The sequence below is a fragment of the Diceros bicornis genome, chromosome 36 (genome assembly GCF_020826845.1).
Source record: "Diceros bicornis minor isolate mBicDic1 chromosome 36, mDicBic1.mat.cur, whole genome shotgun sequence".
Classification (NCBI taxonomy): domain Eukaryota; kingdom Metazoa; phylum Chordata; class Mammalia; order Perissodactyla; family Rhinocerotidae; genus Diceros; species Diceros bicornis.
This window is the reverse complement of record NC_080775.1, coordinates 18,778,092-19,796,945: the sequence shown is the minus strand read 5'-3', so window position 1 is coordinate 19,796,945 and position 1,018,854 is coordinate 18,778,092. Positions and strand designations below refer to the sequence as shown.

The following is a 1,018,854-nucleotide window of genomic DNA, read 5'->3' as shown; positions in this document are numbered from 1 at the left end:
GTCTTTTCATTTTCTTGATAGTGTCCTTGGATGCACAATTTTTTTTATTTTGATGAAGTCCATTTTAAGTATGTTTCATTGGTTGTTTCTGCTTTCAGTGTCATATATCAGAAACCCATGTCTAATCCAAGGTCACAAAGATTTACACCTCTGTTTTCTTCCAAGTTTTATAATTTTAGCTCTTACATTAAGGTCTCTTATCCATTTTGTTTAAATATTTATATACAGTGTGAGGAAGGGGACCAAAATTATTCTTTTGAATGTGGATAAATAATTGTCTTAGCCATTTGTTGACAAGATTATTGTTTTCTCAGTGAATGAACTTGGCATCATTGTTGAAAGTTAATTGGCCATAGATCTATGGGGTTTGTATCTGAACTCTCAATTCTATCCCATTGATCTATATTTCTATCCTAGTGCCAGTACCAGACAGTTTTGGTTACTGTGCAAAAATAATAGCTGGAATTTTGATAGGCATTACATTTAATCTGTAGATTAATTTGGAGACTATTGCCATCTTGACAATATTAAATCTTGCAATCCACTCACATGGGATGTCTTTCCATTTATTTAGATCTTTAATTTCTTTCAAAATTGTTTTGTAGTTTCAATGTACTAGCCTTGCACTTCTCTTGCTATATTTATTCCTAAGTCTTTTATTCTTTTGGATGCTATTGTGGGAGATCAAAATTAGCCACTCTGAAATATATCTCTTTACCTTGATTATTTTCTCTGACGGACATTTGACTTCCCCCAAACTGCCTAGACAATTTAACATAGAAGACCTGTTCCAGGAAGGAGCCACTACTATATGATGGCGATAATATCATGTAAAATAGATGTTACAATAAGAAAGGCATCACCAAGCCCATCTTACCAAAATTCTGTCTCTCCCCAGCAACATTCTCTGGTGGCCCTGTAAAAGGTTGTCAGACAAACATTTACATTTATAAGGGAAATGTATCCCCTCTCTGTACTGGGAAGAGGGGGGATGACCTCATCTCTAGAAACTTATCAGTGTGGAAGGTGAGGCCTTAAATCTGCATAATAACCTTACTCTTGTTTAACCTTACTCTGGTAATCTTCCATAACTGACTCTCCGCACCCCCAACATCCTCCTTTGTCTTTAGCTGAAGATAGAATTTAAGATGAGAACCTCTGCCATTTTGTTGAGAAACTCAGTTTCCCTGGTTTCTCTCATGTATACATGTTATTAAACTTGGTATTATTTTCTCCTGCTAACCTGTATTTTAATTATTTGGCCAGCCATACGAACCTTAAGGGAAAGAGTGGCAGGGAATGCTCTCTCTTCCCCAACACTTTTATAAATGGAATTGTTTTCTTAATTTCATTTCTGGATTGTTCATGGCTCGTCTATTCGCTTGCTAGGGCTGCCAAAAAAAAAAAAAAATTGCCACAGGCTGGGTGGCTTAAACAACATAAATTTATTTTCTCACAGTTCTAGAGGCTAGAAGTCCAAGATCAAGGTTTCAGCAGGTTTGGTTTTTTCAGAGGCCTCTCTCCTTGGCTCGCAGCTAGCTACCTTCTCTTTGTGTCCTCACATTGTCTTTGCTCCATGCAAAAGTATCCTTCGTGTCTCTCTTTGTGCCCAAATTTCCTCTTCTTATAGGACACCGGTCAGATTGGATTAGGGCCCATCCTTAAGGTTCATTTTAACATATGAGATAGGTCCTTAGAAGAGGACACATTCTGAGATACTTCATTTGTTACCTAATTTTTTGACATACAATTGTTCATAATATTCTCTCTCTCTTTTTTAAATTTTTTGTTTATTGCAGTAACATTGGTTTATAACATTGTATAAATTTCAGGTGTACATCATTATACTTCTATTTCTGCATAGATTACATCATGTTCACCACCAAAATACTAATTACAACCCATCACCACACACATGTGCTGAATTATCCCTTTCACCCTACTCCCTCCCCTCTTCCCCTCTGGTAACCACCAATCTAATCTCTGACTCTATGGGTTTGTTTGTTGTTGTTATTATCTATTACTTAATGTGGGAGATCATACGGTATTTGACCTTCTCCCTCTGACTTATTTCACTTTGCATAATACCCTCAATGTCCATCCATGTTGTCACAAATGGCTGGATTTCATCGTTTCTTATGGCTGAGTAGTGTTCCATTTTGTATATATACCACATCTTCTTTATCCATTCGTCCCTTGATGGGCACTTAGGTTGCTTCCAAGTCTTGGCTATTGTGAATAACACTGCAATGAACACAGGGATGCATGTATCTTTACGCATTGGTGTTTTCAAGTTCTTTGGATAAATACCCAGCAGTGGAATAGCTGGATCATATGGTAGTTCTATCCTTGATTTTTTGAGGAATCTCCATACTGTTTTCCATAGTGGCTGCACCAGTTTGCACTCCCACCAGCAGTGTATGAGACTTTCCTTCTCTCCACATCCTCTCCAACACATGTTGTTTCCTGTCTTGTTAATTATAGCCATTCTGATGGGCATGAGGTGATATCTCATGTAGTTTTGATTTGCATTTCCCTGATAGTTAATGATGTTGAACATCTTTTCATGTGCCTGTTGGCCATCTGTATATCTTCTTTGGAGAAATGTCTGTTCAGGTCTTTTGCCCATTTTTTAATTGGGTTGTTAGTTTTCTTGTTGTTGAGATGCATGAGTCTGACCGGGCAAGAGAAACAATAGAAAAAATAAACAAATGGGACTACATCAAACTAAAAAGCTTCTGCACAGCAAAGGAAACCATCAACAAAACGAAAAGACAACCTAACAATTGGGAGAAGATATTTGCAAACCATACATCTGATAAGGGCTTAATCTCCAAAATACATAATATTCCCTTATAATCATTTTTATTTCTTTAAGTTTGGTTGTAATGTCCAGTTTTTCATTCCTGGTATTAGTAACTTGAGTCTTCTCTCTTTTATTATTGATCAGTTGAGCTAAAGGTTTGTCTATTTTGATCATTCAAAAAACCAACTTTTGGTTTTGCTGATGTTCACTATTTTTTTTTATTTTCTATTTTATTTATTTCCCTCTAATATTTATTATTTCCTTCATCCTGCTTCCTTTGGCTTTAGATTGCTTTCTTCTCCTAATTTGTAATGATAGAAAGTTACATTATTGATTTTAGTATTTCTTTTTTCCAGCTTTATTGAGACATAATTGACATATAACATTGTGAAAGTTTAAGGTATACAGTGTGGTGATTTGATACAACTATATATTGAGAAATGTTTACCACAATAAGATTAATTAACACATCCTTCACCTCACATAACTACCATTATGTTGTTTTTGCTATGGTGAGAATATTTAACATCTACTTAATTAGCAATTTTCAGTATACAGTATTGTTAGCTATAGTCAGCATGCTGTATATTCATGATCCTCAGAACTTATTCCTCTTATAATTAGAAGTTTGCACCCATTGACCAATAAATTCCTCGTTTCCCCTAACCCTCATGGCCAGGCAACAACCAATCTACTCTCTGTTTCCCTAAGTCTGGCTTTTTAAAATTCCATATATAAGTAGGATCATACAGTATTTGTCTTTGTCTGACTTATTTCACTTAGCATAATGCCTTCAAGCTTCATCCATAGTGTTGCAAATGGCCAGATTTCCTTCTTTTTAAGACTGAATAATATTCCATTGTGTATATATACCACATTTTCTTTAGTCATCTGTCCATCGATGGACATTTAGGTTGTTTGCGTTGTTTTGGCTATTGTGAACAATGCTGCAATGAACATGGGGGTTCACTTCCTTGGTTAAATGTATTCCTAAGTATTTTATTATTTTTGATGCTATTATAAATGGATTGTTTTCTTTATCTCTTTTTCAGACAGTTCATTGTTAGTGTACAGAAATGCAACAGATTTTGTATATTGATTTTGTACCCTGAAACTTTACTGAATTCGTTTATTAGTTCTAACAGTTTTGGGTGGAGTATTTAGGATTTTCTACATGTAAGATCATGTCATCTGCAAACTATTTTGCTTCTTCCTTCACGATTTGGATGCCTTTTATTTCTTTTTCTTGCCTAATTTCTCTCAGGCCTTCCAGTACTATGTTGAATAGAGGTTATGAAGGTGGACACGATTGTCTTGTTCCTGATCTTAAAGGGAAAGCTTTTGATCTTTCATTGTTGACTCTAATGTTAGCTATGGGCTTGTTGCATATGACCTTTATTATGTTGAGGTATGTTCCTTCTATATCCACCTTTTTTTTTTTTTTGTGAGGAAGATTATCCCTGAGCTAACATCTGTTGCCAATCCTGCTCCTTTTGCTGAGGAAGATTGGCCCTGGGCTAACATCCGTGCCCATCTTCCTCTACTTTATATGGGATGCGACCACAGCATGGCTTGATAAGCGGTGCTTGGGTCCGCACCCAGGATCCGAACCCGCAAACCCAGGGCTGCAGAAGGGAGCAAGTGAACTTAACCAGTATGCCACAGGGTTGGCCACCTTCTATATCCATTTTGTTGAGAGTTTTTATCATGAAAGGATGTTGAATTTTGTCAAGTGCTTTTTCTGTATCTATTGAGATGATCATATAATTTTTATCTCTCATTCTATTAATGTGGTGTATCACATTTATTAATGTGCATATAGTAACCATCCTTGTATCCTAGGGATAAATCCTGCTTGATCATGGCTTATGATCTTTTTAATGTTCTGTTGAATTCTGTTTATTAATTCCATAAAATCTGTACTCTTTGTCATATGTGGCCACTTAAGTTTCTACTGGTTAGCCTAGTGGTTGCTAATAATCGGACAGAGATTTCTTTAAATGATTGCAACCAAAAATTCTCTGTCTTTGCTGAGGAGCTCTGTGTGCATGTTGTATGCCTTCAAAACTTAGCCAGGCAGTTTATAACTCCTCCTTAAGTCTTCACTTCCTGCTTGTGCATGGCCTTATGGTCAGCCAAAGGTGGGCCATTATAGCCTTCTAAGGTCTTTTCTCAGCAGGCACACAGCTCTACACGTGCATGTGGCCTTCTAGATTCTCGGGAATATGTTGGAGTTTTTCAAAGCTATATTAACATATCATTCTCCAGTTTTTCCTTTTAAGATTTTTGGTTAGTCTATTGTTTGCCCCAACAGTTATCAATCTCCCCAGACAGCTGCAATGATAAAACATTTGCTTGTAATTGTTTTCGACAAATGCCCCCTCACCCACCTTCCATCTCACCATAAGGGAGAAGGCTTTTAGTACTGGGAGTGTTCCAAGTCAGTCCTGTAAGTGGGTCTTCCAGGGACCCTCAGAGAGGTAAGATAATGAGAGTTCTTTGGAAATGAGGCTTTGAAAGATATCCACCTCTGTTTGCTCATTCCAGTGGTTGCCATGCTGCACCAGAAATGCAGGCTGTTGTTTTTCACGGCTACCACTGAGCAGGATAGCAGTGGATAAAACTTGAGTATGATAAAATGCCAAAAAAACTCAATGTTCTTGTTGAGATTCAACCATTTTTCTTGAATAAACACTCCCTGGGTTGCTGCAAGCCTTTGGTTAATTTCCAGAATTCTGAAAAGGTCCTTCTGATAATTTTATCAGTTGCTATAATGGAGAAACAAATTTTTGGAGATCCTTACTCCACTATTTTTGCTGACATCTACCCCTGCACTTTTTTAAACAGTCTGAAAACTTTTGGGATTAAGGAGGGTCATAAATAAATAAATCTGAAAGAATTAGTTTCAAGTATCACAGGCAGAATAATATTATGTAAAGTTTAAAATACCTGATTTAACTTTAAAGTAAGTTAATTCTTTCAAAATGTGGGAGAAAAGAATAGCATTGCATTTGTATATTCCTTTTATTTAAGGAAGTTTGTTAGGAGATTTACAAAATACACTGGCTCTCTCTTACCTTTCATACACTTTGCTTTTAAAAATTTAATATATGTCATAGCACAAAATGTTCATATCTTTAACTTATTAACCTCACGGAGCCTGCTCCCACACAATGCAGCTTTGCCACCTACTGCTCAACACTCTCTTGCATAATTTTCAGTTAGTTATTCATTTTTAATCTTTAAAACAGAAATATGCTACATACATGAATATTGAATTCTGTGTTATTAGAAATGTCAGCATATAATTCAACTAAATTTATGAATTTTCTTTTCTCACTTGGCTTCTTCTGAAGGTACCTTTGTAAACAAATAAAAATCTGTTATCAGTCCAATTTCAACAAGTAATCAGATAAAGAACACAATATATTATTCTGACTATTTCTTAATAGAGATAAAGATTTCCTTATATGCCAATGTTTATTAAAATGATTCATTGACATGATCAATTTTATTAGATAATAGCCATTTTAACGCTAATTGACATTGACCTAAGCCCATTCTTTTGTGCTTCTCCACACCCTTTTCTAGTTGGATTTAATCATGTCCCTGAAGTGGCTCTAAGATCCCAAATGGACTCAAGATGTTTCAAGTTCTCTAACCTCTTTTTTTTTAATTGTGGTAAAATATAATTTTCCATTTTAACCATTTTTAAGTGTACAAAGCAGTGGCATTAAGTGGATTCACATTGTCGTGCAGCCAACACTACAATCCATTTCCAGAACATTTTCGTCATCCCAAAGTGGAACTCTGTATCCATTAAACAATAATCTCCCCAATCCTCCTTCCTCACAGCCCCTAGAGATCACTATTATACTTTCTGTCTTTATGAATTTGACTATTCTATATACCTCACATAAGTGGAATCATACAATATTTGTCCCTTTGCATCCAGCTCATTTCATTTAGCATTATGTCTTCAAGATTCATCCATTTTGTAGCATTCATCAGAATTTCACTCCTTTTTAAAGCTGCATAATAATATTATTACTAATATTATAATATTCTATTATATGTATATACTACATTTTCTTTATCCATTCATCACTGACAGATATTTGAGACTCTTTCAACACGAACAATGACATATAAGTCCATATGCATAATCAAGAACTCAGTTGGAAAAAGAAAATCATGTCAGCAAGTGAAAAAAAATCACACTAACTATAAATCCCTTAGGATACATGTGTGCATTATGATGTCAAATCTACATGGCTAGTATGTAGGTAAAACTGAATTTTTCAACTATTTACCTGGATACAGACATAATACTGATTGCTAGCTGAAATTTCAATTTTACCTAATTTTTTGTTTCATGTTAATGTACTCTGTGTAAAAATCTCTAATTACTCTCAACATTAAGATTCATAAAACGTAACACACACCACAAGTCTTAAGAACCACTCGATAATATATCCTGTACGGCACTGATTTTGCAATAAGCGTGTTTTGTTTTGTATCTTGTTAGTCTGATTTTATCCTTTATTCTAACCTAGCCTTCCACTGTCACTTGTTTCAGAATTTCACTGGCAATCTAGTTTCCCCCTGAAGCTCTGCTTTGCTTCCTTAAATGCTACTACTACATTTTTCTTACTGGAGATTGTATTTCCATTTCTAGTTTCTCTTTTCTTTTATTCTCCAATAAGAAAATACCATGGAGTTGATTTACTATAAACATGATATTACTGCTCAGAGGAAAAATTAATATCAACACAATTACAAGGCGTTATTTAAATTTGAGAAATGGTAATAGGTTATCACAACTACAGCAGCCCTTATTAAGGAATGAAGGCCAAACCTCACATGGGACATGGATGATTAAAATCAACATATGCAAGAGGCAGGATTGCTCATGCAATGTGATGCAAAAGCTTGAGAAGTCAAAGGGCGTGGTGAAAACTCTCAGCTGTACAGTCAACTGAAACTTGATGGCTCCAGCAAGTTTCTACACACCCACATAAACAGGCTAATGTCAACCACAGTCACTTGGGGATTCTTAACTATGCCCCTTTTTTGGTCGGAAAGAAAAGATAAAGCCAAAATTTTGTAAGAGATCATATTCACTTCACATGTAATCCTCAGCAGATCTGAACCAATATTTCTAAAGTTAAAGACAATATTTTTGTTACTTCTTGTTCTGCTAAATAAATATTAGATAAATTCTATTTACTAGAAGAGGAATAGTAGACAAATATATAGGAAATTAGTTCAGAATAATCTAATGGGCAATCTCATTTAATGGAAAAGAAGTTTAAAACAGCTTTCAAATAAAGTTGATGGAGATGGTGTGGTCAAGTTGGATATAAGACTTCTTTCACAATGTTTTAAAACCAGGTAGATGTAGCCAGGCTGTTTCAAGAGAGGAACATGCAAAATGATAGTCAGAAGGCATTCTGTTCTAAAGGTCCACATCTGTTGTTTTTAATTTTTAACCTAGAAAAAATATTCCTAGAGCATATATATTGTGATATATGTTATGACGTACGTTAATACTATAGTAAGTTGCCAGGACAGTCTAAAATACCTTTTTAATTCATACTATTACCGAAATTGTATTCATTTCGAAAGAAAAGATTGTCAAAAGAAAAACATACAATCATTAGTATTATATATTGAATGCACACCTAAAAAATATCCTATTAATTAACCAGAAACAGGAAAGGATGAAGGATATTTCGGAGAGCTACCTGGGATAATAGTACAGTGATCTAATAAATAATATTATACTATAAACCATGAGAGCAACAAAAGTAACCTTCAAGTAATATATTATCATCCATTTTGAGCTTTCCTACAGATTCCTGTTGATTTGTCAGGGAAAGGCATTTTCAATGTATAGAATTTTGTTGCCATTGTGTTTTTGTGGTAGAACATCAGTAGTATTTAATTGTGGCTGATTCATTGAAATATGCAGTTATTTATTGAAATTCCGCAAAAAATGAGAGAACATTTAAACTCAGGTATTCTATGACCTACTTAAAATGACAGAGAAATCGTAGTATAATTTGTGTTTTAATAGGGAAATGAAAGCTTTAGAATTTCTTACAGCATCAAAAATTTTTTTAATGAATGCTAATGTGCTATTGTTAATGAATGTCTTTTGCGCATAACCGGAAAAGTCTATTAATTTTTTTTTAATATTTAAAGGATTCCATTTATTATTAAAGAATCCAATAACCTAGTTTTTTTCCAGCTCTACAGAATTTGATCTGACATATTTCACTACCTGTGTGTGTTCTCTCTCTCTGATTTAATTCTAGTTGTTCTGATTAAATCATCCATCATTTTTAGGAAGATTTTTCTCCTTATTGGTTTTTTGGTACTGCCTCACCAGTTTTAGCTATTTGCTACTTTCTCTTCCTGATATGTCACTTTGAAAATACTTCAGTGACTTTCTTACATTAGATTTTCTGATAGCATTTTAGTTTCAGTTCATTTTTCTATTTCTTATCCTTCATGCTTTTTAAATCTTTTCCTCAGGTGTTGAAATTTCTATATCTATTTGGGACCTTCAATAAAATAAGCAGCTCCCCCAAATAAGAAAGTTTACCCCTATATTATCATTATGTAGTTTGTAAATATTCCATAACCCCTAAATCCTCTGACACCTAGGGTAAGAACTGTCTGATGTACTGGATTTAGATAATTATATTAGCTACTTAAGTTTTCTTGTTTTATGGACTAAGAAATGTTTTATATTAACCCCAAAAAGACCATTTAACCTTTTTGTTTTGTGCAGCATGAAAAGTAAAGAGATATACTTTACAGGGATTGAGGATTAATTTTTGAATTTACCTGACGAAGGTCAACAAAGATCAAAGTCCTTGCAAGAAATGTTTGCATTATAGCACAGAGGACACACATGATAGTTACCTGGGCAGTATCTGAATATGGAAGTAGAGAATTTGTGGAGGAAGAAGGAGCAAAGGAACTCCATGTTTGAGTGGAGGGAAAATAAAAATCAAGAGGTTGCATTTAAAGACTCAGAAAATCTTTGAGAAGCTGTGATGATGGAGCACTGTCTAGATAGAGATGTATATTAGCAAATGATGACCATGGGTAACTGCCATGCGAAACAGTATAGAGTTCCTGGAGACAGCATCAAAGAATGATTCCAGATAGAGGACAGAGACATATACAGAGAAAACATCATCAAAGGACAGTCATGGAGTTACGATCACCTGATGATCTCTTTCTCCCCTACAAGTGATACTCCAGAGTCCTAGCATCATCAACTAACTTATGACTTCTGGAGTCAATCTTGTAAACTGTAAAACCGGGTCCAAGAATAATAATGGCAACTCGAATCAATATCTGAATTTTCATTCTAAACATGATAGTATTTATATAAATGTGATTCCCAACAGGATGAGATTATTATTATTTCTTGCAGGGCTGGGGAATATTTGAGGAAAGGAAGCTGTGTAGACAGAAAAAAAATTAATGTTATAATTTTATATTTGGGAAGCAAAGAAAATCTACATTATAAAATACAAACTACAAAAAATAACATCTTCTCAGCTAATGGGAATACGAAAAAACTATAATCCTTAATGGGGGCTGAGGTGCAGCTGGCAGACACTGGCAGGGGTCATATCAGAATCTTCATGAAAACGGAGTAAGGTTTTTATGTTTATCAAAGGAGGACACGAAATAAAGCAGAAAATAATGCCAGTGTTGTATAATGACCAACCCAGCGTTGTCACTCAAGTGTGTGCACCAGTCAACATTTGAGTAGCTTTGAATGGCCTATGATGAAAGCAGGAATTGGGCTAATTTAGTAATATTTAAAAATCCATAATTATTGCCATCATTATGGGCAGTTCCACAAATTATCAATCATCAGTTTAAAAATAAGCCTCACAAAATATACCATAGATACACATCTAGCATTATATTGAAGTGTACTTTAAAGAAGATAGATAGAACAAACCTTAAAAAAATGTGACATTAGCCCCTACGGCAGGGTTGTGTTAAGATCACTCCTCGAACTATCTCCATCAGTATCGCCAAGTATGCTTCTTTTGTATGCACATTTCTGATCCACACCCCTGCTCGGTCATTGGATTCAATGAGTATGAGCTGGGGTGGAACGTGGGAAACTAATTTTTGTAACAAGCTCTTCAGGTGATTAAATGATGCAAGTCATCCTAACACCACACTTGGAGAACACCGTCCTAGAGTAAAGCCATGACAATAAAGATCCTTTTCATCATACATGTGTGTATACATGCATTTTTTTACTATCTTTCAATTGTTCATGGTAATTGACAGTGAGCTTACAAGAAAAGAAAATGTATCTTTATAACATAATAATACATGATATTTAAAAAAAAAGAAACCTCTAGCATCTAAATTTCGGAAGCCAGTTTTATTAGTCAGATTAGAAAGTGAGAAGCATAAATTAAAAATTAAACATAAAGCACATTCCTCTAAGATTAAATCTATTTACATAATGAGGTGGTGTAATTAAGAATTTAGAAAGTAATAGCCAAGTTGAGGACAAGCCCATCTCATTAAACAGCTCCTCCTTGGTTATGAGTTTATATTATCAGTCAGATGTTAAATCCTTTTGATTCTAAAATAATAGTTGCACTTTCAGGGATTTTTAGAGATATTTGTAGAAACTTCTCTCCCTCCTTGTTTCATTGATCAGAATAAGTAAAAAATATCTATATGAGGCATCCCATTATTCATATGTTCATATTTAAAGAGGAATATAATTTCTATCTAGGAAAAAGACTAGCCATTTAATTACAGATACAATGTCTCATTGTGTGTGTGCATAATATATAGACAGATATCTATTATTTAATTATTAGTAATTTTTACTCTTCAAAAAATTCTTATCAGTGACATACATAAACCACATTATTCATAGCTTTATCTGAGAAGAAAATACATACTAGTTTTCTTGTGAAATGTAAGTAATAAGATAAATATTTTGTGTTTTGCACAAATAGTAGTTTTTAGCCTTATTTTAGGCTTTTGCTTATTTAAGGTTTTTTTAGCAATTAATTCAAAATATGTACCATTTCAATGGTAGTAAGTCATAGCTTGTGGTTCTTACATAAATTATATTATCTAAAAAGTTAACTGTTAGACTATTTAGATTGACTAGGGTAAAAGAATTGTCTTCCAAATGAATCAAAATGATTGTTTCAATAAAGACTGATAATGTCATATATACAGTTGGCAGTGTAAAAGCTGTTATAAAATTACAGACCTTGAGAAAAATCTTATATTTGAGACATTTTTATTTGGTGAGTCCATTAAGTCAAACTTCTAGTTTTGAGACATCCTACAATAGGAATGAATCTTCATCTTCATAATTAAGTTGTGTTCTGCTTAAGTAGAGGGTTAGCCCAAATTATGACCAAGCTTGACAAAGGGACCTATTCTCAAACTAGATTGTAAAGTAGCCACTGTGACACCCTAATAAAACAGTAGAGTTACAGTACAAGAAACAATATCCTTTTCTTCCCACTTCAGCACACAGGCCAATCTGACTAATTTGGGAACTGTGACAAAATTAGTAACGGCTTGTAAGTGCATAATTTGAAGATTTCACGTGTTTAACTTATATTTTAATTCTTTGGATGTGAGATAAAATAACAGAGAAAATCAAATGCACCTCTAGAAAGAAAATAGCTACAATTCGTTCATTCATTTCAGACTTTTTATTTCTTCTTCTTCTTTCTCTTAATGCTTATATTTGTCTTTCTCTTTCTATGAAGATTCATATTTTTGAGTCTAAAAGTGTTATTGTCATAAGCAAGCTAGAATTTATAACCTTGGTTATATTTCTTCAAGTTCTTTCTTTTAAGATCAAAAGAAAACCCCGGTGCTTGCTTTGTCAACATGCATACTAAAACTGGAAAAGCACAGAGAAGATTAACACAGCCCATGCGCAAGGACGGTTCACACGTTTTGTGAATCATTGCCTATTTGTCCGTCTTTGTCTTGGAAGAGTTGGGGGTGAGGAAGCAGGATGCAAAGGACATTAAAGGATACTTAATGTCTACCACCTATATTTATATTTTTATATAAAACACTAGTCTTAATAAAAGTTAATCTTGGTGTGTAAATACAGTTTGTTCTATGATTCCCTCTACTTTCTTTGTATTTTAAAATATAAAAACCAGTCATTCCATTTCCAAAACTTTAAATAATCAGAACTACATGCCAGGATTTATTTATAAGGATATTCGTTTCAGCATTATTCATAATAGGGAAAAACTGGAAACAATCTAATATTTGAACAATACAGGAATGGTTAAGTAAATTATATTTTCATATTTCTAATCATAAAGTCATATGATTATTATGCATTTATGTGGAAATCTCATCTTCTGTATTAGTTTTCTATTGCTGCTGTAAGTAAGAAATTACCACAAACTTAGTGGCTTAAAACAACACAAATTTATTACCTTACAATTCTGGAGGTCAGAAATCTAAAATGGGTCTTGCTGGGAAAAATCAAGATGTCGGTAGGGTTGTGTTCCTTCTGGGGAGAGTCCTTTTCCTTGCTGTCTTTAGCTTTTGGAGGCTACTGCGTTTATTGGCTCTTGGTCATTTCCTCGCATCACTCCAACCTTTCACTTCCATCCTCACATCTCCTACCACTGACTCTGACTCTCCAGCTTCCCTCTCATAAAGACCCTTGTGATTACCCGGTGCCCACCAGAATAATGCAGGACAATCTCTCTAGCTCCAGATGCTTAAAATAATCACATCTGCAAAGTCCCTTTTATCATGTAAAGTAACATGTTCACGGGGGTTCTGAGGATGAGGATGTGGACATCTTCGGGGAGCCATTATTCAGCCTACCACATTTTATAAGCAAATAAGGGCACGCGAATATTTCAAGTGCTTAGAACCATGCCTGACACAAAACACCCTGAGTTGTGATTTGTAAAATGAACCAGTGGGTAAGTGAACTTTTTACTGCTCTCACAGCCTGATCTAAGCCACTATCACCTCTTGCCCAGATAATTCCAATAGTCTTGTCCCCATCTATTCTCAGCACAAAAGCCAGAGTGATCTGTTTAAAACATAAACCAGACTGTGTTTCTCCTCTGTTTAAAATCCTACACCGTCTTTTCTCCCATTTTTCACTCAGAGTAAGGCTTAAACTCTTTGAATGGCCCTCATAGCCCTACACTATGTGCTCCCCCTAATATGACCTGTTTAAACAAACCTCCTACACTTCTCCTCTGCCCCAGCTACACTGGCCCTTTACTGTTCCTCCAAAACACTAATCTTGTTCCCACCTCAGGACCTTTTCACTTGTGGTTTCCTCTGCCTGGAATACTCTTGTCCCAGATATTCATATGGCTCATGCCCCCATTTCTGCAAGTCTTTGCTCACTTATCACTTCATTGAGGCCAACCTGGCTACTCTATTTAAAATCTCCATTTAAAACCCCATAATTTCTACACTCGCAATCCTTCTTACCCAGCTTTGGTATTTTTCCATAGCACGTCACCTTTTAGTATTCAAAATGCTTTACTTATTGTGCTTATATTTTCTCATCCCCTACTGAAATATAAATTCCAAAGGACTTGTTTTGTTCAATGATATATTTTCATTTTCTTGAATAGTTCCTGACACATAGGAAGCACTCAATAAATAACTGTTGAATGAGTGAATAATAAGATCCTGTTTTGTATCAGGTTCTGTCATAGATAGAGGTCACATTCTGCAAATTTGACAGTTTCTCCTTTATTGGAGCTTGCTTTCAAGTTCTCCAGTCTACCAAAATCCACTCCCCTCAAGTCCCCAGGTTGACTGAGATAGAAGAAAGCACTCGATGAGAAGCAGTAAGACTAGAAATCATTAATTAGCCTTGCTTTCCTTACACACCATCCCCACCCTGACCACTCCTATACTTTTGTTCCAATTACAGGGTATTGTTTCACTGTGGTTTAGGAGATTAATTCAAATGGATGTAGTTATTAGTTGAGGGTGCTGTGAAAAACAAATAAAAAGCAACATGGCAATGTGTCTAAGGGTCATAGAATAAACCAGTGGGAAATTAGGATGTCACCTTAAACACTATGCCATTTTACACACACATATATATAAGATATATGCATATATTTGGATAGAATTGACTACAAAGCAAATGAGCCTTTTTCAAAAATTATTTTCTTATTGACTATCATTTTAAAACTGCGTAAGTATAAAGCTCTGTCTGAAATGCATACTTCAGTATGTTACATGAAGTTCTCACACAGTTATCAGGTGACTTCAGCCAGGGATTTTACCATTTGTTTTGCTGGACACCACACAGACAGCTGTCTTTAGAAATTAAGCAAAGGAGAGAAATCAGTTATTCATTAAGTCAAGGTTTTAATCAGGCTGATTTATACTTTGCCATTTCCTTTTTATATATCAAGCACTCTTAAATTTTAGAAGAAATACGCTGAAGCTGCATCATTCCGAACTTTGTTTTAATCAGAGAGTGCAAGGCCAGAACACACCAAATGGTGGACATGTAGTTTTCAACTTTCTGATCTCGGCCACCAGGCTTCCCACAGATGAGATTCACAAGAGGGGAGAAGTTAATGTACTATTCCACTTGAGTTTAGCTTTTTTCTATTACAAAGAGTATTTTATTGAAATTGCCAGCTGTAAGTATTAAAGAACACTATATTTTAAAGATTCATTAAAAAGCAAAACTTAAAGAAATTCACCTACACAGGTCTCATAACCAGCCGCGTCCTCTTGGTGGTTTAAACACTAGCAGAGACTTGCCCTTCCATTTTGTGAGAAAATACACGCAAGTCCCAATTCCTCCTTAAATACGAATCAAACATTTGAAAATAATGCAATCTTCCAACAGTCATCCATCATTTTTTGCTCTGTGACAATCTATCAATCATTTTTCTTCATTATTTGGAGGACTTTTTAAAAATAAGATTTAGGAAACCTTCTATATTTTTGAAGTGTTGCTAAATTCTGTCTCATTCTATCATCAACTACAATTTCAGTATTTTCACATGTAGATAATTTCTGGTGATATTCCCAAGCCAATAACATGAATGTTATTAAAGCACAGTTAAATACTCATCAGATAAATTAAAATTTACTTTTTTACTTAGCAACATTTTATAGTTTCATGGAAATTGTGTCTTGCTTGAAGCCAGAAATGTTAAACTCCACATATTTTTTTTATCCCAAATCATTGATACTGCTAAATAACTGGTAGTGATTATTTATTTGTTTGTTTGTTTGTTTCTTATGTTTCTAGTTTCAATCAAAAGACCTGAGACCTAAGTGTAACTTATTAGCTATGTGTTCTGGAGCAAGCCACCTAGTACTTCTGAGCATCGCTTTTCTCATCTGTGTAATGCGGATAATAATTCCTGCCCTACATCACAGGGAGGTTGTGAAAATAAAATAATACGGAGGCGCGTTGTAAACTGTGAAGCAACTAGAGATACGATATTATTTTCTTTAATGGAGATATTAAGTAGTTAGATAAGCATTCTCAGCTTAAGTGTAATTAAAATGTTCTCCCCCTCTTTCTTTTTCATACTACCTTTCCTTGGAAAATAGGGGGCTATGAGACACAGAAAGACAAATATTGCATGATTCCACTTATATTAAGTATCTAAAATAGTCAAATTCACAAAATCAAAGACTGGAATGGTGGTTACCAGGGGCTAGGGGAAGGGGGAAATGGGGAGTTATGAACCAGCAGGCACAAAGTTTCAGTTAAGTAAGATGAAGAAGCTCTAGAGATCTGCTGTACAACATTGTACCTACAGTCAACGATAACATATTGTACACTTAAAATTTGTTAAGAAGATAGATCTCATGTTGTGTTCTTATCACAATAAAAATTTTTAAAAACCCTTTTATGTGATTGTATGAATCCATTGATATAGGATAGGCAAACCTGTAGACACAAAAAGTAGATTAGAGTTACCAGAGGTTGGGGAGAGGGGAGAATGGGAAGTTAATTAATGTAGAGTTTCTGTCTGGGGTGATGAAAATGTTCTGGAAATAGTGGTGATGGTTGCACAACATTGTGAATGTAATTAATGCCAATGAATCGTACATTTAAAAATGGTTAAAATGGTAAATTTTATGTCACATATATTTTACCTCAATTTAAAAAAAAGAAAATAGGGGTCCATGAAATTCCTTTTTCTCTCTGTAGATCAATAATTAGATCTTATAAAAATTCATGAAGCATGCATGCATTCAATCAACAAATGTTTATTTAGAGTCAGTTTTGAGCTGGCCTTATCTTAAAAATCCCTTAAATGGCTATTGTTTTCTTGTGTGGGGAATACAGCTGCTATAAGTTAGAATATATTCACAAATCCTTCTAACCCTTGTGTAAAATCCAGAACTTCTTAGTTTGATGTTGCCTCTATACTCAATGATTTTTGGGAATGGAGATCTGCGCCCCCACCTATTTCTTGCCTCACTCTTGACTTTACTGTGATCTTCACAATGGAGAAAACCCAACTAACTCTACTACAAAGCTCATGTTCACTACATAGGAAACAGAATATGTTTATATCCTCTTTTTGCAATAACTCTCCCAAGATCTATGTTCCACCTGGTTATCTGGTTGACATCTCAACACTGACACAACTCACACTTAACTCGTCATTTCCCTTTCCCACCCCTAAGGTCCTCCTTCTGACTTTACTATTTCTATCAATGCCAATACCATTCCCCAAGGTCCCCTAATTTGAGAAGTTTTTATATCTGTGACCTCATATTTTTTATTTCCTCTTCTTTCTATTCTATCACTAACATTGTTCCCCACTTCACAAATTTCATATTTCAGGCACTTAAAATCTTGGGCCTGGATTGTTTATAATTATTAGTAAATTACTCTTCTGCCTATGATTCTTCTTCTCCACTCTGTTGGCAGAATAATTTCTTGGAGATCTTATGCTTTCCCTTCTCAGAAACCTTCACTAGAGTTCAGACTCCTTAGACTATCATTCAAAGCTATCCTCAGTATTGTCCATCATTCTAGCCTCTTCTTTCAGTAGACCTGAAACTCGATGACTTGTTCTTCATGCCAAAACCAGTCTTTTTTCTGTCTTCATTTGTTTCTTCATGCCATTAACTTTACCCAAAATGTACAGTCAACCTCTTACTGCAGCTTCACTTCTTATCCTATCCATTATTGAAGACCTAACCTCTCACCTTTATGAGAGAAACCCTAGTGCAGAATGTGATCTTTCCTCTATATGCCCATTGCTTTTTAAAAAGCAATGGCCATGTGTGCATGGCCATGATTTGCTTTTCAGAGCCCATATTTTTTCTGTTTAATAATGTTGGTACTAAGCTCAGGGCGTTCTCAAATTATCTTTATATCTTACAGTGTAGAATCAAGACTACAAATGAAAAGCATCACGTGGGAGAAGGAAAAGAAAGAGTGGAGAGAAGAGTTTTGGGATCTTGGAAAAAGAAGTCACTATCCAGGACAGAGGAAGAAATAATAATTTTGGGAGGAGAAAAGGAAATACATTAAAGAAAGCAATAAGTGTATTAAAGAAACGAAATGATTCACATTCTCCCTTTGGCTGCTCATCTTTGTTAGTTTTAATGGCTGCTTTGTATCCTCCCTGCATTTAAAGGCCTTTACAGGGCTAAACAAGTGAAAGGAGGAGACATTCAGTACTGATTGTTGCTTCATTTTCAGATATAAATTCTTTGAATTACACTCTTTCTAGGGAGTTTTCTTGTTTCACTAAGTAAGGATATGAGAGTGGTCATGATTCAGTACCATTTTGGTATCTCTGTGTTACAGGAAAATCTATAAATATCTCGTTAATTGTCTTATTTTTAAGAAAGATATCTGCTTTAACAATTAACTTATTCATTGTCTTAATTATTTTAGTATTTGTCACTGATTGCCAAGACTCCATTGTTGAACATTTAGGAATTAACACTTCCTTAAGGATCAGATAAAAACATGGAAAGGTAGTCAATTTTGCTTCTGATTTTTAAGGTATTTTGAAGGAAGAACCTTTAATTTCATTAAATTATATTTATGTTTTAAACATAACAGTAATTTACTCCAAGGTAACAGAAAAAATAAGCAGTATAATTAGCATGATGACAATAATAACATTGAATGTCTACTATAAACCAGATGCTTCATATACACATATATCTAATCTTCACAATAATATCGAGTGATCAGTTTTTTTTTTTTTTGATGAGGAAGATTGGCCCTGAGCTAACATCAATTGCCAATCTTCCTCTTTTTGCTGAGGAAGATTAGCACTGAGCTAACATCTGTGCCCATCTTCCCCTATTTTGTATGTGGGACACCGCCACAGCATGGCTTGATGAGTGGAGCATAGGCCTGTGCCTGGGATCTGAACCTGTGAATTCCGGGCCACCGAAGCGGAGTGCGTGAACTTAACACTACGCCATCGCGCCAGCCCCTCAAGTGATCAGTATTTTAATACACATTTTATAAATGAGGAAACTGACTTTCTAAGTGGAGTAACTAGCTCAGGGTTATGTAGCTGATCAATGAGAGAGCCAAGTTTTTAATTCGGTAGAAGCACACATATTCATTTTCCACTATGTCATGCTATGCTAGTCCAGCATTTCCAAGGTTAATGAATCTCTTCAAACTCTCTGGAGCATTCTAAAAAAATGAGAGAAGCAGCATATAGGTTCCAAAACCTCTGAATATTTAAAATACATAGTACAGGTCAACCCCCTTTGGCTCCTCTAGCTCTATCCTGAGGTGTGCAATGCCTGTGGGTACCTTTAGGTGTCACTAGCAGGCCTAATGTGTAAGCAGAGAAAATGCACAGGGGAACAATAAAGGTGACAGAAGAAGAAAAACAGAAGAAAGGGAGAAATAAAGGGGAGGGATGCTTTTGGTGAGGAGTGAGAATACCACCACCACTGGCTACCAGATGCCACCATCTGTGGGTCTGTACTTTCATACTTAATGCATTTCTGAAAACATATGTGAAAGTCTCACATACAGTCATCAAATATAGGAAGACTTTCTCTTCCCAGAGCGCTTAAAAAAGAAAAAAGCTATCTCTTTTTTGTTAGATCTAATCTTCAATGGTAAAATTCCAACATTCCATATGTGTCCTTAAATTTGGTTTCTTGTTTTGACAATCAAAGGCATAGTAGACTTGCTTAAATCTAATGAGAATCTGGTTATGATATGATTTTTTAAAACTTTAAAAACTTTCTACTGTTATCTAAAATGTATTAGGTTTATGAGAGTAATACTTCTTGTCAGCTAAGTCAGCATGTTTTGTTTTCCAGTTTTCATATTTTTCATAAAGTGATAAGGACAAAATGCAGTAAGATATTAAAATAATTACAGAAACTGGTACACATATATGGCGATGCTACTGAAATCAAACTATAGCCTGGGAGAGGTCCTTTTTGCAACAGCTTGAAATGTTTGTCAGCTGATTATGAAGGTCTGAATTAAGAGTCCTGAAGGTTGTTTAGGGATACCGATGCATAATTTGTGAAAATAAAACTTCTAAGGAAGATGAACACATTAAAAAAACCAGAAACCATCTATAATCACCTACCTTTTGTCTCCTTGGCTAAATCTCTCTGAGGCCATCTAGTGTTCCTTTAATTATAATTCATCAAGGAAAGGGCTGCTTTTTCAAACCTGAAGGCATCAAAAGTTCATTCATTCATTCATTTTTTCTGTTCTACATTCATTAATGTTTTTTCCTAAAGTAACAACAGAGTAAATGCCCTCTTTTAGGCACAGTGGAAGAACATATGAATGAATCAGGCAGTCTTCCCTCAAGGGACTGCAAACTCTCAACTCCATGAGAATGCTAAGACTTGGTTGTTCACTGCTTGTTCTTACCTTGTTCACTGCTGAATCCCAGTAAACAGAACAATGGCTGGTACTTTATCAGTACACATTCAAGAAATACTTGTTTAATAGATGAATATATCTAAAAATGGGAAAGCATGCTCAAAGATACAGGAAGGAAGGAAAGAAGGAAGGAAGGAAAGGGAGGGAGAGAGGGAGGAGGAAGCAAAGGAAAGAGTGAAGGAAGAAAGGAACGTAAGAAGGAAGGAAACAAACTAAAGAATTTATAGCCGGGGGAACCTTAGCAGTTACGTAGTCTATGAAAAACTAGCCAGGGTATCCCATTTAATAAGTGATATATTTGAGAATAGTATTTTCATTTATAATTCCTATACAGTATTTTTTCAACATTATAGCAAAACAAACAAATATGTATTAAATACTTAGGATGCACCCAGCCAGGACTAGGCTTTATAAAGGATATACGGAAAATAAGACATTAAATATCTTTTAATCTTTGCACAATGCTCTATTTGCACAATAAATGGTATCTATTATTATACTATTATTAAGTAGTTTATATCTAGAATCTTGAGGATGCCTTATATTAATAAAACTGTAGCTACAAACACCTCTCAAGAAGTAACTAGGAAAATAAAAGATACAAGAATCATCAAAGTGAATTTAAAATAGCACGGTAACATTCCTAAATTTTGCAACGCTTAATATGATATTAGTCTTGGTTCTTATCAATAAACAGCTTACTGAATGTCTTTCAATGTTATGAGGCATTTATTCTTTAAGAGAAACTAAGGCTAGTAAATGTTTCCCTTTCTAATTCACTTATACCTTATCTCCAAATATCTTTGGTGGCCTTAAAGTTTTTCTGCTTTAATTTCTTAATGGTGCCTTTCCCTGAGGCTGTTATCCTGTAAAAAGGCAGATTAATCAGCATATATCAAGCATGCTGCTCATTTTCTCTAAAGTAAGCTAAGTAGCAACTCTAAGGTAGGCCAAGCGCTGGAAAAGAACTTCCCTAATACCTGGACAGCAATGGTAGGTGCACTCAGAAACTAGCTTCAGAGTAGTGGTATTCTTTGTTAATTATTCCTTTTGTTTGTTTTGTTAGTTCTTTTGTTATTTTTGGTTTTGATTTGCTTTTGGAGTAAATAATGGCAAAAATCTGAATCAAGATGTAAGAAATCTTTTGCTGTAAGAACAGGCGATTACTTCAATTTGCCCATATAACAGGTGCATGGGAGGCCATGTTTATATAGTATAGTATACTAGCCACACGAGGTGGGGGGAATTATAGTAGTAATGCACATCTAATTTATGTATCTTTGTTAGTACTTACCAAAGTCTAGGTTAGAATATGGATAGCTATGCTTATTTCTCAGTTCTCATTTCTGAATTATAAGCTCCTTGAGGTCATATTGAGTGCTTGAGTTGTTTGTTATCTGATGGTCCTAATTCATATCTTACATATTATAAGTGCTGCTGCAAAATATTAGTAGGCTCTAATTAGTTAACTTCAGACTTAATAATTATACACTACAAATTATTTAATGTTGTCACTAAAATAAGCATTGTTAACATTCAAAAGCAATCAATGTTTGTTATAGAACATTCAGCATATTTAGAATATAGTGTAAGCCATAATAAGAAATAAAAAATTTTCAGAGCCTCACAAATAAGAGATGTATTTGTTCATTCAACAATAGTGAGCACTACCAGGGGTTAGGCAGGTCCTGTTCCAGGTGTGGGTGAAATGGATGAAGAATTCTGATGAGCCCCTGCATTCACAGAGCCTGTGTTTCATTGGTGGGAGATAGATAACAAAGAAAACAAACACATAAACAGAACTCAAAACAGCTGGAATGAGCATGTTCTGGCATAAATGTTCTAAAGTGGAAAGAACTTGATGTGTATGAAGCTTTTGTGGCTGGAAAAGGTGAGCAGAGGTTGAGAATAGTATAAGTAGATGCTCATGCAGGCCATTGTTAAGAAGTTGAGTTTTTACTTTATGTACAATAGGAAGCCACTGAAAGCTTTTGGGTAAGGAGCTTATATGGCTTTACTGAAAAGGTAAAAAAAACACCCAGGAAGGAAAAACCACATCAAATCACACTGGCAAACTGGATGCTATAAGAAGGATAGGTCAAAACTGGAAGAAAAGAGACCCAATAAGGAGGCCATTGCAATAATACATCTACCCAAGAGATGACAATGGCTTATATTAAGGGGACAGCAGAGGAAAAATAGAGAAGATGATAGATTCAAGATGTGTTCTGGAACTAAAACTAAGAGGACTTGCTGATAGAATGGACGTGGGGAAGAATCAAGAATGACCCTAGGATTTTTATTTGAATCACTAGGTAGACAACAGGTCTGTTTACTGAGATGGCAAGGACCGAAGGACAAACAGTGTAGAAGGGACCTCTACTTGCCACACAGTGCCAATTCTCTCCTTCATCCTTGGTAACAGAATTCAGATTTTATTAAAGATGGAAAGGGCCCAGCTAAAATCCATTTTTGCCTTTCCTTCCCTGCAGCTAGGTATATACACATCGGCTGGGTTCTGGTCAATGAGATTTAACTGGAAATATTGTGTGAGATTTCTGGAAGGTTGTTTCAAGCTCAGTGATGTTCTCTTTTCACCCTTTTATCTTTCCCCGTCTTCCTTCTTGAAACCTGGGCATTGTGTGTGGCAGGCCAAGACTACCATGGATACTGGAGTGATTTGAGGGTGGAAGCACCTGCCAAGATGGTGAATCAGAAACGTAAAAAGAAACCTGATGACCAGGGAGTCTTCATAGCAGCTCTGAATGTAGACCTTCAGACCTCTTTCATATGAGAGAGAGAAAATTTATATTTTTAAACCACTATCATTGATAGTTTTCTTTATTTGCTGCTGAATTTAATCTCCACTGATACCAACTGTCTTTAGGAGAGTGGTGGAAAATCAAGAAGTATGTTTTGAAATGCTAATTTGAGATGCTTATTAGATATCCAAATGGGAGTGTCAAGTAAACAAGTGGATATAGAAATCTAGTCCTAAAATGAGAGACCTGGACTGAAGACACACATTTGGGAGATAACGAGTGAGTTAAAGCCATGGGACTGGTAAGATCATGTAAGAAGAACGTGCAGGTAGAAAAGAGAAAAGGGCCCAGCACTGAGCCCTGGGGCCCCCAACATTTAGGTATCAGCACAAGAGAGGGAGCCGGAGAATGAGGCTGAGAAAAGGAGTCCAGTAAGGTAGTAAGAGAATTCAAAGACTGTAGTTTCATAGCAGCAAAGAAAGAAAAATATACCAAGATTAGGGAGTTGTCAACTCTACTGAATGAACTGAGGAGAGAATTGAACTGAATAAGAAAAGAAATTGTCTGTAGGATTGGCTAACATGGAAAACATTTTATCTTTGACAAGAACAGTTTCAGTGGGATGGGGGAGGGGGACTGGAGCCTGGATTGGAGAGAGGCAGAAGGAGTGCATGCGAGGGCTTTAGTTTCCTACAATGTAGAAAAATACATATCTTGGAAAGCCTCCCAACAGAAAACTTAGAAATGCTAGACAAAGTATAACAAACACCTTCTTAAACGTATACCTAAGCTGCAAGAAACTAAGGAGAATCCCAAGGTGTAGACAATGAAGGTGGCTGAAGGAGGACTTAGAAACCAGAAGGATGAGCTGAAACTAAAACTGTGTAGTTACCCTTGAGTAATTTGCCAATCACCTTTTAAATTTTTTTCTTAAACCTTGAATACATACAAAAATATTTATTAAGTATTTGTAATGTATGAAAATAATCATAATAAAATGAACACTTACAAGCACCTTTAAAGGCTCCTTTGTGTCCCTTATAATTCTCCCATTTCCTGAATATTTTATTACTACCTTCATGTTCTTTATAGTTTTATCAAATTGTGACCCCAAACAAGTAACTGTTTATAACTTGTTCATAGCAAGTTTCATTCTATATTTAAATGAATTCACAGTCTTTATGTTCTTCTGCAACTTGGTGTTTTTTCGGCTTAATAGTATTTTTCTGACGTTTATCAACATTGTTACATGAAGCCATAATTCAGTAACTGATGATGAAAGTAACACTGCAGAGCTGTGGGGAAAAGATGGTTTTGTCAAAAAATGTGTAGGCCAATTGGAAAATAAAAATGAAACTTAGCCCCTACCTCACCTAACTCACAACAAACAGGATGGTGGGTTCAAAGGCTAAACGTAAACGGTAAAACAATCAAGGATCTAAAAGATAACACAGGAGAAAATCTTCATAACATCAGGGTACAGATACATTAAATTAGATGCAAAAATCACTAGCCATAAAGGAAAATATTAATAAAGAGGACCACATTAAAATTAGAAATTTTGTTCATCAAAAGATTACTAAGAGAGTAAAAGAGTAGAGAAAGTATTGCAACACATATATCCAACAATGAGTTTGCAATGAAGAACATTCAAAGAATTTTTACAAATCAATAAGAAAAGAGTCTGACAACCCGATAGAAAAATTAGCAAGAAATCTGATTAAGAGCTTCATAGGAGAGTTTAACTAAATGGCCAAAAATTATAAGAAAAGGTCTTGACTTCATTAGTCATTAGGAAAATGCAAATTAAAAGCATGTGTGGTACACAACAGAATGACTGCAATTTAAAATGACAATTCCAAATGTTGGAAAGGATGTGGAGCAACAGAAACTGTCACGCTGGTGTGATAATACATTGATACAGAAACTTCAGAAAGTTCATTGGCAGTTTGTATTAGAGCTAAGCATACATTTATCCTCATATATTATGTTTCCATTCTTAGGTACATACCTAGCAAAAATGCATATATATCAAGAAGATGTCCAAGAATGTTCATAGCAGCATTATTCATATAACCCCAAACCATCCAAACTAGAAAGAGATCAAAATGTCTACAAACAGTAGAACGGATAAATAATTTTTAGTACATCCACATAGCCAATACTTTACCACAATGAAAACTGCTGCAAAATGCAGCACAATGAATGAAATTCACAAATACAATGTTGAACAAAAAGCAAGACACAAAAGAATGCAAATTTATAATTCCATTTATTTAAAAAAGTACAATAACACACATATGGTGTGAGAAGTCAAAAGAGTAGTTACCTTTGGGACAAAGGCAGGGGTAATGAGTGGGAGAAACCATGAGGGAGGTTTCCGAGGGGCTGGTGATGTTCCATATTTTGATCTGAGTGCTCTTTATATGGGTTGTCTCATTCATTTCTGCAATCCTAGCAACTTAGCATAGGTTCAAATATTATAGGTGTTCCTCAAATACGTTTGATGGATAAGTTTTGTTGAATTTAAGGTGAGAAGCCTCATCAATGAGATCACAGCTGTTATATTATTTCAGCACTCCATAACATATACCCTCTATCGAAACCAAGAAACCAAATTAGATTAGATTAGGTTAGACTGTGCTTTACATACCCTTTTTAAAGCAAGGAAATGTGGGTCAACCATATATATTCTCAAATTTTAAATATTTAAATTAGTAAATTCATAATTTCTGGAAAATTTCTTATTCAGATTATTTTTTCTCTGACCACTTCAGATAAACTAGGTGGTGGGAGTAAAAACATATACATTGGTCACTAAATTGGTTTCTAGTGGGGGATAAGCAAGAACTAAACGATTTTTATGGAATTTCATGAATGCAATGTTCAAGTTAACCCTGAAAGTTGTAAAAGGTGTCAGGAGAGAAAAATAGGAAAGCTTAAAAATGTCCCTAAAATAATAAGGCTTCTAACTTCGCACTAACAGTTTCTAAAGAATAAATTGGAATTCTGAGGAACTGTTACAACATAACAAATAAGAGTTAAAGTATTTCCTTCTTCTATATGCTCTCAGAAAAAGAAACAAACAGAAAAGATAAACACTTCCTCAAGAACTACTAACCTATAAAAATTCAGAACATTTCAAATTTATGAAATATTAAAGCCAGGAAGTACTGCACATGAAAAAAAATTATAATAATCTTTCATCTCCATAGTAAAAGAAGAAGATGGATTTCAAAAGGAAGGGGAAAAAACAAGTTTGCACTTTTATGCTCTCTTTCCCTATAACTAAATTTTAGGTTTTCTACTTGTAGGCAAAGAGTGGATTCTCTTCTGTATGATAAGGGTAAGGAAGAAGGACATCATCTGACCCTTCAATCATACTTCGAAGTAGACTCAGATTGTAGTAGTACTCTATAAACATTCAAACATATAAAGAGGTTGTTAATAAATAACTCCCTGAGATTTGACAAAACTAATGCTCTGTAGCTACAGACCACTCTTCCAGCTCCACGCAGCCACCTCCATGAGGGTGCTCCTATTCAGAGGAACCAGGGGAGAGAGTGTAAATGATTTAGTTCACTGCGATCATTAAACTCATTGAAAAATAATTCAAAGCACATGTCTTATCAATGGGTATCTATATTGTAATTTATTATTGTTAGTATTACTATGGAATGCACACTGTGAGAGGCAGCTAAGCCTCATACAATTTCTAGAGCCGGATTGAGTGTGAATCCTGCCTCCACCACTTATAATCTGTGACTTTGGGCAAGTTGTTCAACAACGTTAACTGTGAAAAGGTATTAAGAATGTATCTACCTCATAGGTCTATGGGGATTGTGATGGTTGATTTTATGTGTCAACTTGACTTGCCACAGTGTACCAAGATTAAATATTATTTCTGGGTGTGTCTGTGAGGATATTTCTGGATGAGATTAGCATTTGAATTGGTAAACTCAGTAAAGCAGACTGTCCTCCCCACTGTGGGTAGGCATCATCCAACCCACTAAGGACCTGATTAGAACAAGAGGCAGAGGAAGGGGGAATTTCTCTCTTTTTGTCCGGCCTTACAGCTGTAGCTGGAACATCTCATCTCATCTTCTCTTGCCCTTCGACTAGGTTTACATCATCGGCTTCCCTATTTCTCAGGCCTTTGGAATTGAATTGAATTATACCACCACTTTTCCTCAGTTTCTAGCTTGCAGACAGCAAATCATGGGAATTCTCATCCTCCATACTGAATGATCCAATTCCTCATGATATACATATTATGAAACAGAACCAAATAGGAAATATGTACCTGGAGAACCCTGACTAACACAGGGGTTAATGAGCTAATACATGTGAAAAAAAATGCTTAGCATTGAGGCACCTAGAAAGTCCTCGGTAAATGTTAATCACCATCATTGTTATTTTTATTACTATTACTTTGTAACTTAGAGAGTAGGAACAGCTCAAAGACTTATAAACTTTGCCCTAAGAAAGGACAGACAAATTATAACTAACTGGATTCAAGAAATCAAAACATATCCTGGAAACTAGGGCTGTCACGGGGGTTGAGTGTGGAAGAAAGAATCAGTATTCAGGAAGGCTTTCTCCATCACTTCCTGGTCTTTATGGGAGATATTCTACTAGCATGGAGGCATTCCCAACTCTTTCTTGTGCATAGTGAGAAAATAAATGGGAAACCTCAGTGAGAAGTCTCTACTTGTGAGACTGAGAGGTAACGCCTTGAGAGATGCATGATGATGATGAGAGAGCAATGGGGCAGAGGACCCAGGTGAGGCCACTGGGGGGAAACCGGGCCACACGTTCTGAGTCTGGCAACCCTCTAACAACTTTAGGGACTTTTAACAACATTTTGTCAAACTTACACAATCTCCTCTGCACCCCGTCCCCCGTCCCCCAGTCCCAGGTGATGGCAGATGCCTCAAGCCCTTCACTGGTAGGGTAGCAATGGGATTTAAGGCCAATCTCAGTATCTGCTTGAGTTCCTGACTCTACTATGCAACTTTTGCCAAAGACTTCAGGTTAAGGACTTGTGGTAGGAAAAAATACCTCATCAGGAGGAAAACTGCAAAGTGTGTAGACTTAACGAAGTTTGCCTTTCAGTAAAAGTAGTGGCAAACGGGGAATTTGGGCAATTTGTTTCTGAGCACTTGGGGCACAATACTCTCCTCGGTTATATATTACTGAAACGACTTATAACCAGCGGACGGTGAAGGGTAGAGGTCCTGGCTCTAGCCCAGTATCTGTTAAAGGTCTCCCTTTTTGGTTCAAAATGTCAGAACATCTTGTGAATATTTAAAAGGAAACACCCCTCTTGGATATAGATTCAAATAAATGACCTTATTGTAGAACAGTGAATTCTTCTTTGCCAGTATCCTATCCCCCTTCTCCCTGCTTCCCATACACTTCCAGGTTCTCTTGTATACACTAATCTGTGCCACAGTTTTAAGTAGAGTATGTATATAAATATACATTTTTTTTGGCTGGGTGGGTCGAGAAGGGAAACATGGGGTAAAAACAATTTATCTTTTTTAAAAAATTGTAAATTAACTCAATTTTCTAAGCTTCCTTTCTCCTTTTCTGTTTGTATTGATATAGAACTTGTTGTAGAGTCAGTTGTGGTGAGACTATTAAACTATATGAATAGACTGTTGCCAAATAGTCTTGAAAAAACAAATATTTGTTCAACATATGAAAGCACATTTGCACAAACATCTCTCTATCAAATAACCGAGCAAATTCCTAAAATCTATAGTGAGATGTATGTTTTACATCAAGTTTACAACACAACAACAGCAAAAAACCTAAAATGTATTGTACATCAGACACCATGCTTAGCGTGGATGTAGACACAAAGACAGGCAAAGATCTGTACTCTAGGTATGTCGTAATAAAGTGAAGAAGCTGAGGGACAAGAGGTGTTTTCATTCCTGCTATTTAAAGCTGTGAACTTGGGCCATCTGCTTAATCCCTCTGGGTCGGCTTCCCTTTCACACAACAGGGTTGAACTGACTCACCTCTGTGGTTGTTTCTACCCTTAAAATCAATCTAACCAGAATGGTCAAATGTATGCACAGGAAATTTAGCCAATAATGTCAAAATACAAAGAATGTCAAGTGTGTGATGAGTATTACTGCTTCTATGAGAGTTCAGAGAAAAGAGTTCACTGCAGGCTGCGTGTTGAAGGGAAGGATTCCTGGAGGAGGGAGGGCTTCAGCTGGATATTGAAGATGGACAACCAGTAAAGACAGGATAGAGAGTTTTAATGGGTAAACATGGCGGTGTGATTGTGGGTGATAAAGACTGGAGACAATAACATGGAAAGAAAGTTTTGTTGATAGTTAGCACAAGATAAGTTGGGGGAAATGCATTGCAGTTTGGCTATAATTCATCCATTCCCCACCTTTCTGTGAAAAATCTCAAACAAACAAACTAAGAAACATGCAGTGTTCTGTGGAATGGACTCATTCTGGTAATGGTATTAATTGCTTATTTTTGTAATTTTCTAATTGTATTATGTATTTAACAGAACATGAAACTGAAAAATCAGATTTTATAATATTTTCTATTTTCTATTTCTTCATACAGTAAATAAAATGCTAATTTTGTATTAATAAACTCCCTTAAAGTACTGGATAATATTAAATATCAAATGAAAACAACTAATAATAATTTTGTAATATATTATTGGTCTGTCATTCAACAAATATTCATTTGGCACCTACTATGCGCCAGGCTCTGTGGTAGGTGCTGCGACAGATACAAATAATAAATGCTCTCTGAATAGAATAAGAAACACTGGTTTTGGAATCAAGAATAACTCAGTCAATAATAAAAACATAAATAGGTCTGTCTGATAACTGAAGAATATTGCAGTTTATATGGACTTCACCCCAAAGAAACCTGAAAGATATTTTTTACCTTGAATTATTAACCTTGAGTCTGTCTTGATACATAACTGTCAATTGCATTCAACAAATACATTTTCATAATTGTCAATGCAGACTACTTAAATTATATTGATTATTCCTAGCTTATAGAGGTGACCAAGCTTATCATAAACTATTTCAAAATATCCATTTATTAGAAGGAAAGGAATAAAAACTTTGGAAGTCTCATAAATGTCTATGAGTTCCCTTTTCCTTAACTACAAAATAAAAAGTTGGTGATAGAATTCTAACATCACTTCCTGTGAGAAAATTTTGTATCATGAATTTCACAGGGCATAAACCCAATCCCACCAATTTTCATAGTGTTTTTGGATTTTCCTCGTAAAAACAAAAATGACAGCAGCAGGCACGCACAAGGCTAGCTGCCCCCCTTCTCAGGGAAGAATCTGTTAAAGGTGATAGACTCTAATGAAGACATGATCCTTCCACTTGGCCCCTACAACCCTTTCCTGCCCCACTTCTCATGGACTTTGATTCTGTAATTAATTTCTCTCAATCAACAAAAATGTCCATCAGTTTTCTCCTACAAGTGACTAAATGTTCAAATTCTAATTATTTAACCAACGTGTTTAATGTCAGCATTAATAATGGTGGTTACTTGTGTGGGTGGGAGAGGATGGGGTCAGGAAGATGAGAGAAAGGGATGCAGACTTGGCAGGGAGGGAACAGAGATGGGAGAGAGACTTCTCACCATATGTCTTTTAATGCTTTTTGGTGTTTCAAGCACATAATTGTAGCCCATTAACAAAAAACTAAACAAATATCTAACAACAGCAACAGTAACAATAACATAACTGGAAAGAAAAAAATTGCTTCTTCAATCTCTATAGGATTATTAGAGTGGAGCTATGTAAGAGTTGTAAGATGGAGCAAAAGTTGCTGGTTATGTATACGTAAATTAAACAAGATACTTCAATTGTGGACTTTTTCCATAAAATATTTAGCTTACACATTTTTTAAATTTCTGCTTATCATGTTTTTAAATATTTACTTACTTGCCACATTAACATGAGCCATCTTTCCCCATGCCAAATGCCTCAGACCATGTTGCTGTCATTCTTTATATTTACAGGAAGAACACCAACAGCATTTCTCCCAGCTTGAATTAAGGTTATATATTGCACTGCATACTTAACTGCTGTCTGGATGCTGATGCCAGCTGGCGCGGAGCTAGTGGCACTCATGGGCCGGGCTGGGCTGGGCCCGGCAGGGGCTGGCGGGGGCAGGTGGATGGGCCTGCTTGGCCACCCGGCCGGGCAATGGATCAGGCTCCTGGGCCCATGGGCCTCGGGCCCTGAGGACACGAGGTTCTCTCATGTGACTGCTGCCACCTCCCTGGCCGTGCACAAGAGCTGCCTGGAGAGGTGGCTTTCCGCGTCCAGCACCAGCTACAGCGAACTGTCCCTCATACAGCAGGCAGTACAGAAGCGACCCCGCCCCTCACAGACTGGCTGAAGGACCCAGGGCCTCGCACAGAGAAGCGGAAGTTGTGCTGCGTGCCACCTGGTGTACTTCCGGTTCATCACGCAGCTGGCCGCCATCTTGGAAGGCTGTCCCTGTCTGGGCCCCACGACCAGCTCCTGCTCCAGGGCTCACCGCCGTCAACCTTGTCCTCTTCAGCTTCTACGACCTCTGGATGCTGGTCTCCTCCCGCTGCCATTGGCGGCTGTACTCCAAGTGGAGAGGGACCAACCAGAAAGTGCGCTCGAAAAGTCGGAACGCTGTGGCTCAGAGGGCACCCAGCGCTTCCTGCTGGCGGCTGGACTCCTGAAGGAAGTGGCAGAGGAGATGCCAGGAGGCCAAGCTGGCAGGGCCAGAGGCAGCTGGTGATGCCCCGGAGTTTGGAAGGACAGAACTGCCTGGCCTTTTCTGCACGCCCCGAACGCCTCTTAGGCCAAAAGACGACAAGCAGAGCCTATTCTGTGATCCCCTGTGAAGATATATTCACCTCTTTTTTTTGTGTGTGTGCACTGTTGTACGTGAGGAGGACAGATGGACGTGGTCCTGAGCTTTGGACGGAGCAGGCACCCTGATCTCGTTCTGAGGTCCACTTGGCCCCCTCCAGGCCAGCAGCCGGGGCCATAGGTGAATCGAGGGCGCTCACTGGGCTGCGAGGTTCCGCAAGTTTCCTGTGCTTCTCTGCGCTTGGCAGGTTTGCTTTCCTGGCACCCTTGACTTTCTCAAGTTACACCTCAAAACCCACTCCGAATAAATAAAAGGACCCCTTTCTGGCCAAAAAAATGTGTTCAGAGTCAAGAGCGACCGTACATCACTCAATATGATTTTAGGTGTGATAATTCGCGAAGAAAGTCAACATTTTTCAAGGGTTTTCTATTTAAAAACAAGTTCTCTTTCAATGTTTTCTTAAAGAAGGGAGGAGTCCTTCTCATCTTCTTGTTACGTATTGCTTTTCTAGTAAAGAAAACATTTTAAGAACTTTTGCCATTCCTGGGTTCAAAGAAAAGAGCTAGATAAAAATCACTGGGTTTCCGTGGCTGCTCTACTATCTTACTTCTCTAGAAAGTCTTCCATATGAAACTTCAAATACATTACATTTGTAGTACTATCCTTATTTTATGGATAGGGCAACAAAGGCTGAAGAGGCTAAGGGGCTCATTCGTAATCAGTAGGGAAATAAGTTCTCAGAATGGGCCCTCCCTCAGGCACTTTCCTGATGACATCTAACCGCAGGATAGAGAGAATGGTTTATGCAAATGTGGAAATGAATTCATCTACAAAGAGTTAATCAGTGCTCTTATTATTTGAGAGGTTTTACTACTCAAATATAGCGTTGCCCCACAGCCTCTGTTCAAGCTGAATCCTGTGGCTGCTATGTCTTCTCTCTAGTCAGAATTTTCCATTAGGCACCACAGAACAGTGTTTGGACACTATGAGTTTTCCAAGAGTCTAAGAAAATGTCAGAAAATGGGAAAAATATACTGTGCTAATTATGTGGAAAAAGTCACAAATTGAATTAAACATTTAATTCATTGTCTACAAAATGTAGCATTGCAGCATCTTGTCAAATGCAATCCAACTTATATGATTATGTATAAATTATAAAGTACACTTTAATGTCTGATATGGGCACATTTTAAACATGTTTGATGTGACATTAAGTGCTTCAGAAAGCATCTAGAGCTTCCGAAGGACCTCTTCCCCAGGCCTACCTGGAGACCACTATTCATCTGTCAAATGCCAGCTCAAGTGCCACTTCCTCTGAGAGGCTCTTTATTATTCTGCATTTTTGCTTCCTCTAGGCTAAAGAGGTAAGCACTTGTTTCTCTGTGTCCTGATGATGATTTGTTCATGTTACTATTGCAATAGTTTGTTATAGTTTTTGATTGTTTGTTTGTTGGCTGGTTGGTATGCTTTAACATACTACCTGGATTCTTAATTTATCAAGGGCAGGGACCACGTATTACTCATCTCTGTGTTGTAAGTATTGAGAAGAGTACAGGTAATATGGTAGGTGCCCTGCCATTGTTCACTGATTTAAATTCCTTTTCTGTGCAGATGCCAGAGCATCTCAAATCCTACAAGTACAATTTTACATTTTTGAGGGTCCACATATGCTTATTATAAAATGCACATAATCTGGGGATTTATATTGGAGTGTTTTCCTGGGGTCTTTTTGCATACCTAATAGTTTTTCCTAGGACTAGGCAGACACAGAATGTTAGAATCATATTTGATCATTTAACTTTTCCTCAAAGGATGATGGCTAGCCTGAAACTTCCCAAAAGTGTCTCTCTCCTTCATTCTCTTTTTCTGTTTCTTCTCTCCATCGTAATATTTTTTTTTTCTTTTTACTCCTTCCATTTTGGACCTGTCAATAAAAGGTTTTACCTGGAATCAATTTTATTGAGGGTTATTTGTATAAAACTTCAAAGACTCAATATTTTCTTTCATATAAATACCTTTTCATAATTTACTCATACTTCCAGGATGTTTGTTTTTTTTTTTTAGTGGAAGGGAAAAAAGCGAGAGACAGAGCATGCTTATCCTCATTCTTAGTATTTTTATGCTTATCCATTCTTGATTAATTACAATGATATGCTGCAGATGTCCAGCGTAAACTAAATCATTTAATGTGTAATTATACCTTTTAGATGAATCCCAGATCTATTGCTGTTATTTTCCATGGACTGAAGCAGTTGTGTGCCTGAACAGAATTAAGTTTGCATCATCCTGTGCTGTGGGATATTATCTCATGGAAGACAAAAGTGAAACAGAAACTAGCTTGAGGAGAAATTGTTCTTATAATGGCAAAAGTAGCACTTTGGGAATGCTTTGAGGTTCCTGAAAAACAGGAAACTGCCAAATGCCACTATTAACCTATGTAAAAAATAAACTCCATTTTACAGATGATAAAACTGACTGTTCACATGATAGTGAGTAATATTGCCACTAGAGGAGTAGGTTTTCAAGAAATATTGTATCATGGACTTGGTAACAAAATACTGTTCATACGCTTTGACTTTCTTCATATAACAAGAATACTTATCTTTTAAACCCAAGAAAAAAATTTTAGTGTTGAAGGGATAGAAGGATAAAAAGAAAAGAAAAGTGAATAGTATATTTTTTTGCTTCACTTTAAACTTCATATTGGCATAGAGCTAATAAGATGTGTGTTTTTCTATAAGGGTAACTATTATTCAAGACAGCACTGAATATATGTGGCTGAATTTTTAGAGGTAACTGTAACCTTTTAAAAATTTGGTTTAATGTTGTAGCAGCATCAGAATTTCAACACTAGCTGAAAAAAATCAATATCATCTATAATATATTCGAATTATTTAATTGAATTGTGCACTTAACACCTTAATTTGGTTGTAGGTTTTGAACCTTTGTCTCCCACTTGGAGATTTTTTTTAATGAGATGATAAACTACTGAAGTACTTTCAAGGTCAAAAAGATTGTGCATCAGAGCTGCTTTCCAAATGCAGTGTTTCATGGAGCTGTTTTATTGAGGTCCATGGTAAGTTCCAGAACAGAAGGATGAATGCTGAAGCCACTGAGTGGCAGATTCAATATAGCAGAGCTGTAGGTTAAGAGTCAGAGCCAGACTTGCAAGATCAGTTTCATAACTATACTTTGTGACTGACCTTAGGCAGGCAAGTCATAAGCCTTATAAAATGGGGACAATAATACCTGCTTCAAAGAATGACTTTATGAATTTGATAAAATGATATGTGGGAAGGCACTTTGAAAAGTGCAAAATTACACAGATCTCAAATTCTTTTTAGGTTTTCTCCTGCTCTACTACCTAAAGTATCAAACTTGACCTAAATTTGAAGTATTTTGTTAACCTACAAAAATGTTCCTTGAAGCACTTCTTTGGACTTAACTTCAAATACATTATATACTCTCTCTGGATGATTTAATTCATTTGTAGTAATCCAAGTAACTTCAAAAATAAATAGCAACATAGCTATCATTTATTGAGGCACTGTGTATATCTCATTTAATCGTCCACTAAAAACTTATGAAGTAGCTAGTATTATCTGCATTTTAAAAATGAAATTAAAATAACTTGTTCAAGAAAACCAGTATGTAAATTTTGTTTTCACCTTTATGTTGGTCTGGAGCTGCAGACTCTTATTACTTACTGTTTATTAGAATTTTTACTGGGATATCTAGGTTACTCATGTTTAATATATTTAAATCTAAACTCATTATTTTCCTTCTCAGATCAATTCTCTCTCTTGCATCCCTTAATTTAATTAGTCATATCAGTATCTACTTAGTTTCCCAAGCCAGAAACCTAGGGTCATTTTACATTCTTCCTTTTCCCTAAACCACTGTAGCCTAATAGTCGGGAAATTGCCAATTATACCATAAAAGTGTGTCTCAAAATCTTTCTATCCGTGCAGTCATGTTTTTAGTCCAAATCCAAATAATTGTCCATATGACAGCCTTTACATTGGTCTCACTGCCACCAGTTATTCCCTGTCCAAAACCATCTATCACATTGAAACCAGAGTTATTTTCCTAAAATAATAATAATAAAGAAAAGTGTGGTCATGCCATTTCCTTGCTGAAATAACCACCATGGGTTTTCTGGCCAATATAGGCTAGAATCCAAACACCTTATCAAAACATAATGTCCTTTATTAATTTGCCTTGACTTCTGTTTCTGGTCTTATTTCCTGCTTCCATATCATGTATCTCATGCCTCACCCTCATTAAACTCTTCTAGAAATTATCCAGTGTTTCTCTATTTCTGTGCTTTTGTTCTGGCTTTTACGTCACTGGACTTTCCTAATATTTCTTGCCTTAAAAACTCTCATTCATTCTTCAGACTTAGCTTACACTATCTCTTTTATTAAATCTTTCTTTAGTTCTCTGTCTACATGTATGTTTCTCCTGGTAGACTAACATCTTCTAGAAGATAAGACTCAAGATTTATTCCCCTACTCCCAGACAGCTACAGTACAGAGCATCATATACAGAAATATTTAATAAGTTTTGCTAAATAAGTGATTGAATTAATAGTCTATTTCTGAATACACTGGAAATTCAAAGGGCGATCAAAAGCATAGTTTATGTTAATAAAGTCTGGGCATATTTGTACTCAATAATATTCTTTATATATAGAAAGCTTAGGATGATTTTGTTATTTCCTTTTCTCACATTCCACCTTCTAAGCTGCACATGTTGTAGATTTACAATCTACAAAGTAGGAGAGTTAGATGATTGCTACTTAGCAGAAAAAATAAAAACAAATTATAGTTTAGGATATAGAAAGTCTCAAGAAAATGTCACTCCCTACCTAACAATGAAAAAAGCAACACAACCTACAAAGTTGTAATTTTTTTCAGCCTATTAGACAGCTGAAGCTTCAAGGTAAACCAAGTCAACTGAAGTCCTTAGTTGTCTCTCGAAGGACAATGAGGACAAAAACTATTCCATCTTGACAGAATACAGGAGAAAGAAGTGGCCACCATACAAGCAGGTAAGAAGAAATCAGGTGATAGACTTCCAAACGACAGCATGAGGAGCTGTGCTGCCAAGAGTCCTAGTGAAACTGGCAAAAATTATTAACAAAACAAAACAAAAACGATAACAACCACTTAAAAACCTCTGGAAATGGTCCCAAGGGCAAACAGCAAATGAAGAGACATCTATTCAAGAACATCTATGAAATTTCAGTGATAAACGTGAGAGTCTGTAGTATTTGAACCAAGACCACTGCCTTCCTTCCCCTCCCCGCTCAGTGAAGCAGAGACTATTGTACATTCTGCCTCCAAGAACACAGGGTTCCCCTTCCTCTCAGCTCCCAGAGGGAGGGCTTTCTTCCCAGGAGGAGCATGGGATCAGTGTTTCCCATTTCTGCCCTCAGCTACCTGTTACCGAGGCTAAGTCCTGCGTAAGTGCAATTGAGAGGTGGGGGCTCCCTTCTCCTGCTCAGCCCCCATTCATGGAACAGAGACTCTACCTTGGGTGCAGCACACTGAAATACTGGGGCCCTGATCCCTCTTGCCCCAACTGGGGAGGTGGTGGTTTCTCACTAGGAGAGTCAAGCCACGAAGACTCCTGCTCCCAACCCACCAGATGAGTTCCTAGAGCAGGGTGTCACTCAGAGAGAAAGTTGCCATTTTCTTCACCCATAATTTCAGAACATTTGCTCAGAGAATTTTCCTGGGAGGAGAAACAAGTCAAAAAACAGATTGGTATTAATTTCCTTCCCAGGAACTGACTTTATTTGCAACAGAGTGAAGAAATTCCATCCTAAAGGAACTCTCAAAAATAGCAGAGGTTTTGGTGAAGGCAATTGGGAGGAGATTCAAGCAACAGGCTAAACTGCAGGTCAGCTAGTTTGAAGAAGTGAACTGAGGAATAATACAGCTGGGAGGAGTCCTCCTGGCATCAGAACAAAAATCAAAGGCTTATCTCAGAAACTTCCTTCAAAGGAGTCACATTTCATTGGATTAATTTGTGGAACAATATATGCCCAGGGCATTATTTTAAAAAATAGAGCGATGAGCTGGTAATTGGTATAGTTTAACAGTTAGGGGTAATCAGGGAAAAGAGGTGAAAAGAGTCCTACTAGTACCACCATCATCCTAGTGTGACTGTGGGCATACCCAAAGTTATACCACCCAGAAGAACAGCATCAGAAGCTGACAGTGAGAGTGAGGGAAAATGGACTTCACTAAAATAATCCAGTCAGTCACTAGACAAACAAGTACTCAGAGTTGCTACAATATAAAATGGGTGTTATGTAAAATGTCCAGTTTCCAACAAAAAAATTATGAGACATAAAAAAACAGGAAAGTGTGACCCAGTCACTGGAAAAAAAGTCAGGCAACAGCCTATGAGAGAGACTAGATGTCATATATATCTGAAAAAGACTTTAAAGTAGCTATTATAAACATATTCACAGAACTAAATGAAACCATGATTGAAGAAGTTAAACAAGGTATGAGGACAATGTCACATCAAACAGATGATAACAATAAAGAGGTAGAAATTCTTATTTTTTTAAATGGAAATTATGGAGTTGAAAAGTACAACTAAAATAAAACATTCACTAGAGGGGCTCAGTGTTAGATTCGAACTGATGGAAGAAAGAATAAGGAAACTAGAAGATAGAGCAGTAGAAATTATGCAAGCTGAAGAACAGAAAGAAAAAAGAATGGAGGAAAATCATGAGAGCTTCAGAGAAATGTGGGAGAACATTAAGGATACCAACATACATGTAATGGGAGTACCAGAAGAAGAGGAGGGAGAGAAAGGAGCAGAAAAAATATGCAAATAAATAAATAATGATGAAAACTTCCCAAATGTATTGAAAAACAATATTATACACACTCAAGATACTAAATGAACTCCAAGAAGGATAAACTCAAAGAGAGCCACAAACAGACATGTCATAGTACAAATGCTGAAAGTTGCAGACAAGGAGAAAATCTTGAAAATAGCAAGAGAAAAACTACTCATCACTTAAAAAGGAACTTCAATGAGATTGAAAACAGACTTCTTGGCAGAAAGAGTGGAGGCCAGAATGCAATGAAATACCATATTCAAAATGCTTAAAGAAAAACCTCTCAACCAAGAATCCTATATCCAGAAACACTGTCTTTCAAAAATGAAGTTCAAATAAAGACTTTTCCAAATAAACAAAAACTGAGAGAAATTTGTTTTTGGCAAATCTACCTTATATGAAACACTAAAGGTAGTTCTTTAAGCTAAAATCCAGTGACCCAAGATGGTAATTTGAATGCATGCAAAAAATGGAGTACCAGTGACGGTAACTATGTAACTATAATAGATATAAAGAGTAACTGAAAAAATGTAGTGAAAAAAATCATTAAAGAAATTAAAATACTACGTTAGAAAATATTCACTTAATGCAAAAGAAAACAGTAGAAGAGGAATAGAATAAGAAAAAAGACATGAAACAGAAAAATAGAAAAAATAGAAAAATGGCAGATGTAAATCTATCTTGATAATCAGTAATTACATTAAATGTAAATGAATTAAACTTTCCAGTGAAAAGGTAGAGATTCTCAGATTGGATTTAAAAAACTGATTCAACTATATACCATCTATAGGAGACACACTTTAGATTCAAAGATACAAACAGATTGAATTAAAAGGATGGAAAGAGAGCTATCAAACAAATAGCAACCACAAGAAAGGTGGAGTGGCTATATAAATATCAAATATAATAAATTTCAAAATAAAAAGTGTTACTAGGGATAAAGAGGGACATTTTTACTGATAAAAGGGTCGATCTGTCAGCAGGATATAATGATTTTAAACATACATGCACTCAATAACAAAGTACTAAAATACATAAAGAAAAAACTGACAAATTCAGAGAGAAATAGACAATTCAACAATAATAATCAAAGACTTGAATATTGCATTTTCAGTAATGGATAGAAAAACTAGACAGAAGGTCAGCAAATAAATAAAGACTTGAACCACACTACAAACTATCTAGACCTAACAGACATATATAGTACACCCTGTAAAACAAAGATAGAATATACATTCTTCTCAAGTGTACACAGAACATTCTCCAGGGTAGACCACCTGCTAGGCCATAAAACAAACCTCAATATCCTTAAAAGGATAGAAATAATGTGAAGTATGTTTTTTGACCACAATGGAATGAAATTAGAAACCAATAGCAGGAAAAATTTAGGAGCTCATATATATGTGGAAATTAAGCAACACACTCCTAAATAACCAATGGATCAAAGAAGAAATCAAAAGAGAAATAAGAAAATACTCTGAGATAAATAAGAATAAAGACAACATACTAAAACTTATTGGATGAGACTAAAACATTGCTTAGAGATAAATTTATAGTAATAAATGCCTATACTAAGAAGAAAGAAGGATTGCAAATCAATAACCTAAACTTTCACCTTTAGACACTGAAAAAGAAAAGCAAACTAAACCTAAAGCAAGCAGAAATAATAAAGTAGTAAGGATTAGAGCAGAAATTAACTAGAGAACAGACAAACAATAGAGAAAAATCAATGAAACCAAAAAGCTGGTTCTTTGAAAAGACTGATAAAATTGACAAATCTTTAGCTAGATTCACCCAGAAACAAAGAGACAAGACTCAAATTACTAGAATCAGAAATGAAAGAGAGGACATTACTACTGATCCTACAGAAATAGAAAAGATTTTGGAAGAATACTATATATACTTGTATACTAACAAATTAATTTAGATGAAACGGACAAATTCCTAGAAATGCACAGACTACTGAAACTGACTCCAGAAAAAATAAGCAGTACGACTGGACCTATAACACATGAAGAGATTGAAGAAGTAATTTTTTTAAAAAATCCACAGAAAAAGCCCAGATGGCTTTGCCACTGAATTTTACCAAACATTTAAAGCAGAATTAAATCCAACTATTCACAAACTCTTCTAAAAGTTAGAAGAGGGGACACTCCCCAACTCTTTCTATGAGGCCAATATTACTCTAATATCAAAATCAGACAAGGATATCACAAGAAAAGAAAAATACAGACCAATATCTCTTATGAATATAGTCACAAAACCCCTCAACAAAATACTAGCAAACCAAATCCAGCAATATAAAAAATAATTATACACCATGACCAAATGTTATTTATCCCAAGAACACAAGGCAGTTTCAACATTGGTGGTTACCAGAGGGGAAGGGGGGAGGGAGGAGGGTGAAAGGGATAATTCGGTACATGTGTGTGGTGATGGGTTGTAATTAGTATTTTGGTGGTGAACATGATGTAATCTATGCAGAAATAGAAGTACAATGATGTGCACTTGAAACTTTTACAATGTTATAAACCAATGTTACTGCAATAAACAAAAAATTAAAAAAAAAAACAAAAAAAACAATCTGGGGCAAATTGTCTCACAGGCTATAGAAAGCTGATAAAGTCAATATTTATATAGTGCATATTATAGGACTAATGATAATTATTCTGATTCCCCTGTGTACCAAAGACACAAAGATTTAGTTTTTTCAAAAAGTTATATAATTTTTCATTAATAAGTTTCACTATTTTGAAATAACATTTTTTAAATAAATGTTCCAAAGTAAACAGACTGATCTGATTAAAAACCATATGCCTAGGTTTGTTCTCAATGCTGTACCATTAGTACTTTTAAGTGCATATTGTGTCTATGCAACAGAAAATATATTTATGCATGTTTTTAAATGGGCTAGGTACATTCCATGGTGCATAATAATGATGTCTTGTATTGTAAATTCTGTGTATTAAGTAGATATTTTTAAAGAATGCTTTTCTCTTTTAGAGTACTAAAACTTGGTCCCTAGTCTCTTCATTTATTGCCTTCTTTAACTATTCATTAAAAATATGTATATACGAAAAAAAAAAAGAAAATCAATCAATATAATATATTACATCAATGTGATAAAAAACAAAAATCACATGATCATCTCAATAGATGCAGAAAAGGCATTTGACAGAAGCCAATCCTTTGGATGATAAAGGCACTCAACAAACCAGGAATAGAAAGGATCATCCTCAAGTTGACTAATGGCATCTATTGAATAAACACCCCTAATATCACATTTAATGATGAAAACCTGGATGCTTTTCCCCTAAGATCAGAAAAACATAAGGACGTCCTCTCTCATCATTTCTATTCAACGTTGTACTGGAGGTTTCAGTCAGGGCCATCAGGCAAGCAAAAGAAATAAAAGGCATCCAGATTGGAAAGGAAGAATTAAACTATCTCTATTTGCAGATGACGTCATCTTGTATATAGAAAATCCTAAAGAATTTACTAAAAAGAATTAATAAATAACAAGACAAACAATTGAACTAAAAGAAACAATTAGAACTAATAAACAAGTGTAGTTAAGTTTGCAGGATACATGATCAATATACAAACATCAATTGTATTTCAGTCAACTTGCAATGAACCATCTGAAAATGAAATTTTAAAAAACCTCATTTATGTTAGTATCAGAAAGAATAAAATACTTAGGAACGAATTTAACAAAGGAAGTGCTAAACTTATACTCTGAAAACTACAAGGCAAAGGTAAAAGAAATTAAAGAAGATGTAATAATTGGAAAATTTCATGCTTATGGATCAAATACTTAAAAATTTTATGATGGCAATACTCCCCAAACTGATCTGCAGATGCAACACAATCCCCATCAAAATTCCAGTTGACTTTTTTATAGAAATTAATGAGCTGATTCCAAAATTCATATGGAATTTCAAGGCATCAAGAATAGCCAAAATAATTTTGAAATTAACAAAGTTGGAGGATTCCCACTTCTCTATTTCAAAAGTAACTACAAAGCTTGAGTAACCAAGACAGTGTGGTATGGGCACAAGGATAGATATATAGATCAATGGAATATAATTCAGAGTCCAGATATAAACCTTCACATCTATGGTCAGCTGCTTTTCAACAATGGTGCCAAGACCATTCAATGAAAAAGCAATCATCTCTTCAGCAAACATGGCTGAGACAACCAGATATCCACATGCAAAAGAATGAATTTGGTTCCCTTCCTCACACCATATACAATAATTTACACAAAATTTATTAAAGCCCAATTTTAAGAGCTTAAGCTATAAAACTCTGAGAGGGAAACGTAGAGGTAAATCTTCATGACTTTGGATTTGGCAGTGGATTCTTAGATACAACAGTAGGAGTAACAAAACAAGAAATAAATAAATTGAATTTCATCAAAATTAAAAACTTTTGTGTTTCTAAGGACACCATCTAGAAAGTGAAAAGACAACCCTAGAATGGCTAAAAATATTTGCAAATCATGCAGATGTTGCAGAACATGAGGGTGAATTGGGAATACTGAGAAAAAACCTCTAGTACCTCAGGCCCCATTCTAAACACAAGGTACCAATAGCCAATTGCTCTAGGTATTTGAAGTCTGTGGCTAACAGAAGATTATGAGTAGCAACAAAACCCAAACAAGCCAAACTCCTGATTAGAATAACAACCTCACACGCTAGAAGCATGACTAAAGAAAAGGTATACTCATTTTCAGGCATAAATACTATTCACTTCAGTCTCTACTATTTGACGTAATGATATTCAGCATTCAATAAAAACTATCAGACAAGAAAAGCAAGAAAAACCAATTCATAACTAAGAGATAAAGTAGTAATCAAAAGATCCAGTTTCAAAATGACCCAGATGTTGACATGATCTGATACAGAATTTAAAATAATTATAATTAATAAAGATCTTGTAGAAAAAGTGGACAACATGTATGAGCAGATGGGGGATTTCATCACACTGGAAGAAACTATTTTTTAAATGTCAAATGAGAATACTAAAAAGCAAAACATACATCATCAAGATGAAGGATTCCTCCAATGGCCTCATCAGCAGACCAAGCACAGCTGAGGAAAAAATAAATAAATTTGCAGGTAAATCAATGGAATGTATCCAAAATGAAACTCAAGATAAAAACCATAGGGAAGAAAATAACCCAGAACAGAACAGAGCACCCAAGAGCTTCAGGACAATATCAAATGGTCTAACACACATGAAATTGGAGTCTCAAAAGAAGGAGAGAGAAAGAATGAGACAGAATCAGAATATGAAGAGATAATGGCCCCAGATTTTTCCAAAATTTATGGGAAAAAAAAAGTCACAGATCCATGAATCTTGAAGAACCTTAGCAGGATTAATTTCCCAAAATACACCTATACACATCATAGTCAAATAGCTAAAACTCAGTGATAAAAAGAAAAATTTGGAAAGTAAACAGAAAAAAAAATTACATAGGAACAAAGATAATAATTTCACTAGACTTCTCATTCAAAATTATACAACCCAGAAAACAGAGTAACATCTTTAAAGTAATGAAAGAAAAATCTTTCAACACAGACTTTGAGACTCAGCACAAATATCTTTAAAAATGAATGCAAAATAAAGACTTTTTTCAGGCAAACAAAAACTAAGAGAATTTATTGCCTCAGGCTTATGCTAAAAGAAATGTTAAAGGAAGTTCTTTAGAGGAATATGATATCAGATGGAAATTGAGACCTACCCAGAGAAATAGTGTAGTGGAAAGGGTAAAAATAATGTCAAATATAATAGACATTTTTCATAATTTTAATTGCTTTAAAAGTTAATGCAGAAGTAGTAACAAAGCATTGTGGAGTTTTGACATATACAAATGTAAAAAGTATGACAAAAACAGCATATAGGATTAAGAGGGAGGAAATGGAAGAATATTATTGGAGAGTTCTTACACTATACGTGAAATGATATTTGAAGGTTGATTGTGATAAGTTAATGATGTATATTGTAAACTCTACAGCAATCTCTTAAAAAATAATAACTTACCTATATGATACAGGAAATCTTTACAATAAAATGTGCTATAATTTAAAAATACATTTCTGGGCCAGCCCGGTGGCACAAGTGGTTAAGTGCGTGCGCTCCTCTGTGGCGGTCCGGGTGCAGATCCTGGGTGCACACCCACGCACCGCTTGTGAGGCCATGCTGTGTCCCACATAAAGTGGAGGAAGATGGGCACGGATGTTAGCTCAGGGCCAGTCTTCCTCAGCGAAAAGAGGAGGATTGGCAGATGTTAGCTCAGGGCTGATCTTCCTCACACACACACGCGCAAAAGAAATCATAAAAAAATATAAAATAAAATAAAAAATACACATTGTTAATTAATGAAGACCTGATGCTCTCTTCTTATGAAACATTTGTTATAAATTGAAAATACAAATGTTTTAATGTAAATCTTTAATCCTAAAATCAGTAAACTTTATCTTTTTTCATGCTGTATTCTTTCTACAAATTAAATATAAAATAACTATTATTAATATAGTAAAAAATCTATGGAAAAGGTGGACAATATTTTGTTCTACTATTTATACCCACAGCACTATCAAACATGGTAGTAGAAGTTTAAAAGTATTTCGTTCTAAACAGCAAGCAATCAGATGAGGTCTTCTACTTTCCATTTCTTAGTATGGTAGGAAAAATAATAAACTTACACTATAAAATCAGCGTCTAGGCATCATGTTTCCAAATATACCACCGAAAATCTACAGACAATGTGAAGAGCCCCAGGCAATAAGAGGAATTTTAAATGTAGAACCTTTAATGGGAGAAAGAACACTGTTCTTAATACTTTGTACTTCACTTTTACTTACACTGATATTTTGGATCCCAAAGACAGGGAAAATAGAATATTTGTCTTTTCAGTTGCCATAAAACACATTTAGTTTTAATAAATCATAAAAAGGAAGTTGAGTTTTTAATCCTAATATAAGCTTTCCTATTTTTTTCGACTTTCAAATTATAGTTATTGCTGTAATAATTGATAGAAACACATTAAACACTGGCCATTTTCTTGCATTAATTGAACTACATTCATTCAAATCTTTGGCTGGGTGATGATTTTATGCTCTGCATGGGAATGAGGAGCCACTAGGCTGGTTTTCTGAAATCCCTTTCCATCCCCCTTTCTTTCTTTTCAGTTCTGCCTCTAGATGCTGCAGTAGATCAAAGCTTTTCAAAAGCAGCAACTTGCTCCTTGTCTTTCGAGTCATGGTATGATAGAGAGTGACGAAGAGGAACAAGAATGTTTGGAACAGCTACAATAGTATCTATTATGCATCAATCATAGAAGGACGAGCTGAATTGTGTGGAATTGATATGTGCCTATTGTCGAAGGTTTTTCTGTAACATCAGATAGAAATAATCATTCTGAGGCAGGTTTTCCTGGGAAAGATATCCTCTCTCTTTTGGACGTGCATTTTCAGTGTGGTAGGTGGTTTTGCAGTTAATGTAAGGCACATCAAATGAGTAATTCAATTTCAAAGAATTGATTTTAATTACTGTGGCAATACTAAATGATCAAGCATTGAAATGTATAATACTAATCACTGAACTGGCACTTCTTTGAATTAGAAATTGTCTATTTTCATATTTATATCTGGCAAGCAGCTTAAGTGTGGAGAAATGCAAATACTTCAGGGACTGCAAATGGGTATCTGCCAAATAGGTATCCATTAAGAGCGAAATGTCTAGTGCTCTTGAGAATCTTGAAATTCGTTTTTAGAAATCTCTAGGTCACGAAAATCCTACGTGGCACACACATAATTTGTCTTGTCTCCATACATAGGACTCAGGCTACTTTGCACCATTTTCTTCTCCTAACATTTATAATTTTAAATGAAAATGTTAAATAATTTATTCTAAATTTTTAGTATAATATGCCTGATTATGATGTCCTTCATCGAATGTCCTTCAAAAAGTGAAATTCCAAGGTCTTTTACTAACAAAAAATTTCCAGGGCATTCATTTTTGTAGGAAAATGTAAACATTTATTAAAAACTAGAGGGATTTTTGTAGCTTTATAGGCACTACAAAAAACATACATTTTCTAATAGGCACACAATTAAGAATGTGTATCAACCAATTTTAGATTAAAAAGGAAAAAAATCTGTGAGAAGTTGCTCTTAAGCTTCTCTGTAAGTTCCTTAATATTTTTTACATGTGGGGGAAAGACCTGCCTTCTAGACTGTTGGAGTGGATCTTCTCAAATAGCAGAGCTCCATGAAGCCAAGAACTATACAGACATAGAGGAGGTGACCTAAGAATTTGACCACTGGGAGCACTCCCTGTCTTAGCACAGCTGGGCAGGTGTGGAGAGGTGACTTCTTTCCATGATGGCCATAGTAAAGCTGTCTTAATTAGACTTGGATAGACTAAAGAAAGGGTAGCAAAAGAAAGGATTTAGCCTCAATCTTATGACTTGACACAAACCAGAATGATATGATCTCTCTCTCTCTCTCTCTCTCTCTATATATATATATATACACACACATATCCATATATACCCATCTATATCTATACTATATTTATCTACATCTACATCTATATCTATATTGTTCTTGAGATCTCTAACTTGTATCTATAGTTTGTCCCATCACTACAAAGCTCTCTATTGAATTGCACATTGTCTAGACATAAGGACTTTTCCTTTCTCTCCATAAAAGGTAACACCTGTGTATAGACATGAGCTAGAATTATACATAGGCTTTAGTATGCTACTCACCTACCCGGACAGAATTAATGTCATTTAAATGAATACATTTCCTACTTACTACAGCTGGAAAATCATTACTAATTTGCAGGCACACTGACATAAATTATTATTATTCTTGATATTAATGTGATTATAATGTCGACTTCTATCATAAGTCTGCTTTAATTTGGTATTAAGTACTCTCGAGTTCTTGAAAATTGTTGCTATGTGCAGACTAACGATGAATAATATTGAGACCTTTATTTTATTTGTTTCCAAGTTTAAAACAGTTCAGTACTTTACACATTTGCATCTGAAACAAAAGTAAGGCCCTGTAACTTGATTTCTGAGGAATAACATATCTCCAAATCTTCCACAGAATGTTAGGAAAGTCAGAGTTTAGTGGAATTGTGTTCTTTGGGAACAAATACAATTTGGCAAAGTTAAGTGGAATCCTGTTCTACTAGATCAAATCTATGTAAAGTTTGGTAAATAAATATTTATTGTGATTCTTCATGCTTGATTTTAAAAGCGGTTTTAATAACTTCACTAAGTCATTGTTATTTAACCTTCTATGGGTGTTCATTTCTAAAATAGTTTCTAATGATATTTGCTTTTATCCTTCCTGCTCTTATAGTCTGTTCTTATATCACGGAATGCTTTCTAAGAATCTATAAAAATAATGATATTTTCATGTTACTTTAATGGTTTTTTTGAAAACTTAACTTTTAATTGATATGATTAATCCCTAATAATGGACAGCATGTGGAATGTATCTGTAAAGAAGAATGAAGGAATTATTAGAAACCTGAAGGGAGAAATTTCCTAATCCATTCTTGGTCTGCTATCACAGGTCACTGTCTAAATAAAGATCTGAACTTTATATTCTTATTCTATTATATTCTCAACCAATTCTTAATATGTTTCCCATACCTATTATCTATGAGCTAATAATGTCACAAAAAATCTTTGCGGGTCCCATGTAACAGCCCTGTCATGGACTGAATGTTTGTATCCTCCAGAATTCACATGCTGAAGCATTAACCATATGTGATGGTATTTGAAGATTGTGCTTTGAGAAATAAAGTTTGCATGAGGTTGTTAGGGTGGGGCCGTCATAGTGGGATGAGTGCTTTTAGAAGAAGAGACTCCAGAGAGCTCACTTCCACTGCTCTCTCCCCTCACACGAAGAGTTTATGTGAACACACAGGGAGAAGTCAGCTGCCTGTAAGCCAAGAGAAGAGGCCTCAGAATGGAAGATACCTTGCCAGCACCTTGATTTTGGACTTCTCAGCCTCTAGAACTGTAAGAAATAAATTTCCGTCTTTTAAGCCATCCAGTCTAAGATATTTTTGTTATGGCAGCTCGAACGGTCTAAGGCAAGCCCGTTTATGCTGCAGCTGGTTTTCTTTGGTTGTTAGCCACAGAAACTGACCCTGACCAGCTTAAGCAAGGTAAAGGGATATATTGGAAGGAGACCAGGGAGCTCTCAAAATTAAAGAAAAAGCACAACAACCAAAACATGTGAAAGATTTAAAGAGTGTCTTTGAATATTATAGTAGTAGGAGTAAGGTCACCATCTTTCCAAGTATTTCCATAAGATGCCTCAGTCCAACCATCTTCCATTCTCATGTGTATTTGCTTAAGGTGCTCCCATCATAGAGAACTTAATTGGCCTGCTAAAAGTTAGTAAAATTTCATCCAAGATGAAGTCAAAATTATATTTTTCTTTGCTATCTTCTGGTTTTGTTAACAGCATAATGCAGGTATTATAATTGAAAAGGGGAATGATGGTTTAGAATAGCTTAAATAGCATAGAAATCTGTTCCTAGAAGATTTGAAACAATTTCCTTTGAAGCCATCTTTGCTTTTTAATTTCTCAATTCCTCTATGGTTATTATGCCATGTTTTCTGTCATCTCTTGAATCAATTTTTGTAGTTGGAATTTCCCTAGAAATTCATTAATTTTATCCAGATTTTCAAATATCTTAGCATTCAAGAACACAAATTACTAATTTTTTATAGTGAAGGAATTTTATTTTTTCAGTTCTATTAAAATATAATTGATATATATCACTGTATTAGTTTAAAGTGTATAATATAATGAATTGATATATGTATATATTGTGAAATGATCACCACAATAAGTTAACATCTATCACATCACATAGTTACATTTTTTTTCTTGTGATGAGAACTTTAAAAATTTACTCTCTTAGCAACTGTCAAATACACAATATAGTATTACAAACTAGAGTCACCATGCTGTACATTACATCGCCAGAACTTATTTATTTTCTAACTGGAAGTTTGTAGCTTTTGACTACTTTTATCTATTTCTCCCACCCTCCACCAGCCACCTCTGGTAGCTACTAATCTGTTTTCTGTTTCTGTGAGATTGGTTTTTTTAGATTTCACATATAAGTGAGATCATTCAGTATTTATCTTTCTCTGTCTGATATTTCACTTAGCGTAATGCCCTCAGGGTCCATCCATGTTGTCGCAAACGGCAGGATTTTGTCTTTTTTTATGGCTGAGTAGTATTCTATTGTGTATGTGTATATATATATCTCACACCCTCTACCACCCGCAGATTGTATCTGAGGAAGCCCAGGTGTTGGACTTACTAGACAAAGACAAAGTGATTTTAAATATGTTGAAAGAGCTGAAAGAAACCATGTGTAAATAACTAAAGGAAAGTATGAGAATGATGTCTCATCAAATAGAAAATATCAATAAAGAGATAAAAATTATAAAATAGGACCAAATTGAAATTATGGAGATGATAAGTACAATAACTGCAATGAAAACCTCCCCAGCGGGGCTCAGCAGCAGATTCAAGCATGCAAAAGAAAGAAGTAGTGCAATTAAAGATAGGACAATTATCCACTATCAGAAACAAAGAAAAAAGAATGAGGAAAAATGAACAGCCCTCACAGACCTATGGGATACCATCAAGTACACCAACACAAACATATGGGAGGTCTAGAAGGAGAAGGAAAAGAGAAAAGGAGCAGAAAGAATATATGAAGAAACATGGGCGAAATTTCTCAAATTTGATAAAAAACAATATACACATCCACAAAGCTTAAGAAACTGTAAAACTCTTAGGAGAAAACATAGGTGTAAATCTTCTTGACCTTGCAATTGGCAAGAGATTCTTAGATGTTACATCAAAGCACAAACCACCAGAGGGAAAAAATAGAAACATTGGACTTCATCATAATAAAAATTTTGTGCATCAAAGGATACTATTAATAAAGTGAAAATACAATCCACAGAAAATATTTGCAAATCATATATCTGATAATAGTCTAATATCCAGAATATACAAAAGACTCGTTCAACAATAAAAAAAGTTCATTAAGAAATGGGCAAAATATTTGAATAGGTAATTCACCAAGGAAGATATACAAATGGCCAAGGAGCACATAAAAAGATGCCAAACATTATTAGTTGTTAAGCAAATCCAGTTTAAAACCACAAGATACCACTTCATAGCCACTAGGGTGGCTATAATAAAATACATGGACAATAACAAATCTTTGTGAAGATGTGGAGATATTGGGACCCTCATACATTGATGCAACCTCTGTGGAAAACAGTTTGGCAGTACCTGAAAAAGTTAAACATAGTTACTATATAATCCAGCAGTTATACTCTTGTATACACATAAGAGGATTGAAAGCATATGTTCACACAAAAACCTGTACATGAATGTTTCTAGCAGTTCTATTCATAGTAGCCAAAAGTTAAAACAATCCTGATATCTGTCAACAGATGAATGGATAAACAGATGTGGTATATCCATACAATGGACTATTATTCCACAATGAAAAGTAATAAAGCACTCATACATGCTACATGATGGATAATTTTGAAAACATTATCCTAAGTAAAAGAAGCCAGATGTAAAAAGTCACATATCATATGATCCCATTTATATTAAGTGTCCACAATAGGCAAATCTACAGAGACAGAAAGTAGATTGGCGATTGCCAGTGGATGTGGTAAGAGGGGAATTGGAAATGACTGCTAACAGTATGAGATTTCTTTTGGGGGTTATAGAAATATTCTGGAATTAGATAGTGGTAATGGGTGCATAACATTTGAATATACTAGAAATCTTTGAATTTTACAATTTAAAATAGTGAATTTTATGGTATATGAATTATATCTCAATTAAAAACATTTAAAAATGCATAGTTCATGAATTATCACAAATATCATACTCACGTAACCTAACTCAAAAAAAGTAGGGCATTGTCAATATTGCATATCTCCTTTCATAGTTTTACCATCTGGACTTGCATACCTAATAATAATTCCTAACATATATGATGTTTTTGCATCTACCCTCTTTTACCCACATTATGCTTGTGAGATTCATCAATGTTGTTGCAGGTAGCTGTAGTTTGTTCAGCTTCATTGTTATATATTTTTCTATTTTATTACTATGATACATGTTATTATGTATATATATATGTAAACACACACACGATTGAGAGAGATTTGGAATTTTTCCTATTACAAATAATGCAGCAATCATCATTCTTGTATATGTTTCTCGGTGCACATATGTATGCAGTTTTGTTGACTGCATGTTTTACTGGATACATATGTCTATTGGATGAATGTATGCGTGCAATTCCTAAAGGGGATTAATTGCCGGGTTATGGGGTATGCATATGCTCAACTTTAGTAGATAATGACAAACAAGTTTACACCATCATCAGCAAGTTTGGAGGGTCCAGTTGCTTCATTTCCTTGGTATTGTCAACACTTTGTATAGGCAGCATCCTTGCTATTCGCTCTTGTCTTAGCTCTGGCAGCCATAACAAAATATCATAGACTGGGTGGCTTAAACAACAGAAATTTATTTTTTACAGTTCTGGAGGCTGGGAAGTCCAAGATCTAGGTGCCTGCAAGGTAAGTTTCATTCTGAGGCCTCTTCTCTTGGCTTGTAGGCAGCTGGCATCTTGCTGGGTGCTCACATGATCTCTTCTTTGTGTGCTTATGAGAGGAAAGAGAGAGCAAGCTCTCTTGGTGTCTCTTCCTAGGAGGTCACTCATCCCACCATGTGGGCCCCATACTCGTGACCTCATACCTAATGGTCTCCCAAAGGCCTCATCTCCAGATAACATCAAATCGAGGGTTAGAGTTTCAACATATGAGTTGGGGGAGAGGGACACAAACATTCAGTCCATAACAGCAAAATTTGGTATTGTCTGTCTTTTTAAATTTTAGCCATTCTGTCTGGATAGTGGTAGTAAACATTAGTAGTATATATTAACCTAATATCTAGTGGTACATTTAATTTGGATTTGCCTGATGACTTATAAGGTTGAGGATTTATTCATATGTTTATTGACTCATTTTCTTTTGTGAAGTTCATGTTCAAGTGGCTTGCCAATTTTTCTGTTGCTTTTTGGTTATGGATTTGTAGAGTTTTAAAATACATTGGATATATGAGTACTTTGTTGGTTTTTTGTGTTGCAAATAACTTCTCCACTCTGGTTTTCTTCTTTACTGTCTCTTAATGGTATATTCTGTTGAACAGAAGTTTCTACATTTAATGTCCAATTTATCAATCTTTTTTTATGATTTTTTTTTATTGTTTAAGAAGTCTTTCCTTTCATAGAGATAATAATCAAATTTTTCTGTATATTCTAGGTCAGTCTAGGAGGTTTATTATTCTGTCTTTCACCTTTACATATACAATAAAATCCACCTAGAATTGATTTTAATGTAAAGTATATAGTGGGAGTCAGATTTCACTTATTTTTCTAAATGGAAACAAAAATTTCAGCCCTTCATTGAAAATGCCCTCCTTTTTACTCTGTTCCGCAGTGCCGCATGGGTAAATCAGGTACCCATATATATGTGTACCTATTTCTGGGATCTCTATTCTGTCTCATTGGTCTGTCTATCTTTATGCTAACACAACAATGCACTAATTATTCTAACTTTATATATGATATCCAGTAAAGAAGTTCTCATACCATATTCTTTCAGAGTTTCTTGGCTAAATTTGGCACATTGCATTTCCATATAAATCAGCTCTCAGGTCTTAAACATATGGCAGGAATTTGATAGGGATTAACTTTACAGATCAATTTGGGAAAAACTGAATACTGTATATCTCTCTTTATGCCTACTTTAATATCTCTCAATATTTTAGGTCATATATGTTTTTGTAAGATTTATTCCAACGTATTTATTTTTTAATTTATTATAAATAATTTCATTTAAAATAATTTATTTTCTCTTTGTTCCAGATATATAGGTATTCAATTGAACATTGTATATTAATCTTATATCTAACAAACTTGTTAAAATAATTTTAATAATTAACCTAGAGAATATTCTAAATTTTCTGTGTACACAATCATACTATCTGTAAGTAATGACAGTATTATTTTTTTCATTTCCAATACTTATATTTTTAATTTCTTTTTTCATGTCTTATTTTCTCATTAGGATCACCAGTAAACAGTTCAAATATTTTGAAAGAAGTGGTAATAGTAGCCATTCATAGCTCATTCCTAATATCAAATTGAAATCAGTATTCCACCATTAAGTATAGTTGTGAGCTTTTTGTAGCTGCATTTTATCACATTAGGAAAGTTCTCTTCTCTTCTAAGTTTTCTAAGATATTTTTATTATAAACAGATGTTGTATTTACCAAATAATTTTTATGCATCTATTAAAATGATCATGTGCTTTTTTTTCTCATTCTGTTAATGATTGATTTCTAAAATTAAACCAAACTTACATTCATGGAATAAATGTGAAAACAATAATATAGTATATTCATAGTATTTATATATTATGTATATTTAGTACTTCACATCTGTGTTTATGAGTAACATTGACCTAAAATTTTGCTTTATTGTGATGTCTTTGTCAGGCTTTGTGTCAAAATTATGCTATCCTTATAAAATGTTGGGAAGTATTACCTCTTTTCCTGTTCTCTTGAAGTGTTCGCATAAGTTTGGCATTATTTATTTTTTAAATGTATTATAATATTTGCTGGTGAATCTTATGAACCTAGAGTTTTGTTTGAAGGAAAATTATTAAGTATGGATGAGTTACTTTAATTGTTATGGGACTACTTAGGTCTTCTGTTTCTTCTTGTGCTTGTTTTAGAAAATTGTGTTTTCTGAGAATTTATTTATTTCCTCCAAAGTTTGATATTTTGGTATTTTTGATCATTAAGTTTTTTGTTTTTGGTTTTTATAATATCTTCATTATCCTCTTACTGTTTGTAGGCTCTGTGATGATTATACCGTTTCCATTTCTGACATTGGCTATTTGTGCATTCATTTTTTTCTTTGATTTGTTTCTTTAGGTGTTTATTTTAATTTTATGATTTATTTCACCACAGGTTTATATTTTTTGTTTCATCAGGGGTATATCACTCTTTTTAAAGAACCAACATTTAGTTTTATTGATTCACTTCATTTTATATATATTTTGTACTTTATTAATTTCTCACTTTATATACTTGAAGAAACTGGAGTGCTCACAAGGTAGAGAAAAGTTTTGAGGCCAGCACCTAGGGGAGGATAGAGGACACATTATCTGCAGTGTTTGTTATTCAGCTCTCTCACTGTCTCACTGCCTGGTCTCACTTCTTGCACTGTAAATATTTCTTTATAAATATTTGTTGAACAAATTAATGATAAGTATAATTATCTCACAGTGACTGATTTTTTTCTTTAGTCATTAGTTTCTGGTTAGTAATAGATTAAATGGTTACTTAATATCTGTTGTGAAAAAAAAAAACTGGATAAAGAAACTAGGTTTGTTATTCCTGATCTCTTATGTTGGTATTTCTTTATTGGCCCCAAGTTATCTTACACTGACTGCAAATAATTATGCTAATTTCCTGAGCTGATTTCTTAGTAACACAACTCTGGACAAATATTATAAAACTCCAAGGAAGTTGTCTCAATAGGGGCCAGAACCAGGCCTAAATAATAAAATGTTTTAAAAATTAGACAAATAGAAAGCTCTTTATTATTGCTTCCACATTCTGGAGAAGAAAATGTGCTCTTTGGAGCACTTCACTCTCTCAGAATGTTTAATGCCATGTATTAGTCTGAATTTTTAAGTGGATCCTTAAGTATTATAATCATTTATTTATTTATTTTCATGCATACTTTAACTGATTCATAGTTATAGCGTTCTTTAATTCAAGATATGGTATGTACCCAGTTTCACTGAAATTTTACAAAGTGGGTGCTTGTAGAAAGCAGTGCCTTTCCACTTGTAATTTTTTTTTTTCCTTTGGTGAGGAAGATGAGCTCTGAGCTAACATCTGTTGCCAATCCTCCTCTTTTTGCTGAGGCAGATTGGCCCTAGGCTAACATCTGTGCCCATCTTCCTCTACTTTGTATGGGATGCCGCCACAGCATGGCTTGACAAGCGGTGCGTTGGTCCACACCTGGGATCCGAACCTGAGAACCCCGGGCTGTTAAAGCGGAGTGTGCCGCCAGGCCAGCCCCTCTACTTGTAATTATTTAAAGAACAGGATCTTGAGTTTGATGATTACTGATTTTAGATATTAACCCTTGCATTGGTTTTTTAGAAACATTAGCAATGAAATGCAAAGCATTTTGCAAATTGATACAAAGAAAAGCATAGTAACGTTAAGACTCGCAAAACTGTCATTGGTTTGACAGTGAAAGATATACTTGAAATCTTATTTTTTAAAAGGCTTTTTGGAAAAGACCTCATATTCTTTTTATGGATTCTCATTTTTATTTTTAAGAATGAAGTTTTAGACTACTTATTGCAAAAGACATTGCCATGAATACAGTAGTTGGTTTATCTAAAGTACATGCCCTTAAGTGCTAAACACAGGCAGTTATTATTTAAAGGACTCATGAATCTTCAGTTCTTGGTGTGATAAATGTGAAAAATGATTGACAGTCAAGAAGATGAAAAGGGAAAAGCAAATTCTTACACAGATTTTTCAAGATGCCATCTAAATATAGAAAAAGTAATAGACAAAGATGATATGGGTATAATAGAATGGTATATGACATTTATATGTCAAGAAAACACTATTAAAATGTACTTCTTTATCACATATATTTGCTGGTTTGTCTTATTTGTAATTAATTATTATAATGCTAAAATTAGCTGATTCTAGTTAAAATACACATACTGGGAAATATTTTTAGTGGTTATTAGATTTAGAGAGATTACTGCTGTGCTATTTATAGCAAAACATTTCAACACTTTTCTAAGCCAGTGCTGTCTGAGAGAACTTTATGTGATAATGGAAACGTTCTCTGCGTTGTCCAATACGGTGGAGAGTAGCCACATGTGGCTGTTGAGGACTTGGAATGTGGCTAGTGCAACTGAGGAAATGCACTTTTTATTATTACATTTAATTTCAATTCAATTAAATTTCACATTAAATATCCACATGTGACCGACTGCCATAGTATACACTAGGCTATTTACATTTATATGAGTTAAAACATGGAAAATATTTAGAACAGTATTTGCATCTAATTAGTACTTATCAGCATTTGTTGTTGCTGCTGTTATTAATGTAGCTATTGTTATTAATATTATTATATGCTTAAAGTATATTTTGGGAAATAGGAGGTTGGTCACATGAATCCAGTTAACAAATATTGTCTTAAATATTTGCAATAGAAGCCCTAAGAATCTGTCAGCAATACTCATTGGGATCCATTCTCCTGCTTTAAAGAAAAACAACAAAATCAATGGATTCTCAGTCCAGTGAGAAATTTGGGATGTTTCCATGACTTAAAACTATGTTATACAATTTGTGAACTCAGTATACTTGTTGTCCCTTCTTCTTCTGCCTATTCTTAAAATCAAAATGGTGCAAGTTTGGACTTATATCAAAAAGTTTTCAGAGAAAGAAAGATGCAAATGAAAATAAATTTCTCATTTCTGAATCTCACATTAAATTATAAAAACAACATAACCACATACCTCTTCTACTTATTATATAACAAAAATCAGTTTCATTCTTTTAGTTTCATAGAATTGCCATATATATTTATAAAACCTCACAAAATGTTTGATTTAAACATTTTAGGGGGCATATAACTTGCACCTGAAAAAAAATTTAAATACTCTTAAGAGTACTGTAATTTCTAGTTCTTATTGATTTTCTGTCATTACTCACAATCTAGAGCTACCTGTATGTCATGAATTCCCTCAGTATTCCTATGAAACAAGCCAATTTCAGTTGTATAATCATTTCTATTATCTCTTTTGTAAGAAATTGTTCTTTTCCTACATTCTTCATGTAGTGGCTTCGAGATGTTTACTAAGACCGTATCTGAATTTTAATTCACTGCTTCTTTAAGAATCCTGTAAGCTTAGGCAAAGATCCTGAATGTATTTGGATGATAGTTTTAAGCTAAAATAAATGCAACTTTCAAAAAGGCGTATGTCCCACAATGCCAGCAGACAGACTTAAACAACAAAAACCACAGATCCTCTCTTATGTGAGTTTTTCTGGGATCAGAAATTTTGGTGTCAATAGGAAAGCAGCAATTAGAAAAAGATAGTCATAGAGAACAAAATTAGAATGCAATTAATGGGATTCAAAAAATTAACTCAGATAAAATTTGAGATTAATTTATTGCAAGATTAATGAAAAATAATATTTTTCTCCCGTCTGTACTCTCACAAAAGACAATAATATATTGCTAGTGAAACTTACATCGTCTACAACTGACCTTACGTTGAACTCAGAAATGTCCCAAATGATCATGTGATAGTGACTCCTAATCTTTTCTTCCTCTCTCCAAACTCTTTGAGAACAGAGGCTGGGATAGAATTGCTAATCACATTCTATCTGATCCACTAGATTGCAGGGAACATTATCACAAGAGAGAGGAACATTTCCCTTATTATTATTTAGAGCAGATGCTGACTGTTGCCTGCCTAATAGCTATGTCTCCTTCTTCGTCCTACCTGTACTCCAATTTTGTTCAAGTAGCTACCCTCATCTACTTGACATTAAGCCTCACAAGTCTGTTCTCAGCCCAGGGGTATAGTGAAGGGTGTCAGCCAGTCATGGTGGTCTCATCACATTTAAAGGGATTGGCTTGGCATGGCCTCCATATCTACTCTGGAAGATAAGAAGAATACTGTTGCAGGGAGTGCATCCTGGGAAGGGTTTTCTCATTGGTAAAAAGTGACACAATGAGAAATGGGCCCTTCTCTGCCTCTGAACTTTATTGTGAACAAGGTAATATTACAGCTAGTGTAGCCATCATCTAACCTGTAGGGGAGCCAGCCTGAGAACATAGCCTAGGAATTGAAACTTGTAAACAATCAGACTCCTTGCTGAAGGCACGGAGCTGTTACAGTAACCAAACAGATGGTGCCCTATTTCTCAATTTCCTGATTTGTGAGAGAATAACTGCCACATTATTTAAACCATTTGAGTAGGGAGTTTTCAGTTTCCTGCAGCCCAAAGCTTCTTAACTCATATATTTTAACATTATTTTATATCTATATAAAGATGGGTGTTCAATGATTATTTTAATGAAGGCAAGTTTAGGATGATAATTTATCATATTTTTTCCAAAATGCAGAAATAACTTTTACTTATGGTTATGTTGATTAGGATTACTATGATTTGTCCATTCCTGCTAGTGTGTATATTGTCAGTTCACCTTTGTTTCTAAGTTCTACGGCATGCAAATAAGCATTAAAACTTCTTTATATTTGGATCTGAAACAGTTTGATTAGTCTTCTAAAAAAAAACCATGATAAAATCAAAGGAAAACAAGAAACATAAGTAGAACATTTTATTAAAATATTCAGATATACAGTAAAGATAAGGTTCTGATTCAGATTCCATGAAAATATTCAGTATATCAGTAAGAAAATTTATTCATAAATGTAATAATAGCACTAGTATTCTGAATCCCTTCTAGTTTTACTATTACATGAGTTTCTATCAGATTTCATGGACTAGAATTTTCTATAAACTACACATACTAGATCATACTTGATCTTGATGGTACTGTTTGAGATGATTAGATATGGTCTCCAGGCTTCCTGATGTTGTGCCATATACCGGATTTGAGAAGGAATATACAGAACTCTAAAGAAAAACACATTGACAAGGTTAAAAATTTAGGCATTAAAATAAGAGACTTCTTTCCAGATCATGCAGAATGCAGCAAGTTTTTAATGGATTTCCACCAGAGTAATAGTTAAAGCATCCCCGACACTCTCTCTAACACCTATAGTACACACTACCTGAACCACTGACACAGGCCTAGTCTCAGTGTGTGCCCCAAGTCCTCTGGACACAGGAGCCACTGCCTCATCCTCACATTTGGTGGGATGGGCGAATACAGTGGCCAGTGTCTTGACTGTCTCTTTCTGTGATACTGGTTTCTCTAAGCCTACTGTATTTGATTATAGTTAGGTTAAACAAAACAAAACAAAAAATATAAAAAAAAAAAAAAATAAGTAGCCCTCGCTTGGAAGAATTATGTTTTGCAGAATATATTAGAAAATCTAAAATGTGGGAAGTTCTAAAAGACAAACAACCTGATTTCTTCAACAAATAAATTGCAAGGACAAAATAAGAGAGAGAAAATGGAACCTAGAGATTAAAAGAAACTTAAGAGACAATCTACCAATTTAGATGCATGTACCTTATGTGGATCCTGATTTTAAAAATACGTTGACAACAACCTCCTCAACAAAAAGTATAAAACCGCCTACTTATTTATGAGACAGTTGGGGTTGGTTGAACTCTGACTGAATATTTGATGGTATCAAGGAATTATTATTAAACGTTTACGTGTGATACTGTGGTTATATTTTTTAAAAGTTCTTTTCTCTTAATGATACAACTGGAGTCTTTACAGGTGAGATTAAATGATATCTGAGATTTGCTTAAAAACTCTGACACCAAGAGTGAACCCTACTGTAAACTATGGACTCTGGGTGATAATGATGAGTCAATGTAGGTTCATCACTTGTAACAAATATACCACTCTAGTGTAAGATGTTGATAATGGGGGAGGCTATGCATGTGTGGGGGCAGGGGATATATGGAAACTCTCTGTACCTTCCATTCAGTTTTGCTGTGAACCTAAAACTGCTCTAAAAAAAATAAAGTCTATTTAAAAAAACACCACCAGGAACTCTGGTAGGTGGAGGGAATGAGTGGCAGTAGAGGTGTTGTTCAAGTTGGCTGATGGGTACATGACGGTGCATTATACTGTTCTCAATTTCTGTATCAGAATATGAGAATTTTCTCTCAGAGTGTTTAGAAGAGTATTTTGGAGAAGTCTATTTGTCTGTTATAATGCCAGGGAAGGTACACTTTGTTTAATTAATACCAAGTTGTTTGTTTCTGAAACAGTAGAAATCAAAATAGCAACAGAGGTCAAGAGGTATAACAAGATTTCTTCTATAGCCATTCTTAATGGCAGGAAAAAAGAATGTGAAAGAGGAATAAATTTTTTTATTAGAATAGAAAATAAAAATAAATTGCTTCCAAGGTTCTCTAGAGTCATCACTTGCACTGCCATATGCATACATAGTAGAAAGTGTCTTGAAAGCACCTTCAAAGGTGGGGCTTTGATATGGACCTCCTCTTGTGCACCAGAGAAGCCATCTTCTCAGTAGAAAGTAAAGGATGCACAACACCTTCCTAGCAACTTTTTAATTACTACAAGTTTATGAATTATTAATATAAAAGATGCCAAATTTAAAACATTACATTTTAATTCCTCACATCATTTGTATCTTTCAGATACTAAAGGTTAAACTAAGCTAAAGATAAAAAGATTAAATTTTCTTTTCTTTAGTAAAAATGAAAATAGGTTTATATTACACCTTCCTACTTTGCCAAAAAGATACATTAAATTTGATTTCTTAAATATGCATTTGTTTATTTATTATCCATTAAGTAAGGCTACATTTTCATTTTTACTCTAGGTCTTGATTGACTTGACGAGTCATCTAAATTAATTCTCTCTGTACTCTGGGAAATATGTTACTTCTTGTATTCATTCCTACCAAAACAATACTAAAAGTGTGTATGACATCATCATCAAAGAAAACACAGAAATAAAAAAGTCAAAGATTGTGTTAGACTTCAACCACATCACCAAGGCTCCAAAACTACTAGAAACAATTTGATCTGACACCTTGTTACTCATTTTCAATAAGAGTAACAACTGTTTATGGCCTATTTTCATTAAAAAAATAATAGGGGAAAATTAAAACTTGAGTTTTCTATATGTTCACTTTGACAAGGGACTGAATCTGATATAATATTTCTAAAATCAGATGTAAGGAAGCTTTCATAGATAGGAAGCGATGTGTCATGGGTATCCTATTTTATACCCAAATGAATGCTCATATTACCTACTTAAGAAAGAGATGAGAGAAATTTTACTTGCCATTTTCTCTCTAGCCTACTTCTTTCACACTGATAACGAGTAGCCCTACGGCCAAGAAAAATGTAGTGCACTTTAATTTCTCTTTTCTTCTTCTAAGTTATTAGGTAATAGCCCTCACTGCCACACCTAAATTTAAAGAGAACACAGAATGCTATCCTCCTTTTTGTCTTTGAGAATAAAATATGAAGGACAGTCAATGAATAGTTACTGTGAGTAGCTGACTAACAGGTTAAACTGACATTTTCCAGATTTGTCAGCTCTCTTTGAGTATGAACAGTGATCACAAAGCCATTTAACAGTGAACTGATTTTACAAGCAGATTGAAACTGTCCTGGAATGGAAAATTCTCATCACACATTTAGAGCGACTGAAACTCCTTTCCACCCTCAAATGGAAGAACTCCAGCAAAACATTCCTCTTAGCCATGATGTGGAAACATGTCCAGACAACACTGAGATTGTGTGTGTGTGTATGTTTGTATTTCTGCTTCTGAAACAGTACAGTTCACTATTTCCACTTACCTCTGTTTTCTCTGGGTTGCTCCGATTTCCATAAACTGGATTAACAAATGCACACTGAACACTTCCTTTAGTTTTACTTAAATCACAAAGGGCCATAGGAAAAAAAAAAGTAAGTATTGAAATGTACCACAGTACATTTTCAGGTTATTTTCTGGTAGAAATCTTTGAGAGAGACATTGTCTAGCCAGCATATTTATTTTTATGACTGTATTACCATAAGTAAAGACTTTTTTGCAGGACACAAAAGCAACCAAATTCTTGAAAGCAAAGGTAATTTGACCTTTAAATATTTAGATCCAAATAAACACAGGCAAATAAAAAAGTGGCATAAATTAGTCTTAAAATTGATTTCTTAATATTAAATAATACAAAGGGTACAATGTCAGAAAGAAAAATGTAATAGAAGACTGAACTGGTTAAAAGGAAAGGCCACTTTGAAGTCCCTTAGACTTGAAACGTGCCAAACCACCACACCCTAAGGACTATTTTCCATGACAGTGTCTGTCATATAGATCTATAGCACATGAGTCATAGTCTTTAACATCTTCAACATCGAATTTAAATAAGAATGTTTTGAAGAGTTCTTTATGCTAGTGTTTCCTTTCATGAATCATAGACATGTCTTTGATAATCTCATGTATTAGTCTAGATCTGCATAATTTACTTTAACTGGGCCCCTAATTGATCATTTTCTTTTTATGCTTTAATTACTTGAGAGTCCATAGACTAATTAGAATACAACTAACCTTAGAATAGTTGGTCACAACTGATGAAGAAAAAAATGCCCATCGCAGGAACAAAAATAACATAACCAGATAACTAAATACACCCTATTAAAGACATAAGGAAGGATCCCATACATGCATACACACGCATACACACACACACACACACACACACACATACACACACACAATGGAGAAGGGAAGATTCTCCATCATGGAAGGATGATTGCCAGTATCTTGAGGGCAACGAGGAGGAAAAAAATATACAATGCAAGAATACTTTTGCCTAATCAGAGTATAATGACAATAAGCTAGCTTATCAATAATATTTCCTTGAATCCTAAAACAAAAGGTAGTAAAGAGGAAGCTCACTGATTTGCTTTTGAAAACAAATTGTCAGAGGTATGACCTCTTATTTCCACTGCCAAACCACATGTTCCTCTTCTAAAAAGTAACAGTATTAGTGATCCCAACAGCATAATCTGGGTAATTGTGGCTGGCAACACATTCTGCCTATGGATTCAGCGTCTTCTAAAATTTGTGACCTCCACTGTTTCTATGCAATTGGTTTACATACTCAACAGCTTAACTAGTTCACCCTCACTGACTCTACATTTTGGTTATCCATGAAGATGGCCATATGGCTATTTTTATGGTTTATTTTTTGGGAAAAAAAAAAACATAGATATACTCTTAAATGATGAGGCAACAAGTATCTGTTAATTCCTTGACCACTAATTAAATACTTATGAGTTGTTCCAATTAAATTTAATATGTGATGTTTGATTCTTTGCCTTTTCTTCCTCCGAGACTAGTCAATGTTAAGTTCTCAGAGTAGTAAGCTCAGTAAACGGTATAGTTAGGGCATGAGCCTAGGTAGGGCTGCTCTCAAAGTTGATACTGGGTAGGGAGTAAAGGGCAGTTTTGAAATGTGTCAACATGTCAAAGCAAAGGCTGGTACAGGAGAGACTGAACATAGAGGTAGGGAATATCAAAACAAAATGGAAATTAGGAACTAGGTAAAGATGGGACAACCACAGGCACCGATAGCTCTGAAAAATCAATCTTGGCTGAAATCAGACATGAAATCAAGAAGCTCCAAGTGGAGCATGCTGAACTTGAGCATTAGGATAAAAAATGCTACGTTTAACTTATTGTATTTGTCAACAGGCAGATGGCTCTTAAGGAGCTGAGGTTTCAGAGAGTCTAACCATCTCTAGGAATCAGCAAGGAATTGACTTAAAAGTTCAGAGTAGAGGAAAAAAAGCTACATGGATCACATGATTTTTCCACCCAAAACTTATCATGCATTCACTTACATTATTATTAAATTCCTGCTACATCCAATATGTGCAGGCACTGTATAAGGTGGCATTCTGAGTGGGCTAAAGAGAGATATGTCAGTGCCAAACTAGGATAATTCTGATGGGACTTTCCAATTTAACCTTGAGAGCATATGCATACCTCTCAAGGAATTCACTTCATGGCTTATTAACTAATGAAATTGTTTTGGTGTTGATTAAAAACACGGAAGTGTTTATAAAGATATCTGACATTATTGTAAATAGTCAATGAAGAAAAACAAAAAGAATAAAACAAAAACTCATCTATGTTGCATCCAGTAAACATGACTTTGAGGTAAATGTTTATCTTATATACTTTTAACAGCATTTTTGAATTATAATTCACACATCATGCAATTCACCCATTAAAAATATATAATTCGGTGCTTTTTCAGTAATATTAATTTTATTAATTTCATTATTAATTTTAAAAATTGTGATAAAATATGTATAACATAAAATTTGCCATTTTAACCATTTTTAACCATACAATTCAGTGGCATTCATTACGTTCATAGGATTGTGCAACTGTCATCACTATCTATTTCCAAGACATTTTCATCACCACCAGTAGAAACTCCGTAGCCATTAAAAAATACCTCCCTTTCTTCCCTTCCTCCAGCCCCTGGTAACCTCTAATTTACTTTCAGTCTCTATAAATTTACTTATTCTAGATAATTTGTATGAGTGGAATCATACAATATTTATCTTTCTGTGTCTCACTTATTTCACTTTGATTAATGTTTTCAAGATTCATCCATACTGTAGCACGTATAAGAACTTCACTCATTTTTATGGCTGAAAAATGTTCCATTGTATGCATATGCTACATTTGTTTATTCATTCATCTCATGACGGACACTTGAGTTGTTTCCACCTTTTGGCTATTGTGAATAATGCTGTTGTGAACACTGGCATATAAGTATTTATCTGAGTTCCCATTTCAATTCCTTTGGGTATATAACTAGGAGTGGAATTGCTGGGTCATATGGTAATTCTATTTCAGCTTTTAGAGAAAACACCAAACTATTTTCATAGCAGCTGTACCATTTTACATTCCCACCAATAACGTATGAGGGTTTCTATTTCTCCACATCCTCACCAACACTGGTTATTTTCTGTTTTATTACTATTACCATCCTAATAGGTATGAAGTGGTATCTAATTGTAGTTTTGATTCATATTTCCCTAATAACTAATGATGTTGGGCATCTTCTCATGTGCTTATTGGCCATTTATATATCTTTGAAGAAACATCTATTCAAGTCTGCTTATTTTTTTAATTGGGTTGTTTGTCATTCAGTTGTAAGAGTTTTTATATATTCTTGGTATTGTACTCTTATCAGATACATGATTTCAAATATTTTCTCTCATTCTGTAGGTTGTTTTTCACTTTCTTGATAATGTCCTTTGATGCATGAAAGTTTTTGATGAAGTCCAATTTATCTATTTTTTCTTTTGTTTTTTGTGCTTTTGGCATCATGTCTAAGAACGCATTGCCAAATTCCAGGTCATGAAGATTTACTCCTATGTTTTCTTCTAAAAGTTTTATGGTTTTAGCTCTTATATTTAGGTCTTTGATCCATCTTGAGTTAATTTTTGTGCCTGGTATGTAACTTCATTCTTTTGTATGTGGAATTCTAGTTGTTCCAGTACCATCTGTTGAAGAGACTGTTATTTTCCCATTGAGTGGACTTGGTACTCTTGTCAAAAGTCAATTGGTCATAGATGTATGGGTTTATGTTTGGATTCTCAATTCTAGTCCATTGATCTATATGTACATTCATATGTCAATACCATACTCTTTTGTTTGCTTTAGCTTTGTAGTAAGTTTTGAAATCAGGAAGTGTGAGTTCTCCAACTTTGTCCATTATCAAGATTGTTTTGGCTCTTTGGTGTCCTTGTAATTCCATATGAATTTGAGTATCAGTTTCCCATTTCTACAAAAAAGGCTGTTAGAGTTTTAACAGGAATTGCATTGAGAATCTGTAGATCTCTTTGAGTAGTATTGACATCTTGACAATATTAAGTCTTCCCATTCATGAACTCGAGATGTCTTCTCATTTATTTAGGTATTCTTTAATTTCTTTCAGTAATTTTAAGTGTTGAAATCTGTCACATCCCTTGTTAAGTTTATTCCCAGGCATTTTATTCTTTTAGATACTATTATCAATGTGGTTGCTTTCTTAATTTCTTTTTCTGATTGCTCATTGCTGGTATTTAGGAGCACAACTGATTTTTGTGTGTTGATCTTGTATCTTGCAACTTTGCTGAAATCATTTATTAGCTCTAGTAGTTTTCTTTATTCTTTGGGATTTTCTATATATACATGATCATGTCATTTATAAATAGAGATAGTTTTATTTCTTCCTTTACAATTTGGATTCTTTTTTTAAATTTCTTTTTCTTGTCTTATTGCTCTGGTTAAGGTTTCTTATTGATAAACACATTTATCTCTAGCTTGGTGGGGCCACAAAACCTTCACTAGTATAAAACTAAATTGTAATACTAGTGTATGGGAAAATTATTATGGCAATGTTTGGACAGTTTTAGGATAGAGTCTGATCACCACTTAATATGAACATCTTTAGACTAGATAAGTGAATAAACTTTTACCTAGGTTGAAAGAAAAACAAAGAGACAGTGAGCATAGGTATTACTTTGAATATTAAACAGTTGTCAGGAGGGTGACAAAGAAAGAATGACAGGACAATGCCTGAGTTATTTCTACTGACAGGTCTATACTTCAAAATAAATATCTATTTACACACATTGTATATTTATTAATTAATAATTTTAATCCACTTTTATAATTTGTTTTACTAAGTGTGTCCTATTAATTTATTTACTAAATTAATTGCTGTTTTTGGCGATCAATGGGTTATTTAATTTCTTTTTGTTTACAACAAGATATGTTTTTCTCTAATTTACTAGTATGTCATTTTGTGTGTCTGAGAAACTGGTCAGTCTTCTTAGTCAAATCCACCACACACCTAGTCCCCACTGCCATCTCACGGGAGTAAAGCTGTCACAATGTGTTCATATTTAAAGATAGGCTTAGAAAATGCTCAGAGAAAAAATGAGCTCAAAACTTTAGTACAAATTATAAAAGTAAGAGTGAATGTCATTTGAGAGAGCTGTGCATATGATTCCTCTTACATCTAGGTGGATTGTATTATAAAACTCTACTCTAAAATTGTCTACTAAAAAGTATGGAGAACTACACTTTCTGAAATTGGGGTAAAGGGATAAACATGATAATTTATTTACCAAAAGATATTTGCTGTGCATGTGTATGTGGAGGAATATGCTCTTATGCTTCCACTAATGAAATGATTTCTATATATTGTTTTTGAATGCTAAAGAATATTCTAAGATCCAAGAAATGACTGTCCTGAGTTAAGTGCCTGAAGGAAAATGATGCTCTACAATGTAGTGACTCAGTCCTTAAGGAAGTAGAATGATATAGAATGTTGATTATGTTATGTATCATCTTTCATATTTATTTATTTAAATTTAACCAACTTTTCTAGGGCACACACTATGTACTAAACACTGTGCTAGGTCCTGGGCTTACAAAGTTGATCAGTATATGGCTCCTGCCTCTAGAACTTCTTTTGGAGGGTAGCAGCTATTGGGTTTCTGTCTCTTAAATGAAATTACATGTTTATAAAGTGCCTACCACAAGCAGATGCCCACTAATAGTTGAGTGCTATTCTCTTTACCTTCTTTTCTTATTCTTTCCTCCTTTTGTCATTTGTAGCTTCTTTTAAATTTCCTACTTTTTTCTCCTGACCCCAAAGCCTGCGATCAATGAAGGGACATTGGAATAAAGAAAAAGAATAAGGAAGTGTCAAAATTAGTAATAATAACAATCACTGTAGTACTGTCTATTTTTTTTTTTTTTTTTTTTTTTTTTTTTTGTGAGGAGATCAGCCCTGAGCTAACATCCGCCAATCCTCCTCTTTTTTTTGCTGAGGAAGACAGCCCTGGGCTAACATCGGTGCCCATCTTCCTCCACTTTATATGGGACGCCGCCACAGCATGGCTTACCAAGCAGTGCGTCGGTGCGCGCCCGGGATCCAAACCAGCGAACCCCGGGCCGCCGCAGCGGAGCGCGCGCACTTAACCGCTTGCGCCACCGGGCCGGCCCCAGTACTGTCTATTTTTAAAAATAGGTTTATTAATTTAGAGCTAAAAGGATTTTTGCAATCCTCTTGTTCATACCTTTTTTACAGATAGGGCAACTGAGATTCTTCCCTCACTAGCGTAAAAGTCCTCTGGAGGATAAGGACATTGTCTGGTTTAGTCTTCTCTCTATCACAGCACCTAGTACAGTACCTAGTGCAGTGAGAATCAACTGAACGTTTATAGAAAGAATAACTTTATGAATATGTATAGTCCGAAGACTTAATGATGGAGCAGAATCCACTAACCCTCTCTGTTCTCTGTTCCCCCATGCCCAGTCCCAACAGTAAACTTCATCAATACCCAGAGAGAACAGACATTCATTTTTACTCTTGTTATCATGGAACCACATTTGTATTTAGCTTTCTGTTCCACTTAGCCCAAGACTTTAAGTAGGCCAGTAGCCTACTTTTGCCCTCTGTCTCTTTCCATTCTTTTTTCACTTGGTTAAGTGCCAACCCAGAGTAGAATACAATAGGTGTGGCCCTTCATCTCTTTCTATTTCACAAAAACTGAAAAAGTCATATGATTGGAGAAAAATTAATCTGGTATAAATAACCTATTTTACAATAGTTGAAAAATAAAGGTCTGTATTCTTCATATCTGATGTGTATCTCTGAAAAATGAAACATATGAAACATCCATGTATATAAATATCAGGGTCTTGAAATGAATTTTCAGGCTATGAAGTATTTGATTTGTTACTACTGAGGAAAAATATTTTCTCGCCATAAAAGTACATGTGATATATTTTTTTAAAAAAGGGTCCATCTAAATTATGAAATACAATAATTTCACTGGAAGTGGAATTCGTTTATTCTGGGAGTCATGCCTATTACATAAATTTTGCCTAGCCTGATTAATGGTGAATCTGGGGTGTCCTACAGAAGTAAATCTCGATTCTACTCTCCCCATTTCCAACTCTGTCATTTTAAACTCTATCAGTTAGCTTTCTCCAAATGTTTCCAGGCCTCAGACTTTGTATGAAGCCTTTCTGAGTGTGCTAATCTTTCAGATAAAAGGAAAATATATTACAAAATCCTAATAAAAATAAAATATTTTTCGGTTTTCACTTTTACTCATATCTCTTTTCATATTCATTAAACATATTTATCTCTGTGAAGAAGATATCTTTTTAGAAATGTCTGTTTTTTTGTTTTTTTGGTTTTTTTTTTTTTTTGAGGGAGATCAGCCCTGAGCTAACATCCGTGCTAATCCTCCTCTTTTTGCTGAGGAAGACTGGCTCTGAGCTAACATCTATTGCCAATCCTCCTCCTTTTTTTTTTTCCTTCCCCGAAGCCTCAGTAGATAGTTGTATGCCATAGTTGCACATCCCTCTAGTTGCTGTATGTGGGACACGGCCTCAGCATGGCTGGAGAAGTGGAGCGTCTGTGCGCGCCCGGGATCAGAACCTGGGCTGCCAGTAGCAGAGCGCGCACACCTAACCGCTGAGCCACCAGGCCGGCCCCTCTGTTTGTTTTTTAAACAGAGTAGTAATAATTTTTTTCTCAGTCTCATTATAAAAATTAATAAGTGATGCTCTCTCTTTTTTTTTTTTTTTTTGGCTTCCTGATTTTAGAACCTAGGGAAATGAGTTTTTCTGTTTGTTCATTTTTTTAACTTGCAGTAATAGGAAGAGATGGGTGCACCGTTTCCTATATAATTTTCAGTGCCACATGATTCACGTGTATCATCTTTCTTTTCTCAAAACCTTAGATAAGTTTTATTTTACACTTAGTCTCTGATCATTTCCAGTCCAAATTTTAGTCTGTTTGAATAGACTATTTTTAAGAAGAGTTACCACAAATTTTAAAATTTAGACACTATTTTGTTCTTTTTAACAGGACAGATTTATGGCAGTTTGCAAAGATAAGTACAATAGAAGAATATAAAACAAATAAGAAGTAGATGGGAAGTTGGAGAAAGGGATTCTGAGAGCTAGAAAATAGAGTTGAGGCAGAGGTCGGGAGATGGACAGTACATAGATGGGTATCACGAGAGTCTATATATTTATTAAATGTAGAATGCAACTTTTGACTTTAAGATTCTCAAATTCTTGAAGTTATATTTGTTGAAGCAGGACCATCAGTTACATTTGTTACACTTTCAAAAAGAAACAAACCAGGTGCTTAGAAGCACATCTCCAACTCAGAAGAGAAGACATAGATTGCACACCTCCTGTTACCCAAAGTAACAAGTCCCCAAAATGTTATTTTAGGAAAAGCCACAATGAGTTTCACTAGGTTGTTTCAACTAATATCTTTCAAAATGTTAGATTGAAACAATGCCAAAGTTTGCTTCAGTAAAAACTCTCTGGGAGAAGGTGGCAGCAAGGAGGGGGATGGATTTTATGGAACCCTTGAAGCACAACAGTGCCTTAGAGAATTTGATTTGGGAGGCAGTTTCGTATGTTTGTGTTTATCATAAAAAAGTCAACACCATGGTTACAATTTGTAGTGCATAGTTATGGTGTGGCACATTAAATCTGTTATAAGAATCTGTAGGTAGAATAAAATTCCATAACATCATGAGGCATTATAAGCAACAATAAATTGAGTCTATTCAATCAACCTTTTCTCATTGAATGTATACTCCCATAAAATGCTATATTATCTGACTACTGCTAAAGAAAATAGGGAAGAAATCCTAAGGAGTAGTAACTGGAAATTTCAGCTATATAATGGTCTCTACCTCTGGCAAGATGATGACTTTTTTTTTTTTTTTTTTTTTTTTGTCCAGAAGTAAAACAAACAATCTGGAAAAAAAAGGAAAGAAAGAAAAGAAGCAAGCCAATTTGAAAAAAAGCAGGGATAAATTAGGAGGGACTCTCCATGAGCTCAAGTTTTCATTTCCAAGTCTTTAAGGAACAAGCTGAACCAAATGTTTGGGTGAAAAAGTTCAGAGAGAATTGGGTTTGCAAACATAACAAGAAATGCCACAAAAGGGAGAGGAAAAGATTAATCATCCTGGGTCACACAACCAAACAACTGGGACACCAAATTTTGCTAAACTCATTCACATGATACAGCAGCTGCCATATTTTTCTCCTACTCTTTTCAGGCAGGAAATAAATATCACCGACCACAAAACCTGTCAGTGTTTAATGCGATCTTGCTGTGGCAGAGTGTTTAAATGGGAACATTCCCAGGAATATGGATGCAATTAGTATGAATAAAGCCGACCCAGGTTCCTGTAGCTTAACCTTAAGGAGACCTCATGCTGCCAATGGGAGTGCAGTCTCCTCTCAGCTTCTCCTCCTCTGAGTGCAGTGTTAGCACATTCACAACTGCCTAACGTGAACCAGATGCAGAGCAGGAGAGTCCCTTTGGAAATACATTTGATAGCGCACTTTGAAATTTTTCTTGAGCTAGTAAAATTACTAGGCATCCATCTTTTGGAAATAATTAGAGAGGAAGACAAAGATTTATATCGAAAGAGGCTCATCACAAATTATCATTAATAATGAAAAATTAGATACAACCTGTTGTCTAATAATGGAATGGTCAAATGATGATACATATACTTGAAAGAGCGTTGGCTAGCCCTTTCAAGTAATGCTTTAAAGAATATTTAGTGGTATAAGGGCAGCATTTCTCAAAGTGTGGTCTGTGGACTGCTGGAGGTCCTAAGACACTTCAGGGGCTGTCCAAATTCAAAACTATTTTCATCATAATAATAAGACCCATGGGTAAAAGATTCATTCAAAGTGCAAGCTAGATGAATTAATTTTTATTATAACAGACTTTTTCACTGTGTTGATATTTGCACCAATGGTGCAAATGCAATGGTGGATAAAAACTGCTGGTCCTTTAGCAGGAATCAGGACAATGCTATCAAATTGTACATTGTATTCTTCACCACTATGTGCTTGTGGGAAATTTTTTAACAAGTCAGCTTCTTTTAAAAATGACCTTGAGGAAGCAGCAAAATTTATTAATTATATTAAATCTCAACTCTTCAGTGCAAGTCTTTTTAATATTGTGGGAAGTATGCATAAAGCATAAAGCACTTTTGTGCCATATCAAAGTACATGTTGTCTTGCGGAAAAGCACTGTGAGATTGAGTTGCATGCTAAACTGACCACTTTTTCATTGAGTAACATTTTTATTTGAAAGAATGACAGACAAATTATGGTTATTCAGACTAGGGAAATTGGCAGACATTTTCTTAAAAATGAATGAAGCAAGGCTGTTACCATCAAAGAAAACACCTGACGGTATCTCTTGCCAATGATAAAATTCACACTTTAAAACAAAAATTAGAACTTTGAAAAACTTTTGCCCCCCAGAAGCACAACGTCTTCCCAATCCTTTAAAAACTTGTCTGATGAGATTTTTTTTGTTATATTGCATATTGAAATGTTTCAACATTTGACAAGCTGCATCACTCACCAGACCAATATTTTCTAAATGAAAAATGCATGATGTTAACAAAATCACATATGGGTAAATGATCCATTCAAAGTGCAAGATAGACCAATGAATTTTTAATGTAACAATAGAGAAATTTTATTGATACAGTTTCCAATTCCACATTACAGCTACACTTTAAAAAACTACCATAATGTCAAATTTTGGTGTAGTATCAAAATATCCATGATTACCTGAAAAGCTATGAAAATATACCTCTTTTCAAAATATATATCTGTGTGAGGTTAATTTTCTTTATTATACTTCAACAAAACAGTATAGCGGGGCCGGCCCGTGGCTTAGTGGTTGGGTGCGCACCCTCCACTACTGGTGGCCTGGGGTTCGCATCCCGGCGCACACCGATGCATCGCTTCTCCGGCCATGCTGAGGCCGTGTCCCACAAGCAGCAACTAGAAGGATGTGCAACTATGACATACAACTATCTACTGGGGCTTTGGGGAAAAAAAGGAGGAGGATTGGCAATAGATGTTAGCTCAGAGCCGGTCTTCCTCAGCAAAAAGAGGAGGACTAGCATGGATGTTAGCTCAGGGCTGATCTTCCTCACACACACGCACAAAAAAACAGTATAGCAAAGGTTTTAATGCAAAGTAGATATGATTATATGGTGCCAGCCCTCACTAAAATTTCATTTTAGTGTGAGTATCTTTGTACTACTCAGCACTGGGGCATCAAATATGAGTAACACTCATTTACCTGGCTAACATATACTTTTCTTTAATAAATTTTTGCTAGCAAACTCTTTTGAAAGTATTTCCTTTCTTTTCTTTTCTCCTATGAATGTGATACCTCAAAATCCTACAGTTGGTAAAGGTCATTTTTCATAAAATGTTATTTATATTTTATATATATTTATATTAATTTTTATATAAAATATATTTTCATAATCTGTTATGTTTGTTAACATATAGATTTATTATTATTTTTAGATGAATTAATAAATACAATTATAAATATTTCTTAGTTTTAGTTTTTAATATGATAAATTTTGATAGTCATAACATTAAAAAAATCTCTTTGGGGTTCTCAATAATTTTTAAAGGTATAAAAGTATCTTAAGAGCAAAAAATTTGAGAATGAACAGTATAGGGACATAAGGATAAAAAAATTTCATAGGCAGCAATTCAAATTTCAAGATGAAAAGCCTGTTGATGTGTGTGCATGTTGATAAAAGGTTGGAAGAAGATACATCAAAATGGTAACAGTATGTATGTCTGGGTGGTGACATTAAATATAATTTGAAATTCTTTTCTGGCGCTTTGTTGTATTTCCCAAATTCTATTCATTAGGTTGTTGTGTACCAGGATCCTAGAGTAGGGGTGATTGTTTTACAATTTGGAAAAGATCATGAGGTGTTTCCCCTGCTTGAGCTCCTCACCTCCACCCTGCCCGAGCTCCTTGCAAGTCATCTGCCGAAAAGATAAGATCCACATCTCTCATGATCTTCACTTTTCCCATCTTTCCTGACTCCCCTCTTTTAGCATTTCTTCTCAAAATCTATCTGCCAGCCCTGCTGCCCTACTTACAGTTTTTGGATAGGACCTGTTTTTCCATAACTCCTGCTTTGCTCTTAAATGCCCTCCTCATTGGCCGGAAACCTTTGCTAGCTCTGGAGCCAGATAAACCACTTCTCTTCTTTGTACTCCACTGTGCATTGTGCATTTTACTATCAGCACATGTAATGCTTTCATTAATTGGAATGAAATATTTTTCCATGTAAATTGCTCTATATGAAAACTCACTCTAATTTCCTTATTGAATTCTCTTAGACACATAATCTCTTTGGTTAAAAACTGATTGCAAGGGGCCGGCCCTGTGGCGAAGCGGTGAAGTACGTGTGCTCCGCTGCTGGTGGCCCTGGTTCGGATCCTGGGAGTGCACTGACGAACCGCTTGTCACGTCATGCTGTGGCGGCATCCCATATAAAGTGGAGGAAGATGGGCATGGATGTTAGCTCAGGGCCAGTCTTCCTCAGCAAAAATAGGAGGATTGGCATAGATGTTAGCTCAGGGCTGATCTTCCTCACAAAATAAATAAATAAAAACTGATTGCAATATTGAAGTTAATTATCAGTCTTCGTGATTTCCCGTAGCAATCACGTAGCAACTTCTTTGCTTCTAAGTCTTTTGACAGTTTGAAGTTGACCACCCTATGTAAGAGTCTGTCTAGTTGCATTTATTTATTTACATTCATGTCTCTCCCACTTGAATGTTAACTTCCTATTGCCAGAGCTAAAGTCTTTATTTTATAATTTATTCAGGAAACATTACTTGAGTCCCAAGTATGTGCCATGTACTCTATTACAGAGCTACTCAGAGTGTGATTTATGTATGGTTCTGGTCTTATTCTGTTTATCGTTCCATGGTGAGATAAATACAAAAGTTGAGAATAAGTGTTTAGAAACATTTGTAGCAATTTGACAGAGTAAATTTATGTCTGTTGATGCTAAGAATAAGAAATTTGGACTAGCATTTTATGTGTCTTTTAGTTACATTTTTCCAATAATTCTTACAAAAGCATTGGTATGTGATGGATTGAAAACGAAACAAAACAGAGCTGGTCCTTCACCACACATAATTTGAATGACTGTTCTACTAACACTGAGTGTTCAGATATGAGTAAATACTCATTTGCCTGGCTGACCTCTACTTTTCATTCAATAACTTTTTGTTAGCTACCTCTTCTGAAAATATTCTTTCTCTTCCCTTCTCCTTATGAATGTGATACCTCAAAGTCCCACAGTTGGATGGGGCCAAGTACTATATAACTTTCTCCTATCAGAATCAAATATTTTTTCATGTAAATTGCTGTATATGAAAACTCACTCTAATTTCCTTATTGAATTCTCTTAGACACATATCTGTTTGATTGAAACTGATTGCAACGTTGAAGTTAATTATCAATCTTTGTGATTTCCCTTAACAATCATCTAGCAACTTGCTTCTATCTAAATCTTTTTAGAAAATTTAAAGTTGACAACACTATATGAGACTGTGTCTAGAAAAATAAACAATTCATTATGACTCATGAATATTCACAAATTCCTTTAAATATACCACATTTTGGATTTACTAATACATTTAGTTAAAGTTTTCTTGAATCTATGAATAAGTTCAGCTTATAATGGTTAAAAATTAATAAAATCACATTTTCTTGTAGTGATTTTGAAACAACCTATTTTAAAAACATAATGAGAAATTGTAAGCACACGCAAGCACATAATTAGCATTCTACGCAGATTTCTTAAAAATAATCATTCCCTGCTGATCCTCAGTAAATTTCCCCCCATTTTTTCTTACCAGACCTATGTTTTATTGACACTAAGCATGCCATCTCTGTCACAGCTTGTGCCTTTATACAAGTTGCTCCATCTTCCTGGGGTGCTCTTCCTCCTTTCATCTGGTGGATTTCAATCCATGAATTCAGACGTGAGTGATGCAGTACATCCTCACTAAATCCTTCAGCCTCCCTACCGTTTTCTTCCCCCTCTGAAGCAAAGTCAGCCTCTCCTTTACCCCTGTTTCTCCAGTGCTTTGTAGGAAGCAACTGCATGTGCTTAATATATACGTATTGAGGAATTGCTTTTATTTGCTTTTCTATGTGCCTTCACCACCCAAGTGTAAATTATTATTTATTTTTATATTCCCAGCACCTAGCACAGTGCCTGGCAAATAATATATGCTTAATAAATGTTTGCCAACAAATACATGAATGAATCACTAAGAGTTTCCGATTTATGTGTTTCTTTTTTAAAAAGATGAAAATAAGCTTATGAAAATAAGGTCTTTTAGATTCTGCTGTCATTCTGTCCTTTGAGTCATTAACGAGCTAGAAATTCCAAAACAATAAACAGATTGTGGAACTTGTAGGAATGTCCTTAAGGACACTTTTAAGGAGAAGTTGTGTGAAAGATGATTTGAAAGCAGAAAAGAGTCTATCAGGAAGACGGCAAAGCAGTTATTGAAGAAAAATTATGAAGCTGCTCGCATCCTCACTACTTCCAAATTCCCTACCCTCTAGTAACGCTAATAAAGAACAACATTTAGAGTTCTGATTCTCCAGTCAAAGGTGCTGAATGTGTTTGCTGCATACCTTGGTAGAGCTATACGATTTACTAATAATACGCACCTCACTTACCTTTACTACCTTAATTCTTTCCTCATTTAAACAGGTTACCTCTTTCAAGCAGCCACTCTGATTTTCCTACAGCACTTTCATCTACTCTGATTGCTTGGATACGAGGAAACAAATGCTGCATAGAAATACATCTGGGACTGAAATGCTATCTTCTTGCTATGCAAGATTTATCGTGAACAGAGAGAACATGATGAAAAGTGCCTTGAGTCCTGCCCTGGGCACTATTTCTGCCTAACAGTCACCTGTAGTAATATGGTGAAATGGCTATCAAATAGTTAGATCAAATAATTAGACCATGAGGCTGTTATAAAGTAAAGTGCTCTTTATAATTTTTGCACAGATTTTATTTCCTAGACTATTTGGAGTGTGTGTCCAATGACAATAGATTTGAAACAACTTGGGATAGTTAGCAACAACAACACACACATGGACACATCAATGAAACTTGCATTATTCAAGACTTATATTCCCGATACACTGCCTGTAAACTGATTTGTTATTGTCAAATAATATCTTAAATGATCAGGGAATTGCTTATTTAAAGAACTACTAGATATTTAGTAAAAATAGAAAGTAATTTTGAAATTCATGTGAAATTTCTAATTCTGTTCTTTAGATAAATATAAATATTACTTCCTTGAAAAGAGTTCATCTATACATTCATTTGTAAATGACTTCTCTAAGAAAAATAAAATGAAGTAATATTATCCTTTTAGGTAAAATTGGTAATTAGATTACTAATTAGGTTGATTAGGTTGTCAGATGCCAGGCACCGTTTTTAGAAACTTCAGAGCAAAATCTGTCACACATACTGATACCCAAATTAAGTGGTCTAGTGTGAGGACAATATTGGGAGAGCGAACTTAGTCAGTCTTTTAATTTTTTTGATGCTCAATTTCTTCCGTGGATTAGGAATGCTTGTACTTGTAGGTGTTTAGTACTCTCTAATGTCCTTCATAATATTCTAGGATTTAAGCTTCTGATTATGGACTGATTTTGCAGACCATCATGGACCCAATAATGACTCTGCCAAGGGTCATACTTGTAGGCATCATTTGGGATTCCTTTATTTGCTTTCAGCTTCCACGGAATGAAATGAACGTCATTCAAGTTGGATGGAAATTCTTCAAGAATACCCAACAATGATATCCCAACTTTCAGTCACCTGCAAGGATTCTAGTATGAATAAATTCTGGAGCATTAAGGTCAAGTAATATATTGCTCAGGAATATAAAATGTTCATTTGGGCTCCGACATCCTATTATAGACAGGATGAGAAATTCAATTTAACAAATATTTACTGAGATGAATTCCTAACTGCTATTTGTTGAGCTTAGGGATATAAATATGAATAGGACAAGGATCCTGCCATCAAGAACTCACAGTTTGTTATGGGAGACATCAAACTGAAAGTTAATGTGATGAGTGGAAAACAAGGCTGAGAAAAAAGTGCTTTGGAAGCTCAGAGGTAGGAGTGGTTACTTCTGTCCCAGGTGACCTGGGAAGATTCACAGAGGACACCACTTTTGTGGTTAGCCTTTGGGAAAGTCTTCCCTTTTTTCTTTTTTGTAGTGAAGGAAGAAGTAAACCCAGCATTTCTGGAAATTTGTTTTATCTTCTTTGACCAATAAGTCTTGGCCATTATAGTCTGGAAAGATGGCAGTTGGCATAACTCATTCTACGTCTTGGGCATATTCAGCCCACAGAGCCTGAATTTCAAGACTTTGATATATTATTGTAAATCTACAGATCCCAGCCATCTGATTTTTCATCTGCCCAATGTGTTATTTATGATATGCACACCATGTGTTAGGCAAGGTGCAGCATAAACAAACCATGCTGTCCCTGCTTCCCAGAGATTTATCAGCAAATAGAATTACAACTGAGTCCCAGACATTGTTGTTTTTAACCATCAGTCAGTCTTGTGGTCAAGACCACCATACAGATAGATTTGCCAAGAAGCTGATCTAATATTGAATTCTAAGTTAAGCACTTGTTTATTTTTTAAAACAAGCATTAACTGTCTCAGGGAACTGTAATGCAAAGATAAAGGTAGGACAACATTCAGTCAGATAAAAGGCATCCTAATAGCTGAAAGGCTTAATGCAGTTATATTACAACTAGGGAATAACTCAAGGCCCAGAGAAGCAAGCTCGATATTCTGTTTGAATCATGCAATTTTAGAGCTGGGAGAGAATTTTAAAATAATTAATTTATCAAGTTCCCATTATGTAGTAACATTATGTATTATGTATTATGTAACATAGGTTATAAGAAAGATTCATTTAGGCAACATAAACATTTAAATTTTATAGTTATGTTTGATATTAAAGGTATAATGAAAATATATAAATGGCACATCAAATCCATGATTTCATGAATATTATTGCTTAGGAGAGGGCTGAGTAAAACCAAAGTCTATTTAAAAATAAATCAATCAATAAATAATAATAAACCTAATATATAGTTATGCCCTAAATTGTGGGGGGTGGCCTATAAATGATAGAAGTTTGGGAAAAACCAATTTAGTTCAACTTCCTCATTTTATATATAAGAAAATGTATAATATCAAAATAGTTTTTTTCCCTTATTGCCCAAAACTGTCTTTCTTCCTGGGTTTTTAGATCTCTGTTAGTGGCATGATCAACCACGCAGTCACCTAAGTATAATACCCTCGAGTCAACTTTGACACTTGCTTTCCTCTCACCTCCTCTATTAATGTCAGTCACCACTGCTCAGGTTCAAATTCTCATGGTCTCTCATCTAAACCTCTTGAACAGGCTATGTCCTATAGACTGCCAATCTCTTTCTTAATCTTTTCTAATCTATTCTCATGCTCTGCATTCTTTTTTTAAACACAGATATGATCTTATCATTCTTCTGCTTAAAAACACTTTCCTGGCTTGTATCAGTTAAGGCCCTAGCAGGAAATAGCTGACATAGTCAAAATGGGAAATTTGAGGAGTGTTTGACAAAGTGACAACTTGCAAAGGAATGGCTAGAAGGTAGAGAAACCATAAGGGTGGAGCAGTCAGCTGGGCCAATGACATCAGGCCTGTTACCAAGGTAGGCTGGAAGGAGGAAGAGGAAGGGGTGTGGGAGAAGGTAGCTGTAGTGAGTGTAGGGGCTCCCGACTTCTAGCAGCCAACTGGAACTTCACTGCAGGGAGGAGCCAGGGTCATAAACACCTGGCCCCCCTCTGTTCAAGATGACCCACTTTGGCCAAACAACATAAAATCAGATGTCAATGCAATCCTTAAAGGTCAAGTCTCCAGATCCACCTTCTACCCTTCTTCTTGTTTTGTGGAGAAGGATGGAAGGTGGATCTGGGGGAAAGACAGAAGATAGCCAGCACTCAGCCCTATGTATATATTTTTTGTAATGAATTGGAATCTCCTTAGTAGGCATTCAAAACCCTTAACCACCTCTCTACAACATACTTTTCCAAGAGTAATTTATTGCTTTTCCTCCTATATTCCATAGTGATGTGAGTCATTTTTGAAACCATGAGTTTCCACATTTTCTTTTATTTTCCTCAACTCCATTTCCTCATCTCTGCCTGGTTTCTTTATCCTTCAAGTCTCAATACAAATGCTACTTCCCTTTTGCAGCCCTCTTAATCCATCCATCCAAATTGCTGGCTCCCCAGAATATATCACCTTCATGTGATATATCAAGATTTGCCCTGTCCATCACTCACTCCACTCTGAATAAGAGCAGCTCTGACTTTATGAAATCCTTGGCCACAGGGTAGGGAGTGGTACTCTTATGAGATGAGCAGAAATGTGACTAGTTTGGGACAAATACTCTTTTTCCTTTGAGTCCTCTGTTATGGGTGTTTTCTACCATTTCAGGACAAGAACACATAAGTGAGGATTAAGGAAAAAGTATCAGGGAACAGGCTGCATAGCCTTCTCTTGAAAATGAAGAAAAGGAAAAAGGAGGAGGAGGAATCATCACAAGTGGTCTAATCCCATTTCTAAGGGGAAGATTTCAAAACCTTGTTCTCAATTTCCCTTTTCTAGCTCAAAGTAAACATTTAGCAGGATTGGCAGAGCATGGCCACCATATGCACAGGAGACTGAGAGTGCAGACTTAGGTTCACAGAACTTAACAGCTGTACTTTTTGTGGGCAGATGCACATGTGGAAAGAGCAAAGGTATGCAAGTACTATGAAGGTACCCTGGTCATTGCCACTAATGGAATTCCAGTTTTCTGAGGCTAAGTATTCATTTCTGGGACCAGGGCAGGCTCATCAGTGAGACTTTAGCTGCAAAAGCAGCTGAATGCCTTGAGGCATAGAGTAAGTGAGGTTTTGATTTTTGCTGAGGATAAATATTCATTGCTGGGCCCAGGTTAGGCCTATTCAGGGATCTCAAACTTAGAAGAACAGCTGAACTTCTGCCTCCAAAGCTCCACAATATTATACAAGAGTTTGGTAGAGAGAATGTAATATTATAGGGATAGATATTTTATTTGTGGGCAGGGCCACTCATTCAAGAATCTCAAACAACAAGAACATCTGTAACTCCCACGGGGCAATAGGTAGCTGGTCCAGCTTTTGGGATCTTAATAACCTTCTTTCTTAACACAAATATAGACAAAAATCATTCTCTCCTTTCATTTTATCCCCAAAGTATTTTGGTTCACATTTCTACCATTACACTCATCACAGTCAACCATGTATTGTAATTGAGTACGAGTCAGAGAGCAGGGGTATCATCTTATATATCTTTGAGCTCTTTCAAGACTACCACATAAGAAGTCTTAATAAATGTTTGTGGACTTGAATCACGAGGCATTGCCAAGATCATATTCAGGTCTTATAATTTCCTACTCAGCAATCTTTCTACTGTTGCACCCACTTACTTACAATCCTATGCAATTATTTAGAAAATTTTCGGATCTAAACTTTAAAAAAAATTCTTCACATAGACACATTATTTCTCAGCATAACTAAATGAAATATGTTTATTTTTAACTTTTGTTAGTGTATTTATTAAACTAACACAATCTTTCAAGAGTAAGTGCCATAATGCAGGGTAATAAAAAGCAATTTATTGCCAGTTTTCCCCAGGCAAAGACGATATAATCTAAAATAGGAAAGCAGTGGGTATTACGTGGCTTTAGGTAAGGTAAGAATAAATAGTTCACTATTTATTTATATCCTTTAATCTTGATTTCTCGGTATAGGTTTGATCATCACATCTACTTTCTAATACTACAAACAACTCTAGAAGGTTGCCATATTTGTTACTTCCCCCAAAGTGTCGAGTAAAAATATGGTGGATTTTGCACCATGGGTTTAGGTGTAGTGGATACCTTCCAGAGACCTTTCATGATGACCCCCACGCCCACCACTACAGTGCCTCATATGGGGTCCCTGCAGCCATGTTTGTACTATTGACCCTGCCCCATATCTCACCCATAGTTAATTTGACCAGAAATGGGATCTTGACCCAAGTGGGCTAATCAGAAGGTTTTCCTTTGGAATATGGAATGGGGACAAAAAGACAAAGATTTAGTCTCTCTACATGTCTGGAGACAAAATGAGTAACTAATATCCATCTCTAGGCAGCATCATTTTAAGTACACAGGGAGTAGAGGAAATATTTCTTCAGAGAGAATCACCAAGCAGAGAAGCAAAAAGAAGCAGAGACGAGAGGCAGAGGAAAAATACTGCTGGGTCCAGGCCTTCCTGAGGCCCAACCTCATTTATTCCTACCCTTGAGCTCTGAGAGACGTGTATTTTTATACTGAATTCTTTATTTTGATTAAGCCAGCTTGAGATGCTCTCTTCCTCTGCAATCAAAGTGTCCTCACTAATACATTAGGTGGCAAGTAGCTAACAGAAGGGTCACAGAATGTATAATAAAATCCAGGAACCTAATCTCTAAAAACAACTTTAAGAGGCTCGTTGCTGTGCTTAGTATTGTCTGCGCATGTAGTGCTCCATCCTATGTTTTTAAAAAATTAATAAAAAAAGTTTCAAGTCACTAAAGGGCCTCTTATGCTACAGATTCTTTTTATAAAATATAATGAGAAATCTTAAGGTTAAGGTTTATTTAGAAAGGGTGATGAATTTCCTGCTTACATTAATTCCTGTGTATTTCAAAGTTTTGGTATTATTTTCAAGGTGAGTCACTGTTATTTCATTTAATCATCTCTTGGCCAAACTTTCTAACTTGTTTTAGAGCTTAAATGATTTCATGCAAAAAGACTTTTTAAAAAATTTAACGTGCAACATTTTATTTAAATGTAATCAGTAGACATAAGAAATGTTTTTGGTGATATTAAGAAGTATTGATAATATTCAATAAAGTACAGATAGTCTTCAGTAGTCATGCATTGGGTACCAATTATGCATTCAATGCTAGATACTGGGGATGTCAAGAAAAGGACTAGTTAATATGGAAATAGTTAAGTAATAGCACTACGTAATAGTGCTATAACTGTCTTCTTGAGGACAACATTCTGGCAACTCAGTGACTAACCCTGAAGGGATGCCAGGAAATTTTTGTATCAAAAATATATGCCAGGCAGAGGGTGTGAAAAGCCATGTGTTTTGAGGGAATAGTGAGACTTTTCCCAAGGGTGAGTTGTGGAAGGGTGGGGATGGTGGAAAATTAAACTTGGTACAGTGGTCTTTAAACATTGCCACTTGAATTCTCCCTAAAATACTTCAGAGAAACTATGCATCTCCTTTTACATTTTTAAGTTAATATCTAAAATTTTTACTATAAGTTTAGTGGTTATGAAGGATAAAATTTTTGAAATATTTTAGATTTAGCTCCTTAAAATTATGGAATTTATCTAGCATCTAACCTAAATAAGAAAGCTAGTCCTGCTGTCTATGCAATCAGCAAAATCAAACTTAATTTTCAGAAAAAGACTGACTTCATTGTTCAACTCAAATAGATATGTTGAAATGTGTTCCAGGGCAATCATCTCAATTAATTGTGATTTCAAGTTCTAAGTGGGAAAGAAGAGCGAGAGGGAGAGAAGAGGGGAGGGAAAGAGGAGGAGGAGGGGGAGAAAGAGGGAGAAACTTGGCAAAGATTTATCTCCAGCTCTTTTTTCAATATTGCATATCTCAAATCTCTTCTTTTGCTACATGAGTCTCTTTTTGGGGGGCTGCGTTCTCAGATTATCCCTCTAGTTGGCCCCCAAGAGAGGATTCCCCTGCCTTCTCCCTTGTAATTTATTTTGGTAAAACGCAGGATAGGTGTGTGGTAAAGAGGACACCTGTGAAAGAAGAAATGAGAAAGGAGAAGCAGCAGGCCTAATGCACCTTCCTCAATCAGAAGAGAATATATGAGATTTCAGCATCTGCAAAAGGATCCCTTGAGACCCTTTGTGCCATATGCCCTTGAGAAGTCTCTGAGGCCTCGGGGTAAGCATCCTTCAGTCTAAAGACCCCTACTAGAGGGAAAGGTGGTAGCTCTGGGTTTGGTCTGCCCCACACTTGGGCCGAGGCCAGTCTGATTCCTTTGAGGGACTCCTCTCTTCAGGCCCACTAGTGAGAACTTCATCACTGTGGCCTCTGGAGCAGGGTGTGCAGTGAGTGATTCAGGGATCACTAACAGGACTGAGAGTACCATCTTGGGTGGTATTTGTTTGGGGCAGTAAGAGGGAATTAAGACCTTTTGTTTTGAGATTTTGGAAATCATAAGTGAAGGTACTAGGGAGAGGGAAGAGGACAGGAAGGGGAATCAGAGGGTCAGAGACAGAGATACTGTCTTGGAGCTCAAGCCTTGGATCTCACCCGCCTCTGCTGGGGAGTAGAGACTATAACTTGGGTGACTGATTGATTGAGGCATCTCAAGAAGGTGGTTTAAAAACATGAGAGTGCTTCTTTTTGTTTTTGCAATCATTTATTTATACTATGTTCTATCAACCTTCCTTCCTGGTCCAGTTCACATATCTTGGGCAAATTTCATAATTTTATGGTCACCTTTAATGATTAAAAGTTAGTTTTTAATGGTTAAAACTTAGTCCAATCCATTTTAAAGCTACCAGATAATATTAGATTCTAACCTCTATTTTTCTCCTGATTTTTCCCCATTTTAGACTTGAGGTTTGATCATGGCTGCTGCTTGGAGTAGAGAGGAGGGTGAGGGTCATGGTCTGGCTCTGAAACACCTCCACCCCCACCCTTTTTCAAGGCTTAGCTCTGTGGTGTGGACGCAGAGAAGAGGGGGAAATGGGAGGCTGGAAACTTCTTACATAACTAGTCACCTGTCATTGGTATGGAGGCACCCCCCATTGCACAAGGGGTTAGTGTAGTTCTGACTTTAGTGGACTTTTCTTTTGTTGTGGCCTCCATGGTGATTGTGTATGGATTTCTTGTATGTAAGTGTTTGTGTGTGTGTGTTTGTGTGTGTACATCAACTTAATTTGGGCCCCTTCTATTATTGAATACCTTTTAAAAGAAAGGCAGTGTCAACCTTCAGCCCTGCCCCCAATGCCCTTTCCAGGAGGGGCATCACCTCACCTGAACTGGCAGCTGCCTGAATAACTCTACAACTCCAGTTTATCTCTGTTTTCTGTGCTTCTTCAAACGGACTGGAGAAGGAAACTCTAGGTTCTCTTCCATACCTTCAAAGCGTCATGCATAATTGAGATAATTCCCACCCTACCTCCTGCCCTCCTTTTGTTTCCAGGTACATTGTGCCACAGTCCTTTTAAGCCCAGCTGATACAGGATGCTCCTATGGCCATCCACTTTCACAACGCTAATCAAAAATTGTCTTTGTGTCTGTCTGCAAAGGGCACACATGTCAAATACTTCTAAGAAATTTTCTCTACATTCTGCTCTGATGCCGCACCAGACAGCAGATTTTTCACCTTTTTTCTAGGCATCACCAATCTTAACTATTGATTCTGTTGGGGCCCTTCTATAATTTGACTTTGGGTAGTGCTGGTGGTGGTATATTCCTCTCTTTCCCTGGGAAAGAGTTCAAAACTGCTCACCACAAATACTGCATTCCTCTAAAGACAATGATTTCAAGAACCCTTTCTCCTCTTTTCTTTCCAGTTCTCTCCTTGTATAGACTGGAGAGATGAAAGATTGGGTGATGGCAAGAGAGATGGCTCTGCTTCCTTTGGCAAGCCTCAGGGGATTGTGTCTGACCCCAATTATTGGTGGTCTCTGGCAGTTCATTAAAATGTGTGGTACTTGGGGCTACTTATTTAAGGAGTGTAGCCAATTTCACTCAATTTCTTGTGAATCTTGTGCAAGAGGGGTTGTTATTGTCATATTAGAGTTCTGGTTGCTCTGGTAGGATGATAAAAGCAGCTATATCTAAGATTTCCATCTCAAATAATGAAGTTACCCTTTATTCCTGGGACTTCAAAGGTAGGTTCCAGGATATGGAAATGATGGGCACTAATAGCTCATATGTTGAAATCAATGTATCTAGAAAAAAATTCTGTGGAAAATTCTAGCAAATGGTTGAAAGCATGGAAGGATCTGGAACTTGGAAAAGAATTTCAGTAAGAGAGGGAGATGATCTGAAGCCATTAACATATAGATGACATTTGAGACCTTGGAAATGAAAAACATCTCCCATGGAGAATTTGTAGAGTGGGAAGGGAAGCAGGTATAGAGGCAAACGTGGGGAATATCAGTAAGGGATGAGAAGAAGGAGAGAAGAAGAGACTAAAAATTTTTTAAAAAAGGCAGAGAGACAGAAGGAAGCATCAGAGAAGATGGACAAAGAAATTGGGAAAGGGAAAATAGAAATAGAGTTTAGCAAAGAAGTTGAAGAGTGGAGAGGAAGGTAAAGTGTAAAATTGAAGAAGAATGACAGAAATGGAAGAAAGAAAGGATAGGTGGCTCTGTCAGGTTGTGACATAGTACCACCAACATTTGCCTGAGAGGTCTCCCACCAGCTCCAATGGTATAGGCTGTCCACCACGAATTTGGAGAAGGTGTGAAATTCAGAGTCTTTCTGAGTTCTCTTGCTGGTTGTGTTAATATGACAACTTGTTTGTATATTGTGATGGTTAATTTTATGTGTCAACTTGGCTAGGCTAAGGTGCCCAGTGGTTTGCTCAAACACTAATCTAAATATTGCTGTGAAAGTATTTTTAGATATGATTAGCATTTACAATCAGCCAACTTTAAGTAAAGAGGATTACCCTCCATAATGTGAATGGGCCTCATTCAGTTGTTTGAAGGCTTTACAAGTAAAGACAGGTTTCTGGAAGAAGAAAGAATTCTGCCTTAAGACTGCAACGTAGAAACCCTACCTGTGTTTCCAGCCTGACAGCTTGCCTGGCAGATTTTGGACTCAAGACTGCACCATCAATTCTTACTTGAATTTCCAGCCTGCCAGCCTGCCCCACAAGTTTCAAGCTTGCCAGCTCTCACAATTGCATGAGCCAATTCCTTAAAATAAATCTCTCTCTCTCAATATATTATATTAATATTATCAATTATATTATAAATGTAAAGTAATTATTTCATTAATATTAATAAATATAATTTGTATAATTAATATTATATAATATATATTAATATAGACTATTAATATATCTTATTCTTTATATAGAGAGATATATGTTAATCTTAAGATTTCTTAATATATTAATGTATGGTAACCTATTATTAATATATCAATATGTTTTCATATAATACAATATTTGAATATAATATTTATATTATATTAATAAGGCATTAATATGTTATGTAGTAATATTATGTTAATATATTATAAAACATGTTATATAAAATATTAAGATTTTAAAGATATATGTATTAAAAATATATATACAGAGAGAGAGAAACAGTAGGATATCTATCTGCTTGTCTGTCTGTCGTCTCTCTCTCTTTCTCTCTCTCTCACTGTTTCTGTTCTCTGGGAACCCTGACTAATACATGTGTATATTCTAGCACAGAACCAGAATTTCACTTAGTAGCTTTGTGCCTGTTTTCACCAGAAGATTATAAACTCTCTTAAATCCAGACTGCTTCTTATTCACATTCGTATCTATATTGTCTGGCATATTTTAGGCATGTAAGAAATAATTAAAGAATTAATAGATGAGTAAGATCTTAATAGTAATGGATTAAAATGTCATATCTTTTTTCTAATGAACACCATAGTTTTATAACAACTTTGCCTTAATTGATGATATCAAGATTGGTGTCTGCTCATTAACGTGATTGCAGGAGAATTCATCAAGTGGGAATCACACACAAGTTGGCACCAAGGAAAATGCCATTATCCAGTGCTCTGTGACACATTGGCATTGCCCCAGATCTAAATCTGTGACCACAATTTCATTAAATCTTGTTCTGAGCCCTTATCTTGTTCAGTTCTTGCAGAAGTCAATCCCTTTGATTGTTGGGGTGACCTGTATCCCATGCAGGTGATGGGAAGATGGGTATTGGGTAGGAAGATCCCCGGATCCTGAAGGGCACTGTGGACTGTGGGGTCCTCTTAGTTATACAGGAGCCCAGCCTGCAGTTCCTTCAGGTACAGTGTTCTGTGCATTGTCCTCTGTTCTGTTCTGTGCTTGTCCTCTGTTCTGTGCATTGCTTAGCACATGGAAGTCTTGGCCTGGAACGTCGGTGCTTAGAGCAAAACCTCCCTGGACAAGCCAGGAAAGTATGACCTTTGCAGTTCTGCTGCCTTTCCTGGACACCACCAGAAACTCGGACATCCATCCCCTCATTCTTTTTAATCTGTGGAGAATGCCATGTTCTCTTTTTTGATGTCATCAAAAATGCTCCTAACATAATCTAGAAAGTAAACTTAAGGCTTTTTACTAAAAAAGGAAGAGCGATTATCCTTAAGTAGCTCCTACTTTCTGCCCAGAAAAATAAATCCATAAAGTACGGAAACACTAAAGTTACCTGCACGTAATATGGAGTGAAAGGAAAATATAGCAAATGAACTGTTTCAGAAAATTGGTCTGCCACAGTATATTTTATTCAGCAATCAAAGGCATCACTTACCTTCCTGGCACTTTTCTGTTTGCAACAAAACACAAGACCGCAACTGTAATATGAATCATCAGGAAAGCTAATCCAATGCCCAGGAGAGTCCATATATCTGGAATTTCAAACCAATGAAAAAGATAAATATGCAGTGAAAAATATTAAAGACTCAAAAATCAAGTGATTTGTTTAGTTACCATGTCACCTACCATTCTGAGTATATGTGAAATCTGCAGTAGGAGGGTTAACATTGATGTGGCATCGATTTCCTTTCCATCCTTGTCCACATCTGGAAATGAGATAAAATGTGATCGTTGGAAAAAAAAAAGGAAGTGGAAACATATTTTAGCAGTATTGTCATGGAATAAAAAGATGAATGCCAATAAACAATGAGATACCAGGAATGTGGGTAGCTTTGATAAGAAACCAAAAATGTTAAACCAAACAAAAGCAAAATTAAATTTTATTAGTTTCACATTATTGTCTAAGATGATGCTTTTTCAATATTTATCCCCTTCTTGACTTTATCTATAAAGTGGGAACCTAGGCTCTTTTCTTGTTTTCAAAAATTGAGTCACTTTTCATCAGTGTCCAATGTTACTTCAGTTTATTCATCATTAGTCTCAAACTCAAAGCTAGCATATTTTTTCTTTTTTATTGAGTTAACAACAACAACAACAAACACATAGATACAGAGAACAGATTGGTGGTTACCAGAGGGGAAGGAGGGGGCTGGCACATTTTTTAATAGTGAATGGATTTAAGTTCTTTCAGATACTGATGGAGAATATTTAAATTATAGATTAACATAAATATAAATCAGAGAGCATATTTATTTCTTACTACAAAAGGATGATCCTTTAGGAGCATAGATTTGGAATCAGGTTAATAATCTCATTGGATGTACCAGCAATCCTACTAGGATTTCATTAGCTTTGCTTTATTTAGGAACATACTTAACGAAGCTTGTAATACTGGGAGAATTCCCTATGATATGGATGGCCTTCGGAGAGTTCAGAAATGGGGACTAGCTTGTGCCTCAAAGGGAGATGAGGCTTATTTCTAAGCAGTAATATGTTAGAATTTTTCTAGTATAGTATGTGTTTGCATATAGGTATGAAATCTTATGTACACATTCCTGTTTATCAGAAATAACAGGATACAAATTAAGAAGGATTTGGTTGAATTTCCTGCCAAGTTCATGGTACATGCTACAAAATAGGATTAGAAACTAGCTTTTGAATAGTGTGTTTAAAAGCTGTGTCTTAGAAGCAATGCTTCTTTAGCACATGGTTATTGTATTTTTTCTCAATCTCTTGAATTTGAAAATTTGAATGCTCAATAGCAATTCCTTCACCAAAGCAATAGCTTCTTTAAATATAAAAAGTTTTGAGGTTCCAGGAGGTCCATAAGGATGCCTTCTTTCCTAAGTAAATATTCTTTCAAAAGTAGAAATTTAAGACAATTTGATTGTTTTGATGTCTCTGAAATTAAAGTTAAAATAAATTGTTGAAGATTAGAGTATTTGGTTTTGATTCTCACAATTCTTAAGGTGTATTCTTTGTCCGTCCTCAGTTGACAGCGTGAATCTACATGTCAGTCTTTCACATGTGCATACACTGCTGTGGCCTAGAGAGAGAGGACACATTTTTTTCATTCTGGGCAATTTTCGCTCCTTTAGATTTTGACAGTGCCACTTCACTGGCATCAGGACTACAGTAATCTTCACCTTAGGCAAATTGTAGGTATTTGAATATGCCTATTAAGATAAATTCCAGTGGAAAGTATCTTGGAATACCAGTTAAAAAAGTAATGGGGCAAAACCCAAACCATATGGAGAAACAGTATGAATGCTATCTGTCTATCTGTCTGTCTATCTATCTATCTTTCTATCTATCATCTGTCTATCTTCCATTTATCTGTGTATACATATTTATATATATAAAACGTGGTGATGAACAAATAGAGCATTGAGTGACCTTTTCTTTTGATGGTTCTTTGGGGAATTCAACTATACTGAAAAAATTTTGATGTAAATTTTATAGAAAATAGGGATAGATGCTATGGGTAAAAAGAAAAATAAAGACAGGCAACTTGTTTAGTTGATAAAAGTTTACCTGTAAAAATAAAAATAATAGGAAATAACCTTCCTTCCAATAGGTGCATAAATACATATCACTGAATTTTTATTTATTTATTATTTTACCAAAGAACAATTATGTTAAAGAATAGATCAAGGTGATATAATCCTATCAGCTAACATGACAAAGTAATAGGAAGGAATGCATTTTAAGGATCAAAATCCGTTTCAAAATATGCTTAATTTTAATCACTTTTGGCCAGAAATTTTTGAATTTAAAAAGTATGAATGAAATCTTGAGTTAGATACTTACACTACAAAATCCTTCAAAGAGGTTGATTGTTTTAGAGGAAACTGAGTATACTACGCCAAAATAGTTCCACTTAAGTCTATTTTGTGCATCAATCTGCCACCTTGAAACAAAATATTTTCTATACATATTTTCAAGAGGGCTTATCTTTTGTGAATTTTAATAGGTTTCAATTAATTTTAAATATGAGTAGAAATTACTGAAAATTTAAAATTATACGGTAAAATCTGTGATTCAAAAAATTCTAGCCAATTAATCTGAATATTAAAGAATAAATTGTTCCTTGAAGTAGAAATTGCAATTTCTACACCAAACCAATTCCCAAAGCATCACTTCCTTCTCAATTATTTGATGTTTGTTAGATTAAAAATAATACATGCTGGGGCCGGCCCGGTGGTGCAAGTGGTTAAGTGCGCGCACTCCGCTGTGGCGGCCCGGAGTTCGCCGGTTCGGATCCCAGGTGCACACGGATGCACCGCTCAGCAAGCCATGCTGTGGTGGCATCCTATATAAAGTGGAGGAAGATGGGCATGGATGTTAGCCCAGGGCCAGTCTTCCTCAGCAAAAAGAGGAGGGTTGGCAGATGTTAGCACAGGGCTGATCTCCTCACACACACACAAAATAATAATAATCATACATGCTGGGTCCAGCCTGGTGGCATAGTGGTTAAGTTTGTGTGCTTTGCTTCAGTGGCCTGGGGTTCGCGGGTTTGGATCTTGGCCGTGGACCTACGCACCGCTTATCAAGCTATGCTATGGCAGGCGTCCCACAGAGGAAGATGGGCACGGATGTTAGCCCAGGGTCAATCTTCCTCAGCAAAAAAGAGGAAGATTGGCAACATGTTAGCTCTGGGCTAATCTTCCTCACCAAAAAAAATAATAATAATAATCATAATAATACATGCTTAAAGTAATAAGTGAAGTTATGCCAAAATGTATGTTAAAACACAACCTTTTGCAATTTTGCAAAAAAATCCCCACAGTCTCCATTTGCAATTCCATCCTCTTGGTGTAACTAATATAACAGCCAAGTATGTCTTCTTCCCCTCCTTTCACCTTCTCACACACACACACATGCACGCACATACATATGCATCTATGGGTTTTATGGGTGTGTTTGCTGTAAAAGAAGCATCTACATCTCTCTGTAACTGGATTTGACTTTCAACAATGCATCATGGACTTCCGTAAGGTAAGCTGTCTATAGAAACAACTCATACAGACATTCAATTTTCAGAAATTAACATATTATGTATACATTTTCTAGTTCAATCCTTTTCTTGTTGTTGATTTCTTCCCTCTTCTTGATCCCTTTCCACTCCAATATAACGGAGGGATGTGGAAGAGGGGAAATAAGAAACGTTTGTTGGGTTGCAGAAAGAAGCGTGTAAGAATATTTAAAATACATTTTCATCTTTCTTTGTCATATTAAAGCTCCTCTACGGATAATTCAGTGTTCAAAGTTATTGTAGCATTCTGATCCCTAGACTCTGTTAAAATCTCCCTGAATGAGGTGGGTCCACAACCCCTGTTAAACTTAACAAAAGGGAAGAAAATCACTTGTTTTTATTCAGAAAGCACCCATAAGCAAAAGGCATATCAGTAAAATCTGATTTATTTTAAGCTAATATGGGGCTGTGTGTTTTATCATATATGTAATGAGGATAAGCCTAATATTGGAGCATTTCAGCCTTATTTTTGGAACTATGGAAGTTTAAACTACTACCCAATGATAGTGCATATTGTGATTGCCTCCCCCAAATTCATTTAACCATCCATGCTCCTTCCCTTCCCTCCGCCAAATCATAAACATTCCTATGGTTTGGTTAGAATGAACCCCAATCTGACCTCTAGGGTTATCTCATTCCCCTGATGTAGCATTTTGCCTCAGGACCCTGTCCGTCACCATATGGCAGTCCTAATCAACAGGCATTGGTTCATAGATAGACACGGACATAAGTTTTTCCAGTAAGAATTTTGCCACCAAGGTGTACATTTTGATGGATGTTTGTGGTAACAGACATCCTCTCTCCAATGCTGATGTGAAAAAGGAAGCAAGTAGCCTTGTTAAATTCAGGAAGTTCTCTTGCTACCGTTTTGCTACAAAAGCTAGCCTGAGGATAAAACAAACTGACAGGAAGACAGAGCCTAGGAAATCATTGGGAAATGGAGGGACAAACTTAATGGCATTTGCAAACTTCTCAATCAGTTCATGTTGCAAGCCTGCTCTGCATTTAGACTTCTTAGTTACACAAGTCAATAAACTCCTTTATCATTTGAGCCAGTGTGAGTTGGGTCTTCTATTACTAGCATGCACACAAAACTAGTTTTTCTACTTTTCCATTTTGATCCCTGAAGTTCTCCTCATTAAATAAATAATGCCTTATTCATAAAATATTTATTGAATGTCTACTATGTACAAAGTACTCTACTAGATATATAAAGGATGGACAAGACATCTTTGAGAATTTTTAGGAGCATAAACTTAAAGAAGAAATAAAAAGCACACTTAAAAATAACTAAGATACAAAGTAGAAAATAAAATATATGAAATATAAGAAAGATTAAAAAAAGTGTCAAAAGAGAGGATGAAAGAATTGCTTTAAGAATCTTTATTTTTCCAAACCCAGAAAGAGAAAAATGTACAATCTCAACTAGACATGTATGGGACAGGTGATATATTAAATTATATTTATTCCAAAGAATGAAATGTTTATATATATATGTATTATATAACAATGTTTCATAAATCATCTCTACCTGATGGAATCTGAAAAGATATGCTCAAATTATGTTCAAACTGTTAATGGGAGCCTAAACTAACCTCTAGATTTCCCAATTGTTACTGCAGTATATTTTCTCAGCCATACTTACTCTAATCTCATAGTTTTTAAGGATGTAGAAGGAAAATCTCCTCAGAAGCAGCAAGCATTTTGAATATATTCCAGATTAGATTTATAATTTAGCATTATAGCAGTAGACTTATTTTTCTTTTTATTAGGCATTTTCACAGTGACATGTTATGATAATTAAAATCATGTATTATCGCTTTTGTTTATAGGAGTCAGTATCATTCTACATTTACATTCTATGCTTCAGAAAACTACAATATATTAAGCTCAATAGGAATTATGATTGAACACTTGCTATGTGCTAAACAGTATTCTAAATGCTGTAATATATCATTTATAATACAATACTGTTACAAGATAGGAATTATTTCCCCATCTCATAGTTGAGGAAACAAAGGCTCAGCAAGGTTGAACAGTAAGTCACCAGGGATACATTCTGAATGAGATTTTAAACTCTGTCTCTTTGGCTCTTCCAGCGATGCTCTGTTCACTAAATGGTTTTCCTTCTCATAGTGTTCCTAAAATTGGAATATAGTTGTTTATAATGGTAGTTAACTTTACTATTTTTGTTAGGAGAGAAACACTAGGAGAAATTTCTCATCTTAATGGCCTGAAAATGTCCGTTTATCACATTAAGCTTTACCCTGGAAACATCTTTAGATATAGAGGAGGCAGAGGTGGTGCTGGGAAAAGAGTAAGCAATAGAGTTAGGAAACCTGGATTTCAGGCTGGGTTTTGCCATTTTCTAGCTATGTGGATTTGGAAGAGTCAAATCACTTTCGTTTCCTATTTATAAACAGTAATGATTACAACTCACCCCACAGAATGTGTATGAGAATTAAATAAAACAATGCACATGAAGGTACATTGTTATAACTGTAGAATGTTACCTCCGCCAAGCTGTTTGATACCCAATCTTTTGCTTTCTAGTATAAATCGTGATCATGACTGTTCCCTGCTGCCGTAATGCCCACGTGCCCTAAGAGACTGGCCCTCCAGGGAGCTGGCATCCCATCCTTGCCTGAGCATGGGTTAAGACTTATGCAGCAGTGAAAAGGCATTGCCACAGCTTCTATTTTCATGGCTTATTAATTATTCCATTTAAAAACCATTTTTACATCTGAGCGTGCCGGGAAGTTCTTGATCCAGTTACACAGGTAGGGGAGGAAAGAGCTGGTGTTGAAGATGCTCACTGCCTGCCATGAACGTCGCTCTCCCCCACATCCCCTGCAGTTTCTACCCGCAGGAAGTACTCCAAGGGAGGAGACAGTAGTGCTGTCCCAACTCAGCATGAAAGCATCATCTCAGACCAAGCGTTTTCTGGGCCCTGTGCTGAGCCTGTGCCCGCAGAAGGGGAGTAGGATGATTGAGGTAAGCCCTTAACGAGCTATCCTTATTGTCATGGGTGAATTCATTTTAACAGAAAACGAGAAAGCAGGAGAAGCCACTAAATAATCTCTGAGCCACAAAGCTCTGAAATTCCACAGTGAGTACCAGTGAGTAATTTGCTTGGACTAATTTCCTCCTTGACTAATTAGCTGCAGCATATTTTATAACATTTAGAAGTATCAGGGCGAGCCCACCTGAAAGAGAAAGATAAACGTCCCACTCCCTCCGCGCCTAAGGGCCTATTTTCTTAACAAAACAGGAGAAAGAGAGAAATAAAATATAATTAGACTCTTTCAGCCAGAGCCAACACTCTAATCTTTCCTAAATTCTAACAGGTCTTCTGCTGTTAGTGGGTTACAACTGAGGAGTTATGAAATAACTTATTTCCGGGTGCGCTTGGTAACACCCCTTCATCACTCAGTGACGCCTAGGACAAAAGCTCCTCCCCTCCTTACTGTCATCTGTGTGCCGGCCCCAGCTCATTTGTCTCATTGCCAGGAAAAACAAATGAAGAGCCGCACATTGTCTAAGCATATGTTCATGGATTGCTTTGGTGAGAACCGGCAGATGGTTTACTCTGTTTTTAAGAACTACGTGAGTTGTTCAAATAAGTTTAAAGTAACAAAAGGGCAAATTAAGTGCTAATGCAGAGGCATGGTTATCTCATAAAAATGTTTATTTGCGTATTCAAATTTAGAAGAGAGATTATAAATGTAAATTAGCTGACCTGATCCAATACTTTTCGCTGGTTCAGGATAATGGAGAGAACACATTTGGTTGCATTTTTCCTACCAGCTGTGAAACTAAAGGGAATCGTAATCCTGTTTTGAAATACGACATTCCAAGCATCAGAAAGGGATAAGGATTTTACATTAATAAGAGATGTATAGGCTAAAAACAATTTCTGAATTCTCATATCAATTCCTCCACTTTGTCATCTCAATCACCAAAGTTCCATCAATTTTCCTCCTAAATATCTCTAACATACCACCTTCTGCCCCATCCTGTTTCGGCAAATGGCCCTCATCTCTCTAATAGTGTAACAGGCTCCTAAGTGGATTTCCTGCCTCCAAATTGATGTCACATTGTATAACTTCCCAGATTCAAACCCTTTACTACTTTCTCACAGTTTTCAGAATCCTGTCCAGATGAAGTGGGGTTACACAGAGGCTCTTTTCTGATATGGCCTCTTGATGGCACAGATGGTTTGGTCTCAATTCTCCTTTTGCTCACAAACCCTTTACTCATATTCGAAGCCCCTTTTCTTGAGAGATATACTCTTTCACACTCTAGAACTTTCCAAAACATCTATTCCCATTGGCTAGAAGATGGCTTCACTCCCTATCAAGCTGGCTAACACATATTTATTCTTACGAACACAGACCAAGTAACGTTGACCCCGGAAGGCTTCCTTTATGCCTCTGCCTGACTTAAATGTACCATGTTTGGTCCCATGGCACTCTGTAAACTCCTATGACAGCACTGAGCACACAGTACTGCAATTGTCAGTTGCCTTATAAACCTTTCTAGACTATCAATTATTGAAGGGAAGGGCTATACCTGTTATACTCTTGTATGTTCCAATTAGCACAATTTTGCTAATAGATATTTGCTGAAAATATTTGTTATTGTCACAATAATGGTAGTTAACATGTGGATAATGTGTTACAGTTACCAAAGCACTTTTATTTTGTACATATATTATCTCATTTCATCATTAAAACAGTTATTTACTATTTTAGCATGTATCAGAATCACCTGTAAGGTTTGTTAAAACACAGATTGCTAGGCCCATCCCCAGTTTCTGATTCAGTAGGTCTGGGGTGACCCACAAATTTCATTTGTAACGATTTCTCAGGTGATGCTGACTCTGCTGGTCTGGGGCCACACTTTGAGAACCCCTGCCTTAGGACATCCCAGTGAGGTGAGGTGTTATCATTACCAATTTACAGAAGGGAAATTGAAGCTCAGAGAGCAATGTCTTTGTAAGTGGTGAATTCAGGTCTCGAAACTGCTTAGCTTGTGTTCTTGTCATTGTACTGTCCGAATATTTGTGAAATACTATATTCCCTTTCCTCACAAAAAGCAGTGTATGTATTATCAGATTCTGTCTTTAGGGGATGATCATTTGAAAATGCAAATCCCATGCTCCTGCGTGGCTTTTATTGCAATTTTTGCTTGAATTGGTAGTCAAGTGGCACAGAATTGCAAATGTAGGAAGGAGGCACATTCATACATTATTTCAAACTGTTACAGCACCATAGAAACAACTTTAATTACTTCAGAGTGGAAACAAAGCAGATAAAAAGTGTTCTTCTGTTTCCCTTTTGTTCAGACAGGTTGCTGTGGTGTTTTAGCTGATGAGATACTAAAAAATTAAAAGAGAAAAGTCGTAAGTTGATGTTTTGAGCTTTCTACTTCTTTTTTTTCAGGTGTTATAAAGTGATATTTCCCTGGAGTTGAATGGAAAAATAAAAAAGGAAGAAGAAATAGCAAGGAAACCAAATAATTCACAAACTGGGCAATTGAAAATTGGCTGCAAGTCAATAGAAACTAGTCTTGTTCTAAGCTGAAGAAGGCAAAGGCATTAAATTTTTGCTGTGGAGTATAGTGCCAGCAAGAAATAGGTTTTTGAAATTTTTCTTCTGTCATCGTATGAAGTATGAAAGAATTTTCCTTTAAAACATGGATTCTGACCTCTTAGTTCCAGCAAGAACTTATTCATGTTTTCTCTCCTTCACATTTAAATATGCACAAAAAACACACATGTAAGCACAAAATGGTGAGGCTGAAAGAAAGAATAAGCAATGAATCGCTGGGTTCAGGAAAGGAAGGTCCACTAACCACAGTACCCACAAAGGCCAGGGTGAGAATCCATGGGTGTCTAAGACTCACTTTGACCTTTTGGTAAAGTAACAAGGCTCTTTACTTGCTCAGTAAAAAACAAGGAATCATCTAATGACTTTCCATCAAACTGAGAAACAAGTCTGAACTCTGCACTCTTTGTTCATGTGTATTTATTGAGGGCCTTCGGTTCGCTAGGTCTTGTTCTAGGTGCATCAAAGTCTATTAGACTATATGCTGTCTGACCTCTAAATTCACTCACTCGCAATATGGTAACGCTCTTCCCTAAACACACTAAGCTTGTTTGTGCGTCAGGGACTTCATGTTTTCTGCCTTTTTTGACTGTTAAGCAGTTTGCCCAAATCTTGGAATAGCTTGCACTTTCATGGAATTGTGATCTTGGCTCAAATTACACCCTCTCAGAGAGGCCTTAATCAATAAGTCTGTCTAAAATATATCACTGCCATCGTCTCTTCCCCATCCCTTTCTAGCAATCTGCCTACCCTAATTATTTTTCTTCATTGCATTTGTTTCTACCCCAATTTTATGCATACATGCACATGCATCTACATGTACAGATATAAAATAAATTTGTATATATATTGTAAAATATATATACATTACATATATATAAATATTTAAAATATATTTGTAAGTATAAATATTAATTTGTAAATATATATAGATTACATATAATGTATATAAAATAAATTTGTGATGGAGTGTACTAACAGAAACCTAGATGGTATAGCCTACTACACACGTAAGCTGTATGGTACTAATCTTATGGGAACACCATTGTATATGTGGCCTGTCATTGACCAAAACATCATATGGCATATAACTGTAAAATAAGCATGTATTGGTGCAAAACTATAAAATACATATTTTCATTTGATTCACATCTCATATTTATATTAATTCAAAGGTTTTTTAAAATATAGATTTAAAAAATTTATTCAAGTGATTGTTGCACTATAGGTTCCATATTGTGTACCATACATTATGTACTAAAATATCCTTTAAAAAAACATTGTCTTATCTTGAAATAAAGATTTTATACTTGATTCATGCATTCAAAAATATTTATTGAGGGCTACGTGCTAGGTCCTAAGTGTTGGAATAACAGCACAACAGACAAAGTCCTGCCCTCATGGAGTATACATTTTATTGGTGGAGAAAGACAATATGCAAATATATAAGTAACTATGTTTATGGTGGAATCAGAGAGGTTGCAGTGCCAATGAAGGACCAAGTTAGAGATAGCAAGTTTGGACAACTCTTTTGAGAAGTGTTACTATGAAATGGAGAAGATGAATTTGTTGGGAGCTGGAATAGAATGTAGGAACAAGTGAGGGTTGTCTTGCCTTCCTTTTTTAAAGGTATAGCTGTAAGAGCATAGCTGTTGATAATTCAATAGATAAGGAGAGGCTGGTATCTAATAAAGACAGAAGGACTGAGGTAGGAGAAATTCTTGGGATGAGGAGAACAAATGGGTTCCAGAGCCCATGGGGGACCACCGTCTTTTCTGAGAGAAGACATGGAACATGAGAATGTGTCATTTGCTGATGAAATGACTTGGGAGTTCTCTGATAATGAATCTTTTAAAGAAATTGGAGGGTAAGTAGTTCTCAGAGATGATACTGTGGGGTGGCAGGCTTGAGGAGGAAAGGAAGAAGCATAAAATTAGAGTAATTTCTGGCTCTCAGAAAGCACTCAATCTAGAAACATAAAGGCATTTTCACACAGTGCTGAGTGCCCATTTGATGTCATAAATGTGTGTATGTTTTGTGTGTGTGCATGTGTGTGTGAACAGGGGGATTTTTGCTATATTTATATTTTCATTAAAGTATTACATGCATATTGTTCGAAAACTCAAGTTGCACTAGAAGTCTTAAGCTCCTAGGACAAATACTTTCAGTTTCTTTAATTTCTTCTAATGTGAACCTCTACCACATGTGTGGTGTTTTTTGGTTTATCTGCTTGATTGTTATAGTTAAAAATTTCACTGCAACCTATAACCAACAGCTCCTTACTCACTGTCTCTTAGAGGCCTCCCTTCACCACTCAATATAATTAAATCCATATTCTGAGCTTATAATATTATCACTATGTAAATATTGCTGAGCCAATACTGTACAAAGATTAACCATCCATTTACGTTTTTTGCTTTTTTCTGGAGTTAATTATCCAATTTGTCTTAATTTGCTAAATTTTTTATGCTTTATGGCTAATTCTTAAACTCTCCAACCACTTCTCAATACAATTTTCCACCAGATTAACATAGGAGATAAACTATTAGTCTCTTTCTCTTTTTGAGACTTCCCAAGGCCCCCGTCCTTGCACCAGCCTGGACCGCTTGCTCCCCAGGCCTGCTCTTCGTGAACTTCAGCCTGTGTCCTGGAGACCATTTGTCCTCTCCCTCAGTTTCCTCCCTCATTTTGCCACAGTGTGTGTGAGATGTTCATTTTTTGAGATCTTTTGTTTGAAATACTACACACATATTCAATTTTTAGTTTTGTTGGCTTTTGGGCTCAGGTTTGAAAATCACATACTCTAATAAACCAGAAGATTTATTATCTTCTAGCTATCTCCATTATCTCCTAGCTTCCAGTATGTCTCTGATTATTCCTCATTCTTTGTGTGTGAACTGTCACATTCACGGTTAGTGTCGTCATCCCAGGTTTTATGAAATTTCCCCTTGGAGAGTATTTGTATGGTTCTTTTTTCATTCACTCTACCTGACACTTCATCAGTCTGGGGAAGTTTTTTGTATTATTCCTTTGACAGTTCTCTCCCTGCTCTATTTTCTCTGTTCTTTCTTTCTGGAACTCTTATTATTTGGATATTGAACCTCCTGAATTGATCGTTAAATTTACTTATTTGTATCGCATATTTTCCTTGTCTTTATATTCTATTTTTTGAGAGAATGCTCTGATTTTATCTTCCAACATTTTTATTAATGTTTAAAAATTGCGAAAGTTATATATTAAATTTCTTAAAGCTCTTTTTTCTCTAATTATTTCTTTTTCATAGATGCCAAGTATAACATATTTCCTAACTCTCTGGGCACATTAAATAGAATTAAACATTTTTTTTTGCAGATCTCTGCATTGTTTTTGTTTCATATGAGTTCTATTTTTCTATTTGAAATTGATGATTTATTAGTTTTATCTGTCTTTCATATTAGTGTCTTTCCTCCACATTTGGTTATTCTTAGCTTTTTAGGAGTATTTAAGAGTAAAGCCCCAAAAAGATGATCACTGGGTCTCTGACATGGGGCTAACTGGTTGACTGATGGGGGCCACATTTTTAAGGCAACAAGCCTCCTTTTCTTGGTGTTGCCCTATCATAGAATTTGTAGGTCTTTATTCTGTCATTCAGCCTCTCCATTGAGAAAGACTTCAGTCTTTCCCTTTGTGGTGGGAGTTTGGCATGGGGAAGATATAACATTAACTGCTGGTGTTCTGGGAGCTGTGAAGGCAAATGAAAAGGAAAATAGGGTTTTCTCCATTAAACATACAAACAGGGAATTCTTGGAGCAGAACCTCATGTCTACTGTCTACTAACCTGCTCTTCCTGTGTCCACAGTCTTTGGCACAATTTCACTGGAGAATAAAGCTCCAGAATGGGTAGGTGCAGTTGAAGTTTAGATATCTAAGAACTCCTTATAGAGTTTCAACAAATTATTTTCCAGCCTAGTGCTCCATTTTACCATTGAGGTACTCAGCACCTCTAACCATTGGGCCTTCTAGGGTGTCTGTAGAGTGAATGCTCTCATGCCTATTGGAAGCCCTTTCTGCAGGTGCTTAGGTTTCAGCTTGTGCCACTTAGATAAGTTACCCTCCACCTGTGTCTTAGCTTCTAAAATGTGATCAGCTTCTCTTGCCTTCTGTTGTCTATTCTTTGTTGCTTTGCCCTTATAGATTTATATTGCTTTTATTCTTTGTTGTTGTTATTTTAGTTAGTCTGTAAAGGAGACAGGGTAAATGCATATGTTCAACCTATCAGCTTTTATAATTTCCTTCATCTACATTTAGCTGCTCTGGTGTTTTCATAAAAAAGACAGGTAGTTGGGTTCATTCAGAAGTGGAGTATTTCCCAAAAATATGCTTCAGAAAGAAATGTGAAAGGGAGTTGACAATATTACCCAGATAATATTTTTAATAATGGACCACAGAATTTAAGTTTGGTAAGAATGGAACTAAAAACATGATGAAGATGATGAAGAATGTAAAAACTAGTTTGGAGTCAACGGTTTGGGAATCTGAAAAAGAACGGAGAACATCACATGAATATACTAGATAGATGACACGGTCTGGAAGTATAGGGCACTCTAGTCAGAAAGAGTGTTATCTGAAATCTAAATAATGTATCTGTAGGGGGTGACAATGTTCAGAATATGACCATGAGAATGAATAGATCTGCAAGTGTAGAAGAAAAGCTAATTGGGGAGAAGTCAGAGAATTGAAAGGGCCAAGAGTATTTTGATGATATACTCACTGACCCTTAGGTCGTTAAGAATGATTACAGGAATGCAAATGAATACAGCTGAAAGCCAATATCAATAAATACAGGAAGACAGATGCCAGGATCAATGAGGAGTGGCAAACAGTAGAGCCATAGAGCACAGTCCTCAAGGGGCAGCCTGTTTTCTGTTATGGCAAGGAGATAAAGGAAACCATTCAAGAAGATGTTGAGGCTTTGGGAAAGTTTGTTGACCACGCATTTGGAGATCAGGGGACAGAAAGAAAGAGTCTGGGAAAATGAAGAGAGATGGGGGCTTCACTTAGATTAGCAAATGTATTTTACAAAACGGGATTAAAAATCCTTGGTCATAATAGATGGTCTAGAAAGAAAAATGTAGAAAAGTTAAAGTTTAAGCTAAGGTGAGTGCCTAAGTTTTGGTAGGGTTCAGGGCAGCTGCTCCATTCAGTAGTATACAATGATGTGATGCGTTGGGGGAGGAAGGGAATTAATATAATCAATCCTAAATAGGTACCTGCTTATCTGCCAAGACTCTCAGTAACGGCCTTTGGATTAAATCTAAATGCTTGATGATATGTGAATAATTAATATTATTTAAAAATAATTTTTTGTAATGAAATGCAAAAATATGTTTATGATAAAATGAAAAGTACAAAAAGAAGCATTCCAATAGTACACAGACAGTATGATCTTAATTTTAAAAGTAAAGATACATCAACATATTAATTTTGAATATTTCTGAGGTTTTCTCTTTGATGCACTTCTGAATTTTAAAATTTTCAGTAAAAAATATGTTAAAATATTACTTTTTTATAAGAAAGGAACAACAAAAATCTTTAAAAATATATCACAATACCATCAATTGAATCTTTTACTTAGATGTGGGCTTACTTTTCTAGGAAAAAGTTACTGTTATGAAACCTTCAGATTAATAAACCAGTAGACTTTGAGATACACAAAGGCCAGGACACTTTCATCCTAAAACTGAATTAACACTTTAAGCCAATAATTTCCAAACTTATCATCAGCATCACTAAGAAAGCTATTTAAAAAAGCAAACACAAAAAGATATCTCCTGGCCCCACCTGAGAATTCCTGAAGTGGGGGATCTTTCTGATGATTAGGCAGCATTTTGGAACCGCTTTCATAAAACAATATGAAATGAAAATTATATTAGATCTAATTTATCATTAAATTAAGAATCTAATTAGCAGGTAAATTGAACTAATCGACATGTTTTTTCTTTTTTAAATTTAGAACTAGAGTCTCAGATGGAGTAAAGTCATTCCATTTTACTCCTCCAGCTAATAATAAGAAAAAACCCTGGACAAAATATGCATGTCACCTTCCAGAAGATTCTGCAAGGAAGAGAAAAGAAGGCTAACTGGCTAGGGACCTCAAGAATGGAGGAACCCCCTGGGGGTGAGGTCCCTGTTGCCTTTTCCTCGTTTCTGATATATCCCTGCCTGAGCAGTAGAAAAGGCTGCAACCCATAAACACCCATAGGTGTAGTCAACAAAGCTCGTGCAGAACCTGCCCTCTGCACCCACACAACTGGTCAAAGGTGGCCCAGCAGAACAGAGACATTTCAATCATACTGACCCGTTGTCCAGACCAATACCAGAGAAGAAATCTGCCATTTCCCCATCCTAAAGGGTGAATTTTTCCAAAAGAGTCTGAAAGCAGTTCATCTTTCTCTCAGATTAAGAGTTTGAGGACCATTGTCTTTCTGAGGGTTGGAGGAGCCCTATGGGGGCTGCATATAATCCTTACTGTGCAACCTGGGTTCTGCTCTCTCTTCTGAGATCCCATTAAAAGTCCTACTCGAGGGGCTGGCCCAGTGGTGCAGTGGTTAGTGCGTGCGCTCCGCTTTGGCGGCCCGGGGTACCCCGGTTCGGATCCCGGGCGCGCACCGAAACACCGCTTGTCAAGCCATGCTGTGGTGGCGTCCCATATAAAGTGGAGGAAGATGGGCATGGATGTTAGCCCAGGGCCAATCTTCCTCAGCAAAAAAGAGGAGGATTGGCATCGGATGTTAGCTCAGAGCTGATCTTCCTCACAAAAAAAAAAAAAAGTCCTGCTATGTGGTCACTGAGCCCAGCCACGATCATGCTCCTCCTCAGTGGGCTAACCTCTCACGGTAGATGAATAGTTTCTGAAAGTCTTCTCCTTGACTTTTTCTAGAGCAGCCTAGTCACCTCCTCAACCCACTGATCTGCAAATCAAGGGCTATCACCAAGAGCTCTCTGAATAATTTTGACCCATTTTCTTTGCCCTTCCTGCTTTTGTGATGGAGGTGACTTGAGTGACAGGCAAAGCCTCACCTGATGAACCATAATCAGGAATCACGTTTTACTAAGTTATACACATAACTGCCCCAAATAGTGCTAAAACACGAGCAGTTGGAAATTTTAAAACCTGACTTTTCTCTTTCTGTGGATAACTGGATGACCTTGAGTAAATCATTTAAACTCCTAACACCTTTGTCTGCAAATATTCACAGTATACTTTTAAGTCTCAGAAATACTATGACTACATAACTGCTTCAAGAGTGGGAAAATATTTTGAGTTCTTCAAAAAGAATGATACTATATAAATGCAACAATAATGTTTGATTTTGTTCAATGATGAGTGATGAATAAAAGGATTATTTCTCTCTTTGCTTTTTTGTTTCTTCAACCTGCTATTCTGAAATGGACTTGGTGTGCCTTGTCATTCCCCTTCAAAGAGCAGGTTAGGTAGAGACCAATGAATACTTCCATCTTAAAGGTCCTTTCATTTCCATTCAAGCCTCCATTTTGCCGTATGCGTTTTGCTTCAAATAGTAAGTTAATCAACATGTGTTCAATTATAAATGCAATATAATGCTGGTATTGAATAGTACCGAATCGATAGCAAAAATACATGATAAAGGCTTGTCCACTTAATTTTTTTCTCCCTAGGACTTAGAACAGTATGTACTAATTATACTCTTTCATATTAAAGTCATCTGTGATTGTATTAACAGATGCTACGTTTTTTGGATACATTAAAAAAAAGGAAAGAATGAAGGAATGAGTGTTACATTGAACCCATTTGTATGTTGGAAAGTCAAGTCAAAACCTCAAATTTTCTGTCTGAAGCACATATTTTGTCCATCTTGGTGCCAGCCATAGTGTTTATTAATATCTGCAGCATGGTTTCTCACAGTAGCAAGTGAGACTGTTTTCACTAGTTTGCTCTCTGTGATTATATCGTTGTTAACGTTAATTCGTTGTTTGTTTTCCTTTTCACCAAGGAAAAATTAAGTGTGTTAGGAATGATGACACTGGAGTGACAGAAGCATCTGCCACCTTCTCCCACATGGAAACAAAAGAACCTGGGGAAAGACAGTTTAATAAGAAAGTCCGATTGTAAAACAGTTCTTTAAAGAACTATGACCACTGTAGCTAGTTAGGTTTCTCTTTGTGAAAATGTAAGGAAGTAGAAAAACCTTCTAGAATTAATGCCACTATTTTGAGAGCATGCTGTTTTGTTTGATTGGATGCTTGTGGGAGAAAGTATTCAATGCTTTCAAGTGATTCCAATTCCTGTGGACTCTCAAAAACAAAACAAAAACAGAACTGTTTTTTTCACATGGAGAAAGGTGAAGGTAGCTTATAAAATAATTTGGGCATTTTGAAAGGATACCTGACTACTGTAAATACGCCTAGTATCTCGTTCTTCCATTTTCAAACACTCATCATGCATATATAATCACTTTTTAAGAGTGTGTTTTCCCTCCTAACCTCTGAGGCCCATGAAGGCAGCAGTAATGTCTGTCTTGTTCCGTGCTTTTTCTCTGCCTGAGACAAGAGGTGCTTTGTGGTCATTCAGTATACACGGTTTGAATTAAACTGTGCCGAATGCTTAAAACTTCTTGTATGGATATCTCTGATGACTCAGAAAAAGAAGAACACTCAGAAACCCAAAACTAAGATTGATGTTCCACTTGTTGCCAGAGACTGGGAGAAATTTCTTCAAATAACAAATCATGCAGATTAAGACAAACATACCCAACCTTCGACATCTTGTATAAGCAGACTTTTTTAAGTTCAGAATCTGTGCCTAGGAGAGAAAAGAGTCATTTTGCTACTGCTAAGATGTGCTTTCTCTTAATTATCGTTTCAGTGGGGGAAAGATTTGGAAAGCAACATGAGCTAAAGGTATTGATGGGGGCACATTATGTCCTGTGAGATAAAGTCCCCACAGCTCAAGTCACTGAAGGTGGGGATGGAGTCAGGGAGAAAATCCTCACACGAGCTCAAGCTATTCATTGTACCTTACACAATTCAGTGTCTGTTATTCATCAATTCAGTGGATCCAAGGGCTAATTAGCAGAGATAGGAGATTCTCCACCTTAGCACACAGAGTGGAGCTAAAAATGGGACTGTTTGTGCCCATCAACATACTCACTGTTTGATTTGAGATGGACTTCAAATCACCTGGGCATAAGTAGAGGGGAAACATGGGCACCTTATATACTTTGTTTATTGACCTCAATATATAAGGAAAAATAAATATGCCACCTTAAAAATTATGTTAGGAAAAGCTGAAAAGAACTTTATCCTAAAGATCCAGAGAATGATCTACTGTAAGAAGAAATAGTTTCTATGAAGAAGACAATGGCTGAAGAGAGAAGAAAATGAAATGAATATGAACAGGAATAAGATAAGGAAGATTATGTGGAAATTTAAAACAACAGAGTTAAAAAATTAATATATATTTTGGAGGTAATGCATATAGAAATAAGCATTTCAAAAAATAGTTTATTGATGAAGAGAATAAACTTGAGAATCTCATCCAATATGTAGAAGATAAAGGTAATTACTTAATTTATTTGCGCTTTGGTTTCGTCATCTGTAACATACATAAACATAAGAACATCTATCTCTTAGGGCTTAAATCACTTAATATATGTCAAAGTGCTCATAAATATACCTACTACATATTAAGCTTCCTATGAATATTAGCTATTATTAGCATACAGTGCTAATTATTAGAAACATAAAGGCTAAAGCAACTGACATATTGATAAAAAGTTAATCAATAGAGTAAATGCCAAATGAAATAGATAGGAAAGAGCTCCCGTCCTAAAATAACACTGATGGCTAAAGAGCAAAAAGTAGGAAAATACATAGACGAGTCATTTTTATCGTCAGTTCAGCAAATAGGCAGTTTTCTACTTTGCCAATTAAAATGCTTACAAGATATCAAACCATTTGCCTTCCAAAGTAAACATTTGGCTCAATTGATTTTTCATTTCTTCATTTAAAAAATCATGATTGTTTTTAGTGGCGTTCCTCTAACAAAATCAGTGCAGCCATATGATTACTTTCAGAGGTAAACCACCACGAGAGACTTAGAGTGTTTTTCAACTGTGGCCAACACTACAGGGAAAAATAGATGGTATGAAATTAGAGGCTGTGCCAAGTACCATGGTTGGTAAATAGGAAAGAGTGGTAAAAATTCACACTGAAAGGGCCCTTTTTGCTCTTCTGGTCCACGTCCCTGCCCTTACCACCATACAAGGAAATTGGAGATCAGAGAAGTTAATTCACCAGATAGAAATGACCCAGTGTGTGACTGAGGAGCCATCAGAGCCCTTAACTATTGACCGTCAGAATCAAGATCTCTCTAATATGCCAAACTGCTTTGTGTTTTAATTAGCCTCTGTTTGAAAATGGAATACAAAGAGAAGAAAATTTCCTTGACATACTCTAACACTCATTGCAGTTCATTACACTCCTACCTCTCAGAATTAATAGTATCTGTGATGTTTGTACTCAAGTTTTGTTGTGAACTGGCTAGAATATCGATAATGTATATAATAGATCCTTGAAAACTGACCATACGCATATAAGATAGCACTATTATTTTGATTACGCATATGATTCTCAAATCTATTTTGATCTTTTGTAAAAAATCTAATATTCTATACTTTACCTGAGTATCAAAATAGAGCACTCACACCCCATAGTGTGAACTTTGTTGTTATGCCATTGAGTGAATTCCAACTCCTAGTGACCCTGTGTAGAGCAGAGTTGAACCCTGCCTGGTTTTTTGCATCATCCTCTCACCTTCCAGTGGTCTATCAGAAAATGCTCCACTGCTATTCACAGGTTTTTCATGGCGAGTTTTTTTCGGAAGTGGGTGGCCAAGTCCTTCTCCCTAGTCTGTCTTACTCTGGAAGCTCCACTGAAACCTGTCCACCATGAGTGACCCTGCTGGTATTTGAAATACCAGTGTCATAGCTTTCAGCATCACAGCAACACACAGCCACAACAGTATGACACCCGACAGACAGGTGGTGTGGTTCGCTGACCGGGAAACGAACCCAGGCTGCAGCAGTGAGAGTGCCAAATCTTAACCACTAGACCACCAAGTGTGAGCTTAGTCAACAAATATTAGCTGAGCCCCATGAGAGGAGCAGAACAGATACCAAAAAGTATAAAAAATAGCCTCTTCTCTTTCAAAACCTACCATCTATTTGATGCCTTATATCTAATAATAGAGTTTTCAAAGAACTTCTATACACATTATTTTACTCAGTTCTCAGAATAGCCCCATGGAGCAGCCAAGGCAAACACTGTCATCCCATTTTAAAGATAGAGAAATCAATGCTTATAGAAGTCTCACAGCAATTATAGCAGGAGACAAGAGCGCTTAGTGAAGTTCTTAGTGAGGGGATCATGGAGGTTTTTAATGATTCATGACTTGTACATTTTGAAATTAGTGGTATATTTAGTCAATTATTGAATAAGTGTGTATATAATCAGTAATACTTGACTCCTCTTTCTTAATTTCTTTATTTCTAAAATAAAAAAAAAAATAACTATACTTTACTGTCCTTGCCATTGTTTCTTGGTTCCTAGGCAGGGTTCCTCCTTGGCTAGGTTTGCCAGACCACCAGGTACAGGGGCCCCTAACGTGGACACTGGACTACGCTTTCACTGGGTGCTTCTGGTAAGCCACTCTGAACTCTGCACTCTTAAGAAAGAGAAAGGCAAAGGCCTGAGGATTGTGTGAGAGAATGTACATTGTGAGGATGTGGAAGAAGGAAATTAATTCAATGAAGAACACAAATCCAATTAGTGTAAAGGCCAAATCAGTGCACAAAGCAGAAGCTGAAGGCAGGTCAAAGACAAAAAGGATTGGATTAGATGATCCAGGGTGGCTGAACTACTGTGCCAGTGCACCAAGATATAAAGGGTCGAGGAAGGGAAAGACTGTGAAAGAACAAGGATGGCGGGTTTAACCTACAAATGGAAATTTGACAGTGGAAGGTAGTCAGTGCTCAAAAACATCACCAACCATTTTGGCCAAGCTTTACTTCACCCATATCTATATTGGTATAATACATTGATTCAGCAGCAACTCTCCTCTTAGATCCTATAAATTAAAAAAAAGAAAATATTTGGAGAGAGAGTTCGCAATAGAAAAGAACAGCAAGTGTTTGTAAGTGAGGAAAGCCAATTGAGCGGAAAAGATTGAGGATGTCATAAAGAGAAGAGTCTCAAGGGAACATATTTCATGAAGACGAGGTCAAGAGCGGTATTGGGCAATTTGATGGACAACTCTAAAGAATAAATTGTTGTCTGCTGTAAAATCGTCACGCTACTCATAACGCAGGTATACAGTTTGGAAACATTTCCTAGAACGCCAATTTTCTATCTATTTGGGAAATTTTTATAAGATTACATAGAGGCTACGGATAAACAAATGCATAGGGCTGAAGGTTAGTTTGGGTCAGACAGAAAAAACAAAGTTCACCATGTGAAATATTGCTGGAGTTTTCTGCACCATAACAGAAAAGGAATACTGGAAAAAGGAAATCAATGATGACAATTTAGCAAGAAGTAATTTGCCCTTAATATTATTCTAAATTCTATTTAATAAAGGAAAACATTTATTTATAGAATTAGAAATTGGAAAGTTTAGGTGAATATATCTGATTATTTTTCTCAGAAAACATTAATTATAAGAACAATATATTGGAAATTGTGAACAATATTAAATAAAGCATTTTAAGATACTTATTCTTATATTTCTATTTCTGCATAGATTACATCATGTTCACCACCCAAATACTAATTACAACCCATCACCACACACATGTACCGAATTATCCCTTTCACCCTCCTCCCTCCCCCCTTCCCCTCTGGTAACCACCAATGCAATCTCTGTCCCTATGTGTTTGTTTATTGTTGTTATTATCTACTACTTAATGAAGGAAATAGAAGTATAATGATGTACACCTGAAATTTTTATAATGTTATAAACCAATGTTACTGCAATAAACAAAAAATTAAAAAAATAACAAAATAAAAAATAAATAAGATACTTATTCTTTTATAGATATTTTTCAAATATGAGGTTATAAATGGTTAGCATAATTAAACACAAAAATGAACTGGAACCCACAAACACCCCAAGATGTATCAGGTCTAATATATCTGGGTCAAGAGTTCGGATACTCTGGTGTTTGATAAGCTTCACCCCTACACTATGAGGTAGCTTCTATTACAGGCTAGAATTTACACATGAGAATATTGAAGAGCATGTAACTAACTTGCCCAAGCTCATGCATCTAGGTAGCATCAGAGCCAGGATATCAACTCAGAAACCCTGAATCCCAAATTCTATATACTTAGTCATGACACCCTACTGTCTGAAATCAAGATCGTACACAATTAAGGTAAGTGTATGGCCCTCTAGTAGAGCAGAGATGTGTGGAAACTGTGAGAAGGTAAATCAGAGATGTGGTAATAGGTCTTCCTATTAGAGTCACTACCTACCTTAAAAATTAAGTATTTATCCTACTGGTATTTTTTTTCGGCAAATGGATTTTTCATATGTCTAGATATATCTCACATAGCAATCATTCTATCTCAGTTAAGTGTAATGGGAATAATTTTGGATAACACTGTTGTTTTATCTCCACAAATATTCACAACTTCCTGGGATCTATAGGTTCTCTGATATCAACTGTAACTTCAAACCGTCAATAGTTACATTGAAGAAAGACTAGCTCAGAATGCTAAATAATACAGAGAAATTGGGCCAGATATGGTCTATGAAATCACTTCTTTCTTCCTGAGTACAAAAGGGCAAACTCCTAGAAACAGACCATTCTCCCAATCTTACTGTAGAAATTTAAAAACTGTTCAATTTGCATTTCACTTTTAAAATTAATTTAACCAGAGACTGTGGGAGAACAACAAACCCCCCTCCCCAAACTGATGCCTATTTTTTTTTTTTGATCTCAAATGCATTTTCTATAACTTTTGCACCTTTATTCTGTCTAAAAATTCTCACTATCTGTGATTTTTATCCCATAGAACAGGGCCAAGTATTAACCAATTGCATCATGTTTCCTGCTCTTTAAAATGAGTCTTTAGTTTCACATAAATTCTGTGATTAATTTAAAGTTATTATCAGAGGAAAAAGACTGATCCCTTTCTGTTAAATAAACAGGAAAAATTGGCAGATCTTTGCTCTTTACCGAATCCAAATACCTCAAATCTTCATAAGACTTTTATGTAGCAGGTGGGGAAGGAAGCTGCAACAGTCCATAAATATTCAAGGACTCAGCCCCAGCACACTGCTGTGTCTGTCTTTTACATTTCTTTCTTGCATCTAATTCTCTTGATAGTCACTTCCTGATTTCCTCTCTGTATGTGGATATTTTCAGCCTCAATTTTCAAGCTGTCTCATTTTCTATTTTACTATAATGCAGCAACAAAGGTAGTTTCTTTCAGAAACTTTGTTCCCTAACTTCTTTTTACTTAAAGAACATTGAATTTTAGATTCAACCAAAAGTTATTTGTTTGCAACTGGAAGTAAGTGAAAGCAAAGAAATGCAGCCATTTATTACAGCAAAGGTTTCCTTTCCAAAATATAGTGAGTACACGAAACTGCAGTATTTAATATGACTCTCCTTTTGGGTTCATCTATGTAGAGGTATGGATAATGGTCATTTGTCCCAGCCAAAGACAGCCTTTATATCTCTTTTCACTGGTGCTTACCTTATAAATCAGCAAAGCACTGAGAAAATTAAACGGGCCTTCACTTAAGGGCTTGAATGGTGACTATGTTTGGTGAAACGTCTTATGCTACACATCTTGTTAATAAGATGCATAAAAAAACAAATTTCTTTTTGATAAAATTTTTTCTTTTCCTTTTATTAATCTTGGTTTGGTCTTTTATCCATCAGAATTTTTTGTTTCCACTGGAGGGAGTCTGCCATGGGAAGCATTACTCCTGCCAGGTGGATGGCAGTGTATATAGGAGGTGATAAATCATTTTGTTATTTCAAGAAAATCACAAAGTCATCTGTTCCCACAGGAGACAATATTATGCTATACAGTCCATGGCTGCCTATTTTGTTTGTTTGTTTTTGTTTTTAGCGAGGAAGATTGGCACAGATGTTAGCTCAGGGAAAATCTTTCTCAAGCAAAAAGAGGAAGATTGGCAACAGATGTTAGCTCAGAGCCACATCTGTGCCAGTCTTCCTCTATTTTGTATGCGGGTTGCCACCACAGCATGGCTGGATGAGTGGTGTAGGTCCGTGCCCGGGATCTGAACCCATGAACCCGGGCCGCCAAAGCAGAGCATGCTGAACTTAACCTCTATGCCACCAGGCTGGCCCCTATGGCTGCCTATTCTTAATGCTGTACATGTCGTGAAGCCACTTAGTATATCAATGATAACCCTGCTCATTGTTAACAAAGAGCTTAATTAAACTTTTAATATGTGATTTAGTTCCACTTGGATTTACCCATCTGGGTGACTACGGGAATCTAGGATCCTTTCTTAGCAGCAAAGGGGTGCTCAAATCATTTCTCCATCAAAGGTTCAAAAAAATAGAGGAGGGAGGAAAGACCTAAACAATGTTTGTTTCCTTTCTATAATCCATAGAAGTCTTTCTTGTTCCACTCATTATAAAGTTAATTAGTTAATTAATTAATTAATTCAACCTTGGAATAAGTGTGAGAGCTGTAATGGTGAAAAAGAAGCAACGTTTATCCTCACAGTTACTTGGTACCTCGGTTAATCAAGACGTACATGGGTTTAAGGGAACAATGTTCATAATTTGTAGAACATCCAAAAGGAGTCACAGCAAAATAGAGGGAAGTCTTTAGACAACTGAAAACTTTATCGTGCATAAATTCACATATATATTCATAATGACAATTAGGAGCCACAAGCAATGGTGTAGAATTCAAACGTTTTTATTAATAATGAAAAAATTATATTAAAATGGACCACCTAAGAATAACTTAGATGTTATTCTGAAATTTAGATAGACTATTCAGAAGATGCCTTTGAATTATCTGCATAGAAGTAAAGGAGAACAAAGTCCCTGAAAAGCACTAAGAAAAAATTAGAAATGAACAAGAAAAACTTGAATAGAAGAGGGCAAATGAACTTTAATCTCTTTCTCAAGAATTCCTTTCTGCTACCTGTTTTTTTTTTTTTTTTTTGCTTTTAAAACTACAGAAAATGCAACTTTGATATGAGGAAAAAGTTATATTCAGTAATTGTTTAGGTTTATTCTTGCTAGGGATCCAGAGGATGCTTTGCATTTTTAAACTGAAAGTAATTTTCAGTACTCCCATTATTAAGAAAGAGCACTAGCTTCTAATATTTACCCCATAGTTATTATTTTTGAAACACTTACTATATGTATATCCCATGTTCCTTCCCAGTCCACTGAGACTGCTTTCTAATTAAGGTTGCTGATAGCATTCTAGTTGTTCACACATGGACATTTTCCATGCCTGACCTTCCTGGGCTCCTCACCTTCTGACAGTTCAGATGACCCTGGTTGAAGTTCTCTAGGATGCTCTGGTTGAATCCTCCCTAGGATTTCATGACACTAACTTTCCCAGTTATCTTCCTTACTCAGTTTCTTCTTTATATGCCTTTCTGCACTCTGCTCATTCTTTGCATTTATATACTGATGACTCCAAAATAAGACCTCTATTTCTAAATGTTAAGAGCTACCTGCTTAGGCAGTATACACTGTGATTGATAAACATTATCTAGTTCTTTATATATATGAACCCTAGAGGTAGAAGTTATTCCAATTTTATGGTTGAAAAACAGAGGCTCACAGAGTTTAAGTAACTTGCCTAGATCCTACAGCTTGTAAGTGGTAGAGTGGTGACTCAAATCAAAGACAGTCCGACCGAGAGCTTCAGCCCCGGCCACCACGCTACACTGCTTCCAATCAACAGTCTCATATAAATGCCAGACACTCACATTGAACTTTCCAAGTGATATCTCTGTGTGGATATTCTACAGGTGCTTTGGGGTCCATATATCCAAGGTTGAATTCAACATCGTCCTGCAAAACCTTCTAACATATCTGCCTCTCTTATGTCAGAGACTGTTATTCCTAGCAACCTAGTTGTACGAACCAGCAACCTGAGTGTAATCTTAAGCCATTCATTTTCACTCATCCCTATATCTGATCAGTTTTCAAGTCTTGCTGACTTTTCTTTCACATATTTTAATTTTTGTATCTTCTTCTTTGTTCCCACAGTCATAGCCTTCATCCCAGATCTCATCTTTCTTTGTCTTAATTTGATTCCAGTAGCTTCCTAACTGATCCTTCTTGCTTCGGTGTAGTATTGACCTACACCTCATTCCCAGAGCATCCTCCATTGTGCATAGTGATTTTTATAACATTCAGATCCAAGAATGTCCCTCCCCATCTGTCCCAGGATAAGACTTACTCTCTTTATTGTGACATACATGAACTTTCGTGATTTGGATGTTATCTACCTTCCTTGCCTCTCTCACATGTGTCACGTACTTGAGCAGCGCATTTGTGAAATATATCTTTGCACATTTGGTTCCTTCTTCATAGAATATTTAACTCTTTGCCCATTAAGTAAACATCTATTTATTTTTCAAGATTCACCTCGAAAGCATTTTATGTAAGAAGTGAGAGGCTGAGCCCACATCACATTATAGAACTTGAGCACTTTACATACTTGCTTTTCCGATTTCCATGGCAGCTAAAATGTCAGCATATGACTTAGGCTCTCCCAAGGAGAGGCTCTCACCATAGACTTTGAATTTGGAGCTGGTGATGATGCATCATGGGCCTCCTCACTGGTAGTGCTGGCAGTTTCATCAGTTGTGAGTTTCTGGGACAATATTGTGGGATAGTGCTACAAGCTTAGCACTAGTGTTCTGTGGCAGCCACGGTGATGCTCCTTCACCATCAGTTGTGGGACATAAATTTGGTCACTGTTCCTGGCTTCATAGCCGCTGAGCATTGTTTTCCAGCCCTCCAAGTGTTTCTGTGGATTATGCAATAGTTAAAAAATAAATTCCGTTCTACTTAAATCCACCAGTCATTTCTGTTGCTTGCAACTAAGAGCATTGATTGTCATGCCCAGGCAGGATTAAGCAAGCCCTACTTCGTGATCATAGCATTCTTTTTGCAGGGCTATTGTGCACATCTCTCATTATATTGTGGCTCTATTCCCCATCTGTCTTTCCCACTATATTAATCATTCTGAAGCTAGGATAATTGCCTTCTTTATGTTTCTATCCACATCCTATCACAGGTCTTGGTGCATAATAGTAAGTATAATAGCTCAGTAAGTGTTTGTTTGTTTGTTTTGAATGAGGAAACTATTTAATGAATAACTAAATAACTGTGATTCTGAGGTAGTCTGCTTTTCCACATTATGCTTTTTCTCCTTCAAGTAATGACCTTCTTTTAAAATCTAACAATGAAGCCTTAATAGGCTTAATCTACCTACACTGAATCTGATGATTTAAAGTATTTTCTAAAGACACATAGTTGAGAGATCAAATTATACTCCTGTGTTTATCTGGTAAAAAATGTTTCTGCAGTTTTGTAAGGTATAGGTCACCATAGGACATCCCAAAATATTCAAGGATGTCCCATTCCCAATCAGTTTTACTAACTAACCATCAGTTAACTAGAAACATCAATTTCCTAACCATGATCATTAACTAAAAAATTACTCTAAAACAATATATAAACTCTTTGGACTTGTGACCATTTAATTCACCCAAAATATTCCATTTGGGTCAAGAACAGAGACTATTCTGTGATATGGACAATGGGTTCTAGAGGTGATGGGGAGATTGGTTTTCTACTGACCACTCAGTACACTTAGAAACAGCACTCAGTGCATTCTGACGTTCCCAACACTCTCCCACTGTTGGATAGATAGTCAGGCTGAACTGACACCAATTCTCACTCTCAGTAGGAACTGCTGCTGCAGATTTAACCTAATGGGAGACACAGGAGGCAGCTTGTGGAGGCCCAGGGGAGGCTCAGCTGACTTAAAAGATGCACATGAATTGGTTGGAAATCTGGAATGTTAAGAAATACCAAGAGGCTATTATAGAGACATTAGTTGAGGCTGCAATATAATTTTATTGACTTTACAACCATGTGTTACAATGATAAATTTATGTGTCTATCTCTACCACAGTCTTCCTTGAGGATAAGAACTTTGTTGGACTTTACCATTCACCTTCATGTCTCTAAGGATAAGCACTGTGCTTGGCACATTTTTACAAGTAAATAAGTCTTGACAGGATAAAGCCCATGTGCCAATTCCGCTTTCAAGCAGTTTAAAAGCTGCTTTCTGCAAGTCAACTCAAATTTTTCTATTACCCTGTGTGATGGTTTAAAGAGACTATTCAATAATATCCACTTTATCGTTTCCAATGATTTCTATATTGCTTTAGTCAGTTTCTCTTCTTTGTTTCTTCCAAGAGATGCTAAACAATACTCTGCTATGGTTTTGTAACGTGTTTAAAATTTAACAGTACCATGATCCGAGTTGACAACAATAACTAATAAACACATGTAAACTTAAAATTTTAATTAATGCTAATAGATGTGATAATGTTATTTATTAAACATAATAAACATAATAAAAATATTTAATTGATTTTCAAAACTAATGTCTTTCTCAAATTCAAATACCAATATAGGGCTAACCAGATGAAAAGCAAAGAACCCAAAGAATGAAATGCTCAAAGCCATTTTTGTAAGAAATCTCTATCACAAGGTTTTTGAAGTAAAAACAGACAGTATTAATTGGCCCTTGTGAATCTTGAGCCTAAATTGGCTCACAATCCTGCCTTTGCTTACTGCTAGTATTGTGACTTGAGATAAATTACTTCACTTCTTTAAATTTCAATTTTCTCATCCATAAAATGAGGATATCTATAGTATTACTTCATAGATTCATAGAGTAGTTTTGAGGATTAATTAAGATAATGCATAAAAAGTGCCCAGCAAATTGCCTGGCACTGAAAAACTTTTAAAAAATTATACCACCTAAATCATATAGATAACCTCCATGGAAACAAAAATGGGTCTACTCTTTGAGTGGAAGATAAAAACATATATTATCAGAAGTGTATTTTATAAAAATTCATGTAGAAAGGATTTTTATCACTCTTACTACAACATTAATAATAACGATAAGAGTACCTACTCTAGATGGAAGGCTTACTATTTAGAAAGAGCTATGACCAAATTCCTGTTGGCAATAAAGTATCAAAATATAGCTAGGAATACACAAAGGTATTCACCATCTACTTATATTGTTCATTTCTTTAAATAGGAAAGCAAATCAAACTTTTACTTCAGTTAGCCTGACTAGGCTTATTGGTTTTATTGATCTTTACAAAGAACCAGGTTTTGGTTTCATTGATTTTCTCTATTGAGTTCCTGTTTTCAAACTCATTGATTTCTGCTCTAATTCTTATTATTTCTTTTCTTCTACTTACTTTGGATTTAATTTGCTCTTCTTTTCCTAGTTTCCTAAGTTGGGAAGTTATATTATTGGTTTTAGATCTCCTTTCTTTTCTAATATATTCATCCAATGCTATAATTTCCCTCTAAGCACTGCCTTCACAAATTTTGATGTTATATTTTCATTTAGTATAAAATATTTTTCAATTTCTCTTGAGATTCCTTCTTTGACCCACGTGTTATTTAGAAGCATGTTGTTTAATCTCCATGTATTTTGGGATTTTCCAGTTATCTTTCTGTTATTGATTTCTAGTTTAAATCCATTGTGGTCTGAGAGTAGACATTGTATGATTTCTATTCTTTTCAATTTGTTAAGTTGTGTTTTATGGCCCAGAGTGTGGTCTGTCTTGGTGAATGTTCCATGTGAGCCTGAGAAGAATGTGTATTCTACTGTTGTTGGATGAAGTAGTCCATAGATGTCAATTACATGCAGTTTATAATTAATCCAGATTAATGGTGTTGTTGAGTTCAACTATGTCCTTCTGATTTTCTGCCTGCTGGTTCTATCCATTTCTGATAGAGAGGTACTGAAGTCTCCAACTATAATAGTGGATTCACCTATTTCTCCTTGCAGCCCAATCAGTTTTTGCCTCATATATTTTGACACTCTGTTAGGTGCATAATACATTAAGGATTGTTATGTCTTCTTGGAGAATTGACCCATTTATCAATATATAATTCCTTTCTTTATCCCTGATAACTCTTCTTGCTCTGAATGAAGTCTGCTGTATCAAAAATTAATATAGCTACTCCTGCTTTCTTTTGAATAGTGTTAGCATGGTATGTTATTCTCCATCCATTTACTTTTAATCTATATGTGTCTTTATATTTAAAGTGGGTTTCTTGCAGACAACATATAGTTGGGTCTTGTTTTTTGATTCAGTCTGACAATCTCTATTTTTTAATTGTTGCATTTAGATCATTGACATTCAAAGTGATTATTGACATAGTTGGATTAATATCCACCATATTTGTTACTGTTTTCTATTTGTTGCCCTTATTTTTTGTCCCCTTATTTTTGTCTTCTACACTTTTCTTGCCTTTTTAGTTGAACAGTTAAATGATTCCCTTTTCTCTCATTTTTTACCATATCAGTTATACCTCTTTTTAAATTTCTGTTGGTGTTTGTCCCGAAGTTTGCAGTATCCATTTACAGCTAATCCAAGTTCACATTCAAATAACACTATACTACTTCATTGGTAGTGTACCTTATAATACCAAAATAATCCTAATTCTCCCCTCCTGTCCCTTGTATCATTACTGTCATTTATTTCACTTATATATGTTATATATATATAATATATATATATATACAGTCATATGTCGCTTAACAATGGGGATACATACTGAGAACTGCATCATTAGGTGATTTTGTCCTGTGTGAACATGATAGAGTGTACTTACACAAACCTACATGGTATAGCCTACTACATACCTAGGCTATATGGTACTAATTTTATGGGACCACCATCATATATGCAGTCTATCAGTGACCGAAACATCATTTTGGAGCACATGACTATATATATATATATATTTGAATACATTGTTGCTATTATTATTTTGAACAAACTGTTATCTGTTAGATCAAGTGAGAATAAGAAAAAAGTTTTTATTTTACCTTCACTTATACTTTCTTTGATGCTCTTCCTTACTTTGTGTAGATCCTAGCTTCTGGGCTATATTATTTTCCTTTTCTCTAAAGACCTTTTAACATTTCTTACAAGGTACATCTACTGGCAACAAATTCCCTCAAGTTTTGTTTGTTTGAGAAAGGCTTTATTTCTCCTTCACTTTTGAAGGATAATTTCACGGGGTACAGAATTCTAGTTGGTGGTTTTTTTCTCTCAACACTAAATAATTCACTCTACTGTTTTCTTGCTTGCATAGTTTCTGAGAAGAAGTCAGATGTAATTCTTATCTTTGTTCTTCTATAGATAAGGTATTTTTTTTCCTTCTAGTTTCTTTCAGGATTCTTTCTTGGTCTTTGATTTTCTGTAGTTTGAAAGTGATATGCCTAGGTGTACTTTTTTTGGCATTTATTCTGCTTAGAGTTCTCTAAGCTTACTGGATCTATGGTCTGGTGTTTGATATTAATTTGGGGAAATTCTCAGCCATTATATATCTTCTCCTTCAAGCTATGTGTATGTTACACCTTTTGTTGTCATCCCACAGTCCGTGGATATTCTGTTCTGTTTTTTTGAGTCTTTGTTTTCTTTGCTTTTCAGTTTTGAAAGTCTCCACTGATTATCCTCTAGCTCAGAGATTTTTTCCAGTTTACTAATGAGCCCATCAAAGGCATTTTTCATTTCTGTTGCATTATTATTTTTGTTTCTAGCACTTCTTTTTGATTCTTTCTTAAGATTTCCATCTCTCTACTTACATTGCCCATCTGTTCTTGCATATTGCCTACTTTATGCATTAGAGCCCTTAGCATATTAATCAGAGTTGTTTTAAATTCTTGGTCTGATAATTCCAACATCCCTGCCATGTCTGGTTCTGATGCATGCTATATCTCTTCAAATGGTATATTTTGCCTTTTGGTATGCCATGTAATTTTTTCTTAATAGCCAGACATGATCTACTGGGTTAAAGGAACTACTGTAAATAGGCCTTTAGTAACGTGGTAGTGAGGTGTGTGGGGTTGGGAAGCCCCTATGATTATGTCTTAGTCTTTTAGTGAGCCTATACCTCTGGACTGTGAACTTCACAAGCGTTTCTGCTTTCTTTTCTTCCCTCAAGTGGGATAGGATGGCTAGAAGGAGCTGGAGTTAGGTATTTCCATTCCCTCAGATCAGTTAGGTTCTGGTTAACCAGTTTCCCCTGAGGGTAGGCCTTCTTATGAAGAACAGAGTGCTCTAAAGTATTTCAAAATATTTCCTTTTCCCCTCCCCCTGCTGGAAGCATGAGGGGCGTTTTCCCAATATTTGTGGTGGGAACCTTGTTGAGCTCCTGGAGGTAAATCTCACAATATTGTGGGGGGGGGCCCCCCGTGATGCGATCCCCCTGGAGTTTTCAACTCTCAGACTTCTTCACACTGAGCCTCCAGCAACCTGTCAATTAAAGTTCAGGTTTTCCTAGGCCAGCACTGGTTCCTGCAGTGGTTTCTGTTCTGTTCAACAGAAAAGTTGTTCACTTTATAAAACAATGCCACGTTTTAAAAGGAAAAGAAAATTGGGGAGAAACTGGATCCGTATTTAACATAGCAAAACTGTGCTTTTCCTTATTTACATGAGCTACAAAACTTGCATTTAGTCAACAAAGAAAACGCAAATGAAGGAAAACCAGAATTTGTTTTTGTAGGAAAAAAGATATGCTGTTATTTAACATATGCTACTCTGAGTAACCCTCTACTGCCTGTATTTGCCTGTGTCTCCAATCTTGGGAGCAGCAGTTGGCCCTGTGTCCTCCCCTCTCCTTTGTCTCCAAGAAGAATTGCTGATTTTTCAGCAATTGTTTAGCATTTTACTTGTTGTTTTGACCTAGTCCATCTCAAATTTTTAACTTAGTATAGGTTCCAAATACGTGTTCTGCAGTTGTTGGGTGTAGTGTTCTATAATTATCATTTAGGTGAAGTTGGTTGATAGTGTTATTCAGATAATCATTAGACTTACTAAACTTTGTCTACTTGTTCTATCATTTACTGAGTGAATGGTGCTTAAAATCTTCAACTATGATTGTGAATTTGTCTATTTCTCCCTTTAGTTTAGCCACTTTTTGCTTCACGAATTCTGAAACTTTGGTATTAGTTGTACATGTATTTAGATCAATGAGTCTTCTTAGTTAATTGCCCCTTTTATCATCATGAATGTCCCTCTTTATTTCTTATAGCACTTTTTGTCTTAAAATCTGCTGTATCTGATATTAGTAGAGCCTTGCCAGATTTCTCATTCTTAGAGATTACCTAGTATATTCCTTCCTATTCAGTTATTTTCAACCTATTTGTGTCTTTACAATTAGTGAGTATCTCTTGTAGACAGGATGCAGTTAGTTTGTTATCCATTCTGAGAATATTCCTTCTTTTAGTATTAGTCCATTTACATTTAATATGATTTAATGTAATCATTGATATTGTTCTTTGTTTTCCATTCATTCCTTCTTTTTTTTTTTCCTTGGTTTTGTTTTCTTTTTGATTCTTCATGCTTCTCTCCTGCTTTTGGATTCTTTGGGTTAATTGAACATTTTTTGGTTGTCCATTTTATTTCGTCCATTGACTTCTCAACTACACTGTTTTTTTTTTTTTTTGGTGAGGAAGATTAGCCCTGAGCTAACGTCTGTTGCCAATCCTTCCATTTTTGCTGAGGAAGATTGGCCCTGGGCTAACATCCACACCCATCTTCCTCTACTTTATTTGTGGGACACCTGCCACAGCATGGCTTGATAAGCGGTGCATAGGTCCACACCTAGGATCCAAACCTCTGAGCCCCTGGGCCGCCAAAGCGGAGAGGGCAAACTTAACCATTATGCCACCAGGCTGGCCCCTTAGCTACATTGTTTTTATTGTTTTAGTAGTAGCTCTAGGGCTACAAATGTGCATCCTCAACTTAATAATTTCTAATTAGGAAGGCTTCACACTTCTCCTTCCCACTTAAACTTCCAATTTCCCACTTCACAAATGTAATATATTCACAACAGTGTAAGTCTGGTTACCCATCTTACCTGGTCCTTTTACTGTTGTTATTTCTCTCACTCTACAGATTTCTTATTTCCTACCTTACAGTCTTACTGTTTTGCTTTAAACAGTTGATTTTTAAGGAAAAAAACATTGTTTTTTTGCATTTACTACTTATTTGTCATTCCTCATGCTCTCGTTTTTTGCCTATAGATGCAAGTTTCCATGTCATATAATTTCTCTTCAGCCTAAATTATATTCTTTTGCATTTTTTATAGTACACGGCAGATGTTGACAAATTTTCTTAGTGCTTGTTTATCCGAAAATGTATTGTATTTGACCTCTACTTTGAATGACATTTTTACTGAACAGTTTCTTTTTCTTTATTCACTTTAGATTTTGGTCCATTGTCTTTTTGTTTCTATTGCTTCTGATAGGAAGTCAGCTTTCATTAGTAATACTGTTTCTCTGTATATTAATGTGTCATTTTTTTCTGTAGCGACTTTTAAGATTTTTTTCTTTTCTCTTTAAGTTTGTTTTTCAGCAGTTTTACTATGATGTGTCTAGATGTGATTTTCTTCATATTTATCTTACTTGGGATTTGCTGAGTTTCTTGAAACTATAAATTGATGGTTTTCACTAAATTTCATGATTTTTTGGTTTTATGTCCTTAAATAATTTTATGATCACTTATTCTCTTCTTCTGGGACTCTTATTATAAATATGTTAAAACATTTCATATGTCATACTATCTAACAAGTCACTAAGGCTCTTTTTATTTTATTTGTCAATCTGTTTTTTTCTCCAGGTTTTCAGATAGGATCATTTCTATCCTCAAGGTCACTGAATCTTTCTTCTGCAACCTCTAATCTTCTCTTAATCCCATCCAGGGAATTTTCATTTCAATTATTGGACTTTTCAGTTTTAGGATTTCCATTTTGTTCTTTTTTCATAGTTTGCATTTCTGTATTGAGATGCCATGTCTGTTTACAAATTAAGACCATATTTTCCTTTAATTCCTTCAACATATGTATGATAGCTACATTAAAGTCTTCATTAAATGCAACAACTGTAATATTTGGGTGTTGGTTTCTAGTGATTACTTTTTCCCTTGGCTAGGGGTTACCTGTTTCTTCATCTTTGTGTATCTGTATACTAGATGTTGTTGATTATATATTGTAGAGACTCTGGTCATCTCCCTCTGAAGAGTATTGATTTTTTTTATCTAGAAGATGACTCAATTATTGGTTGATTACCTTGAAACTTGTGAAGTCTTCATTTTAAGCTGTGTTAGGGCTGATCTATAGAAAGCCTAAGGAGTTCCCCATGTTCCTCTAACTTGACATGACTCAACCTTCAAACTTCCTTTCCTTGGCACATTTGCCAACGTTTGGTTTTAGGATTTGTTAGGATGGTCTAGATTAGGCCGTATTCTAGGATGTCGTCCTTAATCCTAAAATCAGGCTTTATCTCCTATCTGATTTTATGTGCCTCAAATGAATGCCAGTGGTGCTAACAAGGTGTCAATGAGGTCTTTCCACTGTGGCTGAGTTGGATTCCCAGCACCACATCCAGCATCACTTGACCTCTAGAATTTCTCTTCCATTTTTGGCCCCATAACCACTGTTCTCTGGTAACCCTTGAGTCGTTTCACACTGTGCATGTAGAGTCTAACTTTCACAGACTTCTGGACCTCTCCTCCTCATAGCCTCCTCCTATCTGGTGCCCTGCTTTGCAACTTCCAATAGCTTCAGCTGCCCTAATCATCATGTGCTGCTTAGACACCTGCTTTCTGTGCCACAGCTGTGAAATTATGTCCAGGCAGAGAGTTTATGAAATCATGGGGCTTACCTCATGGGTTTTCCTTCTCTCGGGGATTGCAGACTTGTGCTGCCTGTTACCCCAATGTTTGAAAATATTTCATCATATATTTTGCCCAGTTTTTTCATTGTTTACAATGAGATGTCTGGTATCGGTTACTCCATAAAAGAGAGAAGCAAAAGTCCTAATATTTTACATAATTGATTAAATATTCCATTTAGTCTACTTCCTGCTAGTCTTTTTGATACATAGATATCTATATCCCAAGCTAAATCCTTCTTGCTTTACCAGTTCCACAACTTACTTAGAATTTCCCTATGTAAATTAAATTACTATAAAAATTATATATTTGGTCTTTGTCCCCATTTCCTGACACAGAGTTTCTAAAACCCTTGGAATTTCCTGAGTAACAGGGTTGATAGGAGCGTCTTTTGGCATTCATAACAAGCCTCTTTCAACCATATCTGAGTTTATGCTAATGAGATGACTCTTGGTGGGTCCCTAGATAGCTTCAGCGTGGAGAATGGTTGCCAGAGGAACCAAAAGAACCAACCATGTGATTAGAGATTTGCAACTTTCAGCCCTGTCCCTGAACTTTAGGGGAGGGGAGAGGGACTGGACATTGAGTTCAAACACCAAAGACCAATCATTTCATTACTCATGCCTATGTAATAGAACCTTGATAAAAACTCCTAAATGATGGGGTTTGGAGAGCTTCTGAGTTGGTGAACACATGGAGGTGCTAGAAAGGTGGCATACTAAGAGAAAGCATGGAAGCTCCATGCCCCTCTCCCATACCTTGTCCAATGCATATCTTCCATTTGGCTGAGCTGTATCATTTATAATAAACTGGTTATAGTAAGAAAAGTGCTTTCCTTAGTTCTGTGAGCTGTTCTAGCAAATTATTGAACATGACGGGGTGGTTGTGGGAAGGCCCAATTTATAGCTGGTTGGTCAGAAGCATGGGAGGCTCAGCACTTGTGATTGGTATCTGAAGTGGAGGCAGTCTTGTGGGACTCAGCCCTTTAATTTGTGTGATCTGATGCTAATTCCAGCTAGATAGTGTTAGAATTGAATTGCATTGTTGGAAACCTAGTTGGTGTTCTGAGAGTTGGAGAATTGGTTGGTGTGATGAAAATACCCACATAGTTGTGTCAGAAGTGTTGTGAGTAAAAACAGTTCAGATCTGGTTTACTTGGGACAGTCTTGGCTAATTTGTCCTGCCTAAGTTGTTCCCGTTTTCACATTCAAACATGTTCCAGTTAGAATAAATTATATGGTCACTTTACTTACCTATTATCCCTGCTCAAGAGCAACACAATCCATAATAGTGACCTTCCTACGGAAAGCTTAATTGCCACGTACTCCCAAGGAGACTGTGCATGTGAAACTCCTTTAGGTTGGTTTTATTCAAACAGGTTAGTATAAAAGTGGTATGCTAAGGAGTATGCAAAACATGATGGAAATGTCATACCTAATTTTGGGACATCAATTAAACTCATAGAGTTTTTAGAAACATTATTATGTAGAGAGAAATACATACATAACATGGTATACATTGCAAAATTTGCTAACTTTTTAAAGATAAAGCTGAAAACTCTCAGGAAATGTCACACTTTCAGTCAATTGCCTCAAACTGCCCCCCTAAACTTCTCCAGGGATGTGCATTTGTTTCTTTCTGCTTCTAGAGCTCTTTTGGTGAAAAAAAAGTTTGAGGAACACTTACTTCTAGGTCAACTGAGGACATTTTTCAAATCTCACCCAGCTTTTAAAAATTTTCTCTGTGCCTTTCCTCTGTCTGCCCAATCACCTCTCATAGGTCTTTCATCAGTCAGTGCTCAGCAGAGCTGTTATAACTTTTCTGTTAAGGACTACATCTATATCCAGCACATTTTATGTCTTAAATAGCAAAGCAATGCAAATTTCTGTCACTTTTACTCCTGAATCAGGAATAGTGAAAAGCTGTACAATAGGTTAGCTCTTTCAACACACAAAACAACTTTATTAAAAAAATGTGTTATTATTATTTGCTTTATTATTTGTTAAAGCACACATGTGTCAAACAGTGTCCTGAGTGCCAGAGACACAGACATAAACAGCACTCAGCCCTGTTATCGAGAAACTAACAGAGGAAGCTTTAAAACCTCCTTTAAATCTAAAATATTTTATATTCTACAAATATTTTGGGTCACTGGTTAACCAAAAGTTGGAAACGATGTAGTAGATGAGACAGTGGAATGAGTTTTCCTATTAATAATCCCAGCCAGTAGCCACATGCCAGTACCCTCCCTAATGACCTGCTGAAAAAGGAAATAGTAACCTTTGGATGTGTCTCAGAGAAAATAAACAAAAGAAGCAACAATGCCATGTTTTAAAAAGAAAAGAAAATTGGGGGGAAACTGAATCCATATTTAACATGGCAAACCTGTGTTTTTCCTTATTCACATGAGCTACAAAACTTGGATTTAGTCAACGAAGAAAATGTAAATGAAGGAAAACCAGAATTTGCCTTTGTAGTAAAAAAGATATGCTGTTATTTAACATACTATTTAGGAGTTAAGAAAATAATTTGACTCCTACCTATTTCTTATATACTGAATTCAAAGATCATTGTCTAAGATTTTACAAGATATAATGACACTATTAAACAACAAAAAAGAAAATTATCTAACAATGTCTTTCAATTAGAATTGACACATAGCTTATTCCAAGTTCTAATCAGTACCAGGTAATTGTTTATATACCGCTATCAAAATATAACTAATTTTTACAGGATCTGTTACTTACCCAAAATGGACAATGAATAGCTTTATGAATTGTTGCTTTTTATATATGCACCAAGAGGCTAATTATGAGGGCTAATAGTTAAGAGAATGTTATTTATAGTCAGACAGACTGGGTTTACATTCCAACTTTGCTGCTTATTAGCTGCATGACTTTGGGAAAGATGTGTTTGATCCTCAGGTTCATCATCTGAAAACAACATCTTCATGGATTTTTTTTCTTAAAATTAAAGGAGACAGTAGTACCTGACCCATAGTGTTAAAAAATGATAGCCATTTATATTATTAGATGATATACTGTCTACTAACACAATTGTTTTGATCTCATCACGGGATCTTGTTATGAGATAAGATCTTCTTAGAAGATGGTAGTCTTTAAGATGATCCTCAATTAAGTACTCCATCTTATTGCTTAGAATCAGATGCTGTCTTGCTTGTAAGCATAAAGTCATATAGGCATATATTTACATGAACATAAATGACTCCCCATCACTGCACACGATCCGATTGAATGAACTGCTTCTTCTTGTCCGTCTCTGATGCCCATGAGCAAAGCATTTGGAAGCACGAGAGCCTACAACAAAGCAGACTGATAGGGCACTTGTAGTGAGCATCTGCTGGCCCTTCTTGATACAAACTTCAATGTCTCTTTCAAATGAATAATGATAAGTTTTCTTTACCTGATCAGGTACCTAAAATGAGTTCAGGAAGACCTCACAGTGTCCCTGGTTCCTGTACTTGGGGGATCTATAAGCCTGTAGAGCACTACCTTTAAGTTTTCTCCCTTCTTAAAATCAAGAGTTTGGAGGGGAAGTGTTCGGTCAGGCAGAAACTAGTCAATCTGTTTTATTGAGGAGGGTTCATTAAAGGGAATTTTTATAAATGATGGTAAGGCTTAGGCAAAGCCACAAGGGATGGAGCAGTATGTCAGTAAAGTGACAGTAGGAAGCTGAAGGGGAAGAGGAGAGAGCTCTTTCCTGAGCTCAGAATAGAGCTGTAGGGGAGGAGGAGGGCTCCTTGTCAGAAGCTATGTCTTGGAAGGATACAGACAACCTGCAATGGCCCAGGAGGGAGGGGACCACGGAAAATACTCTCATTCGCCTTCTACCCTCTGATCTCTACCAGTGCATCCCACTGACGGAATTCAATTAGAAGCCAAAGGGCAAGGGAGCCTGTTGATACAGTCCGGGAAGGTCAGCATCCCAGGCACAGAGCGTGGGAACAGAGGGTGGAGAATAGATATGGGGGCCAAACAGAATATATGCTGCGAGGCGTGGACAGAATTGGCAGTATTTCTGGTGTTCACATGGCATACTAATAAATAAGCCTCTTTTAAAAAAATCCTAAGGTCAAATATTTAATGTGATCTGCTGGTGGGGTCAGGAGCTAAAATTAGAAGAATCAGTACTGATTTTTCCCCTCTATTGTCAGAATTAATATGAGCTTCCATTGTAAAAATATATTAAAATTACTGGACAGTTTAGTCAAGTACAACTCTGGTTAACTGAATAAATAATAAGCATAGATTTATTCATGTATGCTTAAACAATTTTTATTTTATCCAGAATTTATTACACTGGTTGGTATGTGAAATTTTTCCTACAGTGGAGAAAATAAACAAAGGAAATGCAAAGGTAAGCTGGACTTGATCATTATCCACAAGACGGTGATAAGACTGCTATGTTCAAACTCACTACCAAATTACTACAGCTACAAAGTCATAATATGAATCAAGTTCAATGAGAGCCTGAAGAAGAGAGAGATTTCTGAAACCAATGGTAATACTTTTGTTTGCCTACATTTGTCTGAGACCATGCCCTGAAGCCTATCAGAAACATTTTCTCTCATGGTCTCCCTCTAACCTCACAACCTCATTCCCTCTCTTAGTAATACATGGATGCCAGTAATCTTTGATTCTTTCACTCTCAGCTCTAAAACTTGAGACATCTAACCTAGAACTTCAAATTTTAAAAATCCCATATCTTCTCATAGGAATGTTACCTAAATTGAACTTGACAATTTCTATGCAGGTTATGTTTTTGTTCTTAGATATTTCTAAACTATTCAGAGTATTGCTCCTTGTCTTAGGAATAGGTTTGCCCCGTTGGATGATATGAGTATTTACTGTACTGATGATTTTTTTTTTTTTTTGGTGAGGAAGATTGGTCTTGAGCGAACATCTGTTGCCAGTCTTCCTCTCTTTTGTATGTGGGTTGCCGCCATAGCATGGCTTGATGAGTGGTGTAAGTCCACACCTGGGATCTGAACCCGTGGACCCGGGGCCACCGAAGTGGAGCATGTGAACTTAAACACTACACCACCAGGCCGGCCTCGTGCTGTACTGATGATTTTGATCTTTTTCCCCCACCATTCTATTTCATAAATTTCTAGCTTGTTTTTATATTATTTTACTTTTTAAACAATCTTTTACTGAGGAATGGGAAGTAACAGTGTAAGAGAGTCAACTATGCAGGTAGGCTGAGTTTTAAGTAAAGAAACTCAATATTCTTGGTTGGTTAGGTTAGCATTTCATAAGCATTTTCTGTGCCTCTAAATGGATTTTAAAAGTAGGGGCACAGAGTCCCAGTCAAAAATTTGCCCCCTCATTTTGCTAACTCTGGAGATCACAGAGTCTAATATACCTTCACAGAAAAGATTAACCACTAAGACAATTCTATAGATTTGTCTGGAATAGTCTGTTGTCCTGTTTCCACATTGATTCTCTCCAATATAGGGAGATGTATAAACAAACAAACAAAAGATGGTTTTGCTGACATAACCCTTAAAAACAAAGTATGTTACGGGGCCGGCCGGCCCCGTGGCTTAGTGGTTAAGTGCGTGCGCTCCGATGCAGGCTGCCCGGGTTCGGATCCCGGGTGTGCACAGACGCACTGCTTCTCCGGCCATGCTGAGGCCGCGTCCCACATACAGCAACTAGAAGAATGTGCAACTATGACATACAACTATCGCCTGGGGCTTTAGGGGAAAAAAAAATAAATAAAAAAAAACAAAAAACAAAAAAAACAAAAAAAACAACAAAGTATGTTATGAAGTTTCGATAAATTTAGTTTAGAGGTGAGTTTGAAATACATCATTTGAAGACACCTTTTAAAAATACTCCCCAAACGACCAAGATTAGTTTTAATTTTGAGCAAAAGTATGTGTTAATCTTTACTTCACTCAAAAATAATCTCTAATTCCTACCATTATGAGCTATTTTTTATTACCAGTAATAAAAGAACAGGGTTTAGATGTATGGACTGTAACACAATTTGGTTCATCTAACCTATATGAGTGTTGAATTTACATTTTAACTCTGGGGAAGTCGTGTCTAGTGGTTGGGAAATATTTGTAAAGTGCCCGTGTAATTAAATTTAGACTGCTTGTACCAACATTAAAAATCAGCTAATGAGCTTACATAAACGACAGGCAAACTCACATTAGATTGTAAATAGAGGAACATAGCTACAATGCTAATTCTCTCCTAATAAAGGATTTTCACTCCAAGAATGTAGCAAATGGTTTCTATCATTCCTTGAAGGTCTTACTTTTTCTATAATTTGTTGGATCTTATAACCTGTAATGGAGAACCAGAACACCACAACCAAAATGTTCTAAACAAAGTGTAACATTGTACTGGGGAAAAAACATTTGTTCAACAAAATTATTAATCTGCCTCAAGAAGATGTCTTTTGCTTGTAAGAACCATACTCTCTTATAAAGTATTATCCATTACTATTTCCTTTTAGTATTTCAGATTGTACTTTTTCCTTTTGCACGTAAAGCCTTTGTCCGATGATCAAAAGGCAGTGAGTACACATATAATTATTGCTTGGTACTCTGATATGTACAGTTTACTTATAATATCTTTAGTGTTATTAATTATTCACTTTACCATTTTATCTAACAATAAGATTTTGAATGTTAAGTCTAGAATGCCATTATGTATTACTTGGTGTTTATCAGATTCATAACACTACATATGCTATCATATAAAAACATAACCTACCATCATAGAGCATATACTACATTAAATATACCTTTGGGATATTTAAGTCCGATAATTTTAGCCTTTTTCTCTCATTTAAGCCTATTTTTTTCTTCCATGGAATCATTAATAAAAATGAACGTCCAAGATAAATAAATACAGATGGCATTAAGATGATGATAATATGAATAGAAAGCAATTTCTGGATGATTTCTAGTTGGATATGAAAACCAAATGAAAACCATGTAGTACTAAATTTTTTTCAAAGACAAAACCCCATTATTCTGACAAATTTCTTCTCTGTTCTCTTTTTCTTTTCATTTGAAAAACAAAAAAATATTATATAATTTCCACATCTCAGCTATTTTGCTGTGTAATAGCATGAATACAGTTATTTCTGGATTGTGTAGAAAGGGGAAGGGAGGAAATTAGATAAGTTCAAGAAATGAAATAAAAGGAACTTTTTAACCACAGGGTAACAGTGACCCAGAGAGATACAAATTAGAATTAGATGCCATTGGACACCACATTTTCCAAAATAGTCTAGTGCTATGAGACTCCACAAAATATTTGATACAGAATGTAGTTAGAGTAGAAAGGAACATTAATAAAATGTTCAGTGTTCAATTTCAATTGCATTTTTTGAAAGATCCTGTAGACATTTATTTATTTAAAAAAATTAAAACATATTTTCTTTTCCTCCTCGTTCTGCTTTTTCAGGTTTGGAGACACTCTTGGATACTGACATAGGAATGCAGGGAATAGCAGCTGAGGAATGGAACCCAATGAGGGTTCCACCCCTGGTGGGCATCCTATTCAATGAGGAGTCACTGCAATACATATACGTTGGGGAGAAGGGAGGTGACAAACTAATTTCAATTTAATTTGCCCAGCTTTGTTGTGGAAATAACCTCCATCTCCACTCCCACTACTCCTGAAAAAATCCCATATATTATGATATATGTGATATACAGACACAAACCACACATTGACTCTTTAGGGCAATAGCAACTCTGAAGTTTAGTTAATGGCAACTCAAACTACATCTTGTCTTGTTAAAAACATTGAAATTGTATGCTGAAAATGATACAGTGGTTAGCTTCTGGCCAGAGGCACATGCATTGCAAATATGATCAGAGACAACACTAATGTTCAATCATTATATATTCATACTCTCTTATTTAATTCCCTCTGCCAATAAAATAATTTGTATCTGTCATTCCTTACGCTGATTTATGGTGGAAGACTAGAGATGTACGCTAAGGTTCCTGGTGCACTAAAGGAATGGAACACTGAGATTTAAGTGACTCCTTCAGGGATACTGTGGAGAGTCCAACTCTGATTTTGAAACTCTGATATATATAAATTTGCTTATTTCCCAAAACGTATGGTGTGAGCTGAGAAAAAGTTGCTTTAAAGGGTATGGGAACATCCATGTGTGGTGGGGATCAAAGAGATGGGCCTGTTGATTTTGAGCTCCTTCATTTCAGCCATTTTCCTAATCAAAGATAAGAAGATTGAGATAGATAGAGATTGACTATTTCCGGCCAGTGTTCTAGACGCAAATATGCACATGAGTTTTGTCCATCTGATGTATACAGTTGAACCCTACTTGGTGGTGCAATGGATCCTTCTTAGAAATACAAGCACAGTATCAAGACTAAATGTTTTTCTTTGCTTTATAATTTTTTTTTTGGAGGAGAAAAATGTTACACATTTATATCATCTCTATCTGTCTCCATATTTGAACTTCTAGACCATTCCTCACTTATATTTCCTAACTCTTACTTTCTGTTTAGTTGTATGTCTTATGGAGCTCTGAGCGCTTTCTTTTTTTTTTTTTTTTCCTCAGGTAAAGCAAAATTTAAGAATTTAGTTTTCATGAGGCTTCAATTAAAAAGAAAATAAAATCTATCCTGGTTACTCTGGTCACCCACATGACAAAAAGGAAGTTAAACTGTTTGCTGACATATCTCTTACGGTTTGAGTCTGGGCTTCCTTCACTAGGAGTCTTGCCAAACGCTTAGCTTCCACAGACAATCTTTTGTGGGAGGTGACCTCATTGGAATCTGAGAGCAAAGGCTAAAAAAAATGCCATAATAATTGCAAACAAACCCCAGCTCTGGTGAAGGATTGCTTGGTTCACATTCCTGAAGTAGCTGGAAATATACTTTCCGGATAGTTTAATGGAATAGTAGGTCTCTTCTCTTGAAAACAACTCTTCTTCCAGACATTCAAGTTCCCGCTTACCGTACCGCCATTTTCCAAGTTCTTAAAAAAGCTTAGAGTCATCTTTGATTCTTCCTTCTTCTTTATCATCCCTCATTCATATTGAATTAATCAAGTTCTAAAATCTCTTTTCCAAAATTAATTTTCTGCTACTCTCTTAATGCAATATCATTTTACTTCTAAACTAACAGTGTGCCCGTAGCTTTTATGATTAATTTCAGTCTCTAAGCCTTCTCTCCACTTTCATCCCCACCCCAATTTGTTTTGTCCTGTGCCTTTAACACACTTGACATGTTACGGAGAGAAACCAATAAGGAAAAAAAAGTGTCCTTCTGTATGTGATCTTATTCACTGCCTTTGTTTAAACACCTACTTTACATATCGTTGGCATTCCGTTTGTTGATCTGTTAGGTCTAAAGCTTTTGCCATCTCTTCTGAATTCTTTGATCTGTTATGTGATGCTCTCTAAGCACCAAGTGGTTCCTCTCTGGGAAAGTGATCTCCAACTTGTTTTGGAGACTGCGTCTACTTCCAGGCATACCAGTACTATGACTTAACCCCACGTGCCCCTCCATCATGTGGCTGGTATGTTTGCTGATTCATTTCTTATTTCTGTAAAGGGAAAAGGACCTTAACCTTCCAAAAACAGAGTTTTGACCATATGACTGATGTGGTTATACACCATTGACTCTGATTCTGGAATCAGGTAGACCCAATATCCAGTTTGTCACTCACTAACACAGGGGCAAGCTGCAGAACCTCTCTATGACTAAGTTACTTTATCTGATAACAATTGATAAATTCAGTTTGTGAATATTTCACTTTTGATGTTTGCCTTTGTATTTAGAAGCGAAATTGGCCTACACATCCTGTGTTCTGTTCTTATCCATTGTTGGTATCAACATTATCCTAAGTCTCATAAAATGAGTAGAAGTTCTCTTTTCTTAAATAGTTGGTACAAAACAGGAATTATTGTCCCATGAAGATGTGGTAAGTTCTTCTCTTCTTCTTCTTCTTCTTTTTTTTTTTTTGGTGAGGAAGATTGGCCCTGAGCTAATATCTGTTGCCGACCTTCCTCTTTTTGCTTGAGGAAGATTGTCCTTGAGTTAACACCTGTGCCAATCTTCCTCTATTTTTTGCATGTGGCACACTGCCACAGCATGGCTTGATGAGTGGTGTGTAGGTCTGCACCCAGGATCTGAACCCGTGAACCCTGGGCTGCCAAAGCAGAGCACAGGAACTTAACCACTATGCCACCAGGCGGCCCCAGTAAGTTCATTTTTAAAATCATCAGATATGGGAGTTTGCTCTTTAATTATTTGTTAAATTAACTTAATATGTTTTCTTCAGTTTTCTAAATGTATGATATATTTCACATTAAAAGAAAAAGAACTTATCTGATTTCAATGGCCATTTGATAGGCAATTTATCTAAGGTGATTATTTTTGTTTCTTCATAAGTTATTTTTTGTAATTTAATTTTACCAGATAATTATCAATTTTATGTAGTTTAAAAATTTATTAAAAACATAGTAATCTCATACTTTAAAAAATATTTACTCTGTCTGTACATATATCCATTTTTTTCAGTCATGGAAATAAATTTTCCTTATAATTTGGTCAATTTTTGCTATATATATTTTGATGCTGTGTTGTTATGTGCATTTAAGTTCATGAGGAATTGTTCTTTTATCCACCTTTATACCTATAATTGTTTTCCTTTTCATCTCTATTTTAAATGAATGTTTGCCTCATTTTTACTTTTTTTTTACTGTTACATTAGCTTTATTTTTACTAGTTTTTCTTGGATATGTTTTCCCACCAATTTCTCTTCAAACTTTCTTTATGTATCTCTTAAAGCAGCATATAAGTGGATATTTTTTAAACCATTAATATAATAGATGCCATTAAGTACATAATTTTCATCTGTTTAAATGTATTGTGATTACTGATGTTTTCATATTTCTATTATTTAATTTTGTGCTTCCTATTTTACTGTTGCTTTTATTTGTTCCCTTTTTTCTCCTCATGGTTTCATTTCATTGGTAGATTGCTATTTATTTTCTCCCCTCTTTTTATTCTGTTAATATTGGAAGTTATACATATTATTTTTATTCTTTGGTGATACTCTTTAAATTTTAAAATATTTTCAGAACTTTATAAGCAGAGACTAGAACAGATATTTGTACACGCATGTTCATAGCAGCATTATTCACAATAGTTAAAAGGTGTAAGTAACCCAAGTGTCCATTGATGGATGAATGAATAAACACAATGTGGAATATACATACAATGGAATATTAATCAGTCTTAAAAAGGAAGGAAATTTGGACATATGCTACGATATGGAAGAACCTTGAGGACATTATGCTAAATGAAATAAGCCAGCCACAAAAGAATGAATACTGCCTGATTCCACTTATATAGGGCACCTAGAGTAGTTAAATTCATAGAGACAGAAAGTAGAATGGTGGTTGCCAAGGGCTAGGGAGGGTTGGGGAGTTATTGTTTAATGGACACAGACTTTCACTTTTATAAGATCAAAAGTGTTCTAAAGATGGATGGTGGTGGTGGGCCAGCCTCGTGGCTTAGCGGTTAAGTGCGCGTGCTCCGCTTCTGGCGGCCCGGGGTTCGGATCCTTGGCGCGGACTGATGCACCGCCTCTCTGGCCATGTTGAGGCCGCGTCCCACATACAGCAACTAGAAGGATGTGCAACTATGACAGACAACTATCTACTGGGGCTTTGGGGAAAAAAAAGGAAGAGGATTGGCAATAGATGTTAGCTCAGAGCCAGTCTTCCTCAGCAAAAAGAGGAGGATTAGCACGGATGTTAGCTCAGGGCTGATCTTCCTCACACACACACACAAAAAAGATGGATGGTGGTGATGGTTGCCCAACAAAGTGAATGTACTTAATGCTACTTAACTCTACATGTAAAAATGGTAAATTTTATGCCATATATATTTTATCATAGTAAAATAATGAAAAAATATATTCATAACTAATATTTCTGAAACAAATCCTAAAGTAATTTAGAATGTCTATATTCTTCTGAAATGAAAAAGGAATTCAGCACATATTACTACCCTCTGAACTCTGTCTTTCCTTTTTTCAAGTTATTCCTTTCCAGATTTTAGTTCTGACTTTTTTAAGACAAATTTTAAAAATGAGTATTACTATTATTATTTTTTTGTGTGAGGAAGACTAGCCCTGAGCTAATACCTGTTGCCAATCCTCTTTTTGCTGAGGAAGATTGGCCCTGGGCTAACATCCATGCCCATCTTTCTCTACTTTATGTGGGACGCCTGCCACAGCATGGCTTGATAAGCGGCGCGCATGTCTGCACCCGGGATCTGAACCTGTGAACTCCAGGCCACCAGAAGTGGAGCAAGTGAACTTAACCACTACACCACTGGGCTGGCCTCAAAAAAATGAGTATTATTTTTAAAGCTAATAGTTAATAAATTTTTAGAGGAGTTTTCCAATTTCTTTAATCATCATTGTTTGGTGAATCCTCACTTTCCCTTTGTACAAACTTTTCTTTTTGCTTAAGTACTTACTAAGGAATTATTTCTTTTACAGGAAAGTCTATGGGTAATAAATATTGCTAATCTCTGTATGACTGACAATGTGTTCATTTCACCCTCACACTTTATTTGAAGTAGTTTACCAGGGCATGAAATTCCAGTTTGACAATTGTGTTTCCTCAGCATTTTCCCTGTTGTCATCTGGTATCTATAGTTCTGAGAGAATTCCATAGTCAATTTAATTGCTAAAACTTCATAAGTACTTTGTATATTTTCTTCTGAACGCTTTTAAAATATTCTCTTTCCTCTGATATCCTGAAGTTTTTCTACGACACATTAAGGTGTAGATTTTAGTCTTTTGTTTTGTTGTGCACACATCCATGCATGTGTATATAGCATTTTATGTGCTAAATTTGAAGTCATGATTTTATTTAAAACAGAAATATTCTCAGCCACTTTATTCTTTCATTATTGCTTTTCTAATATTCTATTTTTCTGCGTTTCTAGAAATCATAGTGGCATATATTGAAGCTCGTCAACCTTTCATATATCATAACTATTCTTTCATATTTTAAAATTGTTTTATTTCTGTCTTGTATTCTGAGTCAATTTCTCAATAATATCTTACAATTTATAAATTCTGTCTTCAACTGTGTTCAACTTAGAATTGAATTTTATTTTAAATTTCCATGACTAGTTTTCAGCTTAATTTTTCTTGAATCATACCTGCCTTTTTACTTCAAAAAAAAAAAAAAGAAACTTCCTTTGCTTTTTTATGGATTGTATTTCTTCTCTTAGGTTTTTGAGGATCTTTAATATACCTACCTAAAACTTATTTTAAATTGCTTTTTTCTTTTTATTTCTCTAGGAATATATTTCCCAATTGTTGATTTTGCTTACCGTCTCTCTTATTGTTAGATTTTCTTCTTGGCTTAAAGCTTTATTTTGTGAGCTCACTCTCATTTGGAGTTCTTTCTCATGATTGTCCCCTGTGCAGTGACTTTAGATTTCTTAGATTCTCCTCCATTCCTCAATCAAGTTTTTTATTGTTTCAAGGCTCCTATGCTGTCATGATACTAGAGATCTCAAATATGTAGTTCTTACTTCCATAGGTGGCTTGGTCCAAGTACTAGTTGCAAGGCAATCTGTGCTCCTTGCTATGACAGACATTCACCTTTAGAAAGGGTGCAGATCAAAGCTACAATTGCAGTTTTTTATCTTAATTTCATGGGGGTAGAATCTTGCTTGCAGACCTCATTTCGTGCATTCCTCCTCTAAGCTGGAAGTACTTCTCGTGCTGATTCTTCTATAGGAGTCGAACGTCCAGCCGATTTTGCCTTTTTTTTTATAGTCCTAGAACCAAATAGGTTTCTAGTATCAAACTCTTCTAAGTTTTTATAGGTTATTTATAGCATATTATTATTATTTTTTAATTATTTTTTTTTGAGGAAGATTGGCCCTGCACTAACATCTGTTGCCAATCTTCCTCTTTTTTTCTTTTTTCTCCCCAAAACCCCTGTACATAGTTGTATATCATAGTTGTAGAGTTGTAGCTCTTCTATATGGGATGCTGCCTCAGCATGGCTTGAGGAGGAGCCGAAGTAGAATGTGTGAACTTAACCACTACGCCACCAGGCCGGCCCATATAGCATAGTATTCTTTATAGCTACGCGGTCATATTTGAGGACCTCTGGTCTAGTTCATCCTGCTCACTGTGCAGATGAGTTCTGTGGAAGACACTTCTGGGTAACTAGCCCATATTCATTCTCTCCTTTTTCTTGACCAAAAGAACCCTGAAAAAAATGCTCAGCTGGGGGCCGGCCCGGTGGCACAGGCAGTTAAGTGCGCACGCTCCGCTGCGGTGGCCCAGGGTTCACAGGTTCGGATCCCGGGCGCGCACCGAGGCACCACTTGGCAAGCCATGCTGTGGTGACGTCCCATATAAAGTGGAGGAAGATGGGCACGGATGTTAGCCCAGCAAAAAAAGAGGAGGATTGGCATGGATATTAGCTCTGGGCCGATCTTCCTCACAAAAAAAAATGCTCAGCTGAAAAACTATTTAACCTGTACATTGCACAAGCGTAACTCTTGGAATATAATGAAAATAAAGTCCATTTTCTCTTCCATGGTCTTTAAATCTGCTACACCTAAATAAAATTCCAATAGACCTCATGACTTTCCTGCTCAGTTTAGGTAAATCAACAATGTGATGGTTACTCTAAGTGACAAAAATCAGTTTCATTTTGGTGAGTTGAACGCTCAATCTTATGTAATAATAAAAACGCCAAACTTTAAGTTGCATTTCTTGCCCTCCCCTAGCAGGGGCAAGCTTTAGGAGGACTGACCACAATCTGAGAATAGGTGACTTGGCATTTTCTTCTTCCCTCAACTCCTCCTCTCCCAAATGCTTTCAGTCCATCTGGACACGGAGTCTGGGGAAGGCAAGGGGAAAGTGGATAAAGAACATTCTTATTTGAGTTGTGCTTCCAGTTCTCTGAGCCTAGCAAGTGTTTAAAGGAGAATCTGTGGAATTTTCATAAGGGCTTTTTTGGAGTCTCTTTATTCTGGGTTCCCCTCAATTTCTGGCAAAACCATTTTGGGGAGAACTTTTAAAAAACCACCAGGCTGAGATTATTAGTATGAGCAGCACATTCTGTCTCCAGGTCTTGCATACTTTTGACCTACTTCTAAGGGGAGGCATGTGGTTGTTTTCCAATGCCCCAGCTACTGTTTCCCTCTGACTTGCCATTGTAAGCCAACAGCCACAGCCAACCACCTTTAGATATCTCACGTGAGTGACAAACACCAGTCCTATGAGCTCTTACAACATGTCAGTGCTCTCTTGAGGAATACAGTGGGACTCAGCATGGGCAAGAAATCTTCATAAGTCCACTCCGTCAAAATTCTTCTCTCAACACTTTTAATAGCCTCAATGTTGCATAAGGGGTCTAAAAATCACAATCTTTCATAAGCTAATAACCTGATTGATCATTACACCTTAAAAATCTCCACTGAATATCTTGTCACAGTATGTTTCTTAGGAAAATGAGATACATGTGGAAATTGTTAGGTGGGACTTCTGGTTAAGCCCCTTTTTCGCTTCTGCCCTAGCTTTTTTTGAGTTGTCTGGAAAAGAGAATATGATGTAGTACTGGGCCCAGAATATAATGCGAGGAGAATCACAGATTTGGTTTTGGCATCCTTGAACAAGTAAAACAATGCCAGTAATCATTTATCTCTAGAATTTTTATTATATGAAAAATAATTTTTCCTTAGGTTTTTAAGTCAGTGTAGCTGGATGGGCTTTTTTGTGTGTGTGTGTGTGAGGAAGATTAGCCCTGAGCTAACATCTGTTGCTAATCCTCCTCTTTTTGCTAAGGAAGATTGGCCCTGGGCTAATATCTGTGCCCATCTTCCTCTACTTTACATATGGGACGCCGCCACCGCATGGCTTGATAAGCACTGCGTAGGTCCATGCCCAGGATCTGAACCCGCGAACCCTGGGCCGCCAAAGCGGAGTGCGTGAACCTAACCATTATGCCACTGGGCCAGCCCTGGATGGGCTTTTTAAGTGGTACATATACTAAGATAGAGAGAGGTTAAGAGATTTACTAAGGTCACTCTGCAGGCCCAGACCCCCTTCTATTCTGTGGCCTGGGAGAAAAACTGCTATGGATTACATCTTATCTATGTTCCTCTGTTGGCTTTCTGTTAGATTTCGCCAATGGGAGAGAGAAGCTGGAGTTTGGAGGGTGTGGGGAGAGAGAATTTGGATACATTTTGTCTCTCTTCCAGCTTCTCTACCTCGGCAGTAGCTGCGTCCTTCCCCAACTACCACTCCTGCTATGAGGCCCTTCCCCACAGTTCCAGCTCTCACTGGGAACTGGTTATCCACCATCTACCCCTCATCCCTTCAATTTAGGCTTTCTACTCGTGCTAGTCTCTTGAAGTCTCAACATTCCTTCTTGTTCCATAACCTTGCTGATACCTTCATTAAAGTAAGTAGTCACTTCTTGGAAGTTTTGTTATTTGGGCCATCTGGGGTGAATTCTTTCTCTGCTCCATCCCTGACTGATACTGCTATGTAATTATTAAGTATAGTCAAGGCAGATCTTCTAATTCCAAGTCCAGCCTTCCCTCCCTTCCACCTCACAATATTTCATATACTTGATATTCAATGAGTGACTAATTGTTTTATATATTGTGATGTTTTACCATAAAAACAAAGAAACATAGGCAAAATACTTGTCAATATAGATGTACATTTGTTCACTAGGGTGATTTATCCTAGTGAACAATATACTATAAAAAGAATACATTATATACCATTCATCAACATATATCTTTTTACGTATATAATTTATTTTCTCTCAATATAATAAAAACTATAACCACAAGAAAAGGACAATGCATTATAATTTACATTGCTACAGAGAAAATTCTTTTTTTTTTTTTTTTGATTTTTATTGATATTTTAATGGTTTCTAACATTGTGAAATTTTGGGTTGTACATTTTTGTTTGTCCATCACCCCATATATGACTCCCTTCACCCCTTGTGCCCACCCCCCACCCCCACTTCCCGGGTAACCACAGTCCAGTTTTCTCTGTCCATGTGTTGGTTTATATTCCACATATGAGTGAGATCATACAGTGTTTGTCTTTCTCTTTCTGGCTTATTTCACTTAACATAATACGCTCCAGGCCCATCCATGTTGTTGCAAATGGGACGATTTTGTCTTTTTTTATGGCTGAGTAGTATTCCATTGTATATATATACCACATTTTCTTAATCCAATCGTCAGTCGAGGGACACTTAGGTTGCTTCCACTTCTTGGCTATGGTGAATAATGCTGCAATGAACATAGGGGTGCATAAGCCTCTTTGGATTGTTGATTTCAGGTGCGTTGGATAGATTCCCAGTAGTGGGATGGCTGGATCATAGGGCATCTCTATTTTTAATTCTTTGAGGAATCTCCATACCGTTTTCCATAGAGGCTGCACCAATTTGCATTCCCACCAGCTGTGTATGAGGGTTCCTGTTTCTCCACATCCTCTCCAACATTTGTTGTTTTTTGTCTTGGTGATTATAGCCATTCTAACGGGCGTGAGGTGGTATCTTAGTGTTGTTTTGATTTGCATTTCCCTGATGATTAGTGATGTTGAGCATCTTTTCATGTGCCTATTGGCCATCTGTATATCTTCCTTGGAGAAGTGTCTGTTCATTTCCTCTGCCCATTTTTTGATCGGGTTGTTTGTTTTTTTGTTGTTCAATTGTGTGAGTTCTTTATATATTATGGAGATCAACCCCTTGTCAGATGTATGTTTTGCAAATATTCTCTCCCAGCTGGTTGGTTGTTTGTTCATCTTGATCCTGATTTCATTTGTCTTATAAAAGCTCTTTAGTCTGATAAAGTCCCACTTGTTTATTTTTTCTTTAGTTTCCCTAGTCTGGGTAGGCATGTCATCCGAAAAGATTCCTTTAAACCCAATGTCAAATAGTGTTGCCTATATTTTCTTCTATGAGTTTTATAGTTTCAGGTCTCACCTTCAGGTCTTTGATCCATTTTGAGTTAATTTTTGTGAATGGCGATAGCACATGGTCCACTTTCATTCTTTTGCATGTGGATGTCCAGTTTTCCCAACACCATTTATTGAAGAGACTTTCTTTTCTCCATTGCATGTCCTTAGCACCTTTGTCGAAAATTAGTTGTCCGTATATGTGTGGTTTTATTTCTGGGCTTTCAATTCTGTTCCATTGATCTGTGTGTCTGTTTTTGTACCAGTACCATGCTGTTTTGATTACTATTGCTTTGTAGTATGTTTTGAAGTCAGGAATTGTGATGCCTCCTGCTTTGTTCTTTTTCTTTAGGATTTCTTTAGCTATTCGGGGTCTTTTGTTGCCCCATATAAATTTTAGTATTCTTTTTTCTATTTCTGTGAAGAATGTCATTGGGATTCTGATTGGGATTGCATTGAATCTGTAGATTGCTTTAGGTAATATAGACATTTTAACTATGTTTATTCTTCCAATCCACGTGCATGGGATATCTTTCCATTTCTTTATGTCATCGTAGATTTCCCTCAATAATCTCTTGTAGTTCTCATTGTATAGGTCCTTCACCTCCTTGGTAAGATTTATTCCTAGGTATTTTATTCTTTTTGATGCAATTGTAAATGGTATTATCTTTTTGAGCTCTCTTTCTGTTAGTTCATTATTAGCATATAGAAATGCAACTGATTTTTGTAGATTGATTTTGTACCCTGCAACTTTGCTGTAGTTGTTGATTGTTTCTAACAGTTTTCCAACAGATTCTTTAGGGTTTTCTATATATACAATCATGTCATCTGCAAATAGTGAGAGTTTCACTTCTTCATTACCTATTTGGATTCCTTTTATTCCTTTTTCTTGCCTAATTGCTCTGGCCAAAACCTCCAGTACTATGTTGAACAGGAGTGGTGAGAGTGGGCAGCCCTGCCTCGTTCCTGTTCTCAGAGGAATGGCTTTCAGTCTTTCCCCGTTGAGTATGATGTTAGCTGTGGGTTTGTCATATATGGCCTTTATTATGTTGAGGTACTTTCCTTCTATTCCCATTTTATTGAGAGTTTTTATCATAAATGGATGTTGTATCTTGTCAAATGCCTTCTCTGCGTCTATTGAGACGATCATGTGGTTTTTATTCTTTGTTTTGTTGATGTGATGTATCACGTTGATTGATTTGCGGATGTTGAACCATCCCTGCGTCTCTGGTATAAATCCCACTTGATCATGGTGTATGATCTTTTTAATATATTGTTGTATTCGGTTTGCCAATATTTTGTTGAGGATTTTTGCATCAATGTTCATCAGCGATATTGGCCTGTAATTTTCTTTCTTTGTATTGTCTTTGTCTGGTTTTGGTATCAGGGTGATGTTGGCCTCATAGAATGATTCAGGAAGTGTTCCATCTTCCTCTATTTTTTGGAATAGTTTGAGGAGGATGGGTATTAAATCTTCTTTGAATGTTTGGTAAAATTCACTGGAGAAGCCATCTGGTCCTGGACTTTTATTTTTTGGGAGGTTTTTGATTACTATTTCAATCTCTTTACTTGTGATTGGTCTACTCAGATTCTCCATTTCTTCTTGGTTCAATTTTGGGAGGTTGTATAAGTCTAAGAATTTATCCATTTCTTCTAGATTGTCCAATTTGTTGGCATATAATTTCTCATAGTATTCTCTTATAATCCTCTGTATTTCCATGGTATCCGTTGTAATTTCTCCTCTTTCATTTCTAATTTTATTTACTTGAGCCTTTTCTCTTTTTTTCTTAGTTAGCCTGGCTAAGGGTTTGTCTATTTTGTTTATCTTCTCGAAGAACCAACTCTTTGTTTCATTAATCCTTTCTACTGTTTTTTTGGTCTCAATATCATTTATTTCTGCTCTGATTTTTATTATTTCTCTCCTTCTGCTGGCTTTGGGCTTTGTTTGTTCTTCTTTTTCTAGTTCTGTTAGGTGTAATTTAAGGTTGCCTATTAGGGCTTTTTCTTATTTGTTAAGGTGGGCTTGTATCGCTATGAGTTTCCCTCTCAGGACTGCTTTTGCTGCGTCCCATATGGTTTGATATGGCATGTTATCATTTTCGTTTGTTTCCAGATAGTTTTTGATTTCTCCTTTAATTTCATCAATGATCCATTGGTTATTCAGTAGCATGTTGTTTAATCTCCACATTTTTGTCACTTTCCCAGTTTTTTTTTCCTGGTTCATTTCCAGTTTCATAGCCTTATGGTCTGAAAAGATGCTTGTTATGATTTCAATCTTCTTAAATTTATTGAGGCTTGCTTTGTTTCCCAACATATGGTCTATCCTAGAGAATGTTCCATGCGCGCTTGAGAAGAATGTGTAGTCAGCTGTTTTTGGGTGGAGTGCTCTGTATATGTCTACTAGGTCCATCTCGTCCAGTTTTTCATTTAAGTCTAATATTTCTTTATTAACTTTTTGTCTGGATGATCTATCCATTGCTGTAAGTGGGGTGTTAAGATCCCCTACTATTATTGTGTTGTTGTTGATTTCTCCTTTTAGGTTTGTTAATAGTTGTTTTATGTACATTGGTGCTCCTATGTTGGGTGCATATATATTTATAAGTGATATGTCTTCTTGATGGAGTGTCCCTTTTATCATTATATATTTCCCTTCTTTGTCTTTCTTAACCTGTTTTATCTTGAAGTCTACTTTGTCTGATATGAGTATGGCAACACCTGCTTTCTTTTGTTTGCCATTAGCTTGGAGTATTGTCTTCCATCCTTTCACTCTGAGCCTGTGCTTGTCTTTAGTGCTAAGATGTGTTTCCTGAAGGCAGCATATTGTTGGGTCTTGCTTTTTAATCCATCCTGCCACTCTGTATCTTTTGATTGGAGAGTTCAATCCATTTACATTTAGGGTAATTATTGAAATATGAGGGTTGAATGTTGCTGTTTTGTCACTTATTTTCTGGTTCTTTTGCATTTCCTTTGTTTCTTGTCCCATTTGTTTTGGACTGCCAATTCAGTTTGGTTGTTCTGTCTTATGATTCTTCTAGTTTTCTCTTTGTTTATCATATGTGGTTTTAATTTGATTATTTGTTTAGTGGTTACCTTGAGGTTTGGGCGAAAAATCTTCTGTATGAGATAGTCCATTATCTGATAGCCTCCTATTTCCTTATACTAAGTCAATTCAGTCACTTTCCTCTTCCCCTTCTAAGTTGCTCTTGTTATATCTTATTCTATCTTGTGTTGTGGCTGTGTGTTTACAGTGATGAGGTTAAATTTATTTTTGGTGAATTTCTTCCTTTGATCTTTGAGTTTAGTATTTAAGTGGTTGCTAACCTATTCCGGTAAAGATCTACTATTTCTCTGATTTTGTCTACCTACTTTTCTCCTTACTCCAAGCTTTGTGTTCCCTTTCTCTTCTTGTTTTCAGGCCTGAGGGCCTTCTTGAGTATTTCTTGTAGTGGCGGTCTCGTGGCCATGAACTCCCTTAGCTTTTGTTTATCTGGGAGAGTTACTATTTCTCCATCATATTTGAAGGATATTTTTGCTGGATAGAGTATTCTTGGCTGAAAGTTTTTGTCTTTTAGTATTTTGAATATATCATTCCAGTCTCTTCTAGCCTGAAAAGTTTCTGTTGAGAAATCCGCTGAGAGCCTGATGGGAGTTCCTTTGTACGTTATTTTTTGTTTTTGTCTAGCTGCCCTTAATATCGTTTCTTTGTCGTTGACCCTGGCTATCCTTACCACTAGGTGTCGTGGTGAAGGCCTTTGTCTGTTAATATATATAGGAGTCCTGTTGGCTTCGCTTACTGGTATTTCCTGCTCCTTCCCCAGATTTGGGAAATTTTCAGCTATTATTTCCTTGAATAGGCTCTCTATTCCTCTTTCCCTCTCCTCTCCCTCAGGAATACCTATAATTCTTATGTTACATTTTCTAATAGAGTCCGATATTTCTCGGAGTCTTTCTTCATTTCTTTTTAGTCTTAGTTCTCTCTCTTCTTCCATCTGGAGTATATCTGTATTCCTATCCTCTAAAGTACTAATTCTTTCCTCCATATTGTCAGCTCTGTTCTTTAAAGATTCCAGATTCTCCTTTATCTCCTCCATTGTGTTCTTCATCTCCATCAGCCCTGATAGGTTTTTCTTTATGATTTCAATCTCTTTTGTGAAGAAACTCCTAATCTCATTTAATTGTTTGTCTGTGTTGTCTCGTATTTCGTTACGTGTTTTTATGATAGCTATTTTGAAATCTCTGTCATTTAGTTTATGGATTTCTGTGTCTTCGGGGTTGATTTCTGGGTGCTTGTCATTTTGTTTCTGGTCTGGTGATTTCATATATTTTTGCATTGTGGTTCCTGTGTTGGTTTTGATTTTCCTCATCCTGGAAGTCTCTGGTTGCAATTTCCACCTGCCGCCACTGTGTGGTGGTAAAGGGCTGTGTAGTCTAAGCCCCCTGCCCTCTGCCCCAGTTTTTCTGCTGCGATCCGCAGTTTTGTTTTGTTTTGTTTTGTTTTTTTCCCCACTGCGATCCACGGGTCCAGTCCAGTTTATTCAGGTCTGCCTCGGACCGCTAGATCTGGTCGAGCTGCAGACTCCGGGTTGCGGGGAGGGGGGAGCTCTCTCTTTTGCCCTCTGGGTCCCTGACGCGGGAGGCTTCTCGTTTGCCCCTCTTTATCCGCTCTCTGGGTTGCTCAGATGTTGATGGTAGCCCTGTGGCTCCTCTGAGCCCTCTGTGCGGGAGTTTCCCACTGGCTGAGAGAGCCCGAAGAGCTACAGTTTCCCGCCGAGGGCCGCCCCTCCCCCCTCTCTGGGAGCCGCGCGGACCGGATCGCTGGTCTGATGGGAAGGGAGCGGAGTTCTCCTTACCTCTCCCCACTTCCTCCGGGGGCCCAGCACGTTCCGCTCTCAGATGTGCGGCAGTGTGGATCCCTCCGCTCCAGCTTTTGACTGTCTGGGATTCCGTTGTTGGTCTGTGGCTGTTACTTTTGTTGTATTTTGTGGGGGAAGAATTCACGGGAAAGCTCACTCCGCCATGATGCTGACGTCACTCGAGAAAATTCTTATAAATCATTTTTAATTCCAACAAAATAGAAAAGAATAATATATGTAAAGCCTCATTTCCTACATGAGTGGCTTTATTCAAGCTAAACACATTCTCATTCTGACACTCTAACAAGAAAACAGTGTTTTTCACTTTTTATCTACAAAATAAAAAATATAATTATTAAAAAATATTCTTATTCCAAAATTAGAATTCCCCTTGTATATTCAAAAAGCATGCCACATTAGTCCTCGACGTTGTTAGATGGTAGTGACACTAAAATGAAAAGATTTGCTGTGAAGTGATCTTACATACTTTCATTCTGGATCCCCAAGCAATAAATTCAAAAGGGATATATTTCTCTTTATTTAATACCAAAATGCATGTTCTTTCCTTTTATCTTTTTTCTTGCTGCTCCTGTGGTATTTGCTCCAATGCATTTGTGTGGTTGATCATTGCCCCACACATAAGGAGTGAAAATGCGCAAGCAGTTCTATCAACACTCTCACCATAATTCCTAGAAAATTATGTTTCCATACTGTGTGTTACATTTTCCAGTGTTCATGTATGTGACTTGCAGAATTCTTTATTTTTCAATACATAGTAAACAGAAGGATACTATGGACCTAGAAACTTAGAGATTATATACAATCTAGCCACTGATCATGAATAGTTATAATTTAATCTTAAACTTGGAGACAAACAATTTCCCTTACCTTCTCATTCCTCCTGGTAAAAATAAGGAAAATAAACTAAGTCTTTCTATGAAGGATACAAAGGGATGCCCTCCATCTCAGAGTTACAGATGGACAGCAGATTAAGGCAATGACAAACATAAACTGGGGCTTTCAGAGGATAAGAAAAGTCCCACGGGGGTTTCAAAATTAAAATGCATTGAACTACTTAGATCTGTCAACATTTCACTAGTAAGAGGGATAAGTTCAAAAAGTCCTACCTCATTTGCTAGATTTTGCTTCTGTGAGGCAGAGATCAGCCACCTAGCAACAGCACAAAAGATTCTACTCTGACATAGTTAAACTCATGCTGACTGAGCAGGAAGAAAAGCTATGTAGGATCAGGGCAGAGCTGGATGGCCTGCAGTTCCAGTGCTGCTAGGGAGCCTGGTTTGGGAAATTGTGAAATTCAGTCTGAGGAATGACTTTTGTCAGTGTTCTTCAAAACTCAGGTCTCTGAGCGCCTCCACTGGGCTGTCTCTCTCTCTCCCATTCAGTAGCGTGCACTGGACACATACACACACATCACGCACAGGAAAGGAAGAAAAGATGTCATTTCCAATCAACTGCTACCCCATTAAAGCTCGGTTGTGCACACGCTAGGAAAACTGATAAAGTAAAAACTGTGTAGATTAAGAAGAAACATTTTCCTATGCAGCTATTTTTGGATTGGTGAAGTAGCGAGCTTTTTCAAGTTCCTGCTCCTTATAACATAGACAGCTATCTCTTGCTCTCTCTTTTAAAGCAAGTCCTTTGGCATTAGATACTGCCCCAGAAATAACCCACCACTTTTCTTCCAGGAGGAGAGAAATATCTACTTAACAGTCAGGTCATACCAGAGACTTTGGAAAATATCTGGATCACAAATCCCTGTCAGCAATGACCAGTGAACGAAATCTGGGCCATGTCCTTCCTTGGAGAATGCCCTCCCTGGATGAGTCAACAGGTCATTCGAGAGGCACTTACATCAAATTGTCAAAGCAATGAAGTTTTCAGCTGTGAAAGCTTACGGCTGGCATGGAAAGTCTAAGAACAATTTAACAGCTAAGTGTACAAACACATCACAAGGCTTTCTTTCTGGGAAAGGGGCAGAGAATGAGAATTAGGTATTACTGTGCTTTTCATCTTCATGACTCTTTTGGCATACGTGATGGGAGAAGAATCCAGCTTTGGGAGGGAAAGGGGTGGGAGGCTTGGTGAGAGAGGTTATTTGCTTCATCTTCAATCGCATTCCTCATCTGTCTGGCTTGTTTGGCTCTGCACGAGGCAGAAAGTGTGTAATGCTTCCTGACAACAGGGAAGGACAACCGAGGGACAGGCACGTTCCTCTCGGAGACACTGTGAAAAGCAGCGCATTGGCTCTGCCTTTTACTGTAAGAGATGTTGCTATTTTTTAAATATTGCAAACGTTTTTAAGATCTTTTTTAAAAGCTTTTCTAAGTTACAAAAGCAGTACCTGTTAAAATAAAAATGCAGAAACTAAAATATGGAATTGCCCTTCCCCCAAAGCCAATCTCTTTGAGAGAGCACTTAGAATTCTTAATACTTTGATGTAGACTTGTTTTTCATTTTTACATACACACATTTACACACTTTCTCCCCGTGCATAGGATTTCAGTTTGCATATTATTTTGAAATTTGCACTTTTCACCTAACAATAGAGATACTTTTCTATGTCAGGACTTATAATCTTCCATTTTTAAAAATTGTTTCATAATATCCCATTACACTATTTTGCACCTTGTTGGTTTTCAAAATAGGATTACAGAATACCAAAATCAACAGGTTTATCCATTTATTTCTTGTTAATTTGTCAGTAGGCTAGATTCCTAGGATTGAGGTTGCTGAGTTAAAGAGTGTGAATATTAAAAACTTGAATAGAAATTGCCACTTTGTCTTTCCTAAAAGCTTTTTTCCCCCCAAATGTTGTATATTTAGTTTTCTTAACATGTAAGTTATATTCCTATAACCTGTGTATAAAAGGGCCAGTATTCTCACAAATAGTGGATATTACTAAACTTTTTTTTCACTTTGATAGGTAAAACCAGGATTTCAATGGTTCACTTTGCATTTAGTAACTTATGAGGTTGATATTTTTTCAGATATGTGTTGACCATTTATATTCCTTTTTCTATGAATAGTATTTGTCTAGTTATCTATTGCATAATTTTTATTGCTTTGAGGGAACACTATATATATTATAGCTAATCCCCGTCTGTAGTGTATACTGTATATCTTTCCTGTGACCTGCTTTTTTTAAAAAAATTTTCTTTAGGGTGTCTTTCACCATACTGCAATTTTAATTCTGTTTAAGAACCATCCGTGTGTTCAAATCTTCAAATCTGTTCATCTTTCCTTTTAAGTCTTCTAGTAAGCATATAAATGACTTCCATACTTCAAGATTTTAAAATATTCCCTTATTTTATATTTTCTCTGAGAATTTTTATAATTTTTCCCTTTTTATACCTTTAATAAATCTGGAATTAATTTCTTGTATATAATGCCAATAACAATTTACGTTTTAAATAAATGGCTAATTTTTGTCCTAATCTCAATTATTAAATAGCCCAACCCATCCATTCTCATCAACCTGCAATGCCACCTGTTTTATACTAATTTCACATAGCTACATTAACCTATTTGTAGACTTTTTATTCTGTTCCAATAGTCTGTCTATTTCTGTTCTAACTCCACAATATTTATTACCATGACTTTACAGTAAGCTTTAATATCAAGTACAGAAAATATCAATCTCTAATTTTAACTTTAAATTTATTTTTCCAGGTGAACATTAAAATCCATTTGTCTATTTCAAAAACAAACAAAAATCTAGAACACTAAAAATGTTCTTTGGGTAATTGTCATTTGTACAATATTGAATAGTGCTAATTCTAGAAAGTAAGTTCATCCATTTTTTTTTCCTATCCAGTTAATCAGATCTTTGAGTGTCCTTCATTTGAGCTTTTTAGTTTCCTTTATGTAGGTCTTAAACATTTACTAAGTGTAGCGCTATATATTTTATAATAATTGCTGCTATTTCAGAATGGAGCTCTTTTCCTATTATCTTGTTCAATTATTGTTCCTACTGGTGAAAAGGAAATTTATCTAGCCTTGCATATCTATCTTGTATCCATCTACCTTGCTGAACCCTTTTTATCATTCTAATAGTGTTACAGTTAATTTGCTTGAATTTCCTAGGCTGTGAGTATCTGCAATAATATTTGTGTTTCTCCTTTTTCAATATGTTTAACTCTTACCTCTTTTTTGCCTGTTTCTTTGGCTAAAAGCTCTTGAGCAAATAGATTAATCCCAGTGCTAGCAGACTTTTCTTTTTCTTATTCCTGGCTTTAAGGGAAAATGCTTTCAGTTTTTAAAATAGATATATACATTTAAATTTTTGGAAGGGAGGGACTATATCTTTGACTTTTAAAATTTCTACTATGTCATTCAATCTACTCAACTTTAATATTTCTTCTTGGGCCAATTTTGGTAATTTATATTTTCCTTAAAATTGTCTCCTCCATGTGTTAGATTTGGAAAAAATACACCTGCATGGCCTCTTAAGCTTAGTGAATAAAAGATATCTAAAAGCCCTCCTCTTTAAATTGGCTTTTTAAAACTTTAAAATGATTTTCAATTACAAAACATTCAAGTGTTATTATGAATATGTTTGTTAGTCCTTAGCACTTGAGTATTATGTTTGAAAAAATAACAACAGAGGCCATGATCTTAAATTTTTATGATTTGTTCTGTGTTCCACCTAGTAAAGAACTATTGTTGGTTGCTATGGAGATGATTTCGATGATGTTAAACAAGAAACTGGCAAACAGATTACTAGTGCTTCCCACTTAGATACAACATTTTAAAAATATTCTGAAGTATATAAAACAATTATGAATTATACATTTTAGCAATACAGAACATCTTTTGAATTCATAGCTCCATCATGGCAGAGAACGTTGGTTTCTTAGTGAATGTGCATTGTCCTCCTCTTCCTTAGAAAGAGGTTAGGTAATTTATTCATAGTCATGGAGTCAGTAAGTGGTGGAGGGAGCTCACATCCAAACCCAGGTTTACCTGTTTTTAGAGTCTTATCTCTGTTCTCTTTTTGTTTTTTTTTTTTTTGTGAGGAGATCAGCCCTGTGCTAACATCCGCCAATCCTCCTCTTTTTTTGCTGAGGAAGACGGCCCTGGTCTAACATCTGTGCCCATCTTCCTCCACTTTATATGGGACGCCGCCACAGCATGGCTTGCCAAGCAGTGCGTCGGTGCGCGCCCGGGATCCGAACCAGCGAACCCCGGGCCGCCGCAGCGGAGCGCGCGCACTTAACCGCTTGCGCCACCAGGCCGGCCCCTCTCTGTCCTCTTTTGTACACTGCAACAAGGTATGACTCACGCCTGTGGGTTCAGGGAAAGTTCTAGAGAGGACTTTACCTGAGTTGGGGCATAAAAGATGAATCTGGAGTTTTTCAGGTCGTCAAGGTGGAAAAGTGTAAAAGGGGAAAAAAGGAACAACATGAACATTCATCAGAGTAAAAGTGTGTGAAAGAGCAGCAAACAGCCAAATGCAAATAAGGCTTGTTCTAGATTTTCCACAGGCATTTGATTCAAATCTATATTCATAGACTCACGCAAGCCTAGAATCATGAGCCACCTAGTCAAATCTCCAAAGAGGCAATATACCACAGTGCTTGATAACCTAAGAGTATAGTCCCCGGTCAAAAGATTTAGGTTTGAATCTGGACTCCACTACTTTCTTGCTCTTTGTCTCTGGGAAATGACTTAATTTCACCGAGTATCATCTCCTTACCTGAGAAATGAGACACACTATCATTTGCCCTCTAGGTTTATATGAAAGCCAAAGGCATGTCAAACACTTAAGAGGTGCCTGACATGTAATATTAACAACACTCTTCAGATTTTTAACATTTGAGTCAGATGGAAGAAAAGCTACAGAATAGTTCCAGTGACTATAACTACATTTTTTTCATTTTCCTTTAGCCTGCACCAGGCAACACCTTTCCTACACCTGGCCAAGGGACACCCCTTAACTGCTGTATATTCCGGTTGTACTCCATTGTGTGCATGTGCCATAGTCCATCAACCATTCTCCCATATGCGGTTCCCAATATTTTGAAATTATAAAAATTCTACAGTGAGTAAACTTGTGGACATGTATCCTACATAGTGTTGGAGTCGTACCAACGGTATAAATTCTAGAAATGGAATTGTTAGGTCAAAAAGTAAATGAATATGTAGTTTTGTTAGATATTGCCAAATTCACCTCCATAAAAATTATACCAGTTTACATTTCCACTAGCAAAGTGCTTGTTTCTTCACATCCTTACCAACAGAATATGTTGCTCATTGGAGAGGTGGGAAATAGCACCTTAGTACAGTTTTAATTTGCCTTGCTCTTATGAATGAAGTTGAAATTTTTCCTATGTTTAAGCATAATTTCATATTTTTTTAAAATAATCATTGCCCATTTTTAAATATGATGTTTGGGCTTTCCCCATATTTGTGTGTGTGTGTATGTGTGAGGAAGATCAGCCCTGAGCTAACATCCGATGCCAATCCTCCTCTTTTTTGCTGAGCAAGATTGGCCCTGGGCTAACATCCATGCCCATCTTCCTCTACTTTGCATGGGATGCTGCCACAGCATGGCTTGACAAGCGGTGAATTGGTGCACGCCCAGGATCCGAACCTACGAACCCTGGGCTGCCGAAGTGGAGCGTGCACACTTAACTGCTACGCCACCGAACTGGCCCATTTCCCCATATTTTAAAATAGTTCTTTAAGTATTAGGGATATTTGTTCTTTTCTGAGATATATGATATAAGCATTTTCTCTCAAATTGCCATTTGTCTTTTGATATTGCTTATGGTGTTTTTTGTGCCATGCAAAACATTCCTTTTAAACAAAATTTTATGTAGTCAAATTTGTCATTATTGTCTTTGATTGCATTTGGATTTGAGTCATTGAAAAAAGCTTTTTCCAACCAGAACAGCAGTGCTGGCACAAAAACAGACACACAGATCAATGGAATAGAAACGAAAGCCCAGAAATAAACCCACACATCTACCGACAGCTAATCTTCGACAAAGGAGCGAAGAACATACAGTGGAGAAAGGAAAGTCTCTCAACAAATGGTGTTGGAAAAACTGGATAGCCACATGCAAAAACATGAAAGTAGACCCTTACCTTACACCATGCACAAAAATTAACTCCAAATGGATTAAAGACTTGAATGTAAGACATGAAACTATGAAACTTCTAGAAGAAAACATAGGCAGTACGCTCTTCGACATCGGTCTTAGCAACATATTTTTAAGCACCATGTCTGACCGGGCAAGAGAAACAATAGAAAAAATAAACAAATGGGACTACATCAAACTAAAAAGCTTCTGCACAGCAAAGGAAACCATCAACAAAACGAAAAGACAACCTAACAATTGAGAGAGGATATTTGAAAACCATACATCTGATAAGGGCTTAATCTCCAAAATATATAAAGAACTCATGCATCTCAACAACAAAAAACTAACAACCCAATTAAAAAATGGGCAAAAGACCTGAACAGACATTTCTCCAAAGAAGATATACAGATGGCCAACAGACACATGAAAAGATCTTCAAAATCATTAACTATCAGGGAAATGCAAATCAAAACTACCATGAGATATCACCTCATGCCCGTCAGAATGGCTATAATTAACAAGACAGAAAATAACAAGCGTTGGAGAGGATGTGGAGAGAAGGGAACTCTCATACACTGCTGGTGGGAGTGCATACTGGTGCAGCCACTATGGAAAACAGTATGGAGATTCCTCAAAAATTTAAGGATAGAACTACCATATGATCCAGCTATTCCACTGTTGGGTATTTATCCAAAGAACTTGAAAACACCAATGCATAAAGATACATGCACCCCTGTGTTCATTGCAGCATTATTCACAATAGCCAAGACTTGGAAGCAACCTAAGTGCCCATCAAGGGACGAATGGATAAAGAAGATGTGGTATATATAGACAATGGAATACTACTCAGCCATAAGAAATGATGAAATCCAGGCATTTGTCACAACATGGATGGACATTGAGAGTATTATGCAAAGTGAAATAAGTCAGAGAGAGAAGGTCAAATATCGTGTGATCTCACTCATTAAGTAGTAGATAATAACAACAACAAAGAAACACATAGAGACAGAGATTGGATTGGTGGTTACAGAGGTGAAGGGGGGAGGGAGAAGGGGGAAAGGGATAATTAGGCACGTGTGTGTGGTAATGGATTGTAATTAGTATTTGGGTGGTGAACATGAGAACATGATGTAATCCATGCAGAAATAGAAGTATAATGATTTACACCTCAAATTTATACAATGTTATAAACCAACGTTACCACAATAAACAAAAAATTAAAATAAATAAATAAATAAATCATGCCTGGAAAAAAAAAAAAAAGAAGAAAGTTTTTTCCTACATCCAGATTATAGAGAAATTCACCGTGTATTTCTCTAGTGTGTGTATGGTTTCACTTTGAGTTCTGATCCACCTGAGTTAATTTTTGTGTGTGTATCGTGTGAGATATGGTTCTAATTTTATCTTTTCCCAAATAGCTAAGTAGTTGCCCCAGCACTTCTTTTTAAAAAGTCCATCCTTGGGACCAGCCCCATGGCCTACTGGTTAAGCTTGGCATACTTTGCTTTGGCAGCCTGTGTTTGCGGGTTCAGATCCCAGGCACAGACCCACACCACCCATCATCCATGCCGTAGTGGCGACCCACATATAAAATAGAAGAAGGTTGGCACAGATGTTGGCTCAGGGCTAGTCTTCCTCAACCAAAAAGCAGAGGAAGATTGGCAACAGATGTTAGGGCTAATCTTCCTCACTCAGGGCTAATCTTCCTTAGCAAAAAAAAAAAAAAAAAAGTCCATCTTTGTCCATGATTTGAGATGCCACATTTATAATTTACTAAATTTTCATATGCATTTGGATATATTTCTAGACTTTCTACTCTATTTCACTAATCTGAAGTGTCGATACTGGATGTGAGGGTGATCTGGCTGCAACATCTGTCACCCCATTCAACGCCAAGGTTGAAATGTCAATACTGTCTATTCAAGTACCTGTAACACATTGTTTTAATAATAAGAGCTTTATTCTATTTATGCTAGTAGCTCCTTATAGCTTGTCTTTTTCCACGTTTAACTAGCTAGTTCCATGTTTACTTCCCCATATGAACTTTAATATGGAATTATTCACCCCCACAAAAATTTCTGGGTATTTTTGTTGAGATTGTGTTAAATTTATAATTAACCTAGGGAGAACTAAGATCTTTATGAAGTTGAGTCAGCTATCCAGGAAGGGAAATGTCTCTCTACTTGTTCAAGTCTGTTGGGATTGTTTTTATCATATGTTTGCTTTTATTTTATTAAATTTATTCCTAAATATTTTATCTTTTTGTTTTTATTGTGAATTGGGTTTCTTTTTCTCCTCTAATTTTGTTTGTGTATATAGACTATTGATTTCTGAATGCTAATTTTATATCCTCCAACCTTACTTACGGAATTTTTAATTTTTGAATTAATTTTCTGGTGTTTTTTAGGTAACTATCATGATAATTTAACTTCTTTTCAAATCTCATGCTTCTGGTTTTTTTTTGGTCAAATTGCGTTGCCTCCTCTCTCCCATATGATATTAAATATCAGTGAAGATAGTGGTCATGGTTGTCTTGTTCCTAATCTTAATGGAAATGCCTTTTGTGATTCTCTATTAAGTAAGATGCTGAATTTAGGAACAAGAAATTTATATTTTGTCATATTAAGGAAGTATCAATTGGATACCAATTCATATTTTCCTTAGTATTTTTTTTTTTTTATTTTGGAATGGATATTGAATTTTGTCAAAGACTTTTTTACAACTCTGAAGACAATCACAATAAGTTTCTTTGTTTCTTTGCTTTCAGAAGTCTAATGCTAGATTAATCCCTATTCCTTATGCTTTGGTCTTTTTCCATAGAGGCCATGAGGATATTTATTTCTCTTTATTTTAAAGTCTAATATTTTTACTAGGATATGTCTTGGAGTTGCTGGTTTTGTGTCAAACTTCCCCGGTAACTGTTGGTCCTTTCATTATGTAGTCTTCTTTCATTTCTGAAAGTTTTCTTGGATCATAGTTTTAAATATTAGTTCTGCTCCATTGTTTTGTTCTCCTCTTTAGGGACTCAAATTATATGCATGTCCTTTATCTTCCACTTCAACTACTTTCTCTTTGACTCTTTTTACTTTATCTCATTTTCATTCCTTTGGTTATTTTCCCACCTTTGTTCAAAATTCCTTAATAAATTTAATTTGAATCTATCCTCCCTGGGGAGAATTGTAACTTAGTCTTTCTTTTTTATTTCATTTCTTTCCTGGGTTCAATCAATTCATATTTGATTTCTTACTGTTTTCTTGTACCTTTGTACTTAGACTTTGAATTTCTCAATTAAGATTTTTTTCCATATCCCTAAAAATGCTTTTTCTGACAATATTTAATTTAGTTTGGAGTTGAGTTTTGAAAATACTTGGAGTATTTTCTTTTTTGCTCCATGGTTTTTTTTTTTTTGGTGGGGGGAAGGAGAGTGTTCAAAAGCTAAATTTTATTTTAAACAATGGCTTTGTATAGATGGAAATTGCATTTCTCTCTTCATTTCAAGCCTAGGGTTGGGGATTTGAGGTAGTTTACAAGATTCCTAGTTTAAGAGCACCCTCTTCTGTCTTTTTAGCAAAGTAGAGTTTCTTTAATGAATGATATTTTTTTTTTTGGTAGCCATTCTGTCCTACAAACTGGAGAGTAATTTCTTTTTAGTATAATGAGCATATCATATGGTCACTCAATATACTTCTTGTTGCCTACGTAGAAAGTACTCAATAGTTCCTTTGTGATTGGTAGTTTGGGTTATGGTGAGGTCATTTATTCATATCTCAATACATTTAAGAACATATTTAAAAGTACTGATACTTTTCCTTGAACTTTTAGGACTTTCCATTTGTATTCATTCACTCATTCTTCATTCATTATATTATTCAAATAGCTCTTACAATGCCAGGTATGTATTAGGTACTAGTCATGAAAAGGTATAGAAAACATGACCTTTATTTTCTAAGACAATGATCTCCAAAAGAGTTTTTGAAAAACTTTGTAGTACCTTTAAGTCAAATTAAAAAAATTTCACCTTAACATTAAGCAATTGCAAAGGATACACTCTCCAGGCTACTGTAAATGAAACTCTTACACCATTTTTTTAAATGTAGACATTGAAATGTAAATACTACAGTGATTGGCTACACATCATCTACCAACAAAAAATATAGGAAACAGTTCATCTTTAATACTTAGAAATGTTAATTGTTCCTTTTCCTCCTTAAACTAATATTTTGGTTTCTCTTTCCAACAGATTTTTATCCTAATTTAATATCTTTTATACCTTAAAGCCTATGATTATGTTTTCAAACTTTTCTGCCACAAAATATGAACGTATTTATTTTTAATTTTTCAATGACCTTAGTTATCCAAGAGTAATCCTTACAAATAAAACTGGGAAAAATGGGGCCAACCAAATTTTGATAGTCACAAAGAATAAAGTTTTACTGAAAATGTATTTCTTAATAGGATAAATAAGGCAGGTTTTCAATAGGTAGGTAGTAAAATAACTACTTATGAAATAACATGATGAGGGAAGCAATAGAGGAACCCAGAAGGAGGAATGAGCCATTCTCCCTGGTTGGTCTGGAAAAGGCTTCCTAGAGAAAACGCCATTTATATTGGATCCAAAGGATTAAAAGTCATCCTTTGGGCAAATAAGGTAGAAAAAGAAAACCGTAGGCAGGACAGTGAGTGTAAAGCTTGGAGAAAGAGAAGAATATGGCCTGTCCAGGCAACAGGTCCTTTTGGACATGTTAAATTTGTGATGCCTATTAGATGTCCAAATGAAATCTGGTATCTTGTTGGCAGTTGAATTTAAGAATGTGGAGTTTAGTGGGATAGGTTTGGGCCGCTGATAAGTTGTATTCAAAGTCTATAAATTAACCCAGGCTTAGATGAGATCATGTAATAAGTGAGGGTAGGCAGAAAAGAGAAGAATTTCAAGCCCTGGGGACTGGAGCTCTACGATATTCAGACATCAGGGGAAAGAGAAGGAACCAGTAAAGGAGAGTGAAAGGGATGCCCAGTGACACCCCACAAACCAGGTAAAGAGAAAGATTGATACGCTCTCAAATACTGCCACGTTGAGAAGGTGAGAAATGAGAAATTACCATTTTTAATGCCCTTTAAATTCCAGATTAAAGTGCCTTTCTAAGATAAGGCCTTCCTAGAAATGGTATTTAAAATTTCCAAAAGATATTTTTTTTCTTTTGTCATCACTCTAGTTTTAATTTCTCGTTTTAATAGATTAGATAAATTGGCTGAGCAAAAACTTCTAGGATTTTTATTAGGGTGTTCTTTTTAGTTAAATACCTGATTATTTTGTCAATGTGTTCCATGGATATAAGGAAATAACATATATTCTTTGTTTGTTTTAAACAAAAGATGTGAATGTATATATATATTTTTATATAAATAACATTATATATATAACATATAAAATACGGTAGCATGTAATATATATAAAATAACATCTACACTTTGCTGTTTTAAACAAAGTGATATGAATATATATACATATGTACATATTTTTATTTTTGTTTTGTTTTAAATTTTTTTTACATTAAATATTCAGAATATCTAGGAATTTTTGCCATCTCTATTTTGTCACTATATTGTTTGATGCATAGAGATTTTCCCCACTGTAACTTTTTAGAGTGTGTCATTTTATTTTATTTTATTTTTTTTAATTTTTTGTTTATTGCAGTAACATTGGTTTACAACATTGTATAAATTTTAGGTGTACATCATTATACTTCTATTTCTGCATAGATTACATCATGTTCACCACCAAAATACTAATTACAACCCATCACCACACACATGTGCCGAATTATCCCTTTCCCCCTCCCCCCTCCCCACTTCCCCTCTGGTAACCACCAATCCAATCTCTGTCTCTGTGTGTTTCTTTATTGTTGTTATTATCTACTACTTAATGAAGGAAATCATACGGTGTGTCATTTTAATTTAACAATATAGCCTTTTAAAAATGTGCTCATACTATAATTTTGTGTTTTTTTTGATAATGAGGTCACTACTCTTTATTTTTATTTTCATTTGCCAAATCTTTTGGTTCTTACCTTTTGTTTCAGTTCTGCTTCTAGATATAGTTCTTGTTTAAAATCAAATATATATGAAATATAAATATATATGAAATAAATATATATTAAAATTATTTATGTAATTATAAATGTATATAATTATATATGTATTTTAATTTGATACTGCTTCCTATTTCAATCTTTTAGCCGTGCTCACTTGATTTTCTTGTAACCTCTTTCTTGCCCTCCATATTAATTTGAGTGTATGTTACATAACTCAGTCTATTTTTCTAACAAACAAATTGATATATCAAAATAATATAATAATCAAGCCTCGTTACATGAGGGATAATTTTCCTCTTTTGACTCACGGTTTGGCCCTTAAACATGCCAAGCTATTGGTGTTTCTCAAGTAATGGAAAACCATGGCTCACCTAGTAGTTTCTACTCGTGTGGATAATTATAAAGTCCCAGCAACCCAAAATGACATTCTTATAGTCTCTCTTCTCTGAGATTATAGGTGAAACTTGAAGGTCCTTTCTCAAGCCACCTTAGATCCCAAAAGAAATCCAAAGGCTTTGATGATAGGCCTCCTCAGGAAACGATGAAATTTTTGTATTCACAATGGCCTGGATGAGAGGTAGGCTTTGGTCTTCTGTCCTTAATTCCTTGGGTGACAAAGACCAAGAATCCCCACTCCTGGGAATGAGAGAGTAGGGCTTGACATAAAGCCAACATCTCCCCACAGTGCCCTATATGTACTCCACACCTCTGTATTCTAAAGCATCTTCATTTAACCTTGAGTCCAAAAATGAATAACTGTATGTGACAAATGAACTGGACACTAAATTTAATTAGAAATGAATCTGACACTAAGTGCAATTGGAAATCATTTATATTATTATTTGGCATTTCAGTAAGACATGTTACGCTTCAAATAAGGAATTGTGCAAGGATAAGCCAAAGGATGGCTATTGCAAGATTGTTTGTGAAAGCAAATATTTAAGAACTAAACAACCATTAGTAGGATTAACGAGGTTAATTAAATGATGACACACTCATACCTTAAATATTGTACACAACATAGTATAAAAAAGAATGATATAATAATACTGATGGCTAGCATTCCTATAATATTTTTTATGTGTCAGGTACTATGCAGAGTGTCTTATATGTATTTACCCCTTTAAATCTCACAACTACCTTATGAAGTTGAAACACAGGCAAATTGAGGCACTCACCCAATAATATACATCCAGTAAGTGGTGGATCTAAAGTCATATGTACTGATGTGGAAGAACAACATGATATTTCACGAAGAGGAAAAAAAAAAAACCAAGGTACAAAGTGTATGTGTAAAGTATAATTCACATTTCTGTAAGAAACAAATGTGCGCTTGTGTGCGTACATGTGTTTGTGAAAGAAAAAACATCTTCAAATGGATATAAAGCAAACTACTAAAGAGTGGGATTTGGATGTTGGGATTTCTACTTTTGCCTGATACACTACTGTATGTTTTTTATAAAATTATTACAATACACATATATTACTTTTGCAGTTCACAACTTTAAAGAAATAAAAATTTGAATGAAGAGACTACCATATCATAATATGAAAAAAATTCAAATGTCATTTTTTTCACACTAATATTGTATAGCACTAATTCCAAACATTTGTTTATATTGATGGTAAGTACAGTTATTTAACTATTTGAAAAGTATTATTTACTATCAAAAATAATACATTAAAATATTTGATTGACTTTCCAGTTAGTGAATTCCTCCCTACATTTTGCTACATTGATTTCCTGTCTTGAGTCCATTGCCCTCTCAATCCTCCGGTCACATCTTCTCCCCCACATTAGAGTTTGCTCATTTGAGAGAAACAAGTTTTGGACGTCACCATCTGGATTTCAATTTTTAAAGTTTATTTAAGTACATGAGGATGTTTCCAAGAACACAAAACTCTTTGCTTGCTCAGCTGAGACCAGCCATAGTCCGAGAGCTTTCTTGTCTATCAGTGTTAGAGAAGACAAAAATTCAAACTTTACTGTAAACAGTTGACACTAAATAACATTATCCACTCAGCTGACATTCAATAAAGTTTATTTATGGCATCTTCTCAATTTCTTTCAGATTTTAGAAATTAATGTTATGCATCTCATCTTTCCATCGAGTTATAGTTTGTGATAAATCAATTTCCATGGAAACTGATATAAGGAAAAGTATAATTTTGTTGAGACGCTGTGAAATAAATTATGTAATGAATTTGAGAGACAAAACACTTTGAGAATTAATAATTCAGTTTCAACAATGTTAAAACGGGGTCATAAAAATTTTTGTTGTTTTAATTGGCAGAAGTTTTTGCTTTTTTTAGGGATAAATAACTTTTCCTAAAACATGAGTGTTGACTCAGAAGGATATAAGGATTTAAACAACTATTAATCAGTGTTTTCCAGATACTTCTCTGTGTTTTGTTATGACTTGAGTATCAACCTGCAATCAGTTTTGTAATAAGCAAAGTAATATATCCATTGGTATGCTAGATTCAAAAGTCATAAACATAAATATAACGGAATATGCATCATTTCCTTTGGAATTTATGAAACTGTTTGCACAATTCCCTAAAGGGTGAGAGAAAAAAATCAAGCAATCTTTGATATGCAATATAAATAATTCCCAAAAGAAATCACAAGGACTATTTTTGTTTATTTTTGCTTTAAGTATGCAAATATATTCCTTATCTGTACCTTAACTTTAACTACTCATAAACATCCATTGCATAAACCAGAAAAAGGTCTTATTCATGAATTAATTTTATCCTTTGTTGTTAGAACAGAGAAATATGGAATTTTAAATAAAAAAGGAGAAAGGAAATACAGACACTAAGTTCATCTGAAATAGAATGATACTCATATAAAAAATCTTTTTATAACCTGATATGAATATTAAAAACAAGAAATAATGAGCATTATTAAAACTATATATCCCATACAATATAAAATATTGAAAGACATAAAATCATGTTAAATAATTGATATTTTTCTAAAATACACTCACGTCTTCCTTTCTCTTATTCAGACGCATAAATGTAAATAGTGCCTTATCCACTATTTTTACCTTAATAACCACATGTTCATTGATGTTGTATTATATCAGCCTCAAGAAAAATCAGTACACCAACTGCAATAAATATTAAAACAATAGCCAATGCTCCTTACCGACACATAGGACCGTTTTTCTCCACTACACAAGTCCCACCATTTCTGCAGTAATCTATTGGACACTCTAAAAAGAAGCATCACAAAAATCACAGTTAATTATGAATATTATTGGAAGAAGGAGGACATATTACTGTTACTCATTGCATTAAATCTAATTCCTGAGAGTAAATTGTTTCCTAGTTGCTAAAAGCACGATAATTCTCCTAGGCTACTTTACTGTACCAACACATTTGTTCAGTGGCTCCTGCTGCCCCAGATGTGTTCATTCTCTTCACATGCCCAAGTGGTTGACCACAAGAGAAGACTTTCTTCTCCCCTGGATTAGGTACAATCTTCTTATTTAGAATATGTCTACATGACATATATGTAATAATACTGAAATTTTTTCTTTACTGAAACATTTCTTCAGTTCCACACAGTAGTCACTATGTTATGGCAGACAAATGCTTTGCATGAGTGGCCTTGTCTTTTTGATAAAATGTCACTCATGTGCATGTGCATGTTCTACCTCTGTGTTGCTGACAGATGTCAGCATGGCTCAAATTGATCCTCGTTGCCCTGGCCCTGCTTTTTTGCTGCTTGTCTCATTCTCTAGTTGTAGGTTAGCATGACATTTATTTTCAGAGGTGGTTTGTTTAGGGGTTAAAAAGAAGCCTAATATTTTCACGTAGTTATGACTGTGGAAGTGGTTAATGCTTTCAGCTCTTCGTAATGCTTTCCTTGTGTCCTCACTAAACAATCCTGATCCATTAAGGCCTGTCAATTTCCCTACTTGCTTAATCCCCAAGTTGGTCTTCTTGGTTTTTATAACACCTCCTGTCTTGCAGGATACCATTCTTGATGGAAATCTCCACTGCTGCTAATTTTTAATTCAAAACACCTATTCTGAGCACTTATTCAATGTCTGGCACTGGGCTAGGCACTGGATTTGTAATGGTAAATAATATAGGAAGTTTACATAGTTGTTAAGGCCACAGGCATCGGAGCTAGACCACTCTGGAATCTCAACTCAACTTATTGGCTGTGTAATATAGTGTAAGGCGGTTACTCTCTCTGTGCCTCAGGTTCCTCTCTGTCACGTAGGGTTAAAAACAGTACCTGTCTCATAGGACTGTTGAGAATGTTAGAACACCCAGCTCATAGTACGTGTTTAAGAAATGTTGAGCTGTGTGTACAGTGATGGATGGTAATTAGTCTTTCGGTGGTGAACATGATGTAGTCTATACAGAAATCAAAATTTAATGATGTAAACCTGAAATTTATATAATGTTATAAGTGGATGTTACCTCAATAAAAGAAAAGAAGAAATGTTGACCTAAAATGTTGATACAGGTGCAGTCTCTGCTTTCATTGACCTGCCAGCCTCATGGAGGATGCAAAAAAGTGACTGGGGCATTAAAATACGATATTAAAAGTCATCTAATTTGGGATGGATATAACAAGGGTGATGAGAGCACCAAGGAGACCACACAAGTCAAATTTGGGAAATAAGGAAAAGCTTTCCAGAAGAGAATCAGTAACCATTTATTTGAGCAGTAGTGTGTGTGTGCGTGTGTGTGTGTGTTTGTGTGTGAGTGTGTGTAAAGGTCAGCATAAAGACCAGGAGGCCCAAGAAGAGAGCGTGGTTTATTTGAGGAATTGAAGGAAGTTCAGCCTGCTTGGATTGTTAATAGTAAGAAGAAAGTATGAGAGGAGGTCAGAGACACGCAAGGGCCAGATCATATAGGCTCAAGCAAGAAGTTTAAACTTTAACCTAGGAGGCCAGGATTTTAAGAAGGTAAGTGGTGTGCTTCATGCTTTAGAAAGATAATCTTGGATCCAGTGTGTAAAGTCAACAGAAGAGCTAAGAGTAAAATTTGGGAGCACAGTTAAGAGTCTTTTGTAATAGTCCAGTAAGAAATGATGGTTGCCTGAACGAAAAGGGTGGGGTGGGAGGTTGAGAGTTGTGGGAATCTATGGCATATTTAAATGTTGGGATTGAAATATTTTAGGTGATTATTTGGAAGAGTCAAGGATGATGTTCAGATTTTTGGCTAGGCCACTGGCTAGTTGGCGGTTTCATTCACTGAGTTGGGGAATTTATGGGGAAGGAAGATGATACTGTGTTTTAGATATAAGGGACATCCAAGTGGAAGTGTTCGGTGGGCAGGATTTGCAAGTCTGAAGCCCAGATGAAATACAGGCTGGATATGTGGATTTGAGGAATCAGATTCCTTCCTTTGCCTTCCAGATATCATCACTTTTCAAGCTTGTTCCTCAAATCATTTTGAGATCATTGTGTTAGGTGCTACGGGGTCACAGAGATACAGTCCCTATCTTTACAGGAGCAGACTGACCTTAGCAGAGAGAGAGAAACGATTCACTTGGGCAGAGAAAGGATGATGATGATGAAGGATAGTAGAAAAGTAAAGAGAAGAAACAAATTTTATGCAGGCAATATCCATTGAAAGAAAACTTTGGAGGAAAGAGCAGCTAGAGAGAGATCGTCAAGCCAGTCATTGAATGTTCAGAAGTGGATGGAAAAAGGCATCAGGGAAGGAGGAGGGTTGCCATGTGGGAACAAACCTGAACTATACCATATGTCTGGTATCCTTTTCATTTTCAAAAGTTTTCAGCGATTTGCTTTCCTAGAAGTGTATTTCCCATCTTGCCTTCCCTTACTCCTCCCTATGTAACTAATCACAACAGGGCAGTTGGGTCCTGAAGATGAGAGTAGAGAGCGACACTCCTCAGGCATTGGGGGCATGCTCAGCTGAACAGAACAGATGGGAAATTTCCTTCACAAACAAGGAATTAGTGTGTTTGACTAAAAATAGCCCATCAATATAATAAAGCATAAATAGATACAAATCTTGTTAGATAAATATTTTTATGGTTATTTTTGGTCTTATGTACAATTTTAGTCTTCCTCAAATAAGAGTTTTGTTTTAGGAAAAAAACCAGCAGAGTCTGATACTGTAGAGAATCAAAATACACACAGCTGCACATTTTTTTTCTGGGGTCATTAATATTTACTTTGATTGTCGAGAGTAAAGCATAGGCTTGTTTTACATCAGAATGATTCTGTGGGAATCTAAATATGTATTTTCTTGCACTGGATAGTGGAGCACAGTGGAAAGTACACAGGAATTTGTGGGAACAAAGAGTGAATCCCGGTGTTTTGGAAGACAGATTTGTGGACTATATCTGTGAGAAATTTTTCTAAGTTTCTGCCTTAGACCCAGGTTCTTTATCCAGAAGATGGAAAGACACAGTACAAAGTATTTTCAGCTTTAATTTACTCAGAACAATTTAGAGCAGGGAGCAGATGAAATGGGAAAGGGGATGGATGCCACTAGTTAGTAATGAAGAGACTAAATATTTCCAGTAGATAAGTAGAAAGTTCCCTAGACAGGAACTAGGAATCCATGGGGGTGATGTTAGAATTAGTGCAAGTTCCCAGGCTCTTCAACCACATTAAAGTCTCACTGCCTTGTACCCTCTTGCCTTGGTTATTATGACCACATGTCTGCAGGCCAACACAGCTCACAACTGTCTGTGAAGAAATATCATTCTGGAAAGAATTCACAATCAATCTCACTCTGGTGTATCACTTTGGACAAGCAGGAACACACATATAAGCTGGACAAGTGATCAATATAAAAACAAAAGTAAATTTTAGGCTTAATTGTAAATAATTTGCAACTAGGCAACTATCTTCCCCCACCCCCCCCCCCATGTTTATAGAGACTTGAGAAGTGACAGCTATTACACGGTGGATTGTTGGGAAGAATGATAATCACATGAGTCCTTGTTTTCCCTCCACGACACCTGGCTTAGTTAATGAGTTGTGTGTCTTTGGGCTAGGTACTACAAGGACAGGGTTCTTCATGTGAGGTTTGTATCACCTTCCTTATAGAGCTGCTGGGAGGATAAAATTAAATTTATTTATAACATTTCTACACTAGGGAATGATATGCATAAAGTATTAAATAATTGTCCTCATCCATCTCTGTATACATGAGGGTTCTTTGAATTTTCCACAAAACCTAATTTCCATGACCATTGCTCTCTCCATTTTCTTCTCTTATTCTTTTTCCCTCTAGCATGAGGATCACCATCTACTGAAGATCTGTTCTATGTCAGAGACTGTCCTAAGAGTTTTACCAGTGTTACCTCATTTAATCCTCATAACATTATGTGGTATATCCCTTACTTATCTTCATTTTACAGAGTAGGAAAGTGGTTAATATAATTTGCTCTAGTTAATAGCAAGGAAGCAGCAGAGATTAACTAAATCCTGGTCTTCTTTCTCCAAAGCCTGTTAGTCTAAAAACATCAAATGATCTGCTTTTTGGTTCAGAATTTCTAAAATCCCTTGCAGTTCTTGATATTATGGGATCATGAACCCCTTTAAATCATATGGTGTTTATGCACCGTCATGGATTATATATACATATACACAGTAAACTGCATGTAGTTTCAGGAGCTTTACGGATTGTAAGAATCCACCAGAAAGCTTGTGAAACCACGCTCCCGGTGGGCAAAGATTCTTCTCTTTATCTTGAAATCCCAGGACAGGGACTGCAGGAGAGATTAACCATGGCTCAGAAACTTGAAATAGCTCCACAGTCCTTGCATGGGAAGTTTTTGTGGTTTGTTTTGGCTTAGTTTTTAAAACCTTCTGAAACTTTATTAAGCTATATATTATTATTATTATTATTATACTTATATTAAGTTATATTCATAATATCCCATCCTATAATTTTATATTTTTACTTCCTTTTTCTAATTCTCCTTCAAATGGATGATTATCCTAATTATAGTATCACTTCAACATAACTTTTATTAACCTCTACTACTGCAAGATGATGGGAAAAAAATTTCAATTTAAATTAAGCCAGACAAATTCTGTTCAATAATTTTCTGTTGCATAAGCGACCAAAACTTGAAAATAATATGCCTTTCTAATGTAACTTGGGAACGGACAGGCCTGGTTGAAAGATACTTAACCTACACTTCTGCTCTGCCTGGGCTTCATGTTCTTGTTGATGAGTTAAACTTCTAGGTGAGGGGAGACCAGATGCTCACCATCTGTTGTGTGACCACTGGGAGAATTCCTGGATGCTGTAAGGATTGAGCTCATAAAAGTCTGTGAAATGCTGACCTTAAAGGAATATGACGTTTGGAAAGAAAGAGGAAGGCATAATGTGCATTGACACATCTTAGCATGGATTAGGCTTAAAGGCATTCTTAAAAACAGAAGCATTGACTTTATCCTATTTGATTGGCAAACTAAAAAGCACATAAAATATAAATAGAGAACACATAGTATAACACGGATTTTATTTCTGAAAACGGTTTTGCTAGTTCTTTATTTTGCTTTAACCCAATAGCTGTGGTAGTATGACCTATACTTTGTAAATGAACTGTAAATGAATTGGTGAGTGACCAAAATAGACAGGACAACAAAAATGTGTTCTATGTTATTACCGACAGGTTGTCTATCACTCAGTATGAATGGCAGGTCTTCTGTTTTCCTGACCATATTTTTAAAGGTAGAATACGTCAAAGCAGACAATAAATCATAACATGTTATAATGTATTTGTTCTCAGATAGAACTATTCTGAAGAAAATCTCACCTTTATGTAAATAAATTTGGGTACTGGACATAAATGCTGTGTCTTAATAGTTTCAAAGACCAGAATTATTTCATTAATATCTTTCTTACTCTTGCTTTTGGGTATCTAATCTGATGTATAAGCATGCCTAGTAGAGAAATAATGCCAAAGAGCATTAATCTTTGCGTATTTTATGTGACCAGATTTGCTCACTTCTTGATTTCCTTTTGTATTCATGAAAATCAATGCTGTGTGAGTATTCATTTTCAGCAGCATAAAAAATAAGATATTTTAAATAACTACAATTTGATTATAATTATCATGGTTTTGTCACATCTCATAATGCTCTTCTCTCTTGAAAGATACAAAGGATATATTCTTACCTAGTTTTGATATGAAATATATCCAATTTATTTATAAAATTTAAGATTAAATATCTTTTATCACCAATTTATGTTATCTTTCAGTTGTGACAAATTTATATTGCCCTTAACTATTATTTTATACGTCTCCTGCATGAAATAAAAATTCATTTACTCAGGAGAGATGTTAACAATGGACTATAATAAATTAGGGAATTTTAAAGTAGTTTTGATAAAAGTATAATCACAAATAGACATTATCAGCTCTCATAAATGTTCCAGGGTAAGAAGAAAGAAAAATGTTTAAAAATCAATCAAAGTTTAATAAATTGACTTTTAAACATGACTAGATCATGCAGATAGGGAGCTCTTATCAAGAAGTGGGAAAAAATTAAAATTTTTAAAAAATTAATAACGTTAGATTGTGTAGGGTTTCCTTATTATAGAAACCAAGCAATTTGCATAGAAGAGACCAATAATCTTAAGTTATATTGCATTAAATTAAAATTAAGTGTTTGATTTCTCTTTACCTCATGAACATAGTTTATATAGAATAAGCAGGAGTTTCATTATATTATATATTTGTAAACTTTTTATAAATGTAGCAGATAATGTTAATATTTTTCCTGCCCCCAAATCAGTAATATAAATTCAATTATTCCATGTTTTCCATTATTTAGAATTTAAAGTTTTAATATTTTATTGCCTGCGGGTTAAGTCACTGGCTTATATTACAAAGAATATTTGAATGGAAATGGAGTACCTGAGCAGCTGGACTCATCAAGTTGGAAATCCATGCAATTGGCAAAACCATCACAACGCCAGTGAGCTGGGATACAGCTGTTGGAGGAGGGGCACATCAAAGCTCCATTAGAACAGCTCTCATTGGCTGAAAAAAAGAATAATGATCCTAGTTACAAGGATGTCCTTTTTCTTAGTGAATTTCTTCTAATAAAATAATAAGACAGTTTATTGTTAATTTCCCCTCATTTTTCTAGTCATATTTAAATTATATACTATAGTTGTTTTTGAAGGAAGTTTCAATTTATTACATTGAAACTTTCTTCAAAAAGAAGTTTGCTGATAGAATCATTTCCCAGGTGTGCAGTATGTAGTATTATATATGTAAGGAAATACGTTGTACTTACTAGAATTGATTTTAGATTAGGAGTCAACTTTTACTTCAAGGCACACCTCTGTGCTTCTGTTGTTCCTCTAAGTCCCCTGATACTATGTGCAATTGAACTGACAGGGATTATAACTTGTTTAAATGTTCATCAATTTCCAACTGGGTTTTAAGTCAGGGGTAAACATGGGATCACCTGTCAGATCTGGGTGATGATGTAGGTCACTACAGCTCAATGTACTATGGCTATGTGCCTTTATAGCATTGTGTTAATGCATGATGTAGGTATTTTACTAATTTTAGAGACTCTTGTTGGGCTGACTTCAAGGGACAAGCATAAGTCTTGCTCATAAGACTTTGGTTGTTTCAGAAAAATGCCTTTACTGATGACCATCAAGAGTACTGACAGTTGGATAGCAATCTAGTTCTGCAATGTACTCAACCTCCCTTGGATGTTTCTCTCAGTTCCAAAACTGTATTCTTGTGTTCCTCCCTCTCGTTCTCTAGTCTTTTTAGGATTACAACTTCCTGTAAAGCAGTAAGCTATGTCTCAGACCCCTTTTATGAGTTAGGGCTGAACCAGAATCCCTCATTCCTGGATGCCATCATGCGTCTCTAGTCTCCTGATTGCTTGAGAACCTGGAAACCTGCAGGCCTGGGTTTCAGGTCTGATCTCTATTCTCTGGTTCTACTCTGGTTTTTTTCTATGCTGATATTTATCATGTCTCTGAGCCTTTTTATGTGATAGCTCTTCTATCTAGCATTGCTATGTGTTTGGAGTAGAGGAAAAGTGTCAAAGCATGAACCCACTGCACATCTTGTCAGGAATTCTGGATATATTTCAGAAGCACTAAATAATAATGATATTGGTCTACCCTGTTTCTCTAACCCTGTTCCTTTGAGTCCTAGGGTTCTGCAGAGATATGTCGAAGGCAACGGTGAATAGCCAGGGCTTTCTGTTGTTTAACCCAAGTTCAACAAGAACAGCTCTGCTTTTTTCTGATTTACTTAATTGTGTCATATACAATATCTTATTTGAACATTTTAATCCAAACCTGTTGCTAAAAATTTACAAAGGATTGATCTGGGAAGTTACTTCTACTAGAATAAAGACAATTAAGTTCAAATTCCTCAAGATAAATGGATAATTTAGAAGACCCGGGAATAAAGATCCCTATGTATGGGTCTTATACAGATTTTGTCAGTTATGCCACAAATTTTTCTTTTCTTCAAGTATATTTACGGGCTGGAAGGAATTGTTTATTTGAGTTATCATAGGTTGTTGACATAATTTAGTTTGAGTACTGCCTATCAAACTTTATTTTCACGTTGGACATACAAATAATGCTTTTAAGAGTATGTATTTCCATTGACTAAACATGCTAGCTTGGACAAATTAAAGTGATGCTCTTCATTCAGCAATCCTTCCTAAGGTGCTAGAACATCAATTCACACCAACAAATATTATTGAGCTGCCGCTATATGTAAGACACTATGCTTGGCACTTCAACTGGAGAGCGCAGGGGAGAAATTTAAAAAAAGAATGACCAGAACATATACAACAACAAAATCAAGAGAGCAATACAGGAGGGGTTAACAGTTCAAAATAACAAGAAAAGAAATGCCATAAGGCCAGACTTAGTTGGAAAAGCATTGGTATAGATAAATACTGTACAAACAAGAGGTTCCTTTAGCGTACAAAGGTCTATAAAGGCTGAAAGTAAGAGTAGAGTCTTGAAATATGTTTTAAATGTTAATTTCTTCAGAGAAAAGCCATTTAGCTGAGTGGGAACAAATCTATAGATGAGGAATCAATAAGGTTGATATTGGAACAGTGAGTAAAACCGTGTGCCTTTGACTAGGGAATTTGTGTAAGGAGGTAGTGCAGATAAACCTATGAAACAAGACTGAAACCAGATTGTAGAAATGGCTTAGGAGAAGAGAGGATTTTTAAGCTTTTCCAAAGGGTTAAATAATTTTAGGATATACATTGACAAAATAAATCATATTGTAACTAAGTGAACAAGGAAACAGAATAATATTCCGATTTTCATAAGATGAAGAGATGTTTGTAAAAAATAAGTATGTATGTATATACATGCATCTATATATCCATGTATATATGTGTGTGTGTATGTGTTACTTATTTTTTGTCATCACTGTTTTTCATTGCAAGGGGCTGAGAGATCATATAAGATGATCATTTTAAGGTTTTAAATAATAATAACAATATGTTGAAATTTGTATACAAAGATGATAGATTCTACTCATTTGCTTGTAAAGCGTTATTGTGAACCCTTCTTCTCTTGGAAATACAAATCCATCCATATTCCTTCACACATTTTCCAGTGTGACTGATAGCTTATTTTCAAGTTGACTTTACCATGGAGAGTTCTAACTTGTAAAGGATATAAATCCTCAACTTTGGCCCAAATAGCATTGAAACACATAAAAGATATGTAAGAAAATAAATGGTTTAAATTTATTAAAAGTTTTACTTTTTCCTTTTTATAGAAAGTTAACAGTTTAGACAGTTAAAAATTGGCCTTTTACTTGATGAAATTTGAAACTAAAATCTTAGTCCCTGTGGCATTTTAAGTAGTATAACATTAAAGTTAATGGATATTTATCAATTTCCTTTTAAAATTAGGTGGCAAATAAATTATGAATGCAATTAATATTTACTGACACCCATAGAGCAAAGGACTTGTACTGAATGTAGGAAAACAAATTGAATCATTACTTTCTTTTTCTCCTCCATTACTAATACATATACAACAAAGGAAAATTCCAAAATTAGTCCACATAAACTATATATATATAAAATTTATAGGAAACTCAGATTTCAAAATGTTTTCCTAGACAATATCTACTTTTGCCATATTCTCTTTCAAGTGCTATGGTTTAATGTCTATAAAAACACTTATTTCAACTATCATCATCCTAGAGAAATATTCTTTCTTACCAAAATAAGCTATGTAACACAGAGCATTTTGTGGCTTTTAGCACATTCACTCAGGTAGATGATACATTAAAGATAAACAATTCATGAATTGTTCATTGGAGTTACTTCCCTAAAGCAAAATTCATTTTATAGATTATGGTTGCTGCATAAGAAATATACACAAAAGTAAAACATGTATGACTGGATATGTATCCATTTACTCTTAAAATGAAAACTCATGTATGCAGCAGATCAACATTTCTAACATCAGAGTAACTATGGTCTTGTGCCATGAGGATGAAGGCTACAAGCACTTCAAGGCATACGCACATCTGGCATTGAGCAGGATGGATACTTACTTTATCCTTGAACTTAATCCAGTTACTGTTCTTATTGCAGTATCTTAGCAGTTTAGATAATTTTTAAGAAAACTATAAAAATAATTTAATGGGGAAAGGATAACAATGTATTATGTATGTACTATACACTTTACCATATTCATTTAATCCTCCAATACCTCTGTAAAATAGACTTAATCAACACAATTTTAATAGTAAATAAACTGAGGAATGCTTTTGCAATAAGGCGAGCTGTCAAATGTAGAGGGATGATCTTTACACTATCATTGAGAAGCACAAAGGAAAGGGCCAGCCTTGATGGCCTAGTGGTTAAAGTTTGGCACACTCTGCTTTGGTGTCCGAGTTCAGTTCCCGGGCACAGAACCACACCACTTGTCTGTTGGTGGCCATACTGTGGCAGCAGCTCACATAACACACAAAAAAAGAGGAAGAATGGCGACAGATGTTAGCTCAGGGTGAATCTTCCTCAGCAAAACAAAAGAAAAGAAACGCACATAGGACACTGAGATCATAGCTAACATATTTAAAGGCCAATAGTAAAAATGTTGATGATAAAGGTTGATCTACAAATCTTAGCAGATGACCCATTCTAAATCTTCAGAAGTGGCACTGAACTTCATAGGACATACTGAATACTACTGGAACAAATTAAAGTTAGTAGGTAAACTATCCACTTCCTTATCTGTTTTTCACAGTTGTATCCATCATCGATGGAGAGCTTCCATGTGCCTCTGCTGATCCGTCTCTACCTTCTCTACCTGCTCTGGGCCCTGGGAGGCTGAACTGGAAGGAAACATCAATATGCTTCTTTGCCTTCTACCTTACGGTTGGGTTTGGCTGATGAGCAGCAGGAGATTAATGTGGGGGGAAGAGGCTATGAGATTACCATAGGTCAGCTGCTCCTCTTAACTAAATGCCGCACCTTTTATCAAGTGGCTGTCTTTGGTTTCAGGTTCAGGCAACTGTTGCCTCCTCTTACACCCTTTGGTCTATGGGTGATAAAAGCCCCCACTCTTACGTTCCCTGTGGTTTCCATATTCATACTATTTCCCTAATAGATAATCCTTTTATTAAAATATTCTCAAATTATATGATATCAATGCGTTATCTATTTCTTGCCAGGATATTAACTAATATAACATCTGATGAAATTGTGAAATCTCCTTGGTAAATAGATTTCTATCAGAGGAATGCCAATGAGAAGAATATTCCTAGTTTTCTGCTATTTTCCCATATAGTTAAACCATACTTATTTTTTCACTTTTTTTGGGAAAAGGAATATTTTTGGTAACAGAAATATCACTTCAGTTTATTTAAAAAAACATGATTCCAATGGAAGACAACATCAAACATGAATTATTTTTAAATGTTGAACTCATCCAAGGTTTGTCTAAACATTCTGGTCACTGGAACATTCATTTTTATTTGGAGGAATAAAAAGCCTTCAAATGTTAATTGCTATTGATTTCCCTGCCTAAAATTGTAAGCATCTCAGACCCCTTATTCCTACAACATTTAAACATGTGCCAGCCTCTCAAACCAAATCAACCAAACAAACCTCTTATTTTGTCCTACATCTCACTCTAAATGCCAACTTTTTGAAAGAGTCGTCTTCAACTGATTTCTCTCTTGGCCATTTCCCATTTTCTCTACCAAAGATTGACTTCAGAATTCTGCCCTCCCACTACACGGGAAGTTCTCTCTCCAAGATCACTCAATACCACTTTTTGCTTTTACCAAGCTATATATTTTAGGCCTAATCTTACATGATCTCTCAGAGACATTCCAACCTGTGAAGACCCTCTGATACTTAAGGCTCTCTACCTCTGATTTGAGACCATCACTCTCTCTTTGCTACCCACCTATGACCACATCTCAGTGTCTTTCAATGTTTGGTTTTTCTTAACTGTCCTTTAGTTGTTCCTTAGGATTCTGTCTACCACCCTACCTTTTTCCTCTCTCTATTATCTCATCTACACCTACAGCTTCAATCATCAAGTACTGATGGCCATGCATCTTTATACACTTTGCTTTACCTCTCTCCTGAGCTCCAGATCCATTTCTAAACACATTCTGAACCTTTCCCTGTGGATATGCCACAGATACCACAAACACAACACATCTAAAAATGAAGCCACGATCTTCCCCTAAGACGTCCTTCTCCCCCTATTTTCCCCAGCTCAGGAAATGGCACATTAGCTATCCTGTTGCCCCAAGTAGAAACTTGGAAAGTATTCTTGATTACTTTCTCTTCCTCTTCCCTTGAATGTTTCTTAAATCTATTCATAATCTTTACGTCACATCATCATCTAATCAATCCCTTTATATTTCAACTGCAACATCGCCTAACCAGCCCCTCTTCTTCACTCTAATCCATTCCATGTATTACTTAAACAGTTGTGTATCACTGGCCTGATGGGTTAGGACCTTCAAGACCTAGTCCCTGCTTATCTCTCCAGGTTTATTTCTCACCACAAACTCCACTCTAGTTATACAAAATATGCTTCAGGTCAAACAACTTTTTCTCTGTTCTTGGGACATTCTTCGCTGGAACCAAGCATCTCTACATTACTTGCCTAATAACTACTTGTCTTTCCAAATTTGGCTCTGCAATCACTTCTCTTGTTAAAGTTTCAGACTGCCTAGCACCATAGTTAGGGAGTACTCTAGGTATTTAATAATGCTGTGTTTATCTCTGTCACAGAACTTATCACATGGTATTCCCAACTATTACTTACTAATCTCCTTCAGTAATATATAATATATCTACAACTTGAGCTGATGCAATGTCATATTTATCTGTATCATCGACACCCAATACAATGTATGGCAAAGATTATGTTCTTAACGAAGGTTTGTGAATGAGTGAATGAATGTGAGTTTACAAAATACCATTCTAAATCAATAGGTGAGCCCAGAAAAAATTATGCCTTCAATTGTTTGGTAAATTGTCATCAGTGGATGCTTTTATCCTAATTTGGCTCTAGCATTTTGTCCATAGTTTTTTTTCACACAATTTTCTCTACAGAGTCATAACTCAATTAAATATTTTAGAGATGGATAGAAGCAATTCTCTCATGATACCAGTCTATTCCTAATGTGGACTTATTTCCCTTTAGGAGCAGAACTTCACATATTACTAACTCATCAAACACCAATTTTCCAACAAATGTCTAAAAGTATAAGGATACACTACTTTCCCAAGCTTCTCTTTAAATAGCATTGCTATTTGAAGTCAAACATCATATGACTACATTGAACTTAATATGATTTCTATCAGCCAAATTACATTAGAACCGTGATGGGAACAGAGATAGGTAATTTGGCAGGCTTTCTCTTCTTCATTCACATCCATTTGTTTACCTTGCCTCTAAGACAGTATTATAGGACCTGACAAGTTGGCTTTTTACAGAAAGAATATTCAAGTGGGAAATAATAGGGAGCAAGAAAGTGAATCTCTAAGCCTAAACCAGGAAGAGAAGTTCACGGATTTAAGGCTAAAACTTTTAAACATACAAAAGCCATCTTCCTTTTTCTTCATTCATCTTTACTCCTTTTCCAATAGTTATCATAATTCCGGATGCCCACACTAAACAGTGCGCTGAAATAGCCTTATATTCTTTTCAATGTTTCCTTCTTACAGTTACATTCCAAACTGCTCCAAAAAATGTGGTCATTAAGATATGGCTTACGGAGCCCCATCACTGCAGCCCTCACCCAAAAATATAATATACATAGTATACTATAACGTCAAACCAAGCAAACAAATAATTAAAAATATGTGAGTGGTGCTTTGACTCCACCGTGGTTATGTGCTCACCTTAAAGATCTGTGTAATTAACTTCTTAACTAACACTCTTCCTTCCCTATCTGACAGACTAATTATAATAAAAATTGAAAGTGCAGAATGCAGGGCTGGGAGGTTATATGTATTCTCTCAAACTCTCACAGCCCTGTAAGGTAGGTTTTACATAGATGATGAGACTGACTCAAATAGCTTTCCCAAGATTGCTCAAGTAATAAGTGACAAGGATGAGATTCAAACCCATGCCCCTCGGATTTACCATTCCATGAACTCTTAACGTAACATCTACCCAGGTAGCTGTCCAGATCCAACCCCTAATACATCTATTCATTAAAATGGATATTTGCCCATAACCCTTTGCTTGAGCCATCTTCACAAACATTTATGGGAGAAAAAAATTAAAATTACACATCTTCAATCCATTTCCACAAATATCTGTTAAGATGCTAACAATTACTTAAAATCATCCCCTATATGAGGGATCCAGATGTAAATAAAAAAGGAAATCAGATAAGTTTAATAAAGATTAGTGTGACTACAAACAGAATGTTTCCAGAAATGCTAAGCAAGGGCTACATGCTTTGTTTAGTAACATAACACGAACAACTATGTTATTGATGATACAATCATGGTAAGACTGTAGAGAACTTTGTTTTATCTGTCAAGTTCTCTCTATCATTTCCAAACAGCGTTTCTTCCCTGGCACACTGAGTTAGCGAAATAACTCACAGCAGCTGGATTCATCTTCATTAAAGTGACAGTCGGGCACTCCATCACATAGCAGGAGGGATGGGATACACTCGTTGGTAGAGCACTGGAACTCCATTTTACTGCAGAGCTGAGGAGGGGGGCTGAGAGAACAATCTATTTCATCAGATCCGTCTATGCAATCTTCCTGTCCATTACACTTCCCTGAGAGAGGGACACACTGGAGTGTGTAGACACAAGAAAATTGATCAGCTTCACAAGGTGACAGCTGTGCTGTGACAGGACCTAAAAAGAGAGCAAGTTAAGTCATTTTGGCATTTGGAGAGTTATCTCTCTGTCCAGTGTTGAAACCTTATATGATACATTTATTCTTGGATAAACATGAAATATTTTAGTAATTTAAGTTCATTAATTTCCAATTAGGAATAATATAAACTCTATAAAACATACAAACGTGATTGGAGAATATGCTTTATTGTATTAACCTCAGAAACAATATTCTTAAAAGGGCATCATTGTCATGAAAAATGACACTTTCAAATTAAAGAAGAAATTTTGATTCATGTGTCTTAAATTTGACCACTAAATCCAATTTTCCTTGAGAGTAAAGATACTAAAACACAGTAAGTTAGGTACTTCAGAAAGCTGCACTCACAATTTTAGAATTCAAGGGAATTGCTATTATATCACTATACAGTTTATTAACTGTCTCTTAGTGGCCTCCACTTGGAGAATTTGGCTCCTGAGACGCTGGTCAAGGTTGAGTCACGGAAGCGGAGGTCTGCTATGGTTTTGCTGCCCTCCCCTTTGCCCTCGGGTCTTGATTACAACTCAAAGGCCACGTGCTGCCATATCTAAAGTGCAGATGAAATCACAGTTTAAGCCAGGATATTGCACTCACAGGAATCTTGAAGATAATGTGGTTCAAACCCAACCAACTCATTTTACAGATGAAGACACTGAGGTCCATAAATTTTGAGTGTCCAAAGATATGACGCCAAACTTTTAACACCTGAAACTATTCCGCAGCAATGGTTTAAGTCAACTTTAAGTCAAAACTTAAAGCATGAGCAAAGAGGGCTGACTAACTGCTGTTTCTAGAGGTCAGAGAATATATGTAAATACACAAGACTGTACTAATTTGCTGGCACATGAGTGGAACTGTTCTTATTCTCCATATTGTCTCTGTGACAGTTGTTGATGGGCTTATCTGTATATTAAGGGGAAAAAAATAGTGGAGACCAGTTGAGGAATAGTTTATTTTGCGTTCTTTACATTTTTAAACTACTTTTATTTATGGATTGTATGAGACTGATACATCTAGAATATATTTAGACTCAAACTCTATGATCAAAGCCACGTATCTGAGATCTACATGGTGGTACTTAGGGAGTTTTTGTTCGTGGAAACCAGCATATTTAACTGTGAGAGGGGTAAACACTGAGACGTTAGGGCCATGTTTTTGTCTAAGTCCCTAAGATCACAGCAGCACATACAACTGCAGTGTAAACATTCTAACTTCAAACTTAGAAAGTAAATTGGATTTAAATTTATATATATATATATATTCTTTTTTTTTTTTGACTAACCCTGGTCAAATAAATAGTTTCTCTTCATTCTTTTCATCACATTAATCTCACATTTAAGGAAGGGCAGACAACCTTAATTTTATTTTTTTCTAAAATATTTTATGCACTAAACTTTTATCTTTATGAACTCACCAAAAGTTGCCAAGGTTGAATAAACTTTCTGCGTGTGATGAAAATCTAGACCCAACTTTAGTAATACACCTACTACTTAGCTAAGTTACTAACCTTTTCTGAGAAATCATGAAGGAAATAATTTTCTCTATTCCAAGACAAGCACAAATTCCTTATGTTTCTGACTTTATTCAAAATACGTTGTGTTTTCTTATATTAGATATGCAAAAATAAAATTCTCTGTTTTATTTGGAGGTGGCAATGCCATTAAATTCCAGAATCGTTTACATCAAAAGGTATTCAGAACTCACTTGTCCTAGGCCATTCTTTACAAGAAAGCTGGTGAGCTTGTACCACCTATAATGAATTCTGTCCGTACTGCCCCAATTTTTCTATCAAGATGAAGGCATTCGTGCCCCCAGTTGCCAGGAGCTACCAGATGACAGCTTCCCGCTGTCTAGCTCCAGGAATTTTCCTCTAAAGTTACACACTCTCCAGGAACAGCTCCATGCATTGACTGCTGAACTGGGGACAAGATGGCCCAGCCCCTGTGCCTCAATTTGGGACATCTGTGAAAGGGTCAGTGGGGCTCCAGAGCTCCCCATGGCATCAGCTGAGGCCCCCTATTGCACCTGCATCACAGCTCAACTCTCTGTCTGCCCAATCCTGCTTCCCTCACTTCACAGAGTGTGTTCTTGGGAGAATTTCCAGTAAACCTCCACATGGGAATCTATGCCTCAGAGTCCACTTCCCTGGGAACCCAACCTAAGATACTATCCAACCATCAGAATGTATCTTGTTTTGAATTAAGTCCCCCCTGAATCACTTCTCAAATTTTCCACTGAAATATTTCTAATGTAAGAGGAACATGAGCTTGTACCCCAAAGGAGAGTCTAAGTCAGCTCTTAGCCAGAAGCAGTTCTCCATAAGCTCAACATTTAAGTCTCTTGTTTTATCTAATGAAAATTCTGTATTCTAATACATCCAAGCTTTTTAATATAAAAGGCTTCCTCTAGGTATTCAAATAAAATGAATACTTCTGGAAAATGCACTATGTTTATATTCTGAATTGAATGCATTCTGCTGCGTACACTCTTTGAGAAGTTAAGAAGGTTTTCGTAAAAATTTAATATCAATGTATTGATCTAGTGTCATCCGTGGAGTTACTTATTACAGACAATGTTCTTGCCATATAATCCTGTAAAAAATGAACAATATTAATTGTTGTTTTTTATAACCTGAAAAATCTTAACACCACCTTAAATGCATATTACTAAGAGAAAAAAGTCAATCTGAAAAGGCTACATATTGTCTGATTCCAACTACATGATATTCTGGAAAAGGCAAAACTGTAGATACAGTAAAAAGATCAGTGGCTTCCAGGGACTGGGGGAAGAAAGAGATGGATAGGTGGAGCACAGGGGATGTTTAGAGCAGTGAAACTATCTGTCCGACGCTGTAATGGTGGATACATGCCACGCCATAGACTGAATGTTTGTGACCCCCAAATTTCGCATTTTGAAACCTAACCGATGTGATGGTATTTGGAGGTGGGGCTTTGGGAGGTGATTAGGTCATGAGGGTGGAGCCCTCATGAATGAGATTAGCGCCCTTATAAAAGTGGCTGGAGAAAGCTCCCTTGCTCCTTCCTCCTGTGAGGACACAGCGAGAAGGCATCATCTATGAGGAAGCAGCTTTTCCCCAGACACTGAATCTACTAGCAGCTTGATCCTGGTCTTCCTAGCCTCTAAAAATGTGAGAAATAAATGTTTGTTGTTTGTAAGCCACCCAGTCTATGATTTTCTGTTATAGCAGCCTGAACAGATTAAGACATGTGTTATACATTTGTCAAAACTCAAAAAACTTGTAATACCAAGAGTGAACCCTAATGTAAACCAGGGACTTTGGGTGATGGTGATGTGTCAATGTTGGTTCATTGATTGTATCCAATATACCATCCTGGTGCTGAAATGTTGATCATGGGGGAGGCTATGGGTGTGGAGGGAGATGGGTATACAGGAATGAGGGAGATGGATATACAGGAACTCTCTGTAATTTCCACTTAATTTTGCTGCGAACTTAATACTGCTCTAAAAATAAAGTATATATATATATGTACGTACATGTGTATATATATGTGTGTGTGTGTGTGTGTGTGTGTGTGCGCGTGTGCATTTGTAAATCTCAGTACCAATATCCCTGAGAACTTATATTCTAGCCTGTCACTCATATTTGATGCTTTTCTTTTGAAATTTCTATGTTCTAGTTTCTCCAAATCCCTTTTAAAATACAACATTTAAAATACACAATGCTTTAATAAATGGAGTATACATTGGTCAAGTCCATTTCTTACCGTGCCCAGTGAGCTGCTTAGTCAGGTTGTGTAAAACCAATGGCATTGAGGTGCAAGGGCAGTGAATGCACAAGGAAAATGGTGCCAGATCAGTCCTAACCCTAGTTAACTTCCTTGGAAATACGTATTGTTCATTTACATGAGGGAGTTACTCCGTGGCAGAGCATGATCGGGGCGAAATTAAAACCTACATCAGGGCAGCAAACTGAAATAGCACAGTCAGTGTTGATAGTCTCATTTTCATATACCCCAAAGAGTACAGCTAGAACAGAAAGGATGAAAGTAAGAAAGAGAGACAGAGGGACACTCAGAAATGTTGGTGACTGTAACAGAAGGAGAGAGAGAAGGAGGAAAGAAAGACACCAAGAAAATGCAGATTCATTTTGACAATAAGTTATATATATAAATATTTTTATTATATAACTTAAAGATGTTTTGTTGTTGTTGTTAAGTCGATATTTCTTAGGCTATATCTGATTAGGGGTATCGTGTAGACCTGATGCTAGGGGCAGAAAGAAGAAAGATATTTCTATGAAATCTTAGTACATTTACACACACACACACACACACGCACACACTAATATATTATATAGTAGCTTTAGGGGAATGTTTCTCAAATGGATCACAAGTCTCAAGTGCGTTAGAATCAACAATACAGTGTATCTCATGTTGTAGTTTGCAATTGACTTACTCTTTGTATGCTGGAGCTGATACAAGCCTGTATCAACAATAAAGTTAGGCTGACTCACTTGTATCTCACTAAATGTGCTTCTTCCAGTGGATAAAAAGGGTGAGGATTTATAGCTATCATCCGGAAATTGTACATCAGTCACTGCTCTCTTGTCTATATTGCACAAGTTGCGTGACAAGCAGGGGAGCATTAGTGCTCATGTGTTTCAACAGAATATTGGTTAATAAATGTTGCTTTAGAGTATAGGAGATTTGTATGCAAGTTAGTTTTGAGAAAAGTGATTCTGAAACCAACAGAAAATCCCACAATCAAAGCTATGATGGTGCCATCAAGAATTTACAGTTGCATCACGGCAACAGCATCTCACCAGGTCTTTACCCACTTTTTTGGCAGAGCTGTGATCTCACATTGAGTTTGAACATTCCAAGTCAGAGCTGGAGAAGTTCTAACTTCCCTTTGAGACTACAGTGACATCTGAATGTCCAGCAGAGTTAATGGCACAAGGTATGTGTTCAATAAATATTTCCTTAATTGATGAATAATTAATCAATGGTTTAAATAGTACTTTTACTTTCCCTGATAATTAGTATGATGTTAAATAACCAAAATGAATATAACCAAAATGAATAAAATAAAGAATGCATCAATTAATTGACTATTTCCATTGATTTGATAAACCACAAAAGTAATAGAGCAGACCAGAAAAATAGAAACTGAAAAGCTCTTTAAAAAATAACTCTCTGATGTAGTTGAATATAAATCTATAATTTAGTAACTAAAGTTATCATTCATTCATATGGATGCTGTAGGTTTTTACCAATTGTTTCAGAAGTTTGGTGGAATTTTATGTAAAGGATTTTTGCAAACAATGCTATATATAAAAGTGTAAGAATAAATCTGCCCTTTTGGTTTTATAATAAATCTTAAGGAAGGGAAAAGGAAAATGTTTCAGAAAAAACTCCACCTGGGATAAAGGGTTTAGGAATTGTTAACTAACTTTCACCTTTCCGGTAACCAAGACGTTCTTCTGATTACCACATTCTACTTCATTTTGTGCTATGTAGACAGTCACAATTCCTGACATTATGGGTGTTTCTTTGTCCTCCTACAGGATGTTGAGTTCCATTGTTCACTTAGCCTGGGAAGCAGCTGAAATATCTTTCTTATAGCAAGAAAAATTACTTCATACTGATAATTTACAGTGATATACAATAAAACGTTCTCATGAATTTCATATAAGTTCAATAAAAGCCTGAGGTGTCTAAGGATAATCTGATGGATTTTTATCTTTATGATTAATATGTTTAGTGAAAGCAAAATTGATTGCCTGTTTTGAAAGGAAAAAAATATGTACAAGGGACTTTAGTTTTGAAGAGCAGGAATTAAGCTCTTGCCAAATATTGTCATACTCAATGACATAAATGGTAAAGTGCTCATTGTAAAATATAATACATCAATTATAAATAAGCAATTGTTTGTCTCTGGCAGGTATTTCATCAACAACATTCAAAAATATCACAAAAAGCTATTGAGAGGAGAAGATGATCATTTTTTTAACTTTAATTCCTAAGAACTCCAGGTTTGAGGTTTGTTGAATTATTATTTTATGTTTGTATTTTCTTAAGTCCCTTCATAAAGTATAAAAACAGTTATTTCTTTTTTAATTTAAAAAATAGTCATTTCTGGGGCTGGCCTGTTGGCAAAGTGGTTAAGTTCGTGCCCTCTGCTTTGGCGGCCCAGGGTTCACAGGTTTGGATCCTCGGCATGGACCTATGCACCTCTTATCAAGCCATGCTGCGGCAGGGTCCCACATAAAACAGAGGCAGATGGGAGTAGATGTTAGCTCAGCGCCAATCTTCCTCAGCGAAAAGGGGAGGATTGGCGACAGATGTTAGTTCAGAGCTAATCTTCTTCACCAAAAAAATAAATAAATAAATAAAGTCATTTCTAATGTGGAGTCATAAGAGAATCATTTTGATCTTCTTATTAAATTTCAACATCTAGTAGCTTAAATATTCCTGGAAAGATGGAATATGACCTTGTTTGGACAAACGGCAATAGAAAAGTCTGGTACACATAGAGAAGTGTGGGGAGCATGTGGACTAGATGATGAGTCAGGAAGGCTTGTTTGACTTGTCAGAAGGGCTCTGCAAAGGAAAAAAGTCAAAATTCTGACAGAAGGGATAAAAGTAGAGGAAATCTAAAAGTTTCCAGAAGTTGGATCCAATGCGGAAGCTGATAAGTAGCAGAGAACAGATGCCAAATAGAAAGTGATAATTATTTTCAAAGTGAATACCTGCAGCTAGTCAAGGCTAAAGCTAAAATAAATACAGGAGAGAGCTGACGGAAAGTAAGAATTTATGCAGGCACTCATATATGCATATATGTGCATTTGTGCCAATATTGTGTGTATGCACGCACACACACACACACACACACACAGGCAGCTTATTTGGAACCATGAAGCTGTTCACTAGTAATAGAAAGATTGGAGGAGAGAGGCTGAGCAGTGGACATTGGGCGGTGTAAGTGGGAGAAAACACGAGATTGTGGTGGAGGGGCAAGCGCCCTAATATCAGAGTTCTGTCTCTCCCAGCATGTACAGAGACTGCAGACTTCAAAGAAAATCAAGAATATATTTACCGGATCAGGGAAAATTAGGAGCTGAAAAAACAGCACGTAGTAAGAGGCCCTCAAAGAGTTATCACTTTTACTCAGCATCAATATTTGCTACGATGATAGTGAACTCCTTCCTAAATAAAAATAGCGATACCACTGCAAATGGCTGAAATTACATAAATGAAGAATTTTCTGCCTTCGCATAACTCAAAATAATCTAAAACTTATGTGAATGTGGAAACATATATAAAAAATATGAAATGTTAGAGTGGTTGCTGGTCATTTCTTTCTTGTCATGAGGCCTGGAACCCAGAGAGACCCCAGTGGATTACAGATTCATTTCTATTTTATCATTTCCAGATGGTGCTATATGGTTCCTCGTCTGACATATCTGTGCTGGTGTGGCCTCTATTATATGCAATGTTGGACCAGGTTACGTACTTGGCCTAATTTAATGCTATTGTTCACTGATAGCTCTATCCCATATTAACTGCAACTTTATTTAATAGTTAAAGAATTCTCTAATTGCTGAACTCTGGATTTCTAACTTTAGGGACAATATTATTAAATACATTCCTCTTTTAATTTGTGCTTCACATTGCTTCCAGTATACATTTCCCAAAAGAAGAATCCTGCTCAAAAGTGGTTTTCCTGTAAGGCTACAGGATTAAGCCCACTGTCCTTACAGGATTAAGTGCTACTGTCCTATTGGTAATCCATGATGTGACACCTGATGTTCTCCCCTCCCCAAAAACCTAAAACTGCAGAGGAAATAATGAATATTTCAAATATGACAGTGTTATACTCTTTGCTGGTTGGGATGGGGCCAGGAAAAAAAATGTCATTGTCAATACTGTGGGTGGGAAGGCTTTTACTTACAGAAATTGTGAGTGGGTATTTTGGCACCAATCAATTATTAGATCTTTGTCTTAGTGTAGAAGGCTTGAGAATAAAGAGTGTGAAGCAATCTCTCCATCACACACCACAAATATATACATTTAAAGGAAATCAAAAGAGTTTTAGGCAATCTGTCTGTGAGGGAGTATTGTTCAACACATCTCAGGAAAGTCAAAGGAGAGATAGATGATTTACTGAGGCGGGCAGTAGGGAAGGCCACTTAGGAGTCAAATATAAGTCTATGGTTGTCTTTCAGAGACCTCCCAGCTGTAATGTCTCGACTACCTCTATTATCCAACAAAACAGAGAAAGCGGCTGCAATACCATAACTTCCAGTTAACAGAGTATTGGCGCTAAAGACACTGTTGCCACTGTCCCTGGCACAAAGGACAAATATAGCTATGCTTAATGGAATCAATATTACTTTTGAAGAATATGAATAAGTAGCTTTAACTAAAGGTTGGAGTGTTGCATATGAATGCATTATTATTATCATTTTTAAAACCACATAGTTTTTAAGACTAATTTCTGCCTTTCTAATAAAAGAATTAAAAGTGGTTATTTTAGTGTTTGGGTTGTCTTGACCCATATGGAATCCTACAGGAGGCATGCCTAACATTACATTCATTACATTATAATCAGACAGAGCAGAAAGCGCAAAGGGCAGGGTCTGGATGTTTTGGAACTTGGACTGACCTCCTAATTGATCAGTCATATGCTCCATCCAGCAGGGACCACCCAGCCAGGGATCATTCCTTTGGACTCCTTTATAGCAAAACCTGCTTATCTCTCTAACCTCATGTTTTCTATTTTGAGCAAGTTTATATTCGCAAAAATGATAACTCATACACATAAACCCATTTACTCTTTGTTAAGCCAAGAAACTTGTTTTCTATTTTCCCACTTCAACTATTTCCACAAAGAGTAACCAGTCTTTTCCGGGTAAAATGTTCTCACATGTCAATAAGATGCTATCAGAAACTCTGGTCATTCTGTTGAAGTCACTTGTTTTTCAATTAAAAAATTATTTTCTTAAAACAGATTTTTTTGTGAAGCAGCATCACTTTCTTACTCTATTTCTCAGGCAACAAACAAACAAGGTTGTTTCCATAAAGTCTGGATGTTTCCCAGATAAGAACATACGTTCCAAGGAATCAGGAAACCCATAATAAAAGTAGACTCTAATAACCCAAGAGAACAAAACAAGGCCAGATTGACCTTGGCTATGAAAAGCTCCCAGAATCTCTCAGACACGCCTGGCCTGGTAAAACATTTGGCCTGCTGAGTACTTCTGAGGAAAAAGAAAAGAATCAGCAAAGGTGATGATAATTTCCAAAACTGACTAGGAATTTAGGAATTGATTATTGTTTACATACGGTAGGGAAATTACTAAGTCACCATATCATGTTTTATTTTATATATACATTATATTCCATATATGTTAAAGTATATATGACGTATATTTTATATACTCTCTCTATATAAATATATATGTTTATATGATAAATATCATTGTTCGCGTAATAGCATTCACTTTTCAGACAGAGTGTTGGGACAATGATTTGTGGTTTATCTTCAGATCCAGTATGAGGCACTTGTCAAATCTAGCCTAACTTAGTATGATTCATACTGGGACTGATTTTTCCACGGTTGTCGTTTGGATTTATCCCCTCTAATTCAACAAAATTCCACCCAGTCTGATGACCAGCAGGAAATCAAGTAAGAACCACCTCACAGTGTAACAGTCAAGCTTCTCCACATGTAATCAAGAGGGAATCCAGGTCTTGCTATCATAAGCCTGCTTGGTATTAGCTTTTAATGCCATTTTCTGGTTCTTGTGTTTTTTCTTTCAAATCTAATATCCCTTCCAGGAGTAAAGAGGAATTATCCCATCCTTTGACAAACTGTGAGGACTTCATGACCCGCAATAATAGATTTAAAACCTAATAATCTTCCACAAGCCAATAAGTAAATCAGGATTGACTGGTAATCATTTTCTTTAGCCTTTTGGACATTCATCGCTATTCATTTTAATATGAGGCCCATGGATCGCTAACTGAAAATTATAAAAATGACTGATGCATTAAAACCATGTTTTAAATAATTTATCTACAATTGCTATAATGTCACTTCTGATATAAAGTGGATATCTACTCTGTATCATATACTGACTTGAAATTTATTTTATATTTTTTCTCAATCAATCTAAAAGTTAAAGATCACTCATTTTCACTAAAATTTTTTACAAAACACAGTAATGACAGTGGGGACTTTTCAACGTAGGGGAACTAAAAATGACAGAAATCAAGCTCTACATATCACAAAATACCATGGAAGATATGTTACAGGAGAACAGCAAACTTAAGGCTAAGAGAATCCGGCACAGAGGTTGGCTTCCTGTGGAGAGCATTAAGGATAAATTCTTGAAGAGGCAGGGCGTCTTTTTTTCTGCCCTTGAAAGTGGAGAAGGATTTACACAAGAGGAGATAAGAGGCAGGGCGTTCCCAGACAGAGAAGCCTTAGGACTAGAATGATGGAAATGAGAATGTGGGCATGACTTGAGAAAGGCAAGAGGTCCTATTTTAAGGGATCATTTCACAGGCAGATAAGACATGAGTTGTCCTAAAGGGTAAGAGACTTATGTAGTAGGCAATTAAGAGCCTATTAGTATTTTTCCTCTTCTTTATAACCTGTATGAGTTTGTGTATTTTGATTAGTTTCCCTTTTATTTGCTCTCTCACCATTAGAGTAGAGATAGGGAATTCATTGTTGCTACTCAGCTTTATAATTTGGTCCATATGTTGCAGAGTATTAAGTTTGATTATGATTTTTAAAAAAGAAGGGGACGGTCATCGCTCAGAGATGGATGATGTGGAAATTAGATATAAAAGAGTAACTAATCAGACTTTGAAGTACGAACATATGACTTGGGTTTGGTCAATGGTATGCTTCCAACTGGCCCTTTTAATTTTGAGAGAGTGACACAGGGACAATTAGAAATTACTCATAGTGAAGGCTGGGGAGTAGATAGCCCAGCTTCCGAAGTAAGTATTCAAAGCCAGTGGAATTAGCCAGTTTTAGGCTCCAATTTAGTCAATCTTACTTGCTTCCCACTAATTTTTTTTTTGTCTTAGATTCTCAGTTTTACACTTGATTTTTGGAGCTATCCAATATCATTTCAATAAACATATTTTCTGCTTAAGTTAGCCCAAGTCAGAATCCGTTGCTTGCAATAAAAACTTTTTTTTGTTATTATAGTGAATAAGAAAGACGCAAAGTCTACTTTTCTGGAACTCACCCTATAATAGGGACTAAAAGATTACTTTAGTATTTATATCAGAGATTCTGATGAGTAATAAGAAGGCCTTGAATTAGAGTTTGAGCAGTAAAATAGAACTGAGAAGGGAAAAAATAAGGCAGAATATATAGAATTTGCTGCCTGAGATGTGTTTAGAGTAAGAAAATGGAGAAGGAAAAAAACTGGTTTCAAAGTGGATATTTAGAAAAAGATACAAAGGCACTGAAAAATTAATGACAACTCCTTATTGTTATTCATAACCAAAAGGTTTCTGAAGCTTCTTTTTCATCATACAAAAGGTATAAATATCCTCATAAAGGAAACTCATTATAAAGTTTTCATTAGCAATATTCTTGATCCATAATGCTGAGTAATGTGCTCATTCTTTGTCTTGAAGCACAGCCTTAGTTTTCCTCCACTGCCCAGCTGGGAGAGAGGCGGTGCCGTTAACCCTGAGGCTCAGTCCTCTGTCTGTATGTGTGCTGCAGCCTGTTGTACCAGTTCACCAGAGCCGACTGTGTGCATCTCTTCCCAATTCCACCTTCAGTGATGTCACTCTGGAAACCTGAAGTCAACCATGCTGGGAGTACTTACACCAAGGAAATAGGCAAATGCTACAAATCAGGGCTTTTTTCTTTTTTTTTTGAGAGCTAGTTCACCAGCACACTACTGAATATTTCTCATGATTATTCATGAGTGGTTCAAGAAATTGCTTCTGTCTACTTGATGCTGTCTTCAAGTCAAATGAAATTGTCTTAGAACCACAGTTCTTAGAGCTGAGAGAATTTCAAATACAGTTTATACTACTTTAAACTTCCAGGTATGCATCGTTATCCCAATATTTCCCTAGATTGTAAACTCCTGGAGAGCTAGTGATATTATTGTATTCATGTCTGTCCTTCCAATCCAAATCCAGGGCAGCTCACAGTAGATTCTTAATAAACAGTGACTGAATGAAGGGCAGACTTACTCAAGCTCATAAAAAAACATCGGTAGTAAGAAGTCTTCTGTGTCTAATTGCAATGACATTTCTGCTTCTACCTGTCTGTCCCAACTCCTAGCTCCCTTTTAACTCCTTGCTCATTCTCTCTGGAGACTCTCCCTCTCTGTGCCATCCTGATCCTCTTCTACAAATACAGCCCTATATGATCATAAAATGGCAGAGTTGGAAAGGACTTAAGAGATCATCTATTTCATCTCTCTAATGACAAGACATGGTCTAAGGAATTAATATACACAATCTCAAAAATATACAAGTATTTAGTGGCACAGTCATGATTTAGAATCATGTCTCCAAAATTTTAGTCCAGTTGTCATCCTTCCACCACTCATTACAGCCACACAGAACTTGTTAGACAATTCACTAATATACTCTCTCTCTTTCCTCTCAAATGAGGGTTTGAGAACAAGAGTGGAAGCACAGTTCATTGGTGGTAGTAAAAGGAGATACCATATAAATTCAGTTGATGACAACTTTTATTTATTCATCTATTCATTTAACATATTTCTTTCTCTATTCATGGGACATATTTTTTTGAGTGTCTACTTTATAACAGAAACTCTTCTAGGCACAAGGAATACATCACTAAAGATGATATAAATGATGAAGTTGATGAAGACAGATAAACATCTCCACCTTTAGATAATTTGCATTCAAGATAATTCACCTGTCCTGAAAACGTTCCAGAGTAATACTTGCTGTTCCAGTCCAGAGATGTGAAACAAGAAGGAGAATCTCTATTCAAGGATGAGGTGAGAGCTATTGTGGTTTAGCAGTGATAATATAAACAAGGAGAACTTGTGGTTGCCTATTCCCCTTGAATTCCTTATGAATTTCATCCTTTATTTTGTTTAGCACCTTACTAGTTGCTGTCATTTTATGTTTATCAAGTCAAGATAAAAAGACGCCCTAGGATAATATTTCTTTTCTTTGGAATCTGCATCACTCCCTGAAGATCTATTTTCTTTCAATTCAACAAAAAGAATCCAGTTGGAATTAATCCCTAACCTGGAGTTTTCTCAGCTTTTGAACACATAGCAGCATCTCTTGTCATTTACTGTGTATTTATATAATAGACCATCAGACTCAGTATATTTCAATTAGGAATGTTAATCAGTAGAAGATAAGATGTTTTAGGTTACTTAAGAATTATTCTTAGGTTTTTCTAAATGATTTCTCATTTTCCTGTAATAGTTATGCAACTCTTTTAGGAAAGGCACATTTCCTAAATCTTGACAATAATCATTTCATGGATGAGAAAAATCAAGACAAATGGGTAGTAAGTGGTTTAAAGTAGATTTGAACCCAGTTCTTGATTATAAAGTAGAACTCATTGTTCCCTGCTGTATTAGTTTCCTAGGGCTGCCCTAACAAAGTACCACAAACTAGATAGCTTGAAATAACAGACATTTATTCTCTCATAGTTCTGCAGGCCAGAAATCTGAATTTAAGTTGTTGAAATGGCCATGTTCTCTCTGAAGGCTCTGGGGAGAACCTAGTGAATTCCTTTCTCTTAGCTTCTGGTTTTGCTGGCAATCCCTGTCATTCCTTGGCTCATAGATGCGTCACTTCAATCTCTGCCTCCTTCATCACATAGTGTTCTCCCTGTGTGTCTGTTTCTCTGTCTCTTCCCTTCTTATAAGGACACGGGTCATATTGTATTAAAGGCCAACCCTACTCCAACATGACTTCATCTTAACTGACATCTTAATTACGTCTGCAAAGACCTTATTTCCAAATAAGGTCACGTTCTGAGGTTCCGGAAAGGACGTGGATTTTGAGGGGACACTATTCACCCAGAACACCAGTAATCTCCTATGCCGAGACAGTTTGCTTCCTACCTATCACTCTGCATCCAGTTGTGTCTACTGGTATTTGTCCTCTTATTAGACTTCTGACAAAATTATGTAGATATGCACCATATCTTCAAGCATCTTATAATTTTTCACCCACTGTTGTTTCAAATACTTTACAACGCCCTATATAGTTTTAAGAGCAGCAGTGTCCTACTAGCCCTGTAAAATGTTTCTTCATCATGGAGAAAAATGTGATCTTTCTTCTTTCAAATTATAGAAGAAAAATAGAAAACACCTTCACTCTTCGAAACACATAGATAAAGAAAACAGACTCTATAAAAATAAATACATTTCTCTGTTGACTCAGAATTGCTGGAGATGCTTTATTGCATCGAGGATGTCTCCATTTAGAAAATGCGGCCCTGGGAAACCTCAAGTAATTAAAGGGAGGCTAGAGAAGTAATAATGAAGAAAGTAAAGATTGGTGGGGGTGGAGGAGGGGCTTCCATGATAGGGTGATCTTCTAAATGGAAAGGAAACTAGATAACCTGTAATGACAAATGCTCTGGTTCTATACTCCTTTGTATGATGAGAGAGTATGTTTTTTTCAGTGGAGGGTGGGGTGGGTGGTTAAAACAACAATAAACTTACCATCAGGTTGAAATGGAAGCAGAGAGTTAGCTGTTTCTAATCTTAGGATGTTAATCTGGACATGACAAAAAAAATCTAGTATGCTAAATGTAAAAATCCAGATGTCTTAGTATATAGAGAATATTATCCAATTAATCTAGCTGCCTTAGTTCATTTAATCTAGACTGAGTTAACTAAGGAAATATAGAAAAAGCTAGTAGTTTTGTTGGTATAGAATTTTTCACATTCTTTGAGGGCTGAGTGAAGAACAACACACATAAATGAATACTGGAAAAATCTATTTCAACTTCTTTCTCTTGCTCTGTTCAATAAACATTCATTGTAGCAAGTCCTGTACTACCAGAATTTTTGCATTTTTTTACTACTAGTTTTCGCTAGAAAACTGTGTCCCATTCTGGGCATTTTCATTCAATAAAAATAGAAAATTTGAAGAGAGATTTATTGAAATTTGATCAATTTTAAATCTTATGTGAAATTAATGCTTCGTTTATCCAGCACTACTGGAAAATTAAGTTTTCCTTGCTAAGTGCTAACACTTAAAAGATCATTTTTACTAAGTGTTTCTGAGGCAAAAATATATTATTGCTATTTTTTTCCTTCTTGAAAGCTTTAAAAATTCTATATGAGGAGTGACATTAGAAAGATAGCAGAATAGGAGGTTCCCACCTCACATCCCTCTCATGCCAGACAACAATCTGACAGCCATCCATGGACAAAACTGCCTTTGTGGGAGCTGTAGGATCCAGGTAGAAGGTTGTGAAACCCTGGTGAAGCCTAAGACCAAGGAGAGTCACTTTGAGAAGGCAGACCCATGCCCTGGCGGCAGGCTTACTGATTGTGGTTCCAGCTACAAACCAAAAGTAGCCCCGTTCCTCAATGGACTCATCTCCAGCCCTGCGTGGCTACAGTCCTGCAACCAGTCCCATCTTCCAAGAGACCTGGGAGGAGCCATGCCCACCTGTACCCCTAGTAACAGGCCCACTGACCTTGGACTCAGCTGCGGTCCCTGAAGCAGCCCTGTGACCCAGCTCCAGCCCTGCTTTACTGCAGTCGAGTCAGTCCTGCCCACACAGGAACCCAGCAACACCCATCTTTGCCTCTGGAAGCAGGCCCACCAACATCAGTCCCCTGTGGACCCTGAAGCTGTCCTGTGACTCAGTTCAGCGCTGCTCTGCTGCAGTCCGAGGTTCATCCTGCTTGCCTAGGAAGCAGCGGGAGTCATGCCTGTCTGTGCCCCTGGTCACAAGCCCATTGACCTCAGTCTGACCGTGGTCCCTGAGGCAGCCCTGTGACCTGGCTTGAGCCCTGCTCTTCCACAGTCTGGAGACAGATCTGACCCTTAGGGACCTGGCGAGTGCCACATGTATCAACATGCCCAGCAACAGACCTGCTGGCCTCAGAACTGACTGCAAATCCTGAAGCAGCCCTGTGGCCTGGATACAGCCTTGCTCTACCATGGTCCTGGAGGCAGTCCTGCACACCCAGGGGCCCACCCAGAGATCTGATGGGAGACACACCATTCACGCCCCCAGTAACAGGCCCACCAATCTCAGATCCAACTGCAGATCTTGAAGAAGCCCGGTGACCCAGCTACAGCCCTGCTCTACAGTGGTCATGGAGGCAGTCCTGCATACCCTGGGACCCACCAGGGATACAGCAGGAGGCTACTCAGGGACACAGTGGGAGCCACACATATCCGCATGCCCGGTAACAGGCCTGTAATCTGCAGATTCAATTGTGGATTCAGTAGTGGTCCCATGACTTGGCTCAAGTCCTACCAGATTGTGGTCCCAAAGGCAGTCTCATCTTTCTGGGAATACAGTGGAGCCACACCCACTGCACCACTGGTCTTAGGCCTGCTAATAGTTGACCCAACTGTGGACCTGGCAGCAGCCATGTGACTTAGCTCTAGCCCTGCTTGACTGTGATCCTGAAGGTAGTCCTATCAGTCCAGGGACCCAGCAGGAGAATGCTTTTACCTGCCAAACTGGTCTGTAAAGACAGGATGAGATGTTTCCTCCTTAAAATGCACGGACATCAACACAAAGCTACGTGGATCATGAAGAATCAGGCAAACATGACACCACCAAAGGAAACTAATAAATCTTCAGTAACTGACCAGAAAGAAATGCATATATACAAATTACCTGACAAAGAATTCAAAATATACTCATGTGCCACGTAATGATGTTTTGGTCAATGACAGACCACATATACAACAGTGGTCCCATGAGATTATAATGGAGCTGAAAAATTCCTATCACCTACTAACTTCATAACTTTGTACAAGAGAAAAGGCAGGAGAAAAGAAAATGGCAGGGGAAGAAAAACCCTCCAGAAAATTCACAGTAAACGGTGTAGCAGAAACTTTTATAGACCTCCACAAGCTCCTTAAAAAGTTTGAAAACATGGACCCCAACATTAAGAGGTTTTCATTAACAGAGAAGAATGTTCATGGTGCATTATCTGCTTACAAGCAAATCTATGATGAGAAAAAGAAACAAACCAAGCAAACCACCATGGACATATTTCTGAAAAGAGTGACACCTCCTTAAGAAAAGCCTCAGGTAGGTCCTTCAGGAGGCATTCCAGAGGAAGGCATGTTATCATAGGAGACGTCAACTCCATGCATGTTATTGCCCCTGAAGACAAGATGTGGAGGTGGAAGACAGTGATATTGTGTAGGCCTAGGCTAATGTGTGTGTTTGTGTCTTACATTTTAACAAAAAAGTTTTAAAAGTAAAAAAAAAATAAAAATTTTTAAAAATAGTAAAAAGCTTATAGAATAAGGATATAAAGAAATAAAATATTTTTTCAGCTATACAATGTGTATGATATTTCTTTAAAATTAAAAAGGTTTTCAAGTAAAAAAGTTATAATAAGCTAAGATTAATTTATTATTGAAGAAAGAAAAATATTTTTAAATGAAATTTAGTGTAGCCTAAGTGTATAGTGTTTATAAAGTCTACGACAGAGTGTAGTAATGTCCTCAGCCTTCACATTCACTCACCACTCATTCACCAACTTACCCAGAGCAACTTCCAGTCCTGCAAGCTCCATTCCTGGTAAGTGCCCTATATGGCTCTACTATTTATTATCTTTTATACTGTATTTTTACTGCACATTTTCTATGTTTAGATACATAAATATTTACTATTGTGTTACAGTTGTCTACGGTATTCAGTACAGTAACATGCTGTACAGGTTTATAGCCTAGGAGCAATAAGCTATACCATATAGCCTAGGTGTGTAGTAGGCTATACCATCTAGGTTTGTGTAAGTACACTCTATGATGTTTGCACAATGATGAAAATGCCTAAGACACATTTTGCAGAATGTATCCCCATCACTAAATGATGCATGAGTGTAATTGATTTAAGGAAGCTCTGTGAGCCACAACAGAACACATAGAGATAACTCAACAAAATCAGAAAAACAATGCATGAACAAAATGAGAGGTTCAACATAAATCATAAAAAAAAAACCAATAGAAAAAAAAGAACTAAACAGAAATTCTGAGGTTTAAGAATATAAAAAATGAAATGAAAAAAAAATGCAATAGAGAGCTTCAATTACAGAAATGATCAATCAGGAGAAAGAATCTGTGAAATTGAAGACAAGTCATTTCAATTATCCAGTACGTAGAGAGAAAAAAAGAGAATGAAAAAGAATGATGAAAGCCTATGGGATTTATGGTATATTACCAAATGAATCAATGTATACAATACATGATTCCCAGAAGGAGAAGAGAGTGAGAAAGGAGCAAAAATCTTATTTAAAGAAATAATGGCTGAAAATTTCCCAAATCTTGGGAAGGATATAGAAATCCAGGTTCATAAATTTCAAAAATCTCCAAATATGATCAACTCAAAGAAGACTACCCAGAGACACATTATAATTAAATCATCAAAAGTCAAAGACAAAGAATTTTGAAAACAGCAAGAGCAAAATCACTTGTCACATACAAGGGAACCTCCATAAGGCAACAAGCAGATTTCTCAGCCAAACCTTTGCAGGCTGGGAGAGAGTTGGATGATATATTCAGCAGAAGAATACACATTTTTCTCAAGTACACGGGGAACATTCTTCAGGACAGATCATATATTAGGCCACAAAACAAATTCAAAAGATTGAAATTCCAAGTATTTTTTCCAAACACAACAGAATGAAACTAGAAATCAATAACCATAAGAAAACAGGACAATTCACAAATACTTGGAAACCAAACAACACACTCTTGAATCATTGGGTCAAAGAGGAAATCAAAAGGGAATTTAAAAAACATCTTGAGACAAACAAAATGAAAACACAATGTACCAAAAATTATAGGATTGAGCAAAAGCAATACTAAGAGGGAAGTGTAGCAATAAATGCCCACATTAAGGAAGAAGAGCAATCTCAAATCAACAACCTAACTTTAATCCTCAAGAAACTAGAAAAAGAAAACAAACTAAGACAAAGTTAGCAGAAGAAAGGAAATAATAAAGATTAGAGCAGAAAAAAATCAAATAGAGAATAGAAAATCAATTTTAAATGATCAACAAAACTAACAGTTGGTGTTTATGAAAAAATAAACACGATTGACAAACTCTTAGCTGCACTTAATAGGAAAAAAAGGAGGAGATTCAAATAAAATCAGAAATGAAAGAGGAGACATTACAATGTATGACTCAGATATAAACGGGACTATTATAAACAATTATATGCCAACAAATTGTATAATCTAGAAAAAGTGGATGAATTTCTAGAAATATACAACCTATCAAAACTGAATCAAGAAGAAATAGAAAGCCTGAACAGACCAGTAACAAAGAAGGAGATTTAATCAGTCATCAAAAACCTCCCCTAAAAGAAAAGTTCAGGACCAGATGGCTTCATAGGTGAATTTTCCAAACATTCAAAGAAGAACTTATACCAACCCTTTTTACACACTTTCAAAAAATAGAAGAGGAAACACTTTCAAATTTATTTTATGAGGCCAGCATAACCCTGTTATCAGAGCCAGACAAAGACACCACAAGAAAAGAAAATTATAGGTCAATATCCCTAATGAACATAGATGCAGAAAATCCTCAATAAATTACTAGAAAACTGACTTCAACAGCACATTAAAAGGGTCATATACCACGACCAGGTTGGATTTATCCCTAGGATGCAAGGGTGGTTCAATATACACAAATTTATCAATGTGATAAACCACATTAACAAATTATAAGAAAAAATCCACATGATCATCTCAACAGATGCACAAAAATCATTTGACAAAGTTTCACATCGATTCAAGATTAATACTCTCAACAAAATAGATATAGAAGAAACTTATCTCAACACAATAAAGGCTATGTACGAAAAGCCCACACAGTTAACATCATAATCTATGAGCAAAAATGGAAAACTTTCCTGCTAAGATCTGGCACAAGGCAAAGATACCCACTCTCAACACTTCTATTCAACATAGTACTTACTGGAAGTCCTAGGCAGAGCAATTAGTCAAGAAAAAAAATAAAAGGCACCCAAATTGGAAAGGAAGAAGTAAAATTACATTATTTGCAGATGGCATAATTAGACATATAGAAAACCCTAAAGACCCCACAAAAAAAGTTTTAGGACTAATAAATGAATTCAGTCAAGTTGCAGTATGCAAAATCAACATACAAAAATCAGTTCCATTTCTGTACAAGAACAATGAACTATCTGAAAAGGAAATTAGGAAAACCATCTCATTCACAATAGCAACAAAAAGAATGAAATATTTAGGAATAAACTTAACCAAAGAGGCGAAAGACTTGTACACTGAAAATTGATGAAGAAAATTAAAGAAGACACAGATAATGGAAAGATATCCTGTGTTTACGGATTGGAATAATTAGTATTTTTAAAATGCCCATACTGCTCAAGATGATCTACAGATTCAATGTAATCTCTGTTAAAATCTCAAAGGCATTCTTTACAGAAATGGAAAAAGAAATCCTAAAATTCACAAGGATCCACAGAAGAATAACCAAAATAATCATGAGCAAGAAGAATAAAGATGGAGGCATCACATTCTCTGATTTCAAAATATCTTACAAAGCTACAGTAATTAAAAATAGTATGATAGTGGCATAAAAACAGACATATAGACCAATGGAACAGAATAGAGAGCTCAGAAATAAATCCATGAATCTCACCACACACACAAAAAACTGTAATTATGTGGATGATGCATATGTTCATCAGCTTGATTGTGGTAATCATTTCACAAAGTATATGTATATTAAACCATCACATTGTACACCTTAAATATATAAAATTTTTGTCAAGTATACTTCAATAAAGCTGGAAAAAAATTCTGCATGAGTTTGTTGGCTGTGTTCTGGCAACTGGAAGAAAAATGCTAATACATAACTAATTCTAATGACTCATTCTCACATGGTATAAAGTTTTTACCCTAGCACAGTTATAGAAAAATCAGATGACTGAACTACTGTAAGAACAGCTCACCCGTAAAGGTTAATCTGCCTGATGTTTCCTAACCTTGGCAAGTAAAAAGAGCTAATGTGTAATCTGTTTTCACATTTCTAGAAGAGTTTCCAAAACTGTTATTTATTTTAATAGCTATTTGAAAAAATGCATGATTGAAAATAACAAAACAGTCTATGCTATAGCTCCCATATTAATTCTTACAAATAATTTCAGTTATGGAAAGGTTAAAACAATTAGTCAAAAAATATCTAATTCCCGACTGTACGTATCATGATTTTATAACTTTTTTTAATAAAGTAACGTTATTATTTTTTCCCAATTACAAACAATACAGTTCTGAGCATTCATTTATAAAAACAGAAAAAATACCAAGAAACAAATAAAAATCATTCATATTTCTATTTCTCAGAGACAGATATTACTATATTTTTAATGTTTTTACAGCTTTATAGACAGATACTTTTTATATACATAACTTATTAAAATTGGTTTTATACCTTTCTGTATCATTTCTCTACATTTAGCAATACATGCTTGTATATTTTATGTCTTTTATTGGCGATACATTTTACAGTCACCAAAATATTATGAATATTGTCTATTCTATGGCACGTTTTTTCAATGGTTGAATCATCTACTCAAAGCACTCTTCCAGCTTTTCCATCATAGTAACACAAAGTACAGAGAAGAGGGTATTAGTACTAGCCCTAATGGATCAAAATTTCTTTAAAGCTTTATGCTTATCCTTGGCATTCCAGTCTACAAGTAGCTTTGTGTTTACTCCAAATGTCACATAATACTTATGCACCTTTTCTCTCCCAAACTTCAAGTAAATCCAATGAAGTTGTATCAGGTTGTCTGGTATTGCACCCTCCCTGGCATGTCACTATGGGGGTCTGCATATCCCAGTTTGAGAAACACTGGCTTAATTGATGGTTTTCTAAAAGCACCTTCCTGAATCAACAGTGAAGCATTGCTGTAAAAATGGGCGGTTGGTGGAGGCACTTGATATTACATAAAGTTACAAAAAGAAGACAGTTCACAGTTCAATGGCAAAGGTTTTACTGGTTTTTTAAATCATCCTTGGCAGTAGATTCTGTTCTATAACATAGTGGGCAAGAACCAGCTTATATTTAGGCAAATGTTAGTATTGCTGCTCACACAATCAGTTATAATTGTTATTATTTAAAATAATAGTAATTTTTCAGCCCAAATTTCAGAGTCCTTGTGTTAGGCTCTGGGGATGAAAGAGACAAGCTCTTCTTTCTCTTGAGGAGCTCAAAATTAGTGGGAAATTATGTATATATGTATATATACATGTACGTGTGTGTGTGTGACCAGAGCTAAGAACAAGTGGTGAAAGGAAAGAAACCGAAGATGTAGGACAGAGAATACTTGGATGGAACAATAACTGGGAGAAGTTGAGAAAGGAAGTGACCAAGAACAGACGTTTACTCTTAGAAACGTGTGGGGTTTTTTCCTGAGGCTAATGGTGACAAAAAGAGTTCTGTTGTAGATGCAGGCACATTTGGAGGTGGAAAAGAGAAAGTTAAGGGAGTTTATCACAAAACGGCTCTATTTTCTAGTCAAACGATATAAGAACAACGGCAGAGTGAAGATCATTCAAGGGAGTGGCTGGAGGATTTGAGGACTGTTGTAGAAAAGCAGTGCCAGGGAATGGGAAACATGTGTCTCGGACCCTTGAGTTCCTAGCTAAGGTAACAAACCAAAATTATTAGTGGTCCCAATAAGCATGACCAGCAGCAGTTTGGAAAATACAAATGCTTACAGTAACTCAATTTCAAAGATAGATAGAGCCATTATGACCAAACATGAGCTGGATACTTGTATCTATTCTCAGGGATAGTCTGACAAATAAACATGTTACTACATGCAAAGTACTTAGCAGAGTGCCTGGCACATAATTAGGACCAAAAATTTATGTAAAAATGAAAACATAGGACATAACAGAATTCAAAGTGCTGATTGAGAATGGAATTGAGGTGTTAGATCATTAAATCTGGGATTTTATGGAAAAAAGTATTAAGAGGCTGTTCTATGAGAAAAAGCAGGAAGCATTAAGTATCTAGAATTATATTTTTTCTTTTTAATTATGTTGGAAAACAAGTGTAAGAGGAGTAATCAAGAAGTAGAGAACATAACGATTAGATGAGATTTTCAACTCTAAATTTTCAGAGGAGATGATAAGGTCCAGAAGGTGACTATGAGAGTTGGTTAATGAGGAAAAATATTTATGAAGGTGACTAGCCTCAAAGAAGTCAATGTTTTATATAGGCTGAATCACTTGGAAGTTGAGATTGCCCACTATTTAGGATACAGAGGAAAACCATGAGAAGAATAAGAACACACATGTATGGCCTTGAAAGAGAAGAAACTTTTGAATAAGGCTGTAAGAACAAAATTTTGAAAGAGGCATCAAGTAGCTAGAAAGACAATGACCCTACTATCTAACATTGAAAATTTGAAGACTTTATAAGACAAAATATAGCCACTTAAGTAGAAGCATCTTACGCAGCAGAAATGCAGATTTCAGTTAAGAGCATGATTTCTTAGAAAAGGAGTTAATGACAAGGCTTTTGTTTTCCTTATGCAATAGAATGAGAATTCTAGATTGTAGAGTAGAAACAGTTAGCAAAAAGGAAATAAATGGCCATGGAGGGGCAAAGCTAACATGGATGGAAAAGACAGTCTGGAAAATGATAAGTGACCAGAGGGATCTTTATCTTGTGCAGTTATTGCAAACATTTGGAAATAAAAAACGTAGCCAATAAAGCTATATTAATGGAACTAAATTGCCTCGGGTTTCTTAAACAACTTCAAAGTAATTTTGTTGCCTGGAGGGCATGAAAATTTCATGGTAAAGTTTCACAGGCAGAAAAACTTTACCTCCTACAACATATAATGCTCTTTCTTCAACGTATGAGTAGGATTGGACCTGGAAAACAATGCAGTTCCTCATTCTCAATTCTTCTATATTTAGATATTAAAAACAGTACTTGTACATCCCATTTTCTGAAGGAATCACTTACCTCCAAATACACATTCTGGAGTAAAGGAGATGTCATCAAGGGCAATAAAGATGTCCTCATTTCCAGCCAAATCAGCTTCAAATGCCACCTTAAATGGACTGTTACTGGAGAGAGGTGCATGTGCGTACCTCCAACCAATTCTTTTATTGCCAATCACTGACAATACCAGGATGTTTAGTCCAGATTCCTCAATGATATACACCTAATAATGGGGAAAAAACAAAAGAGAGAAAAAGCAACTCTTTATGGTTTGCATGTTAAGAGGTATATGGGCATCTAAGTTGTTCATGAAAGAATGAAGTCTGGCAGTGTGACAGCTCAACACCTTGACTATAATATTTTCTATATGTACAAACTGTGGTGATAAAGTGAGACTATGGGTGTTATATTTTATTTGGTTAATTAGACTTTGTCATATCAATTTCTGTGTATGAAATTCGACAGGGTCAAAAATTTTCACCATCTCAAGCATCTAAAAAGATGGAGGAGGTGTACAACCAGAAATTTTCTTTGCTAAAGAACTTCATCTGGACGAGATCAGGCATGTTCAGGGTGGTACGGCCATGGACCATACTACCTAAAGCAATCTATAGATTCAGTGCAATTCCAATCAAAATTCCAAGACATTCTTCATGGAAATAGAACAAGGAATCCTAAAATTTATAGCTAAAGCAATCCTGAGAAGAAACAAAGCTAGCGGCATCACAATCCAGGACTTCAAAATATACTGCAAAGCTATAGTAATCAAAACAGCATGGTACTGGCACAAACACAGACACACAGATCAATGGAACAGAACTGAAAGCCCAGAAATAAAACCACACACCTATGGACAGTTAATCTTCAACAAAGGAGTCAAGAACTTACAATGGAGAAAGGAAATTCTCTTCAATAAACAGTGTTCAGAAAACTGGACAGCCACATGCAAAAGAATGAAAGTAGACCATTATCTTGCACCATACACAAAAATTAACTCAAAATGGATTAAAGACTTGAATGTAAGACCTGAAACCATAAAACTCCTAAAAGAAAATATAGGCAGTACACTCTTTGACATTGAATACCATGTCTACTCAGGCAAGGGAAACAAAAGAAAAAATTAACAAATGGGACTACATCAGACTAAAAAGCTTCTGCAAGGCAAAGGAAACCATGAACAAAATGAAAAGACAACCCACCAACTGGGAGAAAATATTTGCAAATCATATATCCAACAAGGGGTTAATTTCTAAACTACATAAAGAACTCATACAACTCAACAACAAAAAAACAAACAGCCCAATCAAAAAATGGGCAGAGGATGTGACCAAACATTTCTCCAAAGAAAATATACAGATGGCCAACAGACACGTGAAACGATGTTCAACATCACTTTTAGAGAAATGCAAATCAAAACTACACTGACATATCACCTTACACCTGTCAGAATGGCTATAATTACCAAGACAAAAACAACAAATATTGGAGAGAATGTGGAGAAAAGGGAACCCTCATGCACTGCTGGCCGGAATGCTGACTGGTGCAGCCACTATGGAAAACAGTATGGAGATTTTTCAAAATATTAAAAATAGAAATACCATATGATCCACCTATCCCACTACTGGGTATTTATCCAAAGAACTTGAACTCAATGATCCAAAGAGATTTATGCATCCTAAGTTCACTATAGCATTATTCACAATAGCTAAGATATGGAAGCAACCCAACTGCCCTTCTGTGGATGAATGGATAAAGAATATGTGGTATATATATACAAGGGAATACTACTCAGCCATAAAAAAGCAAAATCATCCTATTTGCAACAACATGGATGGTCCTTGAGGGTATGATGTTAAGTGAAATAAGCCAGACAGAGAAGACAAATACTACATGATTTCACTCATATGTGGAAGATAAACAAATACATGGATAAAGTGAACAGATTAGTGGTTACCAGAGGGGAAGGGGGTTGGAGGGTGGGTGAAAGGGGTAAAGGGGCACACATGTATGGTTAGGGATAAAAATTAGACTACTGGTGGTGGGCATGATGAAGTCTATTGAGAAATTGATAAATAATAATGTACACCCAAAATTATACAATGTTATAAACCATTATGATCTTAATAAAATTACTGAAAAAAAAAAAGAACTTCACCCATGTCTGACTAAGGTTGTGTTACTGGAGATAAAGACAATCCTCATAATAAATGAATATGAGAGTACACAAGTCATTTCAGAAAGCAAAGTAATGTGCAGAAAATATTTAACATTTTGACAGACAGAACATCTTCCTGAATTAACTAACATCAATATTCAGAACTTTTTAAAGTGCAAGGACTAATAGATTCAACATACAAGAAGTGAAATAGAAATAGAGTTAGCTTTGAAACCAACCACGATGCAAGTTCTAATTATTTTTTTAAACAGTAAAACCAATTCAAAACAAAATAAAAACTGCCATTTCCTAATGCTCTTCACAAAAATCTATATTTAAACAACAAAAAAGGTAAAATTGAAAAGATTTTTTTTTATATTCTCTTTTTGCACCAAACTTTTACAGTTATCATTTCCCTAGATGCTATAAATACGCATATATATGGCTTATAATGTACTTCAGCAATCACTTATACAACCCTTTCTTTTGCATAAGAAAAATAAGACCTAGAGAAAAGAAAACACATGGATAGTAATTTTATTCCATTGCAATAGTCTTTTTGTCCAATGACATTTCTCTCTACTGAAAAATCTTACTTTCTCACTTTTTTCTTAGCGTCAAAATTTATCTACAGATAATTTATCTAGTAAAAATTTATCCAAAATTTATTCTATGATATGGAGATGATAATACTACTCATCCTGTTACATACAATATTATATTGACATTCCAGAAATATTACTAAGAACCACCAAATAATCCAAACCCAGAAATTAAGCATATTGCCAATGTGTGCTACCACAAAAAGTCCAAGGTTGAGTCAGAAATTCAACTGCTCATGGAAGTTAAACAAAACACCAAAAATAAATCAAGATAATAGATAAAAGAAAAGTAGAAAAACTTTCTGAGTGTGGAAACCTGAAAAGTGAGACTTTAACACCAACATTTTGGATAAGCACACACTTCTTAAGCAAAAATCACTTTTTATATTGATTTTTCAATAAATGAAATAAACTAAGATTCAATACGCAAGGAATTTGTGTCAGCTAACTGTTTCCAGTCTCACACATAAGCAAGCACTTATCCCAAAGAGTCTTTAGCTCCAAGATTTGATGGATACTTAAGTTTTCAAATTCATGCAAATTTTCTCCATTTTTAAAAAAAATTAAAATAAAAAGCTATGAAGTCTCCAATTCAACTTGATAACAGAATAACTCTACAAAATCAAACTAAATTTAGCTCTCCTTTTTCTGGGTTACAACACAAAAATTTAAAAGGGAATAGCTTTATTGTATTTATTTTGTAATTCTTTTTCTGATAAAATCAGTTCAGAAAACCAAATTACGTGAAAATATAGCCCAATACTTTCTGGGTTTTTTTTTCCCCCAAACCTTAGCGTATATGTGTTTTATTTACATGAGCATTAATTCTCCAATGGATGTCTACCTATCTTATACCACTATTTCACCCTATTACGGTCCAAATTAAATCTCGTCAACTTCACTCACTCAGTACTTAATTTCAATGAAACTTTTGACAAGTTCATGAGTTGTTTCAATAGTCGCATGTATTTATAATACCACCAATGTGTTAAATTGAACAATTGCTTGTTATGTCAATGTTTCTGTAGCCACAATGGCCAAAGGAAAAACTAGGAGCATCATTTAAAGGCTCCATTTAATGCTGGGTTTTACTTATGGCCAATGGGAAACCCACTAAAGGCTAAAATTATAGTATGTATTTCTTGTCTTTCAATAGAAATAATATTCCTTGTCTCCTGAGAGTTTTTTGTGATAACTCTCAGCAAAAAATTTATTTTAAAAATGTTTAAAACATCTATTACTTTGAAAAAGTAAAATGGCTAATATCCTAAAAATATATGCATAATTAATTTTAAGCTGCTAAGAGAGTAGATCTTAAAAGTTCTCATCACAAGAAAAAAAATTTTATAACTATGTCTGGTGATGGTTAACTAGACTTACTGTGGTGATCATTTCACAATATATACAAATACCAAATCATGACACTGTACACCTGAAACTAATATGTTACATGTCAATTCTACCTCAACAAGAAAATTCTAATTTTATTTGTTTCTAATTTTGTATTCCATTACACACATTTTACTGAAAAGCAATTCATGTTGCAGTAATAACTTATTATTTGAAATAGCTTTCTAAAAAATCGACTGCTGGATGAATAATTGGGCTACTTCTATTTTGATATTCTAAATTTTGGGTGAATACATATCCTTAATATAATATTGTCAATAATTGTCATATATTATGAAACAATTATTTTTATCCTGATTTTTATCATAAAAATAAAATGGATTTCGGGGCCGGCCCGGTGGCGCAAGCGGTTGGGTGCGCGCGTTCCGCTGTGGCGGCCCAGAGTTCGCCGGTTCGGATCCCGGGTGTGCACCGACGCACCGCTTGTTGGGCCATGCTGTGGCGGTGTCCCGTATAGAGTGGAGGAAGATGGGCATGGATGTTAGCCCAGGGCCAGTCTTCCTCAGCAAAAAAAAAGAGGAGGATTGGCATTGGATGTTAGCTCAGGGCTGGTCCTCCTCACACACACAAAAAAATAATAATAATATGGATTTGAAGAATATATAAATAAACATAATATATTATAATGAAGTTTATATATTATAATCAAGGTTACATTATATTTAAAGCTGATAACATAATCAAAGGCTGGAAAAACTTGAAAAATTGCTAAATCAAAATACAGTCAGAATAAAATAATATTATATAAATACAAATATTATATTAGCCAGTAAAATTTATATTAAGTTTTTTGAGGAAACAACTCAGCATTTATTTAGAATGAATATTCTTTTGGAAGAAAACATTAAACAACAGATATGAAGAGGTAGTAGAAAATATGAGTGTTAATTATTAAATTCCAGGATAGTATGGATATTAGATATCAGCTACTTCAGTAATATCCATGTATCTAGGTTATCCAGGTGAAAAAGTGAAAGAAATCGATTAGTAGCTTTTCCTGAAGTTCCTCTCCTGCAGCTAGTCAGAAGCTCCACGTACCTACAACATTGAAGGCAATTCACTAGTCCTGATTTAGAGACTCTGAATGGACACTTCTGGATATCAGAAACACCTTATCCATTTCATTATGTATTTATCTCATTAAAGTTAGTGGGTGAAATGCATCAGTCAGAGGAAACCTTGGCTTTACTTTGTCCCCAGATATTCTCACCTGTTCTGCTAGGAGTCTGCTCTTTAATCACCACTGATAGGGCAAAGCAATGAACTGAGCTACACTTAATCCTTAGCAGTGCACAGGTTCTCATGGTTTCATGTGAAAACACTCACATTTTACATAAAAAGAAAGGAAAAGTAAAAAATAATGGAAAGGGAAATTTTCCTCAAAAAGAAGAGGTTATAGGTTTTAAGCTAATTTAACAAAAGATAGACATAACTACAATGTTGCCCATATGAATAAAAATTTAGCACATTCACATATATTATGTTATATGAACCCTAATACATGTGTGGGTGTAGAGTAAGACTACTGACTGCCCTCTACAGATCTGGAATTAGAGATATGGAGAGAGATTAAATGATTCATTACATGTATACAGAACAGAATTCCAGTCTCCAGTATGGCATGTAGGGAGCTTGGAAGTTCTCACTCTGTTCCTCACAACAAGAAAAAAGCTGAATGAACTGAAAACAAACAACTTTTCTTAGATCCATTGGAGAATTGAGGTCACAGGGCAATAATGATTACTACCCCCTAAACTGGAGAGAGACATAAGTGGACTCTGAGAATCAGAACTTACCAGAGCAGAAGCCCAGGGACAGAAACCCCTATAGAAACTGGTAGTGTGGTAGGAAAATCTAAACTGTAGTTGATGAATTGCTGGAAGCTCACTGTGGACAAATTTCAAAGTTAAACATTCTCAGAGGGATCCCATACTTTTGTGAGTTTGACCTTCAGGAGCACTATCAGGTTCTCATAGTGAAAATCAGAGAAAAATCCCCTCAAATTATTGGCAGGAGGAGGGAAAAAGTAGCTACTTTGAAATAGACGCAGAGTATTCTGTTCTTCTTAACAAGACCTGACTTCAAGACAAGCTATTTAAAGAGAGCCCAATTTACTGGGGTTTAGCAGAGCCTAACCCAATTGGAGGAAGGAAAATACCCAACTCTAGCCCTTGGTAGCTTTCCATGTAGGGGAAGAGAAATAACCAATCCCAGCCACCTCTAGCCCTCCTGTCTTACCTAAGGAGGGGAAAAAAAAAACAACTGAGAGGCAATTGTGAAAGATACAACCTAGGAGTACTAAAGGACTCACTAAAAGACTGAGATCTAATCATAGGCCTGTAGAAAGGTTTCCCTCACCACACAACTTAACAACACATAAGTAGGCTTCTGTGTAATAAGAGGGAAATACAACTGAAAGAACAGCATGTTTCAGACATTATTTAGGAAGAAATTTCTATGGAAAGCCAAAGACAACAGAGAAGATTAAAAAAAAAAAAATAAGACAACAGCGGAAATTATAGTTTCTAATATCTATAGTTATAGCAAAGAGTAAACACAGACTAACCTGTAGCCAGATGAACATAAAACTCCACATTACAGGCCTAATTCTTTCTATTCAGTACATCATGTCAGGCTGTCAAAAAAATTACAAGGCATACTAAAAGACAAAAAATGCAGTTTGAAAAGACAGGGCATGCATCAGAACCAGATTAAATATGGTAGAGATGTTAGAATTATCAGACAGTAAATTTAATACAGCTATGATTCATAAGGTAAGGGTTCTAATGGAAAAAGTGGACAATATGCAAGAACAGATGGATAACGTAAACAGAGAGATGGAAACTCTAAGAAAGAATCAAAAGGAAATGCTAGAAATAAAACAAAACGCTTTAACAGAAATGAAGCATGCCTTTGATGGACTCATCAATAGACTGGCCACAGCAGACAAAAGAATCAGTGAGCTTGAAGATATATCAATAGAAACTTTCAAATCTGAAATGCAAAGATAAAAAAGACTGAAAAAATGGAATAAATTATCCAAGAACTGTGGGATGGTTACATGCATAATGTGAATACTAGAAGGAAAAGAAAGAGAGAAAGAAAAGAAGAAATATTTAAAGTGACAATGAATGATAATTTTCTAAAATTAATGATAGATACCAAACCACAGATCCTGGAAGATCTGAGAACACCAAGCAGGAAAAATACCAGCACTGGTATTTATCTACACTCAGGCTTATGATATTCAAATTGTAGAGAATCAAAGACAAAGAGAAAATCTTGAAAAAAGCCAGAGGAAAAAAACACCTTACTTACAGAGGAGCAGGAATAAGAATACATCAGACTTTTCTTCAGAAACCATGCAAATAAGAAGACAGAGAAATGAAATATTTAAAGTGCCGAAAGAAAAAAACTCCAACCTGGAATTCTGTATTCAGCAAAATTATCCATCAAAATAAAGGAGAAATAAAGATTTTCTCAAACAAACAAAAGTTGAAGAAATTTTTTGCTAGTAGACCTGCCTTGCAAGTAAAGTTAAGGAAGTTCTTCAGAGAGAAGAAAAATATCGGTCGGAAAATCAAATATACATAAAGAAAAGAAGAGTGTTAGAGAAGGAATAAATAAAGGTAAATAAAATATTTTATTTTTTCTTATTATTAAGTGATCTAACACGTAACAGTTTGTTCAAAATAATAATAGCAAAAATGTATTCAGTGATTTTATTTTGGGGGTAAGTGAAGTGAATGGCAGCATGCTATAAGAGATTGGAAAGAGGAATTGAGAATACTCCTGGTATAAGTTACTTGCCCTACACAGAAGTGGTACAGTGTTACTTGAAAGTGAACTTGGATTATTTGTAAATGCGTATTGCAAACTCATGGGCCAACAATAAAAAAAGGTTTAAAAAGAAGTATAATTGATAGGAGAGGAGAAAAAAAGGAATCATAAAATGCTCAATTAAAACAAAAAAGGCAAAAAAGAGTGGAGAACAACAACAAAAAAGAACAAGATCAACAAATGTAAAACAGTAACAAATATGCTAGATATTAATTCAAGTACCAATAATCACTTTAAATGTCAGTTTTCTAAATACATCAATTAAAAAAGATTGTCAGTGTGGATTAAAAAACAACACTCAACTATATGTTGTCTAAAACAAACCCAAGTTAAATGTAAAGGCACAGATGGATTAAAAGTAAAGAGCTGGAGAAATGCATACAATGCTAACATTAATGGAAAGAAAGCTGGGAAAGATATACTAATTTTGGACAAAGTAGATTTCAGAGAAAGGAAAATTATCAGGGATAAAGAGGGTATTACACAATGAGAAAGTGGTCAATTCTCTAAGAAGGCACAGCAATCCTGAATGTGTAAGCACCTAACAACAGAACATCAAATACTTGAGGCAAAAACTGGTGGAACTGCAAGGAGAAATAGATGAATCCACTCTTATAGTTGGAGACTTGAAAATCCTTCTATCAGTAATTGACAGATCAAGAGGCAGCAAATCAGTAAGGTCATAGTTGAACTGAACAGCATAAATCAACTAGATCTAATTTACATTTATAGAAACCTCATCCAGCCACAGCAGAATACACATTCTTCTCAAAGTCACAGCGAACACTCACCAAGACTGACGACATTCTGGGCCATAAAATACACTGTAGTAAATTTAAAAGAATAGAAATCATATAACGTATGCTCTCAGATCACAATAGAATTTAACTGGAAGTCAATAACAAGAATATTGCTGGAAAACTCCAAAATACTTTGATATTATACAACATACTTCTTAATAAAACATGGGTTAAATAAGAAGTCACGAGAAAAATTAGAAGTATTTCAAACTAGATGAAAATAAAAATACAACTAATCAAAATCTGTGGGATGCAACGAAGTAGTGCTTAGAGGGAAATTTTATAGAATTAAATACATATAATAGAAAGTAAGAAAGATCTAAAAATCAATAATCTAAGCTGGTTCTTTGAAAAGAGCAACCAAATTGCTAAACTTCTAGCCAGGTTATCTAAGGAAAAAAAGAGAGACAACACAAATATAAACATCAGAAACGAAAGAGGGGCCATCACTAGTGATCCCCTGAAAGGATAATAAAGGATTATTATTAACAACTCTATGCCCATAAATTTGATAATCTAGATGAAATTGACCAATTCCTTGAAAGGTACATCTACCAAGATGCACTGAAGTAGAAATAGATAATCTGAATAGCCTATATGTATTAATGAAATTGTATCAATTATTAACGACTTTCCGAAACAGAAAGAACCCCCAGGCCCAGATGGGTTCACTGGTGAATTCTACCACACATTTAAGGAAGAAATTATACCAACTCCCTACAATTATATCCAGAAAACTGAAGCAAAGGGAACATTTCCAAATTCATTCTATAAGACCAGCTTTACCCCAATATCAAAACCACACAAAGATATTACTAGAAAGGATAACTACAGACCAATATCTCACGTGAACATAGATAAAAAAAACTCTCAACAAAATATTAGCAAATTGAATCCAACAATGTATAAAAGTTATACACAACCACCAGGTGGGATTTATTCCAGGTATGCTAGGTTGGCAAACATTGGAAAATCAGATTAATGTAATCAATCATATCAGCAAGATATAGAGGAAACATCATGTAATTATATCGATAGATGCAGAAAAAGTTTATAATGAAATCCAACATCCTTTCATGATAACAACTCTTAGGAAACTAGGAATAGGAAGCCAACTTCCTCAACTTGATAAAGAACAGCTACAAAGATGCTATAGCTATCCTCATTCTTAATGATGAGAAACTAGATACTTTCTTGACAAGATCAGGAACAAGCAAGGTGTCTGTTCTCACTGCTTCTACTCAATATTGTGCTGGCAGTCCCAGCTAGTGCAATAAGAGAAGAAAAGGAAATTAAAAGTATACTGATTGTGAAGAAATAAAAATGCCTTTGTTTGCAAGTGAAATGACTGTTTATGTAGAAAATCCCAAAGAATCAACAAAGAAAAAACCTCCTGAAGCTAATAAGTGATTTATAGAGAGGTTGCAGGAAAAAAAGTTAATACACAAAAGTCAACTATTTTCTTATATTCCAGCAATGAACAATTGGACTTCAAATTAAAAACACAAAACTATTTATATTAGCACCAAAAGAGAAATATATGTGTATAAATATAACCAAAAATTACATGATCTATATGAACAACACTACAAAACTGATGGAAAAAATCAAAGATCTAAATAAATGGATGATATTCCATGAGGAAGACTCAATGTGCTCAAGGTGTAAGTTCTTCCCAACTTGATGTATGGGTTCAGTTCAATCCCAGTCAAAATGTCAGCAAGTTATTTCAAGTCTATTGACAAAATCATTCTAAAGTGTATAAGGAAAGACAAAAGACCCAAAATAGACAACACAATATTGAAGGAGAAGAACAAAGTCAGAGGACTGACACTATGTGACTGCAAGACATTATATAAAACTACAGTAATCGAGACAGTGTGCTATTGGTGAAAGAATAGACAAATTGATCAACAGAACTGAATAGAGAGCCTGAAAATAGACCCACACAGACATAGTCAACTGATCTTTGATAAAGGAACATAGGCAATTCAATAAGGAAGGTTAGTCTTTTCAACAAATGGTACTGGAACAACTAGATCTACATGCAAAATAAGATTCTAGACACAGAGCTTCCATGTTTCACCAAAATTAACTCAAAATGGTTCATAGACCTAAATGTTAATTTCAAAACTATAAAACTTGTAGAAGACAACATAGGAGAGAATCTAGGTGACCTTGGATTTTGCGATGACTTTTTAGATACAAAACCACAATCATGAACCATGAATGCAAAAATTGGTAAGTTGGGCTTCACTGAAATTAAAAACTTCTGCTCTGTAAAAGACACTGTTATGGCAATAAAAAGAACTCAGAGACTGGAGAAAATATTTTAAAACACTTATCTGATAAAGGACTGGTATCCAAAATACACAAAGAACTTTTAAAACTCAAAAATAAGAGAGCAAATGACCCAATTAAATAAGGGGCAAAAGATCTGAAAATATGCCTCACCAAAGAAGCAATACAGATGGCAAATAAGCATAGGATATGATACTCAACATCATATGTTATCAGGAAAATGCAAATTAAAACACCTATTGGAATGGCTGAAATCTAAATCACTGAGAACACCAAATGCCCCCGAGGAGCAAGAGGACCTCTTTACTGTTGCTGGTGGGAATGCAAACCGGTACAGTCACTTTAGAAGACAATTTTGCAGTTTCTCACAAAACTAAACATACTCTTACCATATGATCCGGCAGTTGTGCTCCTTGGCATTTACCCAAAGGAGTCAAAAACTTATATCTACACAAAAACCTGCACATGAATGTTTATAGTAGCTTTATTTATAATTCTCAAAACTTGGAAGCAATCAAGAGGTTCTTCAATGGGTGAATGGATAAACAAATTTTGGTACATCCATATAATGGAATCTTATTCAATGATAAAAGAAAAATGAGCTATCAAGCCACAAAAAGACATGAGGGAATTTACGTGTATATTTCTAAGTGAAAGAAGCCAATCTATGGCCAAGCTATGAAACTTCTAGAAGATAACATAGGAGAAAATCAAGGTGACCTTAGGTTTCTCTTTTTATTTTAAATAAGAGATCAATTAATGGACAATAGTATGGGACAGACTGAGAAGACGCTATGGCTTATAGTGATGAGCTTCCCAGGAATAGAACAACAGAGACAGGAGTGGTCCAGACAGACAGTGGGACAAGGAAACAAAGCCAAATGGGTAAGAGGCCCAAGCTCAGCCTTAGCTCCTGTGTCTGGGCCTCAGATCCGGCTCTGCCCTGGGGACCTGGGGGATGAGCAAGGCTGACAGGGGCCTCAGTTCCCGTAGAGTCCCCTCTCCTCACTCTTTCCTGTCCCTCATCAGCAGGCTGGAATCTTTTGCAGGTGGTATTTCTGGGGCTAGGGAATGGTTGGTCTAGGGGTGAGGGGCAGGGGGTCAAGGCTCTTGGAGGCTGCCTGGGGAGATAGGGGCCTGGGTGGTGAGGGTTCAGTAGCAGCTCTGGGGGGAATCTGGTCAGGCACCTGGGTGGGGCACCGCTTGGCAGGACCCCTGTGTCCAGGGCAGGCCCCCCACCCTATCCACCACTCCAACATGGTGCAATAAATAACATTTCAAGTGTGATTCTAACCATATGAGTTTCTGGAAAAGGCTAAATTGTAAACACACTAAAAATGATCAGTGGTTGCCAGGCATGGGGGGAAGGTAGGGACAGACGAATAGGTTGAGCACAAGGGATTTTTAGGGCAGTGAAGCTATTCTATATGATACTGTGGATCCGTGTCATTATACATTTGAGAAAACTCATGGAATGTACAACACAGAGAGTGAACCCTAATGTAAACTATGGAATAGTTAATAATAAAACATTAATATTGGCTCACCAGTTGTAACAAACGTACCACAGTAATGCAAGATGTTAATAATACTGGAAACTTGGAGGGCGGATATGAGGGGATATATGGGAACTGTCTACTGTCTGTGCATTCTGCTCAATTTTTCTGTAAACCTAACTGTTCAAAAAAATAAAGTCTATTAATTTTAAAAAATTTATTTAAGAAAACCCCAAATACACACAGAACAGAATGATGGAGCTAGTATGGAATTTTCCTTATTTGCTTTGATTCACTCAATTGCCTATTTCACTGGAAAAACACAAATGTCTCATTCATTTCAATGCCAGTTAAAATAATTATTCAAATGGTCGCTTGGTCCTCTAAACACATTTACACTCTCCCTTTCCTCCCTTCCCTCTTTCCATCACACTTTCTATTTCTAATTTGGACATTTAAGAAAGTCAAGTGGCACACCATCTCTAACTTTGCCAATGTCAAGTATTTTCTCCAACCCCTCTTAAGAGACCAAGCATCTTTGCCTGATCAGAGGCAAGAATTACAAAAGTACCAGGTACATTAAGCTATCAAATTAGGCACTTAAGAAATAAGTTGGTAATAGCAATTTTCTAGAACTGGGCTCCACAGCACAGGTAATAAGAATGTCCTTACAGTGGTATAAAAGTTTCCTTAGGGGCTGGCTCTGTGGCTTAGCAGTTAAGTGTACGCGCTCTGCTACTGGCGGCCCCCGGTTCGGATCCCGGGCGGGCACAGACGCACTGCTTCTCTGGCCATGCTGAGGTGGTGTCCCACACACAGCAACTAGAAGGATGTGCAACTATGACGTACAGCTGTCTATTGGGGCTTTGGGGAAAAAAAAGGAGGAGGATTGGCAATAGATGTTAGCTCAGAGCTGGTCTTCCTCAGCAAAAAGAGGAGGATTAGCACGGATGTTAGCTCAGAGCTGATCTTCCTCACAAAAAAAAAAAAAAAGTTTCTTTAGGATCTCTCTCCTCTCCCCCTTTCTTTCATGTCTTACTATTCTTTCACTCCCTGTGCTCTAGCCACAAAGCTCCCTTTCCAATCCTCCTGAACACCAGGGACACTTCCAATTTGGGGATTTGCACTGTTATTTCTCTCTGCCTGAAATGTTCTCCCATCCTGGCCCCCATGGCTCACAACCTCACCTCCTTCAAGTGTTGGCTCAAAGCTGACATTCTTAAGGCGGGCCCCCCTGACCACACCCAGCTCTACCACTCCTCTTACTCTGCTCTATTTTGTTACATAGTCTTTAAAAAGACTACCCAACTTACTCATTCATCACATTTCCTGTTTACTGTCTGTTTCCCCATTGTAACATAAATTCTGTCAGGGCAGGGAGTTGGTCTGTTTTGTTTACTCGTGTATGCCTAGAACACTGCCAGGTACATAATTGGTGGTCATTTGCTAAAGAAGGGAAAAGTTAAAGATTAAGAACTTTAGGGTTTGAAAGGATCTTGGAAATTTTCTAGTCGAAAACTTCATAGGGGACTAGAGATCAAGTGACTCACCAGCCAATGATGGCAGCAGAGGTAGAATCTCATTCTTCTCACTGCGCAATTTCTACTTTGGCAAATTCATCACTTTATTTGAAAAAGAAATTTATCTACTTATCGGGATTATTCACGTCCTGCCATGAGAGCTAGTAATGCTCTAATCACTATGTTTACAAATAATTCACACGAAAACATCACCACACTGGGTTTGGATGTCACTGAGTTATAAATAAGCTATAGTGTCTTAAAATAAGGAATTCACCATAGGTAAGTAGAGGAATGGGTGATCATTTAAAAAAAATGCTTAGAACAATCAGAATTTGAATTGAAGAACAATCTACATTTCAGCTCTGTCTTTAAAGTTTGAAGAAACAGACCACTCTTTTTTCTCTGCCTTTCTCATTTGAGATGGGAGATAGAGAATCCCAGTTTACTCTCTGACACCTTGAAGCAAATTAAGTGAGTTCACATGAAACCACTGTACAAACTATACAGGACTGTCCAAAGTTGGCTGCTGATTATTTGCGGTATAGGGAGGCATTTCTGGTCATCTCTATCATATTTAACATAAAACTTTCCTTTGGTGTCTAATCTACCTAGCAATAAGAAGGCTGAACAGTGTTCTGGTCAGGGGCTAGGACCCGGATTCTAGTCCTAGCTCTGCCAATACTAAATGGATGTCTTAGGCTAAATTATTTAATTTCTTTAAACTTCAATTTCTCCTCTGTTAAATGGAAGACACATTAATTCCTACCTGATAGGTCTGTTATTAGATTTAAATGAAAATAATGCATATAAAGTAAGTATCAACACTAAGAACATTTCCTTTTTACCATTATTCACGTTTGCTATCTCATATCATATATCATCTATTCTGAGAAAAGAGTCAATAGGATGAGTCATGTTAATGAGAATAATTGGGCCGTTTCATCATGAGGATCTGACACTCTTGTGGGATTTAAATAACTATTTCAGGGTGTAATTTCAGGTTTTTCAGACTTTTTACAAAAGCATTGCTAGGGTCCTCGTAAATAAGGAGAATGAGAACCAGAGAGCTTTAAAAACTTTGTTAGTTTCCAGTCACTAGTCACTTCAAAAGCTGGGTCTGCCACACAGGTTTCCTGTTTTCTAGTCAAATTGCCTTTCCTGAACATCGCTGGTCTTTGATAAACATCATTGGCTGTACCAGAGGAGGAAGAACTGAGAAAAATCACAGCTACTATGCTTGTGGAAATTGAAATGGCTGATTTGTGTTTAGCTCTACAACATTAATAACCTCATATTCTTTGAAAGAGACAGACTATTTAGGAGTAATCAGAAATAAGGTACCAACCAAATGCGTCTTAATAGCAGAACGACCTGTGTAGCATTCAACGTTAGCCTGTTAGTTTTTTCTCCTAACAAATACACTGTACAGATCATCTTCAAAATGCCTTCAAAACACCTTCCCTCAAAGGGAAGGAAAATTTAGACTGTAAAACAGTAAATAGAAAAAAAAATGGAACCAGGAGTTGATTTACTTTTCTTTCAGTGTGTTCTGCAAAATTGTAAATATTTGGAAAAATGGTTTCTGGTTCTGATGGCTTACTGAAAACACATGTTTACCTATTCTCCTCAAGAATGTTCCACTGCAAAGACAGGAAAAATAGTGAAATAAATTCACAGAAAAACTGGAAAATCAGGAGCACAGCTACCAACATACAAAAATAGTAAGGACTTTCTGGAAGTTTATAACCAAATGGAAACTGTTTGATGAAAATACATAAACAAAACTGAGGAACTTGCAAACACCTACAGGTGAAAGAAAAGACCAACAAAAAAAGTGACTGTTACCAGCAGAATTCCGGAATAACTCAGAGATGGAGAACATAAAGAAGGAGCTATGCAAGTGTCACCAGCTAGTAGTTCATCAAAGAACTCCAAAAAGGCCAGGTTGGTCACTTGTGTTAGGAGTTGCTAATTCTAGCATTCATACCTAGAACACACAGAGTGAGTCAATATTGCTGAAGTGGGAGATCTGACACAGGAGTGTCCACGAGTGGGCACTGAGACCAGAGAGGTGAGATGGTGTCCCCTGTACCTCCTTCAACAAATAAACAAGCTACCAGTACATCAGAAATGTAAGCCCACTAGAAAACACAGCTCCTCCTTTACACTAGAGCACCATAAAACCAGAGACCTTGAATCAGAATCATATTCACTGTTAATGGAATGAAGTTTCTTACTTGGTCAGAGGCAATAATAAAATACATATAATAATATATTCAATCTAGACTCATCCACATATATGAATGGAAAACCAATCGTAAATAACCAGATGGTTGAGGAAAATTCTAAAAGAGGGACATTAAATTGAACAGAATACTGAACACCACGAGGAATATTGCTAATAGAATAAATGGGAAAATAAGGAAAGAAATATAATTAATTTCCTTGAGAGACTGGGGAGTCCATCATATCTATCAAATAGAACAGGCTAACATGAAAAAGAAGCATTCAGCGTTCTTGGAAATTAACATGATTGCTGAACTAAAACTCCCAGAGGTGAACTGAACAGCAGAATCGATACAGATTAAATTCCAAGAAGTGAACTGGAAAACTGAACCAAGCCATCCATAGTGCCAGAGGACCAAGAGATGAAAACTTGGAGAATATATGCTAGGGGATATCAAAGATAGATCCAGAAGTTTCCACATGTGTCTAATAGGTTTTTTAGAAGGAAATAATCAACAAATTACAGATGAAAATCTCCCTGAGGTGAAAAATGATGAGGGCCCATCAAATTTCCAGAGGAACTTATGAACTCCAGAGATAAAAAGAATATTTTACCCACTTCCGGAGAGAAAAGTAGGATACATAAAAATCCTGAAGGAGAAATGATCAGACAGACATCTGTCTTCTACAAGGCCGATAGATAATGGATGTTAGTATACAATGTAACAATGCCTTCAATTATTTACGGAAAAATAATTTTGAACCTAGAAGTTCATACCTAATCAAACTATCTTTCCAATATGGGTACGTGACGTTTTTTTCAGTCAATTGGGAACTCAAATAGCTTACCACTTATGCAGTATTTCTGAAATGTATATGAGCAAAACATGTTGTTACAGGCTGAATGTGTCCCCCGCCCTCAAAGTTCATATGTTGAACACTAAACCCCAGTACTTTAAAATGTGACTGTATTTGGGGATGGGGCCTTTAAAGAGGTGACTAAATTAAAATGAGGCCATTATGGTGGAGCCTAATCCAATCTTGCTGGTGTCCTCATAAGAAGAAGAAATTTGAACATAGGAAGACATACCAGGGATGTGCACACCCAGAGGGAAGACCACATAAGGACATGGTGAGAAGGAAGCCATCTGCAAGCGAAGGAGAGAGGACTCAGAAGAAATCAAACCTGCCAGCACCTTGATCTTGGACCACTAGCCTCCAGAACTGTGAAAAAATAAATTTCTGTTGTTTAAGCTACCCAGTCTCTGGTATTTTGTTATGGCAGCCTGAGCAAACTAATACACATATCAAACAAAAAGGATCTAATGTAGCAGACTGTATACGAATTAATAAAGAGTAGTGAGCAGAGATAACTGTAAAACATGTAATTTTACTTGATAATTATATACCAGTGAAATTTAAGGCATTTTTAGAATTTGACTGCCAAGAAAGTAGATGAATTATTTACACCCCAATTCTAATGTTCCAGCCAATTTTAATAAGTCATAGAGTTGTTTGAGAGGATGAGCCAAGTCAATAAAATCTTGCCAAAGGTCTTCTTTTATTTGAGGGGTGGGTAGGTTAGAAGTATGCAATTAATTTTCAACGATAATGGATAAACATTTTAAATGGATTTACTAAAAATTAAGTGTTCACTTTAGAAAAAGAGACACAGCAATTAAAATTTACAAATACTGGGAATAAGCAAGAACAAAGGATATCCAATCCACCCAACTAAAGACAGAGGTGAAGGGGAAAATAATGAAACAGGAAAAAAGACAAATAGAAAACACACAAAAATAGATCTATATTATGATGAAACAGTAACCACAACACATGTGAAAGGACTGAATCGATTTATAAAAAACAGAAGCTCAAATTACGGGAAAAAAAATAATCCAGCCATATGCTGTTTATAACTGACATAATTAACGCCAAGTATCATGGAATACTTAAAGGGACGGGTAAGACACTAATGAAAGTATTTCAAAAATGGTAAGAACGTCCATATTATTAACAGATAAGATTTCATGGAAAGTATAAAGAGGGATATTTAATATTGATAAAAGTTATAATTCCCCAAGCAGATATAACCGTCTTGAATCTTTATGCATTCAACAATGTGGCTTTGAAATATTAAGGATATTATATCCTTAATATTCAGGATAAGACTGAGACTGATAAAAACAAAAAGACAAACTGAGACTTTTATAATTATCTTGGAGGAATTGAAAACACCTTTTTCCTAAATTGACAAATTAAGTAGATAACAGTGAGTAAGGGTGTAGAGGATTATGATTTATCTCTGTGTTTCTATCATCTCTCTATGCATCTATCTATCTTTGTATCCAACTGAGAAGCAATCATTCTTTCACACATCTGTAGAAAATTTTCAAATGCATATATGAATTTAAGTGTGATAATGAAAGCATTCAAATCAACAGAGGGAGGGCACAGTGCTGAATCTATGGTGTTGGAAGAACTGGCTTGCTATTTGGAAAAAAATCATGAGTTTCTAACCTCTCACCATACATACGCAAAATGAATTATAAGTGGATTAATTAGTTAAATCTAGAAATTAAAATTATATAATAACTAAAGCAAATAAGAATATTTTGCTATTTTATGACAGGAAAGAGCTTCCTAACTAAGCATTAAAGCCGGAATCTATAAGGAAAATAGAGATTGACAGATTTCATGAAATAAAAATGTAAAAGAAAAGTTGCTTTAACTAATTTGTTAATTTTTTTTTTTTTTTGAGAAGTCATATTCAGCTTGGGACCCAGACTTCTAAGCAAAGCTGATTTTTGGTTCTTTCTCAAGGTGACTTTGCACCTAGTCCGCTTGTAGGCAGGTGTAAGAAATACCTTCTTCTGCAAATTCCCACATCTCTGTCTTAAAACTGTGACTTGATTTTAATTTTTAGCAGTATAACTCTTCACCTTGAGGTCACTTTTCTTTTTCTGCTTTTATTACATTCTAAAGGGAAAGTCTATTTTGAAGGTCAAATTAGATTAGCTCCTTCTCTTGAGTGTCAACCTTTGCATTTCATGTAGTGCCTTCCCATCCTGCCTAATTTGTAATTTAATAGCAACTTATAGCAGTATTTTTACCATTCTATGGTTTATTTTTCTATTGTCTGTAATAGAAGATACACAGCACATCTCAGCATAGTTTTTTCTACCTGCACTATCAAAATATCTCTTTGCTGTCAAGTTCTACACACCCACCTTTGCTAAGCTTTTAACATAAGCCTGTGATTCTTACTATGTGATAGATGATGTTTGTGTGTTTGACACACTCTCCAAGGTGTAGCCAGGCGCGGGGTCCTGGGTGTCATGCAAACCACCTAGCAAAATGCCTGGCACGCCAGACACAACCTTACCTTTCTCTTCTATTCAATAAGACCTATCAGATTAAAATGCGGGACACTGAGGTTACACAAGGAGGATCTTGAATCTATTCTCAAAAAGGGAGGAAATCACTAAAAAATATGTTGGTTCATTTTAACTATTGTTACCGCATATTACTTGTGTCACATCTTATAAATGATTACGATGCACCGGTGTGTGTGACATGCTGAGAACTGCAGCCACAGTACATTGCTTTCCATATTTCTGCTTAAAATAGTATGAAATGCTCAATTTTAGAGTATAAACTAGGTCTTTGCAAGTCTGTGTAGAGGGCAGAAATTTGCTAAGTATGCTCCACAGCTCCTACACATATCTCTCTACATTTTATGCAGCGGATATTTACATATATTATTATTTCCTCTGTTAAACACAATCTAGTGTTATTTTACAAAGCTGCCATTGATAAGCAGTGTGCCACCACTTGTGAAAACAATGACCATAAATTTCAGCATAAACAGGAATGAAAGAGACCCGGTTAGTCTGGAACATCAGTTAAAATGTGCGTCTAAAAAAGAATAAAATTATAGATGAAATACTGATAGTGCTTCTCAACAACTTTCATAATAACATAATATCATAAAAGGTCATTTTTAAATTAAGCATTAATAATAAAGAGAAATAATAAAATAAAATAATCTGATGTGTAAATTGCCTTGAGGATATGCTATACAAACTAGTAGGTATTTAATTTTTGAAAATATATTTTTGTAAATATAAGTATATATTAAACTTTTTTGAATATTTTTTCCCTTTTGAAAGTTAACATTTTTTCCTCATTTCTCTTTTTACTCAACATATGCCTGTAAGAATTTCTGCTGCACAAGTGATAACTACGGAATGGGCCAGGTCCTCGTCTAGGTGGTAACATCTCATGGTAATAACTAGAGCCTTTTGGGCAACTCATTAACAGAGGTTATCATTTTGTAAGTTATTACTTCACAGCACTACATGGTAACCTAGTGCCTTGATTAAGTGAATATAACTCTAAAATCTCTATTACTGGGAACTGTTTATGTACCATACTTCATTGTTTCATGATTCAATTATTCATCATTATCATATGATTATACGTGGGTGGTGAGGGTAGTTGCTGATTGGGGTATCAAATGTCCTTTCTAGGACCTCTCAAAGTACCCAACCATTGCTGATGCAGTGTGCCTCTGCCCCATGCCCCAGAGGGGTCCACGGTCATTCCGCATTTAAGAAACAAGACTGAATTGGGGTGAGGCTCTTTTCATTCTCTGCCAAACTTCTTATTCTGAAGCTCAGGGTGTGGGGGCATCACAGGGAATAAATAGAATTTCCTCTTGCATCAGCCCCGAAAGGTCCGACTCTTCTAACAGGACAGCTGTAAGTCTAATGACAAACTCGAGAGGATTCCAAAACTGATCAGAGGAGGCCTCAATCAGTGTGGTAAAGAGGATGCAGTCTCGGTGGCTCTTATCCTTGGACTGCTCGTTCAAAAGTTAATCATTAGAAGTCACAGAACAAAAGGATTAAATGCTATGTTACATAGGCAATTATAGGTAAAACAAATACCTATAGCATCCTCCGCACCATCTCACACACGCTATACATTTGAGAACACACCTGACCTACTTAAATAACCATTATGCCATTTTTGTTGTTTGTAAAATTTGCAATTCAAACCAAATTTATATGAAAACAACAACACACAGAACACTTGCAGAATATCTTTTAAAGAACTAGATTTCAAATAACTATTGGTAAAAAGTAAAAGAGAATTTTGAATAATAAAAATATAAAAATAAAATGTGCCATTAAAATAACCATCTAGTTCTGAGGGCAGGAAAGCACAGTAAGTTAAAACTATTGACTAGAGCCAGCAGATGTGGGGACACCCAGGCCTGCCACCTCCTAGCTCTATGACCTTGAACAAGTTCCTGAAGCTCTCTCTATCTCATTTTCCCCATCTCTTAGAACGTAGATAATGTCAGTGCTTGCTTCATTGGATGGTGTGAGGATTAGGTCTATCAATATACGAAAAAGACTCCAAACAGTGTGTGGCGTATACTAACCATCTGATCCAATTCTCAGGTTTTTTTCTCTGCTCTTACTATCTTCCTAAATATCACATTAAAACAAAACAAAACAAAACTCGCAAGCACTGTGTCACAACAACAATGACTTGCTGAATGGAACATTGACATGCTAAATTCCATAGGTTTTAGCAGAAATTATTTAGGTCTAAAAACTCCTAACTCTAAGATAGAGACTATTTCAACATGGTAGTCTAATTGTTCTGAAATACGAACAATAGGCTTCCAGAAGCCCATTTAGGTATATTAACTCGTCTGTTATCACTGAACGAATTTTTAGAAAGTTGCTCATTTTTTTCCAAGCAATTAGAAATTTCTATAAGTTACAAAAAAAAATGTTATGAAAAGCATTAATTATAAAAGTTACCTATTCACTTCCTTTTTATGTCTTTAAAAAATGAGTCTGGAGTAATAAAAGGTTATTAGTCACTTTTAGCCAGCCCTGGCGGTCTAGTGGTTAAGATTCGGTGCTCTCACGGATGAGGCCTGGGTTCCTTTCCAGCTTAGGGAACCCCACCGCCCATCTGTCAGTGTCATACCATGGTGGCTGCATGTTGCTGGGATGCTGAAAGCTCTGCCACCGGGATTTCAAATACCAGCAGGGTCACCCATGGACAGGTGACCCATGACACCCGTGGACAGGTTTCAGTGGAGCTTCCAGACTAAGACAGACTAGGAAGAAAGATCTGGCCACCCACTTCCGAAAAATTGGCCATGAAAACCCTGTGAATAGCAGTGGAGCATTGCCTGATACAGTGCCAGAAGTGAGAAGACGGCTCAAAAAGACCGGGCAGGGTTCTGCTCTGCTGGACACAGAGTCACCAGAAGTTGGAATCCACTCAACAGCACTAAAGACAAAGTCATTTCTAGAGAAATTATCTTGTTCTGTGCTAACCTTGACCTCTTTTCATGGACATTAAATAACTCACCTGAGTTAGCATTAAATAATGGAACAAGCCGGAAGCTAGGAATCTGAACCACCAGAACTAAACAATCTCATGGCAAATTAATCTGGTTCAATTAGAGGTCTTTTGGCAATGTGGATCAAAAAGTGACCAGGACCATTTTAAGGAGTGCTTTTAATTTTATATGTAGATAGGTAATTGAAAGACAGAAAGAAACTGATCTAGAAAATAATGTTACGTATTAGTACTGTTCTGTAATTTCCTGAGCCTTTGAATCAAAGGATACTGATGCCTGTATGAACATTTTATTATTCTGAATATTATCATTTACTATTATGAGTATTATTCATTTACTATTAGGCTTCCCAGCTCCTATAAAACATTTGCCTTCTTATGCAGGATACTTTGCCAACTTTGCAGGCTGGGATAAATCTGTTTGGCTTTTATCCTAAAAAATAATAGGAAATTCATAGTTGAATTTCACTTTGATCTCCCCAACTGTACAAGGCTTCTTTGACTGCTTTAGCTTTACATGATGCCCTTCATTAATATACTAATAATATTAAAGCGTGCTTTATTTGGAAAATAATCTTAATACACCAGTGAATATCTAAGTCTTGTTCATTATTTGTAGAAATTGTTTTCCAGTTTATCCTTATACTCCACTTTAAATCAAGCCACATCCTCTCTGTTCTGGACTCCTGGAAATCATCTGCCTGTTTCACCTCCACTTCTGGTTTCCTCCTACCCACAATCCCTTTTCCATATAGCAGCCAGACAGATCTTTTAAATTTTCCAATGAGGTTATATTATTCCACAATTTAATACTCTCTGTTATGGACTGAATTTGTTCCCCTCAAATTCACATGTTAAAGCCCTAATCTCCAGTGTTTTGGTTTTTGGAGTTGGGGCCTTTGGGAGGTAATTAGGTCACGAGGCTGGAGCACCCATCAAGGGGATTAGCGTCCTTATAAGAAGAGATACAAGAGAGATGATCTCTCTCTCTCTGCCAGGTGAGCACACAGCGAGAACACAGCCATCTACAAACCAGGAACAGGGTCCACACCAGAAACCAAATTGGCCAGTACTTTGATCTTGATCTCCTCAGCCTCCAGAACTGTGAGAAATTAATTTCTGTTGTTTAAGCCACCCAGTCCACGGTAATTTGTCGTAGCAGCCCAAGCTGACTAAGACCCTCATCAATGACTTCCCATGGTTCTTAGAATAAAATCTAATCTCCTTACTCTCTCTACAAGGCCCTACATGTCCTGGCTCCTGCCTATCTATCTGATTTCTCCCTCTCTCGCTTGTTTTGCTCCAGCTACACTGGCCTTCAAACACATTCCACCTTCGAGCTTTTTCATTAGCTTGTTCCCTCTGCCTAGAACATTCTTACTCCAGATATTCACAAGGTTGGCTCCTTCTTGTTTTTTAAATCTAAATACAAACATCATCTTTCTCAGAGAGAATTCTTTACCATTCAATATAAAATAATTCTCTCAGCAGACCATGAGTGAGTATTTATCACAGAAAACTGTTTTATTTGCTCCAGAGTATTGTATCATAAATTGAAGTTTTCATATTTGTGGTTTTTTTAAATTTGTTTTCTATCTTCTCCAACTAGAGGGTAAGTTTTTCATCGGTTAATGTAAGGGGGACAAATTTAAACTCACTGGTATTCACTTAAAATTTTTTATTGTTTTACAAGTTAATATCTTCAAAAGATTTGTGTTTTTTGGGGGGTGGGCACTTATATTAGACAGGGCCAAGTTAGAAAGTATAAACCACTCTAACATATTTCAGACAGAGGAACTTTAATATAGGGAATTGGTTACAAAGTTTATGGAAGAGATGAGAAATCACCAAGGAAACAGTGAGGCATCCCATAGATGAGTAAGCGCAGGAAGCTGTTTTCACCCCTCAACTAGAAGATGAAAGGGAGGTAGTCACGGAAGCTGAGTTGCTGGAAGATAGAGTTTGGCAGGCGAACTTGGTGGAGGTAGGGTTTATCTGGGGGAAACTGAGTCATAGATGAGATGCAGTTAGAAGCTCAGCCCAAAAAGACAGAGAGAGAGGAGGAGGAAGGTTTGCCTCCTCTTCCTGTCCTCAGGTCTTTGGCCGGTGCCTTCCATTGGCTAAACCTATCCAGGAAGGCAGAGAGCAAAGGCGCCTGGGAAGTGTAGTTCTCTGGGATACAGAACAGAGCACAGAGGGGCAGGGAATGCATAGCCCTTCATACAATTTCATAAAATTTGCGCTGACAAGGAAGCACACTACCACAGTCTATAATCTGAAATCTCTTCGGAATGCCTTGCTGTTTTTATTGCCTCCTAGACCCTCTACTATGAAACTTCACCTTAGGTATTTTCTTTGCCATATGCTTTCTAAAGGATTTATGTAATCAGTGTAAGAAATAGTTTCAGATTAGCATAATTATAATCTACCATGTGTTCCAGAACTATATTTGTTATTTATTAACTTGAGAAGTCATCTGTTTATGGCACATCTTAGAGCAGTGCCTCTCAGTCTGTTCAAATATGAAGACCCTTTAGAAATACATATTTTTCTTATTAGAAAGGTAATACATGTTGAATATAGAAAAATTATAAACTAAGTAAGAGTAAAAAGTAATGAAAAAAATCTTTTCATTTTACCGTCTAGAGATAATGAATCTAACCATGTTAATGTGTATTCTTCCATATATGTCTTTTCTCTCATAGATATATATATACACATACACGTATATGTATACACATGAACACACATACAGATATAGATACCTATATAAAGAAATAGATATAGATACACACATATTAATACATTCAAAATTAGATATATCTTTTAAATGGCATAAATATTTTAATACATATTTCTTAATATCTACTTCGGTTATTAATGAATCATAAACACTTCTCTATCACTAATTATTCGCTCACAGAATTAATTTTTCCATAGTGTTTCATTGTAAGAGTGAATGTACTATATTTCACCAATTCCTAATATTTGGCATTCAGCTAGTTTCAAATATTTACTATTATAAACAATAACGAGATGAAAAGCTTATAAATAAAACATTGTGCACATCTATCTTTATTTTCTTATAGTATATTTTTAGATGTAGAATGTTTTGGTAAATAATATAAACATTATAAAGCTTTTAATTGCCAAAATGTTCTTCATAATTGCATGTCAATAGTAATGAATATCTATTTCTTCACACCCATACCACCAGTGGATGTTATCATTTATTTTATTCTTTTTTTTATTTTATTTTATTTTTTATTGAGGTAACATTAGTTTATAACATTATATAAATTTCAGGTGTACATCATTATATTTTGATTTCTCTCTAGATTACATCATGTTCACCACTCAAATACTAATTACAATCCATTACCACACACATGTGCCTAATCATCCCTTTCACCCTCCTCTGGTAACCCTTCCACTTCCCCTCTGGTAACCACCAATCCAATCTCTGTTTCTATGCGTTTGTTGTTGTTTTTATCTTCTACTTATGAGTGAGATCATACAGTATGTGACCTTCTCTCTGTGACTTATTTCACTTTATTTTTGTGTGTGTGTGAGGAAGATCAGCCTTGAGCTAACATCTGCCAATCCTCCTCTTTTTGCTGAGGAAGACTGGCCCTGGGCTAACATCCGTGCCCATCTTCCTCCACTTTATATGGGACGCCACCACAGCGTGGCTTGACAAGTGGTGCGTCGGTGCGTGCCCGATCCAAACCCCGGGCCACCACAGGGAGTGCATGCACTTAACCACTATACTACCTGGCTGGCTCCTTTATTTTATTCTTTTAAAGTATATTTTTAATATAAAAAAATAACAGGTTCTTCCTCATCACAAATCCAGATAATATTAGTTGGACTTTTGGTGTCAGTTACTTTAGAAAATACTTGCACAAATGTGAGTTCTCAGACTCCTTCTAAAAAGTGGTCTGTCTACCAAACTTGCCCATGCCATAACTACCGACAATTCTTTAAAATGCAATACATCAGTTGAAAACTCCTGCCCTAAAGATGTAGTAAAATATGGCACTGTTATACCCAAATTAGAAATTATAAGAAAGAAAAAAGGTGCAAGAATGTGAAAGAATAGCATGTAACTGGAAAGCCTCCATTTAACAGGTAGGGAGAATGGGTTTCCACTTCATTAGTTCATTTACATATAAAAATATTGCACACTCAGGAAAGTTTTCAGTCTGGAAATAATTCAAGATTTTCCAGGGCAATAGTTGAGAAAGTGAGACTTGTCCCATTTACTGTGATCCATCAGTGACATAGGATACATGACGAAAACAGTTTCTTCTGGGTTTCTATAAAAATTAGGACTTTTTCAGTAGCAATTAACAAAAGGAGAATTTTACTGGCTCAGGCAAAGTAGGATCGAGAATTTAGACAGAGCAGGCCCCATTCTGTTTCTTCCTCTTTCTTTAGTTCTGAGTCCCTCGGTGTGTCAGCTTCTCTCTCAGACAATCTCTCTCCCCTTGTTAGGAAAGATGGCCTCCAAAAGCCCCAAATCTAGTTTATATTCTTAATGACTTGTAATACAGAGGAAAGAGAAATCCTCCCATAATCTGCATCAAATGCTGGCTGACTATGATTGGCCCTGCTTGGGTTACCTATGAAGGAAGTAAAAGAAAGCTACGGTGACAGTCGAACCTACCAAGACAATTTGGAGTAGGAGAGGGCAATTCCTCTATTAAAAAAACAGATATCAAGCTCACTACCAATTCCCCTCCACTAGCCTTTCCAGTAGACCTCTCTGAAGGCTGCCTAGAGTGTACAAGCATTGCTACACTCAACTGCTGCCCTCTAGTTAGAAAAACCAGTAATCACCAAAAGCAAGCTATCAGAAATCAAGACTTGAGGCCAACATTTCTATTTCAAAGACTGTTTACAGAAACATGGCTAAAAGCAGTGGGCCGTTTAACTGGGTAACTGAAGCAGGTGACTGTCTTAGTTAGGATCTAACATACAAATTTAGGGGGACAAAACATTCAGTCAATAGCCCTGACTGACCTGCTGGTGAACAGCTAAAGGATATAAGGATGCTATTTTTGAATTAGGAAAGCAACATTTTGTTAACAAGTGACTGAAATCTGCTTGCTTTCTGTTGAAAGGTCTGATGGCCTTTCCGTTGGTATTTGCTTCCATGAGTAACAAATAGCCATTGACTAGTGTTCTCCTCAATTGTAGCAATCTGTGTTTAAAAACGTCAGTAGAACTAATGTGTTGTGGAATCTCTTTAAGGCCAGTGGTTATAAATTACTCTGGATGAAAGTTAACGTAAGCAATAGGCTAATCTACTGAATATTCACATGTTGTATGTAAAAACAAGGAAAAAGAGTCCAAAATTTTCACGTGATCTTCATCTACTCAGATGTTTTCAACCTGTTAAAAATGAATCTCTTTCTCTGTTGTTTTTATGGGCCTTTCTTTAGGAAAACAGATGTTCATGTAGAATCAGTATAAATTCTCCATTTTCTTTACATGCTTATATTTTTACTTGATAAGAGCTCTCTTTTCTATCAATGCCCAGAATTGATAAGGCCTTTTTCCTTCTCTCCTTTCCCCACGTTTCTCCTTAGGCTTCTTTGGTGAACTGCAGAAAACCTGAGAAAGAATGCTGGGTAAGGGATATCAGATTTTTGAACTCAGATTTTTTTTTTTTAATAATTTTATTTATTTATTTGTTCCCCCAAAGCCCCAGTAGATAGTTGTATGCCATAGTTGCACATCCCTCTAGTTGCTGTATGTGGGACACGGCCTCAGCATAGCCGGAGAAGCGGTGCGTCGGTGCGCACCCGGGATCCGAATCCGGGCCGCCAGCAGCGGAGCACGCGCACTCAACCGCTAAGCCACGGGGCCGGCCCTGAACTCAGATTTTTTGCTAATTGTGTCATCATGGGAAAGTTACTAAGCCGCTTTGAGTCTCAGTTTCTTTATTGTAAAGTTGGGGATAATACACTATCTCATCAGGTGAATGTGAGAATTAAAACTGATAACACATACAAAGTTTATAATACATGACCTGAAAGATAAGAATCACTCAATAATAGCTGTTATTATTTACAAGGGACAATGTTTGACATAAAGTAAAAAATTCTAATTGTGTTTATTCAGACCACAAGTGATTGTATAACCTCAAGGTAATAACACTAGGAGCTGTGTTCTGATATACAATCGTTTAATTAGAAATCAGGAATTCAAAATTGGTTCATGAAGGCTGAACAGCTCATTGATCTTTCACACAATGAGAAGTGTAAATGCAGCAACATGTTTCTTTAAAGATATTTGTGTTTAATGCAGATTCTTGTCTTAAATTAGTTAAAAATGGAACAGGCATGTTGTTTTCAGAGTGAGCTGATATATACCTAAAATCTTTAATTTGCTTTGCCCTCACTTTAGGGAAGAAAATTCTCCTTATCATTATCCCTCCCATCACGTTTCTTTGTTGTCCCTGTCTAAGTTGTTGTTAGAAGATACATGTACAGCCAGCCCTGATGGCCTAGTGGTTAAAGTTTGGCGCTCTCACTGCTTCAGCAGCCCAGGTTCATTTCCCAGCCACGGAACCACACCCACCTGTCTGTCAGTTGCCATACTGTGGCAGCGGCTCACACATAAGAACTAGAAGGACTTACAACTAGGATATACAACCATGCACTGGGGCTTTGGGGAGGAAAAAGAAAAAAAGAGGAAGATTGGCAACAGATGTTAGCTCAAGGCAAAGCTTTCCTTGCAAAAAAAAAAAAGAAGAAAATACATGTAGAATCTGCCCCTACTCTTTTATCTCTAGATAATCTTTTAAATAACATGCAACATAATTGAATTCAGGTGGCAGGGTGAATGAGATAAATCTTGAAGAAGATTAAGATGAATGACAGCACTGCTTGCCCAAGTTCCATTGCCCCAGGAAGAAACAAGAAATTAATGGAATCAGCATTGGTTTTGTGTGACTAACAAAAAAAAAAAAAAAGTTTAAACCCATGCTGTGAACATTTCAGTGAAACACAAAGCTGTTTTCCTTCTGTACCTTTAATATCCCCATACTTCTTGGATCGACCATGTAAAACCAGAACCGGACAGTGCACATTCCAAGGCTTGCTGGGAAGTATTGGGAAGTAGTGACTCTTGCAGTGAATCCTTCTTCAGGGCCAGATGAGTTGACATACAGGAAATGCCTGCCACTACCTTGAAATAGATGAATGCAACTTTTTCAGTGCAATGAAATGTTTTATCGCATGAAGCAGAATGTATTTAAACCATGTAAAAATTTCACTTTTTTCCCCAAACACACACACACAATTAAACACAACTCATTTTCTTTTTGTGAGTCATATATCAATAAAATTTAATTCTTTTGAGCCAGGAAAAAAGAGTGTCACTATGATTACGTGATTCACACAACTCACCTGGGTATGTGACTGGTGCACAAAGTGATCAAATACTTGTGTTGACTCTGAAGGCGTATTCCTTTTCTCCTAATTTGCTTAAACCTGTCTATCAATTTCAAGTAAATAAAATACTTTGTATGCTGAGAGTAGAGCAGGTATGCAGGGTATTTGGGGCTGATTGATATTGTATCTCATTTTCAGCTGCTCTGATTCCCACATTGAACAAAGTAGTGAATGGCGATAACTGCAAAGTGATGTAATTCTGAAAGTCACCACATTATTTTTTCTGAGCAAGAGATAACTTCTATTCTCCTCAACCGCATTAGTATGTGAAAGATCTCTCCATTTAAACACAATTGCATTTTTTTTCTGCAGACATCATTAAAATTCACTATAGCTACTATTCCCTACATGGTTTTTATTGAGAGAGAATGAAAAAATATATATATATGTAAACACTTTCTTAGGTTAAATATTTGTTTGTAGTTCTAAATTGAAGCTATTAAAATATTTTCTAATTAAAAATATTATTTTTTCCTATGGCATTTGAGTATTGTTACTGAGATATATGTTTTTAAATCATTAATTGTGTGTCAAGAGTACCAGAAGCTTCTTTTATGAAGCTTTCCTTTTTTTTTCTTTTTTTTTTTGGTGAGGAAAATTGCCACCTGAGCTAACATCTGTTGCCAATCTTCCTCTTTTTGCTGAGAAAGATTAGCTTTGAGCTAACATCTGTGCCCATCTTCCTCTATTTTGTACATGGGTCACCCCCTCAGCATGGCTTGATGAGTGGTGCATTAGGTCCGTGCCCGGGATCCAAACCTGCAAATCCAGGGTCGCTGAAGCAAAGCACACGAACTTAACCACTACGCCACCGGGGCAGCCCTTAAGCCTTCCTTATTAAGAGCTCGTTGTCAGGTAAATTTAGTACCCTCCAACGAATTGGTATATGTGTTACCTTTATCTCCTCCAGCATTTAATTCTTCAATGCAAGGAATATTCATGAACTAGACAGAGTTGAAAACAGAAGTGGCCAGAGTAAATTGCAACAGAGAGTTAGGTGATCACATCACACAAAGTAATGGCCTGGCTTTTTGCCTTTTCATGTTTCTAAAGAACATTATTTCAACAAATGGATTATTGATAAATACAAACAGATGATAAATAAAGATAGAAATAAATAAAGCCTGGTTATAGTCCTCATAGATCCTAAATAGATGTGAGATTTTAAGGGATTATTTGATCTTATATCCGTTTTTAAAAAATTAATAGACTTCATTTTTTAGAGCAGTTTTAAGTTTAAAAGAAGTTGAGAGGGCAGTACAGAGAGTTTCACACACCCCCTCACACTCCACACCACACACAATTTGCCTATTATTAACCCCTTGCATTAGTGTTGTACATTTGTTACAATCAATAAGGCAATATTGATGCAACTAAAGTCCATAGTTTACATTAGAGTTTACTCTTTCCCTGGTACATTCCATGGGTTCTGACAAACGTATAATGACCTGTATCCACCATTATAGTATCATACAGAATAGCTTCACTGCTCTAAATCCCCTGTGGTCTATCTCTTCATCTTTTCCTCCCCCTCCTCCGCCCCGCCTCAAACCTCCGGCAACCACTGATCTTTTTACTGTCTCCATTGCTTTGCCTTTTCCAGAATGTCATACAGTGGGAATCATACAGTATGTAGCCTTTTTAGATTAGCTTCTTTCACTTAGCAATATACATTTCAGCTTCTTCCATATCTTTTCATGGCTCGACAGCTCATTTCTTGCTATCACTGAATAACGTTCCCTTGAATGGATCTACCAAGGTTTGTTAATCTAGTCACCCGTGAGGGACATTTTGGTTTCTTCTAAGCTTCAGCAATTATGAGTAAAGCTCTCATAAGCATCAGCGTGCAAGTTTTTGTGTGGACATAAGTTTTCAACTCCATTGTGTACATACCAAGTAGCACACCTGCTGGATCTTACGGTAAGAGCGTGTTTAGTTTCATAAGAAACTGCCAAACTGTCCTCCAAAGTTAGCTGTACCATTTTGCACTCCCACCAGCACCATATGAGAGTTCCTATTCCTCCTCATCCTCAGCAGCATTCAGTGTTGTCAGTGTTTTGGATTTTTGCCATTGTAATAGATACGTAGTGGTTTCTCATTTTCTTTTAATCTGCATTTCTATGATGACATATGATGTTGAGTCTTTTTTCATATACTTATTTGCCATCTGTGTAGTTGTTTGGTAAGTCATCTGTTCTGATCTTTCGTCCATTTTAATCGGGTTGTTTGTTTTCTTATTAAGTTGTAGGAGTTCTTTTTATATTTTGGGCACTATTCTTTTATCAGATATGTGTTTGCAAAGATTTTCTCCCAGCCTGTGGCTTGTCTTTTACTTTTCTTAACAGTTTTTTACGCAGGACAGAAGTTTTTAATTTTAATGAGGTCCAACTTACCAATTTTTTCCCATGCATGACTCAGAGTTTTGGTGTTGTATCTGAAAACTTTTCACCAAACCCAAAGTCACCTAAATGTTCTCCTATTTTTGTCTTCTAGGAGTTTTATAGTTTTACATTTTACATTTAGGTTTATGATATATTCTGAGTTAACTTTCCTGAAAAGTTTAAACTCTGTGTCTAGATTTTTTTTTTTTTTTTTTTTTGGCTTATAGCTGTCCAGTTGTTCCAGCACCATTTGTTGAAAAGACAATCCTTTCTCCATTGACTCGCTTTTGTTTCTTTGTCAAATATCAGGTAATCATATTTGTCTGGTTCTATTTCTGGGCTCTCTATTCTGTTCCATCGGTCTGTCTATTGCTTTGCCAATATCACACTGTCTTGATTACTATAGCCATAAAGTAAGTCTTAAAGTAGGTACTGTAAATCCCTTGACTTTGTTCTTTTACTTCAATATTGCATTGGCTATTCTGGGTCTTTTGCCTCTCCCTATAAACTTTAGAATCAGTTTGTTGATATCTATAAAATAACATGCTCGGATTTTGATTGGAATTGCAATGGACATCAAGCTGGGAAGAACTGAAATCTTCAAAATATTGAGACTTCCTGTCCATATACACAGAATATCTTGCCATTTATTTAGATCTTTGATTTCTCTCATCAGAGTTTTGTATTCTTGCTCATATAGACCTTGTACTTATTTATTTAGATTTATACCTATTTCTCTCTTTCTTTGGCGCTAATGTAAATGTTACTGTGTTTTTAATTTCAAATTCCAATTGTTCATTGCTGGTATATAATAAAGCAATTGGCTTTGTATATTACCCTTGTATCCTGCAACATCGCTCTCATTGCTTATTAGTTTCAAGAGGTTTTTGTTGCATCATTGAGGTTTTCTACATAATTACTCATATTGTCTGTGAACAAAGACAGTTATATGTCTTCCTTCCAAACATCAAGGAAAATAACTAAGGAACATGAATGTGAATTATTGCAGCAATATTTTCCTCAATATAAAAGAGTAGTAGTGGAAACAACTTGAAAAATTTCCCGCTGCATCAGTGAACTGTCTTCTATCCTCATTGTTCTATGAAATATATTGTATGCTAGCAAATATTGGATGAGGAAAATTGTACAAAATGTTTTAATTCAGCCATGGAAAAGTCTTCCAAGTTTTCTTTCACATTTCTTTCCAAGAATGTCACTTATTTATTTTCTTATTTAGAAAATAAAGACATATATGTGGCATGCACAACCAAGATACACTAGACTCCATCTGTGAAATCCGCTAAGAATTGTGGCTTATTCATTAATAATATGCATTTTTTAGATCCATGCTTTGATAAAATAAGAACATCTAGGTTTTCTCTCATCTTATTGCCTTTTACATCCTTGAGGATTTGCAATGCATTTAGACTACACTTTATCAAACAAGCTTTAAAACATTACAAGTAGCTATAATAACGTTTCTTATATAGTTAAGACTTAATTGAAAGTATGGAATCTATTCATCCTATATTGGATGTAAAGAAATAGCTTTGGCTCAGTTCCAAATAAGGTAAATTAATGTTAAGTATGTTTGTATAAAATTATTTTATATTTCATAGCTCAGCTCTTAAACAGTATGACATACATGATGAAAACTAATGTACTTCTATCTCAAAAGCAGGTCATATTTAACTCAGACTTTAAATATATCTCTTTCCATGCTGTAGTGCTAACCTAAGGTTGAAAGTCAAATATTTAGAGCAGTGGGAAAAGAAGTAATTGTGTTCATAGACACAAATTTAACTCGTTTCACAAAGTTAGGAATTTTGATTTAAAACCTTCTATTTTAGTAAATGTATTCTTCTAACTGCATAAACACATTAAAACTTCACTAATGTAAATGTTTATTTAGAAGACTTTTAATCATATGATATTTAGCTTTAAAAGGTAAGTTTTAAGTTTGCACAGCACCTGAATTCAGTCTAATCAAGTTCTCTATTCATAGTCATTGCCTATAAGCTAATGTGACTCAGGCCACGAGTCCTTAGTGTCCCAGTAACTTTTTCACAGCACCCCAGCTGGGAAGCAATATTTGAATTTTATTTATGAAGTACGTAAGTCCGAACAACTTAATACGTATTAATATTCTAACAACATTGCAGGCATTTGAAAAACTAATACACACAATTGGAAAAAAAAATTTATTTCATTCCTAAATAGCCACAATTAAACTTTCTATGAGATTAGCTGCCTGTTGGGCACTGCACAATTCTCAAGCCTTAAAATTGGTTGAACACCACCACCTCCATTTCCTAGTCCACATTTACTTTACCCAGGACCTACTTTTTTCACAGCAACTGCTGAAAACCAGCTTAGCAAAGATATGACATCACTGAAAAGAATGTAGGACAATCTAATGTCTACATTTTAGGGCTGTATCATGAAACTCAGTGTAAAAAAATTATAATTCACTGGGGATGATTATAATCTATCATTTTCTGCAGCATATTTATTTCAGTACAAGACAAACAATGTTATGTAAGGCTCCACATCAAAGCTAGCAATTTCAATGATTAGGAGACTCTGGGTGAGTTTTACAAGTCTATCCCACCTCGCCTCTTCTAATTTGCATATTCAATTTTGGTCTTAGGAAATCCTACAGTCAAACACAGAAATCAGAAGGTCAATTCCTGGCTGATATATTAATGCAGGTAAATGTGAAATTTTATCCATTTAAACATTTAAGAGTGCAAAACTATGATTGGCAATTTAGAAGCCACCATTGCAAATTTGGTCTTTGGAAATTTATAATTCTGGAACTCTAGCAAATCTACATTTGACTTTGTAAGGGGAATAGACTTGTTGCAATGTCATTTGTTTTCTTGAGAATCATAAAGGTGAAAAGTTGCTTAGCCTCTTGAAATTATTAATAGAAATAAATGAATTATCCAGGAACTATGTACTGTATCACAAGTTTATAAAAGCTTACATTGAATTACCTTTTCAGAGATAGACTCATTCTTTATCTAGCAAGCTCAGACTAGACCCACTTTCAAACATTTATAAACTTTCAGTTGCTTCGTTGAGAACTACCTATTTATATCTAGCAAAATCCTTGGGGAAGGTCAATCTAGCCTTCCACACAAAGTTCAGAATTTGTTAAAGCAGATAATAAAGCTTAAAATCTCAACTGCCACAACATATTTACAATTTAACGGTAAATCATTAAACCACTTCACTTCATTTACATGTGACTCTGTGGAATGATTAACAACATTCATGGGTCAGATTTTTATAGAAGCAGAATTTTTTGTTTGTTGGTTTGATTTTGGACTATTTTACAGTTTTCTATTGGCCATTTTAAAAGTTCCTTAACTCACACATGTTAGAGTAGAATGCATTCAAGTAAGTTTGTAAAATCTATCATACTTTAATTAAATACAACCAGATGTAGTACTCTGGAACATGGGCATTTATTAAATATGTCTGAATTTTATCTCTCCCCACACTGTTCGATATTTTCTGTACACTTTCAGCTTAATACTTTAATTTTGCTTGTACAGGTTTTATGATTACAAGTTCTTAAGGTTCTTAGGACACACATTTTATATTTCACATCTTAATTAGTTAAAATCAGGCACTGAATAGAAATTTCTCATTGACATCCATTTTTTGAAGAATTGCACACATTGCCGAAAATTGGGGTCACTTAGTGTCAAATAGTGCAAATTCAGCATCAAAGTGTACTTTGTTCAAATCACCATTGTTACTTGCCATTAGAGTCCAAAATATATCAGCTACATTCAGAACCTACCACTCTGATCACGGGCATTCTTTTTTACTTTTGTGTCGGCAGAAGGAAAGATTCTAATTTGTCTTTTAGATGTTATTAGTTACAATCTTCAGTTTTTGAAAATGTTTCGTTGAGTTATTATGCCATAAGGTAATAAATTTGACATTTCTTTTTTAAAATGACAGTTAATACTTTTAAAAGAAAGCAATATTTTTACAGCTCTTGTTCCCTCAGAAGAATCATATTCACTTGCACTAGGGTCAAATCATGAAAGACAATTTCCCACTTCAAGTAATCTGAATGCACTCCCTGCTTTAAATTGTAGGCAATTTTAGTCTCTTTTTCTTGTTCATAAAATAAAGCTGCTAATAGTTTTTTTAAATGGGATGCAATATGCCTTTCTTTCGAAATAGCAAAATGCTCCCTTCTTCAGTCAGACTTATTTAGCTGAGCTCTACATCCTCTATAATTTCTGCCTGTCCCTCCCTCTAAAATAGAAGGGCACAAAATGACTATCAGTTGAAATGCCCTCAATCTCTTTTTGTACTTTCATTTTTTCCCCCGGATTTTCAAGGTGCTGGCTATTTGCATCTGTAAGTTTTAAAGGCTGTGAAATGTAAACATGCTCAGACAGAGAACAAAAGTTTCCTCCAAGTTCTCAAGATGGCAACCACAGATACAGTGCCTCTGAAGTCAAATGAAATTTTCTCATGGTATTTGATAGACAAGTCTATCATTACATCATTTCTATTTGCTTTTTGAAGGGCTGTACAATGAATGGATTTGGCCTTTATTTCTATCTTTTTCAACAGTTTATTCTTTAGGCATTATTTGCTTTTGAGAATAATTATTACCTATTAAAAAAAAACACTTTTCAGCAGAATGCCTCATTTTAATACTATTTACTATGACCAAATACAGCGCTATAAAGTTTTCCCTTCAGTAGGCCTTGATCTGATATAAAAATGAAGCTTCTTGCTGTGACATGCCAACATAGAGTAGATTCATCTTATTTTGAAAGCTTCTAACTTGCTCAGCAGCAAGTATATCTCAATCACATGAAGATGATATATGAATGGAATTAGTTGGCATTTCCTATAAGTTGAGGTAAAGACAAGGATTCTGAAGCTCTTAATCCTTATGCTGGAAGAACCCCGAAGAACCTCTTTATGTGTCATTTTTTTGTCAAGATGCCTTTGGAAACATGCATTGGCTTCATAACATTTCTGTAACTTGATTTCATTTGCCAAATTGAGATTAAAAAGGGAACATGTTGCCTAGTCATGTAGGAAGAAAGAACTAAGAAAATAAATTGTAAACCATTTTCTTTAGGTAAGTGATAAGATCTTTGTTTACATTTCAGATCTATTTTACCCGAAAGAATGTGGAAAGCAAATAAGAACAGAAGAGTATTTATTTTTATCGAAACAGAAAATCATATTATCAGATTCTTTTAATGAATATGTAATGAGCAGGAACTGAGGGCAAGGTTGCCCACTGGTTAAGCCTGCAGGCACTGGAGCTATAGGCTCTGATTCAAATCCTGATTCGGCCACTGATTAGGTACGTGACTTTGGGCAGCCTATTTAAATTCTCTAGGACTAGAGGCAATAAGAGATAATTATAGTAGGTATTTTAGCCTCATGGGGTTGTGGTACAGATTAAATGATATACTACATGTAAAGTGCTTAGAACACAGTTGCAAATTAGTGCTACTCTCCTGGGAAATTGAGAGAATAGATATAGAGATGAGTCTAGCAGTAGAAATAAGGCAATCAATCACAAGCTATTGATTGGATAACTACTATATAGAAGGAGCCATGTCTTGCATTTGGATGTTAGGGACATGGGCAAGTTATGGCTGGGAAAATATGAAATAGACCCAAAAGAATCTGACGGCAAAAGCTAACAACATGTATTATTTAGAAGACAGGCTCTGGGTCAGACTATCTGGATTGTAATCCAAACTCTGATACTTGCAAGTTTTATGACTTTGGGCAAATCACGAAATCCCCACTGTGTCTGACATTCATCATCTACCAAATGAGAATGATGATGATGATGATGATAATAATATACACAGCTCGTTGGGTTATTGTAAGCATATAATACCAAATATTGATGTAGATCGTAAATACTATGTAGTTCCACAGGTAAAAGATGGCTTAAATTTGGTGGATGAGGAAAGACTATAAAAGATGTGTCACTATATAAGGATATTAAAGAATATAGTGCAGATGGTAGCAGACAAAGAAAGTCGTATAGGAGTGGCAAAAGACTATCCTAAAAAACACAAGGGGAGGAGACTTCTGGTTTCCAGTCCAACATGTAAAACGCTTGGAAGGCATCAGTCTTATCTTCACAACAACAAAAAAAGCTAACAAACTAAAATCAAAAAGTCTTCTTAGGGTCTGGCCCGGTGGCGCAGCTGTTAAGTGCACACGGTGCGCTTTGGTGGCCTCGGGTCAGGTTCGGATCCCAGGGGCGCACCGATGCACCACTTGTCAAGCCACGCTGTGGCAGCGTCCCATATAAAGTAGAGGAAGATGGGCACGGATGTTAGTCCAGGGCCAATCTTCCTCAGCAAAAGGAGGAGGATTGGCATCGGATGTTAGCTCAGGGCTGATCTTCCTCACACACACACACACACAAATGTCTTCTTAGATCCTTCAGAGAAGAGAGGCCACAAGGCAACTGCTGACCCCAAATGGAGAGACAGGCAGGCAGATACGGAGAATCACAACTTAGTGGAGCAGAACCCCCGGGGAAGGAATTACTGCTGGGGCCAGTCCTGGGCGAGGAAAATGTAAACTGTAATTAACAAATTGCTGGAGGCTCAGTGTGGAAAAGCTTGGGAGATAGAAACTCCAGGGAGATCAGTTTTAGGGGCACCCCAAAATTTTACCTCCAGGAGCCTTACCAAGTTCCCACAGTGAAGATTGGAGAAAAATTCCTCCTGTTTCTTTCCAGGGGAGAAGAAAAGTGCCATTTTGAAGTTTGCCTATTTTTCTTCACAAGTCTAGATTTCCTATCTCACCTAAGGGGTAGGGAGATGTGAGAAGCACCTGAGAAGGTGACAGTGAAGGGCACAGGCTGACTAAAAGACTGTGATCAAGTCACAAGATTGTAGACTGCTCCCATTCTTCTGACCTTACCTCTGAATACCTTTCCACCTTAGCACCATATCCATAGGGCTCACATGTATTAGCGAGGAACTGCAACAAAAAGAACTCCATCTCTCAGACCTTATTTAAGAAGTCTCTAGGGAAATCAAAATACAACAAGGGAAACAAAAACAAGGACCCAAGAGGAGATTTTACCTTCTGACACCTACGCCTACAGAAAACATTAAACACAACCTTATCCTGAGCCAGATAAACAAAAAACCTCACACTAAAGGCTTGTTTACCTTGGTTCCTTTTAACAAATACATCATGTTCACTACCAACAAAAAATTACAAGTCATACTAAAACACATTTGGGGAACAAGGACACCGAGTTTGTAGAAGAATAACGTAAGAATTGAAATCAGAAATGCAATTTGGGGAAGAACACAGGAAGCCCTTAATGCCAAACTAAAAGGCAATGAAGAGCCTCTGATGATTTGGAGGACCAGGAGTCACCACTTAGGGATATTAATCCGGCATCAATGTGAAGAGTGGCCTGGTTTAGGAGAATATTTGCATGGAGATGAGTTGCCTCGACATTGCAATCACCCAGGAGTAAATTAAGATGACAGAATTGCACATGCAAAGAAAGGAGAACATATAAATTGAGAAGGAAGAGCTGATAGAATTTGAAATTGAGAGAGAATTAACTGTGTTGATGATAATGTCAATAACAGAAACTGTAGGATCAGGAGGAGGAGATTCTTTCTGAAAGGAAGGTAAGTATGAGTCTGGATATGTTCTTGGAGATACTGGCAATTACCCAGCTGGCAACTGAAAATATCGGACTAGGATATGGAAATAAGGGCTGCATACATGCAACAGTTAACAAATGTTGAACACCGAGAGAATAAAAACTCTGAGCAAGCAAAACCTGTAGGAAGAGATGTAAAAGGGTCAAAGTCAGAATATTTGGTAAGACTCACATTTAGGTCTTAGAAGGAGGAAGAAAAACCATCAAAGACAAACATAACATTAGGACAAAAGAATCACAGATGAAAACCTTCCAGAAGGTGTGGATTGATCAGCAGTGTCAAATTCAACATAATAAGAAGAATCATGTCATTATGATTATGTAATCAATCAAGTCCTCCAGAGAGATAGAATATAACTTCCATGAGAGTAGGGACAGTATTTGATAAACAATTATCTCTACAGTGTCTGGATCAGTGACCAAGAGTGGGGACCAACAATTATTTGTTGAAGTAATAATATTTTTGCAGAAGACAGTGTAGGGAACCAAAAAAAGGTGTGTGTAGTGAGGGAAAGGATACAAACAAAGTGTGGGGAATGGTAATTTGAGATAAAAGAATAAAAACAACAATACTTAGAAGGGAAGCAAGATTAAGGTTAGGTTTTTTTTTTTTTTGTCAAAGTAAGAGAGAATTGTGATGATTGAAGGCAAAAAGTATGATATTGTGATAAAGAGGCAGTTTAAGGACACAAAAAAAGAGTAAATAGAAGGAGGCAAGGTTTTGGGAAGATAGAAATGGATAGGTTTAATGGTTCATGATTTTACTGAGAAATAAGGTCTGTAAATAACTATGCATTTAGTAAATTCCTTTTAGAGAAACTATGATGCTCGGATACTTGTAAAATGATGGAATAATTAACTTGAAAGATTTTCAGATTCTTTATTCAGGGTTTAATGTTGTCCTAAGAATTCTAAAAAAAAAAAATGGTTCACTAGCACTATTTTCACTGAGTCCCATGTCTCACAGATAATATCTTTTGGCATTTCAAAAAAAGAAAGCATCTTCCGGGTCCTACTTGAAACAATTATCAAGTATTCTTGGAAGTATTTTAAATGAATGTAGACAAATAAACCGAGATAATGGAAAGAAAAACAGAAATTAAGATTATGTTTCTCCCCAGAGAGAGAAGAATTTGATATAAATCGGTTGGGGTATTGATTCAAATCACACATGTGAATGACTGGAAGGGCTTCATGATTTGAGACTAGCATTGCTTTTTGGCACCAAAATGGAAATCATTGCCTGATCTTGCGAATTTTTGAAGAAATAGAAAGGCATTATAGATGAGCTGGGTTTGTTTTTGTCTAAACATCACCAAAGTAGAGCCAACCCTTTGTCTCAGAGAAAAAATAAAGAACACAGGAATGACCCTGGTCTAAACATTCACTATGATTTCACGAGAAGAAATGCTTTTATTCTAATTCTGGTTAACAAACAAATGATGTGTCATTTATTGTCTTTTTACAGTGAGAAAATGAAATCTACAAGACATATTCTGAGGTTGCCAGAAAACTCTCTTGGTTTTCTTTCTTGGTATTTTTGTGTATTTGGAGTGGAATATTTGTATTTCTAGAAAGTAACACAAGACCAGGAGAAAATAGAAATACTACTCAACTGTCAGAAGAAAATGGAAATTAAGGTAAACAAGAAATGTAGAAAAAACATACTTGTTTGTTTTGAGCCATGTGATATCGATATGATGCCACCTTTTTAATACAGCAAAAAAATGCTAGCAATTCTTACATTTTTGTGTTTTAGTAGAGAAACTATAAATTATTCATCATTAAATTATCATCAAATTTATACATTTCAGGAAGTTTTGAAAAAGTCATATTAACTTATAGAGAATGATGGTTACTAATACAGGCTTTTGCTTCAGACAGACATGGTCCCAATGCTTAGATTCTGTAAATGCTTCTGCGTGGCTGGAGGCAAGTTATTTACCCTCTTTGTACATCAACTTTCTCTTCTATAAAATCCTCAAGACAGTTGTGAGCGTTAAACAAGAAAGTTGCATAAAATCAGGCTCACGGGGATTGGCATTCAATGAATAGTAGCTACATAGAGTCGCATCAGTTTTTGACAATAAGACTTGTTCTATTTAGTTAGATATAACAATTCTCTATTTTTAGTAGCATATTATTCCTTAAAAAATAAACAATAACTAAAAAACCCTCTTCATTTGTACTGTGTGAAAGTAGACCATTTAACAGTCTTTCATTCCAAACTATTTAATTAATTGCTGAATTAATATATTTAGAAAATATCAGAGCGAAATTATTTTTAAAAGATGATATTAGTTTATCAGAAGATATAATAAAGTCATAAAAATATTAGTTATGCTATTTATTATTACTCATTTTATACTAACATTTTATGTCATTCTCCTGATAAAATCTCCTTTTATCTAGTGCACATATGTTTTGGTGGCATAATAGAAGAGAAGTCAAGGGGAAAGAAAAAGGAGGCACAAATTGGGGAAAATGAGAAAAAAATACCAACATTCATAATGTACTTACATGCTATCATGAATAACTTCACGTAATGAAGAAAAATATTGGCAATGAAAGAAAATTAGAATAATCACATAAATATTTTGTAGTTTTGCTAAACATCAAGGGGATCTATCTACGGCAAGTCAAAGAAATGAACAGCTCTAAAGATTAAGTAGAACAGAGAAAGCTTTTAAAATAATCTGCGATAAATTCGTACGTGGTTACAAAAGGAGATCCCACATCATACCAGATCAGATTATGAGGATATGCTGTCTAGATATGCTTTAACAATGAATTAGACAGATATTAGATATGCTGTCTAATTCATTGTTAAAGCAGAGTATTCAAAGCAAATCAATGGTCCAGATGGCAGTGCCCGCCATGCTGATGGTCCTAGTTGTGGTGATGGTGGTGGTAGTGCGTAAGAGTCATGATGTAGTGATTGCCACAAAATTCAACCCAATTATGTAGTAAGGCAAAGTTCTAATCAAGAAGCTTCAGAATAGGACTGTCTGCTAGTGAAACAACTAAACATTTTATTAAGGAAAGCATCATTCTGCTAAGAATTATTGCAATATATTACTTATGAAAAATATTTAAGGCCATTACCTGAAAATGTAAATCCTATAAGAATTAATACAAAATGTATACATATAGATCTGGAATGGTTTTGTATAATTACTTATGGAGATAAGCCCTGCCATCACAGATATATTATCACACGTTTGTAAATATTGTCCAAGAGGTCAGAGACTCTGCAATTTCATAATAACAATAAAATCTCAACTTTGAACTTTAACTATATATTAGAAAAAGAAAAACATATAAAAAATAAATTAAAGAAAATATAGAAATAAAGAATGACATTACTTCTTCTCTTCGAAAATTATGAAACAAGGTACTATCATATTTGAGCCATAATTCAGAAAGTGGTATTTTTGGACATAGAAATTGCTGATATCATAAGAAGACTACATGTTAATGTCGAATTGTTAGGATGTACTGTGTTAATATACATAATGTAATATTATGAAGATAATATATCAGATTAGGTTAAAGTATTATCATTATGCCACTTTGCTTTCCGTAAGTGTTTTTTTTTAAAGTACTTTCGCTTCAAGTGGATTGGAAGTTAAATCGATCACCTATGCAGTTCCTAGCAGCAAGTGTGTGAATTCATAAGCAAAAGACTGCCCATCTTCAAAAATATCCAGAGATGGGTACTTCTTGGTATTTCCTTAGTCATTTCCAGTGTTTCATCCACTTCATAGACAAGAGCGTCTTCCCTTTGCGTGCTGTGATATGGAATAGGGCTATCCAATAGAAACACTGAGAGCCACATCTGTAGTCTTGGAATTTTTGGTAGTCACATTTAAAAGAGTAAAAAGAAATAGGTTACTTTTTAGTAATATATTTTATTTAACCCAATATATCTAAAATGTTACCTTCTCAATATTTAATCAATCTACAATTTATTACTGAGATTTTTTTTATAAATCCAATGTGTAATTTCCCCTTATAGCATACCTTAATTTGGACCAGCCACAGTTCAAGAGCTCAATAGTTCCACGTGGCTAGTGGCTGTCGCATTGGACAGTGTAGGCTACAGAAGGAAGTCTTTTGAGTCAGAGAGTTCGAGATTCCAATCCCTCTGCTCTGTCACCCCTGTGACTTGGTCAAGTGTTTTAACCTTTTTAAGAATTTAGGAGCTTCTACATCACAATGTTTTAAAGGGATTAAATGAGATAACATACGCAAATCTTTTATAGTTTCTGTCTCAGGACACATTTAACAGATGTTAGTTCTCTTCCTCTAAATTGCTCTGAAATTCCTCCTTATTTTGTTTGGGAAAAAAAAAATCCTTTTGTTTGGGATTTAAGTGAATGGATAAGAAGGGCAACTATTTAACACCCATCCACAACCCTTTATAAAACTGGAAACAGTAATGCAGGCCCCCCACACTAGTGGCTACACATGAAAATTTCTTTAATTGACAGCCCCCCACCCCACCCCACCCCGCAACTCCTAAGCCACGCCCCCCTGGTTCCTGGCTCCTGACTGATCCTTCTTTTACTGCTCTACTTTTCCTTTTCTTCCCATAGCCTTATCAACTTCCAACAAAGTATGCACGTTTTATTTATAATGCTTGATATTGGTTTTCTATCCTTCTCTACTACACTATCAGCCACATGGCAGCAGAGATCCTTCTCTGATTTGTTCTACATGTATCCCAAGTACCTAGAATAGTGGTTAGCAAAAGACAGGCTCCACAAATATTTGCTGATTGAATGAATGAGTGAAAAAACATCTTTTCCCCATGCCAATGTATATCATTTCATTTACATGTCACTCACCTACAAAAACTCTTCCGTTTAGTGACATATTTTTAAAGTGGTGGCTGAAGCATCACACAGATCACAGATGCTTCCCTTTAACATTCTTTTCAGACTTTAATGTCATTATTGCTACCAGTAGTAGTAGTACATTAGTAATCAACTCCCCTTCAAGTATCCAAAAAACATACTGTTTCAAACAGTAATCTGTTCTGAACTGGTATCATAATAAATTCCAATGTATTATTTAAGGATCAGATAAAATAAAAGAAGGATTTACAAATCACATTCTTTGATATGTCTCAGTATCATTTGAAAATCTGGTGAAGAGATTATTTATTATGATTCTTACTATTGCTTTCATGTCTGCACTTCTCCTTTGTGGACAACTCCCTGGGTGTTTTCAAATATCCAGTTCTTATCCCATGCTACACGTCATACTGGCAGGATTTTTTCACTTGATTTAAACCACATTCATATTCTGTGGGAACCATTTTTTAAACCTCTTTATTTTGGAAAATTTCAAATTTATACCAAAGTAGAAAGAATAGTATAATGAACTCTCGGCTATCCAAAACCCAGCTTCAGAAATTTCAACCCATGGTCATGGTCAGTTTTGTTTCCTCTTGTTTCCTTATGTTCTTCCTTATTTCCCACCCACATTCTCAATAGCACTAGGTTATTTGAACATAATCCCGGATATCAAATGATATCACCTTTAATACTTCAGTATATATTTCTACAAGTGTAGTACTCCTTTTTTTATAACTAATGTATTACACTTAAAAATTAAGTATATTTCCTTATTATAATTAAATATTTAGTCAATAAAATCATATTTTATATTAAGATATATTAATATAGGTATATATATTGGCATATATACATAGGCATACAGTCATGAGTCACTTAACAACAGTGATATGTTCTGAGAAATGTGTCATTAGGAGACTCTATTGTTGGTTGAACATCATAGAGTGTACTTACACAAACCTAGATGGTACAGCCTACTACATAGCTAGGCTATATGCTACTAATCTTATGGGACCATTGTCGTATATGTGCTCCGTTGTTGACTGAGATATCGTTATGCAGTGCATGACTGTATATATATATATATATATATATTCCCAACTTTTTATATCATGTGGCACGTAAAAATGATTATGGTCATATGGCACGCTGGGGTAAATGGAGGGAGATGACTGCGGCTCGTTTCCAAATCAAAATCTTCCACCTGTGCATCTGATTGGCAGCTTTCATCCTAAGCACATGAGAAGTTGGGTGAGATGGGGCTCATAAGGCTCGACAGTCAACAAATACAGCAACAATTTTCTAAAAGCAGCGAGAAAATATGAGAAATGTCCACTACGCTGAGTTATCTATTTCCTCCAGGGATAACTGTTCTCTTTTCACATCCTCATCTTTCTCTTTCATGATATTGACTGTCTTTAATTGCTCGGTGATTCTTGGTTATCCATTGAAACTTTTGAACGAAGGCCCTTGTTGCTTAGTATAGGTAACAGGAAAGAATTTCCACTGCTGTTGTAATAGAACCGTTTTCCCGGCTGACTTCTCCTTTGGGGGGATGAAGAGCAGGTGCTGTATAGGTGGGCTGGGCACATAGACATGCAGACTTCCCTACAGGGCAGTAGTTCTCAACCTTGGCTACACATTAGAATCTTATGGGGAGTTCTTAAAAATCTTGATGCCCAGGCCAAAATAGGGGGCAATTATATCAGAATCTTTGCGAGTAGATTCCAGATTTTAATAATTTTTAAACTCCTCAGATGATTCTGATATGTAGCCAAGTTTGAGAACCACTGTTCTTGGTTGTTAGGCCAAGGGGTAGGCAGGCAGGCAAACTGCAATGCTGTAATTTTTTATTCTTGGACAGATTTATCTTTCTTTATTTCTCTCTGCAAACCTATGGGGTTAATCCTGTGTAATCCTGAGCATGACTCTGCCTCTTTTTCAGGCTGTGATTATCCCATGATAATCCCTTCCCAGGCAGATGTCCAATTTTCTTTAGACAGCAGTTCTCTTATTTTATCCTAAGAGGAAAAAGCCACCTCTGTGAGCAGTTGTGTTCGCAAGCAGTGGCCATGGGAGGGGAGCATGAGGAGTGGGGTTAAGTTCTCAACTATCCCAGGTGTTGAGTGCTGTTTTTCAGTGAGTTACTCTGAAGAATTCTTCATAACCTTTCTTGGTATTTGTATTAGTCAGCTTGGGATGCCATAATAAAATACCACAGACTGGGTGGCTTAAACAGCAGAAAATTATTTTCTCACAGTTTTGGAAGCTAGAAGTCCAAGAGTGAGGTGCTGGCAGGGTTGGTTTCTCCTGAGGCTTCTCTCCTTGGCTTGCAGACAGCCTTCTTCTTGCTGTCTAGGAATCTCTCATCTGTCAATCAGCAGAAAGCAGGGCTATCCACCCCTATCTTCGGAGGCTGTCTATCTTCCATCAATCCCATTTAGGCCAATCAGGCAGGCACCCTCCACAACCTTGTCAATTACCCCAGCCCATCAGCCTTTCTTGAGGAAAAAAAAAAAGGACTCACATGGCCTTTCCTCTGTGTGCGGATGTCCCTGGTGTCTCCTCCTCTTCTTATAAGGACACTAGTCCTACTGGATTAGGGCCCCACCATTATGACCTCATTTAACCTTAATTACCTCTTTAAAGGCCCTAATTCCACATGCAGTCACAGACTGCATTGGGGGCTAGGGGCTTCAACATCTAAATTTGGGGGGACTCGGTTCAGTCCATAACAGTATTTTTGACTTTGATCTTAGAATGTCGTGTAGCTTCCTTGGGAGGATCTATAGTGAACCATGTTTCCCTGGGCTGGGCTTTCTGCTGTTTTTACACCATTCATTCTGATCCCATTTGCTTTTCTCGTTTCCTTCTGGACTATCTCAAAAAGTTCTGGTCCAATGATTAGAATTTTTAAAAATGTATTATAGTACAGTTATTATCTCTTTTTGTGTGTGAGTGTGTGTGCACAAGTGTGTGTGTGTATGTGTGTGTGTGTGTGAATAAGATTACCAGAGTGGTCTGGTAAACACGTGAGCGAGGCCTGGATTTTGTATATCTAACTCCATATCTCTGCCCAACCCCCAACCCTTCCAAGCAAATGAATATGAGGGTCTCCGTCTATCAGAGACCAGGGTGAGAGGGTGATACAACCTAGAATGAAATAGAGGTTAAGTGGCCCCAAATATGCAGGTTAAGGAGATTCAGGCAGAAGCTGTATATACAGACGGGGCATGCTATAGCGATGACCTGGGAAAGGGCCTGGATTAGGGTCCGTGCACCGGGGGTTCAGTTCTGGCTTTGTTACTCATTATACAGGCTCAGAGAAGTCATTTAGCTTTTCTTGTTCCTCATCTCTAACATAGAAATAATAATACGTGTCCTGTCTGCCCAACAGGAAGTACAGTTATCATCTGCCTAGCCTGCAGGGCTCTGTCAACCAAATATCAAGCACGTTATATTTGTTGAACACTTAATGTTTTAAACTGTATTATATACATTAGAGCATTAGAATCACTCAGATCATTTGGGGGTATTTTTTGACCTTGGGCTGTGAATACAGAATTGCACAATCTTATATAAGCATGTGGGTTAGCTCAGGCAGCATATTCCATTCCAGTTACTTTACAAACATCTAGTTAATTCATACCCTCAGTTCCCAACACATTGTGTGTGGAATTTAAGGCACTCAGGAAATGCTTGTTGCATTAATTAATCCAAAAGACTTCGCTGTTAATAAATACAGATGGAGACAGATCCAAGAACATGAAACTGTACAAGTATTTATCAAGAGCTAGCAATCTTAAATGCTGGAGGGAATATAAGAATAGCAAAAGATGTGACTCCCGTCCTACCATAGTTTGTAGTCTAATTGTGGAGATAGTCAATTATACCATTAAAAAGCAAATAAAGTTATGAAGGAAGGGAAAAAAAGAGTAGCCTTTTGCATTGTACCTTTATTAATTCATGTCATGCAAATATCACTCTTGCCATTAAATCCCATATATACTAAGGCTGAACACTATTCATGTGCAGACTAGAGACCGGATTAATGTTTGTAATTTCTCTCTACAACTTCGCCAATGGCTCCAAAAAGACTCACAAATAGGCCTGTGATGGGCATTGAAAATGTCCTCTTTATGTATCTGATTCTTCATCTTGGTAACAATAAGTGAAAAGAACCATAAATACAGGTTTAATTAACAGTGAGGTTGTGATGCTTAGAAATAGACCAAAGGCTCTTTGAATCTGTTGGCCTTCTCATAAAGAATTTTGTTTTTCCCAGAGGGTCAAAATTAATTAATGTCCTTACATTTTACTTAGCAGCCTATTGTCTCAGAGATGCCTAAACAAAGTTCAATGAGCCGTTTTAGTGTATCAAGGATGATATAATCAGGCTGCTTTGAAGAGAGCACTCTGTAAAAATGTACTGTCTCAAGTAGTGATGAACAGGGAGGATAATAAAGTATTCTGTCAGAATGATTACTTTTCATTATCTGTGGATAACATTACTTGTATACAATATTGCATAAATAACCAGATTTGAAACTTTTTCATGTGGTCTTTAAAGAACTTGCACAAGCTATAAAAGTTCAAAAAAGAAAACAAATACTGTCATTAATAGTCTTTAATTGTTCCACTAAAAGGTGTCAATTGATCACTCGTGTTTGTCTTTTTGAACAATGGAACCTTTCTCATGTCCGTTGATAAATACTTTTTTACCTTTTCCTAAACTGAGCCTACAGTACTTTGTGTACCACTGGTAACATTATACCGGCAGACCTACTCTGTGAGTTTCAAATACTGTCTTAAGATAAGGAAAGATTGCTGCAGGTGTAATCTAAAGAACTCACAGGCATCTGTATCTAGATATTACTGTCTGCATCTTAGCAGCAAAAATGAAAATCTGCTTATTTCTCATAATTTCCCAAGGAAGAGAAACATATCTTTATCCTCAGGAATTATCATAAAAGTAATAAAGTTCCATCTAAATGTATATTCATTGTTGTGATGTTTATTATAGTGAAAGTGTTAGGAAATAATTTGAGTTTACCATTAGATAATCTTATAAATTATGATATATCCAAAAAGTAGAATACTATGCTATAACTAAAGCTATGTTGCTAAAAATATTTTGTAACATATAAACTTGTTCACACTATATTTTCTACATTACTAGATCAAGTAGAAACCTACTTTTAGTTGGAAATATATCTGTTAAGAAAGAATGGCAGCTACACAAATACAAAGCTTATAGGTGGTTATATCGCTTACACTACTGGGATTACTAGAGAAGTTTTTCTTTTTCTGTTTATTTGTATTTTAAACATTTTAGAAAAAGTGATAATCCTTAGTAATGTAAAACTGATGAAAAGAAATATTAAAGAAAAAGTAAATATTAAGAGAGTGAAAAGTGGTAAAACTTAAAAATATCCACCACATTTTCCACAAACACATAAATGTGCTACCATCATGTATATTAGATCTTCTTTTCAATGCAATTACTGGATTTAGTTACTTATTTTCGGATTTATTCTCCCTCTCCTCTACTCCAACCTTACCACCCATCCAACTAATCTATGTTAATAAACATATTTATCCAAACATAAATATCCATATTTATCCAAAGGATGTATGTATCCTTTACATCCTTTTCTCCACGCTCACATAGTTATTCATAGAAATATCTACGTACAGATTTATTCATATGCACGAATACAGGGGCATTAGTCATTCTTTGTTTTAGAAAAGTTGGATCATCCTATATAATCATTTTGCATATTGCTTTATTCCTTGAACAATACTATTTGGAAATCCCTACAAATCTAAACTCTCTCTTTTTTGTGGCTGCATAATGTTGCATGCTGTGGATTCAACAAGTTACAGTGGACTCCAGGCTGTTCCTCTAGGTTCTCAGCAGGGGGTGATTTTGGCCTCCAGGGCATAGTTGGCAATTTCTAAAGACATTTTGAGTTGTCAAGACTAGGAGAGTAGTGTTAGCGGCATCTAGTGTGTAGAGACCAGGGATACTGCCAAACATCCCACAGTGCACAGGACAGCCCCACAATTCATTCAATTATGCCCAGGTTGAGATACCCACCAGGCATACTCTGATCTCAGGGCATTTGACACTGGCCGTCCCTGTGGCTGGAACACTCTTTCCTTAGGTATCCACATGGCTCACCCCTTCACCTCCTTCAAGTCTTTTTCAAATGGCATTTTCTCAATGTAGCCTATTTTGATCAACCCATTTAAGTGGCAATCCTCCTCCAACTCCAATGCGCACACCCATCCATTGGCCTTCCAAATCCTAACTACTCTACTCTTTTCTTTCTTTCCCCTCAACTTCTAATAAGCCATATAATTTATTTCCTGATCGTGTTTATTCATGATCATTTCCCTCCTTGCAGAAGGTGAACTCCACTGTGGCAACAATTTTTGTCTGTTTTATTCACCCATGTATTCCCAGGACCTAGAACAGTGCCTGGCATTCAGTAAGCAAATAAATAAAGGAATCAAGGAACAAATAAATGATTTATGAATGATGGGCATTCATTTTATTTTCCATTTTTTCAACTACAAACAATGATGAAGTAAATGTCCTTATACACATGTGCTTATGTGTTGTTCTTTTTATTTCCTATGGCCAGAATGCTTTCCAAAATGGAAAATTTCCCATAACCATGTATGAGTATCCTTCTCCCGCCCCCCAATGCCATCTCTCAGCCACAGGTAGGTGGCTTTTGAAAATCTTTTCCTGTCTTTTTCCTTTTTATATATTAAATCCTCCCAATTATTGACCTCAGTGTCTTGATTTTTCTATCCTGTTCTATTAACCTATAATCTAGTATCACTAACTTCATGTTTTTTAAGGAAAAAAAACACTTGGTGAACAAAGGAGAAAATATAACTTGGCAGGTCAAAAGGACTAAAAATACTCAATTTCAAGATGAATTAGGGAAAACTTTAAAACAAGAATGGCACCCACACTGTAATTGAACATCATGACATTTTCAATCTGCCCGGAATATATACATAATAAAAGTGTTGTTCTCTTTCCACTAGTCGTAAAATGGCTGAGCCAATCTTGTATACTTTTCGTATGAAAAGTTATTTTAATTCCATATAATCTTGTTCTTTTTCATTGTGCCTATGCTTCCATTGTTTTGAGTAATATTGTATTAGTTAGGGTTCTCCAGAGAAACAGAACTAATAGGATATGCATAAATATAGAAAGACATTTATTATATGGAATTTGGCTCATGTAATTATGGAGGCTGTCAAGCCCAAAATCTGCAGTGTGGGCCAGCAAGCTAGAGACCTAGGAGAGCCAACGGTGCAGATGAAGTCTGAAGACAATCTGTTGGGGAATTACTTCTTGCTTGGGAAGGTCAGTCGGTTCTGTTCTATTCAGGCCATCAACTGATTGGACGAGCCGCCACACATTATGGAGGGCAGTCTGCTCAAAGTTAACCAATATAAATGTTATCCTCATGCAAAAACATCCTCCAAGCTGACACATAAAATTAACTATTGCAAATATCTTAGGTTATCCCTAAGAAAAGTTGGAAAAGTTTTATCCCTAAGAAAAGTTATCTCTAAAAAGAGTTATTTTTTATCCCTAGGAAAACTTAGATTCCTAAGAAAAGAAAAGTAGTGAGTAGGCAAGACTTCAGGGTAAAAATAAATAAGATTACAAGCTTACCAATACTCTGACTCTATTAACTGTAAAATCATGAAAGATTGTATTCATCTCATATCACAGGGCAGGAAGCAAAACTTGTCAAGACTTTGTTGATGCTCATTCCCATCACCACTTACCTTTTACATCTTTGTCGCTGCCCTTCAGAGGGACTGGAATGAAATTGGTGGCCAGATACTGGCCGTTGTGGCGTCATGAGAACTCTTATCGTTGATAATTGTATACCTTTGCCTATTGCATGCGTTAATCTGAATGACCCCTACCTACTCCTTCCCCAATTGTCCTTAAGGACCCCTTTGGGGTAGAGTAAACACAATCTGTGAGTCTCTTAAAATATGAGTCACGGATTTCCCTATAGCAAACGTCAGTTCTGGGTCTCTTCAATAATTCAGGCATCAAAATAGAAGGGATTAACTGTCTGTTTATAAAACCTTTTGTGCTCTCCCGCCACACAGATGTAAGGAATGCACTCTGATATTCACTCAAAAAGTTAAAGAAGATTCCTAGCCCAGTGGATTACTTGGTCTGGGTATCTCTACTAGATTTACCTGGTGTATGATCAGAGTCTGGACTCAATGCTTCAGTGGAAATTCTGCTGCTGGTGGCCCAGTCTAAGTCATCTTGCGAGTCTTGAGTGAGATTACAGGCGGTGGTCCAGTTTCCTGAAGTTGTTTCAAAATTGCAGCTTCCTGTTGTGCTTGTATACAGGCCTAAGGAAACAAAAATACTAACAGAGTGTTCTGGAAATGTATATTGCACTTATTATGCTACATTTTCAATTATATTTGCATATTCTAGTTATTTATTAATAAATTTAAAGAACCAGGACATTCGCACCCATTGGTAATATCAATTGTACATCATAGCTTTTTTAATCACGAGGTCTAGAAGCAGTGCATGAATATTGTCATTTATCCATTAAGGAGTTATATGGATTGACTAATAATATTTATAGATGATAGATAAAACTGTCTACACATGAACAATGAATATAACGTTATGAATACAAATAATTCAGGTCAAATAAGTCAACAGCTTCAGTTGTCTGGATGTTTAGTTCAGTCCCTCTGTTCACTCTGGTGTTTGAGTAGCATAGTCCATTAGGGAGGCAAAGTCATTAACTAAAGAAAAGGTACCTTTTGGGGAAGTAAACAGTATAGGACAAACCATCTCGGCGCACATACCAATCACCCATGTGCAACATTTCAGAGCTAGTGACTAAAGAATAAAAGAAGTCTTCTAAAAGTGTTGATTGATAACTCATTAAAAATTAAGTTATTCACAATGAGAAAAATTACTAGATAATAACTGAATGTCTACTACCAACTCATGTGTGAAAATTGCCATCATAACACCCTGATATCTGTTTTCATTTTTCTTTAATTTTTTTTGCACAGCAGTTATTATTTTTGAGCATTCACTGTAAAAATTGACTGTGTTGTGCAGACACAATGAATTATTGGGTGATTTAATCAGTATGAATCAACTGAGATTGTCATTTCTCTTTAGAAAGATGACGTTTGTGTTGTTTTTAGCATTTCTTCTCCAGATGATTTCTAGTTCATAACTTTTTCTTAACATAAAACTAATATTGGCACATAGAAACTTCATCAGAATAAAAACTTGCTGTTAAAATGGATGCCAGACATATAGCAAACAAAGCTTTAATATTTTTATAGAAAATTTTCTGGATCCCTGCGAGTATTTTCATAAAATATTAGCATTTCACTTCTCATGCATGATTGCATCTTATCCCTAAAAACTAGAATCATTTTTAATTATGTACATTTATTTCATTCATTCTACATGACTTATAATTCATTGATTATTATATGCTTACTTATGGGCTCTGAATATCCTTTTTTAATACTTATTATGCCAGCATTGTATGATACAGATAGGTTTACATTATTTGGATAAAAGTGAGAAATTCAGGGGGCCGGCCCGGTGGCGCAAGCGGTTAAGTGCGCGCGCTCCGCTGTGGCGGCCCGGGGTTCGCTGGTTCGGATCCCGGGCGCGCACCGACGCACTGCTTGGCAAGCCATGCTGTGGCGGTGTCCCATATAAAGTGGAGGAAGATGGGCACAGATGTTAGCCCAGGGCCGTCTTCCTCAGCAAAAAAAGGAGGAGGATTGGCGGATGTTAGCACAGGGCTGATCTCCTCACAAAAAAAAAAAAAAAAAAAGTGAGAAATTCAGTTCTCCAGATGTTTAGCTAACACAGCTACGAACATGCATAATCTTCCAGTATATATACAAGACAGCCATTGGTGCTCTTTAGAATGACGTCACCTACAGGTTCTGCACTATTGTATTTCTATGTAACTGACTCCTTTACACATAGGCCCTACAATTATCCTACAACCTTTTCCATTCTCTGTGACCAGCCTTGTCCTTCCTGTTCCACCTTATTTAACATACGACTTTAGCTTTGACTCGAAAGATATCTATACAATCAGGATAAATTCTCTCATATTTCATGCTCTCTACCTAAAATTACATCACTTTTCCTTTTCTCTTTTCTAGGGCTAATCTCAGCTTATGATCTCAACCCTTTATCAAACACTGCTATTAGCATTCCACAGCTTCATTTATTTCAAAGTTACACAACTTTTCCACACCCTTCAATCTCACATTTTCTACTAATTCCTTTCTTATAACCTGCAGAAACAGCCAAGGTGTCCCTCTTCATTTAAAATATATATATATATATTTGCTTAAATTTCTCACTCTATATAATTTCACTCATCCTTTCCATGGCCTTTCACACTTTCATGCAGATGGCCCACAAATCTACAGCCATCATGAAATGCAGGTGTTTATCTTCAAATGCTTGCTGAACTTGGAATATGCAACTGTTGCCTCAAACCAACAAGCCTAAAACAAACTCATCATTCACTTTTCCAAATGGGTTCTTCTCTCTGAGATTATTGATTAATTTCATAGCATGAATCTTCTCTCTCTTTTTAAAGATTCAACCTTTGGAGTTATCTTTGATTCTACATTCTTCATTTCCATATCCAATCTATCACCAATACCTGTAGATTCTCCCTTCGAGAACTTGTTTAATTCTTTGCAGTTCCATAGCCCCTGTCCCAGTTCCATTGGTTCAAGCCCCTGGTTTATTTTAAGAGTTTCTTTTTAAGTGTAGCCTTCCTCCTATCAACCTTACAAACCCAAAGCACATTAATCATCTGTAAGACTGTTCTTGCATTATTTCTTTTGCTCAAAATATTCAGATTTTTGCATTGTTTGAAAATACTCTCCAAAATCTCTGGACTTGCATACAATAACCTTTCCTTCTATGCAAAGTGTTTTTTAGGCTAAAATCTGTCTCATCCTCCAAATTCTCTCTACTCCAACCAAATTTTTCAGAAAATTACCTCTTGAACAAAACTGACTTTTTTTCCAACTTTTATATTTAGGACTACTTCTCTCTCTCTTTTTTGAATGTTTCTGTAGCAGTTGGCACTCATTTGTCAGTTCATTCCTTCCCGCTCTTGTTCAGGACAGAACTGCAATTTTATCTGAGTATTCACCTTCTTTCACTCTGACGTGTGTTTCAAGGGTGAAACAGCCTCCTCCTTAGCTCCAGATGTGGCTCATCGTTTACCTAAGCAATTGTGATGCAACGTTCTCTCTGTCCTTGTCTTGATTATAGGCATAGGTCGCGGGATGCAATTCTAGACAATGGGAAAAAGGCACCCAGAAAAAGTTTTCCTTGTCCTTAAAACTAAACCAAAAAGAAGAAAATCTATTTGTCCTTTTTCCAGGATATCATTGCAAAGATGTGTTGCCCGAGACCGAAGAGATTATATGGGGAGCTGACTTTGTAAGAAAGTCAGTTACCTGAAGATGACACAGCATAAAGAAGAAAGGAGTCCAAACAGTTCTGTACTTTGGATGACAAAAGTGACTAAATTAACCAACTCTAGAGTGCCCTTGCTTTCGGACTTCTAGCTATTTGAGATAATACACTTTCCTTATTGTCTGTATCAGTTAGAAAGGCATTTGGGTTCCAAGTAACTGAAAACCCAAATAATAGTAGTTTAAACAGACAGGAATTAATTTATCTCAATTAACAGTAAGTCAGGAAGTTGTCAGTTTAAGGTTGGCATTGTGGTTCAACCGTGCATTTGTGAAGCACATATTTTCCATCTTTCCTTTCTGTCATCTTGTCATCCTCATGCTCATTCATGGTTACAAGGTGACTTCATTCGTGGGTACAAGGTTACATGGTTACAAGGTGCTGTACTTCCCAGTATCACAAATATTCAAGGCATTGAAAGAAATGGGAAGAGGAAAGGAAGAGGAATTTGTCTATTCTGGTGCTTTTACTTTCTGAAAGAGATACCTTCTCAAAATTTCCATGTATATCTATTGGCCTCTGGTGGTCACAATGAAGTTTGGAGAAGACGGTATTTGCAACTGGTCACAATGCTGCCCCAAATAAAATCAGAGTTCTGTTTTTAAGGGACAAAAAAAAAAAAAAAAAAGGATAGGCAACTAGCAGAGACTATCATGCTGTCTAAACTGGTCGAGGTTGGAATTTCTGCTACAAGTATCTTAATATATCTTCTCTATTCTATCTAGCGAATCATACTCTTCCTTGAACATCCAACTTATGTCCTATCTCTCCCTTTCCAGACCATGTCAGTTCTCAGAGCCTGTGTGTGTGTGTGTGTGTGTGTGTGTGTGTGTGTTATGGCACTTAACAACAATTATGGTTATTACATTCATTCAGAAATCCATCACATCTTTATTTTATATTGTCCTCTTAATTATTGTTTGCCACTGAATTATTGTAAACATTTTCACGTGATCAGGTATTATTATTGAACTGCATTATATACACCATAAGTGGTTTCATACTTAATTATTGAACAATGGATGATATGAAGACTTTGAAATATTTCTTGATGATGAATATTAGTATTTTCAAAATGGCTATTGATTTAGAAATAATATTTTCCAAATTGTGATCTTTATCATGATCCCTTGAATGGATTTCAAGCATTACTAACACTCTCTTTAAACAACTGACATGTTCCCAGCAGTATAATATTAAGCCTTATAGTTGTATGGTCAGTATAAATATTGATCAACTACCTTATATTTTTTAAGAGATGGTTCCTCAATTATTTTTAATTCCTCACATCCACATATCTACCTTATTTTGCCATACCATAAGGCATAACACAGGAATATTAAATAGTTTCTCCTCACTGTGAAATGGCTTCTTGGAGTGCTGCATTGAGAAGGATTTTGAAGGATCTGGGTAAGTGGAAAAGAATGACATGACTGAATAATGGTGTTTGTCACTGTGAGGGGCAGGAGAGAAAGTGCCCACCCACGTGCCGTACATCCCTAGCCTAGAACACAAGGCACACAATACATGTTTTAGGTATAATTTCCTCCCATGAAAGAAAAGAGCACAGGGCCGGCCCCGTGGCTTAGCGGTTAAGTGCACGCGCTCTGCTGCTGGCGGCCCGGGTTCGGATCCCGGGCGCGCACCGACGCACCGCTTCTCCGGCCATGCTGAGGCCGCGTCCCACATACAGCAACTAGAAGGATGTGCACCTATGACATACAACTATCTCCTGGGGCTTTGGGGAAAAAAATAAATAAATAAAATTAAAAAAAATGAAGAAAAGAGGACATTCTCTACTTAACTGTTTCTAAAAGTAATTGGTCTCATTTAGTATAAGCCATGTATTTTTGCAACAGGAGGTAGAGATGCAAACGAAAATTTTATCTTTGCTCATCACCTACAGTAAAAATTTAGTCAAGAGGAATAGTTGCATTTATTTTCTGCTGAGTATAAAGGACACATAAATAAGACATTCGCTATGACTAAACACTTCAAGAGAATATAAAAATAATGAAATGGAAGAAGCTAACATTATTAATCTTAGAGGACCGAACAAATATACTTTTTATATTGTTTCATTTAATTCTCAAAGCACTCTATAGGATGAATGTTATTCAATCTACTACATAGATGAGGAAAGTGAGTCTCTAAAAATTTAAATAGCTGCTCAACAAGTGAGGGGCAAAGTCAAAGTGAAGACTTGGGTTTAATAATGCCAAAGGTCAATTCTTTTGTTATATATCTCCAAAGGTCATTTTGAAAATGTTGTAATTTATTCCATTGTCCACAATAGATTATCTGACTTAAGGCACGAATCCAGCCCTGATGCCTCCAATGTATCCAAATGACCATCAATATGAAATATTGATGAAGTCAGTTTGCAGAATCAATGAGCCACCTGTATATCTATGTGTGCTGTGTAGTGTTCCTTTCGGATATGAACAAAATGTATCAAGAGGTTTTAAGAAAAGTGACTATTTCATTTGTCAACATACTGCTTTTATTTTAATAAATTCAAATACTTCTGGCAGTTGTCCATCAAAGTTGTGGGTAACACTAACAGATGTGAGTATGTAATTGACTTCAGTTTCTGAAAATCAAAACTGCCTTTGTGTGTTTTCACATCAATACCTCAAATAGCTGTGGGAAAAATAAAAACCATATAAGGCAGCCTGAGAAGAAAAATGAGTGAAGCAAAAAGAACATGGGCAGCATTTGCATTTGAAAAACCGAAATATCCATACCTCTTTCTAATGTTTGTAAGCCTGTTTTTATAATGTGTATACAGATGTGCACACACACAGGTTATTCTTCATATGAGAGCACTTGTTATACTTTAAAATTAACCAGGAATCCTCTCATTTACTAATAAGTTGTTTAAAAAGCAAAGAATATTATAATTTCATACATTTTCCCCCTAGTTTTTTTTCCACAGTAGAAAGTGAATTTTTAAAGCCTAAGACAAAGTCTTGTTCATTTTCATATACCCAATGTTTAGAAAGTTGTTCCTAGCCCGCACTAGGAATAGGAACAAATGGCAGAGTATAATTTTTATGTAAATATTTTCAATATATGTACATCTTTACATGACAGGAAGATAATTTACTCTCTGTAATAACTTTTCTATCTGCCTGTGACAGCTGCCCTTTCCCCCCACTGGATTATGTACGTCAATGTCATCATAGTCAAAGTATTTTTCCTTTAGAACCTTTATAAATTTGGTCAAACTTTTAATGTTTTACTGGCGATTATTAAATGCTCTACTTGTTATGTCTTGTGGGGAAAATGGTGATTTCACAAATGTTTCAGAGCATTGTTTTAGAACTCCATTGAAATCAATTCCTTACAGTCAGTATCAAAAAATATATTTTTTGGTGCACTTAAAAGAAGCTAGAAATAACACCACGAAGTGTTATTCAATGTATATAAATTTCATTTGAGAATACATATATTATAAAGGAAATACATAATATTTTATAAAATTAAGATTATAATACTGTAGAGTTCATGCTATAGTTTAAAAAGTATCAATCATTTTTGCTTCCTTTTACACTTTGATATAAAATTAAAATATGGCATGAATGTTGAGAACATTATGCTAAGTAAAATAAGCCATCTACAAAAAGACAAATACTGTATGATTCTACTTATATGAGATGCCTAGAGTCACCAAATTCATAGAAACAGAAAGTAGAATGGTGGCTGTCAGGGGTTGAGAGGTGGAGAAAATGGAAGCTTATTGTTTAATGGGTACAGAGTTTCAATTTTGCAAGATAAAAAAAGTTCTGGGGATAAATGATGGTGATGGCTACACAACAAAGCGAATGTACTTAATGCCACTCAACTGTTCAGTTAAAAAAGTTAAAATGGTAATATTTTTTTGGTGAGGAAGATTAGTCCTGAGCTAACATCTGATGCCAATCCTCCTCTTTTTGCTGAGGAAGACTGGCCCTGGGCTAACATCCGTGCCCATCTTCCTCTACTTTATATGGGACGCCGCCACAGCATGGCTTGACAAGTGGTGCATCAGTGCGAGGCCGGAATCCGAACCCGTGAACCCCGGGCCGCCAGAGTGGAGTGAGCGCACTTAGCTGTTACGCCACCAGGCCAGCCCCTAAAATGGTAAATTTTATGGTATTTATATTTTACCACAATTTAAAAAAATGATAAATGCCAAAAAAATAAAATTAACACTTTAGAAGCATCATCACTATAAGATCCGGAGGAATAAAAATGATATTGAGCTAAAAATAAAACCTTCAACATGACTTGGATGGTATTCTTCCCCATGAATGTGTGGCATTTTCCCATTGAGAGGTGGAGTCTATTCCCTTTCTCTAAATCTAGGCTAGACTTTGTTATTTGCGTGACCATTAGGAAGAGCCAGGAGGGACATTCTGGAACCTCTGAGGCTAAGTCTTACTGTTTTTTCTTAGGCTTTTGGACTGCTTGCTCTTGGAGCATGCACTTGGTAAAAGCCAATCCCACGCAAGACATCTAACTATCCTGTGACAGCCATGTCACGGAAAGCCCAAGCCACATGGATTGCCCTGGAGGACGAGATTCCATGTTGAGCCAGATAGAGAAACCAAAGAGTACCGATGTGCCAAACATGGAGAGGCAAAGCCCTCTTGGAAGTGATCCTCTAGTTCCCGCCATACTGGTTTGAGCCACGTAGATCAGAAACAAACTGCCTAGCTGATTCCTTCCTGAATTACTGACCCGCAGAATTGTGAGCAAAGTGAATCTTGTTTAGGCCACTAAATTTTGGAGTGGGTTGTTATGTGGCAAATACTAACTGCAACAGGTAGCCTGTGTGGTATCAAGATTCCATATAAATGCTTATCAGTAAGATATATGAAAAAAAATACTTTGGATTTAAATACAAGCTCATGTTTTAAAATTACATACTTGGTTTTATATGTGACTTTAAAAAATCACTTGAATTAAAGGTTAAATAAAAAACCAATGTGGCTCGTCTAGTTCTCTTTTGTAATTGATAAAATCAATCATTAAACTAACATTTATTCAAAATGCTCATTTTTAGTCTCATCTATAAAATCAACCATTTTTTTTTGGAAAAGGCTTGGAAATAGTAATGAAAACCAGTGAAGAAATATAGACTGCTAGTTCAGTTTCTGACAATTTTAATTCTGACTCCACACACAGTTCTATACCATGATATGATGGAAAATTTCTGTAATATAATTTGCTGTAGATTTGTTGCAGTTTTTAGTATGAGGATAAAAAGGATGAGAAGGCTGCCATTTGGATATTTGTATAGAGAAGTTGGAAAATGTTTTGGCTATTCTAAATCTACTCTAGTGCATGAAAAGAACATTTCTCAGTTATCGATGCCAATATGTTCCTCTACAAACAAAGTGGAAATCTGTGCTGAACTGGCAAGATTAGAACAGACAAATATACTTACCACAGTGAGCTTCATCAGACCTATCAGAGCAGTCTGGTTTATAGTCACAGACAAGATGGGATGCGATACACTTCTTGTTGTGGCACAAGAAATCAGTGGCTTCTGGGCAAACCTCAGAAGTCTCTCCGACTGGGGGAAATACAAAATAACAAATAAAAGCATTATTTTATAATATTTTCATTAAATTTGAATACTCCTTTTAGTCGTTTTATAGATTCTGTACTATTAAATAAGTTAGTGATTTTAATAGTTGTCCAAGGTAGACTTCTAGACAACTCCCCCTCTCTTAGTCCCACCTCCAATTGTTCAGCAAGTTATATAGATTGTACTTTCAAAACATCTTTTAATCAGTGAAGGGCTGACCATTCTCTATTACATAAACCCAAATTCCTAACCAAGCACCTACAGTCAACTCTATCCTATGACTGGAGGTTTGCAAATAGGCCGCTTGCTTGCCATTCTTGCATTTGGTCACATAGGCTGCTTTCTTTCCCTGCACTGATCATTCACTCTTGTGCTCCTGGTGGTCTGCTCAACTTCAAGATTCAAAGAAACAGCTTCTCTCTCTACCCTTGTCTTGCCTTACTCTTTGTCATCCAAGATCCAGGTTGGACACTCCCTGTTTCATGCCACCTACGAACCTTTTATTCCTATATTAAATGCTTACTGCCTCGTATAAGAGCTGTTTACATGTCTGTCCATGCAGACTCCAAGTCTCTTACAAACAGAAGTTTTTGCTGTGTTTTCTTGGGCCTAAAATAGCACTAATATATAGCTGGTGCTTTACAAATGATGGTTATAATAATTGAAGGCATAATGGCTTCATCTAAAGGGGACTTAGAAAAGTGAATTGACCTAGAATTTTCAAAGTGATTTGCATATGTGAATATCATTTCAACTGATACGAAGTCTAATGATAACACTTCATAGCTTCAAAGTGATACACATTAAAGGTCTAAAACTTTTTTATCAAATTAAACAAAGCTCAGCAATTCCTTTGATACATAGGTTATTGTAGATTCAGGCTGGTGTGCCTGAGGTGGGGGTAAGTTACTCAAGGTCAGGCAGTATTTCCATGAAGGAAAATAGTAACACTCTAGAGATTTCCATAGTCTTTCCATAGTCTTTGAATCATCCCATAATATAATAGCTAAAACCTGAATAATTTCCAGAAATAATTTGCCAGTAAAATGTAGTCTAAATATGGAGATTGAAGAGAGGGCATCTAAGACAACAGCAAATATTTCAACTATGGGCATCGGTAAGATGAAGAATTAAAAGGCCAAATTCATTGAGTGATTTAGAATCTTTTCCACATAATTTTAATTAACACTAGTGAGAATTAACAGTTAACCCAGGGCAATATGTGGACATTATTTAGTATGCAAGTCTATGCATTGGAGATTATTTTATTTTTCTCTGTCATGGGCTGTGGAGCCATATAATTATTCCACAGAGGAAATGTGTTTTGATTTATAATCTATAATTGGTTCTTTAGTTTTTTTAAATATGGCTAAAATAGACTACATCTCTAAAGGAGGCTTATTTCCTTAACACTATAGAATAGCAAAGACATGAAGAGAAATCAAGTCAGTGCTTTGAATTGCGGTAAACCAAGAAATGAGTAGAATTTCTATGGTATTTGACTTGCTCCAAGAAAAAATAAAAAGAGCCTACAATTCTAAGAGAAGTAGATCTTCTTTAAGGCAAGAATATAGTGGTCAGACTGTTGTTAAAAAAACATCATGGTAAATAGAAAAGGTGGATTATTTTTGTGAGAATGTGTTCTAGGTGTTTAGCCATTTCTAATTTCTTCAATTCAGTCAAAATGACAAAAACAGTACCTATTAACTTGGTTGACAAATATATGAAATAAAAGATAATCTCACACATTCTACAGTTAATGATATAAGAATGGAAAGAACATTGGTGCTCATAATAGAGTTGAAGGTAATCTGGCTGACAGAATATAGCATATGAAAAAGACTAGATTAAATATTTATTTTAGTTTTAAAAAAAGGTTGACAGAGACCTAAAGATCTAAAACTAAACCATGATAAATTGAAAAATCCTAGAAAGAAAAAAAGGCCTGCAAAATAAGGTAGCCATAAGAAATGAATATTTAATCCAATAAAAGCATGAGGTATATATAGGACTAATCCACTATGGATTGGAACGAACTGTCACCAACCTGAAAGTGACCCAATTGAAAACCGGCTTTATTCTGCTTTGAAACAGAATTTACAGTAAAGAAGTCCTAGACCCCATGAATTGCTATTTAGATTAAAATAGTTTTGTACACAGGGTTCATTATGCAGAACTAGATATGATCATTCTGTAAATTATATTTGCAGGCAAACACGTGTTTTGTCATCTTCACGTGATGATATTTAATATGCTCTGAGATTTCAGACAGTAAATGTCATGTGGGCCCACATTTTTTAAGCACCTTCAATTTTCATGCAGAATACACTAACCCATGAAGGACATAAAAGACACAATGGGCACACTTCCCACCTTTGAAGATGAGGTTATTTAGTTGGTAACGTCATGTTTCCTTAGGAGCCTCTTCATTGTGACAGTTTCTCAGATTTTCTGTTTTTGATGACTTACAATTTCTGTTTTGATGACTGGTCAAGTATATTTTAGACTACCTTTCTACTGGAATTTGTCTGATTTTTTCCCCTCATGATTAGATAGGATTACGGGTTTTAGAGAGGAAGACTACAAAAGTAAAGGGTTATTTCCATCATGTCATGACAAGGGTATATAGTATTGACCTGACTTGGCACTGTCATGTTGACCTTGTTCACCTGGCTGATGCAGTGCTTGTCATGTTTCTCCAGTGCAAAGTTACTTTTTTTCTATCCCTTTCCATACTGTATTCTTTGTAAGGAAGTCACTATGTGCAGACTGCACCTGTGGAGTGATGATCTATGATCCCCTCCTTGAGGGCAGAGAATCTACAAAAATTATTTGAAATTCTTACGCGTGGGAGATTTGTCTTTTCTCTCCATTTACTTATTCAGTGACTTATTTATATCAATATGGACTCAAGCATATTTATTTTATAATTCGAGTCATAATACAATGCTGCTTTATTTTGTTGCTCAAATTTTTCCATCTTTGTCCAAGGGGAGCTCTTTCAGTTGGCTCCTGTGTTCCTTTGACATACCCCTATCAATGTAATTTTTTTGGGGGGGGGGCACACTATGTACCTTATTTTCTAGCACCATAAGTTGCTTCAGGTTCATCTCGTATATTTCCTGCCCCAGTCCTGCAATCAGCCATCAGCCATTTCTCCAAGGAGCCTTGGTTCCTTTTACTGGAGAATGCTTTCAGAGACCAAGATCTGGGGAGTAGGTTTCTCCTTGCTGCTGGGGTATCATTGTTTCTGTGCTGTGATAACTTGAAAAGTCATGCCATTTTTGAATTACGGAAAATTATCATTATTATAGTGTCTTTCCCTAAGTCTCTATTCTCTACTTCTAGAACTCCTATTAGAAAAGTATTGGATTTACTCATTCTATCCTCAATGTATCTTAATAATCTCTGTTCCATACTTTTTTCTCCTTACATTACTGTGTTGCATTCTGGTGAATAAGCTCACGTTTATTTGATGATTTACTCTTCAGTTGTGTCTTTAATTTGTCTGTTTAACTTTTCCATTGATATTTATTTTCAGTTATAATTTTATCCATTTCTATTTTATTTAGTATTCTGCCTATTTTTTTTTCGTGCTTTCCTTTTTCTGTATTATGAGCCCAATAAGCAAGCATATGGTCCCAACGCATAAATTTACACTGGCTTCTGCATTGTCCATGAAGTTTCAATGGTTCTAGTAGTTTTAATATTAATTGTGGTTTGGGAGTTATTCTCATCATGGACTATTCTCTACGTGGTATGGCACAAGTTAGGGTTTTGGGTTTGTGCTGGTAGCTCCTGTTTTGTTTGTTTGTTTGTTTTTCTTTCATTTTTTTCAAGCCCTGGACAGACAACAAAATTCTTTGAGGATTCCCTGGAAAGAACCAGGCTTTATGCAAAGCATTCATGTCTAGCTCTCCTGTTCTCATATAGGATTAAATAATCCAGTCCTCAGATACCATATTCTATGTCCATGCCCCCAAATCCTTTAGGCCACTAGGAAGTTAGCTTCCACCTATGATCTGTGTTTTGATTCCCCCCTTTTGGTTCTGGGACTGGTAAATTTTCTTTCCCTCTTTAAATTTCAGTTCAGAGTTTCAATAAATCTTTTCTAAAAATATTTTTATGTTTGTAGTAAGTGGGAAGCAAATCCCATGACATGATTTTGTTAATTCTCCTATAGTCTAATTTTCAACATAAATTTAATATTTAAAATCTGTTAGTATCTTGTATCATGAATTCTAAAAATAACCCAAGAAAGCCCCATAAAACAATTTTCTCCAAATAATGCTCCTTATTTAACATAAACTTTATGCTACTTGCATTTTGTCCTATAGTGGATCTACACTGAAATTGGCATATACCACTCTCTTTATATTGTGTTCATATGAAAGTAAATGTACATGAGCATCTGGGTGCATTCATTGAAACAGAAACATTGAGATGTATTTGTAGTGGCTAGAAGAGGAACTTTTACATAAACATAGTTTCTTTTTACTTGTTAATATATGGATTTTCCTTGTTATTTCTGTTTTGTTGATAAAATATCTTTGGATAGTTTTTATTGTAGGTATGTTTCAAAAGTTTTATCATTCTAGTGAAAGTTTACCTCTAGTTAAATGTGGTAATAGTGGACAGTAAATATTGACTGTGAATAGGCAGTCCAAGTACATGGACCAACGTAACGATCTGAGCCCCCATTTTTATAAAAGCTCTGTAACCTTAGGTAAGTCATTTAATATTGATCTCTAAATGAAAATAATAATAATCACTCTCTCATACAAAGTACTATATATGTTTACATCTAGTGATATCATCAAGTTAGAATCTTTATTTATTCATCTTAGAAATATATCTTGAACAACTGTGACACCATGGTGGATATTGTAATGGTTCTTACCTTCAAAGAATTTATAATCTGGCAATAAAAATTTATTAGTAAAACAGTATGTTTAGTGCTATCATTGAAGATATTTATGGCTTGCTGTCAGAGGAAAATTAAAAGTAGCCCTAGCTGGTACTGGTATGTTAATAAATATTTAATGTATATTCAGTTGATGGCCTTTCAAAGTACCTATCATCTTAGTAGTCATTTATCCAATTGGAAAGATAGACCAGACCACTCAACTGAGAGGAAGCAGTTCTTTTATGAATTTCCTTTATAAAACTACATTCTTCTCAGTTTCCTTATCAAGTAAGTTTGGCAACATATTGCAAATATGGAAGATTCAAATTTATTTGAAAGAAGGGCAAGATTTGGGGTAAAAAAAGGAAAATAGGCTCAAGAAAAAATATTTTGGAAAAGATCATCACCCCAAATCTTCCTTCACAGACGAACTACTTACGTCACTTGAGTGCTCTCTTGTTCTAGAAATACCACCGAGGGCAAGTTTGCAAACAAAAGGAAATCTTAACACTGCTTATGACCAGTATTTTCAAATGTCCAGAAAATAACAACAATACCTTTCATATTTTCTATTCAACATGAGCCTCTAAAGCTATCTCATGTTAGAAAAATTGCTTGGTTTTCAGAAGGTCAATACACATATCAGACAATTGATAACAACACATCTGAAATTGTAACCTCAGTGATCTCAGTGACAGCAAAGTTCAGTGTGTGTCAGAATTATCAGAAGTGTTATCAAAGTCACTGGACTATGTCTTAGTGCACAGCAAGATCTGAGGGAAATACAAAAATGTGATCCATTTGTAATACACAGAGGCAAGGAGCATTAATAATGGACAATACCCTGAAGATCAACTGTTCACGTTTTTAAACAAAAAGGTGATTTTATCAACTGTTTATATATTTGTTTGAGAAAAAAATTAGATGTGCCAACCTCTCTCTTCAGACACAAAACACATATTTTTATCTTTAATTTTTTAGATCGGAACATATTTTAAATACCCAGTTTTCTTTATGGATTCTCCATGTAATTTAAGGACAATAGATTGCTGAACCACAGGCTATATATACGTCAAATCATTAGTTTGAAAGTTTAGACAAAAAACATTTTTAGAACAGCTAGGAAGAAGGAAGAGGAAATAAGAAGAAAATAAGACACCAACAAAACTCAGAACTGGTATACCTGACAAAGACCACTATGCTTTTACGCCTGAAGAAACATTTGTAGTGGTTTGGTGATTTAGAACAGTCCTCAACCACTCCTCACCTCTTCAATTCCTAATACTCCACTAAAAGAACCCTTGCTCAGTAATCTGTTAATTTCGTAGCTACCATTTTAAAAGAAATCTCAACCCTCTCCATTCTGGACTTTACTGCTGCATCTGACATGCCAAAAATGCCTTCCTTTTTGTAACCCTCAATTCTTTTAGCTTCTTGGCATCATATTCCTACTTCTCTGCCATCTCTTAACCTTCCTTCTCCTCTCTTGGCTCCTTTTCCAGTCCAGGCCATTAAGCGCTAGAGAGAAAATTGTGACCTTGACTCATTTTCCTTTGCTCTCCCTTGGGTGTCATATTTACTGTCATGATTTTATCTGTCATCTGGGGACTGATGACCTGATATCTACGCCTCAATCTGTATCTTTTCCTGTGTTTAAACACTTATGATACATTTTCTGTTGGATTTCTCTACAACATATCAGACATATTACACAAGACAAACAACGCATACACTTTCTTCTCTTTTATGCCTCCTACTTTATCTTCCTTTACTTCTTGCCTCACAATAAACCTCACAATGCCCATCTGTGTATGGTCCACAGAAGCATAACATCTTTTCTCACCTATTTTTGCCTTTACTCATGTTATCACACCCTCATTCTTCCTTAGCCGTGTGGTGGAGATGGCTGGCTATTTACAACGTACTCTCACATTTCTGTAGTGTACAGTTTTTGCTGGGTAGTGACTGTTCAGACAGACACTTTATTTCTCAACTCCATCTGCAACTAGGTGGGGCCATAAGCGTGTGTTCTAACTGGTGGAATGTGAGGAGAAGTGATATGCACCACTTCCAGGTGAGACCAAACAAGATAGAAAAGCGATGATCACTAGAGTGTACTTCGAAGGCCAGAGACTGAAAATCTGCCTGGGTCCCTGAATAAATGCATGAGGAAAGCTGCCCCCCCCCATCTGTTTACCTGCTAGCTACTATAAAGTGGATAAGAAGTGAACATCTTAAATTGTGATACATTTTTGGATCTACTTGTGATAGGAGTAGCCTAGCCTAATATAACCAAATACAATGATGATTATGATGATGATGGTGACTCCGACTCTTATGAAGAATTGGTTACATGTCTCATTCTGTTTAAGCACATTACATATATTAACTTGTTTAATTCTAAACATAGTTCCAGGAGGCAGGTACCGTAATTTTTATTACGTAAATTACTAAAGTTCACACAGCTACTTAATAGCAAAGCCAGAATTCATGCTTTGACTGTACAGCCTTTACTCTTAACCAATAAACCCCATACTTCCTCTCATCCTGCTCCAATGTCCAATCCTATAAGCCACAAGTTAAGTGTTATTTCTTCCAAGGCTCATTTATCCAACCAGCTCTCTTGGTGCCGTGGATAATTTCAATTCTAGCACATGGAATTAAAATACAGTACACTGATACGTTTTCTGTTGGATGTATCTACTATACAACAGACAAACTAAATATGCTCCTTCTGAAAAAAAAAAAGGAAGAATCCTTAAAGGAAGGAACTATATTATATTTATTGCTACATCCATAATACACAGCACAGATCCCAGGCATCTTTTGGTGATTAAGTAATATTTGCTGAACTGTGTTTAAATTTAGTAAAACTACCTGGACTTTACCACTGCAATCAGAATAGGTGGCTGTTCAAACATAAAATAAATTCTAAACATGCTATGAGTACGAAGGATTAAGGATTGCATTTAATGAATTTAAAATACAGTGGGAAAAATCATTCCACAAAACTTTGCAGTTAAAAATGGTTATAAGAAAACTGTCAACTATTGAAAACTACTCAGAGGATAAACAGGCTGTGTGATAATTATCGTCACTAAGGTAATTTCTGAGATGCAATATATTCTGTGAGTTTCATAGTCTATATAAACACAGCTAATGATGTAATTTATTAGTTGCTACACAGACAAGAAGGCCCATGGTGTGTGATGACATGAGGCAGAAAGCAAAGATAATCTAAAGAGACATGGGCCAAAGCAACATAGAGTGTTGAGATAATAAATGCTCTTTTTGAAGAAGACAGATTTGGTACGAGACATAAAATTGTAAGGAAAGAAAAACAAAATCACCCAAGGAAATTGTGATCATCATTAACAAGTGACTCTTCATTAAGGATGCTTGTCTACATACTGGATTCCAGTTCTAACTTGAAGAAGATCCACGACGGATGGAAGATGTTGTGTTTAGACCTAATTAAAATTTTTGAATTGCTATAGGGGAGTGAATACTTTGCTTAAGGTTTCTCTGTGCCCCACTGGAGGTGAAATTTGCCCACTGAAGCACCAATGTCATATATATCTAATAGGGAATGGCATAAGGAGGCAGATTCAATTGCTTATTTAGCTTTTATCTCAGAATACTATTTCCTTTTCCTTTGCTCAGGTAACTTTTGCTTAGTATAAGCATTTGCTGATTGGTTAAAAATATTAATACATAGCAGGGATATATGCTTATTTAAATATATTATGTAATAAATAATTGATTCATTTTGACCAAATTGAAAACAACTATTTTTATATATCTCACCAACCAAGTTAGCAATTATTGTGTTTGTTTGTTTATTTCTTTCTTTTACAATCACTATGAAGTGATAGAAGAATCACTGAACGGAGAATCAATAAGCCTTATTTCTGTTCCCACATTTGTAAAACCTCCAAGTAACCTGGATTGAAATCACTCCAACACTCTAGATTGCTAAGGTCTTCCACTCTAAAATTCTATGGAGGTTGAATATTATCCTGAAGACACTTTCTTAGTTAGTTCATTGAAAATTCTCTTGTTGTTTTTTAAAAATATAAATGCAAGTACAAAAATGCTGCAACAAGTAATCTAATATTATCATTTTCAGCTATCTAAACCACATTTCTCTTATGAGGAAAAAGGTAAGATTAAAATTCCATTAAATTGTTGGGCATTCAAGAGTTAAATACAACTCTAGTAGAGGATCTCAAGCTATAGGCATCCCCACTCCAGCACATATATACTTGTATTGATCCCATATAAATAAGATGTGGGAATAACTGGAAAAAACAAAACATTAACACTTTTCAGTACAAAATACATAAAAAAATAATTAGATGAAGGACTTAGGTTAATGAGATGAAGAGTTTGGAAGTGCATATTGAAATATAGAGACATATTTCTGAAGTGTACATACCCCCAAGGATGAGTCATGAATCTTCTATTTAATGTGTAAGAACATATCACATGGATAAAAAACATGGACAATTAGAGCTTTGTAAAATAAGTGCTGTTATATGTGGCCTGGAATGATGTTCAAAATAAACACAAGATGAATGTGTTTCCTGGTTCAATGTGATTGCTCAGGCTATGGCTGTAGGTCCACCTCTAACACGCACAGTGTCTGGGGTGGACTCTCCAGTTTGTAGGTACGATCCCATCCTCATCTCCATAGTCATCTCTTAGCTACCCCTGGAGCACAGGGTATGCATACCAGCAGTGCACTCTATCCGTGAGAGGACAGAACTGGGGAAGTGCCCTGCAAAGCCTCTGAAGCTGGCTTGCAGCTACATAATCAGAGCAATCTGAGATCCCAGATTTAGAACAGGGATCATGGGCTCCAAGCGGGCATGTCGTTTTAGCTCTTAACAGACTCCTCGCCAAGTAAGGAGGAGTGTAGCCTGAGGAGGGACATAAGGACCTCTAATACTCGTTACCCAGAATCTTAAGGTGGTACTACATGGCTGATTGACCTAAGGACAGACAGCTGATTAAAGATAGGTCTCAATTATTCCAGATTTCCGGGGCACAGGTGTCTAATGGGCACTTTACTGGAGCAAATTTACGTGAGCCCTGTTGCTTATGTCCTTGGAGCTTATGCTTCCCAAGGATGGCTCACACAATTATTTCTTCAATTCTCTGATCCACCCCAGAATCTTTAACAAAAATGACCTTGATTTAAGTTGGTAAAATTGGTTTCCAGTACATACACTAAAAAAGGATATAAGCTGCTAATTGCACCTATTATTGCTCTATCTTGGCCCCCCTCTAGAAGTAGGAGGGCTACAACAATAATCAACGATATGCGTAATAAAGAAAAACAATCCCACATTCAAAGAAATATATGGCCTTTCTAAAAATATAAGGTTCTAGAACCTCTTTGATGTTGATATCATTAATGGGCTTTAATGAAGAATAAGAGATTTTGAAATGCTGAGCAATCTGATTCAGACTTTTTAATTAGCCCGACTTGTCTATTATTTATGTAGTAAGGTCACGCTGCAGGATACTTTTACATAATTTTCAATTTACGTGCAAATTTCTGGGTCAAACAATGATCAAGTTATGTTTTTCTGTATAAAATGAATATAAATAAGTGTAATCACCGTATAATATTATCTTTGATCCTTTCCATTGAACTGTCTCACATTTGTGAGATACATAAAAATTTAATCTATACTGTATTTTCGGTACAGTATTTCATCAGATCTTCAAAATTTAACACTTTTACTGTGGACTGAAAATGATTATTGAAACTGGGACTTAAGATAAATATTTAGATGTACTTTGTAATTGTTAACAAATCGTTTAGATACAACAAAGAAAATTTAAAATATTTTTTAACAAAATTTTTAAATCCCCCTGAGTAAAATTTGTAACAACTGTGTGATTTGGTTAAATTAATTAATCTTTCTGAGACTCAGATTCCTCATGTGACAAATGGAGATATTGAAGTTCCTATATGAATAATAGAGCTGTATGAACATTAAATGAGATAATGTATGTAAAGTTTTCAGTACGTGCTTGACGTTTAATAAATGTTCTATTAATGTTACTTTTTCCCATTTTTTTCTTGATTCTTAACTACTTGCTCTCTCAGAACCTTAGTTTCTTTATCTATAAAATGGCTTCTTATAAAATTTAGCTACGATAAAATATATAAAGCTGGTAAAACTACTTGATTTATAGCTGTTGAAAGTCCTAATTCTCTTTTGCGTTCATCCGAGGCCAAGCATTCTTTCTACAACAAAATGTTGCTTTGAGAAAATATTAATAATATTTTATATTATCATTTATTTTCTAAATAGAGTGAGAAAATGATACCAGTATTACTAGATAATATTAATTGTTGACTTACAACAGGCTGGGTACTGGTGTAATCACTTTGCAAGGATTAAATCAACAGATTTTCACAATAATTGTATAGAAGAGGCATAGAGTGGTTAAGTAACTTGTCCCAGGTCACACATAGCTGAGAAATAGTGGAGTTAAAATTCAAACTGAGGTAATAATTCCAAAAAATCATCATCTTATATAACCTCTAAGATAGTGCTTTTCCAACCAAATTGGTGGTGAAAGAATGTAAGTAAAGTATGTATTCTAAACTTTTAAGGAAATTTGAAAAATGGTTAAAAAGATTTAAAAGTAGAGTTTTTCTTGCAATACGGATAATATTTTTAGACTAGAAATACCTGGAAGATCACTAGATTCAACATCAAAGTCAACATAATATTTAAATTGCTTAATATGTTGCATAAGTTATTTTAAAGACAAGCTCACCAAATAGCACATTATGTCTTAAAGAATAAAGCAGGATGAACATCTTGGGAAAAGATGTACATTTTAAGTGACAAAACATTCAAAAAATGATGGTCTAATTTTCCATAATATACATTAAAATTATTTCAAAACACCTTTATATCAATAGTGTATTTTACATTTTTAAATATGGGTAGAAAACCATTTTCTAACTTCCATTTTTGGCTGTATGAGATTTTAGTCACCCTATTAAGGCCATCTGAGAGGAAATATCTATGATGTATAATAAAATATTGAAATATATTTTTAATTGCAAGACTCTTCAAAGCCAGAAACCAAATGAATTCAGCCGACTGGAAATTTCTGCTGAAATCAGGAGACAAATTCATTGGCTTAGGGCCTACCCAGGGAAGGGAAATTATTGGAGGCTCCCACACAGAACTGAAACCAATAGGCTTAAACCTGCTGCATTCCAGTAAAGGAGAAATAAATCTGTCTCTCAGAAGTGGTGGAAATATATATATATGTATATCACCTGCATCTAAAATTTAAATGGAATAACCAATGCTAAACAGAGCCAAGACACTCCTGAGAAAGAAGATCAGAATCAAGAGACTATATACTTCAGATAACAAAACTTATTTAAACATTGTAATAAATAAGATGGTGTGGAATGGTGGTAAAGAGATAGACTAATAGACCATAGGAACATAATAGAAGACCTAGAACTGAGCCTCGTGTGTTTAGAAATTTGATCTTTGGAAGACTTGGCACACAGATAGGAAGGGAAAGAATGGACCAATCATATTTCAGCAATCTTCAGGTTGCATTATGGGTATGTCAAGATTTTGCAAGAGGGGTAAAGGCATATAGTTTTAAGGAAATCAATTTCTATATGTCCATTTTCAAATATTAAGCTTCCTAAAATTGATTGAATTGAATTGAATATTTCTGGATCTCCTTTGCGAACTCTCTCTCATACCCAGACTCCACACTTTGTAGAAGACAGAGCTTTGCATCTTTCCCTCTATTTGACATTCAAAAATAGGTATGGGCAAATTGTGGCAGTAGAAATACGACATTTTTAGCTCATTGAAAGTCTCACTTCTTTTACTCTCTATTTTCAAAGAATGATTCACCCAGATGGAAGTTTCATGAAATTGAAGGAAAAAAATTAGCGTGGAACCATTTATCACACAATGTTATTTGCTACCAATGCACTCATAACTAAAAATAAAGCTATGTTTTTAAATTCAGAAAGGTGAAGATATAAGTACAGATATAAATAAGTTTGATATTTTCAGGCTCTCATCAAAGTTGTCTTTGGAAGTTTGATACAAAGTAGCAGTGCTCACAGTGAAAGCCAGGGAAGCACGCACATTATAGCAAAATGACAGTGCTGGTGTACTGCTAGCAGGTACTGGTTAAATGTTCATTTTAACACCTCAGAAAACTGATTCCTTGTAATGACATCGCTCTGCCTGATGAATGAATATGATAGCAGAAGCCACTGTTCAACAGATTGTGTCCCAAATTATGATAGATTAAAAAAAAAAATCTATGCTTTAGAGTAAAGAAAATTATGTTACTACTGAGATTATAACAAGCAAATAAAAGCTTGTTGAAATCTGAACACTATTAGACACATGTATTTGGATTAATATTGGGAATAGGGTGTATTTATAAATGTTTATATATTTGTATTTACATTTATAATTATATTTTCTGATGTAACTGCTGAATGCCTAAGCTGAAGGATGTCCTGATTGCTCATATTCATCTCTTTACTTATTTAAAAAATATTTGCTTAAAATTCAACAGCAAAAAACACACCTTCTGATCAAAAATGTGCAAACGATTTGAATAGATATTTCTCCAAAGAAGATATACAAATGGCCAATAAGCACGTGAAAAGATGCTCATCATCACTAACGCAAAACTAGGGAAACGCAAATCAAAACCAAAATGAAATACCACCTCATATCCGTTAGGATAGCTACTATAAAAACAAAGACCAAAAAAACAGAAAATAACAGATTTTGGTGAGAATGTAGAGAGAGAAATTGGAATGCTTGTGCACTGGTGGTGGGAATGTAAAATAACACTTTCACCATGAATAACAGTATGGCGGCCCTCAAAAAATTAAAAATAGAATTACCATATGATCTAGCAATTCTACTTCTGGATGCATACCTAAAAGAATTGAAAACAGGGACTTGAAGAGATATTTGTACACCCATGTTCACAGCAGCATTATTCACCATAGCCGAAAGGTGGAAGCAACCCAAGTGACCACTGACAGATAAATGGATAAACAAAATGTGGTATAAACATACAATGGAATGCTATTCAGCCTTAAAAAGGAAAGAAATTCTGATATATGGTACAACACGGATGAACTTGGAGGATATTATGCTAAGTGAAGTAAGCCAGTCACAAAAGGACAAATACTATGTGATTCCACTTATATGAGGTACCTAGTGTGGTCAAATTCATAGAGATGGAAAGTAGAATGGTGGTTGCTAGGGGCTGGGGGTAGGGGGAAATGAGAAGAATTAAGAGAATTCTAATTAACCATTAAGAAATAAACAACTAAAATGAATCCAGGATGTTCCCTCAGTGCAAAGCACAACAGATTAAAAAAGAAAAGAAAATGTACCAGTATGTTGTAAAGAAAAAGAAAAAACCCACAACCTTATGATGAATTTTTTTGATAGAGGACTTGGGAAGAAGAAATAACCAAAATATAAAGCATAATTAATTAAAGTAGACAAAATCTGTATGGTGATGAAGAAGTATGGTTCAAGGACATTTAAATATAAGCACTAAAATATAATGATGGATAATGGAAAATCATGAAGAATACTTAATTTCAAGGTGTTTCTTAAGCTTAATGACAAAGGCAAACTGATAAAGTAAAACCTTGATTAAATTAAATCTAATGGATCAAAATGTTCTCACTGAAACTATTATAAACAATAAGAAAAGACAATGAAAGAGAGAAAAACATATTTACAACATATCTTATGAAAGCAGGTTTATATAATTCGTCAAAAAGGAGCACATCCAAATCAATACAACAGAGTAAACACCTCTATAGAAATTTTTGGCAAGGAAATGAATGGGCGACTCTCAAAAGAAGAAATATGAATGACCAATATAACAAGCATACTGGTTAGAAAAGATTTAACCTCATTATTAATCATAGTTGTAATCTAAAACGTTATATTATTTCATCTACTAAATTACGAAAAATTTCCCTGTTAAAAACTTAATGAAAACCAGTGTTGGTGAGGATTTAAAGAAATAGATAAATTAATTTACCTAAACTAAAAAGGGAATCTTGATGGAAGAGGTGGGGGTTTAAGAAAGGTTTAAGGTGTTGAATTATGGAGACAGGGAAAGATGCCCAAACATTGAGGAGGACCAAGCAACAAGCACCTTAACAGACAGGATGTGGAGAAACAGAGCAAAGAACACTGGGTGAAGGGTTTGCCAGTGGAAATGTACATTTTATTTTTATTTTTTGTGTGTGTGTGAGGAGATCAGCCCTGTGCTAACATCTGCCAATCCTCCTCCCTTTTTTGCTGAGGAAGACTGGCCCTGGGCTAACATCCATGCCCATCTTCCTCCACTTAACATGGGACGCTGTCACAGCATGGCTTGCCAAGCAGTGCGTTGGTGCGCACCTGGGATCCAAACCGGCGAACCCCGGGCCGCCACAGTGGAGTGCGCACACTTAACTGCTTGGGCCACTGGGCTGGCCCCAGAAATGTACATTTTTATGCTCATTCTTAATTGCCAATATACATTAAAGTCATAATTTTGTATACTCCTAGGGTGAGAAATTACCTAATAGAAACTTGTGGTGGGTTATTAGTTCTCTAAAAAAATATCCATTCTCTTCCTCTTCCTTAGTTTTGAATAAATGCATTTCCTAGATTTCTTTATGGTTTGACCATGCAACAAAATTTTGGCTAGTTACTTATAAGTCTAATTGATGTGCAACAGCTTCAAGGAAACATTTATTTTATTTTATTTATTTTTGCTGAGGAAGATTCACCCTGCACTAACAATCTGTTGCCAATCTTCTTCTTTTTGCTGAGGAAGATTCGCCCTGAGCTAACATTTGTTGCCAATCTTCCTCTTTTTGTGCGTGAGCCACTGGCACAGCATGGCCACTGACGAGTGGTATAGGTCTGCACCCAGGAACCAAACCCAGGCCACTGAAGCAGAGTGTGCCAAACTTAACCACTAAGGCAACCACGCTAGCCCAAGGAAACCTTTTAAAAGACAGCTGGCATGTGGTCTTTGCCTCTTTCCCCACCTTATTTTTTTCCTGCCGGCTGGATGGTAGACATAATGACTGGAACTAAAACACCCATCCTGAACTATCAACTCCCCCACGATATTTCATACACCCATCTCCCCCTCTCTATTCCTACTGCAACACTCTAGGTCAAGTCATTACTTTTTACCGACACCATTAGACTAGCCATCTGGTGGAATAATCGACTCATCTGTGTAATATCCTTCAATACTTGTTTGTGGCGGTATTACATTAATATTTGTTGAATGAATACTATTCTAAGAATATATTTTCAATGAGCCAATAGTGGACTTGTTTACCCCTCTCCCTTCGTCTGATGACTCCTCCTCATCCATATGGTCACCAACGCATGTTTGTATAACATGTCCCTGCCATCAGACTACATTTAACTGGTCTGAGGGTGGCCATATGACCTAAGATAGGTCAATTGGAGTCCTCTACCAGAGAATTTAGAAATATAACTAACGGGTTTCTTCAACAGTGTGTTAAGGCTCTTGAGTCCTGTGGTGTAGTCAGGTTTTCTGCCCCTGTACGGTGAAGCAGAGAAAGCTAGTTCCACAGAGAGAGGGGACTGAAACACTGCAGAGAGAAGCAGTTAAAAGAGATAAGAAGCACAGAAGGATCACAGCCCAAGTTCCCTCTTTTCAATCTCTGGTGTTAGAACCTTCCTGAAGCTGGACTGTGTACCTAATCTTGGGTTTCCTGAGATTCCTTGAATCCTTAAGTAAACTCCCTTTATGTTTGATGCTATTGGCAATTAAACTCGACCTAATTAACCTAGAGATTTCCCAGAAATTATCAAGAGAATGCATAAAGACCAAAAGACCAAAAGTGAAGAAACCCGTCCACACTTGGTTTCTTTTGTTGAGTTTCTTCCTGACCTTTTAATCAAGAATTTAAACTCTATGTTTCCCGACTCCTCTGAGGCAACTTCCCAAACAATTTGTGTGATTCATTTTGTTCAAATCCTCAGAGAATCCTTTCTGTGTTAAACATCCTCATTTTCTCCGAAAAGGAGATCATGTATGCACTGGGTCTAATTTGACCTTGGCATTCACTAGATTTTCAACATACATGAGTTTCCTTCTACTGTCTTGATTATCACGCATCCCAAGGAGGTTTCTATAAAACAATGAAGTTTGTATGCGACTGATCAGTGGGGAAATTAGGTCAATACAACACAGAAGTTGTGTTGCTTCCCACATGATTTTTCCCACTACAATAATGTCTTGTGCTATCAAGGCATAGCAGATGAAAACGAAGTACAGTAACACAGCTGAGCCCAGAGAGCCATGGAGGGAGGCAGGGCTGTTGAGTTTGCATTTCACCCAGTGTTCTTCACTCTGTTTCTCCACATGCTCTCTTTTGGGAGTGCTTATTTGCTGTATGGTCTTTGGTCACTTTTCCCTTGTCTCCATAATTCAATAGCCTTAAAATTTTTTTATACCACCCTTCCATTAAGACTCCTTGCCTCCCACCCAATCCCCCTTTTTAGGTAAAGTAATACATTTACTGAAAAGTTCCTCTATTTATTAGGATTTTTAAATGCTTTAAACTGTGCCAGTATTTTTATTATGGTTGCTTTTGTTTATATTAGTGTTGTATAACTTAGTTACCTGCGCTTATAGTGTCTTGCCCCAACTGTATTTTCTCATAAGCCCTTTTCTTGTGTGATTATTCCAAGTATGAGGTTTTTCAGAAACTCATATATGCCTCTGAGTATACGTGTGTGTGTGTGTGTGTGTGTGTGTGTGTGTGCATGTTCCATCAAATATAATAGATAAGAAAATTGGTTTCTGGCCCTGGCTTAATATTTGTGCATCTATAAATACCTGTAGATTTTTAGCAAAACCTATTTCTTTATGTCTGATCCAACTGGATATAAATTTCTTGAGTTCCACATCTACTTATTGTAATTATACTTGTAGCTTCTATATATTATATATATTTGTTTCAGGACTGAAGAGTATATCTTTTAACTGTGTAATGGAAAATGGAAAACATATATCATGAGTTTAAAATGGAAATCTTATTGATAAACATTAATATTCATTTTGAATAGAAAGTAATTAGTAAAATATAGTTCAGTAAAAATTGAAATGCAATATTGTCACAAATTCTCTATGCAATGATCTTACTGACCCAGATATTAAGTGTGGAAATGTTCATTGTAATTGAAACAAATTTTAATTAGAAATTACATGAACTGAGGATAATGTTAGTATTCAGATTTACAGTAGCCTTCATTCGAACCTAGGGATATTTCAAGAGCTATTTAAGGCTTACTAAAATGTATGCTCAAGTAATCACTTTTTTCTTAATATTATGAATGAACCAAGTTATATCATTGTGTTTGTATTATAATCAAGTATAATCACATTAATTACAATATTCAGTTTATCATTATGATATGATTATAATTACACCTTTAAATGTAGACCATTTTGACACTGAAATGCTAATTTTATTGAAAGATAAGTAATATCTGACATTTTCTTGGTATGTAACAAATGGTTGATTTAAATACAATGTTAAAGTAATTAGATCCATGTGTTAAAGTAATTAGATCCATCCATGGCTTTGATTTTTTAATTTAAAATAGTTGATTAAGGATATAATAAACTCAATTACATAGTCTACTGTTTAAAATATGGGTATGGCACCAGGAATAGGAATCTATTCCCTGATTTTACAGGAAACAAAGAACTTCGCTCTAAGGCTTAATGAAGAATAACGTTGTCCATTGACCATGACAATGAGGCCTCTCTCCTGAGGCCTGTCTCAAATCAATCCAATCAATAACGCAAAGTGAGGGCTATAGCTGGTGATGACTGGAAGCAGAGGGTTGATGCCACAAAGACTCTCTCCACCTCTTGGTTCTGAATTTTGTTTAGTGTCAACTTTATTCTCCTGACTAGTTTCCCCACAAGTCTGGAGCCAGGGATGCTGGAAGCTCTTTCTTTCTCTTTTATCGAGGTAACATTGGTTTGTAACGTTATATAAATTTCAGATGTACATCATTACATTTTGATTTCTGTAGAGGCTACATCATGTTCACCACCCTAAGACTAATTACCATCCATCATCATACACATACGCACTTTTACACCCTTCGCCCTCCCCTCTGGTAACCACCAATCTAATCTCTATATCTATGTGTTTGTTGTTGTTATCTTCCACATGAGTGAAATCATATGGCATTTTGGCTTTTTCTGTCTGACTTGAAATCAAAATTACAATGAGATATCACCTCATGCCTGTCGGAATGGCTATAATTAAAAAGACAATAAATAACAAGTACTGGAGCGTATGTGGAGAAAAGAGAACCCTCACACACTGCTGGTGGGAATGTAAAAGGTCCAGACACTATGGAAAACAATATGGAGATTCCTCAAAAAATTAAGAATAGAGCTACCATATAATCCAGCTATTCCACTTCTGGGTATTTATCCAAAGAACATGAAAACACAAATTTGAAAAGATATTTGCACTCCTATGTTCACTTCAGCATTATTCGCAATAGCCAAGACTTGGAAACAACCTAGTGCCCATCAATGGATGAATGGATAAAGAAGATGTGGTACATATATACAATGGAATACTATTCAGTTCTTAACATATTTAGAGTATTAGAATCTGAAACATAAACATACTTCTGTCTCACATCTTCAGTTTGAAAAAACCTGCCAAGGATTGATAGCTTGGTTGTAATTTCCTTTTGTTCATTAATTAAGCAACCACAATCCTCACAATGTGACCTAAAAGACAACAAATGTATTTGCTTCCAAGGTTACAGTGCTGGACAACCCAATGCCAAATACAACTCTATGTATGTATAGTATGACTCTATAATAGCCCTAACTAAATAATACTCATCTATGTAATCTAGGAAATTGCATGGTGTGTTAGGACTGACTAGATGATACGACAATTGAAAAATAACCTCCAAATCTCAAAACACCATATTTTTTGTCACCCACTATACATATGTAAAACAAGTTAGCAGAGGGACTTTCCTCTACAAATTTAGGGGAGCAGGCAGATGTAGACACACCATCTGGAAAATGAGGCTGCCTCAGCCACAGCAGCAGAAGGGAGACCTGGAGGGCTGTACACCAGCTTAAAATGCTTCACCCTGGGAGTGACACTTGTTACTTCCTCGCGGCACATTGGTCAGATCTTCTTTACACGGATCCATTTACCCAAAAGGGACTGGGACACATGGGGAAAAAATGGGTATCTTGCAAATAGTAAATATCTCTACCACATACAATAGGTTTAAAAGTTTATAGTATTTGTTTATAAATCAATGAATTGATATCTTCCCTGTTGATGAAGAATCAACATTTTTGGATAAATAAAAATAAGTTAACTTTCTTTGACTGAAAAGTCAGAATGATTAACTTTTGCATCAATATATGGTATATATTTAGTAAAATATGCATTTATATACTTGATTGATATGTAATTTGGAAGAGGAAATAGAATCAAGATATATATTATAGCAAAATATAAACATGACAATATTTTTTGTTGATAAAAGATATTTGCAGAAATTTAAAGTGGCTACTACAAATAAGTCTATTTTTTCACTTGAGAACCATTGAGTTTTTCACCCAGCCAATAGATAAAGTTTAATTTCAAGTAGCGGGTTTAATTTAAAGACATGAATTAGCTTTGTATAAAGAGAATATTTAACAAATTATGTCAATTCTTGGCAGAAAATTTTAGCTTTAGTTACAAAAGCTGCATTGCAGTTTACAAAGAAACCTAGAATAAAAATAGTCAAACAGAATTAGATAAAGAAACTGCTGTGACCTGGATCCGGTTCAAGTTCTAGAACATTCGTACATAAGGTTTCTTTTCTTTTCCCTCCCTCCCTTTATTGAAAAATTTTCTGAACCCAAAATAAAATAACTCTGTAACAATGCAGTTCAGTAGAATATTAAAATTTTTAAAATAGGATTTACAATGTTTTAAAAGATTCCAACTAGTATGACTAGAACACTCCACTGTTAGGAACACTAGTCATAGATCTGATATTACTTGTTTTCTTTCAGGAGCATTTGAAAGCATCAATAAACTAGATATGGCAGGCGTTGTGTGACTGCTTTGCCCTTAGGGTATTCATCATGATTTTAGTAGTAGTCTACGCTGTTATGTCTAAATACGGCTAAGTTTCTGTGCCATTAAGCATCAATAAGGAAATCACCCTTGTTGGTGCTATTTAGTGCAACCTCTGCGTGCCTCAACTTTCCAGGGTTGTACTGAGGATTAAATCAAATATGATTGTGATGACGATGATGATAATAATATCTAACATTTATTGAGTAGTTACCATTAAGAGATACTGTTCAAAGCTCTTAGCACATATTAACTTGTTAAATCCTCACAATTACCCTATTAGGTAGGTTCTATTTTTATGGTCATAAAGAAACTGAGGCACAGAGTTGATAAGTACTTATTCAAGGTCACACAGAAAATAAGTGGCAGGGTCAGGCTTTAAACCTAGGAAGTGTGAATCTAGATTCTGCTTGTTTAACCCCTGTGCTGTGAGAAGATCCCCAGCACAGAGCAGGCATTTCTGATGACAAAGCTCTGCATGATGAAGCCCATCGTGTCTCCCTACCCTTAGTCCCTTCTGCTCCAGCAACGTGCTCCCCTCCTAGTAAATGTGCCTCAATGGTCCTGAGGCCTGGAGTGCTCTTCCCTGAGATGTTTGCATGGTTGCCTCTTATTTCACTTAAGCCTTTGCTCACCTTTGTTCAATCTTCCAAGAGACTATTTCTGACCACTCTAATCAGGGTAATAATTCTCCATCACTGTTTCTTGCTATACCATTCATAACACCTATCACCACATGATATAATCTTACATCTAACTTCATTTATTATCTGCATCTCCCACCAGAATGTAAGTCAAGGCAGGCAGGAACTTATTCTGTTCTGAATTTTCACACAGATAACAAGACTTGAATGAGTGTATTCTATTAATCCATCTGTCTGTGTGTCCATCCATCCATTCATCCACCCATATACCCATTCATCCACCATTTAGCCACTTTTACAATATACAGTACTACATATTATCTAGCTATTAGTTCTTAAAAATAAAAGTCTCTTTTATGGCGCTGGCCCCGTGGTGTAGTGCTTAAGTTTGGCGTGCTTCGCTTTGGCGGCCTGGGGTTCACGGGTTTGGTTCCTGGGTGTGGACCTACACCACTCATCCAGCCACGCTGTGCTGGTGACCCACATACAGAACAGAGGAAGATTGGCACAGATGTTAGCTCAGAGCACATCTTCCTTACCAAAAATAAATAAATAAGTAAAATAAAAATAAAAGCCTCTTTTAATTATTTCATTAGGGTGAAATGTTTCATTATTACTATTTTTTTCTACTCACTACCATATTCTGTTTTTCCTCTTTTGACATTTACTTAAAAAAAAAAAAACTGTAAGAGATCTAAATGCAACACTTGGCATGCTCATACGTTGAGCAGAAATACAGCTTTTCATCTAAACTAAGTGAAGAAGGTAAGTTTTGCAGTCAAATTCTACAGGGTTCTGTTTATAGATTTATGTAGCCGTGAACTTTATGTGGAGCAATCACTGTTTTGTGATCTCCCAAGTTCAATTTGAATCCAGACTGATGCTGCGCTGAAATCATTATCATCAAGCTACTATTTTCACTCCAGAACAATTACTGTTTAAAGGACACTTAGGAGTCATACATACAATTTTTAAGAGGAAAAAAATGAAAGTGGTTATAATAAAAAAGAAAGTCTTTTCAGATTATGTGTGAAGACAATGTACTAGACATCTAAAATTATAATGATGCTGGCTTCTCTCATTTTATTCCCAAGGTATTTCCTTCCTTTCACATTTAGGATTATTTGAGGAGCATGATGTGTTTTGCTGTGTATGAATTTAGAGAGAGACAGAGTAGCTACTATGCTACCGTCTACTTAGAAGATTTTATTGACTTCTGGAAGCATTTTCTATTCCCTAAATTATTGCTTCCTTTTCTCTGAACTGAAAACTGGTCACCATTCAAGTGGATCTTCTAGATTTTTCAGTGGGAAAGGCAACATCTTATACCTTTATTGGCTCCCACCCTGAGGTACCAGATTTACCAGTGTCTTGGAGACAGTTCACAGAGCAATCCTAGAAATATAAGACACAGGGGTGCCACATGGGGAAGGAGAGGAAATGCTGGGAGTCAAGAAAGGAGCATTGAAAGGGGAAACGGAAAATCAATAAAGCCAAATACTGTGTAACACACTCATTTCAGCCCTGCTCTGAGGAGATGTGCACAGTGCGTTGCACAGAGCTTTCCACAGCCTAGGCAATCGATAAATGTTTGCTGAACATGTGAACAGAACAGAACCAGGTCTTAAGCATTGATATAAAAAGTATTGTGCTTAAAACAATGTCAAGTTTTTGCTGTTGTTGTTCCTTTATACTTTTGGCCAACAAATATTTAGCGATTACTATATTCCATGTATTCTTCAAAGCACTTTGTACCAAGTAAATGATTTAATCTTCTTAAGAGCTCTATGAGATGGAAGCAGTATTATTACCATTTTATAGCTGAGAAAAACGAGACAAAGGAAGGTTATATAATTTGCCTAAAACCACAGAGCAGATAGCAAGTGGGTAAGCTAGGATTTGCACACAATGGTCTTATTGCAGAACTGGGCTTCCAACCACTGATATAAATGCTACTTAGCATTAATAGTAAACTCAATAAGTATCAGCTGGATTATTGTACTTAGTAAATGATTGCACATAATAAATAATATTCTGACTGAAAATTGAATAACCATTTAAACTTAGAATTATACTTTTATGATTGTAATGATGAAATATTCCATTCTTTTCTTTTTTTTTTTTTTTTGCTGAGGAAAACCAGCTCTGAGCTAACATCTATTGCCAAGCCTCCTCCTTTTTTTTTTCCCCAAAGCCCCAGTAGATAGTTGTATGTCATAGCTGCACATCCTTCTAGTTGCTGTATGTGGGACGCGGCCTCAGCATGGCCGGAGAAGCGGTGCGTCGGTGCGCGCCCGGGATCCGAACCCGGGCCGCCAGGAGCGGAGCGCACGCACTCAACCGCTAAGCCACGGGGCCGGCCCCAATTGCATTCTTTTCTACGTGAATTCTCTTCCTACTTCTCTGTTCTATAGAATGATGGTTGCATTTTATAAGATTTTTGTACAAACCACTTTTAAATCAACTGGAACTTAAAAAGAGGAGATATGAAATACATAATCCATCACTTATTTTTCTATGAATAAGCTACTTGCTTCCTTGTCAGTTTGTCCGAAACGGAGATATGCTTCTTAGTGTGAGCCTGGATAGACCGAAGAATATGCCTATTCTTTTGCTTTATTTTTCTTTTTAGAAAAATACAATAAATTTGATAACAAAGATAGCACCGTGATGTACTCAGAATGCAAAGAAATAAAAAAGAATATGTCTTGTTTCATGTTGGTCACGGACTAAATATTATCTAATAAATTGGGTTGTAAGTTTTTGAACAGAAAGTAAAAAAACATGAAGCTCAAATAGTTTCCTTATTTGCAGGTAAAGCAGATAGCACCACATATATATATCTCACATACATCCTCTATCTTCTTCCACTTTCACTCTTAATCATTTTAAACTTTGTTCTCAATTATTCTGAAATTTTAAAAATATGCATAGTTCCCAGAGCTGTCAGATAGTCCCAGGAAAATCTCAGAGATTGTCTATCATGATCCTGTCATTTTGCAAATGAGGAAACTGAGACTCTAAAATGACATGACCAAAGTTAGATGATTAGGGTCAAACCCCTGAAAAGGGTTATAAGTCTGTAGAAGCTGTATCAATCTATAAAAAATATGATGACTTGCTTTTTGAGATTTCTTGGCTCCATGCCCCTCCTCCACGTTGATGTGAGTCTTCTTCTTCTTTCTTCTGTCCCCAGTCTACTCAATTTTGATTCCACTCCCAGTAGTGTTTTTGTTTGATCATTTTTTGTTTTGTTTTATTCATTTATTGGCTCAGGAAGATTGGCCTTGAGCTGACATCTGTTGCCAATCTTCCTCTTTTTGCTTGAGGAAGATTGTCCCTGAGCTAACGTCTGTGCCAGTCTTCCTCTATTTTGTACATGAGACTCCACCACAGCATGGCTTGATGAGCAGTGTGTAGGTCTGTGCCCAGGATCCAAACCTTTCAACCTCGGGCGCCGAAGCGGAACATGTGAACTTAACCACTATGCCACCGGGCTGGCCCTTGTTTTGTTTTGTTTTGTTTTGTTTTTTAATGCAGGCTGCTGTCCTGTGAAGGAATCTTGGTAGATGCATTTTGAGAGTTCACGGCATCTAGGGTGCTCCAGCCCCATAGACCTTACCCCAGACCCCTTGGGCCCACTTATTCTCTAAGTGGGTAAAACCCCTCCCAGTTTTAGCTGCCATTATCAAACTGCCTGCCTGCATTTTCCAGTGAATCTCTGTGTGCTGTTCCATGATTCTCCTGATTTCTCTTTCACAGACATAAATACTACACAGGTCTTGTGGCTACTGGCAGTTTGTCCCCATTAGCCTGTATATTGGTTTTTTGGGGATGTATCTTCACTTAATTTTGTTGCACATGTTTTCCATGGCTCATTGACTTTGGTAACTAGGTGCTCTGACTCTTTTGATGTGAGGACTTGGGAAAATCCAAAAGCTGTTCTGCCACCACCACCATCACCACTACCATCTTTCCAGAATTCTCCCTCATTTCTTTTTTCTTTTTAACAGTTTTATTGATTTATAATTTATAATTTACATACTATTAAGTTCATCCATATAAAGCTTACAATTTAGTGGTGTTAATATACTTATGGAGTTGTGCGACAATCACCAATTTTCATGACCCCATAAAGAAACCCCATATTCGTTAGCAGTCACCCCCCACCCCCAATTCCTTCAGCTCTAAGTAACTACTAATCTACTACTATCTCTACACATCTGCCTATTCTGGAGATTTCCTATAAATAGTATCATACAATACATGGTCTTTTGTGATCAGCAGGATGTGACTGAGAAATAAATATTAAGTCATTTTTAATTCCTTCATCTCAAATGGGAAACAGCAGCAATTCCATGACAGATTTTATGGTGACCTCTTTGCATATGATTTGAAGTTGGTTTCCTCATGCAGGGCAATAAAACATTTGAGAATTAATAAGAATGTTGATAATTGTAATAATAAAATGTAAAACATAAATTTTACTATGTGCCAAGACTATTCTAAGCACTTCATATATATTAACATATTTAATATTCACATATTTAATATGATGGAAGTACTATTATTATCAACCCCGTTTTATTGATGAGGAAACTAAGGAAAGGTGAAATAAAAACACTCACTCGAGCTAGTCATTGGCAGAGCCAGATTCACACTCAGGTAGTTTGACTCAAGACTCCTTGTTCTTAATCACTATTTTATAGTGACTCTCTGATTTTTAGGTGTTTTGTCAAATACGATTCTCTTCTTCTCAGTAGGCTATAGTAGAAAACAACTTAGGGTAACTCATACTCTAAGCTCCTCCTCATCACCCATATTTCGTAGCACTGATATTTTATTGGCATATAATTTAAAATTAAGAAGGAAAAAATCATTATCTTTTAGCTCCATACACAATCTTTCAAAATTTCTCATAATGCTTTTCTTTTGCTTTCTATCTATCTTAACTAAAATATAATTTTAAAATCTTCATTATTTGTAGCAAGCTGGGCTATTAAAAACCAATGGCTATTTTTCCTAAATATATTTGATATACAATTGACCATATTTAACTATAATTGACCACAATTTGCCTTTTTATTTTGACGACATAGAAAAAACTATAGACTTAAAAGTAGTTTATCACTAAATATATTAAAATATTACTCAGTAAACTGAGCGTTGGATTGAGTTGAACAAAATTAATTATAATCATGTAAATTCTCACAGGATTTTAAGATAAGGAGGGGGGAGAAACATTGCAAAGTCCTACACAAAACCTGGCAATGTTGGAATAATAACTCTCAGTTTTCTTCTGTCCTGAATCAACCCACCTAGGAATCATTCGGCTTCCCCTGAGAAGAAAGGAATCTCTCTTGTTTAATGAAAGCTTCTTTCTTTCTAAAAGCTTAGAAAAAAGTTTTGAAGAATTTTTCCTTTTTAAGTTGCCAGAATCATTTCTAGATTGAGTGGCTATCTATAAGAGAAATTTAGCATATGACGAGGAAAGGTACTAGAAAAGAGTTGAAGAAGCACATTCTCACTTCTAAAATACCTTCTCATGATTTTATGTTCAGAACCCCATTTTCTGTTGTCCAGGCACCCTCTCCCAAACATCTCCAAGATCAAATACTGTCTCCTCCTTGACATTGATACTTGGAGCTCTGTGCTCCCTGGACCATCTGGGATGCAAGAATGCTGACTCGATGTAACATATATAAGGTGGCTGAGTAGCATCCACCTTTCCTGGAAACAAAGTGGAGAAAATAAAACTCTAAAGGATTAACTTCTAAGCAGAATCTTTTGAAGCAGCCCTGGTAATAAAAAGAGCAGATGCTGTAACATCATCAAAAACCAAAGTCACATTTTTGAACCGCCTCAGTGAAGTGATATTTTAATATAAGAGCAATGATATGATTAAATAGCATTCAAGTTTAGCTCTCCATCTTAGGGGCTTGCCTCCAAGTGACTCAGTGTAGAAAATCACAGAAGGCATATCTTTTTCATTGGCAGTATACATCACACAGTACCATTTTGGAAATCAGATGGAATAATTCCTCAGAAAGAACCCTGCCAATTGTGAAATAGTACAAATGTATTTATAATTATTTTTGACATTTTCTGGGTATTTTTGTAGAGAATATCGAAGTATAGTCAAACTTCAAATTTAGAGGCAGGATAAATGACAGCAATTCTTTTAAGTTACTGTTCACTTGCTAGAGTAGCATTTTAAATCCCCTAAGCATAGCTCTCAACTCAAGTTCTGCCTGAATTGTACCTGGTTGAACCTATGTCTCACATATTCACTAACTGCCAGCTTTCTATCCCTTTTTTACTGGGTCGTATTTATTAATTTATATTAGATAAATGTATATAAATATTAGGCTTACACTTTAAATTGTGTTGAAAAATAAATTCAAAGGAGAACGCTTCTACATGTGGAATGGGGATGGTATGGAAGAAAGAGAGAAATTACTTGTGCATTTGAAGGATGGAGAAGCTATTATCTCCTAACTAGTAACTGTAAGTTCAACAATTATACAATCATCTCTTGCAATTGATTTTTAAGTATACACAAAATACATAATAGCAGAACATTTTATAAACATGAAAGATAAAATGGCTAGATTATAAATGTGCTTCCAAATGGATGCACTTTCCAGAAACTCACCAGTCTCGCAATTTTCAAATTCAATGTCATCAATTGCAGCTCCTCCTCCTAGATCCCTTGTTCTGATACCTTGAAATATAACTTCAAAATTCCTTAGCTTTCCTAGCAGGATGACAGCCTTTTGCCAATGGCCACCAGAGTTCTGCTGGCTTTCTTGCCATACTTTTGATAGTCCTTTCTCTGTCTGAAAGCAAAGAAATTTGCATTAGGGAAATCATTAAACACAAAAGAAGAAGAAGAAAACAACAACCATTTAGAACAGAAACATTTGATCAGTGAAAACTGATTCAAGAAAAATTGGAATTCTGATCATTTTCATGTCGTGCTTTATCTCATCAAAACAGAGGCATATTATTCTCCTAAAGTATTTCTCGAAAGCAATACTAGCAGAAGTAGCAATAAACTTGTCTTGTATTTTCAGAGTCACCATTATTAGAAAGTGTTCTACTCAGTTAAATCCACCTCTCCTTGCATGTACACAAAATTCCCCATATCTGATGGGATCTGAACAGTTTACAGAAGCCCTGGGTTTATAGCTCTGAATACCCCTCGCCACCTCCTATTCATATTTTGTAATTATTGAGTTTGCCTCTTTCTTTAAAGAGCTGGAATAACTTACATAAGGAAAGAAGAGAGACATGAAAGGAGGAGTATGTGTGAGAAATCACTTATCCCTAATGGATATAATAAAGGATTGTGGAGTGAATTGAGCACGGAGGGAAAGTGATAATTTCTAAATTCAGTCCAATTTCAAAAATTCTATTATTCTGTTATTTTGACTATTAAAAAATTCTCTTATAATATGATTAATATATGTGCATCAACTATATTTCTATACTAAATTCTTCAATTGCAAAGGAAAATTTAATTTTTCTAAAAAAACTTATGTAAATATCTCCTCTGAATGTCTGAGGTTGGTCTACCAGTAGTACAGTATTATAATATATGAATAGTCCCAGTACAACATAACATGACATGATGTATAACATAATCCTAATGACCAAATAAAAATGACACCTACAGTAAGACAGAATATAAGCCATTCGAGCACAAGGACAAGGCTTAGATTGTACACATTGTTCTTTGCTATTCCGGGCCTACGTCCTCCTGAGAATTAGATGTTTTAATAAATCATGATGATGGATACACAGCAAGAAAGGTAAATAAATAAATATAGCATTATGTTTATGGTTAGCCCCAAATAATTAATATCTCAGGGTGCAGTATTGTGTTTTCATGATGAATTCAGAAGAAAAACTTTGTCTCTGAAACTCGTAATCAAATCAGTAGAATAGAGGGAGGTATGTAGTGGAATGGCATCCAGAAAATCAAGCAAGATGTTCCAACAGATTTATAGCATACAACTGTGAAATACATAATCTAAAGATATTTCTTTAAATATAGGCTAAAGAAAAAAAAACAAATGTTTGAAGAGGGGATCCAAAGGAGTTACACATTCATAGGTTCATGCTTTTAGGGAACTAATATTAATAAATATGGCTGATGTCTTGTTCTGCTGAGGGAGGCACAGATAATCAAGTGGTTCTTCCTCTGCTGAATTACAGAGAGAAAGTGCTACTTCGTATCAGTTAATCTAAGATTAACTTTGCAAAGCAACTAATAGTATATAGATAGATCTTTGAACATCCTTTCCAAAACAACAACAGCAACAAACCTTACACTCAGAGATTCATGTAACTTCTGCATTGAAGGGTATGGGAAATTCACGCCTAATTAATGGAGTTTCATATCTCTCTGATCACTAAAGAAGAGAAGCCTTTTTCAAGGTTAGTCTTTGACGCTCAGTGATGTCTTAGTGACTTGAAATCAAAGGAACGATTAGTTAAATTAAAGATTAAAGTAGAGAGCATCTGTCTGACACATAGCAATATAACAGACATGGATATAGACAAAGTCTGTCTTAATTTACACACTTAATTCACTTTGTTAATTTTTCCTATTCATCTGCTTCTGCAGTTTATAAAGCCACTCATTAACTGTGTCAAGCCTCCAAAGAGTTTTCAACAAATACCATCAAAGAAGGTTGTGTGATCACTCTAATCAATAAAATGAGAACCATTTCTTAAATCTTACAACTGGGCTTCTAATAAAAAACAGATTTGAATAATAAATTCATTGTGATTTTATTTGTAGGAAAAGAAAATGAGGGTGAATTCTTTTGTAAACCAACCACGGATCAACCTAATGACGGGTTACTGTAGAATATCACTCTAATACATTTGCTATTGTTCCACTTTGGATATAACATGTCAAATCTTATCTCCATAATTATCAAAAGTATTCATCCAAATGTGTGATGGAGATTTATTTATTTATTGACTTGTCCATCCAGTCGTTCATTTGCTTAGCAAACATTTGATGCTCATATAGTGCCACATACTACGTTAGACACCAGGAATAAAGAGGTAAAAATAAAGGGAGCCTACCCTGTGATGGTAATAATTACGAGAGTCATAAAAGTAAATTATAATAAAATTACTATGGAAATATAAAACAGAGCAACTTTTTAAAAAGTTGTTATATATCAATCCCCCAATTTTAGCTCCACATACATTGTTGCTTTATTTGTTTACTTAATATTCTGATTTAAATTCTTTCAAAATTGAGAAAGAGAAAAATATCTCACTTCCAACTCATGCCTTTGCCACCACCAAAGCATATCTCTTGTATTCATGTGGACATTAAATTCAAGAACCCAAGGCAATAAACATACAAAAAGTGATTAACCACAATAGTAATAGTAAAAAATAGACATTAACACAAGAATGGTTAAATTACAGAAATTGAAAAAACACTGTCTTCTTGTAATTTAACCTTTTACCCAACATTGAATTGATTTCCCATGTATTGTGCATATTGATCCTTTATCGCATATTTGTTTTGGCAATGTGTTTGTCTTCGTAATTTAGGACAGTCTTTCCCTTCTGGGTCATGTAAAGAAAAACAATAAGAAATACTAAAAAGATAAAGCCACTTCAAGTTGTAGACATATATACATTTTTATTTTTTTAATTTTTATTTATTGTAGTAACATTGGTTTATAACATTGTATAAATTTCAGGTGTACATCATTATACTTCTATTTATGCATAGATTACATCATGTTCAGCACCCAAATACTAATTACAACCCATCACCACACACATGTGCCGAATTATCCCTTTCGCCCTTTCCCCTCTGGTAACCACCAATCCAATATCTGTCTCTATGTGTTTGTTTGTTGTTGTTATTATCTACTACTTAATGAGGGAGATCATATGGTATTTGACTTTCTCCCTCTGACTTATTTCACTTTGCATAATACCCGCAATGTCTAATATGGTTCTAAATCAATGTAAATGAAATAATTAAGGCATAAATATTATAAATGGGGGAGAGTAAAGACGTGTAAAGTGAAGTAAATTTTCTACATTTGAGTTGATTAAGTCTTAATGTTGCATTTTAATAGGTTGCTTTTCATTCTCAATAATTTTTTGTTCTTTTGGCTTTCTCATACGTTGATTCTTCCAAATGAATCTTAGAACAATTTAATGAATAACTGAAATATTTAAACACCGAAGTATTTTACCCTGAGATATCATTTATCTTTCGACTTGTTCAGGTCTCTTTTTATACCACTTGCTAAAATTTTACAGTTTTTTTTAAAATAAATAAGTTACATACTTACTATAAAATTTATTTCTAGATATATTGCAATGCTTGTTACAATGGTGAATAAGATACTTCATTATTCTTTTCTGACTATTGATAATATAAAGAAATAATCAGATTGTCAGGATGGTGAACTAGCAATGGCTGGTGGATCCCTCACCCATTATTGATCCCGAAAAACTACAGAAACTACTGGGAAGGATGGATTTGAGGAATAGCAAATGAAAACAAAGAAAGAAAGAAAGAAGCAGAAACTGAGAAACACCTGGAAGTCTATAGTTGTCTTGAACACCACTACCTTGAGTGGGGGGTGTGGCACTTTGGGGAAAGGGCAGCTGGAAATAGCAACAAGAATGTAGGTGGTAGGAGAGCTCCTGTACAGTCATCTTTCTTCCCCCTTGCTTGGAACAATGACTTCCAGACTCTACAGAAATCACTAATTCAATTTCAGGCTGTAATATCTGTGAGATGTCAAGGCAGTTAAAAACCTTACTTAAGTGAAGAGGTGATGAGTCAACACTTCCTACCCAAGTCCCCTTAAAATTCTCAGGGACATGAATGATAATCTACAGAGTTTGCCGCCTACACTGGTGCTTCCCAATATTTAAATGCTCAAATAAGAACTCAAAAGAGAAAAGACACTGCCTAGTGGCAACTAATAGAAATGATCAATAGTTGTTCTGTGGGTCTCTCTGCCATGAGGCTCACCCTTCACATTTCCTTAAACTCACCTAACGGACACAGGCAAAGGGCTGGCCTTCTACTTTTTCCTAAATTGCCAGAGAGAGCAGCTCACACTACTATGGATGCATGAGTTCACAGGCCAAACTAAGATCTAAGAGGCCAAATAACTGTTAAAAGATGACAATAAACTGAACAACATATAACATCTAAAGCAGAATTTTAAAAACAGATGGAATCAGAGTTTTAAAAGGCTTCAGGCATACACTTAAGAATACAAGCAAAGGTATAGCAATATAAAGTAAAAAGAAGAAACCATAAAAGTAACTAAATAGAAATACTAGGTATAAAAAATATAATATATTGCATAAAGAACTAAATAGGTGTAAAAAAAAAAGCAGGATGGTTACAAGTGAAGAATGAATTAATGAGTGGAAAGATCAGATTCTGAAACCCTCAGAAGGAGCAGGAAAAATGAAAAGAGTAGAAAATATAAAAGAAAATCTAGAGGATATTTTAAGGATATAAATAGAAAGGCCTACATATATATGAAAGGAATTCTAGAAAGATTAACAAAAGGAGAAGTGAAAATATTTGAAAAAATAATAAAATGATATTTCAGAAGTAAGAAAAGACTGAAAGAGATAATAGAATGACAAAAAAGATAGAAAGACAAAGGCACTTATGTACATTATAGTAAAATTTAAGAACATCAAAGAAAAAAAACTTAAAAGCTTCCAGAAAAAGAAAAGGTCTAGAACTCGATGGATATCAGACTTCTTCATAGCAACCCCGGATACAAGAAGACAATAAACTAATACCTTGCATGTGTTAAGGGAAATTAACTTTGAACCTTGAATTCTATATCCAGTGATATTGTCATTCAAATATAAGGGCATAATAAAATTATTATCAGTTACACAAGACCTCAAATTTTGACATAAAAAATACCTTATCATAAATACTGGAGAAGGTGTTAAAATAAGAAAAGAAACCTAAGAGAATTCTGTAAGAGATATAGAGAGTAATAGTAGTCTTAAAATATAAAAGCTGAGTAAAAAGAATAGAGAAAGTTATAACAAATAATCCAGAACTAAAAATATAGACAATGTTAACATCATCAGTTCTTAGAGTAGTGGAAAGGAGCATAGGAGAAAGGAAAAGAGGGAAATAAAATTGTCATGAGAGCATTATAAATTGCTTGTCTAGTTAAGGAGAAGAAATTAATTATGGTAAATAAACATCAGTATGGATTTTAAGTTAAAGGCAAAAACTATCATAAAAACAAAAATCGAATGTAAAACTTGAAAAAATATGAAACAGAATAGCAGTAATAGGCCTTACCATAAGCAACAATAGAAATATAAATAGGTTAAAGACTAATAATTAGAACATAAAAATAACTCCCCAAAGTCAATAGAAAAATGACAGAAAACCAGAAAAAAAAGTGTAAGAGATATGCACAAACATTTTACATAAGGAGAAACTTAAAAAGAGCAAAAAGCATGTAAGGAGATGCTCAGACTTATCAGCAATCAGGCAACAGGTGGATGGACAGGTAAAATGTGATGAGTACACGCCACAGAGCATTTTGCAGCAGTAGGAAATAATCAACTGGACATATATATCAAAATAAAGATGGATGTTTAAGATGCAGATTGAGGGGAAAAAGTAATGAACAGAAAGCAAGTTATGACACACTCAAAACAACAGCACACATTTTGAAATACAGACAATAAATAAATTCAAAATAGACAAAACTATCAATTATTATATACTTATATTGTCCTTGGCTAATGTACTGGGCTCTAAACAGTTTTACTAATTTTTCAGTTTATGGTATTAGGATTTCTAATTAGACAATCATATTGTCTTTTTATTACATGGGTTTTATTTGTTCCCTGCTTTTATCTATTTCCTCCTTGGTGAGGAGGAAAGGGACATTCTTATTTAACAGGTAGTGAGTTTCAGTAATCCAAGAAGAAAAAAAATCTTGGATGGATGATGGTGATGGTTGCACGACCATGTGAATGTAATAAATGCCACTGAACTGTGCACTTAAAACCATTAAGATGATAAATTTTATGTTATGTATTTTTATTGTAATTCAATTTTTTAAATCACTTTAAGGATTCCTGTTGAGATATATTTAAAAGCAGAAAGAAAAGTGTTCTTAAAAAGAAGTTAACAATGATAAAGGGGTCAATTCTGCAAGAAGATGTACAATTCTTAACGTGTATGTGCCTAACAACAGAGCATCAAACTACATGAGGCAAAACCTAATAGAACTGCAGGGAGAAATAGATGAATTCACTATCGTACTTGGAGATTTCAACATCCCCTGTCAGATGGACAGATATAGCAGGCAGAAAATCAGTAAGGACATAGTTGACTCAACACCATCAGTCAACTGGCTATAATTGACATCTATAGACTACTTCATCCAACAACAGCAGAATACACATTCTTCTCAAGCTCACATGGAACATTCACCAAGACAGACAATGTTCTGTGCCATAAAACACACCTTAACAAATTGAAAAGAATAGAAATCATGTAATGTCTGCTTTCGGACCACAGTGGAATTAAACTAGAAATCAGTTAACAGAAAGATAACTGGAAAATCCCCAAATACACGAAGATTAAACAGCATACTTCTTAATCATACATGTCAAAGAAGAAATCTCAAGAGAAATTTTAAAATATTTTGAACTAAATGAAAACAAAACATTAAAATTTGTACAATATAGTGAAAGTAGTTCTTAGAGGGAAACGTATAACCCTGAATGCATATATTACAGAAGAAAAAAGATCTAAAGTCAATAATCTAAGTTTATACCTAGGAAACTAGTAAAAGAAGAACAAATTAAGTCCAGAGAAAGCAACAGAAAAGAACAAAGATTAGAGCAGAAATCAATGAAATTGAAAACAGGAAATAAATAGAGAAAAATCTATGAAACCCAAAGATGGTTCTTTGAAAAGATCAATAAAATTGATAAGCCCTAGCCATGTGTACTAACTAAAAAGAGAAAATACACAAATTACTAATATCAGAAATGAAAGAAGGGACATCACTATAGAGGGCATGAAAATTAAAAAGATAATAAAGGAATACTCTAAACAATTCTATGCCCACAAATTTGATAACCTAGATGAAATGGACCAATTCCTTGAATGACACAATCTGCCAAAACTCATACAAAAAGAAATAAATGATCTTAATAGGCTTATATCTATTAAAGAAATTGAATCAATAATTGGTACCCTTCCAAAACTGAAAGACCAAGCCCAGTTGAGTTCATTAATGAATTTTACCAACCATTTAAGGGAAAAATTATACCAATTCCCTACAACCTCTTTCAGATGTTAGAAGCAAAGGGAATAATTCCTAACTTATAGAGGCCAGCACTATCCTAATACCCAAACCAGAAAAAGACATCACAAAGAAAGAAAACTACAGACCAACATCTCTCATATCCTCAACAAAAAATTGGCAAATTGAATCCAAAAACATAATATAAAAAGAATTATACACCATAACCAAGTGGGATTTATCCTAGGCATGCAATGCTGATTCAATTTTTGAAAATCAACTAATGTAATCCATCACATCAACAAACTGAAAAAAAAAATCATATAATCACATCAATAGATGAAGAATAAGCCTTTGCAAAATCCAACACCCATTCATGATAAAAACTTTAGTAAACCAGGAATAGAGGGAACCTTTCTCAACTTGATAAACACTATCTACAAAAGAAATCTACAGGTAATGTCATATTTAATGGAAGCTTTCCCACTAAGATTAAATATAAAACAAAGTAGTCCACTTTCACCATTCTAGTCAACATCATGCTGGAAGTCCTTGCTAATGCAAGAAGGCAATTAGGGCTAACGAAATAGAGGGTATATTGCAAATCTTTGTACCTTCCTCTTAATTTGGTTGCAAACCTAAAACTGCTCTAAAAAAAATAAAGCCTTTTACAAAAAAGAAACGACCAAAAATCTTAAAAATCTTAAGGAAGGAATGGGTAATTTGAGAACATGAAGGATTGGGGGATATTAAAAAAAATGATTTCAGCAAAAAAAAAATTAAAACTGAACTAAACTATAGAATTGAGTCTTCTACAAGCCAAATATGTGACATGAAAGATGAAGTGGAGTTATTATCTCAAAATACAGTATTCGTAATACTGATGTGCCTCAGGCTCTGAAGTCAGACTGTCAAGTCTAAACCTGAGCTCTGCCCCTACCAGCAGTTATTTCATCTATTAAATGGAGAGTAAATGTGCTTATCTCGTAGAGCTGTTGGAAGATTAAAAGAAGTAATGTTAACAGAGCACCTACATTAGTTGTTGATGTTATAGTCTAATAAAGTACACTATAATGGTAAACGCAATATTACATTATATTGTGATGTTTATTAACAAAATGCAAAAATGAAAAATGCAAAAATGCAAAGAAATGAATATTGTGAGTGAAAAGACAAGAGATGTGACCAGATTTAGAAAATCCATATTTAAATACAGGAGTTCCATAAAAAAATGGGGAAATAGATTGAGGAGGAGTAATAATCAGAAAAAACAATAAAAGAAAATGTCTGAGATAAAAACAACTCAAAACTTTTTTATTTTTTTTTTGCTTGAGGAAGACTGGCCCTGAGCTAACATCTGTGCCAATCTTTCTCCATTTTGCGTGTGGGAGGCCACCACAGCATGGTTTGATGAGTGGTGTGTAGGTTGCGCCCAGGATCAAACCCGCGAACCTGGGCCGCCAAAGCAGAATGCGCCGAACTTAACCACACCATGGGTCTGGCCCTCTCAAAATTTTAAGGTTAAAGCACATTCTGGTGAAACCTCTAAACTCCAAGTTTAAGAAAAAACATCTCAAGCTTCCAGAAATAGGAAGTACTTTACTCACAAAGAATGAGAATTACATTGGTATCAGGATCCTCTCAACCAAAACATTAAATATAGAAAACAGTGGAACAAAATTTTCAGGCTTCTGAGAGAAACAAAGCAAAAGCAAAACAAAATAAAGGACAAACAAATAAAAATGATGATCCTAGAAGCTGGACCTATGCCAATATATCATTTCTGTGTTAACTACAAAGATATAAGCACAGCATTGTGGTCTTGTCCTTTTGAGGTTCTTGTCATGGAACTGTCTAGAACAAATCACACTCCCTTTGCCAATGTTCATAGCACCTTCAATGTTTGAAGAATCACTATATTCACTCCAGAATATTCCTCTAGAATATAATTGTCACCACATTCTGGAAAAGCCCAAATTGCAGAGATGGTAAACAGATCAGTGGTTGCCAGTGGTTCAGAAGTGTGGGAAGGAAATTGAATAGGTAGAGCACAGGGGATTTTTTGGGGCATCGAAGCTTTACTGTATAATATTATAATGGTAAATGCAAGACACTGAGCATTTATCAAAAATCATGGAACTTTACAGCATAGAGTAAACTTAACGTATGCAAATAAAAAAATTAGGAGGTTGAAATATCCCAGGAAGCAATGCAAAATGTGACAAAACAATCTAAACGTATTACAAATATATGAAACAGTCTGACTTAGGGGATGGAGGAACAAGGTGCTGACCTAAGTGAACTTGGAAACGAGTGGAGTGTGTAAGACTAAAGGCAAAAGGAACTTCACATAAGCACTGTATTCTAGTTGGTAAAGTTGTTTCCCATGAGCGTACGGGTTAACATTTCTAAACCACTATACATGTATACTACGATTGAACAATTAGTTAAATGCATACAGGATGGTGGGAGCCAAGTTTTTCACTGCTGGAATGAGAGGTTACTGATAAGGGGAGAAAGCTAGAAAAGTTTATGTGATAATGGATTATAGTAGGAGACAGTATAAACTTGTATTTAGATCAATACAGATACAGATAGTTACGCACAGAAATATGTATAGTTCTGAGTATATACACAGGTTAGTATACACACACATATCTCCCAGCTCTGTCAGCTGAGAGACCCTACAAGCAACAAGACCGCATTCACAAGGAGCACACCTAGTGCCCAGATCTGGTTTCTAATACCATTTCTCAACAAAAGGAACCACGTCTCCTTGGAGAAATGGCTGATTCTAGGACTGGCTCAGAAAATATACGTGAGCCTGGAGCATCTTATAGCATCAGAAAGCGAGAAAGTGTTTAAATAAATAAAGAAATACCCACAATGATGGGGGTATGTCAAAGGGTCACAGGAGTTCGCAATACCCAAAGCCAGAGCTACCTGAGCAACAAAATATACAAAGCAGTATTGGATTATAAGTCACAGTATTAAATAAATATCAATGAGTCCATACCAATATAAACAAATGGTTGAATAAATAAATAAACGAGAATAGACAAATCTGTCCTGCTTAAAAGTTCCAAATAATTAGTGCAGATACTCCACTCTTAAGAAGGGACATCATTACTTCTCACTCCTTCAGTGTGAGCTGCACGTAGTGACGTTCTTCCAAAGTTACCATATGAAAAGGGGGGAAAAGAGTAACCTCACAGTGGAGAAAACTACAAACACTACCTCAGCCAGGTGATCAAGATTAATATCACAGTAATATCTGATTTCGATAGTATGTACCTTTGATATAATATGATAAGAATGGCATTTTACCTGTGTGGTCTTACTCCCCAAAACACAGTTTTATCATGAGAAAATCATCAGGTTAAATGCTGACTGATGGACATTTTACAAAATACCTGACCAATACTCCTCAAAACCATCAAGGTCACAAAAAAACAAGGAAACTGACAAACTGTTACAACCAGGAGGAGGCTAAGAAGGCATGACAGAACAGAAAACAATAGAAAAATGATATTAGGGAAACACTGAGGAAATCTGAATTAAGTATGAACTTCAGTTACTAATAATGTACAATATTGGTTCATTAATTGTGACAAATGTGCCATACTAATGTAAGATATTAATAATAGAGGAAACTGGGGTGTGGAGTATACAGGACCTCTCTGTATTATCTTCGGAATAATTACATAAATCTAAAACTATTCTAAAATAAAACAGATTAATAGACAATTTTAAAGATCTGCTTTCTCTATATTTCATATATGATTATATCTATATGTATTAATATATATTAATTATTTTATGTAATTATCTCTTTATATATAGCTCTCTCTCTTTCATGTAATTCCCATGAGTAACTAGAATTTATCAAATCAAATCTGAGAAGGCCAGAAAAAAAATGACTATAAAAACCTTTTGACCTTTACTTATTTTTAAGATAATAGAGACAGCATAGCTTTCAAATATTCCAATTAAATAAAACTTTCTTTTTGTATCTGGTACATCCATGAATTTTTGTTGCCGTTATTTTTTTTTTTCAAATTTCATCAATTAAAAAAAATTAAAACATTTAAACAAACATAATGCTCATAAAAGATTGAGCACATAAATGATACATAAAAAGATGAAATGCCATACAGGATCACTTTGAACCTAAAAAAACAACAAAAGAAAACTCATTTAATACATGTTTGGCTCTAATCACTGGCAAAGCAGCCTAGTTTTGTCTTCTGCCTCTGGACAAGATTAAAACATTGACTTTTTGAAGCCACATGATGATTTTACTGGTATTAAAAGCTTCCATAATTATTTTAAGGGATGGAAAGACATGGCTAGAATTTAGAATAAAATATCTGTATCTAGCAGATAAGTATATATAATTCTAGAAATCATCTAAAATATTCAGTATTTAAAAAATTAAATACTAGAAATTTCTTTAAAATTGCAAGCATATTAAAATGTTTATAATTTATATATAGGTTAATGCTATTTTGAATTTTCAAAAAATAGAATGAAATCAAGTGTAGGCTATTTTAAATTTGCATAAAATCTCTCCCATGGAAATATCTTGCAAACAGCTATTATACTTGGAGTAAGATCTTTAGTCAATGGCCCTTGTGTTTACAGGAAGTTTCCCAACCTGAGAGAATAATTTTAAGGGTTAGATCAATATACTCATTGGGTAGACACGCGTGGTTTTAGATGTACATTCTGTGAAATCATTTTAAACAGACAGAATATCATCACATTTCTTGCTATGATAATGTTCCTTTAAATCCAAAACACTTATTTCCTGACAATTTTCTTACAAAATTTAGGCAACCACTGTGGGCCTCTTAGGTGAAGTAGACAGCTTAATGCAAAGTATAGAGATCAATGAAGATGAAGTTGTATAATTCTTATAATTATCTTCATTTTTACTATACCAATGTTTCTGTTTTCCAGGGTTTCCAACTATAGAATCATACACTCACTTACATCATATAAGATAGAAGTTTTAGTTTCTCTTTCATTCGTACAAACACATAAATCTGATACAGATATACCCATATACGTATATATGTGTTTTTGCCATATCGCAGCTGGTGTAAGACCTTCAGGGATCTTCTTTTGGGATTAGGAGCCACATCTTAACACGATCTAGAGAAGTTAATGCATTGTTTACCCTCTGTTTATAGAGTGGTCACAAAGTACCCATGCATGTCTTTCATTTGAGCCTTTCCATTTGCCACACAAATGTTAATATTTTTCTCCGTGTTCACAGGGTCATTTTCTTCCACATTCATCGTGGGAATAAAACAATACATGACAGCTGTCTTTAGGTCTTCAAATATAGTTAGTAGAGTTAAGGAATTTCCCTCCCACAATGGCTTAAAGTGAATTGTCATAAGTTGTTGGGTCTGGACATCAAGGGTGCCACAGCATATCTGATCCATGACCGTTTCTGTCATTCACTGAATGTGTGACTACAGTATTCTTTAACCAGGAAAGCAAGAGGTGCTGGCGCAACATCTTGTGGGATAGCTGTTGCATGGACACATCTACGGTAGTGGTAGACTAAATGGTGTCTGAATAAGCAGTGTGTATGTTCAACAAGCAGTATGACTGACATGCTATTAAACAAAATTTGGCCCTATCAAGTGATCTTATGAAATCAATGTCCATATTATAACATCAGGAGGTGGCTACTTCTCAATTAGCAGACAACAAAATCTCACGTGAAAGGCGCTCAGTGGCCCTCTGCCCAACATCATTTCCTGCCAGGCTTCTCTTCATCCCTCCTGCTCCAGCCGCACTCATCCTCCTTCAGTTCTCCAGTGGCCCAACCTTCTTCCTATCTCAGCACATTTATATGAAATGTTCTTTTTATTTCCCCCTTTCGACCTAGTTAATTCCCAGTTTCATTGGAATCATCACTTCCTCATGCAGCATTCACTGATCTCAACTAGGTCATAGCTCCCTGCCAGAGACCCTGAGAGCACTGTGTACTGCTCCTTCATAGCACTTATTACACTTGTAATTATATATAGTCTTTGCTAGTGTGATGACTTGATAACTATTTGTTTCTCCCATTAGAAAAACAGAATATAATGCTGGGCAAAATCTGATAAATAGTACCTAGCACAGGGCCTTGCATATAGTAAAGCCCTCAACAAATAATTACAAATGGAATGCATATGACTATGTATACATATTTGTGTGAAGAGGAAATAAAAGCGCATTACATAATTGAGACTAAATGTGTACTAATATAATGATTGTAATCTGAAAGTGTATTTATTATGCAGTATCCAAAATAATCCAATTTTCCTTTCAAACTGTTGGCAGGGGCCTAGGATATTGGGATTTTGGGGAAAAAGAGAAGACCATATCAGGAATGCAATTACTGGAATTATGGAAAGCAATATTGAGTCATTATCTTTTTCTCTTCAAATGTCACCTTGGAGAAGCTTTCCCAGGACCTTCAGGTTCCATTCCCACTCATATCACATCACCCTACTTTAATGTTTATAGCACCTTTCACTTCTCTTCTTTCCAATATCATCTTGTGTGTCTTTTCTTTTCTTTTTGTTTGAGGAAGATTGGCCCTGCGTTAACATCTGTTGCCAATCTTCCTCTTTCTTCTTCCCAAAGCCCCAGTACATAGGTGTGTATCATAGCTGTAGAGTTGTAGCTCTTCTATGTGGGATGCCGCCTCAGCATGGCCTGATGAGCAGTGAGTAGGTCTGCACCCAGGATCCGAACTGGCGAACCCTGGGCCACAGAAGCAGAATGCACTAACTTAACCGCTATGCCACCGGGTTGGACCCCATCATCTTGTGTTTTAATTATTTCACTAACTGTTCATTGTCTATCTTTTCCACCACAATTTAAAGTCCATGAGGATGAAAGCTTTCTCCATCTTATTCACCTCTGGATCTCCCATGTCTGAAACAGACCTTGGCATAGTGTAGGTACTAAAAAAAAAATTTGTTTAACCAATGAATGCATATTTAATTTCAACTTCATGAATTAAGATATTGCATGGAACTGTTAGTACTGGCTGAAAATTGGCTCAAAGCTTCCCTAAAAAATTTCTACTGGATTTCAGATTCTTTCTCTGATATGGGTAAAAACTAATTTTAATGGGTTTAAATTGCATAATTTATTGTAATAAACATTTAAAAACTCATTAAAAGGTATGTTCTCTAAAGAGTGAGTTGCTACACTCATACAGGTAAATTCCTGAGACATACTATAATTGTTCTAATCTTAGGTGATATAAAAAGGAGTAAACATTATCTATAATAAGGAAAAGCCATGGAGCTCACTGTTCTGACAATGTTACATTCAGAATGACTCTTGAAAGGTCTTTACTATACTTTCTTTATAGAAAAGGCTCACTAACCCAATTAAAATTCCCAATCTATGATATTCAAGGTGATTTCCTACTTAGTGGTTGATGGCTGGTTTCTTCTGTCTTTCACACTACATTTGGTTCCTGAAGGAGAAAAGCATTCATATGGTTGAATATAGAAGAACAATGGGAAAAAATAAAAATGAGAAATCCTTAGGAAGCATCTGACATGAAGAATAATAAGAGGCAGCAAGGCCTGGAGGAAAACGCCAGTCATGAATGATTATACCTGTCCCTCGGCACGCTGCAGTTCACGAGGGTTGATAACCATTCAATGCAAACAGAAGAACAGCATTTTATGACAAAATTATTGAACATAGCTCACTCTTCTTTCTCAAGGCGAGGGGAATAACGAGAGAGAAAGTAAAACAAAGATATGTGTGTGAAACAGCAAATGTGGACAAATGAATGGCAAACTTCAAGCTAAGATCCTTGGACAAATTTTTCTTCCCAAAGGGACACCGGTATACATTGTTTATAAAGTGTCAATAAAAATCTTTCAGTAGAGTATTAAAAGAAATGGTCTCAATGCAAAATCCTCTGAAAGCCAATACTGTCTAATAGTAGACACAAAATAAAAGGTATAAAGGTGCTACTACTCAGAAAATGATATACTAAGTATGTATAAAGAATAGAAGAATTTTATTCCTCAAATAAACCATTGGATTCATCAAAATAGAAACACTGTTTGGTGTTGGAGTCAAGTCAAAAATATCCAAACTTTTACTCTCGAAATATATTAGTGAAATAAAAAGATACTTTGAAAAAAGAATTACAAACCTAAAATAAAGAGGAAGAGACAATACTAGTATGAGATTAAGTCAATAACAAAAAAGGTAAGTCTAGCCATCAATTCACATAGGATAGGAATTATGTAGGAAAAACAATGGTTTATTAATTAAAGATTAGAACGCCAACATGACAAAATTTATTCATTTTTCTACTTGCTCGACCCATGTGTTGAGCATTAAGTCTAAGTCAGGAACCCTTCTACTTGCTGGTAAAATGTTATGATGATGGAAAAAAAATTTTAAATTAAACTTATTTTACATAAACTCAAAGGAGGCATATTTAACTTGCTCACTACATTTTAATATTCTCTAATGCAGGTGAGGACAAATAATGAAATCTGAATAGATATGATTTATATGAAAGTTGTATTTTAATTTAAATCAATTATTATTAGGTATCTTTTATATGCCATTGAGTTGAGTGTCAAGAAGAAAAAGAAGAAGTTGTGACTTAGTAAGATCACAAATAAATAGGAACAAAAGCACCATATGACTATTATACTCGAGTGTGACCAAATTGCATTATATTACAGAAAAAAGGTATAGTACTTTGGTGGAGCTGTGGTGAAATGAAGGGCTTGTGTGAGATTAGGAAGGTGTAATAAAGGGTGGAACATTTGAATTGGACTTTGAAAACTGAACAGTTTATCACCAAGTGCATGAAGTAAATGAGGACGTTCCAAGCAAAGAAAATCACACAATTAAAGGAATGGGTATGGAAGGGTTTGAATATTTTGGAAGCCCTGAATAGTCTGATGTGGTTAAAATATCAAAAGTGAGTTAAAGACTCCAAGGAGTCAAGAGTAGACATACAGACCAAGGCCATATTATGGAAAGTGTCTTTAATTCCATTCTGAGGATTTAAAACTCAATCTTATAGCCAATGGGAAGCTACTGACAATTGTCAAGTAAGAGAATAACTAGACCAGATCTGCTTTACAAAGATCTGATCTTTAATACAAAGAGGTGAAGATACTAGGCAGGATGAATTGATGGGAATTAATCCTGGAGGAATGGAGGAAAGAAATGGATGCAATTACACAAGTAGGTTGGGGTAGCATAGGGGTCTTCAAATAGGTATGAAATTTGGGGAGCAAAGGCTGAGAGGCCTGGGAATAGGCATTGCTTTAGAATGAATGGGAGACTTGGGGTGCTGCATTGAAGATCTAGTTGAAATTGGATATCATAAATTTATAATGGAACTGAATCAATACAAGTACATGGCTTTCTCAGTAGCACAAAATCAAGAACTAGAAATCAGATAAAGTTTGTTGAAAATATGGAGGTAAAATGTGTAGGGCAGAAATCAGAAAATTTGGGGCTACAGCATTTATCAGAAGAAGTCACACGCTTGGAGCCCAGGCTCTGGATACAGACTGACTCCAAACCTAGTTACATCACTTGCTAGTGGTGACTTTGGGCAAGTCACTCAATTTATTTTGGCCTATTTTCCCTTAGCTATAAAATGAAGACAACAGCAATACTCATTCACAGTGCTTTATTTCAAACCTTTGTGATCTGTGTGTTTTATTGTGTTTTTTTGTGAGGAAGATTAGCCCTGAGCTAACAACCATTGCCAATCCTCCTCCTTTCGCTGAGGAAGATTGGCCCTGGGCTAAGATCGGTGCCCATCTTCCTGTACTTTATATGGGACGCTGCGACAGCATGGCCTGACAAGTGGTGCTTCGGTCTGCGCCTGGCATCCGAACCTGCGAACCCCGGGCCGCTGAAGCAGATCACGCGCACTAAACTGCTATGCCACTGGGCCAGCCCCTCAAATGTATTTTTTAATTCAGAATTTTTCAAATTTTAGAAAGATATTGTGGTACACATACCATATATTAGGTGCATACCCAGCAAGTTTGTAGTGTCAATTTCAGAATAAAATATGTGGAGTCTTCTGAAGTAAAACATACGACTCTTTATGTTCAATGGAAAATATAAAGACTACAGATAGCCTCATGTCAGTCTGTGTCAAGTTTTGAGGTCAAGTGAGTGAAAAAAATTTTTTTTTAATTTTCAGCCTTTTTAGATTTTGAATTTACGGATAGGGCAGCATATGGATCTGTAGCACCTAATACATAAGGTTGTGATGATTAAAAGGGATAATATATGAAAAGGTTTGAAGAACACCTGGCACATGGATTTGAAGCATGGAGTAGCTCTTTTGATGGGGATAATGGTGGTGATCTTGATGGAGAAGGAGAACTTGAGGTCACCAGGAAATAGAAAAGAATGTTTAGTAATTTGAGAAATAAAATGACAGAAGGTAGTATTCAGACATTAGAACTTCAGAGTTAAAGAATCAGACTTAGAGCAATTTCAAGTAGTGATTTTTGAGCAGTTGCCTAGGTTGGAGTGTGAAGAGAAAGGAAAAGAGAAGGCAGGTAAACATATGCTTGTGCTTTCTAAAGAAGGAGTACCTTCGATGAAATTAATCAAACAGGTAACACGCAGTGAAAGCTAGGTAAAATTTAGAGACCAGCCACTCGCCTCTTAATCGCCAGCACTTCATCTCCCAAAGCCTCTCTCCCCACTCCAAGAAGACATGAAGGTAGTCAGGGAAAGTGATATTGAGTCAAACTGTTCTTTATTCTGTCCACAAGGTGGGGACGGTGACCTAGAACAGTTGACGGTGGTCAGGGCTTCTGGACAGGTGAGAAGAAAGACGCCAAGTATTCACAGTTCCTGATGGTTCTAGTTCAGGAAATTATTGCGTGTAACTTGATATCTGGTCTGCTTGCATATGTGTGTATATATGTACATAGTTATACATAGTACACATATATATCTCATTGAAATGAACTCCTTCATGGGAAATTCCATCTTATTTCTCTGTGCTCCTCCACCAAAGATGTATAGTACAATATGACCTAAATAGAAGAGGCTCAATAAAGTGTAAAATAATTGAACCTCTTTTGGCTTCCATGTGTGTAGACACTATATATAAATTACCATAATATTAACAATAATAGCTATAATTATACTAGGGTCTTAGATGCAATCTATATAATGCTAATAACTCTGAAAAGTACCTATTATTATTCCATTTGATAAATAAGAAAACTGAGGCTGAGTCGTCAGGAAACTTGAAGATGAGAACACATAGCAAGAAATATAAAAACAGAGCAGAGATTGAACCCAGATTTGTCTGACTCTAATGTCCACACTGCCACCCACTACCTGGAACTGAAGAGCTACACTAACAAGAGGCCCTAGGCAAGACACAATTTAAGCCTCTGCAAAGCCAAATGCAATATTTCTCATCTGGACATTTTAACTGCTGAAAGCCAGGGTAAGAACTAAAAAATGAAAGTTTGATTTGGTTTAGCCTTTCAATTTATTATGTATATAAAAAATATGAGAGCCATGCTCATTAAGTCTTAATATCACAAAAGAGCAGTGCGTGTCCCATAAAGCTTTGGGCAAGAACACTGAGACCCAAATTCCTGCCCATGAGCAGTGGATTAATTACTCAGCAATAACCGACAAGAAGTTTACTAAGGGCAATAATACTAGACGGAGGGAATAATTATTGCATTTATTTCCTGTCCTTGTTCCAAGGATTAAAAATGGAGATACTAGAGTAGAACAAGATAAAACAAGTGATAAAACTGTGGTTAAGAGAAAAGTCATGTGGTAAAAGTCAGCTGAATCCAAGTACACTGACCTAGATGCCGGCCATAGACAGTCCTCATAACCATATTCATTAGTGAAAAAAAGCTGCAAGTACACACACAAACACACAATTGAAAAGAGGAAGGTAATTAGAAAAATATTAGGAGAACATATTAAAAAGAATTAAAAAGACATAAAGCTCTAGCCATAGATTTGAGACGCCAAAGTTTCTTCTTATTTATCACAGACTGAAAATTCCAAAACTGCATGTGGGCTTAGCAGGAAAAAAGATGGTGACCAATTAGTGATGTCTTCCATGAGACTCAGTTGGGAGGAGAGTGCTGCCTTTTGTAGATATTTCCCATCCCTTCAACTACATGGTAGGTGATGAATTAAAATCGCTCACTATTGTCAAACCTGATTCATATATATTTACTTTATTTTGAGGTGACTGGAGTAGAATGGAAATAACCCAGCTCTCTGCTAACTAGACATGTTTTTTAACCACTGTGGGCCTCATTTTCCTCATCTGAAAAATGAAAATTGTCATGTTTACCTTTCAGGCTTGTGCGAGGCTTAGAGATCAAGCATTTAAAGCTTCTAACGTGAGGCCTGGCATATAGAAGACATTAACATTTTACCAAGATATTCTCATACATAAACATTTACTTCAAAATAAATAGCCCAAACTCTACTATCACGGCTAAGAATAAGGAAAAGACTGATTTCCAAAGACTAATAAAAAGGGCTGAGGTTTACTTCATCTTGTCATTTAATAGCTATTTAAGGGCACATCACCACTGTCTTGGAAAGCCACTGTGCCAGATAACAAGATGGGGAAGACATGGTCCCCAATCATTTTTTAATGACGTGATTAAATATGTAACTACAATATTTAAAAAGACAAATCCAAAAATAATTCATGACAACCATTAATATGCTTTTTGGAAAGTGGTCTGCCTGTTCCAATCCTATCCTCTTCCCCTTAGTTTTATTTTTCTCTTTATTTCACTCTTTGAATCTCTTGATATTCAGTTTTAAAGATCCTCCCTTTGTCAGCTAGAACTCCAGAATTCTCTGGTACCTGATGTTAATCTGGTTGTTGGTATCTGCTGCCAAGCAAACTCAGCTCAGAATTTTATCGCTTTTGGACAAAGGTCATTTCAAGACTAAGAGAGCAAGAACTCATGTGATTTTTAAAGAAAATGTTAATACTTAACACCAAACACAATTAGAGGAGTTTCTGAACACAAAAGCAGGTAACAGTGAATTGTCCATTTCTCAAAACCATTTAATTTGTTGTAATTAAAACACTGTAACATTGAAAATGACTTTAGCTTTGATTTTTGAAATATTCCACCCAGAGACAGATCTCTTGATAAGGTATATTTCTGTGTAGAACACTCAGTAATGCCTCTTTTTCAGTATTGTTTGAGTTGAAATGAGTTAAGATTATGTTAAGGAACAATTGGCATAATTTCAGAAATATGAGCTGGATTTCCAAAGTCTTGGTTTAATTCATTTAATTAAATATATATTCTAAAAAAAGTTTCCCTTTTTTTTTGTTTTATTTTAGGCTGTACATGTTATATCCATCTCTTTGATTGGCTTCATTCATATTTTCACATGTCATCCCTGTTAGATTAATACTCAATATAAATGATCCATATGACATAATCATCTCACTTCATTCTTGTTATATTTGTCAGCCTCTTCCCATGTCACACGGTGTCCATTGTTATAATGGCTGTCCTTACGCTGACTGAAATCAGATTCCCTGCTGCATCCTGGCCTCCATGAACAGCAGAAGGAAGTGCTTCAGGGTGATACGAAGCTGCCAAACATACAAGTCTCACTTGAGCTTTGTTAATAGGCTCTGGGCATCGTATGGCAAGGGAACACACAACCTTCCTCCCAGGGCCTCAATCCCTTGATTTTTCCTCTCTTCATTCTTGGCAGTAGGGTCCGTTGTCTTATCTCTTTCTACACATGACTGCCTGTCTTTGGGGTCCCTCAATACTCTGATATTCTTCCATGGACACTCAAAGTGCCACCTGTACTATACTTCTGGCTGCAGGATGACTCATGGCTTAATGCATTTAGTTTCAACTTTGGCATCATCATTTGCATAGAGTACTTCATTGCATGGTGTTTGTTTGTTTTCGATCATTTTTGCATCATATTAACTTTAAAGCCTGTTATCCCTAAATCATGGTCACTTGAGTTAAAATAAATGACCTTAAAGACAGTAGAAATAATTATTATGATTTTTGTTCGTAGAGTAGTAGTAAATTTCTGTCCCCAAAGAAACAAATTTAGAGTAAAACTTAGTAAATAGGATTGCATTTTACTATGGAATGTTGAGAGTGTACATTATCTAGGTCTGTCCTCTGTTGGAACAACATAAACAATTACAACCCTATAAAATCTTCTAAGCCAGGCTTAGCTGAACCTCATATAGCAATTATTAGGCTTCACAAAACTTCTTCAATTGGAATGAGTACATTGTTTTGGTTGAATCTCAGTCTTTCATTCTAAGGGGCATCTTCCAACCTGACAGCATAACCCAGGCAGCCATCAGTACAGAGAGCACTGCAAAGGCTTGAGAAGCTCAATGGGGGCTTCTTTGGTTAGGAGAAGATTTGTTATGATCACTACAAGTGAGAGCAGAGCCTGTGTGGAATTTCCCTGATAATGATGGAATTGCCCTGAAGTGGGACAGAGTCCAGACCCAAACTACTTCTCTTGGGGGCATACTTGAAGCACAAGAGTGAAGAATGAAAATCCTATCATTATTCCACACTTTGCACTTCTCATAGAAATTTCCAACCCCATTAGTGAGGCTTCATAAACTTCCCACATTGAAGGCAAATGGAAACTCCAATGAATAAACTCCAGGAAAGAATTCTAGACAGAAAGCGAAATCTGGCTTAGATGACCATATAATGCAGTGGTTATTTTACATTGTTCCAATAAACCATAGATCCAGAGTATTCTACATCTCAACATTAGGTATAAAAATGCAATTCTCATTTGTTAAATTTTACTCTAAATCTATATCTCTGGAGCCAGAAAGCAATTACCACTCTATCCACAAATATTATGGGGTAATAATTATCTTTCTCATTCTTAAATTCTCTCAGGCATATTGTCTCATAAGCCTTCAGGTTTTATTTCATGACCTCCAAATATTGTAGGTTTTCTGGTTTTTGTGTATGTGTTCCCATGTTTATTTTCTGTATACAGCTTTTTCAACATTTAAAAGATATTTATCTTGCTAATACTTTCATTATTGTTTGTTTTAAATTCATTTCTCATACATTGATTACTATGTTCTGGCATAAGGGTATTTTATTGATCATAAAATTGCAAATATATTGCATAGTGGAATTCTATCTCAGGGCTTCATAGTCAAATTTACTAAACATTATTAGTGCCAACACGAGGTTAGAAAAGAGTATAAATGGGACAGAGCTCACATAGAAGCAGTAAGACTTCTTTAAAGGTTAAAGAAATGGATTTTCCTTTGCAAAACTTCTTCCTGGAAGAAATGCTGTTTTTCTGCACCAGTATTTTTATCAGTCTTCCAGAGGATTTTGTTCATTACTGGAATCATTCACTGTTCATTGTTGTGTTTTAATTATTTTTTGTTGCATCCTCAAAGGCAATTTGCTACAGATGGGTCCAGTCATATGCTCCTTCCATCCTTCTTCTTGGCACAAACACACTAACTTTGGCTCCAGCCTTTGAAATCCCTGTACCTAAGCCAAGCTCTCAACATGTCTTTCAAGTTGAGGGTTTTAACCCTGTCCTGGTCAAAAAAACAAAAAGGTACAATAACAGCCTGTCTTTGAAGATTAGAGAGGGACGTGATGAATTATCAAAATCTTCTTTACGGACTACTGACAAACCAGCACTCTGATAATGGAAAAAACATAAATGATATTTTTAACCATATTAATTTGACTGGAATATACTGGATATGTTAACTAGAACAGCAATTAATTCTTACTGCATTTGGTCAAATTTGCAATAATAAAATATGTTTCTTTCTTATACCCTTCAGCGTGTAAAGCTTTTAAACATTCTCTAACACTAGAGTAATTATCCAGGAGCACATTAATTATAGGACTTCGATGTCTGTAATTTCTTGTACTTATTTCACTGTTGCCTCTAACCAAAAATTAAGTGTGTCCTCATTTAAGATTGCCTATCTTGTTCTAAAATGACCTTAGGTGAATTAGGTATTATTTGTTATTCCCTATTTAAGTTACTGTGTTTCTTCACACATTTCCAAAGCCAGCATTATAATGTCAGTGCTTAGAACTTGAGTGTATCAGAGAGACAGTGTTCAAATCCTGGTTCTCATTAGCAAAGTTTCTGGAACACAGTGTGTGACAAATTCTAGTTTTAAAACACACACATACATAATGCACTTGCACACATACACAGAGACATCAGAAACATCTATGGTGATGGGAAAAGATAACAACAGGTATTACTGTTTTGACAGATTTGAAAAGGGAGTCCTTTGAAGCAGTTGACAATAGAGCAAGATCTTTCCCATTAGCTCAGCCTCTGTGCCCCACATATTCTTGGTAAGATTGATCTTTATCAGTCTTTGAGAACTCACAATGGACCAATGGACAGAGCCATTCTGCAATTATAACAGAGGGAACTCAGGTGAGTTATGTGAACAAAATCAAAATGAATGAAAGCTCAAAAAAGAAAAGTAGCCCTGTTTTGGAAGATGCAATGTACACATCTGATACCGGTGGTGAAGATAATTTCACAGCCCTGCACAGTTTGTAGTCTCTCATAGGAGGGATGTTGTGAGCCCCTGGTGATCTCACCATCTCGTCTGCACTACATTTATTGTTTATATTTCCATCCATAAAAATTTCTGCAAAGAAAATGTATCCTTTTATTTTATAATATTGCTATCTAGCATGGAGGGCAAAGAGAGTAAGTGCAGAGAAGATTCTAAGAGAGACAACAATAGGGCTTTAAAAACAACATGCTCCCTCCTCTGGTTGAAACTTGATTAAATGACTTGTAACCCAGACCATGATTCACTGATGAGCATTAGTTGAATATAGGATGACTTTAAGAGGAAACTTATTCCTCTCTTCTTCATATTTGATGGAGGGAACGGTGATTCCACAAATGAGATACCAGAGAAACAAATACGTGATTGCTCTTCTTTATGAAGATAACTTTTATCTTCCCATTTAAAAGAGGGCAGTGAAAGTAACACTTTAGTTTAGATCTTCTTTTTATTTTTTCCTTTCCTAATAGCAGTATTGTATTTCGTCCATTGATCCATTAAATAAATATTTATCATGCCTGACCCTAAGCCTGTGAATAAGGAAAGTTCAATGCCTTCAAGAGCTCAGAGTCTACTGGAGAAGATAGCTATAAAATACAATACTAAAACTACTACAATTGAAGTATGAACAAAATGCAAAGTCTACTTTTTGGCCGGAATATTTCATAGAAGTGGTGGAAATGAATTGGTTTTGAAGACGAAGAGGGATTTTTCCATTTGAAATAAGGAAGATCATTCTAGAAGGATCATGTATAAAATCATGAAAGTGTAAAGGAACATGCGTTGTTAAGGGAAATTAAGTATTAACAGACGAGAGTGGCTGGAGTACAGACCATGTGGGAGTCAGGTGGCAGGGAGGTGTGAAAAGAAAGCAGTTAGCTGGAGAAGGTTGTGCATGTTGAAACTGTTTGAGTTCATCCTCTAGGGTTATAGGAATCCACCAAATGATTTTGAACAGTGAAATGAAATGACCATGTATGTGTTTCAGAATCCTACTTTTTGCGGCAGTAGAGATAGCATAGATTTACAAGGAGGCAAAGTAGATAAAGAGCACTGTCCTAGGTTCTAAGAGAGATGTGAAGATAGAATGTAGGGAGACCAATCTACATGATGAGGACCTGAGCTAAGATGTTGGCTATAAAAAGGGAGGAAATTATGAAAGGTTGATGGATTAACCTGATAGAAAATCATGATTGACTGACTTTGAGAATTGAAATATACATTTTTTTCTTACATTGGTGGATAAGGAGGTATCTTCTCCAAGTGACTCTGAAAAGAAACTTTTGATTGTGTTTAAAGTATAGAACATGACATTTTCATTTTGTAGTAATTTCAGTAATCAGAAATGTATCTAATGAAAGTCATGTGACCATAACAGTGTAGCTACCGTCCTACTACGGAATCATGCTCAGTCATAGTAAACAACTTGGACATCATGGAAGACACTAGAAACAAACATTTGTTACAATTTTACTATATATCAGGCATCACAATGGGTGCTGGAGCTTACTCAAAGATGAACAAAACCTTAACTCTAACCTCCCAAAAGCTTACACTGAAATTCCAAGGAAACTATAAAACATACCTTAAAAAATGGTGGATTAGGTTGAAAAACATAATATTTTAATTTCTTTCTTTAGTTTAGAATCTTCTAAACCATGACATTTATGTTTGAAAGCAATATGTATGTATGTGGCGGTGGAGAGGTGGTATGTATTTTCTCTATCTATCTATACTATCTAGCTAGCTAGGTATCTGGGTAGCTAGTTGAATATGTCTATCTCCTAAGCACAGATATAAAGATAGTTTATCAGTATATAGTTATTTATGGAGATCCACATTTATCCTAAGACTTTATATTCTTTGTGATGAAAATACTCATATGGGTTCACGAATATAAAGAAAATTGTCAACCCCGGGGGGTAGGGGTCTATGTATGTGTTCAGTATTATAAGCCTAGTGCCAGGCACATTATAGGTATTCTGTAAACATTTATTGAAAGATAAGGAAACAATATTTCTACTACATCACATATATATATGATGTGATATATACCTATGTACAGACACTCTGAATTGAGATCTCTACACTCTACATTGTGGTGAAGGAATGAGTAAAAATAGCACTCAATAACTGCTCTGGGCATACACAAAAATGAATGATGTTAGTCTAGGAAAAACGTATTTTATTCATTTGAGAATATTCATTAAAGCATATTTTATCCATTTAAAAATGTCACGTATTCTTAAGATATAGTTTTAGAGATTTCTGCTTGTGTAAATTATTATAGTAAGGTTAATTAACAACTTTACTTAGAAATAAATTTGTTCCACTGCCTAGAGTTAAGACTGCATTTGTTTTACAGGGTTTATTTGTCCTGCCGTATTGATAGATTAACTGAATTCAATGAGTATTAAGGACCAAATAGTTCCTTCTCATTGTGTTATGTGTCATAACAAATATAAAAGGGTAAAATGCAGTTTTAAAACTCTAAGTATTTACAACCACTCTGGGGAAGATAAGTCATGTACACCTGAAGGTATTATAAAGATAAGGAAACTTAAAAGCATGCACCAAAATCCAAGTTTAATTCAAATATGTTAAACTTATTGGAAATCCAATTTATAAGCAGTTTGATGTGATACAAGGAACAAAACAGTGGACATTTAAAGCTGTATGAAAGGACAAGATAACATAAGGAGACACAAAGAGAAAAAATAAGGAGGCGAGGATTGCATCCTGAGGTAACCAATATTTTACAAATTGAGCAGAGACAGAAAAGTTGGAAAAGAACCTGAAAAAGAAAAGATGGAGAAGTTAGAGGAAAACCAGGAAGGTATAATATCCCATAAGCTAAGAAAAGAAAAAGAAAGTGTTTCTAAGAAGGAACGGCCACAGATGTCGAGTGCAGCTGAGCAGCCAAGCAATTTGGGCACAGAAAAGTGTTAATTGGCTCTTGTGAGATGAAACTGGTAACCTTTCCAACGGAAGATTCAGTGGAGTTTTGAGGGGTGAATACGAGTTGGTTGAGGAGTGAATACAAGTGGAAGAAGTGACAGCAAGAATAACTTTTCTACAATTTTTAAGGTGAAGGGAAGCCAAGTAAAGAGACGGTAACTGAAGTAAGAAATGAGATAGGTATAGGATTTTTAAAAGACGTTTCCATGCTGATTTGCTGATGCAGTGAGCAGGTGAGAGCGAAAACACAGGAGAAATGGCATCATAGGAAGCAAGCATAGAAGAAAGACAGATTACAATCCAGAACACATACAGATGGTAACTGGAGAGGAATCATATGAGACAAGGATGGAAATGTTGATTGGTGCCAAACTGCTGAGAGTAATATGCAAGGATTACAGGGTTGATTTTTTTTTCCCCAACTGGGATGATGAACTGCTAAATATATGAGCAAATGAGAACTGTTAGAATTTACATCAACGAACATTAAAGTGGTGGTGGTTTTCAGGATGTCCCTGTGGCAGCCTCCAAAATGGCCCCCATCTCCACCTTCTGGTATTTACTGAGTTCTAGCCAGAGGCATCTTTTTGTAGTCCCTTCTCACATTGAATAGTGTCGCCTGTATAACCAACAGGTAATTGTGGAAATGATAGTGTGTGGCTTCTGAGGCTAGGTTGTAAAAGACATTATGACTTCTGACTTGTTTCCTTGGGCAAATTAGTGGACAAGCAACATGTGTTTTCTTACAAACATATAAATAGTTTGTTTGTAGCCAGAAACAAACCACAGATCTTCCCTTACTAAGATTATGTTATTTTTCCTTAAAAGCCCATTTCATTTGGTAAATAAATATTTGAGTGCCTCTCTTGATCAAGCCCAATTCTTGATGCTTGGAATCCATCTGTGAACAAATATACAAAAGTCTCTGACCACTTCAAAAAAAGTTTAGTGACCAGAGATCATAAGACCATGAGCACACTCTTTCCTATCAGCAGTATTACATAGCCAAGGTTTTTCACTTCTTAAAATTCTTATATTACCCCAATTAAATATGAAAACTATCTTGGGATCTTTTTAAAAAATAATTACCATGTGGAAGTCTGCAGAAATTATGTGTTCTCTAGGATCTATTTCTTAAAAGAGCAAATTTATGAATTAAAAAAAAAATCCAACCATTAAAATGGCCTGGTAATTTTTCATGTTCTATTAAAAAATATCCTGCTTTTCTGTCTGGTCTACATGTAGAAATGGCATAGTTGATTGCCATTTATCATGTTTAAATATGCTAATTAACTTAATTAGCCTGAAGGCAGTATAATAATACATTATTTATGAAAATACAAATCACCTTAACTAACAGATTCTCACAAATTAGAGGGATTATATCTTTAAACTATTAATTTTGTCTAATAACTCAGAAGTAGGGAATCTCAATGTCATTAACTATTTTTTGAAAAGTTCACATAACCAACCTTCATTTAAATGAATACAAATCTTATAGCGATCCAAAGGTATGATCAATGTCCAAATAGAAAAATCCTTTTATGGCTGTGTCTTACTAGGACGTGTGCTTAACTGACTGGCAGTCCATCTGGGTGGCTATTAAGGCTCTTATCATCCCTGCCCACAACCTGCATACCTGTCCATCTCCTGCTGGGTATCCTTAAGTTTAGCTGTTTGATTCAGCAGACTGGGTGAGACACCCCTTCTTGCCCACAAGACCTGATGTGGAGGACTTCTGTCCATTCCAATCCTACTTCTTTGGTTTTAAAGATATGATGCTATTTTTGGTAAGAGTCCATAGTGCTCCTTGACCAATTCCTTAGGGCAGGTCACTAGAATCTCCAAAATGTCTTAAGTTTATACCCCTGGAGATGGGGAAGTGCCAGGAGTCTGAGTTTCCTAGGGAGGGACACCTGCCAATCAAAGGGCAGTGACATCAGTGTGAAGATCTGGGACTTTGAGCTCAGATATCTTCTGCTTGAAAACTGAGGTCTAACCAGAGACACAAAGTAAAACAAACAAATATGTAAGAGTAAAAAGGAGAAGACTGATGAGTCAGAAAAGATTTTCCACCGGGGGAGAAAACAAAAAAATAAGGACAATATAACAAAGTAAGATAGAGAAAATTATTCCAAGGGAAAAGAAGAAGGAGATTTAACCATGAAGGATTAGGGCCGGCGGTCACTTAGAAAAGTTTGGTGTTTTCAAATAAAAACATTTGCTTCAATTACAATTCAAATAAATAAAATGCTTCTAATTGTTGGTGTGAGCAATACATACCAATACCAAGGGAAAAAAGTTAAAAGTGTTGAAATAAAATTAAATAAACAGAAAAGTACAATAAATTTTCCAGGACCTTGCGATTGCCCATGAATTCCCTTTGTTTTCCACATCTCTCCCTTTACTTCATTACTCCTCAAATAAATATAATTTTTCTCAATTGCTAACATCCAAAAGTAAATCTAAAAACACATTTTACTCAGCACATGTTTTCCATTTGGTTTAGTTATCTCTAATTCAACACATTTAAAAATGATTCTATTTACTGAAGATTATTTTGTCTGTCCCATGTGCTTAATTCTATGTTTTGGTGTCTAAAAGAAAGAAAAAGATGTTTTCTATACCTATTATTTTAATTTTAGATGTACAACTACATGATGGCTTCAATAGGGTTTTATATACTAGGTTGAGAAACAAACCGTGATTTACAATATTGTTTCTAAGTAAAAATGTATTGCAAGTTCCAACCAGCTGATTTACTGATGATCTTTTGGAAAATAAATCATTTGTACATTTGGAGCTGCCTAGAATCAATATGAGACCTGAAGTGTTTGGCTTGTAATAAAGAGTTACAGTGTACTCAACATGCTTCTGTTTTTTAATATATTTATGTAGAAAGCTAGGCCATTTATAAATTTTCTCAAAAATTTCATAAGTACCCCAACTGTCCGGAAAATTGCTAGCCTATAGAGTTCTTGGAGGAATAGGTGATTCTGGAGAACCTGATTACGATACTGATTATCAATAGCTGTCATTAAGACCTCCTTACACTTCCTCTATAGACTGAAACTTAATTATTTCATCCTTTTCCACAACTTTAATACATTTCTGAGAGTAATTACCAAATTTTCATCTCCAACTCCAACATCGTTCTGGCCACAGCTGCACCGTTCAAATTACAAGCTGCATGTCATATAAGCACTAAAACACAACCTAAAACTAATTCATCATCTTCCTCCCCCAAATTGGGTTGATCCCCTTGCCTGGCTTCCCTATTCTTCCTACTTCTCATTTTTACCCCCATCACTCAAATTAAAAATTTAAGATTTTTATACCTCTCTTTACCTGGCTTCCCAATTACAAGTCACGAACCACTTATTTAACAAAGTGTTTTTAAAAATTTATCACATATTTCCCTTCCTATTTGCCACAAAATGGTTTATCAATTATTACTTTATCACAGTTTTAAATTACACCTGAACAGACTATATCCTTTTTCCCCCTCTAGTGCATCCCATGTGCTACCATTAGAACAACAACCTTCTAGAAAAGGAGTAGAGATTATTTGTCCAGAAGTCTAATTACTGAACCCAGTATATTACCATATGAAGATCTGTAGGGTCCAGAACTAGGAGACCTTTATTGAAAAAAAACTGCTAAATGATGTACTACATTTAAAAGGAAATTGAACTCAGAGGGAAGGAGTAAAAAGCTACGATGAGGAAAGAAATTGGTAAATACACTATTTAACAATAGAAACCTACTGGGCCCAGCCCAGTGGTGCAGTGGTTAAGTTCACGTGCTCTGTTTTGGCAGCATGGGGTTTGCAGGTTTGGATCCCGGGTGTGGACCTACACACTGCTCATCAAGCCATGCTGTGGCAGCGTCCCATATACAAAACAGAGGAAGATGGGCACAGATGTTAGCTCATGGACAATCTTCGTCACCACAAACAAACAAACAAACAAATCTACTGGCTTTGTGGTGGGGTAGAAAAACAAGAAGAAACTAGAGAATAATAACCCAGTAGATGGGTGTAGAGGTTGGGGATATAAATTAATGTTTTCTTAAAGTTTTATACATTTCATGATTAAAAAAGAAATAGTCCAATTAAATTGAGCTCACCAAATAAATAGAAATTTAGTATATAATTTTCAAAGAACAGATCAAAAATTGTGGATAAAGAGAATCTCTCAAAATCAAACTAATTGAAAGCAGGAAATTGGCAAAAAGAAGCATACAGCAAGCATAGTAAACTGAGTATTATTATTGAGGCATTAGTGTGCTTTCTCTGAGTACACAAATCTGTCAATGTCTCAGACCTAAATTTGAAGTAGTGTTGCAAAATGATAAAAAGTTAAAGGTATTTTGCAAAATTCCAATGTAAAATTATTAATAGCTCCCAAATTTCAAAACTATTTAACAGTAGTTCATTGTTATCAAGGGCTAGGAGGTCAGAGAGACGTAAAATCTTTGAGTCTCGGTTTCTCATTTGTAAAATGGAGTAGTTAACTGTTTCCTAATACTTTTAAGAGAATTACAATACATCATGTACATGATGTGCCTGTACACAGAAGGTACACCATAATTGGTATTTACCACCCGTTTCTTTTCAAAGATTTCAATCCATGTATATTAAGTGAGTTCAATTTGTAAGAATAAAATTATCTTCTAAAATATATCACACAGGAATGACTTCTTTTCTTTTTCTATAAAATGAAATGTTTGATCTACATAGTAGTAACTTTTAATTTACTCAATGCATTGTGTCTGCACCTAACATTACTTTAAGAGAGAATAGTGACACACAAACCATGTAATTCCCTGGACGATGAGTAGGATTGTTCTGGAGAAAGATGGCAAGACATAAGCTTCAGAGTAGAAATGACATGATCATTCTTTGGCTTTATGGTGGCTGACTCAGCCTCTTGGTGGCTCATTTCCCACGTTGGTTTGTCATTTTTCACAGTGAGTTCATCATTTGCAGGAGGTTGTGTGTTTCAGTTGTGAGTGCGTCCCTACAGGCTTCAAGTGCAGCCCTAAAAGTTTCAGTTGTCCTATATTTGTTTTAATGCTAATTTCTTAGCTCAGTATTTCTCCATCATGCAGATAGCATACAGAGGATTTCTCAATGAAGCATTTTACAAATCTGGGTTTTCGAGTTATTTCAGAGACTTTTTAGCCCCACAAAAGACTCCTGAAAGGCAAATTTCTTTGTTGCTTTTCCTTGCTGGTTGGTGAAGTTTTTCTAGTACGCTTTTTATTGATTATTGATTCATGCAATTTATTCAAGGTAATTTATGGGAGCCCAAACCCATATGCCCTTCTTTAAAAGAGTGGATTCCATTTTAAACCTTTTTTTTTTTTGTGAGGAGGATCAGCCCTGAGCTAACATCTGCAAATCTTCCTCTTTTTTTGCTGAGGAAGACTGGTCCTGGGCTAACATCCATGCCCATCTTTCTCCACTTTATATGGGATGCCGCCACAGCATGGCCTGACAAGCGGTGCGTTGGTGCGCACCGGGATCCAAACCGACGAACCCCACGCCGCCGCAGTGCAGCGCGTGCACTTAACCGCTTGCGCCACCAGGCCAGCCCCTTAAATTTTTTAATACAGTCATGTATTATTCAATTTACTTACACAAAGATCAGTGTAAAACAAAGATATTAGAAAACATGTGTATACTCACCTCTCCCAAAAAACTCACACTTTCTTTTACATTCTTTAACATAGTCCTATAATTCAACAGTACAATTTTCTCATACCAAACTCCAAATCACTGTTATGCTTAGAGAATTCAAAGAAAGCACTTAGTGTCCCTTGGTGGTTTGCCTGCTAGATGTTGAGTGAAGGCTGTGTGTGGAATTCATTAAACCTCTAAGTCCTACGAGTTGAGAGGCAGTCTGAGGTGATGGTTAGGGCCTTGAATCCTCAAGCTGAACTGTCTGGATTTACACTCCAGGTCAACCACTTAGTAACTTTAGCAAGTTAATGAGTACTCTGTAACGTAGTTATCTCATCTGAATAAGAGCTTAATAATAACACCCTTTTCATAAAGTTATTATAAGGATTAAATGAGATCACGTATTTAGTTAAAAGAGTGTTTAGTTAGTAGGAAGAGATGAATAAGACTTAGCTACCACACATTGTTCCATTTATCAATTGCCTATTGCATACATTTATCAATTTCCTATTATGTGTTAGGTAGTGTTTGGATAATATTAATATTAGAGAACACTGGGTTAATGCTAGCTGCTGCTCCTGCTACTAGTTTTTAGAACTAGGTAATCTATTCACAAACCCATATATTTTAAATTATTCTCCTCATATCTTTACTTAGCTTAAAAGGGGAAGATGATGCAGTCTAAACAATATCTTCTTACGAGCCTGCATTTTATACATTGAGAGTTGGTCCACACATCATCATAGACGATTGCCTACAGCATACTTGAAAAACGTCCTTCTTCCACTTGCCTAAGAGGGCGACCCGATATTCAACTTCTTCTTAATCAAAAACCTGTCCAACTTGATATCACACTAAATCATGTATTCATTAACAATACTTTTCTGAAAATGAAATTGTAGCACGTTTACCAAAAAAGTCCAATTAAGAGAGAGCTAATAAAATTAACCTGTAAAAAAGTCCTTGTGATCAAAAATAACTCATCAAGAGAGGCTGTGTTGCTAGGAAACATTTACACCAAGAAGATTCTTTTTTTCAATGTTCTTTTACACAAATTCAATTTTTGGTAGAGTGGGTGTCCCAGTCTGTAACCTTTCAACTATCCCACAAGCTAAATGAAATTCTTAGAATATTAAATTAATGCGCTATTTGCTGCTGCTATTCAACATTTATTCCCAATTGGGCCTGGCTTAAAGTAGGTCCTCACTAAACACAAGGAAGGAAGGAAGGAAGGAGGGAAGGAGGGAGGGATGAAGGGAGGGAGGGAAGGAAAGCAGTTCACTGGCTTCAGTCTGCTTCCTTTCTCCCTGAATCTATTGCCTGGGTTATTTCCTGAAGTGTAAATGTTCACACTTAGCTAATAAATTTAATTTAGATTTCTGAAGGTCGAGAGCTAGGCCTGTGCTATGCAATTCTTTTGATTTGAAATTCTTTTGATTTGACTACAGCTTCATCCCAAAGTGCAAATTATTTCACCTAAAATTTTAAAGTAGTGAGAAAAGAGTCTGTTTTCTAGACTTGACATTCATGAGGACTGCTTTGAGGTTCCTTTATAGTGATTTTTAATGAGGTAAAAAAAAATTCTAAACTGAACTTGGGTACAAAATATCAAACACCATTTACCATACCACCAGCTAAAATCTAAAACTTGGCCTGAGAAAATATAGACAATACAAAAAGCAGAGAGTATGAAAATAATACATTTGGAAATAAGAATTGCTGAAATAAGGGTTAACTGGACAAGAAACTTTAAGCAGACAGGATATTATCTATGTATTAATTATAGCACACGGCTTGTAACAGACACAGAGCAAGCTACCAATTAACAAAAATCTGGAATACCACAGGCTAAGATTATTATGGTGTCCATTTTGTGATAATATCTTGAACTATAGATTCTACAAAGCTAAATATAATGTCATAACTGAGAAGATGGAAACACTTTCAGATTGTACAACTTGCAGAGTAAGTTTAGCTGCATATAAGATAAAACAAAATCACCACTAGGATTTGAATTTAACGCTTTACAATTATTTTTAATTAAACTTCTTATTTTGAGATAACTGTAGATTCACATACAGTTTTAAGAAATAATAGAGAGATCCCAAGATACCCTTTACCCAGTCCCCCTAGTGGAAACATCTTGTAAAATTATGGTACAATATCATCCCAGGATATTGACATCGATACAGAACATTTCTGTCACCACAAGGATCACTCTTATCCCTCCAGCTGTCCTTTTATAACTACACCCCTTCTCTCCCACCTCCATATCCTCCTTAACACTTAGCAACCTCTAATCTATTATTCATTTTTCATAATTTTATTGTTTCAAGAATGTTATATAAATGGAATCATACAGTTTATAAACTTTGGGGATCATCTTTTTCACTTAGCATAATTCTCTCAAGATACATCCAGGCTGTTGCATGCATCAATTTTTGTTCCTTTTTATTGCTAAGTTAGTATTCCACGGTACAGATTTACCACAGTTCATTTAACCCACTGAAGGACACACGGGTTATTTCTAGTTTTTGGCTATTACAAATAATGCTGCTACAAGCATTTGTGTGTGTGTACAAGTTTTTGTGTGAACATAAGTCTTTCTTTCTCTGGGATGAACACCTGGGAAATCAACGACTAGATCATATGGTAGTTTCATGCTTATTTATTTTTTGTTTGTTTGTTTTTGAGAAACTGCCAAACTGTTTTCCAGAGTGACGGTACCATTTTATAGTCTCCTCAGCAAAGTATGAATGACCCAGTATCTCTACATCCTTCTCAGCATTTGGTGTTGATATTCTTTATCTATTTTTATTTTAGCCTTTCTGATAGGTATGTAGTGATATTTCATTGTGGATTTAACCGATATTTCTCTAATAGCTAATAACATTGAAAACCCTTCCATGATTTTTTTTTGCCTTTGGTATATTCGCTTCAATGAAATGTCTCTTCATGTCTTCTGACTGTTATTTAATTGGATAGTTTGTTTAATTTTTTGTTTATTAATACATTTCACTAGTGTATGATTTCCATCGTTTGAACATACCACGTTTTTTTGTGTGTGTGTGAGGAAGATCAGCCCTGAGCTAACATCCATGCCAATCCTCCTCCTTTTGTTTTTTCCCTTTTTCTCCCCAAAGCCCCAGTAGATAGTTGCATGTCATAGTTGCACATCCTTCTAGCTGCTGTATGTGGGACGCCGCCTCAGCATGGCCAGACAAGCGGTGCGTCAGTGCACGCCCAGGATCCAAACCCCGGCCGCCAGTAGCAGAGCGCGTGCACTCAACTGCCAAGCCACGGGGCCAGCCCTACCACATGTTTTTAAACGAAGTATGCGTTAGAAGGACAGAACATGTGATTCCTTGAAAAGATTCAAAGGAGGGTCAAACTGAAGCAAAAGAACGAGGCTAGGAACTAGAACATGAATTCATGTTCTTAAGGTGGGAATTCATGTGTGCAAGTGTCATATTTGATTTTCCTTTTGTTCTATGGGAATAGCCATCTTCAGTCATACTCCTATGGACTGATATTTGGGTTGGTCCCAGCTTAGAGCTTTTACAAACTCTCTGCTTTGAATTTTTTTTTTCATGACTCTTGAACAGACAAGCAAGTACTTCTCTAGAAAATATACAAAGGAGAAACATAGCTGGGTCATAGGATGTGTGCAGCTTCAATTTTACTTCCTACTGCCAAGTTATTTCCCAAGATCATTAGACCAATTTACACTCCCACCAAGAGTGTACAAAATCTTTCATCCCTTACTCTACATTCTCGGCAATACTTGGTATCACCGTTTTAATTTTTGCTCAACAATTGGGTATAAAATAATATCTGCTTGTAGTTTTGATCTGCATTATCCCTATTACTACAGTGGTAGAGCATCTTTTCATATGTTTAGTGGCCATTTGTACTTTGTCTAAGGTGGAAAGCCTATTTATGTCTTTTGCTCATTTGTCTATTCTTATTTATTTATTTTTAATTTTTGTTTATTGCAGTAACATTGGTTTATAACAGTGTATAAATTTCAGGTGTACATCATTATATTTCTATTTCTGCATAGATTACATCATGTTCACCACCCAAATACTAATTACAACCCATCACCACACACATGTGCCAAATTATCCCTTTCACCTTCCTCCCTCCCCCCTTCCCCTCTGGTAACCACCAATCCAATCTCTGTCTCTATGTGTTTCTTTGTTGTTGTTATTATCTACCATTTAATGAAGGAAATCATACGGTATTTGACCTTCTCCCTCTGACTTATGTCACTTTGCATAGTACCCTCAGTGTCCATCCATGTTGTCACAAATGGCTGGATTTCATCATTTCTTATGGCTGAGTAGTATTCCATTGTGTATATATACCACATCTTCTTTATCCATTCGTTCCTTTATGGGCACTTAGGTTACTTCCAAGTCGTGGCTATTGTGAATAACGCTGCAATGAACATGGGGTGTCATTTGTCTATACTTTAGCAATTTTTAGGAGTTTTTTAATTTACCCATAGAGGAAATAGGGTATCGAGGTTAAAAGTAAAGATTCTGGAGCTTAAATTTTGAGATTTAATCCAGACTCATGTGAAGCTAGATTCTAAGATTAGTGTATAATCTAGACCAGAGGTGGAGAAGTGAGTCTTCTTCAGGAAGAGAGACGCTTCCTCATTTAAGATAGGAAGCAAAGCTATACACGATTCTGGAGGTGGAAGGTGGACACAAGAGTTACACGTGGTAAACTAAAATATCATCTAAAATCATAGTAAGCATTAGATTATCCTCTTCATATTTAGTGCCATTATGGAGAACTGGCACTCAGATAACAAACTGTGGGCATTGTATTTTTTCTCACTACAGAGCTACTAAATGAGTTGTCTGTAGCACTTTGTCACGTTAATGTTCTTCTATCTGCGAGATACGGTGATTATTTGAACACTTGTCATATGAGAGAAGTCTGGGAATAATGTTTTTTTAATGGAATATGTCGACATATCTCAATGCCCTTCCTTTACCTTAAAAACAAACATCTTAGTTTTACCTGGGTATTTACTTGTCATGAATAACCCACCTCATGACAGCATTCTGCTTTTCTAACGTTATCTCCTAAATGACAGACATCCTCAGCCAGGTTATGGGAGGCAAACAATAACAGCTTGTGCTCTAAGCTTAACGCTTGACAGAATCTCATCACGGCTCAGCTATCAGTGAACACAGGCGCAAAGTTCTACGCACACCCGTCCAAACAGACAATGTGTGAGAATAAACACAGATAATGAGTTCTGGCATCAAAGAGAAGGACACTTAAATAGAAACACAAATAAAACTCCCCTTTAGAAAAGTGATGGAGCACATATTTTTGGATGATATATATATTAATACAGTCTAATTTATTTTTAAGAAAAGAACAAAAATAATTATTCTGAATTTTGCCTTTTCTCCCTTTCCTATGTTCACTTTTCATTAGGAATTAATTAAAAAATGATCTCAAACTTGCTAAATGCTTTCTAGCCCCCAAAGCACGCTCCTATCCATTATTATAGCATTTGAATGATCCCAACACTATTTTAGCTCATATTATGACCATCATTTTATATAGAGAGAGATGGCAACTTATAGAAGTTGACTGATTTGCCCAAGGTCACGAGCAGTAAGTGGTAGAGATGGGATCCAAGTCTAAGTCTCTCTCTCTGGCTACATGTCCAGTGATCTTTTGTCACATCAAAAAGCCCACTGTGATATTCTGTTGTCTAAATATCTCACACTTTGGGAAATGAACTGATATGGGTCAGGGCGCCTTTTAATAGCTCCGGCAAACAGGAGGAAAATGCATCCAAAGTCAAGATCAATTGCTATGTTTAGGGGAGGGTGTTATCTGAAACTGGAGTCTATCTATGCGTTGGAAAGACACACCTTGTGATTCCTTGAAAGGCTCAAAGAAAGATCAAAAGTGAAGCAAAGGAGTAAGACTAGGAACTAATTTTGTTGCCCTTCCTATGTTCTAAACTTCTAATTAGATCCAAACCTTCTGTAAAATCTATGACGTACGTAACATAAGCCTTATGTTGATGGATTTTTTTTTTTTAATTAATAGATGGAATCAAAGGGGAATGTGGTTTTCTTCCTTTGTTGAAAACAGCAAGGTGATTGTAGCAGACTATGAAGCCCAGAGTCTCAAAGTCCCAGATAGCAACTAGAACAGAATGGTCAATGGCCAAAAATATTGTTGAGAGTTGCAGGTAAAAGTACACAATGCTGAGAAGCAGCTTCCTGGTAGACAACTTATGGTGGATATAAAAATAATCTCAGAAATACTAGATAATGGTGACTCTTCAAAGGGGAAGAGAAGATGGCCCTTCTTGTTGGATATAAATTTCCATAAAAGTAATGATTTTGTTCCTATAGCTCCTTGTACATTCTACTAGTAGTTCTCACTCCCTTAATCAAAAATAAGGATGATGTTTCAAGTATTCCCACCAAATACAGAAATATTAATAAAATTAGAGTAATGTGAATATATGCAAAAGACTACCAATGCCCCATCTCGAATCTCAATTATTTTCACAAGTTTTGCCTTTCACAGGATTGACTTTTTGTTGTCATTATGAAATACCGACTGAGTAAAATGCTAATTATCTTCATGAATACATATATAGACCTTTTATTTACTTGGATATATTCATAGGAAATTATAAGGAAAAATTAGTAAGTTTGCTTTCTCTTCTGTGTGCCTAGAATTTCATATATTTTCAAAGCGATTATCATATATGACAAGGTACAAATGGACTGAGTACTGTGTCCTTATAATAATTCTGATCCTAGCAATTCACACTGAAGTTATGTAATTTAACAGAACTTTTCTGAAGTGATAACTTAAAAAAAATTTAAGTAATTTACATTATGTTTGTGCAAAATAAAATATAATATGGAGCTAGCACTTCCCCAGAGATCTAGAAAAACAAAATGAATCTGCAGTAATCTATCAAGCATTCTGAGCCATGCACTGCCATTTATTTGGCTCTAGTTCACTGTCTGGCTATGTTTGCATTCATAACATTTTCTTAGACATTTAATAGTGTCTAAGATACTCAGAAAAAGACCTTATATTGGGCTAGATAGTTTGGAAGGAAAAAACAGGAAGATTTACAAGAAAGCAGGATATATCAGAAACTTCTAATAGGAAACAGAAGGTACTACATCTTAGCTACAAACAAATTATCCAGAAAATAAATTATCTAGAGCTCCAGGTCAACACTGTGCCTTTAATTGTTTTACAAAGCGTAAAAATGTTTTTTAAGTACTGAGATATCTGTTTAAAGGACTGTATGAGTTTTTTACTGATGTTTATTACTGAGTGGATAGAGTAGTAATAAAAAAGCATAAATGCACTCTAAAATTACCACTAACTGTATATCTGTAAAAATAAAACTGTTCACAATCTCTCTACATCTAAGTAAACAAAGTAAATTGCAAAAAAATTTCGTTTATACATTCCCATCATATTTTGTGCTCAAATGTGGAAAGAAAATAAAAAGGAAAAATTTTCCTCTACTTTGACTATTCGTGTGTCTTAATTTATCTTCTGTTTAGACATTTTCTAAAAAAAAAACCTCAAAAGGAACAAAATTGCTTTGCAAAAGCTTAACTTGCCTAATACCATTTGAAGTATCATTTTCTGCTTTTCAATTTATGTGTTTGTGTATGTGTGTATGTTCTTTTGACTAAAAAGAAAAATAAGCTCCAATTCTAACGAAGCTAAGAAAGTCATAAATTTCAACATTCTACCTTAAAATTTAGAGCTTTTCTCAAAAATAATTTAAATGAAAACCTGAAAAAGTAAGTCTTCCTCCTCTAAAATAAGTAATTTTCTTACCATTCTCTCATCATTCAGAAGCCGTATGCACCTCTAATTTCAGTGAGATTTTATTTGCTGAATGACCCCCAGTGAAGTCAAAGAGTCAAGATAACTCATTAAAAATATGACCCCTGAAATCCTTAGAGCTCATGAATGCTGATGAAAAGAAATCCATGAATTCACAGAAAATATTATTTTACCCTTCTTTTTAACCTCAAGTCTCTATGTCACCTCAATTGCTAGCACTCAGAATAATGATCCCTCAGCTCATAAAACTGAAGAACTAAGTACGCTCTCTTGCTACCAGCAGGTTAGCATAAAAGAGGACAAAGCGATATACAACGATCATCTGCGGGATATAGTAAATGGCACACCTTGAATGGAAAATAAAATTTATCAGTCTTTGTAACCCATAACAAAGTCTTCAACGAGTCATTCACGGAACTGCGAGTGTTAAAGCCTTGATACATAAGGTCTGATCCATAAAGTAAATGCATAAATAGATGGTCTAATTCATAATAGAACAATAATTCAGCCAAGTCAACTCAATATTTTTCTATGTTTCCATTCTTGAGAGAGTAATATCAACCACAATACGATATAGGGTTTTAAATTAGGACTGCAAAAGTAGTGGGATTTTATATTGAACGTAGAATCTGTCTAGACTGCATAGGTAATTCCATCTTCAGGTCCTACGCAAAAGTTTTCCCCAAATCTTCCATTTTGTGAATTCTTTTTATTATATGCTTACATATTTTTTTCCCTGTTTATATTTAAGCTCCTTAAGATATTGAGAATCTGCCTTATTTTTACTAACAAGCATTTTTTGTACCTGCAATGAGCCATTCATGATGGAGGACACAAAAATAAATTGTACCTGTATCCTACCTTCAAGATAGTAGTAGAAAATGACAAGTGTCAGAAGAAGGTAGAAAAAGATATGGATTTTAAAAAGTCATAGATAAGAGCATAGAAGATAAACGTGTATGGATAACACGGTTATATTTGCTCACTGAGAAATATTTAAAGAGAAAAACTAAGTTTAGCAATGGTGTTAAGTTGGAAAGCTTGCCCTTGGAAAAAATGAAGAATGATGTCCTTCACAAGAGGAAAAGGATACCCAGAACACCACGGATGGGACTTGTAGGAGAGGCAAGTATGAGGACATAATATACATTTTTAATGGGGCCAAAAATCTTAGATATCACAATGGCTTGTGGCCTTCCAAAGCTCAAGGTCACCCAGAAAAATTTTATTCTACAATATTTGATTAATTTTGTTGGGGTTTTTTTTGTATCACATGAGCACACTGACATGGAGTCTTTGAAAACTATATAAAATGTATGCAAGATCAATGTTACAAAATGTTGGCAAAAAGATGGCTCTGATTAAAGAAACTTCTCTTGATTGATTGCTCAATCTTAAAGTCAGATCACAACAAGGTGCTATTGTGTGCCTATTGGCTGCCATTGACTGTCTTGTCATGCTGTGTGTGCTTGATCTTAAGTGATTTTGTGGATGACTTGGGCTATGAGAACTAAATTAAAAATTTATATTTTTAAATTTAATTCTACAAAAATTATTCAACCCATCATGTCAATTGCTAAAAAGAAAATAATGTCAACAACGTCTGAATGAATATCTAGCAGCTAAGTTGAAATTTTTCTCATATCAAGCAGAAGTTAAGTTCATTAAAAAATAATCTTTTAAACTTCTTCTTCATCTTCTTTTTTTTTTTTGTGAGGAAGATCAGCCCTGAGCTAACATCCATGCCAATCCTCCTCTTTTTGCTGAGGAAGACCAGTCCTGAGCTAACATCTATTGCCAATCCTCCTTCTTTTTTTTCCCTTTTACTCCCCAAAGCCCCAGTAGATAGTTGTATGTCATAGTTGCTCATCCTTCGAGTTGTTGTATGTGGGATGTGGCCTCAGCATGGCCAGACATGCAGTGTGTCGGTGTGCACCCGGGATCTGAACTCGGGCCGCCAGCAGCAGAGCGCACGCACTTAACCGCTAAGCCACGGGGCCGCCCCAAAAGTAATCTTTAAGAATTAAATTTTTCTATTGTTTTTCTTTTGCTGTTCAAAATGCAATTTTGAATTATTTTTAAATTTGATTACACTGCTATTACTAGTGTTTATACAAATTACTAATTTGCCTTTATAATTTGATATGTTACAATTTATTTAATGTAAGTACAAGTTAATAAATGTAGTTATAAAGTTAAGTTAAAGCTAAAGATAAGTTGGTAAGTCAGAAACAACTGAAAATTACAAAAACAACAAAAGTAAGTAATACTCTGTTAAATACCAAAAATAGCTTCACAGTATCAGCTATACAAATGCATGATGTAAACTGCAAAGAGTTAAATAAATGCTTACTTTATTATTTTCACTAACATTATATGTTTAATTACTATATGATAATTGGTAAATTCAAGGTCCACTAAATACATCTTATGCTTCTCTACCTTCAAGTGTTCTCTCACTTGAAATGCCCTCCCTTCTTTCCTCTATTTATCCAAATTCTTCTTATCTCTCAAGATCCGGTTCGAATTTCTCATATTTCTTCTAAACACTTTCAGTCCATAAATATTTTAACAGCTGTTAAATTCCTAGATATTAAATGGTTTGTTCAATATAGTTGGCATTTAATTATGTACGGCCTGCACCTCCACTCATTCAATTAAAAAATCTACTATATGTTATGCTGCATGTTAGAAACAGGACAGTGAACAGAGCAGATGCAGTCTCTGTGTCATGAAAGCTCCCTAGCCATTGGAGAAAGAACTGTATACATACACAGTCATCATGCAGTGTAGCAGGGCCATGAGACAAAGAATCAATGGTATGGGAACACAATGCCACTCAATTTGGATCCACCCCATAAACCTCAGAAAGGTTCTGTTCCAGGAATGCAGCACGGGAAGTCATAAATCACCTTCTCAGAAAGAGAATAACTTTAGAAAGAGGACAATGAAATATCGCAGAACATTCAGGGTCTAATGGGAGAGCTCTGTTTCTGATAGAAAGACTGAGTGCCAAGCTACTGCTTTTTGCAAGCAGTTAAGTCCACTCTAAACCCACAGGCTCCATGACAGCAAGTAGTGTATTTTGTAGAAGTTCACTAAAGATTTGTTTGAATACATGCATTGAAGCAAGGGTGGAAGGAGTTGGGACTGAGCTGGCAACTCAGTACTTGCAGAGGAAAGTGTAGTCCATAGATTGTATACTGTCTATGTATACAGTTCTATTCTCCAATGACTAGGGATTGCTAGTTAGCAACAGACAGTCTAGGTTAGTGCACAGTAGATCCCAAACTGCTCAGCTTTTCTTTCTTTATATCTTTCACATAATTCCATCCACAGTAGTGGAATCACAGCAGAATTTGCCAAACCGCTTATTTGACAAAATTCGTAGATTATTAGAAAATATTCCTGGCTTCTTTAGAAGATGTAGAGAGAAGCACTAATCTAGAAAATGCAAATTTAAGCCTAAATATTTCTTCATTGTTAAAAAATAGGTTTTAAACATTTGTTTTAACTAAAATTGACCAAAGATTTCAAATAGGATTGTTTCATATACTCATTTCTCCCAGACATAAGAATGCTAATATTATTGCCATTTTAATTGTTTACTTTGATAATACATATGAGGGTGAATCACATGGGTATTCTCTACTCCAACTCCGTGATGTATAATTAGTAAACACAGATCACCAATCTTGTAGCAGCCTCTGAGTCAGGGATGTGAGTCAGAACGATTAGTCCACAGAGAAGCAATTCTAACCTATTTTGGTAGAGGCATGTGAAAACTTCACAGGTAATTAACAGAGCAGCTGTTAAAAACTAATTGATGAGAACTTAATGAGTTCCACAAAGAGTTACTATTATGTGCAGAAGAGTATTATAATTTCCAGGCAATGTCCTAAAAAATGAGAAAAGAAAAAAGAAATGTTTTGTCATGAAAAATTCGTTTCAAACAGTTAAAAATGCCAATATTACCAGAAAATAAGCAAAAGTTGAATTGAAATTTACTGTCACTCAGGATTCCTACGTAAGGCAGTTCTGTACACAATTGTGCCTATGAATTTCCTGTGGGCACATGAATGGTAACCAGCTGAAGCTATTGGCCAATTATATCTTAAACTAGGGAAGTTAGAATATTGTTTTTCTTCTCTTCCTTGTCTGATTTTATAATAGATAAAAAGTCAACAGCTGTGACTACTTATGACATTTGCAGAGACACCCTTGAATCTGGGTGACAAATCTCTCAATGTATTAATCCACTAGCAGTTAGTTTGGAAGTTGCTGACTCTACTTGGCTGCAGGCCTGGTGTCTAGCGGCTGACATAGCTTTGCTGTGGCAGCTCCTAAGCCCATTTACACTTAGCCTGCTCTGAGCTTGGTTCAGACAGAATGTTATCCTCAGTGCTTTTACGTTCCAATTATTGGGAACTGGAGGTACTTTTTCATGCAAAAAAGCCTACTCATATATGACGCATTGATTTTTCGTAATAAATAGATAAATGCAAACATTGAATATTCAAGATAGATACCCTTATATAAAATAGATACCTTTATAAAATTAAAAATACTCAAGGTCCTTTATATATAGAATGTTGGTTTTTAAGAGGGTTGTAACATGGGGGAAATACATCTTTATATTTACAAACTTCAACCAAATTTGGTATTTCCTTCAATTGTGAATACAAGCAACGAATCATAGGTATTAGTAGTACCCGAAACTCTCTCACCAATAATAATAACAGATGTTTTAATATCACGTTACAGTTATGTAATGTGAATTTCTCAAAAAGATCACTTATGCTTATCGCCTTTTTGAAATAATGGTAGCTATTTCATCTTCCATTAGATCTTGTCATTTAACATACATTTATTAAGTTGCAATTTTGGATTTTTAAAATTATTTTAATAATTGACATTAATTTATTTCATTTGTAATTCTAGTATTTTATTTTATACATTTATAACAGTGTTCTGAGAAGTATTTCAGAGGTTTATCAGATGCCAAAAAGATCTGTGACACATACACAGACACACATACAAACACACATACACAAACACACACACACACATGCACACAAGATTAAGAACCCCGATATTGAAGAATTCTGTGTTTAATTTAGAATGTGTCAGTTTTCAAAGATCGAAAAATTGTCATGGACCAAGTCTGACCATACGAAAAAGCCACGAGCAAGACAGAGAGAGAGGAAGAGAGGAAGACTCTGAAAGAACAGATGTTTGCAACAGTTTTAAAGATTTCAAGTTTGGGGCTGGCCCGGTGGCTTAGTGGTTGGGTTTGTGTGCTCTGCTTCGGTGGCCCAGGGTTCGAGGGTTCGGATCCTGGGCGCAGACCTACGCACCGCTTGTCAAGCCACACTGTGGCAGGCATCCCACATATCAAGAGTAGAGGAAGATGGGCATGGATATTAGCCCAAGGCCAATCTTCCTCAGCAAAAAGAGGAGGATTGGCAACAGATGTTAGCTCAGGGCTAATCTTCCTCACACACACACAAAAAAGATTTCACGTTTGAATAATAATTAACCTAATTAATTAAGACATTTCATCTAGCTAGTTTTATTCTTATAAAAATCAAATTACATTGTTTCTAATTCACTTTCCTCACCAACATTAAAACACAGCTATTAAATATGATTTTGAAATTTTTGAATTATATCAGATATAATGGAGAGTGATTTAGATAAACATAGTTACTTACTAGATATTGACAAATTAAGTTAGAAAACAAAACTGCAGAAGTTGCAAAACACGAGTAGTCACCTCTCCTCTCTAACACCTGTGCAACAGGCCTGTGGATTTATTAATATGTAGAGATGGAACTCTCTAATTTGTATGATTTCAGAGCCACTGGAAAACTGTGATGGCCAGTAGTATCTCTGCCTCCTGGGTATGAGAATGTTTTAAATTCTAATAGCAGAAGTTGAACGTAGTGGTTAAGAACATGGATTTTGGAGTTAGAATTGGCTTTTAATCCTGATTATACCACTTACTATTTATGTGACCTGGGTCTCAATTTCCTGGTCTGAAAAACTAGGTCAAAATATCTACCTTGCAAATTCATTTTAAAGATTAAATGAGTTACTATATGTAAAAGACTTAGCACACTGTAGGGAAAAAAGGAATCAGTCAAGAACTGGAAGCTTGTCACAGGAGTAGTAGCAGTAGTGGGAGCAGACATGTGAAAATAGAGGTAAAATAGCAGCAATTGTAGCGGTAATAACATTCTTTAGAGCTGATCACACGATGCTCTTGAAAAGCAAAACCTCTTGAGATCAATTAAACTAAATAACGCTGCAGTGTTATTTAGTGTTATAAGATGCTAACATGCATCTTAACAGAAATCTTTTCTTCACGACAGAAGGGACTCCAGGGCACTGGGTACTTAGGGGTCCGAGTGGGTAGCAGCAGAGGCACCTGAACGAGGTAAAGGATGTGGGGAAAGAGGAGAGAAGTTCAAAAGAAAAATCTCACTTAGTCAAAAATGCACCCAGAACAAACACTGCCATGTTCTCCAAGACAATGAAAAGAAACCTTTATTTTAAATAAATAAGGGCATTGTGATCTTGTGGCAACTAATTTAATAAAACTCTGGGTCCGTTGATGTCTTGCGTGGCTATAGCTTGAAATGACAAGATCAACTTTTCTCCCTTGATTTGATCAAGGTCAATAACACAATATAGCCAAAATTACACAGATTGCACAGGTGCTGAAATAATTCCTAACAAGCCAATAAAGTTCCGGCACTAAAAGTTTAGTTTAATTGATTTACAGTCCAAAATCCACATGATAACCTTTGAAAAATCAATTTTCTATATCCAGATTCTATGTATCCTCTCTCCATATACTCTACAACCTTTTCTCTGAAATAACAAATAAAATGTCAACAATCTGACTAAAATAGCATCAGATATTCAATAAGCTGAAGAGATCAAAATATGCCTAAATCTGAAAATCTGCCCAACACATTCTAACAGTTAGGCACTCGTAGTGTTAGCAATTAGTTGTAAATCTTCTCAGATTAGGACTGCGGTGAGAGCGAGGGTGGGGGGGGGTAATGACGGGTTGGGAAGGATAGAGAATGCTCACTGTTGTCAGTTGGCCCTTATACACAACTGAGGCTCATTGTTCACTGGATTGAGGGTAAAAGCAGACCCAGAACAGCCAGTCTTCTAAGAAGGCAAAGGAATCTGGCCTTTCACTTGGTGATTTGACATTTTCCACTGCCTATTGAACAAAATCCGTATTTCCATGTTGAATATGATCTTTACATAGAATTTCCAGGAAGTCAAGTATGAGAGCTCTAAATTAGAAATCAGAAGAATTGGATTAATAGCCTAACTTTTTTCTTAAAATACCATGTGAGCTGGGGCAAGAAATATGACCTCATAACCTTAGTTCCTTCATCTGTAAAATGAATAGCTTAGATTAAATATATTTTGAAGGACCTCACCAGCTCTAAAATTCTCTGAATCACTAAGCAAGATAAAGCAATGAACTAATTTAATTACAGTCTTTCAGCATAACTAGGTTGCTCCTGAAATACATTATTTTTCCCCAGTTCTGGCTTGAATATATTATGTTTTCCATCAGTACATTATAATGGATAGTCCTGAATGCCTTCAGTCAAATAGACTCAAATTCCCTATAGCATGCAGTCATCTTGATTAAAATATCAACAGTTTATTACAGATGGAGTAGTTCCAAAACAGGATAATGCTCTTCAGGTAGCAGGTGTTCCTGCATTTTATTCAAATGTCTGGCTGAAAAGATGAAAAGGTCTTTTGTTTCTTGTTGAGGCTAGATAGAATTTTACCTAGGAAAACAAACTGTTCAACACAAGTAAATTTAAAGATGCCCCCCAAATCTTTTTTAGGATATTAAAATCTAGATATTACTCATCATTAATTAACCCCATCAGAAAACAAGTGACTAGGAAAATAAGTCAAATTGATACCAGCTCAAGACAAGGTTGACATAAGGGAAGCCATGTTGTAGAAAAGAAAACCTCTGTTATAACTTTGAATGACCTCTGACAAACTAACCTAGCTGGATCTGCACCCTCCAGGAGATCTAACCGCTCTGTAGATTTTACGACCCCTGCTTGTGCATGTACCTCCCAGCTGTGACAAGATGATAACTTCGTTTTTTTGAGTTCCTTAGGAATGGGATGACCCCCGAACAGAGAATCTATGCTGATAGCCATCATCAGTGAAAACTGAAAGATCTGGTGTGGCACTCCCAGTCTGTAACACCAGAAGGTCAGCATTCCTAACGTCCTCCCCAGTAACACAATGGCCTATATAACTACTGTAAGATTCATGCCTCCTTAAGATGGTTCTTTTGGACATGCGTTGGCCATCTTCCCTCTGGCTGGCAAGCTGTAATAAAAAGTCCTTTTTCTCCTACCACCTTCCCTCTCGACTATTGGCATGTCTTGCGGCGAGCAGAAGGCCTCACAACGGGCGGTAACAAAATTAAATATATTTGTAAAAACAAGTTAACTTTTATGTTGTAGAACCCTTATTCTACCCCTGAGCACTTGTTTCACTTCTTATTTACATCTTGGACGGTCTGAAAAGCAATAGATTTAAATTTAATGAGAAGTTTAATACTGAATGTAAATGGGTTAAAAGGTAGGTAAAAATGATAAATGTTATCAAAAATAACTACACAATTTTAAAAATGAATTATCGATAAATTTGGAAAAAGACATGGCCCATATATTTTAATCTAGATTATCAACATCCAATCTCCCTCCATAGAAAGACAGAAACCAAAGAGATTGTGTAACATTCTAATCCTAATTCTTATAATACCTGAGTTCAAGTCCTAGCTTATCCACTTACTTACAACTTTAGACTTACTACTTAGCCCATCTGAGCTTTGACTGATTCACCCATAGAATGAGGGCAGTGGAAAGATAGAGATCACAACCAGTTCCCTGGACTGAATCCCACTCACAAAGTGTCTGGCTTGGGCCAAGCAGCGAGTGGTAGCTAATGATCCTTCTACCTGGTAAACTCTTCAATCTCATTAAAATCTAGTTGTATTTTAAAAAGTTGTTATTTATCTTAAAAAGTTCTCTTAAAAAGTACTTCATTTTATTGTGTGTGTTTACATTTACAACTAAACCAAACTCCAAAGGAAAGAAAAAAATTAACATTAATTTCTCAATAAAATATTTTTTCCATCTTCTTGTAATTCACCCATTACTTTGATTTAAGACACAAAGATTACATTTGTTTCAATTACATCTCTTTAGTGAAAAGTAGTTCTCATGTGACTGAAAGCAAGAAATATAAAAGAAAAGTATAATATATACGATATGTAAAATGGTACTGCTCTTTGCTAAATGTTTCCTAAAACAGTAGCTTTGTTTTGTTGGGGTTTCCCTGAATTCACTCCTGTATTGCAGGAGTAGTTTAAGAATCACACATACTACCAGATGGGAAGGGAGTGGGAGGAGGGCAAAAGGGGTAAAGGGGCACACATGTACGGTGACAGCTGGAAACTAGACTTTTGGTGGTGAACACGACGCAGTCTATACAGAAGCCAAAATATAATGATGTACACCTGAAATTTACAGTGTTATAAACCAATGTGACCTCAAAAAAATAATTAAAGGAAAAAAATAAGAATCACCCCAATTCATTCTAAGAACTATTATTCATTTTGTTTTCCTAAAAAAGAAAACGATTCCATGCAATGACTATAGATCTCAGTACAATAGAATCTTCATTTCACTATTAGAGTGGAACATTCATCATTATCAGTGAGGAACACTTGTGGATGGGGTTAGGGGATGAATACATGAGTTTTGGAGGTAAACATACCTGGATTCAAATTCCCAGTCTGTTACTGACTGGCTATGCAGCCATAGGATGGTTAGGTTACTTCTATGAGACTTCTTTACCCCACCGTTAGTAAAATAGAGCCCACATTATTTAACTCAGAGGGTTGGGCTAAGAATTATGGGAAATAGTATGTGTTGATGTTCAATCAATGGTATATAGTTGGTGCTCAATAAATGGTATCTCTTAGTAGGTATTATTGTGATTGTGATCTGCAATCAATACTACCCTTTAAAACTATACGGTTATTAAATTATTGTACAATGGTTGCATGCCTGTTGCATCTGATTGCATGTATATATTTCAGATTTAGATTACAAATTCTCCAGACTAGACTTTAATGTCATGCATGTAATGCATAACAGCCATTCCTTCACAAGGACTGTCCCAAACAAGGGTTGTCCTGAGTCCAGCAGTGTCCTCTGGGAGGACACCCCTCCTTTCCTGCAGTCCCTTCATCCAGAGTCCCTTCTCTGAAGAGCTGAGAGGGACATAAAGACTAAAACCTCAAGGCTTGCTCTCAAGATTTTATAAACTATCTGTTGAAATAGAATAAGTATAAATGAACAGCCAGTGAACAGGAAGAATTTCTGGAGCTGGGAGGGACACTCAGAGAACAAATAATCATAGCGGGCAAAGGTGGTCAAGGAAAGTTTTGTGACAGGCTGAATTTACCAGATTGTGTGGGACTTGTTATGGAGGGAAAAGAGGGAAACACAGAAGGATGTGCTCCTGAGAATAGGCAGGGGAGACTGAGCTGGGGGCAACACATGCATAAATTGGGACCATTTTAAAAGATGAGGAGAAAAGAAAAATAAATAAAAGGCAGAATCCTTGTCCCTATTGTGTTTGCCATCTGGCCAGGAGGCTTTCAAACTAATGAGCAGGGTAAACTCCAGCATGATTCCACACAGAGAGAAGCCTAAGTATTTTGTAACCATGATCAAAAATACGTATCATATTAACCACCAAAATAAAATGATTGCCCTAAAATTTACAAATATCAAATCGATATATATTATGAAAGATTTCTCTCCTTCACAATAAACGTCACTAAATAATAATAGGCATATACTTTTAAAATGAGTGTTTTTTAAAAAAAATACGGTAGGAAGACAGGTCTTTAAAAATGCTATTAAATGTCCACAGGAATCAGTTGGAGAAACCACAGGAATTCAACATGACTTGGTAGGAAGACTTACATCTCAAAATAGTTTAATTTTACATTTTACAGTTTGCTATTATAAGGGAGGTGAAATGTTAATATGAATGAAACAAATAATAAAAGCAAAGTCCACAGAGCAGTACCAAACCCTTCACATGGTACTTACCATATAATCAAGGGTCACATTCAATAGAATACCAGCAAAACACTCCTGTGAGAACTTTGAGCATTATATTTCAGTAAGTTTCCATATTTAAATATAAGAATAAATCACTGTGGTATTTGCTGCACGTATTTCATTAGGCAGGCTTTTCTGCATTATTATAGAAGAGTCCTAAATTACAAAGTTAACTCAGGTTTCAGATAAAACATGGACTAGGCAGCCATTAGCCATTCAGACACACGAGCTCTTTGGTATTCTGGTCTGACATCTCCATCAGTGCTAAGGCACCTCACCCAAGCTCACGTGTGATAAAACAGCAGTGGCCTCTAGAGCAGGTTTTTAAAGCAAGCTTTCTTGGAATTCTAATTAGATTCTTGAAATGAACACACACACACGGAAACACACACACACACCACACTCATCTCCCTTTTGCTGCTGTTTTACTTGTCAAAGAGGAAAGGTATACGAACCAAGTCTCATTAATATTAATACATACTTTGTTATTTTGCTTCCCGAACATTGTCACTTTGTTAAACTAAATTAAAGCCCTGACAAAAACATCCAATTAATCCTCAGTAAGAAAATGCATTACTATGTCACAGTTAATAAGCATTTCAGTGTAATCACACCCAGATCATTCTCCTGAGTGGTTCAGTCCTTTGCATAGTGTGCTTAGAACCAGAATGTCGGATATTAGTTCCCTTAATGATTGCTCATACATGAGTTCAAACGGATGGTCGCTCTCCTTTCAGATGTATAAATAATCTATTTTTTTTTTTTTTTTTTTTTTTTTTTTACTGAGAAGGATAGGGAGGGAAATACCTCAACAGAAAGAAGAAATTTACGTCTTAGACTAATTGTTATCATAAAAGGAGTCTCTGGGATTCTGTTATAACCAAAAGGCGTGATGTTGAGCTCAAAGCTGGTACCCAGGCCTAGCTTGCCAAACCCCATAGAGCATCTGAACCAGAAGCAGCATCCGTCTCTGAAGAAAGGAGGCTTCCTCTGGCCCAGTTAGCAGAGTTGTAATAAACTCCCTTTGGCCATGTGCTGTCTGCAGGAAACTTCACTAAGCTCAGAGGCATCACAGGCGAAGATCCTACCTTAATAAGAATCTGAATGGACCCTGCGGCTTTGGCAGATATGAAATACCAGAAGCTCATGGTGCAGGCAGCGCTGGATTCTTGCCACACAGCACTCTTGAGGTGTGCTTCCTCGCCCCGAAGGCCCACCGGAGTAGCCTCCAGATATAAGAAGTGCCCTAGGAACAGGGAAGGGATTCAGACAGGACAGAAAGAACAATGAGGGAATTATTTTAGCTTTGCCATCTCAGTTAGGGTTTTTAATTACATTTCATATGATCTGAGCTGCCAAAGGCATTTCTATTTGAAACGGAAAAGAAATCTAATAGTCTTGCCTCTAGCTCACTGACAGAACAATTTCCAACTGTCTGTGCTTTTAGCAAAGGACTTCACAGTATGCAGATTAACTGATCTGTAGGGATATTGATGCCATTGAATCAACAAGATAGATATAGAAATCATTTAATGGACTCCCCACACTATCTAGTTATTGTAAAACAATGCAAAGATTGCCTATGAAATCTATATAAAGGAATAGGATGAGGTTTCAAAAATTTAGTTATCTGGTGCGTGCGTAAACTACTGAGAATTTTAATATGCAGCACGAAAGGAAAGATACTGAGTTTATATCTGTGCATCCAAATATTCAAAACACTTTCAGTATGTAGAGCTGAATGTTTAAATGGGACGTAGACCTTCCTTTCTCTACCTTGGTCAGTCTGTCTCAGGGAGCTTTGTTTTTAATAGGCTTGTGGAATTTCAATATTTAGACACCTTTTTCCTATTCTGTAGCATCCAGGAATTCAGGGTCCCTTATTATTCTGCTAATGTCCTCTGTTCCTTGACCAATGAGTTTGAGACTTGACTTCAGCTACTTACTGCAAAAATGAGCCATGCCCACCACCTTTAACATATGTGATCTTATAGTTGTGTCTGCACAGCCCCTCTACAGGTTTCAAACTGCTTTCGCTTCATACACATCATCTCATTTGGTCCGTACAATCCCTGGTTAGTACACAAGGCAGATTTTATTATCTCCATTTGCCAGATGAGAAATTTGAGAATCTGAAAATTTAAATGACTTGCTAATGATCAAATGGTTGGCAGAATTCAGGATTATTGATTACAAGTGTGTGTCATTTAGGAAAGGTACCTGATGGCAGCATACATTATCATCTATCTACAATTATCCGAGTAATATTAGATTTTGATTATTCACTGTTATGGGTTTAATTGTGTTCTCCAAAAGATGTTGAAGTCTTAACCCCAGTCCCTGTAAATGTGATCTTATTTGGAAATAGAGTTTTTGCCAAAATCAGGTTAAGATGAGGTGATTAGGGGTGGGCCCTAATCCAACAAGACTGTGTCCTAATAAAAAGAGGAAATTTGGACACAGAGACAGACAGGCATAGAGGGAAGAGAATGTAAAGACACGAGGAGAAGGCCATCTACAAGTCAAGGAATGTCTGAGGCTACCTGAAGCTAGGAGAGAGGTGCAGAACAGATCATTCTCCCTCACAGCCCTCAAAAGGAACTAGTCCTGCCAACCCCTTGATTTCAGACTTCCAGCCTCCAAAACCGTGAGACAATAAATGCCTGTTGTTTAAGCCACTGAGTCTGTGGCACTTAGGTTATAGCATTTCCGGAAGACAAATACACTCAATAAATGTTTGATTTACTTGCTGTGGCACCACGGTGGTCTCTCTGGAGCTCTCCAGTTGCTGTCAGGGAAGACAACGTGATCCTCACGGTGAAGATGATTAGAGCAACTGTAACAACCTAATAACCTACCATTTTCATTTCCAAGTGTGTGGTCTTTGGGAGGCCTTAGGCTTTGATGAGAGCCAAGCCCCAAAATCCAATCAAAGTCTTCAGCCAGGGAGTTTTGCCAGCCACACCAGCCTTCCTCAAAAGTGCAGGAGCTACCACATTCATTTTCATCAGTATAATCTCCACAGTCATCTACAAAATTACAGTTTTGCTCTTGTCTATAACATTCACCATTCTGACATTCCCGATAGCCAAGCGGGCAGTAACCTAAAAAATAGGGAAAAAACAAAAAAAGAATGAAGGAACACTAGTAACACATTAGTGAGGTTAAAAGGCAGGAAGAGGAGATTCACTTTAATATACTAGAAAGAAACATGGTATTCTTAGCAGTCTGAGGTACCTGACCCCACTCTCTCTCCCTTAATCCCCTCCAGAGTTCTGGTCTGTAGATCACTCACAAAGATCACTCAAATGAAAAAAAAAAAAATGAAGTATCATTATATTGATCTAGGAAGTTTTCTCAAATACAGCATTTCTTGTAAGCTATGTTTAAGGATATAAATTAGATCTGAAAGCCAAAGTGAGGCTTTCTATTTTTCATCCTGAAACAAAATCTTTAGGATACTGAGAGCTTATGTATTATGGGGCATTTGGAAGTACATTCCATTAGCATCCATGCACTCTAGTATTTATCAGAAACCAAACATATACATGATACTGCGTCAGAAGCGGGGGCATGAATATATAAGTAATATCCAACTTTCCAACAGATTTTTCTCCAAAATACATATTTACTTGCCAATTGTTTGGAATTATAAAAGCAATTTCTCTCCAAAGCAATGTCAACCATAAAGATTTTTTTTACAAAACTTAAGATAAAGAGCAATGCTTTTCAAGATCTGAGTTTGAACTCTGATGCTGATACTTATCAGTTATGTGACTTGGATAATACCTACACTGTATGAGCTTTAGTTTTCCTACCTAAAAAGAGAAAAAATAATAGTAAAACCTAGAGAAGTTAAGCTAATTAAAGAGACTATTGCTTATATCACCAGTGCCTAGAGCAGTGCCTGGCCCTTAATAGATGATTAACAAATATTAGTCAAATAAATGAATGAGTAAAATAAAGTGCTTTGGAAATGATAAAGCAGTTCAATATGCACATCCAAGGTATCAGTATTATATCGCTCCAATATTACAATAGAACATAACACCATGGTTAATAATATTACAGTAGGAAAAGTTGTTTGGAGATCCCGCTTGGGATATCAGCTCCACACTTGCTCTGTGACACTATAGTATCAGAAATTTTCTTTCTTCCCATCTTCCCCATCTGCCAGGTAGAGGAGCTGATAATATCACCCCATACTTCACTTCTAGACGGTAGCTTCCATGGCCTGAGGCAAGTTGTCTGGTGGTTGAGGATTGGTGAGGATTAGGAGTAGGAAATGATTCAGAGATTTACTGGAAGGTGCTCAGGGGGCTAGAAACTCCAGCTACTAAAATCTCATATAGAAGCTTTTATGTCCTGGATTACTCTCACATTTGAGAAAATAGATGGCTAAGAGGAAAGAAATGGGAGGAGATGAATGGAACACCATGTAGAAACCACTGGAGAGAAGACTGGTGTTCTAAAGGCTACAAGTCATTTTGTGCACTAAACTGGTTGTTCTTGGACTGCTTGTTCAAGATTGCCTAATTAAATGGTCTTTATACTTGCAAAGCCTTTGAAAATAAGTTTCAGCCATGCATTTTGCCTCTAACAAAACTTGCTCGTCTGGGTTAATTGCTAACATTTTCCTTTCTTGCAGTGTGAGATTAAATTATTTTTATTTAGGTGCCCAGTTCAGTTTTAGCAGATTGGGGGTAAGACAAAAGACCTTTAATGTTTCAATTACAGAGCTTTACTCAGAATCATAACATTAAAGCATTTTTGAGCCACAAAAATGGAGATCACTTACATTAACCCTCTCATTTATAGATGAGAAAATTGAGGATTATAGATATTAAATGACTTGCTGACTTTTCGAGAGCAGAGATGCAATTTGGACCCACGTCTGTTTTCTACAGAATTATTTTTCAAATTCACTGACTTGAAAAGAAGAGCAGTGATATATCAGGTCAACTATCACGAGACACCAGACCATCAAGGATTAGAAATGTTGTTGCTGAGTACCAGATGCATTATTTCTCACGGGACTGTTGAGAACCTGAGAAATCAGTAGATCATTTAATTTTATACAAGTTGGCATTTGTATTGATTTGTCAATTCCAGTTTGTTTGAGGAGTAAAAACAAAACTGATTCTTAAGATGCTTTTCCCCAACGCAACTATATCAAGCTAAAATTTGATTCTTTTAAAACAAACAAGAAAATAATTTGGACGTGCTTCTAAATGGAAACACAATATAGACCCCGATATATTACACAGTCAATATAGCTAATATTTTAGAATAAGCATAATAATTGAATTTTACATTTCTCAAATATAAATAGATGCATAATTAAAAAATACAATAACTCAAATCTTACACAAGATTAATTTTGAAGAGAAAGCTCTTTACATCAGTAAAGAAAATCCCACTGCTAGAATGCATTCTACCCATAAAATAACACACAACAGCATTTTTTGATAAATATCAAGGGAAATTATCAGCTAATGTCATCTACCTATTTCCAAATTATTTTCCATGCCTATTGTTTTGTCCAAAGAAATCAGCTACCTAAGAATAGGGTGTATATCTTTAAGTGATTTTGCTATTAAAGCTCTTGTGAAATCCTGCAACTTTGATTTTTACCAAAAAAAAGTGTTGTTTAAATTAAGCAGTGACTCTCTTGGTGGGCAGTTTAGTTTTGTAAAAAAGAACAAGTTATAAAAGTTAAAAACCTCCACCATGACGCCAGCCCTGTTGTGTCGTGGTTAGGTTTGGTATGCTCTGCTTCCGCAGCCCAGGTTCGTGGGCTTGAATCCCAGGAGCAGACCTACACCACTCGTCAGCCATGCTGTGGTGGCAGCCCATATACAAAGTCGAGCAAGATTGGCACAGATGTTAGCTCAGGCTAATCTTCCTCAAGCCAAAAAGAAAAGAGGAAGATTGGCAATGGATGTTAGCTCAGGGCGAATCTTCCTCAGTAAAAAACACCCCAAAAATAAAAAACCTCCAATGTAAATCTTAAGAGACATCTGAAACAACATCCTTAAATCCAAACTCTGATTCTTTCCCTTCAAGCTTTCCCATTGAACAGCTTTCTTCATCTGTGTTAATGGCAACTGTATAACTCTAGTTACTCAGAGAAGAAAAACCCTATAAGGATCTCTGTGTAGTAGAGTCTGACTCCATTTTTTGATGCTTGACTTGATGGCTGACAGCTCCTCTCCTTGTGTTCCACTTCTGGGAAAGCAGATAAGAAAACCCAGGCACTCTCCCCGTTGGCATGAGGTTCAAACAATGCAAGCCCCTACCTGCTCATAAGAATCCTCACCCTGGTCCCACCCACTAACCACCATCAAACTCTAAGCCAGTTTCCTTTCCTTGCTCTCTAAAATTACTTTTTGGCATGCCTGGGAGCTACCCTGATCTCCCAGAAAACCTCATTATGTGAGTAATAGACATTTTCAAACCCTCTTAGTGTGTATATGGTGTCATCAGTCTTAACATTGAAACCAAATTTTGGATGGAGGTCCATCTTATAATTGAAGATATTCCCCAGCCCTAGGAGCTGTAATAATAATATATATAATTTTTCTCTCATAACTCATATAATCTTTCAATGAATACTGTCAATTGTCAATCCTACCATTAGAATATAACTCATCACCTCTATGGTAATTATTTTGATCTGAGCCACTATCATTTTGTGTGATTTTACTGTAGTGCCTTCCTTCTTGATCTCTGTGTCCTACCCTTATCCTGTATAGTCCATTAAATAATAAAGAATCTTGGTGATATTTTAATATAAATTGAATGTCACTCCTCTGCCCCAAACTCTATAATATTTAAATACTAGTCCTCATTACAAGGAACCAGGTCTTCTTGGGAAAATGGTCTGTTGAGGTAAGGAAAAGAAAGTTCAAGATGGACCAGGAAATTTTTGTTTTTTAAAAGAAAATAATGAAGTGCTCAAAAATTTAGGGCATTATAATTAAAAGTTTAAAGAGCCAGCTTTTAGAGGAACTTACTGGCCAAATCAGACACAATTTGAGCACCAATATAAGTAATGAGAGGACTTTTGCTCCTAGCATATACACAGTAAGAAAGGGTGAGAAAACATAAAATTATCCTTTAGCCATAAACAACTAGAAACATGGGCAAAATATATGAAGCAAAGTTTCCAGACACTGAACAACAGGAAGTACAGGATTGTGATCCCTTAGAGAAAGATAAAACAGGCACATTCCATGATCACCCCAGATTTCTGCTTGGAGGCATTTTCTAGACTGTGGCTCCAAAGGGTCTGCTCAGCAGAAAACAGGGTTGCACTGAGTGGAGGAGACAGAGTCTGGGACAGCTAGAATTTGCAAGAGCCGGTGATGGAGGAAAGGGAGCTATGTAGAGAAAGAGATCATGAGATATGCTTAAGTCTTTGGCTGAATTCTAATTTTCATATTTTTAGGGTAACATCTACAAAGGGAGACAGAGAACAGCGATAACAATAATCAGGAGCAAAAAGCTAAAAAATCACCAAAGTTCACAGAGGGCCAGATACCTTTGAGTTTCTATCAGCCAGAGTGAAGAGTCTTTGGCGAATAAACAGGGCATTCAGTAAGAACTCCAGAAAGGGTACACTTTAGTAACGGGGCAAAGTAACTCTAGAAGGAAGTAGACTCTAGATCATAAATCGGCAAACTACAGTCTCAGGACCAAATCTGGCCTACCACCTGTTTAAGTAAATAACGTTTTATTGGGACTTAGCCATGCTTGTTTACATATTATATCTATGGTTACTTTCACACTAAAATGGCAGTGGAGTAGTTGCAGTCAAGACCATATGGCCTGCAAAGCTAAACATATTCTCCTCTTAACCTCAACTTGTTTTTACACTAGATTGCTTTAAAAAGAAGACTAAAGTTTCCCTTACGTTTAAAAAAAATGCAGAAAAAATTTGCTGACTTTTATCCTAACCCTGTCTTTAAAAAAAACTGACAAATAAGCCTTAAAAGGGCCAAACAGAACTGTGAGCAACTTAAGTGCCTTCTAGAACAAAGTTCAATGCTTTTTCAAGGAATATACCAAACTTCAGCTCTAGCCACACGGAGTTCACAATGTCCAGCATCAAATTAAAAATTACTAGCATGTGAAGAAGCAGGAAAATGTGATCTATAACCAGGAGAAAAGTTACTCAATAGAAGCAAATATAGACACAACAGAGAAGATGGTATTACGAGACAAAGAAGTTAAAGCAGCTATCATAAATGTGCTCAATGTGTTCCTCTACAATTCTACAAAATCTACAAAAAGCTGTATGTACTAACAAGTAAGTTTAGCAAGATTATATTATCATCAATATACAAAAATCAATTACATTTCCACATGATATAAATAAACAACTGGAATCTGAAATTAAAAAAAAAAAAACCCTGTCAAATAGCATTTCAAAATATGAAATTCTAGGGATAAATTTAACAAAATACATGCTTGAACTTTGCAATGACAACTACAAAACATTGATAGGAAAAGAGACCCTAAATAAATGGAGCTGTATATCAAGTTTACCGATCATAAAACTCAGTATTAAGAATTCAATTCTTTTTAAATTTATCTATAATTTCAATATAATCCCAATCAAAATTTCAACAGGATTCTGTAGAAATTAACAAAATGATTCTAAGATGTATATGGAAATGCGAAGCACCTAGATTAGCTAAAAAGTTGGCAGACTTACAGTACCTGGTTACAATACATACTATAAAGCTGTAATAATTAACACTGTGTGGTACAGACTTACGTATATACAGATTGATCAGTGGATCAGATATATAGTTCAGAAATAGACTCACAAACATATGATCAACTGACTTCCAAAAAAGGTGACAAGTCAGTGTATAGTATTTTCACCAAAAATGCATAAATTGAATCTAACTAGGAGAAATCAACAAACATAAATTAAGGGATATTCGACAAAATAAAAGGCCTATACTTCTCAAAGATGTCAATGTCAAAAAAGACAAAGAAAGGCTGAGTAATTATTGTAGATTAAAGAAATCTAAAAATATATGAAAACTACATGATCCCTGATTGGATCCTGAACCAGTTAAAAAACAAAAAATTATATAAACGACATTTTAGGGGCAATTGGTTAAGTCTGAATGAGGCTTATAAATTGGATAATAATATTGTATCAATGTTAAATTTCCTGATTTGATCATTATACATGTAAGTGAATGTCCTCTATTTTACAAAACAGACTACGAATTACTTAGAGGTAAAAGGGCATAACGATGTCTGCAACTAACTCTGAAATGATTCAGAAGAAAGTAAGATTATACATAAAACAAATGGGCAAGCAGATAATAATCTGTGTATCTGTATGAAATTTATGTATAAGTTCTCTGTATAGTTCTTGCAATGTTTCTGTGAAATGGAAACTATTACAAAATTATTAAAAGTATACAATTTTGAATGTTAAAAAAATAAAATCCTCCAATGGCATCCCATCTCACTCCAAGTAAAAGCCAAAGTCCCTAAAGTGGACTACAAGTGTTCTACAATCTTGTTCTTATTTTCTGTCTTTTATCATCACCCTCTAGCCAAAAGACTACCAGGCACACATCTGTTGTTGAACAAGTTGGGTTTATTATTTGTTGCAGTGATGGAGAACAAATACCATAGGGAACCACGGGACAGTTTAGTAAGATGGTGTTAGAAATTACTTATCACAGGATTAGAGCTTTGGTTAGGTTATTTTGGGGAGGGTCCAAGGAAGTGGAGTTTTGCTTCAGATTGGGTGCTGTCAAGAGGCAGGGATAATTCTATGATTGGGTATCTTAATAACTTTTATCTAACAAAGGGAAGACTAGAATAGGCTAAAGTTATAATTGGTTAGAAACAGCTTTCACTCATATGAGTCAAGATAGGGGAATGTTTGTCATTCTTTTGGCTGAGACAATGTTTATGTTTTGTCTGGTTCAGGAACAATTACAAAGTGATCTTGTTTTTATCTTGACCCACTGTGGTCCCAGAGTGGCTTTGTCTGACACTGATGCTCTGTGAAACTGTTTATGTTCAACAGGAGAACCACCAGCTCATTTAGTAGCACCAAGGCCTAGCTGAGAGTACCAGGCCAGGTCCCAGATGTCAGGGGTTGCTTTTCTTTTCCTCACTTTGCAATTCTATTTATGTGGCAAGAGAGTTCAGTGAAGCAGCTAACTCTTCTAGGTGATCTGAGGATAGAAAATAGAACCCTTCTGGTTATTTTCTTTGCAGTAGATGAAAAATGGCAGACCAGTTGCTTTGGGAGATCTTGAAACATTGGAAAGGCCTTCATATTTGTTATTTTTCAAGCCTCTTGGTTTTTTTCCTTAGTAATTTGTAGCAAAAACTTGAAAATATGAAGGTGCTGTGAGATCTACTTTAATGTTAGCATGGAAGGAGATAACATATGAAAGGAAATTCCTTAAAATAGATGACAGTAGCCTTAAGGAAATGACAAAAAAAAAAAACAAAACAGGTAGAAGAATTGTGATTTGCATTAAGGAAAAATGGAAAACATGGAAGGAAGTCTAGGCAGAAAAGAAGCCTTCGGGCTTTAAGGAGAAAAGCCTAACAGTGGTTCCAACTGGCTTGCGACTGCAGTATGGCTGAGGCTGTAGTTCAGAGAACAGCAGCTTTCTGTGTTTTTGTGTTTCCAGGGCAATGCTTACTAGCCCTAGGCTGAGCCCTCAACTGGGAACAAATTGCAAATTGGTTCAAATACTGTTCCTGCAGCCTGCATCTCCTTCATTCCAAATAGTAGCAATCCAAATATTCAAAGAGCACTTTCTGCATTCTTGATCTGCATAACAAAATTACACTGTTAGCGCTTATGTTCATTCAAAAAGATATTTCCAGAAAGAATGGTTTAATCTTCAATTTTTTAATTACTGAACTTTTTTTTTTTTTGTGAGGAGATCAGCCCTGTGCTAACGTCTGCCCATCCTCCTCTTTTTTTTTTTTTTTTTTTTTTTTGCTGAGGAAGACTGGCCCTGGGCTAACATCCATGTCCATCTTCCTCCACTTTACATGGGACGCCGCCACAGCACGCCTTGCCAAGCAGTACGTCAGCGCGTGCCTGGGATCCGAACTGGCAAACCGCAGGCCACCGCAGCAGAGCGCGCGCACTTAACCACTTGTGCCACTGGGCCGGCCCCTAATTACCTGATTTTAATACTTAACGTTTAAGAAATGTTATGGTAACATTACATGCTAACATTCAACTAATTATAACTCTATATTGGAAAAGCACTCAAATGAGAAATCCAAAGGTACCTGTAAAAATAGATACTCCTTAATGATTCTGACTTCGAGGAAATTTCTGATGTCTTGGGGGTGAACAATTTGTATACCTTGAGTATCTAGTGTATCATATTTAGAAAGGTAAGGTAGTGAGGTTGATCATTAAAAATCATTATTTTCTGAAGTTTTAAGTGCAACTATCAGGAATAACATGAAGACAGTACTGTGAGTTATTTTTGCTGTCAAGAAATGTAAAATATAATAATCTTTCGTTGTCTTCCATTGTACCTGATAGATGCTTTGAGTATTTAAGGAGAATTGGTTTTGTCTAAGACATCACGAATGGAGCTGCTGCCTTGAGACAGATCTGGAGCTGGGAGTATGATCTAGGGATAAATCTCAAGATCAAAATCACTTTTGGAAAATTATATTTTGTACTTTTATGCAGTCAAATTTGTCAATCTTTCCTTTTATGGTTTTTGACAATCCAATGTTAAATAAAATTTTCTCATATTTTTTCTAGTACTGTATGATTTCATCTTTTCTTTTTTAAAGATTTTAAACATTTGAGGCACCTGAAATTTACTTTGGCATATGGAACGGACAATAAGATTTCTGAAGTGAAAAAGAGGAATATATACACACGCACAACATACACACACACTGGTGTATTTATTGAGTATCTCTGGCAAGACACATAAGAAATTAACAGTTCCTCTGGAAATAAAAGCATAAAGACAGAAGTCAAAAGAAAATGATTTTTTAACCTATGGCCCTTTTTGGCAATACTATGTGCGTGTATTTTAAACAAATATTTGCTTTATCTAAAAAGTAATAACAGGAGGCTAGAACAAAGGCCTGCACACTGCAGGAACTTCACCCAGGATAAAGAAAAGGTTGAAATAGTAAAGTTTTAGTTTGGGAATCCAAAACAGGCTGAAGCTTCTTCGATGAGTATTAATCTGGAATGAGTGACAGGAATGTTGACAGTTTTCTGGACACCATGGCTTATGAGTAGAAGACTGAACACTCTCTACTCCAGATGGGTGTGGAGGAAATGTTGAAATTAAGGGGGAACCAAATTTCAGTCTAGAAAAGGAGATATAAGGAATTAAACGCTGTGTGGAGATACCTAACATCTATTCCAAATTTACAGTTGAGTATGAGTTGCGAAAAGTAGAGCAAAAAGAGAAGGTGAGTGGTGATAAAAGAGAATTTAGGAGAAGTCCAGTAGTCATCCTTGATCCTTGTTTCTCTATCTTTTCCCATATTCAATCAATCATTAACACCTTGCAATTTTACTTTCTAAACATCTCTTAAATCATCCACTTCTCTCAAGAGACACTCATCTTTCTCCTTGACTAATGAAATAGCTTCCTAATTGATTGCTCTGCGTCTACTCTTGTCCTCCTGAAATTCATATCCTATGTTGTAAGCAGAGTGATGTTTTCAAAATGCAAATTAGATCGCCACCCTGTTTGAAAGTCTTTAATGGCTTCCTATAGCAGTTGGGGTAAAGATCAAATTTGTTAACATGATGTAGAATCAACTCAAAGGCTACTCACCTTTCTAGCCTCATGTCTTATCATGCTCCCCCTCAACTCCCCACCACAAACCTACTAGCCTTCTTGCAGCCCCTCCTACCACAGATACTTTACACATGTTGGGGCACCTGCCTCTAGAAGTCTCTCTTTGAAAATCTTGCAGATTTCAGTTCAATCTCCACTTCTTGCAAGAAGCCTTGATTGGTCAATTCCCTCTATTATACCCTCTTGTCATATCAGGCAGCTCTTCCTCACAGGACTTTAGTAATAGTATTGTACTTGTCTGCATGGTTATTTGCATAATGACTCTTTCCTCCGACAGTCTGTAGGGTCCGGGGCGGGGGAAAGAAACTGTCATGTAATTAGAAAGTTATACATTTGCTGGATAAACAAAAGAATGAATGAACAAATGAATAAATGGACTGAATAAAGCAAGGAGGAGGGCACATAGTGAGTGAGTGAGAGTTTTCTAGGACATTGTTGACAACTTGAAGACGAGTTGACATTTTGGTTGTTGAGGATGACAGGGATAGGGCTATGATGGAACTGATAAACTTTGACATACCAAGACTGAGGGTATTAGAGAAGGACAGTCAATCACCTCTAACCTATTTACTGTGAAGAAAAAGACAAACGTTTCTGGATTTCTTTCTTTCATTTGGATAGTGACAGCAGCTATTCAGTTTGTTCAAAATACACGTTTCCAATACTTTAAGCCAAGATTTCCCTATTATGTCTATAGAAAGAATTCTATAGCCACAATACCAATTTAATACTACCTTTACATAATTTGATCCTACAACAAAGCAATTTCCATTTGTAAACTTTGCTGACCTGGTTAAAACAAATTCTGTGTAATAAAACTGAGGCAATTATCTAATTCAAAGGGGAAAATAAAACAGACCATCTAAGCTAAATTCTATTAATAAGAAGTAAAACAAATCCACAGTATTTGTATGCCTAAACATAACTCTCAATTGTGCGGTATGCTGTGTTTAAAATTAATTGGAATAAACTATGTTTGAATTTGTTTTAATTTACATATTTTTGGCTTTGTATATATTATTCATAGTGAGTAGAGTGCATTATTTATATTATTATCTAGTATGATACTAATTTATAATACTAATTGTATTAGTATAAAATACTAATATATATATATATTAATTATTAGTATCAAATGTATAAATACATTTGTAGGACATTAACATGTATTGTTTTATATTGCCCTCATCTCAATTCCCAGGGAGATGCAGAGACCAGGATCCTTTTGTGTACATGAGAAAATTGAGCTTGAGAGAAGTGTAAATGGCTTCAAAGTCTATAAATCAGCCAAGACATATTATCACAGCATATCATGCATTGGCAAATATTGACTATGCTGCTGTACTCAACTGTTCTCTCTGGAGAAGAATAATTCTGAATTTTCCTTGAAATTTACTGATGAGTAACCATATATATGGCATATTTATAAAGAGAAAGGGGACTAGTTTTGAATTACTTAGAACAAGTTGAGAAGGGGATGGAACACTGAAGGAATTGAAGTAATGAAGGTAATCAAAGGTAAACACAAATCATTTCCTCCTGACATTTTTTAAAAAAATACAAGAAAAAACTTAAGTGAATAACAGACAATTGATGTAAAAAAATATTTTTTTCTCTGTCTGCTGCATAATCAAAAGGCCAAATAATTTTGATGAATATGTGCAAATGCCAGATAGTTTTAGCACTATAAATTCCACTTTTGGTGAGAGAAGGCTAATTGCAGGAAGCAAAATAGTTAGCTATGTCACCGCATTAAGGTCAATTCACAGAACTTCAGTGATCTAAAGTCTGGTCTTAAATCAGCTCCTTTAACCTTTCTGTATAAAAATTATTCCATTACTGAAATAGTTATTACAACTGACCTCACTTACAAGGTGTTTTGAAATATAAATAAATGATTATAAGAGGTTTTGGAAAAAAAATGAATCAGTCCTTAAATAACTATATGAAAACAAATTCAGGTGAACATTTGCTTTGGTTAAAAAAATGAAAATATTCATTAATAATTATCACTTTCATTATCATAGCTTTTCATTTCATTCCATATCATATGAAAGCATATCATATCATATTTCATTATCAGATATCAAATTAATTAAATGTCAACCAAGACCAGATATTTTATGCATACTATCTCTAACTCTCACAATATTGAAAAATAAATATTAGCTTGATTTTATACCAATATTAATTAACTTGTGCAAATTCACATTGCTGGCATATGGCAGAGTGGGAATTTAGACCCAAATGGATCAAACACTGAAGTTTGTGTTCTTTAACATTATAGCTCATTGCATAAAATCCTAGCCCAAACAGAAAAACTAAGAAATAACAAGAAGCAAAAGACTATGTTTCTCTTCTGATGGAGTTTATAAATAACAACCATGCCATACAGTTATAAATGTTCACTAATAATACAATCCAACATATGGTGGGAGAACTGAATGATATAAGTAAATGCTATGAAATATTGGTGACACCAGGAGATGTGGCACTGGGGTCACCAATGATGTCTCCACAGAGGAGTTGGGTACTAAACTGCGTTAGAAAAAACAGTAGGATTCACGGCAGAAATACAGAGGATAGGAAATGTCTTTCTAGCAATTGACAAGTGGCATGAATAATAAGGAGAGTCATGAGTCACTTTCTGTTCGTGGATAAAAATTAAATCAATCTTGTTTGAGATGCAAACTAATATTTTTATGGCACATGATAATTTACAAAGCACTTTCATATGTGAGTGCATGTGTAGAAATATACACACATACACACATGTATACATACACATGTGTGTGTGTGATCATACTTGTTCTGCATCAAACTTTAAAAGCAACCATGTAGAGAATAAACTAGTCAATACTGGAACCGGAACTCAAAATCTATGTCCTCTCACTCCAAAATCACATACACAATTAGTGGAGACATGATCATATCGAGTACTCAGGTATCTGCTTCATGGTCAAAAATTTCCTCACTCCCCGTCTTCAGTGGGATTTAGTCTAAACTCCTGAGCACATCATTCAAAGACATTCACAAGCCAGTCTCAGTCCATCTTTCTGGCATCATCATTTCAAGCCCTCACTACCTCACAACTACCTTTCATTCACACCAGGTATCTGTCCATTCCTATAAACACACAGGGACCTTTACATATTTGAGTCATTGACCATGTTCTTCCTAGCTTTAGGTATATCTTTCTCTCTCTATTAAAAGGCTACTATTCCATCAGATCCAACTAATGAAACTTTACCAGATCCCTCATTCTTTAGGGAAAAAACAATAAAGAAACTGGGTGTGGTAGCCTGAATAATGAACCATCAAAAATGTTCCTACCCAGGGACAAACTCAGTGGCATAGTGGTTAAGGTTGCATGCTCTGCTTCAGCAGCCTGGGGTTCATGGGTTTGGATCCCGGGTGTGGACCTACACACTACTCATCAAGCTAGGCTGTGGCAGTGTACTACCAAGAAAATAGAGGAAGATTGGGACAGATGTTAGCTCAGGGACAATCTTCCTCAACAACAACAACAAAAAGTTCTTACCCAAATCTCTGGAACCTGTGACTATGTTACTTTACATGGAAACAAAAATAGATGTGATTCTGGCAGAAGGATTTTGGGATGGGATTATCAGCCTGGATTATCCAGGTGGGCCTAATATAATCACATAAGTCCTTAAAAGTGAAAGAGAGAGAGGCAGAAAACTGAAAAAGAGGCAGGAAAGCTTCAAGTTATGAGCAGGACTTGACCCACTATTATTGACTTTGAAGATGGAGCAAGGGGGCCACTAGCCAAGGAACGTGGGTGGCCTCTAAAAGCTGACAGCCATCAAGGAAATGGGGACATCAGCCCTACAACCGCAAGGAGCTGAATTCTGCCAACAATCTGCGAGAGCAAAGAGACAGATTCTCTCCAGGAGCCTCCAGAAAGGAATGTATCCCTACAGACACTGTGACTTTCACTCAGTGAGACCCTTGGCAGACTTCTGACCTCAGAGCTGTGAGATAATAAATCTGTGTTCTTTCAAAGCCACTAAATTTGGGTATTTTGTCATGGTGACCATATAAAACAATACAGTGGGGCATGGATGTTGTAATTAGGCAAATTTGAGTGAGAATCCCACTTCTCTTTATGCGATTTTGGGTAAGTCATGTTTTCATCGCGGTACATCATTTGTAAAAGGAAGATAATCTTACACAAAAAAATGCATCTAAAATGCCAAACAGTGCCCTGGTACACCGTACATAGTAGACTATCAATAAATTATGGCTATTATTATTATTACCAATATTATTTTAATTATTATTTATTTCTTTTTTGGAGATCCTCATAACACTTATGTTTATCACAATAATATAACATATAGTATGATTGTTTTATAATTATTCATTTACAAAGATGCCTCTCCTACTAAACTGTAAGCTTCTTAACAGAAAAGCAAGAGGCTATGGTATTTATCTTTGCATCACTAGAGACTAGAATATTATCACATATATAGTATCCACTCAATAAATGCACATTCACTGAACCAAAGTGGAATACCCATCTAAGAAGTTTGAGCTGGATCTTTTAGCATAGGAAAGCTACTCAGTAATTCTCAGTCGAGGAGTGACGTCATCAGAGTATTGCTCTAGGAAGTTTAAACTTTTTTTTTTTGTTTTTTTTGTGAGGAAGATCAGCACTGAGCTAACATCCATGCCAATCCTTCTCTTTTTTTGCTGAGGAAGACTGGCCCTGGGCTAACTTCCGTGCCCATCTTCCTCTACTTTATATGGGATGCCACCACAGCATGACCTGACAAGCAGTGCATCCGTGCATGCCTGGGATCTGAACCTGGGCTGCCAGCAGCGAAGTGCACACACTTAACCGCTACGCCATGGGGCCGGCCCCAAGTTTAATCTTTTTCAACTGAAAAATGAATGGAAATTGGGAGTGACTGGAGGCAGTGAGCCTAGTTAGGTCTCAGCTAGTTTCTTTCATTTGACATTTGACATATTAGGAAATGGACAAAGAGAAGTGAAGTGACTTACTTAAGGTTGTATTTTTAACTCTGAGGAGACAAAAGGCTAAAACTCATTAAAAAAAAATTCAAGTTCAATATTTTTTCCACGATAGCATTTCTACTCGTGGTTCAGAGTCTGGTGATGAACTTAATGTAGAACCCTAAAAAGCAATAACATCTGCCAGACAGCATCCACTTTCAAAGTATAATGGGAAATTAACTAGAGATAGTCTCCCCTGGTCCAGCTTAATTTCCAAGGAAGGACTGATTCTGAGGGCTAAAGCTGGGCATAAAATCACGTGAAGTTATTCCTGTGAGTCTATGCCCATAATAGTTTCTGGTTACATTAGATCTCATAAGACTTAATAATATTACAAATAATGAAGAACCAAGTATAAGAATAATTACTGGAGGCATTAGCTATAAATAGGGATCATTCAGCCTAATAGAATTCTTTGAATCAAGGAAACACACCTCTCAGGAGCCAACACAGTGTCCATTCTCTCTATATATCTGATTGAGACAAAGAGACCATGGGGATCTGAACCAGTACACGTAAGAATTCACCACTCATTATCTATGTTCAAACCTGAGTCAATGAGCCATCTAAACATTCTAATAACAATAAGGTGAACTGTTGTATGACCTTATGATTGTTTTTAGAACAACCAAACCAGGACTTAAATAAACTAGCTTATGTTTCACATATATTGAGGCAAGATATCAAACAAAAATATTTCTTAAAAAAACTTAAGATTCAATTTAAATTCAGCAATAATAAATTATAAATTCTTTTAAAATATATATCTTGAACTGGGGGACAATTCTCATAAGGCCTGGCATGGAAAGATGTGGAATGGAACATCTGATCCTGCCCTCTATGAGCTTAAAGTCTTCCTAGTAAAATGAGACATCATACATGAAACATAAAATAAACAATAAAGACTATGGTCTGCTGATTACTGGTCTAAGGCAAGAGTAATAGTCTTTCAGAGTAGTTATTGGGGCTGGATGGCTGCTGCCACCCAGTGGACACCATCAGCTTTTAGTTTGACCAAGCCATCGACAAACCAAGTCCAAGCATCCTGAAGAAATCCCTGGAAGCAAGGTCCCAAGATAATCAAAGGCTTCCCCTGTTATTGATCAAGGGGGAAGTGAAAGGCTTTAAAGATGTGCCTGTGACCTTTGTGCATAAGGAAGACATCACTGAAGCACTGGATGGGCTACTCTCTTGAATATACCATCTGCCTCTAATAAGAGAAGACTGCTGAACCTTTCCAACTCTGTATTTAACACCTGAGTGGTTCCCAACCCAAGATGGGAATATCTGGGCACAATGTTACCTGGAAATCCCGTGAAAAGTACTTGGTCTCCAAAAGTTCCCGGCAGCAGGTCAGTATCTTGTTTTTCAAATGAATGTATTGGGTAGACCTATTGAGGAGGCAGTGAGTCCAGTATCTAAAGGAAACCTCCAAACAGAAGCTGCCTCCCTTTGCCAGGGGCTCCAATCAGTGTAGTTACCAGCAGTAGACACCTGTAGTTCAGGGAGGGCCTTGGGGAATTTAGGCCCCAAGAGGAATGCTGCTGAACCAGGCTGTTGCGCTGCCTCTAACACTGCTTGCTGTTCAAGACTTCAGCTAAATTCGGCACATTTTCTGGTCAACTTATACAAAATCTCTTGATAAGGCAGACATTGTCTCTAATACCCAAACAGTCTGATTAGGTGCTGGACTTCCCTCTTGGTAGTGGGGGCCATAGGGCAAGTAAATTTTCCTTTCCTGTCTCAGGGATCAATCATTGAGCCTCAGCCTGTATTGCTCCTCAGAATGTGACTTGGGTGTCAAGAATTGCGAAGGGTCTGAAATTTTACCCTAATTGCAAGCTAATAAGTTAGCCTGTCATAGTTTTACAGGTACTATTAGAAAACACAAGACTCCTGGGTCAGAGATGAAGGACAGTTTATTATTCACAATAATAGCAGCGGCCAGAGTATCATCACTTTTTGTGTGTCTTAGTTCCCTGAATTTCAATTTCCACAGGGTGATGTGAAGAAGAGTATATGGTACCTGTACAAATAGTGGGTTGCATTGCAGGAGAAGAACTCTGAACATAAGGAACTCAAATCTTTTATTAATGGGTAGTAAGCACCCCTGCCCTTAGATCTAGAGAGAGAAACTGTCTCTACATTCCAAGGCTATTAGCAAACCCGAACTTTGCTTTGGAGCAACACAATGTTTGTATCTTCCAAGGCCGTTTATTATAAACATCCACGAAAAGATAGTTCAAAACAAAGAGCAGTGAGTGCCTTGTTTTGCAAAGTGTGCAGAAATGCAAGAGATCCATGGAGAATTGTCTCCCAATATTGAGTGGTTGGTCTCTAATATCTCAACAGGATTAATGATCATTCCTGGGATCTCATGTGAGTTAGTATCAGCTCTAAAGCCATTGTCATCTATTTTTTTTGAGGCCTATCAGCATTATATCATCAATGTAATGGAGCCAATTATTCTGTAAGGGAGAGGGGTGATTTTTCTGTTTCAGTCCATCCATTGATGACTGAATTCTCCACTGAATAGGAGAATTCAAACACTCTTGAGTTAGTGTGGTAACTGTGTGTTGGAGGCCCAAGGAGATGATGGCAAATTGATCTTGATCTGGTGCCAAAAAGGTCAAGACAAAGACATTAGCAATGGCCACGGTGGAAGAACAGGTTCTCTCAGTTGTACATTTGATTCAGTTATAGTCACAATGCCTGGACTATCTGAGGCTACAGGAGCCACACTAAATTCAGTTGGTGAGAGTCAACAGTACACTTTTAACTAGCCACACAGGGTTGATATATTGAGATATTGCATCTTTCAACAAAGTAGCTCTGCTGTCTTCAAGTCGTTAACGAAAGCTGTGATCTCCTTTTCTCCTCCTGGATTGCTATACTGTTTTTTATATAACATGGGAAGCCTATTTGGTGGTCTGTTGGGCACTAGTCCCACTACTGCCTCCCTACAAGATGCTCTTTGCAATCAGCAAAGCCTCACTGGGACTTGAAGAGCATTCGCAGGACAAGCAGGTAAAACACCAATGCCAATTACACGTTCAGCAGCAGCTACAGTGGAAGACAAGAGTCTGAACCATCTTACCCAAATGGTTGCAGTTACTTCCCTTCTTGATTTTACTCTATGTCCAAATCCAGCCAATTGATGCCTGGCTCTCACCTCTCAAGAGAACCTGATATTCAAAGAGCATAAACGTTTGTATCTCTTACTTTTTGCCCCTACCCCGTTGTACTTTCATTGGAATGTAAGGCTTTCCGTTTCACCCGGAGATGGGAAACCTGAGGCCCATCTTTGTTCTCTCTTTTCCTTAAAGGCTGTCAAATCAGGATACTGGGGTCCAGGGTCAGATAGCCAAGGAGCTGAAGGGGTAATTTGTTCTAAGAACCACACCCGTGACTTAGTTTTTCCAGTAAAGGAAGATTTATCTCTACGGAAGAATTTGGTTCTATAGAGGTACCTTCTGTTTCAACCAGTTGCATAACTGCCTGATTGGCTCGGATTGCAGACTTTGCCTAGTTTAGGAAAAAATCTATGTTTATCCTGGGCATCTTTTTTTTTTTAAGATTGGCCCTGAACTAACATCTGTTGCCAATCTTCCTCCTTTTTTCCCTTTTTCTCCCCAAAGCCCCAGTAGATAGTTGTGTGTCATAGTTGTACATCCTTTTAGTTGCTCTGTGTGGGATGCCACCTCAGCATGGCTTGATGGGCAGTGCGCAGGTCTGCATCCAGGATCTGAACCGGCAAACCCCGGGCAGACGAAGTGGAGCGTGCAAACTTAAACTCTACACCATCGGGCCGGCCCCTCCTGGGCATCTTTTGGCTCAAAATGATCATAGCTTCCTATAGAAGGCCTCCTGGTACAAACAGCAAATTTAGTGGAGTCCTCCATATTGGAGAGTAGAGTGGGTGGAGCATATCTTAAAACTTAGTCATTCTCAGTGTGAAGGACTCGTGACCAGGACTGTCATTCTGCCAAATGATGCATCCAGAATGGAGCAGCTTTGACTAGCATCCTCCATGGGATTTCATGGAATTTTACTGGGCTTTGAGAAATGTCCCTGTGTTAGCTATAATATAGTCACAGAAACAGAAATTCAAACTAGCAAGCTTTGTCGTGGGGCAGATTATGTCCCCAAATGAACTGTAGTAGCTTGAAGCATGAGGTCATATGTGAGACGGCCTAGGTGCTGCCATTCGCCCTCTAAGAGCATAACCTTTCTCACTGTGTCTTCTCACAGAGGCATCAGCCAAGGCTCTAGCAGCTCTGCAATCTATTGTCTAACGTGGTCCTGGATTTCCTTCCTCTTTCTCTAATTACGGACTAGCATTTCAGTAGTACTAAAGCATGTTGACATCCAGTGATGGTTCTACATGTGCCACATCTGAGACAGCCAAGACCCAGGGCTCCACTCTTTTTGTAACAAACAGCCAGTTCCTCTCCCTCAGGGAGAGTCATATGAGACTGTCATATGAGAGTCACTTTATGGTCACCTTGACCTACTTAATTGCCTTTGTGACTAGCTACAGAGACTGTTCAACATCAACGGACAGTTTGGCACATTCAGCAGGAACATGAGTAGGGCTCACGATAGACTTTCTCTCCCAACAATAGATTAAAACTGAGGAGTAGTGATTGAATTATTTGTAGAAATAATGGTAAAATGAAGTCAACTACTATCATGTGATGCATGCAGTGATAAATCCTACTTTTCTGGATTTTAATACTACATATTGTAATAAAGTTGATAAACTTTGAGATGTCAAAGTAAAGCCAATATAAACAGACATCTGTAAACTTGAAAAATTCCTAAATTTTTAGTTAATAATAAGTTGATTTAATGGCACTGCTTTTTAATAAAGGATACAAGGTTAACACCAACATTAACTTAAGAATATATGAATTTGCTCTTTGCCTGAGGAGATAACCAATCACTATGTTGTGAGATGTGTTCATTAGACTCCCTGCTCACATGAAGTCCAACCCCAACACCCTTCTTGCCACCAAGAAACATGAAAAATAAACAAAAACCAGAAAGAAACCTCTTTTGTCCCCTTCCCACGTTTACTTCATAAGACAACTTAAACATACCCATCATCTAAGCCTCTTGTTCATATTACCTTAAGAAATACCCTCTCTGCTTCAAATGTTTACCATGGCACTCTAAATACTTAAGTTGAACTGCAATCTGATCCTAAGAACATTCACAATTTTGATGAGAATTGCTTGCATATGAATAGTTTGGTCTTGGAGCAGTCAGAATGTATATCGAAAATGAATAAAATAAAACAATAAACACTAGTCAAGCCATCACAAAATATTTTAAGTGGTGCCATAGACACCTAGAAATCCACTTTGAGAGCTGTGCATTTCATTCGACCAGCAAAGACAGCTAGGGAATCTTATGATTTATTTAGATGTGCTTCCAGAGCAATTCTCCAAGTCGTAAGGGCCATGATTCCAGTTTTACTATCCACATAAAGCATGTATTATTTAAAGAGAAGAAGAGAGAGAAGGAGGGAAGAAGAGAGAGAAACGAGGAAGAATGAGTTTATTTTAAAAATTTATTCTTAGCTCTTTATTACTGAAAAAAACAACATTAACAACCAGGAATAACGGTGACATAGTACACTACACCCTCATCAACTGTAGTCTCCCAGTCCCCTTTTTTCCGTAGCTTTTGTAGTTAAAGTTTTGATGTTTGGTGTATTTTACGGTTCCTAGTTCTCCAGGCACATGAGGCTTAATGCTATTTTCTGTTATGTACTCACTAAAGAGAAATATTTGTCCTTGATAAACATGCCCATCATTTAAAGGTTCTTTCAGAGAAGGAAATGAATGACGGCATAACGTCAAACAGGTATTTACATGGAAGCCTATTGACTGGATTTAGGGTATAAGCCAAACCACGCTGTGGTTAGTTTGTAAAGAATTCCTGAGTACTCTTTCTGTTGCATCAAGTCACAGAGGAGCAATTCATCCAGTGTGACACTTCCTGTCGTATTCCTTTAGTGTTAGTTGTCTCTGGGCTGTGCACTCACTCGACGGGACAGCAAAAGAAAGTGCTCTTACTCCCAACAACGGATAGTAGAAAGTAGTCAGGAAACAATTTATTTTCACAAGTGACTGGAATTAACAGAATTTAGGTGAAACTGACTCCTATTTAAAACTGATTGAAAGATGCATGAGAGCAGCACCTATTGTGATCATTTTGATAGGCTGTATTTTCATTTCAATTCAGTTCAAAACGTTTTTGAGCTGCCCTTGTGATTTCTTCTTTGATGTTGATTTATTTAGAGAAGGGGGACTTAATTTTGTGTATTTGGAATCTTCCAGATGTGATATTAATGCCTAATTAAATGCCATGGTGTTTAGAGCACATACTCTGTATGATTTCCATTCATTTAAATTTATTGAGACTAGTTTTAGGGTTCAGCATCTGGTTGAATGTTCTCTGTACGCTTGAAATCTGTTTTTGCTATAGCTGCAGATAAGTTTTCTATTGTCATGTTATAGATTTCTACAAATTTGGCAGCTTACACAATATCCATTTATTATCTCAAAGTTCCGGTTGTTAGAAGTCAGGACAGGCTATACTGGGTTCTCTGCTTAAGGTCTCACAAGGCTGAAATCGAGGTACTGGTCAGGCTGGGCTCTTATGTGGAGACTTTGGGGAAAATATTCTTGGAAGCTGAGTCAGGTTGTTGGCAGAGTCCAGTTACTTGCAACTGTAGCTGAGGTCCCAGGCTCCTTGCTGGTTGTCAGCCAGGGACTGCTCTTCTGCTCCTAGAAGCCGCCCGAACGCCTTCTCAAGAGGCCTCCTTTTTTCTCAAAGCCAACAACGACTTCTACCCACCAGCCAGAGAAAATGCTCTGCTTTCAAAGCGCTCACCTGCGTTGGGCTCAGGGGGATAGTCTCCTTAAGGTAAACTGACTTGAGACTTTCATCACATAGGCAAAACACCTGGATTAGTGTTTGATTGAATAAACGGGGAACAGGAATCTTGGTGGGGGGGGGGGGAGGACATCATTAGAATTCTGCCAGTGACACTCTGGGTGAAGTGTCCTATCAATGTGAATTAGAACAAAATGGTTGAGGTTTTTCAAGACTTCTATATCTTTACTGATTTTTCTCTCTTCTTGTTCTCTCAGTTACTGAGAACAGAACACTAAAATCTCCTAGTACAACTGTCATTTTTCTATTTCTCCTTTCAGTTCAGTCAGTTTTTCCTTCATATGTTTTGAAACTTTGCTGCTGAGTACATACACTTTTAGGAATGTGTGCTTTTTTCATGAGTTGACGCTTTTATGATCATGAAATTTCCCTTTTTATTCCTGGTAATGTTTCTTGTTTTGAAATCTATTTTATATGAAATTATTATAGCCATTCCAGCTTTCCTGTTATCAATGTTTGCATGCTATCTCCTTTTCTAGTCTCCTTTTTTTAAAACTTTTTGTTTCTTTATTTTTAAAGTGAGTTTCTTACAGCAGCATGTATTTGAGTCTTGCTTTTTAATCCAATATCTGCCTCTTAATTGAAATATTTAGGGTATTTAAAATTATTAGTGATTGTATTTAAATCTCCCTTATTAGTAATTGTTTTCTATTTGCCTCATGGATTCTTTATTCCTTGTCTTTCCCACTCTTTCCTTAGCTTCTATTTTGTGTTTTTTACATTATACAGGCATTATTTTGCATTTTATCTCTTGCATTAACTTTCTATTTGTTCTATCTGCCCTTCATTCCTTTTTCTTCTCCTTTTTATATCCTCTTTTGAGTAGTTTTTAGTAAGTTACTTTATCACCTCTATTGGCTTATTAGTTTACTAACTTTTATTTTGGGGGATTCCTCTGATTTAAAATACATATCTTTAACTTATAATAGTCTACTCTCAACTAACATTATCTCTGTTCAGAATATAAAGTAAGAACCTTACCAAAGAATGCTTCCTTATCCACACCCTCCCTTGTGCTTCTGTTGTCATATATTTTACTACTTTATTGTTGTTTTTGTAAATCCCACAATCCATTGTAGATATTATTCCTTTAACAAATTTTCTTTTTTTTTTTTTTTGATGAGGAAGATTAGCCCTGAGCTAACATCTGTTGCCAATCCTCCTCTTTTTGCTGAGGAAGATTGGCCCTGGGCTAATATCCATGCCCATCTTCCTCTACTTTATGTGTGGGATGCCTGCCACAGCATGGCTTGATAAGTGGTGCGTAGGTCTGCGCCCGGGATTCGGACCTGTGAACTCTGGGCCACTGAAGCAGAGTGTGCAAACTTAACCACTACACCACCAGGCTGACCCCATAAACAGTCAATTATCTTTTAAAGGTGTTTTAATGAGAAGAATATGCCATATTTATCCATATATTTAGCATTTCTGGTGTTCTTCACTTCTTGTTTAGATCTGACTTTCTAGATGATATCATTTCCTTCCACCTGTAGAAATCCCATGAACAACTCCTGTAGTGCATGTAGGGTGAAGAAGAATCCTCTCAGCTTCTAAAAAAGTTTCAGTTTCATTTTGATGGCTGATTTTACAATCATCTCTTACATTGTTTCAGCAATTTGATTACTTATGTCTTAGTGGCTTTCTTTTTATTTAACCTTCTTAGCGTCCACTAAGATTCCTGAATCAGTGGGTATATAGAATTCATCAAATATGTGGACATTGTGGACTTTTCTTCAAATTATTTTCTACCATCCCCTTCATTCTAGGATTCAACCTACCTGTTGATACCCTTGATATTGTCTTGTAGGTCACTAAAGCTCTGTTTATTTATTTTTTAATCTTATTCTCTCTTTCCACTTTAATTTAGATTATTCCTATTGCAATGTCTTCAAGTTCACTGATCTTTTGTTCTGTAGTATCTAACCTTCTGTTAATCCTACCTGTTGAACTTTTTATTTCATATCCTCTTCATTTATTATGTTTCATTTATGTTTTTCTATATATAGTCCATCTTTTCCTTATTATGTTCATGTTTTTCTTTAAAACTTTGATTATATTTATAATTAATGTCTTAAATTCCTTCTCTATTAATAATTCTATTATTTCTGTCTTTTTTGAGTACTTCTATTAATTCTTCTTGTTATTGTTCCTTTTTTTGTGATTTTTTTTTTGCCACATCTAGCAAGTTTTGATTGGATCATAGGCATTAAAAATGGAACTTAATTGAGTGTCTCACTGTTTCTTTCATTTAAAGAGTCTGGCCTTGAGAGTGACATTGGCAAGATGGCAAAATAGGAAGTCCTAGCCCTTGTTACCCCACAGAAACACCAATTTAACAGTCATATATGGACCAAAATACCTTTATGAGACGTCTAGAACTCAGTTAAGTAGTTGCAGTACTCCAGACAAGCACAAAACAGACAACAGCCATGCTGAAATGGATAAGAACAACTTCACTTTACTAGCATCAGCCCCTCTCCAAAGCTGGCACAGTTCAGTACCAAGAGAGACTGCTTCAGCCTGCAATTTCTTCCTTGGGGTAAAGAGAGAGTGAAGCACGCATACAATGTTCTGGATTTTAGTGCACTGCCTGAGGGACTACTTTCTATCTCAGCTCACATGGAGCATTAATGGAATCGGCATAGTTTTGATGTCTGGAGGTGGCTAAGAACAAAGAAATGGGGCAGGCAGCTGGCAGCATGACTGTAAGACTGAGAGAAGGTGCACAACCTTGTGGCTTCTCCCCTAGGAGGCATGGAAAGAGAGGAGCTTGTCTCCAATATCCCGTCCTTTCAGTGCACTGCCTTATGGACCAGTTTCTGTCTCGCCTCACCTGGAGTGCTGAGGGAATTGGCATACTTTGGATGCCTGGGGGCAGCTAAGAATAAAGTAAAGGGGTGGGTAGCTTACTGCACCCAGCTTGGCTCTGCAAGGTTGAGAGAAGCGGCAGAACTGTGAGGCTTTTCCCCTCGGCAGAAACGAGAGGAGTAGAGCCCACCCCCAACATCCTATCCTTTCAGCGCACAGTCCGAGGGACCGGTTTCTATCTCACCTCACCTGAAATGCTGATGGAACTAGCGTGGTTTGGCAGAGGCAGATAAAAACAAAGAAAAGGGGCTGGCAGCTTACTGTGCCCAGCGTGGCTTTACAAGATGGGGAGAAGTTGCAGAGCTCAAGGCTTCTCCACAAGGAAGGAGCGAGAGGAGTGGAGCATGCTTCCAATGTTCCAGCCCACAATACAGCAGTAAGGCACCAGAAGGAGCAAGAGATTATGGGATCCTAAAAAAAAAGAAACCAGAACATCCCCCTATTTAGCAATTTACACTCATAAGGCCAGAGAATACAATTCGTAGAAAAGATTTGAGAAGCTCCTAAGATCGCTAGGTGGACTCACTGTTGAAGGTCTTTCCCTATTGGAGCCAGACTATAAGACTGGGAGAGGTGGCTGTTTCTTCCAATGAAACCAATACAAAGCTACAAGGAACAGGAAGATTCAAAGAAACATGATACAAACAAAGGAATAAAATAAATCTCCACTAACTGACCCTAAAGAAATGGAAATGTATGAATTGCTTGACAAAAAATTAAAAATAATTATCTTGAAGTGCAGTGAGTTACAAGAGAACACAGATAGACAACCAAATGAAATCAGGAAAATGATACATGAACAAAATGAGAACATCAGCAAAGAGACAGAAACTATACAAAGGAACCAAACAGAAATTCTGGAGCTGAAGAATGCAATAATGGACTGAAAAATTCAACAGAGAGCTGCAGCAGCAGACTTGATCAAGGAGAAAATCAGCAAACTCAGAGAGAGGTCATTTGAAATTATCTAGTCAGAGGAGCAAAAAGAAAAATAATGAAAAAGAGTGAAGGAAACCTAAGGGATATATGGGTCAACCAACAAATGAACCAACATATGCATTATGGAAATCCTACCAGGAGAGGACAGGGAGAAAGGGGCAGAAAGCTTATATAAAGAAATAATGGGTGGGGCTGGCCCAGTGGCGTAGTGGTTAAGTTTGCATGCTCCACTTCGGTGGCCCAGGGTTCCCAGATTCGGATCCTGTGCACAGAATGACGCACCGCTTGTCAAGCCATGCTGCAGCGGTGTCCCATATAAAGTAGAGGAAGATGGCCATGGAAGTTAGCCCTGGGCCAATCTTTCTCAGCAAAAAGAGGAAGAGAGGCAATAGATGTTAGCTCAGGGCTAATCTTCCTCACAAGAAAAAAAGAAAAGAAAAGAAATGATGGCTGAAAATTTGACAAATCTAGGGAAACAAATGGATATTCAGATTCATGAAATGCGAAAGACTCTGACGAGGATCAATCAAGAAAAATCTACACTGAGACACAATATAAACAAATTGTCACAATTTAAAGACAAAGAGAATTTTGAAAGCTTCAAGAGGAAAAAATATCATCATATACAAGGGACCTCCCATAAGATTATCAGACTATTTCTTGGCAGAAACCTTGCAGGCCAGAAGGGAGTAGGATGATATATCCAAAGTGCTGAAAGAAAAAAACCGCCACTCAAGAATACAAGATCTGGCAAATATGAAGGACAGATACAGACATTCCCAGACAAACAAAAGGCGAGAGAACTCATCACCACCAGAACAGCTGTACAGGAAATGCTAATTGGAATTCTTCAAGTTAAATTGACAGGATGATAAACAGCAACATAAAAGCGTATGCAAGTATACAATTCACTTGTAAAGTAAATATATAAGGAGATATAGAATACTGTAATTCTATAATGGTGTATGTAAATCACTTTTAATTCTAATACAAAAGTTAAAAGACAAAGTATTTAGAATAACTATAACTACAAAAATTTGTTAAAGATACACAATATAAAAAGATGTAAACTACAACATCAATAACATAATGTGTGTGTGCAAGGAAGGAGTAAAAGTGTAGAGTTTTTGTACACGATTGAAATTATCAGTTTAAAATAGACTATTATAGCTATTATTTATGTAAGCCTCATGGCAACCACAAAAAATTACCTATAGAAGATACACAAACGAAAAGAGGAAGGAATCAGAGATAGCATTACAAAAAATCAACAAATCATAAAGGAAGGCAGCAAGAGAGGAAAAGAGGGACAACAGAACTGAAAGACAGAAAACGATTAACAAAATGGCAATAGCTAGTCCTTACCTATCAATAATTACTTTAAACATAAATGGATTAAAATGCCCAATCAGAAGACACAGTAGCTGAATGAATAAAAAAATAACATCCAACTATATGCTGCCTATAAGAGACTCAGTTTAGATTTAAGGACATACATAGGTTGAAAGTGAAGGGAAGAAAAAGAATATTCCATGCAAATGGTAACCAAAAGAGAGCAGAGGTGGCTATACTTATACCAGACAAATGGATTTTGAGTCTATTTGTCATAAGATATAAAGGTCTTTATATAATGTTAAAAGGGGCAATTCATCAAGAATATATAACTATAAATATATGTGCCCCCAACATCAGAGCACTTAAATATATAAAGCAAACATTGACAGATGTGAAGGGAGAAACAGACAGCAATACAATAATAGTAGGAGACGTCAATATCCCACTTACAATAATGGACAGAACATCCAGACATAAAATCAATAAAGAGCAAATTTGAGCAACACTATAGAGCAAATGGGCCTACAGACATACACAGAACATCCCATGCAATAACAGCATAGAATACATGTTCTTCTCACGGACACACAAAACATTCTCCAAGATAGATCCATGTTAGGTCACAAAACAAGTCAACAAATTTAAAAATTTAAATCATACCAAGTATCTTTTCTGACCACAATGAAATGAAACTAGAAATCAATAACAGAAAGAAAGCTAGAAAATTATCTAATATGTGGAATTTAACACATTCTTGAACAACCAGGGGGCAAAGAAGAAATCAAAAAAGGAAATTAGAAAATATCTTGAGACAAATGAAAATAAAAACATAACATACCAAAATTTGCGATGCAGCACAAGTAGTACCAAGAAAGAAGTTTATAGTCATAAATGGCTACATTAAAAAACACAAAAAAATTTCAAACAACCTAACTTTATACCTCAAGAAACCAGAAAAAGAACAAACTAAGCCAGAATAAGCAGAAGGTTGAGAGCAGACATAAACAAAAGAGTCTAGAAAGGCAATATAAAGGATCAAAGAAACTAAGAGTTGTTTTTTTTTAAAAAAGATAAACAAAGTTGACAAATTCTTAGCTAGACTAAAAAGAGAAAAGACTCAAATCAAATCAGAAATGAAAGAGGAGACATTACAACAAATACCACAAAAATATAAAAGATGATAAGGGACTACTACGAACAATTATACGCCAACAAATTGGATAATCTAGAAGAAATGGATAAATTCCTAGAAACATACAACCTACCAAGACTAAATCATGAAGAAATAGAAAATCTGAACAGACCAATTACTGGTAAGGAGATTGAATTAGTAATCAAAAACCTCCCAACAAAGAAAGGCCCAGGACAGATGAATTCACTGGTGACTTCTCTCAAACACTTAAAGAATTATCATTAATCCTTCTCAAACTCTTCTAAAAAATTGAATAGAAGGAAATACTTCCAAACTCATTTTATGAGGCCAGCATTACCCTGATAGCAAAACCAGAAAAAGATACTATGAGAATAGAAAACTACAGGCCAATACCCCTGATGAATGTACATGCAAAAATCTTCAACAACATATTAGCAAATCAAATTCAGCAGCACATTAAAAGGATCACATACCATGACCAAGTTGAGTTTCTCCCTGTAATGCAACAACGGTTCAAATTATGCAAATAAATTAATGTGATATCCCACATTAACAGAATGAACACAAAAATCACATGATCATCTCATTAGATGAAGAAAAATAATTTGACAAAATTCAACATCTGTTCATGATAAAAACTCTTAACAAATTATATGGAGAAGGAATGTACCTCAACATAATAACTGGTATATATGACAAGCCCACAGCTAACATCATACCCAATGGCGAAAAAGTAAAAGCTTTTCCTTAAGATCAGGAACAAGGCAAGCATGCGTGCTTTCACCACTTCTGTTCAACATAGTACATCTCGGTTTTCAGATAACATGATCTTCTATGTAGAAAACCCTAAAGACTCCACAAAAAAAACTGTTAGGAATTAATAAACAAATTCAGTAAAGTTGCAGGATACAAAATCAACACACAAAAATTAGTTGTGATTCTATAATCTAACAACAAACTATCTGAAAAGGAATTTAAGAGACAATCTCATTTACAATAGCATCAAAAAGAATTAAATTCTTAGGAATAAACTAACCAAGGAGGTGATAGACTTGTACACTGAACATTATAAAACATTTATGAAGAAAATTTAAAAGACACAAATAAATGGAAAGATATCCCTTGTTCACGGAGTGCAAGAATTAATATTGTTAAAACGTCCACACTACCCAAAGCAACACACAGATTCAAAGCAATACCTATCCAAATCCCAATGTCATTTTTCACAGAAAAATTAATCCCAAAATTCAAATGAAGCACAAAAGACTTCAAATAGCCAAAGCAATATTGAGAAAGAGGAACAAAGCTGGTGGCACCACACTTTCTGATTTCAAAATATATGACAAAGTTACAGTAATAAAAACAGCATAGTACCGGCATAATGACAAACATATAGGCCAACGGGACACAACAGAGAGTCCAGAAATAAACCCAGCATATATGTTCAACAGACTTTCGACAAGGGAGCCAAGAATACACAATGGGGAAAGGATAGTCTCTTCATCAAATGGTGCTGGGAAAACTGGATATCCACATTAAAAAACAATGAAATTAGGCCCTTGTCTTATACTATACACAAAAATCAACTCAAAGTGAATTAACGATTAAACATAAGGCTTAAATATATAAAACTCCTAGAAGAAAGCATGGGTGAAAATCTTCATGACATTGATCTGGGCAATGGCTTTTTGGATCTGACGCCAAAAGCTCAAGCAATAATAGCAAAAATAGACATGTGGGACTACATCAAACTGAAAATCTACTGCACAGCAAAGGAAACAATCAGCAGAGTGAAAAGGGAACTAGCAGAATCAGACAAAGTATAGTTGTCCCTTGGTATCCGCGGTGTATTGGTTCCAGGAACTCCCAAGGACACCAAAATCCTTGGATGCTCAAATCCCTTATATTAAATGAGGTAGTACAATTAACACAGTCAGCCCTCCATATCTGCGGATACAGACACGGATGTGAAACCAGCAGATACAGAGGGCGGACGGTATTTGCAAGCCACATATCTGATAAGAAGTTAATATCCAAAATATATAAGAAACTCCTACAAATCAATTGCAATAAAACAACCTGATTTATTGCAAAATTTATTTATTGCAATAAAATAACCTGATTAAAAAATGGGCAAAGGACTTGAAAAGACATTTCTCCAAAGAAGACATACAAGGGCCACAAGTATTAAAAACATGCTCAACAACACTAATCCAAGAAATGCAAATCAAAACCAAAATGAGATCACCTCACACTTGTTAGGATGAAAAAAAAAGATAAGTGTTGGTGAGGAAAAAAGTTCCTTTTTTCCTACCAGACACTGGTAATATGCACTTCCTCAATTGAGAAGGCCTGTCAATTTTATGAGTCTTTTCAAAGAACCAGCTTTTTTGGCCTTGTTGATTTTCTCCATAGGTTATTTGATTTCTATCTCATTAGTTTCTGCTACTATTATTTCCCTAATTCTTCTTCCTTGGGCATAATTTGTTGTTGTTTGTCTAGCTTATTGACATAGATATTTATATAATTTATTTTTAGACTTTTCCCTTTCTAATATCCTTGTTGAATATATGCATTTATAGCTGTATGTTTTCTTCTAAACATCAATCTGTCTGTGTAACACAAGATTTTAAATGTCATATTTTTATCACCCAGTTTAAAACATTTCATAATTTTCATTGTAATTTTTTTTTGATCTACAATATGTTAGAAGGATAATGCTTAATTTCCAGAATTTAGGAATGTTCTAGTTACTTCATCTTATTTCTTTTTAGTTTAAGTAATCAAACATACTTTACATGAATTTTATTATTCGAAATTTGTTAGACTTAAGTAAAGATCAGCATGTTATCGATTTTGATAAATGTGCCATATGTACATAATGTAGACTACATATTCAGATATGTTGGGTTCAGTGCTGTATATTTGTCAATTAGGTCAAGGTTTTTTTGCTCTTTTATTTTTTGGTGAGGAAGATTGGCCCTAAACTAACATCTGTTGCCAATCCTCCTCTTTTTGCTTGAGAAAGATTGTCACTGAGCTAACATCTGTGCCCATCTTCCTCTACTTTATATATGGGACGCTGCTGCAGTGTGGCTAGATCAGTGGTGCGTAGGTCTGCACCTGTGATCTGAACCAGTGAACCCCAGGCTGCCGAAGTGGAGCGACAAACTTAAGCACTATGCTACGGGGCGGGCCCCAAGGTCAAGTTTTCAAATAATATTGTTCTGATCTTCTTTATGCTGCTTTTTTCTTTTATATCTATCAGATATGAGAGAAAGCGTTAAAGCCTTTTTACTGTCATTGTCTATTTTCCTTTCAATATCTCAATTTTTGCTCCATATATTTTAAAGCTAGTGAGGTACATTCAAACTTAAAATTGCTTTGTTGGGCCGGCCCCTTGGCTTAGCGGTTAAGTGCGCGCGCTCCCCTACTGGCCGCCCGGGTTCGGATCCCAGGCGTGCACCAACACACCGCTTCTCTGGCCATGCTGAGGCCGCGTCCCACATACAGCAGCTAGAAGGATGTGCAACTATGACATACAACTTTCTACTGGGGCTTTGGGGGGAAAAAATAAATAAATAAAATCTAAAAAAAAAAAAATTGCTTTGTCATCCTGAGAAATTTATTATTTTATCAATATAAAATAATCCTATTTATCTCTAATTAAGCTTTTTGCCTTAAAAATTACTTAGTTTGATATTCATAGGTACAGCAGTTATTTACTTAATTTTTCTTAACATTTTTATTAATGTTTGCATGGTATGTTTTCCATTATTGTATTATCAAATTATCTCTGTTTTTATGGCTAAGATGTATCTCTGGTAAGAAGCATATATTTGGTTTTATTTTCTTCTTTTTCTTTTAATTTAGTCTGACAATCTTTGACTCTCAATTGCACCAATGACTTCATGCTTCTCTAATGTAATTTCTGATATATTTGGGTTTATATCAACCAACTTATTATCATTTTCTCATTTGTTTTATATTCCCTTTTTTCCTTTATTGTCTTTTTGGGATTAATCATTTTTTATCATTATTTCCCCTCCACTTGCCTATTAATCATAAATTGTTTCATTATTATTACTACAACATACATCTTTGACATGTTACAATCCATATAATGCTATCATCTTAGGACAGTTTAATCTATTTATATTGTTCCCTTCTTTATATGTTTTTATTTCACAGGCATATAATTCCACATATGTTCAAAAATAATAAGAAAGTATTGTTTTTGTTGTATGTCATTATTCATTTTATTTACCAAATTCACACTTCTATTGCCCTTCATTCCTTTGTGTGTTTCTGTGTTTCTGTCTTCTGCCTGAAGAAGTCTGTTTAATACTTTCTTAGTCTAGGTCTGCTGGCATCAAATTCCCCCAGTTGTTGTTTGACTAGAAATGTTTTATTTGCCTTCACCTTAGAGGGATATTTTTTACTTTGTATAGATTTATAAGTTGCAGTTGAATTTTAACAATGTGATTCCATTAGTAGTTCTTTTCCCTGCACCTGACATGGATCTTATGCAATTTTCTGCATGTTGCTTTCCACAGATATTTTCTACTAACTTATACTTCAATGCATTGTATCCCCTCTTCATCTGTGTTCTTAATTTAATTGTTAAATTTTAAAATGTATAATTTCCATCTGATTTTTTTTTACCAGATTCTGGCTATCTAGTGTAACCCTTCATCTGGTCATCTATACTCTTGAACATAAAGAGTTACCTTAAATCTGTATCTGATAACTCCAAAAACTAAACCCTCTCTAGGTCTTTATTTTGCCTATTTCTTATTCTTCTTCATTGGTTTGCCTTGTTATTTTTTATGAACTGCTGGACCCCATGGCTGAAAAATGGTAGAGAGTCTAGATGATATCTTCTATCATAGAAGATCTACCCTACCCTCTGGTTAAAAGAATCAGGGTCCAATCAAGAACCTGGCATCATTGAATTCCCAAGTTTGTCCTTCCAGCCATAATATTGCCAAAGTCTCAGATAGCTTCTCTGCCTTTAGCTGCAGGTCTATATGCAGATTCTCTCTTGCCCAGTTCCAAGAATTGAGAAATGCTTTGAAGGGAAAACCAGCTTGTAGCATGTAAGCTCACCTATTTGTGATTCCCTTCTCTCCGAAATCTTGTCTTCTCAAATTCCAGTTTATTTGACAGCTCTCCAACACTTTCAGATAGATTTAAATTTTTTCCAGGCTAAGAACATTTTAGTTGTTCTTAGTAGGCATATTGGTTTACTATAAGCTATTCCATCATAGCTAGACACAAACATCCTCTTCCTATTATTTCTGAAATTATTGTTTTTCCTCCTGTATCATTTCTGTTGATTCTTTCTGGAATTCATTTTAGGCGTCATTCCAATTTCCTAATTGTATCCTTTATATTTTTTATTATTTAATAATTTAACTGTTTACCTTTTTTTTTTTGCTGAGGAAGATTTGCCCTGAGCTAACATCTGTTGCCAATCTTACTCTTTTTTCCTTTTTGCTTGAGGACGATTAGCCCTGAGTTAACATCTGTGCCAATCTTCACTTTGTATGTGGGTCGCCAACACAGCATGGCTGATGAGTGGTGTCGTTCCACGCCAGGGATCTGAACCCCCGAACCCGGGCCGCCTAAGCGGAGCACACCGAACTTAACCACTACACCATGGGGCTGGCCCCTGTTTACTCTTTTATTGCTGATAAATGTATTGGCTTTTTTCCTCAAATGTACCAGTTACGTTTTCTGCTTTTATTGCATTTTTAATTTGGAAAATTCTTAAAGAATTTTTTTGCTGTCATAGAAGATTTCAAGCATATACTAAAATAGAAAGAATAGTATAATGAGACCTACATACAGACCACTTATTTTTTTTTTACATGCTGCTGCTGATTTTGTTTAATTGAGGTATAATTGACATACAGTATTATATTAGCTTCAGGTGTACTACCCATCATTTACTTTTAACAATAATCAATTAATATTATTTCGCCTATACCCTTACCACTTTTTTTCAATACCAGATTATTTTAAAGTGAATCCCCAACATATCACTTCATCCCTACGTATTTTGGTATGTATCTCTCAAAGATAAGAACATTAAAAAATAACTCATACAATTTCTCCATCTAAGAATAAGATTAATATTGCAGTAACAGCAGGTAATATTTATCAATGTTTAAATTTCCTTGATTGTTCCATTACATTCTTTATCTTTTTTTGTCTTTGCTTCTTTGAACCATGGTATTAATGAGATTTTTCATTGCAACTAATTGATATTACTCATAAGTATTATTTCAATTTATCATTTCTCCCTCAATCTTTTCTATTGTCATTTATTTGAGGATACCATGTTATTTGTCCCACAAAATTTCCCCAGTCTAGATTTGATATCCATGTGATGGTGTTTAATTTTCCCATCATCTGCTGTGTTCTGTAAACCGATCGTTAGATACTGATCATTGGTCAGATTCAGTTTCAATTATTAGCAAGAATATTTTGTAGGTGGTGTGTGCTTCTACCCCGAAGCACATCATGTCTACTCGCCTCTATTTTTATGATATTAGCTGCCATTGATCATCATTGTTTAGATATATTAAGGGGTTTCACATTCTACCATTTCTTTTCATTTATTAACTACAATACTTTTGTAAAGAGGAACTTTCCCTAATTAACTATTTGATTACCACATGGTACAGATTGCATAGAGAAGATAGGATAAATGATTCTCTCTCTTTACTTAATAGTTTTGAACTAATGAGGTGGTTCCCTAGTATCCTCCAAAGGTCTCTCACACATACACACAAGCACACACACTATTATTGGTATATCAATTACCTAAATCAGTAATGATATATATTAATGTAATTAAGTACTCGGATTTAAAACCTTTGATATGTTTCAGGCATTGTAGTTGTTATACATACTGGTGCTTAAATTGTCTCAACTCTAACTAGTGGATCTCTACTAAAGTTTCTCCTGAGTCATTTTGACATGACTCTAAAAATCTTTGTTTGGATAATTTCATAGGATAAATTGTTTAGGCTCATCTTGTGCTTTTCCTGTTCCATCTCCAGAATCAGCCACTTCCCCAAGAAACCCTGGTTCTCTCTCAGTGGGAAATTGCATTTAGTGCACACAATCTGTGCCCTAGGGATTGGTAGACTTTCTTAATCTCAAATTTCTCTACTTCATTCCTGCCTAGCCCTGGTTTCATTGATTAAACGTTCTCTTAAATTTTGCTGAGAACTTGAATCAGAACCTTTACAAGATTATTGTTTCTTTAAAAAATACTATGTCATAAGACAATGTGGTAGTTTGTGTTCTTCCAGAAGGCGACTCAAGATAAGAATTTACATTGGAGTAGTTTATTTGAGATAATTATTTGAGAGAGAAAGAAAACACCACTAAGGGAGCAGGGGAATAAAAAGGAAAGGTAGGCAGCCAATTAAGATGCATAATCAAGCTATTTGCCAGTGTGGGTAACAGGAAGTCATTCCCATTGAAGAATCTGGGGGCAAGTGCAGAGCATGTATCTGAGATATCTGGCCTCCTCCATCACATGGGGGCAAGAAAGCAAGGTATTTACACACCTGCTCACATCAGGCATGGGTTCAGACGGCTGGGCAGCCAGGCATTGATCTCCTGGCACTGTCTACCTGACCAAGTCAGCTTCTGTGGCTAGAGGAAGCTCACAGGCAAAGCAGTGTAGGTTCTGGAATTTGGAAGTCATACTCTGAAGTGGAAGGACAAGGGGATGTGGAGGGGGCACTGGCAGGGTCTACTCTAGATTCCTCGGTGTTATGTAATTCTTTTGAGTAGTGGACTCTTTTTCACGTGTCCTTTAATTTTAGCTCTCTCAGGAAGACATTCTAGATTATTGGCTAATAGAAAATGCCTTGTAGGCAGATATTGGTTTCAGTGTACCCTTGGGTGATTTAATTCATCTCTGAGATTGCTGAACAGTACCTACCTCATAGGGTTGATACTAAGATCAAATGAGAGAATGTTCATCTCAGAGACGGGCACAGAGTAAAGAGTCGATGGTTATTTGGCCATATTCCAATTCTTATCGAGGGAAGTATAAGGATGTTCATACTGGGCGTTGTGATAGATTCTGTCAGAAACTGCATGGGTCCCTGGTTGATTTTTTAACGAATGATCCAGCAGCCTTGGGTAATGACATCGTGTCAGCAGAGCTGGGGGCGCAGGAAAAAGGGAGAGAGCTGATTTTTGAGCTGGTCTAGCTTAGAGCTTCACCTCTGTGCTATAGAGGTTTTATTTCGTATTTTGCTTGTTGCTTATTTGGGTCTCCCCCACCCCCATGCTTGACATGGTAACTGAAATTACTTGTGGCCCTGTATTTTGGCCAGGTATGATTGTCCAAATTAATCATAAGCACCGCTGCACAGCCTCTCGTGTCCCATCGACACAAGCCCTCTAAATACCCCCATTGCCTCCTCTGTTCCAGCACCTTCCTCTAGAAATTAGCAGCTGTTAGTAGGTTTCTTCTGGAGTCTCTTCCACTTATGTCCTAGAGAAGGTGGTGGTGTTCACATGTGGAGGGCATGGGCTGAGCTACCCCTTTCTTCAGATGCTCCTCTCTGAAGTACATCTAGGAGAAATTCCTCAGCAAGTCTGCTATGGACACTCTGCCTGTACCCAGTTTCCAATGCTCACGTAGAGTCCTAGTCCCCCTGCCACCCATTCATATTATAGTGACCATGGCAATAGCACCTGAAGAAGTCTTCCTTTGTGATTTTTTAAACCCATTACTTTAAAACATATTAATCAGTGCTATATAATTTTGTACCTAATTCTTTTCTGTTTATTTTCATATTTAGGACTTATCTTTCCAAGATTTCTGCAAGTTCTTTGAAGGCCAGGGCATGAAGTTATTTTCCGTTTATCAAAGTCAAGCATAGAAGTGTTTGTAAAGATAGTTGTCAATGATATTTCATTGATTATATTATGTATTCTTTTTGTCATTGAGGATAGGAGTTCAGCTACATTTAGCTGAGGTACAATACGCTCTCTTTGTTCCTCTAGAAAATATGACATATGTGTGCCTTGTTTACCATTAACCCTACAGTCCCCATAGAACAGTTCATTTAACACAAAAAAGCTGCAAATTTTTATGGATCTAGCAATAAATACCTATCTAAATTGGCTTGCTATTCTAGTACTCATAATAAATAATAGATTGAATATCACTATTATTTGATTTCAACATCTTGCAGATGCCATGTCAAACTATTGTACAAACATATTGGAAATCAACTTTGCTTAAGATGCTCTACAAAGTTATTATCGAATTACGTAATACTGTCAATTGTAAAATCTTTACTGCACTGTCATTTATTATAGTCGAAAATGGCAATAACATACGGTATGTTTTCGTTCCTTCCTTCCTTCTTTCCCTCCCTCCCTCCTTCTCTCCTTTCTTCCCTCCTTCTTTCCTTCCTCCCCCCTGCTTCCAGATTAGACTGAAATCCTGAATTGAACTACCAATACATCTCTCTTTAAGACAAAAAATATGTTAAGAAATATATGTTGGGGGGCCGGCCCCGTGGCTTAGCAGTTAAGTGCGCAAGCTCCGCTACTGGGGGCCCGGGTTCAGATCCCGGGCGCGCACCGACGCACCGCTTCTCTGGCCATGCTGAGGCCCCGTCCCACATACAGCAACTAGAAAGATGTGCAACAATGACATACAACTATCTACTGGGGCTTTGGGGGGGAAAAAAAAAAGGAGGAGGATTGGCAATAGATGTTAGCTCAGAGCCGGTCTTCCTCAGCAAAAAGAGGAGGATTAGCACGGATGTTAGCTCAGGGCTGATCTCCCTCACAAAAAAAAAAAAAAAAAAAAAAGAACTATACATTGGATATATATTATATATGTTAAGCCTTAGAGCAGTACAATTCTCACAAACAAAATAGTCCTAATTAAAAGAGATGCCAACGGACACAGTTAGCACTAAAGACCGTTTAAACAAAGGACTGTTCAAAAGTAAAGATTTCTCCTGGCGAAGAAAAAAATGTATGGTGCTTCATGTCTCTGCATCCTGTTTCAATACCACCATCATTAACATAAACTTGAATATTACTTTGGAAGATAATTATGTGTAAAAATATCTGGGCCATAAAATCCACATAGGCTTTTCTACATATACCAGTGTGTTTGAGGATTCTTAGCTTCCCCTTCCATTTCCTAATAAGATTAGCTTATGAGAATTAGAAATAACTACTTCTATTAAGCACCATGATCCCTGGTAAAGATTCCCCAAAAAAGGAACTAACCAGATATTAATTATGCGTTGTGGGGTTTTTTTTTCCCTGCGTCTCACTAACTTTATATTGGTGTCTTTAAGATCTCAGCACATGAGTAAGTTCTTGTTTTTGCACCTAGAGCAAAATGTGTATCTTAACATCTTTATATTCAATGCCATGAACATTATTTTTTGCCCATTTTCTTTACTTTCCATTTTTCAGACTATATTTTTGTATTTATGCACATTTTTCTGGCAAAGGAATTCTTAACTTTAACTTGTGACAGTAATCCCACGTTTATGGAACTTAGTAATAAGAGAAACCAGGCAGTAAGAGTAACTTTATGTGATTGAACTCATTCTATCATTCCTGCAGCAAACATTGATTTAGGCCTACTGTTTGTTCAAAACAATATTAAGCACAGTGGTTAAAAGTACAAAACATTCTATTTTAAAACTAGATTTCTCTAGTATATTGAGGATTACAACAGGAATTATTTTTGTCTACAGCATCTTGTTTACACTCAGCCATAAATATTTCTGATAGCTTTTTTAATCTGTCATGTCTGTTAGGAGACTGAATCATATGACTACATTTGAGTGGTCATGCTACACAGCCCTGCGTGGATGCAAAATATTTACTTGATGGCCTCCCTGAAAGGCTCAGTTTATTGTAGAAAAATAAAAGAAAACAGCTATAAAATTTGGCTGCCTCTTGAGTCCCTGGTAATTAAATCCCCATGCGTATGTTTTGTACGGAGTGTTGGCTGTTTTCAGCTTATTCTTGTGGCTTTCATTTCAGGTTTCCAGTCAATTTTTTCTGTCCTTTCGGTTTGGCGTGCCTTCATTAGGCAAATAATCCAGGCGAAAATGTTGTTCTGTAAGTGTGTTTATGCTTCTGTCATCTGTTAAAGGTCAATGTTTACGAAATTGTTCAATCCTTTTTTTTTTTTTTAAATTTGTGTAACTTCCTGTTACATCTGTGTGCCTTATATACAAAGCAAGTCTGTGAGTAAGAAGCCACACATACATGAGCATCATGAAGGGAGTGAAATTAGCAAAAGTTTTTGGTAGAATACGCTTGGAGCAGAATTGTAGTTTTGCATCTGTTTTACCTCTCTTAATCTGTTTAACACTCAGTAAAATGTCTTGGGTAAAGCTGTAACCTACCAGCGTGTTTGTAAGGGCTAATCAAGGTAAATTTTCCAGCAATGTTGGTGATGTAGTTACCCATATTTTTTCTGCTCCTTTTCTTCTCACACCATTCATGTTGGGGAGGGTACATGTCTGTTATGACATAAGCCAGATTGCTCCAATCTAGTTGTCTATAAGGTCTCCAGATTTCTGGGGCCACTATTTCCTCTAGTATTTAGAAAAGAGACTAGATTAAGCTTCCATCCCATGTACAGTGGAAAATCCAGAGCTCTCCTCAACATTTCTCTGGATCATAAACATTTGTAACTAGTGGTTCCTCCCTACTGGTAAAATTATAATACTGACTACTTTGTTTCTTAAGCCAGAAACCCAAGATTTCTCTTGATTGCATCCCAGGTTCTACCAATCTCTATGTCCAGTTGCTTCTATCACCTAAATATCTCTTTAATTCATTTCTCAACGTAGTGGGCACTGATCAACTACTCTCTGACCTATTGTGTTAAAGAAAAATATCCAATACATGGGAATAAAACACAAAAGAGGACTGTATGTCCTTTCAGTATCATAGTGGGGCATTAACAGGCCCATCCAAAGATTATTTGATTTTCTAGGATAATGTACCATTTTCGGCTTTGCTATTTACTATTAAGGGATAAGACTGCAGGAAATTACATGGTAACTTGTAGACTTGTGACCACTAGAGATAGAGATAATTTCTGTCAAAAAAAATAGCTCCATAGGTTAGAGTTCTTTTCCTATAGGACATTAACCAGATTTGTCTCTAACTTTAAAACGAAAAAAAAAGACTCTATTCAGTTCCTCAAATGCTGTTTGAATCCATTTTAAGATCTTGCCAAGTTGCTCATTTATTAACTGGTTAAATAATTCTGACATTTATTCCTTCTATATTTCCATGCAAGTTGAGTTTTTAACTTTTGAAAATTATACTGTGATGACTGTAACTATCTTTGTTGCTCATTTTAGTCTGGGTTTCCACACTGTTGCTGGAGTGATATATCTAAGAAGCAAATCTCATCATGATGGCTGTTCCTTAAGACACTCCCATGGTCTTCTGTAGTCCTTATGATTATATGACTTACAATTTGGCTTCTGTCCATCTTTTCTTTGTCTTATATACTTTTGTATTATTGTATTAGCTAGAATTTCCAGCACAATGTTGAAAGGGAGTAGTGAGAGAGGAGATCCTTGCCTTGTTCTTGATCTTAGCAGGAAAGCTTCTATTTTCTCATCCTTAATTATGATATTAGCTGTAGGTTTTTTGTAGATGTTTTTTATCAAGCTGAGGAAGTTCCCTTCTATTCCTAGTTTTGAGAGGTCTTATCACAAATGGGTGTAGGATTCTGTCAAATGTTTTTTCTGCATCTACTGATATGATCATGTGACTTTTCTTTTTAGCTTGTTGATGTGATGGATTATATTAATTGATTTTTGAATGTTGAACCATTCTTGCATAACTGGGATAAATTCTACTTGGTCGTGGTGCATAATTCTATTTATATAACATTGCATTCTAATATTTGCTAATATTTTGTTGAGGACTTTTACATTTATGTTCATGAGAGACATTGGTCTTTAGTTGTCTTTTCTTTGTAATGTCTTTGTGTTGTAATGTTCTTTTCCTGTAATGTCTTTGTGTTGTGTTGATATTAGGGCAATGCTGGCCTCACAGAATGAGTGGGGAAGTATTCCCTCTACTTCTGTATTCTGGAAGAGATTGCAAAGAATTGGTATAACTTCTTCCTTAAATGTTTGGTAGAATTCACCAGTGAAGCCCTCTGGTCCTGGTGCTTTCTGTTTTGGAAAGTTATTAATTATTGATTCAATTTATTTAATACATAAGCCTATTCAGATTGTCTATTTCTTCTTGTGTGAGTTTTGGAAGATTGTGTCTTTCAAGGAATTAGTCCATTTCCTCTAAGTTATCAAATTTGTGGGAATAGAGTTGTTCATAATATTCCTTTATGATCCTTTTCATGTCCATGGGATCTGTAGTGATGTCCCCTCTTTCATTTCTGATAATAGTAATTGCTACCAAAAGATTTAATAACATGTACTATGTCCTATAAACAAGTTTGTTTCTGAAAAGTGGTAAGAATCTATTATTGAGGGAATAGTATAAATTCTTTTCACTTTCGGAGAAACACTGAGTATCACTGAGTGGTAGAGGATGAAAATCTTCTACCTGATGGAATTTTATCATACAAGCCTCTAGATTGTTAGACATTCAAGTGAACCAGAGGCTCCTCCTCCCTGAGCCTTCTGGTCAATTGAGATTGAGGGTTCCCTGAATTTATAATAATTCCCAGAGGAGACCAGAAAAGTTTATGGAAAGCACAAAGTACATAAAAAGAGCAAAGCCAGCATTAAGACCTTTATCTGAATTAAACAGCAGATGAAAATCCCAAGTTATTACTTCCTCAGTCTTATGTTAAACTCAAACATGACAAATGAAACTTTCTTATAAAAATCAGAGAGTTGTTAAAATTAAGAGACATAAATAAGAAAATATATCATCTAGGTTGTGATCATATAAACCTTAGCAGACAAGCCAGGAATAAAACCACTCAGCTATTCTGACTTTATGCCAACACATCTTTTACACTCTCTACCTTTCTCTTTTCCTCTGTCTCTCTCTCTCTCAAACAGAGAGACACACACAAATTTCAATCTGTCAAATAATATCTGATGTCCTATATCACACGGTTGTACAAGTCTGTAAGGCCTATTTTGAACCTCAAACTTTACTTCCATCTATTTTTACAGATACTTAGGAAAATATATAAAAACAATACATTGTGAAAACTATCTTCATTTATTTGGATTTTTTTTCAACGCAGTAAGATCTAAGCCTCAACTATTTTCCTTAATTGTTAAAATCAGGGAGCATTTAAAAGAATAGATGCATTCTTGACATTAAGGGCAGTATTTTTAAGTTCAATCATCTATAAGCTATTTTCAAAAAGTACACACACTTGAATATATACACATACAAGATTTCTAGTATTTGTGATAATGTTTTAATAGATACCAGAAAATTCAGTTTAAAACCTCACTCAATTGAAAATATATTTTTTCCCCTGAACTCTTGTATTGCTTTTTGTTCCATAACATTAACAATAACTCTATTTTTAAGTGAGGTAACAATGAAAATTATAGAAAACAAAATACACTATGTATCTATAAGGAAAGCTACTTGGAGATAAAACATTTGGCTAACATGCCTGCAAGAGATCTAGTAACTAATTGACTCCTGTGAAATGAAATTTATTGCAAGAATTTGCTCAGCATTCTCTCCTTCAGACTAGGTGCATTCATCATCTCCTTGGGAAATATGTAAATGATATTTACATATCCTCAATCTTTAATTTAATAGTATTAAAGTAACACAGTCATGGTATAATCTATATTATATTGTTATAAATACTTTATTAAGATAAAATGGCTATGAATCCTAATATGTATCTGATATTATTTCTTTCATTAGCTCTGATTTCACATACATTAGTCCTTGAGATAAAAATGAAAGAGATTTTATACAGGAAAATTTAAACCAGATAAGAAGTGAAGTTGGAGCCATTTCTTCTTTTCTTTGATCATGTTCCTTCTGTTCCCTTAATTTTTTTTTTTTCAAATGGTTGACAGTGGTAAAACCACTGGATAATATCCAGTTTTGGTATTAGAAAACATTTTAGAAAATAAGAAATTATAATATTACAATTTATATAATCACACAATTTATGTAATAAATAAGCTTAATTATTTACAACATAGTCATATATCCTATTTTGCCACTATACTATAAATTTACATGTGTATTTATTTCTGAGAACTTAGTAAATAACAAAGTCCCATTCATAGTGGACAGGAAAGCAAAGAAAAAGCAGAAAAATTTTTCCCAAGTTACTAATAAGAGGGGAGCACCACTGTTGAAAATCCACATCTTTCAAATAAAACTCATGTAATGAAGGTTCTCTTTCCAAGAAATATAATGTGAAAGGTCTTTTGAGGTTCATGTCCAAACTAATAGATAATAATTTTATGAGTCATAGGAATAAATGTGTGGGAACAAAAAAATCATTTGTGCAGTGCATAGAGATTAAGGCATAATGAGTTGTTAGGTTATAAGAAATCTGGTACATTATATTGTACAATATTATGTTTTAAGTAGCTTAAACTGTACAGGGCTTGGACAATGAAAGACACAGAGGTAATAAGCCAAGCCGTTGCAAGCAAACTAGATATTTGGTGGCAGCTGGGTCAGAAATCAATGATATTAGACACTCATCATAGAGAATCTTTTCCAAAGAACTAGAGGATTCACAAACCAAGAAACTCACAAGATTCAAGGCCATGTTCTTTCTCTCTAGGAATGACTGCTCTGTATTGACCATACATGTGTAGGCGTGTGTGAGACCATCCTTGCGGTGTTGTGCAAGGTGTCTTGGCAAGAGGGAATTGGCCCAGTGCTTGATGGGCAATTGACAGGAAAATACTAATGCTGTAGTAGAGTATATCCGTTGGTTGTAGAGAATAAATTTCTCTTATGTAAATTCAGGGTCAAAATTTGAAGTAATGTTGCTGGTTATATATGATGATTAAAATAAAGCAAAACAAAACCCAACTATCGCATGGCTTGCGTTTAAGGTTTCCATACTTTCTATAACATTCTGAAACCTCAAACAGTCCCACTGGGGTGGGGAAAGGATTCTTAACAACATGAAGCCAAACTATCATGATCTGTCTTTACCTCTCTTCTCTTAATCTAAACTTTCCCCATAAATGAACTTACTTTCTCACGCATGGTTTCAAGTACCATTGATATGGAGCTGACTCTAATTAAAATCTGTAGCCATCTTGTCTTTCCTGAGCTTTAGGCTCCCAATATCTAAGTGCTTAACATATTTCTCCACCCGAATGACCCTTAGATATCTAAAATTCAACATGTCTCGAACTCCCCATGTCCCTCAGTAACCACTTATTAAATTCTACAAAGGGGCCCAAGAGAAATCATAGGTTCATTATGCTCAATTCTCACTTGTCCATAGCCACCAATCTGTGTTATTTATACTTAACACTTCTCAAAAATATCCCTTCATCCTACCACACTACCTCAATTCAGACATCTATTACCTTTCATCTGGAATACTTTACTAGCCTTTTCCTTTCCTTTAATTTATACATGTTGTTATCCCCTCATATTTTTCTAATTAACAAATAAATTATATCACCCCCACCTTCCTAAAAAGTTTTATTGCACCCAAAGGTTTAAAAGCTCCATCGACCCCAAAGATGAATGTTCGCACTATTTTACATGTCATTTAAGACCTGTTAACAACTGTATCCAAACTATCATTCCCAGGTCTCAGAGCAAACATGGGGGCACTTGCCATTACCCAAACACGTTCCCTTTCTGCGTCCATATCTCTGAGCATTCCTTTCTCTCATTGTGGCATGACCTCCTTCACTTTTCTACTGCCCATTGTTCAAGTTTCAGTTCAGATATCACCTCTTCTGTGACACTTTACTAACCGCTCAGAGAGAAGTACTTCTTCCTTCTCTGTAGTCCCACGGTATATTGACCACACAACTTCACTGAACGCATTGAATTTAAATTAATTATTTTAATTACCTTAGTCCCCAACACATTATATGTGCCAAAAATGCTTTGAATGAATAAACAAAGAAATGAAAGAGTGACTGAACAAACAGTGTTTCAGCGTTGAAGAGAGAAACAGGAGACCTAGATTTCAGTCATAGATTTACTGCTAACTAGATGTGCAATCTTGGAAAAGTCATTTAAATGCTGTAGGACTCAGTTTTGTTATCTCTGATATGCAAGACTTTTTAGGTTAGGTAATTTCTTAAGTCATTTGTGTCTCAATCAAAATATTATTTTATTCCATATCTTAAATCAGGAGATAAATGATTCATCATAATCTCATGTCAGTATCTTTCTCTAAGCATATGAGTGACTCACTCTTTTACTCTACATGAGTTTGAAACCTGTTGGACCAGAGAGAAATGCAGTATGGTGGAAGAGAATGTTTAATTTTCATTAATCTAATGTGTCTTATTTACTGGGATTCTATTTCATGTGACTACCCTAGTCTCATGATCAAAATCAGGTTTACAACATGTTTTATTCATTTATTTATTTTTCTGTCATTTCCTACTTTTATTTTTGTTTTCTTTAATTGCGGTAACATTGCTTTACCACATTGGATAAATGTCAGGTGTACGTCATTATACTTCTATTTCTGCACAGTTTAGAGCATGTTCACCACCCAAATACTAATTACAATCCATATGTTTTAGATATTAGTTACATTTCTAGTCTTTTGGAAAAACACTCATAGTTTTTCCTTTTTTCATTTCTTAATAAACGCTATTCTCCTTAGGCTGAGGATTTAAGCTTTCAGAATGGTGTTATTTGTACATTCAATAAGAAGCCACGTGAATTTAACTTCAACTCATAAGGATGTGTTTGGCACTTTTCTAGGCCTGGGGAGCTTCTTCAGAAGCTTGCTGTGGAATAGAGAAACAGGCAAATATGAATATTAAATAAAAATCTGATTATTAAAATGACAATTGTTTAGTGCTTGTTATATGCCAAGCAGAAGACAGACTAGAGAAATATGATATTGAAGAAAGAGGGGGAAAGTAAGAGGCTAAGACTGATTGGATCAAGGCAGGTATATTAGTCACAATTCTCCAGAGAACCAATAGGATGGATGGATGGATAGATAGATAGATAGATAGATAGACAGACAGACAGGCTGAAGAGAAGATTTGTTATAGGAACTGGCTTACGTGGTTATGGACGCCAAGAAGTCTTACAGGCTGCCATCTGCAAGGCAGAGAACCGGGAAAGTCAGTGGTGTAATTGAGCTCAAGTCCAAAGGTCTGAGAACCTGGAGGCCAATGGTGTAAGTCCTAGTCTGAGTCTGAAGGCTCAAGAACCAGGAGCACTCATGTCCCCGGGCAGGAGAAGACGGATGTCTCAGCTCAAGGAGAGAGAGAACGAATTCGCTCTTCATCTGCTTTTTTGTTCTATTTGGACCCTCAAAAGATTGGATGGTACCCACTCACATTGCGGAGGGCCATCTGCTTTACTAGGTTCACCCATTCAAATGCAAATCTCTTCCAGAAACATCCTCACAGACACACCCAGAAATAATGTTTTACCAGCTATCTGGGCAGCTGTTAGCCAGGTCAAGTTGACACATAAAATTAACTACCACATTAAGGTGTGGTAGAATGGTCAAGACAAAGATCCCTGGAATAGGAACACCTGGGTTTGGAAATCAACCTGACTAGCTGCATAATTAAGACAAAGTTACTTAACTTTCTTAATTTTCAGTTTCCTCATCAGACAATTGGGATTAATGATAAATCTTACCTTAGAAAGATCTTGCAATGATTAAAGAAGGTTATACAATTATGCATGTAAAAGCTTAGCACAGTACCTAGCACACTATAAGTACTTCAAATTGCCTTTCTAGTTATTTATATTATTGCTATTGACACTGAAAGAGCACAAATTCTAACGCCCTTGAAATAACAGAAGAAAAAATGCATAAAAATAGAAGGATCACTCTCTAAAAGTAGAAAAAGACAATAAAGATACCATCATCAGAATATATTTTGAAGAATCCTTGAAAGATCAAAAGCAGGATCTGATGAATAAAGAATCACACTGAGCAAAGAAAATAACTGATGTAGAAAATATCTGGTATAGAAATAGGGTGACAGAATAAAATAAGTCGACTGTTCTTAGCTGTGTTCTTATTTTTGAGATCGAGAATCCCTGTCTGCATACCTGTGGTTGCAGATGCTGCAGGTGTAGCTCTCCAGTGATTATAAGGATGTGTAAGATGTACTGTCTGAGTGATGTGCTGATATTTCACAGAAGTGACATAGGTCAGAAACCCATAAGTGGGACTTTCATTTCCGGGGACATTATATAGACTTCAGATTCTGAAAACCTACTGCTATACAGCACCTAAAAGGGATTATTACATATTGTTTAAAATTAAGTAAATTAAAAACAAGAACACACACAGACCCATTTTTACAACGAGATGAGCCTTTAAGCATGCAAATGGAACCCGCTGCGGTCAGGAAAAGAGCAGGAAGAAAATCCAGCAGTGAGGCTTCTAAACACACTGAGGAAATATAGAGAACCATGTGGACTACAGCAGTGTTTCCCAGACTTTCCTCCTCATGACACATGCAAAAATTAATGTTATTTGTTTGCTGTGATAAATAGTTGAGGCTGCTTAATGTTGGAAGCAACCAGCCTGGGATGCTGTGGCTCTCCCAGTGCAATGGACTGGAATGTTTGTGTCCCCCCAAAATCCATATGTTGAAGCCCTAATTCCCATGTGATGGTATTTGTGGGTGGGCCTTTGGGAAGTTATTAGGTCATGTAGGTAGAGCCCTCATGAATAAGATTAGGGCCCTAAAAGAAGGGGCCAGAGTGCCAGCTAGTTCTCGTTCAGTCATGTGAGGACACGGCAAGATGATGGCTTTCTGTAAACCAGGAAGAGGGCTCTCACCAGAATTCAACCATGCTGGCACCCTGATCTGGGACTTCCAACCTCCAGAAATACGAGAAATAAATGTTTGTTTTTATATGAGAATAAATTTTGTGTAAGCCACCCAGTTTATAGTATTTTGTTATAGCAGCCAGAGTTGACTAAGACACCCAGTCTCATTCTGGCTAACCTGAGGGTTGAGGGGATCAACGGCTCAGCATGCTCTAACCTAATCAAAATGCACCCATGTACCATGAAGGACCAGTTGGGAAGCTTCAGCCTACAGCTTTGTGGTGAAGGAGACTGGAGTCAAGCTTGGACCGTTGTAGCTGCAGGGAGCTATAAAAGAGACAAAAGCACATAAAGTTGGGGCCATGAAGAGCTCTGCCCCAAAAGAATATACAAATTGTTTTTAAAAAATAGGAAATCATTATGTGTTTTGGACTTTGATCCAGATGGAAGTAAAAGTAAAATTCCTTGAAAATTAATTGATATTAGCTATGCCTTATATAAGTATTTTTGACTGCCTATACTATTTGGCCAGTCCTTCAGAACAACAAGCTGAGAACCATATTTGAAGCCACACCTGTCCCTGTGCTAACCCCAGGTGCCCGGCTGAAGTCAAATCATATCTGCTTGGAGAAACACACACTAAACTTAAGTCTCAAAGAAATCACACAAGTGACATTCTAACAAATATTAGTCTACAATCAAAATTCACAAAACATTTCATAAGCCAGTGTGAGCAGAAACAATCACCAACCATCTGAAATAGGTTCACAAAGACTCCAAAATAAATGTTACCAAAAACAGAATACAAGAGAAATGTATTTAATATATTTAAAAATAAAAGAAGAGATAGGAAACATGACTATCCAAAATGCCCAGGTAGTTGTTTAAATAAAATTTATAAAATCTAAATTTGAAATTCAGTAGAAAGACTAAATAGAAGATTAGACAGAGATAAAATAAAAATTAGAGATAGGAATATAAATCTGAAGAAATTATCTAGAATGAAGCAAGAGACAAGAAAGTGGAAATATGAAACACAGTTTAAGAGATAGGAATGTTAGAGTGAGAAAGCCTGGCAACATCTAATCAAAATTCCGGAAGGAAAGGTGAACTAAATAAAAACAAATAAAAAGACATTTAGTGTTAAACACATCCTCATAAAACTGTAGCACACCCAAAGAGAAGATCTTAAAACAACTGAGAGAAAATATGGATTACTTACTTAGTAATAATAATAATGAACGCTCAACAGCAACAACAGAATATTGAAAAGAGTGAAATAACATCTTCAAACACTGAGAGAAAATAATTGTCACTCTAGAATTCCATGCCCATTAAACTGCCTTCGAGAATGAGGGCTTTTTAAAGACATTCTCCAGTAAATAAAAATTGTATGTTTATCACCAAAACACCCCTAGTTAAAGAATTGCTAAAAAATATTTTCAGGAAGAAGTCAAATGATTCTAGAAGGAAAATCTGAAAAGATGGAAGAAATGCGGAGTAAAGAAAATGGTACAGTGAGGGTAAATATTAGAAAACAGTGAAAACAGTAATGTCAAATTTTGATGTAAACATATCAAAATAGAAATAAAGCACTTGAAAACAACTACCTGTGAGTAGATAGAAAGAAAACTGGCGTTAAGCATTTTAAGTTTTATGTAATATTCTGAAGGATGATAGAGATATCAAATTGCTTTAAATCTTATTATATTATGTATGCACATTAAAATTCTAGGATAAAGTCTAAATAAAAGTGTATATTTTCCAAAAAAGGGAGGGATAAAAAGTAGTGTAAAGTAAAACTTAAATCGTTTTTTAAAAAAATAAAAATCTAAGCAATAAGCAAAACAGAACAATTCCTATACCTCCCATAGGTACGGGAAATGTTTGAATTCCATCCCATCAGAGTAGAGAAAATAAGTAGACCTCTAGGGAAGAAATACCTCCAAGGATAAAGAGAGCATTTTACAATGACAAAGGGTCATTTAATCAAGAAAACATAACAATCCTAAGTGTATATGCACCTAATTACATAAAACAAAAAACTAACAGAACCAAAAGGAGAAACAGACACATTTACAATTTTAGTTGGGAATGCTACCACTTCTCTTCTAGTATTGACAGAACAAGTTTAAGGATATAGAAGACTTGAACTCATTATCAAGTAAATTGACTTAGTTAACATTCATAGAACACTACACCACAGGAGAAGAATACACATTTTTTTCAAGGGCATACGGCACTGTCACCAAGATGGACCATATCCAAGGCCATAAAAAATTTAAAGGAATGAAATCACACAGAGTATGTTCTCTTAAATAAATTCAAAGGAATGAAGTGCAGAGTATGTTCCCTTAGAACAACAGAATTAAATTAGAAATCAGGGGGCCAGCACAGTTGCGTATTGGTTAAGTGTGCATGCTTTGCTGCGGCGGCCCAGGGTTCGCAGGGCATGCACTGATGCACCACTTGTCAAGCCATGCTGTAGCAGCATCCCATATAAAGTAGAGGAAGATGGGCATGGATGTTAGCCCAGGGCCAGTCTTCCTCAGCAAAAAGAGGAGGATTGGCGACAGATGTTAGCTCAGGGCTGATCTTTCTCACACACACACAAAAAAGAGAAATCAATAACAAATAGATATCTGGAAAATACACCAAATATTTGAAATCAAACTACATACTTGTAAATAAGCCATGGATCAAGGAAGAAACACACAGATAATTAGAATATATTTTGAACTGAATGAAAATGAATACAGCATATCAAAATTGATAGGATACAGCTAAGAAGCAGTGCAGGTAAATCTACAGCTTTAAATGTTTATATTAGAAAAATTTAAAAGGTCTAAAATCAATTGTCTAACTTTCTACCTTACGAAGCTACATGGGGCCGGCCCCGTGGCTCAAGCGGTTAAGTGCGCGCGCTCCGCTTTGGCGGCCCGGGGTTCGCAGGTTCGGATCCCGGGCGCGCACCGACGCACCGCTTGGCAAGCCATGCTGTGGCGGCGTCCCATATAAAGTGGAGGAAGATGGACACGGATGTTAGCCCAGGGCCAATCTTCCTCAGCAAAAAGGAAAAAAAAGCAGCAGCTACAAAAAGAAAAGCAAATTTAACCTGAAGGAAGTAAAAGGAAGGAAATAATAAAACTAAGAGGAAATATCAGTGAAAGACAAAACAAACAACAGTGAAAAAGATCAGTGAAACTAAAAGCCATTTCTTTGTAAATATCAGTAAATTGATAAAACTCCATTTACATTGATTAAAAAAATAAAAATAAGACAGATTACTAATATAAGAAATGAAAAAGATACATTGCATGTTTTGTAGACATTGACAGGATAATAAAGGGTTATATGAACATGTTTCTAACAATCAATTTGACAATTTCGGTGAAATAAATTCCTTCAAACAAATTACCAAGTCTAACTCAAGAAGTAACAAAAGAGACGAATAGTCTACAATCTGTTAAATAAATAGAATCCATAATTAACAACCTTCCCACCCCCCCCACAAAGAAGACTCTAGGACAAAATTTAGCTGGTGAATTCTGCCACACTTTTAAAGAAGAAAGAATACCAATCCAAGATACAACACCCTTCCCCCAAAGAGGGAGAATTTTTACATGCATTTTATGAAGTCAATACTACTCTAATACCAAAAGCAGAAAAAGACTTGACAAGAAAAGAAAACAATAGCTCAATATTGTTCATGAACATAGGAATATTTTAAATAAATTAGCAAATAAAATCCAGTGATATAAAGAAGATACAATACTTAATGAAAATATTTATGTCAGGATGCAAGGAACTTGTTTGACTATCAGTTAATACAAATAACCATATAAACAAAGGGGAAAAAACACCAAGTCTTCTCAATAGATGCAAGGGAAAAAATTGACCATGTCAAATATCTGGCATATAGAAGAGCTAAACTGTACATCTTCTTTTTTGTTTTTGTTTTTTTGTGTGAGGAAGATCAGCCCTGAGCTAACATCCATGCTAATCCTCCTCTTTTTTTTTTTTTTTTTTGCTGAGGAAGACCGGCTCTGAGCTAACATCTATTGCCAGTCTTCCTCCTTTTTTTCCCCAAAGCCCCAGTAGATAGTTGTATTCATAGCTGCACATCCTTCTAGTTGCTGTATGTGGGACACGGCCTCAGCATGGCCGGACGAGCGGTGCGCCAGTGCGCGCCCGGGATCCGAACCCGGGTCGCCAGCAGCGGAGCTCGTGCGCTTAACCGCTAAGCCACGGGGGCAGCCCTAAACTGTACATCTTCTGATGACAGGCTTTGTGTTCTTTCAACTCCGCCAGAACACCACAGGCTCTCATTTTTTTCATCCCTTTGCCTGTGCAAATCAGTAGTCTTTTCCATGGCAGTATAGATATACTGATACAAAGCATCTGCTGATAAAGTGGTATAAAGGAAGTTAGAAAACACATTCGGTCAAGCAAATCCACTTTTACCAGTGGATTCCATTTCATCCTCACCATCATTATAATTATCATCATAAAGTGTATCTGATAAATTATAATGGAGAAATCTTTTATCTTTGATGAGGCTTTGTGAAAAATTAAGAATAGAACTACCACATGATCCAGCTATTCCAATTTTGGGTATTTATATAAAGAACATGAAGACACTAATTTGAAAAGATATATGCACCCCTATGTTCATCGTAGCATTATTCAAAATAGCTGAGACTTGGAAACAACAAAAGCGCCCATCAAGGGACGAATGGATAAAGAAGACGTGGTATATATACACAATGGAATACTACTCAGCCATAAAAAGATGAAATCTTGCCATCTGCGACAACATGGGTGGACTTTGAGGGCATTAAGCCAAGTGAAGTAAGTCAGATAGAGAAAGCCAAATACTGTATGATTTCACCCGTATGTGGAAGATAAAAACAACAACAACAATAAACAAATATAGACACAGAGAATAGGTTGGTGGTTACCAGAGGGGAAGGAAGGAAGGGGCAGTATGCAAGGGGTGAAAGGGCACATAAGGACGGTGACAGATGGCAATTAGACTTTGGGTGGTGAACATGATGTAATCAACACAGAAACTGAAATATAATGATGTACACCTGAAATTTATATAATATTATAAACCCATGTTACCACAATAAAAAATTAAATACATAAAAATGAATTAATTCCTTCCTTCATTAAGTCAATACATATTATTCAAGCTTCAATATGGTTCTATTTCAAGATACACAGGTGGCTTCCAATACAGAGTAAAATCTAGTGCTTGACCTCTAGGAATTTGAAGTTTAGTGTGAAAAAACCATGCCCATTCAAAAAGCTAAACAACTACACTTTTCTACTAAAGTGTGTAATGTGTGGTAGGGACAGAAAGTGTCAATTCAATTAACTTTTAAAATCTGTATATCAAGTTTACTTTTATTATGAAATCCCTGATGATTCTTAGGTTGACAACATGGAGAAAATTATGAATTAAATTGTATTGGGATTTCAGTGTTTGTAATTACCAATAATGTCACAGAGCTGGGCAAATCACTGCATAGAGTATTTACAAATCCACTCAAAGGAAATTACGTATCAATATTTATCAACTTAGGTTTATTAATTTGTCTACAGATTGCTGGCAATACAAACAAAAGATGCAGAAATCATAATCTACTATTTCTTGGAATCACCGCATTTAAATTATACTTGATACTTTCCTTTATCACATATGTTCGTAGTAACAAACTTGGTCCTAATTCATCAACAGTCAAGTGATGCATGGTGACTCATCAGTTGCATAACAATAATAATAACAAAACAATAATTACAACTAACATCTATAAAGAATTTACCAATTGCTAGTCACCTTTATAAATGTTTTACATATCTTATTCAATTTTCACAACAAACCTATTGGGTAGATCTGCTTATTAACCCAATTTTACAGGTGAAAAAACTGATGAACAGAGAGTTAAGCACCTTGCTAAACATCACACAGCTAGTAAGGAGCACAGCTGAGATGTGAATCCACGTAATTTGGTTCCAAAATCCGTATTCTTAACCACTACGCGTATTGCTACTTGCTTAAAAGCATGAAATGTATTTTAGTAAGAAATTTTTAGTTCATTAAACATGTACTTGTTAATTTTTACTTAATGCATAAAAATCACCAGTGTATCTTTTAATTTTTTCCTTATTTGCTTTAAACAATAAAATGTCAAACCATCTTTTTATTTCTGAAATGACCTTGAGTTTTCTCTCCATTTTGGAAAAGTTAACAAACAAGTTATGTAGAAATGGCAAAAAAATTAAAGTGCTTGAACAATTGTTTTGGACTCAAACATTATGCATAGTTTTGTTTATGCCTCAACATGAAATTTGACAATATGTTATACTTTGCAATTGACTATTTTGAACCAACAGAGAATCATGTTTTAAGAATTATAGAACATAATGTTTTATTTATCTTACCATGGCAATCTTCTCCTTATAACTTAAAATTTGAAAAGAAAGTCCATCTGCCATTAGTTTTTTCCTGATAAATCAACTTGGGCAGTCTTTTCATAAGAACAAAATGAGTTCCTCACTTTTAAAATAAGGTCACTTGACTAGGATAATATATCAACCCCTGGCTTTCAAATGTTTTTATTTACAATTGTTTGTTCAGATAGTGCCCTAAAGAAAGTCATAGAATATCCACCAAGCTTCTGTAGAGGAAGCAAGGTTGTGGTGTCGCGAGACCTTCTCTTTTGACATTCTTTTGCCCCTTGTCACATGTAATTGCTCCTTAAGGGGCTCCTCAGATAAGCAGGAACTCAGGGTAATACAACCTGACAACCATTGTAATTAACCACACAATCATTAGCCCAGATTAAGTCAAGGTAGAAATTGGTGGAAATGAAATATGGAACAGTTACATTTTGAAAGAGGTGAGGACAAAGACAAGAAAGAGATCTTCTTAAAATGCTTGGTAGAATATTCCAGTGAATCATCAGTGCCTGGAGATTTCATTTTCAGGAGCTTTTTAATCGTGAATTCAAGTTCTTTAATGGTTACAGGACTGACCATTCAGATTTTCTATTTCATCTCGGTTGAGTTTTGCTAGTTCATGGCTTTCAAGGAAATGGTTTGTGTCTCTTCTTATAACCAGGAAATGAAACTTCTGACATCTATACCAATGGTTCTCAAGCATGTTATGTATCAAATAACCAGTGTGTCTTTTTAAAAATATAGACAGCTAGGCTGTGCCTCAGGCCTTCCAACTTAGTAAGGGGACACAGGGGTGGGGGCAGTGTGGACAGAATGTCTGTATTTTTACAAGCCTTTGCAAGTGATCTTGGTATATCAACATGGTTAAGAACTATTATCTTAAAGTCCATTATACCTGTCTACGATTACAGTCTTCTCTTCTCTCAAGTTTCCCTGCCTCCCTCACTATAATAGAGAAATTCTGTCTTTGTAATAAACATTATACTAGATCAAGCTACACCATCCTATATCTGTGTATATCAGCTGTGTTTTTTTTATTCCTCTAGAGTTGCTATTGATGAATTTCCTGTTGGCATACACTGAGAAACATTATTTAAAAACCTGAGATATTAAAGTTATCTATTGTTAGGAAGGTTGAAAGCATGCCAATGGAAAACACTATCAGATCCTGAACTAAGGTAAGTTGCGTTTCTATTGAACTGGTTATTGGTTATGGCTCTGAATGTTATACCATCATAATTTTCTTTTCCCTTTGGTCAATAAGAAGCTTATAATAAAATTTCTGGTCTACCTGTAGAAACTGTGCAGGGCTATAAGGCATGAATTTCTCTTTGCGACTCTTACTCCACAATGTGTTATTTTCTTACTGTGGCAAGGACTACTGTTTGTCCTCTGTATCTGTCCTTTACTTCTGTTTTATAATTTTCAGCTGGATACACGGCTGCCCAGAAAAGAATCAATTTCTCAGAAACATTTAGTGTGATCACGGGACTCATTTCTTACCAATATCATATAACCCCAAGTGTTCTGTGCAACCTCCAAAAACATTCCTAAAAGAACAGCTGGCACGCACCTCTTAGCCATCTTCTATACCTCTTCGCCCATCACTTCCTTTACCTCTTCATCCGTCTCACTACCACCATCTTGGATCATGAAGATTGAGACTGTGAAGGATTGTCTCAATGTAGGGCAGTGAGTTGCAAGAATCTTGAGTCCATAAACCCTTAGTCAAAATCATATATACCTAAATGCATATGTATGTATATATGTGTGTGCACATACACTTAAATACGTTATTTAAATGCTTCCTCAAATCACTTATGAAATAAGATGTGACACTAAATAAAAGCACATAACTGCCTCAAAAAATTTGCATAGAGCTTTAGAAAATATGCTAACTAGGTTTGTGATAGTGTGCAGAAAACAGGCCATCGCCTTTATATTGGGTTTTGCACTAATCATCAAATCTGTAATGTGAACATTTATCATGAAGAATATTACATTGAAATTTATAACTTATCTGAAATAGGCTATAATATTAATATAAATTAAAATCTGAACTGTATACTCTAGCAAGATTATATAATTTAATTTCTAGTATACTAAAATATTCTCCATATTACAAAAAAATAGATTTCTACATCACTATTGTACCATGCATACAGTCTAAATAACTAAAGTGTTTAAAAAATAGCAGTGAGTGTTTATATATGCAGTCTAAGTCATTGAAAACATTTAAAAAGTAGGTAACGCATGCACATATTTAAATGAGCTTTCTTTGGAAAGGCAATAAAGATGCCAAAATTAAAGTCCCTTCACAAATAGCTTCTCAAACAATTTCCCAGTACAAACAATAATTTATGCTAAGTGAGCAATAAAGAATTGCTTTTCATTCAGTTCAATTGCTTTTGCACTATCCAACGTCAAGGAGAAACAACTAGTCAAAAATTGTTTTGAATTGATAAATGTGTGTTCTTGTATATTCATTGCAAATCTAACCAATAGAAAATTCTGATTTTTCAATTTCCATGCTGACCTATCTTTTCATTCTGATGTCTGGGTCATTGCCACAAAATATTGTGAAAACTGCCAAAGCTTCTTGGCTAATTGACCTTTATAATTTTAAGGAAAACACTGTGAATAATGTTCAGCCTACAGATCCAAGGACAATTCAAAGAGAGGAATAGCATATATAAAAGTGTGAGAAACTTACATAAGAAGGCATTTCCTTAAAAAGTTTTATAGAAATCTTTTCCCTCATGCTTTACCTAGTCATTCTGTTTTTTGGGTTTTTTTTTTTTTTGGTATTTAGTACTTGCTAAAGTGCAAGAAGGACACCTTCTAAAAAAAATAAGATCAATTTTTATCTTTCTGATCTGTCTACTGAAATAGCATAAATTTTAGCAATAGTTTATATTTTTCCAAAAAGTGTAAATTCACATTTTCTACGAATTTTAATATTTAAAAGCCTACTTGAGGATAATGGTTTGGCCAGGGGAATTTAATTCACAAGAATATTCATTTTTTCATCATTAATGATCTTACTGAGATTATTTGTGATGACTATAATGACAGTGAAAAATATACGGCCTGACTGGTAATCCCAGTATCAAGAAACCTGATGATTTTTTTTAAAACGAGACCAGCTTATCTATTCATTATACATAACCTCTCTTATCTAGATAAATTTTCCTTTAAATTAATTTTCATTTTTAGTAAAATAATACATGTAGGGAGTTTTAAAATTTGAGTACTACTCCAAGGAGCCCATGTCTCTCCCACACTAACTCTATTGCTATATTTTGGATAAATTCATTTTTAACTTTTTTATCTATTTTGACTGATATTTTCTGCATGTGTCTATTTAAAGACAGAATTCTTGTAACTACTCCCTTCTCCAACACATATAATTCTCTCTCCTCATACATCCAAAAGTTGTTATAATTTTGGTTAAATTCTTACTCAGTGTTCATATTATTATAACTATATAAATATTGTCTTTGACTTAACCATGTATATATTTAAGTTAATTATATTTAAGTTCTTATATAATTATTATTCTCCCTATACTTAATTATTTCCTATTTTTGTTTCACTTGATCGTATAATTGAGATGTAAAACTCCTCTAAATATAGTCAAATCTATGATGTAATTGTCCACTTGTACATTTTCTTAAAGATGTTGCTTCTACCTCCTTAGTCAACCTCGGATGATTACCTTGTGGACCTCCTATATACCCATATCTTCGGGAATTCCTTTTGCCTTTCATTAATTTACTTAGGAAACAATGATTGAGCTCCAACTATGTGCCAGGCAGTCAACAAAGCAATTTAAAAAATGTCTGCCACCACGCAACCTAAATTTCTGTGAGAGGAAACATAAAATAAATATATAAATACAAATGATATATATACTATGAAAGATGAGGTAATTATAAGAAAAATTACAAGAAAAAAGTTACAGAACAATACTTTTCATTAATAAACATGCAAAAATCCTCAACAAAAATTTATCAGCTAAAATCTAGCAATATATATACAGGATAACATACTCTAATCAAGTGGGGTTAATTCCAAGAATGTAAGTCTTGCTCAAGATTTGAAAATCAGTTAATGTAATATCCACAGTTAGATATTAAAGGGCATATATCACATGATTTTCTCAATGGATTCAGAAAGAGCATTTGACAAAATTTAATATCCAATTATGATTAAATCTCTTAGAAAATTAGGAATAGAAGTAAACTTCTTCAGACTGATAAAGAACACTACATTAAAAATGTATAGCTAACATCATACTTAACGGAGAAAGACAGAACGATTCCCCCTAAAATCAGAAGCTAGGCAAAATGTATCTGCCTACCACTTATTCAGCAAGAAAAATAAAGGCTTGAAGTTTGGAAAGGAAGAATAACACTGTCTTTTATCACATGTGCCATGATTTTAAGTCCTAAAGATTTTATGAAAAGGTGACTAATAGAACTAATATGTGAATTTTGCAAAGCCATAAGATATAAAACTATTATACAAAGATCAATTGTAGTTTTATATACTAGCAATGAACCTCTGTAAAATAAGATAAAACAGTACCACTAACAACAGCACTGAAAAAGAAAAAGTTGAAGATAATGTTTCAAAAAATGAACAAGACCTATAGAATTAAACTACAAAGCAGTACTGAGAGAAATTAAAGAATACTTGAATAATTGGAGAAATATGTCATGCCCATGGATAAGAAATTTCAGTATCATTCACACAACAATCCTCCCCAAATTGACAGATAACAATGCTATCACCATCAGTATCTCAGTAGACTTTAACATTTATGTAAAAATGTATAGGACATATAATAGGTAGTAAGATTAGATAGATAAATCAATAGAAGAGAACAAAGTACCAGTTTTAGATCTACCCTTATATGATTAATTTTTAACAAAAGCTTCCAGGCAATCAATAGGTATACAAGAGTCATTTCAACAAATCATGTTGAAACACTGTACATGATATTAACTCACGATGAACCAGAGACCTAAATATGAAAGCTAGGGCTCTAAAACTTATTAGAAAATATAGAAGAATCTCTTTGTGACCTTGAATAAGGAAAGATTCCTTAGAGAGGCACGGAAAGCAGCAACCATTATAGAAAAATTAATAAATTGGACATTTGTCATCATTAGAAGACATCTCAGGAAAAAGGACATTCATTGAAAAAAAAATATTTGCAATACATATGTATGCTGATACTTGTATCCTGAGTATATAACAAATATCTGTAACTCAACATTAAACATGTAAGTGGATAAAAAATGGAAAAAATGGGGGCCAGCCCGGTGACACAGTGGTTAAGTGCGCGCGCTCCGCTGCGGCGGCCCAGGGTTCACAGGTTCGGATCCCTGGCACACACCGACGCACCGCTTGTCAAGCCATGCTGTGGCGGCGTCCCATATAAAGTAGAGGAAGATGGGCACAGATGTTAGCCCAGGGCCAGTCTTCCTCAAGAAAAAAGGGGAGGATTGCCATCGGATGTTAGCTCAGAGCTGGTCCTCCTCAAAAAAAAAAAGGAAAAGCTTAAATAGACACTCCAGAGAGGAATATATACACATGACCAACAAGCATAAATAAAAACCATCAGGGAAAAATAAACTGAAACCACAATGAGGTATTATTTCATACCCACTAGAATTGCTAAGATTAAAAAGATGGACAACCCAAACATTGGTGAAGATGAGCAGCAACTGGCAATCTCATACATGGCTGGCGGTACATAAAATGATACAATCATTTTTGAAAATTGTTTGGTTGTTTCTTACAAAGTGAGACATACATCTATCCTACGACCAGGCAATTGCAGTCCTAGGTATTTACAAGGAGAAAACATTTCCACAAAGAGATACGTACACAGATTTTCATGGCAGCTTATTTCACAATACCCAATCATTTGAAACAACTCATGTGTTCATCAACAGAATGAAGAAACACATTGTGATAAACTCATACAATAGAATATTATTCATCCATAAAAAGAAACAAATTAATGATACACTCAACAATATGGATAAGTTTCAACAACCTTATGCTGAGCAAAAGGAGCCAGACACATCATAGATGGGAAGCTCATGACAGGCAAATCTAATATATGGTGATAAACATCAGATCATTGGTTGCCTCTGACCCAAAGGATGGGAGGCAGTATTACCAAGAAAGGGAACAAGGAAAATTTCTGGGATGATAGAAATGTTCCATATTTTGATGTGGTTTGGGTTACACTAGTGTATGCATTTGTCAAAGTTCATTGTATTACACCCTGAAAATCTTCACATTTTACTATATCTATATTATACTTCATTTTAAAAAAGGAAATGAAAGGATAAAATGAGAAGATCCAACATAAGTCTTACCAGAGATCCAGAGGCGAGAAAAGATTGAACGGGGGAAAAGCAATATTCAAAGACAAAGGCTTGAAATGTTTCAGAATTCACGGACCACATCAATCCCCAGATTCAGCATGTTCACTGAATATCAAGCAGGATAAATAAAAAGAAGCCTACCTTAATTCACATGATTTAGTGGAATAACAGAGAAAAAGAGAAAATCTTAAGAGCAGAGGGGAAAAAGAACATTACTTATGAAGTAACGGCAATTAGACTAAGAGCTAATTTCTTGATCACAACAGAAGCCAAGAGATGGTGGGAAAATGTCCATCAAAAGTATCTAACAGAAAAGAATTGCCCAACTAAACCTGTATATCCAGTATAACTATTTTTCAAACATTATGTTGAAATTAAAGCATTTAAGTAGAATTTCTTATCAAAAGATCGTCATTAAAGGAACTTCTTATAAATAAATATATTTCAGGAAGCAAGCAAATAATCCCAAGAAGGAATATTAGAGATATAAGTAGAAACAAATTAGCAAAACAGAATCTAAAAAATTTTAAGCCTTTTTCCTTTATTAAAATCTTTTTTGATAAAAAGATTTCAAAGACAGAACATGTATATTTTGACACAAAATTTTATATTAGCAATTTTAGAATTTTAAATGATATTCTTATTAGACAATTTTATTTTGGTTATTTACCCTTATGTCTGTTAAAGCAGACAAGGTACATGGGAAAGACCAAATATAGGTTAAAATAAAAGCGCATGGATATCCTAATTCCCAATATTCTTTCCAGAAAATGAAAGAAATGCCTCATGTGGAAAGAATCATAAATTGAATAAAGGACATTTTCTTGGAACAAAGATATGGTTAAAAATTAAAGTTTTTTAAACTGCATACCTCTCCACTGTTACATAAGTAGGGTACAGCCAATTGGCATTTCAAGTCAAGCTGAAATTTTCCAACATATTAAATTCATTGGGACATGAAATATATTTGGTTTCATGCAATCATATTTTTCTTCCAAGAGAAATGTAATCTGCATTATTTTACTTACACACACCCATTCAAAATAGCTTATCATACAACCTTTCTGGATTTTTATTTAACTGGAATATATGTTGGGGGCTCAAACAGTAAAAATAGTGTAATTTGAACTTGATAACCAAGATAATGCCCATAATGTTGTAATTTCTAACTTTGCTTATAATATAAATATTTCAGTAAGAATCAAGTTTATGAAAAACACAAACATATATATTATTTAAGAGATTAAAAATGTAGTGTTTTGTTTTTTAGAGTTCCTAAGAACCAAATTGTAAATGTGAAAGAACATATTTAAGATACAAAAGTATATTTCTGAGAATTAAGCAATGACATCACTATTACCAGTCATTTAACTAGAAGTAAGATAATTATAAGCTGGTGTGTCAGTACTAAAATTTAAATCATTTTGGTAGTTATTCACCAAACATAGTGTAAGGTGCTACCTGTGCAAGGTTCACAGAACCTAGTTAATTTCACACTTGACTTTCATCACTATGACCGTAACACTTGATCCAAAAACAAGTGATTTCCAGTTTCCAATTCTTTCTTATTCTCTCATACAGAAAATGGCTTTCCTTTCCTTCTCATGTTCATAGTTTTTTGTTTTTACTTCTGCACCCCTTCCAAAGCCTTTCCATCATCCCTATGATTGTGTTTGTAAACCAACTCCTCCATATTCTCCTCCAATTCTCTCTATATTACAGCCAGAGTGGTCCTTTCTAATTGGAAGTCATATCACGTCACTCTTCTGAAAACCTTGCAGTGGTTCTCCATTTCACTCAGCGGAAAAGCCAAAGTCCTTACAGTAAACTGCAAAACTTGCCTCCCCAATACATCTTTAATCTCCTATCCCACTACCTTCTTCCACCTCTAATTCTTCTCCAGCTATACTGGCCTTTTTTTTTGTTTGCTGAGGAAGATTCGCCCTGAGCTAACATCTGTGCCAATCTTCCTCTACTTTATATGTGAGTCACCACATATAAAGAATAGTTGATGAGTGGTGTAGGTCCACTCCCCGGGATCCAAACTCACGAACCCAGGTCACCGAAGCTGACTGTGCCAATTTAACCACTAGGCCATAGGGCTGGCACCTACTCTGGCCTCTTTTTATTTTGTGAGGAAGATCAGCCCTGAGCTAACGTCCAATGCCAATCCTCCTCTTTTTTTTGCTGAGGAAGATTGGCTCTAGGCTAACATCCGTGCCCATCTTCCTCTACTTTATATGGGACCCCGCCAGAGCATGGCTTGACAAGCAGTGCGTTGGTGTGCGCCCGTGATCCGAACCAGCGAACCCCAGGCTTCGGAAGTGGAGTGCTCGCACCTAACCACTGCTCTACCGGGCGGGACCCTGGCCTCTTTTTATACAGGTCAGATATGCCCTGTCTTAGGAACATTCACCTTCCTATGCTTGGAATGCTCTTTGATATCTGATTGGCTAATTTGAAGCCTCCTTCAAGTCTTTGTGCTCAAATAACGTTATTATGTTAATTTTTCAGTGTCTGTGTTTATCTGTATTATTTACATAATCCGATTAGATTTAGAAGTGAGGATCTGTTACCACTAGAAAAAAGGTCCTAGCAGTCCCCAGTACTCAGTTATAATTTACACATTCCCTGTAGTTACCTGGAAAGAAGTACCCATCTGTTAAAGGCAAAGCCTTAGAAGGCCAGGTGGTGGTTTCCACAGGACAGTGTGAAAGGCATAAGAAATTCAGGCACAACAGGAGTGAGTTGGCTGCCTTGGAGTTTATAACCAGATAGTTTACAAAAAGAAATAATTGGGTCACAACTTTCAATTCTTGGTTCAAGTCCTGGTCAGAGACTCAAGGCGTTGCTATGATGGCCCTAAAGAAACCTTTTTTTGTTTGTAGGCACAAGGCTGATGGAGGCAAAATTCAGATGCAGTGTTTGATTTGCCAGATTGCAGAATTACAATAGAGATTGAAATCAAGCCCGGCTGGCAAGGTCTTTTAAGTGAAATTTGATGCACTGGCTGGGAAGAAGTTGGATCTTTAGAATCAGAATGGCACATTTAGAAAATTCAGACAACTACAAGGGATCCAAACAACAAAACCAAACTTTTGGTACCAAATGCTGAGATCAGTCAGGGTTTAAATGCAGAGCTAAGCAACCGTGAGCTGCTGTCCCAGCTCTCTGGTGTTTGGGGAACCAGACTCCTATCTTGTTGTTTGCTGAAGAGGCGATTCTTCAACCTTGTGAACTAAGATTAGAGCTTTAGCTCCTGCTATCACCTCCACATCCCAGCCAGCAGGAAGGACAGAAGGGAGAAGGAGGGAATGTCTCTTCCCGTTAATTGTACAAGCTATAGATTGCATGTAGCATCTGTTCACATTCTATTGGCTAAAATTTAGTCTCATGGTCCCCATTTGCTGCCAGGGAAACTGAGAAATGTGGTTTTGTTGCTGTTGTTGTTGTTTTCAACTCAAGACGGATTGATAAGGTCAACATATAAAAAGCAATTATATTTCTATATACCAGTAATAGAAACAAATAGAATTTTTAAAAGATACTATTTGAAAAATATCATTTGCCATTATATCTAAAATATTATATAGGATGCTCTTTCTATAAAAACTACAAAATATTTCTAAGAAAAATTCAAGATGACCTAAATAAATGCACCTACCCTTACCATATACAAGGTTAATATTTTAAAAATCAATTGCTTTCTAAATCCCAGCAACAAAAAACAGAAAATGAAATTTTAATAAGATACCACTTACAAAAAATTATGATTTCATTAGCATAAAAATATTAAATATCCTTACCATAAAACTACATTATTGAATCTTTCAACCTACGGAAATAACATGTTTTCCCATTTATTGCAGCAGAGAAATGGATAGCTATGTGCCTATTTAAATAGTGGGAGTTTTATTAGTACAAGAAGAAGAAGAAAATGGCTATTGCAGAACAAATAGCAGACTACCACACCTCCAATATTGGGTGGTTCAATAAAAAATGACATCTTGTTGGGGCCAGCCTGGTGGCACAACAGTTAAGTGCACGCACTCCGCTTCGGCGGCCCGGGGTTTGCAGGTTTGGATCCCAGGCGCACACCAATGCATCGCTTGTCAAGCCATACTGTGGCAGTGTGCCATATAAAGTAGAGGAATATGGGCACAAATGTTAGCCCAGGGCCAATCTTCCTCGCAAAAAAGAGGAGGATTGGCATCAGATGCCAGCAGAGCTGATCTTCCTCACACACACACAAAAAAGACACCTTGTTAAGATAGCAGTGCTCACTTCTATGTACTGTAGTCAATTTGTACAATAATCATACTGTGGTAAAGCAGTATGAAAAAACAAATTTTAAATAAAAAATTCATTGGTTACCTTAACAACTAACGAGATATTTTAAATTGATACTATGCCAATATTAGCTAATATGCAATATGATTAACCATATGTAACATTATCACTACTTTCTACTAAAACATTCTATAATTTTAAGTAAGATGAGATGATGTCATGTATTTTCAATTGATGCATGGGATAAATAATGTAGGAGGAGCTGCTGAATAAATATTTATAAAACTTCTTACTATGTTATATTACATCTGAAACTAATTTTAAATATTCTAAGCATACCGGCTAGTGTTTCCTAAAATGTTCTTTATAGAAGTTGTATAGAATTTTATACACTATCTGTTCTATAATATCTGAAATTGGCAGAAGAAAAATTTGTGAAATATAGTTACCACCAGCAAGAGAGAAATCTGGGGCATGAGAAAGAGGAGAGCTGGGCAAACACAGCTGCCAGAGTGAGGAAATGTTACTTCTCCTCGGAACAAACGTACAAAAAAGAAGGGTTCCAGAAAAATTATTGTATTAAAGGAGAAAGGAGAGGCTGTGGAGTTAGTTATGCTGTTAGTTATTATATCTATGAACAGAAGACAGCTATTTTTACAATAGCCCAAAGTAGCAAGAAAGAAACAGAGCTTTCAACTTTAAAAGGCCTAGTCCATCCCTGGCCATTCAAATCTGAACTCTCATAAGTCCAAGTGCTGGATAACCATATCCCCCATCGTGTCCCATTGAAAACTTCAACTAAGTATAGCCTCTTCCTACATACTGTTAGTAATGTGTTCCTGAAAACCAGATGTTCTGTTTTGAAATGCTATATCCATAGCCAATTTCCCATTATTTAAATGGGAAAATTATAATGCATTACACATTTACCCATCTATCTCCAACTAAGTTTTAAAAATGCAAATGAAACACAGTAAAACACTAATAAAGGTATTATGTTTATCATTGCATTTGCAAGAGCTGTAAATTCTTTTAAGCCAGTGATGTCTATCAGTTTAATTAGCTGTTCTTTTGAGTCTTCATTGTTGTCTTCCTTAGACTAATATTATATGTTTACATGAACAAACTTAGTAGTAAATCCCTCAGCAAGATATTCTAAGAGCTCTTCAGCTATTTTTTTAATCAACCTTTTCAAAGCCAGCTCTCCTTTGTCAAAACGTTGCATTCTCGTATCTTCTCTTACATTGTAATTTCTTTTTTTCACTTGCTTTGCTTTCCTCTCCACACTTTTCTGCAACACTTTCTCAATGTCTAGGGGCATTCGTTGTTCCAATTAGAAAAGGCATGACTACATGTGAGAGACGCTGGTGAAACATACTCAGAATAAACGCACAATGAAATAATGGCTCACGGTGCATTTGCTGCTGTGATGCTCCTCACCATAGCAACGCCCATGATGAACGTCCTCTATTGCCACTGCACGAAATTTTCAAAAACATCTTTGTCTACCAGTTGTATCTGAAATGGGGCTTGAGATTTTTCCTGTACAATATAGTGCTTAAACAGTATCCCAGTGAGTCTGAGGTGATGTAAATATATTTTGCAATATAATATTAGCCTCCCCCCAACAAAAAACAGAGGAAGTAGAGAAGCAGGCATTCTATGAATTTATTTCTTAAATGGTAAGTGGTGTTCTACTGGGAAAGATTAATGTGGAAAGCAATCTGAGGAGCCTGCCTGTATATTTAAAAAGGAATTTCTTTCCTCTTGCCAAGCCATACTCGACCAAGTCCTCAAGTCCTGTGAATTTCAGTACTATTTCTTTCTTTTCCATTGCTTATTATGAATAATAAATGAAAGCAGCATATTTAGCAATTAGACCTCTTGGGGCTTTTGTGAGAGCAATTTCTTTGAAGGGAACGGGCGGGGAGAAGAGGCCTGACCCTTGCTTTGAGCAATAAATGGAACATGATGAAGGAAAAACAGCGAGTAGGCAATGCCTTTAAGAAATTTCAATTTATGCATAGTTTAATTTCACAATCTCCCCAGCAGGGAAGAGGACTGGCAGAAAAAAGGGAAATGACATTAACGGAACACCAACTATACGTCAAGTACTGTTTAAAACATACTATATATTATTATCGCAATTATTTTCATATCACTCAGAAGTAGATTCCAATAGTTCCATTTTTACAGACAAGCAAGATAAGAATTACAGAAGTTACGTACAGCGGGCGATATTATATAGGTAGTAAGCAGTGCAAAGATTCAAGTTCATGTCTTTAGACTTCAAACACATGCACTTTGCACTAAACATTGCGTAGGGTTCATTAAATTATAGAGCCAAGTACAATCAGCCAGATTTCCCTAACTCGGGACTCCAACTGAACTGCTATGCCAGCATTCTCATTAGTAGGTAGCAGGCTTTTAAACTACTGCCAAATATTTCAGAGAAATGAGTGACCTCAAAGAGGAGCTAACGTACTCAGCCCCCACTGCCTTACATACATTTTTTTAAGCAAGAGTCGATTACCACATTACACCCGAAAACATATTTGTTGTATAACTCATATTTGGAAATAACCATGGGGATTTAACACATACACACACAAGACTGATCCCTGTCCTCGTTATACGTAGAATTTTTATTAAATATCTGCTTATAATATAGAGAGTATGATCATAGTGGCTGTATTTGCATATGGACACTTAAAAGAGGAATCTTGGTTGTCTTTTTCTTATTAAAATTCATTAAACAATTACTTTTACCCATCATCATTTGGCAATTAACAAAATTGCCATCGAAATAAGCTCTTAAAATATAACTTCTAGATACTTAATGATTTAATAGTACTTTTGCTAATAAAGCCCTGGGTCTTATTTGACTAATTAGAATCACTGATTCCAGATTCAATTCAATTGCATCTTGCTAAATATATATGTTTTGCCTCCTCTTTTCTATTTTAAGCTGCTTTGATGGACTTGTTAGCCCACACACATGAATACAGATGAAAAGTCTCCGTGAACTAGAGTCATTTCCAAAAGTTTAATGGACGTAGCCACTGTTTGTGGAACACAATGCCATTACTCTTCTTCAATTTGTGAAAGTTCCAAGTTAAGTGTTTTTGCAGCAATGAGAAATTAGAAATCATTAAACCAAATCATTTCAAAGATACACACGTACATTATTCATGACACATCAAAAATATTTCATTATAGATGTTTTCAATAAATGATAAGATTGAATGATTATTATGCAATGTAAAATAATTATATGCTTGCGATCTCTGCAAGAAAAATGTTTGCCAAAACAAATGGTAGAAATATGTTCTTAATAAAATGCAAACAGGAATGTTAGTAGAGACGCCCAAAATATACGATACTGTAAAATGAGACAATTTTTATTGAATAAATGCCTACCATATACCAGACTTTGCACTAGGCAAATTATATAGGATCTCTTCATTCTTAACAGCCTAAGAACCTAAGAAATAGGTTATAGTCTCTCTGCTTTGTAGATGAGAAAACTGAGTCTCAGAGAAGTTGTGAAACACATAGCTAGTAAGAAGGGAGCTAATATTCGTGTCTAGTCCACTAGAACATGGTACCTTTGCTTTCGCATTTGGCCTTGATGTACATTTTTGTGCTTCTATTTAAATAAGAATATAACTGCAATTCTTGGGAATTCACAGATTTCGTCCTGACTAATGGAACCCCATTGTCAGGGACAGACATAAAAGCGCCCTACAGTGTTCACCTCATCTCCTGTGCTGTCTGCTAGGGTAGCCACTGGCCATGAGTGGCTACTGAGCAATTGAAATGAGGCTAATCCAAATTGAGAGGTGCTGTGAGTGTAAAATATACACTAGATTTAAAGACTTAGTGTGAAAACAAGAATGTAGAATATCTAATTAATATTTTTATATTGCTTTTATGTTGAAATAATATTTTGGATATATTAAGTTAATGAAAACATATTATTCAACTAACTTCACATTTTTTAACATAACTACTAGAAAATGTAAAATTTCACATGTGGATTACTTTTGTGACTTTCATCATACTGCTATTAGATGTCCATGATATCACTGAACTCTTTTGTACCAGCTTTCAGGAAGATCAAAGAAAGCAGTTTGGCTTTTATTTGTTCAGAAAAAAATATATATATACATACACATAAATATACATGTATATATGCACATACATACATATATACATGTATACATATACACACATACAGCCTTCCTTTAAAATGTCAGAGTCCTCTGAACTCACGATGAAGTCACAGTTTTTCAGAATCATTTCACAGTTTGAGTCTAAACAAAGTTGAGCTTTCCACTGTTACCAAGAAAAAAGTGTATACTTTTAGTTTCTGGAGGCAGTTCAAGGTAATCAAGTAGTTTATAGGCATGTTAACTCCATATGAATTTAATTTTCATCGGCTGCATTTGAATGTAAGCATCACAGCTGAGATAGCTATGAAAACATTATTTCACCTCAATTTTTGGGACGCTCCTAGTAATATAATTAAAGTCATTTGGGTTTTTTTTCTTGGGGAAATCTTGCTATTGCATCTATTGCATGCTTTCAATGTATGTTCATTTTGGGAACACATTAACACAAACTCACATTCAAGGTGGTCGCAGCTTCCTTTGTAATGTTATCTCAGATACTCACTACACGGGGTACCTGCTTCAGCCAAATTACGCACCCACAGTCCACCTCTGCAGTCTGCAGGACCCCATCTCCGTCTCATGCCTGGGCCTGCCCATAGTGCTCTCTCTACCACATTCACTATTTGATCCTGCTATGCTCACACTTGGCCTCCTTGTCCTGCAAACTGAAGGGATCTTTCCTTCCTACGAGCCGCAAGTGTGGTTCCAAACTCTTGTGCATCCTGTAAAGAAATCTCAAATGAGATACCCTCAATTGGATGTTTTCTTTACCTTCTCTGCATTCTCATAAAGTTTTGTATATCTCTGCTGACACTTAATTATAGCCTACCTAATATTAGAGTTATTTGAGATACCTTTCCTATTCCCCTTCACCCTATTTAGATATTCTTAAGAGCAGAGATTCTCTTATTTTTTATTAATCAAAATTGAAATACAATACATTAAATATCATAAGGACATAAGAAGAACTCTAGCGTTATTGCTATGTGCCCTTAATTTGATAATTCATATATAATTTGTACCACTTTATAGATACTTTTTAATTTTCCTTGGGAAGTTTTTTTAAAAAAATAACTTTATTCAAGATTTCACAGATTTAAGAACTTATCCCCAATAAGATTGTTTCATTTCTCTTGCATCCCACTTTGTAGTTGTTCAATAAAGTTTGAACTGGTTCAACATTGTGCTCCCTCACTATTTGGATGCTATAAGATTATTTTTTATTATGATCAAAAAATTACTATTCATAAGACCAGACCTGTACATGAGCTAATAGAGCTGCCATCCAAACATCCTACACCGAATGGAACGGAAAGGTTTTTTCAAGGAAATAGATTAGTCTGAGTTATCTGAAATGCTTTTGCCTTAAATGCACACAAGTATATTTATCCCTCAACACAGTCTTGAAATGTTTGTTTTCCTCTCTACTATTCCACATAGTGCTAGAAACATGTCAGGCAAAGAGCCTGTTTAGTTGTCAACCGGGAAACATTTATCTAGAAACTTCCTCTTAGCCAAATTAAAATAATCCCTTTGAAATGCATGGGGAAGTAAAGGCAGAAATGGCAATGTTCCCCATTCCACCCAACATGTTAAAAGCCAGAACAAACAAATCAGTCCATCCTTTCTGAAGCACTTTTGTTTTCATTAATTATGAGATTCAATTTAGATTCCAAAAGAACGGCACTTTTGTTTTCTACACTAAACTCATAGTTTAAATATTAATATGTCATATTATCAATTGACAAAATTTGCTCTTTTGTCATTTTAATAATGTATGCTGCATTTACTTTCATCTCGTACCTCTAATATATTATATGGATTAATGATGCTTGCTATTTCCACTTGTTACAACATTGTCACTGTGTGTATTATATTGAACATCTACCAACTCAACATTCTAATATAATTCTTTAGACAAATAACCAAAAGATACTTTAGGTTAAAAGAGTATATGGACATATTCAATCGTCTAAACTATTTAAATATTTAAACTCAACCATTCAAATTGGAATGTCCATCAGGGTAAAAGAATACAGTAAATAGCATAACCACAGTACTATTTAATAAAAATTGAATAACTCTGTTTTTGATGTTCTTATATTTTTATTAAGAGTGAATTGATATTTATTAAGGATTTAAGTCTGAAGCCAGTCTATAAACAAAGGCATCTTCTCTTATTTTATTGATCTAAGAAGAAGCTAACTAAACAGAGAACTCAGGAACTTGTAAATATACTGAAGATTGGAGAAAATCTGAAAGAGAATTTTATGAGTAAAGGCTTAAAAGATAAGTTTTTATATTCAAAAGTTTTTTTCTTTATGAAAGCAATACATTACTAGGTGTTTTATGTCATTTCTTTTCCATTTCCTTCCTTCCCACCTTCCACTCTGTAAAAACACCAAGCAAACACAAATTAAAACATACCTGTTGGAAGAGGCACGGCTACTTCTTCCTTCATGGAGTGATGGGCTGATAGACAACTCTTTGTAAGCACAATGTCATCTAGCGCAATATCACCACCGTGGCCTTTCCCAACTCTACCTTCAAATTTGAGTTGGAAGTCCTCATCACTGGACAATGATAGTTCTTTGCGATGCCAGAAATTGCCTTGTTCTACAGTGAGGTTAAGTAAGACCTTCGTTTGATTTGAGACTGATACCTGAATCAAGATGAGTGCCCCAATGCCATTTCCATACATGTGATAATGAAAAATTATCTGTAACCAAGAATAGGAATATTATAATTAGTACAATTAATTCCATCCTATTTTCAATTATACCATATTGTCCTCTCCTTTATTTACAGATTGCAGAAGGAAAATTAGATCTGTATGTTCTACTGCTCTGTGAGTACTCTAACACTGAATGAAATTAAGCCAGCCTTAAATCATATGTTGAAGTATACGGAAGATAATAAAAGAAGGATCAAATAGAAATTTATTTGAAAAAATGAGCAGAGTTTCTTTCTGTGACTTCTAAAAGCAGGATTCCTTGATAAACTCTTAAAGTCCACTCAAAGGAATAAACTAACATTAAAAAGTGATTCATTAAATAAGGACTTTTCATGATTAAGAAATAGCAAGGACTAAAGATGGTCATTTTCAATCTCATGAAACTTAAATCATTTTCTTCAAAATAGCAGAGTATTCTATTGCTTACTCCATCATATTCTTGCACTTGAAACACATTTTCAGTTCTACAAGATTCTCAAGGCTCCTCTATATATAGCAAAACTACCAGAACAGCAATTACCCCAAATTTTACTTGAAATGCTAGAAACATACTTTAGAAGAGCAGCCCTGAGGGTTTTTGCTCTGAATAAAAATTAATAAAAGTATTTTCAGGGATAACAATTCAACGTTTCAAAGACAGAGTTTACCAGATTGTTAATGATTGTTATGCAGAAGGGGAAAGACAGGGAAAATTCTAGGAGAAATAACAGTACAGGTTAGGAGCAACAGGAATTCAGAGCATTTTTCAACATTTGTCTTGTCATTTGTATGAATGAGGGAAAACAGTAATGGTGGGTGATCTTCACACAGGAAAAAGACATTTCGGAAAGACTAGCAGTCATGGATATTATACTCTAGAGAAAGAAAAAGGAACATGTTTAAAGGGTAAAGAATGTGATTAAACAGTTTATGCAATGCACACTTTAGAGAGCATCAAGAATAGGTAAGCCGTGTGAAGTGACGCTACTCAAATTTCCTAGCTGATGAAACTTTCAGGTATTATTCTACAACCCAAAAATGTTTCTTCCATTGATTAACCAATTAATGTTGGAAAACATGAGCTCTATGACCACTGTGATGTATCTGGGGACTGGTGAAACCTAGATTACTGAGTGGAGCAAGAAACAAAAGGGCCTGGGGCAGCCTCTTGCACAGCATCAAGAAACACGTGAGGAAATGATCTGATGTGCATAGCACACATCTGTTTGGCTCCCTTGCAGTCACAGACACAGTCTGCCCAGTGTTCTGCCTTGTTTTATCTTCTTATTTGTGCAGCAAACATGAGGCATATATATATATTTTTTTTTTTTGCTTGTTTGTTTGTTTTTGCTGAGGAAGATTTGCTCTGAGCTAACATCCATTGCCAATCCTCCTCTTTTTGCTTGAAGATTTGCCCTAAGCCAACATCCTTTGCAAACCTTTCTCTGTTTTGTATGTGGGCCACTGCCACAGCATGGCCACCGACCAGCAGTGTAGGTCCATGCCCAGGAACTGAACCTAGGCCGCCGAGTGGAGCACACCAAACTTAACCACTAGGCCACTGGGGCTGTTCCAAGGCATATGTTTTACGTCACAGTAAATACTTCCTTATCTTCTTGAGGCGATTTTCTGAACGATACCATTAGGTTAACAGGCAAACAAACATATAAACACCTCCATTTCTACAGAGAACACTTGATGACAGCATAACCGAATCACAGGGCAACCTGAGTGAATAAAAATCTACGAAGTATTGAATTCTTCTAAAGAGGCATTTTTACTGGAAATTTCAGAGTCACTCAGAGGTTTGATCTCTTCCCTCATCAGTCTTTGTCTGCGTCCCTCTCACCGCCCATCTCTCAAAAGGAAGAAAAATCTCCAATTTGATTTTTTCTGCTTGAAGGTATTCCACAAGGTCAAGTGACAGAGAGGATTTTCATGAAAATTTGAGCGGTCACTCTGCTTACCTGATAAACGTATTTTTTATATGAGAGACCCAATCATTCCCAGCATGACCTTTCCTTACATCTTTGTATTCAATCTATATCATAAATATTCAGAAAATGAATCATTCATCATTAATTTTTTGACATTTCTTCTAGGCATACTTCATTATTCTCACACAGATGTTTAAAACAGTAGGGACTACAGTTCTGGGACCAAGGAAAAACAGAGATGGATGAAATCCTTAGTTACAGTATGAAAAAAAGTCTCTTGAACATTTTCAGAGGAAGTGTCTAAATAGAAAAACTTAGAAGTCAGCTGGAATTTTATATATTTCATGTTTAATTTTTAATTAGCTTTCTTAGAACTAATTCACAATTTTCAGAATATCTATGGATATATATAGAGAGATTTTACATAGATTCAACATATGTAAAATCTGGTGTGTTTGGGCTTTATTTTTGAGAAAGTATCAAGTAATTTGGAAGACAGCAAAAACAGACAAAATATATTTGATTAATACTCAGTTTTTTTCCAAATTAATTAAAACTTAATGTAATTCTGTATGATTTTTATATCCCTTCTGGACTGCTGACTGACTTATGGCTTAAAACTCTGATCTGATCATGTCACTTTCTTGCAGAAAATCCTATCAAATGTGCCTGAGGAGATAAGAGAGATGAGATCACTCACTGAGAGTTAAACTATGAAATCAACTTAACATGAGACAGAAAAACTCCTAAGACAAACTGAGAGTTTAACATGTCTTAAGACTGTGACTGTGCTAGGATGTGACAGCTGGTCAGTATGAAACAGAAAAACAAGCATCTGTGTAGGTACAGGTACAATTGGGCAGCCTTTGAGCAAAGATTTGACATGTCTCCTTTCGGGGGTTAGGGCTCTCTCTTGTGGAGACAGGTACACAAGAATATTATAATTTTTATTTTATTTTATTTTTTTTTGGTGAGGAAGATCAGCCCTGAGCTAACATCCATGCTAACCCTCCTCTTTTTGCTGAGGAAGACCGGCTCTGAGCTAACATCCATTGCCAATCCTCCTCCTTTTTTTTTTTTTTTTTTTTTGCCCCAAAGCCCCAGTAGATAGCTGTATGTCATAGTTGCACATCCTTCCAGTTGCTGCATGTGGGACGCGGCCTCAGCACGGCCGGAGAAGCGGTGCGTCGGTGCGCGCCCGGCATCCAAACCCGGGCCGCCAGTAGCGGAGCGCGCACTTAACCGCTAAGCCACGGGGCCGGCCCAGAATATTATAATTTGAAGATAATAAAGATATAAATTATGTTTTTATCTCCCAGTCTGATTCTTTGATCAGCTAGCATCTTTCTGGACGTAATTTACTTTCTCTTCAGTGCTCAAACTTTGGGGAACACACCAGTCAGAATACATGTATTCAGATCTTATGGAGATTGCATTTCTCAGTGTAAATATAAATAAATAGCACATTTATTTATGTATCAACCTCTCATAAGCAAGATTCTTGTGAAGTCATCTTTGACTGCTTCATTTATGTTATATGTAAAGCTGAATTTAGTTCCCAGCCTAGCTGACTCAAATCCTTTGTGGAATAAAAATAATCAAGCAAACAATAAATAAAAGAAAGTGGGAGACCCCACCAATACATAGTCATCATATGAGGGTGTTTGTCCCAAAGATCCATACAGCCTTATCTACACTTTTAATACTCTACAAACATTTTCTTCAAATTTCCACAGAATAAAAATCAAACCATCTTCTCTTCCTGCCTATTTTTAGGGCCAAGTTCAGTCCTTCTTTTTCCATGAAGGACTTCTTCAACGTTTTATTGTGGCTCCAATTACCTCTAACATTAATTCTTGGAAATATTTAACTATATACCACTTGTTGTTTAATTTTTTTTTTTCTGATGGTGAAATTCCTATAATTCCAATAATTCCAAACTTCTTGAGTGGAAGCAACTGGTATTTTACTTCTTTTGTATTATCCATGGTATGGATAATAACCATGAAATTTTCTAATGGTTTCCAAAATTCCAATATCTATAGAATTTACCCATAGGATAAATTCTTCCAAGAGTTCTAACAATCATTCCCTTTTATCCTTACTTCAGCTTTTCCCTCCCCGACATGTCCCAAGTTGAATAAATTCAAACTCATCTTTGGTCTGGTCCTGGCCATCCCATTTTCTGTATTTGACTCTGTCTATCAGAAGTTGCTTGTAATATATCTGTTTTTTTCATACCTTGCAGTTTTTGCTTCTTCTACTTATAACTGGGCTTGAAATTCTGGCTGTTCTCATGGGCTGCTGAGGGAACAAGCTCTTTATAAAGATGTAATGACCAGATGAATTTCGCAAGGTGTGATCAGCAGCTGGCTCTGTGCCTGTGGTGGGGATGCTGCTAGGTTTCAGATTCCAGTCAAAGTCGTCATCCTGCTCCTGCTCCCAGGAACAAAGATCAAATTCAAAATCACAGCGCCCACTGGAGGTACCTGGAAAACATTTCCCAATTTATGGTAGAGAGAAAAAGGAAATTAGCTAACTTTAAGGCATGCAATCCAAAATTACAGTGATCTTGCCATATCATGCAGTATTCAAAACTTTACAGTATTACCCTGACAGCAACATTAAAATAAAATGTTTTCGTTTGTTACACACAGCTATTTCCATGGCTTATGTAAGTTTATTTCTCCACAAATAAACTGGTCCCAGTCTCAAAAATCAATGAGAAAATATTTTAGCATTACACACATTTCCTCCTCCAAACATATATTTGATGAACATAATTTATTTCTTCTCTCTTCTCATCTTAGCTTCTCAGGTCTTGGTAGGGAATTTAGAAAGTTTATTATTCTGCAAAACAATTTGGCTTGGGAAATGCTGCCTAAAGCAAAAATTATTAGTCATTGTAATTATTTTTTAAACACATCCTCACTTTAGAGATAAGGAAATTGTGTAACAAAAGTAAGGTAAAAAGTATAATAATTTGAATTAATTTTTATTATAATATGTTGTAGAAATTAAATATGTTAAGTTGAATTAAATACCAACCATCTCCCAGGTGTTTTTAAAATATTTTATCACTAACATTGCTTAAGTTTCTTTTTTCCATTTCCAGGATAGTAAGAATTATTGAGTTCACTTATATCCTTACTGATTTTCTGCCCACTGGATCTATCCATTTCTGATAGAGGCGTGTGGAAAACTCAAGCTATGAGAGTGGATTCATCTATTCTCCTTGCAATTCTATTAGTTTTTGTCTCATGTAGTTTGACATTCTGCTGTTAGGCACATACGCATTAGGGCTTGTCATGCCTTCTTGAAGAATTGACCCCTTTATCGTTATGCAATGCCCTTATTTATTCCTGATAACGTTCCTTCCTTTGAAGTCTGCTCCATCTGAAATTAATATAGCTACTCCTGCCTTCTTTTGTTTAGGTTAAGCATGGTACCTATTTCTCCATTGATTTGCCTTTAATCTATAAATGTCTTTATATTTAAAATGGGTTTCTTGCAGACAACATACAGTTGGGTCTTGTTTTTTGATCCACTCCAACACCTGTCTTTTAAGTGGTGCATTTAGACCACTGATGTTTAAAGGGATTACGGAGATAGCTGGATTAATATCGACCATGTGTGTTACTGTTTCCTCCCTCTTGCCCTTGTTCTTTGTTCCTATTCTTGTCTTCTGCTGTTTTTCTGCCTTTTGTGATTTTCATTGAGCATTTTATATGATTCCAGTTTCTCTCCTTTCTTAGCTGCAGTCACACTTCTTACACTTCTTGTCTTTACTTTTTTTAGTGGTTGCCCTAGAGTTTACATTTTACATTTACGAATACTCCAAGCTCACATTCAAGTAAGACTATAGCCCTTCCTGGGTGTTGTGAGTACCTTATAATAACAAAATGATACTAATTCTTCCCTCCCATTCCTTGTATCATTGCTGCCATTCATTTCATTTACATATGAGCATAAAGAAGCATACATGATTGAATACATTGTTGGTGTTTTTATTTTGAACAAAATGTTATCGATTAGACAATTAAGAATAAGAAAAATAAAAGTTTTCATTTTACCTTTGCTTATTCCTTCTTCAAGTTCTCCTTCCTTTATGCAGATCTGAGTTTCTGACCTATATTATTTTCCCTCTCTCTACAAAACTTCTTTTAACATTTCTTGCAAGGTAGGACTACTTACAAAAAATTCCCTCAATTTTTGTTTGTCTGAGAAAGTCTTTATTTCTTCTTCACTTTTGAAGGATAATTTTGCAGGATACAGAATTCTGGGTTAGTGGGTTTTTCCCTCTACACTTATTTTCTTTTTTTGTGAGGAAGATTAGCCCTGAGCTAACATCCGATGCCAATCCTCCTCTTTTTGCTGAGGAAGATTGGCCCTGGGCTAACATCCATGCCCATCTTCCTCTACTTTATATGGGACGTTGCCACAGCATGGCTTGACAAGCAGTACGTCAGTCCACGTCAGAGTCCAAACCTACAAACCCCAGGTGGCGGAAGCAGAGCAGAGGAACTTAGTCACTACACCACCAGGCTGGCCCCAACTCCCCCTCCCTCAACACTTTGAACGTTTCATTCCATTCTCTTCTTGCCTGCATGGTTTCTGAGGACAAGTCAGATGTAATTCTTACCTTTGTTCCTCTATAGGTAAGGTGTTTTTTTCCTCTGCCTTCTTTCAGGATTTTTCTTTACTTTAGGTATTCCCATTACCCATATGTCACACCTTTAGTAGTTGTCCTAAAGACCTGAGACATTCTGTTCTGTTTCTCTCAGTCTTTGTTCTCTTTGCCTTTCAGTTTTGGAGGTTTCTATTGGTCTATCCTCCAGGACACATGTCTTTCCTCAGCTGTGTCCAGGCTACAAACAACCCCATCAAAGGCATTCTTCATTTCTGTTACAGTGTTTTTGATCTCTAGCATTTCTTTTTGGTTCTTTCTTAGTATTTGCACCTCTCTACCTACACTGCCCATCTGTTTTTGCATGCTGCCTACTTTATCCATTAGAGGGCTTAGCATATTAATTATAGTTGTTCTAAATTCCTCATCTGATAATTCCGACATGCCTAGCGTGTCTGGTTCTGATGCTTGCTCCGTCTCTTCAAATTATGTTTTTTGCCTTTCAGTAGGCCTTGTAATTTTTTCTTGATAGCAGACATTATGTACTGGGTAAAAGAAACTGCTGTAAATAGGCCGTTAATAATGTAGGGTGAGGGGAAGTATTCTACAGTTCTACGGTTAGGTCGCAGTCTTTTTGTGAGCCTATGCTTCTGGACTATGAACTTCACAAGTGTATCTCAGTTTCTATCTCCCCTCTTTAGTGGAACAGGATGGCTAGAGGGAGCTAGCATTGGGTATTTCCCATCCACCAGGTCAGTTAGGTTCTGATAATACCCTTCCAGTTTGGGCTTCAGTTAACTAGTTTCTCCTAAGGGCAGGCCTTGTTAAGTAGAACAGAGTGCTCTGGTATATTTCAAAATGGTTCCTTTTCCCCTCTTCCTGCTGGAAGAATGAGGGGACTTTTCTCCAATGTTTACTGGGGAACCTGTTTGAACTCCTGGAGGTAAATCTCACAATACTCTGGGGGTCTTTCTATGACTGGATCTCACTGGACTCTTTAACTCTCGGACATGGCCACACTGAGCCTCCAGCAATTCATCCATTACAATTACAGTTCAGGTTTTCCTAACCCAGCGCTGGTTCCTGCAGTGGTTTCTGCTCGTGAGTCTCTGCTCCGGTAAGCTATGACAACCTGTGTTCACCTGTCTGTCTCTCCAATCTTGAGGGCAGCTGTTTTCTCTGTGTCCTCCTCTCTCTTACAGATCCAAAAAGAGTTGTTGACTTTTCAGCTTTTTTCTTGTTATTAGGACAACAAGTGGTTGGTGACTTCCAAGGTCCTCACACACAGAATCGGATAGTAGGAATCTTTTTATAATTCCGCTAGTAAGTTATAAAATTAACAATGTTAGTGAAGATGTTATAAAACCTGAGCATGTGTTATTAAGTGCTCATACCTTATAAAATTATATGTTTAGGATACTTTTCATATTCTTTATTTTTTAAGTAAATATGCATAATTCAGCATAAAACTAATGAATGATTAATTTAACCATAAGTTATAAAATATTCTATTTAGAATTCTTTGATAACAATAATTCTTTTTTGTGTGTGTGTGAGGAAGATCAGCCCCGTGCTAACATCTGCCAATCCTCCTCTTTTTTTGCTGAGGAAGACTGGCCCTGGGCTAACATCCATGCCCATCTTCCTCCACTTTATATGGGACGCCGCTACTGCATGGCTTGCCAAGCGGTGCGTCAGTGCGCGCCCGGGATCCAAACTGGTGAACCCCAGGCCGCCGCAGTGCAGCGTGCGCACTTAACCACTTGCGCCACCAGGCCGGCCCCTACAATAATTCTTTATTAAGTTCCATTTGAATACTACAACTGAAAATGAAAATCTGTAAAATCAAAATTATATGTGAGATGGTGTCCAAAATCTAAAAATTCTTGAGAAGAACCAAAGTTGCAACATGTCAGTATGTATTTAAAGATTTCTCTCTTAAAGAAAGCTCATTTGAATAATTGCTCAAATATTTTTAGGCAATTATATCTAAATGAGAGTAGAAATGATTCTGCCACCAAAACTCTCAGGTACCTGCTCTTCAGTGCCAAAGGAAGGCAGGTAAACGTCCTGGCAGAACCACAGCAATTTCTGGACAAAGAATCTGTTCCTATTATATAGGACTCTTGAAGACTTTCCAAATTGTGCTAGGCATCAAAACTTTGTTTTTACTTTGTGGAGACATTCTTATAGTTAGCGCAGGTCATATAGAATTGTCTAAATAACAAAACAAATTCTATGCTCTTTGTTCATTATTTCTATACCATTTTTGGAGTGAAGACTACTAAGATGAAAGTTAACTTTATCTAACTCCTTGCACGGAACTTGCCCAACAATGAAGAATGCCTTAAAATAATCATATGTAGTTTTTGAAAGAACTAAAAAATGGTAAATTTAAGAAACCCTCAGGACTAATATGCTCTTTAAAATAGTTTAATTTAACTGTCAGGCTAATGCTGACTTCTAATATTTTCAATGATAGAGAAAATTTTTCTGTCATAATTTCTGTCACCATATAAACAGGATGACATTTTCTACCCACTTGCTAATTCAGTTTTGAAATAACATTTGAAACTTATTTTGGTAATTTACTTTTTCCTAGAACAGACTGTAATACTTATAACCTCTTTTAGTTCAGAATACTAAAGTTCTCTTAAGCATCCTTTCAGAGAGAGGGCTGGGAAGTAAATCTCACTAAAATAATAAGGAACCCAAACTCAGCATCTTGTTTAGAATCTGAACTGTTGTCTTGGTTAAGAACTATAAAATGAAGTAACTAATTCAGTTGCCCTTGTGTTGGAAAATTTAGTAGCCCACGAGGACCAGATTACCATACAGACCAGAATCTAGACAGGCCATTTGTATAAGGGAATGATGTGTGCAGTTAAAAAACAGATTTGATTTGCTTAAAAAAATCATACAAATACTGCTACATGACTCTATAATGTAAATTATCTTTTGCTTTTGATATTTACTATAGTTTTGAAGATATATTTCCTTGGAAAGTTTAATTCTAAAATATCAGTGGGGAAAACACAACAGGCAGGCATAAGTTGTTTGAATTTCGTATCACTGTGGTGAGAGGGAACAACTTATAATTTCATATTCCGCTATTTCCCATAGGTGCCAGGTGAGAAAAGCAGCAAACAGCCTTCTGTGCAGATGCGAATTCCTGGCATTTCATGGAGCAATTAATGCTGGTGCCAGACAGGTGTGCCATCAGGAAGAAAACGAACAGCTTTGTCTACAGCTGTATCATCAATCAAGCCAGTTGCTACCTTTCTAAATGCTACAATTTTTCCATCAATCAATATCTTTATAAGTATACAATATCTGTTTCATTTTAAAAGGACTTAATTTTGAAAGAACACACCCTAATTCCATTTAAGATCCTATAATCAAATTCCTAAAATTAAGATCTCACTATTCTTTTCATTTATTCATTCAATGTAAATATATTGAGCATATTCTAACAATAAAGCACATTTAGGAAAATGGAAAAGTGACTGGAAAGGGGGCTACAGCGCATTGAAGATAACATGTGTCAGAGCCTGAGCATTCTCCTGATTACGTTATTTCATTTAATTCCCACAACATCTCTATATGATAGTTATGCTTATTTTGGTTGATGAGAAAGCTGGAGTTCAGAGTTAAAGTACTTGGCTTAGTGTTACACTATAAGTAGCAGAGCTACGAGTTGAAGAATGAAGTGACAGGGCCCCTGTACCACTACTCCCCTTGATAACGTGGTGTGCAGTGGTCGGGGGTGGGGCTGCAATAGAATAAATCGACAACTACTACAGGATAAGAAGATGTAGGTGTCTATAAGGAAGAGCTCTTCCTCTGCGGGCAGGCAGCTACACGAAGATGGCAGTCATCCAGTTTGGCTTGATTCTTCTTGAGATAGCATGGTGCACTTCCTCACTTCTTTAACTGTTCATCTAAATATGAATGTCCTATGGATGTCAATTTATCATCCAAAGGAAGAAGGTTCTGAGTCAAATAAATATGATGAATCCTATAAATCATACCCCTCTTTGGGAGATTTAAAAATATACTAACATATTAAAGGATCAGAATTTCCACAATATAGAAACTATTTCTTTATACAACAAAGTATATTTCCAACTTATTTGACTAAGGAACTTATTTATTTACTTACTTATTTAGTAGAACTCTGAATATCTTGTAGATTACTACTCTAGTGATGCACAGGACAAGTTTTACCAACCCTGATATTAAAACAAACAAGCAAAAAGCATAATTAGAGAAGTTAGTTTCCAGTTCTGAGAGGGGCACTATCTTAGCTGTGTGGCTTGGAGATTTTATTAGTTTCTTATGGCTGCTGTAACACAGCATGACAAAGGGTAGCTTTAAACAACAGAAACTTATTCACTCACAGTTGCTAAGGCTAGAAGCCTGAAATCAAGGTGTCAGCAGGGCCCTGCTCTCCGTGAGGGCTCCAGGGGAGAATCCTTCCTTCCATCTTTGTAGCTTCTGTTGTTTACTGGCAATCTGAGCGTTCCTTGGCTTGTAGACACATCCCTCCAATCATATGGCATTCTCCTTGTGTGTCCTCAAATCATCTTCCCTCTGGGTGTCTGTGTCCATGTCTCCTTCTTCTTAAAAGGATGCCGGTCATTGGGTTAGGGCCCACCTTAATCCAGTGTGACGTCATTTTAACTCATTATATCTGCAATGACTCTATTTCCAGCTAAGGTCACATTCACAGGTTCTAGGTGGACATGAGTTTTGGGGGGTACTGGACCAACCCAGCACTGGAATATCTACTGCATTTTAAGGTAAATTTCTTGGGCTTTTGAGGTATAAAAGCATATCATTAGAAAATATTTCGTTATTTTATTTCATTTTATGTCTTACATATTGACCAGAACCACAAAAAGAGTATTAAATAATAATATTAGCAGTAGATATTCTTGACATGATCTTGATTTTAATGAAAATACTTCCATTGTTTCCTTCTTTAATTTGATAGATCATCTTTAACATGTTAAAGTAATATCATTCCATATATAAGAAATGGTTGTTAAATTTAACCAAATATTTTCAGTACCTATCAGTTTGTTATGATTTATTTTCAGTGATTTCCTTGGTTACATTAACAGTTTGTTACTTTAAAACATTATTAAAATGTTGTAAGATCCTCATCTCACAGTGTATAATTATTATATTACTGAATTTAATTTGCTAGCATTTTAAGTTTCTGCACATTTATATTCAGAGGGAATTAGAACTATGGTTTTCTTACTTTTTCTAATTTTTGGAGGCTTCATTATCAGTGACATATTAGCTTCATAAAATAAATTCTATCATTTCAGATGATTGAATAGTTTCTTTGGGCATTATCAGTTCACTAAAATTTGATAGAATTCAGCAGTATCTATCCCAGGAGACAAAATTGGAGGACATTTGTTGATATCCTTATTTGATAGTTAATGGTCTATTCAGGTTTTCTCCTTCGTTAGTTAATTTTGGTAATTTTTCTCCTAGAAAATTAACAGTTTCTTTGACATTTTCAAATAATCACAGTCTCCATATGCTTATTATTTCCCCTTTAGCAAGCCAACATTTATGTAATTGTGTTTTTCCTCCCTTTTTAAAACCAAAAATTGGTGGAGTTTTGTCTATTTTGTCTACTTTTAAAAATAACATACTCTTGCATTTATCATTTCAATTGTTTTTCTTTTTTCCAAATTAGTACCTTTTTCTCCAGATTTTCTTAATATTACATTATTTTTTGAAATAATTTCAAGCTTACAGAAAAGTTGCAAGAATAGTATATCTCCCATCTTCTCTTTAAACAAATTCACAAATGTTTGTCTTTTCCCCATTGCTCTATCTGTATATGAATATGCATATCTACATATGCATTTTTCAGAAGCATTTGAAATTATATTGGAGATTTTGTGCCATTTTATGCACAAACACTTTCATGTTTCTTTCCTATAAACAAGGATGTTTAACTACAGCAAAAGCACAAAACCAGAAAATTTGACAATAATATAATACCAGTATCCAATCCACAGTCCATATTTATATTTGTCAATTCTTCTACTTACATCCTTGATAGCTATGTTTCCCCCTGGTGTAGGATCCAATCCATTATCACACATTGCATTTAGTTGTCATGAATCTTTAGTCTCTTATATGCAAGAGTTTGTCATCCTTTCTTTTCCTCCTTAGTCTCACTATATTACATGAGGACAAGCCAGTTATCTCAGAAAGTACTTGAATTTGGGTTTGAGGAATCCTTAGGATTAGATTCAGGTCATGCATTTTAGCAGAAATATTACAGAATAATCATGGATCCTTCTCAGTCCACCGTATCAGGAGGCATGATATTGATTTCTCCTAAAATCCTTGATGTTTACTTTTAACAACTGGCTAAGGTAGAGTCAGTCACATCTCTCCACCATAAGGTAATTATTTTTTCTTAAATAATTATTAATTTTTATGCAAATATATGTGACTATGAAAACATGCTGCCCTCATCAAACATTCAGCAACTAGTTGTAGTTCCCACTGATGATTTTTCTTTCTTTCCTTTCTTCCTTCATGGTAAGGACACTTAACATGAGATCAACCCTCAACAAATTTTAAGTCTACAATGCAGTATCGTTAACTATAGGCACCTGTTGTACAGCAAATCTCTAGAACTTTTTCATCTTGCATAACTGAAACTTTATACCCATTGAACGGCAACTTCTTATTTCCCCCTCTCCCTAGCTCCTGGCAAACACCACTGTACTCTCTGCTTCTATGAGTCTGACTATTTTAGATACCTCATATAAGTGGAATCATATGGTATCTGTCCTTCTGTAACTGGTTTATTTCATTTAGCATATTCCAGGTTCATCCATGTTGTCATATATGGCAGGTTTTCCTTTTTTATGGCTGAATAATATTCCATTGCATGTATATACCACCTCTTCTTTATCCATTCATCCATCAATGTACATTTAGATTGTTTCCATATCTTGGCTATTGTGAATAATGCTGCAATGTACACGGGAGTGCAGCTATCTCTTCAAGATCCTGATTCCAATTCTTTTGCATACACACCCAGAAGTGGGATTGCTGATTCATGTGGTCCACTGATGATTTTCTAACATCTTCATTCCATATAAGTTGATGTTCTACCATGAAAAAGAGTTTTGCCTTTGCCCTATTTGTTTACTTGTTTATGCATTTATATTACTACGGCCTCCTAGATTTGTATTTCATCCAAAGTGTTATAATCTATTCTGATTATTTATTCTGATTATCAAATTATTCCAGATTAGGCTAATAGGAGCCCCTATAAACTGTCTTCTATGAACTTTTCAAATGTGCCTACCATTCGTTGATCACATCCTTTTTTCTTGCACAACAAAATATTCCAAACTCAACTTGTATTTTGTCTCTTCTCCAGACTTGATATCGGCCTTTGCTCTAAAGATCCCTGGTTTTTTCTAGTGGAGAATGATATTTTAAATACCAAGATCATTTTTAGTAACATGTCATTGCTTCTAGGCCTTCTCAGTGGACATAGCTATGAAATATATATATATATATATATATGTATGGGTACACATGTGTCCATATATATTTCTATGTCTGTTTGTCTATCTATCTGTCTGTCTACCTATCCATCCAACCACCCATCCATCCATCCATACATCCATACATCCATACATCCATTCAACTAGCTACCTACCCACATATTCATCTATCCATCCACCCATCCATCCATCCACCATGAATTTATATGGATACCACCAATTTTAATCCAACATCACATTTTCCTATTTGTCACTCTAATCTACAACAGAAATAGCTCAGTACCAATTTTAATCAATCTTTGTATTTAACTGCTCAAATCTAGAATATGCAGAAGGCATTCTAATCAGAAGTGCCAACCTACATCACTATTAAAAGCAAGCCAACTAATTAGAACTTGATATTTGTTCATAGTTTTTTAAGGTAAAATTTAAATAAAGTGCATGTGTCACAATCTGATGTTTTGACAAACGCATGCACACATACCACAAATATAGAACATTTACATCACCCTAGAAAGTTCTCTCATGTTCCTTTCCATTGCATGTCTGTATATTCAGCATATACCTGTCCATTTCTACAAAGAGACCTTCTGGGATTTCAGATAGGATCATATTGAAACTATAAGTAAAATTGGGAAGAAATCGCATGTTAATGGTATTGGGTCTTCCAATTTATGAACATGGTAAATCTCTCCATTTATTTAGGTCTTTCCTAAATTCTCTTGACAATATTTTGCAGTTTCTAGTGTAGAGGTCTTGCACATCTTTTATTAAATGTATTCCCAAGTACTTTATTTTTTTGACACTATTATAAATAAAATTATTTTCTAATTTTAATTTCTAACTCTTTGCTAATTTGCACAATTGATTTCTGTCTATTGCCCTTGTATCCTGCAACCTTATAAAATTTACTTAAGAGTTCTAATAGTTGCCTTATAGATTGCTTAGAATTTTTTATGTAGACAACTGATTAATTTATATGCCTTTATACTTTTTCTTTTCAACTCTATATGCTTGTCTTTTCTTACCTTATTGCACAAACTAGGACTTTCAGGACAATTGTTAAATAAAAGGGGTGCTTTTGGACTACATTACCCTGTTTCCAGTCTTAAGGTGAAAGAATTCAATATTTCACATTTAAGTATGATACTAACTATATGTTCTTCACAGCTCTCCTGTCTCAGTTTGAGGAAGCTCCCTTCTATTCCTAGTTTACATCAAGTTTTATCATGAAGGAGTGGTGAATTTTATCCATGCCTTTCCTGCACCTAAATGAGAAGATCATGTGATTTTCTCCTCTGTTCTGTTAAGGTGGTAAGTTACATTATTTGATTTTTGAACATTAAGTCAAACACATTCCTAGATAATATGTATTGTTAAAGATTTCGCATCGATGTTCACGGGAGATATTGGTCTCTAAATTTCTTTTCTTGTAGTTGCTGGTCTGGACTGGTATTGGCATTATACTGGCATCCTCAAGACAATTGGGAAGTACTCCCTTTTCCTTACATCCTGAAAGAGTCTGTGTAAGTTGATATTATTTCATGCTTAAAAGCTTAATAGATTTCACCAATGAAGCCATCTGAGGTTAAAGTTGGGTTCGTGGAAAATGTTGTATTATGAATTCAATGTCTGTAATAGATATAGCTTATTAAGATTTGTTTCAATTATAAGTTGTTTTTAAAGGTATTTGCTCATTTCTTCCAAGCTGTTGAATTTTTTTTGAATAAAGTTATTATTCACAATAGTTATTCCTCAGTATTATTTTAATGTCAGTAGAGATTGTGGTGATATTTGCTCTTTCATCCCTGACATTAGTAAGTTATATTTTCTCCCTTTAATTTTGATCAGTTTAGTTATTGCTTTATTAAATTTATTAATCTTTCAGAGAAACAATTTTTGGCCTTTTTAATATTCTCCTATTGTTTAATATTTACTCGTTTTTATTTTTTTCTTCTGCATAATTGCTTCATGTTTAATTTCTTTGTTTTTCAATCTTCCTAAGTTGGAAGTTTAGATAATTGATTTTAAATCTTCTTCATTTGTAATATAAATACTTAATACTATGTATTTCCTTTTAACTACTGATTTAGCAATAATTGTAACCATATTTTATTCATCATGAATTTTAATTATCATTCATTTTGAAATACTTTCATTTCTCTTGTGATTTCTTCTTTGGATGCATGAGTTATTTTTCTGTCACTGTCAAAAAGTTGTAGATTTTATAAATATATATTATTACTATTGATATATAACATTTATGGTGTGATCAGATAACATACACTGTAATATTTAGTCCTTTGATATTTATTAAGATTTTTTATATTTATTGAGACATTGCCCCAGCATGTGGTCATTTTTGCTGAACATTCCACTCACATTTGAAAACAATTTGTAGACTGAGGATCTAGGGTGTGGTTTTCTCTAAACAGCTAAATTAGCTCAGGGTGGTTCCTAGTGTAATTCAGATTTCTTATATTCTTAACGAATATTCTGTCTAGTTCTAAGAATTAATAACAGAGAGGTAATCAAATCTCTGACTATAATTGTGAATTTTTCTATTTTTACTTTAATTCTGTCAGGCATTTTGAAGCTCTGTTACACATACACATTTTCGATTGTTATATTTTCTTGATAAACTTGCTGCTTTATCATAATGAAATGTCCCTCTATCAATTGTAATATTTTTTCCAAAAGTCTATTTTTATATTAATTTACACACTATGTATAGGATATGTTTGCTGTTTTCAAGAGAAATGTTTTATTTTTTGGTTTATTATTTGTTTGTTTATTTATTTATATTTTTGCTGAGGAAGATTTGCCCTGAACTAACATCTGTTGCCAATCCTCCTCTTTTTGCTTGAGGAAGATTTGCCCTGAGCTAACTAAGATTGGCTATCTGTGCCAATCTTCCCCTACTTTGTATGTGGGTTGCCACTACAGCATGGCCGCCGATGAACAGTGTAGGTCTGTGCCTGGGAACCGAAGCGGAGCGTGCCTAACTGAACCAGTAGGCCATGGGGCTAGACTTTCAAGAGAAATATTTTAAATATAAAGTCACAGATAGTTTGAAAGTAAAAGGTTGGAAAAACATACACCAAATTGTTGCATCATGCTTTTTAAAATCCAATCAGAAACCTCCGCATTTTAATTGGTGCGGTTAGGCTAGTTACATTTGATATAATTAATGTAATGGCAAGATTTAGATCTTTCATTTTATTATTTTTTCTATATGTCCCATTTCTTTTTTATTATTCTCTACCTTCTCTTCTGCATTCTTTTGACTATTTTTAGTACTTCATTTTAATTCCTCTGTTAAGTTTTTAACTGTATGTCTTTACATTATATTTTAGTGGCTGGTCTAGTGATTGTATATGCATACTTAACTATCACAGTCTAGAGTTAATATTGTTCTTTGTGCCAAATTTAGGGACCTTGGTACAGTTTAATGCCACTCACCTACTCTTTGTGCTATTTTTGTCATATATAACTACATATGATATAAAAGCTGCAAAGTATGCATGTTTTCTTTTAAAAAGTCATATATCTTTTAAAGAAGTTAATAGAAGAAAAGAGAAAATATAGTCCTGTATATTTACCCACACAATTATCATTTCTAGTTCTCTTCATTCCTTCTGAAGATTCAAGTTTCAATCTGGTGTCATTTACTTGCAGCTTGAAACATGTTCTTTAACATTTTTTTATAGTGCATGCTGATGTAAAATTACATCTCTCATTTTTCATTTATCTAAAAATGTCTATTTTTTCTTCATTTTTGAAGGATATTTTCACTAGATACAAAACTCTGCGTAGATTCCCCTCTGTGGGGGGAGGTCCTCCCTCCCCCTATTTTAGCATGTTAAATATATTCTTCCAATATCTTTGGGCCTATATTTTTTTTCTGATGAGAAGTATGCTATCATTGTTCCATTTTGTATAAATTGTTTTTTATTTTTATGGTGCCTTTCAAGATTTTCTCTTTATTTTTTATTTTTATCAGTTGAATTAGGAGGTTCTGAGGTATACTGTTTTTCATTTTCTTTATCCTGACAATCCTGATCATTTTAAGTAGATATTTTCCAAAAATTGGAAATTTTTTGATAGTTATTTGTTCAGATATTTTTCTGCCTCATTTTTTCCCCTCTCCTTGTGTTGCTTTTTTTTTACACGTACATAAGAATGTTTCATGTTCTCTGGATCACTAAGGCTCTGATCAGTTTATTTTCATTTTTTTCTCTTCTTAACTAATTTCCAGTTAGTAGATCTGTCTTCAAGTTCAGTGATCTTTCTTCTGTTGCCTCTAATCCGCCTTTTAACTCCAACCAGAAAATTTTATTTCAGATATTGCACTTTTTAATTCTTGAAATTCCCTTTGGTTCTTTCTCCTCCTCCTCCTTCATCTTCAGTTTTATTTCTCTGCTGAGATCCTCTCTATATATTTATTCATTATCGCTATATTCTTCTTTAACTCCTCAAACACATTTGTAATACCTGCTTTAAATCCCTTGTTTACTAAACCTAAGTTTTCCCTCATCTTGGGCTCAATTTCTATTGATTGTTTTTTTTTTTCCTCTGAAATGTGTGTCAAAGTTTCCTGTTTCTTGACATGTGTAATTTGCTTTTTACTTGTATGCTAGAATTGTGGATGATACATTGTAGCAAATTATCATGTTCCTTAGAAGTGTGTTATAGTTTTTTCTAGCAATTAAATTCCTGTCAGATCTTTTTGGTCCATTCAGCCTTAGTTTTATTATTTGTTAGGTTAGGTGCAATAAAATTTTCAACTTAATTCTAGTTTATGCTCCTTATTCATAATTTAGGGTCTTATTGTGGTCTCATTCGAATGCTTGAAGTATTGGTGTCACATTTCAACTCTGGATGTGCTGGAACTTGAATGGGTCCTCAAATTTCATGGTTCTGGAATCACTATTTAGTCCTCAGTCCTGCAGCATGTCATCTCTCTGTATGGAGTCTCACTCTGTGCCCATACAGCCTAACTCTTATCCAAACACTTGTGATTAATCCCCACAAAATCTCCTAGGGCAGCCACTTTGCCCCGTTCCCTTATCCCAGATACTCAGCCACTTCGGCAGTCAGGAATTCTAATCTCTCTCTCGGCTTAGTGACCCTGCTCCTATTTTAGGGCTCTACCTCTGCTCTGTGGTAGAAAAATTTCCTCATGCAGAAATCTGTGGCAATCCTGGGGCAATCATGGAGTTCACTTTTTGTATCCCTGCCTACCAAGGATCACAGTTCTATGCTGCCTGTTGTGTAATGCTTAAAAAGATTTGCTGTATATATTACATCCAAATCTATAGTTGTTTTTGACAAAGGATAAGACCAGTAGCAGCTTTTCTGCCACAGATGGAAGCATGAGTCTCCCACAACATTATTTTATGTTCTAATGTCTTATGTTTTCTGATTCTTTTATTATTAACCTGTTTCAATAATAAGCATTCCTAATACACACACACACACACACAAATACACACAAACACACATACACAAGCATTTGTGAGATAGATATAGATACACACCCCTCAGGGCAAAAGTATGCATTCATCTCATATGTTATGATAATTAAAGTTTTCATATTTATTTATTTATTCATTTATTTACTTATTTTTATAGCATAGGGACCACGGAGCACTTTCGGGCTCTGCGTGATGGAGTTCCAGACAGGAAATGCATGAGTAAACAGGCCGATCCCTTTTATTTCTTCTTCCTTTTTTATCTCTAGGAAATCCCACCTTGACTTTTTTTTTTTTTTTTTGAGGAAGATCAGCCCTGAGCTAACATCCATGCTAATCCTCCTCTTTTTGCTGAGGAAGACCGGCTCTGAGCTAACATATATTGCCAATCCTCCTCCTTTTTCTCCCCCAAAGCCCCAGTAGATAGTTGTATGTCGTAGTTGCACATCCTTCTAGTTGCTGTATGTGGGATGCGGCCTCAGCATGGCCGGAGAAGCGGTGCGTTGGTGCACGCCCGGGATCCAAACTCGGGCCCCCAGTAGCGGAGCACACGCACTTAACCACTAAGCCACGGGGCTGGCCCCTCATATTTATTTTTTTAATTGTCACTTAAATATACTTTTTTATTGTGGCAAATTAAATACATCTTTATTTCTCTTTTATTCAGTATTTATTTAAAAGAGTATGAAATTATGTATCTGACTGCCTTGGCATTTTAGCGTAAACTTTTTAATTAATATTTAGTTTTACTGGTCTACATAACTTCTATATGCAATGTATTAAATTAATTGTTTCCTAAATTGTGACAATTTGTAAATGTACTAAATATAATTGAAAGAAATATTTTAATTTTTTAGGTTCAGAGTTCCATATATAGGTATTAATCTAATGCTATTTATCATATTTTTCAAATATCATGCCTTTGAAAATTAATTAATTAATTAATGCATTTATTTATTTTTGTTTATCTGATCAGCAAAAACTGATAGAGGTATTTTGAAATATGATTCAACAATTGGATTTTCAAATTTTTCTTGTTATAATACTAACAGTTTTGTTTTATATATTTGCTTATCTTATTTGAGGTAGAAAGCTTCAAATTTATATCTTTATCTTTATTCTCGATTTCACCTTTTAATGTTCAATAATTTTGATTTGGAAATTAATGTTGAATTGACTACTCTTTCATTGAATCATAAATCTCTGTCCATGTTTTTAAGCTATTTACATCAATATCTACACTTATTAAATGTTCACTAACAATACTCTTTTTATATCATGATTTACTGATCAAGTTCTTAATTTTAATTTATCTCAATTTTAAGTAGCTTAAATACTTTTAATTTTATGAAAGTGATATTTTTTATATATAGACTATTATTTATATTACATATGTCCCATTGTCTCATTCATCACCAATTATGCATAGTATTAATTTTCATCCTCCATCATATCTATTATTTCCTCTCAGTCTTTTCATCTCATGGAACATTTCTTCTTTGTTCTTCTTTGTCCTGAGAAAGATTTCCAGGTTTGTACTCCTTGGCCACAATTCACTCTTCCATAATGTCATTCCTGCCTATTTTTCATTTAAGATTATAATTGTTTTTCTTATAATTCTTCCTTATCTTATTCAATTTCAGCTTAATATTTTTTCTTCCTTTTCTCTTTTACTGCCATCTACTCATATTTCACACAATCTTTAATTTTTTATATGTTTAATATTCATGACATATATTTAATTTATCTGGGTTACTGTAATAAATACATTTCAGAAAAATTATATCCCTCTGATGTTCCTAATTTTTGTTGTTCCTTCACTAGCCCCCATTTAGATAATATCTCAAAGCTGTTTTTGTCAATAGAGTATGAGGCCTTCCTTTGCCTCATTCAATATTATTAGTTGGTTTGTAGAAGCCTTTTCTCAGAAGTATACCTGGAGGTCATGAACTGTTCATATTCCAATTTATAGTTCACAGTAGATTATAATTAGTGTAACCTTTTATAATAAAGCAGAACTATTTCTCACCTCACTTCCTTGTCCTATGACTCTTTAATAAACAGAACACAAAACAATCATAACAGCAACAACTCAACAGACCAAGAAACCTACACTTATCAACTTGCACCAATTCCTAGGATCTTCTTGACTCTGTGCCTACCCTATACTTGCACTTCAACTGTCAATGTTCATCCTTGCTATTCCTGTATGAGCCAAAACACAGCCTCTGGACATATTTTATATAATCTTGTCTCCTACTTCAGGGAAGAAATTTTGGGGAGGATAAAAGAAATTATAAATAGATCTCCTTTTGTTAAAATTATAAGAGAAAAACTGACTCAAGTTAGATACTAGTTTATGTTACTTTAAAAAAACTAGTTATCTTTATATCGACCAATGAAATTCAAAAGCAATGTATAGATATATAATTTTATTTTCACTTTTGTATAGGTAGAGAAAGCACATTTGATTTTTTAAAACATATTTAATTGAAGGCAGATATTTGGAGGGTATGTAACCATGCAAGTAGATTGTCTTTTTATGCTGATTATATTAGTTTGGATGGGCTCAATGACTGGTAGAAACTATGATAATTAAATTTTAATATGACTAAATGGCAAATCCTGTCTTTCAGTTTAAAATGTAAATGGTTGAGATAGGTGCAGTACTAGGTGAGTGTAGGTGGGGGATATTAACACCAATACATGTGAAAAGTAATTTCCAAACCTATATTTCCATCACTTTCTGAAAACAACACATATTGATTACCAATTACACTCTTGTTATTACATTTGACAGAGATTTCTCAGTACTTATTTTATTTGATGTTTGCACATTTGACAATGTTGCCTACTTCTTCCTTTTAGAATTATAATTTTCTTTGTCTTCTATGACACCAAGATCTGTTTATTTTTTTTCTTTTCCTTCTAGTTAGTCTCTTTCTGTCTCCTTTGTAAGCATCTTCCTCTTAAATATTGGTGTTATTCAAGGTTTGATTCTATATTTCTTCTGTTCCCAGTGTATATATCCTTCCTCTGTGATATCATCCACTTAATGGTTTTGATTACCATTATACATTGATGGTTCTCAATTCTATGTCTCCTGCAAAAATGCCTTTCCCAAGCTTAAGACCTACTGAACATATCTCCATTTGGAAGATCCATAGATACCTCAAACTCAACAAGTAAAGTGAAATCATGTCCTTTAAAACCTCCTCATCCTCTTGCTTCGTTAATTAAGAAGAATGAATGAAACTGCCACTTAATCACTTGTCCAACCTAGAAATCCTCCACAGTCAATTAACCATGGAATCCGTAGATTTTTTCTTCCAAATATTTATTCACTCCTTTCCGTCTTCACTGAATGCACTTGACACCATTATCTCCTGAGGGGAATACTGAAATAGTCTGCTGACTGATCCCCCATTCCCAAAATTCTCTCATCTACACTCAGAGTGATTTTTCTAAAATCCAAATTTGGTTATATTACTCTTCTGTTTAAAATCCTAAAAAGGCTCTCTGTTACTCCAAGTTAAAGCACACATTTCTTCTTATGGACTACCAGGTACTCCTGCTTACCTCTTTGGACTCATTTCTAGCTAGTGTCCACTCTCAAACCAAATGCTTCAGACATGCTAAGCTTTCTGTCCCACAAACTCACCATGATCCTTCTTTCCTCTCGGGCTTTGCTACCACTTTTGCAATTTCTACCATCTGGAACCTTCTTTACTTATTCTTTATTAAACCAACTCCCTATTCATTCTTCTTAGACATGGTCAACAAAAGACTAAGTAAAAGAACAAGAACTAAACTGCTAAAATTCTAAGGCTAAATGAATGTGTTATGGTAGGCCAAATAAAAAAAAAGGGAGACAGTATTGTGATGGTCTAATCATCATTACAGTATTATGGTATTTTCTGAATATTTTATTCCCATGCTTAAGGGAAAATTTGAGACTTGAAACCATCCAATGAAAGGAAGGCTAGATAATAGGAGCCTAAAACTATGATATTAGGGCATTCAAGAATACTTACACTGACAGCATGACTACAAACAGGAGAGAGGGGAATCGAAAATATATGCAGAATCAATGGTATCTGTTTCTAATACTTGAAGTTTTGTGTATCATGAAGACGTACAAGTGTTAAGAAATATTATCATCAAAAACCCAAACTATGCAACTATGGAAACACTGATTCAATATTAGGAAGAACATCTTTATATCAAGGATGCCTGACAGCTGAAAAGGCTTTCTATGTGAGACAGTGTCTTCTCTCATGAAAGTGTTCAAGCAGGAGTTAGGTGCTTCTTCCTTCCCACCTCGACTATCTACCAGGCCAGGGAAGTTATAGAAATGATTCTTTTATTGGTTGGAGATTCATTCATCAGTTCATTCAATAGCAATTTAGTAGATGTTGGGGCTAATTCATCACTAAACATGTCCTAGTGGAGTTGTCTCACATTTTAATAGGATATGAAAAGTGCTAGGATAGAGATAAAAATTTTGTGATTAGTTGTTATTGAGTAAAAGTGAATCTTTCACAGACATCTTAGTGCTAGATCCCTGTTTCAAAGAGTTTGGCTAACTTCTTTTATCCTCTCTAACTCCATGATTCTTTGATTTTGTAATTCAATTGCTTGAACTTTACCTCATATTTTTACTAATTGTTTACATTATATTTATAAAAGGGTTAGTAGCTACAACTATTATTTCTCAATGTTTCTTCTTTATTTAATTAATTGATATTTTCAATAAAAATTAATATTAAAGAGAAGAGAGAGAAGACACAAGTTACCTATAGCAGGAATAAAACAGGGGATATCATAGACCCTGTGGATATCAAACGGATGATACGAAAATACTACAAACAACTCTACATGCATAAATTTGACAACTTAAATAAAATAGATCTACTCCTTGCAAAGTACAAACTTACCAAATACAAAATAATGTGAGTAGCTTATAACTATTAAGCAAACTGAACTCACAATTTAAAAATTCCTGAAAAAGAAATCCCCAGGTTCAGATGGTCTCACTGGAGATTTCTACCAAATCTTTAAGGTATACAGATCAGAAAGGAAGACTTGAAACTGTCTCAATTTTTAGACGACATGATTGTCTACATGGAAAATCTAAGGAATGTACTATTAAACTCTGAGAACTAATAAATGAGTCAGCAAGGTCCCAGGACACAAGATCAACATACCAAACTAATTATACTTATATATTCCAGCAATGAATACATAGAAACCAAAAATTTAAATATAGTACCATTTATAGTGCTTAAAACAATGAAATACTCAGGTGTAAATCTTATAAAATATATATAGGACTTGTATGCTGAAGTCTACATAACACCAATGAAAGAAATCAAAGAAAATCTAAATAATAGAGAGATATACTGCACTCATGGATTGGAAGACTTGATATATTAAAGATGTTACTTCTCCTAAATTGATGCTATACATGTTTAATGAAATTCTTATCAAAATTATATCAATATTTTTAATAAATTAGGACATAATTTGTCTAAAATTTATGTGGAAAGTCAAAGGAACTGGAATAACTAAAACAATTTTGAAAAAGAAGTGTAAATTGGAAGGAATACTCTACTCTATTTTTCAAGATTTATTATGCAGCTTTAGTTCTCAAGACTGTGTGCTGGTGGTGGAGGAACAGACCCTTGGATCAGTATAAGAGAATACACAACACAGAAATAGCTTCAGATAGTACAACCACCTAACTTTTGACAAAAGTACAAAAGCAGTTAAATGAAGGAGGACAGTCTTGTTAATGGTGTTGGTGAAACTGGATAGCTACGGGCAAAAAAAAAAAAAAAACATCTGGACCTAAACCTCACACCTTATACAAAAATTAACAAAATGGATCATAGACTTAAATGTAAAATATAATACTATACAACTTTTAGAAGAAAAAAAATCAAAGAAAATCTGGGACCTAGGACTTGGTGAAGTGTTTTTAGACATGATATCAAAAGCATAATCTCTAAAAAGAAAGATCAATAAATTGGACTTCATCAAAAGCAAAAATGTTTGCTCTTTCCCTGTTAAAAGAATGAAAAGACAATGTAAAGTCTGGGAGAAAATAGTTACTACTCACATATCTGTCAAAGGATTTATATCTATAATTTATAAGAACTCTCAAACTCAATGGTTAAAAAAAACCTAATTAAAAAATGGGCAAAAGACATGAAGAAACATTTCACCAAAGAGAATAAACAGATGGCAAAGAAACACATGAGATGTTCAACGTCACTAGCTATCAGGGAAATGCCAATTCAGGCCATGATGAGATATTACTCCACACCTATAAGAACAGCAAAAATAAAAATAAAAAACTTACAATACCAAATGCTCACGAGGATGTAGAGAAACTGGATCTCTCATACATTGTTGGTGGTACTGTAAAAGAGCACAGCCACTCTGGAAAATAGTACCATGGTATGCTATATCCATACCAGAGAACACGACTCAGCAATAAAAGGAACAAATGATTTATATGCATAACATCTTGATGGATATCAAGGGGATGATGCTACATGAAAAAAAGTCTCAAAAGGTCACATTCTGCACGGTTCCATTTATATAATTTTCTCAAAATGACAAACTATAGAGATGGATAACAAAGCAGTGGTTTCCTAAGGTAAGGGCTGGTGGGAGCAAGTGTAACTCTAAAGGAGTCCTCAAGGGAGACCTTTTTGGAGATAGAATATCTTGATTGCGATAATGATTTCATTAATTTACACATGTAATAAAATATCATAGAACTATACACACATATTGAACCAACGTCAGTTTTCTGATTTTGATATTATACTATAGTTACACAAGATGTGACCACTGAGGGAAACTGCATGAAGAGTACACAGGATTTCTCTGTACTATCTTTGTAACTTCCTATGAATCTATTATCATTTCAAAATTCAAAGTTAAAAAATTAATGTCATTTATCAATTATTATTAGGTGACATCATTATGAATTTATGATAAAGTGATTTCCTTTGCATTTCCTTATTCTATGAAGTAACAACAATAAACTCTATAAACAACACTCTCTAAACTGTTTCACGGAATAATTTCTTCAAGAGTATATTTTTTTCCATACAAAAAGGGTTTTGGGGGTAATTTGGAAAAATCCTAATTATAATATAAACTTTTTGAAAATTCACAATGCACAAATTGATCCAGAGAAGGTCTTCACACATAATTTTTTCTTCCCTGATAACTACCTGATTTCATAATTTGGGAAATATTATCCTAACACATATCACTTAAAACACTTAGTGGGAGCAAGGACTAGTGCTGATAATTTTGGAAAGTCAATGAAAGCTTTCTGAGCTCCAGTCACTCAGCTACAGCTTGCAATAATGAATTCCTGAAGCTTAGGAGAGCTGACCCCTCACAGGCAGCCTGGTTTATTAAAGTTGTGATACCTGACCTACTTTCTAACACAATCTCCCAAAGAAAACAAAAGCTATTCACAGTCCAAGATTTATAAAGTCTCTGAAAGCACACTAGTGGTTTTCAAGGTGATGTATTGCTTTTATGAAAGCCCATGTTGGGATTAATATTTAGATACGACTAAATTATATCTCTTTACCCCTCCAAAAGCACTTCGCACTTATTCTCACTCTCCTTCGTAATGTGAACGTTTGTGTACCTATCTCTTTTATTAGACTAGGAGATCCGCAATTATTCAGGTAATACCCTGTTTTTCTTTGTTTTTGCTCTGGGACCACTTATATTGGAACTTACCATGTTTATTACAATAAATAAATGAAAAGGAAATGTCATGTATGCAAGTGTTAACTACAAAATGCTTCGTTAGATTTTATATAATTTCTGACTAAGAATGAAGTAATTTGTCTAGGTCAGTAGTTTTCAGTGACCAGGACGATGGATGCTAGTGCACGGTGGCCCTCCCACAGGGATACTCTACTCTACACTTTTAAATTCATTTTTGCCACCACTGAACCCAAATTCTCATATGCTAAAATGTTTCAGATGGAGCATTGAGTTGGATATGGTAGAGAGTAATACATATAATAATTTTACTGTGATTAGAAAGTAACATATATATCATAGCATCAAACCGTAGCCCCTCTCCCCCAAAATTCACCTGTTTACTTAAAAATGAGAGAATTCTGCCACAGCAAATGAGAGAGGGCAGTCAGGATGTAAAGAAGTCAACTCAAAAAAAGAAATAAAAAAGTCCTGAAGGATAACTGTGTAGAGAAATTATAGTTACGCTTTTCTAGAAACCAAAGGACATTGTTACTGACCTGGTGATAATATAGAAAGAACTGTGTTTTAACTATTGCTGGCTGTTTAACTATTTCTTTAAGTTTTTTTTTTAATTCATTCAAATATACTATATATCACTTGGCTTGTCCTATTATTGTTTTTCATTCTTTATTCAGACGTCAATTTTTCAGTGAGAAATTCTCTGACAGCCCTGTTTAATACTCTTACCACTACTCCAAGCATTTTCTTTCCCACTTTCGCTATCTTATCACTATGAAATATATTGTGATATTTTACTTATTGTTTTATGTTTGTGTCCCCATCCGAACAGAAGCTCCATGAGAGCAGAAAATTGGTCTGTATGGTTCACTGCATTATCCCAGTAACTAGAACAAAGCCTGGCACATAATAGATACTCAAATTTAAAAAGATTTCTTAAAATCTCCAATAAGTATATCAGGCAATCAAATATGTACATAGCCATTACACCTTGACTTGAGTATAACTGAATCAATTAAATCCATAACAAAAATACATACAGAATGATTTTTTAAAAATTTAAAACACAAATTATTGCCAAAGTTTAGAATTCTGATATATTTGTATATGTCAATAAAGAATAAAGAATAAAATAATAGCTCTCCCTTCTCACCAGAAAACTTTTTCAAAATTTTGTATTGTTTAGATGAATGCTTCTCAAATTTTAATGCACATATTAATCACTTGAGGATCTTGAGAAAATGCAGTTTATGATTCTGTAAGTCTTGGGTGGGTGTTCAATTCTGATTAAAAATACTGTTCGTCCATGGACCAAGATTTGAATAGCTGAGTTTAGATAATTTTTCGGCAGTGTTAAATTGCACATTGATATGACATAAAAAATGTTATTTTGAGGAACATTTCATACAGTAAGAAAAAAATGCGTTTAAAAATATTTGTAATGACTTTAGTAATGCTGCTATTAAGTAATTGAGTATAAGAGTGTGGTTTACTGTTTATGAAATATTCTCTCACCAAGAGGGAACCCTAATGAAAATTACGATTGTGGGTAATAATGATGTCTCAATGTAGATTTATTGATGGTAACAATGTATCACTCTGGTGGGGGACACTGATAGTGGAGAGGCTGTGTGTGTATGGGAGCTCAGTTCTGCTGTGAACCTAAAATTGCTTTTAAAAACAAAGTCTGTTAAAAATAAAATTAAAGGGGCTGGTCCGGTGGCATAGCGGTTAAGTTCGCACTCTCTGCTTCGGCGGCCCGGGGTTTCACAGGTTCGGATCCTGGGCGCACACCTATGCACCGCTTGTCAAGCCATGCTGTTGCGGCATCCCATATAAAGTAGAGGAAGATGGGCACAGATGGTAGCCCAGGGCCAATCTTCCTCAGCATAAAGAGGAGGATTGGCAATGGATGTTAGCTCAGGGCTAGTCGTCTTCACACACACAAAAAATAAATAAATAAAATTAAAAAGGCAAGCTACAGAATGAAAAAAATAATTGCAAATGATATATCATATATTTGATAAGGGCTTAATATCCAGAATATATAAATAACTCCTACAACTCAACAACAAAAAACCAAACAATCCTATAAAGAGATGGACAAAGGACTTCAATGGACATTTCTCCCAAGAAGAAACACAAATAGCCAATAAGCACAAGAAAACATGCTGAACATCATTAGTCATTAGGGAAAGGCAAGTCAAAACCGCAATGAGATTCCACTTCATATGCACTAGGATGGCTATAACAAAAAAAATAAATAAAATGGAAAGTAACAAGTGTAGGCTAAGTCCCAGACAGCCTTCAAGAATTTGCTTAAACATCTTTCATCCAGGCCTATTCTTCTGCTTCTTAATATTTTCATTTGCCCTCCTTCTATTTATGATCTCCCTTAGTTTATTCTATATTTTTTCATAGCACTTATCACCTTTTAACAAACTATGCAACTTCATATATATGTGTCTGTGTGTGTGTCGTATGTGAGCATAGAGAGAGAGGGAGAATATTTTCTGTTTAACTCAAGAGAATGAGGACTAGGATCTTTGTTTCTTTTACTAATGTATACTAGGTGTCTCAAACACTGCTTGACATGTAATTGCTCAATAAATATGTGTTAAATCAATTTAATATGTCTGTCTTCTCTATTTCTCTTGATCATTCTTGACAGGGTTTTGAAAATTTTATCAGTCTTTTCAAATCCTCTCTATCTTACATTTGTGTTCTATTTCATTAATTTCCACTATTAGCTAATTAGTTTCTAATATAAGGATTTAAGTCTATAAATGTTTCTCTAAGTACTAGCTTTGCCAATTCCTATAAGTTTTTTAATGCATTATTTTTATTATTATTTAAAACATTTTCTAATTTTACTATGATTTTTCTTTGGTGGGGAGTCATCTGTTATTAAAAGTATCTTTCTCCTAACCAACAAATATTTTCTAGCTTTTGACTTATAATTGATTTCCAGCCTAAGTCAACAGACATAATCTATGTCACTTTAATCTATTTAAAATTATTGAAATTTGCTTAATGTTTAATAATATAATCTCTCTTTTCTTTGGTAAATGTTCTGTTGTGCTTGAAAAGAATAGATAGCTGCAGTTGGTAAATACAGATTTAGATATGCCTATTAGGTTCAAATTACTTAATAATTATGTTAATCAAATATCCTGCATCCCTACTAATCACAGTGCAAAATTAAATTATTTTGAGTACGCCTGAGATACCTTAATTGTGTATCAACAATAAATATGCTAATTAGAATGTATAGGCAAACAAAAAATACAGTTGTTTTCCAAAGGAGCCTCTATATCAATGGCAAAGATATGTTCAAACAGAATTTTAGAGTTCTCAGATACACAAATCACTTTCTTCTTTGACTATGTCCTATATTTTAGGCATGTTATTTATTTTATAAAGAAAAAATAACATTTTAATTTTTCTGCCAGATTGTGCTTTCAGAGTCTATATTGATCTACAGAAAATTAAAGCAGTGGGTACTTTTGTTTTATAAAAGATTATTTTCTTCTCCTCCATTAGAAATAGTCTATGCCTTTAAAAAGAGTTGAATTTTTTCATCCTTTCTGCTATTCCTAGGTGGCATATTTCTACTTAAGGATATTTCAGAAATTTTCTTAGAGCTGTGATACGTATCTTTACTTAGAATTCTCAAAAAAAAAAAAAAAATCCCAAAGATGGTAGAACTTTAGCCTAAAATCTCAGCTGATTGTCAGCCAAACTTCTGAAATCAGTTGCCATGGTGATTTAAACAATTTTTTTCTTCCTATTGTTCTGGGTCTAATTACAGCATCAAAGTTTACAGTACATGCAGGATAATAATACCACTCATAAATCATATAGCAGATTCTAGCCATTCTATAACTAAAATATAACATTTAAGACCAGTAGCATGGGAATACAGTTGAATTTTGAATAACACATAATAAAAATAAGCAATGCTGTATAAAAAGTAATCACGCTCATATAATGAGAACCAATATCAAAATGTGGGTTTCTTTTAAGGTTTATTCTAACTTTTTGTTTATTTGTTCTAAGGAGCTGAAAAAGTTTTCTTCTTCTCTTGTAATATCTAGAACTAATTCAGCCTTCTTGCTCCAGTCTCACTGATAAGAATAAGCCCACTCAAAACTTAAAGTGATTTGTCAATCACTTCATCAAAATGCACCTTCTGGAACAACTTTCCCTCTAAAGGCTTATTATTACTTCTGCCTTTATTTTCCATACAAAAGAATGATGAAGACGTAAGTTTTACTACGTTTCTGACCCTCTGAGTATATCAGCATCCTTTTCCAAAGACAGATAGAGGATTCTTAGAAATACTCACAACATTAAAACCTAAATACAAATAATTCAAGGAAAATTTAGCCAGAAATAAATTGATACTTTAAATACTGAAAAATTTCATTATTTTGGAATTGGAGATACATTGGCAACATTACAAATAAAATTCAAAAGCAAAATATCTGCTCTGTTTGACTGTTAACCTCATAAGATTTGTGTGATGTTCAAAAGAAAATGGTAACGAAGAAATGTAAAAGCATCTGATGCAGAAAGTAACTAAAAATGCAGCAGAAAATATTCATGAAGTGAAGATAAAAATTAATGCAGAATTCAAGATTAGACAGATATTTTTGCTTGGTTTACATATGATAATAATGGTCATTATAAAAATAATTCACAATTGAAGGAACAAATCATTATATGATATAAGTAGGTTTCTATATCTATATGTTTTTTTTTTTAAGATTCAGTTTTACACAGAGGTAGTATGGTAGCTTGCGCGAAGCAGTGAATCATAAGTCAAAGTACTTGAGTTCTAGGATCAGCTCTGTCAGTACCAGTTTTATGAACTTGGACTAAATCTTAGCCACTCTTGTTGTTAGCCTCATTGTGGAATACACTAATAATATCTGTCCCACATACCCCTCGGGGCTTCTGTAAAGATCACGTGGAGATTAGTAGATAAAAGGGCTTTGAAAGTTAAAAGTTTTGTATAAATGTGAGCTCTTATTATACTGAAGTTGTCCTTGATATTCCACATTTGGTTTCAAGAGGCAAAAAAGATCAATCGTAATATTCTAGCTCAGAAATTATTACTAGTAATAGTGGAATAATTTGTCAACCTTCATTTTGACAATTTGTATTCACTTCATTTGCAATGAAATGAGGTTACAATTGGACAGTGTTGCACAGTTTTACAGACTTACCCAAGTGAGAACATAGGGCCCATTTAGCTAAGGGTATTTTAATAGGTGCTGTTTATTATAAGTTGATCTCCTGCAACAATATTACATAGCTGACATGTATCTCCTTTAGGAAATCACTTTGTCTATTTTATACATTATCTGGGTATTTATTTTTTGCTTTTTTTAATAGCTTATCACATCTCATAATTTACACAAAGAAATAACAACTCTCTGAAATGTGTCAAAGCGTAAAGGTTTGTCAACCTTGCATGAATTGACTTGGATGAATGTTTTGCTTGTCTTTTTTCCAAAAATTTCTTTCCTATGGAAAATATTTGTTTCCATTCTGTTTGTCTTTGAAGACATCTATTTTCCAATTTATCTGCAATTACTTCACACACACACACACAAAGCCATCAACTAGTTTTAAATGAATTATGATTCTAAATTAAGTATTGAGAGGGAGAAAGGAATGGATTTAAATAGTTAAATCTCCTTATTTGCCTCTGCTCCTGAGCTATACATACTCCGCATGTTTCAGCAATTAACACACCCCATAGAGCAAGGTTGTGGGAGATAATGGCACAAAGTTAGGAAACAGAATACTTCCACTTACCGCAAATGAAAGTTGACTCGTCTGAATTATCAGCACAGTCGTTCACAAAATCACACAGTTTGTCCTTTGCAATGCAGTGCTTGTTAGCACACGTGAATTCTTGAGCAGTACACTTTCTGTCTGGGCTAAGGAGGGGGGAACAATCTTGAAAGGAAATATCATCCACTGCTCCGTCTCCCATGTAACTAACACCACGTTTTGCCCTGAAGACTATCTAAAAGAAAAAAGAAAAAGAAAGAAACAAAAGCTAATTTCAGCTGAGCTGTCCATCAAGAATTCAAAACTTGGGGCACACGTGAAATATAGGACACCAACCTGAATCTGATAAAATGCCTCCATCATAAAACTGACTCAGAAAGCTTGAGGGTTACCTAAGATCTGTACCATCCTCAAACCTAAGAATGTGGGAGTGACAACACCACCGCATCTTGTCTGGATTTTTAGGATAGGTGGCCTAGAAAATTGGCAGGAGTCACTAACCCATCACTGCTACCTCTGCAGCTCTCAGACCCAAAACAAGACCTGCTCGTTTCTTAGAGCTTCATCACACGTGGAAGCAGGAGGCCAATCAGGCGGCAGAATGTGTGAAGAGAAAGATGATGCAAGGACATTCTTTACCTTATTTTAACCAATTCTTTCCATTCCTCAGATTTGTCCACTCCAACTATTTGAAAGTGAAAAGGTATCAGACATCAATACCATGAGTTGTTTAAATTGGCCACGTCTTTGGAATTGAAATGATTTTGAATGTCTTTATTGATGTATGTAATGAACAAATTCTCATGTGTGCCATTGTTTGACAGTGAGATCCCACTTGAATTAGAAGTGATGAAAAATAATAACAGGGGTCACTAAAGTTTTCAGAAATTCCAACTTCAATATGTAATTTTGGAATAACAATGGCTATTCCAATGCCTGGAATAACAGTGAACAATGTTTCATAGAACATAAAAAGTCATATATTGTTTAGTTTCAAATTTCTAAGTGAAACTAATTCAGACTGTTTCTATTAAATTTCTCTGCAGGCCAAATACGTATTTGTGTGTTAACCTAAGAAATGTTCATATATTTTAAAGTAAATTTACAACCATTAGAGATGAGTTAACAAGAAATACAGATTTACCTCAGTGATTTTATACAAAATATTTATTGTTCAAACTCCCAAACACCTTTTGACCAAATCTAAACAATTACTTTTTGAAAGAATTAGTTTTTCTTTAAGATATGTTATGCTTTATACTATTGTGTAAAAACCGAGGTGTTTTCCTTTTAAGATGAGAGGATAGAATAATTGAAAATCATGCCTCTCACATTGTCAAAAAAAATACAATTTCTATGTAAATTTATATATCAAATTTACATAAAAAGAATTAATTGTTGCTCTTCATAGCAGACATGCTAGAGAAGAAAGTAAATTAGTAAGATAGAGTAAGAGCTTGGAAGTGATTAAGAAGAGGTGAAACTAGAAAGAATAATAAGGATTACAACATTTTTTATAAGGAAAATTGAGCCCAAGAAAAACATTGATACACAAATTGAAAAAGGTACTCTATCATCTGGATACATCTAAAAATTTACATATGTGATGCAGTGCTCTGTAGATAAGAAAGCAGATAACTCAGGGAGTGTTTCATTACTAATTTTTTTATCTGCTATCCTATAGACACAATCTCAGTCGCCTGCTACATCCCAATGATCAAATTCTCACATATCCCAAAGCTTCAAACAATGTTGGTTGAGATTCCATAGACTTTAATATTGAATGTGATGAAAGTTATTTTAAAAGAGCAATTACGATATATATTTTTTTCCAGTAGAATAAAAGCATGGTCAATTATTTTGGAAAATTGGGGAAGCAATATATCACAGCAGTTAAAGTATGGACTCATAGATGACCCGCTTGTGTTTAATGCCTATCTCTGCCATTTTGTAGTAAAAAACTAGGGAAAGTTACCTAATTTCTAGGTCTTTCTGTATTCTAATCTATAAAATGGAGATAATGATAGTATGTGCCTCATACAGTTATTGTGAAAACTAAAGGAGTAAATATTTCAAATTTATAGAATAGTACTTAGCACCTAGCACATGCTGTGTATGTGATTGCTCTAGCTATAAAAATTATTATAATTAAATATGCTGTTTAAATTTAGGTTCCAAAATAAAACAGTGAAAACTATCCAGTGCTGCTTCAGCATATAATTTCTAAAAATATCTTATACCTTTACTCAAAGGTTAGAGGCACTCATCTTTCCGAGGCTAAAGGGAATGATACTGTAAAAATGGAAGCATCATCAACAGTATGCTTGGCTCATGGCTCTATCTCCAGTGCATAGAAATATGCTTTGCACATAATAGGTGCTTAATAAGTTTCTACTGAAGGAATGAATCACATAAAACATAAAATATTAATGTCATTAATATTTAGTTTTAAGATTCAAACAACATGAGTATATTTCTCTTCAAACTTCAATATGTGAAAAATTGTTTCAGAAAGGCTAAATCAATAATTGATTCCTCTTGTTTAAATCCCCTTTAATGTTGTTTTGAACATGATTTTACTATACAAATATTCTACTTGCCCAGAACCAGTTACGAATTCATTGCCTAGGGTGGAAGCATATGTCTGGCAGCAGCAAAACCTTCTATATGTTCTCTGAGGATGCTTCTTGCTTGACTTAAAAGATCCGAGAGGTTGAACAGGTGGAATCATTTTAATAATAAATTTCATATTGTGCGAGATCATTAAACTGCTGTCTAATATTTACTTTTTCAAGTTGAATTTATTTCTTATCCATTTCCTAAGTTATCTACAAATGACTCATAAGAAAACCGGATTCCAGTGAGAGGTTGAAAATATATAGGATTTATTACACTTATCATTCCAAGAAATTGGGGATAATGCTGTATCCATGCCTTTATACAACTGTGTTTATGACTATGCTTCCACTGGAGTTGAGAGGGGCTGATCTATCAGACATAGCACATGATTGCAGATATTGTTACTGAATATTAACAGCAAAGTTGGCTACTTCTGCTGCATACACAGAAGACTGGAAACATAATAATTAGCAAAGATATTATATCTTCTACCTAGAGATAAGTGGTTCTAAATTCATGGAATTAAGCCCTGTGCAGTTAAGACTAAAAAAAAAAAAAAATTTCTCTAACATAAATGGGTCTAGATTCTCATCCTCCTTATCCAATCTTAACAAATCTTAATAGCTGAGCCTCATATTCCAAGAAAACCCCCCTTGACCAAAAAAGTAAAACAGAACAGAAACACATGTACATCCATGGAGCTCTTGTTTTCTTGATAATCCATAAAAAATAAAATCCATACCAAGTATCTTGGCACATAACTATTTTCAGTTTAAACACTTTAATTTACGTACTACTTGTTCTTTTCTTTAACTGTTAGATACGTATAGGTCTTACTCTCCCAATACTATTGTAATCTACATGAAGACAAATACAGCACCACTGTTTTGTGCCTCCTCAAAATATTTTTGAATTAAGTCAGTCTATTATCTCTAGTAAGCTTCAACAATATAATGTGCTTTCAAAAGTCTGTCTTTTTATTCAGGTTCGAAATAAATTAATGTAATTACTCTACAGTCTCTGAGAATATACTTGTAAAATAGAGGGAGGTGTTCTTCATATAAGGGAGTGATTGGAGTGGAGCATGGTTGTCATTAAAATTAAATGTTCCTAGAAGTAAGGTTGTCTAATCAGGAGAAATTAGGACATTCTGAAATTATAAATATTTTATAGAAAATGCTATATGGAGTGGTAAGAATTCATACGACACATCAGAAAGAAAATGGAAGGAAAATAAGACTATGAGAGAAGGAAATAAATAAGGATTAAAGAAAAACAATCAACAACACTCCTTCATCACCCAACTACTTGGATTACAAACCTGTACAAGTGAATGAATGCCTAAAAACACTTCTACTTTTTTCCACCGTGAGCCTTGCTGTCCACTTTGAGCCCACAATTTAGAAGTAATATTGTCTTTCTTGCTGAGTACCTGCAGAGATAAATTAAGTAAGAAGTGCTGAAATATTTTGTCTTGATAAATTTTAAACATGTAGAATTTTCCCAGTGATTTCTTTTAATTTTAATATCAACATGAAGTCCCTGAGAGAGAAGCTGAGACATTTTTCATTAGATGTCTTTGTTTCCTATGCAGCACTGAGTCCCCAGGGTACCTCACAAGCTTTATGTAATAAAGACGTGCATAAATATCTGTCAGTCAAGTCTGAAGGTATCTGGGCGCCATTTAATTAAGAACTCCTAACTACAGTCACTTTTTAAAATCTGACAGCACTAACAATTGGAATTTTATATATTAAGTAATATTCATGTGGTTGAATGAAAAGCGCAGAACTACTTACTACAACACTCATTTGAGAATGAACTTCCTCATCCTCTTGGGTTCATTGGGGGCAGTGATGTTACAATGGGAGCCCGTTGAGTTTTAACAGCACACACAGGTGACATGAGTTGGCTCCTACTCATGCTGCGCCAGTAACAGCTCCCTATCCAACAGCCTTGAAACCAACAAATTCTCACCAATACTGTATCCTCATTCTAAAGGAAAACTCAGATTAGTCTCAGCAGGCGGATTATCACGGCTCTTCATTTAGAATGATAGAAAATGAGCCATCAAGAGAAGAACTGAAGAGAATAGGCAAGAGCAGAACAACTCCACTTTATAAAATAACTGACTTAGATGGTTTATTTAACTATTTTGCAACATTACTTTTTACAAAGACAATTTGTACAACCAAAGAATGATTCAGGTAAGGGGTCTGTGAAAGTTTTGACTTTTGAAAGTAAAGGTAACTTTTAACGGTTTCATTATCTGTTTTTTTAAATTAAATTCAAATGGTTATTATGATAGAATTAGAGTTTCTAGAGTCATATAAAAAGTAATATGTGGCTAGCAAAAGTATCACCAAATCCTTGGTCCATAAAATTAAGTTAAATTAACATATTGAAGTCAAGAAAATATAATTTATAAAAGAAATAAAAACCATTTCTTAAGGATACTAAAAAGAATAGGAAATAGACCTTCTTTGTATGAATACCACTGTACATACAAATCACTAAGGAAAATGTGTTCATGTGATATATTAATGCAACACTTAGTGTTACTTTATTCACAAAAATAAGAATCATGTGTATTACCATTTCAATTATTTGATAATTACTTATAACATTTTAATACTGTTTTATAATTTTTAATCTACTAATACAAAATCTTATTCTGAAAAAAATGAAAGCACATTTCAGATAATTAATCAATCACAAAATGTTCCAGGTAAACAATTCTCATTTTTCTGATGAAAACCCTGCAGTAAGTTGTATTGATTGCTTTGCCTAAAACCATTTTTAAAAAGTCGATGTAAAATAAACGATAAATTATAGCTTCAATCCATAAGACTATTTGAATGCTTTTAGAGTATTAAACAGGCACACATACATATATACAAACAAGTTTAGTGTTAAATTGTTGGTAAGAAGTCTCGCCTATAATAAAGAGGTCAATTCTTTTAAAATTGATCATAAATTTAACATATTTCCAATTAAAAACACTAACAGCATTTTTGAATTAAGATGCATTTATCTAAAATTTATTTGGAAAAATTAATATTTAATATGGCCAGGAAAATCCTAGAATAAAACGGTAATAAAATGAGGTGAAAGGCACTTAATATTAAAATACAATCAAGCTACTGGGAAAGAAGTGGTTAAACAGGTGGTCTCCAGTCTCTTTCTCTCTCTTTATGGGAAAAAAAGAGCAGGTGACCCAAGTGTAACCTCATTGCAAATACGGTAAACCTGGACTTCTTGGTAAACAAATTAATGATATTTGACAGGAGGAGAGTCCTTATCTATGGCTATTTTCAGCAAGATATCCCTGTTCTAAAATTGCTCATGGTAAACAATTCCAGAATTTGGGGATTTATTTTTCAGACATGTCTTCCCAGAAAATGTTACATAAGCTATGACACTGAGTATAAATGGAGATGCTTCAAAACTGAGTGGACTTCTTCTGCGTAAATGATGTGTCTGTGCATATTACTTACAAACCTTATGTATTATATAAGGCATGTCCAATGTGGGGAAACAGTATCTAGGGATCTGCATTCAGATTCCAGATCTCTCTCTGTTTTGCCCGTATAACTTGGTCTTCTAAAAGAAACCAGGACCCACTGGAGAAATAGTCAACTCCAGGGATGGAAATGGGTGTGGAACATCTTGGCCAGAAAGGAAGGAAATGCTCGAAGCCTGATGTGTTTGTCAAAGAGACACGGCAGTCAGCTTAGAGAGATTCCTATGACCAAATCCCAGACAATTTAAGAACCAACCAATAATAATAGTAATACATGACACCAAATTGAATACAACAGGAACCCATGAGTCCACACTGATATAAATCAGTACATGGGATCAATAAATGGAGAGATAATGTTTTGTTTTGCTTTTTACAGTAGAAAACTGATCTACACATGTAGACGGAATCATGAAGTTAGAAAATCACAAGGCAATCATCGTAGTAAAATTAATTCCCTCAAAAATACTAAAGGAATCAAAAACTAGTGGATAAAATTGAGTTGAGATCAGGATTTTACACACTCTAAAAATATCTCTTCACAAAATATTTATTGATAACAAAGGGAGCAAAAGTACTGAGACTGATAGACATTATGTACTAACTGATGGGATGCAATAAAAAGAACACAATATTGGTGATATTACAGAAAAAAAAAGCTTAACATTGAACAAATCCAAATTGAGGCATATTCTACAAAATTATTTGCTTATAATCTTTTAAAATATAAAAGTCATAAAAGTCTAGGGAGGATTAAAGAATTATTCCAGTTTGAAAGACACTATAAAGAAATAGCAATTGGGTGTAATATGTCATCCTGTACTGAATTTTTCCTAGAAAAAATGCTACTGAGACAATGGGCAAAAGATAGGGTCTCTGAGTGAAGAGTATATTAGAGTTGTCTGTGAGATTCTTGCAACAGTTCAAAACAGTTCAAACAGTAAATTTGAAACAGTTTAATTTTTTTTTTTTTTTTTTACAAAGAAATCATTTTAAAAAGACTACTGGAGAATGTAGAGCCACTTCCATCGAAGAGAACAAGTATGCACATTCAAATATCACCAAAGTGTGTATAATTCATATGATTGTGCTATTCTCAGAACATTGACACTGAAACCTACAGGAAACATTTCAAGTATAAAATGGTATGACACAGAAGCTGTAACCTCAGACTAAAGACAATAATTACAAATTGAATAGTAAAAGAAAAATGCTATTAGACATTCAGGTCCAATTCTGCTAAAGCTTTTTTTCAATCATACCATTTTGAAACTAGTGAAGTGTTGACAATTGTTAATTTTCATTTATTAGCAGACTATATTTTAATACTAAATTATGCAGTATGAATTTTTATAGAACAAATTCAGAAAATATAATTGCCTAAGCAGTACCTGGAGAGAACCAACCGTGGCACCATTCATATGAGCCCAGAACACCAGGGTACATTTTGGTCCTGTGCGTGAAATAACAGGAGTGAGGATGTCAGCTATATCACCAAAGTGTCCATTTGAGCTATCAGCATACAGGTACCAGCCATCCGTAGTATTTCTGGGGAAAGTGCAATGTGTTTATTAGATTTTAAAAGAAGAAAATCATAAAATACAACAGTTTGCCATTGACTATATTCTATTGTTCTATAATTTTTCCTAAAAGTATAACAATATTTCATAGCATAAAACTCATAAACTTTAGCAGAAATAATTCTACTATTTTGATTTTGAGTCCATGTATCAATTGGTACAATGTATACAAATTATGGTAAAGGCTGAAATTACCAGGTCTAATCTGTAATAAGTTGGTTGATTTTTTTTTTTGCAATGATATTGCTAATACCCTCATCAGCTTTGCAGAGTTTATTTTCACGTGGGTAAAATGAGACCTTGAAGCACTGAATACCTTTAGAAGAGGCATAAAAAGAAGAAAAAATATACATAAATAATTAAAGCATGAAAAACAGAAAGGAAAACTGGCCTGAGGTTTTACTTCTACGAGCCTTCTATGAAAAGGCTTTCAGGTTCAAATTTATTCTCTCTCTATTGATTTAGGTCAGCTTTACCCAACATATTTTAATAAGCTAGTAGATAATTTTTAAAGTGTGTCTTCTCTTTCCTAGCTTCAAATTACAGATGAAAAATAATAATGTAAACAACTAAACAGCGATGTAATCTTGGCATAAGGGACAGAGTTTATGCCCTCACTTAATTATCATTCAAACAAGAGATAATAAAACATTAATGGCATGCTAAGTAACACGCAGGTTTTTGAAGTATTAAATAAAGAAGCGATTCCTCACAATTTGGGCATTCTGGAACTCTTTCTTTGATTAATTAGATTTCTTACCACTAAATAGGATACTATACTAAATAATATAGAGTTTAAACTTGCTGCTTATTAAAACCATTTTTATTTTGAAAGTTTTATCAATTTTTTCAGGAAAAAAATAAGAATCATTAATAACAGATAGATGTAGAGAAAGAAGTATTCATTCGTCACCACATACTTATTGAGTCAATCTTTCCAGTCCTGCCAGTGGCCATCCAAGGCCCTGGGCATATGACTGTGAGCAAAACACATGACAGGGTTTGGCATCTGGCTTCATCATTTACTAGGTGGGCAACATTAGGTAGGTTATTTAACCTCTCTAAACATATTAGTTTCTCCGTTTATAAAACGGGATAGTTACATGTATGTCTTAATAGAAATTAGAAATAAAATAAGAGAAACTTCTAAGACAGTACTCAGCCCATCTTATATATTAAATACATGGTAGTTGTGAGCTGCAGTTATGTTTATGTCATTAGTTGTTGCTAATGGAACAGAGTTTAGTGTCTGCAAACCACAGAAGGTAGGTATGAGTTAAGATCGTTTTAAGAGGCAGAATTATTATATTAATTTGTCTGAATTGTGTCCCAATGAGTAAGCACTTCCAGCTTTGTCCCTTGTGTGCTTAATAACCCAGGATTCCAGAGTTACCAAGAACAAAGATGAATATATGGCCACCTACACATTCAGGTATACAGAGTCAACAGAGAGAATAGTCAATAGAAAAGAACATGCACATTTTTATATGTGTATGATTTATCTAATTTGCAAATCTTTTCTTAAAGCAACTGTCAAGATTATTTGTAATTTTATTATAATTTATCACAGAATTATTTCAATGTATCTAAATGTCCTCCATTAAATTGAGTTCTACTTCTGAGATATAGCTTGAATTGTCTATTCCTCTCCAATTTTAATGCCACCGCCTTAAGTCAAACTCTTGTCATTTCTTACCTAGAATAATAAGCCTCCTAAGTTGTCTTCCCAGTTCTGTTGATTCATTCTATCTATTCTTTCACCCATCACTTCTAAAAAATGGAAATTGGATTATATTACATCCCAAAACCACTTCTTTTTTTTTTTAATTTTTAATTTATTTTATTTTTTTCCCCCAAAGCCCCAGTAGATAGTTGTATGTCATAGCTGCACATCCTTCTAGTTGCTGTATGTGGGACGCGGCCTCAGCATGGCTGGACAAGTGGTGCATCTGTGCGCGCCCGGGATCCGAACCCGGGCAGCCAGTAGTGGAGCGCGCGCACTTAACCGCTAAGCCACGGGGCCGGCCCCCAAAACCACTTCTTAAAAGCTGCTCAAGTTTTCCCAATAGACTTAAGGATATAATAAAAATATTTAATATGCCCTCAAATCTCTACATAACCTTGCCCCTGCCTCCCAATGGGAATGGCAGTGGGGAAGAGATGTGCCCAATTTGCTCTTATGAACCAGTGCAATCTGATTCCAGCATACCACTGTGTATATGAATTCTAAAACTCACTATTATAAAGACATAAATTCTTCACAAATTGGTCTACAGATTCATTAAGATCCAACAAAATTTCAATAGACATTTTTTCCCAGAAATTGACAAACTGATTCTAAGTTTCATAGAGAAATCCAAAAGACTAAGAATAGCCAATTTTATTGTGAAGGAGAACAAAGTTTGAGAACTTACTCTACCAGATATCAAGATGCATTATAAAGGTAAAATAATCAAGGTAGAGTGGTATTGGAGTAAAGATGACAAATGGGCCAGAGAAACAAAAGAAATAATCTTGAAACAGATCCATATACATCTGGATACCTGATTTATGAAAAATTTAGCTCTTCAGAGTAGCGAGGGAAAGGACAATCTTTTCAATAAATTGACTGAATAAATTAAGTAGCCATGTGGGGAAAAAATGAGCCTTGACTCCTATTTCACAGCATTCAAAAATAATAAATTCTTTGGGGCCAGCCCTGCGGCCTCGTGGTTAAGTTCAGTGCACTCCCCTTCGGCAGCCCAGGTTCAGTGCAGGGTTGCAGGCCTACGCCGTTCATCAGTGGCCATGATGTAGCAGGGACCCACCAACAAAATAGAGGAAGATTGGCAATGGATGTTAGCTCAGGTCAAATCTTCCTCAAACAAAAAGAGAAAGATTGGTGACAGATGTTAACGCAGGGTGAAACTTCCTCAGCAAAAAATAAATACATAAATAAATTCCAGGTAGATTATACCTGGAATGTGGAAGGTAAAACAATAAAGCTTGTCTAAGATAATGTTTTCTTGATGTGGGAGCCATAAAAAATTTTTAACAATATATAAAAATTATTACCCACAAAGGGAAATATTGAAAAATGGGACTGTAATCAAATTAAGGATTTCTGTTTATCATAGATACCAATATGATGACTAAAAGGCCAACCAGTGAATGGGAAAAAACATTTGTATCACATTTAATTAATATAACACTTTTTGATTCCCTACTATATACTATGCACTATGTCAGACCTTCAGTAGTGTGTGTGTGTATGTGTGTGTGTATATATAAAGTTAATAGATCTGGAGATCAAGGAGAAATAAGTGACTAAAGGTCACAACAGTGGCAACGTTGAAAGCATCTAATCAATGGTTCTTTAACCGGAGATCTCTGTATTAATTTCCCAGAAACTACACAACGAAAAAATACTAATGCTTAATTTCCCCAATCCAATACAATTTGAGGAAACTCAGTCACAAAGATAAATATGAAATAAATTATTAAGTAATTCTTTATAATTATATATCCCTGAAATATCCCCTCATCTGCAAGGAAAAGGAAAAAAGGGAGATATGTCAAGACATCAATTTGGAGAATGCAAAGCACAAAAGTGCATTTGTGTTTTTACGTCCTACTATAAACACAGTACCAGTGTACCAGTATATCATTTGGTCACTAGTCTCACATGCATTAAAAGGGGGCACATGATATATGTATGATTCCTAAAGGAAAAATGAAGAATTACACAAACACTTGCCTGTGTCTGGGATGAGATTATTCAAGCATACACCTGCAAAGGAAATCAACTCCCCTCCTGAAATGAAGACAGCAGTAATGATCACACCTAACAATGCTGTCACCCATAAAACATCAGCATCTCTCTACTAGCCTTCAAATCGTCTTTTCTCATACAGGGCAGGAAGTAGGATGTTTTATTGCAACATACCTTTTCTAACAAAACGTATCACAAATCACAGTAGTAAAGGTTTAAAGAAAGTAGTGTTACACACCCAGGTGCTGCAAAAGTAAAGATTCCAGGTAATGATGTAAAGTCATTAAAAAAGTCATTATAAAAGTGATCGGATCTACAGTCCGTGCAATTTCAAAGAAAGTCACCTAGGCCTCATAGGATAATCAGTTTCTAAAATCTTACTATCATACAGATTAAGCAAAAGATACTGACTTTTCCCCCCCTTATTTGAGAATCTCCTAGGTATTCACCTAATTAAACTAGTAAGAAAAAAAAATACTCTTGTATGGACAAATCAAAATATTTTTGAGTTAGGTCAACTGACCTTTGATCCTGTACATCTACAGTATGAGAGGCATATTCTCTAGGCTTATTCTTTGTGTTGAGATACACCCTCTGACTCATTACAATATTGTAGGCTGTTTTAACATACTTGATGGGATATGATCTACTAAAAGTTGTCATGAACTTTCTTAGCTTCATGAGCAGCAGAAAATATAAAGTGTTCAACAGTATAATTCTTCTAATGGTTTCCACAGTATTACCCCAGTATCTGTAGTAAACCATCCTTGCTGTGTGGAACTGTTCCCCACCCCTCCCACCAACTCCACTGCATGAGAGGCACAAAGCCCCTGGCCCTACAAAGAAGTAGGCTTCTTACTCAAGCCAGACCAATCAGAGTCCTTGTGTGGGATTTTTAGAATATAAGTTAAAGGGAAAAAGAACATTCCTTCTTGGGTGTCACATCTCCTTACTAGCTGAATCCCCAAGGTTTGAAACTAGATCTGTCTGACTCCAAAGCTCCACATATGCCCTCTACTCTGTGCTTTACTATTATAGAAGAGACCAAAAAAAATCTTCTATTTGACGTTTTTGGTCCTTTCTAAAATACACATCTCATCCAAAGTGATCATATCCACATCTGATACAAAGTGAGGCCTTTGAACTAAACTATATGTTATTGGACTACAAGTAAATAAGAAGCTTCAGTAGACTGTACATCGATTCACTACACACACTGCCCAGATCAGCTGACATTGTTTTTTCACAGCAAGATTCTCTTTTTTAAATTTTTTTATTGAGGTAACATTTGTTCATAATAATATATAAATTTCAGGTGTACATCAATATATTTCCATTTCTGTGTAGGCTACATCATGTTCACCGCCCAAAGACTAATTACCATCTGTTAACACACACGTGTGCCCTATTTCCTTGATAAGGGAAGCAGTGAGTTAATTTGCATTCTGGTGCAAGCTCTTCATCTTGGCATGTAGTTGTAACTAACAGTTCACAGACTGGCATTTTATACTGCACTGGTATGTAACTGAAGTCAGAGGATTTTTTCTGTAGAGGCCATATAGTAAACATTTTAGGCTTTGTGGGTCATACAAACTCTGTTACAACCATTCAGTTCTGTCTTTGTAGCACGAAAGCAGCCATGGATTGCTGAAATGAATGGGTATAGCCATGTTCCGATAAAACTACATTTACAAAAACAGGCATCAGGCCAGAAACAGCCCACAGGCCATAGTTTGCTTACCCCTGTTCTATGGATAAAGTCTCAACTTATCAGGATCTGAAGAATGACTTTCTATACCAATAGCTGGCTTCAACTTTCATATTACTTTACTCAGAAACCCAGGTTTATTCCCATTGTATGTGTTCATGCAATTACTCGAATATATCATATACTTCCTTACCTCTGTGTCTCCATTATATTGGTCTTTCTTCTGGGCACACTTATAACCTCTGCTCTTAGTCTTCCTCTATACTACTTTGATTTATCCTCCACAACTTATCGCAAATAGGTTTCTAAGCCTTCTTAGATTCCTAGACTCACAATTTCATAGCATTTTATACATAACTTGTTAAATACATTCTTCATATTAGATTTTCATTCATTGAATATGAAGCTGTATGCCCCATGAGACTGCAAACATATCAAGGCACAAATTTTAACTTATTTATTACAATATCTAGAACGACTTGTAGAGCGACTTAAACTCAATTGGTACTCAATAAATATTTGCTGAATCTATTGCTAAATAAAAGTGGTAGAGAATTCGTGCTTTTCTATCTGAAAAATCTCCTTTACAAATACAAGCCATTTCAATTTTGAAAAAGGGCATATAATTTTAGCACAGTACTTTTGGATTTCTCATTCCTAGTCTCAAGAAATAAAAATGAAGTAACTACATTTGTTGAAATTTTACTTAACCACCTGGGGGTTTTACCAACCCAAAATTCAATAACAAAGGTATCAAAGCCAACTATTTTAATTAAGAGCACCCACAGTTCCTGTTTCAACATTGTGTGAGATTCACTGGAGAACAACTCTTTGTGAGGCAAGTAGAAACATATTAAAAAAAATAAAATCTTATAAATTAAAAAGGCTAAGAAATTACACAATGTAGTTGTATTTATTTATCTTCTAACTCCAAGACAGGATTTTAAAAGGCTCACTACAGTAAGTATATTCTTTGTAAAATAGATTTTAGGCCAAAGAAACACTGGCTTCTGAGACGTATAAAATAAAATAGTGGATGTTTTTAGATCAGCCTTTAAATTAGGAAGCCTTCAAACTAGGGAGTATTAAATAAGAGTTTGTCATTTAATACTCCCAATTAACCCGAGAAGGTAGGATTATAATCATTACTACTTCATAGATGAGATAACTAAAATTAAATTATTTGCCCGTAGTAATTCCTTTGGTGAGTATTGAATATCTGGACTTAGATCCATCTCCCCATGTTTTACATTCTGATATAGTTCCCCTCTAAGTGTGGTGTCTGAACCAACAGCATCAGCATCACCTGGGGACTTGTTTTAAATGCCAATTCTTGGGCCATATCTCCAACCTAGTGAATCAGGATATCTGGGGGAGCACTCAGCAATCTGTTTAACAAACTCTCCAGTTTATCCTGGTGCATGCTGACATTTGAGACACATAGCTCCAAACCACTTACATTAACAGTTAAAATGGTATTTACAATTCCAAGTTGCTAAATCAAGAGGCTAATCCAAAAGGAATACCTAGAAAAATAGATAATCAAGCTTTATTCTTCTTCCCAAAATAAACGATCTGAGGAAAATAAATAACTATGTGATTAAAAATTTTTTTGACTTTTTTTTTTGCTGAGGAAGATTTGCCCTGAGTTAACATCTGTCAGCTATATTTCCTCTATTTTGTATGTGTGTCACTGCCACACTGAGGCTGCCGATGAGTGGTGTAGGTCCACACCCAGGAATCGAAACCAGGCTGCCAAAGTGGAGCGTGCAAAACTTAGCCACTAGGCCACTGGGCCAATCCCTTGACACTAGTTTTTAAACACCTCATTTCCATTACATGCTGTGTAGAAAATAGGTCCCATCTTCCAGTAAAAAAAGAAAAAAAAAAAGCTAGTTGCTGGAGGTATGGGTTGGATTTCTTAGTTAAGTGTATTTGAGAAACACAATGCACAACACCAGAGGTACCATCACACACACACACACACACAGAATTTGATAAAAATAGCTCTTCTGGAGTTGTGTAACTAATTGTTTGTTATACTCTCTCTTTTTTTAACTCACACATTCCTAATGTATTTGACCAAAAAAATGTCTGGCACATGATAAGCACTCAATAAATATTCGCCAAGTGAGTGAATGAAAAAAACTAATGACTTGTTTTTCAGAATCACTTGATAAAAAATGCCTTCTAATAAAAATTTTTGACCTAACTTTCAAAACAAATTAGAATAATTGAAATTTTGCAGAATTTTAAAGTAATTTTAAATATTAAAAAATACTTCATAGTTATCAAAAATGATATACTGAAGCATGAATTTATTCACATGATACTGTGAATCAGAACTCTATTTGTTTCAGACAGAACGGACTTCAAAGCAAAGAAAGTTATCAGGGATAAAGAAGGGTACCAAGTAGTGACAAAGAGGTCAATGGTCCAAGAAGACATAACAATCTTTAATGTATATGAGTCTAACAGCAGAGCATCAAACTATGTGAGGCAAAATCTAATAGAATTGCAAAGTCACATAGATGCATCCACTCTCACAGAGACTTCAACCACACTCTATCAGAAATGAACACATACAGCAGGCAGATGATTGGTAAGAACATAGTTGAACTCAACATCATCAATTAATTAGATATAACTGACGTATATAGACTACTTCATCCAACACCAGCAGAATACACATTCTTCTCAAGCTCACTTGGAATATTCACATCTAATAAGAACTATTAACCGAAATGTACAAAGAATTCTTAAAACTCAACAATAAGAAAATAAACAACCGATAAAAGTTGAATTACCTGTAAAAAAAAAAAAAGAAAAGAAACAACCCAATTAAGAAACAGGGCAAAGATCTGAACAGACACCTCACCAAAGAAGATATACAGATGGCAAATAAGCATATGAAAAGATGTTCCAGATCATATGTCATCAGGGAAATTCAAATTAAAACGACAATAAGATACAGCTACACATCTATTAGAATGGCCAAAATACAGAACACTGACAACACCAAATGCTGGTGAGGATGTGGAACAACAGGAACTCTCATTCATTGCTGGTGGGAATATAAATGGTACAGCCACTTTGGAAGATAGTTCAGCGGTTTCTTACAAAATGAAACATACTTTACCATACAATCCAGAAACTGTGCTCCTTGGTATTTACCCAAAGGAGTTGAAGCTTATGTCTACACAAAAACCTGCACATGGATGTTTACAGCAGCTTTATTGATAATTGCCAAAACTTGGAAGCAACCAAGATGCCCTTCAGTAGGTGAATGGATAAATAAACTGTGGTACATTCAACAACGGAATATTATTCAGTGCTAAAAAGAAATGAGCCATCAGCCTTAAAAAGACATGGAGTAACCTTAAATGCATATTTGAAAATATGTGACAGAAGCCAATTTGAAAATGCTACATACTGTATGATTCCAACTACACAACATTCTGGAAAAGGCAAAACCATGGAGACAGAAAAAGGTCAGTAGTTGCCAGGGTTTGGATGGGGAGAAGGGAGTAATGAATATGCAGAACACAGAGAGGTTTTAGGGAAATGAAAATACTCTATTTGATACCATAATGCCAGATATGTGTCATTATACATTTGTCTAAATCCATAGAACGTATAACACCAAGAGTGAACCATAATGTAAAATATGAACTTAGGATGCTTTTGATACGTCATTGTAGGTTCATCAATTTTAACAAATGTACCAGGATTAATTCTAGAGAGTAGAGCAGGGTTCATCTAGCAGATAAGGGAAGAATCTATATACAGATACAGAGGCCAATACAAAACAAGGCTTGATATATCACAGATGCATTATAAATAGAAATGAGGTGAAAGACACAAAATGCTTGACAAATTTCAATCTTTTACACAAATGATATAATAATTACTTTATTGATTTCAATGTCAGGCAAAAATGAGTTAAAAGAGAATTCTTAATATTTCCTGAAACAATACAAGCCAGTCATGTTTGTAGGGAATACATTTATTTAATTAAATTGACCTGATCTTTAAAAAAATTTCTTTTCAGAACTGATCTCAAAGGCTATTTATTTTAACTTTTACTTGTAACCTAATTGGAATTTTGAAAGTTCCATTTAATGCAACTAGCAAATTGGATTCTTCTCATTAGGCTACAGATTCATGATTTTATTCAATTTTATGAAATGGACTTATAAAATTATGTAATTGTGACATTCCTACTAAGTATAAATAGATATAAGAAAGATCAAAATTTATTATAATAAGTTATATAGATGAAATCCTGGTAATAGAAAGGATTAAAATGGTTATGCACTCCTTCTCCTCAGAGACAATAATTAAAAATATTGTATAAAATATATAAAGTCAACTTTAAAAACATAAAGTGAAAATTTTCCAAAGCAGACAAAAATCAAAGGAAAGCTTAATACACACACATCATACACAAATCTGAAACTTAAAATGATAAGAATAGTGAGTTTGTGACTTTTTGGTCTGAGAAAATTGACAATCTCCCTTACCATTTGGCTATGCTTGCAGAAAATGACACAACTACAGTCTAACTAGCTACAGGTACCACAGATCAGAGTTCAGCTGAAAATTTAAAGGAGAAATCCTGGAAAGTATAAGTACAGCAGATGGAATGAGACTGAAATTCAGAGAATAAACTGCTCACATCCCTGACTGACAGCTAAACTACACAGGTTCAGGGAAACAATAGGAAGCATGCAAAAATGAAGGCAAAGACCAGAGAAAAATCTATGCTCAAAGACCCAAATCAGCAAAGTTGAAGTTTTTCTTAACTGAATACATTTTCAACCATATGTAACTCAACCAGCAGAGGAAGAAAGCTTTAAGCCCTTGTGGACTTGAAGTTTCAGAAAACAGAGTCTGAAACTGACAGAGCAGAGATAAAGAAGGAATTCCTAGAAGGAAGGGAAGCACAGAGAAGATGAGCTCCATCTCTGTCCAAATCCTTGGCTGATCACCAAACTGCACAAAAAAGCAACAGTGGAAAGCCATAAGAACAGAGCAGAGAGATTAGCAGCTGCATATGGCATAGGAGGTGAAGCTGACCATTTGAATGCAAGCAAATTAACTCCTTACTAGAACAAGAAACAAAAATCTTCAGATGAACATGAAAGAATCCAAAGTCACTAAAACCTATTAACAACAATATCCATTTTTCAATGAAAAACTGCTGGACATGAAGAGAATGTGTAGTGTAATCATTATGAACTAAAAAATAAACAGCCAATAGAAACGCACTCCAAGTGAGGGAAGATGTTGGATGTATCAAAGATTTTATAGCACCTATCATGGATACATTCAAAGAATTAAAGGAAAATGTTCAACAAATTGAAGAAAATTATGGTATCAATGAATGTACAGATAATCTCAAGAGTAAAATGGGAACTCTAAAATAAATAACCAAATGGAAATTTAGAGGCCAAAAACTACAATAGTTGAAATTAAAAAATAAAATGCTACATGGGCTCAACAATAGATTGGATGTTGCTGAAGAGAAATCAGTGAATGTGACAACACATCAGTAGAAATTATCAACTCCAAAAACAGAAAGACAAAAGACTGACAAAAATTGCCACCACCTCAGAGACCTGTAACTCAATATGAAACAATCCAATATAATAATGGCTGAAATAATGGCTGAAAACTTCCCAAGTTTGGTGGAAAACAATGTACAGACCCTAGGAAGCTCAACAATAGAAACGTCATAGTCAATCTGTTGTAAGCCAAAGATAAAGAGAAAATCTAGTCAACAGACAAAAGGAAATGACATATTTGATACAGAGAAACATCAATATGAATAACAATAGATATCTCATCCGAAATGATTGAAGATATTGAAATGATAGGTCCAAAGTGCAGATGGAAAACAAACAAAAAAGAATTCTATATCCAGTGAAGCTCTCTTTCAAAATTGAAGGGGAAATAAAGACAGTTTCAGATTGAAAAAAGTGGAAGAATCATTTACCAGCAAACTTTCACTACAAGAAATGCTAAAAGAAGTTCTTCATGAAGACTGAAGAAACAACATAAGCTAGGAATTAAGAGTTTTTGAAATGATAAATATGTTTTAAAACGTAAAATTATACGTATATATAATTTTTATATATTTTATTTATATATAAATATATATTTTAAATTACATATGTAATGTATATATGTGTGTGCATTCTTTTTTCTCTTAGTCCTGCTAAAAGACATATGACTTAGCAAAGCGAAAATAATAACACTGTTTCAATAGGTCTATAATTTATATTGACATAATATATATGACAACAATAGCACTAAGAATAAGTGGGAGTAAATAGAAATAAATAGTACCAACTCCCTACATTTTCCCTTGAATAATTCAATATTAACACTAGGTACATTGGGATAAATCCAAGATGTTTATTGTAACCCCAAAGCAACCATTAAAAATTGCAAAAGAGATATAGCTAGAAGGAAAAAGAAGAAAGTCAAACAGAATGGTAAAATTTTTGAATTAAAAAAAGAAGACAGGAAAGATAGAAAGAGGGAATTTAAAAAAACTGAGACAAATAAAAGAGCAAATAGCCTAATTAAAAACCTAAATATAAGCATATCAATAATTACATTAAATGTAAATGGAATAAACATACCATCAAAAGACAGAGATTGTTGGATAGAATAAAAAAGCAAGAAACAACTATATGTTGTCTACAAAAGACACATTTTAAATACAAAGACAAATGTAGACTGAAAATAAGTAGCCGGAAAAGGAATACTGCAACCTATAAGCACAAGAAAGCTAAAGTGATTAAATTAATACCAGATATAACAGAATTTGAGACAGAATGTGCTACTAAAAATGAAGAGGGAGGCTCCAGTGTCAAGATGGTGGCATAGGCAGACTCTGAACTCACCTCCTCCCACAGACACAACAAATTTACAACTCCTTTTGGAACAATTACACCTAAGAGAGAACTGAAAACTGGACATAGAGGACCTCCACAACAAGGGATGGTGCTGACTGAGGTAGAAGAGGCAGAAATTCCTTTCTGGAGAGAAAAAAGCCATCTTCTAGTCGCAAGACTTCACGGCTGGCCGGGAGCCACCATAAGGTATGAAGCCTTCCCCTGAGGAGCGAGGGATATGAACAGGGGAGCACAATAAGTAGCTTTTGGAATCAGCACAACCAAGACAAGTGTCATAATGCCTGGCTTTGCTGGCCATTAAGTACAACAGGGAATATCCCCCAGAAAAGCTATGGGACATAAGGGGAAAGAAAAGCCTGCTCTTAAACGGCCCACACACACATTCATCCATTTTGGAAAGCAACCTAAAATCACCAGAAAGAAAGGTCCCAGGGCTTTGGTTTAAAGAGACTCACCTGATAGGCTCTGGGAGCATCTTGGTGAGAGGTGAGGCCTCCCCAGGGACTGAGACATTGGCGGCAGCCATTATTATGACCTAGTACAGACATGCTAACACAGACGCCTGCTGTGCCATTGGAGTTCTTCCCCTGGCCTGTTAGCATAGAGGTCTGCCCCACCCACTAGAGCACCAATTTAATCCAGCTCAGCCAGGGCAGACAGCCCACCCTAGGGACTGGTCTCCCCCAGCAGCAAGCCCTTGGGCAACTTCTTGGCCTGAATAGGCAAGGTGCCGGGAATCTCTGCAGCTGGGTGAGTGGGTCCTCCTCTGTGGGGAAGGGCATATACAAAGGGCAGGCCTACACTGGTGGAGTGTATGGGGCCTCTACAGCAGGGCAACTGGGTCTGTTTCAGTCGGTTGAGGTGCATGCACCGGGCAGGACTGTGTTGATGGTGTGTGCGATCCTGTAGGCAGTGGGGCCTGTCAGCTGCAGCAGAATTGAGCTTCTCAAACAGCCACATAGGGGATCAGCCCCACCTTCCAAAGCCTGAATCAATTGGGTGCTCCCATACCTGGGGCTGGCCCCACTCAGCTGCAACCCTGAGAGAGCTGACAACAGCCTTGCAGGCCAGAAGCCTACAGCAATTGTAAGCCCCTGAGGCTAGCAACCAGTGACACTGGTGGCCTACACCCTTAACAGAAAAACTGCAATAGGAATGTGCTATTAGACCTTACAGCCAACTGTGCTGGGACTCCCCACCCCCAATAAAGTGACTGAAAGGACTATAGCAGCCACACACAGCTGAGCGTTACAATCAGCCAGCCAGTGGGACAGCCTAGCCCCCGGACACCTGTAGTAAGATCAACCCTGCCATAATAGAAGGATACATGTAGCCCACACAGGGGACGTTCCTGGAACATTTGGAACTGGTGACGAGAGGGAAGAACATTGCTGGGTCTCATAAGGCATCTCTTATATATGGCCACCTCTCTAAGAGTGGGAGATGTAGCTGACCTACCTAATACATAGATATAAGTACACACAAAGAGGCAAAATAAGGAGATAAAAGAATATATTCCAAGTAAGGGAACAGGACAAAACCCCAGAAAAAGAACTAAACAAAACAGAAATAAAACAATCTACCTGACAAAGAGTTCAAACAAAGATTCATAAGGATGCTTGCTGATCTTGGGAGAATGAAGGAACTCAGTGAGAACATCAACAAAGAGTTGGAAAATATAAAAAAGAACCAATCAGAAATGAAGAATACAATACTGGAAATGAAAAATTCACTAGAGGGACTCAGTAGCAGAGTAGATGATACAGAAGAACGGATCAGCGAGCTGGATGAAAGACTAGAAGAAATCACCCAAGCTGAACAGATAATAGAAAAAAGAATTAAAAAGAATGAGGACAGTCTAAGAGACCTCTAGGACAACATCAAGTGCACTAACATCTGTGTTATAGGTGTCCCAGAAGGAGAGAGAGACAAAAGGGCAGAGAATCTATTTGAAGAAATAATAGCTGAAAACTTTCCCAAGCTAAGGAAAGAAACAGACATCCAGGTACAGGAAGCACAGAAAGCACCAAACAAGATGAACTCAAGAGGCCCACACCAAGACACATTATAATTAAAATGACAAGAATTAAAGATAAAGAGAGAATCCTAAAATCCATCAGAGAAAGGCAACAAGTTACATACAAAGGAAACCCCATAAGGCTATCAGCTGAGTTCTCAGCAGAAACCTTACAGGCTAGAAGGGAGTGGCATGATATATTTAAGGAGCTGAAAGGGAAAAACCTACAGCCAAGAATACTCTACCCGGCAAGGTTATCATTCAGAATGGAAGGAGAGATAAAGAGTTTCCCAGACAAGCAAAAACTAAAGGAGTTTATCACCAAGAAACCAGCTTTAAAAGGAATGCTAAAGGGACTTATTTAAGTGGAAAAGAGAAGACCACAAATAGCAACAAGAAAATTATCAAAAAAAAGAAAAGCAATAAAATCACTGGTAAAGGCAAATATACCATAAAGGTAGCAGATCAACCACCTATGAAGCTAATATGAAGGTCAAAAGACAAAAGTACTAAAATTACCTATTTCTATGATAAGAGGGTAATAGATACACATGCACAAAAAAGAGAGATTAGATATGACACCAAAAACATAAAATGTGGGAGGAGGGTAGTAAAAGAGTAGAGCTTTTAGCAAGCAGTCAAACTAAAGAGACTATCAATTTAATATAGAGTGTTATATATGTAGGTTATTATGTACGACCCTCATGGAAATCACAAACCAGAAAACTATAATAAATACACAAAAAACTAAGCGAAAGGAACCCAAACAAAATACTAAAGAAAACAATCAAACCACAAGGGAAGGGAGCAAGAGAAGAAGAAAGGAACAGAGAAGAACTACTAAAACACTCAGGAAAAAAGTAACAAAATGGTAATAAGTACAGTCTTATCAATAGCTACTTTAAATGTCAATAGACTAAATGCTCCAATCAAAAGGCATAGGGTGGCTGATTGGATAAAAACAACAACACCCATATGTGTACTGCAGACAAGAGACACACTTCAGAACTAAAGACACTCACAAACTGAAATGAAGGGATGGAAAAAGATACCCCAAGAAAATGGCAATGAAAAGAAAGCTGCGGTAGCAATATTTATCTCAGACAAAATAGACTAAAAGCAAAACTGTAACAAGAGACAAAGAAGGGCATTACATAATGATAAAGGGTACATCCAACAAGAGGATATAACATTTGTCAATAGCTATGCACTCAACATAGGAGCACCTAAATATATAAAGCAATTATTAACAGACATAAAAGGAGAAATAGACAGCAACACAATAATAGTAGAGAACGTTAATACTCCACTTACACCAATGGCTAGATCATCCAAATAGAAGATCAATAAGGAAACATTGGCCTTAAATGACACATTAGACCAGATGGACTTAGTAGATATGTACAGAACATTCCATCCCAAAGCCAGAGAATACACATTCTTTTCCAATGCACAAGGAACATTCTCCAGGATGGATCTCACATTAGGCCACAAAACAAGTCTCCATAAATTTAAGAAGATTGAAATAATACCAAGCATCTGCTGACCACAACAGTACTAAACCAGATCAACTACAAGAAGAAAATTGGAAAAGCCACAAATATGTGGAGATTAAAAAAATGCTACTGAACAACGATTGGGTCAATGAAGAAATAAAAAAATACTTGGAGACAAATGAAAATGAAAATATGACATGCCAAGATTTATGGGATACAGCAAAAGCGATTCTAGGAGTGAAGTTCATAGCAATACAGGCCTACTTCAACAAAGAAGAAAAATCTCAAGTAAAAAATCCAACAGTGCACCTAAAGGAACTGGAAAAAGAAGAACTTGGCTCAAAATCAGTAGAAGGAAGGAAGTAATAAAAATGAGAGCAGAAATAAATGAAATAGAGACTAAAAAAGCAATAGAAAAAAAATCAATGAAACTAAGAGCTGGTTCTTCGAACAGATAAACAAAATTGACAAGCCTTTAGCTAGACTCACCAAAAAAAAAGGAGATAAGGCCCAAATAAATAAAATTAGAAATGAAAGTGGAGAAATTACAATGGACACCTCAGAAATACAAAAGATTATAAGAGAATACTATGAAAAGCTATATGCCAACAAATTGGATAATCTAGAAGAAATGGATAAATTTTTAGAACTACACAACCTTCTAAAACTGAATTAAGATGAAATAGGCAATTTGAACAGACCAATCACCAGTAAGCACTGGAAACAGTAATCAAAAACCTCCCAAAAAATAAAAGTCCATGACCAGACAGCTTCCCTGGTAAAATCTACCAAACGTTCAAAGAAGACTTAATACCTACCCTTCTCAAACTCTTCCAAAAAATTGAAGAGGAGGGGAAGCTACCTAACTCATCTTCTGAAGCCAACATTACCCTGATAGCAAAACCAGACACGGACAAGACAAAAAAAAAAAGAAAATTACAGGCCAATATCACTGATGAACATCGATGCAAAAATCCTCAACAAAATACTAGCAAATCGAATACAACAATAATTTAAAAAGATCATACACAGGCCTGGTGGCTCAAGCAGTTATGTGCGCATGCTCCACTTCAGCAGTTCAGGGTTCGCTGGTTCAGATCCTAGGCATGCAGTGACATACCGCTTGTCAGGCCATGCTGTGGCAGCGTCTCATATAAAGCAGAGGAAGATGGACATGGATGTTAGCTCGGGCCAATCTTCCTCAACAAAAAAAAAGAGGAGGATTGGCATCGGATGTTAGCTCAGGGCTAATCTTCCTCATACACACACAAAAAAGATCATATGCCATGATCAAGTGGGATTTATTCCAGGGATGCAGGGATTGCTCAACGTCCGCAAACTAGTTAACGTGTTAAACCACATTAACAAAATGAAGAATAAAAATCACACGATCATCTCAATAGAAGCAGAGAAAGCGTTTGACAAGATACAGCACCCATTTATGATAAAACACCTGAATAAAATTGGTATAGAAGGAAAGTACTCCACATAATAATGGAAATATATGACAAACCTACAGCTAATATCATTCTCAATGGAGAAAAACTGAAAGTTCTCTCTCTAAGAAAAGGAACCAGACAAGGATGCCCACTGTCACCACTCTTATTTAACATAATATTGGAAGTCCTAGCCAGAGCAATCAGGCAAAAAAAACTAAATAAAAGGCATCCAAATTGGAAAGAAAGAAGTAAACTGTCACTGTTTGCTGGTGACATGATTTTATATATAGGAAATCCTAAAGAATCCACCAAAAAACTTTTAGAAATAATAAATGAATACAGTAAAGTTGCAGGATACAAAATCAACATACAAAAATCAGTTGCATTTCTATACACTAACAAAGAAGTAGCAGAAAGTTAAATTAAGAATACAACCCCATTTCCAATCTCAACGAAAAGAATACAATACCTAGGAATAAACTTAACTGAAGAGTTGAAAGACATGTACACTGAAAAGTGTAAAATGTTGTTGAAAGAAGTAGAAGACCTAAAGAAATGGAAAAATATCCCATGCTCTTGGATTTGAAGAATTAACATAGTTAAAATGTGCATACTTCCAAAGCAATCTACAGATTCAATGCAATCTCTATGAAAGTTCTGAAGAATAGAACAAAGAATCCTGAAATTTATATGGAACAACAAAAGACCCTGAATAGCCAAAGCAATCCTGAGAAAAAAGAATAAAGCTGGAGGTATCACACTCTCTGACTTCAAAATAAACTACAAAGCTATAGTAATCAAAACAGCATGGTGTTGGCACAAAAACAGATACATAGATCAATGGAACAGAATTGAAAGCCCAGAAATAAATCCATGCATCTATGGGCAGCTAATTTTCCACAAGGGAACAAAGAACATAAAATGGAGAAAGGCAAGTCTCTTCAATAAATGGTGCTGGGAAAACTGGACAGTCATGTGCAAAAGAACGAAAGTAGACCATTATCATACACCATATACAAAAATTAACTCAAAATGGATTAAGACTTGAATGTAAGACCTGAAACCATGAAAAATCTAGAAGAAAACATAGGCAGTATGCTCTTTAATATCAGTCTTAGCAGCATATTTTCAAGTACCATGTCTGACTGGGCAAGGGAAACAATAGAAAAAATAAACAAGTGGGACTACATCAAACTAAAAAGCTTCTGCACAGCAAAGGAAACCACCAACAAAATGAAAAGACAACCTAACAATTGGGAGAAGATATTTGCAAACCATATATCTGATAAGAGATTAATCTCTACAATATATAAAGAATTCATACATCTCAACAACAAAAAAACTAACAACCCAATTAAAAAACGAGCAAAAGATCTGAACAGACACTTCTCCAAGGAAGATATACAAATGGCCTACAGGTACATGAAAAGATGTTCAACATCACTAATTATCAGGGAAATACAAATCCAAAAGACAATGAGATATCACCTCATGCCCCTCAGAATGGCTAAAATTAATAAGACAGGAAATGGTGAGTGTTGGAGAGGATGTGTGGAGAAAAGGAAACTTGCATACATGGCTGGTAGGAGTGCAAACTGGTTCAGCCTCTATGAAAAAGAGTATGGACGTTCCTCAAAAAATTAAGAATGGAACTACCATATGATCTAGCTATTCCTCTGCTGGATATTTATCCAGAGAATGTGAAAACACAAATACATAAAGATATATACACCCCTATGTTCACTGTAGCATTATTGACAATAGCCAAGACTTGGAAGCAACCTAGGTGCCCATCAAGGGATGAATGGATAAAGAAGATGTGATATATATACACAATGGAATACTACTCAGCCATAAAAAGGACAAAATCTGGCCATTTGTGACAACATGGCTGGACCTTAAGGGTATTACGCTAAGCGAAATGCCAGAGTGTGAAAGTCAAATACCATATGATCTCACTCATAAAGAAAAGGTAAAAACAATAACAAAGAAAGACATAAAGACAGAGATTGGATTGGTGGTTACCAGAGGGAAAGGAGGGAGGGAGGAGGGTGAAAGGGGTGGTCAGGCACATGTGTATGGTGATGGACGGTAATTAGTCTTTGGGTGGTGACCATGATGGAATCTACACAGAAATTGAAATATCATGATGTACACCTGAAATTTATATAATGTTATAAACCATTGTTACCACAATAAAAAAGAAAAACAAAGAGGGATACCTTATAACTATAAAAATTTGAATATATCAGAAACATATATCAAATATAAATAAGTATGTTATTAACACAGAATTTTAAAATACATGAAATCAAAACTGACAGAAGTTAAGGAAGAGACAACTCCACAATCATAGTTTCAGATGTTAATAATCTTTGTCAGTAATCGCTACCAAAAGTGGATATTAGAATCAGTAAGAATAGGATAGGCTCCAGTTAAGATGGTGGTATAGGCAGACTCGGAATTCACCTCCTCCCGCGGACACAGCCAATTTACAACTACTCGTGGACAAATTACCCCTGAGACAGAACTGAAAACTGCATAAGAGGAACTCCTGCAACAACGGACAATCCTAACTGAGGTGGAAGAGGCAGAGACTCCCTTCTGGAGAGGAAAAACGCCATCTTCACAAGCCGCCAGCTTCACGGCCTCGGGGAGCAGCGCACAGGTACGCACCCTCCCTGGAGGCGCGGGGCCCTGAGCCAGGAGCGTCCCCACTGTGGGCATTGTGTGGACCCAGCACAATCGAGACCAGCGGCATAATATCTGACTTTGCTGCTACTAAAACATTGGGGAGCACCCCCAGAAAACCCGGTTGACAAAGAAACTAAAACCAGCTCTTAAAGGGCCCGCTCGCAAACTCACCAATTTCAGAAAGAATCCTAAAATCACCAGAAAGAAAGGTGCACAGTGCTGTGGTGAAAAGAGACTCACCTAATAGGCCTGGAGTGCATCTCGGTGAGGGGTGAGACCTCTCCAGGGACAGGGACATTGGCGGCAGCCAGTGTTGTGGCCTGGTGTGGGCGTGCTGACACAGACGCCATTGGAGTTCTCCCTGAGGCCAGCTAGCCCAGGGTCTGCCCCACCCGCTAGACCACCGATTTAATCCAGCTCAGCCAGGGCAGGCAGCCCACCCTAGAGACTGGCCCCACCCAACAACAAGCCCTCAGGCAACTTGTGGGCCTGCATAGATTGGTGACTGGATTCTCTGCAGCCTGGCAACTGAGCCCACTTCAGTGGGGCAGGGCGTGCACAAGGAGCGGAGCGGGTGGAGAGTGTGGGGCAGTGGCGGAGTGTGTGCGGCTCCCACCGTGGAGAGACTGGGTCTGCTTGGGGAGGTCGGGGTGCTCACACGGGGCAGGACTGTGTTGACTGTGTGTGTGGACCTGTGGGCGGCAGGGCTTGTCAGCTGCAGAAGACTTGTGCTTCTCAAAGACCCACATAGGGGGTTTGCCCCACCTTCCAAAGCCTGAAACAATTGGGTGCTCCTGTGCCTGAGGCCAGCCTCACCCAGCTGCAATCCTTAGAGAGCTGACAAGAGACCTAAAGGCTGGAGGCTTATAGCAATTGTAAGGCCCTGAGCCTAACAACCTGCCATGCTGGGGGCCTACTCACTTAAAAGAAATACTGCAACACAAATGTGGTATTAGAACTTGCAGCCAACTGTGCTGGGGCTCCCCACACCTGATAAGGAGACTGAAGGGCCCACAACAACTACAAGCAGATGAGCATTACAACAGCTGGCCAGGAGCATAACTCAGCCTCCCTGGTCGCCTACAGGGAGAGCAAACAGGCCACAACAGAAGGACACACGTAGCCCACATAGGGGTCACCCCTGGAACATTGAGAACTGAGGGAAGCACACTGGAAGCCTCCTAAGGCATCACTTACATAAGGTCACCTATCCAAGAGCAGGAGACATAGCTGACCTACCTAATACGTAGACACAAGCACAGGGAAAGAGGCAAAATGAGGAGGCAAAGGAATACATTCCAAGTAAGGGAACAGGACAAAACCCCAGAAAAGGAACTAAGTGAAACAGAAATGAGCAACCTACCCGACAGAGAGTTCAAACAAAGAGTGTTAAGGATGCTCACTGATCTGGGGAGAAGAATAGATGAACTCAGTGAGAATGTCAACAAAGAAATGGAAGATATAAAAAAGAACCAATCAGAAATGAAGAATACAATACTGGAAATGAAAAATTCACTCGAGGGTCTCAAAAGCAGAGTAGAGGATACAGAAGAACGGATCTGTGAGCTGGACGAAAGACTAGAAGAAATTACCCAAGGAGAACAGGTAAAAGAGAGAAGAATTAAAAAGAGTGAGGACAGTCTAAGGGACTTCTGGGACAACATCGAGCGCACTAACATCTGTGTTATAGGTGTCCCGGAAGGAGTAGAGCGAGACAAGGGGGCAGAGAATCTATTTCAAGAAATAATAGATGAAAACTTCCCTGACCTAAGGAAGGAAACAGACATCCATGTACAGGAAGCACAGAGAGCCCCAAACAAGATAAACCCAAAGAGGCCCACACCAAGACACATTATAATCAAAATTTCCAGAATTAAAGATAAAGAGAGAATCCTAAAAGCCGCAAGAGAATGTCAAGTTACATACAAAGGAAACCCCATAAGGCTATCAGCTGACTTCTCAGCAGAAACCTTACAGGCTAGAAGAGAATGGCACGATATATTTAAAGTGCTAAAAGGAAAAAACTTACAGCCAAGAATACTCTATCCAGCAAGGTTACCATTCAAAATGGAAGGAGAGATCAAAATTTTCCCAGATAAGCAAAAATTAAAGGAGTTTGTCTGTAAGAAACCAGTGCTACAAGAAATGTTAAAGGGATTGATTTAAGGGGAAAACAGAAGACCACAAATAGGAAAAATTATCTATTTCCATGATAAGAACGTAATGGATACAAATGCACAAAAAAGAGGTTAGATATGATATCAAAAACATAAAAGGAGGGAGGAGGGGAGTTAAGAGTACAGCTTTCAGACAGAGGTCAAACTAAAGTGACCATCAATTCTGTATAGAAGAAGAAAGGAACAGAGAAGGACTACTAAAACACTGAGAAAAAAAAAAAAGTTAAAAAACAGCAGTAAGTACATACTTATCAATAGCTCCTTTAAATGTCAACGGACTAAATGCTCCAATTAAAAGGCATAAGGCGGCTGATTGGAAAAAACAACAAGACCCATATATATGCTGCATACAAGAGACACACTTCAGACCAAAAGACACTCACAAACTGAAAGTAAAGGGATGGAAAAAGATACTCCATGCAAATGGCAATGAAAAGAAAGCTGGGGTAGCAGTACTCATATCAGACAAAATAGACTTTAAAACAAAAACTGTAAAAAGAGACAAAGAAGGGCATTTCATAATGATCAAGGGAACAACCCAACAAGAGGATATAACACTTGTAAATATCTACACACCCAATGTAAGTGCACCTAAATATATAAAGCAAAATTATTAATAGACATAAAAACAGAAATAGACAGTAACACAATAATAGTAGGGGACTTTAACACTCCACTTACACCAACGGATAGATCATCCAAACAGAAGATGAATAAGGAAACATTGGCCTTAAACGACACACTAGAACAGATGGACCTAGTAGATATATACAGAGCATTCCATCCAAAAACCGAAGAATACACCTTCTTTTCAAAAGCACATGGAACATTCTCCAGGATTGATCACGTATTAGACCACAAAACAAGTCTCCATAAATTTAAGAAGATTGAAATAATACCAAGCATCTTTTCTGACCACAACGGTATGAAACTAGAAATCAACTATAGGAAGAAAATCAGAAAAGCTACAAATACATGGAGATCAAACAAAATGCTACTGAACAACAACTGGGTTAACGAAGAAATCAAAGAAAAAATGAAAAAATACCTGGAGACAAATGAAAATGAAAATACGACATGCCAGAATTTATGGGATACAGCAAAAGCGGTTCTAAGAGGGAAGTTTATAGCGATAGAGGCCTATCTCAACAAACAAGAAAAATCTCAAATAAACAATCTAACAATGCACCTAAAGGAAATGGAAAAAGAAGAACAAACCAAGCCCAAAATCAGTAGAAGAAGGGAAATAATAAAAATCAGAGCAGAAATAAATTAGAGACCAAAAAAACAATAGAAAAAATTAATAAAACCAAGAGCTGGTTCTTTGAAAAGATAAACAAAATTGACAAACCTGTAGCTAGACTCACCAAGAAAAAAAGAGAGAAGGCACAAATAAGTAAAATCAGAAATGAAAGAGGAGAGGTTACAAGAGACACCTCAGAAATACAAAAGATTATAAGAGAATTCTATGAAAAGCTATATGCCATCCAATTTGACAATCTGGAAGAAATGGATAAATTCTTAGAATCATACAACCTTCCAAAACTGGATCAAGAAGAAGTAGAGAATTTGAATAGACCAATCACCAGTAAGGAGATCAAAAAGTAATCACAAACCTCCCCAAAAATAAAAGTCAGGACCAGACGGCTTCCCGGGTGAATTCTACCAAACATTCAAAGAAGACTTAATACCTATCCTTCTCAAACTCTTCCAAAAAATTGAGGAGGTGGGGAAGCACCCTAACTCATTCTAAGAAGCTGACATTACCCTGATACCAAAACCAGACAAGGACAACACAAAAAAAGAAAATTATAGGCCAATATCACTGATGAACATCGATGCAAAAATACTCAACAAAATACTAGCAAATCGCATACAACAATACGTTAAAAATATTATACACCATGATCAAGTGCGATTTATTCCAGGTATGCACGGATGGTTTAACATTCACAAATCAATCAACGTAATACACCACATTAATAAAATGAAGAATAAAAATCACATGATCATCTCAATAGATGCAGAGAAAGCATTTGACAAGATACAGCATCCATTTATGATAAAAACTCTGAATAAAATGGGTATAGAAGGAAAGTATCTCAACATAATAAAGACCATATATGAGAAACCCACAGCTAATATCATCCTCAATGGTGAAAAACTGAAAGCTATCCCTCTAAGAACAGGAACCAGACAAGGGTGCCCACTGTCACCACTCCTATTTAACATAGTAGTGGAAGTCCTAGCCAGAGCAATCAGGCAAGAGAAAGAAATAAAAGGGATCCAGATTGGAAAGGAAGAAGTGAAACTGTCACTATTTGCAGATGACATGATTTTATATATAGAAAACCCTAAAGAATCCACCAGAAAACTTTTAGAAGTAATAAACGAGTATGGTAAAGTTGCAGGATACAAAATCAACATACAAAAATCAGTTGCATTTCTGTACACTAACAACGAAGTAGTAGAAAGAGAAATTAAGAATACCATACCATTTACAATTGCAACAAAAAGAATAAAATACCTAGGAATAAACTTAACCAAAGAGGTGAAAGATCTGTACACCGAAAACTATAAAACATTTCTGAAAGAAATTGAAGAAGACACAAAGAAATGGAAAGATATTCCGTGCTCTGGGATTGGAAGAATTAACATAGTTAAGATGTCCATACTTCCTAAAGCCATCTATAGATTCAATGCAATCTCTATCAAAGGTCCAACAACATTTTTCACAGAAATAGAACAAAGAATCCTAAAATTTATAAGGAACAACAAAAGACCCCGAACAGCTAAAGAAATCCTGAGAAAAAAGAACAAAGCTGGAGGTATCACACTCCCTGATTTCAAAATATACTACAAAGCTATAGTAACCAAAACAGCATGGTACTGGCACAAAAACAGACACACAGATCAATGGAATAGAATCGAAAGCCCAGAAATAAACCCACACATCTATGGACAGCTAATCTTTGACAAAAGAGCCAAGAACATACAATGGGGAAAAGAAAGTCTCTTCAACAAATGGTGTTGGGAAAACTGGACAGCCACATGCAAAAAAATGAAAGTAGACCCTTACCTTACACCATACACAAAAATTAACTCAAAATGGATTAAAGACTTGAATGTAAGACCTGAAACTGTGAAACTTCTAGAAGAAAACATAGGCAGTACGCTCTTCGACATCGGTCTTAGCAACATCATTTTAAAGATGTAGCCATGTCTGACCGGGCAAGAGAAACAATAGAAAAAATAAACAAATGGGACTACATCAAACTAAAAAGCTTCTGCACAGCAAAGGAAACCATCAACAAAACGAAAAGACAACCTAACAATTGGGAGAAGATATTTGCAAACCATACTTCTCATAAGGCCTTAATCTCCATAAAATATATAAAGAACTCATGCATCTCAACAACAAAAAAACTACCAACCCAATTAAAAAATGGGCAAAAGACCTGAACAGACATTTCTCCAAAGAAGATATACAGATGGCCAACAGACACATGAAAAGATGTTCAAAATCACTAACTATCAGGGAAATGCAAATCAAAACTACAATGAGATATCACCTCACACCCGTCAGAATGGCTATAATTAACAAGACAGGAAACAACATGTGTTGGAGAGGATGTGGAGAGAAGGGAACTCTCATACACTGCTGGTGGGAGTGCAAACTGGTGCAGCCACTATGGAAAACAGTATGGAGATTCCTCAAAAAATCAAGGATAGAACTACCATATGATCCGGCTATTCCACTGTTGGGTATTTATCCAAAGAACTTGAAAACACCAATTTGTAAAGGTACATGCACCCCTGTGTTCATTGCAGCGTTATTCACAATAGCCAAGACTTGGAAGCAACCTGAGTGCCCATCAAGGAACGAATGGATAAAGAAGATGTGGTATATATACACAATGGAATACTACTCAGCCATAAGAAACGATGAAATCCAGGCATTTGTGACAACATGGATGGACATTGAGAGTATAATGCAAAGTGAAATAAGTCAGAGGGAGAAGGTCAAATACCGTATGATTTCCTTCATTAAGTAGTAGATAATAACAACAATAAACAAACACATAGAGACAGAGATTGGATTGGTGGTTACCAGAGGGGAAGGGGGGAGGGGGGAGGGTGAAAGGGATAATTCGGTACATGTGTGTGGTGATGGGTCGTAATTAGTATTTTGGTGGTGAACATGATGTAATCTATGCAGAAATAAAAGTATAATGATGTACAGCTGAAATTTTTACAATGTTATAAACCAATGTTACTGCAATAAACAAAAAATTCAAAAATAAAAAATAATAAAATAAAATTTCAAGAAAGCAAAAAAAAATATTATGATAAAGAAATACTAAATATGATGAGAATGAGATTTCTTTACAAAATGGTATAGCAATACTAGGGCTGGGTACAGTTTTCTTATACACAGTGAGATCAAAACGGTAGCAAGGAAAAAAGAGTTAAAAATATCAAAAATCCAAAGACCAGGACAGACAATTCGGATGGCAATCAAGACAATAGAGCCAAAATCTATAAAAATGAGGGAAAGACATATCATCACTTAAAGACATAAAGTGCAAGAAGGCCAGTGAGAATCTGTGCTTATTCACATGAGAGAAAGAAAATGTAAAAAGAAATCGAAAATGAAAATGAATTCAGCTGAAAAGAAAATAAATACATGAGGATTTGGATAATATCATCCAAATACCAAGAATGACAAATTGAGTAGCTTCTGTACAGTCTTCTTATACATGACTTACACTCATCATACTATGTACACTATACAATTATGCTGAAAGAGAATTTTTTTATAGTCTTTGGGAACAACAGGGAAATGTTAAGGCAGCTCTTGTACCCGCTCTTAGAAGGAAGGCTAAGAATGCTAAACTCAGTTCAACCCTCGTGAGTTTCAACTTTAGCACAGTAGGATACAGCAACTGTTGGTGCCCTGTCTTTGAACCCTCCTGCCCTTGTTGAAAGCTGTCAGAAGACAGAACTCCTACTGAAGAGAAAAAACGTTCAAAATAGAAACTTATAAGATAGCTATCATGAAAAAGGCGCTGTGGGCAGACTTCAATATCCAATCCAAATAAATATCAGAGAGCTATGCTATAAATTAAAAACAATGTATACTTGACAATTAACACACTAAGCAATTTAAAAAGAGTATAGAAAAGAGAAAGTAGAGGATGCTACATTTTCATTTTCATTGCAAATTGGTAGTAAAATGCAAGCTATTGGGCAGGATAGTAAACATCAGTCCAAGAAAAGACTGTAGGAGATGTCAAGACAGCACTCAAGTTTTTCACTCTGTGGAATTTGGGAGCTAGTTAGCGAAGAGAGGAATTAGAATAAGTGACCTACAGTAGTTTGCAAGGGGTTAATGAAAAAAATGGAGAAAGAGGAAAACCATGTACTGAGGATTTGGGCATAAAATTTCTCTGGGATAATTAAAATCTAGAAACAAACAAATTGATAAGTATCAGGAGAAGAATTTGCCATGGTCCTACCTGTTACCTGCTGAATGTTTGTGCTTTAACAAAGCCAGCAGGGGAGTAATCTTATCCCCATTTTAGAGATGGGATAATTGAAGCCTAGAGAAATCAGTAACCAGCTCAGCTATGCACCTGATAAGTTAGAGACAGCGTCTGAACACAAGTCGTCTAGTGTCCTAAAGGTTATGTACTTCGCCACTATGCCACACTACTACAACACTTCTTATTTTGTTGATATAAAGAAAATTTCCCAACTAGTAAATGAAAAATAATAAAAAAATGTTTACAGACAATGCTAAATGTACTAGTATCCTGAATTCTTAAGAGAGGATCATTAAATATTAGAGAAATTTGGTTGATGTCACAGTAAAAGCAATAAAAAGCCTTGGGCTTAAAATGACTCCATAAATGCATGTATTTTGAATGATATTTTGTTAATAATATGTAGTATATACTAACAATGTACTATACTAACAAATATGTTCGTATACTAACAAATATATGTAACAAAAACAAATGTTAATAAAAATAAATAAATATTAATAAAAAAATCAGTAAGAATATATATAATCTGAATTAAACTATCTACCATCTTAAATTAATTGAGATTTATAGGACATTATACACAAATTCATAATACACATTATTTTGAAGGGCACATGGAACAGTTACTAACATATGTTGGGCCATAAAAAGTCTGAATAGATTTCAAAAGACTGAAATTTTACAAAATATCATCTTAGAACACTTTAAATAAGGAATAAAAAAAAGTAAAACTTCTAGAAAAAACCTAGAAATGTGGCAATTAAACAACTCATTTCTAAAACATGAATGAGTGAAAGAGAAAATCACAGAGGAAATTATATGATATTTTAAACTGAAGGATGATGAAAATAAAGCCACCAAAGTTTGTGGGGTAAAGCTAAAACAGTATTTAAAGAGAAATTTGTATCATTAAATGCTTTCACAGAAAAGAAGGTCACGACAGCACAACGGTGAGATCAGAAGTTCTAGCCCTTGATCCCTCACGGAAACCAAAAACCAACCAAAAAATTGAAAGTAAACTTATTGGAGCTCTAAAACATAGAAAGGTCTACAGCACCAAACAAACACCCAGTCAAGAAAAAGCCACATTCAAAATGTTAGGAAATTTTGTGGCATTTTTGCTCACACTGGGCCACATTCTAACCTGTTTGGGGCCTACCTGAAGGACTGGTCTCTCTATCACCAAACTCAGTCAGGTTGGAAAAAAGTGGTGTAACTTGAACCTGAGGCAGGGAGAAACAGCACGTACTGCCTAGGAAAGCTGTAAAGAGACTAAGAGTTGCAGATGTCTGGGACAAAAGATTACACGTGGAGACAGACAAGCAATAGATCATCCAAGAGCCTAAGGAGAACCTGAGGGAGGATCCTTAAGACTTTTAAAAGCATCTGTGTATACGGGGACTCAAAACAACAACACACAGGCTCAGGCAAGATGCATGCTCAGAGAAGAACTGAGAAAACCTTAAGCTTTCTCCTGGGGCTGATCTCAAGCCTCAGAACATGCCCTACTAACTAGCAAAGACTTCCCTAACACAGAGCCATTCTGCAAAGACTAGGAGAGAGGGCTGCTTTTTCACATGCCCAATTTTCAACAAAAAATATCACAAGGCATAAAGAAACATAAGAAAAGGACTGTAAGAGAATATGCCAACACATTGGATTGCCCAGATGAAACAGGCAACCTACCAAGATTGAATCATGAAGAAATGGGAAATTTGAACAGACTTATAACAAGGAAGGAGATGAATCAGTAATCAAAAACCTCCCTACAAAAAAAAAAATCAAGACCAGATTTCATTGTCTACCAAATATTTAAAGAAGAACTAACACGAATCTTTCTCAAACTCTTTCACAAAATTGAAGAGGCAAGAACACTTCCTAACCTACTCTGAGGCCAGTATTACCCTGATAGGAAAGATAGACAAGGACACAAAGAAACAAAAAAACTACAGACCAATATGCCTGATGAATAAAGGTGCAAAAATCCTCATCAAAATACTAGCAAGCAGAATACAGTAGCCAAATATATATACACCATGATCAAGTGGGATTAATTCCTAGATTGCTAGGATGGTTTAGCATACAAAAATCAATTAGTACCACCCACCACATTAATAGAATTAAGGAAAATAGCCACATAATCATCTCAATTGATGCAGAAAATGCATTTGACAAAATTCAACTCTTTCATGATGAAAACACTCAATAAACTAGGAATAGAAGTAAACTACCTAACATAATAAAGGCCATACATAAAAACCCACAGTTAACATCATACTCAATATTGAAAAACTGAAAGCTTTTTCTCTAAGATCAGGAACAAGACAAGGATGATCACTTTCACCACTGCTATTTAACATATTATTAGAAGTTCCCAACCAGAGGAATCAGGCAAGAAAAAGAAATAAAAGGCATCCAAATTGGAAAGAAGGTAGTAAAATTATCTGTTTGCAGACAACGTGATCTTACGCGTGGGAAAAACTAAAGATTCCACACAAAAAAATCCTATTAGAACTAATAGACAAATTTTGCAAAGTTGCAGAATACAAAATCAACATGCAAAAGTCAGTTGTGTTTTAACAGTAACAGTGAACAATCCAAAAGGAAATTATGAAAACTATTCCATTTACAATCACACTAAAATACTTAGGAATAAACTTAACCAAAGAGGTAAAAGACTTATACACTGAAAACTATAAAACATTTCTGAAAAAATCTCAAGAACACAAATTAATGGAAATACATCCCCAGTTCATTATTGGAAGTCTTAATGTTGTTAAGATGTCAGTATTAGCCAAAGCAACAGAGTCATTGCAATCTCTACCAAAATCCCGATGATGTTTTTTACAGAAATAAATAAATCCATTCTAAAATTCACATGGAATCTCAAGGGACTCTGAATAGCCAAAATGATTTTGAAAAAGAAGAAGAAAGTTGGAGGACTCACACTTTTTGATATCAAAGCTTAAGACTAAGCTACAGTAATCAAAACAGTGCAGTACTGGCATCAAGACAAACATAGAAACCATTGGAATAGAACAGAGAGCCCAGAAATAAACTTTCCATATGTGGTCAAAGGATTTTCAGCAAGAGTACCCAGACTAGTCAATGGGGAAAGGACAGTCTTTTCAACAAATGGTGCTGGGAAAACTGGATATCCATATGCAAAATCATGAAGTTGGACCTTTACATCACATACAGATATTAATTGAAACTAAGTCAAAGCCCTAGATGTACAAGCTATAAAATTGTCAGAAGAAAACCTAGGGGAAAAGCTTCCTGACATTGAATTTGGCAACAATTTCTTGGAGATGACACCAAACACAAAGGCAACAAAAGAAAAAATATATAAACTGTACTACATCAAAATTACAGCTTTTGTGCATCAATGGACACTATCAACAGAGTGAAAAGTCAACCTTAAATCTGAGAAAATATTTGCAAATCATATCCTAAGAGATTAATATCCAGAATATATAAAGAACTCCTACAACTCCACAACAAAAAAACAAAAACCAAATTCAAAGTGGGCAAAAGACTTGAATAGACGTGCAAATTACCAACAAGCACATAAAAATGGTCACTGTGCTAGCACTGGGGAAATGCAAATTAAACCCACAATGTGATATCACTTCACACCCACTAGGATGGCTATTATAGAACAACAACAACAAAAAAAATAGAAAATAAATGTTGTCAGGATGTAGAGAAAAGGAATGCTTGTTATATAAGTAAAATTTTATGTTACATATATTTTACCCCAATAAAACAATTCAAAAAAGATTCATTTGAATGGGAAGCAAATTCAAGTTATTACATTTTTGAAGAAAAGCATTAGTTCTATTCACATCCAATATTTAATATCTTCCAATACTTTGCTTTACTTCTGTTACCATTATTACGTAAAGAAAACAAAGACTTTTTATCTTAAACATCATATATATAAAAACACCCTAAAATCCCCTCTAATTTACATGGTATATCTTACCAACATTATCATTTCCTATAGGTTTCATGACATGAAAAATATGAGAAGCACAGCTATATTCAAGCCTCTTTTCCTATTGGTTGGCTAGTTAACTTAGTTGTAGGAATAGAGGAACTGAAAGTCAATGGAGAAACGGCAGTGAGCAGAAGGATAGTGCTCTGTTTCCAAAAATTAGTGTCTGTAATGGAGAGACAAGAACTGCTTGGAGATACCTTCCTGTGAAAAGCAGTTTTGCTTATTCTATAATCTAAAATCAGCACAAGCCTGCTAGCTTAGGAGCTGAAAGAAATGTACAAGCAGTGTATGTTAACAGGCAATAGGCTTGTCAGGTGTAAATGACAATCATAAGTAGGCAAATGAGTCAAGGTTTTCCAGTCAGATTCTGACTCCTTCAATGTTACCAGGGTCTGAAAAAAATTGAGAAAGTGTCCTATGCTCAAAATTTAAATGATTCCTGTATTTGAATATCCATGTCGGGAAATGCCTTTCCAGATGTTAAAGGTTATGCTGTGTTAGATTTTAAACACTTCCACTCTTGCACCGTTTTTTTTTAAAGCCGCACTGTGCTGAACTAGAGATTAAATTAGTAATAGAGCATGAGTAAGTAACAGCTATGAAGTCTAGAACTACCTACTCTACCGTCATACACAGAACTCTGGCCCTCAGATTCATATATTCATTGAGAGAGCAGATAAGTTGGTCCTAGTTCTTAACCTCCTCATGATCACATTTACGTGAGAGGATTCACCTTGTGCCATTTCTTCCCTGTGCTTTGCCACCAGAGTTCAACAGCAGTACTTGAATACCTCGTATACTTTGTTAAGGCTGATCATGAATTATCACTCTTTGACCTTTACATTATTTTACAGCTTTGCTCATCAGCAATTGCTGTTATTGGTTATTTATAGCATCGCTGGTCTATGATGGAGAGGCCAATCTAAATTCTGAATATATAAAAGATGCAGATCATGTTGGAAGTATTTTAAAATGTAAACAAATATCACCATAGTATTTTCTGACTCATTCTCTGTTTTTCTAATAGTATAAGTACAGAATGTTACAACTGGAATCTATACTAAGACAATGCTGGTAATGAAAGGGAAATGGTACAAGCTATAACAGTTAAGCACTGTTAAAAGAGAAATCTTTTTTGATTTAAACATGAACAGTGAATGGGTCTAGTCCAGGATAATTTAGGAGCATATTTTTCCATTTCATAAAAAGTATATCATGTCCTTTCATTTTACACTTGGCTTTGAAATATGATGATTCTATTGACTGCAACTATTGGATGTTCATATTTATATGTTTTTGAAATTTTGTTGATAAAAATTAAATGACTGAATTTAATTTAAAAATAATTTAATAATAAATAAAAATTAAAAAAATCATTTATTTTTTAAAAATCTACTTTTTCTAATTAACTCACTAAAAGCTTTCCCTGAATACTATTTTGTGTTCATGACATTCTAACCAACAATACTAATGTGTTTGCTTAGAAAACTTTGTGTCTAATTTAAAAGACACTGAAAAGTAATCCCTGGAAGGAAATTTAGATCTCTACTTTAAAAAGAATATGAGAAAATTTAACTTTATTTATTTATTTATTTATTTTGTGAGGAAGACCAGCCCTGAGCTAACATCCATGCCAATCCTCCTCTTTTTTTTTGCTGAGGAAGACCAGCCCTGAGCTAACATCTATTGCCAATTCTCCTCCTTTTTTTTCCTCCTTTTTCTCCCCAAAGCCCCAGTAGATAGTTGTATGTCATGGTTGCACATCCTTCTAGTTGCTGTACGTGGGACGCTGCCTCAGCATGGCCAGACAAGCGGTGTGTTGGTGCGCGCCCGGGATCTGAACCCAGGCCACCAGTAGCGGAGCACATGCAGTTAACCGCTAAGCCACGGGGTCGGCCCAAGAAAATTTAATTTTAAACCTAGTGATTTCCCCAAAGAAATTCTAGCTCAAGACATTTTTCTGTGACTTTCTTCTATTTTACAAGAAACTTCATACATCTCATGTGAAATATATCCAAAGTTAATAAAGTAAAATATCCGCGCATATGAGTTAAGAACATAATTTATAAAGAAATAATCCATGAAAGCATTAAAATTCTATCTATAGCACCTTAGAAAAGAGAACTAATTTTATCCTCAAAATTTTATTATTGTCACCAATCTCCTTTGGTTTTGCCTTCAGCTTCTCTTTATCTTTTTTTTTTTTTTTTTTTTTGTGAGGAGATCAGCCCTGAGCTAACATCCGCGAATCCTCCTCTTTTTGTGCTGAAGAAGACGGCCCTGGGCTAACATCTGTGCCCATCTTCCTCCACTTTATATGGGACGCCGCCACAGCATGGCTTACCAAGCAGTGCTTCGGTGCGCGCCCGGGATCCGAACCAGCGAACCCTGGGCTGCTGCAGCAGAGTGCGCGCACTTAACGGCTTGCGCCACCGGGCCGGCCCAGCTTCTCTTTATCTTTTAAGAACACTTCTCTTTTGGTACAAATATTAAATATTTCAACTTTGTTGTCTTTTCATCATTCATGGTGCCCCTCTTTTCTCACACTCACCTGAGATGAGATCAGCACTATACTAGGTGTTGACTAAAACAGTCAAATTAGCACCCTTTCCCTTGAGAAACTTACAGTATCATGAAGGAGTTAGACAAGTAAATTGATATTGATGGTATTCTGGGACTTGTGCTGTAATACAGATAATACCCAGAGAAGAAATATTTGAATTAGACTGGAGAAAGCAATCAGGGAATGTTTCCCAGAAGAGTTGACTTTCAACTAAGTTTGGAAAGATGGTTAGGAGATTGTTGAATGGGCACCATGGCATGAGATAGAGTCATATTTATAGAATGAATAGATTTGTTGGATGGATGGGAGAGTGGGCTGATGATGAGGCCAAAATAAGAAGGCTGAGCCAGAAAATAATAGATCTGGATGGATGTGTTAACTAATCTTACTGTGGTAATCATTTTGCAATATATGCATATATAGTTTAACACTTTAAACTTACACAATGTCATATGTCAATTATTTCTCAATAAAGCTGGAAACAAAAAAAGATCTTAAGACCAAGTTAAGGAGATGAAGGACATCTACTTAGAGGTCTGCTAGCACCTTAAACTAAAGAACAAAAAAATAAAATCAATCAGGCATCTTTTTCTGTTTCCACAGAAAGTTCCTAATTGGACTTCTGCCAATCCAGATTTCCAAGTTAAAAATTAATAGTGCTTTTTAGTTTTTCACCTGGCATTTCCAATTAATCATCAATTGTATCACGTTTACACTGTACACATATCACATCAACTTACATAGTCTTTCTATCGTCCTTCCTAATTTTAATCCCTTCTCATCACTTGCTCAGAATATTTCAACGAGAGAGCTCCCATGCACAAAGTGATGCACTACTCCAATCAGTCCCTGTTACCAATAACTTCTGTAAGAAAGGAAATCCTCGCATATCCTTCCCTTCATCAACTGTCTCTTTTCCATCACTCCACTGTTTGCATAATAGCCTCAGCTCTGAAGGTCTCTATAGAATGCATCACCCAGGTTCCTTTAGCTTCTGACTTCTGATTAGATTTGTCTAAGGTAAGACACTAGCAGGAGATTGGAAGGTGAGAGGAAAGAACGTTCAGGGTAGTTATTCCCACAACCCCAATCCCTTCCCTCTCTGCCTCACCATGGTTCTGGCAGGAAGCTATGCTCTTAAAGGCTTTTCTACCTTGGGGCAATGCCTCTTCTATAGCTCCAGCTTTCCGTAGATTCCTATAACCCAGTCTCCTTCCTTTGTCCCTTCAGGTTTAGGGATAGTAAGGGCTTCCTTCTGTGGCTAGTCTTTGGGTGCAGCACCAACCCTGCCCATGACCAGGTTGACATCATAGAGGCGAACAGTATACCTGGCAGTATTTGTCCTGCTGTAACTACTGGCTTAAAACTAATTTTTCCTATTATACTGTGAGCCCTTTGAGGGTAGAGGTGTGTTTTTTTCTATATCAAGAATCTCAGGTTTTAGTACAATGTTTGGAATAAAAGATTCCAGCTAATGTAAATTTCCAAATTCAGAGAAAGAAAGAGATGCAATTCAATCTTAAAAAAGGAATTATTTTGCACTAAGAATGTGATAAATCAAGGACAGCTGAAGTAAGAAGGCATTGCAATAGGTTAATACTGTATGGGGCAAGACTGGTTTTGTTGGTTTTAGAACATTAAAAGAATGATGCTACACTTTGTAATCTGGATTTTGAGCTTGTACAAGTCAGCATTATGAAAGACAAATGAATTGGAAATTATAAGATTTAAGGTTTTTCTATTACCATAAATCTAAATTTAACAGTTGTTATATCATTGTTAAGTGAACCAGAATTTCTTTTGATTTTTCTTGCCAAATGGATTTCAGGAGAGGTAGATTCTGACAGAAGAGATGTGTGGGACATAAAATTTTCTTTAGTGAAGAGATGGCAATCAGAATAGAACTTGAGCTTTCTCCAATGTGGTGACTTTGACATTTTGATTAGAGCCTTCAAAGAACAGTCCCCAATATTTAACGATCTATAATGTCTATTATTTTCTCTGGTTCATTTTTATTAAAAAACAGAAGGAATTTTTACCAAAACATATCTATTTATATTTTTGGCTATATTTATATCTGGTCATATTTATGTCTCTTAAATTGATTTATTACATGTGGGATTCTATATAGTATACCCAAATAGTGGTACTATGGACCACTACTGTTAAAAGTACTATGGACCACTATTGCTAAGTATTACGGACTGTTATTGTTAAAATCTATGGAAAGTTTCATGGATTCAGTTGTCAAAGTCATTCAGTACATAAATACTAATGCTATGAATCATGTCCAGTTTATGGAACCACTGAAAGAAATAGAGGGCAATGAATTTAATGATTGTATGTTCTTTGCCAAAACTTGTTGTGAATAGTGGAAGAATTCTATAAAGATTTAATGTACTGTTAACTCCAGTTCAAGATTTTCTTGAAACAAAGGGAATGTTTACCAAATAACCAATAATCAAAGAAAAAACTGGCAGTATGATTTACTTTTTCTGACCTATATTACTATCACACTGCATATGAACAAGCTAAATTTGAAACTTCAAGAAATAAAAAAAGTTTAGTTGTAACTTTGTGATTACATCATAAAGGTGACAAGTACAATAATTTATGTTGAAACTGAAGCTTTTCACAATACAAATCAAGAATAGTGACATTCTATGCTTTTCAATATAAATCAACATGTAGGTTAATTTAAATACAGTTGTAGCATTGTTTCAATTGTCTACAAATCCACAAGAAAAAATTGAAGAATGTTTTGTTGACATTGATGAATTTAGAGTTGTTTTTCAGTTTCTGATATAGCCATTTGAAATTGATGTTAGTAACGCTAAGTTGATGAAAGGATTTGAGGATTTAACTTGTACTAATGCAGTTTGAAACTGATATGTTTTGCTTTAATATCAAAGTGATTCTTCTAAAAATGATGAACCAGTTTCTTAATATGATGTGAATATGAAAGGAAAATACTATTTTTGGTATTGGACCCTTAAGTATATTTGGAACAACATCAGTATATGAATCATACTTTTTCCAACTTAAATTTTATAAAGTCTAGGTAGAGAACAACTATTTCCAATGGAAATTCAGTGCTCAAATTGCAACGTGGAATGTAAAATTCACTCTGGATATTGAAGATTGATTATAAAAAAGGCACACAAAATGTCTCAATTTTATATTGAGTACATGTTGAAATGAAAAGTTTGTATACATTGAGTTAAATAAATATTTTGTTAGAAATAATCTCATCTATTTTTATTTTCGTGTAATGTGGCTACTAAAAACTTTTAGAATTACATGTGTGGCTTGCAGTATTTCTATTGGACAGCACTAATATAGAATGCTACATATGTGAATTCGTTCATTTGTTAATTCTATTGTTAATTTTTCTATATATTTACTGATTTTTGTCTGTTTAATCTCTTTCCAAGAGAGGTGTGTTGAAATCTCCCTTTCAATTGGGGATCTATTTATATCTATGTCTTCTGGTCATTCTGTGAATTTTTATTTTTATATTTAAGGATAAACTATAAGAGATACACAAACTTAGAACCGTAATCTATGTTTGGTGGAATGAGCGTTTTATCATTATAAAATGACCTTCTATCTCTAACAGTGTTTTGAACCTAATGTTAGTACTGTTATACCAGCTTTCTTGTTTTGCTCTTGGTATGGCATGATATTTTTTTTTATTTTACCATACTATTTCCAAACTTGCTGAGGCTTTTTTATTTAATATGTTTGTCTTGTAAGCACCATATGGTTGGGTTTGTTTTGTTTGTGTTGCCTTTTAGCCAGTCTGACTATCTTTGTCTTTGACTTTAGTATTTAGTTCAAACATATTTAATCTATGTGTTGCTACTTTAGGGTTTAATTCTACCTTCTTATCATTTTTACCTCTTTGTTTCAACAGTTTTGCATTTCTCATTCCTCTTTTCATTCCTTTCACTGAGTTAGCCAGAATGTATTTTTATTCCACTTTCCCCTCCATTCTATTAGCTTGTTACAAAATCTTTTATTTTTAACATCCTTTTAGAGATTAAAACACGTATCCTTGATTTAACGGAGTCTAAAAAAATTCATTTCTCGTGTATGGAATATGGGAGTCTAAAATAAATTCACCCCATCCAGCCTTTTTTTTTTTTTTGCTGTGGAAGTTTCGCCCTGAGCTAACATCTGTTGCCAATCTTCCTCTTTTTTGCTGAGCAAGATTCACCCCAAGCTAACGTCTGTTTCCAATCAGCATGGCTGCTGACAGACAAGCGGTGTAGGTTCGCACCTAGGAACTGAACCCAGGCCACCGAAGCAGAGCGTGCGGAACTTAACCACTAAGCCATCGGGTCTGGCCCCTGCTTATTTTTGATAATAGCCTTATTGAAATATAATTCACAAACCATAAAGTTCACCCTTATCAAATACACAATTCAGGGGATTTTTAGTATATTCACAGAGTTGTGAATCTATCAAAGCTACTTAATTCCAGAACATCACCCCAAAAAGTAACCTCCTATCCATTAGCATTCATTTCACATTCCACCTTCCCCCATTTTTGGTAACCACTAATCTACCTACTGTCTCTATGGATTTGCCCATTCTGGACATTTCATATCAATGGAATCATAAAATATGTGGCCTTCTGTTTGTCTTTTACTTAGCATGTTTTCAAGATTCATCCACATTGTATATAACAGAACTTCGTTCCATTTTGTGGCTGAAGTTGATATACCACTTGTTGTTTATTCACTCATAACCTCATGGACATTGGGTAGTTACCACACTTTAGCTATTTTGAATAATGATGTTATGAAAATTCATGAACAACTTTTTGTGTGAACATATATTTTCAATTCCTTTGCTATATAACTACGAGTGGAACTGCTGAGTCATATGGTTATTTTTGACTTTAGGAACTGCCAGACAGTTTTCCACATCTGCTATATCATTTTACATTACCACTAGCAATATATGTTCCAATTTCTCCACATCCTTACCAATACTTAATATTCGATTATTATTATTATTACTGCCATCCTAGTGGGTGTGAAGTGGTATCGTATTGTGGTTTTAATTTACATTTCCTAATAACTAATGATGTTGAGCATCTTTCATGTGATTTTTGGCCATTTGTATATCTTCTTCAGAAAAACACATATTTAAAAACTTCTCCCATTTTTAAAGTGGGTTATCTGTCTTTTTATTATTTAGTTATGCAAATTCTTTATGTATTCTTATATAATCCGGGTATTAGGCCCTTACCAGTCACATGATTTGAAAACATTTTCTCCCATTATGAGTGTTGTCTTTTCATTTTCTTGATTGTGTCATTTGAAGGATAAATGTTGTAATTTTTGATGAAGTTCAATTTATTATTTCCTTGATTGCTTGTGCTCTTGATGTCATAACTTAAAATGGCTGCCTGATTCAAGGTCATGCAAATTTTCACCTTTCTTTCTAAGAGTTTGATGGTCTTAGCTGTTACATTAAAGACTTTGACCTGGTTTGGGTTAGTTTCTGTATATGGTATGAGGTAGGGGTCCAACTTTATTTTTTTGCATGTGAACATCCTGTTGTCCAGCAACATTTGTTGAAGAGACTATTCTATCTCCATTGACTAGGCTTAGCACCCTTGTTGAAAATCAGCTGGCCATAAGTGAATGGGTATATTTCTGGGTTCTGAATTCTAGTCTATTGGTCTATATGTGTATCCTTATTTGTGTACCACACTGTCTTTACTATAGCTTTGTAGTAAGTTTTGAAATTGGAAATTGTGAGTCTCCCAACTTGGGTTTTCTTTTTGAAGATGTTTTAGCTCTTTAGGATTTCTTTCATTTCCATATGAATTTTAGGAGCAGCTTGTCAATTTCTGCAAAATCCAGGCGAAATTTTGATAGAGATTGCATTGAATCTGCATATCAATTTGAGGAATATTGCCACCAAAACAATGTTAAGTCTTCCCATACATATATACAGTGTGTATTTCCATTAATTTAGGTCTCTTTAATTTCTTCAACGACATTTTGTAATTTTCAGTCTGTAAGCCTTACACATCTTTGTTAAATTTATTCCTAAGTATTTTATTCTTTTTGATGCTATTGTAAATGGAATCGTTTCCTTAATTTCCTTTTTTTGAATTGTTCATTACAAGTGTATATAAATACAACCAATTTATGTATGTTAATCTTGTATCCTGCAACTATGCTCAACGAATTTATTCTAACAGTTTGTTTTTGTGTGAGTGTGAATTCCTTAGATTTTTCTATATATACAAGATCATGTCATTTGTGAATAGATATACAGTGGTCCCCCCTTATCCATGGGGGATACATTCCAAGACCCCAGTAGGTGCCTGAAACCACAGATAGTACTGAACTCTATACATACTATGTTTTTACCTAGTCATACATACTTATGATAAATTTTAATTTCTAAATTAGGCACATTAAGAGATGAACAACAATAACTAATAATAAAATACAATAAGTATAACAATATACTGTAATAAGAGTCATATGAATGTAGTCTCTCTCTCTCTCAAAATATCTTATTGTACTGTACTCACCCTTCTTCTTATGATGATGTGAGATGATACAATGCCTATGTGATGAGGTGAATGATGTACGCATTGTGACGTAGTGTTAGGTACTACTGACCTGATGATGTGTCAGGAGGAGGATCATCAAGCCATGATGATGTTGATGGTTGGATTTCAGAAGCAGATAATGTCAATGGTTGGGGATCAAATAAAGGGATGATTCACAAGACAGAGCAGGATGGTGTGAGATTTCATCATACTACTCAGAATGGCACACAATTTAAAACTTATGAATTGTTTATTTCTGGAATTTTCCGTGTAATATTTTTGGACTTTGGTTAACTGCAGGTAACTGAAACCATAGAAAGCAAAACCACTGATAAGGGGGGACTACAGTAGTTTTACATTTTTCTTTCCAATCTGGAGACTTTTATATAGTTTTCTTGCCTAATTGCACTGGCTAGAACCTCTAGAACAATATTGAATAGAATACATCCTTGTCTTATTCCTGACCTTAGAGGAAAGCAAGCAGTCATTCATAATTAAACATGATTGTAGCTGTGTGTTTTTGTATTACCCTGTATCAGGGTGAGGAAGTTTCCTTCTGTTCCTAGTTTGTTGAGTGTTTTTATCCTGAAAAAGGGTTGAATTTTGTCAAATGCTATTTCTACATTTATTGAGATTATCATGTGATTTTGTCCTTTATTCATAAGATATATAATATTAATTGATTTTTGTATGTTAAAACAATTTTACATTCCTGGGGCAAATTTTCCTTGTTTATGATTATAATCTTTTCTATATGTTGCTTGGTCTATTTGCTAGTTTTCTTGAATATTTTTGCCTTTATATTCATAAGAAATATTGCTCTGTAGTTTTCTTGTTTTGTGATGTCTTTGATTTTGGTATCAGGGTAATACCAGCCACACAGAATGAATTAGGAAGTGTTTCTTCCTTTCTATTTTTTAAAAAAATTTGGCAGTAACTGGTGTTAATTCTTCTTCAAATTTTGCTGAAGTTTACCAGTAAGTACTCCGGGTCTGGCTTTTCTTTATGGGAAATTTTTTTGATTACCAATTTAATTTCTTTTCTTGTTATAGGTCTATTCAGATTTTCCATTTTTCATTGAGTCAATTTCAGTAGTTTGTGTGTTTCTAGAAATCTGCCCATTTCATTTAGGTTATCTAATTTGTTGCCACACAGTTGTTCATAATATTACCTTAAAATAATTTTTTATTTCTGTAAGGTTAGTGGTAATCTCCCTTCTGTCCATTCTCATTTTAATAACTTGAGTCTTCTCTCTTTTTTCTTGGTCAGTCTAGCTAAAGGTTTGTCCATTCTGTTGATCTTTTCAATGAGTTAAGTTCTGGTTTTACTGATTTTCTTTATTATTTTTCTATTCTCTATTTCTTTTATTTCTACTCTAATGTTTATTGTACCCTTCTTTCTGCTTGCTTTGGGTTTAGTTTGCTCTTCTTTTCCTAGTTTCTTAAAGCAAATGGTTAGATCATTATTGAAATTATTCTTCTTTCTCAATATAGGCATTTAGAGCTAGACTTTTCCCTAAGCACTGCTTTTGCCATATCTCATAACTTTTGGTGTATTGTGGGGCTTTTTGTATTCACATATTTTGAAGTACTTTCTAATTTCCTCATGATTTCTTCTTTGACTCACTGATTCTTTAGGAACATGTTTTAATTTCTAATTATTTGTGAATCTTTCAAATTTCCTTTTGTTATTGATTTCTAATTTTATTTCATTGTGGTGAGAGAACATACTTTGCACGATTCAATCCCTTGAAATTTATTGCCTCCAACTATTGCTACTGAATTGTCCTTTTCTCCCTTCAATTCTATCAGTTTTTGCTTCATGTATATCAGGCTCTGTTATTAGGTGCATATATAAATAGTTTAATTGTTATAATATCTTGATGGATTGACTACCCATTCAATTATCATAAAACATCCTTCTTTATCTCTAACAGAAAATTTTGTCTTAAAGTCTATTTTGTCTGATATTATTTTAGTACTCTTGCTCTCTTTGGGGTATTGTTTACATGGTATATCTTTTTCCATCATTTTACCTTTTTGTATATCTGAATCTAAAGTGTATCTCTTATACACAACATATAGTTAGATCATGCTATTTTTAAAACCATTGTTCCAATCTCTGCCTTTTGATTGGAGTGTTTATACAATTTACATTTAAAATAATGACTGATAATGTAAGATTTATGTCTATACTTTTGCTATTTGTTTTCTGTATGTCTTATTTTTTTTTAGTTTTCTAAACTTCTATATTTTGTTAAATAGTTATTTTCTAGTATACCAGTTTAATTGTCTTGTTCTTTATTTTACTAAATATTTTTATATTTTTGCACTCTTTGCTTAGCAGTTGATTTGGGGATTGCAATTAACATTAGATATTAAAATAATTTCAGCTAAATACCCACTTAATCTCAGTTATATACAAAACTTTGCTCCAATATAGCTCTTTTTCTTCTCACCTTCTATGTACTAATACTGCCATTCACATTATATCTTTATCTCTTTTGGCCCATCAACACAATTTTATAATTATTGCTTTTTGTATCTCTTTTACCTCAAATAGGAGAAGAAAAAATTATAAACAAGCATACATTATACTGTATTTTATACATACCTATGCTTTTACCTTTATTGGTGTTCTTTATTTCTTCATATGGACTCAAGTTACTGTCCAGCGTCCCTTTATTCCAGGCTGAAAGACTCTGTTTGGTATTCTTTTAGAAATGGTCTGCTAGCAATGGATTCTCTCAGTTTTTGTTTATCTAGCAATGGCTTAATTTCTCATTTGTTATTAAAGGATGGTTTTGCTCGGTAATACATGGTTGAGAATCTTTCAGCACGTTTTATATATCATTACGCTGCCTTCTGGCCTCCATGGTTTCTGATAAGAAGTGAGTTGTTAATCTTATTAAAGATCCCAAAGCATGATGAGCCACTTTTCTCTTGCTGCTTTCAAGATTCTTTCTTTGCCTTCTCCTTTCAATAGTTCGACGACGATGTGTCTTGGGGTGGAATTCTTTGAGCTTATTCTACTTAAAGTTCTTTAAGTTCTTTGATGTGCAGATTCATATTTCTCATCAATTTGGAAATTTTTCAGCCATTATTTCTTCAAATATTATTTATGCCCATTCCTCTCTCTCCCCTCCTCTGGGATTCCTATTATGTTTATGTTGGTGTGCTTAATTAGGTATCTCACAGGTCTGCCTTAAGTTTGCTGACTTTTTCTTTTGCCAGTTCAAATTTGCTGTTGATCCCTTCTAGGGAACTTTTCATTTCAGTTATTGAACTTTCAACTCCATAATATCTATTTGGTTCTTTTTAATAAGTTCTATTTCATTGATATTTTATATTTGATAAGACATCTCTCTCTTTTAATTCTTCAGACATGGTTTCTTTTAGTTCTTTGAACAGATATATAACAGCTGATTTAAAATCTTTTTCTAGTAAGTTCGATGTCTGGGCTTCCTGAAGGAAAGTTTCTTTTGATTGCTTTATTTTCCTGTGTGTGAACCATACTTTCCTATTTTTTGCCTGTTTCTTAACTTTTTGTTTAAAACTGGACATTTTGAATAATGTGGAAACTCAGGAGATCCTACCTCTTCCCCTAGGCTTTGCTGTTGCTTCTGTTTGCAGCCATTTTGTTGGTATTTGTTTTTAAGTAACATCATGGAGCGATTCTTTAGAATCTTTATTCCTTGGTGTGTGCAGCCACTGAAATCAGCCTGGTTAGCTTTGTGGTCCCCTAATCATTGGATGGAGATGTCCTTAAATGCATGGAACCAAAACAGCTTCTAGCCTTTGCCAAGAGGCTCTGTATATGTTTTGGGGCATGCTTGCAATGCTCTAGTAACCAGTTTATTTGCCTTTGCTTCCACTTCCTGTTTCTACAGGGCCTTCTCAGGTATCTTCTGGGCATGCACACAGCCTTGTGCATATGTATGGCCCTCTAGATTCCCAGGAATATTGCAGATCATTTCAAAGCCCCCTATGGACCTCATTCCCCTGGTTTCTTCTTTGAGTCTTTTGGTCAGCCTCTTGTTTGCCACAATTTGTAATAGTCTCAGGTAACCTCAAATAATTGCAGCTAATTATTTTCAACAACTGCCTCAAGAATAAGGCTGTTCACACAGAGCAAGCTCTGAGTCAGGTCAAATGAAGAGAAGCCCTGGGAAGGGAATTTTTCAGCAAGCTGTCAGTCAAACAGTAATAATTATCTGGGGATTGAGTTTTTAGGGAGATCCAAACCCTTTCTGCCCCTCAAGTGTCTACTAAACTGCCAGTTTTCACAGCAACAGAGATTGCAAGGTTGTGGGTTTTCAAGTTGATTGTGGATTTGAATAGATTAGGATGGGATTAGGGCATTAGTTAGTTTTCAGAGTTCTGAAAAATTTATTCAATGGTTTTTGCCAGTTCGTATGAAGAAGCAGATTCCCAGAGGTGCTTATCATGCCATTCTGGAAGTGCTCCCTACTCCTGGTTTTTTTTTGGGGGGGTTGGGGGGAGGAAGATTAGCTCTGAGCTAACATCTGATGCCAATCTTCCTCTGTTCGCCGAGCAAGATCGGCCCTGCGCTAACATCTGTGCCCATCTTCCTCTACTTTATATGGGATGCTGCCACAGCATGGCTTGATGAGCGGTGCGTTGGTGTGAGCCTGGGATCCGAACCAGCAATCCCTTGGGCCGCGGCAGCAGAGCGCGCGCACTTAACTGCTGTGCCACTGGGCCAGCCACCTTACTCCTGCTTTTTATGCTATTAATTTTGTGTATTTTAATTATTATTTATATATAATAAGGCTATAAACATTATTACTTTATATAGCCAATATTCACTTAAATTAATTCATACATTTATCTTTCAGCTTTTCATTCATTAATGCATTTCCTTATTTCCATCTAGGATTGTTTTCCTTTGGGCTGTAGAATTTCCCTTATTATTTCCTTTAGTGTGACTCTGCTGGTGACAAATTCTCTTGGTTTGTCTGCAAATGTTTTTATTTTGTTTTCGTTTTTGAAGAATACTTTTACTGAGTGTAGAATTCTAGGTTTATCCTGTTTTGTTCTGTTTTTACACATTGTGCCTGGAACTAGGCAGAGCATCTGAGGCTCTGGATGATATCTTCCTCCAGAGAGGATAAATATTTACTTCCAGCAGGCAAAATATCTAGCAGCAAATCACCTTCCTTCAAATGTGGAGGGAACTGATGGGAGCTGGGCTTCCTAAAGGAAAGCTAAAAGCTCTGTACTTCTTGTTAACCTCCCAGCCTCCCATGCTGCCCAGCATCTCAGCCTCTCTTCTAAGACACTATTTACTTTTCTTTCCCTTTTCTGGTCCTGCTACAGTGAAAGAAGATACTCTTCAAGATTCTATAGCCATGCTCTTCTCTTACAGCTGAGTGGTTGCATTACTCCTTTGGCATCCATGATTTTCCATAGTCACGGAGAACACACACACTCTTGATGGTCTGCATTTCTCAATACAATAGAATGTTCCCTCTCAGATATTTTCCTTTCTTGTCTTTCTTATCTGTTGTCTTGCAAGTCATCTCCTACTCCTGAGATCCTCATTTCTGTTTTTGGTACCACCACTCCTCCAGTCACCAAGACACTGATCTAGGAATCAAACATTTCCCTGCCAACCACTGCTCCAAGTTATTACGTTTTTATATAATAAAACTAATGTTTATCATTCCTCCATGCTGTGTATAACCACCACTTTATTGTTGCTTAGTGAAATTCTGTGCAGCCTTTTAAGGCCAGCTCAAAAATTACTCTTCTCATAATACTTTTTTTCTTTGTGCATTATCAAGCCTCCCACCTCTGTTCCCAGATAACATTGCACCTTCTTTATGGTCCTTTTAGTCTGTTTTAAATGATACCTAATTTTTTAAATTTGTCTTACCTGTACTTCTAAATTTTAAAATCCTGAAAGTCCTTCTGTTACTTGCATAAAGTATTTCTCATAACTGGTAGGCAAAATATCTCTTAAATTGCATTTAAACGTGTCTCCAAAAGTAACATTTCTTAGGGAATATAAAATGACGTTATGAATATAGTTTATACATCTATGAAGCTGTGTATGTAGTCACTACATTCTTATAAAAATTTGACTAAATAGAGACAATTCTGAAAAACAGCAATGATGATAGTTTTTAAAACCTAGAATCTGAACCCAAACCTTATTATCCCAGAAATTGCATTAATTGTACTGTTATGCCCACAAAAAAAATCTAAATATTTTTAGTTGGCTAAAGAAAATATCATGTATATAAACTCTCTTTTAATCTTATGATTGTAGAATTTTAAGAACTCTTTTTAATTATTTTATGCTGAATAATAATAATGAGAAAATTGGAATTACTTCATAGAGATGAAAACAATTATAAGTAAATAATAAACTATTCCAATTAAAACAAAGTTCACAGGGGGCCGGCCCGGTGGCGCAAGCGGTTAAGTGCGTGCACTCTGCTGCAGAGGCCCAGGGTTCGGCGGTTTGGATCCCGGGCACGCACTGACGCACTGCTGGGCAAGACAAGCTGTGGCAGCGTCCCATATAAAGTGGAGGAAGATGGGCACAGATGTTAGCCCAGGGCCAGTCTTCCTCAGCAAAAAAAAGAGGAGGATTGGCAGATGTAAGCACAGTGCTGATCTCCTCACAAAAAAATAAATAAATAAAACAAAGTTCACAGAACTAGTATATTTCTAATGAGACCATTATTACTTGCACTTCCTTAATTTAATTTTTATTATTTTTTAAATCTCAGCTTGTTCTCAAAATGTAATGCTATTTGCAAAAATATATATATAGTGTAACAACATAAACTAAAAGGTACACACGCACACACACACACACACACACGTATATATGAGAGAAGAGCAAAATAAAATAGGGGTTGAGACACTAAATGGAGCCATGGGTAAAACTAGATCACAAAACGCATTCTATACGTTTCACAGAATCACTAACATTAGATTAAAAATTTGATTCTAAGCTTTCTATGAGCCAATATGAACAGGGAAGTGCAATCAGTAACATAATTCAGAGCCTCAAGAAAGCACAAAACTAAACCAATTGTTCCGTAAAATTCTAACATGTGCTCTTAAACTGGAAGCTAATTTCTCACAAAGGCCTTCATAAAGGAAACAAGGTATAATTTAATTAACAATTACTTCAGTCACAAGTTTACAAGAAATAATGAAAGACTTCCACAGGACTATTTTATTTAGCAAATACTGGTATATATCAATTCAATAAATCAATACATGGATAACCAATAAGATGGTTAACTGCACCCTTTTATAAACCAATCCTAACTTATCATGATATCATAATGTTGGCTCTTGGCAAATATCAGTAGCCAGGTCTTTATAGTGAGCATATGTTTAAAGCCAATTCCTGTTAATTCTTAAACGCTGAGGGAAAGCCAATAAAAATTCCAAATAATCTTAAATTCTTTCTGCAAGGTTTCAGCGCACGATGATGAAGATCTCAATATTTGTCTCGACTGGAAAAATCATGCCAAAGCCTGCTTGTTCCTCACATCAAATACCCAACTAGGAAAGTCAGATTCTCAATTTGCCAAGTAAGAAACTATAAAAGCATTTCAGAAGAAAAAAATAACTTGAAATTTAAAAGAACTGTAATTCTGGGGAAGAAAAAGTTACCTTTGTGGGAAAAAGGTATAAAAAAAGAGTCCAGTCATGCGGATGCATACCCAAGAAGCTGATAACGGTGACAAATTCATCAAAGAAAGAAGGTCATTTTTCAGAGCAATTTCTGTATGAGAATCAAGGCAAGAAATACTCCCTGGAGCTTGTGTTCTGGGCCTGGATGTCACTGTCGTTTAACAGTGCCTCCAGGTAATTTCAATGTGCTGCCAATTTTGAGAACCAGATCTTGGCTAAACAAATGGTCCTCAAAGTGTGGTTCCCACCAGCAGCATCAGCACCACCTGGGAACTTGTTAAAAATGTAAAGAGTCCACCCCAGACCTACTTAATCAGAAATTCTGGAGTGAGCCCAAGATTTCTGTGTTTTAACAAGCTCTCCAGGTGATTCTGATGCATGCTTGAGAACCACGGGACTAAAACAATCCCCGGCAAAGCAGAATGAGATTACCTGGATTGGTTTATACCAACATAATGTGGGTTCTGGACATTAAGAAAGAAGGCAGGCAAGAATGGTTTGGGGCGTTGGACATTTCTTGGTTATTGTTTTCTCTCCAGGTTGCCACCACCAAAAGCACTTCACCTATCTTCTCTTCCTGTTCATTCAGAATTATTCATAGAGTACCAGTTTTCTGTCTCTCCTCCTGTGGCATAAAACTGCAATCAAGTCATGTCATAAATCTTTCAAATGCTTGGCTTTTAAGCAAGAGAGATTCATAAGAAGATGTAGAATGGTGTTTAAGAGCACAGACTTTAGCGTCTGTGAGATTGGGATTTAAAGGTTCAAGCTCTCAAGCTTACAAAATGGTGTGCTCATAGGCAAGTTAGTTAACATCTTTAAACCTTGGTTTGCTCGTTTGTAAAACAGGAACAATTGTACCACCTCCAAAAGTTCACTGGGAGGACTTAATGTGATGATGTATGAAAGGCATCCACACAAAGCCTATCACATAATAAACACCCAATATGTATTGCTTTCTTTTCTAAGACGCTTCATTACATGAAAGCCACCACTGTTCATTTATCAGACCTCACTGTTAGTTTTGTGTAGCCAGAGAGGACATGCTGGAGAACACATACCTACTTAAATATCAGAATTTACTTAAATTACAAACTTGGCATTTTCCCCCATTTTCATTAACAGCATTCACTTAACTGTTTAGGTATTATTCTTTGAAATAGGCAAATTAAAGGTTTTAAGCATGAAAAATAAATATAATTTATTTTTATTCTATTTAAAATTTACTACTGATAAATAAATCATCTGAAGTCATAAAAGAAAAATGATTTAAAGAGGAAATAATTGAACTAAAATAGTACCCTTCTATTAGCCAATACCTTTAGATTATCTATGAATTGGTAAGCACATTTGTGTTAACACCTATTATGTGCAAGATTATGCATGTTTTTTTGTGTGTGTGTGAGGAAGATTAGCCCTGAGCTAACATCTGTTGCCAATCCTCTTCTTTTGGCTGAGGAAGATTGGCCCTGGGCTAACATGCATGCCCATCTTCCTGTACTTTATATGGGAGGCCGCCACAGCATGGCTTGACAAGAGGTGCATCTATCCACACCCGGGATCCGAATCTGTGAACCCCGTGCCACCAAAGTGGAGCACGCGGACTTAACCCCTACACCACTGGGCCGGCCCCATGCATGGTTTTTTAATAATTACATTTAATGTATTTTTATACATGCTTTTAAAATAAACAATATGGATTCAATCTATGGAAAGAGATGTATTCATTTGTGCGCGAAAAGATAATAGTTATTCTGTGTTCTTTATTATGTGAAACACTGAAGGCAAGCTTCCATCCTTTGGTTATTGGGCCTTTAAAACAGCACAAAAATATAAACAAACCTTTTTTTTAAATAAACTATTTTTAGTCTGATCTGGCCTCCTTGATAAATAAGGCGAAACTACTTTTCTTGGATAAGGTCGTGAGGAACTTGAAGAACGTGATTTCTAGATAGCAACCTTACTGAAACAAACCCATGAGATCAAGGAACTATATTTTGAATTTCATTATGACTGCAGCTCTAAAAGATAGACTTTGTAAGATCAATGTAAATAGTACTTGGGAGAAAAAGTCTGTGCCAGATAGGATGACTAAATGAAAACTACCTTTACTCTCAGTTTATGGTTTAATTTGAGTATCATATAAACATTCAGGAATAATTTATGTTCTTAATGTCAGAGATATTTGGAGGCTGCATTAAAGTCATATCATTCTGCAAATAAATATCATTTTAATATGTTAAACACAGGCATCAGATTTAAGCAAAAGCCTTCACACCATACAAAAAATGCACTAGCCTCCATTACTCGTATTTCCATGCCTACTGAATGAATACAATGTAGGAGAAAATGTGAGAGATAATAGAGCCTTCTTTTGTACTCTACTAAAGCTCACTGTATATTTTTTATACAGAGCCTTGTGTAGACTTTGTTAACTTTTTTCAATTTAGTACCTCAAAATCCACAGAAAAGTTTAAGTTCAATTTAGTGAATTTCTTTTAAATGGACACAAGTTTAAAAACCCACTTTTATGGTAATCCCTGGCGACTGAAAATATTAAAATAAATTAATAACGTTTATAATGAAGGTTAAAATGTCAAATTGAAAGTAGAACTAAATCAAGAGGTGTGGCTAAAGAAATGTTTCCATTAGAATAAAATTACCTAAGAAGTTTGAATGCAGATTACGGTAAAAGATGCATTTAGCTAACTAGGAAGACATTTTATAAATTAAACTCAAAAGAAGCATTTTCAAAGCACTTTTCTTAAGTGCTGAGATCTAGTAAAGACATGAAAGGAAAAATATTAAGTTCAGAGGATTCTGAGACTTAAAACCTAGTAGGAGAAATAAAATAAACCCAGATGGATATAAGCAGAAAACGCCATTGACAGAATTAACGCTAAATATCTGGGCAGTGAGCCATAAAGTATATTAGTGAAAGAAATTATAACTCTAAAGTCAGAAAAAGAGTTCTCTCTTTCCATCTCAACCACCCTTTCTCTCCACTTGCAGATATAGCTTACTTGACAAACATTCTAAAACTTAAATGACACCATTTCCTTTCTGACATCTTGATCACAGCAAAATATGACCTCCAACATCCCCAGCGACTTCTAGTTAAGGTTCTCATCCGACTTAATTCTGATATAAACACTTAGCAGTCTTAAACCTTAATATAATGACATTGCTTTGGGAGATCTATAGAGTTATTTTCTAGACATATTCTGCCCATAATATTTTTTTCACGCTATCTCCCACTGCCATCAAAGATATGATGCCAACCTCAGAAACAAAGTTACTTTTACTTTCCCTAGAGTGATAACTTGTCTTCATCTTTTCTCAGCAGAACGCTTTATTTTTGTGAATTTCCTCTATTCCCTTTTAGAGACCCATGCTCTTCTTATTATGCTTGATAGTAATTCATAGTGTATTGGGGGTGGAATATATGTTACAAACAAAGCATAAAATTCTTCTCTAATACCCTAAAAGAGGCAATCATTCATCATCAATGGTAAACAAAATGGCATTGCCTCTGCCCTCCCAAGCCTGTGGTCCAGGGAAGACACACGTGGTCTTTACTTTCCAGAGATACTGTTTCTCTATAGTTCATGTCAATAAAACCCCTTCAATAATTTCAACTAATTTTCTTACTTGCAGCTTTCTTTCTTTCTCAATCCTGTCTACACATGGATACTAGAATTAATTTTTAATGCATTTCTATTATCTTCTGACTCATTTGCAGAAAGAACGTGAAATGGTTCCTGTATGCCCCACTCCCTCCAAAGCCCAGCCAATATTAAACTCCTTAACATAGTATTTCAGGTTCTCTACAATTTGATCCACTATATCCTTCCAATTTTATATCATAACACAAGAACTAACATTTAATGTTGCTTTATGAGACATGTACTTTGATCATTGTTTTGCATACATTTTCTTACTTGTGGCTGACAATAACCAGATGACATGTGTACTCTTACGGCATTTTTTTCAGACGAAGAAACAAATGCAGAGAGTTTACACCATCACCTAAATCCACATACCTAGTGAATGCTGGATCTGAGGCTAAACCTAGTGTTATTTGATTTCAGAACTTGGGCACTGTAAGCTAAATAATGGCCCCCAAAGATATCAGGTCCTAATCCCTGGAACCTGTAAAACTTGTTACCTTATATGGCATAGCCTATGCAGATGTGATTAAATTGACAATCTTAAAATGGAATGATTATCCTAGATTATCTGGATAGACCTTAAATGCAGTCACAAGTCTCACACGAGTGAGGCAGAGGGATATTTGACACAGACAGGAGAGGAAGAGGCAATGTGACCATAGAGGCAGAGAGTGCAGTGACGTGGCCACCAACGAAGGAATGGCAGCAACCACCAGGAACTGGAAGAGGCAAAGAACAGATTCTCCCTTAGAGCCTTTGGAGGGGGAGAAGCCCTGCCAATACCTTGATTGGCCCAGTAATACTGATTTCAGAATTTTGGTCTGCGGAACTGAGGGAAAATTAATTTCTATTGTTTAAAGCCATCAAATTTGTGATAATTTGTTACAGTAGCTATAGGAAGCTAGTACAGGCACTGGAACCCTACTCTACTCCGCTGCGCATAGGCAAATCCCCTGGTTCCCAAATCAAAATCGATTTGATGGGGCCGGCCCAGTGGCGCAGAGGTTAAGTGCGCACACTCCACTGCGGAGGCCCGGGGTTCGTAGGTTCGGATCCCGGGCGGACACGACGCACCGCTTGTTAAGCCATGCTGTGGCGGCGTCCCATATAAAGTGGAGGAAGATGGGCACAGATTTTAGCCCAGGGCCAATCTCCCTCAGCAAAAAGAGGAGGATTGGCAATGGATGTTAGCTCAGGGCTGGTTTTCCTCACAAAAACAAACAAACAAAAAATCAATTTGAGTAGGAATTAGAGAGTGATGGCCACAGGACCGGGTTCAAGGGCATTACTTCCAAGTCTGTAGCAGCCTGGATAGAGAAATCAAACAATCCAATCCTGAAGGAAATGGGTGCCCAAAGGCTGGAAATACTCTTCAAAAGCAAGGCACCAAGTTAGAGTCAAAGAAGCGTCAAAGAACACTTAGGCTGAGGATAACTCTAAAAACCTACGTAGGCTTCATTTTCACATACTGAAAGAAAAGTTGGTTCTTGAACTTTGCAGGGCTAATCCTGCAAGATGGAGATAACTGGTTGTGGCTGAAGGGAGAGATACCGTGTAAAGCAGACTAGTAAGACAGGTTGGATGAATATAGTCACATGGATTCACTGCTGCGTGAGCAACCACAAGCAGGAGCATGGTTTAATGAAATAGCAACATAAAAGCAGATCCCTAGCTACACATGACAGTGACAGAGCTTTGTCTTTGACTGATTCTACTCAAAACAGTTATCAATAAGTGTTAGAAACAGAAAAACACCAGGATCAGGATGGAGATTTTGTCACCTAGGGCTATACATCTTTCAGCGACAAAAGATAGTTAATTAAGCCAGATCGAATCTATTAAAAAGTGTTAAATAAATGATTCATTATTAAGGAAAAAGAATTTTTTTCTCATAACGTTCACCAAAGTAAATTGTCAGGTGAATTTAAGACATAATTGCAAAACACTGAAACTGTGAATTTTATAAAAATTTGGTATAGAGAAGGCCTTTCTAAGAACTACAAAAAGGTAGTGACATCAGCAAGATGGTGGGATAAATCATTCTTGTCCTGCTCAGAGAAAGACCAACTAGCAACTATGCATAGACAAGATTCCTATGTGAGAATCCCAGAACCAGGGGTGACGCTAAAACACCCCACTGAACCACAAAAACCAACGAAAAATGCATTTGAAGGGCAAGAGGAGTGGTTTCACTTTGACCCAAGCACCTCTCTCCAAGGCTGGCACAGCACGGCACTGAGACGGTCCCCCTGGGCCTATGGTTTCCCCACTGGGAAAAAAGATCCCAAGATGAGCATACAGCATCCCTGGTGTTATGGGCACTTCCCAGGATGCCCACTTAGGTTTTGCCTCATGGGGATCACTGGGGGAGTAAGAGGGGCTAGACTGCCAGGGATCAGTTAGAGATGGAGAAGGGAAGAGGAGCTGACAGCAACTAATGCAGAGATCACTGTGAACCACGTTCCTGCTGGCAGCAAGGCCTGAGCAGAGATCCCAGCCAGTGGCTCCTCCCATTTGCAGAGCCAAGATGATGACCCCATCTGACCAGAAAGCTCAATTAGCCAGGTTTGGCTCTGGGTCCCCAGCCAAAGGGCCTTACCAGTGATAGAGCCCATTTAATGGCTCACCCAGACAAGGATGCAAGTTAGCATCCCTGCCCAAATGTAGAGCATAGCCTCTGGCCCCACTTGACCAAGGAGACCTATCAGTGTACCCTGGGCAGTCCCATAGCCCAGGCTATGACCCCACCTGGGCAGGAAGCCAAGCCAGTTGCTCTGTCCAACTGTTTAGCATAGCCTCCAGCCCTGCCTGACCAGGGAGCCTGAACAGTAACCATGAGCAGCCTCAGAACCCAGCACACGTCTGGACACAGAGCACAACCTATGGCCCTGCTCAGCAGTGGAGACCAGTCATGGCCCTGCCCATTGCTGAGCACAGCCTGAGGTCCCATCCAATCCCGGGTCCTTGATGGTGGCCTAAGCTAAATGCTGAGTCAAGCCAGTGGCACCATCTAGATGGGGAGCACAACCTGGGGCCTCACCCAACCAGGGCCAACTTCAGAACCCAGCCTGCAGCCCTGCCCAACAGCAGAGTTCAACCAGCAGCACTAATGTGCCAAGGAATGTAGCCTGTGACCCTGGCCAACCAGAGGGGATTGCCGAGCCCAGCTAGTGGTCCCACCTGACTATGGAGCCAAACCAGCAGCCCCACCTGATGAGAGAGCCCAACCAGCAGCCCACTTGAACAGCAAGAGCCAAGCCAGCAGGCTCAGCCAACCACACAGCTCATCCAGCAGCACCCCCACCTCAGAGAATAGGTAGCAGCCTCACCCAACTAGAGGTGATGACAGCAAGCCCTTCCTGCCTGTGGTCACTACCATCTAACCCATCCAGAGCCCCAAACTGAGCTGAGTATTATCAGTTTAAAATAGGATATTATAACTATAAGACAGTTTATGTAAGCTTCATGGTAACAACAGAGGAAAAATCTGTAGTAGATAAACAATACATAGACATATAGGAATCAAAGCACACCACCACAATAAGTCATCAAATCACAAAAGAAGACAGCAAGAGGAAGATAACAGAATAAAGGATCTATAAAACAGTCAGAAAACAATTAACCAAAATGGCAACAGTAAGTCCATATCTATGAATAATTACTTTAAACATAAATGGATTAAATTCTCCAATCAAAAGACATAGAATGGCTGAATGGTTAAAAGACAAGAAACAAGATCCAATGATATTCTGCCTACAAGAGACTCACTATAGTTTTAAAGACACACGTAGCCTGGAAGTGAAGAGGTGGAAGAGATATACCACACAAATGGTAACCAAAAGAGAGCAGGGGTAGCTATACTTATATCAGAAAAAATAGATTTTAAGTTAAAAATAGTCACAAGAAACAAAGAAGGTCACTGTATAATGATAAAGGGATCAATTCATAAGGAAGATTTAGCAATTGTAAATATTTATGCACCCAACATCAGAGCACCTACATATATAAAGCAAATAATAACAGAACTATAAGAAGAAATAAACAGCAATATAACAATAGTGAGGACTTTAATACCCCACTCTCAACAATGGATAGATCACCTAGAGAGAAAATCAATAATTAAACAGTAGATTTGAACAACAATATAGAGCAAATGGACATAGCAGACATATACAGAACATTCCATCCAACAACAGCAGAACACACATTCTTTTCAAGTGCACATGGAACATTCTCCAGAATAGATCATATGTTAGGCTTCAAAACAGTCTTAACAAATTAAAGAAGACTGAAATTATATCATGTATCTTTTCTGACCACAGTGGTATGAAACTAGATATCAATAATAAGAGGAAAGTTGGGAAATTCACATATATGTGGAAATTAAACACATACACCTGAACAAACAATGGATCAAAGAAGAAATCAAATGGGAAATCAAAAAATATCTTGAGACAAATGACAATGGAAATACAACACACCAAAATTTATGGGAAGCATTAAAAGCAATTTTAAGAGGAAAGTTTATAGCCATAAACATCTACCTTTAAAAAAAGAGAAAGATCTTAACCCACCTTTATACCTCAAGGAATAGGGAAAAAAAGAACAAACTAAGCTCAAAGTTAGCAGAAGGAAGGAAATAATAAAGATTAGAGCAGAAATAAATGAAATATAGAATAGAAAAATAATAGAAGAAATAAATGAAATACAGAATAGAAAACCAATACAAAAGACCAACAACACTAAGAGTTGGTTTTTTGAAAAGATAAACAAAATTGACAAACCTTTCACTAAACTAACCAAGAAAAATAAGAGAGAGGACTCAAATGAATAAAATCATCAATGAAAGAGAAGACATTACAAGTGATACCACAAGATTCCTAAGGATCAGAAGAGACTGCTATGAACAATTATATTCCAACAAATTGAATAACCTAGAAAAAGTGGATAAATATCTAGAACCATACAACCATAAAAAATCTGAACAGACCAATAATGAGTAAGAGATTGAAACAGTAATCAAAAGCCTCCCAACACAGAAACGTCCAGGACCAGATAGTTTCACTGGTGAATTCTATCAAATGAATTTAAAAAAGAATTAACACCAATCCTTCTGAAACTCCCCCAAAAAACTAAAGAGGAAGGAATATTCCCAAATGCCTCATTTTATGAGGCTAGCATTACCCTGACACCAAAGCCAGATGAGGACACAAAAGACAAGAAAACTACAGGTCAGTATCCCTGACGAATATAAATTGAAAAATTCTCAACAAAATATTAACAAATCAAATTAACAGCACATTTATAGGATCATACACCATAATTAAGTGGGATTTACCCCTGGGATGCAAGGATGGTTCAACATATGCAAGTCAATAAATGTGATACATGCATCAATATAATGAAGGATAAAAATCATATGGTCCTCGTAATAGATGCAGAAAAGCAGTTGACAAAATTCAATATCCTTTCATGATAAAAACTCTCAATATACTGGGTACAAGAGGAATATAACTCCACATAATAAAGCCCATATATAATAATACTACAGTCAACATAATATCCCATGCTTATGGGATTGGAATAATTAATATTGTTAAAATGTCCATACTACCCAAAGCAATCTACAGATTCAATGAAATTCCTATCAAAATTCCAATGGCATTTTTCACAGAAATAGAAAACACAATACTAAAATTCTATAGAGATATAAAAGACTCCGAATAGTCAAAGCAATATTGAGAAAGAAGAACAAAGCTAAAGGCATCATACTTCCTGATTTCAAACCATATTACAAAGCTATAGTAATCAAAACAGTATGGAACTTGCATGAAAACAGATGCATAAATCAATGAAACAGAATCGAGAGCCCAGAAATAAACCCACGCATATATAGATAAAGGAGCCAAGTTTACTCAATGGAGAAACAATAGTCTCTTCAATAAATGGTGTTGGGAAAATTGGATATTCACATGAGAAAGAATGAAGCGGATCCCTATTTTTCACCACTCACAAAAATTAACTCAAAATGGATTAGATTTGAACATAACAACTGATTCTATAAAATTACTAAAAGAAAACATAGGGGAAAAGCTCCTTGATACTGGTCTTGGTAATGATTTTTTGGATATGAGACCAAAAGCACAAGAAATAAAAGTAAAAATAAACAAGTGGGACTACATCAAACTAAAAATCTTCTTCAAAGCAAAAGAAACTGTCAACAAAATGAAAAGGCAACCTACAGAACGTGAGAAAATGTTTGCAGACCGTATATCTGATAAGGTGTTAATTTCCAAAATACATGAGGAAATTCTACAACTCAATAACAAAACAACAAATAATCCAATTAAAAAACAGGCAAAGGACCTGAATCGACATTTTTCCAAAGAAGACATTCAAAAGGCCAACAGATACATAAAATTGTGCTCAATATCACTAACCCTCAGGGAAATGCAAATCAAAACCACAGTGAGATGTCAGCACACATCTGTCAGAATGGCTATCATCAAGAAGAGAAGAGATGATAAGTGCTGGCGAGGATGTGGAGAAAAGGAAACCCTTGTGCACTGTTGGTGGGAATGTATTTTGGTATAATCATTATGAAAACAGTGTGAAGGCCCCTCAAAAAATTAAAAATAGAACTATCAAATGATCCAGCAATCTCACTTCTGGGTATATATCCAAAAGAAATGAAATCAGGATCTCAAAGAGATATCTGCACCCTCATGTTCATCGTAGCATTATTCACAATAGCCAAGACATGTAAAGAACCTAAGTGTCCACCAACAGATGAATGGATAAAGAAAACATGACATGTATATATATATATATATAATAGAATATTATTCAGTCATAGAAACAGGAAGCCCTGCCATTTGTAACAATAGGGATGAATCTTGAAGGCATTATGCTAAGTGAAATAAGTCAGACAGAGAAAGACAAATACTGTATGATGTTACTTATATGTGGAATCTACAAAAGCCAAACTCATAGAAACGGATAGCAGAATGGTGGTTGCCAGGGGCAGGGGGTAGGGGAATGGAGGAAATGGTTATAAGATGAATAGGTTCTCAGGATATAATATATAGTATGGTGACTATAGTTAATAATAATGTGTTGTATACTTGAAAGTTGCTGAGAGTAAATCTTAAATGTTCTCACCACACATACACAAAAAAGGTAACTATGTGAGGTGATGGATGTGTTAACTAACCTCATTGTAGTAATCATTTCACAGTATATACATATAACAAATCATCACATTGTACCTTAAACTTACACGATGTTATATGTCATATATATCTCAGTAAACCTGTGGAAAAAATATCATTGGGGGAAAAAAAAGAATAATAAAAAGATGAACTATAAAGGATACAGTTGGTAGACATTACTACGTACAACCAAAGAATTTTGAGACGTGAAAATATGATAAATGGTAACAAAAGGTCAATAAAAATTTGGAAAAAATCTTTGCATCATTCATAACAGATAAGAAAATTAACTCAACGTTTTAAAAGATCTTATAAATCAATAAGAAAAAAAAAACCAAGCACTACAAATTGAAAACCGAAGAGCACAAACAGGAAACACACACACACAGACACACACACACACAGAAATACACCTGGACAAGGCACAAAGAAAAAAACAGATTACCTTCCTCAGCATTAAAGAAATGAAAAAATACACAATTAGCTGCTACTTTAACCTATCACATTTGAAAATATGAAAAAATAATTAAATACTCAGTGTTTGGCAAACATACAGAAAAATAGACACCCTCATGTACTGCTTGCAAAAATGATACATTTTGGAGAGTGATTTCAAATTATAAGTCAAATGTTTTAAAATATAAATAATAATTAATATAAAAATTCTACTTCGCAATTTTTTTACTCTCAGGACAGAATCTGCAATGTGTGCAAAGCTGTATACTATTCAGTGAAGACCGATTAAATTTGTGTATAATCAAAAGCAACCCATAAATCAAATAGTGAGGAACTGAATTGGTGAATTATGGTGCATCCATTTAATGCAAGACTACTGGCCCATTAAAAAATATTGATAAATATGTACAGTGCTTGTATCACGGTGGTAGAATTATGGTTGATGTTATCGTTTATCTTTCTTATCTATATTTAAACATTTTCCTACAATAAAAATGAATTTCTTCTTTTGTGGTAAGAGAAAAGGATTTTTGTAGCAATAAGAAAGTGAAAAAGTTCTTAAAGGAATCGGTATATGGTCTTTGCCCAAAGTATTATTTTAGTTCATTTGTATTATCCAATAAAATCCAAAGTCAGAGAATCCCTTCAGGTATTATTAAAAATAGATACAGAACCAAGATAGACCTGCAGACCTGAATAGCTTGTTATCTGAGCCTGCACAGCGGACTTCTCTTTCAGCAGGTAACCTTTCTACTGGGCGTTACACATCTCCTCAGGCGTCTGCTGGTTCTGTGTCTGAATAAGCTTTCTGTTCTCACAGAGTAGGTGCTCAGGAACTACATGCCTAACATAAGAATGTATTCTATGCCTAGTCACGGCTACCTCTGACTTTCCAGGCCGTAAAGATCTTTGATTTGAGTAATTGGTGTATCTGCAAAATCACTACGTCAGAAGATCATACTGATGTAAAAATGAGGCATATGTGACATTGTATGTTCATATGTTCAAGTCCTTGTCTTAACACAGAAGCTAAATCTAATTTATTTTTACTTAGTTGAATTTACTTATATTTTTTTCCTCTAGATTTTGTTTAACTGTAACAATTCTGTGCAGGAGTTGGAATACAAATATATTTACTTCATTTTAATATGCTTAAGGGGAAGGCATATTTAAAAAAGCTATAATAAAAATGAGCTTTTAATTTTTGAATGCAGTTGTAAACATGATATAAAAGTTATTATTTTATTACTAAACAGTGGTCTTTGGTAACATAACGTAAAATCATATACTATACTATGAATATATTCTTAAAATTTTACCTTGCATAACAAATGTACTACCTAACCACTGCATATAAATTATTTTAGGTAAGTTTTGCAAGCGTTATTTTCACCACAGATTTCTCTTAAATTCTATGTTTTCAAGCCACTGTAATTAATTTTTTAAATTGCTTATCAAGCTAAAATATACTGGAATAAAATGAAAATTAAGGTGATTTAATTCACTTAAAATAATTTATTGATATGTATGCAAATACAAAGAATAGATGCTTAACTCAAGGACAGTCTAAAATAAAGCAAATTTTCTTATGTTTTAGAGGTACAATTATAGCTCATATTCAGTTCTGTAGCAACACTGCCAGAAATGCTGCTTCTCACAAGTATTAAAAGAGTTAAGAGAAAATTACTACAGTTAATTTAGATTTTGACTGTTTGCACTCCTACTTTAATTTCAGCAAAACTGTTTCTAAAGCCTCATGTTTAACCATTATTCTAGATTTATAAAACTAGATCTTTTAGAAATTATATTGAGAGAGTGTTAAGACATCTAAATTGGCCCATAAAATATTGGCTTATTTTCTTACCAGGGAAGGCTCTGAGAAAGCAATAATTCTGGTATTTAATGTCTAAGAGACTAAAGCTTTGAAAATTGTTATTGTTGCAAAGCAGAAAACATTAAAATATTTTCAGTTTTCCTGAAGCTTTTATCCACCTTTATACTCAGCACTTAGATACATTACGATATGCACACTTATGTCACAGAGACAGTTTGCATTATTTATGTGGCTTTTAGTTGATAATAATGTCAAGCCTGTACAAATGCATAATACAGAGAGGAATGCAGGTGCATTTGCCACAGCGGGGGCTGTAACTCATTTCCACCTGAAAGAAAATGATCAGTATTATGAAATAAAAAGAAAAATCTAAGAAAAAGTACCTCTACTTTACAATAAGCAACACACTTAAGAAATTTTGTTCTACCTAATCAGCATTTTGAATGAGATGGCTCACATTCAACTAGTTTCTCAATAATCAGTAAGCAAATCCTAACATCCAAAATATTTTAAAATATCTATCTTTTCCAGATGATCATGTGATTGGTACATCTGGTTTCGATCCGACAGAAAGACTGGGGTCATTTTGATTCGAGTTAAGAGAAGAGAACATGTAGGCACAAAGGTTTGAGAAAAAAATGTTGGATATTATACCATGAATGAGGCAATGTAGAGGGTGTCTTGAAACTACATATCTTTTAGATTAATTCAGGGTAACGAGTGTTCTCCCAGACTATTTCTTAACTATAACAGTGACTTTACAACACACAAATTTTATTTTATTTTTAAGTGCAACTACCTTAGAACAATTTTGTTTGTCTGTTTCTTGGTTTGTCCTGAAACATTTTGTACCAATTTTTTTTTCATTAGTCACTAGATTTAGAAAAAACCGAATCTACTCTGATCAAAATTGGAATTAGGGGGTGAGAAAGCCACCCTCTGTCTTTCAGCAACACCTTCCCCACTTCTACTGTGGAGGCATCTAAAGGTGAGGTTCTAGAACTATCTAGGAATTATACTAAAAATATAGATTCCCAGCTCTTTTCCCTGAGATTTTGATCCACATGTTTCAGAATCTGCATTTAAATATATTGCATATACATAAATTTTCAGTGGCCTTTGATCCACATTTTGAGAAACTTCCCTAAGGCTTCTATGAGCACAGTTAGAAACCATTAACCTAGGATATGCATGTGTATTCCACTAGACAACATCTTATATGAAGAATGAAGTGTATAGGACTTAATTTTGCCTGAGGGGATGACTTCATCCTCCTAAGAAATCTTAATATTAAACCTTATTTAACCAGTAGATAAACATTTGGTCAAATAAAATGAATTTGAGGGCCAAGGACTCAAAACTTTGTTCTCTTTGGCTTCCAGTAGTAAAAATGAATAAATTGGGTCAAACAAAGGCTTTTCCTATGAGATAAAAATAATCATAAAATGTATGGTGCTTAGCTGGCAACCAATTTACATACTATAGTATAATTGCCTGGGCTAAGAGACTTGGCCAATTAAACTGATTGTGGAGGTCAGAGTACAGGATTCTGAGAGGTTATAAAATTACAAACTAGAAGGAATCATTACACAACACTTGCAAACCTACAATATTCTAAACATATTTAAATTTAAATTAGCTGCAAAGCTCAGATGTTAGGTGATCCAAATATCTTGACTTGATAAGCAAATAACAATTTTTTTAAAAAAATTCTCAGCTGAGTAGGCTTAATGTTTTGGCAAATTCCCTAGTAGGTCCTGGAGTATGAATGGGTATACACTCATTTTTCTCCTATTATTTTTCCAGATTATGTTTCTTTTTCCAAAATACTAAGAAAATAACTTGTCTACTAAATGTTCTCTCTTACTGCATAAGTTAAAGGAAATGGAAATTTCATCCAAACTCAATCTCAAAAGAACATGCTAATTGCAACTGATGATATTTATATTGAATGGATTTTATTTTTCACTGGACTGTAGTTGAGAACAATATTTATTTCTATATGTCTTGATTTCAATCCCAGGAAAAAAAAAACATGCCAGGTGCCCTTAGCTGGGCCCTGCTGAGCAGGATGAAGGGAAAATCCACTCACCAAGCCCCATGCTAAGGCCATGGCTGCATAGAAAAAGCCCTAGAAGAAGAGATCACTTTTTCTAATTCATATAAAAATATTGAATGAACTAGCTGTAAGAAGTGTTGTTACCCTCCCACAAACAAACAAGTAAAAAATGAAGATGTAACCCTTATTTTAGACCACAGTCCTTCAGATGCAAGGACTAGTCCATTAAAGTGTGAACACAAAAGGAGAGACTGTCACTTGGAATACCTCTTTATTTAGCTTTTACCATTTCACTTTCATGATGAAAAACACATGTTATGACCTTATCTAAGACTCAACTATACAATGAAAACTTCCCTACATATTCTAACACCACCATGACTTTTCTAGACTTTTTATTGCTTCGTTAAGTGTATGAAGTAAGAGAATATTTTGAAATACATTAATGTGCTTTTTTTCTTTTACACTTGCTTATGAATAATCTTTACCAACCTGAGCCAGAAGAAATCTTTGCCTTAGGGAGAAGTGGGATCATGTAATGTGAAGAGAAAGAAAGAATTGGCGTAGAACTTTTTGATTTTCAAAATTGGTCTTGAAAACTATTTCAGACACAGTGGTCTTAAAAACCTGGCTTTAAATTTCTGTAGCCAGACATCTGAGGGTGAAAAGCATTTTCTAAATTGGAAAAGCTTCCCTTTAAATATAAAAAACAAAATCTGGAAAACTGAACTTGGAATTTTACTATAAGCCATAGAGTAGGATATATGATGCGTAAGAACTATTTCTTACCACAAAGTAAAAAATGTCAAATGTTCCTTGGCTGAGGAAGGAGCCTAGAGAGAAGGGAAGAGGAAGGCTAGAGGAGATGTAAGCTCAGGGATGGCTCTCTTCTCCACAATCCATTGTCATGTAGAGCACATCTATTAAACATTATCTGAATATTAAGTATTCTTATCTAAAATATATTTAATTTTTTGCCTTGTAGCATATAATTATAAAGCATAAATATATTGATCCTAATCATCAACAAATAATTATTGAGACCTCTTATAGACCAGTCACTAAGAAATGATGCAGTAAGTTGGGAAATCACAGACTCTGCAATTTGTCAGGGAATTTGCAGTCTGTTGGAGCAGTGGGAGTAGGAGGAGAGACAAACAAGTTAAAAGCCAATTATATTACTGGGCTTATAATGCGTTGTCATATTTCTCTTTACACCTTTGCTATTTAGAAGTGAGATTCTAGTCTGCCTTTTTCTTTACGGAAATATAGATTATTAATGAGGTGTAGTCTATTTGCATGAGCCACAGAAGCTTTCTGAAATTACCCTTTGCTTTTTTTAGGAGTCAGAAGGAGCCCAGGGAAAATTTGTATACTGAAATTTCAAAAATTACTTGCCAACTCTCAAATGTGATCCAAACAGAGCAGTACTAATATCTGGTACCCTATATACTTTGGGCAACTTGGTGGCTAATGTTTAAATCAAATGATGGTAAAACTGGAACCATTTAAATAGAACAAAAACAACAACAAAAGAGAGTTCAGAAAAATGGGGTGAAAAAGTCATCCCAGGAAAGGAAAATCATTGTACGCTAAAGATACTGTGACTCTCTTTCAGTACAAGGTCATGTCGGTCAAGGCAATGACGGACTGGACAGTGGATACACTGTTAGTTTTCTTTGCAGCAGCAGCCATAGAAGCTGGGAGTCATGAAGTTCTAACTGTGGAGAGGTGTGAGGGCATAAAGGTTTTGAAAAGATTTCCTGTAATATAAATGGGGATTCCTTTGTTGTCTTCAGTAACATTTCCTTGAAATAATTAAAAGGAAGGATAGGATCTTATAGGACAGTGAGTACTCAATATATTTGTGGACTACAAAACAGGGAAAAGGTATGAGTTATTGAACTTTGAAGGAAGAGAAAAGACCAAAATAAATGATGATAAAGAGCAAATATTGGAAGAAGCAAGGAGCTGGAAAAGGAGGAAAAGGAGAAAAGGGATTTGGTGGAGGGAAGAGTAAATAGATAATTTTAAAATAACATATTAACAGTGCTTTCCAATGAGTGTCGAAATTACAAAACACTTTACTTACTTATGCTATTCTCTAGTTTCTGTGACTTTCACAAGAGCATTCACTCCTTTTTAATTAATTTATTTTATTATTATTATTTATTTTTGCTAGGAAAGAGTTGCCCTAAGCTAACATCTGTTGCCAATCTTCCTCTTCTTTTTTTTGCTCCCCAAAGCCCCAGCACATAGTTGTATACTCTAGTTGCAGGTCCTTCTAGTTCTTGTATGTGAGCCGCTGCCACAGCATGGCTACTGACAGATGAGTGGGGTGGTTCCACGCCTGGGAACTGGACCAGGGCTGCCGAAGCAGAGCGCGCCAAACTTTAACCACTAGGCCATCAGGGCTGGATCTCACTCTTTTTTTTTTTTTTTAACTTTTTTTTTGTGTGTGAGGAAGATCAGCCCTGAGCTAACATCTGTGCTAATCCTCCTCTTTTTGCTGAGGAAGACTGGCTCTGAGCTAACATCTATTGCCAATCCCCCCCCCTTTTTTTTCCCCAAAGCCCCAGTAGATAGTTGTATGTCATAGTTGCACATCCTTCTAGTTGCTGTATGTGGGACGCAGCCTCAGCATGGCCAGAGAAGCGGTGCATCGGTGCGTGCCTGGGATCCGAACCCGGGCCGCCAGTAGCGGAGTGCGCGCACTTAACCGCTAAGCCACGGGGCCGGCCCTCACTCCTTTTTTAATTGAATATTTTTTTTAATTTTATATGAAAGAATACACTTAGCCCTCTTATTCTGTAACTTAAACATTCATCTTTACAACAGCACTGGCCTGGGGTAAGGGTAGTGGGGCAGGAATTTGGGAATTGCTTAAGAAACAGTTCCTAAGAGATATATTCAAAATACGTGGTCACTTACTTTGTATGATCCACCAATGGCCTGTGGTTCTCTTCCCCATGATGAATACTGGATCCATTACCGAGTTCCCACCTGAATGTGTTTGAATCTTGAATTAAATTTTCTGGAATTGGCTGATACCATCTACACAGGCTTCCTGTTTCAAAGCTGCAAACTTCCATAGCTTGAATAGGATGGAACAAAGACAAGATAAGTTAATCACGATAAATGTATCAATAAATGGCAATTTCTATCTACAGCAGCACTTTCTTACTCTTGTTTTTTTTTTTTTTTTAGTTATAATCTAACTTTTCAGCATAATTAAAATAATTAGGCAAACGGTTTGTATAATCACTAAAAGAGTTTTAAAGAAATCTGGGTGTATTATATTCAAACATTTATAGTAACTGAAATATTGGAATAAATGTATAGACTAAAAAATCTGCTTTTATAAGGAAGTGGGATTTTAATTAGCTCCTAAAGCAGCAATTTAAGCATCGCCAGTCTCTTCTGACATAACACTTACACTGCTTGCATGATCTCCAAGTTTAAATAAGTCTGTCCTTTTTCCACAATAATATTACAAAGCTAAACTTTAGCTCAGCTCTGATGGTTTTATTCCAAATTCCTTAATTTCAAAGCAACAAGATTTACAATAATTTTTATATTGGACCTCTTTCCTTGAAAGTTTCCAATATTCTTGTAATGATTGCATTCTAATATCACACAAAATTATAAGTCCAGTAATTTTTCAAATACATAGATTGTGTGTGAAAATGCTCTCTCTCACATACACTCTCTCTCTCTCTGAATGTGTTCATGTGTCTGTCTGTCTGTCTTAAATCCTCCATGGATTGAAGGAAAGATTCAATTCAATGAGTTCTTGTGTATACTACAAAAATCCTGGTGTGCACTCTAGCTTTTAAATGGCATAAACAGTGATAGCATACCACTACCACCATTTAGAAACTTGTGTTCATGATTTAATGTAAAATTTGAGATGGAAACACTCTATCAAAAAAAACTTACTTTAATCATGACTTTCAGGTGTGTTATTTAATCTCTGATATTAATATTGATCATATAATTATATGTATCTTATAAAGGATTTAGGATTCAATAGAATCCTATTCTTTATTGTTAAAAAAAATAAGAATTGTAAACTTAAAAAAAAACAACTGGAGGGTATAAAGTTTCAGCCAAGCAAGATGAATAAACTCTAGAGATCTGCTGTACAACATTATACTTATAGTCAACAATAAGGTATTGTACACTTAAAAACTTGTTAAGAGGGTAGGTATCACGTTGTATTATCACCACAATAAAAAAATTAGAAACTTATATTGTAAGACCGAAGATGACAGGCAGATTTATCATATTTATCTTACAATGAAATAGCAGAGGCAAGATCACACAATTTGCTCAAATAAAATGGTGATAATTTAACTTACATTTATTAAAAGATAAATATCTTTGTGATTTAAAAATAATAATTTAATAGTAGACATGCATTCAGGACATTTAAAAAACTTATCACAACTTCCCATCCAATCATAAATGACATCACTAAAATTGCAAAGTTGAACTAAAAAGAAAGTCAGTATTCACTAAAGTGTAATTCAATAATTACACTCATTAGGTGTAATTAACTAGACTGTGTGTAAACTTTTACAAACACTCAGCTTACATATGATCACAAGAGAGGATCTTAGTCTCTTCCCATGAGAAAGACTGATATATCCCTGGCCAACTTGAGTTAATTACTGTCCCATCTCATTCACAGAGTGAGTCAGCTTTGATTTTATGAGTTTTTTGGTCTACATTAGTTAGTTAATTTATTTTATATTTGTATATTAAGATGCATTTTTTCTGGGTTAAAATAATAAATATTAACTTTGATTTTTTTAAGTTCTAGAATTTCTTGACAAGGCTGACAAGGTAACACAAATTAGTGTCACTACACTCTGTATTATCTGTATGTTCTGAACCCTTAATATCATCAAGATATTTGAGAAATATATAGTACAGTAAATTCACATATAGCTCAATAAAGAGCAGAGAAGAGAAAACATCACAAAGTGTTCACTCCTATTTGTCCTGTGCTTTGCCCATTCAGACACAGATTAATTTTTCTCGTCTCAGACTGTATCTTTGGTTGAGAAGTTCACTTTTAAATTAAATAATTTGCCTTTGATCCATTCTGGAAAAGCCATGGACTGGCAGATGCCAATAAATGAAAACTATCTTTAACAGGACACAGATGTTGACGGGCCTGTGTGCATTAGAATTGATTTGCTTATGAACTCTGAATATCCGACATAGCATTCATTTTACACCTGCATTTTGGCAATGGCAAAATTTGAACGAATTCATCTAATTTGAGGGTATTATAATGCTTCTTCCCTAAATATTCCTAGTTCATGAGTGTGAGGAGTAGAACAGAGACAAACAGGGGGATGATAGAAGAGCTAGTAAATCATAGTCCTGGCGCCAAGTCAGGTCCAAGAAAACAAGTGTTTTGAATCCAAAACATTAATTTAAAGACACATACCTCATGTTGGGCATGACAGAAGAATGCATGCTGACACTTCTACTATAATTTTCTGTACAAATATCTTTTTATATTAAGAAATTGCTCTAAGCCAAGTTGAAAATTTCTAACTAGGACACCAGGCTTGCTACTTAGAGATTATGCTAGTATTTTCTTATCTTTTTTATGCCTATATTTAATACAAAACTTAGGAATTCACCTACCGCAGGATGATTCATCTGATTTGTCAGGGCAGTCATATCTAAAATCACATTTCTGCATTTTCTCAACACAGTGACCACCAGACCTGCAAACAAATTCATTGTCTGTACAGTTGTGTGGAGGTAATGTTACTGTAACTGAAGTTTCCGGTGGAGTTGGGAGGTCCACTGGCAAATTACCTTAACAAGAAAAAAAATACAGGTATCATTTACCAGATTTTCCATTTTTTAAAGATTTTACATAAAAAACTCTTCTATGAATGATTCACATTCAATATTATAAAGAATACTTGATAGTATTTGCTAATCTGCTGAACTTCTTTATGTAAGCAGGTAAGTTGGGGTTCTTGCTCTTAGCAATGGCAAATAGTTCTGGATATCTTTGATTATAAAAATAAGTGAAGGTACAGAGGGAAATTGTTGAAAAATTATTCACAGCTCACTGAATAAAAGGAAGGCTCAAAGGACTTGGAAGATCAGCAGGAGCCAAGGGAGTTCCAGATCCTGGCATCAGGAACCAGAGTCAAGAGCTAGTTAGGGGCCGGCCCCGTGGCTTAGCGGTTAAGTGCGTGCACTCTGCTACTGGCGGCCCGGGTTCAGATCCTGGGCGTGCGCGACACACTGCTTGTCTGGCCATGCTGAGGCAGTGTCCCATATACAGCAACTAGAAGGATGTGCAACTATGACATACAACTATCTACTGGGGCTTTGGGGAGAAAAAGGGAAAAAAAGGAGGAGGATTGGCAATAGATGTTAGCTCAGGGCCAGTCTTTCTCAGCAAAAAGAGAAGGATTGGCATGGATGTTAGCTCAGGGCTGATCTTCCTCACACACACACAAAAAAAAGAAAGAATCACTGCTAAAAAAAAAAAAAAAAGATCTGGTTAAACCTTCTAGTCCACTAGATAAATAAACATTGTTCTTTCACTGCTACAATGAATCGGACATCTCCTCATCTGTGTGCCACATATCCTCATATATTCAAAATTCAAGGTTTCAAGAGAGACCCAAGCCAGAAATATTCATATAGAAGTATTTAAATAATTAAGATAATCATTTCTGAAATTACAGAGTTTAGAAGAAATTCATAAAAGTTAATTTATACAGTAAGTTATTCAATATACATTTATTAACAACATCCCTGTGTCATGTACATGGTAGGTGAAATGTATTTAAAGCCAAATATGCCATCACCGCCACAAAATAGTTTACAGACTAGTCGATAAGGCAGTTAAGTAAATCTTTCATTACAGTTTTGTGGGATAAGTTTATAATAGAGATTATAACTCCATAGAAGAAGGACACCTATCCTTTTACTCTTGGATTCATAGCACAATTCACAGATCATGGTGGGTACACTATCATTGTGAAATGAGTGAATACATACACAGATGGATGGAAAGATAGATGGATAGGTGGATGGATGGATAACAGAGTAAATGAATGAATATATGGAAAAGTGGAAGATTGTACAGAGTATTAAGAGAACACAGGAAAAGCAATATCAGATGAGAGATGGGGAAGACTGCCTGCCAGGGTGATGTTTAAACTAAGTTTTTAGTTTCAAAGGATGACGGGTTGCTGGCTAGATGAAGAAGAGTACAAGGTCTTTTTAGGCAATGAGAAAATACTTGTGTGAAGGGAGGGAAATATATTGGTCCATTGTTTTTTGTTATACTGTAAGAGTCTGGCATGGAGAATATCTTGTGATATAGTATGAATGCGTGTGATGGAGTCACTAGATATGGGACTAGAGAGTAGACAGTTACCAGATCATAAAGAGCTAAAGTGGGACCAACTTAGGAGTTTGAAATAAATACAAAAAGCTGTGGAGAAATGCCAAGATATAAAATTTCCACTTCAAGAAATACTTTTCTGGCATTAGTGTGGGGAATGATTTGCAGGTGGCTCAGACATGGAGCAGAGCAAACACTTAAGCTTTTACTTTAATTCCAGGCAGCTAATAAACCAAAGCAAAGATGGTTTGTAGGGTGGAAAGCAAAGACCTGAGCAATGTTAAACATCCAGTATCTAGAGGACTAGGGATTTGGGTGTTGTTGAGAATTTGAGGAAAGTCCAATAAATAGTACGTGATTTCTTAGCTCAAGTTTTGAAGCAATTAAGAACTAAGAGTGAAGTGTATGGCAGATAGTAGATCAAAATATCAACTTTTTATGATGAAGTTGATACTGAAGAAAATGATCTATATCTGTAGACAAGTGGTCTTTTAAAGCATGAAACTCAGAAACAAACAGACTCTCTAAGTCACAACCTGTGCTGGAAGCTTTCAACCCTCCTTGTATGGAAGCCTACCATTGGAAACTCCAGCAAGGAGGTGTTGAGTAGATCTCATGCGTCCTTCAGCATACGAGCTCCAAAAAGAAAAGACGATACTAAGGGAACAGTATGCACACTCAGGCATGCTCTTGCTGCAAACTCAATAATCCATTGTTGTTTTTCCATAATTTACATTAGGGTTCACTCTTGGTGTTTTACTTTCTATGGATTTTAACAAACGTATACTGATATGTTTCCACCGTTATAGATCATACAGAATAATTTCACTGCACTAAAAATCCTCTGTGCTCTGTCTATCCATTCCTCCCTCCCCCAAGTCCCTGGCAAACATTGATCCTTTTATGTCTCCTCAGTGTTTCCTTTTCCAGAATGCCATATTATAGTTGGAATCATACAGTATGTGGCCTTCTCAGATTGGCTTCTTCCACTTAGTAATATGCACTTTAGTTTATTCCACATCTTTTCAGCTTCTTTTCAACACTACATAATATTCATTGTCTGGATATACCACTGTTTATTTATCCACTTTCATACTGAAGGGCATCTTGGTTGATTGGGCATCTTTTCATATGCTTATTGCCATCTGTATATCTACTTTGATGAGATGTCTTCAGATTTTTTGCCCGTTTTTTAATCTGGCTGTTGATTTTCTTACTGTTGAGCTTAAAGAGTTCTTTGCATATGTTGGACAACAGTCTTTTGTTAGATATGTCTTTTGCAAATATTTTCTCCCAGTCTGTGGCTTGTCTTCTCCCTCTCTTGACAATGACTTTCATAGATCAGAAGCTTTTAATTTTAATGAAGCCCAATTTACCAATTATTTCTTTCATGGATGGTGTTTTTGGTGTAGTATCTAAAAAGTTATCAATATAACCGAGGTTATCAAGATTTTCTCCTGTGCTATCTTAGGAGTTTTATAGTTTTGCGTTCTATATTTAGGTCGATAATCTATTTTGAGGTCATTTTTATGAAGGGTGTAAAGTTTGTCTCTAGATTCACTTTTTTTGCATGTCTAATTATTCCAGGACCAATTTTTGAAAAGACTATCTTTTCTCCATTGTGTCGCCTTTACTCTTTTGTCAAATATCAGTTGACTATATTTATGTGGGTCTATTTTTGACCCTCTGTTATCTTCCAATGATCTATTTCTATATTCTTTTAGCAATACTACACTGTCTTGATTACGGTAGCTTTATAATAAGTCTTGATGTCAGGTAGCGTGAATTCTCTGACTCTGTTCTCTTTCAATATTGTGTGGGATATTCTGGGTCTTTTGCCTCTCTATATACCCTTTAGAATTAGTTTGTCTATATTCACAAAGTAACTTGCTTGGATTTTTATTGGGGTTGCATTAAATCCATAGGTCAAGTTAGAAAGAACTAACATCCTGACAATAGGGAGTCTTCCCTCATGCATGTTTTTGTATCCTTATCTCGAACAAATATTTTGTATTTAAGATATACACTACTATTTCGTGTCTTAGAAAATTTTATATAAATAGTGTTCATCATACTTCTTTTGAACTTGCAATTTTTACTCAACATATTTTTCAGATTTATCTCTACTGACACATGCAGAATTAATTCATTCAATTTCACTGCTTTAGGGTATTCAATTGAATGAATACCCAGAGTTAAATATTTATTGTATGAATAGTCTGTAGCTGGTGTATCTCTTCTCAAGCAGGATAGTAGGATTATTTATACACCTGTCTTATTTTAAAGTATGCTACAATGGACATCTTTGTACATTTCTCTTTGTGAACACATGCCAGAGTATTTTCAAGACAAGGCACCTTGAAATAAAATTGCACAGTTATAGGGTATGTGACTAATCAACTTAAGTAACTGTTTTCAAAAGTGGTTTTACCCATTTCAACCCAAAAATGTGTACATTTGTCATATTCTCATACTCCAGCCAACACGTGACGTTATCAGATTTTGTAAATGTTTGCCACTGTAATGGGACTGATATAATAATTCCTTGATATTTTAACTTGTATTTCCTTAATTATTGAGACTTTTTTTTTTAATTTTAGGGGCCACTCAGGTATCTTACTCTAGCTTTTGAGTAATGTTCACACCCTCTGCTCTTTTTTTCTATCGAATTCATTGTCTTTTTTTACTTAATTTACAGGTTTATATCCTACATACTCTATACTAATCCTCTGTCATTTATCTAGGTGACAAATATGTTCTCTTTTCATTTTGTATGTTGTCTTTCAAAATAAAAAATTCTAATTTTAATGTTTTTTAAATTTATTAATCATTTCCTTTATGGTTTGTGATTTCAAGTTTCACTGAAAAAAATTCTTCCTTGTTCCAATATCATAAACACATTTTCCATAATTTTCATAAATTTTGCTAGCTTTACTTTTCACATTTAGGTCTTTACTACTTCTGGACTTTAGTGTTATCTATCGTCTATGATAAGAAGCTAAATTCAACTTTTTTCATATGAATGGCCAATTTTTGATCTATTAATCTATTGAGCAACTGAAACTTTTTTCACTTATTTTATGTTTTATTATGAAATGTATTATACATATATAAGAGTGGATATAAAATATATGCCCAGTTTAAAGAATAATAATAATAAAAAGAGTTGCCACAAGTCTACCATCTAGCTTATGAAATTAAAATTCACAGTTTTGTACCCTCTGTGGTTTCCCTGCTGATTCCATACCCTCATTGCCATCTCTCCAGGTTAGCAGTACACTGAATTTTGTGTTTTTCATTTCTTTCCTTTCATTTGCTTTTATCTTTTTTCTCATTTGCATATATACCAAATAATCTCTCATAGTGGCTATTTATTACATTATGTGATTAAATGAGTTAATATTGTGAAATTCTTAGAATAGTGACTGCATACATGGAACACCATGCAGGCCCTTGTTAAATAAATAAAATGTTGTTTAGATTTGAAATTTAGATTTATGGACTCATTCTGTATATAATCTTCTACAATTTGATTTTTGTCTCAAAATTGTGCATTCATCCCTTTGTGTTAATGTATGTTCTAGTACAGCTATTTTGACTGCTGTATAATATTTCACTTTATGGATATATGTTATTTAACTGTTCTACCATCACTGGTTTTTGAGTTGATTCTGTTTGAAGTTTTGTTTGTTTGTTTTGTACATTTCTCCTGATGTATCTAGGAGTGAAATTGCTTGGTCACAGAGCATGCACAACTTTAACTTTACTAGATAATGCCAAGCTGTTCTCTAAAGTAACTGCATCAATTTTTACACTTCTCAACAGTGAATAAATATTCTGGTCATATTACATACTCATCATCCATTGGTATATCTACACTTACCCATGTGTTTCACATTTTCTCTGCTGTCTATTCCTCATTTGCATCTCAGCCCTTGTTGAGCTTGTTTTGTCTCTTTCTGATGTTCACATTTACATAGTTCATGGGTAAGAGTCTGGTGAAGTAAAATCATTTTTTATTTGTTTGTGGATGTTACCCTCCAAATGCCTTTGCTCACCCTCATTCCTGAGTTTTGCTTTGCTCTCGACTAACAGTTATTATTTCTCAAAACTTTGAAAATAGTATTCAACAGTCTTCTGACTTCCATTCTTCTTGTTGTGAAGTCAGCTATCAGTCTAATTATAGTTCTTTTTAATCGTATTTTAATCTCTGGCTGTTTTTAACATAATCTTCTCTTTTTGTTGTTGTTTTTCTAATTCATTTCCATACATCTAGACCTGGATTTTTTCTCATTATAATATTTTGCATGAGGTCCACTAGGCTTCTTAAATTCATGCCCGATGTTAATTCTTAGCCCATATATCTTTGAAAATTGCTTCTCCTCCATTTTCTTTATTCTCTCCTTGGAACTCCATTGGCTTTTATGATCTATCCTTCGAGTAATTCTACCTCTCCCATTTTCCCTCATTATATCTATATGCTGCACTCTGAAATTCCTTTGTAGCTATTTTCCAGTTGACTAATCACAACACTGATGTCTTTCAGCTATTTGATTCATCCACTCAGATTTTTATTTCATTGATTTTATTTATCACTTCAAGAAAGCCAATTTTATTTTTTTCAAAATTTTCTCTTTTTTTTTAACCATGTCATGCTATTTTCTTAGGGTTTGGAATCCTTTAATATTTCTAATTATTTGTTTATTAGTTTTCTATGTTTGCATAACAAATTTCCATGAACCTTAGAAGTTTAAACTAATAAACGCTTACTATCTCACACAATTTCTGTGAACCTGACATTCAGAAGCTTAGCTTGGTGGTTCTGATTTAGGGTCTCACTAGTTTGCCATCAAGATGTCAGCCAAGGCTGCAATCATGTGAAGGCTTGACTGAGGCTGGGGGATCTGCTTCCAAGGAGACTTGTTCACATGCCTGGGAAGTTAGTGCTACTGGTAGGAGGTCTCAGTTCCTGAATTTTCTCCACAGGTCTGCTTGAGTATCCTCTTGACCTGGTGTCTGGCTTCCCCCAGAGTGAGTGATCCGAGAGAAGACAGCAGAAGCCTAGCTTTGGAAATCACATACAGTCATTGACACGTGGGTCATTAGTTACAAGGTCACGCCTACTCAATGTGGGAGGAGGCTGGTACACAGGGCGTGAATACCAAGAAGTAGGGATCATTGGGGGCTATTTAGGAGGCTGGCCACTATAATTTGCCGTGCTTGATTTTTCTGTGAGAATCATTTATCACCTAGTTTGTAGAAAGTCCATCTAGATAAACTTTGAGTTGTTTCTTTTGGAACCCCATTGGCACCCCTTCCCAGGGATGGTATATCCCTCTCGCCCTCCTTTCCCTTTTCCTTCTTCTCATCCATCCCGTGTTCTGTTACTCCCTAGCTCTGGCAGTCACATTATGTTTTCTGTTCTATTTTTCCGTACTCTCTTTGTTTCTCTCACCTGGGAATTTCTCTTTTTTAAGCTCAGCTTGACATTTAAATAAATGAATGTTATACTATATTTGACATTTCTAAGTATATGTCGTGTTATAGTTTTCAGATCATCTTGTCTGCCGTATTATTAAAACCAGTAGCCTCACTGCATCTTTAGCCCTGGTTTCAATATAAATTAGGAAAGAGTCTCCCTTAAGAAGAAACCATGGACACGAGTGGATGTCTTAGAAAAAGGGGTTGATGAGTTGATACTCAGCAAAAATAGACACAACTCATTATCTATCTCAGAAATGATCCAGGAATGATAGGTAAAAGGACCACTACAGTCATGTGCCACATAACAATATTTTCAGTCAATGATAGACTGCGTATTAGTACCATATAGCCTAGGTGTGTGGTAGGCTATACCATCTAGGTTTGTGTAAGTACTGTAGGGGAGGAAGAAATTTTCCTCTACCTTCTAGGTTCTTCTACCTGGTCTAAGAATTAAATTGACATGAGACAGATTAAAAGGAGAAAAACAAAAGTTTGATAACATGTATACATGGGAGAAACTCAGGAAAACCAAGTAACTTGCCAAAATAGACAAAGCCCTCACCTTAAATACCATCCTCACCTAAAGACAAAAGAAGATGTTGGGGGTGGGGAGCCAGGGACTTCAAAGGGAATGAAGGCAGGTCACAGGTGAAAAGGAGCAAATATATGGAAAACAAATGTTTGGCCACACAGAAACAGAAGAAAACAGAGGGGAGCCCAACAGATAGGCTTTTCTAGGTTCCTCCCTGTTTACCCCCTAGTTAATATTATGCTAAGGGGATAGTTCACTTCCTGAGACAGGTTTTTTTATTTGAATTCTTTTGGACTGTTAAGGGGGAGATAACAAGAAAAACCTTTTGATTCTTTTGTTTCTTAAACATAATCAGCCTAAAATAATCCTCATGTTAAAGAGGCACAATTTGGGGTGGCCAATTTTGTTTGTTTTACATTCTGTCATGTTCACACAATGACAAAATCACCGAATGATGTATTTCTCAGAAGGTATCCCTGTCATTAAGCGATGCGTGACTGTACTCTAAAAATGTAATTGTGAGATTCTGAAATTCTTTGTTCTTTCTTCATTACTCTTTGTTATTCCACCAGAATGAGTAAATCTTAAAAACCAAATAAGTCCAATATGTTTGTATTTTAGAGCACCAAAAGAGCAAACTGAGAAAAGTATTTCTTACTCTCGACTAAAACTTTGGAAATGGTGGTGTTTGTAACATGGAAGATGGAGTTGTAGCTGATTCCTTGGAAATTGCCTTGTAGAAATAAAACAGATCCCAGAAACATGGTGATGCCAAGACATCGTTTGGAGACTAAGGCATGGCAAGGACTGCAAGTTTCCTGACACACACTCCAGTCCTCAAAGATTAGACTTTCATCTAAGAAACATGAAGTCAACTTGTTTTACTCCACTATGACTTAGAGCAGTATTTCCTAAAGTACTATCTTCTTAACTCAAGTGATACTAAAAATGACTTCATGCAGTATATAGATAAATTTTATTTTATAAAAAAATATGAATTGTGAATAATTTTAATGGTAAAATATATCTAGAACAATAAGTGAGTCTTAAATCAGTTTGGGCTGCTATAACAGAATACCATAGACTGGATGGCTTAAACAACAAACATTTATTTCTCACAGTTCTGGAGGCTGGAAGTCCAAGGTCAGGGTGCCAGCATGATAGGATTCTTGGTGAGGGCTTCTTAACATGGACTTCCTTGGTGTGTGCACACAGAGAGAGATCTCATGTCTCTTCCTCTTCTTATTAGGGTATTAATCTCATCACGAAGGTGGCACCTTCATGACCTAATCTAATCCTAATTACCTCCCAAAGATACCACCTCCAAATGGCATTACATTGGGGATTAGGGCTTCAACATATGAATATTGGGAAACACAAACATTCAGTCCATAGCAAAGCTTATAATTGTTTTTGCCTATAATTGCATTGAATGGCTAAAATTGGTAGCAATGATAGAGTTAAATCTCTTTGAACAAAAAATAGTAAAAGCTTTGCAAATGAAACAAAATTGCAAAGGTGAAATGCAAATAACTGAAGTTTGCACTCACTAAGAAGCGGAGATTAGTCTGATCTTCTTCCACAGCCTTGAGCCACAGGGAAACCAACCCACCTATACACCTGTCATCTTAAGTAGATGACTCAGACTCCAGATGGACTCAGTACCCTAACTCCTCGCTCTGTGAACTCCTTGTAACAAATATGATATAATTCATCCTACACTAATATAATCTTTCTGACAAAACAGATTTTCCAGCTTGTTTTATACTAGACTTCCTTCCCTTCAGCCATTCCCATACTGGTAATTAGGCAAATAAAATCAATATTTTAACATTTCTAGTCCTTGATAAATTATTACCAGCTTTAGACATATCATAACTGTGTGAATTACTTGTCTAATATGCATAGCTGTCCTTTATTCATCTCCAGGTAACAATGCCTATGTTTTTCCTGTGACTTCTGATGTCAAGAAATAGATTTAATTTAAAAATCTAAAAGTCTACTCAAAGTTTAAACATAACAAATCTTCAGAAAATTGAAAAATTTTAAATGTCTATAGCTCCAAGGGAAAAGTGTAGATTTTTGCTGTTGCACTTAATGCAATAACAGAGTTATATCCACAAGCTGAAACAACCACATTCAGCATGATCGTACTGAAGTGTCTGTGTTAGCTCTACTTTCTACGAGAGTAGGTTTTACTAAAATATAGCTGTTCTTTGTACATGATTTATAACAACTGTGATACAGCTGTTTGCTACATATCATACACAGTGCCTTTTTTTCCCTATCCCAACAGCAAATCAGCTCTTTTGAAATATTATTACTTAAACACATACATTCAATGAAATTTTCCAGGTAGCACAGGTATTTTCCATCTTTACAGGCTTTGCACTATGTTTGAAAGTGACTACAAATAGACTGAAGTAGCAGTTGTACAATTTTCAAGCTGAAATCTAAGCATTTTAACAGCCTTATCCATTTTGAGTATTTAGCATTTCCCTCAACTAAAAGATGAGAAAATTTTAAAGTTTTAACTTTAAAACAGGTTAAGTTAGTTATTTGTCTAAGTTTGTTTTCTAGAAACACAATCAATAAAAATACTAAGTTGGAGGGACATAGGCTTTTGCCAATTTTTTTCCTACATATATGCTAAGCCACTTTGCAAGCCTACACCAAAGACGCTAAAACCAGGATATTTAAGATTGTAATCGCCGAGTCTCAAATTTCTTGATTTTTGCCTTGAAGACATCTATTAAACTTCAAATATTTCGGATAATTTTGTATTTCCTTCAGAGTCTATATTTCCTTTAGAAAAATATGGAAGAAAGAAGAACCTCAAAACAAAGTGCTTTCCTGTACTGTATCATTCTCTGACAAATATAACGGACACACCAAATAGCTTAATATTATAAGGTGAAAAGCTGCAGGTGACACCTTCAAGGTGAAGACAAAGGACCCTCACTTTTCCCCTTGCCTTTTTATTCACACTGAAACAAACATTACTCTTTGCAGAAAGAATAGAGACCTGAACAGAACTTATAAATAAAGCTGGTGAGATATTGAGGCTAATGAAGATGGATGCCAAAAATTCAATCAACTCAGTCACTTTAACAACAACAACAAAAACCATTTGGTGGGTGGGGGAGGACATCATAAAATTGCTGTTAAGCATCTTGTAAATAGTTACCACACTGTATCAATTTTAAGCCATCATCAGTTACAAGATATGCCACTGACTTAGTAACAACTTTCCTGGGAAAAATAAAACTCTAATACCTTGGATACTAATATTTATTCTAAAAATTAATAATTCACGTAGCTAATAATTTTAATATGCATGCTGAATTCTGAAATTTTAAAATAGGATGAAAAGTGCATAGGCAATTTTTTTTCAGATTGCAAACAGTATGTCATGATGCCATGTAGTCATGACTTTATTTTTCCAAATAACCCATCTACCTCACCAAAAATCCTTGAGGCAGGAAAGAAAACTGTCATATGTGTTCTGCTGGAGGGAACATACTCCTTGCTTTTCTCACGTAGGATGGAAAGAATAATGTGAAACAGATACTTCCTCTGGGATACTTGTTTTTAAGTCTGAATATCTGGCAACGCTCCTTACTTAATAATCTCCTCTGAAGGTCCGAGTCAAGGTGAGAGGAAAGCTATTGAACCTTGCCATCATTCTCCATCATTATCTACTCTGGGAATGGACAACATCATACACTGATGCAAAGAATCATAGAATTCTCTTGTATGGCTAAGTTTACCTACTTCCCCTAGAAATGTAATTAATCTTGCCTAAAAAGTCTTTTCTCTCCTGGATTAGTTTTAAAATAAGAATCCAGGGCCCAGCCCGGTGGCGCAAGCGGTTAAGTGCGTGCATTCCACTGCAGCGGCCCGGGTTCGCAGGTTCGGATCCCAGGCGTGCACCGACGCACTGCTTGTTGAGCCATGCTGTGGCGGCGTCCCATATAAAGTAGAGGAAGATGGGCACAGATGTTAGCTCAGGGCCAGTCTTCCTCAGAAAAAAAAAAGAGGAGGATTGGCACCAGATGTTAGCTCAGGGCTGATCTTCCTCACCAAAAAATGAATAAATAAAATAAGAATCCATATCATCAAAGCATTAAAACAAAGGAAGTATGATCCAAAATTGAGAATGGGATTTGAAAATTAAGTTAGAAACAACTAGAAATTAGAAAATGAGAAAGAGTTGACCTGGAAGAACTAATAATGATGTTCTAGGACAAAGCAAAAAGAAATTCGAAATTAAGTCTATGGCATAAAGACTATTGAGGAAAAATTAATAAAAGCTTGCAGTTAAAAAGCTTACCCTTCCAGTCAACACTGTTTTGCTGTTTTGAACCAGGGTCACGGCAGAAGTAATGGAAAAAACAGAATAGATATGAGAAATATTTTGGAGTTGGAGTCAGCAGGATTTACAGATGGGCAAATTTAAGGGGAGTGTCAAAGATGACTGTGGAATTTCAATCCCAGGTTGCTAAGAATACTGATGTCATTAAAAGGAACAAGGAATGCATGGGGGAAAGAGAGATTGATTTTGAGGTAATAGGTAAAAATGAAATAATCTACTCCACTTTAGTCACTCTTAGCATAATATAAAAATTACAGATAAGGTGCAAATCTGCATGTTGGAGATTAGGTCAATGTTTTCTGTTTGTGTATATATGTTTTTCAGTGTTTATTAGTTTTGTTTTGTTTTAGCCAAAAAGGAAACATGCTGTAGATAAATAATCAGTTTATATTAAAAGCAAATCAACATCTAGATGCATTGATCCCACCTCAGCTAACATGATGTCATGAAAAAAAATTGACTGATAATCATCAAGAGCAATATTTTTATTAAGAGCCAATTTTTACTTTTATTTTCATCTTGTGACAAGATTACATTAAATTCCTGTGTGAAACCTATGGCCACAACAGACTTTGTGGCTTCAACCCAACGTTTCTTTTGTTATGAAGCCAACATTAAAACCACACAGTTCAGACACTTTTTAGAATTCCATGTTTTTCTTCCAAAACTTGAACCAGAAAATCAGGATTAATGGTCTGTAACTGATATTTCACATCTCTGCCTTTGTTTCTGGCAGCTCTTCTCCCTCCAACTTGGAACCATCAGCCACAGAATGTGTTTAGCTGGATAATTGGAGCAGCAACAGTATAAATGGTGACTTGTGCTGCCTTTCTGTACTTTTTTTTTTTTTTTTGGTCTTCTCTGCCACTCGGATCACAGTGATTCTCCCTGAGATCAGAGTGGAAGGTGATTTGGAAAAAGCTCTGGCCATTGAAATCAGACAAGCTTAGATAAAAGTCCTATTCCCACTCTCAATTGTGTATTCTCCACCAGGTCACTTATGCTCCTTAAGTTTAATTTTTCACACTTGTAAAATGGAAATTGTATTCTCTTCCTTGTGAAGTTAGTGTATTTTATGAGCAGAATAATAACAATGGTTAACATGGTCTAAGAAGCAGACATTGTATTCTGCCACTTTATAGCTAGGTAACCCTGGGCAGGTGTCTCCTTCTCAGTTTGCTCCATAATGTTGGGAAAACAAAGGCATCAATTCTTTTCAACATTCAACATCTATTCACCAACAATGGACCAGGTACTATTCTAGACTCTTCAAATGTGATCGGATTATACAAGACGATACATAGAGTGGTAGTTGGTATGATTGTGCCCATTTATCAGCTCCCTCTCATGTAAGGATTTTCTGTGTTCCCTACCCTTGCCAAGTTCCCTGTCCATGGAGCATACTTCCCTGCCCTATTGTTAGGTTTGACCACATGGCTCACTCTGACCAATGGACATGAGCAGACATGATACATACCATGTCCCAATAGAAGCTTTAAATGTGCTTTCTTTTTCCAACCCTCTGCCCTGACAACAGAATGTGTCAGGTAGGGACTTGGTCCTTCAGCTTTGGTCCCAGATAGGACACACGGAACAGAGATACAGAGCTTGGGGCTACACAGAATTATAAGGAGCTCTGAACAAGAAATATATATTTTTGCTATTATTGTTCTATGCCAACTCACACACTTAAGACCAAGAAATAAATGCTTGTGGTTGTAAGTCACTGAGATTTGACTTCCAAGTAAAGCTGACTGACACATAACATAGTAGCTTGCATATAGACATACTTAAAGTTTTAGCAATAATAATAACTAAAATATATAACACAAGTATATAAAACATTTAAAAAGATATAGACATTGCTCCATCTTTCCACTCATCCATCCAACAAATATCTATTAAGTACTACTAAGTACCACATACTATTCAAGCTGCTGGAGACAAGGCAGTGAGCAGGTAAAATCTCTGCTCTTATGCAGCTAACATTACAGTGGGAAAAATGGAAATTTAACTATAAGGGGGATAAGCATTATGGAGAAAAAATAACTCAGGGAAAGAAGATAGAAAATATCAGATAAGGAAGAGACTGTGTGTGCGTGTGTGTGTGTGTGCGCACGCGCATGTGCACGTAGTGTAGTGTTCAGAGAAGGCTTCTCTAAATAAGAAACTTTTGAGCAGAGGCATAAATGCGTTGGAGCACTCCAGGATTAGCCGAGAGGCCTTATGGTTGAGAGAAGTCAATTAGAGGCACACTGGTGGAAGGTGAAGTCAGAGAAGTATGAGGGGATCAGTCATTTATTCCTTGGAGCCCATTGGAAGAAGTTTGACTTTTGCTCTGAATAAGATAAGATGTCGTGGAAAAACTCTGATGATAGGGTGACATAATCTTATCTAAGTTTGAAAAGGATCATTCTGGCTGCTGTTTTGAGAACAGATTCAATGGTTCAAGGGCAGAAGCTGAGAGATTATTTAAAAAGCAGTTGCAGTAATCCATGTACAGACAACGGTGGCTTGGGAAGAGCAGTGAGGGCACTAAGACATAATGGACTCTGGATATAGCTGAAGCTGGTGGTTGAAAAGCTTTGTTAATGAAGAACCAGCAACTAGAAATAAACTGTCATTTACTGAGATAGGGCGGCGTGGAGGAATGGCAAGATTGTGGGGCAACTGGTAATGAAGAACTTACTTTTAGACATTGAGAGGTAAGAGTAAACTTGTTCAATTCTGATTTCCTTCTTGTTGGCCTTCCAGAGAGGGACTGGCTTTCTACAGAGTTCCATGGAAACCACTACACGGAGTGGTTAAGGTAATTAATCTTGCCAGAACGATGAGGTGGAGGGTCAGAGCTGCACCACCCAGCTACGAGGGAAAGAGCTGGAATCCAGCCCTCTGATTATGCCTCGGGAGAGGCTGGTGCTCTTCAGACCAGCAACTCTATGGTGACAGAGCAGGGCTGAAGGTTAAGTTTTCAGCATATGAGAGTGCTCTCTACATGGAGTATTGCAATTGCTTTTTAAATTACCCAGTCCCTGGTCTCTGATTACTCCAGAAAGGAGATTGTGTCCCCCTTGTCATGCAATTTAATAGCCTCCAGCCTCAGTGCCAGAATCATCCTCCAAGAACGTGATATCCAGTCCTACTAGATCACTATGCACTGCCCGGGATGTTTCCCCTAGGGTGTGTTTGTTTTAGGTTATTTTCTGTTGTTACCTTTGAGATGCCTATTAGATAACCAAGTTGAGATGCTGAGTAGGTGGTTAGTATGTAAGTCTGGAGTTTAAGAGAAAGGTTGAAAATGGAGAGATAAATCTAGGAAACATGTGTTACTGTTTTAATTGAAAGAAATCTATAATATGGAGAGGAAATGGTTGAAAACAATCCTTAAGAATATTTAAAGTGCAGCCTGAGAATAAAACATCACTGAAGGTAACTGAGAGGTTAATAAAGTCTCCAAAACAATGTAATTATAAGGCAAACAGTTGGTTATTATAACTCTCAAATACAATGAAATTACAGTTTAACTTCAGACATGATTTCCTAATATTTCCCATGTGATGAGAGGTAAACACGACTGATCCAAACCTCTTTGCCATGTTTGCAAAGATTTGAAGACTAACTATTAGCAAAGATTTACAACAATTGTTTCCAGGGTTATTACATTTGAAAGAATAGAATTGAGAGTATTTCCAGCGCAATTTTGGACGACATCTGTGCTGTTACAGGAGGTGCAATCAAGAAATATTGATTTCTTTGGCAGTTTTTTCAAGTAAACAAGTTTGAAAATACTCACATACTGAAATATTCTTCCTTACCAGGGTAGAGGGTACAGTCCATAAATGACAAATCATCAATTGCAATGTCGCCAGTGAAGCCATCTCCCACTGAAGCCTCCACCAAAATCTAAGAAAAATATAAGAAATTGGCTGTCATTGTGAAGGGAATTAATTTATGGAATCTCATGGTTGAAAAGGAATTCAGAATTTACCTAAAGAGAACTCTCTTCTGAAACATTAAAAAATACTTTGCAATAGTCTCCATAAGTAGGCATCCTGTCTGGACCTGAATGCTTCCAGTAATAGGAAGTTCCATACTTTATTGGGCCCATTAAACCTATGAAGCCCATTCTCTTTATGGTGAATTTTGATTTTCTGAAATGTCAATATTTCAGATTGATATCTACTTCCCTATAACTTTCAACCATTAGTTCTAGACTTGCCCAGTTTTCTTCTGATCCTTAAAGCATTTGAAGGCAAATTATTGTCCACTTTCCCACCTTTACCTTGGTAGTTCGTCTGTTTCCAAGTTTAAACCTCTTCATCCTTTGAGAAATCCAATTTGCTGCCAGAGGTGCTTACTAGAATGTACATTGAAGAGCTTTAAAATTTTTCTCACCCACCAACCTTATTCTGTAACACTTTGTGAAACTGGCTAATCGTTATTAGATCTTCAGTACCACATTAATCACAGTGCACTCAGATGACATCTGTGCTGTTAACCGGAGCTACAATTCCACGAAAACTGCAGTAAAATATGAAATACTGACAAAGCACTCTAGGATATGGCAGATTGTGATTAAGGCTAAGATTTACTATAATAGAATTAATCATGATGAATTATTTTAATACTTATGCAAATATGTTGCATACTTACTAGGAATCCTGCTATAATTGAATAATGAAGAACTTGAAGCAAACTCAAACTTAAAAAATATGTTTTTTTTTCCTACTATTTTATGAACATATGTTTCAGTTTCATTTATCCTCACAAATGCTATAGGTGGGAGTTGAAATTTTATTTCATTTTTCAAATTCTATCTTCCATTAAAAGTTCTGTTATACATTATTTATTGATGGCCTAGTTAAAGAAGAGAAAGTTTTAAAAGGTCAAATTACTGACCTCAAGCCTCTTGACATCTTCCTCCAACTTTCTAGTCTTTCTTGAGAACTACCAGAATTTTCTCCCTGATTTGTCATTAAGAAAATTAATCAACTTGGGAAAGATTTATGCATCTAACTAATGGGCAAATGTAGTTCACCTAATATTTCCTGAGAAACATTTAATGGTGCTGTACAATATCCTGCTGCTTTACAATGGACCACTCCAAATATAAAATGCATTCTTCTTTTCACCACCAGCACGATTCAAAGAAATAGCATAGGCAAAGAAAACAAAAATGCAGAAAGAATACTCAGAACAAAACCACACAATTATTCTAATAAACAAAAGCCAGCAGTCAGAATTTGGCAGAACATACTGTAAGAAAATACCTTTTGTTTCATAGAAAAAAAGACTGCACTTGGGTGAACAATAGGAAAAAGTCATAAGCAATGACTAATAAATTCCTTAGATCAATATGTGTCTATCCTACTGCAATACGACATAGAACATGCTAACAAAAGGCTCATAAGATGCAAGAAAAAAAAAAACTCAGATAAATAAGAACAAACACGGCTACACCACTCATGATCATGTTAGTTTATTAATGAGAAGGGATATAAAAGCAACATCAGAATCCCAACATTTATGGAAAGCATAGTTATCATATATATAAATATCTGTACGCTAACTTTAGGGATATATTTACAGATACACAGCTCCACTCCAGGTGTGTAAACTCAACTGTTCCACAGTATTCCTTTTGTTGTCTTTATGTAGTCACAAATTAAAGAATTCATCATTTCTGAAAATTACAACTTTTCTCATTTTGGGCCACACCAGGTAACCAACATTTCCAAGTGGATGTTGTCTACACAAGGCTTATTTGTATTGGAATTTACTTCATGTTACATGATAAGCATTTTGATATTGCTTCTATCAGCATTCAATGCCAATGGGAAGACAGAAATAATCAAGACAGAAGATAGTTGGGTCTTGAGCTAAGACACAATTTAATCATAATTTTTACCAAAATATCTTTAATTTCTAAACCTTCTAAATGTTAGCATGCTTGAGAAATAATGAACAATAGTTTCATGTTGAGATACTAAAAATATCAATTTGTATATATAATTGCAGTCGCAGCCTCTTTTGAATATTTAATTAAGCTAGTCATTTAAAAAAAAAAGTCTACTTGATAACAAATCACATCTTGAGAAAAAGTTATGAATGTTAAGGTTTAATTCTACTTTTGTCCTATATTTAATTTAGCCTTGGAAAGAGCTTTGCAAATTATCCCAAGAAATTAGTCCTAAGAAAATAGTCACAAAAAAGAGCAAATCAAAGTGTCTCTATTCTGGAAAATTCACTATCATTTCTGGTGTTTTTCCCAGAATAAATGGAAGGACATTAAAACACAAATGTTATTGCATGCAAGGCAGCACTGCCATTCTGGAAATTAGGGAAGCCAAATTTTACTCCTAAGTTTCATTAGTACTTTACTGAATGACTTAAGGGCAATTGAAAATCCCAGTTTGGTCTAAATGACCTGCATTATCTGTAGAGGCCAATTCTACTTAGACTAGAACTATCATTGACTTGGAAATTTTACAAAGTAATCCAGCTCCTCTGAGTTGTTCTTTTCATGGGCTGCTGCATGCTTCAAAGAAAGATGGAGTGAACTTAACTACATTGAACTTTCAGTTCTAATATAACCAAAGACTCAAATATTAATAAAGCTTTGGAGGCTTGCCTGAACTCATTTTCCTCAATATTTAGGAAACTGAATTATTGACCAAAATGTTTAAATGATATGGGAACTACTGTCATCATATATATGCAAGACACAATTTAATCATAATTTTTACCAAAATATCTTCAATTTCCCAACATATATGTTGTAGGCTCTATTAAGTCATAAGAAAGAAAAAATGGAACTAATTCAACTGACACCTACTTTAACTATCTTGTATTTGGAAAAAAAAATAAAGTTCCAGCATAATATATCAATTTTTAATATAATGTATCTTCAGAAAGACTCAAAAGAAAAGAATTCTTGTTTAAAATATATAAAAAAGCACATATCCTATGCAGAGCAACTGGAACTCCAAAGCATTGCTGATAGGAATCCAAAATGGTTCAATCACTTTGGAAAATGGTTTAGCAGTTTCTTATAAAATTAAACATACACTTTCATATAATGCAGCAATCCTATACGTAGGTATTTGTTTACCCAAGAGAAATGAAGACATGTCTAAACAACAACCTCCTCACAAAGTTTATAGAAGCTTTACTTAGGAACTCCAAAAGCTGGAAACAATCCAAATATCCCTCAACTGGTAAACAGAAAAGCACCTTGTGGTAGATCTATACAATGAAACACCACTCAGCAATAAACCGAAACAAACTAATGATTCATGCCACAGCATCTGTGAATCTCAGAAGCATTATACTTTTGAAAGTAAAAGAAGCCAGATGCAAAAGGCTACATACTTTATCAATCCATTTATATAACATTCTAGAAAAGGCAGAACTATAGGGAAAGAAATCAGACTAATGCTGCTAGGGGCTGGGGGAAAGGAAGGGAATTGACAACATAGAGGAGGGGGAATCTGGGGGGATGATGGAAATATTTTCTCTTAGCTGTGGCAGTGGTTACATGATTGCATAAGTTTGTTGAATGTCGTAGAGCCACTCACCTAAATAGGATGAATTTTACTTATATAAATTATATCTCAATAAACAAATAAAAAACGTTCATTCTATACTTATTGCCATAAATCATCGATATCTCAACTATTACTTTTACTGTTTTCTAAATTGCTAGTTTATTGTATGGCATTTTATAATTAGCATATACTAATCTCAGGTATCTCAATGTAGTTTTCAATTCGGCTATGAAAAATCTTCTCCTGCTATCCACTAATAATTTTCCAGAGAACAAATATTTATGTTTTCTCTCTTTTTTTGTTTTTTGGTGAAGAAGATTCACCCAGAGCTAACATCTGTTGCCAATCTTCCTCTTTTTCCTTGAGGAAGACTTACCCTGAGCTAACATCCATGCCAATCTTCCTCTATTTTGTATGTGGGTTGCTGCCTCAGCATGGCTGATGAGTGGTGTAGGTATGTGCCCAGGATCTGAACTGCAAACTCAGGCCACCAAAGCGGAGTGTGCCAAACTTAACCACTAAGCCACGGGGCCGGCCCCGTATGTTGTCTCTTATACTTCTTAAAGGTGCCCACTTATTTTCATTTAGTATTCCCATAATTTAAAATGTAGAAACGAAAACAAAGAAGAGAAAAACTGTCTTTTAGCCTGTTTTTACAACTGGCTAAAAGCTGAAGTCGTCAAACTCCTATAAACGCATTTGGATAACTATCCATTATTTTACCACATAACGTACAATTTCAGCAGCTCCTAGAAAGTCAACTAAGAATCTCAACCTTTCTAGGCTAGTACTTAGGGAAATATTTGCTAGATTCGACATAAAAAGGTTTTTAATCACCTTTGGAAATTTTTATATAACCCTGAAACCAGTCTCTATGAAATAATACTCAAATTTTTGTCTGACAAATTTTATGTTTCTAACTCTCTGTCTCTGGCCATATCACACGCAAAAAAGTGCAGAATAACTAGAGTTTTCCAATTATTATACTATACATATGAAAACCATTTATCATTAAAACTGGGCCATAAAAGCCATATCTAAACTGTGCATACATTAAGCACAAAAATGGATGATAAAAGTAAAATTGTGGCACTAGTAGAGATGAAATAAAATGCTGGGACAGATAAGTAGGGCAAGTACTACAAAAGAATTACTTAAAAGAAAAAATCTGATGTCTACCTCATCTGAGTTCCTATTTTGAGAAAAAAATCATGGCAAAATTTTTGTTGATCTTTTGGCATTCTGGTGTATTTCTTCTTAGCTAATGTCAGGCTTTATAATACATGCCTTGCAAAGAATTTTGATTCTTCAATGAGTGTCTACTTTGGCATTGTGCCCAGTGTTTCCATGGTTACCAAGGAGGAAAAAAAAAAATGTCATCCCTTTCTCCCAGTTTCTCACCATCTAAGACAGAAAAGACTAAACTGTGACAACCTGGCTCCCTGGAGTTTAGTTTAACCCAGTCGGTGCTTTCAAGTAGAATAGGTTGCCAAATATTTTAAAAGCAGGATATTTCAAAACAAGATCTTGTCCCTCAGTTGCCGTAGTCTCCGTTACTCCCTATTATCACCTAACCCTAAGGTTGAGTGCCAGGTGCCATTTATTATTTGACACTTGACCTACTTCTCTCTATTCCTGTCCCTTGCCTGGTCCCCATAGGCATCTGGGTTTGCAGTTCCTTGGCATATTGGGTTAGAAACCGTGAAGTCTCTGAGACTTTACCCTACTCACAAGCTAACAAGTTAACCTACCACTATTTCATATACGTATACTGACAGAAGACACTAGATCTTTGATTTAGAGAGACAGCCAAAAGCATCAGCCAGAGAAATACCTTCCATTGGTTCCCTAATTCCCACAGGGCAACATGATGAGGGCCAGATGTTTTCCTGCACGTGCAGTGGGTTGCACCATAGAAGAGGAACCCCGACATTAGGAGACTTTAGCTGATTTAGGCTGCTGGCACATCTGTTCATCTTCCCGGGGGGGGGGGGGGGGGAGAGAGAGGTGGGAAGGAGGGAGAGAGGGTACTTACTCTGGAATGTAAGCAAATGTCTCAGAGGGCTATTCAAATATACCCTTTGCTTAGAGGCTGAACTATGCAAAACACAAGAAATCCACGGAGAATTGTCTCCCAACAGTGCAATTGGATGGTGCTAGATGGCTGATATATTTAATTAGTGGAATCACTATGACCCCTTAATGTATGTGTAAATTGAAATGCGTATATCAATTCAGCTTCCCTTCTCTTATATAACACCACATTTTATACTATTCTGAACTGAATGAGTGTAATTTATTAGAGTCTTTCAGAGATGGCCGCCCACTTGCTGCTAGCCCAGCTCGTTTTCCACCCACAAAATCTTTTCCCATCAGGGGTTCTGCTGTGTTGATGGTCGAGATCTTTTTTAAAATCAAGGAGGGGGGATGTGGTTGAGTCATTCAAAATTTTATTCACATTTCTTTATTTATATAGAATTCTTTCTGTTATTCTTCTTGAGTGAAAGAGACAGAAACCTAAAAAAAAAAAAAAAAATCTCTAGGTATTCAGGTTACATGAGATTGATTTGCTTTACATGGTTTTTAAAGGGTTGGGAAACCACAAAGGTTATTTCAGCTACATTTTTCTCTATGTCATTTAGAGGTAGAAGAAGGGCCAAATTTGGGGTGAGTTTTTTTTTACCCCTCCAATATATAACAGAGCCTTTCTGGAATTTGTCTAAGTGGATTTTAAAAGGGATGAATGTTGATCAATTTGAAACTAATTTGCTACTTGAAACTCTGCAAACTCACATGCTATTTTAAAGCATCCTCTGGGGACTCACATACCATGAGTCCATTTCACATCTCATCTGTTATTTGAATGAGAACAAATAGTTCTCAATTTCTCCAGTCCTAAGAATTTATATGGAACCTATTTGATTGGAGGTTACAAAGCAGCATAACTGAAAAAAGCCTGATCGATATTAGAGAGAGAGAAGCAAAGAGGTTTTAGAATATTGATTAAAAAGTTCAGAAAATTGTGTTTTTATCATTTAAAAAACTGAGGCAATAAGGATTAATAAGATTTTAATAGAATACAAGGTAATACTGTCCAGAGAATTGGTTCACACATGCCAAAGTTAAATTCCTATTTAAGACATATAGTTCTAAAATTCTTCAATGTTATTTTTTTTCAATCAACAGATTCATTTTTTATCCTCCACACCATTAAAGATAATGTTTCAAGAAAAGGTAGTGGAATTGTAGTTTATTATTTTAATATACAATAAGTCATTTTACAAAAATAATCACATGTCCCTCATTCTACTTGTGAAAGGAGGCTCCAAATATACCCCTACTTCTATGTGGCAACTTAAAACTGATCCTAAAGCAAAAAAATACAGGTCATAGATTTAAACTCAAACATTTTTAACCCACATTTATCTTTTGCTCTAGATCAATATTCCATAATACTCATCCAGTAGTTATTGTGAATTAAAAATCCCATTTAGATGTTACTTCCTCAGAGAAGCCTCCCTTGAGCACTTAAGCTGAAACTATTTTCCTTTACAAACATCTCATAACTTTTAATTAGATCAGTTTTTGTGCATTTTAATGTTTGTCTGTCTCCTCTAGGAGACTTTAGGACAATCTCCACGAGGCTCACTGAGGGACGCACAGCGCTGTATACATAGCACCTAGCACAGTGATGAGCACATAGAAGGCACTCACATATTTTAAGGAAGAGTAAAATTTCTAATTTCAACTGAACCTATTGATGTTACTCTTGATATCATACCATATTTCTCACATGTTTCACATGGCACACGATTATCAAATGAACCAACAGGTACAAAACACATTGAGTTTTCCCAGTATTTCACATTACACATCTAAACTGGTGACAAATCCTGCTTCTTTTTTCTTTTACATTTCCCTGTGTCTTTCTCTTCCTTACATAGCCTTTGTTTCCAGATTTTAATTCAACTTCTACCTATACTTATACGGTTTTGATACCCTCTTCCTCCTTTTTCCATTCCTAAATTGACTGAAATCTACATTTCCAGATCCTTCCCTTTAATCTCCAGCTATTTCTCAAGTATCACTTTTCATCTAGAATAATATAAATTTCATTTTCTAGAGGGATTTCTTTTAAATGATCTATATGTATTGGATAGCTGTATCAGTTGTAGGCAGTCTTGCAACATTTTTTTAAAAATCCATAATTTAGGCACTGAATGGGGTCTTCAAGAGCATTTAGAATTCAAAACCCTTATTTTCCATGTGAATAAGTGAGACCCAGAAAGCTTAAATAATTCACCCATAGGTCTACAGATAGACTCTGTTGTTAAAATGATATCCACAACATTCAAAAAAGAGTCCATACCAGTGATGTCAGCAAAATGGCAGCAAAAGACATTCCTCCTTTTAATCGCCCCTTTTAAATTAATGAATTAAACATCCATAAATGAACAAGAGCACCTTTGTGGAGGTTTCTGGCCTTTGCACCTTACTCCAAGGGACCCAAGAAGAATTTCACCCACCAGGGTAGCTGGTAGGTGGTAGACAAGCCTCCATACAGGCTGCTGAATCAGAGGAGCCAGAGAAACTGCCTGGACCCCTCTCACTGCTGTGGAGAAAGGATGGGGTGAGTGATAAACTGGGGAGGCATTCACCCAAGAAAGAGAATTTGGAGAAATTCAGCCCTTCCAAACGGAGAATCCAACACACTGTTGGAGAAAAAGGAGAAAAAAAAAAAAAGAAAAATATGTTTGGTTGCAGTGAAGGTACGTTTGGTCGCAGAAGAGGGGTAAGAGAAACTTTCCTGGTACTGCCCCACCCCCAAGAAGGTGCTGATCAGGGGTGATTTGTCTGACAGAGGCAATTTCTCCAGTGACGAAAGAGGAGGCAGTGAGAGAGGGCCCGGCTCACCCAGCTGGATAGGATGCAACTGGAGAACCCCATTTCTCTCCACCAGCACCCAAAGTACTAAAGTGAGAGCTCTACAACTGGGGGGAGGGGGAGGATATTGAGAAAGAGGCAGATAAGAATTTCAAATGGCCTTGAAGGGATTGTGCTCAGCAAAAAGTCCACCCATCTGCCTCTGGGAGTGCCACCTATGGGGATTTCCCTGCCAGATCCACAGGTGTCCCAAACTCACCAAGTGCTAGACTCATACCTCCCCACAATCTGCTGACGGCTCCTTATGCACACTCCTGAGTGCATCTGCAAGAGCCAGCTCCAGTGGACAGCGAGCATGCTCAGAAAATAGGCCATGGTTGGTAAGCAGGGGAGAAATCACTCATTTGAGCTATAGTGCCACCTTTTGGAATACAAGAGAAAGGTTTCTAATAGCCAGCCTAGTGAATTGTAAGAACCAAAGAAAACACAAAAGCTTAGTTAAGGAGATGTCTGCTATTTCAAATGTGAAAGCAGAAGTGTATAGCTACAAACAATATGAAAAATCAAGGAAATATGGTAGCACAAAGAGAAAATGACAATTCTCCAGCAACTGAACTCAAAAGCATAGAATACTATGATCTAACTGATAAAGAATTCAAAATAGTTGTTATGAAGAAATTCAATGAGCTACAAGAAAACTCAGACATTTCAATAAAATCAGGAGTAAATTTAATTAACAGAGGGAGTTCTTTACTAAAGAGACTGAAATTATAAAAAAGAGCCAAACAGAAATTCTAGAGCTGAAGAATTTAATAAATGAGATGAAGAATGAAATAGAGAGCATCTGTAGCAGGGCAGACCAGATAAAATAAAGAATAAATGACTTGAAGGACAGGAATATAGAAATATAGTCATACGCTGCTTAATGACATTTTGGTCAATGATGGACTACACATATGATGGTGGTCCCATAAGACTAATACCATATAGCCTAGGTGTATAGTAGGCTAGACCATCTAGGTTTGTGTAAGTACTGTAGGAGAGGAAGAAATTTTCCTCTACTCTTCTAGGTTCTTCTGCTTGGTCTAAGAATTAAATTGACATGAGACAGATTAACAGAAGAAAAATAAACGAAAGTTTAATAACATATATAGATGAGAGAACCCCAGGAAAACCAAGTAACTTGCCAAATACTTAAATACCTTAAATGCCATCCTTAGCTAAATACAAAAGAAGATGTTGGGGGTGGGGAGTGTCAGGGACTTCAAAGGGAAGGAAGGCAGTTCACAGGTAGGTGAAAAGGAGCAAATGTCTGGAAAACCAATGTTTGGCCACACAGAAACAGAAGAACACAGAGGGGAGCCCAACAAACAGGCTGTTCTAGGTTCCTCCCTGTCTACCACCTAGTTCATGTTATGCAAATGTGATAGCTTGCTTCCTGAGACACGTATTTTTTATCTGAATTCTTTTAGGCAGTTAAGGAGGAGATAACAAGAAAAACTGTTTGATTCTTTTGTTTCTTAAACATAATCAACCTAAAATAATCCTCAGGTTAAAGAGACACATTTTGGGGTGGCAAATTTTGTTCACCTGACTCTCTATGATGTTGGCACAATGACGAAATCACCTAACAACGCATTTTTCAGAACTTATCTGTGTCATTAAGTGACACATGACTGTAATACAGTTAGTAGAGGAGAGGAAACTAAGATTTAAAAAGAGCGCAGAAAACCTACAAGAGCTATTGGATTCCGTCAGAAAAGCAAATGTCTGAATAATTGAGAGTTCCAGAAAGAGAAGAGAGAGAGAAGAGAACAGAAAGTTTCTTTAAAAAAATAGTAGCTGAGAACTTTCCAAATCTGGAGGAAGAATTAGACACTCAAGTCCACGAAGCTAATAGAACATCCTATTATCTCAATGCAAAAAAGACCTTCTCCAAGACACATTATAATGAAACTGTCAAAAATCAATGATAAAGAAAGAATCTTCAAGGCAATCAAGGAAAACAAGAAAATAATCTACAAAGGAACCCCTATTGGACTATCAGCAGATTTCTCAGCAGAAACTCTGCAGGCCAGGAGACAGTGGAATGACGTATTCAAAATGTCAAAAGATAAAGATTCCCAGCCAAGAATACTTAGCCAGCAAAGTTATTCTTTAGATATAAAGGCTTTCCCAGACACGCAAAAGCTGAGGGAGTTCACTACCACTAGACCTGCCTTGCAGGAAATGCTGACAGGAATTCTTCAAGCTGAAATGAAAAGATGCTAATCAGTGACATGAAAATACATGAAAGTACAACACACTGGTAAATGTGAAAAATAGACAACCAGAATTAGAAAATTGTAACTCTATATTAAGATGGTGTGTTAACCACTCAATTATAGTATAAAAGGTAAAGGAAAAGAATGGTAAAAATTGGTATATCTATTATAAACTGTTGCACTACAAATGCATGATACAAAAAGAGGTAAAATGTAACATCGATAATATAAAAGAGTGGAGCCTTTATAAGTGTTTGAAGATAAGCTGCTATTAGCCTAAAATTGACTATTTTATGCAATTTACAAGGTACCCACAAAGCAAAACACTAGAGTAAAGCCAAAAAACAAAGAAAGGGGAAACAGAGGAGACCATACAGAAATTATATCCAACATTAGAAGAAACACTAATTATTGATGCAATAGACGTGTTAGTTAATGCTACAATGGCAATCGTATTGCAATATAAATGTATCAAATCAATATGTCGTACACTTTAAACTTACCCAATGTTTTATGTCAATTATATCTCAATAAAACAAAATAATCTTTTAGTCTAAAAGAATATGGACCAAAAAAGTCCAATTCTATAATCAAATTTTTACTTTTTCTTTTTCTTTTTACTTTTATTAGGCTTCTAAGCCTTTTTACTAATCATATAGTGACTGATAGTTAAATGACAAGGGAAGCTATTCAAACAATACAAGACCAATTTAGACAGTTCTTTGTATTTAGATAATTATTAATTCTGATTACAAATTTGTAACATCTACTAAGTGATTAGTACTGTAATATTATTAATATAATATCTTCTATATATGTCGTACTTTAATTTTTTTCATGGCATGTTAATAGGTAATTGCACTTCAAAGTCTTAACATAGATGAACATGCCCTATATACTATTAAAAAATATCACTTTAGTTAAAATAATTGCTTTTGAAACCAATGCTTTTAATGACATTCTGTCCTTTAAAAAGTTATAGTATGCCATTTGAAATGTATCTAAGTATTTGCTATTGTCAGGTGCATGTGCCCTTTGCAATTACTCTTCAAATTCGACTTCCTTGAAATAAAAATCTGATTTTAAAGTTTCATTTCTTCTTACTTACATGTAGAAATGGAAGTAATCATCTAAACCATTTAATACCAACACGGTATTTGAGGGTATTTTGCTCATTAACTTTAACATAATGAGTATAGTAATGTAGCTTAGGGGGAAAAAAATCTATCATATCAAAATCCATAATTTCACAAATATTTGTGCTTAGGATAAGGCTAAAGTATATAACAGACTTTACCAAACTGCAGAATTACAAAAACAGCTCACAGGAATATCCATACCTGTTGCAGAGCCTTTAACATACTAACTAAGTATCCCTCCCTAATTGCTTGGAAAGTGGGTAATTTTAATTATAGAGATCTAGAGCAAAATTTACATATATTTTATACCCTGGGAAGTCCTAGCAGCCCAAGTTATGCTTGAATATTTAAAAGATATTTTATTATTAAGTTATATTATTACTTAATGTAAGAAATATTAAGAGAATATTCTAATGAAGCTACTAATTTTTGATCATGCTATGGATCATTAATTTCTTAGGTTTTTTTTTTTCTTGTTTTGTAAAGATGTGACAGCTAGTTCAAACTGCTCTTTCACAAGAAAGTTATTTGGCTTTCTATGGAAAAATCTTTATCAATTCAATTTGCAGGAAGAACTTTCTGGATCTTGAGTTTGTGAGACTGGATGCATTATGTAGACTGGTTGGGAAAAATAAATTTTCCTGAAGAAAAAAATATACCTATTTGCTCAAAGTTTTGCAAGAAATTGTTCAGAAAAATTTCACCTAACAAGGTGCCAGCCCTTCTCACTAGACATATTTGCATGATAGGATTCTCCATGTTGGTCAATATCCAAAAAAAAAAAAAAGAAAGAAATGAAACATCACCGATACAGAGCCACATCTTCATATTAAAATAAGTGATGGAAAACATTCCCTTATTTCTAACTGATGGTATTGCTCACTAACATTTTTTTCCAAACTTGTCAAGCATTGAATACAATACAATCAAATATCAATTTCTGAAAAATTAGTATATTACTTCCCCTTGAAAACGAGGAATGAGTTATCAAAACCTCTCTCATTGCACTCTGGTGGCCCAGCAGGCCAGCCCTTTGTCCCAGAAACGCCTGAGGAAAATATCCAAGCACAGACACCTCAGCTTCATCTGACTTGAGAGAGAAACCCGAGCTCCCTGTTTTCGTTTTTGCTCTCTGGTCTCCAGTCTCCGCCCCCCGGGCTTCGTTTTAAGAGGATGAGTCAGTCTCCAGCAGTGCCTCAAATCAGAACTCACTCCAGGTCAGAAATCCCAGATCAATTAACATCTGGGGTTTTCTCCTTTATATCCATCCACTCCATAGCAGAAGAAAATAAGAACTATTGTCTCATGCCGGCCTTTTCTTGGTGTCTACTCCTCAACACAGTCACCTCGGGTCTGATTTTCAGTGACCGGGGCAGTTTCCCCAGAAACTGAATATAAACCAAAAATGCCAATGTATTAATATAAAATAAAAACATAATTGGAAATGTGCCTGAATATTTATGCCTGCTGGTCATCAAATTAAGGTTCTCAGGAGAGGAAAGCTACTTGAACAAAATCAAGATCAGAAATATGTTCCGTGAACAGATAAAGTAGAAGAGAATATTCTGGAGAGATTGTATCAGCAGGCTAATATGGTCAGTTGTTCATCAGATAGAAAGGGATAGAGTCCTTTGTATAGAACTAAAAACACAGATAAAATCTTCACAATTCACAAAAGCTCGTATTAGGAGTATAAAATATCATAATTTGTTACAATTCAATTATCTTCCATTAACTACGTTTAAGTTGGCGTCTTTTTAATGCAACTTAAAGAGAGACTATAGATCCCATGATGCTATTTACAAGATAAGCTAGAATGAATAGTCACACTTACAATTCATTTCAAGGTATTTTAAAAATAGATTAAGACATTAAATAATTGTGGCACTTAATTTAGACATCATTTAATCTAATATTTTCCAAACCTGTCTTATCATGAGAATCACCAAGGGTTTTTATGAAAAATACAGATTCTTAGAAACTCCTCTGGAGTTTCTGATATAGTGCATGTAGAGATTGAGAATCTGTATTTTTTTCTAAAGACTCCAAATGGTTCTGATAATTAGGAAATTTTGAGAACTACTAATCTAATTCAAATTCTGTCCTTTTAAACAAAGGGCAAAGTGGATTCCTAGGGAAGTAAGTCCTTTGCCTGATAACTGAGATATTTTATACACACACACACACACACACACACACACACACATAAACGCCCTAGAGATGTAAAGTATTCTGCCTGATAACCGAGATAAGATATAGTATATGCATGCCTCTTAAACCAGATTTCTGTCTATTCAACCATGCTACCAGGAGAATATACGTTATATATAGGTTTATTTATTTTATTGCTCAAAGGAAATTTTTATTATCTTTTTCCTAAACTCTAGAGGATCCCTAGTTGCATAGTGTAGCCACCCGTATATCAACTGAAGCCTTGAGAGAAAATTATTTTCAATTCTGATGAACTCCCTGTAAGTTTCTACTACCTAAGCATCTATTTGCTTTCTCTAGTTCTCCCCCATTACCTATGCTAAAATAATACTGCATCTCATAGTGAGCTCTCTGTATTTAAGCTCACAAGGAATATGAATGAGTCTCCTTTAATACCATTTCAGTGTTGAAACAAAATTAGAACTAGCACAATATGGAAGCCACTTAGTATAGAATTTATTTAAACCCGCTTTCATTCCCAGGCTTTTAAAAGGTATGTTTGGGCAATGCTGCAAGCTCACTGATGCAAATCAGGAGTTACCTTAACGCAATTTAATGTCAGCTGAGATACCCCTCTCACTGCTTCTGTCCTGATTGTCCTGGTTCACTGTCCCCACCGTGGGAGGTACAGACAGGCGTCCACATGACAAGGACAAGCTGTCCTTGCTCTTAATTCACACCCAAGGCCATGATGTTTTCAAATGTGTTAAAGACCAAGATACAGAAAGAATAGTCTATATTTTGTCTGGCAGATGAACTCTGCAATAACTGAGTCTCAAAGTAGGTCTAAAATCTAAGTATGCATATCAAACAGCTTGGTTTCTGAGTTGCGTATTGACATGGCTGCTGGTTCTACAGAAAATGCGAGTAAGCAAATGGCCTTCTAAAAAAAGTCAGTAGCCCTGGAGCTCTCCTAATTTTGAATCACATGGAAATCAAAGCTTCACCTTTCACTAATCTCTTACAAATTAATTTTACATAAAATTATCTAAGCATGCAAGGAAAGGTAAGACATCTGAGGAAGAAGTCAGTGGGGGGATAATTGTAAATCATATGTGTACACAGCATGATGTGATGTGGTAATAAAAAAGAATGCATCTAACGTGTTTTAAAGCATGGACAAAAGGACTATTTTTAGAAAATCAGATATTAGTTTAGGACACATTTTTAGATAGGAAAATGGACAGTCAAAATGTATAGATTATTAAAAGTGATTCCTTCTGCTTAATTTAAGGGTAGAACATTCACTTTCACAAAATTCGTAAGAGTCTTAGGGCTAAAAGTGAGGTTTCCCTTCTCAAACACTCACTTTCACACTTTTTTACATCTCCTTCATCCTTGTGTTAGTGACCTCTTTCCAACCTATGCTATTAAGCCTCAGAAAACATACATTTTTGTTTTCAACCTCATCAGAGAACCATTACTCCACATCTTAGCCTTCTGAATCAGCACTAGACTGGTTCTACCCCAAGCTTGTTCTTAGTATCTCTTCCTAAAACTCTATGATCGGGAAGAATTGATACATTCCCAATATACCTTTCAGTTTATAATCAGTGTGTTCTGTCTCCAGGGTCAGAGAGAAAAGTCCTGCAAGTGTTGGTTGTCTAAATATGCAGCCTTTTAAACAAATCTCAACAAATCATAATGCTTGGAAATGTTCAAAAGTTATGTTCAGATTGATAATTGGTAATGTGGCGACACTGAAAAAAAAAAACAAAGAATCATGTCTAAGGATGACATGCAATTTCTAAGATCACCACCAACAACAAAAATCCTGCTTCTGTTATAACATTGAAAGCATATAATGATCTTGTGGAATCCACAGTGGCTGGTTATAAAGATCAACGGTCAGTAAACTTGTAAACAAAGTTTCGGATTTTTCTTTAATTGCGTGCCTTATAAAAAAAGTTATTTTTTTAACTGGAGCACAGCCATAACAATTTGGTTTTTATTCTAAGTTGCTTTTGTACTACACTGACTCTGCTGAGTGGTCATGACAGCAACCTTATGGCCCAGAGACTTTACGGGAGCCTAAAATATTTACTACCTAGCTCTTGACAAGAAAGGTTTGCAAATGCCTGGTATAGATTAAAACTGCTTTCACTGTCAGAATCAATAACACAATTAAAAGCTCCTTTCACAATCTTTAATTTTTTAAGCAAATAATTTAAAAATATAAAAATATCTTAAAAACAAATCACTTAATGTTAAGTAATCGAGACTAGCCTGTTTTAAAGCTGCCTTTTTAGGAACCATACTTCCTTTCTATCAAAGTAAAGTTTAAGAGATTTGCACTCACCTCAGTTCTAAAACTGGAGAAAATGTGTTAAGAATATTTGTAGATCCTTTCAATTTTAAAAGAGTCCTAACTAAACTCTTGAAAGGCAAAATATATTTTACATAATATACTCTTAGGTGAACTCTACTCTCAGATGAGGCTTATAAAACCGAAAGATATATCTGAAATTAGATTTTAAAGTATTTTGGAAAATTATAGCTTTATCTGTAAAGTCAAATTTTCGGTATAACAACTTTCCTTTTTACGTGCTTTTGGTGGTTTTGTAAGTAGGAGTCTAAGTTTTGGAGATATAAATGGAATATTAAAATATTTTCCCTAACGTGAGGCAAAATATTGAAAGCAGGCATTTTATTTGAGAAGTTAACTCAGGAAGCAAGGGTGAGACTAGGGTGACACAGGGAAGGAAGGAGGAAGGCTGATTATAAGGATGACTTATCTACTTGGCTATTGCTGTGTTGGAACCTAATGGGCCTTCTGAGGAACCCTATGAAATATTCTAAGAATTGTCAATCTGGGAGGAGAAAAGGGCGTCATCCCCTAATAGTCATGGGTGGCCCCATTGGCGTAAACTCTGCCAGACTTCTGGGTTGCAGCTGCATGGACATCCCTCCTCCTTAAGTGACCGAAGTCATGAGTTGTGGGCCAGTCCAGGCAAGTGTTGTCCTATCACACTGGCACCAACTGGTCAAAGCCTGAGATGGAAACCCATGCTTGAAGAGCCATCTATTTCTTCTATCTACTCTTTGGTCTTCACCCTTCAAACATTCTCCTCACGTGATATCACCAATATGGTGATTATCCCAGATCTCTCTTCACTCCATACTTCTGCCCTAAATTTTTATTTTTTTCCCAACCACTGGTTGGAAATTTCCACTTTGATATCCGATAGAAACCTCAAAGCTTTAAAATGTCTTAAAATAATTCATCCCTTTCCCTAAAACTCCCAGTCCCTTTCCTCCTCTACTCTATATTTCAATTGTTGGCTCCTACTGTTGTTCCCACCAGAATCCTGAATTATCCTTGACTCCTGCCCCTCATTCACTCCACACTTGCAAGCCTCAAAGACATTACTTTCTAAACATTTCTTAAATCCCTTTCATTCCATCTGTGCTAGCTTATGTTCCCAGCTGAGGCCCTGATTGTCTCTTATCTGGACTAATTGTACATATATATATATATATTTTTTTGTGTGTGTGAGGAAGATCAGCCCTGAGCTAACATCCATGCTAATCATCCTGTTTTTGCTGAGGAAGACTGGCTCTGAGCTAACATCTATTGCCAGTCCTCCTCCATTTTTTCCCCAAAGCCCCAGTAGGTAGTTGTATCATAGTTGCACATCCTGCTAGTTGCTGTATGTGGGACGCGGCCTCAGCATGGCCAGAGAAGCGGTGCGTCGGTGCGCGCCTGGGATCCGGACCCAGCTGCCAGTAGCAGAGCGCGCGCACTTAACCGTTAAGCCACGGGGCCGGCCCATACATATATATTTTTAACGGTAGCCCTACTTCTAACATGTCCTCCTTGCAGCCAACAGAGTGGTGTATCTAAAAGTCCCTTCTCGTTGGTTCAATTAACTGATTAAAACCTTCAGTGGTTCCACAAAACCTGCAGGTCATTGCATTCATTCTTGACCATGACATCTGAGACTTTCCCTGATCCAACCTTTGTCTACCTCTCCCTGCCTCAAACTTTATGCACCATGAATTCCAGAACTGCTTAGTAGTTCTTCACATGAGCATGCTGATTCTCATCTGTGTATACTTGCATAGACCTCCTGGTCTCCTTAATTCCTGTCCCCCACCCCCAACTCACTCCCTCTCCTATTAACACTTTAACATACAAGTCGTACAACACCTTCCTTGATACCACCATGCTGAGTCAGATGTCACTCCTTTTTTTATTGTAATTATTTGCTTTTATGTCTCTGTCTCACTTTGTCCCCTTTAGAACATGTTCTCCATGAGGACAATGACCATCTACTATTCCTGTTTGTATCCCCAAGTGGCATAGTGCCTAGGACACTGTAGCACCTAATATCAGTGAACAAATGAATATGTCAATAGACGTGAATTAGCACTTAAATAAAAAGGTTCCCTTTGAACTAAGTTAAAATTCACACAGAGAGATTATACTCAACAGTTAATGTTTGTTGTTTATGTTCCATTTCTTTCGGGCCATTAATTCATTACTTATTTTCAGTATATCAATACTTTTTGCTGATATGAAAAAAGATAGAGGAACTAATGGCCCTCTCTAAAATATGTAATAGTAGAGCTGTTGATGTCTATCGGTAAAATTTGAATCATCGGAAAGGAAATTAAGAACATAAACTGTGATCTTAAATGTGTTTTAGGAGTTCAAAAATAAACGAAATTCATGGTAGCTTATAGTACAGTTAAGAAAAGCTTTTTTAAGACGTGATAAAGCCGAATTTTAGTTTCTTAATAAGAAGGGTTTTTGTGACTCGCACAACATACAAAAAGAGGTAAATAGTTCAATCGTGCATTTACAAAATGGAATTGGTAGAGTTCTATAATTAGAAACAATTTATAGATCATTTCATTATTCTGATGAAGAATTAGATCATTAGAAGATTAAGTAACATCTGCAAGGTCACTAGGTCTCTTAGTAGAAAATTTAAACCTTAGACTCCAGGTATTCTAATTCCTGGCTTGATGTCAGTCCCACTTTATCATGTCGTTTCCCCTATACCTCCACAAATAAAAGGTGAGAAATTACATTTGCTTTCCATGTACAGCACCAAATACCAACCTCAGCATAAGAGCGTAACTAACGTGTATCTATCAAAAACAAAACAAAAAAATTCCGTATTAAAAGCATCTCAAAGTAATTTAATATAACTAATAGTGTAGTCTAACAGGAAAATCTCTTACAAAGGTATTTTTCCCTGAAAAAAGGAACAAATTGAAAAAAGATAAGTTCTGTGTAAACATGATGCAATACAACCTAATTCATTTTAATTCAATGCTTCGAATTGAAGCAAATTGACTTTAGAGTTATTCTCATTTTTCATTATAATCTTGTTTTTCATTACATTACACTATGCTTCATTCTAAATATGAAAATCAATTTTTCATCTTAACACATACTGGAAACACAAAGGGTCACCATGTCAGAAATCAGTAGGAAGAATATTTGTTTCCAGCTAAATTTTTTTAAAGCTTCTTAGAAAGCTTTTTGAATTGAACAGTCTTATTCGAACATGATGATTCTTCCACATCCCAAGAACTGGGGTCTGTGAGAAAAAATAAGAAACGTCTTAAAGATGACAAAGCGTTAAAGATAAGATGCCATTAACTAAACGTGTGGGGGACAGGCTGACTGCCTGAACCATTTTGTTCTGTCTTTGGAACACTGAAAAAGCACGGAGTAAGAGGGTGGGAGCCGCATATTCATTTATTTGGGCATTGTCACCACTGTATTCACTGAAATTCATCTACATGCTTACATATGTCCTTTAGATTCTAGCTGATACAGTGAAAATTAAAAGAAATTGGTCCCTGTTTTCTGGGTAACTATAGTTTAAGCGCTAATACTAGACTAATAATTTATATAAAACTTACATCCATAAAAGAATGTTCCCGGTGACTGTTGCCTAGATAAACACCCCATTTCACTCTGTGCAAAAAGTCACACACTCTTGTCACTTTGCCCTAGTTTGAGTCCAAGAGAACTTTTACTTTAAAGGCAATTTAGGTTAGTAATTAAGAACTTGAACTCCGGAGCCAAACTGCAAATCTTAAAAACCTAGTTCTACTGCTCAATGTTTTAAAAAATTTTTATTTTGACTTAATTTTAAACTTATAGAAAAGATGCAAAAATAACACAAAGAGACGCCTCATGTCCTTCCCCTACTTCCCCTAACGTTAATGTTTTACAGACCGCTGTCCCTTATTTTCTCCACGAAAGAGTAGAACCCTCCTCTTAGTGTTTTGGGGAGATTATAAAAAAGATAATATACAAAACACAGCACCTGGCACATAGAAACTGTTAAATATAACTGTGGTTAACAATTTTGTTTTATGACTACATGAGTAAAGCTTTGGTAGAAATAGAAACTAGAAGGAAACACAGAAGGTGAAGCTCTGTGATTAGGCTTTAGGCTTCTGTGACTAACTAGGGTTATGGTCAGATCCTAATGGAAATATGTCTTAGGCCAGATTCCCTGTAAAACAAATGTGAGACAGAGATTTGGGTAAAGAACTTTTACTGAGGCATTCTCTTGGAACCAACAAGTGTAGGGGAGTGAAAGAAGCAGGATTGAGTGGAAGGAGCAGTTAAGCTGTGATGCAATCACAGCAAAGGCCTCAGCCAATCACACAGTGAATTGGATGGTCCATCAGAGTTGTCCTAAACTGATGCAAGAATACTGAGCTTTTGTACTCTGCATTGGCTGTTCTTCAGATATGGGCTGCCTCCAAGGAGGGCACAACACCTTAGCAAGTCAACTCTCTGTCAATCTTTCTCTCAAGAATCAGCTAGGAGGCATCAGCAGCCAACTCTCCCAGAAGACTACTTCAGAGAGTACTTCCAAAGTACTCTCAGTACTTCAGAGTACTTCCTAGAGGAATACTCCAGTCCTACAGAGGATTTGGGTCATGCACAACAGTATCCACAATGAACTATTCATGAGAACCTGTGTGTGGGCAGAGTTAATCCATGGCCAGTGAATCAAATCTACATCACCTATTCTGTTAGGTGACAGAAATTAAAAAGATAAATTAAAGTCCATATACTAATCATCAAAGTCTGTTAAAACATTTGTCTTTTGCTATGTTTTGCTTTGCTTTGCTTTGTTCATTTGTTTAAGAACTTTTAGAAAGCAATAATTACTAACATAATATGGAGTAGGGCAGAGTTAGGGGAACAGAGAAGCTAATTCTCTCCCATTTCTCAGAACTGGGGACTACTAAAGACCCAAGGAAGCAATGTGTTATCAAATATAGGTGGGATACAAGCAAATTTTTAAATAATTAGATTGATTATTGATAATATATTTTGGTATAAATTTCTCCTCAAAAAATTTCAGAAAAAAATATTTAAAGCTATAATCAGTTCCCTTCTAAGAAACATACAGCTTTACTATACCAGTTTATTTTTCTTTACCTAATATTTTCTGATATATCATTACATGAGTTAAAGATATTCAGTTCATGTCACCATGAAGAGCACACTTAATTTAGGCAATACAAATTCTTTTAGCATGTTTACTTTATTTCAAATGCAATAAGAAAATTACATGATAACATAAAGGTAATGCTAAAAAAAAGCCACTAAAAAACATTTGAACTCTTCAAATGATACACACACACACATACACACATTCCCCATATATGTCGTTTTCAAATAAAGTCTTCAGGAAGTTGTTTCATATATCTTTTTTAGTTAAAAAAAAATGTATATACTGGGTATTTAAAAACCATGCTCAGATTGTTAGAAGTGTAAAGTAATTTAACCAGAGACTACAATACAGAAGATACTGTAGCTACATATAGCCTAGGATGGTTCTAATTGAAATTTATTGGAAGAAGATTCTAACCTTTTCTTCAGCCCTTCCAAGGTTTGCTACTCAGCATATTTCTACGGTATAAAAATAATCCCTGCTCTGCAGATTATGTTCACAGAAGAGCTCTAAACAGTTTTATAGACTTATTTAAGTATAATTTACATATAATAAAATTCACTCATTTTAAGTGTAGAGTTAAATGGGTTATGGCAGATGAATATCATCATGCAAACACAACCACGATCAAGATACAGAAAATTACATCATCACAAAATGTTTTCTCCTACTCCTTTGCATTTAATCTCCCCTATATCAGACCATAGGAAACCACTATTTCCATCACTATAGTTTTGTGTTTTCTAGAGTATCCTATTAGTGGAATCATACAATGATCTTTGATGTCTAGCTTCCTTCACTGAGCATAATGTTTTTGAGATTCATCCATATTGTTGTCCTATCAGTAGTTTGTTCATTTTTTATTGCTGAGTAGTATTCCATTTATGGACCTACCACAATTGGTTTATGTAGTTGATGGATGCTATTGGCTATGAACTTTCTAGTACCAGCCTTTGTGTGGATATGTTTTTATTTCTCTTGGGAAGGAGTGGAGTTGCTTGGCCATAGGGTTGGTTCTATGTTAAATGTTATAATAAACTGCCAAACTCTTTTCCAAAGTGGCTGTGCCATTCTGAATTTCCACCAGCAATGTGGAATACCAGTTGCTTTACATCAATATCAACACTTGATATGGTCAGTTCTTTTCATTTCAGCCACTCCAGTGGATGTAAAATGATACCTCAATGTGGTTTTAATTTGCATTTCCCTGATAATGAGTGATGTTAAGCATCTTTTCATTTGCTTATTGGCCATCTGTATATCTTTTTTAGTGAAATGTATGTTAAAATATTTTGCCCATTTTATCAGGTTGTTTGTTTTTTCTTTTTTAAGTTGTTTTACTTATTTATATATTCCAGATACAAGTTATTTTTCAGATACACTTGAAATTATTTTCTCCTTATCTGTAGTTTGCCTTTTCATTTCTATTTTTTTTTTTCTAGTGAGGAAGATTAGCCCTGAGCTAACATCTGTTGCCAGTCTTCCTCTTTTTGCTTGAGGAAGATGGTCCCCAAGGTAACATCTATGCCCATCTTCCTCCACCTTGCATAGGGGACGCTGCCCCAGCATGGCTTGATGAGCAGTGTGTAGGTCCGCATCCAGGATCTGAACCCATGAACCCTGGGCCGCGGCAGTGGAGCGTGCAAACTTAACCACTACTCCACCAGGCTGGCCCCCAGCCTTTTCATTTCTTAATGGTGTTTTTCAAATAGCAAAAGATTTAATTTTGATGAAGTCCAATTTATGATTTTTTTTAATCTTTGTTTTTTCTTTTTTTATTTAGGAAATTGCTGCCTGTATCAAGATCATTAAAATATTCCCTATGCTTTCTTCAATAAGTTTTATATTTTTACATTTACAATTATGTATATGACACATCTTGACTTACTTTGAGGTTATGGTATGAGGTAAGTGCTGATGTTCATATTTTCCATTTAATATTCAATTTTAACAGCACCATTTTTCAAGAGACTATTATTTCCCTATTGAATTACAACTGGCTATGTAAGGGTGGGTCTCCCTCTAAACTTTTTATTCTGTTTCATTGATATATATATATGTCTTCTTTATGCCAATACTATGCTGTATTGCCTAAAACAGCTTTATAATATGTCTTGAAATCTGGAAAGCTAAGTCCTCCAACTTCATTCTTCTTTTTAAAAAAATGCTTTGGCTAATCTAAGACCTCTGCACTTCCATAAAAATTTTGGAATCAGCTTTGCAACTTCTCCAAAAAGGTTTATAGACCTGACTGGGATTGCATTAAATCTAGAGATCAATTTGGGGGTAATTATTATCTAATAAGTATTAGGTCTTTATCTGTTAACTTCATATATATATATTTCCATTTATTTAGGTTTTCTTTAATTTCACATATCAACGTTTTATAAGTTTCAGATCTGCACATCTTTCATTAAATTTATTCCTAAGTATTTTCTTATATTTGATGCTATTGTGAGTTGATTTTTTTATATAATGTAATTTTCCAATTGCTTGTTGATTGTATGCATAAATAGAATTAATATTTATTGACTTTTTATCCTAAAACTTTGCTAAATCCATTTATTAGTTTTAGAGCCTTTCTGCAGATTCCTAGGAATTTTCCATGTACACATTCATGTCATCTTAGAATTAATGTAGTGTTTTTCTTCCTTTCCAAAATGTGTGCCTGTCCTTTCTTTTTTTTCTTTCTTTTCTTCCTTCTTCACTTCTTTCCTTCCCTCTTATGTTTCTCCTTTTTGCATTAGATTGTACTTTCAGTACAATATTTAAAAGTGGAGAGAGAGAACATCTTTGCATTCTTCTCAATCTTATGTAGAAAGAATTAAGTTTTTCACCATTAATGATGTTAGATGTAGATTTTTTGTAAATACATGTAATCAGTTCGAAAATGTTCCCTTCTATTCTTAGCTCGCTGAGAGTCTTTATTATAAAAGGGTGCTGTGTTTTGTAAATTCTTTTTATGCATCTATTGAGATGTTCTGCATGACTTGTCTCCTCTTTTCTAATAACATGGTAGATTTTCAGATGTTAACCCAAACTTGCATTACTGAGGTAAACCCCATTTGGTCACGACATATTGCCATTTTTTAATATTGCTAGACACAATTTGCTAAAATTGTGTGAAGGCTGTCATATCGAAGTTCACAGCACATACTGGCCTCACATTTTCTTCTCTTGTGACATCTCTGTTTGGTTTTGGTATCAAGAGAATACTGGCCTCAGTTGGGATACATTTCCTCCTCCCTTTTTTGAAAGACTTTGATATAATTAATCAGTTAATATATCTAGGCCCCGAGTTTTCCTTGTGTGAAGTTTTAAATGTGAATTAAATTTCTTTAACTAATACAGAGCTCTTTGAGTTTCCTATTTCTTCTTGAGTCAGTTTTGGTAATTGGTGTTCATTTCATCTAAGCAGTCCAATTTATTGGCACCAAGTTCTTCATAATTCTCCTTTAGTATCCTTTAAATTTCAGTAGACTCTGTCACTATGACCCCCATAACTATTATTCAGTTCTATTACTACATTGACCTTTTATCATCCCATTGCATGAGAGAAAAAATAGGCCGTTTGCTCTGGCAACCCTGAGGGAAGAAATGCCTTTCTTTCTTTATTTAGAATAATTAGGCATGATTATAGAGGAAATTCTCAACCATTTAGCAAAGGGACAGAGATCATATAATGTTTATTCTAGTTTAGTTAACTTGCAATTTTTATTTTTCAACTCAATAATAATAACTTTTATATTTATTATTATTACATATTTATTATTGTTGTTGCTAACATTTGAATAATTACCATATACCTGGCTCTTTTCTAAGCATTTTACATATATTAATATATGTAATCTTCACAAAAACTATCCAAAGTAGCTATTATTATTATATCCAATTACAGGTGAAGAAATTGTGGCACAGAGTGGTTACATAATTTTCCCAAGTCTACAGCTAATAAATGACAGAGCCAGGATTTGAACTTAAACAGTGTTACTCCAAAGTCCATATTGCATCTTGTTCAATAACTTGAATTTACTCTATAATGCAGTAAAAAGTTAAATTTATTGTACCAAAAATACAACTTTAATTTCAGCTACTTAAAATGTAAAATAAAATGAACTCACATTTTACACCAAATAGTAGTTCCAAGTTGATGTGAAGTTATCACATTGCATAAATTGTAGTAGTAGTGTAATGAATCTAAGTCCAACACTACAAATTGTAGTTCCAGGATGCCTCAAGTTCACTTAGATAGAATGACACTCATGTGAAGCACCTACCTCTGTCATTAGCGGTTATTGGAGCAGAGATAATGCATGGAGTTATGGAGGAAGCTGTCATTACCTATGAGAGACAGAGGTAGCAGAGAAGCTGAGAAACAAGCAAGATAAATCTTCAAATGTTATCAAATCAAAGATCAGAAAGCCAGGGACAGCAACATAGGAGGACTAATAGAGTCTTGGAGGTCAAAGCAAATAGTTACACACTGCATTTGACAGAGAAAAATAAAGCCTTCTCCTACCACAGAGCCTGGGTGCTCTCTTAGTGGATTGTGATTGCTTTTGACCGTGTTATAATTTAGATGAAGTTACAGCCAGGGACACTGTGGGCGAAGGTCTGCTCTGTACTGACTGAAGCAATGACACGAACACCGCAGTTAAAAGGATAATAATCAGGGGCCGGCCCTGTGGCGAAGCGGTTAAGTGCGCGCGCTGCGCTGCTGGTGGCCCAGGTTCGGATCCCGGGCGCGCACCAACGCACCGCTTCTCCGGCCATGCTGTGGCGGTGCCCCATATAAAGTGGAGGAAGATGGGCATGGATGTTAGCCCAGGGCTGATCTTCCTCACACACACAAAAAAAGATAATCATACTCCTGATACATATAAATGAAAATTATAGAAATCATCTAATGACAGAAAATATACGAACATATATGTATTTGCATATATACATATGTGAATAGGACAGTGAATTTAGAGACACTAAAGTATAGAAATAGCCTATACCTGATAAAAACAGGCTTACATAGAAGGACATGCATTCCAGATTTTCCAGAACAGTCCTCATTTCGAATAGCCTAACTAGTCTCTACAAACCTCTCAGATGTCCTGGAAATTTCAATGGTTCCAAATGCAATGCGATTCCCATAGACAGCAATTCACATAGAAATTGGGAGGCATAAAGACCTCTGTTAGATATTCAGTGTAAATAGATGCTGTAGGTCCATCATAGAATTCCCCCATAGATCATAAGTTTCAGGTTATGGGACTGACTTCCACTTTTTACTTTTTTTAGGACTTTTCTCCATCTTCATTCTCTGCTCTTAACTCTCCTGGAGATTGGTTCAGGAATCAATAAACATCTTTAACCTTGAACATTTCAGAATTGCATTCATGCATATTTTGTTCTCCCCTTGGCAGATGGCTTTATATCATAAAATGTAAAGAACATCTTCTATGCAAGGACAAAGCAGGCCTAATAATTTTTAAGTTCGGTAAAAACGTTCAAGCTGGTAACAAGAAATATTGTGTTTCCAACACAAATAATGACATAAGAAAGCAAACCAGAATGTGTGTTTGGGTAAAAAAATTACTTGGAAAATCTATCTTGAATTCCATTTCAAGAAATTAGTTTTCAAAAGTTTGCAATCAGATTTCAGTTTGGAAATAGTTGACCATGCTGTTTCGAAAATAATTTCAGAATAGCCCCTAAAGCAGTTCCAAATGGCAATCCTGATATAAGTGAGGGCAATTTTGTTAAGACCAAGAATATTGAGCTTCTTTTCAGACATTGAAATTCTGGGAAGCACTAGAATAAAAATCATCTACGATCTCCTTTTATCTGATAAAGGAATACTCTTACTAAAAATTTTAATACAAAAATTTGGATATGAACCAAAACCATCAATCTGACATGTTTAAGAAAGAAGAAAGTATTGTGTCCCTAACCTATAGTGAGTTGATGTGTTCCATAAGCAATTCTGGAAGGAGACTGCACTCAGAGCATAAATTGGTATAGACTGCTTTGCTTTCACAGATAGCGACACAATATTTTCTGCTGAATGAGAAAAAGTTTAAAGGCGTAAATCAAGATAAAGCAATCATCTGACAAAGAATTACAAAGAGGTCCCATACCTTTTTCTTAGTGAACACTATGGCACATTGATTTTCTACTGAAGATAAAAGCCAAAATCATGTGTCATCAATAAAAGCGAGCAAAACTGTTTGGTTCAATACGTTGTATTGTTTAAAAAAAAAAAAAACACTTGCAGAGCAAAGGCGGATCTGAAACATTTCACATGATTAAAACAAGTTTGGATTGGCAGAGAAAGACACATTTGAAAGACATTTCATAGAATTTATTCCTAGGGAGCGAACAATACATCAGAGGGGAATAAACTTTTGCTTTTGTTTGTCTAGGTAGATACACAGATCCTATCTGAATAAGGGGATTCACATCTGGTGTGCTACTTGAAAGTATAGCATTTAGCAAAATAATTCAGCCCTGACAATCTAACGTACTTTTCTTCATATGGCAGCATCACATAAGTGTAGTATTTAATTTTGTAAAGAGGAGGCCAGTAGGGCAGCTGTTAGCTTATCCAGCACTTTCGCGCAAATTCCAAAATGGCAAATAAACCCCATCACTGAGATTTCAACCCCACTCAGAGCCTCTCAGCTGGACAGCCTCATTGTGGCAAAACTTGCAAAATCAGACATGGCATCCCACCACGGTGGGTCTATGTTTACTCCCTCCATTCTACCAAATCTAGCCAGAAGGCAGGATGAAGGGCTGTGGAAGTACCCATGAGTAGAAAGGGCCCAAATGGCTTGTATATGCAACACCAGGGACAAAAAGAAAAAAGCAAACAAAAACATAGTTACATGAAGTTTCAAAATAGTGCATAGACTGAGAATGGATAAGAGACACACTACAATTAAAGCATTCATTCATACTAGTATTTTTCTAACCCAGTTTTACCAACCAATTGGAAATTTTTAAAAATTCAACCCAACAACCCAAATCCTTCTTTCTCTTTTTCTCTTTCTTTCTTTGCTTCTTTTCAACATGGCTTATATAAATATTTGGATATTACTATAGTACATATTAATTTTTATGATAACCCAATGCTTAATGACCCATAATAATATGCTATTGTAATTTTGAATGGTCAAAAATATTAGATGCCATTTAGTATTATAGAAGTCATAACAAGTACAGTAGGATTTAAATAACAGATTTGTTAAAGAATTAGACTTGTTTTCTGGCCCATACACTCTTGTAATAACCTCTACCTAACCTTTTCTTTTCTCCTTCTCTAGTCACACGTTCTTCAGACTGGAAACTAAGCTCATCACTTTGCATCAGGGTTTGATGAAGAGTTGACATAATAAGCTATGGTTATATTTGAATTCAGCTGAAGAAGATGGCCTATGAGAAACTTAAGACTGTGAAACAAGATTTAGTACGCTGTTCAGTAGGGAACAAATCTATGAGTGTATGGCTTCAAGCCAGGAGACTCCATCCAAAACCTTTCAATGCAAATTCTAGCAAACTATACACACTTGGGAAAAAAAAAAGTTATATGAAGCCACATATATTATTCATATTTTTAGCATTTCCGCATATAATTTCATGGAAAGTGGGATCAACTTAACGTTATTAAATATGGTCCTGTTTTATTTACAACAAAACTTGAGAAACATTTTTTTCTTAGGAGTACTGAAAAATGATGCACCATTTAGAATTTAAAGGCAAACCCCGCAAATGAAAAAATAAATTATGATTATGAATAAGATTTTTTCAAACCTTGCACCACAAAATCCACCTGGGAAAAACTTCTTTTACTTTATTACTGAAGGATGTTACCAGAACACAATGAAACTCTTTCAGATTTAGTCAGAAAGTTCTGTGGCATTAAGAGGTCTAGCTAGAGAATCTATTCTTTGAAAGCCATGTCCTCTCTCCAGGCCTACCTCAGACACAAAAATACACTTCAGAAAAAGAGGTCATGTTATGAAGAAGTGAGCTGAAGATTGTAAGTCCTGGTTTCTGTGGTAGCAAAGAAGTAATAAGTTGGATAAACTACACTTTCGTAACACTTATCAGTGACTACCATTGGTACTGAATCCATGCCAAGAAATTCAATCCTACAAGAGAAAAGCAAAAGGGAGACAGATTTCAATTCTGTATCAGAAAACATTTTCTGTCAATGTGTCCAAAGGTAGGATGGAAAACCTCACGAAACAATAAATTCTTAAGACTGGAGGTACAGAGTACATCTGGGTCAAATACCTGGTGAGAAAGTTCTTGAGCTAATTTTAATACTAAATAATTCCAAATGTAATATCCTATGATGCTGATATAACATTTGTGGTGCACAACCAATAAAGGCAGCTGAAAACATTGGATAAATAGGTGCTTGTGTGAAATAGTTATTTTTCATTACATACCTAAGTATGTAATGAAAGTTTAAGTAAAAATGAGACATATAGATGAGACTAGATTTGATAAAGAATCTTATTGTGTTTCCTGTTAGAAATTGTTTCCTGTTAGAAAACCTTTCAGAAGGTCAGTAGCATGCTCAGTATTATAAGAGTTGAAACTTCTTTAGAAGTTATAATTTAAAATTTTCATCAAAATAGTTGTCATAAAATGTCCTTTCTCTCATTTTCATTCAACAGCCTCTACAATTGATCCGGCTCAAATATCTTTCCTTGTTACATTTGAATGTGACCCTCCACATAGGATGCTCTGTAACAAGTTGTGTTGCTGTGCTGATTTTTCACGGAAATTTTATGCTGGTGGTATAGACCCAGGAGAAAGAGTGGTATCTCCTATCCAAAAGGCATGCTGGGAAAAGGAATTAGCAGTGAGTTCTAAAAAATTCTAAACCACTTAAAAAAAAAAGAAAAAAATCTCATTGAACACGTTAGTTAAACCAGCCTAAATAAAGTAATGAGAATTCTTCAAAAGAAAAAGATAAATAGACTGTCCAGGTTTTAAAATTTTAAGATTGCCAATCCAAGAGAAATCTAGGATAACAAGTACAGTAATCTGTATTGAACCCAGAGTTTTAGAGATAGAGTTAGTTACGTTCTTCGGGTGGTACTGTTCTAGAATAAATAGAACACTGCTTGTCATATCTGGGTGTATCCCACAATATTAGTATGTAGAATCACAGATTTACAGGCACTATTTCACCCTCATATCCACATTTCCAAGAATATACTAGTTGAAATGGGAAATATCCAAGAAAATATCTTTTGGAAAAGGAGACATAATGTTGACATGCCCTATAGTGGCCATATACAAACCATTTCTCTGCAGTATTCTATATAATTTCATTAAGATCAATGTACCATATAATAATTTAGTACAGTGTTTTATTAATAGTAGTATAGTAGATTATTATATAATTAGTATAAAAGACCAGCACTGTATTATGTCATAATTTTTTCTGCATCATGAAACTCTGGAAATATTCTCTAAGATATATTTAGAAAAAGTGTTCAAAAATAGGTACAATTTCACCAGATTCATATATTTTGAAAATTAGCCTTTATGAATAAATAAATCATTCTCCATGGCACATAAATCAACCCATTTTTCAGACCACTAGGGTAGCATTTGGAGCAGTCAAAATTATTAGATTGCTGAACTGTGATCTTATTGGAAAAATGGTTTACTCAGGGAATCATTGGAATTATTAATCTTTGATCTGTTACATATTGAATTTGAAGATCAAAATAGTCAAGATAATAATATTATATTTTTCAGTGCACTATGTCCTAGTATTTTTGTTTCTTATTTAATATGTAATTATGTGGATTCTGTTGATTAAGGGTATTACAGTGTCAAGATCATTGAGTTGGGATACAGGAAACCTAGAGTCTAGGCTTTGTTCTTCAATTCTTGTAAGACATTAAAGAAGACAGAGTTTCTGGATCTTAATTTCTTTACCTGTAGAATGAACAGGTTGGACTAAATAATTCCTTTCTGCTTGTAAATGTTGTAATTATATGACTAAGCTTCCACCTAGAAAACAAAGTCTATCTCTTGTACCAATTAATGATGGAAATGAAGACCGTCATGTCTTGTGAAACTGCCCACATAAATATTAATGTCAACTGCTCTGAGGGGCTTAAGTGCATGTGCCACAGGAATTTTGAAGCATTATAGAGCTAAAAATTAGACACATAACAATCTTCAAATTTTTAAGAAGATTTAAATAATTTATATGAACACAGTAGCCTGTTCACAAGAAAAGAGGAAGGCATAGTCTTGGTATATTCAAGGTCCAACCAGAACTTTACGACTTCAAAGTAAATCCAGTGATATTCACCTATCATAATGAATATGAGTAATTTTTAGGTAACAGTTTGATTTCACATTAAAAATGTAAATAATAATAAGCCAAAACATAGGAAATCAATAAATTGATCAAATATTGAAACTGAAATGAAAATTCAAAATTATTGAAGCCTCTTATATATATAAGCCAATCATTGTTGAAATACTCTGACATAACAGCTCCATAGTTTCAAATTACTAAGAAACTATTATTAATAAACAATAAAAAAAATTAAGTGCAAAAAATAATGGACAGAAAGTAGTCCTGGCTTTCCACTTACTAAATATGACTTCAACCATTCAGTCAGTCATTCAACAAACATTTACTGTACATCTTCTAGATCCAGGCACTGTGCTAGATGCTAGGGCAACAAAGACATGGTCTTTGCACTCAGAGAATTCCTACTTAAAATTAATAAATACATGTGAAGACTGTATGATAATGTTATGTCTACAAAGGGCACAGGGGAATGAATAGCCAATTCTCTTAAGGAATATGGAGTTGTCAGGAAAGCTTCATGAAAAGGTAAAACAAACTGAAGTGAAACCTAACCTGAATCTGAAAATGATGAGTGGGTGTCTTCCAAGCATGTTTGGAGAGGGAAAGGTCCAGGATGGAGAAGTCTTCCCAAGCACAGGAAGAGAATGAGCTCAGTGCACTACTGGAAACTTTTGACACACAGGAATCAGGAGTAGACTTGGGCATGGGAGGCGAGAAATACGGGAAGAGACATAGGAATTTGGACTTTACGCCATAAATCATGGAAAGCCACTAGACGGTTTTCTAGTAAGGAAGTACAGAGAGAATATTTGCATTTTAGAAAGATCAATTTCCCTTCAGTGAGTAGGTATAAGAATGCTGGTAGTAAGACCAGTTAGAGAGGACTATTACCACTAGCTAGGGCTGGAGATGAGGACCTCAACTAAAGTGAAATTAAGGAGAAGAAAGAGGAGGGAATGGATAGAAGAACAATTGGCTTAGTCTCTCTTCATTTCTATTACTATCTCTATAATATGGGGATTAAAAAAACTATTATTTGAACCTGAGCTATTATTCTTACCTCAGGATTAAATAAATAACATTTTGAGGCAATATCTGATGTTCAGGATATATTCACTAAGTCTTGAAAACAGGAAAGAAGAAAGGGAGCAAGGAAGGAAAAAAGAAAGGAAGGAGGGAGAGAGGAAAGGAGGAGGGAGAGAGGAAAGGAGGAGGGAGAGAGAGAGAGGGAAGGGAGGAGGGAGAGAGGAAAGGGAGGAGGGAGAGAGGAAAGGAGGAGGGAGAGGAAAGGAGGAGGGAGAGAGAGAGAGGGAAGGGAGGAGGGAAGAAGAAAAGCATAAGGAGAAGGGAGAAAAAGATACGGGATCTCATAGTCAGTTAACAGAAGCTCCCTCAAGGAACTGTATTTTTAAATATTCTGCCTTCCTCACATCACTGATATGGAAAGAGGTGGTAAATAACTGACCAAAGTCAGAAAGAACAAGGAAAGCACCACACCTGTGAAGAACTACTAGAAAAGATTAGAAGTAACAGTCTATGTGCTTGCAGAGGTCCAGGAAGAGCACCTATGACAAATAGCCAAACTAGAAAAACTTCTGGATTCACAAGGCATTCGGTAGAATACACAGAAGTCTGGCCTCAATAGTGGGAAATAATTAGCCCTAAACTAAGCACGAATCCGATCTCACCTAATAAAACTTAAAAGCAAGACCAGAAAGGATCAAACTCTTTCCAACTAACTTAAATGCATACCAGCACAAAGATCAAGATATTTATATATATTTACAGCACTCAACAAGATAAAATTCACATCTGGCAACCAGACACTAATTACCAGGCATACAAAAATAAAATGGCAGGAAAGTATGACCCATAATGAAGAGAAGAATCATCCATTCAAAACTAACCCAGAGCAGGTACAGATGTCAGAAACATCAGTCAAGGACACTAATAATTATTTTTTCCAGCTTCATGGAGGTATAATTGACAAATAAAAATTATATATACCTAGAGTTTACATCATGATGAGTTAATACTCAGATACATTGTGAAATAATTACCACAATCAAGTTAATTAGCACATCTATCTCATATAGTTATCATTTGTGTGTGTGTCTTTGAGCAGTGAAAACACATAAGATTTACTCTTTTAGCAAATTTCAAGTATACAATACAGTATTATTAACTACAGTCATTCTGCTGTACATCAGCTCCCCAGAACTTATCATTTTACCACTGAAAGTTTGTACCTTTGACCAACATTTCTCTATTTTCCTCACCCTTAGCCCCTGGCAACCACAAAGCTACTGTTTCTATGAGTTTGAATTTTTAGATTCCATGCATAAGTGAGGTCATAGAGTATTTGTCTTTCTGGGTCAGTCTTAATTTACTCAGCATAACATCTGCTAGATTCATCCATGTCAAAAATGATAGGACAAGGGGCCGGCCCTGTGGCTTAGCAGTTAAGTGCGCACGCTCTGCTACTGGCCTGGGTTCGAATCCCAGGCACGCACCCACCCACCGCTTGTCCGGCCATGCTGAGGCGGTGTTCCACATACAGCAACTAGAAGGATGTACAACTGTGACATACAACTATCTACTGGTGCTTTGGGGAGAAAAAGGCGAAAAAAAGAGGAAAAAAAGGAAGAGGATTGGCAATAAATGTTAGCTCAGGGCCGGTCTTCCTCAGCAAAAAGAGAAGGATTGGCATGGATGTTAGCTCAGGGCTGATCTTTCTCACACACAAAGAAAAGGCTTTTAAAATGATAGGGCATCCTTCTTTTGTAAGGCTGAATAATATTCTATTGTATATATATACCACATTTTCTTTATTCATTCATTGGTCAATAGACACTAGGGTTATTTCCATATCTTGGCTATCCTGAATAATGCTACCATGAACATGGGAGTGAACATATCTATTCAATATCTTGCTTATATTTTCTTTGGATATATACCTAAAAGTGGGATTGCTGGGTCATATGACAGTTCTAGTTTTAATTTTTTGAGGAACCTCCCCACTGTTTTTCCATAATGGCTGCACCAATTTACAATCTCACCAACAGTGTACAAAGTTTCCCTTTTCTCCACACCCTCATCAACACTTGTTCACTTTTAACTTGAGAATAGCCATCCTCACAGGTGTAAGATGATAGCTTATTGTGGTTTTGACCTGCATTTCCCTGATGATTAGTGATGTTGAGCACATGTTTATGCACCTGTTGGCCATCATATGTCTTCTTTGGGAAAACGTCTATTCAAGTCCTTTACCTACTTTTTAATAGGGTTATTTGTTTTATTGCTATTGAATTATATGAGTTCCTTATATATTTTGGATATTAAAGCCTCATCAGATACATGGTTTGCAAATATTTTCTTCCATTCTGTAGGTTACCTTTTTATTTTGTTGACTGTTTCCTTTGCTATGCAAAACCTTTTTAGTTTGATGTAGTCCACTTATTTATTGTTGTTTTTCTCTGTTCTCTTGGTATCTTATCAAAAAATCACTGCAAGACCATTGTCAAAGAGGTTTTTCTCTATGTTATCTGCTAGAAATTTTATGGTTTCAGATCTACATATAAGTCTTTAATCCTTTACGAGTTAATTTGTGTGAGTTGTATAAGATAATGGCCTAATTTCATTCTTTTGCATGTGGATATTGAGTTTTCCCAGTACCATTTATTGAAGAGACTATCCTTTCCCCTTATGTATTCTTGGTGCCTTTGAAAAAGATTAATTGACTGTATACGTTTGGGTTCTTTTCTGGGCTCCCCATTCTGTTCCATTGGACTATATGTCTGTTTTTATGCCCAATCCATGTGTTGAATATAAGAGCTTTGCTCTATTGTTTGAAATCAGGAACAGTAATGCCTGTAGCTTTGTTCTTCTTTCTCAAGATTGTTTTGGCTATTTGGGGTCTTCTGTGGTTCCACATGAATTTTAGGATTGTTTTTTTCTATTTCCATAAAAGTGCCAATGAATTTCAATAGAGATTGTATTGAATCTGTAGATCACTTTGATTTATGGACATTTTAACAAAATTAATGCTTCCAATTCATGAAAACAGGATATCTTTCAATTTACTAGTCTTATAAATTCTTTCATCGGTGTCTTATAGTTCTCAATATACAGATCTTTCACCTTCATGGTTAAATTATTTCTAAGGATGTTATTCTTTTTGATGTTACTGTAAATAGGATTGTTTTCTTAATTTTGTTTACAGATAGTTCATTGTTAGTGCATAGAAATGCAACTAATTTGTATGTTGATTTTATATTATACAACTATACTGAATTTATTTACTAGTTCCAAAAGATTTTGTCGAGTGTTTAGGGTTTTCTACATATAAGATAATGTCATCTGCAAATAGAGACACTTTTACTACTTCCTTTCTGATTTGGATGCCTTTTATTTCTTCATCCCACCTAATTGCTCTGGCTAGGACTCCCAGTACTATCTTGAATAGATTGGTGAGAGTGAGCCTCTCATTGTCTTGTTCCTTACCTTAGAAGAAGAGCTTTCAGATTTTCACCATTGATTTAATGTTATGTTCGGGGTTGCCATATGTGGTCTTTATTATGTTGAAGTACATTCCTTCTATACCTAATTTGTTCAGAGTTTTTTGTCATGAAAGTATGTTTAAATTTGTCAAATGATTTAGCTGCATCTATTATCATATGATTTTGTCTTTTTTTGTTAAAGTAGTGTATCACATTCATTGATTTGCATATGTTGAACCATCCTTGCATCTGAGGGGTAAATCTCACTTGATCATGATGTATGATCTTTTTAATGTGCTTTTGAATTTGTTTTGCTAATATTTAGTTGAGGACTTTGTATCTATGTTCACCAGGGATATTGGGCTATAATCATTTCCTGTAGAATCTTTGTCTGGTTTTTGTATCAGGGTAATGTGGGCCTCGTGAAATTAGTTTGGAAGGGTTCTCTCCTCTTTTTTTGGAAGAGTTTGAGAACAACTGGTGTTAATTCTTTTTTAAATGTTTGGTAGAATTCACTAGGAACACATCTGTTCCTGGACTTTTCTTTGTTGACAGGTTTTGATTACTGATTTAAATCTCCTTTCTCATTATTGGTCTGTTCAGATTTTCTATTTCTTTCTTGTTAGGCTGTACGTTTCTAGGAATTAATCCATTTCTTCTGGGTTATCCAATATTTTGACATAATTGTTCACAGTAGTCTCTTATGATACTTTGTATTTCTGTACTATCAGTTGTAATTTTTCCTCTTTAATTTATGATTTTATTTATTTGAGTCTTTTTTTTCTTGGTGAGTCTAGCTAAAGGTTTGTCAATTTTGTTTTTCTCTTCAAAAAACTAGCTCTTAGTTTCACTGGTCTTTTCTATTGCTTTTCTAGTTTCTATTTAATTTATTTCTGCTCTGACCTTTATTTCCTTCCTTCTGCTAATTTGGGGCTTATTTTGTTCTTTTTCTAGTTCTTTGTGGTAAAAAGTTAGGTTGTTTATTTGAGATCTTTCTTTTTTTCCTTATGATATGCATTTATCACTAAAACTTCTCTCTTAAACTGCTTTTGCTGCATCCCATAAGTTTTGGTATGTTGTGTTTCCATTTTCATTTGTATCAAGATGCTTTTTGATTCCCCTTTTGATTTCTTTTTCATCCATTGGTTGTTCAGGACTGTGTTGTTTAATTTCCACATATTTGTAAATTTTCCAGTTTTACTCCAGTTATTGATTTCTAGTTTCATACCATTATGGTCAGAAAAGATACTTGATATAATTTCAATCTTTGTAAATTTGCTAAGAATTGTTTTGTAGCCTAATAAATGATCTATCCTGGTGAATATTCCATGTGTGCTTGAGAATAATGTGTATTCTGCTGCTGTTGCATGAAATGTTCAGTAAATGTCTGTTAAGTCCACCTGGTCTAATGTAGTTTAAATCAAATGTTTCCTTATTGATTTTCTGTTTGGATGATCTATGCATTGTCAAAAGTGAGGAATTGAAGTCCCCTACTATTATTATATTGATGCCTTTCTCCCTTCAGTTCTGTTAACATTTGCTTTATATATTTAGGTGCTTTTCAACATTGTGTGCATATATATTTACTATTGTTATATGTTCCTGATGAATTATCCCCTTTTTCATTATATAATGATTTTCTTTGTCTCTTGTGACTGTAAGTCTTTTTTACCTGATATAATTATAGCCACCCTGCTCACTTTTGATTACCATTTATATGGAATATCTTTTTCCATCTCCTAACTTCTAGCCCATGCGTGTCTTTAAAACTATGAGTTTCTTGTAGACTACATTGCTGGATCTTGTTTCTTGACTTTCAACCATTCAGCCACTCTATGTTTTTTGATTGGAGAATTTAATCCATTTATATTTAAAGAAATTATTGATAGGTAAAGACTCACTATGGCCATGTTGTTAATTGTTTTCTGACTGTTTTGTTGTTCCTTTCTTCCCCTCTTGCTGCCTTCCCTTGTAATTTTTTGTACAGGTATGCTTTGATACCTTTCTCTTTATATTTTGTATATATAGTAGAGGTTTTGTTCTTTGTGGTTACTATGAGGCTTACATAAAACACCTTATAGTTCTAACAGTTTATTTTAAGCTGATAAAAACTTAACTTCAATTGCATTTTAAAACTCTACACTTTTACTTCTTCCTTGACTCCATATTTTATGTTATTGATGTCACACTTTACATATTTTTATATTGTATATGTATTAACAAATTATTGTAGCTATAATTATTTTTAATATTTCCGTCTTTTACTTTTATACTAGAGTTAGACTAGATTTATACAACTCCATTACAGTATTAGAGTATTCTGAATTTGACTAAATATTTACCTTTACCAGTGAGTTTTACATTTTCATATGTATTCATATTTTTACTCACCATCCTTTTGTTTCAACTTAAAGAACTCACTTTAGCATTTATTTTAAGGAATGTAGTAGTGGTGACAAACTCTCTTAGCTTTTGTTTGTCTAGGAATGTCTTTATCTCTCCTTCATTTCTGAAGGACAACTGTACCAAGTATAGTATTCTTGGTTGGCAGTGTTGTTGTTGTTGTTGTTTTCCTCACACTTTGAATATATTATCCCACTCCCTCCTGGTGTGCAAGGTTTCTGCTGAGAAATCCACTGATAGCCAGGTGGTGGGAGTTCCCCTGTATGTGACAAGTCACTTTTCTCTTGTTGTTTTCAAAATCCTCTCTTTGCCTTTGACTTTTGACAATTTGACTATAATGTGTCTGGGGTCATCTTTGAGTTGAGCTTGCTTGGAGTCCTTTGAGCTTCATGTATATAAATAGTCAAATCCATCCCAAAATTTGGGAAGTTTTCAGACATTATTTCTTTATAAGATTTCTACTTCTTTTCCTCTCTCTTCTCTTTCTCTTTCCCATAATGCGTATATTCATTCTGTTCAATGGTGTTCCATAGGTCCCCTATATTTTCTTCACTCTTTGTCATTTGTTTTTCTTTTTGTTCCTTTATTAGCTAATTTAAAATACTTGTCTTTGAGTTCACTGATTCTTTATTCTGCATGATTCAGTCTGTTGTTGAAGCTCTCTACTGAAATTTTCATTCTGTCATTACATCCTTCAGCTCTAGAATTTCCATTTGGTTCTATTTTTATGATTTCTATTTCTTTATTAAACTTCTCATTTCGTTCATGCATTGTTTCCCTGATGTCATTTAGTGGTGTATCTGTTTTCTTTTGCATCTCATTGAACTTCTTTAAAATGATTATTTTGAATTCTTTGTCAGGCAATTTGTAGATCTCCATTTCTTTGGAGTAATTTTCTGGAGCTTTATTAGTTTACTTTGGTAGTGTCACATCTGTCTGTCTTTATGACCTGTGTAGCCCTGCTTTTGTATCTGTGCATTTGAAAAACCAAACACTTTTCCAGCATTTACAGACTGGTTTCAGCAGATAAAGACCTTCTCCTGTCAGATCCTTAGACTGACGATGTTACCTCTGGGATAACAGTTGAGAGGGATTGGAGCTGGGTCCACAGTGGGGTTTGCAGTTGTCAAGCCTGTTACCAGAAGCTTGAGCTGCCATGGATCTTGTGTAGTCCCTGACTGAACAGTGCTGCCTCCAGGACCCTGATCAGTAGGGCTGGCACTGGGACAAGGGTATCCCTCATGGTCCGTATTTGGGCCCATAGATGGTGGGCCTATTACCAGGTGTGCAGACAAGTATGGCTCCCACGTAGTCCCTAGAAGATTCCTACCAGATCACTAGGAAGATCCCTGGGAGGGAAGGGCTGGCCACTGACCATGGCTGTGAGGAGCTGAAGTTGAGTTTCAGGGCCACTTCAAGATCTGCAGTCAGACCAAGGTCTGTAGACCTACCTCCAGGGGCACAGATGGGCATCTCTCCTGGTGGGCCCCTGAGTAGGCAGTTTCACTTGCAGACCTTAGCTGAGAGATGCTGGAGCTGAGTTACAGGGCTGTTTCAGGATCTGCTGTCAGACTGAGGTCAGTGGCCTATCTCCGGGGACACGAACATGACTCCTGGTGGGTACCTGAGCAGACAGGACTGCTCCTAGCCTGTGGCTGGATCCCAAAGCTCCCACAAAGGCACTTTGGTCCATAGATGGTTGCCAAATGATTTTTATTGAGGGGGGGATACAAGCAGGGTACCTCCTATTCTGCCATCTCATTGATGGTAGCTAGAAAATCTAAAACAGTTATGAAAACTGTATCCTGTATGTCCTAAAATAGAGACAGAGCAGATAAAATAAAGGTCCAAATCATATTTTAGAGATAAAATTTACAAGGTAGGAGATGATAAATACACTGGAAGGGATTAATAGATTGGGCATTGAAGAAATAATGATAGACACTATCCAAAATAAAACACAGAGGGAAAAGAGAGTTAGAAAAATAAAAACTGAACCGAGCAATGGTAAGCTGTGAAACAACTTTAAGTAGCTTAACTTACATGTAATCAAAGTTCCCAAGGGAGAAGAGAGAGAGGAGGGGAAGGCTTTGGGGACTTCGAGTTATTCAAAGCTTCCTTAGATACAACACAAAAGCGTGATCTATAAATAACATACTGAAAAGTTGGACTTCAAAACTAAAAAGAACCTGGTCTTCAAAAGAATCTATTAAAAGAATGAAAAGACAAGCTACAGAGTGGGTGGAAATATTTGTAATTCATATAGCTGATAAAAAGGCTTGCATCCAGAAAATATAAAAAAGCTCAAAACTCAATAATAAGAAAACAAAAAACCCAATTTAAAAATTGCATAAATGATTTGAACAGACGTTTCAAATTACACATTCATTTGGCAAATCGGCACATGAAAACTTGTTCAGCATAATTAATGCTAGGGAGATGCAAATTAATACCACAATGAGATACCACTATGTACTTGGAATGGCTAAAATTAAGAAGACTGATAATAACAAGTACTGGCTAGGATGTGGAGGAACTAGAACTCTCACATTCTGCTAATGGAAATAAAAAATGGTAAACTTGAAAACCAGTTTAAGAGTCTCTTAAGAAGTTAAACATACCTCTACCATATGATCCAGCCATTCTTTCCTGAGCATTTACCCAAGAGAAATAAAAGCAGATGACCATATAATATTTATAAACAAATGTTCATAGCAGACATATTTATAATAGCCAAAACTACAAGCAACCCAAATATTGATCAATAGGTGAATGGATAAACTGTTGTATCCATAGAACAGAATAATACTATTCAGCAATAGAAATAAATGAATTATTGATACATTCTGTAACATAAAATGAATCTCAAAATAATAATGCTGAATGAAATAAGTCATAAAAAGTGCATACTATACAATTTCATTTACATAAAAGTTTGAGAAGTATAAATTAATGTACACTGACAAATAGTAGTTCAGTGGTTGTTAAGAGATGGAAGTGAGGGTCCAGAGTGAGGTATTCCAAAGGGACACGACAAAACTTTTAGAAGTGAAGCATATTTATGTTTTAATTATCTTGATTGTGGTGATGGTTTCAAAACTTTCAATATGTATAGTTTATTCTATGTCAATTATACCTCAATAAAGCCCATAATAAAAATCAATTAGAAGGTTAACCTGAAGTTTTAGATGTAATGATTTGCTGAGCCTTTACTGACATTGTCACACATAAGAGCAGCGACTGTTTATATCAACTGACATTAATAAGCCAAACAGTTCCTATACTTGCATCTACAATCTAGTCCTATCCTGTGTATTTCATTTTAAATGAATAATCCTGATAAGTCTTTGAATTTTTCTTTTAAACAAACATTTAATAAGTACCTGTTATCTGCTGGACATGATACTAGGTAATTTCACCTACAATATCACAGTTGATTAAAAGGTTGGTTGTTATTGTCACCCTTGCTAAGTAGAACAGAAACAATGGATATCCATTATTCACTGAAGAAAAATATCCTGTTACTTAAATTGGACCTAATTTTTACCACCTTGAATGATTACTCTACACAGCATGCAGAAATTTTATTTGACCTTTTCATGCCTGAATTTCATTTAAAAAATAAAAAGCCTAAAAGAACCTTAGATAAAATCAAACGGAACACTCCATATGTAACCCAGGATGGGTTTCAAACCTTAATTTTAATGCTTTAGCTTCATAAAAGGATTTCTTGGTTAGTTCCATGTTCATCTGACTGTGAAGCTGCTCCCATGCCAAGGTGATTTTCTCCTGCAAACTAATTCTTGAGTAAATATCATAAGGAGAGTTTATCTACTAAATACTAGTTTGGTCCAAATTACAATTGACCTGATCAGGCATTAAGAATTAATTTGAAGTGGATGAGCCATTATTAAATTAAAGTCAAAGAAACCTCCTTTCAATTTCATTTCATGTGATTGCACGCCTCTTACCATTGAGGCTGAACAGCAAGATACCACTCTACATAGGGTGGATTAGTTCTCATGCTTTCAGCTTGTATCTGTCTGGACAAATGACCAATCTCAATGTGTTCTCTACTGAGCCAGGTACAATGTGCATCTATGATTGTTAGAAGCTTTCAAAAGGTGGCCTGGAGCTAAGTTCTTGGCTGTGAAACTGTTAGCTCAAGACATGTAGATAGAGACAGTGCTTAAAATTTGGTTAACTGAGAGAAATTTATACACGCAAAAAAAAAAAGTTTAGTCAAGATAGGTAAGAAGTTTCTGGCAGTGTATTGTATGTAGATCTAAATGGCCAGAGGGAGAAAGAACAAATATTCAAAGCTCCTACATGTTACAAGCTGGAAAGGGAACAAATGTGAATTAATAAGAAACTCTGGGTCCAGTCCAAGTCCCAGTTCTGCTGCCCACCAGCTATTTGGTCGGGGATAAACAACAGCCTCTCTGAGTTTTTTTCATCGTATCTATAAAATTGGCAAAAAGGATCTCTGACTTACCCACTTCAGGGAATTGCTGCGAGAATCAAATAGATAATATATGTAAAAGTCCTTTACAAAACTGTAAAGGCCACATAAGCATTTGAACTTGCTATTGCAAGTTTGACTTTTAGGAGAAGATAGTGAAATTTAGAGTAAAGAATATTCCTTCAGAAATAAGGAGATTTAGACTCAAACTCTAGCTCTGCCCCAGAGTTGGTGTGTGATTTTCCTGCAAAGCAGGCACGCTTCCTGGATTTTGTTGCTTAACTATAAAATGTAAAAAAGTCAAATGAAATCTTCACAATAACAGATTTAAGAATCTGAGCTTTTTGTAGAATAGCAGAGATTGTGCCAAGCCCTGCTGAATTTTTCAGTAGAATAAGCACTTAAAATCAGAAAGACCTGCAGCTGTTTCCAATACCATGGGTCCATCTGTAGAGATTTTAATCACATATTATCGGGGGTAGTCAAGGAGGAAAGCAATTTAACAAGCTTTGGTACATCCTTAATTAAATGATAAATGTATGTCAAAGTAACTTTGATCAAATTCCACTTGCTTTTAATTCAAGAGTATTGTGATCTTTCATATTCCTTAGACATTCTGATGCATTTCAAATACACATTATGAAACCCATGAAACCCATTATCCATACCTGAAAAGGCTGCCTGCTGGAAATGTTGAGGTGTTTCCTTATCCATCTGTTGCCTTGATCCCCGAATATCTGCCATAGCAGCTGTCCCCTTGTGTTACTCCAGATTCGCTGGTAGATGACCAGCCCATAAATGTGCTTTCCGAACATGTGGTAATGTAAGCGGAAGGTACAGCCCTCTGTGTCAGTGGCATTAAGGATTGGGCTGAGTAACGCAGCTCTGTTTTGGAAAACCTGTGGCTCCGATGATTCTATGTAGAGATAATGTCCTTTAGCTGTGCCCAATGTATTATCCTTCATTGGTCCTGTATTAAGTGTTGGAGTTGGACCCTGAAACCTGGTCCAATCAAAGTCATCTTCTGTATCTTGTTCCCAGTTACAAATTCCATTTTCAAAGTTACATTGTAGTTCAGGTACTGAAATTGTCATTAAATAATAGTAAAAGATAATTAAGGACAAAAATAACTATGATTAAGAATACTAGTAGACACTTTGCTCCTGTCTAATGCCACATTAAAGTTTTTAAAGAGTGAATAAATCCTAGATAATACATGAAGTAATCATATTTTATGGACTGAAGGTGGACTTACTTTGGCCATTATTTCCCAAATACCTTTTATGCCCATCTCTTCTCCACTTCTATTACCATAACTCTAGGCAAATGATCAGGACCCCACGACTGGCTCACTGCAACAAACTTCTGACTCAGTGGATTTCAACCTTAGCCGAATGTTCCAATCACCAGTAAGCATTAAGAAATAAAACAAAACACACCAAAGCCCAGAACTCATTTCCAGAGACGTTGATTTAATTGTCCCAAATGGTGTAGCCAAACATCAGGATACTTTATCAACTCCCTTGATGATTCTAACAGGCAAAGCTGAGAACAGTCATATTGTAATAGGTCTCAATCTTTCAGAATCACCTGGGCTGCATGGTAAAATTTCTTACTCCATGGGAAAGCCTGCACAAATACTAGTTTGTTAGATATGGGGTGAGGCTCAGAAATCCGTATTTTTAACAAATACTCAAGATGATTCTGATGCAGGTGTTTTTCAGACCTCACTCTGAAAAACTCTTCCCTCTGGTTCCATCCTGCCCTATTTCCAAATGCCCCTCTACACCAGTGCCAGAATGATCATCTTTCAATGGCAGTCTATCATTTTCCTTCTCTATTCAAAATCCTTTAATATATACTCATTTAATCTAAACAAATCTAAACTCCATCTTTCAAGCTTCACCTTTCCCAAAGAAAAATAACTTTTTGTTCACCCCCAACTATCCTTCCTCCAGCACACGCCATCTTCCCAACGTGTCATTTTTTCCATCTCCGTTTATGCCTAACGTTATGTCTTGTGCCTTGCCAATTATTAGCTGTGTCTCCTCAGTGGACGTCTTCTCTTCTCACTGGACTGTGGCTCCTTAAAGCTGGAGCTTTTAAACTTCTAACTCTCTTCAGCCCGCAGAAGAATTCAAAGCACTTATGAAATATTGACTAGTCCTTTATCTATTGAATACTCTACCTTAATTTCTAAGATAATATAGGAACATATTCATTTTTCAAGATACGGGGATTTTGTCGACACCAAGTATTTGTTTAGAATAAATGGGATCGAATGCACATTTGACATTACGTGGGCAGAAGGGACAGGATTTAGAATTAATGAGTACTCCCACATTTTAGCGTCATTTACATAAGTTAATATTTTGAAAAAATAAATGTCAGCTGTTCTTTAACTATTCATCTTAGTAACTGCACTTGGCGAAAAGGTGAACGAATACTCTGAAACAATAAATAAAAGCGTATGTGAATAAACGCAGCCAGGCAAGAACAGATCATCTGTCTCTAAAAACCACAGAACAGGAGCTTAGACCTAATGAAGGGAATCAAGTGAGCAAATGTCAAATGGGAGATGAGCTTTTGTTTGATATTTCCTCACTTGTGACTAATCAAGCCCAGCTGTGACGTGAACTGCGGACCCACAGCGTACTCTCCAGGTGTCAGTCTTTGGCTATGGAGCAGAAGGAGAATGTCAAGCTTCTGAGTTTCCTGACATAAAGCTGGCAGTAAAGCCGATGGATTTTTATATCGCCTGTCTTCATAGTGACTGCATGCTTAACCTTTACTTCAAAAGAGGATACACGTAACTCCGCCCTTAAATAAAAGACCATGTCCCTAAACATACTGTAGGAATATAGCATAGATTTCTGGATGTTTAATGCATTCTGTGTAATAAAGTAATATGTCTAGTTGGAAAACTGTGAGAGAAACTGACATCTAATGACACTACTATTTCCTTTCATTAATATTTAGTCATAAAAAGTATTTTGATATTATAGTTACACTGCCAATCCCACTCTACTAAATTAATCCCGAGAAGTTTGAAGGATAATTTGCTTATTTTTAGCAACAGATCATTTTTTAAGGAGTGAGACTCGGAAAGCTTAAAAAAGATGAAAATGCTTTCTAAATTTACAAAAATAAATTATCTTTAGGACAAGTTACACTTCTTATAATAGCCATTGTGGAATTCATCAGTTTTATTTATATCCACTCAAGGTATTGCTTGTGTAATGAGATTCATGGTAATCCTGACTTCAATATGCCTGACGATATCAAAGATCACATATATGCAAAACTCTCTACAATGATTTATATGTAAATTTCTTAATGTGATGTTTCTTATGATGTACCAAGCATTTTATGGCTTTATTTCAGCATATAATTAGCCTCCCAGTTTAATAGGCACATAACTTCAATTTTAAGAATTGGTGCTATTTATGGACAAGGAATGATGCAATATTTTTTTTTCTCACTGATTTTTGTAATTTAAAAAAAACAAACTGGTAGCTTCTGATTCATTTTCAGGAACAAGTGCATTAAGCAGTATCTTGAGCTAGGTTTATTAAATTGCAAGACATATGCAATCATCATTTTTGGTAATTTAAACCAGAAACTCAGGACTTATATTTGACACCATGCTCCTTGCTCCCTACAGCCAAAATATCATCAAATGTCCCTCCTACATGTTTCCCCAAACTTTAGTCCCTCCATCACTATCACTGTAACACAGGCTGCCAACCCCTCTCCCATGGACTACAGCAATGGCCTCCTAATGGAAATCCTAAATCCGTTGTCCTCTAATCCATTCATTACACCACATCCACAGTGACATTTTTAAATATGCCAATTTTATTACACTACTTTCCTTGTTAAAAACCTTCGAATGGAGAAAAACTTCTTTAATATGGACTACAAAGATCTACAAATCTGGCCTCCTCTACATCTCCATCCTTACATTGCACGCTATTTCTCCTTCGTCTCCTTGCTCCACCTATGCTCGCTGTCTTCCATCTGCCATGCGGTCACATATCATGGCTTTTGCATACATGCTTTGACTTATTATTTTTCAGATCTCAGCTAAGTCATCACCTCTAGAAAGCCCAATGCCATTATTGCATAAAGTTACAGCACCTCTATTTGTAACTCCTGTCCTCCATTTTATATTTATTTTTTAGTTATCTATCTTCTCATTTAGACTGTAAGCTCCATGAGGTCAGGGACTCTGCATAGTTATGTTCATCATTCTATCTCTAGTATCTAGTTCATAAATATACATAATAAATGCTCATGGCTTGACTAATTAATCACACATAACATTCATCAACTTTGGAACAATACTTAGTGTCTTTGGCTTGATTGGCTAGAAAACGGTGAACTAATCAAGATCACCACTATCAAAATGAGTAAGAAGGACCAAAAAATTTACTTACCACAGTCAGACTCATCAGCATAATCCCCACAATCATCCAACAGATCACATAATCGAAGCTTTTCTATGCAAGCTCTGGTATGTGGACACCAGAAATGATCTGGCCCCTCGCAGCTCTCCGCGGGGAGGGGAAGAGTACAATTTTCAAATGCAATGTCATCGATAGCTGAGACCCCATCATAAATGCCAAGACTGACTTTGTGTAGTAACAAATGGAAGGGCTGAGTAAGGCGCCCAAGCTGAATGGTTGCCTGTGACCACTGGTTGCCCTGGTTATATAATACTCTCCAGAGTACCGTGGATTCATTGGAATTTCCCACTCGGAGCAGTAGCTCAGCTGCTCCCACTGCCAGGCCATAGTTATAAAACCTGGAAAAGAGCAAACACAAGAAATGGGAATGATTTATGGGATAGACTGAATACTTAAATTTTAGACTCTTCTATTTGGTCAACAGTTAATTAATAATTAGTTATCATAATGGATGCCTTTATTTCTTGCAGTAACTGTGGTGGCCTGTGTGCAAGAACTTATCTCCTGAGGTGCATACTCTGGTTCTCAGGACCCTGGAAACCTTTCTCAAGGAGTTCAGTCCAGAACAGAGGAGGCAGTGTTAATTAAACTATAATTCATCATTGGAGGGAAAGAGTTCCTTTCATCTTAAGAAAGAACACAACAAATACCAATAATGTGCTCCTAAGTAAAATGCTAATTGTGTGACTAATGCAATAGCTATTTTTAAAGCAAAACTAGGGACAAATCATAATGTCTACTAAATGCAGAAATATGCCTGCAACCTACAGGCTGCTAGGGTAGTTGACCTTTGTTTTTAATATTTACCAGAAGGAAAGTGTGCATCCAGGACCTGTCTGGCTGAAAGTTGGGCTCTGGAGTCTAGCAATTTGTGACAAACTGCTGCTTTTCTTCAGAATGAACATAAAATGCCCTATTGGGATACAAAAGCAAATCATAAGTTAACCTACTGGATTCTAAAGTGAGACATCTCTTTTTTAACCCTACACTAAGTTCCACATCCAACTAAAATTAAGACTCTACAAAAATTAAAAATCTTAGTCAAATTTGCTGTTATTAAACTATTATCTACATCTAGGTCAAAATTATGCCAAAAAAAATTGGTAATTTCCACTTAATTCAACCAAAAATATATCTGTACTCCATCCCTGCTACCCACAAAGGAGTTGTTCCATGTTGACAACATAAGTATAACTGACAATATTTAACTGTGCTACCATTTGTTATAGTAACATAGAACCTTAACTGTTTCTCTTTCTCCTCTCAAACCTGACCAAAGGTAAACTGAAATAGTTACAAAAAGTGTCTGCTTGTTTCTTACCTTGAGCTGTGTTGTGAGTATGATCCTGAGGGGGGGCCTGTTCCTCAAAATCAGCAGAAAGGTTACTTCTAGAGCTCCATGTCCAGTCAAAGTTGTCACCACTAACTGCTTCAAACCAACCACAGCTATTTGCTTCAAAGTCACACATGGAAACTGAAGAACAAAAAAGTGGCTCTTAGCTTGGCTCTCCAAAGTGCTCACACACTTTAAAAAGGATCAAGTTCAACGGAAATCACCTTGTTATGCTTCTCTAGGTACATTAAAGGACACATTTGAAGAAAAAAAGGATCCTATCTGATCAAAACAGAAAACAAAAACAAAAACCCAGAGTTGTGCTTTTCATACTGGAAATTGGTAAATGGCAGAATTATCAATTTAAGAATCCAATTTTGGGGGGCCGGCCCAGTGGCATAGTGGTTAAGTTCATGCACTCTGCTTCAGTGGCCCGGGGTTCTCAGGTTCAAATCCTGGGCATGGACTGACACACCACTCATCAAGCCATGCTGTGGAGGCATCCCACATACAAAATGGAGGTCGATGGGCACAGATGTTAGCTAAAGTCCAACCTTCCTCAGCAAAAAAAAAAGAAATTCAATTTTTTTCCAAATACTCTTTCTAAGAAACGGCATCATTCAGCCATATTGCTTATAGAATTGTCAAGGTCTACCTAATTTATTCTGATACTCCTGTTAGTTTACATTATCTGCTGCTATTACATCATCTGGAAGGCTTAATTGCTCCCACAAAGTATTTTACACTAAACCATGAAAAGTCACTACTTCTAAAAAATTTAGTATTTGAAAAATCCAGATCCATTATATTTAAATTAAGTTCACCTCTGATTTTTGTAGAGATTAATATTTCCCAAAGCACTGTATGCATCAACTAATTTGTGCAAGGCAAAATAATTTGACCCACTTTCCAGGAAAATATGCAGAGAAATAGTTAACTTCCACAAAGACATTCTGGAGGAGGAAGAGAAGAAAAGAGGAAAAAGAGAAAGAAAAGAATGGGAAGATTTAATAATAGCATTGAATTGTAGCTAATATTTATTGAATACCTTGTGTAATAGCCCCTGTACTGAATGCTTTATATAGGTTTAACTTTCACAGTAGCCCTATAGGAAAGGTATTCTTATAGTTCTTTTACAGACGAAACAAGGAAGGCTTAGGGAAATTATTATCTTAACCAAAATCATATGGTTAGGAAGTTATCGAGACAGATTGAAATCCGAATATTCTGACTCCTAGTCTAATATTCTTTCTGCGACTGTTGATAATAACTGTTAATTGTCATGAGGGCAGAAAAAGGATAAACCAAAAAGGCACAATCTGAATTTCCTTAGTGTGGATGTTCAGCTGTTACTACATATCTCAATGCAAAATGAGGTTTGCTTCCATTGATGATTATTACACTGGGATCTTTGGGCACTGATTATTTCTATCCAAGGATATAGTAATAAACTGCATAGATTTCCCCTGTAAAAGAACTTACGAAATAAGCAAAAAGTTTAGGGGATAACAGTATGAAGTAAATCACTCAATGAGATTATAAAATTTAAAATTATAAGGGCATTTTAACCTAATGATAAGTCATTTTCAATTTGGAAAATGCTACTGCTACATGGGGAAGAATGTGAGGTGAGTAGTAATGTTATAAACACTTCTGATTTTTTAAATTTTTCTATAAAATATCTGATTTCATAAATACATTTGCTTTCTATCAGGTTTCCTGGCCCAAAATATGGCCAACAGAGTACTTTCAAATTTTACCAAAAGTCACCAAGAATGTATGAATACACTTAAAAATAAATACTTTTAAAATGTTGCATCAAATCTAATAAGCAAAGGATAGCTATACTTCAGTTTATAGAGACCATCAGAAATCAGTAAAATAAGGAAAATACCGCTATATTTAGAATAAAGATTTCTCAAGTAAAGTTTAGAAATCTGCAGTGAAGCAAAATTAAATGCTACTCAAAAATGAAAAATAATAATGATAATTATGAAAAGTTAGGGATAAATGCTAAGAATATTTGTTTTTGTATTTTTAAAGGCCATCTCTATTTATAAGTACATAATATACAAATAACCCATAAATATACACAGATTCCAGGGGTTTCAAACTACGTAGACGTGATTTCAATCCTTGGGAAAGCAAATGTTTTTGATTCCTATTTCAGACAATCCAAAGAACAGGATCCAGGAGTTCTTATTATGCAAATAAAGAAAGAAAACAAATTACTGCTACCGTATAATATCTATCCTGCATAGCTACCAGAAAGGAAACCTTATCATCTGCTAACCAGGGAGATAGTGCTGTGGAAATAAATGAATATTCAAACAGTAGTAAAATTTAAGAAACTATTGCAGCAATTTTGCAGTTCTCTTATATAAGGTCCTTCAAAGATAGAGATTTTTAACAAATGATTATGCTGTTAAAATTCAAATATGCCTTTCTAATATACTTTGTTCATATACGTTTAGATTTCTGTACACATTTAAAAGCTCACTTCAATTGATCAGAGACGTAATAATCAGATGAAATTAAGCTTCTGGCTAGCCATTAATCAAATATAGACCTCATTAGCACAGCTTTTGAAAATTATGTATTTTTCTTTCTGACTTAGAAATACAGTATCCTGGGTATGTTTTAGTAATTGAGGTTCAAGGATTTTTCACTGTTTCTGGAGCATCATTACCAACCTTCTCAATTATCATCCTCAGAATCAACATAATTTGCAGGAACAATCGCAGTTACCACTTACTCAGGGTATACTGTGCACCAAGCTTTGTGTTGGGGCTGTTACATCCATAACAGGATGCCTGTTGACATAGAATTTATAAAAATTATGCTTGTCTATTCTACGGCTATGGGTAGAAAAGCTAATGACTCTACAGCAGCTTTTAATTATTTTGTATAAAGTTACTCTTGTGTCCTCTATTAGTTATGTAAATATAATCACATAGCTGCCTCTGGGGAAAGGGTGTTAGGGGATATTTGGTGGACTGACAAATCGATCCATCACCCTACACTATCACTGTCATTTTTAAAGCTCTTCATCGAGGCAAAAGAAGAAGAATTTATGTAGGAGCCAAGGAACCTTATGAGGGGAAAAAAATTCCAGAATCAGACTCTGTCTCATTTCAGATTCACTGTCTTAAAACTTCTTTGATGCTTGGGATGATCCCTCCAGAGGTTCATATGTAAAGAATAAACATGAAATGTACAAAAGGGAAGTGTGGGTGGATAATTTGGGCCCCAGACAAAGACTTGAAAACTTACAGGAGGGTGCTCCTTGGTATCTACTCAAAGGAGTTGAAAACTGGTGTTCTCACCAAAACCTGCACAGAGATGTTTATAATAGCTTTATTCATAATTGCCAAAACTTGGAAACAACAAAGATATCCTTCAGTAGATGAATGGATTATGGCATATCCAGACAGTGGAATATTATTTAGCACTAAAAAGAGGTGAGCTATCAAGCCATGAAAAGACGTGGAGGAATCTTAAATGCATATCATTAAGTGAAAGAAGCCAATCTGGAAAGGCTACGTACCGCATGATTCCAACTACATGACATTCTGGAAAAGGCAAAACTATGAAGACAGTAAAAGGATCAGTGGTTGTCAGGGGTTGGGGGAATGGGAGGGATGGACAGGTGAAGCACAGAGGATTTTTATGGCAATGAAACTACTCTGTATGATACCATAATGATAGAAAAATCTCATTATACATTTGTCCAAACCCATAGAATGTACAACACCTAGCGTGAACCCTAATGTAAAATTATGGACTTTGGGTAATTATGATGTGTCAGTGTAGGTTCGTCAGTTGTAACAAATGTCTCACTCTGGTGGGGGATGTTGATAATAGAGGAGGCTATGGGTGTGTGGGGGTAGGCGGCATATGGTAAAACTCTGTGCGTTTCCTTCAATTTTTCTGTGAACCTAAAACTGCTCTGAAAAAAAAGTCTTCATAATTAATTAATTAGTTAATGTAAATGTTATAAAGAAGAAAACAAAAACAAAATTTAAGGATGAAATATGTCCTAACACATCATATGGTTGAATTTCACACTCCCTCTGGTCTTAGCCACATAGACAAAAGATGCCCAGGTTTAGGGGAAAAAAGAGAAATGGCTGAACATATAAGTGGTAATTGTGAAAAGTTAGAAACCTAGAGGCCAGCTGATGGCCACCACTGTGGTTTACGGGGAGATCTGAACCACAGAGACATAAATGCAGTGTGGAAGACATCCATTCAACACAAGTATCATCTTATTTGATCCTCATGAAATATAGAAAATATTATCATCCCCATGTTAGAAAGAGAAACATGAAGTTGAAAGAGGAGTAACATAATTTCTCAGTGTTCATTATTATTGACAAAATTTCAACCTAGGCCTGAAGTCAAAGTCTGTGCTTTTAAAAAATTATACTGCTTCTACTAGTTACAAAGTAATAATAGGGGCCGGCCTGGTGGCACAAGCGGTTGGGTGCGCGCACTCTGCTGCTGTGGCCCGGGGTTTGCCCGTTCAGATCCCGGGCGCGCACCGACGCACCACTTGTCCGGCCATGCTGTGGCAGGTGTCCCACATAAAGTGGAGGAAGATGGGCATGGATGTTGGCCCAGGGCCAGTCTTCCTCAGCAAAAAGAGGAGAATGGGCAGATGTGAGCTCAGGGCCGATCTTCCTCACACACACACAAAAAGTAATAATGACGACAGCCAACATTTTATGAACAATTTTATATGCCAGGCACTGTGCTATACGTTTTTAATGCAAGATCATACGAAATCTAAATGTGTATGATCATAGGACATTCTCTGGAAGTAGATTTTAAACTATATAATAATGCTAACTATAAGTCCACTAGATCAACTCTCCTTGTTTTTTTTTAAGCTTTTTTTCCCCTCTAGATTTCATGACCATCCTGAAAGCTGAATGAAGAGGACAAAAGTTAATTGAGTATTCTAGCATGTTGGCTTAATTTCATTGAGGTTGTACTTTATTTGATTAAGCAGAGGTTATTACAAACTACCAATGTATTAATACTATATATCCTATTGTAGAACATGTTCTCTACTACAGCATTTCTTCGAGTTTCAGGCTTTTTCATGCATTCCAATTGTTATATATTTGGAGTTATGATAAGGTTGAAGTAATTGAACTCTAGACTTCATCAATAGCTGATATTCATTAGTTATTTAAAACGCAACATACAAAATAAGGGAGTATTTGCAAAAGTACCACGAAACAAAAAAGATGTCTATAAAAATAAATAGAAATAATTAAATCTTTTAAAGGAATACCAATGCATAAACAACTAAATAACATTTGACATTCAAAATTATTGCATTTGAAATAAGAATGATTAATTAAATTATTCTACATATGGTTTTAAGGGTTTCTATGATCTAACCAAGGAAGACACTATTGGGAGACAATTCTCCATGGGTCTCTCATGTGTCTGCAGGTCTTATAAGCTGGGTCATTAATTGTTCCTTTGTTTCACACCACCCTTTCAAGGATGTTTAAGTAGCCAAAAGCCATAAAAAATAGGGATAGTGACTCAGTCTACAACAGAGGGCAAGTTATTATTCTATACAATATAATAAAGATATCTCCCTCTAAAGCAAAGGTCAGATTAGTTTGTTTGAAGCTCATTATAAGAGATCTGGGTTCCATAAGCTCAGGCTTTCTTAGCTGTGATGCCAATTCATTTCATATGTATGGCTCCACCTGGGCCCCTCTGTGTTGCCCCTGGGACTCAGGAGGTAAGAGGAACCAGGGCAAACATGATGCTCATGCTGTTTGTTACGCCATCAGTAATAAAGTCCTTTGTCTCTGACCCACAAGTCTCACCTCTTCCACCAACATCCATGAAATTATGCAGGCTAACCATAGCTTACAAGTAGGGTAAAGTTTCAGACCCTTCTCAGTTCCTGACACACACTACATTAAATACTATATGTATAGTGCCCACCATTAAGGAGCTTAGAATCTAGTGTAGGAAATTAGAAGCAAATAAGCAACTATGATAAAATAATAACTATCATATACTCATTCATTTATTCATTATTCATTCATCTGACAAACATTTATTGAGTACATGCTACACGTTTGGCACAGGGATAGGGTCTAAGAACACAACAGTGTAAATAGGGCAGAAGAAAACAAAAAAAAAAAACATAGTTCTGTCCTCATAGAGTTTAAATAATGGGAGTGAGGGGGTATGGACACTAGGGGAGATACTGAAAAAACAAGATAAGTAAGATATGTAATCCATTTAATGTTATTAGGGCTAAAAAGAAAAAGAAAATAAGGAAGGAAAAAGTGTTATAGAGAAGGGTTGAAAATTTATAGAGGGTGATCAAGGAAGGCTTCCTAGAAAAGTTGGCAATTAGGTAAACTCCTGAAGGAGACGGGTGAGGGAGCAAGGTGTGTGGCTATGTAGGTAAAGAATATTCAACACAGAGGGATTAGCAAGGGCGAGAGCCTTGAGGCAAGAGCATGCTTCTCATGTTCCAGAAATATCAGAGACCAAGGTATCTCCAGGAGAGTTAGAGAAGGAGAGGCATAGATAAAGCTAGAGAAGTCATTTTAATTGTTTGGCTTTAATTTTGAGTGAGATTGAAAGCAATTAGGATGTTTTAAGCAGAGGAGTGACAAAATCCTACTTAAAAGGATTCCTGTGGTGGTTGTATTGTGAAAAGACAGAAGTGGGATGGGGCAGGCAAGAAAAGAAGCAGGATTATATCAAAAAATCTAGACAACACATGGCAATGGTCTGTGCCAGGGTGGTAACATTGAAGATAAGGATGAGCCATTCTGGGTATGTTTTGAAGGTAGACATGAGCGAATTAACTGATATCAGATACGGAGTATGAGAAAAAGAGATGAATCAATATGACTTCAAAGTCTTTGACCTGAGCACTTGAAACAACGGAGGTACCATTTATTAATTGAAGACGACTTTGAAGAAACATGTTTTAGGGGCTGAGCTAACATCCATGCCAATCTTCCTCTACCTTGTATATGGGACGCCGCCACAGCACGGCTTGATAAGAGGTGTGTAGGTCCACACCCGGGATCTGAACCCATGAACACCGGGCTGCCAAAGCAGAGCGCGTGATCTCAACCACTATGCTACTGGGCCAGCTCCTAGTTTCTTTTAAATAGTACTTTAGAACAAATTTGTTGTTGTTGTTTTACGATGAGCCCTGTAAATAGCATATGATAAAATATTTATGAGTAATTATGGGTGCATACTGCTCTGATAGAATTATATGGTATTTGTGGAATATGTAAAAGTTATTTTTCCCAATGTCAAATTGTTTATTATGAAAGAAAGAACAAAGAAAAATATACAGTATGTCTACATCTATATATAATGTACAAATAGATGTATGTATAAGGTACAAATAGCTAATAACAAAATATCCACTTAGTAACTCTTCACTCTCTTTTGCGTAGATTATGTTAATATTAATACAATTTTTGCATTTACATGGCTTCTAAAATTTTATTAATAGGTGTTATAACAGGTTCAATATATCCCAATTAGTAATTACTATAAAATATATTCACAGGATACTAAGTCAGAAATGGATATATGGTCACACTTAATTACAAATGGTCTTTCATTTTTAGTTGGGAAAGGAAAAGAGTGAGGGAAGTTGAAAGAATCAGAAAAAGCTAAATTTGAACCCTTTAGGGTTCTCTTAAAATCAGTGAATTACTTATGTCAATATGTTTTTCAATTTGAGGTTTCTCCTGAAGCTAAAGCTCGAAGAGGTACTAACTCACTTATCCATGAGGATGAGAAATCCCTAGAAATGCCGGAAGTCCCACAGTGAATTCTGAGAGGCCAACATTATTCCACCAAATAATCAATATAATTGTAATAACAACCCAAGGTGTAGGCATAAAATAACTTATAACATCAGGCATATATAATCATGTAATACAAAGGAAACATTACGTAGTGCTACATTATGAGAATATTAATAATATGGACTTGACTTGCATCTTAAAAATGGGTAAGATAATAATATATGTGTCTCAGAGGAGACTGGGGAGCAGGATATCTTGGGTAGTGAAATGTCTCTGAATTTTAACAAAATAACCTGAGTTTCAGCTTACGCCTGTTTTAGCTCTTCATATAATTGGGCTCTTACCAAGAAGTACAAAATGTTGGAGATCATTAGCTTAGTGTGAGGAAAGATATATATTAACTGAAAGAAGGTATGAATAAAAATTTAACAGGGTAGAAAAAAAGTTAACTCAAAAGAAATTCATCACTAATTTCTGCCTATTCTCAGGCAAAGAACAGTAAGTCCTTTTACAAATCACATTTTCGGTTCATCTATATTACCATAGTATATATTTAATGTGATTATTATCTCAAAAATTATTCTTCAAAAGTTTGGGTTTGTGAGATGAACATAACAAGTTTATTACATGTTCGTGCTATGATTTATTCTAGTTCTGTGGAAGCAGGCACAAAATGAGAGGTTACTGGATGTTTTTCCACATAAATGTGATGAAGCAGAATCTCTGTTCTTATTCAACAAAAGGGAGGGAGTTCTCTTTGTTTATATTTCTGAACCGGTAGGGCTTTGTGATGTGCTTGAATTATTTCTTAAGAGAGAGCTAGACTAAGATATTGCTACCTTACTCTAAAATACTGTTAACCTTATTCAGATTTAAAGAGAACTTAAGAATAAGAAAGATAATATTTTTCATAAGTAACTAAAAATTTCAGTAGTAAATTAAAATTAAAAAGGAAACATGCACATTAAAAATACCCAAGGATATTTTTAGTCTAAATAGTCTAAACACAGTAATAACACAAAATAAAAATCTGAAAAATGATGTCATTTTAAATCTTTCCTCTCTTGCTAAATTGTTTTTCTTGAAGACTCCTGATGCCTCAAATACCAATAGTATGAACAGCGCCCTCTAAAGTGCTTGTGTGTGTGTGTGATTAACTGAAAAAAAAGTGATGAGAAAAACTTGCAGTTTGCTTTTTCTTTGAAAAACTAAACACTCAGAATATTCTCTTTATAATGGAGCTCAAAGTGGTCTTTTGAGCAAGAAAGATAAGTTTTGATTTCTAAAACGTTGTTCCAGAATTCTGCTCTATGCATGTACTGTCATGGATATAGCATGAGCTTTGGAAGAAAATGAGCTCAAGGTGGAATTTTGCCCCTGCTATTTACTGGAATTGTGATTTTTGTTGTTAGTTAATCTCTCTGAACTTCAATTTCTCCATCTGTAAAATGACAATAGTACCAACCTCAGATACAACCTCAGATAAAATACAATGATATAGGACAGCGTCAAGGGCTAGACAAGCTCGCCTGGAAATCACAGCAGGACTGTAATGTTCCTCTGCTGAACGTAAAGATTTTCATATATCACGAACCTCAAACAAGATCGTTCTGTAGACGGAGAAAAACGAAGACAAAAGAGGACCACTCTGTAATCATATCTGAGCACAGGCAAAAAGATCACTGCGCAAATTCAAAAATTGCTCAAAGATCCCACTCTTCTGGCTGTCGTGAGTGACTGCTGCGTCTTTACCAATTACAGTGTTAGTTCCATTTCTCTCCCACCCCAAATAAAATTTGTTGAGATGGGCAATCATAGAATTATCCTGTTTCTTGAAAATACCCAATCCAGAGTGAATTCCTGCTACCTTGATCTTCCTACAAATCATGCAATACTGCCCAAATCCTATAACAAGTTCCTACTAACACTTTCTTGCTGAGATGCCCCACAGGTCCCCTTGGTAAGCCATTTTCCTTGTTCAGCAAGTATCAACAAACCCCAACTTTGTTACAGGTGTTTTATCTATTGTCTTTGACTGACGGGCATTAATACCCTCCGGTCTGTTTTCAATATAGAAAGCACAGTGATTCTGTCAAGTCAGATCCTATAAGTCCTCTGTTCAAAAGGCCCCAATGGCTCCCCGTCTCACTCATTTAAAAGTCAGTGTGCTTACAATTACCTGTAAGGCCTTAGCTGAATGGTCCTCAATCTTGGTTGCATATTAAGTCACATGGAGAGCTTTAAGAATTACTAATGCCTGCGTTCTACCCTCAACAACTGTAATTTCATTGGCCATGGCATCCAGAGTTTTAGAAGTTCTGCAGCTTCTTCTCAAATGCAGCCAAGGTGAAGAGCCACAGTGATAGATGGGCTGCTTATTTCTCCGACCTCATGCATCACCTATTATTTTTTCCCATAATCACTCTCTTCCAGCCACATCAGTCCACTTGCTATTGCTCGAACTCGCCAGATATGCTCCTGTCTCAATTTCTTAGTTCCTTCTTTCTGCCTGGAACCCTCTTCCCTGAGATATCCTCAGGGCTTGTTTCCTTACCTTCTCAAGTCTTTGCTTTAATCACCTTGTCATTGAGACCTACTAGGACCACCCTATTTATAATTGCAAAGGCCTCCCCTCCATCATTCCTCCCCCTTGCCTTTACCCAGCTTTGATTTTTCTATAGCATATATCCCCTTCTAAAACAGTATGAATTTACTCATTTACTTTAGTTTCAGTCTCTTCCCTATTAGGAAGAAAGCTCCAATTGGAGAGGAATGTCTGTCTGTTTAACTTATTGTGGGATCTCAGATAGTGCCTGCCATAGAACAGGCACTCAATACACACTTGTCACAAGCATCAGTGACCTTCCTTTTTCCAGAATAAAATTTTCTCATTTCTTATTTTCCCCCAAATTCTCAGCTCTATTACAGAATTAGACCTACTTAGTTGGTACCCCAATACAATCCTACTTATCAGTCCATCCATTCCTAATTTTTAGTCTCTTTTGTCACATTTCCCAAATTGTGAGTTTCTCCTTAAGTTCAGTATTTGACCCTTTAAATTTCCTTACTTATATTTCTATTTAATTACCTCTCTCAAAAGAGAGAGGTAGTTAAATATGCATTTTAATTACCTCTCTCAAAGGAGAGGTAATATATATGCATACTTCATCTGGAATAGAAAACTTCAAGTAGTGTTGCCATGACAGAGTTTTAGTTAAAAACACTAGATCTTACTCTACACTTTCTCCTTAGTAAACCCCATCCAATATCAAAGCTTCAACTATTTTATTTATGTCAATGAACCCAATAATTATTTCTCCAACCCACTGCTCTTTTGTTAGTGCCAGAAGTGTCCAAACTACAGACAATTATGATCTCCTCCCTCAACCCTACTTCCTCTCTCTCACTCGCTCTATATCCTGTCAAGAGAAAAACTGAGAAGTATTACTTAAAACATCTCTTTTCCCTTTCTTATAAAATTCAATCAAGTGTTTCTTTATTCTACCTTATAAATTTTTATTATGATGTATTTCTACATGTCAGTTCAGTCCATGATTATCTCTCATCTTACTCTTAAATCCTTCTAACTGAAACCATTACTTCCACACTCTCCTCTTCAATTCATTCTACACACTGCAGCCAGAGAATAAAGATTTAAAGAACGTAAAATTCAAATTTGATCATGTAACTGCTCTAAAATCCTTAAATGGCCCCCCATTATTTAGTAGAATGTCCAAAATCATTAACAAGGTTAAGCTAGTCCCCAACAATCTCTACCTCTACCACACATACTAACTATGTGTCCATAGGAAGGTCGCAACATTCATTCTCTTTGTGCTTCACTTTTCCTAGCCATGAATTAGTTAATATATATAAATGCATTTCAAACAATGTCCAGTACAAAATAAGTAAGTACTTTATAAGTGTGTGATAATATTTATATTATTATCATATGATCTTTCAGGCATCTTTAACTCTATGCCTGAAAGAGAGAGGTTTAAATCAACATTAGAAGGAAGTATAAATTTCACTATCTACAGTGGTGAAGTTCTGCAACGCAAGGAGACAGGGACTGCTAAGAAAACTTGGTGTTGAATACGGGAGGATCATTATACTTCCTTATACTTCTCATCACACACATTGCTACCTGAAAACAGAAACAAAATGGACAAGTATAATAGATGTGGGAGAAAAGAGAAAGACTAAGTAGTTTGGGCTTTACAAACAAAAAAATGCCACTTCTAATTTATAATTTTCAGAGTGAAGAACAATGATCTCACTGAAAAATAAAATCCAAAAGAGCTCAAAGTAATGACAGAAAAAAAATCCACTCTCTCCATGGACACCACTAATAATATAATTTATTGAAATTTAATCTTAAATAATCATAGGAAAAGACTTTCTTATTAAATACACAGATTTTGTTCTCAATAGAATTTTTAACTATAAAAGAAGAATCCTTTACATTTTATCTCTACTAACTTTATTATCTACTTTATCGTTTTATCTCCACTATCTTGAATTTCTCTGATCTAACAACGTAATTATCTACAGCAAAGATTAATCAAAATATCACGGGTTATTTACCAGATTTTACTTGTCTACAGAAATATTTTTCATTTTTGCTCTCAGTGATCAATGGCTACATAAATGAGAATGAATGGACTTTTTCTCCACTTCTTGGTTTTATGTTATAGAAATGATGAGCCTTCACCAAAAACAACTTCCCATTCCAGTCTTTTAAAATGTCCTCTGTCTAAGGAGGTTTTTTTTTTACTGGAAAACTGTGTCTGGATTGTAATTTGAGGACAATATGAAGAAGAGAATGAGAATCCCGTGTAATAAGAAAAAATAACTAGATAGCATTTTTCCCACAAGGACTTATTTACTGATAGGCATTTAATAAAAAGTAAAAGGCTCAATAATTAGCTGACTTAGGTTTATTTTGAGGTACTTTTTTTCCTTTGTACTCAAGCCTGTAGAAAAGAGCACAAGAGAAAATAGCAGCTTATTTTCACATCTTTTATTAAAATAAAAAGCAATTTGTGGTAACAGAGGTGGCATTTTAGGAAGCCTTTAATTTTATAATTAAGTTTAAATATGCCCAATCTCAGCAAAAATACCTTCTCAAAAGAGGAGAAGGGGGGAGGGAGGAGGGCGAAAGGGGTGATTAGGCACATGTGTGTGGTGATGGACTGTAATTAGTCTTTGGGTGGTGAACATGAGGTATTCTACACAGAAATAAAAATACAATAATGTACACCTGAAATTTATATAATGTTATAAACCAATGTTACTGCAATAAAAGTGAATAAATAAATAAAATAAAATAAACAACACTTTTTCAGAAAATATGTGGAAAAACACAGCTCCAATTAGAAGACACGCACATACACACACAAACATACGTTCTACAGGAGCAGAAGAAACACAGCTACAGGAAATTCAAGGTTTCTCCCAAAGCATTTCTGTGATGAAAGAAATCTGTAAGCCTCAATGCAGAATACAACAATTATTATTGGAGGGTAATGAATTAAGAAAAATACATGGAGATGGCTTCCAAAGCATCAACAAATATGAAATCACCTAGGCTCTATTCTCCATCTCAGCTATGGAAATGCCACTTTTTAATACACACATTTCTATATTTGGCAGATATAGTAGTTTGGGTAAAATATACAACCAGTATTTAAGTTTGAAAAAATAAATCAGAAAAATAATAAATCACTCCTCTTTCCTATACTGCTCAACCTGTCTGCTTAGGCTTTATTGAATTCAAACACTAAGTATTGACTTATGTGGTTTTCCCCATGAGCAGAGAGAAAAGTAGAAAATGAGAAATTGTTTAGATCTACTTTTAGAGAAAAAGCACATGCATTTCAGGCTAAACAGTTTTCAGATAGAAAGAAATTACCGAGCTCAGAAAATGTTTTTCAGGAATATTAAAATATATGTACAATATATGCAGTTGTTTAAGAAAATTTTGGCTTTCTCACCTACATTACATAGGGTAGATTAGAACAAAATAATTTATGTACATCCTGTTTATCCAATGTGGACATGAGAGAATGTATCCCTGATACTATCCGACACAGGAAATCTTCGTTTCGCAGTGTTTAAGTTACTTTCTGGGACTAAAGCAAGCTCTATGTAAAGTAGTATTACCTATATTAGTCTTTGAGAAAACTAAATATTTGTTCACAAAAACGGGAACTTCTGAATAGTATCTTCATGACCATGAGAGAAAAGAAAGCAAATTTCAAAATGTACTTCAAGCACAGCAAAACTGGAACCCTTCTCGTTTGCTGGTATGACTGTTCATTAACATAAAAACCTTTAGGCAAAAAAATTTGGGAAAAATGCACTGTGTCATTAAATAACCATTTAAACCAAAATTTCTACTTTTTAGAATCTATTCTAAAGAAATAATTCAAAATAACAATTTTAATCTAAGAAAAATAGAAAGATACCCTTAAAAATGATGACAGTGGCATATTGATTTCAAATAATCTGTGCAGGAGAGATGCACTTTTCAGAATACTGGGATTATTTGAACACACTTGGCCACTGACCCTGCTTTCTGCCTCCCACTTGGGCCCCCAAGCCAGTTAGGGTTTGTTCTACTGATGCCAAGTTGGGTTTGAGAGTCAAGATAATTGTAAACATTCTGTTAAATGGAAATATACAGATTATGTGTCAAAGTTCTTCATCGAGGGCAACATAAACCCAGGTATAAAATCACTGTGGCATGAACTTTCCTGATAATTCCTATAATTCTACCATGCCCAGACAAAAATCTCTTCCAACAGTGCTTTACCCTGCAGCCCACCCCGTTAGGGTCTGCTGAGAGATGTTGTATCTGCCCCGCCACGTAGTTACTTCAGTTCTTCAGTTACCATGAATGAATACTGGAAAAAATTTAACATCATAGTCAGTGTGTGGTATCTTTAACCTTCAAAAAAGAAAGGAAATAAGCAAGGAAAGAAGGGAGGGAGGGACGGAGGAAGGAAGGAAGACTACTTGAAAATCTGTACACCTGGGTTGCAATTTAAGTAATTGTAGTTTTCTATTATAACATAAATGAATAAGAAACATTCACTTAAATCATCCAAGGTTATCAAAATTCTGCAAAATGTCATAACCTCTACATATCCCAAACATCATTTTTTTTTTTTAGGAACCATTTTTGTTTTTTTGAGGAAGATCAGCCCTGAGCTAACATCCGTGCTAACCTTCCTCTTTTTGCTGAAGACCAGCTCTGAGCTAACACCTATTGCCAATCCTCTTCCTTCTTTTTTCCACCAAAGCCCCAGTAGATAGTTGTACGTCATAGTTGCACATCTTTCTAGTTGCTGTATGTGGGATGCAGCCTCAGCATGGCCGGAGAAGCAGTGCGTCAGTGCGCGCCTGGGATCCGAACCCAGGCCGCCAGTAGCGGAGCGTGTGCACTTAACCGCTATGCTACGGGGCAGGCCCCCAAACATCTTTTTTTAAATTCAATAAATTTTTTCTCTCTTTTACCAAAATTGGTTAAAACTTTGTACTTTTTTATAAAAAGTTAGATATTTCAGAGATGTTGAGAACCTAAATTCATAGTAAGTTTAATAATTCTTTTGAGGTAAGCCATAATCTGTCTTATCTGAAAGAAAAACTGATAATCAAACTGAGTTAGAGATGGTTGTGAAAATTAGAATAAATTGCATTAAAATACTAATATTTGAAGTTCTAGGATAGCAATGTTCCTATTAAGGAGGATTTATGTTTATGAATACAAATCCTGAGGGTGGTATTGTCTTTTTCTCCTTATAGGAAACTCCTGTTTTTTTCAAGCAATTAAGTTCTCTAAGGGGAAATTGATATACTAGTTGGTTCAGTGATAGACTCCCAGCCTAAAATCCTTGTGCTTCCTTCTCTCCTTCTCACTGCAAAAAAGACAAAAGACTCCTAGTCTTACTCTAAATTCTTCACTATACTTTTACCGCATCTCAACTCTGCCAGAATCGTTAATGCATGGATTCATAAAAATAGGATGAAGAATTAGCATTTCTATGAATAAACAGATTCCCAGCATAAAATTAGTTCTGCAAAAAAAAGCAGGCAAAGAAGTGACAATAAAGGCTAACTGGCTTCAAACTGATCATGAGTTTGTTTCTGGCAAGTATCATTCTCAACTTGATGACCTTGAAAGGACAGAAAGGCTGTATAATGTGTGGTTGAGAATGTGGGTTCTGGAGGCAGATTGCCTGGATTTAAAATGGAGTTCCACCAATCATGAACTATACAGCATTAAGCAAGTGTGCCAGTTATAAATTTACTGTGTCTCAGCTCTAAATCCACCCTTCTTTGCCCTGCTTTGAGACACTGGAGCTGGACTTCTCTTTTGAAAAGCTAGTACAATGTTAGACTTTGTTAGTAGAGCACAGAATGGATACCACAAAACACAGCAGAGGAAGGAGCTTCTCTTTTTGGTTCCACTGAACTTTTTTTTTTTGCTCTTGGACCATGACTGCCAGCAATGTAAAGCGACCCAGTTACAGTCACCATTCAGTGAGTTCTGTAGGCATCCTAGTAGATAATTTCTTCCTTGGCTCACTGGCTGTTAACCAAATCTAGCCCATAGCATCCCAGCAAATTTCTCCACCTTCCAGTGGGTCCCAGTCACACCCTCTCCAATAAAGTCTAAATCTCAGTGCTGGGGTGTGGGGAAAAGCACTCATCTAAATGTATGTATTCCTTCCTTGGATTCTCTGTCTCAGCCCTAGAGGTAGCAGCTGCTCCTCACATTTGTTAATTCTTTCTTCTTTACTGTTCTCACTTACATTTTTGTAGTTAACCACTTCTTTCCAGGTAATAATTCTTTATATTACATTTTCTATGTTCAAATTACTAGTGTGATGTCTGTCTCTTGAATGGACACTCACTGATAAGAAAGTCTGTAAAATGAGGATAATTATACTGCCTATCTCTTAGATTTGTTTTGCTAATTAAAAGACCACGTACATTTGGTAACAGTCTTAATGTATACCAGAGACAGGCTTAGTATTGTTAATCCCAGGTAGAACATTCAATAGATAACTCTTCTGATATAGTAAGAACCAAAAATACTTTAAGAAATTCCTGATTGGGCTCTAGTTCAAGATGATGATGTAGCAAGATCCTGAACTCACCTCCTTCCACAGACAAACCAAATTTACAGCTACATATGGAACAATTTCCTTTGCAAAAAACCCCAAAAACTAGCTGAGCGACTCCTACACATTGGGCAAACGAGAAAAAACCCACATTGAAGCAGGAAGGAGAGTCTTGAGACACAATCTCGCCATAAACCCAGCTTCCGGCACAGCAATCCACAATCAGGAAGGAACTCAAAACACAGAGCTTCTCTCTGAGGAGCGAAGGGTTGGAACCCCACATCGAGCACCCCAACTTTAAAGACCTGCACCTAAGAGACAAGCCCCCAAGCATCTAGCTTTGAAAACCAACAGGGCTCAAATCCACAAGACCCACAAGGCTATAGTGAACTAAGAAATAGCTCTTAAAGGGCTCACATGCTCAGACCCACTTGCCCAAAGGGACCAGTGGAGATGCAGTTGAATGAGGTGACCAGACTTTATGTGAAAGAGGCTTATATGCTATCTTCAAGTCTGACAGGCAGACATTTACTTTAACATATATCTAGGGGCCTGCTGGGATATTCTCCAGGAATGGAGGCTGGCAGGCACCATTTTGCACTCACTTCAACTCACTGGTACCTAGTTTGTACCCTCCTCTGGGGCCCCAATTGTTGTGGCTGCTGCTCAGGGGACACTTCTAGGTCATCTGGCTCTGGCAGCCAGCAGGGCTTATTCTCATAGGACCCATAAGACTGTAACCAACAGAGAAAAAGTTCTTAATCAGCTACCATCCCCAAGGCACGAGAGGCAACAGACCGAGACACCCAGTTTTTCTGTGAAAAAGACTTATTAGCTTATCTTTATAGCTGCAGCCTGAGGAGCAGGCTTCTAATTAAACAAATATGTAAGGGTCAACAGTAATCCTCTCCAGAGACCTCAGAGGATGGGCAATATCTCTGTGCTCTCCTTCTGCCACACTCTAGAACACCAGTATCTCTCAGAGAGAAGCTCATATATATGTCTGGTGCCCCAGTTTTTGTGGCTGCCATCCAGGGGATGCCCGTTGATTGCCTAGCTCTGGTGGCCAGTAGGGCTTGCGTTCCTAGGCCCCATTGGACTTTAATCAACAGAGAGACAGTTTTTGGCAGGCTGCCACCCCCAGGGCACTGCACAGACAGCAGAATGAAACACACCCCCAGTCTTTCAGTGAAAGAGAAAGTCCTATTTGCTTGTCCTGGAGCTTTGGCCTGAAGGGTAGGCTTCTGGTTTGGCACACATTTAGAGGCTTACTGTGGTGCACTCCAAGAATGGAGGCCAGTGGGTGCTATCTTTGCACTCTCCTTCTGCATGGCTCAGGTTGTCAGCATCTCCCTGAAAGGAACTTGGACTCTCATCTAGCATTCTGATTTTTGCAACTGCTGCTAAGAGAACACCTCTATATTGCCTGGCTCTGGTGGCCAGCAGGACTTAACTTGCAGTGGCACAGGACTATATATTATTTGCATATTTTAAAAGCTGCTGCCTGAGGATCTGGCTTCCAATCAACCAGAATCTAGGTGCTGACTGAGATCCTCCCCTTTGGGACACTGACAGGTCTTGGCACACCCTCAACTACTGGGAGTCACTAAAAATAGAATAAGCTGCTTGGACAATCACAAAGGTTTGAGAGAAAACCAAGAGCTAGGGCAGGATTGAATGATAAGGCTCATCTCCTACATGAGGACATTCCTTCAAGACTGGGAGAGGTGACTGTTTTATCTAATGCATAAAGCCAATACAGAGAATCAAGGAAATTGAATAAATAAAAGAATATATTCCAAATGAAAGAACAATATAAAACCTCAGAAAAAGTCCTTAATGAAATTAAGTTAGGGGCCGGCCCCATGGCTTAGCGGTTAAGTGCACGCGCTCCGCTACTGGCGGCCCGGGTTGGGATCCCGGGCGCGCACCGACCCACCGCTTCTCCGGCCATCCTGGGGTGGCGTCCCACATACAGCAACTAGAAGGATGTGCACCTATGACATACAACTATCTACTGGGGCTTTGGGGAAAAAAAAAGGAGGAGGATTGGCAATAGATGTTAGCTCAGAGCCGGTCTTCCTCAGCAAAAAGAGGAGGATTAGCATGGATGTTAGCTCAGGGCTGATCTTCCTCAGAAAATAAAAAAAAAAAAGAAATTAAGTTAAATGATTTACATCTTAAAGAGTTCCAAATAATGGTCATAAAGATGCTCACTGAAGGTGGGAGAAGAATGAACGAACATAGTGAGAACTTTAACAAAGAGACAGAAAATATAAGAAAGTACCAAATAGAAATCATAGAGCTGAAGAATACAGTAACTGAAATGAAAAATACACTAGCGGGCTTCAAGAGCACACTAGATGAAGCAGAAGAAATGGTTAGTGAACTCAAAGACAAGGTAGAACTCAAAGACCAATATTCACATTATAGAGGTCCCAGAAGGAGAAGAGAGAGAAAGAGGGGTAGAAAACTTATTTGAAGAAATAATAACTGAAAACTTCTCTAACCTGGGGAAGAAAACAGACATGCAGATCCAAGAAGACCAGAGAGTCCAAATAAGATGAAGTCAAAGAGACGCACACCAAGACTATTATAGTTAAAATGTCAAAAGTTGAAGACAAGCAGAGAATCTTAAAAGTGGCAAGAGAAAAACAACTTGTTACATACAAGGGAACCTCCGTAAGACTATTAGCATATTTTTCAGCAGAAATTTTGCAGGCCAGAATGAAGTGGCGTGATATATTCAAAGTGCTGGAAGAAAAAACTTCCGAATAAGAATACTCTATCTGTAAAGTTGTTCTTCAGAATTGAGGCGAGATAACGAGTTTTCAAGACAAGTAAAAGCTAAAGAAGTTTATCACCATTAAATCAGCCTTACAAGAAATGTTAAAGGGACTTCTTTAAGCTGAAAAGAAAAGGCAGTCATTAGTTTCCAGAAAACACATGAAAGTATAAACCTTACTGATAAAGATATAGTAAAATTTAGAATAATCTAATGTTGTAAAAGTGGTGGATTAATCATTTATAAAGCTAGTGGAAAGGCTAAAGGACAAAATTAGTAGAAATAACTATAATGACAATAATTATTTAAGAGACACACAAGAAAAAAAGATGTAAAATGTGATATTAAAAACATGAAACGTGAGTGGAGAAGAGTAAAAATGTAGAGCTCTGGAATTCATTTAAGCTTAAGTTATTATAAACTTAAATAAACTGTTATAAGTTGTTATATATAAGCCTCAGGGTAACTACAAAGCAAAAAGTTATAGTAGATACATAAAAGGTAAAGAAAAAGTAATCTAAGCATACCACTACAGAATATCATCAAGTCACCAAGGCAAAATGCAAGAGAATAAAAAAGGAACAGAAGAACTGCAAAAAAGCCATAAAACAATTAACAAAATGGCAATAAGTACATACCTATCAATAATTACTTTAAATGAACTAAATTCTCCAATCAAAAGAGTGCTGAATGGATTAAAAAAAAAAAAAAAACAGAAACACCCATCTGTTACCTTCAAGAGACTCACTTTACATGTAACAACATACACAGACAAAAGTGAAGGGCTGGAAAAAGATATTACATGCAAATGGAAACCAAAAGAAAGCTGGAGTAGCTGTACTTATATCAGACAAAATAGATTTTAAAACAAAAACTGTAATAAGAGACAAAGAAGGACATTGCATAATGATAAAGGGATCAACCCAATAAGTAGATATAACACTTGTAAATATTTATTCATGGAACATGGGTGTTCATAAATATATAAAGAAAATATTAACAGACCTAGAGTAAAAATAGACAGCAATACAATAATAGTAGGGAACTTTAATACCCCACTTTCAACAGTGAATAGATCATCCAGGCAGAAAATCAAAAAGGCAACATTAGCCTTAAATGATACACTAGAACAGATGGACTTAACAGATATACACAGAACATTGCATCTAAAGCAACATAATACACTTTCTTCTCAAGGACACATGAAACATTCTCAAAGATAGACCATATATTGGGAAAGAAAACAAGTCTCAATAAATTTAAGAAGACTGAAATCATATCAAGCATCTTTTACAACTACAATGTTAAGAAACTAGAAGTAAACTACAAGAAGAAAACTGGAAAAAATCACAAATATGTGGAGATTAAACAACATGCTACTGAACAACAAATGGGTCAAAGAAGAAATCAAAGAGAAATCAACAAATATCTTGAGACAAATAAAAATGGAATACACATACCAAAACTTGTGGAATGAGGCAAAAACAGTTCTAAGAGGGAAGTTCATAGCAATAAATGCCTACCTCAAGAGACAAAAAAAGTTTCAAATAAACAACCTAACTTTACAGCTCAAGGAACTAGAAAAAGAAAAAATTAAGCCCAAAGTTAGTAGAAGAACGGAAATAACAAAGATCAGAGTGGAAATAAGTGAAATAGAGACTAAAAAGTCAATAGAAAAGATCAATAAAACTAAGAGCTGGTTCTTTGAAAGGATAAACAAAATTGACAAACATTTAGCTAGAATTACCAAGAAAAAAAGAGAGAAGACTCAAATAAATAAAATCAGAAATGAAAAAGGAGATATCATAGATATTATAACTGATACTACAGAAATATAAAGCATCATAACAGATCACTGTGAAAAATTATACACCAACAAATTGGAGAACCTAGAAGAAATGGATAAATTTCTAGAAACACACAATCTAACAAGACTGAATCAAGAAGAAACAGAAAATCTGAACAGATAATTAGGAATAAGGAGATTGAATCAGTAATCAAACACTTCCCAAAAAACACAAGTCCAGGACTAGATGGCTTCACTGGTAAATTCTTCCAAAGCATTAAAGAAGAATTAATATCAATTCTTCTCAAACTCTTCCAAAAAATAGAAGAGGAAAGAATATTTCCAAACTCATTTTTGAGGCCAGCATTACCCTGATCTCAAAACCAGTCAATGACACCACACAGACAAAAAAATTATAGGCCAATATCCTTGGTGAACATAGATGTTCATCACACATCTCAACAAAATATTATCAAACCAAATTCAACAGTACATTAAAAGGATCATACAATATGATCAAGTGGTATTTATTCCAGGGATGCAAGAATGCAAGAATGGTTCAACATCCACAAATCAGTCAATGTGACACACTACATTAACAAAATGAAGGAAAAAATCATATTATCATCTCAATAGATGGAGAAAATTATTTGACAAAATTCCACATGCGTTTAAGATAAAAACTCTCAACAAAGTGGGTATAGAAGGAACATACATCAACATATAAAGGCCATATATGACAAGCCCACAGATAACATCTTACTCACTGGGGAAAAGCTAAAAGCTTTTCCTCTAAGATCAAACACAAGATAAAGATGCCCACTTTTGGCACTTTTATTTAACATAGTATTGGAAATCCTAGCCAGAGCAATTAGGCAAGAAAAAGAAATAAAAGACATTCAAATTGGAAAGGAAGAAGTCAAACTGTCACTATTTGCAGATGACATGATATTATATATAGAAAACCCTAAAGACTCCACCAAAAAATGTTAGAACTAATCAATGAATTAAATAAAGTTGCAAGATACAAAATCAATATACAAAAATCTGTTGCATTTCTATACATTAATAACAAATTATCAGAAACAGAAATTAAGAAAATAATCACAATTGTATCAAAAAGAATAAAATATCTAGGAATAAATTTAATCAAGGAGGTGAAAGACCTGTACAAGACACTGATGAAAAAAACTGAAGACACAAATAAATGAAACAATATTCTATGCTCATGGATTATAAAAATTAATGTTGTTAAAATGTCCATATTACTCAAAGCAATCTACAGATTCAATGCAATTCCTATCAAAATTCCAATGGCATTTTTCAAAGAAGTAGAAAAAAAATCCTAAAATTTTTATAGAACCACAAAAGATCCCAAATAGCCAAAAGATCTTGAGAATGAAGAACAAAGCTGGAGGCATTCGGCTACCTGATTTCAAACTATATTACAAAATTATGGTAATCAAAACAGTATGGTATTGGCATGAAAACAGACACATAAATCAATGGAACAGAATAGAGAGCTCAGAAGTAAACCCACCCATATATAGTCAACTAATTTCATACAAAAGGAGCCAAGACTATATAATCAGGAAAGGACAGACTCTTCAATAAATGGTGTTGGGAACACTGGACAGCTACATGCAAAAGAATGAAGCTGGAACACTATCTTGCACTATACACAAACATTAACTCAACCGGGGTTAAAGACTTGAGCATAAGACACGGAACCACAAAAATCCTAGAAGAAAACATAGGCAGGAAGCTCCTTGACATTGGTCTTGGCAATGATTTTTTGGATTTGACACCATAAGCAAGGCAACAAAAGCAAAAATCAACAAGTGGGACTATATCAAACTAAAAAGCTTTTGCACAGCAAAGGAAAGCATCATCAAAATGAAAAAGCAACCTACCGAATGGGAGAACATATTTGCAAGTCACATATCTGACAAGGGATCAATATCCAAAACACAGTCATGTGTTGCTTAACAATGGGGATACGTTCTAAAAATTGTGTGATTTCATCAACATGTGAACATCATAGAGTGTACTTATACAAACCTACATTGTGTAGCCTACTACACACCTAGGCTGTATGGTACTAATCTTAGGGGCCACTGTCATATATGTGGTCTGTTGTTGACCAAAATGTCGTTATGTGGTGCATGACTGTATATAAAGAACTCACATAACTCAATAGAAAAAAAAATATGTTTAAAAAATGGGCAGAGGATCTGAATAGATAGTTTTCCAAAGAGGACATACAAATGGCCAAAAGGCACATGAAAAGTTGTTCAACATCACTACTCATCAAGGAAATGCAAATCAAAACCACAAAGAGATATCACCTCTCACCTATTAGAATGACTATTATCAAAAATATGAGAAATATCAACTGTTGGCTAAGATGTAGAGAAAGGGAACCCTTGTGCACTATTTGTGGGAATGTAAATTGGTGCAACCACTATGGAAAACAGTATGGAGGTTTCTCAAAAAATTAAACATAGACCTACCATATGATCCAGCGATTCCACTTCTGGGCTGTGATATCATGATTTATAATAAATATAGATTTGATCTTTATTCTCATTTCTGGCACAGAGTTCCTATAATCCTTGGAATCTTCTAAGTGTTGAGAGTGCTCAAGATGTCTTTTGTTATGTTAATTAATTGACTTCTGGAAAGCACCTAAGGATGGGAGCTGATTGCCACTGGAGCCAACCATGTGATTAGAGGATTAGAACTCTCAGTCCCACCCCCTGACCTCCAGGGAGGGGGAGAGGCTGGAGGCTGAATCAATTGTCAATGGCTAATGACTTAATCAATCATGCCTATGTAATGAAGCCTCCATAAAAACACAAAAGGATGGAGTTCTGAGAGCTTTCAGGTTGGTGAACATGTGGAGGTGCTGGGAGAGTGGTGTGCCTGGAGAGGGCATGGAAGCTCTGCATCCTTTCCCCATATCTTGCCCTATGCATCTCTTCCATCTGGCTGTTCCTGAGTTGTATCCTTTCGTAATAAATTGTTAATCTAGTAAGCAAAATGTTTCTCTGAGTTCTGTGAGCCACTCTAGCAAATTAGTTGAACCCAAAGAAGATGTCTTGGGAACCTCTGACTTACAGACAGTCAGAAGTATGGAAATCAACCTGGACTTACAACTGGCATCGGAAGTCTAAGGAGGGGAGTGTGGGAATCTCCAATCTGTAGACAGTCAGTCACAAGCACAGGTAACAACCTGGGCTTGGGACCCATGTCTGGAGAGGAGGGGGCAAGGTGGGCAGTCTTGTAGGACCTAACCCTTAACCTGTAGAACCTGATGGTTGCAGGTAGATAGTGTTGGAAGTGAGTTGAATTGCAGGACACCCAGCTGGTGTCCTGAGCACTGCTTGTTGGTGTGGGGAACCCCACCTCCTCGCACTGGAACTAGGTCCAAGGAACCCAAAAGATGGATAGTTACTCAAAGAATTTGAAACACTAACTCAAAAAGATATATGCACCCCCATGTTCATTGTAGCATTATTTACAATAGCTAAGATAAGGAAACAACCTAAGAAGTGTCCATGGATGGATGAATGGATAAAGAAAATGTGTATAAATTGTAAATACATACATGGAACATATGGAATACATGTATATATTCCTTATGTACAATGGAATATTATTCAGCCATAAAAAAGGAAATCCTGCAATTTGTGACAACATGGGTGGACCTTGAGGACATTTTGCTATGTGAAATAAGTCTGACACAGAAAGATAAATGCCATATGATCTCACTTATACATAGAATCTAAAAAAAAAAAAGGAAACAATAGCAAAAACAAAAACCAAGCTCATAGATACAGAGAACAGATTGGTGGTTGCTAGAGGCGGGGGCGGGGTGGGGGGTTGGCAAAACGGGTGAAGGGGCTCCAAAGGTACAAACTTCCAGTTATAAAATAAATAAGTCACGAGGATGTAATGCACAGCATGGTGACTATAGTTAATAATACTGTATTGCATATTTGAAAGTTGCTAAGAATAAATATTAAAAATTCTCATCACAAGAAAAAAAGAATTTTGTAACTATGTATGGTGATAGATGTTAACTAGACTTATTGTTATGATCATTTTGCAATATATGCAAATATCATTATATTGTAATCTGAAACTAATATGTTATATGTTAATTATACCTCAATAAAAAAATAAAAATTAAAAAAAAATTTTTTTAAATTTCAAAAAAGAAACACCAGTTAGCAATTATACTCATAAACACTTGAGTTTCTATGAAGCATTATCTTCAGAGGGCAGATTTATAAGGTCATATAAACATTTTTATGAAAAATGATAAACAGAACCATCTGTATGTAAACACTGGCCAAACATCTATTTAATAATTATGAGCTGGATAAAAACTAGACACATTATTACATCCAACATAAAAAATCATGCTGATGATTACCGCATTTGGTCTTGATAAGATATGCTCAGTTAACCATAAGGGAATAATTTAATTTAACTAAAAACTCTAGTTGGTCTTTTTGGTTGTTGTTGAAGAGAACAATGAGAAATTCAAGAGTATCTCAATATCTTTAGAATGTACCTGATCTGGTGGAAAAAAAGCACCAAACAGTGCCTAGCACATAGTAGGCACTTAATAAATACCTCGTGAATAAAAATCAATCCGTTTTAGACTACTAGGACTGGAACATCACCTACAACTCTTCTTGTAACCTTGCTTAGTTTGGCCGAGAGACTAAGCTAAGTTGAACTAGGACTCTCATGTCATTTGGGGCTTTACTCAGTTGGAAATGGAAAATATTAAATCTTTTATCATTATAGGTCATTGGGAGTTAACTCCAGGAATTTCTATCCAAAATTGATTAGTTTCATATTATAATTTTATAAATATATAGGCAGAGTAAAAATTAGTATATTATAGACTGAGTTCCAAAAAAAAATAAATTTCTGCTGAGAAATTATCTGCCTTCTATAGAATACATTACCCAACTCAGAGTTACAATAAACACTTTGTTTATACCTCTATTCTAGTTCTAACTATTAAATCAATGAGTTTCTTACCAAATAGACTAAGTTTCTCGAGGGAAATGACCACATTTTATTCTTTACTGAATGTATTGGTATCAGGTAGATGCTCAATGAAGGATTTTGGTGAGTCACAGCACAGCCACTTTGCCAATGTATTGGAACTCAACAATGTCCCTGATTTTTCTCATCATTCTGATCTATGTTCTGCACGGATTGTTGGCAGGGTCTCTCCAACTCTGTGCTCCACCATGCCTCACGAATATGTTCATGCCCCACCATTGTCTCGACTGAAAACTGCCTTGAGTTTCACTCCAGGAATGGATAGTCAATAAAGTGTGATACTCCTACTATAATCTTCCCTTTTGCCTGTCTTCATTGTCTTCAATAGCAGTTATTTAAATACTTTTGCAAAAGCTTGTCCACGAACATCCCCCTTCTCTTCCTTCTTTATTAATTTTCCAGGGATGCTAGCATAACTTGAGAGTCAAGTAAGTATAAGGCAGAAAGAATGGATACACTGCCTTGGAGAAACTCAAAGGAGACTCTCACAGATTTAAAAATATATAGGACTAGCCATGATCTATAGTTTTATGACCAATTTATTCATAGGTGCACTATAGTTTGAAAGAACATTCTTAAGCATTATGTAGTCCCCTGCCATTAATTGTACTGGCATGGCAATTGTTTAGAATAAGAGTAGGCGAATATTCTTACCATCTCAAAAAAAATTTAATAAAGGAATGTTTATAATACATTCTTGTTCTTGTCTTTTGAGTTCTATCCTGCATTTATTTATACTCGAACACAGCAAAACTAAAAGTTAAAGAGATGTCTTCATTCATTGGTTTGCTTTCAACTGCAAGTCATTGCAGTTGTGTAGAGGTCTCAGTTCTGACTGTCTTCGTTAAACGACACTCACTTGAGTAGTACGCACTTTACATTCAGAGAATAAATATGTACACACATCTTAGCCCAGTGAATCAGTTCTTTCACTCACCACAGTTGGCTTCATCTGCTCCATTTGGACAGTCAGATGTAAAATCATAGACCCTGCTGGATGAAATATCGCCTGCATCCTCAAGCGGCGTGAATCCAGCTTCAAAATTAAGAGATGGAGAGGATACAACATCTTCTTGTCCTTCAATAAATAAATGGAATGCATAATTGCTTCATGAACACTAGTTTTCAAATATGCAGAAGAGGAAGCTGGATAAAAGGCCAAATCAGAGTACAATTTGCTCTTTTCATCACGCGTAGGGTGCTTCAAATGTAAACAGGTTAATACTCTCAGGATTGCTCTGAAGTACTACAGCCATTTGCAGGCCAGGCTTCAAAGGCTTTAATTCAAGTACAGGGTCTCAGTAAATCTCGGGCCACTCTGTCCCCCAAATACAACACAATTCACTATCCGTAGCTCATGGCACATTTTTTAACTCCCCTTCCAGTCTCGTCCCTAAACTTCTGCCAGGTAGTAGCACTAAATTCTATACAGGAGATCCTATAATTGCCTATTAGACAAATTTGCAAAACTGTAAGGAAGTTTTTTTTTCCTTTGCATAAAACCATTGGTCTTTCAGGAATAATTTATATAATTTTGGCCTAATTAGAATTAGCTCTAACCAATCGAGCTGGTGTTCGGATGAAGCACACATAAATGAGTTTTGAGTTAATTTATGAAAAGAATTCTCTGTAAGTAAGATCAAGCACTCTCAGAGACTTCTGCCGAGGTTCATTTTAGTGATAATTTAAAACCTTTAACCAGACTTTTGCCTCCAATTACATTCTTTTCAATGTCAACTTTAATGCCTTCCTACTATTCCAATTCTGGTGATGTGGTATGTGATGAGGAGAAGGAAAATGTTTAATTGAATAACAGAAATAGGTAATGCTAGTTAACCCTCCAAAACTCATTAATCATTAAATCTGCTGCCTTACATTCTTCACTGTCTATCAGAACTACACACACACACACACACACACACACACACACACACCGCTTTAGAAAGGTTTATTATAAAATCAGGACACACATTCTGAATAAAGTAAATACACATTAACACAATATAAAGTTAGCACATAGAATTATACAAACTCGCCAATGAAAGACGTCTTTAATAAAGGACCTTTAATTAAAAGTTCTTTAACTCGGGTCTCAATTCAGAATTGTTTCTCCTATATCATCCTCAATTAGTGTATTTAACTCTGCTGAGAATGCAACTTTTCCTCTCACTAAATATGTTGTTTAAGGAAACATAACTTCCGACTATATGATATGCCCGATTTCTATATGCAAGTATTTTTCATGTATAGAGATTAAGAAAAATGAAATGTGACAGTTTTCAGGTAACATTTTTAATACTGTCTATTGATTAATTGAAATCTAATTATAGTGGTGGTCAAAGAGAAACATCTATTAGTGTTCAAATGACAAAGTAACTGCAGGCACAATGTATCCTGTTTCAACGCACTCTCAGAACCTAAGTAATGGTTAAATTTTCAAAAATGCCTATTCGACTATTTGGGGTCCATTTTTATGACAATCTTCCTGTCCCTTAATTGAAATTCTCTACAAAATAGTTAGTCAAAGAATTAGCCAAACTTCATCTGTTTCTTGAACATATTATGTTTTGAATTTAAACGCAATTTTAGGGTCAAGTTTGAAATTTTTGGCTGGCCTTAGTCACTTTTCTAAACACGATAATTTTTTTGAACTCCTGGGTGATTCTAAAACATGAATTTCATTATATATTCATTTGAAGTGCCAAACAAAATTAAAATAGAATTGAATTTTTATAGAAGTGTTCTTATAGAAGTGCAAAATAATTAAAATTCATAATTTTTATAATTAAAAAATTTGTATGTGACAATTTTAGCCTCAAGCATAGAATATTATTGGAAGCGAGCCTATAGCCTAGACTGTGATATATTGTATTTTTACCTTTTTTTTTTAAAAAAATGTTTTAGTTTTCAAGGATGTGTGATATAATCCACATCCTAGTATTAGGTATTAGTGAGTCATATTATTGAAGGATTCTAATATGTTTTATATTTTGATATCAAGGAGAACTAATTATGTCAATATTCAAAATTACAATAACCACAAGAAAAAACTTACCTTTGTTTTGTATACTGGTACCTGGAAGTGACTTATATGAAATTTCACATTCTTGGGATATAGTGATGTCATCTAGTGCAACGGTAGCATTTGATGATAAAATAGTAGCTTCTAAAATTAACTATAATTACAGAAAGATAAACTATTAAAAATAAACCATAAAAGTGTTGAAATAACTTTCTAGACCCAAGATGGAGGCTCTCCTGCCCCAGATGATAATTTTTGTGTCCTTGTTAATGCTCTGGTTGATCAGAAACTCAGTATATTCAGTCAGCCAATTCCCAAACACCAAGGCAACTCGAGACTCTTTACTACTTATATTCCTGTTCCTTCTCACCCAGACAAGGTTGACTATGTGGCCCCAGTCAATCAGATATTTTCTATTTTTCCCTTCCTTGTTCTTTGTTCTTTATCATATAAAAGCTTTCTGCTGTCTGCCCCATTTTACATTTCTCTGAATGGAGACTGTCCGCTTCATGAAGTGTTCAATAAAGTCTGTTTGTAGCACGGAAATTGTCTTCTTTAATCATTTTTTAACCAAAATAAAAGTCTTACAATCATATTTCTTTGTGTAGAGAAGCTCATTTACATCTGTGCCATCTTCCAATCTAATTTTAGAAAATTGTTTTGAGCAGAACATTTAAATTATAAATTTATAAAGTCATAACTGCTTTGACAGCATCTTATGTAACCTTAATATCTTAGGTAACCTTGTTTCCATTAAAACTTGTAACATTCATCACTACTGAAGGGCTGCCTTCCCATTGGAGCCATTAAGAGTCACATGCATTTAAAATGAGCTCTTTGGGGTAATCAACTGTGTGCTTTACAACTCAATTTAATTGAGATATGAATTCATTTGTAATGGGTCTGCTGGAGGCAATGATTCATTTCCATATCAGAATATTTAAATACATATATATTATGTATACATATACAGAAACCTACTTAGTGAGGTAAAGCATACAATCAATAACCATATACAGTGGTTAATAATATTCATATGCTAAAGCACTTGGAGGTATCTGAGTTTAATTTATTCTAACACTCTGAATAATGACGGATATAATTTGTTTTCTTTCTTGTTAATCACTCGCATTATTCTGTTGCTATTCCACCATCTTAAAAAAAAGAAAGAAAGAAATTATGTCTGGAGTCTTAAGGAAGCATAGCAGGACCACCAGTCCAGGACACAGCTAGTAGGTGTATCTCCATCCTGATAACAGGGAGGATCTCTGATCTCAAAGATCTTACAACTTACTTGGTAAGACACATTAACAACCAAACTACACCATAAGTGCAACACAAGAGATATGCATAAGATACTAAGCGAATCAAAGAAAAGCGCTTCATTATTTCTGCCAAGAACGTGAGGCAGAATTTGAAAAAAGATTTGGTAAAGAGGTCTTAAACCTCAGTTATAATTGCTGCCTAAGATTTTGCTACTTTGAGAAACTGGTAACATCACAAGCAAAAGCAAGGAGATGTGAAAGTATATGGTACATTTAGAAAATTCTGGGTGTCATAGGATGATGGGTTCAAGACACAGTACCCCAAAATATCGCACCTTGGCATACTAAATATTTTAAGTGAAGGAATTTGAGAAATGGCATATGCAGGATGGACATGCCCTTCTCCTAAAGCAGATCCTAAAACCCTCATGTGAGAGGCGCCCTCCTTATACCCAGAGACATCCTTAGCTCCAAAGACAAAAGGACACAGAGAAGAATCCAGACAGGCCATGCTGTTTCTTCCAGTTTACCACACTAGCTCATACTCTTTGCCCTATCATATCTTTCCATGACTGTCCACATTCATCAAGCCTAGCATCAAACCATCAAAAACACTCAGGTTTAACTGTTTCTTTGGGTCTTCGTTTCCTTACGAAGGCACACATGCCAGGTAAAACTTAAGTAATTTTATACGCTTTTCTCACGCTAATACGGCTTTGTCAGTTTAATTTTCAGACCCAGCCAGGGACTCCAAGAGAGTCAAGGAAAAAACTTTTTCTCCCCTACATAGAAGTATAGAATTTTAAGAGAACAACAAATTAACTGAATAATAGATGGATAGTGCTGATTGCACGAATTGGTGCAGTCCAATTGGAGAACAATTTGATGTCATCTATTAAAAAGAAAAATAACATAGATTACAAAAATTAATCCCACTTCTCAGTGTTTACCCTAGAGAGATACTCCGAGGCATAAACAGGAAGGCCTGTGCAGGAATGTTTACTTCAATGTTTTGACAGCAAATGAATAGGAACAACTTAAATGGGAATCAATAAATAAATGGTGATATGGACCATGTACTACTAAGCCAGTTAAAAATAATATCTATCTCTATGTGCTAATAGGGAAAGATCTTCAACACATGTTTCTGAGTAAACAATTAAATTACAGAAGAAAATTTATAGCACGACACCACTTAGGCTGAAAATACACAACAGTTTAGATTTCTAGATATATGTGGTACATACATACATATTAAATAAATAGAAAAGGGTCTAGAAGTAAAAATAAATTAGTGTCTATACTTATGTCAAGATAAAACTATGATGGGAGGTGAGGGTGGTCGTGAGGGACTATTGCTTTATCTTTTTTATACTTTATAATGAGATGTATATAATTTTAATGATTTTTAAAATTCTGATTAGAGCTACTTTCTGTAGAGTCTTGGCCAAGAAATTTGGCCTTCATACAAGAGGCAGAAAATAATAACAGATTTTAAAGAAGGATTTTGATGAAATATAGCCAAGATTTGTAATTGAGGAATATATTATGTTTATACTATTAAGTTACTGTAATTTATTTTGGACAGCTTTAATTTTGAAAGAATTCTTCTAGTATTCATTATTATAACACATCTTACACCAAAGTCAGTTAAGACACAGATGCTTAATTCTTCAGACTCATTAGACAAGCATTTGTTGACCACTATATTTGAAAGACTACGTCACTCAAAGAAAAGCTGGAGAAAAGATAGAATGTTTGGGGCACTTCTCTGTGCCCTTAGAGAGGTACATGCTCCTATTCTTTGAGTGGAGTGCGTAGGCCCTGGGATGAGCTGAAGTAGAACTATTATGATAGGTCTTTAAAATACGGTTACATCATTTTGTTGGAAGGGAAACACTAGCCTCTTTTAGATATTCACGTTAAAATGCAACTATAAGACAACTTCCAAAGCAAAACAAAAATGATATGAGGTCACCTACACCTCTGCTTGCTTACTTCTATATAATTAAATTCAAGACTACACGATGAAAAATTATAATTCTACCATTAATTAAAATCCTCCCAATTTAAACAGAAAAAAAAATTACTTCCCCTAAAAATGTATCTTACATCTGTAAATAACATGATCTGATGGTTCCAAAATTATCTTCACTACTCCTATTTTGTATTGCTTGTTTTAACTAAGCTGATGTTATTTTTTAATAAATTAAAAGAAACTAATTAATTAATATTGATTATTAATTGACACTGAGAGGTTGCTCAGAATAGATGTTTCACCCATGGATGAAGTAAGACTAAAAACCTCATTTTATAATATTCTCAAGGTAATTTGAGAATTTAAATTTAAATTATATGTAGATATCTTTTCCTTCCAAAACTATTTTTCAGGCTCTTGCTGAATTTGTTTTATTCAATTACATTATATTACTCCCTACATAAGCAAAATCATGTCTTATTTTTGCTTTCAGGAACCACAGCAACTTGGAAATATTGTTTACAAATAAAGTGATTACTTTTTACATCTGCAAAACCGAGAGAAGCTTTTCCAGAGAAATACTCGACCAGCATATTCAGATTTTGGTTCTTTGATACTTTGTTTTAAAAATGAATAACAAGAACGAATAAATATGAATCTAAGAAGAAATGAAGAAAGTAGGAATATAATAAGAAGAAATAAAGAAAAATTGGAATATAGTAATTTTTAAAGAATGATGGTGGTATTAATAAGATCAACAGATAACTTTTATTTAGTGCTTACTACATACCAGGGACGTTCGCTTGTTTTAACCCTGTGAAGATGGTGCTATTTTCATCCTTATTTTAAAACAAAGGAAACAGAAGCTTGGAGAGTTGAGGTAATCGGTTGAAGGTCACATATCAAATAAGAAAAGTATGTAACCTGAGTCATTAATAATTATGCTCTACTGCATCAACTCTAATGAAATAAAGAGATAACTGGTCTTTAGCAGATGCTGAAGGACAGAGCTAGCCGGCAAAACAAGATTTAATGAGGCCCTAGATTAAGAAGGCTGAGGACACAGCAATTTACAGAGACTAGATCAGCTTTTACTTTTATATTATAAATCTTACCCTTCATTGAATCTTCAAATAATGTCGGGAAATTGTTATTGATTTATATCATTGACTCTGATAAAGAGTGAACATGGTATCAATCATGGTGGAAAATTTCACAAAAGAGTCATTTTAAAATGAAATCTAAAATATGACACAATTATGTTTTAATGGGAAACTCAAAGAAAGTAGATCAACTGGAAATCAATGGACGGTACTCAGAAAAAGTGCCACTTATAGATATTAAAATGAAGAACAGTAATTAGGTAAAAAGAAACTATAAATAAATATATTAGTGTAAAAAGCTGAACATATAAAATGAACAGGCCAAGTTAAAACAGATCATAAAGAATATTATTAGCTATTTGACTTACACCCTTCCAATAAAAACTGCACAGGAAATGGAAAGAGTATTGAAATGTTGGTAATTTGTTGTTCTTACAGAATAAACAGTAAGCCTCATCCTTTTCCACCAGGAAGAATGAAATCCCTATCTACCTAGGCGTGCTTATTTCCTTAGGAACTCAAAGCAATTTGCACTCTGTCATGATGTCCACAAGAGACATCAAAAGGACCACAGTGAATCAGATTTTCACGGCTGCAAGGAAACACAGAGGTCGTACAGCCTGAGGTCTTTGTCCTTTCCGATGTTTGGATTGGATTGGATTACGCTGTATAAATATGTTCAGAGTGTAGTCACATTGAACCGATGGCCAGGCGATGACTAAGGTCACTTTTAAATGATTCAGTCCACTAAACTTAAAGTGCCAAGGAAGGCTGTTTTCAAGAAGATGAACTTCATACACTTGAATATTTAAAAGCTAGATTGACTATTTGTAGGTATAATATCTTTTCCATTTGTTGTTGATAAAAGCATGAAATAGAACTGCACCTTGCTAGAATCCTCATGCATATTTCCATACTTTTGAAAATATACTTAGAGGAATCAGGTTAAAATCAACATAATATTATGTTTTTTTCCTGCAGAGGACAAGAATGGAAAAAAAGGGGTACAAAGAGGATAAAAGCGGCATCTTTACAGGCAAACATTAACATTATAAGCAAACAAAATATTAACATTAGTTAATTCTGAGGTATGAGTACATGGGTGTTTGCCTCTTTCTGTATTCTCTACTTGTTTGAACTATTTAATAATATATATAAGTAATATTAATGTGTTAAATAATACTGTGTGTATATATCTGTGTGTGACTGTGTATTTACGTATCTTGCGTGTGTGTATATGTGCGTGCGTGTGTGTGTGTGTGTGTGTGTGTGTGTATAAAACTTGGACTGATTCACACCAGAATGTTAACACAGGCTTGCAATTTCTTATCTCAAGTCTTTGGGTCCAGCTGGGTTTTGAAATGTGAATGGTTTAGAGTTGAGAATGTTACTATAACACCTATTGTGTATATTACATGATACCCCCAGGGACATGGGGGCAGCACTCTATAATCAAACTCATCACTAAATGAACTGCCTAGAGACCTCACACTGGTTTGGGTCAGGTTCAATTTTGCCTCTAAATTCATTTTTCAAAAGCTTATCACTTTCCAAATTTGAATTTTCCAAATTGCTGATTAGAGATTGTAGACCTGTAATGGCCTCTTTAATGGTGAAATGTGAGAGAATATTTTTTATTTTTCTTTTTATTCACCTGTGGTTTCTAAAACAAACTTGTACTACAGCCAAGTAACAGGATTGAGTAAGAAGGAACAGAGGCACAGACTAAAACTCTTCTTCTCAGGGGTGAATTAAACATAGCTGAGGCCTAGCAAGAACCCAAGACCATTCATTCCCCTCAAAGGACATCATAATTAAGGTGAGGCTCATGGGTGCTGACTGGGAGCCCCCAACTGGGGAGAGAGAAAAGCCAACACGTGGCGCTGAGCCCCCATGGAGGGGACTGAAGGGAGAGAGGAGAGCAGCAGAGCAAGGCTGCTTTAGAAAGATCACAAACCTGTGGCTGCCAACTTATGACATCCTGTCTAACCACTGGTCAATCTACTAACTGGTTCATATGCCCCAGATAATAAAGAGTAGTCTCAGTTTGCACTGCAAAGCAAAACAAAAACTAAAACCCCAAAGGAAGAAATATTAAAGAGAAAAATCTACACCGTGCTGAATCTCTTCAATAATAGTGACAGGTTAAGGAGTGCCTCCAGGCTGAGAAAGGAATGGCATGCATTTCAATTCATAATATTTCTCAAATAGCTAGTTCTAACAAAAGATGTTCCATTTTTTTTTGTTGTTTTGTTTTCTTTTGTTTTTTATTAAGATTTTTAGAGCAGTTTTAGGTTCACTGCAAAATTGAGGGGAAGGTACAGAGTTTTCTCATATACCTCCTGCCCCCACACATCCATAGCCTCCTCCATTATCAATATGCCCCACCAGAGTGGGACATTGTTACAATTGCTAAACCTACATTGATACATCTTAATCACCCAAAGTCTGTAGTTTATATTACACATCACTCTTGGTGTTGTACATTCGATGGGTTAGAACAAATGAATAATGACACGTATCCATCATCATATTATCATACAAAGTATTTTCACTGTCCTAAAAATCCTCTGTCCTCTGTCTCTTCATCCCTCCCCTCACCCTTCCCCTCACTCCCACACCCACTGATCTTTTTACTATCTCCATAGTTTTGCCTTTTCCAGAATATCATATAGTTGGAATCATGCAGTATGTAGCCTTTTCAGATTGGCTTCTTTCATTTAGTAATATGCATTTAAGTTTCCTCCATGCCATTTCTAGGCTTGACAGCTCATTTCTTTTTAGTGCTGAATAATATTCCATTGTCTGGATGTACCACAGTTTACTTATCCATTCACCAACTGAAGGACATCTTGGTTGTTTCCAAGTTTTGGCAATTCTGAATACAGGTGTTATAAACATCAGTGTGCAGGTTTTTGTGTAGACAGGGACACTTTGTTTTCTTCCCAATATGATAGAACAATAGACTCTGAGAGATATTAATCGATTTCATTCTAACTAAAAGTAAATCTAATGAAAAGAATTTCATATAGACTATAAATACATGAGGCAAGGGATCAAACTGCTTTTATTTTGTTTGTCCTGTCACATGTAATAGACATTGACACTAAAATGATTCCATGACTGGCCTTTACGTCAAATGTTTTCCAAATGTTAAGAGTTCCTAGATTCACTATGTTTTTGTCCACTAGATATGGGAGTGGAATCATAAATATGATCCTTGAGAATCAGGGGAGTATGGAGACCTTCACTGAGTGAAGGAATCTCTAATCATTGAGCCCAGAGTTTTGATCAAGAGGAGCCTCCCTTTCAAAATAAAGAAGGATACTGACATTTATTGAGTGTCTACACTTCCCAAACAATATGCAATAACCACAACAATAACAATAGCTAACTTTTGTGTGTTTACTTCGTGCCATATTATTTTCCATGTGCTTTACATGTATAAACCGTTTAATCCTCATAATAATTCCACAAAGTAGGTACTGCTAATAGGAGTCGATGTTTATTCCCTATCCCTCCTCCTTCCACAGGCAAGAACTTCCCAGCAGTGACACTGCTGTTAACTGACCCCTTACTGTTTCCCATGGGAGAAGGAGGATTTAACTGATTGGTGATGTTAGAAGAATAAGCTCGGCATGCTTGACTCATCCTCTTCCTCTCTTATTCAATACCCCATCCCCCACCTTTTGGGAGCCAGCCTGTTTTCAGGAGGCACGCGTTCTGATAGTCTCTCTGGCTAATGGTAAAAGGTTTCCCCGAAGTTTTCGCTAGCAGTCAGCTGTTCTCTGGGTGAATCAGTTTATCCTGAGGTGAAGTTTTATTTTAAATATATGACTGCAGATTCTAAAGGCATCCCCTCCAAAATATTTTGCTCTCTATCTGTTAGACTTCTATATTTATCTCAGTTGGTTCAGAAATGAGTACCAGATGAAGTGTGTTATTTATCAGGGGCTCCTAACACCCCAAGAATGATCCCTTTACCTCCCCATTTATAGAGGAAGAAACAGAAGCATAGAAGGATTGAGAAACTTCCCTATGATTATACACCTGGGCTTGAACCCCAGGCTCCAGAGCCCATATTCATGGCCACCATTTTAGCTATATTCTCTTTAATATTCAGATTCCCCTGAAGTACTGCTTTCTCTATCACTGTGGTTTTCACAGACTGTGAAATTTGAAGCTCAAAGACGTAATTTGTGCAGTCACTCACCAACCCATGAACTGAGCAGAGACCAGAACTCAGACCACCTAACTCTGAAGGCAGTGTTTTCCACTATATTCCACGATCCAAGCTAGTTTATAAAATAGCTCTTTGCAAAAATCATTCAGAAGGGAGTCATGTCCAAGAGGGTGGAAGTTGGGGCACCCATTTGATAAGCTACAGTTGCCTTCTTTTATTATGAACCAAGAAAATAACATAAAAGGTTGATACAGTCCTCAATATTAGTGGGCAGTAGAATACGAGGCAGTAGGATTAAAATGTGACTGCAGTCCCAGTCAGATTTTTTCACTACCTCATGTAATCCACCATCCTCACTTAAAAAACCAAATATTTTCCTGTTAAATTACTCTTCTCTCTGCCATCCTATGCAATTCTTATCTCCACTTTTGCTATACTTCCACACCAAAGTCTTGAGCACTTAGTCAAGATAACCTCTTTATTCATCCCTGATTGTGAATGTGCTTTATTAACAGCAGATAACTTTATGGGATCTATGTGTTATATTGCTGTCTGAAAAGATTAGCATTAAATAAGCACCTTCTGCTGAATTGTATTAATTTTTTATGTGCTCACCTGAAAAGGCAGAGTAGATTCTCCAGCCTTCGCATAGAGATCGATTTTTGCTCGTCTCCACTTAGATTCAGAGATTCCAATTAGATCACCCTGCTTCTGCAAATTCCCATCCAGTGACGTTCTTGTAAAAACTGAGAGATGTGAATGCTGAGACAGATGATACCAAAACCGCACCTATTGAAAAATGTTTTTGAATGATTTAAATATTCCATTTACCTGTCTCCAGTAGCTTTACTATAATTAAAGATATCCCAAACTACTTTGGCGTTAAATATGATCTTCTCAATTCTCCATTCCTCCAAATATGCAAGCCCAGAAAATGCTGAGTACATTGTTTGCCAACCTTTGTATCTCCCCTTAAGAAAAGGCTCAAGGCAGCTGCACTAACTGGTCTTAAGACATGCCATAGAGAAGACTAAAGAAATGGGATGCTAGCACACTCCCAAGACGAGTTTGAGGACACTTATTTGTCCACACTGTAATGGGCAGTACCACTCTGCATCCACAGAAGTTTCTCAGGACCCTTCTCTCTTGCTTCTTATATCGGGCAGGATATACATTCTGACTCAAAGTTACAAAATAAGGTTTTACTATACATTCTCCTTGATGTCTCTAACACCAAACCAAGTAAAAGTTTTCTTGAAAAATTTTCTTGGGTAAAAGAAAACTGTAATGAATACTTTTCATTAATTCCTTCCTATCGTGACACTGTCAAAGAACTTGGGAGCTCATATGATATCGTTAATAATTTAATCTACGTAAGAAAACACTGTTTCTGAGGCTAGAGGGCCTTGATCATCTCACCTCCTACTCACTATCAATGATGACATAAACTACAGGTTTGACAGGTTAACTAGGTAGTGAAGAAAAAATAGAGAGAGGATTATGTTAGGTGCTGATAGCAGTAGCTATAACACGGAATTCAGGACTGTCATTTATTCAATCAATATTTACTGAGTATTTACTAAGTACCAGGCAGTGTGTGAGCTGAGAATTAATTCCTTCAATGGTTGGATGATACACTCTATAAAATATGTCAACAAAAACTCCATAAAAAACAAGTTCAGACACACAGCAGTCAATTTTTTTTCATCTCCTTATGACATAGAGAGTTCTAAGGCTGCATGTTTGAAAGAAAAACACGACATTCGGAGATGAGACCCCTTGGAAATGAAATCCTTCTCTTTGGATTCAAAGTGACTCCTTTTCAGTTTCACTATATTTTAAATTCTTGATTTTTTTTTTTTTTATCATGGTGCTTTTATTCTGTTACATGGACAGATATTAGTGCATATATAGGCTACCCATTTATTTCATTGCTGGTCCCAATTTCAGTGGAGATGAAAGTTGACCAAATTTCTTAAAATGCTCTTTTAAAAAATTGTTCAGTTTAAACCATCCAGCATTCTCTGTTCCCACGTGGTACACATTTTTTTCAATGTCTACTTAATTGCCACGACTTGATTGAAAAATTCTTTCTGGTTGTCCATTTCATTTTAGATTTCACTACCACACCCACCTAAACTCAGACCTTCACAGGTAAGCGAGAAATGTAAACTCAAATGGAAGTGTTTAATTAAATTCTATGAAAATGGAGGATTTATGTTCCTCAACTACAATTAAATTTCAGATCCCTACTGTAGTTTCAGCAGGTTCCAAGCTTGTAAATATGCGAAACAGAGCTTTAAACCTAGTTGTACAAGAGCTGTGCATGCTCCATCAGAATCTCAAGCTGTCAAACCGTCACTCTGTCACTCACCAGTCTGAAGTTATTTTAATAGTGTATGAAGAGTAAATACTAAAGGGATCCATATTCAACAGGATAAGAGCTGAGAACTTATATTTAATTTACTATTTTAACAGAATTGGCATTGTAGAGACTTAAGGAGAGTTCTTCAGTTTACTATAGACCAAGCAACCTTCCATAGTCTTTTCAAATCTAACATTGGTCAGGGTAAAATCAATGAACATTATAGTTTATTAATAGTTATTAATATTAATACAGCTGTAATTTCAGATAGGCACTCATCAAGTGTGTAAGCTCTGTGGCTCTCATTCTGGCATACATTGGTAGTAAAACACTAAGTCATAAACTCAAAATCATGATGCACGTTGTGAACTCTTCACAGAACCTATTATGGCAATGTGTATTTAGTAGCTATTCAGTTAATATGCATTGAAAAAAAGAAGGAAGAAGTGAGTAGGACTATTAGCATCAGTGCTTAAGTAAGCATCTATAAACTTTCACACGGAGAGAATGAGAGAGAGAGAGAACCTGCTCTGTGTCAGGAGATGTACAGGGATTTGGTGTGCTTAGGGACCTCAGAGTTTTATGGGGGAAAGTAAAAAGAAAAGGAACAATCAAGTATAATGTGTGGGGGCGGAGTCAAGATGGCGGCGTAGGCAGACTCTGAACTCACCTCCTCCCGTGGACACAGCCAATTTACAACTACTCGTGGAAAAATCACCCCTGAGACAGAACTGAAAACTGGATAAGAGGAACTCCTGCAACAACGGACAATCCTAACTGGGGTGGAAGAGGCAGAGACTCCCTTCTGGAGAGGAAAAGCGCCGCCTTCACAAGCTGCCAGCGTCACGGCCGCCAGCAGCGGCTCACAGGTACGCAGCCTCCCTGGAGGCGCGGGGCCCTGAGCCGGGAGCGCCCCCGCTGTGGGCATTTTGTGGACCCAGCACAATCAACACCAGCGGCATAATATCTGACTGTGCCTGCTACTAAAGCATTGGGGAGGACCCCCAGAAAACCCGGTTCACAAAGAAACTAAAACTGGCTCTTAAAGGGCCTGCGCACAAACTCACCCATTCCAGAAAGCATCCTAAAATCACCAGAAAGGTGCACAGTGCTTTGGTGACAACAGACTCACCTAATAGGCCCTGAGTGCATCTCGGTGAGGGGTGAGACCTCTCCAGGGACAGGGACATTGGCGGCAGCCATTGTTGTGGCCTGGTGTGAGCGTGCTGACACAGACGCCATTGGAGTTCTCCCTGAGGCCAGCTAGCCCAGGGTCTGCTCCACCCGCTAGAGCACCGATTTAATCCAGCTCAGCCAGGGCGGGCAGCCCACCCTAGAGACTGGCCCCAACCAACAACAAGCCCTCAGGCAACGTGTGGGCCTGCATAGATTGGTGACTGGATTCTCTGCAGCCTGCCAACTGAGCCGACTTGAGCGGGGCAGGGTGTGCACAAGGAGCGGGTGGAGAGTGTGGGGCGGTGGCGGAGTGTGTGGGGCTCCCGCCGTGGAGAGACTGGGTCTGCTTGGGGAGGTCGGGGCACGCACACGGGGCAGGACTGTGTTGACTGTGTGTGTGGACCTGTGGGCAACAGGGCTTGTCAGCTGCAGAAGACTTGTGCTTCTCAAAGACCCACATAGGAGGTTTGCCCCACCTTCCAAAGCCTGAAACAATTGGGTGCTTCTGTGCCTGAGGCCAGCCCCACCCAGCTGCAATCCTCAGAGAGCTCACAAGAGACATAATAGGCTAGAGGCTTGCAGCAATTGTAAGGCCCTGAGCCAAACAACCTGCCACGCTGGGGGCCTACTCAGTTAAAAGAAATACTGCCACACAAATGTGGTATTAGAACTTACAGCCAACTGTGCTGGGGTGCACCACACCTGATAAAGAGACTGAAGGGCCCACAACAACTATAAGCAGCTGAGCATTACAACAGCTGGCCAGGAGCATAACTCAGCCTCCCTGGGCACCTATAGGGAGAGCTAACAGGCCACAATAGAAGGACACACATAGCCCACATAGGGGCCACCCCTGGAACATTGAGAACTGAGGGAAGCACACTGGAAGCCTCCTAAGGCATCACTTACATAAGGTCACCTATCCAAGAGCAGGAGACGTAGCTGTCCTAACTAATACGTAGACACAAGCACAGGGAAAGAGGCAAAATGAGGAGGCAAAAGAATACATTCCAAGTAAGGGAACAGGACAAAACCCCAGAAAAGGAACTAAGTGAAACAGAAATGAGCAACCTACCTGACAGAGAGTTCAAACTAAGAGTGTTAAGGATGCTCACTGATATGGGGAGAAGAATAGATGATCTCAGTGAGAATGTCAACAAAGAAATGGAAGATATAAAAAAGAACCAATCAGAAATGAAGAATACAATACTGGAAATGAAAAATTCATTAGAGGGACTCAAAAGCAGAGTAGAGGATACAGAAGAACGGATCTGTGAGCTGGAAGAAAGACTAGAAGAAATTACCCAAGGTGAACAGGTAAAAGAGAAAAGAATTAAAAAGAGTGAGGACAGTCTAAGGGACCTCTGGGACAAGATCAAGCGCACTAACATCCGTGTTATAGGTGTCCCAGAAGGAGAAGAGCGAGACAAGGGGGCTGAGAATCTATTTCAAGAAATAACAGATGAAAACTTCCCTAACCTAAGGAAGGAAACAGACATCCAGGTACAGGAAGCACAGAGAGCCCCAAACAAGATAAACCCAAAGAGGCCCACACCAAGACACATCATAATCAAAATGTCCAGAATTAAAGATAAAGAGAGAATGCTAAAAGCCGCAAGAGAATGTCAAGTTACATACAAAGGAAACCCCATAAGGCTATCAGCTGACTTCTCAGCAGAAACCTTACAGGCTAGAAGAGAATGGCACGATATATTTAAAGTGCTAAAAGGAAAGAACTTATCATTCAAAATGGAAGGAGAGATCAAAATTTTCCCAGACAAGCAAAAATTAAAGGAGTTTGTCACCAAGAAACCAATGCTACAAGAAATGTTAAAGGGACTGATTTAAGGGGAAAAGAGAAGACCACAAATAGGAAAAATTATCTATTTCCATGATTAGAACGTAATGGATACAAATGCACAAAAAAGAGGTTAGATACGATATTAAAAACATAAAAGGAGGGAGGAGGGGAGTTAAAGAGTAGAGCTTTCAGACAGAGGTCAAACTAAAGTGACCATCAATTCTGTATAGAAGAAGTAAGGAACAGAGAAGGACTACTAAAACACTGAGAAAAAAAAAAAGTTAAAAAATGGCAGTAAGTACATACTTATCAATAGCTACTTTAAACGTCAATGGACTAAATGCTCCAATTAAAAGGCATAGAGTGGCTGACTGGATAAAAAAACAAGACCCATATATATGCTGCATACAAGAGACACACTTCAGACCTAAAGACACTCACAAACTGAAAGTGAAGGGATGGAAAAAGATACTCCACGCAAATGGCAATGAAAAGAAAGCTGGGGTAGCAGTACTCATATCAGACAAAATAGACTTTAAAACAAAAACTGTAAAAAAAGACAAAGAAGGGCATTACATAATGATCAAGGGAACAATCCAACAAGAGGATGTAACACTTGTACATATCTACACACCCAATGTATGTGCACCCAAATATATAAAGCAATTATTAACAGACATAAAAACAGAAATAGACAGTAACACAATAATAGTAGGGGACTTTAACACTCCACTTACACCAACGGATAGATCATCCAAACAGAAGATCAATAAGGAAACATTGGCCTTAAACGACACACTAGAACAGATGGACCTAGTAGATATATACAGAGCATTCCATCCAAAAACCGAAGAATACACCTTCTTTTCAAAAGCACATGGAACATTCTCCAGGATTGATCACATATTAGGCCACAAAACAAGTCTCCATAAATTTAAGAAGATTGAAATAATACCAAGCATCTTTTCTGACCACAACAGTATGAAACTAGAAATCAACTATAGGAAGAAAATCAGAAAAGCCACAAAAACATGGAGATTAAACAAAATGCTACTGAACAGCGACTGGGTTAACGAAGAAATCAAAGAAGAAATCAAAAAATACCTGGAGACAAATGAAAATGAAAATACGACATGCCAGAATTTATGGGATACAGCAAAAGCGGTTCTAAGAGGGAAGTTTATAGCGATAGAGGCCTATCTCAACAAACAAGAAAAATCTCAAATAAACAATCTAACAATGCACCTGAAGGAACTGGAAAAAGAAGAACAAACCAGGCCCAAAATCAGTAGAAGAAGGGAAATAATAAAAATCAATGCAGAAATAAATGAAATAGAGACCAAAAAACAATAGAAAAAATTAATAAAACCAAGAGCTGGTTCTTTGAAAATATCAACAAAATTGACAAACCTTTAGCTAGACTCACCAAGAAAAAAAGAGAGAAGGCACAAATAAGTAAAATCAGAAATGAAAGAGGAGAAGTTACAAGAGACACCTCAGAAATACAAAAGATTATAAGAGAATACTATGAATAGCTATATGCCAACCAATTCGACAATCTGGAAGAAATGGATAAATTCTTAGAATCATACCACCTTCCAAAACTGGATCAAGAAGAAGTAGAGAATTTGAATAGACCAATCACCAGTAAGGAGATCGAAACAATAATCAAAAACCTCCCCGAAAATAAAAGTCTAGGACCAGACGGCTTCCCTGGTGAATTCTACCAAACATTCAAAGAAGACCTAATACCTATCCTTCTCAAACTCTTCCAAAAAATTGAGGAGGGGGGGAAGCTCCCTAACTCATTTTACGAAGCTGACATTACCCTGATACCAAAACTAGACAAGGACAACACAAAAAAAGAAAATTACAGGCCAATATCACTGATGAACATCGATGCGATAATCCTCAACAAAATACTAGCAAATCGCATACAACAATACGTTAAAAAGATTATACACCATGATCAAGTGGGATTTATTCCAGGTATGCAGGGATGGTTTAACATTCGCAAATCAATCAACGTAATACACCACATTAATAAAATGAAGAACAAAAATCACATGATCATCTCAATAGATGTAGAGAAAGCATTTGACAAGATACAGCATCCATTTATGATAAAAACTCTGAATAAAATGGGGATAGAAGGAAAGTACCTCAACATAATAAAGACCATATATGAGAAACCCACAGCTAATATCATCCTCAATGGTGAAAAACTGAAAGCTATCCCTCTAAGAGCAGGAACCAGACAAGGATGCCCACTGTCACCACTCCTATTTAACATAGTATTGGAAGTCCTAGCCAGAGCAATCAGGCAAGAGAAAGAAATAAAAGGGATCCAGATTGGAAAGGAAGAAGTGAAACTGTCACTATTTGCAGATGACATGATTTTATATATAGAAAACCCTAAAGAATCCACCAGAAAACTTTTAGAAGCAATAAACGAATATGGTAAAGTTGCAGGATACAAAATCAACATACAAAAATCAGTTGCATTTCTGTACACTAACAACGAAGTAGCAGAAAGAGAAATTAAGAATACCATACCATTTACAATTGCAACAAAAAGAATAAAATACCTAGGAATAAACTTAACCAAAGAGGTGAAAGTTCTCTACACCGAAAACTATAAAACATTTCTGAAAGAAATTGAAAAAGACACAAAGAAATGGAAAGATATTCTGTGCTCTTGGATTGGAAGAATTAACATAGTTAAGATGTCTATACTTCCTAAAGCCATCTATAGATTCAATGCAATCCCTATCAAAGTTCCAACAACATTTTTCACAGAAATAGAACAAAGAATCCTAAAATTTATATGGAACAACAAAAGACCCCAAATAGCTAAAGGAATCCTGAGAAAAAGGAACAAAGCTGGAGGTATCACACTCCCTGATTTCAAAATATACTACAAAGCTATAGTAACCAAAACAGCATGGTACTGGCACAAAAACAGACACACAGATCAATGGAATAGAATCGAAAGCCCAGAAATAAACCCACACATCTATGGACAGCTAATCTTTGACAAAGGAGCCAAGAACATACAATGGGGAAAAGAAAGTCTCTTCAACAAATGGTGTTGGGAAAACTGGACAGCCACATGCAAAAAAATGAAAGTAGACCCTTACCTTACACCATACACAAAAATTAACTCCAAATGGATTAAAGACTTGAATGTAAGACCTGAAACTATGAAACTTCTAGAAGAAAACATAGGCAGTACGCTCTTCGACATCGGTCTTAGCAACATCTTTTCAAACATCACATCTGACCGGGCAAGAGAAACAATAGAAAAAATAAACAAATGGGACTACATCAAACTAAAAAGCTTCTGCACAGCAAAGGAAACCATCAACAAAACGAAAAGACAACCTAACAATTGGGAGAAGATATTTGCAAACCATACATCTGATAAGGGCTTAATCTCCAACATATATAAAGAACTCATGCATCTCAACAACAACAAAACTAACAACCCAATTAAAAAATGGGCAAAAGACCTGAACAGACGTTTCTCCAAAGAAGATATACAGATGGCCAACAGACACATGAAAAGATGTTCAAAATCACTAGCTATCAGGGAAATTCAAATCAAAACTACAATGAGATATCACCTCACGCCCGTCAGAAGGCTATAATTACCAAGACAGGAAACAACAAGTGTTGGAGAGGATGTGGTGAGAAGGGAACTCTCATACACTGCTGGTGGGTGTGCAAACTGGTGCAGCCACTATGGAAAACAGTATGGAGATTCCTCAAAAAATCAAGGATAGAGCTACCATATGATCCAGCTATTCCACTGTTGGGTATTTATCCAAAGAACTTGAAAACACCAATTTGCAAAGGTACATGCACCCCTGTATTCATTGCAGCATTTTTCACAATAGCCAAGACTTAGAAGCAACCTAAGTGCCCATCAAGGGACGAATGGATAAAGAAGCTGTGGTATATATACACAATGGAATACTACTCAGCCATAAGAAACAATGAAATCCAGCCATTTGTGACAACATGGACGGACATTGAGGGTATAATGCAAAGTGAACTAAGTCAGAGGGAGAAGGTCAAATACCGTATGATTTCCTTCATTAAGTAGTAGATAATAACAACAATAAACAAACACATAGGGACAGAGATGGGATTGGTGGTTAGCAGAGTGGAAGTGGGGAGGGAGGAGGGTGAAAGGGATAATTCGGTATGTGTGTGTGGTGATGGGTTGTAATTAGTATTTTGGTGGTGAACATGATGTAATCTATGCAGAAATAGTAGTACAATGATGTACACCTGAAACTTTTACAATGTTATAAACCAATGTTACTGCAATAAAAAAAAAATTAAAAAAAAAAGTATAATGTGTATAATGACAAAGGTATAAAAATAGCGTGGCTATTTACAGGTAAATTAATTAAAATTAAACAAAATGAAAAATTCAATTTCTCAGTTATACTCATCACATGTTAAGTGCTCATTAGTTATACATGGAGGTGATGGCAGCACCATTGTGGAGTGAGTTGTTCCTTTTTTCTCTCCCCTCTACAACCAGTAGGACATCCATAGACCAAGAAAGAATTCTCTGCACAGCACGCTAGAATGCCTGAAAGAGTTATACATCTATACTTCTGAAGGTGAGTGGACTAGACCTCATGTAGGCAGTGGAACCAGGGGAGCAGTAGGGGAGCAGTGGTTGCAGCTCTGATACCAGAGGCTCCAGGAACTGTGGCCACACCTGCAACTAGAGGCCCCAGGAACTGCCATAACACTCATGAATGGAGGCCCTATGAACCCAGGCAGCCCATGCTTCAAGAGGCACCAGGAACTGCTGTGGCACCTGTTAAGGGATGCTCCAGGAACCGTGATGGTACCTACGACCCAGCACCCTCCCTCCCTGAGTGGCAGTGCCTTTGACCTCTTCCTTCCTAGCAGTGCGGGCTGCATCCAAGACCCTGGTAACCCTGGCAGCAGTGGCAGTGCCCATGACCCGAGGTTCCAGGAACCATGCCAGCACCAGAGACCAGAGGCTCCAGGAACCCCAATGGCACCTGCAACCTAGGTACCCCTCCCCCTGTGGTGGTGGCAGTGTTGCCCACAACCCCTGCCCACCCAGCAGCAGCAGTGACACTTGCAAACCCAGACCCCCAGCAGCAGTGGTGCCAGCACTCCCAGAAAACCCAGGAGTAGCAGCACAGGTGGCACATACAGCAGCAGAGCCAAGGATATGGAGAACCCGCTAACAGTCACAGCAGAGCCCACAACCCCAATCCCTCCCAGCTGCAGAAGCACCCATAACTTTGCCTCCAGCACCTGTGGCAGCAGCACCTATAGACCCAAAAAACCTGGCCATGGCAGATGTGCCCATGACCCCAGCTCCTGACCCACTCTCCCCCTCCCCCTACTGCAGTGAGGGAATCCTCAACCAAGGCAACCCCAGAAGCAGCAGAGGTGCTTGCCAGCTTGGTGACCCTGCTAGAAATGCCCATGACTGCAGTGACACCACAAGCAGCAAGGCACCAGCAACCTTGGAGGCACAAGCAGCATAATGAGGGCACTGATGACATCTCTGGCAGAAGTGGAGGGTGAAAAGTGTAGACTCTCAAATACAACCAGAAGCAGCTCAGAATCAAAGTAAATAAAGCCTTGCCCAAATAGGAAAGGTGTTTGCTACCACAAATGCAGCAGCAGAGGAACAACTCATCAAGCACCACAAAAAACTATAGTAACAGGTATCACAAAAACAAAATGACAATTCTCCAGAAACCAAACTTGAAGTCACGAAATATTGCACTCTAACTTACAGAGAATTCAAAATAGCTGCCATGAAGAAACTCAATGAGTTACAAGAAAACTCAGAAAGACAGGTCAGTGAGCTCAGGAATAAAATTAATGAACAGAAGGAGTACTTCACCAAAGATACTGAAACTCCAAAAAACAAAACAAAACAGAAATTCTGGAGCTGAATAACTCAATAAATGAGATGAAGAATAAAGCAGAAAACATTGCAAATAGAGCAGACATATGGAAGAGAGAATTAGCTAGCACAAACATACAAATCTAGAAAAGATTCAGGTGGAAGAGAAGAGAGAACTAAAATTTAAAAAAAAATGCATTAATTCTATGAGAAATATCCAACTCAATTAGGAAAAGCAACATAAGGATAATGGGTATTTGAGAAGGAGAAGGGAGCAGAGAGTTTATTTAAAGAAATAATAGCTGAGAACTTCCCAAACCTGGGGAAGGAACTGGATATACAAGTACGTGAAGCTAATAGAACTCCTAATTATCTCAACGCAAAAAGGCCTTCTCCAAGACATACTATATTCAAACTGCAAAAAGTTGATGACAAAGTAAGAATATTAAGGGTGGCCAGGGAGAAAAAAACAATTACCTACAAAGGAACCCCCATTAGGCTATCAGTGAATTTCTCATCAGAAACTCTACAGGCCAGGAGAGAGTAGAATGATATACTCAAAATATTAAGATAAAAACTGTCAGCCAAGAATACTCTATCCAGCAAATTTATCTTTCAAATAAAGAGAAATAAAGGCTTTCCCAGACAAACAAAAGCTGAGGGAGTTCATCTCAACCAGCCCTGCTTTACAGAAAACATTGAAAAGAGTTCTCCTACCTGAAACAAGAAAATGAAAGATATACAAAGCTTTTAGCAAGGTGATAAATACAAAAATATAATGAGAATATTGCAACTTTACATCAGAATAGGTTAGTAAACAATTATAACACAAAAGCTAAAGAGAAAGAAAGCATTAAAAATAACTACAACCACTTCAATTTGGTAACAAACTCACAATACAAAAAGGGGAAATTTGTAACAACAAAAACATAGAAGGGGAAGAGGAAAAGTGTGGAACCTGCACAGGCTTATGGAGATGAGATGCTATCAGCAGAAAAACGACTACCTCATCTATGAAATCTTTTATATAGACTTCATGGTAACCACAAAACAAAAATTCAGAGCAGAGACGCAAAACATGAAAAAGAGGAAACTGAGACAGACATCACAGAAAACCACCAAATTGAAATAGCAGACAGAAACACACGAAAAAGAAACAATGGCAATACAGAGCAACCAGAAAACACAAGACAAAATAGCAGTATTAAGCCCTCATGTATCAATAATCACCCTAAATGTAAATGGATTGAATTCACCAATCAAAAGATACAGAGTGGCTGGATGGATTAAAAAACAAAACCCAAGAATATGCTGCCTCCAGAAGATCCATCTCATCTCTAAAGACAAACATAGGTCCAAAGTGAAGGGATGGAAGATGATACTCCAATCAAATGCCAACTAAAATAAGCGGGCATAGCCATACTTACATCAGACATAACAGACTTCAAGCCAAAAAAGAAACAAGAGACAAAAATGGACATTATATAATGATAAAAGGGAAAATCCACCAAGAAGGCATAACATTTATTAATATATATGTACCTAATATAGGAGCACCAAAGTATATAAAGAAACTATTAACAGACCTAAAGGGAGAAACTGACAGCAACACAATAATAGTACAGGAATTTAATACCCTACTTACATCAATGGATAGATCATCCAGACAGAAAGTCAACAAGAAAACCTTGGTCTTAAATGAAACGCTAGATCAGAAGGACTTAATAGGTGTATATAGAACATTCCATCCAAAAAGAGTAGAATATACATTCTTCTCAAGTACACATGGAATATAAGCAAAGATAGACTATATTTTGGGACACAAAATAAGCCTCAATAAATTTAAGAAGAATGAAATCATATTAAGCATCTTTTCCAACCACAATGGTATGAAACTAGAAATCAACACAAGAAGAAAGCTGGAAAAGTCACAAATACATGGAGACTAAACAACATGCCACTGAACAAATATCGGATCAATGAGGAAATCAAAAGAGAAGTAAAAAAATATCTGAAGACAAATGAAAATGAAAACACACATACCAAAATCTATGGGATGTAGCAAAAGCAGTACTAAGAGTGAAGTTTACAGCAATAACAGACTATCTTAAGTAACAAGAAAAATATCAAATAAACAATATCACACTACACCTAAAAGAACTAGAAAAAGAAGAACAAGTGAAGCCCAAAGTAAGTAGAAGGAAGGAAATAATAAAAATCAGAGCAGAAAGAAATGAAATAGAGACTAAAAAGACAGTAGAAAAGATCAACAAAACTAAGAGCTGGTTTGTTGAAATGATAAACAAAATTGACAAACCTTAGCTAGACTAAGAAAAAAGGAGATAAGGCTCAAATAAATAAAATCAGAAATGAAAGAGGAGAAATTATGGATACCACAGAAATACAAAGGTTTATAAGAGAATACTATGAAAAGCTATACACCAACAAACTGGATAACCCAAAAGAAATGAATAAATTTTTAGAATCATACAGCCTCCCAAAACTGAGTCAAGAAGAAATAGAAAATCTGAATAGTCACTAGTAAAGAGATGGGAACAGTAATCCAAAACCTCCCAAAAAACAAAAGTTTTTTGGGGGGGTTGGGCCAGATGGCTTCTGCAAAACATTCAAAGATTTAATACTTACCCTTCTCAAACTCTTCTGAAAAATTGAAGAAGATGGGACACTTCTTAAGTCATTTTACGAGACCAACATTACGTGATACCAAAACCAGACAAGACAACATAAAAAAGGAAAATTACAGGCCAATATCACTGATGAACATAGATGCAAAAAAATCCTCAAAAAAATACTAGCAAATCGAATATAATAATATGTTGAAAGGATCATACACCATGATCAAATGGGATTTATTCCAGACAGAAAGGGATGGTTCAATATCTGCAAATCCATCATGTGATATACCAAATTAACAAAATGAAGAATAGGGGTCAGCCCCACAGTATAGTAGTTAAGTTCAGCACACTCCGCTTCAGCGGCCCGGGTTCGTGGGTTCAGATCCTGGGCATAAACCTACACCACTCGTCAGCCATGCTGAGGCAGCAATCCACATACAAAATAGAGGAAGACTGGTACAGATGTTAGCTCAGGGTTAACCTTATTCAAGGAAAAAGGGGAAGATTGGCAACAGATGTTAGCTTAGGAAGCTTAGGTAAGGAATCTTCCTCACCAAAAAAAAAACAAAAACAGAAACAAAATTAAGAATAAAAAACACATGATCATCTCAATAGATGCAGATAAGGCATTTGATAAGATTCAACATCCATTTACAATAAAACCTCTCAATAAAATGAGTATAGAAGGAAAGAACCTCAACATAATAAAGGCCACATGTGACAAACCCACAGCTAACATCATACTCAATGGTGAAAAAATTAAAGCTATTCCTCTAAGAACAGGAACAAGACAAGAATGCCCACTCTTGCCACTCTTATTCAAAATAGTATTGGAAGTCCTAGCAGAGCAATAATGCAAGAAAAAGAAATAAGGCAACCAAATTGGAAGGAAGTAAAACTGTCACTATTTGCAGATTACACAATTTTATATATATAAAACCGTCAAGAATCCACCAAAAAAATTTGTAAATAATGAACGAATACAGTAAAGTTGCAAGGTACAAAAATCAACATACAAAAATCAGTTGTGTTTCTCTACACTAGCAAGGTGCTGGCAGAAAGAGAAATCGGGAATTCAATCCCATTTACAATTGCAACAAAAAGAATAAAATACCTAGGAATAAATTTAATCAAGCAGGTGAAAGACCTGTACACTGAAAACTATAAGACACTGTTGAAAGAAATCAAAGAAGACATAAAGATATGGAAAGATATTCTGTGCTCATGGATTGTAAGAATTAACATAGTTAAAATGTCCATATTACGTAAAGCAATCTACAGATTCAATGCAATCCTAGTCAGAATCCAAAAGACATTTTTCACCAAAACAGAACAAAGAATCCTAAAATTATTATGAAACAAGGTAAGACTTCAAATAGCCAAGCAATCCTGAGCAAAAGGAATAAAGCTGGAGGTATCACACTCCCTTATTTCAAAATATACTACAAAGCTATAGTAATCAAAACAGCATGGTACTGGCACAAAAATAGACACACAGATCAATGGAACAGAATCAAGGGCCCACAGATCAATGGATAGCTAATTTTCGACAAGGCAGCCAAGAACATACAATGGAGAAAGGAAAGTCTCTTCAATACATGATGCTAGGAAAACTGGACAGCCACATCCAGAAGAATAAAAGTAGACCATTATGTTACACTACACACAAAAATTAACTCAAAATTAATTAAAGACTTCAATGTAAGACCTGAAACCATAAAACTCCTAGAAGAAAACATATGCAGTACACTCTTTGACATCTGTATTAGTAGTACTTTTTTTAATATGTCTCCCCAGGCAAGGGAAACAAAAGAAAGAATAAACACACTATACCAAACTAACCAGCTTCTGCATGGCAAAGGAAACTACGAGCAAAAGGAAAACAACAACCTACCAATTGGGAGAAGATATTTGCAAATCATATATCTGATAAGGGATTCATATCCAAAATATACAAAGAACTCATACAACTCAACAACAAAAAACTAATAACCCAATTAAAAAATGGGCAGAAGATCTGAACAGGCATTTTTCTAAAGAAGATAAACAGATGGCCAACAGGCAAATGAAAAGATGTTCAACATCACTAATTATTAAGGAAATGCAAATCAAAACTACAATGAGATATCACCCCATGCCTGTCAGAATGGCTATTATTAAAAAGACAAGAAATACCAAGCGTTGGAGAGGATGTGGAGAAAAGGACACCCTCGTACACTGCTGGTGGGAATGTAAAGTAGCGCAGCCACTATGAAAAAGTCAGTATGGTGATTCCTCAAAAAATTAAAGATAGAACTACCATATGATCCAACTATTCCACTTCTGAGTATTTATCCAAAGAACATGAAAACACTAACGTGAAAAGATACATGCACCCCTATGTTCATTGTAGCATTATTCACAATAGCCAAGACTTGGAAGCAACCTAAGTGCCCGTCGACAGATGAATGGTTAAAGAAGATGTGGTATATATACACAACGGAATACTAGTCAGGCATAAAAAAGATGAAATCTTGCCATTTGAGACAGCATGGATGGATCTTGAGGGTATTATGTTAAGCGAAATAAGTCAGACAGAGAAAGACAATTACCACATGATTTTACTCATATGTGGAAGATAAACAAACAAACAAACATGGATATAGAGAAAAAATGGTGGTTACTAGAGGAGAAGAGGGTGGGGGGAGGGCAAAAAGGACAAAGGAACATCTGTGTATGGTGATGGATGGCAACCAGACTTTTGGTGGTGAACACGATGTAGTCTATACAGAAGTTGAAATACAATGATGTACATCTGAAATTTATACAATGTTATAAACAAACGTTACTTCAACAAAAAATTTTTTTAAAAAGCTATATATAGGGCCGGCCCCGTGGCTTAGCGGTTGGGTGCGCACTCCACTGCTGTCGGCCCAGGTTCGGATCCTTGGCGCGCACTGACGCGCCGCTTCTCCGGCCATGCTGAGGCCACGTCCCACATACAGCAACTAGAAGGATGTGTAGCGATGACATACAACTATCTACTGGGGCTTTGGGGGGAAAACAAATAAATAAATCTTTAAAAAAAAAAAAAAGCTATATATAACTAGTGGCTACCACAATGGACACAGGAGAGGAAAAAATCTCCATCATCACAGAAAATTCTATTAAACAGAACTGTAAAGCATACATGTTGAGATTATACAATCAGTTAAAATTTATTTACTACTTATTATTTTAAAGGAAATAATTTTCTTGATGCATTAAAAAACAGTTAAATAAAATGTTAATATTAAACGCTTGGTTTTATTTCTCTTGGTTTTTCACTAAGGCATGTTTTATATATAGTGTGACTATGCAAGACCCTGAATTCAAGAGAATTTCATGTGGTTAAAGAAGTTGCCAACAAAGCAGTTCCTTTAACTGCAAATTGGAGAAAAAACATAAAGCTCAAATTATTTTATTTTTTTAATTTGTATTCTCTGATTTTATATTATTCATATATTTTTAAAATATTAAATCATTCATTTTACTATAAAAGGAAAGGACATCTTATCAGGTTGATTTAGACTATGAGTCACTGAGTATAGGTGAATGACCAAGCGGGAGAGCATGGGGACCTCAGCCCCACTACTTGGTTTTTGGGGTCTCCAGGGCCCTTTGATGACCCCTGGAGGACTGGTCAGTCTACAGAGGAGTAATTAGGCTCTTTGATACTTAATTCTGTGATAGACATAACAGGACATTACCCAGAAGTTTAAAACGATTTCTTCCTTATTTCTCTGTTTTCTTTTTCATTTGAGTTTGATCTGCCTCCAACTAAAACTCTACTCTTCAAATTTTCTGCTTCTTTCCTCAACTTTCCTGTGGTCTTCGTTTTGATTGCTTCCCTTTCCCAGAGCTCCTTGGTCAGATCTTCATGTCCTTTCTCAGTTGTAATCCAAAACCTCAGGTAACTCTGCCTTCTCTGCTTCATGTTGGACCCTATCTGGTATTTGCTACACCTGTTATATCTTCAAACTCTAGAATAAGAATAAGACGATCTGGAATAATAAAAATAGAAAAAAAATATAAAAAAAGAAAAGGAAACAAGATATCTATAGCTTCTCAAAATTCAGCTGGGAATAAGTCCATGTTGCGGAGAGGGATCATTCATCGCGCACACACACACCACACACACACACACACACACCCCTCATCATTACCACAGCGATTTTATGACTCCTAGTCGTAATTATGTTTTTGCCTGAGCATTCCTTATCTGAACAAGCTTAAGTAGAAGTTTGGAATCTTCAATAAAATATAATGTTTTCCTTATTTAAATGATGAATCTCCATGTGTTTTGATCACACACAGTTGGAGAGAGTACCTGATCAACCTTTCCCCCATGAACTGTTGCTTCCTCTAGAATCCATCACATACTCTAACATCTAACCCTGGATTAAACAAAACCATCAGGGAACAAAGCGTGACTGCACCATTCCAAGTCCCACTCCATAATTCCTTTTTTTTCTAAATTTCTCTTTTTTATTCTTTTTTCTTTTTATTCAGGCAACATTGGTTTATAACACAGTATAGGTTTCAAGTGTACAACACCATAACTTGACATTAATATATACTTTCATCATTCTACTTGGGCAAAGTTATACGACATGGCCTTTCAAAAATTGTTGAGAGAGTTGTTGTAAGTAGGTTACTATCCTTATAATGTACCCACCCTCTTGTAGCACTTAACGCTGAATTGCTATCAGTTTAATTGTCCCTCATTAAACTCTACGTTGTGTTAGGGCAAGCACGTATTTAAGTTGTCCCTATTGAATTTCCAGCGTTAAGGGCTGTGAGCAGCAGGTGTAGGTAAACAATAGGTGTGTCCCGAATCAGAGAAAGGACGTGTACGTTGGTATCTTCGCGAGCACTCAGGAGAGAAGACTCAGGAGAACCATTTTTGTTTTGTTTTTTTTCTTTTTACTTCTTTGAATCAGAACCAAATCGTGACTCATATGTCTCTTTGCCTTGGTTGCTGGAAAACTTAGACTCAAACGTGTAGCCCAGGCCTGATAAGCTTTGTTTTTGGAACCAACCGTCTCACTTCATCCATCTCTGCCCTGATATCATTCACCTTTTCCTTATTTTATGAATTTTTTTTAATAAAAAATATTAAAATAAGTACAAAACTGTTGGGGAATTTAAAAAAAAAAATAGGTGAACATAGCATTGAAAAGAGGAAACTTCATATTATCAATTGTCCTGTATTTAACTGTGAAGTCCTAAAATGGAGATAGTGTGTCTGTTGTACAGCAACTCAAACATGAGAACTCATAAAATATTAATCCACATAAATCCCCTTCATATTTCTTATTTCCTAGTTAACTGAAGACAGTAACAGCATTTCAACACCAATCAGAAATGATAGCTTCTGGCTCCCACATGTTCTGTTTGTTCTGTATCCTGATTATTCCAAGGAAAAATGCCAAGTTTCCACCAGTGACTGAAGGGACTTTTGAAGGTTTTAAATTAAAATCCACATCTTGAACAATGATTAGTTGCAGGAACAATTGTGCACGTTGATACCATGTGTTGGCTATACATCAAGTACAAGGTAGTTCATGAAAAACAACCCTAAAAGTATGCTGTTAGAAAAGGACCCTCAAAAGAAAGATTCATGTTCCTTTAAAGTCCTTCCAAAAGAATATTCTTAACTGTATTAGCCTGATATGATTGTGTAGGGGGAAAAAAATCATAGAATTTCATAAAATGAAGGCTTTAATCATATGAAAGTGCTCAACTTAGGTTATCTCACTGCCTCACTTTACCATTTTATAATGAAGAACATTCCTTATTCCGTGAATACAGCTATTATCAATATGTTCCATTTAGGAAGACTGGCTGGATTTTCTGATTACTCAAGAAGATAAGAATTTGATTTGTTCCCTTATTCTGTAACTTTTATGAAAGAAAGTATCACACATTACCACAGACATAAAAAATAATATTATATTCTTAGAACTCTCCTTTGGAAGAGAACATTAGCTATGTGTATCTCAGACTATAAATAACCTTCTCTAACAGTCTAATACTACTTCCTAAGCTGGAAAGTATTATAAAGTAATCCAAATATCCCTCCCTCTAACTCAAAGATTACTAACATCCAAGCAGATGTAGACAAAAGGGAAAAAACAAATACTTCTGGCAGTCTTGCCAACAACCAAGGCAAACCACTAAATCAACGTCTCTGAGGCTTTGGGAGGTGGAGGATTTGGTTCTGAGAGATAAACCATCAAATGTTCTTTGCTTTCACTGAGGCCCCACCTAAGCAACTTCCCACAGCTAAGCTCCAAATTTAAGCAACAATAGAGAAAAAAGTCCTCAAATGGAAACGATCATAAATTAAAACGCAATCTTGATGACCACAAATTAATGGCTACCAGCATACTACAACGAGAAAAAGAAATCTTTAAAAAGAAAAAAAATATATGAATTCTCAGCGAATCTTAGGAATTTCTAATAAGCTCATAACATTTGTTTTCAAATTTCTGGAAAAGAAACAGAATTAACACTTTCTATCCGTTTGTATTCAATGTCTTTTATGTATGTAACAATAGTGATAGCGTTACTTCAGTATGTGACCTTGAATTAAAGCTAAGCAAGCTTGTAAAGTACTTTTAAAGAGCGTGGAAATGCTTCAGTGGCTCTCAAAAAATATATATATCTATCACATAGGATTTAATTAGAATGAACCGAAGGTGGGAGTGCATTTGGCTGAACTGGAAGTGGAGTCCAGAGAGCTGTTTTAATTCTAATTCCCAGAGAAAAATGGGCAAGAAAAACCAAGAAAAAAAAAGGGAGAGAGGAAAATCTATTAAGAGTTCTGGGCACTCCCATTCAGACTTATAGCAAGTGGAACGTATAATTAGATTTATACCTCTGAATGATGTGTAATTTATCACCAGGAATGCCTGAGTAAACTGCTGTACCCTCCATTTACAGGCAATGAATTTAGTGTGAGGCAGTATTGATTTCATCATTATTTTCTGATAACCAAAGGAAAAATAAAAATGATCTGAAATCCTAAGGGCTTAGAGACACGTTAGAATGCTCTAAAGGACTGAAAATAAGGCATGCTGAACAGAAGCATCTAATTTAGGGGTTAGTTTTATGGAAAATAAAGGAATTATGTTTAGTGGATTCCTACTATGTGCCAGATACTTTGCTAGGTGCCGTATTTAATCACATTTTAATCCTCTTAACCATGTGAAGAAGGTATGCTAATACTTAAGTGTCCAGTTTAGACACTGAATCTCAAAGAGAGCATATAATTTGAGGCAGAACTGAGATTCAGAAAGTGGCAGGACTGAGATTTGAACCAGATCTGTCTTATTCTGAAGTGTTCTGGCTTTCTTCTCTACTGTGCTGTTGAAATGGACCGAGTATTTTATCCATTGGTCTGTGTCTACCTGGCACCAGAAGGACTAATTGAAAAAATTTCAGAAAATAAAATTATTTTTTCTGCACATATTTATCTGTCTTTATTCATCCTTTCATCTTTCGTTCAACAAGCACTGATTTACCTGACTTTATTTTACTCACTTAACATTGTTGGCCAAAACGACACATAGTTTTGGCAACGTGTATCCACAGCTTTAAATCATGGAAAGAACTATGTGGAAAGAATACAAAACGACAGAAATATTCTTTAATAGCCCCCAAGAAGAATGGTGTAAGTTATATGTTGCAAATAGTCTTTTGGAAGCACATGATATTTCACGTTGAAATAGCTCATACAAATCTCTCAATTCATCATGAAAATAGTAATAAAATGTAGCAGGCATTTACTAGCATGAGTAACCCAAGACTTACAATCTACCACCACAGATCGGCCAATGGAAATTCCACAAATTGGTTACCTGACATGGGGTAGAGGCAGTAAGTGATTTTGTAAGAACAGGACTTCCAAGCTTGGCCACAGCAGGTGACTGATGTGCCCCAAAATAAATAAACGATCCTGCAAAAACAAATGTAAAGTGATGTGGACACATGTTCTATTGTACATTTAGTAGTTCTTTGCTCTAGGATCTTATCCTTGCACACATTCAAATATCAATCAGATAAAGAAAATTACATTTTTACTTATTTACCATTAAGCTCTGTAGATAACCAAAAGCACTTTCATATGGAGAACAGTAAATATCTAAAATAAAATCCAGTTGATTAAAAACAAATTCTTGGGCTGGCCCAGCGGCTTAGCAGTTAAGTGCGCGCGCTCCGCTGCTGGTGGCCCGGGTTCAAATCCTGGGCGCTCACCGACACACCGCTTCTCCGGCCATGCTGAGGTCGCGTCCCACATACAGCAACTAGAAGGATGTGCAGCTATGACATACAACAATCTACTGGGGCTTTGGGGGAAAAAATAAATAAATAAAAGATTTAAAAAAATTAAAAAAAAAATAAAAAAATAAAAACAAGCTCTTGATCTAAATCCTCTAAACAAATATTTTTATTGGCTTAACTCATGTCATAAATAGAGTTTGGAATCAAATTAAACGAAGCTTCTAAGCTAACAATTAGATATTCAACACACTCTTATGAAATTCCCAGGACAGCTTTATTCTTAAGTTTCCTTACAACGTGCTGAAGGACACAAGCCTATGGAATGAGTTTGGTTTTTCCTGGGGCTTACGTGTTTGACGTTGTTGTCTGTGCTAGGGGGAATGAAAGCTTAATTAAAGATCTAATCTGAACGTTAACAAAATAACTGCTTTTAGATTTTAACTACAGTGGATGTGCTCACGGCAAATGTACAAGGGGATAACATCTCTTAGCAGCTCAAAGGATCACACATTCTGAACTGCTGTCAGGGTAGCTTCACTGAATACTGAAAACTTACAAGGAAGGCTATGCTGAACAATATCAAGGTCTGATCTTGCCCTTTGATAATCACAAAGTGATGGGCAACTTGGAAAGCCAACTATTTTGACTGAAAAATACCACCTTCAGAAGGTGATTTTCCTAGATACAGGTCAATGCTGACTGCACAGAAAGGAGAGGATTTCAGAATTGAAATGCGTGATTTTATAGATACAACTACATGTTTAACCAAACCACCAAGGCGGCCAGTCAGCAGAGTCATCTCTGATTGGGAAAAACAGAATCCAGTTTATATGGGCTTTAAATCTCAAAACCAACAGGGAAGGATAAAGACTACCATTCCCTAATTCCAAACTAAGAGTGATGGAACCAGTGTATATAAGCTCATTAAATTCTCTATGTTTCACCTATAAAGGAAGAGAGTAGGAAAAGATGATTTTGAAAAACTATTCCAGCTTAAAAATCCTCAGGTTCAAATACAACTCAACTGAAGACTTTTAAAAGACTAATCAAACTTCAAAAAGTTAACAAATATTCAAAGATCTTACTCCCCCAGTCATTTAAAAACAATATATACAATTTCAAACAAGCAGTTAATGAAGGATGAAACATATAAACACTAAAACTCTAAAATCTAAAGGAAGTAAAAGGTTTGAATGAACTAGCTATACCACAAAAATAACTGGAAAAGTTCTGGAAAAAAATCTTCCAAAAATGTATAGCCTCACAGCTGAATTTTATTTAATTTTTAAAGAACAAATATTTGCAACATTATTCAAGGGAATCTCAGGTCTTAGAAAAATATGGACAGCTCTCTGATTCATATGATGCCAGATATCTCTAACTTAAAAATAATGAAAATAGGAGAATAAAAAAATAAACCACAGAGCAATATCACTCAGGATCCTAGATACAGAATTCTAATTAAAATGTTATCAATTACATTTAAAATCCTTATCAAAAAGAAAAAATATGTCCTGACCAATCAGAGCTTTCCAAGAATGGAGGTTTGGTTTAATTTAGCAGCTCTATCAACATAGCCAATTAGATCAACAAATTAAAGAGTAAAATCATAGACTCATATCAACAAATATTGAAAAGGCAATGAAAAACCAGCCATTCCAAATAACAAACCTTAATAAAATATTAAAAGAAAACAATTAAAGACTAATGATCAACTGCAAAATAAATAGCATCCTAAGTGGCAAACAACAAAACTATTTTAATTAAGACGAGAAACTAACTAGAAATTTCTGTCATTATTATTAGAGATAAAATTAGATAATATTAATTACCTTAGACTAATATTATCTTAGATGTCTAGTGAATGTAGAAGTCAAAAAAATAATATATCTAATAAACATAACGGAAAAGTAGAGATAGAGTTCTCATGTTTTGTTAAGAATATAATTGTAAAAATAGAAACCCCCAGGGAATCTATTATTTTAAATAATGACAAGTATTAATAAGAGAATTTGGTAAGGTAAATGGAAAGAGAGAAATATTTTTAAGTTATTTTTATTAACTTAAGCAATAAGACCCTAGACATAAAAACGGTGGGAAATATTCTCTTCATGATAACATTAACATAAAAATATGTAGAGATAAATTTAGACAGAGACAGAACTTATAGGAAGAATATTATAAAACCTTGCAGAAGACTAGAAATCTTCTCATTAAATAGAAAGAGATAATATATTTTGAGATGAAAAGATGATAATATAAAAATATTAAGTTAGTGAAAATTGATTTGGAAGCTAAATGCAATCCTAAAAATATTTTAACCAAATATTTGGAAAACGAATAATATTGTTTTAAAATGTATGTATGCGAGTAAGGGGTAAAGAGAATCTGAACTCTGACCCCAGACCCAGGGACTTTTAGGAACATGGCTCTGGATTTATCTTCTTACAAGCCTGCTCTGCAGAATGTACTGAGTTAAGAGAACCACAGAATTATAATATACCAAGGAGATTGTTCCTGATGATCTGAATCATTCATTGTAAAACTCGACTACACCCACACATCCCAGAGGGGTTACACAACCAACACAGTACAAAAATTAAGGAATGGACGGGTCAGCCTCCCTGAGTTAAACTGTTCATGCCAGCCTCAACCTCATCTTTTGCAAAGTATACACCCCCTTTTAATGCAACAGCCCAGAAGGGACTCCTTACATGCTGTCAGAGCATTAGAGACCAGACTTTATAATAAATATAGATACAAATATCATAAACAAATATTACAATATAGAATAAAGAAATAAATCATAAATAAAATAAATATAACTAATCCAATGAGATTTGGTTCAGGAATGCAAGGGTGGTCTAATATTTGAAAAATTATTCACCTTAAAAACAAAAAAGATAGTACGACAACCATAGGATTATCACAATAAACAGTGAAAAAAGCATTTGACAAATTTTAACATGCATTCATTATACATATATATATATATCTGTATATATACATATATATAAACTTAACATGCTATGAATAGAAGGGAACATCTTTACCTGATTAAAAAAAACAACCTTTCAGCAAATATAGCACTTAAGGGTGAATTATTACAGCTTTCCCCCTGAGGGAGGAACAAGACAAGTATAGCAGCTATCACCAGTTCTAGTTAACATCTGCCAGAGGCCCTAGCTAGTGCATTGAGACAAAAAATATATATATATACAGAGCTTAAGATTGAGAAAGAAGAAAATAAAATTGTCATTATTTCAGACAAAATGTGAACCTAAAAAACCAAAATATATATATATATATATATATAAACTCCTAGCTATAATAAAGTTAGCAAGGTTATTGAATACAAGATCAATATTTTAAAATATAATTGCATTTCTATATACCAACAACAACCAAAAAAATAAAAAGTTTTTTAAAAGTAACATTTATAATAGCTGCAAAAATAACAAAAGCCTAGGAAAACATTAGCAAAAGATTTTTAAATTGTATACACTAAAAGCTTTAAAATACTATTTAGAAAAATTACAAAAGATTTAAATAAATTGAGAAATTAGAAACATTTGAAAAAATCATTTTTTAGTGAAATACAAATAAAGGGTACATATGAGAAATCATTTTATATCCAAAAATTGGAAAAAAAATTTAAGGGAAAAACATATAACACCTATTTCTGGTAGGCAAACGGAAAAAAGCACTCCTATTTTGCTACTGGAATTTTAAGTATTAAAATCTGGGGGAAGTACATATCTTTCTGTAAAAATATAGGAACCTCACTCCCAGTTATTAATTGCATAGAATTAAAAGCACCCTATACAAGAAATTATGTACAAGGATGGACTTTGCATCATTGTTATGGTATTGTCACTCAATAGGAGGATGGCTAGATACATTATGGCATATCCAGACCAAAGCAATTAAGCAAACAAACAAACAAAAAGAATTAGGTTTCTTCCACTGCCAGGTAAGCATGAGTATCAGGGACCAGATTTGGTCTTCTATCTTAATTAGCAAAAAAATCAGAACAATATGTATGAAATAATGGTCTTCAAATGTAGGACAATGGGAATGTAGGATCACAGGATAATGATCTCTAAGAGAGAGGAAACAAATGAGCTAAGCCATACAACTATCCCAGCTCACTGCCTAAATGGAGTTTCCAGATGCCATGTTGGAAGGGGGAAGCCAGAAAGACTGTGGTGGTCTCATCAAACTGAAAGATGGAGCAAGTACTCTGGGGATACCCAAGTGGCTAGAGTTCATAAGGCAGAGTACCAAGAGGAGAGGCCTGCAAAGAGAGAGAGTCCCAGAGATCTGCAGAGAGTACCCCCAGAGTCTCCATCTGAGTACTGACCAGTGCATGGATGTGAGGACACTACATGAGGATGGAGGAAAGACTTCTGAAAAGGGCAGCTAGAATATTTCCCAAAGGTCACTAAGGGCCAGAAATAATAGGGCTTTCTCACCACCAGAGTGAAAAAATTAATGTATTAGGGATTGGATAGAGTACTCAAGTCAAACGAAAACTCATGTCCAGACAAAAACCTGTATGCAAATTTTATAGAATATTAATAATCACCAACATTTAGAAACAACTCAAATATCCTTCAACGGGTCAATGGATAAACAAACTGTGGTTGATCCATACACTGGAATACTACTCAGCACTGAAAAGGGAAGGAACTACCACTGCAATCAACAACACAGATGAATCTCAAATCCTTTAAGCTAACTGAAAGAAGGCAGACTCAAAAGGCTATGGACTGTAAGATTCTATTTACACGACATTCTGGAAAAGGCAAAACCATAAGGATAGAAATCAGATCAGTGGGTGCCAGTGGCTGGAGGTGGGAGAGGTGTTGACTACAAAGTGGCACAGAATTTTGAGGGCGAATAGAACTGTTTTATGTCTTGATTTTTGTGATGGTTACACAATTGTACATGATTGTTTAAATTCAGTGAACTATACACTAACAAGGTTGAATTTTACTGCTTCTACATTATAATTTAACATGAAATGAAAAAAAGAGACAATACTTGATGACTTGGAGGAATTGCCATGATCTATCTTTAGTGAAGAAAACAAGGTAGGGACAGTAGTTATAATAGGATCTCATTTTTTGGTAAAATAAACAATCACAAAAATACTTATAATTTCACATGTGTACATGTCTACTATGTATAGATGTGTGCATGATGACATGAGCACAGATAAAAGCATGAGATAATTAACACGAGTTGCCTGTCTGGATGTTTAACAAGGTAGTTAGGAATTGGAAAGTAGAAACCAACCAAAAAAGGAGGGTAGGAATATCAAGGATTTACTCAACAAAGAAAAGCTACATAATGTCAACCCATTCATCTTTTTTGTAAAATTACATATGGGAGTCTGTATGTATGAGAAAAATACTGGAGATTAAACAGTTTTTTAAAAAGTTGTACTTTATAAACACAAAGCTCTAAGAACATAATGGGCTGGAGTCTTTGGTATTAGATATGGAAACTATAAGATTGAATCTGCTGCATTCCCCCAGACACTTCCATTTCACTCACTCCTTTCTCTTCCTAGTACTGGTTTTTTCTCCTCCTCATTTGTGATTTAAGACCACTAGTGATTATCTTAAGGTTTGATAATAACAATCACAGGTAAAGAAGTGTTGACTCAATGACTGAGATATTTCTTTGATTTGTCCTTTCTAAAAAGAGAAAGACTACAAGTTCTTTGTCCCTAACATTTTGAATTATAGCAGCTGCCTGCAGTTTATCAGTTTATTGTTATCTTTTAACATTGTTTACATCACAGGAAAATAAAAATGGGTCTTTCACTATTTAACAAAAGGCCCTTTTGGAATCCCTTCTTTTTTTATCATAAATCATAATTTAGTGGTAATTATAAGATGGCAAGAGTCTGAGGTGAATTATAAATGTGTTTTCTAACTGTCATAGCCCTGGTGGTATTCCTACTAGAATGGACAACAAATATCTATTAATGTTTATTGAGCTCTTACTATATGAAAAATCTTAACAGGTATTATTTCATTTAATCCTCATAATAATTTTACATGGAAGGTACTTTTATTTTCCCTATTTTCTAGCTAAAATAACTAAAGCACAGAGGTATTTAGCAAATTTGGGCAGCATCGACACCCTGACAAACCTGGGCAGCCAATGCTCTTCACTACCCTGCAATGCTAAATGTCACATAAGGCCACCACACACATTGTGTGAATAGCTTCCTTTTAGGAACCAATGCCTTGTCTTAGACCTTCATCTCCTCTCATTGATATTCAACCCATTCATGTTTTTTCTACTCCAGTCTTTCAACCTCTCCAAAGTCTTTTCCCTTTTAGAACAAATCTGATTGGTCACATGCTTTCATATGACTAATTGGGTCACCATTATCCTCCAGATAAAATTCAAATTCATAGGCACTCTCTGTAGTTGCCTTCCTTCCTTTCTTGTTTCATCTTTCCTATTTTCCCTGTCCAAACATGCACATCTCTCAACCAGAACTACTATACCTACATCTCTTCTACCCCCTTTCAGGATATTTCCTCTGATTAAAATACATTCCCAGGATGTCACCCTGGTTCTGCTATCTCTCCTTACTTCTGCCTTCCTGGGTACTTTTCCTTTCTCCTCAGTGCTCGGTTCAGGAGTCATCTCCTTCACTAAGGCATCTCAAATCCATCTGAATCACCCTCCACCCCCTATAAAGCATTTATCATATCTTACTGAAAATCTTCCCTTATCTGTTTCAGTTACTAGACTTGGACCACCTCAAAGGCAGGGACCATGGCTTCCATCTGTGCACACCCAGGTCTAGTTTATGGTATGTACTCAATAATGGTTTGAGAAAAGAAGAAACAAAACATCTAGAAGCTTGGAGAAAATGTATTCTTAATATATAGTTCCAATAATTAGTAGTCTCCTTTCTCTTTTAAACTTTAAATTTAATCCACTCTGCCACAAAATCTTAGAGAAAAAATAAGACTCATTGAGCACAAAAGCAAAAATTAAGACCTTACTCCACTGTCAAATAACAAGTTGAGTTTATAGTTTTAAACAACAGATAGGTGACCAAAGTCTCCCTCCCTAGCCCCTAACATCCTCTCCCACCAACCCCAATTTCCAATGGCTATAATTAAAAATACAGTCAATGCTATTAGCTTTGGCATACTCCTTTGGAAATCTCAAAAGTGAAACAAATAGAATAATGTCCAATGGAGTTATGTGAGCTTAAAGAGGATCTACAGTACAGCTGTGTTACTATAAAGTTTTATGATACTAATGTACCTGGGCAACAGCACCTAAACAAAACAAAAGAGAAAAATAGAACAGAACCTTTCTGTTTTCCTTGGAGTTTCACAAACCCTTATTGGAATGCTATGTGTAGTTACGGTTCCTCTATTTTAAGAGGATATGTAAAAATTGTAATGGTGGTTAAAATATATATGAGGAAAGGGTAAGATTGTTTGTTACAAAGAAGCCATAAGAGTGATTAAATTGCGTTCAAGTATTTGTAGATTTATTTTATAGATAGTGCTAAATCTCTGTTCTCTGTTCGCAGAAAGAAGATTAAACTATTTTTCTTTCTGTTTTGCAAAAACTGGATTGCTATAAAAAGGTGAGCCTAGTGTACATGATTCCTGGCAACCAGAGAAAATTATCAGAAGACTTTAAAAAAAATGTGACAACAAAATGTTGGTTACTAAAACAATGCTCCTTTCAAGAAACTCAATTAACTATAAATTATTAAGCTGATCATGAGAGTTTGAACCAAGACAAACCAGAGTTCCAAGTGTATAGTCTATAGATAGAAATATAATATAAGAAAGACAACTAATTTTGGCTTTTTATTTTAAGAAGGAAAATGTCCTACCACGACTTGTGTTTGCTGTGTGATCAGCATCAGGAAGATGGTTCTCCTCACTGGTCAATCCTTTCATGAATTCCCAGTGTGAATCTTCCATGAGAAACGGCTCCCAGCCGCAGAAACCAGACTCAAAGTCACACAGGAGATGATTTGCTGTAATACATGGAAAAGAAAACAGGTGAGGAGAACTGAAGGAGGCCCATGCAGGGAAACACTGACTCTCTATTAGCCCATCAATGTAGGAGGTCAGAATGATCATTCCACTTTGTAAAGAATATTTTCTTTTTTTTTAATTTTTCATTTAATTATTTTTTTTATTTTATTGCAGTAACAATGGTTTATAACATTGTATAAATTTCAGGTGTACATCATGATAATCTATTTCTGCATGGATTACATCATGTTCACCACCCAAAGACTAATTATAATCCATTACCAAACACATGTACCTATCACCCTTTTGCCATCCTCCCTCCCCCCTTCACCTCTGGTAACCACCAATCCAATCTCTGTCTCTATGTGTTTGTTTGTTGTTGTTTTTATCTTCTGCTTATGAGTGAGATCATACAGTATTTGACCTTCTTCCTCTGACTTATTTCACTTAGCATAATACCCTCAATGTCACCCATGTTGTCACAAATGGCTAGATTTCATCGTTTCTCATGGCTGAGTAGTATTCCATTGTGTATATATACTACATCTTCTTTATCCATTCGTCCCTTGATGGGCACTTAGGTTGCTTCCAAGTCTTGGCTATTGTGAATTGTGAATAATGCTGCAATGAACAAAGGGGTGCGTGTATCTTTATGCATTGGTGTTTTCATGTTCTTTCGATAAATCCCCAGCTGTGGAATAGCTGGATTCTATGGTAGTCCTATCCTTAATTTTTTGAGGAATCTCCATACTGTTTTCCATAGTGGCTTCACCAGTTTGCACTCCCACCTGCAGTGTATGAGAGTTCCCTTCTATCCATATCCTCTCCAACACTTGTTGTTTCCTGTGTTGTTATTTATAACCATTCTGACGGGTGTGAGGTGATATCTCATTGTAGTTTTGATTTGCATTTACCTGATAGTTAATGAGGCTGAACATCTTTTCATGTGCCTGCTGGCCATCTGTATATCTTCTTTGGAGAAATGTCTGTTCAGGCCTTTGCCCAATTTTTAACCGGGTTGTTAGTTTTCTTGTTGTTGAGATATATGAGTTCTTTATCTATTTTGGAGATTAACCCCTTATCAGATACATGGTTTGCAAACATCTTCTCCCAATTGTTAGGATGTCTTTTCATTTATGATAAAAACTCTGAATAAAATGGGTATAGAAGGAAAGTACCTGGAGAAGTCAAGATGGCGGCGTAGGCAGACTCTGAACTCACCTCCTCCCGCGGACACAGCCAATTTACGACTATTCTTGGAAAAATTACCCCTGAGACAGAACTCAAAACTGGATAAGAGGAACTCCTGCAACAAATGACAATCCTAATTGAGGTGGAAGAGGCAGCAACTCCCTTCTGGAGACGAAAAAATTTCACCTTCGCAAGCCGCCAGCGTCACGGCCGCCCAGGAACAGCCCAAAGCTAGGCAGCCCTCCCTGGAGAAGCGGGGCCCTGAGCTGGGAAGCATGCCTGCTGTGGGCATTTTGTGGACCCAGCACAATCGAGATGAGTGGCATAATATCTGACTTTGTTTGCTACTAAAACATTGGGGAGGACCCCTAGAAAAGCTGGTTCACATAGAAATAGAAGCCGGCTCTTAAAGGGCCCACATACAAACTCACCCATTTCAGAAAGCAACCTAAAATCACCAGAAAGAAATGTGCATAGTCCTTCGGTGAAAAGAGACTCACCTGATAGGCTCTGAGTGCATCTCAGTGACAGGTGAGACCTCTCCAGGGACTGGGACATTGGCAGCGGCCATTGTTGTGGCTTGGTGTGGGCGTGTTGACACAGACACTGGCAGACGCCATTGGAGTTCTCCCTGGGGCCTGCTAGTCCAGGGTCTGCCCCACCCACTAGAGCACTCTTTTAATCCAGCTCATCCAGGGTGGGCAGCCCACCCTAGGGAAAGTCCCCACCCAACAACAAACCATCAGGTAACTTGTGGGCCTGCATAGATTGGTGGCTGAATTCTCTGCAGCCCAGTGACTGGGGGCAGGGCATGCACAAGGAGTGGGTGGAGAGTGTGGGGCAATGTTTGAGTGTGTGGGGCTCCTGCCTTGGAGAGACCAGGTCCACTTCAGGTCTTGGCGTGTGCACGGGGCAGGACTGTGTTGACTGTGTGTGTGGACCTGTGGGCGGAGGGGCTTGTCAGCTGCAAAAGACTTGTGCTTCTCAAACAGCCACATAGGGGATCCACCCCACCTTCCAAAGCCTGAAACAATTGGGTGCTCCTGTGCCTGGGGCCAGCCCCACCCAGCTGCAATCCTCAGAGAGCTAATGAGAGACCTAAAGGCTGGAGGCTTATAGCAATTGTAAGCCTCTGAGTCTCACAACCTGCCACGCTGGGGGCCTACTCACTTAATAGAAATAGGGCAACAGAAATGTGCTATTAGAACTTGCAGTGAACTGTGCTGGGGCTCCCCACACCTGATAAAGAGACTGAAGGGCCCACAACAACTACAAGAAGCTGAACATTACAACAGCTGACCAGGAGCATAACTCGGCCTCCCTGAGCACCTACAGAAAGAGCAAACATGCCACAACAGAAGGACATACGTAGCCCACATAGGGTCACTCCTGGAACATTCAGAACTGAGAGAAGTACACTGCCGGACCTCATAAGGCATCACTTATATAAGGTCACTTCTCCAACAGCAGGAGACATAGCTTACCTACCTAATACACAGACACAAGCACGGGAAAAGAGGCAAAATGAGGAGGTGAAGGAATACATTCCAAATAAGAGAACAAGACAAAACCCCAGAAAAGGAACTAAGTGAAACAGAGATGAGCAACCTACCCGACAGAGAGTTCAAAGAGTGTTAAGGATGCTCACTGATCTTGGGAGAAGAATGGACGAAGTCAGTGAGAATGTCAAAGAAATGGAAGATATAAAAAAGAACTAATCAGAAATGAAGAATACAATACTGGAAATGAAAAATTCACTACAGGAACTCAAAAGCAGAGTAGAGGATACAGAAGAACACATCTGCGAGGTGGACGAAAGACTAGAAGAAATCACCCAAACTGAACACATAAAAGAAAAAAGATTAAAAAGAGTGAGGACAGTCTAAGGGACCTCTGGGACAACATCAAGTGCACTAACATCCGTGTTATAAGTGTTCCAGAAGGGGAAGAGTGAGACAAAGGGGCAGAGAATCTATTTGAATAAATAATAGCTGAAAACTTCCCTGATCTAAGGAAGGAAACAGACATCCAGGTATGGGAAGCACAGAGAACGCCGAACAAGATAAACCCAAAGAGGCCCACACCAAGACACATCATAATTAAAACGTCCAGAATTAAAGATAAAGAGAGAATCCTAAAAGTCACAAGAGAAAGGCAAGTTACATACAAAGGAAACCCCATAAGGCTATCAGCTGACTTCTCAGCAGAAACCTTACAGGCTAGAAGAGAGTGGCATGATATATTTAAAGTGCTAAAATGAAAAAAACTACAGCCAGGAATACTCTACCCAGCAAGGTTATCATTCAAAATGGAAGAAGAGATAAAAAGTTTCATGGACAAGCAAAAATTAAAGGAGTTTGTCACCAAGAAACCAGTACTGCAAGAAATGCTAAAGGGATTTATGTAGAAGACCACAAATAGGAAAAATTATCTATTTCCATGATACGAGGGTAATGGATACAAATGCAAAAAAAAAAGATGTTAGATATGATATCAAAAGCATAAAATTTGGGAGGAGGTGAGTTAAAGAGTAGAGGTTTCACACAGTGGTCAAACCAAAGAGACCATCAACTTAATATAGATTGATATATACGTAGGTTACTGTATATGAAACCCATGGTAATCACAAACCAGAAAACGATAATAAATACACAAAAACTAAGAGAAAGGAACCCAAACATAATATTAAAGAAAGGCATCAAACCACAACGGAAGAGAGCAAGAGAAGAAAAAAGGAACAGAGAAGAACTACTAGAACACCGAGAAAAAAAAAAGTTAAAAAATGGCAGTAAGTACATACTTATCAATAGCTACTTTAAACGTCAATGAACTAAATGCTCCAATTAAAAGGCATAGGGTGGCTGACTGGATAAAGAAACAAGACCCATATATATGCTGCATACAAGAGATACACTTCAGACCTAGAGACACTCACAAACTGAAAGTGAAGGGATGGAAAAAGATACTCCACGCAAATAACAATGAAAAGAAAGCTGGGGTAGCAATACTCCTATCAGACAAAAGAGACTTTAAAACAAAAACTGTAACAAGAGACAAAGAAGGGCACATAAAGATCAAGGGAACAATCCAACAAGAGGATATAACACTTGTAAATACCTATGCACCCAAAGTAGGCGCACCTAAATATATAAAACAATTATTAACAGATATAAAAAGAGAAATAGACAGTAACACAATAATAGTAGAGGACTTTAACACTCCACTTACAACAATGGATAGATCATCCAAAAAGAAGATCAATAAGGAAAGATTGGCCTTAAATGACACACTGGAACAGATGGACCTAGTAGATATATACAGAACATTCCACCCAAAAACTGAAGAATACACATTCTTTTCAAATGCACATGGAACATTCTGCAGGATTGATCACATATTAGGCCACAAAACAAGTCTCTGTAAATTTAAGAAGATTGAAATAATACCAAGCATCTTTTCTGACCACAATGGTATGAAACTAGAAATCAACTATAAGAAGAAAATCAGAAAATGCACAAATAAGTGGAGATTAAACAAAATGCTACTGAACAAAGATTGGGTCAACAAAGAAATCAAAGGAGAAATCAAAGAATATCTGGAGACAAATCAAAATGAAAATACGACATGCCAGAATTTATGGGATACAGCAACAGCGGTTCTAAGAGGGGAGTTTATAGCAATACACATCTATCTCAACAAACAAGAAAAATCTCAAATAAACAATCTAACAGTGCACCTAAAGGAACTTGAAAAAGAAGAACAAAAAAAGCCCAAAATCAGTAGAAGAAGGGAAATAATGAAAATCAGAGCAGAAATAAATGAAATAGAGACTAAAAGATCATTGGAAAAATTAATAAAACCAAGAGCTGGTTCTTTGAAAAGATAAAAAAAAGAATGACAAACCTTTAACTAGACTTACCAAGAAAAAAAGAGAGAAGGTGCAAATAAGTAAAATCAGAAATGAAAAAGAAGAAATTACAACGGACCTCAGAAATACAAAAGATTATAAGAGAATACTATGAAAAGCTATATGCCAACAAATTGGACAATCTGGAAGAAATGGATAAATCCTTAGAATCATACAACCTTCCAAAACTGGACCAAGAAGAAATAGATAATTTGAATAGACCAATCATGAGTAAGGAGATTGAAACAGTAATCAAAAACCTCCCCCAAAATAAAAGGCCAGGACCAGAGGGCTTCCCTGGTGAATTCTACCAAACATTCAAAGAAGACTTAATACCTATCCTTCTCAAACTCTTCAAAAAAATTGAGGAGCTAGGGGAAGCTCCCTAACTCATTCTACAAAGGCGATATTAACCTGATACCAAAACCAGACAAGGACAACACAAAAAAAGTAAATTACAAGCCAATATCACTGATGAACATCGATGCAAAAATCCTCAACAAAATACCAGCAAATCGCATACAACAATACATTAAATAGATTATACACAATGATCAGGGGGGATTTATTCCAGGGATGCAGCAATGGTTCAACATTGGTAAATCAATCAACGTGATACCCCACATTAATAAAATGAAGAATAAAAATCACATGATCATCTCAATAGATGCAGGGAAAGCATTCGACAAGATACAGCATCCATTTATGATAAAAACTCTGAATAAAATGGGTATAGAAGGAATGTACCTCAACATAATAAAGGCCATATATGACAAACCCACAGCTAATATCATCCTCAAGGGTGAAAAACTGAAAGCTATCTCTCTAAGAACAGGAACCAGACAAGGATGCCCACTTTCACCATTCCTATTTAACATAGTACTGGAAGTCCTAGCCAGAGCAATCAGGCAAGAAAAAGAAATAAAAGGGATCCAAATTGGAAAGGAAGAAGTGAAACTCTCACTATTTGCAGATGACATGATTTTATATATAGAAAAGCCAAAGGAATCCACTAAAAATCTTTTAGAAATAGTAAATGAATACAGTAACGTTGCAGGATACAAAATCAACATACAAAAATCAGTTGAGTTTCTATACACTAACAATGATGCAGCAGAAAGAGAAATTAAGAATACAATCCCATTTACAATTGCAACAAAAAGAATAAAATACCTAGGAATAAACTTAACCAAAGAGGTGAAAGATCTGTACACTGAAAACTATAAAACATTGTTGAAAGAAATTGAAGAATACACAAAGAAATGGAAAGATATTTCGTGCTCTTGGATTGGAAGAATTAACATAGCTATGATGTCCATACTTCCTAGAGCAACTTATAGATTCAGTGCAATGCCTATCAAAGTTCCAACAACACTTTTCACAGAAATAGAAAAAGGAATCCTAAAATTTATATGGAACAACAAAAGACCCCAAATAGCTAAAGGAATCCTGAGAAAAAAGAACAAAGCTGGAGGTATCACACTCCCTGATTTCAAAATATACTACAAAGCTATAGTAACCAAAACAGCATGGTACTGGCACAAAAACAGACACACAGATCAATGGAATAGAATCAAAGCCCAGAACTAAACCCACACATCTATGGACAGCTAATTTTCGATAAAGGAGCCAAGAACATACAATGGAGAAAGGAAAGTCTCTTCAACAAATGGTGTTGGGAAAAATGGGCAACCTCATGCAAAAAAATGAAAGTAGACCCTTACCTTACACCATACACAAAAATTAACTCAAAATGGATTAAAGACCTGAATGTAAGACCTGAAACCATGAAACTTCTAGAAGAAAACATAGGCAGTACACTCTTTGACCTCGGGTCTTAGCAACGTATTTTCAAGCACCATGTCTGACCGGGCAAGAGAAACAGTAGAAAAAATAAACAAATGGGACTACATGAAACTAAAAAGCTTCTGCACAGCAAAGGAAACCATCAACAAAAAATAATGTTTTCTTATTATCAGAATAGTTTTTTTCCAACCTCACAAAGTTTTACATGTGTTTGCGAGGCATGCCCGTCTATATTTTTCTATGTATGAGTCTAGCACATTTCCTCCCGGTTGGCCATCTCCATTATATTTAATGATGCAAAGTGAAACTCTACAGCTTTTCAGGGAGTAACTACTTCACCTGCCAAGATGAACAAGATTCACCTGCTGAAATGGTGGTAAAAAAAATCTATTTGAAAGGAAGGAATGTAAATTAATTCTGGACACCTGAAGAGCTTGAGGTCACACCTTGGTATTCATTCAATTATGCTATTTTAACAATTTCTCAAAGAAAAAAAAATGTCTAGCCACTTTGGAATTGCAGACAAATTAGATATTCTGAACTTTGCTTTTTTTCCCTCTTAACATACAAGTAAAAAGTTGGAAAACACTTAAATTCCTACCTTTATCACAAAAGAACTAGTTCTAGAGAAAGTCAGGATTTGGGGTAAGCTTTACAGGTGTCTTTCCCAGCTTTGTCACCAAATTAGTGGGAAAAAACAGCAAGTTGCAGAGGACTGGGCAGTAAACTAGAAATTTTAACAACTTAATTTGTGCTTTCAAGAAATTGGTTTTTATGTGCTTAAATTTGCTTTTCCTAAAATTAGAATCATAGTATCGGCCTATCTTAGAAAGTAGTTTGGGGGATAAAATACAATTAATTTTAAGCTTAATTCCTAATATTCCTCTTCAGGCAGAGGCATTTTTATATTAGTGGGAAAGAGGACAAAATAATTCTTGGTCAGAAAACACCTAAAGTTTTGACAAGCTCCCTAACATCATAATGCTGCTATCTTTACTAACAATAACAATTGACATGTTACCACTGAGCTCCAAGTATGTGCCAGGTATTTTGCATATGTTGCCATTAGTCTTCACAAATACCCTCCACAGTAAGTGTAATTATCCCCAAAAGAGAAAAATGGAACTTTACCACTAAGCAACTTGCCTATGGTAAATTTTAGTAAATGGAACATCCAGGCTTTGAACTGATGCCAAAGCTTATATTTTGAAGCCTCCCTAAACCAGGGACTCTGTCTTATAATTAAAAAGACTCCATTACATATACTTGCTCCTAACCATTATTTTCTATTTTAAATAATATGACCAATTTGACTGGTATATTGAATAAGCTCACTATATCTTAATAATCAAAGGACCTCCAAATTTCTATAAACAGGGATGCCTGATTTCATGACCACATATTTCATCACTAACGTGTCACCTCTTAAAACACTGAAGTGCACTATACAAATAACGATGCCACTTAAATTTTCTCTATATGTAAATTAAATGTTTAGATCTCAGAGCTATGCTTGTTTAGACAATCATATAATGGATATATAATGAAAGGTATTTTTTATTTATAAGCAAATATTATTTTCTCCCTTAAATGGATTTCCCAAAACATAAAAACAAGCATATTAACTATAGTATAATAAAGAAAAAATGTTGTACATTACCTAATGGTGAATCAATATGACAGGAAATGCCATTCACTCATATACCTAACTGGAAATCTGCTTCTGAATATGTTTTTCTTTTCTCAGCTCTGGCTACAGAGTTTTTAGGATACTGCTATTGACAAATACTCCTCAAAGGAGTCTCTTCTGGTTTTTGACATAGTCTTAAGCACCTATGACCTAGCTGTGACTATCTCCCTGGGCATCCAGAAAATCCTAAGGACTAGTTCTTTGGTCCTCTGTGAACTTTGCCACCTACTAGGCCACCTCCTAGCTCTTCTAGGTCAAGTGGTAGAGTGCAGAAATATGCAATGTTTGAAATACATACTTGACCTCTAAAATGTGCTTAAAAGTTCCAAATTCTTGGTTGTGAACTTGGTCAAGGAACTCTTCCACCTCCCCCTCAAGGGTCCCCTCAATTCTTAGAGACACAATTCCCTGGAACACAAAATCTTCCATGGGTAGAGTGACCACACATTTGGATTGGCCCAGGATTGCACCAATTTATGCCTGTTGTCCTAGCATAGTAATTAATACCTCTCCTTTTTCCTCTCAAGTGTCCTTGTTTGGGCAATAAATTCAATATTGCCCTATCAGGGCAATAAATTATACATATACACTGATACACAAAGGAAGCAAGTCCATGCAAATAACAACTTTATTCACTGCAGATGGCCACTGAAGTAACCATCCTATTCCCCAACTAGGCAGTGGTGTGAAATGACTATAAGACCAATGAGTGTGGAAATGGAAAGTAAAACAGGACCCAACCATCACCAACCCTTCGACAACTGTGCCTATGTCACTCAACTGCAAAGACGTGAAGAAGATTTCAAGACAAAATAATTTTGGATTGAATAAATGTTGAGATTTGGCTTTAGCAGAAAAGTTCAAAGCATTTCTTTCATTACCTGGATGTCTTATCAGTTAAAATGTCAATCATTGCACTTTGCACAGAAAACTAAACACTACTGTCCTTTGAAAAATGAGAATTTTTAAAATCTATCACCATAAAGATATGTGAAAGCAAAATGATGCAATCACCTCTGTAAAAATCTTGGTGCATTGCTCAGCTATTGTTACCCATGACCTCTGTTCCAGTACACTTCAAAGGACTTTTTTTAAAGCTAAGTATTCTAGAACTTAACTGCACTATAAAATATAAGTCAAATTCCAGCCACCAAAGTTGAAGTACTTCCATTAATATTTCCCCTACATAATTCAAAAAGTTTAAGGTGGAGTTATAAATATTTGAAGAAAACCAGGAGGGCCAAACACATTCTGGCAACTAATAAATGCTTTATGATACCATATACATTAAATGCTGAATATTTATAAAATCTAAAAAATCATCTACTCATATTACAAACAAAATGTATTCATTATAAACAGTGGTTTTGATTATTTGGTTGCTTTTATTTAAAGTTCTGTGATTATAGAACATTCATCATTTCTAATCAGAGCATGAGATATACCACTGTTCATAATTTTAGTGAAATTTCACTGAGTTCATCAGTTAGAGTAATATTTTTAAATTATGACAAAGCTTTCTCTTGCATATTTAATCACTGCAGCATATTGGCAGGAGAGAAAGAACTTCATGTGGCAGCTGAGGAAAATTCTGCAGGATCATGAAAATTAAAATATTTATGAATCTTCCAGTTCAGAAGTAAATCAGTTCTCTATTATATAAGAAAATGGTATATATGGGAATGAATGGAGAACGTTCCATTCAATAGGCATATATTAGATTTTAATATGATTATACAAACATTTTGTTAATATTTATTGAGAAACCACAAAGATATTTTCTCCACTAAACATACATATTTATTTTTCTTGCCCTCAGGAGGTATTTCAGTATTCAGTAATTTTTTTCAAAATATGAAAGACATCCACAGACAGTATCACAGTAAAAATTAAATTGCATTGCATTGGATTCTTGGTTTTAACTTCTTTCACTTGAATATTGTACCAACTTCTCCTTTTAAGTTTCACAACTTATTTTAGCAATTTTAATGCTCTAAAAAGTCCTACAATTAAAAGAACTTTTCTCCCACAGAATTTTCCAAACTGTTTTGAACACAGATCTATCCATCCTTCCATTCTTTTTGGAACACACAGACAGTCATTTTCTATACGGAAATTTCTATATGGAAATTATATATATATTTTTTCAAAATTCTATTGTGGTAAAATATACATAGCATAAAGTTAACCTTTTTAACCATTTTTAAGTGTACAGTTTGGTGGCATTAAGTACTTTCACACTGTTGTACAACCATCACCATCATGCAACGCCAGAACTTTTTCATCTTCCCAAAGTAACTCCATACCCATTAAACACTGACTCTCCATTTTTCCTCGCCTTGGCCCCTGCCAACCACCATCCTGCTTTCTGTATCTACGAATTTGACTCCTTTAGGTAGCTTATATAAGTAGAATTATACAATATTTGTCCTTTTGTGACTGGCTTATTTCACCTAGCATAATGTCATCAAGGTTCATCCATGTTGTAGAATGTGTCTGAAAATTAGGTATATTTTATATGTAAATTGTTCAGCTGGACAATGTACACCTTTAGATATGTTTGGCACATATTTTAATTATTTTATTAGAAATATTTAAAAAATATATTGCATATGTATTTTATTCTTATTTTATACAGTATTTATTTTATACAGCATTTATCTTTCTGTGACTGGCTTACTTCACGTAGCATAACGATTCCACTTATATGAGGGATCTAAAATACTCAAAATCATAGAAGCAGAGAATAGATCAGTGGTTACCAGGGCCTGGGGGACAGAGAAATGAGGACCTGTTGTTCAATGGGTGTAACATTTCAGTTATGCAAGATGAATCAGTTCTAGAAATCTGTACAGCATAGTGCCTGCCGTCAATAATACCATACTGTGCATTTGTCAATTGTTTTGCAATACTTTTATTTAAAGGCTTTGTCAAAAACCCAGCCTTTCATGAAGTCTCTTGAGAAGGAAGAGGCAGAAAGAATGGGCATGGAAACAAGCGTACTTGTCTGCTCCCCTAGCACACGTTGGGCAGGACCATTTATTAGATTCATTTAAATGATGTATTTGAAGCTGAAAGCGCTGTCCCGGGCTGGGCATTCGCCTTGCATCTCCCTCATAGATGGCGATCATGGAGCCTTTAGGGTCCACGTGGCTAAGTCTTACCAGGCAGGGGCATCTAGTCTGTTTACAGCGTGGGCAGGGCTATCCTCCACTCAGCAAGGGTTATGAGACTTCCGACAAGTTCTGCAACAGGGCTTGAAGTGAACGTCGTCAGTGCCCGTACACTCCCCGCATAGGCACTTGTCCATCGGATGCTGAGCCCTTGCAGCGGTGACAGCCGTGTCTCTGCTCCAAGAACCGGCCCGGGCCGCCCGGCGCGCGCCGGCGCCGCCTCCTCGCCGTCCAGCTGCCGCTCGCAGCGCGCCCGCACCGCGGCCTGGGCCTTTGGGGGGCCTTCCTGGCCGACACCGCTCCCCCTGGGGGCCCCTGAGGTGGTGGCCCTCGCTCTCCCTCCGGCGCCCAGGCCTCTGCCCGCCGCCGCGGTCTCGGCCCCTGCCCGGAAAGCGGCGCAAGGCCCCGGGCGAGTGCCTGGCGGAGGGCGCGGGCGCCGCTCCGGGGCCGCCCTGCTCCGAGCCCCGCGGCGGCTGCGGGGTGCTGAGCCCGGCGGGGGGCCGAGGTCGCCGCCCCGCGCGGCACCGTGCGCCGCCCCCGCGAGCACGGCCCCGAGATGTCGCGGAGCGGGGTCGCCTGCATGGAGGCGGGGGCTCGCCTGCGACAGCAGGGCCATAAACGGTGCCCGCTGGGAGCTGTCGCAGTACTCGACGGCCGTCAGCTGCCCGGGGCCCGGGAAAGACGACGCGGCCGTCCCCACCGGGGATGAGGAGGAGGAGGCAGCGGGAGGGCAGCCCCCGCCCGCGTGCCCTTGCCCTTGGCGGCCTGCGGGTAGAGGTACGGTGAGCGCAGGGGGCGCACGCCGGCACGTGCAACCGTCCAGCACCTCGTACCCCCAGGGCAGCCGTAAGCACAGCCCCGCCAAGGTAGGAGGGTATATCTCATGTTGTGTACTTACTACAAAAAAAAAAAGACGCGAGGAAAACTTTTGGAAGTGAAGGGTATGGTGATGGTTTCACAGGTGTATGCATATGTCCAAACTCATCAAATTGTATACATGAATTAGGTGTAGCTTTTCCTACATCAATTGCACCTTAATAAAACTGTTAAAAAAAAAGCTATCGTTTGTTCTTTTAGTAATGCTCTTAGGGATTAGTAAATACTGAGAGTTTTTGCTTCTATCGTGAAAGGTCTCTGACTAGTTTGCCTTTTCTTAAGTCTATTTTTTTAATATGCCATCTGTTTTCTCTCTCAGCTGTCTTTTCATTTCTGAAGCCTCTTGGGCACAGTGGTTCTCAACTTTAATATGCAGACGAATCACCTGCGACATTGTTAAATGCAACGTTTGGTTCTGAAAGACTGGGCTGTGGCCTGAGGTTCTGCGTTAAGAAGGAGCTCCCAGGTAACGCGGATGCTGCTGGTTCGTGAGGTACACCACGGAAGCAGCACTCTAGCAAAACCCACGTCCCCTTTATAATGAACTGCTTTTGAAAAGGCACTGAGCTAGAGGCTCAGTCAAGTACATTTGCTAAAATAGTATCTAAAACTAAGAGGAATTTGGTCATGAAAGAATACCTGAGTGAGTGTGCCTTTTGGGAAAAACACGCTGACGATAGCATACCAATGGACAATATTCACAAGCTAATATTTACTAAGTCTCCAGAATATGGTATTCCTGGTGCTGTTCAAATTATATATGATCTAAACCATCCTAGAGATTCATCCCAAAGTAAGATAAAAAGAAGATATAAAAGCATTTCTTCTTGTGTTTCATAAACCTGGAAATTCTACTTATAAAAAACTTTGTTTTGGGGCCTGCCAGCTGGCGCAAGTGGTTAAGTGGGCACGCTCAGCGTCAGGGCCCAGGGTTCGCCGGTTGTGATCCCAGGTGAGCACCCACGCACCGCTTGTTAAGACACGCTGTGACAGTGTCCCATATAACGTAGAGGAAGATGGGCACCAGTGTTAGCCCAGGGCTGGTCTTCCTCAGCAAAAGAGAGGAGGATTGGCATTGGATGTTAGCTCAGGGTTGGTCTTCCTCACAGAAAAAAAAAAAACCAAAACTTTGTTTTACAAATTAAAATTTGTAAAATAAAAATTTAAAAATATGTGTAAAATCTTTCAAAATGGTTTTAAATTTCAAAGGGAAGCCTCTCTTATTTTGTAGTAATATACATATGCATGTGTATATATATGCATAAATATATTAAATACTTTGGTGCAGAGAATATTGTAATGGTATATCAATTCTAAAAATTCAAGCGCTATATGAATAATTTCCTTGAAGCAAAAATGATTATACAAATATTTATATGAAATACTCAGGTTGACATCAAAATATATAGGGGTCGGCCAGGTGGCGAAGTGGTTAAGTTCACATGCTCCACTTCGGCAGCAGGGGGTTCAGAGGTTAGGATTCCTGGCGAGCACCAACGCACCGCTCGTCAAGCCATGCTATCGCAGGCATCCCACATATAAAGTAGAGGAAGATGGGCATGGATGTTAGCCCAGGGCCAATCTTTCTCAGCAAAAAGAGGAGGATTGGCAACAGATGTTAGCTTGGGGCTAGTCTTCCTCACCAAAAATATATATCTATACATATATAGGTATATATACATCAAAATATATAAATATTTTGTAATATGGCTACATTTTTTGGTCATATGTCCTATACCAAGTTTATCTCAATCAAGTAAGCATGCTAGGTTTTCTTTGATCAAATGAGGTTACATTATTTGGAAAACTTAACAGACTAAGAAGTAAACACTATTTGTCGATAAACACAAACATCTCTCCCTTCCCTGCATTCACACAAAGGAAATAGCAGAATGGTTTCAAGGTATACTCTACTGGGAAAATGCCAGATATTTAATCAATGAAACTTCAATAAAGGAAGAGAAATGGGAAAATATGTCCAAAATCAAATGCTAAAATATCTACTAATACTTCAATTCGATTAAGAAAACCAATTAAAAGGAGAGCATAAAGAACCCTTTACCATAGGAAAAAAAAGGAGAAAAGAAGTGTTTCAAGATGTACAATCGAATAGACAGGAAATATATTTAATTTCATTTATTGAAATTGAGATTAACGCCAATTGTTAGACAGGTGAATTTCTCCAAAAGAAATGAACTAAATTGTCTGTAAAAAATTTAAATAGAGCACAGAAAGGAATCTCACACTTATATTAGAGAAAATGTACTGTTCTCATGTGTGTGTGTGTTTTTTTTTTTTTTGAATGATAAAAGACAGCACCGAAAAACTTTATCCAAATCATATTGGTAAGTAGATTATTTTGTTTAATTCTAGTGTTTAAAGGTAGGTGTTTGAGGAATTAATGGAACTGCTATTTACAAACAAACAGGTAGAGGATTTCTCCCTTGCTTTCCCATCTCCTCTTTCTTACATCCGTCTCCATTGCTCTTAATAAAAGCCTTGCTCACCCATCGACAGAAGCATATTGTATAAAGAGCTTTCCATTAAAAAGATGGCATTTGTCTTGTTGCAATATTTTTCTCTTGCTCAACCAAATACCTCACTAAAATAAAACACTGCAGCAAAATAAATGTCAAATTTTTAATAATTAAAAAAACCGACTCTTTTGCACTATAGGAATTGGATTCATTTAGTTGGAATTCATCATTTCTAAAGAGACACGGTATCTTAGTTGCTAAGTTACCTCATCTGAGAACCATCATGTGGGTTGTAAATTAAATTATATTTCCTTTTAAATATGACTAGGCTTGCATAGTAATGGGATTTCTTGTCATTACTCCTATCAAAGACTCTCCATACAAGGCCTAAAAGGCAGGTGTTGGGTCTTTTCTGCCCAGTCAGGAAGACCAACTGTAAGAGGCTGCCATGCAGCCCTCTTCCTCTTTACCCTCTCCTCACAGCCTTCTACATAATTGGTCAGAATGGAAAAAACCCTACATTTAATAAATGTTAGCAATTCGTAATATGTCTCCAAAGGGAAAAGTACAAAGAGACTCCCACCCATTTTCCTCTTTAACGCACATTTACACTCACACACACACACTACTAATCACAACTATTCATTTATTGAACAAACAGAGAGGTTTTGCAGTGTTAGCAACAAGCACCAAAACATTAAATTACCCTAGAGACTCCCACAACGAACCGTGCTAATAGCTTCAGAATGAGAATGCACATTTATCTTATTTCATACATATTAACTTGACCTTGCTCAAAACAAGGACTATTTTAAATCCAACCACAGTCACAAATGTGAGCATGTGAAAGAGTAAACCGTTAATTGACTTACAGCAGGTCACCGGGTCTTCATCACTCTCATCGGAGCAGTCCTGCCGAGAGTCACAGACCGATTCTTGGGCGATGCACTGGCCGCTGACACAGGTGAATTCATCTGCGGAGCAAAGCTTTCTGGATGGGGCCTGTGCACAGGCATAGACCCAGAGCTGATGGAGCCCAATAAATCCTTCCTGGCTCAAAATAGCCCCTTCAAAAATAATCTTTAGGGAAAAAAATGAACAATTTATGAGTTTATAATCTCTTTTAAAAGAGAAAAAAAAGGATAATAGAGATTAAATAGTTACTGAGAAAAATGCCTGTCTAAAGAGCAAGTTTTATCAGTTAATTAAAAGTTTCTATTTGAGAAGCCTGACCCACATGCGTAAGACCGATGGGCACATTAAATCCCCTGGGGCCTCTGAGAAACCACCCAAGATCAGATGAGATGCAGTATCCCACATAACCATCAACAATGTCCCTGACTGCAAACAATGTTACTTGATCATTGTCTTCACAGCTCTCTTTCTTTAATATTCAAGAAAAAGAATAAGTATTGTCATTACTTATACAAGAGCTATAACTGCATCTGGTTTTTTAACTATTGAAAGTAGTATTGGAATGCATGAAAGGAAATAGCAAGCAAATAGTAAGGGACACAATAGAAGAATAGAAAATTTAAAAGAATAAATATAAAAATCTATTAATATTCATAGAAGAAGAATTTCTCCAATAATCAAAGAAGTGCTGATTAAATGAAATAAATCTCATTTGCTCCAATCAAATTGATAGCTTTTCTAAAGGTCTACAATATTAACAAGTGAAACAACCACATACTACTCGTCAAAAAGTCTCTCCCAGCTTAAAGTTTCTGAATAGATTTTCTTCTTTGTAAAAACACGAGGGATATATATTTGTTTGTTAAGAATTACTTAAGATCAAGTTTCAGTTTGCAGATATATTTAACAATTTAGTCTAGAAAATAATATTAAATTTAAATCATATCTAATAACAAGACAACTTTGTAAGCTACTGTACACTTTCTCCATAATGAATATTATAGTAAAAACATGTAAAAATTATTAGACCTACAGCTGTATGTTTTCATAGCAGCAAAAGATCAGATATGCAGAAATGATATCAGTTTGGGTTTCAAAAACTGATAATTTAAACTTAGATCTCAAAAGTCTGCCATTATCGAAAAGTAAATTAATGTGCACTTGGAAACCTAGAATAACTCCCAAATTATTTTCTTTATATTTTACTTTGTTTTATCTTTGAGTTAAATAACAAAACTTATATTCAGTTTATGTAAAAAGTACGAAATTCCAATCATTTCGTACCTCTTTCAGAAATAAAGAGAGATATCAGCTTAGAAAAATTAAAATAGTGTCAAAATGTTAACTCAATAGGCAATCATGTAAACCTCAGCTTTGCTGAGATTGCTACCAAAATGCTGTGGTTCAGAAATTCCAACATCGGCAGTAAACGGGATTCTAAAAATTTGTACGGTTACAGTTCAGTATCATTGGGGTTCTCCCTTTTAACACCTAGAAAAATGTATGAATGTGGTATTAGCATAAAGGAATGAAATTGGTTTCAAAAGCCACACAAACAATCAGTCTCAAATTTTACGCTCACACTCCAATATAAATATATTTATACACTCTATATACAAAACAAAATGAATGAAATTTTAAATAAAGTACTGCACTTCAAAAATAAGATTCTAATTAGCAATTAATAATACCAGCTATTTAAATGTTGATCCCACTGACATTTCTATCTTTCAATATTGCCATGATATTAGAAAAGAATGAAGTAACCGGCAAAGATTTAATATGAAAGTAAAAAAGTGTTATCAGATATAGATTTTCTGCACAATCTCAACTCTCTGTACAACACAAAATCCCAAGTTAATTTTTTTAAGAGACAGCATTCCCACTGAGCATATGTATATTTCAGATGTGTTTCTGTATATGTAGAGTTATCCATGTGTTATAAAGATGTGAACTACTGCATTCAAAACATTTGCATATACTCTACTGATTTTCAATGCTACGTTATTATTTATCTGCTTCTTAATGTAATTTGCTTCCCTGGTTGCACTGTATGGTGCTGAGGGGTGCTAGGCAGGCAGCCCATGGAGAATGAGGAAGCTTTAAACAAGAGTGTCACGCTCCGGCTCCTTTGCTCAGGGGAAATTTGGCTTGAGAAGGGCTAGGTACAATGAAAACAAGTAGGTAGTTGCTCTGCCTAAATATACAAGTCTACACCCCTAATTTAAATGCTAATTTAAGCTTAGCAACAGGTGATAAATTCACTACTGCAAAGCTAAAAATTAAAACTTATGATAAAAAATTTTGTTTTTCCCTTTTATACCTTAAATGTCTTCAGTCTTTCTGGTATTAACACGTCTGCTTTCACCCATTTTCTGTGAGTTGATGTGTTGTATGTCCAAAATATTTCTTCTTCCTTTGATTCAAAGAAAAAGACATTCCTCATTCCCCAAATTCTACTCTCATACTTATGTATGTACTCTCTTAATTACATTTTAGTAGCGTTTACCCTACCTATATGATATAAAGTACTAGGGAATCTAAAGTATTGGTGAAAACCTATATAACATCTTTTAAAGGAAAAAGAAGGAAATGGGGGTGGAGATGAATAGCTAGAGCACAGAGGATTTTTAGGGCAGTGAAAATACTCTGTATGATACTATAATGGTGGACACGTCATTATATGTGTCCAAACCCACAGAATGTACAACACCAAGAGGGAACCCTAATTTAAACTATGGACTTTGGGTGATAATGATGATTCAATGTAGGTTCATCAGTTGTAACAAATGTACCACTCTGGTGGGGGATGTTGATCGTGGGGGAGGCTGCTCATGTGTGGGAGCCAGGGATAGACTGGGAAATCTCTGTGCCTTCCTCTTAATTTTGCTGTGAACCTAAAACTTCTCTATAAAAATAAAGTCTTTTAAAATAACAAAGAAATAAAGCATGTCTATATTAGTAAAGCTTCTTATTGATTTATTTTTTGGGGTAAGGAAGGTTAGCCCTGAGCTAACATGTGTGCCCATCTTCTCCCATTTTGTATATGGGATGATGCCACAGCATGGCTTGCCTAGGTGCTAGGTGCATGCCTGGGATCTGAACCTGCGAATCCTGGGCTGCCGAAGCAGAGCACAAGAACTTAACCACTACACCACCGGGCTGGCCCCTAAAGATGCCTATTTTTTATGATGGAGAGTAATGACAGAACAAAAATCTGAATGGAATCTTAAATAAAGTACTATACTCCAAAAATGAAATTCTAAATAGCAATTCATAACACCATCTATTTAAATGTTGATACCACTGACATCACTACATTTTGCAATATTGCCATGATATTAGAAAAGAAAGAAATGACAGGCAAACATTTAATATGAAAGTAAAAAAAAGATTATCAGATACATTTTTCTGCACAATCTCAACTTACATATTTTTTTCTATGGGAGAATTCATTCCAAGTTCCAAACAACCAAACAATACAGTTATTTTCTGGAGATTATATTTCTTTTTAACTCTCTTGTCATTCTGTCAAAGACCTTTTTATATTTTCCAGAGTACGCTATGTCATGCATCTCTATAATGGTCATTTTCCAGGTTGCAAAGTGCATGCAAAATTATGTTACTATATGCCATGAGGTAAGACGCTAAGTAAAAGTCTATAATGTACTCCAAATTTTTGCCTACAGAATTGGGCTTTATGATTTATGACTATGCTTTCATGCTTTGAAATAATCCCATTTTTCTTCAGATTTTTATCAAACATTCAAGTTAATTTAACATTTGTGTGGTAAAGATAGACCAGATTGTTCGTAATACTTACCCACAGGATACATTGATTTTTCATGTATCAATATAGTGAAAATGCAGAGGATGGCATATGTACCTCTCAGGTTGAACTCTGAGACTGTCTCTGAGCCCTCCTTCTACTGTGAGACAGAAACTGCACCAGAGGGTGACATCCAGTTACAATTCAAATGACACACTGCACTCATACTTTTTCAGACTCTCCTTATTAAGCATTTATTTCCTCACTCAGCTTCACGTTTTTCATTCATACCCAAGATTTTCTAAAAATGAATCTATTTTCAATTTAGTCCTTTAATCTCTGTTTTCTACTCCAAATTACCAAGTCTTAAATATTCAGAAGATAGTCTAAACCCACTAAAATGCACTTCATTTCATTACTTATTCATATCAACCGTTAAGACTTCCACAAGACAGTGAAACACACATGTTAGACATATTTTCAGCTGATAGCTTCCAGGTCACATCAGGATGAACTGGAGTTATAAAAAGTTGAGACATACAACTAATTTTTCTTTCAATAATTTACTATGCAACTTTCTTTATTTAGCAACAAAACACTTAATCCTCCACAGATGCTTTTAGTGACACTGCTTGGCAAGTTGCATTCATCATGTCTCCTCACTTTCATTTTATGAGAATAATTTAGAGCATTGTGCTCTTTTTTCACAATGACTAATTGATTCCCCTCTGTTCCACCTGAAGAAGAATGCATTTACATTTTTTTGAAAAATGAGCCGAGCTCTTTCTAAACTTAAATGGCTTTCCATATACTAAGTTAATGTTATATTGTGTATGAAATCCAGATTTCTCTACTACATTTTCCTGTCTGACAATACAAGCAATGAAAAAGAAAAAGAATTTATCCCGACCAAATGAAATCAGCTTTTATTTTATTTCTGTCCTTGCTCTGAGACTCTTATCTGGTTACTTTCAACAGGTGTCAATGTGAAAAAGAAACCCTCGGCTCAGAAAAGCCTTTCAAGTGATGTTCTATTTTCTATTATTTTAAAATCAATCAATCAATCAATCAAAATTCTAAAAGTGTATTTGCTCTCCCAGACCAGGATCAAGAACGCCACTTTACCTTTCAAGAAAAATATTTATCACTAGATCTTTTGGATATCTCAGCTTATCCTTCCCTTTTCCAGTGAAGAAGTCAAAGGTACCAAATGCGAGGTTTTTTTGTTTGCTTTTTTTGTTTTAACTACTTTGGATTACATGTGGGCATAGGACCATGTACTTTGGTAAAGACTTTCCTTCAAAGACAGCTTATGGTGGCTTTAAAATCTGCATCATACAAGAAAAGATACTTTCTAAGACATTTTCTTTCCTGCCCCAACTATGCATTCTTCCTATTTGATCGTGGGAATTTAGAAAATATGTAAAAGGTACCCCACTATCCTTGGCTCACTGACATGGAAACTCTCCTCAGGATAAAAGATAGAATTGCTGCTATAATTATTACCTTACAGATGATGGACACAGACCTAATCCCAAGAATAATAAATGACACAAACTAGAATTGCAACATTTATATAACAATGTGCCTCTATCCTGTGATATTTCCCAAGTTCTAAGGTTCTCTAAAAATAAAGAAAACACCCCTTAGCGTTCCCACGAGATACTTCTTGGTTTACTTGCACATATTCTAATGATTGTTTTCTTTATCTATTCATGGAAGATGTAAATTATCATTTTCATCAAGAGCTAATTTTTTAAATGATAAAAGTCCTTTTTCAGTTTGTGATAAAATATCAAGGTGTGACTTAAATGTACCTTCATGCAGATTTTCACATTGGTGACCAATGTGTTACATGTATAGATGCACATGTTACATGTATAGCAGAGTGTCAGAAGAGATGAGATACTGTCTTGCAGAATACTGGATAAACTAATGAGTCAAATATTAGTCAACACTCTCTGTGATGTACACCCATTTGGTTCGGACTAGTACACTAGATCAGTTCTCCATGATTAACTTCTTCTTTTCTTATAATGTGGGAGATGGAATCTTGATAACTCTATTCTTATTATACAATATGGTATCTGAAGCCAATTTGTTTCACTGTTTTCTTGTACAGTCCCAAAGCCACCAGAGGAATGATATTTCTCATTTTCAGTAATTCATAATTCCATTCTACATATATTAAAACTTAAAATCCAACACTGATGCTCAGCGCAGATTAAATAATCCTCAGAATTAGAAAATATATGATACAAATTTTTACTTAAATTTAGGATAAGAGCTCATTCAACATTTAATGAATATTAATTAATTACCTTCCACATGAAAACCACTATCATAGGATCATATGTTTTTTAAGCATCTTGAAGTATAATATAAATGCAAAATAATTTTCTAGAATTTTTTTCACTATGTCTTTTTTGAAGAAGGAAATTGGAAATTATCAAAGTTTGCAAACTGCATGGAGGCTCACTGGGCTTAGTATACATGGCACAGGTGACAATAACTGCAAGATTAATGAAACATGAATGGTACGACCCATCTGGATAAAGTTTAATCTTTCTTTTTTTTGGTAAAATTTCCCCCATATATCTGGAAAGCCTGGAATACTGCAGAAAGGGCAGGGAGATGTTTTAACCCCTCCACCCACCCCACACCTTACCAAATTGAATGAAATATATCAAAAAGATTCTAGAGCAGTGGGCTGCCAAACACTGCTACAAAAATGTCACAAAAACATAACCTAGTTACAGAAAGCTAGAAATTACATCTCATCCACGTAACAAAAGAAAATGTACTAGGCCATCTAATGAGAATCCTCATCCAACCTTATGCCTTAGAAGTCTGTGAATATTCTGGAAAAGAAGAGGTAGCAGAAAGAAGACTAGACGTGATGAAAATAACACAAAAGGAAAAGGAGAAGTGGTGTGATAGAACCAGGAAGAAAAAGAGAGCATTTCTCTTGAATTTTCAAATATATTGGTAATAAGTATTCTGATACTTGAGGATTAATTATGGTGGCACTTGAAACTTCAGAGGAAAATAGAGCAGAAGAAAATGCTATTGACAGGTGGTTAGTGGCACTTGATGAGTACAGATGATAAACTTTTGTTGAAAAATGAATCTGGCATACGTCATGTGGAAATTTCAACTGGATTTATTCAAAGCATCCTGAGCCAAAGGAAACTGATGTGGATGCTTTTACTGTCTTCCTTTTCCCAGTGTCAGAATTCCTGCAATTATTGTCAAATGTTTCCCATTTCTGGAATGACTGCTGTTTATCCCTGTGATTTCTTTGCTCCTATCTATAAATAAATTCTTCTTCCCAATAGAAATTCTCAAAGTGTCTCAGGTATTTCCCACCTGTTGAGGATTGTTTTCAGCTAAAATTAGATGAAAACAGCATAATTTGTTTTATTCACTAGCATTACAACTACAACCTTCACTCTACCCCCGTGCCATTTTTTTTTCACTGAAAAGACTCATTTGTCTGTATTTAATCAGGAATTACCAATCTTTAAATTTGTATCTACTTGTACCAGAATAAGTAATTTCCTTCCATCATATTTATAGCCTTAAAGATATATAGATCTAAAATCCAAAACCGATCACATCAGAACTTCAATACACAGCTAACAATACAGAATCCCAGATATCTCATTTTATTAGACCTATAGCTTCTTTAATATACTTCCACGGATTTTAACAATTTTATGAAATAACATTGTGCAAATTATCACATTAACTTTTGTACATGACAGTATCTCCTAAACCAGCTTCTTAATATTTCTTCTTAAAGATATAACAAAGTCAAGTTAAAGAACACTTAAAGCCTGCACACAACTGAGAAATAGACACACAAGTTGCCAAGAATAGAAATTTCATTTCTTCAATGAATTTGAAATAAAGGCAAGTTTCTTCTCACCTTATTATTATACAGTCCTACTCGCAGAGTGCCGTTTTCCATGGAGTAATAGAACAGAAGACGGCAGCCCGTGCCCAAGCAGTGACGCACAGAGCTGTGTAGATAAGCCTTGCTGCCTAAATGGTTAAGAGCAGAAGCATGCTGAGCCCCTAACCACATATAGTGACCTGAGAAATAAAGGAAAAGGAAGCAATTCAGAAAAAAATTAGCTGCTTTCTGTTTGAATAGAATTATTGTATTTCTGGAGTTTTCAAAACCAGGCTTGAGACATAAATATTTTTATGTTTATTTTTAGTTTTCAGGGCCAGCCCCATGGCTTAGCAGTTAAGTGCGAGTGCTCCACTACTGGTGGCCCAGGTTCGGATCCCGGGCGCACACCGACGCACCGCGTCTCTGGCCATGCTGAGGCCGCATCCCACATACAGCAACTAGAAGGATGTGCAACTATGACATACAACTATCTACTGCGGCTTTGGGGAAAAAAAAGGAGGAGGATTGGCAATAGATGTTAGCTCAGATCCAGTCTTCCTCAGCAAAAAAAAAAAAAAAGAGGAGGATTAGCATGGATGTTAGCTCAGGGCTGATCTTCCTCACAAAAAATAAGTAAATAAATAAACACTACTTTAAAAAAAAATACAATGTTTTAAAATGATTACATCAACTACAAATTATGGGTTTACATTTCCATATGTGATTTCTGAAATGCATCAAAATCTGTTCCTAATTCCTGAAATCACAGTTTCATAATAGTCCCAATATGAAAATTCAATACTCTTATAAAAAGAAATCTACTGATATAAAAATCTCTATGCCACCAAATTCTTATTTTCTTTTAAATGTCACAATGCAATCTTTCTTTAACCAAGAATTCCTCATCTTTCTTCCCAGAATTCTTTTCCCTTTTGATTATTTTCTTTACTTTTCACAGAAAACCCTTTATAACTTAAGGGAGTATAATTTAAACTGCCTTCTTTATAACCAAACTACATAGAAGTATCAGATACCTTCAGTCCTATTAAACTACACCTATGGATTGTGTAATGTGTGAAAATATTGTCAATCAATGTGTCCCATCTGATTCTTAAAACCAATTTGAATTGTTCTTAAACTTAAATAACGTAGACAATGCAGATATACAAAGATATTTCTATGATTTTACTACTTTAGTTGTCAAAAATAAAGTCTTTCCAATGTTTTATTTCTTTGTAAGTTAGTAAATATTCCTGCAGCTTCTAAAAACTTTGAATTTAAATTAAGTGAAACTTTTATTTACTAGAAATGATACACTTTAATCAAAACAGCACAGTAAGTTAATACTTTGCCTCTGACCCATACTCAAGAAAATGATAAATAAAATGAAAACACATTTTTACAAAAGCAGAGACAGACCAAAAGCAAGATAAAACGTCTCAAAAACTGAGGAAAGAACAGATATGCCATGTTTCAGCAGGGCTGAAACCACAGAACTTTGGGACTTTGGGACTAGAAGCAGGCTAGGGTAGCTTGAATTTTGACTCTTTTAAATGTTGCAAAAAGCTGAAGGAACAGAGTCAAATCTTCTCAATGAAGTCAAAGACTAGGCCTGGGGAAACCCTGATCATAAACTGAGGTAAGAAATATACAGACCCTCACTGCCTTGGGCTATGGCTAAATGAAAGGACATGCAAAACTCCAAGCATTATCACGAAGTATGAAACCCTACACTAGTGTCACTACTCAGATAAGGTCTTGGGGAGCAAAGTAACACTATGACAAAAGTGCTGAAGAAGGAGGTGGGAACAAAGAAAAAGAACGGGAAAGAATGGAGGGGGGTGGAGAAAGAAAGCAAATTTCATTAAGAAAGAGCCTGCAAATTTTCTGGTTTTTGGACTAGTATTTAAGGAGCTTGGTTGAATGTAAGACCTGAAACTGTGAAACTTCTAGAAGAAAACATACGCAGTACGGTCTTCGACATCGGTCTTAGCAACATCTTTTCAAACACCATGTCTGACCGGGCAAGAGAAACAATAGAAAAAATAAACAAATGGGACTACATGTATTTATCCAAAGAACTTGAAAACACCAATGCGTAAAGACACATGCACCCCTGTGTTCATTGCAGCGTTATTCACGATAGCCAAGACTTGGAAGCAACCTAAGTGCCCATCAAGGGACGAATGGATAAAGAAGATGTGGTATATATACACAATGGAATACTACTCAGCCATAAAAAACGATGAAATCCAGCCATTTGTGACAACATGGATGGACATTGAGGGTATAAAGCAAAGTGAAATAAGTCAGAGGGAGAAGGTCAAGTACCGTATGATTTCCTTCATTAAGTAGTAGATAATAACAACAATAAACAAACACATAGGGACAGAGATTGGATTGGTGGTTACCAGAGGGGAAGGGGAGAGGGAGGAGGGCGAAAGGGATAATTCAGTACATATGTGTGGTGATGGGTTGTAATTAGTATTTGGGTGGTGAACATGATGGAATCTAGGCAGAAATAGAAGTATAATGATGTACACCTGAAATTTTTACAATGTTATAAACCAATGTTACTGCAATAAACAAAAAATTAGAAAAATAATAAAAAAAAAATAAGGAGCTTGGAAGTTGTTACTCCTGTCTACTCAACAAGAAAAACTACAAACAAACTGAAAATCAACAACTCTTCTTAGATCCATGAGAAAAGTGCAATTATGGTGCAAACCATTGCCCCACAAATGGGTGAGGCAGGTGGATACAGATAATCACAACTTACTAGAGCAGAAACCCAGGAGCACAAACTTCTATAGCAGCCAAGACTGGGGTAGAAAAACCTAACCATGATTGATGCATTGCTGGAGGCACAATGTGGAGAAGTTTGAGAGTTGAAAGCTCCAGGGGAGCCCCACCTTAGGGAGGATCCCACACTTTTGTGAGTTCTACCTCCAGGAGCCCTCCCAGGTTCTCCCAGTGAAAATCAGAGAAAAACACCCTTGTGCCTGCAGCAGGGGGAGAGGAAAAGCGGTCATTTTGAAGTACACTTGGGTTACTCTCTTATTCTTAACAAGGCTTCCACTCAAGAAAAACTATTTCACCACTGCCTAACTGACTGGCATTTGACCAGAGCCTAACTGACCTAGGAAAAGTGAAATATCACCTCTAGTAGGCCCTCGTCTTCCACATAGGAAAATACCCAGATCCAGCCCCACTAGCCTTCCTGCCTCACCCAAGGTCAGGGGCGAGCACTTGTGAAGGTCATGGAGCAGAGGTACAATCTCACTAAAAGACTGAGATCTATTCATAGGAGTATAGAAGCTTCATCTCCCCTCACAACTTACCACCACATCAAAAGGTGTCCTGTATAATAAACAAGGGGACATTACTGAAAGAACTGCATCTCAGATCTTATTTAGGAAGACATCTCTAGGGAAACCCAAAGATAACAGGTAAGACAAAAACAAGGACACCAGATGAAATTTTAGCCTCAGCCATCTATGGCTACAGCAAACAGTAAACAGAGCCTAAACCTTAGCTGGATAAACATAAAACTCACACTATAGGCATATTTAACTTAATTCCTTTTACACGGTACATCAAACCTGGCATTCCACAAAAAATTAGAAGGCATAGTGAAAGACAAAAAACATAGTTTTAAGAGAAAGAGCAAGCATCACAGCCAGACCCAGATATGGCAGGGATGCTGGAAAATTAGACTGGGAATTGAAAACAACTGTGATTAATAAGTTAACAGCTCTAATGGAAAAAGTAGAAAACATGCAAAAAAGATAATGTAGGCAGAGAGATGGCAATTATAAAAAAGAATCAAAAGAAATGCTACAGATAAAAAAGCACTGTAACAGAAATTAAGATTGCCTTCAATGGTGTAATTAATAGACTTGATATGGCTGAGGAATGAATCTCTGAGCTTGAGAATATATCAATAGAAATTTCTGAAACTGAACAGCAAAATGAAAAAAAAAAACTGTGAAAAAAAAGGAATAGAGTATCCAAGAACTGTTGGAAAACTACAAAAGGTGTAACATATGCATAATGGGAATATAAGAAGGAAAAGATAGAGAAGCAGTAATTGAAGCAGCAATGACTGAGAATTTTTCCCAAATTAATGTCAGACTTCAAACCACAGATCTAGGAAGCTCAGAAAACACCCAGCAGGATAAATGTCCAAAAAACTACACCTAAGCATATCATATTCAAACTGCATAAAATCAAGGACAAAGAAAAAATCTTGAAAGAAGCCAAAGGAAGCAAACATCTTACATACAGAGAACAGCGACAACAATTACGTTGGACTTCTATTTAGAAACCATGCAAGCAAGAAGAGCATGGAGTAAAATATTTAAAGTGTTGAAAAAAAAAAAAAACCTAGCATTCTATATCCAGCAAAATTATCCTTCAAAAATGAAGGAAAAATAAAGACTTTCTCAGACAAATAAAAATTGAGGGAATTTGTTGCCAATAGACCTGCTCTGCAAGTAATATTAAATTCTTCAGAGAGAAGAAAAATAATATAGGTCAGAAACTCAGATCTACATAAAGAAAGGAAGAATATTAGATGAGGAATAAATGAAGGTAAAATAAAATCTTTTATTTTTAATTTTCTTAATTAATCTAAAAGATAACAGTTTGTTCAAAATAGTAATAGCCACAGTGTATTTGATGATTATAGTTTATGTATAAATGAAATGAATGACAAAAATGACACAAAGGACAGAGGGAGGAATTAAGAATAGTTTGTTATTATAAGATAGCTGTACTATGTGAAGAAGTATGGAGTTATTTGAAAATGGACTTGGGTTGGCTGTAAACATATTTTGCAAACTCTAGAGCAAGCACAAAAAATGTAAAAAAGGAAGTATAATTGACATACTAAGAAACGAGACAAAAAGAAATCATATAAAATGCTCAACTAAAACTACAAAGGCATAACAGCAGTGGAAGACAAAAACAGAAACAAAGAGAAGAGCAACAAATAGAAAACTAACACACACGGCCCCCGTACATGTATTTAACAGGAACTCGAGAAGACAAGAATAGAGGGAGTGAAGGACAATTACATGAAAAGAATAACATGTAATTTCTACCAGTGATGAAATATATACATTCTGAGCATTGAAAAAAATTAAATAAAAATATACCCAAACCTGCACTCATCATAGCGAAATTTTCAAATATTAAAGATAAAGAAACATTTTCAAAATCTGCACAAAGTTGAAAAACAATTAGATGAGTTCAGGCTTCTCAATGATGACAGTAGACATCAGGAAATATAGAAAGGCTATCACCATGTATTTAGAAATGAAATAAACAGACTTTCATTCTAACATTGTATGACCAGATAGATTATTGTTTAGGAGCGAGGCCAATTTAAAAACATTTTAAGTTCACAAATACTAAGCAAGTTCTTCTCTATAGATCTTTTCTAAATAAAATAACAATTAATTAAAAAGTGAACCTTTGCAAGAAGAAAAAGGAACCAAGGGCGTGAAATAAAAGAGACAATGGTGAGTAAACAAATTGATAAAAATAAAAGACTAAAAACTAAAGACCTTATGAGACACCCCACCAAAGAAGATATACAGATGGCAAATAAGCATATGAAAAGATGTTCCATATCACTTGTCATCAGGGAAAGGCAAACTAAAGCAACAATGAGATACCACTACACACCTATTCGAATGGCCAAAATCCAGAACATTGACAACACCAAATGCTGGAGAGGATGTGGAACAACAAGATGGAATTTCATTCCTTGTTATTGGGAATGCAAAATGGTGCAGCCACGTTGGAAGACAGTTTGGCGGTTTCTTACAAAACTAAACATATTATTACTATATGATCCAGCAATCACACTCCTTGGTATTTACCCAAGAGAGCTAAAAACTTATATCCACACAAAAACCTGCACACGAATGTTTATAGCAGCTTTATTTATAATTGCCAAAACTTGGAAGCAACCAAGATGTCTGTTAGTAGGTGAACAAACTCTGCCACACCCAGACAATGGAATATTATTCAGCGCTAAAAAGAAATGAGCTATCAAGCCATGAAAAGACATGGAGGAACCTTCAATGCATATTACTAAGTGAAAGAAACCAATCTGAAAACGCTCCATACTGCATGATTCCAACTATATGGTATTCTTGCAAAGGCAAAACTGTGGAGACTGTAAAATCTACATGGAAGTAGAGAAAAATAGCTATTAGTTTCTGCTGTAATAAAGTTTTAAATTACAAATTAAAAAAAAAAAAATTACCAATACCCTCCCTCGAGAAAAGCAATGGAGATAAAAGTAAACAGAAATCACAAATTTAGTCAGAATGAGAGGAGGAAACTCATCAACAATACCGCGGTGACAAGGAGAGCTAGTAGGCTTGGGAAAAACCTTTTAATATTTTCCCTTTTTGTTCCCACAAAATCTATTATCTACTGATGATAAGAAAATAATTACATTTATGAAGTTAAAATAGTTAACCTAGTATAATTCTCCCTTTACACTGGTGATAATATGATTGTTTTTTCACTTTCAATACCTATGGCATAATATAGTTTCAATAAAATATACTCAGTATGTTCATCAAGATGCATGATTAAATGTCTTCGTACTGGTCACAATAAATCACAATTCTGAAAACAATATATAAAAAATATTATTTTTTTATTTCCTACCTTCATCATCAGTACTTTGATTCTGTGGAGGTGTAGATTCTAACAGAGGAACTTCTCTTGCTTTTGTGCACACCCAAGAAATTTGCCCAGCAGATGCTTCTGATGCCCAGTCACACATGTCAAATTCAAATCCACAGGCCTGACACACTAAACAGAGGAGAAGAAGATCTTGGTGGACTATCACAGTCTACTAGAGTGTCTGCTTACCCATGGTTATATGTTGAAATTGTAATCAAGGCTTAAACACACACATATGCTAATTCATATCTGGAAAATCTGATTCAATAAGTCTTACAGTATACCAGCAACTCTATTTTTCAAAAGTTCTTCAGTTGATCCAGATGGGCATCCTTCCCAAATGAGAACCATTGCCATAAAAAAATGCAAAGAGGTTTCCACTTTGTCTTGTACCACTGCCTCAGTTGTGATTTTTTAAATGGCATAATATCTGACTTTACTTACTTTATGGAATTAAGTTACTTAGTTTAAATCATTTACTATTCATAATCAGACTGAAATTTTACATAATGTATATGTATATGATTCCAAGATGGTCTTTAATGGAACTGTTTTGCAAAACATCACTTTAAATTGACATATTTAATATCTTTCACTTTTTGAATAAACCACAGACTTCTAATAACACTCCAGGTAAAACTAGGATATTAGCGTCAACAAAGGTTGGCAAGTGAGCATCCCCATTAGTGGTCTGAGTCTCATAAACGGCCTAACACACCAACAACGCAGGCATCTCAATTTAACACTTACACCTCAATCCTTCATCTGTAGACTGAAATCTGCAGAGACTTGTGTCTGGATGGCATAGTTCCTGCTCAGTATTCGATGCTTCTTGACATGGTAAAATTTCATCTGTTCAATTTAAAGATTGGAAGGAAGTGAGATGCAGGTATTTCTTAAAATATATTTCTTAAAATATTAGCATTTGTTCTACAAAGTGCCCTTCACCCAGTTCCTTTCTATGGCAGCATCTCCCCGTAGGCACACAGAGAGAAAGACAGAGACAGAGAGAAAATAAAATAACCATTCCAACGCTTCTGGATTTTAATCAGATCTCTGTGGTAAGTGCCAGGCCCCCAAACCAAATCTTCCACGTCTCCACAGAAGTAAGTAACTTGACTTAATATGGAAACTAAGAGCCTATTATTAGCAGGATAACTGTACATGTGTCAAATATAACACACGATGTGCTTTTTAACTGGAAGCTGGATCTGCCTGGAACTGTTTCCTTTCCACCCTCTCAAATGGTGCCTGCTTTTCCCCCACAGCCCTTCCAACACAGGACTTGAAGGTGGACTGGGTGTCCTTCCTGCCCCTGTTGCCACTTCCAGATAATTCTCACTCTCACCTTCCTAAATACCCGAGATTTGAATCTCTTGACATCAAATGATATCCCTCACTGTGCCAGCTTGTTGCAGACTGGTGCACTTAACACTGGTGCACAGTGTTGACACTGGTGCACTTCCCCTCAATCCTTGAAGATTTTAGCTCTTGGCTCATTGTCATTCTTTGTCATTTCTATATTCACTTTCATCTTCCTCTTAATTTCTTGATTTTTTTTCTTATTGATAATGGTGAAGGAGAATTGTTCATGAAAAACGACTTCCGCCACCACTCCTGTGAGTATTATTATTACTAACGATGATAACACTTTATCTTAACGACAAGTAGCCATTCCCCAACCATCACCCCTGTCTTTCCACTCACTACTTCTAGTGTGTCAACTCTGGCAATTTTTTGACGGCACCAGGCCCTACGAGCTAATGGTCCTACAATTTTCCAATTCCTTTCATCCTCTATCATGTCCTCATTTCCTTTCTTACGGATGTCAGACAATGAGTCATTCCTGGCCTTTCCCACACTTCCCCATACTCTCAGGGCAAAACTCTGGTAAGCACAACCCTCCATGTAGTGTAAGTGCCTGACAATTAGCTTTTTTGATTGTAAGTGCCTGACATTAAGATTTTGATCAGCGTGATGTCTATTTCAAAGACATCCATCTCAAATAAACATGTTGCCAGCTACACAAACGGATAAAGAGCCAGATCACCCTGTCCATGAAGTTCCCATTTTAGAAAGCCCAGGGTGACCTAGATAACTGACTGCTTGAGTGACTCCACTGTTCCCTTTCCATATTTTAATTTCTGATCTTATGTTTTAAATTCACCAATAAAGAGTGAAGTCCGGAATCCCCAGGCACCCCACCCTTGACCCTCATAAAGCAGAACCCTAGGACCTCACTTGCTCTCTTTCTCCCCATGACCTTATTATGTGGCCCTTGGGCATGCCACGTACCCTCCAGGACCTATGAGTAATAAACCTTGGTTTTTCAAAGTTCCCTGGTGGTTGTTGCTAAGGTGTGTCTTGCAATCATAACAAGAACTACAAGGGCCGGACCAGCCACAACATTGGCTCTAGTCAGGGAAATGTCGTGGGGACTCACACAAGTTCAGTCATGCATCACTTAAAGACAGAGATACATTCTGAGAAATGTGTTTTTAGGCAATTTCATCTTCATGCAAACATCATAGAGTGTACTTACACAAACCTAGTTGGTTTAGCCTACTACACATGTAGGCTATATGTACTAATCTTATGGGACCATCATCATACATGAGGTCCGTCGTTGGCCGAAATGTCATTATGCAGTGCATTACTGTAGTATGGGCCAGGTGAGTGCCCCAGAGATTCCTAACTGATATCATCACTATCGATAGGCTGAGACCCACGCAAAACACTCCACCTACTCCAGCCTGCCTCTGTGCAGCCAAACATGACTGAAGAAGAGACCACTACCATGCTGACTGAAGGGACTTCATATTTGTGATTACTCACTTCAGCGCATTGTGGCCGCTCCACTACATTTTCCTAATTCTTCTTTTCCTCCATTCCTAGACGGCTAGTCAAAGCCCTCTACCCCCTCCTTAACCGTCTATCTCCTCCTTCCCCCTCATCATTCTCAACTTCATCTTGCTTCACATTTCATTGGGAAAATGAGAGCAATCAGAAGAAAACCTCACAAGTCCTGCCACCAGTCTACCTGCACCACTGCCCACATGCCTTTCCTCCTGGAACTGTGGGTCAACCAGCCATGCTCCTCTCTGGGCCCACTCTTTTCATTTATTCAGAAAATGCATCTCCTCTTGCCTGTTTAAGGAATCATTCCAGCAATTTCCTCCTCTCTTTTACATCAACATGTTTTCTTTCCCTTCAGTACACAAAGCGGCCAAAATTTCACCCATCTTAAGAAAACCTCCAGACCCTACAACCCCCTCCAACTAACTTCTCTAAGTTCTGACTGTTCTCACTGACCCCACACCAATTCTTTTCCCCTCATTCTCTCTTGAACCTGTTCCAATGGGGTTTTTCCAATTTTTTTATCAAGGTAAAAGTCACATAACACAAAATTCACTATTTTAACCATTTTAAAGTGTACAATTCAGTGGCTTTATACCTTCACAATGCCGTGCAATTATTACCACTATTTAATTCCAAAACACTTTCATCACTCCAAAATAAAACCCCATACCCATTAGCAGTCACTCCCCATTCTCTCCTCCCCCCCATCCCCCAAGCCTCTGGCAGCCACTAACCTGCTTTCTATCTCAATGGATTTGTCCATTCCGGACCCTTCATATAGATGGAATCATAATATATGTGGCCTTTTGTGTTTGACTTCTTTCACTTAGCGTAATGTTTTCAAGGTCCTTTCATCTTGTAGCATGTATTATTCCTTTTTTTTAACCCTTACCACTTCACTGCATATAGCAATGTTGACCTCTATATTGCTAAATATAATATGTAATTTTTCCTCCCCAACGTACCTGACATATCAGTAACATTGGACATAGTTGGTCACATCCTCTTTGTCCATCAGTAAATCTTTGCTTTATCTATAAAACACACCCAGAATCTCGTTACATCCTACTGCCTCCACTACTACTACCAACTCTGGTTAAAGAGAACATCATTCTTTCTGGATTATAGTAATAAGTTCTTATTTTGCCTCATTGTTGCTGCCCTTGCCACATTATGATCTTCAAATATACATCAGATGTCTCACCTGCTCAAACCCTTCCACGGGTTTCCATGCTGCATGAAATAAATGCAGAAGTCCTTAGCATGATCTTCCTCACACAAACTAGGCTTACTCTTGTCTTGGGAACTTTGCATTTACAGTTCCTTCTAATATACACATGGTTTGCTCCCTCAACTCCTTGGCTCTTTTGCTCAGATAATATGTTCTCCATGTGACCATGCCTGATTACTCCATTTAAAACTTCATCTCACCCTCATCTGTGGCACTTCTTATCATGGTTTTCTGTTTTATTGTTCCACATAGCACATATCACTGCTTGACAGAAAACATATTTCTTATTTATTTGCTTAGTGTCTTTCTCCAAGTAAAATGTTAAGCTCCATGAATGAAGGGATTATTGTTTGTTTTTTCACTGCTATCTTCCCAGCATCTAGAAAAATTCTTTGCACTACATAGGTGCTCAATAAATACTTGTTTAATGAATGAATAAATAAATGTCCTAAGAATAGTTCAACAGAATCATTTAAAATATCATAGGTGCTATATAAATTGTTTACATTTTTACTTGGAATAAAATTGAAGCAATTGGTTATGAAAATGATTTACAAATAACATTTATAATCTGGTTTCTTCTAATGGGAACTACAAATGATGACTATGCAAAGCCTCTTAAACGTAAGATTCACTGGAAATAAAACTGCATATGCAATTAAGGGAGTATGGGCAATAAATGAAGCTAAGATTACACAATAATAATTATCATGAAACAATTAAAACTGTAATTTTTGTAGATTCGTATAATAGCTACAAATCTTCTGCCCCCTAGAGCTACATAATTAAGTACTGGCCATAGTTCAATTAAATGTTGTATATTATCTCTAATTTTTCACCATTTATACAAGACAAAAAACCCTGCAAAAGTACTGTAAATAAAAATAGCAAAACAGTCAAGTATAAATTGCATGGATTTAAAAATGTAGCCTGTGTCAATTGGTATCAAATATCTTTCACCAATGCCAATCACTTTTACTACCTTTGACCCCAAAACTGGAATTCGCAACCATAAAAACAGTGGTATATAGGTATATGCTGTGAACTAATTAATCTCCTAGACAGGTCTTTTTATTTTAGTGCATTCAATCTCAGAATTCAAAGCTATTTAAAGATGTCAATTATTTATATTTATATTCATTTTCTCTTCCTCCCACCTTCTCTCTCTTATTCTTACATTGCACTACAATCTGGCTGTAGAAAATTACTTTGGGGATATTAAAATCCTCCATCAATGATACACGATCAGCAGGATGAAGTTTGCCAACCATTTCAAGGTCCCTATACCAATGAGGCCACATGTCTAGAGCCTGCGATCCTTCAAATCTTATCTTGTACAAACAGGTTATGTGAAATTGGCCAGATTCTCTCAGATGTTAGAGAATGAAGCCCAAATCTCAAGGCCATTGCAGTCAAAGTTATAATTGACATCCACTTTTGACTCCAGGGGCTTTAGACAATTTCTTTGTAAATTTTCTTAAAGTAGTAATGGATTTCAATAAAGAGTTATTGGATCTTAAACTGTAGCTAGAAGTTAGTAAGATAAAAAAGGTAACTAAGTCCTTAGTTATTTAACTAGATAATATGTATGTATCATTCAGATTCTCATTAAGGGATGATTTGTGTATTTGGAGCTTTTATAAATGAGACTAAGAAAAGTCCTGGCAAATCAATCTAAAAATATTCACAGAATATTCACAATATTTGATTATGAGCCACAGCATGCAATCTTTACAAAAAATTATAAGAAGAAATTTATTCAAGAATCAGGGATTAAGCACATTCTTATTTAGTCACAGTCACAAACCTTGATTTTTTTCTTTTCATACATGCTACTTTAGTAAAGTCTAAATAGATCCTCCTTTCAATGAATGTATAGTGAATTTTCTTATCTTGGGAAGGGGCAGTAGTTAGCATGGTACTGTTTGAAGGTGTGAGAATAGTCTAAAAGATTTCTCTAATATTAGAAAAAGAATTTAGTTTTATTGTCCAACTTGCAAAATGTTCAGAAGCCATGAAAATACCTATACCTTAAGTATTTTTATAAATAAAGTTGTTTACATTTTTATAGTAAAGAGAAATATATATATAGTAAAACAATAGAGTTAACTGTTTTCTGTAAAGATAACAGTACTTAGTAATCGGTGTAGTAGCTTCCTTACCATCAGAATGTTTTAAACTTTAAAAAGTTACTATTCTTTTTTTAAATTTATTTTTTAATTTATGTACAATAAAACTCATACCTTTGGGTATTCAGTTCTGTGAGTTTTGACAAACATAGAGCCACGATCTGCCAATCAATCAATATTACATTTATTCAGGCGTTCTACTAACGTCTTTCACCAGTATTTTGTAGTTTTCAGAACACAAATCCAGCCTATATTTTGTTAGATTTATATGTAAGAATTTACTTTGTATTACAAATGGTGCAATTTTTCTAACTTCAATTTTGAATTGTTCATTGACATGATACAGAAATACAATTGACTTTACACTGACCTCGTATACTGCTACTATGATAAACTCATTTACTAGTTCCAGAAGCTTTTTTTAAAATAAATTCTGTGATATTTTGTGCATAGACAATCATGTAATCTGCAAATGTGGATAGATTTATTTCTTCTGTTCCAATTGTATGCCTTTACTTATATGTCTTTTTTTTTTTTCGTGAGGAAGATCAGCCCTGAGCTAACATCCATGCTAATCCTCCTCTTTTTGCTGAGGAAGACTGGCCCTGAGCTAACATCCACTGCCAATCCTCCTCCTTTTTCTCCCCAAACCCCCCGTAGATAGTTGTATGTCATAGTTGCACACCCTTCTAGTTGCTGTATGTGGGACGCGGCTTCAGCATGGCCAGAGAATCCGTGCGTTGGTGCGTGCCTGGGATCCGAACCCGGGCCGCCAGTAGCAGAGTGCCCGCACTTAACCCCTAAGCCATAGGGCCGGCCCCTATATGTCTTATCTTATTGCATTGGCTAGAACTTCCAGCATGTTGTTGAACGGAAGTGGTAAGAAAGGACATCCTTGTCTGGTTCTCAGTCTTAGGGGTGAAGCATTTCTTCTTTCATCATTAGGTATGATGTTAGCTGTTGGGTTTTTCTACATTCCCTTTATTAGGTTAAAGATGTTCATAGTTTGCTGAGGTTTTTATCATTATTGTATGTTGAATTTTGTGAAATGCTTTTTCTGCATCTACTGAGATCATCACGTGCTTTTCTTCTTTAGTCTGTTAACACGGTTAATTATGCTGATTACTTTCCAAACACTGAACCAGCTCTGTATTTCCTGGATGATTGTGATGTATTATCTTTTAAATATATTACTGAATTCCATGTGCTAATATTTTGTTGATGATTTTTGTGATAGAAATGTTGGTCTGTAGTTTTCTTTTCTTATACTATTTTTGTCCAGTTTCAGTGTAGGTCAAAGCTGCCCTTACAGAATAAGATGACAAATATCATCTTCATGTATATTTTCTGGAATAGAATGTATAAAACTGGTGTTATTTCTTCCCTAAATATTTGATACAACTTTCCAGTGAAACTATGTGGTCCCGGAGTTTTCTTTAATGTAAGATTTTCACTACGAGTACTATTTCTTTAAGAAATATAAAACTATTCAAGTTATCACTTTCTTCTTGAGTGGCTTTTGATCGTTTGTGACTTTCAAGGAACTTGTCCATTTCATATAAATTTTTGAATTTATGTGAATAGAGTTATTTGTAGTATTTCCTTATTATTATTATCCTTTTAATATCTGTAGAGTCTTCAGTGTTAACCCCTGTTTCATTATTGATTAGGTAATGTGTGTTTTCTCTCTTTTTTTCTTGATCATCCCAGCTAGAAACTTTATGACTTTTATTTACCTTTTCAAAGAACTAGCTTTTGGTTTCAATAATTTTCTCCATATTTTTCCATGTTCAATTCCATTATTTATTATCTTTATATAAATATTATTTTCCTGCTACTTGATTTAGCTTTAACATATTCTCCTTTTTCTACTTTGTTTAGACAGATAATTAAATTACTGGCTTGAGATAGTTTTTCTTTCCTAATAAAATTTTTATATCTATTAATTTCCTTCTAAGCACTGTTTTAGCTATATTACACAACTTTTAATGAGTTATATTTTCATTTTCATTAAGTTCAAAATACTTCACTATTTTGAAGTACTTTTTATTTAAACGCATGGCATTTAATTTCCAAATAATTGTGGATTTCCCAGATTTGTAATTTAATTTCGTTTTGGTCAGAGGACATATTTTATATGATTTCAATTGTTTTAAAATTCTTAAGGTTGGTTTTGTGATCCCAATAGTGCCATGCTAAGCCATACTAGAGCCTGGAAAATTCAGTAATATTGATCCTGTCTTTATTTAACATTTTAATGTTTTGTTCATCATTGATTTTTTTCATTAATCGTGATTTTTTTTTTTTGGCTTTCTTTCCACATATTTTATTGATCATTTGCCCCCTTCCCCTCTGGTAACCACCAATCAAATCTCTGTCTCTATGTGTTTGTTTGTGGTTGTTATTATCTACTACTTGATGAGTGAGATCATATGGTATTTGACCTTCTCCCTCTGACTTATTTCACTTTGCATGATACCCTCAATGTCCATCCATGTTGTCACAAATGGCTGGATTTCATCGTTTCTTATGGCTGAGTAGTATTCCATTGTCTATATATACCACATCTTCTTTATCCATTCGTCCCTTGATGGGCACTTAGGTTGCTTCCAAGTCTTGGCTATCGTGAATAACGCTGCAGTGAACACAGGGGTGCATGTATCTTTACGCATTGGTGTTTTCAAGTTCTTTGGATAAATACCCGGCAGTGGAATAGCTGGATCATATGATAGTTCTATTCTTAATTTTTTGAGGAATCTCCATACTGTTTTCCATAGTGGCTGCACCAGTTTGCACTCCCACCAGCAGTGTGTGAGAGTTCCCTTGTCTCCACATCCTCTCCAACACTTGTTGTTTCCTGTCTTGTTAATTATAGCCATTCTGACGGGCGTGAGGTGATATCTCATTGCAGTTTTGATTTGCTTTTCCCTGATAGTTAATGATTTTGAACATCTTTTCATGTGTCTGTTGGCCATCTGTATATCTTCTTTGGAGAAATGTCTGTTCAGGTCTTTTGCCCATTTTTTAATTGGGTTGTTAGTTTTTTTGTTGTTGAGATGCATGAGTTCTTTATATATTTTGGTGATTAACCCCTTATCCGATGTTTGGTTTGCAATTATCTTCTCCCAGTTGTTAAGTTGTCTTTTCATTTTGTTGATGGTTTCCTTTGCTGTGCAGAAGCTTTTTAGTTTAATGTAGTCCCATTTGTTTATTTTTGCTATTGTTCCTCTTGCCCAGTCAGACATGGGGCTTGAAAATATGTTGCTAAGACTGATGTTGAAGAACGTACTGCCTATGTTTTCTTCTAGAAGTTTCAAGGTTTCAGCTCTTACATTCAAGTCTTTAATCCATTTGGAGTTAACTTTTGTGCATGGTGTAAGGTAAGGGTCTATTTTCATTTTTTTGCATGTGGCTGTCCAGTTTTCCCAACACCATATGTTGAAGAGACTTTCTTTTCTCCATTGTATGTTCTTGGCTCCTTTGTCGAAGATTAGCTGTCCATAGATGTGTGGGTTTATTTCTGGGCTTTCGATTCTATTCCATTGATCTGTGTGTCTGTTTTTGTGCCAGTACCATGCTGTTTTGGTTACTATAGCTTTGTAGTATATTTTGAAATCAGGGAGTGTGATACCTCCAGCTTTGTTCTTTTTTCTAGGATTCCTTTAGCTATTCGGGGTCTTTTGTTGTTCCGTATAAATTTTAGGATTCTTTGTTCTATTTCTGTGAAAAATGTTGTTGGAACTTTGATAGGGATTGCATTGAATCTATAGATTGCTTTAGGAAGTATGGACATCTTAACTATGTTAATTCTTCCAATCCAAGAGCACAGAATATCTTTCCATTTCTTTGTGTCTTCTTCAATTTCTTTCAGAAATGTTTTATAGTTTACAGTGTACAGATCTTTCATCTCATTGGTTAAGTTTATTCCTAGGTATTTTATTCTTTTTGTTGCAATTGTAAATGGGATAGTATTCTTAATTTCTCTTTCTGCTACTTCGTTGTTAGTGTACAGAAATGCAACTGATTTTTGTATGTTGATTTTGTATCCTGCAACTTGACCATATTTGCTTATTATTTCTAAAAGTTTTTGGTGGATTCTTTAGGGTTTTCTATATATAAAATCAGGTCATCTGCAAATAATGACAGCTTCACTTCTTCCTTTCCAATTTGGATCCCTTTTATTTCTTTCTCTTGCCTGATTGCTCTGGCTAGGACTTCCAGTACTATGTTAAATGGGAATGGTGACAGTGGGCATCCTTGTCCGGTTCCTGTTCTTAGAGGGATAGCTTTCAGTCTTTCACCATTGAGGATGATATTAGCTGTGGGTTTGTCATATATGGCCTTTATTATGTTGAGGTAGTTTCCTTCTATCCCCATTTTATTCAGAGTTTTTATCATAAATGGATGCTGTATCTTGTCAAATGCTTTCTCTGCATCTATTGAGATGATCATGAGATTTTTATTCATTTTATTAAGGGGGTGTATTAAATTGATTGATTTACGAATGTTGAACCATCCCTGCATACTTGGAATAAATCCCACTTGATCATGGTGTATAATCTTTTCAATATGTTGTTGTATGCGATTTGTTAGTATTTTGTTGAGGATTTTTGCATCGATGTTCATCAGTGATATTGGCTTGTAATTTTCTTTTTTTGTGTTGTCCTTGTCTGGTTTTGGTATCAGGGTAATGTCGGCTTCATAGTATGAGTTAGGGAGCTTCCCCCCTCCTCAATTTTTTGGAACAGTTTGAGAAGCATAGGTATTAAGTCTTCTTTGAATGTTTGGTAGAATTCACCAGGGAAGCCATCTGGTCCTAGACTTTTATTTTTGGGGACGTGTTTGATTACTGTTTTGATCTCCTTACTGGTGATGGGACTATTCAAATTCTCTACTTCTTCTTGATCCAGTTTTGGAAGGTTGTATGATTCTAAGAATTTATCCATTTCTTCCAGATTGTCGAATTGATTGGCATATAGCTTTTCATAGTATTCTCTTATAATCTTTTGTATTTCTGAGGTGTCTGTTGTAATTTCTCCTCTTTCATTTCTGATTTTACTTATTTGTGCCTCTCTCTTTTTTTCTTAGTGAGTCTAGCTAAAGACTTGTCAATTTTGTTTATCTTTTCAAAGAACCAGCTCTTGGTTTTATTAATTTTTTCTATCGATTTTTTTAGTCTATTTCATTTATTTCTGCTCTGATTTTTATTATTTCCCTTCTTCTACTGATTTGAGGCTTTGTTTGTTCTTCTTTTTCCAGTTCCTTTAGGTGCATTTTTAGATTGTTTATTTGAGATTTTCCTTATTTGTTGAGATAGGCCTGTATTGCTATAAACTTCCCTGTTAGAACCAATTTTGCTGTATCCTATAAATCCTGGCATGTCGTATTTTCATTTTGATTTGTCTCCCAGTATTCTTTCATTTCTCCTTTGATTTCTTGGTTGACCCAATCGTTGTTCTGTAGCATTTTTTTTAATCTCCACGTATTTGTGGATTTTCTGATTTTCTTCTTATAGCTGATTTCTAGTTTTATACCATTGTGGTCAGAAAAGATGCTTGGTATTATTTCAATCTTCTTAAATTTATGGAGACTTGTTTTGTGGCCTAATATGTGATCAATCCTGGAGAATGTTCCATGTGCATTTGAAAAGAATGTGTATTCTTCGGTCTTTGGATGGAATGCTCTGTATATATCTACTAGGTCCTTCTGTTCTAGTGTGTCATTTAAGGCCAATGTTTCCTTATTGATCTTCTGTCTGGATGATCTATCTGTTGGTGTAAGTGGAGTGTTAAAGTCCCCTACTATTATTGTGTTACTGTCTATTTCTGTTTTTATGTCTGTTAATAATTGCTTTATGTATTTAGGTGCACCTACATTGGGTGCGTAGTTATTTACAAGTGTTATATCCTCTTGTTGGATTGTTCCCTTGATCATTATGTAGTGCCCTTCTTTGTCTCTTTTTACAGATTTTGTTTTAAAGTCTATTTTGTCTGATAGGAGTATTGCTACTCTAGCTTTCTTTTCATTGCCATTTGCGTGGAGTATCTTTTTCCATCCCTTCACTTTCAGTTTGTGAGTGTCTTTAGGTCTGAAGTGTTTCTCTTGTATGCAGCATATATACCGGTCTTGTTGTTTTATCCAATCAGCCACACTATGCCTTTTAATTGGAGCATTTAGTCCATTGATGTTTAAAGTAGCTATTGATAAGTATGTACTTACTGTCATTTTTTAACTTTCTTTTTTCCTCAGTGTTTTAGTAGTCCTTCTCTGTTCCTTTCTCCTTCTATACAGAATTGATGGTCTCTTTAGTTTGACATCTGTCTGAAAGCTGTACTCTTTAACTCCCCTCCTCCCTCCTTTTATGTTTTTGATATAATATCTAACCTTTTTTTTCTACATTTGTATCCATTACCCTCTTATCATGGAAATAGATAATTTTTCATATTTGCAGTCTTCTTCTTTCCCCTTAAATCAGTCCCTTTAACATTTCTTGTAGCACTGGTTTCTTGGTGACAAACTCCTTTAATTTTTTCTTGTCTGGGAAATTTTTGATCTCTCCTTCCATTTTGTATGATAACCATGCTGGGTAGAGTATTCTTGTCGGTAAGCTTTTTCCTTTTAGCACTTTAAATATATCGTGCCACTCTCTTCTAGCCTGTAAGGTTTCTGCTGAGAAATCAGCTGATAGCCTTATGGGGTTTCCTTTGCATGTAACTTGTCTTTCTCTTGCGGCTTTTAGGATTCTCTCTTTATCTTTAATTTTGGACATTTTGATTATGATGTGTCTTGGTGTGGGCCTCTTTGGGTTTATCTTGTTTGGGGCTCTCTGTGCTTCCTGTACCTGCATGTTTGTTTCCTGCTTTAGGTCAGGGAAGTTTTCATCTATTATTTCTTGAAATCGATTCTCTGCCCCTTTGTCTCGCTCTTCTCCTTCCAGGACACCTATAACACAGATGTTAGTGCACTTGATGTTGCCCTGGGGGTCCCTTAGATTGTCCTCACTCTTTTTAATTCTTTTGTCTTTTACCTGTTCAGCTTGGGTAATTTCTTCTAGTCTTTCGTCCAGCTTGCAGATCCGTTCTTCTGTATCCTCTACTCTGCTTTTGAGTCACTCTAGTGAATTTTTCATTTCCAGTATTGTATTCCTCATTTCTGATTGGTTCTTTTTTATATCTTCCATTTCTTTGTTGACATTCTCACTGAGATCATCTATTCTTCTTCCCAGATCAGTTTGCATCCTTAACACTCTTTGTTTGAACTCTCTGTCATGTAGGTTGCTCAGTTCTCTTTCACTTAGTTCCTTTTCTAGGATTTTGTCCTGTTCCCTTACTTGGAATGTATTCCTTTCCCTCCTTATTTTACCTCTTTCCCTGTGCTTGTGTCTACGTATGAGGTAGGTCAGCTACACTCCCTCTCTTGGATAGGTGACCTTATATAAGTGATGCCGTAGGTGGCCTGCAGTGTACTTCCCTCAGTTCTCAATGTTCCAGGGGTGTCCCCTATGTGGTCTACGTGTGCCCTTCTGTTGTGGCCTGTTTGCTCTCCCTGTAGGCACCCAGGGAGGCCGAGTTATGCCCCTGGCCAGCTGCTGTAATGCTCAGCTGCTTGTAGTTGTTGTGGGGCCTTCAGTCTCTTTATCAGGTGTGGGGAGCCCCAGCACAGTTGGCTGCAAGTTCTAATACCACATCTGTGTTGCAGTATTTCTTTTAAGTGAGTAGACCCCCTGTGTGGCATGTTGTTAGGCTTAGGGGCTTACAATTGCTATAAGCCTTCAGCCTTTATGTCTCTTGTGAGCTCTCTGAGGATTGCAGCTGGGTGGGGCTGGCCTCAGGCATGGGAGCACTCAATTGTTTCAGGCTTTGGAAGGTGGTGCAAACCCCCTATGTGGGTCTTTGAGAAGCACAAGTCTTCTGCAGATGACAAGCCCTGCCTCCCACAGGTCTACACACACCGTCAATACAGTCCTGCCCCGTGTGCGCGCCCCGACCTCCTGAAGTGGACCCAGCGTCTCCACGGCGGGAGCCCCACACAACCCACCACCGCCCCACACACTCCACCTGCTCCTTGTGCACACGGGAGGAGGTGAGTTCAGAGTCTGATTACGTCGCCATCTTGACTTCTCTCTCAATTGTGATTTTTAATGTATTGTATTAAAATATTATTTACCTTAATTAGCAGGTGTCTTAGTCTGCTCGGGCTGCCATAACAAAGTACCATTGACTGGATAGCTTAAACAACAGAAATTTATTTTCTCACAGTTCTAGAGGCTGGAAGTTCAAAATCAAGGTGTCACCAGCAAATAGCCCCGAGTTGCTTAAAGGAAGTTTCAACAGCTCCTCAAAGTAGTTGGGAAGTCCTTAAAATACTTTTTGTTGTGCTTGCTTGAGACAGAACATTGTCAAATAGCCAAAGCACGGAACCAGTCCATACCAGAAAGGTCCAAGATGGTGATAGGGTGCCATAGGCAAAAGAAGTCGTGTGCAAAAGGTGCTGTGTGCAAAAAGGGAAGATCTGTGCATGCCCCAAGACAAAAACTTCCTCATGCATATTCATTTCCACTCCAAATAAAATACACCTGTTCCCCTTGTTCGGAGAGTCATGTCTTTGTGAAATTATTCCCTATGGTCTCCATTTTGTTTACTGCATGCTGTAAATAAAATTCTGTTTTGTGTGACAACTACTTCTGGTGCAGTTTGACTAACTTGCCAGGGAGCGGCCTCACTTTGGTCTGATATCAAGTGTGCCGGCATAGTGGAGTTCTCATAAGAGTTCTCTTCCTGGCTTGCAGATGGCTGCCTTCTCACTGTATCATCACATGACAGAGAGACAAGGTGAGGGAGAGGAAGGAGGAGAAGAAGTGGGAGAAAGAGGAAGAGGGATAGGGAGAGGGAGAGACAGAGAGACAGCGAGAGAGAAAGAGAAATCTCCTTTTCTTATAAGGCCACCCTCCTATCAGATTAGGGTCCCAACTTTACAATCTTATTTATACTTATAAGACTAATTATCCTCTTAAGACACTATCTCCAGATACAGTCACACTGGGGGTTAGGGCTTCAGCATATGACATTTGGAGGGGCACAATTCAGTCCATAACAGAAAGTTTTTAGTGTCTCCTTAAATTTTGCATCAGGGTGAGTGTCTCACTTGCCTTTCTGTAGTGTTGCCCCTGGACCCAGGCTATGGTTTATCTTAGTGAATGTTCCATACACACTTAAAAGAATGAGTATCCTGCTATAGTTTTTATTATTTTTCATAAACGTCAATTATATCAAGTTGGTAGATGCTGTTCAGGTTGTCTAAATTATTTACTTATTTATTTTTATTGAGATATAATTGACATGTAACACTGAGTAAGTTTAAGGGGTACAATGTGTTGATTTGATACATTTATGTATCATAATATGGTTACCACTGGAGCATTAGCTAACACTTCTCTCATGTCACATAATTATTATTTCTTTTGTGTGGTGAGAACATTTAAGATCTAGTCTCTTAGCAACTTTGAAGTTTATAACGCAGCATTGTTGATTATAATCATTATGCTGTGCATTAGTTCTACAGAAATTCAGCTTCTAACTGCAGGTTTGTATCCTTTGACCAACATCTCCCCAATTCCCCCATTGCCCCCCTCAGTTCCTGGTAACCACCATTCTATTCTCTGTTTCTACAAATTTGACTTTTTTAGATTCCACACATAAGTGAGATCATACATGTTTGTCTGTCTGTGTCTGACTTATTTTACTTAGCATAATGTCCTCCAGGTTCATCCATGTTGTTGCAAATGTCAGGATATCCTTCTTTTTTAAGGTTGACTAATATTCTATTGTATATATATACCATATACCGTTCATCCATTGATGGACACTTAGGTTATTTCCATATCTTGGCTATTGTGAATAATGCTGCATTGAATGTGAAAGTGCAGGTATCTCTACAAGATCTTGATTTCAATTCCATTAGATATATATCCAGAAGTGGAATTGCTGGATCATATGGTAGTTCTATTTTTAATATTTGGAGGAATCTCCATACTGTTTTCTATAGTGGTTACACCAATTTACATTCCCACCAACAGTGCACAATGGTTCCCTTTTCTCCACATCCTCGCCAACACTTGTTATCTCTTGTCTTCTTGATGATAGCCATGCTAACAGGTGTGAGGTGATATATCACTGTGGTTTTGGTTTGCATTTCCCTGATGATTAGTGATGTTCAGCATCTTTTCATGTACCTGTTGACCATCTGTATGTTTTCTTTGCAAAAACGTCTATTCAAATGTTCTGCCCATTTTTAAATTGGATTATCTGGGGGGTTTTTTTGCTGTTGAGTTTTATGAGTTCTTTATATATCTTGGATATTAAACCCTTATCTGATATATGGTCTGCAAATATTTTCTTCCATTCCATAGGTTGCCTTTTCATTTTGTTGATTGTTTCTTTTGCTGTGCAGAAGCTTTTTAGTTTGATGTAGCCCCACTTTTTTTTTTTTTTTTTTTGCTTTTGTTGCTTGTGCTTATGGTGTCATATCCAAAAAACTGTTACCAAGACCAATGTCTAAGAGCTTTTTCCCTCTGTTTTTCTCTGAGTTTTAGGATTTCAGATCTTATATGTTTAAGGCTTTAATCCATTTTGAGTTAATTTTTGTTAGTTGTGTAAGATAGGGGTTCAATTTCATTTTTATGCATGCAGTTATCCAGTTTTCTCAACACTCTTTACTGAAGAGTCTATCCTTTCCCCATTAAGTAGTCTTGACTCTTGTGAAATATTAGTTGATCTTATATGCACTGTTTTATTTCCGGGCTCTCTGTTCTGTTCCATTGGTCTAGGTGTCTTTTTTTAATGCTGGTATCACATTGTTTTAATTACCATAGGTTTGTAGCATAGTTTAAAATCAGGAAGTATGATGCCTCTGGCTTTGTTCTTCTTTCTCAGGATTGCTTGGGCTATCAGGGGTCTTTTGTGGTTCCATACAATTTTAGGGGTTTTCTCCCCATAGCTTTTCTAAATTCTTGCTGACTTTTTTTTGCGTACTTGTTCTATCAATTACTGAGAGATGTGTGCTCAAGTTTCCTGGTAATTGTGGATTGGTTTATTTCTTCTTTTCGTTCTAACAGTTTTGCCTCATGTATTTTGGAGTACTATTGTTAGGTGCATACATATTTAAGACTGGTCTGTCTTCTTCTTGAATTTACCCTTTTATCATTATATAATGTCCCTCTTTATCCCTGTTAATTTTCCTTGTTGTGAAGCACACTTTGTTTGATATTGATATAGCCATTCCACCTTCCTTTTGATTGCTATTGCATAGTATATCCTTTTAAATTTCTTTACTTTTAAATAATCTACATCATTATATTTAAAATGGGTTTTTGAATATAATTAGTTCTCATGCTATATCCAATGTGACCTCTGACTTCTAAAAGGAAAACTTAGACCACTTATATTTAATGTAATTATTGTATGATTAGAATTAGGTTAGCAATTTTATTATTTTTCAGTTTGTCTCCTCTATTTTTATTATACTTTGTGCTCTTTACAACATCCCCTGCTATCAATTTCTGTTTTTATCATCTATTTCCTTTTGTCTTATAGTGGATTATTACAATGTTTTATATTTTATGTGTTCAATTTTAACGTGTTATTTTCCTTTACTTGTATCTGTTTAGTGTTCACTCTAGGGATAATAATGCACAACCTAAGTTTAACACTCTACTTAAAGTTTGTTAGTATTTCAAATAAAATGCAGAAGTCTTAAAGCTATGGAACTTCTACACTCCCAACTTTATGCTATTCTTATCATATGTGTACATCTACACACTCTCAACCCATCAAAGTGGTGTTCAAATGTTTGCTTTCAACTTTCAACAGTCATATGTATATTAAAAGTCTTTAGAGGAGAAAATCATTCCACTATATTTACTTAGGTATTTATGATTTCAGTTGTTCTTCCTTTATTCCTAAAGATACAATTTTCCTCTGGTATTTTTTTCTTCAGCATGAAAAATTTCCCTTAGCGTTTCTTTTAGATGAGGTCTTCTGGTGATGAATTCAATTAGATTTCCTTCATCTAAGAATGTTTTTATTTTATCTTAATTCCTGAAGGATATTTTCAATGGATATAGAATTCTGGATTGGGAATTATTTACTTTTAGCATTTTAAAGATGTGTCACTGTATTCTGCCTTCCATAGTGATGGGAAAACTACAGTCTCTACAGAAAACGATCTTTCCTTTGTGTCTTTCTTTGTCCGATTCTCCTCTTCTTATAAGGAGACCAGTCATATTGGATTAGGGCCCACACATATGACTTCATTTTATCTTAGTTTTCTTGATCGGGTTTGCTGAGAAGTCCTTGGAATCATGGTAGCCATGAAAACCAGCAGCCTAGCAGCCTGGAGTTTTGTCTTTATGTGACCTGATTCAGAGCTTGTTCATTGCAAAGATCCTCTTCTCAGCAGCACCCGTTTGACATCATAGCTACCTGAGACAGTTGGGACAAATTGGGGAAAACAGGGAACTGACCAAAAACCTAAAGTGAAAAGCCATGGAATGAGATGTCCACAGGGAGCTTTAAAAAGCTCTGACACATTCCAGGATATCTAGGAAGCAAAGAGAAAGCACAAGTCTGTGCACATGCCCAGGAAAGACCCTTGAAGACCCCTCTCACCTGTGGGTGACCTCGAAGCTCTGCACAAGCTAAGTAAAGGCTAAGGCAGAGTTGAAAAACTACCTGACATGGCATTGAAGGTATACTCAGTGCTACACTGAGCCCCTCAGCACTGCTACATTTTAGTTCATTACTAAAGTAATAAGAGATTATTATATTTGAGCAGTTATTAATTTATCCTCCCACTGATTCTCCCATTGTTAGAATAAAAGCTTTAAAATATAGCTTTTATTATTATTTAGATATGGAAATGTCAACAGATCATAAGAGGGACTGCCACTGAAAAGATAGTTTGTTATACTCATAGACCCCAAGAGGAGGGGGCACACCATGCCACAGGGTGGGGAGCACCAGGGTTGGTCAGGAGGCTGAGGGAGATGTGGGAAATATGGGCAAGAGCCTTTATTGTGGTTTCTGTGGGAAGGAACTGGTGAGGTAGGGTGAGCAGGCTTGGGGTTGGCTAGTTTGAACAATTTCAGTGGGCTCTGGGGCAGAGGTGCTGTCTCTAGTTGTCTGGTTCCTTGCTTTTATGGGCTGCATTGCCCCCTCCCACTCGTCTGTTGAAGTCCAAACCCTCAGTACCTCAGAATGTGACCATATTTGGAGATAGGCTTTGAAAAGAGGTAATTAAGGTAAAATGAGGTCATATGGGTGGGACCTAATTCTGATTGGTGTCCTTATAAGAAGAGTTTAGGACACACACACACAGTGGGAAGACCATATGAGACACAGGGAGAAGATGGCCATCTACAATCCAAGAAGACTCAAAAGAAACCAAACTTATTGACACCTTGATTTTGGACTTCTAGCCTCCAGAATCATGAGAAAGTAAATACAGTTGTTTAAACCCTCCAATTCTGTGGTACTTTGTTGTGGCAGCCCTAGAAACTAACACACTGACCCTGGGGTGATTAGGGCAGGTGCTAGTGGCCAGAGTGTGAAAGCCTGAAGAGGTGGTTGGGGTGTGGGCTCTGGATTGATTGGTTTGCATTTGAAAAGTATGCTGTAGGGTGAGCAGTTTTACTGTCTCTAGGAATTGGCTAACCCTGGAAGGGACAATTTCTTTAGGGTCAGCAAGGCCCCAGATGTCAAAGCATCAGAATACAGAAAATAGAAGACATGGTTTATAAATTGCTCCCTAGTTACAAAAAAAAAAAAGAACAAATTTTTGAAAGCACCCTGGTTTGAAGAAGTAAAAAAATAAAGCCATCTTGTCAGTAAACCTAAATATCTTAAACAGAACCGGTTCTATAAACCATAATGACTTACCAAAAGACAGATATACTAGAGCATTCATTTCCAAATGCTACTCATTTCCAAGTACTATATTTCTGCTATAAAATGACAAAAAAGCTTATGTTTCCACTAAAATATGGCTTGGCCCAGATTAATTCTTCTCAGATAAAATCACATTATACAGCTTGAGGACATGCCTTCATTTTTGATACTAAAACAAAAACCTAAAAATAATATAATATTCTTAGCATAAATGTAAGTACTGCTAAAAAAATATTCCCATGATATTTTATTTAAATCTGCGTTTTATGGAGTGGAGCACATGTGGCTCAGAGGAAAGAAGAAGAATTCATCCAAATTCCCAAACATTTGATATTTAAGTAATTACACGTGTTCTTTGTGCGATCATTTATTCAACATATATTTATTAAATGCTTGCTCTGTGCTGGAGATCCACAAATGAATAAGACAGTAGTAACTGTGCCCTCAAGAAACTCAGCATTTAGTTGTGGAGATAAATCAAGACTGTGTGTGTGTGCGTGTGTGTGTGTGTGTGTGTGTGTGTGTGTGGAGGGATTTTCTGTAAGTGAAAGCTTCCCAGAAAAGAGAGCTTAACACAGTCTGGGAAGGTAAGTAACAGTAGGGCAGGCCAAAAAATAAATCATGAAGTGGCAGAGGGAGTAAGGTTTGCAAAGACACCCAAGAATGAGATGACACTGTGTTGCTGAACTCACAAGTAGTTCTTTTTGGCCAGAGTATGGGAATTCTTGGGGGAATTGTGAAGGAGGAAGTCGGATTGGTGTGCAAGAGCAGGATCGTGGTGAGTTTAAGTCACGATAGAAAAATTTGAACTTCATCCTGAAGGCATTACAAGTTATTGATGGATTTAAGCAATTTAAAAATTGGTCATATTTGTCTGTTAGAAAGTATAATCTTGTGGCAGTGGATAGTAGAGTTTCTGGAATAGACAAACTGGAATTTTTAAAAATCCAAGGGAAAAAAATGTGAGCTTAAACAAAATCAGGGTTGGATAAATAATAATGATAAATAAGAGGAGACAATTTGAGAAATATAAGGACATGACCTCATTAATATTTTTTAACCAAATTAATATAAGGGGGAGAAAAGGGAAGAAGAATTTAGAAATGAGTCCTTTGAGGGAACAGGCGAGGGAACTGATTTTGAAAGAAAATTTTAATTTACTCCTAAATGTGCTGCTGATGACTTTCTGTAGCAAATAAGTTGGCTCACTCAGCTCATAAACCTGTTCTCCTCGACCACCTCTATTACAGAGGCTAAATATAAATACTCTTTTTTTTTTTTTTTTGGTGAGGAAGATTAGCCCTGAGCTAACATCTGTTGCCAATCCTCCTCTTTCTGCTGAGGAAGACTGGCCCTTGGCTAACATCTGTGGCCCACTTTATATGTGGGATGCCCGCCACAGCATAGCTTGATGAGCGGTGCATAGGTCCATGCCTGGGATCCAAACTTGCGAACCCTAGGCTGCAGAAGTGGAGTGCACGAACTTAACCACTACGTCACCAGGCCGGCCCCTAAATAATAAATTTTAATTAGCCTCCTTAGCAACTAAAGTTATCTGTGTGACAATCATCTACCCAATGACATGGCCAAAATCATTGCCCTTTCCCATTTCTTCCTTCTTCCTGCTCTGAATGTGAGATGTACAGAGCTTCAACAGTCATTTCATAACCATAAGGTGACAAGCACTAGGCAAACACCAAGGAAATCCCTTATTCCTTAACTTTAACAGTATTGAAGTTGAACAACCTATGCCCTAACTGTCTAGTTCCTCTGTTTTCTTAAGTCACTTAAGAAAACTTCTGTTCTCGTGCATCCAAATACATTCCTAATTCTATCCTCCATTGGAGTAGGATTTTCGGATGGAGATGTCCAGGAGATGTCAGGTTAGGTCTGCTTACATGTCTCAGATACTGCCCCCTGACCATCACCACCAGGACAGAATAAGACTGAAACTACTAATTCTAGCTGGAACTCTGCCCCAGGGCAGTCACGGCCAAGTACAATAATCAACACAAGACCAGACCTTGTGGTTCCCAAATGCCAGTTCTGTTCTTAAACTTGGGATTGGCTGGCTTCACAAAAATGTCATGAGAACCTTATTTAAAATGCAGACTCTGTCCTCAGTGATTCCCATCTAGCAGGTCTGGAGTGAAGCCCAGAATCAATCACTCCTCCATGTGATTTTGACGATTAACTAGGTTTAGTCTATCATGATAGTGCCTGAACTTGACTGGAGAGCCTCATCTGGAAATTTAACACTACATAATTTTACCATCTCTCACATTCCTACTATTTACAAAATGCAACTCCATCCAAGCAACAATCCTATCCCATAGTGCTTTATCCTTTTTCTCCAATATTAATCCTTATGCTGCTGTGTTTTCCTCCCAAAAGTTTAAATATGCCCTCAATCCTCACTCTATTGAAAAAAACCTCCCTGCACCCTCAAAGAACATACTATGTGACCTTACCTGAACATTAGCTTTCTCCATAAGGAGATCACTTCCTTTACAGCTTTCCCAAAGAGTGACATCATTTTCCAATGCCCCATAAAACACAAGGCCTAAAATTAAAGTTACCATTCTTCTAAATCCCCAATGTTGCTTCTACACAATGACTTATTCTTCCATGTGTCAAAACATCTTGGTTCATGATCCAGCTTATGGCCCTGTTTCATCCACGCAGCTCTGCTTTCCATTTTCATTGATGACTTTGGTCTTGGATATCAAAGTCTTCTTCTCTAGCCCCAAATCTTATAATTTTGTATAAATTTAATATCCATGTGAAAGGCCTAGCCAATAACCTAGCTTTAAATCCATGCCTTATCTTCAGTCAACTTTATTTCACACTACCTCAAAAATAATATGGCTATAACATTATCTAGAACTATTGTCTTAGAAATTGTGGACTCTAATATTTTTCTGTTTGGCCACAACTTTTCCTTGAATGTCCAACTTTCTGATGCTCTCACTCACACTACTATTGCTTTTTTACTTCTATAGTGATTTTATAGAGCTCTTTTGAGTGCTTAATAAAAAATTTGGCATTTGTCTTCTGAATATTTATTATGGCCCATCTACATTGGCCTTTGTCCCTGTATATGGATCATTGGTAATTAGGGAAGTGGCTTTGGTTCCCAGGGCCAAAGATGGAGAGAAAGTTCACATCTGAAATGATAGCAGAGACCTATTACAGGCAATCTCAACTCCCAAGCTCAACCCAAACATGTTCCTGTGTAAATTTGTAACACAAACAGTTTCAATGGCAGCAGCCAGTTCCTAACTTCCTGACAGTTCAGAAAGTCCAGCCAATAGCTGATTTCACTGCCTTATTCTCCTTCAAGGGTGATTAGCTAGACTGGCTAATAAATAGGACTAGTTAGGGAACATTTCATTTGGCAAACTCCAATTTCTGCAGAAACTATAAAATTGAGATAGATAAGGACATTGCTGAAGGGATCAGAGTCAAGGACTAGGTGTCTTATTAAAAATCAAGCATAAGCTGGCTGTGCTCTGGACCCAGGAATACCACACAGGGCACCAGAAGAGGGAATATTCGAGGAGATTTGAATAGCAGAGGAGTCAGTACAGTCTGTTTTCCTGGAGTTAACCATGTATTCTACACTGATATATTGCATCCCTTCTGATAAGGCCAATAAATGTTATCTTGTTTTAGTGAACAAGCATTGAAGGTTATACTTCAATTATTTACTTCCAGGAATGGGTGTGGGTTATAGTCTGTTCCCTTGATGTTCTCCATTTCAATTTATCTATATTTCAATTCTTCATACAGTGATTTCTTATCTAATATACACTGAGAACTGATAATACAAAGATGAAAGAGATCTTTATGTGTTCCAGTGTTAGAAGGGGCTGTCATCAGCTCCGATAAAACTCTAACTTTGTCTGGGTGGTAAGAGATACATACCTGTAAGCTCCTGTCACACCAGCAGGAGTGCTGTCTAAAATCCAAGCACAATACAGACGCCCTTTATCAAGATTCTTTGGTCTCTCTTAGTCTCTCTTAGGTAGACCAACCCATCTCTTCTGTTCTTGAAATATTACTTACCACAACTACCATATCTTTGTACCAAATTAGAATTTAGAATCGTCTCTATAAAATAGCTATCTTTATCTTGCTGTATCATACAGTATAATAAAATTTAAAAAGGAAAAAAAAATCTATCAACTACCTGATATATATATGTAATTCCTGCTTGATTATTAGACTAAGTTAATTTTATCCTGAACAACTTATAATTTTAACATTGAACCTTTCTATTGAGAACAGTGTGAATGCTGAATACTATTCAGTTAACATAACCAAGGGAACAATATGGATACATTTTTAGATCTGATAAATGTGGTTTATTGATCTAGTTGTTTCAGTCTAAACAGAAAACAGATTATAACTAATATCTCTCTCCATTTTTGTATTTTAGTGGAATAGTCAAATCGATTCTCCAAGAAGACAGTTTCAAGTCTATGGAGGCCAGTTTTCTCCTAGTCTCCTAGAAGGCACCGAGTTCTCTTGGTAAGATTTAACTAGCCAGGGTAAACATTGTTACAAAGCTTCAAATTGGAGACTAAATTATTCCCTTTGGCTCTTCATAGTATCAGAGTCAGTAAAAAATAGCCTGTCTTCACTTCTAGCATAGATCTAGTCACTGTAATACAATGTATTAGAACAATGGAAAACAGCCCATTCCAAAACATCAGGCAAAAATAAAGAGCAGATCAAAGTCATCACAATGTTTAAATTGCACTGAATTTATTATACACAATAAGGATAAAAATGAGAAAGAGTTCTTACCATTTGCAGGCAAGCAGCTTGAACTGAAAGATATATCATCAATAGCTATGACTTCATCCTGTTCATGAGTTGAAATTATTTCCCCTTGAAAAAGAACCTGCACAAGAAAAACAAAACAAAACAAAAACGTAGAGCAAGGAACATCACTGTCTCGCAGTCTTATAGCAGAGAGCCTACAAACCACAAACATGTCACTTCCCAGAAGAACTTGGGTGACCATGCCAATTCCAAGTGGAGAGAGATCCAAGCATCCCTCTCAAAGACAAGAAAATGTACAGTCATCTCTGAATCTCCCATGTCTAGCATAGGTTAGGTAACATGCTTGTGAAATGAAGCAACATTCATGTGGTTTCTGCCCTATAATCCTCTGCATTTGGTTCCTATGTGTTCATACTATTTAGTATTTACCAGCTCTTGGACCCAGACTCCATCTTGATCTCTGGTTCTTGGCATTTTGCAACTGTGCCCCATTTCCACCTCTGGCTCTCTAAATTTTATTCACAGTCTCGCTTTGGATGCCCTTGTGTTATCCTCTTGCACATTTTCTGCCATTATCTAAATATAGCTTGGGACATAGACTGAAAATGGTTGTTCAGTGACTTATTGTTAAAATGACTGACTGTTATATTGTGACATGGAGCCAGCCTAAGTCTGTACCGAGAGGAAATACTCCAGTATAATGAATCTGAGAAACTTAGAAAGAAACTACTCTCCAATTTCCTAATTACTTACATCAATAGAAAATTGGTGTATTGGTGGAGAGTATTATCCCACCCTCGCTAAGGAATACCAATGATGTCTGAGGCTTAATTCATGGATGCATTAAACTTGTGTGCATTGGTCAGCCTTGCTTATAATATAAACATTTTATTATTTCAAAAAGTCAGCACTGCTTTTTAGCTTAACAACTGGTCTGCATGCAGGAAACACCAGCAGATCATTTTGCTGTGCTGCATTCTCTTTTGTCTTGTCCAACATGATATACTAACATATTTCCTTTCAAACCAGATGCTATCTACTGGTCTATTAAAAATATGATGTGAAACATCCACAACCTATCAAGCAGGTTTGTCCACATGTAACCCTAAGAAAGTCATCTTTTCTTTTACATAAGATGGAATAACTGTGTGACCACTTATAAATGAGGACCATGTTGGAATAGGCCTATCAAAGATCCTGGTGTAGGGATGGTTTTATGTGAGGAGAGTACAGCATAGTGATTAAAGTACATATTTGGAACCAGACTACTTGGGTTCAGATCCCAGCTACAACACTTAATAGCAACAGGACCTTGGAGAAGTTGTTTAACATCTCTGTATCTCAATTTTCTTCTTTGTGAAAAGGTACTGATAAAAATAATATGTTATTGCCTATGTAAGGCTTATGCAAGGATAAACAAGTTATTACATGTACAACAGCACTTGGTATATAGTTGGAATTAAGTAAGTGTTAGCTGTTATTATAACATAGAGTTATTTAAGTATACAAGCTACAGTCGTCCCTCAGTATCCACAGGGGATTGGTTCCAGGACCGCTGGGGGGTACCAAAATCCACCATGCTCAAGTCCCTCATATAAAATGGCTAGTATTTGCATCTAACCTATGTACATCCTCCTGTACACTTTGGCATCTCTAGATGACTTATAATACCTCATACAATGTAAATGCTATGAAAATAGTCGTTATACTGTATTTTTTAGGGAATAATGACAAGGAAAAAAGTCTGTACATGTTCAGTACAGACTCGCCCTTCACAGACGTTTTGATCTGTGGTTGGTTGAATGTGCGGATGCGAAACCCGTGGATACAGAGGACCAACTGTAATGTATGAATAGTGTGTTTATAGATTAAAAAATCTATTCTCTACAGATTGATATTTTATTCCTCTTGAAAGCCCTTTCACACAGTTGCATTCCTTCGTTCTTGCTGAGCTAAGCAGACACCTGTTGTAGCCATATTGAAAGAGAGAAGTAGAAATAAGGTTAACTAATCATAAGTCTCCTCTGTTTTCCTCCACACTTTCCTCCCCAAAAGACCATTCACCCTCAGGATTTCAACTCTCTCCCAGGCAGACGAAACATAAATTTACATCACGAATGTCAACTTTTCTCCTGAGCTCTCCTCCCATGTTTCCACAGCCTGCTGGACATTCTCACTCAAGTGACACAACATCACTTCTAATTCATAATATTCTTTCCCCTCAAACTGGACCTCTCACCTGATCCTCTTTCTCTGACAATGGTGGCAGAACACTGCCACTCTTCAATGCTCAAATATCCAAAACGACCTTTAGAATCACTTTCTCCTCCAGTCCCGTGTCCAACCAATCAAAATCTAAGCCCTCTTGTCTTTCCATTCCTATTTTCGATCCTATATTTTCATACCTGATCTAATGAAGTAGCTTTTAAATTACCTTCTTACCTTCAATTCTCTTTATCAGAGTATGCAATCTGTACAACACATTTATTTGATTCAATTAAATTATATGTTACCTTGGTATAACTGAAGAAAAGTTAGTGTGAAAACTGGCCACCATTTGATTCCACCAGCCCAGCAAGAGGAAATGTTTTTCTTAGGGAAAGAACTATTTCTCTAAATGTAGGGGAATTTACTAATGGGTGTGTGTTGATACGAAACATCAAGCATAACTAGATAATCTAGTCAAATATATTTAAATAAAAATATTTTCCAGGGATTTTTGTTGGGATCCTGTAACAAGAGATGGGTTGAATTACCTAAAGAAAGTGAGACTCCAAGATGACTTTAAAAAAAGCCAGGTCCTACGGTCAGAGGCTGTATTTGTGTATGGTAGTTGTATTTCTAAGAAAAGTGATGTCTAACGTTCCTTGTTTTCTCTAAAACCTTGGCAAATAAGTTGTTCCAAACATCTGCCTCATTTTAACTGTGTTGGAGAAATAAAGAAAAGAGCAGCAAAGTAGCAAAATAAGAGCAGATCACAACACAGATAACGGAGTTAGGAGTTTGGCAACATCACAGAAGTCAGGGACAGCCGGCATTGATCCAATGTAAACATGAGACAGAGTCCTCTCACCCCAAATATTGTAAGAGAAGATGCCCTCTGAAGGGAGGCAAGGGGTCAGCGCTCAAGTCACTTGATTTAAATCTTTGATGACAGTTTGACTGTAGGTGAATACTAGACATAAACTCACCTGGATTATACTAGTAAATACATGAACAGAAACTCTTGTAGTTATATTTACCATATTAGAGTTTTCTTAATTAGTAGTATACGTTCAATATTATTTCTTAAGCAAACATGTCAAACATAAAAAGATGCCAGTAATGTTTTCTTCATCATGTGTTCACATAATAAATATTCTTGAATTAAGAGGTAAAATGGCTGATTATGATTTTGAAAAGTTTGAGGGTAGAATTTTCTTTTACGAATTTGTATTTATTTTTATGAATAACTTATCTTTTGTCCATATTAATCAAGTCTATTGTTTCTGAATAGGAGGCTGCGGAGAACTCTCCGGCGTTTCTAAATGGAATATCAAAGAAATGACAAGTAGATAATCACATATTAAAAATGCTTCAGTATCTTTTAAAAATGCAGGCACTGACTTCTCATTTAGTTTAAGAATCCAAAAATTCAACTTGAAAACCATAGTCAATGATATGCTTAGTAACATAGTATTCATTCCTTCCTACCCAGAAAACTAATACATCAGCTCCCTTCCAGAACAAAAAAAAAGGGGTGAGAGAAGAGTTCCCTTGAATTTGAGACTAAATTTCTGCTATATATTTAGCCTGGTTTATTCTTTGCTTCCACGAATATTTTAGGACAATAGTAAAATTAATTGCTTATGTGTGCAATTTTGAAAAATGTGATTGCAATTTATCGGTACCACGCAGTGCATAATAATGTTGCTTCATCCAATACAGCAGACAAAAGAATATTTAATAAGTCATGCAACAGATTTGACCAAATCTCGAGGTTGGATTTTTTTTCTTCTATGTCTTATAAATCCTTATAATGCTTTAACATGGTGAAAAAATTATCATGGCTCAGTGACTAAATGATTGAGATTTGAAAGCAAACTATTCTAGGTTCTAATCTGGTATGGGATTTAGTGGGTTACTCCACTCTCTAAAGCTCGTAATCATCGTGTGAACAATGGAGTAAATTATAGTTCTACTTCAGAGAACTGTCGTGAAGAGTCAATAAGATAACATAAACAAAGGACTAACTGCAGTACCTTAAACATAGTAAGTGCTCAGTAAATGCTAGATGTTATTCCTTAAACATCTTCAGAAACTTTCTGAAATGCTGCCATCTTTGTTGACTAAATGCCTAAACACCATTTCTTGTTTATGCAGCAGTACTCCCTCAGAAACTAAACATGCTTCAATTTTATTAAGGGACAGACCTAGTACTTTACAGATGAAGGTTAGAGCTGGCGTTTGGGGGGTTATAAAGCCCTCATGTGAGAGCAAGATCCAGAGGCTTTCTCAGAAGCCCACGCTAAGCCAGGTCCCGCTGGGACTAGATTCTCCTGCTTGGATATTTCTAAAGGAAGCGTGAATGGCTTCAAACTATCAGAAGGCAGCATGGAGGGGGAATTGCAGAAAACAGAATAATTCTCAGAGGCTTGTAAATTGTGAAGCAGCAGTTATTGTCTGGAGATGCTGATTACAAAGTGCCCTCAAATAAGCCCCTCGCTAAAGCTTTTCAGGAACCAGCTACTAGATGGTGGCAGGCAGTGTTACAAGCACAGCACATCTCCGTGACCCCGCTAAACAAAGGCAAATGAAGATGCTCACTTGCTGACAGGACAGAACTAAAACATACCTACAATCTCAAAGATTGGTGCAGCCAAAAGATCCCAAGAGAGTCGTATGGTTTCCTAATTTTTACAAAGCCTTTGAGGTGGAAGCACCGTTGTCATATCAGCAATAAAGTATTTTAGGAAACAAATTGCACATGCATCGGCTTTGGTTGAAGCCACTGCTGCATTTTAAAGCACTCAAGTGAATAACTTCGCTGCCTCAGCTACAGCTGAATTGCCCTGAAGATGATATGTTTGAGAGTTTTAAGTTTTATATTTAGCTACTGCACATATTTAATCATCAACCCCCACAATGTGCTAGCTGGGAATGGACAGCTGAGAAAAACAAGGAAGTTATTTTAAAAGGTTTAACCTACAAGATCCAGTAGGTTCCAGCTCTGCCCAACATCCAAATCTCGGTTGCGCTACTAGTAAAGACCTTGACCTAAAGATGGAGATAGTTAGAGATAAGAAGGCAAACTTGACAAAAGTAGTTTAAGACTCTTTTACCATCCACTCTGTTTCAAAGTTGGAAAAGATGTGTAAATACTGATAAAGTTTATACCTAGACAAGATTCCCATGTCAGTCATTACAGTTTATACAAGCATGCAGATAGAAGGGACTTCAGCACGTTCATCCTTCAGCATCTAGTCAATGTGACTCAATCCCCTCAGAAGCACACTTGCCTCTGTTTCGTTGCTTGTGTTGTTATTGAGAAAAGACAGAGAGACACTGGGGAGTAAGAAAAGAAGTGTAAGAAATAAACTAGAAACTTCTCTAGCTGTTAATGATACCTAAACATCCACAACAAATTAGTTGCATTATTGGTGTTCAGAGTTCTCGTTCTGCACACCACTCCACACAAAAGCCAGGAGCACATAATGTCTTGTCCCCATGTTTGTCAAAAATCTTCCTTTTGCAAACCATATATCAGATAAGGGGTTAATATCTAAAATATATAAGAACTCATACAACTCAACATCAAAAAACAAATAAAATGGGCAGAGGATCTGAATAGACATTCTTCCAAAGAACATATTCGAAGGGCCAAGAGGTACATGAAAAGGTACTCAACATCACTGATCATCAGGGAAATGCAAATCAAAACCATAATGATACATATTTCACACGTTAGAATGGCTATTGTCAAAAAAACAAGAGAGAATGTGTTGGCGAGGATGTGGAGAACTGTGCACTGTTGGTGGAAATGTAAACTGGCACAGACACTATGGAAAACGATATGGTGTTCTTCAAGAAATTAACAATAGAACCACTATATAATCCCACACTCCCACGTCTGGGTATATATCCAACAGAAATGAAATCATTGTCTCAAAGAGATATCTGCATTCCCATATTTATTGCAGCATTATTTTCACAACAGCCAAGACATGGAAACGACACAAGTGTCCATCAATGGATAAATGGATAAAGAAAATATGCCATATACAAACAAAGGAATAATTCAGCCATAGAAAGAAGGAAATCCTGCCATTTATGAGAACATGGATGGACCTTGAGGGTATTATGCTAAATGAAATAAGTCAGACCAAGAAGGACAAATACCGTATGATCTCACTTAACGGGTTGAAATTAAAAAAGCCAAACTCATAGAAACAGAGAATAGAATGGCAGTTGACAGGGGCTGTGGGGTGGGGGAAATGGGGAAATGTTGGTCAAAGGGTACAAACTTCTAGCTGTAAGATGAATAAGTTCTGGGTATCTAATACGCAGCATGGTGACTATAGCTAATAATACTGTATTATATACTTGAAAGTTACTAAGAGAATAGATCTTAAATGTTTTCACTACATGAAAAAAAAATTGTAATTATGTGAGGGGATGGATGTGTTAACCAACTTTACTGTGGTAATCATTCCACAATATATACGTGTATCAAATCATCACGTGGTACACCTTAAACTCACGCAATATTATATGTCAACTATATCTCAATAAAGCTGGAAAAAAAATCTCTTAACATGGTGCTGGGAACATTCTCTGAATCCCACTTAGTACATCCCAAGTGCCCCAAGTAAGTCTTTGTTAAATAAGTGAATCAGTAATTCACAGGAAGACTTAAATGCCTGATGGCTTAAGATCCTTCCCCACACATTCACCAATATTTGATTTCAATAGAGTACAAAGCCTTAGATGACAGAATTGTGTTTCTAACTATACAGTTCTTCTTAAGTTCTATTGTCTAGGTATCATTGAACCATCTACTAAGTGATTTTCTTTGATCTTCTTTGGATCCCCGTGTAGTTTACAAAAGCCTGAAAATTCCAAACTACCGTGATTTTATGACAAATCAATCAAGAAAATGTGCCATTCTTATAATTGTTTACATAATAGAGATTCTGCTCATTCTCCCATCCTTCCTCTTGGCCACTCCAAATAACTGAAGTTAAAATTAAATCCAGGGGCTGGCCTGGTTGCGCAAGCAGTTAAGTGCGCGCGCTCTGCTGTGGTGGCCTGGGGTTCACAGGTTTGGATCCCAGGAGTGCACTGACGCACTGCTTGGCAAGCCATGCTGTGGCGGTGTCCCCCCATACAAAGTGGAGGAGGATGGGCATGGATGATGGCCCGGGGCCGGTCTTCGTCAGCAAAAAAAGGAGGATTGGCAGATGTTAGCACAGGGCTGATCTCCTCACAAAAAAATTAAATTAAATTAAATTAAATTAAATCCCTATATTTAAGTAAGTGCTAAATCTATCACATATCAGATGATTTTCTACTCTGTATCAAAATTATAAAATTGATTATTATATTATTCTAATAATATATGACAAAGGATACCTACTTGGACTAAATTGGCCCACAAACCAGGTTTAAAATGCAAATTCATTCAGAATAACATGTTTTAGGATTCCATTTTTAACTGGAAAATTTTGCTTAGCTGTCCCAAATGCCAAAATATGTAATACTTTTCCAAGAACTCCTGTAACAATCATTTGATTATAATTTCCACCACACATTGTTTTATTAGGCTGTATAAATAAGTTTGTCTTTTATAGGCTTGCATTGGCTTTAACTTAAAATTATTTTGGAAAATAATGGCTGTATTGAATAATTTGAGTTTAACTATGAAATAAATATGACAATGATTCCACTTCAACAGCATTTGGAATTAGTGTTTAAATCAAAGTCTATTTCCTCATATCCAACGTAACTCTGCTCTCTCAAAAGCCTGATAAAAAGTCTGGAAAGGAAGTGATTCTTGAGAATAAGAAATGAAAGGAAAGAGGAAGTTGGAGTAGTAAGAGACAGAGAGAAGAAAATGGAGGCAACTCAAGAAATTAAGAAGAGAATTAGAAGGTTTTATTTTACTAATATATCAATATTTCTTAATATCAGCTATAGTTTTGATACATAAATTTAAAACATTTTTTTATTTTTATTATTATTATTTATTTGGTGAGGAAGATCAGCCCTGAGCTAACATCTGTGGCCATCTTCCTCTATTTGTATATGGGATGCCACCACAGCATGGCTCGATGAGTGATGCGTAGGTCTGTGCCTGGGATCTGAAACTGCAAACCCAAGGTTGCTGAAGTGGAGTGTGCAAATTTAACCACTATGCCACCAGGTCAGCCCCATTTTTAGTTTTTTTTGCTGAGGAAGATTTGTCCTGAGCTAACAGTGTTGCCAATTTTCCTCTTTTTTTTGTTGTTGTTGTTGTTGTTATGTGAGCCACCGCCACAGCATGGCCACTAACAGACGAGTGGTCTAGTTTCATGCTCGGGAACTGAATCTGGGCTGCCAAAGTGGAGTGCACCAAACTTTAACCACTAGGCCACTGGGACTGGCCCTGAAACCTTTTTTTAAAGTGTCTTTTAGGGTAACCGGCCATCCCAATTTCCTGGTACTGTTTGGTTTTAGCACTTGAAAGTCCTGGCAAATCCCTCTGTCTTTGGCCACTGGGACCGTTAGTCATCCTACTTTTAATTCACCTGGTGTTAAAAATCTGTATCTTATCATTTTTCCTTCAAAGACATAGTTAGAAAATACAACACACACACCTGAAATCTCTGGGAGCTCTGGATTTTGATGACATTTCTCTCCCACTGATTTTGGAGCCCAGCTGTGTTTTGCCATAAATGCTGAATAGGACCACCACGTGTAGTTTGAAGACCAGCTGTTAATTTGCCACTCCCTTGGCTGGAGAAGTAATAAAATGTAACCTGTGAAAAATAATTAATGTCCAAACAATTATAATAAAGAAGTTCCCAAATGTGAAAAGTATTTAAAGTGCTGTGTGCTTTCAAATACCTGACAAGCATGTTGGCTATTTGTCGGAAGAAAAACTCTGCTTTTTAAATTTGAGAAAGTAGAATTCACTTGGGAGACCAAGGAGAGGAAGTAGGCTGTTGGAAACAAGAGTCAGCGTGTTAGATTCAGAGCAATCTCTGGTAAACTTACTTACTACATCAGGCAATAATTCAGGCCTATATCCACATTAGGTAAATATGTTTTTGTTTAAAGAAGCAAAATGGTCTGACTGGTGTTTTTACTTCATTATATTCCCCAGTGAAATAACTAATTGTGATTATACACTCTATAACACCATTATGGGCTGCAGTGCATAACCCAGTTTATCTCATATAACATAGAAAGTTATAACCTTACAAAGATAGTATCCAGAGAAAACATTATACTGGGACTCTCCACCAAAACAAGCAATTCAAAGAAGAATTCAAAAGAGATCACTGTTTGCTGTGCTTTTCTCCAGAAAGAATTGGATCAAATAGTTCCAGCCTTTCCCAGGAAGATGGAAAACAGTACTGAGCCCTGCTGCTCTCCTGTACACTGCAGTACAGACCATGCCAGTGGACTGTTACTGTTTAGACGCCTATAAAATAAATGTGGAACATTCACTGGGTTTTCATAGATTTCCTGCAATGCTTGGCAAGGTTATAGTGTATAATCTGGGAACCACTGTTTTCTGCTACTCTATTTGACGTGCCACTATTTGTCAAAAGGAATGAAAAAAATGATGTTGATGATGATTATGATTACATATCTACCTAAGGTAGTCAATGGTATTTTAAAGCTGGATTTGAAATCAAATTTAATCATCACATCATTAAAAGAATCAATAGTAAAATTATGAAACCTAAGAAACCTCTTCTTCCCTACTGTTACTCTAAAATTGTACCCTAATTAAGCAGAAAAGTGACATTAATGATTGCTTATAGATACAGTCAGAGGAATAATTCAAATCCCTGCAATAACAGAAAATTGTCCTGAGAATGTACTCCCTGGAATAATTATATAAACATAATTTAGATGAAAAGCTAGTCTCATGGTGATACAAATGGACTATTATTAGTTTGCTCTTGCTTCATATTCCACAGGTAAAGCAAATTTTAAGGGAGTGAATAATCAAATGAGCATAATGAGCCATATGGATATACTGTTTTAGGTTTAAATAATTTTATATTAGTAATACAAATGGCAATAGTATTCAACAGACCTTAAATTATTGTTTATAAATATTCAGCTCGTAAAAAGCATCCGTGAGATACACAGGAAAAATTATTTTCATTTGTCAAGGAAATTACTTAAATTAATCACATTTATTTTAAAAAGTTTGGTCTTAAAAATCAGATTTGACACATTAAGCTATTAAATAATAGAGTAGTATTTGCAATAAAATTTTTCAAATCACACACGAATAAATTATTTAGATACTTTAGCAGGGTGTTTTATAAATATAAACTGTGTCATTTGGTATGTGTTACGACACTGTAAATTATTCTGTATTTTGTCAAAAATTAAATAATGGTTAATCTTTAGGTTATCATAAAAAGTAAAGTTTTAAATTCAGAAACAGCTTGAGATCCTTTGACATTTTCTCTCGTCATCAACTTTCTTTTCATGAGCAAAAAAAAAACGTGTTCAAAACGCACCCAATAGCAATATCTGTTTTCTACATTTAATTCCAACTTTAGTGACAACAGCAAGCATTTTTTTAAATACCCACTCAATTTTACCTTTCTCCCTATACTATGAGTATAGAATATCTTTATTTCACAGATGGATATGTTCCTTAGAGAGGAATACCACCTTCTAGAAAGTTCTTTTGCTTTCTATAAAACTGTAGTCATCATGTCTATGAGTATAATAAAAAAAGCAGATTCTTGGCAGCATAACTTTTTTGCACATGCCCATTCTCTCATTTGACACCCCATCCTACTACTGGCTCTAACAATTAAGAAGAGACTTATGAAACTGATAACAAAAAATATATCCAGTGTTCTCTCTACACACCCCTCTTACTCCTTGAAGGAGCCTAGTAACATAAATATCACATACACACATCATCATCATTGTCGTCATCATATGTCTCCTATTAATCTCTACACCACATTCATTTCAGTTTATTTATATGATTCATAAATTCCCATTTTACGCTTGCATCCATAAAAGCAACTGCATGACATTTCTTTAACACATATTTAAAATAATCTTCTAAGAAAGTGTTAATAATTCAAATGACAAAATAAGAACACAAACAGCATGATTTCAATTATAATCTTAAATGTTTATATTAAATGGCTTTCAAAAATATTTTTTTCTAAGTTGCTGGGTAAGTGTTAGAGTAAAATCCCAACATAAATCAAGTTTGATGACAAAAAAGGAAGTATATAAAATATGAAAGCAACAAAAGCCATGAATCAAGTTTTGAGGGCTAAATCCACTAACTTTAGCAGTGAATTCCACCAACCTTGATCCTCAGGAAAGATAAGGCAGAATTTTCAGTCTCACTTTCCTCAACTATTAATAGGCAGCCTTGTGTTCCCTTCATTTTCCAAGTTCTAAGTGATTAACGGGAATGAATATGAGCAGGAGAAACATAAATCCTATTGCATGCTACAGAGTATCCAACTGGCTCAAAGGAACTCAAAAAATGGAATATTTTGATAGTGAGATAATATCAGTTCTCAAGAACATTTCCCAAAAATCAGGCTGCAGGAATGGATCATCACGACAAGGTCCAAGGCCTGAAGCAAAAGTTAAAATGTCAACACTTTTGGAAAGGGAAAAACGTGTTCCTCTATGACAGAAATATGGCCCAGTTCAGATAACAGAGAGGAAATAATAGTCTTAGATACAAATTTTCTCAACTTGGTCATTTCTATTTATTAAATTCTGTTTACATTGAATCCTAAGTTTTGTCTCATACACATTCGTTAAATTAACAAGCTCAAAACAACCACATCATATTTGCTAAAACTGTATCTCTTAAAGGATACCCTCGAAGAGTAATCCCTTATAATTGCTAGCAACTTGTAATTGAATGCTGCCATATCAATTTAAGTCAGCTTCAGTGATAAAGAGCTAGGTGAGTCACTTTAAGAAATCATAAAACATGCAACATGAGAGTGATGTTAACGAAAATGCCAATGTAAAGACTTCTGAAAATTTTCTCCTCCGAAAGCAATGAAAAAATTGGCAAAAATGGTGATAGCAAAGATTGGGGCAAACTGGAGAGATTTCACTCAAGAAATGGCTGGGTCTCAGTAAAAACAATGAGTTTTATGATTTTTTTAATTTTCTTTATTCCAATTGTCCACTCTCTAGCTCTATAGTAACTTTGAAAAATAGTAGCCCACATTCCTGGTGGAGCATGGCATCCACAGGAATGAGCAGAATAGAGCTAGAGCTCTTTCAAAGCCTCATTACCAAATAATTGTCATATTTGACAAGTCTGATGTTTCCTGAAAGACCCTACTAACCAGGCTGTCTAAAATTGGTCATATGAATAACTGGTCCAGTGCAAAAGCCTTCTTCATAGCAGGCATTTGTTGAAAACAATTACTGATAAGTGTTTTAACTTTACAGTTGCCTGAGGCATTATATAATAGTTGAGGCTAACAACAGACTAACCAAAAAGCTTAAAAGAAAAGCTGGGGAATAAGATGTCCTATAGGGGCTTTGAAACATTCCAACATATTCCTGCAAATCAAGATGGACATGTGCATGTGTAGGGCTGTGCACATGCTCTGGAAAGACCTGGAAAGGCCCTAAGCTCTCATGTCTGACTGACTTTGAGGATCTGTGGAAGCAAGAAGTGAAAACTAAAACAGAGTTGTCAACCGCCTGGGTGAGTGTTGAAGGAGCACCCCAACATGTACATAGAGTCCCTCGACAAACCTGGGAAGATTTATTGGTTCCAGGCATTTAAAGAACTCTCTCTCCAATCATTAGCTGACCACCAAACTGAACAAGCAGAGAATTCAGTGGCCATACATGACAAGAACAAAGACTTTACAGAATTAATTCAGAAAAGTCACTGAATTAAAAACAGCAACAAATACAGCAAACAGCAACAGCAGCAAACTCTGGAAGGAAGGCAATCGAATTTCCAGATTTGCCAGATTATATTGATTTAAATGTCCATGTTTCAAAAGAAATTGTGGGAAATGCAAAGAAACAAGAAAATGTGGCCCATACAGACAAAAAAAAGCAATCAATAGAAAGTGTCTCTGAGGAAGTCCAGACACTGGACCTACTAGATGAAGACTTTAAATCAGCTATTTTAAATATTTCAAAGAGCTAATGGAAACCATGTCTAAAAAACTACAGAAACCATGAGAATGATGCCTCATAAAATAGAGAATATCAATAAAGAGACAGAAATTACAAAAGTCAATAACTAATTACTATAATTGGTTGTTATAATTGATAAAAACTGGTTGTTATAATTAATAAATATTATAATTCAGTGTTGATGGGCACACAATATATAAAGATGTAATTTGCGGTGGTAACAATATAAAGGTGAACAGAATGGTACTAGATAGGATCAAATTTTTTTATATACTATTGCAATTAAATTGGTGTTAATCTGACTTAGATTGTTGTAAATTAAGATGGTAAATGTGATCCCTGGGGCAGCCACTTACAAAGTAATTCAAAAGCACATAGTGGAAAAAATGAATTAATATGATACACTAGAAAATATCTAGTGTATAACACAAAAGAAGACAGTAATGGGGGAACAGAGTAACAAAAAAGACATACAGAAAACAAGTAGCAGATGGCAGGTACAAATTCTATTTTATCCGTAATTATGTTATACGTAAATGGATTAAAGTCTCCAATCAAAAGTTCAAGGATGGCATATTGTATAAAAAGATGATCCAACCATAGAATGTGTCTCTCATTTGAGATTCAACTACGCAAACAGCCTGAAAATAAAAGGATATAAAAAACATAACATACAAACAATAACCCAAAGAAAGCTGGAAATTCAGGAAAAAAAAAGATTTTAACACAAAAAAGGTGTCATTAGAGACAATTAAGGACAGATTATAATGATAAGAGAATCAATCAATGAAGAAAATAAAACAATTATATGGGGCTGGCCCAGTGGTATAGTGGTCAAGTTCGCATGCTCCACTTCAGCCGCCTGAGGTTCCCAGGTTCGGATCCCAAGTGCAGACCTACACACTGCTTATCAAGCCATGCTGTGGTAAGCGTCCCACATATAAAGTAGAGGGAGATGGGCACAGATGTTAGCTCAGGGCCAATCTTCCTTAGAAAAAAGAGGAGGATTGGCAATGGATATTAGCTCAGGGCTAATATTCCCCACCAAAAAGAAATAAAGCAAATAACAATTATAAACATATATGCATCTAAAAACAGAGCCCTAAAATATATGAGGCAAAAGCTAAGAGAATTGAAGTGAAAATAGACAATTCAACAATAATAGTTGGAAACTTCAATACTCCACTTTCAAAAATACATAGAACAATTAGATAGAAGATCAGTAAGGAAATAGAAGACAAGCAACACTATACACCAATTAAACCTAATAGACACATATAGAACACCTCAACCAACAACAGCAAAATACACATGCTTCTATAGTGCACATGAGATATTCACCAGGGAAGATCATATTTCAGGCCATAAAGCAAGTCTTGATATGTTTAAGAGGATGTGAATCATACAAGTATGTTCTATAGCCATAATGGAGTAATTTGAGTCAACAGCAAAAGAAAAGTGGGAAATTCACAAACACATGGAAATTAAATAACACATTGCTAAGTAACCAATGGGTCAAAGGAGAAGTCAGAAGAGAAATTAGAAAATACTTGAGATGAATGAAAATGAAAATACAATGTATCAAATATATGAGACGCAGATATATTAGTGCTTAGAAATAAATTTATAGCTGTAAATTACTAAAGTTTAGGAAAGTTTTAAAGTCAACAATCTAACCTTCTACCATATAAAGTTAGAAGAAGAGCAAACTAAACCCAAAGCAAGAAAAGGAAGAAAATGATAAGTATTAGAGCAGAAATAAATGAAATAGAGAATAAACAAACAATACAAAAACAATTAAATAGACCAAAAGTTGGTTCTCGGAAAGATCCACAAAATTGACAATGCTTTCACTAGACCGACCAATAAAAAAAAAAATAAAAGACTCAATTTACTAAATGAAGAGTGAAACAGGGGTCAGAACTATTAAACTTATAGAAATAAAAAGAACTATAGGGTAATATTATCAACAATTGCAAGATAACAAATTAGATAACCCAGATGATGTGGACAATTTCCTACAAAAACACAAAACTGACTCAGGGCCAAAACTGACTCAAGAAGAAACAGAAAATCTGAATAAACTGTAACAAGTAGAGAGAGTGAATCAGTAACCAAAAAGCTTTCCACAAAGGAATTCTCAGTCACAGAAGGGTTAACTAGTGAATTTCACAAAACACGTCAAGAAGAATTAACAGCAATACTTCACAAATTCTTGCACAAATTAGAAGAGGATAAAACACTTCCCAACTCATTCTATGAGACCATTATTACCTTGATACCAAAACCAGGCAAACATATCACAAGAAAACTACAGATCAATATCCCTAATGAATATAAATGTAAAACACTAAACAAAATACTAGCAAGCCTCATGAAGCAAGATACAAAAAGGATTATTCACCATGACCAAGTGGAATTTATCCTAGGAATGCAAAATAAAACACCGTATTGATCAAGTAAAGGCCAAAAACGATCATCTCAATGATGCAGAAAATACATTTGACAGTCTAATACTCTCTCATGATAAAAACATGTTAGTATGATATCAACAAATTAGTAATAAACATATTAGTATGATATCAACATATTAGTAACAGAAAGGAACATGCTTACTTGATAAATGGTGTCTACAAAAATCCCTCAGCTGACATCATACCTGATAGTAAAAAATCAAAAATGTTTCCCCTGATAGGAACAAGACAAGGATATCTGCTACCACCACTTCTATTCTACATTGTACTGGAGTTTCTAGCCAGGCAATTAGACAAAAAAAATAAAAGGCATCCAGAATGGAAACAAAAAGTAAAACTATCTCTATTTACAGATGACATGATCTTGTATATAGAAGCTACTAAGGAAACTCACCCAACAACAATAACAAAACTATCAGAGTTAATAAATAAGTTTGGTAAGTTTGTAGGATACACGATCAATATACAAAAATCTGTTGCATTTCTATGCACTGGCAATGAACAATCTGAACATGAAATTAAGAAAGTCTTGTTTACAATAACATCAAAAAGAGTAAAATACTTAGGAATAAATTTTTAAAAAGAACAAATTTCGTACACTGAAAATTACAAAACAATGGTGAAAGAAATTAAAAAGACCTAAATAAATGGAAAGACATCATGTGTACATTAGTTGAAACACTTAATACTGTTAATACGGCAATAGTCTCCAATTTTATTAACAAATTCAATGCAATTTCTCTCCAAAGTTCAATTTTTGCAGCAATTTATCAGCTGATCCTAAACTTGTATAGAAATGAAAAAAAAAAAAAATCCAGAGTAGCCCAAAAATATCTTAAAAGAGAAGAACAAAATTGGAGGACTAACACTTCCCTATTTCAAAACTTACTAGAAAGCTACAGTAATCAAGACAGCACGGGATTGGCATAAGTATAGACATAAAGATCAATGCAGTAGAACTGAAAGTCCAGAAACAAACCTGTGCATCTACGGTCAATTGATTTTTGATCAGAGGCCACGACAGTTCAATGGGGAAAGAATAGTTTTTTTCAACTATGGTACTGAGACAACGGGATAGCCACAGGCGAAAGAAAGTGAATACCTCACATCACATACAAAAATTAACTCAAGATTGATTAAAGACCTAAATGTAAGACATAAAACTCTGAGAAGAGATCATACACCTATGATTAAGCAATGGTTTCTTAGATATGACTCCTAAAGCAAAAGCAAGAAAGCAAATAAATAAATGAATAAATTTACTTCATCAGAATTATACAGGCTAGGGCAGGATGGGCAAATGGCATTAATGGAAGACAGATCTTGAACTCTAGGCGTGCTCCAAAAAAAAAAATGAAAATGGTGGCAAGAATGAAAAATTAAACATATAGGTGAAAAACTAGAGGAGCTGGGACTACGTAAAAGAAAAAAGAGAAAGCCCTGGGATTTGCCCCAAATCAGGCTCAAAGTGGTTAATGTCAAAGTCAAATCAAGAATCTAGGTCTCTGGGCTTCAAATTTAGATTTTTTTTCCCAATCTAATAGGTAAAAGGGAATTTTATTCATTCCAAAAGTTAATTACAAGCATGAATGGACAATCAAGAAATTATAAAACTTTCTTTTCCTAAAAACTTCAAAAGTTAGTATATTCATTTTCTGTTGCTGCCGTTACAAGTTACCATACACTTAGTGACATAAAACAACACAACTGTTATTATTTCACGGTGTCTATATAGGTCAGAAGTCCAGGCACAGCATGGCTCAGATGATTCTTTGCTTAGAGATTCAAGAGCCAAAATGAAAGTGTTGGCTGGTTGTGCTCCTTTCTGAAGGCTCTAGGGGAATGAGTCAAGCTCACTCAGGCTGTTGGCTAAATTCAATTCCATGCAGTTGTAGAACTGAGTTCCCTGTTTGCTTGCTGAGTGTTAATAAGTAATACTTCTCTGCTTCTAAGGCCCCTGCGTTCCTTGTTTGCAACCCCCTTTCTCCGTCTGCAAAGACGCCAGCACGGGTCAAGTTCCTCCCGTACTTCCAATCTCTCTGATCTTCTCTTCTGCCTCATCTCTCCTGCCTTCCTTCTCTGCTTCATCTGTCTAACTTACTCATTTACCTTCCTCTTTTGCTTTTAAGAACTCATGTGATTCTACTGGGCCCAGTCGAATAGTCCAGGATAATCTTCCTATTTTAGGATCAGCCGATTAGTAATCTTACTTACATCTACATAGTCCCTTCACAGAAGTACCTAGATTAGTGTTTTTTGAATAACCAGCAGATAAGAATCTTGGCAGGACATTTAAAATTCTGCCTACCACAATTAGGCAGACACTAATTTGGTTCTCTTGTTCCATTTGCTACTCTTTAAGGTATTGACCAAAGTCCATAAAGCCCAAAGTAGTTGAGTCCCTGTAAATTCTTCTCCTGTAAATTCTTCCTTGACTAATTCAATTGTAGGACACATTGAATCAACGTTTGTACTCATCGCAGTTGCCAGACTTCATTTGCAGAAAACCAAAATCTGCTGTATACGTTCCAACCATTTTAATTGGTAAAATTCTCTGCCCACTTTCATTTGGCAGAATCTCAGTCTACTGACCCTTTGTCCGTGGTTCAAAAGATATATTCTTTGAAATTTGTATTGTATTTATTTCAATATACTATTATTTGATTTTATGTATTTCTGAGTATAGATTTTTTTCACTTGTGGTTGAATTAATATGAAGAATATATACCCATATAAATTTAACAAACAAACAAGCCATCTGCCTGTAAAGATAAAATTCTTGCCAAAAGGAAAGTAAATGATACATCAGGAAAAAATTCTATATTTCTATGGAAAAATTACAGAATTTATTTTTTAGCTCTAATCACCAGAATAATATTATTTAAAATGTTTGACAGCTTGACTACTTATGTTATGTGGAGAAATTTCATTGATGTCATATCAGGTAATTCAAATAATCATCTAAGTGGTCAACTAGGATTCTCTGACTAATATATTACTCTGAATTTGAAATAAAACAAATGGGAAAATAGATATATCATCTGATAAAAAATAGGCATCAAGTCTGTTGAAGAACTATGAACAGCACATAGCTTACTCATTTAAAATGTGCACACATGCAGGCACACATCAAGGGCCTTGCTATTATTAGCTTGACAAACAAAGAATTTGTGGAAGAAACTAAAGCTCTGCAAAATACTACCGGAGGCAGAATGAATCATTAAGTACCAAATGTGTTTGCCCTTGAAATTCTTTACACAACCCCTCAGCCACTGCCACACATCCATCACTGTCTCTCATTCACAGCAGCAGAGACAGGATTGTCAACTGTGAAGGAGTTTGGGTAGAGGAGGCAAAAGAGGTAAGGAAATGGTACTGATGAGCAAAATAAGTAAACTTTGGGTGACACAATTCATGATGTTCCCAAATTCGCTTACAGCCTAATCTTCATTTCCAAAGACAGTACCCTCTGAGCACACCAAATATCTCTACATGGTTATTTCCATTTGAAATATCATTTCTCTCATGTCCCTGTTCATTGAAATACCACTGATCGTTCAGGTCTTTTCTCAAATGCTCTTCTCCTTTCCAGAGACAGAATTTGCTTACAGCCACAGAGCAATTTTCTCAGAATGACATGATAACACTTTTAAAATTTCTTCTTATTTATTCTTAAATAATTAATTGTATTATTCTCAAGAAGGCTTTCCAAAGAGATCATAAACACCTTTATATGCAACCTGTATCTTAATAGTCTTTATAATATTCACAGCATTTATTATGATGCCTTACATACACTGAGGTTAACAAAAGCTTTTAAACTGAAATTAACAATTGCCACAACCATATATAAATAAATGTAATTAAATATATAGCAAATTTTTTATTTTTAATTATTTTTTACTTTTAAAACAGTATAACTACAATACTGAAAATGGGACAAGTGGGAAAATATACACCATAATTCCATTTCACTAACACAAAACTTACCTGTATTTTTATCCTAAGAAACAAGCTTATCTCTTCAACAAATGGTATTGGGAAAACTGGACAGCCACATGCAAAAAAATGAAAGTAGACCCTTACCTTACACCATACACAAAAATTAACTCCAAATGGATTAAAGACTTGAATGTAAGACCTGAAACCATGAAACTTCCAGAAGAAAACATAGGCAGTATGCTCTTCGACATTAGTCTTAGCAACATGTTTTCAAGCACCATGTCTGACCAGGCAAAAGAAACAATAGAAAAAATAAACAAGTGGGACTACGTCAAACTAAAAAGCTTCTGCACAGGAAAGGAAACCACCAACAAAACAAAAAGGCAACCTAACAATTGGTAGAGGATATTTGCAAACCATACATCTGATAAGGGGTTAATCTCAAAAATATGTCAAGAACTCATACATCTCAACAACAAAAAAACCAACAACCCAATTAAAAAATGGACAAAAGATCTGAACAGACATTTCTCCAAAGAAGATATACAGATGGCCAACAGGCACATGAAAAGATGTTCAACATCATTAACTATCAGGAAAATGCAAAACAACACTACATTGAGATATCACCTCACGCCTGTCAGAATGGCTATAATTAACAAGACAAGAAACAAGTGTTAGAGAGGATGTAGAGAGAAGGGAACTCTCATACACTGCTGGTGGGAGTGCAAACTGGTGCAGCCACTATAGAAAACAGTATGGAAATTCCTCAAAAAATTAAGGATAGAACTACCACAGGATCCAGCTATTCCACAGCTGGGTATTTATCGAAAGAATGTGAAAACATGAATGCGTAAAGATACATGTACTCCTGTGTTCACTGCAGCATTATTCCCAATAGCCAAGACTTGGAAGCAACCTAAGTGCCCATCAAGGGACAAATGGATGAAGAAGATGTGGTATATATACACAATGGAATACTACTCAGCCATAAGAAATGATGAAATCCAGCCATTTGTGACAACATGGATGGACATTGAGGGTATTATGCAAAGTGAAATAAGTCAGAAGGAGAAGGTCAAATACCATATGATCTCACTCATTAAGTAGTAGATAAAAACAACAACAAACAAACATGTAGAGACAGAGATTGGATTGGTGGTTACCAGAGGGGATGAGGGGAGGGAGGGGGGCAAAAGGGATAATTAGGCACATGTGTGTGGTGATGCATTGTAATTAGTATTTGGGTGGTGAACATGAGACCATGAGGTAATCGACGCAGAAATAGAAGTATAATGATGTACACCTGAAATTCTTACAATGTTATAAACCAATGTTACCACAATAAAAAAAAAGGAAAAAAATCAATTAGAAAAAAAAAGAAACAAGCTTACCCACTATAACAAAATGTCCTCCTTAATTGAAAACTTAGGTGAATTTTTAAATAACAGCATAATAAATCTGATCCTTTTACAGAATCAGGGTATACATCAAGGTATGCTTCACTTTTGTTTGCTGCAAAAGTGAACAGTGACCAGTAAAATTAAGATTATAACTTATCTGTGTGCTGTTAGAGGACACATTTTATCCTTTACTCATGTATCCCTGATATTTCTTATTGTTAGATGTAAGGATGCTCAATTAATATTTATTAAACATAAAGGATAGTAAAATATGACCTGCAGACAAATTCCACATGTCATTTGATTTTGTATGGCCTGAGAGCTAAGTGTTTTTACGTGTTTAAATGGTTGAAAAAATTCAAAGGAGGAATAACATTTTCTGGCATGTGAAAATTATATGAATTATAAATTCCAGTGTCCATAAATAAAGTTTTACTATAACACAGTCATGCTTAATCATTATGTATGGTCTATGGCTACTTTCACAGTACAATGGCAGAGTTGAGTAGTCGGGACATAGAGCCAAAAATTATTTACTATCTGGTCCTTTAAAAAAAATATGCAGATCCCTGGAATAGATGACTTATTCAATTAGACTTTCTCAGGTAAGAACAACACAGATATTCACAAATGATATTGGCAAAACATCCACACTCACACATATGTTATCCTTGTCACATTGTGAGCTTTTAAATATGTATATGTGGCTATGAGAATGACTGTATGACTTTTTACTCTTCACATGCAAACATAGGTATAAGGTTTATGTCTCCATCACTAGACTGCAAATTCACTGGGAATAAGAGCTGTGTTCTTGTCCACTATTATATCTGCAGGTCCTAGAATAGTATGTGGAGAAATGTAAATACTCAATGAAAAGTTTTTGAAATAATAGATACAAAAAAATAAATGAACATTAATTTTTCACTGACTTCAAAATAAATAGATATTAAGAGTATACAAGCTGCAAAAACTTGATCTAGAGAGTGAGGATGTTAGGTTCCTTTCTCCATTGTTAGTCGTTTGCTGTTTATTCTCAATAAAATAATCCAACTAACTGTCTAAGTAATGCAGCTTGTCAAGTATTAGGGAACGGACTATAGTTCCTAGTGCCTGTCAGAAAGGGCAGGATAGAGCACTTTAGGACATGCTGGCATTAGAAAACTCAGCTTAAAAAACCTGGTGATAAATATAATGCTTATATTTAAAAACATGAAAAACCTAAAAGTCGGGACCTCAGTTGAGGCTTTAAAGACAAAAGAAAAAAAGCATATTTTTATGGGAATAGAAACTTTGAGGAAAGGATCAGAACAAGTTGGGTTCCCTCAAGCTTTAGCCTGAGGTTAGGCTGCAGTTGCAGCTGATGTTATACTAAAACTCTCATAGAAAGGCTGCTGCCTCCTTGGCCTGAAGAAGCAGAGAAAGGAGCTCAGGGCAGCCAGGTTCACCATAAATTAAGAGAAGAATTCTAGAAAAAAGAAAGCCAGAAAGAGGGGTGTCCCATGTTCTATGAATAAACTCTGCCCAAATCTCTAGCTAAAAATGAAACATGCATATGCAGGAAGCACATCTTACAGCTAAAGCTGAAAGAACTAAACTGATATCTGAACTGCTACCCATAACAAACCAAACAAAGTTTTCAATTTGAGTCTAGGAAAGTTAATTACCCACTTAAACAAAACAAATCATCAACATTCTCTTAAGGAATATAACAGAATCCAGATCCTCCACAATATTAATATTCACAATGTCAAGTATACAATCCAAAATTATTTGACAGACAAAGAATCAGGGAAATATGACCATATCAGGGGAAGAAACAATAAACAGAGAGCAATTCTAAGATAATGCAGACAAGAATTTTAAAACTGTGACTATAATTATGCTCAATGAGGTAAAGGAAAATATGCTCATAATGAATGAAAAGATAAGAAATTATAGTAGTGAAATTAAAAACAATTTAAAAGCAACCAAATGAAAATACTTATACAATATCTAAAAATAATTTTTTAAATCATCGGATGGGCTTATCAGCATAATGAAAATGACAAAGGAAAGAATCACAGAACTTAGAGATAGATCAACTGAAATTGTTCAATGTGAAAAACAGAGAAAACATAATCAAAATATATGATGAGACCCTCAATAAGAATATGTTAGACCTGCTGTCTAACATATTGGTGATTGAAGTCCAAGAAGAAGAGGAAGAGAGAATAAGGGAAAAAAAAAAAAAAAAACAATAAATAAGGGCAGAATACTTTCCAAGGTTAGTGGAAAAACATAATTTCAGATTCATGAAGCTTATTTAATCCAAGCGGTACTTAAAAAAAATCTTATGCTTAGGCACATGATAATAAATCAAATCTTCAAAGCATCAAAAATTAAAGATATATTAAAATAGAGCAAAACAATAATTTGAATAATTGTCAATATCACATCAGAAAGTAGGGAGGCCAGAAAATAGTGAAATAATATCTTTAAAGCACTAGAAGAGCTAAAATGCCCATGAAAAATTCTATATCCAAGGAGACTATATTTCAAGAATGATGAGAAAATAAAGACATTTTCAGAAAAGGAAAACTAACATAATTTATCATCAGCAGAACTGGACTGTAGGAAATACTAAAGAAAATTCTTCAAGCTAAGAGAAATGATACTAGAGACAAACTCAGAGACTCAGAGGAATGAAGAGTATTGCAAATAATAAATGTAATGAAAGAATATTTTCTTCTTAAATTATTTCTAATAATGTTTAAAGAAATAATTATAACATTGACTTGTGGGATTTATAATGTATGTAGATTATAGATGTAATACATGTGAACACTATAAAATAAAGGTCAGTGAGAAAGCAACAAATGGACCTATATTTTTCTAAGTTGTCTACATTATATGTGTAGTTTTACAATATAGATTTTAAGTAGACTGCAAAGAATTAAGAGTACATGCCATAGTCCCTACACTAACCACTAAAGTGAAATGTTAACATGTATACCTAAAAAGTCAATTGAAACAGAGTTTTTTAAAAATATTCAAATAATTCCAAAGAAGGCAGGAAAGGGGAACAGAAGGACCAAAAACAACATGCTCAAACAGAAAACAATAAAATGTAGACATAAATCAAGCAATACCAATAATTACATTAAATAAAAGGGATTAAAAATTCCAATGCAAAGAATTATCAGAATGGAATCAAAAGCAAGATTCCACTATATGCTGCCTATAAGAGACACATTTTTTAAGTATAAAGACACAGATAGGTTGAAAACAAATGAAAAGAAAAAGTACACCATAAAAACAGCATAAGAAAGCAAAAGTGGCTATATCAACATCAGATTTAATAGACTTTAAGATAAATCTTATTGGCAGAGATAAAGAAGGACACTTTATTATAACAAAAGGGTCAATATATGAGGAAGGCATAACAAATAATATGTATTTACATCTAATAGTAGAGCTTCAAAATATACAAAACAAAAATTAACTCACATAAAGGGCAAAATAGACAATTCCAAAATCATTATAAGAGATTTTCACACCCTTCTCTCAGCAATTGACAGAACTAATCAAGAAATCTATAAAGACAGATGACTTAAACACTATTTTACAACCTTAACTTAATTGATAGTTAGAGACCACTATACCCAATAACTTCAGAATACACATTCTTTTCAAATTCACATAATATTTTTGCCAATACAGATTATATCCTGCATCATGAAATAAATCTCACAATGTTTTAAAAGATTGAAATGAAAGAATGTTCTCTCAGGGCCGGCCCGGTGGCGCAAGCGGTTGAGTGCGCGCGCTTCGCTGCGGCGGCCTGGGGTTCGCCGGTTTGGATCCCGGGCATGCACCGATGCACTGCTTGGCAAGCCATGTTATGGCGGCATCCCATATAAAGTGGAGGAAGATGGGCACGGATGTTAGCCCAGGGCCAGTCTTCCTCAGCAAAAACAGAGGAGGATTGGCAGATGTTAGCACAGGGCTGATCTCCTCACCAAAAATAAAAAAAGAATGTTCTCTAACCAAAATGTAATTAAATTAGAAGTCAACAATAACACGGAGAAAACCCACAAATATTTAGAAACTCAACAACACACTTCTAAATAATTCATGGGTCAAAGAAAGAATAAATCACAAGGAAAATTAGAAAATGTTTGAACTGAATAATGAACATATGATATTTAAAAATTGGTGAATCAAAAATACCGCCTTAAGAAATAAGAAAAAAAAAAAGAGCAAAGAAAATCCAAAGTAGAAGAGAAGAGAAATACAGAGGAAAGGCGAGAAAACACAATTAACCAACAGCATGAATAAGAGGAATTGATGCTACACATTCTACAGACATTGAAAGGGTAAGTAACTATTAAGAACAACTTCCTGTCAACAGGTTTGACACAGTAAAACATAAGAGACAAAAATGGATTTCATAAAAATTAAAGACCTACTCACTAAAAAATATCAATAAAAAGATGAGTACATATTCCACAGAATTGGAGAAAATATTTGTAAACATAAATCTTACAAAAGATGGGAATCCAAGACATATAAAAATACATCAAAATCAAATATCAAAAAGTATATAAAAATATATATCTTGGATACACAAAAATCCAAGATATATAAAAACTGGTCTCATTCATTGCTGGTGGGAATGCAAAATGGTACAGCTACTTTGGAAGATAGTTGGGCAGTTTCTTACAAAACTAAACACTCTTTCATTATACAATCCAGCAATCATGCTCCTTGGTATTTACACAAAGGAGTTGAAAACTTATGTCCACACAAAAACCTGTTCATGGATGTTGATAGCAGCTTTATTCATAATTGCCAAAATGTGGAAGCAAGCAAGAGACCCTTCAGTAGGTGAATGGATAAACCGTGATACATCCAGACACTGGAATATTACTCAGTGTTAACAGGAATGAGCTATCAAGCCGCAAAAAGAGGAGGAAACTTAAATGCATATTACTAAGTGAAAGAAGTCAATCTGAAAAGGCTACATACTGTATGATTCCAACTATATGACATTCTAGAAAAGGCAAAACTAGGCGGGGAGTGAAATGATCAGTGGTTGCCAGGGGTTAGTAGGGAGGGAGGGATGAACAGGCAGAGCACAGAGGATTTTTAAGGCAGAGAAATTATTCTGTATGGTAATATAATGGTGAATACATGTCATCATACATTTGCCCAAACCCGTAGAATATAAAACACCAAGAGTGAACTGCAATATAAACTATGGACTTTGGGTGATAATGATGTATCCATGTAGGTTCATTGATTATAACAAATGTACCACTTCAGTGTGGGATTTTCATAGTGGGGAGGCTGTGTGTATGTGGGGTCAGAGAGTAAGTATATGAGAAATCTCTGTGACTTCTGCTGAATTTTGCTGTGAAACTAAAACTTCTAAAAAATAGAGCTTATTTTATAAACAAATACAACTCATTCATAAAAAGACAAGTAGCCTGATTAAAAAAAAACAGGAAAATATGTGAGCAGAAAATTCACAAAAGAAGGTATATAAATAGTCAATATTCCTATGTAAAAGTGATCAATATCAATAGTTACCAGGAAAGTTTAAATTCAAACGACAATGAAATACCACTATACACCTAGTGGAACAATCAAAATGAAAACAGTAAACACCAAATATTGACAAACGTGTAGAACAATGAGAAGTCTCATATATTGTCAGTGGGAGTGTGAAATGTTACAACCATTCATTGACACAGTATTTCACTTCTAGGTATTTACCAAAGAGAATTAAAAACATAAACCTTCACAGGGGCTGGCCTGGTGGCGTAGTGGTTAAGTGCGCGCACTCCACTTCAGCAGCCCAGGGTTCACAGGTTCAGATCCTGGGCGCACACCCACAGACTGCTTATCAAGCCATGCTGTGGTGGCGTCCCATATAAGGTAGAGGAAAATGGGCATGGATGTTAGCCCACGGCCAATCTCGCTCAGCAAAAAGAGGAGGGCTAATCTTCCTCACACACACAAAAAATAAGATGGATTGATGGATGGAGAAAGGGATGGGTAGATGGATAGATACTTGATAAAACAAATACAGTAATTGTATAACCTATGCGGTGGGGATATGGCTATTCACAGTAAAATTTTTCAACTTTTTAATATGCTTTAAAATTTTTATAATAAACTGTCAGGGGAAACAATTATACAAATAAAAAATAAGTGGGCACATAGACCCTATTTATAGCTTACTAGGGAAAATAGAGTTAATATGGCCATGAATTAAGAAACACAGTGTAGGTAGATGAAACCTTTATGTGCTACCCAACAATCCCACAGACAAAGAAATGCCCCAGCAATGAGTCACCACAGGTGTGGCTGTGGAGACTAGCAAAGGGCATCCAGTCCTAGGCTAAGACCATCACACCCTCCTAGAACAACATTAAAAGACTGGGTGCTGTTTAATAGTGTGTGTGTTTCAAAATATAATACATGGATTTTAGATCCAATTTAACAATTGGTCAAAATAACAAAAGTTCTAATATTCCCATTTAAACCTGATTTTAAATACTCAAATGAGAAAAATAATCTGTGGTATAAAGGGAAATGTTAACTTTTCAAATAAATTATTTTTTATCTTTGATAACCTACACATTTTAGATTTACAGTGGATTATACATTTTAAAAACCTCATGCATCACCTTTAATATTAGTTGAACTCCAAAATTATTTAGAACTCTTTATATTCTTACAAGAGTTATAAGAAAAACTCTTATATTCCATTCTTTTTTTAAAAAATAAAGTTTTACTATCATTGCAAAGATGTGTTTGCATTGTATACTATTTAAATGTAATGCTATATACTTTTAAAAATCAATACTACGTTTTAATCACTGTGCCCTGAGCTTGAGTAGACTTCAAATATTGACATAGTGATGTGTTTAATGTTCTAATAGATTTTCAACCTTAGTTCTGAAAACTTCTCAAGGCATTGATTACCCCATGAAAAATATTATTTTGGAGCACTGGCAAATTATTTCAAGAGTAAGTTAATCAAAAATTTTATTAATTAGTCATGAAATAAGGATTTTCAAATGGAGTCAAGATTCCAACAAGACTATTTTTCCATAAACATTTTCAAACAGCTAACATTTAAAAGCAGAACATTTGCTTATTTAAAATTATCTCTTGAGAAATACTCATATTTTAACATTTAATTGTAATTACAAAAGATGCATCACTATTATTAAAATCACCCACCTTCAGTAATCAGGCCAGGCCATATTTCGCCCCGCTTTCTCTATGAGTCTTGTATTATTATTATTATTCCACTTTACAGAGGAGGAAACTGAGACCATTCATCTAGCAGGTTGACAGTGCCAGTATTCAAATCCACCTAGTCTGACTCCAGAGATCTTAAGTCAATCCAAGTGTCACAGCTAAAACTGTGTCTACCTATATTAACATCCCAATTTTGATGTGAATTGCCCCTATTTTATCTCATGGCTAGGCTATCAAAAAATTAGCATGGCAAAATGAGAAAAGAGAAGGAAGAAAGAGGGAAGAAAAGGAGGAAGGAAGGAAAGAGGGAAGCACAATGACAGAGATTCTGATGTTGTCTAACTCCAAGGTAAGGAGTAAGCAAGAAGAAGAGAGTAAGAGCCACATATAAAAAAGGAGAATAATGCAAAGTGAAATAAGTCAGAGGGAGAAGATCAAATACCGCATGATTTCCTTCATTAAGTAGTAGATAATAACAACAATAAACAAACACATAGGGACAGAGATTGGATTGGTGGTTACCAGAGGGGAAGGGGGGAGGGAGGAGGGTGAAAGGGATAATTTGGTACATGTGTGTGGTGATGGGTTGCAATTAGTATTTTGGTGGTGAACATGATGTAACCCATGCAGAAATAGAAGTACAATGATGTACACCTGAAATTTTTACAATGTTATAAACCAATGTTACTGCAATAAACAAAAACAAACAAACAAACAAAAAAATAATCATTAAAGCATAAAAAAAAAAAAAAAGAGAAAAGATCGGGTATTCTGCCCATGAAGAAGACTAGAGTAAATAAATGTATGCTGTAAAAATTCTTCTAAGTAAAAGGAAGAAACAGTGGGGAGAGTCCAAACGAGAGCAATTCACAAGGCATTGCAATGGCTAAAAGTTGGGAACCAGATTCAATATCATCATCTAACATAACTGAATCCACAATAAAAGTTTTATACATTGCAGTGAGTCATTGGTCCTGTTTGTGACGCTTGTCCCTCTTTTTGTGATAAAGTTGGCTTGCTCCTAACAATTATTAAAAATTCTTTAAAAAAAGTATTTTGACATCAAAGCCAAGCAAAATAAGAAACTCCATCTTACTTAGAAGTTGAAGCGAGGAACACCAAAATTATTCAGAAATGTACTAAATACCTACTTTTTTTGAGTGTCGGATATTTTATAAGTTTTTACCAACAATATCTCATTTAGCTCTTAAATCAACTACCCTATGAACTAAGCACCTTTATTCCCCCTCTTAAAGTTGAGAAAACCAAGGCTTAAAAAAATTAATTGCTCAAGATCATATAGCTAGTAAGTGTGGAGTCAGGATTCTAATCCACAAGTATTTATGTAAACATTTCCAAATAATTAACATCGAAAGCCTGAACACGTGCTTGCTTTAAATTATCTCTAGGGAAATACTCATAGTAACATTCAATTGTGTTTACTTGAGAGAAACATCACTTTTATTAAAAAATCACTAGCCTTCAGTTAGTTATACCAGGCAATATATTACCTCTTTTCTTTTCATGTATAAGCCATTAGATGAGAGCAGACATGGAGTCAAATTGTGCTCACTGAAATGTCTTAATCACCTGGCACAAAATGGTGGCAGAAGTTCATTAGTTGACAAATAAACAAATGAATACATGTCTGGTTCCAGAGCCACCTAAGAGACTAGTAAAGCAGCCCACTGGAGTTTTCTAGTCAGCCTGAGAAAACAAGTGTTACTAGACAGAGTTGATAGCAGTCTAGCCAAATGCAAAGAAAGTAGACCAATTAATCTGTGTAGTATCATCATGTTTAAATTCTACAATTTCTATAAAGAGTCAAAATAGCTGGAAAAATCCCAATTATTGTCTCGATAGACTTTGAGACCCCAGGAACCCAATTATGAGAATCCAATGTGATATTTTAGAGTCATAAATATCTTGAAAATGATTACAGAATGCATAAAATTAGATATTATAATTATTAATATCTAAATATCAGCTAAGATTCTACTGTCTTAACTGACCACTTGACAAAAAAAATGAAAGAAAGAAGTTCAAAGCATTTACCAGACGTATCACCATTGTGATCATAAAACGGAGGAGACAGACCAGTCATCCCATTTGTCTTTGTCCAACCAAGTCTCAGACTCTGATCTTGTGTCATACTACAAAGCCCGTCCTCAAAATCACATCTTTCATAATTCGAGCCTAATGAGAGAAAAAAGAAATTAGCTTTCAGCATCCCATTTGGCTTCTTAAGAAATAAGGCAATAGTAGAAAAAGAAAGCTTAGCAACAAATGACAAATATAGATTAACATAAGGATTATTTTTCACATTTTAAGTCTACTTTATTCATGCAAAGCTTTTTTTGCATACAACATTCTAATAAATCACCACACACAAAAATCAATGTGGTCAAGTAGAAAGAATGCCACCTGAGGTCAGAAGACTGAGGACCTAATCCTGGTTTTTTTTCTCTTATTAACTGAGTGCCTTAGCTAAACCACTCAACCACAGCAAGCCCTGTTCTTCACTTGTAAGATTAGAATAATGACCTCATGCTCTGTCTCCCTCAAACAACTGCTACTAGGATCTAATGACATAATGAATATAAACATACTTTACAACTCTTAGGCACCATAAAGTGCAGGAATTATTATTAAGGTCACATCTTCAACTCTACCTCAATATACCTGCCATCCAGGCATATCAGAATTTCAGGTTTGGGCAGACCAAATCACAGAGGCCTCTCTGATTGAAACTCAACCATCTGCGGATGCTGTGATGGACCCCTGGAATCAAGCATAGCACCTCCTTGTTGAATCTCAATGTTCTGGAAATTCTTAGCGCTTTTATCACAACAAAGGCATTTTCTGGCTCTTTTTTTTTCTTTTTCTCTGGATGTAAGTGATCCAAGAGGCTTGGGAGAAGCAGAAGGATTTGGACTTGGTTATTCACAATAACCACCCAGGCAGGGCTTTATTCCATTATTCAACCTCTGCAAATGTCACTCTCTAAAAAATAGATTGTCTCACCCACAAATAGCCCCTACCTGGGTTGTAGTCGTCAGCAGCAGTGGAGATTTTCCTTGACAAGTTTGTTCTTGCCCTGCTGGTTGCATTAGCCATAGTGGGAGTAAATATACTGGTTAACAGTCAGTGCTTGGCAATCCAGTTACGAAAACATAATTTTTATTTAATCATATTTTGGACAAAATATTATTTAATAATAATAACACATATGTCTGGTGCATATTCTTGAGATCATCCACATGAGTACTGAAAGCTGGTTTAGAAATGTCACATTTAAACAACATTAACTAAACCTGCTTTATTACCAACTGTCTATTTTAATAGTTTTACTCCTGGAGTAATTTTACTCCTATTTTGAAAGGTTTTACCAACCAGCTATTATTCTGTAATCATTAAGGGGATTTTAATAGCTACAATTTATTGAGGTGGTTTGTTCTGTGCTAGGCCTTCTACTTATCGTAGTTTATTTATTCCTTACAACAACCTTAGGAAGCAGGCATTTTCTTCCATTTTAAAAATGAGGAAACTTAGATAATGTGTTAGAGACATGAAGTAACTTGCCCAAGATAGAACAGCTGGTGAGTGCTGGGGCCAGGATTGAAACCCAGGCCTTTCTGACTCCAGAGCATGAGCTCTTAAAGCTCTGTTCTCAGTCCTAATTGTTAATTCACTGTCCCATTTGTATCAAAGACCCAGAATTAGAGGTCTTTCAGAGTTACTAGTCAGCCTGAGGAAACCAGCATTTCCAGCTGGAATTGATGTCATTCTATCCAAAAGCTAAGAAATTTGATTAGTCTATGAATCATATCATGGTTAAATTTACAATTGCCATAAGGCCTTTGAAATATTTAGAATAGCCGGAATATCACAGTTATTACCTCCTGGAACCCTAGTAGTCCAGGAAATCTGGTTGAACAAAAAATGAACTAAATTATATAGTTATTCATATATTTATATACGTGTGCATGTCATTCAATTAGCTATGTATGTATCTGCATAAAAATATGTATCTGTTTTCAAATTTCCTTTAGTTCCCAGAAATTTCTACAACAATCTGTGACTGTAAAATATTCTGAATTATTTTTATCACCATATTTCAGCAATATGTGTACAAAATGTACACATATTCTCGCATAGGTGTCAAACATTTTTTAAATACCATGAAATTATCTTGCATTACAATTACTTAGTGAACAACTGTTTGCAATGTTCTTTGTTCTTTTTAATACACAAGTATAATGATGATGAATTCTCGATGTATTAGAACGAGAAAAACAGCTAAATAAAACATTTTTCCCTCTAAGCAGTCTCAACAGGGGTTCTTTTTGTTATAAAATGAATCTAATGAGCATACATTTTCAACTAATTCTTATAAAAAAAAGCAATCATGAGAACTTCAAATAACTGCTGGATTATTCAAAAATGCATCAGAAAATTTTCTAAGTATTCATTTTCTGCCCACTAGAGAATTGTATATTTTAAACCATTTGAACAATTTTCCTTGAATTGTGGCTGATTTGCCTTTTAATTCCATACGCCACATATCTCCACTTGAATCTGAAACGATTTGCTATACTAAAATCTGCCTCCATGTAGATTTCTTCTACCACAGCCATCACTAAATTGTGTTGAGTAATGCCACAGGTAGACAGTATATGGAACAGTAAGGGGTGGTATGCAGGAACCCATGTTCCTGGGCCTTTTTAACTTATGGAATTTATTATTTTGTTTTTAATTTTAGGATCCCAAAAGTCAGATGTATCATAGTCTAAGAGGGAGGGTATCTCCATGTTGTGATTTGAGGTTACTTGGAAGGTCTAATTATCTCCTGAATTGGTTTTCACAGTGCCAGATTCTCTCATTAAAAATTCACTGAAGACTTCCTCATACATTCAATCACTAATACCATAATGGGAAAAAAATATTAAATTATATTCCCAAGTGATAGTTAACTTAGGGCATGTTTCTGAGAAAATGGGATGGAATAAAGTTTTAGTCGTGGTAATGGTGAAGAAATTGGTGCAGAGCTCAGGATTAACTCAGTAAAGTATGGTATGGGTAGATCATCACAATATAAAGCTCTTAGAAGACAGAGAAAATGTAAGAATTAGGGGCCAGCCCCGTGGCTTAGCGGTTAAGTGTATGCGCTCCGCTATTGGCGACCCGGGTTTGGATCCCCGGCACGCACCTACGCACCACTTCTCTGGCCACGTTGAGGCTGCGTCCCACATACAGCAACTAGAAAGATGTGCAACTATGACATACACCTATTTACTGGGGCTTTGCGGGGGAAAAAAAAAAAAAAGGAGGAGGATTGGCAGTAGATGTTAGCTCAGAGCCGATCTTCCTCAGCAAAAAGAGGAGGATTAGCGTGATTGTTAGCTCAGGGCTGATCTTCCCCACACACACAAAAAAAAGAAAATGTAAGAATTAGGAAAAACCTAGAAAGGGCAAGGTAGAAGATATTAAAAGCAAACCACTTATTTCACAATTTTGCCTGGGCCTATATTAATAATGCACATCTCTATTCCTCCTAAAAGGTCTGTGAGGCACAGCTGTAGTCTTTACCTAATGATAAATTCTGCTTTTTTTTTTGAAAAATTGTGGAAAAATATACACGACATAAAATTTATCATTTTAACCTTTTTTTTTTTTTTTAGTGACGAAGATTGGCCCTGAGCTAACATCTGTTGCCAATCTTCCTCTTTTTGCTTGAGGAAGATTGTCCCTAAGCTAACATCTGTGCCATTCTTCCTCTATTTTGTATATGGGATGTCGCCACAGCATGGCTTGATGAACAGTGTGTAGGTCTTCACCCGGGATCCGAGCCCGTGAACCCCAGGCTGCTGAAGCAGAGCATGGGAACTTAACCACTATGCCACCAGGCTGGCCCCCACTTTAACCATTTTTAAGTATACAGTTCTGAGATATTAAATACATTTGCATTGTTATGCAACCACCACCATCATCCAACTCCATATTTTTTTTAATTTTCCCCAACTGAAACTCCATACGCACGAAACAATTACTCCTCATTCTTCCTTCCCTCCAGTCCCTGGCAACCACCATTCAACTTTGTGTCTCTATGAATTTGACTACTCTAGATTCCTCAGATAAGTAGAAAAATACCGTATTTGTGCTTTTGTGACTTGCTTGTTTCACTTAGTATAATGTCCTCAAGTTTCATCCATGTTGTAGCGCGTCAGAATTTCTTTCCTTTTTAAGGCCAAATACTATTTCACTGTACGTATATACCATATTTTGTTTACCCATTCATCTGCTAATGGACACTTGGGTGGCTTTCACCTTTTAGCTATTGGGAATAATGCTGTTGTGAACACGAGTCTACAAATATCTGTTGGAGTCCCTGCTTTCATTTCTTTTGGCTATATCTTCAGAAGGAGAATTGCTGTATCATATGATAATTCTATATTTAGCTTTTTGAGGAATTGCCATACCATTACCACAGAAGCTAAAAGACTTTACATTCTCACCAACAACACACAATTGTTCCAATTTCTCAACATCTTTGCCTACACTTGTTATTTTCTGGGGTTTTGTTTGTTTGTTTATAATAGCCATCCTGATGACCGCAAGATGGTATCTTATTGTGGTTTTGATTTGCATTTCCCAGATGATTAGTGATGTTGAACATCTTTTCACGTGCTTATTGGACATTTGTATGTCTTCTTTGGAGAAATGTCTATTCAAGGCCTTTGTCCATTTTTGGATCAGACTGTTTTTTGATTAGTTATGTGTATTTTTATGTACTCTGCATATGAATCTCTTATCAAATATATGATTGGCAAATTTGTTTCCATGCATTGCCTTTTCATTCTGATAGTGTCCTTTGATGCATAAAAGTTTTTCATTTAAGTCTAACGTATCTATTTTTTCTTTTATTGCCTGTGATCTTTGGTGTCATAGCCAAGAAATCATTGCCAAATCCAAAATCATGAATGTTTTCCCCTAAGAGTTTTCTTCTAAGAATTTTATCATTTTACCTCTTATATTTAGGTCTTCAATCCTTTTCGAGTTAATTTTGTGTAGGTCCAACTTCAATTTTTTAGCATGTGGATATCCAGTTTTCACCATACTATTTGTTGAAAAGACTGTTCTTTCCCCATTGTATGGTATTGGCATCCTTGTAGAAAATCATTTTACCATATATGAGAAGCTTATTTCTAGGCTCTCTCTTCTATTCCCTTAGCCTATATGTCTATATCTATGCCAATTCCACACTCTGTTAATGACTGTAGCTTTGTAATAAGTTTTGAAAACAGGAAGTTTGAGGCCTATAATTTTGTTCTTTTTCAAGATTGTTTTGGCTTTTTTGGGTCCCTTGAGATTCCATATGAATTTTAGGATAGATTTTACTCTTTCTGTAAAAGACATTCTTGGGATTTTGATAGAGATTACATTGAATTTGTAGATCTCTTTATGTGGTATTGACACCTAAATAATATGAAGTCTTCCAATCCATGAACACAGGATGTTTTTCCATTTATTTGTGTCTTCCTTAATTTCTTTCAGCAACAACTTGTAGTTTTCCATCTACATGTCTTTCATCTCCTTGGTTAAGTTTATTCCTAAGTATTTTATTTTGTTTGATGTTATTTTATTTTCTTAATTTCCCTTTCACATTGTTCATTGTTAGTGTATAGAAACACACTGATTTTTGAGTGTTGATTTTGTATCCTGCAACTCTGCTGAATTTGTTTATTTAACAGTTTTATTGGTAGAATGTTTAGGATTTTCTACATTTAAGATCATGTTTTCTGTAATAAAGATAATTTTACTTGTTCATTTCCAATTTGAATGTCTTTTATTTCTTTTTCTTATCTAATTGCTCTGGCTGGGACTTCCAGTTCTATGTTGATAGGAACAATGAAAGAAGGCATCCTTGTCTTGTTTCTGATCTTAGAGGAAAAGCTTTCAGTCTTTCACTAGTGAGTTGTGATGCTAGCTGTGATTATGATGTCAGCTGTGGGTTTTTCATATGCCTTTATTGGGCTGAGGTAGTTTCGTTCTATTCCAAGTTTATTAGGTGTTTTTATCTCCTTCCCCTTTTTTTTTTTACTTCCCTAAAGTAAAATACATAACTTTAGGAAGTTATGTATTATATAGTCATAAAATTTTGTATACAATTCATCTTACTGTTTAGAAAATGATTTCCTTCATGTAGATAACATATAAAAACATTTTCAAAAGGAACTATCTCCCTTACTCTCATTTAATGTAAAAATTAATGGTCAATTCCTTCATGTAGATAACATATAAAAACATTTTCGAAAAGAACTATCTCCCTTACTCTCATTTAATGTAAAAATTAATGGTCAATTCCTGCAAAGGACAAAGTGAATCCAAAAGATTACAGTTAAATGAAAGTAAAATTTAACTATTCTCAAGAGTAAATTTCAATGAAAGATTGCTATTATTTGGCCTGGCAATTGGAAAGTATTAATCAGTTTTTATCAGAGAAATGTTTGTTATCTTTCACACTGAATTAATCTTAATATTTTCATTAAGAGAGAAACAGGAAAAACCCTAACTCACAAAGGTGTATGATATCAGATGGAATTAGCACTTCCATAGCTCATAGCAGAATTATCCAATATTACTTAGGTTAGATTCTTGTCATACAGTTGCCTTTATTCTCAAGTCATTGAGAACATCTTTGGCAAGAATTGTGTCATTCATGTTATCTATGTCAAGGAGAAAAGGATTTCCGAACCATGTTTTAACTTTAACATGGTTTCAGGATTAATAGTCTTCAAAGGAGTTCTCCAGTGTTTTTAAATATCTGGTGGTTTCTGCAGAAATATTGACAAAACATGGCATTCACTCCTGTCTGCAGCAGTATTCATTCGAGTATTACAAATGTTGCATAGCTATTTACATATAATTCTCTATTCCAGAGTAGCAGCTGGGCCCAAAGGTCTTATGGCTTTTCAGTAGTTTCTATAGTGGTGAATACACAGCCTTTAATAGAAAGTTATAGCTCTTGCATGAGAAACTCTCCATCAAGTAAACTAATTCAGGAACAAATGAACTCCTGTCATTTTTTTTTTCCTAAATAGGTTTTCAATTTCTCTCAAAATAAGTAAAATTTTTCTTCCAAATTCAATCAAGCATTTCAGGACTTATTCACTGGAAATTCACTTATTTTTAGGTAATAGAGAACACTATATTCTAATCCTATTTCTTTGATGGAAACTTATTTAAAAGCTGTGATTCAAGGTCCTTGCCTTCATAAATTTGATAACTTTGACAACAGAATGCAAGCCTTCTCTCTCAGGATTCTTAGCCAAACGTTTAGAGTCACCATGCACACGTACAAATGATGTTTATTGACAAACAGAAAAGGTACATGGATGACAAGCATGGCAGGAGTTCTATCTATGAATAGATATCAGCATAAGAAGACACTTTGCTTGTGGAAGAAACAGTTCACCATTTGATGTCACCAGGTGTCTTTGAAATTTTCAAAGGTAGCTCACAAACTGAATGTCCTTCTTGGATGATGTCAATTTGCATACTTGAGTCATAAGATAAGAGCAGACTTTATTGCAAGACTGAATAGTTTTATCCATTTCCATGATGAAAGAAATAGTGCAGCTGACAAATTCAGCCAGTCAGTAAACTGGTAATGTCTATCTAATATTTATTGACTCTATGTGCCAACCAGTCTTCCAGGAAATGGGGAGATCTAGGTAAATTTCTTGCTCTAATGGAGCTAATATTTACTTTTTCATGACCTCCTACAAAATATTAAATAAATTATTGGCGGCTCTGGAAGGGTGACATCATTTCATAAAGGCATGCTTAATTTTTTTTTGCTTAAAGTCTCACCAAGTTACATGGCTCAACCAAGTTTGCCCTAATTTTTATATGGCTTCTTTTGTGGAATCATCATGGAAACGCTGTAGGATGGATCAAGATAAAATCCAGTAAAGTTTTAGCTTTTCCCTTGTGAGAAAGATTCACCATCTAGCCAATTTCCAGAATGCACTGAGGATGCTTCTTCAATTTGTTGCTTTCATGTTTTCACAGGCAAGAAGCACTACTACTTCTGTACAATGTCATACTCAGAGATGAAAGAACAGTCTACATTGCATATGGTTCATCTTTTCTTCCACATTTCCACTGCCCAGTATGAACAAACACAGTCCACAACTGTGAAACAATTCTAGACATCAAAATCTATTAAGGAAAATGATTTGTGTTACACAACTGTGTACAACAGCATCCAAGTCTTCCAGTAACTGCCAAGAGTGAAACATTCCCGATAGTGTTATTTGACATGAAAAGTATTTTATGAAGATTGTTTTAAAAATAGCAGAAGGAATTTAATAGACACACATACAAAAGAAAATGCCCAGTTCAGGGTCTCTCTGAAGCCCATCCTTCAGAGCAAGATTAAGATCAGCTCTCTTGCAAGAAAAATATTGTGAAAGGAAAGAAAAAGTTAGCATAAAATAAATAACGCCCTCGTAAATATGTTTATGTTAAGTAAAATAAAATGATAAAACCTCAAACAGACAAGCATGCTATTTTATTATTGGTCAAAGTGGGTACTTCTAATTTCCATTGGATATCATTCGCTCACTGGAAAATTTTCAGACTCTCCATCAGCAAAACTTTCAACAAGGAGTTTGTAAATTCATTTTCTCTGCATATAAAGGTTTGCATTCTTTGTTAAAATGTCCAAGCCTTCTTGAGTTTGTGATTCCAGCATTCTTGACTCCCCTTTCCCTAAGTTTTATCTTCTATCTCCTCTGGTTTTGCCTCTCCCAGTCATTCTTAGGCATGTGTTATAGGCATTTCATCATAAACACTGAAACCAGTGTGCAACTCTGTATGCTCAGGTTTTATTCTATCTTGTTGTAAAATCTTGTACCGCTCTGTCCATTTTATCTAGCTGTTCTATTCCATTCCATTCTCCAGTATATTTTCTATTCTATTCTCACAGGTACCTCATTTTCCAATTCCCCCCAATAGAAGCATCCTGCAATTTGTGCAAATCATACATAATAGTTCTGAAATTATTTGGGTTGACAGTAAAATAAAGATGAATAAAATTGACTATATCCAAATTTCATTGCAAGGTAACAGTTTGAAAGAGATTTAGGTACATATTCTGACATTAGTAACTAATGGGTAATTTCATTTAGAAACTTTTAGTATATTTTATAATATCCTCTAAAGTTATACGATGCGTACAAACCAGATTTCATAATCACTGTTCTAAGGCCCTGGGTTACTCATATTTCAAACATGGTATGGATTGGAAGACCAATTTGAGTCTTAGGTCACCATTAATTAGCTGCATATCCTTGAGCTATTAACCTCTTGGCTTAGAGCCTCACCTCCTTCACATTTACACAATGAGGCTATTGATTTAGAGGAGTTTGAAGACTTTACTCCTCTAAGATTTTGACTACACACCAGAAAAGACCAAAGGCTCTACAGAGACATTAACGCAAAATGGTACTAATGAGTCTGTCCAATGCAATAAACAAAAAAGATATTTTGCTATTTTTCGTTGAGCACCTGATTCAGTTATTGCATGAAATGAGGACTGAAAACCAGAGCATGCAGGTAGGCAAAGACTGGAGTCTGTGAAAATTTTAGGTGTTTTTGTACAGATGTTGTGAATCTAGAACCTAGAACCCTCTTTGGTCATTTCAAGGACTGGAATCCTAGAATGAGGACCTGTTCCCTTCTGAAACCAAATTAGAATATTTTATCCAACCCAAGAGAAATGGAGATTTCTCTGGGCCTGCCTAGAAATTAGGACCCAAATTCCAACTTTCAGAATTAAGGAGATGGTTCTTCATAATCTGACTGTTTGTAATCCCCAGTGAAGCCACAGGGTTAGGATTCCCATGCCGTGACTTCCCGGTTCAACCACTACACTGTATACTCTAGAAAACTCCACAGTTATGCCTGCGATGTACAGAAGACCTTGAAGGTTCAGTTTCATTACCAGAAAAAACAGGCAACTGTATTATGAGATAGAATAAGTACATGCTACACATACATCTTTACTTTTGATTCAAGTAGACATGTCAATTAGGCTGTCTGATCTTCAATCAGTCCTTTCTCCCTCTGGTCTCCCTGCTCCTCTTTTCCCCACCCACATGACCACATGTGTATTGTATATACTGATTCCCTCCCTCCAGGCTTCTTGTTCCTTCTGAACAAACCTGCAGGGTCAGTATCACATTCTAACTGCACAACATAAGAGCCTGCTTTGGCACTTTCAGAATCTTCAGGGTAGATCACTTTGGTGACAAACCTTGAAATCTTAATAACTCTGTTTTTCTTTTCCTCACTTCCTTGTGTGTGACCTGTTTCTGGTCATTGCCTCTAAGAAAGTTAGAACTATTATAACTGGAATGCAAAGAGAAACAGACATTGTTCAATTTTGAATAAAAAATTGGTTCTTGAATAGCTAAAGGAAGGTCTGAATGATGCAGGGCATGGACTTAAAGCCATAGGATTAGAATTGAATAAAAACACAGTGAAAGAGGTAGATCATTCCATCCCTGGAGAGGTTTGGGGAGGGGAAGCGGTCCCAAGAAGGGGAAATGGGCATGACCTTGCAGCAAGTAAGTTTGAGGGCGAAGGAAGAGAAAAAAAGACCTCGGGGTACTACATAAAAAGGGACTGTGTTAGCCTTGCGTGATGGCCAAGTACTTTCTGAGTCCAGTGTCAGAGAGCAGCAGAGAAGCTGAGCCCAAACCTACAGGCAAGCTATTGCATTCAAAGGATCACCAGCACAGGGGAGTCCCACGAGCTGTAGACTCTACACGTGATACCCAGATGGGCAGCTGTGATGGAGAAGGAAAAGCACCATCCCCTGAACTTGGATAGGACTGGACAATGACAGAATTTACCCCCACTACACATTTGTCTTGCTGATATTGTCTGCTTTTGCTAACATAAGTTTGACATATTATTTTACTAGCAAATTCTTAATCTCTCTACTTTGGATTACAAAACAACATCTGCGACGAAAAGGAAAACAAAAGCTCTTTTCATTAGTTTTGAGGAAAAATAGAAAAGGGAAAGAGAGAAAAGGAATTCTGTTCTGCATCATGTGACCTACATGTCTAATATTACCTTGCTCTCATTTCTAGAATAAACACAGTATGGCAGCTAACAGGAAAGTTGTTTATTGAAAGCTACTTATTAAAGCTATTTAAAAAGACCATTTTATTCTGATTTTTTAAAATATATGCTATTTTAAAAAACTTGAAACATAAACATGTACAAAAAAGTCACATATAAGTCCAACACCCAGATATAATTCCATCGACGATTTTATTCGCAAAGCCATACTGTATTTTTAGGTGTATGTATTGACCAGGAGTTATAATTTTTTCCTTGACAATATATCATGAGCTTTTTCCCATTTTTAAAATAGCATTGGAAATTATGACAGATGGCTGCACAGATGTTCCTGGTATACATGTATCATAATTTATTTAAGCACTAACCTAATATTACAAAATTACATTCTGTCCCATTTCCACTATCTTAAATAACGCTGTGATGAGACACTTACATAAACTCTAATTATTTTCTTAGAATAAATGCCTAAAAGTGAAATTATTAGTCAAAGGGCACGAATACTTTCAAAATCTTTATTCATATTTCAAATATACTATCAAACAGGTAAGAGTTTAGAATACTCCTGCCTGCCGTGTGTGAGTGCTTGTTTCCTCATACGCTTCGCAGCCATGCACATTCTTTTTTTAAATTTATGTCTATTTAATTTTTAAAATATTGGCAGCTTTTTGTTTCTAATTGTGATTTAGGATTAATAGTAAAGTTGATCACTTCATCATACGTGGTTATTTTGTGTGTGACTTGCCTTTTTGGGACTTTTATCCATATTTCTATGAAAGAATGCATCTTTTCTCTGATTTATTTACCTGGAACAGAATTATTTGTCAGATATATTGAAAATATTTTTCCTCTTTCATTTTACTTATAATATATACAATATAATATAATACAACATAATATATATAATAAATACAGTCAGTAGAGTACAGTGATTAGTATCAAGAGTTCTGGAATCAGACAGAATTGTTTGTGAATTTCAGCTCCTCCACTGAACAGCTCTGTGTCCTTTGGCATTTTATTTTACCTAATCTGAGCCTCATTTTCCCAAGCTATAAATTGGGAAAAATAATAGTTCCTGCTATTTTGGTGTTTGGTGAAGATTAAAAGAGACACTGTACGGAAATTTCTTAATAGTGCCTGGCATATAGTAAATAGTGTATACTGATTTAAAATGCCACCATTATTTATTAAATATATTACATATGTGCTTAATATTTCTAATAATCATATTCTTTCCTAATGAAAACCTTTTATAATGTTGGAGTAGTTTACATGATACACTCTTATAAACCTATTAATGAGAGTTATTCCCCATTATTAATCTTTTTCTTTTCCTCCTTTCTAGCTATTCTTACTCATTTTTATAGATGAACCTCCAAGTCACTTTATCAGGTTCCAAAATGTATCTTCATTAGATTTTGTGTTAGAATTTAATTAACATGTAGATTGATTTCATGAAAAGGTACATATTTGCACTATTGAAACATCCCACTAAGAAACAGTCTTGTCATGAGTCTATCTTCTGTACATCTGTAATTTTTTCTAATTTTATTCAGCTAGGCTCTCCATATTTATTATTAGATTTCTTACATATATAATTCTATTGTACTATGGACTAAATGTTTGTATCCCTCCAAAATTCATATGTTGAAGGCGTAATCCCCAATGTGATGGTATTTGGAGGTAAGGCCTTTGAGAGGTGCTTGGGTCATGAGGATGGAGCCCTCATGATGAGATTCGTGCCGTTATAAGAAGAGACAACAGAGATGACCTCTCTCTGCCATGTGAGGGCATGGCAAGAAGACAGCTGTCTGCAAACAAGGAAAAGAGCTCTCATCAGACACCAAATCTGCCAGCACCTTATCGTAGACTTCCCAGCCTCCAGAACTGTGAGAAATAAATGTTTGCTGTTTAAGCCACCCAGTCTATGGTATTTGTTATAATAACCCAAACTAAGGTATGTTGCTATGGTGAATAGGATTCTCAAGTATTTTTATTAGTTGTTTCATGACAATATGCATAAAAATTTTGCATACAATGTAGTACTAAGATAAATATTGCACACGAAGTCTCACATTTCCCTCTATTGATGCTTTAGCTTCAAACACTTCAATGAGCCAATTACTTTTAAAAGTAGTTGATATTTATGTCATTCTATTAAAGAAATAATGTTTTACTTAATATCATCTGGTTAAACACTACCACCTCTCAGATTTTGAGAATGTACCATTAACATAATCTTCACACATTTCACCTATAAATTTAGATTTATATGAAGTAAATATATTTTGAAAAATTTCTTGTTCCTCAATTCAAAAAGTTTGTAAAAGAAATTAGGTAAAACCTCAAAGCTTTATGACATATTCCATCAAATCAAAATATAAAAATGGATTCCTATCTGCTTATAAAAACACTAGAATGAATGGAAAAGTTTTTAAGTACGACATGTAAGTTGGGAAAAAGTATCCGATTAACTGAATATATTTTTCTCTTTTGAATCACATTAAATTTAGAGTAATTTTAGTTCTAAAATGAATATATAACAGCTTATGTTAATACTAACTTCAGGTATGCAAAAGCAATTATCTAGGAATATTTTCTGGCGACACTTCAGTGGTAGGGATCCATTGCATAGGATATATCTCAACACTGTATCAGTAGCACATTTTTTAATCTTCTGATTGATTTGGATTTGAATGGTAGCAACATAAGTAATACAATCATCTTTATTGTTAAGAAAAATAAAGCAGAATAAAACCTTTGTACATCAAATAGTTTTGAGCAATTGCTAGAAGAGAATCTAGACTATCTCTGTACTTAGTAAAATGACTCTGATATTAAAATAAATAAATAAACAAGTAAAAATGAAAGAGAATGAAGAAGACCAGGAAATGGGGATCAGCACGGAAGCAGACTATGCAACATTTGGAACATGATTAAAAAAAAATACCCAGATCAGTACCACAACATTTGTTTCCCTGGCTCAGGATATCAATAAATTCTAATAAAGAAGAATTCTCGTCGACACTAGAACTAAACAGTTGTTACACCTAAAAATTATTTTTCATGCTCACGATATATTAAGTGCTCTATATCATGTGTAAATAGAATTTATTCCTCTGTGAATATTCTGTCTTTCTACACCTAACATCTTAAAAAAAAGACTGAGTTAAAATAACAACCGCAAGTATTCTTAGAAAGAGGTCCATCATGTAAAATAAGAAAATTCTCAAAAACCTATTAATACAATCAGTTGCATCTGAAATGCAACTTCAACTATGCCAATATCATTAAGAAAAGTCAACGTATTAATCTATTTCTTTAAAGGTCACACCATTGGGATGTTAAACACGAGCACAGATTGATTTTTTTTTTTAAATGTGACCACTTTAATATCATTATAAAGTTAGCTTTAAAAAAAAAATCTCATCTGTAAGGTTAGGATCACAAATTTCCAAGAGAGAAATTGCTTGGCCACCATTATCCCTTCACAATATTTTCCCCCTAGTGTGGTGTACAAAAGAAACTCATTCTTTAAAGTGATTCTCAATTTTATCTACAGGTTATGGTCCACATTTTAAATAAAATATTGAAGTGGAAACTTCCCAGAAATGAAAATGAAAAGTGAAAAAGCCAAAAGGTGATCTCCCAATGTAACATTTAAAATGAAATCTGTTTATTCGACAGATCTGTTCCTTTGCTTTCCTCTAAGGCTGCAAGTTATTAGAATTTTTTATGCAGCCAAGACCTTTCCCACTCAGCGGCTTTCTCCTTCTTTCACATTAACATTTTCCCTGAAGCAGGACCATGTATGTTATCACAGCAAGCACGCTAAAGGAAGCCTCAGAGATTAATAACGGAAGGGACTTTGCTCTTCTTGTCAAACCAGCCAAGTGGTTCCTCTTTACTGCTCAGCAAAGATCAGTAAGGGCTTTCCAGGTCAGGCCAGGGAAAGGGCAACAAGCCCACATTTAGCCTCTCTGGGGAAATTGGACAAATATAAATGAATCCTTGTCTTTGGTTATGCTTTGTACTTAGCATTTACTAGGTACTAAGAGCATAATCACCATCCCAAACTATGGGAGAAAGATCATTAGCCTGTTTTCTTCTATGGAGAAGACAGTTTTCAGGAATCATTTATCTCGTTTTTATGTAATAACTGAATATGTAAATAGAAGGCAAACAACAGCAAAATCGAATATGTAGAACCTTATTTTAGCAGAAGAAAATGAAGAATTCTGTAAACACTAATTAATATAGTACCTGAATAAAACATAGAAAATATGTTTGAGGAAAGCTCTCTAAAATAATAGAATGCATGCCTCCAGATAATTAATTGAGTCAATAGTTACTAGTGAATAGGTAAACAAGTTGTTATATATTCAGGCAATGGAATACTGCTCAGTAATAAGATAGAATAAACTACTGACACATCCAAAAACATGGATGAAACACACACACAAACACACACAAAAAATAGTTACTATGAACCAATAATGAACCCATTTAACTTTATGAAAATGTTTACGAAAAGTGACTGTTTGTAGCAATGGCACCAGTCTCCACTGGTGAAGGGCAGTGTTCCTTCAGGATGTGATATTGCAAAAGAAACTACAAAAGCATACGTGTCTTCACCCATGTCTTCCCTTGGTGAATGGTTTCCTTTTTATAATATTATACCAGTCAGCAAAAGAGTATTTTCCCACCAGTGAGAGGCGGTTCATTTCACTTTACAACCTCTAATAATAAAATGGAGGCTCAAGATCACACGATTAGTAGATGGTTTATCCCGGATACAAATCTAGGTCCTGTACTCTCCGAAGCTTGCGCTCCTTCCTCTGCCCCGGAATGAAAGGACACAAGCCAGCGCTGAGCTCTGTGTGGAATCTGTTCCAACTATCCTGGTAGTAGCGTCTTATAAGCAAAAATAAAATCTATTCATCCAACCTAAAATACATTTCAAATATTTTCATACTGAATCCAAACTTAAGCTCATAATTTTCATTGTAGTATTTTAAAGCTGCCGTAATGAGCTTCCTTTGAATTTTACTTCCCTAATATAACATTAAAAGCTACATTTCTGCATATCACGCCTTCTTTATAATCAGTAAAAACTGATTTAAAATACATTCCATTCAGCTAGAATCTTAGCAATTTGATATTGTCTAACTAGAGTAATTTTTATATATGGACCCATCTCTTTATTGAAAAGTATATTTTAGCTTCTGATTTACATTAAAGGCAAATAATGAAATCCAGGCAGGGCCAGGCATCCAGCTGAACCTCCCTGGGCTGCTCATTAGCCCCTGGTTTGAAGGTGCACAGGGAACAGAAATTGGAAACAGGAGGGAAATGGCACTTACATTGCTGTTCATCGCTGTTGTCGCCACACTGATCTGTGAAGTCACACACGTTGTCAGGAGGCAAGGAGACCCCATTCCTACACTGAAAGGCTTCTGTTCCCCGCTGAACCAGGGTAAAGATGAAAACACAGGAAATCCAAAGGGCACGAAAAGCTTCCTTCTTCGGGAATGCTAACATTCTGGCAAGGCAGTAGAGCGTTACCTGAGACATCTATCAGGATCAGGCAGTTGTAATAGGTGAGTCCGTAATTAGAAACATTATTTTTGTTTTCTCTATTCTTCGTATTCCAGATCTGCCTTGTATGACTGGATACTATTGGTAACTATCTGCAACTCTAACAAATGACTCCCAAGGCAGTTCATTTACTCTTTTAGAGGAGTGTCTTTAGAAAATATTTAACTTGAGCAATTGTACCATTTCTATATCTAGCTAAAGATGGATGTTTATTGCCCTAGGTATACTATGTTTAAACAACTTAAGCCTTTATGATCATGCTATCTCCTGAAACAAAATTTTAAAAAACAAAGGGCAGGTACATAAATGGGGGGGGAACACAACAAAGTTATAAGTAACATGGAAATGTTCTGTATGAATTCTTACGCTTAATCATATTCATGTCATTTAAAACACTATTGTAGTTACTAAAATGTATTCAAAATTTTCATGTTCAATTATTAGAATTGCTCTGTGAGAATGAAATGCTTATCCTATATTATCGAATAGAAACCTCGCATTGCTGGTTTAGATAAAGTGAAAACAACAGGATTTTAAAAGTTGAATGAATAGTGGAGATCATTATTTTACAAATCACGTAACTTGAGTCCAAGAAAGTTAAGGGATATTTCTGAGGAAATACCGTAACTTGGTGTTAGAAACTAGAATTCAAATGTCCTACTCTGGAGTGCAGTGTTCTTTCTTCTATAGCACACACATTCTCCTGTCAATTCATCTTAATTTGCTTTTACAAGTGAAACACGTGATTTCAGGATGCATATTCAAGGTGAACAGTATACTGAAGTTCAGAATACACTGACGTATTAATAATAAAATTCTATGAAGTTGAATAATTATAGAAATTATATGAAGTTGAATATTCAAAACATTCCTTTATATTTGATTTCTTAAAGGCATATCCAAGTTCTCTTTCAACAACTTTCTTTTAATTTGTGCAATATAACTGCAGGAGACAGACACCCCATGAGACTAGAAGAAGCAATTGGAGAATGTAGAGTAAAAAGGATGATAGATGAGGGACAGAGAATGCATCTGCTCATTTAAAGAAAATGTTGGGAAAGTCGATTTTCCCCATATTCTAGAAAAAAAGATCTAATAAAAATATAAAGTTCTAAGGTATGGGCATTCAGGAATCTGGAAAGAAAATGCATATTTTTTCCCTACCACTGAGCACTGCACATAATCTAGCATTTCATTGCTCTGTGCTTAATTCCAATTTCAGAAATACTCATTCTCCTTACCTTTCTGTTTTATAAATGAATATTAAGTAATACCTTGCCAACTTCTCTTTCTTTATGTGTCCCTTAAATGTTGATTATCCCTGTGGTTCCACGTTGGGCCTCCTCTCTGCTCAGATTATTCTTTTTTCTAGGCTTTCTCTTCATGCTCATAATTTCAAGTATTATCTATACATTGTTCTCCCAAATCTATGTCTCAAGTCCTGATATGATATGCTGCTCAAATTTATATTTTAAGTCTTCTTCCTGAGTATACACACACACACACACACACACACACAATGCAAAAACAGACAGCCTAATTGACATTGTCTAGTTGAATCAAAAGCTAAACTTGTCTTCCTGTCCCCCATCCAACCAACCATCTATTGCTCCCATATTCTATATTTCAATGAATGGTACCTTCTTCTGTCCAACTTCCCAAGCCAGTAACCTATATATTGGTCCTGGACTACTCCCATCCACTCTACCTATCAATCATCAAGTCTTGTACATTCTACATTTCAGTTGAAGACTCCATCAATTCTCCTCTCAGCAACACCCGAACCAGATGTTTCTGCTATCTACAACTTATTTTCCATTCTTCAGGCAGAGTGACCATTCTAAAGCACAAACCCACACCTACATATTTCCATCTGAAATTAGTACAAATGTCATACTCCTTAACATGGCTTACAAACACAGTTTACCTTTTGAGATTTAATGCCTATTGCACTCTCCCTCATGTTCTCAGTCACAACCTCACTCAACTATTGCACTGGCAGTTTTCTGAATGTGCCATCTCTAGACTCCAGATCTGAGATCCCTTCTCCACCCCAATCACCAGGTTAATACTAATTATTCTTTATTTTCCAGCTTGGAGGACTTTCTCTAAGGTATCTTGGCTGATTCTCCCAGGCTGAGTGAAATTTCATTCCTGGGTTCTCTCACAGCCTTCTGTTCTCATTCATCTCAGCACCTACAGGTCTGGTATGGTCACTGTCTGTTTATTTCCATGATTCCTCCACTATTCTGTAAGAATGAAGCAAGATTGTGACTTTTTCACTACCGTATCCCCGGTTACTAGCACAGTTCCTGGCAGATAGTAGTTGCTCAACAAGTAATTGCTAATTGAATGGAATTGACAGGGGCTTACACTCATTTCAACTTTTGATAGGCACATGCAATGATGTGCAATGATGATGTGAAATTTAAAAATGCCACTACATAAAAAATATATAATTCTTGTGTTCAGTGTTGCCTTTCCATTTCTAAATCTTGTGCCATTTTAAAAGTCCTTTTAGATTTTGAAATTGTAATTTTTTGTTACGTTGGCAATGCACTCCACCATCCCTCCACGCTAAATAAGTAATTGATGGTATCATGTCAAAGCTCATTTCAGATTTTCCTCTTTAAGAAAGAAAAGAAGGAAAGAAGAGAAGAAGGGAGAGCGTGAAAAAGAAACAGAGGAATAAAGGAGGAAGAGAAAAAAAAGACAAGAGGGGGAGAGGGAAGAGAAGCAAAAGGGTATAAAGATGCAGGCAAACAGAGACATTTCAATTTTATATCCTGATTCTGAATTCAGGTCCTGTTAACATTTTATATGTTCACTATTTTCCATTAGGAAAAAAAATCACATACTTTATTGCTGTCATTTTGTTTATTGCTTAGTTTCAACCAGGAAACTCCTTTATTAACTGTTACTGCCTACAAAAAATAACATTACCCTATACTGTTTCAAGTGCCATTCATCATTTAGACAAGAAATGAACTGGAATGGTGGCACTCTAAGTAAATCAGTATAATCCAGTAGTATAATATTTTATATGGCAAATTTATATTTTGTTGCCAAAAGATAAAATTATTTTCGACCGATAATTTCTTTATCACTTTTTCTCTACAGGTACCAAAAGGGGCAAGGAATAAATTGATGCAGATAGCAACCAGGGTTGTTTTTATCCAGTTTATTGAGAAGAGAAAAAAGCCTTATAGACCCCAGTGCTTCAACACAGTGCTGGGTGATCCTACACATTGTCTCATTCTGTCCAGACCCCTTCTTGCATTGTTCTCTCTTTTGCTTTAAAAATTATTTCTCAGATGTCCAAGATCATATGCTTATTAAATCATGGCGCTTGGATAAGAACCCAAGATAGAAAAAAATGACTATGGAATTTTAATTGAATTATGTTGCCAACAATTTTCACGTGAGATTAAAAGGCCGCTGGGTGGGACTTCCACAAGGCAAAATATTCAGAAGTGACAGAACAAACGCATTTAAAGTAAACACATTGTTTCATCTGTTTTAAAAGATTGAGCACCTACTTTATGCTAGACATTGGGGGTGGGGGGTGGGAAGACAGGAGAGATACAATGTCCCTGACTTAAAAGAATTTCCAACCTGGAGAGGGGGTATAAGACATTTGTAAAAATTGTACACACACTGCTTCTAGTTTTGGCTAAAAAATAGTGGATTACATTTTCTATTTAAAAATTAAGCCAACTCTCAAACTACAAAAAGTTAGTTGTTGGATGGAGTGGAATATAACATGCTTTTAAATATATAACTGAGTCCTGAGTCTGTAAAATGTAAAGCAAATCCCAAGAGTTGAAAGAGAGATAGGAAGAGATAGAGCCTACACAACAGAGTTTCTTACTGAATGACCGTCCTAAAGAATCTTTTAAGGAAAATTCCAGAGTTAATGCAAAATAATCATTGAAAGAAGGTATGAGATGCAAGAAGAGATGGTGAGTAAATACTGAAGCTATGTTGTAGGTAAAAGTAACCCAGAACTCTAATCTTGAAAGATGAAGTGGGAAAGGTAATAAAAAGATTTGGATTTACACAAGATAGGGAAATAAAGCAGATATCCTTGCATTAAGCGAGAGGAAGTATATGCTAGGGAAAAAATTCCTAGCACCTTCAATAAGAATTCCTATAGATTATGATTATCCAAATAAGAGTTCACAGTGAAAAATTAACTGACAAATGATAAACAAGTCTCTACGACTCAGAGCCAGCACAAATAATCAAATAAACAAAGGCATGATTAGATACTCCAAAATTTTATATATTGGCTTATGTGATAGTGGATATAAAATAATTATGTATCAAATATTAAAAAGATTAAATTTTTAAAATAAGCACAAAGAAGAAAAGAGTAGGCATGATTTTGTAAAAGTCACCAGGAAAAATATAACCCTTGAAAATAAAAACAAAGTATATGGTATAAATAGGAAAAAAAAAACAAAAACAGAAATGAATCAAGAATTTACTGACTGGGAAGACAGATATGAAAAAATTATACAAAATGCAACATAGAGATGTATGGAATATGAAAAAATATAGTTTAAGAGCCTAGAACATAGAATGTAGGATCCAACGTATGACTAAATGAAACTTATAGGGAAGATAAAAAAGAAAATAGGGATGGCAATATTTGAAGTACAAATTTTCCAGAAATGAAGAAAGTCATGTATTATAAGGATTTGGATGACTGTAAGTACCTTTAATCCCTTACTGCTCCCCCTCCCATCTTCTCCTGATAAAAGAAGCAGCTCTTCCAATTATCCCAATTCTCTACAATCTCTTGCAGAAAATGAAAGGAGAAGGACCATCTTCTAATTCATTCTGAGGCCAGCATTACCCTAATATCAAAACCAGACAAAGACATTAAAAGAAAGGAAAGTTACAAACCAATATCTCTCATGAACATAGATGTAAAAATCCTCAAAAAACTATCAGCAAATCAAATCCAACAATGGATAAAAAGAATTATACACCATGATCAAGTGAAAGTTATTCCAGGTATGTGAAATTAGTTCAACATTCAAAATCAATTAGTATAATTCATCACATCAACAGTCTAAAGAATAAAAATCATATGATCACTTCAATTGTTGCAGAAACAGCATTGAACAAAATCCAACACCCGTTTATAACAAAGACTCTAAGAAAACTAAAACTAGAGAGGAATAATCAACTTGATAAAGAACATCTACCTCCAGCTAACATCATACTTAATGGTAAGAAACTAGATGTGTTCCCCTTAAGATCAGAAAGAAAACAAGGATGTCCCCTCTTGCCATTCCTATTAATATCATACTAGAAGATCTAGTTAATGCAGTAAGACAAGAAAAGGAAACAAAAGATACACATATTGGGAAGGAAGATATAAAACTGTCTTTGTTCACAGGTGACATGATTTTCTATGTAGAAAATCTCTAAAAATCAAAGACACAAAAGATCCTGCGACTAATAAGAGATTATAGCAAGATGCAGGATACAAAGTAAATATACAAACCTTAATTGCTTTTCTATATACCAGGAAGGGATAATTGGAATTGGAAATTAAAAACACAAAACTTTTTATTAGCACCAAAAAAATGAAATATGCAGATATAAATCTAACAAGATATGTACAAGAGTAATATGAGGAAACCTATAAAATTCTGATGAAAGATATCAAAGAAAATCTAAATAAATGGAGAAATATCCCATGTTTATGGATAGGAAGACTTAATATTGTTAAGTTGACAGTTCTTCCCAACTTCATGTATAAATTCAGCCCAATCCCAATCAAAATCCCGGCAAGTTATTTTACAGATATCCACAAAGTGATGTTCAAGTTCATATGGAAACGCAAAGACCCAGAACAGTCAACAAATACTGAAGAAGAACAATGTCAAAAGACTGATGCTACCTGACTTCAAAAATTAGTGTAAAGCTATAGTAATCAAAACAGTTTGGTACTGGTGAAAGAATAGACAAATAGATCAAAGGAACAGAAAGTAGAGTCCAGAAATAGACCCACATAAATATAGTCAACTGGTTTTCGACAAAGGAGCAAAGACAATTCAATGGAGAAAGGATAGTCTTTCCAACAAATAGTATTGGAACAACTGGACATCCACATGCAAAAAAAAAATTAAAATAAACACAGATTTTAGACCTTTCACAAAAATTAACTCAAAATGGATCATAAACCTAAATGTAAAAAGCTTAACTATAAAACTTCTAGAAAATAACCTAGGGGAAAATCTAGGTGACCTTGGGTTTGGCATGAAAGAAAAAAATAGATAAATTTGACTTCATTAAAACTAAAAAATTCTCTCTAAATGACTCTGTTAAGAGAATGAAAGGCCAAGACACGGACTAGGAGAAAAATCTTTGCAAAACACACATCTGAAAAAAAACTTGTATCCAAAATAACAAAGAACTCTTAAAACTCAACAGTGAAAAAACAAATAATCTAATTCAGAAATGGGTAAATACCGTACGATCTCACTCATTAAGTAGTAGATAATAACAACAACAAACAAACACATAGAGACAGAGATTGGATTGGTGGTTACCAGAGGGGAAGGGGGGAGGGAGGAGGGCAAAAGGATGATTAGGCACATGTGTGTGGTGATGGATTGTAATTAGTATTTGAGTGGTGAACATGAGAACATGATGTAGTCCATGCAGAAATAGAGGTATAGTGATGCATACCTCAAATTTATACAATGTTGTGAACCAATGTTATGGTTGCGATGTGAACACAATAAACAAAAAAATAAATAAAAATTGTCAAAAGAAAAATGGATTATAGACGTTAATGTAAGACCCAAAATTGTAAAACTCCTGGAAGAAAGCATAGAGATTAAGCTTCTGGACATAAGTCTTGGCAATAATTTTTTGGATTTAACACCAAAAACAAAAATAAACAAGTGGGACTACATCAAACTGAAAAGCTTCTAGACAGCAAAGGAAATGACAACAAAATGAAAAGGCAACCTATGGAATGGGAGAAAACATTTGCAAATCATATATTTGATAAGGGGTTAATATTCAAAATACATTTTAAAAACTCATACAACTCAATAGCAAAAAACACCAAAGAATCCAATTAAAAAAATGGGCAGAGGAACTGAACAGACATTTTCCAAAGAAGATATACAGATGGCCAACAGGTATATGAAAAGGTGCTCAACATTACTAATCATCAGGGAAATGCAAATCCAAACCACAATGATATATTTTACACCTGTTAGAATGGCTATTATAAAAAAAAAAACAAAAGCTAATGCGTTGGAGAGGATGTAGAGAAAGAAGACCACGTGCACTGTTGGTGGGAATGCAAATTGGTACAGCGACACTGGAAAACAGTATGGAGGTTCCTCAAAAAATTAAAAGTAGAACTACCATATGATCTAGCAATCCCACTTCTGGGTATACATCCGAAGGAAATGAAAACAGGATCTTATATCTGCACTCCCATATTCACTGCAGCACTATTCACAATAGTCAAGATATGGAAATAACCTAAGCATCTGTCAACCGATGAATGGATAAAGAAGATGTGGTATATATACACAATAGAATATCATTCAGCCACGAGAAAGAAGGAAATCCTGCCATTTGCAATAACATGGATGGACCTTGAGGGCATTATGCTAAGTGAAATAAGCCAGACAAAGAAAGACGATTACAGTATGATATCACTTATATGTGGAATCTAAAAAAGCCAGACTCATAGAAACACTGAATAGAATGGTGGTTGCCAAGGGCTTCAGAGTGGGAGAAATGGAAAAATGCTGATCAAAGGGTACAAACTTCCAGCTATAAGGTGAATAACTTCTGGGGATCTGATGGATAGCATGGTGATTATAGTTAATAATACTGTATTAATAATAATTGAAAGTTGCTAAGAGAATAGACCTTAAATGTTCTCACCACAAAAAGGAAATGGGGGCCAGCCCTGGTGGCCTAGTGGTTAAGTTCAGTGTGTTCCAGCTTTAGTGGCCTGGGCTCGGTTCCCAGGAGCAGACCTACACCACTCATCTGTCAGTGGTCATGCTGTGGCAGCATCTCACATACAAAAAGAGGAAGATTGGCAGCACATGTTAGCTCAGGGCAAATCATCCTCAGCAAAAAAAAAAAAAAAAAGAAATGGTAAATATGTGACGTGATAGAGGTGTTAGCTAACACTATGGTGGTGATCATTTTTCAATATATAAATGTATCAAATCAACACACTGTACACCTTAAACTCACACAGTGTTGTATGTCAATTATATCTTCATGAAGCTGGAGAAAATTTTTTTAAAATGAGCAAAAGATATGAACACACACCTCACCTAAGATATACAGGTGGCAAATACGCATATGAAAAGATGCTCAACATAATATTTGTCCAGAGAATAGCAAATTAAAACAATGATATAATTCTACACGCCTATTAAAATGGCTAAAATCCAAAACAGCGGGAACTCTCCACTGCTGATGGAAATGCAAAATGGTGCAGCTACTTTGGAAGACAGTTTGGTAGTTTCTTACAAAAGTAAACATACTCTTAGCTTATGATCCAGCAATCACACTCCTTGTTATTTAACCAAATTAGTTGGAAACTACACACAACTCCTTCACATAAATATTTACAGCACTTTATTTATAATCACCAAAACCTGGAAATAATCAAGATGTCTTTCAATAGCTGATTGGGTAGACAAATTGTAGTATATCCATACAATGCAATATTATTTAATGATAAGAAGAAAGAAGCTATCAAGCCATGAAAAGGTATGGAGGAAATTAAATGCTTATTCTAAATGAAAGAAGTAAATCTGAAAGCTATACGTTGTGTAATTCCAACTGTATGACATTTCAGAAAAGGCAAAACTATAGAGATAGTAAAAAGATCAGCGGTTTCTAGGGATTCCAGGGAAGGAAAGAAGGGAGGAATGAATTGATGGAGGACAGAGAATTTTTAGGTGTTGAAACTCTTCTATATGATACTGTAACAGTGGATACATGACATTACGCGTTTGTCAAAACCCATAGACCTGCTCACCACAGAGTGAACCCTAACTAAACTATGGACCTTTGGTAATAATGATGTCAATATTGGCTCATCAATTGCAACAAATGTACTACACTAATGCAAGATGCTAATAATAGGAGAAACTGTGGGATGGGGCAAGGGAAAGGGGAAACCTCAGAACTCACTGTACACCCTGTGCAGTGTCCAATTCTCTGCAAACCTAAAATTGCTCTAAAAGATAAAGTCTATTAATCCAAAAAAAATTAGCATGAGTCCAGGAACTGAGTAAAGGATCATTATTTTTATAGGGCCAACCACCCTCAACCTCTGCATCTCCATTTTTGCCTTTTCTGTTGGTAGTTAGTAAGCAGCACCCTCATTGGCGGCCCACCTGTGCTTCCCACTAGGATGCCAAGCTCTACTAACCATATTCACAATTCCCTGTAGGTCAAGGCCCCCTGGCTGCCCCTCTGACCTTGAGGGTCATTATAGAGCCTCAATTGCAGCGTCCCGGCTTCTGGCACTTAGAACCTGTCACCTGGTCTCTGTTACTTCAGGGCTCCATCATCTTCTCGGATAAGAATGAACCCAGTTCTGTGAACTTCTATCAGAAGCTCCTGCAGAGGAGAGTCACCACTGAACTTGGTGATGCTGGTGTTCCTTTCACAAGCACATTCCTCGTGGTCCCGGTTAATGATGTATCTTCTGGGCCGTCTCAGAACCCTCTAGTGTCTCCCACAGCTTCTACCCTCTGCCTGGGAAACTCTAGAATTTCCACTTCCCTTGCCTTTGGCCATCACTTTCTCCGGGCTTGTAAGAGCCACCCTAGGAATGAGTTCACCCCATCCCCAGGCTCTTTGCTAGGGTTTTAAATCCTGCGTTCCAAAGAAGTTCTCCCGGGTCAGTGAATTACTGCTTATTCAGCCTTACATTCTGGCACCTTCCAAATCCAGTTCCAGGGTTCTCTTTAGGCTCTGGATGGTATACATGTGTGGGTAATGCTTGCAACTTAGCTGGTGTATCATCTCTTTCCTCCCTTATCAAGCCCAGCACATCCACAGCCAGGTTATGCTGGGATTTAACTCTAGTCATGGGCTTGGCAGCCAAGGAGAGGAGGAGAGGACTGCTCCTGAGGAGGATCTCTGTTGCCTTGCAGAGAGATCTCTGCAGCATCATGCAGCATGGGGGAAGTGCTAGCTCTTAAGGGGCCCCTCCTCTACTCTCCTCCATTCCCCCAAAGGAAGGAATGTGAGAGAAGGCAGTGGGGTGGCATGTGGGGAAAGGGGCACCATCGACAAGAGAGAGTGTCAAGATGCAGCTGCTACAGCCCCAACAGGCGCCCCTTGGAGCCTCTCTGGTGAGAAACTGAGGAAACAAATGGACAACGGCCAGACCATATAGCACAACAGAACTCTGACCCACCACGTATGCAGCAGCCCGCCCAGGAAGCTAAACCACAGCTACTGCAGCCACTGGCACAGAATGGTTAGGACTTGCTCAATGACTGCCAACTTCTCTCCTTTTTTTGCTCCTGCTTTCAACTGAGGATCAACCAGAGAAAGTCAAATACGCTCCCCAGACCAATCACCTAACATGCCTTACTTTTAGTTAGCTAGTCCCCCTCCAGCTTCCCCATGCCAACAACATCCAATCAGGTCATCCCTGAAGTCCTTCCTTTTCTCATTATAAAGCTTTCCTCCTTCTCTGCATGCATTTGAGTTTCTGTGCAAGCGATGGCAGCTGACTCCCTTGCTATAGCAAACTTGGAATAAATAGCCTCTGTTTGTTCTCAGTCAGGTGGTCTTTGTTTATTTCCACTCCAGTAAGAGGGTTACCATCCCTGTCCCCCACTTCACTCTGGCTGTCCTGCCCACTCTGAGAGAGAGGATGCATCAATGCAGGAACTTGGAGATGCATTAGATGTGTTTAAATTATAGATTCTCAGGGTGTCCTGCAATTTACATTAATTCTAGCTGTACTTTTCACCAACACTATAGCACTGCCAGTTTGGGGAGGGGACAGCCAGCTTGAGTAGGGGACGGCCAGTGCACCTGCCGAGAGTAGCTCATGGCAGACCCCCAGCTCACTCTTATGCCCACAACCAGGATCCCCCCCATACACCCCACAGCACCAGGGCAGAGGAGAGCAGGACAGAAGGTCAACCTCTCCTCACGTCTTGATGATACCACACCATCTATAAGTTCTGAGGGGTCAGGGCATACTGCAGAGCAGGAACCCTCAGGGGTCTCCATGTGGGTGTTCTTATCCCATGTTTCAGGGTCTAACGTTTTCCCAGCCAGGATCCTGACTTTAGAACAGCAGGCCTGCCTTGCCTGAACATTTAAAGGTCTCTGGAGCTCTGCAGCTGTAACTATTAGGTGCCAGTTTCCTGCCCAGTCATGCCCACGCCCACTCTTCCACAGCTGGCTCTCACTCACAGCCTTGAACTGCTTGCTAAGGACCTGCGGTTTCTCATTATCCCTCTGCAGGGCACCAATACCACTTAGCAGTAACGAGCCAACTCTGCCGTCTTTGGAAGCATTGCTTTCCCCTTTCTTTCAAATACCCTAATCCTTGCACCCTCAATGGCCTTTATTTCCCAGGTCACTACTGATAAAATCTTTAGCAATTGGGCTATCACCTTGTGCCAGGGATTATTTTTGCCTCGCATACCATTTGGGGGGGTGTCCATTTTACCCACAGCTGATAAGTACACCAGTCCCAAACCTCATCTTACCACCTGTTTTCTCAGACCAGTCTCAATCCCACTAGTTATCCAGGTCTCGTAAGAGCAGCTGCTAAAATAGAGGACAAGAGATTGATTGGGGGAGGCTTGGAAGCTGCAGAAGGAAGAAGAGTTTTCTAACACCTTGGAGAGAAGAGCAAGGGGGATTGGATAGCAAGAAGCTGGAACTATAGCGCAAAGAATTTTCCAGAAACCATCCTTTAACTGTTTAGATGTTATAATCAAGCCAATGAAACCACCTTAGAGAAAGAGTTTTGTGTTAATAATAACCATTTTTTTCCCAACTAAACAAGTAATTTTTGCCTTTGAGACTTGAAAATGTTCTGTTGACAATTTTTTTCCCACAGGACTTGGGCATATAGTGCAATGTCACATTCCTAGTTGAAGAAGAGCCATCCTGGGACTCTGGAGTAATCAAAATTGTATGATCTCTCAAACTGTGGCTTCTATTGCTTTCCTCCACAGTGGGTGGGTGTTTGTTATTATTGGTTTCTGCCATAAAATAAATACTACCCTATAGAGAGCTAACTGTGCAGAAGTGAAGAGAGTGTAAGAGAGGCCAGATTTCCAACAAATGTTAGAGTTTCTCTTTTCAAGACATCTATGAGCACCCAGTTAAACTTTTTCAGCTGCTTCCTGCTCAGGTCATTTCATATTTTGACTATTTTCAGTTCCAGTAGAAGAGACAACTTGCACCAAAATAATACTCCTGACCTGAGTTCCTCCCCAGAAAAAACAGGGTTTAAATGCTAATGCAGTCTTTAAATTTCTGTGGTCCCTTCATCGCCCTCTCTCCCTGAAACCCCTTTCCCTCACCTCCCATCTCTATCACTACCCAGGGACAGAACAATGTAAACGAGTTTAAGGTCAGCTCTGTTCAGAATTTGGAAGGTGGTCTCTTCCCCTTTTCCTTCCTCCATTCGGTTGCCTACATCCATAGTCTTATGTCACTGCAGTGCCCCACCTAGCCTTCTACCCTCTCAACACCCAGTTACCTAATCTCTGCACTGTACCCTCAAAAATGTCTTTTTGATATCTGCTAGACACTAAGACATTCACTCTCTGATTAATTAATTCTCATTGAAAAAAAAAAATGACCTTCTAGAGAACCTGCATTATTTAACGGAGCTTAGTGTGTTGAATTTCAAACAATAGTGAACAGGGTCAGGATTTCTGGCTCTTTGGGGGAAATAATTTCCACAAGAGGGATTACTCATAAAACCAGACTTAGTCAATGTTGCCCCACAGATGAAGAAACTGCTTCACAATATCAATATCAGTAACACAAGAGTTATTTCAGCCTCAGTTCTTTCGGTTGCTAGCAACAGCTTTATTCAAGTTTCCTCCAAAGACGGGTGAGAAAGGAGGATTTATTGGAAATATGCATTAGGATTGGAGTTATTCAATAAATCAGTTTTCAATTGATTGCCCAGCACTTTTCTAAGTATTAAGGACATGGTGGTAAACAAGTCAGACAAATTTCATATTTTCATGTGCTTATAATCTAATAGAGGAATCATCTAATGAAAAATTAAAGTTAGTAATATAGAAAGAAGAAAGAGAGAACAGAAGGAGGGAATAAGAGGAGAGGAGAGGAGCGCAGAGGAGAGGAGAGGAGAGAAGAGAAGAGAAGAGAAGAGAAGAGAAGAGAAGAGAAGAGAAGAGAAGAGATGAGAAGAGAAGGAGGAAAAGAAGGAAAATTTCAAGTACTCTTAAGTCCTATGAAAAAAACAATATACGGTGATAGAAAGCAGATGGCGAGGTGATTTTTCAGAAGGTGTCATTTAAGCTGAGACTTAAATACCAAGAGTCACCCATGGGAAGATCTGGAGGAAGTATATCTCAATCAAATAGGACAGCAAATGCAAAGGCCCTGAGGTGGGAACAGATGTGAGTTCCCTAGGACATACAGAAGAAGGAAAGGTGTGGTACGTTTGAGGAACAGGCAGCCTGTCAGTGTAACTGAGCACATGGAAGGAGGGGAAGAAGGGCTAGAGATGAGGTTAGAGAGGTGGGAAGTAGCCAAATTACAGAGGGAGTTTTGCCTTTAATGTATAAGCGAAAGAAAGCCATTGGGGTATTTTTTCACAGAAGCAGTTCATCATCCGATCTACATTTCAAAAGGCAGTTTTGGCTCCAGTTTGGAAAATGGGTGGGAGAGGAACAGAAATGGCAGCAGACTCATCAGCTAGAAGGCTGTGGCAGGATACAGCTGACAACACAGGGCAGTCTGGGCCGGAAGGGAGGAGTGGATGAGAAATTCAAGACCTGAGAGGGCTCGGCAGATGAGTGCCTTCTCCCTCTCTCTCTCTCTCTTTCTCTTTGGACATGTGGATTTCCTCAGGCTATAGAGTTGCTTCTTTCCCCTCTCTGTCCTGGGAGCTTCAGCTGCTTGCTTATAGATTTTGTTTCCTCAACTGTTCATCTGTAGCTTGAAGGTAACCCCTCTCTAGATTTCAGGAACTTTCAGTTTTAGTTTCATCTCTTCATTCATTCAGTCTCTACGTTGATTAATCCATGTTTCTGAAATGGAATGGCGCAGCTCTTCTTTTCATGCCAGCACAGCAAGACATATCAGCACCATCCAACTGACAGGTTAATCTGGTCTGAGGGGTTGTCCATGGACCTAGTAGCTGCCTCAAGAGAGAAAGGTCATAGAGTCAAAAACATGGCCCCCTGGGAAGCAGAGGCTGAGGTCAATGCAGAAGAGGTCAGAGTGTCCCCTTGTTCTCCTCCCCAAGTTCACCAATCAATTTATTCCTTTCATTTACTTATTTAAATTTCTGGAAAGAATTCGAGGGGCTTATGAGACCAAATACTTTATTAAATAAAAAATAGGTCAAATACCCTAAAAAAAATAGCTATAACAAATTTGAATACTGCATTAGCTCCAAGTTACCAACAACAACAAAAAAACTAATTATTGGGCCAATGTCATACTAATCACTGTGAAACTACTCAGGAGTCATTATTGAGGAAAATTAAAGCATTTTAACATTGCAAATGCTATCTGTCTTGTCTGAAACGTCCTTGTAAGTCATTTGCCTGAATAACTCCTGCTCATGTCTCAAGACTCAATTTAACCCTAAAATCCTCTGAAAACCATTCCTGACTTCTTCTGCCACCGCCTAGTTTGTTTGTTTCCATGACAGCCGGCTTGCATTTCTAGACTGCATGTTATAGACTGTATTTTGATAGTGAGCTTCAATATTTGACCCTCTCTGCTAAATTGTGACCTCTTTAGGGCTTTGAATTTATTCATCTGTTTGCCCTTACTGCTAAGTATAGCATTCATCAAATATTAGTGTCCAATAAATATTCATTGAATGTATACATGAATGAATAAGCATTACATTATAAAAATAACTGCCTCTGAGTCTCAGTGGGTTTTTTAAATTTTGTTTATTTATCTGTCTAGCATACATTTCCCCCTTTTGGTGATAGTACACTATTTTTTTTTTTTCTTTGACAAACCACTCAAAACTAATTCTAAGCCCCTGTGGTTTCACAGGATTTGGAGGTTTTGACAAAGGACTTAGTCTTGGGCAATCAGACCAGCCTACCCTCCTGGCCACAGTGATTGGTTTGGGGATAAACATATGACCCAACCAAGACCATGGAGGAGCAATTCCCAGACCAGAAACTTCCAGAAAAGAGGCGCTCTATTCTGCTAAGGTGGCTAAGCTGAGACAACGTAGGCCAGATTTTCTGGTGGCCATCTTGGGCACCATTTGAGGAGAATCTCCCTAAGGATGAGGCCAACACAGATGTTGGCCAAGCCAACAGATGAAGATGGATAAATTTCTGTGACTTTGGTTAAGTCCCTAAATACAGCCACGCTGAAAATTGAATCTCTCCCCAAGATTCTTCACTTACATCAGCTCAGAGAATTTTTGGCTTGATTGAGTTTCTCTCCTAGTCAACCAAAAATGTTTGGACTAATACATACAGTTTTGTTTTTTCTTTTATTGTATTTAATATTGACTTTGAATTTAAAGAATAAGATAAAATATTGATTTCAAAATTAAGGAAAATGGCATATTTTAAAATAAATCTCTCCTCGTTACTCTCTCTCCACTTAGTTTTAAGAAAGCTTTATTTTATAATTGTTAAATTTAAAGATCCATTTTCTAAAAGTTATAACCAAACCATGGATTTATCTCATGGTTTTTAATATACGCCTACTTAAAAGAATGCTTTGTATAAGATAAGTTTATGTTAAGCTATAATGAGAATGCCAATAGAGCTCTCATGGTCTTGCTGGAAATTCATTAGAAATCGAGTCTCATAGCTGAATAAAATGTTTCTGTTGGAGTTAAAAGTGACTCTCTGATAGAGTAAGATGGTAGAGAACCCAAGAAAAATAGTAAATGCAAGATTAAGGACACAGCACCCCTTCTTCTATTAGGGGGGCCCTCCACATAAAATTGGTTTAAGGGCTGGCCCACTGGCATAGTTTTAAGTTCACGTGCTCCACTTCAGTGGCCTAGGGTTTGTGGGTTCAGATCCCGGGTGCAGACATAACACACCGCTCATCAAGCCATGCTGTGGCAGCGTCCTACATACAAAATAGAGGAAGATTGGCAACAGATGTTAGCTCACGCCCAATCTTCCTTCCCACCCACCCAAAAAAATTGGTTTCATTGTGAGCAGAGTGGTCAGCACATGGCTTAGGCTGAGCAACCAGCAGGTGCTCATTGGCCCTTAGATCCTAGAAGAGGAGAAACAAGAGTACTTGAGGTCCAAGTATACGCCTAGGGACCTCAGGCTGAAACAGCAAGCAAGCTCAAATAGAAGCCTGTCCACATTTCCCACAATCAAGACAACGCATTGATATAAGGGCTAGGATTTGCTAAGGTGGAGAAATTGGAGAAGTTAATCATCTACAACATTATTTTATCTGAGTTTACCTCATTTATTTAATTCCGTATCAAACTGTGAATGGTACTAGGGAAAGAACACTCTGTTTTAGGATGATAGATATTCTCAGGTAAAATCTATACCAAAGAAAGCTAGTGGGTATATGAAATCCTTACACTTGGCAATACTGAATTTAAAAGAAATTTAAAATAAAGCTCATGTAAGGTTACAAAATCTTCACAAAGATATTCTACATGATTTAGAACAAACTGAATCCAGTCTTCTCTCAATTATTTCATTTTGTACTTAGATTACACATGTAGGCCTCTAGTACAGCTCCATTCTGCCACTTAAAAATTATTAAATATCTAGGGCCAGCCCAGTGGCATAGTGGTTAAGTTTGTGTGCTCTCCTTCGGCGGCCTGGGGTTCGCAGGTTCAAATCCCGGGCATGGACCTATACACCACTCATCAAGCCATGTGTGGCAGTGTTCCACATATAAAATAGAGGAAGATGGGCACAGATGTTAGCTCAAGGCTAATCTTCCTCAGCAAAAAAAGGACAATTGGCAACAGATGTTAGCTCAGAGCCAATCTTTCTCACACACACACAAAAAAGTTATTAAATATTTACCATTTGCCAAGCACCCAGCTTGGCATTGGGCATACAGAGCTAATTATGTCATTCTCCCAACTTAACGGAAATAGCAGTAAATACTCAAGAACTGCACACCAATTTATTCCATAAAGGATGTATTTTAATGGATTCAATCTATATTCAGAATCTATCTGGAACTCTGTTGACGCTACAAAGAATACTTCATTTAGAAGGATATCAACACCACTATAAACAGCTATCACCTCTGCACATGGTATGGCAAGGACAAATGAGATCCTCATTTCTATCTTTCAAAAATTCCTCCAAATTGTAGGTTATGGATAATTTTCACTTAATGTGTGTGATTTTTTTAAGTTTCTCAAATAGTAATAAATACATATTTTAAGTCAAAATTTTATATTTCAAATTTTATATTACACTATGCAGTTAAAAGTACAATATAAAATCTAATCTAAAGAAATGACAATCATTGCAGCAAGGAAAGTCTGATTAGCGCTGAGAATCTGGGTTCTAGCTCGGGGGAGACACTTATATGGCATCAGATTTATTTTCAAGGGATGAAATATAGTCTCAAAGACTCAAATAGATCACAGGAAGGAAGTTTGACTTCATCACCATCAACGCTCCTACGTAATCCATCTGTTGAAGCCCAGGACTCCCTCTGTCTCCTTGATATAAAAAGCCAATACATTCAGTTCTAACAATGTGCCCAGAGCAATACTTTCAAAACTTTTGAATGATTTAACTCCACTTAGTGACATCAATAGCACTCTGTACACAAAACGCAGCCAGCTATTGAAACCAGGAATTCACCAGGCCAAATGAAAAGAATCATAGAGCTTCCTAAAGTAATGATGCTTTCAAACTGTTCTTGAAATAGGACTTTTGAACACGTCTCTTAATATCAGAATGTTCCAATTTTCTTTATCCTTCCTTGTTTAAATCAAACGGAAAATCCATACTCTGGTCTTAGAATCCAGAACCACTATTGCTGTAGCTTATTTAATCAAAATAGATCAGTCTATATGTTTAGTTTTCTGTTAAATCCGTAAAAGTCTAAGACTTCCATTCATACATAAGGTTAGCTCTGCACCCATTTGGTAGATGCCAGTGACATAATCAAAGCCTCTAAATCAGATTTCCAAGTGTATTGAGACAACTCAAGGGAAACTTTCCAGTCAGTCCTCTTTGCAGAGTCTTAAAGCTGGCAGGTGTTTGAATACGGCTGCCACAATGATGCCTTGCCTTGTACGAATTTCATGCTAATTATCAGAGTGCACTGTCATGGCCCTCTTGTCTACTCCCACTAGAACTGAGGACAGGGGTGAGATCTTCATCAATGTATCTTTAGTGCATGACAGAGTAATCCCACAGAAAAAGTACTCACAACTGATAAACAATGGCGACTCCCCAAACTGCAGGCTAGGGTTTGATACCCATCCCGGAAAATATTTTAGAATAGTTCAAAGAAAGTGTGTGAGCCATTAATAAGGAAAATAGTCTTGATTTCAGCTAGTCTTTTGATAACCTCTGATATTACCGGGATTTAGCTGAGAAAAATGTGTTTGATGTAACTACAGTTATTTAGAATTCAGTTCTTGTTTAAAAAAGTTCCAAGGAGGGGGCCAGCCCGGTGGCGCAAGCTGTTAAGTGCGCGCACTCCGCTGCGGCGGCCTGGGGTTCGCCAGTTCGGATCCCGGGCGCGCACCGACACACCGCTTGTCAAGCCATGCTGCGGCGGCGTCCCATATAAAGTGGAGGAAGATGGACACAGATGTTAGCCCAGGGCCAGTCTTCCTCAGCAAAAAAAAAAAAAAAAAGGAGGAGGATTGGCAGATGTTAGCTCAGGGCTGATCTTCCTCACAAAAAAAAAAAAAAGTTCCAAGCAGTTCCAAAATACACGATGTCACAGTGAAAGTAAGTAGGTAATTGCACACTACTCTACTCTGCTTTGACCTCTCCAATGACTGAGATGAGGGACTTCTGAAGACATTCTCCAATAACCAGAAGCTGTGAAGAATAGCTAATAATTTAGATGGCAGAATCAGGTTCCTAACTTAATGTCTTATATTTAGCTTAAAAGATAACATTTTCAATATGTGTTAAAAAAAATTTCACCCAGGAATTCCACTTCTGCAATTTCCTCTAAGGAGAGGGAAAAATCGTTCAAAAATTGTGTATAAAATTTTCATCCCAGAGTTTCTTAAAACAGGGAAACATACAAACAGTGCAAGAGTTTAATAAATATGATACACTTAAATAATTTAGTTATTGAAAAATCATTATATAGATTAGGGGTTGGCAAACTATGGGCTGCAGGGCAAATTTGGCCCATGGCCTATTTTTGTACAGGCTGCAAGCTAAAAAATGATTTTTACATATTTTAAGTGCTGTAAAACACAAAAATCAATAACCACAAAACAAAACACAGAATACTACGAACCAGAGACACATGCGTCTCACAGGGCTAAATGAAATATTTGTTATCTGGCCCATTACAAAAAATGTTTGCTGACCACTGATAGAGACCTGTAAAAATTGACATGGAAAGATGTTCATACAATAAATAGTACACAAGACACATGCATAGTATTTCATCTCATAAAATTCTGCAAATGTATGTGTATACACAGAAATATCTAGAACATAATGAGTACAATTCTGACAGTGGTAATTTCTGGGTTATGAAATTGTACTTTTTCTTTATCCTTTTCATTTACAGGTTGATTTTTAAAGTAATATACATGTATCATTTTTGTAATAAAAGGTTATTTTCATTTTGAAAAATAGAGCTACCCAAAACATAGTAAATGCTAATACTTATTAGCCTTCTGTTATACGCCAGGAACTGTTCTCAGGACTTGACATGCATTACTTACGTGAATCCTCACAATATCCAATGAAATACACACTTTTCTAATTTTATTTTCAATTTCAAAACTAAAAATCAGAGAGTCAATTAGTTGTTCAGGTTTGCATAACTAGTAAGTGGCGGAGCTGGGGTTAAAATTTCAATAGTGCCGTTCTTAAGACTATGTGTCTAACCACTAGACCACACTGCCCTACAAAGACATGGGTCAGATGTGGCCCCACAGCAACACTTGGGCAAAACTCTTGGGTCTTTTTTGAAATCAACTTGTATACAATTTAGTGTGAAATATGGCATCTAGGAAAAGACAATTCAATCTTTTGTTTTGTAAATAGCATCCAGGACCAAAGAAGTTATAGTTCTGCTCCCTAACTAGAGTGTCTGATGATACTTTCAGAATTGTATTCAGTTCTATGTCCTGCTTGGGAAGAAATATCGACAATCTGAAGCATTTCAAAGGGAGAACGAAAGAATAGTCAGGATGGTAAAGTTACTCATATGTTTGTCCTAAGTGGTTTAGCAGAAGAAGAGATAAGGAAAATCACAAAACTGTCTTCAATGGTTGAAGGTCACATATAAGGGAGAGCTAAGCCTTGTTCTCTATGGCCCCAAGGGGTAGAACATAGGACCATTAGGTACAAGTCATGAGGAAGTAGCTCTCGCTCTAATATATCTAAGAATGTTTTTTCTTAATACCCATAGCGCAAGAAATGAACTGTTCACGTTAGTGGTATGTCCCTTCCCCAAAGCTTTCATAAGAAAGAAGGCTGGGGCATGACTTGATGGGAATTGGGTATGCTGACTTTTGGAGAGCAGCCACAAATGGCGTTGTAAAATGGCAGTAGGCTAAAGGGCAAAATTGCTCCACACACTAGATATAACTTGCTAACACAAAAAGTCAACCAAAGAGACCAGCATTTTCAAACTTCATACTAGGAAATATCCATCACTGGAGAAAAAATAACCATCTCTCTGTTCCTGATGAGGATGTCAGAGAAATTGCATTTAATTTTAGGAATTTCAGTTCCTCAAGGATATACATAAGGCAGAAGGTGAGAATCAAAACCATCCACCCCAACACTCAGCCTGGATGCTGAAATTCAGACCACATCTTACTGTCTTTATCAACATGGCTCCACTGTCTTTTATCATCTTCATTAACATTTCTTTACCCTTCCAGGAGCGCCCTTGGGTTTGTACCCTAAGATTCCTTGAGTTTCTGCCTCAAAAACCTCACCTTTCTGTTTCCTACAACTCTGAACTGTCGTATCATAATTCTTACTCAATTCTAATTAAGTCCTTACACAGAAAGACACGCCTTAAGCCAGATTTCCAGTTCTCTGAAACATTGACTGTCAAAGCTCTTCAGGGTGGTTTTCTCCCTTGCTGGGGAAAGCAATCAATTCAGCTTTGTCTTATCAAAAAGTTTTGTTGTCATGTTTGGGGGGCAAGCTTTTGACAAAGGCAGCTACAGAAGAGTGGCACCAAATAATAACAATCACAGAGAGAAGGAATTGCAAATCAATATATAAGAAAGATTAAAGTAGTAAGTATGAGCAACTTGGCCACAGCACAACAGTGATGGACACTCTGATGTTAAGGTGACCAGTTCAGAAAATACATGATTATAAATAAAGAAAACAAATTAATTGTGTGTCCATGTGTGTTTGTGTTCAGAAAAAAATGGAACTTGGATTACGCTACTTTTGTTATCTAACAAATGACTGAAACTCTTATCCCCCAAATGACATATGGAAGACCTGGCATTGTAGACTTAAAGATAGAAGTTAAACAAATAAATCAGACGTGGAATATGCTAAATGTTGTGATTAAATCTTGGTGGTGCACGGTTCCTTGACATTTGCTTTTTTACCTTTTGTTCTTTGGCAAGAGTGCAGAGGTAGGAGTGGGAGGAAGGGAGCCATAGAACAGGCTGCTTGTTATTATTACAAAACTTCATAGAATGGAGCTTTGCAAAAGCTTGAAAGAGAACAGAAAGAAGTTCAAGTGTATAATAAAGAATGTTTTTTTCTTCTTTTGCTCTCCAATGGTAAACAAAGACACGTCTGGTATTTCTCACTCTATTCACCATTCTATTTTCTCTTGAAATACTTTTGCTTCAACCTTTCAAAGGCCTAGATGTGTTCAGAGTTCTTAGAATTATAGTTGAATAAAATCCAAAGTCAGAGAATGTAAGATGTGTATGGTACGGGTTTGCGGTAAGAAAGCACGGGTCAGAGACACTTGCAGCAAGACATTGAAAGATACTTTTAAGGCAGATGATTAACAAAAGCAAGCAGGACTGAGAGAGGAACCAGAAAGAGTCACTAACTAAGGTAAAGATAAGTTCAAATCACCAATAAGAAGTTGGAATAACACCTATCTTGAAGGCAAGACATCTATAATTGTTTAACTAGAAAGTAGAAAGTAAAATTAGGAAAGGAAAAAAATGCCATCATTTATTATGTGTGGGTATGTTGCAGAAACACAGAGAAATTGCTTATAAAACAATCCAAAGGTGTACAGGGAGTGTAATTTAACACAGTAGATAGATACAGAGCATCTGAAATAAGATTGTAGAATACAACTGCTGTGGATAACTCTGGAATCTAATGAAAAGATAAATAACATTCTTGTCAAGGCTATATTTGGAGTATTTTACAGGAAAATGTGAATGGTGTTCTTTGCTCACTCCCATTCTTAGAAAAATTGTGAAGGAGTAAGCGCCAGGGGATGGAATAGTAAAGTTGACTGTGATAGGAGAGCCAAAAAGCGGGAAAGAGGAAAGAACTGATCCACTGGATCTCACCTCCAGGTAGTGTTAACACCTAGCTGGCTTGCACAGCATGGATGGGTAGCATAAGCAGAGGTCTCCCGTTGGCAACAACAGAGAATTCTCTTACAGTGTCTTAGTCCATTTGGGTTAATATAACAGAATAACCATAGATTAGATGGCTTATAAACAACGGAAATTTATTTCTCACGGTTCTGGAGGCTGGGCACTCAGAGATGAAGGCATCAACACGTCGGATGTCTGGTGAGGACTTGTTTCTTGGTTCATAGACAGCCATGTTCTCCATGGCCTCACATGGGGGAAGCGATGAAGGAGCAATTTGAGGTCTCTTTTATAAGGACACGAATTTTATTTGTTATAGCCTAATCACCTCCCAAAGGCCCCACTTCCGAATAACATCATCTTGGGGGTTAGGTTCCAACCTATGAATTTGTGTGGGGCACAAATAGTATGGCAAGCAGGAGGCAAAAAAAACAAAAGGTGCAGGTTGAAGGCAATGCAGAGCTGGAACAAAAGAAAGTGAGTTGAGGAGGATCTGAAATGGTACCCAAGAAAAGCTAATACAAACAGAATTGGAACCCGTGATCCAGGAGGGAGAGCACCAAGGTAGTGAGGAGAGAGAGAAACTTTGACTCTTGGACCACTCCAGTGTTTCGAGGTCAGAAAGATAAGGAACAAACGTGGCAAAGACACAACAGCTGGGGAGGTAGGATGAAAGCTACTGCAGTGTGGTGTTCCAGAAACTAAATTAAGGAAGGAATTCAAGAGGAGACTGATCAACTATGTCAGATGCAGCTAAGAGATCAACTAAGAAAAGAACTAACCAATGGATACAGCAACAAAGGGAACGTTATTGGTGACTTTGTCAAGAGCAGCAGGCGAGAGCCTGCTTGGAGTTCGAGACCGAAGCGGAGGAGAGGAGTGTGGGAAAGTGCTTATAGGTCAGTCTTTCCAAGAGTTCTGTCCCAGTGGGACAAGAAAGTGGGGGAGCAGCTGAAAAAACATGCAGGGTCAAAGGAGCTAATTTTTTATGAGTAAAGAAATGACAACATGTTGGTATGTGTATGAGAATAACCCAGAAGAAAGGGAAAATTTAATAATGCAAAAGTGGAGAAAATTACTGCCAGATTATCCTCGAGTGGGTAAAAGGGGATACACTCCAGTGCCCAGGGAAGGAGTTGCAGGGCAGTTGATCTGTGTTCCCTGGAGATGAGGCAGAGCATATACGCACACAGACTTAGGTGGGTGTTAATAGTGTAGAGCATAAGGAAGTTCTCTTTGGATTTCTTAAATTTTCTTAGAGTTGTAGAAAGCAAAGTCATGAGCTGAGAATGAGCACAGAAGAGGAGGTATTGGAGGCTCAAGAGAAAGGAGATGTGTAAAATAGTCCTGCAGGAGAGGAGGGGGAGAGTGAACACACTAGAGACAACTGTGTGACAGCAGGGCAGCACTCAGAGCCCACCGGGGATGACCTGGGTTATATGGGATAGACTCGGGAGCCAGAGAGCTGATTGAGAACCAGCCTCCATCAGCTTCGACCTACGAGATCTGGGCAAGTTAGTTAACCTCTCAGACCCTCTTTTTCCTGCTCCATAAAATAGGGATAATAACAATACTTTCCTCGTAGAATAGAGGATTAGAGATGATATATATATATATATATGATATATATATATATATATCATAGAATTATACCTGAAACAGAATAAGTTTTATATGTGATAGCTATTATCTATATTGATGTTAATGACCATGAATTTAAATTTAAGATAAACACCAAAGATCAACATTTATCAAAGCCACTTAACTCCTTCCTCTCTCACCACCTAATACAATAAGTTACCAAGTCCTATTAATTCTAATCTAAAAAAAAATTTCAAACATCGTTACAGCATATAAAATTGCCAATATACAATTGCTGATTTTCTATAAAAACCATATACAGTTTGACCTCTTATGTTCCCTAATTTGTGCCAGAGCAACTTTAGAAGAGGAACCCAAACCCTAACAGACTACGGGATTTTTCTAGTGCTTTATGGCAAGTTTCTTCAAATGCTAAAATACATTTGCCTTTGCAACTTTTCTATATCTTTTTCTCTATCTATTCCTATTTTATTCTAGAACCTCATGACATTCACACATAGAAAAACACACACAAAAAAATCTTCTGTAACCTTTCCTTAGGAAAAAAAATCACTGGCAAAACGTATTTTTCTAAATTGAAGAAAGAGGCATCTGAGTCAGTCAGGAGAAAAATGAGCGATGAGCTCTCAGAAGCTGAAAGGAAAGTGGTGAGTCCACCGAGTAGAAAGATCAATGGAGCCCTGCAGGGAGAAAAGAGAGTATCAGCAGGGGCCACCCCCGGCCCACGCCTGAAACAGAGATTTCCCTGAAAAATATTACGAAGATGAACGATGAACCACAGGGGAGGCAGAGCCCTGAAAACAACCACCACCACCAAAAACTCCTTGAAAAAGAGTCAACCCTTAAAAAGAAAGAAACCTCAAGTCTGAGAGAAAATGATTTGCATTGTTTTTCCTGCTATACATAATACAATGGGCTCCACTCAAGCAAACATTCACTCCATCCCACTCAAGCAAACATTTCATCCTGAAAACTTCCAAATGATAATGCAGTTACTCTAATTTCAGCTAAAGGAGTCAATTAAAAAGGAACCTAGGGGCCAGCCTGGTGGTGTAGTGGTTAAGTGCATGTGCTCCACTTCAGCAGCCTGGAGTTCGAAGGTTCGAATCCCAGGTGTGGACTGATGCACCACTCATCAAGCCATGACGTGGCAGCATCCTATACACAAAATTAGAGGAGGATGGGCATGGATGTTAGCTCAGGGCCAGTATTCCTCAGCAAAAAGAGGAAGATTGGTGACAGACCTTATCTCAGAGCCGATCTTCCTCACCAAAAAAAAAAAAAAAAAGGAACCTGAACTCTTCTGAACAGGTTTATATTCTTGCTGGATAATAATTTACCTTAAAAAATGTAGTTACAGTTTCTAAAGAGTAAAAATGTCATTTAAATTCAATCTGCTGCTGGGATTGTAAGGGAGCCTGTGTCGCTGTACCCTCGAGCTGCCTTCCTTTCAACTGGAGAGAACGCCAGACCTACGTGCAGGCTGCAGTCTCCCTGGACCCCCATGCTGGAGGACAGCCTTTCACAAACATAATCAGTTTTAAAATATGCAAACTTCTGCCTCTGTTTACAGAGGGACAATGTGATTTTCTAACTTAAAATAGCAAAAATAAGTTCTATTTCCAGAAGAATTCACTACCCAACTACTTCATTTTGAAGTCGAGGTGCCAACATGCATAATGCATAGGTAATTTATGTGGGGTCTACACATTTTAATTGCCAAATTCAAATTGAATGAACTATATTAATGAAAACCCAAGCAGTTGCAGTAACCCTCGGCTTAATCCATATTTAACAAGTATTGACAGGCATTTTTTTTATTAGGAAGGCAATAATCACACACCATCTGCTGCCAGTTAAATGGAACTAATTCAATTGTTAAATTACAAATGTAAAGGACTGAGTTATAAATATGTTTGATTAAAATGGACCCTGCACGGATTTCTTTTGGTGGCATCTGGTGCAGCCAACTCTCAATCTTTTAAGGGTGAATAATTCAGTCCCTTTCCTTCTTTCTCCCTTATGCTTTGCAATTTCAGTGTATGCGCACTTTTGCCAGAGAATGGGAGGAATAAGTGATGAATATGCACGCATCCCTGCCAGGTGTGTGACTCCACATGAAAAACAATAACACCACATATTGTTTGAACTTAATTTTAAATCACAAAAAAATGACCAAAACACTATACCATCATGAGCCCTCATATGGTAAATACAAAACAGTATTTTTTATTGTGCCACATAGTTTTCAGATTAGTGAATTTCTGGACTTACAGACATATTTAGTGGATGACATTGTTATCGATCACTGCTTCTTAATTTACTTAATTCTGAGTTCATTTATGAAATTTACATTCTCCCTGAGTCAATTTATAAAAATATCTAAGAATCGAACTTTAGTTAAACATAGCAGATAGTCTCTTTGATTCCTAAACCACTAATATGAGGATAAAAGACAAAAAGATATAAATGTAAAAGCACAAAGAGATTAGGAAGGAATACAATAGCAGAAATAAGAATTCAACAAATTTTGAAAGGTGGAAAGGAGATGGAGAAATTGAAAATGGCTTAGCAGAGAAGAGGAGGAGAAAAAGTTATTAGTCTAACGGAAATCCTGAGCATTTCAGCCATTGGAAAGCAGAGTCGAGTTGCAGGAATAAAAATTAAGACTTTATTAAAAGCCTGTAGACTGTAGACTTTCTTAGACTCTCAGATCTCTCCCTAACCCAGCACAGACAGGCTACTCTCCCTCCCTTATTCTAGCCCTTTCTCCCTGCATTCATCCCATAGAAGACCAAAGATTGCCCTCTAAAAAATCTTACTATGTCCAATTAGCATTTAATTGCATCATTCACAAATAAGTCCATCACCAAGGACCACTAATACGTTACGAAGGCTCAGTGCTAGATACTCTCCATTTGTCGCTCCAGACCCACCCCCCTTCCTTCTCTACGCTACAATGCGACCCCGGAGGCTGAGCCTGAGAGGCCGCATCACCCAGGCTCCTGCCTCCCAGGTGGATTAGGTGAATGGGAGGCACCAGCCAGAGACTGCAGATGAAGAGGAATTTCTCTCCCTGCTGGGCCACGCTTAACAGTAGCAACATTCCTCTATTAAACAATATAATAGTGATTTTTTTTAAAAAGTAGCCACTTTCACGCAGCCCTCTCCTCCAGCTATAACTAGTACTCTCTCCAGGTGCCAATAATTTCTCCCTCCTCTTGCCCTTCAGGCTTAGGGGTAGTCACAGCTCTTTGCTGTTGCTAACCTCTGGTTTTTCACCATCCCTTGCTGTTTACCCTTCAATCTACAGGCTTCAAAGAAGCCTTTCCATTACTTTGCCTAAGTATGCCAGCTTTACCCACCAGGATCCTAACTAATACAGCTTCTAACTTGAAAAAGACAAACCAAGTCAAACAAGCAGAAAGGGAGACCTTTTCAGAAATAGCTAATAACTAGGAACAGAAGACATAAAAAATATTGGGGAAATAAGAGAAGCTATTAAGATAGTACATCTAATAAACAACAAGAACAGAATTCTAGAGAAAAGAAACAACCAGAGGACCAGAAAACTCTCTTCGAAATTAAAAATTTAATTAACTGAAATAAAAACATAATTGAGAAGATAAAAGATACAACAATGATAACCTACCAGGAAGTAGAACAAAAAGACCAAAACAGGAAAATAGGTGAGAAAAGATAAGAAAATTTGAGCATCGACCCGGACATCCAAAATCCCACTAATGGGTGTTGTAGAAAGAGAGAGAAGAGAAAACAAAGAAAGTGAATTATCAAGAAAATAATATAAGACATTTATTTTTAGGAAAAAACATCAACTGAAGAGCATGAGTATCCAGACCAAAAGGACCCACAGTATAATGAAATTTCAGCACATGGAGCTTTTCCAAATGAAACGAGATGAAAGAGAAACGACACTAAAGGCAGTGCACTAGAAAATTAATGCAATGTACGATCCTGGGTCAGGAATTGTTGCTTCTTTTGCTATTAAAAAAAGTATCTGCAGATTAGATAATAGTATTATATCAAAATTAACTTTCTCATTTAGAAAATTTTACTGTGGTAAAAGAATGCCCTTGCTTTTAGAAAATAAAAACTCAAGTATTTAAGGGAGAAGGGACATAGTGTCTGCAACTTACTCTCAAATGGTTCAAAATAATAATATGTATATTGATATAAAGAGAGAGAGACAGAATGATAAAGCAAATACAAAAAACTGGTAACATTCAGGGATTCTGGGTGAGGGATGTACAAGAATTATTTGTACAATTTGTGCAAAATTTTTGTAAGTTGGTAAGTTTAAAATTATTTCAAAATGAAAAGTATATATATATATGATATATGTACATACATATGTGTCACATATAAAAACTTATTTGGCTATATATATTCGAGTCAGAAAAAACATGTTACGTAAAAAGGATTGAAATGGCACTGGACTTCTCAACAGCAACAATGGGGGTGTCAAAGCAATAAATCAAAATTTTGAGAGAAGATTACTGTCAACTTAGAATTTGGAGCCCAGTAGAACTGTCAATCAAGTTTTAAGTTTCAAATAAAGATATTTCAAAACTTGTGGGGGCAGAAGAAAATTTATCATCGATGCTCTTTTACGTAGGAAGCTACAATAGAACATGTCATAGAAAAGTGCTGTCGAAAACCAAGAAAGCAAGACATGGGATTCCAGAGATAAGATTTCTAAGACTGGGGCCAGACAGCGGGAAGTCGGTGAATGAGAGCTGTGCAGCGCGCCCAGAGAGCAGTCAACCGGGTTGAAAGCAGAGGATAAGGGCCAGAGCAGGATGTTTCCAGGGGAAACTAAAAGGAAATTGTGGGTTAATTGAGGTGTTTGAATATTTGGAAAATTATTGGTCGATTGAATATTTGGTGGAAAAAGGAGATGGGTAAAGAGAAAACTACACAAATGACAAGAAAAAAGAGACTGTCATTAATTCCGGAAACAAACCAAAGCATGTGCTGGAAAAAAACATCAAAAATATTCCTATAATAATGATAATGTGAGCACTGACTACTGTGCAAGTGAAAACTATAATACAATTACACCAAGATGATGGGGTGGTGGTAAATGAGTGAGGTGGAATGAGAGAGGCATGTTGTCAACCACCATAACAGGAGCAAATAAAGCCTAAAACTGATAACCAAGAAATAACATTTACATGTTGTTTAAAAATATGGATGTAAATGTCAGAAGAAACAGCAACAGAGTTAAAAGTTATTGCCTTTGTGGAAAGAGACTAAGCGTTGAGGGCATTAGATTGGCAGACCCCTGTTATTTAGGGTAAGCTTGGCATTGTAATATTGAGTGTACATATTACTTTGAGAAAAATAAAATTAATTAAAAAATAAAAATCTAATGACTAAACACTCCTTATATGTCCTATCATTTATAGTAAAATATATTTATATTTTTATTATTTGTATCTATATCTAAATTTCATTATCTTCAAGGAGTTTTGTGAAATAAATAACCTGTGGAATGGAAATACGACATACCTTGAAATCACCCAAAGCCATGCTCATCTGTTCATACGTCCTTAGATTTTCCAGAATAGTCATAATTCCAAATATTATATCACACTATTCTAAGTATGCTTATGCTTGTCAGATGATATAATCTTATTTTCTGATTGAAAATTACTGTTACTCTAAGTTTATCTTTAAACTATCACTAATCTAACTTAGGCATATCAAAGAACTTAACGATGTGCTGAACATTTTACACAAGATACAGAAAAATCTATTGCCTACATCTTCAGTGTGGTAAAGGTCACCTTCAGACAAAACAATCATCATGCTGTTTTAGCCTTGGCATTTAAAGCATTACAGCTACCGTTCTAGAAATATAGATCCATTTTGAAATCACCTGCCACAGTTTGCTTAACCTTTTCAGATAGCTAAATCATAAGGTGTGTTGTGAGTGCAGTGAAGAGCTTTAAAAGAGAATAAATAAATGGTGGATGATGAGACAAGGCACAAAAAAAGAAACAACAATGCTTTCCTACCCATGAAATTCTCTTAACCAAATGAAATGGATTATCCACATTTTACAGATGAGGAAACTGAGGTTCAGAGAGCAGTTAACTTGCCAAGGATCATACACTGATTTAATTGAACAATTATTAAGCAGCTACTGTCTACCAGATACTGTGCCACCACACACTAGGAGTATGATGGTGACAGTTTTCAAGGAGCTTAGAGCGTCAGGGAGAACAGATAGGAAATCTGTAATGGATAAACTCTGTACTATGGAAGCATTTCAGAGAGCCAGCTAACCCAGGGCTTCCTGGAAAGCTAGCTAAACTGAAACCTGAAAAACAAGTAGGAATTAGCTAGGCAAAACCGGTTGGCTTTCATTCAAGTAAGATTGCTTTAGTATTTGTTTACAAGTATTTTAGAGGATACCAATATATACAATGTGTGTTCTCATCTGTTATGGACTGAATGTGTCCCCCCCAAATTGAAGCCCTAACTCCCAATGTACTGATATTTGGAGGTGGGGCCTTTGGAATTTTATTAAGTTTAGATGAGATCATGAGGGTGGGACCCCCACGGTGGGAGTAATGTCCTTACAAGAAGAGGAAGAGAAACCAGATCTCTCTCTCTCTCCTCACCATGTGAGGTCACAGCAAGAAGGTGGCTGTCTGCAAGCCAGTAAGAGAGTTCCACCAGGAACTAAATAGGCAGGCATCTTGATATTGGACATCCAGCCTCCAGAACTATGAGAAATAAATTTCTGTTATTAAGCCATCCAGTCTATGGTATTTTGTTATGGCAGCCTGAGCTAATATATCGTTCTTTTTTTTTTTAAGATTTTATTTATTTATTTATTTTCCTCCCAAAGCCCCAGTAGATAGTTGTATGTCATAGGTGCACATCCTTCTAGTTGCTGTATGTGGGACATGGCCTCAGCATGGCTGGAGAAGTGGTGCGTCGGTGCGCGCCCGGGATCCTAACCCGGGCCGCCAGTAGTGGAGCGCGTGCACTTAACCGCTAAGCCACGGGGCATGCCCCTATATTGTTCTTGATAAAACTCAAAATATACCCAGGAAGGCAAGACAGAGCCACAACACAAATTAATAAGTCAAAAAGAGGCAGAATTGGATACAGTGAAGAGCACTGGCTGCTATAAAATGACCTGGTTTTGAGTCCAAATTCTTCCAGTGACTGAATCTTTCCAAGACAGAATTGTCACATCTCTAAATTAGTAATCATGTATACCTCACAGAGTTGTTGCGAGGATTAAATGAGCTAATGAATGTGAAGTTCCTGTAAAGGGCTCGAGAAATGATAACCATCACTGTTATGATAATTATGAGATGATACTCAATTATGTGCCAAATAATTAGTTAGTATAAAAAGCATGCGCTCATTTTTCTCTTCAGCGTCTTTGCTCTTCCTTCCCTTTGGAGCACACTCCCCCCAGCTCTCCCCAGGCCCGCCCTCTTACCATCTTCCAGATCTCCAATTCATATTCCCCTGCTCTGAGAATTTCCCCGAGTCTAGGGAAGCCTCTTCTCACCCCTCCTCAATGACACTATCTCAGCCTCATGTTCTATAAGCACTTGTTACCACATAACTTACCCATTTTAATTGCATACTTTTATTATCTATCCTCCTAATAGAATGCAAACATCATGAAACCAGAGGCATTGTCTTATGCAGTGCCCTCTCCCAACACCCAGAAATAATACATAGCACATAGAAGTGACTCAATAAACATTCTGAACAAATGAATAAATGCTTTTGGATTAAGAAGGTATAAATCAGATATAGAGAATTCAATGGTTTCATGGGGAAGTTGGCACCTATGTAGAATCTTAATAGTATCTGTGGGGCTTTACCACAAGGAGAATAATATTCTGTCCAGGAAGCCAGTGCCCACAATTTCGGTAGCTGTCTCCATATAGAATTAAAATTTATCTTAATCCTGACACACAGCATGTTCGTGTGAGATCTTTATATCTCACCCAGTAGTTCTTTACAAGGGACAATAGCATCCCCTTAGGGAATATTGTTTTATTTTATTTTGTTTTGGCTGTGGGGCATTTTTTGACAAATATATACAATGCACAGTACCCATAGAGTTTTGCCTGCATGTGAGGCCTGAGAGTGAGGGATGTGGGCTGTCCTGAAATGCACTGGGCAATCCCTCACCATGAAGAATTACCCTGAAAAAACCACCAATAGTGCTCCCCTTAGAGACACTGCAGGCCTAACTTCATTGCTTCCTTGGCTGCTGAGGCTAAGAACCCAAAAATTTGGGGCTTCTCTATTTTGAACATCTGTACCCACTTGCTCTCTGGCTAAAGAATTCTCTTTCTTCTGCCAACATATTTACCCTTAGCCAAGAAACATTTCCTAAACTGCCTTTTCCAAGAATTCCTCACTTCTGATTAAGGTAAACCTCCCAGTTGTATATCTCATGACTTTAAATCTGCAACATTTTAGTAAATATCTGACAAATCAATTTTTTCCACAATCTATAGTCTCGAAAAGAGTTGAACTAGCGGCATTATAGCTCTTAAACAAAATTTTAAAAAACAAGGTTTTTAAAAAATGAATATACTGAATTGGTATTAGGATTTAGGTAGATGCAGACAGCAGGAAGAGGCAATGTAATCAGGTATTCCATTTACTCAATACAGATTTTCTTGAGCCCCTAAGGGTACGGGCACCAGGTTAGGGATATAGGTGAGATAAGCATGTGTCTTAGTCAGTTTGGGAACTGACTAAGTTCCCAGCGAAATGGTATAACAAAAATACCATAGACTGGGTGGCTTAAGCAACAGACATTTATTTCTCACTGTTTTGGAGGCTAGAAGTCAGAGATCAGGGTACTAGCATGGTCAGGTTCTTGGTAAAGGCCCTCTTCTGGTTCGCAGGTGGCTGTCTTCTTGCTGTGTCCTCACATGGCAAAGAGCAGAGTAAGCAAGCTCTACCATGTCTCTTTTATAAGTGCACTAACCCCATTCATGAAGGTTTCACTCTCACGTCCCAATCACCTCCCAAACACCCACCTCCCAATAGCATCACATTGCAGGTTAGGATTTCAAAATATGAATTTTATGGGGGGGCACAAACGTTCAGTCCATAACAGCATATATGGAATTTGGTCCTTGCACTAATGACATTGGGAGACAACTCTCCATCAGTCTCTCATGATTCTGTGCATCTTATGAGCAGAGGCAGTAACTGCCTTTTTGTTCCAAACAATCTCTTCAGTCTACAACTATCTTATAGAGTGAACAGCCCCAGAACATAGAGAGAACACAGGGCAGGTTTGCTGATTGCCCAGTATGATAATATAATGTCTCTCTCCAGAGCAAAAATCTAGAAGACTCATTTGCAGTCCGTTATAAAATATTCAGATTTCCTAAGTTTAGGGTTCCTCAACTGTGACACAAAGCCCCTGAGTACACAGTATCCAGCTGGGCTTCTCTGTGTTACTCCCACGGGACTCGGGGAGCAAGAAGAACCAACAAAATGTGAAGCTCATGCTGCCTGCTGTGCCATAAGCATTAAAGTTCTTTGTCTCTGACTCAGGAGTCTCATGTCTTCTGCCAGCACACAGGAAATGGTGAATTACTAACTTGTTAGCATGCAATTAGTATAAATTCTCAGACTAGTCATAGTCCTTGACAATGTGAAATAGCAATGCTATAAACTAGCATATAGCATACACCTTGAAAAAATAAAATTGTTTCAGAGGTGAGCGGAGAAAAAAGATGTCCTCAGTAGCATTTGAGTAAGATCTCAAAAACGAATGTTTAAATGTATTTTTTAAACAGGAAGAAATGTCATGTGTAGAAGCACAGAACTAGGAAATACAAGTTCAGTAAGTGACAAATAACTCTCTTGGCTGGACTATAGAGTTAATGAAAATAGAGCTAAACATAAAGGCATTGCTTTGTGGCATGGAATATTTACTCCAAGGACTTAGACTGGAAAATCAATGATCTATTGCCCTCAGAGGCCACTGAATAGCCTAGAATTTGTCCCTTCTGCTTTTGGAAATATTCTAGGCTGGTTCCTAGATAGAGATTAGTTGCATAATTGACTCTCAGATCACATCAATTCTCATTTAGACAACTGCAACAGCCTCCTAGCTGGTTCCCCAACTTCTACATAGTCCTACCCACCACCACACATTCTTGTCTCCACAAATAGGTCAGAAAAATATTTTTAAAATGTAAATCAGATCCAATCACTCCTGATTTAAACCTTCCAAGAACTTCCAATCATACTCGGAATAAAATCTAAACTCCTACCAATGTAGCCCTGGTCTACCCCTCCCTCACTCATTCTATTTCAGCCACACTGAACACTTGTACCAGCTTTTCCTTATGCTATGTAGTCCATTCTCATTAACCTTTGCAAAACTATGCCCTGAGTTGTCGAATGCACAACCTGTGCAGACATATTCAACATCCCACAATCACTCTCTAGCTCACTTTCTTGTTGTATTTCTTCATATCTCTTATTACAATGTGATATTTTCTAGTTTTTATTTTTGATTGTTTATTGTCTGTCTCTCTGTATTGGTCAGGATTCTCCAGCGACACAGAACCAAGAAGAAATTTGATATATGATAGATAGATGGATAGATAGATAGATAGATAGATAGACAGACAGATAGATAGATACAGATTTATCATGAGGAATTGGTTCACATGATTAGGGAAACTGAGAAGTCCCTTCATCTGCTGTCTGCAAGCTGGAGACCCAAGAAAGCTGGTGGTATAGTTCAGTCTGAGTTCAAAGGTCTGAGAACCAGAGGAGCTGATGGTATAAGTCTCCATCCAAGGACAGAAGAAGACCGATGTCTCAGCTCAAGCAGTTTGGCAGAAGGGGCAAATTCTCTCTCCCTTTGCCTTTTGTTCTATTCAGGCCCTCAATGGATTGGATGATGTCCATCCAAACGGGGGAGGGCAATTTGTCCCACTGAGTCTACCAATTGAAAGGCTAATCTCATCTGAAAATATCCTCACAGATACATCCAGAAATAATGTTTAGCCAAACATCTGGGCATCCCAGATCAATTGGGATGTGCATCCAATCAATTCGACACACAAAATTAACCATTACACTCCCCCTACTTAGATATAATCTCATGATACTGTCATTTTTGTCTTTCCCGGGCCCCATAATATCATGTTATGTATGCTATTAATATTTGTTGGATGAATCAACAAGTACGGCATTGACTGTTGCTATTTTTATCAATCCTATTATTTGGCATCCATTCACAATATATCAGACAAAAGTTACTCCCAGTAAGAGGCAAATAAATAATTTGCCAATTCGAAAATATACTAGATAATGAAAGCCTGAGTTTGCTTTTCTCAACCAACTGGGAATGTCATGACTTTAAAAGGCATGTGTTGGTTCCCAAGTTCACCATATAGTTATAAATTACTATGGTTCTAAGAGATACAAGTGGAAGCATAGTCATCTATGTTTCCAATATAAATTATAAGTAACAGGACTCTAATAGAAAGTAATATGGTAACAGAAAGTTTACTTTAAATTACTATGGAATAATAGCTTGGTCAGACTAATCTTCCTGCATATTTTAAACTCTGGAGAAAAATTTTGTATAGATAGACAGACAGATAGATAGATAGATAGATAGATAGATAGATAGATGTAGATAGATATATGAATATATAGATATCTGAAGGCACTAGAAAAGTCAGTGAGAAACCAGAGAGGAATGTGTTCTTAAAAGCTGAATAGCAAGGGCAGAGATTTGTGATTTTGCAGTCTTTTTCCTGAGTGCGCTTCTCAGACTGTGCATTGCTCAGATGTGCGTTGCTCAGACTAATTGGCTTGAAGTGTCAAAGAACAGAGTGAGGGGAAGAGTAACCATATAGTTGGAGTGGGGATGGGATTCTGAAAAAGGAGAAGAGGGATCCATGGAAGTGATGAGCCCCAAAGCCTAAATATAAAATTCATCCTAATCCTTGGCTGACTTCTTGACAAGAGCCATTACCTGGGTTGGGAGGGCAGGTGGTAGTGTCAGGAGTAGACTGCCTTGGAAGGGACATGAGTGAACTTTCTAGGCAGATGAAAATGTTTCATATTATGATAAAGATGTGGTTTACCTAGGTATATACATTTGTCAAAAATACACATAAGATTTACACATTTCAATATATGTAATTTTAACAGAAAAAAAAAAAAAAAAGAATTGAGCCCCGACTCAATTCTTATTGAGTAAGGGATAGAGAGGCTAGATGCTGTAAGAGTGGCAGAATGATGATCATCTTTGAAGCTGGGTGATTAACACAAGGGATTTATTATGCTATTGTCTTGACTTTGTATGTTTGATATTTATTATATTAATTTTAACTTATTGTGTAATGATTCATTTCTATGTGCTAGGCGCTCTTCTCAGTTCTGATGATAGAGCAATTAATGCAACAAAGATCACTACTGTTATGGAGGCCACATTCTAGTGAAGGAAGATACAAAAACAAGTAAATAAACAACAAATAAGTCAAACATAAAGTATAACAGGTGGTCATAAGTCCTCTAAAGAAAAAGTGGACAGAGAGGGGAAATATCAAGCAACAAGAGCCGGTGATACAATTGTAAATAGAGTAATAAAGGACTCATTGAAAAGGTAACATTTGAGGAAGGGCTGAAGAAAGCAAGCAATAGATGAGAGGAACAGAAAAAGCAAATGTCCCAAAGTGGAAGCACACCTGGCATGTTCAAGGGGCAGCAGGTGGGGAGGGGAGCAGGTCATTAAGGAACCTTGTAGGCCGATAGCACAATTTTGGCTCTTAATTGTTATGAGATGTGAAGCCATTGAAGAGTTTTAAACAGAGTAGTGACATGATCTTATCTACATTTTAATAGACACTTTCTGGCTCCCGTGTTGGGAATAAATTTAAGAAGGCCAAGGTGGGAGCAGGGAGAACATCCAGATGAGAGAAAACCTAGCTAAGAGAATGTTAGTTCGGACCAGTATTGCAGCTATGAAAGTTGTGAGAAATGGCCAGATTTGGGGCATAGTCTTAAGTTAAAGCTGCCAAGTTGTGTGAAAGAATTATCTCTGAAATTAAGAATGACTCCCAGATATTGCCCCAACAACTGTAAAGACGGAGTTATCTTTTAAGGAAATGAGAAAGACTGTAGGAAGAGTAGATTTGGGGATGAGCTCCATCCTAGAAGGGCGAGGTGAAATCCTAGCGATTCTAAACATCGGTCATGGTTCCCCCTAAAGGCTCCACACCAGATCTGACAGGCTTTAGGGCTTTCCAGTTCTTTACAGTGGAACTCTGCAAGGCAAACCAAATTTTTATTATGTCTTGTCCAAAAGCTCCTCCCCAAAGAGGGTGAAGGTGGGGCATTTAGAATGGCATGAAGGAGAAAGGAAATCCAACTCTGCTCCATGGAAAGCAAAGGCAGGTGACTCTCAAATTTCAGACTGCAATTATTTACTGTCCAAAATGTAGTTTTAAATTCCTAGTGCATGGGAAGAAGGAAGTTAGATGAAAACAGTATTAACAGATGGTGGAAGCAAGAGTGTATAATGGAGAGAATTCAGAGGAATAGAATACCAAAAAGAAAGAAAGAAAGGCAGGCAGGCAGGCAGGAAGTCACCAGGATGATATAAGCAAACAATGCTTTCCTGTCATTTCAGATGCCTTGTGGAAAACAAAAGCTAAAGGACATTTTCCTAACATTACTTGCAAGTTTGCCTCTGATGGTTGTTGGTTACTTATCAGCAGTCATGTCAATCCTTCTTCTTCTTCCTTTTTGGCTAAGAGTTTTCCCATGAGAGATACAAAAAATATCTTCTATCTCTACATTGTTCTGCTTCTGAATGCTGTTGTGTTGGTATCTAATGCCTGAAGCTGCACAGCTATCCAGTGATACGTAGAAGTGATACCCAAGGATATGAGGAAGACATAACCAACACAACGAGGATGTCACAGAACGATGGAAAGCGCATGGGCCCTTGATGACCCTTGTGCCACTAAACCAACTCTGGGACTTTCTATTTCTGGATTTTTTGTTATGTGAGATAATTTCTACTGTTTAAGCCACTTTAGTCAGGTGTTCTATCATTTGTAACATAAAGCATCCCACCTGAAGTACTTCCTCTGTACCAGTGGTTCTTAAAGTGTGATTTCCATACTAGAAACATTAGTCTCACCTGGAAACTTACAGAACTACAAATTCCCAAACCATACCCCAGTTTCTGGAGATGGGGCCTAAAATCTATTTTAACAAGCCCTCCTGGTGATGCTAATGCACTTACAGTTTGAGAATCCCTGCTGTGTACTTTAATGAGCAGGATCAAATGGAAAAGAAAATTTTCACTTGATTCCCCTAAACTCTAATTCCAAAATGCAGGTTCTGTCAGGGCAGGACAGAGAATCTACTTCAACTGAAAGATCTATGCTTACATCTCAGAAACTGCAAACAGTAAATTGATGGGCATAATCATGAAAAGTTTGACGCAACTGTGGTCTTTGCTACAGGCTTATCCTCCTAAGCATAATTATTCATGACAGATATTGAAAACTCAGCTCCTGGGAGAGGGAGGTATTAAGTCCTACTACAGGCTCAAGAACAGCCCTGCCCCTCACCATGCCACATCACGGCCAAAGCTAATTTCACACCCATCACTAATACCCTTTCTACACGCATATTTTATCTACTTCACCTGTAATCCCCAAATTTGGCCCCCCACTATTAAATTTATATATCAGTTGCTGGCAGCAGCTGTTTCTAAGCATGGCCAATCATATTCCATACATTCTGAATTTAAAACATTTGAAACTAGTTTAATGGTTATGTCTAGCATTAGACATTTTAAGTGCAGCAATAAACTCTTCTTTCTTTCCTGACTGATGGAACATGTAATACAGTTGCCACTGTGTGTTTGGACTGTCAAGATGATTCATTATATCCCATATAAAACTTTTCAAAAGAGAGAGCAGGTTATGTCAAATGATTTGAATAAAGTCTAAATCCAAGGTCATCAAGGTGCTTGAGACACCTTTGAGAATTAATTGAAATTCAAGTATATTCTTCGAAATGATTTGAAGTCTATTCCCAAATACACAAGTTGTCTGAAAGCAACAACTTGACACCACGCTAACTGAGCTTTTAAGCAATTATCAGTGACAGCTGTAGCTCAGGGATATGCCAAACAAGACCTGCACGCAGCCTACTTTTGAATTCTTTCAGCTGAGTTACTGGATTAATATTTGACACAGTTCAACCAGCTCCACTCTGTTTGTCACAATGGGGCCCTACGATGCAAAATCCACTGAGAGCCTAAGTGCCAAGCTCTGTGTGGAATAAATTCACACATAGCACCTCACACACATTTTTCACCATATTTACAGAAGAGGAAACCAGAACTCAGAGAAGGTAAAGTTTTACCACAACTCTAAGACTAATGATATTTGAATTCAGATGTCTGATTCCAAAGTGCTTCTTCCTTGTATCTCACATTAGGATTCTATATATAATAATTGGCCTAATTCTTAAAACCATTTTGTGCTGTGAGAAGCCTATACCTTAATGTGTAAGAAATTGAACATCTTCCATGTTTCACGATAAATTTTATAAAGAGCTTCCTATTGTGACCCAGTCCTCAACTAAACCATCAGTGGTTACATTAATCTTCAGGACCCTCCCACTTCCTTTTTTGGGGGAAAGAGAGCAGAAAAAGAGTGGATAAAAAAGGAAAGCAGGTAAGGACCCAGGCACTCATCCAATGCCTACCACGTAGTGGCCATGTTCCCTGATCATTTTTGCACGTTAACTCATTTAACATTATTTTCCCCCCTACCGGTGAAGTAGATATTTGTTCCAATGCTGAAGCTGAGTCTTAAATTGATGAGATAATTTGCCCAGAGATTACAGGCCTACTCAGAGGTACAAGTGGGATTAAAATTTAGTTCCGCCTGATCCCATTACACCATTAAGACAGATGCACTCCCTCCTGTCTCTCTTCCTGGAATAAAACTCTAATGATAGAATTTCAGGCAACAGAGCAAGCCTCCTATTCCCCACTATAGACAAATGCCTCCTTTAACCACCCTGGTTTTGGTCCTAATTAATACCAAAAAAATATATGACGGCATCACTCAAAATCTTCATTTTTAGCCAAGCACTTGAACTGCTAGTTTTCCTCTGCCTCTGCTGCTGAGCTCTGTGGTTGGGTTTCACCATATTTGATTTCCCCTGGGCATCTTTCTGATAAATTCACTGTGAATTAAGGATTGAAAAGAGGAAAACAGCCAACTGAAGAAGAAGTTTATAGCATTGTGATTGGAAAACTAAATGCAAGTCCCTTACAACCACACATTTTATTTAAAATGCAAATATTAATTACAGATTGATTTACTTTAAATATCATGTAGGCATTTTCACTAAGAAACTGCTGGTTTGAAACCCATTCATTCACTTACCAGACAGAAATTTTTCAAAATCTAGGATGCATTAAAGGGCCTACGTTATATGACAGAGTAGGAAAATTTTCATTGGAATTTTTCCTCATTTTAGTGAGATTCTCAGCAGTTCTCAGTGCTGTATTTATCAGTACATATTTATCAAAACAAAAAAAGGTTTAGACCTCCACATACAGTTAATCTGCAATGATTGTCAAATGTGTTCTAATTGATTTAATGCCCATTAAAATTCTATTTTGAAGTATAAAACATCCAGACATGTAATAAATAAATGATCAGTCATCTAGCACAACCAGAAAAATCACATTGATTATAAATTATTCAAAATGAAATGGTGTCTCAGCAAAATCTTTAGACCATCTCTATCTGAGAATTAGATAAATAAGGAGGAGAAAATTAAAGGTTTTAAATGGATTTTCATGGTCAAATTGGCATTATGCTTCAAACACCCGTTAATAGTTACCAGAAAATAATAGTAAAACAAGCCAAGTATTTTATTACTTTTACTATATTCAACTGAAGGAGATAAAATCAAGAATATCCCATTAAAATTATGAAGATTATTCATTTTGAGGTTATATGTTAGACCAACTACTTTTCCAGGAATCTAATAAGCTATGAAATGAATCTTGATAAGCCTGAAGATATTTTCAAGAAAACAACAAGATGAATTTAGTGCTTATGGAAAAAAGAAAAGGAAGCAGTCACACAAAGCTTAACAGAGTTTAAGCATTTAACTCTTTAAAATAAACAACAAAAAATAAATATAGATATAAATAGATTATATATCAGAGAAAGAGAGGTAGTGAGATAGAGCATGAAAGCATAAAATATGGAAACATATCAAATATTTGCCATATTTGACCATATTAAGTGTGGTAAGGAACTGATCAGATGATAATTTGCAAAACTGGATTGGATGAATATAGTGGCCATGTGAAATGGGCTATGTACTTGCTAGATGATAACTTATTCAATTACTACTTCTCATGGGTTACGCTAAATGCACAGGTATATTCAGTGAAAATCAAAAACACAAATCATATGACATATTCATGCACAGGGATTGATGAAAAAGCTGCGTTAATGCATACTACTCACTGCAATTTTTTCCAGCGCATATAAATATTCATTGCTTTGGGCAAACTCACTTCCGCATGTCCTTTAGGGATAGCTTAACCATATCTGGCTCAAGAGGTTCAATCTGTGCCTAAGGTTGGGCTTAATAGGTTATAACTAATAGCTCAGAGAAGGAGGAGTGACTCACTTCCTGTCACTAAGATGCAAGAAGTTTATTGTGGCTTCTAAGAAAGATGTTTATCCACTCTGCGAGCGAGTTTCCAGAAGGGCCCTTCTCTCTTCCTAGTGTTGACAAGAAAACACAACCCCGGGAATGGTTGGCTGCATCATTACTCAAATAAGGAAAAATGAGAATAAAGCTGACACTGTCAAAGGAAGATTGGAGAGATATATACGAACTCAGTCTTTGATGAACTGAATGAGCCACTGTATCAAACTGGGCTCAAAGACCCTTTCACCTTTGTACTTTCCTGATATGTGAGCCAGTGACCTCTCCTTGCTATTTAGGCTAGTTTGAGATGGTTTTCTCATACTTAGAAGCAACTCATTAAAAATGACATACTCACTTTACAAAGTGTTAAATCAATCAAAATATTTATTTAGCTTCTACTTTTAAGGAACTGAACTGAAAAAGGAACTGAAATCTATGAAAATAAAAAAAGTCATACTTCCAGACTACATCCAGGCATAAAACAGAAAAACTCTGCATCACTCAGCTTTTATTAAGTTACATGACGGTAACAAACTACCCCAAGATCTCCATGGCTTACCACACAGGATTATTTCTAACATCTGTTACATGTCAATTGTGGATCTCCCTCATATTGTCTCCATTCTGAGCATATGTTGTTCATTCTGAGCATGTGTTATCTTCTTTCTTTGAACGTAGTGCAATGGTGCCACTCAGACATGGAGCCCAGCCTTCAATCTCACCAAGCAGTGGAGCCCAGCATGTGACCCTGCCCAATTGCTGAACATAGTCTCCAGCCTCCCCAAATGTGGGGTGCATTTGAAGGCCTTCCCTAACCAGAGAACCTAACCAGTGACCTCAACAAAGGAAGAGCACAGCAATGGCATACCTGATCACACAATCTAGCCTGTAGCCCCATTCAACTTTGGAGCACAGCCTGAGGCTCCAACTGACTATGATGCCTGGTCTGCATCCCTGCCTGAATCCAGTCAGTGAAACCCTTGAGTCAGGGAGCACAGCCTAAGGCCCTACCCACTCAGGAGCAATTGTGAAGCATGGTCCACAGCTCTGCCCAATGGTGGAATCCAACCAGTGGCACTGCCTTGCCAGAGAACATAGCCTGCAACCCTGCCCAATCAGAAGTGATTGCAGAGCCCAGCTAGTGGCCCCTCCTGACCACGGAACATAGCCAGCAGCCATGCCTGACCTGGGAGCACACCCACTTGAAAACAGAGCCCAGTCAGCAGTCCCACCCAACCACAGATCCCAGCTAGCAGTGTACCCCCTCTAAAATCAGAGCACAGGCAGTGGCCTTGCCCAACTAGAGACCATGATAGCAACACTTGCCTACTCGCAAATGTTACCAAATGACCCATCTAGTACCTCAAGTTGAGCTAATGGTGAAGGTCTTTCTCTGCTGAAATGAACCTATAAAATATGGAAAAGGAGACCACTTACACAAATGCACAAATACCAATGCAAACATACAAGGATCGTAAAGAAGCAGGTAAATGTGATACCACCAAAGACAACTAATAAAGCTCTAAAAAATTACCCTCAACAAATAAAGATCTATAATATATCTGAAAAAAATTCAGAACAATCATCTTAAGAAGTTCAGTGAACTAACAAGAACACACAGACATATAACTAAACAAAATTAAGAAAACAATGCATGAACAAAATGAGAAGTTCAACAAAGAAACAGAAACCATCAAAAACAAACAAAAATCCTAGAGATGAAGAATACAATGGCTGAACTGAAAAATTCAATAGAGTACTTCAACAGCAGACTTGAGAAGAAGAAAGAATCAGGGAACTTGAAGACACGTCATCTGAAATTATCCAGTCAGAGGAGCAAAAGAAAAAAGAATGATGAAGAGTGAAGAAAGCCTATGGGATGTATGGGACACTATCAAGAAACGATATATGCATTACGGGAATCCCAGAAAAAGAAGAGCAAGAGAAAGGGACAGAGAGTCTATTTAAATAAATAATGGATAAAAATTTCCAAAACTAGGAGAGATAAATGGACATCCAGATTTATGAGGCTCAAAGGTTTCCAAATAGTTTGAACCCAAAAAGTTCTACACCAAGACACATTATAATAAAATTGTTGAAAGTCAAAGACAAAGAAAGTATTTTTGAAAGCAGCAAGAGAAAAGCAACTAGTCACATACAAGGGCTCCCCCATAAGACTATCTGTGGTTTCTCAGCAGTAACTTTGCAGGCCAGGAGAGAGTGGGAAGATATATTCCAAACATTAAAAGAAAAAAACTCAAGGAAAAATTCTATGTCTGGCAAAGCTATACCTCAGAAATGAAGAGGAAATAAAGACTTCTCAAACAAACAAAATCTGAGGAAGTTCATCACCACTGCACCTGCCTTACAAGAAATGGTAAAGGGCATTCTACAAGCTGAAATTAAAGTATGCTTATTAACTTCATAAAAACCTATGAATGTGTAAAACTCATCAGTAAAGGTAAATGTAATCAAAGTCAATATTGTAATGGTGGTCTGTAAATCACTTGAAACTCTAGTTTAAATTTATAAAACAAACATAATAAAAGTAAATATAGCAACAATAATTTGTTATTGGATACATAATGTAAAAAGGATGTAAATTATAACATCAATAACCTAAAATGTGAGAGGGGAGAAATAAAGTTTAAAGTTTCTGTATGTGATTAAGTTCATTATCAGCTTAAAATAAGATATTATAACTATAAGATATTTTATGTAAGCCTCATGGTAAACACAAAGGGAAAATCTGTGGTAGATACGCAAAAGGTTGTGATAAAGAAGTCAAAGTATACTGCCACAAAAAGTCATCAAATTATAAGAAATACAGCAAGAGGGAAAGCAAGGAATGAAGGATCTACATAACAATTAGAAAAAAGATAACAAAATGGCAATAGGAAGTCTTTATCTATGTATAATTACTTTGAATGTAAATGGATTAAAATTTCCTAATCAAAAGATCTAGAAGAGCTGTGTGGATACAAGAACAAGATCCAAAGACACATTGCATACAAGAGACTCACTTTAGCTTTAATGTCACACATATACTGAGAATGAAGAAATGGAAAAAGACATTCTAAGCAAATAGTAAACCAAAGAAAGCAGGGGTAGCTATACTTAAAGCAGACAAAATAGACTTTAATCTAAAAATGGTCACAAGAGACAAAGAAGTTCATTATATAATAGTAAAGAAATTAAATCATCAGGAAGATATAACAATTGTAAAAACTTATGCATCCAAAATCAGAGCACTTAAATATATAAAGCAAATACTAACAGAACGCCAAGGAGAAATAACAGCAATACACTAATAGTTGGGGACTTTAGTGTTCCACCCTCCACAACGAATAGATCATCCAGACAGAGAATCAATAAGGAAACAGGAGATTTGAACAACACTATAGGCCGAAGGGAACTAATAGACACATACAGAACAATCCACCCAACAGCAGGAGAATACACATTCTTCTCAAGCACACACGAAACTTTCTCCAGGATAGACTATAAGAGAGGTCACAATAAAACTGTTAGAATATTTAAGAAGACTGAAATCATATCAAGTATCCTTTCTGACCACAATCTTATGAAACTGGAAATCAGTAACAGGAGCAAACATGAAAAAAATAACAAACATGTGGAAATTGAACAACTCACTCTGGAACAAGCAATGGATCAAAGAAGAAATCAAAAGGGAAATCAAAAAATATCTTGAAATAAAGTAAAATGGAAACACATCATTCCAAAACCTATACAATGTTGCTCTAAGAGGGAAATTTATAGCAATACACACTTACTTATGAAAAAAGAAAGATATCTAAAAAATAACCTAACATTACATCTCAAGGAACTAGAAAAGAAGAACAAACTAAGCTCAATGTTAGCAGAAGGAAGTACTAAAGATTACAACAGAAATAAATGAAATAGAGAATAGGAAAACGTTAGAAAAGGTTAATAAAATGAAGAGTTGGTTCTCTGAAGATAAACAAAATTGATAAGCCTTTAGCTAGACTAACCACAAAAAAAGAGAGGCCTCATATAAACAAAATTATAAATGAAAGAGGAGCTATTACAACAGATAGCACAGGAACACAAAGGATCATAAGAGGCATTACTATGAATGATTATGCACCATCAAATGGACAACCTAGAAGAAATGGATAAATTCCTAGGAACATACAACCTTCCAAGAGTAAATCAGGAAGAAATAGAAAATCTGAAGGGACAAGTAACAAGTAGGGAGATTGAACCAGTAATCAAAAACCTCTAAAGAGGGGCCGGCCCCGTGGCATAGTGGTTAAAGTTCTGCAGGCTCCGTTTCAGAGGCTTGGGTTCACGAGTTTGGATCCAGGGCACAGACATACACCACGTGTCAGCCATGCTGTGGAGGCATCCCACATACAAAGTAGAGGAAGATTGGCACAGATGTTAGCTCAGGGCTAATCTTCCTCAAGCAAAAAAGAGGAAGATTGGCAACAGATGTTAGGTCAGGGTGAATCTTCCTCAGCAAAACAAACAAAAAAAAATCTCTAAAGCAAGAAAAGCCCAGGACCAGATGGTTTCACCAGACATTTAATTCTACCAGACATTTAAAGAAGAATTAATGCCAATCCTTCTTAAACTCTCCCAAAAAATCGAAGAGGAGAGAACACTCCCAAATTCATTTTACAAGGCCAGCAGTACCCTGATACCAAAGCCAGATAAGGACCCTACAGGAAAAGAGAACTACAGTGTAATATTCCTGATGAACATGGATACAAAAATTCTCAACAAAATACTAACAATCTGAATTCAACAGCATATTGAAAGACTCATACACCATGATCTAGAGGGATTCTTTCCTGAGATGCAAGGATGGTTCTATACACAAATCAATAAATGTGATACTTCACATTAACAGAACAAAGCATAAAAATCATACAATCATCTCAATAGATGCAAAAAAAAGCATTTGACAAAATTCAACATACATTCATGATAAAATTCTCAACAACTTGTGTATAAAAGAAGGTATCTCAACATAACAAAGGCCATATATAATAAGCCCACAGCTGACATCAGACTTGACAGTGAAAGATTGAAAGCTTTTCCTCTGAGATCAGGAATAAAACAAAGTTGCCAACTTTCACCACTCCTAATCAACATAGTACTGGAAATCCTAGCCAGAAAATCAGGCAAGGAAAAAAAATTAAAATTAAAAAATTAAAAATCTTCTTTTATTTTATCCAAATAAAAGAAGTAAAATTGTCTGTTTGTAGATGACATAATTTTATATAAAGAAAACCCTAAAGACTCCACCAAAAAAACTGTTAGAACTAATAAATGAATTCAGTAAAGTTACAGGATAAAAAATCAACATATAAAACCAGTTGCATTTCTATACACTATCAATGAACTATCTGAAAAAGAACTAAAGCAAACAATTCCATTCATAATACCGCCAAAAACAATAAAATACTTAGGCATAAATTTAACCAAAGAAGTGAAAGACCTATACATTGAACACTATAAAAAACTGATGAAAGAAATTGAAGGAGACACAAATGAATAGAAAGATGTCTCATGGTCATAGATCAGAAAATTAACATTGTTAAAACATCACTGTTACCCGAAGCCATCTATAGATTCACTGCAATCCTTATCAAAATTCCAATGGCATTTTTTTACAGAAATAGAACAAACAATCCTAAAACTTTTATAGAACCACAAAAGACCCTGAATAGCTAAAAGAATCTTGAGAAAGAATAACAAAGCTGGGGGCATCATACTTCCTGACTTCAAATAATAATAACAAAGTAATAATAACAAATAATAATAACTTTCAAAAAGTAATAACAAAGCTATGGTAGTCAAAACAATTTGATATTGGAATAAAAACAGACATATAGACCAATGGAATAAAATTGAGAGCCCAGAAATAAACCAGGGTGTATATGGCCAACATGTATATGTATATATTTGACAGGAGAGTCAAGCATAATCAATGTGGAAAAAATAATCTCTTCAGTAAATGGTTTCAGGAAAATAGATATCACAAGTAAAAGAATGAAAATGGATCTGTATCTTACACTCCTCACAAATGTTAATTCAAAATGGATTAAAGACTTAAATGTAGGACCTGAAACTAAAAAAGTCCTAGAAGGAAACATAAGGAAAAAGCTACTTGACATTGGTCTAGTCAATGACTTTTTAGATAAGACACCAAAAGCACAAACAAAAAAGCAAAAATCAACAAGTGGGATTACAACAAACTAAAAAGCTCCTGTACAGCAAAAGAAACAATCAACAGAAGAAAAGGCAACCTATGGAATGGGAGAAAATATTCACAAATCATATATCTGATAAGGGGTTAATATCCAAAATATATAAGGAACAAATATACCTCAACAGAAAAAACCACATAATCTAATTTTAAACAGGGGCAAAGGGAGGAGGAAGTCAAGATGGCGGCATAGGCGGACTCTGAACTGACCTCCTCCCGCGGACACAGCCAATTTACAACTACTCGTGGAAAAATTACCCCTGAGACAGAACTGAAAACTGGATAAGAGGAAATCCTGCAACTAAGGAAAATCCTAATTGAGGTGGAAAAGGCAGAAACTCCCTTATAGAGAGAAAAAACGCCACCTTCACAAGCCGCCAGCTTCACAGCCACCCGGGAGCCACCCACAGGTATGCAGCCCTCCCTGGAGGAGCAGGTCCCTGCACCGGGAGTGCCCCCGCTGTGGGCATTTTGTGGACCCAGCACAATCAAGACGAGTGGCATAATATCTGACTTTGCCTGTAACTAAAACATTGGGGAGTAGCCCCAGAAAAGCTGGCTCACAAAGAAATTAAAACCAGCTCTTAAAGGGCCCATGCACAAATTCACCTGCCTCAGAAAGCAACCTAAAATCACCAGAAAGAAAGGTACACAGTGCTTTGGTGAAAAGAGACTCGCCTGATAGGCTCTGAGTGCATTGCAGTGAGAGGTGAGACCTCTCCAGGGACTGGGACATTGGTGGCGGCCATTGTTGTGGCCTGGTGTGGCCGTGCTGACACAGACACCATTGGAGTTCTCCCTAGGGCCTGCTAGCCCAGGGTCTGCCCCACCCACTAGAGCACTGATTTAATCCAGCTTAGGCAGGGCAGGCAGCCGACCCTAGAGACTGGCCACACCCAACGACAAGCCCTCAGACAACTTGTGGGCCTGCATAGATTGGTGACTGGATTCTCTGCAGCCTGGCAACTGATCCCACTTCAGTGGGGCAGGGCGTGCACAAGGAATGGGTGGAGAGTGTGGGGCAGTGGTGGAGTGTGTGGGGTCCCACCGTGGAGAGACTGGGTCCCCTTCAGGAGGTCGGGGTGTGCACACAGGGCAGGACTGTGTTGACTGTGTGTGTGGACCTTTGGGGAGCAGGGCTTGTCAGCTGCAGAAGACTTGTGCTTATCAAAGACCCACATAGGGGGTTTGCCCCACCTTCCAAAGCCTGAAACAATTGGGTGCTCCCATGCCTGAGGCCAGCCCCACCCAGCTGCAATCCTCAGAGAGCTGACAAGTGACCTAAAGGCTGGAGGCTTAAAGCATTTGTAAGCCCCTGAGACTGACAACCTGCTACGCTGGGGGCCTACCCGCTTAAAAGAAATACTGCAACACAAATGTGGTATTAGAACTTGCAGCCAACTGTGCTGGGGCTCCCCACACCTGACAAAGAGACTGAAGGGCCCAAAACAACTACAAGCAGCTGAGCATTACAACAGCTGACCAGGAGCATAGCTCAGCCTCCCTGGGCACCTACAGGGAGATCAAACAGGCCACAACAGAAGGACACACATAGCCCAAATAGGGGTCAACCCTGGAATATTGAGAACTGAGGGAAGCACAATGCAGGCCTCCTAAGGCATCACTTATATAAGGTCACGTCTCCAAGAGCAGGAGATGTAGCTAACCTACCTAATACATAGACACAAACACAGGGAAAGAGGCAAAATAAGGAGGCAAAGGAATACATTCCAAGTAAGGGAACAGGACAAAACCCCAGAAAGGGAACTAAGTGAAACAGAAATGAGCAACCTACCTAACAGAGAGTTCAAACAAAGAGTATTAAGGATGCTCACTGATCTGTGGAGGAGAATAGATTAACTCAATGACAATGTCAACAAAGAAATGGAAGATATAAAAAGGAACCAATCAGAAATGAAGAATACAATACTCGAAATGAAAAATTCACTACAGGGAGTCAAAAGCAGGGTAGAGGATACAGAAGAATGGATCTGCGAGCTGGATGAAAGACTAGAAGAAATTACCCAAGCTGAACAGGTAAAAAAGAAAAGAATTAAAAAGAGTGAGGACAGTCTAAGGGACCTCTGGGACAACATCAAGTGCACTAACATCTGTGTTATAGGTGTCCTGAAAGGAGAAGAGTGAGACAAAGGGGCAGAGAATCTATTTCCAGAAATAATAGATGAAAACTTCCCTAACCTAAGGAAGGAAATAGACATCCAGGTACAGGAAGCACAGAGAGCACCAAACAAGATAAACCCAAAGAGGTCCTCACCAAGATACATCATAATCAAAATGTCCAGAATTAAAGATAAAGAGAGAATCCTAAAAGCCGCAAGAGAAAGACAAGTTACATACAAAGGAAACCCCATAAGGCTATCAGCTGACTTCTCAGTGGAAACCTTACAGGCTAGAAGAGAGTGGCACGATATATTTAAAGTGCTAAAAGGAAACAACTTACAGCCGAGAATACTCTACCCAGCAAGGTTATCATTCAAAATGGAAGGAGAGATCAAAAATTTGCCAGAAAAGCTAACATTAAAGGAGTTTGTCACCAAGAAACCAGTGCTACAAGAAACGTTAAAGGGACTGATTTAAGGGGAAAAGAAAAGACCACAAATAGGAAAAATTATCTATTTCCATGATAAGAGGGTAATGGATACAAATGCACAAAAAAGAGGTTAGATATGATATCAAAACATAAAATCAGGGTGGAGGGGAGTTACAGAGCAGAGCTTTCAGACAGAGGTTAAACTAAAGAGATCATCAATTCTGTATAGGAGAAAGGAACAGAGAAGTACTACTAAAACACTGAGGAAAAAAAAGTTAAAAAACGGCAGTAAGTACATACTTATCAATAGCTACTTTAAACTTCAATGGACTAAATGCTCCAATTAAAAGGCATAGCGTGGCTGATTGGATAAAACAACAAGACCCATATATTGCTGCATACAAGAGACACACTTCAGACCTAAAGACATGCACATACTGAAAGTGAAGGGATGGAAAAAGATACTCCACGCAAATGGCAATGAAAAGAAAGCTGGGGTAGCAATACTCATATCAGACAAAATAGATTTTAAAACAAAAACTGTAACAAGAGACAAAGAAGGGCACTACATAATGATCAAGGGAACAAGCCAACAAGAGGATATAACACTTGTAAATATCTACGCACCCAATGTAGGTGCACCTAAATACATAAAGCAATTATTAACAGACATAAAAAGAGAAATAGACAGCAACACAATAATAGTAGGGGATTTAACACTTCACTTACACCAACGGATAGATCATCCAAACAGAAGATCAATAAGGAAACATTGGCCTTAAATGACACACTAGAACAGATGGACCTAGAAGATATATACAGAGCATTCCATCCCAAAACCGAAGAATACACGTTCTTTTCAAATGCACATGGAACATTCTCCAGGATTGATCACATATTAGTCCACAAAACTAGTCTCCATATATTTGAGAAGATTGAAATAATACCAAGCATCTTTTCTGACCACGACGGTATGAAACTAGAAATCAACTATAGGAAGAAAATCAGAAAACCCACAAATATGTGGAGAGTAAACAAAATGATACTGAACAACGACTGGGTCAACTAAGAAATCAAAGGAGAAATCAAAAAATACCTGGAGACAAGTGAAAATGAAAATACGACATGCCAGAATTTATGGGATACAGCAAAATCGATTCTAAGAGGGAAGTTTACAGCAATACAGGCCTATCCCAACAAACAAGAAAAATCTCAAATAAACAATCTAACAATGCACCTAAAGGAACTGGAAAAAGAAGAACAAACCAAGCCCAAAATCAGTAGAAGAAGGGAAATAATAAAAATCAGAGCAGAAATAAATGAAATAGAGACTCAAAAAACAATAGAAAAAATTAACAAAACCAAGAGCTGGTTCTTTGAAAGATAAACAAAATTGACAAATCTTTGGCTAGACTCACCAAGAAAAAAAGACAGAAGGCAGAAATAAGTAAAATCAGAAAGGAAAGAGGAGAAATTACAACAGACACCTCAGAAATACAAAAGATTATAACAGAATACTATGAAAAGCTATATGGCAACCAATTCGACAATCTGGAAGAAATGGATAAATTCTTAGAATCATACAACCTTCCAAAACTGCATCAAGAAGAAATAGCGGATTTGAATAGGCCAATCACCAGTAATGAGATCGAAACAGTAATCAAAAACCTCCCCAAAAATAAAAGTCCAGGACCAGACGGCTTTCCTGGTGAATTCTACCAAACACTCAAAGAAGACTTAATACCTATCCTTCTCAAACTCTTCCAAAAATTGAGGAAGGGGGGAAGTTCTCTAACTCATTTGATGAAGCAGACATTATCTTGATACCAAAGCCAGACAAGGACAACACAAAAAAAAGAAAATTAGAGGCCAACATCACTGATGAACATTGATGCAAAAATCCTCAATGAAATACTAGCAAATCGCATACAACAATACATTAAAAAGATTATACACCATGATCAAGTGGGATTTATTCCTGGTATGCAGGGGTGGTTCAACATTCGTAAATTAATCAATGTAATACACCACATTAATAAAATGAAGAATAAAAATCACATGATCATCTCAATAGATGCAGAGAAAGCATTTGACAAGATACAGCATCCATTTGTGATAAAAATTCTGAATAAAATGAGTATACAAGGAAAGTACTTCAACATAATAAAGGCCATATATGACAAACCCACAGCTAATATCATCCTCAATGGTGAAAAACTGAAAGCTATCCATCTAAGAACAGGATCCAGACAAGGTTGCCCACTGTCATCACTCCTATTTAACATAGTAGTGGAAGTCCTAGCCAGAGCAATCAGGCAAGAAAAAGAAATAAAAGGAATCCAAATTGGAAAGGAAGAAGTGAAACCCTCACTATTTGCAGATGACATGATTTTATATATAGAAAACCCTGAAGAATCCACCAAAAACCTTTTAGAAGTAATACAAAAAATACGGTAAAGTTGCAGGATACAAAATCAACACAGAAAAATCAGTTGCATTTCTATACACTAACAACAAAGTAGCAGAAATAGAAATTAAGAGTACAGTCCCATTTACCATTGCAACAAAAAGAATAAAATACCTAGGAATAAACTTAACCAAAGAGGTGAAAGTTCTGTACACCAAAACTATAAAACATTGCTGAAAGAAATTTAAGAAGACACAAAGAAATGCAAAGATATTCCGTGCTCTTGGATTGGAAGAATTAACATAGTTAAGATGTCCATACTTCCTAAAGCCATCTATAGATTCAATGCAATCCCTATCAAAGTTCCAACAACATTTTTCACAGAAATAGAACAAAGAATCCTAAAATTTATGTGGAACAACAAAAGACCCTGAATAGCTAAAGGAATCCTGAGAAAAAAGAACAAAGCTGGAGGTATCACACTCCCTGATTTCAAAATATACTACAAAGCTATAGTAACCAAAACAGCATGGTACTGGCACAAAAACAGACACACAGATCAATGGAATAGAATCGACATCCCAGAAATAAACCCACACATCTATGGACAGCTAATCTTTGACAAAGGAGTCAAGAACATGCAATGGAGAAAACAAAGTCTCTTCAACAAATGGTGTTGGGAAAACTGGATAGCCACATGCAAAAAAACGAAAGTAGACCCTTACCTTACACCATACCCAAAAATTAACTCCAAATGGATTAAAGACTTGAATGTAAGAGCTGAAACCTTGAAAATTCTAGAAGAAAACATAGGCAGTCCGCTCTTCGACATCGGTCTTAGCAACATATTTTCAAGCACTATGTCTGACCAGGTAAGAGAAACAATCGAAAAAATAAACAAATGGCACTACATCAAACTAAAAGGCTTCTACACAGCAAAGAAAACCATCAACAAAACGAAAAGACAACCTAACAATTGGGAGAAGATATTTGCAAACCATACATCTGATAAGGGGTTAATCTCCAAAATATATAAAGAACTCATGCATCTCAACAACAAAAAAACTAAGAACCCAATTAAAAAATGGGCAAAAGACCTGAACAGACATTTCTCCAAAGAAGATATACAGATGGCCAACAGGCACACGAAAAGATGTTTAACATCAGTAACTACCAGGGAAATGCAAATCAAAACTACAATGAGATATCACCTCATGCCCGTCAGAATGGCTATAATTAACAAGACAGGAAACAAATGTTGGAGAGGATGCAGAGAGAAGGGAACTCTCATACACTGCTGGTGGGAATGCAAACCGGTGCAGCCACTATGGAAAACACTATGGAGATTCCTCAAAAGATTAAGGATACAACTACGATATGATCCAGCTATTCCACTGTCCACTGCTGGGTATTTATCCAATGAACTTGAAAACACCAATGCATAAAGATACATGCACCCCTGTGTTCATTGCAGCGTTATTCACAATAGCCAAGACTTGGAAGCAACCTAAGTGCCCATCAAGGGACGAATGGATAAAGAGATGTGGTATATATACACAATGGAATACTACTCAGCCATAAGAAACGATGACATCCAGCCACTTGTGACAATATGGATGGACATTGAGGGTATTATGCAAAGTGAAATAAGTCAGAGGGTGAAGGTCTAATACGGTATGATTTCACTCATTAAGTAGTAGATAATAACAACAACAAACAAACACATAGAGACAGAGATTGGATTGGTGCTTACCAGAGGGGAAGGGGGGAGGGAGGAGGGCGAAAGGGATAATTTGGCACATGTGTGTGGTGATGGGTTGTAATTAGTATTTGGGTGGTGAACATGATGTAATCTATGCAGAAATAGAAGTATAATGATGTACACCTGAAATTTATACAATGTTATAAACCAATGTTACTGCAATAAACAAAAATTTTTTTTAAAAATTACAGTTAAAATTTTTTAAAAAAGGGGGCAAAGGACCTGAATAGACATTTTTCCAAAAAAGACATACAAAGGGTCTACAGGTTCATGAAAAGACGCTCAACATCACTAATCATCAAGGAAATATAAATCAAAACTGCAATGAGATGTCACCTCACACCTGTTAGAAAGGTTATTACCAAAAAGACAAGGGATAACAAGTGTTGGCGAGGATGTGGACAAAAGGGAACCCTTGGCACTGTTGGTGGGAATGTAAACTGGTCCAGCCACTAGGGAAAACAGTATGGAGGTTCTTCAAAAAAGTGAAAATATAACTACCTTATGATCTAGCAATCCCAATTCTGATTATTTATCCAAAGGAAATGAAAATACTATCTCGAAAAGATATCTGCATGACCCATGTTCATTCTAGCACTATTTATGACAGCCAAGACATGGAAATAACCTAGGTGTCCATCAATGGAATAATGGATAAACAAAACATGGTGTATATATATACACACAATGGAATATTATTTAGCCACAAGAAAGAAGGAAATCCTCCCACATGCATCAACATGGATGAAACTTTGGGGCATTATGCTAAGTGAAATAAGTCAGATAAAAACAGATAATTTGTAACCTTATTTATGCATGGAATCTAAAAAAACTGAACTCATAGAAACAGAGTAGATGGTTGCCCGGTTGGGGGATGGGTAAAAGTGGTCAAAAGGTACAAACTTCCAGTCATACGAGGAATAACTTCTGAGGGTCTATTGTACAGCATAGTGACTATAACTAACAATCCTGTATTGTTTACCTGCAAGTTGTTAAGAGAGTAAATCGTAAAAGTTCTCAACATAAAAAAAAAAGTATGAGGTGATAGATGTGTTAACTAAAAAAAAAAAGAATAAACAAATTTTCAGAATACCATAGACATAAAAAGGTCATACAAATCTGTGGAAGAAAAGACACGTATATATATATATACACAAAGAACTGGGAGCCAAAATGGCATGAGACTTCTCAACAGCAACCCTAGAAGGTACACATAATTTCATCAGTGCTTTAGAATTATGAAGCGAAAATAATTTTTAACCTAGAATACTATGTAACACTATACACTCAAAGTTAAAGGAAGAAGAAGGATATTTTCAAACAAACTTTGCGTCTGAGTCAATCCTTCTCAAGAATCAAATACAGGATATGCTTTACCAAAGGCAAGAGGAAAACCAAGAAAGATGACATGGGAAGCAGTAGTCTATACGAGAAGCAAGTGAAATTTCTGGATCATATATGACAACTGTAGAGCAGGCCTAGAGAGCAGCAGTTTGCATCAGAGGAGACAGGTAGAAGTCTCTAATCTCTAGGAGTTATGTCCCCAAGGGAAAATGGCAGGGGGGGGGGGGCACAGACACCACTTGATGTGTTTGATTATATTGAAAGAACTTTTACAGTTCTGTCAAAAACTAGGCCAAAAAACAAAAAAAAAAAGCAAGTATATGCCAAGAAAAACAAAACTGTACCTCAAAGCAAATATTATCATTGAATGCAATATAGTTCACTTGTCAACAATATTTACATATTATCAATACTATCATATTAACAATATTATCAGAGCATTGGGACAGGGAACTGCCTTTTTAAATCATAATCCTTATGGTACTACTTGACTTTTAAATATTGTCCAGCTATTTTTTTGATTAAAATATTTAAATTTAAATTACAGAAAGTAAGGAGAACAATTTAAATGCTTCAAGTTCTTTCCAAGATTTTCATTCTATTTCAAATGAGCTTAATTTCCTGTCTCTAAAATGAGAAGCTGAGCCAAATTATTTCTATGTTCTTTCCCAATTCTGTTGTTTATTCCATGAGTCTATGTGTCCACAGATATGATTTATTTCATTTCACTGGTGAACAACAATTATGAATATGTAAAGAAATAAACTATTGAATACATTTTTTGAGCTATTTTCCAGAGTTCATGCTTGCTGTATTAATAGATTGTTTTCAAGACCCATCTAGGCATCATCCTTAGATTATTACTGGCGTAATGTAGCTAATCTTCATCTCTGCACTCCAACCTTTAAGCAGCAGCATATCCTTAAAAGCTGATGAATGTTTGTGAATTTCGTGATAGAACAATCTTTTAAGAAGAAGATGGCTCCCTGGGATACGAAGTAGTTCTCATTTTCTGCACTTGCCCAGATTCATTCTAAATGACTTTTAAGACATTTTTCTTTCTCTGAATTTATAGTTATATTTTTGAAAATGAATTTGGTGCCAAAACTAATGTTATAGAGAAAGCCCTGACTGGTTTATGACAAGGTGAATGCCAAAATCAAAGAAGCGCAATTTGCTTTTTCACATTAAAGGTCAGATTTACAAAATGCCTCTCAAAGGCACAAGTCTGCTTGTCAATTTTATCAAATAAGATCTGGATGTATTGATTCATTCATTTTGATTGGTAACCTAACTCTTCAGTATATGTCCTACCAGGAAGATTACCTAATGCGAATGCTATATTACATTCTCCTAACAGATATTAAAGCTGGAAGGGCAGAACCTATTTGTCATAGCTGTGCATGAAATCTTTTACAGTACACAAGCTTCAACTTTCTTATATAAAGCATCTTAGAATCCAAGAGCAATTATATCTGAACCTTCCCACTGAGAAAACTAATGCGATATTCTAGACATGATCATTTGAATTTTGCCCATATATTTTATGGCTGAATCAATCAACCTGTTTTAACTTAATGAATAGAGATGTCAGCATTTTTTTCCTTAAAATAGAAAAGAATTTTTAAAACACAATGGAAATGCATCTGATGTGTATTTGTAGTCAAAATGTTCTAAGACAAGGTAAAAAGTACTATATCTTATTTAAAATATTTTCAACCTGAAACAGAAATTTAAACAATCAGAAGAAATGTAAAAGCTAGTATTGAAGTCATATTTCAACATCTCCTTGGTAATATTCTATACTTAGTGAGGCTTTATAGGGCCAAGGTTAAACTCTCTGCATATATTCCTAGTATATTCCTCCTTCAAAAATAAATCACTGCCGAGCCAGCCCTGATGGCATAGTGGTTGAAGTTTTGCGCTCTCTGCTTCAGCGGCCCAGGTTCGGTTCCAGGACACGGAATCACACCACTCATCTGTCAGTAGCCATGCTGTGGCAGCGGCTCATGCAGAAGAACTAGAAGGACTTACAATTAGAATATACAACTATGTATTGGAGCTTTGGGGAGGGAAACAAAAAGAGGAAGATTGGCAACAGATGTTAGCACAGGGCGAATCTTTACCAGCAAAAAATAAATAAATAAAAATTAAAAGAAAGAAATAAATCACTGCCCACTTGCTTCTGTATCATGCTAAGCAAGGTAAGATGTGTGAAATTTGATGCTAAAGCATTCTTCAGCTCTGAAATTTGGGACTTGGAATAGTTGGGTATGTGTAGCTATTAAGACTCTTTTCATTGTAAGAGTAAAAAACTTGAATAAAATTAGCATATTTTTTAAAAAGGAAAGTTATTGCTTCTATCACTGAAAAGTCTAATCCAGAGTGTGAAGCACTGTCACAGGACTCAGTTTCCTTCTCTCAGCTCTGCCTTCCCCTGTGTTGGCTTCATTCTCAGATTTTATCATTGGCTCTTAGAAGAACCAGTTATTCATCCTTCTTGATGGCAGAGGTCCAAATGGGGCAACAAAAGCACATGCTTCCGTCCCCCAACAGTCCTAGCAGACATGTCCTTGGCTCTGATTGGTTTCAAGTCCACCATTAAACCAATCCCTATGGCCGGCGAATGTGGTGCTTGGAGGAGCCAAGACTGACTTAGAGGTCTACCACCTCAGCACATAGTCTCTGTCCCAGGTTCCCACTAACATTTTGTCTTTGATCCTATTTCCTGACACAGAGCTCCCAAAACCCTTGTAATTTCTTGAGTGATAGGAGTGTCTGACCCAGAGCTCCAAAATCACTTGCAATTTCCTTGGTTCTAATGAGGTGACTCTGTGGGTTCTTGCATGAGGGCTGATCCTCAGAGAGGCCAAACCACGATTAGAAGCTTGGAACTTGCAGCCCTGCTGCTCTCTTCCAGAGAAGGTAGAGAGAGAAGAACTGAGTTACTATTGAGTTAATAATTGATTAAATGGCACTAAATAGACTGTGAAAATGATATTTGTTTACAGTATGAGAGCTGAAACAAGAAGACAGAGCATTACCTTGATCAACCTCAACTGGGAACATGAGCTTCAAGTGACTCAAAGTTTTCACCCCTCTGCGCATGTCTACACATGATTACAAAGGCATGGTGAGTATGATTTGCAGGTTACAAATAAATTTTAGTAAGTAGGCGAATTTGCAAATATGGTAACCGTGAATAATGAAGATAGACTGTATCTCCTATCCATGACTTTTTTGACTCCTTTAACATTTTATAATGCCCTTGTTTTACTATCCACTATGTAAGCCAACATTTTATTTGTTCTAAATTTATTTCTCTCAAAACTTTCATAGTCATCTATTAGTTATTCCTCTCTGCTAATTTTTAAGATTTGAACAAACCATTGTTTCATATTTCAATTCCATTTTGAGGAAACTAGAATGATGTATATTTTCATATTTGTTAATATATGACATATTGTCTTACTCTAGCTTTTTAGCTGCCATTTGCTCTGTTTCTGTATTAATAGTTCATTTTATGCTGCAAGTTGGACAATGGTTGAAATTTTTAGGCTTCTCTAAAGTGGCAGCTTTGCAGTGCTTGAGGCTAAAATGAGATTTGCATGATATTACATGCACAGATGGGAAGCTAAGCTGCAATTGAAAGCTTATTTGTAAGGAGCTTCTGCAGTACCATCTCTTTCTTCTGAATCTAGATTGAAGACAGAATCAACAGATGATGGAAACTAGAAGTATGGGGTCAAGTACCAACTTTGAAGTATTTCAATCCCCTCCATAATAAAGATAATACTTTCTCTACTGTATATTTTAGGAATAAGAAGAGCCACCAAACTATTAAAACCTTGGGTTTTTAAAAATTGAGTCTCAAAATCCACTTTAACCCCTGCTGTAACTCTTTTCCAACTGCCTGTGCTAATTCAGGATACAAGGAAAAAAGTGAGAAAATATTTAATATCTTAATTTTCAGTAAAAAATAACCTAGAATTTTAAATATTCTACCCTTCCTATTTACCAAACTATTTATTTGTAAAAGATTAAAATAGTTACTTTGTGTACAGTCTAGATTATATGTTGAAATAACAGCTTTAAGAGATGTGAAGAAAGATCTTTTGGCTGAAATGGTGTTAACAGACTTTCTTGAATTTTCTTCATAGCTCCTGACTTTTTTTTAATAGCTTTCTTTTATTCTTTCTCCCTCCCACGGACACATGCTATTTTTTTTTGCCTGGTGTCATTTCACTTGCCACTTAGTAAAATTAAATTTCTATCACTGAGAAGCAACAGCATATCAAAGTTCAAATTTATGTTGCTTTATCTGTGTTCCTTGTGTCTGAACCTTGGCCTAATAATCCACAGCACTAACTATAACCTCAGGGGAGACCAAGATGGGGATAAGGGTTGAGTTAGTGTTGTAAAAGATGAAAGAATCAAAAGCAGCATTGATAGTGACTTTGATTTTAAGTAACCAGTCTGTGGGTGGTTCTTATCTAAGTTGCAGTCGACCAGTTATTAAACTTGGATGTTCTGTTTTTACATGTTTCACTATTTGGGGAAACTAATTGTTCTCTTTGTTTGCTGTTGAAAATTCAATCTTGGGAATTACCATGAAAATTATTATTTTAGATTTCAAAAGTTGTAGTTAAGGAAGTCAAATAAATTTGAAATAAGAATGTATCTGGTCTATATTATCTATTATATAGAGGACATCAAAGTTGAGGGTATAGTGTCATAAGGACAAAATATCAAAAGAGTTCATCCCACTTGTCTTTCAACCCTCACTCACGTCTGTCCCTCTACCATCAAGAGCAGGCAGTGGTGTACTGGCACTGGCTCCAAGAGCTCAAAGGTATGCATCTCTTCCCAAACCCACCTTCAATAAGTTCACAATGGTAGCTTGAAATTGGCCATGGCAGAAGAATTTACAACTCAGAAAATCAGAAATGCTACAGATCAGGAGGGTTTTTGTCCTTGGATACTCAGTTGCTAAGCATTTGTCAGCACACCACTGATGTAACTTATTCTAGAGTTCTTAAAGGCAGGAAATGTCCATCTCCCAGAATAGATGGCTTCAGGAGGGAGTAAGACCATGGCTCAGTAAATGCATTTCTTAGGTGTTAATCCCTCTGATTTTTCCCTTCAGCCTACACAATGTAAAAATCACAAATTGCCCCACAGGCAATGGAGTAATTATTTAGTCCTCTGTGATCAAAAATTACTAGACAGATACTACTCCTGAGTGACTGAACCAGAGAGCCAGACTCCTTTATCTTGTTGATCTTCATAAGTGGCCTCAATCTCATAGTCCAAGATGACAACGTCCACAGTCCAAGCAGCAGGATGGAGGAACAAAGAAAAGAAAGAGAAGGGCACGGACCTGCTGTCTCCTGGAAAGGGGGCCAGAGGATTATAATCTATTACCCAGAACTTGGCCACACCAAACTGCAGAGGGAGCGGAAAAATAATTTTTATCAGCTATTTATTTGTATCTATTGAAGATTACATGATTTTTCTCCCATCATATATTAGTGTAGAAAACTATATTGGCAGATTCTCTAATGTTAAAATTAAATCATTCTTGAGTCTCTGGGATAATTCTATTTGATCAGCATGTATTTTTCCAGTATATTGCATATAATACATTGAATTATGTTTGTTAATATTTTATTTAGGATTTTTGAGGATTATAATGACAATATATGTAAAGCAATTAGAAGAGTGTCAGGTGTATGAAAATATTACATAACTGCTAGCTGTTATTAATTCATAAGTTAGCTAGTCATAATTTTTTTCAAGATAGCCCTTTAACTGTGTTGGTAAGTTTTTTAACTTTATTTGAAGCAGTTTATCTAAGTTTATATAAGCATATAATTTAGGAGTAGATTTCTAGGTATCAATTTAAATTTTACACAAAAATGATGTTGGTTTATTCATGGTTTTCTCTCTCTTCTCAACAAGTTTTTGTAATCCGTATTTTTCTAGAAAATTGTATATTTCATCTGTTTTCAAACCTGTGAGAAAAAGCTAGTCATAGTGTTTTCTTATGATTTTTGAAATCCCTACAGTGTCTGAATGTACGAGCCCTTTTTCACTCCTAAACTATTTACCTGTCACTTCTCTCATTTTCTTGATAACTTTTGATGGCATTTTCTCTGTTTCACTAGTGTAAATGATTTTATTGCTTTCAACCATACTGTGTTAAATCTCATTTTCCCACTGGTTTCTGGTCCCTTTTAACTTCCTGACCAGATTACATACTATTTAAGTTAGTAAACAATTATATTTTGATATTTATTTGTATTTGTCCCATTTATTTATTTTTAAAATATTTAATCTCAAATTTAGTTATCCCTATATTTATTATTGTTGTTGGAGTAATTCTTATTGCTGTTTGTCATAGTCAATGGTTAGATGGACTTACTCATACTGACTAGAGCTCTTTACACATGATTGCTTCTTGAATCCCACTTCTTATTTCTGGGTTCAAGGTCCTGCGTATTGAAGTATAGTCTTTAGTAGTACTTTTGGCAATTGCCTTAAATTAAAAAGAAAAATTCTCAGGTTATGCTTAGTTTATTATTTTTTACTACATTCTTAAATGATATGTTAGCTGAGTTTTGAGTTTATAAGTTTCCAACTTACAAAGACATTGCTCCTGTTGGGAGACTCTAGAGATAAAAGACTATTATCAGTATAATTGTCATTCTTTTTAAATAATTGTCTTTTCTCTTGAGTTGCTTTTTCTCCTGTACCTAGTACAGTTTCGTTGTAGTGTATTGAGATAGGATCTGTTTTATTTATCTTATTTAAGAATCAGTGAGTGTCCAGTTTAGATTCTCGTCTTTCTTTCATTCAAGAAAATTTCCATCCATTATCTCTTTGAATACTGCCTCTCTCCTATTCCCTATTTTCTCCCTGCAGACATCTAATTGATTATATTTGGTGATCTATTCATAACATTCATATATTTTCCATTTCTTTATCTTTCTGGAGTCTGTTCTGAGTCCCTCAGCTATATCTTCTAGTTTACTAATTCCCTCTACAGCATTGTCTAACATTCTCTATAACCATTAGGTTGTTAATTTCAGATTCTATCAGGTTGTTAATTTCAATAAATATATTTTTCCTTTCTAGAAGTTCTGGTTGGTACTTATAACAATATTGTCTATTCTTTCTTCATAGTGTTCTGTTCATTATAGTTTCAATTTTTTTCATTCCTTGAAGAATTTCAAACTTATATTGTACACTCAGATTTTTATTTCTAATTTTGAGAGTGTCAATTCTCCCATTATTGTATCCATTGACTGTACCTTCTGATGGTTCCTGTCCTTGTGAGTTTGTAATTTTGTGTGTGTGTGTGTGTGTGTGTGTGTTTGTAATTTAATTGTGAGATTACCCTTTATGCAGGTTGCTTATTGTGGAAGACCAGTGTGACTTAGTTCATGGATATGTCCATATGTAGACTGTTTTCTCCTTCTTTTTCTGAAGATTCAGATATTTCCCCACCTCTGGATTAATGTTTGTGTTTATAGCTTAGCATGGGTTTTCCACAACAAACATATTGTGTAAAATCAAACCTTACTTCCAGGTTTCATTGTTTGATTGTTCTTAGGGAAGTTTTGTAATTTTTTCACCAAGAGTTTGAGATATCACTGCTTCTCCATGTTCCTTAGCTTTTCTATTCCACTTCATAGACTGGGAAGCTCTTCCAATATCTTGACTTTATGCAAATTGGTTGCAACTCTCCACTTAGTGTAGGACTAAGGCCATAAGCTCTGTTCCCATATTCTGGTTAAAATTAGAGCCTCTCTCCTCAAAGGCCTATACCCATGTCTAATACTTTATGGATTGTTTTAACATCAACTATAATTTACAACTATTCACTTCATTTTTGTCTTTTAAATCTGGAAATGTCTCCGACCTTTCTTCTTTTCTCTTGAGTTTGGTAATATTTAAAAATTGCTTTATTTTATCCAGCATTTCTATGTACTTGTACCAGGAAAATAGGTATGCACCAGCTCAGACCATCCTGTTTCCTTAACACAGAGTTCCTCTTTTATAAAAGAATTTTCAGAGTCCCCATTTCATAAAACAGCCATGCAAATCTGTGGAGAGAAGTTCAATTGACAGACACCATGTTATATTTGGAATCACCCCACCCTGTAACAATTGTTCTAATTTGTAACTGGGTCAAGCTTCTCTGTCTGACTGGCTCTCCCCTTAGGAACAGTTCTCCTGGAGGAAGCATCTCAGTCCCTCAGGCAAGTAGGGTAATAACACGCATTCCGTATTAGTTCTCAGACATGTCTGAATGTAGTTTGTAGACAAAGTACAAGCTCAATCTGGGACACTTCTATACACAGAGATCATCTCATAAATAAAATACATATGAACAAAGTTAGTAATAAGAGTCCTGAATCAAACAGTGTACATTACAGTACAGAGGAAAAGAGATAAGACAATATGAACCAAAAAGGAACAGAAGGAAAAAGAATACTGTTAAAATTACGATATTAGTCACTCCAGTTAAATGATACCACAAAAATTTCTTTAATAAGAAGGAACTAGACAATATTAAAATCCAGTACAGGTCTTTTTATCTTTCAATCTGGTCTTCTTTTGGGTTTCTCTGTGAATGACTTTATCAACTTTCCAGTTGTGCGACCAAAATCCAACACTATTGAATTAATCAGTCCTTGGTTATTGGTCATTATCAACCTGTGCATAGCCTTACTTTATTTAGTCAATTTAAAAAATGTAATGACCAGAGGCTGGCCCAGTGGCACAATGGTTAAGTTTGCACGCTCCGTTTCGGCGGCCCGGGGTTCATGGGTTCGGATCCTGGGCATGGACCAACACACTGCTTGTCAAGCCATGCTGTGGTGGCGTCCCATATAAAGCAGAGGAAGATGGGCAGGGATGATAGCCCAGGGCCAATCTTCCTCAGCAAAAAGAGGAGGATTGGCAATGGATGTTAGCTCATGTATATATAATGACCAATTTAATTTACTACTCAAATCAAGAACTAGTAAATTAACAGTAACTTAAATCTACCTATGAGCTTCTCTCTTATACCATCTCTCTTTCTCCCCCTTCAAACCCTTCTTGGTGATAACAACTAATCTCAATTTATGCTAATCGTTTTCTTCTATATATGCCAAAACAACATATTGTTTAGTGTTTCTGCATGTTGCACTTTATATCCAGTCCCCAGTCTTCTGGGACTTGATTTTCTTCTTTCAAAATTATACAACAAATATTATCTATTCTGTTATTCACACCTGAAGTATTCCATAGGGGGAATATACCACAATTTATCACTATTTGAAGAATATTTAGGTTTTTTCTAATTTTTTCCTCTTAAGGACAGGAACACTACTTTGCATTTCTCCTGGTGCATCTGAGTAAAATTTCCTCTTGAATATATAGCTAGGATTGGCATTATCGCATTGTAGGGCAGGGGATTAAAATAGAATAGCCAATGATTTTAAGTAGCTTTACTACCAGCATAAGCGACCAGCAATTTATAGGATCCAGCTAATCCATCTCTCTAACACTGGCAATTCTCAATTATCGCCACTATGAGTTTCTCCTGTGAAATATCTGTTCATATATTTTACCCATTTTTATGTTGTGTTGTTTGTAGTTTTCTTCCTATTTGTAGCAGTTACTTAAATAACCTGGTTACTAGTACTGTGTCAGGTATTCATAATATAAATATCTTTTCCTAGGTTGTAGCCTCTCTTTTCAGGTTCTTCAAGGTGTTTTTGGTAAATAGAGGTTTTTAATTTTAATGTAACGAATGTACCCATAATTTCTCTGCTGGTTGGCTTTTTTGTGTCTTAAGAAATCCTTTTGAATCCTAAAGCCAGCAGGGCATTTCCTTATATTTTCTTCTAAAAGTTTTAAAAATTTTCTTTTGATATTTATGTTTTTAATCCATTAGGGACTGAATTTATAGAATAATGCAATGTGAGGATCCAATTTTATTTTATGTTTTCATATGGTGAACCAATGTTTCCAATTTCATTTATGTAATAGTGTCTCCTTCACTATGGATCTGTTTTGTCACCTCTGCCAAATATCAACTTCCAAATATGCATGGTCTGTTTCTAGTCATTCTATTTTTTTTCATTATTCAATTTCTCCATCTCTGTGCTAACACCACACTGTCTTAATTACTATAGCTCCATAAGAGTCTTGCTATATGGTCAGGCAAGTACTTCACTCTGTTTTTGGAGTGTTTTGACTTTTCTTGACCCTGTGTTCTCCCATATAAATGAGAAAATTTGTTTACCAAGCTCCATGAATAACTCTGCTGGAATATTTACTGGCCCTGGATGGACTTTATAAACAGATTGGGGAAAACTGAATTATTAATGATGTTAAGTCTCCTCATCCATGAATTTGGCATAACTCCATTTGCTGAGTCTTCTTCGAGGCCTTTAATAAAGTTTTACACATATATCTTGCTAATATTTTGCTAGGTTCATTTATATGTATTTTATAGTTTTTGTTTCTATTATAAATCATGCTTAAGAAAAACTTTTGACTGGTGAATAAGCCTAGAATTGATTTGTTTATATTGACTTTATACCCAGTCATCTTGCTAACTTTTCTTTTAGATCTAATAATTTGTGAGTAGATTATTTTAAATTTTTTTAGGCAAACAATTATAACAAGGAAATCCAACAATAGTTGCATTTCCTCCTTTCTAATCTTTATGGCTTTATTTTTCTTGAGTTACTGCATAGCTACAACCTCCAGTAAATTCTTGAATATAAATAATGACAAGGGCGTATCTGGCTTTTTGATTATTTTTAAAGGAATACCGCAAATTTTTTCACTTAGATGATTGTTGTGTCCATATAATAAGTGCTATATATGTATTAGCAATATTTATCGACATTTTATTGTTAGCTACTTTTACCACTTTGACTTGATTTTAAAGAACTGTATTCCATTCTTTCAAATGAATAATTTCTATATTTATCGCTAGTATTTATAGTCAATATAATGTTAGTATTTACGTACTAGTATTTATAGTATAGTTTGGTAAATACTATATACTATAGTATTCATAAATATTTTTGCCTGACTATCATCCCTCCTTTCTTCTTCTGAAATACAAATACTCTTTCTTAATGGAGAATGCATTTTAAGTGATTTATATGAGGATGAAGTTTCACCTACTCCAACCACAGACCTGAATAACCAGTTCTTCCAAGCCATAGTAATTGTCAGCCAAATGAGAAGCCACCTTAGCTGGAACAACAAAAAAGGAGGATTTATCTCCTTCTGAGATCAGAGGTGCTAAGGACCACGTAAACCTGGAGTACAAGGAGTCATCTTGGCTAAGACGTGGAGAGATCCCACCTAATAATAAGTGACCAAGAAGAAAGTGAAGCTGAAAAAAGGAGAGTGACAGTTCTCTGGTCCAATAATGTCTGAAAAATAACCTCCACTTTTTAGTTACATGTGCCAAAAATTCCTACCCACATCTACCACTTTTATCTCCACCATTGATTTTCATTTCTTTCGCTTACAATCAAAAGAATCCTAAATAGCACATTGTTATTAGTTAGTCTTTTTATATCCCAATAGTCCATAAATTATGAAAACAGAAGCCATATCTATTTCTACTCACCATCGCATCCATAGCACCCATCATAATGGCTGGCACATAGCAGACAGTTCATTTTTTAATGTATCAATGAATAGACTAAGTATGTAAAAATTGTATTTACTTTTCTATACAGAGTGTAAGCCGACATATTTTGTCATATCAACCTAAGTTTCTTTTGAAAACTTAATATTTTATGCACAACACAATAATGATAAAGAATAGATTTTTATGAACCTTTCTCTATTATTTTATGATTGGCCCTCCATGCTTTTTCTCCTCCTTTTACTTGAAGGATGTAAACTCTTATTAGTGGTCTTGTTCTTTTCTACTTCAAGCATTCATTCAAGAAGCATGTACCCTATACCCATATGACACCATGTTAGATACTCCAAGGGACTTAAATTGAATAAGGCACGGTTACTACCCTCAAAAATCATCCCTATGATCTTCCCCATGAATTCCGAATGTCTTCTGTGTACCTCAGAGAAACAAAGAGCAAGTGGGGAAGAGAATTGTGGTTACCAAATGGCTTTCTAGTAATCCAAATAATAAACAGTTGTAGGTATATGATCTTGCCTAAGACAAGTGCAAAAGTAACGAGCAAAAACAACAGCAAGAAAAAAAAGTAATGTGAAGATGAAGAGGTAAAAATAAAGAGAAATTAAGACAGTCAGATGTATGCAATTAGAATGGAAACAGATGCTGAATAACCAACAGCATCTTTAAAATCACATTTTACAAACAGCCCATCATTTCTAAAACCTTAATCTATGAGCATCCTTTTTCATACAAATTGCCTATATTTGGCTACAGTTACAGGAGTCTACATTTATGCCAGGAGACTCAAGAAAGCAATGCTCTTACACTGCATTTAAGCTGTTGTTGTTGTTGCCATTATTAATTTGGCCATTTATATGGGTGAGGAGAAATATAGCCTGCAAATATTGAACCTCAATTTCCCCATCTCTAAATGAGAAATGCAGAATTTCCAACATCCTAATTCACATTGATGTTGGGGAAATTAAATAAAATGATGCATTCAAAAGTACAACATACACACAGTAGACTTGATGCAATTAAACAGTGAAAACAGAGAGGTCACTACATCAAGAGAAATATGTTCTATTAAAATAAAAGAGATGTCGTAAGTTCTGTGTGCCAAACAAGACTTTTCCAGGTTATTGTCAACTCCAGAAGCTGCTCTTTTCTTCTCCAAATCCTACAAACTCATCCCACTGGCACAGCAGAGATGCAGACAGAAATCCATAGTGGATGGAAAATCCATTCCTAGGATATCAGGCTTCAGGTACTTCTCAGGGACTTGAGTGAAGGAGAAAGAATCTTCTTATGAACTATCTTTGCTCATATATTCACAAGTCATCAGAACAAAGGAGACGTGTTTGGCTGACTCTTAGCAACCTGCAGAGACTCCTTTGTTAGATAAACACTGTGTTCTCTGGTGGGGCCACCCCACTATCTTGCTATAGGTGCCCAGATATGTTAAGTTAAAGCTGAACTTTCCCGCACATGCATTAAGAGTTTGCAAAAATAAGGGACAAGATTGTATGAAGAAACGGGTCAGAGGATGATAGCACAGGAGCAGGACTGCAGAAGGGGAACCAGAGCAGAGGCAATACTGCATCACCCACTGGCTATGAATTCATTAAAATGTCCATAGTACCCAAAGCCATCTAGAGATTCAATACAATGCTTAGCAAAATTCCAATGGCATTTTTCACATAAATATAAAAAGCAATCCTGAAATTTTTATGGAACCACAAAACACCCTGCATAACCAAAGCAATCCTGAGAAAGAAGAATAAAGATGGAGGCATCACACTTCCTTATTTCTAACCATACTACAAAGTTATGGTAATCAAAACAACAAAAATGAACTTGAAATGGATTAAAGACTTAAACATAAGACCTGAAACTATAAACTCCTAGAAGAAAACACAGGGAAAAAGCTCTTTGGCATTGGTCTTGGCAATGATTTTTTGGATATGACACTAAAAACACAAGCAATAAAGGCAAAAATAAGTAAATAGGACTGCCTCAAACTAAAAAGCTTCTGCACAGCAAAAGAAACAATTAACAAAACAAAATTGGAACCTACAGACTGAGAGAAAATATTTGCAAAACATATATCTGATAAGAGGTTAATATCAAAAATATATAAGGAACTCATATAACTCTATAACAAAAAACAAACGATCCACTTTAAAAATGGACAGAGGAACTAAACAGACATTTTTCCAAAGAACACACACAAATGGCCAACAGGTGCATGAAAAGGTGCTTGACATCACTAACCATCAGGGAAAGGCAAATCAAAACCACAATAGAAATATCACCTCATACCTGTTAGAATGGCTGTCCTCAAGAAGACAAGAGATAACAAATGTTGGCAAGGATGTGGAGAAAAGGGAACTCTTGTACACTCTTGATGGAAATGCAAATTGGTACAGCCACTATGGAAAGCAGTATGAAGGTTCCACAAAAAATTAAAAATAGAACTACCATACAATCCAGCAATCCCATTTATGAGTATATATCCAAAGAAAATGAAAACAGGATATTGAAGAGATATCTGCACTCATCATTATTGCAGCATTATTCACAGTAGCCAAGATATGGAAACAATCTAAGTGTCTGGAAACAGATGAATGGATAAAGAAGATGTGGTATATATACACAATGGAATATCATTCAGCCATGGGAAAGAAGGAAATCTTGCCATTTGTGACAACATGGAAGGACCTTGAGGGCATTATGCTAAATGAAATAAGTTAGAGAAAGACAAATACTGTATGATATCACATATATGTGGAATCTAAAAGAGTCTAACTCATAGAAACAGACTAGAATGGTGGTGGGGGTGGGGGAAATAGGGAGATATTGGTCAAAGAGTACAAACTTCCAGTCAGAAGATGAATACATTCTGGTGATCTAATGTGCAGCATGGTGATAATAGTTAACAATATTGTACTATATACTTGAAAGTTGCTAAGAAAGTAGATCTTAAATGTTCTCACCACAAAAAGAAATGGTAATTATGTGACATGATGGAGATCTTAGGTAATGCTATGGTGGTAATCACATTTCATATAAGTGTATCAAATCAATACATTATATACCTTAAACTTACTCAATGTTATATGTCAATTATATATCAATAAAGCTGGATAAAAAAGTTATTTGTTATATATGAGCATACGTATATGTATATATACTTATACATGTGCATAATATATATACATGTGTATATACGAATGTGTATATATACATATTTATATATATATATTCATGTTTTAACTGATTGATAAATAAATAAGCTAGTTAATCAGTAAAAATAAATAGAGCTTATTTCATTGAGTAGACTCAGTCACTCAAACTAATTATAAGGTTGCCTTTAAAATTCCCACAGTAAAGAGCACCTCTATATTTTTTTCTTAACCATGTCCCAAATGCAGTGCTGAAATTACAAATGGCATCTAGGCATTACAACCTTTCAGTTGTCACATTGGGATGGTGAGAATATTCAGAAGGGTCTAGATAGCTTGGAGGGAGAAGGGAGGGGAAGAAAGGATCCTTAGGAGTATCAGGGAAGCAGCCTTTGCACAACCAGCTCAGAAGAATTTGAATATTTCAACAACTAGTACGCCTGGGCCAGTAGGTACCCTATATGCACCCTCAATGAACAGCTGCAGTGAAGATCATAGCACCCAGAGAAGACAAACCAAACAAGGAACTCCCTTACACATGATGACTGAATAAGGCCTGGCCCTGCTTGGGTGAATTATATTATATAGGAGAGCCTGTTATATGACCCAGCAGGAAAACAATAAAATATTCACTGTAAATACATAAACACAATAAAAACATGCATGTGTTGCCTGAGTGTTTTGAGGAAGAAAAAAAACAAAAAAAATACACACTTAATCCCCCAGGATTAGAGCTTGTGCTTAAATCTTTTTCCAACAATGATGATGATGCCCGAGTGCTTGTTTCCAGACTCCTGCAAATTCCCCCGCAGCAATCAGCTGCATCCTTTCACAAAGGGACCAAGAGAAGGGTTCAACACATCTTATGTCCCAATAGAGGCAGACCCTGAGCAAGTATTCAAGTGCCAGTAGTTTGAGAGGCACAGGAAATTCCTTTTGGAGAGCAGGGATGCAACAGCAAAGGGAAGGCAGCCAGAAAACGCTGTGTCACCAAGCCAGCTAGCAATGTGGGTGAGAAATGATTGAGAACACATCCTCCGCATTATCCTCCGGAGGCTAGGATTCACACATTATCAGCCAGTGGTGGAGAGCTGCTGAGGGTAGGAGAGCATTGACTACTTTCTTGGCACCTTCCAGACTGCAGACTGAGCTGCCTTTGGATGCTTCAGAGAAAGCCTCACATGAGTTACAGATAATGGCAAATGGAACACAACCTTCAGGCAATGAAGTAGTGCCTCAGCCAGCTCAGGCTGCCATAATAAAATACCACAGACTGGGTGGCTTAAACAATAGAAATTTATTTTCTCACAGTTCTGGAGGCTAGAAGTCCAAGATCAAGGTGCCAGCATGATCAGTTTCTGCTGAAAGCTCTCTTCCTGGCTTGTAGATGGCCACCTTCTCACTGTGTCCTCACGTGGCTAGGAGAGAGGGGGAGGATGAGAGAGACAGAGCACGTGAGCACATGAGGGCAAGTTCTCTGGTGTCTCTTCTTGAAACGGTACTAATCCCATCATGAGGGCCTTACTCTCATGACCTCATCTAAACCTAATTATCTCCCAAAGGCTTTATCTACAAATACCATTACATTGGGGGTTAGGGCTTCAACATATGAATTTTGAGGGGATACGATTCAACCTATAGCATTGGTAAGACCCTCAAAACATGGGCAGGGTGCAGGCTACAAGCATATTTCCAAACCTAACTTGGCCAGATGGAAACAGGCTATGATCTTGATCCATAAGCCTTCTGGTCTAACCATACACAGTCATAAGATACCAACCTTTGCATCAAGGGCAGACTTGAAAATTAGCCCTCTCTAAAGTGATTACAATCATACTTCCTCAAGAATATTTTACTTACAATTATTCAGAAGTAGAATGAACTGAATTACAATGTCCCCAATTCCCTATGCAAATGTAAACTTCACAAGAATTAAGTGGAATTTTTTAAAAAATTCTAATTAGCAATGAACATTAAGTCTTATCCTAAAGATTATTCCTTTTTATGATAAAACAAAACTACGTAAAAATATCAATGAATATGGCTGAAATTGGAAAATCATTCACTGTGTAATAGAAGCACCGAATGGATTTGTAGACGGAAACTAAATGAGCTGGAAATGAAGGAGTAATGCACGAGGGATGTTCTTCTTTACATCATACGTTTCTTGTGTCTGATGGAATCTGAATTGACCACCTCTCCAATATCTCATGAGATGGAAATGCCTGCATAGAAGAAAAACGCTAGAACTAAAATGCTTATTGTCCATGGTATTCATTTAACTCTTATCATATGAAGGCTTAGAGCATCAGTTATCTTTCCATGCACAAGTGTATTATCTTCCTGCAATTAAACTACAAACTAAGCTCCTTGATGATTAAGGTCATATCTTAACAGATCATATCTTTCGTTTTTTTAAACTGCGTAACTTGGGGCCGGCCCCGTGGCGTAGTGGTTAAGTGCGTGTGCTCTGCTGCTGGAGGCCCGGGTTCGGATCCCAGGCGCACACTGACGCACCACTTGTCAGACCATGCTGTGGCGCATCCCATATAAAGTGGAGGAAGATGGGCACGGATGTTAGCTCAGGGCCAGTCTTCCTCAGCAAAAAGAGGAGGATTGGCATGGATGTTAGCTCAGGGCTGATCTTCCTCACCAAAAAATACAATAAAATATAAACTGCATATCTATTTTAACAGTAAAGCAATTAAGAATACTCAATGAAGACCCTTAGTGCAAGCAACCTAACATTGTGTACATTTTTTCTGTCTTTCTTTGAATATTCTCATCCATATTCACAGTTTTATAGTTATCATGGTAGCTTACATATAATTTTATGTTGCCAGGTTGTTACAGTGTCTTCAAATATTCCATCGAGTTGATTTAACAATTTATATAACTGTTTCCCTTTGTCCCTAATTTAGTCTTTTTCAAAATGTTTATATTAGAAATAATTTTTCTACAAGGCACTCCATGCAAATAGATTTAATTTATTTTAAATTATGTTCATCGGATATATTTCTAGAGTCGGATACATTTCCTAAACCAGTGTCATGGTCTGGAACTGCTTTGTACACAGTAAGAGCTCAATAAATGTAAAACACAAAATTTAAACTGCTTAAGGAAGAATAAGAGTAGTTATGAATCTATAGGGATCCACTTAATAGGAAAGCTAACAATTGAAAGACTGGAGTGGGACCATAAGGCTCTTACAAAGCCTGCTAATTGAACCCATTGGATGAAAATAAATATTTTGCATTACCAGGAGAAAGAATGTAGGATAATTTAATAAAATTAGGAAAATACCCTCATGCCATATTGTCACATATGGCATGATTTTGTCTTTTTTATGGCTGAGTAGTATTCCATTGTATAGAGGGTATTATGCTAAGTGAAATAAGCCAGACAGAGAAAGACAAACACCATATGATTTCACTCATATATGGAAGATCAACAAACACATGGATAAAGAGAACAGATTAGTGGTTACCAGAGGGGAAAGAGGTGGGGGGAGGATGAAAGGGGTAAAGGGACACACATGTATGGTGACAGATAAAAATTAGACTATTGGGGGTAAGCAAGATGCAGTCTATATAGAAACTGATATACAATAATGTACACCTGAAATTTACGCAGTTATAAGCCAATATGACCTCAATAAAATAATTTTTTTTAAATGAGGATAATATAATTTAGTTTGAAAACCTGAAGATCAAACCCTTATAATGGTTTTTACAAGGTAATATAGTGTCACTTTGGTCTGGGACATATCACTCAGCAGGTTTTTGTCCTCTGACACAAGTCCTGGCCCTCTACTCAGTCACCCTTTAACCTGCACCCCAGGGGCTCTGCCTCCTCTGCCTCCGCCTCTTCGTGTGGCTCCCAGAATTTCAGAATTAGTGGTTGAGAATCTGTATTCAAATACAATCAAAATTCATCCCTTCAGGGGAAGTTCTCTCTATTCTCCTCTGTCCAGTCCAAGAAGAATTAACCAACCAGACAAACAAATTTAGCAGCATTTTAATAATGTCTCCTCCCTCTGCTCTTTTAACTCTGTTAATTGGAATTGCAGATCAGACAGGGTGGAAGGCAATATTTAGACAGGTCAGTAGGAAAAATACGTTTTGATGAGTAAGCAGGACCTCCTTCATGGAAGCTTTCCAGATACGACTTATACCTGATTGCATGGCCTACCTGATTTTGTGTAAAAAACACTTATTTTCATTTAGGGTCCATTTGGTATCTCATAAACAATTCTAAACTAATAGCATAAAAGAAAATTAGAAGCCCCTTCACCCTATTTCATAGTCATTATACTTACAGGTAGATTAAGGAGGCAGAATAAGAAGCTACCTGACTAAGGAGAATGCAAGTAGGCCCAGGGGCCACTGGACAAGAAAAATGGAACAGGTAACTGTAGAGATTGCTGAGTGGCATGAATTTTATAGCCCTTTTGAAAAACAATTGGACAGTAGCTATCAACAGATGTTTAAAATTTTTTCCTTATCCTTTGATCTACTAAATTTACCTCTAAGAAAAATCCTAATAATCTCATACATAAAAAGTGTCACACCCAAAACATCCTTCTTAGAAATATTTAGAATGGGAAAAACAATTATAAACAGCTTAAAAGTCCATTTACACGTATGAATCTTGGTTCTGTCACTTTCTAGCTAACTACAGACTGTAGGCAAATCACTTAACATCTCCTGTGTCTCAGTTTCCTAATCTGTAAAATGGGAATAATAATATTAACTACCTCATGGCCTCATAGGATTTTTGTGAGAATTATATGAGCTAATAAATGTAAAATCCAAAGAGGATGTAAAGATAGCAGATAAGCACATGAAATGATGTTTAATCTCCTTCGTCATTAAGGAAATGCAAATTAAAATCATGATGAGCTACTACTCCAATCCTATTAGAATAAATAAAATTATATTTAATACTAAATGCTGGCAACCGGAACTCTGAAGCTTTGCTGGTGGGAACTCTGAAGCTTTGCTGGTGGGAATGCAAAATGGCACAGCCACTCTGGGAAAGTTTGGCAGTTTCTTACAACATAAACATTCAATTATTATATGGCCCAGCAGTTCCACTCCTAGAGAAATGAAAACTTATGTTGCAAAAAAATTGTATGTGAATGTTTATAGAAACTTATTTATAATCCCTCCCCAAACCAGAAACAACCCATATGTCCTTCAACTGGTGAATGGGTTTAAAAAAAAACATTGTGGCATAGCCATGCAATGGAATACTATCCAACATTAAAAAGGAATGAACTATTAATACATGCAACAAATTGCATGACTATTGAAGGTATTAAGGTGAGTGAAAGAAACCAGTCTCAAAGGGTTATGTACTATATAATTCCATATATATGATGTTCTTAAAAAGACAAAACTACGGTGAGAGAGAGCAGATCAGTGGTTGCCAGGGGTGAAGGTACGAGGAAGGTTTGACTGCAAAGGGGTAGCACAAGGGGGGTTTCTTTGGAGGATAAGGAACTGTTCTATATCCTGATTGTGCTGGTAGTTACACGAATCTATAGATATGTCAAAATTCACAGAACTGTACACCAAAAAGTCACTTTTACTACATAATTTTTTAATCAAAAATAGTAAATATAAAGTGCTTAGAAAAGCATCTGACACACAGTAGGTGTTATATATGTGTTAGATATTTTAGACCATATATCAAATAGGATATTAAGCATTAATTTAAAATTATATTTACAATGGCCACATGATAATATGCAAAAAACTTATGAAATCACGTTGTTTGGAAACATCATTTATCTACGTAGTATAATAGCAACAATAGCATAAAAACTGTAGAGGTTTCTTTTGTTTTCTTTCTTTTTTTCTTAAGACTTTTTTTTTAGAGTAGTTTTAGGTGCACAGCAAAATTGAGGTGAAGGTACAGAGATTTCTCATATCCTCCCTGCCCCCTACACATGCGTAGCCTCTCCCATTATTCACATCCTCCACCAGAGCGGGACATTTGCTACAACTGATGAACCTACATTGGCACATCATAATCACGCAGAGTGCATAGTTTACATTACTGTTCACTCTTGGTGGTGTACGTTCTATGGGTTTGGTTGGACAATGTATTATGACATGTATCCATTTTTGTATCATACAGAGTATTTTTACTGCCCTAAACATCCTCTGTGCTTTGCCTATTCACGCCCCTGTCAACCCCTGGCAACCACAAGTCTTTTTCATTCTCCACTGTTTTGCCTTTTCAAGAATGTCATACAGTTGGAATCATATATTATTATGCAACCTTTTCAGATTGGCTTCTTACACTAGTAATATGCATTTAAGTTTCCTCCATGTCTTTTTGTGGCTTGAGTTCATTTCTTTCTATTGCTGAGTAATATTCCATTGTCTGGAGGTACCAGAGTTTATTTATCCATCCACTTAATAAAGGGCAATTATGAATAAAGCTGTTATAAACATTAGTGTGCAGGTTTTTGTGTGGCCATAAGTTTTCAACTCCTTTGGATAAATGCCAAGGAGATAAAAACTGTGTTTTTAAAAAAATACTAGCATAGAAGGATATAAAATGTTAACAGTGTTGATGCTTGGATAATAACTCACAGCACGATGAGGAAAGAGCTCTTCAAGGAAGTAACATCAAGGGGCATCGATAACAATACAGACTGAGATGACTTGAATATCTCTTACTACTACAAGTAACCATAAATGTGGATAAATTACAAGAATTATTTTTTTAAAAAAAGAACTAACAAAAAAATACTACTCAAGCTCAAACAATAGAAAGGAAACTCCCAAGATTATATCAATCCCAAGATAGTATCATTGAATTTATACCATCTTATGAGATCAGTTATTATTATTATTCCCAGTTTATATATGAATAAACTGAGGCTCAGAAAAGTTGAATAAATATTCCAAGGTTACTTTAATGAGTCTAGTGGTTGTCAGAGCTGGGATCTGAACCCTAGCACTTTGGCTCAAAAGACGACAGTTTTAAATACTACGAGTAGATCTCTCTATCACTAACTGGTAAATCCATTCACAAAATAAAATCACCACAATGAGCAATGAGATACCACTTCACATTTATTAGGATGCATAGCAGCTTAAAAAAAAATGAAAATAACAAGTGTTGGTGTGTTGGCGAGGATGTGGAGAAATCAGAACCCTTTGTGCATTGCTGGTGGGAACACAAAATGATGAAGCCACTGTGGAAAACAATTTGGCAATTCCTCAAAAAGTTAAACATAGAATTACCATACGATCCAGCAATTCCACTCTTGGGTATATACTCAAAAGAACTGAAAGTAAGTACTCAAACACATACTTATACACCAATGTTCATAGTAGCATAATAGAAAAAATGTGGAAACGTCCCAAATGTCCACTGACGGATGAATGGGTAAACAAAATATGGCATACAGATACAATGAAATATTACTTAGCCTTAAAAAGAAATTAAATTATGATAAATGCTACAACATGGATGAACCTTGATGATACTATGCTAAGTGAAATAAGTCAGACAACAAAGGACAAATATTGTATGATCCTACTTAGATGAGGTACCTAGAACAGGCAAATTCATAGAGACAGAAAGTAGAAAAGAAGTTACCAGAGCGTGGTGGGAAGAGGGAATGGGGAGTTATTGTTTAAGAAGTACAGAGTTTCTATTTGGAATGATGAAAAAGTTCTGGGATGGATAGTGGTGTTGTTTGTGAACACACTTATTACTGCTGAATTGTACACTTAAAAATGGTTAAAATGGTAAATTTTATGTTATGTGTATTTTACCACAATGAAAATAAAATCTCAAAAATAAGTAAATAAAATCACATGGGTCCTGAATAATTAACAAAAGTATTGCTTTGTTCTTGGAGAACACAGATAACTCAACTTGGTCAATATATTAAATTAAAAATGAGATTATTCTAAAATACATATTGTTTAAGTGAAGATTGTGATTTTTTAATTATAAGGGGTTTTTTCCCCCAATATCTAATATTGCATCTTTGCCTATTTGATAATGGAAGTTTGGAAGTTTGGAAAGGGGGGGAGAGAAAGAGATAGAGACAGAGACAGTGAGATCTCCAGTGTAAATGGGGGATAAGAGCTTAGATAGATAGTAAAAACAACCAACTCAACCTGGCATAAGCAGTAAAAGCCACTTATTTTGCCAGGTAACTGGAAAGAGCAGAGGTGGGCAGAAGTCAAGGTCAGCTTAGCAGGGTCAGTTCAGCCTGGTTGTGCCTTTGGGTTTCCCTTGCCTCCCTCTCAGTGTGTTTCAGCCTTGGCCTCACATTCTATTCCAGAATAGACAAAGAAATAGGAATATTCTGTCCGTGAAGTCTCTAGCAAATCTATCTTGTAAGCTTATTGTTTCAGATTATATCACAAACCTACTCCAATCCCTGGCCAAGAAAGCATCATAAACTAACCAGCTGAAACTTCCCAGTTCTGAACCTATCACTATGGCAAGAGTGATCAAATTACCTTATGGCCATAGATTAATAAGTATTCCCTTTCTTGGAGTTGGAGTCACACTCACATCCCGTGACTACTATATAAAGGGAGAAGGATAGAATGAATGCCGAGAAACGAGCCCAGTGATACCAGAAATTCTTCATATCTTGGTGAAAGAAGACAGTCACTCTAGTCCAGAATCTGGTTTAACATGAACATTTATCACATAACCACGATGTTCTCTTTCTAGGCATTGCGGACATACCTGAACAAGATGGACACAGGGCAGGCCAATGGGAGAATGAGAAATTAAACGTAATTATACCAGTAAATAATTGATTCCATTTAGATAAATGCTAAGGAGGAGAATCAGGATAGTGTGAAAGCTTCTAAATGAGGGAATTTACCTGTTATACATGTCTTCATGTTCTGGATGACAACAACTCTAAGCTGAGCTCTGTAGGATAATAGATCAGATAGCCTGTGTGAAGACTCAGAAAATCAGAGGCTTGTTTTAGTACCAAAAGATGACGACTGTATAGATGATGAGGGAAAGTCCACCCATAGTTTACTTCCTAAGCACTTAACAGTTTTTGTTTAATTATAGTCTGTTACTATTCATTGATTTGCATGATTTTGTTTAATGTGTATCTTTCTCGTTAGATAAGTTCTTGAAGGCAAGGACTCTTTTTATGTTGCTTACCACCATATATTAGCATGTAGTCTGACACAAATTAGATGTTCCACAAATATTTGTGGAAGGAGGCAAGGAAAAGAGAGAAGAAGGGAGGTAAGGGGTAAGTAGCCTGAAACACTAGGATTTGAGGTTTGGCCATTTGACATACAAATTCCAACACAATAGCCACTACACACAATGGAAAAAAATGATACAGAATCAGGTAAAACTACCAACCGGGAAACTGTGCAAACTTAACCAGATCCCATATAGTTACTGACACAGTATCTTAGCCTCAAAAACAAAAGATCTCATGAAAGGCATACACTCCCAACAGGATCCAGTGTTCCCTGTCCAGCTTAGATTATAAAAATGGAGTCTTGATTCCTGAGGTAGAAATGGACCAGATACAAAATTAGAAAATAAAACCAAATAATACCAATTTTAATTTTTTATACTTTAAAAAGGGGGCATCTCAGGAAAGAAAATAATATCCAAGCAATTAAACAAATAATAAGTCAAGTGCTAAGTATACCTCACAACTTGAGCATAGGAGCTCTTAAGGTAAATTAGAAAAGCAGTGAATTACTATGAAGGAAGTTAGTGGAAGATGTTTTAGCAAAGTACCCTAGCTGGAAGATATCTGTGGCTGATACACTATCAGATCATCAGAACTGAGGGATCCCCCAATTTTCTGTTCCTAATTCTACCTTAATTCCAGTTCAATTCGCCATTATTTAAATATCACATTAGGTTTTAAATTTTTTATATCAAATGGACTTCTCAGTGAAATTTGTCTAAATGTCTGCCCAAAAAAGTCCATCCTACAATACCTGTGATGGTTATTTTTATGGTACCTAAAGGGAAAGATTCACTCTGAAAGTTTGTTTCATTTTCATTTCAGTAAAGCCATGAGTAGCTCAGAGCAGATTGCTTCTAACTTTTCATTTTTAGATATAATCTCTTAATCTTTGCCTCTCTCCCTATCCAAAAGGTTACCTGTCTCAATTGGTTTAAAAAAAAAGTCAATAAACTCATGTACCCAGGGATCCTCAAAGAATTGATACATTTCTGAGAGAAATAGGAATCCATGCTCAAGCATAGCAAGAGCTGGGCCTTGGTTTACTACAAGAAATGTTACAAGAAGTTAAATAAACTTAACTAGTTGGCAGCTCTCATAAGAAATCTGTTGGAGGTCATTATATATTGGGAAATTGTGGAGCAGGGTTATGGGGCTAGACCTTGAAACTTCATTCTGAACTGAATAAATGTTTAATAAGTTGATGGATGATGACAACATTAGATGTCGGATGGAAGATAATTCATGAGTAAATTACCCATGAGCAGTTTTGTTGATGGAGTGAAGGCAGGAGGGAGAGACTTGAAATATTGGCAGTAGGCCAAAGGCCAGAGAAAAAAATTTTGGACTATTTCAAGGTAATGTTAAGAAATATGGAAAGCTGAGACAGAAAGGATTCATACCAAGAAAGTGGAGATGATTCGTGCTGTGAATTTAGGGAACCAGTAGAGCAAGGGGAAAATTCCAAGACCAAGAATGTTTTAACTGCGGCCAGCCTGATGGCGCAAGCGGTTACGTGCACGCGCTCCACTGTGGCGGCCTGGGGTTCACAGGTTCAGATCCTGGGCGCGCACCGATGCATCACTTGTTAGGCCATGCTGTGGCGGCATCCCACATAAAGTAGAGGAAGATGGGCACGGATGTTAGCCCAGGGCCAGTCTTTCTCAGCAAAAAAGAGGAGGATTGGCATCGGATGTTAGCTCAGGGCTGGTCTTCCTCACAAAAAAAAAAAAAAAAAAGAATTTTTTTTCAGATGCAGAAGCAAAGAGAAGGTGAAAGTGTGTCATACAGATTTAGGAACAGAGGAATAAGTTGAAGGCATTGTGGTTTGTAATGGACATTTGCCTTTCCTTTGGTTTCCTCTCTATTTTTTGCTTTTTTTCTCTCCCTATGCTTTGTTATGTTTTGTTTTTCTCTCTTTCTCTTACATCTTTGAAACTCTAGTTCATATCCATGTTATTATTCAGGGTATTTGTTGATTAAACAACGCATTATTAACTTTTGAATGGCAAAAGTAGTTTCAATGTTGCATATATCATTCTATTTTCTTAAAAATTCTTTTTGCTAGTATAGGACATGACCCTATCTTTTATTTTTAGTCTTTGGATAAGTGACTCTCAATAGATATTTTGTCTTTTTTGTTGTTGTTTTTGCTGAGGAAGATTCGCCTTGAGCTAACATCCACTGCCAGTATTCCTCTTTTTGCATGTGAGCCACTGCTACAGCATGGCCACTGACAGACAAGCGGCGTAGGTCCAAGCCTGGGAACTGAACCTCGGCTGCTGAAGCGGAGCATGCCAAACTTAACCACTAGGCCACGGGGGCTGGCCCTCAATAGATATATTTTCTACCTTTCTTCTAGGCATCTATAATGAAATTATTAATTTATAATAATTTTTCTGATCACATTTTCTTATAGCACCAAAAGGAAGACCCTCTGAATTAGTACAATATAGAACTGTAATATTTCTAAGAAGGGTATAAAACTCTAAAAATGTCTCTTAAAATAATTTATCATTTTGTATTAATACATTCCTGGGACTATTTGACTCTAAGCATTAATTAAAGACAATATAACACTTTAAAATCATTCTTATACCAACACTCACCTAAATTCAATTATTGTGAACACTTTCAAATGTGTAAAAGGGAAAAAAAGTGGAAAAGCATGTAATCTTAAAACAATAATATGAGGTAAATTCTGGAACCCATCCAGACTGCCAAAATCCCAATTTAGAAGAAAGTTTAAAAACTACAAAAGTATTATGGCTTTCCAAACACAGACTTGACGCTGGATATTTAGCTATTCGGGTTTGAGCTATTCACAGTCATTCCACCCCTCTGCATGTGGGATGCCACCACAGCTTGGCTTGACCAGCAGTGCGCAGGTCCGCGCCCAGTATTTGACCCCGGTATCCGAACCCACAAACCCTGGGCTGCTGAAGTGGAGTGCATGAACTCAACCACTATGCCACTGGGCCAGCCCCCTATTCTACCTTTTTTGACAATAAGAACCTGATTTCCTGTTATGACATTATTTCTTCCCTGTTATGATAGAGTGAGGAAGGAATTTTAATCAAGGTAGGACTGGCTGAGGCTTCTTCATTCCAGCCATGATGACCAGAGTAGAATGTCCTACCTTGTCTAATGTATGGGTGCTACTACCAGACCACAATAGCTGTCCTAGTCTCCATCTATTACCAAACCCAGTTCTCTAAGGTTTCCACCAATCTGGGAGCTCCTTGATATCCTTTATCCTTCTCGTAAATTCCTTTTTCTTTTGTTTTTAGGTGTGTCAAATTGGTTTCTGTTGCTTTCAATTGAAATAGGCCTGTTTGAATCAACACTTGAAAACAGATATTTCTATGAATTCTAATATTGATGATAATGAAATCATCCTTTACCAAGGGGAAATATAGAAATTAATCAGAAAAATCTTAACATCCTCACCATGAACAAAGTATGATATCAGTTAGGCAACCCAGAATGATTATAGAAGTTGGAAGTAGCTTATAAAAGAAAGAACAACTCTTAGATAACTAGAAGGATGTGACTCAAGTCATAAACTGCAGGATGAAGAAGACCAGGCAGCCATAGGAAATCAACTGGATCCAAGGAAACGTAAATTGCCTGTAAGACTAATATCATTTCTAAATTCATACCTACCTAAAGGATAGGTAAAAGAGATTCACTTCCAAAACCTAATGTCGATGTTGTTTTACTTGTCAAGTTTAAGATTTGTCAGAGTATCCTATACATTTCATAAAAGTAGCAAACGTAATTTTGAATCCGTCGTAAGGAAAAATAGAAATATACACATGCCAAATTCATCCTTATCATAATGCATTAGCTCTTCAGGTCCCTATAAGAAACTCACTGATAACTCTTGATGACCTTCACATTTGAAGTAGCATAGACAAACACAGTAATCGATTTCAATCTTCTCTTCTTCCAAGAGTTTAAAAAAAAAACATAGTGATTAATGTGATTTAATTTTCTTTCTTTTTGATAATCAATCTTTACTAAAAGGACCAAGAGACATGTAAGAGAGGAACAATGAAATGAGAAAAGCATGAAAAATTCACAAACTATACAATCATCTGCAGCAAATTGAAAGTTGCCTATAAAATGGCACTCTTTTATTCAGGAAGAAAAATTTAAACAGAAAAGGGAATTATTCAAACAATCATGCAGCTGCTATGACCATATAGCATTGTCTCCTACTAATATGGAAGTCTTCTTGGAAAAAATAATACAACTGAATGTTTAGCCCTGGTTGAAGACCAAGTCCTTAATAGGGCTTAATAGAAATATTGAGATTTTCTTTTTGGCTTTATGAATCTGAGTTTGTGAAGTTAAAGATTCTAAAAACTATTCTTATTATTTCACAGACACAATTTAGCTAGAACACAAATGCAATTGTTATGCTACCTTAACCTTACAATTCTCTAAGACAATTTCTTCAACAATACTAGGTCAGACTCCTTCTCTTATGAAACAACAGAATCTTGAAAAGGCAATAAGAATGCAATTCTACCTAAGTCAGAGAAAAAAGTGAAGACTATTTGCTTCCTATGTCTACATAGATGACATCTAGACAAAGTGTTAAAAAATAATTGCACAAAAATGGAAAAACTTCTAGGCCTAGAATCTTTCCCTCCAAAATTGTCAGGAGCGGGAGACAAGATAGGAAAATCTAAGGTAATTGGAGAATTCATTCAAAGATATTGATCTATAACCAAACCCCAAAATGTCTAGATGATAAGTGCCATCTATTTTCTTAATCTTTTTTAGAAAATAAATTCCTCTAAGTAGAAATACTGGGGCTAACATTCAAGGAATTACTTAAGAGGGTGTGCTTGACACTCAGAAAAATTTTTAAAAATATTTTAACTAAACATTGAAAGCCTTTCACAGTAAGATTTACTAACATTTGGCAATAGTGTGCCAGGTCATGGTCATACTCTGATCCTTGCCATTCTTTCTCAATTAATGAAAATGTAAAGCTATTTGATTACTCAAAATATAATTTTAGTGCCATATTGCTAAATACTAATGGAAGTGAAAAGTTTATAAATTGCTATAAGTTTAAGTGAACAAAGTATAGGATTTTTCTATCAGATTTTTGTCATCAACACTATGTAAAAAAATAAATGAGATCAGGTGTAAATGACAAAGAGATAGAACATTCAAAAGAGCTAAAACCTCAAAGTGCCTGGATGTTTTCATTCAGAAAGCTATCAAAATGCCTGTCATTGAACATTTTGGTCACATTTTCAATTCAGTATCTCCAAGTAGAACAATCACCAGAGTAAGGTATGCAAAATGGTTTCTATTAAAATTTCCTATTTTCACTAGCATATAACTCCCTTGAACAATCTCTGCTGATTTTACGCTTTACCTTTCCTGGTTATAGATGAATGATAAATCTTAGAGATATGAAAATCCTTTTAGCTATAATTAGTTTTACTTATTAGATTTACTGTCAAATTAACAGACTCAATATGAGACTTTTATTTTCTTTTCCCATTTTTTTTTTCAAATTTCTTGGCATCAGTAACAGAATGAGGCATCGATAGTTTGAGGAAGAAAAATTAAGTAGGGAAGATAAGGAGAATATATCAGGTATAACAGAGGTACCATTAATGTCTAAAGGTGGTAATATGTATCATATGACTTTCCAACTGGAGTTAATAAAACCAGGAAAATCTATGCCATTCATTCATCATACAAATGAGGACTTAATTGCAGAACAGTATTCCAGGTGTCAGTAATTTATATACAAAGACTGATAAAAACCCAGTATGGTTTTCAAATAGGACATGTTATATCCTGATGGACTGAATGAAATGTAAAGTCACTTTAAAAGTCATGCTGTCCCACCTTCTCAAATGAAAACAACAATGCCCTCAGAGTTCAAGCGACTTGCCCAAGACAAATTCTCTGTTTAACACATGTGAACATTTAGGGACATCAAGAATGAAAAGTTCCCTATTGATTTCAAATAATTTACCCCCACCTACGCAACCCTCACCTTGAAATCACTGAGTTTTAGCTTTCTATTTTTTTTGCATGAGGCATAGTTAAAATAACTAGTTGACGTTTCCAAAGAAAAAGGATCAAAAATATACAAGATACGGAATGAACAAAATCCACTGCATTACTGTCATTTTGAAATAAAGACTCATCACCAGAAATCAAAGAACTGGGGTCTGTTATGTAGAAGCACTTCTTCCGCTCTTATATTAAAGGAGATCTGAGCTCAAGGCAGAAGACTCAGGAGGAGGAAATAAGGGGAAGGAGGTGTGGCCACACTGCAAATAAGGAGCAGGTCTTCACTTCCAACAGAGGGGAAAAAGCTGCAGATTTTCCTCATCTCTCATCAAAGAACAACGACGACAAAAAAAAAAACAGGAAATATGTATCTTTGCAAGTTTTAAACTATCTTTTTAAGTTTTATTCAGGGTTTACTATGGCATACAGATTGATTAGTCAATAAAGAGGGGTTCTTTATAAATAATTGAATGTTTTCTCATTGCATAAATGTGTCTTTATAAATGTCACCAGTTGCCTTGCAATTTCATCATTTTTCCCTTGCCTTATCAGGACCAAGGTTCTGATCATTGTTCGCCATTGGTTTTCTGGACAACAGCTTGTCTCCCTTATCAGAAGGTGAATCAAACCCTGCCCCATTATTCAACCTTTATCTCTGGGGCTGAACTTTTCAGATAAATCAGGTCAAAAGTAAATGCTAAGGGCTTGGGTGTCATTAGGCCTTTTTCCCCTAAGACCTACTTACACACTTAACACTCGTTTCCACACCTATGTCTTTTCTTCAGCTGTGTCTTCTGGAACACTCTACCTACTGCCTAGCCTAATACGGCTTATCTTTCGAGTGAACACCATGGTTCCTGATTATATCTGCCCCATACTCCCTAAATACACATTATTTTGTAATTTAATATAATTTCTTATCTTCACAATCAAATTATTCATCTTATTTTGTATTGCTGAGTCTCTAGTATGGCAGCAAACAATTAAGAAATACTATTTGATTGAATTGATCTCAAGGTAATTCTCCATTGCAGCCATTTTGTTTCCTGCATGCATTTCCAGACCACGCAATGTGGTGGCCTTATTTTATTAAACATGGGGAGTCAAATTATCTCCTTCTTTCTAATAAATATAAATTTTAAATCTTTATCTTAACATGGTTTTAAATAAATTGCCATTCTACTTCTCTTCAGAATTATTTGAAACCCTCCTGCTATTTTTATTCCCAGAAAGGGCAAGTCTGGTAAAGATGGCTTTTTTCTTTTTTCCTCTTCGCTTCACCACTATTATTACTCTCTTTCTCCTTTAGTTTGGGCTGGCTGACAAGACAGCTCAAGTGATGCGTGTGTGTGTGTGTGTATGTGTATGTTATTTGGGAAGACAATATGTAAAATATAATTCTACCTTAGCCTTAAGTAATCCTTTTTTATTTGAGTAAATTCCATATAGATGCAGAATATTAAAGACATTTAGAATTTAGATAAGGCTGGTCTTTTTATTTTTCTAAATGTTTACAAAGACATTTAGAGTATAGATATTGAATGATTTACTTCGAATTGATTGTACTGGAGGAAAAAACTCTTTATAAGCCTAGACCTAGATATATATTTCATTATGCTATTTGTTTCTTGATTATGATTAAAGAATGATATGATAAGAATTTGCAAATCCATTGGAAATATTTTATGGGAGTGTCTGGGGTGCTACCTCAAAGAATTCCAATAAATCTGAAAATTTTGAAAAATCACATTAGAAATAGTAGAAAATTACAACTTTTAACGTCATAGAAAGCTATAGTAATTGCAATTAATATTGTTACATGCAGTTAAGCAGAGCAAAATTATAATCTTCACAATGCTCTTGCCCACATTTGACAAACAAAAAAGTAAGACACATAGCAGTTGATTACTTAGAAGGATACTGAAGCTTGAAGCACATGTATTAAATTTGGGCAGTCTTGGTGAAAATGAGAACTGGTTTCCTCATTATGCAATCTGACATCCTTCATCTAAAACCAAATGAGATAATAAAGTAAGAGAAACAAGATATATTTTCTGCATAAAGAACCACATAATCCCTTCCTTTATTTGAATAATAGATTCATAATTTTATTCCAACTATTCTGTGAAACCTTAACATGCATGATAATGCCACATGCTCAAAACATACGTGATATTTCTGTTTTGATATTATGTGCACAAGTATTCACATGTTTTGATTTTCGTCTAGTCATTTTTACAGAGTTTTTCATGTGCCATATACTATAAACTAAAGGAATATAAAGAGATGATTTTCCAAAAAGAGGATGACAAGTAGTTTTTAACATAAAACTGAAAGTCAAAGAGACTGAACTGATAATATTTAATGCACCTACTAAAATGTACTAATATGTATTTAGTTAAAGTAACTGAAATGTACCATTCCTAGAATACCTCATTTAGAAATAGGATTTTTAATTCCTGGAGATAAATACAACTAAAGAATCAACTCAAATTTGAAAAGACTTCATAAAAATATATAATGTAATTGTACACTAAAAAGAGTTACTTATTTTGCTTTATTCTTATATTTAAAATATTTTCCAAATTCTGAAGCAAAATGGGTGACAGGCACATGATGTTCATCATATTATTCTCTATACTTTTCTGTATGCTTGAAATCTTTCATTATATAAAAATATTTTTTAAATACTTTCAAAATTTTCATTACACAAGTACCAACAAGATCTCCTACTTAGAATTTTATAAATGATTATACCTTCACTTTTAAATATTTAATACAAAATGTAAATATAAATTTCATGTAACATAGTATATTATACCTAGTATATTATACTTTTAAGTGTGAACTAGCAGACACATCCTGATCCCGTCAACCTTACCAGTTCTCCCTAAAATCCTTAAAAGCAAATAAGAAGTAAAAAAATATTAATCAGTTTTCTAAGATTATTGAGTGAAAAAGCTCTTAAAACCTAGTTACCTAATTTTCTCCTCCTTTACAAAACCTTTATGAAGTCACAAAACATAAATTTCTTAATTCAGTTCAACAAACAACACTGAATAAAGATAAGGACCTTGTCTCTAGGAATTCAAAAGTTAGTGGGGCCATCAACTACTGTATCAGCAGATACTCATGGAAGTGTTTTCATTAACTAGATTTTATACTCGATAACTCATATTAAAGAGAGTTCACTTTTATTGACCTATATACTCTAATAAAGTTTTAAAAGAAAAAATATCTATCTCCAAATCCAAAATAAAGAGAAGCGTGATGCCCCAGCAGCTTTGGAGTTCTCAGTCTCAACAGCTGTAGATGCCAAGTGGGGACCTTAGGCTCCAGTAGAAGGACGGTAACACCATCCTCTTTCTTCTTCCAGCTCAATCAGCACCATTGTAATAAGCTCTACATTAAATCCCTCTCTGCTCAAAATACCTAGAGTGGTTTCTTTTCTCTGACTGGACACTACTAACTAATAATACTAATATGAAGTAGATTCATTTGTTTTATTTTCAATTTAGCTGGGTAGTTAGTGAATGTGAAAGAACATAGAAAAATACCAGTTGCATTACAATTATAGATTATTCTTATTGTCCTTATTTTATAGAAACTGCATAAATATGAATGGAAGAATGCAAAGTCAAAAAAAGAGTAAAGTCTGGAATAAACAGCAATTGCACAATATGCTATATTCCAAACAATTTATCTTCAGATTAAAAAGACAATGAGCACTGGCGGGCTCTTCTCAAAATGATTCTTGGGTGAGTATCTCCTCACTGACAAGCAGCCCTTCAAACAAAACCCTTGTCGATCAGAATAATTGCAAAACCCTTAGCTCTTCAACACACTGCATAATAGCTGCCAGGAAAAGAGCAAATCTAAACACGTTAATATATGTGAAATAAAATTCTATATTAAAAGTAAGGGGGGAAAATCCATATATTTTGGTAGGTCACTGAAGGTTAATATTACATTTGAAAGTTCTAATGGAGTGTGCAAACATGGAATGGATTGCTATTATTCTATGAATTTTTCTTATTGACAGTTTATTACCTAAAAAATATTGTGATCACATTTATTATTTTAATAATCCTAGCATTCACTTTTGATTGATTTAATATAACATTTATTGATTTCCTACTATCAGCTAGGAATTCCAAATATAAAGACAACCAGAATAGTACATTCATCACCTTAAGAATCTCAGAGCCTAATCATTTTCCCTTTAAACAATGATCTCCATAGCCATGTTTGAATTTTAAATTTCGAAAATGTGACACATTTTTGAAGCAGGAGATCTTAGTTTGTTTTCAAAAATTAACATTTTACTTACTTTGAAGAATCAAGTTTTTACTTAGCCAACAAATTATTAAATTTTAAAATAAAGAGGAAATTTATCTAACATTGAAGTGTTTGTAGTAAAACTCATGCCATTAAAATAACATGTAAAGTGATAGATATGATGAAAATCCAATGATCTAAATTACTTGTCATTGCTTGTAAAAGATATTTATAGTAAGAAACACTATTTGGAAAACAGATATTTCCTGTCTTTTTCTATGTGGCCAGCACTGTGCTAGACACTGGGGTACAAAGGAGAATGATACAGTTCTATCCCAGAGGTTTACACACAGTTTAATCTAATCTATCCTTACATGTAATACTAGTCACTTTAAGACACCTCAGGAAGAAGAACACGATATTTTTATTAAGAATGATAATAATTGACTATCATTTCCCATACAAATTCATTACCAGATATGTCTAAAACACAGAAATTTTCTATTTTTGCTTCTCTTCAACATCCTACAAAAGCACATTTTTTATTACTCTGTTTAGCTTATTTTTAAACAAATACATATTATAAAACTCAAAAATTGCAGCCTTTTTGGCAGAAAAGGCAAAGAAGAAGAAAATGTGGTTTAAAAGAGAACAAAACATCACCTTGAACCCATCCTAATTGCCCATTGTTGCTGAATTTTAATTCACTTCAGTGACATAAAAAAGGAAATATCTGGTCATTTTAACCAGGTGTTTTGAGTAACTTTTACCTATACTCATTGCCAGTTTCCAAACAAATAGTTTCAAACAAAACAAAACATTTTTCCACACACTTAATCCTGAGTCTACGCAGTCCGTGTTACCATCGACAGTCTTTTTTTTCACGTTTTTGTTGATCAGTGATTTACATATAATTCTAGCCATTGATAAATGAGTACTAATCACAAAGGTGAGCTTTACTATGAATCAGTTGATCAGGCTTTGTTGATTTCTTCTAAACACATAACAGTTACTACGTGTTTAAAAGAAATTGCATTAGGCAATGAGCTAGAATATTTGTAATTGATTTATTTCACAGTGTGAACTGGGTGAGTTACAAATAGAAAGCATTTATTGTTTGATTGATAGTTCATTTATTTTAAAAAAATGTCTGACTTCAAAAAATGCTTTTTGACTTTTCCTTCCCAAGATACTTTAGGGCATATTTCATAATTTATGGTTACTTTGGCATATTAAAAGTCTGTACAAATTCCTCTTCTGGTAATGGCAGAGTGGATGACTCTCCCATAGATAACAATTATAAACTCCAGACAAAATACAAATAAAAATAATCATTCTAAGTTAAGGGAGTGAGCAAAACTTTCAGAACTTAAGGAGAAAACACTTTTGAAAGAGAGTAAATACACTGGGTGAAATTTATATTCCTGCAGCTTTTTCTGTGAGGGCACTTCCCAATCTGAACAGCTCAGTATAACTGTGAACTCAAAAGACAGAGTTCAGGTCTGAAAGAGAAACCCCCCAATGAAAAGAGCTATAAAGGAGAAGGATAAATCTGTTTATAGACTGTACTCAAATCCTTTGCTACACTTACTCCAGGGGACCAGGTGAAAGAAATATTTGGAGGTTCAAAGAACTGAGGGGAAATTTCAACTGCTTGCTCACCAGAGAGGGACAGAATTAAGAGTTGCAGTTCAGCTAAGTTAACTGCCTGCCAGGACAAAAGCCAATATTCTACATTGAAAGACAACAAAATCCAGAGACCCTACAATATACCAACCACAATGTCCATTATACAACAAAAAAATTACATTAAAAGAAAAAGCAAAACAAAAACTGTCCCATAGTAAAGAGAAAAACCAGTCAACAGAACCAAGTCTAAGATTACCCAGATACTGAAATTAGCACAGACTTCAGAACAGCTGTGATAAACATGCTCCAAAATGTAAGGAAAAGTATTTTCAAATAAATGAATAGATGACAAATATTATCAGAGATTTGGAAGCTATAATAGTGAGCCAAATAGAAATTATAGAACTGAAAATTACAATATATAAAATAAAAATTTTTGCTGGATAGTCTTAACAAAAGATTTGAGATTGCAAATGAAAGGCACAACAAACTTGAAGAGAGATAGAGTGAAATATTCCAATCTAAGGGAAAGAGAGAAAAAAATATTTTAAAAAGCATTGGAAAAAATCATCCCTACCGAAATTTCAATAGCATTTTTCACAGAAGTGGAATAAACAATACTAAAATCTGTATGGAAACACGAAAAACCCCAAATAGGCAAGGCAATCTGCAGAAGAAAGAACAAAGTTGGAGGCATATACTTCCTGATTTCCAACTTTATTACAAAGCTATGTAATCAAAACAGTATGGTACCAGCATAAAAAGAGGCACATAGATCAATGGAGCCGAATAGAGAGCCCAGAAATAAACCCACAGATATATGATCAATTAATTTATGACAAAGGAGCCCAGAATATACAATGGGGAAAGAATAGTCTCTTCAACAAATGGTGCTAGGAAAACTGGACAGCCACATGCAAAAGAACAAAACTGGACCACTATCTTACACCACACACAAAAATAGAATGGGTTAAAGACTTGAACGTAACACTTGAAACCATATTACTCCTAGAAGAAAACATAGGCAGTAAGCTACTTGACATCAGTCTTGGCAATGGTTTTTTGGATTTGACACCAAAAACAAAGTAAACAAAAGCAAAAAAAAAAGCCAAACAAACAAATGGGACTACATCAAATTAAAAAGCTTCTGCATAGCAAAGAAAACCATCAACAAAAGGAAAAGGCAACCTATTGAATGGAAGAAAATATTTGCCAATCATATGTCTGATAAAGGGCTAATACTCAAAATATATAAAGAACTCATACAACTCAATAGCAAAAAAAAAACAAAAAACAATCCTATTAAAAAATGGGCAGAGGATCTGAATAGACATTTTTCCAAAAAAGACATACAGATGGCCAACAGGTACATGAAAAGGTGCTCAACATCACTAATAATCAGGGAAATGCAAATCAAAACCACAATGAGATATCACCTCACACCTGTTGGAACGGCTGTTATCAAGAAGACAAGAGATAATGAGTGTTGGTGAGGATGTGAAGGAAAGGGAACTCTTGCACAGTATTTCTCTCTCTGTGTCTGGCTTATTTCACTAAGCATAATGACCTCGAGGTTCATCCATGTTGTCACAAATAGCAGGATTTCATGTTTATTTTACTGCTGAATTGTATTCAATTGTATATATATATATATATATACACCACATTTTCTTCATCCATTGATGGACACTTCGATTGTTTCCATGTCTTGGCTGTTGTAAATAATGCTGCAGTGAACATAAGGGTGCAGATATCTTTTCAATTTACTGTTTTAATTTCCTTTGAATGAATACCCAGAAGTGAGATTGCTGGGTGATATGGTAGTTCTAGTTTTAATTTTTTGAGGAACCACCATAGTGTTTTCCATAATACAGTCCTAGTAACAGTACAAGGGTTCCCTTTTCTCCAAAATCCTCAAGAAAATACTAGCAAATGGCACAATTCAATACCACATTGAAAGGATCCCATACTATAATCGAGTGGGATTCATTCCTGGAATGCAGGGGTAGCTCAGCAAACACAAATCAATAAATGTGATACACCACATTAACAGACTGAAGGATAAAATCATATGATCATCTCAATAGATGCAGAAAAAATATTTGACAAAATTCAACATCTTTTCATGATAAAAACGCTGAACAAATTAGTTATAGAAGAAATGTACCTCAACATAATAAATGCCATATACGACAAACCCACAGTTAACATCATCATACTTGACGATGAGAAGCTGAAAGCTCTTCCTCTAAGGTCAGGACTAAGACAAGAAGGCCCACTCTTGCCACTTCCATTCCGCATAGTACTGGGAGTCCTAGCCAGAGTGATTAGGCAAGAAAAAGATATAAAAGGCATCCAAATCAGAAAGTGTCAATAATTTTTAAAGTATGTAAATAATGCAAAGTATGTTCCCTGGACACAGTGGAATTAAATTAGTAATCAATAACAGAAAGAAATATGAGAAAACCCCAATAATTTGAAAATTAAACAATACATCTTTAAATAACATATGAGTCAAAGAAATCACAACGAAAACGAGAAAATTTCTTGAACGGAGTGAAAAAAAGTCACAACATATCAATATTCCAGTAATGCAGCTAAAGCAGTGTCACCTGGCCCTTGTTGCATTACCCTCAGGAATTGGGGCTCAGAGAACTTGGGCCAGAAAATTATGAAAGAATGGCTACTGTTATTGTTGTGAGTAATAAACTGTCCTTTGCCTCTAACCCAAGAGACTTGTATCTTCTTCCAGCATCTATAAAACTGTGGCATGCTAACCTATTAACTTAGAAGTAAGGTAAAATCTCAGACCGTTCACAGTTCTTGACAGAGAACTGTAAAACAGAATCCAGAAATAGATCTAGTGTCTTTGAGAAGTTACTATTTGACAAAGGAGGAATTTTAATTCAGGGGAAAACTGTGACATTTAACAAACAGTGTTGGAACAATCACCTTTCCATCTGGAAGCAAATTAAAGCAGCCCCATTCTTTCATCATATACATAAATAAATTTCAGAAGGACAAAATGCTTAAATGTAAAACATAAAACAATAACATTCCTGCATAATATACAATCTAAGAAAATTTTCTTTACCATGGACAGAAACCCAGTAGCTGTAAAAGAAGAGATAAACTTATGTGAACTATAAAAATTTAAAAATTTTTATGATAGAAGATACCAAAACCTAATGGATGAACAGGAGATTTTTAAAATATCACAATGCAAAGGATTAACACATAACATAATATAATATACTATAATAATATAATATACTATGAGTTCTTACAACAGCCAAGAAAGAGACAAACTACCTTGTAGAAAATGCACTAAGGGTATGGAAAGGCAATTCACAGAAGATCTCATCAAAATGACACAAATGTATTGGAAAAAGATGTCCAACTATAGTAGCATCAAGGGAAGCATAAATTAAAGTTACTGTGAAATATCATCTTATTCCCATAAGATTGGCAAAAGTTAAAAAATATCTTATCATCTCTTGCAGGTAGAAGGTAAATGAGTGTACTCTCACACCCTTTTTGTAGAAACATGGCATCTTACAACCCCCTGAAAACCTTTTGGAAAGCAATCTATCAACAACTATTAAAATTAAGACTATTGTACCCCTTCAACACAGCAACCACATAAAGACATACAATTGCAACACTGCTGATAGTGGCTAACATTGCAAACAATCTGAAATGCCCATCATGGAGGGAATACTGGACAACTCATAGTATGCTAAACCATGATATAATGTGTAGTCAATAAAAAGAATGAATGAGAATTTGAATTTGGAGAGATTTCCACACTGCATTGTTAAGTGAGAAAAGCAAAATGCAGAAAACTGTGTATAATATCATGTCACCATTATTCATGTGCATGTATATGTGCATTTCATATGGTTATTGAAGCAGCAAGAAAATAGCAAGAACATGTTGTTAGCATTGGATATCTGCGGTGGAGGTGGAGTATCAGAGTGATTTAGTGGGAGGGGAAAGAAAAGGGGAGGAGGAGCTCAGCAAAAAATAGAGCGAGATGCTAATAGAATAACATGAATTTATAGAACGCACACGCATGCGTGTGTGCACACGTATGTGAATAATTTAACCATCAAACAACAGAGGACTGTTTGAATAAATTATCAGAAAATAATAGACTCTCTGAATCATTGTAGTAAAGGGGGAAATATATTCATTTCAAGTAAGTGATCTGGCTTTAAATTTTGCCTCTGCTAGTTACTAGCTATGCCACTTTGGACAAGGTAAGTAACCTCCTAGATCCTCAGTTTCTTCATTTATAAAATTTAATTAGAAATACAATCCATCATCTACTTTCCAGGGTTGTTACAAAGGCTTAATTCTATAATGTACATACAATTTTAATACATTTTAAAATTTGCACTGCACAACTGTTATTATTGTTTTAGAAATACGTACATTATAGATTTCATCCTGACACTTTCATAAGCCACTAAAACTATCACTAAACAGAAATTATCCAGTCTTTCTCCCAAAGTAAAGTAATGATGTCACCAAAATGGAAAATAATAATAATCATAAACATATAAACATATAACCGTTGTACTATAAGCTTCTCCTACAACCACCACCATTGCCATTACCAGCTACCCTCCCAAATTTTAGGTTAAATATAGGGCAGCCTGAATTTCTCCCTACAGAAATGTTAGTCATGCACAATTTGTATTTGACCTTGTTCATAAGAAAATGAAATATTTAACACATATTATTCTGTCTGATTCTACATTCCTGCACCTCAAGGACAATCACTGGGAAGAGAGGCAGCACACCTCAGCACAAGTTTTCCCAGTGACCACTGGCACCAATGGCTATGCTCATCAGCCCTACGAAACTTCCCGGGCAGCCAGCATCAGCAAAGTAGGGCTGGAATAGTAGTGAAGAAGAGAATGCGTACTGCTTAGGAGACGGAAAGCCTTGCTCTGGGGACACTTCAAGGGACTTGCTAAAGTAACGGGGCAGGGGTCCTGAGGCTCTGTGTGAGCAGGTAATGTTGAGTCAGCAAATAAAGGATGGTCGTTTTTGAAGTGACCCCATTCGAGCCCTATGCTACCTCATGTACGCTTAACGCGACTTGGAGAAATACAGGTTACATTATGCAATATTTCTACATTTTTTTCTTCTAAGACAGAATCAAAATGTGGTTCCATTATTTCTTAGAGACTTATAAATTTTTAGGACGAAAGAGTTTCTATGTATTCAATGTATTTATCCACTTGGAAGCACAAATATAGGAGACTGACTTACATAGTTCTAGTGGTAATATTCATAGTTAATGAAAGAAACCACTTTCAGCTTTTAAAACTATTTTCCAGGACCACAAAAAATGATTGCTAATATGCTATCTTGCTTTAGACTACATTTTTTCTTGTCAGTGGCAATGAAAGCATACTATTTTTTATATGGAGCAGGTTTAAAAAGATGTTTTCCATATCCTTAATTGAATTTGGTGATTACATAATCATCTCTCCTCTAAGGGAGACCAGTGGCACTGTATTTTTTTTCCCCACTCTCTGAACTAAACTCCTACAATCAAACAGGGAGGAGGCAGGGCAAAAGAGTATATTCATTTATAAGTAAAATAAATTGAACCCTGACTTATTAGGAAATGCAATTTGAGATCAGAAAAATTATTTGCCTCATATAATGGCTTGGCATTTCTCATCGTTGCATAAATCTGTTCCTTTTAAACTCTTAGCTTTTAGGCCTTGGCTGCTCTCATTATAGTTAGGAAAATTGTCTTCAGTTACATGACCCCAAACAAGGCCCTGGGCTCTTTGCAAATCCATTTCTAATGTGTTGATCTTTATGCTGCACCTTAAGGATTCTTATATCTAAGACTAAATGGAACTGCGTAATGGCAGACAATTGTTATTCCCAGCATCTTAGGTACCAAACGAATAGTGAAGCAAAACAGAATCCTCCTGCTATTTAAAACTATCCCTGAGAAGCTAAAACACAAGATTTTCCAGATCTCAAATATCAGCCTAATTTCTCTTATCGAATAATCTCCGTCACAAGGGACTCATAGTGTAGTTTGTAAATAAATTCTTGACATTTTTCAGCAACAATTTATTAAACACCTACTATGTCCGTGTACGAGGCTAAAACATGAACAAGATATAAGGAATGGTTAATGATTATATCTGTCTCAATGTCACTTTTAATTGATTCTATTTCTATTTGTAGATCCAAGAAGGAAATAACCACATATGCTAACTTTTAAATGACCCCAGGCACTAGTTATTACGACATCAACAACACTCTGAAAAGAAAGGATAAATATAGAATAAAAGACAGTATTCACCCGATATTACATGCTTTCCGGTTCCTTAGCTTCTACTTCTTATCAGATGCCACTTTAAACCACTAAGAGGGACAAAAGAGAATTGAAAGAAACATGCCCTTTGCTCTTTCCTGATTCAATAGTAAGTCAAAATGTCAAGTTTTGGGCACAAAATGTTGCTTCCAAAGGCAGAAAGCAGTAAATTGAGAGAAGCATTCTTCTTGGATTTACATATTTTTTTTTTTACTATACACACTTTCTTTTCCTTACAATGAAAAATAAAATTCTAGATTTTTTTGGAATGTATTTCTATTGAAAAATTAAATGTGGGCATAAATATATGCATAAAAAGTAATGTTTGTAACAGTGAAAACTATACGCACTCTCAATGTCCATCACGAGGGTTATATTAATAAATTTTGTTACAAGCATATGGTAAAATACTATGCAGAATTAAAATCATACTGCATTTGTATTGTGATAGGTTGCATTAATGACCTCAATTTTTTGCATCTCCCTGTTCTCATGCCCTTATTAGTACATTCCCACACGGATTCTGGCCTTGGCTTCGTGATATGCTTTGCTCAATAGGAAAGCGGCAAATTGGATGCAAACAGAAGCTTAACAAAACCCTTGTATGTTTCTCCACCAACTCTTGGATCTTTGCCTCCATAATTATAACATGCATGAGCTAGCCTCTTGACAGATGTGAGATATGTCGAGAAAAGCCAAATTTTCCAGGTGAGGACATTACAGACCAGCCAGCTCCTAGCCCATTTGTCAGCAGATGCATGAAAAAAAACAACCAAGATCAGCCTGGATTGGAAGAATTATCTAGCTAAATGATGGACTCATTAGAAATAACAAATGACTGTTGTTTTAAGTCACTAAGTTTTGGGGTTTTTTTATTACACAGCATTATTGTGGCAATAGATAATGAAACATTTACTAACGTAATAATCTCAAAGATATATCATCAAGTCATAAAAGCAAGTCACAGGAAAATGATTATAGAATGATTGCATTACATAAAAACTAAATCTGATTTGTATATTGATCTAGTATATAGTATAAAGATCTAGTCTAGAAGGATATACATTAACATTTACAGTATTTATCTCTAGAGAGAGTAGTAGATTGAATATAAAGGATAAGGTAGAGAGATATGTAGATGAGAAATAAGTTTTCCTTGGCCCTCTTAGAGTCCCTGACTAGGTCTGAAAATTAAACTGGCAAAGACAGATTAACAGGAGAAAAGCACGCGTATTTATTGAACATAAGTTTTACATGATATGGAAGCCTTCATAAGGAAATAAACACCTGAAGAAACAGACCAGAGTATTTTTATGCTAGGATTGATGAAGAGCGGACAGTTGTGGAGGAATATGATAGGTCAGACAGAATAAAGTAAGTGCAGTAAACTGGGAGAAACTTAGCAAGGCCTGTTTGTTCAGAATCTTCTAGGTGTCTCTTTGTCTTCAGAGGTAAGGATGCTCAGGATGCTCCTTTCCTCTGAGTATAGGGAGGGCACCTCTCACCTGAGGGTTTTATGATCTGTTTCAGGGGAGAAGGAAGGGGGAAAGTCTGCATCTGCTATTTTCTCAAACTCCTTCAGCTTGAAATATTGAATAAGCCAAGGTGTCATATTTTGGGGTAGTGTGTCCTGAACCCCTCAGATATCTTCCTCCACCATATAAATAAACAAAATCATATTTATTTAAACACCTTTGGAATCCACCAACAAGGCACATGAGCAAACAATAACCCATGTGATAACATTTCAAGAAAACCAGAGATTATTTTTCTGCCCCTAAACATTATTTCATCTCACTTATTCTGGATCATTGAAATTTTGCATTAGAGAATCATTTAATTAGCTTAGAGAATGTTCCTTTTAAAAATCTAAATCCTCAGGGAGAAGGGGGTGAAATCTTAACGTAGGAATAGTGAATATGTCCTTTGTTAGCTCTATAATGATGACTACAATAAACAACTCACTTTGCAGATTTGTGGGAATCAAATTAAGATACTAAATATGGTAATGCCTTGCACAAAGCCTGGCTAAGAGTAAGAGAGGGATAAACATCCTGTTGGTCATTCTGGCAAGTCTAGTCGTGTTATAGCAGATTCCTAAAGCCTTTGTAATGACTCTGAAAAAGGCAGCTCAACAAGCTATACGTATCTAAAATACTACTGCCAGATGGAGCTGTTAGACAAACTTTCAATTAGGTCTTTCCATCTATCGTTTTCTGTAATAGGCCCTAACAATCAAAAATCAAGCAAAATAAAAATAAATTTCTCCCCAAAATTCACTCCCTAGGTCGGGAAAAAAGTTAAAACCAAAACACAACTCATTAAACGATGTATGAAATGCAATAACACAGTTATGACCAGGGTGCTGTGAAATTAGCCAACACAACAAAGCCAGATTTCTAGACCAGTGCTATCTAATATGGTAGCCACCAGACACATGTGGCTAGTGTGACTAAAGGATTGAATTTTTTATTCTATTCAATTTTTAATTTAAATTTAAATAGTCACATGAGGCTAGTAGCTACCACATTGAAGACTGAATATTTAAACATGTCCATCACTACAGAAATTTCTATTGGACAGTGCTGTTCTAGACTACTGGTTAGCAAACCTTACCTGTATAAAGGCCAGACTGTAACTATTTTAGGTTCTGTGAGTCATGCAGTCTCTTTCACAGCTTCTCAACTCTGCCACTATAGTTCAAAAGCAGCCATATGCATGCATAGCAATGCATAAAAAATAAAAAAGTGTAGCTATGTTCCAATAAAACTTTATTTATGAACACTGAAATTTGATTTTCATATAATTTTTACATGTCACAATATTCTTCTTCTTTTGATTTTTTTCAACCATTTAAAAATGTAAAAATAATTCCCAGCATCAGGCCATACAGAAAACAGACAGCAGGGCTGATTTGTCCCACAGGTTGTCCAATCCCTGCTCTAGACAGTCAAGGAATGCATCCCAGAGTGGTTTTATTTAGTCGAAACTTGAAGAACTAGAATTCACCAGGATAATAACGTTCTGGAGAAAAAGGAGGAAGAAAGGAAGGAAGGAAAGGAGAAGGAAAAGAAAAGGGAAGAGAAGGAGGAAGAAGAAACATATAAAGTTACAAGGATGAAGGAGTATAACACATTCAAAGAACTACAAATAAAACTGAGTGTATAAGACGTGACTTGAGAGTGGCTGGAGATAAGTGTGGGAAGCAGGGACAAGAACTATCATTGCAGTATCCCCTCTTGTTAATTTTTGAGTTCAGCAAAACAGTCAACCCCACGGGACTATAATAGACTACAGTTGGCACAAAATTAATTTAGAAGGACATGGACATGCCAGCAAGCAGCACGTGTCGAGCATATTCCCTCAGAAGAAGTCCTCACATCAGTGCAGAGTTTAGTCTTTTTTGGTCCCACCCCAACCAACAGTCAGGTGCTAAGGAATGAGATCTTATTGGTGGATTGGGAGCCATATCAGTTTCATAGCCCCATGACCCATATAGAAACCAATATGTCTTGTTACAGTCCTATAGACATAGCTTTCAGGGGTCCAAAGAGACATGTCCAATTACAAGCATCACCACACTCAAGGAGCCCAAAGCTGTGGTTTTCCACTCACAATTCTAGACTAGATGCAGGATAGCATGATTAAGAATTTAGTGACTTCAGTCACTGAAATACAAAATATGAGTAAAGGAATACTGCCAAAAGTTATATTAACTTTACAAGAGAAAATAAATAGCAATTCAGCACCGTTTACAAGAGAAAAACACAGAGCAGTCTTGAGTTATATATATTATGTGATATCTTGACCCAGAAAGAATGCTTAGCTCTCAGCTTAGAGCTATCTAAATATGGAGAATGGTGCTACAAATTACCTTCACCTAAATCAGAGAATTTTATGTTAGAACTAAGGAAAGAAGATATTTTTATGTTCAACTGCTCACATACAGGACAGATCTCCATAAACCCAAGTTATTTCATGTAGTAATTTAGAGGCCCTTCTCATTAATAGGAAAACCAGTGATGGATCTGATGCCAAGGGAAAGATCATTCCTGGTGCTTAATTCATGTGCCTGTACACACCCCAAATCGTGATGGTTTTCCTTTCAAATAACACATATGCTTTTCCCTTGAAAAATGCCCTTTTTTATAAGGGATAAGCATGGTCATTGCCTTAAAATGGCACTAGAAAAGTACAAATATAAAAAACAGAGAGTATTCTTCTTCTAGACCATAGTTACTTAGATTAGTACTTTCCAACCATTTTCCCATCATGGAATACATATAACATGGTCATGTTTGCAAGGAATACTGGAGTGAACGGAAAAGGCCATTCCTTTTATAGTCTGGCAACCCTACAATCCACTTCTTGGGAACTCTGCATTAGATTACACATGTAATTTTCACTTTCTAGTGTCTCCCTAGCTTCCATTTCATTCAAGACCCAAAGCCAACCACACAATCTGTTTGAGGAAGGATTGTTTAAGACTGAGGTGCATGGGCTCTGATAAATATCCCTGGACAATTACTAAATCCATCCCTTTTCTGTTATTTCTCCATTTGTAATACACTTCTATGCCCTGAACATCAGGTCACGAGAGTAGAGTTCATTCAAAACAAGAAAGGTTTTCTTTTAATTAATCCTTCACATGGATTCATTAATCCTTCATGGATTCTAGAAGGATGCACAACTCATCTGTTGTATCCACATAGAGTCCACCTGGAAGAGGTTCTCTACACTATTCAACTTGCCCCACCAGAACCTTAACAATCCAAGGAAGAATTCCATCTGGTTTCCCAGGGTCACCCAGAAAAATGGCGCCTTCACCATGCACTTAATATTAGAATGGAAGGGAGGTACAGCCCATAACTTCTCCCAAAGTTCCACTGACAGCTAACGTATAATATTTGGGTCTTCACAGATGTGTAGAGCAACCTTTCACTACAGGTTCATGCCACACTGAAATCCCTAAATTGCCCTATTCAGTTTAATCTATCTGCTTCTTACAAATCTGATAGGCCTACATTTTAATATTTCCAAATTTTCTCTTTCCTCCATTCTCTGTTAAAAGGGGGACATTTCTATGTCCTACAAGCGTTGTTCACTCAGCTGCTTTTCCTCCCTTGTCAGCAAAGATAATCTGTCTCTATCAAACTTGCTTTTTTATTTTTTTTATTTTTTTTGGTTATGATTGCAACACCCTAAAGAATGTGGAGAATGAGAATGAAAGAAGTAGGAAGAAGACTGTAGGAACTCAGAAGAGAGGTTAATTTCAATATATTAATATTAATTTTTTTAATCTGAGAGAGAATGGAGATTGAGACAAAGATTTACATTGGGGTTCGTGGCGCATGTCACTCCTAGGGAGTTGTTGGTAGGGGGTGCATAGTAACACAATCACAGCCCCTGCTCACAAACCTCAAGGTTTTCTGAGGGTTCAATTTCTTCCCCTTTGATATTTCCATGTGTACCTTACAATGGGGACGTGTGCCCATGTTAACAACTCTCACTGCTAAGCAGCAACATTCATGAGCTGTTTCTCTTTGCTACCATTGATGCAAACAGAGGACTGCAAGGGGGAGTCTATAGATCACCAGGGAATGAATAGGCCCTGTAAGAACTCTTCTGCCAAAACTAGAAATTAGAAGTCTAATGATAAATGTAAAACTCATAAAATCACCTTTCTCTAATAGAAGCAAGTTGAGCTATTACTATTAATTGTGTTTCTAGCTTCTGCAAACTTAATGCTTTAGCATCTGCCCCACATGCATATGCTGGACATGCTTTGTTCTGGACAACCTGATAATATGCCTGAGTCTCCTTTCCTTGGCCTCCTGCCTCCCTCAGCATCCCCTCTCCTCGAAAGGAGTCCTCCTCCCAAGGGGTGCACTTTCCAAATACAAACCGAACAATTGAGAGTCCACACCCCAACCACCTTCTTCATTGGGCTTTCACACTCCAGGCTACTATACACCTGCCTTAATCACCCCAGGGCCAGGTACGGAACAACTAGGGACAGCACCTATGCCCCAGAGCCTGCTGAAAAATTATTCTCACTAGCCAATCCTAAGCCTACTTACTTGCCTCACCCATTCCTCCCGACAGAAACCACAATAAAGGCTCATGCCCACAGTTCCCCCTCCTCTGCCTCATGACCAACCCCAGCGCTTCCCTGTGTGGCCCCCATCTCTTGAGAACTGTGAGTAATAAACTATATTTTTAATGATAATTGTTTCCTGATCTGTTAATCTTACTATACCTCCAATTTTCTATTAATACAGTATATTTTAGAACAGTGCTCACTCTCACTATAATACAGCCTTGAGGAGAGAGTAATCACAGTGACTGGAAAGAGAATGGAAGGCTGGTAGGGAGCACCCTTCTTCCAGGTGGCCTCATGCGGTAAGGCATTCTCTCTTCCTTCAGAAGGACAGAAGAGTGTATCCAGAGTCAAAACACTCAAGTCTCACAAGCCCAGACTGGCTCCATTGCTTCTCTAACTTCTCTGACCATCAGTCTCCTTGACTGTAAGACGTGAATAGGACAAATGGTTCCAAACTCATGGCATGTGTGAGAACTAAAGAAATAACTTCTGCAAAGTTTCTGTTACACCACTAAGCACCCAGTAGGTACTCAATAAATGGTAAATATTATTACTGGTATTATTAATACCATCATAATTATTCTTTTAAAATTTTTGTTTAATGTCTCTGCTGAAATGGTAGTTAGATAGTGAAATGGTAGTTAAATGAAATGGTAGTTAAGCTGCAACCAGGCCCCAAATTTCTGAATTACTTCAAAAACTTTAAAAATCCTGAGTCTTTCATCAATGAAAAAACACAAGATTTGTCACTTCATCTCACAAATACGCTGATTCGTTTTCACAATAACCAGCCAGCTTGTCACGTTACAGCCAACGTAACACGTAAATTGCTCACCCTGAAAGGGAGAGAAATCGTAATGATCATGACAAGGCTAAGAACCATCAAGCATTCAGTAATAAAAAGGCATGAACATAACTATGAAATCTTTTAATAAAACATTTAAACATCAATAAGTCTTAATCAAAAATATCACAGAATACAGAATCTAGGAATGTATAGCATTGGTGTGATGGCTGATCGTTTCCGTGCTGTGCTGGTTAATTTTATGTGTCGACTTGACTGGACTATGGGGCACTCATATATTTGGTAAAATATCATTCTAGGTGTTTCAGGACGATATTAACATTTAAATCGATAAACTGAGTAAAGCAGATTGCCCTCCCTAATGTGGGTGGGCCTCATCCAATCAATTGCAGGCCTGAACAGAACAAGAATAGAATAATAGGCCTGCCTCTACCCCCGGTAAGAGAGAGTTCCTCCTGCCTGACTGCTTTCAAAATGGGACATCAGATTTTTCCTGCCTTTGGACTCAAACCAAAACATCAGATCTCCTGGGTCTCCAGCTTGCGGATTCGCCCTGCAGGTCTGGGGACTTGTCAGCCTCCATAATTGTGTGAGTCAATTCCAGTCAATAAATCTTATTTGTTCTGTTTCACTGGAAAACGCTGACTAATACAGATGCCCAAGAGCATGTAATAATAATGAGAAGAAATAATCACAGAATGTTTACCATATGCCAAGCACTGTTCTAAGCCCTTTCTAGAAATTTCCTCATTCCTTATAAACAATCCTATGAGGCAGGTACTATCAATATTTACAGTAGAGAAAACAGAGGAATGAAGATATAGAATAACTTGTATCAGCTATAACAACCAGAATTTGAACCTATGCATTGTGGCTCCAGAATTCGTGCTTCTAACCATGATAGTGTCCTCCCTCTTCCATTGGGAAACAAAATACTTGGACCATCAAAAGACAGACCATCAGGGTCTGGCCCAGTGGTGTAGCAGTTGGGTTCTCCCGCTCCACTTCGGCGGCCCAGGGTTCGCAGATTCGGATCCTGGGTGCGGACCTACACACCACTCATCAAGCCATGCTGCAGTGGCATTCCACATACAAAATAGAGGAAGATTGACACAGATGTTAGCTCAGCAACAATCTTCCTCAAGCAAAAAGAGGAAGATTGGCAACAGATGTTAGCTCAGAGCCCATCTTCCTCACCAGAAAAAAAAAAAAAGACAGACCATCATGGGAAACCAGTTCCACTATGAACAATTCTGTGTGACTTCAGCCCCATATTCTTGTCTTTTAAAAAATAACTGATAGGAATTTTGTGAGAATTACATATTCAATTCATAATGGGAATGCCTACCATATTTTCCTAACATAGGGCTAGTACTTAATGATTATTACTTCCTTTTTTCATGAAAAAGAAGTAATGAAATCTTCATGTGAACGAAATCTTCTTGATTCTATTTTCATAAACATAGACTACATTAACCTATGAGTATTTCTCCTCACCAGAAAGTAACACACTGCTATGTTCTTTCATCCTTTGCTCTTTTGATGATATATCTCCCATATACTTTCAAAATTAGCAGTAAACATAAAAGCAACTCAATTTTAATACTCACATTTCTATCAAGTTACACCATGCTTATGTTATAAAAGAAATTTTCATAATTTCATTATTATGATAAAATGAGAAAGAACTTGCATTCTTTTTGTGTGTGTGTGAGGGGATCAGCCCTGTGCTAACATGTGCCAATCCTCCTCTTTTTTTTTTTTCCTTTGCTGAGGAAGACTGGCCCTGGGCTAACATCCATACCCATCTTCCTCCACTTTATATGGGATGCCGCCACAGCATGGCTTGCCAAGCAGTGCGTCGGTGCACGCCTGGGATCCGAACCGGTGAACCCCTGGCTGCCGCAGCAGAGTGCGTGCACTTAACCGCTTGCGCCACCAGGCTGGCCCCAAGAACTTGCATTCTTATATTAAAATAATATACGTTCTCTAAGGGCTCTAACTCCAGCTTCACAAACATGACAGATTATTTTTTTATTCTATTTAGACTTTATGTGGAGAACTTACTTGCCAAACTATATACAAATTGCATTGTTCATTATTCCTTACAAGTCAGAAACTACACAAGCTCATAATTTTTATAGCATTTGAATTGATACCAGTAGCAGTAATGTTTTGCATACTTTGCATTTCTTTACAGAAAAGTGACTGCGTTAATATCACTAGTACATTTTCATCCCGAGAGCAGTCAAGGATAGCCATAGGCTCACTTGTCTACAGTTAAGGAAATGCCAGTGTTTTCCTTCACCTTTTTATTCTTGCTTGGCTTAAACTTGAATCTGGATATATAAGCAAATGTAATTCTTTCTTTTTTAACAGCTTTATTGAGATATAATTGATATACAATTAACTGGACATATTTAACTATATAATTTGATACATTTTGACATATGTATATACCTGTGAATAATCACCACAACCCTAGTTACCACAATAAAAAAAATTAATACGTCCATCACCTCCAAAAGTTTCCTTCTGCCCCTTTGTAAATCTCTCCCCCTTTTCGGCAGTCCTCCCATTCCCAAATGTGGTGGACAGACTCTAAGGTGGCCTCCTATTGTTCACATCCTTGTATAATGCCCTCCCCTCGAGTGTGGGCTGGACGTGTGGCTTGTTTCTGACCAATAGAACATGACAAAGGTGATAGGATGTATGTGATTCCGTGTGCATGATAATGTAAGCGGATTATGATATCCATGTAATGTCTCCCTTGCTAGCTTTGAGGAAGCAAGCTGCCAATATGTATATCGCCATATGGGAAGGGCTAGGAGGCAAAGAACCGAGGGCAGTCTCCAACCCAAAACCAGAGAGAAACTGATGCATTCAGTACAGCTGCCTGCAAGGAACTGAATGCTACCAACAATTACATGACCTCGGAAATGGATCCTTCCCCATTCTAGCCTCAAAGAGAACTCAGTCCTGGCCGACACCTTGATTGCAGCCTTGTAGAGGACCCAGAAAAGCTGTGCCCAGACTGATTTTTTTTTTTTTTTTTTTTTTGGTAAGGAAGATTGCCCTGAGCTAACATCTGTTGCCAGGCTTCCACTCTATTTTGTATGTGGGACGCCACCACAGCATGGCTGACGAGTAGAGTAGGTCTGCTCCTGGGATCCAAACCCAAGAACCTGGGCTGCCAAAGCAGAGTGCAGGGAACTTGAACCACTGGGTCACAGGGCCGGCCCCATGTGCCCAGACTCTTAACCCACAGAAAGTCTAGGATAATAATGTATGCTGTTTTAAGCTGCTAAATTTTTGGTACTACTGTTACACATCAATAGATAAATAATATACCAGGCAACCACTGATCTGCTTTCTGTCACTGTAGATTAGTTTGCATTTTCTAGAATTTTATGTAAAGGAAATATCGAGTATGAACATTTTTTTTGTCTAGCTCCTTTCACTCAACATAATTATTAGAGATTTATCCTTGTTGTTGGATATATCAATAGTTCACTCCTTTTTACTGCTGAGTAGTATTCTATCATATGAATACACAACAATTTGTTTATCTATTCACTTGATGATAGGCATCCGGGTTGTTTCCTCTTTGGGGTTATCACAAATAAAGGTGCCACGAATGTTAGTGTACAAGTCTTTTGATGTATATACACTTCAATTTCTCTTGGGTAAATACCTAGGAATGGAATGGCTAGGATTATATGGTAGCTTGCACTATTTTATATTCGCACCAGCAGTGTATGAGAATTCCGCCCCCACATCCTCACCAGCACTTGATATGCTCAATCTTTTTAAAAGGTGTGTAATAGTATCCATTGTAGTTTTAATTTGCATTTCCTTGAAGACTAAGGATGTTGAATACCTTTTCAAGTGCTTATTTTCCATCTGTATGTCTTTTGTTTAAATCATTAGCCCATTTTTTAAATTGGGTTCTTTGCTTTCCTATCATTGAGTTTTGATACTTCTTTATATATTCCAGATAGAGGTTCTTTATTAGAAATGTTATTTGTAAACATTTTCTCCCAGGAAGACTTTTCATTCTCTTAACAGCATCTTGCAAAAAGCAAACATTTTTAACTTGATATTCAGGGGGGCCGGCCCTGTGGCATAGCGGTTAAGCGTGCGCGCTCTGCTGCTGGCGTCCCGGGTTCGGATGCTGGGCATGCACTGCTTGTCAGGCCATGCTGTGGCAGCATCCCATGTAAAGTGAAGGAAGATAGGCACAGATGTTAGCGCAGGGCCAGTCTTCCTCAGCAAAAAGAGGAGGATTGGTATGGATATTAGCTCAGGGCTGATATTCCTCACAAAAAAAATAAAAATAAAAAAAAAAATAACTTTGATGTTCAATTCATCAATTTGTTATATTATGGATCATGCATTTGGCATTGTATTTAAGAAATCTTTGTCTAACCTAATCACTAAGATTTTTTTCTTTTGCTTTATTCTATAAGTTTTACAGTTTGGGGATTTACATTTAGTTCAATGATAAATTTTGAGTTAATATTTGTATATGGTATGTGGTATTGATTGCATATGAATATCCAATTTTTCAGCACCATTTGTCAAAAAGACTATCCTCTCTCCATGGAACTACTTTTGCACATTTGTAGAAAATCAGTTGTCCATATATGTGTGGTTCTACTGCTTACCTCTCTATTTTATTATATTACTCTATTTGTTTAACTTAGACTAATTCTTTTCACTACAAACAGATGCTTATTCTTAACAATATAACCTCCACCTACCTCTTCAAACCTATCTCTCATTATTACCCATGCCAAACTCTCTGGTCCCATCAAACCAGACTACTCATCTCCAAATAAATCACAATTCCAAGGGTTTTAACTAACCAGTGTATCTTTCTACTTATATAAACCATGCCACTAATCAAGTTCCAAATCTGCCTTGAGACCTAACCACATCAATCTTCAGCAACGATGATTTACTCTGAATCTATGAAGCCTATTGCCTGTGTTTTGCATCTGTACTTCATATATGCAATTGAGTATAGTGATGACCTTATCAACTCTTCCATGAAAGCAGTGACCAAGTCTGCTGCTGGTCACTATTGTATCATAAGGACCCAAGGTAATGCCTGGCAAATAATAAGTGATCAACAAATATTTGCCTTCCAAAATATAACTTTCTTTTGTATTTCTAACACTTAATGCTAGGTGGAGATCAGGTAATGTATATGATGATGATTAGTAATCTAAAAGAAAAATTAGAGAAGAAAGAGAGATATAGCAAAAGAAAAGAATAGGATTGGTGAGGAAATGCAATGACTGCCTTTTTCTCCAACAACTTAATGTATATTTTTTCCTTTTATTTAATGACCATTGATATCATTTGATATTTAATTAAGCCCTGTTTTATAACAGAAAATACTAGGTGATTTGTCCATATTGTTGAACAAAATATTTAAACTCCCTTCTATTTATATTTAGATCTTCATACCTAAGAGCCAGGACCTAAACTGTTAAAAATCCTTAAAAAGCTAACTTATCTCAAAACTGTAATTTGTGCTTTCTATCAGGTCAGATCGATACACATCTATCGAGTTCTCACTATATGACAGTCATGTTTAGGTGCTGGTGATAGAAGATGAATAGGAATGGTGATTGTCCTTAAGGAAATTTTAGTTGCGCTGTGGACTTAGAAACATAAGTAGACAATTCTAATACAATGTATTAAAGTACAATGAAATAGAACACCTTCGGGTCGGCCCCGTGGCTTGGCGGTTGGGTGCGTGGGCTCTGCTGCTGGCAGCCCCGGTTCGGATCCCGGGCGTGCACCACCGCACCGCTTCTCCGGCCATGCTGGGGCCGCATCCCACATACAGCGGCTGGAGGGATGTGCAGCTATGACATGCAACTATCTCCTGGGGCTTTGGGGGGAAAAAATAAATAAATAAAATCTTTAAAAAAAAAAAAAGAAATAGAACACCTTCAAGGACTTAAAGCCTACGTACTAGGCAAGTAGCTATGTACATAGCTTTGTCTTCCAGGTTTTACCAGAAATATTTTCACATGATTTGGTATTAGAAAGCTGTCATCCTGCAGAATAAGCCCAAATTCAAAATGTCTAAACTATAAGATAAAGGAATTTGAGAACAAAGTCAGGGGGAAAAAAAAACCAATACAATTCTTCTACTGTCACCATCCTCATGGAGTCCTATCTCTACTCAATGTAAAAGGTCCCTACATTCTGTTGAATGGCTAATGATATTGAAATGAGGCATGGAAAAAGCCTTCAGATTGTCCTAATTGGATTTCTCCGAAGTTCAATACAATAAGTTTAAAAAAACAATACATGGAAATTTTGCTTCCTGTAGTGTCAATCAAAACTTCCCTGCAGAGAAAAATGAGAAGGCTGCATAAAAGTTTTTTAAATATCTGGGATTGGCAACAAATGGCTAATGAGGAAGTGAAAAATTGCATGGCTGAGACCTGGATAAAGAAAGACATCCAAAGAGGTAAGTCAAGCATTTAAGCCTATTTTATCCCCTGGGGATATTTCCTAATTCCAGAAGAGGCAGATAAGAGCTAGAGTAGCTGAGCAGGGCTTTATGAAGATTCATGGAGCTAGGGGACCAAAAATTGGAGTTCAAGACCAGCTGAGAAGAGAGACCAACCTGAGTGCTTTTCCATGGTCTTTCCACCTGACTTGAGCCTGTCACATCATGTTAATTGAATTTCAAGAGGAAGTATCTCAAAGATAAATATGCCAAGAGTCCCAGGTGGAAGCTATGAGGTTTCTTATGACTTTGCCTCCGTAGTAATGTGGCGTTATTTTTGCCATATTCTGCTGGTAAAAACTGAGTCACTGTGTCAGCCAAGACTCAGGGGTAGGGGAATACACAATGCTGTGAATACAGGGGGACATGATTCACTGAGAAGGGCATCTTAGGAGACTACTTACTATAGGAGAAACTCAGGTCATAGGAAATTACTCAACTGATTGACAATCCCAGCTGAGCTCCCAACCAACAACCAGCATCAACTGCCAACCATATGAATGAGCCACCAAAAACACCCAGCCCAGTTTAGCCTTCAGATGATTCTAGCCCTAGTCATCACCTGACTAGAATCATATAAGAGAACCCAAATGAGAATTCTCCAGGTAAGCCCAGTCACCACAAAAACATGAGAAATAATAATAAATTGTTGGTTTAGGGCATTAAGTTTTGTGATGGTTTGTCATGCAATTAGATAGCAGAAACACCTTTCGTTGTCCAGGCAATGAGAATAAGATAACAGTGTATGCTATAATATCCAGAGTAACAACTAAAAGAATAAAGAAATGACTAAGTAAAAGGCCAATAGGGAGGGAAAAGAGGGATAATAAAAATAACCAATCTAGACAAACTTGAGTTTATAGGCTATTTCACAGCAGGCCAATGCTCCTGCAGCAATAAACAGGAAAAAATAAATTATTCAAATCATATTTTTAATGATATTAGGAATCTGTGGAAGCAAAGAGTTAGACGAAATAAAATTCTAAGGAGAATTCTAAGGAGAAGTACCCAGGAGGAGAAACTTTCTCAGGGGAGCTAATAACATCTAATTATTTTTCCCATGGAACGTGAGGTAATTTCAGTTGTAAACTAAAGACCTGGTTTGTCTAAGCTTCAGGTTTGCCTAAGCACAACGCCTCTAATGGTGAAAATGTAAACTGGAAAAGCTTTGAGTAATCACGGAAGAAATAGTGTGGAAAGTTGAAAACCTGAGGGTGCTAAAACAATAGCTGCTGTATTCACAGGGCACTTTCTTCATTTTGACGCTGTAAAGGTGTAAGGGGACATAGATCAAAATCTCCTAGAGGCAGACTGAAATTCTCTTAGTTTCTCAGTGCTTAGGAAACAAAAACTTGCTTCAAGCACATTGTTAAGTTTCTCTTTAAATATTTGCCAAATTTTTTAAATGTGCAGGGTATGAGCCTGGAGATTTGGCTCTAAGCGTAGAATGGGAACCACTACAATCTTTCACACCTGAGAAAAATAAGACCATCCAGGCTCTAAACCAGAAGTCTGGGAGAGCCATATCCTAGAAACAAAGATAAGCCAGAGGTCGATTGTGTTACTAAAACTCAATCTCAGCTTCAACCCAGTTCAATTTTGAATTGATTGACATAAGACTCTCATTCTATCTGCTCAATAGAGGAAAGAGAGAATCCTCTCCGGTAGAAGTTTACAACGTCAGGAATATCTATGGTTCTTTATATGTCCAACATATATAAATATTCAACATGTAATAAAAAATCTCTAGAACTGCAAAGAAGTAATAAAATGTTACCAATTAAAAAAAGAAATGGCAGACAATAGAAAAGAGCATACAGATAATCAAAATATAAAGTTAGCAAAGACTTTAAAATAACTGTAATATGTTAAAGAAATAAAGAATAGATGGATCAAATAGGTAAAAGAATGGAGAAATTTGATGGAAAATTGGAATCTATAAAAAAGAATCAAATGGACATTCTAGAACTGAAAATTGAAAAAATAGATAAAATAAAGAACTCAACTGATTAGTATAATAACAGATTGAACACAGCAGAACACAAGAATAGTAAATTGTAAAGCAAGTCAATAAAAATAACTAGACGAAGCAAAAGAAAGAAATGAAAAAAAAAAAACAGAACAGAGTATAACAGGCAAATGGGAAATGCTCAAAAAACCTATCACATGTATAATTGGTATCCCAAAATGAGAGGAAAGAACAGGGCAAAAAAAATATTTGAACAGACAATACATGAACTAATTCCAAAACTAATGTGAGATATCAAGTCACAGATCCAAGAAGCCCTGTGAATCTTAAGCAGGATAAACCAAAGGTAAAGAATAAAGTTTAAAAGTCAACAAAGTGGAAAAATATACCTTCAAAGGAACAATAATAATTATAGAATACTTTGCAATAGGAATAATGAAAATAAGAAGGAAGTGGAAAGGCATCTCCAGAGGACTAAGATAAAATAACTGACAACCTAGAATTCTATATCTAGTGAAAATAATTTTTAAAAATAAAGGTTAACATAAACAAATGCGCAAATGACGACCGAGGGCTGGCCCGGTGGCTTAGCGGTTAAGTGCACACTCCGCTACTGGCGGCCCGGGGTTCGGATCCCGGGCACGCACAGACGCACCGCTTCTCTGGCCATGCTGAGGCTGCATCCCACATACAGCAACTAGAAGGATGTGCAACTGTGACATACAACTATCTACTGGGGCTTTGGGGAAGAAAAAAAGGAGGAGGATTGACAACAGATTTTAGCTCAGAGCCAGTCTTCCTCGGCAAAAAGAGGAGGATTAGCACAGATGTTAGCTCAGCGCTGATCTCCCTCACCAAAAAAAAAAAAAAAAAAAAAAGACTACCGAGCTTATTTATTTCCTACAGCCACAAAAAAAGAAAAATTAATGAGGGTTCTTCTGGCAGAAGAAAAATTATTCTAGAAAGAACAAAAGGAAATGGAGATCATCAGTAAGAATAAGTACAAATGAATACTGAGTGTATGTGAATATATAAATAAATTTGAATACTATGTAAGTAATATATATGAATAGTGAATATGTATAATTGCAACAGAATATTGACTATAAAAAGCGATAATTGTAATATTTTGTGAATATTTAATTATATGTGTAAAAAATGCAAGAGAATAATAATATAAAAGTAGGAATTAGGTGAAAAAATTTTAGAGATTCTAAGATTTTACCAGTATTAGGGAAATGGTAAAATTAATACTTTGTATTAGTTGGTAATAAGGAAATGATGCATAATATCATTTCTATAGTATCAATAAAAAGAATGTATTACTAGTAGTAAAGGAAAGATGTTATAAAAATATTTAATTAATAAAAGAAGGAGAATAAAAGAACATAAAAAACATGGATCAAATAGAAAATTAATAACAATATAACTCTAAATCTAACTATATCAGTAATTAAGTTAAATGTAAATGGACTAAATAATCCAAGGAAAAGACTAATATTGTCAAACTGGATTTAAAAACTTAAATAACAATTTTATGTTGCTTACAAGAGACTGACTTTATTTTTTATTTTTTTAATTTTTTTGGCGAGGAAGATTGGCTCTGAGCTAACATCTTTTGCCAATCCTCCTCTTTTTGCTTGAGGAAGATTGTCACTGAGCTAACATCTGACCCAATCTTCCTCTCTTTGTATGTGGGACACCACCACATCATGGCTTGATGAGTGGTGGGTAGGTCCATGCCCAGGATCCAAAAATGCAAAACCCAGGCTGTCGAAGCAGAGAGCACGAACCAGGCCAGCCTCAAGACTGACTTTAAATATAAGGACCCAGAAAGGTCAAAAAATAAAATGTTAGGAAAAGCTATACCAGGCAAACCCCAGACAAAAGAAATCTTACCTTTTATACAAAAATGTAGACTTTAGGGCAAGAAATATTACTAGAAACAAAGAGAGTTATTTCATAAAGATAAGGCGTTCAAAGTGAAGATATCACAAACCTAAATCATTGTACATTCAATAAAATAGCTTTAAAATATATGAATCAAAGAGAGAAGCTAGACAAATTCACAAAGTGGGAGATTTTAACATAAATTTCTCAACAGTGGATAAAACAAGCAACAAATACCCAGCAAGTATAGAGAGAGGATTTAAAGTACATGTCTAATAAATTGTAATTTATTATTGTATGGAAGAGTGGACTCAAACCTGAAGGACACTCGTTTTCTCATTTTGTGTGAAATACAAATACAATGCCCATTTTCACAGTTTTTGTGAAATATTGGCAAAGATTAACCATATTTTAGACCACAAGATAAATCTCAACATATTTCAAACAATTGAAATAATACTGAGTAAATTAATAACAAAAAGGATTACTGGAAAAATTTCCCAAAAGTATAGAGGTTAAGCAAATAATTCTAAATAAACCACAGGTCATATAAGAAATTAAATGGAATTTAGAAAGTATTTTACCAGACTGACAAAGAAAATACAAAATGTCAAAACTCGTGCAATGCTGCTAAAGCCTTGCTTAGAAGAAATGCATAGGTGGAAATTCATATTTTAGAAAGAAGAAAGTGTGACAATAAACAAATACACAGGGACAGAGATTGGATTGGTGGTTGCCGGGGGGGGGGAGGAGGGGAGGGAGGGGGGTGAAGGGGATGGTGCGGTACATGTGTGTGGTGATGGGTTGTAGTTGGTGTTTTGGCGGTGAACATGATGTAATCTGTGCAGAAGTGGAGGTGTAGTGATGTACACCTGAAATTTTTACAATGTTGTAAACCAATGTTACTGCAATAAACAAAAAATTAAAAAATAAATAAATAAATAAATAAAATATAGATTAATGAATATTAAAAAAGAAAAGAAAGTGTGAAAATCAATTAAGTAAACATCCTTCTCACAAAGTTAGAAAATTAATAGAAAATTAAATCAAAGGAAGAAGGTGGAAAAACCTATAAAACTGAAAACAATTAAATAAAAAACAAACATACAGTAAAGATCACCAACAAATCTCAAAATCACTTCTACGAAAAAACAAATAACATTGATACACAGTTGGCAAGACCAATTGAGAAAAAGAGCAAGACGGCTCAAATAAACATTTGAAAAGGAAACATTGCTACAGACCCAACCAACATGTAAAAGATGATAAGAGAATTCTATGAACAAGGTTATACCAATAAATACGAAATTTTCAATGAAGTGGACAAAATCTTTGAAAAATTCAACCTAACAAAACTGACACAAGAAGAAATATTAAAGCTGACTGATATCATAAAAATTTGAAGAAAAATAATCCATACTTTTAAGCTGCCTACACAGGAAACTCCAGTTCCAAATGACTTCACCAGCAAATTCTACCAAACATTTAGGAAATGCATACCAATCTTATATTTATACTTGCAGAGAAGTGGAGGAGGGAGGATGGTGAGTGGAGGAAAGAAACAATTTCCCATATCGTATTATGAAATTGGCATAACAATATAAAAACATCATATGGACATTACGATACTGGAAAATTATTGGCCAATCTCACTAATAAAAATAAATGCAAAAAATGCCAACAAAATGTATGTAATATGAATCCAGCTGTGTATAAAATGGATACTATAATACAATGAAATGGGTTTGTTTCAGGAATGCAAGGTTGGTTTAAACACCAAAAATCTATGAGATTTATTTACTACATTAACAAAATAAAGAAGAAAAATATTTGATCATCTCAATAGATACAAAAAAAGAATTTGATAAAAGTCAACATGCATTTATCATTTAACAAATGTTTAGCAAATATAAAACAGAAAGTAACCTCTTTAAAGTGAAAGAGTGTTTACCTAAAAACTCCACAACACCATACCTAGGGATGATATAGACAAAGCTTTCCCTCTGAGATTATGAACAAGAAAAGAAGGCCCAAATCACTATTTTAAGTTAACATTTCACTAGAAGTTCTAGACAGTGTAATAAGGCATGAAAAATAAGCATTGGAAAAATAGAAAAAAAATTATTACTCAGAAATAACTTCATTGGATATTTAGAGAATCCAAAGAAATCTACAGCTTAATTATTAGAGTTAATAAATGATGTATCAAGTTTGCTGGATAAAAGGCTAACATAAAAAAAGTATTTCCATGTGACAGCAACAAACAATAGAAAATGAAAGCTCAAAAAGAATCATTTACAATGGTAACAAAAAATATCAGAAATTCATAAATCTAACGAAAGATGTTAGATTTCATTAGACTCTACATAGAAAACTATACAAAACTCTGCAAGACTCTACATAGAAAACTATAAAACATTAGTGAGAGGAATTTTACAAGATCTAAATAAACGGAAAGAGCTAGTGTGTTCACAGACCAGAAGACTCAATATTAAAAGATGCAATTTTCCCTATATGAATCTATAGATTAAATGTGATCACAAAAAAATTCCAACACTTTTCTTGTGGAAATAAATAAATTGATTCTAAACATTTTAGCCAAGCCAAGAGCCAAGGATAGCCAAAACGCGCTTCAAGAAAAAGAGCAAGTTGAGAAGATTCACAATGCCAATATTAAAATTTACTATAAAATTAAAGCAATTGAAGCATTGTGGTGTTGGCACCAGGATACACAAATAAACTAATGGAACAAAAGAAAGAACGCTAAAACAGTCTCATCTTTACACAAACACTTGATATGTGACAAAGATGGACACTATAAATTAGCGAGGACAGGAGGGTCCTTTCAATAACTGGTGCAGGGCAAGTAAATATCCATTTGGGGGAGAAAAATAAAACTCAACATACTCACAAAAAAATTCCAACTGGATTGCAGATCAAAATGTAAAATATAAAAGACTTCTAGAAGATGATAGAGGAGAATATTTTCATGACCATAAAATATGAAAATGTCTCTTAAACAGAACAAAAAAGCACTAACCAAAATGGAAAAGAGTGCTAAATTAGACTACATTAAAATGAAGAACGTCTTTATATCAAAAGACAGCACTGAGAAAATGAAAAGCCAAGTCACAGAGTGGGAGAAAATCTTTGCAACAGATATAGCAAAATAAATAGCTCAAATCCAGATATAAAGGCATTCTATAAATTAAGACAACTCAATTTAAAAATGAGCAAAAACTAGAACAGGCACTTCACAAAAGAAAATATCCACGTGAACAACAAACATGGGAAAACATACTTAACATCATTCTCACCACCATTAGTCATCAGGGACATTAAAATTTAATATTACAATGAAATACCACTAGCCATCCCCCAGAATGGCTAAATTTTAAAATGCTGACAGCACCAGATTTTGTTGATGATGCAGAAAAACGGGAAATCTCACATAGTGCTGGGAAAAGTGCAAACTGGTAAAGCCACTATGGAAAACTGTTTGGCATTATTCACTAAAGTTGAATGTATCCTCTCCTTATGATCTAGTAATTCCATTCTATAGGTATATAGCCAACAGAACTGCATATGTATGTTTACCAGGAGACATGTACAATAACATTCATATTGGCATTATTCATAATAGCAAAAAAAATGGAAACATCCCGAATATCCCCCAAAACATAGAATAGATGGTGATATATTCATATAACAGGATACATGAAATGTATCTATAGATACATTTATACATTTCATGAAATGTATAAATGTAACTATAGCTAGTCACAAAAATTTGGATGAATCACATCAGCGTATTAATCAACAAAAACCACACCCACATAATACACAACAAACATAAAATTCCAATGATACAAACATACCAAAGCTAATAAAGTTGAAACTAAACTATAGGGTTAAAAGTCAAGAGTGTGGTCACTTTTAGAGAGGAAATAGGAAGATTGAGAGAGGGCATTCAATAAAGGGTCTTGTGTGATGTTGGCAATAATCAATTTTTTACCTGGATGGTGGTTATACTACACTTTGTGGTAATTCATTAAGCTGAGCACTTATAATTTCTTGGATGTGTTCTGGATGGGTATGTCAACAGAGAAGTCTGAAAAACCATATAGATGGATTTGTTTTTAAAAGACAACATTTCTGATTTTAATAAATGAGCTGAAATATTAAGCAAAGATTTATGAAATAATTCTTGAAGCAGACATCTTTTTGGCAGACAATATAAAGGCAACAAGACCATCTGGGCTGTAGAAACAAAGGATGAAAGAGGTAAAGTTCCAAGGGAAGACAGCCAGCAGTGGAAGATGCTTATTAAATGAAGCAAATCTATGAAATTTTCTCTATATCAAGTTACAATATAGCAACGTGAAAATAAATTGAGGTTTTTAAGTAATCACCTAAGAAAAATGTGTTTTATGAATTGCTTTTCTCATCTACAGAAATTCATTTGATTAAGGCTGGTGACATAAATAAATAGGCCGTTGGTATCTAGTACACAATCACAAAATTTGGGGCTGAAAATTGTCTATTTATTTGATCTTCACAAAAAGATATCACTTTTAGAAAGTAATATAATTTTGATCATGTCAAATATCTAATTTTCTATTAGATTTATTATTTGAACAATTGTGTAGGAATTTTGCTTAATGAATGCTAAAAAGAAGAGAGAGAGAGAGAAGCTTCATAATTATTCAGTTAGAATTTTGTGTAATTCCTTAGTGGAAATCCTGATTACACAAATCAGGACTCCAGAACTCTAGGTCTTCAGATCTCCAAATCAAACATGTCGGGCAAACTTTTTTCAATTTCCATAATAACAATAATAATAACATTTAATTTCCTGGCACTGTGCTGCAGAAGGGATATAAAATGAAATACATTGCAACATTATAATGTGTGCTATGTTTAAATGGAGCTCTGATTATCTAATTATTCTCAGGAAAAATAAACTTGTGATACTCTGGGAAATATATGCAAAAGCACAGACTATGGTTAAAATTTTAATTAATTTAAAACAAAATATTTTAATCTTATCTTAGAAACTTCTTTCTCCCTTAATCATTCTCTCACATAAATAAAAAATAAATTACTTGCATTTATGGAACATTGTATAACTTCTAAATTATAAGTTCAATTGAGTTCACTATGATTTACACACATCCTACTTTTCATTTTTATCCTGTTTTTTTAAAGAATTTCAATTTTTTATCATTAGAAGTTAGTTTGTTACCAGCAAACAGAATGTCTTTTATAGATTACATTTGCTCAGACAACAAAAATATAAGGTTCTTGGGCACTAAGTCCAGCAACAAAAAATGTGTGAAGACTCAATTTGTAGATTTTTTTTAAATCTTACTAGAACACAGTAAAGGAGACCTACATAAGGCAAATCATTCTACTATTATTTTGATCAATAAAAGGCTAGTATCCACAATATATCAAGAATTCTTACAAATCAATTAGGAAAAGACACATTAGACACTAGAAATATATTTTTTAAAAAAAGCAAATACAGGAATTTCACAGAAAAGTAAAAAATCAGTGAAAGATTCTTGACTTAATTAGTAATCATGGAAATGTACATCAAAACCAAATAAAGACATCATCTTACAATCACTAGATGGGCAAAAAATAAGAAGTCTAACAATATTGTTTTGGCAACAATGTGAAGTCATGGGGATCCTTATACATTGCTGATGGGATGAAAACTGGTAAAAACCACTTTAAAAAGCAAGCTACTAATTTCTTAAAAAGTTGAAAATATGCATATCTTATCATCAAGCAATTCTGTGCCTAGGTATATGACCCACAGAAATTTTTGCACATGTGCATCTAGACAGTATTATGAGCCAAGCAATACTGTTAGTAATATGAAAAAATAACTGCAGACAGTTCAAGCGTCCAACAGAAAAATGGAAAATTATGAAATATTCGTACAAAAAAATATTCTATAGCAGTGAAAATGATTGTCTTACCCATGAATTAATGGTATTTAGTCTCACAAAGATTGTTTGAGTTTTTTCTTTAAAAAGGCATTTTAAGAAAGCTTGCAAAAAAAGCAAAATAAATTAACATAATTTTTAAAAGGAATAGCAAACATCAAAATCAGAATAATAGTTACTGCTCAGAGCAAAGGTGTGAAGGGTAATGAAGAACTGTTATTGATGTTAAAGTTCAATGGTCAGCAGGCTATGGCCATAGGTCAAATCTGACCAGCCACCTGTTTTGTAAATTTTATTGGAACACACACATTTACACACTACTGCATAGTGACTTTCCTGCTACAAAGGCAGAATTGAGTAGTTGCAACAAAGAATGCATGGCCCACAAAACCTAAATATGTCCTATCTGGTCCTCTACAGAAAATATTTATCAACCTCTGTTCTAGTTCATAAATTCAGTTTTAGGTTCTTGGCTTATTATGCTTTGTAATTTACGTAAATATTACATTTTTTTATGTGTCATTACATAATTTTTTTAACTTAATATTCTTATAGAAATACACTTTTAGATTAGATTGCTTGAATTGACATGGCTTTATATGAATGTGGCTGAGGGGAAACTTCATCATGCCAGTACTCCTTTCTAAGGTCATCGCATAATTACTTTTCATTAGAACAACCATGCAACTTACCTGGTCCCGATCATGGGGAAAATCAGCAGATTGGGCCTAACATAAATTAGAAAGAAAGTAAGAATTACAATAACTGATGCTATAAATAGCTGGTGTATTAGTTTCCTAGACCTGCCATTACAAAGTACCACAAACTGGGTGGCTTTAAACAACAGAAATTTATTCTCACGCTTTTGGAAGCCAGAAGTCTGAAATCAAGGTGTTGGCAGGGTTGGTTCCTTCTGGAGTTTCTGAGGGATAATCTGTTCCATATCTCTCTCCTAGTTTCCGGCGGTTGCCGGCAATCTTGAGTGTTTCCTGGCCTATAGACACATCACTCTGATCTCTGCCTCTGTCACCATATGGCCATTTTGTTTTTTTGAGGGGGAGGAAGATTTAGCCCTGAGCTAACATCTGTTGCCAATCCTCCTCTTTTTGCTGAGGAAGTACTTTACATGGGACGCCGCCACAGCATGGCTTGACAAGTGGTGCATCAGTCCGCGCCTGGGATACGAACCCGCAAACCCCAGGCCACCAAAGCAGAGCATGCAAACTTAACTGCTATGCCACGGGGCCGGCCCCATCATATGGCCTTTTCATAAGGACACCAGTTACTGGGTTTGAGACCCTCCCTAATTCAGTGAGAACTCATCTTAACTAATTACATCTGCAAAGATCCTATTTCAAAATAAGATCACATTCTGGGGTTCCAGGTAGACATGAGTTTTTGGGGAAAACTATTCAACCCAGTATAGTTGGTGTGCCCCAAAGGAAGGAGTTGTAATTCTATACTAGGATATAGATAATTCCTAAAATCATCATTACAGTATTGGCAAGTACGTTGTTCAGGGAAGAAACCAAATGGATGGTAAGGCCACCCAGACATTAGCACCAAAGGAAGCCATTCCCACTCCTAGACTGGAGAGATAAGGGAATAGATGTTACCAGAGTCCAGGGATCAGAATCACCCAGCAACTGCTAAAGCAACAGTGAGCCCACCAGGCAGAGAGGGGGACAGAGCAGCTGGCAGAGGTAGATCACAGGTGGGCACCAGGGACAGAGCAGGCTGGGGTACCCTGGCTTCTTCCCACTTGCCCTCTAATGCCTCACCCAGCCTCCCATTTGCCAGGCCCAGCTGGAAGCCAACATCACCTGGAAAAAGCAGCCTGTAGATGTTGACCTCTACTGCCAAGCTAGATCCAGGACAGAGAAAGGCTCGGAAGGGGTCAGAGGGCAAACAGGCCATGGCCAGCCTGGCAAGCATGAAGAAAGATAAAACACAATTCCCCAGATGCTACTAATTTGGATGGAAGATTAAAATCAAGCATTTTAAGAAAGTATTCATAGCCTCAAATGGCATGGCCACTCTGTTCAATCTTCTCACTGAGAGGAAATGTTGCTTTATCATCAATTCTTAGAAAACTGACAATTTAATAAAACTTAGGAACTTAGGGAAATCCTTAAGACAGCAAAGTACATTTTTTTAAAAATGTTGACTACTGTGTTCAGCTTAATATGATAAATAGGATATTGACCTAAAATTCTAAATACCTGTTTTCTAATTTTACCTCTTCCCTGGGCTTTGAGCTTACATAAAAGCATTTTCCATAGGAGAAGCCACATTAAAAAAGTAAATAACTATTAAAGTCTCCTTTTCCCTTCTTTCCTCCCCATTAGAATTAAGGAAAGTAAGGAGACTGAAAGTACAGTCATCCCTCGGAATCCCTGGGCGATTGGTTCTGGGACCCACCAGAGGTACCAAAATCTGTGGATGCCCAAGTCCTTTAGTCAGCCCTCCGCATCTGTGGATGTAAAACCTGAGGACATGGAGGACCAACTCTACACTCCTCCTGGAAAAAAATCCATTTATGCATTCTTACTCAAACTTTCTAAGCAATGCTAAAGTATTTCAAAGCATTTTGATTCTCCTGTAGAAGTGCAGAAGGAATGTTTTCACCATGCATTGATTTGATAGAGTATGGAAATGTTATCAACATTGATACTTCGTGACTGGTCTATAACCTGAGTACCATTCAATCTCTCCATTAAGAAAAAACTAAAAAAAAAAAAGAGCTTTGGGGACCATTCCAGCAGCATAGTGTTTGAGTTCACACGTTCTATTCGGCCAGGAGTTTGCAGGTTTGGGTCCTGGGCGCAGACCTACACACCACTCCTCAAGCCATGATGTGGAGGTGTCCCATATGCAAAATAGAGGAGGACTGGCACAGATGTTAGCTCAGCGACAATCGTCCTCAAGCAAAAAGAGGAAGATTGGCAACAGATGTTAGCTCAGGGCCAATCTTCCTCACAAAAAAAAAAAAATGAGAGCTTTGAAGAAATGGATTGACTCCAAAGCTACTCAGACCTTCCACATTTGGGGCAGATGCCAACCCTTTGCTGCCTGCCCATTTAAAACAATCATTGATATCTGAAGAGCTTTGATGCAAACCCATCCCCAGAATAATGGCACAGAAAATGATTAGGATTTTTGCGATTTCATTGGATCTTAGCGAGGGCAATCTATCCCATGCAGAAAAACTGAACACAATGAAATAGATAAGATCTGGACTTTGTTGGAGAATTTGCAACCTAGAACATAATTAACAACATTCTTGGCAGACAGTACAGAATTGTCCAATCGTCTCTGGGAACTAGCAAGGGATTTATTTAAAGCTGTCCTTCAGATCTTCAAGACTTTGTAGAATGTGTAAGCAAGAACTCACAGGTGTGATCCTTCACTAGCTCAGCTTTTGCTGGTCATTTGCCTCAGTCTCAGTAAAAGCACAAACAAATGGCTATACATGTGGTTCATATATTGTTTAATAATGACATTTTTGAAAAAATCAATGAAATATCTTTTAATAAAAATTGTCCAGAAAAAAATGTCATTTAGACAATTCACTGTCAAGCAATCTTGAAGATGTTCTTAAAATTTAAATAAATAACAGAATTTCATGCTTCAGACTAAAAGAGATGTGTTTGAGTATTGCCCTGTGATCTCCAAAGGTATAATTGAAGCACAAATGGACTTTTAAGCCCAGTAAAGTGCTTTCTTTCCCTTTTATTTGTGGAAAGATATTGCAGTCACATTTGCTTTTACAAAAAGAAAAGTATTCTGAGAGTAAGGAGAGCCAATTCATAAGCCATTTGAAGGAAATGGGTTAAGGAAATATAATTATAATTTGTTGATCAAACAGGAAATTTCACTGTGCATTTAAGCATCTGGTTACACAACAAACAATTAAGCATAATCATAATATGCCTTCAATTTGAAACTGTAGTTGTTTTGAGGGGTGGCTTGCCTAGCCAGATATAGGCTCGTAGAGGTTGGGGATCCAAGCTTTGGAGTCAATAACATCTGGATTAAAACTGCATTCTACCATTTACTACTATGTGTGTGACCTTGGGAAGCTACTTAACTACGCATCAGGTTCATTATTTTTTAAATGGGATCATAATTGTATCTCATGTGTTTCTTCTAAGTAAATGACATAGTGTATAGAAAGGGCTCAGAGCCTGGTACTGAGTAATTGCTCAGTAAATTATTTTATTACTGTACTGTATTGTTATTGAGGTATACATTTGTAAAATTGCTAATTGCATGGTTTTCTCAAACTGTGGCTAAAACATGTGACTTCAAATGTCAATCAGGTCGGTTGAGTTGAAATGTATGTCCTTAAAATATCTGAAGAAAATCTTTTATGAAATGAGAAAACTCAACCAATATTATTCTCAGAATTGTTTGCTGTTCAAATTCTCAGAAGGTTCAGGGAAAGAGGTTGGGTTAACCATGCTGGGCAGGGCAAGGCACCAGAAGTAAGGTGTTAGCTTAGCAGTTATTGAGTGGACAATGTGAGTTTAGCAAGAGGGGTGGGGAGAAATATCTGGGGGCCAAGGTCTTGTAAAGGTCACAGTGGAAAATATTTCCTTCGTCAGAGTCTTTATATAATTTTACGATGACAACAAAATCATTACTTCACAACTACTGAACTTACACTAGAGAACCAACTACAAGTGAAATTAATGTAACCTTAAATACACTGCAGTAAAATCCGACTACACTGTGGTTATAATTATTAGGGCTAATGCAGGAAAAGGTAGAAGCAGACAGAACAGTTAGGAAATGAATTGTGAGAAAAACAGTTTCAGCAGAACATTTAAGACAGGAAGGAAGATGGAAGGCATGCTTTAAGGTGAGAGAATAATTTCTTCACGAGGTTAAGGGTGAAGCCCTTAACCAGGAATGGCTAGGGGTACCCATTCAGGTTATTGTCTAGGTAGTTTTGTTTGTCTTTCTGGTCAGATTAAGAGCATAGATTCTGAGTCAAATGTAAGGGTTTGAAGACCTTGCACTAACCCTCACAGCCTAAGTTTTCACACTTGCAAAGTAAGAATAAAAATACCTGTCTCATGGGACTGCTTTGAGGACGAAAGAAGATAACGTATGAAAACCCTAGTACAAATCAGTAGTTACTCAAGCGATCACTATTATTTCATTCCGTGTCAGCCATTGATGCGCTTCTATAATTCCTGTCGAACCTCTTACATTTGCATTTGAAAGGAATAATAAAAGACTCTCCACCTCCTGAATTTCCTACATTCTCAAGGATAATGCAAGAGCTATTAGGAACAAAAGTAACTGGAAGCGATCCCTTTATTTCTCTTCTAGTAATAATTCCTAGGGGAATAATATGAAATATTGGAAAAAGTTTATGTACAAAGACATGAATATGCTTAAAAATTATGCTTACCAGGAGTTGTACGCCAGAGGAAAATTCTAATATTGCCTGAGAAGAATAAGACTTGAAATTTTTTCTGCAGTCCCAACTAAGCTATTTTAAAATGCATAGAGAAAAAGACAAGACAGAAACAAAAATGTGCTTTGAAACTGACCTGTAACTTCTGTACAAAGCCTCCTACCACAGGCTTTCTTCTGTGTAAGGTGAGGTTTTCCAGACCTTCTTAGCTCTAGGCAGGGACAGCCAATCTTCCCGGCCAAATGTTGCCTGAAAGACTCTCTTGCATTATTCAGAATCCACTGCTTTACGACTGTTTCCTATCATTTCAATTACACATAGCCCGGCTCTAAAGGCTGATATTAAAAGCTGTGCTGTTGCTACAATGGGGCATTGGAATACATAAAGGTGTATTTATCCATGCAGTAGAATTATTTCTTCATTCTTTGGAATTCTCGAAACAACAACGAAAACCAATGCTGCTCTCAATTCCTTCTGTTTCCACTCTTTCAAGAATTTCACACACATAGACTCTTGAAATGGCTTCAGCACCAGTGTTCCTACTAACAGACTCATCTCCTTCACCCATTGTGCAACTACAAGGAAATAAAAGGTCCTAAACCAAGGTTTTAATTATATTATTCTCACAAGAGATGCTTATTTCCTAATTAACAAAACCTATAGTTCACACAATTTTGCCTTAGATTACAGTCTCAATTTTTCAGCCATCCCTCTCCCCAGAATATGAGATCTTCAATCAATCTGAACTCCTCTCCACTCTCCGGTCATAAATATCTCTTCACTGCCTCTAATTTTGCTCACTCTATTCCTTCACATTAAAACACCCCTTCCATCTTTCTTCTCAGGCTTAAATATTCTGCTCAAACTTGTGCTCACAATTAGCTTTCTAACTCTTCTCTCTGCTTCTGCATTTGACTGCACACCCACTATTCTCCACACAGTGGCCAAACTGACCCTTAGCAATTAGCTCAGCTCACTGCCAATGACTGGGATGACCTCAGAATAAAATCTAGAGGACGTATGAAGCATGAACAATCCAGTCCCAGCCCACATCTCTCTCCAAACCCCGCTCACTGTCCTCAGCATCTCCCTGCTCACTCCCTCCCCTGGGCCGTTTGCTGTGCCTCCCGCACTTCAAGCTCATTCCCACCACTGAGCCTTTACACGTGCTTTGTCCTCCGACAGAAACATTCATGTCCCTCCTCCACTTACCTACCAAACTTCCCAAGGTTTTCTCCTTCACATAATACAAGTATCTGCTCAAATGTGACTTTTTTCAGAGAAGCCTTCTCTAACTACCCTGTCTAAAATAAAGTCCTTCCCACATCTTGGTCACACTTTATTCCTTTCCTTAATTTTTTATTTTTGCAACATTTATTTGTATTATTTAGAGCATTTGTTTTCTTATTGAGAAACTAAATATACAGACAGTGGCTAGATCGTATGTAAAAATAGAACTCTGACTCACAATGTGTAGTCATCAGCCCAGGAAGCCAACCTATTATCTACAAATCAGACTTGTAGGAAGTTAGACTGCTATCTCTAACAACCATTCCAGGAAGCCAAACAATAACCCCTGTAACAAATTGGCCCAAGATGACCAAGATTTGATTAATAACTGATGGCTTCCCTAATTTTTGACCCTGCTTCCAACTTAGGGCCAATGGAGAAAGCCAAATATGCACACTTAACCAATCACATAGGGTGTCCACTACATTAGCCCACCTACAGCCTCCCCATGCCACAGCCTCCAACCAGGGCATAGCTGAAACCTTCCCTTTTTCTCTATTATAAAGCTTTTCCACTCCTCTGCCTGTCTTTGAGACTCTGCCAAATGCAAATGATAGTGGTGGCTGACTCCCTCACTATAGCAAGCTCTGAATAAACAGCCTTTGCTTATTCTTGTTATTTTCATTGGTTTTCATTTATTCTGCATTGCTAACAATCTATCTCAATCAGGATATAAATTCCACAAGGATGAGGCATGTCCATCTAGTTCACCACTGATTCCCCAGCATGTAGAATGGTGTTTGGAACATACGCTAGATAAAAATGTGTCAAATAAATAAATGAATGAGCTTTCCTGAATACAATAGCCAGAATGCACCCCTTATTCCTCTGTGGTCCCCTATAATCTAGGCTCTATCACCTGTGGACCCTATCAGACTGCTTTATAGCATAGCACCTTGTGTCCCTGTATTGTCTTCTCCTAACTGTAAATTACCTTAATACAGAAAATAGTGTATATAATTCTTTTTCATGGTAATAGCTCATGCTATCCTCTGATCATGTCTCTGAATGTTTTCTGTATGTCAGGCTCATCTCTAAACAAGACTGTTCTCTTTTCTGTTCTCCCTTAATTTATGGTGTGGCCTCGGGTGAGTCAGAGCTTCTCTGAACTGTAGCCTGCTTGTTCATGAAAGGAGACGGTTGAATCACATGATCACCAAAGCCCATTCTAACTCCAACAAGCTATGATTATCTTAGGGCCTGAAGGTAAAAGACCAACAAGGCAAAAAGGGTCCATGTTTCCAAACGACTTTCGGTTTGGTTGTTCCATTGATATGCGAGTTATAAAGTCAGTTGTTATGCACTGCAGGTAAAGCTTATTTATATTCAGAGCATTGGGGAAGTTTCCATGTAAAACACAAGAAATGTTTGGCATGCCAATGAAGTTTCTGTCCTTTGAGGACAATACAACTTGAAAAACAGGACAACAAAACCAAAGAATCACTAGAGGTAAAATGTGTCAATCTTGTATGTCTCAGGGCAAAGACACTAACGGGCTTCCCATCAGACATAAATAAAGTCCTTTCATGCAGATATGATTTTACAGTACCCACCAATCATGCAGCACAAAGAGCAAAGGAAAATGCATTAGTATTAGAGGTAGAATTTCCAAGACTTTTGTGTTTAAATTTTTCTTTAAAAAGCTACCTAATATTAATTCATATGTCTTCAGCATATATTTACTGACTACCGACTCTATTCAGCTCTGGGCTCTACATTACTGGCTATGTGAATTTGAGCAAGTTACTTAACTTACTTGTGCCTTAGTCTCCTCATCAGTTGAATGGGGATAATGATAGTACCCAATTCATGGAGTTGTTGTATGGATTAAATGAGTTAATATGTACAAAACCCTAGAACAGGAACTAGCACATAGTTAACAATATTGAAGTGATTTATATTATTATTGGTGTTACTGCTGTTCTGTTACTGTTATTTTTCCACACAAGACACTCAACTAAATGTGTTAGAGAAGTAAAAAGGAGATCATAGACAGAAGGGAGGGATGAATAGGCAGAGCACAGAGGATTTTTAGGGCAGTAAAAATACTCTATATAATACTATAAAGGTAGCTACATGTCATTATACATTTGTCAAAACTCATAGAATGTGCAACACCAAAAGTGAACTCTAATGTAAACTATGGACTTGAGGTGATTATGATGTGTCAATGTAGGTTCATCAAGGATAACAAATGTACCACTCTGGTGGGGAGGTTGATAATAGGGGAGGATCTGCATGCGTAGGGGCAGAGAATATATGGGATCTCTGTACCTTCCCCTCAATTTTGTTGTGATCCTAAAACGGCTCTTAAAAAATTGTCTTAAAAAAAGGCATCACAAAACTTAATTTCCATGTCTTGCCTCTCAAAAACTTTAAAGTCACAGGAGATGAAAAAGACTGTACTAAAAGGTGACAGTAGTAAAGCCATATGAGAGATAAAGATAAAATGCTATAAAAATTAAGAAAAAGAAAGGATTACTTGCATAAATTTTCACTATAGCCCTTACCACACCATGTGATTTTTTTTTTACATGCTTTCTGTCCCTCCTCTCCATCCCCATTGGACTAAATATCACCTGGAAAGTAAGGATCATGGCTAATTCATCTTTGATTCACTTTGCCTTGCACGGAATACAATATAAAGGAGGACTTCAATAACTCTTGATTTAATGAGAGTAAGTGTGACTAAGCTCAGATTCAGATAGAAAGCACTTGACTGTAAACTGGGCATCCATCAGAAATGTCTAACAAGGAGTTAGAAATAGCAATTAATTAAAGTTTCTTGAGTGAAAGAAGGGCCACATACTGAGATCTGTGCTTTAAGAAAATATTCTGATAGCTGTCTGTATGATGAATTGGAAAGAAAAAATAAGTCAGGAGGCCATTTAAATTTTCTAGTGTAAAGAAGTTTAACTCAACATATTTTCAATTTTCTCTGAATTTTATATCTTTAATAAGATTTACAGGAAACACGTCAATTCCATCCTTGGAGTGGTATTACTTGGTTCATTATTAAAATAAAATCAGCATTCTAAATGTGAGGCCATTCAGCAGATACTGAATTACATCCATTCTAAGAGAACATTCTTGTTGTAGATACTGTCAGAAAGAAGGATCTTAGAACAGAGACTTAGCTAAGAAAATATTATTAGGGATTCCACAATTGAGATTTTCTGTACATCTAGTCTTCTCTAGGAGGATTTGTCTATAATCTATAGCCTTTAAAAAATAATTTAGGGCAATAACTTCATAGTCATACAGTGAATAGAATTAATAAATCAGCCTCTTCTATCCTGCAGACACTGTAGAAGCTGTGGTTAAAGTAAAATGTCCTCTCTCGGTGATATCTATCTACACTGCCTCCCATAATTCAGAGATATTTGCAACGTACCTTCCCACATTGCAAGGCAATTATTTATTTCCTTTATTTCCTCCTTCCCTGGGAGCTGAGAGTAATTGAAATGTTGACTCTTTATATTTCTGACAAGATGATGAGACTTTTGTTTCTGGACATTTGGGAAGACTCTGAACCCACTCCTCCAACCCACTGCCTAAAAAAAACAGATATTGGACAAATTACAAAAATCATATTTTTCAAATGCATTGCTAATCTAAAAAGAAAGTCTGGAAAAATCCCCAAAGGCAAGAAATAATGATGATGATAATAATAATAATAAGCTAAAAGTAGAGGGATAAAGAAAATATGAAGCTGGAAATTTTCTGGGGACAAATGCTAATCACAAGAGTCCAGAGCTTTGGGGACAGAAATCTCACCGGGCCGGTGACTGAGGATAGAACTCTGGGCCTTTACCAGGATGGAGACTGCTGGTTATAAGCCCCCACACAAAGAAACAACTCTACCAGGATGAAGGGATGACCAGGTAATGTAGCCCTGCAGCAAAGGGAGCTAAGAAGCAAACCTGTCTCTCCCAGCCTTGCCTCCAGGGTGGAGAGAAGGAGAATGAAGAGCAGGAGGAAGGAGGGTGGGGGAGGAGGAGGAGAAGGAGAAAGAAAAAGACAAGAAGAAGAAAAGTGGTCTCCCATAAAATTTTAACCATAGATCTGCCGCCACATGTCCCTTGGGCTTGATTTCATATGACATGTTTGATTCGGGGAAGTAGAAGCCAACGTATTAATTAAGTGGACCCAGGATGATCACACAAATCCTCTCTGGAGGAAAGCCCCCACAGGATTTTCCCACAGTCAGATACTAGTCCAAAATAATTCTCAAATACTTAAGAAAATAAGTTATCTTGAGTGAGAGCCAGTAGAAACAAAAACAACAAATTTAGATCCCCAAGGATTCTAAAACCAGAATACACAGAATAGAAAATAATCAAGGAATAAAATGCTTAAAGAAGAAAGAATTGAACCATAGCCAAGGATCAAGAAGATATTAAAAATGACCGAGGCAATTTGACAAAGAACCAAGTAAAAGGTCTAAAAAAAAAAAAATGTAATCACTGAAGTTCAAGACTTAAGAGAAGAGTTAAACAGTGCACGAAATAAAAGCAAAGAGAAAATTAATGAATCAGAAGATAAATCTGAAGAAATTATCCAAAGGCAGCATGAATAAACAAGAGAATCTAAGAGATACAGAGAATAGAATGGGAAGATTTAACATATATCTAATCACTGTTCCAGACAGAAAGTATAAAGAGTTTGAGGGTAAAGAAAATATCTAAAGAATGATGTCTAAGAATTTTCTAGAAATGATAAAACATAGAAATACTCAAGCAGGATTTAAAAAAATAGAAAATCACAGCCTAGATACATCATATTAAAAATGCAGAAAGCCAAAGACACAGAAAAGATCCTTTAAGAAGTCATGAAAAAAACAAAATAATAAACCAAAGCAAGATAAAGATGAGAAGTATAAGAGAATTAAATGAAATAGAAGTACAAATATTTTCAATTTATCCCTGTCACACCAATGAGCATGTACTCCCCGTTGAGGCCCTCTGGAACAGAAAGCCCCAAAACCGACCCTCATAAACATGGAAACATGATATAAGACAGAGAAGTCATTGCCATCAGTCGGGATGATCTGGAGCTTAAATAATAATGCTGGAAAAGGGATTAATAAAACAGTGATGCTGGAATAATTGATTAAACACATAAAAAAAACAGAAACGGGAACTCCATCTCACACCATACAGAATAATCAATTCTAGGAGATCAAAGACTTAAATGTGAAAAGAATTTTTTTATAATTTAAAAAAATATATAGGTGAATATCTTCAGGACCCTACAGTAAGGATGTTCCTTAAACAAGACACAAAAGCATAAATCACGATTGAGAGATAAATAAACTTGGCCAATTAAATCTAAGATATCTTTTCGTCCAAAGATATTTTAAAAGAAAATGTAAAATCAAATATCAAACCTAGAAGATATTTTTGCAATTCATAGAGCATAAATCAGAATACATAAACAACTCTCACAAATCAAAAAGGAAAAGATAAACAACCAACCGGAAAAATGGGCAAAAGGAGAAATACATGCCTAATAAATAAGTGAAAATATGCCCAATCTCATTTTTAATCAGAGATAGGAAAATTAAAACCATGAGAGAATGTTTTCCACACACCAGATTGGCAAAAATTTAAAAACTTGACCTTAGCAAGCAGTGATAAATATAATGAACGACAAATAATGCACCGTTAGTGTGACGTAAACTGATTCAACAATTTTGGAAAACAACTAGGCATTATTTTGCAATGCAACTTGCCTGTGACGCACATCACACTCTGCTTTAACACTTATTCAATAATAAAATTGTTTTCTTTCTCTTCTACCTTCGTGAAGAGATACCTTCGTGGCAGGAGATTTCGTTTTTAATTACATTTCCTCAACAACAGCAAAAGCAAATCACGGAAAAATACAGAGTAGGACACCATTTATAGATTGTTCAATATCAAAAATTAATTAATATATTGTTAAAGATACATACATATTTTTTTTAAATGCTACTGAAAATAACGAATTATAACACAAAAATCAGAATAGATATTATTGGGAAGGGGTAGAAGAGGGTTTAAATGGAGAAAAGGTACCCAGGAAGCTACAATGTTACTGATTTTATTCTCCTTCTTAACCTGGGTGGTGAGTACTTTGATACTCAATTTAATATTCTTTGTACCTTTTATAGACTGTTGTTTGGGTTCAGTTTATGCGACACTCAGTCCACACCTGGCCTTGCTGTCTAGACAGAGGAACCCTCTGAGGTGACAACACCTAGTCTTTCCTGTCTCTCTGGACACAATTCATCCCTGCCTCACCACACCCCTTACTGCACCCTGGTTCCACCCTGGACGCCCCCTGTCATTATTGAGACGTGATCAATGATGCAGGACAGAAAATGCAAGGGAGTTGGCACTCTGACAAGATAAACTTTAACAAATGGAAGATAGGACCCAATCAATAAATTCTTTTTTCCTGCCCCCTGAAAGACTATTTGTTGGACAGTAGCTTCCCCAATAAAGCTTTAGCACAGAAGCTTTGCCTCAGGCTCTATTTTGCCAGGAAACTCGACCTAAGACAATTTTATATAAATATTTTTAAATTTTTATGTAAATATATATATAGCGTTAGGAAATGGTAACAAAATAATTTTAAAACAAAAATAATGCTAACAATATAGGAAATGATTATGGAAAAATTGTCCCAGGGAAAATGAAATCCAGAGAACAAAAGGAAAAACTAACTACACAGCTCTAGAACTGGATGGAAGGTTGAGATGAGAGGAGAAAATAATAAGATGAAAAAAATAAGAATTTGGGCAAGGGACCTCATGTTTCATCTTTCATTGTCAGAAATCTTGGCCATTTACTGAGATTGAGAGTGGCAAGGAGAAAATTGAGAATTGAAGGAAAGAGAAGAGTAGTCACCATACGTGTGGTACACTGGGCATCCATAGGAAGCATCAGTGGAGGGCAGGATGAGCTGGTCAATGGGACTCTGAAATGGCAGGCTCTGTACTTCTCTGACTTCCACCAGCAATGATCTGTGGTTCCAGAACAATGGTTAGGCAGCAGTGGCCATGAGGAATGGAAGTTATCCAAGGGTACAGTCCAAGTGTATAGTCTATGGTCATAGATCAGTGCAAATTGAATGACCTGCCAAGATGGCAAAGTAGCTTGGAGTTGCTAATGCCTTTTCCCAAAATTCAATCCTGCAGAATGTATAGAATCAGGAAGCAAACATGGATTCCAGAACTAACAAAAAACCAAATCAAATAAACAAACCAAATGTGAGAAACTCTTGGGGAGAGTGAAAGCTGTCTTGAATCGGCGTGTGTGTAGGAGGCAGGGTGGGAAGGTGAGTGACAGCTGCAGGAGGACGGCACAGAGAAAAGCTCTTTAAATGTTATTCCTAACACTCCCTTGCGTTGCCCTGGACAATCATTGCATCTACACTCACTGCAGAAATTAGCAGAACAGCTCAGGCCTCTGGAGCTGGTTAGGGAGGGGGCAATCTAAGCAGCACAAAGACCTGCTACAGAGTTAGGAGTTGTTAAGAGATGATGCAAACAGGTATGACCTGACCAGCTGCCTACTACATTACTCCTCCATTCTCTTCTGGTCAAGGCCCAGGGGCTGGAGGAATAACACCTAGGTAGACTATATGGCCCAGTGCTCTTTCTCTGTCAAGGAGTAAAGGTGGTTCTAAGGGTGGTTATTCCAAGTTGAGTTCCATAATGACTGGTGTCCTCTAATCTGGGGTGTGGCCCCTCTCCTCTCCCAACAGTCTCCCAGAATAACAGAGATAAGGGCCTAGATTTCTGGCTTTTCCCAAATTCACATTGCCAGAGGGAACCCCAGAAAAACACACATAGGCAAAAATAACTAGATAACTGAAGCTTAAAATGACCTCAAATGAAAAAGGTGAATTAGCAACATATAAAATCTACAGCAGAATTATGGAGTCAGAAGGACCAAGAAATTAAGAGTAAAAAATCTTTGGAAACATATTCAAAAAGATATTCAAAATTTGAAGGGAGAAAAAGTAATAACAAGTAGGGCTAAATGTATTATTAATTATTAAAAATAATAAATATTTGAAATAATGAATAAAATACATAATGCAAGCAGTAAGAGGAATATTATTTTTTAAAAAAATATTAGAGAGCTGAAAAATTAAATCGAGAAACTCTGAGACAGCAGTAAGAAAGGATAAAGAGGTAGAAAACTTTTTTCAAAGGTTAAGAATTTGGAAATAGATGTGCCAAGACAAAGATTATAAGAGTCCTAGAAGAAGAAAAGTAAAATATTGAAGGGGTAAAGTATTGAAGAAATAATACAGATAAATTTCCCAGAATTAAAGAGGCTTAAAAGACTGTAGATCAAAAAGGTTCACAGAGTGCTAAATATGAGAGATAAGAAAAAAAGAACCCACAGTATGACAAATAATAAGACATTTTAAGAACATCAAACAGAGGGAAGTCAAGATGGCAGCATAGGCAGACTCGGAACTCACCTCCTCCCGCGGACACAGCCAATTTACAACTACTCGTGGAAAATTACCCCTGAGACAGAACTGAAAACTGGATAAGAGGAAGTCCTGCAACAACGGACAATCCTAATTGAGGTGGAAGAGGCAGAAACTCCCTTCTGGAGAGGAAAAACGCTGCCTTCACAAGCCGCAGCGCCTCATGGCCGCCCGGGAACAGCTCACAAGTCCGCAGCCTCCCTGGAGGCGCGGGGCCCTGAGCCGGGAGCGCCCCCGCTGTGGGCATTTTGTGGACCCAGCACAATCGAGACCAGCGGCATAATATCTGACTGTGCCTGCTACTAAAACATTGGGGAGTACCCCCAGAAAAGCTGCTTCACAAAGACATTAAAACCTGCTCTTAAAGGGCCTGCGCGGAAACTCACCCGTTTCAGAAAGCATCCTAAAATCACCAGAAAGAAAGGTGCACAGTGCTTTGGTGAAAAGAAACTCACCTAATAGGCCCTGAGTGCATCTCGGTGAGGGCGGAGACCTCTCCAGGGACTGGAACATTGGCAGCGGCCATTCTTGTGGCCTGGTGTGGGCGTGCTGACACAGACACCATTGGAGTTCTCCCTGGGGCCTGCTAGCCCAGGGTCTGCCCCACCCGCTAGAGCACCGATTTAATCAAGCTCAGCCAGGGCAGGCAGCCCACCCTAGAGACTGGCCCCACCCAACAACAAGCCCTCAGGCAACTTGTGGGCCTGCATATATTGGTGACTGGATTCTCTGCAGCCTGGCAACTGAGCCCACTTCAGTGGGGCAGGGCATGCACAAGGAGCAAGTGGAGTGTGGGGCAGTGGTGGAGTGTGTGGGGCTCCCGCCGTGGAGACACTGGGTCCACTTCAGGAGGTTGGGGCGCCCACATGGGGCAGGACTGTGTTGACTGTGTGTGTGGACCTGTGGGTGGCAGGGCTTGTCAGCTGCAGAAGACTTGTGCTTCTCAAAGACCCACATGGGGGTTTGCCCCACCTTCAGAAGCCTGAAACAATTAGGCACTCCTGTGCCTGAGGCCAGCCCCACCCAGCTGCAATCCTCAGAGAGCTGACAAGAGACCTAATAGGCTAGAGGCTTATAGCAATTATAAGGCCCTGAGCCTAACAACCTGCCACAGTGGGGGCCTATCCACTTAAAAGAAATACTGCAACACAAATGTGGTATTAGAACTTGCAGCCAACTGTGCTGGGGCTCCCCACACCTGATAAAGAGACTGAAGGGCCTACAACAACTACAAGCAGCTGAGCATTACAACAGCTGGCTAGGAGCATAACTCGGCCTCCATGGGTGCCTACAGGGAGAGCAAACAGGCCACAACAGAAGGACACACGTAGCCCACATAGGGGTCACCCTTGGAACATTGAGAACTGAGGGAAGCACACGGCAGGCCTCCTAAGCCATCACTTATATAAGGTCACCTATCCAAGAGCAGGAGACATAGCTGACCTACCTAATACATAGACACAAGCACAGGGAAAGAGGCAAAATGAGGAGGCAAAAGAATACATTCCAACTAAGGGAACAGGGCAAAACCCCAGAAAAGGAACTAAGTGAAACAGAAGTGAGCAACCTACCCAACAGAGAGTTCAAACTAAGAGTGTTAAGGATGCTCACTGATCTGGGGAGAAGAATAGATGAACTCAGTGAGAATGTCAACAAAGAAATGGAAGATATAAAAAAGAACCAATCAGAAATGAAGAATACAGTACTGGAGGGCCGGCCCTGTGGCTTGGTGGTTAAGTGCACGCGCTACGATGCTGGTGGCCCGGGTTCGGATCCCGGGTGCGCATCGAGGCACCACTTCTCCGTTCATCCTGAGGCCGAGTCCCACATACAGCAACTAGAAGGGTGTGCGGCTACGACATACAACTATCCACTGGGGCTTTGGGGGGAAAAAATAAAATAAATAAAATCTTTAAAAAAAAAAAAAAGAATACAGTACTGGAAATGAAAAATTCACTCGAGGGTCTCAAAAGCAGAGTAGAGGATACAGAAGAACGGATCTGTGAGCTGGATGAAAGACTAGAAGAAATTACCCAAGGTGAATAGGTAAAAGAGAAAAGAATTAAAAAGAGTGAGGACAGTCTAAGGGACCTCTGGGACAACATCAAACGCACTAACATCCGTGTTATAGGTGTCCCGGAAGGAGAAGAGCGAGACAAGGGGGCAGAGAATCTATTTCAAGAAATAACAGATGAAAACTTCCCTAACCTAAGGAAGGAAACAGACATCCAGGTACAGGAAGCACAGAGAGCCCCAAACAAGATAAACCCAAAGAGGCCCACACCAAGACACATCATAATCAAAATGTCCAGAATTAAGATAAAGAGAGAATCCTAAAAGCCGCAAAAGAATGTCAAGTTACATACAGGAGGAAACCCCATAAGGCTAGAAGAGAAGGGCACGATATATTTAAAGTGCTAAAAGGAAAAAACTTAGAGCCAAAAATACTCTACCCAGCAAGGTTATCATTCAAAATGGAAGGAGAGATCAAAAATTACCCAGACAAGCAAAAATTAAAGGAGTTTGTTAACAAGAAACAAGTGCTACAAGAAATGTTAAAGGGACTGATTTGAGGGGAAAAGAGAAGACCACAAATAGGAAAAATTACCTATTTCCCTGATAAGATCGTAATGGATACAAATGCACAAAAAAGAGGTTAGATATGATATCAAAAAACATAAAAGGAGGGAGGAGGGGAGTTAAAGAGTACAGCTTTCAGACAGAGGTCAAACTAAAGTGACCATCAATTCTGTACAGAAGAAGAAAGGAACAGAGAAGGACTACTAAAACACTGAGAAAAAAAAAAGTTAGAAATGGCAGTAAGTACATACTTATCAATAGCTACTTTAAACATCAATGGACTAAATGCTCCAATTAAAAGACATAGGGTGGCTGATTGGATAAAAAAACAAGACCCATATATATGCTGCATACAAGAGAAACACTTCAGACCTAAAGACACTCACAAACTGAAAGTGAAGGGATGGAAAAAGATACTCCACGCAAATGGCAATGCAAAGAAAGCTGGGGTAGCAGTATTCATATCAGACAAAATAGACTTTAAAACAAAAACTGTAAAAAGAGACAAAGAAGGGCCTTACATAATGATCAAGGGAACAATCCAACAAGAGGATATAACCCTTGTAAATATCTGCGCACCCAATGTAGGTGCACCTAAATATATAAAGCAATTATTAACAGACATAAAAACAGAAATAGACAGTAACACAATAATAGTAGGGGACTTGAACACTCCACTTACACCAACGGATAGATCATCCAAACAGAAGATCAATAAGGAAACATTGGCCTTAAACGACACACTAGAACAGATGGACCTAGTAGATGTATACAGAGCATTCAATCCAAAAACCGAAGAATACACGTTCTTTTCAAATGCACATGGAACATTCTCCAGGATTGATCTCATATTAGGCCACAAAACAAGTCTCCATAAATTTAAGAAGATTGAAATAATACCAAGCATCTTTTCTGACCACAACGGTATGAAACTAGAAATCAACTATAGGAAGAAAATCAGAAAAGCCACAAATACGTGGAGATTCAACAAAATGCTACTGAACAATGACTGGGTCAATGAAGAAATCAAAGAAGAAATCAAAAAATACCTGGAGACAAATGAAAATGAAAATACGACATGCCAGAATTTATGGGATACAGCAAAAGCAGTTCTAAGAGGGAAGTTTATAGCAATACAGGCCTATCTCAACAAACAAGAAAAATCTCAAATAAACAATCTAACAATGCACCTAAAGGAACTGGAAAAAGAAGAACAAACAAAGCCCAAAATCAGTAGAAGAAGGGAGATAATAAAAATCAGAGCAGAAATAAATGAAATAGATACAAAAAACAATAGAAAAAATTAATAAAACCAAGAGCTGGTTCTTTGAAAAGATCAACAAAATTGACAAACCTTTAGCTAGACTCACCAAGAAAAACGAGCGAAGGCAGAAATAAGTAAAATCAGAAATGAAAGAGGAGAAATTACAACAGACACCTCAGAAATACAAAAGATTATAACAGAATACTATGAAAAGCTGTATGCCAACCAATTCGACAATCTGGAAGAAATGGATAAATTCTTAGAATCATACAACCTTCCAAAACTAGATCAAGAAGAAGTAGAGAATTTGAATAGACCAATCACCAGTAAGGAGATCGAAACAGTAATCAAAAACCTCCCCAAAAATAAAAGTCCAGGACCAGACGGCTTCCCTGGTGAATTCTACCAAACATTCAAAGAAGACTTAATACCTATCCTTCTCAAACTCTTCCAAAAAATTGAGAAGTGGGGGAAGCTCCCTAACACATTCTACGAAGCTGACATTACCCTGATACCAAAACCAGACAAGGACAACACAAAAAAAAAGAAAATTACAGGCCAATATCACAGATGAACATCGATGCAAAAATCCTCAACAAAATACTAGCAAATCGCATACAGCAATACATTAAAAAGATTATACACCATGATCAAGTGGGATTTATTCCAGGTATGCAGGGATGGTTTAACATTCACAAATCAATCAACATGATACACCACCTTAATAAAATGAATAATAAAAATCACATGATCATCTCAATACATGCAGAGAAAGCAGTTGACAAGATTCAGCATCCATTTATGATAAAAACTCTGAATAAAATGGGTATAGAAGGAAAGTACGTCAACATAATAAAGACCATATATGACAAACCCACAGGTAATATCATCCTCGATGGTGAAAAACTGAAAGCTGTCCCTCTAAGAACAGGAACCAGACAAGGATGCCCACTGTCACCACTCCTATTTATCATACTACTGGAAGTCCTAGCCAGAGCAATCAGCAAGAGAAAGAAATAAAAGGGATCCAAATTGGAAAGGAAGAAGTGAAACTGTCACTATTTGCAGATGACATGATTTTATATATAGAAAACCCTAAAGAATCCACCAAAAACTTTTAGAAGTAATAAACGAATATGGTAAAGTTGCAGGATGCAAAATCAACATACAAAAATCAGTTGCATTTCTGTACACTAACAACGAAGTAGCAAAAAGAGAAATTAAGAATACAATCCCATTTACAATTGCAACAAAAAGAATAAAATACCTAGGAATAAACTTAACCAAAGAGGTGAAAGATCTGTACACCGAAAACTATAAAATATTTCTGAAAGAAATTGAAGACGACACAAAGAAATGGAAAGATATTCTGTGCTCTTGGATTGGAAGAATTAACATAGTTAAGATGTTCATACTTCCTAAAGCAATCTATAGATTCAATGCAATCCCTATCAAAGTTCCAACAATATTTTTCACAGAAATAGAACAAAGAATCCTAAAATTTATATGGAACAACAAAAGACCCCAAATAGCTAAAGGAATCCTGAGAAAAAAGAACAAAGCTGGAGGTATCACACTCCCTGATTTCAAAACATACTACAAAGCTATAGTAACCAAAACAGCATGGTACTGGCACAAAAACAGACACACAGATCAATGGAATAGAATCAAAATCCCAGAAATAAACCCACACATCTATGGACAGCTAATCTTTGACAAAGGAGCCAAGAACATACAATGGGGAAAAGAAAGTCTCTTCAACAAATGGTGTTGGGAAAACTGGATAGCCACATGCAAAAAAATGAAAGTAGACCCTTACCTTACACCATACACAAAAATTAACTCCAAATGGATTAAAGACTTGAATGTAAGACCTGAAACTATGAAACTTCTAGAAGAAAACATAGGCAGTACGCTCTTCGACATCGGTCTTAGCAACATATTTTCAAGCACCATGTCTGACCGGGCAAGAGAAACAATAGAAAAAGTAAACAAATGGGACTACATCAAACTAAAAAGCTTCTGCACAGCAAAGGAAACCATCAACAAAACGAAAAGACAACCTAACGACTGGGAGAAGATATTTGCAAAACTATACATCTGATAAGGGCTTAATCTCCAAAATATATAAAGAACTCATGCTTCTCAACAACAAAAAAACTACCAACCCAATTAAAAAATGGGCAAAAGACCTGAACAGACATTTCTCCAAAGAAGATATACAGATGGCCCACAGACACATGAAAAGATGTTCAAAATCACTATCAGGGAAATGCAAATCAAAACTACAATGAGATATCACCTCACGCCCGTCAGAATGGCTATAATTAACAAGACAGGAAACAACATGTGTTGGAGAGGATGTGGAGAGAAGGGAACTCTCATACACTGCTGGTGGGAGTGCAAACTGGTGCAGCCACTATGGAAAACTGTATGGAGAGTCCTCAAAAAATCAAGCATAGAACTACCATATGATCCGGCTATTCCACTGCTGGGTATTTATCCAAAGAACTTGAAAACACCAATGCATAAAGATACATGCACCCCTGTGTTCATTGCAGCGTTATTCACAATAGCCAAGACTTGGGAGCAACCTAAGTGTCCATCAAGGGACGAATGGATAAAGAAGATGTGGTATATATACACAACGGAATACTACTCAGCCATAAGAAACGATGAAATCCAGGCATTTGTGACAACATGGATGGACATTGAGGGTATTATGCAAAGTGAAATAAGTCAGAGGGAGAAGGTCAAATACCTTATGATTTCCTTCATTAAGTAGTAGATAATAACAACAATAAACAAACACATAGAGACAGAGATTGGATTGGTGGTCACCAGAGGGGAAGGGGGAGGGAGGAGGGTGAAAGAGATAATTCGGCACATGTGTGTGGTGATGGGTTGTAATTAGTATTTGGGTGGTGAACATGATGTAATCTATGCAGAAATAGAAGTATAATGATGTACACCTGAAATGTTTACAATGTTATAAACCAATGTTACTGCAATAAACAAAAAATTAAAAAAAAAAAAAAAGAATATCAAACAAATAGAAAGTTCTAAAGCCTTTCAGAGGGAAAAAGCTGATCATCTACAAACGAATAAAAAATCTTATCTAGATTCAAGCCCAAGAATTTGCATTTCTAACAAGTTCCCAGGTGATATTAATGCTGCTGGCCCAAGGACCACACTTTGAGAACCACTGTAATATATTTCACTCAGAAATTGAATATCAAACAGCAAAAAAAAATCAGAGATATAAAATATCTGAATAACAAAATAAGCAATTAAATATACAGAGAATCCCACATCTAACAGACAGAGTCCACATTCTATGGGACATTTACTAAAATAAACTATGAGGCTCATTATAAGGAAGCCTCAATAAATTTCAAAAAATAAATATTGTGCAGACTCTATTTTCCAACCATAACGAAAAAATAAGTAAAATTTAATTTCCTTAGAGTGAAACTGGTGGTGCTGGATTGGAGTCAAAGATATCATGGTGTTTTTGAGATAAATGAGATGAAGAGAGAGAAACGCAGATGTGTGTATATACATAAGTTACTATACAAACATGTATTTCCTAGTTCTCTTTACTGAGAGGCATTAGAAGCAATGACACTCCAGTAAAAACGAACACATCTGGTACTCCAATCTTGGTTTCCAGAGACCATTCTCCAATAAAAGGAGCAAGGCTCCCTAGAAAACTGGATGATTTCAAGGTTAGGCAAAGAAAACACAAGATAAGTCTGGAGCATCTTGCGGTGTCAGAAAGTAAAGAAGTGTGTAAAGAAAAAAGGACGGTAGCACGTCAAAAGGCATAGGAACAAATCTGAAAGAGCTTCCAAAGGCCAAAGTTACAATTTGAGCAGCAAAAATAATGACAGTATTGGATTATAACCCAAAGAATAAAATAAATGTCCATGAGTCCATACTGGTATAAATAAATAAATGAACTACATAAATAAATGGGGGAAAGGATAACTCTTCCTTGCAGAAGCAATCTGATTAATAAACGTAGAAGGAATGACAGAATTAGAAAATCGCCCTTAGAATAATAGGCAAGATCCACCGAGGAATGAAAGAGTGGGCAAATGTTTAAGCAAAAATAGGATATTTAGATAGACTGAAAGTATCTCCCTCTAAATACTTAGTAATTTCAAAGGGAAAAATAGTTAGTTTTACACTAGAAATTCCTGACAACCACCTTAACCAAGTGATCAAAGTTAATATCACCAGTAATACGTATTGACATTATGGACCCCTGAAATTATGTTCTGATACCTCTGTGGTATCCTACCCATTTATGCATAATCTCATTCTAATCATGTGGAATCATCAACTAAACCCAGATTGAGGGGCATTCTACCTCGTGGCTGACCAGTACTCGTCAAAAGTGTCAAAGTTACAAAAGACAAAGAAAGACTGAGGAGCTGGAGCAGATTGGAGGAACTTAAAAGAGACAGAACGATTAAATGCGATGAGGAATCCAGGATTAGATCCTGTGAACAGAAATAGGATATTACTGGAAAACTATCCTAGTTTTCCTATCACTAAGTTCTTGAGTGATAAGAACGATAGGAGCATCTTTTGTTATTCATAACAAGCCCCTTTCAACCATACCTGGGTTTATGATAATGAGGTGAATCTAGGTGGGCCCCTAGATAGCTTCAGGATAGGGCATGGTTGCCAGAGGAACCAACCATGTGATTAGAGGGTTGGAACCTTCAGCTCCATCCCTGGACTTCTGGGTGGGAGAGAGAGACTGGAGATTGAGTTCAATCACCAACGGCCAATGATTTAATCAATCATAAAACCTCCATAAAAACCATTAAAAATGGGCTTCAGAGAGCTTCAGGGTTGGTGAACACATTGAGGTGCTGGGACGGTGGCACACCCAGAGAGGGCACAGAAGCTCTGTGCACCCCTCTCCACTTGCCTTATGCATCTCTTCCATTTGGCTGTTCCTGAGCTGTATCCTTTATAATACACCAGTAAACATTAAGTAAAGTGTTTCCCTGAGTTTTCCCTGAGCCATTCTAGCAAATTATCGAACATAAGGAGGTGGTTGTGGAAACTCTTTATAGCCAGGTGGTCAGAAGTACAGGTGGCCCAGACTTGCAGGTGCATCTAAAGTGGGGGCCCACTTGTAAGACTAAGCTCTAATCTGTGGGATCTCTGCACATTCTGGGTAGTCAGTGTCAGAACTGAATTGAGTTGTAGGACACCCAGTTGGTGTGGAAGAATCAGCTAATATGGGGAAATAACTCCACACATTTAGTGTCAGAAGTGATGTGAGGGTAAAAACACGTAGAGGGAGGACAAACCCATCTAAAGGCACATTAGTGAGCTTACCCTGCTAGCCTTGCTGAATGCACTGCAGAACTGTTTACACGAAGAACACAAGAGGGAAGTATTCATGTATAGGTCTCTGCCCCATTGGTGAATGGCTTTCCCAGGAAGCGTGAATTCTCTCACCCTTGCAGGTTTATGCATAGGTGCAAGGGGTTGAGTGCATTTCCATGGACATCCCGCACAACAGTAGCAAAGAAGTCCTGAGGCACAAATATTAGGTCACCTGAGACAACTTTCTATCAGGTTGTATCTCCATACAGCTGTTGTCACAAGAGGTGAGCAACACTGCTGACCTCCTATCCCTCTTAACTATCACATCAATTACATTCTCAAATATCTGCTGTATTTATTTAATAAAGTTCCAAATCAACCATTTAAAAAATAAATTATTTCTCTCACTATCCAATAAAAAATAGCAAATGTAAATAAGTATAGCAAAAGTAAACCATCAGAGCATTTTCTCTTAACATAATTGTGCATGATGTTGTGGTAAGCAATTAGTTGAAAATGCAATCCTAAATCATTATTGGATATGGCTGTGATGAAAAAAAACAGCTTGTGATTCACAAGACCCTTTCAACAGATGAATATTTCTCTACATTTATTCTGTTAGTATAAAAAGCATACCTAAACTTAACAGGTACCACCAGGAGGTAGTTTTACGCCAATAATGAAGAGCAAGGAGAGCTATACAAAAGTAAAATGGACTCCTTTGTAGAACAGAGAGCTCCATATTGGGGCCGGCCCCGTGGCGTAGCAGTTAAGTGCGCGCATTTTGCTGCTGGCGGCCCGGGTTCGGGTCCCAGGTGCGCACCAAGGCACCGCTGGTCAGGCCATGCTGTGGCAGTGTCCCACATAAAATAGAGGAAGATGGGCACAGATATTAGCTCAGGGCCAGTCTTCCTCAGCAAAATGAGGAGGATTAGCATGTATGTTAGCTCAGGGCTGATCTTCCTCACAAAAAGAAAAGAAAAGAAAAGAAAGCTCCATATTCATTCAGTAAATTATGGTATCCTGATATATTAAGTGAAGGAAATGCACAAGTAACCAAATAAACCCTAATAGACATGAAAATGCCATCACAGGCGAGTGCTAACTGTCAGGAGAGCAGAGAGAAGTGTAAAGGAATTAAATACATCAGAGGAATTCAAGAAACATTGACGGAAGGTGACCAGGTTACAGGCTACCCTCACATGGCCGTCTCTTCCTCCTCAGGACCCCTGGAAGGAGATGGGTCAGAACAGACACCCTTGTGATTACAAGACTCTCAGGACTTAGCTTTGGCTAGTATTTCAGTGCCCAGTATTAACTCAATCTCCCCCTTCTTTGACTCTTATTTTCTCCCACACAAAAAAAACAAATCCCATTTTAGAATGTTTCACATCAGGTTTATGTATCTTCCAACCTTAACTGTTCTAAAGCTGTATTTGTGCTACAGCTTCTGAAATTGTGCTTCCGTGAGCATTTTAAAGGACTTGTGGCCATTCTGTTGACTCAGTTTCTCCTACTCTACTTCACTGTCACAGAGCTGCTTAAAAACCATGCTACACACTCACAGCTGACATTCGCAAAGCCCACTCTACCCCATTGTGTGGAGTGCTTTCTTTACCTTGATTGTGATTCCTGCCCTTTCGTGTTGAGGATGCTTATCAGCGACACTGATTAGAATGGTGAGAATGTGCTCGTACATAGTGTGCTTACATTACATTTATCAAAGACTGACCGCCAGCTCTGCTCTAGGCTTTCCTTTTGAAGATATATTTATGTCACATGGAATGAGAATTCCTCAGTAGTGTGTTTTATTTTTCTTAATTCAAGTTGTATTGCATATTTTTATGAGAGTCCTAAATACATTTAAAGATAGGTGACAACAAAGAGACGGCATTTTGCTTCTGTTTTATAGTCTTTTGTCCACTTGCTTTATTAGAAATTCTTACATAAATATATGAAACAAACAATGACTCTAATGGTGAGGGAAGATGTAATGGACAATTCATTTTTTTAAAGGAAATAGATAGATATCAATCAAACATTGGGAATGCTATTTACAATGATGCATGATATATTGTCAGTAGTTCAGGAACCATCTATAGGATGTTGTAGTTTTAAAACATGGTCTTCAATTTTTTTACACACCTCTCATTGAAAGCTGGTGTCTGTATCTGCACCCCTTGAATTGGGGCTCTGTGAAAACTTGAAAAATAGAATATAGCAAAAGTAACACTGTTTCTGAGTGTTACTCAGTATCTGTTTCTGAGCCCAGGCTTTACGAAACTGGCAGCTTTCACTTCCCGTCTCTTGGGATACTTGCTCCTGGAACCCAGCCACCATGCTGTGCGGAACTCCAAACAGCCCATGGAGAGGTCCAGGTAAAGAGAAAAAAGATCCCCAGCCCACAGCCCACTGACTGAGTTCCCAGACAATGGCCTATACCAACTTGCTAGCCATGTGATAGTGCCATCTTGAAAATGGATCCACTAGCCTGTGTCCAAGCAGCCCCAGCTGATGATATCCAGTAGAGATGAGCTGCCCCCTGTGCCAGGCTCTGCCCAAATTGCAAATCCATCAGAAATGAAAAAAGTGGATTGTTGTTCAAGCCACCATGTTTTGGGGTAATTCGTTATACACTAACAGAAATTAGAACATAGAATTTTATAATATACCTTAAAAACTCCTAAATCCCACATGAAAGTTAAAAGAAAGAAAATTAAAAAGCAATAAATGCATACACATTTTACATGCATATATCAGATATATTTTATATACATATATCAGTTGTAGAGATGTTCATGTGTTCTCATTATAAATGAGAAGACGGTCACCAAAAGGTTGAGAGACTTGCCCAAAATTAAGACTTTAATGAGCAGAGTCATCAGGATTAAAATGAAACCCTCCAGCCTCCTACTTTGATGTTTTGCCAATACGTTGTGCCCCTTTGCACACGGCCTGTGTTTGAAAGGCATTTGTTTTCTGGGGTAGGTCTGTGCTTAATTGGCATTCTTTAAAAGAAAACTCCAGCACTAATCACGGCAAAGGAAACTCACATTACATTGGATGTCAAACGCATGTCTCAGACATAAACATTTATTTTAGGATCAAAGTTCCTTCTCTAAGCCTTGAGAAGTAGTATTTATTAATTATTGGCAACAGGACGCTATCCAAACATCTGGACAGTGCAGTCAATTATACCATTAAGCAAGGAAAACAGAACAGCATAAACTCCAGCAATAACAAAAACAATGGCCAACCAATTAAAATTTTAAAGGTTAGCAAAATAAATATGTCAGATGATTGGCTCTCATTGTATGCAACTTGAGAATCTACTGACCCATCATTGAAAATCAATTTAAAATAGATCCACCTACCATCTCAGAAAATATCACTTGATGTTTCCATTCCTATGATAAATTTACTGAGAAGAGAACCTATGTAACTGGTATTTCCTACAGTGCTTGCATTTCGTTAACACCCAATAAATATATAACAACAAAATCAAAGAATAAAATGCCAAGTGGAAGAGGTTAGACAAAGCTGATAAAGCCAAACACACAAAGGAGAAAATGTGAGCAGATCGTAAATCTTGTGTGTGTACTCAACTGAAATACCTGTAGCACTGCTCAGGGCTCCCTTCCACACCACAGGAAACTTTCTGTCCTTCCAACTAGCAAAATAAAATAAATATTTTCCCCCCTTGTCCCAATGTTTTGACATATATGAATCAAACGAATATATAAATCTAAAGCATAGTTCACGTTTACTGGCTATTCTAGCCAAAAAATCTCAGCAGCCAATAGACAATGTCCAGGCCTGGATGGATGACAATTTCTTTTTTATATCAAATTTCTCTCTAAAAACAACTTCTCTAACAGTAATGACAGATGTCTGTTTTCTGGGGATGTTCTCTGCTTTGATTTCTCTGCCCTTAACATGACTGTGTCTTGTCTGTTTCCAAAAAGTAGTTCAGAATACATTTTAGATATTTGTTGACCAAGCTTCTCCCATAAATTCTGACTACTAGATGTAAAACACCTGTTACTAAGATTATACCAGACGCTTCATGATTCATAACAATATAGTGGTTAAGAATTCAGAATTCAGAGTCAGACAGACCTTGGTTTGAATCCTGACTCTATCTTCTATTAACACTACGACATGGAGCAAGATACTAAGCCTCTCCAATATGACGTGCTTTTCTGAGGATTAAATAAGAAAACAATTTTGAAGACTTTTTTATTTGCCCATGCATGAAGAAACAGCCCAATTAGCAATAAGATTCAATCTTGTCTGTCTCCAAAACCCTGATTTTACCTGTTGCATAATACCATTTCTAAAAACATTCACTGAAGTGCATGGCACAGAGTTATTATTCTATGCACAGATTTTTTTTTATCAGCCTTTAAATATATTGTCATTGTAAAACTTTTTGAAAATTATCACATTTTCTAGAAAATATAGCAACATCAGTCTAAGTGCTTCTCATGAGAAAACATCCACTCATAATCATTGTTGGAAGACAATTCTCCAAGGGCCCCTCACAGCTCTGAATGCCTTGCAAGTGAGGCACTGACCGCCCTTTGTTCTGGACTCTCCTTCCAAGAATGTTTGTATGGAAAAAACAGCCTTGGAAGATAGAGATAATTTCTCCAGAAGCAAAGAATAGGTTTGCTACCTTGGCAAATAGAGACAGTATCTCCCTCCAGAGCAAAGGGCAGACATGCTTACTGCCCATTATAAAATATTCAGGTTCCCTCAACTCAACCTCTCCTGTAATGCAACCCATTGTGTTTGCAGGTGTCATCTGACTCTCTTCACTTCACCTACAGGAACTGGGGCTCAGGAAACTGGTGCAAAAATGCTGATACTATGCCTACTGCCATTGCTATGAGTAATAAACAGTCCTTCATCTCTGACTGGGGATGCTTGTGTATTCTACCAGCAGCCATCAAACTGTGAAAGGCTAACGCGTCAGTCTGTACGTAAGGTAAACTCTCAGACCATTCATAGTTCTTGGAAAAAACTTTTATATATTTGAATATTATATATATTATTGCTTATTACACTTTTGACCTCTAGAACTCCAAAACTATGGCAACAATCTACTAAAGAAGTAGGTACACTCTAAATTCAAAAGATTTCAAAGAGTGGTAAGTCAAAGGGAGCAGGACAGAAGATTCTGGCTCTGTGTGACCACTAATCTTGCTGCCAGCCCTTAGAAAGGGTACTGGTAAAAGAAGAGAATACTAAAAACTCTTATTATTATTGTCAATCTGGAAAGAAATCTGTCAGGAGACAGCGATGGAAACCCCAGAAAATGTTAAAAAAAAAAAAAAAAAGCTCTCAGGAGAAAGACACCACAACCACCATAGGATATCCAGGTCTACAGTGAACACTAGCAGCATTCATCATTTCCACGACTGTTATGGGTTGAATTGTGTCACCACAAAAGATATGTTAAAGTCTTACCCCAACACTTCAGAACATGACTTTATTTGGAAATAGTGTAGCTTCAGAGGTAACTAGCTAAAATGAGGTCATACTGGAAAAGGGTGGGCTTCTAGTCCAATATGACAGGTGTCTTCATAAGAAGAGAGAAGATAGAGACACATAGAAAGACAGCCATGTGACAACGGAGGCAGAGACTGGAGAGATGAATCTACAAGCCAAGAAACACCAAGGATTATTGGCCACCACCAGAAGCTAGGAAGAGTCAAGGAAGGATTCTACCCAAAGTCTCAGAGGAAGCATGACCCTGCTGTCACCTTGATTTTAGACTTTTGACCTCCAGAACTGTGAGAGGATAAACTTCTGTTGCTTTAAGGCACTCAGATTGTGGCACTCTGCAATCCTAGGAAACTAATGAAATGACTAAAGTGAAGGAACAGTCTAAACCCTGGGGACTACACCCATGAGAACAGCACATACAAAGGTGCATAAAGCCCAAGATGAGCTCTCCTCAACAGTCCTCCATCTACCGTGTCCACCTGCTCCATCCTACCACCACTCCAATGAATCAGAAATGGAGTAAGACAAAATGTGCTGCTCTTCCTCTGCCAAGCAGAGAAGATAGGTCTTAGGTTAATGTCTTTTTCTCACTCCCCACATCCAATCCATCATCAAATCCTACTGCCATCCAAACACATTCAGAACCCTTCCACCGTCATCAACTCCACCACAATCACCTCCCCCACTTCCACCAGGGTCTCTCAGCTGAATTCTTGCAGCAGCTTTTTAACTGATCTCTCTCCTAACCTCGTGTGCCCTTAGACTCTATTTCCATACTGCAATGAGAGCAATCCTACTAAATACATGTCACGTCATGTCACTCTGCTCAAAATCCTTCAATGGATTCCCATCTTTCCCAGTACAAAAACCTAAGTCCTTACAAGAACCACAGGGCCCCGCATAATCTGGCCACCTGCTACTCTTTGACCTCCCCTCCTATGGTTCTTCCTCTACACTGTCTTCCTCAATGATCCTGGAACATGCCAAGCCTGCCCCCATCTCATGACGTGTTCCTCTGCCTAGAACACACTTCCTCCAAACAGATAACTGCATGGTTTGTTCCCTCATATTCTGCAGACCTCTGGTCAAAAGATCCTTTATCAGAGTCACCTCCCTTAACCACTCAAAAATGGTAACCCTCTCTTCTCTACACGTCCTCCTTCTCCTGCTTTATTTTCCTAATATATGTTTATCTATATCTACCTAAGATAGAGATAATTGGTTTATTGACATATTGGAATAGGATTATTGGTTCATTTCTGGTTCCTCCTACTAGATGGTAAGCCACTTGAGGTCAGGGACTTTGCCTGTTATGTTCACTACTATATCCCCGATGCCTAGAACAGTGCCTGGAACATAATACCCGCTGAACATATATTTGTTATTAAATAGGTGAAGATGAGTTCCATGTACTCTCTAGTGGATATCTTCATAAGAGTAACTGGAAGATCTGGACAGAGACCTCTGACATGGACTGAGTAAGATGAAATGTGCTGTGGTCAAAGAATAAAAATAACAATAAAAGAAGATAGGAATATAACTTATAGTTCTCAGGAGAGGGGTGGCAAAAGACAGAGAGTATGTTTTATTTATCTTTGAGTCATAATTGTTGCTTAATAGACATTTGTTTGATTAGCTTTGTTTTATAAATATCACACATTTTGTTTTTTTCATTATAGCAATAGTCAGGTCAAAGTGGCAATTTATATTTTCCCTTGCTATAGACTATAATATAACTTTTTTCTCCCTCAGAAAAGAACCTATGTTTCTAATAATTTACTCAGTTATAATCCCATCCAGTTAGTGTACAATATGGAAAAATTCACCTTCCATAAAAATTGATTCTATATGACAATGTCATAAAAATAATTTTAATATCTAAAATGAATGCAAATTCAGCAAGCAGCTCTCCTTCAAATTTGATATTTAACCAAACATAAAGTATATTGTATATTTTCATGGTAATTATTTATTAAAATGGCTAATGTGTTAAGTAACCCTCACCAATAATATAATCCATTTTTTCTTAGAGTTAAATTTATCTTTCTTAACTCTCATGCTCTTTAATAACTACACATATAGTAAAACAAATGTTAATATTTTACATTTAATTTGCATTTTCATTAGTCACATAAGGCTGTATGATACCCCTCAAAAATAATTTTGAGGCATACAGGTAGGGTGTAGAATTTGCAATCATGTTCTTCAAATTAAGTTCTGAAAGTTTTTGAAAAGAGTAAAATTTTTTTGTTGTTGTTTATTACAGTAACATTGGTTTATAACATTGTATAAATTTCAGGTGTACATCATTATACTTCTATTTCGGCATAGATTACATCATGTTCACCACCAAAATACTAATTACAACCCATCACCACACACATGTGCCGAATTATCCCTTTCACCCTCCTCCCTCCCCCCTTCCCCTCTGGTAACCACCAATCCAATCTCTGTCTCTATGTGTTTGTTTATTGTTGTTATTATCTACCACTTGATGAAGGAGATCATAGGGTATTTGACCTTCTCCCTCTGACTTATTTCACTTTGCATTATACCCTCAATGTCCATCCATGTTGTCACAAATGGCTGGATTTCATCATTTCTTATGGCTGAGTAGTATTCCATTGTGTATATATACCACAGCTTCTTTATCCATTCGTCCCTTGATGGGCACTTAGGTTGCTTCCAAGCCTTGGCTATTGTGAATAACGCTGCAATGAACACAGGGGTGCATGTACCTTTACAAATTGGTGTTTTCAAGTTCTTTGGATAAATACCCAGCAGTGGAATAGCTAGATCTTATGGTAGTTCTATGCTTGATTTTTTGAGGAATCTCCATACTGTTTTCCATAGTGGCTGCACCAGTTTGCACTCCCACCAGCAGTGTATGAGAGTTCCCTTCTCTCCACATCCTCTCCAACACATGTTGTTTCCTGTCTTGTTAATTATAGCCATTCTGATGGGCGTGAGGTGATATCTCATTGTAGTTTTGATTTGCATTTCCCTGATAGTGAGTGATTTTGAATATCTTTTCATGTGTCTGTTGGCCATCTGTATATCTTCTTTGGAGAAATGTCTGTTCAGGTCTTTTGCCCATTTTTTAATTGGGTTGGTAGTTTTTTTGTTGTTGAGATGCATGAGTTCTTTATATATTTTGGAGATTAAGCCCTTATCAGATGTATGGTTTGCAAATATCTTGTCCCAATTGTTAGGTTATCTTTTCGTTTTGTTGATGGTTTCCTTTGCTGTGCAGAAGCTTTTTAGTTTGATGTAGTCCCATTTATTTATTTTTTCTATTGTTTTTCTATTGGTGTTTGAAAATATGTTGCTAAGACCGATGTCGAAGAGTGTACTGCCTATGTTTTCTTCTAGAAGTTTCACAGTTTCAGGTCTTACATTCAAGTCTTTAATCCATTTGGAGTTAATTTTTGTGTATGGTGTAAGGTAAGGGTCTACTTTCATTTTTTTGCATGTGGCTATCCAGTTTTCCCAACACCATTTGTTGAAGAGACTTTCTTTTCCCCATTGTATGTTCTTGGCTCCTTTGTCAAAGATTAGCTGTCCATAGATGTGTGGGTTTATTTCTGGGCTTTCAATTCTATTCCATTGATCTGTGTGTCTGTTTTTGGCCAGTACCATGCTGTTTTGGTTACTATAGTTTTGTAGTATATTTTGAAATCAGGGAGTGTGATACCTCCAGCTTTGTTCTTTTTTCTCAGGATTCCTTTAGCTATTCGGGGTCTTTTGTTGTTCCATATAAATTTTGTGATTCTTTGTTCTATTTCTGTGAAAAATGTTGTTGGAACTTTGATAGGGATTGCGTTGAATCTATAGATTGCTTTAACAAGTATGGACATCTTAACTATGTTAATTCTTCCAATCCAAGAGCACAGAATATCTTTCCATTTCTTTGCGTCTTCTTCAATTTCTTTCAGAAATGTTTTATAGTTTTCGGTGTACAGATCTTTCACCTCTTTGGTTAAGTTTATTCCTAGATATTTTATTCTTTTTGTTGCAATTGTAAATGGGATAGTATTCTTAATTTCTCTTTCTGCTACTTCATTGTTAGTGTACAGAAATGCAACTGATTTTTGTATGTTCATTTTGTATCCTGCAACTTTACCATATTCGTTTATTACTTCTAAAAGTTTTCTGGTGGATTCTTTAGGGTTTTCTATATATAAAATCATGTCATCTGCAAATAGTGACAGTTTCACTTCTTCCTTTCCAATTTGGATCCCTTTTATTTCTTTCTCTTGCCTGATTGCTCTGGCCAGGACTTCCAGTACTATGTTAAATAAGAGTGGTGACAGTGGGCATCCTTGTCTGGTTCCTGTTCTTAGAGGGATAGCTTTCAGTTTTTCACCATTGAGGATGATATTAGCTGTGGGTTTGTCATATATGGTCTTTATTATGTTGAGATACTTTCCTTCTATACCCATTTTATTCAGAGTTTTTATCATAAATGGATGCTGTATCTTGTCAAATGCGAAAAGAGTAAAATATTTTTTAAAGCAATGATTTCAAACCTTGAAATTACACAAACTAACACAGAATTCAAATGTGTGGCTAGCAAACACACGGCCAATGGGTATGTTCTCCATTGTGCAGAATTCCTATCGCCCAAAGTTAATGGATAAACTTGTCAAATACACTAATGAGCTGGACACAACTGCATACATCACAAGCCTAGCAAGGCATTTACAAGTATATAAACTCTTGGGATAAATTATTTCCTTGACTTCTTGGATTACAATGTTATTGGAACTGGCATTTGGGGGAATTGGAACTTAATGAACTTTAGATGAACTGGGATATGGGCGGTTGCCTCAAATGAATCATTGTGACAGGGCCTTCTTTCCTTTCTTCTCTTTTTTTAAGAGGAAAGTGAGCTCGGTGAGAGTTACAGCTCATTTCAATCAAAAGCTCAATGAGAATTTGCAAGGTGAGTGGGAGTATGAGACTGTTTTGATGAATAACTAAAAGTGTTCGTTTGCTGAATGCTAGATATCCAGCAGTTTGCCAAGCATCTAGAAAATGGAACCTTCCATAGTGTTCTACAAAATAAACTTGGAAGCAATTTAGAGTATAACATTTCTTCAAAACAATTCATCAGTCAAAAGCAACCTAACTTCCCACAGGTACACTCAGCATCAACCGAGGGAACTGCTTTTTGGTTCTTGGGCATGAATAGAAGGTTTGCTTGAATTTCTAAGAAAGGAGTTTGAAGGCAAAATAAAATGGTGCAATTGCACGATTCTGGACCTCAAATCAAGAGGTACAAATTCTGACACCAACTGACCCCTCTTAGAAGAATTTCATCTCTAAGTGATAATTTCCATATACCCAATGTCTGATTCAGAATATCACGATTCTAACAAAGGAGAAAAATTGTATTCTGCCACCTACTCATTTCATTTCCCCTCCTTCCTTTTCTCCTTTCCCTCTTCCTACCAGCACCGAGACTATAAGTTTGCATCCCTATCCATTTACCTTTGAATTACAGGGTAACAAGGCTGCCATTTTAGTCCCAGAGCAGGCACGGAAACCACTGCTAATCACATAAGCAATTCATTCATCTGAGTGTACGTCACGTAATATCTGAATATCCGTGGTGAACTAAAAAAAATAAATCAAGAGGAACATCTTCTTCTGCTCTTCTTTACTCCAGATAAAAGAACAATGCTTATTAATGACTGAGATATTACGTAATTTAAAGTAGCATGATGATCCAGTGGACGCGCTCCAGAGACAGCCAAGCTGGTTAGAATTCATTCAGCGCGGCTGAAACAAGGTCTAGCCGGCAGTTAAAAAGCCTCCAGTTTTATTCCCCTGAAAGGCTTTTCAGAGGCTGACCCTGCCAACTTGTACTAACGTGTTCAATCCTACACATCATTCAGTTATAAGCGTCTTAAACACAAGCAGGCTAGAGTCTGGCATTAACTTCCGAATTCTACTTTCATTTTGACTTGGCCGCACAGACTACAGGAGAGAGAGAGCCAGATAGGCCACTATTCTAGATGATGTTGGTGCTGTCACACAAATGTTTGCTCTCCTTGTGGGATGTTACATCTAGAGATGGAGACCAAAAGGTTGCAGAGGGATGCGGCTAGCCAGTTAGACTATATCCTTTTATGACATCACTAATCATTCCAAATTATTTACAAATTGCTCTCCCCACCAGACTGTACCAGTTCTGGAGCCAGAGCCTCTGGGTTAGAATTCAGCTTCATCACTCTTGGGCAAGTCACTTGTCCTCTGTGTAACTCGATTCCCACATCTGTAACATGAACATAATAGTAACCTCATGGGATTGTTGTAATGATTAATTGAATCAATTCTTATAGAATGAAGCCTATCAAATACTTGGTGGTGGTGTGGAAGGGGACCAGATCTTCTTTGTGTCTGTACTCCCAATGACTCACCTAATGCTTAACTCACAGGAGAGACTTGAAAAGTGTGCCAATTGTGTAGCCTTGGGCAAGGCATTTAACTTCTCTGAGCTGTGGGAAGAAAAATGTGGTGGGGATGTGGAAGAAAGAGAGCAAAGATGAAGCAAGACTGCCAAATATCAGCAATTCTTGACCCTGAGTTCCACGGGGTTTCTTTACACTATTTTCTTGATTCTTATGTATGCTTAAATATTTCTATAGTAAAATTTAAGCAAAAACAGTTATCTGAGCCTCAGTTCTTTCACCTGTAAAATAATGATAATAACAGCTTTCTTGCAAAGTTGTGGAAAGGATTAGAAACATGTGCAGCACAGGTAAGGGCTGGACAAATGGTAATCACTATTTTTATTCCTCTTACTAACTGATGAAGTAAAGTGTTATACCAATTCGAACCAGTAATATCTAAATGCTGGCATCTTGTTCCACAGTCCATAGCTTAGTTTTTGAAAGGTCTGGAAGCTCCGTTATATCAATGCAGCAAAAAAGAGCTTCTAAAAACCTGATTAAAACTAAACATGTAAAAATTAATAAGTAAACCTTACACAGGAGATGCTGGAGTCTAAGTAGTTAAAGAAGTAGTTAGTAGTCAGGGGCCGGCCCGGTGGCGCAAGCGGTTAAGTGCGCGTGCTCCGCTGCGGCGGCCCGGGGTTCGCTGGTTTGGATCCCGGGCGCGCACTGACACACTGCTTGGCAAGCCATGCTGTGGCGGCGTCCCATATAAAGTGGAGGAAGATAGGCACCGATGTTAGCCCAGGGCCGTCTTCCTCAGCAAAAAAAAAAAAAAGAGGAGGATTGGCGGATGTTAGCTCAGGGCTGATCTCCTCACAAAAAAAAAAAAAAAAAAAAAAGAAGTAGTTAGTAGTCAATTACTAGTCAACTAGTAGTTAGAGAAGCCAAAAACTCAGGAGCAATCTGATCCCAACAGGCATTTCTTTCATCCAGGAAATGCACAATAAACGAGAATTCCCTGTAACTTCAGTATCTTTCTGTCTGTTGGTCTGTCTGTCTGTCTCTCTCTTACTGCAGGAAAAATGTTGCCAGACTCTTAGTTTCAAATATCCTTTTTTCCAGGCTACAGATCGCCTCTCTTTCTTCAGATGAGTTAATGTTAGCAATTAAGCTACATTTGTATTTCATTGCTCAATCCCTCCGGGAGTAAAAACAGGAAACAAACAAACTAAAATCTCATGTCAACTCCTTCCCTTTCTACATACTCTCCTACCTTCTCTCAAGCTTCCCCTTCACGGCATCATTTCTTGAGAAAATATCCTGCATGTGTCTCCATTTCTTCACCTCCATCTCCTCTTATGCATTCTGATTTGGCTTCCGCACCTCATCGAAACTACTCTTCACCTCAGGACACCAATGACCTCACTGCCTATTAAATGTCAATAATATAATAATTCAGTCTTAGAGTTTTATTATCATGTGTCAGATCTCCACAACATTCCATACTGATGACCTCTCTCTCCTTTCTAAAGCCACCTTTTCCCTGACAGCACACGATTCTGGATATTTCTTCACTTCCTGGCCTCACCGTTGCTGGCCCATCTACTCCTCATTGCCGTTAGATGTCACAGTTTGGCTAGGCTCAGTTCTACCCTGTTCTTTCACCATTAGATGGTCTCTTCCTAGATTCACCAGCATTTCCTAAATTGACATTTTTCATCCAAAACTTTTCTGTGCCTATTTGAAATCTCCTCTAAGATGTCACAAAGTTACTCTGCAACATATACAAAACTGAATTCATCATGTCGCCTCAACCCAATTTGCCTCCTGTGCTCCCCGCAAGACACCCAGTTCTACATGCAAAAAAATAGTAGTTTCCCTGACCTTTCCTTTTCCTTGATTTCTTCGTTTCATATACATACATATACATACAAGTGTGTACTTGTATCTGTCAGTGGTGTGCGTGTGTGTGTGAGTGAGCCTCCTAGGAGCATTGCTGGGTAGTTTTGAGAGCCTGCTTGAGGATTGTGATAATTAATTTAAAGTGAAATCAATCAATAGAGTGTGTGGTTTGCTCTAGAAACATTCTGCTGCTCAGAGCAGGTTACAGAGGTTGAACAGCTGAGTTTAATTGGTGTTGGGTTTTGCAAGGTGAGTATAACAGAGAAAAGGGCAAGGGATTGGAGAATTGCAAGAGAGTGACTATAATGATGGATCGTGAAATCTAAGTTGAGTAGTAGAGAAGTTAATATAAAAGGGAGTGATGATTGATAGAAATAATGGTGAGATCAGCAGATTAGAGGTCTCCATGAGGTCAAAGGAAATGAATGGAACAGATTGCAGATCATGAATGGAATGCTTAAAATCGAGGAATTGAGAGGCCAAGTTTTGAGGAAGTGGAATAAGTATGTTCAAGTCATTGTTAATCATGGTAGGGGAGAAGGCATTGCTAAATCAAACCCATTCATTTGTTTCACCACTGCATGCCTAGTAAATGTTACCATGTCTGGAAATGTCCAATAATACTCACATCAGTTTAATACAACATATATAATAACGTTTAAATTCATCTCCAAAGGCAGGACCAAAGTTATTTCTAAATTACCTATAACAGTATTTTTCTTACAAAAAAGAGAACAACAACAAAAAATAAGTATATTTACTCAGGATAATATCAATGTTCGCTGGAGTCTTACATAAAAAATAAAATTAAAATGCACATTACAGAGAAAACATGGCTATAATATGCAAAATTAGCAAAGTTAGCAAAATTCTGAATGTGTAAAAAGTCTGGGAGAAACAAGTAAAAATATAAGTCTAAAAATTATATTCTTGGGGCCAGCCCAGTGGCATAGCGGCTAAGGTCGCGCCTTCCACTTTGGTGGCCTGGGGTTTGCCAGTTCAGATCCTGGGCGCGGACCTACTCACCGCTCATCATGGCATGCTGAGGCGGCGTCCCACATAGAAGAGCTATTAGTCTACAACTATGATATACAGCTATGTACTGGGGCTTGGGGAGAAAAAAAAAAAGAAAAAGAGGAAAATTGGCAACAGACGTTAGTGCAAGGTCAATCTTCCTCAAAAAAAAAAATTATATTTCTGTAGTAATCACCTAAAAGGCAAATGTGGATAAGCAAAATAATTCTCAATATATTTTATTCTTCAGAAATACCTTACATATGGCATTGTAAAAGAATGATACCTCCTCTAAGGGGAAAAAAAAAAAGTACAGAAAAAAAATGCAAGAATTTGCATTCCTAGTAAATAGCCCACTATGGTATGGGAAATGTGGCTTAATGTCCCTCATAAGGCAAAGGAAACAATCATGTTTACATTTTGTTTCTTTTTAAACTAAAAATATCTGAGTTGGCAAATTATTGAATCATGTGGTAGAAACTGTATCCCGAAACTGGCCAAGATATTCTGGCACATTGTGAATATATTCCAAGCACTCATAATTGTATTATTTCTGGTAAAGTGCTGCAATTATACTTTTACTAAAAAAAGAAAAAGAAGAATTTTCTGGAAATAAATATGGGTTTTGTTTTATATAATGAACAATAACATTTCAAAACAATTTTAAAAAACTACAATGCTTCCCCATCACCTCTAAAATACAATTAGCTCTAAAATAAATACAGATATACAATTCAGTTACGTTAAGGTATTTCACACACTCTTCAAAATTCTCTAAATTAGTGTTATTAGACTGAGTGTCAGGACTATTGTCTAAATTATCTAGCATAGCACATACCAAGACCAGCAGAATAAATGTAAACAAACATTTTTTATTAATGATGATATAAAAGTTTAAGCCTATGACTTGCAGACAGAATTATCAGTTTTAAACGTCTACAAGAATGTTTCTAAAGAAGAGGAATTATTCTGTTACCCTACAAGCATATCCTTTTAAGTAGAATCATCCTTTTAAATTGCCAGACCTGGACAATAAAATATGCCAGGCCAAACCCCATCTATACAGATAAACTCTTCAAAATGTAGGTTTTGCACTGCTTCAAAAATTTTTATTTCAATGCAACTGTAACAGACCAACAGTAGGTGTGAAACCCAAAGGCGTGAGCACCGTATCTTATCATTGCTTCCCCTGAAGCTAAATCACAGAAACAGCGCTGAGAGCACACACACTGATCTTTCCTATTTTTGAGACTACATGAGAAAAAGGCATTTTTCTAAGGTAACTAAAGTCCAGTCATAACATTTTTCATTTAAACTCAACATCTCGAATTGCAACCTGGAGGTGAATCATAAAATTGCTATAATGCCTTTAAGCCTCATATTTCTCAAGGAGATGGGCCAAAATGTCCAATTTATAGAGTAGTATTTCACAGGTATCATGATGCCCTTGCTTAAACAGAAATGAAAACCTTAAAATGCAAATGACACTTTGTGAAATTTTTTAAGCACCAAAAGGGGGGTTGGGGAACCACAGAGATTATAGAAATGAGAAAATAAAGTGGTTTTTCTTCAGATGTCAGGTATTGTTAGTGCTACTGAAGATATAGTATCAATCATTCAAAAATTCTTTTTAAAAATATATTCTAAATTTTTAAACATAAAACTTAGAGAAAATAGCACGTCAAAAATAAAAATCAGGGCCGGCCCTGTGGCTTGGCGGTTAGGTGCATGCGCTCCGCTGCTGGCGGCCCGGGTTCGGATCCCGGGTTCCCACCGATGCGTCGCTTCTCCAGCCATGCTGAGGCCGTGTCCCACATACAGCAACCGGAGGAATGTGCAACTATGACATGCAACTGTCTACTGGGGCTTTGGGGGAAAAAAAATAAATAAATAAATAAAAATAAAAATAAAAAATAAAATAAAATAAAAATCATATTTTCCCTCCCCTTCCATCATTTCACTACTTGTTATCAGAGAATGGAGAGAGGAAAGTTAGATTTTAAACCAGGTAAGTTTTGCTACTTACCCCTAGTTCCCAACAATGTTTTGGTGGCCCTGGGCAGGCATGTCATGGGGAGGGTGATTTACGGCAGGAAAGTAACTAAATGAAAGTAAAGAGTCACTTATGATTCTGGCCCACCCTTTGGGGTCCAAGTACCATAGAAATATTGTTCTTGAATTCTGCTCATCTGATATTTAAGGAACAAAAAAGTAGATGTCCTAACTAGATAGCTCATATGTATTGTGGGACTAGTAGGTTCTAATCACAAGGCATTACCATTGTGTAACTATCACCAAGTATTGTAATAAAAGGCTTTGACTAATTTATAATTTTAATTAAATTTGAATTTATTTAATTTTGTTATTTTTAGACATTCTAGCTGTTCCTCCAAAATAACATATGGAAGTAGAGAAGAAACTAGATATGAATAAAGCCTTCAAACACACTTGATTCACACTTGAGTCACATCCCATACTAATTCTCTGAGAACAGATTTGTCTTTCAAATTTTTTTTAAAGTATATAGTCTGCATTTATTTCTAATTGTTTATATATGACTGCAATGTGACATTAAAACAGATGTTTCAGCTGAGACTCAAAAGCAGTGTTTCTCGGGGCCGGCCCGGTGGTGCAAGCGGTTGGGTGCGCGCGCTCCGCTGCGGCGGCCCGGGGTTCGCTGGTTCGGATCCCGGGCGCACACCGAAGTACTGCTTGGTAAGCCATGCTGTGGCGGCGTCCCATATAAAGTGGAGGAAGATAGGCACCGATGTTAGCCCAGGGCCGTCTTCCTCAGCAAAAAAAAAAAAAAAGAGGAGGATTGGCGGATGTTAGCTCAGGGCTGATCTCCTCACAAAAAAAAAAAAGCAGTGTTTCTCAGTGGAGATACTATTAATATTTGAGATAGAACAATTCTTCAAACCTGGTCCACTGAAATCCAGCCTTGACATCTCTGAATTGGAGCAGAGGCAACAGGGATGGAATACCAGAGGGCTGGGCTTTCAAGTAAAAGACATTTGACCAACACATCACTCCCTGCTCTGTCTCATTCCTCCAAGTCCCCTACCATGTCCCCAGGCAGCTACTGATCTATGCTCTATTACTATAGGTTAGTTTGCACTTTTTAAGAATTTTATATAAATGAAATCATATAGTATGTAATATTTTTTATCTGGCTTCTTTCACTCCGCATAATTATTTTGAGATGAATCAATGTGTAACAACTGTTCATTCTGTTTTATTACTGAGTAGTATTCCATTATATGAATACATCATAATTTGTTTATCCCCTCATAAGCTGATGGACATTTGGGTTGTTTCCAGTATTTGGTTATTACAAATAAAGCTCCTATGAACATTCACTTACAGGTCTTTGTATAGATATGCACTTTCTTTTCTCTTGGGTGAGTAGCTAGGAGCAGAATGTCTAGGTTATATAGTAGGTATGTTTTAACTTTGTAAGAATCTGCCAGTTTTCCAAAGTGGTTGTAATATTTTCCATTCCTATCAGCAGGAATATGAGAGTTCCACTTCCTTCACATTCTGCTAACATTTGCTATGGTCAATCTTTTCCGTTTTATCCATTCTATTAGATATGTAGCAGTAGCTCGTTGAAACTTTATTAACATCGCCCTAAGCATTAATTATGTTAAGGATTTTTTCATATGTTTCTATGCCAATTACATATCTTTTTTGGTGAAGTGTCTGTTCAAATCTTTTTCCCATTTTTAATTAGGATATATGCTTTTCTATTGAGAGTTGAGTGTTCTTCAAACACTCTAGATACGAGTCCTTTATTAAATATATGTTTGCAAATAATTTCTCTTAGTATCCTGCCTTATCTTTTCATTCTCTTCACTGAGCTTTATTAAGAGTAGAGGATTTTAATTTTTATGAAGTCCAATTCATCAATATTATATTTTATAAATCATGCTTTTAGTCTCATAGCTACGAAATTTTTGCCTAACGCAAGGAAAAAATATTTTCTCTTACATTTTCTTTTAGAATATTTATAAATTTAGGATAACATTTAGATCTATAACCCATTTTTTTTGTGTGTGAGGAAGATCAGCCCTGAGCTAATATCCATGCCAATCCTCCTCGTTTTTTTTTTGCTGAGGAAGACCAGCCCCAAGCTAACATCCATTGCCAATCCTCCTCCATTTTTTCCCTTTTTCTCCCCAAGGCCCCAGTAGATAGTTGTATGTCATAGCTGCACATCCTTCTAGTTGCTGTATGTGGGACACTGCCTCAGCATGGCCGGACAAGCGGTGTGTCGGTGCATGCCTGGGATCCGAACCTGGGCCACCAGCAGCAGAGCGTGTACACTTAACCGCTAAGCCACAGGGCCGACCCCGATCTATAATCCATTTTGAACTGATTTTTGTATATCATACAAGGAATGAAGTTCTTTCTTTTTTTTTGCATATGTATATCTAATTGTTACAGCACAGTTTGCGGAAAAGATGATCCTTTTTCCACTGATCTGCGTTTTCACAATTGTCAAAAAACAATTGTTGACCTCCAGATTCCATTCCAGCATGAAAGGAGCTTGGGAGTTGTCACTCCCATCTCACAACAAGAAAAAAGCTTAACAAACAAAATGCACCATCTCTTCTTAGATCCCTCAGAGTACTGAATTCACAGGGCAAACTGCCATCCCAAATGTTACAGAGACAGGCAGGCAGATACAGGGACTCACAACCAGAGCAGAAGCCCAGGAACGGAAAACTCCACAGGAACCAGTACCAGGATAGGAAAATCTGATTGTAATTGACAACATCTGGAAGCTCAGTATGGACAAATTGGAGAGTTAAAAACTCCAGGGGAGGCCCAGCCTTCACGAGGAACCCACGCTTTTGTGAGTTTTACCAACAGGAGCCCCACCTGGCTCTCATAATGAAGATGAGACAAAAACACTCTCATGCTTCCAGCAGGGGGAGGGAAAAGTAGCCATTTTGAAATATACCCACAGCACTCTGTTTTTCTCAGGAAAGCCTGCCCTCAAAAGAAACTACTTTACCAGAGCCTAGCTGACATGAGAGTTGGGAAATACCCAACTGCACCTCACTCTAGCCTTCCTGTCTCACTGAAGGAGGAAAAAAACACAATTTGTTTTTTTTAGAAAAGCTTGTGAAGTTTACAGCCCAGGGCCACAGCCTCATAAAAAGACCAAATGGTAGCACTACAGAACACTTCCTCTTCCCCAACACCTTGCCACCATATCTATAGGGTTTCTGTAAAATAGCAGGGAAATACAACTAAAAGAATCCTACATTTCAGATATTTTTTAAAACAAAGTCTCTAGGGAAACCCAAAGACAGCAGAGGAGACCAAAACAAGGACATCAGAGAAATTTCAGCCCCTGACACCAACATCTAAAATAACAGTAAACACAGCCTAACCCATAATCACATAAACACAGAAACTGACACTAAAGGCCTGTTAGGCTCAGTTCTTTCTGCCTTGTACATCAGGTCTGGCTTTCAACAAAAATTGTAAAACATACTGAAAGATAAAAAGAAAAATTTGAAAAGACAGAGCAAACTTCACATACAGACTCAGATATGGCAGAGATGTCAGAATTACAGATAGAGAATTTAAAACAACTATCATTAATATGCTGAAAGCTTTAATGGAAAAAATGGACAACATTCAAGAACAGATGAATAATGTAAGCAGAGAGGTGGAGACTCTGAGAAGGAATCTAAAGGAAATGCTAGATATCAAAAATTCCATAACAGAAATGAAGACTGCTTTAGATGGGCTCATCAAAAGAGTGGATATGGCCAGGGAAAGACAGTGAGCTTGAGGAAATGACAATAGAAACTTGTAAAACTGAAATGCAAAAAGAAGAAAGAATAAAAAAGACAGAACAGAACATCTAAGAACTTTGGGACAATTACGAAAGGTGTGATATATATATATATATATAAAATGAGAATACCAGAAGGATCAGAAGGAATAAAGAAAAGAAGGTAAGAAGGAAAGAAGGAAGGAAGGAAGGAAGGAAGGAAGGGGGGGAGGGAGGGAGGGAAGAAATATTTGAATAACGACTAAGAATTTCATGAAATTAATGATAGAACAAAGTCTCAGATCCAGAAAAACACTAAGCACGATAAATTCCTAAAAAACCTACATGTAGGCATATCATGTTCAAACTGCAGAAAATAAAAGAAAAAATCTTGAAAGAAGCAAGAAACAGGAAAAATCTTACCCATAGAGGAGCAAAGATAAGAATTACGTCAGACTTCTCTTCAGAAACCATGCAAGAAAATAAGAGAGTGGAATGAAATGTTTAAAATGCTGAGAGAAAAGAACCACCAATGTAGAATTCTGTATCCACTGAAATTCTTTCAAAAGTGAAAGAGAAATAATGATTTTCTCAGACAAAAAAAACAGTGAATATTTCATCAGTAGACCTGCCTCACAAGTAATGGCGTCTTAGTCCTTTTGGGCTGCTATAACAAAAATGTTACACGCTGGGTAGCTTATAAACAACAAACATTTATTTCTCACAGTTCTGGAGGCTGGAAGTCTGAGATCAGGGCGCCAACACGGTTGGGTAAGGGCCCTCTTCTACGTTGCAGATTTCTCATATAAAATTTGATACATTGTGCTTTCATTTTTATTTAGTTCAAAATATATTCAAATTTTCCTTTTGATTTGTTCTTTGACTCATGGGTTTAGAATTGTGTTATTTCCCAAATATTTGAGGATTTTTCAGAGACCTTTCTATTAGATTTCTAACTTAATTCTGCATAGTCAGAGAATATACTTTGTGTGACTTGAATCCATTCAAACTTATTTTAACTTGTATTATGGCCCAGAACATGGTAAATCTTGGCAAACGTTCCATGTGACTTGAAAAGAATGTGTATTAAACCCTTTTCGTGTGGATTGTTCTGGAAGTGTTAACTAGATCAAGTTGGCTGAGAATGCTTTTCAAGTCTTCATATATAGCCTTGCTGATTTTCTGTATAATTGTTCTATCAATTATCCAGAGAGAGGCACTGGAATCTCCATTTTCAATTATGGATTTCTCTCCTCCTTGAAGTTCTGTAAGTTTTTTCTTCATGTATTTTAATGCTCTGTTACTTGGTAAACAAACATTTCAGATTGCTATATCCTTTTTATGAAATGACTCTTCATCATTATGAGCTGACTTTATCTATCCTTGGTAATATTATTTTCTCTGATATCCATTTTGTCTAACATTAATAGAGACACTCGGTTTTGACTAGTGTTAACATTGTATATCTTTTTCAACCTTCACTTTTAATCTATTTGTGTCTTTATATTTAAAGTGGATTTCTGGATAGCAAACTATAAATTGGGTCTTGCTTTTTTATCCAGTCTTACAGCCCCTTCCTTTTATTGGGGTATTCATACCATTTACATTTAATGTTGCTATTGGTATGATTAAGTCTATCATCATGCCATTTGTTTGCTATTTGCCTCATCTGTTTTTCTGTTCTGTTTCTTCCTCTTTTTGGAGAATTCTTATGAATCCATTTTATCTCCTGACTTTAGTTATAACTTTCTGTTTTGATATTTTGGTGGCTGTTTTAGGGTTTTTAGTCTACATCTTCAACTTATCACAACCCACTTTCAAATATGCCATGATATATATAACACAGGGCAACAACTTTACAACAGTGCCCTTTAATTTCTCCCCTCCAGGCATTTATCCTACTTTTGTTACATTTTTACTTATATATATATTACAAACCCCACAGTACATGATTATTTTTGTTTAAACAGTCAATTATCTCTTCAGAGGATTTAAATAAAGAAAAGATCTTATGCATTGACTGATGTAGTCACCATTTCCAGGGCTCTTTATTCCTTTGCTTGGAATTTTTAGAAATTCCTAGCTCTGTAAGTCTACAGTTTTCAACAAATTTGGAAACGTTTCAGCCACTATTTCTTCAGGTATTTTTCTACCCACCTCACCTTTGGGAACTACAATTACATGTATGTTAGGTTACTTGAAGTTGTCCCACAGCTCAATGAATTTTTTTAATTCCTTTTTCTCTCTTTGGGCTTCATTTTGGATTGTCTATTCCTATGCCTTCAAGTTCACTAAGCTTTTCTTCTGTGATATCAAATCTTCCATTAATCCAATGCAGTGTAGTTTTTATCTTACACATGGTAGTTTTCACCTCTAGAAGTCTGATTCAGATCTTTTTTCTATCTTCCATGTCTCTACTTAATTTTTTGAATACTTGAAATAGTATATACTTTAAGACTAATTATTCCATACTACTGAGGTGAGACCTTTCTGAGTCCTCTACCCAGTGCCCCATAATTGTGAAGTTTTCCAGTCTGGCTGATGGAACAGGCACTACTCTGACATTAACTGATTGCCACATACTGCTCATGGTAGTCCTTTCAGATGGTTCCTTCCCTGGACTTAGGTCCATTGTCTTCTCACATACGTACTCTGATCAATACTCTGCTAAATACTCAAGAGGGTCCTTGCAGATCTCAAGGGTTCTTTCTTTGTGCCACTCTCTCTTCTCTGGGACTCTGTCCTGTGGGCTGTAGCTGATTTGGTCACCTTGAACTCTCAGCTCTATTTCTTCAATTCAGTGCATCCACTGGATTCTACTTGAGTCCCCCCAGCCTGCACTACAGCCTGGATATGCTCTCAAGGCTACTATACCAATCCTGGGGCTCACTTGGTTCGCTTTCTGTCTCTCAGTCATTGCTGTCCTTTACGCCTGCTGTCTAATGCCTTCAAAATTGTTGTTTCATCTATTTTGTCCAGTTTTTTGTTGTTGTTGTTTCAGGAGGGACAGTAAATCCAGTAGGGACAAGACATTTTTTATTTCACAAATGAAATTCTGCTTACAACTTAAGTGATGGCAGGATTTTCTATTTCTTAAGAGAAATCAGATAAGGGCTCCCAGGGTTTTCAGTCAGGGCAGAGGACAAATGAGACCCATCAAGCACATATGATGAGAATATTAAGGAAAAGATGCAATTACCTTTTCATTACATCCCACAGATTGTTCTTGTTCATTGTACCAGTTATTCAACTACTGGAAAAAAATTGATGACCCTCAGTATGGGATTTGCTCATTTACGCCATCCGTGACTGCTATTAGTATAACTGCAGCTTTCCTCTATTCAATGATAATTGCTAAACTTTCTCACAGAATGAGGCATTTACTTTCTTCTTGTAAAGTTTTCCAGGCAACATTTTCTGCCCATCAGTCACCCCTGGAACTTAAAGGGAACCTGCTAGACCCTGGTCGTATTTACTGCTCACACAAAAGGATTTGATAATGGGATCAGGCTTCACTCTGCAAGTTGTTTCTGCACAGTCACAGATAAGGGAATCTTTACAATATTGCCAAATTGGATTTTAGTGTTCCACACACTGTATTTGAAATTCCTGTAACATAAACTTAACTGGTCTGTGTCTCTGACTATATGGAACCCTTGAATAAAAGGTCTCAGTCAAGGACTTTTTTTTTTGTACTGCAGAAATAAAAATATTTTTCAAGGCAAGAAAAACATTTATTGGTAGGCTTCTTATTGTATAAAAAGGGACCCTTCACTACTTTCTTGTTTCTAGATTTTTCAGAATTTTTACTGCACTTAAAGCAGCCTTGAAATCTTTAAACACCTGATGCTGCAATTAAATACCTATGAAGTACCTATTTAGTGATGGGCACTATACTGTGCACCAAGAACACAGAAATGAAGTAAATCAGTTCTGCCTTTAAGATGCTTACAGTCTGGAGTGGGTCTCACAGTTATATAGGCAAATAAGTATGAAATTATAAAGATTTGTTTTGTTTCCATAAAAAATCATACCCAAGATGAGTTATTATAGAATTTAAAAGTTGTGTAATAATCAAGTTAAAAAATCACAGAGAGGGGCCAGCCCCATGACATAGTGGTTGAGTTCAGCCAGGTCCACATTGGCGGCCCAGGTTCAAGGGTTTGGACCCTGGGCATGGACATACACCACTCATCAGCCATGCTGTGGCGGCGACCCACGTACAAAATAGGGGAAGATTGGCATAGATGTTAGCCCAGGGCTAATCTTCCTGACCAAAATAAATAAATATAATTTAAAAATTTTTAAAAATCATAGAGAGCTCACTTATTATCATTCCTCTTAAACTCTACCAAGCAGATTTTCAAATCTTCCACAGGAAAGTGATATCAGACCACAGGGCTGGCAAACTATAGCTCAAACGTCAAATCCCACCTGCCTCCTGTTTTTTTATAAATAAAGATTTATTAGAACACAGCCATGCTCACTCATTTGCATATTGTTCAAGGTTGTTGCCTCCTACCACATCAGAGTAGAGTGGCTGCAACAGAGACCACATGGTCCCCAAACTGAATATATTTACTATCCGACCCTTTAAAGAAAAAGTTTGCTAACTCTTGCATCAGATGATTAACTGTCAGTCCTCTGTCTAAACAAAGAGCTCTACCTAAACTAAGATTAATGCTTGGCTGCTGTGAAATCTGCAGTAAAGGAAATTAAACAACCCGTTAGCCAATTTTATGTTCAACAGTTTGACAGTGGCTTTTGTTACACATAGCCCAGGTCTTTTTGCTGGCTTGTGTAATGCCAATTGCCTTTATTCTACCCACAGTGGAGGTACAGAATATTTGACCATTAAACTCTTCCTAAAATCCTCCATATGTTTTTATCACCTCTTCTCTCAAAATCCAAGATATTTTGAGGTTCTTAGAGTTGTCACACTGGGAATGGCACAGTGAAAACCTTGACTCCAGTTCCCCCGGCCCTATGACTCCCCAAGTACGTGATTCTTAGTCAATCTTTTTCTTTGCATTGCTCTGATTTGGTAAACGTCATCAAAAAGTATCAATTATTTCGAGTACTATTTTCTTGAGAGATTTTCTTGTATTCTTTTTATAAGAAGGGAACTACTATCTCAGTATCAATTTCTCACATTCTGCTTTTCTAAACTGCACCTTTTGCCAATAACACAGGTATTCTCATTTGTTTACAGATACTTCAAGATACCTAACAATTTAGCCATGACATAGCAGATTTCTTAATACCACTCAATTTGAAACTGTTTGCATGAGGTAGAGCTGCATTAAAATGTTATCGATTACTCACAAGTAGATTGTTAGGCAACTGAACAAGCTACACTAACTTCAAGTATCAAAAAATCTAAAGAAGATACGTTCAAAAGAAAATAGTTAAGAACTATAAATAAACTTCTTTAAAAATAATGTCATTAATGTTAACATAGGGGTTTCTCATAAAAGTATAGTGGAGAAAATGTTTTTCTATATTTCTGTTTGGATAGATTCAAGTGGGCAGTTGTCTTAGCTAGTTTGGGTTGCTGTAATAGAATACCGTAGACCGGGTGGCTTAAACAACACACATTCATTTCTCACGGTTCTGGAGGCTGGAAGTCCGAGATCAGGATACCAGTATGGTAGGGTTCTTGGTGAGGGCTGTCGTCCTGGTCATGTCCTCACATGGCCCTCCTTGACGCGTGCGGAAAGAGAGAGAGATCTCCTGTCTCTTCCTCTTTTTATAAGGGCATTAAATCCGCACGAGAGCTCCTTCCTCATGACCTAGTTACCTCCCAAAGGCTCCACCTCCAAACACCATCACATTGGGGATTAGAGTGTCAACATATGAATTTTAGGGGGGACACAAACAATCAGCCCATAGCAGGAGTAATTAGCTGCTGAGATGAAAATACATTTCCACAGGAAATGTCCATCTCTACAGGCCCCATATTTACAGGTGAGCTTTATTTCGATTTCACTTAAGTTACTCCCTCCTCAAATCACTTCTAGAATCTGAAAGTCTACTTTTAAAAATGAGATTGCCTCCAGGGTCCTCAGCTGAAGTAACAGAAAGAGTTCAGATTTCTATCTATCAATTTGGGTCAGTCAGTGAGGAAGCTGACTTGCCTAGTGGCTTATTTCCCAGGCTTAGCCGCTGTTGTCTTTAAATGCAATTAGAGACATTAAACACCTTTTTGAGTTTTCAGAGGGTTTTATGCAATTGCTCTTGTAATATTGTATTTTAAACTGTGCCATGTCTAGTCACTGAATTATTTATGTTACTTCTTAGAAAAGTCAAAAACACATTCTGAAATTCCCAAAATAAAAAGGCAGAGCTAGTTTTCTGGTTTGCATTATTTCCTTATTTCAAGACCAAGGTAATAGGATGCAGTCCAGCGAGATTTTTTTGGTTACTTTTGCATTTTCACATAGCAAAATGTACATACATTATATATAATAATATACAATAATAAAATAAATGCCATTACTCCAAATGCTGTCAATTTTTTTTTCAGGAAGATTAGCCCTGAGCTAACATCGGATGCCAATCCTTCTCTTTTTGCTGAGGAAGATTGGCCCTGGGCTAACATCCATGCCCATCTTACTCTGTTTTATATGTGGGACGTCGTCACAGCATGGCTTGACAAGCTGTGAGTTGGTGCACACCCGGGATCCGAACCTGCGAAGCCCGGGCTGCCAAAGCGGAGCGCGCACACTTAACCTCTTCGCCACTGGGCCAGCCCCTTAATTTTTTTAAAATTAATACCTCCAGAATTTTACCCACAAAATACGTTCTGCTTATTTGGCAATAAGTTTACTTTCCATTACTATTTCTCTTTTGAACTCCCATTTTAAGTAAATATTTATCTTTTTCAGTTTAAGTACTATTAAAACTACTGAGAAAATCCATTGCTTTATTTTCTTGTCTTAGCCCTCTGATTAGAACAGCTTTAGAAAAATAGAGGGAAAAGAAGCAGCACTGACTGCTTTCTAACAATTTTATACGTAAGGACACGGTATCCATGACAAAGAAAGCATCACGTAAACTACTAAATGATCAATGTTGCTTTCCAGTCGCTCACTCTAAATACTGACCACTTCAGAAATATCAAGAAGAAATATCAATGCCTTCTGGCATTGCTTTTTGTCTTCAAACTGATTTTTTTTTTAATGTCAAGCCCATCCACTAGTATTGGATTCATATTCCAAAAGATGTGCCCAAAGAGTTTTATTGGAAATATTAGCAAGATATATCTGTATAGGAAAATATAAGTCCTTTTGTTTCTAGTAGTATTTACTGGTGCAACTCTGGGATAATAGCTTTCACTTTAGAAATTATTGTTATATCTAAGGATGGAATTTATTAATAAGAAGAAGAAGAGGAAGAATAGCTATCATTTAATAAGCACTAAAATGTGCCAAACTTGCACTAGGTACATTAATATATAATATGTATTATACATTAATATATATAATACATACATTATATATAATATATAATATATTTAATCCTCACGGTAATCCTGGTAACAGTTTCCTTTTTACACATAAAGAAATTGAGAACCAAAGAGATTAAATAAAATGATCAAAGGAACGTACCTCATAAGCCACTGAGCTAGAACGCGCATTAATGCCTGAGTCTCAAATCTATGTCAACCTTTGCACATTAAAATGCCTCTCATTAAAAATGTCTGCACTTAGTTTTAAACTTTTAGTGGGTTCTATGTTAATGCCAAAAGAATAGGCTAAACATTTCAGGGTAACCCCTCATAACGTCTCTAAATTAAAATAGTACTGTCTAGTTTAGGAAATACAAATGGCAAGTGTATCTTCAGAGGAACCAGAGACTACTATGAACATTCTTCACTTAGTTTACCACACTGAATGTAAAAATTTAGAGTGTGAGGCTAGATGTCTCTTATTTGGAGTTTTAGAAATTTTTGTAAACTATTCGACATTTAGCAGGCCCTCCTGAGAGATCTACTGCCCCTTGGCTATTTTGCTTAGTTCCGCTCTCATTCCTCTGTAAAGGCATCTTCTAGATCATCTCTACTGAATTCTAGAAGGCAGCGCTATAATAAGTCTGTGAATCCACACAGCACTAAGCATCGAATGTAAGCAGAATAAATAACGTGTTTCACAGGTGTATTTGTTATTATATTTCACATATATGTAGATTTTGGTGATTAATACACTACAAATTATTTGAAAGTACTCTTAAATTCATAGCATCTTTGTCATGTCAACAACCATAAAATTTATAAGATGAATGTCTCTATTAATTTCTTTCTTACTTTGAAAAGAATTCCTTATAGTGAAAAAGTTGGAAACCACTACACTAGTCCTTGAACAGCAAAATTTCCATTCTACCAGGTTTATCATTGTTTGAACAGTAAAAGTAGTCTAATATCTTCTCTGTAATTGTGCAAGACTACAGCATTAGACAAAAGAAAAAAACCCACAAGCAAAAAATGAAAACTTCCCCAAATATAAGACCTCTTCAATGGCACTCAAGAAATTAACGCAATAACTTAAAAGAAAAAAAAAGCTCTAATATTGACTCCTAGGATACCCCTCTGTCTCCTCTCCCAGCGTAAATAATATTCATTGTTGTCACCCCTTCACACAAAGAACTGAGATGAAGACTCTGAAAAGAAATGTAGTCTGGTCTGTGTTTTTCCCAGTTATTTGCATGTGTTATTTAAAGCACTTAGCAGCATTACAGTGAGGCATGGATATTTTAGGCAAAATATTCAAGAGCCACTCTTTAATTAACTTCACCAAAGACACTCAACATTATACACCAGTAATTAGAATGTGAGCTATTTGCTCTGTAATATTAAAGAATGTCAAGACTTCCATTATTTATAAAGCTGTATTTTTTCAGCTTTTCATTTCACTTGCTCAAATTGGTTCTGAAAATATATGTAAAAGTATCTAGCTCCACCATTAAGCAAAATCATTTCAAAATCTCAGTATGGTTCATTGCTAGCAATGGTCACCTAAATAGATACTCACTTCATAGCAGAAGTGATTAACCTTGATGAAATGTCCCTCCATAGTCATTTGAGACACAGAATGTTGGCTGTTGGCTGACCTTCGATACACATAAGTTCCCTTAGTCTTTTATCCTAAACCAGTAGAAAAGTTAACTTCAGAGCTAGGCCTGTCTGCCAATCACAGCTCCATTACCTACCACTGGCTTATTTAAGACAAATCGTCCAACTTCTTTGAACCCCTCTCCCAATAAAATTTACTTCATGTCTAATGAGAATGACATGAAATAATGTTTCTTTACACACAATTGACATAAAATAGGATTTAAGACAACATTGTTTATAGCCCACCCCCATACCCACTCTCCTAAATGCTCTATACTCACATCTCTTCCTCAGTTCTGAAGATTTTGTTCAGTCTGTAGTGCCAAGTGGCTTTGACCTTGCCCAAGAAATATGGGGGCTGGCTGGTATCAGCTAGAAGGAGGAAGAGCCAATGAAATCATTATCACAGATCTTACCAGTCTTGTTTGTAGCAGTTCTGTTTATTTGTGTAGTTCATCCTCAGTAGAGAATGTTTATTTTCTTGTGTGTGTGTGTGTGTGTGTGTGTGTGTGTGTGTGTGTGTGTGAGGAGATCAGCCCTGTGCTAACATCTGCCAATCTTCCTCATTTTATGCTGAGGAACACTGGCCCTGGGCTAACATCTGTGCCCATCTTACTCCACTTTATACAGGACGCCACCACAGCATCGCTTGCCGTCTGTGCGCGCCCGGGATCCAAACCAGCGAACACTTGGCCGCCGCAGCGGAGCATGCACACGTAACCACTTGCGCCACCGGGCCAGCCCCAAGGATGTTTATTTTCAAGAAACATCCAAGTAGGTGCTAGTCACAACATGACAAGATGAAATTTACAGTTGTTTCAAATCCAAAGAGCTGAAACATATATATTTTTGTGTGTGTGTGAGGAATATCAGCCCTGAGCTAACATCCATGCTAATCCTCCTCTTTTTGCTGAGGAAGACCAGCTCTGAGCTAACATCTATTGCCAATCCTCCTCCTTCCCCCCCCCCCCCCACCAAAGCCCCAGTAGATAGTTGTATGTCATAGTTGCACATCCTTCTAGTTGCTGTATGTGGGACGCGGCCTCAGCATGGCCAGAGAAGCGGTGCGTCGGTGAGCGCCCAGGATCCAAACCCAGGCCGCCAGTAGTGGAGCGCGCCCACTTAACCACTAAGCTTTTCATTCACAATAACATAGGTTAAATTACAAATAAAATTATTGCTACAAATAAGTGTTTCTGGAGTTCATAAAAGCTAAAAGCTGAATGTTTTGATGCTGTGAACCAGATATGCAAAAATCATTCACAACTCTTATTTGTTTAAACCACTATTAGTTGAGTTTTCTGCACTTATAAGTGAAATTTATCCCAGCTGATGCAGGCTAAATGGAAAATAGAACTAAGTTTAACAGAAAAGAATGGGAGAGACCTCCAGGTAGGAAAAACAGCAGGAAACATACCATATCCGAGAACGAATGCCTTGTGTTTGGAGAAAAATGAACAAAATAAATTCACTGAAGTCAAGGATATACAGGAGGTAGTAATAGATAAAATAGGGTTTCATCTATGGGAAAGAGCCCAAATACATAGGGTTTGAGTGCCAGGACAAAGAACGGGAAGTGGGGACTCATTAAGGGTTGATAGGGGAAGAAAGAAAGGCTTTATGTATAATACAGGATAGGATAGGATAGGATAGGATAGGATAGGATAGGATAGGATAGGATAGGATAGGATAGGATAGTGGTCTGCAAGGGATTTTTCAGTTGCTGAGTCTACGTCTATATGGAGCTGGTATTTGTTATTTTTAAAAACCTAGAATGACACAGCCATCCAGCGTCTATTTCTAGTAATTTGCTCTTTGGAATCTGTGAAGCAGCCCTCACTCAAGCCCTCTAGATGGTACTCAAGCCAGAGCAATACCAGCAAGAGGCCTCAAAATAAATAAGTATATAAAAAGCAAGGATGTATTTATCACTTAGACACTTCCGGTCTTTACTTGATACAGAAACTCCTTACTTGCTGTTAGCTCCCATGTTACTTGTAACAACAACTAATGCTGTCATGGCAACAACCAATCCCAGCTTCCCCTGCACCTGAAGAGCAGCTCAAATTTAACTTTATCACTTTAACCTCTATTCTACACATGGAGGAACATATGGGTCTTAGTTTAGGTCCCCCTAGAAGCAGATGCTGATACAAGTTGTTTGAATATAAGACTTTTATTTGGAAAGGGAAGGAACATCCGTTGGGGAGTGGAGAAGTCAGTCAAGGAAGGGAAGGCATTCAATAAAGAGGGTTCCTGGGGCTTAATCCATTAGAAGAGCCTTGATGTAACCTGAGGGGAAGAGACCTGGTATATTCATACACCATCTCCCATCAATCATTGCCTGAGAGCCACCACTGGGTGATATCAATTCTCCTGCACTGTGGACCAGCCACGGACATAGGCAGAGCTATGCTCTTTAGCTTCAGATAAAGTCCTCGAGCAGACCATGGCATTTGGAAGTCTAGTGGATAGCACTAAAGTGGTAAGACCTGACAAATACAGGTGAAGAACCAACAGCAACCACTAAAACATGCTTAAGTTGACCAATGACTAAGAGTCCAGGGACCATTTTAAGCAGCAAGGATCTACAGAAACCATAAAACACAAGGATTAAGGACTCATCAACAGAGTATAAGACAGATTTTCCTTCCTGTCTGGATATGGAACCCAAGATGACCCCAAAAAGTAACAAAGAGGGAGGATTCAAGTGAGACTTGCTTTAACTCCACAAAGTATATGATAGTCTGATGGCAACAAGAGCCCTTTTAGACTAAAGTGAAAAATACTAGTGAAAATCACAGGTGATTAGGATTATTCCTTTCACTTTTGGCAAACCCAGTAAAAAGTCAAACTATGTGATCTGGATGGCAAACAATAGATCAAATACTAAGATTAGAATCTAATATCTTCATAGCTAGGCAAGAATCAGGAGAGAAAGCCAGACTTGGTTCCTCAAATATGCTGTGACTTTTAACACCCCTAACTTTTTCTTCTCTATGTAACAAACACTAGTATAATGCTTAGAATGTACTCAGCACTGCTCTTTGTGCTTTGTAAAGAAGACTCATTTAGTTTTCCTAACAACCCTATAAAGTACTTACCACAATTTATCACCATTTTACAGATAGAAGCATAAAGAAGCTAACTATTTTCAAGAAAAATCTACCTCCAAAGTATTTTCTTTTAATCATTGCAGTCTTCTGCCTCCCTCCAAATAAGAATTTGGTCAATGTCAGGGATAGATGATCAAGCCCTGAATCCCTATTACAAGTTTTTGCCTCCTTATAACTATCATTGGTGTATCCTCAGCTTGTAAAGGGAGGGTCGGGAGAGAAAAACTGAGTCTTCCGGCAAATGTTCATAGCTAGGCTAATTATAATAGCTACACTAGAAATCACCTCTATCTTGAAAGTGTTTTGTACACCAGAAATAGGATCAACTGGCTAAAGCAAGAGTACAGTAATTGCACACTGGAGAATCTTGAATGCCAGCCAACAATTTAGTCTTTATTATCCTATAATCACAATAATAAAGAACCATTAAAGGATCTGAGAAGGAAATTAAAAGCATGTACATGTGGTCAGGTATCAGTTTGAGTAGCAAAAATAGTGGACAAGTAGTAGTCAGTGGCAGGCAAGAGAAATTCCAGGAAACGACAACTATCTGGAAAAGTCCACCTCTTCACAAGGGTCAGGACATAATTTCTTTTATTCTAGCCTTCTAAAATGCAAAAATCCTACTAAGCAATAACAGTTGGATTCACTTTGAAGGGAAAAGACAGCATTTTAATGTGACATTCTGCATTTTAATGTGAGCATTCATAACCATGGACACCAAGTGGCTTCTCCGAGTCCTTGAATTCATTATCGAGGCAAAAAAGAAAAATGCTATTGTCTTTCGGTAAGAGCCACCTGGTAATACATAGGCCAACATTCTTCCCTCAAGGATGTGTGCTGGCTAGACCCTGAAGTGTGTTCAACGGCTGCTTTTCCACGTCTCCACTTGACAGCCATACACTTTTGGATAGTACTCACTTTGGTACCAATGGCTTAGGGCTTGGTAGTTTGAGTTATGTGCCTCTAGTGATAAAATTTCTATAGGTGATTGCCATTCTCACTTATCTTCACGTTTTTCTACCTGAGAACATATCATAGAAGTGCTTCTCAGAGCTGACTACATTTCAGAATCCCTGTGGCTTTCTTCCACACCTGCCCAATCTCCAATTCCAGAAATTTTGATTAATGAGTTTGGGATAGAACCTGAGATGTACATTTTTTTTCAAACTCCATGGGCGACTGATGCACAGCAAGGTGGAGAACTACACCACTGCAATAAAAACGAGGATAGTAGTTAACAATTTTTGCATGCTTGCCATGTGCCAGGTGCTGGGCTGAGGGATTTACATGTCTCAACTCATTTGATCTCCATAACAACCTTCTGAGACTGGGACTATTATTATCTCTATACTTCAGTTAAGAAATCTGAGGCAGTGATAAACCGAATAACTTTCCCAAGGTCACATAGGAAACGCATGGTAGAGTCAGGATTTAAACCCAAGCAGTCTGCTATCAATATACATACACATGTGCCTTACACAAAATAAGAAAAAGCAATTTCTTTCTATAGCCCACGTGACGGCTTAAAGCTTTAAATCTTAAAATCTTAAAGCTTAAAGACCTTAAGATTTAAATGACATTGGCTCGAACCTTCACTGTATTATCTGTGGAAAGTCTAATGACCTCCCCAAGATTTCTGCACAGGGTCTTACAAGTGGTCATTTCTGACTCCAAGCTCTGGCCTTCACTGAATTAATTCAGTTCAGGGAGCATCCTGCCCACTGTCTTGTATTTGCCCATGTTTCGTTCTTCATTGATCCATGAAACAACCATACATGATAATCAGCCACTTCCCACTATTAAAAAAAAAAAAAAAAACTGAACAAATTATAGCAGGTTTAACAGAGTAGTTAAACTTCTTTGTAGCAAACTTCTTTACAGATTTCTTTAGGGAGACAGAGCGCTTATTGTTTTTTAATTACAGCAAGACAAACAACTTAAAATCGAATAATGATGCCCTTTCATTAAAATTTCCCTAGCCACTTACCATGTCAGTTACTCAGCCATACTCTGTATTCTTTTTTCTCTCTCCCCTCCACCCTCTCCTTCTCTCTTATCCAGTCTTTGCTTTCTCCTCACCCCTGGATTTCTCTTCAGCTCTAAAGCAAAGAGGTTTAGCAAGCTCATCGAATGCCTCAGGTGTATTCTTTCGCTATTACCTGCTTTCAAGTGCTCACATTTCATCATAAGTGGCTTATTGAGTATTTTCTTTAGCAAAGGTAGTGATTTCTCTGAGTGGTATCCTGTCGTGCTTTTTTTTTTCACCTTTACATCCCCTCTGTTTGCCAGAGACGGGACTGTGTCAACAGTTATACCAAATAAGTTTGAGGTGTGGTCCCTAACCAAAGAATTGAGAATTCAGATGGCGAGGCAAGACACGTGTAAGACAATTTGATAAAGACTTAATATATAAATAAGTGTTCAAGGGTATAGCAAACTTGAAAATTCAGATTAAGAGAAAAAATAGACCAGAGATGTAGAAGAAAATATTACAGAGAAGAAAAACAGGATTGAGCAGATTAGAGACATGAAGTGGGAAGACACTTGTGTCCCAACCCAGATCGATTCAACAGGAATCTCTATGGATGGGACCTAGAGTGTAATGTATTTTTAAAACTCCCCAAGTGATTCTGATATAGCCATGGTTGACCATCACTGGTCTATTCAGTGCCTCATGGCTTGGCCAGTCAGGGAAATGTCAAGCAAAGTAATAAAATGCAAATTTCTGACATGGGATAATTTCCCAAACTTTCTAATTGGCCTTTACATTATACACACAATAGGCTTGAAATACTGCATTTTATGTGCTTTACTAAAGATCCAGTATATTTTAAATTATAATCAGAATACGGGTGAAAGGAAATCTCCTGAATTCTCATCACTTAATCTTATTGTTCACCTCTCTTCTAGTTAGTACAGCAATAGTTAGAGCAGCATTTGGAAGTGGATACCTGTCAACTAACTGTCAGGTGGACCAAGCTTTCCACTTAAGAGAAATATTAGGAAGGCACTATATTATTTCAGCTTTCAGGGATTGTGAATTAATATTGGTAGAAGAGGGACAACAGCAAAATCAATGTGATTCCAGAACAATGAGGGAATTTGCTTTCAGAACAAAATTAATGGGCTTCAGACAAAGCCTCCATGAAGGACTTCCACTTACAGCTATGGAGGACTAGCTGGTGTCAGAACATTTGCTGCTAAAAACAACTAGAAAACTCGAGTAGAATACTAAAAACAAAAACCAAAAAAGCTGAAGGCAAAGTGCCACCAAGGCAGCAAGGACTTGAGGGACCAATATCCCCCAAAAAAGGGAAATACGAGGAGGTAAGGCCCAAATTCATCATTATATTTTCTCTTGAGTCATTGGCTTTTAAAAAGTGGTGAGCAGGAGGCTGAAAAGCCAAACAGGAAGCAGCGACTCGGAGGCTGAAAAGCTGAGCAGAGGTCGGCAGAGAGTTCAGTGGTCTCAGCGGACTGAGAAAATGGAAACCTGGGGCTGAGAGCCCCCCCCCCCACCGGGGGAAGAGCCAAGTCAACGCTCCCACCTTTCCCTGAGGACTCAGGAGGGGCTCTGCTATCAGAGTCAGAGCAACGGGAAATAGGAAAGCTTTCACCAAAATTTAAATATAGCTGCAAATCAGCTCAATCCCAGATGAGGTTGAGGTATTCTTCCCCTAAACTTCCTTCGTGCCAGAAGCAAAGGTAAATTCTCTCTGCAGGAAGGTAACACGCAGAGCCTCAAAATCACTCAATTGTTCACACACGACAACTACAAGAAAGAGTCATTTCTGTAAAAGAGGGATAACAAAATTCACCCTGTTCTCTAGTTAGGAAGATTGTAGAAGAGGTCTGTAAATTACCTGGCACACAAATGCTCAACAAACGACAGCCCTAATAATGGACATTGAGAAAATACTTAGAAAATATGTCATGTTAAAAAAACGCTCTATTTTATTCTTTCTACCAGAGACATTGGAGGATTAAGAGATTAATAATTTTGTCTCTGTTATATAAGGGAAAAAGATGTAGGGCCAGCCTGGTGGCATAGTGGTTGAGTTCGCACGCTCTGAGTCTCTGGCCTGTGGTCCACAGGTTGAGATCCCAGGCGCAGACCTACATGCCACTCATCAAGCCATGCTGTGGGGGCATCCCACATACAAAGTAGAGGAAGATTGGCACAGACGTTAGCTCAGTGACGATCTTCCTCAAGCAAAAGGAGGAAGATGGGCAAGAGAGGTTAGCTCAGGGCCAACCTTTCTCACCAAAAAAAAAAAAAAATGATGTGCTGGCTTTATGGTTAGATTAACATTAGCATTGGAAACCAGAGACGGATACTTTCCCTTGTCAGTTCCTCAGCAGGCAACCAGAAGTCAGCAAAAACGACAGTTCCACCTTAATAAAACAAGCACAACTTGAAAAGCACTTAAACCTTACCTTTATAGCCACTGTCACCATGTCAAATCTCAGGCTGTTCTGTTTATAACTAAACAAAATTTCTGCATACAGCGTCGCAACCTATTGTTTCGTAATCAAGGGAAAATAATTACCTTTCACTATGGGTGTTCCTTAATGACTGAAAATGGAAATGCATTATCCATGCTTTTAAAGCCTCGATATTGTACCGCACTTAGAGCATCAGAACATAGTGCTGATATTAGGAATTAAATGCACTTTAAATTTATAAAGTGTTTTACAAACATTTGAGTTCTTATTTCCATACTCTTAAGTAAGGATTGTGTTTTGATATTTATACACTAAAAGCTTCTTAAAAATATGAAGCATATGAAATCTAAATGCCAATAGCAGCCCAAGAAATACTAAATTTGGGTAAAATTAAGGCTAAATTTAGCAGACATGGTGGTTTCAATGTTACCTGTGCCATGTAGTCATCAGCTTTTTAAGGTGACTTTAAACTAGACATGAAATATCCCAATGCTATTTTGAATAACTGTTCCCAAGATTTTAGATATGCACACCACAGCCTGGAAAGCGTATTGCTAAAACATAAAAAGTTCAAAAAGAAAAAAAAAATGAGACTAAAAAGTTTTCTCTGACTCCTTCCCAACACCGGGCTCCTTCCACATTCCTGCCTCACTGGGACGCAGCAGGGCAAGTCCTATGACCCGCGGCCCTTTTCTGCCCCGACACCAGCATCCTGTTCCTCTGTTTCCACATCGCCAGACCATACACCTTTGACAGCATCTTCAACCGGTGGTACCCAGGGCTGAATCGCTTCTGCAAGGAGCTGCCCATCATCGTCTTGGGCTGCGAGGCTGACCTGCACAAGGGTAAGTGGCTGGTGAAGAGGCTGAGGGAGAATGGGATGGACCCCGTGACCGACCCCAGGGGCCAGGAGATGGCGAGGGCCGTGGGCGCAGTGCCCTACCTGGGGTGCTGGGCCCGGCTCCACCAAAACGTCCGCGCGGGCTTCCAGGAGGCGGCCGAGGTGGCCCGCAGCGCCGCAGTGGCAACTTCTGGCGGTGGATGACACGGAGCTCTTGCGAGGTGACCTGACGGCCTGGGGCCCTCCCTGCACGACCACCCCAGCAGCACGGGAAGGAGCTGGGCGCTGACCTTCCGCCAGCTGGCTGCGCTGGACCAGTCTCCTCCAGGCTGTGACCGCTGAACCGCATCTCCAACCGATGGGCACCCCTGAAGTCGGGCCCCGGGCTGGGCTCCTTGGACTGGAGTGAAACCCCTCTGAGGCTTCAGGAAGGGAGTTCCAACCCATCGGCCCTGTAGTCCCAGAGTCCCCTAGAATCGCTAACAGACACCCGGCTCCCAGCCCTGGACCGCACACCCTGGAGCGCCACCTCGCGGCTCTTCCCGGGGCTGCACCTTCAGGACCTGGCTTTCCTAGGACTCGGGCCAGGATCCACACTCTGCCCCTTCCTCCTCCGCTTTGCACATCCCAGCGGTAACCGCAACAACTAAAATGACATCACTTGTCCAAAAAATTTTTTCATGGAATTAGCAACCATTTATTTCACAAAATAGACAACTGTTGCTAACTACTATGCCACAAACCCTACATTGGTAGCGACACACTTGAAAGACACTATAAACGGGCTGGAAGAATTGTGATTATCTGAAAATCATACATAGTGTGCTTGTAGCTCTTATTCTTGAGCTACAATAAGATATTCCCAGAAGTAACGTGTCCTCAAGTACAGTAAAGTTATTGTACTCCATATGATGAATTTCACTTTCTCCAAGGATGGAGAAAATAAAGATAAAAATGGAGAAAAATGAACAGTTGCAAGGAAGGTCCATGACCTCCGATGAGTGCCAATAAAGAGAAGATCTGAAATACAGAACAAAGAGATATAATTAAAAGGAAATGTCAATTGCATACATTGGCAACTTTAAGTGGCATTTGTTATATCAGGCCAAATTTTTTGATGACAGGAAAATGAAATATTGGATCCTTGATTTTTAAACAGTTTCAAAAAGCCACTGACATATTAAAACATATTCTGAGACTTGCAGACCACTATATGATATGATACGATAGCAGTTGAATAATTCAACAAGTGGACAACTTTTGGCTGAAACACCATTTTTTACTTTAAGAAAATTCAGTTTATAACAGCAACAAAAACTATAAAATGCCTATGAATTAACATGAGAATTGATGTACAAGAGGTGTATACAGAGAGCTATAAAATTTAAACTTTATTAGTGAACACAAGACAAGATCTGAATACATAGAGAACCATACCATGTTCTGGACTGAAGGTAAAAATATTGTAAGCCCATCAACCTTCCTCAAGTAAATCCATAGAAATCAATGCAACCTTAACCAAACTCAAAGAGAAATTTCATGGAGCTTTACAGAGAGATTCTAGTATTCAATTGACAAAGCAAATGAGCAAAATAAGCAATAAAATCTTAAAGAAATAAAAAAGAACAGTGGAAGTGTGATTCATTTGACAACCCAAATACCAAAACATAACAAAGAGTTTCAGTACCTAAGACAGAGTCTAATTGTCCTAGGAATGGTGAAGTAGATAAATGAACCAAAGACTGCAAAACAGACATACCAATATAAGAGGAATTAATATATGATAGTATTGACTTTTCAGATAATGAGAAAAATAACATTAAAATAGTTGACTATCTACTTGAAAAACTAAAGATAGATCACTATGTCACACATTTGCAAAAATAAATTCTTCATACCAAAGATCTAAATGTAAACAACATTACACACTTCTAGAAGAAAATATAGAAAATTGTATATTTTCATAGAGAAAGCCTTCTTTTTTTTTTTTTTTGCTGAAGAAGATTCACCCAGAGCTAACATCTGCTGCCAGTCTTCCTCTATTTTGTATATGAGCCACCATCGTGGCATGGCTAATGTGTGGTGTAGGCCCCAGAACCAAAGCAGAGAACACAGAACTTAACCACTAGGCCACCAGGGCTGGCCTTGAGAAAATCTTCTTAAACAAAACTAAAACCCAGAAGACATACAAGAAATTTTACAATTTGACTTAAGAAAAAAACAAATTTTGAACAACAAAAATCCCTTAAAGTAAAAATAGAGAATGAGGATTATAGTGTATACAGGATTTCTAAAAATTTATTTTTTAAAAAAATAGAAACGTCTTTAAGACATTTGAATAAGCAATTCACAGAAGAATAAATGTAAGTTTCAGATAAACATAGAAAACAATTATCAAATATTAGGAACTATGGGAATTTAAGTTTAATGTCAACTTGGCATAAATTGAAAAACTGATAAACTCCAGTGTTGTCATGCCCTTACGCTATTGGTAAGAGTACAAAATGTCACAACCATTTTGAAGGACATTTGGCAAATCAATCAAATTTAAAATGGGCACGGATACAGATCCAGGTACTTCAATTCTTCAAATTTACCCCTTAGAAATCCTTGAAGAAATGCACAAGGAAATGTGCGCAAAAGCATTGCTTATAACAAAAAATTAAAACAACTTAAATGTCTATCAATTAAAGAATTTTTATCTATCACGATAATCCATCCTATGGAATTATATGTAGATGTTAAAAAGAAAAAGGGAGACCTATGTGTTCTAACATAGAAAATTCTCCCAAAACATAGGTAAAATAATTGAGGTAACACACAATACGTACATTAAAATACAATTTATGTTTAAAAAATATAGACATATGCACATATATGCAAATTAATGGAAAGCTATATGAAAATATAACACCAAATAATAACAGTGATTAATCTTAGGGAAAAGTAAATGACTAAGATCACCTAATTTAAACCATGCACAGACTAAGCAGTAAAAAGTTATAGCCAACCTACTTCATAACATTGTAATATGTACCTAGCAAATCTTATACTGTCAATAAAATTATTATGTGATACATAATACACGTGTAACTGATGCAGTATATTGACTTTTTTATTAACAGAAGGAAAGCAAGACCAACATGCATTCACAAAAATATAATCAATAAAACTACTTTCTTTGATTTTTCATTTAAATTCCCAGTCTTTTAGAAATATATCTGTGATAGTTTTTCCACATGAATAAATAGCTATATATGGAATCAAAGGAAACTAAGCTTAAAATTATCATCCTCATCAGTTCTATAATATGCTGGCCCAAAATTAATCTTACAAAAGGTAAAGAGCCAGCCTATATTTATCCTGAAAATGGTTATTTTGCTTTTGTAGTTTGCAGACACTCATAAGGTAAACTTAAATAATAAGTGCAGTTTTGCAGAATTATTTGTTTTAATCAATTTTTTCAAGGCATTTCAAAAATTTGCATTGGAAGTGTCTGCCATGCAATCCAAGCAGAAGTCTATGAGAAAGGTAAAAACAAACCATTCAATTAATTTATCCCACTGAAGCCTATCAGAATTACTCAGGGAAACTGAGGAACGGGCAAAAAAACTATACAAAGCTGTTCACTTCGCCCCATCAGACCGAAATGTCCATTCAGGTGTGATCAGAGAGGAACTATCGTTTCTCTGAAACAGTCCCCTCAAACATACTGGTTGCAGAATTCCCAGCAATCTCAAGATGTTACATCTGTATCCCCTGTTCCCAATACTCCCCTTAGGAAAAATAATATAGAAGTGGTGCAAATTGCCTTAAAGATAACCGAACAAATGTTAAATTGCTCCCTGGGGCAGTCAAATCAAGGCATTTTCACAGTCTCATTGGAAAGGAACAAAGGTTTGAGTTTCACGAGTGAAAGGCCTGTTATTGGCAGTTAGTTGGCCAAGACAGCTATCTGTGTAGCCTTAAGTACTCTCTCTGGAGTTTATTTTCTTGTCTGTAAAATGGAATGATTTGACTAAATGACCTCTAAGGTAATTTCAACTCTAATAGTCATTGAGCTTATGGGCCAAGCCTCCAAGGTTGAGAGCACCAGAGAAAGGGCATTACAGTTATGTGTTGCTTAAAGACGGGAATATGTTCTGAGAAATGTGTTGTTAGGCAATTTCACTGTGCGAACATCACAGAGTGTACTAACACAAACCTAGGTGATATAGCCTACTACACACCTAGGCTGTATGTACTAACCTTATGAGACCACCATCATATACACAGTCCATCCTTGACTGAAATGTCATTATGCAGTAAACAACAGTACTGAGGAAGTTGAAAGTAGAACTTGGGTTTGAGGTGGTGGGAATAGATTTAGTTATCAGCTAGTTTCAGTCGGTATCAGTTTATACTGCATAACAAACCACCCGAAAACGTAGTGGCTTCAAATAACAAACATTTATTATTCTTCATGATTTTGTGTCTTGGCTGGGTGCTTCTTTTGGTCTGGGCCAGCTTACCTGGGACTGGATGGTCTAGAGCAGGAGTCAACAAATCTTTTCTATAAAAGGCTTTATAGACCGTGTGGTCTCTGTTACACCTACTCAACTCTACTTTGGTAGCACAAAAGCAGTCATAGACAATATGTAAATGAATGGGCATGGCTGTGTTCCAAGAAAACATTATTTACAAAAGCAGACGGTGGACTGGATTGACCCATAGACCATAGTTTTCCAATCCCTGGTGTATGTGGTTTAACACATGTCTTACTGGTTAGGTCAACATCAGCCAGGGCACTTCAGTTCTCTTCTACATAGCTTCTCATTCTCCATCATGTTAGCCTGTATTCATTGACATGGCGTACTTGGAGTTCCAGATGCATTGAGATAGCAAGCTCTATTACATAGCATTTTTCAACCTTCTGCCTGTGATATATTTTCCCCATTGGCCAAAGTGAGTCATATGACCAAACTCTGAGTCAAGGAATAAAGAAATAGACTCCATCCCTTGATGGGACCAATGGGCAAAGTCAAAGTATGAAGTGGTGTACATACAGGGATGGAAGAAATTTCTTCCTTTTTTTATAATATGCCACAGAGAACCCTATAAAATATATTAGCAATGAATCCAAACTTCTAATCATTTAGATTTAACTCACTCTGAGCCAATTAGAAAAACAATGTTTTGAGATGATGTAAAATATACAGTATTTCCCCTAAAAATAATTTTAATCCTACTATTATTTCAAGCTTCTCCACATGGAAAGAAATATTATTACCTGAGGAATTCCAGAGTTCCTCTGACAATATAAACTGTAATTTATAAAGTTTGTGGAGATGAGACCCTTAAAGAGTAGATTAATAAAATCTTTTTAAGTTGGATTTTTTTTTTCGCCAGTCTTTATATGAAAAGAGATATCTATAGCCTACAGCAACAAGAAAAGAGAACATTTATCACCTGAGACTAAATGCACACTTCACTCCATCATTTTGACTCCAGTTTGATATCTATCCTCCAGGCAATAGAGGCCTGAAAAGATAGAGGCAGCAAACACTACAGAAACTGGTATTATTTTAGAGCAGAAAAGTATCTGAGATTGTGGTCAAAAAAAATGGAGAAGCACCCTTAGAAAGCCAAAGGTGTGATGCTCCCCAAACATTTTGTCAAAAATATAGAAATAAAAGTAAGAATGTTTTAGTTATTTGGTATGGATTTCAAAATAATAAACGGAGTATTAGGGCAGCCATGGTTGAATCTGGTACTAACACACATTTTTAAAAATAATTTTGTTTATATTAAAGGGGACCAATAATTTGTCAGCAATAGAGAAGCATAAAGATATGCAAAATAGAGAGGCATTTGAAACAAAATTGGAAGTTTCCTGTACAAGAGAGAGATGCTTTCTATGTTTGGCATGATTTTATTTGTCGTTCTCAAGATTAGCTTTGTAAGAAAACCGGCCCCTACATTCTAATTCTCAGGAGGGAAAAATAAATCTTTAGGTAACACTTTCAGAGAAAAAGCAATCAACATTCTTAAGCAAGAAAAGAACAGTGTAAATTATTTTGTAGATTACCAGTTGGGGGGAGGTCAGAGAAGGGAATGAACTCACTTAAATACAGTGGTTCTTAAAGTACAACCCTTTACCAGCAGCATCAACATCAACTGGGTATTTGTTAGAAATGCAAGTTGTCTGGCCCCACACCTACTCGGTAAATCAGAAACTGGCGGTGGGGCCCAGAACTCTGTGTTTTAACAAGCCCTCCAGTTGATTTTGATGTACGCTAATGTGGAGAACTACTGTATTAGAAGATAATCCAATGTGATTATTACGTTAAGAAGAACCACTAGAAGCCAATTATGTCTGATGATTTTAAACTATCTGCTTTCAGTAATCTTCATGGCCCATTCACTTTTTTTTAAATTATATATTCAATCAGGAATCTCTAGTTATAGGAACATACGTTGACTACTGACAACAGGCTTGATTGGCAAATCGCCATGCTGTGAATGCCTCTCTCATTTCTTATTCAAGTTAGGTGACATCAGTGTAGCTGAGGAAGCATCAGTTAAATGAAGAGTTAAGACATGGAAAGGAGATAAAACTCCATTTCCTTTTCTAAGATAGTTTTCAAGAAGTGTGCACTTCCTGTGACTCCAGGGGATCCATTTGGATGATAAGAAGAACAACAAAAACTTGTCATTCTGCCTTTAGAGCACTGAAATCACACAATATAAATCCAGCATAAATATATGAAAAATATATATATTTTCTCACTTACCCAAAAAAGTACAAGTGGTATTTTTTTTTCCGTTAGAGAAGAAGCTAAAGGGAAACAGACACTTGAAAATGTTAGAGAAAAAGACATGGAAAGGAAGGCAAACTAAATGAAAAAGCAAGTTAGCAAAATTTAGGACAAAATGATGGATGGAGTGTAAACTGAACGTAATATGGAGCATGAAAGAGATCCAGAAGTTCAGAATTCTTTTTACTTCTGTGGCAGGCTCCCATGAGTTTACAATTGTATTTAGTTTTGCTGCTTTCTACCTTCATGGAAGAAGTTGCAAATACCCAGGATGTTAAAGGTATAGATAACCTGCTCTTTTCCAACTAGACCTCCGTCTCCAGCCACTTTCTACATTCTAGTCTCACTCTTGAACGTGGTGTTTTGGTAGAAATATATATTTCATAGGACTTTCCAGCAGAGAGTTACTTAATTGTAATCACTTTCCAAATACTTCTTTACCTAATGAAGCATGTGGGGGACATTTCCAAGTGCATTCACCAGCCTATGAAAAATCCTAAGCTCAAATAATGTACATGTTGATGGAGTTCAGGAAACCAAAATATGGGGTTCACTTCCTCAAATTTGGCACCTTGGCATATTGAATATTTTAAGCTGAAGGAATTGAGAGAAAGGCAAAAGAAGGAAAGTCATTCTGACCTTCCACTCACCCTTCTTACCTGAAACAGGTTATAAAACCCTCTTGTGAGAGACACCCTCCTTATACCCGAAGGAAAAGGGCATCCTTGTCTCCAAAGACAAAGGGACTCCAAGGGCAATCTTAGCAAACAGACTTTGCTGAGTTTCCACCAGTTTACGACAGCTACTCTATACTCCTTAATATGTCACATTTCTACACGACCACCCACTCTTCATCAAACCTCACATAAAAATACACAGTCTTCAGGTCTTCATTTGCTTATGAAGGATCCCATGTCATGTAAAATTTATATTAAATACATTTGTATGCTTTTCTGCCCTTGCTAGTTAAAATTTCAGACCCAGCAAGGGACCCTAAGAGGATTGAGGCAAACTTTCTCCTCCCCGACAAGGTCATAGAAACTCATGAGGGAAAAGGTCATCTCAAAAGCAAAAAATTGGTGTTTTATGGATGTATGTTTTATACAGTTGATTGTCTAGAGCCGTAACTAATCAAGGTAGTACCTTGATGACTATTACTGAGAGTATGGCTTCCTGGAACAAAGGCAGGAATGAAGGCACTTTACTTATTTAGATTACTACAAACCTATAGCAAAGTACCACTAACTAGTTCTAGTTTCAAATATTCAAAACTGAAATTTCTCTTTCCAAAGTAAGTCTCAAAATTGGAAATGATATTTTATGTAGAATTATTAGAGGGAATGACCCAATACTATGTGTTCCTTTCATAATGCATTGAAAGATTGATTTTTACATCTTTCAAAAAACAGAGAAGCTATAAAACATACACTAATAAGAAAGTTAAAATATTTCCTGATACATTATATTGTATAACTAGCTTATGACAAATAATTACTTGCTGATTTTTAAAGCGTTATACATGAATCATAATCATCTACCAACTGTACAGACACTAACAGTATGATTTCCACAAAACCCATCTGAGAATAAGAATCAGAATTGTTGCCTGGGAGCTCATACTTAGTCTAGTAGTATCTGTTTAAAAATTAAAAAGCAAAGGCATGATTGTAAGCTCAAACTGTAGGTGTGATCAACCACTTATAAGTCTGATTGAACTTGTTGAAATGAAAATTTCTCAATTGATCAGGTTTCTAGTCTTTTTACAATTTGCATCCACAACTAAAATCTAAGTAATGTGTGCTTTTTGTGGAGAGGAAAAGATGTTGAAGTTGATAAAAATCCAAAAGATCAAGTTATGTGGGATGCAGTGAAAGCAGCACATAGAGGGAAATTTATAGCATTGAATGCATATATCAGAAAAGAAGATCTGAAATCCATAAAATAGGCTTCCACTTTAGAAAAGTAGAAAAAATATAGATCAATGAAATGCAAAGTAAGCAAAAGAAAAGAAATAATAAAAATTAAAGGAGGGGCTGGCCAGGTGGTGTAGTGGTTAAGCGCACATGCTCTGCTTTGGCATCAGTCCAGGGTTCAGAGATTTGGATCCAGGTATGCACCCAAGCACCGCCTGTCAAGTCATGCTGTGGCAGCATCCCATATAAAGTAGAGGAAGATAGGCAGGATGTTAGCCCAGGGCCAATCTTCCTCAGCAAAAAGAGGACAATTGGTATCAGATGTTAGCTCAAGGCTAGTCTTCCTCACAAAAAATAAATTAATTAATTAAAGTAGATATCAATGACATTAAAAACAGAGAAGATCAATGAGATCAAAAGTTGGTTCTTTGAAAAGATCGATAAAATTGATAAACCTCTACCCAGGATAACTAAGAAAAAAAAAAGATGACACAAATTATTAATATCAGAAATGAAAGAGGAGTGATCACTATTAATCTCATGTACATTCAAAGGATAATGAAAAAATATAAAACATGAGCAAATCTATGCCTCCAAATTTGATAGATGAAATGGACAAATTCCTTGAAAGATGCATTTTACCAAAACTTACACAAGAAGAAACAGATTATTTTAATAGGCTTATATCTATTAAATAAATTGAATAAATTATTAATAATATTCCAAAACAGAAAGCACCAGGCCCAGAGGAGTTCACTGGTGAATTCTACCAAACATTTAAGGAAGAAATTAAACCAATTCTCTACAATTTCTTCCAGAAAACAGAGGCAAAGGAAATAGTTCCTAACTCCTTCTATGAGGCCAGCGTTATTCTAATACCAAATCACACAAAGATGCTACAAGACAGGAAAACTACAGACCAATATCTCTCTTGAGCACAGATGCAAAAATCCTTGACAAAATACTAACAAGTCAAATCCAACAATTTGTAAAAAGAATTATATGCCACAACCAAGTGGGATTTATTACAGATATGAAAAGCTGGTTCAACATTGAAAATCAACTAATGTAATTCATCACATCAAAAGGTTAAAGAAGAAAAATCATATGATTATATCAATAAATGCACAAAAAGTAATTGATAAAGTCCAAACCTTAGTCATGAGATAAAAAAAAAACCTTTTAAAAAACCTTTTAGTAACCAGATGTGGTGGTTAATTTTATGTGTCAGCTTGGCTAGGCTATGGTACCCCGTTGTCTGGTCAAACGCCAGTCTACGTGTTCTGAGATCCCCTGAGAAAGAAGTAATTCTGCCTCCAGACTGCCTTTGGATTCAAGACTGAAACATCAACTCTTCCCTGAGTCTCCAGCCTGCACTGCAGATATTCAGTCTTATCAGCCTCCACAATCGCATGAACCAATTTCTTAAACATATATATATGTATATATGTATATGCTTATATGTATATAGCCTCTTGGTTCCGTTTCTCTGGAAAACCCTGACCAATACACCAGAAATAGAGATGAACTTCCCCAACTTGGTAAAGTTGATCAACAAAAAAACCTACAACTAACATCATACTTACTTATGAGAAATTACATGTTGTCTTGACATGAGTACAGCCATATTTGGCTGCTCCATTGACCTACCACCAACACAAAAAGAAATATAAAAGCTGCTTTCTGCGTGGTGGGAACTGGCCCTTCTCCCATGGAGATAGTTCCAATGTGTAAAACTTTCAAGGCCCTTTGGGCGCCACAGCCTGGGACAGACTGGCCATCTGTGTCTGGCTGGGATGATAAGCAGGGTAAACAATGCACGTACACAACTACTGGGCTGGGACGATAGCCAGGGTTCTCAGTGCACGTGTGCCACTGATAACCATTTGTGCATGGGAACACTAAATGCTTGCTCTGTAAACTCTGTAACTGCTTAAATAAACTGCAGAAAACCAAGGCCTGATGAGAGTTCCACCTGTGGAAGGGACGTCTTACCCAGGACGTGTGATTCCCGCCCAGCCGTGTAGATTGACAGGACTCTCCCGGCAGTGGGGCATGGATGTTGTGAGTAATTGATTTATTGTGAAGTAATTGATCTGATGTGTTCTCTTTTCGGTCAACCTGGTGTTTCTCTTTCCGGTTGATTTGTGTCATTTCCCTTCAGTCGATCTGGTATTTCCCTTTCTGATCGATCTGATGTTTTTCCCTCTTATTATATGACCTGTTTGAATCTGCTGCTCTCTCAGCTGTTGTGGATGTTTTCCCTTTCCAGACGAGCTGGCGTTTTTTTCCCTCTTATTATTTGACCTAGTCAGATCTGTTTGCGGACTATGGCCTTTACTATCCTCTCTATAATAAAATATACCTTCAGTCCACTTGTTTGGAGTGGAAAGTTTCTTTTACATCTCCGATCGAATCCCCGAACCTCTCATAACCCATATTTTCCCACTAAAATCAGGAACAAGGCAGTGATTTCCACTCTAATTTCTCCCATTCAACATTGTACTGGTAGGCCTAGCTAATGCAATAAGACAAGAAAAGGAAACAAAAGGTATATGGATTGGAAAGTAAGAAATAAGACTATCTTTGTTCACAGATGACATGATTGTCCGTATAGAAAATCCCAAAGAAGCAACAAGAAACCCATGGAGCTAATAAGTGATTACAAAAATCAATTGCTTCCCTATATACACAATGATCAACTGTTATTTGAAGTTAAAAACATGATATCATTTACATTCACATCAAAAAATGAAATACTTAGCTGTAAACCTAACAAAATATGTACAAGATCTATATGAGGAAAACTATAAAACTCAGATGAAAGAAATCAAATACGTAAATAAATGGAGAGATATTTCATGTACGTGGAGAAGACGACTTGGTATTTTTAAGATGTCAGTTCTTCTCAACTTTATCTATAGGTGCAGTGCAATCCCAATCAAAACCCCAGCAAGTTATTTTGTGGATATCAACAAACTTATTCTACAATTTATATCGAAGGCAAAAGAGCCAAAGTAACCAACACAATGTTGAAGAACAAAGTTAGAGGATTGATACTATCTGACTTCAAGACTTACTATAAAACTACAGTAATCAAGACAGTGCAGAAGCAGCAAAAGAATAGACAAATAGATCAATAGAACAGAGTAAACTGACCAGAAATTGACCCCACACATATAGTCCACCAATCTTTGACAAAGGAGTAAAGATAACTCAATGGAGGAAAGATAATCTTTTTAACAAATGGTATTGGAACAATTAGACATCCACATGCAAAATAATGAATATAGACACAGACCTTATACTTTTTATGAAAGTTAACTAAAAATCAACTATAAAACTAAATATAAGCAAAGCTATAAAACTCCTAGAAGATAACATAGAAGAAAATCTAGGTGACTTTAAGTTTGGCAATGACTTTTTAGATACAACATCAAAGCCGCTATACATGAAAAAAAACTAAGTTAGACTTCATTAATTAAAAACTTCAGCTCTGTGAAAGCACTAAGAGAATAAACAGACAAGCCACAGACTAGGAGAAATTATTTGCAAAACACATATCTGGTAAGGGACTGATAACCAAAATATATAAAGAACTCCTAAAACTCAATGATAGGAAAGCAAACAATCCAATAAAAAATGGGCAAAATATATGAACAGACACCAAACCAGCGAAGATATACAAATCCCAAATAAACATGTGAAAAGAGGTTCAATACCATATGTCATTAGGGAATTGCAAGTTAAAACAACGAGATACCTCTACACAATTCTTAGAATGGCTGAAATCCAAAACACTGACAACAGCAATTTGGCAATTTCTTACAAAGTTAAACATAGTCTTACCATACAATCCAGCAATTGCGCTCCTAGATATTTATCTAACTGAGCTAAAAACTAATGTCCTCACAAAAACATTCACAGAAATGTTCATAGCTTTATTCATAATTGCCAAAACTTGAAAGTAAACAAGATGTCCTTCAAATTTTTCTTGTATGTATTGTCTTTTCACAATCTGGCCCATATTTTTCTGTTACATTGTTGGTCTTTTGAAGAAGTTTTTTACATATTGTCTGCTATATATGCTTCTCATATTTTTCTCCAATGCATAAATATGTTCTTATGTTGCATAGGATGTTCACATATTATCTGTGATATATATAGTGCACATTTTCCCCCAGAGACTATCAATTGTTTTCTATTTTGTTTACGATATCTTTTGCCAGTAAAATATTTTGTTTTTAATGTGCCCAAATTTGTCTTTCTTCTTCTCTATGATTTTTGTCTCTCTTCCTTTTTAATTTTTTTCTACTATTTCTTTTTGCAGCTTGTTAAATTAGTAGGGTCATTATAATTTATAATATAAACTGGGACATTTTTGAGTGTGAAAGGGGATGCCAAAAAAATTAAAATAGTATAACTTCTGAAACATTTATTTATTAACTGACAAATTAGTTTCTTTACATTGATGGGCCTATAAAAATAGCTCTTACAAAAAACTATTTTCAAAAGAAAAATGATTTATAAAAATAAAATTAGCACATATCCACATACATTAAAGCAAAAGTAATTGCTTTATATTATCTCAACATTATAAAAAATCAGAAAAAAATATTCTTAGTACATATTTATGTACTTTAATCCATTTCTTAGCTGTCTCTCTCTCTCGTAAAATGTCACCAGTATTTTTCTAAAAATATTTTCTTCAACACGTCTTAATATTTTAAATTTTTCATAATATTGCTTAAAATATTTTTAAAATTTGCATTTTTTGATTAATAAATCAGAAATTGTTGACAACTCCAATTAGCTCTTCTTGATAAACTACAGTATTTTAAATTTAGAAAATAGTCTCTTTACAGTTTCTGAGGAATCTGTTAAGCTCAAATCAATTCTACTAACATAGAATATTTCCCTTCTAATATTTAATCAAAGTGTGTAAATATTTCATCCCAAATATTGTCACAAATATTATCCTTTCACCATCATTTAAAGTATCTTTCTTAAATAAATTTTGAAAGATAAAACACGTTAAGCAGATTGCCTTTATTTAGAATTATTTTGAATATTTAACCAACTTTAAATGCCACAAATTGTTGGACTTCATAAACTCATTTCATTCCAAGAAAGAATATGAATGTATCCAATTAAAACAGTAATTCCATCAAAAGATCTTTTTTTACACAAGTCAAGATATTTCAAAGGGCAATTGCAGAGTTTTAAAATTAAATTGTATACCATTTACTCTCTTAGTCTTGCTTTTGGTCAGTCCTCTACTTTTGTGGGGATTTATTTCAAAGTCTTCTTTTTTGCAAGTTTTGTTTTCAATAAATGCTGTTTGATAAAAGTTGTGTTACCAAGATCAACAACACCACCTAGTCCAGAATAGACACTCAAAAAAAATAACCTGTTGGTTGGACAAATAAATAAATCTATCAGAATCTGAGTAAAGTGTGCTAAATTCTGTAGCTACAGTTGTAGATTTGGTCTGTCTTTTTTTTTTTTTAAAGATTTTATTTATTTTTTCCCCCCAAAGCCCCAGTAGATAGTTGTATGTCATAGCTGCACGTCCTTCTAGTTGCTATATGTGGGACACGGCCTCAGCATGGCCAGAGAAGCGGTATGTTGGTGCGCGCCCGGGATCCGAACCCAGGCCGCCAGCAGCGGAGCGCGCACACTTAACCAATAAGCCACGGGGCCGGCCCTGGTCTTTCTTTCTTATAGTTCTGTCTGCTTTGGTTTTATATTTTCTGAGGCTATGTAGTTACATAAATGTAGTTTATGGCATATCTTCTTGGCGGGTTGTCCCTTTTATCAATACAAAATTTCCATCTTAGCATTCATTGGTTATTCCTTTGAATACTATTTTGTCTTATATTGCTACCCCACCTTTTGGTTATAATTTTTCCATCCTTTTATTTTCCAAACATATCATTTGCTTTTTCAAATATGTCTCTTAGAAAGAGTTTCTCTATTATTTCATTTAATCTAAGACCCTCACTGGCTATATATACACCATTATATTAGTTACCTCTGCGAAAGGAAAACCTCTGCCAATTAGTATTTAAATATGTATGTAATAATAAATACAATGTATATTACAAATAAATATAATGTATAAAAACAAATAATGTATTACTTATAACTAAAATTTTGCATTTATTGAAACAACTCTTTTACAAATACAATATTTATAAATTGGTAGTTAATTTATATCAACCATATGCATGCCTAAAACAAAGGAAAATATAAGCAAAATAAAATGGTAAAGATATTCCTGAAACAAAATTTCTTCACATTCGGAATCCAATGCTCTTGAATCACTTTTTACTTATAGTTGTTTTTTTTTTTATTGAGGTATAATTGACATATAATGTTATATTGTTTTCAGGTGTTCAACATAATGATTCAATATTTGTATACATTGTGGAATGCTCATCACAATAAGTCTAGTTACCATCCGTCACCATACAAAGTTAACTTTAGATTTACTCTCTTGGCAACTTTCAACTAAGCTCTACAATATTATTGACTATAGTCACCATGCTGTACTTTACATCACCATAACTTATTTATTTTGTAACTGAAACATTGAACCTCTTGACTCCCATTTTGAGTTGTTGATATTCATGTTTTTCTATACTATATTGTTCTCTGTGCTATCAAGAGGACTGGTGAGACAACATTTATTAAAGTGTTTCAGGGGCCAGCCCGGTGGCATAGCGGTTAAGTTCTCGCATTCCACTTTGGCGGCCTGGGGTTTGCCAGTTTGGACCCTGGGCACGGACCTACTCACCACTCATCAAGCCATGCTGAGATGGAGTCCCACATAGAAGAGCTATGACTCTACAACTATGATATACAACTATGTACTGGGGTTTTGGGGAGAAAAAGGAAAAAAGAGGAAGACTGGCAACAGATGTTAGTGCAGGGCCAATCTTCCTCAAAAAAAAAAAAAAAGGAGTTTCATTCTTATCTCCAGAATTTCCTTCCAAGCTGTTGACGCTCATTCAGCAAGGTTTGATGTCCGTGCTTTCTTAACCTTATCTGAAGATGTCAACAGAAGGGTGTCAAACAGGGCAGACTTCGATTTCTTTCAAGTCTTTCAAATCTTTCAAGATTTCTTTCAAATCTTAATGATTTGTTTACTGAAACATCAAAAGGATTGCTATTGCCCAGTTGTGCCGCCAGGAATACCAAGCAAGTGGCACAGCCTAGTGACACCTACATCACAAATGTTGCCTAGACATGTTACAAGATATTTCAGAGTTGTCAAATATGAAAATAGTGCCCATCTTAGAATCAATGACATATAACGGTTTGTTTTATTTTCTTTAATGAATCTGAGATTGTGCTAGTGGATTTAAACATATTTCTATTTATAACTATTACTGATATACATGGACAGATTTCTGCCATCTTATTTTGTGTGTGTTTAAAATGATAACAAGAAGTTTTAGCCTCTATGCAATCCATCTCAAATAATTTTCCAAAACCTCTTTTTTTAATTCCTAATGCATTATTGAAAAAAATCAAAATATCCTTTAATTATTTGTTGTATCATAATAGCTCACTTCCTAATGAAATCTAAATTTCTGCTTCAATTAGTGATGGAAATTAAAATCATCAAGTAATTATTGTTTGATGATGCTTAGATGGAGGGAAAATACGTAGATGGAGGGAAACCACACTATTCCTGCTTTCGCTGTAACCTATTACCTCATAAAACTAAAAGATAAAATTTATGAATTGTGAAGTGTCTGTATTAAGGAGATTTCTAACAACAAGAATGTACTCCTTGTAGGAATAAAATTGATTACACCAACTCTTTACAGTGAGTCAATTTAATTCAAATAAATCTCTCCTGAGCGAAATACTTAATATTTCGCCTCAAAGTGGATTTAATTACCTGCCAATTTTACTTTTTGAATAATACTCACAAAAAGATAAGATTTCAAAAACATTATAAAATTTTGAATCCCAAAATGAAGTTTTATTTGGGTGCAGCTTGGAGAGTAAATGCCCCCTACCAACAGGAATCACTAAAGTGACAGTAGTTACTCTATTTTCCAACACTGTTTTTCAGGAAACTTTAGGGCAGAAAACAAGGTCATTTTCTTAGAGAAAAAGGCAGTTTTACTCTAATGATTTCCAAACCCAATCTTTCTTCAAAGGAAGAACACCCCACTCTTACATACTGTTTATGATTATTCCCCAAAAACTGCAAAGAATGATGTGAAGAAAGAAAGGATTATTATTGCTGCTTTGACTATTATTCTCTCTGCTTATACCACTAAATGTGTGAGACAATGAAAAACTTTAAGGAGTTGTCATTAAACAAGCACAGAGAATGAACAAACTATAATGAAAAATAATACCCATAGGGCAATTTTTTTGCTCTCAAAATCAGGATCTCATTAAACGTTGTCTAACTTTAATAAGTTTGGTAAGTTGAAAAATATCTTTTCTATTATCTTACTATATACCAAATATACTTTATACAGTATGGATTCACTGACTACCAAAAGGCACAGAATCTCCTAAGATAGACAAAATCTTTCTAAGATAGAAAGACCACTGTATACTTTTTTCTACAACTATTTCAAGCATAGGAAATGAGAAAGTATTAGGCCACCCTTTCTTTAACTATTTTGGATTGTAGAAAATAAGTAGGCTGCCTATTTTAGCCTTCAGTGGCATGACCTAAATTACTTTTTCAAGCTTGGAGACTGAAAGAGAGGAATAAGGAGAAAGCTGTTTACTCTCACAGACAACCCAGACATTAAAGATGATATCAAATGGCCCAAGTAAGGTGAAGTCCCTTATCTTTTCATTTTCAGAGTTCCAGAGTGGTCTTATTCCAAGTTATTAAGGAACTCATGATCTGTTCCATTAAATATGACAGAGAGTTCACCAAAAATAAAGATCACACAACTACCTCCTTCAAAGTAAGGTTTTGTTTTATTTTTCAATGTATCTACATTGCCTTGCATAGAGTCAACTTGTAACATTAATAAATATTTGATATCTGTTGTTTGTTGAAAGAATTTTTAACTGAGCTGACCCAACTACCTAGGAAAATGGAGACTTGCCTTCTCTCCTCAATTTCTACCTCTTTCACACACACACAAACACATACACTCCAAGGAAGTTAGCAATTATCATTTTACTTTGTTAATTCTCTCTTTTTTTAATAAAGCAACTGCATCCCCATATGTCCTCACTTGCAGATTTCTACAGTTTTCTAATTATGTTTCCAGAGAGTCAAGGGGAAAGAGATTTTGGTTGAGGAGCATGCCTGTTTGAACTGCATTGTAAATTGCCTCTGACAATGACATTTATACTTGCCAGAAATTCAGTTGGGCAATATGACTACTGGGGCAGTGTAAATTTATGCAAGCCTATATAATTGCTGAGGGTGGAGGAAAGATAATTGAGCTAAATGTTTGATGAGAAAGACAGAAAAATGACAATCCCATCTAGTCCTCAATATGCTGAGTTCCCAGTTATCAGGATTTGAAGCTGAGCGTCACAATAAAATGAAAAAAACAACAACAGTGGTGAGCCTCATCAAGAATTACCACCCAGAGGGAGAAATTAAGGCCTGCTAAAGGTAGGTGAAGAATTGGTCCTGGGGATTCAGCCTGGGTCGAAATCAGAATAAAAGACAAGATTGAGGCTGTGCGATAGGGAGGGTGAAGGGATGGGGTAATAACAGGAACAGCCAGCACTCCAGAACAGCACAGGGCAGGCAGTTTTGAGCCAATGGAGCATGGAAGGTTTTTCATTTTCTTTTAAATGGACCACTGGCCAGGGGTCCCAGTCCTACATGTGAAACAGAACTCAGGATTGACACCTGGCTCCTGGACTTCAGATGTGACAAAATCAGTTTGGTAGACCCATGGAGGGTTGTTGTGGGCATGAGGGGACCAGATCATCGTTGACATCAATGAATTTGGACTGATTCCTCCCTGTTGCTGATTGAGTTAAGGGATAGTCTTTAGTATTCGTGAAGTCTTGGCTCCCAAAATAAATATCATTTTATGCACTCATCCATTTAGTTGAGCTTCACTAGGCCTTTCCAATTGTGAAATGAAGATTTTACTGTTACTAGATGGTGCACATCAGAGGCAGGAGCTTTATGGTGTGAATGAGAGTTTAGAAATAAATAAAATCTAAATGTAATTATACGGTTATGACTGTAGAGATGTTTTTTCTGAGCCAAACGACATTCCAGCATACTCATATTGAATGCCACAAATTTGAATATGTCCACATTTGATTTTATACCTGAAAAGTTCCTGCTGAAAGATAGTAAGATATTTTGTCTTTTTCTTATTATCCTTTCAGTTTTTAGTTAAAACCCTATTGGATTTTTGATTATTTATTTCCCTTACGTGATCTAAAAGTTAATGACAATGTCATAGGTCAAACAATGTGTTGGAAGCACATTGATAGATGATAGATAGATAGATACATAAATACGTAGAGAGACAGATAGAGATAGATAGATACACATATAGATATAGAAGTCTATTTAGTTTATATCCATCTGATCCCAGTTGATTCTAATCTTATATTCAAGTCAGATTCCCCCCATGAAACACATAATATATATCCTTATTAACAACAAGCTTCCATTTTGATTTTGCTCTCCCTAGACTATGTGGTCAGAGTTGTATCAAGTTTGAGGGAAATTGGCTAACAAGAAAATACATCAACCTCGTAATCACTGCCTCCACCTCTTTTCACCTTAAGCACAACTACAATTGTTCCTGTTACGGGATCCAAGACCCACTCTCTCATGTACACTTCTTCCTGTAACTGTGGGATCCTGGGAAATCCTGAAATAACACAGACAAGGTGGATAGCGGTCTTCTTAAGATCTCTTGATCTTCCAGTTTTATAGAAGCAAGAAAAAAGTGGTCCCAAGTCCAGATCAATGATATAAAATTTGAAAAGTTTAACTGTTCTTCTCTTTATTCACTGTATTAGTTTCTTCTGGTTGCTACAAGAAATCACCACAATCTTTGTAACTTAAAAAAAAACAGAAATTTATTCTTTCACAGTTCTGGAGGCCAGAAATCCAAAATCAGTACCACTGGGCAAAAACCACAGTGGGAACAGGGCCACACTTCTTCCAAAGACTCTAGAGGCGATTCATTCTTGCCTCTTCTGGTGACTGCCAGCATTCCTTGGTGTGATAGTTAATTTTATGTGTCAACTTGACTGGGCTAAATGATGCCCAGATAGCTGGTTAAATATTTCTGAATGTGGCTCTGAGGGTACCTCCGGATGAGATTACATTTGAATCAGATTGAGTAAAGAAGATTGCTCTCACCAGTATAAGTGGGCATCATGCAATCTGTTGAGGGCCTGAATAGAACAAAAAGGCAGAGGAAGGGCAAATTCATTCTCTCTGCGTGAGCTGAGATGTTCATCTTCTCCCGCCCTTGGACATCAGCACTCCTGGTTCCAGGGCTTTTAGTATCAGATTGGGACTTACACCATCAGCCCCCTAGATTCTCAGGCCTTTGAACTTGGACTAAATTATACCACTGGGTTTCCTGGTTCTCCAGCTTGGTCATGGGACAGCAGATCATGGGACTTCCCAGCCTCCATAACCACCTGAGTCAAGTCCTATAATAAATCTCTATTGTTCTGTTTCTCTGGAGAACCCTGATTAATAGACTTAGCTTATTGCCACATCAGTCCACTCTCTGCCTTCTCCTCTTCGTCTGAGTATAATCTTCCTCTGCCTATCTCTTATAAGGACATTTGTGATTGCAATTAGGTCCACCCAGATAATCCTGGATAATTTCCACATCTCAAGATCCTCAACTTAATCACATCCACAAAAACCCTTTTTCCATATACAATAACATTTCCAGGTTCCAGGGATTAGTATCTAATATCTTTGGGGACCATTATTATTATATTATATTCACGTTGTATTATCTTTCAAAATTCTCTTCAAATTCAACCCCTCCCATTAACACAAGAGCCCACATCCCATAATAAGAGCAAAGAATTCTATTGAGAGAAGTGAGATGATAATCTCTGCTCCCATTTCAGGGATGTTTGTCCTCAGGAAATCCATCTAATGATTTTGCCTTTTTCGTATAGACTCTTTGTTTCTTCCAACACACAGCTACAGCCAATTAGTTCTGAAACAAACAGTTCTGTGTTCTAGGCACTCTGACATCTTCAGACATCACTGAAGTCAGATCAAACTGGTTAAAGGTGAAGATCTCCCCCCGACCCCCCAACTAATTCTAACTATATGATCAGCAATTACCAAAGGGTTCACCATGGATTGCTTATGCCCTAAAATGTTAATAGATGTAAATGGGGGAAAATATGCCTCATGATCAAATTAGTTTGGAAAACTCCAACTTGAAAAAATGTTAAGCACTCATTTTACTATGAGCCTACTGAGACCCTTCAATGGGCTGATGTATGTTGGGATTCTCCTAGAACGGGTTAGTGTATGTAGCATTTTCGAGTCATGGAATCTTTTTTTGAGGGATTAACTTCAGGGGACAGTGAGGATGTGTAGAAAATTGTCTGTGAAACACTGATCTAGATTGCACAAACATTACCAAGTAAACATAGGGTGGTTGTAGCTATAAAGAAATGCAACTCCCCCATGTTCTTTGCAGCATTATTTATGATAGCCAAGACACAGAAACAATCTAAGTGTCCAGCAATGGATGAATGGATAAAGAAAATGTGCTAAATATATACAATGGAAAATTATTCAGCCATAAAAAAGAAGGAAATCCTGCCATTTGTGACAACATGGATAAACTTTGAGAGCATTATGCTAAATAAAATAAGTCAGGCGGAGAAAGGCAAATACCATATGATCTCATTTACATGTGGAATCTAAAAACAAACAAAAAGCAAACTCAGATACAGAAAACAGGTAGGTGATTGCCAGAGGTGGGGGCTGTGAGTGGGCAAAATGGGTGAAGGGAGTCAGAGAGTACAAATTTCCAGTTATAAAATAAATAAGTCATGGGGATGTAATGTACAGCATGGTGACTATAGTTAATGATACTGTATTGCATATTTGAAAGCTGCTAAGAGAATAAATCTTAAAACTTGTCATCAAAAGAAAAAAATTTTTCTACGTCTGGTGACAGATGTTGACTAGACTTATTGTGGTGATTATTTTGTAATATATACAAATATTGAATCATTATGTTATACATCTGAAATTAATATAATGTTATATGTCAATTATGCTGTAATTAAAAAAAAGAAAGAAAAGAAATGCAAGATGTTAAAGAGCTGTAGGCATTCTCTTTTAGGAGCTTTAGAGAAGGAGAACAGAGTCTATGGCAAGTTTGAAATATTGCCCAACTAGCCCTCCGCTTCTTTAAGCTAGATACGCTGAATATATCTACCCAATTTCATTTAAGACACCTGTTTTAACTTGGCATGTGTGGTGTTGTCCCTCTGTAAATAATGAGAGTAATCAAACTCTACTAATTACAAGAATTTGCCGTCTGGTACCTCAATATGTAGGCCTAGATAATAGCTGAAAGTGAGTATTTTCTGAGAGCTCTGTAGGGTGGCATGACAGTTTTTTACTATATCAGGCCAGAGAGGATAAAAATATTCAGAGGTCTCCTGTACCTGGAAACTCAGTTCATCCTGGGACTTGTCCACTCTTTTCGGGGAAGTAGTCCAACCGATGAGGAAACCATGAGCATAGGAAAACCAACGAGCCTCCTTTCTGTCATCCTCTAGAGGTCAGTGGATAAGTCTTTGTGACTGTAAGATTATGTTGCTAATCAATACAGACAATAATAAAAATAAGTATGAGGATGTTCCAAACATTACAAAAATCTTTCAGGTAATGGTTCCTTGGATTACCTGGAGAAAAAAGATCCAATAGACTCCTTCAAAGAGATGTTAATCCCTGGAGTACTTAGGACAATGGCCTTTGTAAGAAAGCATCATCGGGGCCCTTGTGCCTTAGGAGTGCATCTGACCAGCAAAAACCCTGTAAAAGCACTCAGATGCATGCGGGAAGAAAAAACAAGGAAAATATGATGTTATTTTCATTCTATCCGCATATTTCAAAAGAAAACAACCTGACAGCAAAGGTGAGATGAGAAGAATCACTGTAACAGACAGGGCCAGCTACGTAATTTTCAAGGCCCAGTGCAAAATGAAAATGTGGGACCTCCGGTTCACAAAGCTGGCAAAAAGCTCTCTGCTTTCACCATCTGTCTCTTGACCTGCCATGGTGTTTTTCATTTGCTATTTAATTTTGCCTCTCTTGGGAGAGTGGAGACCACGCGGCCCCACCCCACAACTGGGCACATGGGATGCATCCCACTCCCAACCATCCCAGCGCCCACGCCATGGCCCCTGCTGGAAGTGGAGGCATCAAGGCAGTTGCTGGGAGGAGCAGGGACCAGGTGCCTGAGCATCTGTCCTGAGGCAGCACCAAGGTGAGAGGAGACGGAACCCCACCTGAACCAAGGCTCTGAGCCCCTGGCGCGTACTCCATTGTTCCATCAGACCTCACTTACATAGCACAAATTCAAAGATTATATTATTAAGAATTTCAAGATGGCAATTGCAGAGCATTGATCCCCAAGTGCCTGCACTGGTCACGCATCCATGAAGCAGGTCCTGGTAATAGAGGGTTGTCCAAGCCAAGGGCATATGGACTAATTAGATGATGACAAATGAGAGCTGACTCAGCCAATGGAAATGGCTACTCTGGCACAGGAAAATCGTCCTTCCACATCTGTCTCTACTCTGGTGAGCTGCCAGGGAAAAATAAATAAGATTTAACCAAATCTGCGATGAAAGTGAGACTTTTGGGAAATGCTTCCACTTGGTTCTTTTTTTTTCTGATTATTAGTGACACAGTTAATAAATATCTTTCCCGCTACTGGATAGCTATAAAAATGTTTAGGAAGTAAATCTATTCTTTTTACCTCTTTCTACCTCTTATCAAGCCACCTATTTTTTTGTTCACTGTAGCACTAAGGAGATCCACAAATTTTAATCTAATTTTGGTTGAATTTAATTCCCCCACTAGTTGAAAGTTAACAGATAAAAAGAATGTACAATTATGTATTTGGTATATGCTAATGAGCCAAAACAATTTTGCCTGGTTATTTCATATCTCTGCTGGGGCGATCTAGCAAAGTCTTTTTACATTGCTGAATTTTTTTCATCTGCTTCGTAAAAATTCACAGTGCAGGAATTGAGACCCATAAATTTCACAAAGAGGGCAGTCAGTGATTTTTTTAAAAAATGTGACTTCTCTTTGCCAAACTCAGAGAATCTAAAACACGTTCAATAAATAATCAAAAAGATTAAGTCCCCAAAGCTAGAGGAGACTGTTAGTAACAAAGGGCTGCTAACAAGAATAGAGAAGTTTTATTACAACTTCCCACAGTTCTTTCAAAATTATGACATGATTTATAAAGTTCTGACAGTGGAAGAATGTAGCATCGAATGTAGTCTTATTAACTGTAAAGCATCTAATTCTTGAACAGATGCTTTATCCCTATTCAACCGCGTCCAGAGGCTAATTCAACACCACAGGGTTTAATTTGAGGGAAAAAGACAGTACTTTTTTGTTCTTAATAATATCATAGTTTCAGCCTGCTCGGCTGCAGTTTTAAGAAAAGGACACAGAAAAATAGCCCTGTTTGAATCCCAGCAGCAAAAACACCTGAAGGGATGAATCCTTCCCAGGGCTTTTGTCTGTTATTATTTTCAACCCAACTGTAGAGATCTGGAAAGATCAAGGTATAGTCTAAAGTGTATCAAAAGCATAGTGAAACTGAGTTTCTAAAGGGGCGACATTCAGCAGGAGACAGGATTGACAATCTTTGCAGAGCCAGCTGATAACAAAAGATTCCTGGAAAGAAAAATAGGGATTGTAGTCTTTAGAAGGAGCATTTCAAAGTAGGCTTAAATTGTTTCCTTTTAATTTCAAGCAAAACAAAGAGAGTAAATAGAATTGTTGACTTATATTTGGCAAGATTAATACACCTACAAGAACAAATAAAGGTGAATCGCAGTTGCTCACTAGATATGTTTCAGAGGAAATGTATGTTTGTTTAACAGCTGTGCCTCCTTAATCAATATCATTAAAGGAAACATTAGGTGGCCCTAATTATACAACATAATTCTAAATTCTAATCTTTCTTGCAGTGTTTCACATCCCCCAACTCTGACATGGAGCCCTTTATTAACTGCTTTTTACCCTGTGGGACATATCACTACGTTGACTATAGGAATATTCTAGAGGAGATTATCGCCTGTATCAGAGTTCTCTTCATGAAGACTCTTAAGATAAAGTTCTCTCAAGTCCATGTACACAGCAGAAATATGCATATGTGACATTAAGCCAATTCTATGATTATTAAAGAATATGTAACCATCATTATTTGTCAGGGAAATGCAAATCAAAATCACAATGAGACACCACTTCAACAATGAGACACCACTTCATGTCCGCTGGGATAGCTAGAATAAAAAAATCAGATAATAAGTGTTGGCAAGTATGTGGAGAAATGGGAACCCTAATATTCTAGTGGTAGAAATGTAAAATAGGACAGCCGCTTTGCAAAACAGTGTGGCAGTTCCTCAAATGACTAAACATAGAGTTTTCGTATGATCCAGGAATTCCAGTCTTGGGTATATACTCAAGAGAAATGAACCATATGCCACACAGAAACTTGTCCACAAATGTTTATGACAGCATTATTAATAATAGCCAAAAGGTGAAAACACCGCAAATGTCCATCAGTGGATGAATGGGTAAACAATATGTGGTATGTCCATGTAATGGAATATTATTGAGCCAGGAAAAAAGGAATGAAGTACTGATAACATAGTACAATTAGATGAAACTTGAAAACATTATGCTAAGTGAGGGAAGCCAGTCACAGAAAACCACATACTATATGATTTCTTTCATATAAAAGTACAGAATAAGGAAATCTATGGAGACAGAAAGTGGATTAGTGGTTTCTGATGGCTGAAGGGTAAGGAGTAAACTGAAGGATAGAGAAGTAAAAACTAAAGTGTGTGGGGTTTATTTTTGAGCTGATAAAAATGTTCTAAAATTGACTGAGGTGATGGGTGCACGTATTTGTGAATATACTAAAAACCATTGAATTGTACGCTTTCAATGTGTGAAGTGTACTGAGTTATATCTCAAGAAAACTGTTGAATGTTTTCATTTAAAAAAGAAGAAAATCACATAACCTATTTTATTTCCTGCTACAAAGAAGTCAGAGTCAGATTCTGCACAACTTTGGCAAATGTATAAACTCGATAGATTATGTTTTAAAATACTAGTTTCATCCCAGCTCTATTTTCCATTTTCTTACCCTTGTCTTTTCATCTCTTCCACCACCCACCCTATAAGCTTGATTTGTTCATGTATTTATTTTGCATCTATTTCTTCTCTAGGTAAACTTGTACACTGCCTTATTTTCTCTCTGGAAGGATTACACTATTAATTATTAATTAAACTGTTAATATTATTAATCTAATTTAACTTTGTTCTTTTAACCAGTTGGTTTGGGTAAACCTAGTCTTATAGTAACAAGATATACCGGATTTGCGATTTCTTTTTAAAGGAGACAAAATTTAAATTCATACAAAATTTAATTTGTCGAGTTTCACCCATTTGAAAATCTCATCTCCATTTCATCACAGGGTAATGGTTTCCCTTTGTGGATAATATTTTAAGAACACTGTTTATGTCTATACTATCTCAGGGAATTCTGTACATTTAAAACAGAATGACCAGAACAAGGCTCAAAACCATTCATCCGGATGCAACTATTAGCTTAAAGAATAGATTGCTGAAACTACTCCTATTTTTACTGGGTGCCTTGATTCTTTCAGTTTTCGCAGGTAAAGTAATCTGAGCACAACCTGCTGTAAATGCAGTTTGCTATTTTTATAAAAGTATTGTGTAAAATTAAATGTAACTTTCAAGTAAAAGTATAGTGTATAAAACTTAAATGGAAAAAAAATTGACACTATTTAGCCTTTTTTCTTAGGAACAAAGTTGTACAAGAATAAGATTTTTGTCAAAACTGTGAACATCTGTACTACCACACTTCAGTGCTTGAAAATCAGACCTCCTTTCCTGCATTCCAGCAGAAGACAGGAAAAGCAGGCTATGAACTTCATAACAGTAAGCGTGAATAAACAGCACGTATTACCACATTTTCTTCAGTTTGCCAATTTCAACCTCATGTCTGATTTCATAAAAGCATGATGCAGAGATTCTCCTGAAAGGATGTAATTAACCCTAGTTGCCAAAGTAGATGGCACTTTTATAATTTTGATTTTTCACCCTATATAGTAAAGCTTTTCATGTTAGCCACTTGTAAGTGTGAGAAATGTTAATAAGGAAAATTGAATAATATTGAAAATCCAGTTAACATAGTCCCTCTGCTGGTTAATATCTGTCATCCTCAAGCATAAGGACATTCAAGCTCATCATCTGTTCCTCACAGCTGTGGTTCCTTTACACATCAGATTTTCTATTTCACACTTCCTTATAAAGAACCAAGTTACCTAAGTAAGGTATGAACAAACAAGCAAATGTAAACTTGAAACCATAGGTTTTTATTGAACTGCATACACAAAACCTTCCTTCTTGCCAAATTCCAACCACTTTGAAGAATGTGATAGCACTATCATATTTTTACCCTCTTCTCTTTCACCTCCTACAAATTAATCTGGTGAAAAAACACTATTTTTTCTTCATTTACAATATCCACTGCTAAAAGCTTTTATTAAAGTCTTCCTGCTTCTAAGATAACCAACTACACGACCTCTGATATCATAGAATACTTCCTAAAATATCTGGAACATTAAATATAAAAATTAAAATGCACACAGAAAATTATTCCTTGCATTCCATCCATTAAAAAATTCATCTTCAGCTAATTAATGAGCAATATCTTCCTTTTATAGCGTTAATCTCCATCCCTACAGCTGCCATCCTAGCCCAGGTCATCTCCATTTCATAATTACATTCCTGGCTCCAAACATTCTAATTACACTGCTATCAGGAAAATTTCCCTAAACCAGGAAAATGTCTCTAAACCCAATGTAATAATTTCACTCCCCTGCTCATAAATTGGTAGTCATTTTGAAACAAACCACTTATGCTTTATTTTCTCCATTAGCTTTTAAGAAGTTGTAAATCCTTAAAATTCAATACAGAATTTTGCATTTGTATACATATGCATTGCTCCGAAGAAAGGGTTGCATATCTTTCATTAGCTTATCAAAAGGATTCATGACATCCCCTCCAAAATGTAAGAACTCACTTCTATGTGTCTGCATATACTCTGCCCCTCTACACACATTAATGTATATATTACATTGGCCCCTTTGTTCTGCTGGGTGCCATACCTAGAATGTCCTCCTTTTCCACATCCATCTATGCAAGGTCTGTCCTTCCTTCAGGACACGTGGTAAAATACCACCTCCCGTATAAAGTTTATTCCAACTGCTTTCTCAAATCTTATTACCCTTTAAACAGCAGCACCCTATTTAGCACTTAATTATACTCTAATAATTTTCCAATTATGATCAAATAATCATTTCCTAATATTTGTGTCATGCATATTGGTTTTATTTTCCCAACTAGACTGCACACATTTCTATCTTATCACTTCGTAGGTCTTTTTCATCCGTTCGATTGTGAGCTCCCTGAGAGCAGAAAGCACATTATTCGTACATCCATTCCCAATGTCCAGTATTGCATCCAGTGTGGAGATTCCCTAAATGTTTGATGAATAGAACTATTAATGCTCTGAAGGAGACAAAACATCTCTTTATTTTGCTTCCTTCAATTATACAGGTATTCCAAAATATACTGGATTTAAAAAAGATTTTGTGAAAATATTTACAATCTAACCGTTTCCTTACTTGGAAAATAAACAAAGAATAAAAGAGTTTCACTTTAGATGTGCTGGGGCATGTCCTGGAAGTTATAAGGCCTAAATACTTTAGTCTGGAAGGAAGATGCATAGTTCGCTAGAAAACATTTAGAATTACACAAAAACAATGGATGGCAAGAGATAACCCAAGATCTTGGTTTTGTGGACACTATATCCATCTTTCACATGGATGATGTCAGAGCCTGGTGGTAAGTGCTCAGGTTACAAGATATAAAGTAATGTCTTATCACATTGTTTTCTTTTTGCCCGGCATGAAACAATTTGCGGTCTCATTAAGGGCTATTCTATCTAATATAAATTTTTGCATTAAAAAGATATGAGAAACAACAACAGAAAAAGGCAGAATGCAACAGATCTCAGTCCTCGTTTAAAAACTTGAATACATTAATGCCAAACAAAATTAACCAGTTATTGTCAACCCTGAACGCCACTAGAATCAACTGGAAAGCGTTCAGAAGAATACAAGTACCGGGACTATAGCCCCAGATTTAACTATTCTGAAGTGGAGTCTATACATATTTTTATTTTTTTTTGGTGAGGAAGACCGGCTCTGAGCTAACATATATTGCCAATCCTCCTCCTTTTTTTCCCCAAAGCCCCAGTAGATAGCTGTATGTCATAGCTGCACATCCTTCTAGTTGCCGTATGTGGGACATGGCTTCAGCATGGCCGGAGAAGCAGCACGTTGGTGTGCCCCTGGGATCTGAACCCGGGCCGCCAGTAGCGGAGCGCACACGCTTAACCACTAAGCCACGGGGCCGGCCCTATGCATTTTTTTTTAAGCTCTCCAGGTAATTCTAACATAAGGTTGGATTTGAGAATCTCTGACGTAAACCTAATCAAAATTGTATGTAAACAGTGTTTTCTGAGATAAATTGTACAACTCAGTAAATTAAACTCTGTAATTTAGATTCTGGGCATTAATGAGAAAAGGAGAGTATAGGAGAGAAAGAACTATTCCCCCACCCTCTAGGTCCTTCTGGCTGGTCTAAGAATTAAATTGACATGAGAAGGAATACCAGGAGAAAATCAAACAAATTTAATAACACATATACATGGGAGAAACCCAGGAAAACTCGGTTTTCCTGGGTTTTGGTAACTCGCCAAAATGGTGGAAGCCACTACTATCTTCAGCTAAAGACAAAGGAGGATGTTGGGGGCGGTGGTTTGGGACTTCAAAGGGGAAGAAGGCAATTTACCTGGAGACGGAAAAGCAAATGTTTGCTAAACAAACGTTGACCACGCCTTGCAAAGACAATGAGAGATGGAGAGGACTTTGATTAAAAGGCCTTTGTTGGTTCCTCCCTGTCTATCACACCTAGTTTATGTTATCCTATAGTTATCTTATGGTATTAACTCCTTCCTGGGACAGGCCTTCTATCTCAAATTCTTTTAGGCAGTCCGGGGGAAGGTCAAAGTTTCCTTCAGAGTTTTTTGTTATTAAAAGTAATCAAGCCAAAAAGATACATTTTGGGGTGGCAAATTCTGATGCTGCACAGGAGGGAGGGAGTTAGGAAGGAAAACAGAAAGAGAAGATTAGAAGTGTCACAAAGGAAGAAGAAGGTACTAGAGAAGATATGATATGGTAAAACTTTGCTTCAGCCATCTACAGACCAACAATTAGAAAAAAATATTGCGCTAGAATTCTACAGCTTCCCAGATGTTAGTCTGAAGTCTACTGGCTCTTCCAAAGATCACTTTATTAAATTGTCTCATAAATTCTTTCTTCCAAAGTACCTCAACATTTAGACGAGTGGTTCTCAAACCTAGCTGAATCATCAGATTCAATTCAGATTTTTCTTTTAAATACAGATTTCTTGTCCTGCCTCTGAAATATTCTGATTCAGTAAAACTGCAATGGGGTTCAAGAGTTTATATCATCAGATGTTTACCAGGCATGTCACAGTCAGGACTGAGAGCTACCGACCTAGATTCCTAGATAATAAGCTACTTCAAGGCAAGAGTGTGCCCATTTCTGGGGTTCTCAAGTCGATTTCTTCAAAATACGCACATTCAGACTCAACCCAAGAGATACTCGTTCAACAGGCAAAGAGTTTGGGCTTAGGCATTCGTATTTTTTAAAGTACCATAAGTAATACTGAAGTACCTGAATTTGAGAACCTTAAGGATAATACATTGTAAAATTTTAATGAGTAGTTGTTGAACACATCAAAGAATGATTGGGTATAAATCCCTGTGGCTTGTGTTCCCTTTTATTCTTACAACTCACCTTGTTTTTGATGTGTAATAGTTTTTTTGTATCTATTTCTCATTTTGGGTACACTGGATGATCCTTCACAAGTATTGGTCTCTTAATTCCTGGGAAGACCTGAGGAAAACAAAGGCCTAATCTGGGTTGTTACATAGCTATTTTCTTCATGAAGCCCAGATTCCAAATGGCGGTGGATAATGTCATGCCGCAACCCTGGCTGAAAGGCATATTTCGTACCTCGGTGAAACTATTGAAGAATCTTGACTTTACTAATATCTTGGAACCAAAAGTATGGCTTGGTCATCCCTCAAGTCCAGCATCAGTAAGCCAGCCAAGTATTTAAATAATATGCATCTTTATCATTTCATCCACTTGCCAAATCAGAATCTTGGGACCAGGGGAGGGTATCCTGGGATTATGTATTTTTAACAAGAATTTGCAGGTGATCTATGATTAAGTAAGATTTGGAAACACTGAACAAGCAGAAAAATGAAAATCAGCCAAGACATGAAGGGAATGTAGAATAAACAACCAGTGCTTAATCCAGTAGATAAGGAGAGGCAGTTGGTCATCGCATTACTTAACGTAGATTGCAAGGCATTAAAACCATGCCTTAGATGTAAAGTATAAGGAAGAGAGTATTTCACCAGAACATATGGAATAGTAAAGAAGTACAGTTTTTAAAAGTAAAGTATCATTCTCATTAAGTCTACCCATTCTCTCTACTTCAAGAAATCATTTGGACTGGCTAACAATAAAACCACCAATACATGGATATCAAATAAAATAAAAATGCCAATTTATAAAGATGGAAGATAGCAATTAATATCCATAAAACTCTGACTGATGAAAAGTGTAATAAGTGAACTCAAAGCTTTGCCTTGAGCTTCTGGCAGTAAGTAATGGGGAAATTTTGATAGGTCGTCTAGCTCTCATTGTCTTCTGGAAGAAAGCACATCAGTTCATCAGGAGAAACAAACTTTTTCTGAAATCTGAGTTTTTGGAAAAGTTTGTCCCAACGGTCTTTGTGTAAAGAACATTGAGAATGTAATGGGCCATGAATTCTAAAGCAGTAAAGAATAAAGAATGTGATTCAACGTACAGCTATTTTTTTGTTCCCCCCCAAAGCCCCAGTAGATAGTTGTATGTCATAGCTGCACATCCTTCTAGTTGCTGTATGTGGGACGTGGCCTCAGCATGGTGGGAGAAGCGGTGAGTCGGTGCGCGCCTGGGATCCGAACCCGGGCCACCAGCAGCGGAGCACATGCACTTAACCGCTAAGCCACGGGGACGGCCCCTGTACAGCTATTTTTAATATCAAAGCTTCAGTGAAAGCAAAGGGCATAGTGCTAATGATTTTGTAAATGTATTTGGACTTCTGGTAATTTCCTCCAATGGGAGAATGGTTAATATCACATTATGCTCAGAAAATCTTGAGAAATTAACAAGTCCATTAAGTCCGTGTTTCCCTAAGTTAATCATATGTAAGAATCACATAGAAGCTGTTAATAAATGTAAATTCTTATTCTGCTCCCTAGGACCTCTGAGTTGGGACCAGGAATCTACATATAGAACAAATGATTCTCAGATGATTGTGGAGAATCACCTCTTAGAAATGCTACTTTCAAAAATAAGTTGCCGGTCCGGCCTGGTGGTGAAGTGAGTAAGTTCGCGCACTCCGCTTTGGCGGCCCTGGGTTCACAGGTTTGGATCCCAGGCGCAGAACTAAGCACTGCATATCAAGCCATGCTGACGCAGCGACCCATATAAAGTAGAAGAAGACGGGCACGGATGTTAGCTCAGGGCCAATCTTCCTTAGCAAAAAGAGGAGGATTAGCCACATATGTTAGCTCAGGGCTAATCTTCCTCAAAAAAAAAGAAATCAGTTGTCACTGCTAGAATTGTTCTGTTTCAAGATAGAAGAACCTAGTGAAGTTCTGGCAGGTACACTGGTTGAAAGTAAGAGGAACCACAGTCTCTAAGATCAGTTTGTCCAAGTATGGCCATTCCTCTTCATAGCTTGCTAAAAATACATATTCCTAGGACCCACTCCAGAGCCAGGGAATCCCTCTCCTAGTGCTGGAATGCAGGAATCTGCATTTTAACTAATACTCCTGGTGATTGTTTGCACAAGAAAGTCTGAAAACCTTTGTTCTAGCTATTGCACATATAAATGGGGGAGAAAGGATGAAAAGATACTTTATTATGAGAAGTAAAATTCCTGACTTAAATTACGGCCACAGGGGAAGGCTGCTAGAGGAGTTCTCACAAGTCAGGCCAAGATTTCATAGAGAGTAATTTCAGATTTGTTCCAGAAATCAACTGAACCGGGAATCAACTGACCATTGCATCATCCGTGATGAATAATTAATCTAAAGTTTCCAGCAACTTTCCACTCTAGGAAATGTCCTAATATAGCATGAGTTGGCATCGCAGACCTACGCTTCCAAATATAATCATCCTTCCTCTGAAATCTTTCTTAAACAACACCAGAGCCAGAGACTTTCCAGTTCATCTAATTAAATCCTTTCAATTTGCAGACGGAGAAAGCTGAAGACCTGAGGTCACATCCAAGGTGACATGACTAATTTTGGCACATTTAGCTCAAAACTTTGGGCCCTTGCTAGTACCATAAAGCAACTCCTTCTGTTACAGACTTGCTAATGCAAACCAACTTAGTTATTGGTTTTTTATTTTTTTTAAACTAAGGCTTAATTTAGGAGTTATGAAAGCAAGAGATAATGCTTTTGTTGATCTAGCTACTCTCTTTACCCACACCCCACATTTATAAGCTTGGCACTCTGAGTAGGACTGAAACCTGGGCTTTTGAACAAAATGAGCCCAATGGTCTGCTTGTTGATCCTGAGTATGGCTTTGACCTTTGTGTTGTCATGTTTTAAAGCCAGAGTGGCTCTAGGGCCATCAGGAACCTACTTCTTCATAAAAACAGTTCCTTCCTGACATTTTCTAACAATACTACCCAGCTTTCTTGATGGAAATTAATCCTGGCTGTAAATGAGTTTAGCCCCAAAAACCCAAATATAGATCTAACCCTGACATTACACATTACACATTCTGACTTCGTATTAGAAAAGAACTCAGAAAGCAATGATGCTTTTTCTCTAGAGTTTTTATCTGCAACTGTGTTTTCCATAAGTCTTCCTAATGATCTACAAATCTGCTTTTAAAAAATGTCTTCTAAGGAAAAACTCAGAGTAAACACTAATTATCTTCCTGAAACATTTTAGAGAGTTTGTGCATATCTGTAGACACTTCTTTTCCCTTTTCCCTTCATCTGAGCAAGCCCTTAAGAGTTTGATTGGAGGGATCTTAAAAGCCTTCTAATGGCGGCTCTGAGGAAGAGAAGGCACACATTTCAGGAAGACAGACTTAGCAAACAAGCCCCTGCACTCAACAGAGGATGAGAAACTCTCATACCAGAAGTGCTGTTTCAGTCTATTCAAGGAAAGGACTTTTGATTTTTGGGGTTTTTTTTGGTGAGGAAGGTCAGCCCTGAGCTAACACCCGTTGCCAATCTTTCGCTTTTTGCTGAGAAAGTTTAGCCCTGAGCTAGCATCTGTGCCCATCTTCCTCTTTTGCATATGGGACGCCGCCACAGCATGGCTTGATGAGCGGTGCTCAGGTCCACACCCAGGATCGGAACCCGCGAACCCTGGGGCTGCCAAAGTAGAGCGCACGAACTTAACCACTATGCCACCAGGCCGGCCCCAAGGAAAGGACATTCTTACTAAAACTTAAGGCAAAGGTGTTGTAAACAGACATCCCTTGTTTAGATCCATGGAATTTAAGAAAATCTACCAAATGGAACAATCATAATTAACAAATTTTGCCCGCCAAAAAAATGTTGAAATTTGGTGTGATTTCTGTAGTCTTGATAAAAAATTTGTCAAGTAAGATAGGTAGAACAGGAATTTATTTTTTAAATTTTTGATTTGTTATGATTAGATTTTTTAAAATCCATTTACATTTCAGGAGATACAGCCAAAATAGTTTTCACTCAATAGGATTCATTGATTATATACTAGTTGGTATGCACCATTTACCATACACCAATTGGAAAGAATTTTTTGTATTCATTCAACAAACATTTTCTGTAAGTTTTTTTTGCTTCTGGTACCAGGAATACAAAGGAAAATAAGATCTGAGCTCTTCCTGTCAAGCGTCTGTTGACATGTAAGAAAATAATTGCACTTCCTTGCGGTAAAGTACTAGAAGATGTTTAGATGCTAAGTAAGCCCTCAAAACAATCAGCTCCTTTCCTGGGATGAAAACAGAGATTTATTTCAAAGTCCTCTCCAAACTAATATTTATAGCATAAGGAGTTGATGAGGATATGTACAAATCTTAGATGGCTTTCCCAGCAAAGACAAAGCAGGACTACGTCTCAAAGGCAGCATCTCAACAGACTTAGCATGTTCAGAAGACGATTAATATCTTGGTGTGTGTGTCTGTGTTGAGGAAGGAGGTGGTGGGAAGGGAAGGAGATAAGGGAGGAAGAGAAGGCAAATGCCAGATGATAAAGGGCTTCATACGACCGGAATTCTACGCAACGATATTTTTTTTAGCTTTACTCCGTAAGTGTTGGAGGTGAAAGAGCGTCTAAACTGAAGAAGTAGTGGGGTTAAAGAAGATGAAAAATGTGTACAAGGTGTTTATATGTCTGGGTATAATAGATGATAAACTATTTAGTTTAACAACAAATACGACTAAGTTTCTAAAATTAATACACCCATGAACAAAGGGAAATTTAGGCAATCTTTCACTTTTACTCTCAGTGGTGGATTTGATTTAAAACTATAAATTCTGGGATGTTTTAGGGACAGCAAATGACAGCTATCGTGTCTTGAAGCTAATATGTATGCATTCACTGAACTTCGGTGCTTCTATCCTTTCAGGCCTGTAGTCTATCTCGGTTCCACATTTTTACTGTTTTGTATTCTGGCTTCTACCAGTATCTTACTGCAGTCTGGCTTGCATGGGTCCTGAATCATCCCTCTTCCTTAGCATCATCTAGAGACTTCCTCTGGAAGGCAGTTCAGGTGAATGTCAACTGAACACTCATCTAAAAATAAAATAAAAATACATAAATATGTATTGAGAGCTTTAAAAATTGAACTGTAAACACCCAATGCTAAAACAGAACAGAAATATAAAACTGCAATTTTGTAAGGGCTTTTCAAGGTCTTAGAGAAGTAATTCGTGTAGAGTACAGATTGATAAAAATATGGACTTCCAATCAGGCTCTTCCAGGGCTAGATTAAGTTTCATCCTCTCAATAGATAATGGATCAGTTACAGATATCAATCTCCACCTACTTTACTACCCACAACACACACACACACACACACACACACACATACATACATGCATGCACGTGTGTGCACAGTTAAGAGAAAGTTATCAGGGCTGTTCAAAATCGTAATGTAAATGAGATTTTTATTTTCTTTTGTTATTCCGTTGATTCTTCAACATTTTTCTCTTTCACTAACGTAGTCTCAGTCCAAAACTGCCAAGTCATCTCTTCCTCTCACACCCTCAATCATACTTGTTAGCATATTTTATTGGCTCTACCTTCAGAATATATCTAAAATCTAACCTCTCCCCACCACTTCCATTTGTACCTCCTTTTTCAGAATTTTGTGATAAAGAATCAGGAGAATGATAAATAGAGGGATGGGAAGAAAGGAGGTTTTATGATGTGTATACAGTTGGCAGAAAGAAGATACTAGAAAGGAAAAAATGACACTATTGTGTCATCACATCAATAGTGTATTGATTAGGTCCTGGCAGGAAGTAGATGACACACTCAAATTGGGCAATTTGAGTGGAAGTGGGGGGAACCAATTACTGCCTCTAGGACTGAAGAGCCAAAAAAAGGAGGAAATGTTAATGTAGAAAGGAAGCCACTTGGAGAAGGCTGCCTAACAGGAGCTATGGCCTTGGGTCACAGCAAGACCATGACAATCCCCTACAGAAGGAGCTGGGGGGCGGGGTGGCAGGTGAAGTATAATTATCCTGACCTTGTGTTCTGTCATCCCTCTGATGTCCAGCCACTGCACATCATTGTCTGAACTTAACTGGAAGCAGGAGAATAAAAATACCCATTGATATAGTCAAAACTGCTCAACTTCCTGATAATAACAATCTGTAGAACAGGCTATGGAGGAACAAATGGAAGATATCCAGCACAGTTAGCATCTTCTTTATCTCCCTTGTTACTACATTAATTCAAGACCCTATTTCATCTTCCCTGATCTGCTGTCTTCTAAAGATCCGCCTCCTTACTCCTAGCACACCAAACAATCCTGCCTTCTACTCCAGAAGACGCTATCTCTATCTTCCATGGATGTTCACTCTGCAAAGAGCCTTGAAAACAGTCCAGAGGAGTCTAGGTTCTCTCAACTATCATCCATCAGAGTTCTGGTCCCTGGTCCAATATGGCACACAAAAAGCCCAACTCATCTCCTTTCTGGATTTCCATGGTACACTGTAACCCATGGCAGCTTTTGAAACTATCAAAGGTGGGGACCACCACTTGGTATCTGAAACTAAAAACTGAATTTATCATTTACCCAAACAAGGGAGAGTTACGCTGACCAGGCACAGTCTTTTGGGCAAAGGAAATTGTTGATTTTATATAGGATTTTGAGGAAGAATTCCTTTCGGAGTTGTGTTGTTTGTGTTATCAGGAATGAGTTGATGTAAACACGATTTTTATTAGTTAAGAGATGGAACTGGGTTAACATCAGCCTTAGAAGGATGTTTATTGGAATGAGGGCACCATCAATTGTCTGACTTTCAAAGTGTGAAGCTGTCATTCACGCCTGGCTTTTAGATGTGTGTTTAACTGAAGTGGTTTGACATAAGTCAGCTAAAGAGGTTTAAAACCAAGTCTGTTGGTTACTTATTACCATGGCTATAGAATTGTCATTGACTGAGTAAAAAGGTTTAAAACTAATTTTCTTGGTTTACTAGCTACCTTGAGCATAGAACAATCAGCCTTTTCCTTACGTTTATCTAAAGAGAAATCCTATTCTTATGAGACTTTTGGCTCCATGACTTCCCAAATCACATCACCATGGGCTAAGGGCCCATAATCTTATCTCATATCTGAGATACCCTTTTCCAAGTCTCAGATATGACTGTACTTCTTTGGTGTTATACGACTGATCAGAGCAAATGAGTTAACTTCAAATGAAAGAAACTGCTCTAATTTAACCCAAACTACTAGAACAACTATTGTGCCATCCACTTTCCCCTAGTACAAATCAGAACCTATGCCAGAGGATATTCCCTTTCATGGCATCTCTTGGTCCCCAATCCCAATATAGCACATCTCCTGCCACTATTCCGTCCACCTCAACCGTGCTCAGTCCTCAGAGAGCTAAAGTCTCTGACAATAAGATAAATTAACTGTATTTCAGCAAGTCTGGGAGAGGCACAGTACCATAATACATAGGTCTCCCAAAAGAAAGGAGGCCATAAATCAATTCTGGAGTGATGTTCATCTCAGAGTGATGCAATTCTGGAATGCAGAATTCTGGAGAGCAATTCTGGAGTGATGTTCATCTCAGAACATCTGCTCTTTACAGCCCTGATGGAGTACAAATATTTAACTAAACTGGAGAGCCCATGCTACTCTGCCTCAGGTTCCCTTCCATCTCTCCCACCATCCCCGTTGCACATCCATCCTGTGTTCCATCAGACCCTCTACATCTGGGCCTACTGGGAGTCTCCTTCATAGTCGCAACTCACCCATAGAAATTCCATGTTAGAGAACTGAGAATCTTAATAAGGCTGTAAGTTGTAAAATGAGTTTTAGAGAATTTTAGGATTTTAGACCCTAACCCTCTATCACTTTCTTCCCATTCTTAGATTACTAGTAGGAATAAATTCAGTTCTGTAAATCTTCATAAACTCTTACCAGTTTATCTTGCCAATTCATAATCACTAAGTGTTCCCGTATACTTAACAGTATAGGAAGCACTAATGTTGTTAGTGGACATAACCCATCATTTTGACAAATATACGCACAGCTCATCAACCAACTGAATTCTCCACTGTAGGTCGCTGTCCCAACCCATTGACCTAACACTCCTCAGAACAGCTTTGTGCAGACGACACAGAGACCTCAGCTAAACGCTGAAGGTGAGTGATATGAAAGCAGCATTATAAAATGATTATAGAACTGGGACCCTAAGTTAAATTACTCTTAAGTCCATTGCTTTACATTAAGTCATTTGCAGAAGGCTGAGCATAACTCTGAGCCTACATATGCTCTGTGGAGTTATTCAAGTGAAATAGGAAGCATATTTTCTGCCGTAAAGCAGTATATAATTTAATGGTGAAAAATGAATAAACAAATAAAAAACTAAATAATGTGTGAAAAAGAAAACCTAAATATAGCTAAATACAATTACCCTTCCTTCAGTTCTCAAGTCAAATGCCAGTTCTTCAAATTTTCCTGACCACCATCAATTTCGTTTTGCTCCCAGAGCAAACGAATTCCCTTCATTTGATGCCCCCAGTTGTTAACTCATGTACGTCTGTGATTACTTGATGAACGTCTGTCCCTGTGCTGGCCCGCAGTCTCGATGTAGCTGGAGCCCATGCCTTCCTTTTGCTCACCATTGAACCCCCCAAACCTCGTCTACTGCCTGGAACCTAGTAGTATTACTCAATAAATATTCTGAATGAGTGATTGAGTATAAAATGTCTCCATTATATTTTTATCACCAGTTATAGCTTTGAAAGAATATCCAATGGTGAAAATAGGCCACTATTGTCCTGGCACTAGCTTATTAGGAAAGCCTAAAATGTCACTTCTCTCTCTCTCTTTGCCTGTATTTTCTCAGCACTAAAATGGGGATTAAAAACCCACCTTTCCTTATATGGTTGCTATTCCGATTACTATTGCTACATAACAAACCACCCAAAACTTAGAGGCATATAACAACGATTTTATTATGCTCACAGATTCCACAGGTCAGGAATTCAAACAGAGCAGAGTGGACTTTGTTGACTCTGCTGCAAGATGTTTGTAGCCTCCACTGGGAAGACGCAAAGATTGGTGATGACTCAATGGCTGGGAGCTGGAATTTTCTGGAGACATCTCCACTCACATATTTGGCGACGGATGCTAGTTGTTGACTAGGAGCTCAACTGGGCTGTTGGCTGGAAAACCTACGAGTAGCCCCTCCAAGCGGGCTAGTCTGGACTCCCTTGCATCAGAGTAGCTGAATTGCAAGAGGAAGCATCAAAAGAGAACCAGGAAGGAGCTACAGCATCTTTTATGATCTAACTTCAAAACTCACATAGCCTCACTTGCACTTGTACAGTCCCAAGTCCCCCAGGTTCAAGGTGATAAAGTTTATAGACTCCGCCACTCAATGGAAGGAGCATCAAATTCACATTGTAGGAAGAGCATGTCGATGGGAAATATTGTTGTGGCATTTTTGGAATACACAATCCGCCACAGTTCCTTTGACAATCAAAGAGGGTACAGAAGATATACCAAACTGCATCTTTGAGAGTTAATTTTTGTCCAAATTATGACTCTTTGTTAATTTAACAAAATCTTTGAATTATGCATTTCTGAGGCTCCCTCATGGTCCCTATCGCATCTTTATGCTGTGGCATTGGTTCTTGATGGAAATTCAAATCCTAAGAAAAAACTGGAACCCTAGTTTAAAAAATGGACAGACATAAATCACCAATTAGAAGTGAAAAAAATGGTTAATAAACATGAGAAAATCATTAACTAATATATGCAAATAAAACAATAAGATGATTTTTATCTGCCAAATTAGCTTAAAAATGTCAATGTCAGAAAGAACTCTATCTCAACTGCTAGTAGGACTGGGTATTATTTATATTGATGTGTAACAAATTAAACTAAAATGTAGCAAATACAACAAAAACTATCTATCATCTTACTCAGTTTCCGAGGGTCAAGAATCCAGCAGTGGTTTAGCTGGGTGATTCTGGCTCAGGAGCTCTTATGAGGCGGTCATCAAGGTATTGGCCAGGGCTATAGTCATCTGAAGGCTGGACTGGGGCTGGAGAATGCTTGCAAGATGGCTCACTCATACGGTTGTTGACTGGAGGACTCAGATTCTTGCTGGCTCTTGGCAGGAGGTCTCAGTTCCTTGCTACGTGTACCACTCCTTGGGGCCGTTTAACGTTCTCATGATATGGCACCTGGCTTCCCAAAGAGCCTGGGATCCAAGACAGGGCAAGGCAGATGCCACAATGTCCTTTATGACCAGCCTTCATTTCCGTAACATCATATTGGTTCACACAGGTTGACTCTATTCATTATGGAAAGGACTGCACAAGGGCATAAACACCGGACGTAAGTATTGGCATAATCACCAATTAAGTGGTATAACCACTCTGGACAGCAATTTTACAATATGTATCAAAAGCCTTAAAAATGTTTCACAGCACAAAGTTGGCTTTCAAAAGATGTTTGTTCCAGGAATGATTAAATGAATAAACAACCCAGTAGTTCCAATTCTAGGAATCACTCTAAGAAAATAATGAGATGGAGATGACAAAGATTTATATATCAAGATGTTAACTGTGCATTAATTGTAACAGGGATGAAGTAGAAATAAGCCAAATGTCCAAATAACAGAACCGTTAAATAAATTATATCACATTGTACCTTGATTGTTTTGTAGTTATTAAAAATTAAATTTTCAAAGAAGTTTAATGAGATGTTCCTGATATAATGTTAAGTGAAAAATCAATGCAGAGTAAAAATCAGTAATGAACTATGATCCCAATCAGTTGCACTGATATGTGAAAATAAAGAACACAGGAATGAAGTACAACAAGGAGTTAACAAGAGCTAATTCCAGGTTGTGTGTTACAGTTTTTCTCTCTTCCTTCTACTTCTCTGTACTTTCAAATTGTCTATATTGTAAATACATTATTTTTATAATCAAAATAATATTTATTAATTGTTGGTTTATTGCACTTTCTTCTCATCAGCTCATGCAGCCCTACGTAACTTTGACAATAAAGTCAAAGTTAAACTTTTGCACTTTTCTATTATGTTAATATTTTAATATTATATACCTGGAGAAACTAACTATATTCCTTATCTTAAGGTCTACAATCACTAGAAAATCAGCAATAAACATAGCAACTTAGACTATATTTTTGCTATTATAAATCTGGGCTGGTTTTTATTTGCATGTCACAAAATGATCTATTCTGGAAAACATTGCTATTTAAATCAGAAATCACTGTCTGAGCAAATACACAATGAATACCATTTGGAGACAAACAGACTTTGGGGTTTGTTTTTTCTTTCTTTTCCTTTCTCTAGATAATTCTAGTCATTTGAGACTATAAATAATCAGTCTGGCATTTTCCCTCCCAGCAATTCTGAAGTTCACTTTGCCTGTTCCATCTCCGTGTTATAGAGACACTAGAGCCTTTCACCCAGAAACTCTAAGTCTTTTTACAAATGCTTGTTAAGACATATATCCCTGCAGGGAAATGAAATAATTTGATTGCATATGGTAACACAAGCAAGAGTTACGCGACCAACAGAAATGCCAAAGCAAATTTTGAAAAGCCCTGGAAAGAGGAGGCTTTTTTCCGAAAGACCAGCCTCTTTCATCAAGAGTCTTTAATATTCTTGTCTTCCTCTGCAAATAACCACAAATGTAAGAAAGAATCTTTGCACTGGAGTATCCAGTATATCCAAAACATCTGAATACAGCAAATGAAAAATTCACTTTTCTTAAAAATAAGAGCTATCATCTTCCATTAAACATTAATAAGACCCTTTTCTGTTCTTCTTTAAAAATAAAAGTCAACCCATTCTTGTTAAAATAAATAAATACATCCTTGCTGTATCCTCCTTGTTTGAAATAAAATATGCTTCCAACTAAGAACCAAGTTAAAAGAAGCTATAGTTGGAACAAGACCAATAAAATGTTTTCTTACATCCATTTTGAGGTCTTTAATATTTTCTCTTTCCCATCATTAAGCTCAGAACAACAAGTCCATTCAAATAGGACATTAATTAAAATGCTCTAAACTTTCATCAATGTTATTAGTTATTAGTATAAAACCGTTAGCATTTTTAAAAAACAACTTAAAAATTTACCCCCAAAAAAGATGGACTAACATATTTAATAACAGATGCCAATTGTGAGATTGTCCTCTTTTTGAAATATAACTCACCACCCAAATAAAGAGTAAGAACTACAGAAGTGATAAAAATACTTTTCTCGATAGGTCTTTTCCTGTCTTCAAAACATAAGGATTGAGCGCTCTTATTACAGCAAAGCTTAAAACAGGCTATTTATTTGCACATTAGTAAGTTACCCAAAAGCTTTTTGGCAAATTGCCCACCTTATAAAGGAAAATGTGGGTTTTGCTACAAAACCTACAATCAACTAATCTAACGTGAGTAAAAGTCCTCATTTGGGTTCTGCGTATCGTATGAGTCAATCATTTACATTTTCAATCGCAAATTGCATTTCAATAAATCAACACGTCAAAATACAAAATTTATGTCTGGAAAATATAAATGCTTATCATTTTAGAGGCGTTTGAGTAAATAGATTTATCTCTGCTCTTTTAAAAGTAAATCAAAGAAAGCCATTTTTAAATTTATCTCGCATCATTGTATTTTTTTTTATTTTATTTATTTTTTCCGCCAAAGCCCCAGCAGATAGTTGTATGTCATAGCTGCACATCCTTCTAGTTGCTGTATGTGGGATGTGGCCCCAGCATGGCCGGAGAAGCAGTGCGTCGGTGCGCGCCCGGGATCCGAACCCGGGCCGCCAGCAACAGAGCGCTCACCCTTAACCGCTAAGCCACGGGGTCGGCCCTCATCATTGTATTTTAAAAGTGTATTATCTATCCTTAATTCAAACAATATACTATGTTGAATAAACAATTAAAAGCTATCCAAGGGATAGAGATGATGCTGCCTGTCTTCACATGCAATATAGAATTTCCAAATACTACGTAAATTTCTTCATAAACACTCCTTTCACCCATCCCAGAGGCAATGGGATTTAGCAGTTAAGAGCACAGACTGTGTAGTTGTGTTGTCTGGTGAGATGCAGGCTCTACAACTTAATAGTTATGTGCCACGGAGAAGTTACACACTCTCTCATTGTCTCAATTTGTCATCTGTAAAATCGGGATGATTATAATAGGACATACCACATAGAGAGGTTTAGCAAGGAGTAAATAGGTAATATAATAAAGGACTTACAAAAGTGTCTGCCACATCGTAAGTGTTATGTGTATTTTTTCTGATCATTTGTATTCTCGTTGCTACAACTTTAATCCAAGAATACTTCTGACCCCCCAAGATTGCTGCACCAGCCTCCCAACTGGTCTCCCTACCTTCTCACTTCTCTACATCTAATATATTTCTTATTTTCAAGAAATTAACAAATAAATTTACCTAATCACAAGTCCCTTGCTCAAGTAACTTTCTCAATTCCCAATTTTCTCCAGAATAAAGAACAAACCTCTCATCTACAGGACATCCCACAATTTGTCTATAATGAGCTCTTCCAACGTTATCTTTCCCTATCTATCATACACTTTGGTTCAACCAGGTTGCCTTCCTGTCTTCCTTCAGCCTCCCAAGACTCTGCTCTGCTATTTCTCCTCTTCGAACGTCCTCCCACCACCACTCTGTCTATGCAACTCCTATTCATCCTTCAAAACCATTGAAGTCCCAATTCATTCACAAAAACTCCTTGTGCGACGATGAGCCCACACTGATGTGACCTGCTACCCACACATAAACACTAAAATTCTTTATCTGGGATGTTCATTTGGGTCCTTTGTCATATATTGCACTGGATTTCAGTATTTCAGGGTCTAATTCCTATGTAAATGTAAGACAGCACCATCCCTAATTTTTGGCATTCCTCCCAAACAATTAGCCTGCTTCTCTCAGGATGAGAACTGTGTTTTACTCATCTTTTATTAGAGCTACAGCCGGGCACATAACAAGCACTACACAGAATTGATTTAAATATTTGTGATCCCTGTCTAGGCCAACATCATCATATTAGCATATTAACATCTTGTAAATAACAAAAAAGAAGGAGGGGCTCTGCTGGGAAATCTCATGAAAAAGTGCACAAAATTCGCTAGTTGACCACCCGAGGTTTGCATCTGAGGCAAGAGGGACATGTTAGAGCAAATGTGGCACCTGTGAGCCCTAGTAACTGTCTTGCTGTCCCGTGGGGAATTCCTAATGGTCTGGATTTCACCCCGTCGTGTTACACTAATCCCTGTCAAAGGTGTGAGGCTGTGACTGCAGTGGCAGCGCTGTGACTATTTTAACTTATTGCTGTCAAATGACTAGATTGTCTGATTGTTTTTCTTTCTATTTGTCAGGTCGTGTTTGGTCAAACGGATTAGTAGTTTGGGCATCATGAAGCCAGCACATTTGGGTCTGTCAGTGCCCTGTCCCCAGGCCCTGCAGAACATCAGGGGGAACGTTGCACCTCCACCAACTGCCTGGCCAGCCACCCAAAGGATGACAGGCATTCTCTCTAATCTGCAGCCTCAGGGATGGAGATGCAACACTTCCTCCTCTAAGTCCCTTCCAGCGTCTTCCCACATCATACTCTCAGCAGCTCTTTCCCAAGAGAACCCTAATTTGCTAGAATGTTCAGATTGTGCCAAAAAGGTAAATGGCAAGTAGAGCCAAGATTATTTTTATAATTGAGAGATCTTATGGTGGAGGGTTTGTGTAAAGGATTAACAGATACAGAATTTTTTAAAAACTATTATTGAAAAATAAATTTGTTAAACCATAGTTGCTACCTGTCTGTCCAGACAACCAATGGATCCACAACCCTTTCTAGAAGGCTTTGGAGCCACCATTTCAATTATACATATTTCAATAATATATTTCAGGATTATACCACTTTAATAATTTAGCATTTATTTTCTCTTCTTCACCACTCTCTTCTGCTTATTTTCCTACTGGCCATCTATATTCCCTTTATGTCCTCAACTCCCTTTAAAGTCTTGAACTATAACTTATTTCTGGAACAGTCTCTTTCTATCTAGATGAAGACCCAAACAGAAGTTGAAGGATGGGACTGTGTCCACCAACTGGCCATTGTGCAGGAATAAGAACACTCAACCTAAGACAAGGCAGAAGGAGGCCTGCAGGGAGTAATTGCAGAGCTGTGAGTCTTGGGAGAAGGCTTAACAAACCACACCAGGTATGAAGATGCCATCTAGGTGGGATGTTGAAAATCTGAGGTGTGCAGACCATCAAGTGAAGCAAAGGCCAAGAGAGTCACAATGATAAGTCTGATCACCCCAGATCATGGTGAGGTGATCACCGTCATGGAAGGTGATCAAGGATAGAATAACAGCCACTTTCTGGAAGTAGAACTGGAAAGGAACCACCCAACCCTGCCACCTCCCAAGACATCAGGTTCAGTTCCCAACTGGATGCTTATGCCATGGAGATGGGGAAGAGGACTCGTCCATTCTTTCATAGACTAGGACCAGGCAGCTGCCTGTGCACCCATAACAGAAATTCAAGGCGAATTACCTGAGTGATGTCCATCATCCAGCAACAACATCGAATTACCTTGTGTTTTTGAGTAAACTGTCTCCCATGCCCGGAATTTCCAAGTCCACCACTTACCTTGGGAAAACTGCATTTACTCAAGTGTAACTTTCTGCGTTTTTGCCCTGTGTTTTTGAGTAAACTGTCTCCCATGCCCGGAATTTCAAAGTCCACTGCTTACCTTGGGAAAACTGCCTTTACTCAAGTGTAACTTTCTCCCTCCACCTCATGGATAAAGTCTCCTTCTTCTGCACTCTGGTCATCATCACGTTGTAGTAGAGGGATATATTTGTTTGTCACCTCAATAGACTGAGAGTTCCTTGAGGTCAGAAATCAGATTTTTTCATCTGTGTATCCTCAGAAATGCCTTACACATTGTGCTCCATACATGTTGATGAGCAAATGAGTAAAGCAACAAATAAAAGAATGAAAGGATGAATGCATTCTTGAGCATTTGTGGTTTTGACAGAGAGACAACCATCTGTTACTGAACACTGCTGGGTGGGACTGAGAGCTTTGTGAGTGGGATGAACTGATGATGTGGAATGCTGCCCTCTCAAGAACCTGAACAAAGAGCAGGGCTGCCTGCAGACACCAGGGTGTACATCAGAAACACAAAGATGACACTTGGACAGATGCAAGTACTGACACTCCCTCTAATAACAGTAAGACTTGTCAAGAAACTATAATCTCTTTCCTTTTCTTCCTGCCTCCAACCAGAGTTAAGGAATGAGTAACCACACATTGCTGATATTTCTCATTTAGGGCATTTTATACTAGAATGGACTTTCCTGCTTAGGAAGCAAGCCCTTTGGGAAATGATTGCAACCATATTCTGTACAGTAGAAAGCATGTTCTCACCATGGAGCTAACAATAGTGCCACCTCTAAGGCCAGGAATAAGAAATTAGTTTAAACTTCTCTGAGAGAACTGAGATTAAAGACAAGAATAATTGGTCTTTGGGGGCTAATCTGTTCCACAACTTTGAATGAGGGAAAGAGAAAGATCTCAAGTCAAGCCTCTGCAGTCAATGATTTCAAGTGCAGCAAGGGTGTTGTATCTTTATTAATGAGTTTAATAAGATTGCTACCAAAAAGCAAGGATCTGATTTTTCTCACTAGTTTGCTCAATGTTTCTTAAAAATCGTGTTTAGGAATGTCTCATTTAACTCCCCCACCTCGGAAAGTACCACTCACTTTTGTGCTTTCCAACATCAGTCATCAGACTACATCAGGGAAATTAATAAGTCCAGTAATACTGTCAAGCCTAAATCATAGAAATGAATTAATGGTATTATTAGACCTTACTTTTTGCATATATTTCTTCATTTTTCCATGAATGAAAAAATAAAGTTTTAAAAAGTTTAATATTATAACTTAGAACATAAAGGACCAATAGCAAAGTCTAAATACAGTCCAGATTCTTCATCTCCAACGTAAAACACTCCCTAAGTGAAATAAACATATATGTGTCCTTTGATTATAACGAAATTAATTCCAGCATTGATACTCTGTATTACAGGTTAGAAAGCTTGGGCTCAGATTCATTAAGGAGGATGTCTGAAGCTATACAGTTCACATGCAGTAGAACTTAGATTTGAACTTTTATCCCTTGAATTAGTAAAATGCAAGTGAATAGGGAGTTCTGGCAGATGGATAAATCAACTTTTATTTGACTATGGACATTATTCAAATTCTCTAGGGTTTTTCCTACAAAATAAATAAGAAGATGATTCATCATGAAGGTTAAAAATGACATAAACAAAGTTCCCCAAATGACGTGAAGAAGCAAATAGGTTCAAAGAAAGACTTTGCAACCATAACAACAAAAATTAGTATATCTCTTTGGGCAGTATTTTCCAAACTGTGCTCTTCAGAACAATAGTTTTGCAGGATATTAAGAGATATTATATGGGGGAAAAAAGGATTCCACAAAAACCAGTTTCATTTCTATACACTAACAATGAATGATCCAAAAAGAAAATTAAGACAATAATTCCTACTTAAAATAGCATCAAATTGTATTAACTAACTATATTGTGATAATCATTTCGCAATATATACATGTATCAAATCATCACGTTATACACCTTAAACTGACACAATGTTATATGTCAATTATATCTCAATAAATTTTGAAAAAAATTTAAAAATAAATATAATAATATAGCATCAAAAAAGAATAAAATACTAGGGTCAGTCCAGTAGGTGCAGTGGTTAAGTGCTCACGCTCCACTGTGGCAGCCCAGGGTTCGGATCCTGGAGCACACCTACACACCGCTTTTTAACCCACGCTGTGGTGGCGTCCCATATAAAGTAGAGGAAGATGGGCATATATATTAGGCCAGGGCCCATCTTCCTCAAGAAAAAAGGGGAGGATTGGCATCGGATGTTAGCTCAGGGCTAGTCCTCCTCACAAAAAAAAAAAAGAGGAGGAAAATACTTAGCAATAAATTTAGCAAAGGAAGCAAACACTTGTACACTGAAAACTACAAAATGTTGCTGAAAGAAGTTTAAAAATGGTATCAATAAATGGAAAGACATCCTGTGTTCACAGATTGGAAGACTTAATATTGTTAAGATGTCAATACTACCCAAAACAATTTACAGATTTAATGCAATTTCTATCAAAATCCCAATGACTTTTTTTTTCAGAAATAGAAAAATCAATCCTAAAATTCATATAGAATCTCAAGGTACCTAAAATAGCCAAATCAATTTTGAAAAAGAAGAACAAATTTGGAGGTATCACACTTTCTGATTTCAAAACTTACTACAAAGCTACAGTAATCAAAACAGTGTGGTACTGGCATAAAGACAGATACATATTGCAGCAGAATGGAATAGAGAGCCCAGAAATAAACCCTCATATATGTGGTCAAATGATTTTCACAAGGGTTCCAAGACCATTCAATGGGAAAAGGAAAGTCTTTTCAACAAGTAGTGCTGGACAAACAAGATATCCACGTGCAAATGAATAAATTTGGACCCTTACCACACGCCATATTCAAAAATTAACTCAAAATGGATCAAAGAGCTGCTTCTCACACACTCTTTTGTATTTCGATAAATGACACTCTCATCTTACCAGTTGCTCAGGCCAGAAGCCTCAGTCATCCTTGTCATCTCACTTAATGTCACACTACACCTTCAATCCATCAGAAGACCTACCAGCTCATCCTTCTAAATAAATCCTGAATCTGACCACTTTCACTACCTCAAAGCTATAGCTACCTCTCCTCTGTACAGAATTACTAACTGGTTTCCCTTTTTTCCTTCTCCACTTTTTTCCTTCTCCACTTTGAAATAGTCTATTTCCTCACTGTAGAGTCATTCCTTTAAAACAAACCAGATCATGTCCCTCCTCTAGGCAAAACCCTATGACGGATTCTTACCTCACCCTAAGTAAAAGCCAAAGTCATTACAGTGGTCTAAAAGTCCTACCCCATTTGTGTCCTACCACCAACCTTTTTGACTCATTTTATGCCATTCCTGACCTCACTCACTCTTCTCCAGCACATCTGCTTCATTGCTTTCCCTGGACAATACCCAGAATGCTTCCATCTCAGCACCTGGGCACCTGCTATTCTTTCACTTGGAAGTTCTTCTTCCACATACCTGCAGGCTTGTTCCCTCTTCCCATCAGGTCTTGATTCTAATGTCTCAGACTTGGAAAGACCTTATATGACCACCTTATATGAAACAGGTCTGACCACAGTGTTTTTAGTTTACTTGGTTTTTTTTCTTACTGTGCATACCAAAATTTGAAATTTTGTCCATGTGTTTCTTTACTTGTTTAGTGTCTATCTCGCTTCACTAGAACATAAGCTCCAGGAGAGTAGAGACTTTGTTTTGTTCAACACTATATCCCCAAGAATAGAGCCTGATGCATACAAAAACTTCAAAAATATTGTTAATGAATGAACACAATTACTGTTACATTTATACGCATAATTTAGAACTCCTGTAATTTACAATTTACTTCATTACTCCAACTAAATCCTTAAAATTGAGTATTATTATTTTGATCATAAATGGCCATAACTCAACTTAGTGAACAAAAATTAGCTTTCAAATTGCAATGCAGCCCACTAAAGGAAAAAGAAATCATCGTATTGCTCCTTGCCTTACAATTTAGATGAACCCTCGTTCCAGTGATGTCTTGGTCATTTGGACTATGAAAGAATCTGGAAAAAAATAGATCAGTTTTCAAAATCTTGCCAGTCATTGGTGTTTTCTTCATGGTTTAGCGACAGACAAGTGTGGCTCTGACTTTACTGATCTGGAACCATTGTTACCACAGTCATGCTCCTGTGTTATGTTAAATTTCTGGTCAAGTAAATTTGTTATTTTTCTACCCACACTGGGTACACACTGTGAATCAGTAACATCTCCCCAAACTTCCTCCAATCCAAAACACACAAAAATATACTTGTAGTTGTTTCTTTTTGTTTGTAGATTCTTTCCACGCCTGTACAAAATCAAACTCTGCACAAATTGTACAGTTTTTATGCCTCAGCCCAATAATATGTTTTATACTGCAAATGAGGTGTCCTGTCTGAACCATTTGGGGTGTCCATTCTCACACAAGAGACTGTCCTCAGAGTCAACCCACCAGAGCTGGTCTCCCAGAGTGACACAACGTTCAAACACTATGTTCATGTCTTCTTCATTCAAAATGTAGTTCTCATATTTTGGCTAAGACTAATACACTAACTGATTCAGGCCAAGGTATTATGATAAATAATAACTTTACATGGAAATTTTGAAATGAGAAATATTTTTCAGCACTACTCCAATCATACCACGTAGGGAGTTATTCATTATAACTCAACATTATAAGTGCCTTCTCAGGGAGCAAGCAGAATGTGACTGAGTCCAGCATGAGACAAGCAGTTAGACAAATTATAACCAACCACTGAATGGAATATTGTGATCATTAAATATGATATTCATAAAGATTATAAGCAAGATATGAAAATATATATGGTTTTAAGTGAAAATCATAGATATAAAATTGCATGTAACTTATTATGTCTGTTAAAAATAGGCATGGATTTAGACAAGAACTGGGAAAAATGCAATTTATATATCAAAATGTTCCAATTTCTTTCTTTTAAATTTTTTTGTTAATTTCATAGCTGTTTTAAGTTAAAAAGAATATAATTTTATAGAATGTCTTTAACAGTGTTAAGTAATATGTTCTGTCTTCTAGATTTCCTTTTGTAACTGTTTCTTATATTCTTCAAAATTAAAAGTCTCATATGATGATATTTTGGCTTCTAACCTAATATATTTTATGGTATATCACAAAAAGTCTAACAAACACCTTGTCTACTAAAAGTGGAATATTTTTAACCAATGAAATAGCAAACAACACTCATTTTTACATTAATTTTGTAATTTACAAAGCTCACATGGAGAATTTTAATCATCTTTCTGTTGTAATAATTATTCCATTATAACTTTATTGTCATAAGCTTTAAGGGTACCTTTTACTGAAAACAATTCTTATCTCAAATAATCTTTAAAATTATTTATTTATTTTGACTGCTGCATTCACTACTAGAGAACATATCTTTATGAAATATTAAAAATTACCTATAATTTTTCCACCCTCAGGATTTATTTGAAATGGCAGATTTAATTTAATTTCTGTCAAACTGTACCTTGAAGAGATACACATCACCAAAATCCTATGAAATCTTGAATCTTTAGCAGTAAAATGTATGCCTCTGACTGACATTTTATTTTGGCTGCAAGTGGTTTTGATAAGCACTAAATATCCAATAAAAAGATTGACTCCAAAGTCAGATTTAGACAATTTGGCCACAGAGGAAATACTCCTAATACATCCTTGTTTCAGAGCAGTTTAAACACCTTCCCCCAGCATCCTTCCATAAAATAACAAAGTACCAATTCTACAAAACCAGGTTCCAGAAAATAATTAGATGTAGTTGAGAGTAAATCCTCCCATTGTGGCAAACTGATCAAAGAGTACTGGTCTTGTTCAATCCTATATCCATTATTTTTGGAGTAGGAGAGATCTTCAACGATGTTGCAGAGGAAGTTTCATAGCAATCATGTCTCTCGGCAACAGTGGGTCAGTTTTCCAGTATAACTCCAAGCAGGAAGAGACTCTTCTAGCAAAAAGCATTTGGAATGAGCCTCCCAGCATTACCCTCCATGAGCTCAGCAGAGGAGCATAGAATACTCAGGATGAAGAGTCATAGAGTTGATTAATCGTAAAGCCACAATCACATTTTATAGATGGTAACCAAGAAAAGCAAACGCTTCCAACCGATACACTAGAAACCATTTACTATTTCTTCCATTCATTCATTGAAAACAATATTTATTGAGCACCTGCTATAGGTCAGGCACTTTTCCAACACTCAGACTATAACGGCAAAAACAAAGACAAAATCCTTGCTATTAGAGATTAGCCTACATTCTACTGGAGAAAGGCAACAATCAATCAATGGAATCAATAGATAATTAACATTGATATGTGCTCTGAGGAAAATAAAGGTGAACCAGAGGATAGAGAGGAATTAAAAGGCTTGCAGAGCTCCTGTGTTTGATAGAGGTTCAGGGAAGGACTCTCAGATTAGGTGACATGACACTGATAGAAAACCTGAATGAAAGGAGAGAGTGAGCTACGAGGCTATCGGATGGAAGTGCTTCAGACAGAAGCAGCTCCGCTCCATGTGCCACAGCTCGAGTGGAATTAGCATGATTGCGGATGCCACACGGAGGCAAGCTTGGCTGAAGCAGAGTGAGTGGGGCCAAGTAGAGGGGGTAAGAGATGCAGACGAAGAAACAGGTAAAGGCCGTTTCATAGAGAACATTATTTGCCATGGTAAGCACTTGGGATTTCATTCTGAGTGAAGTCAGAAGCCATTATTAGGGCGGAGGTAAGGGGTGATCACAGAGCAAGAGGGTAAGCTGAGAGACACCTTAGAAACCTATTGCAATAGACCAAGTGAGAGAAGATAGTGTCTTAAACCAAAAATATTTGGTTGACAGCTCAAAATTAGGATATATTTTGAAGGTAGAGTTGACAGGATTTTCTAACATTTTGAGATACAAGGTTTAAGGGAAAGATAGACAACTTTTGGAGAGTCACATCTGGGTCAAGATGAGATAACCCAAGTGAGTGAATATAGACAGAGAAGACCAAAGATCCAAAGATTATACCCCGAGAGTCTCCAGTATTTAAGTCAGAAAGCTGAGTAGGATCCAGCAAAGAAAGCAGAGAAACAGCAGTCCAATGAGGCAACGATACAAAACAAAAAGAAGATGATATTCTGACGACCAAGTACAGACATACTTTCAAGGAGGAAGGAGTAAATGATGATGTTAAATGCTGCTGCTCAGTCAGTAAGACGAGGAATGGAATTGACCACTGGATTTAGCAACATGGAGGACGCGGATCAGAAATAGGTGTAGAATGAAGCAGAAAGATTGGAGTGGGTTCTGTAGAAAGTGAGAAGACAGAACATGTTGACAACTATTTCAAAGAAGTTTACTAGTGAGGGAGGTAAAGAAATTAGACAAGAACTGGTGGGAGATGAGGGATCAAGAGTAGGTTTTTTGATAGGAAATATTTCAAGCAGCATTCGTATTTTCAAAGATGTAAAAAAATCCATCCTTATATTACCCCTTGGCAAATATCAGAGTTATGTAGCTTCATTATAAAGTCAATACACAGCATTATAAAGTCATTATGCAGTCAAAGAAAAAAAAAAGCCTAATGGGTTTTTTTCTCAATCCTACAATTTCCGTGGCAATCTTTAAAACATATTTTTTAAGGAATCTTTAAGGTATATTTCCTTTATAAAAATGCCAGTCTTTTGAAGAAAATGCATTTTTTTTAATTCTTGATATAAGATCAACTAAACATAAAATTGAACATTTGGCTTCCCACAAAAAATAATAAAATTATTCATGAAATGAGAAATAGAGAAAGAAAATGATTGTTTTACCTACTGTGCTTCTCACTTTCAGGAGAGAGAAAGTTTCCTGCGAGTAACTTCATTAAGAATATTTAACAACACAATGAGTGTTGTTAAATGTATGTAACCTCGATAACAATTGATTCTATGTAGCTTTTTTTGATAACAATCTTCTAAAAAGAAAAAAGCTTAGGACATATGTTGTAATTCTTTGAGTGAATTTCTACAGCAGATCAATGTCATATAAAGTATCAATCTAACTTTCTGGCGATCTTATATTAGAAAATCTAGAAAATGGATGATTAATTTAGCTCTTGGATCAGTACATCTCAGACTTCTTCAGACCTACACGTGACCCTCTGAGGGGCTTGGAACAAGCCTACCTACAACTGGAGAAGAGCAGGCGCCCCGTATCTCTGCAGACCCCCAACCCATCTGTAACAACACCAGTTGAGAAGAGCCTTAGATTCTGACTCTCAAACATGAATTGTCTTAATCCGTCTTTTGAGAGAAAAGAACAGTAAAATCCATACCAGACTCTCTGACAAATACCTAAGATACAGAATGAAGAGATCACATTTGTTTTAAGTATCTTATATGCCAGGGACAAAGTTGAATTGTTGCTGTAAGATTTTAGAAACTTGCCTAAAATTCTCCCTTAGAAGAAGAGAAACTCCAAAAGCATCTGTGGCAAGGAAAAAAGTTGTCCTCTCGTGGCAGCTTCGGATTGACTTAAATGCTGAGATTAAGGGAATCATCAAGATGATCTACCAGGATTACAGAAAAGAATGTTATAACTTCTGTTCACGTTTATTGTTATTTGTTACTACACCATTTTAAAATTTCTATTTTGTGTATGTTTCATAATAATCACAATATTTAGTGGAGTTGTACATTGATATAATTTATCAATACATAAATCTGTAGATTATAGAGGAGGTGCTCAAAAAAATACCATGACATGGCATTCAATCAAAAAGTTCAGAGGTGACTGCATAGGTAGAGTCTCAAAATCATGTTGGCTTGGGAATATGTAAAGGCGAGTGTCATCCAGATACCTACCACCTTGGCTGAAAATAGTCTGTGTGGCACTCTAAAACATCGCCTTTTTGAGGAGTATCAGAATAAAAAATAATAAAATTAAATAAGTATTTCTTCAAAAAAAATAAAAGATTCCAGTATATCTACCTTTGGAGAGGTGCCAATGGTTTAATGGCTTATAAATCGCCATGGGGAGAGGTATAAGAATTTCCACTATACTCCAACTGTTTTATTCATGTACTTCTATAGCCCATCATATTTCCAGTGCTTAGAACAGTGCCTGGCTCAGTAAATATCACTTCCAAAATGAATATTTCATTGAGCACTGACTACACACCAGACAATGTTCTAACATAGCAGTTCATGAACAGAATACTTGGGCTGAGCTGTGTATTATGGAAATCATATACTGATAAATTCTACCAAAACTTTTTTTTGTTGCTGTAATTGGATATTGAAATACTATCTGGGAACACTTAATGTACAGAATCACTTGCTTTTTATAAAATGCCCTTTCAGAGTCATTTGTTTCAATCCTCGTCATTCAACATAACAGTTTAAAAAAAAAAAAAGCCAAACTCATTGAAAAGGAGAGTAGGAAAGTGGTTGCCGGGCTGGGAGGTGGGGGCAATAGGGAAAGGTTGGTAAAAGGGAACAAACTTTCAGCTCTAAGATGAATGAGGTCTGAAGATCTAATGTAAAATATGGTATGATATGTATTGTATAATATGTATTGTATAATTTGCTAAGAGAGTAGAACTTGAATATCCTCACCAAAAAAATGTAAAAGACAAATATGTGAGGTGATGGATGTGTTAATTAACTAGTTAGGAGGAATCCTTTCAAAATATATACATATATCAAATCACCACGATAGACACTTTAAATAGCTTACAATTTTATACGTCAATTATACCTCAATAAAGCTGAATTTTTTTAAAAAAAACAGCCTGATTCTTGGACCCATTCCCATTGAGATTTAGCAACCTCCTCAGTGATCATCTGCTCACCCTTCCACACCAATGATTGCTGCTCATGATGCTACCTCTTTTGTTGGAAATATTAAAAGTCTTCTCAAAACAAAATATAAAACTATAGTATTTTCTCCAAAATGAGACACTATTAGGCATGTTCGTTTTTCTCTGCAGAGTATTTTTAATTTGTTTAGACTCTAAAATAATGCAAGTGTGTCTCCTACACTTTCTTATTTCTTCAGAAGGTTTATAACAATGGGAAAAGTCTTTTGCTTAACTTTTTAAGACTATATCATTTTCTTCCAAACAAAACCAAAAGCGAGCACCCCAATAGGACACAAAGCCTTTTCAATTTAATGATTATACAAGAATGAGTCTAAAAGAGAAACATCTGCAGCTGTGTACCATGCAATGACAAACACTGCTAAGGTCAAGATTCCAGAATAAGTTGCTTACGTCAGACAATCCAGCTTGTTCTGGGAAAGCTAGAGGAAGAATCAAAGCTGATCCTGAAGCTGAGAAAGGATTCTGCAGCTGAAAGATAAAGAATGTGAATGACATGAGAAGATTGTTATTTACACTCCTGGAACAAGGCGATTTCTAAGCCCATTGAAGCTAAGAGCACTCACAAAAACGAAATACCGTCAATGCCCAGAATTTAGTCAAGTATATTTTATCAAGTTCTACTAGGCGGTGTGAAATGAATTCACAGAGGGATTACAACCCACTCAGATGCTTTAGATCACCAATTTCCCCAGTGTTTCACGTTGGAGGATCTTTCAAATGTACAGTTTCCTAGGAAGCTTGGGCTTTTACATTTCTTCACTGTGAATGTAGATACATATTGAATAGAGAAAAATCATTAACAAGAAACAGCATCTGTCCTTAATACAACAAAACAAGGTTGTTTCGGATTTTGTACTGTCTAGAGGGATAAACATATTATGTCAGTTAGAAACTGATGGATGGTCTTTGTTCCTTAGTACTCACTTGGTTGCAGCCTAGATGCTCATCAGTCTTGTGTCTGAGCCAGGACATAAGCACATACCTATACAGTAGCACCTCCTTATCCGCAGTTTTGCTTTCTGTGGTTTCAGTTATCCGCCGTCAACCCTGGTCCAAAATATTAAATTAAAAATTCCATAAATAAACGATTCATAAATTTTAAACTGCTCCCACCATTCTGAGTAGCATGATGAAATCTCGTCCCACTCTGTCCTTCCTGGGACGTGAATCATCCCTTTGTCTGGAGTAGCCACACTGTATATGCTACACAGATTATTCACTTAGTAGCCATCTTGGTTACAAGATCAACTATGGTGATATAGAAGTGCTTGTGTCAAGTAACCCTTATTTTACTTAATAATGGCCCAAAACACAGGAGTAGTGATGCGGGCAATTGGAATATGCCAAAGAGAAGCCTTAAAGTGCTTTTTTTAAGTAAGAAGGTGAAAATTCTTTACTTAATAAGGAAAGAAAAAAATTGTACACTGAGGTTGCTAAGATCTACGGCAACTTTTAGTACAGTATATTGTTATAATTGTTCTATTTTACTATTAGCTATTGTTCTTAATCTCTTACTGTGCCTAATTTACAAATTAAACTTTATCATAGGTATGTACGAATAGGAAAAAACATAATATAGAGCTCAGCATTATCCTCGGTTTCAGACATCCACTGGAGGTCTTGGCATGTATCCCCCACAGATAAGGGGAAACTACTGTACACACGCAACTTAGTATGTCTAACATCGCATGCTAAATTTCAAAATACAAAGCATTCAGGGACAACAAAAACAAAAGATTACCTTTTGGAAGTGATTCCATTCAGATTTACAAGGTTAACATAAGCATGAATGGTTTACTATCAGAGAAGCAATCTTATTACAAGTATTATTTGCAAGGCCCACGAGTTTTTATTATCACTTCATCATGGGGATACTTGTAAGGGGCTGAGGCAGTGATAGATAGGCACAGCGACTTGAATGCTTTTCTCTGAGTGTTAGTCATATTTGTATGCCTTGTAGTACTTTACAAAAGTTAATGTCATGTACTCAATGAATACTTTTTAAATTGCATGGAATAAAGTCAATAATGACATAAATCATTTACAGATCATGGTGTTCAGAGAGGCCAAATAGACCTAATGAGTCAAGGATCAAATTCAAAACTAAACAATCTGTCAACATTTAGTAATGTAATTGCCCATGTCTTCTCTAGCTCAAAAAAATAATACCTTCACGAGAAGATGCTTGAGATTCAGACTTCAAGAACTTTGCTGTAATGGCCATGGAAAGCATTAGAAAGAATGTTCACACAGATGGAGGTGCAGAGTGCTTAGCTCAAGCCAAAGCCGGTGCTCCCAATGGTCTCTGTGTTCTAAAGGGTTATCCACCTTTGGGCAGACTTCTCTCCCCCATCATTTAGTGACAGGCAAGCAATGTAGATCATACCTTTGGGACTGAGTAGATTTCTCCATATGAGCCCTTGTTGAACATCTGAGATCAGGTATTCAGCTTTTCTGTTGTGGAGTATCAGAATAGCCTCTCACTAAGTTCCCCACCACCTGCCCTTCAGTTTGCCTACACATTCACCAAGTTTATCCTTCATACCTGCACACCTGGGCTCATCACACACACTTCTACTAAACCCCTCAGATTCCTCAATTGTTTCCCAAATGTCACTATACTCCTGCTTCTGAGCCTTTCTTTGTGCCATTTTTTTTCCTAGAATGCCCCTTAAGACCTGAAAATTCCTATTCATTCTTCAATACCCAGGTCTAACATTGCCCTCATTATGAAGTCTCAGGGCTTCCAGGCAGAATAAATCAGTCTTTTCTTTGTTTCCATAACATTTGGTATCTGTGTCTTGTAGTGAGATATTATAGTTGTCTTTCTTTCTTCCTAGCTTGATTTTAAAGTCCTTGGGAATAAAAAGATTCATTCATTCAACAAATCATCATTATTATTATATTTATACAATTATATTTATTATAGCTATTATTCAGTACCTACTAAATGCCTGGTGCTACTCCTGGGGCTGAGGATACAGCAGTGAACACAACAAACGAGATCCCTACACTGTTGAAGCTTGCCTCCTAGTCTGAAGAGAGAGACAATAAACAAAGTAAATAAATGATATGATAGAAGGTGATAAGGGCTACAAAAAAACATTAAGCAGGGAAGCAGGATAAGGAGTACTGGGGCTGATGGTTGCAATTTTAATTTGGGTGAGCAGGAGTGGACTCACTGAGGTAGCAATATTTGAGCCAAGATACAAAGAAGATGAGGCAGAAAGCCATGCAGATCTCTAGAGGAAACATACAGTAGGCAGAAAAAAGAGCAAGTGCAAAGGCCCTGAGGTAGGAGCACACCTGGTACGTTCAAGGACCATCAAACAAGTCAGTGTGACTGGAGAGAAGTGAACTAGGGGAAAAGAAGCAGGAAATAAAGTGAAAGAGGTCATGGTAGCCAAATTATTTAGAGCTCCTTAACCCATCATACAGGGTTAACATTTTCTAAGTGAGAAGTTAGGCCATTGGAAAGTTTTGAGCAACAAAGCAATTTGATGCTTACATTTTAACTGTGTCGCCATGACTGCTATGTATTCATCAAATAATTTTATTTCCTCTCTGTGTCCACAGCTCTATGCAATTTCCCAGCTTCCTTTGCAGTTAGATAGGACAATGTGACTGACTTCTAGCCAATCAGAAGCAGTCGGAAGTGATGTATACCACAGCTAGTCCTGGCCTGTAAGAAAACTCAAACTCTGTCCACATTCTCTGCCTCAAGAGAAGACTGCAAAAGAGTATTGCACGTCATAGAGAAAGACAGATCCACCAGATGAGAGAATCCTGGGTCCCTGAAGGACCATATAGATCAGCCTTCACCAACTCACAGTCATGTGAGCAAATGATCCACATGTGCTGCTCTAAGCTACTGAGATTTTGGAGTTGTTACAGCAGTTAATGTCATGACTGACACAAAAGACTATTGCAATTTTCCAAGTAAAATATGATGATGGCTTGGATCAAAGTGGTAATAGTAGTAGAAGCAGTCAGAACCTTGAGATAGCTTGAAAATGACCCAATAGAATTTACTGACAGATTGTATTTGGGATGTGAGATTAAGAGAGGAGTCAAAGGTGACTCCCAGATTTTTGGCCTGAGCACCTGGAAGGGTGGAGCTGCATCTACCTGAGCTGGGGAAGACTCTGAGAGCATCAGGCTGTGGGGAAAAAGAAATGTAAAGTTTGAGATCCAAGTACAAATGCCATGTAGGCAGTTAGACAGAGAAGATTGTAGCTTAGGGCCAAGGTCTGGGCTGGAGATACAATGTAATTTTGGAGTTTTCAGCATAATAGTAAAACCACAAGACTGTATGAGATCTCCAAGCTGCTGGTGTAGATGCAGAAAAGGACCAAGGACCAAGCCCTGGTGCATTCCAATTTCCAAGTCAGGGAGATGAGAAATACCAAGCAGGTAAATGAGAAAGGAAAGCCAGTGATGTAGGAGGAAGCCAAGACAGAATGGAAACCAAATAAAGAAAGTGTTTCAAAGATGACAGAGTAATTAACTGCATCAAGAGCTGATGGCAGATCACCTAAAAATATTATCATCCTTTGACTTTTTAGCATATTATCTGATATATAATAAAAATGAATAAATATTAATAAATTTTGGATGACTTTAAATAATAACTATAAATTTGCTTCAAGCAGTGGGAGAACGGAAAGAATGGCACAAGGGACACACGAGTCACAAATTATGCTTACAGGAAGTGATGAAATGAAATTCACTTAAAAAACTATTCTTTAATTAAGTGGTCATTTCACCAATCCCCAGCAGCAAGATGTATTTTTATTAACTAAATGGTAAGAGAGATTACTTATTTTTGGGGAGGGAAGTTTGCAAATTCACAAAGTACTCAATTTTAAGCATTGTGGTTTATAATCTCAGAAATATTATTTTTTGTGATGATAGTTATTTTATTTCGGAAAAAATAAACGGCTGTTGTTTCTTAAAAGGGTGGCCATTTGAAACTATAGGGAATGGCTTCAACTTTATGTGAATGTGTAATTATTTCTTCTCTGATAGCTACTATTCTTAAGGTTTCCAATCATTGCATACTTCCAATTTCCCTTTCTCCTTAATTCTCTTTACTATATTGAAAATATAACACTGAATTTCACACTGAACAATTCCTAGAGAGTTAATACAAAAAGTGAGCTAGCATTGGCAGAATGTTGATAATAAAAGAAATATTGTTTACAGGAATTATCTATTTACTCATACACCAAGACATAAATGATATCAAGAACTGATGAATACTGAGAAACTGACAAAATTAACTTAATTCAACAAAATAAAAAATAAACAAGTAAATGTAAAACAAGGTCAGAAAACTGTAGATATACCTGAACTATAAGACTAAGCATTAGTATACAGTTACCAATTCTATAGGTAACAAAGTTATAAAAATTGGGCCACACTTGGTGGCATAGTGGGTAAGCTCACGCACCCCACTTCAGCCGCCCAGGTTCCATGGGTTCGAATCCCTGGCATAGACCAACACACCGCTCATCAAGCCATGCTGTGGCAACAACCCACATATAGAGGAAGATTGGCACAGATGTTAGCTCAGGGCCAATCTTCCTTACCAAAAAAAACAACAAAAACAAATTGGGCCACAAATTAATCCTACAGAGTCCTGATGGCCAACAATCCCTCCAAAGGAATAATGCTTAAGTCTGTAATGCCCCGTATGTGCCTTGGGTCTTCATACTTGGGCTGCTGAGTGGTATGATAGATGACATCTTCAACTGCTTCCTAACTACTTACAGTAAATGCAAAAATATGGGCATCTTGCAGTGTAATTAATTAGAGGGCATATGCAAAAGAAATTTTGTAAGAAAACCAATACAATGTGGACGACTGCATAGCTCTTTGATGCTTGGACTTAGTTCACAGAAAAGAATGGGTTGCTTCAAATGATCCTCCGTAGAAATCATTTGTCTCAGGAGGGCTTACAAAAATACTAAAATAATTTCTTGAGAATTTATTGTTTGTGTGCTGCCTTCAGCTTAACATCTCCCCCAGCTGTCCTACCTATGATTGCCAATTCTTGGAGATAAGAACTCTGCCATTTTAATAGAATTATGTATAGTGCTTAGCATGGCATCTTGCAGAGGCAAAGGTTTTCTAAAAGCAAAAACAGAAGCGTTCATTCATCTAAAAACTTTCTCTGACAAGAGAATGATAGAGTGCCTCCTCACCACTAAGATGGTTCCTTCCTCATTCTTCACAACTGGCTGGATCTCGCGATGCTCCTCGATTGTCACATAACGGGAGTAAATGGAATGGATCGAGATGTCCTGAAATTAGTATTCCCACTTTGGACCTTTAGGAAACTACCACTAAGGATTTGAACCATAAGTCTTTTCTACAACTTTAAGCTTAAGCTGTAGGCTCCTTTAGTCCTTGCCCCATAAATTAAATAAACTTGAGCTGAGGTGAGAGTTGAGCCTAAAATAGAAAAGCTAATTTTTTGAGTACCTATGTAACAGTCATCACACATAGTTTACTTAATCGATACACATAACCACCCTATTTAATAGGTAATATTTAACTCATTTTAGATTCAAGCTATTTAAAATCTGTAGAGATACAACGTTTTTTATGGAACGACATATCTGGCAAATAGTAGAGCCAGACTCAGTCCTCAAAACCTATGCTCATTCTACAATATCCAATATTGCTCTCAGTCTTCCATATTATTTTCTGTTCAGAAATTTAAGTAATGCTTATCAAACCAATACTTTTTTAGAAATAGAACCTGATATAAAATTACCATGCATCTAATATTAGGAATATTACTGCTCAAATTTGTTAATACCACTACAATATCTGAAATTCACAGGTTCTATAAAATAAAGCAAAATTATTATGAGGTCAAACTAGGTATCAAATTCCAGAATATTGAGAATAACTTGTCTATTGAATACAGGCTTAAAACTGGCATGAGTTGAATAATAATTAAGTTAAAATTTTCTCTCTTTAAAATCTGTCATTTCTGAAATATTATTTCACCAACCTAGAGAAAAGAAATGAATTGTTTTTTCTTCTAATATCACAACTGTCTCAAAAGATTTTCTTCAGAGCTACCAAATTTTGCTTCATGTAATTTTGAGGTAATTTTGAAATACAGATACAATTTCTAATGTGAACCATTAACAAACAGTGTACTCTTTGCAATATAATCTCTTGTTCAACCTAAAAGTCTTTGCATTGCAATCTCATTGCAAATGGACCTCAGATTATTCAATACCACCAAAACAAAATCCAGGATTTTCTGAGGTGTTTTGTGTTTACAAACTCTTTTTCAGCTTGTAAAAACTGCTTTAGACCCTGTGATGTTAGCAGACTCTATTGCTTTCTTGGTTTGTAAGCTTTAATAAAGCAAGCAGCCATGCTGAAGAGGCCCATGTGGCAAGGAATGAGATCAGCCTTCAGCCAACAACCATGTAAGGTTGGAAGTGGATCCCTTCCCCAGTCAAGCCTTCAGATGAGATCCAGCCCTGACGGAAACCTTGATTTTTAGCCTTGTGAGAGACCCTGAAGCAGGGGACCCAACTACGTTATGCCCAGACACCTGACCCATAGAAATTGTGAGATAATAAATGTGTATTATTTTAAGCTACTAAGTTTGTGGTAATTTATTACAAGGCAATAAATAACTAATATACACAGGTACTATTACCTAACCTCCACCTACCTCTCCACCAATTCAGAAAGTGTCACAACTAACAAGCAGAATAAAGAAAGAGAAATCCACGTCACAATGAAACTACCAAAAACCAAAGAAAAAGAAAAGTTCTAAATACAACAGGAGAAAAAAAGACCCTCAAAGGAATGATAATTACATTAATGGCTGATTATCATTTGTGACAATGGAACCAAAAGATGGTAGAATTATATGTATGCTAACAGAAAATAGCTGTTAGAATTCTAAACCCAATGAAAAACATTTAAGCACATTTATTGATGTATAATATATTTAAAATGAACTGCAGGCATTTAATGTGTACAATTCAGTGAGTTTCTATACATTAGTACCATTGTGAAACCACTGTCACAACCAAAGTACAAAATATTTCTATCACCCTAAAAGTTTCCTCAAGCCCCTTTGCAGTACATCCCACCCTCTACCACTAGCACCAGACAACCACTGATACATATTTTTTCTATCATAGCATTTTCTATTCTTTTTTATGTGAATGGCATCATACAGGATGTATTTTTTGTGCCTGGATCCTTTCACATAGCATAATGATTTTGAGGTTGATTCATCTTATATTATAAGTCAATGTTTTATTCTTTTTTATTTCTGAGTAGTAATCAGTTTTATAAATATACTGCATTTTTTTTAATTCACTGGCAGACATTCAGGTCGTTTCCACTTTTT

At 36.1% G+C, this 1,018,854-nt stretch overlaps 1 protein-coding gene, 1 non-coding gene and 2 pseudogenes across 9 annotated transcripts; 3 read left to right on the top strand and 1 right to left on the bottom strand.

The window, feature by feature from the left end:
* The first annotated feature begins 12,710 nt into the window (after nucleotides 1–12,710).
* On the top strand, nucleotides 12,711–12,818 carry LOC131398969 (U6 spliceosomal RNA). Its single transcript, XR_009217044.1, has one exon. It is a non-coding gene; the product is annotated as a U6 spliceosomal RNA (small nuclear RNA).
* An 18,784-nt stretch (nucleotides 12,819–31,602) lies between these two features.
* Nucleotides 31,603–32,286, top strand: LOC131398899 (E3 ubiquitin-protein ligase MARCHF2-like; annotated as a pseudogene).
* A 27,546-nt stretch (nucleotides 32,287–59,832) lies between these two features.
* On the bottom strand, nucleotides 59,833–907,317 carry MALRD1 (MAM and LDL receptor class A domain containing 1). Of its 8 annotated transcripts, XM_058532519.1 has the most exons (44): nucleotides 907,030–907,317; nucleotides 863,969–864,063; nucleotides 857,752–857,850; nucleotides 841,875–841,983; nucleotides 752,370–752,510; nucleotides 730,955–731,049; nucleotides 730,705–730,866; nucleotides 721,892–721,988; nucleotides 697,668–697,769; nucleotides 696,900–697,046; nucleotides 690,240–690,406; nucleotides 684,863–684,955; nucleotides 682,497–682,704; nucleotides 666,357–666,503; nucleotides 658,042–658,139; nucleotides 636,879–637,052; nucleotides 627,768–627,888; nucleotides 625,650–625,790; nucleotides 598,085–598,237; nucleotides 597,571–597,676; nucleotides 596,734–597,101; nucleotides 592,963–593,375; nucleotides 548,911–548,998; nucleotides 532,973–533,149; nucleotides 530,240–530,402; nucleotides 463,301–463,457; nucleotides 459,708–459,818; nucleotides 455,789–456,002; nucleotides 426,777–427,024; nucleotides 422,313–422,604; nucleotides 350,262–350,507; nucleotides 348,492–348,649; nucleotides 295,355–295,538; nucleotides 266,772–266,900; nucleotides 258,019–258,180; nucleotides 234,388–234,545; nucleotides 204,624–204,825; nucleotides 180,125–180,388; nucleotides 171,925–172,050; nucleotides 165,196–165,262; nucleotides 89,913–89,992; nucleotides 89,722–89,818; nucleotides 62,938–63,013; nucleotides 59,833–60,093 (listed from the first exon to the last, which is right to left on the bottom strand). In XM_058532519.1, exons 5-44 carry the CDS (start codon nucleotides 752,464–752,466, stop codon nucleotides 59,992–59,994), a joined length of 6,390 nt encoding a protein of 2,129 aa, XP_058388502.1. In that variant the 5' UTR covers nucleotides 752,467–752,510; nucleotides 841,875–841,983; nucleotides 857,752–857,850; nucleotides 863,969–864,063; nucleotides 907,030–907,317; the 3' UTR covers nucleotides 59,833–59,991. The 8 variants fall into 8 exon arrangements, with proteins under 8 accessions (XP_058388502.1, XP_058388500.1, XP_058388501.1 ...); XM_058532517.1 differs by lacking the exon at nucleotides 857,752–857,850; XM_058532518.1 differs by lacking the exons at nucleotides 857,752–857,850; nucleotides 907,030–907,317 and adding an exon at nucleotides 892,056–892,409.
* A 46,428-nt stretch (nucleotides 907,318–953,745) lies between these two features.
* LOC131398898 (rho-related GTP-binding protein RhoD-like) lies at nucleotides 953,746–954,137 on the top strand (annotated as a pseudogene).
* The last annotated feature ends 64,717 nt before the right edge of the window (nucleotides 954,138–1,018,854 follow it).

What these genes read in the sequence shown, in the direction of transcription:
- MALRD1 (XM_058532523.1), bottom strand. Translation starts at nt 769,046, where the DNA reads ATGTCTCAGGTAACGCTCTACTGCCTTGCCAGAATGTTAGCATTCCCG. An exon ending in CCACGGTTGGTTCTCTCCAG is followed by an intron (nt 459,819 to 463,300) that starts GTACTGCTTAGG and finishes TTATCTCTGCAG; the next exon opens with GTACTCAGCAAGAAAGACAA. An exon ending in CCATTCAGATTCTTATTAAG is followed by an intron (nt 295,539 to 348,491) that starts GTAGGATCTTCG and finishes CTTTGCTTTCAG; the next exon opens with ACAGAGAAAGGACTATCAAA.